This window comes from Bombyx mori, chromosome 19 (genome assembly GCF_030269925.1).
Source record: "Bombyx mori chromosome 19, ASM3026992v2".
NCBI lineage: Eukaryota > Metazoa > Arthropoda > Insecta > Lepidoptera > Bombycidae > Bombyx > Bombyx mori.
This window is the reverse complement of record NC_085125.1, coordinates 5,049,652-6,203,084: the sequence shown is the minus strand read 5'-3', so window position 1 is coordinate 6,203,084 and position 1,153,433 is coordinate 5,049,652. Positions and strand designations below refer to the sequence as shown.

General features: G+C 37.4%; 28 protein-coding genes, 12 long non-coding RNA genes, 2 other non-coding genes and 1 pseudogene across 106 annotated transcripts; 20 read left to right on the top strand and 23 right to left on the bottom strand.

Annotated features, from left to right (window-relative positions):
- The first annotated feature begins 2,152 nt into the window (after positions 1-2,152).
- Positions 2,153-29,594, top strand: LOC101744293 (growth arrest-specific protein 1). 3 transcript variants are annotated; one of them, XR_009975677.1, is made up of 4 exons: positions 2,221-2,497; positions 18,559-18,798; positions 22,236-25,947; positions 26,919-29,594. XR_009975677.1 is itself a non-coding variant. In XM_012696484.4 (3 exons), exons 2-3 carry the CDS (start codon positions 18,562-18,564, stop codon positions 22,713-22,715), a joined length of 717 nt encoding a protein of 238 aa, XP_012551938.1. In that variant the 5' UTR covers positions 2,153-2,497; positions 18,559-18,561; the 3' UTR covers positions 22,716-29,594. The 3 variants fall into 3 exon arrangements, 2 of the variants coding, with proteins under 2 accessions (XP_012551938.1, XP_062529986.1); XM_012696484.4 differs by having other exon boundaries at positions 2,153-2,497; positions 22,236-29,594; XM_062674002.1 differs by lacking the exon at positions 2,221-2,497 and adding an exon at positions 9,676-9,780 and having other exon boundaries at positions 22,236-29,594.
- A 15,304-nt stretch (positions 29,595-44,898) lies between these two features.
- LOC110386466 (uncharacterized) lies at positions 44,899-52,762 on the bottom strand. The gene is made up of 3 exons (XR_002431653.3): positions 52,127-52,762; positions 51,955-52,055; positions 44,899-45,205 (listed from the first exon to the last, which is right to left on the bottom strand). It is a non-coding gene; the product is annotated as an uncharacterized LOC110386466 (long non-coding RNA).
- Positions 52,763-55,250: 2,488 nt separating this feature from the next.
- Positions 55,251-158,922, top strand: LOC101745638 (membralin). 2 transcript variants are annotated; one of them, XM_004933353.3, is made up of 11 exons: positions 55,251-55,443; positions 55,799-56,349; positions 57,717-57,996; positions 59,239-59,278; positions 60,244-60,478; positions 63,103-63,193; positions 73,232-73,289; positions 82,738-82,821; positions 110,079-110,211; positions 152,236-152,335; positions 157,844-158,922. In XM_004933353.3, exons 2-11 carry the CDS (start codon positions 55,871-55,873, stop codon positions 158,513-158,515), a joined length of 2,172 nt encoding a protein of 723 aa, XP_004933410.1. In that variant the 5' UTR covers positions 55,251-55,443; positions 55,799-55,870; the 3' UTR covers positions 158,516-158,922. The 2 variants fall into 2 exon arrangements, with proteins under 2 accessions (XP_004933410.1, XP_004933411.1); XM_004933354.5 differs by having other exon boundaries at positions 55,251-55,515.
- Positions 158,923-159,382: 460 nt separating this feature from the next.
- Positions 159,383-163,636, bottom strand: LOC134200676 (uncharacterized). The gene is made up of 3 exons (XR_009975688.1): positions 163,500-163,636; positions 162,993-163,161; positions 159,383-159,631 (listed from the first exon to the last, which is right to left on the bottom strand). It is a non-coding gene; the product is annotated as an uncharacterized LOC134200676 (long non-coding RNA).
- On the bottom strand, positions 160,083-160,172 carry Mir137 (microRNA mir-137). The gene has a single exon (NR_107268.1). It is a non-coding gene; the product is annotated as a microRNA mir-137 (primary transcript).
- Positions 163,637-182,102: 18,466 nt separating the features above from the next.
- Positions 182,103-190,172, top strand: LOC134200667 (uncharacterized). Of its 2 annotated transcripts, none has more exons than XM_062673992.1 (2): positions 182,103-187,836; positions 189,582-190,172. In XM_062673992.1, exon 1 carries the CDS (start codon positions 182,206-182,208, stop codon positions 184,162-184,164), a length of 1,959 nt encoding a protein of 652 aa, XP_062529976.1. In that variant the 5' UTR covers positions 182,103-182,205; the 3' UTR covers positions 184,165-187,836; positions 189,582-190,172. Both variants share the same exon structure in this region, with proteins under 2 accessions (XP_062529976.1, XP_062529977.1).
- Positions 190,173-245,672: 55,500 nt separating this feature from the next.
- Positions 245,673-247,747, bottom strand: LOC101744436 (carboxypeptidase B1). 2 transcript variants are annotated; one of them, XM_021352761.3, is made up of 4 exons: positions 247,679-247,747; positions 247,148-247,243; positions 246,381-246,596; positions 245,673-246,284 (listed from the first exon to the last, which is right to left on the bottom strand). In XM_021352761.3, the coding sequence occupies exons 1-4, from the start codon at positions 247,745-247,747 to the stop codon at positions 245,673-245,675; spliced, it is 993 nt and encodes a 330-aa protein (XP_021208436.2). The 2 variants fall into 2 exon arrangements, with proteins under 2 accessions (XP_021208436.2, XP_062529983.1); XM_062673999.1 differs by lacking the exon at positions 247,148-247,243.
- Positions 247,748-248,367: 620 nt separating this feature from the next.
- On the bottom strand, positions 248,368-256,430 carry LOC100301505 (carboxypeptidase B-like). Its single transcript, NM_001160201.1, is given in 7 exon segments — positions 248,368-249,019; positions 249,290-249,450; positions 250,395-250,545; positions 250,703-250,784; positions 251,522-251,737; positions 251,843-251,894; positions 256,303-256,430. Coding segments are annotated over 7 exon segments (1,284 nt in total). The 5' UTR covers positions 256,328-256,430; the 3' UTR covers positions 248,368-248,422.
- Positions 256,431-263,865: 7,435 nt separating this feature from the next.
- On the bottom strand, positions 263,866-293,433 carry LOC101744586 (uncharacterized). Of its 2 annotated transcripts, none has more exons than XM_062673996.1 (9): positions 292,453-293,433; positions 269,589-269,691; positions 268,405-268,620; positions 267,199-267,249; positions 266,423-266,480; positions 265,981-266,343; positions 265,087-265,326; positions 264,738-264,926; positions 263,866-264,080 (listed from the first exon to the last, which is right to left on the bottom strand). In XM_062673996.1, exons 2-9 carry the CDS (start codon positions 269,591-269,593, stop codon positions 263,910-263,912), a joined length of 1,293 nt encoding a protein of 430 aa, XP_062529980.1. In that variant the 5' UTR covers positions 269,594-269,691; positions 292,453-293,433; the 3' UTR covers positions 263,866-263,909. The 2 variants fall into 2 exon arrangements, with proteins under 2 accessions (XP_062529980.1, XP_062529979.1); XM_062673995.1 differs by having other exon boundaries at positions 269,589-269,699; positions 292,767-293,433.
- LOC134200675 (uncharacterized) lies at positions 287,307-288,949 on the bottom strand. Its single transcript, XR_009975687.1, has 2 exons — positions 288,668-288,949; positions 287,307-288,515 (listed from the first exon to the last, which is right to left on the bottom strand). It is a non-coding gene; the product is annotated as an uncharacterized LOC134200675 (long non-coding RNA).
- Positions 289,934-381,164, top strand: LOC101746167 (dystroglycan 1). 17 transcript variants are annotated; one of them, XM_062673983.1, is made up of 23 exons: positions 289,970-290,121; positions 311,776-311,823; positions 324,378-324,403; positions 340,525-340,572; positions 356,299-356,458; positions 357,732-357,878; positions 359,329-359,496; positions 361,155-361,319; positions 362,034-362,147; positions 363,398-363,553; positions 365,524-365,664; positions 367,594-367,830; positions 368,376-368,522; positions 369,296-369,616; positions 370,837-370,976; positions 371,478-371,618; positions 371,992-372,343; positions 373,144-373,362; positions 373,855-374,025; positions 374,392-374,633; positions 375,174-375,547; positions 378,279-378,450; positions 379,252-381,164. In XM_062673983.1, exons 5-23 carry the CDS (start codon positions 356,354-356,356, stop codon positions 379,364-379,366), a joined length of 3,627 nt encoding a protein of 1,208 aa, XP_062529967.1. In that variant the 5' UTR covers positions 289,970-290,121; positions 311,776-311,823; positions 324,378-324,403; positions 340,525-340,572; positions 356,299-356,353; the 3' UTR covers positions 379,367-381,164. The 17 variants fall into 17 exon arrangements, with proteins under 17 accessions (XP_062529965.1, XP_062529970.1, XP_021208400.1 ...); XM_021352725.3 differs by lacking the exon at positions 324,378-324,403 and having other exon boundaries at positions 289,947-290,121; positions 367,675-367,830; XM_062673979.1 differs by lacking the exon at positions 324,378-324,403 and having other exon boundaries at positions 289,947-290,121.
- LOC134200629 (uncharacterized) lies at positions 348,574-349,562 on the top strand. The gene is made up of 2 exons (XR_009975624.1): positions 348,574-349,083; positions 349,380-349,562. It is a non-coding gene; the product is annotated as an uncharacterized LOC134200629 (long non-coding RNA).
- LOC119629975 (uncharacterized) lies at positions 375,841-378,187 on the bottom strand. The gene is made up of 2 exons (XR_009975681.1): positions 377,496-378,187; positions 375,841-376,385 (listed from the first exon to the last, which is right to left on the bottom strand). It is a non-coding gene; the product is annotated as an uncharacterized LOC119629975 (long non-coding RNA).
- A 455-nt stretch (positions 381,165-381,619) lies between the features above and the next one.
- On the top strand, positions 381,620-431,676 carry LOC101744729 (angiogenic factor with G patch and FHA domains 1). Of its 2 annotated transcripts, XM_004933426.5 has the most exons (11): positions 381,620-381,980; positions 382,054-382,419; positions 383,599-383,751; positions 384,057-384,107; positions 384,192-384,507; positions 385,049-385,215; positions 386,249-386,377; positions 387,391-387,496; positions 388,195-388,402; positions 390,775-390,874; positions 429,591-431,676. In XM_004933426.5, exons 1-11 carry the CDS (start codon positions 381,804-381,806, stop codon positions 429,780-429,782), a joined length of 1,965 nt encoding a protein of 654 aa, XP_004933483.1. In that variant the 5' UTR covers positions 381,620-381,803; the 3' UTR covers positions 429,783-431,676. The 2 variants fall into 2 exon arrangements, with proteins under 2 accessions (XP_004933483.1, XP_021208408.1); XM_021352733.3 differs by lacking the exon at positions 384,192-384,507 and having other exon boundaries at positions 384,057-384,135.
- Positions 431,677-437,300: 5,624 nt separating this feature from the next.
- On the bottom strand, positions 437,301-473,108 carry LOC134200669 (uncharacterized). Its single transcript, XR_009975680.1, has 3 exons — positions 472,751-473,108; positions 470,978-471,192; positions 437,301-437,573 (listed from the first exon to the last, which is right to left on the bottom strand). It is a non-coding gene; the product is annotated as an uncharacterized LOC134200669 (long non-coding RNA).
- On the top strand, positions 471,169-471,265 carry LOC119630030 (U6 spliceosomal RNA; annotated as a pseudogene).
- Positions 473,109-486,580: 13,472 nt separating the features above from the next.
- Positions 486,581-539,984, top strand: LOC101744873 (follistatin-A). The gene is made up of 6 exons (XM_038017596.2): positions 486,581-486,883; positions 514,453-514,644; positions 521,634-521,843; positions 534,653-534,865; positions 535,951-536,172; positions 536,675-539,984. Exons 1-6 carry the CDS (start codon positions 486,649-486,651, stop codon positions 536,746-536,748), a joined length of 1,146 nt encoding a protein of 381 aa, XP_037873524.1. The 5' UTR covers positions 486,581-486,648; the 3' UTR covers positions 536,749-539,984.
- Positions 539,985-541,241: 1,257 nt separating this feature from the next.
- Positions 541,242-558,397, bottom strand: LOC101746684 (mitotic spindle assembly checkpoint protein MAD1). The gene is made up of 14 exons (XM_004933360.5): positions 558,127-558,397; positions 557,534-557,706; positions 556,930-557,118; positions 556,232-556,390; positions 555,910-556,104; positions 555,465-555,647; positions 553,945-554,118; positions 550,601-550,743; positions 549,198-549,361; positions 548,160-548,293; positions 546,712-546,789; positions 546,028-546,134; positions 545,442-545,540; positions 541,242-542,853 (listed from the first exon to the last, which is right to left on the bottom strand). Exons 1-14 carry the CDS (start codon positions 558,311-558,313, stop codon positions 542,643-542,645), a joined length of 2,196 nt encoding a protein of 731 aa, XP_004933417.1. The 5' UTR covers positions 558,314-558,397; the 3' UTR covers positions 541,242-542,642.
- A 620-nt stretch (positions 558,398-559,017) lies between these two features.
- Positions 559,018-563,213, top strand: LOC101745013 (uncharacterized). The gene is made up of 6 exons (XM_012696547.4): positions 559,018-559,240; positions 559,312-559,548; positions 560,417-560,610; positions 561,000-561,211; positions 561,331-561,562; positions 563,052-563,213. Exons 1-6 carry the CDS (start codon positions 559,187-559,189, stop codon positions 563,161-563,163), a joined length of 1,041 nt encoding a protein of 346 aa, XP_012552001.2. The 5' UTR covers positions 559,018-559,186; the 3' UTR covers positions 563,164-563,213.
- On the bottom strand, positions 563,210-576,460 carry LOC101746824 (gamma-tubulin complex component 4). Of its 5 annotated transcripts, none has more exons than XR_001140179.4 (14): positions 576,287-576,460; positions 575,928-576,054; positions 575,515-575,812; positions 574,879-575,056; positions 574,004-574,209; positions 573,712-573,838; positions 572,981-573,137; positions 572,329-572,469; positions 568,520-568,694; positions 567,517-567,718; positions 566,910-567,073; positions 565,817-566,013; positions 565,684-565,723; positions 563,210-564,353 (listed from the first exon to the last, which is right to left on the bottom strand). XR_001140179.4 is itself a non-coding variant. In XM_012696544.4 (13 exons), exons 1-12 carry the CDS (start codon positions 576,347-576,349, stop codon positions 565,851-565,853), a joined length of 2,001 nt encoding a protein of 666 aa, XP_012551998.1. In that variant the 5' UTR covers positions 576,350-576,455; the 3' UTR covers positions 563,210-564,353; positions 565,817-565,850. The 5 variants fall into 5 exon arrangements, 3 of the variants coding, with proteins under 3 accessions (XP_012551998.1, XP_012551999.1, XP_012552000.1); XR_002431641.3 differs by having other exon boundaries at positions 565,684-565,726; positions 576,287-576,455; XM_012696544.4 differs by lacking the exon at positions 565,684-565,723 and having other exon boundaries at positions 576,287-576,455.
- A 996-nt stretch (positions 576,461-577,456) lies between these two features.
- LOC105842596 (uncharacterized) lies at positions 577,457-577,959 on the bottom strand. Its single transcript, XR_009975675.1, has 2 exons — positions 577,755-577,959; positions 577,457-577,671 (listed from the first exon to the last, which is right to left on the bottom strand). It is a non-coding gene; the product is annotated as an uncharacterized LOC105842596 (long non-coding RNA).
- A 254-nt stretch (positions 577,960-578,213) lies between these two features.
- LOC101746965 (uncharacterized) lies at positions 578,214-588,330 on the top strand. 2 transcript variants are annotated; one of them, XM_012696553.4, is made up of 8 exons: positions 578,214-578,375; positions 578,460-578,695; positions 578,769-578,952; positions 579,024-579,211; positions 579,947-580,150; positions 585,050-585,340; positions 585,426-585,630; positions 585,878-588,330. In XM_012696553.4, the coding sequence occupies exons 2-8, from the start codon at positions 578,551-578,553 to the stop codon at positions 587,976-587,978; spliced, it is 3,318 nt and encodes a 1,105-aa protein (XP_012552007.1). In that variant the 5' UTR covers positions 578,214-578,375; positions 578,460-578,550; the 3' UTR covers positions 587,979-588,330. The 2 variants fall into 2 exon arrangements, with proteins under 2 accessions (XP_012552007.1, XP_037873560.1); XM_038017632.2 differs by lacking the exon at positions 578,214-578,375 and having other exon boundaries at positions 578,561-578,695; positions 578,750-578,952.
- On the bottom strand, positions 588,322-591,833 carry LOC101747095 (lipoma-preferred partner homolog). Its single transcript, XM_004933363.5, has one exon. It carries the CDS (start codon positions 590,404-590,406, stop codon positions 588,928-588,930), a length of 1,479 nt encoding a protein of 492 aa, XP_004933420.1. The 5' UTR covers positions 590,407-591,833; the 3' UTR covers positions 588,322-588,927.
- A 4,001-nt stretch (positions 591,834-595,834) lies between these two features.
- On the bottom strand, positions 595,835-615,944 carry LOC101747231 (uncharacterized). 2 transcript variants are annotated; one of them, XM_062673972.1, is made up of 14 exons: positions 615,093-615,930; positions 614,418-614,650; positions 612,713-612,834; positions 612,017-612,121; positions 611,108-611,230; positions 608,050-608,218; positions 607,170-607,388; positions 606,152-606,356; positions 605,009-605,592; positions 599,626-599,710; positions 598,866-599,140; positions 597,717-598,094; positions 596,969-597,147; positions 595,835-596,458 (listed from the first exon to the last, which is right to left on the bottom strand). In XM_062673972.1, the coding sequence occupies exons 1-10, from the start codon at positions 615,688-615,690 to the stop codon at positions 599,696-599,698; spliced, it is 2,373 nt and encodes a 790-aa protein (XP_062529956.1). In that variant the 5' UTR covers positions 615,691-615,930; the 3' UTR covers positions 595,835-596,458; positions 596,969-597,147; positions 597,717-598,094; positions 598,866-599,140; positions 599,626-599,695. The 2 variants fall into 2 exon arrangements, with proteins under 2 accessions (XP_062529956.1, XP_004933421.1); XM_004933364.5 differs by lacking the exons at positions 595,835-596,458; positions 596,969-597,147; positions 597,717-598,094; positions 598,866-599,140; positions 599,626-599,710 and having other exon boundaries at positions 604,578-605,592; positions 615,093-615,944.
- On the top strand, positions 599,803-603,796 carry LOC733055 (tRNA selenocysteine 1-associated protein 1). Of its 2 annotated transcripts, XM_012696479.4 has the most exons (6): positions 599,803-600,784; positions 601,472-601,603; positions 601,715-601,943; positions 602,201-602,415; positions 602,942-603,113; positions 603,587-603,796. In XM_012696479.4, the coding sequence occupies exons 1-6, from the start codon at positions 600,737-600,739 to the stop codon at positions 603,709-603,711; spliced, it is 921 nt and encodes a 306-aa protein (XP_012551933.1). In that variant the 5' UTR covers positions 599,803-600,736; the 3' UTR covers positions 603,712-603,796.
- A 464-nt stretch (positions 615,945-616,408) lies between the features above and the next one.
- Positions 616,409-617,543, top strand: LOC110386462 (uncharacterized). The gene is made up of 2 exons (XR_002431651.3): positions 616,409-616,933; positions 617,407-617,543. It is a non-coding gene; the product is annotated as an uncharacterized LOC110386462 (long non-coding RNA).
- Positions 617,537-888,681, bottom strand: LOC101745162 (potassium/sodium hyperpolarization-activated cyclic nucleotide-gated channel 2). Of its 22 annotated transcripts, none has more exons than XM_038017547.2 (12): positions 888,371-888,681; positions 849,540-850,092; positions 709,675-709,886; positions 662,840-663,116; positions 626,761-626,924; positions 626,538-626,680; positions 624,560-624,697; positions 623,321-623,422; positions 622,745-622,894; positions 622,291-622,509; positions 620,889-621,153; positions 617,537-620,267 (listed from the first exon to the last, which is right to left on the bottom strand). In XM_038017547.2, the coding sequence occupies exons 2-12, from the start codon at positions 849,584-849,586 to the stop codon at positions 619,636-619,638; spliced, it is 2,349 nt and encodes a 782-aa protein (XP_037873475.1). In that variant the 5' UTR covers positions 849,587-850,092; positions 888,371-888,681; the 3' UTR covers positions 617,537-619,635. The 22 variants fall into 22 exon arrangements, with proteins under 22 accessions (XP_037873475.1, XP_037873476.1, XP_037873478.1 ...); XM_038017548.2 differs by having other exon boundaries at positions 626,544-626,680; XM_038017550.2 differs by lacking the exon at positions 623,321-623,422.
- LOC134200623 (uncharacterized) lies at positions 734,643-743,836 on the top strand. The gene is made up of 2 exons (XR_009975617.1): positions 734,643-735,927; positions 737,485-743,836. It is a non-coding gene; the product is annotated as an uncharacterized LOC134200623 (long non-coding RNA).
- A 4,586-nt stretch (positions 888,682-893,267) lies between the features above and the next one.
- LOC105842595 (uncharacterized) lies at positions 893,268-911,490 on the bottom strand. 3 transcript variants are annotated; one of them, XR_001140174.4, is made up of 5 exons: positions 910,761-911,490; positions 900,132-900,282; positions 899,067-899,223; positions 898,170-898,256; positions 893,268-896,477 (listed from the first exon to the last, which is right to left on the bottom strand). It is a non-coding gene; the product is annotated as an uncharacterized LOC105842595 (long non-coding RNA). The 3 variants fall into 3 exon arrangements; XR_009975674.1 differs by having other exon boundaries at positions 898,170-898,253; positions 911,190-911,490; XR_001140175.4 differs by having other exon boundaries at positions 911,190-911,489.
- LOC101745308 (dynein intermediate chain 2, ciliary) lies at positions 900,222-930,762 on the top strand. Of its 2 annotated transcripts, none has more exons than XM_012696522.4 (17): positions 900,222-900,422; positions 912,609-912,722; positions 913,207-913,411; positions 913,891-914,013; positions 914,392-914,517; positions 915,430-915,548; positions 915,979-916,113; positions 916,950-917,079; positions 917,898-918,065; positions 918,891-919,034; positions 919,866-919,975; positions 920,613-920,790; positions 921,600-921,828; positions 923,263-923,362; positions 925,780-925,913; positions 928,582-928,675; positions 930,622-930,762. In XM_012696522.4, the coding sequence occupies exons 1-17, from the start codon at positions 900,408-900,410 to the stop codon at positions 930,706-930,708; spliced, it is 2,211 nt and encodes a 736-aa protein (XP_012551976.2). In that variant the 5' UTR covers positions 900,222-900,407; the 3' UTR covers positions 930,709-930,762. The 2 variants fall into 2 exon arrangements, with proteins under 2 accessions (XP_012551976.2, XP_021208457.1); XM_021352782.3 differs by having other exon boundaries at positions 900,279-900,422; positions 912,612-912,722.
- On the top strand, positions 922,841-942,742 carry LOC101735717 (ATPase ASNA1 homolog). The gene is made up of 6 exons (XM_004933367.5): positions 922,841-923,053; positions 939,414-939,591; positions 939,664-939,769; positions 940,174-940,359; positions 940,900-941,037; positions 942,045-942,742. Exons 2-6 carry the CDS (start codon positions 939,473-939,475, stop codon positions 942,501-942,503), a joined length of 1,008 nt encoding a protein of 335 aa, XP_004933424.1. The 5' UTR covers positions 922,841-923,053; positions 939,414-939,472; the 3' UTR covers positions 942,504-942,742.
- Positions 928,468-928,540, top strand: TRNAT-UGU (transfer RNA threonine (anticodon UGU)). The gene has a single exon. It is a non-coding gene; the product is annotated as a tRNA-Thr (tRNA).
- Positions 930,760-935,618, bottom strand: LOC101735578 (ribitol 5-phosphate transferase FKRP). The gene is made up of 5 exons (XM_004933366.5): positions 934,578-935,618; positions 934,313-934,495; positions 934,016-934,188; positions 933,539-933,818; positions 930,760-933,192 (listed from the first exon to the last, which is right to left on the bottom strand). Exons 1-5 carry the CDS (start codon positions 935,328-935,330, stop codon positions 933,070-933,072), a joined length of 1,512 nt encoding a protein of 503 aa, XP_004933423.1. The 5' UTR covers positions 935,331-935,618; the 3' UTR covers positions 930,760-933,069.
- Positions 942,743-942,769: 27 nt separating the features above from the next.
- On the bottom strand, positions 942,770-951,292 carry LOC101735851 (GPI ethanolamine phosphate transferase 3). The gene is made up of 9 exons (XM_004933368.4): positions 950,563-951,292; positions 950,361-950,490; positions 949,368-949,589; positions 948,128-948,378; positions 947,901-948,052; positions 946,804-947,825; positions 946,205-946,396; positions 944,795-944,934; positions 942,770-944,245 (listed from the first exon to the last, which is right to left on the bottom strand). The coding sequence occupies exons 1-9, from the start codon at positions 951,103-951,105 to the stop codon at positions 944,072-944,074; spliced, it is 2,826 nt and encodes a 941-aa protein (XP_004933425.1). The 5' UTR covers positions 951,106-951,292; the 3' UTR covers positions 942,770-944,071.
- Positions 951,293-952,906: 1,614 nt separating this feature from the next.
- LOC101735983 (uncharacterized) lies at positions 952,907-974,824 on the top strand. Of its 6 annotated transcripts, none has more exons than XM_021352747.2 (6): positions 952,907-953,364; positions 953,557-953,735; positions 966,614-966,873; positions 967,635-967,871; positions 970,959-971,058; positions 972,015-974,824. In XM_021352747.2, the coding sequence occupies exons 1-6, from the start codon at positions 953,237-953,239 to the stop codon at positions 972,041-972,043; spliced, it is 933 nt and encodes a 310-aa protein (XP_021208422.1). In that variant the 5' UTR covers positions 952,907-953,236; the 3' UTR covers positions 972,044-974,824. The 6 variants fall into 6 exon arrangements, with proteins under 6 accessions (XP_021208422.1, XP_062529934.1, XP_062529935.1 ...); XM_062673951.1 differs by lacking the exons at positions 952,907-953,364; positions 953,557-953,735 and adding exons at positions 957,911-958,171; positions 960,979-961,447; XM_062673952.1 differs by lacking the exons at positions 952,907-953,364; positions 953,557-953,735 and adding exons at positions 957,941-958,060; positions 960,979-961,447.
- LOC134200665 (uncharacterized) lies at positions 959,205-960,906 on the bottom strand. Its single transcript, XR_009975672.1, has 2 exons — positions 960,722-960,906; positions 959,205-959,812 (listed from the first exon to the last, which is right to left on the bottom strand). It is a non-coding gene; the product is annotated as an uncharacterized LOC134200665 (long non-coding RNA).
- A 765-nt stretch (positions 974,825-975,589) lies between the features above and the next one.
- LOC101736114 (2-amino-3-ketobutyrate coenzyme A ligase, mitochondrial) lies at positions 975,590-988,265 on the bottom strand. Its single transcript, XM_021352758.3, has 9 exons — positions 987,989-988,265; positions 986,310-986,470; positions 984,768-984,833; positions 984,526-984,627; positions 982,611-982,818; positions 981,401-981,581; positions 979,443-979,635; positions 978,699-978,876; positions 975,590-976,995 (listed from the first exon to the last, which is right to left on the bottom strand). Exons 1-9 carry the CDS (start codon positions 988,017-988,019, stop codon positions 976,835-976,837), a joined length of 1,281 nt encoding a protein of 426 aa, XP_021208433.1. The 5' UTR covers positions 988,020-988,265; the 3' UTR covers positions 975,590-976,834.
- Positions 988,266-989,513: 1,248 nt separating this feature from the next.
- On the bottom strand, positions 989,514-1,000,370 carry LOC110386457 (alpha-amylase 2). The gene is made up of 9 exons (XM_021352759.3): positions 1,000,206-1,000,370; positions 998,408-998,584; positions 997,813-997,964; positions 996,947-997,127; positions 996,435-996,550; positions 995,541-996,048; positions 992,772-992,972; positions 992,119-992,280; positions 989,514-989,599 (listed from the first exon to the last, which is right to left on the bottom strand). Exons 1-9 carry the CDS (start codon positions 1,000,206-1,000,208, stop codon positions 989,588-989,590), a joined length of 1,512 nt encoding a protein of 503 aa, XP_021208434.1. The 5' UTR covers positions 1,000,209-1,000,370; the 3' UTR covers positions 989,514-989,587.
- A 2,734-nt stretch (positions 1,000,371-1,003,104) lies between these two features.
- On the top strand, positions 1,003,105-1,015,177 carry LOC101736248 (protein twisted gastrulation). Its single transcript, XM_004933371.5, has 5 exons — positions 1,003,105-1,003,612; positions 1,003,982-1,004,188; positions 1,008,154-1,008,289; positions 1,008,691-1,008,759; positions 1,012,884-1,015,177. The coding sequence occupies exons 1-5, from the start codon at positions 1,003,411-1,003,413 to the stop codon at positions 1,012,990-1,012,992; spliced, it is 723 nt and encodes a 240-aa protein (XP_004933428.1). The 5' UTR covers positions 1,003,105-1,003,410; the 3' UTR covers positions 1,012,993-1,015,177.
- Positions 1,015,178-1,019,749: 4,572 nt separating this feature from the next.
- On the bottom strand, positions 1,019,750-1,022,500 carry LOC119629974 (uncharacterized). The gene is made up of 2 exons (XM_038017737.2): positions 1,022,296-1,022,500; positions 1,019,750-1,022,039 (listed from the first exon to the last, which is right to left on the bottom strand). The coding sequence occupies exon 2, from the start codon at positions 1,022,037-1,022,039 to the stop codon at positions 1,019,994-1,019,996; it is 2,046 nt and encodes a 681-aa protein (XP_037873665.1). The 5' UTR covers positions 1,022,296-1,022,500; the 3' UTR covers positions 1,019,750-1,019,993.
- A 797-nt stretch (positions 1,022,501-1,023,297) lies between these two features.
- Positions 1,023,298-1,105,631, top strand: Hnf-4 (hepatocyte nuclear factor 4). 6 transcript variants are annotated; one of them, XM_062673821.1, is made up of 9 exons: positions 1,023,298-1,023,783; positions 1,073,654-1,073,837; positions 1,082,117-1,082,211; positions 1,092,371-1,092,498; positions 1,093,792-1,093,938; positions 1,097,423-1,097,543; positions 1,098,546-1,098,677; positions 1,099,712-1,099,948; positions 1,102,900-1,105,631. In XM_062673821.1, exons 1-9 carry the CDS (start codon positions 1,023,687-1,023,689, stop codon positions 1,103,055-1,103,057), a joined length of 1,299 nt encoding a protein of 432 aa, XP_062529805.1. In that variant the 5' UTR covers positions 1,023,298-1,023,686; the 3' UTR covers positions 1,103,058-1,105,631.
- On the top strand, positions 1,033,743-1,035,723 carry LOC134200666 (uncharacterized). Its single transcript, XR_009975673.1, has 2 exons — positions 1,033,743-1,033,991; positions 1,035,440-1,035,723. It is a non-coding gene; the product is annotated as an uncharacterized LOC134200666 (long non-coding RNA).
- Positions 1,105,632-1,106,272: 641 nt separating the features above from the next.
- LOC101745448 (fanconi-associated nuclease 1) lies at positions 1,106,273-1,124,169 on the bottom strand. The gene is made up of 11 exons (XM_004933431.5): positions 1,123,385-1,124,169; positions 1,122,582-1,122,863; positions 1,121,433-1,121,640; positions 1,119,878-1,120,108; positions 1,119,653-1,119,775; positions 1,118,541-1,118,775; positions 1,116,974-1,117,179; positions 1,116,375-1,116,490; positions 1,115,381-1,115,632; positions 1,109,518-1,109,687; positions 1,106,273-1,108,930 (listed from the first exon to the last, which is right to left on the bottom strand). The coding sequence occupies exons 1-11, from the start codon at positions 1,123,863-1,123,865 to the stop codon at positions 1,108,781-1,108,783; spliced, it is 2,454 nt and encodes an 817-aa protein (XP_004933488.2). The 5' UTR covers positions 1,123,866-1,124,169; the 3' UTR covers positions 1,106,273-1,108,780.
- Positions 1,124,170-1,153,433: the final 29,264 nt, after the last annotated feature.

Below are 1,153,433 nucleotides of genomic sequence, written 5' to 3'. Positions count from 1 at the left end.
GAAATAGGCAGGGTGGTGGTACCCACCCGCCCGGACTTACAAGAGGTCCTACCACCAGTGATTATTTTAAGCAAAGCGTTTGTAAAGCAAATCAAATATGCTCACCGTCAAGATTTCTGTTGCTATAAATATCACTAAAAATATCAAACTATATCTTGCCGTATTATATAAACAATAAAGCGGTACTCCTGCTCAAATATTCGGCATAGTAGAAATCGAAGTTTATGATTTTTATTTGAAACAAACGGCCCGGTCTGGCTCCGCTCGGGTCTTTAACAAAAATTTCAACGATATTTGACGTTTAATTTTTTAAAATAAATAACACTTATTGCGGCATAACTATAATAGTTAGACATATGCTGCCGCGACACTTTTTCTTAATTATAATGTGTTCTACAAAGTCGTAAGACATTATTTTATTCTATCATCAATAGTTTTCGCAGGGCACGCGATGTAAATAATATTTTAGATAATTGTTTTACACTTTGGATTACATTATTGGAGTTTTAGTAAGGATCCCTATTTTTTTTCAGAAAGTGATTACAGCCTATGTCACTCAGGAATAGTGTAGCTTCCAAACAGTTAAAGAATTTTTCAAATCGGTTCAGTAGTTTCGGAGCCTATTCAATACAAACAAACAAACGAACTTTCCTCTTTATAATATTAGTATAGATAAAGGGACTGCGGATGGCCTTTCAGTATCACCAGGAAGAATGGGCATGCGCTTACTAAATTGATTTAACCCATTTTAATAATGGTTTTTTTTTTGTTTTAAAATAAAACAAACAGTTATAAAATTAACAGGTAAAATAATAGTAATATCATTCGACTATTAGTCATTATTGGGTAACATTCGAATATTCGACTTAGACGACTTTAGGTTTATTCAACACCTACCATTATTTTTAAATTATCTGGAAACCAATATTTCAATTTCAACTATTGAAATATATCCGAAAATTCTATATACCTATAGGTACTGAATCTTTTTTCACCCATTTCCAGATTTTGAGCTTATTCAGTGTGTTATTAGGCTCTCTCAATTTTTAGTATTTAATTGAGAACATAACAAGGAAATAAAACCAGTGACCATAAGTGTAGCATTTAAAACGTAATTTTTAAAATTAACGTTATATAATTTTAAAAAATAGTTACTGTGAAAATTCAATTGATTTGTAATTAAAGAAAATATATACACCTTGTAATTGTAAAAATCTTTCGTAACACCCACAGCGAATGGCTACCCGTTAGTTGTTTAAAATACATTTAAAACATACACAGATTAATGTAGAGATTTATTCGTATATTTTTATGTTCATAAATTAATTGTTGGCGGGAGGGAGCTCGAAGTTACCTACTAAATAATTTTCGAAGCCGTATAAAACAACTCAATCAACGTAGCTTTCAGATTAACTTTTTATGATACATGACCACGGGGCACTCTCACAAAAAAAAAATAGTTATCACATGGTATAGCGAGTGAAGGTGGTGTAGGTCTGTAATAACTGGTGGGTGCTGGGTGATAGATAGGTCCACCTACCTGTGTAACCATCGACATTTAGATGTTTTGTTTTAATTATATCTGTAGTATCCGAAAGTTTGTACAATTGTTTATTGTATTCTTTTGAGGATTACAAAAAATCATATGATCGATTAGATTAGATAAGCAAACAAGGAAGGTCACAGGTCAGCGGTTAGTGTAGCAGAATATTACCGTATGAAGTTTCAATCAAGTTCATGCAATGAAGCTTCAATCAAATCACGGTGGTACCAAATACCGTGGTATCAAATACCAATTCGAATAGTTTATCATTACGGTTTACCTATCCATGGTATTCTGAATTACGTTAACATAAGTACGCATTACCAGTAATTTTGCTCTTTTAAAATCTTATGTAAAAAAAAATTCGTAACATTATTCATCTACATAGTTTCAATTGCAGTAGGCGCATTTCTAAACTTTATCATTCGTCTTATAAAGCCAGCAGAGTCGAAGACAGTTTATTTGAACCGGTCGTTTGATAAATAAAAAAGAAAAAAAAAATGCAACAAGTCTATTTCGTGTACGCTTATCCCGGTGGGGTAAAAGGGGCCGGGGACTGAGGAGATGAAGCTGTCATCTGGCGGAGCGGACGGTGCACACGCACCATATACACATACACATACACAACGCAGCACAACTGAAACAACTCAATCCGACTCGATCCTCAATTTTGTATCTTTCGTCTTTCCTCAAACGGCGACGCGCGCGCGAACCTAACGGACGTCTCGTCGTTTTAATTTAAAAACAGCTGGTACTTTTATCGCAAATCAAAACCAAACCTAGCACTTGCGTGTCTTTTTGCTGTTACTCTAAGTGAATGAATTAGTGATGGTTTTATGTGATGTTCTCAGTGTTATGAACGTGAAAAAACCTGAAAGTGATTAAAAACAGGAGGGTTCCAGACTTTCCAATGAACGTGAGCCATGTGACCACGAGAACGGAGAACCAACATTTGTTAGAGCATTTATCTTATTTTAGCTCCTTTATGCTTTATTGTAATCTTTCTATTATTAGAGAAGTGGATGTTGCATTTATCAGTTCCAGTACCTATTCGCTGTTCTATTTATAAAACAGATATTATTATGCATGCTGCTGTGAACTATTAAATCAGTTGCGATAGTTTATTTATGTCGAAATTTCATGACTTGAAGTATTGTTCGTTGAAATCGAGGTTTCATATTATTCGTCTAATTTTAAATGATGGTAAACAGAAAGCGGAGAATTGAAAATATCTTATCAATCAATCACTCATAAACGAAATTATAATTACATATTTACGTTTTAAAAATTATAAATAAAAAATTTACGATACCATCGGCATGACATTGGTTAAAGTTAAAAATTAAATAAGGAACAAGACGTTATTTGGCGAACTTCAATCTATTCCACAGTTATAACATTAACATAGTCGTGTTGTTGCATAGAAATGACTCGATTGGTCAAGTTAACAACGTAGGCAGTACATCATTGTCTTTCCCGTGTCCTTAGCTGTTGTGTGGACGTGAAGAGCACTAATGAGATGTCCTACTAACTGTCTGACGTAAATATATCACTCAATCACCGTCACAATAATTTTCAAGCCGCCTTTTGTTGTTTTTTCGAAAAACAAAAAAGCAATTTGAACTTGAGAATTCTTCTTTTACTTTCATGATCAGCAATGAATCTTTGCATCATTATTATTACAGCTCATTTTAGGCCACCGTCAAATATGGAGAGAGACCTATCTCCAGGCACCCCATGCGTCCCGCTCCTAGGCTTGTCGTCTCCATCTACTGCCCGCAATTTGCGTATATCATCGCTTCACCATATTACTGGGCGTCCTACACTTCGGTAACCGGTCCGCGGTCTCCAACGCGATTCCCACCTGATAGTAGATTCAGCGAAGCACTGCTCTTGCTAGGGCTAGTGCTAGCAATTCTCACAGATTGAGCCCGTCAGCTCACCTACCAATCCGCGCGAAGTTGGAATACCCTCTTAGGCTACCAACGATTAGGTAGGAAAAAAAATCCACTCCAGAACTCGGCTAGACCAACGGTTATCGGTTCTCTGACAGACATTACCGGCCCATAGCCACTTCAGCTTGCTTAAATATTGAGCTATTTATAAAGCTATAAGAATCTTTGCATGGGGAAAAGGTTAATCCAAAAGCTACACTAAATTACATTACAAATATGAATTATTCTCGGCATTTTTTCTGAATTACGTAAATTTTCTAACGGGATTTGATTGCACACAAATATAATTACAACCTTGATATTGTTGATTTGTGGTTTTATGCACAAACATCTTTTAATTCGTAAAAAAAGGAGTTTCATTCTAAATTAATTACAAATTGAACGCAGGTGAAACCGCGTCGCAATTAGTGTATAAATTTAATTAAAATCTTCTTTGTAATTAAATGTGATTTATTGCAATATCTAAATTATTATCTTTAATTGCTTTATGTGTTACCGAACGCATTATATTCTTCCTTTCGAGTATACATATTATGACAAATTAAATGCCACTAGAAATTTTTTACTTTATTTCTCTAATTCGAGCGTCCTGCCAATAATAAATTCGATATAGTATGTCTTGAGAATAACCCGACCGGACCGGTATAGAACTAGACTTTCTATCCCGATTCTCGTTTATTGGTGAGTCATGTTAATTACTTCTAGGTGCAAATACAATGTACTCAACTGGAATTTATTTAGCAATTACCGCGCAATATTATCGTAATAAGGATATATGTTTATTTTTTATTTATTTATTTATTGTTAACGCACAAGTAGAAACACAACTATAATTTGCATCTGTGCTTGAACTAGGTGATAAAATCTATCTAAAGCAGCAGTGCTCCTCGTACCAAGAATACAACAGCTTTACTTCAGATACACAAAAATAGAAAATTACTTGATAAAAATTTAACCGAAATTCGTGGATTGCTTAAAAGTGTATAATATGTGAGCTTAAAATATTACAATTAACAAAAAATATCAACTCGTGTGATTGCTTTGCGGGTTTTAATTTTCTAGAATCGTAACAAGACGATTAAATGTCGGAATACACACTTAAAATAATCGTCCAGTCAATGAAGTCAGTAAAATTGTTTGTCAAATTATTATTGACGTAAACTCTGGTGTTTAGTAAGGTAGGTAAGCAATAAACTGCGTTCATGATACATATTTCACAACTGTTATTATGAAATTCCTTTCAAATAGTTTGATTAACAAAAAAACGATTAGGTAAAATTATTATCTACTAGTCAAAAACTTTATTTATTGAACGCCACATGCATATCAAGTCCAAAAAAGTTTATAAGTTAATTAAATTTCTTAACTGTGGTCTTCATTGCGTTTATGCGCAGAAACCAGGTGAAATCCATCCTGCATATTTCTGCCGAGCAATAGACTTGCGTTCCGCTTTGAAGGGTTTTACAGCTATTATGAAATGCAATTTAGACTTAGACCATGGTTTAAGTTTGTATTCTCATTATGATGTAAATTGGCTTCCATTCAGTCCAACTATATATTAAACTAGCGACCCGCCCCCACTTCGCTTCGGAAACTGTAATTTATTATTGATTTCTGCACTATTTAATGGATGTTATTATACATATAAACCTTCCTCTTCAATCACTCTATCTATTAAAAAAAAACACATCAAAATACGTTGCGTAGTTTTAAAGTTTTAAGCATACATAGGGATATAGGGACAGAGAAAGCGACTTTGTTTTATACTATTTAGTGATAATATGCTCACAGAGATACGTTTTATATTGTACATTTAAGAAAATCTGAAATTTAACAACTGATGACGCAAGACCGCGACTTATAATACACGTTCTGCTTATAAACTAAATCATCGTCGAGGAGTGATTTATTACCTCACGTTGCCCATAGTAATGTTGTTTGTCTAACTCTTTTTAATTTCTGGCGAGTACCGACTCCTAACTACGACTTCAGAGGAATGTCTTGGAATACATAATGAAACAATATGTATTGGATCGATAGACACAATATATTTTGATTGGACGTACATCTAAATTTGTATTTGCGAGGCAATACTACATTTTTATAATCCTACGTGACAATGTAGAACATAATACAAATGATCATAACGTAGGAATATAGGATTCATGTTTTATTCGATTGCAATAAGTAGTATTATTATTTCAACAATGCTTCCTGAAAAGCGTTAATTTATGATCTTAAAATAAGTTCTGATTCTTCATGCACACTTGTATGTTAATAGCAAGAATACTTCACTCCATTAGCAGCGTTTGTTAAAGAATTGTAGTTTATTATAATGCAAAACAAAAGATAGGCGGTGAGAATCACAGTTTAAAACGCTAGTCTAGTTGATTACTGAGACCGTTGAGTTCGGAGAATCGTGTCTAGTGGAAAATTATGATAACTGCAGGTGTAAAGATGACGTTATCGGTTAAAGGTGAATTAATACACGAGTAAGAAAATGCCTCAATTTAACTTTGCAACTCAATTTGCAGGATTATTTTGTTTCGTCGTAAGCGTTTTTGAAGTTATATTGAAGTTATACTTCTTTAGGCGCGTTATGAAAAATTGATGAGAGTGAAATTTTACGATACGCGCGCACCGTGACACAAAATTAACAGAAATGAAGTTGCCCACAAGTGCTCCAATACAATTGAGGTTAACTATCCGTATGTATTATTTGTAAAATAAATGACAAAATTATTATTTAATATAATTCATACTAAATATATATAATTTCTTAACAGAACAAACACCTTTGAAATGTCACCTATCTATTTATAGTTCAGTAAATCTCATTAAACTGGTATTCTGTTCCTCAAGAATATAACGTTACAGAGTTTATTACGGTTAACTTTATTCTTATTTTTCGATTGTTGTTTGCGTAAAGTGATTTCCAAACACGTGATTTTTCATTTCGTTCAAATGGAGGAATGCAATTCAATTTACGCGAAACCAAAATATGGTGTATTAACGAGGTGTCACCGTATGAAAACGTAATACGGCCTCAAGTTTTAACGACCTTTTTATCGAGTTAGCTACCAAAACTGATCGCGTTATATTCGTGCATTGTTTTGATTTTGGTCACGCGCATTCGAAATAAGCGCTTTCCTGTTTTCGGAAATCGATTTGTATTTTTTGTTGTTGTTTTTTTTTTTACAATCTAGCAACATCTCGGTGCAGCTGCCAGCCACATGTCCACAATTTGTCTCTCAAACCAATATTTTCGGGTGATTTATGATCACAGCCCGCCTTCTACTCGATCCTTTTGCGTCCGACTCCAAACGAACCGTTCCGATCATTTCTTGCGCCTTAAAGATATTCTGGATTTATTTATACTCAAAAGGTATTGAATCTCTTTGAAGAGTACATAATAGTATTCCTAGTTTAAAATAAAATAGTGAGATTATCATTGTTAACAGTTTTAAGTAGTTGCTAATGTGTTTCCTGTGAATGCACATCTGAACAATTTTAATAAAGTGTTACAGCTACTACCTGCGCGGCCCTTTGGAAGTGTTTTTTTTTTAATTTTTTGTTGCCTGCTACCGACTTTCTGGCAAAGATTCTGAAGATTTCTACTAAAAAATTTCTGGTTTGTGCCACTTCTTGATTTATGTCAAAAAAAAAATCGATGCATATGCGTAAATTTGGAATCGTAACATTTGTTAGTGTAGTAATAAAAATAATGTGTAATTAACTTTTTAATACTTTGCATGAGCTCGCAACCAGCCTGTTATTAAGCGGATACTGAAAACTATAGTCATCATGATGACCAATTTTATATAAATATTTTGCTCCGTATGTCTTGAATACCGGTCCGGTAGTAGATTCATTCGCGAAGTAGTAGCTCTTGAGTTATTAGGTCTCCTTTAGAGAAGCTCGGGCAGCTGTTAGCAAATCCCACCCCTCCTGCTTGTTTCTTTGCTCGCTCACCTGTCCTGATGAAACTGGAAACGCCTCTGGGCCACCAGTAATCCCACATTCACAAAAAAAAAACATGACTGCTTCGCGACAGTAATAGATGCTGGTAAAACCCGTACAGACAATTCATCTCAACAACGGTAAATCAAAACAATACAACAGTTTGATTGTTATTACACAACGTGAATCGTTTTCTTTGGTATGTATATTCATATCCCCCGTAGGAGGCACATCGGGTACCTAGTGCATATCCATTTGGAGCACTGACACTACAGTAGACTTTTTTTAAATTCTGATACATCCTGGAGGGAAGCTCGTTCCAAAGCCGGATGGTACGTGGCTGTACGCAGTGGCTCCAAGTAGTGTGAATTTAGGGAAATATCAAAATTCATCATCTTACTGTTTCAGAATTCATCACCTTACTGCTTCAAAATTATTGTTTCGACTATCTACATGAACAATACTAAGTATCATATCCACCCCATGATTTGTAAGCGGAGTAAAATGTCCCTTCGGAACAAGGTGACACTTTACAAAACTTGCATAAGGCCCGTCATGACTTACGCGAGTGTGGTGTTCGCTCACGCGGCCCGCACGCACATAGACACCCTTCAATCTCTACAATCCCGCTTTTGCAGGTTAGCTGTCGGGGCTCCGTGGTTCGTGAGGAACGTTGACCTACACGACGACCTGGGCCTCGAATCAATTCGGAAATACATGAAGTCAGCGTCGGAACGATACTTCGATAAGGCTATGCGTCATGATAATCGCCTTATCGTTGCCGCCGCTGACTACTCCCCGAATCCTGATCATGCAGGAGCCAGTCACCGTCGACGCCCTAGACACGTCCTTACGGATCCATCAGATCCAATAACCTTTGCATTAGATGCCTTCAGCTCTAATACTAGGGGCAGGCTTAGGGACCCCGGTAACCGTACTCGTCGAACTCGACAAAGAGGTCGACGTGCAACCTAACCCATGCATCAGCCCGCTGAGTTTCTCGCCGGATCTTCTCAGCGGGTCGCGATTCCGATCCGGTAGTAGATTCATTCGCGAAACAATTGCTCTTGAGTTGTTAGGTCTCCTTCGGAGGCGCTCGGGCAGTTGTTAGCAAATCCCACCCCTCTTGGCTGAGCCTTTGCTCGCCCACCTGTCCTGGTGAAACTGGAAAGGCCTTCGGGCCACCAGTAAACTTTCAAACATAAAAAAAAAAAAAAAAAAAAAAAAAAAAAAGTATCATATCTACGTAGGTACATGTTTATTACGATTTTTTTTTGTTTTTTCACACCTATGCTGATAGCCTTGAGTGGCTATATCAGCATTACCCTAGCGTATAGGTGAGCTCTATAAACCGGAGGTGTTGCTAACACTGGCCCTACCAAAAGCAGTGCTTCGCAGAATTCACCACCGGGTCGGTAACGCGACCCATTGAAAAGATCCGGCGAGAAAGTCAGTGGGCTGTGTCTGTGGGTTAATTTACTCACCGAGCCCTTCTTTGCAAGTGATGGGTTCGACAAGGAATACGACTAGTACGGCGTCTTCCAATGCGATTGCCGTAGCATAATTTCCATTAAATAACACGTCTAGCCAATTACCTGTTGGTTCTGCGACATGTTTGTTTAACGCTAATAGTATCGGTCCACAATAATTTGTGAGATCAATTTTTTTGAGTAAATGTCGCCGAAATTTATTTCCCTAAAATAAGTGATGCATAAGTACGTTCTACGGTTTTTGCGAGTCACGGACACAGATTAAAATTACTTTTTAGAAGTATGTTTGATAGTCGTGATAAAAAAAAAATGTAAAGTATACGAAACCTTGGAAATATTAAAATGATAGTAAAAATGCGCAATTAAACCGTAAAAGTAGTTTTAGTTAAATGTCACATATGAAAGTTCTAGAATCTAGAAGAACACTTCCTAGAATTTAAAAACATAATTTACCAAAGACTGCACTGACGATATAAAGAGCATACGCCTGCTATTCTCAGAGGTAGGCCAGGCATACTATACGTTCAATGTTTATGATAATATGCATTCTTGGAAACTAAGGCGGGATATTATATTAATCCACCAGATATTATTACTAGCTGTAATCAATACTGGAATTGGATTGAGGTTTCGCTAAGCAGTATAATTTATGACGTTATTTGTTTCACGAGCTAGAAATAATATTTTTATCTCTGGTAGGAAACTGCGGATGTATTTCAATGCAAATCGAATAGTTATTTTGGTGATTCGTATTTGTAATTTTCACTTCTTCTTAATATACGTTAGTAATAAGACGAGTCCATTTATAATTCACACGAGGAAGATAGTTGTAGTATGTAAAAATAATTCATATAATGTGGTCAAATCAAAAGTATGCATTCGATCTAGTGGGTATCTCAATCGAACTCCCGCCGGGGTAAGAGATGCTATCAATGTTTTATGGTAGCCCTAAAATGCAAGGACTCGTTACAATGAAGGCAATCAGCCCAGACAAACAACACAAGCGATAACCTCATTCTGTGTGATACGACAAACGCCGACATTTTATTATAATGGCTGCTAATTTTGTGATAAGTCTAACATCAACGCGTTCGCCAGCATAGCTTGACCCTGGAGTCTGTTCAATGGTCGTATTAAAATGCTTTTGTTAGTACATATTTCATATTAGCACACGAAAATTGATCGCGATAGTAAAATTGCTAGTTTTATTAAGCCATTTTTCTTGATTCAACGCCGCGGAACTGATGGCAATGAACTGAAATTATGGTCCAATTCGAGTTTGCAGCAGTTGACGAAGCTCATAGATCTCATGGCGTGAACACCGTCGCACGGCTTGTGATGTGAGGTCAAAGAACCAGCTGGTTTGATGTAAGGGCTACATACCTCTAGGGAAAATATATAATCGATCTAGAATACTTTATAAATTTTTCTTTACGTCTCTAGATTCGACAACTCTAATAGGAACTCTAAAGTGGTAAATGTACCAAATTGAGCTTCTAATTTTACCTGTTACAGTACCTAAAAATTTGATTGTGTAAGTAATAAAAGCTAGGAGATTCAAATGTCCATATCATATTTGTATATTTTTTGATCCGGTATTTTTTTGTACACAAAAATGGAGCCACAAACATCTTTAATATGCATTAATGTGTTTTTATGAAAGAATCGGTTAAACAAGAATCTATTTTGTTGAAAATGACACGTAGCTATTATTACTCGAAAAATTAAAAAAATCACAATATAAATCCTTCATTAATTTCATTCATGCTAACAGGTTAGACTGGTTAGAGATCTAATTAAATCGGTCAAATGTAATATAGTATGTTACAGACTGTCGCAAATGATGATAACGGCTATCTTAATCACTTGTATTCTAGTAATTATTGCACGTTTTCTTACGTAAATCACATTTGTGATAATATTAGTGTCGTTTGTCGGTTGTCCATAAATTTAAAGTTGGAGATGTAATTTAGAATTTAAAAGACTTTTATGATAAACTAGCTGACCCGGCAGACTTCGTAGTGCCTCAATCGTTAAATAAAAGACCTAATCTTTTATATAGAATAAACTTAAAACAAACAAAAGGAATCCGTCCGACGGGGGGGACACGTCAAAGGGAAAACAAAATTGTTATTTTTATTTAATTCCGAGAATTTTCATATTTTTATACCTTTTAAACCTTCTCTGGACTTCCACAAATAATTCAAGACCAAAATTAGCCAAATCGGTCAAGCCGTTTTCATGTTATGTCGTGACAACGGAAAACGGGTTTCATTTTTATATATATATATATATATATATATAGATATCATAATTCCACGATCCGACTGTTTCGAGCAAATAGGTCCTCTATTCTTGGACACGTCCGTGTTCTTTGCTATTTTATATGTTACGTTTTGTAATATGTAGCATTGCGATGTATCCAGAAATAGATTATAAGCAGCATATTTTTTATTGTTCTAGAAAGTAGAATAGCGATGGTGAACGCTTATAGATGAGTCGTCTATTATCAAAGGTGGCAATCTGTGCATTTGGACAAAAAAATGTTATTGATATGTCAATACAGATTGATTTGAATATAATCGTCTCCTTCAAAGAATACGGTTCAAAACCTGCATTAAATAAAGGTTAATACTTAACCTGTTATTTATCTAAGATGTCGTTCAGAAGAGTTTTGTGACTGCCAATGGAATACAAAGTCAATAATTCGTTTTTCTGATTTACCAATAATTGTCCAAAAGTCACATTGCCGGCTTTGATAATAGTCGACTCAGATACTGTCAATATTAGGGGCACAGTCGAGCCACTACTTATAGTTCAGATTTTGTTTATAAAGTTGAAAAAAGACATCTCATAGCGTTATGTTGTATGAATGAATTACGGATCATACGTGGCTTCAGTGATCTATGGAGACGCAGTGTAGATAAATTCTAGCGGTTTTAATCGTAAGAGTAAAGCGTTCGCTGAAAGTTTGTTATTTAAAAAAAAAGTGGTTTCAAACAAGTTCTCAGAGCATCTACAAAATACAGAGAGCAGAGAGCAACAAATCCTCTTTGTATTTTATTTGACTACTACCTTTATTAATTACATTAAGCTGTATTGTTACCCAAGCAAAACTGTTAACACTTTTTAAGATACAGGAATATCCCAATGCATATAAAGTCAGAATTTCAATGCTTTTTTTTATTTTTCCATAATTGTTTTGCGTACACTATACATACTTGAGATGGCCAATTGTACTTTTTTGTATTTAATGTTTCGTATTGTTTATTTTATTTTTTCAAATTTTATTATTCGGACACGGCTATACTTGCCGCTTAGGATTTTATTAAAAGCTTATTCTAAATAATATTGTCATTCATTAAAAAATATGTTGCATTTTTAGAAGCATTACTAAATCTCGTTTGAATATCCTTCTACAACATGAGATATATAGGGAATTCCTTGGGCATACCTTTGAAAAGGTTGTTTGATGTGTCTGTTAGCGCCTAACGACACGCCGTAATGAGCCGCGGGGAATACTGCGTGTTTGTGGTACTAGTTAAGAGTAATATGACTTATAGTATACAGGTTTTAAAAATTCTTCAAAAATTTTAGCCTGTTGAATTTTAAATAATTAGACTTCATAACTATATATAATTTGAAAATAATTTTATTAACATATGCAGCTTTTGTTGTATTTTAAAAAAAATCTAGTTCTAAGCGAATGTTATGTACCAAATTTTGTACTACGTTTTTTTTGTTCCTTCTGTCACTGTCGTACCTCCATCGCCGGAATAAGTTTATTGACTGCCAGCAATTACTAAGGGCTTTTCACACTTCCACGCTAACCGCTTGCCGTTTGAATTACTAACGTAGAATGTCGCAGGGGTCCACCATTCCAATAAAAAAAGAAGATACTGCCAACATAAAATTGTATGAAGATTTCGTGTACTAATCGAGCGTCACGCATGAACGTCACGACCTACTATTGACATTAGATTTTATCTAAAATGCGCACGAACAGTTACTTGTTGTCAACAAATCAGATGGTTGAGTAAGATTTCCGGGTATCGACATCGAGTTCTGTATTAAAGTCGTGAGAGGAAGCGTATTAGCCAATAAAGCCAATAAAGAGGTTCTGAAGTATGCTAGCTCTTAAACATAAAACAGATGAAGCGACAAATGTATTTCGGATCGAATTAATTTCGGAACAAATGGTCAATAATATTCCTTCCTTCTTCTCAGGCCTTCCTTGATTGATGAGGATTGTGATTCTTCTGTATTCTTCTCACTTTTTTTTTCCTCCCTAGCTGAGAGCCTTGAGAGACTATATCAGCGTAACCTTAACTAGTAGGTGAGCTCACGGGGCTCAAACCTGACGACGTTGCTAACACGAACCCTAGCAAGAGCCGTGCTTCGGAGAATCTACCACCGGATCGAAAACGCGACCCACAGAAGATCCGGCGTGAAACTCAGTGGGCTGTGTCTGTGGGTTAATTTACTCGTCGAGCCCTTCGTTGCAAGCGACGGGTTCGACGAGAACGATGACCGGTGCTTGAGGTACCTAAAAGCACCGTTAGTGGATCGGGAGGATCCGAAATGACGTGCTTGGGGCGACGTCGACTGCTTTCCATTCTGTCCGCAGGATCGGGAATGTCTTCTCACTCTTTCTCTGTATATTTATTCTTATCTTTTGTCCGGTGCAGAGCTTCGTTGATCGGCATTTTCAGCTGTTGCGTATTACACATCCGATGACTCGAGTATCAATGGGCGCTAAGAGTCAGTCGGGTCGTTCAACGTTACCGTTTGTCAAGTATGGACTTTCATTTTAAAGAATATCCAGATCAAAAGATCTGAATTTTATTTTTTTTATTTTTTTATTGCTTAGGTGGGTGGACAAGCTCACAGCCCACCTGGTGTTAAGTGGTTACTGGAGCCCATAGACATCCACAACGTAAATGCGTCACCCACCTTGAGATATAAGTTCTAAGGTCTCAAGTATAGTTACAACGGCTGCTCCGCCCTTCAAACCGAAACGCATTACTGCTTCACGGCAGAAATAGGTAGGGTGGTGGTGCATGCAAATTGTGAAATACTGATATTTCAACAGAGATAATTGGTGTTTATCTAAAGTCTGGATTTTAAATCTTAAGGGCAAGCAGTTATGAAATTGTAAGTAGATCTTAGTTGTGAAAAGTATCAAGTGATTCGATTCAAATCATTCAAATGGATTTAAATTATGAACAGTATAATTTTAAAATAGCTTAACTTAATCGAAAAAAGTTTTTTCATTTTGTCTAAAACCTGCGCAAATCTGAGAGAACTACTTTGTTTCGTAACTCTTTTCTTCTTCGTCTTCCTGTAGGGTTTGTGGAGTATTTAAAAAGATTCATTTCTTACGACAGTTTCTTCCATCATTACTGGTGGTAGGACCTCTTGTGAGTCTGCGCGGGTAGGTACCACCGCCCTGCCTATTTCTGCCTTGAAGCAGCAATGCGTTTCGGTTTGAAGGGTGGGGCAGCCGTTGTAACTATTACTTGAGACCTTAGAACTTATATCTCAAGGTGGGTGGCGCACAAGGGCGGATCCAGCTTTGGCGCCAGGAGGGGGTCACATAGTCGATAGATAATAAATAAATCATGATGTTCTTCAATTAGTCCAAGTTAGTTAAAGTCCTGGAACTAGCTCAGGGGGGGTCATGACCCCCATGACCCCACCCCCTGGATCCGCCGTTGGTGGCGCATTTACGTTGTGGATGTCTATGGGCTCCAGTAACCACTTAATACTAGGTGGGCTGTGAGCTCGTCCACCAATCTAAGTCATGGATAGAGGTGGTCACGACCCTCAGGTATGAGGAGCACGAACGGAGGCGGCGGAGGAATGTATCACTAAATACCACTGACCAACCAGTTCAGCCATCACAGAAATGTACAACATAAAAATACTTTTAGTCTACGTACACTAAATGTCTCTTTATAACTGTACATTGGAAGAACCATTAAATTAAACTATTTTTACTAAAGTCGTAACACACCTGTGATAACTCACAGTAGCATTTATTAATTTAGGAGTTTCAAAAACAATTTACAAAGTAACTCTTAATAAAATTTAAGAGTGTTTGTAGTGTAATTATGATAACAAAATTGTCGAAATCTAATTTTATTAAGTAACCAAATAATATTGTCAAATATGAACTTCGGTGCCAAACGAAATTCGTTCTTAAGCAACATACCGTACAGAGTATTTCTGAATGTGTAATCAGTGTTATTGTAATATAACACTTGAGTAAGCAAGCGAGAGTGGCGGACATCTTAACTTGTCACTTTGTTTTCTTTTTGCATCACGGACGCTTCTTGGGACGATGACCCTACTACTATGATTCGATCTCTATGGCGCGGCGGCGTAGGGTTGACACGCAGACTGCAGAATTCGGTATCTAAAAATCTTAGATTAAGAAAAAACATCCTAGTAACTGAGGCTTACAGTGTAGTAGGTATATTCTGGGGTTTCATGAGTTTCATATTTAGATTAATCAGGCTCATTGTTTTGTTCTAAGACGCGGTGAACACAAACATTTTAAAGTCTTCGAAATTTGGGAAACGTAAAAGTAGCGAGACGAAAGTAAATTCAGAACCTTTTTTTTCATCTACCTATTCTAGTAACCTTGAGGGGTTATTCTAGATTCACCGAATTAGTAGGTGAGCTCACGGGGCTCAAACCTGATGACGTTGATAACACTAATCTTAGCAAGAACAGTGCTTCGCAAAAACTACCACCGGTTCGGAAACGCGACCCACTGAGAAGATCCGGCTAGAAACCTAGTGGGCTATGTTTGTGGGTTCATTTACTCGCCGAGCCCTTCGTCGCAAGCGACGGATTCGACTATATATATATAAAAACTGAAACGCTAATAATAGTCCGTCCGACGATTTCTTGGACTATGCTCTTAATTCTTTCTCCTTTCAAAATTCATTTTACCTTCCGCCCTTAATTCAATTATTATAATATTTGACTTATTTTATTTATGGCAAGGCGTATGTGGTAAAGTCTAAACAGTTAACTACCATCGTTCTACATAGGTAGAATCTAAACTAACACGGTAGATTTCTAATATAACATGGTCATTTCACAATGTTATTGAGATTTCGATCTTATTTATTTTGATATACCCGGGAACCAGGTCAACTGTGAGATCATCTGCTCATCGCTGCTGTAAAACAAACGACGAATTTCGTGTTCTAGATTTTTTAAAACCCGAATTTTTAGAAAACTAGATCATAACAACCTGGCAACCCTATATACCAATGTGTCTGTTACGGTAACGTGTAAGTTAGTAGCGAGCGAGAAGTGGACGCGAGGCGATTCTGTTTGTTTTCCGAAAGCCGTCGGAGCGCGGCCCGTTCTTGGAACAAGTCTTCTTTGCCACTATGGGCCGTAACAACCTCCTTAATCTACATAACGAATAAACTTTTCTCTTTTTATGTACGAGTATAAGTAAGTACAGTATGTTTTTTAAAGTCTCAATCGAAAAATGCTTTAGAATTGTATCGGGTTGGCGTCTGATCAATTTTATGGTACTAGCGATAATAATATGTTGATATCTTAGCAATAGAGATACATATAAACAGCTATCAGTTGTAATGGGGTTACGTGTAGTGGGATTCGCTCGGTCACAATTAAATCGCGGCACTACATATATATAATTCACTTTTGAAACTACTGATAATTATCAAAACAATCACGAAACTGTGACTAAAAATATATGAATATCTTTTCCTATATGTCAATCCAAGAGGCTATAAGTCCCTTAAAATAATATTATTTTAGTTTAGAAATGACACTTCTCTACTAGATAATATAGTTGTGATAATATTATAACAATCTTCGTGACATAACAAAAAAAAAATAGATATTTTGTTCTACTGTTAATTTAGCTCAAAGGAATTGATTCAAAGTACGAACATAGAACAAGGACTTTTTTTCCTACCTATTCTAGTAACGAGAGGTTATTCTAGATTCATCGAGCTAGTAGATGAGCTCACGGGCTTCAAACCGGGAGTGTTGCTAACACTGGTCCTAGCAAGAGCAGTGCTTCGCAGAATCTACCACTAGATAGGAAACGCGACCCACTGAGAAGATGCGGCGAGAAACTCAGTGGGCTGTGTCTATGGGCTAATTTACTCGTCGAGCCTTCTACGCAAGCGACGGGTTTGGCGAGGACGGTGACCGGAGAACCGCTAATAACGTTTAATAAGCTCTTCGTAGGCCGGCCGTACATTGGTAAATTCTAGAATGCTTAGTTTAGTAAATATGTATATAGTATAGTGTGTTTAGTATACTATAGGGTAGAATAATGAATATGTATCACGTATAGTATTGAATAGTTCTCGTCACTATATGGCAGTGGAAGCATTAACCATGATTCCAATTATTGAAGACAGTAGAACCAGGATCGCTTATAATATGCAATCAGAGGTGGGCGTCTATATATACAGGGGTAGAGATAAACAATTTTTTTTTGGAAATGAACGGCCTTTAGAATATTTTATATTAGTGTACAATATAACTTGTAATACATTCCAGACTATCAAATTCATGAAATGTTATTATAGGCGATTATAGAATCTCTTATAGATGTCTCAAATATATTTTATAGAATTTGTTTGTTTGTGTTTTTAAGCACCGATAAAAATGCAGAATAATTTAGATCTGATTTCCGTCATTATCATCATCATCATCTCAGCCTGTCTACTGTCGATTGCTGAACATAGGCCTCTCCAACTGATGTCCAGAAATTTTACTGTAAACAATTGAAATTAATATGTGTATTCTAATTTCTCGATTAAATTTTTATTAGCACTATTTTTTTGGAACGGATTTCTTTATGGGACGATGCGGAGGGGTACCCTAACCGGGAATAAACGTCCGTAACGTAAGATTTTTATTATTTATGTATAGTCTTAGTATGATGGCCATACAATAGTCTACGTGATGACGATTATTATTATTATTATTTATATAAATAGCTGTTTCTTTGTATATTATTATTATATATTTTTTATAAATCATTGTGAATAAAATAAAGTTGATAACTTTGTAAAGTAGTTTTTTTTTATCAATAAAAAAATCATAATAAAAAATGTATACCCGAATAATAATTTTCTTTATACCTCGAATAGAAATTAAAATTAATATTTTTCTAATAAGAAACTTCGTTCCTATCCGGTGTCCCACGACACCACACATCTTTTTTTTTTTATTGCCCGAGCAGGCAGACGAGCATACGGCCCACCTGATGGTAAATGGTTACAGTCGCTCATGGACTTCAGCAATGCCAGGGGCAGAGCCAAGCCGCTGTCTACAAGTTATCTATACTAATATATCAATCTACAGTAGTTTTTACGGATGTTCCGTTATAACTACTGAAACATGCATCCGATTGACTTGAAACTTGGTATCAATATGGAAAATACATGTTCTTAATGGATAGGCTAATATTTATATGAGTGTTGGACTCCCTACACCAGTTGAGGGGGCGTTAATGATGAGAATCTTTGTGCGGTCGGGTACAGCTAGTTATTTATATTATTATTATATTATAGTTCTAATAGACCTTCGTTGTTTGCAGGTGATGTGGGTGGTGGCCGCGTTGCTGGCGGCATCGGCGGCGGCGGTGGCGTCCATGCCGTGCACGGAGGCCCGCAACCGCTGCATGTACCGGACCGGATGCGGCGCCGCGCTCTCCAACTACATGATGATGTGCGAACGAGTGCTCACAACCGACTTGCCCCCCACGGCATGCCCAAACGAATGCAGCAACGCTCTTATCGCGCTCACTTCCACCGAAGAGGGAAAGGAGCTCATGAGTGTGAGTTCTTAATGCGCTTTTATTAGCTTCAGACGTACGTATGTTAGAATGTAACGGAATCTTTGATCATGATTTTCGAACCCCTTCAAAACGTCGGATTAATTCGAAATTTGGTATTAAGGACCGATGACGATTTAATATTAAAAAATATATATATTGAAAAAATTGAAATTCAACTAAAAAATGAAAAAATAAATAATAGTTTAAAAAAAAACTAACAAAATACTCTATTATAGAAAATCGAACTAGAAAATAGAAAATAAATTTGAATTAAAAATTGTGTAAGAAAAAATTATTTTATTGTAAATAAGCGTGGGGTGCTTTTCAGGATATTATGAAAATAACCCTTCTATTCATATCTGTTCATAAAATATTTATAACTACTGATACCATACCGATCTACCGTGAAGCAGTAATGCGTTTCGGTTTGAACGGTGGGGCAGCCGTTGTAACTATACTGAGACTGACTGTAACTATACCTTAGAACTCATATCTCAAGGCGGGTGGCGATTTATGTTGTAGATGTCTATGGGCTCCAGTAACCACTTAACACCAGGTGGGCTGTGAGCTCGTACACCCATGTCGAAAAAAAAACCTAAATATTAGTAGAACTGCGAATAAATATGTACAGAATTAAGTAAACTATTGCAGTTTGTGTATCGTTTTCTCTTGATGCAGAGCCCGAAGCTCACATATAAAGTGAATTGCAGATATGTATATCAACGCTTGAAAGGCAAATATGACTAAGCGACAATAACTGCTTTGCACATAAATTATAGGCAATAAACCATATTCGATACGCAAAAATTAAATATTTCTAAGTCTATTAAAATCATTTCAATCCTACAGCTACTAGCTAGATTCTACTACAGCTAGATTCGTTAAAATAAATTTTGTTTTCCGGTATTTCAACTTTAAATTAGTCTACTGTAAAGTTCACGCATTGTCGCTTAGTCACGTTTGCCTTTCAAGCGTCGATATGTAGAATAATGATACAGAATAGATGTAGAATAATGTCCAAATGCAACCCACTCAGTAAAATATAAATATTTTTCGTTTTACGCTTAATTAAACTATAGAAAATATTATTCGAGTTATTACGTTTACTATAGGTATGATACACGCATTACGATTGATAAATCAAATTGTGGGAATTGTGCCGCAATCAATATATTTTTACAATGAACCTTATCGCAAATAATGTGTTGGTATAAACAAAATGTACTTACGTTGTTGTAAGCTAGTAGCTGTATGGGTCAAAAGGATCGCCTCGTGCATTATCAGGTCATTGTTATCTCTTAGGAAGAATACAAATACAATATAAATAATAACACGAATATATTTAACAAAAAAATAAAATCGATTTCAGCCTAATAATAAAATGAGATTATCATTAGCGTAGTCGAATTCAATATGCCTTATTGCATCCTCATTGACGTGAAAAGCACTTCAAGGTTTCAAATAAATAAATAAATGATAATCAATATCGGAACAGACAAAAAATACAATCGAATTCAGAATCGCCTCCTTTTTGTTTCTAAGCCAATTAAAAAACAGTTCTTAATAGCCTATTTAATGATTGACTTTTTGATTGAGCATTGTTTATAAATTTAGTTACTCAGAACAAATTGAGTAGTCAAGCAGAGCTGTCACAATTTCATTGCGGCTGTTTATGGGTTGGTTCTCAGTCAATTGAAGGTAAAATTCCAATGGCCGTTGAACCACGGCCAACTGTGTTTTAGTTTACTAAACGTGTCGTGTAATATTGGTTATGTTCTGTAGATGTGTGCCGTACAGAGACGCCATGCAATAAAATCTAATTTAGACATTGTCGGGAAGATTTGTCCGTGGCGAGATGCATCGGGTGGGGTTTTGTGATTGTCAGCGACGAAACTTTCTCGAAACTTTATCGCGGTTAAGACGTATATAGCTACAATTTAGCTGTAGTTAGCTACAATTTAAGTAAAATTTAAACCGTAATAGAATAACCTATAAAACATTAAACAATTTGTTATTATTATTTTCTTAGATGGGTGGCCGAGTTGACTGTCCATCTAGTGTTAAAGGGTTACCTGAGCCCATAGGCATCTACAACGTAAATACCGCCATCCACCTTGAGACATGAGTTCTAAGGTCTCCGTTTTTTCAGTACATGATACCGTAGTGAAGTGAAGATGTAATAAATAAATAAAAAAACATGAATACGCATAATACACAATTGTCTTAGTGAAATTACGAATGAATCGATACAAACTTTTCGTACGATCGAACGTTTAAGTATTAATTATATTTTCCAAGGAAACGAATCCAGTTGATTCAACAAAAACATTGACACTATGACATACGGACGGACCTCCCCGGTCGCGCAGCTGCTTTCATCGAACTCAATTACAGAAAGTAACAGAATTTTGTTTCTAGTGCTTCGATGTAAATGGCAATATAATAAATTTTGCATATAAAAAACGTTTTAAAATGGCTTAAAAGAGCTGAATGTCAACAGACTGTGGTATCGACAAAGACATTGTTAATAATAATCGAAACTCTAATTAATTACAAGTTATTATCACGACAATTAATTGTCTGCGTAGTAGAGACATGAAAAATTATAAATCTTTTAAATTGATTTGAATTATTTGAAAGCAATGATTAAAATGTTGGGCACAGTGTTTCGAAAGAGCACAGCAAAGGAACGGCCCGCATTCAGCCTTGAGATTTGACGTCTTGATCGGGACCTACCGCAGCGTCGGTTTCTTGTGCAGGTGTTACAACCTCCTCATAAAAAAAAACAACAACAACGCGTAAGACGAGCGGCCGTGTCTTCATTAATCTAGAAAACGAATATCTGTTAAATTGACCTTTAAAATTGGAAAGCATAACGAATTCTAACAGATTACTTCGAGATACAAAATCATCGATGCTCTCGCATTTTATTATCTGTATGTAAAAGTTTATAGCTACTCGCTACTCGGCTTTATAATTGTGATTGATAAAATATATAAATAGAAAATGAGCTGTAGTATTATTCAAAAGCAAAATTAATTGTTGATTGTACAATATTTATGAATATTATTTCGTGATCGCGGTTATGTTTTGATAGTCGATGCAGGAATGTTTTGGCCTCGTAAAATATTTTACGGACGCGATACATTATTATGTGTTATGGTCCGTGGCGATTTATGAGTTTCCTTAAAATTTTACTGGTTCACTAGTTTTTATGGGACTGCCGCGGGATACGGGTCGGACGTTTTGTTAGTGAAAATGTCTTCTATATCAAAAATGTTACGTTTTCGTTATTCGATATCGAAATATGAGACGAAGGTTTTACTTCAACGTAAACAAATATAAATAGTAAAAAGCATTCTAATAAATATGCATAGAATTTAATTGTAGTTTTGAATGTGAAAAATACATGTTTTTTTTTTTCTTTTTTGTTGCAGTGTGAATGCGAAGACGACTATTGCATAGAGGCAAAGGACAGGATTGACGTGTGTCGGTCACAAGTAATGAAGGGCGCTTCGGATGTCATACCATCCTGCAGCCTCTCCCAACTAATATGCCTGGCCGACGCCCAGTGTTCGACTGCTTTACAATACTACCATCATCTATGCCGTTCAATGTTCCGAGGAAGAAAATGCTCAAAAAAATGCATTAACTCCATTGAAATTCTAAGGAAACAGGAAAAGGCCGCAGCGTTGACAGTTTGCCAATGCGACGGCACCGAAGACTACGATTGCCCTACAATGCAAGAGAATCTGGCTAGGTTGTGCTTCCACAAACATAAGAATCACACGCGAAGTCATGACCGACACGGAGAGAAACATAAGAAAGTCAATGAAGTAGTTTATGCGAGTGCTTCCAGTCTCAGTGATATATCGCTGTTGTTATTCTTGACTTGTATTCTGAGTGCTTTCTCATGATAGTTCAAGAAACACTGCATCTACATAGTGTGTTTTTATAATATCTTTAATTCGTTTAGTGGTGTAGATATGTAAAAAAAAATTGTATTATACGACACGTTAGATAAGTCAAGTTAGAAGCACGTAATTTTGATATTTTCGTTCATTTAAAGTATTCAAAGAGGATTGAGTCTATCGGAGACGTAGCTGCGCCGCCCACGGCTTGCGCGGGTGTTGCTATAAATACGGCGGCGCCGGTGGTCCGTTGACAAATGCTGGCTTGTTCCCGATGGCGCCACGCCGATTGATCTAGCTGTTCCGGTAACACGTCATACACGGCATGTTAAAGAATTCACCCTATATCCATCCCTTTTAGTATACCTGAAATAGTAAGAGACGAAAGCTCTGCGGGATCAGGGAAGTGTTCTGAAGTATCGCTGGCTAATTTTGTAGTGACACTAATCGTTTTGTGCCGCGGCCCAGTAAACGCTCGCATAATACCGCCGCGCTTTGGTGTTCAGTTATATTTTCTTGTTTCACATCCGCTACGAATGATGAGTTTAGTAGCTAATGGCTTCCGTGCTTCACTCGAGTTTCTATGTTTTTTTTTTCAGTCAATGATCAAGAGACGTTAACATGTTAAAATTTATCGAAATATAAAAAATACTGGTGGTTTTCACTGATGGTAGGGCCTCTTGGGAGTCCGCAGGTACCACCACCCCGCTTATTTCCGACGTGAAGCAGTAATGCCTTTCGGTTTGAAGGGTGGGGTGGCCTTTGTAACTATACTGAGACCTTAGAACTTATATCTCGAAGTGGGTGGCGCATTTACGTTGTAGATGTCTATGGGGTCCAGTAACCACTTAACACCACGTGGGCTGTGAGCTCGTCCACCCATCTAAGCAATAAAATAATAATAAAAAAATTTATTATATTATAATAACAAAAAAATTGATATGATTAAAAGAAGATGCAGAACTATTTGACATGTTCGATTCAGAAATTTAAAAAAAAAAAACATCGATTCTATCCTGCCTGTGACACGGGGAAAACTACTTATTACCAAAATAACAGACGCGAAACGATCATAAGAAATCTTTTATTCTGTATTGCCTTCGATAATAAGATAACTTAAGATCCAATTGATGGTACGGTTGCTAGAGGCTGCCACGTGCCATTTTGTGTCCATATATAAATATATCTTATTTGGTATCGGAAAACCGTTCTCGATACTCTGGTAATGAAGAGATTCGATGTTCCAAACCGGTTTCGTTAGGGCCTCACGGATAGACACGATTGCGGCAAACGGTTTTAAATATTTATAACAAACTACCGAGTCTCGGCCGCGCCCCGTTGTCACTATCCATAAAAATGAGGCACGATCTTAAATTATCAAAAGTCTTAACTTAAAATATTTAAGACTAGCTAAGCCGCCAGGCTTTGTAGTGCCTCAATCGATAAATAAAAGACCTAAACTGTTGTATAAAATAAACTTAAAACAAACAAAAGGAATCCACCCGACGGGGGACACATTAAAGAAAAAACAAAATTGTTATTGTTATTTAATTCCGAGCATTTTCATATTTATCTAATCTTTTAAACCTTCCCCGGACTTCCACAAGTAATTCAAGACCAAAATTAGCGAAATCGGTCCAGCCGTTCTCGAGTTTTAGCGAGACTAACGAACAGCAATTCATTTTTATATATAGAGATAAGATAGATATATAACTCAATAGTTTCTAGACGAAAATAATAGGTTTTAAGAATTTTCGATTTGTTTTTAGCTAAACTATAAAAGAGACAAATCATTGTGAAAATTTACTCTAAGCTAAAAGAAAACGCAACCGGATAAATTTTAGTCAAATCTCGAAAGAGATATTGGAAAGTAGCCAGAAAGATTTGGTTGTAAAAGTATTTAGTGCCAGATTCATTATACATACATCATATACTTATGCTGCCATACGTAAAATTTTAAAGAATATAATATTACTAATCTATTTCAAGCCTACGTTTCTTACGAGCCATAATAGCCTCGAGTACGTTCAAGATAGGACCCTTTTTACAATCCATTGGATTCAATTTTGAACTAATATCGTATTCTATATCAAAACTTTTCTAAACTAACTATTTTTCGTTAAAAGTCTAAAATATTGCTTAGAAGCTTAATTAATACTTAGAAGTATGAATTCTTTATTTGTCTTGATTTAAAAGTACCGTTAAGAAGCTCGCGTTGCAAGCTTACGGTTCCCGCTGTACAAGATATTAATTAAACTCCCGCTGATTGAATGATTTTTTTAATTTTTATCACGATTCGTTTTATACTTTTTCAATGCTCATCAGTAAAAAGGTCATCCGTCATTTGAACATAAAACATTCCCAAAAAGGAATTATCGAAAAATAAACCAATCGGACAAGTTTTCGGAGCTGTCTTCTTAGAACGGACTTGACACTTGACAGTTGATTAAAATATTCTTAGAAACGTCAAAAGCTCGGACGTGACTAAAATATTTTTTTGTTTTTGTTTTTAGTACTAAAATTTTGATAGAGTTGTTTTAAATTTCGACAGACACGAGGTCACGGCCTACCAAATGATAAGTGTCACCATATATCATAGCTACAAAAATGTAAATGTCGATATCAGACATATCTTTTTTTTAAAAGTAAACAATAATTTTGAAGGGTGGGTAGTCGTTGTAACTATACTGAGACCTTAGAGCTCATATCTCAAAGTAGGTGGCGGCATTATCGATGTCTAAGGGCTCCGGTGACCACTTAACAGTAGGTGGGCCGTGAGATCGTCTACCCACCTAAGCAATAAAAAAAAGTAATATGTATCCGCTATCTCACTGGTGGCAGAAATTACAGGAAGGCGGTAATTAGTAGGCGGACTCGAGCTCTCTGTAACAAAAATACAGAAGTATTGAGAAAAATCTTTAATTGTTGCGATGTTATACCAGCGGGTTGTGACAGCTACAGCGAGACCGCAACACGTTTACTCGTATGCTTTTCACATCATTACTTGTACACACGCTTCTGAAAAATTTAGTTATTGCGTAGATTAGTGAACTAGCTGGTATACCACCTGGTTTTACATGATCGTTGGCGCCCATAGACATCATAACTTTGTTAAAACCTCAAAGTTTGTCAACTGTCAACTATCTGTCAACTGTCAACGGCACTACCATAGAGACAGGAACGCCAGCGACACAACATCCGCTTTCGACTGTTGTATCGGCGTTCAGTTCAAAAAAATGTGTGCGTGTACTAGTGTACACACGTAAGAAGTGAAACTTGTTTATGGCCTTATTTTTCGAAAAATGATCTACATGCAACTTTCTAGAAATTGGTTAAATAAAGTTAAATTAGATAAAGTTTAAACAAAAGGATTTTATTATCATAGACATGAATACAAAAAAATGTGTGCGTGTACTAGTGTACACACGTAAGAAGTGAAACTTCTTTATGGCCTTATTTTTCGAAAAATGATCTACATGCAACTTTCTAGAAATTGGTTAAATAAAGTTAAATTAGATAAAGTTTAAACAAAAGGATTTTATTATCATAGACATGAATACAAAAAAGTTAAATTAGATAAAGTTTAAACAAAAGGATTTTATTATCATAGACATGAATACAAAAAAGATGGCGCGTAACGGAAAAATGTGACGCGTAACCGAAAAATGTGACGGTAAATTTTTTTCCAACGCCGATAAAGAAGTTTCACTTCAATAATACAATTATTTCACTTTACCTTTTTGCTACTAAGATTATTACAGCATTTCATTAATTGTAATAGAATTATTACTATCATTGTCATTGTCATTATATATTTTTGTAATTAATGGCTTATGGTAACTGAAATATGAAATATATGGTTTACATTCCACGAAATTTAGTGACCGAGTAAAAACTCCGTCAATTGTAGTGCCAGATCTTGTTGTTGACGTTTGAGGACTGTTTTTCATGGATAAATTCAATTTATCTTTCAGAAATTCAACTAGCTTCAAAGAATTTTCCGATGCAAAATTTACATTAAAATCTCCACTTAAAATCATCGGTATTTTATAATTATTGTTACCGAGTAAAGAGGCACCTTCACTTGTGTACGGCAACAATGAATGGTGAAGAAAAAGATGGCGCGTAACGGAAAAATGTGACGCGTAACCGAAAAATGTGACGGTAAATTTTTTTCCAACGCCGATAAAGAAGTTTCACTTCAAAAAGTAACGTTTTAGAGCAAGTCCACTGACAAAACCTTAGATTTTACGTCTCTTAATTTTTATTTTAAACCAATTCGTTCCCTACAATCCCATCAGCGTTTATTATAACGATCGTATCAACATTCAAGCCGGAACGCATGATTGCTTAGCGGCAGAAACTAAGTGCTAGAAACACACTGGATATTGGTACCTGAAAAGGATGTTTCACGGATTATTACGCTACATAATTTCAGCCGATTTTTTCTTTATTCGGAACCAATAAAACTCATTAACCTAGACTGGTGACAATTGACATTCAGTTGCAGACATCACGCAGCGAACAATGACAATATGCAGGAGTTTAGAGCCTTAATAAAAACTATAAATCACAAAGGCACTATAAGGTAGCCTCATATTATTCTACCCATTTAGATTTGTATTCAGCTTGCGGAGTTCTTACTTATGTTTCGTCGCCAAATCATGTCGCTGTAATGCATTATGCAACAATTAGCGTAATGTGAAGAATAACATTTCTAATACGCTTTTATTAGCTTGCCATGTATGTAAACTTATTTGTCTGTCTTCATGTTTAGTTAATTGAAATTGAAAAATCCAAATTTTTGCGTCTCGCTGGCTTCAATACGTCTAATTAACTTGAAACTTTACACACGCCTCAAGAACCGATGACAAAATAATAATTTTACAACGACGCTCTAATATTCTGACAAGTCTTTACAGGATAAAAAAAAAAGAAATTAATTGTTAGCGCGGTTTGATATTTTTTTGTTTTTAAACTATATACATATTTATTTTATATATGTTATTCGAAATATTTCAAAGCTAGACAATAGATTCGTAATAATAGATAACTAATTTAGGATTTAAAAATTTAAAAGTCTTTGGTGCATTATTTTATGAATGCTTATAACATGAAAAATAATAAATATTTTTTACTATAGATGTTCATCGCTTGTACGTATATACTTCTCATATTGATGGTATAGTTTAATGTTACCGAAACAAATTTGAATAATTTTTGGTATTTGTAATGTTAATCATAAGATTGTAAATAAGTAAAACAAAGGTATCGTTAATTCTATGTAATTTTAAGTCGTTCAAATCGTAGAAAACCAATAAGCTAATTATATATAGGTTATTATTATTTATTTCTTAATAGATATACCTCAAATTGTATCGGTTTGTGTAATTGTGTGTTTGTTATTCTATGACTTTTTTAATTACCTTTAACCATAATGTTTTATGAAAACGCATTCATAAAATCAGAGCAAAAAAGGTTTTTTTTTAGATTACATGCCAATACATTCCGAGTTGAATTTGAAATCGTTTCCAAAAACGAATGCATTCGCGAGTGCAGAACATTTAAAATTTATAAGTGAAATTGCGCTCAATGTAACACAAATAAAATCAACAGGCGCGCTCGGTCAACGGTCTCATTTCAGGCGGGGAACGTGGTGTCCACGAGTTACCTACCTTCATTTTATATTGCGCGTTCAGAAAATGTGAAATTTCAAAACGATAAGCAGGTAATGCATAAGTTAGCAATTATTGAATACTTAAGAATTATAAACATTTATTTTAGTTTTAAATCTGAAAATTAATCCTTCAAACATCGTAATTTTTCTTAATTTTGCATATTAAAATTCTCGATATCGGCGTAAAATGCTAAATATTTTCTTTTACAAGTTTTCCTTTTTTTCTGTCTTGGTGGTAAATTTAAATCCGATTTATTAAAGAAAAATGGTTTTGGTAGACAATTGGAAATGATTGCAACTTCGTAGCTCAATAAAAGTAATATCTATATCTGTGTAGAACAATTAAATAGAGCTTTCACAGTTTAAATATTACGTAATGAAAAAAAATCGCGATTATTACGGTCCGACATCGAAGCCTCGAAGGCACTGCCGGCCGGGCGTCCTTGGGGCGAGCCTGCGTGTTTGGTTGCAGTGTTGACCGCGGTAACCTTACCCTGCCCGGGTTCTGACTTCCGGGGCTCGGACGCTTTGGCGAGAGTGCAAGGAAAGCATTTAATGGGTAAATCCCTAAATACCATCCTTGAGCCCGCGATTCGCTCCCAACATCTGCGAATAGGCCCGTCCCACGTGCCCCGCGCGGGGACTTCGTAGGAAATTGGACCCCCGGCCGAAAGAGAAAGAAAAAGGCTCTGATATCGAAAATTGTAAATTTCAAGGAACTAATAGGTAATTTTAACCTTGCTGTAGCGTGCCGAAATTTACAGCTTACTTTTATAATCAATAGTGAATTTATACTTTTTTAATCAAATCCAATCGTATTTCTAGATGTTTCGTGGTATTCGATGCACCTGGTTCAATGTCAGTACATTCATAGATATTAATTTAAATTATATAAGTAAATCATGAAACTTGATAACCACAGTTTACCAAAGTGAGATTACTAGAACTACGAAATTAGTGTAAATATTAAGACGTTTACTTTTAATTAACTGTGTATTTTTTTTCTTTCTTTCTTAATATCGTACAAACTATTGTAAGCTATTCTCATTTTCGATTATTTATTGAAACATATTTAGTGGAATTATGTATTATATTGTGAAATATTGTTGCATTTGCCTCGTTTTAGGTAAAATTATTTTAGGTATTTGTGGTAATTAGTTATATGTATTTATTTAACAAATTTTGAAATAAATGTTTGTTTTCTGAAAGGTGTTGAATTTTTAACGATGTTCCCTTTTCCATACCTCCGTGTGATAAACAAGAAATTGTATAAGGACAGATCAATCGAACTAGAAATTATTGGTCCTCTTGCGTTTGTATTCGTGTGGACGTTAGCAAAGAAGGTACGTTATCTTCTATTATATAAAATTCTCGTGTCACAATGTTCGTTCCCATACTCCTCCGAAACCGCTTGATACCGAATATGCATAAAAAATTTCATGAGGATCGGTCATGAAATTTTTTATGCATATTCAGTAAGCCTGAGAATCGGCTACTATCTAATTTTCATACCCCTAAGTGATTAGGGTTGTCCACCACTAACATTTTTTTTTATTGGAACTTTTTTTTTTGTTATAATGAGGTATTATGTGGTTGAATGAGGTTTTGTTATTTTTATTATATATTCCCTCATCGTTCACAGCACTACATACCTCTTTCACTCATTTACCACATCCTTACACACTTACAATAAGTTAGTTTTTTTTTCTACACTAGAAATTCCCTAGAAATCTTATATATGGCAAAACAATGTTTGCCGGGTCAGCTAGTATAATATAAAATCAATTAATGAGGATCCTACTCTAGCACGAGATCTGAAATTAATATTATGTTTTTTCCAAAGATACTGGAAATACATTTTGGTTTTCCAACACAAAGTAGTACACATGTGATAACTAGATAAACCGGAACAAATCACACACGATCATAAGACCCCAAACTGGGATTCGCTATACTACAAAACACTAAAATTAATACGCTTATAGTTATTACATACTTAGACAAAGAGCAAACAAACTTGTCAATGAAAGGAATGTTTGCTCGATCTGGTGGTGGTGTACTCGTATCGAGCGATGCGACTGAGGGGATTCAAATACCGCAGACAGCTACAATTTTTTTAAATAAAATACGTAAGACTTCCACGAAGAAGGAATAACGTAGTGTAATAAAAATCAAACCTCAGTATTATAAATTTTATTATTAGTATACAACGGAGGTTGGAGGTCTGTTTCTCGCTGGATCTTCTCAGTGGGTCGTGTTACCGTTACAACGTCGTCAGGTTAGAGCTCCGTGAGCTTACCTACCTGTTCTGTGAATCTAATATAACCCCTAGAGGTTACTAGAATAGGTAGAAAAAAAGTGCTCCCATGTTGCGCCCAACGAGCTCGCCTACACATTCGGGGAAGCTACCATAACCCCTCGATATTATTAGCAATGGGTATGCAAAAAAATCGAGATTGTCTCCGCTTGACGTGTTTGACAGGAACGCTGACTGGTGCTTGAGATTGCCTAAAAGCAACGAGAAGAAAAGATCGAGAGAATGAAATATCCGATAGGACATGTGAACATCGCTACATACGAATGCACTGAACGTTTTATCCTTTACGCCACGACAACTTCAAAGCCAACCAATAGTTGAGTATTAACTACATTAAATTCACGTCAACCCTCTTTTCGAACGACCAGCATAGTGTTATCCTTTAGGCCTCGACGACTTTATAATAATAATATAAAATAAAAAGTAGATGTAGTACTTTTATTCCCTGAAACAAATAGCTCCTCTTTTATTTATCAACAATTTGTCCAATACTTGAAAATCGATTAAACGTAATGTCTTCGTTTATTTAAAACAAATCATGTAACATAGAGTTTTATCGTCATTGCCAACTTCATCCACTTAGTATAGAGCTTTTTGCACTTAAAGTTTTTGTGCTATTCCTACACGGTTCCATTAGTTGGCACATCCGTTCCCAGGCTATGTAGACGCAAGCTCTTCAGTTAATATCACGTTTAACCAATCAAAGGCATCTCTTTAGTGTTTCATCCTCAATTGAACTCGAGGGCTCATACTTGGCACTTGGCTCGGCGAATAACTTACTTCCTGAAGTGCAGAGGGGAAGGGCGTGTGAAAATGTAATGTAATCCACTTAGGTGCTTATTTTGAATTTTGTGGTATAAATTTACTGTCTCTTATGTATTAATAAAACATATTTTTGGTAAATATGATGTCTTAATAAAACATATTTATAATACGCTTTTATTAGCTTCAGACGTATGTATGTTAGTATGTAACGGAATCTTTGAACGTGATTTTGACTCCCTTCAAAACGTCGGATTAACTCGAAATTCGGTATACTTATTAAGAACCGATGACAATTCACTAATAAATGAAAAATAAATAATAGTTTAAAGAAACTAAAATGGGGTGGGTTGCTTTTCAGGATATTATCAAAATAATCCTTCTACTCATATCTGTTTATAAAATATTTATAACTATTAATAACATGCACCCTACGCTTTTTTTTCAATAAAATCATTTTTTCTTACACTAATTTTTAATTCAAATTTATTAAGATTTACTTTTTATTTTTTAGTGGGATTTTCTATAAAATTTCGTATTTTTTTAGTTTTTTTCAACTATTGTTTATTTTAAGTTACTTTAGTACTGTGTTACTTTTTGGCAGCAGTTAAAAAATGTGGTTAGTGAATGTGTCTTTCGCGCAGTAGGTTTTCGCAATTTAATAATTTCACTGGCCGAATTCGCATTAGTATTGTTCTGTTCGTGACCGCAGCTTAGGCTTCACGGGTGGTCTCGATTTTAAGTTGCTTTTCCACGTACATCTTACGTAATTATTACCGCTACAAATAAAGAAGGCTGTTGTTCCACGCGAACAAATATTATTAGATTATAATTCAACTGTGCAGTATAATTATGTTATCTAATGATGATAAAGAATTTCTAAATTGACTTCGTTATTTCAGTCACGCTACGCGCAGCGAAGTATGTGCAGTCGCTTCAGTGGATAGCCCCATAATATGTAAATTGTGTGAGTTTATAATTTTTTTATCAAATAAACGAATAGCTTTCACTTTCATACGATTTAGAATTGAAAACTATGGACAATCGTTATTAGATTGCATATTATTATGGTTTTTTTGCTGGAAATGTACCTATGTGAAAAGATCCACGAAAGTAATTGTAGATTGTAATGTTATTTCTTGTTTTTTGTTATTAACCGGCTTTATCGAAATAGCATTCAAATCTGTTTACACGATAGGCTATGGTTAAAGAAATACAGTCAATAATTATAGATTTGCGTAATAACTGGTACGGCGCGATTTCATGATACGGCGGTAAGGCTAGGTAAGTATTACACCGATCGGCGTATTTTTACCGCGAAGCACCCTTGCGTTCTGATTTGAAAGTTGGTACGTTATAATATACAATTGACAGTAAGACCTCGTGAGCTAAGATGGATGACGGTATGCCCAACGTCATGTCTATAGACTCCAGTATCTGCTAAACTCGAAGTAGTTCACACAGTATCGCAAAAATAATAATCGAATGAAAATTGCAATAAAACCGCTGGACCACCAAGTCAGCCTGCAAGACTATAGACATTGAAGCATGATGTTCCACGCCTATTCGATTCGCTTTTCCGTTGCACGAAACCTCATCAATGTTTTGTTACTCTAACATGTTTTAATCACAGTTAAAACATTCTCTGCACAATTGTGGTAAAAGGACAATAATTACGCTATTTTTTGATTATGTATATCAAATGAAAATTACAATTATATTTAATTAAATATACTATTTCAATTATGTAGAGGACATTAATACGTGAAGCAAAAACTTTGTATCCCTTTTTACGAAAATTGCGTGGACGGAGGAGTATGAAATTTTCCACACTTACACAGAATATAGAGAAGAAGTGCACAATGCTAATATTTTTTTTAAATAATGCATAAAGGGTACATTAAATCAATAAAGAAAACATTACACACACTCATACCATGTATTTGACGCACACACGCATGCATACTATTTATTGTCAAACTTTTGTTCTTCATGTCTGTTGTCAAATTGAGAATAGAATATGGTTTGCCTTTGTTAATATTTTTTATAGTGTAGTCTTGGCGAAAATTGTGATTATAGAGTATAAAATACAATCATAATAGTGTACAAACTTACAATTCCAATTAATTATAGTCGAATTTCGACTACTGCGGGACCTCTAGTAATTTTAATTGATTGCATTGCTAGCTTGTTAGATAGCGTACATATAATCTTGTCGATATTTGCAGGTGAAGAAAGAGTCGACAACTGACAGCTATCACGTGCTAGCTTGTTAGATAGCGTACATATAATCTTGTCGATATTTGCAGGTGAAGAAAGAGTCGACAACTGACAGCTATCACGACATCGTGATAGCTGTCAGTTGTCGGTCAAGACATGAAAGGAAACTCTGAAGATTGCATAAAAGTGAGAAGACTAATAGTTAAGCAACGAGGAACAACGAGAATGAGAAGTCTTGAATAATAGTGGAGGATACACGAATTTTTTTTTCAGTAAAATCAAATTAGACCAAATCAATTTAGGCAACGGCTTGGCTTAGGCAGCGGCTTGGCTTTTAGGCAGCGGCTTGGCTCTGCCCCTGGCATTGCTGAAGTCCATGGGCGACGGTAACCACTCACTATTAGTTGGACCGTGTGCTCGTCTGCATACAAGGGCAACAAAAAAAAACCGAAAATACCTCTTCACCTTAAAAAAAAAACCAATAAACTAATATCCTGTCTAATATTTTTGCTGACAATGACAAAATGTACATATACAAACACATTGAAGTGATTTAGGACATATAAGACGATTTGGTATAGAATGGAAATTATCATAGTTGAATTTCATGCGTGTACTAACTTAATGCGTATAAGAAGTTAGATAAAAATGTATGGTCAGTTTTCGTGGGTGGGCTCCCGTCACCAGACATTAGCCGTTCTCGAAACGTTACATACGTACGTACCTGTAATGACCGCTGATGATGCATCTCCTCACAAATAATTACACTCCGAAAGCGAATGGTTTCCTCATTGTTGCGCCATTGCTTTGCTTCGTGTGTGGTGCGCCCGGAAATGTTGGATATCCTTCGTACTGCATCTCGCGAGTTTGATTGACATTGGTGAGCTCTCGTGACGTTATCTTCGTTGACTGCAGCTAACACTAAAGAGCTTGTATCAATGAACTTGTAATATAACGTGTACAGAGCATATGGACAGATATTGTGTGTTGACCTGGAATACATAGGTACGAAATCCAGAATTTTGTCGCCCTTTGAACAATTGTTTGTAAGAGACAAATATATATTACTTTAGTACGTTAATACGGGCGACATACTGCCTAGTATATAACTATTATACATCCCCCATCATTATTCTGCCTTTCTCTCAGTTACCTGGGGTCGGCGCAACATGTTTTCTCCTTCCATACTCCTCTAACATATACCATTTCTTCGCTCACTCCCTTCTTATACATATCGTCTTGCACGCAAACCATCCGTTTCTTTTTAGGTCTACCTGTTCCTCTATATCCTTCCACAATCATAGTTAATACTCTCTTACCAACCTCGTTTTCATTTCGTCTCATCACATGTCCATACCATCCCAAGCGCGCACTTCTCAACTTCTCTGTCACAGGTGCCACTTTTAGGCTTCCTCTAACATATTCATTTCGTAATCTATCCATTCTCGTTACTCCACACGTCCATCGCAACATTCGCATCTCTGCTGCATGCAATCGCCTTTCATTTACGCCTTTTATTATACATCGCCCTAATAATTATAAATATCAACTTATTAGTCGGTAATGAGTCAAGAAATATCATAGATAGCGTCGTTTTCGAGGGCTTTTCTCTTACGTAACTTTACAAACTAATCGGAAATTGTTTTAAAAGTTTATTTGTACTAATGTGTATATAGTACTAATATAGTAACTATCACGGCATGTCATAAAATCAATACATTGTTGAGAGGTTATCTGTTTTATACTGACTACTGGGAATGAAGTGGTCTTGGACGCGGATAAGACTTTCGGTGTACTGGTATCAAGTGATCGCATCGAGCTGCATGTGCGTTCAAAGCCTACAAGTTATTTTATTTTTAAATTATATACTTAATATTTATTTACAAATGACGAAGGAATGACATGGAGTAATAAATTCGCAGAATTAAAATCGTGATTACTGCGACATTAAGCGCTCCGGTAATCACTTAGCACGAGATGGACCGCCAACTCGTTCATCCATCTATGCAATAAAATATATTAAACGTTGTTTAAAATTGTTGCTTAAGGATCCATCGCTATTATTTATACAAGGAGCTCAATATCCCAATTTGGGTGATGGTACTGACTGAAGAACAGCAGTGGGTTTAGTATATTAAAAAGTAAATTGAATTTATGTCGCTTTTAAAAGTAAAGAAACACGTTTAAATAGCAAATAATTATTTTTCTCTTTTTTATGTTTTTGAAATCGTTCGGAAAATTAGAGCGAACTTATAAAAATATAATCATAATACATACTCACAGCTACAAAATATGAAAGCGTGTTAAGAAAATCGATTCCAGAACTAAATTTAACGTTAGGCCTGAAATTTTCATTCAGATAAAAGTTTAATATGATAGGTTCAACGATTTAGGGCCAACCAATTCAAAATTGAATAGAGAAAACAATTCGGGAACCGGTGATACTTAAAATAATATGTTTATCCCGATATCGTAATTTTACCCATGAAATAAACACGACACGATTTATTATGAAATTATAAATCGGCATAATCAATCACAACATATTCTATAATTTATCACTCGACCAAAGCATGGCTTCTGATATTATAGTGATGAAAGTCGCGCACGATTCATCCAGACTCGACAACCGTGGTAATTACCTATTGTTCCGGACAAAATTGGAGCAAACCACAGATACAGAGTATTGTAATCGTGCCCAGTTGAGATTAAATTTTGAATAATAGGTTTTATAAATGTTCTAAAATAACTAAAGTACCAATCTATCTTCTGGCTTTATATTTTAAAGAAACAAAATGTGTTTTCTTTAACCAATTTAGTGAAATTGTTAGGTCAGTAAGGAATATTATGTGTTAAAGTTATCGGATATTCTAAATTATTATCAAGTTTAAAGACCGATTCGATCTATTTTATTATCCAATATTTAATGGAAAACGTAATCGAATCTTATTTACATATTTTGTTTTCATGGTGAAACAATATTTAAAAAAAAAATTATCAGCTTACTAATTACTAAAAAAAATAATTAATTTCAAGAAACGACTGGTAACCTTGTTGTATTTCAAAGTTAAAGCTTTGTACGACTATAGTGTTAATATTGGTTTTTTAATCGATTAAACTATTCGAAGTATTTCATTATTTTTGAACTGATACAGCACCGTTTCTACAAATTAAGTAAGAACATAAATCAAAGGATCTGTTGTAGAATTTGCTATGAAACCAGAATCGAATTCAAAGGGAATTACAGTAAAACATTATTTGGAGTGGCTTTGACAGCTAGTGATTTCTACTTGTCCAAGTAAGTATTTAGCTATGTTTTTGTAGTTGCCTTCATATCCTACAATCATTTTAAGCATTTTGAATAAGAAGCTTCCTTCTAAATCATCTACCTATCCGACTATTGGCTGTTACCTGAAATTTTAGATGAAAATGTAGTTACTGTTGCATCTTCGAGTCTTGTTTCATTTTTCACTTTCATATTTTATTACACAATATATGTATATGCTATTATAATATATAAGGGCCCAGACGTAACCTTCACAATGTTTTAAACTAAAGTGTAGTCCAGTTTTTATTAAGTAACAAAAAATAACAAGTATTGTTTTTATTTGAGAAAGATCGGCAACTATAGGCTAACATACAAATGTCTACACGTCTGTACGAAATATCAAGTAATAATAATTCGATAAAAAAAAAATTAACAATCAAAATGTTTTTTTAATAATAAATTACCATCGGCCTAAGGATGAAGTGAAGTACATAATTTTATTGTTTCTTTAAAATGTACAAAACCTGAATATTTGAGTGGGTTTCTTTCCAAATGTTCGAAAATATCGGAGAATTTAAATAGCTAGTAATAGAGGTGTGAAATTCACAGATTGATTTGTGAAAACTATTATTTTTATGACAACAAGCGGTCGTTCTGTCATAAATCGTTGAGTGTCATAATTTGTGTGTTAGGGTCAAATGTGGTCAAATGGGTAATATCGGTTTTGATGGACTCATCAATGCTCAAAGCCGAAGTGTTGTGGAAATAAATTATCGAGTTTTTATAAAGGCATCATCGTGTCTAGCATTGTCACCACATACGGTGCAGAGGCGGTGAGTTCAAAGCGAACGTAGCTTTGTTGAGCCGACAGCGCGAGTGCGACTTTGAAAGCTTCATTAAAATCTCTGAGCTCGCTCGGCCTATCCTGTGATGGTCATCGGTCACCGGTTCGATGTTATAGAATAAAATACTTTATTTTATGTATGTGTCTGAATCGAAATGTGGTTTAGTTTAGAAAATAGTTATTTGTGATTGGTTAGTGGTTAGAAATGTGTTTACTGGTGGTAGGACCTCTTGTGAGTCCGCGCGGGTGGGTACCACCACCCTGCCTATTTCTGTCGTGAAGCAGTAATACGTTTCGGTTTGAAGGGTGGGGCAGCCGTTATAACTATACTGAGACCTTAGAACTTATATCTCAAGGTGGGTGGCGCATTTACGTTGTAGATGTCTATGTGCTCCAGTAACCACTTAACACCAGGGGGCTGTGAGCACGTCCACCCAACTTTAAAAAAATAAAAGTTGGAAAATATGTATTACGTGTAACGTAATTCGGTTAAGTAATGCCTTTGTAAATGATGTACGAATGTGTTTCCATATCGTGGAAGGCTATTTTTTCATTTTTTTACTGCTTAGATGGGTAGACGAGCTCACAGCTCACCTGGTGTTAAGTGGTTACTGGAGCCCATAGCTTCCTACAACGTAAATTTCGCTGACCACCTTGAGATATAAGTTCTAAGGTCTCAGTATAGTTACAATGGCTGCCCCGCCCTTCAAATCGAAACGCATTACTGCTTCACGGCAGAAACAGGCAGGGTGGTGGTACCTATCCGTGAGGACTCGCAAGAGGTCTTACCACCAGTAGCGTGTAACGTGATTCGATTATCCATATCGAGGTGTAGAAGGCAATTTGGTTTAAGCGACATTTAGTCTAACACGCGACATTTATCTTTGTAATTAAAGGTGAGTTTTATTTGGTATTTTGATGCTATCAACAGTTCGATCTTTTTAATTAAACTCTTTTTTCACATTAACACAATTTTTTTCTAAACTTTAAAATGTAAATGGCTCTCTTGTAAAGTTTCGAGAATGTCGTTTAAGGCAAATAGTTTTTCACCCTTCGATATCATGCATTAATTTTCATCAAAAAGTTTATCAGAAATTTACAAAAGAATTTAAAAAAAACCCATAAAATCCATAGCAGCTCAGGATGAAAACTCTTATTTTTAATGTTAGCTTATTTTCAATAAATTCAGTTTTAATCATCGAGATTGGTTTTAATCTATAATAATTTCATTACGTAAAACAAAACAAATTAACTAAAATATTTCTATGTTTTTCTTCGTTATACTATAAATTTGTTGTCCCAAGTGAACGCGTTTGCATCGTTCAGAATGGAAATGTTTTAATTTTAAAGTTAGTTTGACTTGCACAGATTGAGGGCATGCATGTGGTTGTAGAAAAAGCGAAGGGAGGCGGACTAAGCGGGCTCTGGCCGCCTCACCGCCGCCGATAGAGTCATTATGCTCCATTATTTCTCAATGTTTCTCAAACTATTTACTTTTAAATATTCATTTTATACTTCAAAGCACTATTTTATTATTGGCTGTGGCTTCATGATTTTATGTATATTAACTTTTTTACTTTGATTACATAAATAATTAACAAAGACTGGCCATGGCCTAAATACTTGTTTCTATTCATTAAATTTGATTGAGGATTTCTAAAAGAAGGCAACTACAACAATAACACTTGGTGATGTGCTGAGAACGCATGTGCGTGATGCTACAAAGCTGCTGTAGATGACGACCGAATATAACTAAAGAACAATAAGCACCGGTCGTCGCCCACGCCGAACCCGTCGCTTGCGACGAAGGGCTTGACAAGTAAATTAACCCATAGACAGAGTCCACTGAGTTTTTCGCCGGATCTTCTCAGTGGGTTGCGATTCCGATCTGGTGGTAGATTCTGTTTGGGCCAGTGTAAGCAACATTTCCGGTTTGAGCCCCGAGAGCTCACCTACACGCTAGGGTAAGCCTGAAATAGCCTCTCAATCAGCATTAAAAAAAAAAGGTGACGCACTGAATATAACTAAATATAATGAACTAAATATGGTATAAAATGACATTGGTTCTGAATTACTTTTGGTTGTTTCGTTCGGTGTTACTATTCTTCAAAAAAGAAAAAAATTAGTAATAACTGTTTCAAAGAAATGAAATTATAAACTTTGAGTGCCACCGGTTCCGGCTGATTAACTCGTCGAGATCAGCGCTTGCGGCCGTGCGGGTACGACCGGCCACAGTACCTAAATAATAGCTCAATGGGTAGGTACGGTACCGAGCACGTTGCATTATATAGGTAATAGGTATATCATTTTCTTTCGTTTTTTTTTCTGTTCTTTTAATGTTTCATTTCGGTATGCGGGTAGCTACCGACGATATTATCGAGAAATTTTGTTGTACATTTTTCTTTTTCCTAATCATCGATTTCCTACGGCATGTTTCTATAGGAATGGATCCAGTAAAACAAATTTTTTTTATTTACTGTAACTTTACGAGTACTCAGTTTAACTCGCATATTAAATGGTTATAGGAGTCTATAGCATCTATCTATCCCTCTTCTTAAAATTGGAACGTAGGATTGCGAGAGAAACAGCCAGGATGATGATAATTACGCTTGCGGGCTCACTATACGTCCCATCATTAATAAATACCGAATGGTAATCTGACTGTGTTGGTTTAATACTTAAGAGAAAGCTACTGTCCATTTTCCGGTTCATCCACCCATCACCGCTTATAACGTTTACGGGTTGAAATAGGTTGCTTTTTTTCTAGAGCGGCAACACACAAGTATTTTGAGATCAAGTAATAGCTTTAGCAACTAGCGGATCAAGAAAATGAATGATATTATTTTGATTGACAGTCAGATAGAGAAATACAGATCTGCCAGTATTGATCTTAATTAAAACAAAATCGTTGAACTTTTGACATTCTCCGTAAAAATACATTTGCATTATGTACTCGAACACGACTATTTGGTATGCTATAACAACAAAATTTTTTGCGGCATTATTAAAACGCGTACAAAAATTAAATATATCAGTTAGATGTTATTTATTTAGATTTATTTACTGGTGGTAGGACCTCTTGTTAGTCCGCGCTGCTTATTTCTGCCGTAAAGCAGAAATGCGTTTCGGTTTGAAGGGTGGGGCATCCGTTGTAGCTATACTTGAGATGTTAGAACTTATATCTCAAGGTGGGTAGCGCATTTATATCGTAGATGTCTATGGGCTCCAGTAACCACTTAACACCAGGTGGGCTGCGAGCTCGTCTACCCAACTAAGCAAAAAAAAAAATGTACGTAATTAAAATTGAATGGCAGCATCAGAGTTATGTACCTTCTAGATTCTTATCGCCTACCTAGAGCACACGAGACTCGGAGATTAAAATAGTGAGAGTGGGTGCTCGCCGTCCGACGCGTCAACCTACGCGACACACGTGTCCCGGATGTGGAATTACGGGATTTGAAGATAATAAAATGACATGAGAAATAAAAAGGCATTTATTGCTTATTTTATTGCGTCTTGAGCCGACGAGATTATGTTATTAAGGTCCGTAAAATACACGTTATTTATGTGTACGTATCGAAGTGTCTGTATAAGGTAAGTTCTTTTTTTTTAATTTGCATTTCGACGGTACGCATGCTATCATTCAACGCCTTGTTGCTGGTAGCGTTTGATCCCTGAGCGACGATTGTTAAGGTATTACATTTGATTAGATAAAATAAAGTAAACAATTGGAAAACTTATCAATACTTTAAAACACCAGATTGGTCCTCTAGGGCACCAAAACGGAATCCGGTAACTGTTATTATATTAAGTTTTAATTAAAAAATAAAATCTCGGTCAATATCGACCGGCGGTTCAGCACAAAACGTCTTCGTAATAACAAAAAAAGAGGTGTGAGGGACCGCTTGTTACAACTTCATTGGCGCTAACGAGCAATCGACCAAACCTGTTCCACCGCGGTGCCATTATCGAGGCCTTCAATCTACAGGCTTACCTTAAAAACATCTTACACTTCTTGTAACTTTAATGGGATACTCTAAAAATATTTGGGAAAGAGAGAGAGAGAGATAGAATACACTTTATTGCACACCAAAACACAATTTACATTCATATTACAATTTACATTAAAAAAAAATTGATTTGATTTGAAAGCGATTTCTTCCAGACAACCGTTTAATTAACTGAAATTCTGGAAAATATAGCAGGTATGTTGCAGCGTACTAAAGACAATACATTATTATAGAAAATATATACATACAATAAACAGATATATACCGTTTACATATAATATGAAATATGTAGCTAACTGATTTATATACCAATATACATAATTACATACTAATATACTTACATACACATAATAAATCTGCTGTTCGGCTTTGGAAACTTGGCTGTGTCTGTAGCGAAAGTCAAAAATCATGCTGTTTCATCATTTTTTTTGCTTCTGTTTTGATATCTTCTATCGCAAGCTTTCGGTGCGGCATGTATTTTAGTTAGATAACTAACCTTTTATAATGAACATGAAAGGTTTTAAGAAATATGTCTAGTAAAAAGGCTATGAACTCTGTCTACATATAATATTGATCGTTGAAAATAAACCTCTGAACTATTAACGATTTTAAACAATTAAATCAATGTCGTAAGACGTCAACGAATGCCAGAACATTTTGCAATCATTATGAAACCCTTTCCTTTTATTATTATTATATTTTAAGCTTCTTTTATTTTAAGCTACAACAAAGAGTTATTTTTTATAATTTTTCACTAATAATTATTCAATAGTTCATTAATCCGCGTTGATGTCTTTTGTACGCACCAAAAGATTAATGAGGCTTGAAAAAAAAAACTAAAATTCGTAACATTTAATCTCAGAATACACAAAAGTTTTTTCTGTATTCTGGGCATTTAATCTGTTAAATAAATCTGTAATTAAATAAAAAATATACGTTATTTTTATACATTTAATATACAAATACATTTTATATACAACGTTAAAAAAGTATTTCTCAAGAAATGTGCAAATTTGAACAAGATGAAATAGATATTCAGCATAATTTTACATTCTAGAACTTTTATATCTATATATTAATACGTGAAGCAAAAACTTTGTATCCCTTTTTACGAAAATTGCGCGGACGGAGGAGTATAAAATTTTCCACACTTATAGAGAATATAGAGGTGAAGTGCACAATGCTAATATTTTTTTAAAATAATGCATAAAAGATACATTAAATCAATAAAAAAAACATTACACACACTACATACCATGTATTTGACGCTCACACGCATGCATGCTATTTATTGTCAAACTTTTGTTCTTGACGTCTGTTGTCAAATTGAGATTAAATATTGTTTGTCTTTGTTAATATTTTCTATAGTGTAGTCTTGGCGAAATTTGTGATTATAGAAGTATAAAATACAATCATAATAGTGTACAAACTTACAATTCCAATGAATTATAGTCGAATTTTGACTACTGCGAGACCTCTAGTTTATTGAAAATGACATGCATAGACAGTGGGATAGCATATGTTCTTCTATCTACACCGGTGTCCGAGTGATATGGTTTTTAAATCAAGTATCAGTTTTTCTTAGTACCGATTTACTGAGCACGAAATAATACATATTGAGATGTGGAAGAAATAACATATAGGCATTGTCAAGTATTATAAAAAGTTCTAAGTTGCTCACTATCATTAACTCTACTACTACATTACTTAATAGTCGATGAACTCATAGTTACCATTTTTAGATTTTCTTTGCATAAAAACTATTCCAACGTAGACGTAACAGACCCGATATTCTAATTTTCTCATGTAACACCTTTCTGTTCTTTTATTAAATACTAGCTGACCCGGCAGACTTCGTAGTGCCTCAATCGATAAAATATAAAAGACCTAAACTTTTGGATAAAATAAACTTAAAACCAACAAAAGGAATCCGTCCGACGGGGGACACATCAAAGAGAAAACAAAATTTTTATTTTTATTTATAATCCGAGCAGTTTCATATTTATCTACCTTTTAAACTTTCTCTAAGCTTCTACAAATAATTCAAGACCAAAATTAGCCAAATCGGTCCAGCCGTTCTCGAGTTTTAGCGAGACTAACGAACAGCAATTCATTTATATATATATAGATTTTAATTATTGTACTAAATACAAGCTGAAGAAAATTGATCTTTTTCTACAATAGCGATCATCGCACTTCTTAGCTTTTTTCTGGTAGAGTAGGTAGGCCCCATTGTGTCCGTGTTATAGTCATCCGAGTCTGTCCAGGGGTAAGAACTATGTTCAAAGTATCTGACTGATTTCGGATTGAATAATCGTTGGTAACATTTTAACATTTATTATTGCAAATTTTAGTATTTACTTCTGTTTTCGCGAGCCATAGTAGATATAATTAAAACTACTTTTACGGCTTATTAATCTCGAGTTTATTATTTTCATTTTATTATTACCGACGTTTCAAATGCTTTTACAGTTGTCGTGGTCACGGAAGACTTGAATGCTGATCCTAGACATTCGTATTAAGCGTGCGTTAAGCTTTTATGGGAAATTAGACGGTAGTCAAATGAATAAGCTCTAGATTAAACCGTAAAAGTAGTTTTAGATTTACAAGAATATATTACAAAGCACGATGGCTGACTTATTTTTTATATCTATTAGACGAACTGAAGGCACTTCGCATAAATAATATTATTTATTGATAAAAAATATCTATTTGCTTACTTAAACATGAGTCAACGATTTCTAAGGGCTCTATGCAGCGAAAATAAAATCACAAATGTATTAATGATACATACATCGCATTATGTACATATTGAGACTGCGGTTTTATGACGTGATTTCAAAACAATTTTTTTTTTTTTAATATTTATTTAAGCCACGATGTTGTTAACTTCTGTTCTGTGTTCCTCTCGCATCCAGCTGCGATATCTTCATTTGGCGGCCGGCAGGTGTCACGTGGTGCTTCTTCCATCTCTTTCTAACTCGCGTTAAATCCTTTGCTATCTCTATACGTTATTGTGTTAGCTTTATGAAAGCTTAGTAAAGATTTTTAAAGAAAAAGCTTTTGTTGTTTTGAGTTCTTGACGTAACGATTTCTAAACGTGCCTGAACCGCTTATTAACCCTTAATAATATATTAGAATTGGATTCATAATATTGAATTTCTAACATTTTAGTGCACAAATAATAAATTTGTGATAATAGGGAAAGGATTGAAACTGTTGTATATTTACAATAGTCGCTATTTTTTTATTGTTCTATATTAGCAGACCAGTTCAAGATTTATCCGATTTTAAGTGATTACCGAAGCTCAAAGATTAGGATAGTTCGAAGTTAGGTAGATCGAAGTTTCAGATGGTTGTTTCCAGGAAGAACTAGATAGCATTGTAGTGGAAGCTGTCTGTGAACAAATGTTAAATATATTAAATAAAACGGTGCCTACCAGAGAATTTGAACCCTGGAGCGATGCAACTCACCCTCCATAAATTAATGTTTCACATTTGAATACGATAAGACAACATTAAATAAAGATTAGCGACACTCCGAGAAAATGAAAGACGAAACCCTTCATTTTGTCTCACGACATTTTTAAATGCAGTCTCTCAGAATGTTAAATCTAATCGCAACCTTATTGCGATAGCTGAAGAACTATATTGAATTTAAGTTTTGACCGAGAAACGTTGGGTTGTTCGAAACGAAGTTCAGTTTATAAAGTGTTGTGTAAATATTTGTAGAGTGCAAGGCCAAACATTGAGATGTAATCTGAGCAATGTTGATACTTTGCAGATTATCTCATTCACAGGGATTCGTATTCCGGAAGCTTCTCACATTACGTGAAGTTATTTACTTAAGTACTTAAGTGTTTTGTTATACATGTCATTTAATCCATATAGGTAGGCGTGTTTCACGACCCGCTTAACATAAGATATCACAATGTTTTTTTTGTGTAGAAGGATTACTGGTAGCCCGGGGACCTTTTCAGTTTCACCAGGACAGGTGAGGGATCACGAGCTCAGCCAGGAGGGACGGAATTTGCTAACAGCTGTCAGACCGCCTCCGGAGACCTAAAAACTCAAGGACAGCTGCTTTGCGAATGAATCTACTGCCGGATCGGAATTGCGACCCGCTGACAAGATCCAGCGAGAAACTCAGCGGGCTATACTTATCACGTGAATGGAACTGAGTATATTTACATTTCAGATTACTGCTTGAGTTATTGCATTGCATTATTATTGCACTATGTAATGACCTACTAGCAACCCGCACTCACTTCGCTTCGGGGATTATAATTTATTATTGATATTATTGAATTTTCTTTTATACAAATCTAAAACTGAGAAAATGATGTAATTTTTTTTTTATTGCTTAGATGTGTGAACGAGCTCACAGCCCACCTGGTGTTAAGTGGTTACTCGAGCCCATAGACATCTACAGCTTAAATGCGCCACACACCTTGAGATATAATTTCTAAGGTCTCAGTATAGTTACAACGGCTGCCCCACCCTTCAAACCGAAACGCATTACTGCTTTACGGCAGAAATAGGCGGGGCGATGGTACCTACCCGTGCGGACTCACAAGAGGTCCTACCACCAGTAATTATGCAAATTATAATTTTGCGGGTTTGATTTTTATTACACGATGTTATTCCTTCACCGTGGAAGTCAATCGTGAACATTTGTTAAGTACGTATTTCATTAGAAAAATTGGTACCCACCTGCGGGCCGGTGCATCGCTAGATACGAATGCACCGGACGTCTTATCCTTTAGGCCACGACGAATTTAATATAGGATATTGTATAGCGAATTATTTGTAGTACTACCATGAGGCTCTAGCAAGTGGCTCTCAAAATATTTTTTCAGTACTGCGATTCAACTTTTTTAAACACAGTCACTTCTGGCTGCTTCTGGCAATTCACAGAGCTATAAACGTACATTACGCACTTTCAGCTAAGTAAATTGTCCTTTCGTAATAAGGTGACCCTCTACAAAACTTGCGTACGTCCCGTCATAACTTATGCAAGCGTAATGTTCGCTCACGCGTCCCGCACCAGCTTGAAACCCCTTCAAGTCATTCAATCCCGTTTTTGCAGGATAGCCGTCGGACCACTATGGTTCCTAAGGAATGTGGATCTCCATGATGACCTGGAGCTTGACTCAGTCAGTAAGTATTTACAGTCGGCATCATTGCGCCACTTTGAGAAGGCGACACGACTCCAAAACCCACTTGTGACCGCTGGAAATTACATACCCGATCCTGTGGACCGAATGGTAAGCAGTCTACCTCGCCCTAAATACGTGATTACGGATCCTCCCGATCCATTAATGGTGTTTTTAGGTACCTCAAACACCGGGAGATCGTCCTTGCCGAACCCGTCGCTTGCGACGAAGGGCTCGATGAGTAAATTAACCCATAGACACAGCCCACTGAGTTTCTCGCCGGATCTTCTCAGTGGGTCGCGTTTCCGATCCGGTGGTAGATTCTGCGAAGGACTACTCTTGCAAGGACCAGTGTTAGCAACATACCCGGTTTGAGCCCCGAGAGCTCACGTCAAGGAGAAGCTGAAATAGCCTCCCCAGGCTATCAGCATAGGAAGGAGGAAAAAAAACACGTTTTAGTAAAATTGCATTGTTTTCTCTTATGTATACTCGTACGTATTATCAATATAAGTCCGACCGAAGCATTTGTTTTAACGGTATACAGTTTTTTTGCATCCTCTTTGACGATATCTGCAGCACGCATTCTGTCAATGTTATATCAAACGCCATAAGGTTGCATTAGAAAATTTAATATAGTGATTAAATATTCTTAGATTTCAAATAGGTCAGGAGGAAATCGCCGCACTTCCGCCCTCCCCTGGGGATGGAGGGCGGGGCGTGTCGGAATCGAACTGACTAAAACCTCCTGTCGCTCAATAACCCATGTCCGAGCCTCGTATGAGACAAAATTCATGAAAAGGCAAAGGGGGGGCAAGTGAAGTGTTCAGTGCGAAGCACATCTCTCCCGTCACCCTCTCCCTCGGGACGCCGGACCGGCGGTCGTCGGCTCCACGATCATCAGCCCTCGCGGTCGGCAGGCTATCCGGAACCCACCTAGATGGCGCCGGTTAGAATGAGTTATCCTACGGAACATCCCGCTGGGTCAGAACGAGCGTGGGTCGAGATGGACTCGCAGAAGTCGAGCATCGCCTTCCACGACTCGTCACCGCCGAGCATCGATGCTACAACACTCGGCAACGACAAGTCGTTTCCTATTTTTGCGAGGAGGTCACGGCGCCAACCCTGCCATGCGGGGCAGGCGACAAGCGTGTGCTCCACCGTGTCCAAGGTGCAACCACAATGGTGGCACTCTGCCGTCAGCTCGGTTCTGATCCGGTGCAGGAACTCACCGAAGCAACCATGCCCAGTGAGCACCTGCGTGAGCCGGAAAGTGAGGCGTCCTCTGTCACGATTCACCCAGTCTACAAGGACTGGGCGAATCGCCTCGACAGTCCTACGACCAGTCGAAGGACCGGCCAGCCGCCTGGACTATGACTCCAGCATTTTACACCCTTGAGGGTAAAACTTTTACAAATTACAAATGTCATATTTATGTATATCAAATCCACAGCCTAAAAATAAGTTTTAAGATTTTAGCTCTAAAAATGACGATAATTTCATGCAACCCTTTTTTCGCCTTATAAAGTAGCCTATGTCCTTTCTCAGACTTTAGACTATCTGGATACCAAAATTTCATTTACATCGGTTCCGTAGTTTTGGCATAAAAGCGCGAACGACAGACAGATAGAGTTACTTTCGCATTTATAATATTAGTATGGATTCGCCTTGAAGTGCTCCCCGAAGCCTTGAGACAAAAGACCGAGGTCTAAATATTGTTATATGAACGAGTAGGTCTTCATAGCAGAACAAACATATACATATTTTTAATTAAAAGGGTATTCTAGATCCTTATCATTACTACCATATCTTAAGAATTCAAGTACCTACTCAGATACATACAAGAAAAATCCCTAATCATTCTTAAGCTGTTGAATAAAATAAACCACGATAGAGATCACTCCTGATAGAGCCGATAGACAATGAAAAAAAAACACTTCACAATCTGGTTCATTTCTAAAATAAAGGTACAAATTGCTTTTAAAAAAAACCCGACAACGGATTCGTGAGACGATTAATCATTCGGACGGACTTATCAACGGCGATGTATCAGCATAGTTCGACATAAGGCTCAAGGCAAAGGAAGCTCTTGTTCTACGCTCGTGTATTTGTTTTGTTTTCAAATGGCACGCACGTTGACTTCATAACCATTTTGACTTTTCAGTAAATTGTAATCTGTACTAGCACAGTATTGGTTCGTAGTATATTTATATCAAATCAACAAATCACACTTTTCAAGATTACTGATTTTAATACACATTTTTCTGATATTAGGAATCGATTTTTAAGCTGAATTTAGAAACTCCTTTAGTCTCTCACTTTTGGAGGCAGATGAAAAAAAACGTTGTATTTTGAAATAAATACACATGAGTTTCCTTGAGTCTAAACAAAAACAGGTTTTAATTACCGCGTAGGCTTTTTGAGGGGGCGGCGAGAAGGGACCATTGTATGTAGAAATGGCTTTAGTAACAATGCAATGCTTTAATTGGAGAGGACACCTAATGAATACAGGTATGAGATACGTTATGAAAGGCAGGAAACTCTTAGAATTGCATTTGTAATAACTTAAAGTACTTTGGGATTTGATTAGAATTAGAACTTGAAGCTTTAAAACTGAATATCACCTATTGTTTGTTCTAAGCGTGTTTAAAAAATCATGTTACTAAGCGACACGGTATTTTGAAATCTCTATAAAATATTCATATAATCAGGTGAACTAGAGGTCCCGCAGTAGTCGAAATTCGAGTATAATTAATTGGAATTGTAAGTTTGTACACTATTATGATTGTATTTTATACTTCTATAATCACAAATTTCGCCAAGACTACACTATAAAAAATATTAACAAAGGCAAACAATATTTAATCTATTATCAGTTTGACAATAGGCGCCAAGAACAAAAGTTTGACGATAAATAGTATGCATGCGTGTGTGCGTCAAATACATGATATGTATATGTATGTGTGTAATGTTTTCTTTATTGATTTAATGTATCTTTTATGCATTATTTAAAAAAAAATTAGCATTATGCACTTCTTCTCTATATTCTCTATAAGTTTGGAAAATTTCATACTCCTCCGTCCGCGCAATTTTCGCAAAAAGGGATACAAAGTTTTTGCTTCACGTATTAATATATAGATTTCATAAAACACGCCCAAAAATCCCCAAAAATCAGTTACGTCTCTGAGTATTCTATGACTTTGACATTTTTATGAAAAGCATTGGATAAAGAATTTATTCTTGACATTTGCTCTCCGATTTATAGTTCTTTCGGATTCGAAACTAATGAAATATTCATAAGGTGATAAAATCTGTATTCTGGGAATGAAAAAAAAAATGCCGTGTCATATTGCGGTGCGTGGCGATATCTGTGACACTCTGTAAGTCGTTATTTAGAAGTCTCAACCGGACTCTCTGACTCCGAGATGGGACAAAAACAAATAAATGTATGCTGTTTTTAATTTAAATCGTCCTTCTTTTAAATCTCAACATACTACATGCATATCCTGCAGTTCTTAAAAGATTTCATGAAAAAAAGCCGCGTATAGAGTACTAGCTTTTGCCCGTGACTCCGTCCGCGTGGAATAGTAACTTTGGCATAATGCAAAATGTTACCTCCCGCTTCATTTACGTAGAGAGTGAAAATATTTTGAAACATTGTTTATTGGTGCTCCACTTGTATCGATCTTACCGTGATGTTATATAGCCTTCCTCAATAAATGGGCTATCTAACACTGAAATAATTTTTCAAATTGGACCAGTAGTTCCTGAGATTAGCGCGTTCAAACAAACAAATTCTTCAGCTTTATAATATTAGTATAGATAAATATTGCGCTTGTTTCGCTTAGGTGGTAACAAATACAATCTCAGTATACATCTATTATATATTACAGAGTTTGAAGATTTAAAAAGCGAACAGGAAATAAAAAGCGTGAGAATAATATAAAATTAAGAGCGGTCGAATCCCGTCCCTAGTCAGTTCGATAATTGAGACGTCAATTTTTTTTAAAGGTGCCTCGGCTCCGGACAAGTTTTTGAATATTTATAACACGAGCGAACCGTAATTTAAGTTTAGTTTTTGTTATCTCCGCTTTATCTAGTGCGTTCGTTTCGAGTCGTATACTTATTTACCGACAGCGGTGCACGAGGTTTAATGAGGCTGGATAGTATGGCTATTAGAATGTTGATTACGTTACTGATGCATTATTTATTTGCTGCGTTATTAATTTTATAGCCTTCATAATAAAACTAGCCATAAACTATGAAATTACCTATACCTCAAAGTAAGCGAGTGATATTATGGCCTATAATAGGTGGAAAATTACGCCATAGTTCTCCATACATTAGGAGTGTATTCTCTAAACCAGGAGGCCGCTGACACTATTTAACCACACATACAATGGTCGCAGGGTTTACATTGAGCCTGTACGATTCGGTACAACCATTGATTTAATTTTAACTCTCTGGGTACAACTATATTTTTGGCACGAAGCATGCGTTCCGTTCTAAAAGCCGTTATACTTTACAATTGAGATTTCGTGGTGTTAAGATTTGGTAGCCCCTAAATACGGGGTGGCCTGTGAGTTCGCCTGGCCTATTGCAGTAATCAAAGACAACGACCCATAAACACAGCCCACTGAGTTTCTCGCCGGATCTTCTCAGTGGATCGCGTTTCCGATCCGGTGGTAGATTCTCCGAAGCACTGCTCTGGCTAGGGCCAGTATAGTAGCAACACCTCCGGTTTGAGCCCCGAGAGCTCATATACACGCTAGGGTAACGCTTAACGCTGAAGTAGCCTCTCAAGGCTATCAGCAAAGGTTTAAAAAAAAATTATACAAAACTTTGAACAATTATTGTTAGATCGTACCATAAAATACGAATAATATAAAACAAATAAATTTAAAATAATAAAAGGACCGAAATCCATCGTATTTTATACACTAATCCTACCTATTTTAATTTAGGTATTAAAAAAGGCTCTACAGCTCCGATACCTTTTGATATGTCACGAACACAGGACGATTCATAATGGTATTTTTTTTGGTTCACGTCCGCGTCATTCAGAATAAAGTCCTCACAAAATGCGCATTAAGTACTGAAAGGTGGACAAAAAATCTTTTAAACGTGCACCATATAAACGTAAATCACACTCTTTTGTTAAACTACCATATCCGTGCAATCGCGACTCGATTTCTTTTCATAATAATAAGCGCTGCGTGCATATTATAGTCGAGGCCTTTGTAGAACAAATTAATGGCCCGTGAAATTATAGCTGCTTCTTCACGTGAATTATGAACTTCGAAGCTGTTTCTTTATACAAGCAAACACACAGAAAGACAGATGTCTAATGTCAAAATCATGAATTTGTTTATGTAGCTTTCGTGTTTTTGATAAAGCTTGCCAAGTTGCATAAGTTATTCCTGTTCATGGAGTAGACATCCCTAGCTCATTAGCAACGTTTTTTATATGGAGATTTATAGCTTGACACATATTTTTATTAAAAGGAACAAAATTATAATGATAGAAATGATTTATTGAAATAAATTTTTGAAATTGAATTTTTGAAAAATTTTATGAAATTATAATATAATTATTTTTTATAACTGGTTGCTTGCCCAACCAAAATTCAAAAGCAGTTATTAATACATATATATAATCATGAGTTTCTGTTATTGTTTCTGATTGGTTCTGGTCGTTTTGAAGTCTTCTTCGTTTTCTCGACATATTCAGAACGCATTACTGAAGGCTTGAAAGGCTCCAACCGACCGTCGACTCGTTTCTTTAATAAAACGCGCGTCAACAGTTCTCATATTTTCGCCGTTAAAAACAAGTCATCAACGCCAGTCGTCCCACAGCAAGCCAGCATCGCAGCTTCAACAGGACCATCGCAACCCACGACCGGATCATCAACGCTTGGGATCACACATCTTCGGCGTTGCGGTTTTGCATCACATGGACTACTCACGGCACTTTCAAGCTCAGTCTCAAGCTCACCGCAGACAGACAGATCAGACAGATACTGAATTTCGCTTACGACATTTTTATGATAGCTCTATAGCATATATAAAAGTTCCGAACAACAACATGCGGACCGTCGGTCTACCGGGCAATTTCATCCGTTCGGTGGAAGATCTTCTCTCCGCCGTAAAACCTCAAAATCTTTTCTATCTCTCTTTTCGTTTTATTATTCGATGGATTATTATATGGTTTTACAGGTATAAAGAGGTTATTTTGGAATACAATTTACGCTTTATTTTATTGGAATAGGATAGATGTTGCAAAAACCAGTTGTCATTGAAATATGAAGAATTTACTTTTATATCCTTAGAGCCCACAATCACTTATAAAATAATAGGTATTACCCACTGTGAAAATAACTCAATTTTGGAGCCTCTGGGTCTGCGGAGGGACTTCGGTTCCCTCCGCAGACCCAGAGGCTCTGTATTTTCCCTCTGTATTTTGTACCGTATGCTCCATGGGGAGTGCTCTGAGGAATTGTTCGAGATGATACCGGCATCTCGTTTTTACCATCGCACCGCCCGCCACCGGAATAGAGTTCATCCATACTACCTGGAGCCACTGCGGTCATCCACAGTGCGTTTCCACAGGTATTTTTTGCCACGTACCATCCGGCTATGGAATGAGCTCCCCTCCACGGTGTTTCCCGAGCGCTATGACATGTCCTTCTTCAAACGAGGCTTGTGGAGAGTATTAAGCGGTAGGCAGCGGCTTGGCTCTGCCCCTGGCATTGCTGAAGTCCATGGGCAACGGTAACCACTCACTATCAGGTGGGCCGTATTCTCGTCTGCCTACAAGGGCAATAAAAAAAAATTGTCTGTTACGTCTACATTCAAACCACTGTACCCATTTGGAGTTCAGCACTTCATACATCAGTGTGGATTTATGGATATAAATAGAAAGACGAAACTTGTATTATTTCTCAGATTATTTTATTTGTTAAGGCTGTTATGTGTATTATATTTATCTGTGAGTCCTTAGTCAAATGAAATGCCTAAAGACTTTTTGGCGGGAACCTGAGGAGTGAAGCTGTGTGATTTCTTTTATTTTGTCTATTTAGTGTTTCTTCGGGTTTAAATGTGTAATAAAGATAGTCTATTAACTGTTTAGTATCTGTGAAAGTGCACAATTGTGGGAAAATCAAATAAAGCCGCTGAACGTAACTTCACAGGATCTTCCAAAAAGTCCACTGAAAAAGTCTCAGTAAATGACCACCATTTTACTGAAATAATATTTCATACCATATCACCTTATCTCACTTCATTTTATTTCATTTCATTTCCCTTCACTTCATGTTATCATTTTTCTTAAAAATATTAATTAAAATTAAAATAAGAAAATTAAAATAAAATCCTTTAAAAATGAAATGCCTAATAGGTACTTAGGTTCCTTACAGATAGGCAACCATACCAATTAGTGTGATTAGTTTTGAATCTATGTAAGATAAAGATTTAAGAGTGCACTGGCTGCCTATATACATAAAAAAGCAAAATATTTATTGAATCTTTTTGGTAGAGACCAAAAAGTTATTAAACAACCCCGAGTAGCCATATTCTGTGATTTTTTTCTTTTACTCTCATTTGTATATTTTCACGTTACTTAATCGTAGCCACCATTGTTACATATTATTATTTAAACTGTAAGAAACAATTAATTCACAAAATAAATTAGGTGTGTATGTCACATAGCGTAACACTTCGCATTCCCGCTAAAAGTTCATAATAGTACTTTTATTTCTCCAATTAGAAAGCAAAAGTACAGCATACCATACAGCGTAACTCTGTTTTTTTTTTATGTAAAATTATAATACGGAGCAAAATGAAATTAAGTTAATTAATTGGGAACATTAATCAGTTGGCATGAAATGAAATGTAATGAGAAATGTAATGTAATGAGATGAAATATAATTTCAGTAAAGGGAGTTTATTTACTGTGACTTTTTCGAAGATCCCCAGAAGGTACGTTCAGTGGCTTTGTTTCATTTTCCCACATTTGTGTACTTTCACAGATACTAAACAGGTAATAAATCACCGTTATTACATATTTAAACCTGAAGAAATACTAAATAGATAAACAAAATAATTCACACAACATAGCACCACGCGTTCCCGCCAAAAATTATTCCTTAAAAAGTACAATTCTGTAGCGGTTTTTTTGTTCACATTGTTCTTTCATTAGACAGGAAAAAGAAGCGTATCTCATACAGCCAAATCTCAAGCAAAAGATATTGTCTTACATGCCGCGGGTGTGACAGCTGACACTTCTTGACACTCAATTAATTGACCGAATGACTGAATGAGTTTCTGCGACTAGCAATATTTTTTGTTGTTTGACAGTTTCGCGATTTATTTATCTCACAACAAATATAAAAGAAAGTGATCATTTTGTGAATTTTGATGCACTACTTTTTAAGTATTCCAATAACAAATATACGGAAGCATTTATTACTAGCGGATTATTAACGAGTAAGGATAAATGATTTTGATATATTCAGACATATGTTGCTTCGTAAAACAATTTTGCTGCAAGGTGTAATAGTGAGTTTTTAGAAATTATTTGGTAAATCATACATAGTTAAACGTTTTGCTGCAAAAGCACACTATTCAAATGTGTTATAACTTTGAATAAGCGCTAGTAAACACTAATAAGTAACAAAGGTCATTTAATTTTGAAAACGTACGTATGACTGTTTGAAGAAAAAAAAACACATGGAATGTAATTATCAAGGGACTAATTTTCAACTATCCCCTTTCATTTCATTGCCAAATTATGATGGACGAAATTTTTACGTATTATATTTTAATCTACTTTCACTTTCAGGTGAGAGTAATGTAAAAACCAAAATAACATAGATTGGAGTATCACAAAATAATCCAAACTAAGACAGGAACAATGAGTACTGGAGGACCACAAGTTGCAAACAACTTGCCGCCTGGAGTAAATCCAGAAAACAATTTTTTACCAGGCGGGCCAGTTATCAATGCAGGAATGAATCGAAATCGTAACAATAATCAAAATCCACTGTTCAATGTCAGAGAGAGATTATTTCATGCATTATTCTTCAAGTTTGCCGTTGCCTATGCACGGACATTTCCAAGGCCAGTACGAAGATTCTTTGAATTTCTTGTACTCCTAAAAGCAATATTAGCCTTTTTTGTGCTAGCTTACATACATATAGCATTTTCAAGGACACCTACGACATGTTTGAACCATGTAAAAGATTCTTGGCCCAGAGATGGTATACTGAGAGTTGAAATACTTAGAAATCCTTCAGAAGATTATTCTATTGAACAAAGCTATGCAAAAGAACGTAAATTAAAGAAAGATAAAGAAGAGCTTAATTCTATGCTGGGGATGTTAGCTACTGAAGGGTAAGCACTTGCATTTTCTTCGATGTTAATACTAGAAAAAAATTGCCTATTAAAATTTAGTCGTTTTTAATGTGTGAGAGGTCCTTAATTCAAATTATATGCAACCTTGTCAACAGAAAATTACTGGCCTTGACTTAGTGTTCTTAAATTATAAGTGATTATAAAACACATATTGGTGTATGATTTACATAATTTTAGAAATTTTAAATCAATGCTTGTCCTCTTAGTGACCTTTTTTTGTTGCACCTGCATTGTGTTAAAAAAAGTCATTTTTGTTGTGGTGACTTCAAAGGTGACTCAATAATGAAATATATATATATATAAGTATGATATTTTGAAATTGATGCTTAAGTATTAATAGCTTACACAATGTCTGTGAAACATAAAATTAATGTTATAAAAATAATGATGTTTGGCACCTATTAGCTAGTCCCATTTTAGTTTAAACTAATTAAATCATAATTAAGTAAGTTTTCAATGCTATAATGGGGAACTTTGGTGTTAAAATGTGTATATTAATTTTTTTAGTCCGTCAATATTTTTACGCAAGTTAAATGTGCCTACTCGAATCTGATAAGACCTGTTTTTACTATTAATTAAATATTTTATTAAATATGTAAAGCTTATGAATAAAAGTATTATTTGTAAGGTCATTATTGTCTAGGTGTTCTTTGGCTATCAGTCAATTTAGTAACCTTGACACTAAATTATCTAAAAGTGACAGCAATTAAATGAAGGTTTTATATATAATATAAGTTCACATTTGATGCAATGCTGTTTTTGTTTAAATATTCTGGTAACAAGTATTCTGCACAAATATTCAGTGACTGTTGGAGAAATATTTTTTCCATGTTGTGTGTTAACTGATATTTTTAATATTCCATAACAAACCATAGGTACCTACTATAAATTGGAATTGAATAACTAAGGGCATTAAAATTAATGTCTAATGAGTTTGAGATGTAATTATGATTTTATAATATATTGCATTATTAAAAGTGCTAAAGCGTCTTCTTTCAAGTCACACAGCATCCCCCATCTAGAGTCATTGTTGCTCATGGACATCATGCCAAGGGCAAAGCCATATCCAGGCCATAACCAATAATAGATTTCAAAGTGGGCTACCATATGCATATTGTGATGTCCAATTCTATAACCCCTGAATACAAGGTGGGCTGTAAGCTGTCTACTAATGATAAGAAATACTGTTACAATAGGCACTGACTTAGTTGTGTCCCTAGCATTGCTTTCATCCATGAGCGAAGGTGATTACTTACCAACTGGTGGGTCGTATGCCTACAAAACTATCACTGAATTAAAAAAAAAATATCTTGTTACTTATTGTTTCAAAAAAATGTATATTTCAGTTTTGTCAATATTGAATCATCAACTAGCGATGACATAGAAGATGATGATTACATTCGAGATGGAACAGATTATGGGAACATTACTAGAATACATGAGGACGAGGACACTTCCCAAGGAATTGTAGAAACTTCATATGTTGACAAAACAGAGGATGTGAATGAAGAACTTGATCTTAATACAACTATAGTTTCTGGAGAAGATGTTGAGCCTTCTTCCTCCATATGGGAAGGGATTCTGGGTCTAGTGGAAGATATAGACAAGGATTCTAAACTAATTGATGTAAGGAAAATATTTTAATGTAATAACTAAATGACATTATAAGTAAAAAAAGTTTTATAGTAAATACATTTAATATCCAGACTGGAGCGATGGTATCATCTAAACTAAAAACATAGCTTTCCCTTGTAAATAATGTAAAGTATTTAAATTCAGTATTGTAGCAAATATATAACTTATATTTTACTACCTATTTATTCTATAGTAACTGACCCGGCAGACTTCGTAGTGCCTCAATTAATAAATAAAAGACCTAAACTTTTGTATAAAATAAACTTAAAACAAACAAAAGGTATCCGTCCGACGGGGGACACATCAAAGTAAAAACAAAATTGTAATTTTTATTTAATTCCGAGCATTTTCATATTTATCTACCAATTAAGCTTTCTCTGGACTTCCACAAATAATTCAAGACGAAAATTATCCAAATTGGTCCAGCCGTTCACGAGTTTTAGCGAGACTAACGAACAGCAATTCATTTTTATATATATAGATTGTTACTAACGTACCTACTACTAACATATTGTTTCTAAAAAAGTCAATAAAAAATTTAACCAAGGTTGAACATAATTGAATGTGCATAAAAGATTAAACTTAATATGGTATTTGTAATGAAATTATACAGAATAGCAATGTTTAGTAGTAATTTATGTAGTAATATTAATAAAGTGGTACTGGCATTGTTAAAAGCAACACTAGGTCTTAAATCTTGAAGTCAATATAATTACCATGTAAAAAACATTTGAGTAAATTTGAATATTATATTTATTTGATGTATCATAGCATCGCACTATATTATATTTTTCGATTTAAGGAAAGTCCATCGTCTCTAACTTGTAAATTATATATTGGAGAGATAGATAAAGTCATTCCTGTGGCTTATGACATTTCTTAAACCATTATGAAGAGTCTTTGAATTTCCTGTACTCTTCAAAGATATATTAGCTTATTTTGCCCTTGCTTTTATAATATAGAATTACCCCATAGACACAACCCACTGATTTTTCGCCGGTTCTTCTCACTGGGTCGCGATTTCGATCCCGTGGTAGATTCTGTGAAGCACTGCGCTAGTGTTGGCAAAATCTCTCAGGTTGGGAAGAAAAAAACTTGCACTACGACATCAACAAAATCTGTGAACTGTGTCAGAGTTCTGGAGATAATTGTATGTAATAAGGCTTATGTTGAATTTGAGATACTTATATTATAGTTTTTATTTAATAAAATATTACCATTGATATGTTTCAGGAATCTCTAGATGAGTCAGCCGCCAATGAGTCTTCAAAAGGTAAGAAACGTTATGTTACATTGATAATATAATGTCCGTTGCGCATAATGTTTCTATTCCACAACGCTTTTTCTTTGTCCGTTTTTGTTATTCTTGGCAAAGGAGCATACGGTCTCTTTGATGGTAAGTGGTTACATTCGGTGAACATCAGCGGTACCAAAGGCACAGCCAAGCTGCAACCTACCACCATTCGCTTTTATTAAGTTCATAATTGCAGGAAACTTACTGGTGGTAGGACCTCTTGTGAGTACCACGCGTAGGTACCACCATCTTGCCCATTTCTGCCGTGAAGCAGTAATGCGTTTCGGCTTGAAGGGTGGGGCAGCCGTTGTACAGTAAAAACTGAGACCTTATAACTCATGTCTCAACGTAGGTGGCGCAATTTACGTTGTAGATGTCTATGGCCTCCGGTAACCACTTAACACCAGGTGGGCCGTGAACCTACCTAACCAATAAAAAAATATCGATTTAATAGTTCAAAAATTACATTGAACTTGTCCCATATGTCTTCAAAATGTATATATATACATACTAGTTGTACTCACCCGCTTCGCTGGGCATTTAAAATGAACATTATTATTTATTGTCATTATTATTAGGGAGTCCAACACTCATATAAATATTAGCCTATCCATTAAGTACATGTATTTACTACATGGATACCAAGTTTCAAGTCAATCGGATGCACGGTTCAGTAGTTATAACGGAACATCCGTAAAAACCACTGTAGATTTATATATTAGATAATTTGTATAGATGTATTATTATTATTATTATTATTATTTTTATTGCTTTGATGGGTGGACGAGCTTACAGCCCACCTGGTGTTAAGTGGTTACTGGAGCCCATAGACATCTACGATGTAAATGCGCCACCCACCTTGATTTATAAGTTCTAAGATCTCAAGTATAGTTACATTACAGGTACGATTATTATTATAGATACATTACGGATTATATTTACAGATGACGACTACATACTCGAGTACTCCCTCGAGTACGGCTTCCTCCGCCTGTCGCCGAGCGCCCGACTCCGCCTCAAGATACCCGTCAAGATCGTAACGTTGGACCCCCAGCGCGATCAGTGCTTCGGAGATTCCTTCTCCCGCTTCGTCCTCGACGAGTTCCTCGGCTATGACGATCTGCTGATGGCCTCGATAAAGACCCTCGCTGAACAAGAAGATAACAAGGGGTATTTGAGGTATGTTTGACTCGAGCGAAATAGATTCTTTTAGAAGTGTCAAGAGAGAGAGAGAGAGAGAGAGAGAGAGAGTATTCTTTATTGTACACCAACAAAAGAAACAACGCGAAACATTAAATACAAAAAAATTGTACGATTAGCGGTCTTATCGCTAAGAGCGATCTCTTCCAGCCAACCATCAGGTGGAAAAGAATCGTTTGGAAACTAATTACACGCGGTGTACCACGTATACACGTACACACATACATATTACCTATATATACATACACAAATTCCTTACATATATACATTTATAAAATATACATACTAATACACAATGTAACGTAATAATAATTTCAAGTAAGTGTCAAATTTGAATTTCAAGTGTTATTTTATTTATGCAGAAAATTGTGTAGTATTTTTGATTTTGGTAGAGGAAAAAAGCAATCTAATTTTATTCTTCGAAAATTAACGTGAATGTACATTTAGTTTTGAAATATCATCATATCTTATCGCAAGATATCGTAAACAATGTGAAATAACATCGAACACTGACTGGCAAATCAATCAATAAACGATTTAAAAATCATTGATTTTGTCAATTATGGTACTAATCACAAATGAAGACGCAATGAACGATTGAAAATAAAAACTTTCACGGCTGACACTTTCCTGTGAAATTTATATATTTAATTGGAAATAGAAGAATTCGTTAAAAGAGCTAATAAAAAGTTTGAAACTTGTAGTCCGTATTTTATGTTTCTTTGTTTTTCATATAGTACCTACGTTCCTTGAGGTTTTTTTCTGAATAAACTTATTATTTATTTATTTAGATATACTTCGTAATGGAGTAGGAGTTACATTGCATCTCATATTTTAGGTTTGTTATGATCCCGTCTCGATTGCCTCACTGCATTGTTAGCTGCCTGAATATTCTTTTTTTTAATTTTTTTTATTGCCCTCGTAGGCAGACGAGCACACGGACTACCTGATGGTGAGTGGTTACCGTCGCCCATGGACTTCAGCAATGCCAGGGGCAGAGCCAAGCCGCTGCCAACTGCTTAACACTCTCCACAAGCCTCGTTTGAAGAAGGACATGTCATAGCGCTCGGGAAACACACACTCTAATCTAGTTAGTCTCTGGAACCACTGCCTTCATCCATAGTGCGTTTCCAGAGAATGTTTAAACCTATTACAAGCCAATCTGGAAACAAATACTCTTTGAAAGAAATTAGGCTTAGAATTAATTATTTTCAATATTCTGTAATTAGATACTTTTGTCGTTTTTTTAGAGTACGAGTACGCATTACTTTATTTAAAACACAATTGCTTTTTTTTTAATGTACTTCGCATACGTAATACTTGACTTTCACGTTACGTTATTCCATCTCCGTAGCCAAAAGAGAATATTAATATTCATATTGTATGTAGATGCGGGGTTATTGCATTACAGCTTAAAAACGATACAATGATAATTCGATTTGTGGAATCTAACGAATTTTTTTTATCTTAGAATTTTCTCAGAAACACTATCTTGAGAAGTTTAATGCATATTTTTATGATGTCTTACAGCCTTATAAATACTTAACATCGTGTAAGCCGATCTCTATCCCCCTTCTGTGGTCAAAAGCAGGGCTGAACTCTGATTTAATTATTAATTAGTAATTGAATTAGCCATTTTTTGAATAAGAATATAATTATATATCATATTAGAAGTGTTAATGTAGGCTGGCTATTGAATGATCCCTCTGTAATAAAATTAAGAAAACAATAGTTATTTTAAATACAAATACAATGTACAGATATAACAAAATAATTTTGGAAAAACCCAACTTGTTTTGCATGAACCAATCTCCAAGGCTTCAACATTAACAAGGCTTACCTATACATATATACTAAATTTAAACTGCTCGTAACCTCGAGGGGTTATGCTAGTTTCACCGAACGTGTCGGCGAGCTGACGGGGTTTGTCCTGAAAGACTTTGCTAAGATCTGCCCTAGTAAGGGCAGTGCTTCGCTGTATCCACCACTGAATCGGGATCGCGACCCGCTGCGATCTAGGGAGAAAGTCAGTGTGCTTTGTCTGTGGACTTGCACGACGAACCCTTCATCGCATTCGACGTGTTTGATGAGAACGATGACCAGTGCTTGAAATGCATAAAAGCGCTGAAAGTAGATTGGAAGGATCTTAAATGAATTGTTTATTGTTTATCGTCTGCATCGGGTACGTTGTTTACGGCGGCCGCGATAAGAGGATTATCGCATTGCGTGGCTTTTTCGAAGAACCTATTTCTTATCCAAAGCAGTGAAGCGTTCTGGTTTGTGAAGGTTGCGATAAGTGTTATACGGAGACTCCGACCTAATGTCTGTAGAGGTAGGTGGAATTCAGCTTGTGGGGTTTATGGACTTCGATATTTAGTGGAAACTTAATGTCTCGTCACTCGTCTGCGCATTTAGATCTTGTTCTTCTTTGTTTCCACCTTATCTGACTAGGTGAGGTCGGCATTTAGATCATTAAACAATCTCTAGTTCAGCCAGTTAATATTTCAATTCGTTAACTAGACGTTGTTAAGTCAGCAAGTGTCCCGATCTCCAATCCTCAGATGTATGTATTGTATTGTATTATATTGCATTGTTTGTTTCAGGAACGTGATCACCGGCGAGCATTACCGTTTCGTTTCGATGCTGACGGCCCGCAGCTCATACGTAGCGGCTTTCTTTATTATGCTCGTATTCGTAAGTATATTAAAAATATATGATTAAAAAAACAAATAAAAAAACACCATCTAAAGGTCACAGCTCATTAGAGCCATCCGGCGCTGACTCCGTACCGCCTCGCCTCGTGAGGTTAGATTATGTCGTAAGCCCCACGCGCGGATGGCGGGTCGACCACTCGGCGACAACCCCCATGCTTGCCTTACGGCGACTGCGCATTGCCAACGCTGCCTACGAATGATCCACGTGAGGACGGCACATACCAATAGTTAACAGACTACTCGATTGACCAAATACTAAATTCGTTGAACAAGCGACGTCCACTCGTTAACCACATAGCGGCCACCCGTGGACCACTTGTGGACAACGAGTGGACGTCGTACGGCGAGGATGCGGGTGAGGACTGGGTGCCCGGGTGGCTCAAATGAGCTTAACCTTACTTTACCGAACCCGTCGCTTGCGACGAAGGGCTCGACGAGTAAATTAACCCACAGACACAGTCCACTGAGTTTCTCGCCGGATCTTTTCAGTGGGTCGCGTTTCCGATCCGGCGGTAGATTCTGCGCAGCACGGCTCTTGCTAGGGTTCGTGTTAGCAACGTCGTCAGGTTTGAGCCCCGTGAGCTCACCTACTAGTTAAGGTTACGCTGAAATAGCCTCTCAAGGCTATCAGCTTAGGTAGGAAAAAAAAGGGGAAATTAGTGTTAGGATTCTCATTTCATACGCCACAATTGACATGCCAAACCGTGGTACGGTACATAAATTTAGAACCGATACGTAAGTATCTAAAGGTAGTATCAAAACGCTACTTGGAGAAAGCGGTGCGACACAATAAACCTCTTGATCGGATCGCCAATCCGCTAATTACATATCCGATACAGGTGACGGGCTTACAAAAGCCGCTGTCGCCCGAAACATTCCTTGTCGGATCCTCAGGATCCACTCTCGGTGCTTTTAGGCTCATCAAGGACCGCGGTCACTGTCCTTCTCGAACTCGCCGATTACGACGAAAAGTTCGACGAGCAAACTGAACCATAAATAGACACAGCCCACTGAGTTTCTCGCCGGATCTTCTCAGTGCGTCGCGATTCCGATCCGGTGGTGATGGAACATTATAATCAGACTGGCGGTGTCATCCCTAAGACGCCCGATCGGCGGGTCGTCGAGCGAGCGGTAGTGGATCCTAAATATTTTGGGCTCCGAGGCCTAGGTTGGATATGTAGTAGTTAGAGGCGGCCACCATAAGTGGGTTATCATGACGCGCCGCTTTTTCGAAGAAGCGTTCTAACGTTGTCTTAAGGTAAATTACCTATCAGTTGTAAATGGAGGTCGTCGTGGAATTTAGATTCCTCACGTACTACGGTGCTCCGATGGGCTATCTCGCAAAGACGGAATTGGATGACCAGCCGATAATTTATGTGTGCGGGCCGCGTGTGTGAACACTATACTTGCCTAACTCATGATAATAGTAATACGGGTATTTATTACAATAATTGGTAATTTATCAAATGAACAAAATCGAATCTAACATTATGTAGCGCCATCTAAAAACGAATAGTCACGTCACAAAGTGACGTGACTATTCGTTTTTAGATCTATCATACTGCCTGCTAGAAGTATCTATCATACTGCCATCTAGTGCCAAGTAGCATACTTTAGGGTAACCTATCAAAATTGTGTTACTAGTAGGAATTCGAGAATTGTCTGATGCTGAAAGAAATCCCCAGATGGTGCTGTTTTTATACTTTCAAATGACAGGAAAGAAGTACTTATAAATCTCGATAATATAAAAAAGACTTAATTAGCTCCTTCTTCTCCTTGTTTTTGTATTTTTTCATTCGAGCATTATGCGAAAACTACGGGAGTATGGTTTTTTTAAATTTTGTTTTTATTACATTATTAAGTCAGCGAGTTCACGGCTTATGTGAAGTGGTTACCGGAACTCGTAGACGTTACAATATGAAAGCAACCACCCACGACGTAAGGTTGTTTTTGCCATGGCATTGTATAATGGCAGCCCCACTCTACAAAGCGGAGAATATGACTACTTAGCGGTAGAAGGTAGTACCTTTCCGTGCGGGTTTACATAAAGTGTAGTGGTAGGGCCACTACTAAATACTGGTTGGCCATCACGCTGGTATACTACCCAAAGAACGATACCGCCCACGCGTTGGCCTCTTTAAATTTAGAAGCTTATGATAGAATTTGAAAATTGGTAAAATTTAGCTACAACTATGGAAGTCAGATATAAATTTTGTAGTCGTGGCCTAAAGGATAAGACTCCCAGTGCATTCGTATTCAACCGATGCAACGGTGTTCGAATCCCGCAGGCAGTTACCAAATTTTCTAATGAAATACGTACTTAACAGATGTTCACGATTGACTTCCACGGTGAAGGATTAAGGTCTTGTAGTAAAAATCAAACCCGCTCCATTATAATTCGCGTAATTACTGGTGATAGGATGTCTTGTGAGTTCGCACGGGTAGCTATCACTACCCTGCTTATTTCTATAATACGTTGAAGCAGTAATGTGTTTGAAGGGTGGGATAGCCGTTGTACAGCTGAGAACCTTTGAACTTTTGTCTCAAGGTGGGTTACTTTGTAGATGTCTATGGGCTCTGATAACCTCTTAACACCAAGTGGGCCGTGAGCTCGTCCACACACCTAAGAAAGAAAAATTAAAAACAAAAACTTATTGTGCACGTTTTGTTTTGTTCAAATATCACTCGATCGATTCGACTCTTTGTGGATTAGTGGCACGGCTTACAAAGCACTTAGAGCAATTGGAATGATTAAAAACACTTTTAACGTTTTATATAGCGCTTATTTTATGCATTTCCGCCGTTTATTTTATAGTTTCCGTTGTAGATGTACTAAATTCAGTTAATTATAAATTACGATTACGGATTCCATTCCATCATGAAGATCTTCCACCAAGCGAGTGATATTGCTCGGTAGACCGACGGTCCGAATGTTGTTGTTCAGAACTATAGGCATCTGTCAAATATCTTGTGTTCCGTGACGGCTACTGCCACACTTTTTTTTTCTTTACATTTTTGTTTTTGTTGTCGCGGTGATCATCGCACTGAGAGTGGCGTCGAAATCTATGTGAAAATACTATAGCTACCCATTTAACGACGTCTCTGCATTCTTGATTTAACACCCGAGCGACACAATCCGGTAGAAGTAGAAGGAGCTACTACGGTTAACTCTGCCATCAGATACGCGACCGACACAGTCGTTGACTAAAATAACGGTGCACACGAGTCCCATGAAGCTCCTACAGGGGTTAGAACTGGATGTAAGACTGCCCCCGCCGCCTGCTATGAAGGAATCTCAGTTGAAATTCGATTTAACTCATATGTTTAAATGAATTTAATTAAATGAATGTTTAAATGAATTTAAACATATTCACCCACTAGCCATACAAAGACACCAAATAGGGCTTACAAATAGGGTTTCGGCATTTTTATATATAACTAACTAGTGGTAGGTACCCCAGTTGTCAAAATCCATGTATATAAAAATGAATTGCTGTTCGTTAGTCTCGCTAAAACTCGAGAACGGCTGGACCGATTTGGCTATTATAATTTTGGTCTTGAATTATTTGTGGAAGTCCAGAGTAGGTTTAAAAGGTAGATAAATATGAAAATCCTCGGAATTAAATAAAAATAACAATTTTGTTTTTCCTTTGCTGTGTCCTCCGTCGGGCAGATTCCGTTTGTTTGTTTTAAGTTTATTTTATACAAAACTTTAGGTCTTTTATTTATCGATTGAGGCACTACGAAGTCTGCCGGGTCAGCTAGTTCGATTATAATTATTAATTTAAATCATAATTTAGAAAATTATTATGGTTGTATTGTCAAAGACTTTACGACTGTAATCACAGATTTCGCTAAGATATCGTTATAGACAAATAATGTAATAAAGACAAACAAAACTTATCTATTCTCAATTTGACCACAGACTTTAACAATAACAAAAGAGTTTATATGCGTGTGTGTAATGTTTCTTTTATTGATTTAATGTATTTTTAAACATAATTTGAAAAAAAAGTATTCTGCATTCCTTTCCTATATTCGCTAAAAGTGTGGGAAATTTCATACTCCTCCGTCCGCGCAATTTTCGTAAAAAGGGGTACAAAGCTTTTGCTTTACGTATTAATATATACATTATATGTTCTTGCAAATCGTTTGTGATGTTTAATGTTTATGAAAATCGGATCGGATTTATTGGGACCTCTCTTTCGGATCGGTTTTTTAAATTTTTACTCTGAAACTATATACTATCAATTTTGATAAGGAGAACCGATACATTCACTAAATCCAGTATCAAACAGATTAGCCCAAAATGTATTACAGGCTACTTAATACTCATTTTAAAATTTTGTATCAAGGTACACTGATATGAAAATGGAGTAGTTTATCTGGTTTACCACATCCACTACTAAAACAAGAAACAAAATGAGTTGTGATTTATCTGTCTGTCTGACTTAAGTACTTTTCGTTTTCTTCTCCTAAATTATGGCTGCAAGAAACATACACACATAGAATAGGTTAAACCTAGAACCTGAAGGCCAAAAATCTTGATCATACCAACTGGGAATTGTATATTAGTTAGGGTCATTAACAACTAGCAGTCGCTTAGTGGATAGAGCCCTTAAAACATCCTTGGGCTCCCGATCTGTTACCAACGTCTGAAGACTGTCAAGATCTATATTCCCCGGGCGCCCCTAGGTGCGGACAGATCGTAAGAGGTCCTGCCCCCTGTTCAAAAAAAAACAAATTTGACCAACGACACGCCGATATCCAATCGTAATTTTAGGAGGTTCCTACATATCTACATAATTCACGAAATTAACATAGATGCAAAGCACCACTGTGCATAATAAATAACTTTGTAAAGATAACATTGGAAATATTTACTGCAGTATACGAAACAGAGCCGGTGTTTCATTTTAAGGCAGATGAAATTTATTTATTGTCGAGTAGAAACAATTCAAAACACGTACAGTAAAGTTAACACACATACATCACAATTTTCCCATATAGATTGTTCGAATGTTTTATATGACAAATCTATAAATACAAGATAATATTCGGTTTCTCAGGGTAAACTATAACAATTAATGTCATCGATTCTAGGAAATCACTATTTTGATACTTTATATTGTTGTTGTATTTTGTGTTTTATGATATTATTTTCTTATGATGAGAATGGGATATTAAATGACACTACCACAGTATCACCATTACAGAAAGCTAATGAACTAAAATTAATATATTTTCGTATACCAAATTTTTTAATTGTAATATTAGAGTAAGATGGCCCTGGGATCTTGGACTATATGAGTCGACTATTATCAAAGCCGGCAATGTGATTTTTGGACAATTATTGGTAAATCAGAAAAACGAATTATTGACTTTGTATTCCATTGGCAGTCACAAAACTCTTCTGAACGACATCTTAGATAAATAACAGGTTAAGTATTAACCTTTATTTAATGCAGGTTTTGAACCGTATTCTTTGAAGGAGATGATTATATTCAAATCAATCTGTATTGACATATCAATAACATTTTTTTGTCCAAATGCACAGATTGCCACCTTTGTTAATAGACGACTCATATGTATTGTTGGTTTTGTCAATATATCAAAATACAGATGCTACTAGTGACATCTCTTGATACTTATTTATAATAACTAATCTGTTTCATTACATTCGATTTATTAAAGCTCGGTCATTCGCTTCCCGTCACAGTTTGAATCGCGTTGTTTTATTTTAGTTGGTAAATCACTGCTGGCCATATCATCACTATGAACCGTAAAAAATAATACATCAACGAAATTCGATCGATATTTCCGAGTAACCTACATTACGGATCAATTAATAGGGTATCACTCGAGGTGCGGTCCGCACGCTACTAAAATCGGGACTCTCTCCCCGACATACAGTTATTGCTCTTTTACAGCCCTTTCAAACTTTATTACGGCACCGAATTCCTGGGTCCGCGATGCACGCCCACGCTTCGTAACTCACCTTATGTTTGTTTTACAGAGCTCTTTGTAAATAGACCGACTCTTTTGAGTGGAATTTTCGAGTTCGTATTTTTCAAATGGTACGCGGAAAAAAAAATTCGTTTAGTTTCGAATGGCGAAATCGTGGAAATGAAAATGAAAATTTAATGTTTAATTATGTTATTTTATTGCTGGAAGAAAAACATTGTATTACAAAAGTACTTAAACACAACTGTAATGCCTACTTTTTTTATTTTATTTTTTTATTGCTTAGATAGGTGGACGAGCTCACAGCCCACCTGGTGTTTAGTGGTTACTCGAGCCCATAGACATCTACAACGTAAATACGCCACCCAGCTTGAGATATAAGTTCTAAGGTCTCAAGTAAGTCACAACGGCTGCCCCACCCTTCAAACCGAAACGCATTACTGCTTCACGGCAGAAATAGGCAGGGTGGTGGTACCCACTCGCGCGGACTAACAAGAGTTCTACCACCAGTAGGTAATTACGCAAATTATAATTTTTGCGGGTTTGATTTTTATTACACGATGTTATTCCTTCACCGTACTATAAAAGTTGTGTTTGAAAATAACAAGTAAATTAAGATTTTTGTATTATCAGTCTAGTATCAAAAGACAAAGCAACGCGTTGCTTTATACTAGCCCATCGTTATAAATTATGTCGTCGCATTTCAATCGAAGTAGCTCACCTTTCGGTATGGTTGATTACCTTAACTCTTCCCCCGTGACGTGTATTCCTTACATGCTCTTATATCACGCTGTCAACGAGCCGAGAAATTGCATTAATTAAATTGTCGAACAACATGACGAAATATTTGCCAGGATACTAAAATTTAGTGAGGACAGAAGTAAGCACTGCAGTCTTTGTATAAAGCTACACAGCATTTGCATTTAAATATTACAGCCTAAATTATACTTGAACATTAACGAGGCAACAAAGAGTGCTATTAAACCAATAGTTCTACTTTTAAATGTCAATTTTTAAAAAGTGTTATAAAACATCGTTACTTTGTCGACTGAATGAGATACTATAATAGAGTACTTTCAAGTAATTTTTCTATCTTTCCATTCCATTCTATTCGGTCCTCTAGGACTCTGTATACTGAGCGATATTTGAAATAGAACAACTCATATTTTACTCTTGCTACTTTTATGTTGAACGTTATTTCTGTACTATATAGCTTGAAGAAACCAGACATGAACTAGTTTGTTGGGTAACTTCTTCAATCTATACATATTTAGTCCTCATACAATAAATATACAGGGTGTTCCGAATACCTATAGCAGCGCCATACCTCAATTAAATTAACAAACTAGCAGCTACCATGTTTGATACCACTGTTTAATATTTTGTAAAAGTTTTTTACGTTATCATTATAAACAGAAAGACCATCAGATTTAGAAAATCTGTAGTCGGAAATAGACTACACGTGGTTCGAAAATCATCACGTCTATTCACTAGGTAGGTAGGTATCTTTGACGTTCAATTTTAGGTACATCCGGTACATAAATATATTCATATTATATCGTGTGAAATGTATAGAGGAAAACGGTCCGACGCCACGCGTATATGTCACCAGTCTTTATTTTACACAGTTGGCGGTCTATGTAAATCTTTCCGTAAAAATAGTCAACTTTGAGATCGTTCAGTGGTTTATACAAGAGTACGTGTCCGATGTTTTTGCACTTTATTTATGTGAATATTAGATCCTTATTTATCTCCACAAATTAGTACTTGGTATAGTGGATACGAATAAAATACTGTTGGTATAATTAGTCTGATAAAACGTAACGTCAAACAGTCTACGAGTAAGTATATTGTTATGTAGATGATTGATCTGGCTTTTGCGTTTTATTTTTGTTACACAAACCTCGTTCCACAACAATGCTATTCTTAAGTTTCGCGGGTGTAATTTCTAACCAAGACCTTCAAACTCTTGGCTTTAAATGTTTACGAAAGGCATACGCTTATGTGGTTGTTATGTTGAGGGAAACTTCCCAATGTTAATGTGGCATATGCTTCGAACAAAATGTGTACGTACACGTTCTCCCGAACTGGAAGCTGAATTTCTAACTCGGTAGTGCTTCATCAAGGTAACTACGGTTCGCATAACAATTCTATATCGGAAGTTGCCGGCGTAACGGGAACAATGAAGTGTATAAACCTACTTGCGTTTGATCGATCACTATAAGTTAGGTACCCAATAAACGCAGAAGCCGGCTTATTAACCGCTACGCCTTTTAATATTAACGATCGATGCCCGGCTCTTTAGTTTACGGCTACCGTAAAAACTAACAGCCGCCGGTGGCCGGATTACGCACGCTCCATTGACCGATGGACGTTGCTGCACACGGTCCGACGCGTCTTGTCGCATTTTGTGTCGCCGCGTCTATTCTAAAATCCTTTCAATACGTTGATGAATAAAAAAAGATATGCCGAGACTATAGAGAGCATAATCCTTAAATTGTAGTTTTTCTTAGTCGCTTGCAATCTGGACAGAGTGGTCGTGGTCATCAGTTCGGTTAGTGGTGCGCTTCACAAGATGTCGCCATTCCTCGCGTACCTCGCCACCTTTCTTGTGCACTCCTTGACGGAACCGGTCCATCGTAACGGCAATCTGCCGCGCGGTCTGGTACCCTCAATTGTACCTAAATTGTAATAGAAAATACTGATTCGTGATCGCCAAATGGGTGTGATTCTAAAAGGCTTTAAAGAATATCGTTACCTGGCCTAAATGTGTAGGTAATATCGTAGAATATTTTTGCACATTTCGACCCTTAACTATCAATCACTAAGAAGTCAGGAGTAAAACGTTTTTTTTTCTCTCTAACTATGTTACTTTGGCGATTTGAGGAAAACATCTGTTAAGTTTTGTGTATCTAAAAGTGAGAGTAGCACGTCCCCGCGTGTGGCCGCTATCAATCTTTTCGCCACATCATTTGCTCCCCGCACCGCCTCGCCTCGATTGCATTTCATTAACGAAACGCTTAGTGCAGATTGAATCCATTTAAGTAACAGTGAGACGGGACTCTTCCGTTAGTTAATTGTTCATTAAATTGGTGAAAACTGAATGTTTTTAAAACTAGCTCTTATTCTGCTTAAAATCTTTAATCAACAATGGTTTTCGACGTTTCGAATAACACTGTTCACTGATAAATTTACGTTCCACTAATGAGAGATTAAGATAATGGTTGAACATATTAATCAATAATTTGGATAAGGTTTTTTTTGACGCACCTGTACATGTTAAAAAAATCTGTAAAAGTACTGCGGTGATAATTTGGTCGTGATCGAATAATGCATTTGAAGTCGTCGTGTCCTAAATGATAAGAGGCCCTGAGCGTTCGTAACGAGCGATGCGACTGTGTCGGTGTTCGAATTCCACAGACGAGTATCAATTTTTCTAGTGAACTATGTGCTTAGCCCGTGTTCACAAATGCCTTCCACGGTGAAGGAACAACATTATGTAAATCAAACCCGCAAAAATTAGTAATTGCGTAATTACTGGTGGTATGGCGTCTTGTGAGTTCGCCGGGTATGTACCGTACCACCTTGCCTATTCGTGCCTTGAAGCAATAATGCGTTTCTGCTTGAAGGGTGGGGCAGCCTAAAACTGAGACTTAGAACTCATGTCTCAAGGAGGGTGACGGTAATTACGTTGTTGATATCTCAAGATTCCGGTAACTACTTAACACCAGGTGGGCCGTGAGCTCGTTCCAAAAGAGCAATATAAAAGAAAGTTACATACTTTAATACTGAATGTACAAGATTTGCATTTTAGTTGACTTGTTTTGAGGGGTAACCCAAAGCGATTTTAAATTTTAACCTCATATCTCAATTTCTCATTGGTATTTAAATTGCATTATCTACGGACCTATCTGTATATCCTGTGGGTCGTGAGTTAATCTGTACAAAGGACGGTGGCATTCAAATTTAATACCAAGTGTAGAGAATGCTCATTTACTAATTGATGTTTTTAAACAAGGAGATAATAAAAATAATTGAATTATTATTTCGGCAGACCGTCTCCATATCGATGTTGCTGCGTTACGCCCATCATCAAATCTTCGTGTTTATTGGTAAGTTTTATTTTCTAAATTCATTATTTTCATCAAGCAAGTAATTTCTTTATTTCCAGAATTTCGACTTCTAAACGTAACTTCGTACCTACTAATATCACTTTGGTTATAATTAAAACTAAATTTACGGTTTAATCTCGCCTTGTTTATTGTCGTTATTTTATTTCCGCCATTTTTGGAATATTTTCGTGGTCACGGACGGCTCATCTGGAGTACTTTGTGTGTTCAAAAATTTGACGATGAATGCACATCGCTAATTTAAAACATTTCATCATAAAGTTAACACAGATTGATATGAATGCCATGTGATATTTCGAATTTAAAAGCAGCCGACTCGAAAAGTTAATCGCATTTAGACTGTTTTCATTCGAACTATTTTTCGGTGTAAAGCGCACCGTATAAACTTAATAAGAGTTTTTTAATATAATCGCTCGTATTAATAGCGTCTAGATATTACTTTACCCTCGCTATTATATTGTTCGCAGAACCTTTCGAACCTCTCATAGCGTTTCAAAATCGGAGCGTTACCTAGCAACCGAGGTAGTCAGTGAGATTCGATCCTACTTATTTATGAAGTATGAATTGTAGTGCAATTAGGAGATGCTAAAATAAATTCAGTGAAAAATTCTCGAGTCTTGAGCCGGCTCAGCTTCAATCTCTTTGTAATAACAATAATTGCGAAAAGAGCCCGCGGCCGCGACCCTCCATGAAAAATACAAAAAAAAAAAAATTACAACCCGGATTTACGTACCTTGTGCTTCCCCCCACTTTGATCTCTCGACAATTAGCCAGATAGAGATAATTTGTTTCTTTCCGTATTTGCCGCGCCGCCACTTGCCTTAGTGCTTCAATACGATGATTGTTTCGGAATTTGGTTCGTTCATTTTTTATTCCAAGAAATGAAAAATCTCAATTTTCCCCGCCATTATTAACTTCCAACGGGATTGGAGTTGAGCTCAGATTATCTGATGTGTTTTTGTTTGCGAAATCAAACAAGTAATTGGCGTTTATGATGTCAATTTCTTTCACTAAGCTTCACTCGATAATTAACTTTAATAAAGTCCGTTCTCTGCTCGAGCGTGACTATGGCATACAGGATTCACGTTACACTTGTTTTTGTTATGATTCGACGTTTCCCGTCGCTCCGTGTTTATTGATAATATTTTTATTGATGATAAACAATATTATTTCTCATTGTAATCCACACTAATGAGCAAATAAATCGGCACCATAATATCAGGTTCCATTATTTCGAGAAAAAAACTTACCTTAGTAAAGTAAACGTTGTTTTGAAAATAATCCTCTTTCAGAATCGTGTGGTGTGTATTCATTGTTCGTATTTTTTACGCAGTATACTTATCTTTTTGGTGGGCGTGGGTTTCACTATTCAGGTCATTTTTTCGGGATCAGTGACAGGATTTATAAAAGAGATTTAAACTTATACGGTGAGAAATATGAAACGTGTCGTAAATGTACAGGATAATGTTTGCCATTGTCCGCATAATCTAAAAATAAGATTTATCCAAAGATGCTGCCGGATCAAGCTTGTACGATAAAACTTTTCAATGTACAATACAAGGTGCTGGTAGATCTGTTCAATAGGATCCGCTCGGTATCTATGACGACTCATCCCTACTTACCCCGGTTTGTGAATAAACGCAGAGTTATACAGTTTTTTTTTATTATCGAAAACGGTTTTTACAATATAAAAGGATTATTATTTTCAGCTCGAATACTTTATAGTCTTTGTTTATATATGTATTTAAATGATTATTTCAAAACGCTGGAGAATCAATGTTCTTAATTGAGTAAATGTTAACAGTAAATTATCAGTTTTCAGTATTCAGTCAAAACATTTTGATGACTAATGAAATTTGTATATAAAATAATTAGTTATCTTATTATTTTGTGTAATATAATGAATACAAGCCCAGATTTTAAAGATTAAAACCTACCGAAAAATGTATATTCAAAAAGTTTATAGGTTTTTTGTGGTTAAACGTAAGAATAAAAGCAGTTTTAATATACATATTCTCTATTTCATATTCTTGGTTGTGGTAATGTTAATTCGTTTCGTTAATTAAAAAAAATAGCATTATTATTTTATTTTAGTCAAGTGAATAATTGATAATATTTGTTTATATATATTTTTATATGTATATATTTATGATATGTATATGTATATATTTATGTATATCTATAAATATTATGTATGTTATATATACACATATGTTTAAGTAATATCACCTTCACACTACACCTACCAAGCTTCATCTCTGCACTCCCCTAAGGTAGACTGTTAGAGAATGTCTATGGCATTAAGTTCGCCTTTATACTTTCTAGTATTAGAAGTTAAAAATAAAAAAAAATAAAAATATCTGACGCAAAGGACTACATACTACTACATAGTGTAGTTAAAGTACAAATTCTTAATACCTGGCCTCGATATCGGAATGTTTCAGTCGGACTTATAGGATAAACTCTAAGGATCAAACCGAGGCTCATTTTCATAAACGGGCTTCCGTTTGTTGTATTTAATACAATGCTGCCGAAATGAACACATTTACAAAGTAATTAATCATAACCCATGTACATTTAAATAGACTAAACGATTCTTTGTGAAGAAGGGAATTAAAAATGTAATTAAATCGCTTCTGTTATCTGTTTGTGCTCGATTTTACATTTCTTCTGTTCTATTGTAAGTGAATACATTGAAATGTCTTATTAAAATTATTGTATCTCGGTTTTTTTTTATTGCTTAGATGGGCGGACGAGCTCACAGCCCACCTAGTGCTAAGTGGTTATTGGAGCTCACAGACATCTACAACGTAAATGCGCCACCCATCTTGAGATATAAATTCTAAGGTCTCAGTATAGTTAATTAATTATAGTTAATTCAGTTTAAAAATAATAATAATAAACGTTAGCACGCTTGCCTTTAAAATTTGTTTGTATTCAATAATTTTAGGCTTGATTATCATCGAATTATTTAATTAAAATTATGTCTGATGACACGGAGAACTGTCCCTAGTGTGAATTATTTGAACACAGATGAGGGGGTACAAAACATGTTCATGCCACGTTATTTTAATAAAAACAATAATAAAAAAATGATTCTTTTCATCGACGCCTCTTCCTGTGCATGTTTAATGTTATATTTTTTTTTATTGCGTAGATGGGTGGACGAGCTCACAGCCCACCTGGTGTTAAGTGGTTACTGGAGACCATGGACATCTACAACGTAAATGCGCCACCTACCTTGAGATATAAGTTCTAAGATGTCAGTATAGTTACAACGGCTGCCCTACCTTTCAAACCGAAACGCATTACTGCTTCATGGCAGAAATAGGTTAGGCGGTAGTACCTACCCGCGCGGACTCACAAGAGGTCCCACCACTAGTAAAGTGAAGAAGAATTTTTTAAATTCTTGTAAATAAAATTTTTGAAATTCTTATTAATATCATCTTCTTAATCATCATCATTATCCTGCCCTTCTCCCAGTCACCTGGGGTCGGCGCAACATGTTTTCTCCTTCCATACTCTTCTATCATATACCATTTCTTCGCTCACTCCCCTCCTACCCATATCGTCTTTCACACAATCCATCCATTTCTTCTTAGGTCTACCTCTTCCTCTAAATCCTTCCACATTCATAGTTAACACTCTCTTAACAACCTCATTTTCATTCCGTCTCATCACATGTCCATACCATCCCAAACGTGCACTCCTCAGCTTCTCTGTCACAGGTGCCACTTTCAGACTTCCTCAAACATATTCATTCCGTATTCTATCCATTCTCGTTATTCCACACATCCATCGCAACATTCGCATCTCTGCTGCATGCAATCGCCTTTCATCCGCCACTTTCGTTGTCCAACAAGCTGATCCATACAAGACGGCAGGCCTTATTATAATATTATTATAAAACAAGTACCATAGTACATAAATAGGTAGGTACACAAGATGTCACCCATTAAAATATATATGTATTATATTATATAAAAACCTTTTTTCATGTAAGCCATCGAAATCGTCTGTACAAAGCTCAATGTTGACTTGATAAATTCTTGAAGTTAAAAAAAAAAACATCTCTCCCCCTCCTCTGGAATAAGATCCGGGGCGAGGAAAAGTCGTCAGATTTTATTGACGTCGGCACATCATTATTATCTGCTTATTTTCGTTTTCGCTTCGATACCCTCTAAATACCTTATTGCCATGGAAAATTACGCTCGATTTGGGAGCTAAATAATTGGGAAAATTACGGAGAAAATCGCCTTATCGCAAAAATTTGCAAATTAGATACTTATAAGATTAAGTCTAGTGGGATCGAAATGTATATTTTATATTTTCCAATTTCTACTTTAAGGCTTCTCGGAATATCTATCATAGAATCATTATCTTTTGACTTCACATTAACGAATCTATTTTGCTTCTTAAGTAACAGATACTTGAGAATTGTGTACATCAAATGAAAAAAAAAAATTATTGGTGGACTTATATGCACTTAACCAAATCTATGTGCATATAATGGGCAGCCAGCGGATAGAATATGTTAAATTAATGATTGTCTGTCACGTAACTTGAAATAAAATAAAATGGAAACGTCCTTTATTGTTGGTCTACAATGTAGTATCAAATCAAATCAAATCAAAAAAGTTTTATTCAACATAAATGAAAGTACATACTTGTTGAACGTCAAAAGAACTACCGCCAATTCACAAGAATTAGCCTCCGTCCTGAGAAGAATTGGCAAGAAACTCAGCGGGCATGTCTTTTTTTTTTTTTTTTTTTTAATATTAGTTTTTTTTTTAAATATTAGGTTTTTTTAAATATTCATTTTTACAATAAGTAATTATAACATAACAATTTTACAATATTGAAATGTCCGGAGCGAGCAACTCATTCCCACTTTGTGCAATCTTCAGTATGAATGTATGTATGAATTAAAAGTAGTACTTAGAGAATTACCGACATTCAAAATTGTAGTAGTTTTGGTCAAGGACTTTACAAATAAAACCAATAACAGACGAAGCCGCTCTGAGAGTTGAGCGAAGCCATTTTAAAGTGAAGGTTATCGGAAATTAGTGTACAACGAATTTTCTTGTAAATTCAATCAGTTCTTTGGTTACGTACCTTTAACTGTAGCTTTGTACCAATGTCGCGCAAACCTTCGAGAATGCAAGTTATTTGTTGAAGATAAGAAATAGTTTACCCTTTTTTTTTCTTTTAAGATAGGCAAACGCTCTCACGGTAATTTTTCTCTCACTTTGTATTAAGTAGTCATGATAGGCCATTGACACGTAAAATTCACTATCCTCTTAAATATAAGGGTGAAGTCTTAATTGTGTGGTACAACTGATCTTCCATCATTCAAACAGTAAAATATGACAACTTTGCGGGAGAAATGGCAGGATGGATCCTTATTCGCTCACATTGCGCCATATCACCAGTAAATTTGATCGTATTATGCTTGTGTAACTCTGAAAACGCCGCTGCCCATTCTCCGTAGATCCTCCAGTCGCCTTTGACAACACCCACGCGAAGGTGGACTTGTGTTGTTCTAAGATACAGCCGTATTAGATTTCTCTTTTATTTAGTAAATTATTGTTTTTATACCTAAATGGGTATTGATATCAATACAAATCAACAAAACATTAATTTATTATAATGTTAAAATTGTACACCGCTTTAAGGATGGGATTTCAAATAATTATATTAAAATAACCTTTAGATATTGAAGCTATAGATAGTTAGATAGATCCGACGACCGGTGAATTCGTATAGGTGCGTTTACAAATTTTCCTAAAATAATAATACGCATAGATCTAACACGTGTTCACGAAAGATTTCCACTGTGGATGACTAATATAGTGCACAAAAGTGACACTACTAATTACTTAAATACTGATATTTACTAGAGATATATTCTGTTTCGATATGGGTCAGTATCATCATTCTGCCTATTTCTGACGTCTACGTCAGACTAACAAAGTAAAACGCGAATCGACAATTATTTATAGGTACATTTTATCTTTTACCTAATTATAAAAGATTAGGTTTCCTATTACACAATATTCATTTTGAAACGTAACGCTTGAGTTCATTAAAAGCGAGCTAAACAACATTCCGTTGTGTAATATTTAAATACGGTTGTTTTCGTAACATCCATTAGGGTAACAAAGCCAAAAAAAAATGCTTTAAGCTTCGGAGAATTACAAACATTTTGAAAACCTGAGAATTTAAAGAAGAATATCGGTAAAAAATTACGTCGACCTCTTTTGTTGAACGTTTAATTATCTTGTCGAGATCGCAGAGTTAATTCCGATATTTAATTATGCAAATGTCTAAGCCGTTTTTTTTTCCGGAATAGGAATGAAAATTCCCTGTTATATTCATCAAAGAGGAAGTCGAAAAAATTATGTGTATCGTATTTAGTATTCTGTTTCGGTGCATCGATAGGTTGTTTTTTTAGACATCTTGATTACAATTAGAATGCCTTGGTACTATGGAGGAAAAACGCTTTTGCGAATTATTTTTTTCCATTTTCCCACTTTTTTCCACTAACTATTACCTACTACTGACGAACTAATCACCATTTCGAGCATAGTTCGATGACAACCGCGCGCCCTTTTTTTTTTCAAAGTAGTACTAACCAGTAAGAAAATAGTTTCAAAATCCTCACGATCTGCATGTATACTTTCTAAAGACGAAAATAACCTGGTAAGGTGATGAGAATCGATTTGAAATCCATTGTATATCCATTATACAGCCAGACATGTGTTTTTATAAATCCCTTATTTTAAGTGAAGCTGTTTATCATTTTGCATTTGTATATTTCTATATTTTGATTTTATCTATATCTTGAAACTGGTGTGAGCAATAAGAACGAGTGAATGGCTATATATTGAACAATGTTTTAATATTGGCACTCTGGTGTGCATTCGATATTACGGTAAAATGATTCTAGGCAGTAAATCGTAGAAAGAACGAAACGAGAAGAGGAAAGCGGCGTCGAAATTAATTTCATATGATGAATGATGAAAGATGACGATGCAATTACAAATTTTTTCATTGCGAATTCCTAGGAAACCAATTTCATTAGATTCGAAAGACTTTTTATTTTAAAATTTTTATTCTAAAAAAGCTGAAATTTACAGAGTTTTTGATGCTTTTTGTTCATAAAATTTTACCTTTACCCCGAACTTTAAACTATTCAAAAAACACAGCGACAGTGATCCGAGACGCATACATTCGATAAAGCAACTGTATGGATTATCCTATCGTAAGCAAACAAACGTCCACAAAGCTGCTACGAACTAAAAGCCCACGTGAACTATAGTAACAGAAAAGCGATAAAACCTTTATCTTATTACTGATATTTTTCATCCAAAATTCGTGGCACAATGCGCAATAGAGTTCAATCCTTTTGGATGTATTTACGTAATATCTTCAGTGATTCTATTTTGTACAGATAATACACGCATTCTATATCTATATATTAATACGTGAAGCAAAAACTTTGTATCCCTTTTTACGAAAATTACGTGGACGGAGGAGTATGAAATTTTCCACACTTATAGAGAGTATAGAGAAGGAGTGCACAAGCCTAATATTTTTTTTAAAATAATGCATAAAAGATACATTAAATCAATAAAGAAAACATTACACATACTATATACCATGTATTTGATGCACACACGCATGCATACTATTTATTGTCAAACTTTTGTTCTTGACGTCTGTGATCAAATTGAGAATAGATTAAATATTGTTTGTCTTTGTTAATATTTTGTTATAGTTTAGCCTTGGCGAAATTTGTGATTATAGAAGTATAAAATACAGTCATAATAGTGTACCTACAAACTTACAATTCCAATTAATTATAGTCGAATTTCGACCAGGCTAATTTTCTAATTCTGAATAATTTCTAAGCTATATAAATCTGGTATCGGATTTTGGTCTGTAATTGAATCTTTTTGTTGTAACCAATTCTAAACAATTATTTATTATTATCGTCTGTAATTATTATATTTAATTCAGATCTGATCTGAAATCACTACGTTAATAACGCAGTTTGATTTATGGATAATTGCACTCGTAAATATTATTTGTAAATTTCCTCTTGTGACCTCTTGTGAGTCCGCGCGGGTAGGTACCACCGCCCTGCCTATTTCTGCCGTGAAGCAGTAATGCGTTTCGGTTTGAATGGTGGGGCAGACGTTGTAACTATACTTGAGACCTTAGAACTTATATCTCAAGGTGAGTGGCGCATTTACGTTGTAGATCTCTATGGGCTCCAGTAACCACTCAACACCAGGTGGGCGGTGAGCTCGTCCACCCATCTAAGCAATAAATAAATAAAATTGAAACTTTGTGAATTGAATCAAGAAATATCGGAATATTGCCAGCGGTCGTTCGGACATCGCAGTAGTATAATATCCTATATTTTAAAAGTTTCCGTTGTCGGCTCGTAAAGAATGATGCGTCGTCTCGGGCGACACCATTACTCCTCGTGCCGCATGAAAAATTCATACGGCAGCCGTTTGATCGCGTTAACGTGCGGCGTCGTCGTGCGCGCAAGCCCCCCGGGGCCGCTAAGCGCGGCTTATACTGCACCGTTGTCTTACACCACCTGTTTAACTATCAACTATAACACTCAATTCCAATTTTACAGAAGACCGTGATATGATTATGCAGCATTTATTGTTATGACCGAGATTTGCTCGATTTTTTTTTGATAACGCCATCTTGTTGTGTCTTTAAAGCGGTTAGTTGCCCTCAATTAAGAAAAATAGTATTATTATTCGCCGATAGATGTCGGGAAGAGTTGATTATTGAAAACACGAATAAAACAACATTTACTGAAAATAAATCGTAGCTAAATAGATTTATCGCCCCCGAAATCCCCTGTATACTAAATTTTATGAAAATCATTGGAGCCGTTTCCGAGATTCAGATCATATATATACAAGAATTTCTCGTTTAAAGGTATAAGATAAGATAAAGAGGAAAGATTTGTTTGTTTGTTTGTATTGAATAGGCTCCGAAACTACCGAACAGATTTGAAACATTCTTTCACTGTTTGGAAGCTACGCTATTCCCGAGTGACACAGGCTATAATATTTTTTGAAAAAATTAGGGATCCTTACTAAAATTCCAATAAGGTAACCCAAGGTGGATAAAAAAGTAATTTGCCCTGCGAAAATTATTTATGATAGAATAAAATAATATACTACGACTTTGAAGAACACATTATTATTTACAAAAAGTGTCGCGACAGCACAAGTGTAACTATTATAGTCATGCCGCAATAAGTGTTCTTTTATTTAAAAAAATAAAACAACGTCAAATATCGTTGAAATTTTTGTTAAAGGCTCGAGCGTAGCTGGAGCGGTCCGCTAGTTATTATTATAATAATATATACTTATTCATGTTGTTTTTCTTGCAGTCGATCTCCTGCAGATGTTGGAATTCAATGTGACGGTGTCGTTTCCGGCCGCGCCGCTTCTGACCGTCATTCTGGCTTTAGTTGGTAAGTTGTTTCATAATACGTACCTTAATATAGTTTTTAAATTACGAAATTAAATGACAAGGTTGAAAATAATTTAAGCCGTACTAAAAATAAAAATAATGTTTTTTAATCTGGAAATTCCGGTCAAGTTGTTAAGCCAAAGTAACGACACAGTATTGTATTACGTGATACATAGGCGGCACTGAAAATTTCGGGAATTAACGAAGTGACACAACATTACTATTTTAAAATGTATTTATTGCTTTTCGAAGTATTCTCCGCGAAATTTGACACATTTTTCCATATGATGGAACCAATAATTGAAGCAACCATTCCATTCGGAAGTTGGGGTCTCCAAAATGGCCGTTTTGTAGGTGTCCACAGCTTCTTCAGGTGATGAAAATCTCTGTCCACGCAATTTATTCTTTATTTTAGGGAAAGTATAGAAATCATTAGGGCTTAGGTCGGGGCTGTACGGCGGATGGTCTAATAATTCTATGTTTTCTTGCTCTAAAAACTCTTTTGTTCTGTGCGCGGTGTGAGAACTCGCATTGTCGTGATGGAGGATGATGCGGCGGTTGCAGTTCTCTTTACGGAGTTCAGAAACGACCTGTGGCAAACAAATGCTAGCATACCATTCTGCATTAACCGTTCTTTGTCCCTCAAGAGGAATAGTCGTAACATGGCCGGTTTTGGAGACAAACGTGGCTGAAACAATAATAAAACTTTTTTTTAATTTCTTATATTACCTACTTATAGCTCAGTGTCATTTGTTACTTTAAATTTAGTATGTATGTATTTCAGATGCATATAAATATTTAGTATTTTTACTAAACATTGTTTGGTTTTGTTTTAGTCTGAAAAACAAGAATACAATAATTGTTTAAGCTGTGTAATATGAATATTTAACACAACGGAAACATAAGTTTTTGGAATTAGTAATCATTATTCCACAGTTCCGTAATTGACTGGAAAATTGTTATGTACCTACGCTATTCATTACGCGCGAAGAGCTCTTGCTAAGCTCTCCAGTATACTTCATTGTATTTCGTTCTCGGTACGCATTTAAGCCGCCATTTCTATCTGAGTTTGTGTAGTTTCGACTGCATAGTAATCTTCTCAAAATTGCTTCCACCTATTTGGTGATGTTTCAATGTTCTTTTAAATGGAATTTGTTTATGTAATTGCATAGACATCTTAAAGTCAAGAAGTGGCTTAAGAGAGAAATCTTTTATTATACGATGCTATTCATTCATCGTGTAAATCAAACGTGGTGGACAAGGGTCAAGCACGTATTATAATACAAAAATTGGTCCGACCGACACAGTCGCATCGTTCTATACGAATACACCAGCCCGCTTATCCTTTAGACCACGACGACTTTAAAACGCTATTATATCTATTGACACTTTGTAGAAAGGACTAGTTCCTAATCTGACAGAAGATATGTCATATTTGATTCTCACTAAAAAAAAACCGTTTTTATCGTGCTAATATTTTAAAATGGCACAGATAGATGAAGGGACATGCCATATTGGAGGTTATTGTCGAAGTTGTTGTGTTACAAGATGCAGCGATTTTTGTAGTTTGTTTTGTTCAACAAGTTCAGTTTTCTGCGGCAACTGTTGCGTGCGGAAGGGGGGGTTGGGGAGACGGGGCGCAACAGGCGCCCCACAAACGGCACCACCTCCCCCCTGTCTTGTGTCGCCCAAGGTTCTATCCACACAAAGGAAATACTTTTGACCTACTTCAAGAATTTTTCGTATGTTTCGCTTCGTTATACTTGTTGGTCTATCAGCAGATTCGGTATTACCCGTACTTTTTCTTTCCCTACCCAATCGTTGGTAGCCTATGGGGCTATTTATTTCAACTTCACGCGCACGGGATTACCCGTACCTGTGGAAAGTTGTTTGCGGATAATGCAATAACCCTTAACCTTCGATCCGTTTGATAAACTTTATTCAATTTATAAAAGTATATACAATGTATACAATGCGATTAATAGTTGTAAAATATGTATTGCGGTCGGTTAGAAAATCGGGAATGCACGTGAGCATAGTCAAAATAATCGTTTCTCTTAACCTATGGTACTTGTAGTTGGGTTCAGTTGTATTTGGTGTGTGTGAAATGTACATATGTATGTCATGTGTAATGGGTATTATGATCAACATCCATTATTAACATGCACCACTAAGCCAGGACTTCAGTCTTCTCTACCAGTGTTAGTCTGAAATTTCTTCATTTTGGTTAAATACATACTATGAGTAATTTTCGACTTCAACGATGAAGGTGAAGAAATAACATCGTGTAATAAAAAATCAAACCCGCAAAATTTTAATTTACGTAATTACTAGTGGTAAGATGTCTTGTGAGTCCGCACGGGTAGGTACCACCACAGTGCCTATTTCTGTCGTGAAGCAGTAATACCTTTCAGTTTGCAAGGTGGGTCAGCCGTTGTACTGTAAAAACTGAGGCCTTAGACCTTATATCTCAATGTGGTGGCGGCATTTACGTTGTAGATGTCTATGAGCTCCAGTAAACACTCAACACCAGGTGGGCCTTAAGCTCATTCACCCATCAAAGCAATAATAATAATAATAATAAAGTGATGACAATTTAAACTTTAACGGCGAGTTTAAATGGTTTTAACGGTGTTTCATTTGATATCAAGATAAGGGCATTTTAAAGACATAGTTGTTCACAATTACGTCTCATTTAAGAAATTGTTTGTTCACAATTTGTGCTCCGATTATTTGGTTTCTTTTGACATGTGCGGGAGTGGTTCTTAACGAGACATTCGGTATAGCGTGTTTACTTCCCTTTCGTCGCTAACGATTTGTACAATTTGTATTTCCTTATCGATAACGTTAGATCTGATGCCTCATTATGTGCACTTGATAATGGCGACAGCACGCCGAGGGAGTTTCTTTGCCGAAAGGACTCGTTTGTGATTTATTTTTATCGTGCGGTATCTTTTTTGAAATGTCTGAATTTATATTATCGTTGAAAGCTCCTTCGTGAGCTCTTGTCGTTTTGATGAATGAATATCTCACTCTTGAAATCGTCGCATACGTATTTTTATTTATTTTACTTTTTTATCGTGAAAAATATACAGCACTCGTGAAATATGTTTTCACCCACTTTCTCACAACGTTCTATTGTGTTTTGTATTTGGATTCACCTTTATTTTCGACGACTTCCAAGCCAATGATACATATAGAGACTTCGGCCTCGTGTCAAGGTGGGTGACAGTATTGACGTAGTGAAGTTTGTGGGTTTCGGTAATACTCAGAGAATATTGACGTAGTGAAGTTTGTGGGTTTCGGTAATACTCAGAGAACGTTTTTGGCCATTTTCCGGTGAACATTTTATATTGGTGGTAGGACCTATTGTGAGTCTGCTCGGGCAGGTACCACCACCCTGCCTATTTTTGCCGTGAAGCAGTAATGCGTTTCGATTTGAAGGGTGGGGCAGCCGTTGTAACTATACTGAGACCTTAGAACTTATATCTCAAGGTGGGTGGCGCATTTACGTTGTAGATGTCTATGGGCTCCAGTAACCACTTAGCACCAGGCGGGCTGTGGGCTCGTGCACCCATCTGGGCAATAAAAATAAAAAATAATACATTCGTCGCTTTATACGGCACCCAAGGGAAGAGATGGGACATTACTATTATTATTATTTTCTTTGGCTCAGTAGTAGTCTTTAATTCTACCAATGCCGGCTTAAGGAACTAAAACTAAGATGTAGTTGTCAAATTGTAAAAGTAAACGATTTGTCTGGCCGGCGCTGGAAATATTATATTACTATGGTTTTATGTTGAATGACTGGGACTGGTGCTGGATAATGACTTATTGCCTTAATTATTAGGCTGCCTAAAACTAACTATGAACAAGAACGCGAGGAATTGTAATAAATTGAATTAATACATTCGTTGATGGTGGAATTCGTACGTGAACTCACTAAATATACATATACGTAATGACTTAAGAATCGGATTTCGTCAAAAAATTATACACGGCGCATGACTACCAGTCAGGCAACTCATACTACGTAACAGAAACTCAAAGACCTTTTTATATTTAGTATACAAAAGTGCCTTCACGATCCTAATTCATTTATTTAATAAAAGAATTAACGATTTTATTTTTCGAATCGTCGTCGTTCATTTCCGATTTGAAACTGTTCCAAAAGTTGAACAATACAAAAACTCGGAATTACTTGTAGTAATTTTCTAATGGAATAACCGGAATCGTGCTTCAAAGGTATGAAAAGAGAGAACTTTCGTGTTCATAATGAACATCAAAATTTGACAATCAATAACAATGAAAGTTCGGTTTTCTCCTGTCCTCCGTAACTCTGAGATGTAATTTCATTCAAGATAAACAAGCCAACTAAGCTTAGATATCGCGTACTCTGTAAACAATAACAAAAGCAAACGGTAATAGGGGTTGCTGGTCGGCTTGCTACAAACAGGTTTGATTTGTTGAATTATGTACCTAATTGAAGATTAAATTATACCTTCCGCCGGGGAGCCTTCGAGAGAAATGAGGACGGAGTGAAAATTGACAGACGCCTAATGTTTTTTTTCGTTTCACAATTTGCCCAGTTACTTGAAGGCTTTCACGACCAATTTCTACAGGAAAGTAATATTAGAAAATCATTTCGACAATAAACGTTAACTGAGGGGAGACTGTATAATCCGCATCGATACCACTATCTTGTCGATTTCGGACGCGACATAGTGATCCATTCCTGTTTCAAGGTTGAGGCAGCTGTTATAAAATACTCCTCCCGGTGATGGTCACGGGGCGACCTAAGGGGGTTGAGGCTGCGCCGCACGCTACCGTCACTCTAGCGCGCTGGCACCAGGAGGACGGGACGGCGCATCGGCGGCTGCGGACTGCGATGCGGTCCGCATTTTCGTCGTCGCTGTCGTCGCCGAACATACTGTTGAAGAGCAACCCGGTCGGCGGTGTATCGCGTTCCGACCCGGCAGGCTGGTTCTGGCCCAGCGGGGTATCCCGGAACACCAGCGGCACCGCCCGGGCGGCCTGGTAGGGCCGCCGTACCGCGGAGACCGACGTCGTTGGTCGTCGCCTATCGCCTCGACGACCCGTCGGTCGGGCGTCCTCGGGGTGGCGCCGCGTGTCTGGTTGTAGTGTTGACCGCGGGAACCCCCCTACTCTGAACGGGTTCTGACCCCGGACGGAGATCGGACGTCGGGTGTAAGAGTGCAGGGGAGTCGTTTAGTGGGTGGGCCCTAAAATCCTTGGGCCCGCGATCTGCTCTCAACACCTGCAGATCGTTGAGTCTCACATACCCCGCGCGCCCCCTAGGCGCGGGGACCTCGTAGGAGGTTCGGCCCCCGGCCCGAAGAAAAAAGAAAAAAAAAAAAAAGCTGTTATAAAATACTACTGAACTTTGCGGTATTCACGCTGTGATGTCTAAGGTCTCTATTGTCCATTTAAACCCCGATGGAAGGTGAGCTATTTCACCCGTATAAGTAATTTCAACATTAATAATAGCATACCACAATATACAGAGTGTAAAGTGATCGCGCCTATGTTGACTTTCAATTGTGTTACCTCTATATATAAAAATGAATTGCTGTTCGTTAGTCTCGCTAAAACTCGAGAACGGCTGGACCGATTTGGTTAATTTTGGTCTTGAATTATTCGTCGAAGTCCAGGGAAGGTTTAAAAGGTGAGAAAATATAAAAAAGGTCGGATTTATATAAAAACAAACAATTTTGTTTTTCCTTTGATGTGTCCCCTTGATGTGTCTTTTATTTATCGATTGAGGCACTACGAAGTCTGCCGGGTCAGCTAGTATAACATAAAATAAATAAATACATAGAACACAGAAATATTTTTGATATTAATTATCAAAAACTCTACCACCAGTCTTCGTTTGAGGAAACGATTCCAATAGCCCCTGTAAACCTCCTTGGAAGAAAACTGACAAAAGCTATTGTATGATTTATACAGAAAATAGACCGTTATCTCGATTCCGTGAAACCCTATAAATTCCCACAGAGAAATATAGCAACATCAACGGAAAGCATTCCAGACTACCTAATCAAAATTGTATATACACGTAAAGTAATCTATATAAAAGAGCATGTAGTTTGTATCGTGCGACGTACAACAATATGTCGTTCGATTCCAAAGTTGTCTGAAGCCATATGAAGGCACTACTCCGGCGATATTAATCAGACGATATGCAGTGCGGGCGCACACGACTTCAACATCAAGATTAGAATTTCCGAGCTAGCTCGTGACAATAATTGAGCCAGACGAAGACTTATACGTTTTGTGTTCGTGATACGTTACAGCAATATATTATGAACGCGATAAAGTATCTATACTTAGTGGAGGAAATCGACGATCAACGTTTGTTATGAATAAGACGATCACCTTGATTAGGTTGAACTCAACTGTATTGTATATTTTCTTGATTTTGGCACTGATGTATGTTTCGCGGCAGAAATAGGCAGAATGATGGTGCCTACCGATGCAAACTTACAGTTCGCCTTACCACCGAGTTGTATTGTTAATGAGTAGCCCTATTTGTTTAACATTGGGTGTAATTTTTTAAGTCTATTAAACCTTTTCTATTTATTATAGATAATTTTTTTCTTCAATAATAAATAAAACTGATTTGAAGAGCGGAATTGATCAATGAAACTTAACAATGGGTCCAAACAAAAAATAATTCTCAAATCACAAATGATTAAATTACATATAAATTAGTAAAAAAAATACAGTCGAACACACAAAACTAGCTCTATGTTTCCGTAAATATGTTGCTTTGTGAGAAATAATCACAAACAAATATTATTTAATTTCGCCAAAGATCCAAAGTAGTAGAGCAACTGTCATCTCTGTAATTCCTAATCCCTTAGACTTTTCATTCATCTTTTCGGAGAGGCTTACGCATTTTAAATATCAATTTGTCCCCGACGATGCTATCGTAGGTCGCCTGTCGGCACTTCATCTCGCCGACGTTGAAATTAATCAGAATTTTCGTCTATTTTTTTATTCTATTATAAGTATGGATATAGTTATTTTATGCATTCTCACTATTAGAGTGAAAAGTTGTATATCTTTTCGGTGTTATTTAAATTATACTGAGCCCACTGTGCTCTGCAAACTGTAGTTACACGCACACAACTCACATCTTTTCTGCTTTTATTTTTATTTTTTTACACGATTATAGCTCAATAAAACAAAGTCGCTTTCTCTGTCCCTATATCTGTCCCTTGATGCGGTTTTTTTAAATAGATAGAGTGATTGAAGATGAAGGTTTATATGTATAATAACATCCATTAAATAGTGGAGAAATTAATAATATATTACAGTTTCCGAAGCGAAGCGAGGGCGGGTCGCTAGTTAATGATAAAACAGGATTAACCATCAACAGATAACCAATGGCCCGTAATGCTTGTTATGTAAATTCTATTAAGCAACAAAATATGTCAATATCTAAAATTATTCACACTGAAAACAGACTGGCGCAACCTACTTCAGCCGCTCTCGTGTTTTGCTTGCTCGCACATTGCATCACGTTGCCCGCGGCCACGTACACGGAATCTTACTTCGAATACCAATTACATGACAGCGGGTGGGTGTCGTTCAAGCCACCGACCCGAAAATTAGATTCGCATTGCACATTCAATGTATATATGCTAAGCTGAGAACAATGGTCGGTTAATTTAAAAGTAGCTTACCGTATATTATCTGTTAACATTTTCGTTATAAATTCATTTATAAATACGATATTTGGTGGACATTATACCGGTATCCGTTGAGAATAACGTTGCCTGATTTTCCGATTCTATTGCATAATTATTAGGCTTGTCGATCGCACGTGATGAATTATAATCTGTTCACTGAGGGTAATCCCAAAGCGACGACACGAATCATGAATCGGTGTTGTTTGTCGATGCACCGCGCTCTACCGGATTCAGGTTAAGCTAGCAGTAACGTTTGTTTAACCAATGAAGTTCGTTATTTACTTTGTAAACACTCGCTCCCGATAGATAATAATTTTTCCGTTACGAAATTGAGCAATTTAATATTTTTGTTAACCCGTTTTGGTAGTAATTTAAGTGTTAGATAATTTACATGTCAACGTAATTTAGAAAATTGTGGTATATTTTGAGAATACACGACCAGTAAATTGATGATAGATTTTCAAGTAAAGCCGACCGATCTCTTGGGCCGGCAACTAGGGAAGAATAGCTAACGAAAATTCGAAGTGGTACCCCTTGGAGTTAGTTGTTCTACTTGATACTTTTTGATCGACACAATCAGAAATACATTCTATTAAAATTTTCAATTACCCTTAAATTTTCTGTAAATTATTTTGTTTCATAAAAACACCAGTGTTAAAGAAAAATGATAAAAAAAAGCGTATTAAATAGGCGGAAATATTAGTTAACTAAAAATAATTAAAGTTAACTGTTTCCTTAATGTTACGAATGTCAACAACGATATAGGACGGTATTCAAGAGAATTTATCACTAAGCTACCCCATTTTCTACTATAACTACGAGTGCCTATTGTCGCACAAAATATTCTGGTTCGGACAGCCGAACGGAGCGGAGCTCTTTGTTGTTATCGCAGTACACTTGACATGTAATAAATAAAATTCATTGGAAAAGTGAGTCTTAATTACTGTCACTATGGAGGGCAATAATAATGATGAAGAGAATGCTCTGCAACGCTGATGTCATTCATCATTTTAAAAACACCATGCCAGAATATCCGTCATAGATAATATAATAATGTAATGACAAAAACGCGAGATAAACCGTAAAAGTAGTTTTAATTGTGTCTGTAACGCGCGAAAAGAAAATACATCTATATAAACAATAATTTCTAATAAATATATAAATTCGTCACAAAATGCGAGCCTTCTTCTTTTTACATTTGTAGTCGGTTAGTAAAAGGACGAACATTGTTAATTACAAGGCTAACCAAACGATTCGGTTTCGGTGTAACGTGTAAAACAATAGAGGCCAGGGTTCGGGTGGCATGACTGTGCGGTTGGTCACACGAGACACCGATGACGTCGCATTAAAATGAAATCCATACGGAGTGATTGATGAGCTGAGCAAACACCGCGCCGCGCCCCCCTCATTCAATTTGCCGTCAACCTTGATACACTGCACTTTTATAATAGAACATTCCAATACCATAATTTTATGGACATTGTATTATTTATGACTTCCCGGTGATACGAGGTATTAAGCCTGAACGAATAATATCAACTCTGTCAAAATTTGCCGCAAAACATTATTGCATACCGACGTCTGTTGGATTAGATGTCGGTTATCGTTATATACATATAAAACTTCAACATCGTGTATTTATGTGGATTATATGCTATGACCCTGCTCTTTAATATAGATATGTAAACATTTTTAAAGCTTCCTTGGTTACGAATGCTTCTTTTGTATTGCATAGACCCCATAGAAGGTTGCAGTTAAATACTAGCAGAAGAAGACGTCACCGCGTGAATGTTGTCACCCATTTGAATATGGAATACCAGTCTTCAAACCGGAACACATTACTGTTTTGTGGCAGAAATGGGACGTACCCGACCTCGCTTACAATGCGCCCTAAATAAGTCTTCTAGGTTTGACACTTGAAGTACAGGTCGCGATTATGGACTGCCATTCTAGTGTTCACTAGCTTAGAGCGGAACTAATCATTTAAAAATATTAGTCTTATTTACTTTGATCTTGTGGCTGTCAAACGTATAAATAATGTCATATACAAAATATATAATTTCATTAAATAATTAAATCTATTTATACTTTTGTAGAAATCTGTGTCACATATGTACATAAATGTTATTATAATCATATTGTGATAAACAATAGAAAAAGTTGCGAGAATAAATTGCTATATTGTCATTTTAAACACATTGTTTCTTGTCTAAAGCTCACTATATTTATGTTGCAAGAGTGTTGCGGCTGGTGATGTCCAGCCCGGAAGAATTACCCTGAGTGCTTTCTTATTGCATTTGTGCCAGCCACCGGCGTGCTGAAACTTAACTCGATTTGTTACTTCATCTGGTCTTATGAGGAGGACACTTCAAAATATACGCTACGTTAACGATAAACGCGGTTATCTATCTATATATATATAAATGAATTGCTGTTCGTCTCGCTAAAACTCGAGAACGGCTGGACCGATTTGGCTAATTTTGGTCTTTTATGGTCTTTTATTTATCGATTAAGGCACTACGAAGTATGCCGGGTCAGCTAGTTCTTAATAATTACCTATCATTATATTTTTCATTACTTCATTTCCCATCACCAAACAACGTTAGTCTTAGCAAGTTTGTATCATGTCAGGATGTAGATTGTTTTTAGTTGATTAAATTTAGGTGATTTGGTCTACGATGATTTGCCTTTGAACTTTCGATTCCCAGCATTGCTGTCGTCATTGGCTCATTTTTACAGTTCATTATGAGTGGGATTTCAGAAAACAATTAATACACTGGCTTTGACAAGAGCATTAGCACGTTTCTGCTGAGTTATCTGCATACTATCTTAACTTATATAATTCTTCTGGGGCTGTATTTGTCCCTGAACTCCTAAACGGCTGAACCTTCTAGACAGCGCTAATACAAAAAACCATCCTTGCTAAAAGATTTATTCCTTGTGTGTTCGATTTTGAAGTGCATGTTTCAGAACACAATTTATTGTAAAAAAAAATCTTTGTATAAATATACGTTGGTTGCAAAAATCATTAACCAAAACACTTAACAGAGTACCGTTTCGCGGAAATGTTTAATCTCATTATGCTTTACAAAATAATACGCGGCCTATAACCGAAGCTGCGGTTAATTTTAATGATGGCTCCGTAACAAAAGCTTTACGCTGCGCTCTCACGAAATAATAAAACAAAACTTTCGTCGAACATTAATATCCGATGTTTTCATATCTTTCGTAATTTGTAATACGATATCTTTCCGCTAGTTATAAGTTAGTAGTCTATTGGCTCGAAGCGGCTCAACTTTGTAATAAGAGTTATAGACTGAATGGGCAACAACTCAACAGCGAGAGTTTTAAGAACTTTCCCATGGTCTGTTTGATTCCTCTGTCGTGCTCCGTTGATATTTCGATCTCACTCAGCGGGACGATACTTTTATTATTTCCTTATGAACTTTCAATGTAGTTTCTAACTCCTTGTTAGTAATGTAATTTAGCGTATCTTTCTCCAACTTGTTGGTAGTCGATGGAAATGTTATTTGTCATTTTTCTTTTTCAGTAATCGGTATAGTAATTTGTTTATACCCCCAAATTGTTTTGTGATTTAAAAATAATACTAAGAATTGGAGAAAGTAGTAAATTGTGGGCAAAAAAGGAAAGACGCTAGTCATTCAAATTTCTGAAACAAGAAAGAACTGTTGCTATAGAATATAATAATATATTGTATAAAATTGCACTGATCATTACTCAATAACCAAATTCAAAGTTTGATTTTCAAAAGACTCTTAAGTACTGACCGATTCCAATTTCCATTCTCATAATCCTCACTCGATAGAATCTGCGCCAGACAGTTCAGTTTTATCTTAGATGAAACCTGAAACTTTGCCCCTACGTTCCATTTCCACTTTTAATTGAGAAAATTTTAATTTTACTCGAACTATTTTCAAAAGATTAACATTTAGTTATGAGTGTGTTCTTCTGCTAACCAGCATTACTAGCAGAGAATTTTTTTGCCTTAGGGTTCCGTAGGCAAATCGGATTCTCTGTAATGTCATTCAGTCCCGACTGACGGTCGTGCGTCAGTTATTTTACTAGAAGTTTCATTACTACGTTAATGAATTTGGTAGATAGAGATATATATTGTGAACTGTTATACGACGGTGTAACGAAATAATGAAAATAATTTCAAACACTTGCAATTAAGGTATGATAAAAAAAAATTGTGTAGATATAAGAGTGAGGTTATCCATTGTAGTCTAGTCAACAGGTTCAAAAACGTGAAAAATAGAGATAAAAGCCCTAAAAATATGAGCGATAGCTCATTGGATTCGGAATCACCCCTAGAAAAAATATTTTTGAAGGATTTTGGTGCAGGTATAAAACTGCAATTGTTATTAACAAAATATAGGTAAGATGAAAAAAAATATATGTATTTAGTTTTTCGTTAATAACTCGAAAAATATTAATATCTAAGGAACTTTGAAAAAACCTCGTTAAAGAGGAGAAAATTTCCAATAAAAAAGTCCGTACGAAACTTTTTATTAAAAGCTTAAAAAAATATTGTATAATTCTAAATTTTAAATTATTTTGCTACGAGCAACATCGAGTGTACGAGTGTACATCTACGCCGTAGCACCTCTGTAGCACTCTTGCAGATCTTAGCTGCCTACGTTCAGAGATTGTGTATTTGTTATATGTATGTACATATTAGATTACATTACGAACGATTGGATTGCAAAACGAACTCTTGCTGTAAAACCCATCATGACGTTATCAAATGTTCCGTGGACTCACGTTTCTAGGTGTAAACCGTCTGGAGCGTCCGAGTTAATCTTACTAAGTGAATTACACGACCGTCCGGCGACCGCCTCACTCCCAGACCGATATTGATGGAGCGAATTCTCGTTTCGTTCACGTACTTGCGAATATTATTGTTGATTGTTAATGCTACTGTTTTTCGTTAAAATATTTGTTTTTAAGCTATTGCATAGCTTCTATCGCGGGCCTTGAGCGCGGCGACTGAATCAAGAAATTCCGTAACGAAAATAACCTGACACCCCCACTACGCTTACTATCTAGCTCACGTTCAACACATTCACACGTTGCGCTTGTGTAGTGTTTGTGTCGCACTGCCGTATGCACATCATGAAAAGTCTGCCCATCTGTCCCTCGCATAGTCTAAGTTATGAGTGTGAAGGGGACAGTTAATGTTTTGCTTTTGTTAATGTTTATAAATATAGCGTGGTCTTATTTTATTGTTTTTTTAATATTAAATTATTATTGTCGATTTATAATTGCAGAAGTTGATAAAAATTGCTATGCAATAGTTTTACCGCGGCAGTCTCCGTATGCCACACGTGTTTTTTAAAAAGCATTACCACATTCTTAATACTAAAGTTTTTATATTTTATTGGAGACTTAAAGAACATGTTAAGCTATTGAGGAATGTCGAATTCAGCCTTTGGTGTAGAGTGCGAGTTTTTATTGATTGCTACTGTTCTGAGTTTTAGGTCGTACCTATTTTAGACTTTACTGTCTCCCGTTTTGAGGGATGGGAAGTCTAAGTCTAAGCTAAGTTACTCCTATTGTTTTTTTATTGAGTTATTTGCGAGATCCAATATTAATCAGCTTTCTCTCGGGCTATCTGGACGTCATCGTCTTTTCGTGTGATCGACGCTGTGAGTTTTGCTTACACAAAAAAAAACACAAGATTTATGGCGATGGTTTTTTTTTATTTTTTTTTATTGCATGGATGGATGGATGGACGAGCTCACAGCTCACCTGGTATAAAGTAGTTACCGAAGCCCATATACATCTACAATATATTGCCGCCACCTACCTTGAGATTTGAAGTCTAAGATCTCAGTATAGTTCAACGGCTGCCCCACCCTTCAAACCGAAACGCATTACTGGTTCACGGCAGAAATAACCGGGGTGGTGGTACCTACACGTGCAGACTCACAAGAGGTCCTACCACTTGTAAAATATAGACTAGGTATTTCTTGTTTGATGATTGTAGATGAATTCTTAAAACGTTTTTCAATTCGTTATTCAATAACATGATTCCATTTCATTTTAACGTGCAAGATCGAATCAAATAGAACGATAGATAGAACAATTGAATGTGGGCGATCGTAACCTAGTCCTGATCCCGTAAAATGAACCGTAAGAACCTCATGCGGCACCAATCTGCCAAGTGAATTACACTCTACGAAATCCGATGCAATCTCGTGAAGACTGCTCTTCACTACATCCACGTTATCGAGCAAAGTTTTACGCTTCGTAAATTCAAATGTTTCTCAAGTCACTCTCAAACGAAAATACTTTATTAATTCACGGCTTATTAATAATTATAAGCACAAAATAATTATAATCTGTATGCTTTGTTCTTAATGATATTTGAAAGTTAAACTTTAATAGCGCTTGTAAAAGAACGCGTAATCCGTAAACAATAATCCCACTTTATAATACTGAAGCGAGTTTCCGATTAAACCGTCCCACGGTCGACAAGGCAATAACCGGCGCTTTATGATAAAGTTAATTAGATAGAACATTCGTTCCCCCGAGCGAGTATACAGATGAGATGCTGCACCCGACTTTAGAAAAAAAAAAGCCAAGAAAATTATAGACAGCTAATTCTAACGTACTTTCATTTTGTTGTTTCCCGCTTTTAGGTAAATTATAAAATAACTACGTAATTAACATTGCAGCGGTTAATGAAAAGAGCTGTCTTATGCCATGATATTGTTGAGAACAATTTTCTGTATTCATTCTTAAATAAATTCATGCTTTCATTACTAACGCTCGTTTAATCTTATAAAGAAAAACTGTAGAAAGAAGTTTCTTATCATACCCCGGAACTACTAGCTCTAGTGAGTTTTTAACGAAAAGGATATGGCAATTAAAAACTACTGCAAATGATGAAATTTCAGTATAATATGCTGGACCACAAGAGCGAAGCACGCACGAGTTTAGAGATTCATTTCGCAAGTTTGCAAAGAACGGACGCGTCGTCGTGATGGCCTAGAGGTATAATTAGTTTCGTGATCGCCGGCCGGACGGTCCGTATCGCACAAGTCAAACAGAACACCGCGATCGAAACATGTCATATGACTACAGCTGCCACGCTCATGACTTTTAGTTTTGTACTCAAACAAACACTCGATGTGGAATATATTAATACTAATGCTCATATAATGTATTTCGTCGTCAAAAGGTTAAGTTTTATATGAATACTAGCTGACCCGGCAAACGTCGTTTTGCCATATATAAGGTTTCTAGTGTAGAAAAAAAATCTAACATACTGTAAGTGTGTAAGGTTGTGGTAAACGAGTGAAAGAGGCATGTAGCGCTGTGAACGATTAGGGAATGTAAAAATAACAAAACCTCATTCAACCACATACCTAATGCCTCATTATAAAAAAAAACTAATTGTCCAAAAATAAAAATAAAAATTTTAGGGGTGGACAACTCTTATCTTGTACTTAGGGGTACGAAAAATAGATAGTAGCCGATTTTCAGACCTACCGAACATGCATATAAAATTTCATAAAAATCGGTCGAACCGTTTCAGAGGAGTATGGTAACGAATCATCATTGTTCTATACTCTTCGTATATACTGTGTTACTTATAATATTTTCTATTCAAGTTTAACAATATTTGCTATGTGTATGTGCATTACTATAATTCTCATGTTGTATTTGTTATTTTAGCTGTTCTACACACACTCATCACTTTTAATTATTATTCTCATAATCCTCTCGCAGGTCTGCTGGAAGAGATTTCTTAAAGAAATAAGCAGTGCCTTTGTACATAATTTTCCTATTACTCTGTACTATATCTTCCTTTTTGTGTGTACATAAATAAATAAATAACATTGTGACACGGGAATTTTATATATAAGATGGATGAATCGTAAGCTCGGATACGTTCCACTATCGTTATGCGTTTCGGTTGAGTGGTAGGACGGCCATTGTAACATACGATGCATCGACACTTCCATCTCATCTCAAGATCGATGTGTCTACACAGTTCATATCTACGCACCTTAATTTTTAAAATAAGTAAATTTGCACGAGTGCATTAAGTGCACGAGCTTCACGGCTTATCTGGTTTAAAGTTACCTAATAAACATCATAACTTAACTGCCTCTACTCATCTTAATATTTACAAGGCTAGTTAATGTTAGCCCAATCTTATCACAATATTCCACTGACACTGCTAATCCAGCTATTTTTTTTTCTTCCGAAAAGTACAAAGCTATTTAAAACTACATCATTTACAAATTCGCCTTTAAAAGCACTTAAATTGGGAGTATTGAGTTCTGCTATTTAGTTACGAACTGACGGGTTTCGTAATATTTACGGAGTGTAAGAGAGACTCGCAAATTGGGTGCAATAGCTACATCCGGTGTACGCCGGAAGGCCCTCAGTGAAGCTTTGATCGTGCAAAATTTCAAATATTTTTGATTATTTCACCCACAAACAAGACAATTACAATTTTTTTTAGCTATTCTCTTCGAAAATGTATCCGCTAATTGATTTTCAACTTGTTTATTAAAACAAACACAAGTAATGTTCCCACAAAGAAAAAACAGCAAGAACGAAGTTCAAAAATTGCTGATTGTGGGACATTATCTTGTACAAACACACAGACAAACAAACATAAAATATAATTTTGCATTTATTTCAAATAATGTTCGTAAGACGTATCTTTACTTTAACTTCGATTTTATTTATTTATTTCTTAGATGGGTGGACGAGCTCATAGCCCACCTGGTGTTAAGTGGTTACTGGAGCCCATAGACATCTACAACGTAAATGCGCCACCCACCTTGAGATATAAGTTCTAAGGGTCTCAGTATAATTACAACGGCTGCCCCACCCTTCAAACCGAAACGCATTACTGCTTCACGGCAGAAACAGGCAGGGCGGTGGTACCCACCCGCGCGGACTCACAAGAGGTCCTACCACCAGTCACTTGTTAAGTGCGATAAAGAAAATATTGTAGTGCACTTCAAATTATCGACTCAGATATAACTTGGTACCGTTGTAAATATTTTAATTATAATGATTACGGCGCGTATCGCGAGGACGTTGGAGCTCTAACCACCAGTAGCTTGTGTCGTAGACATCGTCATTCGCGACAATGTATTGTTTGTATTTCTCTTGTATGTCTGTTTGTATGTCTTATTTCCTTTTCCAAAATTATTGTCTATTTAATAAGATGTTAAATTCCAATCATAAATAGCCTTGCAAAGGTAATTCCGGCCCAGCAATGTCCTAACGAGTTTTACTGATATCTTTTTTACGGTAGGCAGCGGCTTGGCTTTGCCCTTGGCATTGCTGAAGTCCATGGGCGACGGTAACCACTCACTATGAGGTGGGCCGTATGTTCGTCTGCCGTACAACGGCAATAAATAAATAATTTTGTTTTTGTTTGACTATAACAATTTTTTAAAATATTCGGAGCGTATTTTTCGAATCGAGTGCCGCAATATTGCTTCTGCTTCCCAAGTGGATTAACTTGTCATTTTTCATCTCTCCAAGCGTATAACAAACTAGTTTGAGTTTTTTGTAAAATGTACGTACCTTTAGCATCGAATTATTATTATTTTTTTAATTTTTATTGCTTAGATGGGTGGACGAGCTCACAGCCCACCTGGTGTTAAGTGGTTACTGGAGCCCATATACATCTACAACGTAAATGCGCCACCCACCTTGAGATATAAGTTCTAAGGGTCTCAGTATAATTACAAAACCGAAACGCATTACTGCTTCACGGCAGAAATAGGCAGGGTGGTGGTACCTACCCGCGTGGACTCACAAAAGGTCCTACCACCAGAAAGGTGTTGAATGATTTGTTGTAGAATAATATAATAAAAGAACACGACTATAAAGTTATTTTGATCTGGGTTAAGTTCGCCGTAATGATATCCGTATGTATGTAAAGTACATTTATTTCTTGAAACGATCCGCCCTTAGCACAACGTATATTGATCGTACTAAAAACCTGCCCTGAAGTGCCAACAACGATTGTAATATATTTTAATTAAATCTGCATAATACGTGTAATCAAACAAACAAGTCCATAAATACACTCTTTAATACAGGGTGGATATTTTACTTATCGTCTGAAGTCTTTTGCAGTGTTATGTCTAAAATAAAACAAACTTTTAAACCATTAAATACTGTATAATATATTAGATTTCATGAAGTTACACGTGCTGTAGATTTCAATGAGGTCAGTGACCACATTTTGTCGTTCCGTACAATTTTTTTAAAAATAACATAATTGGCGATAACACTTCTTTTCACATTAATGGCATATACCCACATAATAAAATACAGTCCCATTAAATCATCTCATTAAAATCTATTAGGCAAATGTCTTATCTCAAAAAAGCTTAATTTTGTTCAGAAACATCGATCATGTTCATCCAACTTTCGCTATTGCCATTCGCAAATTTGAATCAAGCGATTTTACTATTTCAAAATAAAACTAAAAATCATTATCTTTTTTTTTGCTTAGGCTTAGATGGATGGACGAGGTTACGGTCCACCTGGTGTTAAGTGCTTATCGAAGCCCATGAGTCCTAAGTCTCGGTTTTACCGTACAAAGTCTGTCCCTCGCTTTAAACCGAAATGCATTACTTCTTTGCAGCAAAAATAGGCAGTGTGGTGGTGCTTCTTACTTACCTGGTGGCTCACAAGATACCGTACCATCAGTAATTACGCAGATTATAATTTTAGCCGTTTTCATTTTTATTACACGATCTTATATATCTTCACCGTGGAAGTCATTTGTGAACTTTTGAAAAATATACCTGTATATATAAGAAGCCTGATACGAATGCATCGGGCTTCTTAATCTTTAGTTTCTTCTTACTTCTTACTATCTACTGTTTGCTTCTTAGTCCGTCTTCTTACTTTATAAGAAATAATAATGCTAAAATAAGTAGGTATAGTAAAGGTAGTATTTCTAAATAATTTCATATCAATATTCAACCTCATCGGTTATTTTGGAAATATTAAATTGTTATGATGTTTTTTTATAATGATTAAACATTGCCTAAATATAATTTAGCATAATAAGAATAAATTAAAGTGATTTCACTGGGAAAAACATTCAATAAATTTACGTCTCTTGTGAATTCTTACGTTCAAGTTACATAAGATTATCGTTGAAAATGTTGCTCTGTAGAAATAATATATCTTTCTAGTTTTATATGTTCTGTGGTCGTATCCTCGACTCGAGTTTCGAGCGCTCCTGCATTTGTTTTGCAGTATTTCCAGATCGTATAGTGTTCAATTGCACGTGATCTCATTGCATTCGTTTTGCCGATATCGGTATGCAGTGTTCGCTTATTGTCAGCAGTAGTACTTTAGTTAGACGCGAACGCTATGTTTTAATCAAATAATGTGGTATGTAAGTAATAGTTTAGTAGACTTATATACAATGTAAACTTTAATTTTATTTGATACAAATCCACGGATTCAGCATATTCTTCTTTCTTTCTGGTCGTTCCCTCAATGCTGAGGATCGTGACTGTATGTCAATCTTCTCCACTCGGTCCGGTTCTGCGCCATATGTACCGCTCCCCATATCTGGCCTCCAGTCACCTCCTTGAGTTGGTCAACCCATCTAGCTGGCGCTCTTCCTCTAGCGCGCTTCCCCTCCATCTGTCCGAGAATTGTGAGTTTCTCCAGGCTGTGCAATGAGGATCGCATTATGTGCCCAAAGAAACTCCGGATCCTTTCCTGGCACATAGTCAGCAGGCGCTTGGTGACCTTCAACTCTTCGAGGATGGAGACATTGGTTCTCATAGCTGTCCAAGGAATGCGTAGCAGCTTTCTCCAGCAATACATTTCAAACGCCTCAATCTTTTTGCGTTCCTTTAAGAATAATTAAATAATAATAATATTTTTTTTAGAATGTAGAATAAAATGTCATTTCAAACATCTTTCATCCTGGAAGACATTCGTGAACAAGAGTCATGAGTAAGTACTGACTCGGTGGTGCAATGTTTAGAGCCCCTGACTGTTACGCCAAGAGTCGTGGTTTCGATTCTCACATCGGGCAAACAGGTTTATATGCTGTTTGTCTGGGTGTTCTATATATTTAAATGTATATAAACATGTATGTCAGCCTCTGGTGCCCATAGCACTGGGAATCATAATTTGAGACCGAATGACCGTGCGGGATTTGTGCCCAATTATTTGTTATTATTATGTGTTTATTTATTTTATATGTTTTTATTATGTGTTTTATATGCAGGATGGGCCAGTGAAACGGTTGATGAATTGACACAAACTTGATTTTTTATTTTGTCTTAATCGTTTTAATCTATGTAACTGAAATATAAACGTCTTTCGCCTTCAGAGTTATATCGCGTCTGTCTGCCGTCGCGTCCGGCAACTACCCTCTTCTCGCTTAAAAAATTAAACTAAGTGTTCCGCATTCATTTGCCGTCTTTCTTACTTCCTAACACGATATCTCCTATTTCTATCACTCAGTTGTGCTCCATATCTGTCATCCATCGCTACTGTTCCGTTCCGTTACTACATTATTATATCTGGCTGTACCGGATAACTGGAATTGTATCGACATAAGTAGACCGCGTTGGACGGTTAAAGTTGGAGTGTTTATTTCGGAGGCAAAGACTCGATTGGGTTACTGAACTTAAAGGTTTCTTAAATAAAACTAAAATGCTCGTTATTTAAATGTATACCGAAATGTGGTTGCAGCCTATTCGCTAGCTCGGCCCGATCAAATTAAAAACGTTACCTAATGAAGGATTGTGATTTTTTGCCCGGATTTGAAAAAAAAAAGGCGCGTCGCCCTATAGACTGAATCAATTATTGCGTTACGTTGACTCGGTGGCGGCGCTCTGTAATTCGATCCGTCGGTAAATGTTGATCTGACCACGGCACGTCCAGCGCTATTGGTGCCCTCTCACGCCCAACTCACTGATCCACTTTTCCACATTAACTCTGTACCCGGTTATCAGATTACGCCTCATGTGGACTGTGAAAATTTCATTGCGGAGCACGAGAGGCACGCCTTAATGCGATGTCGATACCGTCGCGCGCTATAATCAACTTGTCTTTTACGATCGAATTTCGAGAGTACAACAAAACAAACAATATATATTAAAATTATGTATAAGCCGATAACGAGGTGAGTTTCTTGTCGAGAACGAAGCAAATTTTAGAAGTACGGAGCCCAAAGCAGATTGTGCTAATTAACCTCTTGAACGTCTCTTAACGATCGACTTCCACTCGGAGGGGGTTATTCTGGAAAATGCGGCCTATTGCCTGAATTTATAATCCGTGATAATAAAGTTAATCCTTCAATTATAAGTTATTAAGATATTTGAAAATAAGTGTAAGTGTTAAGAACAGTGTCAATGTACATTTTCACAAAAAATCGTTAGTATCAGACACGCTTACTTTTTTTCAGATGCATGATATTGATTTTATAGTAAAAAAGATCCTTTTACTTAAAATGGTTTTTTTTTGACTGGAGATTTTCTCAGTCAGAAACTGTAATCTATTAAGGATGGTTAAGAAGCGAATAGTAGGGGAATGGTGTTAAATTTTTCTATAATCGCGTTTGATGCACTAACATATCCCTCATCCTTTCTCGTCGAATTTCCTATAGCGAATAGTCTAGGATAATTTCTAAAGACTACAATTCGCTAGATCTCTATTGAACTCTATTGAGAAAATGTATTGATATTGATAATACTCTATTGATATTCGATATGAAACATTTGCGGAGATGAGACGATATGAACGTACCATGTCAAAGAAATAATTTTCTGTTTAGCGGAACGTTAAGTTAGAATAGTTTTCTTCATAACTTAACGTGAAATTCATTTAGTTTCCCGCATAACGCGCACTAACATCATAATGGAAATTGAAGTAACTGGAAAGTGTTTGCTCTTTTAATCTGATTAAAAAGCGCTAGCGGCCCATCGTAATTATTACATTCAGTGTACTGAAATTAAATGGAGCGGTAACACTGAGTGCTTAAGAAGAAACATGAGCGACCGGTAACAGCTATTAATTATACTGTACAGGTCACGCTAAGGTTTAATTTTATGGGTCCAAGTCATTGAATCACTCCCTTAGGATCTGGATCATTAAGTGGGTAAATGGTTAATGAAAATAGAATGAGCACTAAACATCGAAGCGGAATTTCGCCAGTCACCTAGCCGTCGTTAAACGTTGTTATCGTCGCGATTAAGTAACAAAACAACTTGGCTCGGAGGCGTTGCGGGGGGCTGCAGTGCGGGGCGCGGGCCACGTCGCGAATAATAATCTCACTTTACGACAGCACCCGAGTGAATCAATAAAAACACTAATAAATGCACAGACGTAATCCGGATCCTGCAACGTGGCGATTACCGGCACTAACGAGATCGTAAAGACGGATCTTCGATGCAAGGCGAGGATTACGCAAAATGTAACTCGCTGAATGCCGAATGGACTTAGGGCTGTTGTGAGCTGCTTTGTTGAACACGACTGATGTACATGTGCAGAGATTAACACAACTGATTTGCTTCAAAATGTAGAGTAAATGTAGACAGTCGAAACGTTTACCTTTGTACGGCTATCATAATATAAAAACTCAACAAATATTACAAAAACACCTTGAGTAAACCTAAAATGCCGCACTGGATCCATTATTCTCAATTTGCACCAAGTCGTAGGAAGGGTACAGTTGCGCCGCCAAGCTCTGCGGGTGTCCCCCTTGATTAAACTGAGGAAGTAAGAACTAACAATTTGTGTGCATTTCTTCCACTGATTACAAGTTTGACTAGCACGGAACGGATGCATCAGAAATCGCATTTATTACTGTCATATATACCATGTAATATGTATTATATAATTTGACAATAAATCCAAATAATCAAAGCAGCCCTTAAACTTTTAATGTCGCCTAAAACGTCACTGTTTGAAAAACGACAAATCTAGTTTCATAACTCACATAAATATTCATATTATATCGTATTGTTAGTAAAAATCTGTAACCAAGTATTTATACAGTATCTGTACTAATATTATAAAGCTGAAGAGTTTGTTTGTTTGAACGCGCTGATCTCAGGTACTACTGGTCCGATTTGAAAAAAATCTTTCAGTGTTAGATAGCCCATTTACTGAGGAAGGCTGTGTAAGATCACGCTAAGACCAATACAAACGGAGCACCAATAAAGAATGTTTCAAAATCGGTTTTTTTTTCTTTCTACGTAAATGAAGTCGCAGGTAAAATTTAGCGTTATGCCAAAGTAACTATTCCACGCGGATGAAGTCGCGGGCAAAAAATAGTTTATAATAAAGATTTCATTGACATTCATTGGTTAAAAAAAACTTTAAAAAGTTATTAGTTTAGTAGAGTATTAGTAGTTATTAGTAGAGTGCGTAGACAATCAATGTTTGTTTGTATAAAATCATGTTGGTAACATCAAGGATAGCAGACAGACATTATTTTTCAATTATTATTTTCCTTTTTATTAACGTCCTTTGGCCTAGAACGCTCATAGCATCACTCGACTCTACCTGTGGGTGTCGTAAACGGCTACTTTTTTTTTTTTCTTCCTACCTTAGCTGATAGCCTTGAGAGGCTATTTCAGCTTCGTCCTAACGTTTGTAGGTGAGCTCACGGGGCTCAACCGGAGAGTTGCTAACACTGACCCTAGCAAGAGCAGTGCTTCGCAGAATCTACCACCGGATCGGAAACGCGACCCACTGAGAAGATCCGGCGAGAAACTCAGTGGGCTGTGTCTATGGGTTAGTTCGCTCGTCGAGCCCTTCGTCGCAAGCGACGGGTTCGACGAGGACGGTGACCGGTGGCTACTAAGGGATTGACTGAAGCACGGGCAGTAGTATTCTCAGCATTATACCAGCGTTTAGCTCGAAACAGACTAAGCTTGCAGTAATTGTTGTATTTTTTAGTTTGGCCATATTGAGATCTCGAAAATAATTATTATCTTTAAAACCACTGCCGCTCATTCTAACTAACCAGCTTAAATTGGTCTAATCTAGTGTATGTAAAAATACAGTCAAAATTCTTAAATTAATAATTTCGTGAAACAACTCACACCTATAATTGCTTGGACGTACTTTAAAATAAACTTATTTTATGTGTATAAAATATTAAATTATTAAAATCTATTTACCAAGTTTTTCGTGAAAAAGTAACAAACATTATTTGCCACATTTACTTTATTTATTCACATTTATCCATCGAAATTATTTATCCTTCCATTCTACAAACTTTTGCATCTATAATATTAGCATATTTTGATTAAGAAGATTTACCTACGATACATCAATTACTTTATTAGTATTCGCTTGTAACAACAGAGAAGCGACTCATGTTATTACGAAATCATAATACAAATTTTTATTGCTTTTTGAAACCACTTCCATATCAACCGTTCGTCTTTACAATTTATATTGCAGAATATTGACTTAAATTGTGAATAATATTAAAAAAAAATTTATTCATAATTTGTTGATTCCCGTAGAAAGTTTTTTTTTGATTGTACACTGCTGATACATCCGCGGATCACCTGTAGTTTGTATTTCCGGTTCGCGAATTGGTATTGACACTTTCTAACTTATCACAGAGCGCTACTTTATGTATGTGAATGTAGTTAAATTTATATCTACTTTTTGTAATAATAGTTTTGTCAAGTAAAGAAAAAAACTAATCCGTATATTTATCGTAGAACTAGCTGACCCATCAGACTTCGTAGTGGCTCAATCGATAAATAAAAGACCTAAACTTTTGTATAAAATAAACTTAAAACAAACAAAAAGAATCCGTCCGACGGGGGACACATCAAAGGGAAAACAAAAAGCATTTTCATATTTATCTACCTTTTAAACCTTCTCTGGACTTCCACAAATATGTAATTCAAGACCAAAATTAACCAAATCGGTTCAGCCGTTCTCGAGTTTTAGCGAAACTAACGAACAGCAATTCATTTTTATATATATAAGATATACATTTATTCCGTACAATAAATTGAATTCTGCAGCAAACGATAAGTGAGAAGAGCAAAAACAATATTTCATTATGCCGTCTTATGTACGTAAATACTGCACTGTTTCAATAATTTCTCACTGATTCCGTTTCCGATGGAGGCAGCGCGTGCCTGTCGCCCATCTTCGGTGATCTTCGCGTAGTGCCGGAATTAAAATTAATAGAGGACCGTCGGCGTCACGTCCACGGTCCGACCCGGCCCGGGTAATTTGTTTACTCGTCTTGCTCGGGATTACGTCGCATGCTCCGTTGAATAGGTAACTGCCGGTGACTTTTTGCAAGTGCCAGCGAAGACTCCACTGTGCTCCTAAACCTAGTGCTTATTAATTTAGAATCATCGAAAAAAAAGGTCACAATAAAATTGAAACAATATTCGTTAAGACTTTTTTTGCTAATAATCATAAGCATATTGGATATTAATAGCGATTATGAAACTTTATTAGTACCACAAAATTAATATCAATCTTACGTTTCCAAGTCGTCGTGGCCTAAAAGATAAGACGTCCGATGCATTCGTATCTAGCGATGCAAAGGTGTTCAAGTCCTGAAGGCGGGTATCAATTTTTCTAATGACATACGTGCTTAACAAATGTTCACGATTCACTTCCACGGTGTAGGAATAACATCGTGTAATAAAAATGAAACCCGCAAAATTATAATTTGCGTAATTACTGGTGGTAGGACCTCTTGTGAGGCCGCACGGTTAGGTACCACCGCCCTGCCTATTTCTGCCGTGAAGCAGTAATGCGTTTCGGTTTGAAGGGTGAGGCAGCCGTTGTAACTATACTCAGACCTTAGAACTTATATCTCAAGGTGGGTGCCGCATTTACGTTGTAGTTGTTTATGCTCTAGTAACTACTTAACACCAGGTGGGCTGTGAGTTCGTCCACCCATCTAAGCAATAAAAAAAAGAAGTCTTATAAGTTCAATTATACGTTAAGTCGAGACGAAGTATAGACGTCACCATGTTATAACTCGGAGCAAGAGTTAATTGAGCGACACGGTTATGAATAGATTCGGTTAAACGTTGCCGGGTCGAGTGGCGGGCGGTTGCCGGACTTCCGATAGTCCCCTAACGTGTTTATTGTATCAGTGTCGGGCCTCATCAAAATGCAAATAAGGCACGCCCTGCCCGCGACGCCGGACAGTTGTCCGCCTTCTATTGAGTTATATTCCTACGTCTGATGGCCTATTGTTTCGTATTATTCGTGTCTACCATATCGAAATGTTTGCCAATATTACCCGAAATTTAATCCTCAACTTAGAAATTTCTACATCCAAGCACGTACTTGAGCTTTCAAATGTCTCGAGACGAAATTCCCAATCTCCTTACGTTTTCAAGTTGAAGACACTTGGTCCTGATAAAGCTGCTTAAATGAATTGCCTCGTCGTAGTGCTGCGAGACCGATGCATGTGTGCGGTTAATAAGCTCGTGGCGGGTGCGCTCAGGTTTCGGTCGTTAACGTGTAATTGTTGGCACCTAATTAGTTCGACACCCGACGACTCGTCTCTGGTGTCGCTGTCACATATGACCCGCGATACTTAATGTGACAACGAATTTCGTGTTAACCTCGACCGTGGGCTAGCCGTGCGGCGTGTGCTGTGCGGTGTACTTGATTAGTATGTGGTTATAACGACGGAGGGAAAATCTTCCACCGAGCGGGTGATATTGCTGGGTAGACCGACGGTCCGAATCTCGTTCTGCGAAACTTGTATATATGCACGCTTATGTGAAAAATTTCGTAAGCGTGATTCAGGCGTCTGTTAATTGTCTTGTATTGTATGATGGCTACCCGGCACAAGTATTTAAACCGTAACTAAAGGCTCAAAATAGTTTACTCGATCAGTAAGCTCTTTTGAGCCTCGAAAGACTTTATGAGTGCATGTTGCAGCGAGCTTGCAGTAAGCTCAGTCGGGGTGGTCTCGCATCTTACCCATTTCTGTCGCAAAAACGTTACGCGTCCTATTTGAAAAGGGTCCGATAGCAGTTTTTCTAATATTATTTCGATTTGAACCTCTTATTGCGAAATGGGCATCGCGAAGCGTCTTTCGATTCCCATGAGTTCCGTATATAGACCGTAAGCTAGTCTGCCTATCTACTCCATTAAAATGCAAGTTTCTAAAAATTGTTAACACCTAAAAATGTTTTGTATCTGCAGATTTGATTTTACCTTTTTAAGATTTTATTAAAAAAAAATGGAACGATCAAAACACTAAAGCAGCATTATTTTATGATATTTTTGCAAACGGAGAATACAGCCGGATTATGTATCCATCTTGAGATGGAAGTGTATAATAATTCTATCGTTTCAATGAATCTCGGGCTCAGACATCGTTAAGAGCCCTCGTATTTGTAAAATAGTCGAAGAAGTACTTCTGATTTGAAAATATTTCAATAATTTATTTTTAGATCATAAGTAGTAGTATTATGCGCTTATGAAGGAATCGTAGCTGGAGAAAGCAAACTGAATATATATTTTTTTCTTTCTACAGGAATGGAAGCCATAATGTCAGAGTTTTTCAACGATACCACAACAGCATTTTACATCATCTTGATCGTTTGGATAGCTGATCAGTACGACGCGATCTGCTGTCACACCGCCATAGCGAAACGGCATTGGTTAAGGTAAGTCATTTAAGGTCTCATTCAAGTCTCTCAGGCGAATAGCAAAAGATTCAACTGATAAATTCGATTTTTTTCCTACCTATTCGCTAGTAGCCTAAGGTGCTATTCCAGCTAGGCCCGGATAGGTAGGTGAGCTCACGGGCTCAACCCTTTTTTTTTTTCGGGCCGAATGTCGAACCTCCTACAAGGTCCCCGCGTGAGGTCCCATAATTGAGTGACTATAATTATCATTCCGTTCATATAATATATTTTTATTACACGACAGTTTATGTTTTTAATTTTCTTACGTCATATTTATCGAGTTGGGAAAAGACCAATTCATTACTAGTTTTGCTCGTGGTCCGATCTCACGTTACATTCTTAATCAAAAGGCGACTGAGTACGAAGCAATTTGGCTGGTCGTCCGCGAGGGCAATAAGGAGGAACGCTATTAAAACAAGCGCAAATAAAGCAAATTGAAAACGGCACCGCTGCCCCCTCGCAACGAGAGGGCTAGTTCCACCCCTCCTGTCCTCTTGGCGTCCTGTAAAAACAACGCCCCTAACGTCTCGAAATACCTCTTGATACGAACGAATTCTAGATTTAAATCCGGTGTAAAATTCTAGCATTTTTTTTTGAAAACTACACAACCACTTTTCCAATGACTTGTAAATAAATAATATTAATTTTAAATAACGTAGGTGAGCAGACGAGTTCACGACCTGATGTTCGTGTCCATAAGAATGAAACTGTCAATGCTGCGGCCCACCTTGAAACGTAAAGTCGATGACCTTATTGCATTACAATAACGGCTATTTTGTCTTTCAAAGCGAAATACACGCTTGTTTAACGGCATGAATAAAAAGGATAATATGTAATCAAACCGGCATTCAATTTTTAAATTAATTCAAAGTATATAAAATATGTTAGTTTACTGAATATTTTTCGAATAGATAATTTTGAGTTGAATCTACTCTTTTGTGTCCACGAACACTTTGAACTAACTCTCTTTGAATACTTTGAATACCAAACGTGATTTTAAATTTTCTTTTAAAATAATATGTCGAACCAACGTCGACGTCGCCGCTTTCTTTGTCAATTTAATTTCATCTGCGTTATCTTTTATAACTCTAGCGTACTCTACGATCCTTTGTACGGCGTTCGCTTGAGTAATCGTGTAATAAGAATATAAAAAAATATGCAATTTTCCGCTTACTTGAAGACGCTGGTTTACTGCAAAAAGGAGATCACGTATTTCATAATGTTGTTCAAATCGTAACGTTGTGATGTATTAATAACAGTAGAGCTCGCTGGAAACTTTAAAAGAAATATCTGGCCACTGTAATAATTTTATACTAGTAATTCTTGACGGGTCGTGATCGAGCTTAAAAGCGTAGCTTCCCGACTAAGCGACTGATAAGAAATCTTGTTTATTTGCCATACTAATGAATGATAATCATCGAGAGATTAATAATTGTGTCAACTTCTGATAAATCTTATGATGCGTTAATTTTTTTGTTGGTTCGATCGGATTCTATCGGATGCCGGACATTAAAAGCAATATACTTACGTATTTAGTTGTGAAATAATTCTTCTATATGACATACATTACAAATTAACTAATTTATAAATTCAAACAGCTGATACCGCTGGTGACATGTTGTGTACCAGAACGTGTCACTGTCACCAGCTTTCTTATGTTTGCCTTGAAACAACTATGCATTGTGTATTAAATAGTAGGATATCAATAAATTAAAATATAAATACAGATACATACATACAAATAATATACTTTGTACCCCTTTTTACGAAAATAGCACGGACGGAGGAGTATGAAATTTGCCACATTTATAGAAAATATAGAGAAGGAGTGCAGATTGCTAATTTTTATTAAAATTATACATAAAAAATGCATTAAATCAATAAAAAAAATAATTACACACACTACCGTGTATTTGACACACACATGCATGCATACTATTTGTTTATGTTCAAACTTTTCTTATTGCTTATAGTCTGTGGTTAAATTGAGAATAGATTAAATATTGTTTGTCTTTATTAATATTTGTCTAAAGTGTAGTCTTGGCAGATTCGGTGATTAAAGAAGTATAATAATAGTCTTTGAAAATAGAATCATAATTGTGTACAAACTTATAATTTCACTTAATTATAGTCGAATTTCGGCTACCGGGGGACCACTAGTAATACTAATTCCATGATTTCCAAAGTCGTTTTAGTTGATCACGAAATTATGTTACCGCAAATAATTAGGTTTTACACAAAATCGACCCACGAAAGCTATATCGTAACACTTCGCTAATGTGTTAATAAGTTTTGGGCGATGTTTGGTAAGGGTTGACCGTCGGAGTGATGCGGTGGGTCGGCGGCGATGCGGTCGCGGCGTAGTGACGAGCTCCCCGCATAAATCTCGGCGACCGCCAATTAAGGTTCGACCCGACAGTTTGTCTACGATGCCGCCCTGATTGCTATTACCCCGCTACATGTGTATACACTGTTCGACAGATTGTAACTTCGGTGGCTGGATTAGTACTATATATTTGGACGAGTCACAAATATAAATACGTAGACAAAAGTAATTACGTGACTTGAATACTTTTGAACTTATTGAAAATTAATTTTGTAGCCAGCGATACGTTTTTGATACGATGGAATTCAATTTAAAGCTACTTTTTTTATTGCTTAGATGGGTGGACGAGCTGACAGCCCACCTGGTGTTAAGTGGTTACTGGAGCCCATAGACAGCCACAACGTAAATGCGCCACCCACCTTGAGATATAAGTTCTAAGGTCTCAAGTATAGTTACAACGGCTGCCCCACTCTTCAAACCGAAACGCATTACTGCTTCACGGCAGAAATAGGCAGGGTGGTGGTACTCACCCGCGCGGACTCACAAGAAGTCCTACCACCAGTAAGTACGCAAATTATAATTTTGCGGGTTTCATTTTTATTACACGATGTTATTCCTTTACCGTGGAAGTCAATCGTGAACATTTGTTGAGTACGTATTTCATTAGAAAAATTGGTACCCGCCTGCGAGATTCGAACGCCGGTGCATCGCTCAACACGAATGCACCGGACGTCTTATCCCTTAGGCCACGACGACTTCGAATTCAAATTCGAATTTAAAGCTACTTAATATTAATAATGATATGGTTCCTATTTTTATTTATTATTTATAAGCCGTGCGAGAGTTGACGCGGTCGTGTCGTTAGGGGCGCGCGTCTCGTGTGTCATTTTAAGGATGTGCCAAATTGAAGGCTCCGGCGGCGGGCGTCATCGCGAGGGGAGCCTGATTTATGCTCTGGGTCCCGGCGCGCCCTCGTCTTCGATTAGAGGTTTGTTCACTCGGCCGAGGTCAGTTTTCTTATGAGTACGTCGACGCGATATTATCGGTTGCTTTTATTACGGGTCTCGCAGAAATAGCGCGTTAATATTATGTCATGTGTGTATGTTCCCTTAAAAACTTGTTCCTCTATAGTACTGTTACTTTTATAATGATATTGATTTTTGACGTGACAACGTCTCATAATTCGATGGAGCCGGCTGCACGCACGAAAAAACATGACTCATGCGGCGTTACCTCGTTCTGAGGCGTATTTTCTTATGACGTTGTCACGTTCAACTATCGTCAGTAAACCGACTTTGCAGACATCCGACTTTTTTTATTGACTATACAGACAAGCAACAAACTTCATAGTAAACAGTAATAATAACACAAAAGAAAGTATCGGACTCTTTGCATTAGTCATAAGTCTGAATGTATTATTATTTCATTTGTCTTCGGTGAGCAGTTCAATTCAATAAATTTAATTAATATTACGTTTCGTTTCTATGAATTGAATTCAAATTCAAATTCAAAATCATTTATTTCAACTTAGATGTCAGTATGACACACTTGTTGAATGTCAAAATACAAATAACAATGTTAACTCTACCATTGCTATTGAGTATTCATTGTCAAATAGATACGTTGGTATTATTGTATTAGCCCTGCCATTATGCGCACAAACGGTTTCAGGTATTGATTATAATTTAAGAGTTCTGTACCTTACAATTCGCGATCGACTACCACTACGAAGAAAGAGGTTGTAAATTGACGTTTATTCATATGTACGTAATTAGTAATATGGTATAAGTAGCGTGTAATACCGCATGTGTCAGTACCTTTACAGGTCCGGCCCACCTATTCCTATCACGAAGCAATAATGAGGTTTGACGATATGATGACAACAGCCTACTGAGTTTCTCATTGGATCTTTTCACTGCTCTTGCTAGGGTTGGTATTAGCAAATTTCGTCACGTTGAGCCCGTGAGCTCAACTATCCGTCCACGTGAGCTGGAATAATCCCTTAGACTACCAGCGAATAGGTAGGAAAAAAAACAGGAAAAAAACCACGACAGCTGTTATTTCATCCGTCATCTGCTTCATTTCAACTGTGTTAAACGTGCCACGTATACCGGCTCTGAGCTAAGATTTTCCTGATATTCAGATATTGAATAATAAATCTTTTTTTGCGCTTCGACTGAAAATCGATTAACTGTTTACCTGTTAGAATTACGCCTTCTAGGAATACGCGCAAATGGGCCGTGAATTCGTGTGCCCATGGAAACTAAGAAGTTTTTCTAGGAACTGTTTTTTTTTGTGTGTGCCTCATATTGTTGTCATCAAAAGTTATTTTTCATTTTTTGTCATTTTTTACTGGTGGTAGGACCTCTTGTGAGTCCGCACGGGTAGGTACCACCACTACCACTGCCCCGCCTATTTCTGCCGTGAAGCAGTAATGCGTTTCGGTTTGAAGGGTGGGGCAGCCGTTGTAACTATACTGAGACCTTAAAACTTATATCTCAAGGTGTATGGCGCATTTACGTTGTAGATGTCTATGGGTTCCAGTAACCACTTAACACCAGGTGGGCTGTGAGCTCGTCCACACATCTAGGCAATAAAAAAAAGTTTCATCGATAAACTAACAGCTCTGTAAATTTTATCGTTAAATTTTATCTAACTTGTTAGTCATAAGCGTACAGTTCTGCCGCGATAATAAAAACATTTCCACCAATCAAACGCATCGCACGAACATCTCGTCTCGTTACAGTTATTGTTGTTTTATGTTCTTGGCATTTCCGAGTTGTATTCCACAATTGATATAAATGGCTGTGTCCTTTTAAATTGATGCGGTGTAGTAAATTGAAAGAGTGTATTTCTTTTCAATCTCATCGTAATACGTGCAAATTGAAAAGTTTTTCGGACTTTTTGTGAAAATTTATGTGAAATTAGAATCACTTAAATCTTTGAAATGTTTCAACAGTGAGAGCTTTAAAAACTTCTCGAAAATATGTAGTTCGAAAAACTTATCCTAACGTATAAAATATCATTTACAAACATAATCAGCGTATTATGATTCTATGTATATAACAAATAGAATATTTATCATTTTAGCCTTAGTACGAATAAAAAAAATTTTCTTCACGAATGTAGTAATAACATCAATAACAGTCAGTGCGGCGTAAAAAAAAAAAAAAACGCCACCAAAGATTGAAACCTGTTTTCGTATGTCACATATGGTGATTGTCTGCACGGGGATTGCGCGTGTACCCTCTTCAGTTAGTACCATCAGGCTTAGTGATGGTTTCTTTTAATGGGTTGTCGTCATCGTATCGCGGTCGTGATCTGTCGACCGTATATCGTATACACGCTGACAGCTGCTCATTACGCTTGACCGACTTAGACGTTATGTAGTGAAGTGGCGATACCAATTTTTCCATGAAAATCAAACAACTCGTGTTTTGTTCAATAAAATTTTCTGTCAAAGGATAATTAACGAACTAATATAACTAGGTATTAGATTATTGTAATTGAAAATAAAATTGTCTGAAGGTATAATTAACTATGCTAAAATCGGAATACTTGAGTAACAGCGCAAAAAAAAAAAACTTGATCGTTAGCGTTATGTTATGGAATGGTTTTTTTTTTATAACAACTAAGAGGCAAACGAGCAAGACGGGTCACCTGATGGTAAGTGATTCACAGCCGCCCACGGTCACCAGCGTTTACGCCAGTGCGTTGCCTACCCTTCAGATAAGAATATGCTCTTTTCTTGAATAACCATACCATTTTTCCATGAAAAGAAAAAAACTTTGGTTTGTTCAATAAAGTTTAACTTTAACTAAACTTGAACAAAAGGTAAAAAGAATTTCAAAGGTATAATTAACGAACTGACATAAACTAGGTATCCACACTAAGTTGTATGAAGACATAATTAACTATATGAAAGTCGGAATAATGAGAAATAAATCACAAAAATACGTTATTTTTAGCGTTCTGTAGTCATGCCAATGAACAGGGTCAGACAGGGCACGGAAATGGGCACGTTACCTTTTTAAATGGGACTTCCTTTTGCGGGAGCATTCCAACACCGTTTCTGGAGGCCTGTGGAAGCTTCTCAATAAAAGAACCAGGCTCTATCGTTGTAAAAGCTAAGCAATTAATTTTGTGGGCGATTTAATAACACTTTAATAAAATGTTATTATTATATTAGTATGATAATGTTATTAAGATGATGCATCTCTTTGCGACTACTACCACCGTCGGTTCTTCCAACCGACAGCTTTTTAACAAAACTAAATTTGGAAGACGGTGCTATGTAAGAACCTCTACACAGTTTTTTTTTTTTGCTTAGATGGGTGGACTAGCTCACAGCCCACCTGGTGTTAAATGGTTACTGGAGCCCATAGACATCTACAACGTAAATGCGCCACCCACCATGAGATATAAGTTCTAAGGTCTCAGTATAGTCACAACGGCTGCCCCACCCTTCAAACCAAAACGCATTACTGCTTCACGGCAGAATTAGGAAGAGTGTTGGTACCTACCCGTACGGGTTCCGTAAACGCCCTATTACTAAGTCGTCTTGTTTTTTTTTCATTCTCTATTAGAGCCAGTCGTCGTGGCCTAAAGGATAAGACGTCCGGTGCATTCATGTTGAGCGATGCTCCGGTGTTCGAATCTCGCAGGCGGGTACCAATTTTTCTAATGAAATATGTACTTAACAAATGTTCACGATTGACTTCCACGGTGAAGGAATAACATCGTGTAATAAAAATCTAACCCGAAAAAATTCTAATTTGCGTAATCACTGGTGTTAGGACCTCTTGTGAGTCCGCGCGGGTAGGTACCACCGCCCTGCTTGTTTCTGCCGTGAAGCAGTAATGCGTTTCGGTTTGAAGAGTGGGGCAGCCGTTGTAACTATACTTGAGACCTTAGAACTTATATCTCAAGGTGGGTGGCGCATTTACGTTGTAGATGTCTATGGGCTCCAGTAACCACTTAACACCAGGAGGGCTGTGAGCTCGTCCACCCATCTAAGCAATAAAAAAAAACCATACACCTATGTCATCTTGTTTTATAGAATGAATTTTTTGGTAGGACACGCTTCTAACTTTTCCATTACTTTCACACTGGACGTTAAAAATTTAAATGTGACCGTTTATCTTTATACGATACCATTTCGTATCGACAAGTATTTGGCCGGTTTTTAGACATGAGTAATGAGAGATACAGATAAATTTGTACAATAGGCGGTCTTATCGCTAAAAGCGATCTCTTCCAGACAACCGTTTAATTTATAGAATATAGATAGATTGTGACCAGATTTGGGTGTAAGAGATTCGTGAAACACCTAAAATTTAAAGTTTTTAGACTGTTTATTGTCCCTAATATGGTCGTTTGCTAGTCACTAAAGCATCCAAGCAACTTTAAATGCAAATTTTTAAATGATTTGAAGCGGCATCTCGTAATGTCGTGTCGACGATTAGTTGACGCGAGATCGCCTCTACGGCGCCGCGCGTGCTGGCGCCTGCCTTGACGCCACCGTCACCCTCATTTGCATCGACGTCAAGCCACCATTGGCACGTTCCGTTCTGAAAATTGTCAACCATGTATATTAATTAACGTGTTGTACTGTAATAGTTGCGAAACAGTAAAATTTTCTAAATTCATATGTTCTGTAATGTGACGCAAATTTTATTAAAATGACTAGCTGACCCCGCTAGATTTCGTACTGCCTCAATCATAAATAAAAGGCTTAAACTTTTGTCCAGAATAAACTTAAAACAAACAAAAAGAATCCGTCCGACGCGGGACATATCAAACGAAAAACAAAATTGTTATTTTTATTTGATTCCGAGCATTTTCAATTTATCTACCTTTTAAACCTTCTCTGGACTTCCACAAATAATTGAAGACCAAAATTAACCAAATCGGTCCAGCCGTTCTCGAGTTTTAGCGAGACTAACGAACAGCAATTCATTTTTTAGATTACCCTTGATAAAGAACACAAATGAATATAAATTGGAACAAAGTATTGAAAGGTGAATAATGTGTATAGGATTTAAAATTGTTTAAGGAAGTAATTGTTACTTTAAGTAATTTAACAGTTTTTCTGCCTAATGTATCTGAGGATAGCGACGTCGAATCAACTCGACCACGTCCTCAATTAAATACTCATCATGTCGGATACCCCATAGAGATCAGTGAGCTCCAGTCAATTTCTATCCTAATTCTACATAATTGTAATATATACATTGAAAACGTGGCAAAAACGTGGTTTTATGAAAATTCTGTACCCAGTTAGTCAAATTAAATGTAGGCAGACTAAATATCAAAATAGAAAAAGAGCCGTTATCTACTTTCCTAAAACGAATTGACGTATTCCGATCGTAATTCTTTAAAAAAAATACCGTTTTCGCCTGTCATAATTTTTTATGGAAATTACGAGCACACTATTCCCATTCACTAACTCGAGAAAGGAGACAACAACAAACACAGATTCGCATTCCCAATATTGTTATAGTGTTATAATTTGATGGAACTCCCGCAAATGTAGCGAAAAGCTGTTTTTTTTTTTCTATTTGCAAGACGTGTATTCAGTGCGGTTCGGCTTTGCTTCATTTGTATATCATTAGCATCGTACGACCGCGCGCTTCGTCTGAGAGCACATTGACATGTTATTTTCATAATCGACTGCCGACGCTATATGTAAAATAACGTTTATAAATGTTGACATTTCCCTTCAGTCACGGCTTAATAGAATGGAAAATAATCGCCACCGTATTTTCCAGGGTTAAAGCCTAGGAGAAGATAATTAGTATAAAAACTCTTCAATGGCTCAGCTTCAGGGGAGCTCAAAACGGGGTCTTTAAATGGTAAACCGCATACGTTCTGTCTTTTATGGTTGTGATAAGGCATTCTTAATTAACTTAAACAACAGTTAATTATTCTTCTTATTAGTCAGTTTTTGTTTTATTTCGTACTAATACTAAAAATTTTATTCGTAGTAATGTTGTTATTTTCTAGTATTATTTGGAACGATATAAACTTAGACAACATTTTATCAGATTACACAACTAAAAAAAAAATTAAAACTTAACTCAGAAAATCTATTAACCTGTATTCGAATCAGCAGCTAATTTAGTTGTAGGCTCTGTGACGTTACAATAAAAAAAGAGGAAAAGGCAAAGAGATAAAAATCCCTTTTATTAAGAGTTTTATTTGATGTTACATAGATATTGACCGACTGCTGCAATAGTAAGTAGTAGATGTTCCGAATTGAGATTATTCAACTTATTTTTGAATTTGAATTTGGTTGAAAAAAAAAAAGCATTTCATATTTGTTTATGCTCAATGTCACATGTCATCATTCATGTTTGCGTTCCCCGTCGAAAATATTGATATGACAATCGACAATTTCGATAGCTCTTTTGCGGTTATTAGGGGAACTCAATAGGGAATGTTTCGGTCGCAATTATTTACGGATATCCGTTATTTGTAATATCCGAAGCGCAGCTTTGCGATGTATTTCGTTTGGGGTACGAAAATTGAATGTGAATTGTGTACGGCTTCGTAGAATTTCGCGAGATTTTGTTCGTTAATACTTAATTTATAATCCTGAACCCTTCATTAAGCTCACATAATAGTGTGCCTTATTTACTCTAGCCGTGATCAACTCGAGATCAGTAGGGATGTTTTATTTTTATGGCTTTGATGTGTGGACGAGCTCACAGTCCACCTGGTGTTACTGGTTACTGGAGCTCATAGACATAGCTTATAGATATAAATTCTAAGGTCTCAGTATAGTTACAACGGCTGCCCCACCCTTTAAACCGAAACGCATTACTGCTTCACGGCAGAAATAGGCAAGGCGGTGGTACCTACCCGTGCGGACTCACAACAGGTCCTACCACCAGTAAAATGTGACTTCATTACATAATATAAATGAGGTATATGTATATAGTTGTATGTAGGTGAGGGATGATCGGTCAAGTATTGTTTGTCGTGGACGCGGGCGCGGCTCGACGCTCCTCTGTTTGCGATCGGTGTTTGATCGGCTTCTTTATGGTGACGGGCCCTACGCCAACAGTAGTACCTACCGCAGTCTAGAACTTTAAATCCTCATTGTTCATCGTATTAAGACTTTCTAGTATACATGCTATTTATATGATAGTCTTTTGTTCCAAAGGACCGGTAATATTTTTAGAGTTAGGGTCCGGATCTCTTTTTTTTTTTTCGATTTTATGTTTAGGTTTAACGCGTTGTAACACAATATTACCGTAGATGCAGTCAGTTTTGTTGTAGTTGATTTTCAGTGACTTATTGGCTTATGTTGTTTTTATGTGGTATCTGTAAACTTAACAGAGAACGAATATTTTTTACATATGAAATTTATATAAATTACTAAATGAAAATAAAAATACGAGAACATTTTGACACAAACTACATACAATTCGTTTGATAGGCATGGTTTTTCACAGAATTGCCAAAAAGTGTACGATACCAAGTGATCTTAAAGTTTTAATGTAATTATCGTTTTGAAAAAATATATTTATTTTTTTGTCACAAAATACGTGTATTACCTACTTGCAACTTACAAGTGGTTAGTAGCATAAATTTGTTTAATGTAAGTCTGGTTGTATTTTAAATTACTATGCACATCACCGTAACGTAAGAGTATCATTTCCAAACCAGTATGGAAATATAAAAAAAAAAAAAACAATTATTTTTAATTTTTTTCATTTAAACTTTACGCATTTAATGATAATAGTTAAGCTAAGAAATACAGAGTTAATTGTGATAATAGACCTACAACTTATAAAATGTTTCTATACAGAAAAAAAAGTAGGTTTGTCCTTCACAGATTATCCAGTGTATTTGATGAATTACCCATAAACGGTCCCATACTGTAAAATTTGGTATATTTTTTGTTTATTGGCTACTAATTAATAGCATAGTAATATTTGTATATGCTCTTCTGGTAAAATATAGTTCATATATTAGGTTGTTTCAGCGTTTCTAAAATGAGAATGCTTAGATTAAATCGTCGTAGTCCGGCTAATATGATTCGAGTCTTTCTTTAAGTCAGCTTGGGTAGCGAAGGAAGTGATCACACGGCGCGTACTTGTCCAACACAAGAGCAACCGGTGACGAAACTAGTAAAAGTTCTCGCCAGCCCTGGTTGGGTCGGAGATCGGTTTGCTATCCGACTTATATATAATATATGATTTAATATTGAAACGTCATACATTTCTTTTTTTTTTATTGCTTAGATGGGTGGACGAGCTCATAGCCCACCTGATATTAAATGGTTACTGGAGCCCATAGACATCTACGGCGTAAATGCGCCACCCACCTTGAGACATAAGTTCTAAAAGGTCTCAAGTATAGTTACAACGGCTGCCCCGCCCTTCAAACCGAAACGCATTACTGCTTCACGGCAGAAATAGGCAGGGTGGTGGTACCTATCCGCGCGGACTCACAAGGTGTCCTACCACCAGTAAGACACATACACATAAGACATATAATTGATGCGTCATCTCGAACCACTTGTTCTTTTAGATTTAGTTTTCAATTCGATCTCACGATTCTACTCATAACCAGAATGGTTTTTTAATTGCCCACAAAAAATATTAAATTTAATTATCACAAGCTAACAAGTATATAATAAGTGTAGTGAAAAAGGCTGTGGAATAAAATTACTTAATTACATATATAGCTCTAGCTTAGATTTAATGTAGCTCGATTCAATGTTCTCAAATATAAATTTTCATTTTAATATTACATCATAGTCAACGTAACTCGCAGTTTCATAATTAAAATTTCTCTTCGTTCCGAGTTCGTAGCATTGTCATCGATATTTTTATTCACCGCGCGAATTTTGTTTGTTTTTCCATATTGTTTGCTATGGAGTTCAAAGCTGTAAGTGCGTTTTTTTTTTTAAAACTGAAACAGAAATCGTCTAAGTGATATGAAACAGTACCTTTTATACAATATCGATCAATGTCAGTGCCACATTGACGCAGTATCGTGAAAGCGTGCGAGTGTTGGCATGTGGTACGCGGACTTATAATTATATTGTTTGCAAATAAATTCCATAGTATTATTAGTTGTGCTATGGTTATTTTAGCCTATCAATGAAAACGTTTGTACGTCTTGACTATTACAGGATTTTTTTTGTCGTACTGTTGAGATGAAAACTTCAGAATCGCTTGGATACAAATAAATAATAGTTTAATAATAAAATCGAACTAAAAAATAGTTTTTTTTTAATAAATTTCAATTAAAAATATTGTAAGAAAAAATAAATTTATTGTAAAAAAATATTTTCTATTTTTTAGTTGAACTTTCTATAAAAACGTATTTTGTGAGTTTTCTAAACTATTATTTAATTTTAATTTTTTAGTTGAATTTCAATTTTTCAATATATTTTTTTTATTTTTTTTTTTGAATATTGAATTGTCATCGGTCTTTAATAAGTATACCAAATTTCGAGTTAATGCGACGTTTTGAAGGGGGTCAAAATCATGTTCAAAGATTCCGTTACATACTAACATACATACATCTGAAGCTAATAAAAGCGTATTAAAAAGGGGATACTGCCAATAGCAACTCAGACAGGCTACATTACATCTTTCCGTTCTTGGGAAGATATTTACCAAAAATCTTTGAAATAATTTTACCCGAAACATAGTGTAGGCTTAGTTACGACGGGAAATTTTCGAGGCCATGTTTTCTGTGTGACAGTTGCAAAAAAAAAAAAAAACAGTGTCAGTCAGCAGTTTCATCGCTAGTACATATATTTATAATGGTATGGAATATTCTAAAAGTGGTTAAACAATAATAAAAGACTTAATTGCGTTTTCTGTACAATATTAAGAAACAAACATTTAGTCTTTTTTCCACAAATTATTTTGCACAGTATCACATCAAACCAAATCAAAATCTTTTTTTTAAACTAAACGGTTTTTCTTTATATATTTATTTGGAAAATGTTTTTGACTATGTTGCTTGTGGGTTTCTTATTAAGGCTGCCATACGCATTTACTACACGTACACTACTACACGAGACTAGTATACACAATGGCCTAATTTTTTGTTTCAAACTATTTTTCCTAATATGACTACCGTTACAGATGGTATGAAGAACTGTGGGGGTGAGTCTCTACTGTTGTGTGGAAGTTTTGAAAGATTATCGAAACGGTATTCAAGGCAAATTCTTATACATTATCATGTTCAAAATTTGCACCAAGTGTTCGTTCGAATTTTAAAAATGTATACACTGATTTTTTTCTCCTAACTCTTCGCTGATAGCCCAAGGGACTATTCCAGCTACGCCCGAATGGGTAGATGACATCACGGGCTCAACCTGTAAGAATTTGCCAACACTAGTCCTAACAAGAGCAGTGCTTCGTAAAATCTAGCACCGGATCGGAATCGCGACCTACTGAGGAAGTCAGTGAACTGTCTGTATGAGTTAGTTCGGTCGTCTAACTATTCGTCGCTATCGATGCGTTCGCAGCAAGCGATACTTATTTTAAGTGAAATAGATGTTTTTTCAAATTGTCTCACTACTTACAGGAAAAATCTGTCGCGGATCATCTCCCAATTAAATTAATCTTAAGCAATGAATGAAATGTATCCAATTCTTAGCTGTATATTTTATTTTTATTTTTGATGTTAATGCAATGTCGATTGCACCTATAATTGAGGTGACATCTGCCTTGAACTTTTGTCAATTTGTCAATGTTTTGTATTGATGATCACTTTGTTGGTGCAACTTATTAAATAAATAAATAAATCTACATTCCTTGAAAAAAAAAAAAACAAAAACTGGATGATAAAGGAATTACATTTTTAATATACTAAAAACAAGACAATATCTTCGCAAGAGAAAAACATGAGAAATAAATAGCAGCAAGCAACGGTGATTTTAGCTTATTAGAGCGGAGGATGTTCGCCTCGCTGGACCGTAGGCGCTAGTTTCCGATAACTTCCAATTACAAGACCAGCCAGCGCATGAACTCGCAGCGGATACACAGTTCGGCTGATTCGTTTCTGACTTGCTTCATATTTCATCTCCGTATTTATTTATATTACGTATTTGTTATGTTCACGTTGTTTCAGTTCAGCATATTTTCGTTATAAAACAATTGAGTGAATCTTGCTTATACATATAATTTGTTCCACTAAACCAGCGGTCGGGGAACTTTTTTAATTCTTACCCCAAAATATTTTTGTGTAAGTTGATATTACCCCATGGCGAAGAACAAAAAAAAAAAACGAAATCGCTTCTTTTTAGCATCTTTCATGTTATAAGCCCCCACGATAATTTTCAAAAGAAAACAATAACTAAAAATTAAATTTAAATATCATTTATTCAATTTATCAATGTAATACCTAGTATTACATAATGGTAATAATAGTAATATATGTAATATACAGTTGAGGAAAAAAATCGCCCCCACAGAAAATATAAGTATTATGATAATTTCTTGTTATTTTATAATTCATATGATATTTTTATGAGTTTGAAATTACAACAATCCTAAAGAAGTTTCACTTCAATATATACTCTTTACTCACAAAAGTTTCATTGTTACCCCCCAAAATTTCATTTTACCCCATTTGGGGTAATTTACCTCGGTTCCCCGACCGCTGCACCAAACAAATCACATGAAGGTTAAAAGAGCCGTTACCATGCAATTTAGAGTTTGACCTCATGTGGCAAACCGGTAATCGGTGTAGTAGGAAGAAACCGGGTAAAATTTGAATCGCGCTAACAACAGACATGGGTCGAAGTTTCGATTGTATTTTCCAACGGCTTTCAAACTGTAGACAGAACGACTGCTTAACTGTAAAAATAGGTAGAGTAATGGTGCCTACCCGCGCAGGCTTACAACGACAATACAATTCAAGACTGCTACCTTCTTCGAGCATCGTTATAATTTTTCTGGCCGCAATAGTCTCATTAACAATTCTTGGGACTTCAAGTTTTGAAACTAAGAAAATTAGAAATTTTTATCAACATTGAATTTTTACGGCTGTTGTTGTATTGTTCGTTTTGAAGAATAGAAAATAATTAAAAGAGCCTTTATATTTTTCTCTCAACGAGTTAATTTTTACAATTTTGTACGTAAACATTGTTGAAAAGAGAACAATTAATGTGAACTTTATATTATGTACCCGGTCAAGAACTCGAGAAGAATAAGGGGAAATGTTTGTAATTGTGTAAACGAGTCGCTTGCGAGTTAAAAGGTGAATCCGTACTAAAGCGCAATTGGAAAGAATCCTTGCAACGTTTTTTTCACGGCTTTCAAACGTGAAGCGGTAGCCATTTTGGAAACTTTTCTTAAAAAGAAAATTTTTGTTTTGGGAACACATTTTTTTTTTTGTTAAAAGAGAAACCTTTTATATGCTGCGAAATTATGTTGTTTTAGGAAACGTTTAATATTTTTGAATAAGGCTTGTTTCGACAGCCACGTTACTGGACTTGTCATGACGTCGCACAATACGATTAGTAAGAAGAAGAAAAAACATTATTCACTTTTTTTTATTGCTTAGATGGGTGGACGAGCTCACAGCCCACCTGGTGTTAAGTGGTTACTGGAGCCCATAGACATCTACAACGCAAATGCGCCACCCACCTTGAGATATAAGTTCTAAGGTCTCAAGTATAGTTACAACGGCTGCCCCACCCTTCAAACCGAAATGCATTACTGCTTCACGGCAGAAATAAGCAGGGCGGTGGTACCTACCCGCGCGGACTCACAAGAGGTCCTACCACCAGTAACAAAGCACTCTAATAACATATTCATCTCGAAAGGTTCTTTTTTTTAAATTTAATACATACATAAATATTCATTTGGTTAAAGTTTTCTCATAACAATCGAGGGGCGGCAGTTTGGCGTTAAACGGTAATAGAGTTATGCATAAAACGATTCGGTTTTCCGACGCGAGCCGAGCGGGTACGGCGGTTCCATTAACTTCGACGTACTACGATTGTTGCCGTCTTAAGATCGGAACTCGATCGTGATATCGATATTATCGTTTAGTGTAATGCCGGGTGACAAGGAAAAGCTCTTGACAACGAAGCGAATACCCCCTGCTCACCTACTGAGACCGAAATGACATTTAAGTTAGAATTATCCAGTTTTATGCACTTTTCTGTACCTGGTTTTGTATTTATTAATACATTTTCTTAAGATTTTACTGGTGGTAGGTCCTCTTGTGAGTCCGCGTGCGTAGGTACCACCGCCCTGCCTATTTCTGCCGTGAAGTAGTTATGCGTTTCGGTTTGAAGGGTAGGGTAGCCATTGTAACTATACTGAGATCTTAGAACTTGTATCTCAAGGTGGGTGGCGCATTTACGTTGTAGATGTCTATGGGCTCCAGTGACCACTTAACGCCAGGTGGGCTGTAAGCTCGTCCACCCATCGGTTGTGTTAATTTCGGCCAAAGAGGAACGAAAAATATTATTACCTTTTTTAAACAGAGCTATGAAGCTTGCAGTATCTGTGGCGTATTTGCAACACACTTGAAGTATACATAAACGATCCGGTTTCTTTAAAAGTTTCCCGTACGTTACCGTACATGGACGTTCTGTGGGTTTAGTTTCGGTGTGCAAACAATAATAGTGCGGCGCCCGCGGGCTCGCCTCCGCCCGTTGTTTGTGTTTTCCATTTAGAAGCCATCGCGGTTTCATTCTTGTACTTAAACCGCCTCTCCCTCGAGCACCCCGCTGCGGTTAGATGGGAAACTATTAGAACTATGCCTTATCTTGAACACAATCAATTCATTTGGTCCTGTAGAGAGCCGAGAAAGAAATGTTCAAATAATCGTCACTTCTAACATTTATAAAACAGAGAGTCTAAATCAAAGGTGACTTTTTAGTAGATCGGGTATACGGAAAAAGAAAACTCAAAGTTATGTCAAAATAAATTATTAGAGAACATTAATGTAAATAATATCGAATACAAAATGAGTTCTTGTTATTTGAAATAACGTAATTGATTGTTTTAGGATGCACAAAAAATTACCGGTAGGCAGCCGCTTGGCTCTGCCCCTGGCATTGCTGACGTCCATGAGCGACGGTAACCACTCACCATCAGGTGGGCCGTATGCTCGTCTCATACATGGGCAGTATAAAATTAAAAAAACCTAGTTATTATTGTTAGTTGGGTATTATAAAACGAACAATGAATAGAACGAACGACTTAATTAAAGCTTAAAGTGACAGCTGTCATCCGTCTTGAAACAGTAAGTCGAATGCTCAATTATATTATTTTTTACATAGAGGGGTGAAAGAGCTCACGGCCCAGCTGGCGTTAAGTGGTTGCCGAAGCTGATAAATGCGAATTTCGCCAAACACTTTTGATTTGTGGCCTAAATCTCAATTGTAAAGTATAACGGCTATTCCACCATTAGTAGCACCTGTCCGAGAGCGCTCTCAACACTTTAATTGAACAACTAAATAATACTGTGAGAAAAACATTACATATATTGTATTAGGATTGTCATTCAATTTTAGGCAATGACTGCTTTGTAGCAGCACATTTTATCTCATCACTAGTGTCTGCCTTTATTGGAACTTGTCTTGGGCGTTAATTACACAAATGTATATTCTAACTGATGGTGTGTGATCTCCGTAGCTCATCTCATGCTGTACATCAGCAATACTATGACTTGCTTTCTAATCAAGTACACAAGTTCATTTTTGTGCGAGCTTAATTCAACGATGTTGATGTAATGGTATGTATTCGGGAACGCTGGATCAATTAATTCTAAAACTGATAGCAGAATCAAACTACTTTGTAGTCACAAAACTGTACTGTAGATTGAGGGGAATCCGGAAGCTTTCCAATTCCAACACAAATTTTCAGCGGCTTTTCTTAGGGTAATACTAATAAAATTGAAATTAAAACGTTTCCGGAGGTTAAAATTTTCATTATTATACATAGTTCATTTGAAAAATATACACAAAACCTTTAAAAAACTAGCTTGACCTGATCCACCTTGGCTTTTGGGCTAAACCGGGTCACGTATGGGGACAATAGACTTTTTCGATAGGGTGGCACTGTTTAGTTGTCAGGTAGGTAGGTTTAGGTAATTAACCTTTCAATATTTTTAATCAGTTACAAAACTCTGATGACTAAATTAAATTACTTAATATTCATAAACATTATAATAAAAGTCCTTTTCAATTCAACAAATTTAAATCTTACAAAGTAACAACCCAGATTCGTCCCTATTCTATGCCCTAGTGTTAGTCCCTATTCCCCCAATCTACGGTACTGAATAGTGCAATAGTAATAGTAATACATCTAGCTGTACCCGTCCGCTTCGCTGGGCATTTAAAATTAAAATTATTATTTCTCACCCCCACAATGATTCTCAAATGTTCACGATTGATTTCCACGGTGAAGGAATAACATCGTGTAATAAAAATGAAACCCGCAAAATTATAATTTGCGTAATGACTGGTGGTAGGACCTCTTGAGAGTCCGCGCGGGTGGGTGCCACCACCCTGCCTATTTCTGCCGTGAAGCAATAATGCGTTTCGGTTTGAGGGGTAGGGGCAGCCGTTGTAACTATACTTGAGACCTTAGAACTTATATCTCAAGGTGGGTGGCGCATTTACGTTGTGGATGTCTATGGGCTCCAGTAACCACTTAACACCAGGTGGGCTGTGAGCTCGTCCACCCAACTAAGCAATAAAAATAAAATCATCATTAACGCCCCCGCAACTGGTGTAAAGAGTCAAACACTCATATAAATATTAGCCTATCCATTAAGTACATGTATTTTTTACATGGATACCAAGTTTCAAGTTAATCGGATGCATGGTTCAGTGGTTATAAAGGAACATTCGTAAAAACCACTGTAGATTTATATATTAGTATAGATAGATAATCATAGTATTAAATGATACTTATCAGAAACGAGGTAGAGCATAAACTACATAATATTTTTAATCATTGATACGCGCGACGTAAATTGAGTTATGTTCATGACTTCTTGACCAAAATAATGAGGTACGTGAGCCAACGAGTCTCGAGTCTAGGCTAGTGGTATGGCGTCGATGCGTCACGAGGACGTCCAACGGAGCGCCGCCGCGGCGCCGCCCCCTGCCGACGATCATTGCTCGCCATTATCCCTCCCGTATTAAGCCACTTAGCTCAATCATGATTAATGTTTTACCGAACGCGACCCGACCCGAGGCAAATAGGAAAGTTATTTACTCAACGTCGTAATTAGGCATTCACGACGAGTCGGAGTCGCGCTGCGGGCTGTCTGTGTGGCTTTGTCGCCGACTAGACCGGCTGTCTGCAAGCAGCTCAGGATGCGTTCCTTCGTTTGGACCACGTTCTGTCTGTCGCGCGTCTTTTATTTATTGCATTTATGTATCTCCCGATTATGGCATTACAATTGCCGGTTTTCTAATTAAAATTTAGTTCTCGTTTATTTTAATATTTTTGTCAATTGAATGGCAGAAAATTTGTGTTATTAGTTTGTTATGAAGGTATGTAGTTTGTTCTTCTTCTTCTTCTTCTTCTTCTTCTTCTTAGTCGCATACATAATTGCTGAAGGTCGTGTCCCTGAAAGCCCTTCGTGGCTCTGTGTACCATCAGTTTCCATTTCCTTCGGTTTTCGGCTTCTCTCAGGGCGTTCGCAACAGAGAGTCCAGTGAGCGCAGTTACCTGATCTGACCAACGGTTTGAAAATAGTCGAATTTTAACTAAATGACGATTACGACCACTCTGTCAAGAGCGACACGATTGAAAAGAAGAAGTATTTAGTAATATCTTCTTTGTGCTGAGTTTTAACTATGAGCAATATTATTACGCAATACTATTTTTGAGATAGAGCGACACTAAAATATCAAATAGTATTCTTTGCACATTTCTCTTACAGCTTTATAAAAATTAACGAATACTATTTGCACAGATTTCATGTATCCAATGTCTAATAGTAGGAATACAATTGAGATCTGTGTGAAGCGTCGACAATAGTTTCGCAATTAATTAATTAATTAAAACTTAGTATAGGTAATGGTGCTGTAAACAATTTGTAGATCCGCTCGTCCCGCCGCGACGACGTAGGCCGGGACGTCCGCATCTGGTCTCGGTGCACGTACATAGGTCTCGCTCAATTCACGTCACGAACACGGCCGTTTTGTTTGCGCTTCCGCTCGCTTTAATACGTAATTTGTTGTGAATGCCACGAAATTGGCACACTGACAGGCCCGTCTGCAATTGAAAACGTATCAACAACGGCATACAATTGTCGTTCCGGATCCGGAATATCCCGGTTTGCCGGTTTTGTGTGATACGTCTGTCGCGGAACGTTAGCTTGGAATAGACGTCGCGTAGGTACGTGTATGCGACTCCGTTAGTGTCGTAATTGTTATCAAAGATATTACTTAGTCGCATCATATTTGCTAAATATTATTACGTTTATTAAGATTTGCTGTAAGATGTACATAATACTTAAGTCCTTTTTGTGTCTTATTATTCGACGTGAGAGATTATTAACATACTGTTTTGTTTTATGTCTTTACAAGAAATGTTGTACATTTTTCCAGTGCGCTTATGTGACTTATAAAAGTTTCTCAATTAAATTAAGTAAAATAAAAAAATGTCGTGTATCGCTTAAACGAAATAACGCTTTAGTCGAAAATATAGAAATTAATATGGTTTAAAAGAAAAACGAAAGGCAGACAGACAATATTAGACGGGAAAAGAAACAAAATCTAATCTGATAAAAATATATGTGAAACGCAAGAAGAATTTAAAAAACTTAAATGAAGAATGTTTTGGCTATGTGCTGGTGTGTCTTGGATAACACTATCCCATATCTTCCCGTAGGTGTTATAAAAGACGACTTTGCCTAAGAGAATGACCAGAGAACGGGCAGTAGTGTTCTCCGACTATGATACTCACAACACCTTGTGCCTTAGCATAAGACACCTTGATACATAAAGTGTAAGTCTTAATTGTATAGTATAACGGCTGTTTTTTTAAGCCTCAACGCATCATTACTTCGCGGCAAAAATAGGCGGTCTGGTCTTACCTACCCCTGTGGCCTCACAGGACGCTTTACCAACAGTCACTACTACCAACATTATATTTGTGGATTTTATATCTTTCACACGATATTAATTCTTCAGTGTGAAGGTCTGTCGTGAAAATGTACTAAGTTCCGATACTAATTAAAAAAAAAAATGGTACGCCTCTGCGGCATTAGAACATCGGCATAGGCGACGACTTAAATCGTCTTTATATCGTTCAAAGAATTCGTTGCTAGAACCCCGTCATACAAGAACGAATAAAAGCAAAGCCTGTACAGATCACAATTGCCAAAATGTGTATCGTACGTTTCATTGAAACGTATTAACGAACAGCAAACAAAGAATTTCTATTTTAACAAGTTCAAATAAATATAAGACCAAGCGGTCGAGGTCGTGGACATACCTAGTTATAAACAGATTCCATTTATCCTTTAAAAAAAAAACACTCTAATAACAGATTGATTTGTGTCCTTCATCTTTCTATTTGGAGCAGAAACGCGGACCCTATTACATATTATAAATGATCTTCTAATTAGTAGGTCTTATGAAACATTTTACGCATGTTACCAAATTTTATGTCACCTCAATAGATGAACATTCAGATAATGTTCGTTAGATTCAACACTGAAATAAAGTAAAATTCCACAGGTAACGTTGACATGTGACAGCTTGTTATTTTAGAAGTGGCACTAAATCTAAAAACGTCAATTTTTACTTATATTATAAGTATACGGTACAATAAATTAAGACTTATAGCGTGTTTAAGAGTTTATAGCTTGGCTAGAGTGGAGGTCTGTACACTTCATAATAAAGGCAGACGGGCCTTATTGTGCGGCCCCGGTTCGGAAGTAGCAATTTTTCCATGACATCCGGAACCCCGCTGCGCTGTCCCCGCCACTCAGCCCCGCCGGCCGAAACCGACGTTGCATAAAATATTGTTCAGTTAATGCTATTCAACGAAGTGCTTCAACGCGGCCCGACTGATCCAACAACGTTTATCTGAAGCTAGATGACGTTAGATTATCGCTCTCTTAATTGCTGTGAAAAATGCGCGTGGAATATGATCACAAACAGAAATACGTACATACAAGTAGGCAGCGGCTTGGCTCTGCCCCTGGCATTGCTGACGTCCGTGAGCGACGGTGACCACTTACCATCAGGTGGGCCGTACGCTCGTCTGCCTACAAAGGCTATAAAAAAAAGGGTGCGTGTATTTATGTACGCGCGTAGGAAATAAATACTTTATTTTTATTATTATTATTTTTTATTTAATATTAAATAATTAATAATAAATATTTAACGTTAATAATGTAATAATATTTAGTATGAATTATATTAAATAATAATTTTGTCATTTATATTACTAAAAAATGAATGCTAATAACACTTTTTTTACTTGTGTATATGCGCGAAAGTTCGCCTGCGGCTATATTCAGATTCGCCAAGTTACGTCGGTCGTATTGTAATGAGCGATTTAGTAGGCAACTTCATTTCTGTTAATTTTGTGTCACGGTGCGCGCGCATCGTAAAATTTCACTCTCATCAATTTTTCATAACGCGCCTAAAGAAGTATAACTTCAAAAAGACAATGTAACAGAATCATTTCAAGATTCGTTGTTAATGGCACTATAAATCAGACATTTCAATATTGACTGCTTGGGTTTGTGTCTCAGTAAAACTCGGCCTATATTCGGACAGCCTATTAATCAATAAACTACAAGTGCCTATGAAGATTCCGTTTAAATCCGAAAAGAATATTATCAATTAATTTCGCTCGTTCGGCAGAGCGTTTTGATAAATTACAATAAAAAATTCGAGTTCGCCTTAAGTATTTGTCAGTGGATTTTGATTTTCAACTTTAAATAAACGTAGCCAAGGTACACATTCGAGCGTTGTTCCGGAACTTTAGTTCACGAAAACAAAATTAATACAAGGGCTGCAGCGATAGAAATAACCTATGTTACATTAAATTTCTTTCAAACAAATTGCTTGTGACTCTTATTTAATTTTGGTAATTTTCAGTATTTACTAGCTGACCCGGCAGACTTCGTAGTGCCTCAATCGATAAATAAAATACCTAAACTTTTGTATAAAATAGACTTAAAACAAACAAAAGGAATCCGTCCGACGGGAGACTCATCAAAGGAAAAACAAAATTGTTATTTTTATTTAATTCCGAACACTTTCATTTATTTATCTACCTTTTCAACCTTCTCTGGACTTCGACAAATAATTCAAGACCAAAATTAGCCAAATCGGTTCAGCCGTTCTCGAGTCTTAGCGAGACTTCTTCTTCTTTGTCGTTTCCTCATTACTGAGGGTCGTGACCACCTTGGTCCAGTTTTTGCACCAGCTACCTCCAATGTTGCCTGCATTCGGCCTGCCTAATGGCGCCCGGGACGCTGGTATTTGGTTAGCGAGACTAACGAACAGCAATTCATTTTTATATATATAGATTTGTTGCATGAAATGTAATATATACATACGTCTTAAACACTTTTTATTAATTATGAACTACTTCTAAAAGCTTATAACCTGAAAATGAAAAATATCTATATATAACCTCTATATTATGATCTATGACATAAATCTTAAAAGAGGTTATAATATGTTATAAAGGTGACATAAATGGTATTTTGAATATTGAAACATTAGAAGAAGAAACATCAGAAATATTGAACATTTTTTAATATTGAAGTATAAAAAACATAAAAACTGGTGAAGCAATAGCTTTAAATGTTGTGTCTCTTTATGAGCAACTTAGTTTGTGCTATAGTTTTACTGGGATAAACTTTATTTTAATGTGAATAAAATAACACATTATATATAATATATACCTAGTCAGGTCATAAATTCGGTCACATGTTTAATGTAAAATAATTGAAACAAGTTTATTCATTATGTAACCATTCATATACCAAAATGAACTTAACAAAACATAGATTCTTACGACACTAAAGTTTATTCAAAATGACCTCCGTGATTTTGAATACAGGCCTTCAATCTGCGCGGCCAGTCGTCTATCACAGCACGAACGAGGTCCATGTCAATATCGGCGGCTGCCTTAATCAAGGATGTCTTGAGTGACTCCAAATTGGGATGAGGCTTTGAGCACGCCTTTTCCTCCAAGTGTTGCCATATCTTGTAATCTAACGGATTCAAATCTGGACTGGAGGAGGGCCAGTCTTCGTGCCGGATGAAGTCGATTTCACGCGCCGCCAGCCAGTCTTGTGTGCTCTTCGCTCTATGAGCTGGCGCCAAATCTTGTTGGAATACCCAGTGCCTGTTATTGAACATGGTATGAGAAACAGGTTCCACAAGGTTCGTCAGGACTGTATTTTGATACACAACTGCATTCGTTTTTACACCTTTCTCACAAAAATGTATCTCTGTTAAGCCCCAATAAGAAACTCCCAACCATACCATGAGCGAAAATGGAAAATGACCTCGTTGGACACGCGGAATACGGTTGCTCGCTTCTTTACTACTGTGTGCGTACACCTTATCATTTTGTTTGTTGTAGCTCTCTTCTACAGTAAAAATTTTTTCATCCGAAAAAAGAATTTCCCGATATTTTTTTCCCGCGTACCGCTTCAACAAAGCGCGGCATCTCTTCAGTCTCAGGTCCATTAGACGAGCATTCAAACGATGTCCTGTTTTTCTTCGATATGCCCGAAGCCCTAAGTCTTCATTTAACACCCTTTTCACCGTGGTTCTGCTTAACCCCATCTGAAGGGCCAACAGTTTCTGCTTACGTTTGGGATTTCTTTGAATTCGCGCCTTCACAGCTTTTATCACTGCTGGAGTCCTAACAGACCGAGGGCGACCACTTCTTGACCTGTCATCTACACTAGAATCTTCATTGTATCGTTTGATGGTACGATAAACGAATCTTTTGGTTATATTCAAATTTTTCAGTATGTTAAAAATTTGAATTGGCGCGTAACCGCAACGGTGCAACGCAATAACTGCAACACGGTCTTCTTTAAGCGTCCACTCCATATTAAAAAATGAGTAAAATTCTAAAAGTATACATTTTTATTTTCATGAACAATTCGAAATTCGAATTCAATAAACTTTTTTGTGGCCAGCATTCTAAAAGAAAAGTTTTTACTGTGTGACAATACTTATGACCTGACTAGTTATATATCAAAGCAACTGACTAGATTCATCTTAAATTTTCATAATATACCTACATGTCTGTATATATGTATATATATATATATATATGTATGTATGTATACATAAAGCTAATGAATAATAACTTCACGTATATTTGTGAATATTATAACACAACACGAGTATCAAACTAAACAGCAAGTACAAATAATAAAAAGAAGTAAAAATACCGCAAGAGAGTTAAGAAATACAAAGATAAAAAGGCTATATGAGAAGACTGATTGGGCTAACCCGTAATAAACGAAACAAAAGACAAATCGGCACAAACATTTTAAAATCGCATTCAAAAAATGCTGTTTTTTTATTTGTTGCACTAAATGGGTATAAAAATAAGAAATCAGTGAGTTGGGGCCACGCTAATCTGTCTGTATCGATAACTATATTAAAACTGTTGTTCGTTGATGGACCCATGCAGCGTCCCCTGTGTTATCAACAACAGCAGTGCCCAGCCAGGGCTCTTACTAGTTCACAATCGTAAAATGATTATGCACGAACACAATGTAAGAATAATAACGTCAATACTACAGTGCACTTACGTTTATATTTATTATATAAATACAATCAAGTAGCTGGGGGTTGTAGTAAGGCTATGATTAGCGCATAGTGGGGCGGGCGGATCAGGGGTAGTCATGACGATGGCTCACGAGCTTTCGCCTCTGTTATTAAGCTCCTCTCAAACAATATTCCGCAAATTGAGTTAACTCACTAATAATGGTATCGCGACTACGGCGAGCCCGACTCTCATTGAGGACGTCCGGAATCTTTACTCTCCCTCACTTGCGAGACTCTATTAACCTTTTATTCGATTTGCCGAGATTAATAGCCACAACGTGTGTTTGTTACCGCATATCACGTTATTTTTGTGTATGACAATTTGATTACTGGTATTTTTCATCTGTGGCTACTAAGCACGCTGTGACGTCGTGACTGGCTGATCCGAATTACGTCTATTGTGTATGTCCGTATGCGGCATGCAATTTTATCATGATATAATACTCCGCTCCCCAAACGGTGGTGCGTCGCTACGATTTCAATTATTGTACTTTGATGTCGTTATTTCTCTTGTGTTTATTCGGGGCGCGTTTCTCCATTTTTTTTTACGGCGCCCTTACTCCCTTATGTTTGTTCGCGCAAATACTCTGGTGCCGCTACGGTAGGTGTGCTTCTTGAGTAGGTAACTGATATGTTTGGCGCGTCGGTGCCTTTGAGACGTTTCTGAAAATCGTAGCTTATAGTCAATTCGAATTCGTACTATGCAAAGTGTTCATAAATCTATCAATCTCGTCCTATTTTTTGATCTGAAGAGAAAATTGCATACGGATTAACATATTTTTTGATCACATAATCTATATATATATAAAAATTAATTGCCGTTCGTTAGTCTCGCTAAAACTCGAGAACGGCTGGACCGATTTGGCTAATTTTGGTCTTGAATTATTTGCGGAAGTTCAGAGAAGGTTTAAGCGGGTAGATAAATATGAAAATCCTCGGAATTAAATAAAAATAACAATTTTGTTTTCCCTTTCATGTGTCCACCGTCGGACGGATTCCTTTTGTTTGTTTTAAGTTTATTTTATAAAAAAGATTAGGTCTTTTATTTATCGATTGAGGCACAACGAAGTCTGCCGGGTCAGCTGAATGTATAATAATTATATTGTTATGACAAAGTGTATAAGGTACAGACGTCATGAAATCATCTGCTATAATATGGGGGCATAAGCTATAATTTATGAGTACAATGTAAGTTGAGACGCTGGTGTCAAGCTGTCTGACACACCTATTGTGTCCATTGTGTGTGACATTGAGACCTTAATGGACTGTAGCGATATGTATTCGAGTCCGTATGCTCGCTACGTTACCGGTTTGTAAATATGATTATGTATATTTTATTCGTATTCATTATGTATTGCCTAATCATTTCTTTAACGACCGGAGTGCCTCTCGTACTTAACCGCTTCAGGGAAGAATTTTTTAAAGTACAAAAAATATGAATTTAATTTATTATTTATAGTGATTAGTTTTCAAAATGTTTGCGCATTCAATAAGTAAAAAGAAATACAAAAAAGTGTCTTTTCTTAATAAAATTGTGTCCACAAATGAATGTGGCCATTTAGCATAGAATTAAATATATTAATTATTATTTTAAAAAAATACACGTATGTATGTGTTTATGTCTCTGAAGAGGTTAAATGTACTTTAAGGTAAGATCCAATTCAACTGTACAATGTTTCAATTCAATTAAATGAAACGATACGTTCGAGTTCATATGAAAAAGATTTATTGATAAACAAAGATATGCTTAAATAATTGATCTAAATGTATTGTCTGTGCGCCTGTACAACAAAATCCCACAAGATGTTCAGAACCTACATATACATAGGTTTAAGAAAACTATTAAAGAACATCTGTGCAATTAAGCTTACTATAAAGTCAATGATTATCTAGAAGATTGCACATAGTGGGAATGAGTTGCTCGCTCCGGGCATGCCAATTCTTCTCAGGACGGAGGCTAGTTCTTGTGAATTGGCGGTAGTTCTTTTGACGTTCAACAAGTATGTACTTTCATTTATGTTGAATAAAAATTTTTTGATTTGATTTGATTTTATTTGATTACTGAAAGAGTTATTCTAGGAAATAAAAGTACAGGCCATTTACTCTCTACATTTTATATATCGCCAAAGAAAATAGTTATATCAATAAAGTTTTTTTACATGTATTAAAAATGTTTCATTGTTATAAATGGAAAACCGTCCAATATGAACTACGACAAGTTGAGCATGTGAAGATATACGGTGCGGTGCAACAGGCATGATTCACACCACAGCTACGAGATTGTCGGCACCTGGTCCGCCTTGCATAGTTTTAGCCAAAATATATCGCACTGCTATTTTTTTAAAGTTCATTTTACAAAGTTACATGGGCGACGAAAATAAACCTAGAATTTCTTAAGTCTTAAGCCTGTAGCAGTAAAGTCCATACTTGTTTATGAACCTACGATAGCATATTTTCAAGTCTTCACTGAGAAATAATAATGCATGAGTTTGAGCAATGAAAGCACTACTTCAGTAAACTAAAACTAACTCTAGACATACTTCATAATCAAAATACCATCTAAAAAAATGTAGAAATTTAAAATTTAGTAAATCTTCGACATAAAATTGAATATACAAACAATGGTATTCTATTTAAGCGGCTTATCAGAAAATATGTTTCGAAAACACCACATTGTTTACGCAGAAGAAGAAATGTATACAATTTTCTCATACGAAAATCAAACAATCGCATTAATTCTTGTTTAAGTATTCGAAAATACATTTTCATAAAAGTATTAAAATACTTATTATGTTACAAACAAGTTTGTGTTTCAACAATAAAAGATGGTGGACTGAAGTGGAAATTATCGAACAATGACGAGGGCCGAGGCGTATAAGCCTTCGCAGGTGACGACCACCACACAATGCTGACGCCCACGGACAAACATTACGGACGTGAGAAACTCCAAACGTGCTCGTGGAAACTTCAATACTTCGGTGTTTCTAAAAGAACCTTTGGAGTTTGTGTTACCATTGTTCAGTTTCGTTCATAAAGCAGCTTTGTGGGTTGCGTTTATATTCAGAGATTTTCAATAGGAAAACGTGTAAAATAAATATGATTTACATAAAATTCTTGATAAGCGGATCACGAAATATGTTTTGTAGTTATAAATTATTACTAAGAATTTATTTTCAGGACAAGCCCGATCGAGCCTATTTAACGATTTGTTCTCTAATTAACTTTAAAATCTTAGTTTTTAATACCCATAATAATAGTATATCTATGTTTTAAGTTTTAAATAATATTTTTTGCAAGAAAATTTAATGACAAAAATAAAAACAGCTAGTTTTTATGACCCATGCCGACATACATATTAAATACACCAAAGATTGCCATATTGTATTTCAATATATTATTAAAAATGGGGGGCAGCTGGAATATCTGAAGTAAACAATAATTCTTTTTTATTTCAGTTATGGCTCACTTACGATGTTTCGGTTCATTGCCGATACTTTTAATGAGATTTCTCAACATAACAATTTGGATTGATGGTGTACTTCGTCTTCATCGTCTTCGAATTCGTCACGGAATTCATTTAGGAAAAATAAGTATCTGCTCCTAACAGTTTTATAACATAACAAATAATTTCGTAATTGTTATGTCCCTTAATAAGTCGTTCATTTCATGTCGTTTCAAAATGTTTCATAGATATTGCATAGACGTTCCACGGGACTTCATAGTAGTAAAAACAAACAAAAAATCTGTACGTCTGTCTCTTTCTGATGTGTTAATGTAAGCGCGCAGTATCCGCTGTCCGCTCCGGGTTGCCCCGGGCCGGAAAATAATGCTATTTCCGATCAGGACCCGCGGGGCGCGTCACAACGTGATTACGAAAAAAGACGGGACAGGGATCACGCCGACACACACGTCACATGGCGAACAAATACGACCCATGTTTATATTCATTTAGTTTTTACACATCGCGGCGGTGGTGCCGCTTTGATATGTTTCGATTATCTCATAAGTCCGCCGTATGAGAGTATGCTGTTCCTAGGAAAGTTAAACTTTAAAACGCTGATTGCTTTTATTTATTTGGAAAACCAATGTGGCAATTGACCGTTCGCTGTATTGGATATCGTACTATCTTTAAAGGCTGCGTCCGTCTGCGTTTTGGCGAGGATACTGATATAGATTTGGAAGCGAAGGTCCTTGCCGCTTATTATCAATAGCGAAACTGCTTCTGAGCTCGGTTAGAGTTGCATCTCTATTGCCACCGTAGAGCGGAGACCGGCATTGTTGTTTGACGTCTATGGGGCGTCCTCGGGGTGGCACCGTGAAACCGGTTGTAGTGTTGACCGCGGGAATCCCCCTACTCTGACCGAGTTGTAATCCCGGGTGGATATCGGACGTGGGATGAGAGAGTGCAAGTGGAGTCGCTTGATGGGTAAGTCCCTAAAAGGTCCTGGGGTCACGATCGACTCCCAACATCTGCGAACTACCAAGACCCACATACCCCGCATGCCCCCTATGCGCTGAAACCTCAGGTATAAAATTCAGCCTCTGTCCAAAAAAAAATCAACTGGCCTGTTTGGCCGCGGACCAGTGGAGAACTATGGCTAATCGCGCAGTTTTTGGGGCTGGCTGAACTGTCTACCTCTATGATAATCGTACCTAATTTTAGGTACTAAAATCGCAAGAATTCGTTAACTAATCTGTGTACCAAATTAAAACGTGAAATTACAAGAAGCAAAATTAAAAAGTTCGAATTTCAAAGGTATTATTCGCACGTGAGCTGTTCATAAAACGGAAACGCTGTAAAAACGTTTCGTGATCGCCGGGCACGTGACCCGTTGCCGCAAGAATCTCGAGAGGCTACGAAAGCTCGCTACGAGGAGTGCTACGACTTAGAATGTTGTAGCATTTCACAGATTGATATATTGTACTATATAAGTAGCTATCGAAATGAATGAGGTTTTAGGATTTGTAGAAATTAGACAATATTTTTTTTTTTTTTTTATTGCCCTTGTAGGCAGACGAGCTTGGGGCCCACCTGATGGTGAGTGGTTACCGTCGCCCATGGACTTCAGCAATGCCAGGGGCAGAGCCAAGCCGCTGCCTACAATTTAATAACTTATGTTATTTTTAAAAGAGCTTTAATTATATTTAAACGTTTTTTTTTATTACGTTAATATTATATGTTATACTAAACTTCTACGGTAAATTCTCGTTTATCTAACTATGTATTATGTAACTATCAAATTAAATTAAGCCCGATAATTTATTAACTCAACGATGTTAGAGTTCCTAATGCTACATGTTTTTTCCGCGAAGGATTCATACTTTATAATATTGTAGTAATAGTAATACCATAGCATAGTATGAATTATAATAATTTAATTAAGATTTCGATCTCATGTATCAAATTCGGTAATGCCTAGGTCGCTGTGGTTACCGGTTCAGCAAATAATAAAATATTAAAACCACTACATAATACAATATCCGATTGATTAGAATTATTAGTCCATCTTCACACGCAATTTACGTTATCTTTAACACTTTGGTACCAATATCGAAATGTATTGCTATTTTCGTGTTCTTTATATGAGAATCGCTGCGAGTTACAGGGTGGCAACCAAAATTTACTGGCGGTAGGACCTCTTGTGTACCACCACCCTGTCTATTTCAGCCGTGAAGCAGTAATGCGTTTCGGTGTGAAGGGTGGGGCAGCCGTTGTAATTAAACTGACCTCAGACCTCATATCTCAAGGTGGATGGCGGCATTTACGTTATAGATGTCTATGGGCTCCAGTAACCACTTAACACCCAGTGGGCTTGAGCTCGGCCTCCAAACTGGGTAATAAAAAAAAAAAACTGTTATCACGAAAATAATATTTTGTTTGATTTTAAATCTTAATTCAGTATACATAAGTATAAAGTAACATAATCGTACTTTTATAAACTGTAAATAAAATTTTCTAGTTAAAGCTTTATACAGTTTCGACATTTACCGAAACCTGTCCCTTCAAAGATTGCTGGGACGCATTCGGTAAGACCTCGGTCACCAAGTTTGTAGCACAAGTCCCCTCACTTTCGGAATGGTTGTGAAACTTCATGTTTGTTGCCTTTTGTACGTAACGTTTGTTCTGTTTCACATAAATTATTTATGGTTGACGTATATACATATATGAAGTAATTAAGAGTTTATAGAAAAATAAAAACACGTGTGGCACTCGGGGACTGCCGCGGTAAAGCTATTGTATAGCATGTTTTTATCAATTTATGCAATTATAATTAGACTATAATAATTTAATATTCAAACAATAAAAAATAAGACCACGCTATATTTATAAACATTAACAAAAGCAAAACATTAACTGTCCCCTTCACACTCATAAGTTAGACCACGCGAGAAAGAGATGAGCAGACTTTTCATGACGCGCATGCAGTGCGACGTCACGCCGTGCGCTTATTCCCAAACACTACACAAGCGCAACGTGTGAATGTATAAAACGCGAGCTACATGGTAGGCTGAGTGGGCAGTGTTAGGTTATATTTTCGTTACGGAATTTCTTGATTCGGTTCGCCGCGCTCAAAGCTCGCGATAAAAGCTATGCAATAGCTTAAAAATATTGAATTACTAATTCGGTTAATTATTTAAACTAACATATTTACATGCAAACAAATACTTTTTATTTTACGATAAAGATTTTTAGCACTAGAATTATTCACTAACCTATCTGTACTTGTGGTAGGTAAATGCAGGTAAAGAAGACTTCTTTACCGGACACTCTTGAGGAAGTCATTTCTTGTATGGATGTACGAGCTCACAGCCCACCTGGTGTTAAGTGGTTACTGGAGCCCATAGACATCTACAACTTAAATGCGCCACCCACCTCGAGATATAAGTTCTAAGATCTCAGTATAGTTACAACGGCTACCCCACCCTTCGAACCGAAACGCATTACTGCTTCACGGCGGAAATAGGTGGGGTGGTGGTACCTACAGGCACCCTTTATGAACAACAGCTATAACAAACTAGTAAATACCACTAACATAATGATATAAATGAGTCATCAATGTGCGTCAGGGAATTTGTTAAACACATTCACACACATTTACTTTATAGTTACGTAGACAATACTCCGGATAGTGAACTTAGTATATTTGCGATTTCCAAACTCTTAGTATCGAACTAAACTCTAGCAGAAGACCAAGTTTGTGCATTCAACCGCATTTGTCGAACTCTATTTTAACTTTTAACCTCAATTAGCTTTGTAGTAAATTGCTCTATTTACAACAATCAAACTCTATGTGTTTATGAAGATATTAATTACTGTATAAAATCATTTTCATTTTCATTCCGCCTTTAAAACGATCATCATCATCAAACGATCGATATCAATTAAAGTGTATTTTTTTAAGAAAACTCACCTAATTAATCAGTCTACTAGTCTTATCAGTCTACTAACTATTTAGCTCTTAGATAATTATCAACTTTTTATTTATTTGTAAAACATTAATCACCAATTGCTTAATTGACAAAATGCCAAATGCCAAAGAAATACCAAAACTAGTTTAAAATGTTACTACGATGTTGAATTTGACAGGATTGTGTTAGGATCGAATTGATCCTTAGACATTACACTGTGAATGCCGTTTCATAATATGCTGTAACAACGTATCGATCAGGCGGTTCTAATAGCAACGCCATTTTGCCTATTTATAAACCAATGCTCAAACAAGGTCGGTTAATTAGAATTAGATATTATTTAGCGTCCCTGCAACGTTGAATCGTGCTTATGATTGAAAATATAGCCTGTTTGTTGCCAAGCGATTTATTGAAAGCAAAAGCAAACCGTTTTTTTTTTTTTCGTATGGAATTCGAATCTGAATTATTGAATAGTTTTGTATTGTCCCCGAAGTCATTGGTGATGGTAGCGGACGCAGACACCACGCGGAATGTCAGTGGAATTTCATTTCGTTAGTGGCGCGCCCCGGCCGGGGTTGCGGATTCCTGTGGTCGGACGAGGCCGCCCTTCGCTCGCGCCCTACTACATTTGCTCGCATTGTTTTATGTGTCCATCGACCTTGCGACACAGACCGCACACTCATTACGTGACAGTTACATATTCTTATAGCGCTGCGTTTCAATTCGGTACTCACTCAAATACTGGTACTCTAATACAATTTACTGGTGGTAGGACATTTTGTGAGTCCGCACGGGTAGGTACCACCACCCTGCCTATTTCAGCCGTGAAGCAGTAATGTGTTTCGGTGTTTTTTTTTATTGCTTAGATCGGTGGACGAGCTCACAGCTCACCTGGTGTTAAGTGGTTACTGAAGGCGATAGACATCCACAACGTAAATGCCACCCACCTTGAGATATAAATTCTAAGGTCTCAGTATAATTTCAACGGCTGCCGGGAAACGGGTGGCGCATTTATGTTGTAGATGTCTATGGCCTCCAGTAACCACTTAACACCAGGTGAGCTGTGAGCTCGTCCACCCATCTAAGCAATAAAAATAAATAAATAAAAAACATAGTTTGAACATTTTACATCTAAACATGATACGTTCCATGAATAGTCTATGAAATATTAAACATTATAATACTAAGAGCTGAGCAATTTAAAGGAGATCCGAATAAAACAATTTTCGGTAAAAGCAACGCTGAATAACGTAATTGAGCTCATCCTTTATGTTTCAGAGAAGCGCTTTTTTTTTCTAAGTTAATATTGATGAAATACTTACAGGACTGAAAAGAAAGAAAAAAAAACGTGTAAAATATTAAAATAAATGAATACGCTTCCTTTTTCATTTATCCGAATTTAATAAAGTAGAAGCCGGCATAATGCGATGGCTCATTTTTTGTGATAAATATGAAATTGAAATGAATACTAAATGTAATCATTATTTAAATTTCACTGAAAGGTCACTTTAAATGTTTTAAAAGTCAAATATCAATTTATTTATATAAATATATTATCATATATTATTATTTGTAACTATTTTCTGTACAAGCAGTTATACTTTGGAATTCGCTCCCTCCAAGCATACGAGCGTGCAAAACCATAGCAGCGTTCAAGAAATCTGTTAAACAACACTATTTATCCTTACCATATTGAATAAAAGTATGTATATTTGTTTAATGTATTTATAATATAAAGTAAGTATATGTATGCGTATATATGTGTGTGTATTTGTATGTATATATATAGATTTGTATCTTGTTATATTTGTATATTATTATATAATATGTAATGTTTACTGTATGCACTAGGTTTGTGCTCCTAATTTTTCTTTCCTTCTGCGGGTCTACTGGAAGAAATTTCAACATGAAATAAGTAGTGCCCTTGTACTCTGTATTCTTATTGTCGCGTTTCTTCTAACAGCGGTGTGTACAAAATATCTATATAGATAAAAATGAATTGCTGTTCGTTAGTCTCGCTAAAACTCGAGAACGGCTGGACCGATTTGGCTAATTTTGATCTTGAATTATTTGTGGAATTTCAGAGAAGGTTTAAAAGGTAGATAAATATGAAACAGCCCGGAATTAAATATAAAAAAACAATTTTCTTTTTTTTTTGTTTAAGTTTATTTTATACAAAATTTTAGGTCTTTTATTTATCGATTGAGTCACTACGAAGTCTGCCGGGTCAGCTAGTATTAAATAAATAAATATATTGAATTATTTATCAATTAATTTCATAGACACGCGTAGTTTTATAACTGTACTTCGATATTGAATCATAATCGAATGTTCTGATAAAATAAAGAATATTCAAAGCATTACCCGATCTCCGGCGTTGTAAAGAGGCTGTCGCGCCGGCAGCCGCTCTCCATAATATTGTGTTATACCTTATCGAATTTGCATGTTTTTACTGAACAACATTCCTTTGGCACGGCGGAGATCAAAGGACGATGCGAAAGTGATTTCGCACTGAGTAAGTTCAGCAAGATTCAGTTTCGCCGCCGCCCCGGCTTCTGTATAATTTTGAACCAATCAAAATTTTTAGACAGTCCTTTCGGGTTGATGATGTTACGCTATAATATTACTTGTATGATTTAAAAATATTGTTGCTTTCTCGGGTGGAAATGCTAAGAAAATATTTAATTATTATTTTTCAATTTATTTCTGTTGTAGGCGAGTATTACGAAAAATACGAATTAAACTTCGAACTTAACTTTTAACCCATCTTACATATAATTTACATACCAGTGAATTTATAACTACGGAAAATAAGTGATAGTCACAATCAATTTTTAGTTTTTGATACAATGTTTATTTTACAAGTGGTGTGTCATTTAAACTTTTATCTTTATTCATTGATATATGTAATGTATGTGAAGGGGGTAGACAATTGGATCACAAATAGAGTAAGATAAATTACAGATGAAGAACTATTAAAATTGTAAGTAGTAAAAGGCATTATAGGCAGTATAGGCTTGTTGTAGCAGTGAAAAGTCAGAAAATTACCTAAAAAATTGTTATACCTTTTTATTTAAAATTGTTATACCTTTTTATTTATTGCTTAGATGGGTGGACGAGCTCACGGCCATCGCATTGTAAATAACAAATTTAGCGGCAGTATATATGCTTGTTTGAAAAGCGTATGAATTTTATGACTATCAATGTGACTGAGTATTTTTTTTTTTATAGCTTAGGTGGGTGGACGAGCTCACAGCGCACCTGGTGTTAAGTGGTTACCGGAGCCCATAGATATCTACAACGTAAATGCCGCCACCCCCCTCCTTGAGACATAAGTTTTAAGGTCTCATTTTAACTACGGCTGCTCCGCCCTTCAAACCGAAACGCATTACTGCTTCACGGCAGAAATAGACAGGGTGGTGGTACCTACCCGTGCGGAATCGCGAGACGTCCTACCACCAGTAAACCTAATTTACAGTACGAAATGTATATTTAAATTACATAAATATTACTTCGTAAGTAAGTTTACATTTTCGAAAGACATTATCTAGCAAAAAAATACTTCAAAATGAAATAAAAATATTCAAAAGCTAAACCTAGCTTTTCATCGACGGTCCGCAGCCGTAGTACACCCGTGACGTCATTTACATTTTCCATTAAGGAGGCGATAAAATATTTATAGACGAAATCACATTAAGAAAACGGCGCTTGTTTCTTCTAACATGTATGTTTAATGCGTTGGTAATCTCGCGTCGTTTGATGTCGTTCAAAGGGCCAACGCCTGTGAAGCCTCTCCTCATTGCCGGACAGACTTCTGCCCCTTCGCCTTAAATTATTCCGGAGCCGATTCCGCCGTGAAATTGTTGCTTAAGAACTTAATCGACGCATCGCTCTTTGTCTCCGAGACCAATTGCTTTACAAAGAGCCGTTTTATTATTCCACAATTCATTGTGTTTTGGGATTCTCGTTACGGATAAACAGTTCCATGAATTGAAGGAAAACAAACGTGCTATTCATAAAAAAATAGCAACTATAGTTTCTTTTTTATTTTTATTTTATTGCATCGATGGGTGGACGAGCTCACAGCCCGCCTGGTGTTAAGTGGTTACCGGAGTCCATAGACATCCAGAACTCTACAACTCATCTATAATTCTTATGTATTAATCATGTAACCAACTATCTTTACACTATGATCAACATATTACGTACCAAAATTGGCATTTGAAATAAATGAAGAATTTACAGAAGGCATTCGACCAACTTTTATAACTGAATTCTTAGGTCGGGTTACTCTTGTTGTAAACGTAATTATAAATGCTACGCTATAATTTAGAAATTAACTATTTTTATTATTATATTTTTAAGTCTTCAAATTGACTTCAAACGTTTGAAGATCTGCTTATACAGTATAACAACCAGTTTGAAATGTCACAATAATTTTCAAAAGTTGAAATAACATACATATAGGCGCTCTCGCTCGTCTGGTGCCACGTATTGTTAACGGGGCCAGTAACTACGTTATCATAAGGAATTGAAACCAGATACGAGATTAACACACCGCACCGACACGAGGTATTAATCTAGAGACACGTTCAGTACGGTCGGGATTAATTTCGAGCTACTAATTAGGGAGCGTTGTGCTCATATTAACATGTTAATCGCGTCCCCTGCGCGTTTATGCCGAGTGTTTCGACGTGTGTGAGGCTTCGTCGCATTGTAAATAACAAATTTAGCGGCAGTATAATATATGCTTGTTTGAAAAAGTGCGTATGAATTTTATGACTATCAATGTGACTGAGTTTTTTTTTTTTTATAGCTTAGATGGGTGGTAGAGCTCACAGCACACCTGGTGTTAAGTGGTTACTGAAGCCCATAGAAATTTGCTACGTAAATGCGCCACCCACCTTAAAGACATAAGTTCTAAGGTCTCAGTATAGCTACAACGGCTGCTTACTGCTTCACGGCAGAAATAGGCGGGGTGGTGGTACCTACCCGTGCGGGCTCACAAGAGGTCCTACCACCAGTAAAAATCTACCGTAATATCATTTTTATAATGATGTATTTTGATTTAAGATCGTTCTGGAGATCAGCGATTTGTTTAGTCCACAAAAGTTTTTTTTGTTTTGTGAAAGGTCTGCTGTGATGACTGATCTGATTTGATGTGGTTAGCAAAGACATCAATGTGCATCAATGTAATGAAACACAATGAATGACCACCTCCGAGGATCGCGATATTTCCAACGACTCGAATTATTTATTGCATTTTACTGTCCATAAATCTTACTTTCGACCGAATTGACCGTGTATATAGGGTACATAATTAATTAAAGAGCTCATAAGTTGTGAATGGAAACAACGCGCCGTGTCCTCTGAGTTCTTTGTCGCAAATAATAGTTTTGTCTATTTTTTAAATACCGTGTACTGTTTGTTATTATTAAAGCTTTGTTTATTTTTTTATTACTTAGATTGGTGGACGAGCTCACAGTCCACCTGGTGTTAAGTGATTACTGGAGCCCATAGACATCTACAACGTAAATGCGCCACCCACCTGGAGATTTAAGTTCTAAAGTCGCAGTATAGTTACAACGGCTACCCCACCCATCAAACCGAAACGCATTACTGCTTCACGGCAGAAATAAGCAGAGCGGTGGTACATACTCGTGCGGACTCACAAGGGGTCCTACCACCAGTAATTACGCAAATTATAATTTTGCGGGTTTTGTTTTGTTTTATTACACGATGTTATTCCTTCACCGTGGAAGTCAATCGTGAAAAATTTGTTAAGTATGTATTTCATTGGAAAAATTAGTACCCCTTGCGGGATTCGAACACCGTTGCATCGCTAGATACGAATGCACCGGATGTCTTATCCTTTAGGCCACGACGACTTCATAAAATTTAAACGAACACCGCCAAACATTTATAAAACATAAATACTTTAATAGGCGTAACAAAAAGTGTCGTTGCGTTCGTATATCTATAGTCGCCCGATATTTTATTGAAAAAAAAATCACATTCCACAAACAGAGCGATCGTTCTTCGGTTGCAGCGTCTAATAAGCCACGATGCATCATGAACGAACATAGAAACACGAAACGTCATCCTGTTACAGCGCCGGCAACGTATCCTCTCATTGAATATCGATTTCAAATAAAATTGCAACCTTTTCAGATAACGAGGTGACATTTCGCCTTTCCCGGTCCCCGTTTGTGCCCTCCTCGCACATTGGGAATTTATCCACCGAAATAAGCAGATAACGAACCTAATGATATCTACAAGTGTACATGTGAAATATACGATTGGCTCGGCGCAGTAACATTGTAAAGGGATTTGTGGACGAGAGAGACGCTCTCAACAGAATGTACCGAAGGCACGGAACATTTTTAACATGTTCCCTTGTTTTTTTCTTTTCCTTTTATTTTTGATGTTGACGTGTTTTCTTTAAAATCATTAAGTGAACTTATTTTTGATGTAAAAAAAAATATATACATTGAATTATTTTAAAATTAGAACGCAATTGACACTTCCATATCATTCGGACCATGCCCAGGCGGGCGGCATTCAACCTAAAATATCGGTAGCAACTAATAAGCACCTAATATATCGATTAGGCCGTCGACCGTTCACCTGTCATCATCACTCTCCTACCCTTCTCCCAGTCACCTGGGGTCGGCGTAAGATTATTTCTGTACACGTATCGTCTTTCACGCAATCCATCAATTTCTTCTTAGGTCTACCTCTTCCTCTATATCCTTCCACATTAAACACTCTCTTATCAACCTCATTTTCATTTCGTCTCATCATACCATCCCAAACGCCGACCGCTCAGCTTCTCTGTCACAGGTGCCACTTTCAGACTTCCTCTAACATATTCATTGCGTATTCTATCCATTCTCGTTATTCTAGACAACTATCGCAACATTCGCATATCTGCTGCATACAATCGACCGTTCACCTGTCTAGGTAATAAATAACAAACTAAATAGAAAAAATCTTACGTTACGGACGTTTTTTCCCTGTTAGGGTACCCCTCCGCATCGTCCCATAAGGAACTTCGTTCCAAAAAAATCCACCAATGGACAAGAAATACGAGACAAAAACCGGTTAAACGTGTATGGAATAGATTACATATTAGTGTATACACGTGGTGTTTTCAATAGACGTAAAATAATGTCCGCCCACAGCGTCGCGTCAGGTATGGCGCCACCGCAGCCTCGACATTATTTGTTGCTCTATCGATGTCATATTATTGTGTACACTTAACGAGACAGCTAGCACAATGTATGTGACGACTTTTCTTCTTCCATTATAGTTATAACAAAGTCTATTGTTGTTGATAATACACTAATGGATTAACTGATAAGCTTAAGAGGATATCGTGTTTCATGTGACGAAGAAGTAGGTGTTCGGTAGCGTTATTTATTAAGCCAACTCACATAATATGTAATTTTTATTTTGTTGCTTGGATTGGTGAACGAGCTACCTTGTGTTAAGTGGATACCACTGCCCATGGACATCAACAGCGTAAATGCCGCCACTCACCTTGAAACGTGTGGTCTAAATCTCAGTTTTATAGTACAACGGCTGCTCCGCCCTTCGAACCGAAACGCATCACAACTTCGTGGAAAAAATAGGCAGAGTGGTACGAGCTCACAACACGCACTACCACGAATAATTACGCAAATTAAAACTTTTGCGGGTTGATTTAAATTATACGATGTCCAATAATCCTAATCCTTCATCGTGTAAGACGGATTTCAATAGAAAGTTTGGCGCCTGCATGCGGGATTCGAACACCGGCAGTCGCATCGCTGGATAAGAATGCACTAGGCGTTTTGTGCTATAGGCCACGACTTTATGTTGTATTTATATGCTTTTATCGGTTGTTCTTTTTATATCACAGGTTTTTGTACGAATATTAATTTAATGGAAGTAAATACAGTTAATAGCTTGTGATTTAAGATCGGGATAGCTGCATTCCTCTCTTGAATATACATATCGCACATACGGTGCGATAACGTCACTTAAGCAAACTATTTAATTTTTCAGGAGAAACGGAATGGAAAATTCAACATCTTATTATATAATTCTTCTAGATTAAAGAAATAAAAACGATAATATTTGAAGTACAACTTTAAACTTCATCAGTAAAAGCAAACATCTGGCTGATATCTATAAATATTAAAAACGTATTTTCTCATACTCAGTTCAGTGTTAACAAAAATTGCATAAGAGACTTTATAAGCACCGTATGTGCGATATATTTTTCGGAATCATCACCATCGAATGGTGTAAAGAGTGATTTAATTATATTGTATATTTTCGCTACTTAGACCGTATCATACAAATCTTAGACTAATACGATAAAATGCTCCATAAAGTAATATATTAAGTGTGTATATAAAATAAAATCTCATATTCTCGAGGTAAATGATAACGGTTATATTAATTACTCCTTTTTAATAATTGTATTTTCCTTTGTCCGCAGATTTTTCTATCTATATCACTTCTCATTCTACGCATACCACTACCGGTTCAACGGGCAATACAGCAGTCTGGCTCTTGTTACGTCGTGGCTTTTTATACAGGTATTTTTTTTTATATTATTATAAATAGATCGTAAAAGAAATAGGTTACATAAATTATTTTAAAAAAAACCATTGTGACGGGATCGCATGATTTGGTTCGCGGCAGATCGTGCCGAATCGACTCGTATACTCAATATGTATGTCCCTTAGTTATATTTATGTTATGCCTATGCGGGCAGCGTTCGCCTTGAACGGGAACCACTCCGTCGTCGATTTCCGGTATTGACGGTGCACGGAAGCTAATAACACGACGGACGGACCTCAACCTACCGTCGATACCAGTCACTGCATGTCTAATTTGACATTGGATAATGCTTAATCTTCTCTAATCTCTAAAAAATCTCTCTTTCTAAAAAAAAATACTGGCAGGCATAGCTCAGATACATATTTGTAATATTAGTAAAGAAAAAATCTTCGGATCTCTTTTGTTATTTTCTGAATTTAGTAATTTGTTTGCTTCATTGGTACGTGTTCTCGAAAGTTAATGACGTTAATGAAGATATTCATTGCGATTTGGAGGCAACATTAGGAGAATCTGCTCCGCCCTATTCCACTGTCGCAAAGTGGGCTTCTCAATTTAGAGTAGGGAGAACGAACATGGAAGACACCCAAGAATATGTTGCGAAAGTCGAGAAAATTTGTATTGAACATCCGAAGAGTTACCATCTGATACTTAATACAAGAAACGGGCATTTTCATATGGAAGTATTCAGTCCATATTGAAACCATCTTTGAATATGAGAAAAGTCTCCGCAAGATGGGTGTCGAGAATGTTAACCGACAATCAGAAATAAAATCGACTTGACGTTTCGAAGATATTGTTGGACAAGTTTCAAGAAGATTCTGAAAACTTTTTGTCTCGTTTCGTAACAGTGGACGAAATATGGGTCCATTATTTTGATCCCGAGACTAAACAGCAATCTTCGCAATGGAAACGGCCATCATCACCGACCCCGAAGAAGTTTCGTGTCATGGCATCGGCTGGCAAGGTTATGGCCTCAATATTTTGGGACTGTTGATGGAATACTGTTGATTGATTACCTGGAGCGTGGAACCATTATTACAGGCCAATATTATGCAGCTTTAATTTCCAAGTTGAGGAATACCATCAAAGAGAAAAAGAGAAGGAAACTTCGGAGGGGCGTGCTTCATCACGACAATGCACCCGCGCACATGTTGGCATTTGCTATGGCTGCTATTCAGCAAGCTGGCTTCGCATTGGTTAACCACCCCCCTTATCCACCAGCTCTGGCGCCTAGCGATTTTTATCTGTTCCCCAAATTGAAAGAATACTTAAGAGGAAACAGGTACGAAGACAATAACGAGGTCATGGATTGCCGTGAAGAGGTTTTTGCAGGCACAAGACAAAACTTTTTTTTGAAAGGGGTTGAGAAGCCTTGAAAAAGCACTAGACTCGGTGTGTAGAGAGACTCGGAGACTATCTAGAAAAATAAATTATTACGTTATCAATAGTCTATATATTCTATCTCATTCTTACTACTTGTTGATTCTCCTAGTACGTCAGAAATATTTTGATTGATATTGAATAAGGAACTTTTGCGCTTTTCTTTATATAATGATAAATTATTAGATGAAAATAGGAGAGTAGACTGAGATGGTATGGTCACATAAAAAGAAGGGCACCTGAATACGTCGACTTAGTGCTGAAGGATTATTTGATTAAAAAAGGAGTGAATGCAAAACGCTTGTAAACAAAGAATAGGAAATGTTCGCGATTTCCTAAAAGTATCATCAGATATGTAGGTCTTAAAATTGACACTGAAATCTTTCGTAGCCTAGTTAGTGATAAAACGCCCGTTTCAATGCGACTAAGTTGGGGTTAACATTATGCATCTATCGATTTTCCTCATACAAAAACAACATGTTGAACGATGTAGAAAAATCATCATGCAATACAAAGAAAATATTGTAGGTTTTTTTTTTTGAAAGGTAGGTAAGATTCTGTATCCTGTGGTAAAGTATAAAATATATTTGTTCAGGATGCAGTCATGCGTTTTGATTTGATTTTCTATTATAACTGGTATACAACTTGAGACTATCGATTTAATGTCTCAAGAGCTTCTCGTTGTGATTTATATGGAAACGTAACCATTCGATTTGACATGGTCCGTGTTATCTACAGCAACAAAGAGATGGAGGTTTTATATTGATTTCTCATTAAAGTCAATGGTTATTACGAGTCGTACAACATTGTGCTGTCTAAATGTTAGAAGACAATTTCTGTAGTCGGACCTTTCGCGCTCACTTCGAGAAGTTGGGCCCCCGGGTGATGGCGACGGTCGGTCCGTTGAGTCGGCTCTTGCCAAACGTCGGAGAGCCCGATACGGTGGCGTGCCGCTTTTATGTGGGGATGGTGCGGTCCATAGAACTGTACGGGGCCTTTGTATGTTACCACGCCCTGACGCGCGGGAACATCGCGGCGCTGCGATGCCAGCAGCGTGCAGTAGCGCATCATCTCCTTCGAGACAGTGTGCGTTCTCGCCGGGACACCTCCCAAGGATTTGGGGTCGGAGGAACTCGCCGTCGACTATGTGTGGCGATGCGAACTCCGCGTCAGGGAGAGCCACGTCCCGGTGAAGGAGCGATTAGAGCGCAAAGGCTCTAATCTCGGCGGTCCGTGCCGGAAGCGTAGTCACGACGTTTAGTGAACATGTCGGCCGATAGTTTGGCCGATACCAACACCTCGTCGCCAGAAGGAAACCGACGATGGAGAGCCACCGCTGTGACTGCGACGAGAACGCGGCCAGACACACGTTCGCAAACTCGACTCCTCGACTCGACCCTTGTAGGAAGCGACCTCCCCCCCGGGAAAGGTTACGGGGCGACCTAAGGGGATGAGGTAGCGCGGCCCGCTACCTGCACTCTAGAGCGCTGAACATGGAAGCAATTCTACGGAATTGCTGTGTATGAACAACCGGCTGGTTGCGGATCGCGTTCCGACCTGGCAGAATGGTGTGGTTCAAGTGGTATTGCCTAGACGACTCGTCTGCTGGCGCTGCGAGTTTGGTTGTAGTGCTGACCGCGGGAAACCCCTACTCTGCCTCGGTTCGGACCCCGGGTAGAGATCGGATGTCGAGTGAGAGAGTGTAGACCGTCAAGTCCCCCATAACCCGCGCACCCCCTAGGCGGACACGTCATAATAATATGAGGTTTGGACTTCTGCCCGAGAAAAAAAACGGTATTCTTGGCCTTTGAGGTCTACGGCATGAACTGGCTAAAGTTTTTGATGACGGGAAAGAAGTTGCTATACCTAATTCGTGATGAGATACTGGCAGCTATGTCGGGAGGGCGACCCCTTTTAAAGAGCGCGGCTATAGTATCAATTATAGTACCAGTTATCCTATTTTTTTTAACAATGGCTATTAAGCTTACTAAGAGCATGCACGGATATGTCTATTATCCTCTTAGTAAGCCCTAACACCAGTAAATATATGAATTCTGGGTTCAACTTTATTTGTATTTTCGTAAAAACATCGAAAATCGAAATCCAAAGAATCTACGATGGATCAGAAAGATAAAATAATTAAATTTCACACGTTCGGCTTTGACGAAGCCGTGTAAAATTGGATCTCAGTTAATGGTTATAAATAAAAACATAGATCAAATTGCGTGCCCCTCGAGCGAATTTAACTGGAGCGAGGAAAGGCTCCGTTGGATTACAGGCCCGCTCCGTGGGGCGACGGGAAACAAGGAGCTCCCTCGGAATGCAAAGTGAGGGCTTATCTTATAATCATCGAGCGTGTCAACTTATTAATAAAAATCATATTTCACGAGGTCGCTCCCGGCCGGCGGTGATGCGCCGCGCATAATATCAAACCGGCCTTCCTTTCGGCGTCACATTAATTTCAACTTGTCCACAACAAGCTTACTCTAAGCCGTTACTTTCAATTAATAATTACTTAGCCAGACTTCCCTCTGTAATATTTATAATTCCTTATGACACCTATCGTACAGTGACTATAAGAAGGACTAACTCGAGATCCCTCTTGTTTCGAAGATTTAATAGCCGCACTTGTGTTAATATCTGCCGAGTCCTAAACCAACAGAAAATGTCTACCATCATACAAAGTAAAGTGTTATAATCTTCCAAATCTCTTGCAAATTATAGTTAAACTTAAGTCAAACAATGTCGGTTACTTTGTGATACAGACAATTTGGTTTTGTATGTCTTAGAGAATTTCGTATGGAGACGGTTTGAGGCCTTCAGTATTTAAAATATATTTTTTTACTATCTCGTACTTTTATTTTACAATTCAGGTCCAATTTAATACTGTCGATAAATATACAGAACTTTTTAATTTTTGTTTGAAAATCGTTGCTTCAATCTGTTAAAAAGCATCTGAAAATTGATAAAGCCGACCTCGTTTTTATTCACGTGTCTATTCTAACAGAGCGGGCGCTAAATCTCAAAGCGACCGATTTTAATGGACGTATAAAAGGGCATCATCTCTGTCCATTAAATACCTTTAAAACCTTTAAAAGGTTAAATGTTTGATCCTTTTTTTTATATTTGCCGTAGCGATGATCTGCGAACAGATTAGGACAGAATTGGGACATGTTAATTAGCACTGTTCTTTTTTACCGATATATTTATTCTGTTGACCTGTAACCAACTTGATAAATCTCGATTTTGATAATGTGACTTTTGCTTTTTAAATTTATTTTTTTGCTTAGATGGGCGAACGAGCTCACAGCCCACCTGGTGTTAAGTGGTAAGCCCATAGATGGGCTCCAGTAACCACTTAACGTGGGTGGGTGACTTAACGTGGGTCATACACCTTGAGATATAAGTTCTAAGATCTCAGTATACAACGGCTGCCCTACCCTTCAGACCGAAACGCATTACTGCTTCACGGCAGAAATAGGCGGGGCGGTGGTACCTACCCGCGCGGACTCACAAGAGGTCCTACCACCAGTAAACAAATTTTTACTTTTACAATTTTTAAATAAGCTACACACAATTTCTCTCACGACAAAAACTTAAAATTTTCTTAATGTTCAACCCAAATTCAGAGGTGTAACGTATGGAAAGGATTACACCGAAATTCTTTCAATATATCTTTGAAGTTCTTCGTACACTGGGAATAATAAATCATGAAGGTGTCTCAAGTTGCCGCTAACCCGTTATACTACCACTCCGAAAAAATCAAAACGGAGGGATCAGAAAATATAATTTCAAATAAAAGTTGAGCCAGGAGCGGTCACAAGTTTCTTAATTAAAACTTACGTCGGACGTCGCGAGGGGAGAGAACTTTGACCCAGAAATAAATAAATAAGGCTGGGAGGAGTGACGCTTCTGTCACGAGTCGATCATTTATTTGTCTAAAGGACTTTGCTCAGTTCAACGGACGTGTCTCATAATCTGTCCGTGTACTGTCTACCAACATCCTATATTAGCCAACGCCGTTGCCCTATTTATTTTCTTATTTATTCAGCGAATATTGCTTCAATAATGTCAATCTTAAAATATGTTTTTTTTTGTTACAGCATTCTATGTTGTATTTCTTCCACCACTACGAGTTGCCTGTAATACTACAACAAGCGCAACTGCAGCAGTTACTCTGGCGCACGCATGCTCGTGGTATGGCTGGAATGATGGGCTTAGCTGGGATTGCTGCGATGGCCAGTGGTGCCGCTTACCACGATGCTCCCAGTACAGCAATACAAGCAACGCCTCCTACCACACAGTCGACTACACAAACTGTACAAAACACAGCTCAGTCTACGACACAGACAACACCGTCTGTTTCCACAGTACAGACAAACACCACTCAAACTGGGGATATGTCAAATAATTCAACAGAAAATGGTGCTTCAGAAATAGGCAACACAAACAGAGCTTTAGATAACAGTAATACAGATACAACATCCGTTGGGGTTATATATAATACTCCAAACGGAGACAGAACCCTCAAGATAGAAGAAATTGCCAGAAAAAACGGCGATACAGACAAAGCAATTAGTAATTCTAATCCTGGGAATGCCATACCAAGCGGAACTACAAATAGAGGAAACGTAACGAGTAATGTTGAAACTACGATTCTTGATCTAAGACGAAAAGATAATACGAATAACACTGAACCGCCTCCGCTTATGACGGACCCACAGGTATTCCGGGAGAGAGTAGCTCCATTTCGTGAGGCTGACGATTTAGATTAGTATTAATTTATTTTAACATGCATTAAACACATTGTCAAGTCCATATTACCGCTTTTGTAAGTAATTATTACGTCGCTGATTAAATACTTAATAAATTTTAGATGTAATATATAACATTTAAGAACCTCAATTTCTCTGTCCTATAATTTAAAAATATTATTTTAGTGAAAACAGAAACAAACTCCCCAACAATGTTGTTCTTTATGTTTTAGTTGGAAACTGTGCAAGGTGATTGTAGATTTTAAGATAATATTCAGCCAGACTTATAATAATGTAAATAGCAATCTTTTTAAATGGTGTTACTTTCTTGTGTTACGGAATTCAGATTTTTATTTTGCTTAGCGATTGATGTCGCATGCTGGATATTATAAGTGATAGTTTATAGAAATAAACTATTGTGAGTAAAATGTGTATTATTTCAGATCAACACTTAAGATGTAATAGTTATTTTTAGTGCAATTCGAGACAAAAGAAAAATCAGGTAGCTGTATACAGGCGTTTGCCAATCGTGTTAACTTTACCATCGATTCGAAACAACACTAAGATGAATCTACAAGATACTCAAGACTTTTTATTTTTCCATATAAGTATAATCTACGTTGCACACATAATTTACCATTAGGAAATTACATATATTCATATTTAGGAGATTACCATTTAATTAATGGTGACTAAAACATTCGTCATTTGCCCTGACCAATTGCGATTTTCGCCTCACGTCTTAAATTGGGCAACGGTATTCTTGGGCTGGAATATTAGTAATATGATATTTAATTCCAATATAACAAGATTTTCATCAGAAGAACATAACAACTGAAATACCTTTTATATAATGAAATAAGGAAAGTAAGAATGAAACGAATCAGATTATTTAATACATTTATTGTAATATTCAACCATTATATTATTAAATTTAAAAAGTTGTAAGAGAAATCAGTGGTATAACAAATGTTACAACTTTCAAAAAATCCTTTATGACTTGGTTTGAAAGAATGCTTGGTAAGTATTGGTCTCTTCACAGGAACATTCATGTTGGCAGCTTCGTTGGACCGATACTGCGACCGAAGTGGCACTAGCTGGCGCTTGCTTGATAAGTCCATAGTTCTCCAATATTTTCTGGAAACAAACGACTGCTGTTATCTGTTTTATCTAATACTCGTATTGAAGTTACTAGGGACTACTAATTATGCAATTTTTTGGTTAATTTATTGGAAACAGCTAAACCATATTTTGATTGTCTTGAGAGACAGATAACCATACCCACTGGACAGTGATTGTTCATCGTCGGTGCAATATAAGGCCATTGTCTAACGTAAATGACGGGACCATCTCAAAAAATTCCTCGTAAGTATCCCTTATGATACATTTAATGCCCTAGAGTCAATATCTCTTCGCAGATAACTTGTTCTGCACTGGTGCATAACATATTGTTTTACTAGGCGTCTATGAATTATCTTAACGGATCAACCAAACGGATTTTTTTCTAAACATTGAATGTCTATCGTTGTTCATCGCTTCGGTTCGTATTCCTGAAAACTATCTTCTAAGCAGCCCGCGATTGATGCATTACTCCTTGTCAGCTACGTGTATTCTCAAGCAATAACATCTCACATATGTGTTAATTCCCCAAGAATACGCGTGACCTCCAAGCGTGTTATTTAGCCTTCAGACTTCGGTCTTCTTTTATTTTTTTTATTTTTATTTTGGAGCGGTAAAGGAATCCAGCCTCGGTCACTAATGTGACAAATTCCTCCTTTCGGTGTACTTATCTCGGTCTAAGTATTTTGCCTTGACATGCAGTCTATTTATTCTCTTTATTGTCTTGCAGATGAGTATTTTTGAGCAGCTACGTGATACTCATCAGCAGGACTAATAGAGAAGACAAAATACGAAGACAAACTCGCATCTGATCTGTTCAGTAAACTAGGAAATGTTAAACTATGTGCTCAAATAACATAGTGCTAACGTTTCTCGAGCTTACATTTGGTTTTTTTTAATTAATTTTGAAAATTCAACGTCACTTCGTTCACAAAATGTGCGTTCGTGATAGAAGTATGGCGAGCAAGTGGTGTATCCGAGTGAGTCCACGAGCTCGCCAGTTCACCACAAACAATTGTGAACGATAAACGTAGTCAACACAATAGCACACAGAAAGGAGAAATTATTGTGAAATGTGTCTAGTTGCCGAGGTTAGTGGGGAAAGGAAGGTCTGAAAAAGAATTGTTCTGTTAATTGTCTAAAACTATTATTATAAGTAAAGGCTATACATAATACTTACCGAATATTACAATTAAAAAAATAATGTTAAAGACAACACAGAACTTGCAGTTAGAGAATGTAAAGCTAAATTGCGGCCAGAATTAAATATGTCGTCGTGGCCTAAAGGATAAAACGTCTGAGCGATGCAACGGTGTTCGAATCCCAGGCGGGTACCCATTTTTCTAACGAAATACGTACTCAAAAAACGTTCACGATTGACTTCCACAGTGAAGGAAAAACAACGTGTAATAAAAATCAAACCCGCAAAATTATAATTTGCGTAATTACTGGTTGTAGGACCTCTCGTGAGTCCGCACGGGTAGGGACCACCGCCCTGCCTACTTCTGCCGTGAAGCAGCAATAATGCGTTTCTGTTTGAAGGGTGGGGCAGCCGTTGCAACTATACTGAGACCTTAGATTTTTTTTCTTACCTAAGCTGATAGCCTTGAGAGGCTATATCAGCGTAAGCTTAACTAGTAGGTGAGCTCACGGGGCTCAAACCTGACGACGATGCTAACACGAACCCTAGCAAGAGCCGTGCTTCGCAGAATCTACCACCGGATCGGAAACGCGACCCACTGAGAAGATCCGGCGAGAAACTCAGTGGGCTGTGTCTGAGGGTTAATTTACTCGTCGCAAGCGACGGGCTCGACGAGAACGATGTCCGGTGCTTGAGGTACCTAAAAGCACCGTTAGTGGATCGGGAGGATCCGAAATGACGTGTTTTGGCCGTCGTCGACTGCTTTCCATTCTGTCCGCAGGATCGGGAATGTAGTTACCGGCGGCCACGATGAGAGAGAGGGTTCTCGTGTCGTGCCGCAGACCTTAGAACTTATATCTCAAGCTGGGTAGCACATTTACGTTTTAGATGTTGTAGATGTCTATGGGCTCCAGTAACCACTTAACACCGGGTGGGCCGTGAGCTCGTCCACCAATCAAAGCAATAAAAAAAGTAGTTCTATAACCTTATTTTGATTTTAGTGGCTACCAGAGCTTATTATCACAACGTGAATACCATCACCCACGTTGACATATACGATCGAAGGTTTTATTGTATTCCACTAAAGCTGTAAACCGGCACTAATCACTGGTTTGCGGCAGAAATGGTGATTTTGTTTTTTGTTTTTGCTTGAGTGGGTGGACGCTCACGGTCCGCCTGATATTAAGTGGTTACCGAAGCCTATAGACATCCACAATGTAAATGCCGCTACACACCTTGAGACATGAGTTGTAAATCTCACTTTTAACAGTACAAGGCTGCCCCGCCCTTCGAAATGAAACGCATTACTGCTTCACGGCAGAAATAGGCAAGGTGGTGGTACCTACCCGTGCGGACTCACAAGCCGTACTACCACCAGTAAAATCCTTCATCGTGGAAACGGTACCCATTTCTTTAGAAAATTTGGTTGTTGCCTGTGGGATTTCAACACGATGGCCTGATATGACCATGTCTGATCCTTTTAATCACAATAACTTCATTAGTAAGTTCAATGATAAATTAACACATTTTCTTCTTTTTGTTAATATTCGGCTTGTATTTTCATACATATATATATATCATAATATTTATAACTACAACTTGAAACTATACAACATCAAAAAAACAAAATCTTACAGTGGCCATTGCATACGAATACAAGAAATAACTCCAAACCGAAACACACGTTTCAATATGCTAATTACGCCTTTTCATTAATATTAAAAAGCAGTTTACATCGCGTGGAATGTGCATGAAATGTCAGAAAAAAATACAATTATACGCGAATGCTAATGTTTGTAACATACCTTGTTAGTTTTTGAGGTTAGGTCGATAAAAACATAAAAATAGAATATGCTAACAAACCAATGGTCAATATACTGTATTTTTATGTTTTTAAAATTTAAAACTCAAAATTTAATTGTATAATTTCCAAAATTTTACTTTATAATTTTAATTCAGTAAAAAGCTATTATTGCATTAAACTCATTCACATTCCGTTGGCGTTTTAATCAACATTTAAAAATGACATGCAAATACAACTAACATTGAATTTGAAAACAAATATTCACAGTAGCGGCGTCGATATATTATTATAAAAAAGAAAACTCAATTAGGTAGATAGTATTATAAGAATTAAATAGCATATCAAGAGTCAGTGTCCTATTCAACAATAACGTACGTCATTCAAAACCATCTAAAAGGAACGGAAATAAATAGACAAACTACGTTTATTTATACTTATCTATTTCGAAATATCCGGGCATGACCCCAAACGAATATCCCAACAAGAAGGGCAGTGGGCCTAATCGCTGGGGCGAGTGCGACGGCACGAACGCACATCCGGTCATAGCCGGGTAATCCGGGCACCCGGACACACTTGGACACGTTGCACCGGCCGGATTTAGCTCTGAAACGAAACAGACACACCGTTGATTGTTGAGATTAAACGCTGGATGCACTGTTTCAGAGATTTACGCTCTTTGATATATATTTCTACCTGTACTTTTCATTTAGATCAGTGCTGTCTGTGGTATGTGTGTTGAAATAATTGATAATGAACCAACTCTTGTTTCAAAGGGAAATTTCGTTCCAATAATTTAATACGGGTTAAAATGACGGGTATCTTTGGTGTATGTGTGTGTGTAAGTTATGTGAGCGTCTTTTATTTTGACTCATCTCTTCAGTTACATATAAACTTGATTGTGGTAGTCTAAAACCGACAATCAGATATGAAACGATATTCACCCGATAAAGGTTTGATCCGACCTGTATTATCTATGAACCGGTTCTTTGATCCTCCTAACAGGCTTTGAAGTCGCAAGCGCCTTTTGTCGGCGCCGCCCCTCCTCTAGCGATGAAACCTGCACAAACGGCTATGATACACAACTTACAATAGATATTTAAAAAAAATTATTAAACCAGCAATAAACGAAGGCATAGAATTATGTATAGAACGATACCAAACATAGTTAAAATATGTTAACACATTTATAATATCTGGCTGTTGGATATTTCGGAATAAAAGAAAGATATTTTATATAACTAGCTCAAAAGTAAATTGATAATCTTGATTCTTTCATTGTGTGGCTACATTTTTTCTCTTCGAAAGAATATACTCACTCTACAGTAAACTAAAGGACAGTCTAGAGAAATCAGATAAAGTTTTCGGAGAATTTTTTGGTTTCGAACCAAAACCAACAGATAAAAATGAAGATTAACCATTTAGTGTTGAAAGGGAAACTGTCTGAATGCAGACAGCCTGAGCAAAAAGTTCGAGTCTCGTAAATCTAAGCGCCAATTAAGGAGAACGTAAAACGTCTGCTGGACACCTGTTGAAAGAATTTCATTGGGGAAGATATTTCTTACTTCGAAGCGTAACTTATGTGTTTCGAATATAACTGCGTTACCCCGGAGGGGTTCCTTCCTTCCGTGTTTATTTTTAAGGCAACATTCATGATCCGGTTAAATTAATGATATAAATAATTTACATAAAATTTTAATTCGAACTAAACATGTATGATCACAACTTTTATTTCTCTTTGAATCTAAAAAATAATAATCGGTTGTCTGTAAAGTTGGTTTACTGACGATAGTTGAACGTGAAAACGTCATAAGAAAATACTGATGGAATGGTTTCATTTTTCAATTATCGCAATTATCGTTGCTATAAACAATTGACACCACATTCACTTTTCACTGAACTTCATACTTGACGAAAACATGTAAATGTATTATTGTATAGCAGCTGTCCACGCGGATGCATCGCTCACTCAAGTAGGAGAGAGACAGATGTCGAACGCTGCCGAACGCGGAGGCCGATTATGCCTCTTTGTCGCTCGTTGCGCGCTCTCGCTTGCACTTTAAGCCTTAAATGGAACGCCTCATGAGTCATGTTTTTTCGTGCGTGCAGCCGGCTCCATCCAATTATAAGACGTTGTCACGTCAAAAAAATCCACTATACCTAAACATCTCAATGTAAAAAGTACTTTAATGCCCGTATATGTAGCTACTATATTGAATATTCTAAAATTTATAAGTTGCATAATACACTCAACACAGTGTGTACCGTAGCGCTTAACAACACATTGCCAGTAGCTTCTATATTTTCAGCTGCAAAGTACAGTAGCGGGCGAAGCACAATATTATTTCTTCATGATTCCTAAGCTATAAATTCTTCAAATTTCACAGTAGTAATAAGAACCCTCTTTGACAAATTGGAAACCCCGAATGTTTTAGAATTCTATGGAATGGGACACTATAACAGATTTTTTATTGACAATATATATTACAAAGGGAGTCTATAGTCTATTTCAATATAGCGCACTTATACCAAGTCATCTTGCAGTGTTTTTTCCGTTAGAAATCAATCGTGATTGATTATTGATTGGTAATCTGATAGCAGCTAGGGAGCACCAACTCAGAGCAGACACCACACCAGACAATATTACCTAATTTGGCGACAATTTTCATTGTAGCTAAAAGAAATGTATATGTCGTAATATATTTTGATTTGTTTTCTGCTATATAATGATTGAATCAACGATAAAAAAAAATTTTTTATTTATTGCTTAGATGGATGGACGAGCTCACAGCCCACCTGGTGTTAAGTGGTTACTGGAGCCCATAGACATCTACAACGTAAATGCGCCACCCACCTCGAGATATAAATTCTAAGGTCTCAGTATAATTATAACAGCTATCCCACCCTTCGAACCGAAACGCGTTGCTGCTTCACGACGGAAATAGGCGGGGTGGTGGTACCTACCCGTGCGGACTCCCAAGAGGTCCTACCACCAGTGATTACGCAAATTATAATTTTGCCATATATGGTCACGTGCCTGGTAATTAAGTCTTCGGAGAGGAATGTGCTTAAGGCTAAAACGGAGACGGTAATATATAAACGGACGGTAATAAAAATAATCAAAATAAAAACAAATTGGTATTATTATTAACTTAATTATAATGAAACAAATTTAAAGTCTGTTTTCAATATGTAAAACCCTGTTCTAATAATAAATACATTGTGTAAATCGAAATAAAGGTATCTATTTGCGAACAGTTTCCATTTTATTGTATCGATATCGTAATATCGCATCGATTAATGTCTGAGCATTTATCGATTTATTCATTCGGTTGAAATACTGCGAGAACCTGGAACATGTTTGTACATAAAACTAGATAACATATAGAATTCCATAAAAACTGAAATGTCATTAAAACGAACGCTACAGGTGCAGCAAACGACACGAGCGAATTGTTTTTAAATAGTTTACAATTTTCCCCGTTCGGCTGTCGAAAAGTTACGACTGAAAGCTTTTGCCGTTTGGTGCTCACAGTTTTATTCGTCCTGAGGCGTGCGGGTCGCCACAAAAGCAAAATTAATTTTAAAATACACCAAAAGAAATTAACTTTCAGCGAACGTCTGGGGGAAAGGTGAAAGTTAGGAACGAGGGAACACCCGGGAGGACTTAAAAATAATAAAGCAACCGTAAACGTTGTTCTCGGCGGGACAATCCCATGTTTATAATGCGGCTTTGTCGTACTCGAACCTTTCTGATGAAAAACCTAATTTTCGAACTGTTTTAACCGAATGTAATTTTCCGATTTACCACATCGACACGGACAAACGTTTTTATTATATTTTTTTTAATGGGATTTTCTCGAATCCAATTAAGAGCAAGCATAGGTCGTTCCAGTGCATATATAAAAAAAAACGAATTGAATGTAGTAGCGTATTACAGAATAAAAATTAATTAGTATTACGTCTGTAACGGGATACGCTCTCAAGCACAGTATAAGAGGCGATCATTTTTCCTGAGGCGCTAAGAAGGTTTTATTTCAGACATTTTAATTTAGTTGAGCGTAGTTCTGCCTCCCCGTGGAGCGCTTAACCAGTCTGAGACATTGCAGACTAATTTTTATATGCCTTTTTACAAGAGTTGAGGATAATCGAACTGACAATCTCGTCTCTGAACAAAGAGCTCAGGTTCGTTCATAGAACCAGAACATTACCTAATACTATTCAAATTTCGTATCAAATAGTTTTTTTGATAAATTTCAGTGTCCATAGCGTCAGTCATGCGTTTTGGTTTGAAAGGTGAGATGACTGTTTTATCAGATTTAGATTATATGTGTCAAGGTCAGCCGTGTTCACATTGTACTTTTTATGAATTACGGTAACTACTTAAAACCAGGTGGGTCGCAAGTTCATTCACCCGTCTACGATATATAATAACAGGGAAATTATTCTAGTAAAATAGTTCTAAGTTCCATACAACGGCCCTAACTAGAATTTCCCTTGTGTTATGGGTGTCGGTAATAAACACGCGAAACAAGATCTAGTAATCCGATAACCTTTCATTACCATTATTCTTAAATGAAAATACTGGACTTCTACCGAAAAACCTTAATGTAAAGTACTCGATGTCACATACAATAAATAGGTGTCAAGGTGGGTGGCGTATTTACGTGGTAGATGTCTATGAGCTCCAGTAACCACTTCACACCAGGTGGGCTGTGAGCTCGTCCACCCATCTAAGTAATAAAAAAAAAATAGATCACCGAGACTACAATTTCATAATATCATTTCAGTATTTCGCGATTCAAGTTTCACTTATCAAACTCATACACAATTAATTAAGTCTAGTTGACAAATACCAAGTTCGTGTCTCCAAATATAAAAATACATAAAGAAAAATATACGTAACTGTCATACAAAAGTGAACGCGCAAAGGGCTGCCAGGCTGCGTCTGGCGGGCAGGTAATTAAAATGCTAATGAAGCGAGAGATAACCCTGCCGGACGAGTTGGTGCACACTGGGAACACTGACCCGAACTCAACGGTGTACCAATACTGTATGTACAATAATGAGACCATTAATTTTGCTACACAGTACAAACTGTGATACAGACAAGCTACCTGTCATTTCTTTCGCACCTAGCCACAGATAATATATATGTAACATAATCTGTGCAACAAAACTGCAAGCTCTATTTTAATGAGTTTATAATCTGTAACACCTGTTATCCTTACAAGTAAATCGCTTGTGAAATAAAGTTGATGTAATATATGTACATTAGCTGCGACATGTGTCGGAACTGAAGCCGGCGGTGCGAGAAGCCCAACCAGACGCGAACTCACATCAAAGAGCCAACATGTACGGGATACACCAAAACGACTACAACTTTAAATGAATTCCGTAATTACACTAGTGTTGATTCCCCAAGAAATACACCCGGGGGAGCTTCACACAAATTACCTATCAACGAAATTAAACTGAGCAGTCTATCGGCTTACGCGCTTTTAGTAATATCGCGTGAAAATTATTTATGTGTTAGCAAACCCGGTACGTGATTAAGGCGGTCCCCGAGAGCCAGTATACAGCCCAATTCCGTAATTCGTATGTTTCGTTTATTAATTAATGAACTCATAGAGCGTCTGGGTTCATAAGACCAGTGTAATCAGAGAGAGAATTTTTGTTTATTTTAAACGCATAATATTCGAATTATACAAGCTAATAATAAAAGCGAATAATATTAAAAGTGCATTTTTTTATGTTATTCTATGTATATTATGTGTGTATAATGATTTTAAAATATATCTATTTACATAGAAATAGGTATAAAAAAAATTTACCAGCGCCTTTTCTCCTCTTCTGTCAACCGTTTTTGACGTGACACCGTCTTATAATTCGATGGAGCCGGCTGCACGCACGAAAAAACATGACTCATGCGGCGTTACCTCGCTATGAGGCGTTCCATTTAAGGCTTGAAGTGCAAGCGAGAGCGCGCAACGAGCGACAAAGAGGCACAATCGGCCTCCGCGTTCGGCAGCGTTCGACATCTGTCTCTCTCCTACTTGAGTGAGCAATGCATCCGCGTGGACAGCTGCTATACAATAATACATTTACATATTTTCGTCAAGTATGAAGTTCAGTGAAAAGTAAATGTGGTGTCAATTGTTTATAGCAACGATAATTGCATTCATTGAAAAATGAAACCATTCCATCAGTATTTTCTTATGACGTTGTCACGTTCAACTATCGTCAGTAAACCGACTTTACAGACAACCGATTTTTTTTTTTATTTACGATTGACGAGTGCTGTCAATAGAAAATAATTTGTAAATCATAAATAAAGATAATTGTTTTCGCACCTTTACAAGATCTTTTTAAATTTTAAAACAAATGAGAAAATGTCGAACATAAAATTAATACTGTGTGTGTTGTAGTCCTAGGGTACCCCGCTGGTACATAGGGCCCTCACAAGTTGTCTCCACTTTACTCTGTCTTGCGCTTGCTCCTTGACATCACTCCAGGTCACGTTGGCAGTCCTCATCTCACTCTCTACGGTGCGTCGCCAAGTGTGTACAGGGCGACCAGGTCTTCTCCTGCCAAGCGGTTGCCACTCAAACGCGATTGATGCTGCGTTGACTCCGCTGCGCCGTAGAGTGTGTCCTATCCAACGCCATTTCCGATGAGCAATGTCTTGCGCGATGGGATTTTGGTCGCATTTAGTCCAAAGGTCTTTATTAGAGATAGTGACTGGCCAGAATATGCGGAGTATCGACCTCAAGCACTTATTTACAAATACCTGCAGTCGGTTCGTGAGTGTCTTGGTCACTCTCCAGGTCTCACATCCGAACAGGAGAACACTCTTGACAATGGAGTCGAACAGGGTCAGCTTGATCCGACGAGTCATGACACTTGACTCCCAGACTGGTTTCAACTGCGCGAAAGCACCCCTGGCTTTCCTAATTCGTATCTCTATATCTTCGTCCGAACCACCCTGATTTGATATGGAGCTCCCCAGATACGTAAACCTCTGTGCTGACTTCAACACACAGTCTTGGAGCTTTAGGGGAGTAGTGTTTTTTGACATTACTCGCATGTCGACAGTTTTGTTGGTGTTGATACGCAAGCCTCTTTTCTCCGCAGATATACGGAGGTCTTCAAGTTTTGCTTGCATTTGATCCAAAGTTGGCGTCATCAACACTATGTCATCTGCATAGTCAAGGTCTTCCAAGATATTTTCGCTCCATTCAATGCCCCGAGGTGTCGTCACCACTTCCCGCATTATGTCATCCAGTAACATAATGAATAGTAGCGGAGACAGGAGGCAGCCCTGCTTAACACCCGCTGTCATCTCAATAGGGTCTCCCAAAACTTGGTCATGCACGACTCTACATGTACTACCTCTGTATAAGGCCTGGATTATACCAATGATTTTATTTGGTATACCTCTTTGTTTTAAGCAGGTCCACATTTTGCTCCACTGTACAGTGTCAAACGCTTTCTCAAAGTCTACAAACGTAAGAATCATTTCAGTCTGCCATTCGACACTTTGTTCTATGAGGATGCGAAGAGTGTTTGTATGGTCTGTGCATGATCGGCCCGGTAAGAAACCTGCTTGCTCCTCCCGAAGAGTTCCAGTGATCTTTTTGGACATCCGGTTTAGAAGTAATCTAGCCAAGACCTTTGCTGCGCAAGGAAGAAGTGTAATGCCTCTCCAGTTGTCACAAGAAGACAAATCGCCCTTCTTCGGAACTTTCACGAGTAGTCCCTGCTTCCATTGAGACGGTATTTGCTCAGTCTCCCAAATCCTTACGATGAGCGGATATAGCAAGCTTGCAGATCTCGGTGCATCAGCCTTCAGCATTTCGGCATTGATATTGTCAATACCGGGGGCCTTACCTGGTTTCAGCTGTTTAATTGCCTTTACTATTTCATTAAAGGTGGGCGGTGCAATAGGTATATCCAAAGGCAAGTCGGGTACTGATATTCCGTCTGTGGGTTGGGACTGACATTTGGACAGCAACTTAGTAAAGTGTTCCGTCCAGCGCACGAGCTGCTCTTCCGTGGTACATAGTAGCTGACCCGAGCAGTCTTTCAGTGGTTTTTTCCGTGCATGATGTTTTTTGTTTATTATCCGCTTGGTGACATCGTAAAGCTCTTTCATATCTTGCCTCTTGGCTGCCAATTTTGCTCGGTCTGCTAGCTCATCGATTGCATTTCGCTGATCTCTCCTAGCCAGCTTTCTAATTACTAATCGCATGGATGAGTATTCCCGACGCAACAAAGCATCTGAAGGGGAGCCTAAAATCTGAGTGTTCAAAAGTTGTCTCTTCTCGATGGCTGCCCAAAGCTCTGCTGACATCCAAGGTTCTTGCTTTGTATTGGTATACCCCAATACTTCCTTAGCAGCTTTATTATAAGCACCACGTATGCGGTCCCACGTCTCGTCCATCTGCTCATCCTCTATTTCCTTAAGCAGCTCGAAACTATTTTTGAGAGATAAGCTGAACTTCTCTCGGCAATTGCTATCTTCCAGTTTTTGGATATTAAATTTTCTAGCTGCTTTATCTGGCTTTCTGTGGGGAACTGCTATTTTAAGACGAACTTCTGCTACCACCAGATGGTGATCACTGTCAATGTCTGCGCCACGCTTATTTCGCACATCAAGAAGAGAAGAGCGCCATGTCTTACTGATAGCTACGTGATCGATTTGGTTCTTTGTCTTTCCGTCCGGTGATATCCAAGTAACTTTATGACATTCCTTATGTTTAAATAGGGTACCTCCAATAACTAGACCATGTGTGGAACATAGATCACCGAAAAGTTCTCCGTTTTCGTTAATAGTTCCGGTTGCCCCATATTGTCCCATGTAATATTCGCGGTCTACATTGTCATTTCCCATCTTCGCATTTATGTCGCCCATGAGAATCACGATATCTTGTTTCTTGATGCCTTTGAGTGTATGCCCCAGCTGTTCGTAGAATTGTGACTTTACATCGGTCGAAGCAGAGTTAGTGGGAGCGTAGCATTGTATCACTGTCACCTTCCGTACTCGTGTCGAGAATCTGGCGCATATTATTCGTTCCGAGACTGGCTTCCAAGAGAGTAAGCTACTTTTAGCGCTGCGACTTAGCAGCAAACCCACGCCATACTCTCGGGTCGCATCCTCTTCCTTACCACTGTACAATAACGAGTATCCAAAATCACATTGCGTTTCTCCAAAACCGTTCCATCTCGTCTCACTCAATCCAAGAATGTGAATGTTGTATTCTTGCATGACTTTAGCCACTTGGGGTAGCCGTTCAAGTCGAGTCATGGTCCTTACATTCCAACACCCAATTCGTGTCCGTAATTTCGCGCCAAAAGTCGTTGTTAAAGGGTTCCGGTTATTACTTGCTTTGGGTTTCATAAACTATTTAAATTTAAGAACTTGCAGGTGTTTAGCCCACAGAGTCCCGATCACGGTGATGGGGCTGCCATCATTGTGTCCGTGCCCATAGAGCCAGACTTTCTGAACGAATGGTTCACGGCTCCTGGTAGCCTTACTGCGCGTGTTAGCTCATATTGGTTTTACGGTCAATACTCTCTGGACTAACCCTCCTCCTTTTGCATCCGGGCTTGGGACCGGCAATGGCGGAATAAAAAAATTAATACTACTACCTATTAATTATTGTTTGTGTAAAATATTGTGTTATTATTTCTTTTGATATTAAATGAATAGTTGCTTATTTGTTGCTACATTGACTCAAACAGACTTTTTTTTTCGAATAAATCTAAAGATTTTCAGCATTAGCATTTTTGGGAAGGTTTTTGCTATAGAGTCAGCAACACACGCCATTAACTGATCCATCAGTCTTTATCATACGCGGCTTTTTCATATATTTTGCGAAAATAAATAAAATGCAGGTAAAACCTGACTAGATAACACACGTTTTGAATCAAAACATATGATTAGACGTAGGCAGCACATTGGCTGCGCCCATAAGTTTGCTAATGTTCATGAGCGACAATAATCACTCACCATCAGGCGGGTCAAAGGCTTTTTAAATATTACAAAGTCCGTTTCCAAATTTCATTTACATAAGCCATCTATAAATCTAGATTCAGCTCGAGTTTGATCCCGTCAATTTTAATATAATAAGCATAGCTCGTGTGTCGTCCGGGTAATCTGTCGTATGTTGACTCTACTCAATAACTAACTTCAAACATAATTATCTTCGTCGATTTCCCCTAAAATTGGCGATTCCCACGGAGGGTGCCCTCTCCATATTGGTCCGACAAATTTCTTGTGCCAACACGACCGGCGATATCGCAATATTATAGACGATCATTGTTTGATTATCTCATTACGTGAAGATTGATTCTATCAGGAATTCATTAGGATCAATAAAGTCGGGATTTCAGGAAGTTATATTTATTACGCATCAGGTTGTTTTTCTGATGCATTCATTAATAATATTATGATATGTTTCTGAAAAAACGTGTTATAATTTAGTGAATTTGAATCATGTTCCCAGTGGGAAAGACGTTAGGGATTATTACTTAAACTTAAGCTTCAGCACTAATGTTTGGATGGTTAATTACTACCGTGCACGCTTCTGTCCCGAAGTAATCAGGCGTTTGGGTGGGCTTGGGTCGGTTTGGGTTCTTTGGAGCACGACTTCTCATCGGCACTAAGAAAAAATCCTTTCCAATACGTGATGGCGTGTAAGATTTGACTAATTACAAACGTTTCGACTAAACTTATGTATTATATGAACCGGACATTGAACCAAGTGTAGGAATATCTGTGATCTATGGAGAGACCTACTTGACTATAAATACGAAATAGTCAAATTTTAATATAGGTTTTATTTTAAATATAGTAAATATTAGTAATATAGGTTAACGACAATAGCATTTCTTACATATCTGGACTGCAATTTTAATCGGGCCACGGTATCTATTTCGTATTCACCTAAAACGTGTATTAAGCTAAGCTGGCTCAATGCATGACTATTTCCAATTTACAGTATGTTTCATATCTAAAAAAATATATTAAACGGATTTCAGCTTACGAGTTAAATAATAAGAGTAATTTATAAAGAATCTTCGTAACTGGATAACATTTATAAAAGGTCTTTAACGTATAATTAAAACTACTTTTACGATTTAATAACCTGTGTTATATCGTCACTATATTTTTTTTATGTTTCGAATAACTTAAGGTTTCCTTGGTTATCACGATTAACTAAGATGTTATTCATCGATTTGCGAAAACCGAAGAATATTCCTGGAACATAGTTAATCAAATTTATAATTAAAGATGGATTGTTTAAAATTAGAATATTACCCTTAAAATCAAACGCTCTTTGACATTAATTAGACATTAATTCTCACGTGTCTGCAATAAAATTTCGATGCTTAAACGTAAACAATATTAACTTTGTACACGTCAAAACTTGAACAATAAAAGACTAAACATCAAGCTGCTGACACCTATAAGGGAATTTCACGAAGCCGTTGAAATTAAACAAGAAAATATCCGAGTTGGTAATCCATCAGTAAACGTCACTTGGGCGAGATCAGCCGGCAAATTTTAATTCTGAATGAAGCTCTTAAGGGCGCGGTTTATTATGGGGCGAACATAATGTTTGGCGTGACTCGAATGCTGAGCTATCGTTTTAATTTTAGCAACCCCTCCGCCGTGCTATCTCGGCCTCCGTGCGCACGCGGAACGTTATATTTTGTCGAAAATAAATCTCGTTTGGATAAAAAACGAATTTCGCTGTAAACAGAGCACGGTTAATGGAAATTTGTCTTTAGTATTCGTACAGAGCGTTAAATTAAGGGACCGATGAAGGGTGGTCGTATATGGTTTTCCATTCGCGGACTGATAGTGGCTTTCATATCACAAATTTAATAAATTCTTCTTCTTCTTTGTCGTTTCCTCATTACTGAGGGTCGTGACCACCTTGGTCCATTTTTTGCACCAGCTTCCTCCAATGTTGCCTGCATTCGGCCTACTTAATGGCGCCCGGGACGCTGGTGTTTGTGGCCTCCTTGACAATGTCCGTCCACCTGGTTGGCAATCTTCCTCGACTTCTCTTTCCTTCCAAGTGACCTACAACTATTATTTTTTCCAAGTTGTCAGGATTTTGTCGGGCCACGTGTCGGAAGTACTTGAGGAGACGCTGCATACAGATCATCTTCAATATCGATAAATTCTTAGCAAGGAAAAAACCACATTGATTTATATTTAATATACTTGAAATTTTTTAGATATATGTTTTATAAAAATATTCTAGATCAACAGGAAAGTGGAAGAATTTGCAAGTTTTTTGATCTTTTAGTGTTTGCTGTCAATCCGGATTCAAGAATTTTTCATATTACGTAAATACGACCGTTCCTTTTACCAAATGCGACGAATCAAAGGAATCCGTGCCGAAATTCGCAACAATTTTATTATTCAATTATGGCTCAGTGGCGGGCAATATGCCAGCGTGAAAATGACACCCCAACGCCCCCTCGCTTGTCCCTACACCCCGATAAACCTCCAGATTAGAATTGACTCGATACTGTATCTTAGTCGGATTATAAACATGATGCTTAAGAAAGAATTACTTTAAAATACAAGTTCATTTAAATATTGAGTTACATAAACATAAGCATGTAACTTGGAATGTACAGCCGACTAAATTAAATTTGATTCGTCATTAAAATTTGATTCACGCGAGTTAAATATGTAGGTACTTTTATATTGCGATACAGTTTTTCACTTCTCAGCTTGTTTGTTGTTAAAAGTTTACAACAAGAAGAATTTGTAGATTTTTGTCCGAATTCCAGCCCGGACTGTCCGTGGAATCTCGAATTAACTGCAGAACGCAGTAGATAGCGGCCACCTCGTGCCTCGACGAGTGCTAAGTGGATTGAAGTGGGACCTCATCTGTTCGCCGTCAGCGACACAGGGTGGTTCGCCGCCTCCCGCCTGTGAATTGCGTTAAATAAAGTCAAATTGAGCAATAAAGGCTGGCTCCCCGCAATAATGCAATGGAATCCCGGTCCGACTTGGAGCTCAAACTTAGCCACTAGTTTGTAATTTACACGGATTGCAACCAAGTTTTTTGTGAGCTTTAGACTGATATAGAAAACTAGTCTAAGAACTGAATGATTATCGATACATTTTACAATTTATCTTTCGACAAATTTTTAATTAGGCCACGTGATGACCCATAAATAATTTAACGTTTTTATTTTATTAAAATGGGAGCTTTAAAAATAAACTTAACATTCGAGACTATTAAGTATAATGAGCTAAATTGTAATAAATTTGTATAAGGCTATGAGTGAAATAAAGTTAGCTCGGCGTGACGAGGGTAGATGGTACTTTGTTGTTATGAAACGTTCGCTTAAAGCCATGAAATCATCGCTCCCATTACAACAACCCTTAACTGTAACAAGGTTGGCACGGATTTTCATTTTGCATTTAATTCACCTGAATTTTAATAGATTTAGTCTTAGATCTGCCTTCAAACATTCTGTAATCAATGTTTTTTGGCTAGTTTGTCTTAAAAGTTATTAAAACTAGTAAAATTATTTGAGGCTATCATCGAAGGGTGTCCGAAATTTAGGCAATGGTACGTTCTCCGTTTCTGTATAGTAAATAGTTAGATTAATTGGAACAAACTGCGTAATATCAGCAATAAGTAGAAAGTTAATATTTGTATCCTTTTGTATCCAATCCGTAACGTCCGTATAAAATACCTGAGTTAATAATAAATAATGTAAAAAATAATAAAATCATTGCCTTTCACACAGACATAGACTATTACAAGTAGATAAATAAAAGAAAAGAAAAAAAAGTTACTTACTTCCATAATACATTATTTGAAATTATGTCTTGTTCTTTGTATTCGTAGAATTAAATTTTTTATTAAGTATCTAATTATCAATGAGAGTTATATAAAATTTGAAAAGGATTTACAACGATTTGTTTTAATTATAGTATTACATAATGTTTACTTGACTAATATCATAGAGTTTTATTTCTTGTCTACGATTCTAAACAATTACATTGGATATACTTTATTGAAATAATGCCTTCTAATTCTTATTTTTTAGGTAAATCAAAGATAAGACCGAGCCTTTGGTGTTGTTTCATTGTTGTTTAGTTCAAAAATACAAAACATTTACGAATATTAACTGCGATTTGTAATATTCGATCTATTTTAATCCAGTAGTTTACTAAATCCTTAAAAACTACAAAAATATAACAGATCTGTCACCCCTCACAAATAGCCCTGAGTTACAAATAACCCTTCTGCAACCTGCGGTGCCGGCGTCTTGTATAGCGTATACAGGGACGTACTGACCTAACTAAAACATGGCGGTTTACATGAAATTCTATAAATAACGATAAATAAATTAAGATAATTTAGTTGCTGTTTACCAAGTAAATACCTGAAATATTTACACCTGAAATTGTGTATGTCTTATGGGATAATTGCCCCTCAGTAGAAATAGACCCTGGTCATCTATACCAGCATGGAAAGTATCACTTCTTCATACCACTCACATTATGAAAAATAACTACCGTTGCCGTCATAAAGTATTGAAGATTAGGATGATGTAGCTCTCTGGAAGTACCGTAGAGTTTTGTAGGTATGATATATGACGTAGATATGACCAGTGGTTTTTAATTGTCTAATATCCAGTTTCTACCACCGGAGCGAGCTAAAAAAGAATCTTCTTCTGAGTCGGTCTCTTCATTGTTGAAGGTCGTGTCTAATTTGAAATGACCACTCGATGCACAATGCTTCCCCACGTCTTCCTGTCCTCGGCGGTCTTTATAGACTCGGTTATTGGCAGGCCCGTGAGCGTCTTTGTTAGATCAGACCAGCGTGTAGGTGAACGTCCGCGTGATCTTCTCCCGTCAACCTGACCAACTACCATCAGCTTCTCTAAGTTATCGGGGCCTCTACGAGCGATGTGACCGAAGTACGTGAGAATACGTTGGAAACAGATAGCGAACAGCCTTGTGGCAATACTGACCTCGAGAATGAAAATGAAAAAAGCATCAACCGTGTCTAAACAACTATTTAGACTGAAAATAGTTCAATCAAAATGTATTCCTTTTTAGTCTGATATCAAATGTCCCACAGACAGGATCATACTGTAAGTTTTAAAGAACTGTTTATGGTGGTACGGCCATTTACAAAGGTGTACAAGATATACCTACTGACATTAAAGAATACGAACATTGCGCCAAAAATCCTTGTCCAATACTGCTAAAGGCTCTACGTTCGTCAAGTGAGACTAACCGAGGTCACGAACGGACTGAACCCGTAAATTTAAAAATAAACCGCATAATTAAACCAATATGTTACCGATGACTTCCTTCGAACTCCACAGGCAGGGCTGTCATCCCGTGAGAGTGACTGCAAATAAATAAGTTTTAGTTGCGAGTAAATGTCGTCTCATTTATAAACCGTGCATTTAATGAAAGATACAAGATATAGTCTTACTATTTTTAATAAATAAAAATGCGTTATGCCAGAAGTCATAGTCAATACAAAATGAGTGTCGACGGCTTGGCTGGCGACGACTGGCCTTGAGAAATGAAAGCACCATTATAAATTACTTATTTTCCATGAAACTATTTAAAATATTTAAAAAAATATATTGAAATATGGCATTGTTTGCTAAAGTAAAAGTATTTTAAATGTGTTTCAATCTACAAAACCCTTCTTCTAAAACAATTGTGTTTATTAACAAAATTTTTTATAATAAACAATATAAAACTCTGAAATATGCGGCTACGGTCCTGTACGTTTAGAATCGGGCAAGACGGCTAGGTTTAAAATTCAATTTATATCAATTTGTGTGTAATCAGCGGAAGGGGGCTTAACACAAAAATACGCGGAGCCCGTTCAGCACTGCGTTACGCGAACGCTTATCATGTTAGATATGGAAATGAGACAATATTGCGTTACAACGTAACAGATTGTCCCTCACAGTGAAAATTTTCATGGCTCCCGCAATATTCTTATAAACTTAAATTTGCATACCACGACCATCTTTAGTAGTTCAAATTTATCAACAATTGTATTTGAGAATAAAAGAATGGCATAATCTATCTTCTATCTCTATATATAAAAATGAATTGCTGTTCGTTAGTCTCGCTTAAACTCGAGAACGGCTGGACCGATTTGGCTAATTTTGGTCTTGAATTATTTGTGGAAGTCCAGATACGGCTAGTAATAATATAATAACGAATGTAACAGAAAATAATGTGTAGTATAGGAAAAGTTACTGTGGCCTTTGTCTCTTGCGATGATGTTTGGAGTGACTTTGAGAGTAAAAATGAATGTAGTATTTTTGGTCAGATTAGCAAATAGTTCACTCGATGGTACATAGTAACCGTGCTCATTGACTGCAGTAATGTTCCTTACCGCCAAGTAAGCGGTTTCAATGTCAGAAAATATCACGGAGGGGAATTCATTCTCCAGCTAAAGTATAGTACGTGTTAACGAATCAACGTCGCGTCATACATTGATGGCTGTGATTGGCCAACGATGACGTCATATCGCACGAACCAATCACAAAACAGGAAACGCAACAGTGGCACCAATTGTCAAAATTTAAAATTAATATAACACGAAGAAAAAAGATGGACGCGCATTTCAATTTTGTATTTGTAAAATAATTAAAAACAATATAATGAGTATTTGAAGAAGTAAACGCATTTATTCATTTTCTTGGCCACCTCAAGATACATCTAAGAAATAGACGCAACATTTCTATTGGACCTTCAGCACCGGATCATCAATTAAGTTGAACCAGACGCTTACTTGAGAGACGCATCGGCCATTGAAAAGGAAAATTCGGAAAATCTCACCAGCTTCGCAAGATTACAGTGCTTTGGCAAGGCGTGCTAACCAAAATATGCTAAACATTTCCCCTTCGCGTATATAGTACTGTGCTTTCTTACCTTTTTTGCTTTTCATTTTGCGTACGTATTTTCACTAATATTGAGCAGCTGTTTTGTTTTATTATTTAAAAACTGTAAGTACACCACCATTTACTTGTTTCCACAATGGCTACATCAGATCATAAGTTTGAATTAATGATGAAAGATCTTAAAAGAAAACGCGCATCTATTAAATGTCGTTTGACTAACTTTGGAAAATATGTGAATTCATTCGAAGGTGTAGAATTAACTGTTCATCAACGTACCGAGCTAAAACTGCGGATGGCAGGATCGCAAAGTTTAATGAATGATTTTAACCTCGTTCAGACACAAATAGAAGACATTAGTGTAGAAATCGACATAGAAAAACAGTTAGAATCGCGTGAAGATTTCGAGCAAAAATATTATAATATTCTTGCCCTTGCTGAATGTCTGACCACCGCTGATGAAAAGTCAAAAGGTATGATGTCTGAACCACCGATTACAAGTTCCAAAAGCATTAAATTACCCACTATATCTGTCCCCACCTTTGACGGCTTATATGAGCACTGGTTAGAGTTCCGCGATACATTTTTGTCATTGATACATAATAGTGAAACAATTACAGAAATTCAAAAATTTCATTATTTAAAATCGTCTTTGTCCGGTAACGCTAAATCGGTCATAGATTCCATAGAATTCTCCGCTAATAATTATAAAGTTGCTTGGGAACTACTGTTAAATCGATTTGATAATACGAAACTATTAGTACATAACCATGTCAAATCCATGTTTACCATGCAATCGTTGACTAAAGAATCACCAGTGCAATTACGCAGATTAATTGATAATATTTTAAAAAACCTTCGCGCTTTAAAGCTTTTATGGGAACCTACAGAGTATTGGGATACGTTAATCATTTACATAATTGTCACAAAATTAGATTCCATTACCGAACGGGAATGGGAACAGCATAAGTGTAGTTTAATTACATCAACCAATAACACCAAAACTGTAGTTCAACTAAATGACTTACTTCAGTTTCTTAGAAATAGGGCGGATATTTTGGAAACACTTATAGTATCACACTAGATACTAGACGAAGAAAAAGTACCGAAACAATGGTGTGCATCAGACATAATTTTACTCTTCAAGAAAGGATGTCCCTTAGATATAGGAAATTATAGACCCATAAGCCTGCTGGCGAGCATATATAAACTATTTTCATCCATAATTTTAAAGAGAATATCCGACGACATCGACAAGCTGCAACCAAAGGAGCAGGCGGGATTCAGATCAGGCTTTAGCACAATGGACCACATACAAACACTAGAGCAGGTCATAGAAAAATACAGAGAATATAAAAGACCTCTGTATGTGGCCTTCATTGACTACAGTAAAGCTTTCGACAGCATCAGTCACTGTTCAATCTGGAACGCATTACAACAATCAAATGTTAACTATAAATACATCAATATCTTGAAATATATCTACACAAAAAGTACGAGCAGAGTTAAATTAGAAACTAGAGGAGACGAGATAAAAATAGAACGAGGAGTCAGACAGGGAGATCCTCTTTCCCCGAAGCTGTTCATAGCAGTACTTGAAACTATTTTTCAAAAACTAGATTGGAAAAAAAGGGGAGTGTACATAAACGGACACTACCTAAACCATCTGAGGTTCGCTGACGATGTTGTTATAATTGCTGAAACTGCCAAAGACCTAGAGGAAATGATGAGATCACTGGACTGCGAAAGTTCAAAAATCGGCCTAGAAATGAATGTAAGCAAAACTAAGATATTAACCAACAATCACGAACGCCCGATAATGATAAAAGGTAACAATATAGAATACGTCAGCGAATACATCTACTTAGGGAAGCAAATCTCATTCAAAACGACAAGCAACGAAGAAGAAGTAACAAGAAGAATCAACGCAACTTGGAAGAAATTCTGGGCACTAAAAGAAATCCTAAAAGGGAACTACAGCTTGCGTATGAAAAGGGCAACATTTGATACATGCCTGTTACCCTGCTTGTTGTATGGCTGCCAAACGTGGATATTTACAAATAAAATAAAACAAAAAATTAAATGCAGTCAAACAGCCATGGAAAGGAGCATGTTGAAAATTAGAAGAATACATAGAATTAAGAATGAAAGCATTCGTCAAAAAACTAAACTTACCGATGCTCTCAGCCACGCACTCTCACTTAAGTGGAGATGGGCCGGACACATCTCACGATACCCAGACAAAAGATGGACCATTGAAGCCACACGATGGAAAGGACCAATGGGGAAAAGGAATGTTGGTCGACAATTAAGACGATGGGCCGATGACATAACACACGTCGCAGGAAACGACTGGATAAAATCAGGCAAGGACAAGGAGTCATGGAAAAGGATGGAGGAGGCCTTTACCCAGATAGGGGTCCAAATCTCATAAATAGTACCAATATTAAATAATTAATTAATTATAAGTATGTAACCTTTTAATTTTAAACTACAACTTACTAACAATCATTGTGTTATAAATCGAGAGTGAGAATTGGATTAAATGGCTTTATTATTATAGTATCACACAGTAAAGCAGGCGTATATAGCGCGACAGACAATAATAAAAAGCAATTCAGTAACCAGTTAACATCTAAACTTCATTGCAATATAGTTTCAAATAAACCAAATAATAATAATAAATCACAAGGAAAGAATGCACGTAATTACCGACCTTGTATAATGTGTAATGATTTACATCCGCTATATTCATGTCAAAAGTTTTTGGACCTTAGTGTACAAAATAGATTAAAATTTATCCAAACTAAGCAGTTGTGCCCTAATTGCATGCGTCCAGGACATACTGTTGACACCTGTGTGTTCGGGCCGTGTCGAAAATGTGATAAAAAACATAATTCATTAATTTTCGATGTAATTAAAAATTATGATCATAGTTTCCCTAAAGTTACGTTGCCATCTTGTGAACAATCAGCCGTCCCGTCTAATACGAAAGATAACTCGAACGCACACTCTTTTCAGGCGCAAACTACTGACACAATTGATAACATGCATCCAGCGCAACCAGTTTTGCTGTCCACAGCTATTGTAGAAATACGTAGCCAGTCGGGTGTTTACCATCAAGCGCGCGCTCTACTCGATAGTGGCAGCGAACGTTCATTCATCACACAAACACTTTGTGACAAATTAAATCCACCAGTAATACAGTCCACTCAAGAAATTCACGGCGTAGGTAATACAATAACACAGTGTTCGCAATCCTGTGATATTGAGATCAAATCACGCACTGGTAGTTATGCTGCACGCATTCAGTGTTTAATTCTACCACAAATAACATCAAACTTACCTATGAAGACATATAACGTTAATTTGTTTACCATACCGGATAACATTGTACTTGCAGATCCGACGTTTTATGATAGTCAGCAGATTGATTTATTAATAGGCGCGGATTTGTTTTGGGAATTAGTTAGAGAAGGTAAAATACGACTTAAAAATGGCCCCTATCTCCAAAATACGCATCTTGGTTGGATAATCTCGGGCTCATTTCAATATATTACACGCAAACAAAGACATGTTAGCTGTAACTTTACGCAAACCGTTGACAGTGACACATGCTCATTAGATCAATTATTACGAAGTTTTTGGGAAATCGAAGAATTACCAATTAATTTTCCTAAGTTAAGCTACGAAGAGCGCGCCTGTGAGGAGCACTTTATTAAAACAACCTCACGGACGGCCGACGGGCGGTTTAAGGTTCGATTTCCGTTCAAGCACTCTCCGAAGTTACTAGGTGACACGCGCACACAAGCTGAACGTCGTTTTTATGCCTTAGAAAAAAGGTTACAACGCAATCCTACTTACAAACAAATGTATATCGACTTTATACACGAATACATTAACTTAGGCCACATGAGTCTTGTACACAGTTATCAAACACCACATTATTTTTTACCTCATCACGGTGTGTTTCGAGAACATTCCACTACTACAAAGTTGCGTGTAGTCTTCGATGCTAGTATGGCTTCCACTTCGGGGTTATCATTAAATGACTTGCAGATGATCGGTTCAGCTATACAAGGCGACTTAATCGCGATTTTACTTAGATTTCGGGAAAACAGGTATGTAGCTTGCGCAGACATAGAGAAAATGTACCGTCAAGTACTTATAGAAGATGATGAACGAGATTATCAGCTGATCTTGTGGAGAGACGATCCTTCCAAACCACTCATGGTATATCAATTAAATACTGTTACCTATGGTACCGCTTCGGCACCGTTTTTAAGCTGTAGATGTTTAAAACAATTAGCGCATGAGTGTGAGGTTCCGTATGTGAAAGAAACTATTAATGATAATTTTTACGTGGACGACTTAATTTGCAGTGCAAATAGTATTTCAAAATTAAATCAAATTTGCGAAGGTACTGATAAGGTTTTAAAATCGGCTTGTTTAATTTTACGTAAATGGATTTTTAACTTTGACTGCGCTGATAATGACGATGCGCAAAATGTTACAAAAAAACTCGGCCTAGCAGGAGATAACGTTCAAAACAAAACTTTAGGTATTGGATGGAATAATAAGTTAGATGAATTAATGTTTTACACACAAATTAAGTATGATGCCAACAACATTATTACGAAACGCATTATTTTATGGGCGCATCACAAATTTATGACCCCTTAGGTTTAATTAGTTCAGTTATTAATATCGCTAAGATATTATTACAAAAATGTTGGCTGTTGAAACTTAATTGGGATGAACCGATTCCTTGTGACATCGCGCAAGCATGGGATCGATTTGTTTCTTGCCTATCATTGTTAAATAACATACACATATCGCGCTATGTTATGTGAAATATAGTCAAGTAAGCAGCAACGAATGAGTGTTAGCCATTCAAAAGCTAATGCTCAGTTATTAAAATGGAATTTATTTATTGATAATAATCTTTTAATACGTGTCGGTGGACGTATTCAGAATTCACTCGATTTTAGTTACGATAAACATTATCCTATTTTGTTACATTCTAAACATAATTTTACAGTTTTATTGTTTAAATACGAACACATTCGAATGATGCATGCTGCGCCGCAACTTTATTTTGTGTACGTTACGAGAGTCATGGTGGCCTATTGGAGGTCGTAATCTTGCTAAGAAGCTGGTACATAGTTGTATGAAGTGTGCCCGATTGCGCGCAGTAACTGTTAATCCCATAATGGGGAATCTGCCTCGAGAACGATTGCAGCCAGGTTTTCCCTTCTTACGCTGTGGAGTGGATTATGCAGGACCAGTGTTCATTTTAAATCGTAGGGGTAGGGGAGCAAGATTACAAAAATCGTATATATGTTTATTTGTATGTTTTGCTTCACGCGCCGTACATCTCGAGCTTGTAACTGACCTTTCATCAGATGCTTATTTGTTGGCACTGAAGAGGTTCATTTCACGTCGAGGAAAACCTATTGAAATATACTCCGATAACGGGCGCAACTTTGTAGGCGCAATGAATGAATTCGCAAAGTTTTTAAATTGTTGTTCAGATGACATTAAGGCATACGCGATTTCTCAAAATATAAATTTTAGATTGATACCGTGTTATGCTAGTCATTTTGGGGGCTTGTGGGAGGCTGGTATTAAAAGCTGTAAGTATCATTTGCGGCGTGTGGTTGGCAACGCACACCTTACATTTGAAGAAATGAGCACAGTACTATCGCAGGTTGAAGCTATCCTCAACTCCCGACCCTTAAACCCTATGTCCTCAGATCCACAGGATTTTCTTCCACTTACCCCAGCTCATTTTTTGGTTGGCCGTCCGCTAACTGCACCTGTACCTGATGACCTTCAAGATGTTCCGGCTAGTCGACTTACCAGATACCAGAGAGTTGAACAGATCCGCCAGCACTTCTGGAGCCGCTGGGCTAAAGAATACGTGTCAGAGATGCAAACCAGGAGCAAATGGTACCAACATAAGGGTGAGCTCAAGGAAAACATGTTGGTTCTTATAAAAGATGACAACTTACCGCCATTGAAATGGAGCTTGGGACGAATTATCAAAACATATCCAGGCAAAGACAGCTTGTCACGTGTGGCTGATATTCGCAAAGAGGATGGGATAGTGAGACGGGCATTCTCCAAAATCTGTCCGCTTCCCTTACATGAAGAATGATTACGCACGATAGCAGCTGCTGGGTTCCTGAATGATCACCGCCAATTGTTGGAACCTGGTGCTTCCAAGGCCGGGAGCATGTTAACGAATCAACGTCGCGTCATACATTGATGGCTGTGATTGGCCAACGATGACGTCATATCGCACGAACCAATCACAAAACAGGAAACGCAACAGTGGCACCAATTGTCAAAATTTAAAATTAATATAACACGAAGAAAAAAGATGGACGCGCATTTCAATTTTGTATTTGTAAAATAATTAAAAACAATATAATGAGTATTTGAAGAAGTAAACGCATTTATTCATTTTCTTGGCCACCTCAAGATACATCTAAGAAATAGACGCAACAGTACGTAACAAAAATTATCTCTGGAAATTTACTAATTAATGAGCGAAGCAGTTTTAATTTCAGTGATAGGCGGTGCAATGGTGAAAACGTGATGATGATATTAGGACGCGACGATGAAAAATTCCACAGTGTAATCCCCATATTAAATATTTATCGTCTTTAACTTTTTTTATTTTTTATTTCTTATATGTGTGGACGAGCTGGTGTTAAGTGGTTACTGGAGCCCATAGACATCTACAACTTAAATGCGCCACCCACCTTGAGATAAGTTCTCAGGTCTCAGTATAGTTACAACGGCTGCCCCACCTTTCAAACCGAAACGCATTACTGCTTCACGGCAGAAATAGGCAGGGTGGTACCTACCCGTGCGGACACACAAGAGGTCCTACCACCAGTGAAAACTAACTCTCAATTAATAATCCTCACGAAATTTAATCAGCGAATTCAGATAAAACTCCTTAACGGGATTACCGTAATACAATGTTTTCGGCTGTTGCCGGGTGTTAATTGGAATTCCGAGACAATTAATTGAACGCGAGTCCGCGAAAGCTCTCGCCTTATTTGTCACAATAAAAGATGTGCTCTCGTCTCTGTTTCAAAACTGTTTTTAATATTCCCGTTTCGTCTTTGGCTCGCCGTGTGGCTATTTCCTTTTTGTTTTGAAGCGGACGAATTGAGCGTTTTTGTTTGTACAAGTTCAGAGCAGCTGGAGCGAAGGTAATCTCTTTTACGTTTGTTGGATTTGAGACTGATTTTCTTTTTTTTTTCATCAGGGTCCGCGCTTTCTCGTGTTTATGCGGCCTTCGTACCAGCACAGAGGGACTTACGGACGGCCAGATACTCGTTACGCGTGAAATTTTAAAAACTGAACAAGCTAATGTTTTGTCTTTATAGAATTCCCGTTTTTACGGTTTGTACATACCTTACTCATTACGTTGACGTGCAGTGCGTCGTCATTGTGGTGGTGTCAAATTATTTATTATATTCTTGTATAGCAGTGCACTTAGCAACACGTACTCGATAACACGCTACCATTTGTACTTAACTAACATAATAAAGGTGCTCAAACAACGTACTCTTTTGGATCTCTACAAACTTGTTCTACAAAACTGTTCCATGGGGAGTGCTCTGAGGAATTATTCGAGATGATACCGGCATCTCGCTTTTACCACCGCATCGCCCGGCCCCGGAGTAGAGTTCATCCATACTACCTGGAGCCACTGCGGTCATCCACAGTGCGCTTCCAGAGATCTTTTTTGCCACGCACCATCCGGCTATGGAATGAGCTCCCCTCCACGGTGTTTCCCGAGCGCTATGACATGTCCTTCTTCAAACGAGGCTTATGGAGAGTATTAAGCGGTAGGCAGCGGCTTGGCTCTGCCCTTTGCATTGCTGAAGTCCATGGGCGACGGTAACCACTCACCATCAGATGGGCCGTATGCTCGTCTGCCTAAAAGGGCAATAAAAAAAAAAAACTTCCCCTTGGACCCCAACACCGTTGTTCTTTTAAAGAGACAGCATATGCTTACGTATATACTTAAGATACCTACTTAAGACTCTGTTATTTAAACTATGTCAATGGATAATCTCTCGGCCACGTGCTCAGGAACGATAGATACGTGCTGCTGCAGTTGATAATTATGGGCAAAGGGGACGGAAAGAGACCTGTTGGGCGAAGAAAGAAGTCATGGCTCCGGAATATCCGGGAGTGGACCGGTATTGCCTCTGTAGAACAGCTGTTCCGGCTGGCTGCTGATAGAGATGAATACAGGAAGCTAACGGCCAACCTTCAGGATTGAAGAGGCACTGGAAGAAGAAGAAGAATGGATAATCAAGGTCACAGGTAAACAAATAATATTTATGCGCCGGAGGTCTATTCTCAAATTACTTTGAAACTTTGAGCAGGTTTAGTGAATAATCTCCGGCCCTACAATAATAGCGTACAATTTCAAAATTACATGTCATGATTAATATGGCGTCGTTGTAGAAATGATATATCAGATTACAGACCATGTAATACCATAATTGCATGCTATCAGAACAATTATGTTGTCATTGATTCACTACGAACTTCGGTGTTACAATTATCTTCTATAATTGAACTCTATTTGCAAATTATTATGACATATAATATATCAAGCCAATATCAAGTCACAAACAACTAACGTATGATATATTGTATCAATATTTCTCGATATAGACCGACAAGGGCCTATTTGCACGTGTGTAACATTTACGGCTTAACCCAGACATTAATGTAACAAGTCCGTACACGTGTATTATATTTTTGCCTTTTTTGATATTATACTATTATTTAAAGACAGGCTTTACTTTTGAGAAGTCTTGAAGAATTGAAGAAAATCTGTATTAAAATAATTGGTTTATTCATTCAATATATTGTTTAGTTTATTAGTAATGGACATATCAAAAAATCAACATTTTGGTTGTTATTTAAATTCAAAAAACTTCATTGAAAACATTTATTTACTGAAATTTTTTTTTGTTGTTTTTTCGTAAAAATTTTTACGCAAAGAGTAACGCTGAACTTTTTAAGAATTTTTAGGGGCACTTCTGAAAATTGCAAATACCGCAGTGTATATAGACTCGCCCCTGGCTTCCAACTGATTTTACCGGTGATAAAAAACAGCTGAAAATAATTCATAAAAGTTCGCAATAGCAAAGACAAACGTTGGCCCCGGGCGGCGGACGGACTGGCCGAATTATCTTTTTTCTTTTTCACAACGTCTTTGCTCTTTAAGAATTCTCTTTTAAATTGTATTTTGGTTTTAGTCTTGTTGTGGAAAACGCTGTCTTTTGACCGGTCACAGTTTTCTAAATTATAAATGCGAATAGTGTTTGGACTGCACCGCGGAAAGTAACAAAAATACATTTCTGTTTTTCAACTTGTTTGTCGCTTTAAAGTATACTTACGGATAAATTTAAAATGTTGTTTTCAAAATCTCAAAGAATAATGACGGAAGAATGGTTTTTGAAAATATTTCAACAACACTATACAATTTTTGGCAAAAATTGCTGAGAATCAAAAGCCAAAAAACGAAAAGGTTTTTGACGTCGAATCTAAACAACAAAGTAAACGACTACTGGCGTAAAAATGATCGTAAACGTCTCAAATATCACATTTATAAAAGCGTCTTAAAACAAGAGGAACATTCCAGAACGCTTCGGAACCCTTCCACGGTCGGGGTTAGTATCGCCTTATCAAATGCAAACACTCGCGCCGCGTTCCGCTCATTGCCTCCGATACGGATCCTATTATTTTTATTTTCACGCGTCTTCGCGTTAAAACAACCAGATACAACGTTACGGATTTAATCCGAGTACTTATTTGATTATACTTGGTTGGTTTTTAATGTCGATGGTGAAATTTTCTTATTGAGAAAAGTAAAAGCGGAAAGGTCGTGAACCATGATGAATGCTAAAAAATATATAATAATGTATTAAAGTTTTTATGCATGTGTGTTTGTTATTATAACATTCGGCGCAAATAAATTGTTTTATATAATTATCAAAATTTATATGTCCAATAGTCAGGGGGCATTTCATGTAAATTGATTAATTTTATTACAGATAAGTGGTCAATCAAAACGAAACTACTCAAAGAACTAAGCATTCTACTATTTGATGTTATGAAAGTCTTAGTAGTGATTTCAATTCCAAGAAAGTTACACAAATTTAAATTTTGCTACTCATGTTATCCGAAACAACTGCTGCAAGCTGAGGAACTTTAATACTTTTCTTAAGCTTTTGGATTGTACTTTAAATAAATCTGTCCTATATCAATACAAATTTGCTACTATATTCTATTGAAAAACATGATCTAGAAATAGGAGTAATCATAAATTTGTAAAGAAATCCTCCTCCGCCATTCGTGCTCCTCATATCTAAGGGTCGTGACTACCTCCATCCAAGAGTTTAGTCCTCACGACATTATGCCATCTCGCCCTGTCCATTGGCTATTCTGAGAGAATGGCGGAATAGAAGGTGGCGAGGACCTGGTCAAACCAACCTATTGGACTGCGCCCACGCGATCTTCTTCCTTATACATATTTCCTTTCAAGTATTCCAAATAACTCTGCCTATCCTGGCAATGTGTCCGAGGTACTATATTTCTCGCTTGAGTAAATAATCAAGTAAAAATAAAGCATTTTTATTACATAAGTGGTTTCATTCTGTAACAAAATAACCATAACATTGGGCTGTAACACAACATGCTGTTAGCGGGCCCACACGGGGTCCTTCTTGGGGCCCGTAAAAAAGTAATAAAAACCAAATAATTCCGCAACTCAGGATACGCCATGTCGCTTCTATTATCATCATATAATGAACATGACAATATTACGTTGGTGGCACTTCATAGTTCTACGTGTGTGCGTACATAGGTGTTGCCATTTTTAAAAGAAAGTACCAATATTTTGTATTACGCTTATTACAACGTTTTCAATGAATTCGGCACCCTCTCCCTAAGTAAGTACTACGTAAAGTTGAAAGCGCATATTAGTTTTTAAATATTTTTAATAAAGACTAAAGTTATATGAGAGAATTTAAAAAATATCAGGTTTCAATGGAACTATAATCTATGAAAATTATTGAAAAAATGTATATAAAGTATTTTATAATTCTAAAGTTATGTTAATTAGTTATAGGCAACCTTCTGTGTGCTGCAGTATCCTAAATGAAAATAGCTCTTTAATAGTCCTCCTCTGATATAAGAGGCTACTATAAGAAATAGTATTTTCCAATTTTTCGTAAACAATGAATATTATGAAATATCAGAGGCTTAAAGGCAAATATAATATATCTACACATACTTTCAATTTTAGAAGTTGAAATTTTCACAGTAATTTGTTTCATTTACCATGGATATTTGCCGCAATTTTTTATTGAGATTCCTTTGAATAAATGCTACAAAATTTAAAGAACGAGACCTCAGAGAAAGACAAAAAAATAATCTATGTAGGTACTTTGCGTAATGTAGCGACCTAACTTTATGCTTCTGATGTCTGGGATTGACTTTATCTACACGCTCATACGAGTTCGAAGGAGTCTATACGGGTAGTCGCAGCAGTCGATTTAAATTTCATAAATAGACAATAAGGAGCGGCGTAGTTTGGCTGCGGTTTATTAAACTGCTTTATTCGATAAACATTGCGGGCGGCGCTGAACAAGTTTTCAGTCTGTCAAACAAAAGTTATTGAGCAGTATTTTCGTTTCCAAATTGAACTTTTTTAATTATTTTGCGAGTTTCGCGAAGTATTTTATCGGTTTTCTTGAAAATCGATGAAGATTCGTATAAATTTTTAGGTTTCATAAAGCTTTTATAAGGTTTGCGAGGTGGAAATGGTCTTGACCAGAACATATAACCAGACCAGAACGACATTTTATAAGTCGTCGTGGCCTAAAGGATAAGACGTCCGGTGCATTCGTGTTGAGCGATACACCGATGTCCGAATCTCAGGCGGGTACCAATTTTTCTAATGAAATACGTACTCATCAAATGTTCACGATTGCCTTCCACGGTGAAGGAATAACATCGTGTTGTAAGGTAGGACCTCTTGTGAGTCCGCGCGGGTAGGTACCACCACCCTGCCTATTTCTGCCGTGAAGCAGTAATACGTTTCGGTTTGAAGGGAGGGGCAGCCGTTGTAACTATACTTGAGACCTTAGAACTTATATCTCAAGGTGGGTAGCGCATTTACGTTGTAGATGTTGTAGATGTCTATGGGCTTCGGTAACCACTTAACACCAGGTGAGCTGTGAGCTTGTGCACCTATCTAACCATTAAAAAAAAACTGGATGTTAGAACATTATTTAAAACAAAAGAAGTACGGTTTCTAAGCTTTTAAAAAAAGTTCCTATTTAAATTGTCATCCGTGTTGGCGTTATCAAATGCGTAAAATGAAAAATATAAATGAATATTATTTAATATTATCAATAAATGAGTGATTGGCTTGATTGTGATGAAGCATTTTTTATTCAGAACATGCCTAAATATAAAAAAATGGAAATTTAGAGAAATTTTAAATTCATGAAATCGTTACTTTTTTGGCCGCAAAATTGAAAACGACCTTCATACGGTAGTCTAACAACCTGTAGAATGTCAAAGGAATCTCCTGGAAATTGACAGTCTATGACCGATCATTATGGCGAACTTTGGACCTTGAAGACCAGTCCAGTAGTGGATGTCTCCAGGCTGATGATGATGAAGAAGGTTCTAGATGTTTTCTTTTTCGTTTATGTACTATTACTAGTTTGTTATCAATAGAGTCAGATAAAATTACTACATTTTAAATTTAAAAAGAAACTTGTCTGCCTGACTTTTCATTTATTGCTTAGATGGGTGGACGAGCTCATGGTCCACCTACTGTTAAATGGTTACCGGAGCCCATAGACATCTACGATGTAAATGCAGCCACCCCTCATGAGACATGAGTTCTAAGGTCTCACTTTTAACAGTACTACAGCTGCCCTTCGAACCGAAACCCATTACTGCTTCACGGCAGAAATAGGCAGGGTGGTGGTACTTACCCGTGCGGACCCACAAGACGTCCTACCACCAGTTTTATTTGTACGATATTATATAAACGGTATTATTAATATATATAAACAAATAAACGAAACAAATACTTGAAAATCACGTGCAAAGTAATAAAATAGTCCTAAACAACGTGAGGTTTAATTTGTTTAAGTGCTAGGGAACTATCGGAGGAATGGTTTAGTATTTGTGATGAATTCTACCCGCCGCAGTATTATGTTACGAGGCTTGTACGAAGACAATTTTATTTTCCGCTTTTTGGGTAATCAATAGGGGAAACCCGACGCCCCAAAACAACCGGACAGGGAACAGAGCGAAACGTGGAGCTGACTTCAATCAACTTTAAACTGAAATAATGTTTTAAAATTTTACGTAAAATGAGAATTCGAAGTTGTTTGAGATTTTAATTATTGATTTTTATTTATGTATTTTTTTTAGGCACACAATACACATTACAAACTAAAAAGATACTTAAAAAAATACGGTTTTTAAAACATATTTTTTTTAAAACACATGTAAAATGTAGTACGGCATTTATATATTTCTCTTAACATTTCCTTGTTTTTTTAGTTACGGATTACTGTAATATTTTGGCATTCATGTCTCAATATTCCCCAACGTCTTACATTTCAACTGAACACAATGTACTTACTATACAAATACAAATTTAAAAAAACAATTTTATCGTAAAATAAAAAATTTAGTACATTTTTTTTTTATAAACCCTAAGTCACCGTACTATTTTTTATTTTATTTAAATTAATTTTAAAATGATTTTAAGGCATCTCTATGGCGTTCACTGTTTGAATAGTGAAATCTAATATTCATTCCAATGATAGGTAGGTATTTATATTGTGTACGATCTCTCCAACGGAGCTTACTTGAAAATCGGAGCAGCGGCATTTCTCATTATTTATTTTTCAGCATCCGCCTGGCAATCGTAAATCTTATAAATTCATTTTATTAGCTGAGAAAATTTTAAATCGATATATTGTGACTCTTCGAGTAGATATTGCCTATGGCATTGGCATGAAGTCCGCCTTTATACTGTCTAGTATATAAAGTTATAGATAAATAAATAAATAAATATTATGTAGTATCAAACACACAAAAATTCTAATAGGTAGAATAAAACACAAATAACAGTATTTTCTTTTTTTGGCATAATATACAAATTCACGATTTTTTAGATCGTCCGTGGAAAATAAATACTAAATACCGGATCTAATATTTGTTAATGTTAATGTATTTGTGACGTGAATGTTAAAGGTAAGGATGAAAGTGACTCGTTTTTCTCTAAATGAATGGGGGGAATATAATAATGCGTTTAGGATGATGTTGTCACTGCCGCGCTTTTGTAGTGCATCCACAATGTTTGCGACATCTCACACCGATGACTTCTTTGCAATAATGCGGAAGAGAAGTGCATCGTTATTGCGTCGAGTCCGTGACAGTGGCAACAGTCTTTTGAAAGTCATATCGAGCAAGATCGAGGGACTGCTGATTAATAGCCTTTGCAGCAGGCACATCGTGTAATAAAAATGAAACCCGCAAAATTATAATTTGCGTAATTACTGGTGGTAGGACCTCTTGTGAGTCCGCACGGGTAGGTACCACCACCGTGCCTATTTCTGCCGTGAAGCAGTAATGCGTTTCGCTTTGAAGGGTGGGGCAGCCGTTGTAACTATAATTGAGACCTTAGAACTTATATCTCAAGATGGGTGGCGCATTTACGTTGTAGATGTCTATGGGCTCCAGTAACCACTTAACACCAGGTGGGCTGTGAGCTCGTCCATTCATCTAAGCAATAAAAAAAAATAAAAAAAGGCACTTGAAAGGAGAAAAAAAAATGTAATTATATAAAATGTATATTGTAATGATAATTATGTATTAGATTTTTTAAGTTACTAACATAGATTATAAGTAATTCTTACTAACAAAATGTTATGGTTTAAAAAAAAAAGAAAACTGAAATAAAATATTAATAATAATAATAATAATAATAAGGGAATTGTGAAAGATCAAATTTTCACGCTTTATAAGTTAGTTTATTAATATTTCAATATTATAAATTTATTGGTGGCAAAGCTTATAGTGAGCCCATGGACAGGTACAGTAGTAATTATGTTTTCAGTGAGTCAGTTAATACAACGTAAATGAGACTTCAACCTCGTGTCTCAAGGCGGATTATCCACATTACGATGTTCTTTAGTGTTTGTCTGGCTCTAGTAACTAATAATGAGGTACTACAATTTCATTCGTATATACATGCAAAAAATTTAAAATACTTTTTATTTATTTACAAGTAGTCTGTAGAAATTAATACTTGTTTTAATTCTACTCCCAAAAATGACTCATCGAGTCGACTGCGTTTTAAAGGAGATTTAAAAAAAAGATATATGAAAACAATCTCCTCTCGAGAATCGAAAAGCAATCGTGCGGTCACAGACAACGGAAACGTCTCGAGTGGATGATTGAGCAGGAAAATAGGGTCCACTCGTTAGACTTACTGCGCCGTTGTGAACTTATGTGCCAAACCTAAGCTCCGAAGTGGTATTTGACTGGTTCATTTTCAATCTAGTTTCAATTTTATTTGTTCGATTTTTTGTGGAGATGACAATTATTATATAAGCAATAGCTTCCTTCCGTATATTCATGGCATTATTAGATTATTCCATGTGCGAAAACACCAAATTGCTCTTATGTATACTAAAGTAATTTTTTCAATACCTCGAAACCTCAAAATTGTAATTTTAGTTACTAATAATAATTAATTCACTTTTTAATTACTTCCATGTATATATATTGTTTTGTATCTTGCAATATGTGTATATTATTATATGTAATGTTTACTGTATGCACTAGGTTCGTGTTCCTAATTCTTTTTTCCTTTTGCGGGCCTACTGGAAGAGATTTCAACATGAAATAAGTAGTGCCCTTGTACTCTATGTCCTTATTGTCGCGTTTCTTCTAACAGCTGTGTGTACAAAATATATTAAATAAAAAAATAAAATACTAAGATTCAACGTACCGTTAGTTTACTGTGTACAACGCCTGGAAGAATATAGATTTTAACAGATAAGTATAATATATTGTTCTTCCTATGCCATTTAAAAAAAATCAATTCAATTATTTGAAAGAAAATTGATATGTCATCTATAAATCCGTTGTCCATGTATAAGGATAATCCAAAGGTCTGTCTTATACATAATTCGTTATTGTTGTACACTAATTTGGACGTTGTTAAAGCAATTCATGTTTATTGTGAAACGTATAAGGTGCAAATTGTGGTTGATGACATAGCCGGGTGCTAATGAATGGAGTGGTCAATGACGGTATGATAAATGTAGGGGCGCGCCCGCGAACAGAATATTAGTAAGTGGATTAGCCCGAGTAACGGTTCACGAATAAATTAGAGCTTTCTGTTACGCTGTCATCACGTTCTGTAGTGTCACGCTGTATTTCATCACAGTACAGCTAAATTATAAATCTATTTTTTGAAAAGCTTTTTTTTTAAATCCTTGTTTTTGGAACGAAGTTCGTTATGGGACGATGCGGAGGGGTACCCTAACCGGGATAAAACGTCCGTAACGTAAGATTTTTATTAGTAATGCACACACTGTACGACTTAATTTTGTAACAACGTACAAAAAATAACATATTTTTTTATCATTCATTGACCACGATCTCGCTCTTATGCAAGCAACCGTGAATGAAGTGTACCACAATAAGTTCACACGTTACCGAATGACCGTGGGTTGTTGCGAAACCTCCAGTTTTATTTTCTTTATACCTCGAATAGAACTTAAAATTAATATTTTTATAATATGAACTTCGTTCCTATCCGGTGTCCTACGACACCACACATCTTTTTTTTTTATTGCTTAGATGGGTTAACGAGCTCGCAGCCCACCTAGTGTTAAGTGGTTACTCGAGCCCATAGACATCTACAACGTAAATACGCCACACATATTGAGATATGTTCTAATGTCTCAGTATAGTTACAACGGCTGCCACACCCTTCAAGCCTAAACGCATTACTGCTTCACGACAGAAATAGGCAGGGTACCTACCCTTGCCAGCTCACAAGAGTTACCTACTACCAGTAAGTTAACATTCTTCTCTCTCATCTCTAAGTTAACATTGTAAAACTTAAGCTATTTCATAAATAAGTGGACAGTAAGTATGTTTGAAAAACAGCAGTTTTTAAGAAAAACGAAATGTTCAAAAATGCTTTGTGTTGAAGTGAATGTATGCGGTGCGACGCGCCCCCGTCTTTTTGTGAGCGCACATTAAAGTGCTAATTCAATTAATCGTTCCATTTCCCTATATACGACCAAAACACGCAACGACTTGCTCGATACTTCTGAACTGCCTTTTTTCTGGATACAAACAGCTAAAATTAAAAAAATGCGATATAGTATCTATAATAATATTATTCTGGATTTGGGCTCCTAAATACCAACTACTTCCGTTTGACTGCATACAGAAACGGGCTGTTCGGATGGTCAATAGTCCCATTCTCGCGGATCGATTGGAACCTCTGGTTCTACGGAGGGACTTCGGTTCTCTCTGTGTTTTATACCATATGTTCCACGGGGAGTGCTCTGAGGAGTTGTTCGAGATTATCCCTCATCTCCTTTTTATCATCGCGCCTCCCGCCATCAGAGCAGAGTTCATCCATATTCCCTGGAACCGCTGCGTTCACCGACATTGCGTTTCTTTTTTGCCACGTACCGGCTTTGGAATGATCTCCACTCCACGGTGTTTCCCGAGCGCTATGACATGTCCTTCTTCAAACGAGGCTTGCGGAGATTACTTAATGGTAGGCAGCGGGTTTTCTCTGCCCCTGGCATTGCTGAAGTCCACGAGCGACAGTGACCACTTACCTTCTGGTGGGCCGTGTGCACGACTGCCTGCAAAGGCAATAATATTTTTTTTAAAATATAAAACTTAATAAAATAACTCACAACCTTGAGAGCTGTTTTTTTTCTTATCTCGTTATAAAAAGTATTCAAAACAGTGTGACGTCATTGTGACACATTTTAAGTATGTAAGCTCCGCCAACCAGTGGACCAAACCAATTTATACTCTACAAGAATATTTTGAAGAATCGTAATGGATGTCACCTGTATCCCCTCTTCTCGGTCCACAACTTTGCCAATTTAACTTTATTTGTATCACACCAATATTCGGGATAAGTTTCGGGAGATACTTTATCGTTCTTAAATGTTGTGTAGGAAACGAAAAAAAAAAAAAAACAGCATAACAGATTACGTAAGAATGGTATCGGAACCGGCGGAGGGGAGGACAAGGGCCCAGAGGCATCGTGAAAAGAGATCCGCTCGAGTCCGGATTATTGAATTATCAACAAAACATCGTACGCCTGAGAGGCTGCGCGCCTCTAATTACTTTCTACTCTCTCCGCCGTATCATCTCGAAATCTGATGAGATTTGATGAGTAATCGATCGGTTCTCGATTGCGGGTAAGCGATTTTATTTGTACGCGAAACAAAACCGTCACACGAAATTTACACGGCCTATAAAAAATTGGCGCATTAAAAACAGACAAGGGCCTTTAAATAGAGAGCTTTCAGACGAGAGGCAGGATTTTCCGGGGAGTGTTTTTAGCGATCCCAGGCGGAGCGCGATCCGATATATACGTTGGGCAAATTAAAAGGAGGCCATGCGTGCGGGCTTTGTGGAGGAGGACCACGTTTTATTGTTACCGATTTGTCTGGACGGGAAAACACAAATGGTGCGGTACAGGGTTAAGCTTTCTGTTAATCGAACAAGTCCGTATGAGCGATAAACTCTGCGGTGCTTCTTTGGTTCTGTGAAGCACCTTATCGGCACGTTTTCGTACGCTGACCTACTTTGACGAACTTCGCCGTAGAATCATGAAAAGTAAAGAAAAACGTCAGATCGTGAATAAATAAAAATAATCAAAGATTCCCGGCTCTGGATTACGTAACAAGGTAACACGAATACACTTTTACACGTTGAAATATTTAAAGGGAAAAGTTAGCGCGAACGTCGTCGCCTCTCATGGAATAGCTACAAATATCTCGCGACTATCCGAGGGATCCCTGGCCCTATTTCCACGGGATCGCACCAAAATGACAACAGATTTAGGGAAAGCGCCAAGCGACGTGTGAAATGTATCCAAGCGCGTCACGCCTTATATGACATTCTTCAAATGTACCATAAATGTAAGCGAGGAGCCGATTCCCTAATCTTCCTTTTATTAAAAAGTTGTCGAGTTGAGATTACGTGTCGAGCCCGGCTCTTGTTGTGATGTGGTACGTGCTACGGAACACCTCCGTCTAACGTTTATATGTTTTTCAATAAAATGTTACTCGTAACACTTGTGAAAACTATTTCATTAGAAAACTTAACGATCTCTTGAATGGTTTCATATAATTGTTAGACTTATTATGACGTTTTAACAGTATGTATTGAGTACATATAATATATTATTAATACGATACTTTAAAAGAAATTTTATTTTTTATTCATAAATTATCTCCGAAAAAATGTGAGGACAAAAATTGAGGACGCCTTTTTGCTTAAATTGTGAAACCTAAAGCACACTCTGCGTGAAACGAGACGCAAAACCGCGTAAGATTTGCATTCATTCATTCTTCCGCTTGTCGAATACTTGACGTCTGTTTGAAAATGTGATTTCGCCTATGTAAGTAGAGATTTGTGTACGTAAAACGGAACATCGTTCTTCGCCTTTATTAACTTGTTATGGTCTTTTGTTTTCTTTCGCTCTAAGTTCTCAGTGAAAACGTTCGAAAATAACAAAATAATTAGGTACATTGTATTAAAATAATGAAAATTGAAAAGTTTTCTTAAACGAAGTAAACGAGAAATCTAATACATAGTTTTAAAAACTCAGATAAATATAAATACATATAGGTAAAGTATAAGATTGGGGAAAAAGTTTCTTCGCATTTTTGAAGAAAATTCACAACATTTTTAATATAGTTTATTTACTCTCTCACAGACACTGCACTAGGTCCCTAAAAATCGGAAATTTTTTTCGCGACTTGCTTTGCATTTTTACCGTTATTGTAGTAAAATTTTAAAATGTATCGAATATTTCATTAGATTCACTAAATCTTAACAGTACGAAAAATAAATAAAAATCACACATTTTCCTAATTTGAATTTGGAATTATCTTCTTTAAAATTTAAACTTTTAATGATACCAAAACGAGCCAGTATAATAGCCAAAGAGATTTTATTACAAGTTCATACATGTATACTATAATGCGAAAAGACTTTTTCCCCAACCTATTATTACTGGAACGTTATTCAAGTGAATTCAAAACAAAACGAACTACAGTTTAAAACAGCAAAGTGTTGCTCAAAGACCTGCGCCAAGAAATCCATGAAAGGGATCTTGTAACAAGTCACCGAACCTCGTAATTATCCTTGTAATTCGAACCCCCAGTCGATTCGACACCGAACCTTAATTAAAAATTAGCAAACCTTTACCGCGGGAACTTTGTTATAAAACAGACTGTTAATTAAACGATAATAATGAACGGTATGAGAATTTTTACTTACTTCGTCGCCAATTAACCGGTATTACCAATTTAGGTAAATTTTTATTTGTAAGATTCATTCCTATCGTATTGCTAAGCTGAATAAAAGTTTTAGTTTTCTTGGAACACGGGTCCACCATATATGAATAGGATACATACAATAAGTAACATAGAATTAAATTCCAATCTGTTAAATCAATCTGTTAAAAAAAAACACCTGCCGACGAACATTAGGGTTCAATCCATCAAAACAAAAAGATCCTACGTTTACATGAAACAACCTAACGAAAACGAAATTTTGAATACACAAAAACGAATACAAGTTCTGAGGTGTCAGTGATTAAGGTCGATTTTCGGTCACTGAACGAACACTAACTAGTAATGCAATTATGAATTTTAATTGACGCGCGACAGTGACCATATTTCCGCGCGGCACTTCTGACGCGTATGCGCTCCTCGACTGGATTAGCTTTACTTTAGTGATTCACGAAATATAAACTCCCTAAAACGACATCTAAATCACTACATAGTATAAAACAAAGTCGCTTTCTCTGTCCTTATATCCCTATGTATACTTAAATCTTTAAAACTACGCAACGGATTTTGATGCGGTTTTTTTTAATAGATAGAGTGATTAAAGAGGAAGGTTTATATGTATAATAACATCCATTAAATAGTGGAGAAATCAATAATAAAATACAGTTTCCGAAGCGAAGCGAGGGCGGGTCGCTAGTTTACAGATAAGCAAGAAAAATGAATAATGGAATTATTAGTTTTGCTTTGTTCAAGATTAAGAAAGTAATATGATCTTCAATCGTAGAATTGTATGAGACGATACACCTAGTCTGGACCCTAGCGATTTCAATGGCCACAATCAGACCTTTACCCTCATTTGAATATCAAAACAGGCGCTTTACGCCTGGTTTGACCCGCTCTATCTCCACCGGCGCCCGCAACATAACACAAACAAATTAATTCTAATAATGAACCTTAATAAATAGGGATCTGTTTGCCCCATAAAGAATAAATGTTATAATAATTGGGGCAGCGGGATACGAAATTTAAAGTTTTGGAGTTTATAATTTCGGAAAGGTGAATTGAATTTTGTTCAAGAGCGGTGTTAATGTTCAGTGTAAAAGTTTTGTGTATACGCAGAGAAAACTTTTTTCGGTATGATAATATCGATTTAGATTTGTTATTTAGCTGTAAGATACTGTTAGATAGGTTTTATTTAATATTGAGGAGATACATTTTTTCTCTATAATCCCTGCATTAAGCTGAGCTTCTATTGTACATGTAAGTACACATATAGGTTACATGCAATTTTCTGATATTTACGTTGAAAATTCTATACGTATTTTATTCATACTTTTTTATATTTATTATAGAATAGGATTGAACTAAATACTTAAAACAGGCAGTACTTATATTATGATGTATATTATTATTATGTATATTATTAGATTGATTGTGTGGCTGGAATGCTAAAGGGTAACAAACACAATTTAACTGATTTGGCAAGAACGTTCGTAGGAATAAAGTATGCAATTATGTCTAATTTGTAGAAATAATATTAATATAAACATATACACAAGGCAGAATCAAACTGCGATGCTGGCGAGGTGAAGCAACTCTGAAAACAGCCTCTTAAAACACTGCTAAAATTCTTCACGGACTATAAAACTGCACAAAGGCTTTTCAATTAAAACTTTCAATGGAGCACTGGCGCTAATTATGGCGCGGCCCAGGGACATCTATTTGTATAAAATAAAGCGCAAACCGCGGAGCGTCGCGTCGTCGGCGCTTCGCCGCCGACCGACCCCCGCCTAAGTGAATTCCGTTAATTAAACCATAAAAACTTCGATAAATTAAGATCCAAGCCAATTCCCCTCTCTAATATAGTCCCGCCTCGAAAGATTTCAGATGCAAACGACATCGATACAGCTGGCCGGTGGGAAATGGCGACATAAATTGTTTCTGGCTTCCCGGGCCCTCTACATTTGTTTGCGGCTTCATTTAATTTTAGTTATTGTATTGCAGGGGCAATAACAACGATCACCTTGTTAATGGTCCCTCGTAAAGATTCCTTTAGTGATATTGTAATAAGTCCCGACCATTTGATACTTACAGCGATAAAGGAACGCGGAATGTTTCGTAAATAATTACGTGTTCGAATTCGATATTTGGCCTTTGTATGTAACAATATGCGGGACAGAATTTAGACATGAATAGGAATAATTATTATGTAACATGGTATTCAAGATAGCCATCGCATTATTCAAAAAGTCCGCCAAATGTTTAGTCCGTTTGGGTCTCACTATTACCCTTTATCATGTTTTTTCCGCGAAACAATGTTGGGCTCCGGTTTTAAGGGATATCTGTTATTATATGGAAATTCAGACTCTGATCCGCTGTTCCAAAGTAGACCAGTACAGCTCAACTAAAGGTAGGCCGTATACCCGTTGCCCATGTATTAAAGCCTGTTACCTATTTTAGTGATTAAACCTTGAAACAGAGTTTGCGTAGAGCCTAAGCGTGAATGAAAAATCAACACGTTAATTACGTACAAAAACCAATCCTCAGATATACGATAAGGCTCGCCCCGCGCTCACAACTTGTACGGAAAATTTCATTAGTGAAATTTGAGGTAAAGTGCTTGTGTGCCCTGGTTAATTGGTCCGTGAGTGCGACCAAGCCCGTTCGGCTTACCGAACTCCACTTTGTGTGTGTGTTGTTACGTCCTCGTATCAGTTTCAGAGAGTCATTTTCATTATTTCTTTTTTTGTTTATTTAATAAAAAAAAGCACGGTTGGATATTAAGCGGATAGCCGGCTGATATCGTAAATTCACACCTTCTCGTCCCAACGATTTAAGATAAAAGTTTCTGCACGTATGTTTGTTTGTTTGTTGCTTGTTAATCAAGCAAAATAAAAGACTTGCTCTTGAATAGTTAAAAGCCTGCAACAATATCCTCACATTAGAATCTACGATAAATTTAAGGTGTGATTCCAAGCTGACGCACATTTGACACCAAAGCTAACCCACAACCCAAACCTAAACAACAATTTTTTCATCCTTATGTATGGAATTAAGTCAACGTTGCGGAATTCAATGTCTGTTTCTCATTGCATAGAGGGTGAACGAGCTCACGGTCCATCTGTTGTTAAGTGGCTAGAGGCCGTGAACATCCTAGCAATAAAAAGATTTTTTTTTATTGCTTTGATGAGTGGATGAGCTCACAGCCCACCTGATGTTAAGTGGTTACTAAATACGGTACGCTACGGTAAATGCGCCACCCACCTTGAGATATAAGTTCTAAGGTCTCATGTTTTAGTTACAACGGCTACCACACCCTTCAAACCGAAACGCATTACTGCTTCACGGCAGAAATAGGCAGGGCGGTGGTACCCACCCGCGCGGACTCACAAGAGGTCCTACCACCAGTAAAAAATGCCTGCATGCCTGTCTATTTATAATTACATTAAAAAAACCACACACACACAAACAATTCGGACCGAAAATTTAATCACACAGCCACTCACACAATTGTAACCACATACTTAATTTAAAAAATATTGCTTGAGAATACACGTACATAAGTCACTAATAATATACTCATAGCGAAATGCAAGAAGAATACCGTGGTGTAAAACCAAAACATTTTAAAATGAAGTTCTGACTTTGTGTCATAGGTAATCTTAATATATATAAATCTCGTGTCACAATGTTTGTCCTCAATGGACTCCTAAACCACTTAACCGATTATAATAAAATTCGCACACCATGTGCAGTTCGATCCAACTTGAGAGATAGGATAGTTTAAATCTCAAATTATAGTCGCAATTTTAATTTATTGCTAATTATTTGTCTGTTATTATTTGACAGTCACAATTATCTGTTAACTCCAAATGATTCTAACAGATGTCGATACCTTTCGACTGGGTTGAGTAAGTAATCAATAGATGGCGCATATATGGCAAAACAACGTTTGCCGGGTCAGCTAGTAATATTATATAATTTATCTTTAAAATCTCTAAGAGCGATTTGAAAATTTCTAGTTTATTGTATTGACAGTACAATATTACAAAGCGTAGACTTTATATCATTTTAGAACGATCTTCTATTTATTTATTTAAATAGACGTCAGTCGCTATCAGTATTTTATTAGTAAAGAGTTCACAAACATCTAACTCAAACTTCTTTCCACGTCTTATCATCTCTGTACAAACATCAGCTTTAAATCTGCAAAGAGATAAGGTACATACATACTTACAAAAAGGTAAAGAGCTGAGAAACATTCACAAATTCAAAGAATCCACCGAAGTTACTGTGGGTTTAAAGCTAATCTAAAAGAACATCTGTCGTCGGTTTTACCGTTTTCGGCTAATAAAATCTTTTCCTTCTCGTTTCAAGTCAACAGGTTGCTCCTTTATTTCAATCCGAAAGTAATTGCTGTATCTTTGATCTCATCTTTCCATGTTAAAAGACAGTTTGAAGATCACCAGGAAGTATAATTCATATTGATGAGCTAATGAGGTACATATGTATGACGATAGCGTAGTCCACTAAGACCATTGTAACCGACGCAATGTTATAAATGTCAACAAACATATTTTTCGACTTTATTAAGAATATATAACATGGCTAAAAATACTTTTCTGGTCTAATCACGCGTTTATTGAGTTTTTCCATTTTATAATATAAGTACGTTCGCTTCGTAGTCACGGACGAGTTAAGTCCCCGATTAAATATTGTGCGTAGCATTGTATAAGGTTTACTGGAAAAAATATTTCTAGAAATTCTATTCAATCTGCTTGTAATTGAGTGAAATTGTTATTGACACGACTATAAATCGTAAGAGTATTTATAATTACGTATGTGACTTACAAAATCTGGAGAAAATATTAAATTGTAATAAGTATCAAAATCCTTTTAAATAGGCGGACATATAATAAATACAGTATCGCAAACAGTCGTTATTTGTGCAAAGTTAACGAAAAACTGAATTTCCCGATCCATTTTATTGAGTGTGAACCTTTTAAAGTCAAGTTACCGAGACGCTCAAAAGCTAGACGATGCAGAGTCATTCCTTCGAAAGGCCCCAAGTACATAGGCTAGTAATCCCGCTGATATGCCACAAACGGCAGGATATCTCAGGAAACTACCATTATGGACCTTAACGTGCTTAAAATAGAACACTTTTACCGTGGAAAGTTTTGTTAGTGCTGGGAAACGGTCTAGTTATTTGCCGCCCGCAGCGGAGAACGAAACGAGCTAAGGCGCGTCAAGATTTAAGTAGTTTACTCCAGGAAGTCCGCCCGATGCCTTCTTGTTTGGTCTGTGCAAGTCGCTAACTCGATATTGCACGCTCGCTTTATGCTCAAGTTTAATGTCATGCTCTGCCACCGTCTCTAATCTTACACTCACCGCGCGAAACATTTATTAGTTTTCACTTGAGAGAAGCACTTCACAAGTTTTGTTTCGGCTTCTAACTTTTTCCAAACTTATATTTTATTTATAGTTAATATTTGTTGCCAAACTTCATCTATCGACAATCGCGACTTGGTTTCTCCATTGAATTTATTGTAAAACTTTCGCTTATAAACTTTATTTTCACCTAAAAAATAATTAACATAATCGATTGCTAATAAAATTCAAACTGATTTCTTAATTTAATTTGTAATTCAAACGGAACATAAATCATGAATTCCCCAACGTCAATAAAGAAATGAAGACGAACATTTAAAAAGAATTTACCTACCGTATTTTACAGGGTCATTAGGTATAAAAGCATACCGGTCTATTAAATCGTAACTGAGGAGTGTAAAGTGATCCGGTTTAAATGCCGTCCAGGCGGACTCAATCTGGGAACACGGCGTAAAACACGCATTAAAACGGAATGTCTGCGGTGAGACGTCTGAGCGTGGCTCACAAGGCCCGAAAGATGCGAAAGTTTGTTCACAAGGCCAATTAATAACCTTCATGTAATCACAAAATATATTATTCTATAAAAATAATTAACATAATATGTATAGCCAGTGAGCTTATTTCCATTTTAATATCACACTACACGATACTGGAAATATTAAGAACACAACAATACAAGAAAATATACACTCTCATACATCTGCAGTGTTTTTTTAAATAAAATAGGTCATTTAATATTATGTTTTAAAAGTACCGATGGTTAAGAACTTGTACAAACATAAATTAAAGTTAAAAATTATTTTAGAAATAAACATTTAGTCAAAGCATATTTAATCAATATACGTTTATTACATGCTTAATTGATATTAACAGCTTGTTCACTCTTGGTAAAATCACAAAGAACTTTGTACCAGACAATTTTATTGGTGTGATTACACTAAACAGGGATATGATCTGGTTCAGTTTGCATAATGGAGTCATAAGGACTAGTCGTGGAGCAGAAGCTTTGATTATATTTGAAAAGTTACCAATTGGATGGACTTTAAGCATATCGTATTATGCATATTCATGTTAAGATGCATGTTGGATAAGATTTTTGCTTTTCTTCTTCTCACTCAAATTATCCTAGTGAGTCCGACCGACAAAAACCTAAGCCCGATCTATACTTTAATTTGGCTCCCAGTTTTACTATTGGCCGCCAATCTTACAACCACTTAGGCCTGGGGATCATATGTCATAAGAAATAGAAAAGTAAGGAAGTAGAATTGAAAAAATTAATCTAGTAATTGGGAAAAGGATATAGCCATTTTAGTATTTGACTCAATAATCCGAACGACCTATGATAAATAGTATGCTAGTATGTACATGTTTTCAAACAAGGTTTTTTTTTACTTAAATAGATGTATGATCTCACGGCCAACCGGATGTGAAGTGGTTACCGGAGCCCATAGACATCTACACCATAAATGCCGTCATCCATCTTGAGACAGGAGTTGTATGAACCCACTTTTAACAGTACAACGGTTGCCCCGCCCGGCAAACGGAAATGCATTACTGCTTCACGGCAGAAATAGGCAAGGTGGTGGTACCTACCCGTGCGGACTCACCAGACGTCCTACCACCAGTAAAAATATGCAGAATGGGAATAACGGTAAAAGCTTTAATAATCCGATTTCACTAATCCTGATAAATATTTAAAGAAAAACCAAAATTACCAAAACCGAACATAGAAAGTGAAACATATTTGTGAGCGAATTCTGCGGAACGACAAACTTTAGAGGTATTTTCATAAATTATCTCAATCCCAAATATAATTATTCTGTCTATGAAACTGTTGAGTATATTTGATGAATGACATTATAGGTGTGATTTTTAAAGATATTTTAAACAATATTGGGGCGCTGTTAATTAGTGCAAAAGTCCCCGGCCCGTTAAAAAGTCTGTAAGTGCATATTGTAACTACGCATAGTGAAGTAGTAGTAACAAAAGTTGAAGAAGCGTATTATTGTCAAAATTACTAGTTACAGGCGAGTATCAAAAGTGTAATCAAGTCAAGTAAAAAGTAAATTCATTTTTTTTTGTACAATTGTCGCCTATCTCAAAACAGTGGGTAATACAAAAATTCGCCTTAATTTCCGTGTCTCAAAATGATTCGGATCCTGTAGGGGATTAATTCTCGAATCAGCTGCCCTCGAGCTGTTAGATTTCTTTCAGAGCCGATCCGGAAGCAGTTACCAAATCCCACCTCTACTGGATGAGCCCGTGCTTGCCCACTTCTGGAGAAACTGGAAAAGCCTCTGGGCTCAAAGTAGTCTTTCCTTACTAAAATGTCCTCAAAAAGTATACACAAACTACATTTGGCTATTTTATGTGCTTATGATATGCTTTAAAAAATATTTCGTTGAGATTCAATTTAATGGAAATGTCAAACAAAAATATTACAGTTACCGAGCTATTCCAGTTCATGGTACTTGAAATTGCAACTGTCGGAAACAAAACAAGTGTAGCACTAACATGAACGCCCTTAATCCTCTGTTTGGGGTGGCTCCGTGTGGAAATGGAAAAATATTTGTCTGGCAACACTCGGCAGGGTATCCAGTAAATGCCGATATCACGTACGATTTTATTTTGCACAGATCAAGACAAGTGCAGGTATTACTCGTCGTTTTCCGTTATTACTTTGTTTCACGCAAGCCGGCAACTTTAATCTATATGATTAGAATACTGGAACAGACCTGTGTCTGTGTTCCTTTGGCATTAAAATCTACTGGACTGATTTTTATATTATAGTATTTTTGAGAATACTTGCAAACATGTTTACTATGCTGCCGAGAGCCAAAGATATAACTCTTTTTTTTTTGACAACCAATGGTGACTCATATAAAAATGTTAATTGTGTTCTACATATCCAATCTTGCCGATTTTTGCCGTGATGTACTCTAGTAAGACTGCACTAAACAGTCGATTTTTGGAGTTATTTCGATGTAGGCGGGGGTATTTATCTTATGAGGTAAATTACGGTATGCGTCGATGAGGTATTTTTTTTTTATTGCTTAGATGGGTGGACGAGCTCACAGCCCCCCTGGTGTTAAGTGGTTACTGGAGCCTATTGACATTCACAACGTAAATGCGCCATCCACCTTGAGATAGAAGTTCTAAGGTCTCAAGTATAGTTACAACGGCTGCCCCACCCTTCAAACCGAAACGCATTACTGCTTCACGGCAGAAATAGGCAGGGTGGTGGTACCCACCCGCGCGGACTCACAAGAGGTCCTACCACCAGTAATTACACAAATTATAATTTTGCGAGTTTGATTAGCGGTAAGCGCTGCACAACACTTGCTCGGTAGAGAAATAAAAAATATATTGCTGTCAGTTTTATTTCTTTTGTATCGAAAAAAGGTCTACTCTGTTTGGGAATAACTCGAACGATTTCTGGTTTAGAATTTTCTAATGAAAAATCGATTGTGTATAGTTTTATTGAGTGCGAGTCGCTTATTCCACGTGCAACCGCAGCAGCTGTATTCTATTTATTATAAATACAGAAAATCGATACATAAAATATTATTGCTTTTCATATTTGCACAATATTTACAGTCGAACAAAACTCCTTCAAACGAGGCTTGTGGAGAGTATTAAGCGGTAGACAGCGGCTTGGCTCTGCCCCTGCCATTGCTGAAGTCCATGGGCGACGGTAAAAAATCACTATCAGGTGGATCAGGTGTGCTCGTCTGCCTACAAGGGCAATAATAAATAAAAAAAAATCAATGTAACCAGGTGTGATACGTAGCGTTGTATATTCAGTACATTATCGTTCACAGACTCCTCGGCTAGCTTCGAAGGTCTTCGAGTGGTTACAATATTCGTTCCGAGTGCATTAGCGGGTAGTGGTCTGACAAAGCGGACACGTATCGATCAGTAAACAGGGCTGCGGGCCGCGGAGTATCCAGGTGTCCTCCCTGGGCCGTAAACAGTACACCCTCGCGCACTCCCGCGCCGCCCCGGGCCCTACATCAAAATGACGACGGAAATCCCATATTGCCCCAACATCGGGGACGGAAGTACGATTTTATAAGTTAAGGGATTTGTGTCAATATTTTACTAGGATAGCGGATGGCCACCCCGAAAGGTTACTAGGCACACGATACATTATGTCGAGTCACAATAGCCCACTCGTAGTCGGCATTCGGGCGCGGTAACTTTATTAATTTGAGACGGTTCCGTGATCTTACGAACTTAGCTGCGCGTTTGTTAATCACTGCTGAGCTCCCTCTCGAATTTAAGTCCGTATTTTTGTTGGTGGTCTCTCGTTAGAAATTCATAAGTAGAGCGTGATTTATGGCATACATTAAAACCGTTTTCTAGAACACGAGTCATGAAGATTCATAAAAAACTCGGGAAAGTTCTGGGGAATGAATATGTGAAAATATAATATTAAACTTAGCGAAATATGAGTATTGTTTATATTAGGCTGTTTTCTTTGTTTTTATGAAACCACCGAATTATCTTCTTTAATTTCTGATCTACGAATTGTAATCGTTGGAATCTTGCTATATTGGTAAATTAACAATAAATCCGTCTAGAATATTCCAATAAAAAAAATCACTAAGCAAATATGCTAAAATTGGATGTGCAGAGTAAACGGGCTTTTAGAAAGCGTACAAACAATATTCAAAACACAAATTACCCCTTAATTTCTTAAGATGAGTTAATCCGTACTCGGAAATGTGTACCAACTCTTGCTCGGCTAATAATTAATATGTTAAAGGTGCGGAAAACAAAGAAAGCGTGCAAGGTCGCCGCCGGCACACATGTACATGTGCGCCTTTTGAATTTTCCACCAGTCTACATATACAGGCTGTTGCAAAACTTTAACATATTTTTTTTTATAATTCCGTATTTCATTTTTTCATAACACATACCCAATAGCTCGATAGTTTGGAAATGTATTGGAAAAATGTTAAATTTTTAGAATTATGAAATATAACAACCGAATCATACCACATAATATGTTTATGTATTATGATCATGCAAGCCCTGACAAAAATTACATTTTACACTGCATTCGCTATATTATAAAGCTATTTGATTTTCTTTTTAAGATTGCTTAGTTCCAAAACCGTTATTCTTAAATTCAAATGAAATAAACTCAGATGCTGTAATCGCATCGCCCTGTAGAGCAACACCCGCGGAGACGAAACAAAGTTAACTCGGAAACCGCACCAAGCTTACTTCTTAAATTATTCCCCAAAAGATTTTCTAATTTGTTCGCTCGTCTCGCCTCCCTTTACGAAGCCGCAAGCAAGCACACGTTTGCCGAGCCCTCTTGAAACAAGGACCTATTATGAACCTAACGACACCTCCGGAAAGTCTCTAATGGCACATCTGCCGCTTTTTCCTCTCCTGGCTCCACGATTCGTCGTAAAATAAACGTTAACACTCATTAATATGGTTCGAAATGGCTGATTCGCATCGCTTGTTTGAGTTGCCGTATGTTTGAGGCAGTTGTATTCACGCCGCGTACGTCTTTTGGGTGATGTTACGTAATAGGGTAGAGAGCTGCCGTGATTCAGTCAAAGGTAAGAAAATTGGTTATGTTAGTGGGTAATTTTGTCGGCTGTAAACAAGGATGTAAGATATCTAGCTGATACCACTTTTGCACAGAGTAATTATGTAAAAACAAAGTGAAAAAAATTTTTTTTAATTGAATAACCAATCTGATAATTTTAGATTATGAGTGGTGCTATGGAATTTTAAAATGATGATAGGGTAGGTGGGTTTTGTTTGTGATATTTAATTTTTCATAATTAAAATACCATTTTTATTGGACGGATAAATTAACCACCCGTCCTAAAGCCAGTATATGTGATTTCAGTATGCTGGTATACCTAATACTTGGAGAACGTTGCTGTCTATTCTTCGGTGAATTCCTTAGTCGCTTTTTACAACACACACATAAACACATATATACACACACACACGCACATAAACAAACACACAAACACACACACACACACACACACACACACACGCACACACACACACACACACACACACACACACACACACACACACACACACACACACACACACATACATACATACATAGATTGGGTGTTGCTATTCCAGACCGACACGAGATGGCCAAATATAAATAATTTTCATCTGATAATCATTATTACCATTATTGTTATATGATAATGTAAAGCAATTTATAAAAAAAAAAATTAATCGATATTTAAATACTAGTGTTCGTACAGGCAGAAGGGCAAAATATTTTTCAAAACAACTTTTGGTTATGACATCAAAATCGAAATAGAGATGAAAGGTATGCTTTTTTTCTTTAAATTCCTTTTAGCTCGTTAATGAAAGATATTCAGATGTCCCATATTTTTTTGCATATCTTGTATCCCGACATCAAAGTAGCACGTATGACGGTGTGTTTCCTTCATAAAAACGATACATCTCATTATCGACTTTTGCGCTTTGAGATTTCCTCATTCAAAAACATTAGATATATTTTTTTAATTAAAAATTTTCATTAGCAAACTTCACATCGACAAATACTAATAAAATAAAAAATGTGTGCGTGTACTAGTGTACACACGTAAGAAGTGAAACTTGTTTATGGCCTTATTTTTCGAAAAATGATCTACATGCAACTTTCTAGAAATTGGTTAAATAAAGTTAAATTAGATAAAGTTTAAACAAAAGGATTTTATTATCATAGACATGAATACAAAAAAGTTAAATTAGATAAAGTTTAAACAAAAGGATTTTATTATCATAGACATGAATACAAAACAGATGGCGCGTAACGGAAAAAAGTGACGCGTAACCGAAAAATGTGACGGTAATTTTTTTTCCAACGCCGATAAGGAAGTTTCACTTCAAAAATTTCATTTCAATATGTTGAAATTTGAAAGTGGAACCCTACTTTACAGTTTATAGACTCATGGTGTGATGAGTATATCTCTAGTTTATACTTTAATATAATCTATGTAAGTGTGTGATTATTTTTCTTGGTCTATGATAGTACTCTCGCAAATAAAACTACGTTTTGTAAAACCGCTAAAATTTCATTTAATTCAACACAATATTTTTCAAATTTCAAAAGTTGTGATCGTGTGAAATCGAAAAGACCGCACAAAGGTAAAGTTTCGCGGCACTAAAAACCTTAAAAACCCACATTTTTATTCATAACAGAATTAAGTACAAAAGAAAGCTTTCCGCAAACGAAAGCCGACCGCTGAAAAATTTAAAATTTAATTACATTAACCTAGCCGCTTCGTACCTTCGCAGGGACTCTCGTCTCACTCAGCGTGACCTCGTTTGAGAGCAACTTATTTTGCTCACTTAATTTGTTTCATCCGTGTTTGCTATCCGGATGAGCAACGTTCGTTGGTGAATTTTTATTCTCGCTCGCCGCGAACTTAATTGAGCGGGGGAAATACCGGCAGCCCGCGCCGCGATCAGACGACCGAGCAACCTCAGCGCTATCTTCCTGCCTCTATAAACATTTATTGTCGCTCTACATCTTACTAACTTTACTTTTACAGAGTTTTATGTCCGAAAAATTTACGCGCGGAACGTTACTGTGAGTCCTTTATTGCGCCGGAGGAATGCCGCGGGCGCACTGCCGTAATTGAATGTAATTACGTTAGCTTCTTTCGTTTACCGCTGTAAAATAAAATTTTACGTCTTATTTATTGTCGCGAGCAACAATCTCTGTGCTCCCGGGTCTTTCCTCTCCACGTACGACGAAATAAAACAATTCTAATAAAGAGTCGAACAATCACTAGACATTTAGTGCAGTCTCGTAAAATTTACGAAGTATTTCAACGGTTTTTAGTATAGTAAAATTATTGGCATCGAAACTGAATGAAGCCGCTCCGTGTCGTGGCGGTATATACGAGTTTAATTAATTTGAACGCGACCTGTGTAAGCACGAAGCCAATTCAATTAGTAGTTAAAAAAGCTAATAGCATATTGATTCGTCTACGACGGAAATTTATCGCGGCCTCTGTTTGATATAGAAGATATATTTTTTTGTAATCACCGTTTTTTTTGAACGGCAGTTGCAATATTTTTTTTAAAGTGAAAACTTCTTTAGAATCGTTGTGATTTCAAACCGGATGCAACGGAAAAAACGACAGGTAAGAGACACAAATACAAAGAATGAGACAGAAATATACATACTATTGAATACAGCGCCATCTGTGAGATTTTTTAATACTAACGTGTGTATGAAAGCTCTTGTAGTGAATTTTAATTTAGGATTATACGGAAGGTTTCACTTCTACCACCTGTGAATTGCACACATTTTGTTTTTTTTTAAATACCTTGTTGACGTAATATATTTCCCGAGCGCTTAGATTTCTTTAATCAAACGTGGATTAAAAAAGTCCTTATTGGTACGGTTACGATTTGGTTCTGCCTTGGGTATCGTTGGGGTTCATTAGTTACGAAAATAACATACCATCTACATACATAGGTACTATATACATATTTACATGCTATCAACTTGTAACGTAATTTATATATGTATTTATGTATTTATGTTAGGTCTGCTTTCGATAGATTACTTATCCAAGTAGTATTTCGTTAATATAGCGTAAATAAAGTACAATTTACAACCATGAAAAATATTGGAATGATTTTTTTGTGACGCGTATTGAGTAGCTCATTACCAATGATAATTTATCAACAAAACAAGTATTTAAGTCACAAAAACCAACACAAGCACGAAGCGATATTGTGTTAATAAAATACATATTTCATTTAAAAATGTCGTTGTTCTATGATAACATGCTCGTAATCCGATCGAGCCGGCAGACTCATACGTCATATGTGATGACATCCAATAATAAGGCTTTTAAAATTCACTGGTTTCGAATATAATATATGTACGTATAGTCGAATGCACATAATATGGTCGAGTGAAAATGATGATAGTCGATTTTAATCGCAAGTTTTTTTTTTTTTTTTGCTTATATGGTTGGACGATCTCACAGCCCACCTGGTGTTAAGTGGTTACTGGAGCCCATAGACATCTACAACGTAAATGCCCCACCCACCTTGAGATATAAGTTCTAAGGTCTCAAGTATAGTTATAACGGCTGCCCTACCCTTCAAACCGAAACGCATTACTGCTTCACGGTAGAAATAGGCAGGGTGGTGGTACCTACCCGCGCGGACTCACAAGAGGTCCTACCACCAGTAAGAAGTATTAGGGGCGTGAAAATACACACGAGACAACATACAAGAGGCTGTTCCAGCACACTGATATTCCTATAATATACCTTAATAGACTATTTGTAATGCTTAATAATACCAAATTTGCAACGTTAAAATACTTTTTACAACTTCAAAATAAATGTTATTGGGAATTACATACCCGATCCTGTAGACCGAATGGTAAATAGTCGACGTCGCCCAAAACACGTCATTACGGATCCTCGCGATCCATTAACGGTGCTTTTAGGTATCACAAGTACCGGTCACCGTTCTCGTCGAACCCGTCGCTTGCGACGAAGGGCTCGACGAGCGAATTAATACATACACTGAGTTTCTCACCGGATCTTCTCAGTGGGTCGCGTTTCCGATCCGGTGGTAGATTCTGCGAAGCACTGCTCTTGCTAGGGCCAGTGTTAGTAACACTTCCGGCTTGAGCCGCGTGAGCTCACCTACATGTTAGGGTGAAGCTGAAATGTAGGTGAGCTCACGCGGCTCAAACCGGAAGTGTTGCTAAGGGTGAAGCTGAAATAGTCTCTCAAGGCTATCGGCATAGGTAGGGATAAAAACAAATAGTGAGAAAAAAAAAACATTTTTTATTAGTTAATATGAGCAGACTATGTAAAGTGGTTATCAGAGCTCTTCTTACACATTACATAAATAGCAATGTGTAACCTATAACAGTTGGAATGCGAGACGTCTCAGCAATGCATGTATATATGAAGTGATGTGTTTAGATCTAATAACTACGCCCTGAATTTAATTAAATAATACAAAACTAAGTATATTTTATAATCTCTGAACATATGTGTGAAAATAAAGATTGTTAATTTACTAATACTGGAAAACTAATATAGCTTCTACCACCAGTAAGAAAAGTATTTTCTCCAATCAGATTCATTCCTGAAAACTGTATTTTTGGAATAAAGAAGAAAACAAGGGAGTGTGTGTTAAAGAAAAATGCCCTGCTCGTGACTGATAGAATTTTCTCATCGTTCAGTCAGCTACCATATTTTGTCGTCATTATTTCACTTTGACTCCTCTACGGGGTTTACTTCGAGGGCCGGTCGCTATGGTAACGCCAAGCTCACGGATTTCCCGAAAATGCGCCTCGCATCATACAGATTATCTTGTATTTTAATGTTCGGAATACGCTCGAAGCATCCGGTCGGCATTTGAAGCTTGTTCACTAGGTAAATAGTTTGAGTTCAGAGCCACGTTGTTGTTCAACAATATTGTGTTATAAACTCATTTTCGTGTAATGTCACAGGGGAGTTTGGAACTTGATTTAGTTGCGGCTCGACGCCTAGTCATATTAGACGGGTTATTAGCTAAGTGCTCCTGTAATATTGCTTAGAAGTTTCAATACTGACAATGTTCGTAACTTGAAGATTGATCTATAAGAGTTGAAATAGCAACGTAAGGAAAACAATGTTTTTTTTGGGTGATAAATTTTAGTAAAGCCTTTAAATTTTAATAGCATAGTTAATGGCATAGTTATGGTAGGCAGCGGCTTGGCTCTGCCCCTGGCATTGCTGAAGTCCATGGGTGATGGTAACCAATCACCATCAGGTGGGCCTTACGCTCTTCTGCCTAGAACAGCAATAAATAAAAACATTAATGATAAGGTTAGGTAAGTGAACGAGATGAACTCAATGGAGACGAGGAACTAAAGGAGTTATAAACCGATTTTGTTGTTAGAACGTATTGTAAATTCGCAAGGATACGAACCATATTCCTGCAGTTTATATCTCTAATTAGGATTCTTAAAGGTCACAGGTAATAAAATCATGCATGATTTCATTTAAATGAACCATAATGTTGGATAATGAAACCGGCAATTCTTTAGTAATTGCTATAAATAAACAGCCGCTAATAAAACATTTAAGCTGACCTCAAGAAAAAACAACGAAAAAAGAAGCAATTAATTCAGGTGGATCCGCAACAAATGCAATATGTGGAGCCATTAATTTAATTCAGTGTACGTGCGCGCCCCGAGACACGGTTTCAACCTTAATTGAGATTTAAGAACGGCCTGAGGGTGGGATGTTTTTGTGTTCGAATGCAGGAGCCTCAGGCCGATACTTGCTCTGAGGAAGTAATAAGATATGAATGCGGAAATCTCTTGATTGCAATACACCGAAGAAAGCGTTGTTATTTAAATACTACATTGTTTCACTCCGTAGAATTAATGATTTATTTAGTTGTAAATATTTAGAACACTGATAGACTAACAGTTCATTTGATATTCAGAGATCAATGGATCCTCATTCTTCGTCCTCCTCTAAGAGCATGCCCTAATAGTCCGCGGTCTCTGTTAGTAACGTGAGACAGATTTTCATTCAAGGTCGGGGGTAGTTTATATCCTTTAATTTTTTTATAGCTTATATGGACGGACGAGCTCACAGCACACCTGGTGTTACGTGGTTACTGGAACTCATAGACATTTACAACGTAAATGCGCCACCCACCTTGAGATATAAGCTCTCAGGTCTCAAGTATAGTTACAACGGCTGCCCCGCCCTTCAAACGGAAACGCATTACTGCTTCACGGCAGAAATAGGCAGGGCGGTGGTACCTACCCGTGCGGACTCACAAGAGATCTTACCACCAGTAAAATATTTAAAAATTGCATTAAAAAAAGTAACATTTCTAACTGGGAAGGTCTTCAGATCACATCCACCTCTAGTCATTATAGGACAATAGATGTTTTTAAGTTGCTGTTGTTTAGGCCGTATTTGCAACGGGTCAATGTCAGAGAATTTAAATAATACGGTCCGCTTATTTGTACATAGTTGAGTAACCACATCAGCCAAGACACAGTTAATCCGCTGTCTATCGCTAAAGACTTTCATCTAAATTCCCATATTTAATGACGTCCAAGCTCATGTCAAAAATTTTAAATCAGTTCTAAGCTAAATAAATAATTGTTGAAAGATACGTACAATTTACCTTTTTTCATGTGGTTTAGTCTATTCGAATATTTTTTCAAGTTCTATTATAGATTCAAAATTGTATTAAGGTTCGTTGTTTGAAAAAAAATGTCTTTTCAATACGTATTGTATGTGTTCAAGCAAGTATTGTATGCATTAAAATAAAAATATCAAAATTTCAGTTACGTAAAAAGTTTACATCTTATAATACAATAACATACATATATTTAAGGGGATTTCGTGAACAAATCTAATATTTTATTCTCAAAGCATCTCTAAAACATGATGCCTTCATAAGTTCATACAAAATTCGTTGTATCTAATTCGAGGCTTATCTTGCCGTTTGTAATCTCGCCTGCCTTGCTTACTTGCACGGAGATACCTCAAATACCCCTCCCTTGTTCCCCACATTCTTCTGGTACTCGCTTTAAGCTGTGATCGAAAAAATGACTACTGACTACTCTATTTATTGCATCCATTTAAACAAAACATTCAATTTATTTTTATTTTATTGCATAGATGTGTGTACCAGCTCACAGCCCACCTGGTGTTAAGTGGTTACCGGAGCCCATTGACATCTACAACATAAATGCCGCCACCCACCTTAAGATATAAGTTCTAAGGTCTCAGTATAGTTACAACGGCTGCCCCAGCCTTGAAACCGAAACGCATTACTGCTTCACGGCAGAAATAGGCAGGGTGGTGGTACCTACCCGTGCGGACTCACAAGAGGTCCTACCACCAGTAGAATGCTTCAGATCCTAAATACATCTTAATTTGAGTTAAATTTAGATAGTAAATACTTAAGTAATACTATTATGAGACTTTAGAAATAACATTTTGTCTATTTGGCTCCGGCTTAATTAAGTGACAAGGGTATTCCCAAGTTCCAGGCTAGAAATCTCAAATAACATTTGTATAAGTAGGTATGTAATATTACCTCTCAAGGGATCTCGGCTCCAAGTTCACTGGAGCGAGTAATAAATCTGTTGACAATCTTTAATTCACCCGCTACGGTGGATAGCGACCATTTCTTAATAAAAATGAAATCTCCTCCGACAAACGGGACCCTCACTTTGTGATTTTCGGCGTTGATTTTATTACAATCGCTATATTTTATTATCGAAAAAGATATTTTTTTTTAAAGAAAATGCATACAGCAAAACGCGTCTTAGCTTTTGGAGAATTATTATGATTAGAGCCTATTTAATATTATTATTATGACCGTGTCCGAATCGTCTGACCAGTATTGTGCATCTGATTATAGAGTTAAATGTATGCCCTGAGACATTCCATTTGTTATAATCCCTTATCATGGATATGTAATAATAATAATATATTTATTAACCTTAAAAACATTTACACATAACAGTTTGCTTAAAACTAGTTAAGCTTGTATTTGTCTCCATAATTAAAGGTTTCTTTTTTTTTATTGCCTGAATGGGTGTAATTGAAATTATCCAGTCTGGTCTACTGCTACTCAATCTCCTGATAAATGTTATTCCAATGTAACAATTATTCAGTTTCTAAATAATTTAATCTACTTAGGTAGAAGGGAAGAAGACCCGCCGGCCGGCCGCCAAACCATTGGTCAGATCAGATAACTGCACTCACTGGACTCTGTTGCGACCGCCCTTAGAGAAGCCGAAAACTGAAGGAAATGGAAGCTGATGGTACAAAGAGCCACGAAGGGCTTTCAGGAACACGACCTTCAGCAATGAAGTATGCGACTAAGAAGAAGAAATAACATTTCACTTTTTATTATGTGACAACTTTAAGAGTGTTACATCGAAAAATATTTTTATTGGTCCGTATGGCAAAAACAAATTCAGTATCATCTCTGTACGTAATAGCTCATGAAAAAGACATTCGCAGTACAACTCTGACAATTGCAGCCCGGCTATTTACGAGAACGCCAACTATTACCGGACAGTGTCGTCGTATAAAACGCAGCCTGCAGTTAAATACACGTGCTGCCGAGACGAGTGCTCTTTGTCGACTGACCGCGTTCAATGTAAAGTAAATTGTAGCCTGTTGAGGGTAGACGTACAAAACCCAAATTACGGTCGAATCGGAGCGTGTAATTTGCACATTGCTCGCTCGCAGTGTTCACATTTACTACACGAATTCTAATTTAGTTAAAGCGTTGACACGCTCAATGATTTCTTTGGCCTAAAATCAGATCACCACCATCAGAGACCACCAGTATTTCAAGATGGGTGGCGCATTTACGTTGTAGATGTCTATGGTCTCCAGTGACCACTTAACACCAGGTGGGCTGTGAGTTCGTCCAACCATCTAAGCAATAAAAAAAAGATCATCTTAATAATAAATAATAGTCTACTATTTAATGCGTAGTGTGAAGTCGCCTAAAATACACATAGATCCGCCTTATGAGATTTTGCCATTGTTGAAATCGCGCTAGCGGATCTCAATCAAATACGTACATTATTTTATAATCAGGAATAACTTCTAATGATTTCCCTTATTAGATACTATACGATTAAAGCAATAAGCTTCAATATTCGAGGGTAGTCGAAATATTTTTTTCATTTGTGTACTCTGGTGACCACTTAAAAATAGGAGGGTAATCAGCTCATTCACACGTTTACGTATTATGAAATATCCTTACTGGATAGGAATATAGTTCTCAAAATACATGAAACAAATTAAAACCATATAAACATCTGTGTTTAATGATTTTGATCATTACTTTTATGTTTAACATTGATCATTTATAAGAACCGAGAGAAGTGACAACAATGACTCCTCTAAATAATAAATTGTTATATTGATTGATGAAGAATGAACTGATTGATTTGGCACCTGAGTTTGCAGTGTTAATAGCCCGGCGAGCAAAATTTCTATTGGCCTCAGTAGACCAACTGTAAGAAATAAGGTAATAAATCAAACTGTGAAACATCATACTGAAATTCGTACAAACTGCTTATTTTAGCTATTTTCATGTCAAGAATTTGGATCGTCTTTAAACGTTTCATTGGAATAAAATACTTTTTTTTATTGCATAGATGGGTGGACGAGCTCACAGCCCACCTGATGTTTAGTGGCTACAGGAGCTTATAAGGAACACAGTCTGAATACCGCTACCGACTTTGAGATTTAAGACAACACAACTGCCCTTCACACTGGAATGACTGGTTGGTTAATGAATAGACAGACCAGAACGTATGCTTTTTCGCCTCCAGATAAATGTGCACATGTCAATGCTTCCAATAAATATCACAAGTCCTAGTCCACTTTCCGTCTTAGTACTCAAGGCTCTTTCCGTAAACCCTTTTGGATGCATAAGGAATAAGCCAAGGGTCGTGCTACGAACAGACAATGTAGAAGTAACAGAAGCTCTTAGTGTCTATATTCTTTGTATAGTCGTGAAGGAACAAACAAATAGACCACCGGAAATCAGTGATAGAATTGTGAATAAAGACTAATCGGTAATAGTGAACGAACAATTTCACGATTCTCAAACAATTTAGTAATACTATGACTTCAATTAGCCGTTTCGCTCCCTTGAGGATGTACAACTGTCCAGCGCAGTCGCCACTCACAGTAAATAAGCTTGGAAAACTTTTGAAAACTTAGCGCTAAATTGTTTATTCTTTTATTGATACTTTTATGAAGGTAAAATGTTAGCGAGCTATTCACTTATGTTATCTAAAATTTCTGGAACGTAACATTCTTAGCCTAATGTGTAATACGACGGTTAGATGTACGGAAAATATCCGGGTTATCCATTATTGTAAATAATACCTGCGTACATGAACTGTGTTTGTGAATTACTTCCAAAATTAAGCGACAGGAATAGCTTCGGAGAATTTACAAAATTGTCTAACGATATTATAGTATAGGCAGTTAAGCCACAATGTGAGCCCGCACGAGTACTACAAGCTATTTTAGCTGTGAAGCATTCACGCAATTCACTTTGAAGGATTTAATTTGTTTTACTTTTCTTGCTCTACATGGGTTAACAAGGCCACGACTGTTTATATGTTAAGTAGTTGGCGGAACCAAGAGACAACCGTGTCGTAAATTATATTCTATTATGATTCAGTCTTCAAACCATAATGCGCCTTTGCTTGATGAAGATAATAAACTACAGGTCGGTACAGCTAGGGCTTACAATATTTCCTAGTAGCAAATATGCGAATTTATAAATGTTACGGGCTTGATTTTAAATCAGCATTATTATTTCTTATACTGTTGGTCTTGGCACTTGGAAAAATTGTTAGATGCCTGCGTGATTCGAACTCTGATATAATGGGATCGCTGGAGACAAATATAGCGTCTTATCTCTTAGGCCACGTGATCCCGTCCAAGCATTAAAGAATTCCACCTCGAAATGCGTGGGCGACATTCACGCTTGTGGAACAAAGGTAGACTTGATAGTTTTAAAAAGCCATGCACTCCAGATGAAATTGTAAATATGTACCATTCGTCTTTGGAATGAGCTCCCCCTACGGTGTTTCCCGAGCGCTATTACATGTCCTACTTCAAACGAAGCTTGCAGACAGTATTAAACGGTAGGCAGCGGCTTGGCTCTGCCCCTGGCATTGCTGACGTCCATGTACTGGTGGTAGGACTTCTTGTGAGTCCACACTGGTAGGTACCACCAACCCGCCTATTTTTGCCGTGAAGCAGTAATGCGTTTCGGTTTGAAAGGTGGGGCAGCCGTTGTAACTATACTGAGAACTTAGAACTCATATCTCAAGGTGGGGGGCGGCATTTTCGTTGTAGAGCTGTGAGCTCGTCCAACCATCTATGCAATAAAAAAAGACGTTAAGCGGAAATGCATTATAAAACTGTTTCCCGAAAACTAATACTGGTAAGTCATCTCTCCGCGTATTAAAGTTGAAAACAAATATCGTGTTTGGTAGTGCTCTGCGGAGAGCGTGTCTGGCCTCATACGAGTTGACGTATTTATTATTTATTTGGGAATTCTCTGGGTGCGCCGTCAGTCCGTCGCCCGCGCTAGAATTATGGAAAAATAACTCATCTCCAACGGCATATTGACTTCGTACACAGACAGGGAAATGGGAACACGCATCCTTTTGGGGATTGCATCGGTGCCTTCAGTTTGTTTTTGTTTAGTCTCACCCGCTCAGGTAATACGCTCGTCTGTATGGTTATTCCAATGAATAAATTATGTTTTCGTCTTAAGCAGCGATTTGATTCGCGATGTTCTTAGCCATATTAACTCATATACGAAATACGAGTAGTCTATACTTATACTTCTATATCTATCCTAATATTATAAAGAGGAAAGATTTGTTTGTTTGTTTTTATTGAATAGGCTCCGAAACTACTGAACCGATTTGAAAAATTCTTTCACTGTTTGAAAGCTACACTATTCCCGAATGACATAGGCAATAATCTTTTTTGAAAAAAAAATAGGGATCCTTACTAAAACTCCAATAATGTAACCCAAGGTGTAAAAAAATTACCTAATATATTCTTTACATTGCGTGCCCTGCGAAAACTATTCATGATAGAATAAAATAATGTACTACGACTTTGTGGAACACATTATTATTTACAAAAAGTATCGCGACAGCATATGTCTGACTATTATAGTTATGTCGCAATAAGTGTTCTTTTATTTTTAAAAATAAAACAACGTCAAATATCGTTGAATTTTTTGTTAAAGACCCGAGCGGAGCCGGAGCGGGCCGCTAGTATATAATACAGTAAGCTTCCATACGAAGTTTCAATTTTAAAATTTGCCTTTTATTATTACGTAGGTGGCTGAACAGCTCACGCCCTACCTAGTTTTAAGCAGTCACTGGAGCCTGTAGACATATGAGTGCACGTGAAAATTTGTTACATGCCTACGGGAATTGAAGATCGACATAGTTGCAATAGATGCGACACCGGACGTCGTATCTTTTAGGCTGCGACGCCATAAAATTCCTGTAATATTACTTGAAGTCTCAGAGAATAAAGCCGTTTATACTTCACTTTAAAGTCCTTAAATTATTTATAAAATCTCTTCTTAAAGACAATTGCGCAGGTCTTGTAATATATTAGAATCTTTTAAGTATTTTTTCAACGGAACCAAAATATTTCGTGCCAAAAAATGCTTATACAAGTTAGAATTTGTATTTCGAACCAGTGATACGAATGAGAGTTTTGGGGTAGTTTTTAATGTATAGCTAGCTCCTAATTTAACAGTTTTTACGAATCTTATACCTTTAAACGAGCAATTCTTGTATATAATACCTATATAATCTGAATCTCGGAAACGGCTCCAACGATTTTCATAAAATTTAGTATACAGGGGATTTCGGGGGCGAAAAATCGAACTAGCTACGATTTATTTTCAGAAAATGTTGTTTTGTTCGTGTTTTCAATAATCAACTTTATCGATAATAAACATTATGACTCTTCCCGACATCTATTGGCGAATAATAATACTATTTTTATTAATTGAGAGCAACTAACTGCTTTAAAGACACAACAAGATGGCGATATCAAAAACAAAAAAATAACCAGCAAAGCTCGGTCATCGTCTGGTATATAGTTATAGGACCACGTGCCTGTTGTCATGCAACAAATTTATTGTACTTATAATTACGGTAACATTAAGGTTATGAGAATTAAATTAACTAGTTAACTCGCTTTTGGCCCCAAATTTGAAAACGACCCGAAAACACAGAGCTTGATGCAACGTTTGAGGAAACCCGTATCGTTCGTAAAAGCGATCCCCTATCGTGCAAAAGCTACAGACAAAACCATCGTTTATTATTACCCGTTTTCATAAGCAACGCTACTATAACCGAAACGCAGATTTCAATAACAGTACAGTTCATTGAATACAGTTACCTCGTAACGTTTTTTATTGTACAATAAGAGTTTTGCAAGGGCAGAGTAATCCCCCCTTTACTCTGATATTGCGTTGATCGAGCGTTTATTTCGTTCTGCGCTCTTTAACGTGTATTTATTTATCTGGGAGCTATAGTTTTGATCGTAAGAATTTAATATGTACACCTAATATCTAATTCTAATGATATATTGATTCTAAATGAACTACAATATATTGTGTTTTTTCTAATCTTATCCATTTCATTATACCTTACTTGATTGAGACAAATAAACGTGGTGTTAACAAATACGTTATCTGGCTTCTTAAAAAGGGTCATGAAAAATTTGTAGTAAAAAAAATTTTTGGTGAATTTTTGAAGTTAATTTTCCATCTTATCAGAAACGATCTATATAGTTTTACAGTTAACCTTAACAATTATAAACTATTATTTTATATATCCACATTCCATATATCCAAATTCACGTCTTAACGATTTGGAATTTCTAGAATTAATAATAACTTATGAATCTCTTTCGAGTTTTATCAAAAGTTTCGGCGAAGCATTTCGCAGTCTGAAACTAGCCAATTAAAATAGCGTAGTCAACGAACGCAACCCGAAAACAACTTAAAAACTTTTTAATCGCGACGTTCACAAACAACTCATTAAGCATTTAAGGTTTAATTCCGTCTACAAAGTGTTAACCATAAAAACCGTCCCTAAAAATGGCGTAGAACGTTTTATCCTCGAGATTAGAAGAGACGGGCTCTATCTTGCAGTAAAGTGAAGATAAACAGAGCCTGTAACGCATCAAGATAGACTGTAAACTATTTTCCATGTCAGCGAAAGTACGCGTTTATGAAGACAAGGTTTATGAGGCCTTATGTACCCCAGACCTGCAATAAACCGGCTGAGTTGAGGTGATAAAGCACCGTCGTCGGTAAGTAAATTCTAGCTGCATTTTAACGAGTACTCTTTTGAATTATTTCACGGTTTTCAAGCGCGAAGTAGAAGGAGTCGCATGTCTAATGTTTAATATTTTCAACTAGTTACATAAACATAATTAAAATGACTTTTACGAAGACATGACCGTCGTCCTCTACCACAAAAGCTGTAAAGTATTAGAAACTTTGTAAGTGACAGTAAAAAAACGCGACATTGAAACGTAAAAGCAGTTTTAATTACTATTATTATTTAGTTTATTCCTATTATTATTATTATTAAATTGACGAAAATACTATAGCTGCATAAATTTTGTGATATAAATTATGTATCGGTATTATTTCAATGCGTAGTTGAATTGTAATTAGCAGCAAAGGAAACTGTAGAATTGCAAATTGAAACTATTAATCACATTATATTTGCAGCAGTAATGTACTTCAATTTACCTGTGTTCTGTGTACAATAATTAGAATAGGTCGCGTAACCGCTAATATCCTTATACTCCATCTATTTCCGGCTACTCCAAACACAAATTTGCCCAGTTAGCGTATTAATGGTTTGCTATCGAATTCTCCGTAACGTCAATTTGATAACAATGCGTTTAATAAGCTCCATTGCATTGGAAATTATATTCTTTATCAAAATAAAAAAGTTAATTGTACAATATGTTCGTAAAGGAAATCTCAAGTCAATCTAATAACTGTAAGAATGCAAAAGTAAAATTTTATCCCCAGCCCGTATTACACAAATCACAATTAAATTACTACACTGATGGTTAAGGGTCTTGCAAACCCCGGAATTGCACAAAAAGACACGATACTATCATGCTTGTTGACTTTGTTTTCGAGGAGTCCATATTGTGGACGTAAGAGGCCGTGGGTCACAGGCTTGACCTTTCTTCCTTTTCTACCAAAATATGAATTGTTCTGCAATAAGTCTACGAGATTTTATTAAGAGCTTCACTTCCGTGTACAAGTAGTCTATTGTGATCAGTAATTGGGTCGCTAAAAGTTAATTTATTTGCAATTGATTACGAATAATACAAGTTTTATTTAAAGTTTTTGAGCTGTCCCAAATAATAAAAATTTTAAATGTGTTGGTTTTTTAATAATTTCAGTAATGTAACCTGTATACATCTAACATAGATTCTAATGTTGCGTTCAAGTGAGGTAAAGGTCATTCAATAATCCTCAAAACATCACCCTGTATAACTGTTGCTCGTCACATAAACGAAAGGTTCGCGATATGATCAACGAGTCGAGGGGCTTTAGTTTAACGAAAAGGAATTCATCAATCTGCAATTACTAGTTGAGGAAAATGGGAGCACGATACAACCTCCTTGTCTGTTCCTGCAGCTAAACAGCCAGGCTCATTTTTAGGTCGACGCAAAATAGGTCACTTTTGCAACAATACGATGCGATACGAGCTGTATGTACTGCGAGGCAATATAAAGGACACGAATTAACCTGTGAAGTGGTAGCCGCTTCTTTTTTATTCCTCACAAGGGTGGACAAGTTGATGGCTTATCTGGTTTTAAATAGCTATCGGAGCTTATAGACATCAACAACGTGCTTATGTTCAAACAGGAACACATTAATGCTTCGCGGCAGAAATAGGTAGGGTAGTATCTATCCGTGCGGACCCGTAAGACATCACGAATTATTAAATTAAAATTTCGGGTTAGTTTTTAATTACACGATGCTATTTTCTTCATGTTATTCCTTCCCAATAACAAGATGGAGTGACGATGTACATATGTACGTAGATTAGAATAGGGGGCAGTGAATGGAGAAGAGAAGATCAAGATCGCGTCGCGTGGCGTGTCTTGGGAATGGCCCATGTCCAACAATGATCTAAAATAGGCTGTTGATGATGATGATGAGTCCTTCATCGCGGAAGTAATTTGTGAACATGTGTTGAGTACGTATTTTATTAGAAAAATTGGTAACTGCCTGCGGGGTTCAAATACCGACACAGTCGGATCGCTCGATACAAATGCACCGGGTGTCTTATTATTTAGGCCACGATGACTTCAAAACTTCCATTTGCGCTGAGCCTTTAAGTACAGCAGCAGCTGATAAATGATAACTTTGACCTCATGTCTTGATTAGAATGGTATATATGCTGTGATAAGATCCGCGCAGTTCCAATGCTGTGACGTTACCTTTCCACCATTTACTGCAAAAAATTCATCGAAAGCTGACAATCATATAATAAAGTTGACGGCGAGTAGTCACGGATGGCAAAGCACAGACCAGTCGTTATCTACAGCGGTCGTTATTTTAGACCTTGGTTTAGTCGTGACCAAAATGAACACTCATAAATAACGAAGTGGTCACAGTAAAATAAACTCTGCTCCAGTAGAGGGGGTTGTGCGATTTCAAAAAGTCAGGATGAAATTATAAATTAGGCCTATTTATAGATATAGAATGGTAGGCAGCGTCTTGGTTCTGCCCCTGGCATTGCTGACGTCCATGAGTGACGGTGACCACTTACCATCAGGTGGGCCGTATGCTCGTCTGCCTACAAAGGTAATAAAAATATATAATATATACCTATATATATGTAATAATTCAATTAAATGTAAATTCACACACGAAAAGTAGTTTTTGCAGAATTAACCGAACTACAAGGCGTTTATCAGTTAATCAATAATTTTATCGCATGAACTTATCGAATACAACCTATGCATAGGATATCAGGATATCAGCAGAATTATGAAAAAATATATCGTAACTATATTATATTCACATGTTTTAATAGGAACTTTTTAAAGCGTTTCTGGTCATTTTCGTCACATCAAAATTACATACATGATGTATGTAGCTCATTCCAAATGTTTATATTGATAAAGAATTCAATTAAACTTCGTATTGGATGTCATGAAGTGTCTTTACCGATCTCTCTAATTTATATTCCCCTAGTTCCGATACAGGTACAACTTATTAGGGCTTGCCGTGGATCCGGCTGAATACTTTCATTTTGTATATACCACTATCATACCACATGTTCCAATTTGAAGACCAGTGAGAAAAATGTGATACAATGAAGTTGTCGTGGCCTAAAAGATAAGACGTCCGGTGCATTCTAGCGGTGCACCGGTGTTCGAATCCCGCTGGCGGGTACCAATTTTTGTAATAAAATACGTAATTAACAAATGTTCACGATTGACTTCCACGGTGAAGGAATAACATCGTGTAATAAAAATCAAACCCGCAAAATTATAATTTGCGTAATCACTGGTGGTAGGACCTCTTGTGAGTCCGCACGGGTAGGTACCACCACCCCGTCTATTTCTGCCGTGAAGCAGTAATGCGTTTCGGTTTGAAGGGTAGGGTAGCCGTTGTAACTATACTGAGACCTTAGAACTTATATCTCAAGGTGGGTGGCGCATTTATTTGTTCAACTATTATTAACGCAACTATTATTTGTTCTGGTAACAAAACAGTTAGCATAGGTTTTATAAAACCATTAAAAGGGATGGATCGTGAGAACCAGCAATGCTAAGGGTACAGCCAAGCTGATGCCTACTACTGAAGAAGTAGTAGTTTGAAAAAGAGCATGTTATAAAACTCTGAAAACACTTCGGAGGGTAGTTCATTCCAAAACCGGATAGCATGTAGCAATACATGTTTTTAGGTAGTATGGATGACTCTGCATCGGTCGCGATAAAAAACACAGATAGAGCCGAAGTCCCACAGATGAGCCATATACTTAAAAGGGTCCCAACGACCCGCGATGTATATTTAACCCCTGCGAAAACGTCCGAATGTCAAAACGATCCCACAATCACCGAACAGCGTGATATTTAATTTTTTGGATCAACCCTCTGAAATAACATAGAGCCAAGTTGGAAAACTTCATTCGAAATTCACGTTTCTACCTGCTTTGTTTATGTTGGCGCCCTAAAGCGACGTAGCAATGTGCTTTCCGTCGATTCATGTTACTGCCCTAATATTTTCTTTGGCCCTACGGAAATATTAAACAACGTAGACTTGTTTCGTGTTTTGTAGGAAAGGTTTAATAAGTAGAATATATTATTTGTTCAATGTAATGATCGCTCTCTCGAGTTTTGAGAACAGTGATCCTAACTTCATAATAGCTTGTTTGATTATTAATTAGAATCGGACATTTTTTTTTTATTTTTTTTTTATTGCCTTTGTTGGCAGACGGGCATACGGCCCACCTGATGGTGAGTGATTACCGTCGCCCATGGACTTCAGCAATGCCAGGGGCAGAGCCAAGCCGCTGCCTACATGCGACAATACCTACCTTTTTTTTTATGGGTTAGATGGGTTAAGTGGTTATTGGAGCCCATAGACATCTACAAAGTATAAATGTCGCCCCTCACCTTGAGATATGAGTTCTAAGGTCTCGGTATAGTTACAACGGCTGCCCCACTCTTCAACCCAAAACGCAATACTGCTTGACGGCAGAAATAGGCAGGGTGGTGGTACTTACCCGTGTGGACTCACAAGACGTACTACTACCAGTAAAAAGTATAGTACTGGTCGCACCTTTGTTTCGGACATACCACTAACTATCAAGATTAGTCAATTCTAGGCCTCCAATTATAGTATTATGATTGAGAAGTTTGTTTCCTTACCCGTAGGGCTGGCTAAGTGACTATCGCTATGATTTTTCAGATCTGGCACAAATAAGTCTTCAATTGCCTTACATTTAACGCATTTTAGTGCTCAATTAAGGTGTATAATGTTGATTTATATTTATTCAAAGAACCCTTTTACTAGGCAAACAACTTCAAAAGGCTCGATGCCTAATATTCAGAGTAGCATGATTAGAATTTTTTTTAGTCAAGCTTGCTATTAACTCGTGTTTGCTACAAAAAAAGATTTTAAGCTGCATAAATTTATTTGATATCCAATATACCTAATTAAAAAAAAATAGATAATAAATTTTTTTTGGTCCCGTGAGAAACATTATTAAAATATTACATACATTTTGATACAAACCTAATAGATGAATAACTTGTGGCGTTATGGTAGAAAAGTGAGCTCCTTCGGATTCATACGAAATGTCGAAGTATCATACACTCCCCTTCAGTATTATGAGACCAGTATATGAGGGTAAGTCAGGGTTGTCTCTTTTATAATGGAACAATTAAATATATTTAAAGTCATGAATAACTAAATGATTGTAAGAAGAAAATTGTTAGTGCTACAAATTGCTATATAGACAGGCTGATGAGTTCGCGACTTACCTGATAATAAATACATAGTTTTTGGCTCTCTCACTTCTCAAATTAGAAAACATAAATGCTTCGCGGCAGAAATAGGATGTCCGTACTTAATATTCTACCAGTCAAGGGTAGGTTGGACAATGAGCTAGCAATATTGAAAAGACTATTTAATATGAAGTCGTCGTGGCCTAAGCGATAAGACGTCCGGTGCATCCGTGTTGAGCGATGCACCGATGTTCGAATCTTAGGCGGGTACGATATTTTTAATGAAATACGTACTCAACAAATGTTCACGATTTACTTCCACGGTGAAGGAATAACATCGTGTAATAAAATTGAAACCCGCAAAATTATAATTTGCGTAATTACTGGTGGTAGGACCTCTTGTGAGTCCGCGCGGGTAGGTACCACCACCCTGCCTATTTCTGCCATGAAGCAGTAATGCGTTTCGGTTTAAAGGGTGGGGCAGTCGTTGTAACATACTTGAGACCTTAGAACTTATATCTCAAGGTGGGTGGCGCATTTACGTTGTGGATGTCTATGGGCTCCAGTAACCACTTAACACCAGGTGGGCTGTGAGCTCGTCCACCCATCTAGCAATAAAATATATATATATCACACGCTTCTAAGGTTTGGGCGGTTATCTATTACAATAAATGCTATCAGTGGGAAGTCGTCAAATTATTGTCTATTACCTCATGCAACTATTGTAAGCTTAGTGTGAAGAACCTGTAAGTATAACATTTGGGGTAATTATAAGATTACAAGTAGCGATCAGAACTGTTCGAGCTTCTACAATATGTAGGTTGCCAGAAACAAAAACAGATTGATGCCTCTTGTAAGAAACTAACATTAAACTACAGTTCAGATAGCGATCTTAGTGTTAGACTTTCACGTAGCTACAGGCTATTCTTTCATAGACTTTGCTATACACTGATAGCATGTTAGCTATGCTTATCTTCAATTTCCTATGAAAACGACGCACAAAGAAATGGGCCACGTGCAACTTGACACAGTGATCGAAAAGCGTGCTTGGTACCGCCGCGTCCTGAATACAATCAATAAAATTCAAACCACTAAACTCTTAAATCTTATTAAAACAAAGCTTTTAGAGAAAAAAAAAACATAACAGAGAATCGCTTGTGAGCTTTCTCATAGAATTAATGTTGGATTCAGGCTTAACTGGATCTGAAATGCGCTGCCTTAATCCACTTAGAATAACAACGGGGCTAATGCCTAGAGTTACGGAACCTCCTTGTTTCTTACTGTGTCTAAGGGATTATGTATCAAATTATATGAACACCAAACACGGCTTTAAGTACTGTATGGAAGAATTTAGTGGAAGTTATATTGCAATTATTGCACGACTCTTTTGAATTTAATCACAATATAAAGATTTTTTTAATTGTGTGTCTCGATCATAAGACAGTGTGGATTATACAATCGTGGTCCGCCTTATATCAATCGGCGGTCATAGACATGGGAGGTCACCGTTTCAATGATATTGAATCAATCCAGACCTTGCGATTAGTTCGCAACATGTAGAGACAAGACGGTAGTAGGATGCGGGCTGACAATTCATTCAGTGCTTAAGACAAAAGAAATTGGAGGGACTTAAGACAAGAAAATAAGATTGGATTTTCTAGGCACGATATAATAATATGAAACAGTTAATAATAGCTCTCGGAAGCATGAGTCGTATATAATTCTGAATAATAGGACGATGAAGTAATGATTTCTAGAACTCTAATTTTAATTTGCAGATTTACACGTAATGTGATTTGCGGAAATTTGATCTAGGCTTTCTTAATTAGGCATAGCTGTTAGCAGCGCCAAGATACTTGAAGATGTCAGTGGTATTTAAGCCATACTTTAATTGATGCCGCTATGATTGGCGTTCTGCTTTAATAACGAAGAACATAAGAGTTATCTTTTGAATGTAATTGGTAAGCTACAGTCAACGAAAGTCAAACGAAGAAACAGTTCTAAACATGATACTAAAATGTAGGTCTCAATTAGTGTATAGTTTACCCTACGACGATTTTGTTTATTTTAAACCATTAGAATCGATTTGGGTTTTCTGTTTTATGATGTTGTGACATTATCAAAGTGTATCACATATCACATCCGATTGCCAAAAAACTAAAAAGAACAAACTTTTTACTCTATGCTTGTCGGCAACTTCGAGTCTTTTTCACCGCACACCGTCCCACGGGGGCCGAACCATTTTAATATAACTTATTCTTTATCTTTGACTTATGCAACTCGAACGAGAGCCGTCTTGCAAATCCGAAAGGAAATTAGTTAAGAGTGTTCCAGAATTCGTAAGTTTTCGGCGTTCCTTGTGTGCAAGGAAAGTCACACACAAACAACACACATCCAAGAGTTATAAAAGCTGAAAAAGCTGTGACCTTTGCAACAAATACTTTCAATTGACGTTTGAATATGCTAGTGATTGTAGTACATATTTCATAGTATTTCGAATGGTACGAAATTAATATTTGAAGTGTATAGTAACTAGTGTTAAATAAAGTAATAGAATACCTATTAGAATACTAGCAGACCCGGCCACACGTAGTGGTAGGTATTTTTTTTTTTTTATTGCTTAGATGGGTGGACGAGCTCATAGCCCACCTGGTGTTAAGTGCTTACTGGAGCCCATAGACATCTACGACATAAATGCGCCACCCACCTTGAGATATAAGTTCTAAGGCCTCAAGTATAGTTACAACGGCTGCCCCACCCTTCAAAACGAAACGCATTACTGCTTCACGGCAGAAATAGGCAGGGTGGTGGTACCTACCCGCGCGGACTTACAAGAGGTCCTACCACCAGTAATATAATGCGTTATAATGTTATGTTTTAATAAAACATACCGTTTAGTGAAAACATAAGCAGTTTTATCATAGTTAACTAGGTTGTTCACGTGAAATACATAATAATTGAAAATGGCTAATTTATGTAACTCGAGTAACATAATAATTTCAGTTGGATTCTAATTTATCACGTAACTCAACAGTTGTAGTACACTTACTTACATGAAATGAGCAGAGTAGGTACCGTAATTCTGCTCATATCTGCCGCAATGAAGCGTGAACAAACCGAAACAATCGTCCTAGCTAAAATTTGCGGCGACATACACGTTCATGAACTTTATAGCCACCTAAAACTATGCGGGCCATCAGCTCTTCCACCTAATACTGCTATAGATGTAACTTAAAAAAAAGTGTGTATATGCAAGTCACACGCGGTAGAAGTGAAACTTAAAGTATATAAAAATAATCGCAAGGGTCAACCACTCTGCAGTGCAATGGAGCAGCCGCACTCTGAGGAACCGCCAGATAGGTATGAATTAGCAAGAGAAATACGAGAATGTCCATCAACTGTGTAACATCTCGTCACCGCGATTCAGGAATTGTTGAATTTACGTGCAGCGACATCTGTTGATAACAAGCTAAATAGAAATAAAATAAACATGGCGCGTAACGGAAGAAATTAAGATGGCGCGTAACCGAAAAACGTTACATACGTTTTTTCTTCCCTACGTCGATAAAGAAGTTTCACTTCAAAAAGCGATTTTTTTTAAATTATGTAAATTATTAATACCTTTTTACCGAAATTTAATTATTTTAGTCAAGTGAAAATCACAAATAACCTGTGAACCGAAGAAATCTAATCAATGCATATTTAGCGCACGCTCTGTGTTTATTTTAATTAGATTACAGAGCAGACAAGCAATTTTGCGGTATTCATCGTCACAAAAAGCCGTGTGTGCGGGCTATGAGCGATCGCTACATCCCGAACTTCGCCGACCGGTGTTCATTAGAACTTAGACTTGTATGAATTTTCGCCAACTTTCCGACGTAATGAACATTAAAGGAAGCGAGTTTGAACGCTTCAAAATTTTAATACTCCGACGTCGGGCTCGCGGGTACCGTTTTAATACTAAAATGACCGTATGGAATTCATGGGCAGCCACCGAGCTTGAAACCCAATATCCTATCTAACTTCCGTATAGACTAAGGCCGGTGTTTGTTTGGCTTTTGAACTTTATTTGAATACGCACGGCCCGTGCTATTGTGAGAACGTCATTTGTTCGTACGTCGATCTGCAACGATGTTCAAATCCCATCCAATATTGTATAATATAAAAAAAAATATAAAAAAAAACAACTACTTTAAGGACGACGGACCCGAACCGTGACAAAGATAGTGCTGTGAAGCATTTTTTTTCCTACCTAATTGCTGGTAGCCGAAGAGGCTATTCCAGCTACGCCCGAACGAGTGGATGAGCTCACGGGCTCAACCTCAGAGAATTTTCTAACACTAGCCCTAGCAAAAGCAGTGTTTCGCAGAATCTACCACCGGATCGGAATCGCAACCCACTGAGAAGATCTGGCGAGAAACTAAGTGGGCTGTATCTATGGGTTAGTTCGCTCGTCGAATTCTTCGTCGTAATCGACGAGTTCGACGAGGACGGTGACCGGTGCTTGAGAGGCCTAAAAGCGCCGAGAGTGAATCCGGGGAATCCGACAAGACATGTTTCGGGCGACGGCGGCTTTGCGTTGCCCCGTCGCGGTCGGATAAGTAATTTGCGGCGGCCACGATAACAGGGTTTTCGTGTCGCGCCGTTCTGTCGAAGTGACGTTCTGACGCTTCTTTAAGATACGTATCGGTACTAAATTTAGGTCGTCATGAAGATTACATTCCTTACATACCACGGTGCTCCGACGGCTATCCTGCGGTGATGAGAGTTACTCGTAAGTCGAAATGTGTGTACCGGCCGCATGAGCGAACACTACTTGCATAGGTCATGACAGATGTGAAGAATTCGAAATATATGCAATAATGTAGATTTGGCGATCATATAGTTAGTTTAATTTAATATCGATGTTTAGAGTTGTGCCTTAAATTCGTCACAATCATTGTATTGTAAATTTGACATAAATTACAATACCATTTATGGATGTAATTGACGTGGAAAATTGTGTTTATTTTGGAAATAACTTTTCTCGTTTCTGTTTTCAACTCTCTAAATATTAAACATCAGAAAGGCACCCTTTGAAGTACGCCAGTAGAGTAGTTAAGGGTTGACTATCGAATTAAATTCCTTGCTCGACCCGTGTGACGCTTGTGAAATAATTATATACAATTTAATTTTGACATCGGTTTTTTACTATACGTGATAAATAAATTCTAATGTTTGCATGTAATTTCGAAATGAACACGATTTTTACTCTTTCGGTATTTCTCGAACAATAATAAGAAATACCTACATGAAAAATAGCCTACGGTCTTAGAAGGAATATTCAACATTTATTAAAATTCAATTTCGAATTCAATTTCTTGATTTTTGAGTGTATCACAGTGGGTCAATTTTTTTTTTTTTCTTTGAATAAACTAAGTCTTAGAATTTTTCTTTTTCTCCTTTTTTTTTAAATAAATAAATAAATATTTACTAACAATCACGCCACGTTAACTGGTCCCGTGATAAGTTCGTAAAGAACTTGTGTTAAAGACATTTATATTTATCATACAAATATCTTCCCTTGGCGGGATTCGAACCCGCGTCCACCTTATGTGGTGACCATGTCACTTACCACTACACCAGACGGCCGTTAATTTATGCCGTTAGAATTGATTTCTCAATGCGGACATTTACGTTGTTGATGTCTATGGGCTCTAGGAATTAACACCAGGTGGGTCGTGAGCTCGTTCATCCGCTGAAGAAACAAAAAGAAGCTCTTCTTACTATTAATAAATACTCTGAAGTCGTCGTGGCCTAAAAGATAAGACGTCCGTTGCATTCGTATCTAGCGATGCAATAGTGTTCGAATCCCAATACCAATTTTTCTAATGAAATACGTACTCGTCAAATGTTCACGATTGACTTCCACGGTGATGGGATAACATCGTGTAGTAAAAATCCAACCCGCAAAATTATAATTCGTGTAATTACTGGTGGTAGCACCTCGAGGTTGTGAGTCCGCACGGGTAGGTACCACCACCCTGCCTATGTCTGCCGAGAAGCAATAATGCGTTTCGGTTTGAAGGGTGGGGCAGCCGTTGTAACTTACTTGAGACCTTAGAACTTTCTCGGGGTGGGTGGCGCATTTACGTTGTGGATGTCTATGGGCTCCAGTAGCCACTTAACACCAGGTGGGCTGTGAGCTCATCCATCCATCTAAGCAATAGAAAAAAAAACTTAGATTTTACTAATAAACAATTTTAAACACGGACATACTTAATAAATACCCAAGTACACTTAAACTCACTTGTGTATATATATTCTCCCAAATATATTGCTCTTATAATATTTCAGGCGCTAATGTCTTGAACCTACAGGACAAATGTCTGTCGAAAGCCGAAATCTCTCGAAGTAGTTTTATCTCGGGGCTTTATATGTGTGATTGACCAGGGTTCGACTATCATAAGTAGATACTGGTGGTACGCTATGAATCTACACGGCTTGATACCATCGTTTTGCCTAATTCTGGCGAAATACAATTGCGCGTTTTAGTCTGAGAAGCGATATTGCCGTTAAGCCTTTGCCCAATTACGACTTTCTATTATGTTTTTTTTTTTTTTTTTTTTTTTTATGATTGAAGGATTACTGGTGGCCCGGAGGCCTTTCCAGTTTCACCAGGACAGGTGGGCGAGCAAAGGCTCAGCCAGGAGGGGTGGGATTTGCTAACAGCTACCCGAGCGCCTCCGAAGGAGACCTAACAGCTCAAGAGCAGCTGCTTCGCGAATGAATCTAGTACCGGATCGGAATCGCGACCCGCTGAGAAGATCCGGCGAGAAACTCAGCGAGCTGATTCATGGGTTAGGTTGCACGGCGAACTCTTTGTCGAGTTCGACGAGTACGGTTACCGAGGTCCCTAAGCCTGCTCCTAGAGCTGAAGGCGTCTAGTGCGAAGGTTATTGGATCTGATGGATCCGTAAGGACGTGTCTAGGGCGTCGACGGTGACTGGCTCCTGCATGATCAGGATTCGGGGAGTAGTCAGCGGCGGCTACGATAAGGCGATTATCATGACGCATAGCCTTATCGAAGTACCGTTCCGACGCTGACTTCATGTATTTCTGTATAGATTCGAGGCCCAGGTCGTCGTGTAGGTCAACGTTCCTCACGAACCACGGAGCTCCGACGGCTAACCTGCAAAAGCGGGATTGTAGAGATTGAAGGGTGTCTATGTGTGTGCGGGCCGCGTGAGCGAACACCACACTCGCGTAAGTCATGACGGGCCTTATGCAAGTTTTGTAAAGTGTCACCTTGTTCCGAAGGGACATTTTACTCCGCTTACAAATCATGGGGTAGAGTCTACCGAGAATAAACGCGGCACGGTCACGGACTGATTTTATATGCGGGCGGAATGTCATCGATGCATCCAGGGTAACGCCCAGGTACTTGACCTTCCTGGCCCAGGGTATGGATTGACTAAAGAGAGTAATCGGGGGTGTGAGATTCCTCCTCCTAATACGGGAGGAAATCCGTGTGGAGCTTCCCCTCTGAAAGAGCACCGCAGTACTTTTCGCTGGGTTGATGTCTATGCGCCATTTTCGGAACCACTGTCCTAGGGCTAGGGCTGCGCTCTGAAGCTTCTTCGCGATTAGGGACTTGTTTCTACTGGAATAGTAAACAGTCGTGTCGTCGGCGAATAAAGCTAAATGGGTCGGCGGCGACCGGGGAATATCGTTAACGAATAAGCTAAATAGGAGGGGTGAGAGGACAGAGCCTTGCGGGACTCCAGCTGTGAGAGGTCGTGGGGAGGAGCGGGTTCCCTCGACTCGATATCGAAAAGAGCGGTTCGACAAGAAGTCCCGTATGATGAGCACGAGACTATCCGGCACACCCATGTTGAATAGTTTGAAAATCAAACCGTTGTGCCAGACTTTGTCGAACGCTTTTGCGACGTCGAAGAAGAGAGCTCCCGTGTATAACGGTTTTGGTCGATTAAGCCCTACAAGAATGTGCTCCGTGAGGCGGTGCACCTGTTGAACGCATGAGTGATTTGTGCGGAACCCGAATTGTTCATCGATGAGAATGCCCTTGGATGAGACGAAGTCTCTGAGGCGTTTGTAGAGCAGACGCTCATACAGTTTGCCTAGAGACATGAGGAGGCTAATCGGGCGGTAGCTCGTCGGATGATTTTTTGGTTTACCGGGTTTATGTATGCCGATAACGTCCGCTTCTTTCCACACCGCGGGAAAGATACAGTTTGCCATAGCGGCATTGAAAATAGATGCCAACATCACGATGAGTGGGACGGGTAGAAGTTTAATAACGCGGTTGGATATACCGTCGGAACCGGGAGCCTTGCGAGGACGTAGGTCTTTGATCAAGTCTTTAACTTCCATCGGGGTGACGGGTGGTAACACATCAGAGGGTGGCAAGGAGGCTCTGCGTTCTACCTCACTGTCTACTAATTCTACATGCACAGGGTCCACGGATTGAGTGCTGGGCGTGCACTGGGTTTGCAATGTATCGGCTAGCAGCTCTGCTTTTTCGTCATCATCGAACGCCGTGAGTCGGCCTGAGGGGCCTACGAGGGGGGGCATAGTTACTACCGTATCCGATTTGAGAGTACGAGCTAAGCGGTAGTAAGACCTTTGGGAGGGCGCGAGTCCTTCTAAGAAATCAGACCATCTGGCATCTCGGACTTCGGCGATGCGAGACTTTACGTCGCGTTGTAGGGCACGCATTCGAATACGATTTTCCGCGGTAGGATACCTGTCGTAGGCGCGTATCGAGGCGTTCTTAGCTCTAAGGAGTTCCCTAATATCGTCGGACAATTTGAAGCGGTGAAGGAAGTCCTCCGCTACAACTTGTTTCGATGACCTATCTAATGTCGAGGTGATGTGTGACGTTAAGATGTCTATGGCTTCAGCGGTATCCTGAGGAGACGGGGTAGAGTCCGGGCTAAACGGTAGCGATGGTGGATCAGATTCAGCCAGGCTGATGCCCAGCGTGTGCCAATCCACCACAGTCCTCGTGACGGGAACGGAATCGGGAGCGCGACCGAGCTTCATAACGACGGGACGGTGGTCTGAATCTAACTCTGAAACTACTTCGATCGAGTGTAAGCGCAGAGTTACGTTTTTTAATAACGCTATGTCGAGTATATCCGGGCGATGCGCGATATTTAGCGGGTAGTGAGTCGGGATTAGCGGAGCGACGATATCGAAGGCGAGATTATCGACTAACGCGTCAAGCCGCCTGCCATTCGGGGTTGTGGTGTGTGAGTTCCACCTAATGTGTTTACAATTTAGGTCGCCCGCCAGAATGACAGAGCTCCCCATGCCGAGCAGCGCCTCGATATCACTGCTTAGAACGATCTTATCCGGTGGAAGATAAACGGACGCGATAACGATCGGCGCGTGTCCCGTCAGTGAGATTCGGCACACTGATGCTTCGATATTAGCGAGCGCGGGAGGATCGAGTGGGACGCAATGCAGGGCTCTTCTATAGTAAATGACGGTACCACCACCACGAGCAGAGAGCCTGTCGTTCCTGACCATGTTATAGTTGGCGATTTTAGGGTCACGGCGCGCGGGCTTAAGTAGGGTCTCCTGCACTAAAAAGATATCAATTTGATGGTCACGCAAAAAGTCAGAAACCTGATCACGCTGATTTGCGAGACCGTAAGCGTTAAAAAATCCTATCGTTACGGATAGGGGCTTTATTCTACTTATATACGCCATTGATTACCGGCGGAGTGAGGGGAGGACGTACGTATTTAATGACGCGTATACGTCGGCGTATTCTTGCACAACGGCGATAAAGTGTTGTGCAGTGGAGGCAGAGCGAATGGCGTCGCCCAAAGCGTTAACGCGCTCAAAGTTGATCGACTGAAAGAAGTCGATCGCTAAAGCGAGATTGTCGGACGCGGTCGGAGGGCAAGTCGCGGGAGAGGGACGAGTCGCGGGGGCGGGACGAATCGCGGAGGAGGGAGTTGTAGCCGTGTTCATGTACGGCAGCGGTTTCGCCCAGGCCGAGACACTGGGCACCGGTGCCGGAACGAACGCTGGCTTAGCCTGCGACACAGAGGGTGCCGAGGCTTTGATGTCTGGGCCGGAAGCTCGGAGGCGGTTTTGGCGGGCGACGCGGCGATTTATTTTCGGGGCTCGGGGGCATCCGCGATAATTTGCGGGGTGACCCTGTGTTCGACACAGGACGCAGCTAGGCGGTTCTGTCGCGGTTTTTTGATCGCGAGTGCATAGGGCCGTGGCGTGATCGCCTAAGCACTTGACGCATCGGGAGCGCGCGTGACAGTTACGGGAAGAATGCCCGTATAATTGGCAGTTATGGCACTGGCTAGGTGTGCCTTTCTTGTGTGGGGTTTCGACTGCGATTCCGGAAAGGCTACAGACCGTTCGGATGTTGAATATTTGCTTACCCTCGGGGGTAGGCTGGAGGGCGACGAGAACCATATTATATGGCTCCCTTCCGCGGCCTGTGTGCATGCGGTGTACGGAGTTAACCGGTAGGCCTTGTTCGAGAAGGTCGGCCTTGACGAGCTCGGCATCCAACTCTTTAGGGATGCCACGTATAACGGCACGGAGTTCGCGCTCCTCCTGGAGCGTATATGTGTGGAAACTTATACGCTCCTTACGGAGGTAAGAAGAGAGGGCCCTATGGTCGTCGGATGTTCGAACCTTAATTTGAATGCCGTTCGCGAGGTTACGGGCATTCGTAAAATTGATATTTTTGGCCTTAAGGGCCAGGGAAACTCGTTCCCAAGCTGCCTTCTCTTGAAGGATTACCGGGGGAGGGGTCTGGGCTTTATTTTGTGCCACCGGACGCGGCGACGGAGTGGCACGGGCTGGAGGCGCAACGGGAGTCTGAGGGCGGGGGCGCGACGCGTTCGCGGCTTTGCTAATTTTAGCGGCCGCGGGAGCTCGAGACTCCGCGGCACGCTTCTTACCCTTTTGCACTAGGGTGAATCCATCCGTCGATGAGGCGGGAGCGAGGTCGACCTCCATCTCCGAGTCAGAGTCGGAGGACGAGGAGGCGGGCGCAGGTGACCTACGAGTAGGTGTTTTGGACGGCGCGACGGAGGCCGCGGATGATCGCGCTGCTGGAACGGTGACCACGGCGGACGACGCAGCAGTTTTACTCGCCAGTATAGGCGACGCGGGAACGGCAGGCACGACGGAGGCTGCGGTGCTCGATGCAGAAGCTTTGCACGCAGGTACAGGCGACGCAGGAGCAGCGAGCTCGGTGGAGTCCACGAGAGGGCTCGCAGTGTGATCGGCCTTGAAGGCTTGAAACTCGGAAGTGAGCTTTGGGTAGCGAAGCCGGAGAAATTCCGCAAATACAGCGTCCATGATGTCTACGTGCCCAGGTGGGGCTACCCTGGGTCTTAGAAAACACTCGCCTTGCGGCGAGGCCCCAACTTCTCGGACCTGAGCGGTTCTATTGAACACAGGTGGCGATGCGGCACGATTACTGCAGGACAAAGAAAAATCACAACAAAACGGAAATAACAAAAAGAAACAAAACAATTAAACACAATTAAACACTTCCAGGAAGACAGTTTGTCGGCAGATGTACCACGAACACAGAAATAACAAAAGGAAACCAAACAAATAAAAACTTCCAGGAAAAACACTTGGTCGGCAGATGTACCACGAACACAGGCCGCGCGAACAATGGCCGGGCTAACAAAAGCCGGGCGAACAAAGGCCGGGCGATCGAGTGGTCGATGAGCACGTCCGCGCGTGACGGGTGCCTCTATCGGAATGATCTATTATGTCTAGAGGCGGATGCAGCTTTTATGTCGTGTTATGTTCCGATAATCGATTAACATAAGGACACTCGTCAGACCGTCTACCTTCTACTACAGATATTTAAGCGAAAAGAAAGTTTACTTCATTATTATTACCATTACTATTACCTCATTCATATAGGTATTTTTTAGAGAATCGTTTTTTTTTTTTTTATTGCCCTTGTGGGCAGACGAGCATACGGCCCACCTGATGGTGAGTGGTTACCGTTGCCCATGGACTTCAGCAATGCCAGGGGCAGAGCCAAGCCGCTGCCTACCGAATACTAGATATACAACGCAGTGAATACCGCAGGGTACCACTAGCTGGAAATAGAATGATCGTGATTGCAATCCAGAAACTTCATGTCCTAAAAGCTCAGGTTTGTAATGAGAAAATTTATATTGCAAAAGACGCACATTAAAAAAAATTGAATTTTTTTTTATTACCGAATTAAACTACATTTATTTTACTTAATCTCGTTTTTTTTGCGACTACATTTATCTTGTGATTATTTCCGAAATTTTAAATACTTTGCGGTTTTTGTGGTCACATCACACATCAGTAAAAAATGCGAAATTAAATCGTGTTAGTAATTTAACAGCTCGCGAATACCGAAGGAAATACTCAATAAATACAAAATTATTTAAGGCTTTAAAAAAAACAAAACAACAATCTTAGAAACATTAATAGTTTATTTATCATTAATAATAAAAAAATAGGTAATCGCTTCACAGTAAATTAACATATCGGAGCAGCATCGAAAGTATTAAGCGCGTGGAAAATTATCCAAATGAACGTTTTCTAAAGGAAATTCGTGAAATTTATTATTTCGGTAGATATAAAGGAGAAAAAAATCCCACAAACACACTAAGCACACATTAGGACAAAAAACGATCACCCGACGGAAAGATTCGCGACGGAAAACCCTGAAACTTTTATCAAACCAGGCAGCTCATGCGAACAGTCTCCTGTATAAAGAATGCAGTAAATACTATACAAAATGGTGCCACTTTTCAAGCTCAACCGTTCCAAGTCGTTGACAATAGGAGTGGCAGAGCGTACGATACATTATTTTCGAAATACCGTTTCATTTCTATCTCCATAATTTGATTGGACTTAACTCCGTAGATAAACGTAGGTTTTGTCAAAAAAGAAGCTGGGTCCTTGTAATGAATTAAAATACAAAATATTTTTCTTCATACTCCGCATTTTCGCGCATTTTCATCTGATTAGGAACCCTGTGTTAAAATATTTTAGCCTCTAGCTTATCAGAAAGATAGATTGAAAGCAATAAAAATATCTATCTGAACAGAAAATGAAATACCTTTGTCTTTTTACCCATTCGCTTTATTACGGACAATTTTTTTTTAATCATGAATCCACGCCGATATCTAAATTTTTAGTTTTATAGTCATTTGGCGATATAAGAGAAAGAAAAAACACGAGTCAATAACACGAACGAATTTCGTATTTCATATAAGAAGTTAGTAAAAGTTGGAACCTGTGACATGTGGGCTATAAGCACCCGCATAGCTGTTATCGTAGTGCGATACGCGACCGGACTGCTAATGAGAGCGATCGATACACAGTTCTTATCGGCACTCCAAACTTGTCGAAGTGCTTATCCCGTTTACCGCAGGTTAGGGACACATCCCGCTATGGGGACATAACAATTTGAGAGACGCCTTAAAACCCTTAAAAGCCTAGAAGTATTAATTCGATGCCCGAGATTAAATTAACCAATGTGATTGAAATAACTTAAAACTTTATCTTTATTAATTCAACTTCATTTCTTCAATTCATACCGTTTAATTTGGGGCGTTGATTTCAGTGTTATAGCCATATATTTTTTGCTTTAATGTAAAAATATATGGAAAAACCATATTGGATGATAGAAAATAGCGATAGATTATTAATTGCAATTTTAAATAAATTAAGCATTAATTCATTAATACCTCAAGACAAGATTTTATTCTTACAATCTTTTTTACCTATAATACATAGTACTATTTCTCTAATTGCATTTTGATCTATATTTTATTATTCTGTTCCATTTACATCTTGAATTTCATGGGAATAGTAGTGTACAAAAAATCATCTGTAGCCTTTTAAAACAGGATTTTTACAAACAACGCTGCAATCATCTAAATATTAATTTTACGCTTTTTTATATAATAAAGGGATTTTTATCGAATATTATAAAATTAAACGTCTACTGTTTGCAATTTTTTTATGACGGTTAAAATTGCAGAAATGAATTTCCCTCAACGAAAATTACGGGAGTCGGCGAGAAATTTAATACAGTAAATCCCTCGTTACTAATTAGTGCAAAAGGCTGCTATCTGAGGTGTTTATTAGCTGTTAATAGAATTGCGGAGCTCGGCAGGCGGGTGATGGTTCCATTTCCGACTTCGCCGCCCGACGTTCGCCTCCAACCTGTTGCCGACGGGACCGCCTTCCGCCCATCGACACTTAGCTATTTCTTACAAAAATTCTACTAAATATTTTTTCTACAAAAAAGGATCTAACTATTTCCCTATAAATTATTTTAGATAGTGTACGTACCTTTGATGGCGCAGCTTCAATAGTGGATGAAGTAGCAGCAGCAGCAGATTTTGTTTAAATACACAAAATTAAGTAAGAAAACGAAATAGAAATTATTATGAAGATGAAAAAAAAAAACATCGCTTTCAAAAATAAGTACAAAAATTCGTACTCACTACAAAATAAAAGAATAACCATAAATAACTGTAAACGAAACATGAAACTAAGAAACGAATATATTTTATCGCGAGCAGCGGCAGAGTCCAAGTTACAAGTTGTGACATCGGAAGTGGAGGGTTCGGAAGAGGCGCTGGATGAAGGCGCCCTTCTGCCGCCGCGGCCGAGTACAGAATGATAGCGGGCTGTACAGCCTCGGGCCCCACCCCTAGCGCAGGCGCGTTTCAGGAGGACTATCGCGCATGACCGACATCCTACCGAAAAGTGGAAAAGTGACTCCTCCAATGTAGATACACCATTATGTACTAAATAAATATTGTATCTTAATAGATGCGGAACCCGGTGGAAACCTCTCTTGACCTAATTGAAAATTTCATGTCCATTATCAGAGAGCTTATCGTTCGCTGTAAGTACCAGACAACATCTGTAGGAAAAATTGAATTTGTCAAAATATTTTACTCGGCAACCGTACAAAGCCGTAATTATAAATTACATTGAAAATGTATTTTTATTTCATTAGTAATTTAGTTTAATCGAACATTTTCGGATATTTTTTCTGATTTACAATGACGTTGTACAATTCCCTTATTCCACTGAAATATCCATTTCGGAGTGAAGCTTCAAAACCCCGCGGCATTTTGTGAAACTTGGAAATAATTTTGTTATTGTTCTCCAGAAACACACGCATTTCGAAACATAAGGGTATTCCTAGGTCGTTTGCGTAGTCCACACTATGACCACAATACTGTTTTCCTTCAAGCTCATAAATACTTGTATTCACAAATAAATATATTCCATTAGTTTTTTGATTTACTCTTGTAGCGATTTCACTCGCCACTCGCTTAAGCTTAGCTTCGTTTGATGGTGCAGTTTTTGAGTAGCCATAGGGATATGCTATAGAATGGCCATCTCGTCTTATGGACAAATATATTTTTGCATTTTTTTGATATTTCTTCAGAGCATTTTGTATGAATATCGTTTCATTTTCGGAAGCTGCCGCTGCACCGGGGTATATTTGAGAAAATTTGTTCTCCACTTCGGGACATGAATTCCATTCCTTATCGAAATTCCGGCTTATATCCACGCCCAATCTAGGACCGTCGTCTAACGGCTTCAGATTCTTTTTCCAATAAGGCATCAACTGCAAAATCAATAAAATAGTGTGAAATTTAAGTAAATTGAATTTTTGGGTTCCGTATAAGTATTTCATTACTTTTTATTTTATATGTGAACTAACATATCTCGCAAATTCCATTCCATCAGGGTTGGTACTCGGAAGTACAACCCATTTGACTTTCTCGATCATTTCACTGTTATCATTACAAGCGACTAGCTGTTCAATAACATACAAAGCCAACATCACAGATTCTTTGCCTCCCTGCTGGCCAGCATCTATGATTATGACTGGCTTTAAATCTTCTTTTGCTTTTTCTACTTCTTTGTTTATTACAACCTGAAATATTATTCTGAGAAAGTGAATGACATTTTATTAGTATTTATGTCGAGTGAATGCGAACAACATGTAAATGTCATCTTCAATATCTTGAGTTGAGATTTCTGAATGGGGATTGAATGTTGATTAGTAAAACGGAATTGTTAATGGATATAAATTCAACTTCTTCCGCAACATATAAGTAATGCCATACATTAGTCAAACAGAATCGAGCCATCAATTTAATTTAATTAAATACATAAATAATAGAATAGAATAAATAGTTTTAGTGCAGATAGATGTATAGTAATGTAGAATAGTAATGTAGCGACAAATTACTCGTATAGGTAACGTCAGATTATTACATCGAGTTGCATAAAATAAAATTAAATTAAAATAAAATCAAATTTACAAACATTTAATTATTCCCTCCGATATAATGATTCTCGTATTACAAGTAATAAAATTAAGACATTTAAGAAAAACCTACTCTTAATATTTGATATCTAAAATGTTATTGAACACCAAATACAATAAAATATGTATTTTTATAATTAATTTTTAACACTTACCTCGTATAAATTTCTAACTTCAAAGGTTGTGTGATCGCTAGTTACATTTATAACTTCACCGCAAAAATTGTTGAGAGCTTTAAGAAATACTGTAACCTGTAAGATGCGTCAAGAATCAATGAAGATAATGAAAGGATATTTTATAATTTGATTTCAGAGCTAACTTGGCGGTCGAAAAGTCAATACTGGTGGTAGGACCTTTTGTGAGTCCGCGCGGGTAGGTACCAGAGCCCTGCATATTTCTGCCGTGTAGAAGTAATGCGTTTCGGTTTGAAGGGTAGGGCAGCCGTTGTAACTATACTGAGATCTTAGAACTTATATCTCAAGGTGGGTGGCGCATTTACGTTGTAGATGTCCATGGGCTGCAGTAACCACTTAACACCAAGTGGGCTGTGAGCTCGTCCACCCATCTAAGCATAAAAAAAAACTCGTTTGAAAAACACAGTTAACAAAGAAATGCTTATGTTTTTCTCTTTGCCTGATTTGACCGTAAATGTACCTCTTGCTCATGTCGAATTAACATTCTCTTACCGCGCTAGAACCTATCGAAGCATCTTCAATACACGAAGCTTCATCGCCGTCCAATAATTGATCTAACATTTTCTTGTAACAGCTCCGCATTGTTTTACATCTAGAACATACGTACGTTTTAAGTCAATATAATCTGTTCAGCCAACACTCGTTCATGAAGAGTGGATTCTTACCCACAATCACCAGCCAGGGTTGTCGTTATAAAATAACCTTGAAAGAAATAGTTATTATTTACGATACGATACTAAAAATAGCTTTTAGTTTTTTGTATTAACAATATATAATAACTCAAACATTTAGACAATTATTTCAACTATACAACATAATGATTTTTGAGTAATATCCTACTGTCCGTGAAGTCTTAGATGATTAAATGCAGTAATTGTGTAACTGGTTATTTGTGTAATGACCATTACCTCGCATGACCAATTAAAATCACAACGGTTTACTGTCGGGCTTAAATTATTTGTTTTGTATAGATTTTCAACTATTATATTATTACCTACATTATTATTTACTATCTATTATACTAAAAAAACAAATTTGACTTACTTGCAACTCGTAAATACACAGCGAATTGTATCGTATTCAATAACTGCATATTGAAAAAAATATACATATAACTACACAATCATAGAAAACAATTTAAAATTCCAGTATAGGCAGTAAATCAAATAAATAAAACGACATTTTATATTCAGTGTTTTATTTATTTCGCGAGCCACATACTTGGAGATTCAGTCTTCAAAAACGATACACCGCGAATCTTCTATTCCTGATGTTACTAAACTCTTTCCTGATTTGATTTCCCATTACTCTGAAACCTTCATAAAATTGAGGCAGAACCTTTCTCAGCAGCGGTTCAGGGTATACGAATTCATAGCCGTCGGTCAATTCCATTGTGTAGGAGTAAGGAACTCCGACAGCTCCAAATGCAAAGTCGTCGCTTCCTCCTGCAGCCGGGTACCATTTACCAGCGCTCATTACTTTGAAGGGTTGCCCTCCGACCCGCTGAATAGCGTCTGAGACGGCTCTGGCTAAGCTGTCAAGCTTCTTCCACTCTTTCGGTAAAAAATCTCCTGTATAACCCCAGGGGTAAACCAGGTACTGACCGTAAGAGTGAATGGAGACGTAGAGCTTCATCCGTTTAGCGTTCTCCATCATAATGTTTCTGACTATTTGCGTTTCAGGCTCTGAGAAGGGTTCGGGGCCGGCGTAAGTTTCCTTGTTGCACGGGTTGTAGGAGACTCCACTGACCGCCCATTTGAAGCCGTAGTTGCGGTTACCGTCCACGCCATAGCAGTTGGCATGTTTCGATCTTGTTTTACGCCACAAACGATTCTGAGATTGAATTAAATATGCTTTAGTTCAATATTGTTCCACGAAATTCAAAATTATGTGATGCATTAGAGTACTTTAAAGACATTTATAATTACCGATTTTGCATCACGGAAACTTCCTTGTAATCAATTTCTAGTTATAGTTGAATTTAAGTAAAATAAAAAATGGTTACGGAGCCGATTTTAAGTTGTAAGATTATTGATATTTAACCATTTTTACTGTTTCAAATAATAAGAATTTTTAAATATAATAATTTGATTCAAAACTTACGTTTCTACTGTTTCTTGTGTATTCATATCCATCAGGATTTACAACTGGCAGGATGTACCAATCAACACCATTCAAGTCGTTTTTTGCTTCAGGATCATTGATCAGTCGATGAATGACGTACAATGCCATAGCGGGTGCAACCCATTCTCTGGCGTGAATACCTGTTTTAGTCAATTGTTTTTTTACATTAAGATCATCAAATAAGACTTCAGGATTTTAAAATATATAAATCTACTTCTGTTACACTATTCTGAAGTCCCCCGAGTACTTTCGTATCAAACGATGCGACTGTGCCGATTTTTCTAGTGAAATACGCACTTAACGAATGTTCCACTGTGAAGGAACAACATCTTGTAATAAAAATCAATCCCTGTAGAAAATATAATTTCCTAGTTACTGGTGGTAGGGTGTCTTGTGAGTCTGCATTAGTGATTACCACAACCCAATAACAGAAAAGTCGTTCCTAAATGAACCACGGTTAAAAACAGACGATAGTATGTTTCGTTAACATGCTTAAAGGCACACATAAATATCATCTAGCTATTCTATATTTCTACTGCATAAATATGATTTGATTTGATTTTAATCTTAGACAGGAAGCTTAGCTTACACACGTGGAGATAACTGATTAAGTGACTCTTTCATCTCTCAAATTGCAGGCAAAAACTTTAACGATCGACCTTGTCCTTCAGACTATGGACCAGAGTTTACTAGATCAACTCAGTCATTAATTCATCTCTTAACTCCTGGTGATAAGTTGTGATAGCGCCGGTGTTTTCTAACGCGAAGCGAGTTTTCCCGACTTGAGATATAGGTCTGCTATTATTTGAATAATATACAATTCAAATCTTGCGTCTCAAAGCGAACGGTAGCATTCATGTGGTATTTCTGGGATTCTGTAATTGCTTCACATCAGGTAGAGATGGTGTTAGATTACCTATTCAAAGTAAGCTGTTTATCTAATTGGCCAATATAAAAAAAAACTTCATCGACTTAAGATTAGCCCATAAAATGAGTAATTGCTGATTTTCATTATTTTTATTGCTGATTCAAATTCAAATTCACTAACAGTTTTAGTGACAAATGGAAATATAAAATTGCTTACCAGCATCAATAAATATAATAGGATTTCCGGCACTTGGATTGGTGGATATTTTCACGAGCCTCATCACTCTGCCTTGGTAGCTGGTACCCAGGACTTGGAGACGAACGAGATCCGGGTGTCTTTTTGCCACTGTGTCCAAATAGTCTTGGATCTATTCGAGTTGTTTTATAAAAAACTTTAATATATTAATTTAATTTTATAACAATTTAAGTTACTTGCACGTATCTTAAAAGTAACAGTAAACAGCTGTGTTTTTTGGTTAGAAATTCTAATTAAACTATTTAAATCATTAAACTATTCTAACTTACAGCGGCATGCGAGTTATATTCGAAAACGTTGAGTCCACGAAGTAGTCTCCTTCTTGGAACTCGTTCTGGTGACTCAAAAGATCTAAAAGAAAAACGACAAACATCTATTGAAAACACTTTTTTTTTTATTGCCCTTGTAGGCACACTAGCATACGGCCCACCTGATGGTGAGCGGTTACCGTCGCCCATGGACTTCAGCAATGCCAGGGGCAGAGCCAAGCCGCTGCCTACCGCTTAATTTTAATCTATATGTTCTACAACTCATATGTACGTTTTTCAATCATTGCGTACGTATATTTCATAACGTTATCATATAAATAGTCAATGGTTTTCTATTTGCTATGACGGGTAAAACGAGCTCACGGCCCACCATAATATTAAGTGGCAACCGGAGCTTATAACCAGACACTTAAAAAAAAAAATTTACTTAAATAATTTTACGACTGTCACGCTTCGAACTCTCAAAACATTTCGTAGTTGTATTTATTTATTTTTGCCTCTGTAGGCAGACGAGCATACGGCCCACCTGATGGTAGGTGGTTACTGTCGCTCATAGATGTCAGCAATGCCAGATGCAGAGCCAAGCCGCTGCCTACAATTTAGTACTCTCCGTAAGCCTCGTTTGAAGAAGGACATGTCATAGCGCTCGGGAAACCGATTGTATTCAACTGAAATGTCATTTACTCCCATTTCTATCATTTTAGAAAATCACCCTTAATGTCTATTAAAAACGAATCGAAATGCTTTGAAATTTTTGAAATGCTTAAATAGATTAATCATAAATACAAATGTATACAAACACTTTATATTAAATCTTACCTTCCATAATTTCTTCGTTTGATTTCATAAGTCAAATTCGTGTTTTGGGCATAGCTTTGAACGTAGTCGAGCTTATTTGGCGGGACTATAAGATCTAAGCTGTCATTAATTCCTCTGCTTTGCTTTAATATTTCTACTTGATTATCAACATCTTCAAAGCGTGTGATGTTCTCCAATTGACTCGTAGTCTCGGGGAACAGACGTATGAGTGTGTAACTGCACAGATGTATTATTTCAATTAAATCTTTCAATAGCAACCAAAGCATGGATTAATTTTTTTTACTAGTTCGTGTAAAGTAATTTCAGTGTTTTTATACATACTTTTCGTATTTGTTGACATCACAGCGCACGTTACTCCATAGTCCAAGGAAACCTAAGAGATATTATTATGTTTATAGCCACCAATGAATTTCATAGTTAAAATACAAAAAATATATATACCGTCCGCTAGATTTTAAATAGAATATTCATTTAAAAAAGCATTAATATATAACAAGTTAGATGCCCGATGTATTCTTGTTGATTTATGTGCTTACGTAGAGTGAATTTAAATCTAAGGTGTTTTCCCGATCGCTATGACATGTCCTTCTTCAAACGTGGCTTGTGGAGAGTATTGAGCGGTAGGCAGCGGCTTGGCTCTGCCCCTGGCATTGCTGAAGTCCATGGGCGACGGTAACCACTCACCATCAGGTAGGCCGTATGCTCGTCTGCCTACAAGAGCAATAAAAAAAGGCAGGTGTGTATATTATTAAATCAACAAAAATATTTTTTTGTCATTTATATATATTTGTAGGTGTGTATATTATTAAATCAAGAAAAATACTTTTTTTGTCATTTATATATATTTGTAGGTAAAATTAAGAATTCAGGACATGAATCCCTGACTAACACGAACGGGATTTCGCGACGTGAACATACGTAAATGGGCTCACTTTCTCCTCATTAGGTTTGTGGAGCATTGGCAAAGATATTGGTGTCACCGCCTTCCGAGGATCAACTTGCATCGAATCGAATACTTAATTTAAGAAGACATCCACTCATCGGGCTTCAAATAATTGGGCTCTTTATATCGAGGCTTCGACCAATTTATCAACTGATTTTATACCAGTCTTTGATCGACAAGAATCACGATTTTATTTAAGCTATTAATTTAATAGCCATCTTTATGAATGGACGCGGCACTTTGAAATGCGTTATATGGTATCATAATATTAATTTTGTAATATTCATGGTTGTTACGTATCCGCAAAAATATTCCTTCCGATCTGTTTTTAAATTTCAAGTGAAAGAGAATGAGTTATACAGAAAGTAAAATTACTTCTCGTTAGATCCTTTATGGGATTAAAAAGGATGTTTGAATATGATTTCGTCGATTATAATGAGGCCTGATTTAATCAAATAAAACAGGCTGTTTTCAATATTATGTGCCTGTGTTAACGTTACAGTAATATAATATATTTATGATATGGCATATACTTGGGGGGATTCCGTTAATTCAAATGATAATTAAGGATTAAGAGAAGCAAGAATAATGGTTGTTTTAATGCAATTGAAACTTCAACTTCATGTTGTTCACCGGTAGTCGCTCAACGTCATTGACCGGCAAATGAGCTCATAGTTCACATGGTATTATGGACATAGGCTCATAGACAACACTACGCAAATAACGCCCCACAACCCACCTTGAGACACGAGGTACAATTCTCGGTTGTATGTATACTAAAATGAAATGCTCAGATATAAATCCGTGGGGATTCACAAGAAGTCCTACGACCACAAATTACGAAATTTATAATTTTTGCGGGTTTATTTTTAATAACACGATGCTGTTCCTTCATATTATTCCTTCCCATTAACAAGTTGGAGTGATGATATACGCAGAATAGCAGGCAGTGGATAGAGATGAGAAGACCAGGATCGCGTCGTGTGATGTGCCTTGGGAGAGGCCTATGTCCAACAGTGGACTAAAATAGGCTGTTAATTATGATGATTATTTCTTCATCGTGGAAGTAATTTGTGAACATGTGCTAAGTACATATATCATTAGAAAAATAATAGCTGCGGGATTCGAACACCGGTACAGCCGCATCGCTTAATACGAATTCACCAACTATTCCTATTTCCAGTAGAAATATTGACGCAAATTTTCTTTCAACGAATTTCTAGCATTTTCTAATACAAAGAAAATTACATAAAAATTCAATTTCGAAATAGCCTGGAATGATAACTGCTGCTTCATTTCATTTCCCGTAGGTGTCGTAAAAGGCAACCAAGGAATTCATTGGAAAATAGAAGGTTTTTGTTTTTTCCTACTTAACTGGCTAGTGGAAGAGCTCACGAGACTCAAACCAAGACCACTTGCTAACATTTACGCTAACAAGAACAGTGCTCCGCTCAATTTTATTTTTGGCGGCATTTATGTTGTCTATGTGGTTCCGGCAAGCACTCCACCTACTTGATCGTCTACCCACCTAAGCAATTAAAAAAAAACCTGCTTATAATGAATCGTGACGTCATCGCCATCCAGTCGTGGGGGTGCGAAAGTAATAACGAGAAGCTCTCACTAGCGCTCCACACACCCACAGGCCACAATTTCTTATAATCGCTGTTTTCGTAAATATAATATCTATTTTTGATGGATGCGTATAAAATGTTACCCAAACAAAACCGAAACGAGTCTAAAGCAAATAAAATATATATCGCACGTTGCCTCTTTAAATAAAAAGTAAAACTTCACTTATACATGTTAGGAAGTTTTTTTTTTGTTGCTTAGATGGATGGACGAGCTCACAGCCCACCTGGTGTTAAGTGGTTACTGGAGCCCATAGACATCTACAACGTAAATGCGCCACCCACCTCGAGATATAAGTTCTAAGGTCTCAGTATAGTTACAACGGCTACCCCACCCTTCGAACCGAAACGCATTACTGCTTCACGGCGGAAATAGGCGGGGTGGTGGTACCTACCCGTGCGGACTCACAAGAGGTCCTACCACCAGAGATTTAACATATTCCACAAAAAGAGTCCCAAAGCTAGGATATTCTTCGGTTTATTTGGGCATCTATAAAAAAGGAATTTATAACGATAACAACAAATACTTCGACAACGTGAACTTCGTACTGTAACATGAACTTTCTTGTTAATTGTCTTAATATTAGTTTTGTTGTATTCGATAGTTTTCAATTCTGTGCTACTATCTACGAATCTAAACATATTTGATGTTACCGTAGGTACGTGATTTCTTTAGACGACAGTAAAATAAAAATAAAAGTAAGTTTCTTGTAAATAAACATGTCGATATGCATATGCATATAATGTTAGGCAGTGTAGTTAACCCTCATTAAATTGCTACTTGTGTTTTTTCTGAAATAACGAAGTCCTTATCAGATACTTTGCTTTTTTTCTTCTTAATAGGCATTTTAAAAACTAACAATCATATCGTGATCCCATTAGGCGTGGTCACGGTAATTTGCTGTAATTTAAATCTCTAATTGGTATTACGCAGCAGTACCTATAATTAGTTCGATTTTATTGATTTAATTAAAATCGTTTTATGCTCACGTTAATTATGAAATTGAAGAAGCGTGAAAACGATTTGTTTTGGTTTTTTTTTTTTTGGGCAGGAAATCTCACGGCCTCTATTGAAATTGTTATCGACGCGCATAGATATATCACGAATATTTCCGCTAGTCTTCCGCCTTCCAACATAAAATCGATGTTTCGATTGCATTAGTACTTGTAACAGAGCACAGAATTGTTACTGCTTTTACCTTTATCTTGAAACATTAACAGTTCAATACCTTATTCTCTTCTCCTATCTTTTTTGACCGATTTTCTTTTTTCTTTGTTTAGTTGCCCTAACTACCAATATGCTTAAATTTTCACCTATTAATAATTTGGTCGAATTTAGACACACAATTGGACGAACGCAAAAAGTTTGTCATGTTATAACGGATATTTTATTCTGTAAATCACAGATCATGATGGTTTTTCAGTAGAATTTATACCAGGAATTTATACCAGGTGATACCAGCCCGAACAATACGATATCAACATCGTATTGATAAGTACAAAAGTGTGATAACACGCCGTGTGTCGCGGTTTCGTTAACAAAACCTCTACCTACACTAAATAAGCCATTTCAAAATCTCTGAAACTGAAATCATAACTTATTTTAACCTCGGTATTTTTAAATAATACCGTTTCTGCTACTACTTCATGTCATTTGGCGTTTTAATTCTTGCGATAAAAAAATTACGACGACTTAAAACAGATTTTTGAATTTCAAACGAAAAAAGTGAACAGTTGCGAAACTTTTAATTGCGAAAAATTGTTTTTTTAAACATCTTTTTTCATTAACATTTCCGTTTTATTTACGTTGATAATAATTTAGCAAATTATGTTCATTTATTTTATTAATATAATAAATAATTATGCAACTCATCTGTCTCTGCTTTAAGGTAGATAGATAGACAGATGGACATTAAATTCCTCCACGTAGAGTAGTATATTTTGTTGGTGCAATAATCTATTTTCCGTTTATAATTTAATAGTGAAAAATGACTATTTTGTCACAGTATTAATTTATTTTATTGTTACAGCTTACATTCACAGAATAAATTTCGTAATTAAATTTGAAATACAATAATCGTTTATCATATCCATATATATTTTTTTATATCACACTATATTATTATTAATTTACGAATAATATGTTACTTAAAACAAAAAATATGTTTAGTTTAAAAAAAAAAAGAAAAAGTATATGAATGTGTACTCACTAAGCACCAACGAAATCCACGACATTATTTTTCAAATAATTACCACAAATACAACACAATCAGAAAATACGATTTCAAGCAATTAAAATGGTTATTATACGTAAAAGGTATGTTTGGTTGTAGAGCGATCGTGCGCTCACCGCTGATGGCGCTTGCGCACTGTCAGACGACAGCCTAGCGCCGTGGATCCAGGCCACGGGTGGAAATAACGGTACCAAGGCACCCTAAAAACAAGCCCGGCCTACCTCGAATCTGTATAACGAAACTTGTTTGTGTACTCTACCGATCGTTTACATCGTACAATTAAAATTATTATGACATTATCAAAATGCGAACCGGTGTCTTCTGATCTCACACAACCAAGCAACGGATTGAATTTATTTTTCAAAGATGATTGCAATAGATCTGCGATAAATCTATACTAATATTATAAAGAGGAAAGATTTGTTTGTTTGTTTGTTTCGAATAGGCTCCCAAACTACTGGACCGATTTGAAAAATTCTTTTTCCATTAGAAGCCGACATTGTCCCTGATGAACATAGGCTACTTTTTTATTTTTATTTTTTATTTTTATTTTTTGGTTTCATGTGTGTTTTAATGTTTCCGAAGCGAAGCGAGGGCGGGTCGCTAGTCTGTAATAAATGCATTAGATCATTAACAATATTGCATTTCGATTTGAAGAATGAGGCAACCGTTATGCAAAATAGGTATGATAATTCATCGCACCGACTCCAAATCTTAGGCTGCTTAGTGACATACGCGTTATGATTTCTATAAGTTCCCGTAACACAAGATGGGCTATAACTTCGTCTACTCTCGTACCGATAAACATATTTAGATGGTGAGTAACAATTATGTATGTACATTGTTCACTAAGAAATATGCTCTCTTGAATATTTGTAAGTAGTCGTGATAGAAAGCCTCAGAGTGGCTCATAATATAAGTCGTTCTTAAAGTTTGTAATTATTATCCTTTTTGTTAGTAATTAGATAGATGTACTCGTAATAAAAATATAACATTATACTGCTTACTATTTATGGAATACTATAGATAAAAACAGGCGCAGTGTCAGACAAAATAAATTACATGCAAGTTTATCATCAATAATTTTCATTGAGGTAGAAGAACTATATATTTATGTAACTATACTGAGACCTTAGAACTTGTATCTCAAGATGGGTGGCGCATTTACGTTGTAGATGTCTATGGGCTCCAGTAACCACTTAACACCAGGTGGGCTGCGAGCTCGTCCACCCATCTAAGCAATGAACAAAAAAACACAAAGGTTAAGTTAAAGTGAAAACTTGAAACGGTCTGATGGATGCGCCGAGTCGGGTTCCACACGGACGGCATTCGACTTTATTAAATTCTTATAAGTATCAATAAACTATATTGAAAATCTTCTAATACTAGATCAAATTCTTTACGCAGCTTGAAAACCTAATGCAGCTTCTAAGTAAAGTACACTCTCTTGCTTATTCTTATTTATGTATGTGTAAAGAAGCAAAATTTTTAATAATTATTATTATATTAAATTGTGTATTTGTATGTATATTTACATGATATATGTATGTATGTTTATGTGTATGTGTATGTATATATTTCACTGGATTAGCGAACCGCGCGTAATTCGTTTCCAAATGACTCTTGGCCACCTGATGATTGTCTGGAAGAGATCGCTCTTAGCGATAATACCGTCAATTGTACTTTTTTGTATTTAATGTATCGCATTATTTATTTATTATTTGGTGTACAATAAAGAGTACTCTCTCTCTCTCTCTCTCTCTTCATGTTTGAGGATTTTTTAAATGAACATAATATGGAAAAAATCAAATGATTCACACGAACAGCAGAGCTCATGCAATAAACCAAATTGCAATATCAACAAACACATGTGAGCTTATGGTCAAGATAATGTGATATTAGGGAAAGCAAGGAAAGTCACATATTTCTCTTTAGTGTACCAAGATTATATTCTATCAATTTATTTTAATTTTACTTTATCATTTTAAATATATGTTTATGCCTACCAGCAGACTGTTTGTTTTTTAGTTCATAATACACGCACACACCGACAGAATGAGTTAGATGGATAGACATATGATCATTATGTATAAAAGTTTCCAACCTTCGTTACCTACTCCTTCCAGTGTAACTATGGGATATCAAGACTGACAATACTCATGTCACTTCGTTACAGTCTACCCGCAAGTAACCAATAACATTCTTACTGATTTCCCTTTTTTCCTAATTCATCCAATACTTGCCAACTAAGTTCGAAGCCCCACTCTTTTCTAAGCACAGATGTATCTAGGACCCCTGTATCAAAAACTCTACACAAAACCTAGACAATTGCTTATTTTTGCTTTTATTAATTATGCCCATAAGTAGTTCAATTACTTTTATAATTATGGGTTATTAAATGTTTTTTTTGTTTGTATACACAAATTTTTTTTTAATGCTTGCATTCGGTAATTGAATATTGCTATAAATATGGCCGTGACGAAGAACAGCGAACTCGATACTGGGTACTCGATACGATTTTGAGAATAGGTATCCCAGTCGTACGTATTCCAATACGAACTCGATACTGGCTACTCGATACGATTTTGAGAATAGGTATCCCAGTCGTACGTATTCCAATACGAACTCGATACTGGCTACTCGATACGATTTTGAGAATAGGTATCCCAGTCGTACGTATTCCAATACGAACTCGATACTGGCTACTCGATACGATTTTGAGAATAGGTATCCCAGTCGTACGTATTCCAATAAGTGTCGTACAAAATTGTAGCGCTGAACTAGTATTGAACTTCTCTGTGGCAATGAACTTATTTAAAGCATTACGCTATTAAGGTTTATTGAACTGCAATCATTGTAAGGAACGAGTTTACCCACGCATCACCGGTAACGGACTTCAGCTTATTGTTGCAGGCACAAACTTACGTGCACTGTAGGCAGAAGTGTCTTTGTATTTAGACGATTTCTATTGCTTCTCTGTTTTTTTTATTTATTGCTTTGATGTGTGGACGAGCTCACAGTCCACCTGAAGTGGTTACTGGAGCCCATAGACATCTACAACGTAAATGCGCCATCTATCTTGAGATATAAGTTCTAAGGTCTCACTATAGTAACAACGGCTGCCTCGCCCTTCAAGCCGAAACGCATTACTGATTTACGGCAGAAACAGGCAGGGTGGTGGTACCTACCAATGCGGACTCACAAGAGGTTAGACCATAAGTAAAAATGTTTCTCATGTGTCAAGTTGAAACGCCGTAATCGGGGGTTCGGATATTCGTTTTCTTTGCAAAAACGAGCTGGTCTTAATTGATTACCAAAGGTCATTTACACGCAAAGGGACTGACCTTAAAACATAAGGTATAAATCGTATTGTATGATAATTGTTGTAAGCTTCTCAGCGGTACGTATTACTGCTTCTGTAGGGATAGGCACAATAGTCGTAAATACCACTTGGCTTCTTAAGCGCCCTAACACCAGGAATTATGTAAATTTTAGGGGTTTTAGATAACAGGCGCTATTATTCTTTCATCGTTATAATCGTTTATGAATAAATGGTACATACACATAAGCTTACGTTTTTACTTGTGGTAGGACTTCTTGTGAGTCCGCGCGGGTAGGTACCACCACCCTGCCTATTTCTGCCGTGAAGCAGTAATACGTTTCGGTTTGAAGGGTGGGGCAGCCGTTGTAACTATACTGAGACCTTAGACCTCATATCTCAAGGTGGTTGGCGGCATTTACGTTGTAGATGTCTATGGGCTCCAGTAACCACTTAACACCAAGTGGGCTGTGAGCTCGTGCACCCATCAAATCAATAAAAAGAAATAAAAAACATAAAAAAATTAACTATGTATTTATATTAATATTTATTTAGCCAACTATTTCACAACATAGCGCTATCAATATCATGTCAAATCTTCTTTGAAGAACAATTATAGTTCTATTCTAAATTTAAATCGGGTACAACTCCTAGTTAGACCATCGAATGTATTAAATTAGTTGTAATGTAATTCTTCCAAAAACGCAAAAATTTAAAAAAAAATATTTAAAGATATTTTTTTTTCAAATGTAAAAGAAAAACCGTACATAGTTGTTTTGATATTTAATGAGAAAATCACGATAATAATTAGACAAAACGCGAAACGAATTCTTCAATTCAATGAATACGTTTACAGGGATCAATGACTGAGGAGTCTTTTCACGGTGAGGTCTTTTAAAAGAAATACGGTTTTGTTTTGATGCTTCAGACAAAGAAGTCCTGTTACGAGCCTACATTCTGAGGAACGCTGGTGTCATTTGATAAATGGGGATATCGACTATAAGAATCCTAAGTTTGATACTTAAGGCTTCGTCAAACAGAACGCGTAATTATCACGCGTCAGAGCGCTAAACTGATGCCGCGCTATGACGCCGAGATGTGTTGTACTACTATGGTAACATACCGTCAAACAGAGCCCCAGCGCTATAAGTACGCAGCGCTCTGTCGCGGCGTTAGGACGCTTTGACGTCAGGCGTTGTAATTTTTTACAAATTTTATTTTAGCGTCCGAGTGAATGTGTATTAAAATACTAGATAATGCGCGAAAAAATGATATAAATAGTTAGAAAATACCCATGCTTATACAATGCCACATCTGAATCACTCGATTTCTTAATACTTTTAAATTTTCACACTGCTATCTAAAGGCACTATGATTTGGCGAATGCGTTGCGTCAAGGAGCGTTGGACTCATCTAGTCAATTTGTGTGACATGAAAAGAGCGCGACGTTAAGTACGCGGCGCTAAGTACGCGTTCTGTTTGACGAAGGCTTTAGTTTAATTGTGTAATGAAAATTAACAAAGCGGTAGGCAGCGGCTTGGCTCTGCCGCTGGCATTGCTGAAGTCCATGGGCGACGGTAACCACTCACCAACAAGTGGGCCGTATGCTCGGCTGCCTACAAGGGCAATAAAAAATAAAAGTAGTAGTACAGTGACTGTTTCATTACCAGAGAAATGTGAATGAGCTTGAAACTTGAACAAACATGTGCTACTTAAAAACAATAAAACGTTGCAGTACTGAATCAAATAATTATGTGAAATATGAACGCTAACTATCTTCTTATGATAAACAATGTCCTCGAAAAACGGCCATTCCTTACGGTCAATTTCATACCGAGTTACAAATCGATTTTCAATTTCTCGCAGTAAAATATTTCGTATCCGTTATTTATATAACATTATTCAAAACAAACCATAAAAAATATCGATGAAAGCGAACATATGTTTGAGATGAGTAGCATAAGGAATCGAGATTTCTCGTCAATTGAGTAATCGAAAAAGGCTTCACCGTTTTCGTCTCGGAATCAAATGAAATCGAATACACACATGAGCCCGCGTTGTCGATAGCTGCTCAATCGTCAACTAACAGCCACGCTTGTAATATTTTATTATTAAATATTTTTAAAACTTACATTATGATAGCATTATATTTTATAATCTACTAGCTGATCCGTAGCAGACTGCGTAGTGCCTCAATCGAGAAATGAAAAACCTAAACTTTTATATAAAATAAACTTAAAACAAACAAAAGGAATCCGTCCAACGGGAGACACATCAAAAGAATAGCAAAATTGTTATTTTTATTTAATTCCGAGCATTTTCATATTTATCTACTTTTTAAACCTTCTTTGGACTTCCACATATAATTCAAGACCAAAACAAGACCAAAATTAGCCAAATCGGTCCAGCCGTTCTCGAGTTTTAGCGAGACTAATAAACAACAATTCATTTTTATATATATATAGATATAGATTTAAATTACTCATGAGGACATTGCTCATGCAAGCAATTCATACTTAACTAAAACAATATTTAAGACACGCATATCTTATCAACGAAGGTGCAGGTGGTATTTTAAATGCCTAATGGCCTTCGATCAACACAGCTAATAATATCAGTATGGCTTAGCTAAAATATATTGAAACAGAATTACAGTGTAATTTCAGAAATATTTTTGTTTTGCAACTACTCATTCCAAGCTTTAACCGGAATAGGATTTAGAAAATCTAGTTCAAATCATCATCTAGCATGCGCAATACTTTGGCTGACTGCTTTGTATGTGACAGCACCCTATTTGAATCTAAAGACGTGACTACCTCGAATTCCGCAGTGAAAACAGGACGGATTTAAACAAAAGCGACGATAAATATAACCAAAAAACTACATAAACGTTCGCTTTCCTCTCGAACGACTCCTTCTTTATTCATAACAAGTTTGACCCGGTCGACACACATTGAGACTACAGAATTAATATGGTTAATATACATGGAAGTTTTTGAGGTTAATGAAACACACAGTTCGAAATGAACTGGCATTTTACAATGAACAAAGCATCCTTTTTGACGGTGCAGTCGCGATGACGAACACCAGAGAAAGTATTACTCATATTCGGCAAATATGTATAATATATAATTGTACCGGTTTCGCATTGGTTTTTATGGCGCTCGTGTATACATTTTCTAATGAATAATTGTTTAAACAAATGATACTAGTTATTGGCTTTATGTTATATGGTGTGTTCCGAAACGCTATTGAAACCAGGAATGTTATTAGAAGCAGCAAATTCAATGTCTAATGATGTATTCATAGTGCTAATGGTATTTGAGAACGCGCGAACGTGATCTTTGGAATCTGGAACTAATTCGTTTAGCATTACACAAATTGAATGTTTATAGAACAAGATATTTCCAGTAAAATTAGAAAGCGAATACATGTTTTTTTAAATCAAATTTCATGATTTGGTTTAATTTTATTATATAATATTAAATCGATAATATATAATATTAAATCGATAATACAATTAGTACACCTTGTAATATTTAATAAACAATTTATAATTAAACATATGCATCTTTGAGATTCTTTGCTACATATTAACTTTTCTTCCATAGCAATTTTTAAAGTAAAGTCAAGGCCAATCATGCTTATAGTCATTCTTTAACACTAGCGTTTTTGGTCTTGGAAAGCTAGACAGTTTTTGCAATACAATATTTGAACAATACATTTAAAATGAAATTGCCTGGAGGAGATCTTAACCAATGGAGGATAAAGAGGAGATCTTAACCAATTTGTGCACATGAATTGCTATTTTATATTGAAATACTTTGATAATATTAATACATATACATATATATATATATATATTGATCCCTAGTTCCCTCATTTCCCTTCGTTTCTTCTTCTCAATCGTGTCACTCTTGACAGAGCGGTCGTGATCGTCATGTAGTGCTAGAAGGAGCACATTGAAAAACTATTATATCTATAATAAAGGCATTAGAAATCAGATCTTGGATTTGCCTGTTCTTATCAGCACACTCTTCAATCTGTCCATGAACATGTCACTTGGAACAATGCTGAAATATTAGGAACCGTACAAATGTGAAATATACGGAATCATATATCATATAAATGTCTTATATGCATCCTTCTGTGATGAGTATCTTGATAAAAGCCATCAAATTTATTTTATATATGTATTTAAAAAAGGAAAACAAGATTGATTACATCATTGTTGGGTCAAAATTAGATAATTACAAGATGTGCTTTATTCCATTTCAGTGTTGTTTGTTCTTCTCGAAATAAAATTAAACGTTGTGTCTATAACTCTTTTCCATATTTCGCTCAAAGCAAGTGTTTGCGTGCTGGGTTTCTCTTTAGGCTGACCATTTGCATACGTTTGCATTACTAGTTCCATTGCAAATGGGATGCCGTATATCTGCAATAAAATACGAAGGTTAGAATTACAACATAAAATCAGAAGAGTTATAGACCTAAAACATAAGGGGTATTGGAAAAGATTTAATGTAAGACTTAATAAATTATGTAATTTGGAATTTACAACAATAATTTCAGTAGTAGCGGCCTGTATGTTTTATAGTAAGTTAGAATTTGGTTATTATATTATCTGTTATTCTAATATGGAGACATGGACTCTGAAGAAGGCTGATCGAAGTCAGATCGATGCGTTTGAGATGTGGTGCTGGAGGAAAATGGTGCGGATTCCCTGGACGGCGCATCGGACAAACGCATCAATTCTGGAAGAACTAGGTGTCTCCTTAAGACTCTCCACCATTTGCCTACGTAGGGTTTTAGAGTTTTTCGGTCAGAAAAAGGGTGACAATCTCGAAAGACTTCTCATCACCGGCAAAGTGGAAGGAAAGAGGCCTAGGGGGCGTAGTCACATGCGCTGGTCCGATCAGATTGAGACGACTTTGGAATCCAGCATTAATATCGCTATCCACTGCGCATCAGGACAAAAGTGAATGGAGGAACATAGTCCTAACAAAAGTGCTCAGTAAAGGTCACGATCCTCAGAACTGAGGAATACGACGCACGGAGGAGGATTCTAATAAAGCAAAAAAAATACAATTACCGTGGAAGCATAATCGACACTGGTACCCGAAATCTTTCCATACCAATTCTGCAAAGTTTCAACTTGGACAGCAGCATTTTGAAAACTTGAATTCTTCATTGCTTCTTCTATTTCTGCTTTCAGATCGAAGTATTTGTCATCATCTATTTGCACGTCGGTATAACCGTTTGGATACAACACTGCATCCCCCTAATAGATTATAGGTTTTCATAAATATATTATTAAAGTTTACGATTAGGAGAATTAGGATTAGAAGTTTTTTTTTAATTCTTGATACTAACAAAAAAAGATTGAGTCTTTAATCAGATAAGAACATAAATCTATAAATGAACATTTTTAAATTTTATACCTTAATCACTCTGTGGTTAATTGATCCGACATGTACATTGAAATAGGCTATAATCTTGTGGCTATAACGATGTAGGATACCACGAATAGCCCTGGTTTCCACCTCTGAAAATGGTTGTTCTCCAGGGTAAAGCTGACTGCAAGAGTTTATGCTAGAAACATTCCAGGCTACGTCGAAGTTTCGGTCCAGAAATACACCAGGGCAGTCGTTTTGTGGTGCTATGTTTTTATTCCAAATGTGCTGCAAACATATCCAAGATATATTATGGCTACTTTCAACAGTTTATACTTGGAAATTATCTTCAGTTTCGAGGAAAAAGATATAAGATTTCACAAAGCAGTTGATAGCATTTTCTTAAAACCAATAATACAGGTCTGTTTAGTCATTACATGAGCTCTTTCACATTTACTATTAATACAGTTAAATATAGTCTATAGATTTTTAAAGAGAATGATCAATCTAGGATATTATTTTACGATATGTATGCTAGAAACTTACGAGACAATAAAAAATACAGTCAGATCCCGAATAGCATTAATACTTCAAATAGACTAAAACCACTAAATCCAAGATCAGCCTTCATATAGTAACCGGTGGCTATAAGCACTATCACAGATCCTGATACGTCAAATTTTCAAATTAGTAAAATACACTTATTCCGATACAAGCACTTTACTTTTATCTACGTATATTCTAGTTATTTATTCTGGAAAGCAATGATGCATATAAGTATACTTGATATTGCAGTGCTATTTGGAATTAAAATTTAAGAATTGTATCCTAGTTGTGGTATCCAAGGGCTTTTGTAACCGTTGTAAATTACACCAAAAGAGCAAATGAATCGATGAATTCATAAAATATCACCATATGAAAATTAATAAAAAAGATACACACCTGGGAATTACCTAAAAATGTATATCCATCCGGATTAGCCAGAGGAATGAAAAATATATCAAACTTATCCAAGTGCTCAAAGTAATACGATAGCAAAATAGCCAAAGCTTTAGTATTAATTAAGCACCGCAGATTATTAATTCCTAGAATGTTTAATCCGTGTACAATGAATAACACTTTCTTCTCGGGTATTTCATCAACATACTTGTTTTTATTTGCTCTAAAATATCTTGTTATGTCTCTTTTTAGTTCGGTTACTTTCAGCAACAGAATATCATTGTACGAGGCTGTACGTCCAATCACTTCATAAGTTACATTTGCATTTGGAAAAGCCGACATAATTTCTAAGATTTGTTGCTTTATCTAGAAAACACCAACAATACAATAACAAAGCTTTATTTAAAAAAGTTAACGTTTAAGTGTTTCTAATCATTCAACTTACTGTGTAAGGACTGAGCTTTTGTGATGTTATTCCTTTTGTTAAATTCGTGTCCGTTGAACTGAAATATAAAAAAATATATAATTTGAATCGTAATTAGCTTAACACGTTGCACAGGCGCCCAGTGTTGAGTGATATAGTATATAGTGTATATTGAATGCTAGAACCGTATTTTCTCTCGATAATGAAGAAATAATATCGTAGGTAATAGATCAAATCTTCAAAATATACAGAACATTAATACTTTAATAAGTGTTCTGATGACAACACTCGTTATACATTACAATTGAGACTTCGGCCTCATGTCTTAAGGTTGGCGGCGGTAGTAATTAAGTGGATATACAAAAAAAAGCATTCCTTATCATACGTATTTTTAGGAAAAATTTAAACGCATTCGTAATGTATTTCATACGGAATATATATCATACGGATTTTTTTCGAATAACTCGCTGAATGATGTATTCCGTGATTAATGGCTCTTTAATGTTTTCTTCGGTTTTCGCGAGACTTAGAAATAATTGAAACTACTTTGTACAGTTTAATTCCGTTTTTTTTTTTGTTATTGTCTAACTATATATTTTTTCCGTTGTTGTCGAATAAGGACGACTAAATGATGACAAATAATATTCGTGGACATTTGAATATTGTATAAGCACGATATCGCCTATTTCTTAACACAATATAGGTATAATTGAAATAATATAAAAACAATAAAAAACGCGAGATTAAGCCGCAAAAATAGTTTTGATAACGTTAACTAAATCAAGCCATCAACTCACTCTTCAAAAGAAGCATGTTGCAGCAGCTGGACCGGTGTCATTTGGGTTGAACTGTAAATTTAATGAAAAAAGTGTTAATTCATATTTGTTTACTGAAATTTTCAAAGAAAAAGATCCACAAGCAAAAAAGAAACTTATTGTAAATGTTGCAGCATTTACAAACGGGAAGGAAATTCACAAAGCAGATACTCGGACCGTGTGATGAACAATTAGATATTAAAATTAAATTTAAACAGAATCAGGATCCCCAATATCGATGCTTTAGTTAATTAATTATATAAAAACTTCAAATAAATACCTACCTACATGTAGTAACCGCATAAATTAATTTTGTGGTTTGGTTAGAACAGGAAAAATATTGGAATCGGTAGGTATGTAAAAACAGATCAATTACAGTCATTGAGATATTAAAATATTATGAATGTTTTTTATTGTACAAAGTTTTAGGATCTTGTAAAAACGTGCGTGTTGCTGCTTACTTAGAATTGCTTTCGACATTTCTTTCTTATTTTCTGGTTTCAAAATTTTGCGAAGATTTCGGTTTATCTATTATTATTTTTTTAAATTAGCTTTGACTCGCATAGTCTCTCAAAACTTATCTGATTTCATGTTACCGGAGCCATTAAATACGATTTAGAGATCTTGCCCGACGATTACTTGTCTACAGTAAATACCAGACTATACGATAGACATTTTAGAATCAATTGAATAGCTAATTGAGGAAACATGAGACTGAGAACTGATGATACAAGGGTACCTAGAGGCGGCGCGGCGGTTACAAATCCATTTCATTCAATTTATAACAAGAGTGACTTTTATTAATAAGGTCACCTGAGCTTAGGCCTTTTGTATCCAGTACCATTATTATTATTATTATTGTCTATTTAACTCTTTGCCCCAATGTTAAATATTAATTATTCATCTTCTTCCACTTATCGGTCTTAATAGGCGCATCATAAGCTTTTAGGATTCATCAATTAATCTAAATAAATCATATAGAATCTTCAGTTCGTGATGTTGTCCTTTAAGCATTTCTAAGCTGATCGGATAAAATAAAGACATTGTATAGTTGTTGTTGTTCTTGTCCAAGAAAGGTTTCTGTCATGTTATCATCAACCTATGATAAGTGGCGTACACATTCCACAAATATGTGATGTCAGCGTAGCAATAACAGATTCTGCACTACAACAATTCTAGAATACTCACCGTGCGACATTTCGACGACTTTTTAATCCATTAAAGTTTTTTTTCAATTTCGGCCAACCGGCTCTTCCCCGATCATTTGCTTTCATAAACATCTTATTATGGTTTTGAATACGTTTAGCGTTTCTATCAAGATTAACATGCAAATGATCTCGGTCACTACTTGATAAGTCATTTTGAATCTTGGTAGTTCTTGCATGATGGCTTTCAAACGTTGATCTGAGAATACAAAAATATAATATTTTTTTATTGCCTAAACAAATGAACAAAGTTATGGCGCAACGTTAATGCCACCACACACTTAGAGACTTGAGATCTACATATGTGTCCATTTTGTATTCACGAAAATTATATTTAAGGATCTGATTCTTATTGCATGATATTGTCCTTCTTCATTGTCGAAGTCATTCGTGAACATAACTTAAGCACGTATTTCTTAAGTAAAATTGGTGTCTGCCTGCGGCATTTAAGCGCTACATCGTTCGATACGTTTTCACCGAGCGTCTTATCTTTTAGACCACGACGACTTTACATTTTAAATACAACTTTAGTAGCCTCAATTTGAATGCGTATTTACTGAAGGCGTTCTTGTAAATTTACTGTAAAGCGATCGTGCCTTCAAATTTGACGCCTAGGCAATCGACCGATTCAATGCCAACGATCTTTCGATGTCATGTCTCGATATATCATCTTCGCGCTGCGGTAATAATTTATCACCGTGTAGATATCTATTATATGTAGTAGTGAAGTAACTTGATCAAACACCACTAAAAGAAGCAAAAAGACTTCGCGGCCATTACCTAAATTACGGAAAATCGAAACGCATAGTAGTTATTTGTTCGTCCGGTCTTACTTTTGTGAATGAATCTGTGAGTACATATTTTCAGCACATGTAGCTTTACGAACGCCTCTAAAACTTGTATTACTTACGTATAATTATTGTCTACATTATTAAATATGATCGTTTGAGTCAATTTTGATGCTCACATGAGCGAAGAACGGCCCATACCGATTAGATAAATAGATACATTAGTGTTCTTGTCAGTCGTTTCACTCTTGACAGAGTAGTCGTGGTCAGCATGTAGCCTAGGAGAGAGTGCACCTGACGCGTGCCGCCACTCCTGCTCAAGGCCATTCTGCTGCACTCACTAACAGACCTTCCACTGTAATAGATTAGTACAACTTACTTCATAACATTCCTCGCTCTGTTATGCTTCTGTCTTTGTTGTCTCTCATTATGAATGGCATCTTTAGGTTTTAATCTTAAGCTTGCTCTTCTGTGCTCCAAATCTGGTTCCCTAATGAAGGGAAATTTTGTGTAATATCAAAAATAATTACGCATCGATTTCATTTCTGCTTATGATGAAAAAACAGCTTGTGAGTTAGGGTACGAGTCTAATGGTATTAAGACTTTGAGATGATGCTTCCGGTATCTCATGTTTATTGCAGTGGAGTTGATGCAGTGAACTGTTTAGCATCAGTTAGGCGGAGAATTCGTTTGTCCAATTGAGGCGATCATATCCTTAAAATAAAAAGTTAACGATAACCTATTTTTTATTTTTTAACTAGCAACCCGCCCTCGCTTCGCTTCGGAAACATTAAATTTTATTACTGATAGGCGAAGCCCGCCATGTTGCGCGCGGTACGACAATAACTGTAGGTGACACCGCGGGGCGAAGCTAGTTTAAAAAAAGTAGCCTAAGCTACTCCATTAATCATCAGCTACCTATTAGTGAAAGTTTCATCAAAATCGGTTCAGCCGTTCCAGAGATTAACCGGAACAAACAGACAGACAGACAAAAAATATATAAAATGTTATTTTGGTGTATGTACCGTATATATTATATTCATATGCATGTAGTAAAAAGTGGTTATTTCAATACTACAAACAGACACTAATTTTATTTATATGTATAGATATGGCACCAAGTATCAAGTTAATTCAATAAACTTAAATTTTGGGTAACATATTATATAAATTTAGGTGGTTACCGGTGGTAGGGAAAATTTTAAGACAATACAGGTAGGTTGCACCATTCTACATAGATATTTTTATTATGAAGCAGTCATGGATGTCAATGTGAAGAATTGGATAGCCATTATAGAATACAAGTGACAGGTCTAGTTTGTGTCCTAAGATGTATGGCGGGACATTCTAATATTTACGAGCTGCCGCAACTATTTATAACTAGCCCATAAACTAGTAAAGTCTACATGTAAAAATACGAAAAAACAAGTTGTAATTTTTTATTACTTTTGCATTGTAATTGAATTAATCGATTAATCTATATGAGTCGACTATTATCAAAGCCGGCAATGTGACTTTTGGACAATTATTGGTAAATCAGAAAAACGAATTATTTACTTTGTATTCCATTGGCAGTCACAAAACTCTTCTGAACGACATCTTAGATAAATAACAGGTTAACTATTAGCCTTTATTTAATGCAGGTTTTGAACCGTATTCTTTGAAGGAGACGATTATATTCAAATCAATCTGTATTGACATATCAATAAAAATTTTTGGTCCAAATGCACAGATTGCCACCTTTGATAATAGACGACTCATATAGTATTTGTGTTACATACCAATATTTTAATACTTCATCGTTGGCTGCAGAAAAGTAATGATTTTAGTTTTTTGTTTGATTAGCACACCTACCTTTTATAAAACTACAGTACAATACTCGTAGATGATTGAGTTTTCAGAGATCTTTTTTGCTATGTTGTAAAACGAACTTTCGTCCTCGGTGTTTCCTAAGCGTGATGATATATCTTCCTTCGAAGGGGGTTTGCAAAGAGTAGTCAACAATAGCTAGTGGCTTTGTTATTTTTCCCTACTGTTTTACGTTATTCGCTGTTAGCCTAAGGGGCTGTTTCAGCCATACTGGTAGGTGGGCTCATGGGGCTCAATCTTAGAGAATGTGCTAACACTAGCCCTAACAAGAGCAGTGGTTCGCAGAATCTACCACCGGATCGGAATCACGATCCACTGAGCAGATCCGGCGAGAAACTGGTTATGTCTATAGGTAGATCTCTTCGATCGACGATTTCAACGAGGACGGTGACCGGTGCTTGAAGAGTCTTAAACTACAAAGTGTGGATTTGAGGGATCCGACAAGTCATGTATCGGATATGGCTTGACTATGCCCTAACAGTGTTGTCGTCTAAGAGCACCGGTAATCACCATCAGATGAAATATATGCTCGCCTGCCTATAATAGCAATTTAAAAAAAATACATTAATCTTTAAACTGAAAGAATCATTATAATTGTATTTATAATTAGAAAATATCTTCGGTCTCAAGTTACAGTTAAATATATTAAAAATCAGAGCAGTAACCAGAAATACCTAGTCAGGCCATAAATTCTGTCACATGTTTAATGTAAAATTATTGAAACAAGTTTATTCATTATGTAACCATTCATATACCAAAATGAACTTAACAAAACATAGATTCTTATGACACTAAAGTTTATTCAAAATGACCTCCGTGATTTTGAATACAGGCCTTCAATCTGCGCGGCCAGTCGTCTATCGCAGCACGAACGAGGTCCATGTCAATATCGGCGGCTGCCTTAATCAAGGATGTCTTGAGTGACTCCAAATTAGGATGAGGCTTTGAGCGCGCCTTTTCCTCCAAGTGTTGCCATATCTTGTAATCTAACGGATTCAAATCTGGACTGGAGGAGGGCCAGTCTTCGTGCCGGATGAAGTCGATTTCACGCGCCGCCAGCCAGTCTTGTGTGCTCTTCGCTCTATGAGCTGGCGCCGAATCTTGTTGGAATACCCAGTGCCTGTTATTGAACATGGTATGAGAAACAGGTTCCACAAGGTTCGTCAGGACTGTATTTTGATACACAACTGCATTCGTTTATACACCTTTCTCACAAAAATGTACCTCTGTTAAGCCCCAATAAGAAACTCCCAACCATACCGTGAGCGAGGATGGAAAATGACCTCGTTGGACACGCGGAATACGGTTGCTCGCTTCTTCACTACTGTGTGCGTACACCTTATCATTTTGTTTGTTGTAGCTCTCTTCTACGGTAAACTTTTTTCCCGATTTCCCGATATTTTTTTCCCGCGTACCGCTTCAACAAAGCGCGGCATCTCTTCAGTCTCAGGTCCATTAGACGAGCATTCAAATGATGTCCTGTTTTTCTTCGATATGCCCGAAGCCCTAAGTCTTCATTTAACACCCTTTTCACCGTGGTTCTGCTTAACCCCATCTGAAGGGCCAACAGTTTCTGCTTATGTTTGGGATTTCTTTGAATTCGCGCCTTCACAGCTTTTATCACTGCTGGAGTCCTAACAGACTACACTAGAGTCTTCATTGTATCGTTTGATGGTAAGATAAACGAATCTTTTGGTTATATTCAAATTTTTCAGTATGTTAAAAATTTGAATTGGCGCGTAACCGCAACGATGCAACGCAATAACTGCAACACGGTCTTCTTTAAGCGTCCACTCCATATTTAAAAATGAGTAAAATTCTAAAAGTATACATTTTTATTTTCATGAACAATTCGAAATTCGAATTCAATAAACTTTTTTGTGGCCAGCATTCTAAAAGAAAAGTTTTTACTGTGTGACAATACTTATGACCTGACTAGGTATAGAAGTTTCCTGTCTATAATATTTTCCTGTTTGACGGATAGATAAGTCGTTATTCCGTGCATCATTATGGACGGCAAATTTCACGTCACAGCTCCGATAAAAACAAAATTACACTTTTAGTTGTTCATTCCTCATTGACATAAAAAAATGTAAATACAAATATGCGGTGTGTCCTAAATTTCTCCAATAACGAATTCTAGTTTCCTAATATTAATCAATCTCAATTATTAATGAAGTCACGAAAATGTGCATAAACAAGATATTACATAACGTCGTTTTAAATTAAAAATCTCGATCTGAGACTTTGGGCCAAAATTTAAAAATGAAAACATTTCATATATTATGAAAGTTATTTTACCTATACGCAGCAAAAACTCCCATGTGCATATCTCAATATTTCATTGTATTACGCCTCAATCTTAAAAAATCCTAAGTCTCGGTTTGCATTTTATTGTAGATCAAAGTATCCTATGTGCTAAAAAAATATTTGCATATATTTTTCAGGAAGTAGTATTATTAGATTTTCTCGAAAACAACATTTATACACATAGGAGATTACAATTTTGCAACGACGATAAGTAAGTTGAATAAAAATTTAATTTTGTAAAAAACAAAATATAAAAAAAGAGTCGCGAAATTCCTTTTCAAAAATGAGTTTTTAGCCAGAAAAAAATATAAGTTTACGTATATTTAATTTTGAAACTTACATTGAATTTCCTTAGTACAGTGCAAGCAGATTAATAGTATAAATATTTTATTCATTGTTTCAATATTGAAAAGTGAATTTCAAATAAAAATAACTTATATACATTTAAAAATGCTTTTCTATATTTTTTTTCTAGATTTCTTTGTATTTTATTGCTTATCGAAATATTACTTTATAAATCATTCTACCCGCGTAACAATTTAGATATTTTAATCTAAAAGAAAATATTTTTATGAGAATATTAGTATGTTGTTTGTTTTTTTCTATTACTACGTACATATAATGTTATCAAAGCATACAAACATACTCCATAAACAAATCAATGCAAACCTAATTAACTGTAACAGGAAGAATAAAAATGGAATGAAGACAAACGTTGTGTAAAGCACCATTACTATGACCGCACCTCTAAATCTTGACCGCGGTGGCATTAAAATTTCACGATGCCCTTAAAAGTGTTGTTTTACTGTTCATCGCTGTTATGGCAAAGGTCTAGTGTTTGGTGTATGGTTTAAGGGAGAAGACATCGAGAATTTTCCTTTTTTTTCTACCTAATCGCCTTACAGGGTGTTCCAGCCACTTGTGGGCCGATTGTGAATTGGCGGTAGTTCTTTTGACGTTCAACAAGTATGTACTTTCATTTATGTTGAATAAATTTTTTTGATTTGATTTAATTTGATTGGTGAGCTAGCGGGCTCAACCTAAGAGAGTTTTTAACCACTGGCCCTAACAAGAGCGGTGCTTCGCTGTATCTACCACCGTATCGGAAACGCGACCCACTGAGAAGAGCCGGCAAGAAGCTTAATGGGTTGTCTTTATGGAAGCAGTTATATTAATGTGACTATTTGTGTCTTAGAGTGATGTCTATTTTAATAGACCTAAGATAGTTAATAGATAAAGACTAAAGATCGGATATAATTGAAATCAAAAAAGTACATTATGCAGTCTTATCAGGTGATAGCTTCCAGAAAACCATTAGGCGTGAATATCAACTGAATAAGAGAGATAAATAGACTGCAGCTGCTGTGTACTTGAAATTGCTTGATAATACATAACATTAAAATATATCCATATCAAATAAAAACGAACTAGTAAAATACTGATAAGAACTTCTGAATGCAAATGCATTCACTAATGTAAATATGTATGTAATACATGCACATATAACTTTGTGTTCGTAATATTTCCTATTACCATGGACCTTTGAATGAAAGATGAAACCGCTTGTACTCTGAAGGCTAATTCTAGGTTCACATGATCTGAATTTATTTCTATTACGTTTTAATTTTATTGCTTAGGTGGGTGGACGAGCTCACAGCCCACCTGATGTTAAGTGGTTACTGGAGCCCATAGACATCTACAACGTAAATGCGCCACCCACCTTGAGATATAAGTTCTAAGATCTCAGTATAGTTACAACGGCTGCTCCAACCTTCAAACCGAAACGCATTACTGCTTCACCGCAGAAATAGGCAGGGTGGTGGCACCTACCCGTGCGGACTCACAAGAGGTCTTCAAGAGGTCCTACCACCAGTAAAGATTCGATTGAATTATATTTATGGTAGTAGTTTTGTTTGGGTTAAAATAAAAAAAAAGACGATCGGGTCCGTTTTCCTTTTTCGCATTATAATTCGATTTTCCTACGAAATTTAATTTGAATAAGAACATATTATGACCTTAATTTGTTACACTACTAAACTTTCACCGCACGCAGCCTTGACGGGCCCTTTCTAAAGAACTTTCACTTGAGGACAAGGAAATCCTACTTAAGAAATGCACCACTGTTATCGTTCTCTATATATTACATGTACATACATATATTTACCTAACTTTAAAGGTTTTTAATTAGATTAAATTAACGTAAAATTACAAAGCCAAATAAAATCGATCACTGAAATTCTTTCCAAGCTGAAGAAGTAATATCAAATGTGAAAATTATATGGGTTTAATTGTAACAAGAATAAAAATAGTTCCGCTGATCGCAAATACTTGTTGAACCCGATCAGTTTTCAAATTATTTAGATGATTTATGAATTGTATTATTGAATTGAATAGCGGTAGGCAGCGGCTTGGTTCTGCCCCTGGCATTGCTGAAGTCCATGGGCAACGGTAACCACTCACCAGCAGGTGGGCCGTATGCTCGTCTGCCTACAAGGGCAATAAAAAAAAATTGTAAAATTTCTGTGATAATGAAATATTGGAGGTCAATTTTGACATATTATTGTATAGATAATAGTATGTCTAATCCGTATTATATAATAAGACATGTTGGAGCGTCCTTAGAGTGGTCTGACTTTTAAAGAAGTACTCATTCTCGAATCAGTAAGAGAAAATGCTTTATTGGTTCCAATCCCATTATTGAACCTACTAATAAAATTTACACATGACATTATCTCTATTACCCATGACCTCTATTAGCCGACTTGAATATCTGGCAAAATAATTCAAATTTCCTACGCCAAATAATTAGAAGCCTTGAATTAGTCTTGCCATAAATATTGACACAAAGGAAAAAAAAAATCTATTGCAAATAACATTTATTACTTTTACAGCGTGTTAGTTTAATACATAAATATAAAACAATTTAAAGTATAAAAAGCTTATTCGAAGTGGTCTCCATTGGCTGCAATACAGTCCTCTAAACGTTGAGGCCAGTTATCAATAGAAGCACGCACTCTTTCCATGGGAAAAATTTTCACTGTCAATCGTACGGATTGTTTTAAGGACTCCAACCTATCATGGCGTTTAGAGCAAGCCGTACTCTCTAAAACTGATCATAAATCATAATCCAGCGGATTAAGATCGGGACTAAGCGACGGCCAGTCTTCAGCTCTGATGAAGTCCGAAACGTTCGTTTCCAACCAAGACTGCGTAGACTGAGCTTTATGACCAGGTGCCGAGTCTTGCTGGAAGGACCATTCTTGATTATTGAAAATGGTGTTGTTAAGGGGCTTCACTACCTTCTCAAGAATGGTATCTTGATACACTTGTGCCGATTTTTTGATACCTTTTTCACAAAAGTATGGCTCAGTCACTCCTTGATAGCTAATACCCCACCAAACCATCACTGAAGTCGGATAGTGCCCACGTTGCACTCTGTCGACTTATTGGGAAGCTCCCTTAGAGCTTTGAGCATAAATACGGTCATTTTATTTGTTAAAATGTGTTTAATTGTAAAAATTTTCTCATCCGTAAACAAAAATTTTCTATGACCTCCCTTTGCGTACCGCTTCAGTAGTTGTTTCGATTTTACCACCCTATTCTCTTTTAAATTATCAGTTAAGAAATGACCAGTACGTCTCTTATAGGCTGCAAGTCCAAAGTCATCTTTGAAAATGAGAAAACTCAATGAGCAATGATATAAAAATGAGAGATTCCAAATTCAAAAGTAATATTATGTTTATTTTTAATTGTAACAGTATTTATGGCCAGACTAAGTATATATGCTAAAACGCTTTCACTTTTCAACGTGGACCACAGGACGAAACGTCGTAAACGCGCTTTAAGATTTACACCTACACAAAAAAACTGTTAAGGTTCCGAACTCAATCTTCATCCGAGAGCGTGCTGTAAACCTCTGCGAACTGCTTTAAATAGTTTAAAAACCCCTAATATCTTGAGTTTTTCATCAAAAACTAAGCATGTTCCAAATTTATTGCTTACTAGCTGACCTGGCAGACTTCGTAGTGCCTCAATCGATAAATAAAAGACCTAAACAGCTCAGCTTTAGAGATGTAATTAATATAATACAACATAAATAGGCTCTATGGTGATGACACCTAGAGCTGAACAGCGTACCTTACTAAGTAATATTCAAGATACGAATTAAGGGGAGATTTAAAGGAGGCCTACTTCACTTATCCACATCTCCTGATAGGCTGCACAGACTAGGTATCATTAATAGATTAGGTATCTAGTAACATACTTATTTTTCACACGCTCACCAGTCTGAATTTACTGGTTGTATGGCATATTGGTTGTACGATCATGCCATCCTGGTTATAGTGTTTTTAGACATAGATTGGTCGCCAACTTACAACCGACCCGATATTAGTTGCGATAACAGTTGCCTATTACTTTTTAGTTTATAAATTTAACCCTAAAATAGGTATTGTTTGTGATAGCGTTGTAAAATTCAACGTTTATTGATTTTCTTGTAAATGAAAAAAAAAGAGAATGTAGCGCGGTATAATAGAAACAACATTGTATATTTTATGTTCAGATTTACAAGGTCCTAAAGTTCTAAGCCATACGAACTGAACGCGATCACGAATCAAGTAAACCAACGTATTTTTTAATAGTTGGTTGCTTTAAAATGTAACAACACACATTTCCTATGATTAGATTGAGTTGTGCTTCATTTGTTAACTCTAATACAGTGACTAACCTAATTTTGTTTTCTTATTATAAGCGCTGTCTTCAGATAAATAAAGTGAAATTGAATGTACTTCTTTTGTTTTGTAATGTGTTAAAAGGTACAAGCTTTCATCTTCTCTCCACTCTCGATTTCTTTGTTTATTTATTTGCATTTATGTATTTGATTTTGGAGGGTTGAGTTGAGTTTTAAGGGCAGGGCAGTCGTTGTACTGTAAAACTGAGACCTTAGAACTCATGTCTCGAGGTGGGTGGCAGCATTTAGATGGTTGATATCTATGGGCTTCGATAACCTCTTAGTATCAGGTGGCTGTGAGCTTGTCCACCCACATAAGCAATAAAAAAATAAAAATTACTAAGTCTTATTATAAATTACTAGCGACCCGCCCTCGCTTCGCTTCGGAAACTGTAATTTAATATTGATTTCTCCACTATTTAATGGATGTTATTATACATATAAACCTTCCTCTTCAATCAATCTATCTATTAAAAAAACCGCATCAAAATCCGTTGCGTAGTTTTAAAGATTAAGCATACATAGGGATATAGGGACAGAGAAAGCGACTTTGTTTTATACTATGTACTATGTGGTAACTCTTTTTAAAAGACATATAATATATACATAATATAATATATATGTAGCATATTAAAAAAATGCGTGGTGTCGTGTGACACCGGATAGGAACGAAGCTCCTTATTATAAAAATTCGAAATTCGAAATTCGAAATTCAATTCGAGGTATAAATAAAATAAAGCGTCCTGCTCCAGCTTCGCTCGGGTCATTATCAAAATTTTCAAAATAAAAAATTACAATACACACACATTATCCCTTATATTTGCGTCAGGTCTCTAAAAATAGAAAATTATAAAGATAGTTTGAATATTATATTTTTAAAAAACTTTTATATTCGTTTAAATAATATTTGTTTTTATCTATTTTTATATTATTTTTATATTATTATTTTTCTAGTTTTCGTAAAAAGGTCATACATACAAAACAAAAGCCATTGAGTTTATTGAGTAAGAGCTTCCTTGTACTGGCTGAGCCCTTGCTTTCTCTGAGCCCTTGCTCGCCCACCTGTCCTTGTGAAACTGGAAAGGCCTCCGGGGCACCAGTAAACCCACAATTATAAAAAAGCTACCCTGTGAACGATATTTGATGTTGTTTTTTATTTTTTAAATAAATTAACACTTATTGTGGCATAGCTATAATAGTCGGACATATGCTGTCGCCACATTTTTTGTAAATAATAATGTGTTCTACAAAGTTATAGTACATTATTTTATTCTATCATCAATAGTTTTCGCAGGGCACGCGATGTAAGAATATTTTAGGTGTTTTTCTTACACCTTGGGTTACATTATTGGAGTTTTAGTAAGGATCCCTAACTTTTAAAAAATATATTATAGCCTATGTCACTCGGAAATACTGTAGCTCCTAAACAGTGAAAGAATTTTTCAAATCGGTTCAGTAGTTTGGAAGCCTATTCGAAACAAACAAACAAACAAATCTTTCCTCTTTATAATATTAGTATAGATTACTTTATTCTATCGTCAATAGTTTTCGCAGGGCACGCGATGTAAGTATATTTTAGGTGATTTTCTTACACCTTGGGTTACATTATTGGAGGTTTAGTAAGGATCCCTAACTTTAAAAAAAAATATTATAGCCTATGTCACTCGGAAATACTGTAGCTCCTAAACAGTGAAAATTTTTTTCAAATCGGTTCAGTAGTTTGGAAGCCTATTCGAAACAAACAAACAAACAAATCTTTCCTCTTTATAATATTAGTATAAATTACTTTATTCTATCGTCAATAGTTTTCGCAGGGCACGCGACGTAAGAATATTTTAGGTGTTTTTCTTACACCTTGGGTTACATTATTGGAGTTTTAGTAAGGATCCCTAACTTTTAAAAAAATATTATAGCCTATGTCACTCGGAAATACTGTAGCTCCTAAACAGTGAAAGAATTTTTCTAATCGGTTCAGTAGTTTGGAAGCCTATTCGAAACAAACAAACAAACAAATCTTTCCTCTTTATAATATTAGTATAGATTACTTTATTCTATCGTCAATAGTTTTCGCAGGGCACGCGATGTAAGTATATTTTAGGTGTTTTTCTTACACCTTGGGTTACATTATTGGAGTTTTAGTAAGGATCCCTAACTTTTAAAAAAATATTATAGCCTATGTCACTCGGAAATACTGTAGCTCCTAAACAGTGAAAGAATTTTTCAAATCGGTTCCGTAGTTTGGAAGCCTATTCGAAACAAACAAACAAACAAATCTTTCCTCTTTATAATATTAGTATAGATTACGATAACTTATTTTTTATCGTGAGATTCGTTCGCGACCACATGACCACTCAATTACTCAGAAATTACTCAGTAATCGGTACTCGCCCTACGGCACAGCATAGTCAAATTACTTGGAATACACGAGGCATTTTACTTGTGAAGTAACGGACGCTCATTTTGTACTCATACTTCGTTATAATTAAAACTTTTAATAACGTCTTACTCATAAACTTTTCAACGGACATACTTCAAAACGTGCTAATGACGAGAGATCCTTCCGGGAAGTAATACTTCTCAATTCACCACCCTGTTATTACAATAATGACGCAGGACATTAACATCAAATTCCGCCGAACAATAAAACAAATCATTAAGCGCAGAATTGCCAAATAACATAAAACAAGAAACGGGGATCATTGACATTGACGTTACTTCAACAAATCGGCACAGGCCGAAATCTGTACGCTTTTAGCACTTTTTGTTTGACACAGTTTGACCTGAATCTGTCTGCCTATCTGTCTATGTAACCTAACAGAATTTCACAAAGTTAAATCAGATGACAATTAAACTAATATTTTAAAACTGTATTCTCATTTATGCAATGTCTTAAATCACTGCCATATGTCATCATTATCGTACCCTTCTCCCAGTCACCTGGGGTCGGCGCAACATGTTTTCTCCTTCCATACTCTTCTATCATATATCATTCCTTCGCTCACTCCCTCCTTACCCATATCGTCTTTCACGCAATCCATCCATTTCTTCTTAGGTCTACCTCTTCCTCTATATCCTTCCACATTCATAGTTAACATTCTCTAACCAACCTCATTTTCATTTCGTCTCATCACAGGTCCATACCAAAATCACTGCCATATGTACAGCAAAATAAAAATATTCACAGTAAACATTTTACTAAAATGACCCTAGATGAGGGGCGTGCTAATTGAATTCAATAAATCATGATGTTTAAGTGGAACATGATTAAGTCTATTATTAGTACCTAAATGAGAATGAAAACATATAACATATTTTTTCAACGCTCGATTTAAATCCCTACCTAATTATCGTACTGAGTGCTTCAAATAAAATCGATTCTAAAGAAGTAAGCTCCAAAATATTCCTTTGGTAGATTTAGCGAAGTATTACTCATGTTTTTTTTTTTATTGCATAGATGGGTGGATGTGCTCACAGCCCACCTCGTGTTAGATGGTTACCGGAGCCCATAGACATCTACAACGTAAATGCCGCCACCCACCTTGAGACATGAGTTCTAAGGTCTCAGTATAGTTATAACACCCGCTTTACCCTTCAAACCAAAATGCATTACTGCTTCACGGCAGAAATAGGCAGGGTGGTGGTACCTACCCGTGCGGGCTCACAAGACGTCCTACCACCAGTAAAGACAAATGTTAGAACAAATTCTTTCAGGCTGAGTCCCGTAAGTTCGTCCACCAGTCAGGGTGAAGCAAGAATAGACCTAGAACAGAACTAGAGACAGAAATACCTCTTATTGAATAATTTGTTTGCCTTGAAAAAGTCACAGGCGCCTACTAGTCATCATAATAAAATGCAACAAACCGGCCCTAACTCCAAAATGTATTACACAATTAAGGCCTAAACACGTTTTGTTCGTGGTCGACTGGCTTTAATTCATTTTTTTTCCCTTTTATTTCACGAGGAGAGAATTTATTTTCATAACTGATAATAAATGTCGAGTCATTGTCGTAATAAAGTAAGTGAGGGCAGCTCACCCTTCCGCAGTCACATTCAAATTAGAAGTCATAGCTGTCTCACTACAAACAAGACTAATGTGATCATTTAAAAAACAAAATGTTTTAAATATTTCAGAACAGTTCTTTGTTATTTATTTTGTAGGGAATGTGAAAGGTAACTTCATACACAATACGAACGATTTGTAAAGTGCTTCGTACAGATTACTAATTAATTTACCCCACGTCATTTACGAAAACTGGTCTATAGAGCATAATATAGGGGTTTATAAGTAATAGCTTTTCAGTACCGCGACGGGCGGAGTCCAGTGTTTCTCCAGAGAGTTTGCGACACTCTACCTTAGCAGATTGGATGTCCGATGTTCACTATAAAATCGGCACCGTGAAATGTAAGGGATTTGACTTCATCGAATATCATTCAGGACTTTTGTATATATGTTAACGGAAATGTGTGTAATCCATCATTGTATACAATTCCTAGGAAATGTATGTAATTTCTAAGATCGCACGGAAATGTGTGAAATAAATTATATTATACTAACACATTACATATTTCCTAGGAAATCTATACATTTCCTAAATAGCAATCGGAAATGTAAAACATTTAAGATATTGGTGGGTACGCGGGGACAGCGGGACGAGTCTTGCACTACGGTCAGTTGCCAACTTGCAATCCACTGGAACCGGCCAGGGATTTAAGAAGTGCCTTTGCAAGAAAAACTGTGCTACATCAAGATGTCTGTGTTTTAAAAATAAAGTATTATGTACTTCCAAATGCCATTCGAGCTTACCCTGCAAAAATAAATAGCTATATGGACTGACAAAGTATTATAATATAAAGATTTACTTTTATACTTTGACATTTATAATTACTTAATTATCAGACTGATTACTTGCCAATGAAAATTTGATTTTATAAGAATAAATATAAGTTGATTTATTTTGTGATACGTTAAAAGTTAATAGATAGTTGATTTTAGAAGTTTTAATTAGTAAGATAATATGAACATATTATTATTATTTTACGGTATGACTGTTACCCGATTGTCTCAATAAGTGTTATATTAAAAAAATATTATTAACAACGTGTTTTATTACAGAAAGCATTTACTTTATACATTTCCTAATACGATATTGGAATTATATACAATTCCGAGGAAATTTATACATTACCTAGGATATCTATGCATTAAATAGTTTTTCAAACAATATTTTATACATTTCCTAAATAGTATCGGAATTGTAAACATTTCCTAGGATTTGTATACAATTCCTTGATTTCATACATTTCCGTTAACATATACATATAAATAACGGCAGCATTCATAATAAAATAAAAATGGTATTTCAACCTATCGTAATATTGTTTCGCGTACTCATCTTGCTAAGGTAGTAATTTAAGATCAAAAACTTTAATTTTAATATTACTTACAAAAATTAATCAGAGATACGTGCTCAGTTTTAAACCAAGTACCTCCCGTGTTACGTAGTATAGAGAAACATATGATTCTAAGTAAAATACTCGATTATATCCGTATAATTTAAATTCTAACAAGTGTGGAATACACAGCTTAGAAAACGCTCCAAACCATCTCATTGGTATCAATTCCATTAGAATCTTAGCCGATGGGAGCAACCACATTTACATATATGCACTTGGGCTGATTGCCTCTGATGGAAGGAAAGGATCGAGATGGTTCCCTCAGTGAATTGAACGCGTTCACTTGAAGTGCACATCGTTTGTTGCAGCAATTTAAGATGGGTTACGAAAACGTTTTTGTATACAAGTATTCTGCTCGTGTTATAGATACTCGGACCACTCTATCTTTCTAACTACAATATATCTGCATATTTTTATTGGAAACTAGCTGACCCGGCAGACTTCGTAGTGCCTCAATCGATAAATAAAAGATCTAAACTTTTGTATAAAATAAACTTAAAACAAAGAATAGGGACCCGTCCGACGAGCGACACATCAAAGGAAAAATAAAATTGTTATTTTTATTTAATTTCGAGCGTTTTCATATTTATTTATCTTTTAAACCTTCTTTGGAATTTCACAAATAATTCAAGACCAAAATTAGCCAAATCGGTCCAGCCGTTCTCGAGTTTTAGCGAGACTAACGAACAGCAATTCATTTTTATATATATAGAAGATTGAAATTTAGAAAGTACAACGAAAATGATACACTTATTTTTAATAACTTAAGACAGAAAGAAGACTTGCATTTTCGATCTTTTTATCAAGTACAACGATATCAAACGATAACGATATAATTAGATCAGAATTGACTACTAGAGTTTGCCGAAAGCTTACGATTTATTTCCGCACTAAAATGCTTCCAGCCACTGAATTTTAAACGCAACAATACCTATAAGGATCTGTATCATTTGCATCGTTCGTGTTCATTGCCCGGGATAGTGATGAGTTTTCATTTTCTTAAGGCTTACTTCTGTATAGATACGTGCCGATTTCAATTTTAACTCAAGACGTTTAGGTGCTAAACTTGCAATTCTGATTTGAAGCACTTACGCCTTTAAAATTTTCGTTTCGAATAATAGCCATGTCAAAAGCATTGCTCGAGTGACGCGGATACTTTCCGACTGCTTGGTTTTATTTTATTGCGCATGTTTTAATATAAATTGTAAGTTTTCCGAGTCGATGAGCTGCCGACGGCTTCATGCAAATGTGATCCTGTCAAAACGTTTAGCGCACAGGAATCCGTTGGTGTTTATTTATCCGTGAAATCTTGTCTTGTTTCGAAATTATTATGTGAATAGTGGTTAAGTTTCTGAATATATTAATCATTAATTCGGAAGCTCGAATGAAGTTCTATAAATCGGAGCCAAAGTGGAGTTATCGAATGGTGAAATTTGACGACTGAACGATAGACCTGCCTCTAAATAGTAACAGTGGTCTTCGCAAACTACTACTACGTCATCAGTCAGTAGTTGAAGTGTAGAGCCCGTACGGGTTGGCAATTTTTTCCTACCCAATCGTAGGTAGCCTTTGTGGTTTTTTTTTCTTTTTTGGGCTTGGGTTTTTAACCTCCTACGAGGGTATGTGGCACTTGACGATCTATAAATGTTGGGGACAGACCGAGCGCCCAAGGATATTTTTAGGGCCCTACTACACTAAACGACTCTGCACTCTCTGACCCGACGTCCGATCTCCGTCCGGGGTCAGGACCCAGTCAGAGTAGGGAGGTTCCCGTGGTCAACACTACAATGAGTCGCACGGCGCCACCCCGAGGATACTCGACCGACGGGTCGTCGAGGCGATCGTCGACGACCAATGACGTCGGTCTCTGCAGTACGGCGGCCCGATACCCCGCTGGGTCAGAACCAGCTTGCCGGGTCGAAACGCGATACACCGCCAACCTGCTCTTCCACAATCTGTTCGGTGACGACAATGACGACGGCAATGCGGATCGCATCGCGAACCGCAGCTGACGTCATCCCATTTTCCTGGTAACAGCGCATTAGAGTGACGGTAACGTGCGGCGTAGCTTTGACCCCCTTCGATCACCGGGAGGAGACTCCCTCCTCACAAGCCTAGTGAGCTATTTTAACTACACGCGGACCGGCAAATAAACTCACGGGCTCAACTTGAGAGAGCTGCTACCACTGACCCTAGCAAAAGCAGTGTTTCGCTGAATCTACGGCTCGATTGGAATCGCAACACACTGATAAAACGATCCGGTAAGAAACTCAGTGTGTTAGTTGCCAGTACCAACAAGCCTCTTTCTCCTGCGAAGCAGTCCCGCGTTCCGGTTTGAAGGGTGAGATATAAGGTAGCATTCACTTTGTTTTGTATATGGGTTCCTGTAATCATTTAATGTATTATAATAAAACCAATTGATTAAATTTGGAATATCGTAAATAATCACAAAAAAAAAAGCGCGATTAAACCGTAATAGTATTTTTAATAATGGTAGACAGTATTAACAATACTGCGAAAACCGAAGAAAATAAAATACCTATCATTGTTTCCAAAGCTATGACGTATATAACTTTTTGCAGGTTTTGATATTTTTTATTACATACACGATGTTACTCCATCACCATGGAACTCATTCAATAAAGATTTACGTGCGTATTTCATTAAAAATATTTGTAGCTGCCTGACGGATTTGAACATTAAAATAGTCGCCTCGTTCAATATGAGTATAGCGGGCCACTTATCTCTTGGGCCAGGACGACGTTAAAGAAAAAAGAATATTATTATTCTTTTTTTTTTAAACTTAGCACTGATGTACGAATAGAGATATCGACTATAATACAAGCCGGTCATATTATTGTATGACATTATTTTAAGCGACAGTTCTTGGTATGATTATCGCCCTCAACCGTGATACGTGATAAAAGTCGTATCAATCAGGTGATAATCAAAAGACAATAGAACTCGGCGACTACTTAAAATTAGTCTATAATCTGTGGAATGATGGACAATATATTTTGTATTTTGTCTAGATATTAATGGAACAACAAAAACGTCAAACACTACTAGAATATTTTTCCTGTGACAATTAATGTATTTTTTTACCTTCGAAGGAACAGTGGATGTTGATGGAAATTAGCGACGCGAAGGCCCAACCAAGCTGCTATCTACAACTGAGGACTAGATATACTTATCCCTCTTGAAACACCGTGGAGGGGAGTTCATGTCACAGCCGAATCATGCGTTGCCAAAACGATGCGAAAGGTTTTTGGTATCTAAGGATGAATTCTACTCCGATGGCGGGTAGTGCGATGCTAAAAAGGAGATGTTGACATCATTTTGCACTTCTACTTCCTTAGAGAATCCTCACATCTAGTTCCTTTGAATTCTTATTTTTAGCAACCTTATTCTACAAAAAATCCATCTTTTTAACAGAATCGCCTGAAGAAGCTAGAGATAATGAACGTGAAATACATTTCCTTAAAATTTAATGAAACAGTCAATGTCATCAAATAATCCTTTAGCTTTTCCACACCGTCTTTTGTCTATTTCGGTCTAGTTAATCTACAAAACGTAACGCCATATCTATATTTGGTTTAAAGGAAATTTATCAAAAAAATCTTGGTGTTTTAACCCTACAAGGCTCAATTTTTTTTTGTGCATGAAAAAAATATATAGTTTGTATTTAGTGATTAGAAGATCGGGAAAACATATAAAAATAAAAATAAAACCATATTTTACGAAAAAATCAACTTTTTATTTCAGTTCCACATATGGTACACTGAGCCTTAACTATACTTTTTGGTATACTAAACTAGTACAGTTGAATTGTTTTGGAAGTTTCCTATGTACTTTTTGTTCAATTGTAAATTATTCAAAATGAAATGATTATTACCTTTACTTATATTTTACTTTTTTATATTATTGCAAAATCATACTTATAACTAATATAAAATGATTTATTGATGAAAGGATCTAAAACAATTGTTACATTTATTGAGGCAAAGTTCTACGCAACATTTGTTGCAAGATATGAATGTATTTCCTTTGCAACCAGGATATTTGCATCGTTGTCTTTTTTGACCCCAAACAGGAAAATTCTCAAACCCATCGCGCCTGACATCACGCGGAGGTAGGATTGATGTATTTGGCTTCTGTCTTTTGTTTTCAACTTCATCAGATAAACTTGGTCTATGCATAAACTTTTCCCTACTTCAAATTTGTAGTCCTTCGGTTTCATTGGGGTTGGTATATGCTGCTGCTCTCCGACTCTTCTGTACAATAACCAGCAATTGACAAGGGTTACATCAAGAAGATGATAAAATAGCCTCAAGTACCATTTTCTTTGAAGAATTTTTTGGACACTAAATTTGTGCATATGCTGAATATCTTCTCCAATATGCTGAAATAACGCATCACCAAAAAACCATAAAAAATAAAGAAGGGGCGTTTCAAAGTCTATAATCGGTGACTGGAAATTTGCGTTTCCAGTAAATGAAGAAGGGCGTTATTGAAAATATGTTTTCTTCCATATAAATCTTTTTTTTCTTTGAGTGACAGTTACAGTGCCAGGGATTCTAGATCCATGACCGATTGTGTTACTCATAGTCGATGATCGTCTAGGTTCCTGAGATTATGCAATGGACTTGTAGTTGTCCTTGAAGTCATTCCTGATATACTAGGCTGAGGGTTTGATATTTCTGGCTGACGATTTACAATATTCGTAACATGCTCGTTGACGGGAGACGAAAACTGATATATTTGCGGAGAGAAGGAAGTTTCCACGTTGCTGAGTGGCTCTGATAAAAAGTTTCGGATGGACTGAACCTTTTCGATGTCATCATCACTTTCAGCATCAGAAAAATCTTGACCATCTTCACTCCCAGAAGGAATATCCCAGAAACCTTCAATATCTTCATCACGCAATCTTCTTAGCGACATTATCTGCAATAAAATCAAAAAAATCCTAGGGAACGTTATTGTAAGTAAGTATAAGTGAAAACAGGCACTAAAGCTCAACGTACCGTATGGGGAACATGCATAAAAATATGATTTACTAATACGTTTACTATTGTAATATAAAAAAAACAACTTACCTCTGCAAAATATACACTTCGTTGCAGCACAGAATTTTTTTGGAGTCAAAACTGTTCAATAACTATTTTTTTAATATTTTTGAATTCAAACAAACGACTAACGTTCCACTTTCATTCAAATTTCACACTTCATATACTATAACTTTAACACGAAAGACATCTTTAGGTAAAGTTTTGTATTACAACATTGCTAAATGTCTGTAGCATCTATCAATATGTCAATAGATGACGCTATTTCTTGTTTTATAGTTATAGGAACGATTAAAGACAGTGTTCCACATATGGAACTAGGTGCCTTGTAGGGTTAAAGTTATTCCGGAAAACAGAAAATGACATTCACAATTAAAATCGCAGTGTGTATACTGCTGCCATCTATTAGTCAATTTAGCAAAATTTCAAACGAAATTTAGTCGTTAGACAGTATAATATTTTCATCTGATAACAGATGGCAGATGATACAAAACCTTTTCAAATTGAAATTACTCGACAATAGATGGCAGTTTCTTCATCTTGGCTTTTTTTAACTTTACCGTATTCCCAAATTTCCTTAAAAAATAGATTTCAATTCATTTAAAACAAAATTTGTTTGGTTCCTGGAGTGTAAAAGATATTTCCTTCTACTAGAGAGAGATATTTACTAGAGTTTAAAGTATGTATGACTGCAGTCGATTATTAAATCTTATCTGTGCATTATGCTGCCAATGATAAAAATTCCATCGTAATCTTGTTAAATTCAAATTTTCTACTGAGAGAGAGTTTTAGTTTTTAAAACTGAATTTCATACAAAAACTATTACACATATTATTATGTATATTCAATTATAGTGAGATTATTAAAAAACTGCTACATATACGTTTTCTTAGTATTTTTGATTAAAAAGTTTTTATTATCTTAGATGAGTAGATGAGGTCACGGCCCACCTGATGCTGTAAAGTGCCTACTGGAGCCCATAGACATCAATATCGTAAAAACCACCTACCTTGAGACATAAGTGCTAAGTCTCAACTTTATAGAACGTCTGCCATAACCTTCAAGCCGAAACGTATTATTGCTTCACGGCAGAAATTGGTAGGGTGGCAGTATCACTCACAAGATACTCTACTATCAATACTGTTCTGGTACTCGATGGCGCAATAGTAACTGAAAGTATTACATGTTATAATGAATGGTTTGAAACGATGTCCAAGAAACTGATTTTTCTGGAGAAATTGTAAATAAAAATGGTCACACTTTAATTATTTTGGCTATCTCTTTCTTAGATGAGTAATATAAAGAGATAGAGCATCTTTTGACACTTACTCCATTTTTTCTGTTCTGATTTCATCCATCCAGTGCCTCGGAAAGGAAGGAACGGTGTAATGAACTGTTATGTGTTTACCGAAATGTGTAGTGTTTTGTTTATGAATTAAATATTGTTTAGTTTACATTAAATTTAACAAAAGCGAAGCAACAAGGTGAGTAAACTATGAAATATGGGTGTATAACACACCGTCGAGAATGGGTCATGTGAAATTTAATTTTGCTTCAATTTCGGCATGATTCTCTGAAAGTAGAGATACGGCGCTTCGCTACATTTAGTTTGTGGTGAAGATTGTAAATTACATTCTTTTAACTTTATTTGATACTTTTTATCACAAAAATATCGGTGATGACTTATATCATTAAGGATTGTTTTAACGTAATGTACATTAAATGCAATGATTATTCATACTATATAGTTCCGAATTACCTTTAAGCACCTTCATTGAAAATTACGTGATGCAATTGAACAACATTTGCGTTTTGAAAATTACTTTAAGTCTATTCCTTATTGCCAAAATCTCAGTTGATTGCTCATAGTAAATATGACTTTTAATTTATATTACTCATTCTCCTTAAAGATAACCCGCTTCCTAGTTTAAAGTCGGTTTACTTAACAACAATACTGATAATATTATTGAATTGAATTAATTCCATACCAGATGTTATAATATTTTAAAATGTTTCTGGAAACCATTTAGGTACCCAATCATCAATTATCTATAAATAAATGCAGGGTAAAAGTAAATATTTTGGTATGTATTTATTGTATTCAGGAGATAAACTTGCCTGTATATAATGATTAATTCGATGCCTCCAATGAACACTACTCTAACTCAAAATTTTGAAATTTTCGTTTTTCACGCAAATCGCTTCACTATTTTAAAAGTATTACAAATTCATTATTAATGGGGTTCGAAGCAAGAGTAAATCAGCTAGTTACACAAGAAAAAAATCTTTATCATTGCAGATATATTTATCAACTTTTTTCGTTTAAACTCTCCTCCTGTAAACCTACGAATTTGGAGTTAGAGTAGTGTTCATTGGAGGCATCGAATTAATTTTAACTTTACTGGTGGTAGGACCTCTTGTGAGTCCGTGCGGGTAGGTACCACCACCCTGCCTATTTCTGCCGTGAAGCAGTGATGTGTTTCGTTTTGAAGAGTGGGGCAGCGGTTGTAACTATACTGAGACCTTAGAACTTATATCTCAAGGTGGGTGACGCATTTACGTTGTAGATGTCTATGGGCTCCAGTAACCACTTAAAACCAGGTGGGCTGTGAGCTCGTCCACCCATCCAAGCAATAAATAAAAAATAAAACTTAATAGAATTATTACAATACTTTCATTAATGAAATTAGAATGAAAACAAATTAGCATTTTATATAAGGTAAATGCATTTTTTTCTTTACATTTAAAATTCACTTTGTACATGATACACACATATGCAAAATCTCTTTTTCTAACCTACTCTTAACTGATAACAAATTTTACAATCAAAGCCTATAAAAAGCTACTAAATCACCTATCTTTATCAATTGTGAGTAAACAATTATGACTAATTTTATTATCATGCTTCTACAATGCTGATAATAAAAAGATATATATATAGTTTACTTTAACAATTTTTTATGTAAACACAAAACACCTCAAGACCCATCTAGTACACAGGTAATCCATTACTTTGGGCAAAAAATTTGTAGAATGGTGGCCCCAGTCTATATTGGCTTACCGTATTTATTATCTTATCTCTTATAGAGGTTACTACAATGAATGGCGGATGCTGATGAAGTATTAATGAATGAGGAAAATAAACAATGGAATAAATAATTGTGAGACAAATCCTATAAATAAAAAATATGCCCAGTTTTACTTTGGGTTATATACATAAAGCAAACACAATACTTTCATCAGTTTTTGCAGGTCATATAGACATCTAAAACTGCTTCACAATTTATTATTTATGACATTTCAAATATTTTAATACACCTGTTGTTTGTCTCAAAAATTTAAAAGTGTTTGTAACATTTCAAATAATAAATTAAAGATATTTTAAGATTAAATCTTAAATATATTTTTACTTAGGCAGACTTCTAATATTGATCTAGAAATGGTTTTTATAAGAATTTGGCACACATTTACAATATACAACCAAGCAAATTCATCAAAGATTGGCCTATAACCACAATATTTTCATTAACTTTAATGACAAAGTAAGAAAAATATAGTACATATTTTTAAAGAACGATATCTGTAAATTTATAAAGCTATCAGGCTATTTTCGGTCGCAAACAATGCTAAAGATCAGGCACTGGAGTAAAAAAATGATAAAATTTGTTACTATACAACAAAGACCTAATTATAATTTATTTTCATCTACTATAAATGTGGGCGTGAAATGTTCTATAAATATTGTTTATATGCTTGTTACCTTATCATACAAAAATAGCTGAACGGACTTGGATGAAATTTCACAGAAACATTACCTTAATTAATGCTTCCTTTTTTCATGGCATGGGTATATGAGCTATAATAGATTCGAGAGTGTGACACAAGCTACTATTTATCGTGGTAAAATGCAACTTTTTCATTACATATCAAATGCAAATTTGTCATTGGTGAGCTTGAGAAGAATTTATATGTATTTTTATATATTTACTTAAGGCTACAAATTATAATTTACACAGTTAATTTACTATTTAAACACAACGCTTAGTGTATTCAACTTTGTTATGAGTAAAATATGAAGTATGAACTCATCATTTTACAAGAATAGGTGGTGAAAGTTCAATGATCTCACCTGTAGTAATGTGAATACATATTGGTTGCCATGTGTTGTTCATACGTCGGCACTTGGATTCGGGTCGCATGCATAAATATTTCATAACCAACTATAAATTTAAAGATTTGTTTTGAACTTTTTCTTGTATATATACAAAATTGAGGTATTTTTGGAGTTTACTCCTTTAGAATCGATTTACATATATAGGCCCGGGGTATGAAAATTATGGGGACCAAAATCGTACTAGCATGTCACACGAAATGCGTTATGCGCATTTCGTGTGACATGCTAGTACATGCGCCGGCAGTCCGCCACAAAGCCTCGTACTGATCGCGCGTTTCTCTCATTATTGTATTTTCATATATTTGTTAGTCGTTTGTTTTGTGTCTCGTTAATTTGTTAATAATCTGTAGTGTATCGTGTTGTCGTAATATAGAACTATTTCTCGTATTGTTTCGTTTAATTTTTTATATCCAGTAAACTCCAGTCGTGCGTCGGAGCGGACACACACACTTTTTTTTTTTTAGATATTTCGATGCTTCTCCTATCTCATAACGTTTTTCCCACCCTTCAAAACAAAACTCATGTCTGCTTTAATAACTACCGGTATGGCCTCACGGTACGACTGTCACAATACCGTAAATATTTTAATTTTCAATTATTTTCAGAGTTCGGTTATCCGCTTGAGCACTTCTCAAATTCAGAATAATCACGTAAATAGCTCTAATTACACATAGAAAATTGTGGTCACTTAATACCTGGTGTGTTTTGTGTGAATAGCGTAAATTATAGTGACCTTATACATATAATTCAATGTTTAAACTTATAATTGTAACGAAATATAGAAAATAATCCTATTAATGAGATGTGAAACTAAATTTACAAGAATTCAACAAACAAAATTTTAGATTTTATCTGCGTAGTTTTTATCTTGCGTTATAACTGCGGCCACCCAGCTTTAATCTTGGTGTAAACTTGTGGATCGACTGGCGACATTAAGTCCCGGATATGATGGCCGTATCAACATATGATTGCATAATGAAGAAACACAACGGTTTATTTAGCTGTAGATAGGAAAGCGAGATCACGGCCCACTTAATGTTAAAAGGTTACTTATTTACTTATTTATTTAGTAGGTACAGTCCTTTTACAAATCAATCGACGCCCATATCACAACATGAATGCCGTCCCCTACCTTGAAACATGAGGTCCAAGTCTTAGTTATATGGTTTAACAATTCCGGAACGTATGACCGCGGCAAAGGTATGCATGACGGTAGTATCGGGTGGGTGGATCATAGGGACCCACGTTGTGCCCTACCACCAAGAAGCGAGTGGCGGTGATACCCTAGTATTATATTCCGAGAACGGTGCTGCCCATTCTCTGATGAATTAATTAGAGGCCTTTTGTGACACCTACGAGAAGAGATGGGGTGATTCTACTCTAGGCTAGATTTATCGAAATAACTAGTCAGGTCATAAGTATTGTCACACAGTAAAAACTTTTCTTTTAGAATGCTAGCCACAAAAAAGTTTGTTGAATTCGAATTTCGAATTGTTCATGAAAATAAAAATGTATACTTTTAGAATTTTACTCATTTTTAAATATGGAGTGGACGCTTAAAGAAGACCGTGTTGCAGTTATTGCGTTGCATCGTTGCGGTTACGCGCCAATTCAAATTTTTAAAATACTGAAAAATTTGAATATAACCAAAAGATTCGTTTATCGTACCATCAAACGATACAATGAAGACTCTAGTGTAGATGACAGGTCAAGAAATGGTCGCCCTCGGTCTGTTAGGACTCCAGCAGTGATAAAAGCTATGAAGGCGCGAATTCAAAGAAATCCCAAACGTAAGCAGAAACTGTTGGCCCTTCAGATGGGGTTAACTAACTATGCATGTGGAATCTATTATAATACATCTATCTGATCGTAAGTAATCGAATTCTTTTCGTTATCAACGAAAAATTCCCAAGAATTTCTATAATGTATCCTAATAAGGAGCATTAGAATTAGAATGTAATGTTGATCATGCATTTAATGTTTCTCGTTTTACCGGTAACGAGTAAGATTCACGTCAACCGGAAATGGGGTCAAGTGACTTCCGAATCAAGTTTTATTCATTTATGTACCGCCGATGATACGATAATACGATCATGGAATGCATTTTACATGACCTCATTGGTGTCACAGCTGGAAAGTACGGTTTCAAGTAGTTCCCGTCACGGTACTGTTTGATTCGGTTTGATTATCTCATCAACAGTGAGGCAACACGGCTCTTGGCGTCTCACCTTCGATCTGATGCAAGAAGTTCCCGAAATAGCTATACTCGCTCAAAACTACCAGTACCCGATATCAATACTATGTGGCCATGGTTTGAAGCGTAGGATAGTTGGTAGACAGAGATTGTGCTGTGCGTGTTGTTGACTAATGTTAACGTCCACTTTTTTTTCCCTACCTATGCTGATAGCCTTGAGAGGCTATTTCAGCTTCGCCTTGACGTGTAGGTGAGTTTACGGGGCTCAAACCGGGAGTGTTGCTAACACTGGCCCTAGCAAGAGCAGTGCTTCACAGAATCTACCACCGGATCGGAAACGCGACCCACTAAGAAGATCCGGCGAGAAACTCAGTGGGCTGTGTCTATCGGTTAATTTACTCGTCGAGCCCTTCGTCGCAAGCGACGGGTTCGACGAGGACGGTCACCGGAGACGTTCATGAGTGTCGTCAACCACTATCAGGGAGGCCGTATAACTCGTCTGCTTATAATGGCGAAAAATCATCTTTATTCCAATGTGATTATGATTTCAACTCTCACCACGTTTCATGTTGGGCAACGGTATTCATATTATGGTGTTTACGAACTTGAAGAACCGCTTGGCGTCTACCTGACTAAGCTGGTAACAAAAACTACGAATTCTTAATTCAACTCATAAGATCGATTGTTGATATTCACTGTCAGAAGACTGTTTAAATGTGGTAAATTACGCAATAGGTATGCTTTGTTTTATTTGACTGGAACAAAAGCGAGCTATGTAACGTGTACAATATAGAACAATTTTAACATATGATATATGGTATATAAATTGCTTATAAAACTATCGTAACAGCCCTTTAGTTAAGTTTAGTGTGTTCACTTATATGTGTAAAAACATTTTTTTTAAAAACATTTATTCGATTACTTGTGGTTTTATAATATTTTATGTGTAGGTACGTAGATACTATCCGTCCTGTTTTAAACTAGAACGCGGCGCCAATTCGAATACGTTTAATGTGTAATTCAGAGCGATAACGACGATGATAAATTTTTGTAAAAACAAAAGGATGTACCTGCCAAAAAAACGCTAAAGCAGGCCAACGTTTTTGTTTACTATTTTTTGTCTTTCAAAGTAGGCACATGCCCGTAGGTCGATATGAGCCTGACATTGTTTCATAGGGACCATCGGCTAAACTTGTCGACGACACGACACTCTGAGTCACCATCCTCGAACAATGCTGTGCAGTTTGATACATTCTTTCTAACTAATGTCACTTTTTTCCGTCAAATAGTTTTTCGGCGACAATTTTTTCTTAAAATAAAATAAAATATGCATAGTGCCGGCTAAGATTAGCATAATTGTACGATCATTAAAGCAATTCGTAGAAATAACAGAATTGTTCAGAATATAGGTCACACATATTCTATTTCGAATTAAATCGTGCGACAGCCATTTCGTTGACTGCGTACACTTGTTCGCATTGTGATCGAGACCGTAATTGTGGCCAATAAAGTGATTAATTCAACCAACAGATACACTGACGATCCAGTATGAATTAAGGTCAGAGTACCTTAGGCGGCTGTTACAGTTCCAATGGTCAATTTATTAAACGAGATAGTTTATAGCTATTTTATTATTATAGCAATAAGTATATGTTATATAGCATTGATTGTTCTGTTTCGTGTTCGGGTAATTTGACTATGACCGCGGCAAAGGTATGCATGACGGTAGTATCAGGTGGGTGGATGAAAGGGACCCACGTTATGCCCTACCACCAATAAATATAAGCGAGTGATCGTGATACCCTATTGATACCCGTGATATACCGAGAACGGTGCTACCCATTCTCTGATGAATTCCTTAGAGGCCTTTTGTGACACCTACGAAAAGAGATGGGGTGATTCTACTCTGGGCCGACTTCGCACAGCCATAATATAGATATACAGAGATTTATTGAAATATAGCCTTCGTTTCTCGTTTACGTGATTTAAAATGCGTTCACTATAGTAGTGTAGATGTTAAAAAATATACCTACTATTTCAAAAATATCCGTGGTATTCTTTAAACGCACTTCTATGAATATTATTCATTAGGGAACCCGTGCCAGTGTTATCATAACTGTCATAAGGAGTATGTGTGTTTTCTCGTATTAACTTATCTTGTACGAAGCTAAGAGCAATGAACTTTCCGAGGGATCTGGATAAATAAGTATTGGTTGAGTTGTGTGCGTGCCGTGATCCACTAAATACAGCTCAATGCTAATGTTGCTACAAAAGGGTTGGGTCATCGATCTGTTTTCCAGATTTTCACGTGAGCTTATCTCATAAAATAATGCAACCAATGATATATTAATTTTATTCAACTGCGAATGATTCATTCTATATCTTTTTAATAGCTTTGCAATTTAAACGGCATCTGGAAAATATATTTCATTCATTGAAACGTATATATTTCTTTCAAAAATGAATATAGTACTAGTTTACTTTTCATACGTATGTAAAGATATTCTAATAATTTCCACACTTATCCCCGTGACCAGTGCAACCAGATCTTCGCCTACGCATACAAGATTTCCAACTAACAGGTTCTTGTGGACATAGTAAAGTTATTCTAAAGCCCATAATATTCCATTCACCACAGGAAACTTCAGATGACAGATAAAAAAATATTCATTTGTAGTTTAAATATTGACGCCCAACCGTGAAAGTTCTGGCAGTGAAATATTTATGTATAAATCACAGGAATCAAATATTTAAAGTCATGAAACTGATTTTGCGCAAATGTCGTATATTCAATTTAAAGACTGATACAAAATCTATAGTTCTTCTAAAAACTAGGAGAAGGCACCCTAAAAAGACTGATGAATTGTGTGAAAGAGAATAGAACAAGAGAAGATGTGAGTGCAGATATGACGTATGATAAGCCCGAATGGACAAAAAAGACATACTTTTTTTTTTCCGGGCCGGGGGCCGATCCTCTTACGAGGTCCCCGCGCCTAGGGGGCGCGCGGGGTATGTGAGACTCAAAGATCTGCAGCTGTTGAGAGCAGATCGCGGGCCCAAGGATTTTAGGGTCCACCCACTAAACGACTCCCCTGCACTCTTACACCCGACGAATCTCCGTCCGGGGTCAGAACCCAGTCAGAGTAGGGGGGTTCCCGCGGTCAACACTACAACCAAACAGACACGCGGCGCCACCTCGAGGACGCCCGACCGACGGGTCGTCGAGGCGAATGCTTCAAACCAAAAGGGCCATTAAAAACTTCTTTCGACAATAACAATTTAATGTATCGTAAAAATGTGGCTTCAAAAAATTACAATTAGATAATCTATATATTAATACGTGAAGCAATAACTTTGTATCCTTTTTACCAAAATTGCGCGGTACGGAGGAGTATGAAATTTTCCACACTTATAGAGAATATAGAGAAGAAGTGCACAATGCTAATATTTTTTTTAAATAATGCATAAAAGATACATTAAATCAATAAAGAAAACATTACACACACTACATACCATGTATTTGACGCACACACGCATGCATACTATTTATTGTCAAACGTTTGTTCTTGACGTCTGTGGTCAAATTGAGAATAGATTAAATATTGTTTGTCTTTATTAATATTTTTTATAGTGTAGGCTTGGCGAAATTTGGATTATAGAAGTATAACATATATACAATCATAATAGTGCACAAACTTACAATTCCAATTAATTATAGTCGAATTCCGACTACTGCGGGACCTCTAGTGACTTATAAATATACGATACGTTACTTTTCATTATTTCCCTTTTTAATTTGATTCCAATATTGTTTTCCGGTTACAATAAAGCTGTCATCGCTGAATAATAGTCACGTGTTTTGTAAAGAATCTAATTTGTCATGCTGTGTTTCAACATCTGTGGAGGACTTGTCGTATTTATTAAAGTTTTTAAATGCGGCAACCGCTCGTTGTTAAATCGGGCCGAAACGTATGTAAAAGTTCGAATGAAACCAACCTAACTCTCGAAACTCGGCGATTCTTTATTTTCATTGGAAAACTAATTAAAATTTCTGATCCACCAACGCAAGACAATCCGTTCTTGATTAATGTTTCGCCTTATCTATAAAACCCACTGTATAGTGTAATAAGAACTGCATAATTTTATGGCTATGCATTTTATAGATGTTGAGAAATAAGGTTAATATGCGTGGTAAATCAAATTCTAAGATAAAAGCCTACTTACTACACAGGTTTTTTTTTTTGATTGTGGCTTCATTTTTTTTTGTTATACATCCGATGTTATTATCGGACTTACTTACCTTTGTTACAGTTTTCGGTATTACTGTCGCCACTCGATTTCTATGTACTAGGCTGCACTAAAAGTATCGGGAATGGAATATTTCCACTGTTAAAATCTTTTTAATTGAAAACTCCTTGGTTTTAAAAGTCGAATACCATTTATTTATTTAAAAAAAGATTCTCGGTCTTGTCACGAGGTTTTGTCAAACTTGTTTAGTCGTTGAGAAAATGGAATTGACTCGAGAAAATTCAAGAGCGATGATTTATTATGACTTTCGAAGTGGTTTAACACAAAAACAGTGTGTTGACCGGATGATTTCTGCATTTGGTGATGAAGCCCTATCCAAAACCACAATTTGTCGCTGGTTTGCTGAGTTTCAACGTGGACGTGTCAAGCTCAGTGATGATCCCCGTCAAGGTCGTCCAAAAACTGCAGACACCCAAGAAAACCTTGATGCTGTGCGTAAGCTGATTGAGGAAGATCGACATGTGACATACCGCGAAATTCAGGCAACTTTAGACATTGGCATGAGTCAAATACAAATAATCTTGCATGAACAATTAGGTGTAAAAAAGTTGTTTTCCCGATGGATACCGCATTCGCTCTGTGAAGAGCAAAAAGCGGCTCGCGTTACTTGGTGCGTCAGAACTCTCGAAAGATTCCACGCAGGATCCTCAAATGCTGTATACAACATTGTATCAGGTGACGAATCCTGGATATACGCGTAAGAACCCGAAACAAAAAACCAGTCACGAGTTTGGGTGTTCGAAAATGAGTTAAAGCCAACAAAAATTGTTCGTTCACGGAGTGTTGCAAAAAAAAATGGTGGCCACGTTTGTCTCCAAAACCGGCCATGTTACGACTATTCCTCTTGAGGGACAAAGAACGGTTAATGCAGAATGGTATGCTAGCATTTGTTTGCCACAGGTCGTTTCTGAACTCCGTAAAGAGAACTGCAACCGCCGCATCATCCTCCATCACGACAATGCGAGTTCTCACACCGCGCACAGAACAAAAGAGTTTTTAGAGCAAGAAAACATAGAATTATTAGACCATCCGCCGTATAGCCCCGACCTAAGCCGTAATGATTTCTATACTTTCCCTAAAATAAAGAATAAATTGCGTGGACAGAGATTTTCATCACCTGAAGAAGCTGTGGACGCCTACAAAACGGCCATTTTGGAGACCCCAACTTCCGAATGGAATGGTTGCTTCAATGATTGGTTCCATCGTATGGAAAAATATGTCAAATTTCGCGGAGAATACTTCGAAAAGCAATAAATACATTTTTAAATAGTAATGTTGTGTCACTTCGTTAATTCCCGAAATTTTCAGTGCCGCCCTCGTATGCTCTTTAATACCCTCAACTATTATTGTTTGAAATGATATATCCTATAAAAGTGTGATCACGTTTCAAGAAAGCACATGTTTGGGAGTACTAAGAATTTCGGAAATGAAGTAAAATAGAAATGGAGTTATGAATCATTCGGAAATAAGAAATATTGACTATTTAAATTAGCAATTTAGCGAAGACCAGAATGCCAAGACAACTGCTCTATGGCAAACCAGAGGGCCGCAGAAGTCGTGGCAGACCCTAACTCCGATGGTTAGATGGCGTAGAGCACGACCTCAAAGTTATCGGTGTCAGGAACTGGAAGGAGAAAGCCTTGAACAGAGCAGTCTGGAGAGACATACTGAATCAGGCTAAGGCCCACCCTGGGCTGTAAGGCCTAAGGTGATGATGAATTTAGCGAATGGGAGCTTTATTTTTATTATTATATATTAAGTAATACATAATCTGTGGTCAATACTATACCGCATACGTAATAAATGATTTATCATTAATTAAATAATTAACTACATATTAATATTAATTAACGTTTTTATTATTGATCAATGCATTGGTCTTTGCTTCTGTTGGCAGGGGAACATACGGTTGATCTAATGTTGTGTGGTCTCTGTCACTCATGGGGGTCAGCAAAGCCAAACAGCTGCCTTCCATAGGTATGATAAATGACGACGAAATTGTTTTTACGGTAACGTGATACTGTGCTGTAATATGATTGTTAGTTAACATTCGTAGTTACAAAAGTAATACGGTACATGTGATTTACGACAACGTTTATTCTAATATCGCCCCGACATAACAGTCTACATTAGACACACACATTTACATTATAACAAAGCAGGGATTATTTTTAACGTCTGGACTACTCTGGACAATATTAGCTTCTTGCCCTTTTATGGGTGTTTTTTTTGTTCATGTTTTTTTTTTGCATTTCGTATTCATTTTGGGTTTTTGTTTTGTCGGTCATGCAAACACTATAACAAACATTTCTTTTGTGAAAAATCAAAATTACATAATACTTTACTGCATAACGTAAACGTGGCCTTTACGTTTTACCATCAAACCCCACAAGCACATCGATAGTTGTCTGCAGTCCGTCGAAAGGTTATGATTAAACAATAAATATTTATAAATCACCGTTAACTTCTGTGTTGTTCTGAAAAGAAGTTTAAATATCATAACAAACACTTGCCGTTGGCAGTCGGACCACACGCGCGGCTACTGCGCGTGAGTCACCGCCACCATTTCTGTACCATCCATAATGTGGTGCAACATAAAACCATATTCATCAGCAACGCACCAAAATATAATATAAACACTCCTTTCAGTGAAGTGTAAAACATCTTTCGAGATGGTATTAATAAAGTTTCAGATTTGTTGTAAATCTTTTAAAGCCAAGAGAAACAAAAATTGCTTGTCCGAAGGACTTATTCATTCAGTATCCTTTTGTTATTTCTTCCAACATGTGGTTCTTATTTCATTTAAGTAAACAGATTTTGTGTCATGTGTCACACATGAAACTAAAAAGTTAGAAAAATAAATTCATGTTGAAGACAAAATTAAATAAATAGTATAAGACAAGTGATACTTAATTTTTTTAAAGTTTAAATTTGTATGACCCCGTTGTTATGAAACTCTATAGTATGAAATTTTCATCCTCTGATTGTTGTGTGTATTTAGTTTAAAAGAAGGATATACAAAAGCAATTGAGACATCGATCTCATGTCCCAAGGTGAGTGGCGGAATTTACGTTGCCATGTATATAAACTCCTATTCATTTAACCCATCGATTCAATAAAAAAATCATTCATGGCATTGACAGATCTTATAAGCAGTATAGTATTATATTAACACAAAGCTGGTCTGATGATGAAACTAGGACGTAGCCTTTGAAGTACTAAACTAGTTGAGGTTGGTTTTACGCGGAAGCTTTGATTTCCTCGACGTGCTCTATATTGTACCTTTTTCTAGTAAAGTTCCAAGAAACTACAAGAGATAGTAGTATCACACTATTAAACATATTTGCTAACCGTCATTAAGTGGTATTTTATTTTAAAATTAATCAAAACTTTTTGGATCCAATCAAGTATTTTGTTTATAAAATAACGTTTTTTAAACTATAATTTTATGAAACGCACGATAGCTCGCAACAAACCAAATGTTCGTTACGAAACACAATAAAAACATAAATTGTTATGTTTATGTTTAGCGCATATGGAACGCAAACAATACGGCGACCTACATAAAAGCAGATACTTACTCCAGATAGTCATAATTTTAAAAAAATATGTTGGGTAAAGAACGGCAGTATTGCTTGATTTAAATTTAAATAAAGTAGTCAAAAAACTCTCTTCTATATTTTTCAACATTAAGTATCATTTTTTTTTATTGCCTTTGTATGCAGACGAGCGTACGGCCCACCTGATGATAAGTGGTCACCGTCGCTCATGGACGTCAACAATGCCAGAAGCAGAGCCAAGCCGCTGCCTACCATAAAGTACTCTCCGCAAGCCTCGTTTGAAGAAAGACATGTCAAGCGCTCGGAAAACACCGTGGAGGGAAGTTCATTCCAAAGTCGGATTCCATTCCATTTCCAAAATTCCATGCGTTTCAGTTATTATACTAGTAATCTATTTTTTATTCATTGTTTATAAAGCGGTTTCGCGGTCCACTTGTAATATGACTTTTAGCGAAACGCATATACATCACAAAATGATTAAAGACCTGAGATATGAGGGCGAACTCTCAATTATGTATAAAACGGATATCTCTCGCTTCGAACGGGAACGCGAGATTGCTTTGCACCAGAAATATGACGCAGAGTAGCGGCACTTACCTCTGCGAGCGTACTATCTATATATCAGTAGCTCTGATAACAATAAATACCAATCGCAAAACGCTGGTATGTTACTTGAGAATGTTACTGTCCATTCTTCGGTGAATCCATTGGTCGCTTTTTACGACCCTTATGGGAAGAGATGGGATAGTGCTATTCTAGACATCACAGCCGAAAGCATTTTCCATAGTATATTGTATTTCAGCAAATTCATTATCTATTTCTTTTGTATGAGGAATCCAAGAGATCGCTCTGGGCGATTAGTTTAACCATTATGGTACTTTCAATTTACCTGCTGTTGTTTTGAATGTTATATTTGTTTATAATTTGTTGTAACTTTAATAACGTTTTCTTGTCAAATCATGCAGCCTGTTTTCTCCATCATATAAAATATACTATATTTATTTGCGTCCACAACTGGCACAATAACAATTATTGTTAGTATCATTGATCTAAAATAATACACTAAAGAAATAATAATAATTGGATTCATTATTATTTTTCCAAAACTTCTCTATGCTAGAGACTAGAAGTTACAAAATATCTCTTTTAAATCTCGATACTTACGATTATTTTTCATTGCGGTAGATACAAAATGATCGCCACAAGTACAGAAACATTTTTGATTCCTTAATTTATTATTTCCGTGTGTATTCATTCTATGTGATGATTACCATGAGGTTTAACTGCAGGGTATAAAATTAAATTATTGTTTAATTAGGTACCGATGAAATCAAACTCGTCTCATAAATATGACGATTGTCAAACTCAAAGGATATGAAAACGTGAATTATGTAATATTTGGACAAGGTCGTGGCTTTGATGTTTCAGATCAAATATTCAGCGGGTGTCTTGTCGTATGTAAGATTCAACGGAGGTACTTCGAGACAACGATCGTCTTCATTTTAATTCACTAGGGATATGAGACCGTCCGTATCCTTTAAAGCCTCTGCATTACCTGAGTATATCTGTGCTTTATATTATAAGTTCACATCACTTTAAGCACTATTTAATGAAAAATTGTATCCGTAAATTATAATCTTATATATAAAATTCTCGTGTCACAATGTTAATTACCATACTCCTCTGAAACGGTTTGACCGATTTTTATGAAATTTTATATGTACATTCAGTAGGTCTGAGAATCGGCTACTATCTATTTTCATAACCCTAAGTGATAAGGGTTGTCCGCCCCTAACATTTATTTCTTATTTTTATTTTTTGGACAATTTTTTTTTGTTATAATGAGATATTATTTGATTGAATGAGGTTTTTTTTTGTACACTAGAAATTCCCTAGAAATCTTATAACTAGTCAGGTCATAAGTATTGTCACACAGTAAAAACTTTTCTTTTAGAATGCTGGCCACAAAAAAGTTTATTGAATTCAAATTTCGAATTGTTCATGAAAATAAAAATTTATACTTTTAGAATTTTACTCATTTTTAAATATGGAGTGGACGCTTAAAGAAGACCGTGTTGCAGTTATTGCGTTGCATCGTTGCGGTTACGCGCCAATTCAAATTTTTAACATACTGAAAAATTTGAATATAACCAAAAGATTCGTTTATCGTACCATCAAACGATACAATGAAGACTCTAGTGTAGATGACAGGTCAAGAAGTGGTCGCCCTCGGTCTGTTAGGACTCCAGCAGTGATAAAAGCTGTGAAGGCGCGAATTCAAAGAAATCCCAAACGTAAGCAGAAACTGTTGGCCCTTCAGATGGGGTTAAGCAGAACCACGGTGAAAGGGTGTTAAATGAAGACTTAGGGCTTCGGGCGTATCGAAGAAAAACAGGACATCGTTTGAATGCTCGTCTAATGGACCTGAGACTGAAGAAATGCCGCGCTTTGTTGACGCGGTACGCGGGAAAAAAATATCGGGAAATTCTTTTTTCGGATGAAAAATTTTTTACCGTAGAAGAGGACTACAACAAACAAAATGATAAGGTGTACGCACACAGCAGTGAAGAAGCGAGCAGCCGTATTCCGCGTGTCCAACGAGGTCATTTTCCATCCTCGCTCATGGTATGGTTGGGAGTTTCTTATTGGGGCTTAACAGAGGTACATTTTTGTGAGAAAGGTGTAAAAACGAAAGCAGTTCTGTATTAAAATACAGTCCTGACGAGCCTTGTGGAACCTGTTTCTCATACCATGTTCAATAACAGGCACTGGGTATTCCAACAAGATTCGGCGCCAGCTCATAGAGCGAAGAGCACACAAGACTGGCTGGCGGCGCGTGAAATCGACTTCACCCGGCACGAAGACTGGCCCTCCTCCAGTCCAGATTTGAATCCGTTAGATTACAAGATATGGCAACACTTGGAGGAAAAGGCGTTCTCAAAGCCTCATCCCAATTTGGAGTCACTCAAGACATCCTTGATTAAGGCAGCCGCCGATATTGACATGGACCTCGTTCGTGCTGCGATAGACGACTGGCCGCGCAGATTGAAGGCCTGTATTCAAAATCACGGAGGTAATTTTGAATAAACTTTAGTGTCATAAGAATCTATGTTTTGTTAAGTTCATTTTGGTATATGAATGGTTACATAATGAATAAACTTGTTTCAATTATTTTACATTAAACATGTGACAGAATTTATGACCTGACTAGGTATATGGCAAAACAACGTTTGCCGGGTCAGCTAGTAATACATAAAATTATAAATTTACAAAGAATTGATCTAAATATTTTAATGTTGCTAAATATTTAATTAAAAAACAAAATTGTAGTTCCGAATACTGGTGGTAGGGTATTTTGTGAGCCCTCACGGGTAGTTGCCACCACTCTGCCTATTTCTGCCTTGATACAGTAATGCGTATCGGTTTAAAGGGTGGAGAAGCCGTTGGTTGTACTGTAAAAATTTAGACTTAAAATTCGTATCTCAAAGTGGGTAACGACATTTATGTTGTAGATGTCTATGGGCTCCAGTTACCATAGGGTCGTCAGCTCGTCCACCCATATAAGCAATAAAAAAAATTTGAATCTAAAGGAGAATGCCCATTGTAGTATGGAATTTGGTGTCACATTGTGCTCTCATGTAACTCATTTTGTACGGTTTAATATGTTTATTCAATTATAAAAAAATTAAATCTCTAGTTTGCCGGATTTGCGAGTAAAATACCAATGAAGTTTTTAGAATTAGGTTTTTTTTTGTACAAGACAGCAGTGGATATTTTTTGATTATGCTGAATTGCTATTTTTGATTATCCTACATACGTAAAAATATACGTATAAAGTATTTAATTAATGAAAACATGTATATAGTATAAACTTATTTAGCTAGCATAGTATTGTGCTAGACTACGTCCATTCGATAATCGGCCTTGGTCTGAGTACTCGGGTATTACTGTCCTTGTTGTCTTTCTGTTTTTAATTTTTTATTATTATTTATAGTATTGTTAAATCTCTATTGATATGTTAATGTAATGCATGCTGTGATTGCCTATAATTAGAGTTGCAGTTATCAATTGCTCTATACATGTCAATGTTATTTTATGTCTTACTGTAAACCCTGTCGGTAATCCTTAAATAAATAAATAAATAAATAAGTAAAGGTAGTATTATTGCGCAATTCAAAATAAAACAAAAATAGACATAAAATAATTAATTTCTCATATTGTGCAGATGTATCATTGTACTTAGCGAGCCCAGCCTAACATAGACACAACCCACAGTTCGATTGCCAACGAGATAGCTGTAGTAATAACCAGGGACTGCATTAATAGTATTAGCAACGGTTTCATGACGATTGATTAATAAGTACGTATGATAAATAAATTCTCTCGGATCGTTTCGAGCCTCTGGGTCTGCGGAGGGACTTCGGTTCCCTCTGTATTTTGTACCGTATGTTCCATGGGGAGAGCTCTGAGGAATTGTTTGAGATGATACCAGCATCTCGTTTTTACCATCGCACCGCCCGCCACCGGAGTAGAGTTCATCCATACTACCTGGAGCCACTGCGGTCATCCACAGTGCGTTTCCAGAGATCTTTTTTGCCACGTACCATCCGGCTATGGAATGAGCTCCCCTCCACGGTGTTTCCCGAGCGCTATGACATGTCCTTCTTCAAACGAAGCTTGTGGAGGGTATCAAGCGGTAGGCAGCGGCTTGGCTCTGCCACTGGCATTGCTGAAGTCCATGGGCGACGGTAACCACTTACCATCAGGTGGGCCGTATGCCCGTCTGCCTACAAAGACAATAAAAAAAAAAATAAAAAAATCTGCCCCCAATATGCCTGGACTTCTGCCTAACAAAATAGGTAACGAATAATATGATCGAAACACACGATATAACTCAATTGGAAAAACGAAAAACGGCGTCAGTAAATCAAAATATTATTGTTAGGTAGGTACTTGTCAAATGTCAGTAGCAGTAGTAGTTGTATTTTTCCAACTGGAAAGGCAAAGGTATCATACCATACTGCCTAATCTTTTATAATTTTTTTATAAAAAAAATTTGTACAAAAATTATAATACGAAGTGAAATGAAATGAAGTTGATTAATTTGGGACATTAATCAATTGGCATGAAATTAAATTACTAAATTGAATTGGCAAAATATTAGTCATTTACCATTTAGAAATCTAAACATAATGTAACTGTCAACACTAAGATTTGAGATTGACATTTGACAGACTTTTTGGCGGGAACGCGAGGAGCAAAGCTGTATCAATTGTTTTATTTTGTCTATTTAATGTTTCTACAGGTTGAAATGTGTAATAACGGTGGTTTATTAACTGTTTAGTATTTGTGAAAGTGCACAAACTTCTTGAGATCCTCCAAAAAATCCACTGAAAAAGTCTCAGTAAATAACCACCATTTTACTGAGATTATATTTCACCCCATATCATCTCATCTCATTTCATGCCAATTGATTAATGTCTCAAATTAATCAACTTCATTGCATTTCACTCCATACTATCATTTTTTTTAAAGATTAGGCTGTATGATTTAATATCTTTGCCTTTCCATTGGGAAAATTGAACTACTACTAGATTAGAAGTTTTTAAATTACTAATTATTTTAATCTTCTATATCCGGCGAAGTTATAACTTAAAATTTTTGAGGAAATTGTTAAAAATAAAAACTTAATTTTTAATATATATTTGATCGTAGCACAACACGAAACCAAGAATGGGCAATCTCCTTTGCACTATGGTGACAAAATTATTAAGATTTTTAACTTTCGTAAATATTGTCCGACACTCTATTAATAGTAAGTGATTCATTGTTGTATAGAGATGAAGTTCGTCAATAAAAAAAAGTTATCGTCATGTATTTATGGACCAATTTTTGATTTTTTTTGTACCACAATACGATTTCATTATGTGGACACTAGGCAAATAATGATACCCTTGGAACTGCGGTAGTTTAAGTTTAATAATAAGAGAGGACGGTAAAAAACTGCTTATCGCAGCTTTATCGGGAGTCCCGAAATTTCCACAGCAATGGGACTATGTCACTAACTACAAAATGGCAACAAATTATCAGAAAAGTTGGCACACATACTACAATCATAAATATGTTTAGCTACACTTTATTGAAACCATTGTAAAAAAGATTCAAAAAATACGAAACAACTTTATTCCGACATTTAAGACTATGAATATATATACGAGTATAAGATACTAAATGTAACTAAAATACTGAAAAAAAAACCATTACAAATCTAAGTCTTAAGCCTTATCCAGGGAAATTTTAATACGGCTAAATTCTAAATTCTATACCTAACTTTCATTTTCAATAAAAATATAAATAACTTTAGGCCTAAAATTATATGAATCGGGTCTCGGGACTCGGGTCAACCGTGAAAACCAAAGGTCCGATCTGGGATCAAATAATATTTAGTAAATTCAGTGGCTTTCGTTTTGACCTTGAATAAAATGAAAGCAAATTTTTTAACTGTTTCACAATTTATAATTTCCTAACAGTATAAAAAATAAACTTTGTGCTTAGCGAATTCAATACATACAATATCAGCTACTGATCACGAATTTCTTGTTTTGACAACTTCGTCCAATAGTTTTTTAAAGCTTTTTAAAAGTCAACATATAACGAGTAAGTGAAAGTTGCATTTTCCCTCTCTCAGGTTTCTGCTTTATGATATACTCGCATGTGTGTATTTTCTAAATAAAGCCATTCGATTCATAAAGTCAAAAAGCCGAAACTTCAGAATAAACTTCCACAATGCGAGGTACACAACCATAATGCTGACTGCCGTTTACTTGTATGATGATATAATACTATGATGAGAGGCAGCATATTAGTTTTTGGGGAATACTCGTCTATATCTATACTTATACTTAATATTATAAAGAGGAGGTAAAGGAGAGGTTTGTTTGCATTGAATAGGCTCCGAAACTACTGAAGCGATTTGAAAAAAAATTTCACTGTTTGTAAGCTACACTATTCTCAAGTGACATAGGCTATAATCTTTTTTGAAAAAAATTAGGGATCATTACTAAATCTCCAATAATGTAACCCAAGGTGTAAAAAGATTACCTAAAATATTCTTTACATCGCGTGCCCTGCGAAAACTATTGATGATAGAATAAAATAATGTACTACGACTTTGTAGAACATATTATTATTTACAAAAAGTGTCGCGACAGCATATGTCTAACTATTATAGTTATGCCGCCATAAGAGTTCTTTTATTTAAAAAAATAAAACAAGGTCGTTGAAATTTTTGTTAAAGACTCGAGCAGAGCCGGAGCGGGCCGCTAGTTTTAAATATTCGTTTAAGAAGAATCAATTTCTGAAAAGTCGTCCAGTACAATTTAGAAGTAAATTTTGCTAGTCGACGTAATCGTAGTATATTTTAAGATTAGCTATTTGTATATTATGTTTTTTTGTGTTGCCTATTCCCATAGAAATCGCACAAAAGCCCGTCTAAATACCTTCACGTAACTTTGAGGTGTCGCCTGTAAATCTCACCGCATGAAATCGTCCGATACGATATCCTCCACTAAAAGCAAATGTTCTCTATTACTTACGAGGCCTGTAATGAAATTCCCAGGCAACGTTTGATTAAAACGGGTCTAGAGACTTGCGCTGGATGCCAATAAGGAATTTGTGTGGATACGGCATTTCCATATTGCTTTGCGTTCTTCGAACGGAAGAACGAGTAATAGGTCTATTGTATCTTCTGCTTATATTGAACTTTGGGCTGAAATTGGCTTTGTAACGAATTATTTGAAAATGGAAAGCAAACAAACGTTTTCGAGGCAGCGTAATATTGTTTTCAAATCGAACGAAATGAAATGCTTAGATAGAGACTTTTCTTTGTTAGGATTTTTAAAAACCCTATATTAATTTCTACTAAGACAGCAAATGTCCGTTCTTCTTGTGAACCCCAACAATGGCAGATCAACTAACCGGTTCTTCTTCTTCTTCTTCTTCTTTGTCGTTTCCTCATTACTGAGAGTCGTAACCACCTTGGTCCATTTTTTGCACCAGCTTCCTCCGATGTTGCCTGCATTCGGCCTGCTTAATGGCGCCCGGGACGCTGGAGTTTGTGGCCTCCTTGACAATGTCCATCCACCTGCTTGGCAATCTACCTCAACTTCTCTTTCCTTCCACGTGACCTACAACTATTAATTTTTCCAACTAACCGGTTGAGTGAAAAAATGACTACGTCAGACAATTATCGAGTTATTATGTGCTGCGTTTCTTTTACCCTTCGAATCGAAACACATGTGACTGCCTCGCCAACGAAACATTCAGGCACGCCGGTGATCATTATAATATGTGGGTCGATTGTTGGAAAATACTCTCAAAAAATAATTAGAAGTATTATTTTAATTTTATTATATAGAAATAATGATGGTAGGACCTCTTGTGAGTCCGCGCGGGTACGAGATACCACCAGCTTGCCTATTTCTGCCGTGAAGCAGTAATGCGTTTCGGCTTGAACGGTAGGGCAGCCGTTGTAGCTATACTTGAGACCTTAGAACTTATATCTATCTTTATCTTAGAATTAAAAAAAAGGACTCGTTTTATTTCAATATTATCAACACATAAAGAATTTAAAACGAGCGGAATCGTCAACGAACGTTCGCTGGTAAGCGCATCCCTAGAGAACAGCTGAATCGATTTGATTTGTTTTAATACTATTTTGAATAAAGTTATAAAAATATTGGAAAGCTTTTATTAGGAAATCGAAATCATTAAGCAATCGACAACCTTGTCATATTACACTGTTCAAATTTCGAGAACTTCAAGACGGGTCAACTAATTGTATAAGTACGCATCGGCATGGAACTCTGAATTCAGACTGACTGTCTCCTTTCGTTATTTTCAGATACTGTACAATTGTGTCCGATGTATGTTTCCAATAACGAATTCTAAGGTATGTATTAAATTAAGAGACTTCGAAGAGTTTTTTTTTTTATTGCCCTTGTAGGCAGACGAGCACACGCCCTGGTGAGTGGTTACCGTCGCCCATGGACTTCAGCAATGCCAGGAGCAGAGCCAAGCCGCTGCTTAGCGCTTAATACTCTCCACAAGCCTCGTTTGAAGAAGGATATGTCATAGCGCTCGGGAAACACCGTGGAGGGGAGCTCATTCCATAGCGGGATGGTACGTGGCAAAAAAGACCTCTGGAAACGCACTGTGGATGACCGCAGTGGCTTCGGGTAATGGGGATGAACTCTACTCTGGTGACGGGCGGTGCGATGGTAAAAACGAGATGACGGTATCATCTCGAACAATTCCACAGAGCACCAATGTTTAACAAAAAAATATATTCGAGTTTAGTCATATACTGTATACTAACATAGCTTGCTCAATAATACCATAAAGTAACCTCACAAATTGTTACATGATGTATTTAAACAAGTATATATTTTTTTATAGAAAACTGAGAGTAAATAAAATAACTAAGAGAGAAAATAACCCCACGCATGATTTATCAGTTCTTGTCGAACCGTTTGACATTTTGTTTTGAAGATATGACATGAATATATACGAGCTAAAGTCAGCAATTTAAATTAGCATAATAATACATTTTATTACTACTCGTAGTATTATAAAAGCCTTTAAATTTATTTTAATTTTTTTTTTTTTTATTATTAAAGATTTTGACAAATAGTTCTAAAAGTATGCAAATAACGATATACGCGTGGAATGTAACATTTGAACTGTTGTTTTATTTTCGATTCTAAGAGCATATGAAAGCATATATTTTGAACATTTATCTGAATCACGTGTACTTAATAAGCGTGGGTCTCATACTTTTGACAGACGGCAAGAAAGGCCGGCGCATTAATCTTCAAAGTACTACATGGCTTGGCTTGTTTATTTTAATATGAATATTTGATGTGCATATTATTATGTGATTGTTGTAATATGAATACAATACTATAGGTAATACAAATTCGAATTGTATACGAAATTGTATTATATTAAAATTGAATTGCATTCACAAGGATTGATTGTTTTGGGGCCTCCGAACTATACACATTGTTTGTTTCACATTCATTAACGAGAATTTGTCTAGCGTGCATCGTTTAAAATTAGCTAATTTTTAATAGGCTTACGTAATTCTTGAACAGGATTTGCTGATTCGGAATGGTCGTAACAATGGATATATCAACTTCAAAAAAATTATATGTTTATTTAAACATAACATTTTTATTAGTCTTCGAGCAAACAAACGGCTTAAACGAAAACTTACATAAAAACATATTGGTAGCAAGAGCAGTGCTTCGCTGAATCAACCACTGAATGGGAATCGCGACCCACCGAAAAAATCCGGCGAGAAAGAAGGGTGCCTCTTGTCAAAGCCCATAGACACACCCCACAACCACCGGTGTTGGAGTGCTTAAAAGGATCGATAGTGGACCGGGAGGATCCGATAGGACGTGTTTACGGTTTCGGTGCGCACTGCGGTACCGTAGGTGTGGTGTAGCCGGTGCGGTGGAGCTCGATGGGATTTAGTCGGTAGTCGTTCTGCGGAGCAAGTGCTTCGCGCGCCTTTTTCAAGGCGTAGTCTCTTGCGAGGAATTCGGGGAGGTGGAGGACCTTGGCCCTCCTCGTCCCCCTCTTCCTCTCAGGAGGCGCCGGAGTCCGACATAACCCGGTTCGTTACCCCCCAGGACCGGGTATCCGTAAATGGATTCCCTAGTGTTAAAAAAAAAAAAGGACGTGTTTACGGCGACGGCCACTTTGCATTGCCCCGTGGCTTGGACCGGAAATTTAGTTCGAGGCAGCTACGATAAGAGGGGTTATCGGGCCGCATGCCGAAGAAACGTTCTGTCGCTGTCTTCAGATGTGTACGTAACGGATTTAAATCTAACTTGTCGTGAAGATTTACATTCCTCACGTACCAAGGTGCTCCGATGGCTATACTACAAAAACGGGATTGGATGACCTATAGAGAGAGTTTTTTATTTATTTATTGCTTAGATGAGTGAATGAGCTCACAGCCCAGCAGGAGTTAAGTGGTTACTGGAGCCCATAGACATCTACAACGCAAATGCACCACCCACCTTGAGATATAAGTTCTAAGGTCTCAGTATAGTTACAACGGCTGCCCCACCCTTCAAACCGAAATGCGTTACTGTTTCACGACAGAACTAGGCGGGGTGGTGGTCCCTACCCGTGCGGACTCAGTAAAGGTACTACCAGAGGTAAAAAAATAAAAAATAAATACATTTTCATTTGAATTGTCGTCGGTATATTACCTGTATGACAGCCATACTTGTGCTATTTTTTTGTTCATGTAGAACATCTAATCAAATGTAAAGGCATAACCAGAGTCGAAATGGGCCGTTTCGTAGAGGCCACGTAAACAGCTTTTGGAGGTCCCGTCTTAAAAAAAATGGATCTTGAATGTAAGCCGATTATACACATTCTTATATGGGCAAAACATGTAACATAATAAGATTGCCAGCCCACTGAGTTTCTCGCCGGATCTTCTCAGTGGGTCGCGTTTCCGATCCGGTGGTAGATTCTGCGAAGCACTGCTCTTGCTAGTGCCAGTATTGGCACCACTCAGGTTTGAGCCCCGTGAGCTCACCTGCATGTTAGGGCGAAGCTGAGATGGCCTATAAGACTGCTTACATACATACACATTACACGTTACTGAAGTACCAAGCATATTACCAAACGTACCAAAATATTTTTATCCTTTAAAATTAATTCACTGATGATTGACTTAATTAAACAAGTCAATTAGAGGATTACAAGATAATAGTCGGCCGGGCTGCCTTCGCTGATTGATTGCTATCCTGATTTTCGAATCTAAGGTCTGTTTTGTTTTTGAGCAAGCTTAACGTGTAACTCACTGAGTTTCTCGCCGGATTTTCTCAGTAGGTCTCGATCCGGCGGTAGATAAGAAGCACTTCTCTTGCTAGGACCAGTGTCAGCAATCCTCTCAGGTTGAATCGGTGGGTTCACCTACCAGTCCGAGCGTAGCTGGAATAGACCCTTAGGTTACTTGTGATTAGGTAGGGAAAAAAATTACGAGCAAGATAAAGCAAAGAAACAGTCATTTATCTGTACTCCACATCAAATTATAACAAATTAGGCATGGTGTACCAATCCCATCCAAATGGGATTAGGACAAGAAGAAGGTAATACCTAATTATTAATTGAATTAATGTTTAAAGTAACCATCGGGACCTGTTCAGTTAATATTTTAGGTACCAATTTAACTAATTGGATAAAATATGTACACCGCTTTATTACGGCGAAACTATGATATTATATTATGATATATATTATGATAATACTTGGTGAAGTCGTTACAATATTATACAAAACAAAACAATTACTCTATGGTTTTGTTGTAGGAACAAAAGCACAAAACCGCTTTTGTATGCGTACACTGTATAACCATGTAATATTCATATTCAGTTCATAAATATAAGTCGTAATTCGTAGTGAGTAGTTTGTCGTCGTAAAAAATTGTTCATTACTATAAGTGCATATTTCTTGACAATTCTCGAACTATTTAAAAAAGGAATTGAAAAAGAAATATGTGTAGAATAAGCGGGGTAATCCAAATACAAAACGAGTAAACCGTAAAAACAAACAAAAAAGACTTTCTTTGTTTATCATCGCTAAATATTTTGAAAACAATAGAAACTGTAGGTGTACAAAATAATAGTGTATTCAAAAATCATTCATTTACTTTAAAAGGGTTATGGGAAAAATTTCCATGTATTATTTTAAAGATAACCTTGTGCTTATTTCGCCTTAATCTTTGGTTACTTTGTAAAACAAATGTTTTATGAGCGTATTATTTTGCGGCATCCGGCATCCACAAAAGCGGCGGATGTGATCGCCGAGTCGTTAGATCTACATACGTCAATCTATCAATGCCATAACCTATAGAATAATATAATGTAAATAAATAACAAATTAGGTCTTAGGCATCTCTTATCACTAAATGATTACAAATCTATAAATACATCATATGTGTATATGGTTATATTCTGTACTGTTTTTAAATGAAAAAGTTATAAAATCAGAACGCATGACAACTGCGGCATAAGAGGCCGACATATTGGCGATGTCAACCTGTCAGACTTAAAAAATGCTATATAAATAAAATTATAATTATGATTTTGCTACACGATGTTTTCATTGATTGTTCAAGTGTTTCGGTGTTAGTAAAATTGCTGAAAAAAATCGTAGATACCGTCAGGATCGAAGCATTGTAAAGAGTACACCGGCGGTCGCTAGGCCATATACACCGATCAGATTTCCCATTTGTTTTTCAGGGTTTCTGTCTAATCCTGTCACTTAATGCTTAAAAAGAGGGTTATAGGAAAAAAATCCGGAGGTATTGAAAATTAGTAATATTCACATACCCTCTTATTTTTGCCACTTGCACTGCTAGATTGGAAATATGACCCTATAACATTGTTCTAACGAAAACTTCTTTTAATTTGAATCCATTTTACAGTGACAATAATTATGTAATAAAATGAAATAGCTAAGTTCACGTTTGGACATACGAAATTTAGACATTGAGGCGATAAAACGTTCGCAAACATTTTTTTGTTGTTGTGCAAACGAGACCAGGCTGCTGAGATAAGGACATCACGGCCACATGGCTCTAAATAAATCCAACATGCTTAGTGCATTTCAATCTACCACCAATATTAGGAGATTTTCTGTGCATTTAAAATAATTGGAATTTGTTGTAAATCAGAATCTCTTTTCAACCGCCTTTAATACAGGATCCAGGCTTCAAGCGACCCTCCACCGATCGCCCTCTACAGCCAGCCTATACTCTGGCTCAGGAAGATCAAGTATCTGGTAGTTATCCTGGATACACCGCCCACACATAGTCTGTCCGCGTTTTTTAAAATTCGGCGAGTAAAATGTCCATGCATAATAAGATAATACTATGCAAAACTTGCATATGCCTTATAATGCGAGTGTGGTGTTGGCTTAGCCGGCCCGCTACCACATAGACACCCTTCAGTCCCTTCAATCCTTTTTTTGTAAGGTAGGTCGATGCATTCGCGAAGTAGCTGTCCTCCAGCTGTTAGGCCTCCTTCGGAGGTGCTCAGCCAGCAGTAATCCTTCCATCCTAAAAAAAATATTACCACAACCTTTTGTTTAATAATCCTATCGTCTTATTCTTGGGTTGAATTTGGCTTCGTTCACTTTCTTTCGATCCTCATTCCTGTGGAATATTGTATTGCCACATGCTCTAACCCAAGTTAAGACCAATTTTATATTAGCGTTTGACTGGTTTAGATGGTCAAAGTAATTGCTACACATCTCAATATAATGCAACTGTGAATTTTAAGACTTGATAGCGAAGTCACAATTGGTATTCCATTATTAAAGCCCTTTTCATCAAAGCCAAACGTATGATCAATTATGTCCTATACTAGAACTTAATGCGCATACTTCCAAGTAGCATACTTAAGTTGCATTCTCACTTTGTACTTAGTTCCTAGCTCGTTAAAAGCTCTGGTCTAGTCTGCTTTAGGAATTGACGGCGTCGGCTTGTCATCCTTTTATGGCAACTAGAACATTTTCTATATTTAGCTTTAGGCTTTATGCAATTACACCTTCACATTTAAGTTTTTATGCTGGTGTGTCTTCCTGATCAAAATCATACGAATTGAAGATAACTACTAAGTTAAAAATCTTTACGTCCTTACTAAATCTAACACTTGTGTAAGTTAAGCAGCTGTCTAATAAAAAAATATACACCACTTAATTTTTGGAAATGCCTAGATCTACGTGATGAAATTTTAACAAAGTACAAATAAAACATGGAGTAGAGTAGAATATTAAACTGAATACAGTTTCAGAGGTATACTGTTCTTGATTTAAAAATAAAAGTTCTTTTGCATTTTAACTATTTACCGATTTAAAAAAAATGCTGCGTAAGATCACAACAAACTGAAAGAGTTAGCTAAGATATTTTCACGATAAAAATTGTCAGAATAATTCAATGATGATAAAAATTGACAGACTTTAATTCAATAAAAATCAATTTCGTTCGAGGCGTACGATCAAACGTGATATATGATTAAGCTTTAGGTTAAGACATGTGAGCACATGCAAAGCTCATTTGAAATCGTGTCCAGATGCAGCGCCTTAATGCATTTATGTTATTCAAAATTTTTTTATGAACTGTCGCGAGCTGATGATAGGTGTTCCATCCTAAATTCCATCTAAATTCCACGCCTGCCATTAAAAATACCAAATTCATTACATTTTTCTGAAGGCAGAGGGTCGTAAAGTATGTTTCAAATTTCGTTCGAAAATGGACAGAGAGCTCAGGAAAAACTGGGGAGCGGAGTTTATTGGCTAGTCGGTGGTATGTGGCAAAAATAATGTCTGGAAAACGATGTAACGACGCAGCCCTCCATAGTAGGGGTGAACTCTATCGATAACGTGTGATGAAATGGTAAAAAGGTGACGGGATCACCTCAAACGATTCCTTAGAACCTTCCAGATAACATACTGTAGATGCCAAAAAGAAAACCGTATTCCATCCGTAGACTCAGTGGTTCAGAGAGACCAATATATTTTTAATCAAATAGGCGTTATTAAATAGTTATGATCTCACAGCCGTTTCGGAACGCAGTTTCACGACTGTTTCACACAAACACAAACAAACTCAGCTGTTTCAAATGTCTATATTGTGTACGTAGTAAGTACATAAAAAATAACAATACATTTTTTTGTTAGTCCCCGAGATCCTTGAGATCAGTATTGTCAACAAATCGAGCAGCTCTCTTTTGTATGAAAGCAATTGGAAGAAGCTTGTATATAGAAATCTCGATCCAGAAACGAGCTTAGTTCTTCACGCGAAATCTCTAAAAAGGACTTCCAGTATTTTGTCAACAACAACAACAGTATAATGTCAACTGCGATCACTCGATTGCGCAAATGATGGTTAAATCTGTGTACCATAGTAGTCATATTCAGTGACTCCAATAATAATCAGAACCGTATTACGATCGTGATACGAAAACTACATTATACAAATAAACGAAATCGTAGTTATTTTAGCCGGTGATCCTTTAGTCAGCAGACTGAGTCACAGCAGCTATTCAGAGAAGTTGGATGCGTTTGTGTTGTTGCGAAACGACCTACGCAATAATTCTATCGCATAGAATTATCACTCTTGCTTTTTAATATTAAGCATCTTTATATCTAAACTAGCGACCCGCCCTCGCTTCGCTTCGGAAACTATAATTTATTATTGATTTCTCCACTATTTAATGGATGTTATTATACATATAAACCTTCCTCTTCAATCACTCTATCTATTAAAAAAAACCGCATCAAAATCCGTTGCGTAGTTTCAAAGATTTAAGCATACATAGGGACAGAGAAAGCGACTTTGTTTTATACTATGTAGTGATAATAAGTCATAATGCTGATATGAGGTCAATACTCAATATCCAAGAAGCACTCACGCGACGACGGCGTTCAAGTGTAACATCATAAAATTTCAAACAAACTTGCCAGTGATGAAAAGCGTGTATTTATATCCATTGCATTCCAATGTGAATTCAACTAACTAATAAGCTGATGCACAGCGCGTGCCGTTCGCTTCTGTGTAGGATGGTTAGTAATTAAGCCAATTAAAGAGCATCGACACAACCGACGCGCGTGAAGCCTTGTACTATAATATCGCTTAATCAATTTGATCGCGAGCACTTCGACGTAGGTCAATGACATTCAATACAGGTTATTGTTACTTGTTACGTAAAATCGCTAATACGCACGCTATTGACCATTACAATTAGTTCAGAATTGATCGTTGCGTTGTTAATATTGCTTATCCTTCAGCTAAATGTAACAGCTAACAGCTAGTCGGTAAATGCGGCAGAAGGTATAAACTGGCCCATTGATATGGTATTTGGGTCACGGTGTTCGGTTGCTCGAACGCCCAGATTGCGAGTAACAAAGCCGCGTACTATTCATCGGTAAACCTTTGTCTAGAAGCCCGTCCCAACCCATTCGCACAAGTTTAATTCAAGTTATGTTTTGCTGTTTTAGTTGGAGTTGTCGGATTTGTAACAAAACAATGATCAATGTCTTAAGCTTACATAATATTCGTTGTTAATGCTTCTTTTTATTAACTTACTTTATTTGTTAAAGTTTCATATTTGCAATTTAACTATGCTTTAGTAACCAAATGTAAAAAGTAAATCCATTAAATTTTGTCTGGAACGTTGATCTATACCATACTGTCATTATTAAATATTATTTTCTATAAACTCCGCGGCAGAAACTTAAAAATCAGTCATCGAAGGTGGCGTAAGGGTGATGTGTGTCAGGCATGTTAGGGCTAAAAAAATCGAGTGCAGACGTAAATTACCCCGAGGGTATACTTTAGAACGATAAGGATATTTCTAAATTACTTACGTCATTACGCGCAAAATTAGCTTACAGAAATTTTTGAAATCTTTTAAAATGAAAATTTGTGAAAACTTTTGAGATTACAAACATGAAAGCGATTTTTTACGAAATCTAAACTGTGAAAACTCATTCTAATTACACTACCTAAATACATATACATATAACAAAATCTGAGCCTCGCTTTTGTTAAGAACTTTTTCTCGACTTGTTTGATACTGGACTAAAAGAAGACAAGTGGATGGACGTTTTTTTTCTATTATATCCTGAAATAGCCTGAAAAAGGTCACGTTTGCGATTTACATACAATGCCTCATTGTGAATGGACGATTGCTGGACGTGCCATGCTCTAACTAAACTGTTTATCTACATTCGGCAATCTGTTTAAAGTGAAAAAGGAATTTCCCTTATATGGGTCGTTGGTATAGTCATTGATGTAGTACGTTTTGTGACACTTTCAATTAGCTTTAAAATATTGGGGGTGCTAAAATTTAGACTAAAAATGTTTCTCTCGTTCTGTGGCGGTCGAAAATATTCAAATAAAAATATCTAGACAGACACATTTAGGCTTTAAGGTAGCCTGAAAACATTGCATGAACTATCTTTTATCTTACTTTTTTTTATACGAGGCTCAAGCGCCTTAGTGGGCGCGCATGATATATGCAACTCGCTGGCCAAAGATAGATCTTTTATCTCACTGTTCAATTCGGATCTCCCACCCACGCAATATAAAGTGTAGAGCAAAAGGGAGCCGCTGGGGAAAAGGTAATATAATATAAATTAGGAATAGCTTGAGAGGTAATCTGTACTTTCAGATGTAACCCATTAAATATTGCATTTGTATGATGGCAAATTAAAAGCTGCAAGTGCTCTCGTATACGAAACTTTACTTCTCCATTCAGAATTAAACGTTTGCTCAAGTCAATTTATATTATCTCATATGGCAGCATCACTTTGTATAATTATTTCCTATAGAATCAATTCAATTTCGCGAACATGGCAGACGTCCCCCGTTGCAGAACGCCGACATTGATGAATCGTTGCTATATAGACCAACTGTCTAGATAAGCCTAATTTATTACACTCTGTGTACATTACAACATAGTAATTAGACCGCTCTCGATTGCTTTAAAACTTGAAGGACGATATGATTAAGCTCAGATGAAAATATGTGTCATCTTTTTAACTAACGTTTACATTTTTTTAGTTAAACAAATATTTAATGCTAAAGTGGTAAAAAAATACTCTGAAGTCTGATGAAATGAAAAGACCCCTTCTTGTCTTAAAACACCAATTTGATAAAAACCGAAAGCATTACTTTACAGGCGATTCGTTACAGAAAAATAAACTGAAGATAACAGCTTTCTCATTAAAAATATGAGATCATTAAATTTGCTGAAAGTTCTTTTCTTTTGGTGGAACTCAGTAAGACGAGTAATGTTTCAATCGAAACTGCCAGGTTAAATCTAATCTAGCACTTGATCAAGTCATTCCGCTTATAGCGTCAATTGAATTCCTGTAAGAGAAACAGGAGTAGATTTGTTTATATGGAATGAAACGGGAAACAATAATTGTGCAAGTTAATTTGGATAATTTTTTCGACCGCAGACTGTTGGTCATAATAATCTATCATTAACATTAATAGTTTCTATCGAGAAAAATAAGAATACTACTAAAACCAAGAAAAATATGTTCTACAGAAACATAACAGACAAGTGAACCCCATTTCGTATGAAAACAATGAGAACGAGATATTGTTAAAGGCAAATGAGTTGACGAGGCGATTGTTACTGCCTTTTAATTTGTAAAAATAGGTCGCACAGTTCGGTCGACGACCCACGCCTCCCATTATGAACCTCCTGGAACTGTCGTTAGCCGTCCTCATTTATAAATTTCTCTATTATATCAAACGTAAACAGTAGTATAGTGGGAGACCGTAATATATGGTATTGATAACCCCGTTGACACATTAACGAGATGTAACAACGAATTGCTAAGTAAGGGCGATGAAAGGCATGGGCCAGGGGCGTTCCGAAGACAAAATTCTATTTCTATTCGAGAGACGTTGACCTATTCAATCTGAACTTTCTTAAAATACAACTAATACACACAATAACGAAGTACTTGCAATGATTATAATCTCGTCTATTAGTACTGCTTTAATAAAGTTAACTAACCAAATTTGCTATTAAACCAATACATTTGCAGAGAGTTTTTTTTTATTCTGATATTTATGCATTAAAATGTATATGTGTCAAGATGTATAAAACGACAATTGTATGTTACGTACAATGATAGTTACGAAATTTCAACTCAAACATATAATATAGAGTTATTATATGTTTGGACGGCAGTGCCTTCTTTCAACTCTGTAACAGCTGAGGTCGTCGTATGACTTGGCGCATGAGTATTGATTTCTTTAAGGTATTTCTGACGTACAATAAGTTCTCGGGCTTGTATTGATATCAAAAATATGTTTCTTTACAAGTATCTAAATCACGGGCTTGATAATGTTCAAATGAATCCCCATTCTACAAATAAAAAGATTATTTGTAATATTTTAAATTTAAAACATTATATAACAAAGGAAATGAAACAGTGATTATTGACAATACATTTTCTACCAAATGAAATAACATTCCAGGCACGCAAGCGAAGCAACTCTTTTCAATCGGGCTATAAAGAAAATTCATTGATTTTGCTGCCATAATGACGTATGAAATAGCAAATATCGTAGATAAAGAACCTTTTTTACTACGACATTGAAATGAGTCCTTAGTAATATTATTATGGGGTGAGAAAGAGCGAGAGTCCTACTGAGTTCCGCTATCTCTCTCGCACGCCCGCACCTTCCCGTGGTGACGTCATATACTGATAAGTGTGTTCTTTTAACAGACTTCAAGAAGAGGTTCTCAATTCGAACCATATGTTTTTAAGCTACATCGAGATATTTTGTTTAAACTACTTAACAGTTAGTGTTTTGTGCTACTTAAACTGAATTTGAAAGCTTACTAACTGAAATATAAGCAAGATTTAGTTAACATTAACTAGAATAAGTTGAGTTAACTACCCCATTGAAATGCTGTTTCACTAAATCATCGCAATATCTTTACCTGAGAAATATTGCGCGATGTGTGTTTATAAAACTATTAAACGCTTCCTGTTTTTGATAAAACACCAACAATCAAGAGAACAACGTACAAGCTTTTGAAGTTTGAGCGATGTGAAACAAACTCTTTGATGTGTTCATTACGGTTTTCATAGCGGCATTTTAATTCAGGCGCACGATATAATTTCAAGGATAACTAAAAATAAATAATATTGAGCAAAATCATCATTTGAAATCGTCGTGGCCTAAAGGATAAGAATTCGAAGAGATCGAAGATAAGAGTTCGAATCCCGCACACGGGTACCAATTTTTCTAATGAAATACGTACTCAACAAATGTTCACGATTAACTTCCACGGTGAAGGAATAACATCGTGTAATAAAAATCAAACCCGCAAAATTATAAATTGCGTAATCACTGGTGGTAGGACCTCTTGGGAGTCCGCACGGGTAGGTACCACCACCCCGCCTATTTCCGCCGTGAAGCAGTAATGCGTTTCGGTTCGAAGGGTGGGGTAGCCGTTGTAACTATACTGAGACCTTAGAACTTATATCTCGAAGTGGGTGGCGCATTTACGTTGTAGATGTCTATGGGCTCCAGTAACCACTAAACATCAGGTGGGCTGTGAGCTCGTCCATCCATTTAAGCAATAAAAAAATTAAAAAAAGAATCGCAATTATACGAACAAGCTAGTATGGTCAGTCACCTCGTGTCAAGGTAGACGAAAATAGTGCATTTAGCTCATGGGATGTTTAAAAACACATGTTTTTTTATTAATTACCTTATATGGGCAAACGTAATCCACAAACCACCAAGTGTTTATTGGAACCCACATGCGTCACAACTCATAACGCAACAAGAATGTTTCGTGCTGTGTTCTTGTGGATAGAACGTAATGTAAACCCGCACGGATCATTATTACACCAGCATGCCTATTTCTGTTGCAGAGCAGACACGCGTTCCGGTTTCAAAGGTAAGACAGGTGTCATGTATACTGCAGATATTTCGATCTCATGTGTCATGTTGTTTCTATGGACCCGGTACCACTGTACATCAGTCTGCCAGTAGTCAAGTATATTGAAGCGGCCATAGATAATAAAATAAGAGCCAAAAAAGTTTTTGAAACAGTGTTTTTTATATAATTAAAAAGGTCATGGTGATAATTGATCTGTTTAATGTAGTTAAGCATCCATTAAAAAAGGGGATAAAGAAGAGATGAATGTAAGGAAATCCATTATTTAAAGCACGAAATTTATGCCCACTGCGTTTTTCGCCGGATCTTCTCAGTGGGTTGCAATCCGGTGGTAGATTCTGCGAAGCACTACTCTTGCTAGGGCCAATGTTAGCAACGCCTCCTGGTTTGAGCCCCAATAGTTCACCTACACGTTAGGGTTATCAGATTAAGCAGGAAAAAAAACGAAATTTAATATATCTAAATCGGTATGTTGATGTTTTTTTTACCTCTAACAGTACGAATTAAGGGTTAAAATTTTGTGTGGGAAGCTCGTAACTCTTGGTAGAAGAAGCATAAAATTTAAAATTCAAGATTTTCGTATAACAACCTTATTAAAGGTGTCATAAATAATACGTATATACAATATCTTAATTTACCCGTGCGTAATTTATCAAGAGCTAGGAAATTAATTGGTATAAAAAATATTATAAAAATAAATTTAAAAACTGCACATCAACATATAAAATTATTAGGGTCATAATAAATAGCCTCTTCTTAGTTGCAATCTCACAATTGGGTTACGAAACGTCCACCAAATCCAGATTAAGTTACATATTAAGAAAACAAAACGATGTAATTTCAGCTGTGACCGCAACATTTACAGCCTGTTGCTCTCTTTTGGAACTGCCATAAATGTTAATTGTCAACAAAGCGGTGCTCGACTAGTGATTATTACGAAATTGACATTACTTAAAGGATCAAAAAATTTTAAATATGAAAAAAAAAAAACCTTTTCATTCATCATTAAACCCCCAGTGATTTAATCATATCGAATAGTATTCATGCATAATATTACCATGTTCTTTTTTATTGCTTAGATGGGTGGACGAGCTCACAGCCTACCTGGTGTTAAGTGGTTACTGGAGCCCATAGACATCTACAACGTAAATGCGCCACTCAGCGTGAGATATAAGTTCTAAGGTCTCAAGTATATATACAACGGCTGCCCCACTCTTCAAACCGAAACGCATTACTGCTTCACGACAGAAATAGGCGAGGTGGTGGTACCTACCGGGCGGACTCACAAGAGGTCCAGTCCACCAGTAAATATATATATATATATAATGTTTATATAATGTTACCACCAGTATATAATGTTTAATAAAAACTTTATCGTAATAATATCTCGTCTTTATAAAAAACCGACGTTAGGTACATCATATACACGCTTAATTTCCTGTCTTGTTTGTGATGTCGCCCTAAATTCTCCAAGTTGATAATGAAAAAGGCTTGTAGGCTTCGTTCGCTGTGTAATTTCAGTCCAAAGCTGCCTGCCGGGCGCGTTTGTTATTCTCTGTAATCACCAACGTTGGAATATATTACGGAGCTTCCCAGTTGACACGTACCGTCTATATTAAATTGACATGTTAATATTGCAACATCGTATTACACCTATTGTATTGCCAGTAAAATACACATTAATCTTTATAAATCAAAGCAAAGACGCCACACTTCTTAATTATTATTCATTAATTCAACAAATCTTTGGATTAGTTGAGATCATCACGCACATTGGCGTGCTCACGTTTTGCTTCCTTACGAGAAATTATTTTCGAAGCGCATTTTCTAAGTAGTTCAAAATTATTTTTAGTACAGAGTACCGAATTAAAGGAGAGAACATCTAAGTAGAAAAGTTCACGGGAGCACGTCACGCTGGTTTCTTTGGGGAACGTGTCGAAAAGTTTTAATCTCGTACATTCCTCAGTGTGTTCCATTTTTAATGAATTAACATAGAACAAACGCTTTTTTTTTAAATAAAAATAAATTGTTTTTCTGTTCAAAAACATCGCTTCCCATTTGCAAATTAGACGCAGCTTGTAATATTGTTAACGACTGACCGACCTCTGTCATCTATCATTAATCGATGTTTGCCCTGTCATATCGTAATAATCCTAAGAAGAGATAGGAGGTAATATTATATGAATGATAATTAGTCTCTCAGGTGGGGCGGGTTGCGTCGACAGTGATCCGCTATCGCGTTGCTCTCCAGTAGTCTCCAGGACTACGTCACATTAACGAGCTTCACCTTAGGTCAAGTTAACCCGTCGACCAAGTTAAATTTGTCGTGTCGCTGACCTAAAATAGAATTCACCGAAGTATGATCTCATTATCGTAAAATTAAACCGCTATATCTTGACAAAAGTTACTATAGGTAAATAATCATTATTACTATATCAGGCAACGTCTTTTTCAAATGCATAAAATCCTTCGGATTCAAAAATATGTATGTATCTATTCTTATCACAGATATGGTCGTATCGAGCGTTTTTTGTTTTAATCCTATTGATGCAAATAAGGAAGAAAAAGTACCATTCCTAGTCACATTTACAAACTGTTAAGTAATTGTTCATTTATAAATAAAAGATAAGTAAGTAGGCACTAATTGCCTTCAGTTATTTAGATAATTCTAATGCTTTGTAATTCAGTAATGACAGAGGTCTTATTATTTTAGTCATGTTGGATTTATTAGCCGGTTAGAAATAAAGTGGCCAGCTGGCATTTCATGTATAGTTTGAGTCATGGGATTAGCTACCGAAGTTGCTGATCGACACTCGTCGCGAGGGCGATCAAGATTCTAGAGATGGTTCGACGTGAATCGGCTGGGTAGGCCGGTGGCCCGATCGCTCGACTCGGGAGGCGACCGTCAGTTGCCGACAGTCGTCGCCCTCGTCAAGTCGTCAGTCAATAGTTCCGCGTCACTGACGACGACAGACGCTTACACTCCAACAAAAGATAATTTACATCGACCCTAAATATAAAAGGAAAGTGACTAATTCAGTGAATAAATTTAATTGTATTCCAGAATTTAGTGTTAGCAATTGATGTGTTAAGTGATCGAAAACACCAAAGTTTTGAAACAAAATCGTGTCGTTTTGGTTGCAATTATAGCAGATTTGTTAAGAAGTCTCAAGGTACGCATAGTTTTATGTCATATATTTTAGTTAACTTGTTTGACTTGATTAGAGTTAGTTTTGATAATTATAATTATAAATTATCGATTTTGAAGCAAATAAATGAAATACAGATTTGATTTCCTGTTTTATAGTAAAGATATTGTAAACAAAAAACTTAATAAAACTAAAACCCCCTTCAATCATGAATACATTTAACAAATAGGTTTTATGACTGACGTTCATCAACATTTAAAAGATTGAAACGTGCGAAAAACCCTATTCATTCGTAACCCTAATAAAATTCGCCTATTGAAACGTGCCCTATTTTATACATACATAATAATACATATTGAGAGGGAAGCGCGCTGCGTTAGGCCCGGGGCGAACTCCGAGCAAAGATTAGTCTACCGAGGAGGGTTAGTTATGAAAAATCTTCCAAAATGAAATTTGAGTTTCTATGTTAGATTTTTATCTCATCTCATCTCATCTCATCTTTATTTCTTCTTTTTTTTCTTTCTGATTTTTCGTTTTTTAACGTGACCTGGAGTGAAGGAGCAAGCGCAAGACAGGGTAAAGTGGAGACAACTTGTGAGGGCCCTATGTACCAGCGGGATACCCTAGGACTACAACATGTTAGATTTTGATGAAAATCTTTTAAGTCACCTTTATGGTTGGTCAAGCCTTGTCGAATATCTATATTTTTTACTTAAACGATAATCTATTGTTATTCCAATACAATGAACCCACGCAATAGCTTAGCGTCTAGAAAACGTTAGTTGCCATAACAACAGCGAGAATGCACGCATCTTGGTCATGCACTGTCGCCCCGCAGAGCTCTCTGTGCACAATTCCTGTTACGCACTGGACAAATGTCCCTATTAGTTTAAGACCATAAGTTATATTCGATACTATAAATATGGTCCCGCGGTACGGTCAGCACTAACTAACGAATAAATTTTATTCTTGTGTGGTAGATTATGTATGTAAGTTCAACTTATACCTCATTCGTTCTAGTTGATTACAAAGCAAAATAGGATTTATTTTATATTAGGTTCAATTTTATGTTTACCTAATAAAGATTGATGGTTTTTTGGCAATATCGCTAATTTTTTGATTAACATCTATTTCTTGAAAATCTCGCGCTGCCTGTTTTCTTCAATTTACTGTAACCGAAACTTTTCCGACAAAAATTTTGTCCAAGTTTCATCACATTCGCATGAATGTCGTAGTAGCGAATAGAGGACTATTTTTTTTGTTTTTTATTGCTTAGATGGGTGGACGAGCTCACAGCCCACCTGGTGTTAAGTGGTTACTGGAGCCCATAGACATCTACAACGTAAATGCTTGAGATATAAGTTCTAAGATCTCGGTATAGTTACAACGGCAGCCCTACATTTCAAACCGAAACGCATTACTGCTTCACGGCAGAAATAGGCAGGATGGTGGTACCTACCCGCGCGAACTCACAAGAGGTCCTACCACCAGTAAAAAACTAACTTGTAAAGATTCATTTATGATGATATGCACATAGAAAATAGATTAGATTCCATAGTAAAGGTATTATAATAATTATTATTACGTACATCTAAATAAGTTTAATCTTTATTTTTTCACTATTATTTTTTATTTATGTAATATCCAAAACCTGTATCTAGTGTATTTGACTTTCTAGTTTTTACTGGATACTAATTCTGAGTAACTCCTAATGGTCGGAGTATGTACGCAATGTACCATTTTAGGAACCCTTGTACCTTATTCACAATCCGAAGTAAAGAAAGTTACGCTTAAAATAGATACATGTTAAAAATCCAACGCAAAAAACCTTCTCGTCGAATGAGACGAAAAGTTTGACGTGTTACCCATTGAGTTTCTCGCTGGATCTTCTCTCTCGATTCCTATCCGATGGTAGATTCAGAGAAGCACTGCCCTTGGTAGGTGTTAGTAAACTCTCTCTGACAGAGCCCCTTGAACTCACCTAACCGTCTCATAAAAACAGAATAGCCCGAATCGAACCTAGTAGTATTTAAGTAGGAAAAAGCAAAAAACAATCATTGACAATTGTCAAATAACAAGAAATGTACATTGCGGCTTATGACGTTACCGCTATCGCGGTGTAGAAGTACACGAGAGCGAGTGAGACAGACAGTACATCCACTCTCCCAACTAAGCTCCAGAGTTCGCCCACCCGTCCAGTTGTAGCTGTGAAGGCTTTTGGATCAACAGCAGTTCTCTCCATTCAAGTATCACCACTTACATCTAATAAAGATTTAATTTAAAAATTAAAACAATATTTTGATTTGAACATTTAAAAAAAAACATTCTTATTAACAATTAAACAATTCTGTTATTGGGAAGATTTTTTAAGAAATACATGTGGGCCTGTAGTCGGTGTCATCGACCATTCCACGGGTTTTGTTTTAAAAAATTAGATCGAAATGTAATATCAATTATTTCAATATCTCAATCATAATATTACGTTTGATACTAATAAAACTGTATCAAAAAATCTCGCTCTTCCATAGCATGCATTAAAATAATTACAGAATTATAGTAAGGTTTTTGTCGCAATATAATTTTCGATCTATGTGTGTGTTGTAAATTCAAGTAAACTAAAGTCGTGTAACTACAGCACGCCATTGCTGTAATTATTGTTAAACATGACAATCGTTATTAATGCTAAATCGCTGTCAATGAGACAATCGGTTGTTGAAGCAGTCAATCTCTGTTTTCACTTGTACGCAGTTACATTCGTCATACATGCAGTTAAGTAACTAGCTCCAGTACATTCACAACTTAAAAGTGAAAACACGGGAGACAAATTGATTTTTCGTTTCTTTGTCGTAAATCAACAAAGCGTGTTATCCAATTTCGGCAAATCCTCTCACGGAGAGAGGGTGCGTTAGTGAATAAAGACGCTCTTAGAGCGAAAACTTCGATTACGCTACGCGCTCTCGCCGAAACACGCTTTCTGGATTTACTTCGTCACTTTGAATTTTTTAAGCTTTACTACAAATTGAAGTATCTTGAACAGCTTTTTAAATCTTTAGATTAACCAAACATATCTACGAGTATTTGGTGTTTATTCATCGATTGTTATCCAAACGAAGTTTTTAATTTGGGTGTATTCGTATTGTTTTAGAAGACTCTTTTTTCCTATCTAATCGTGGGCCTACGGGACTATTCCATTTATGCGCGGACTGGGGTAAGCCTCGCAATGCGTAATGTTCTATTCGTTAACAAAAATTCGTATTGACGGTAGACTGATTGTTATTGATATTGTAATAGTACCAGTATTTCATCCAAATAAGAACAGATTGATGCAGTACCTATCAAACAATTTATGTATAATGCCCTGATTTCAAATGTATATTACAAACGCGATCAACTCTGATAATCTATATCTATACTAATATATAAATCTACAGTGGTTTTTACGGATGTCCCGTTAGAAGTACTGAACCATGCATCCGATTGACTTGAAACTTGGTATCCATGTAGAAAATACATGCGCTTAATGGATAGGATAATATTTATATGAGTGTTGTACTCTCTAATAATAATGACAATAAATAATAATGTTAATTATAAATGCCCAGCGAAGCGGGCGAGTACGGCTAGTTCTATATAATTACTAGTCCATTCTCTAACAATCTTTAATTTTATATATAATCATTGTAATGTTTAGCATTGAAACATTAGCTCGGATCGGTACAATAAATTATTATGAAATAGTGAAAACAAAGTTTAATCGAGCGTTAAATTATATAGGTTTTTTAGTATTCTGGCACCATTCCCATTCCCATGGTCACTACTAACCACTGTACAATTTGTTACAATTAAAATTTTTACGTGGAAACAAAACTTTAGTAAAGTTTATCAGAGAATGATATTGGCTTTAATTGGTACCGTTGTAAGAAGAACAAACGACAAACAATGTTGATTTCAAGTTTATACGAAAATATATAAACATTATTAATAAAAACAAAAAAACAAATGATGAAAAAATTTTATATTATACTAATAAACTGCATACCAAATTATAGACCAGGATTTGTTTCCGTGTATTTCATGCCAGTCATCGCAATTTCAAAAACAAAACACAATATAAAATTACAGTGTAAAATTTAAAAAACAAATCGCATGAAGTGAGTGAAATCCGTTCAGAAGGTTGACAACCGGTTAGCAGAAATATGCGTTACGCACTTTCATTGCTAATTTCTTGTCAGAGGACTACTCGAAAACCGCTTGTAAAGTGCTTGGTGAAGATATTCTCACTGAACCAGTAATTTCTCCGACTTTTCCTCACATGTCACAAGCCATTAAATTAATATGTTTTATTTATACACGTTTGGGATGGTATGGACATGACGTGATGAGACGAAATGAAAATGAGGTTGTTAAGAGAGTGTTAACTATGAATGTGCAAGGATTTAGAGGAAGAGGTAGACCTAAGAAGAAATGGATGGATTGTGTGAAAGACGATATGGGTAGGAGGTGAGTGAGTGAAGAAATGCCATATGATAGAAAAGTATGGAAGGAGAAAACATGTTGCACCGACCCCAGGTGACTGGGAGAAGGGCAGGATAATAATGAATGATTTATACACTGAGTGTTGATTAAATAACATCGTTGTTGTACTGCTACGCCTTATTATGTATGCTTTATGTAACCAAGATCTTCTAAAATCACAGTACAAACAAAATATACTTCATTGCTATTTTCTGACACCCCGGTGTAAGCTGAATCGTGCTGACTGGCTCTTCACTACGCACCCCTGGATTTATTCGATATATTTTTAATACTATCTTTTCATTCTAATTAATTATTTACGCTTGGGAATATAAAGCTTATTTTCGAATAATTAAATGACATTAATTATTTGTAAATCTGATCTATCCCAGCCTCACTGCGGCATACCTTACCTTGCATCTTTTGTAAGACAAAGCAACACGAGATAGCTTAGCATAGCTGAATGTAGCCCAACGTAGGATATCTTTATATTGATTACTCAGCCTAATCAAGCCAACAAGTCAACAAACTTTATTATTGATTAAGCGAATGGGGTGGAACACACTGATCCTATTAACTTCACTGAACTAAACCCATTATCTTATAAACTTAAGCATTCGCTATGCACTTAGTAATTTCCCCGGCGATTACAGTTAATTGGATCCTTATACTTAGTTGGTGTATTCATTCAAAATTCGTAGATTTTAATGTTGTCGATACAAATATACATAATTATATTATTATCATTGTACCCTCTATTTACTAGTATTGATAAATTGACTGCGATGACTACATAAAATTATTCTACATAAAATTATTTGCTAGTCAACAAATTAACAAATGAAGTATGATAGCGTATTAAAAATCAAAACTGCAAAAATTATAATTTGCGTAATTACTAGTAGAAGTTTGCACGGATAGGTACCGACCTCCCTGCCTATTTCGGCCGTGAAGCAGTAATGCATTTCGGTTTGAAGGATGGGGCAGCTGTTCTACTGTAAAAACGGAGACTTTGATTTCGTTGCAAGTTGGGTGTCGGCATTTATGTTGTTGATGTCTCTGGGCTCCGGTAACCGCCTAACATAAGGTGGGCCGTGAAATAGTCCACCCATCAAAACACTAGAAAAAAATACAATAGAATCTTTAGCCATCAATAAACTGTAACAGGTTTTTTTATTTTTTATTAGAGCAGTATAGTATTGTAGTCCGAACTTTTTACACAATTAATCAATCGAGATTTAGAACTTTACAAATTATTATATCATTTTTAAACCTAGAAAAATGCAACGCTGCTTTAGTGAATCCGTCAGCCACAATTTATAACGCATTCAATCGAGTAACACTAAGCTCGAACATACGACGTAGATCTGTTCTATGTCTATTTTTACATTACGGAGAACCATTCATAACGCTACTGAGCCGGCGGCACCATACCAAATCATTTTAACACGTATCCCAACGTCAAAGGTCAAAGCACCAGTAAAGTACGGATCAAATGCATTAAATATGACGAATCGCGAAACATCACTTCCAACCGGTCACGGTAATGTACAGTGCTTTCGGTGACATGAGTTAATTTGCCCACTGTATCCGAGCATCGACGCGTGAAGCCTCGCCCATAATGCTCTCGGAAATTAGAACGTCTGAGAGTCATCCATTTACTAGAACTAGATGAACTTCATGTTTGTGCGTATCTATACAGAAGTCTCGAATCACCTTTTTAGTCAAGGGCGCTGAAATGTTTGAAACGGTTAGACATTAATGAGAAATTTAGTTATTTCTTTCGTAGAAAAGCGTATAGTTTCTATTAAAGTCTTGAAATTAGATGTTTCTTCACCTTAGCTATTAAAAATTCGATATAAATTAAGAATAATCGTAATCGAAATAAAGCGATACAATTAATGGCTTCAGCCTCTTTTTGGGTGTGCTGATATAAATAAATTCTATGTACCAATGAAAAAATTGAAGACATAACGGCGTGAAAACTTCATTTTTAGATTTACGATGCTTGATACAATTTAATAGGTATTGTAAACAGCGTTCTAAAATAAGCTGCTAATTTCAGAAAGTCTGCTGATTGTACTGTTGTTGGCACGTTTACAGGTCGGTCAGTTAATGTTCTAATTTGAAGACATGATATATGTATTTTTTCTTGTGTGTATCATACTCTCAAATGTTAATAGATACGCTCTCAATGTGTCAATCAAATTGTTCTAAACGTCCTAAAGTCCAACATGTAGATATACTTAATGTTAGTAGCAGCAACTGATCGCATTACAACATGATTACACGTTGACATTCTCGGTAATCTCAAATACCGAGCTTAGCGTAGTGAAGTTTGTGCTATTATGAAATAAACAAGGCGTAACTACTTGTGTTTATGCTGGATCAGATTCCACATTCTATCCTTCTTATAGAATTGCAAAATTTATATAGTATATTTAAATATAATATTCGAAGTGGAGATGAGATAAAAAGTGCTTAAGGTGGGGTTTTTAATGTCTTGTTGTAAACTGGCAATGAGAGCAAGACTTATGGCTATGCCATGGTCCAAATCTTCGGGCAAATGTCTCGCATATTGGTAAGTAAATACGTGCCTAACACGACATAACTGATCGTAGGAATTTTGTTTATTAATTGGCAGGTGGATGAACAACTCAGTCGATGTGTTGTGTAAATTGTTATATTGCCCTTCTAGGCGAGCATACGGCCCACCTGATGGTGAGTGGTTACCATCGCCCATGGACTTCAGTAATTCCAGGGACAGCGCCAAGCCGCTGCCTACCATTAAATACTTTCCACAAGCCTCGTTTGAAGAAGGACATGTCATAGCGACGGGAAACAACGTGGAGGGGAGCTCATTCCAAAGCCGGCAGGCACTTCGCGGCAGCTATAGGCAGAACGATTATGTGCGGGCTTACAGTACGCACTACGCCCTACCTGCTTTCTATACTAGCCAGACATAGCGCTAACTGATCAGTCTGTATCACATTGCGTACAATATTCTACAAAGAGAAAACTGTTCTTAGGAAGCGGTGAAAACTGCTGCCTTCTTAGATTTTTTAAAACTATCTTCATTTGACTAGTCTCTTTATTTCTACAAATGAAGCGTTAGATAATGAGAATCACTGTAACAAAATACATATTGCGTAAGCTCAACTCATCGCAGCTCCACGACAATTGACCGCTGGCCCAGATGACATCATAGCCCTGTATGGTGCTATGCTAAAATCGATGGTGTCGCAATATCCATTGATGTATTAATTTGGACCTTCAATACATATCGACGCCTGTAAGGCAAAGGTAACTAACCGATAATGTGTGAACTTTACAGTAGACTAATTTAAAGTGGAAATACCTGAAAAAAATTATATTTTAACGAATCTAGCTGTAGGATTGAAATTATTTTAAGAGACCTAGAAATATATATTTTTTTGCGCATCGAATGTTATTGCCTATCATTTATGTATAAAGCAGTTATTGTCGCTTAGTCACGTTTGCCTTTGAAGCGTCGATATTATCTATGGTCCGTTGAAATTATAAAACCGGACAAGTCTAGTAATAGTATGATATTATATCGATTTCGGAGTACTTAACGTCAATAGAGTTTAATTAGTAATTTCTGTAATGATAACTGCCTATTGATTCAATGTAAATTAAGTTCTGATATGTAATAAAGTGTAATCTACCCTTGTAGTATTATAGTAAATTATTGACCTATTTTAGAACATGTCATGTTCTACGTAATATAAGTTATCATTGCCGTACCTTTTATGTATCTTAGTTTTGAAAGTAAACTAAACTTTAAGTCGTATACTCGATTCAAGCTGTTTTGTTTATTAGTCTAGCCTCTTTGGGTCTCTCGTGATAGTTTTAACGCAAAGCAATTTAACTTTCCGGTTTGAAATATAAGGTAGTCGTTAATCTATTGTAATCGAGATCTTAAAGGCATGTTTTTTTTTAGTGCTTAGATGAATGGACGAGCTCACAGCCCACCTGGTGTTAAATGGTTACTGGAGCCCATAGACATCTACAACGTAAATGCGCCACCCACCTTGAGATAAAAGTTCTAAAAACTCAGTATAGTTACAACGGTTGCCCTACCCTTCAGACCGAAACGCATTACTGCTTCATGGCAGAAATAGGCAGGGCGGTGGTACCTACCCGCGCGGACTCACAAGAGGTCCTACCACCAGTAAAGATGAGTAGTGTATGAAGATGAGTGACGATATTTGTGTGCGGCTTCCATAAGCGTCGGATCTTCGGTATGCTTTTAACATAAAATTGGCCCGAAATACAAGAAAATAAAGTACCTTATAAACGTTCTATTGGGTGTTAAACACTCGACCTAAAGTAGTGCAGGTGTCGATACCGCTCTCATTTCTGTTTCTTTTAAATTGGCCCTTAGATTAATTTCGGTAACAGCTGTTGCGTCGATAGCAAATTTACGAGCCAATTTAATCGATACGAACAAAATAAATTCCTATTGGTTTGTATTGTTATATTGATATTGTGTTGACGATTGTACTTTATTTTTATTTGGAAAACGAATGTTTATTAATTATTTAATTTAATCGATACGAACAAAATAAATTCCTATTGGTTTGTATTGTTATATTGATATTGTGTTGACGATTGTACTTTATTTTTATTTGGAAAACGAATGTTTATTAATTATTTAATTTAATCGATACGAACAAAATAAATTCCTATTGGTTTGTATTGTTATATTGATATTGTGTTGACGATTGTACTTTATTTTTATTTGGAAAACGAATGTTTATTAATTATTTAATTTAATCGATACGAACAAAATAAATTCCTATTGGTTTGTATTGTTATATTGATATTGTGTTGACGATTGTACTTTATTTTTATTTGGAAAACGAATGTTTATTAATTATTTAATTTAATCGATACGAACAAAATAAATTCCTATTGGTTTGTATTGTTATATTGATATTGTGTTGACGATTGTACTTTATTTTTATTTGGAAAACGAATGTTTATTGACTTTGAACATAACTAAATAACTTCAGTTATATATACTTTGAACCCTTTTGTATGGGCGTGCGGGTCTTGTGTGCGTACGTAAATATAATTAGCATAAGTATTCTGTTTTTATGTACATACTTACATACTTATGTATAGACGCAAATTGTCTCTGAATGACTGGCTAACCAAACAATGACTCACAAGATAACATTGCATGAGCTTCTTGGATCTAATAACCTTGAATAAAATGTTAGAAAATTACGTCAATAATTTTAATACTTGAACAAGATAATGTGAAGCTTGTCTTAGTATTCGTGGCGATAAAAAAATGTTAAACGCATCAAAACAATAAGTGCCTAAAGTTTTTGCTTAATTCTTTACATTATAACTTTATACTTTACTAGCGACCCGCCTCGCTTCGCTTTGGAAACTGTAATTTATTAATGGATGTTATTATGCATGTAAATCTTCCTCTTCAATCACTCTATCTATTAAAAAAAAACCGCATGAAAATCCGTTGTGTAGTTTTAAAGATTTAAGCATACATAGGCATATAGGGACAGAGAAAGCGACTTTGTTTTATACTATGTAGTGATATAAATTAATTTCGTATAAACGATAGCATTCATAAACAAAATTCAACAGCATGTCGGCAGCAGGGTCATAGTCTTCTTATTATAACTATACACATATTATATTACAAACAAAAGAAAATTTTATTATAAAATAGGACTTCCGATAGAGTTCAAAATGAGGTGAAGCCATAAAATGAACGAAGCTCGTGTTAACGGTAAACGCAAAAAGCCGAGGAAGCTTTTCCTTTCAGGCTTCTGAATACCAAATGGTATTGCGAAAGTTTCGAAATGAATATGCGAATGTTTTAAAACGTTACGAGTGTGCGATAAGCGGAGTTCTGAGGCTTTTCGGTTCGTTTAAACCGTCCCCGTATAGGTCGCGGCCTAGTTGGACGATGTTAATTTACTCGCAACCATTTTGAATCTGAACGCTCATCGCTGCTGTAAACTTATTTCATCCCATATATGTACGTACGTCGCCGCATCGTACTTATGTGCTACGTTTTATGAACACGTGCTTACTTTTTATGAGGCAATATTTCACGAATGTTTGTCTGCAATATGGTATCGATTAAGATTTTATTATATTGATTGTTTTATACGTGCCCATGAAGAATACAACTTCAATAAATTATTTACTATTAGTTAGTAAGTACTTTAATAAAATTTATTGCCCACGAAGAACATACATACAGCTTTAAAAATAAGTTTACTATGTTCATTCCATTAGAATTGGGTTAATATTGAGTCATTTTAAAACTAAATGATAAAAGTGCATGTAATGCGGTTATTCCTCTTATTATTTGTCACTAATGATTACTTATAAAAGCGCTTTGTTCTTATAACAAACTAGCCATTAAGTCTCGTCATTAAATTTGGTCATGAATTATTTCGGTACATCAAGTTTTTTTTTTTTCTTATCATGTTAGCTCTATGTTAATTGAAGGTAATTTTGAATGAGTCTTTACGGATCCATCAAATACTATAACTGTTGCATTAGACGCCTTTAGCTCTAACACTAGGAGCAGGCTTGGGCACTTTGATAGTCGTCCTCGTCGAACTCGAACAAAGAGTTCGACGTGGAATCTCAGCTATGCGTCAGCCCGATAAGTTTCTCGCCGAATCTGCTCAGAGGGTCGCAATTTCGATCCGGTAGTAGATTCATTCGCGAAGCAGCTGCTCTTGAGTTGCTAGGTCTCTTTGGAGGCGCTCGGGTAGCTCAAATCAAATCAAATCAAATAAAAAAAGTTTTATTCAACATAAATGAAAGTACATACTTGTTGAACGTCAAAAGAATTACCGCCAATTCACAAGAATTGAATTGGCAAGAAACTCAGCGGGCATGTTTTTTTTTTTTTTTTTTTTAAATATTAGATTTTTATTTTTATTTTACATATTTTTTTTTTTTAAATTACAAGTCTATGACGAAGTGAATGATGCGATTTCGTGTGTGGTTCATTGGTTCCGTATCAATAACCTATTATTGAATAGTAAGAAAACGAAATGTATTAAATTTACTTTAAATCATCTTTAAATGTGAGACAAGTAGATAGTAATGTAATTGTTTCTGAGGAATCATTGGGGCTTGTTGAGTCAACCGTATTTCTTGGTATAACAGTGGACTCCAAACTGCAGTGGGGACCTCATATTCATAAATTGGCGAGTAAGCTTAGCTCTGCAGCATACGCAGTAAAAAAAATTAGAATGTTAACAAATGCGGACACGGCTCGTTTAGTTTACTTTAGTTACTTCCACAGTGTCATGTCCTATGGCATTTTGCTATGGGGCAATGCGGCCGATGTAGAAATGATATTTATTCTGCAGAAAAGAGCTATACGTGCTATTTATAACATGCACTCCATCCCAGTACATCTTTGAAAATTTGATGTATGTTCGTAAACATATTGAGGAGTTTCCTAAGATGTCGGACATACATAATATAAATACTAGGAACAAACACAAGCTTGTTGTGCCGATGAGTAGGTTACATAAGATACGAAATTCATTCGGGTGTTTGTCTGTGCGCCTGTACAACAAAATCCCACAAGATGTTCAGAACCTACATATACATAGGTTTAAGAAAACTATTAAAGAACATCTGTGCAATAAAGCTTACTATAAAGTCAATGATTATCTAGAAGATTGCACAAAGTGGGAATGAGTAGCTCGCTCCGGGAATTTCAATATTGTAAAATTGTTATGTTATAATTACTTATTGTAAATGAATATTTAAAAAAAAAAAAATATGTAAAAATAAATAAAAAATCTATATTGGTATTCTGACTTAACCGTGGACACGTCAAAACACACACTACCATTCAATCTATTCGCGACTTCTATTTTGAGCTCTTGACTGTGAGTGGACACCGTAAGTCATTAATTAGTATTGATTATTTACAAACCTCATTCCACGCGGATGGAATAATTTTTCTACAACGGGATAACTTCAAAATACCCAATACATTGTTTCGAATATTCCAAGCGTATGTCGTTACAGAATTATAAAACAACAGGGGCTTAAATTGAATAGTAGGGCTCATCATCGACAGATAAATTACTGAGGACACAATTAACTACTACTATAATCGCTAGTATTTACGAGTTATGTAATAGTTTCACTAAGATGGTGCGTCGTCTAATTATTTTCTGCAAACCAAAGTTTTATTATGTAACAAATATTCACTAGAAAGAAATCTTGAAATTTAACATGAGAACACAACTAGTTCGTGCAAAGCAACCAGCGGACGATCACGCGAACGCGTCACGAAACTATAAAAAAATACAAGAGCAATTTCAAAGTTGGAACCGAAATGCGAAGAATCTACCAGTTTCGACATAACACGGGTAGTTAATTTTACGATAACATTGTTTTTTGTTTTTGTTACAGGTTAAATAGTTCCTGAAACGCCGTCCGTTTCGGCTTCAATATAAACAAGTAAGTAGAAAATAACATTGAGCTTTACATTCCTTGTAAATAAACAAAGTAATTCGGCGCAGCGTAAGCGGCACGTCGCGTCGGCTAACAAATAAAATTACTTGATGTACAAATTGATTTTTGCAAATAACCTTACTTTTGTCTGAGTCAATGACGTTCATCGTCTTTTCGCAGTAAAAGTGTACGATTTCCAAAAATATTCGAAATTGAGTTAATATGCGGAATCATTTGGTATCACCAGTATTTTTCTCATAAAAACTGTCAAAAGAGCGTAGTTTACTTTTAGTTTTTTTTTTTTAGTTTACCTATATTTTGATTACTATTAACAAAATAAATACATAATTTTATCTTACTTTAAAAGACAGATAATGTATCTGGTAAAAAAAATAATGTTGCAAAGATGATTAATATTAAAAATGTTAAACATATTAAACCTTTAAAACACTCTCCTGTAAAATTAGTAAGTTTTGAGATTATATAGTTTTAATGCGAGAAGACGTCATCTTTAAGCATCAACTGTAAATGGCCTCTCATTTTTGTTTTTATCGAAACCGCTTTCGGTAATACGGTAATGAAAGTCTGATAACGCGCCCGCATTCTGCATAATTAAGAATGAAACATTTATGCCCTACCAACTTTTGAGGAAAGAGTGATTCCCAGAAGCGAATAATATTCATTTAGAGTGAACGTGCGATCAATATGTAAACATGACCGCTTGTTTCTTTAGTTTGCATTTAGTTTACATCCGTCGATCGAATCTCGGACGTATTTCGGATGAAATCATCTAACAAAGCGTGGTTTTCTTGGGTGATTTTGCTGTGGAAATTACTTGGATATACATCAGTAATGCGGTGTATATCCAGCATCGGACCCACTTCAGGTTATGAATGCGCCAACGTATTTATAAATCTTTAAATATCCTGCAATTTACTGGTGCTAGGATCTCTTGTGAGTTCGCACGGGTAGGTAGCACACCACCCTGCCTATTTCTGCCGTGAAGCAGTAATACGTTTCGGTTTGAAGGGTGGGGCAGCCGTTGTACCTATACTTGAGACTTTAGAACTTATATCTCAAGGTGGGTGGCGCATTCACGTTATAGACTTCTATGGGCTCCAGTAACCACTTAACACCAGGTGGGCTCTGAGCTCGTCCATCCATCTAAGCAATAAAAAAAACTTAAATATTATGTTTGCCTTATAAAAAGCTAAACGTAACTAGTGCTCAACAAAAACAAAATTTAAATCAGTTTATCAATAAGGTAGTTATAGATGTATAGAACGCAGGAATGACGTCAAAGCTCGCGTGTGCCGTTGAAATTCTAAACTAACAAAGAGCATTTCCCCTGTGTCTCCAATAATTTCAAATGCTTGGTTCTCGGGACTTCGTCAACTGAAATAATTTATTTCTTCTATAAACATGTTAAATGTTAAACATGTTAATTTCCGATTATTTATTAAAGCCGCAGAAAAAGCGTGTTTAGTATAATATGTGATCACTATCGTTCACGGACAGCTGCAAAGTCTATATACTGCATGGGTTTACGACCGTATCTTTATGCGAATGCACAGCTGCAAATAAATAGTATAATGCTAAAGACCAGCGATTAATATGGCTGTTTACCTTTGTGTTTTATCGTTCTCTTTTTAGCTGAAGCAAAATGTATACTGCATATTTTATTTTTTTAGTACCATTATACTCTAAATTACTACGTATAACTGCCAGTAACTGAGAACCTTTGCCTACTAAAAGTTTCAATATAACTAGGGAAACTCGTATGTCCCATTCTTTACTCGTTGACCGTTTCTTACCCTTCTAATCTCCTAAACGTGATCAGATTTTTAAACAGAAATTCGAAATGTTCGCCTTCGCATCGAATGAGGTAGATTACATTGTTAACAACGCCTGTCCAATACTCGTATCTTATTTAATATGAAAATATGTAGACAGAGCCAAGTATTGCTAATTGGAGAATTGTATCACTGAATTTGTTCTTAAACTTTTTGTAATGCAATGCAATGCAACAACTGGCATAATCCAACCTAGGGCAGGCTGTAACTTAAGTTGCCATAAAAGCAAAATCATAAAGATAAAGAAGCAGTCGACAGAAACATCAGAATCACATTTATAAATTGTGTACTTTTTACATAGTTATATTATTGTAATGTACACGAGTGCTTCAATATTTACTCCCTTATTTTATTATCTAAGTTGAACATAAAAATTCACGGTGGACGTGATTTAAAATAGTTTCTGTATCTCATAGATCTGAAAAAAGTACTATTTATATTAATTGGGTGAGGGCGATAGAGAGAGAGATCTGCTCCGCACTAAACGCTCACTCTCCCCCCTTTGCCTTTTCATGAGTTCTGTCTCAGGCGAGGTTCGGACGTGGTTTGTTGAGCGACAGGAAGTTTTAGTCGGTTCAACTCCGACATACCCCGACCGCCATCCCCTATAGAGGGCGGAAGTCCGGCGATTTCCTCCTGACAAAAAAAAAGTATATTAATTGATCTTCAAACTTGGCCACTAAATTGACACACAGCGAAATACCGAATCGTGCGTGCTCTTAACGTTCCCTTCCACTGGTACTTAAGATAAAATATAAGGCAGTTGGATAGGAAAACAGGCGAGCTATTACTACCGTTGACGAATAATAGCAATACATCGATGAGGGAGGAGTCGCTAATTCGTTTCTCCCGATTAATTGTCGATAAACCAATGTCATTAAAGCCAAATTAACATTTTTTTTTATTTCTAAGATGGGTAGACTAGTTTGCGGCCCACCTGGCGTTAAGTGGTTACCGGAGACATGAGTTCAAAGGTCTCACTTTTAACAGTACAACGGTTGCCTCGCCCTTCAAACCAAAACGCATTACTGCTTCACAGCAGAAAAAGGCAGGGTATACCTACTCGTGCAGCCTCAAGACATCCTACCACCAGTAATTACACAAATACAACAACGATGATACAAATAATACTGAACTTAAATAACACAAAGTATATTATGTACTTCACAAATAGTTTGATAACACTTTTGCTGTCAAAATACACCTGCACAAAATGGTGCGGGCAGGTGCAATTTGTAATGAAGGCAATGCTCTTTTAGATCAGCTTGCATTACGAATTATGAATGTTAATTTATTACCTGGATTACGGTATGTCTTATGTTAAGTGGTCACTGTCTCTCGTGGCAACATGCGAAACCTTAAATATTTCAAACCTTACCTTTGTAAAAGGACATGTCAATCTCTGTTCTGATATAACGGAAATTTATGCTAGGGGCGGATGATACGCGGCATAAATGATCTGTGGAAACTTGACGAACTAAATGAACTGCTAATTCGTAATCAAGAATATTTTTCTAAAATGTGGCAAATACATGGTAGTGTGTGTAATGTTTTTTTTTATTGTTTTAATTTTTTTTATTCATAATAAAAAAACTAGCAACCTTAACTCCTTCTCTATATTCTCAATAAGTGTGGGAAACATACGCCTCCGTCCACGCAATTTTCGTAAAAAAGGTACAAAGTTTTTGCTTCAAATATTAATAAATGTAATGTGTCGCATGAACTGTGAAAATCGTTGAAAATTAAGACGAGCCATCTGTGTTTCACACGTATTCGCCTGGCACCTGTGTAACCAAAATGTAAATGGGGATGGGTATATTGTCATAGGTTCAATGGCACGTCTAGACGAGTTGTATCGGAAACGTGCCTCCCTTGTCAAGATCATAACAATAGTCGAATTAAGTTCGTAGACGTGTAAAGAGTAAACTATTCAAATTGAACCTCATAAAATGAATATTCTGGAATACAATATAGACAAGTAAATATTTGCTGTAGATATAGAAAAGAAAACAGTTAAAAGTGGAATTGAATTGTAACATGAGTTTTAGTCTTTTTGATAAAAACAAAATCAAGTTAATCATGTTATGGATAAAAAAAAACTCGATTGAAAATGTATAAAAAATATAACTTTTTACTAGCGATCCGCCCTCGCTTCGTCTCGGAAACATTAAATTTTATTATTGGGAAACCCGCGGTTATTGTCGTACCGCGGGCGACGCCGCGAGGCGAAGCTATAAAGTAGCCTAAGTTACTCCTTATATCATCAGCTACCTAACAGTGAAAGTCTCGTCAAAAACAGTTCAGCCGTTCCAGAGATTAGCCGGAACAAACAAACAAACAGACAGACAGACAAAAATTGTAAAAAATGTTAATTTGGTGTATGTACCGTATATATATTCATAGGCATGTAGTAAAAAGCGGTTATTTCAATATTACAAACAGACGCTCTAATTTTATTTATATGTATAAATAAACGCCCATCAGCCAAAGATAAGTAATACATATACAATTTTACATACAAAGGCCGAAACGAATTGATAAACACAAAACTGAGATTACAATCTACACGCAGCCAGACAAATAAATTGCAGTTCTCCGAAATTGCCCATAAAGAGAGGTGTATTTGGGACTAACGTCGCGTAAATCACAGTCGTGTCGGCTCCACCGCTGTACCCCACTGTATGTATAGGTCCAAATGGAACATCATTTAAAGTATTATTACGCACTCCCCCGTTGATTGTCGTTCACAGTTGTATACCGTTATAATCATGTGCTAAACAAAAAAAGGTTTTAAAATATATTTATCCTATACTGCAATCTATACTGTCGATGGGGCAGAAAGATCCTGGAGTGGCGACCACGTACTGGCAAGCGCAGTGTGGGACGGCCACCTACTAGATGGACCGACGACCTAGTAAAAAGCGCTGGGTCTCGTTGGATGCAGGTGGCAATGGACCGGTCGCACTGGAAATCTATTGGAGAGTCCTATGTTCAGCAGTGGACGGCGATAGGCTAAAATGATGATGATGATGACTGTAATCTACGGCAGTGTTACAGAAATTATGTAGAGAATTGTGAAAATATTAAAAACACTGTCAGTATCGTTCGTGATTACGAAAACTAGCTTTGCGTCAGAATGTGCATAATAAGGCAAATAAACGAAAGGTTAAATCGTATTATGTAGTAGAAAAATCAAATAAATCTAAGATTCGTAATGTTGAAAAATGTTTATAAAGATATATGGTGTTTTGTGAGTTTTACTTCAGTCCTGAATGGTGCGTGCGTGTCCAGGCCGTGGATCGCAAGGTTACGTCAGTACTGTCTCAACAAAAGTTTAATTATGTATTTAACAAGAAACGAGCGTCTCTCCCAGAGTCGCCGTAAATCACAGACGGGTACAGACAGACGCTACGAACGATCGCGCCAGCTTTACTTATGTACCTATGTGACTTCGAATTGGGTCCCGAATGTACAAGACCGAAATGTATGTACGTAAGTGCGTATTTTAACTGTATTTTTCTGGATTTATTTCTAATTTCCCGGTAAGTAATAAAATTCTTCGACTAACTAAGCGATAGAAAATGGCACGCCCAACGCATTGTAGTGTGATATAATTTTCTATTTTACAATTCCGTTTGTCGCCGATGGCGCTTGACGAAAAGCTGAATCGCGCTATCGTTGTGTTACCCCCGAAATTATATCACATATTTTGATAGTACATAAATCGATTTTAAGACTTCTTAGTTTAAACACTACACAAGTGCAACGTGTGAATGTGTTGAACGCGAGCTACGTAGTAGGCGTAGTGGGTGTGTCAAATTATTTTCGTTACGGAATTTTTTGATTCAGTCGACGCGCTCAAGGTCCGCGATAGAAGCTATGCAATAGGTTAATAAATACATATATCGTTCTGTTTATCGTTTATCGGTTTCCTCGTCACTTGGAATCTAAACTTGGAGGCTAAATCACCTCTTGCTGACAATTAGAATAAGTCATCATTATCACAATTAATTGCAAATACAAGTTTGTATGTCTGTGCTACGAACTAATTGCGAAGTTTCAGGACCAAACGCTGAGTGTAACAACCATGACATGTCATGGTAAAACATAAACAGACTATCGTAATAAATGCATACGAAAAAATCGCTTGTCTATGCTGTTAAAGTTGACACATGTCGATTTGGGTCATGTTTACTATTGCAAAACGCATTGTCGTCGAAGTGAAATAAAAGATAGATTTTTTTTCCATCTTTGCAAACTAATAAACGAGCGAAAGCCAAGCGAAAATCATCATCGAAATGTACATCTAAAACATTCAATGTACTCGTTTTATGTCAAATGGAAATGCGTTCCATTATAATCACGGCTTTTATAATACGACAAAAGGAATGCTCTTAAGGCCCGGCCTGCGTTCAAGGAACACTGATCTCCATAACACTTTACGGGAAACGTTCTCAGCGCACTCGACATATAACTATTGCATCAACCTGTTCTGAAAAAAAAATAAAGGTCTGTTATTTCGTGTACGCGTATCGCTGATTCGAATGCGTTCAAGCTTTGTATAGTTGTACCATTGAGGTATGATGATATATGCCACCCGATTTCAAGAAGTTGTTTGAAAATTTAGCCTAAACCATCGGCGGGCGTAGTTCGGATTCACCAATTTGTATGAACGTGCATGTGTACATTTCGCCTCACATATTGTCTAACTGCAGTGGGAGGTCCCCTAAATTAGTGCAGTAGAATGGCCTCGAGCAGGGAGAGATGGCGCGACATCGTGAGACGCATCAAGTCTGCCCCTTCCAACACTACATGACGATCACGACCACTCTGTCAAGAGTGACACGATTGAGAAGAAGAATTGTCTAACAGTTGGTTATTGTTGGTCAGAATTTCTATGTTTTGTCTTAAAGTAAGCAGCGATATTAAATATTGTAACTATGATGTGGTGTTTTCTTGATGTAGTAGCTGCTAAACGTCATATGATGCTTGATGGATAGAACGGCGTGCCTCTGACGAGTAGCTATTCCATATACTATACTAATACAACTACCAGGACACAGATCCTAAAGATACTTAGAAATTTATAACTAAATACATAGCTAGACTTCTAATCTGTGTTCATGAACAATTCCCGCATTGTTAAAGAATGAAATATTATTATAATAAAAATCTACACGGGTAATAATGTACATATATTTACGAATATTACGCATATTTGAGTATTTTATTCCTAACGGTAAATTTTGCTTTATTGTAAACAGAAAGAAAATTGTGCAAACAAAGTCGAGATTAACTCAGACGTGAGTTTTCATATTAAACCATAGAGGGAAGTAAAATTTAAAAGGCTCTAAGGTATAGGCATATAAAATTAAAAGGAAAAAATTGAAATTAATTGTCATTAAAGCAATGTTAATGCGAAACGTTATCAATCAATAATCTTCGCTGCCGAAGATATTAAACGAGCTACCATAAAGTTGAGGTACGCGCCCAACGATTATAATTTACGATCGAACCATAAAGTAACATCGCTGTGTGGAAATGGGTGAATCATTTTAGCATTGTCATAAAAAGAGATCCTATATTTTCTGTACCTACTATTATAAAACTAACAGAAGTACGACTTCAGTATTTAATTACGATATAGTATCTTATTGTATCACCTTTTTGTCGGTATGTTTGTTTTACTATTGGACCGTTTTCGATGGTATATTTTGCGAATTAAATCTAGTGAATTATACGAATACGCGATGAATTCCCAGTTCAAATTATTCCAAATGTAACTGTAATTCTAAATGGATTCCGAATGCCAGAAACAAGCTCGCGAAAGGTTCGATTTTTAATATTCTCGACTTCATTTTATTGTTTTTCCATTCTTATAATTTTTTCTAGATTAAATTTATAATAATTTAGATTCCGTTTCTCTTATAAGTCCTACTCAATATTACTCTCAATTAGTCAAGATCCTCTGTAATGAGGGAGCGATGGAGAACAAAGAAGTGAAGGTGGGCAGTCAGCTCTTTTAACTTCTGCCCCCATTTGTTTTGTCATATCCAAGTGCATCTATTTTTCGGTCGTATCAAAGGAGACGCAAAGTTTTTGCTGCAGTATAATAATGACATGTGCATCAAAATACTGCGCGGCTCACGCAAGCTGAAAACAATAGCCACTTTGACTCTTACGCTCGGCCGTGCTGGGTGGGCCATCAATAGTTTTTGAAAGAATCTTAAACAAGCGTACAAGTCGACTGCATATTTATAGCATCTAAATACTGAGAACTATGTCATTATGATGCACACAGGCTCCGGAGAAGCACGTGACTTCCGTTTTTAAAATAGATTGACGAGCGTCGTTGCGATTCAGCATCGTATTTTTAAGGCCATTCTCTGGAATGTAGCGATGAAATAAATTATTCGGAAAACATAGTTTTGAAAATTAAATAAGGTTTAAATACACTTCATATTTATCTTCGATCAACAATAGTAACTAGATTTCGGGTCGGCGCAAAAATCCGTCTCGTTAAATAACAGCGCACTTGAAATGTGAGCTCTTATTTTGTTTAGTTCAGTTCAGACACAGCCAATGTCAACCCGTCTCGTGTGTATTCAAAAGTTGCAAAAAATGCCCGAAAAAGCAATTTAACGGCCGGAGTATCTTACTTTCGGTAAGTACATGAAGTATACGTTATATTTTAAGCTTTAAACTAATAAATAATGTGAAATTTTAAACAAAATTACCGATTTTCAACCACCGCTACAAATGTTGGCCAAGGCTCGCCAACACTTGGACAAAATTTTTGTTTAACAGAAAAGTAAATGCATGGAGTAGATTTGTGTTGTAATAATTTTTAAAAATTTGTTAGCAGTACTTCAAAATTGGTTAGTTAAAATTGGTTAATTCTGCTTTTGTGTCTGTTTGTTGGATTCTCATTGGATACTTAGCTTTCCTTTTTTATTTTAGCTTTCCTAGCAATCACGTGTGCAGAATGGATCTCGGTTGTCGCCAGAGAAAGAAGAGATTACTTTTATAAGCCAGCTAAGAACTCCACTCATTGACACTGGACATCTTTGCCTTCCGTGTTCACGGCTACTGAAATGTGACCGAAGCATTGTAATAAAAATATCGCGCTTAAAACCGTTTAAACGTTGTTTTATTATATGTACTAGTCGCAAAAACATAAAAATGTACTATAAAAATATCTATTACACAAAACGTAACGCTAATAAAATAATAAGTAATGTATAGATACCAACAAACATAAATCCTCAAAACATAAAAAGTAAACTTTTACTTTTATTCATTTAATAAAATATTTTAGTGTTCAACGCGACTCCGTTACCTCCTGTAGTAAATAGAAATTGAAATTTCAAGAAGCAAAAATAAATAAAAGAAAACGATGTTAGTTCTCAAATCTATAACGGAAAAAATTACTTTATTTGTTGGCGCATAAGGTTCATTTAACATTAAAGGTTGTTTAACATATGCCTTTTCATTTGTAAGTGACAGGAGTAATTTATTGCTTTGTGACGAATGATCGTAAGTATTAGATAATGTTTTGGAGATTTGGAACTTTATTACAAGGTGGCATAGTTGTAATTAGTTTGAACTTAAAACTGTTTCAAAACTTTTTTCTCCGTTTGTTGTAAACCAACGTAGCTATGTATGTGTATATTCACGCGGACAGTTTTTGCTTCGATTTTGTACGTGTCCCTTTATCTAGTTACAATTGTTGATCGAAGATATTTATCGATGCTAAGATTAACACTGGGACGTGTACCGGTTGGGTTTTTTATATACGTACTTATTATGAATAGAGTTCACTAGGTCTCACGTAAATAGTCTGTTATCGACATGTTCCCCGCTAGCGTAATCAGTAAGCGCATAGTAGTAAGAAGTATAATGTGCTTTATAAAGATGTTAATTAATAAAAACATTGGACGTAGAACGGAAGAAACGATGAAAACTAGATGTGATTTGAACCGTTTTCATTAAACACAATACAACATACTAAACTGGGCTGCTTACTTCTTTGTCTTTGTATAGGTAATTTAATGTATCTTACTTTGACAGTCGCTGGGGAAATCTTAGCTTGGAAGCTAAACTCTACGTTTTGTTTCAAGCACAATCCCTTAAAACTAGTGACTATCATAGAGAAGTAATATCGTTCGATTTAAAAAACCAAAAACTGATCGTCGGTTTTTAGTCTAGAAAAACTGGTAGTACGTAATGTGACCCTGTATGAAGTATCTATATGCGTTCGAAGGGAGGGGCAGCTGCTATACGATACAATTGAGACCTTATGTCTTAAGGTGAGTGAAGCGATTCTGGTTTTGAGGTCTATGGGCGCCGGTAACCACTTCACAGCAGGTCGACGGTGAGCTTGTTCATGTCAATGCGATAAATAAATTCATGCCATCTTCGTGGTTTTTTTGTAAATTAAAAGTGTTCGTATTAATTAGTGAGGCTTAGTATAAAATCTGACACGCCAACTATCGAATACATTGTATTATTGAAGTTTATGCGGAGTCTGATTACTAGCTGACCTAAATACGCGGTGTATACCACAACTGCCTATTTCCTGTCGCCCGCCCTTCCGTATACTGGTTGGCATGGCACGGGAAAATTTCACTAGGAAAACATGAAGCTATAATCCGAGGAACATTTTACCGTTGTGACGTTCCGATGTATAATACGACCTCCCAATAAAATAATACAACACGAGCAATAATAAATAGTATGTATATGTATTGGTAGACGTCTGGCAGTAAAAAATCTTGTCAGCAAATTTAAGATCACTGAAATCGTTATGTCCAAACTAATTGTAATAATTATACGCAAAAGGAGCGCTTCAGTATCACTGAAGTAGGTCTATGTTCAGTATCGAATTACAGAGACCTGCCAAAATTAAGTAGTTCAATATTTATATTGAGCTAATATGTGCTGCCCTATATTCGCAATATGCCAGATGACCATAAATTCGTCCATGCTGTTTTGTTACAAATCAGAAGCTATCGATATCATCCTAGGTCTATGAGCTACTATCACTACTTCCTCATAATTCGTCAGTGGTATTTTCTAAACTAAACTCTGTTAATGGGTCCGGGCATTTCCTATATTCGCAATATTATGCCAGATGGCCACAAAATCGTCCATGCTGTTTTGTTACAAATCAGAAGCTATCGATATCATCCTAAATCTATGAGTTACTATCACTACTTCGTCATAATTCGTCAGTGGTATGTTCTAAACTAAACTCTGTTAATGGGTCCGGGCATTTCCTATATTTGCAATATTATGCCAGATGGCCACAAAATCGTCCATGCTGTTTTGTTACAAATCAGAAGCTATCGATATCATCCTAGGTCTATGAGCTACTATCACTACTTCCTCATAATTCGTCAGTGGTATTTTCTAAACTAAACTCTGTAAATGGGTCCGGGGCATTTCGGTCGCTAAGCGTTCATGTACAATTTTAACGCAGTTAAGATCTTTTCCATGTCTCAAAGTACCTGTAATCATATCGTGGTACTCCAGTGACTGCTTTATCTCAGGTGCATCGAATACGTTTTTAGGTAAAGTATGGAATGTAATGCTGTTATGCCATCTGACAAGTACTGTTCTCAATCCACCATTACTGACGTGTCTTTGGAAATGCTATCCATAACGGTAGGTAGCAACCCGGCACCGTCCTTTGCGCGGTCGATCTCCATATACAACGGTAACCAGTTAAGACGAAGTTGGCCGTAAAGTGGTCTGTAGTACTGCAATGGCAAAAATACCGTTTAGTACAACACTAAGTCACTTCTTTGTTCAATTTTAATTCAACGCTTCAGCAATATTTTTTATCATTGCTATACTCGTAATATAAAGTAAGATTCTTTACTGTCTTAATGCAAATCGACCCTAACACACATAACAAAAATTAGAAATTTTAATTTATAAAAATGCTATGTCTGTTATTTTACAAATCTATTACACTCACTTTCAAGTGTTTCGCCTGAAGGAACGGGTTTTAATCAAAATATGATCGTCGTGTTTAATTTTGGAAGCTATGAGAGTAATATTTATACAGAATCGTGTAGAGAGACTTCGTCGGGGGAAAAGATCCATTGTGGTAACCCTCTTATTCGACCCCTCGCGACGTAAGGGTAAGCCCTCGAAGTGCCTGGCAGCATCCAAAGCTCTTGCAAACTTAAAATAGAATGCTTTACAAAACTTAAATTGATTTTTTTGAGCATTGTATGAATTTATAAACAGGGGAAATTTTAATGTATGTATATATAAAATTTTCAAATAAATTGCGCCTTAAATTTGATTTCCTTATTTTTGTGTATTATATAAATATATTATTTAAACTATTAAATTTAGCTGTAGATACAAGAAGTAATTAAATGAGTTTAATGATGTTTAATTTTCATTAGATAATGTGCTATATCACAAATAATTTGTGCGATGACATGAGAAGTGATAAGAAAATGCTTGACTACTTAGTAAACGTATTCATAAGATTGGAATGGGTAAGCTATTTTGTAATTTTAAGCGACGCTTACAAAACCTCATTTGTATCGGTGCAGGGACGCAATTTATGGTTTCGCAGCGCGCTATTTATACGTCCTTGTTCTATATTTACAAAATAGAAATAATCCTACAAGTAATACAGGTTCCGGACAACCTTCAGTCTAGCAAGCAAAGACCTGACCTACAATAGCATCATTCTTTCCACGGTTCTAAAAGACGTTAAACGGATACGCCGGAGAATGGGTAACATCGTTATCTGAGAATCATACGGCCGTCTAGTGTAGTGGTAAGTGACATGGTTACTACACAAGGGGGTCGCGGGTTCGAATCCCGCCAAGGGAAGATATTTGTATGATAAATATAAATGTCTTTTCCAGGGTTATGGATGTATATTAAATATATGTATGTGTATAATAAAAATCTTACATTTATTTCCGTTATCTGGTACCTGTAACACAAGTTCTTTACGAACTTATCACGGGACCAGTTAACGTGGCGTGATTGTTAGTAAAAATTTATATTTATATTTATTTATATTTATACCAGCGGACTACGATTGCCATCTTGTATTTACTGATAGGATGGTTGGTATGGCGCATTGCAAGCCCTTACGAGTTGGTACCACCATCGAAGCGAAGCAGCCGTGCGGTTTGGTTTGAAGTGTAGGACAGCCGTTATACGGAACAATTTAGACTTTGATTTCGGATCTCAAGATGTGTGGCGGTATTCACATTGAGAGATCTATGGGCTGCAGTAATCACGTTAAAATCGGACAGGCTTGGAGTTCGTTTACACGTAAAATAAGTTGAAGGAGGATTTCATTTTGCAGGAGTCTCTCACTATAATTCTAATATGGTTCAGGTTTTATTACTGCCATTCCTAGTCCTGTTTACGCTACATCGTCAGTCATTTCATTTTCCTTGGCACCCAAATTTCCAAGTAGACAAAACTATATTATTACGTCCACTTAGTTTATTAAGGATTTCAATTAAGTCCAGTTCAGGTTGAGCCCGTGAGCTGACCTCCGAGAGTCCGGGAGTAAGTAGAATAGTCTCTTAGGCTACCAGCGAATAGATAGGAAAAAGCCATTCCAGTCTCTGTGGGGAATCTATTGTATATATCATCAGCACTTTAAGGATAGCCTGGCTACAGCTGAGAATGTGTATTATTTTTGTTTACTTACAATTATAATTTAAGGGTAGTTAGCACATTTTTTTTTAGCTTAGTTGATTGGACGAGCTTACAGCCCACCTGGTGTTAAGTGGTTACTGGAACTAATAGACATCTACGACGTCATCCACCACCCACCTTGAGATATCAGTTCTAAGATCTCAGTATAGTTACAACGGCTGCCCTGCCCTTCAAACCGAAACGCATTACTGCCTCACGGCAGAAATAGGCAGGGTGGTGGTACCTACCCGCGCGGACTCACAAGAGGTCCTACCACCAGTAATTACGCAAATTATTATTTTGCGGATTTTATTTTTCTTACACGATGTTATTCCTTCACCGTGGCAGTCAATCGTGAACATTTGTCGAGTGCGAATTTCATTAAAAAAATTGTTACCCGCCTGGGATTCGAACACTGGCGCATCGCTCACACGAATGCACCGAACGTCTTTGTCCTTTAGACCACGACGACTTCTAACAATATTCAAATGCCGACGGATAAACCCTTAGTAGTCAGTGACCACGAAAACTGTTAAGTACTCGAAGCGTCGGAAGTGACCAAATCAAAAAATAGCGCGTGATTAAATCGCAAAATTAATTTTAATTATGTCAAACCTTAATTTTGAGACTCCCAAGTTCTTGAATTATTGCTAATGATATTTAATGATTTAAATTCCGTTTTGGTGAATTAATGCTTATTACAAATTTAACCAAGAAATATCACATAAGTCGTAAAATATAGGGAGTGTTCCTCGACCTCTTAAACGAAGTTGGTGCCGTGCCATTCTTGACAGAAATAATGATTTACGTCCTGCGAACATTTACAGCAGTTGAAGCTTTTAAGCGCTAATGGCTCGCAGTTCATAAGAACTTGACCCTTTATCACAGAGGAGTGCTTTTAATTTGGAAAGACCCAATTACCTTATAGTGACCATTATTTTAAATATTTAAGTGGAGTGTTATAGTTAGTCGATTCAAATTTTAACTATAGTGAATTAGTGTTCACCGTTATAACTAGTATCAACTTACTAAAATTTTATTTATTGTGTTTTAAATCTTTATTTTCAAATACACTAACTAATTCAAGAAAATTATGCTCTAAAAATTACATTTTGTAATAACCGCAACATTACCATCAGTTTTCTTAAGCCCCTTTCCCCAGAGATAACGAGGGTTCCGATTGTTTGCTCCTTAGGCCGACGTCATATCTTGTAAGTACCAATCTGTTTGTTCAAACAAGCTGATATTTCACTGTTCGATTCATTCGTACTTTAGGGACAAACCTTATTTCTTACAAATAAATGTTAATGCAAAGATACCCGAGCGTTTTCTTTGCCGGTACGAGCGCTATTAATTCTAAAAGGAATATAAAAGTATTCCCTGAAGTGAGTTTCGCGACAGCATGCTAAGGAAGGCGGGGAGTGTTCAAAAGCTCATTCTATTTGTGTCCAATCATTATGCGCCGCCACGCGCCTTTAACTGTGTAACAGTACCGGTCTCATTTCCGTTTGCCGTCCCTACTCCTTTTTCTATATTACCATGTCATTTGTATTTGGATATTTAACAGAAATCTGACTACGACACGCAATGAGTAAATCAAAGAAATCTGTGTCAAAATCTTTCGCATTATTCCTTTATGTTTCGTGGGGTTTTATAAATGGCTTTCTGACTTCCTAATGAATAATGGTGTCGAATATATCAAACGTTTTTTTTTTTCAAAGATGCACCGACCGGTAGACACGACATCCAAGCAAAAAATAATTTATGAAAACGAACTATTATGTGCAACTATTAAAGCACAATTTCCTGCTAGAGAACGAACGGGGCAATGGCGGTATAACCATACACACCCGTCAGGACAACCTGTACGGAAGAGGCGTCAGAAACCTTGGGGATCAAATACCCTCTAAAATGCTGGTGCAGAAGGCAACGGGAAACCACTGCACTAATTTCCCACGAGAGTCATGAGCAGGTTGTATCTGACTGATGCATGACCACGCCCACTCTGTCAAGAGTGTACGAATAGGAAGAAGAAGAAGAATTAAAGCACATTATCCGGATTATCAGCACATTATCAGCATTATCCGGATATAGTATTCCGATACAAAACAAATCGAACAATATAAACATTCAAACAATATGCGATCATGTTTACAAACGATGTCATTGTGTACACGGTCTATTGTTTCAGATCATCAAGATGAGTTTATGAGAGTTGTTGGGAGCATTGTGCGTGAGTGTTGAAGATGGGGTGCGCAAGGTACATCGCGTGCGCGCTACTCTTGCTGTGTCCTCTTGCTCTCAGTCGGCACGACGACGACTTCGCTTTCGACAATAGCGAAGAATTCCAGGTCAGTGGATCGCTCACCTAACGAAATTTGCGTACCGAGCTAAATCATTTCAACCGAATCACTAGTGCGGAAACATTTGTTTAGTCGTTCTAAATTTGTAGAGGTTTCGCAACGTACTTGATCAGTGGAGGCGTATTTTAATGCCATTTGCGAAATGTCCAATAGAAACTTTACTAGTAATATAACAAAAGCCAACAGGTAAAAGATTTTATGTTAATGCCGTTTTGTTTCAAAATAATTATAATCAAATAAGTTGTCAAAAATGTTTCTAAGTCTCTCAAAGAAAGTGCCACCCCAGATCCCAGGGCACTCTAGCTGCTAAAGGTGTGATATAGCTGTAAAAACTGAAGATCACGCTTAACTAGAAAGTCGAATTAAACATTTTTTCTCCCGTACTTCTTATTTAAGATATAAAACCAAATCAAAACATTTGTTGTTGTTGTATATAAAAAACCGTAATTTTTTTTTAAGAATTTTACATAAGACACGTTTATAACAGTATTAATATCAGCGATTGGCTATTCATAACGTTATAAAACCTAAACAAGAAAACAAAGAACAATAAAGTAATTATACGTAATGAAGGAGCAATAACGTATCCTCTTCCGTCAAAATAAGCCATGGTTTTAGATTATGGAACGTATTAGTCATAGCCACCATGTGGGTGTTGCATGCACTTCCCACTGCAATAAATCATAGCCAGAATAGCTTTGTTAACTGTCTTGGAATACTGATCGCCTTGGTTGCGTATTGCGTAGCCACATCCGCAGGTGCCAAAATTCGCGACGTATGAATTACCGTTAGTTCCATATACAAGTATCTATGCATTCTCAATCGTTGGTATGTAAAAGAGTCATTATATAATTGAACGTTTGTGAATTTTTAAAACTAGAAAGAGACCCATACGAATTTTTTTTTTGTTTCTGCATCTTGTTGTCATGAAACTGTTTCTGTTTTGTTGTTCAGGCTTATTCGAATACATGTAAATATTTTGAAAAAAAAAAATCGATTTATTTTTAATTGTGACACCTGGTGTTAAGTGGTTATCGTAGCCCATAGAAATTAAAGATGTAAAGGCCGCCACTCACCTAGGGATATGAATTCTAAAATTCAGTTCTTTAGCACAACGACTGTGAAACCCTTCGTAACTCTAATACTTGCTTGTCAACAAAAACAGACAGAGCGGTGGTACCTACCCGTGCGGGCTCACAAGACGGTTTCTACTGTTTTGTAGTGTATTAGTGAGTGTGCGACTTATTAATAACATTTTCAGGTTGAATTAACGGCAAACCACTCAGAGATAGCTAAGAATGGCCTAAGGAGATTATGGGGTGTACCCGACACGTTGGCCTATGTAGGACACCTGTTCCGCATGGAAATCCCCAAGGAAGCGTTCTCCGGAAAAGTTGTTGCTTATAAAGTAAGTTTCAATCAGTAAAAGAAATTATTCAAAAATCGATTTTACCAAGTCGCTTGATAGAAACTTTTTTGAAGTGAAAACTTCTTTAGAATCGTTGTGATTTCAAACCGGATGCAACGGAAAAAACGACAGGTAAGAGACACAAATACAAAAATGTGTAGGATGAAGCCAGCAAAGAATGAGACAGAAATATACATACTATTTAATACAGCGCCATCTGTGAGATTTTTTAATACTGTGTGTATGAAAGCTCTTGTAGTGAATTTTAATTTAGGATTATACGTAAAATTAAAATATCAATTCACAGAGGGCGCTACCTTACAATTATTTACTAATGATAAAATTTTACATATACTTAAGACGTTTAGGATAATTGTATTTTAATTTTGGAAGGTTTCACTTCTACCACGTGTGAATTGCACACATTTTGTTTTTTTTGTTTTTTTTTAATGATATAAGTAAAAAAACCAATGACTGTAAAACAAAAATTATTTCGAATTTACGTAAACGGTAATATTGTGGAAATTACAAATTACATTACAGTACATTTTAATTTCCCCAGTTATTAACACTGTGTGTAAAGGAAACAGCTGTTTAAACTTGTTTGTACAAAGTTTTGCTGCAGAGTACAAAGAAATCTTATACATTGTATTTTTATGTTGTATTAAGAACACAAAATTTCATTACTTCACAACAAATTTCATCAAGGTTACGTAGCAACAGTGGAAACGTAGAGAATTTTTATTGTGTTTCAACACAAACACAGGTCAAATTACATTACATCTAATTCCAATACAAGTATAGAAAATTGCCATGTCTTCATTTCATTTCATGAGGTCATTCTACATATAAAATATTGCAGATTTAAGACAAAATTTACGTCAATAAATTAATGCTATTGTTACGTAAACAATTTCATCTTTTAATCTAACTTAACTCTTATTTCATAAACAATTATCGAGTGAATTTCATAGCTCCAGAAATTGTCTAGTAGTGATTTTCAAATATAGAAAGTGTTTGGGCGCTACATAGTTTCGCGCTACTGCTACTGCGTTAACAAATTATGTCTATTGGATCTGAAAAATTGCTTACTGATGATTACATCTTAATTAATTACTGAAAAATTCAATGATGAGACAAAATTTCGAGCTCTCGTTCTTCAAGTACTTACATCAAATCAGCAAAGGATCACAGCTCGGAAATACGGAGCGGATCGACTCGATTTTCCACAGACAATCAATAGTTAGCTAATCTCGTTTGAGCTCTGCAGAATGAGCAATCTTAAATAAGACCAGATAAAGTCCTTTGCGCTTTCGCAACTCGGACGCTAGCTTCTAGATCGGAGCTTATTAAGCCATACACGAACAGCCATAAGCTCAAATGGAATACCTTTGCACCGTCTCTTTTATAGAAAACATTACACTGACATGTTTTTTTTTTGTTTGTTAAGGTTCGCAGCGACCACGGGAGGCGTACACCGAACTGGCTGGCGGTGGATTCGAGGCACGGTCTTATTAGCGGTATCCCACAGTACCAGGACATTGGAACTCACACATTCACCGTCACCGCTCACGGAACTACCAAAGGACTCACTGCAACCGATTCATTCACTATCGAGGTTTGAAAATAAAAAGCGCGTGCAATTCATAATTTGGATAAACTTTAAAAAAAAGAATGATTTTGAACTTAAAACTATAGGTAATTTTAGTTCGTGATGTATTTAAGAGTAGTAAAATAAATGGGAGCGATTCACGTCTTCTCAGCGAAATATATTTTTTATTTTGGAATAAATTTTTTTATTGTTTTTATTGTTAAGTGGTTATCGGAGCCCATACAACTTCAAACCGAAACGCATTACTCCTTCACGGTAGAAATAGGCAGGGTGGTAGTAGGTACTACCCGCGCGGACTCAAGACGTCCTACCACCAGTAACTAAGCAAATTATTATTTTCCTTCACCGTGGAAGTCAATCGTGAACATTTATTAAGTACGTATTTCAATAGAAAAAAAAAAAAAAAAAAAAAAAATTGGTACCCGCCTCCGGGATTTCAACACCGGTGCATCGCTAGATACGAATGCACCGGACGTCTTATACTGTAGGCCACGACGACTAATACAAAACAAAAAAAAAGTATTCAAAATTAAAAGTCATATAATCAAACCCACGGACAGAAAAAATATCTAAAAACTACCTACCTAATGTCAAGTATAATAAAATCTACAGTCGTATATTTTTACACAATATACTGTATGATAAAATGATACAACAGATAAATGTATGTAAATATATGCGTGGATGCATTTCTGTGTGACACGGAACCTTGCAATCAAATTTTCACCAACTCACTCACTTACTAGTAATTGTTGTATCATAATTAAATTTGACAATTGTGTCCCATTTCTCATGACAATGAAGTAAATACAGTAGTATGAAGCCGGTCTAATAAATACTATTACTATTATTAAAAAAATTCTCATGAATATTAGCAATCCCTATTTTTTACTTAATATTATGTATTCGTAAACATTTTTTTTTTATTTTTTTTTATTGCTTAGATGGTTGGACGAGCTCACAGCCCACCTGGTGTTAAGTGGTTACTGGAACCCATAGACATCTACAAAGGAAATGCGCCACCCACCTTGAGATATAAGTTGTAAGGTCTCAGTATAGTTACAACGGCTGCACAACCCTTCAAACCGAAACGCATTACTGCTTCACGGCAGAAATAGGTAGGGCGGTGGTACCTACCCGCGCGGACTCACAACAGGTCCTACCACCAGTAATTACGCAAATTATAATTTTGCGGGTTTCACTTTTATTACACGATGTTATTCCTTCACCGTGGAAGTCAATCGTGAACATTTGTTGAGTACGTATTTCATTAGAAAAATTGGTACCCGCCTGCGGGATTCGAACACCGGTGCATCGCTTCAACACGAATGCTCCGGACGTCTTATCTTTTAGGCCACGACGACTTCAAACATGATTGATGTGCAAATATTTTATGATACGGATTGTTTGTTTTTTATCGATACGTGATATAAACTGTTTATTGTGTGTTATCGAACGATAAATAATATTTATTGTTTATAAATGAAAAATACCAACAACTCGATCAAATTTTTACCATATCATATTATTTATATCAAATATATCAGATAGTTTTTAATGTATTTAAAATGCATATTTTTCATATTTACTCGAATAAATTAAATATTGCTAAATACAATTACTACGCTATTTTTCATTAAATATATTCGTAAATAAAATTTCAGGTGAAAAAGGGTGAAGACAAACCTCATTCGAAATACGGGACGTGCATCGGAGATGAGAACAGGCTGGTTCTCCTTATTCTGGTTGACGGAGCGTTCCACAAGATCGTGCCTCGACAGAGAATAAGAGCCCTGATGCAACTCGCAAACTTTATGGCTCTTGATGGGGTAAGTTGAAAATTTAATTGAAAACAAAAACTTATTGTTTATATGAGTGGACGAGCTCACGGTTCAACTGGTATCAAGCGGTTACCGGAGCCCATAGCCGTCTACTACGTAAATGCCGCCACCCACCTTAAGATATCAGTTCTAATGTCTCAGATCTTACAGTACAACGGGCTTTTACAGTCGAACCGAAACGCATTATAACTTCACGACAGAAATAGGCAGGGTGGTGGTACCTACCCGTGAGGACTCACAAGACTTCCTAGTCAAATATTGATTGTGCTTTGTTTTGCTACAATATATTTTCATTATGCTTCCTATGAATGTTGTGTTTCGTGTATATCAAGTTCGTACATAATTTATTTTTATTTTATTTTTGTTTAATTACTAGCTGTACCCGTCCGCTTCGCTGGGCATTTAAAACGCTCATATAAATATTAGCCTATCCATTAAGTACATGTATTTTATACATGGATACCAAGTTTCAAGTCAATCGGATGCATGGTTCAGTAGTTATAACGGAACATCCGTAAAAACCACTGTAGATTTATATATTAGTATAGACTTATTTATTGTTAACATAGAAGTAGAAACACTCATAATTTGCATCTGTGCTGTGCTGTGCCACTACGTATTTAAACGACAGAGGACCTTCCAACGCACGTTCTCGAAAGTTCTTCGACGGCGTATATGTATTCATCCTTTTTTTTTTAACAGGACGAATTTTGGATGGAACCTTACAAGACTGAAACGCATCCGGACACGATATTAAGCGGAATCGGTTCTTCATTGAGGAAACGAGGCGATGCCACAACCGCCATATATTTGAACGTATGTATTTATTCTTCGGTCTGACTTAAACCGAAACGGGAATCTGCTTTGCGGCAGAAATAGATATTAGCTTCCCCTGTAGGTTTACAACTTTTGTTTCTTTTAGAACGAGTCAAATTTTCTACGTTTTATAGTTAGTGTTCGTTTAGTGATTGAAATTGGAACTTAAACATTGAGGCTTGAGATTAATTTTATACGTTCGATTTTTTGCTTTTGTTTTGCTGTTCAAGTTGAAGCTTGAGATTAATTTTATGTGTTTGATTTTTTCTTTTGTTTTGCTGTTCAAGTTTGGAAGGGGAATATTTTTTATTTTATTTTGAAAACAGTAAACTTAAATACTAGGCAATAGCTATTGCAATAATAGTTATCATACTAAAAATACCGATTGATTAACAAAACAAAAATGGTAGTTAATTCTTTTTTTTAAATTCATAACATCATAACAGATCTGGACATGAATTGTAGAAAGAAATGCAATATTTTAAATTAATTAAATCCTTAAAATATTTTAAATTAATTAATTAAATCCCTATCAGGTATTCTTTAGTAAAATGTTTATTTAAATTATTGATTAAGAGAAAGCTACTAAAAATACAAGGATTACTAGAGCGATTATGACAAAAAAACGACACCTGAGTTTAGAAATGAGAAAGAAATTAAAAAAAAATGTGTAGGTAGTTCTGATTCGCTATAGAAGCGAAACCGTCAGGGACTTTTTGGCGGGAACGCGAGGAGTGAAGTTGTGTGATTTGTTTTATTTTGTCTATTTAGTGTTCCTTCAGGTTTAAATGTGTAATAATGGTGGTTTATTAACTGTTTAATATCTGTGAAAGTGCACAAATGTGGGAAAATCAAACAAAGCCGCTGGACGTAACTTCTCGGGATCCTCCAAAAAGTCCACTGAAAAAATCTCAATAAATGACCACCATTTTACTGATATCAATTCATTCATCCAATCAATCATCAATCAATTCATCCAATATCATCTCATTTCATTTAATGTTATCCCAGTTGATTAAGGTCTCAAATTATTCATCTTCATTTCATTTCCCTCCATATTATCATTTTTCATAAAATTAAAATAAGATATGACTTAAAGGTCTTAGTTACCAGGTCATAAAATCCCTCAAAAAAAAAGAAACCATCAGGAGTATTCTGCATACTCAGTTTCATCGAGTTTCTTCAAATCACAGCGGCGCTAAAGTAGTAGTCCTCTTTAAAAAAGGCATTTTAATTGTAATATTCGACAGGTCGGCTGCGGGAACAAGCTGTGGGATCGGCACAAGGTGCTGGTGGCGGGGCTGCGCGAGCAGTCGCGCGACGGAACGCTCGAGCAGCTGCTGCGGCTGCCCGTCATCGGCTGGAGACTCCTGGCCGTCAAGCCCACGTTCAGAGTCAAACGACAGGTAAGCAACGGGCCGGCTAACTTCGGTGAGACCTTTGAAGTTTTCGAACGTTTTCAATCTGGTTTTAACCGGATACCGGAGTCCATAGACATCGCCGTCCACCTTCGGCCCCGAGGTTGCTGTATGCCATTGAAAAATATGCTTCGCGTCATAAATAGATAGGACACTTTGACAAACAGTTTGGCGATTGCCGAGATATTACTATATATTTACGGATGAGTCAACGCGTATAGTAACGAATTAAGGCAAAAACTACATTATTAATTATACACTATTAATTAAATTATCTAAGCGTGGGTTCTAGGCTAATGATAAATTAATGATGAAAAAAAAAAACTTGCGTCAGTCCTTGCTTTTTGGTCACATAAAGATTACCAAGTATCGAGGAATAAAAACAAATACCGCCAATCAGGGTAACTTAAGCTTTCCGTTTAACATTAGCCCACTCACTCACTTTTATATCAATTTTTTTTATTTCCAAACGGGATACATTTTACGATAGACTTTGAAATTTTTAATTAAGAGGTTTATTATTGAACGAAGAAAGCGCGCCAAAATTTGATATTTGTCAGCAAAACTTTTCTTTCTTGAGGTTGATTGTAAAGTGGTAGGGTGGATAACAAATAAAACATCGCTGCAAAGTTTTTTATATTCATACTCAAAAGTTTCATAGAAGAGTAAGTTTGTACTTTTCATAATAACTAAAGGTTACAGATGTAGTTTTAACAAAAATGAATATGATCTATATTGCCGTTACGTGTTTGTTTTGATTTTAATTCGTTTGATGAAGATTTGTGCTAATATAGGTAACTTTAACCCGGGTTAAAGTTAAAATTAAGCCGAAGAATGTGTCAAGAACCTGCTCAAAAAGCCCTTCAACAACTGTTAGAAACTTCCACGGTGACTAAGCTCCCTATTACTCGTTCTTTATCACCTATTCCTGGTCGTTCGAATATAAAATCGACATACTCAGTCGACCTACCCACCAATCATCTTCCATCACCCACCGCTGAATCCTCATTTAATATTGAAGCTACCGTCTTTCGTACTCCACCACCTACTAACGATATCTTATCACTCATGGATCGTGTTGCATCATTATCTGAGCTATTAGATTTGGATACTGGATCATGGAATTGGGTGATTAACCGCTGTAATTATTTTAATTCTACAGAAGGATTATAACTTTGTTGCTTTTTTATAATTATAACATGTCACGTTTTTCTAATTATGATGAATAAAGACTGATTTGTAATAATAAATAGAAGATAAATAAGTTCCTATAAATAAAGGTCCTTTTCAAACGGATATTAAATTTTACTGACAACCCTAAATTCAAAGCTTATTTTTTTGGTAAACATCTGTCATAAGATGGCGACCTAATTCATTTATTTATAAAAGAGGATCCAATGTTATCATAAGGCTTTAAATGTAAAATTACTCAAAATTGTATTGCCAGTTCTTATACTGGCAAAGTTACCCCGCTCTCAATATAACATTGGCCCACAATGTTTTTGTCAATTTTGTGAGATTTGCACTCTATGCTCATACAAAATCATTTAAATTTCAATTGTAAACGTTTAAAACCCACGGAAAATCCATATTTTTTATTAATATCCAGTAAAACTAAGACAATTCATACAAAATTGTTCGCATGGCGGGATAAAGTTACCCCCCAGATTGACGGTAATTATACACTATTAATTAAATTATCTAAACCTGGGTTCTAGGTTCATGATAATTATTGATGAAAAATATACTAGCGGCCAGTCCATGCTTTTTGGTCACATAAAGATTACCAAGCTTCGAGGAATAAAAACAAATATCGGATTTTTCGTTACGTTTATAAACTTTATTTTAATGAAAACTCGTATACGAGATTATGTTTTGCGGGCCATTGACCAGAAGACCCCCCAACCCCCCTCCTCCGTGCCGATAACATGCGACTGTATTGTGTTAACGTCGGGCAGTCCCCGATGGAGGGGTCGGGCGACATGTACGACGCGGAGTACGACGGCGACGACGACGCGGACTACAGCGGCTACGACGACGACAACGACGACCTGAACTTCGAGGACGCGCGCCGGAACGATGTCGGCGTACCGGAGCTGGTGAGGGGCCTTGAAATACTGTACTATACATATAGTTTGTGACCCCTGGACGGAATAGACAATCCAATCATGTTCCGAGTCACAGTCGTCGTTGTCGCGGGTCACTTTATATTGGTGTCATTTCGAATCCATCACCTATTTCTGTCGTAAAGCAAGTAATGCATTACGGTTTAAAGGGTGAATCAGCCGTGGTACTATACAAAAGATGATGTCTTTAGGATGTCTATAGATTCCGGTGACTACTTAACACCAAGTGGGCCGTGAGCTCGTCTACCCGTCTAAGCAATAAATAAAAAAGAATGGAAGCCCGTCTGTCTATGAACGAAATTAAAAAAGTTACTACATTTTTATATAAATGTCTTATAAATAGTCAATTGCATTTATTGATTAATGTATGAATTGTGAAATGTTTATAATTTCAAATTTGATCTTATATAAAATGATACTTATGGACGTATAATGAAAGTGTGAATATCTATTGTCAGCTCACTCTATAATCATTTTATCGATGAATGAGATTATATTCATGATTTCATTTACCTTAGCCTCATACATTCAATGGACAATATAGAACACCTACTTAAATATTAATTGAGATTATTTAAATTTAGTTTTTGATTCCGATATTCGCGAGTCGTAAACACATCTCACCTTTTTATTAAAATTAAATCGTGTTTATAATAAAATAAAATAAATATATATATTTTGATTAAAATATTAGATAAATGATATAAAAGCGCTAGATTAATCTGTGAAAATAGTTTTAGTTAAATTAAAATTTATTTATTGAAAAAACCTCCGCCGCAAACTATGAGACATGATCAATGTTTCTAGTTACATTACAAATACTTAATATTCATAATTACTGTTAATCTCAAACAGAAAAAACGTAACTATGTGATATTTTCCATTGAATAAATTGATACATCAATGCGTAGTCATCCCACGTATATTATGAATGCATCTTGCACTTACACGTCGTCACCTCACTATCGTCATCCATAGAACGTTAATAATATCACCAGCATGCCGAATGTTTATTCTATGTTGTGTCTCGAGCAGAAAACCAAACTCCTATTCAAATTCAAATTCAAATTCAAAATCATTTATTTCAACTTAGATGTCAGTATGACACACTTGTTGAATGTCAAAATACAAATCAAAATGTTAACTCTACCACCGGTTCCAAAAAAAGCCACAGTCCTGAGAAGAACCGGCGAAACAAACTCAGCGGGCTTTTTTTCTTGTTTTTTCTCAAATATTTTCTTTTTTTTAAATAAATAAAATAAAATGTAAAATAAAATAAAATGCTATAATATAGGACCACTCAGTTCTACACGTTCAAATAAATATTATTATACATAATATTTTTTTCGATACTCTCCACTGGTAAACTGCCTTTAAATCTAAGCTCTCAGTTTTTCATCATCACACGCTCTTATATCATTCACGAGCAGTCACATATCACGTATTCACGTCATTGGGAGGATCAACGAAGCCCCTTTTGTTGGCTAATGAATAATCACTTACACGCACATTCATATCCTCGCATAGCCCCGTGCCCTGAAAATGAATCTGTGGGTCCGGCGAAAAGGTGTGAATCCGTGCTACGTGATAAAACAAAATCGGACTTAAACGCCTTAAAATTAAAGTTCAGGTTGGAAAAATTAGGTCACTCTTGTTCATTAGACACATAGCAATAAAAGAGCTAGGTGGGTATGTGAATAAATGAAACGATCAGTTTTTAAAGCTAAATTTTGTACCGGGATGTAAAATCTAAATTACTTATTCCAAACACATTTATTCCCGGGCCCTTTCTCGCTAGACCCACATTGAATGAGAGGGTTAGGTGGCTAGGTGTTGAGCAGATCGTTCAGTTATAGGGTGTGAGTACTAACAGTGTGTGTGTGTCGGTGCGCGCGCCGGCAGGTGGAGTCCCCCCTCCCGTCCCCCGCACACCCCCACCGGCACCACCACGGCGAGCCACACACCGTCACCGACACGTTTCAGACCGAGCCCGCCACGACCACGACCACGAACTCTCCCCCTCCCCCCTCCACCGCTACCTCCCTCTCTCCGGTCCCCCCGACCACCGAAGACCACACTTCCACGCGCGCCGAAGAAACCACTCCCGAGACCGCGTCTACTAATACATATACCACGGAGGTTTGTCGTAACCTGCTGACCAGCTTTTGTGTGTTGCATGCAGTCTCTGTATTGGCATGGTTGTTACCTGCGTTACGTATCGTGCACCCGGCCCAGTAGGAAACCCTATTGAATAACAAGTGTCGGTAGCTAGAAAGAAAGCAGGTATTATGAGTAGATTTGTTCGTCTTTAAACATTTTCAGTTGATTAAACTATTTTTTTACAGTACCCACGTGATGCGTAATTTCTTAGTGTAGCTAGTTGAATTGCTGTTGTTTCTTGTAAATATAGCTTGAAATTATACAAATTAAGACACAAATTATTACTTAGTAATTTTGTTGAAATGCATATGTATTTATAACCTGGCTATATTTTCTATTTTATACCAACTTAAAAAGCGGATACCGGTAGCATGATTGTAATTACACTTTTTTCTTCTTTTCGTTGTTTTGGAGAATCGATAAATGAAAGTGAAATTTTTATCACAAGAAAGACACATTTCTTTTGTCATAATACTCCAAATGTGGTGCTATAAAAAGAAACTACATTCGATACGCACCAACAGGACGAAGACCACGACGTGAAGATAACGCCTTACTCCGAATCTGCTTCGGAAACAAACAACATAACGTTTGTGCCGGTGTCATCGAGACATCTAGAGGACGTTGCCATTGTGCCAGATTACATTCCAACCACGACGGAACCGGAAATGGTATTTAAATATATATTGTATAATAATTATTTTTTGTATACCTTCAGTACTCGCCTTAACTGTGTAGTTGAACTAATGTGTGGAGGTTTTGATGATTTAACACGGGTAGAACTAGTTTGCGTTCACAATACATTCTCTGGTTAACTAACTGACTGACGGACGAGTAGACAACGTAATTTATTATGCCGTAAAAATGTATTTATACATTGTAAATAGATAATTATTAAACATACTAAATTTGTACAGTAATTACTTAACTAAAAAAAACGGTGTACGTGCAACTTGGTGCACGTGAATGAAGTGAAACTTCTTTTTGACTTTCCGTATTGTGGCTTTCTTCATTTTTCATCCTTAAATTTGATTGCTCTTGTAATAGGGAATGCTGTGTATAAGAGTTGCATCTCCAACATTTTTATTATATATTTTTTAAATTATAGATAGAAAAATTAAAATATGTATTTTTTTTAAGTACTTAATTAAAATTTTGGATGCTACTTATTGCTAACGCTCGCGCTGGCCTATAACAGGTATACTACGCGCATGCGTTGGAGTGCCACGCATTCACGTTCGCTGTCTCTTTCTATTTCTTCTCCCCAGGAGCGTTAAACGTTTAACGCAACCTTGTTGGAAGTCGAATTAGAAGTTTCACTTCAAAAAAATATAATTGTAGTAGATAAGCTTCGTAACGAATCGAACACAACACCGCAGTCCACCCGTTGTCTTACCGTCCACACTCGCGACACATCGTGTGAGCGTCCGCATGGCACTTTCAGCAAACCGTTATGATACGCGCGTCAAACGAACTGCCGCCTTTGTCGTCCGAGTCGCCCCCGACCGTGACGTCACAGTCCCCCGAGCCACCCACGCAGCCGATTACCACATCCTCTACGACGACGTCTACGACCACCCAAGCTCCGGCCACGACGCCGGTCACTGTTCCGGTTACGACGCCTGTGACTACGCCGGTGACTACGCCAGTCGCTACGCCGCCGCCCACTACGACGACCAGCACTACGCCGATGACCACTGTACCGACAACGGTACCGACTACAACCGATCCACCAGAAACCACTATACAGGAGGTCACCAAACAGGTCCGTAGCACAGTTTGTAAATAGCGTACCAAGGAGACTTATGTTGTGAGTATTTTTGAAGACACGATGTAAATATTGAGTCGGTCATTTGAGAAAGAATTGCGATGAAGTTTTGGTTTTGTTTTGGTATTTATTTGGTTTTAACACTAACCTCCAAAATTTAATTAAAATTCTAAATTAAACTTCACTGGGCATCGTTTGCATAAAGTGCACGTTAATTATGCAGCCATCACGAAAAGATTCATAGAGTGTACATGATTAATTGAGATTGCCGTAGGAGCCCCGTGGTTCGTCAGGAACGTCGACCTCCATGACGACCTGGACTTAGAGTCCATCAGTAAGTATCTACAGTCGGCGTCGATGCGCCACTTCGATAAAGCGGCACGACACGAGAACCCTCTCATCGTGGCCGCCGGTAACTACATTCCCGATCCTGCGGACAGAATGGAAAGCAGTCGACGTCGCCCAAAACACGTCATCTCGGATCCTCCCGATCCACTAACGGTGCTTTTAGGTACTTCAAGCACCGGTCACCGTTCTCGTCGAACCCGTCGCTTGCGACGAAGGGCTCGATGAGTAAATTAACTCTCAGACACAGCCCACTGAGTTTCTCGCCGGATCTTCTCAGTGGGTCGCGTTTCCGATCCGGTGGTAGATTCTGCGAAGCACGGCTCTTGCTAGGGTTCGTGTTAGCAACGTCACCAGGTTTGAGACCCGTGAGCTCACCTACTAAAGTTAGGGTTACGCTGACATAGCCCCTAGGGCTATCAGCTTAGGTATGAAAAAAAAGAAAAAAAAAAAGAGATTTCGGGACGACGTTCAGTGGTCTAGAAGATCACTACCTGTCTAAAATCTGACTAAGGAATACTTGAGAGAACGGACAGCATCGTTGTCCGAGTATCGGACTGGCTAACTGCGATCGCCTACCTTAGTTGGTTGGGTCCCCCACCCTGGCTATTTCGACAGCCGGTCACTGACCTGAGCGCACGTAACAGCTGATTTTCTAATTGCGTATAGTAAAAAGTTATGATGTCCAACATCATAAGAATAAGCACGTTATAAGAAGATTCTCAAAAAGTGTTAATCGTGTTACCGTTTCAGGAAACTCGTTTTATCTCGAGTACCTTTACATTATTTTTAATACAAACTATGTTGAATATTAGTTTGAAAATGATTTTTATTAAGTCGTTTATGTTAATATTATGATTTGTATAATTCAGGAGTCCACTGTGACGGAGGGTAAGAGCACAATAATTGGTCAAACCACGGAGACGGTGACCTTCGCGATGCCTGTCAACCAACCACCGGTCCTCAAACATCACATGAAGAAACTCGCTATAACTGCTGGAAAAGCCTTTAGGTAAGTTCGTTTAAAAAATTTGACAAGTACAATCAAAGATCCACTATTTTTGAAAATCAATCCAATGTTCTTTGAATGTAAAAGCAAACATTTTTTTTAATACGACCGACAGTACATGTCATATATATCTGTCGCTATGATATTTTAGCGATATAAGACACTTGACTGGTTTTCATAGTACGAAGGAGCGCCGTGGCGTATTGACAAGTCACTTGACGGTTATATTTGGTATCGTAACGAACTCGAGCGACTCTCTCTCTCTCTCTCTCTCTCTTTCTCTCTTACACTCACTCTCTTTTCAAGGATACACGAAGCAACTCGGACCTCTTAGCCGGACTGCTAGTTAATTTACCTTCAATTGTAATTAAAGACTCAATTGTAAAGTGATTTTGAATCTACGTCATGAACTCTCCACCAGAATACTGTACTGATTATGGCTGTGCTGCTAAACTATCGTCTTATATATATCTGTAGTACATATTTTTTTTATTTCTTTTTCAGATACATAATCCCCACCGATCTGTTCATGGATCAGGAGGACGGGAGCAACTTGACTTTCACGATGTACGAAGCCGAAAACGTCCCCTTAAGCAAAAACTCATGGATACAATTCATACCGTCCGACCTTGAAGTTTACGGACTGTAAGTTTAAATTCCCTATATAATATATCAGAATAAGTAAAATTAACAACGCATGTAAAACTAAGCAATTGTTTATTACATAACAGTAACTGATTCCACAAATAAAAAATGACTGGTGGTAGGACCTCTTGTGAGTCTGCGCGGGTGGGTACCACCACCCTGCCTATTTCTGCCGTGAAGCAGTAATGCGTTTCGGTTTGAAGGGTGGGGCAGCCGTTGTAACTATACTTGAGACCTTAGAACTTAAATCTCAAGGTGGGTGGCGCATTTACGTCGTAGATGTCTATGGGCTCCAGTAACCACTTAACACCAGGTGGGCTGTGAGCTCATCCAACCATCTAAGCAATAAATAAAAATGTATAAACTCTTTCAGACCGCTGGAAGCCCACGTCTCACGTTGGAACTTCATAGTGGAAGCTCAGAACAGCGCCGGCCTCAAGGCCCGGGGCCCGCTAGACATCACCGTGCAGCAACACAAGAGCGGACGCACCATCAACCACCGCTTCATCATGCAGTTCACGCTGCTCAAGCAGTACAATAACGCCATCGACTGGCAGATAAGGGCCTTGGAGGGAATAGTGAATCTGTTCCGGGACACCGACATGGACCATCTGACCGTGTTGAACGCGACCCAAACGGGAGATCTCTGCGAGTTCGTTTGGACGAACGATACCCTGCCGAAAGACGCGGCCTGTCCTATGGATGACATCAATAGACTTATGAAGGTTAGTGTTGTTAAAAATTTTGAACTTTTTTTTTTATAAGCTGGTGTTCCCGGACAGGATATTAGACCAAAGTATAAGAAAGTAAGCTGAAGTGGCAGTGGGCTGGTCACATATGTCCCAGAGCCGATAACCGGTGGAGTAGACGTGTTCTGGAGTGGAGACCGCGAACCGGCAAACGTAGTGTAGGACGCCCTCCTGCTAGATGGAGCGACGACCTGCGCAAGGCAGCTGGCAGTAACTGGATGCGTAGAACCGAAGATCGGGTTCAGTGGCGAGCTTTGGGGGAGTCCTATGTCCAACAGCGGACTGCCGCATGCTGATGATGATGATAAAAAGAATACATTATCATCTGTTTTTGAGACGTGTGCAAGTTTTCAAAGCAACCAGTTAACTTGAAATTGGTAAAAATTCTATCAAAAGATTCCGTTACATATATAGATAGATATCGCATTGTTTTACACTATGGGAATGTTAAATTAATAAAATTACATTAACAATTTACAATTCATCAAACGAATTTTCGTTCAAATTAATTAAGCGTCATACATACGCGATTAGAATTAATTACCGCCCTAAGGTGATTAAAAAAAATGTTTATTTTCAAAGTAAAGCAAGCTAGCAAACATACGTATACATATTGTCATTTTTGTAAGTTCATTTTCTCGTTCACTCGAAATGTATGGCAATAAGCATATAATTTGAATAGTTACATTGTGTGCAATAGAAACATATAAGTTTTTTTGCACACAATGTACAATTTTTTTGTTTTCGAACGTTTTAATTCGAATATTTATTGACAGATAATGGAGTCTGAGTCGGAGCCGGGTCGCGGGTCCCGCTTGTTGTCGCGCGCCATGTCCCCGGAGCTGGGCGTGCGCGGCGTGCGGTGGGAGGGGGCGGGGGTGTGCGCCGCGCCGCCCGCCACCCGCGCGCCCGACACCTACCCGCCCGTCACCCGCAACCAAGTCGACCACATCACTGCCTCCGCCGGACACCTGCTCGTCTACAAAGTGCCCGAGGTAAGAGCGTCGTACCGGCGCTAGAAGACTGGGAGTACTTTTTTTTTGAAGTGAAACTTCTAATGCGATTTTCAACAAGGTTGCGTTAAACGTTTAACGCAACCGTGGAATAGAAAGAGACAGAGCGAGAGTGAATGTGCGGCACTCGAACGCATGCGCGTAGTATACCTGTTACAGGCTAGCGCGAGCGTTAGCAACGAGTAGCATCCCATATTTTAATGAAGTATTTTAAAAAATATTTATATTTATTTTTCTATCTATAATTTAAAATGTATATAATATAAATGTTGAAGAGTTCGCATCTCTCCTACACAGCATTCCTTATTACAAGAGCAATCTGATTTAAGGATTAAAAATGAAGAAAACCACAATAGAAGAAGTTTCACTTCATTTACGTGCACCAAGTTGCACGCGCAGCGTTTTTCAATGGAGACGTCCTGTTTTGTTTGTTGTCCGAATGTTTGTTTATTATTTTTGTTTCACTTTGCCCAGGACACATTCTTCGACCCAGAAGACGGAGGCACCCGTAACCTCATACTGTCGCTACGGTACAGCGACCGCACCGAGATCCCGGCCGGGCACTGGCTACAGTTTGACGCCAATAACCAAGAGTTCTACGGCTTGCCCACTACTACGGACGAGGGCAGCGTTTCTTATCAACTGGTAAACAGTCAATATAATCAATCAACAGTAGACCTTCGAACTTATATGTCAAGATAGATGGCGGCATTTACGTTGTAGATGTCTATGGGCTCCAGTACGACTTAAAATCAGGTGGGCTGTGAGCTCGTCCACACATCTATGCACTAAACAAAAAAAATTAAAAAAAAAACATTCAACTTAGTATCTCAATTCAAGTAGTCTACAAATAGAGTTTGTTTTTATTACTTTGACATCTTGGGTTAAAAATTAATTTACAATTCATAACCGATTTTAATCATGTGCTCACTTGTTTTTTTTTTTTATTATCTTAAAAATTGTTAATTGTTTCGATATTCTTTTTTAAAATTAGATCTTTTGTTTTAATAGATTGCTGAAGACTCCAGCAAGAAGACTGCGTACGACAGTTTAATAGTGGAGGTCGTGAAGGCGCCTCCAATCCGACCCACGGTCGAGTTCCAGATGACCTTGGAGTATCCGTTCTTGAAGCTCGCCTTCAACGCTAAAAACAAGCGTAAAGTTGTCGAGAAGCTCGCCAACCTGTTTGGACAAAAGGAGACTGATAATATTAGGATACAAAGCATTACCAATAATCCTACCTCCATTATATGGTAAGTACTAGCCAAGTTCACAGTTATTATTTTGTAAATTAGTAATACCAAACAATGGATATCTTTGTGAAAACATCCGTCCAATAATAAGGATCATTCAGTTAAATAATTTTACAATACCGATTTTCTAGCAATTGTCATTTATATTTTGGCCACGTATCACATCATCGGCTGATATTTGCTAAAAAAATATTTTACAGTTTTTTTAGTGCTTAGATGGGTGGACGATCTCACAGCCCACCTGGTGATAAGTGGTTACTGGAGCCCATAGACATCTACGACGTAAATGCGCCACCCACCTTGAGATATAAGTTCTAAGATCTCAAGTATAGTTACAACGGCTGCCCCACCCTTCAAACCGAAACGCATTACTGCTTCACGGCAGAAATAGGCAGGGTGGTGGTACCTACCCGTGCGGACTCACAAGAGGTCCTACCACCAGTAAAAAGTATCCATAATAAGTTATGAGTCTTCAATCGAATGGATTTCAATTATGATAGATTTGAAATTAACTAACTATTATTTACATATCGATTACAGGTACAACACTAGCTTGCCAATGGACAGATGCCCGAAGGCGGAAATCGAGCAACTCCGCAAGATGATCATCGTGGATGATCGCGGCTCACGAGGAGGCGCTCTCCGCGAAAACGTCGATCAAGTCTTCGACAAGGACTTCAAAGTGATGTCGATAACCCTCAACCCGCTCGGCCTGTGCGCGGAGCAGAACACCAAAGTATCGAAGGTCCCACCGGCGCTGTACCCCGGCGCGCCCAACTCGCAGAACAGCAAGACAGGCAGCGCCGCGGAGCAGAGCTACCTCGTGACGTTCATCATCCCGGCCGTGGTCATCGTGTGCATGATACTGCTGGCCGGCGTCATCGCCTGCGTGCTGTACCGGAGGCGGCGGACAGGTAACACGTTCCGTTTGATCCCTTAACCCTTGGACTGACGTGTAGGTCACCGGTGTCCTATGCGGCGCACTGAAGTACATAATATGCAGATATTTGTAAAAGTGCGCGCGGAAGCGCTAGTCATCTCCTGAGGTATGTGGCGGGGTAAGACGGGAAGGGCGTGATTGACAAGACGCACACGATATTATATTTAAGTGCAGATAAATCTCAGAATAACATGTTAGAATTAATGTAATGGGTACCTAATTGTAATATTGTATTTTTCTATTTCTTGGTTAAACAAAAAATGCATATTCAAGTGTTTATCATATTTTTTTATTTACGATACAAAACAATTTTATAAGCAAATTAACATTTCTTAATAAGAAAATAAAAAAAATACGCTATCACCGTTATAGTACATTATAAAAAAAAAATATTTATCTATTTTGATTTTTTATCAACAAAAACTGATGAATTTTCGTTCGTAACACCCCGATGTCGAAATCATCAATGTGGATTCTCTTTTTTATTTCTTTAGATTTTCGTAGAGAAGTAACACATAATTCTCATTACGGTCTAAGAAAAAAAACTGTGCACATTGTAAATTACATTTTACACCGGTCGTGTAATTGGCGGACCCATCTTAGGATGTTTTATCTCGTGTATGCTTGGAACAAACTGGCAAGGACAACTGTATCGTACAACCGCCGCGGTGGTCGACGGCAGACTGAGTTAGCTTGTCTACCTCCCCCGCCCTGCCGCTCACATACCTCAGGCGGTGACTAGCGCTTCCGCGCACACTATACTAAAACGCCGGAATATCTAGTAGACTCTGGGAAAGACGAATCCAAGGATACTGAAATCGAATGTATTTCTGAGAGACCTAAAAGACTAAAACAAAACTTATCCTTAGGCGCCTTAGTAACAGAAATCGGCAATATTACTTCAATGCGCCGCGTAGGGCACCGGTGACCCACACGGCAGTCAAAGGGTTAAACGAGAGAGACCGTCATCTTACTTTAAACATTTATTTTTAAACCGACCTTCATGAGACTAAATTCAAAAATCAAATCAATCAAATTAATGTTTTCTAAATTCTGTAGGAGGTGACAATTCCTGACAATGGCCAGGTGATTGTAACACCACTTGTCGTAACACGTAACGTCGTCGAACGCTTGTATTTAGCGATCATTTCATTATTTAGGCTCGCTTGTTTCGCTAAGTTGGAGTTCACTAAGTACTATAAACTCACGCGTGTGTGCCGAAAGCTATTAAGTAATCGAGACAGTGGAACATCAGGGTGAGATCTATAAAGAGTAGCTACTTTGTACACTTAGCTGATGTTGTTCTAATGAAACTTACAAAAGCATCGGGGTTTGTTAAAACCAACACGGACTCTCGTAATCACATCGCAATGAGATTAAAAACTATTTACTTGACTAAATTGTCACGAGGCACTAGTTATCGTTCCCTTGTATTTATTGACGTTTAAAATAGATTAACGTCATTCGCTAATGGTAGGATGTATTGTAGGCGCTTGTGGGTGTGGATTCTCCTCTCTGCTACGTATTTCCGCGAAGCATTCAAAGTGTATCTGAAGTCATTCGAGAGCTTTTGTTAAATACGTATTTTTTTTTAGAAAAATTTGATACGTGCTTGCGGAATTCGAACACCGATACAGTCGTACTGCCCGATACTAGTACACCGGGCGTCTTAACCTCTAGACCACGACGACTTCTGACGTATTCTTGTCTATAGCTCAGCTAATGCGTAGCGCGATATAAATGTCAAAGTTAACTGAGTTCGCTTTATAAATCTCATCCTTTATCATAAACATTAAGATGAAAGTAAAGAACACTAAATAAAAAATCTAGGAAACAAGTTCCAATATTCATTTACACGGTTCATAGTCGATGCTACTTTAAGATTAGGTCATCTAGTAGGTATATTGTATATATGTATGTACCTTGCTTTTTTCTTAGTTGTTTGTAATGTTTTTTTTTGTAAGCTCACTCCACTCGCCAATGCTAGTCAGTAACATTGTTAATGCTATAAATAGGTTTTAGATTAGTCTGTAATGAAATAGAAAAAAGATTTGTTTCAGATATAATAATATGTGTTCACAAAAATGTTATCTTGTCAAAATTCTTGTCTTTGTTGTCTCTAAACTTTTTTAAAGTAATAAAGTGCGTGATTAAAACACTTAAGGTTTGATCTCGTGTTTATTTTACTAAATTCTTGATTGATTCTTTCCTTATTGTAAGTTCGTTGAAAATTAAATAAAATTATTTTTTTCGTGCGATTTATTAGATTCGTATGCTGCCAGTGTTTAAATAAAAATGGCTCCCTTATACATTGGCAACATTATAAATTAATCCTAAACGAAAACATTAAGGGACTGTGTGAATTCCTAAAAAAATAATAAAAACTTGTATTTAAGAATCTAAAACATTTCTAAATAATACAGAGGCGAGGAAAATTTTATATTCGAACTAGCGACCCGTCCTCGATTCGCTTCGGAAACTGTAATTTATTATTGATTTCTCCACTATTTAATGGACGTTATTATACATATAAACCTTCCTCTTCAATCACTCTATCTATTATAAAAAAAACAGCATCAAAATCCGTTGCGTAGTTTTAAAGATTTAAGCATACATAGGGATATAGGGGCCGAGAAAGCGACTTTGTTTTATACTATGTAGTGATACTAAAGAAATGTGGTTGTAAAGTTTATAAACGCGAACAGGTAAAATGAGTGTCGGCGACGAGGAGGAGCGACAAGCGTTCCGTTCGAAGGGCATACCCGTTATATTTCAAGACGAATTAGAAGAACGTACAGACACCGAACCTATACACAAAAGTCCTGTTATAATGCGCGAAGAGAAGCCGCCATTGTTGCCGCCCGCACCGGACTACAGGTACTTGTAATAGTCTGTAAGTAGTTCATCATACCATGTCATAATATTCTAAATAATTCTCTACAGTTAAGAGACATTGAAAATAAATATAATGAATTTGGTAAAATGAAAATAAGAAATAATGTTTTTTGGCCAAAACACCCAATAATCCCTTGGCAGTAGAGGTATTTGCTATTCGTAATTATAAACAACAGCTCACATAACTTTGTTCAAATAACTATTATTGGACCTTTCCTTGTAGTAGTATGTTACTGCATTTTCTCTTATTGTGTTTTTTTATGTGTAGCAACACTATATAGTGTCCGTTACGATCACTGTTATCTTTTACATCTGAAACGTGGCTATGGAATCACGACCATTCTAAACTAAGTCCCTTAAATTTTGAAGTCTTTAAAATTGTTTTCATTTGAATTTTATATAAACGCCTTTCTCATAATTTTTGTTACATTTGTTAAATATTAAATTTATTTAGTAGCACGATATGGTGCAGGAAAGTGATGTGATTTGTATGAAACTATTGTTATCGCATTAAGCATCGTTTTGAAGGAGTCTTTATTCATTTAAAAAAAAGGGATTTTTGGGATGGTTTTCTTTTTCATATCAACCTACATTACGTTCAACCCATACATTTGTGTACTTATTAAATAGAAGCATTTAGGCTGTTAGAACGTAAAATTGTCCGAGGGTCCATTAAGGGCCGTAGTGTTGCCCCTATTTACTCGCTATATCTGTAATTTACATATTTCTTCGAATATATTATATAGTATACGCGGTTTTTGTATGATTTAATCGAACTTGCAGATCGGGCGAGGATGCCCCGTACCGTCCGCCGCCGCCATTCGCCGCGTCCCGCACTCCGCCGCGACCCAAAGCCACACCTACCTACAGAAAACCTCCGCCATACGTGCCCCCATAAAATCACTCCACCGCCATTTCTTAGCTCGTAATGTAGCCGCGTTCCAATTATAATTATTAAGGGTCGCCGCACACGGGCCACAGGCCACAACCACAAAAGCCGCCCCGGCATCTTTCCTGTAATTTTTATACATTTCATATGTAGCGTGTGGCGAGTCCATATATAGAATGTATGAAAACAATAGGTAATATGTCGGTGGCTGCGTTTTATGGTTGTGGCTGGTGGCCCATGTGCGGCGATACTAATGACTCTTCCATATCTGCGCGACGAAGCTTCGATTATTTGCGACGTCAACTAAACTCTTGAAACTGTTAGTTCAGTGATCGTGTTTTGTTACTTCCATATCTGCGCGACGAATTCAACTAAACTCTGCAAACTGTTAATTTAGTGATCGTGTTTTGTTACGTGACGCTAATGCCCTCTCCCTGTCCCGCTCGCTCCGTCGCTCTGAACGCAGATGTGGCTGAGACAACATCCTGAATCAAATGCGTCGTTAAAATCCTATGAGAGCTTATCGAATCACATTGGAACCGGTACGGTAATCATCATTGAAAGTGTTTAAGACCCGCTAGTCGAAGCAATTGAAATCATTCAATACATTAATAATTTGAATCGCTTAAAATTCTGTAATTAGCGTTAATCGAAATTGCATTTATATTAAATTAGTAAGGAAACTCATATCGTTAAAACAAGGAATTGTGAGCAGTTTTTTTTTTTTCATATATTATTACGAATTTCTTATACAAAAGTATATATTCACGAATTAGATCGACAGTAGTTGTAACGTTGTGATGTTTCGGTGTTTTCACGCTGAGTATTTCGATATATATATATAAATAAACGGTAGTGGAATTTGTTGGAGTAGACAATGTTACGTTAGCTCCTAGAATAAGGCACGGTTCCGACAAATCGACTATTTAATAACTCTTAACTCGTAACGCGAATATGGATTGTGGTACCAAATAGTTTAAACTTGCACTGCCTAGAGTACATGCGTGACTGTGTCAATTACAATAAGCGAAACGACTTATTTATTTACTATTCGATTTGAATGACAATGAATTAGTGTATTTGGCTGATCGAGTGCCATTGTTTCGAGAGTTGTTTTTTTATGGTAATTAAAATTAAAAAAACATATCGGAATGTAACGTTTTAGCCTTTAGCGTAGATCTTCCATACACTATGTTGATATATCAGTAGAGTTTGCATTAATACGGGACTACGTTATCGAATTCTACATTGTGATAACGAGTCCTTATGAAATGATTTGTCGTGAATACGCTATATACAATGCATGGGTTGTTCAATATTAGATGGTTTGTACACTATGGAATACAATTAACTTAATATTATAATAAAATATACAACTGACTTTAGTTTTAGGTTACTAGTAGATATTTTTAAGGATGAAATATCATTTTGTACTTGTCTAATTATTACCATAGATGTAAGGTTAACAAATTGTATAAACTATAGGCAACTATCGAACGAAATGAGCTGATTTTTTTCTTATTATTTCTTTGGATGTATTTTTATTTGTACTCTGTACTCGTTTAGAGTTTGGCATTTATAGATCTTTTTAGTGTTTACATTATGTATACAATTATATGGATCGGCTTAAATCGATTTTTTTTGTTCTTGTGTAGATGTACTTAATATTGTCCACTAAAACCGTACCATTTTCATTATTTGATAGTTATGTACCCTCGATATATTTTTGTTTCATGCTATTTTCCATTATACGCACATGATTTATATAATTAATGAGCTTTTAATTTAAATAAAAATTAATAACTTTCTACTTCTTTTAATCTACATTAACCTATGTTTCTCTAAATTCTCCTTCATAGACTTCCCAGTTCACGGGTCATCTGATGTCCAACAAATACCCAGAATGCATACCTAGATATGTTATTAAATATTTACATGGTATTTGAATAGGTCGTGTAGGGTACTATATATAGGTCGTATCCTACTTTTTAAACTGAAACGCATAACTGCTTTGAGGCTGTGTTATTAAAAATTGTGCAATATGAAGTTAAAGATGTTAATTGGGAAATTAAGAACCTTAGTCTCAGCAAAGAAGTAGAGGGAATTTACATTCTAGGAATTAACTTGTCCGAGAATAGACACTTCAAGAATACACAACTCTCAGAGCAACATTCAAAATGAAAAAATTTTTTTTTTTTCGACCTCTTGCGCCAACAGATGTGGCTGTATGCGTAATATTCCTTTTGCCAATCCAATGGACAATTAGAGAAGCTGTCAGACTTGTCAAAAATTAATAATATTGGCCCTTGTTTTCGGTAAATTAAAATTTTGATTATTAATATTTTCATTACCACACACCTTGGGTATGTGTTTAATACCTATTCAACTATCTGTGTAAAATATAATTCTAAAATTTGTAACAACCAATTTTGGACAAGAGGGAATTATGGAAGAACAGTCTTCAAGTTCTAATTTACAGTCATCGAAAATGCAATTATTGGAAAGCTTACGAATTTCTCTGAAACGACGACCACAAATGATTGAATTGATCATGAGTATGAGAAAGTGTATTAAAAAGAAGAACGTTGTCATAAAAAAATTAAAACAATGTTTGAAAGAAAAGGTGAGATAAAAAAATCTAACTTTTTTTGAATGATACAGAATTTCCATGGTTATGTTTCAATATTTATCTCCAGAACGTCAGAACAACATCCATAAATGCATCTTCTCAAAACAACGTGTTCGAATTGAATATTCCACACAGCAGTGAAAATGAGACGCCAACCTCAGACAATGACAACCAATCTTTAAAAAATACCAAGTCCACGCAAACACCTAAAGTAAAAACAAGCGATACTGCGACACAAATGGAGACAATGAAAACAAAAAAATGTGAGGAAAGCCTAGAAGCGGGATGGAATTTGCATGATGGTTCAGGAGAGATGTCTCTTGCCGAGCAAGTGAAAGAGGTGGCCCAGACTGCCTTGCAGCAGACAGGGATGGTGTATGTTGAGTCAGCAGGCATGTACTACGATTACAAGACTGGTTATTATTATAATTCTGTAAGTTTCCACTATCTTCTTTAGTAATATAATTTATTTTGCAAAATGCTAGTGTCAGTATTTGTAGTACAATTTGGTTTTCTGAGTCAGCAGGATTACATTTGGTCAGAGTATGTACTATAACACGATTGACTAATTCAAATATATTTCAATATTATTATAAAAGTATAGGATAATCTTAGAGTATCATTAAAGTTCAAGAGTACTAACTTTTTACTGTCAAGTTGGTCATGAGATTTTCTGCCGACCCTAGCTCACAAAAAAACCAATCAATATAATTCATCACCTTTTATAAAAATGTTCCTCTAGGGCATATTGTCTACTGCCCACCTTGAGAATAAATTATTTTTTAGCGCCCCTAATTTTTCACCTACTTACAATCGTCTATAGCGAGTGCTCAGTCGTTGTCTAAGAGCCCTCCTAGATGAAATTACAAATCGCCTCCCAAGCCTCTACACAACGCACCCTTTTTTTCTGGGTCTCTTACTGCCCCCCTTTAGGCCTGCAGCACCCACAAGGGGGCGTTATTGCCCACTTTGGAAAAGGCTGCTCTAGGGGTATATGCATTCAGCTTCATGGCTTACAAATAAAATGGCCATTGTGCAACAACAAAAAAACTAAGAGATTGTATCTCAGCCATCTTGTTAGGTATGCGATGGCCGGCGTCGCCCAAAACACGTCATTTTGTATCCACCCGATCTACTAATGTTGCTTTTAGGTACCTCAAGCACCGGTCATCGTTCTCGTCGAACCTGTCGCTTGTGACGAAAGGCTCGACGAGTAAATTAACCCAGACACAACCAACTGAGTTTCTCTCAGTGGGTCACGTTTCCGATTCGCTGGTAGATTCTGCGAAGCATGGCCCTTGCTAGGGTTCGTGTTAGCAATGTCGTCAGGTTTGAGACCCGCGAGCTCACCTACTAGTTAAGGTTACACTGAAATAGCCTCTCAAGGCAAGCTTAAGTAGGAAAAAACAAGTGTATGGTATGACTAGTGTGATCTCCAATAATAATTTGTAAAAATACTAAAACATAAACATTTATTTCAAAATCTGTACCTTTTATATCAGGTAGCTTACTTTAAAGTAATACTTCTTTATAAATAAATTAATCAATTTCATGTAGCATTTTTTTTTTCAATTAATTTAAAATCAGTTTCCTTTCATTTTCATTATTCCAGGAACTGGGTCTCTACTATCATACCGATACCAATTGCTATTACTACTATTCAGACGAGAAGCAGAGCTTTGTCTTTCATTCTTATCCTGATAGTAGCATCGAGAATCCTGGTTTAGTTGCTCATAATAAAAAGAAAGCTAGAAAGCACAAAGCTGTAAGTATAAATTTCGTACATAACTGAAAATATATGAAAATATCAAAATATAATAGATTAAGAGAACATACTCGGGCAGTAGGGCACAAGATTTATGTAAACGTATATGCAAATATGATTACAATCTATTACTAATATGTGCATATTGTTTTATTGGTTTTTCTATTAAATATATCAAATCTTTTTGTAATAGACATGTTTTTAAAAATTTACCTTTGTAAGAAGAGATGGATTGTAACCTTTTTTTTCTGAGAATTCAGTCACTTAAAAAAAAGATTAAAACTATTGAAATCATTATTTTTCAGGTACAACTAAAAGAAGATGTCATGGAAAACCTGACGAAAAACTTATCTCAGGTTTCACTTCGAGGCAGAACCGCCTTAGGTAATTAAGTATAGCCTAGTTGCTACCCAATACCAAAGTTGACCATGTTATTACAGGAAAATGAAGACAGCCACCTTAGGCTGAAGCAGAGGAAGATTTCAAAAGTTAAAGAATCCAAGAATAAAAAACCTTTTAAAGCTAAAATTGATGAAAATGGTGATCAATCTATAGAAAATAATGGTGAAAAATGTGATGTTATGGAGTTAGAAGACAAAGAACAAAATAGTGAAGACACACAGGACACCAGCAAGAAGGACAACAAGGCATCCAGGGATCTCGAAGATGGAGAATGCAGTGATTCAGCTGATGAAGACTCTGGGTCAGACAATGAATGTTCATCTAATGCCAGCACATCCACATTAACTGATGATGGTAAATCTAAATAACCAATTAACGATGAACTCATAAAATTTTGAAGCACTAGATGTGTGGCTGTTTATAGAAACTTGCTATGTCACTAAAGTTTCTTATTATTATATAAATCTCAAATGCGAGTTAATCCAATCTGCATACTTTTTTATTGAGACAAGACTCATCATGACACATGAGTTTTATATAATAGATCCCTTTTCATTCTTCAAATTTAAATACATGATTTGCAGCTTTTTGATGACATTTTATCGAAAACTGAATCAAAAGAAAAGTTTGGGAAATTTTTGTTTTAAATCATGGCTCTTTGAAAATAACAACTAGTAATAATTTTTGCACATTTCGATATAGTTTTAATTTTTATTTATATATTTATTAAGAAATCAAAATAAGGACAAATTTGATATACTCATATCAATTTATATTTTCGTGCCCTACATTAGAAATTCGTGCCTCATACATTTTATAATTAATGGATAGTGGGTTCCATAAACACTTGTATTCTACTTATTTTATGCTTTATAAACTTGGACTTTATTTCCAGAAAATGTTGCAAAACACCATCCACCGTGTATGCGCGTGATCGTCAGGGAAACTAGTCTACCCAAACTGAAAATTGGAAATCTTTTCCTGATAACGAAAGATGGCGGCACGATCGGAAGGGAAGGGGAGCAACACGCTATTGTTTTAAAAGACCACAACGTGTCTAGGGTGAGGTATTTAATAAATAGAACTTTTGAAATGCCGTTGCCAACTTTTAGAATCTTTAATGCAAGTGTTGTATGCTATTTACTTTTTATGGGCATATAAGTGCTAGTCCACGTATTAACTGGTACATAAAGTCAGAGTACTTTAAGCCTTTACCCACCTTGAGATATGAGCCGGAAACGTAAATAGTGTTTTAAAACTGCTGTTACCTTTAGACGAGCATACGGCTCACCTTATGGTGCATGGTCACTAGCCCTCGTCGATATCAGCAATGCCAAAGCTATACCGCCACCTTTCATCAAATAGACAGGACGCTGGTACATTCTCGGTGCGAGCTCAAAGTGCACCCATGTGTATACAGTACTCTTTTTTTAAATTAACATTGCATGGATAAGTGTACGAGCTCACAGCCCACGTGGTGCTAAGTGGTTACCGGAGCCCATAGACATGTACAACGTAAATGCCGCCACCCACCCATCACCATATGAGTTCTAAGGTCTCAGTATAGTTACAAACCGAAACTCTTTACTGCTTCACGGCAGAAATAGGCAGGGTGGTGGTACCTACCCGTGCGGACTCGCGAGAGGTGAACTACCACCAGTAATAAATCTCCGTGATCGCTGCCTGTATGGTACGATTTTAGCTATATTCGTATAAAGTAATCTTCTGTCTGTCCAAGTAACAATTTCTATTTGGGAAATGTGGTTCTTGATTGGCAAACATAAGAATTAGTCTTAGAGCTAAGTTATTTATACTGAAGCCGAGAAATGATTCCGGTAGGACGGAGACTAATGACCATCTGTCGCTATGGAGATTCTGCACAAAGAAATGACAAATTACTACACCCATATGGTATCTACTGATGATGATCTGTTATCTAATACAAATGTACTAAAGGTAGCCTATTCTTCTAATATATAGTATGGACAGATTATTTTATAAGAAGCAACTGATATGGTGAAGCTAAACAACTAATTATATATTTTACAGATTAAGCTACCTTGCATTTTGATTTAATAAATAAAATATTTTACAGAATCATTTGGACATTCAATACGACCTCGCACGACAGACGTACACCGCTGTGGATCTAGGATCTAAGAACGGAACGATACTGAACGGCATCAGAATGTCTGAGAGTCAAGTCGTCAGCAAACGCGTCGATGTAAATATTTTTGATACAGTTTTAACCACCTTTTAATAGGGACTGCCGTAGTCCATCCGTTGTAAGTTTGGCGCGTAAGGGAACCGCATCTGAAGCCGTAACAATATGATATGTTGGTATTCATGAGTGCGCAATGTAAAGCTTATGACACATGGGGGCAACAAAGTTAACCTTTGACTTTTTTAAATTGAAGACATCAATATTGTAGTTAAGTAATGTACATATTAGGGTAGGCCAAAAAAAATTTTAAGTTTTTTATTCTTTAGGTACTACGAAAATATCGTCCAAGATGACGAAAAACAATATTCTAGTAAAGTTTGAGCTCTTAATATTTTCTTGGACGATATTTTCGTAGTGCCTAAAGAAAAAAAATTAAAAGTTTTTTTGGCCCACCCTAGTACATATACGATTTAAAATCCGCTGATACTCTTGATTTGCAATCTGGAATCAACTTTGGCGTAGTCTTCATGAATAGTTTGTGTTACATTGAAGTTTTACTGAACATAGACTATCTAACATCTATCATAATTTTATGCTTAGCTTAGTTTTCAGTTGACACTAATCTATTATCATGTCGATTTAAAATTTGTATATACATAATTAAAACTGTTTTACGAATATTTTACAGTTTTAGGGTTCACGGGCTTTAGTGTAAAGTATTCGACACGTTAGAAATAATAAAATGAATATAATAATAGCAAATCGAGATCTAAAAATTGAATAAACAATTATTTTTTCCGCGAATGTATATGACTTAATACAACAAATTAATTCATCGCTTTGATACTTAAAAAGTTGGCCAGAAATAATTTCGGATAGGTTTTTTTAATTTTTTTTAATGCTTAGATGAGTTGACGAGCTCACAGCTCGCTTGGTGTTAAGTGGTTACTGAAGCCCATAGACATCTACAAACGTAAATGCGCCACCCACCTTGAGATATAAGTTCTAAGGTCTCAGAATAGTTACAGGTTTCAAAGTCTTCGGAAATTTAATGTGATGTTTGTCTTTCACAGGTCGTTCATGGCAGCACGATACACATAGGCGAGACTAAACTGCTGTGCCATGTGCATCCGGGAAATGACACCTGTGGCCACTGTGAGCCGGGCCTCGTGATGACATGTAACTATCTCCTTTTTTTTTTATTGCCCTTGTAGGCAGACGAGTATACGGCCCACCTGATGGTGAGTGGTTACCGTCGCCCATGGACTTCAGCAATGCCAGGGGCAGAGCCAAGCCGCTGCCTACCGTCCTCCGCCTCTGGGTCGTGCTCCAACTATGTACTGCTGGTAGAGACCTACATTCGAAAGGCGGGACAGTCGTTATGTAGTACTAGCTGTACCCGTCCACTTCGCTGGGCATTTAAAATTAACATTATCATTTCTCACCCCCACAAAGATTCTCATCATGAACGCCCCTGCAACTGGTATAGGGAGTCTAACGCTCTTGTAAATATTACCCTATCCATTAAGTACATGTATTTTCTACATGAATACCAAGTTTCAAGTCAATCGGATGCATGGTTCAGTAGTTATAACGGAACATCCGAAAAAACCACTGTAGATGTATATATTAGTATAGTATATAGTATATATATACTATTTTGTTAGTTTTTTTAAACTATTATTTATTTTTCATTTTTAGTTTGATTTCAATATTATTAAATATTGAATTGTCATCGGTCCTTAATAAGAAATACTCCCTTCACCGCTCCCGATTTTTTATGACCCAAACTGCACGGACAAAATAATTCTACTATAGTTATTATAAGTGACCGTGATCTGTAGTGCCTACAAGTAAATGTCAAATGTGTTGTTTAGTAGAGGAGCGAGAGAAGAAAGTCGCGTACACGCGCACGTGCAGCGTGCAGCGGCAGCACCAGCTCGAGCTGGCGCGGCTGAAGAACAAGTACGCGCCGAAGGTGCTGAGCATCGAGGAGACGGCGTACAACGACCGCGCGCAGGCCCGCCGCGACGCCGTCGGCTCCTCGCACGAAGCCGAGAAAACGCAGACTACAGACCTCGACACGTGCGTAACACTATTCGCTTTGGTAGTTTTCCAATTACAGAGCATTATGAGACTCAGTGGCATACAATGCTGAATTATGCTTAATTAAGCTTAATTGGAACGTGAATTAGTTTTCAAATGCATCAGCAGAGTGCGCTGAGTTCATGATGATGATTCGATCAAGCCATTGCAATGTTTACAAAAGTATTTATATTCCTGTAAAGTAAATTTGTTTACAAATTCGAATTCTAAAATGAAATTGTATTCACATTTTAAATGTGGAATATAAAAAAAACGAAATTATTTATACCTTCATTCATACTTATATTTATTTTTTTAGCACAGTTTGAATTGACTTTGATTATTTCCAAGAAACTACGACAAAACGAAAGCCTTACAAATTTTTTCAACAATAAATAATATTACTAACGATAATATAAACAAAATTTCGATCAATGCCAACTTAAAGAAAAAACACTTGTCAATTTTCTGTCACTGAGTCGGTATCGATTACGAGTATCACGCGAGAGCAGTACTTTTGAGAGTGGTCGATTGTGCGAAGCGTTGCTGTAGTTGGAACATTCAAAGTTGAGCATTATGCCGCATAATGCGCTCTATAATTGGAAAACTACCTTTATGATTTGCTTTATGGTCATATAGTACACGCAATATTTAATCTCAGTGGTACCTAATTAAGTGTACTGTAATACCTAAAGGCCTTAGTTACCAGGTCCTAAAAAATCCTTTAAAATAAACATTGTTTAATCTATACTAATATATAAATCTGCAGTGCTTTTTACGGATGTTCCGTTATAACTACTGAATCATGTATCCGATTAACTTGAAACTTGGTATCCGTGTAGAAAATATATGTACATAATGGATAGGCTAATATTTATATGAGCGTTGGACTCCCTAATAATAATGACAATAAATAATAATGTTAATTTTAAATGCCCAGCGAAGCGGGCGAGTACGGCTAGTACTATACAATAATATGCACTCCGTATACGATTCTGAAAATAAAATTACCAACATCAACATTAGAACTAGAAAATCGGAAGTGTGTTTTGTGTAGAAGTGCGTTGTGCGTTGTTAATTTGTAAAATCAAGTAAATAATTTATCGAAAAATAGTCATACGGCTCAAGAAATCTGAATCAGCCTATTTCTGAAGCGAAATGGCTTAGCAGCACGCGAATCATTTACGTCTCTGTTTAATTATTTTAGTTTCTGCTAAAAAAATTCATGCTGCATATATAGTCTATGCAACGTCACCCCTTATAAATACAACAGCATAAATGAGTCGTCTATTATCAAAGGCGGCAATCTGTGCATTTGGACAACAAAATTTTATTGATATGTCAATACAGATTGATTTGAATATAATCGTCTCCTTCAAAGAATACGGTTCAAAACCTGCATTAAATAAAGGTTAATAGTTAACCTGTTATTTATCTAAGATGTCGTTCCGAAGAGTTTTGTGACTGCCGATGGAATACAAAGTCAATAATTCGTTTTTCTGATTTACCAATCATTGTCCAAAAGTCAGATTGCCGCCTTTGATAATAGTCGACTCAAATACAAGTCATTTAAAAAATTAAACTAAAACGACTTCCTGCCTCACTTTGATTCAGTAGCCACGCTCTATTACTGAACTTCATCAGACCACACGGTAGTCAAGCTCTCATAACAAAAGAAAATCAAAATCTACTTCTAAAATAACACTTCTGTTTATTAACATAGGTATGGCGTACCTATGAACTGGCAATATAAGTTCGGGAACGGGCGAGTGTGCAGACCGTTAAAAAAACGAACACGCTATAACATTTAACGACAATTTATTTATAAAAATCAATGCGAAAGTACTTTACATTTCTTGAGATTATCAACATTTTTAAAGATTAGAAAATTCACACTCGACGAGTCACGAAACCACGGCGAAAGAAGTGACAGATAGTTTTGACAGCCAGTGACAGCTATTCTCAATAAACTTGACATGTAAAACATGTAAGGCTTATGCCATTTAGCTTATACAGCCAATTTATACTTATAATGGAATGAATAGAATAAATAATATTTCAATTGATACTGACTGACTGATATGTTAAATATCTACACTAAAGTCGTATTTAAAATTTCAATAGCCAGTGAAAAACGGATAAACTCCGAGCTGACAAATTGTATGAAAACATTTTTTTAGGCATTATAACAGAAACCTTTCCGCGCTAACAACAAACTGTATTAAGTTGCATCACAAACTGATGAATGACTTAGGAACGCATAGAAAGCAAATATACATACATACTTTTAATTTTCCTTATACAAATAGATAGTAGATATATTTCGCCGTTCGCCCTGAAGTATAAGCTTTAATTTGCTCGAATATTAACAGGTTTATCGCGCCCGAGAATAAAGGTTTCCGGCTACTAGAGAAGATGGGCTGGTCCAAAGGCGAAGGACTCGGGAAGGACAGCCAGGGAGAAATAGAACCGGTAAGTACATAAACAGAGAATTCTCGCTTTTTGAGTTCAAATTACTAAAACAGAACCCTCCCAATATCCCCAAAATTGTTTTTTCAGCAAAATAAAAATTTTGTACAAGTACTGTTCATTTTTAGTATAACGTTTTCTCCTTTGATATTGAGATCATTGTCAAATGCGAGAAAACCAAAAACAAAATGAATGTTTTGACAAAAAGTAGAGTTTTTTTTTTTTCTGTTAATTTATTACTTTTGACTACAAAAATCTACTAATAATAAATGACAATTATGGAAACAGCTAGAAGTAAGTAAGTAAATTAAAACTAACATATGAAATATGAATATTTACTAGCCGTTCAAATGAGGGAAGAGGCACCTGACAAAGGCTAATTAGTTGACTTTTAGTTGTAGTAAATACATCAAGCATAACTTAAAAAACCCTAAACAAGCAGTCATAGCCTATTGGAAACATAACATGAATATACCAATGCTTTAGAAAATACAGTATTAAAGCTACAAAAAGGCTTTGAAAGCCTTTTTATCATAGTCAGGATTTCGGGCGACGATAATAAAATTACTACACCTTCATCAGTTCTTGATGCATTAGCAAATTTCCAAGTCAACTTCACCTGTTGAAGCTAGTGGAAATAACGTTAAATTATTCCGTAACATATTTAAATAGATGCAGATCGAGTCAATAAAACCGTGTTAAAAATGACCGTTTGTAACGTGTTAAAAGCTTATAGGTTAGTTTTATAGACACAACTAAATGAGTTTCTCACCGGACCTTTTCACTGGGTCGCGACTCCGATCCAGTGCTAAATTTTGCGAAGCACTGCTAGAATAGGGCAGATTTTTTACTGGTGGTAGGACCTCTTGTGAGTCCGCGCGGGTAGGTACCACCGCCCCCCGCCTATATCTGCCGTGAAGCAGTAATGCGTTTCGGCTTGAAGGGTGGGGCAGCCGTTGTAACTATACTGAGATCTTGGAACTTATATCTCAAGATGTGTGGTGCATTTACTTTGTAGATTGTCTATGGGTTCCAGTAACCACTTAACACCAGGTGGGTTGTGAACTCGTCCACATATCTAGGCAATAAAAAAATAAAAAAATGTCAGCAAACTCTCTCAGGTTGAGCGCGTGAGGGACCACCCTACCGGCAATAGCGTAGCTGGAATAGACCCTTAGGCTATCAGCGTATATTTAAGAAAGAAAAAGAAGAAAACTGCCGTTGGTAGATGAGGCGGTTTCTAGAATGCTTAACGATGGAGGGCAAGATCTTCCACCGAGCGATGATATTACTCGATAGACCGACGGTCCAGATGTTGTTGTTCGGAACTTGTATACAGGCAAGCTTATCTTGAAATTGTCGTAAGCGAGATTCAGGCATTTGTCAAATATTTCGTGTTCTATGATGGCTACCGCCACAGGTTGATCCACCGCTCCACAGATGGCGCGCGAGTCGTCTGAAGATAATAAGGTGTATTGCATAATATGTTTAACGATGGTCAAATCACGGACGAACGTCACTAGTAAGTGATAAATTCGATTCTAAGAATTAGACCCGTACCGTGATTCCTAACATCGATATTTCAACATCGCCCATACTAAATACGATCGTCAATCAAACGGTCCGTAATGAATTGTATCTGCAATTCATTTTTGACGTGACTAATTAGTTCAGACCGGAGTGATGTATTTAACCTTGATAAGGAAACGTAAAAACTTTGAAAATTATTGAGTGGCGCGATCTTTTAGTGGTTCTGTCTTGTTACGTTCGTAAATTTGATACAATATGTACATATTTAAAATGAGCAACTGTGCAGTGAACGTTCGCAACATGATCAACCACGAGGGCTTAAAGAACTAATGAAGGAGAAATTAAGCCGATAAATAAGAAAATTAAAAACAGGCAAGATAAATCGTGTACCTATATCCTGGGATTGATGGTCGGAAATATTCTTATTCCTCGTCACCTCGTGAAGAACTCTTTATCTTAGATTTGCTGAACACAGTAAGAATTAATGTGGCAGTTGATTTAGGGGCGCAACGGACAACCCGGTCGGCGGTGTATCGCGTTCCGACCCGGCAGGCTGGTTCTGGCCCAGCGGGGTATCCCGGAACACCAGCGGCACCGCCCGGGCGGCCTGGTAGGGCCGCCGTACCGCGGAGACTGACGTCGTTGGTCGTCGACTATCGCCTCGACGACCCGTCGGTCGGGCGTCCTCTGGGTGGCGCCGCGTGTCTGGTTGTAGTGTTGACCGCGGGAACCCCCCTACTCTGAACGGGTTCTGACCCCGGACGGAGATCGGACGTCGGGTGTAAGAGTGCAGGGGAGTCGTTTAGTGGGTGGGCCCTAAAATCCTTGGGCCCGCGATCTGCTCTCAACACCTGCAGATCGTTGAGTCTCACATACCCCGCGCGCCCCCTAGGCGCGGGGACCTCGTAGGAGGTTCGGCCCCCGGCCCGAGAAAAAAAAAAGGGGCGCAACGGACGGTTGATAAAGAATTATTTGTACTGGAGGTATATCTTCTCTTGAGTATCATAATAGGCGACTCATGGATTATTTATTATACTAGCGTATTGCGATCGAAAGCTGGTATTTTTTTATTACTCTTGTGACTAGGCTGATGAGCATACGGCCTGGATACGGATGGTGAGCAATTATCGTCACTCATGGACGTCAGCTATGCCAGCGACACAGCCAAATCGCTGCCCACCGCTAAGTGCTCACTAAGTACCTACTTACTACTGATACAATGTATTGTAAGGCCACATGGGTCTGTAACCATTATCATGCCTATTCCTGCCCTCCTCCGTTTGAACAGTCATTCTTGATTCGGATATTCAGGATTCGGTAACCTCTTTCCACTTCGTGAACCGTTACCTAATTAATCTATCAGTTCAATAAAACAAGAAATGGGGACCGCATGCCTTGTAACCAACAGTCGGAAAGTCAGTGGTTCCAATATTTAGAATAATAAAAAAATGTGACGGATCTCCGAAAATTTGCATCGTAAGTGTGTATTTTTTTTCGTTTTCTGCCATAAAGACCGTCTGTAGGTCAGTCGGGGCGTGGGCCCTGCCGCCCATTTAAAACAATTTACCCAGTTGTCTTTTTTACATGCGCGTCTTCCATTAGGCTTCGTCGATCGATGATGACTTGCCTTTAAAATTAACACACATAATAAAATGTTTTACTTTACTTCATTAGCATGTGAAGAGAACTCGCGCTAATCTTTTTGTGATCCGGCCTGATTAATATGAATGCATACGTTGATAGTGATATCATCACGCCTTTGAGATTACGATTAACATGAATTCTTTTGTAAATTGTGATTGACTCCGGCTATGTTACATGTTTCGCTTTAGATTTTATTCTGATATGATAGATAACATACAAAGTTAATCACTGGGTCAAAATTCGAAAACGATTTCCCGGTCTATCGTATCGAATTATAAGTGATCAATGTTGGTTATGGACTTCAGTAGCGTCAAGGCGCTTTACAGAACTGGTTCAAAGGAGGACATGAATATAGTATTCTCTTCCAGTTTCAACGAGTCAGTAGTCGTAATTTAATACAATGTTACGGTTTAAAACTACTTTTATATCCGCGACCAAGAAAACTAAAGTATTCTAAACGGCAGAAAAAATATAATGACAATTAAAAAAAACACGAGACTACACCGTAAAATTAGTTTTATTTAGGACGTAAATAAGCGTTCAGACCTTAAGAATATAATTAAGAGTATCAATTAAACTTAATTATGGGATTTGGAACAGTTAAGCAAGGTCCTTGAACCAACCCTATTCCACAATAAGCATACCTTTCAAACATAACATACACAAAAAAGAAAACAACAGTCAATATTTTTTTAAAGTAAAAAATATGGTAAAAAATATCACATTTTGCACCACGTCAAAATACAAATTTAAAATTATCAAAAACACTTCAGTTGAGTCTAAACACTCAACAACACAGACTAGAAAACGAATTCTAATTGTCAAACTACTTTAAAAAAAACCTGATAAATTAGAAAATGTACGTTCTCAATCTCTTGTTTTTAACTTTATTAATGGTTATACAAACTAAAAGAATATCTGTTTATTTTTGTAAATTCGATGTCAGTATCTCAATTCTTAAGTGTCCAGACAGCGCTCATCAATCTTTAGTAAGGACATCGCGTAATAAGCCTCTTTAAATTCAAGTTTAACGTGAACATTGTACATTACCTCAACAGAATAATATAGTGAAAGGAAAACTTTATCTTACGATTGTTATTGCAACAAAAACTTTATTACGACCGCACAAATCACTTAGCTCTTAATTTATGAATACTTAAACTTGATGTAGTACAAAATGTTAATGCAAAAAGTGAATTCAGTGAGCCATTTGTTTAAGCGTTTTTACTGATGCGTAAAATGTTTTTTCTAGATTTATATAGTCAGTTTAAATTTATGTGTAACACGATTATTACTAAAGTAAATTTGGAACTAGAAATTGTTTTCATCTGTTTGATCCGTTAAGCAGATGTAAATAAATAATGTTAGTTTTTTTAATGCATTTTCTTAATTCGTTTTATTAGAACGCAATCATGGAGTTTTTCAAACCTGTTTGACTTCGTTGGTGCTCTTATCTCTTTACTTTAAATGCCAAGCTATTCAGACTGTCCAAGTGTAGTGTCAGCGATAATCCTGATCTCTTAGACCGTTTGAAATCATTAAGTTGGTTTGCGTTGAGATATTAATTATAGAATTTTTTCTCCATCGCACCTCATGGCTGTTTCCTCCAATTTCCTTGTCTGCACTGCGCTCGAAGAGATCACCTTTGCTCTACGATTTCCGGATACCGTTCCTCGACAATATTGTGACATGAAGTCGTCGTGGCCTAATGGATAAGACGATGCATTCGTATCTAGCGATGCAACCGTGTTCGAAACCCGCAGGTGGGTACTAATTTTTCTAATGAAATATGTACTTGACAAAATGTTCTCGATTGACTTCCACGGTGAAGGAATAACATCGTGTAATAAAAATCAAACCCGAAAAATTATAATTTGTGTAATTACTTGTAGTAGGACGTGTTATGAGTCCGCATCACACGTCCGATAGGTACCACCACCCTGCCTGTTTCGGTTTGAAGGGTGGGGCAGCCGTTGTAACTATACCTTCCTTAGATAGAGACCTTCGAACTCATATCTCAAAGGTGGGTGGCGGCATTTACGTTGTAGGTGTCTATGGGCTTCGGTAACCACTGAACACCAGGTGGGCTGTGAGCTCGTCCACCTATCTATGCAATAAATAAATAAATGTCTTGACCGAGGTTTGAGAATACATTTTGAGTACTATGGCTTTTAATGCCCTCGGATATATTCTCTTAGAATCTTAATCAATTGCGATCGTGTGAATTATTGTAGGCATTTTTTACATTAGGCATTACCTAATATTTTACATTAGGCATTAGTACATTTTTAAACTTCTTCCTTTAATTCTACAGAACTCTAAACATATTTTGAAACTAGACTTCACAGGGCTGCACTTTTATTTAAAATAGAGCATCAATATTTTTAAAATTACATCTTATTTAATTAGCATTTTCAAACGATATTGATCATCAAAAACAAACATACATATTTGTTCAAATATCTTGATATGCAATGTTAATTATTTTTGCAATGCAATGCAATGTTACTGATTATTATTATTATAACTAGTCTGGCCCTAAATACTGTTACATAAACTTTTATTTTTTAACCTTGTTAATTATTTTGAATTTGGAACACGTATAGTATTTCAAAAACTTCTTTGGATTTTACACAGTGACGCATATTTTTTCGTGTTCATTATCAAATTACAATATAGAATGGGGTGTTAAAGAAAATAGGATTACAGTCGTCGCGTCGCCTTGCACAAAGTGGGTATGGAGCCGTCGGTCATATTCCAGACACTTCAGAAGCTTGGTACCAGCCCTATGCTCGTATATCGTACTATCAACAGATACAATAACACTTCGTCTATCGAAGACCAGAATAGATCGGGGCGGTCGCGTGCTGTTAGAACTACAAACGCTGTTAATGCTGTTAAAGCCAGAATTCGTCGAAACCCCATTAGGAAGCAAAAAATCATATCGCCAGAAATGAAGATTCTCGCTAGGATTCTTTCACGTATTATAAAACAAGACCTGAAGGTCGGTGCTTATCGTCGATATACAGGACATGCCCTAAATCAATATTTACAATTAAAGAGAGTGGGTCGATCAAAACGCCTTCTATCGCGATACGCAGATGAAAAGCACAGAAATATCCCTATACCGAAGAAAAACATTTCACGATTGAAGAACACTACACTCACGAAGCTGCTCAACTGGTCGGATCGGTAAAACGTGGTCATCATCCTGCGTCAGTGATGGTTTGGTGAGTGTCAGAGAGGAGTCAGAAAACTACATTTTTGTAAAAAAGAAGTGAAAACTTCAGCCAAAGTGTATCAAGATACAGTATTGGATCATGTTACGAAACCTCTCAGCAATACACTTTTTAAAAATATACCGTGGACTTTCCAGCAGGACTCTACTCCTGGTCACAAGGCACGAACTACCCAAGCCTGGGTTGAAACCAACGTTCCGGACTTTATCAGACCTAAAGACTGGCCCTCATCTAGCCCAGACATCAACCCTTTAGACTTCAAATTATGTTCAGTTTTAGAGGACAGGGTCTGCTCTAAACGACACGGCGACATTGAGTCTCTTAAAAAATCTTTGGAGCGAGCAGTGGCGAAATTTCCCTTGGAAACAGTGCGTAAATCCATAGATTCGTGGCCAAACAGATTAAAGGCCTGTATAAAAGCCAAAGGTGGCCATTTCAAATAGAATTTTTAAGCTATTGCATAGATTTTATCGCGGGCCTTGAGCGCGGCTTGAGAGCGGAATCGTGAGATTCCGTAACGAAAAAAACCTTCCACCCCTCACTACGCCTACTATGTAGCTCGCGTTCAACACATTCACACGTTTGCTTGTGTATTGTTTAAAGTAAGAAGTCTAAACACCGATTTATGTACTATCAAAATATATGATATAATTTCGTGGGTAACACAACGATAGCGCGATTCATCTTTTGCGTCAAGCGCTATCTATCGGCGACAAACGGAATTGTAAAATAGAAAATTATATCACATTACAATGCGTTGGGCGTGCCATTTTCTATCGCTTAGTCGAAGAATTTTATTACTACTCCTACTACTCATTCAGTGATCGGAGTGGCATTAAAAATAAACTAGCTAAACCGTCAATTCTGGGCGAATGAGAGTTAGAACTAGCATCCAAAGGCGTGTCTCTATCCCATGTAGCGCCCTCTAGTGAGTGCGCGGTCAAAATGGAATACTCACATTGTAGCAGATTCATTGAAAGTTAGCCCACTGAGTTTCTCGCCGGATCTTATTTTATTGTTGTTTTAATACTAAATTATTATTGTCGATTTATAATTGCATAAGTTGATAAAAAATGCTATGCAATAGCTTTACCGCGGCAGTCTCCGAGTGCCACACGTCTTTTTTTTGTATTTTTTGCTAAGCCTTTAATAAATAAGTAGGTATAATATATTAATAATATGACATTACTTCATTAACAAAAATGCATTTTCATTTGTAACAGGACTTATGGTTGGACTAGATAAAATCGTATTCACATGTTGTACGGGCTTAATCGTACTTTCTGTAATATATTAAAATTATTCGAAAATAATAAATCGAGACGTATAATTAATGCGCATCGTTGTACCTAACACGTCAGACGAATCAAGGTAATTATAAATAGAGGTGTCTGCCAACAGAGGTGAAGTGTTTGATGTTGTAACGTTTATCGCAGTTCGCCATAATTCTTCTTATAACAGGATAAAAATATTTTAGCAAGATTTGTTGTTGCTAACTCGCTGCCGCTTAAATTAGTAATTTAAAAAAATACACGTGTGGCACTCGGGGACTGCCGCGGTAAAGCTATTGCATAATATTTTTTATCAACTTATGCAATTATAATTAGACAATAATAATTTAATATTAAAATAATAATAAAATAGGACCACGCTATATTTATAAACATTAACAAAAGCAAAACATTAACTGCCCCATTCACACTCATAAGCTAGACCGCGCGAGAGAGAGACGGGCTGATTTTCATGATGCTCATGCAGTGGGATGTCACGGCGCGCTCTTATTCACAATCACTACACAAGCGCAACGTGTGAATGTATTGAACGCGAGCTACATGGTAGACGGGGTAAGGGGTTTTAGGTTTTATTTTCGTTACGGAATTTCTTGATTCAGTTGCCGCGCTCAAAGCCCGCGATAAAAGCTATGCAATAGCTTAAAAAATTAATTTTGTTTATTTAAGTTTATTTAAATATATTTTAAGTCTCATTTCGATTACTTGTATTCAGTTCCACGTCGTGATTTCTTATATTTACTCACTCGAAACTATTTCTACTTACTAAATCAGCATAACGATCACGTATATGTAACTTAACAAAATATCATCAACGATCGTATTTCCTATTTTGCACTAGTTTACTAAAACTAATCTTCGGTAGGTTAGTTTCTGTCTCTAAATACTTTTTTAAATCGTGCTTTGTGTAAAGAGATCCAATGTTGAACATCCAACACATCCACCCTACATATGAGACTATCTCACATAAAGGATCTTACCGTTATTGGTTCCGAGGCAATTTAGTCATTTGTTGAGTGTCTACAGTGGGCAGGCCGCCTCTGTCTCGCACGCAACCTTCTGCAACATTGTTGCTAAAGCCGTGGTTTACACGTCATATATTAACCGCCAATAAGCCACATAAAGTATTAGAGGCGGCCGTATTATGTATCATTACAATGCACGTTTAAATTGGCGGACTATGTCGGGATAAGTATTGGACAGCTCGTGCAGTCGGCTCTTGATTGACATTTGATTGGCTTCGGTGGACGCGGGAAACAGGATGATGGGAGGAATCATTTGGAAGGGCTTGTTCAACAAATTGGTCGTAATGGGTTGTAATTGTAGCGACTAGTAGCTAAAATTCAAAAAAGAACTCTAATAATAAATTTCTACAAAAAACATCCTCTTCTTTCTTGTCTAAATCGAATTAAAATATCCGTTTATTATTTTACCTGTTATGATCAAACAAGAAATACTGATTATTGTTACAGTGGTTCAGTGTATTTTTCTTGATGAACCTGTTTAGAACCTTTGAACTTTGTTTCTATTAGTAATTCAAGGACAAATGTATAATCGACGAGTGTAGTTTCCAAATACAGATTACTGAGAACTGAATCAAAGTCCTGCAGGAAGGAACAGGCTCTTAAAAGCATTAATATATTAAAAAAATGTTAATTAATTAAACCTACAACAAAGACGTAAATCGTTATAAAACTTTTGGAAAACAAATCGTCCAAAACCAATATCGCGGAAGTCCAGAAACATGAAAGTAAAATTCGATAAACGTCTCCTGAGTCGTCCATGGTCTAATAGACACGAAGTTCGACCAGTACACTCGTTTCGAGTAATTCGATGATGCCAATGGTCAATAGTTGTGGCCAATACCATATCTTCTAAATTGTATACCTGCGATATCACGAATGCTTTACACGATGAAGGAATTCAATTTCAAATACTGGTAGTATTTTGTACCCGCGCCGATAAGTATCACAATCTGTCTATTGTCGCTGAGAGCCATTCACGCATACCGTTTTGTACCATACAACCAGCAGTAGCAGTACAGGCAGTACCTACACTGTACACACAAACAATATCATATTTTTTTAAATTAAGTCTATAGATTCTAGCCAACACTCGGCACCAGACAAGACCTACGTCTATCCCATCTGTTTCCCGGTTTTTCCCGAGCGCTATGACATGTCCTTCTTCAAACGAGGCTTGTGGAGAGTATTAAGCGGTAGGCAGCGGCTTGGCTCTGCCCCTGGCATTGCTGAAGTCCATGGGCGACAGTAACCACTCACCATCAGGTGGGCCGTATGCTCGTCTGCCTACAAGGGCAATAAAAAAATTAATAAAAAAAAAAACTAAATCAATAAATAAATAAATTCTCTTAAGTTCCAATAACATTTATTAAGACTACTCCAATAACTTCAAAGTTCTACGCCAGCTCAGCGGGCACGTCTACTCATTTATTTAGTCGTGTTGTTTGCATGAAGTTGACGTGGAAATAATGTGCTCTCTGAACGTCTCCTGTTGATTCTTGTATTGAAATTAACTCTGGGCAGTTATTGTATGTCAGTTGTAATACAAGTCTCAAGAATACCACTTAAAGTGAACGATGTTTTAAAGTTGTTTTGAGTGAATCATAGTTTTAAATTAGCGTGTACATATTTATTATCTATAATAGATAGTTTTTGTTCCTGATTCATATTCTCCTGTTACCTATTTTAAATTTCTTTGCATCATTGGTCTTGGTCAAATCTTACATTCGATGTTTTGGGTGCGTCCTTGGGCGGTATATCTCTGTATAATATTTGAATTTATTTGCATCTGTTATTGAAGTATACTTCATGCTTACAAAGCATTCTATCTTTATAGTTGTCGATAAGCGAACCAAGTGGAAGCAGTTCAAAAGAACACAACAACTCTAGTTCTTTCTAGATTCATAAATGGAAAATACAAAGGAGTACCGTAGGCATTACATAGAGAACGGAACCGTTAGATAAAATACTTTCTGGCTTTAGTTTAATGTAATTTACATAATATATTTATACTCACTGCCTTTGACTGCACCTTTGACTTTAGTTAGCTTCTTGTACCCCATGAGTAGCCGACCAACCTAAGACTAACAAAAAGTTTTTAGAATGAAGCAAAAATGAGATTAAGTCGCATGTTATATCGTGTTTTAAAATTTTCTTATTCTCTGTGCCTCACAATGACGTGCATAAAACATAACAAATATCAGACATGCAGAGTATTGCAAAATGTGAAGCATGAAACCTCTGATGGGCTTGCCGATATCCTTGCTCCGTTGCCGAGCGCACGTAGCACAAACATACGGCGGAGTGTTGTGTCAACATTTGACCGCAACGCGATGTACTTGCATTCAACTGTCTTTCGAATAGTTTAACACGGTAAAGTCGCTTTGTATGTGAAGTAAAATTCAATTGGTCATTTCGAAAACTTTTTTATGTTATTAATTTACTTTGTATTCCCAAATTACAATATTAATCAAATACCTACTATAATCAGCTTAAAATCAGTCTGAATTTTTCGAAGTGAAACTTCTTTAGGCGCCTTACGAGTAAAATTTAACACGCGACAGATTCGTTACGGCTAGAGAAAAAATATTCAATTTAGGAAGAGCGAGAATGAGAAAATAGACAGCGTCTCGCGAACCACTCGACCATGGAGAGAGTAGAGGAGAAAAGACAAAGCGAGCTAGGTCGTTATTTAGTTTAGCGACATTTATTTGATTTGACATAAACTACTACATTGTAAGGCTAACGCTGTGAACAGCTTAGTTTTTAAAATATTTAAAAACAGCGATATTTTAAATAAAAGAAATGTTTTAAAATATCATTAAAAAATATGAAAAAAAATCACATTACTACACACCGCAAAAGAAGTTTAACTAACTAACTTAACTTAACTTAAGAAGTTTAACTAAATTTAACTAAAGTTTAACTTTCACGTGATTTCAACCAAATAGCACGCGCACCAGTTTATTAAAAACATGGCTTTTACTGATCCGTATAAAATATAAAATAATGTAATTCAGAGTAAAAAACCAATAGTAAAAAGTACTAAGGTGTAATCACGTACGTACATAAAAAAAGAGGAATGTTTAATATTCATTTGAAATAGTCGACGTTTCTCTATGTATCTCTATGTATGTGTATGTGTATCTCTAGCGCGCGTAAATTCCTGAAATTCATATGATTTTTGTGCGCAGTCTTGAAATTATATCCGTGATTTGAGACAAGCTTCAACATTTCTCTAAAGTAAAAAGATAATGTAAAGTGTAAAGCGATAATGTAGTATTTTTTTTATCAAATAGTCCCACCATGTAGTGCGACCTAGGCTTTTAACTTTATGCAGTTCAAGAAGATTAGTTGGTCGAACGTTTAATTTATTTTGTTACGTATATTTTAACGTTAATTTGTGTTAAAACGGATGTACTTGGGACAACCAAACAGTCTATGGCCGGTCTGGCGTTAGAAAGAACCAGGTGGTATAGGACCTGCTGAAACTCCAAGCTACCTAGTTTAAGGAAACAGCGCAGGTCCGTATGGAATGGCGTCTCTTGGTATCCGAAGCCAAGATACACATTGGGTCGTTGCACCAAGACAGTTTATCGTTATACAATTTTCATAATGTTTCAAGTTTAATAATAAAAAGATAAGAAGAAAGTCCAACTAAATTTAAAAGCATAATAAATATTAGCATTAAAATTGATAAGGCTCGTGTAATAATAACAAATGCTTCGTAATTACCTAAATCACTTGTAATTTATCAAGACTTCTAAGACCATACAATGTTGCAAACCGATGAAGCTACCGTTCGACCGTGCGTGCATGAAAATTCGACCTCGCCGATAAAAAAAAGGCGTTTAGTTTTTTATTATTATTTTGCCAAACATTCGTAAAGGTTGCATCCGCCCACGCAGCTTGACAATTAATTTTATTTTAGGACTGAAGAATGCAAAAAAAGTACTTTTCTGAAACCTCTTAACCTGTCGGATGGTCATATTCAAAGAGGAACAAACATTTGCGTACATCTTCCTGTGGGCTTTAAACTGTAAAATTAAGACGTTAAGAACGTTTATCTGCTATTTCCGAAATTGGTACTTACGTCATTATTGTACAACTTTTAACTGTCACGGTATATCGCAGTGTAAGAAAACATCCATTTGAATGCAACAATGTTGCAATAATTTATATGAGAGGTTATTCTTAGTGCTGCGTTTAGCTTCGATTTTAGCGAGACATCGATATAACCAAACGACTTTTCAGGTTTATTATCCTCATTAAGTATAGTTTGGGTAGTGTCAAATATTTTACTGTTTTTCTATGACGACATTACATTAAACATTAAACCGTAAAATAAAAACCGGAAAACTTATTTAGGGCCTTTGTTGTTTAAAACTCAATGAAACTAAAAAGCAACACTAACAAGACACCAAATTTATTAATATATTATTATAGCTGACGAGAAGACGAGATAGAAATAATTCTGAACGTTTTCACTTCTCAATTGCCCAAACGAATTTATGTAATTATATTCCATACCACCAGATTTCATTAGATATAATTGGCATAATAACGTCTTAAAAAAAGTACTTCGTTATTCTTCCAAAACAAATTAATTGAAAAATCCGCTGCTAACTTTCATAGGTTCTCTTTAGGATAGCTACTCTAATTATATGTATCATAGTTTCATTTCATAACTTACTAAGCTTTAATTTACTGGTGGTAGGACCTCTTGTGAGTCAGCGCGGGTAGGTACCACCACCCTGCCCATTTCTGCCGTGAAGCAGTAATGCGTTTCGGTTTGAAGGGTAGGGCAGCCGTTGTAACTATACTTGAGACCTTAGAACTTATATCTCAAGGTGGGTGGCGCATTTACGTGTAGATGTCTATGGGCTCCGGTAACCACTTAACACCAGGTGGGCTGTGAGCTCGTCCACCCATCTAAGCAATAAAAAAAAATATTTCTTTAAAATATCAAAATTGTAGATGTTCACTAAATACTATGTTGGGATTTAGATTCGAATTCGTAGTTGAGAATAGCACCCCCGGATTTAGTCGTCAGCGATCTGTCGATCTGCAATGTGATATGTTACAGTAAAAACGTGCCCGAAGGTATAAGACGAACCGCAATCTGAGATGCACAAAAACGGACTACAGAATAATTTTATTATTAAATTTAAACAGTGCTATAATTACACTTAAGATTCTAAGACGGATATTCGGTGCCGTGCCGGAAAACGAGATATGGAGGACGCGCTATAACCACGAGTTGTATGACGTTTACAAAGATCCTAATATCATAGCAACTATAAAAATTGGACGCCTACGATGGGCAGGACATGTGGTTCGAATGGAGAATACCAGAATGCCGAGACAACTGCTCTATGGCAAACCAGAGGGCCGCAGAAGTCGTGGCAGACCCAAACTCCGATGGTTGGATGGCGTGGAGCGCGACCTCAAAACTATCGGCGTCAAGAACTGGAAGGAGAAAGCCCTGAACAGAGCAGTCTGGAGAGACATACTGGACCAGGCTAAGGACCACCCTGGGCTGTAAGGCCTAAGATGATGATATAATTACACTAGATGAGCCTTGCGGCTTTAACGGTGTTAAATTGGTATTTCTAGAAAATGAAACATGTTTGCATTTTCTCGGGATAGAGTTGCACGTGTCACTCACTCTCTCGTTCGTAAAGTACTAGTTGATTTGTAGATACATTGGTATCAACTAGAAATAACTTGTCAGTTCGTTATAAAATCTTTGTAGTTAAAACGCATTCTGTACTACCAGTTTGATAGTTCATATTCAATTCCAAATTTTCTCTAAGAATATAAAGACTTAACTTAACATAGTTCAACGTGTAGTCGTAAATACAAAATATTATATCAATCACGATGAGAAATTTCATTTAAATTGTAAATTTAATTGAGCTTCACTCGACAAAGGTAAAAATACAGTAAAATTAATTAAAATACAAGTTACATTTACTTTGACGTGGTCGGACCAGACCGCCGCCGGACTTGCAGCTGTGTTGTCGGACCGCAAAAATAAAACATTCTGAAATAAATTTTACTGGAAAACGTACGACGTTTCATTACGTAATCGTCGTGCGGAGTTATTGAAAACGTATTCACTCGTCATAATTATAATTGATCTAATAGATTCTTATTCTATTAGTATAAATTTCGAAATTTTAATTTAAATTGGAGTGGATTTTCGAGCCATCTAATATGGATGGATTATCGATTTTAGCATGACATGTATCCTTTTAGATAACATTATGACATACCACCAATCTTCTGTATTTTTTTGCTAGAGCCATAGTTTTTCTATACACGGGCGACGACATGTCTGTAAGCAAACATGTGTTAAAAAAAAAACCGTACCGGTTATAAGGGAATAATTCTTAGAACCAAAAACCATATTTGATGCTGAAAGAAAGTAGTGAAAATTACTGATAATACATATGATAACGAAAAAATACACTAAATGTTTTGAATTTACCATAATGCACTGCACGCAATGTACTCGTATTCCTAATATAATAATCGGCGAGCGCGCGCCGTTCAAGGTTCTTCGATGACCTTAATAAATTATTAGTTTCGAATATTTTACAGTCTATGATTTATGAGTTGATGATGTCATCTAGGCTGAGTCTGTTCGTAGCGCCAACGACAGGGATAGGATGATAGGAAGAGATGCCTTCGCACGACCCTCTCATCTTGTTCCTTATCTACATTTGTTGAACTCTGTCTCACTCGAAGCGGGGATTTTCGAACGACAGAGCTTTTAGTCGGTTTCAGTCCGAAATGTCCCCGTCTACTAGCCCCAACTCGTAGGGCGAAGTTCAATATGCTTCATAACCTAGCACTGTAGCGTGGTTATAGCCCAGATGATTCTGAGAACCACCGGTTGGTGGTAAGACATTTTACAACCCGGCAGGCTGTTTCTGGTCCAAGGGCGGGTATTACCGCCAGCCAAGATTACCGACGTAGATCGTTGATCACCGACTCTACTGGCCAGTAGTGTTTACGGCGGTCCCTACCCTTCCGAGATTCTACCAAGCATAATACGTGGCTACCGTAGTCCCAGAAATACAGAGCGCCCCTAACGGAGCGAGGTTCTCGTGCTGTGACTCAGACCCGAACTAAAAAGAGGAGAAAATCATATTTTTAGGCCGATGAAGGTAAAGGTATGGTGTACACTAGCAACGTTAGCATCATGCATAGTAAAAATAAATTAATGAGTTACACTTATAACAATATACAGTGGTCAAATAATTATAAACACTTCTTATGAATAAAGAAAGTATAACTTCAACGTACAAATGTTCGTAAAAAATATACACATTCAATAATTAATAATCATGCAATAATATAGCCACACAAATAAAAAACTCATTAAATGCATAAAATATAAAACTGTCTGACTTTTAATTACAAAATGGGTCTTACACATGTAGGAGTTTATTTTATGTTACTGGCCGCTTGGACGCCTAATTAGAAACATTTTAAAGAAGCATCCATAGCTCTTTTTTTTTAATTGGAGAATAACATTTCTTTCTTGGCTTTTTCTATTATTTTAGCGACAATTCAAAATTTAATCTGAATTTTATTTTGTTTTAATGTGGGCAAAAATAAATGTTGTGTCGCGTCAACTAGGCAAATAATTGTTAATTCACATATAGATCATTAGTAGGCGTACAGTAGAATAGCTGAGCATTTAAATTGTTCTGTTAAGAAAGTTTTTAATGCAATTGATAATTATAAAACACATGGAACTGTTGAAAATGTTCTTAGAAAGTCTCGGCCAAGAAAAACCTCTCTCAGAGAAGATAAGCTAATCGCTCGTGTCCCTAAAAAAGACCCAATTAAAGGCTCCAACCAGATTAAAAATGGAGTTTTTTTGCCTTATGACCCGAGAAGCATCTCATCAAGACTAATACGCCGAAGATTAGTGGAAGCTAAATTGTCTGGAAGAACCTCTCGAAAGGTACCGCCTCTTACCAAACAACACCGAGAGAAGTGATTATTATTCGCTAAAAAATATGTTAATTGGAACGAGAATGGAAAAAAGTGTTATTTTCAGATGAAACAAAAATAAATATGGTAAATTCCTATGGAAAGCGCTATGTTAGACGTCCTGTGAACATTGATTTCAATTATAAATAGACAAGGAGTATAATCAAGCACGGTGGCGGTAACATTAAAGTTTGGGGGGGTTTTTCCGGATGTGGAGTTGGACCCTTTCGGATGATTGAAGGTACAAGGAATCAATGGCTATACAAAAATATCTTAGAGCACACAATGATTCCCTACTCCGACGATCATTTGCCTGTAACTGGATCTTTCAGCACGACAATGACCCTAAGCACACGGCCAATATAGTGAAATGTTTTCTTAGCGAATGGCGTATATCCGTTTTAGACTGGCCAGCAAATAGTCCGGACTTAAACCCGATATAGAAAATCTCTGGTATATTGTTAAAAAGAAAGTCTCAAACAAACGTAACACCAGTCAAAACGAACTACATAAATGAAGCATTTGTTGAAGCATGGAATTCAATCCCCCTAGAAAAATGTATGAAATTGTTTGAATCAATCCCACGTCGTTGCAGTGCTGTTATTGAAATAAATAAATAATAAATAAATAATAAATAAATAATAACAATACTAATTACTAATACTTAAAAAAATATTGTTTTTATAATTTTTTGTGTTTGTTTCTAATTAGTTGACCATTATTGTTCATACCTTAAAACTGATTTAAATGTTTTTCCGTAATGTAATATTGAAACTGCACTTTTTATTGTGTTTGGGGTTTATATTGTTTTTCTCATAAATGATAAATCGTTGCGGTGAAGTATCTTACATAAAGTCAAGGACCGTTGGTAGTGTTTCTAATTATACGACCACTGTATGTAGCTAAAATTCCCAGAACAGTCAGCGTAAGAGAGATTTTGATGTTTCACCTTAATTTTAAAGGAGCAAAATGAAAGTTGTGGTTTTGTACTGTTAAATACTCACGGTACTCACTTTTTTATTGCTTAGACGATTGGACGTGCTCACGGCTCACCTGGTACTAAGTGGTTACCGGAGCCTATATTCATCAATATGGTAAATGCCGCCGATTTCATATCTCAAGGTGGGGTCCTTGAGATATTTTTTTTATTGCTAGATGGATGGACGAGTTCACAGCCCACCTGATGTTAAGTGGTTACTGGAGCCCATAGTCATCTACAACGTAAATGCGCCACCCACCTTGAGATATAAGTTTTAAGGTCTCAAGTATAGTTACAACGGCTGCCCCACCCTTCAAACCGAAACGCATTACTGCTTCACGGCAGAAATAGGCAGGGCAGTGGTACCTGCCCGCGCGGACTCACAAGAGGTCCTACCACCAGTAAAAAATGAGAGATATGAAATCCTTGAGATCCTTGAGATATGAAATCTGAGTAGCAGTTCTATAGTATAACGATGGCGTCACCCTTCAAACCGAAACTCATTCGGGACAGAAATAGGCAGGACGTTGGTACCTATCAGTGACAAATAAATTTAACAGAGAATATGCAGAAGCGTTCTCTGAGCATCATACAATAGCAACATAGTGTAATCGTCTACCCACACTAATACATGATAACAAACGACTTCTTCATGTATTAACATTTGTATTTCATGAAATTACCAATATCATACCCTGATAATAGCGGACACAGCTTCTCTGACGATACAATTTTATCTAAAAGTAACATGTGTTGTATACGTACGTACACATTTAAAGTAAATGCAAGTAAGTATTTGAATCCTTTATATGCGTGAGGCCCTTTATATCGACTTTATACCTGTCGTACGCGTTAAACGTTAACATTATCATATCAAGAGCTCATTACCGTTTTAGTGCATTCACATTTTATATTTTTTAAATGCGGATTCCGCTCGACTGAGGTCCATTTGTGAGGTCTTTTAGCACGTTCCATGCTGTTTAAGCGAGCGAAGGCCGCAATTTTCGTCGCCTGAAATAATCGAACCTAGGTCGTCACATATTAAATCGATTATTTACTGTTCTCTTTATCGATACAATACCACGTTTTAAATGAGAAAACAACGATACTAAAGCGTAAACGGACGCGGATCGATGCAAACTTATCTAGCTTTTTATTGATTTGACTTTTCGAAAACTTTGTATCCTGCAAAGTAAACGTGAGTATTGTCGTAATAAACAACAAATAATATATGTTTTTTTGTTAAATGGCCTCGAAATACAGTGTGCAATGTCGAGTGCAATCTGAATTGCATGTGGTGCGGCCATTGTCAACGGACGTCTGATAAAAGCGTTCGTTTATTTGTACCGTCTCGAACGTAATGAATTTGTCTTCAGTGTGCTTAGTGCGAGTTTTTTAACGTTCTCGATAGCGTAAAAGTTAGCCAATTTTGTATGCGATTGGAACAGCGCCCCTAGCGACAAACGTACGCAAACTATCCCATTCCATACAAATATGAACTAACTTCTCTTCTTCTCGTCAATAAAATCCTCACGGACAACATTATAGAGGTATCCAGTGTGTCGACACGGGTAGCGTATCTCGTAATTAAGCTCACCGAAAAGTACTCTCTTAAGGTGGTGCAAGTATACGCACCGACTTCGTCATACTCGGATGACGATGTGGAGATTGTGTACGACGATATCACCAGGGCTCTGCACGATACCACAAAAGCCCACTTCAATGTTGTCATGGGAGATTTTAACGCTAAAGTGGGAGTACAGACTTGCGACGAATCGGTGCTAGGATCCTTCGGTTATGGATGTAGGAACCACAGGGGGCAAATGCTAGTCAACTTCCTTCAGCGTGAGAGGCTCTTTCTAATGAACTCGTTCTTTAAAAAGAAGCCACAAAGGAAGTGGACTTGGCTAAGCCCCGACACTGTGACGAAAAACGAGATAGACTTTATTGTGACGGACAAGAAGCATATATTCAGGGATGTCTCTGTGATCAGCAGGTTCAATACCGGTAGTGATCACCGACTTGTCAGAGGCACACTGAATATGGACTTCAAGTTAGAACGCACTCGTCTAATAAAGTCTACGCTTCGACCCAGCCTACATCACATGGCTGTAGATCCGGAGCAATTCCAGCTAGATCTCCACAACCGATTCGCTGCCTTGGAAACCACCACAGACGTAGACGAGGCCTTAGATGGCGTGGTGAGGACACTGAGACAGGAGGGACAGAGACTGTGTCCAAAGGGTCGTACAGGCAGAACATCAAAGTTATCATCCGAGACTCTCCGGCTAATGGAAGAAAGGCGAGAAAACACACAGGCCACACAATCAGAGAAGGTGGCTCTTAATAAGAAAATCAGGACGCTGGTACGACGCGATCTCCGACGGTACAATACTCAGCGGATCAATGACGCAATCGAGCAAAACCGAGGAGCCAAGGTGTTCGTGCAGCCTCTTGGTAAAAGCCACCTTACAAAACTGACCAAAAAGGATGGCCAAATTCTCGCCTCCAAACCGGAGATTCTCAAGGAACTTGAGGACTTCTACGGAGGCCTCTATACTTCCAAAGCAACTAAGCCTATCTCCGACCCAGCAGATGTCCGAGCCACACTGTCCCGCCACTACACCGACGAGCTGCCACAGATTAGTGTAGACGAGATCGGGATGGCTCTTGAAAATCTTAAAAACGGAAAGGCCCCGGGGGAGGATGGTGTTACTTCTGAGCTCTTGAAAGCAGGAGGTCTTCCTGTTATTAGGGAGCTCCAGAAGCTCTTCAACACTGTCCTCTTTACCGGTAAAACTCCAAGGGCGTGGAGCAGGAGCATAGTTGTCCTTTTCTTTAAGAAAGGAGATAAAACACTTTTAAAGAATTATCGCCCCATCTCGCTCCTGAGCCACGTCTACAAATTGTTTTCAAGAGTCATAACGAATCGTCTTGCTCAGAGACTTGACGACTTCCAGCCTCCGGAACAGGCAGGATTCCGAAGAGGATTTGGTACCGTGGACCACATTCACACAGTTCGGCAGATTATACAGAAGACTGAAGAGTATAATCTGCCACTATGTCTGGCGTTTGTGGACTACGAGAAAGCCTTTGACTCGATCGAGACCTGGGCTGTTCTGGAATCTTTGCAGCGGTGTCAAGCTGACTGGCGATACATCGATGCACTAAGATGCCTGTACGATGCCGCTACAATGACCGTCCAAGTACAGAAAGACCAGACGAGACCAATCCAGTTGCGCAGAGGTGTAAGACAGGGGGATATTATATCCCCGAAACTGTTTACCAACGCACTGGAGGACGTTTTCAAGACTCTGGACTGGAACGGACGCGGCATTAACATAAACGGCGAGTACATCTCACATCTTCGCTTTGCCGATGATATCGTCATCATGGCGGAATCGCTGCAGGACTTACAAGAAATGGTGCACAGCCTTAATGCTGCATCCCAACGGGTTGGCCTCGGAATGAACTTGGATAAAACCAAGGTAATGTTTAACGGAAACGTCATTCCGAGACCAATCGATGTTGGCGGTACACCTCTCGAAGTTGTTCAAGAGTATGTCTACCTGGGACAGACCCTACAACTAGGTAGAAACAACTTTGAGAAGGAAGTGACCAGAAGGATTCAGTTGGGCTGGGCAGCGTTCGGGAAGCTTCGTCAGGTCTTTTCGTCGCCCATACCACAATGTCTGAAGACAAAGGTCTATAATCAGTGCGTCCTACCCGTGCTTACCTACGGAGCCGAAACGTGGACACTGACTGTGCGACTAGTCCACCAATTAAAAGTTACTCAGCGAGCTATGGAGCGAGCTATGCTCGGTTTGTCATTGCGAGACCGAATACGCAATGAGGTCATTCGGGCAAAAACCAAAGTGATCGATATAGCTCGCAGAGTTAGTAAGCTGAAGTGGCAGTGGGCTGGTCACATATGTCGCAGAACCGATAACCGTTGGGGTAGACGTGTTCTGGAGTGGAGACCGCGAACCGGCAAACGTAGTGTGGGACGCCCTCCTGCTAGATGGAGCGACGACCTGCGCAAGGCAGCTGGCAGTAACTGGATGCGTAAAACCGAAGATCGGGTTCAGTGGCAAGCTTTGGGGGAGGCCTATGTCCAGCAGTGGACTGCCGCAGGCTGATGATGATGATGAACTAACTTTTACGCTATCGAGAACGTTAAAAAACTCGCACTAAGCACACTGAACGTTTGCATGTCCGTCACCGGGTGCACGCTCGGTTCATTTGCGTGCGAACCGGAGCTCGTAAACCTATTGCTCGGCGGAGCCAATTCGTATGCAGATGTGAAAGCGCCACGCAAACCGCGCCAAACCCCATTATTCTCCTTCGACGTCGGAACTCGTTAAATGTTTACATCAATGCATGCGACGCGTGAAGTAATACCGATATTGATCTTATAGTTTGTACGTCAAGCAACGCTTAATCTCATCACGTAAAGCTTACTTTATACCCACTAAATCTATACTAATATATAAATCTAAAGTGGTTTTTACGGATGTTCCGTTATAACTACTGAACCATCCACCCGATTGACTTGAAACTTGGTATCCATGTAGAAAATACATGTACTTAATGGATAGGCTAATATTTATATGGGCGTTGGACTCCCTACACAAGTTGCGGGGGCGTTAATAATGAGAATCTTTGTGGTGGTGAGAAATGATAATGTTAATTTTAAATGCCCAGCGAAGCGGACGGGTACAGCTAGTTATTATTAAATATCGATAATATACTATAATTCATGATAGGGGAAAAGACCTCGTGGACGAAGGAAGCCCCATGCGCTGGACTGATCAAGTGAAAAACCTTACCAAAACCCCAATTAACGAGTGCATGTCTCAGTTCGGGAATTATGGAGAACAGCTGTCAAGGCTATAATAAAGAAGGATTCCACATGACCACGACCGCCCTGCCAAGAGTAACCTATGCCAAGATACTTTTTTTATTTAGTTTAGTTTAGATTACTTTTTTTACTTGCTTTATCGCATTATGTATGTAGTACTACCACAAATAGCATCGAACGTGAGGCATCGTTGTTTTATTAAATCAAACGAATAGTATATTATCATATCCAGGGGTGAAATGTTACTTAACCTATGCCAAGATACTTTTTTTATTTAGTTTAGTTTAGATTACTTTTTTTTACTTGTTTTATCACATTATGTATGTAGTACTACCACAAATAGCATTGAACGTGAGGCAACGTTGTTTTTTTTTTTAAATCAAACGAATAGTATATTATCATATCGAGGGGTGAAATGTTACTTGGCTTAAGCTACATTTTTGTAACTTTGTAGGAGTGCCATTTAAAGTTTAAAATTTGGAAGGAATGTCAAAACAAACAATCTTCTAGAGTTATTTGAATGGAGTAAACTTAATTGAAGTTAAATAAAAAACATCGAACTATTGATGATAATCTATATATATATAAATTAATTGCTGTTCGTTACTCTCGCTAAAACTCGAGAACGGCTGGACCGATTTGGCTAATTTTGGTCTTGAATTATTTGTGGAAGTCCAGAGAATGTTTAAAAGGTAGATAAATATGAAAACGCTCGGAATTAAATAAAAATAACAATTTTGTTTTCTCATTGATGTGTCCCCCGTCGGTCTTTGATTTATCGATTGAGGCACTACGAAGTCTGCCGGGTCAGCTAGTACCAACTAAAACGCGTCTTTAATTATAAGGATAAATGTCGCGTATTAAACGAAATATCGCTTAAACAAAAAATAGCCTTTTACCCCTTCGATATGATGATAATATACTATTCGTTTGATTTTAAGAAAAAAACAACGATGCCTCACGTTCAATGCTATTTGTGGTAGTACTATATACATAATGCGATAAAAGAATTTTAAAAAACTACGCTGGTGTTCGATTAAAAATGTTCAGTGTCCAATTATTGAAGTACGACTACAGATACAATTACTTCAATTAACGAGAATGGATGTATAACATTTAAAAGTTGCTAAAAACGTCTCGCGACACCGTTCCCTAAGTTCATCATTCCAATTCCAATTACGTATTATCGACGATGGAATGTGATCGTTTTGAACTTTTCAGCACGTACTCGTAAAAGGTAGTAGTCTATACTTCTATACTAATATTATAAAGAGGAAAGATTTGTTTGTTTGTATTGATAGGCTCCGAAACTACTGAACCGATTTGAAAAATTCTTTCACTGTTTGGAAGCTACACTACCCCCGAGTGACATAGGTGATATTATTTTTAAAAAAAATTAGGGATTATTACTAAAATTCCAATAATGTAACCCAAAGTATAAAAAATTGCCTAAAATATTCTTTATATCGCGTGCCCTGCGAAAACTATTCATGATAGAATAAAATAATATACTACGACTTTTGTAGAACACATTATTATTTAAGGTAAAGATAAAGTAAAGATCCGTAAGTAATAGGACTGTGGATGTGGTTTTTTTTTCCTACCTATGCTGATAGCCTTGAGAGGCTATTTCAGCTTCACCCTAAAGTTTGTAAGTGAGTTCACGGGGCTCAAACCGGAGAGTTGCTAACACTGACCCTAGCAAGAGCAGTGCTTCGCAGAATCTACCACCGGATCGGAAACGCGACCCACTGAGAAGATCCGGCGAGAAACTCAAAGATCCGTATTCGTTGTAGCACTATATAACTGCAAAACTTTGAACCCTAGAAATCCATAGTATAGCTCCATCAGAAAATATGTATCGGATCTGGGATCGCACAGCGAAAATGGAAAGTCTAGATAGAATATACGTATGTATTATATACGAGGTTCTGAAGTTCAATTGTCAAGTTTCGTTGCTGCACTCAAGGCTGGGTTCTGACTAGAAAGGAATCTCCTCAATGTTTAGCATAACAGACAAAGTGTATATGGATTCAATTATGATTACACATTCTGAGTGTCTTCATTAAAAGTTTCCCTGAAAAAAGCTTTTCTGTCTCTTTAAGATATCTTCAATATTGTTTTGTCAGACCTCAAAAAACTATACACGAATTTTATTTAAGCGATCATTGCAAAAATGAAATCGGACCCTATGCCTCCGAACATATGTATGTTATTGCTAAACTATTGAATAAGTATCTGGCCATGAAAGCTCCTTTAAATTACTTGGATATAATAAATATTAAATTGTAGTGTTTAATCAATTAAAAAAAAAACTTGGGAACCGATTTAAGTACTGGACCAACTCGTAAGATTCATTTAGAACGCAGCCCTAAGTAACGGAGAAAAGGATTAATTTTAATTTAAAGTAAAAATATTTTGAACCGTTTTGGCTAACCTGATGCTTTACCGTCACTCGTGGACTTCAGCAGTGCCAGGAGCGTAGCCAAGCTGGAACTTACCGTGTTCCTCAACTATCGTTCATTAATTACCGAATTATTTTTAAATTTCAACCCGCAAACCGCAAAATTATAATTTGCGTAATCACTGGTGGTAGAACCTCTTGGGAGTCCGCACGGGTAGGTACCACCCCCCGCCTATTTCCGCCGTGAAGCAGTAATGCGTTTCGGTTCGAAGGGTGCACTACCCGTTGTAACTATACGGAGACCTTAGAACTTATATCTCGAGGTGGGTGGTGCATTTACGTTGTAGATGTCTATGGGCTGCAGTAACCACTTAACACCAGGTGGGCTGTGAGCTCGTCCACCCATCTAAGTAATAAAAAAAAATGAAATTTAAAAATTGTTTTTTTTTTTAATAATAATAAGGACAAACCAGGTCGACGCTTAGATTACTTCTTTGATAATCCAGTCTTAAAATAAATTGCATTTGAAGAGACCGCATCGAGTTATGTCGCAGCAGGGAATAAATACGGCATACCGTAAAAAGGCTAATTGTTTTCTACGGACCACGCGCATATATGTCTCCTGACATAAAAACTGGATGTAACCGATATATTATTACGTCTGTTTGTTGTTGCTAAAGAACAAAAAAAAATGTAATTAAATATGTCATCGACAGGATTGTAAATTGCGTTCGTCTTGTTAGTAGATGCTCAAGTTGTTATGCAATTTTAGAATATATTTATCCACAAAAAGTCAAGATACGATAAGACAAAGTGCTTTATAGTTAGTTAGTAGTTTAAGTCATATTATTCTAGTTTACAAAGTAACTATCAAACTAATGTATGGCGCAGTGGCAAAGGTCGAATAAAAAAGGCTATTTGAGTTACATACTTGCGCATTCGAAAATGGCATATTGTCAAATTGCAAGCTTTTTTATGTTTGATAAGTTACCGGTGGCCCGGAGGCTTTTCCAGTTTTACCAGGGCAGGTGGGCGAGCAAAGGCTCAGCCAAGAGGGGAAATTGCAAGCTTTCGTCGCCTGACAATCAGAGTATTGAAAATATAAAACTCCAGTAAAAACATACAGTGTAAGCTGTTAATATTGAATTCATAATTAATATTTAATTTGTGTAATTTTTAGAACAACATATCGAAAACTAATAAATAGAAAATAATAATTTGAAAGTATTTTTAATCAATATTGTAAGGGAGGCTACAAGACGTTGATGAAATACGTAATTTTCCATACCGTCTTTTTGGTCTAAGGCTAGTCAAATTTGGGAACACGAAAAATGAAAAAACGAAACGAATTCACTGTCACAATCTCTAGATGAGCACATGCCTCGCCTGGTGTAAAATACTTACTTATTACTATAGCGCCACCCAACGAATCGGAATCTCAATTATATTATAAATATGCTGTTCTGTGATAAATTAGTGTACCAATACAAATGCTACCCAGTAGGCAGCAAGTTTATCCGTTTACTTATTGAATGCAACATGTCGGCTTTGTGATGCGTCAGAATATTGAAGGGGAGCTATCTAAATGCATCAGTTGAACCGTTACGCCCGCGCGCTCGTGCATTTAACGTCGCCTGCAACAAGCCTGCTGCTACGGCAGTGGAAATGGTAACTGCAACTTCACGTAAACGATTATTTCGAATCAGTAATGTAACATGTAACCAAACCATCACATCGTGTAATCAAAATCAAACCCGCATAATTATAATTTGCGTAATTACTGGTGGCAGGACCTCTTATGAGTCCGCACGGGTAGGTACCACCACCCTGCCTATTTCTGCCGTGAAGCAGTAATGCGTTTCGGTTTGAAGGGTGGGGCCGTTGTAACTACATATACTGAGACCTTAGAACTTATATCTCAAGGTGGGTGGCGCATTTACGTCGTAGATGTCTATGGGCTCCAGTAACCACTTAACACCAGGTGGGCTGTGAGCTGGTCCACCCACCTAAGCAAGAAATAAAAAAAAAACCTTTGTTAAATCATTAAACAGCTAACGAATATAATATACAGGGACCGATTTAAAAATGATCTAATTGCTTAAATTTAATGTAAGTCGGCAAAACATGATCAATGGGTCGATAAATCGGGACATGTATCAGCCCCAAATAGAAATTGATAGTAATCTTCTAGGAAACGCACTCCTATGTACTCTATGTATTGAATTCTAAACTGGGATCTCCGAATGATTAAAAGGAAAATCATCTACAACGTTCTTTGTTGGAGCATCAAAAATGTAATTGTCCTTAATGCCCATTTTAAGTTTGTTGTTTTAAAATACGAGTATATCTCTATTCAACGGAGTCAGAACTGACTCTTCGGACCAAACTGAATCATATAAAAGATATGTGTCAAAATTATTTTTACAATATTAAATAGAATTGTTGACTTCGTATGATTTCACATTTCTCAGAAACAGTAGACTCTTCGAATGATTCTCATGACGGTTCAAAAAATATCAGATCCTGAATAATTTAAAAAAAAAATCGGTTGTGATGATTTGATGTGACGTCAACCTCGAAAACATTTGAGTATTTATAGTTAGTAATATTTTAAAATATTTAGTTTGTTTGCTAAATAAATTGTTTGTTGTCTAAATTTAAAATCTGCAATGAAAAATTTTTATACCAAGGCACCATACAAACGACTGAGCTATTTATCTTAATTTGAACATTATAGTCCCGGAATTTAAAAATTAATCAATTTCCTACAGTTTTCATTGGATTTCGGAAAAGGTAGACATAAAACTAGTTTTATTTCGAATTTATTATATTCTACGATTCAAATACTTTACAGTTTTCGTTGTCACTGTAGACTGATAAATTTCATAGAATTAGAGGTCCCGCAGTAGTCGAAATTCGACTATATTTAATTGGAATTGTAAGTTTGTACACTATTATGATTGTATTTTATACTTCTGTAATCACAGATTTCGCCAAGACTACACTATAAAAAATATTAACAAAGACGAACAATATTTAATCTATTCTCAATTTGACAACAGACGTCAAGAACAAAAGTTTGACAATAAATAGTATGCATGTGTGTGTGCGTCAAATACACGGTATGTAGTGTGTGTAATGTTTTCTTTATTGATTTAATGTATCTTTTATGTATTATTTAAAAAAAAAATTAGCATTGTGCACTTCTTCTCTATATTCTCTATAAGTGTGGAAAATTTCATACTCCTCTGTCCGCGCAATTTTCGTACAAAGGGATACAAAGTTTTTGCTTCACGTATTAATATATAGATTACAGACCGGACTAATAAGACTCAGCAGGTTAGCTTGTAATTTCGTTTTTATAAATGCTAACGAAATATGTCTGTACAAGTACAAACTCTAAGTTTATAAGGTGATCTAACTGGTCCATATAAACACTGCAACACCTTTTACTTGCATCCTGTATTTTGTAATAATCTATGCGCGCATTCACTGAGCATAATGTCCAGTTAATTTTGAAAGGAAGTAGGTTGTAGCTATCCGAGTTTCTTAGCCGCGTGCAACATTGTCAAGCGTGGGATTAACTCGGATGAATGCACATGAGTCGCGCCCCCAGGCACGGGCCTCGGATTACACTGATCACCTTTCAAATTCTAGCTTCAATTTCCAAAATAAATTTATTACTGGTCAATGATAAAATTCGAAAAGCATGTAAAGGAGGAAGGAGTCTATTTACTATTGGAGTTTTCCTATTGAACTCTCTCTCTCTCTTTCCAGCTATTTATCCCACATGGTGGTGGGGTCAGCTTTCCTGACTTTACTCCTCCACTTCGCTCTGTCTTCGACATCCTTGTCAGCAACATTGCATTCTCTCTTGTCCTTCAGCACTACGTCCCTCCACCTTGTCTTGGGTCTACCGGGGAGGTCGAGCAGTAGCGCCAAATTTTCGACGTAGTCAGGCGGCTTCCTTTTCCTATTGAACAAAGTTAATAAAAAAAATTAATTACAAGGCAGGCAATAAAGCATTTTTTTGTTCATTTAAATGTAACGTTACATTAAAGTACCTAAGTAAGTAGTTTTTGTAATACTTATGACCATTTATGGCATACTATGCAACATTGTAGCGCGTGGGATCAACACGGATGAATAGGCACGGGACGACTTCGATCCAGACAAGTTATCATGTTACATTGAGCATTTTGTCAAATAACGAGATGATACCAGCATCTCGTTTTTACCATCGCACCGCCCGCCACCGGAGTAGAGTTCATCCATACTACCTGGAGCCACTGCGGTCATCCACAGTGCGTTTCCAGAGATCTTTTTTGCCACGTACCATCCGGCTATGGAATGAGCTCCCCTCCACGGTGTTTCCCGAGCGCTATGACATGTCCTTCTTCAAACGAGGCTTGTGGAGAGTATTAAGCGGTAGGCAGCGGCTTGGCTCTGCCCCTGGCATTGCTGAAGTCCATGGGCGACGGTAACCACTCACCATCAGGTGGGCCGTATGCCCGTCTGCCTACAAAGGCAATAAAAAAAAAAAAAAAAAAAAAAAAAAATAACGTTTTGAAATGTAATCCGCCAAACTAAATTAAATTTATTATTTAAAGATCTTTCAGTGATGTTTTAAAGGTAATCTTACCAAGTATCCGGATAGGGCTTTTGCGTAAGTAGGCTTTATTTTAAAATAAAAATTCATCAAATGTAATTTATGCAATAATCGTTAGAAGCGACCTCGTTCAGGCAATCATTAAGAAGAAAATAAATATATATCTATCAATTAATTAATTGTTTGTCCATTTTTTTTTTATTGCTTAGATGGATGAACGAGCTCACAGCCCACCTGATGTTAAGTGGTTACTGGAGCCCATAGACATTTACAACGTAAATGCGCCACCCGCCTTGAGATATAAGTTCTAAGATTTCAATATACATAGTTACAACGGCTACCCCACCCTTCGAACCGAAACGCATTACTGCTTCACGGCGGAAATAGGCGGGGTGGTGGTACCTACCCGTGCGGACTCCCAAGAGGTCCTACCACCAGTGATTACGCAAAATATAATTTTGCGGGTTTGATTTTTATTACACGATGTTATTCCTTCACCGTGGAAGTCAATCGTGAACATTTGTTGAGTACGTATTTCATTACAAAAATTGGTACCCGCCTGCGGGATTCGAACACCGTTGCATCGCTACATACGAATGCACCGGACGTCTTATCCTTTAGGCCACGATGGCTATCAAAATTAAATTCGTTTCAACTTAAATGAAATTCAAATTCATTCTTATGTTTCGTAGACAAATGACATAATGTCTTCATGCCCATATATCGCATATATTTTACTCTTAGACTATATTAAATACTCTTAGACTATTGGGATACAAAAAAAAAAGATGATTACAAGTATAATTTATTAAATACTACAAATTCGATTTGCTTTGCGAGTGCTCTCGATGTAGTTTCTGCCGTGAAGCAGTAATGCGTTTCGGTTTGAAGGGTGGGGCAGCCGTTGTAACTATACTGAGATCTTAGAACTTATATCTCAAGGTGGGTGGCGCATTTACGGTGTAGATGTCCATGGGCTCCAGTAACCACTTAACACCAGGTGGGCTGTGAGCTCGTCCACCCATCTAAGCAATAAAAAAATAAAAAAAGTTTCTGTTTAGAATACGTAGCACTAAAAATATTTAAAATTTAATTTTATTGAGATGTTAGTGAGATATGCGCTTCCAAAATTCAATAAAGCACTCTCCACACCCCCACCTCAGCAAATTATAATGAGGGAATTCGTAAAAAAATTAAAGTTATTAAAAAGAAATTAATGTGAACTCAACTTGGTCTGGTTTTGCGAGTCATAAACATAATTAATACTACTTTTACCATTTTTATTATTCCCGATCTTTTAAATTATTTACAGTTTTCGTGTTCACGGACAACTGACTTGTATAATGACAATGAAAACACGAGATAAAAACGTAAAAGTAATTTTAATTCATATCTGAATATCATTTCATAAGTCAATTATTATATTTAACGCTTCAAGATAAATACGTGGGTAGTATATAGATAAGTAGGTATTGTTATAAATTAAGTTTGTTGTTTTAAAATATGAGTATAAACTCTATTCAACGGAGTCAGAACTGACTCTTCGGACCAAACTAAATCATATAAAAGATATGAATCAAAATTATTTTTACAATATTAAATAGAATTGTTGACTTCGTATGATTTCACATTTCTCAGAAACATATCATTTCATAAGTCAATTATTATATTTAACGCTTCAAGATAAATACGTGGGTAGTATATAGATAAGTAGGTATTGTTATAATTTTGTTATTTTTTGATACCACAAAACCGCTTTCGACAAAACAGTGTTGTGTTGCAATGGAATGATAGAAAAAAGTTCGTCTTGAATTCGAATAGACGTCTAGATAAGAACGTGACTTAAATTCATTACAGCGTATTCTGGGTGGCATTGATGAAACCAAACATGGAGTTGTTTTGATCCAAGCCGTTAGCCCCTCGCATCACCATGGTTGTAAAAAACAGTTACGAACTTAGAGCTACGTATAGACTTCGGCAATCAAGGCAAGAACAATCCATTTATTTCTATACATTACACATAGTCTTTTGGTAATTGAAATTGCGGATTTAGATGAACACCTGTGTGCTTAGTGCGAGTTTTTTAACTTCTTTCTTTAAAAATTGTATGGAGTTGGAACAGCTTACCTTCGTCTGTCGCTAGGGGCGCTGTTCCAACTCCATTCAAATTTGAGTTAACTTTTACGCAATCGAGAAGTAAAAAAACTCGCACTAAGCACACGTGTGGAAAGCTTACATTGACTTGAAGGCTAGATGACAGCTTTCACAGCTCTGGCAGCCAGTCAAGGTCAAGTTAAACTAAACGTTACCGAAACTAAGGAAATAATAAATAAAAAAAATACGTGACGTAATTTTAATTTTCTGCGTCTACCATCCCACTGAACTGAATCCGAATTCCACTCCTGTCATAGTCTAACGCGTATGGCACAGGAAATCTGGACTTCCGTCGGTCTAGGATATTCACCCGTGCGACTAGACAATGAATCGCTAATAACACATTGTCTGTGCCTCTGTCTGGTTGCGTAGTTAACCGTCATTTATGGTCTACTGGTTCACTGAGCTCTTTTTTTTCTTCTGTCGTCGTCTGCCATATTGAATTACAATCCAATTTTTATTCTATGATTGTACGTGTATCATGAATTCGTTTATGTCGTTTTTGTAACGAGGTGCTTTATCGCGTCTTGCGATACGACTCGACGAGTAAAAATTGTCGCATAGGGACGAGGCACAATGTGATTTTTCTCTTTCTCTCACTGTCTTTTTCTAATATATCCGTGTATGGATGTGTCTCAATAGCGACATTCGAACAAGTAAGCACAGTACGCCGACAGTTCTATTGTATACTCTAAATAAACAATGACTGTATATAAAAATGAATTGCTGTTCGTTAGTCTCGCTAAAACTCGAGAACGGCTGAACCGATTTGGCTAATTTTGGTCTTGAATTATTTGTGGAAGTCCAGAGAAGGTTTAAAGGGTAGATGAATATGAAAATGCTCGGAATTATTTAAAAACAAACAATTTTGTTTTTCCTTTGATGTGTCCCCCGTCGGACGGATTTCTTTTGTTTGTTTTAAATTTGTTTTATACAAAAGTTTAGGTCTTTAACTTATCGATGGAGGCACTACGAAGTCTGCCGGGTCAACTAGTAAACAATAATTGCTGAACAATCGCTCGGACCACCTAATGTTAAGTAGTCACCGGAGCTCATAGATATCAACCACTTAAATGACGCCACCCACCTGAAGATATGAGTTCTAAGTCAGTTTTTACAGTATAACAGCTGCCCCACCCTTCAGGCCGAAATTCTTCAGACGGTACTGCTTCACGTCAGAACTAGGTAGGTATGGTGGTGGAACCTACCCTTGCGGGTTAACAAGACGCCCTGACACTAGTAATGTTACCAGTTACAATATATATGTTTCTATTATAATTTTTATTTATTTATTAAAAATATCTTATAGATAATAATTATTTTCGTTCCCAAACTTCAAATAAGATTGCACATGGTTTTTTTTAAATTAATTGTAATTTCTTTATTGCTAATATTCGAATACCTAGTACATTTAATAATAGGTACAATATTTAACGTGTACGGATAGTTAATTATAAATAAGCCTCGGCGCTAAGTTTTAGAGGAAATGTTTTTATCAGTTTTATGTTTCATTGAAATAAAATTAATGAAAATACGACCAATGAAATGGATTAAAACACATTATACTTTTACTTTTCATCTATCTATCTATCATATCTGTATCGTCTGTGACCATATAAACTGTTGTATTTTTAATATCATAAAGTACAAAAATAATAAATGTGAAATTTAACAGCAGGTTTTTTTCAAAATTGTCGTGATAATCTTATAAAATACTATCACAAAATAAATTTATATAGGAAAGAATGAAGCTAGCTTAATTATTCTGGTGATATTCTGGTGGTCGATTATTCTGGTGACCGCTCCAAATTAAAAATAGTTTAAAAAGCGCTCGCCGGTCAACCGTTTTACTTCGGTAGCCAGGATAACGTTAAAATTAGAAACGCATCAATTGTATAAAATAAATTGAGTTTTTTCGCACGAGTTGTGTGTTTACACTCGTGTGAGCTCAAGGCCCACCTACTTAAAGTGATTAAGTGGTTACCAGCGCCTGTAGACATCACGCCGTAAATACCGCCTCCCGTCGTGAGAAATTATTTCATTGTCTGCCGATTTATCTATAATGTCAAATTGGTGTTCTGTCTCCATGCAGTTCAATCATTCATATTTTACTAAAGGAGCGATAATCCTAGTGTTCAGGATCCTAGTGTTCAGGATTATCGATCCTTTAGTAAAATATGAATGATTAAACTGCATGGAGACAGTGATAACAGTCGCATTTAAGATTACTGTTCTAACGTATATAAATTTTATACTAGGCCTATTGTAGTAGTTATAAGCGAGAGCCTATAACTACTACAATACAATAACTACTATTTCGCTAAAATTATTGAATACAACAATAACAAAGTTTTTATTCTATAAAATTCAAATGCGCTGTAATCTTGAAAAATAAGAACTCTCCGGCTTACTTATCAAGGTTCGATCAGCGAACAAATCTGACTGTACAAAGCGTAATTTAATACGGGGATCCACCACGGCCATACACACATTTATCTTCTTCAACGAATGATAAAATAGAATACAATATGTGTGAGAATTTTGTGAATCCATCGCTTTGTTGTGTGCCTGTGCGTCATACGTCGAGTTAAGTTGGACATCACGAACAAGCGATTCACACAATTCGAGTCGAGCAAACAATACTTCAAGTCGTAACTGTCTGTCACTGCCGAGTGATTTCTAACATACTTAAAGAGAAGCCAATTAAACAACGTTAATTGTATTAGTATCGCATTTATTTAAAAAGAACAATGCAATCGTAGAATCGTCCGTGACCACGAAAATCGCAGTGTGCTCGGAACGTCGAGAAAAAGCCGAGATTAACCCGTAAAAGCAGTTTTAATTATGTCTATGATTCGAGAAAACGAAAGAAAATCTCTATATATAAAAATGAATTGCTGTTCGTTAGTCTAGCTAAAACTCGAGAACGGCTGGACCGATTTGGCTAACTTTGGTCTTGAATTATTTGTGGAAGTTCAGAGAAGGTTTAAAAGTTAGATAAATATGAAAATGCTCGGAATTAAATAAAAATGACAATTTTGTTTTTCCTTTGATGTGTCCCCCGTCGGACCTATTCCTTTTGTTTGTGTTAAGTTTATTTTATACAATTTTATACAATTTATTTATCGATTGAGACACTACGAAGTCTGCCGGGTCAGCTAGTACTTAAATATAATGTTGCTTTTAGCAAAGTATATCTACACACGATCAAGTCTTATAATTATCGCCTTAATTCACCTTAGAATTTTACGATATAAATTCGTTTGAGATTTAATATATATCTTGGTTGCACTCTGCATTGTTTTGAAGCTTTTAAGAAATCAACCTACTGAATATGAAACGGTGACAGTTAAAGCAAGATTATCGCGTATATTTTGCTACCAATCTGGTTCTGTTTTAAAGGTAAGATTGCCTTTATTCAAATTGCTAACGACACTTCAACCTCTTGTCTAAATGTGAACGATGGCGTCCACATCTTATCTCCACGGCCCTCGTTATCCGGTAAACACCAAGTTGACCTTAAACTTGTCTGCCCTTGGTCCGAACAGAAAAATAAACAAGATACTTTTACGATATATACATCTGGTGGGACTTATATTCAATTTAACGATATTTAAAAATTGTATAAAACAAAATAGAAACTAAAATACTAAAGTTAATATGTAGCTACCTAATAATAAACGAGTGTGTTCTAATGATCGATAGTATCGGCTAAAGTGACGTATTTCAGACAACGTTCAGAAATTATGAATATTTTGCCATTTAGATATCTATTAATATAGATGTGCTCAATTTTTTTAACTATGTTTCAAAAACGCTAAACAGTATAATATATTATCAGTGTTGACGTTTATATGACACTTTATATTTATTTAATGGCCGTCATACCGTCGGGAGTAGGTACATTATAATTCTGTGTACACGAACGTAGTTAAAAAGACGACATTAACATCTATCGCGCCGCTATCTCCGCTTGTTTACTCGGTACCAAAGTCACATTTACAATCACGATAACGAATCTCGAATGCACTTAACTCGCCAGTTTTACAAGTTGCAAAATTATGTGGCAGTAGGTGAATTTTTATTACGTGCGTATGGCATAGAAATGACATCGAATGAATATATTTTTTTATGGATTTTATTTATTAGTACAGATGAGCAGACGTACAAAAAGTACGCTCGTCATTTAAGCACGGTTGATCAATTGGACCAGACTACCCGTCACACCGTTCTCTTGCGTCCCGCTATCTATGTAATAGTAACCCTATGATACTAAGCAGCGCGAGCGCCTAACATGCCACTTCTGCCACTATTAAAAATAGATTTAGAACGAAAAGTGAAAGTTAGGTAGGAAAACTAATCGAGAATACTATAAATAAGGAAGGTTGATGGGTAGTACTGATAGTTGAAGGTAGGGGACTTTCACATTTTATTAATAAATAGCCCGAGAAAATACCATGCTAGATGAAACCCTTCGGGCAAGCGGAAAGTAGACCGTCCCAAGTAAACCCTGGCCCAGGGCTAACTGGTCCGAATTAAAGCGTGAGTCTCAAGACCGATTGCGATGGCGAAATACTGTTGAAGCTCTCTACCCTACCTGGGGGCCGTAGAACCTTAAACATAAACTTAAAACTATTGTAGGTATAACCACGAAAAGAAGATCTTCCCCCGAGCGGATGATATTGCTCGGTAGACCGACGGTCCAAAAGTTGTTGTTCGGAACTTGTATATACGCAAGCTTATCTTGAAAATGTCGTAAGCGAGATTCAGGCATCTGTCAATTATCTTGTATTGTATGATGGCGGCTACACTACGCCATACTATCAAGAAACATGTTAAAAAGTAATGGATTACTCGACAGCAAAGTAATTGATCGCTCCAGACAGTTTCATTTAGCGGTGGTAGCTACGTTAGACTGCCTATATACTTCAGTACTACTTAATACCACCTAACGTCTAAACTCATTTGCAATTCCACACCATGAGAGAAATCGCGTTTAAAACTGCAAGAACGGACTGGAATATCATCGAGTAAATATCACTAAAAATCACAATTCTTTGGACTTCTTTCACACCCGAGTTGTTTGACGTAAGATGTACTTAAAGTTTGTTTAAAATTAAAATTTCATCCGCAGTATATCGAAAGCTGTATATATTTATATTGTAAGCTGCTTCACCAACAGATTTCGAGAGGGTCCGGTTGTAAACTTATTGCATCGCAATAGCATAGACATTCGCCAAGTCGTATCTTCATCTATATGGTGGTGCAATTTTCTGCTAGTCGGGCGTATTGTAAGTTCACACGAGTACGTACCACGATCCAGCCATAGTACAGAAATAGGCCATTCCTCATTCGAGGGTGGGACAGCCGTCCTACGATACAATGAAGTCTTCGACATGTGCTTTCGCATTAACGTTATAAAGTCTATGGGCTTATTACTATACGCCAGGTGAGTCGTCAGCTAGTTCAACCATCAGTTACATAAATAAAAAATCTTTAGGAATAGGATATTGTGTGATGAGTTGGCTAGTGCTTGAAAATAGTATTAAATATGTTAGCGACACAGCTGCACCGATATATGAAAGTGTTTCCAAAACAAAAATCAAAATCCAAATCAATCCAAATCCAATCCAAAAATATTCGTGTAGTTGGGGAATTGAAATAAGTTTAATTTGAAAGAAGATAGAACTTAATTTATGCAATCCACCGTATTGTGTGGATGCACAATAACGCCCGATTCCCACAATAATGTGTTCATTACAAAAAATACCTATCTATTTTAATAAACATATATATCTTCGATTCGTATAGGTACAATGGCAAATTGTTTTTTTTTCACACGTAATGTCAATTCAGGTAGCAACCCAACGACAACGAAATCGGATTTTATTTCATTCGAAATTTAACTTAACCAATCTTATCGATTATTTTATCTAATAAAATATTATCAAACATATTTTAGATTTAAATAATTCTAAGCAAATATATCATCTTTTCTATTATGGATTGTTTTGAAATATAAGTCTAAGGAGAGACTTTGGTTCTCTTGGCGTTTCATTGAAACCTCACTACCAGCAAAAGCTTTTCAACTTTTTACAAGATTTATCAAATCAAACGAAAACGTTTTCAACTAAATACAAAGACAGACAAACTTTTGTTATTAGCCGCAAACATATGTCATATGTGTCCCAAAAAGAAAAAAAAAGATTAATATGAAATCTCCATAATCGCCAAATGATTATAAAGCAACAACGAACATCAAAACTTAACTTAGCATTAAGTAAATTATCCCACAGAATAAACGAGTATTAAATTAACTATAATTATTATATAATTATTTACATTTTAACGCAGAATAGTGGTTATGTTAATTTGACATATGGATTAAAGATCTAAATTAGACTAGTTACGTTGTTTTTATGTTTTAACATTTAATTACCTATCTTCATCTAATTACGCAGAAGGCGTACGAGTATTGTCTTAATGTTACGATTTTCATTGTTGAAAATTAACTATAATAAAAATTTATCAAATATGTACTTTTTTTTCGAATAAGGTTCAATTGATATATGAGTAATGGTTTATTTAAATTTAAGACTTTTTTATGGAAAAATGTTTTAAATATTTTGTATTATACACTAGCCGACCCGGCAGACTTCGTAGTGCCTGAATCGATAAATAAAAGAACTAAACTTTTGCATAAAATAAACATAAAACAAACAAAAGGAATCCGCCCGACGGGGGACCCATCAGAGGGAAAACAAAATGGTTATTTTTATTTTATTCCGAGCATTTTCATATTTATTTACCTTTTAAACCTTCCCTGGACTTCTACAAATGATTCAAGACCAAAATTAGCCAAATCGGTCGAGCCGTTCTCGAGTTTTAGCGAGACTAACGAACAGCAATTCATTTTTATATATATATAGATAGATATAGATTATACATTAATGATATTTCCGAAAACCTTTGTTCCAGGTACCTCTGATTAGTAACGAAGGTAAGGCAGGGCTTGGTACACCCGGAGCTTCAAACGTGCCGCCCCTTGTACCCACCAGAACTACCAAAAATACCCTCGGTCCGGCCACTTTGAGGCTGGCAACACGAACGAAAATGCTACAACCGCCCGCCAAAGCTTTCAGTCAAGACAATGGCGAGGAATCAGAATGAATTATAGCAATTCATCATCCATAAATAAATGTTGTATATTAATTAATATTCTTACTGGTGGTAGGACTTCATGTGAGTCCGCACGGGTAGGTACCACCACCCCGCCTATTTCTACCGTGAAACAGTAATGCTTTTCGCCTTCAAGGGTGGGGCAGGGGCAGCCGTTGTAACTATACTGAGACCTTAGAACTTATATCTCAAGGTGGGTGGCGCATTTACGTTGTAAATGTCTATGGGCTCCAGTAACCACTTAGCACCAGGTGGGTTGTGAGCTCGTCCACTCATCTAAGCAATAAAAATATATATATATATTATTTGTAGCAGTCTCGAAGATGGTCGAATCGTCTCTTAATGAAAATACATATACCTAGTCAGGTCATAAATTCTGTCACATGTTTAATGTAAAATAATTGAAACAAGTTTATTCATTATGTAACCATTCATATACCAAAATGAACTTAACAAAACATAGATTCTTATGACACTAAAGTTTATTCAAAATGACCTCCGTGATTTTGAATACAGGCCTTCAATCTGCGCGGCCAGTCGTCTATCGCAGCACGAACGAGGTCCATGTCAATATCGGCGGCTGCCTTAATCAAGGATGTCTTGAGTGATTCCAAATTGGGATGAGGCTTTGAGCACGCCTTTTCCTCCAAGTGTTGCCATATCTTGTAATCTAACGGATTCAAATCTGGACTGGAGGAGGGCCAGTCTTCGTGCCGGATGAAGTCGATTTCACGCGCCGCCAGCCAGTCTTGTGTGCTCTTCGCTCTATGAGCTGGCGCCGAATCTATTTGGGATACCCAGTGCCTGTTATTGAACATGGTATGAGAAACAGGTTCCACAAGGTTCGTCAGGACTATATTTTGATACACAACTGCATTCGTTTTTACACCTTTCTCACAAAAATGTACCTCTATTAAGCCCCAATAAGAAACTCCCAACCATACCATGAGCGAGGATGGAAAATGACCTCGTTGGACACGCGGAATACGGTTGCTCGCTTCTTCACTACTGTGTGCGTACACCTTATCATTTTGTTTGTTGTAGCTCTCTTCTACGGTAAAAAATTTTTCATCCGAAAAAAGAATTTCCCGATATTTTTTCTTCGCGTGCCGCTTCAACAAAGCGCGGCATCTCTTCAGTCTCAGGTCCATTAGACGAGCATTCAAGCGATGTCCTGTTTTTCTTCGATATGCCCGAAGCCCTAAGTCTTCATTTAACACCCTTTTCACCGTGGTTCTGCTTAACCCCATCTGAAGGGCCAACAGTTTCTGCTTACGTTTGGGATTTCTTTGAATTCGCGCCTTCACAGCTTTTATCACTGCTGGAATCCTAACAGACCGAGGGCGACCACTTCTTGACCTGTCATCTACACTAGAGTCTTCATTGTATCGTTTGATGGTACGATAAACGAATCTTTTCGTTATATTCAAATTTTTCAGTATGTTAAAAATTTGAATTGGCGCGTAACCGCAACGATGCAACGCAATAACTGCAACACGGTCTTCTTTAAGCGTCCACTCCATATTTAAAAATGAGTAAAATTCTTTTTAGAATGTATACAAAATACATATAATGTATACATTATATACAATGTATACATATAACAAAAATGTATACTTTTGTATACATTTTTATTTTCATGAACAATTCGAATTCAATAAACTTTTTTGTGGCCAGCATTCTAAAAGAAAAGTTATTACTGTGTGACAATACTTATGACCTGACTAGGTAATTATGATTATTATTATTGTGGTCTTCGCGGAAGAAAAACAATGTGTTAATTAATTAGGATTACCTTATTATTTTTCTTTAAATGTAAATAATTATTTGTCTCTTGATGTGATGTGTACAGTAATTGTATTAAAATAAAAACTGAGAAATGAAATGCTCTTTAATCATTATTTCGTGTGTAATTACTTTTTTCCAAGCTTCCTACTATATTAACTGTATCAGATGGTTTCACTATTTAATAGCTCGTTTTGTTTTATCTAAGAGATTTGCATAAATTGCCTTAAGCGTATAGGAGTCCCTATGGGTTATCGTGTAACAATCCATCTTTGAAGTTAATGCGAACTATATAACAAAGGCAAATGCGAATAAAAATGGATGAATTCGTAAAATAAATTCAAGTTAATGTGGAATTATGGAATGAGAGGAATTTTTATTATTATTATAATACATACATTTTATTTTTATTACAATACATTTTATTTTTATTACAATACATTTTGTTTTTATTACAATACATTTTATTATCTCCGTCTCTTTTTATATCGTTACCGGAGTCCACAGCCAGAAGATATTCAAGGTCGTCGTTTACCTTGAGACATAATATGTAGAAGTTTGAAAGGTAATGTGGTCATACTATGCTTCAGACTGGAATCCACAAATCTACAGAAATTAGTAAGATGGTGGTAACCCTGCAATACTTGTACTTAGGAGCAAAGAGGAGCAGAGATTGGTAAAGTAAAAATAAACATGCATCCATTGATGGATATCATTGTAGAGGTCTTAAACGACGAAGGGAATATCTTCCACCGAGCTGGTGATATTGCTCAGTAGACCGACGGTCCAAATGTTGTTGTTCGGAACTTGTATATATGCAAGCTTATCTTGAAAATGTCGTAAGCGACATTTGCAAATATCTTGCGTTGTATGATGGCTACCGCCACATCATGTTTCATAAAATATATTTCTAAACAAGTCTGTCAGTTCTGTACAATATTATTGCTTATTCCAAGTCGACTCCGAGGAAACAATTTGCCCAAGAAATGATTTGCATAATTTTCCCACTCAAGAAAACGAGACATCAACTCAAACGCTGCCTATTTTACGACTAGACTCTATTATTAAAACTCGAACACACCCCAGAAGAACAAGTCGACAATCAGACCTGTCAATTGAGGAAACACAGCATTAAGCGAACTGCATAAGGCAACAATTAATCTAATCTCTCGTGGGATCGACTAAATGACACGCATTGCGTTTTTCTCTTGCGTTCCTTGGTAGCGGAAAATGCTGGGTCGTGCCGCCTCGGACGATTGCGACTCGTCTATGCGCCACTCTATAATTTAACTTTATTTTTATTTTTTTATTGCTTAGATGGGTGGACGAGCTCACAGCCCACCTGGTGTTAATTGGTTACTGGAGCCCATAGACATCTACAACGTAAATGCGCCACCCACCTTGAGATATAAGTTCTAAGGGTCTCAGTATAGTTACAACGGCTGCCCCACCCTTCAAGCCGAAACGCATTACTGCTTCACGGCAGAAATAGGCAGGGGTGGTGGTACCTACCCGCGAGGACTCACAAGAGGTTCTACCACCAGTAATTAAGCAAATTATAACTAAAACAAAACTCACAGTAAATGTTTTACGTTCGATTGTGGTTCGATGGAACGATTCATGGTAATGAAACGTTTGGAATTATAAATTTCACATCAGTACTGAGTTAACGGTTCATAGGTAAGAACGCTCAGTATAAGCCATTAAATATGAAGGAAGATATGGCGATAAGTAAAATAAAATATCCTTGCCGATTACAGTAAATAAACAGGATAAAAGATATCATCATAAGCAGAATCGCTGATAGTTTATTGTAGTTACTTTATTATTCTTTACTAGCTGACCCGGCAGACTTCGTAGTGCCTCAGTCGATAAATAAAAGACCTAAACTTTTGTATAAAATAAACTTAAAACAAACAAAAGGAATCCGTCCGACCGGGGACACATCAAAGGAACAACAAAATTGTAATTTTTATTTAAATCCGAGCGTTTTCATATTTATGTACCTTTTAAACCTTCTCTGGACTTCCACAAATAATTCAAGACCAAAATTAGCCAAATCGGTCCAGCCGTTCTCGAGTTTTAGCGAGACTAACGAACAGCAATTCATTTTTATGTATATAGATAGATATATATGAGTAACCGGTATTCATATTTCATTAAAATTGAAAACACAAAACCATGAGATTTCATTTCTAACGAAGATGAACAGAAGAGCGCATTACCCAGAATCCATAGACACCAAAGTATAAATGCCTATGACATAAGATTGAAACCTCAAATGCCTTCGTACAGCGACTAATTTTTACAAATCAGAACGTTCGCTGTTCGTCTATTTCGCTGAAATAATAAAAAATAGGTCGTGGTATCCACCTGCGTGATCTTGCAACACGTCCTGCCACCATTAAAACTATTTACTCCACCTCTTAGTTGATAAAACTTTAAAGAGTACTTTAAAAATGGAAACATATTGAATTCGATGGTACGTCGTCATCTGCGGTTAATACGTGAGTAAATAATTACTTGACCCGCAGTCACTACTCGGAAAGGAATTTCAAATCGTGTTTTACAACTGGCAGAAATTGTGTAAACATATAATTGACATCTTACTACAGAGTAACATTGAGATCGCTACGAAGACAGATGATAATGTTGACACCATGAGCCTAAGCAAAGTTCGAAAAATTGTATTTTAGTAATATATTATACATACCTTGCAATGCACGCTATATGTCATAATTTTTGCCTTAAATTGCAAAAAAAGTGCTTTAAATTGCGGAATAAAGATATCTAATCAGTAAAACGACATATATTTACTTTATTACACGAACATTATCTTCCATCTATGTAATGGTAGGCCTTACGACTTCGGAAACGGCCTACTTCTATAGAGTTTAAGCAATTGTATTTTATTGATGCAGATTGAATAACTACAATCTACTAAGAACGCTTAAAGCATTTATTGGATAACTTTGGAGTTTTGATTACACGCAATACTGTGTAAACATAGCCTCAACTAATAAATAATCAGCTTTTTTTATTGCACAGATGGGTGGACGAGCTCACAGCCCACCTGGTGTTAAGTGTGGTAGGCAGCGGCTTGGCTCTGCCCCTGGCATTGCTGACGTCCATGAGCGACGGTAACCACTCACCATCAGGTGGGCCGTATGCTCGTCTGCCTATACGGCAATAAAAAAAAAGTGGTTACTGGAGCCCATAGACATCTACGACGTAAATGCGTCACCCATCGTGAAATCTAAGTTCTAAGGTCTCAAATATAATTACAACGGCTGCCTCACCCTTCAAACCGAAACGCATTACTGCTTCACGGCAGAAAATGGATGAACGCAAGTATAAAAATACCTACATATTTAATCACAATTTAATGTGTGCCAATCTCGTTAACAATCTCAAGAAATTTCAGATATGTTTTCAACTGGAATTAATTCTTATAATTAGACTACTTTTATGGCTTAATTACTCGATAATTCTTTTCATTTTATTATTTCTGACATTTCGAATACTTATCAGTTTTCGTGGTTACGGACGACTTAAGTAGACCTCAACGTTATTGTAGTCACCCCTTTTTTTTTTATCTGTTCCTATTGTAGACCGATGGGCATACGGCCTGATGATTAATTGTTATAGTCGCTCATGGAAGCCATAATATCATGCAGACGTCTAAAATGTTGTCCGTCAGCTATTGAATATTGTGCTATAATAACTATCGTCTAATTTTCGTAAATTTTTTTTATTAACATTTACATTTCTTTACACACAAAACGTACCGACCGTATCTTGAGGTATGGCCGTTTGTTTGGGTTGGGAGTTTTACATTAACAATTAGAGAATTCCATATACATAACCACGAACCACATAAATTTAGTTACATTTTTTCAATGGCCTAGTTTAGTAGAATAATGCAAAAGTATTTCTTCTTTTTAAGAGCATGATAGCTATGATTTTATTACATTGAATCGTAAGTGCCACAATTTTAAATAAATTTTAGTAAAAACCATATTATACCAATGCTTCAAAGCTACCTCGACTTGGTGAAACAACATTCCTGTTTTCAATAAATTTCATTTTTGACTTAGAATTACATAGGTTAATTATTAATACCTACTTTTGCCCATATAGAGCCTGTTATTAAGCATTTTACTGTAATGTAACACATAAATGCTATGCATTTATACACAAGTCGTTCTGTGTTTATTATCAGTCACCGACAATTCCTTACAGCAATAACTTACTCGAATAGGCTTAATTAACTTGAGGTTGGAAATCAAATGACGGGCTACCGTTTAAACGCGTGTTTGTCGCCTTGCCTCTAGCCGGACCAGTGGCTTTCAAAGTTTCTCCAATTTTCTCCACTAACTAGTTTTAATTATGTTTAAGGATGAACGGGTAATTTGCTTCAACCACGTAGATCTTAATGAATAAAATGTATATTTTATATGTAGGTACTTAAATTTTACATCTAACATCTTCGCTTTGCCGATGATATCGTCATGATGGCGGGATTGCTGCAGGACCTACAAGAAATGGTACACAGCCTCAATACTGCATTCCAACGGGTTGGCCTCGGAATGAATTTGGATAAGACCAAGGTAATGTTTAACGGAAACGTCATTCCGAGACCAATCGATGTTGATGGTACACCTCTCGAAGTTGTTCAAGAGTATGTCTACCTGAGACAGACCCTACAACTAGGTAGAAACAACTTTGAGAAGGAAGTGACCAGTTCAGTTTGAAGTCGTCGTGGCTTCAAGGATAAGATGTCCGGTTCATTCGTATCGAGCGATGCAACGGAGTTCGAATCCCGCAGGCCCCGGTACCAATTTTTCTAATGAAATATGTACTTAACAAGTGTTCACGATTGACTTCCACGGTGAAGGAATAACATCGTGTAATAAAAATCAAACCCGCAAAATTATAATTTGCGTAATTACTGGTGGTAGGACCTCTTTTGAGTCCGCGCGAGTAGGTACCACCACCCCTCCTATTTCTGCCGTGAAGCAGTAATGCGTTTCGGTTTGAAGGGTGGGGCAGCCGTTGTAACTATACTGTGACCTTAGAACTTATATCTCAGGGTGGATGGCGCATTTACGTTGTAGATGACTATGGGCTCCAGTAACCACTTAACACCAGGTGGGTTGTGAGCTCGTCTACCCATCTAAGCAATAAAAAAAAGTTAGGCTGGGCAGCGTTCGGGAAACTTCGTCAGGTCTTTTCGTCGCCCATACCACAATGTCTGAAGACAAAGGTCTATAATCAATGCGTCCTACCCGTGCTTACTTACGGAGCCGAAACGTGGACGCTGACCGTGCGACTAGTCCACCAACTAAAAGTTACTCAGCGAGTAATGAAGCGAGCTATGCTTGGTTTGTCATTGCGAGACCGAATACATAATGAAGTCATTCGGGCAAAAACCAAGGTGATCGATATAGCTCGCAGAGTTAGTAACCTGAAGTGGCAGCGGGCTGGTCACATATGTCGCAGAACCGATAACCGTTGGGGTAGACGTGTTCTGGAGTGGAGACTGCGAAACGGCAAACGTTGCGTAGGACGCCCTCCTCCAAGGCGGCTGGCAGTAACTGAAAGCGTAGAACCGCAGATCGGGTTCAGCTTTGGGGAGGTCCTATGTCGAGCAGTGGACTGCCGCAGGCTGATGATGATGACTTAAATTTATTGAATACGCTGCCTCCTATGACCAAGTTAAAGTGAAATACAAAATCGTTTATTACAGAAATATGTATGTGATTATGACTGTGTGTTACAATACTGTGCACTTTTTCAAAGAAACAAAAAACCTTATATGTGCTAGAACGAAATTTTTAATAATTCATTTTTTCTTATTATCTTCTTCAGTTTTTTTGTGTTTGGATATTTGACAGCCACTAGTTTTGAATACTCTGCACTTTCATAGCGCAACCTTGTCATTATGGGCACCGGAAACTTTGGCTGGCTTTCGATGGTGGCATGCAATCACGCCAACTGCAACATTCAACAAAAAAACACACATCAACTGCTTTAACTGATTTTAATCCCAGACATACTACATTTTTTCCATAGAATGAGCGAAATAAAATTTTAAAAGCACTACACGCTAGATTTACTCGAAACTTATTCTAACAAATACAAAGTAATGGATATTCTTTGCGTCAAATAAAAAATAATACAGCCAATAAATAGTTGATCAATTAAAAGTATGTAAAAATAAATCAAAGGTAATAAAATAAAATAAAATAATAAAATAAACTACAATGAAAAACATCTCAGCATTTGACTAAAACTTCACTGTATATTGACAAAAATAATTCACGAATACTCGAGGAATGTTGTGACATTGGCCGATTGAACGTACTACCGTTCATGCGATGTTTTTTCGACACCCAAATAAAAAGCGAATTGATTAGGTCGATAGCCGCAGAATGCAGTCTGGATGATGTTCAATATCGGATCCGTATCCCAAATTGAATCCAATGCCGTCGTCGATCGTAAACAATGATTTTTATATCATTTCGGTTCGAATACGACACACGAGCGTTTATTTAATTATCAGACCTTTATAAAAGGGAACAACTCGACTTTTTTACAAGACAAATTATTTCGAGGAATGAATTTAGTCACCGTATTGTAACTGTGTTTTTGTTTTTCAGAGACGTAACCATCGATTTAATTGAAAATTATGATCTAAACGTGAATCTCGAGTGTAGAGCACATTGTCTCTTTGTAGCATGACTAATAATACAATGGTTTTAAAATTCGGAGATCAAGCTTGAAGTGCAGTTGATGAATATATTTTCTAGGAAAAGTACACAATTAATGATTTCAAATTCCACAATTTTAGTACAATGTGAATTTCAATTACATAAATCGCAGCTGTAATCGTTAGTGAATATCTTCACATCGCACCAAGCATTGCTGAACCAACACACAGATAAATAAGCACGCATATTTAAATACCATACTGCCACTGCAATCTTAACTATGACCAGTTTTAACTACGGTAGGTACGGTGGATGTGTAGGCATAGCAAATAAGAGATAACAAAATAATTTTGAAACGACTCGAAAAACTAAATGCTTTGAGATTTAGCTTAATGTAAATTAAAATACTGAAAGTGATGTTAAAACGGAGAGAGGCTTCGGTAAATTTTAATTAAACCGCGTTGGAAGGTGCACAGAGACGCACCGGAAGCCGAGCAGACGGCGCACCCGTCGGCGCATAACCAATGCGACCCTGGTCCCACCTGCGGAGGTCACTCTGACCTTTCACTCGCCAGGAAAGCCTGGAAAGTGTAATTTACAATGTACAGTGTAAATGATGTCCGAGACTTTTTATTGTGGTTGAATTAGGTAGCGGTCAAAAAATTTTAATGTGTAGTATAATATTGAAAAAGATACCCAAACTTTGTTTCGGCTTGTTGGCTTTCGAGTGTATATTTTTTTTGACCTGGATGGTAAATCAGCTCACGACCGGTTTGAAGCATGAGGTCGAATTCTGATTTATAAAGTAAATATATAAGGGCCGTCTCATCCTTCAACTTCGAATGCATGATGACTTCATTTCATATTTTTTATTGCTTAGGTGGGTGAACGAGCTCACAGCCCTGGTATTAAGTGGTTACTGGTAAGCCCATAGACATCTATAAGGTAAATGCGCCACTCACCTTGAGATATAGGTTCTAAGGTCTCAGTATAGTTACTAACAACGGCTGCCCCACCCTTTAAACCGAAACGCATTACTGCTTCACGGTAGAAATAGGCAGGGTGATGGTACCTACCCGCGCGGACTCACAAGAGGTCCTACCACCAGTAACAATAATAAGTAAGTATTTTAACATTAACTACTAAGATAGACTAAATAATATTTGTGGAATTCACTTCGCAGACCAATCATGATATCGATACAAGATCTAAAATTACTTTCGACTAAACAATGCTAAATTTAGTGTTTAACATTAAACAGTGCTCGGGGCGACCTCAACGTGTTTGTTTTCGTCTCGAAACGTTTTCTTCGCCGACAGACGAGTAAATATACAAGAGAATCGGCATACAGTGCAAAGGGAGTGAGAGCTTTAGAAACAATTACATTGACGCCGCTGACGACCGATACAAAATGCAGATTTTTACAGAAGCGTAATAGGTAAAAGATTATAAGCATTTCATAATGTATCATTTATTTTTCTAACAAATAATTTTGCAAGCTTTTCTATTTTTTATTACTTACATGTGTGGACGAGCTCACAGCCCATCTGGTGTTAAGTGGTTACAGGAGCCCGTAGAAATCTACAACGTAAATGCGCCACCCACCTTGAGATATAAGTTCTAAGGTCTCAGTATAGTTACAACGACTGCCCCACCCTTCAAACCGAAACGCATAACTGCTTCACGGCAGAAATTGGAAGGGTGGTGGTACCCACCCGTGCGGACTCTCAAGAGGTCCTATCACCAGTCAAGAAGGCTTGCCTTATAAGTGTTTGTACATCATTTATGCCTTTCAGTTAAAATCCCGTGACATTGTTGCAGGTCTAACGTCAAAGTAATTGTCAAACGGAAATTTCCGTGAATTCAACCTAGCAATAACCACTACGAAATCAATCAGGGCCTAACATAAAAATATCCGAGTCACCCTTATTAATTAATCATATTTTTCGCGGGCAGCTAAGTTAGTTTTAGCTTTTGCCCTGCAATAGTTATGTTATAGTTACAGTTAATACATTAATGAAGCATGTCTACTGTTCTAAAATTCGTAAGGATTTACTTTGAAAGCCTTGAAAATTTTATTTCATATAACAAATTACTTTTGTTACGAAATAAATTTAATATGTCGGTTTCATTTAATTCAAAATGATAGTTATATTTTTTAACCTATTTTCTAAGGGTGTTCGCTTGCCCAAAACTAACAAAACTTTCAAAGGTGATTCCTAATCTGATTCATACATATCACAAACAAAACGGATGCTTGATTTTGGAGTCGTAGTTACCAGACATATAAAAAAGATCAAGATGATTATGAAAAGAAACACACTACATATTTTTATTTCACATCAAATCTTTATCTCAAATTATTATACGAATGGTGCAAGCGGTAAATACGGGCAATAAAAAATGTGAAATATCATTGTCATCGCAGACAATTCCAGTTACAAAACGATTATAAAGTCTGCAGCAGTCTAGACGGTCCGCAGAACGCGTTACGTTTATTTCGTTTTAATTAACAGTGAAAAAACAAGAAAAGTTATTTTAACAGTCATTTTACGCTCTGTTCGCACGATCGCTTTGCACGTGCGTCTAAAACGCTGTACCTCTCTTCTTATCTCGTTACTTCGTGTAGCCTTTTTAAAGACATAACGTGTTTTTATATACCACGTTTTTTAAATGAGCGTGGTCTTTGTGGCTGTCAACGAGAACGTGCAGGTGTCCAGTCCCAGCCTCCCAAAACTAGTAATAGTAATTATTTTATAGTAATCGTAATCGTATACAACTTATCTCATAGCACAGAAAACAGACCGCTTATTTCAGACCATCCATGGCCTATGGGTCTTGACAAAAACTCACTGAAAATGAGACAATATTCAATACTAACATAAACTTAGTTATATTGCGATTTTTTTTTATTGCCGTATAGGCAGACGAGCATACGGCCCACCTGATGGTGAGTGGTTACCGTCGCTCATGGACGTCAGCAATGCCAGGGGCAGAGCCAAGCCGCTGCCTACCGTTAAAGATTTGAGCTATGTCCACTACACTCTATCTGCCATGAAAGCTCTTCTTAACCTAGAAAAGTTAAAGCGGCAGTGCCACGAGAGGGACTGAAGTAAGCCTTTTCTGTGCAATAAACTGGGAGTCCTAATGAAAACCCATAAGGGACACATTATGTTCCGAAAGCACGAATACAAGAACCTTGCGGTTAATGCAGTCGTCCGGTATTATAAGGCTGAGGAAGAAACCTACTTGCGCACGCGTAGGCAGCAAAAGGACACAGGCCTCGAAGAGCACATACCTTCTCTAAGGAAGCGAAGAAAATATGTCCAAACAAAGCAGTGAGTCAAAGATATCTTACACTCGGGGGATGTCACAACCAACCTATGTGGGTCATTTCAGTGCGTTTATAGAGCCATCACCCTCAGCGAACAATGAGAATGAGAATTTATTCTTAAACCTAACAATCCCATTAATTCTTCCCAATAAACTGTTTTTGCGCTGATCCCGAAACTTCTTCGAGATGCCCGTGCCAACGGGTCACGTGGCGATGTGAGACTGTCGAAGGAGCCTACATAACAATTCCCATGTACTCTCGCCCGAACATCTATAGTCCACCAGAACAGAAACCGGGAAAAGTAGGGTTGATTGCTGGCGATTATAACTCGGTTTCAGCGGTCACCATCGAAGGCCCTTCAGCAGTCCAGACTCTGCCATTGGTGTGTTCATGAAAACCCCGCTGCACCAGAATCAGTCTATCAGTTTGCAGCGTGATATACTCTCAACAAGTCGCTATTTAATTTCAAACAAAGCGATGCTGGAGATTATAGTGTGCTGTGTGCCCTCGACATCGTCGGTCGACCCAAACTACATCTCCAAGGTTAGACCACCTCGTACAGGAATATTCTGATCCGTGGCTTGGGATTACAAAGGAGGGTTGACTTCCGAAATACATCGCCCCAATACATACAAAAAATTCAGTCGGTTTTCTTTTGACCTCCCAAAAAAAAAGCTATTCGGATGCGGCTATCTTCGTATCTCGTGCGATTAAACACTATTTACGTTGTAAAAGGACTTTTGATTACTATTAACATCCGGGTTAGACCATCGGATATTTAAAAACATCGACCGCTCTACGACAAATCTATGCCAATAGCGCCGGATGTCCGAATCCTATAGACACAGTCCACTGAGTTTCTCGCCGGATCTTATCAGTGGGTCGCGATTCTGATCCGGTGATAGGTTCTGCGAAGCACTACTCTTACTAGGGATAGCGTTGGCAAATGCTCTCAGGTTGAGGCCGTGAGCTCACTTAGCCCTCTGGCCGTAGGTGCAATAGCTCCTTATGCTACCAGCGAATTGGTAGGCAAAAAAAGTCCGAATGTTTTGGAGCCATGCTCGTCTTGTCTGGAGACATTCTACTGAGGATAGTATTAGAATATTCGAAAAAATTAGATGCTTTCCTCAAATTATATCGGTAAAATTTTGCGGCTTATAATTGTGATATCAAAACAAATGCAACTACTGAAATCTTACTTCAAATTTAAACTATTTCTATTTAACTGTAGTGCAAATAGACAACGCGGGAATTGGTCGAGTCTGGTCGCGTCTGAAAGTCGATTAGGCGCTGGTTCGTGGAGTGAATGCCGCGCTTATGAAACAGTGAGATACGTGAATGGATGTGTGCGTACAACAGGTGCGTGGCAAGGTCGTTGGGCAGACGGCGTAACGAGCCCCACCGGGCCCGACTGCGACCTTCGGATTTGATGCTACCCTGTATTTATTATAAACATCTTCCAAGCCGAATTAAACACTACCCAGTTCAAATTTAATATTTCATTCTTTTTTTGTACAAATTTTCATAAATGCATCTAGTGAACAACTATTATAAAAGTGTTCTACATACATTGAAGTAATGCACCAAAAATACGATATAGTTAATAGGTATGCGTAATAAAAAAAAAATATTCTTAGATGGCTCGACGAGCTCACAGCCCACCTGGTATTAAGTGTTTACTGGAGCCCATAGACATCTACGACGTAAATGCGCCACCCACCTTAAGATATAAGTTCTAAGGTCTCAGTCTAGTTACAACGGCTGCCCTACCCTTCAGACCGAAACGCATTACTGCTTCACGGCGGAAATAGGTAAGGCGGTAGTACCTACCCGCGCGGACTCACAAGAGGTCCTACCACCAGTAAAAAATTTAATAAATAGTAAACACTAGTGGGGCAGGGCGTATAAATGTTAGGGTGTCTTTGAGCCCACGCGGGTAGTTACCCTGCCTATTTCTGCCATGAAGCAGTAATGCGTTTGGGCTTTAAGGCTGGGGCAACCCTTATACTGTAAAACCTGAGACTTAGGACTCATATCTCAAAGTGAGCATTTACATTGTTGAGATCTCTCTGATATCTGTATTTTCTGGAATTTTCGTAAGCCCTACAATAATTAAAAATAAATTGATGGCTTAACATAATTATAGCTTATTTTATAAATGAAAATATTTTTATATTTCAAGCTTTACAATTTACTTAATCACTTTATACAAAATTATACTGTAACAAAAACGTTGTTTCATCAGGAACAAATTCAATAAATACAAGGAATATTTTGTAGGTCAATGTAAAGAATATTGAATTTTTGAAGCCTTGCTTTTATCGACCGGAATAATTTTAGCTAGAAAGGATAAAGCATAAATGGTGTTAAAGTTGAGATCTCTGACCATGGGTCAATAAATAATTAAGCAGGGACTAATTAATAGACATGAGAAGAGCCAAAACTAATTAAATGACATGAACGTCAGTTGCAGGCCAAATTTGGCGAGTCTTGTCAAAAGCATTATTACTCTTCTTGTAATGCTTTGTTTTCATCGTAAGTCAGTCATTACTTTGAGATTTTAAATTATATACTCACACAGGTGCACATTGCACATAGATACTGTTTACAAAATAAAAGCAAAATAAAAGGTGCTTAGATGCTCCTGAATGCGAACTAAATTATTTAAAAAAATTTGATTGATTGGTTTGCGTTCCACGAAAAGCATTTAACTGAATAAAATACATTTTTTGTCAATCGCTATGATGGGGAGAGAAAATTTGATTAACCAAGTGAAACTTTTGTAAGATAAACTCCCTCACATTTGCGCACATGAAAACCTTAACAGATATTTGTCTGAATTAAAAAAAAAATACTCCACATGGAAAGTTTGATTGTATTAATGTCAACGTTCCGAACAACACACAAATTACGCCAAAATTGTGTGCAATTTGACCAAATTTTCCACAGTTGGTACAGACGGATAATTCATATGCATTAGGAACTACTTAGATGACCGTGATTTGAACAATAATGAATGGCTTTGCAAAACTAAATATAGGGCGAGTGTATAATACTTATAAAGTTATTGGATTTATATTTATTTGCACTCATAAAATATAAATCCAAGAATAGAAATGCTGTTTATAAGTGTAGTCTTTATTATAAATACATCTATTACATTTAAAGGTGGATCTCACTACAAACGTATTTAATTAAGAATTATCAACATTAAAATCACAAATAAATATAGGATTCATGAAAGGGCACATGTGAAAGAAATTTTCGCTGTTTTTGGCACAGTTAAATCGTAATGAGCACTGTTATTGCATTTTTAATAACAATAGTGCAGTACATTCTATAGTTTACAAATAGGTGTAGAAACAGATTTTTACTCAGACGTAATTAATTTGTACATAGATTAACCGTCACGGTGGTAATTTGTGGTGACATCCTGTGTATTGGGACGTCTAGTAATCAACGTCTGTACCCAGGCCTAGCCGTCCGTGTATTTACATAGTCATTTGAGAGTCCAACTGCCATTGATATACGAGAATTCACACGGCTCTAACTAGATACGATAAGTAGAATATTAAGAATCTACTAATAACTTTTCGTATTTAAATTAAATCCAATCCAATCCTATACGAATTAAAATTACAAAAAACACAGTAATAAATCAAACTAAAACAACTATTTAAATCAATGTATAATCTAATAAGTAGATGTTTGCACTTCAAGTATAGGTATTCTTAACATCACCCGAATGAAATGTGTCTAGCTTGGTCTTTAATGAAAATTTTGAATCACTACCTAAGTATATCCCCATGTATGCTTAAAATAAATCTTTAAAAGTACGCAACGAATTTTGATGCGGCTTTTATTAATAGATAGAGTGATTGAAGAGGAAGGTTTATATGTATAATAACATCAGTTAAATAGTGGAGAAATCAATAATATATTACAGTTTCCGAAGCTAAACGAGGGCGGGTCGCTAGTACTAATATAAATTAGATGTTTTGATGTGACAACGTCTTATAATTCGATAGAGCCGGCTGCACGCACGAAAAAACCTGACTCGTGTGGCGTTACCTCGCTCTGAGGCGTTCCATTTAAAGCTTGAAGTGCAAGCGAGAGCGCGCAACGAGCGACAAAGAGGCACAATCGGCCTCCGCGTTCGGCAGCGTTCGACATCTGTCTCTCTCCTACTTGAGAGGGCGATGCATCCGCATGGACAGCTGCTATACGATAATACATTTACATGTTTTCGTCAAGTATGAACTGTAGTGAAAAGTGAATGTGGTGTCAATTGTTTATAGCAACGATAATTGCGATAGTTGAAAAATGAAACCATTCCATCAGTATTTTCTTATGACGTTGTCACGTTCAACTATCGTCAGTAAACCGACTTTACAGACAACCGAATTTTTTTTTATCACATCCAGTGATGTTTTACGTCCATGGTTCTCATGTACGCGGCCAGACGTGCACTTAGCATGTTCTGCCGGCCGAAACGTGATCTCACACATCGCAATACCCTGTCTAGACGAATGTCTGGCCTAGCTGTTCCGATGGCCCATACAAAGCCGCAATTACCAATCCACTGTGGAACGCACCAATACCTACGACGCTATTATTCATATTTCTATGCATCTAGCTGCATGCGGGCCTATTATTTGAACACATGGCGTTTTCTCTTTGATACGCATAATTTTTTTAATTGGGTATTACATGCATTTTAATTTTCCATGTGATTTAATATTAAATTACTTTTTATTGTCTTTGTGGGTAGATGAGCATACAGTCCAACTGATGGTAAATACCCATGGATCAGCCCGCTCAGTTTCTCGCCGGATCTTCTCAGCGGGTCGCGATTCCGATCCAGTAGTAGGTTCATTCGCGAAGCTGCTGCTCTTGAGCTGTTAGGTCTCCTTCGGAGGCGCTCGGGCAGCTATTAGCAAATCCCACCCCTCCTGACTGAGCCTTTGCTCCCCCACCTATCCTAGAGAAACTGGAAAGGCCTCCGGGCCACCAGTAAAACTTCAATCACAAAAAAAGATGGTAAATATTCACCGTCAGTCATGATCATCAGCAATGCTAGGGAAGCAGCCAAGCTACTGCCTACTGCTGAGCCTTAAAGCTCGATTGAAAAAGCACATATCATACAAGAGTTAGACTTAGACATGCTATTTAACCCACTGAGTTTCTCGCCGGATGCTCCAAGTGCGGCGCGTTTTCGATCCGGTAATAGATCCAGCGAAGCACGACTTTTGATAAGGAACAAATTAGCAAATCCTTTCAAACGGAGCCCCGTGAGTTCGCCCACCAGGGTGACGACAGAAGTCCCTCGAAGCTACTGGCACTGTTCGGTGGGCAACACCATCGAGGGAGTAATTCCAGAGCCAAATAGATTCCAGGTGGCACGTGGCAAAAAAGTCCCTGGAACAAACACACTGTGGATGATTGCAGCTATTCTAGATAGTATGGCAGAACTCTGCACCGATGACAGGAGGTGTGAAGGTAAAAAGAATATGAAGGGATAATTTCGAACAATTCCGTAGTGAACTCAATAACTCTAAATTTCTCTATTAAAATGATATATTGTTCCTATTACTGGTGGTAGGACCTCCTGTGAGTCCGCACGGGTAGGTACCACCGCCCCGCCTATTTCTACCGTGAAACAGTAATGCGTTTCGGTTTGAAGGGTGAGGCAGCCGTTGTAACTATACTGAGACCTTAGACCTTATATCAAGGTGTGTGACGCATTTACGCTGTAGATATCTATGGGCTCCAGTAACCACTTAACATCAGGAGGGCTGTGAGCTCGTCCACACAAATAAGCAATAAATAAAAAAAACTCAATATATTTCACTTTAAATATAGAATAATCCTGTCCGCAAAAGGTCTCACACTTTTTGTAACGTAATACTTAACGCATTAACTCATACTAGTTTTTTTTTCTTCTCTAATATAACGAACGCAACATGAATAAAAAAGCAATTACGTCAATTGGACAATCATTCGTAAAAAGAAGCCGTCGGTTCGTTTCGAGGCTTGCCACCGCGTTACGCGCACTAATAGTTCGTGATAAGATTGATGACGTGTAAACACAAATGTATACCGTCCATTGTGTAGACAAGGGGAAGTGGTAAAATAATAAAAACTGGTGCAGACGCGGATGTGATGCGATCATAAAAACTGGATGCGGTCGTACCTGCGCGCTACGACAGTGCAGGTGCAAACTGCCACGGCGTCAGCGGTATTTACATCAACCACAATTGGATCAAACTCCGATTATTTTTACCACGGCTACCTCAAAAGCATTGTATTGGAATGTTCAAAAGTTGTTTCGATTCACGATGTTCTTCAAGACGACAAATGAATGTTAAATGATAAATTTAGTCATTTAATTATTTTTGGAACGAAGTTCCTTATCGCGCGTTGTGAAAGGGGGCTAGACGGAAAAAATTCTTACGAAAAGTTGTCACGACACTTTTTAGATCCGTCATTCTCACCAATCAACGTGTAGGCGCTTATCGCGTGACATTGCTCGTATCCGATTGGTCCGCGTAATGAGTACAGTTTCTCGAGATAGCGTTTCAACAATAGGAAATTAGGTCATAGTATTGTTTTTTTCTTCTTCATAATGCCGTAATTTATTATTATAACTTAAAAAAAAATTACAATTCCTTCACTAATTAATCGAAAGGAACTTCGTTCCATCCGGTTGTCCCTTGACACCTCTGAAGTTTTTTTTTTATTGATTAGATGGGTGGACGAGCTCACAGCCCACTTGGTGTTAAGTGGTTACTGGAGCCCATAGACATCTACAACGTAAATGCGCCACCCACCTTGAGATATCAGTTCTAAGGTCTCAGTATAGTTACAACGGCTGCCTCGCCCTTCAAACCGAAACGCATTACTGCTTCACGGCAGAAATAGGCAGGGTGATGGTACCTTCCCGTGCAGGCTCACGAGAGGTCCTACCACCAGTAATTACGCAAATTATAATTTTTGCGGGCTTGTATTTTATTACACGATGTTATTCATTCACCGTGGAAGTCAATCGTGATCGTTTGTTGGGTACGTATTTCATTAGAAAAATTGGTACCCGCCTGCGGGATTGGAACACCGGTGCATCGCTAGATACGATTGCACCGGACGTTTTATCCTCCCCATGATCTGTAAGCGGAGTAAAATGTCCCTTCGGAACAAGGTGACACTTTACAAAACTTGCATAAGGCCCGTCATGACTTACGCGAGTGTGGTGTTCGCTCACGCGGCCCGCACACACATAGACACCCTCCAATCTCTACAATCCCGCTTTTGCAGATTAGCCGTCGGAGCTCCGTGGTTCGTGAGGAACGTTGACCTACACGACGACCTGGGCCTCGAATCTATCCAGAAATACATGAAGTCAGCGTCGGAACGGTACTTCGATAAGGCTATGCGTCATGATAATCGCCTTATTGTTGCCGCCGCTGACTACTCCCCGAATCCTGATCACGCAGGAGCCAGTCACCGTCGACGCCCTAGACACGTCCTTACGGATCCATCAGATCCAATAACCTTTGCATTAGACGCCTTCAGTTCTAACACTAGGAGCAGGCTTAGGGACCTCGGTAACCGTACTCGTCGAGCTCGACAAAGAGTTCGCCGTGCAACCTAACCCATGAATCAGCTCGCTGAGTTTCTCGCCGGATCTTCTCAGCGGGTCGCGATTCCGATCCGGTGGTAGATTCATTCGCGAAGCAATTGCTGTCGAGTTGTTAGGTCTCCTTCGGAGGCGCTAGGGCGGTTGTTAGCAAATCCCGCCCCTCTTGGCTGAGCCTTTGCTCGCCCACCTGTCCTGGTGAAACTGGAAAGGCCTTCGGGCCACCAGTAAACTATCAATCATAAAAAAAAACGTTTTATCCTTTAGGCCACGACGACTTCGATTTTTAATTTACAAATTCAATAGCTTGAATAATATCTTCGTTGGACACAATTCCTATTTTGAATTGAGGTAAGAATCGCTTAAAAAGGTCAATTCACTTCATTATGTAACATTTCGCACACGAAATATACACACTTCGAAAGCATTTTATCTTTATCACCTAAAATAATGAACAATAAAGATATCCTAATGTGTAGATCTACAAGGTGGGGATATTAAGTCTATGCGATGCAGATAGCTAAGGAAACACGAACGCTAGTCTTATCAGTTTTAAGTTCCATTATGCAATATACTACTACATTGAATACGTTCTTCTAACTGGTTGACTTTTTCTAACAGAATTTTAGTTTTTGTATCCTTTATAAGAACTAAATCTTCATCATCAATATTTCATCTCAATTCCGTAACGTCACATGTATTCGAGTTCTATGATAGATCTATATTAATACGTGAAGCAAAAACTTTGTATCCCTTTTTACGAAAATTGCGCGGACGGAGGAGTATGAAATTTTCCACACTTATAGAGAATATAGAGAAGAAGTGCACAACTATTTTTTTAAAATAATGCGTAAAAAATACATTAAATCAATAAATAAACCATTACACACACTACATCTCATGTATTTGACACACACACGCATGCATACTATTTATTGTCAAGCTTTTGTTCTTGACGTCTGTTGTCAAATTGAAATTAAATATTGTTTGTCTTTGTTAATATTTTTTATAGTGTAGTCATGGCGAAATTGGTGATTATAGAAGTATAAAATACAATCATAATAGTGTACAAACTTACAATTACAATTAATTATAGTCGAGTTACGACTACTGCGGGACCTCTAGTACCATCTAATAGCTTAATTTAAAATTGACAGAGATCGTCTTTAAAAAAACAACATAAATAATTAAATAACCAGTCTACCTAATCGAAGTAAACGTTCACCAAAGTGGCAACTATTTATATTATCGGTTTAGAAACTGTCTGTTATCATAAGCCATTACCGTTTATGGTAAAGATCCGAAGTATTTCCCGCAGTTTAATTGTAAATTTTGTTATGCATTGATAACCCAAACGGCACAGGGAAGCATAAATAACGTTCTCGTAACCGGAGACCTACTTAAAAGATAACTAAATTTCAATTAAGGATCAGCCTCTTTCACACAACTAAGCAAACATTGCTGCAGAAATTATGTTTATAATCCCTTTTATCTGTATCTCGCGTTGGGTTTATTTGCATTTAAAACAGTATATATATTTGATAAATGTGTCAGTAAATTATTCAATATATACGCTTGATATTCATGTTGTTGATTACAATGTCCGATTTTAACTTAAATGAAAATTAAAAAGCAGTAATTCCAAAGATACAGTCACATTTATTTTTAAAGTAATAAAAAATTCCTCTAACAGTATTCTTACCAGATGAGCCATGTGGAGCAGTGTGGGACGGCCACCTACTAGATGGACCGACGACCTAGTAAAAAGCGCTGGGTCTCGTTGGATGCAGGTGGCAATGGACCGGTCGCACTGGAAATCTATTGGAGAGGCCTATGTTCAGCAGTGGACGGCGATAGGCTGAAATGATGATGATGATGATGAGCCATGTTTGATTCGTAAAAATATCTCCAATAATCACTTAATACCCGACGTGTCGTCTTCTACACAGAATATAAAAATGAACTTACTTCATTATAACTGACAAATAGCTTTCAACAAGCGTCGATAAATACTGTGCTTCTGTCATCAAACTTTTTGTCACTTCAGATAAGTTATACCTTAGTTCTTGTTTTTTCAATACGAGATGTGAAAAATCTCAACAAAAAACGTCAAATGATTATTCTACTTCATACACGCTGCCGTCACACCTACATAATTTGCGTTGACTTTGTAAAAACCGTCAAAGTTTTTATTAGTTAATCAAAAATGACATTTTAATCGATTTTTTGTTGGCTTCATCATTCGCAGCCAACGTGATATTATTATCAGGCACTCGTAATGTGTGCCGAAGCGGTCATCTAGTCTGTATAGAAACATTGTAATCAAACTGAAATTAATATTTTCGCTTTCGATTGCTTTAGAACTACTTTCGCTTTGTTGTCAATGTTTCTTTTTCAACTTTTGTACATCTATATATATATATATAAATGAATTGCTGTTCGTTAGTCTCGCTAAAACTCGAGAACTGCTGGACCGATTTGGCTAATTTTTGTCTTGAATTATCTGTGGAAGTCCAGAGAAGGTTTAGATAAATATGAAAATGCTCGGAATTAAATAAAAATAACAATTTTGTTTTTCCTTCGATGTGTCCCCCGTCAGACGGATTCTTTTTGTTTGTTTTAAGTTTATTTTATACAAAAACTTAAGTCTTTTATTTATCGATTGAGGCCCTACGAAGTATGGCGGGTCAGCTAGTTATTTATAAAAATACAAAAATTTAGTTACTGTCAATAAAATGTTCTTATCACTGAATATGGTATTATCGAAGAAAGTCATTCGGAATTTAACCAGAAATAGCACCGATCAGTCACGTTGTGTCGTTGGCAACATCAGTCATCGGTCTGCGCCCGGTGCGCAAGGTCGATCAGGACGTCAGTACAGTCGCTCACGAATACGGTAGGTCGCAAAGCCATACTGCAATCGACGTGTCGAACTCTAATGCCAGGGCTGCCAACAATTACAAAATACAAAAAAAAAACGGTGTGCGTGCAACTTGGTGCACGTGAATGAAGTGAAACTTCTTTTTCGATGTGTCATAATTGTGGTTTTCTTCATTTTTTATCCTTAAATCAAATTGCTCTTGTAATAGGGAATGCTGTGTATAAGAGATGCAACATCTTCAACATTTATATCATATATATTTTAAATTTTTGTTTTTTAAATACCTCATTAAAATATTGGACGCTACCCGTTGCTAATGCTCTCGCTGGCCTGTAACAGGTCGCATGCGTTCAAGTGCCACGCATTCACTCTCGCTCTGTCTCTTTCTATTTTCCCTCCCCAGGAGCGTTAAACGTTTAACGCAACCTTGTTAGAAGTCGCATTAGAAGTTTCACTTCAAAAAAGTTTTTTTTTTCAATTAACCCCTTAACTTACTCTTCCAAATATACATCACTTACTACCTACTCGAAATTAGTATGCACTAAAACATATATATTGTAATCACAATAGTTGGAATGGGTAGAAAATCAAGTACAAATAACTATTGATCATTGGGTCAAAGGGTTTTGACAATGCAAAGTGTAATGTTCTAACACTGCTTTTCTTCACCCTTTTGTAGTACATATTCAACCAGTAAAGTCTACAGCACACATCAAGTATACTGATGATTTTTTTCTCAGTAAGAACTGATTGAAACTTTCAATAGTTTTGCATATAGCAAGGAAATGCAACGTGGCCTAATATAACTGAAAGAGCATTTATCTTAAAACTTGAATCATTAAAGTAGTTTGCTATTTGATATCAATAAATCGATAGTTTTTACATTACATTGTTACAGCTAGACGCACCAGACGATCTATTAGTACTATAGACAATAAAAAGTATACTATCGAAGGCCGGACAAAAACATCATGTCTTCATAACAAAAACGTCAAGGCTGTATAGAATTTCTGCTTGTTCATTTATGCACCGAGCTATATAATTTTTGACTCATCTAAAATTGTAAGATTTGGTGATTCTTATTCATTTTTCGCCAAAACATACATATATATAAATATATATTTTTTTTTTAATTTGAAATTTAAATCTGTGCGCCCTCTATGTTTTCAACGTAATTGACAAAAGTCGTTGCCTATTGAAGCAATTATGCTTGCAGACAATCTAATGGAGTGCCGAGTACACACTGACTATTTTAAAGTATTATTTGTATAAAATTTGTTTTTTAGAGAGACATAGCATCGTAGTGATATTAAATGGGATGCCGAAAATACCCAGGAGACAATTTCATTGCGATACCATCGTGAGATAATCAGTAATAAATTGTCATATTCGCCATAACTTTGCTTACATATACATACGATATTTCACTCGACATTTAAAGCAGCGTCATGCTTAAAAGTAAAGTTATTCTTAATATCTAATTACAAATTATGAATCCAAAAATGAGTGCGAAGGGTCACAAAGCGAAAGATAAACTGAAGAATCATCAGTCTCTGAATCATTCAGTAGCTCTTCCTAATTGTAAATATAATAAAACTAGGTGCAATACGAAACAAGAGGTGGTTTTTTTTTTAAATATTTGGTTCGTTCGTCTACCGATAAATCATTTCCTCATTTCATCACATTTATACGACTGTTTGCATGCACATTGATATGTGAGTTCTGGTAACCTTTGCTATAAACCATGCAAAAGAGGCAGGAATTGATCAGTATATCAAAACAAAAAAAAAACTTTTTAGTGTCAACCCTAATGTTACATTAAAAATAATCACAGTTGTATCTTTGAGATTATTTGACAAATATCGAAGTTAGAAGAACGAGTCGGTGTCCTAAATGATGATTATGTAATGTTCTGTTTCGGAGAATAATTACAGTTTATTTTTTAAATGCTCTTTGTTAGCTTGACCTGCACTTATATCTTCGCAACGAAATCTTTGAACGTAGTCTACAGCACCTTTAAGACGAAAAAATTTAAAATGTGCATTTAAAATTGTAAATTTGTAAACAGTGTAAATTTAAAATTTAAAAGACCAATAAGAATGCACTAATTTTATTACTTTGGTATGTAATAAATATACTGAGTAGTATCACCAGATTAATCTATATATTAATACGTGAAGCAAAAACTTTGTATCCCTTTTTACGAAATTTGCGCGGATGGAGGAGTATGAAATTTTTCTTACTTATAGAGAATATAGAGAAGAAATGCACAATGCTAATATATTTTTAAAACAATGCATAAAAGATACATTAAATCAATAAAGAAAACATTACACACACTATATACCATATATTTGACGCACACATGCATGCATACTATTTATTGTCAAACTTTTGTTCTTGACGTCTGTTGTCAAATTGAGATTAAATATGGTTTGTCTTTGTTAATATTTTTTATAGTGTAGTCTTACACCTTAGTAGTACACCCCTCGATATACATATATAGCTCAAAGCAAAAAAAACAAATAGCAAACCGAACTTGTAATTATTTAAATTTATTTACCCTGTTGATACTGGTCAGAGTATTAGTGCGAAGCTTTAAAATTATTGTATTCAAACCGGTCGGCGATGTGTGCGCAATTTTTCAACTTATCAGACCGATTTCGGTGTAAAAGTCGTTCACTCGACTGTCGATACTATTACATACAAAAAAACATATGTATATACCAAGCTAATAAAAGTGTGCAAAACAAAACGCATGAATATTCAGAACACACAATGATAATGATAAGATTTTTAATAAGCATTTTTCTATTGCCCTTGTAGGCAGACGGCCCACCTGATGATGAGTGGTTACCGTCGCCCATGGACCCCAGCAATGCCAGGGGCAGAGCCAAGCCGCTGCCTGCCGAGCCAAGCCGCTGCCTACCACTGCTACCAAGCATTTTTGAAACTAATTAAAGACTTACAAGACTGATATGGATTGGCCGATGCGTGTGTGAGACGTTAAACAATTTTACAGTTTGACAACACGTACAGTGAAAACTGATGCCGGTGGAACCAAGAAGACTATCATTATTGTTTTTTTTTATAAAGTGTTCAGTAAAAATATTTTTGTGGTTCAACGTTGTGTTGTTCGTTCCACTGCTTCGATGGGAGAGATTTTGTGTTTATTTTTATTTTTTTATAATTTTTTTATTACTTAGATCGGTGGATGAGCTCATAGCCCACATGGTATTAAGTTGTTACTGGAGTCCATAGACATCTACGACGTAAATGCGCCACCCACCTTGAAATATAAATTCTAGGGTCTCAAGTATATTTACAACGGGTACCCCACCCAAACCGAAACGTGTTACTGTTTCACGGTAGAAATAGGCAGGTTGGTGATACCTACCCGCACGGACTCACAAGAGGTCCTACAGCCAGTACCTAATTACGCAAATTATAATTTTGCGGGTTTGATTTTTATTACACAATGTTGTTCCTTCACCGTGGAAGTCAATTGTGAACATTTGATGAGTACGTATTTCATTAGGAAAATTGGTACCCGCCTGGGATTCGAACACCGGTGCATCGCTCGACACGAATACACTGGACGTCTTATCCTTGCGTTCACGACGACTTTAAACTTCATTTCGATTTGAAAGGTATTGCAGCCGTTGGACTCAATAAAATCTAGGAAAAATGTTAAAACTATCTAGGAACTGACACGCCGAGTCCCGTGTTCACAATCACATTAATTACGGAAAAAATACGGTGTAAATAGGACGTTAGTGAACAAATCATAAAACTATAATTTGTCAGCAAAAAAAATGTGATTAATGTGATTTTGATTTTGAACTAAGAATGTGATTGATTGTGAACTAAGGTATAATATTTTAGCTATCGGTAGCGGCAGGATAATTTAAGTAGCCTATTGGCGGCAGATACGTGGATCCGACATTGTTCTTTCCTTAAAAATAGTTATAATTAAATAGAATGATTTTTATTCATTCATGTACGCCCAATGAACATAAAACTAATGTCTCTGGTCTTCCTTGGATAGCACTAAAAAGTCATAAGCGAATGTTATAATAAAAAATATGTTACTTTATATTTTACCTATCAGATCTTTATTTAGCTTTGCGTACTTGCATTTAACGGCCGTCTGGTGTAGTGGTAAGTGACATGGTCACTACACAAGGGGGTCGCGGGTTCGAATCCCGCCAAGGGAAGATATTTGTATGATAAATATAAATGTCTTTTCCAGGGTTATGGATGTATATTAAATATATGTATGTGTATAATAAAAATCTTACATTTATATCCGTTATCTGGTACCTGTAACACAAGTTCTTTACGAACTTATCACGGGGCCGGTTAACGTGGCGTGATTGTTAGTAAATATTTATTTATTTATTTTTATTTATTTATTATTTGAATTCCTACAATGGCTGTGTGGCTTAGACTACTACCATTCCATCTCTTCCCGTGGATGTCATAAAAGTCGACTAAAGTATTCATCAGAAAATAAATAACTCTGATTAAATATACAGATATTTTTTTTATAGCTTAGATGGGTGGACGAACTCACAGGCCACCTGGTGTTAAGTGGTTACCGGAGCCCATAAACATCTACAACGTAAATGCGCCACCCACCTTGAGATATAAGCTCTAAGGTCTCAAGTATAGTTACAGCGGCTGCCCCACCCTTCAAACCGAAACGCATTACTGCTTCACGGCAGAAATAGGCAGAGCGGTGGTACCTACCCGCGCGGACTCACAAGAGGTCCTACCACTAGTAAGACATGCTTACAGTATGTTTACAGGATTACAACTGCAGGGACTATTTATTTATTTTGTAATTCAGCTATCATTCGAAAATACGAACCGGTCATTAGATTTGCTGTTATATTGAAATAGCTGACGTCCGAATCCAGTATCGATTATATACATATCTCTTTAGAGAAAAAATAATTAATGGTTTGAGACAAGGAAAAATGCGGTGAGATATGTACCATTTGGAATGTGGCGGGAGATTTATTTCGAACGCAAACGCTTTGTCAAGTTATAAATAATTTAGTTGTGAATTGAGATTGATAAACTCGGAAACCGATTTTTCTCATTAAGTTCAAAATTGTCGTTGAAACTTCATAGTGAGTTTTATTATAACACCCTCGAATCATTTTAACGAATAAATCCAGTATTTCAAATATTTAGCGATAGATACGGCAAAGCAGTGTTCAGCCTCACCTATATTTTACGAATCATACCTCATCTAACGCTAGTTGAAGAGTACCTAAGTTACGCTCAATAATGGACAATAACTAAAATATAAACTCAATGGAGTAAACATTACTAGAACGCAAATATTGGTCACAAGCGTACTGAAATTAATCAGCAGTATTTTACAATTTTCATTTCGTTCTGTTATTATTTTACTATTAAGAACATAATTAACCACGCGGTTTAAATTGCCATCATCTGATCCAACTTGCGACAAACATTCGTACCGTGTAGTAATTTATTAAAATCTATTCATATTCTATTCAGAACGAGTATATTTCTGCGTAATAATGAGCAGAATATAATTAATAAAAAAATGTGTGCGTGTACTAGTGTACACACGTAAGAAGTGAAACTTGTTTATGGCCTTATTTTTCGAAAAATGATCTACATGCAACTTTCTAGAAATTGGTTAAATAAAGTTAAATTAGATAAAGTTTAAACAAAAGGATTTTATTATCATAGACATGAATACAAAAAAGTTAAATTAGATAAAGTTTAAACAAAAGGATTTTATTATCATAGACATGAATACAAAACAGATGGCGCGTAACGGAAAAAAGTGACGCGTAACCGAAAAATGTGACGGTAAATTTTTTTCCAACGCCGATAAGGAAGTTTCACTTCAATAATTTATTTATTACAAGCGTCGTAGGATCTTCAGATGAATTTAATACTGAAACCACGAGGGCACTGGCATCCTTAATTATACCTTCCCGGTGCAATAGTTGACCAAAAGATAATTCAATCCATGGTTAATTGTACTTTGTTTTATAAAAACAATTGGTTTTTTTTTTTATTGCCTTTGTAGGCAGACGAGCGTACGGCCCACCTGATGGTAAGTGGTTACCGTCGCCCATGGACTTCAGCAATGCCAGGAGCAGAGCCAAGCCGCTGCCTACTGCACAATACTCTCCACAAGCCTCGTTTGAAGAAGGACATGTCATAGCGTTCGGGAAACACCGTGGAGGGGAGCTCATTCCATAGCCGGATGGTACGTGGCAAAAAAGACCTCTGGAAACGCACTGTGGATGACCGCAGTGGCTCCAGGTAGTATGGATGAACTCTACTCCGGTGGCGAGCGGTGCGATGGTAAAAACGAGACGTTGGTATCATCTCGAACAATTCCTCAGAGCACTCCCCATGGAACATGCGGTATAAAATACAGAGGGAACCGAAGTCCCTCCGCAGACCCACAACGTGAACAACGATAAAGATTTATTAAATAATTCGCCGCTCTGATTTTATTTAATGTTCAAGTAATAAATAAATAATTTCATGCACATATTGTGTATTTTTACGGACGTCCCTAGCTAGACCCGCATTCCGCTCACGAGCCAATTCGAACGCCACAAAAAGTTCATTAAAATACGTACGTCGCGTATCGTGAGCGTTTGCGTATTAATTTTCAAATAGCTGTCGATGACTTGGATCGTCTGCGTCTAGGTCTTGATTAGTCACGTTGTTTCACTTCACGATTTCAAAATTTATTCATTGCAGTCAACTTTTATCGCACGCGTACCTACTGTAGAAAATTTTGATGGAATTATTTTAGGATTGTCACTTATGATTAATTAGAGGATATATTATACTGTCTAACTTACACTTTTTTTAAAGTATTAATTCTTTTTCAAATTATAAATTATATTAGATATTCTTTTTTTTTCTACCTATGCTGATAGCCTTGAGAGGCTATATCAGCGTTACCCTGGCGTGTAGGTGAACTCTTGGGGCTCAAACCGGAGTGTTGCTAACACTAGACCTAGCAAGAGCAGTGCTTCGCAGAATCTACCACCGGATCGGAAACGCGACCTACTGAGAAGATCCGACTAGAAACTCAGGGCGCGCGGGGTATGTGGGACTTGACGATCTGCAAGGTGTTGGGAGCAGACCGCGGGCCCAAGGAATTTTCGGGCCCTACCGCACTAAACGACGCCCCTACACCCTTACACCCGACGTCCGATCTCTGTCCGGGGTTAAAACCCGGTCAGAGTAGGGGGGTTCCTGCGGTCAACACTACAACCAGACACGCGGTGCCACCCCGAAGACGCCCGTTGCGGGCAAACACGCGGGTCGTCGAGGCGATAGTCGACGACCAACGACGCCGGTCTCCGCGGCACGGCGGCCCTGCCAGGCCGCCTGGGCGATGCCGCTGGTGTTCCGGGATACTCCGCTGGGCCAGAACCAGCCTGCCGGGTTGGAACGCGATACACCGCCGACCGGGTTGCTCTTCCACAGTATGTTCGGCGACGACAGCGATGACGACAATGCGGACCGCATCGAAGGCCCCAGCCGCCAACGCGTCGTCCCGTCCTCCTGGTGCCAGCGCACTAGAGTGACGGTAACGTGCGGCGCAGCCTCAACCCCCTTAGGTCGCCCCATAACCATCACCAGGAGGAGACTGCCTCCTCATAGGGGCCGGAGCTGGACAAACGCCCTCCTCTGACCCCCAGCTAAATCTCCCTACAATAACCGTAACTTGTTTACTAGAAGCCGCATTCAAAATTTTGAAAGATATGCCTTGGGTATGCAGATTTGCGCTGAGAATGTACCATATCTAGATAACGCTTAAATATTTATATACAAGATATATTTCTTTTGGAATCGTAAACGAACACAGCGCTTGTGGTCCCTAACAGAATAGCACTAGGGAAATCACGCGAGCAAAATTGTTTATAATATGAATTCACATGGGTACAATGTATTGCAAAAAAAAACATGATCTATGCTCACACGGCCCGCACATACATTAACTCTCTCCAGGTCATCCAAAACTATTTCTGCAGGATAGCCGTCAGAGTACCATGGTCCGTGAGGAATTTAGATCTTCACGACGACCTACAAATATTAACATTAGAACCGACATGCAAGTATCCGAAAACAGCGTCAGAACGCTTCTTTGAAAAAGCGGTGCGTCACAATAACCCTCTTGACGGGGTCGCCTGTAACTACGTACCAGACTCAGCCGCCGTCGCCCAAATCATGTCTTATCGGATCCTTCTGATCCACTCTCAGTGCTTTTACTAGGTACTAGAAGAGTTCGACGTACAACCTAACCCTTAGACGCAGCCCACTGAGCTCCTCGCGGAATCTTTTTACTGGGCGGCGTTTCCGATCCGGTGGTAGATTCTGGGAAGCACTGGTCTTGATAGAGCCGATGTTAGCAATTTCTTTCAGGTTGAGCCCGCGTACTCACCTACCAGTCCGAGCGTAACTAGAATAGGCCATTAGGCTACCAGGGATTAAGTAGAAAAAAAGCAATAAAAAAATACCGCTTGAAGGCAACGGCCTTGAGGGAGTACGCGGGGAATTTCTGATCAACGTAAATGCCGCCACATTTGTTAAGTACGTATTTCATTAGAAAAATTGGTACCTGCCTGCGGGATTCGAACACCGGTGCATCGCTACATGCGAATGCACCGGACGTCTTATCCTTTAGGCAACGATGACTTCATGCGTCTTTAAATAATACCCGTATATGACATTACGCGACCATAGTAAATCTGAGTAATAACCAAAAAAACCTTTGAAACAACTTCCTCAAAGATAATTTTTAGTCTTGACTCCTCTATATTCTATATTCAACGTGAGATGCTCCGTGAACTCGTTTGGCCATTGCCTAAATAAACTTATACATATATTTGCCTTAGTTAGTAATCAAAAAAGAGTTTAGTAAATACGACTGTAGTGCGACCACTTATTAATTAACACTTTTAAAATGTTATTATGAATAATAAAACTTCACTATGATGGACTCGTTGGTATAGTGATTAGCGATCCATACTACCGTGCCATTGAACAGGGGTTCGATTCTCGTTCAGAGTCTATATTTGTTAGAGAATTATTTGGTATTCTACACATAGATGTACTTGGAAATAAGTGTTTTCGATACTCATGCGAAGACTTACAGCCATTGTGATTCGATATTTGATAAACCGAAAAAGCCAAACAAAAAAGAGACAAACATATAACGTACATCTATACAATTTTGCGTGTGAGAGAACGAGAGAGAATACTCTTGAAGGTTTCACACTATTAGCGTGTGCACGCACGTACATGATTTTTTGATTATTTATTAGGTACTGTTGCTCGAATTCAAAGTTCCATTTAAAACCATTTAATAATTTGGTCACCGCTAATCCATAGCTTACAAGCTTTTTTTATCTTTAGATGTTTTTTGTTTGGTTGCTAAGCGAGTTTATTATGCAGAAAAAACTTGAACACACCGGTGAGTAAGTTTTTTGATGAACTTAGAAATTATTCGATGTTTAAGATGTTTTCCTGTATGAATTATCATGATTTTGTACTTTCGTACGATTCTAAGATCTACAAGGACGTCACGATAAAGATGTGTTAATTTTGAGCTAGAAATCTAGTTAAAAACAACACAATTGTAAGATTCGATCACATGCCTCGGGCTTCGTGATGAGCTTGTCCACTCTAGTTGAGCAACAACCCTGAACTCCAATTTAATTTCCCATCATCATTCGGCTGTATTGTCAAAAAGAAAAAAGGAATCTTGAAAATTGTAGTTTACATTCAACAAGGAAACAAACTTTTAGCCCACGCGGTAACGGGGAAGTACTACTTAAAACTGTATTCAACACTAAGAACACTTAAAAACTTCACAAACTTTTTTTACTGGTGGTAGGACCTCTTGTGAGTCCGCGCGGGTAGGTACCACCATCCTGCCTATTTCTGCCGTGAAGCAGTAATGCGTTTCGGTTTGAAGGGTAGGGCAGCCGTTGTAACTATACTTAAGACCTTAGAACTTATATCTCATGGTGGGTGGCGCATTTACGTCGTAGATGTCTATGGGCTCCACTTAACACCAGGTGGCCTGTGAGCTCGTCCACCCATCTAAGCAATAAAAAAAAAAAGAAGACATAAGTCTTTTGTCCTGACAATATGGCTACGTTAACTCATGGGTTTCATGCATATAAATTCTCTTCAGTTTATCCAATCCAGTTTCTACAGGATAGCCGTTGGAACATCGCGGTAAGTGTGAGATGTCATGAAGGTCACGACGATTTAAATTTCGAACCGATACGTAAGTATCTTAAGATAGCGTCAGAAGACTACTTCGATAAAGCGGCGCGTCACAATAACACTCTAATCGTGGCTGCCGCTAAATACATTTCCGACCCAAGTGACGGCAGGAGCAACGCAAAGCCACCGTCGCCCGAAACGTGTCTTATTGAATCTCCCAGATTCGCTCAAGCACCGCACAACAAGCGTCGTCGTCGAACTCGTCGAATAAAGAGTTCAAACAATTACCTCTAACAAATCATTAATAATAAAATTAAAACAAATAAAAATTCAACTCGATCCTTCGGTTAAAAAACCATTCATGTGGTATTTCCTGCACGATTCTCGCTTACTTAGTTAGTTATCGTTCGGAAAATCTATTTAACATGTCTCCGTCAGTATACAACAATGTCTATAAGTTGCACACTTCACGTCGGAAATATCTAGTTACCGTAATAACCATGCACATGTTGAAAGAGTACTGGTATTCTAATTAGTCTAAGTTATGTAAGCTTCTTGTTCACCTAAGTCTAGCTAACATCCGTCTAAAATGAAAAAAAAATTAACTTTCAAATATTCACGTTCCAATCTTGAAAATGCACGTTCCATATTCAAAAATATACGTTCTGTCTTCAAAAATGCACGTTCTATATTTAAAAATTCACGTTCCATATTCAGCTATTCAACCCTGTTATTTTTTCCTACTATTGGTGACGAATCCATAAAAAACCAAAACTGGTCCACCCAGACACCTAATGCCAATTATGTATATACCCCGCAAAAACTGATTCCGAATGGGAAACGAACTCAGTCGCTGTTATAGTAGTCAGGATAACTATTCCATAGACCAAAATGGTGTTCTAACGTTTTGTTATAAAAATAGTCGCAAGAAGCATCATTGAAAGAATGGAGTACCATTCAATCCAGAATGCATGATATAAGTACGGCCACACAATAAAACTCTATAAGTACGCAAATTTATACATTTCTGCGGGTTTTGATTATTTTTTTGTAACGACATTTCAAACTGTGGAAACATTCACACAAAAAAATGTTTGATTTGAGAATCTACTATTTATAAAGTATTAAAGTAGGTTAAGTTTTGAACCCCGGCAACATCGCAACACGATTAAACTGATCTTTTCTAATGGGTCACGACCGCTTTATACTCTTCCTATTTTTTTAATTTTTTTATATAAGAATTATTTGTCGTCAATTTACCACAGGGATTCCTATGGTAAAATATAATAACTTGGGCTGGTAAAACTAGGAAATCAATTAGTGGAAACTAAAGGTATAAAATAAAGTGATCTATTAATAGAAATAGGAAAATTATAGTTTGTTTAATGATTAGTATGACCCGGTGTTGCCCCACTATAACTACTGTTAGTTATATGGAAAATAAATCGATTTGTTAAACTCGTACGCCATACGTTTATGGTACTATTTAATAGCTTATGTAATGTTTTGCTTTATAATATGCTCTTTATAACTTTCTACGTGAAGTTTCATCAAAATCCATGTATCTTTTGTGCCAAGAGCAACAAATATCTATTCAGACTGTCGAATTTATATACCATACATACATGGGATATATAGAATGAGACAATAACAATGTCAATCTTGTTCAAATTGCGTAATTTATGAGATTATAAGGAAACTGTCGTTTAAAATGTGTTACAACTTTTGAACTAGCTAATGATATAGGACATTTGATCAGCATTTTGTTCTTACCAAACCGTTGGTAGCTTAAGGTGCTATTCCAACTAAGCGTGGAATGCTAGGTGAGCTCACGGGCTCAACCTGAGAGAATTGCTAACACTGGCCCTAGTAGAACAATGCTTCGCTGAATCTACCAACGGATCGATATCGCGACCCACTGAGAAGATCCGGCGAGTTCGGAACTATACACGCGAAATGATCTTGAAATTGACGTGAACGCGTCTCTGGATATTTTTTTGCCCTGCCTAAGCTGAGAGCTTTGAGAGGCTATTTCAGCGTAACCTTAACTAGTAGGTGAGCTCACGGGGCTCAAACCTGACGACGTTGCTAATCCAAACCCTAACAAAAGCCGTGCTTCGCAGAATCCACCATCGGATCGGAAACGCGACTCACTGAGAAGATCCGCCTCTGTATTTCGCCGGTTTCCTTATATTCTTTCTTCGATTGAAAGCAATCGCAATACACTCGAGCGCACGGAACGAAAACTCTTTCCCACGAACTATAATAAACTGTCTTGTCTCAAAAAACAGTCTCGCATACGTTGATAATGTTTGTAAACAGGCGCAATGTATTCGCCAGACAGTACGTTTCCACGAGCCACGACTTCGGGGAACGGCCTCCGCAAACATATCGTGTGACCGACTATGAAGACATCGATCGCACGTGTACAACAAACCCAATGATATTAAGTATAGGGACGTTGTTGTTTATAGCTGACGTATGCTAATAGTGTATACCCGACTCAGATACCAATTCTAAGTTTTTTTTTCACATCGATCGCACGTGTGCAACAAACCCAATGACATTAAGTATAAGGACGTTGTTGTTTTTAGCTGACGTATGCTGATAATGTATACCCGACTCAGATACAAATTCAAAGTTTTTTTTTTTTATATTGAACTTAATAGGTTGACGAAGTCAGTACCCGCCGGGTATTAAGTACCGGATTTCGTAAAAATAATAATGTGAATGCCGACCAACTGTCTTGAGATATGAGATAGACCTCACAGTTCCATTGCATGACATCTGTCCCGCCCTTCAAATTGTAACGCATGACTGATTCGCGGAAAAAATACGCAGAATAGTGGGTACCTACCCGTGTGGGCTCACACTGCGGCCTACAACTGGCATTCGCGCAAATTACTGATGGTAGGACCTCTTGTAAGTCCGCACGGGTAGGTACCACTACCCCGCATATTTCTGCCGTGAAGCAGTAATACGTTTCGGTTTGAAGGGTGGGGCAGCCGTTGTAATTATACTGAGACCTTATAACTCTCTCAAGGTGGGTAGCGCATTTACGTTGTAGATGTCTATGGGCTCCAGTAACCACTTAACACCCGGTGGGCTATGATCTCGTCCACCCATTTAAGCAATAAAAATAATTAAAAAAAAAAATGAGCAAATTCTCAAATTACGGAATCCACCAACGGCCGCAAATTAGAAGTTTAGGCGATAAAAGAGTTTTGTTTTACACTACAAGCTAGCAATTTTAGGAAAACTTAGTGTTGCCATGGGCTAGTTCGCACGTCAAACTCTTTGTCGTAATTGATGAGTTCGACGAATACGGTTACCGGTGCTTGAAGAGTCTAAAAGCATTGAAAACGAACCCCGAAGAATCAACAAGACATGATTTGGGCGACGGTGGGTTTGCGTTGCGCCGTCGCTTGAGTCGGATTAGTATGGTTCAAATGCTTTTGAGAAGTGTGAACACAATAAAATGTTACTAAATAAGAAGTTTTTATTCATTCTTTTCTAGTGAACCTGTGGAAATAAAGGCGAAGGGAAGATCTTTCACCGAGCGGGTGAAATTGCTCCTTAGGCCGACGGTTCGAATGTTGTACCCGCAGGCGGGTACCAAATTTTATAATGAAATACGTACTTAACAAATGTTCGCGATTAACTTCCACGGGGAAGGAATAGCATCGTGTAATAAATATCAAACCCGCAAAATTATAATTTGCGTAATCACTGGTGGTAGGAGCTCTTGTTAGTCTGCACAGGTAGGTACCACCACGGTGCCTATTTCTTCAGTGAAGCAGTTTCTTTTTCTTCTTTCTTCCGTAAATATTGTAGATGTCTATGGGCTCCGGTAACCACTCAACACCTGGTTGGCTTTGAGCTAGTCCATCCATTCTAAAGATGAAAATTCCTTGAACAAATCTCAACGCTAATAATGTACTCTGTCACGAGTATGTGACGTCAATACATCAAGAAGCTACACGAACAGTTTGTTTGTCTTTCCGTTCGTTTCCTGTTAATCGAATGCGTAACACTAAACTTTCCACGTTCTCCCGACAGCCGTTTTAAAAACGTGGGACGTATGTTAAATAAATACTAGATGGTGACCGAGCTTTGCTTGTTTTTTTTTTTTTGATAACGCCATCTTGTTGTGTCTTTAAAGCGGTTAGTTGCCCTCAATTAAGAAAAATAGTATTATTATTCGCCAATAGATGTCGGGAAGAGTTGATTATTGAAAACACGAATAAAACAACATTTTCTGAGAATAAATCGTAGCCAGATCGATTTATCGCCCCCGAAATCCCCTGTATACAAAATTTTATGAAAATCGTTGGAGCCGTTTCCGAGATTCAGATTAATATATTAATATACAAGAATTGCTCGTTTAAAGGTATAAGATATTTATATAGGTACGTTTATTCTATTTATTTGCATCTTTAATAGTTTTCAAACGCTTTAAAAATCACAATTGTGTTATTGTTTGCCGAAGTAGTTTCAGATGTGGAAAGGATATTGATGTTAGAAATTGATGAATTTAATTAAGTAATTCAAATGACAGCATATGTCCTTTCATGTAAGTAAATCGCATTAAGAATAAATTCTATGTGATGTTGAACATTTTAATATATAATTTGAGATTAAACATTAAAAGAGTGAACATTAAATTATAAAATTAGATTAATATACTGATCGGTGGTCCGGTGGTTAACGCTCCTGAATGTTGCGCTAAGGGTCGTCGGTTCGATTCTCACATAGAGCAAACATTGGCGTGATGAACAGGTTTGTTTACTCTTTTTAGCCCAATGATCTTCTAGCGAGATCTTCTCAGTGGGTCGTGATTCAGATCCGATAGTAGATTCTGCGAAGCACTGTTCTTGCTAGAGTTAGTGTTATAAAATTTTCTCAGGTTGAGGCCGTGAGATCACCTACCCGTCTGGGCGAAGCTGAATAGGAAAAAATGCTCTTTTTCTGGGTCTATCTTAATTTGGAGCTGACGACCATGCGTAATTTGTTCCCAATCATTTATTTCTTTATATTTAGTTATTTATACGTTTAAGAACTATTAGTAATAGTTCGAGATATCCAATGTTTCGTACGATTTTCGGGTTAATAGCAAGACATTTACAAGATTCTGACCTTAATCATAGATAGATTACATAAATATAACTTTGAGTTTTTGTTTTATTATTATTATTGCTTTTCTTCTATTCCGAGATTGTAGTTATTGTTTTTAATTAATTCTGGTATACTATATGAAATGTTAATGATTGTAATATGGATGCAAAATCTGAAATAAATGAAATAAGTAAAACAAATAAATAAATAAAACGAAGTACATATTTACATGTGAAATAAAAAGTAAATAAACCAACGAAAGAAACATTTTACACTAGTTGTTGGACGTACGTAATCTGCTGAGATTATCCGAAATTACGGGCGCTCAGTGCAGTCGGGTCCGTGCGCAAACATCGGACGACGGTTGTTTGCGAACGCCATCTGTCTAGACAGTATTACATAATGCACGTCTGCAACGATGCACTTACTCTCAACAAACATTTTATCTTATTTGTACGTCCGATTAATAGACGAGGATGACGAGCGCGACAACCCAGTTTTGTTTAAATTTTATCACGTCGAATCTCGTTCGAGACGGCGGTTCGGAACGGAATGTTAACTTTACAATGTATTCAAGTTTTTTTTTTTTAAGTTAGAGCGAATTGTAGATTTTGAAAAGGAAAAATTTAGATTTCTACAAAAAAAAATTATTTAAATTTAACTAGATGATGACCGAGCTTTGTTCGTTTTTTTTTTTTGATAACGCCATCTTGTTGTGTCTTTAAAGCCGTTAGTTGCCCTCAATTAAGAAAAATAGTATTATTATTCGCCAATAGATGTCAGAGTCATAAAGTGAAAACACGAATAAAACAACATTTTCTGAAAATAAATCATAGCTAGATCGATTTATCGCCCCCGAAATCCCCTGTATACTAAATTTTATGAAAATCGTTGGAGCCGTTTCCGAGATGAATATTATATATATACAAGAATTGCTCGTTTAAAGGTATAAGATATGTTAGCATTTTTTTATTGAACACTAACACGGTGTTTTCGCGGAACATTTTTTTGTTATATGCACCCGAATACACACCATTAAGCAAGACACCGAACTTCAAGTCTTCAAAAAATACACAAAAATTTTATTGAGATTCAAGCTCGTGTAACTTTTATACGAATGGAACAAATAAAAAAAAAGTCAGTTATTCATGCTCCTCCTCCTTGCGTCGGTTTCCTCATTACTGAGGGTCGTGGTCATGGCCTCGAAACAGTTTGTTTTTTATAATGCACCGCCATCTGTTCCTATCTGCAGCTGAGCGCAGAGCATTGCGCACTGTGGTATCAAGGGCTGCACGAATCTGGTCCGTTCAACGGGTCGAGTTCCTGCCTTTTCCAGGGACCACCAATTTCTCCAAGTTCAAGTTATTCATGAAACGTCATTTTTTCCTAATTTTAATTTGCAGTTTATAAATCCACTCTGAAAGTCAACGAAGCAAGAAAGACAACTATAGTGGGTTGCATTCCATTTCGATATTCCTATAGTGAACAAAAATGTTTTTATTACTCATCGAATTTCATTACACAATAGCTTCTAGTTTAAAATTAGAAATGTAAATGTAATTAACAGCGACTTGGACTTATAATTGATGAGCCGCGTTTTATCAATAATCTTTAGATAATTAACTGGCATTCGCCTTCGTCTTTTAATTCCTATATGGACTGAGAATATTTTAGCTTGTTTAAACATTGTGTTTCATCTGTACTTATGGTTCGTATTTGAGATTCTGATATTCCTTTTCATACTTTTTGAAATGTGGTACGACCTTACCGAAAAACTCCTTAAATCTAGTTGAAATTGAGAATTCGAATCCCATAAATTGCACGGGACTTCGTTGTCAATCGTAACTGTAAAGCTAAGCTCTAATTTAAGTCATCATATGTACTTATTACAAACAACGCAATCACAGACATGAATTCAAAGGCTTGACACCTAATTATATTATATATAGATATATCTCTATATATTAATACGTGAAGCAAAAACTTTATACCCGTTTTTACGAAAATGGCATGGACGGAGGAGTATGAAATTTCTCACACTTATAGAGAATATAGAGGAGTGCACAATGCTAATATTTTTTTTAAATAATGCATAAAAGATACTTACTTTAAATCAATAAAGATAACATTACACACACTACCACGTATTTGACACAACACATACATAAAAATATACTCTTTGTTTACTGTGAATTGGGAAACTTTTGTTATTGTTTAAAGTCTGCGGTCAAATTGTAAATAGATTAATATTGTTTGTTTTTAATATTATTGATCTATAGTGCAGTTTTGGCGAATACTGTGATTATATTATCGAAATATAATTGTGTTTGACAATAGAACCATAATAATGTTTAAACTTATAATTTCAATTAATTATAGTCGAATCTCGACTTCTGCGGGGCCACTACTAGTTCAATATAATAGTTCAATGTACTTTTTAATTTTTAGTTCATTAAATGTTTACCATCCATTAGTGATAATCGTCTTGGATCAAATTCGAAATCAATGCGCGTTTGCGTTGAAAATGTTTTACGACATTTACCTAGAACTGTCCTAAGCCTCTATTGATTTCAATTGAAAATTTATTATCTAGTACAGATAAGGTAGAATGTATAGACAAAGATTTAAATTTTACTTCTCGCTCCTAGATAATACTTGTAGTGCCTATTTGTTTCTCAAAATTATAGTGTTTTTTTTAATCAAGTAGTCAAATACCGATATTTTCTAAACACCATAACTTTACCACAAATTCGGTTCGCTATCGACAATAATCGATAGGAAATTCGAGGTTTACACTTTTCTAAGATGGGCGCGTATGGGCGCGCATTGTATCACTACACAAAAAAGAATTAAAATATTGTAAAATCAGTAAATTTGAAAACAAGGAATATATTGTTCTCACTTAAGAATCAATCGTTCCTAATAGTCGAAATTGATTGTATTTCGAGACAAATGAGACTAATGACATCTAAAAAAATATTTGGAATACATCAAAGTCAGTTATCCAGTCAATATTTGTTATGCACACCAGGTCTAAAGCCATCTTCTGTGACACATCTGCCTACCATAAAACAAACCGTCTGTTTGTCTGTTTTTTTTTATTTACTAACCACTTACTAGCCTATTATTTTTCGAAATAAGAAATATTCATTAAAACTGACCTTTGCATCTTAATATTTGCATAACACAAAAGCTCGTAATAGCATTAATGCGAATAACTCTTATAACTGACTACTCGTGTCTAGTTTATATTACGAACCGCTTTAAGCGATACGCGATTGATTTATTTACGAATTTACGTAACACGTTCTTGAGATTTATAAATTACATTGTAATTTTTATAAGTTAATTGAATGAATTTTATTTTATATTTACCACACTTTGAAAGATCCAGATGACCACGAAAAGACAATCCTAAGGGATTTTCTTTTCGCAGTTTTACGACACAGCCACACGTTGTGTGCTTACCCGCGTCGTCGTGGGGTCGTCGCGTCCCCTTGCGGAGGCGCGGAGCGGGCCTCGGGGAAACCCCTCTGCCCGGACAAGTGACTCCCTGCCTATTGAGGCAGGGGTGATGCGCTGCTGGATGGAGTATCAGGCAGGCTTGATGTTGATGGGTGGGATCGACTTCTTTCTTCATTCTTCATCTCTTCTTCTTTGTACTTGCTTCGGCAGTACATATACTAAAATTGGAACGTTACAAAGAAGATTAGCATGGCCCCTGCGCTTACCCGCATTATAATCACTCACATTAGTGGAATCTCCATGTTCCTCACCTAACCCTCCCTAATGATATGTATCATAAATCTACACCAGTACGTTTTTTTTTTTTTTTTTTTTTTATGATTGAAAGATTACTGGTGGCCCGGAGGCCTTTCCAGTTTCACCAGGACACGTGGGCGAGCAAAGGCTCAGCCAGGAGAGGTGGGATTTGCTAACAGCTACCCGAACGCCTCCGAAGGAGACCTAACAGCTCAAGAGTAGCTGCTTCGCGAATGAACCAGTACGTACTAATCTCATTATCTTGCTGTGACTCCATGTCCGTTTGAACGGTTTGATGGACAGGATAGACATTATTGCAATGCAATTTGGTCAGTCTTTAAGGAATGAAAGGACTTCGGTGAGCCCAGATACCTTACCGACTTCACCAGGACATGTGGGCAAAATCAATGGCTTATCCATCAAAGCGTGTCTAGGACATCGACGTTTAAAATTTTTAACAAATACAAATTAAAAAAAATGTTATGTCATTTGAGAGTTCATCTTGATCTAGCGAGCAATAAAGTTTATTAGAATAAAGGAAAATAGTTGTCGAATATTTCGAATATATATGAATACAAACATATGATATATAAATATGCAAACAAATGTACATACATACATAGCTTCAATATAGCACTTCTATGTAATTTGCTTAAATTATTGGATGTCAGCGGATATCACTGTCAGACTGATTTATCGGGTCGGACCGTCTGGGCCGGACTTCATATATCAATTCTGCGATATCAATCGACTACACTATTCAGATTAATTGCAGAAGTCTGCAGAACTACGTGTATTCAATTTCTATGGAACACCGTTGCTAATGAAGGCTCTGTACCGATAAAATATGATTTATTTCTCTTAACTTAATCTGTTCGCGTTGAGTTTCTTATCTTTCGGCGATTCCGAATAAAAGAAAGGTGACAGAAGTGGCATGATAAATTGGTTGTATCTTGATTGGTATTTTCGATTGAATACAGTTTTGATTTCAATTTTTTTTTTTTTTATTCGTTTATAAAATTCTATGACACATATTAATTGATTAAAATTGATTGTATTTTTTTTAATTTAAGGAACATAATTTCACGCGGACACTAATTTAAAAAATTGCTGACATAAGATAAGTTACAATAAATAGATTGTATTTTCTAATTAAATGTACATATGTAATTTATATATTATTATCATTATAGTTTTATAAAAATTGTATGATCCAATAGTTACTTCTTTATATTCTAAACTACTTTAGTAAGTACTTTTAGGCAGATGGCTTGACAGTCCATCTGATATGAAGTGGCTATTTGGGCCCATAGTCCTTACCTTGAGACGTAAGGGTGAAGTTACAGCAGAAATAGTAAGTTTATCAGATAAGACGTCTTAAACGTATTTTAGGTACAATCAAATTTAAAAAAAACTTCTTGGCAATCACGGAATTGTCGCATGACTACGAATATACCTTGATTTTTTATTGAAACTTACCTTGCTCTCTGAGTATCGGCAAAACGACAATGACGTCAAATCTTCTAAAACGTGTGTGGAATTTCCGTGATCAGCGTTAGTCTAGTACGAGCGTCGTTCGTCTAGAATGCTAAATGTAAACACGAAGAGTACCAGATGTCGGCTAAGCGTAAGTGCTCTATCTATATATTAATACGTGAAGCAAAAACTTTGTATCCCTTTTTACGAAATTTGCGCGGACGGAGGAGTATGAAATTTTCCACACTTATAGAGAATATAGAGAAGAAGTGCACAATGCTATTTTTTTTTAAATAATGCATAAAAGATACATTAAATCAATAAAGAAAACATTACACACACTACATACCATGTATTTGACGCACACGCGCATGCATACTATTTATTGTCAAACTTTTGTTCGTGACGTCTTTGGTCAAATTGAGAATAGATTAAATATTGTTTGTCTTTATTAATATTTTTTTTATAGTGTAGTCCTGGCGAAATTTGTGATTATAGAAGTCTTTGAAAATAGAATCATAATAGTGTACAAACTTACAATTTCAATTAATTATAGTCGAATTTCGACTACTGCGGGACCACTGGTAACTGTAAATCATTGTCCACTCATAGAACATTCAGAAATAGCCGCGACGTACCGAGGCAAGCAAGTGCTGTGTTAAGTTGCATTTCGACCAAATTCTTGGCATCGCATGCTCGTTCGCATAGTTGCACACTACTCTCGGACTACATCCACGATTTAAGATCGTAACAACTGAGATATCGCACGACATGTAACTATACTGAGAACTTAGAGCTTATATTTTTTTAGGACCGCTTGTGAGTCCGCGCGAGTAGGTACCACCGCCCTGCTTATTTCTGCCGTGAAACAGTGTTGCGTTTCGGTTTGAAGGGTGGGGCTGCCGTTGTAACTATACGAGATCTTAGAACTTATATTTCAAGGTGGGTGGCACATTTATATTGTAGATGTCCATGGGCTCCAGTAACCACTTAACATCAGATGGGCTGTGAGCTCGTTCACCCATCTAAGCTATAAAAAAAAAGAAAACCTACTTTGTGTAATGCAATCACAGCGATTCGGTTCTCTTTATCACCCGTACTCCATTTTAATATCGCAAAATAGTGTACAATGTATTGGCGCCAAAATGAGAAAATTCAAAAAATGACAGATTTCAAATTCAAATGTAAAATTTTGTTTATTTTTAATTGTAACAGTATTTATGGCCAGACTAAGTATAATAATATAGAGAAATAAATAAATAAAATCGTTAAAGAAATTTTAATGAAATAAAATTAATTTAATTCTTAGCATTTAATAAAGCTTAATAATAGTAAAGGCCTATTCCTATACCTTAAACGAGATGCTTTCCACATAAAATGGAACATTAGAGCATTAGCTGTCTCATGCATACATTTAGTAAGCACGAATGCAAATCTCTGTTGCTTAGTAAATATTTAATATGCATATGAACCGCACCATCACATGTATCCATGTTCTGAACAAGTTTCTGAACATAATATTCTATGAATGCATGATTTTGTTGTGGTCATTTGTGACGTTATAGCTTTGATTTGCGTAGAAATGTCGGCATTTATGTTTCTCAGATTGTTGTATTGCCTTTTTAAAATAACTGTCTTCTATTTTGCATTCGCACGTGCGCTATGATTCTATTATTTCGAGCAATCATATAAAAATGCTTGTACATATGTTTATTTATATACGAAATTGATCTTTGAAATCTTTGAATGAATTGGCTACGCTTAATTGCTTCAAAAAACAATAATATATTCTTTTTTGGTGTTTAAAAAAAGAATACATTTTTGTGGACACACTGTGGGACTTTGTATGTAATTTTTCCTAAAAATACACTACGAATAAAAAGTATTTCAAATATCACTTGATTTAAATTTGGAATCGCCATATTACTAGTCGAATTTCGTTGCGTATATGGGCTTAAAACTAACAACTACGAGTTATCTTAAGGTTTTTTTTTTTTCATAAATTGGACAAACAAGCTCACGGCCCATGGTAGTTTGCCTATTGGCCTCAAAAAGTAAATACCACCTTGAATAACGACGAAGGAGTCTCAATTGGAACCACACAAACTAAAAATAAAATCCTTAACGCCAACATTAAAACAATGCTGTTGAAGAGTATTACCTAAAGAAAACCTTCATTTATAAACTGCTATAGTGTGCTGGTCGCTTAGTCCTTTATTGTTTGCAATACAAGCTGTGCTTCTGCGGAACTCTTCTCCCCATACAATTATATGTAGCTCTTCTCTTGAAATTTTAAGAGATAAATGAAGACATACATATTTCTTGTCACTTTAATGTAAATTTATGTGAAATGATTATAATTTGTACTTATGCACCACCACCGACTTTGAGACATGAGTTGTAAGTAGGTCTCAAACCGAAATGCGGTAATTGTTCGCGCCAGAAATAGTCAGTGTGCTTTGTGCGAGTTTGCGAGCGAGTGTCATATTAAATATATTATACAGTTTTTGAGGCCGCATTATATTAAAATATTTCAAATAGCGTACGTACCTACTAAACGAACTCAGACATTGTTTTAATCATATTTTACGTAGTACACTTTTTGTCTTATATCTACATCCTTTTTTTTATTGCTTAGATGGTTGGCTTCTTTCTCTATTAATGGTTTATGGAAAAAGCTTATTATTGGATTAAGCTAACCTTTATACAAATTATTTTAATTTCGTTTGAATTTTTAAGCTATTGCATATCTTCTATCGCGGGCCTTGAGCGCGGCGACTGAATCAAGAAATTCCGTAACGAAAATAACCTGACACCCCCACTACGCCTACTATGTAGCTCGTGTTCAACACATTCACACGTTGCGCTGGTGTAGTGTTTGTGAATAAGCACGCGGCGTGGCGTCGCACTGCATGAGCATCATGACAAGTCTGCCCATCTCTCTCTCTCTAGCTTATGACTGTGAAGGGGACAGTTAATGTTTTGCTTTTGTTAATGTTTATAAATATAGCGTGGTCTTATTTTTATTATCGTTTTAATATTAAATTATTATTGTCTAATTGTGATTGCATAAGTTGATAAAAAATGCTTTGCAATAGCTTTACCGCGGCAGTCCCCGAGTACCACCCGTCTTTTTTTAAATATATTTATTTTGTTCATAATTAACTATAAATAAACGAGCACTCTTGAGAATTCGGTTATAAAATTTATTGCTTTTAGTATTTAGACTTTAATGATTTTTATGTGTATAAATTAATTATAGAAAGCTTCAAAACGTCCTCATATAATTTAATTAAACACATAAAACTTTAGATATATTTTTGGTTAAAATTATAAAATGTTTTTTTTTTGTTTTTTTTTTAATATTTATCTCTTTTAATGTATTTATAGATTTCGTTTCAAGCTGTAGCTAGCTTCGGTTCGTGTATCGTGAACGTGTGAAACGTTCATAATTCTCGTATTGGAATTTGTTAATGGTCGCCATTGAACAGCCGATGGTGAACGGCGCCAGCCTCGGGATCGCCATCATTAAGAGCAACTAATGGACATTTACTCGCAAAACTCATGCACGTAATTGTATCTATCTGGACTTGTAAAATAAATTCGAAAGAGGCCCACTGCTGTGCATTCACAGGAGCAATTTTTTTTTTATTACTTAGATGGGTGGACGATATCACAGCCCACCTGGTGTTAAGTGGTTACTGGAGCCCATAGAAATCTACAACGTAAATGCGCCACCCACCTTGAGATATAAGTTCTAAGGTCTCAGTATAGTTACAAGCTACTATCGAAAATAGTTTTTTATAACTTTTTTTCTTATCTACCTACGCTGATAGCCTTGAGAAGATATTTCAGCTTCACCCTAACGTGTAAATGAGCTCACGGAGCTCAAACCGGTGTTGCTAACACTGGCCCTAGCAAGAGCAGTGCTTCGCATCTACCACCGGATCGGAAACGCGACCCACTGAGAAGATCCGGCGAGAAACTCAGTGGGCTGTCTGTGGGCTAACTAATGAGCACGTAGCTTAAGCAAGCGTAAATGTGCAATGTGCAAAACGAAAGCAGATGAAATCTTGTAACCGAACCCAGTGACGCACATTGGGAGATCCCTATTGAGTCCAGTGAGTTAATGACAGTAATGATGATTATCATATTCAATGTCAACTTTTCAGAATTCTCCATAGAATTATAGATATGTTAGAGAGGGAATATAAACTGTTTGAATTCACAAGCGTTTATCTCACTAATTTTTTTTCTTCAGAGCTTCCTTGAATGTTCATTAAGAATTCATTTTATTCCTATTGACTTTTTCGTCTCTCCGTTACATACACGGAATACTTTTCATAATTAATTACTATCCGTAAATTAGATGCACCTTAATTAAACAGAATGTCCTTATGTTTTGTTCAACGTCAATAGTAATCGAAATAATTGTTTTTTTTTTTACTAAATAGACAGAGGAGCTCACGGCGCACCTGCGCGCAAGAATTGAAGACACACAGGATGAAATTATAAAAGATCTGGTTTTTGCGATAGCTGTGACATGCAGCGAGACTAGAACCAATACGTTTTTGTTTTTGCTAATTTTGCCGCGAGATTCTATATACTTTTAACTAGCATAGTGGGAACATGATTGTGTTCACGGTAAGGTTGACGGTAGCCTCAAACCTTTGTGGGCAGGCAAGTAAACGAGCCACCTCGTGGTGAATGGTTACCGTCGCTCAAGGACTTCAGCAATTCCAAGGCCAAAGCTAAGTCGCTTCCCACCGCTCTAGTTAACAAGCTCTGTTTGAACAAAGACATGTCATAGCGCTCGGGACGCATTGTGGAGGGGAGTTCTTTCTAGAACCTGATGGTAATAGCAAAAAAGCTCTCTGGAAATTCATTATCCATAAACGCAGCTGTTCCAAATAGTATGAACGGAGTCCGGTTATGGGAGGTGTGAAGATAAATATGAGATGAAGGAATCATCTCGAATAACTCCCCGGGGCACCCATAGAACATACCGTCCAAAACACAGAGAGAAACGAAGTTACTTTGTAGACCGTGAGGCTCCAAGCGAGCCAAATGTAATCGCATCCGCTAATCACTTAACAGCAGGTGGATAGAGAACTTATCCTTTTTTTTGAAGAGCTACTGGTGGCCCGGAGGCCTTTCCAATTTCACCCGGACAAGTGGGCAAGCAAAGACTCAGCCAGGAGGGAAGAACCTATCCATCCACATGTCCGTATCTTACTTATCCATCTGTATCCATGTAGTATCAAAAACATACGGTACAAACGACTGAGTAATGAATGAAAAAAATTAATAATAGTTTAAAAAAAACGAACAAAATACGCTTTTATAGAAAATTCAACTAAAAAACAGAAAATAAATTTAAATAAATTTAAATTAAAAATAATGTAAGAAAAAATTGCTTTAAAAAATTGCTTGTAAAGAAAAGTGCTCTTCAGGATATTATCAAAATAACCCTTCTATTCATATCTGTTCATAAAATATTTATAAATACTGATACCATGCACCCCACGCTTTTTTTACAATAAATTCATTTTTTCTTACACTATTTTTAATTCAAATTTATTAAATTTTATTTTCTATTTTTTAGTTGGGTTTTCTATAAAAGCGTGTTTTGCAAGTTTTTTTAAACTATTTTTAAACTATTATATTTCTTTTTCATTTTTTAGTTGAATACCAATTTTTCCAATTTTTATTTTATTTTGAATTGTCATCGGTCCTTAATAAGTATACCAAATTTCGAATTAATCCAACGTTTTGAAGGGGGTCAAAATCATGTTCAAAGATTCCGTTACAAACATACATACGTCTGAAGCTAATAAAAGCGTAATAAAAAAAGTTTTTTCCTAGATTTTCCTCAGTCTTATACATAATTAAAACTAATTTTACGATTTGATCACCCCTTTTTTATTGTCTTTATATTGTTTCCGACATTTCAAATGCTTAACAGTTTTCGTGGTCACAAAAGAAAATTAATTGAAAAGAAAAAATATATTTCACAGCTGCATTTTCCAAACAGCGTACGTAATTATAGATGTACGTAATTCGTGTTCACTGCGCACACAAATCTAAAACGATTGCGACCGGCGAGCACTTCCAAACATAACATTTGAATTCTAGTATCGTTTTAACATTCCATTAACGATCATACGAAAGTGAACCTAATTAACGAGTGCTTAAATACACGGCCCGTGTCCAAGGAAGGCTACATTTTTTTTTACTTGTTCAAAACAGGCGCGTCCTTGAGGAGTTCGGTGAAAAGTGACGCATCGTAGTGGCCACGCTTCCGTTGGACGGTGTGAACTAAAAAAAAAAACACGTGCGAGTATTTAAACGTACGTTTTTTTCTTCGTTAGTAAATGTATGTACATAGCTTTTTAATTATCCGATCGGTTATATAAAAACGACGATATGGGTAATCGAGACCTGAAAAACCGAGATATGAAGTCGGTCCTATGGTCAATTGTATTGCATAACGACTGTGCCACCCTCTAAACCAAAACACATGATCGCAGTAATATCTTTTTTTTTCCTATCTATTCTGATAGCCTTGAGACGCTATTTCAGCTTCTCCTTGACGTGTAGGTGAGCTCACGTGGCTCAAGCCGGAGTGTTGCTAACACTGGCCCTAGCAAGAGCAGTGCTTCGCAGAATCTAACACCGGATCGGAAACGCGACCCACCGAGAAGATCCGGCGAGAAATTCAGTGTGCTGTGTCTATGTGTTAATTTACTCGTCGAACCCTTCGTCGCAAGCGACGGGTTCGGCGAGGACGGTGACCGGAAGTAATATCGTGTAATTCAAAGTATTGCACGACACTCAAATATACTTGACATTAACTGCACAATATACTAACAAAACAATAATTAGTGTGCCTGCTCTATTTTGATCTGTAAACCAATTAAATATATTTAGTAACTCTATTAGATATTTTTTAGGATTTTTTAAAATAATTCAGTTATACAAAATATTATACATTTTCAGCTACTAGAAAATTTAAACGAATTAGTGAATGCCGGTCGTTATTCGCCCTGGCTAAATATGTGGCATGACCTCATCTGTCCATTATAAAAATAAATAAAAACATGCACTAAAATTGTTAAATTTAAATAAATCGTCAAAGATTCCAAAACACACATACGCAGCTATCATAGAATAAAAAATGGCAGAAGTCTGAATCACACTAATTATGTTTTCAAGATATTTTACACCCTAGTATATCTAAACAACAATTATATACATGCCCGTTGTAGGATCTTTCCTTTCTCGTTCATTATAATCATAGATTACTTACGAAATAAGTATCGAGAAGATTACAAATTTAACCGACGTCAAAAGTAAAAGGTTATTATCATCAATGCGACTCATTTTTCTACTCAGAACTTTTTCTTGGTGACGCAATTTTTGAGGATTTTTTATTTCAAAGCTTGGTACTTCTCATACGGTCTCGTTTAAATTTTATCGAGATCTGATCAGTAGTTTTCGAGTTATCATGAACAATACAGATTTCATTTTTTTTTATTTTTTTTTTTATTGCTTAGATGGCTGGAGGAGCTCACAGCCCACCTGGTGTAAAGTGGTTACTGGAGCCCATGGACATCTACAACGTAAATGCGCCACCCACCTTGAGATATAAGTTCTAAGATCTCAATATACAGGGTGGCCCATAAGTCCTTTGATATGAAAAAATTTTTTTTAAAATAAAACTAATTACATTATGAATTAAATTTTTATTTACATAAAAAGCTTAAAAAACGGGAATTATTTTTTGAAAATAACATCTCCTAAATGTAATCCGTTGCGATCACGGCACTCTTGCAAACGACGTCTAAAATTGTCGATGACTGCGCGGCACGTCACTGCTGAAATGCTTGTCATTTCTCTGCGGATGTTTTCTTTTAGGGCCTCAATTGACCGCGGGTTTGTGTCGTATACTTTAGCCTTAAGGTAGCCCCACAAAAAAAAATCCATCGGGGTCAGATCTGGACTACGTGGAGGCCAGGAAATGTCTCCTCTCTTAGAGATAACTTTGCCAGGAAAAAGTTGACGGATAACGGGCATAGCAGTGTTAGAGGTGTGAGAAGTGGCCCCATCCTGTTGAAACCACGTCCTGGCATTAAAGCCTGAAAAGTTTTGCAATTCTGGTATGAAAAACTCTTCGATCATAGCCACATATCGCTCCGACGTAACAGTAACTGCGCGCCCTCTGCCATCCTCAAAGAAGTAAGGCCCTAGGATACCATGGGCTGACATAGCGGCCCAAACAGTCACTTTCGGACTATGTAAGGGCTTCTGATGCTTAAGTTTTGGATTGATGGGGCTCCAATAGCGGCAATTTTGTTTACTAACATGCCCGTTGAGATGGAAATGAGCCTCGTCAGAGAACATTATGTTATTGAAGGAAGTAAACCGATTCAACATTTCATTCGCATAATTTTGTCTTTGAATACCGTCAGTTTCCTTTAATTCTTGAACCAACTGAATTTTGTAAGGGTGCATATGTAAATCTTTCTTCAAAATCCGTTGTAACGATGTCCTGGATACGTTTAATGCTCTGGCGCGCTTACGAGTTGACTGTGTCGGATTTTCGTGAATAGACTGTGTCACTGTGTCTATGTTTTGTTCCGTACGTGACGTCCTTGGGCGACCCAACCGCGGTTTATCTAACGTCGAACCGGTCTCCTCGAACTTAGCAACCCAGTTCTTAATCGTTTGAAGAGTTGGAGTGTCGTCAAAGCTGTGTAAACCTTTGTGTTCTCGAAATTTACGCCGCGCAACGGTTGCCGAATTGTCGTTTTTATAAAACTCGCGCACACAAAACGCACGGTCCGCTCCGATAAAACGCTCCATCGCGACTAAATTCCCAGAAACCGAAGTTACTCCCCCCGTTTCCCCTGCACCGCTCACGCGCGCCCTGTTCGTTTTATTCAAATTTTACTTTTCAAAGGACTTATGGGCCACCCTGTAGTTACAACGGCTGCCCCACCCTTCAAACCGAAACGCATTACTGCTTCACGGCAGAAACGGGCAGGGTGGTGGTACCTACCCGCGCGGACTCACAAGAGGTCCTACCACCAGTAAAAAGTCATTTACTTTACTTTTTTTTTTATTGCTTAGAAAAAAATAAAAAATTGCGGTAGGCAGCGGCTTTTGCGGTAGGCAGTCTTGGCATGAACAATACAGATTTCATTTACTTTACATTTTTTTTATTGCTTAGAAAAAAATAAAAAGTTGCGCTAGGCAGCGGCTTTTGCGGTAGGCAGTCTTGGCTCTGCCCATGGCATTGCTGAAGTCCATGGGCGACGGTAACCAATTACCATCAGGTGGGCCGTGTGCTCGTCTGCCTACAAGGGCAATAAAAAATAAATAAATAAAACTTAGACTATTTGTACCTCATTCTCATTTCGTTTCGGTGAAATCGGCTTTCTTATTGTTATTTTTTGTATTATCATGACCTTATATTCTTCCTCGTTCACGTTTTAATAGCAAAAGTAACTACATTCTACTCAACTTAGAATACGCAAATTAGAACTCGCAGTTAGATTGAGAATCTGAATTGATCTGATTGAATCTGATTGAATAGATTGAGAATCTAACTGCGAAAAGATCTAACTGCGAGAAGTTAGATTGAGAATCTAACTGCGAGTTACACAATCTGCGTTAATAAACACAAACTATGCTTAGTTCAAGCTACAATTGTTATTTCCGTGCGATCGTTTCGTTCGTTTAGATTCGAATTCACGTGCATCTGACATGAATAGAGCGAATTTGTATGTTGCACAATATCGCGGTAACGACCGTCTGTCTACATGCCAAACACAATGTTTGTATGAAAACATGCGGCTCTTTGCTATTTCTACCTCGTGGCGGTCCGCGTCGCGCTTGAAAAGATGTGACAACTTTGTTATTTGCAAAGGTGCCGGATGTATGTTATAAAGGAATCATAAAGTCAATTAGCACGGAATCCCAGAATCAGTTATGAAAATAATCAAATGTCGACAAATTACACCTTAGAATCGTATGTGATCACGAAAACTGCAAATTATGCCCACTGAGTTTCTCGCCGGATCTTCTCAGTGGGTCGCGTTTCCGATCCAGTGGTAGATTCTGCGAAGCACTACCCTTGCTAGGGTCAGTGTTAGCAACACTCCGGTTTGAGCCCCGTGAGCTCACCTATACACGTTAGGGTGAAGCTGAAATAGCCTCTCAAGGCTATCAGCATACGTAGAAAAAAAAAGTAAATTATTCGAAGCATCGGAAATAATAATATAATTGTTAGGTTATCGGTTTCTGGTTAAAAAACAATTCAATTTAAAATAGTACAAATTTATTTATTCTCTTCAGTTACTTACACAGCAAGAACACTCAATTATAATGCATTCACTGAAGTGCTGCCACCTAGTGTCTGTAGTTTAATTTTCATTTTATATTTCGAATAATAATGACAATAAAAAAATGCGAGATTCAACCGTAAATATAGTTTTGATTAGAAATGGAATCTAATAATGCGCGATAACAATTCGGTCCATGAAATTGTATGTAACTATCATATTTAATTTTAAGTTTGCTGTAGACAGTGCAAACGGGGGCCAATCCTGATGTTTAGTTTATTGAAAATCTGTCTTATATTATTTTAATCTTTGATTGAATAGAATATTTAGCAAGAAAGCGCGGTGAATGCATCAACTGAAATACGCAAATCCACGTCATTAGAGTCACAATGAGTTTGACGGGCTCAAATATTTTTGCCGCACATCGCGTGGGTGGACAGATTTCGCCAGTTCCTTGATATTGACGCACTTTCCCCTTAATATATTACTTTGATTCTTTAACACTGCGTGATTGCTTGTAAGAATTAATCTATCTTCAATCACACGTTGTCCATTCATTTTCTCTTTCAAATCTATATGAGATTTGCGAAATTCTTTGGCTGCTAGACGAGTTTCTCATGACTCACCCGATATTGAATAATTATAGAAGATCATAATCAGCAAAATGCCGGCATGCCGTTCAAGATCGAATTCAAGAAGACAAAAATATCAAAGATTTTTATTTATTTATTGCTTAGATGGGTGGAGGAGCTCACGGCCCATCTGACATTAAGTGTTTACCGGAGCCCATAGACACAACGTAAATGCCGCCACCCATCTTGAGGCATGAGTTTAAGGTCTCATTTCTGACAGTACCAGCTGCCCCACTCTTCAAACCGAAACGCATTACTGCTTCACTGCAAAAATAGGCAGGGTGTGGCACCTACTGGTGCGGCTATACAACACAGATGCTTTTAAATCAAAGTGATTTTACAACACAGAAATTGTAAAACAGAAAAAAATACAAAATAAAAAGGTCCCTCCTTTTTATGTAGTAAGTAGTAGTAAGAAGTAATGAAAAATGCAGGTCTGCGTCTCAGAGAGACTGAGACACCGTGGACTCGTTTGCTTGCTGCTGCTCTGTCTATACACTACAACTTCAAACCCACAAGTCTTCGAAGGACCTCCTGAGCCCATATGGGTGGGTACAACCACCCTGCCTCTTTCTGCCGTGAAGCAGTGATGCGTTTCGGTTTGAAGGGCGGGGCAGCCATTGTAACTATACTGAGACCTTAGAACTTATATCTCAAGGTGGGTAGCGTATTTACGTTGTAGATGTCTATGGGCTCCAGTAACCACTTAACACCAGGTGGGCTGTGATCTCATCCACCCATCTAAACAATATAAAAAAAAACACACACACACACACATATTAGAATGTGACGTTACAGAAACACACACATTGCACATCTTCGCATGATCACATCATCAGCAATTATGTCAATTCAGTAGTTTAAATGGACTGACGATGCAGTTTTTCTTACATCATCATCATCATCCGATGCGTCACGATGCAAGTTTCGTAGGCAAAAAAAAACGACATTCATTGTTCTTAAGGACGCATCGAACACGAAGCCGCGACGCTCGTGTCCGTTCAATTTGACAGAAACAAATGAGGCCTTCCCCGAATGGGCACTTATCGTCGTTAAAATTTTGTATACGAGGCCCATAATTTATCCGAAAAGAGACATCGTCGAAGAATTATATTATATACTAGCGACCCGCCCTCGCTTCGCTTCGGAAACATTAAATTTTATTATTGATAGCTGAGTCCAGCGATGTTAACCGCGGTTATTATCGTACCGCGGGTGAAGCCGCGGGGCGAAGCTAGTCTAAAAAAATTAACCTAAGTTACTCCTTATATCATCAGCTACCTATCAGTGAAAGTCCCGTCAAAATCGGTCCAGCCGTTTCAGAGATTAGCCGGAACAAACAGACGGACAGACACAAAAATTGTAAAGAATGTTATTTTGGCATATGTGCCGTATATATATTCATATGCATGTAGTAAAAAGAGGCTATTTCAATATTACAAACAGACACTCCAATTTTATTTATATGTATAGATTACGTGTTTTCATCGACTGCGGATGATTCGTGACTGGTGTGGCGTTTTGACACCGACGACCACGGCCCTGGTCGAGTTTTAGAAGTTTTTTTTATTGCTTACGTGGATAGACGAGCTGATGGTTCACCTGATGTTAAGTAGTTACCGGAGTCTATAGACATCTACAACGTAAATGCCGCCACCCACCACGAGACATGAGTTGTAAGGTCTTTTAACAGTATCGGGTTAAATTAGAGTGACGAATTAAATTTGGTATTGGTAGAGTAAATATGTACGCGTTTCTTTGAAGCAACACGTGCTTCGTCTCACGTATGTGCTTCAGATTCATCGTGCAGACATGCAATCGTCAATCATGAGGCGAATTTTGAAACAATTACCGCTAATAGCTGGTCGTCGGCTACCGGGCTTTTTCGAAGTGTTTTTTTTGCAGAATGACTTTTGTTTCACAATTTTGGTTAACATACTTGATAGGTTTGTTTCGGCTTGGTGTGTTGGGAATTTTTATATCCCGAAGGATTAATTCTACCGTGAATTCTGCTTACAATGCCTAGTCAACAGTCTTAGAAGTTTTTTGAATATTTTATTATTAGACCGATAAGACATTTTTTTCCGTATCTCTACTAATAACTGCCCTTGAAAAGACTTCAACGCTAAGCCGACATAAGTTCATTGATCCAATAATATTATCGACAACATCCTAAATCTTAACGGTGATTACGCTGTTGTCTAACTTTTATGGTCAACTTTGTGGATTACTGTAGTCTTATGTTTCTATGCGGATCCTAAAAAATAGAGATGGAAAATTCGGTTTTTTGGAACGAAGTTCCTTATGGGACGATGCGGAGGGGTTTCCCTAACCGGGAAAAAACGTCCGTAACGTAAGATTTCTATTAGTAATGCACACAGTGTACGACTTAACTTTGTAATAATGTACAAATTAGTAATGCACATAGTGTACGACTTAACTTAGTAATAAATATATAAAAAATAACATATTTTTTTATCATTCATTGACCACGATCTCAGAGCGTTCTTTTACGCAATGCACTAACTCTTGTGCAAACAACCGTGAATGAAGTGTACCACAATAAGTTCGCACGTTACCGAATGACCGTGGTTTGTCGCGAAACCTCCAGTTTTATTTTCTTTATGCCTCGAATAAAACTTAAAATTAATATTATTATAATAAGGAACTTCGTTCCTATCCGGTGTCCCACGACACCACACATCTTCTTTTTTTTTTTAAATCATCACCGACCTTAGGAAAGTTCGGGAATTTTTTGGGGAATAATAATAATGAGTGATCGGGGTGTATGTGGAAGGCGGAAGGCCGCGGGAGGAGGTCGTCGACACGCCTCTCCGCACGAGTCGGTGCACTTGCAGTGGCGGCTGGGCGCGCTCGAGCTCAGTCCGCGTCGACTCTCCGATAGGGCAAGCAGCGGCGTCGGATGTGTCGCGCGGCATCGGTCGGCTACGGCGGCGGTGCAGCGGTCACTTGTTGCAGGAGGCGCGGCCGCGGGTGGGTGTGCGCGCACGTGCCGGCGCCGGGCCCGCACAGTGCCACGGCGGCCCGCGTCGAGCGCAGAGCGCCGCACGCGCCGGCATGCGACGCCACCGGTAGCATGCGGCTGCCCTTGCTGCCGCTGCTCGTGCTGCCGCTCGTGCTCGTGCGCCCGGCAGCAGGTAAGACACTATTTTATAATATAACTAGCCGTACTCGCCCGTTTCGCTGGGCATTTAAAATTAACATTATTATTTATTGTCATTATTATTAGGGAGTCCAACACTCATATAAATATTAGCCTATCCATTAAGTACATGTATTTTCTACATGGATACCAAGTTTCAAGTCAATCGGATGCATGGTTCAGTAGTTATAACGAAACATCCATAAAAACCACTATATATTTATATATTAGTATAGATTTTACTAATTTATTTTATTTGTGAAAAATACTGAATTTAAAATCGATTTTAAATTTTTTAAATTGATTGTAATAATTCGCCTTTTCGCATTAAAAGTGCACAATTACCAAAAATATTCGAAATTGACTTTTTATGCGTAAACATTTGGTATCACCAGTATTTTTCTCATAAATACTATCAAAAGAGCGTGGTTTAGTTTTAGTTTTTTATTTATTTACCTATGTTTTGACTACTATTAACAAAATTAATATATACTTTTACCTTACTTTAAAAGACCGATAATGTAACTGTTAAAAGATAAAAAATAAATGTTGCAAAGATGATTGATATTAAAAATATTACATGTAAAACCTTTAAAATACTCTCCTGTAAAATTAGTTGGTTTTGAGATTATACAGTTTTAATGCGAGAAGACCGTATCGTTTTTTTTTTTTTTATTGAAGTATTACTGGTGATCCGGAGGCCTTTCCTATTTCACCAGGACAGGTGGGCGAGCAAAGGCTCAGCCAATCGCTTAATCTGAATGATTACAATTTCAATAAGTAATTTACTCATCTAAACCATTTTTTTTCCTGTTGCTTACAGTGTTAATAAAGCTCATGACACGTTTTCCTTGATTAAGGCTGTGTCAGAGATAAGATCAATGAGTTGATTTAATCGGTGCATGTGATTAGTGCGGAGGGCGTGTGTTGCCGCAGCCGGTCTGCTGTATCGGCTTCCGTTTTACGTTACGCACGCAACTGACCGTCGTCTACAAAGAAAATATCATATTATTCGGTGATTTAATTGCCCTGAGATTCTTTATAGATTTTTTTTTTAAATTGTGAGTCATTTCTCGTTTTATCGCGCGCACTATGTTTTTCGAGAAGAAAAAAAAACCGACGATCGTAAAAGTGCAATACGAAACATTAATTTTATGAGCACCATCGTGATATCTCATTCGTTTTAAAACAAATATTAAAATTTTATTCGTTCATCTTAAACGTGAAACGTGAAATCTTACGCGTAAGATATTCAATTTGGAAATAACAAAAATAATTATTAAAAATCGCAAGAACAATACTAGAATAATTGTTTGGACCGCGTCCAGCAAAGAAACTGAATGACTCGACCGTTCCGTTCTATAGTAAGAAAAATAATAATATTAATTAATTACCACTTAAATTCTGTGACTAATTTAAACTCTCGCGAAACATAAACAAACAGCTGAAAATAAGCGCAATTGCCTCTATATTTATCAGTGCGATCAATCTCGTTGCGGTGAACTTGCCAAATTGCTTAACGTAAATCAATGGATGAAACAATTTTATCGACTACATAATGCTTTTATTTTTCACTTCTTACGTCTTTATGACTAAACAAATTTATGACATTTCATTTCCAAAAAAAATATGCTAATCTGTTTGTGATTGAATAACAAAACAATATTAACTACTGAATGAGTCACGTCATAACGATCATCCAGCGAAAACAATGTTGGTGTTAGCTTCGGAAAATAAGAAAAACAAAATTGTTATTACACTGTATTAAATTTCAAAAAAAAATGAGAACTATTTTATTTGTTACATTTAAAATGGATTTTTTATGAAAAATAACTAGAACCCGAATAAATTGAAATCAACGAAATTCATAGACTTTGTTAGTGTCGTAGATAACAGATAGAGTAAGCATCGGTAGTAAAATCAATAGGCGCCAAGAAATAAACATTTCTTTGCTATTTTTAAATCATTACTAAAACGGTAATCTTAATGTCAAATTCCGATAGTTTTCTTTGGTTCGGATACGAAAATTTATAATATAATAAACAGCACGTGTAGAACAAAATGATCCATGTAAATTGCTAATTAAAACATTTTCGGCGTATTTAAACGGAAACTGTTACCTAAATCAGCTTAGTTGCTGTAGACAATAACGACTTACAGGGTGGACAGAAGCTAGTCTGCATACGGCAGTAATATACAAAACAAATTATTCTAATTACGTCATTACATGTTTAAGTCATTTTTGAAACATTCTTTTTTTTTATTGCTTAGATGGGTGGACGAGCTCAGAGCCCACCTGGTGTTAAGTGGTTACTGGAGCCCATAGAGATCCACTACGCAAATGCGCCACCCAACTTGAGATATAAGTTCTAAGGTCTCAAGTATAGTTACAACGGCTGCCCCACCTTTCAAACCGAAACGCATTACTGCTTCACGGCAGGGTGATGGTACCCACCCGCGCCGACTCACAAGAGGTCCTACCACCAGTAATTACGCAAATTATAATTTTGCGGGTTTTATTTTTATTACACGATGTTATTCCTTCACCGTGGAAATCAATCGTGAACATTTGTTGAGTACGTATTTCATTAGAAAAATTGGTACCACCCGCCTGCGGGATTCGAACACCGGTGCATCGCTCAACACGAATGCACCGGACGTCTTATCCGTTGGGCCACGACGACACTAATAACTCGTTTTGTTTTACGATTGACATTTAAATACATGGTTAGAAAATTTAAAATGCATTCCTAAGCTTAGATGACGCTATAAAACAGTAAAAGTAAAAAATATATTAATGACGCCTTTTCAGATATATTTGTAGGTTTTCAGAATTCATATGTTCCATATTTATGTATGATTAAACCAAAACACTGTGACTTATGCTAGATTACTCGTATATTACATTATTACAAGCTCTGTCGCACCAGACGACTAAGGTATTCACTGGAGAACTAGCAGCAAAGTTCTGTGAGTATTATATACAACAACAGTGCGATTGACAATCTATAAGAACAGCTCTAGTATCAATGCGGGCCTACAACAAACGCTACCATAGGAGACAGGAATTGCTTAAAAATAAAATAAAGATACTGCCATTACGCTGTGATGTTAAGTAAGATATAGTTTCAGGGTCGCTTTCTATATTTTGATTATTCGGACCAATAATTATTAATAGCAATAAGTAGGTACCGACAAAGGCAAAGTAAGATGAAAAGCATCTCATATAATCTAAAATACAGGGTGCTTTCAATTTGCCGTTCGCTAAAATGATGAGGTAGCAGAACTGGTGACTCCTAACATATTATAACATACTAGAGCTGGAAAAAGAAAAAATGTTCAATAAAAAAATTAATAAATTTATTCATTAAACTAAATCGCCCCGTACCCTTTGTATTTAGTACTGAGTGTGTGAGTGAGTGTAATTAGTGGTAATGGTATGGTTTTGATAAAAAATATTTAACATTAACACTAAATAATATCATGTATAATATATATAAATATAATAATTATGAGCCATCACAAATATATACTGTATCATATAAACAATGAGGAACGCAATGAGTATAATACTATATCATTTACATATATAGTCAGATATGACATATCATTTAATATCATATTACTCATCAATCAATCACGTTTCCCAGAAAATAACCAAGACATAACAAGATTTCAAGCCTGAATAAGAAATGTCTCCAACTCTCCTTATTTTGAATACAAGGCGATCGTGATCAGCGTGGCATCGAATTGCGTTTTAATAATATTTTTTGTATTGCCACGCAATGTAATAATATAATTTGAAACCAACCAACGAGTCGCATATAGGTCGCACGGTAGGCAGCGGCTTGGCTCTGACCCTGGCATTGCTGAAGTCCATGGGCGACGGTAACCAGCCACCATCAGATGGGCCGTATGCTCGTCTGCCTGCAAGGGCAATAAAAATAATATATATACATATATTATAACAATATATATATGTACTAATTCTCTTCGCATTCCATTGCGGGTTTTGTGAGATGAGTTTTTTTCGATCATTTAAATTTGTCTATTCTCGTTTCGGCTAAAGGACGTATTAACAATCTGTACAGAAATTAATATTTGCGTGTTCGTTATTCTGACCTGATAATAATCGAAGATCGTCCATACTTTGAACTTTGTATAATAATAATGATTGCTGGTAATTCGGAGACTGTCTTTTTTTCACATTACCCTTACGAACTTTATTAACATTATATTATTTATTAACATATAACATAAGCTATGAAAGTTCCGGCGCGAGTAGTTGCAACGTATCGATCGATATATTCGTACATTTGGTGACAATTGCAGTGAAACGTGACCGCATTTTACTAGTTTAACAGTAAGCCAGTTTTAAGAGATTTACTCAGACACAACCCGTTGAGTTTCTCATCGGCTTTTTCAGTGGGTCGCGATTTCGATCTGGCTCTAAATTTAGCGAAGCGTTGCTCTTACTAGGGCACACGTTTTTTTTTTATGGCATAAATGAGTGGACGAGCTCACAAACGAAAATGCCGCCACCCACCTTGAGATAGGGTTCTCAGGTCTTAGTATAATGGGCTTACAACGGCTGCCCCACCCTTCAAATCGAAACGCATTACTACTTCACAGCAGAAATAGGCAGGGTGGTGGTATCTACCCGTGCGGACTCACAAGAGGCAATTACCAGGTAACAAGGTAACAGGTAACAAGTGGGAACCAGTAATTACGCAAATTATAATTTTGCGGGTTTCATTTTTATTACACGATGTCTTATTCCTTCACCGTGGGAGTCAATCGTGAACATTTGTTCGGTACGTGTTTCATTAGAAAAATTGGTACCCGCCTGCGGGATTCTAACACCATTGCATCGTTCGAAACGAAATTCACCAGACGTCTTATCCTTTGGACCACGACGACTTCAAAACATTACGTGTAGGATATTCTTTCAGGGTGAGCTTCCAGATCTCGCCCACCAGTCAAAGTGAAGCCATATTGACCCTCGAGACTATTGGCAGACAACTATGCAAAAAAGAGCAACTTATTGAAGTTGCATGACCCACAATCTGTTTCATTAGCCGTTTGCACGTGTATAAATCAACTTGTCATCAGTATTACGATCAAAAGTTCGCATTCATTGAATCCACTCTACATATACGGGTATAGCCCCAGATTTCTCGCCAGATCTTCTCAGTGGGTTGCGATTCCAATCCGGTGGTAGATTCTGCGAAGCGCTGCTTTTTCTGGGGCTAGTGTAAACAAATTCTCTCAAATTGAGCCCGTGAGCTCACCTGCCTACACGTCCGGGCGTAGCTGGAATGGCTATTCCATTATTCCTTACCTTCCTACCAGCGAAAAGATAGAAAAAATAAAAATAGAAAAATAGAATAGATAGTAGACTTTACTGGTGTTAGGAACTCTTGTGAGTCCGCACGGATAGGTACAATCACCCTGCCTATTTCTGCCGTGAAGCAGTAATGCGTTTCGGTTTGAAAGGTGAGACAGCCGTTATAACTATAGAATTATATTATTACTATATTAGAACTCGTATCTCACGGTGGGTGGCGGCATTTACGCTGTAAATGTCTATGGGCTTCGGTAGCCACTTAACACCAGGTTGGCCATGAGCTCATCCACCCACCTAAGCGATAGAAAAAATATCAAATAAAAACTCGAAACAAAAACTTTCGATAAATGATATCTATCGTTTTAATATAATTAATTTTAATATAATTAATCTCAATACAAATTTATTATAACACTAAATTTCAATAGACAAAAAAAACACGATCTAACACATAGCTAGGTAACAATGCGTCGGCTAGATAACCGAGTAAAAAGTTAAAACAAGCATTAATGAACATCGGCTGGGTTTTTGTCCGTCTCGAAATGTAATTAATACAATGAATCGCGATAGCAAAATCATTTAATATAATCGAACAATAAAGAAGTTCTTCTTTTTGTTACATTAGTCTACCCAATGGTAAATCTTTACCGGAGCTTATGAAGTATAAGTCAAATTAAAACGCTATAACCAAATTTCGGATATTCAATTAATATCAGTTATCGAATTCTCGTCAGTTTGGGTGGTCACTAAACGAACAGGAGATTGTTTTAACCAGACCTTAGTTCGATGCGACCCAACTTGCGTCTAGTCGATACTGTTATTATACATACTACTAAAGACGAACCAAGTCACCGTGGCCTAAATGATAAGACGCAGGGTACATTCGTGTCAAGCGATGCGATGCGACTCAGCCGGTGTTCGAATCTCGCAGCCAGATATCATTTTTTTTAATGAAATATATATACGTACCTTTTTTTCGGGTTGTGGACTGAACCTCCTACGAGGACCCCGCGCCTAGAGGGCACACGCGGTTTGTGGGACTTGACGGTTTGCAGATGTTAAGAGCAGGCTGCGGGCCTAAGGATCTTTTAGAGCCCTACTCACGAAACGACTCCCCCTTGCACTCTCTCACCCGACGTCTGATCTCCACCCGGGGTCAGAACCCAGGCAGAGTAGGGGGGTTCCCGCGGTCAACACTACAACCGGACTCGCGGCGCCACACCGAAGTCGCCTGGCCGACCGGTCGGCGATAGTTAACGGCTCTACGTCGGCCGTCTCGGTACGGCAGCCTCAGAGGCCGCCCCAGGCGGTACCGCTGGTGTTCCGGAATACCCGGCTAGATCAAGACCAGCCTGCCAAGTCGGAACGCGATACACCACCAACCGGTTGCTCTTACACAACCGTACCGTGAAACTGTTGCCATACGCGCTAGAGTACAGGCAGCACGCCACGCGATCTCACCACCTCAGATCACCCCATGGCATTCAACGGGGGGGAGGTTACCTCCTACAGGAGCCGAAGTCGGGCAAAATTCCTTCTCCGGCCCCGGAAGGAACGGGATGAAAAACGCACCTAAAGAAATGGTTAAAGTATAACATTGCGTAATAAAAATGAAACCCGCAAAAATTATAATTTACATAATTACTGATGGTAGGACGTCTTGTGAGCCCGCACGGGTCGATACTATCATCCTGCACCAAACCCCACCCTGATATAGAATTGATTTCTCAAGATGGCCGACAGGATTAGCGTGGTTAAGTTCTCCTATGGGCTGCGGTGACCATTTAACACCAGGTAGGCTGTGAGCTCGTCCGCCCACCCTAGCAATAAAAAGTAATAAAGAAAGAAAAAAACTATATTTCGCGGTTCGAAATGGAAGTATTTAATCATAATGTGAATACAGCGATCCATCTTGAGATGAAGTCTCAAGTCATCGAGACCGGTCTCAAGAATCAAAGTCTCCGTCAAGTACATTCCGCAATCAATAAAATCATTTTATAAAATAACTTATAATAGATTTTAATTAAGTCAAAACGATCGTTCAATCATAATTAAATCTAAATTAATAACGATTTATTTCATTTTGAGATTTTTACAAATCCTCTTGAATACTAATCAAAACTCATTATGTTACATGTCACTAATTTTGTATATCTATACATTATATCGTAGTTTAGCCTCAAATGACGTCACACCTAAGATTCACACCGCTGCTCTGAACTTACCTTCACTGGTAATAGGATGCCGTCATTAGACAAAATCATTGAGACTTTATATTTCAAGACGAGCCCGTGGCATTCGCACTATGAAATCTATGCCATCACTTAATACCAGGTGGCCCATATAGAACAATAAAAAATACCTGAATACATGATTACTTCGTCTGATAAATAGGGTGTCAAGTTGCAAAAGTACAAAAACTAAATGATTTAAGTAATTTATTATGTGGTCTCCTTTACTATGTGCATACATTGGGTATACTTCATTAACATGTAAGTTAACATACATATGTATATACAACAAAATGTTTCACTGTCTGGGAAACATCCGCTCTGCTTCGTATTAACTTTGCCCGTGCACACACACACATCGTGAAACTTGTGTAGGTTTTGTTATTTTATGTCATGAATATTTAAAAAGTTTACGTTTTTTTTTAATTTTTATTGAAAACATTTAAACGTCATCATTCTACGAGAGTTGGTCTGAAAATGAATTTTCATTTGTCAATCGAAAAATTTCTGTATTGGACCGAACATAGTTTTAACAAATCGTTCAACTCAGTAGTACCATTACAACCCAAACAAGCCACACAAACAACCTTAATAATTGTTATCATTTTACCTGTAATTATGATCGATTTATTATGTAAAATGCGAAAAATATCGATTTTCTTAATAATCCACATTACATGTACTAATCGATCGAATTTTCAAATAAATCGATAATTTCGTAAAAAAAACTTACAGATTGAATGGAATGGGTAATTCACCGATTCCACCGTTCACCCTTTCTCTACTGCAAAGCAATCATGCATTTAAATTTCAAACTATACGAGCCGCAATTCCACTGCAATAAGAATATATTTCGTTTTGTGGTCTGTTTGCGAGTCTCTGTGAGCCCCGGGTGAGCGTCGCCATAAGATCACATGTCATGCGCAGATGCACATTAGCATTATTTACAGCCCACAACGGTTCACTTATAAAAAACGCGTCTCTGAATGTCCTTTACCGAGCTTGGTTCTCGGTGCTTTTAATCAACTTCCTAAATCCATTTTAATCCTGCCCACCTTTCATAATTCGCTCCGTCTATCCGAAAAGAAACACTCAATACGTCCTCTGAGAAAATTACCTAAAAACTTTGTTAAAAAAAACGTTTTGTCGGACTTGAAGCTTTATCGGAATTACAATAAAAAATTAAAAAAATACTGTTGTTTTTGGTAGAATACATTAAAAATTATAATTAAATTAGAATTACTAATGAGTGACTTAATCGGCGGAATAAGAAGGCGAGGGGTGAACTAGAAATTGAATCAGATACCTACAATCAACACGACGCGACAAAACTCGCCAAACCTGCAGCAGATATATTAACGAGTTCACGATCCACTCGGTATTAAATGATTACCGGAACTCACATAGAACGGTTGTCCCTCCCGTCAAACTGGGACGTATGGCTGATTTACGGTAAAAATAGACAATAGACAGAACGGTGTGCTACCAACCTGTGCGCGCTCATAATACGCCCTGAAACAATCATTTACACAAATCCGTACATATTGTAGGTTTTTGTAGGTGATTACACTTTTTTTTTCCTACCTATGCTGATAGCCTTGAGAGGCTCTTTAGCTTCACCTTGACATGTAGGTGAGCTTACGGGGCTCAAACCGGAAGTGTTGCTAACACTGGCCCTAGCAAGAGCAGGGCTTCGCAAAATCTACCATCGGATCGGAAACGCCAGCCACTGAGAAGATCCGGCGAGAAACTCAGTGGCCTAACGTGATTACACCAAACCCTTTGTATAGTTTGAGAAAAGTTCGTTTTTTTTTAAATTTGCATGCGCGATTTTACCGCTCATATAATCGCATCGTTTGAAACAAGTACACCGTGCTATTATGCTTCGGCCATGACGATTTCAAATAATAAAACACAGTAAGCGCAGTGTAAAATTAAATGTAGAATTCATATATGTATTACATTTTCTGTAAATCGGTCACTGATTTTCCTAGGCGATTATTTTCAATATCAGTATAATAATATTTCAGAACTGGGACATCGTTTGAACTAGTCTGTAATGTAATGTGCATGATCATTTGCATGTCTATGTGTAAATATGACTAATTTGGTGGTGCAGCATCTATCTAGCGCCCCTGACTGCTACGTCGAGGGCCGTGAGTTCGATTCCCACATCGGGCAAACATTCGTGTGTTGAACAGGTTTGTCTGCTCTTTATCTGGATATTTATTATCTATATAATAGACATTTAAATATATATAAGTAATTTTATCCGTCTCTGGTAACCATAGCACAGGGAATGCTAAATTGGGGCTGAATGACCGTGCGTGATTTGTTCCCGGTTATTTATTATTATTCTGCTATATTTATTTAAAATCTTATTAATTATACAATATTTTCAAAAAATATATTTTAAAATACAATTTTTAAAAAGCACTGGATCAAAATAGATTGCCATCCACCAGTTAGGTGTCCAGAGTGAGAAAGAAACTTCCTCACAATATGCGGCATATCACTGATAACTGCTTTTTGTATCAGGCCCCTAGCCCAGCTGTTAAAGAAAGTTTCTTAAGGTGTAAATCGAAACTTTTCGTTATCAAACCGTGTACTGACACAACTATTGAAACAATGTTGAATCAACATGGCGGTAGTCTTGTGGGCCAACTCTAAATTAAAGGAAGAAAGCGGAATTATCGTAACTTGAAAAACCCAACTTTACACCAGAGCCTCATATGAGGCCGTCAGCGCAAAAGTGGCCTAAGCTTACCATAGCTATTATCCAGCAATGAGGTTTAAGTTTTCATAAATTTGAATTTGAGTAGGCAAAAAACAATACACGCAAAAATAATGTTTACAAAGCCATCTGTTACCTATGCGTGCGTGAAACTATGGATAGGCCGGTTTTGCATCAAAATGTATTATTATATTTTAAATAAATTGCAATATACATAATTATAAGCATGATTATGAAAAATTGTGGGTAAGGCCACTTTTGCGCTGACGGCCTCATATATATGTATAATATTTATAATATGGTTACAAAGTGAATTCCAATATACAAGTTACGACATTTTAGCTTTCTCCCGTCGATATTATTATTATTATTAAATATTAAAAGAGTAAGTAGGTGCAGTCACAGTGCGATGCTTTCCGTGCCTCTAAATGCGTTACAACAAACAATCCCCGTCACACCTGCGGGTTGGTATTAAGTACATCCTATGCCGATATCGATATCGATAATAACAAATAATTAATTTCTAACAAATATAGTTGATCGAATTCTAACACACGAAAATTGTAAATGAATCCGCGTTGATAAATTCACTACGAATCTGTTTTATTGTTTTTAAATTTACTTTGTTTGAATTTCGCGTTACCTACGAACGTTCATGGTTTATTCATAACAAATAAAACGCTTCTTTACCTTAAATTCAATCTCGACAGGTTTATGATGTGAATCCTTTGATGTAAACTGATATGTTCCGCGATTTATATATTTAGGATTCACAGGCTTCGGTTAATTTCGTATTCTATACTTCGTTCCGTATGATGAATGATAACCAAAAAAAAAATTTAGTAGAACTGGTACTTGTGTTGTTTATTGTTCTCCGATATGCACATTACGTCGTCGCTAACGGGTTTATTGCTTTGGAATGAACACGGCCGTCTGCATGCCAAACGACGATTCCTGGTGATCGCCCCTTTCAATTATGCGCATGGGCACGCTTAAGCGTCGGTATTCAATCGTCTAAGAGATTTATGTGTGTCCCGCCCGTTGACCACATACGTAAAACTGTTTCCATGTAATTCAACGTGAGAAGTCGCTCTTTCAATCGTGCTTCCATCAGCAGCTATCAACTGTTCCCGCTCTAAGAAGAAAAGCGTTTAAAAGTCGATAATAAATTTTCCATCCAACAAATGTATCGCGTGCGTAATTTTTATTAAATAATAATTTATTATTTAAATATATGTGAGTAAAATGTATAGTTAAGATTTATTTATCGGTAGTGTCTCAAAGTACTGCAATCTACTTTTGATCTCTTTAAAAAACACAAGTAATAATAACTACCGATGAGATGTTCATGAAGGTTTTTCACGATGAATTACCGGATCGTGGAATACAAAATTTTATCCAATAAAAATATCTAAAGCTCGTAACAGTGGCTACCATAATTCTGATAATTTTTTCAATAAAGCAACCTTATGCACTCCCGTTCAAATGATAGAACAGACCACAATAAGTGACAATCTGATCTCCTATCTCAGTTCTATATGTATTTGACGATAACTATGCAATAACAATAAATATGTACAACAGATAATTACGTATCCTAAGATAGGTGACCCCATTCGGGCTGTAATGTGTATGAGCCTAATAATGACTTAATAAAAAAAAGTTTTGTTGATCTAATCTACCTAATTAGAACATTATGTTTATAAATTTCAGGAATTGAATTGAAGTAAATAAAAGCAAGAACTTTTTTTTTTTATTTCATTTATTTTATTTACTACTATAATTTACAATAATTTACTACTAAATAAATGATTTTAAAATGTGAATATGCAATTATGTAATTGTATTTTTTTGCGAAAACAATAAAACATCAGTATCCATTCAACTAATAATAAAATAATTATATTCAATTCATTCTATCGACAAGAAAATGCAGAATTTCGGCTACATCACTAAAGCAAAGCAGCACGGCCGGGTTGCACTGCAATGTGCACAATAAAATGATATTTGTATACTTTAACTTAATTACGATTATAATAAAAAGATAAAAGTACTTAATTTTTTTTTTGTTTCTTGCGCTTAAACATGCAATAAAGTTACGAATATAAAAGACTTTAAAAACAAGAACGTCCCCGTGATTTCAAATGCGCATGTTGAAGTTCTCCTTGTTGATCGGCTAAGGTGAAAAATATTATTTTTAAATACAAATGTTTTTCTTTTCTTTATTTTTAAATAATTGACAAATTCAAGTATCAACAAATTCAATTCAACAGTTCTTGTTAGGTGCTCTGACAAACAAACAGAGGCAAAAAAATTCAAATCATTTGCAGTCACAGTCATTGCACTGACATCGTGTCCTTTACCTTTTCAGTAATACATATGTATTTGTAATTTTTGATGTACCCGGGCGCTTCTGTCGCAGTTTATGATCAGTAACTACATGGCTGTTCCCTTGACATTGCCATTGTCCATAAGCAACAGCAATTACTCACCATCAGGAGAGCCTACGAAGGCATAAAATAACTACCTAAATAAACCATGAAAAAAAAATCTTGAATTCGTAAATTAAATATGAAAAATACCTCTTTCTGAATATTATTTTATGATTCTGTAACAAGTCGGCAGGGCATATTAAACTAGCAGGTTTAATGTAATTCCTTTAAGGTCTCCTATTATTAACACACAGGATCCCAGGGTATATGTATAGTGTTATATCTACTATTCTATACTATACTATATTATAAAGCCGGGGCTTGGTCTCTACGCTTGTGGCGGCATAATATACGTTGTTAAATGGATTCTGATGACCAGGTTTACCAGGTTTACAAGATTAACACCAGGTGGACCGTGAGCTCGTCCACTCGAACAAGCAATAAATAAAAAATAAGTGTTTAATAAAAATTCGAAGTCGTCGTGGCCTAAAGGATAAGACGTCCGGTGCATTCGTATGTAGCGATGCACCGGTGTTCGAATCCCGCAGGCGGGTACCAATTTTTCTAATGAAATACGTACTCAACAAATGTTCACGATTGACTTCCACGGTGAAGGAATAACATCGTGTAATAAAAATCAAACCCGCAAAATTATAATTTGCGTAATCACTGGTGGTAGGACCTCTTGTGAGTCCGCGCGGGTGGGTACCACCGCTCTGCCTATTTCTGTCGTGAAGCAGTAATGCGTTTCGGTTTGAAGGGTGGGGCAGCCGTTGTAACTATAGTGAGTAAGCAATTTAAAAAAAAAAAATGTCTACCCAACCGCCCAAATATTCAATAATGAGTGATAGGCGTGGATTGGGAGCGGCCTATGTCCAGCAGTGGACGACTGTGGACTGTTGATGATGATGATGATGAAGAGTGATAGGGTTGGAACATGTTACTCTCATGTAACATGTTACTTATGTTACTCTATTTGACAGATACTCTGGCCTTATGTAGTTTAAGGTAGAGGCATTTATGATGTTTTTTTATGAGCTCCAATAACCACCTATTACTAGAATTATAACGTGGTTGTTGAATCTTGCTAAGTTAAGTGAAGACATTTTTTCTAATCGGATATTTAAGATACTTTGATGATGATATAATGATACTATGTACACATATGGATTTGTTGTTGTCTGAAATAAAATAAATCATTCATTCATTCATTAACAAACAAAGCAAAAACACTATTTATCTACAGGCTTAAATGTAAAATGTCAAAAAGAGTAACTTGAAAAAATGAACTCACGTCTGTTAAAGTTAAGTGAATTATTTATTTTTTCGTTAGCTTAATTGGCCATGCTCGTGGCCTTTCTTCAAGCTATGTTACATTAGGACTAACGCGCCGTTGGTACAAACGCGTTTATAAATCTATTTTTCCGAATTACATATTAAAATGCCTACTAATATGTAGTAATATTATTGTCGATAACACCATTAATAACAATTTCGTGTATTAGGCATTTGCCCCAGACGTGTTTACAGATTCTTGGTCGTTAATTCCCTCGAAAACTGTGTAATACCTATACGAAATATTCAAGGTTGACGTCAACAAAGTCATTGCGGCCTAAAAGATTAGGACCGGTGTAATTAGTAGTAAGAAATGATGTGACTTTGTCAGTGTTCGAATCCTGCAACGGGGTAAAAAATTGTAGGAAATACGCACTTATGCGTATGCATTCACGGCTGACTTCCATGATGACAAATTAAAATCGTATAATGATCATTAAAATCGCAAAATTTCAAAATTTTCATAGTTACCATTGTCAGGGCGTTTTGTATGAAGAATGTGTTAGTACCACCGTCCTGCCTATTTCAATCAATAATTCAATGATAGATTCCTATTTGAAAGGTAGATACAGTAAAATTGAGCATTCGACCTTATCTCTAATGGTGGATAACGGCACTCACGTTGTGATGTCCATGGGCTTTTGCCCACCAGTGGGCCGTGAAATCTTCGAATCGATCATTAATCTATTTACGCCAAAAATAATCTAAACGACAACTACACGAAACCATTCAAATCCAAATTGTAAATTTAATATTACCGAATTAGAATAAAAATAGCTAAGTAACTTTTTAATAATATCCTTATCATAAAGATGAAATCCTGACACAAACATAATCGTTATAATATTTCTTCGAAATCATCCCATTAATTTTAAGTTAGTACGATGCTCCAATTTTAAATAATGACATATTAATAATATAACATCTACATGTTCCGTGACCAAAAAAAATTGAAAATGAAATGGAGACACTGTATAATATTAAAAAAATAACGCCATTTTCAACCGTAAAAGTGTATTTAATATAATCTGTGACACTTAGAACCTCAGGAATCTATACTAATATTAAATCTACAGTGTTTTTTACGGATGTTCCGTTATAACTACTGAACCATGCATCCGATTGACTTGAATCTTGGTATCCATATAGAAAATACATGTACTTAATGGATAAGCTAATATTTATATGAGTGTTGGACTCCCTAATAATAATGACAATAAATGATAATGTTAATTTTAAATGCCCAGCGAAGCGGGCGAGTACGGCTAGTTACTGATTAATACATGATATAGTATGATAGTTTTTTTTTTTATAGTTGGCAATGTGTAGGAATGTTCACGTCCGCGCTACATGTCATTTTCAGCAGACCGTTCCGCTTTGCCGCCCGGCAGGATGTGCCATCGCGGTATTTCTTGCTAATTAACCGACCTTGTGTACCGACTCGCCTCTCTTTATCCAATATAAATAACGAGATCTAAAATTTTTCAAATAAACTAAATTCTGTAACGCGTTAATTAGCGTCATTAAGCTTAAATATATTAACAAATAAAATAAATTACACGTAGGCACTCTTGAATTGAAATAATTCAATAGATGTTAGAACCTAATTTATATATTTTTCGTAATTTTTTAACGTAATTAAATTAAATTTCTAATTAATTATTAGAAGGAAAATTATGAGCTGCGTGTATATACGAAATGTTTATAATCTTTCAGTCCGTTGAATATTCATTTTAAATGGAGGCCGTAACAAGCTCGGTAACTAACGCCCATTAAAATATTAATCTTACGGCTAGACGGCTTAAATAATACACACAATATGACTCTCGGGCCCAGACAACCAGGTTCTGCCCTTTGTTACCTTTATTGCCCCAGAAACGAAAACTAGGTCGGCCGGGTGGCAGCCAGACAATCACAATTTCAAATTAGAACACAAAATTTAAGCGAGATTTTAAAATGGTTTCCATTATCTTACCCCGTCCCTTGCTTTGTGGCAGTTTTTATTACACCCGCGCCTTTATTACTTGTTATTCCGTAAACGAGACAGTCTAAATTTTAAGGTATTATAATCTTTATAACCTAGCATTAGCACAGTTTATGTTTCATAAAAGATTCCACAAGATCCACACCATTCAGTTACGCAACGTTTGAATGTGATTTACAAAAACAAACAGTCCAATGGAAATATTAGAAAAAATGAAAACAAACTATTTTCTGTTGCTAAAATGATTCTTATAATGTAGGTACAGGAAGTTCAAATCTTTTTCTTTTGATCAATGAATTTAACGAAACTATTCTCATATCACTGTGACAAGTTGTTTATAAGAAAATAGAGATAGCTTGCCAAAAATAACAGCTGGTTTCGATTCACTAAATCACCTGTAGGCATAGTTATTTTGATGGAAGCGCCGACGGCGGATGTTATGTTTGAAAATGATTTGTAATCGTTTAAAAATTAAAATGCATACGCTGTTTATAATTAGGTGGCCGGTATTAGACAGTTCTATTCTTGGGTCCATTGTTGTATCTAACATCGATTCGTCACGTGTCAAGAGTCAAGTCTAGTTAGTATTCTATTTTTAAAGCATTGCCCGCACTTGACATTAGTTTGTTTGGTTATCTCGTCCATTTAGAATAACGCGCTAATTTCATATTGCGAGCGTTAATAAAATTAGACAGTGTTATCTTTATGCGTGTTGAAAATTATCAATTTTCGAAAGAAAAAAAAAACTGTTTTTATTTTCCCAATATTATAATCGATTCGTTTCTCATACTTTTTAATGACGATTTATTTTGCGACAAACCGTCCATAATTTCATTGTTTATTTAACTATATATGTGTGCCCGTCCAAGTATGTAGTTAAATATGTTGTGTAGGTATTTGTATTTTAAATATTTTTTTGTGCATTTATCCTTATACCTTTCTTATACCTTTTGTATTGTTTTCTGTGTACAATAAATAAATACAACCTTTGGATTTCATGTTGAAGTAAAACAAAAGGGTTGCCCTGGAAACCGCTTTTTTTTCGTAGCAAAAATGAATAGAACTATGGCGCATTTGGGTAGTAAAATAGGGAAGAAGTAGTTCTCGAACGCATTCGCATATCCGTATCTTATGATTCATCGCCGCAGAGTTTATTATCAATAAAATCCTCTGACCCAGCACCGGCGTGTCGGCAGCCCGACCTGGTTAGTACGATAGCTGCTATTCCAATGCCGATGAGACATCGACGTCACAAGTCGAAGTGGCCGACGGCGACCGCGCTGTGACGTTTATAAATTCCTTAAATCAGGTGGGTCACGATCTTGTTAGCCCGCGAACGCTGCTAAGCTCTTAAACATTCACTGAAAATCGTTTAATAATAGCAAGCTACTGTACCACCTAATTTATAAATTAAAAGTATGTTTATGCAAAATTAAAATAAAGAGATTAGGATTCATTTTGCATGGGATGTGGTCTCGGTTTTTGCTCTGCATAGCCCAATCTCTCGTATTTTGGATTGTTTCCGTTATATCACCTACGCTTCGTGTGTACTTCACACCTCTCCAACATAATACGCTTCGTCAAATAAAGATCTCTGGTTTATTTTTTGACACGTTTTAAACTCTAAAGCATCAATCAATAAGAATGGCCTTCTTTCTTATTTCTGTGTGCTTTATTTCATGTGATCACATGTAAATAGATAAAAAATATGCGGCATTTTTACGTGTCACCTGAAATAGTGAAGATAAGTAGTCTTATCTTTTGGATTAAGCGGATCAAACATGATTTAAAATATAAAACACGTTGTAAGTTCTAAGAATTATTTACTCCGTTTTTGTTAAGAACAGGGTCAATGCAGTTGACAGCGGCTATGTTAACTGGCATTTCCAACTTCCATGGGCAACCACTCATCATCAGGTGGACCATATGCTCGTCTGTCCACAGAGGCAATAACTTTTTTCTGTCACACAACGTTATACTTTTAAATTCATATTACTTTACGTAACTCATTCTTAAAATTTTCATAAATCAGTTCACAAAAAATTTGCAACTGACTTAATATCAGCATTTTTTGAACACTAAATACCTCAACCAAATCGACTTTAGTGTTTAGTTGTTAAAAGACACTTAATTTATTATGCGTTTCTTTAAAATCACTTATTGAATAAAGAAACTGTTTGAAAGCACGTACAAAACTTGTCTAAAACGCACACACACACACACACTATTCTTTAAAATAAATTATCGCTTTACGCAAAAAAACATTTAAAACAATATTATATTCTTTGCGGAGTAGTTTTTGCGGAGCGTGACGTGTGCGTGCGGTCCATAAAGCCGGATCTCATTTCGTCTCCGAAACATGGCGCCACAGCTGACGGAACCGGCCTTTCGATAATTATTTATAAAGAGATAATAAAGCTCGCCACAAACGGTGCGTAACACGACGAATTTTGATTTCATCAATAGATAAGCCGTCGATAGTTACTCGAATGATTAAATATGCATTTTATGGTATTTATTTTTTATTGTTGAAAGTCTAGTACTGTTTTTTTTTGTTCTATAACGGTGAACTCAATAGGTATAGCTTTGTATTAACTCAACCGATGACTCGTTACGAAGCTAAATGTAAATACTAATAACAATTCAACTTACTTCATATTAAGGACTCGAAAACGATCATAAATACACCACATTAGTAAGTACATAAATGAGCAGAAAACACTGGCAATTATAACAATTATAACGCGATTTTTCTTGGCAACAGTTTTTAGTGTAGCAACAAGCCTTTATTGTAACACGCGTCCGCAGCGAATACAAAACAAGTTTTTAGTGTTGGCAGCCAGTGAAGCGCGGCTAAACGCTCGTGTGGGGCAGCCCTAAGGAGCGTACCTCTATGCTGAGGTAGAGTCAACGCCCGCGCAACACTGCGCTCGACACCAAAATCATATTCGACCCGTCTTATTTGCATTTCTCATACTGGATCACTGACAATTGCAGAATATTTGGGGCTAGGCTCACAAACATTCCGATCGAATTGTTTCTCTACAATCGATCGGATAACTTGTTCCCAACGGCGACTCGTGTTCTGAGCGTTAACACTTCAAACCCGCAGTAATAATAATACTAGTTGTATCCTCAAGTTTCATTTGCGTTAAATCTTTTTTTTCTTTTTCTGTTCTTAAATCGGTGGACGAGCTCACAGCCCACCTGGTGTTAAGTGGTTACTGGTGCCCATGGACATCTACAACGTAAATGCGCCACCCACCTTGTGATACAAGTTCTAAGGTCTCAGTATAGTTACAACGGCTGCCCCACCCTTCAAACCGAAACGCATTACTGCTTCACGGCAGAAATAGGCAGGGTGTTGGTACCTACCCGCGCGGACTAGTAGATACTGTGAATAAACTTGAAATTGGCGGTGAGCTCATCTTATATTGTTTTCTCTTGATTATGAAAAATGTGGTTTTGTATCATCGTAATCCTTGCAATAGAAAATGTTTCAATCTAATCACAAGCTTAACCACAATGTAATGAAACCCAGTTAATTAGTTAATAGAAAAATGTAGAGCGTTTTTCTTATGAAGTTCTTGTTCCAAGCAGATTTCCGATTAAGCTGATTAAGTATCGGTCAGAATGCTAATGCTTAGAATTTGTTATTTATTGGAAATATCTTCAAAGTATGGGAGCTCTTCAACCGGTTTCAAGTCAAGCTATAATTATAATTTAAGCAATACTTTGCCGAAATGATCCAGAAGAATATTGTTTGTTTAAATGTAAATTATCGACCAGCTAGCAGTTGTTTTAAAAAAAAACATTTATATTTATAATACATCGCAATATTAACTTTACTATTTCCATTCTGCGACGTGAACTGTGTTTTGAACGAACATGTTTAAAGGAATTTATTAAAAAGGTTAATTATCGGTTAATCGGTTTTCATAAAACGAAATTAACTTTATAAACAATTTAATTTGACTTAGAACTCGTCGATAAAACTACTCTCAATTAATCGGTTACAGCATTTTCCGTAACGGGAGCACCGACCTACGATTCTCGTTTGTTTCTAACTAAATTACCGATTACGTAATTGTCTGAAAATTTAAGAGACAACCACACGTTCAGTGGACTAACGAATATAATATACTAAGTATTGTAACATAATCCGGGAATAGCATATTACGAAAAAGATCTTGGTACATAAAATAAATACTTTTTTTTAAATGAGTATAGTTTATCTCAGTGCGTAAACACAAATTTATAGACAATATCTGACTTGCCTAAAACCTAGTCAGATATTACTTTAGAATAGTATATGTGAATTTAGTGGGTTTTTTTCCAATTTTATTCTTTAGGAAAAGATTTATCGATTTTAATAGTAGATCTCATAGTCCAAATAAACTTTTATGTGTTCAAATTAAAATAAGATCTTAATTTTCATTACACGGTAATTCCGCAACATAATATCTATTAGAGACAACAATAAAATAAAAATATGGTAATTCCATTAATGACGCCTATTAGTCTTATTTAATGTGAATTTTAGTACCACTTGACCACCAGTCAGACTTTTAGAGAGGGAATCTGGTTTCATAAAATTTGTATTATGTACAATGAAATCTTCATGAGTAACTTGTTTGAGGCACCTTGATCGTTAAATTTATAAATTTTTATTCGCGATGTTACGGAAAGAGCTACCAATTCAAACACTAAAGCTTATTACTGGTGGTACGACCTCTTGTGAATCCGCGCGGGTAGGTACCACCACTCCGCCTATTTCTAGACCTTAGAACTTATATCTCAAGGTGGGTGGCGCATTTACGTCGTAGACGTTTATGGGCTCCAGTAACCATTTAACACCAGGTGGGCTGTGAGCTCGTCCAACGATCTAAGCAGTAGAAAAAAAAAGAAGCACAAATTTGCATTTCTAAATTCATTGTAAAGATGCTTATTTAAAAATTTACGTACAAACTAAAAAGGCTTTTAACATGAGCACGATTTGTTTTTTTTTTTTATAATGATTCGAATGCATCGATTAATCAGTGCTTTATGGTTATTATTGGGCCTGCACGGCGGCTGTGGGTCGTTCGGTGGCGTCACCGACACCCGACCGTTGAAAAATAGCGTCTGGCCGTCGTCTAGCGAGTCTCGATCGGTTGTTCGTGACTCACGCGCACCCGTCCCTCGTCGACCCTCACGCCAGCATTTTATTTCACACTACATTGTACGTACTATAGCAGCGTTCAATGCTAAATAACGTAACTGCATAACGGACTTTTAAAATGAAAATATTCATTGTTAAAGTGAAATTGATTATAGATTAATAGACTTTACTGGTCTTAAGCAGTAATGCGTTTCGGTCTGAAGGGCGGGACAGCCGTTGTAACTATACTGAGACCTTAGAACTTATATCTCAAGGTGGGTGGCACATTTACGTTGTAGATGTCTATGGGCTCCGGTAATCATTTAATACCAGGTGGGCCGTGAGCTCGCCCACCTATCCAAGCAATAAAAAAAATACTAATATTTTGGCATATGATTATGACCATAATTATACAAATTTCATCTTTGTGATCATCACGTCATTGCAGCTCAATCGGACACTGTCTAGCAAAGTATTTATTTTCTAAGTTTTTTTTTACTGCCTAATCCACGGCCTAATATGTACTCATCACATACATTTGTCTGAAGCAAACAGTAAGCACTTTAAAAAAAAATGCCCTGTCTAGCAACAATCGAAGTTTGCCATGATTGAAAGGTAAATAAATGAAATTGAATACCAATTATTTTTGTCCCTTCCTATTCGCTTGTAGCCTAAGGGGCTACTCTAGCTGCTCTAGCTTACGCGGAAGGGTAAGTGAGCTCACAGCTCAACCTGAACAATTGCTAACACTGGGCCCAGCAAGAGCAGCGTACGCTGTACCTACTGCCGGGTCGCAAACTGAGAAGGGTCCAGTAAGAAGATCCGATGAGAGACTCAGTGGGCTATGTTTATGGGTTAGTTCACTTGTCGACCTCTTCGACGTAATCGACGAGCTCGACGAGACTGGTGACCGGTGCTTGAGGTTTGGGTGACGGCGGTATTGCATTTACCCGTTACCTGGAGGGTCATCGTGTCGCGCCGCTTTTTCCATGTAGCGTTCTGACGCTTCTTCTTATACCACTCATACAAGATGTTTGCTTGGAATAACACTATTACTCAAATCATTCAAATAAAATACTAGAAAACTTTTATTTGTAAATAAAATAAATCAATATATTTCAAATCAAATTTAATATAAGGTACAGTTTTTTTTCCATATCCACTAATATACTTATATTCACAGATAAGTACCAAGTATGCCCATTCAAAGATCTATGAAATTAGGCTCAAAAAAAAACTTTAAACAAAATAAATATACAATTCGTAAACAGTTCCGATATTTCTCTAGAAAATTTTGAATCACCCGATGGTTATTTAGCTGTGAGAACGAAAGAAAAAGCACATGTACATGTATGTAGTACAAGACCAGACGCGCTGAATACATCTGTTCCCAATTTGTTTAGTCTGGATATATTCCATACCCTCGAACACTTTTATTACAGCTAAAGTAGTAAACACGTGTAAAACGATTTTCATATAGCGTTACAGTTTTAAACCGATTTTAGAACAAGCCTCGATCATTTGGAAGACAGCTTAAGCTCACTGATCTATTTTATATTTTGTTTTGCCTGCCTATGTGACTTCACTTTGGCTAAACGAACTCACAACGCTCAGCCTAAAAGAATTTTCTACCACCGAATCTAAATCGCAACCTACGGAAATTATCCGGTGAGAAATTCAGTGGGTTTTATTTAAGGGATTGATATCATCATATGAATCATCATCAGCCCATAGTCGTCCAGTGCTTTACAAATGCCTCTACCAATTTGAAAAACTGAGCCCAGACGGCTCTCTTCATTCAGTTCTTGCTGGCCATACCTCGGAACTGACTATAGGATATTTTAAATCGACTCATAGAACGTTCATAGGCACAAAAGCTAACGATTATTTAGTATACAAAACCGTTTGCCTCTGTCCATTCCTTGTCGGAATCATGAGATGAAGACAGTTAGTTGTCTGCAAAGTATGAAAATATTTTAGACTATAATTTCCAATGGCTTTTACAGGCTTTCGAATTCAAATTCAACTTTGGAAGCATGCGTAGATGTAATTTATAATAACAGTTTCCTATCTAAGCAATAAAAAAAAATCTCGGTTGGAGGATAAAAAATACCGTTGCCTATCTGACGCTTGAGGAAAAGACGTATTTATGTATAGGGCTTCCCCTGTCCACTTTATAGTAGGTCTTTACTCTTTATATAGGTATCTATGAAGTTGCGGCTTAGTATACAGAAAATTAAAGTAATCTTTCCATAAATCTGTTTTAGTTTCTTGAACTCAGCTTTATAGGAACCAAGAAACTCTTCTCATCATAAAACTATTAGCGAAATGAAATATACGGGCCATGAAAAAAAAAATATATAAAAAATCTTAATCTGACTGTCATGTGATCATTCGATGTCTCTAAACGTGCGTAATACGAGTATAACGCGTTTTTTTGTTATTATCGTTTGACATTTATATTATATGTACCCTAAATTACTTCTCAACTAATTAAACATCTAAACTTGAGGACACATATTATAAAGTGATATACGATCGTAAAATGTTACATAGAGATATTAAAGTTTAAGACTTAAATTTTATTTAGACTTGTTTTAAATGAAATTATCACTTCTAATTTATTAATAATTAATTCTATCCGATTTACTTAATTAATTTGATACGTTGTAAAATGTAACATGTAAATATCAGTATATTTATTTGTACAAAAAATCATTATTATCTTTAAAAATAATTTATATTAAACGAGAGATTCATCATAAAATGAGAACTTCAAAATCCTAATTAAATAACCAAGCAGAAACGGTAACAACGCTACAGGAAAAATGCAAACATATATTTTTTAAAACAACACAATTTCAAGTATTTAATCAGTGTTTGAGCCTCATTGTCTAAATGAATCTGACACCTCGAAGCAAGGTCATTTATAAATGCTTGTCCAAATCCGGACACTACAAAGTCGGGAAGGATAATTTGTTTCGCATTCTGTGAACATCAATAGGAACATTGAGAAGTACTAATTGAAGAAAAAATATGAACGTGGCTATTTTTCGCTAGTGCGACAAAACAGGAGAATGTTAGTTGTCTGGTCTGCTGTGTGATTAGACTGGTACTCTGAAGGTTACACCGTCTTCGTTCGGAGTTCTTCATGATATCACATCTACTGTTGTCGATGTTAACGGATCTCAAAAACCTTTATTGAAGCACGCCATGAAGTCATAACCAATCAATTACGTTTCACTAGCCTTGTAGAGATTCACTTTTCACCATAGTGAAAAGTGAATCTCTACCTGTCACCTGTGTGAGAATCTCACCTCAAAATTCACAAAGGCAATCTTGATTAATGATGAAAACGAACCCTCAGACACAGCCCACTGAGTTTCTCGCCTGATCTTCTCAATGGGTCACGTTTCCGATCCGGTGGTAGATTCTGCGAAGCACGGCTCTTGCTAGGGTTCGTGTTAGCAACGTCGTCACTTTTGAGCCCCGTGAGCTCACCTACTAGTAAAGGTTACGCTGTAATAGCCACTCAAGGCTCTCAGCTTATGTAGGAAAAAAAAAGAAGAAAGCGGAAGAACGAGTTAAATAGTTAAAGAGTCTGTAGATATCACAACGCGAATCCGTCACCCTTCTTCAGATATATTAGCTCGTAGTCTCAATTGTATAACGGCTGCCCCACCTTTCATGCTGGAGCCCACCCGTGCGAGCATACAATTTGCCCTACCCCTAGTAAATGCGGTAAACCATCGCAGTACGCTGGTATAATACTCTTTTTTTTCCTTACCTATTAGCTGGTAGCCTAAGGGACTATTTCGGTTTCACTTTTTTTTTCCTACCTAAGCTGATAACCTTGAGAGGCTATTTCAGCGTAACCTTAACTAGTAGGTGAGCTCACGGGGCTCAAACCTAACGACGTTGCTAACACGAACCCTAACGAGAGCCGTGCTCCGGAGAATCTAACACCGGATCGGAAACGCGACCCACAGAGAAGATCCGGCGAGAAACTCAGTGGGCTGTGTCTGTGGGTTAATTTACTCGTCGAGCTCTTTGTCGGGTTCGACGAGAACGATGACTGGTCAGTTTCACGCAGATAAGTATACTGACCAGAGAATGCTGTTGCCGTTTCTCGAGTTAATCGCTTTGTACGACACCCACTGAAAGAGATGGGGTAGTGTTATTATCAACGGACAACGCACAGGCGATCTTTTTATTTAAATACACGAATTGAGAACGATATCCTATGCGATTAAGACGCTATTACGTAAGCATACAGAACAACTCCTCACGCGAGCTGTCATAGTACAAGAGATCAGCATAATAATACACAAAAGACGAGAAAAGATTACGATCTAGACTCGAATTATATTCATAGACTTTGCCATTGTGAAATCAGTGTACGCAGATAGCACAGATAGATACTAGATTGGATATTTAATAAGTATTTTTTAATTATCTTATTTGAGTTTTGTGGGAAGGGTCAATTATAATATGCTCACAATTGGTTTAAATAATAAAATTTACAAAATGGTTACTTTTTGTATGGGTCTGTTGGAAAACATACTTAGTGTTAAACATATTTACGTTAATCTGCCTTCATTTTTTGTTTTACGTTTTTTGCTGTATTCTTTCCGGAACTTGACTACTGTGCTTACGCAAAATGCTAATGGACAGGCTTTAATGTACATTTTTATTTTATATTATCAATATATACGAAAACTTCGTGAAATGTTATTCTGTGAAATATAATCGCCGAGCCTACGTTACTTTTTAGATTATTGATAAAAATATTAATAAACGCCTATGTTTGACCAAGACATACTTATACCGTAGCGCTATTGATTACTTTTAAAAATATGTACATAGTATAATTTTTTATTGCATAGATGAGTGGACGAACTCACAGTCCACCTCGTGTTAAGTGGTTACCGGAGCCCATAGACATCTGCAACGTAAATGCCACCACCCACCTTGAGATATGAGTTCTAAGGTCTCAGTATAGTTACAACGGCTGCCCCACCCTTCAAACCGAAACGCATTACTGCTTCACAGCAGAAACAGGCAGTACCCGTGCGGACTCACAAGATGTCTTACCACCAGTAAAAAAATATTGAAATTACTCACGCGCTACCCATCCTAAGTCGATGGTACTAAATCAGATACCTTTTCGGAAGTGCCAACGAATGCAAAAATGTTCAAAGCAGTCTTAAAAATAAACAAGATAGCTTATAAAACACGAATAGACAAACATAGACATAATAGTCAAAAACAAAACAATTAAGTAACATTTTCTTCTCGGCAAACCTCGAGACACTATTAAATGGCTTGGTGCGAAATGACACAGTCTAGATCTTTTTTAAATAAAACAATAGAATAGGTAGTTAACACAATATTCAAATGTCAATGAATAATAAATACCTTAGGCGTCCCTGACCACGAAAACTGTAAATTTTTTTAAATTTTTTTTTATTGCTTAGATGGATGGACGAGCTCACAGCCCACCTGGTGCTTAGTGGTTACTGGAGCCCATAGACATCTACAACGGAAATGCGCCACCCACCTTGAGATATAAGTTCTAATATCTCGGTATCGTTACAACGGCTGCCTTACCCTTTAGACCAAAACGCATTACTGCTTCACGGCAGAAATAAGCAGGGCGGTGGTACCTACCCGCGCAGACTCACAAGAGGTCCTACCACCTAAACTATTGTTAACGTTGGAACCATTATAAATGCGCGATTAAGCCGTAAAAGAAGTTTTAATTATGTCTATGACTCGCGAAAACCGAAGTAAATACCATTTTCGTTACTCATTACGTATTCGTCGAAGCCGCTGGTACCGCTTTCATAAGCCGTACTAAACTTACAATTATTCTACACCCACATATTTGGTAGGCCTGGTAGGACCTCTTGTGAGTACGCGCGCGTAGGTACCACCGCCCTGCCTATTTCTGCCGTGAAGCAGTAACGCGTTTCGGTTTGAAGGGTGGGGCAGCCGTTGTAACTATACTGAGACCTTAGAACTTATATTTCAAGGTGGATAGCGCATTTACGTTGTAGATGTCTATGGGCTCCAGTTAAAACCACTTAAAACCAGGTGGGCTGTGAGCTCGTCCACCCATCTAAGCAATAAAAAAATAAGAAAAGGCAGCGGCTTGGCTCTGCCCCTGGCATTGCTGTAGTCCAGTCTTTATTAATATTTTTCTATAGTGTAGTCTTTGCGAAATCTGTGATTAGTATAATAGTCTTTGACAATAGAACCATAATAATGTTCAAAATTATAATTTCAATAATTTTAGTCGAGTTTCGACTACTGCGGGACCACTAGTAACATTGATTACATATAATATGTTTTTGCTTAGCCGGGATCTGCTGGGTGGGAATGGACCGCGCCGGGCGCTGCAGTTCAGTGTCTGCGTTGCGCATGACCCGCGCTGAATGCTGTACTGGGGCCTCTCGATCTCCCGCCGCCTGGAGCCCCAAGGATTACGATAGCGGCGAAATATTCTTCTACAAGGTTCTCTCGGGAGGAGTACCGTGTAATGCTTGTGCAGGTAAATATTACATCCAGACTCTTTTAAATTTATTACGCCAAGTTTGAATTTAGATTTGGTGGTCCGAAATCTGTGTGTTAGTGCGAGTTTTTTAACGTTCTCGATAGCGTAAAAGTTAGCTAATATTTGTAGCGAATAGGATCGTTTGCCTACGTTTGCCGCTAGGGGCGCTGTTCCAACTGCATACAAAATTGGGTTAACTTTTACGCTCTCGAGAACGTTTAAAAACTCGCACTAAGCACACTGATACAAATAGTTTTGCATAACAAAATATTTTTCTTAAAAAACAACGGTTTGTTTGTTTTTGTCGAAAAGAAATTAAAAACCTATAACCGTGGTGAAATAGATTTAAAACCATTTTTGTATCTGTTCTTCATTTTTTTTATTTTTTTATTGCCTAGATATGTGAACGAGCTCACAGCCCACCTGGTGTTAAGTGGTTACTGGAACCCATAGACATCTACAACGTAAATGCGCCACACACCTTGAGATATAAGTTCTAAGGTCTCAGTATAGTTACAACGGCTGCCTCATCCTTCAAACCGAAACGCATTACTGCTTCACGGCAGAAATAGGTGGGGTGGTGGTACCTACCCGTGCGGACTCACAAGAGGTCCTACCACCAGTAAAGTAAATCATTAGTAAATCATTTTTAATATGATGTGAATCATATTAAAACAACAACAAACACAATATTGATAGCACACAAATTTCATCGGAGAATACTAAATTATTGAAATATGTATACTAATATCAGCCTTGATTCAAAATAGACTTTACGAAACGGTAAATGATAATTATTAATAAAAAATCACAGTACTGTAATAAACCTATACTGTGTTTGTCACATTAGTGTAATATACTTGTGTTCAGGTTTCGTTTTAAATAAAACATTGAAAGAAATTTTAAATAAATTTTATGACTCCCTGAATTTTATAACGTCATAACTTACTGAAGATACGAGTGAAAACAATCCTAAATTCTTCGCCTCGCACACGATAGTAATTCGAATGCGTATTTTACGTCTTACTTTTTTATACGCGACTAAATATAAAAGCCATTCAGTTCTACCGTATACTGCTTCGATCAATAATACTGTGTTAAAAGTTTTCATTTTTATTGCGCTTATATTGGTTTATTCGCGGTAGTTGATGTTTTTATCCGATTTAAAATTGAATTTACGTCAACACGCGGTACGGCATGCATTAAATTAATGTTTGGAACTTCAACAGAACCAGATTATAAAATTCCTGAACACATCAACGATGCAAACCAAATACTGTTTTTACCTTTTCAAGGCGTTCGATCTTACGGTTCGCCCGATCGTGAGAGTTCATCGGTGGACGTGGATATTGGGAATGTTAGGGGCCCACATAAACCGTTGTCCAGAATTATTTTGAAATCTCGTTTAAAGAAGGACCCCGAAAGACCGTAGAATTGGAGTTTATACCAGAGCCGGAGGGTAGATGGTAAAAAATTTTGGAATGACTTTTTTTTTTTATTGCTTAGATGGTTGGACGAGCTCACAGCCCACCTGGTGTGAAGTGGTTACTGGAACCCATAGACATCTACAACGTAAATGCGCCACACACCTTGGAATATAAGTTCTAAGGTCTCAGTATAGTTACAACGGCTGTCCCACCCTTCAAACCGAAACGCATTACTGCTTCACGGCAGAAATAGGCGGGGCGGTGGTACCTACCCGTGCGGACTCACAAGAGGTCCTACCACCAGTAATTACGCAAATTATAATTTTGCGGGTTTGATTTTTATTACACGATGTTATTCCTTCACCGTGGAAGTCAATCGTGAACAATTGTTAAGTACGTATTTCATTAGAAAAATTGGTACCCGCCTGCGGGATTCGAACACCGTTGCATCGCTATATACGAATGCACCGGACGTCTTATCCTTTAGGCCACGACGACTTTTTGCACTTGTGTGCGTTTTTTTAACAAGTCACAATGACGCGCTACATACCAAACACCAAAGCTAAAATAACCGAACTGTTATTTGTCTATTTGGGTCTTATAATTATAATTGCAGAATTCCCGTTCAGTGGAAGTCATAAATGATAAAAGATTCTCAATATTCCTTTCCAAGAAATAAAACGGTTGTTAGTAACAACGGTTGTTAGTTTACTGGTGGTACCGGACCTCTTGTGAGTCCGCGCGGGTAAGTACCACCACCCTGCCTATTTCTGCCGTGAAGCAGTAATGCGTTTCGGTTTGAAGGGTGGGGCAGCCGTTGTAACTATAGTTGAGACCTTAGAACTTATATCTCAAGGTGGGTGGCACATTTACGTTGTAGATGTCTATGGGCTCCAGTAACCACTTAACACCAGGTGGGCTGTGAGCTCCTCCACCCATCTAAGCAATAAAAAAATAAAATATCCACTATAGAGACGGTGGATACAGATCCCAAAATCATGAATAAAATAGGACTTTTTGGCGGGAACGCGAGGAGTGAAGTTGTGTGATTTGTTTTATTTTGTCTATTTAGTGTTTCTTCGGGTTTAAATATGTAATAATGGTGGTTTATTAACTGTTTAATATCTGTGAAAGTGCACAAATGTGGGAAAATGAAACGAAGTCGCTGGACGTAACTTCTCGGGATCCTCCAAAAAGTCCACTGAAAAAATCTTAGTAAATGACCACCATTTTACTAAGATTATATTTCATCCCATATCATCTCAATTCATTTCATTTAATTTCATCCCAGTTGTTAGTGTCTCAAATTAATCATCTTCATTTCATTTCACTCCATAATATCATTTTTCATAAAAATATGAATAATATAAATTAAAATAAGACATGACTTAAAGATCTCAGTTACCAGGTCATAAAATCTCTTAAAAAAATAAAAATGAATAAAATATAGTACGGTCATAGTAGGCAGTCAATGAAATTTGTTGTACAGTATATTAGATCGTATTTTATGAACTAGCAATGGTAAGTGAAAGTAGCAGCCGGATGCCCGTCGCTCGAAGATTATTATTATTTAATTGTAATATTGCTTACTCAATCAGTATTGTGTATTGGGGATCAGTATTAACATTTTCTTTCGTTTCGGGAAAGACCCGGTTTCAAGATGCTTTCTGAAACCATGCTTCCAATAAAATCAGTCGGGATGCCTTACATCATTTTAGTCGTTTGACAAATCCATTAGTTATAAGTTTCAACTGATAAATGGCTTATTTACATATGTGTACGTCTATTTAAATTGGATTAAGCTGGAGGAGGCCTATACCCAAATAGGGGTTCCTGTCGAGGAAAAGTGAACGGCAATGGAATTGGATCTGAATGTGGGAGTCATATATGGTTCAGAATATTTACATGTAATATTTAGGTTTCTAGATGGGAAATAAAAGGCTTATTATTATTATTATTATTTATTATAGGTTTCCCCTTTCTCAGCCCAGTCTGTCGACAGAGCCGGCAGAACTGTATATACGGGCTTTTGGCCAAGTAACATACAGTAGCTATGAGTTCTTAGGCTAGTTTTTATTACGTGTAGTATTCTTCATGTATTTAGTATAGCTGCTTTTTGTAGTGAAATAAATATGTTATCTTTTAAATCTAGAAGCTTTAAGCTGTTGTGGATGTGGTTTGGGACAACTCCAGTGGTTGAGATTATTATTGGGGCTATGTAAACTTTTTTCTGTTTCCAAATTCTAACTATTTCTTCTTTAAGCTCTGTGTATTTGGTCATTTTTTCTGTAAAAGTTTTTTGAATGTTGTGGGTATTCGGGACTGCAATGTCAATAATGTAGGTGACTTTATTGTTATTATTATTATGGGTTATGGATATATTTTTTTTCTCAGCCAATGCTGGTAAGTGTGAACCTAGCACGGGCTTACGCCAAGTGAGTTGGTTCATTGTGTAGTGTGGTAGGGGTTTGAGTAGTGGATGTAAGGAATCGTCGCACTATGGAACAGGTGTCGATTATTACAGATTTTTGTAAAGCGATGTATGAATATTTATTAAGATCAGGTTCTGAGAGCGATGTGTGTAATGATTTTGGAATGAGTCCGGTTGATGAAATTATTATGGGTATTATTATTATTATTACGTCTATTTCTGTAATTTATTGCATGTAATTATGTTTAATGTATTGATTGATAAAAGGTGGAGCAATGCGGAAAGACCTAGTTAGATAAAACCGCTGTGAACCAGCGTATTGATTGTTATGAACAAACGATTGAAAACATTTTATGCAAGGTACTTTTGTTGGGTAATGAATAGAATGTGTGCTGTTCGAGAATAATTCTATTGTAGTGCAGCTTTTGTTATTGCGCAAAATTAAAATCCGGACAATCTAAATACTTTCATTAAAGTATGAAAGTAGTTTGTTTTGAAAATATTTTTTTCGGTTCAATATAAAATTTTCTGGTACCCGAAAATATTTTAGCGGCTAGGTTATGACAGAACAGAAGATAGTTAACAAAGGCCTAGATCACGCTTACAATATTTTCAAGATAAGCTTCCATATTTGCAAGTTCCGAACAATGACAGTTCAGGACATCAGTCTACCGAGCAATTTCACGCGCACAGTGGAAGATCTTCATTTTGGCTTTACTTTCAAAATATAGTTCTCCATAAGAATAACATTGCGTAATGAAATAAAACTGGCTCTTTTTAAATACTCGTAGTAGAACCTCTTGTGAGTCTCCACGGGTAGGTACCACCACACTTCCTATTTCTGCCGTGAAGCAATAATGCGTTTCGGTCTGAAGGGCGAGGCAGCCGTTGTAGCTAAATTGAGACTTTAGAATTCATATCTCAAGGTGGGTGGCGGTATTTACGTTATAGATGTCTATGGGCTCCGGTAACCACTTAACACCAGGTGCTCTATGAGCTCGTTCACTCATCTATGCAATAAAGAAAATTGCGTCATATGCATTTCACTTAACTTCAAAACAATATTATAAAAAAATCATGAATTTGCAATATAAGTAATGTATTTTTTATAAATGTATAAGCATCAAGGGCTGCTGATAAGAAAAAACAACTCATAAAATAAAATTTTTAGAACGTGATCTTTATAATGTTATATCAGGATATTCGTACAAATGCTATGCAATTCTTCGTTTTAAGAAACAGTTTCAACAAACCCTTTACACTTATATGCACAGTAAAGTAAGCCATAAGTGTCACCAGTTGTCCCAATTTCATTCGATAACAATTACCTTCCTAACTTTACGACTACGTGTGGTATTTAAAAAATATGATACTAATTATTTCTTTACATTCATAAACATTTAATTGTAAAATACATTTGCATCGAGGTTTTAGTGTCCTTAAAAAAATATATATCATTTTTATAATATTTCATACTTAACCACGTGCATTTTCAACAATAGCTTGGCGTCGAGAGCTTTTTACGATAGTCAGTACAGGGTAGGCATACGCATACGTAGGAGACGGAATGCTTTGGCAGCACGACAAGAATTCATCTCCCGATTCAAATATCACTATAATTTTACGTACAAACGAATTGTTTTGGCAATGATTTCTATTTGTTATGTAAGCTCGTATTGTTGCACCGAAGCTTTCACGTTTGTTTACCAGAATAGCTCCTACTGAATAATTTTATCTATATATTAATACGTGAAGCAAAAACTTTGTATCCCTTTTTACGAAAATTGCGCGGACGGAGGAGTATGAAATTTTCCACACTTATAGAGAATATAGAGAAGAAGTGCACAATGCTAATATTTTTTTTAAATAATGTATAAAAGATGCAATAAATCAATAAAGAAAGCATTACACACACTACATACCATGTATTTGAGGCACACACGCATGCATACTATTTATTGTGATTTATTGTCAAACTTTTGTTCTTGGCGTCTGTTGTCAAATTGAGAATAGATTAAATATTGTTTGTCTTTGTTAATATTTTTTATAGTGTAGTCTTGGCGAAATTTGTGATTATAGAAGTATAAAATACAATCATAATAGTGTACAAACTTATAATTCCAATTAATTATAGTCGAATTTTGACTTTTTTTTTTTTTTATGATTGAAGGATTACTGGTGGCCCGGAGGCCTTTCCAGTTTCACCAGGACAGGTGGGCGAGCAAAGGCTCAGCCAGGAGGGGTGGGATTTGCTAACAGCTACCCGAGCGCCTCCGGGAATTTCGACTACTGCGGGACCTCTACTATCAATTAATAGAGCAGGGCATACCTGTGAAAAGCAGATTGACGTGGATTTGTTGACAGTTGACAGTTGCATAACTAATTCATTTAATGCAATTCAGTATCATTTGTTGTAAATAATATAACAAACAGTTAATATGAAATAAGAATAAAACTTATAATATAGGACATATTAGGAAACGCTACCGAAAATGGCAGTGACAGTAATAGTAAATGACTATATTATATTAATGACTTTTTCATTGTCTCCACTGTTATCAAATACCCCGGGTCGACTGTCTCAAAATGATCTGAGTAGATGTAAGCTCTCGTCATTCCTGGTATGGTATGGCAGGAGGTCATCGGAGCCCATAGACATCTGAACATAAACCCACATCCATCTTGAGACCCGTGGTCGAAGTCTCAATTGCTATATATAACGGTTATCGAAACCTTCTGCTGCTTAGAGTACCAAATTAGTAAAATGGTATCTTTTTTTTTCTACCTCTTCTAGTAACCTCAAGGGGTAGTACCTTCTAGTAACCTCCCTCTCTTTGGTTTCGTAATAGTACGCTTACAACATTTAGAACCTAGCTCTGACTTGCAACTTACGAAAAAAAAACACTGATAAAATTTTCAAAGGCTCATTTATTAGGTGCACCTCGAAAAACATCAAGATATGCTTTCTCGTATATTAAAATTAATTGATTCTGATATCTATGCGATTAAGGGGTACCTACGATGATTTAAAATAATTAACTAAAATACTGTATTTTTATAAAATTCAACCTTATAGTTTTGGTTTTGAAAACATATAACAATTTAACACGCTTATATTTTTTTAACAGAATCATGTGCCGGAATGTCTTGCGGCGCCGGACGCCGTTGCGTGGTGAGAGGCGGTCGCGCCAAGTGTGTTTGCGCGGCGTCGTGCCGCAGAGTGAGCGCGGTGTGCGGCAGCGACGGGCAGACTTACCGCTCGCTGTGCAAATTACGCCGACAAGCCTGTCGCAAGCCAGCTAAGCACTTGGTCGTAGATTACCATGGACCTTGTCAAGGTAAAAAAAAAATTTAAGGGATTTTATGACCTGGTAACAAAGACCTTTAAGTCAAGTCTTATTTTAATTTATATTCTTAGTTTTATGAAAAAAGATCATATGGAGTAAAATGAAATGAAGATCATTAATTTGAGACATTAATCAACTGAGATGAAATGAGATGAGATGATATGGGATGAAATATAATCTCAGTAAAATGGTGGTTATTTACTGAGACTTTTTAAGAGGAGTTTTTGGAGAATCCCGAGAAGCTACGTCCAGCGGATTTGTTTCGCTTTCCCATATTTGTGCACTTTCACAGATATTAAACAGTTAATAAACCACCATTATGACACATTTAAACCTGAAGAAACACTAAATAGACAAATTATAACAAATCACTAAACTTCACTACTCGCGTTCCTGCCAGAAAGTCCTCATGGTAAAAATCATACTAATACCATAGGGTAATAAGTACACTTTTTTTGTTTTATAGAATACCTAAGGGTACTACAATATGATTTAAGCAGAAATTAATTTACAAAATTTTATAGAAAGAGATCCTAACAAAATGAAGGAAACTATAATACAGAAATAATACAACTTCCTACTATGATTACCTTTCATTACGATGAAGATATGTATATTTAATAGAAGGAATTATTTTCGATCATGAGTAATGTATTTGTTTTTTTTTTGTCTTAAACTATTAAGATATAAACATATTCAAGTAATGTACAAAACGGAATTAAGAAATTTATATACCTAAGTAAACCTGATAAATTTGCACTGTGAAAACGAATCTATTAGAATAAATTTCAAGCACCGATCTTGAGTCATATTTCAGACAATATTTACAAAACAAATTTACAAGCGCAAAAACCTCCAAACATTTAATAATAAAAGCTATAATTAGACAACAATAAATATGCCTATCATTCAATTACTACCGGCTTTGCACGCAATGAGCATATTAAATATGAGCACACGTTTTCTCGCCTAGCAACACGCAGTCAATGATCCATGAAGTAACCACCAATAAAAACTACACGACCGAACCACCAGGTGCGATGCATAGTGGATACCAATAAATATGACGAGAAATGAGCTCTAAGTATCATTTGTATAGTAAAGTTAAGGCTTTGAGGGTTGGCACCCCACCCTCAATGCCGGAACGCATGGTTACCTCTCGGTAGGGATCTTTAGATACTCCGGAATTATTATTTAGATACTCCTCAAAGGAGTAGGAACTACCTTGTATCTCAAATAGGCAGGATGGAGATGTCAAGGCGTAGGTGCTTACAATACCCTCACAATTATTTTTTGTTATTTGTTTTTTATCACACCATGCTATTCCTACATTGTGGAAGATTTTCGTGAATATAGACTAAGTGCGTAATTCATTTGAAAAAAATGTATTATACCTACCTGTTTGGGGGATTTGAACATAGTCACAACAGTCTCTTCGAGATCACCGTTTGATAGTTCTATTACATGTTTCCGACACGAATTTCGAATAAAATATCAGCTTGAGATCGTTTTAAAAGATTGTAGCTCGTAATTAATAATAATAAATAAATATTTATTAACAGTCACGCCACATTAACTGGTCCCGTGATAAGTTCGTAAAGAACTTGTGTTACAGGTACCAGATAACGGAAATAAATAATAGATTTTTATTATACACATACACATATTTAATATACATCCATAACCCTGGAAAATACATTTATATTTATCATACAAATATCTTCCCTTGGCGGGATTCGAACCCGCGACCCCCTTGTGTAGTGACCATGTCACTTACCACTACACCAGACGGCCGTTAATTAAGCTTTTAGTACGTGTCAATAATAAACTAGTGTAGTGCATGGTAGTATAATAATGGAATCTCCTTTATTGCATGAATAAGTGCATGCAATAATGAAGATACATTCTAGTTTATGCACTTATCTTTATAATAGCTATAAGTATAGTGAATCCTATAGATATTGAGTATGTAGTCGCTTTAATACATGAGTCGTCTATTATCAAATGTGGCAATCTGTGCATTTGGACAAAAAAATGTTATTGATATGTCAATACAGATTGATTTGAATATAATCGTCTCCTTCAAAGAATACGGTTCAAAACCTGCATTAAATAAAGGTTAATAGTTAACCTGTTATTTATCTAAGATGTCGTTCCGAAGAGTTTTGTGACTGCCAATGGAATACAAAGTCAATAATTCGTTTTTCTGATTTACCAATATTGTTCAAAAGTCAGATTGCCGGCTTTGATAATAGACGATTCACATGTTGTAATGAAATCATTCCCACAGACGAAACTAAAGTATTGGGTTAAAGAGAAAATATTTTTCATTAACTAAACCTACCTACATTTTTGGTTTTAAAGTTGGATTTGTGTACGCCGAATGATTGAAATTCGACCATAATGAATATAACCTCAAGATTTAGATTGATTTATGTGTCACATTTTCTCTGTTTTATTATTGACTCATTTTTAATGTAAATATGGACAAGAGTTTTTGAAGTTATACTTCTTTAGGCGCGTTATGAAAAATTGATGAGAGTGAAATTTTACGATGCGCGCGCACCGTGACACAAAATTAACAGAAATGAAGTTGCCCACTAAATCGCTCATTACAATACGACCGACGTAACTTGGCGAGTCTGAGTATAGCCGCAGGTGAACTTTCGCGTATGTACACTCGTAAAAAAAAGTGTTATTAGCATTCATTTTTTAGTAATATAAATGACAAAATTATTATTTAAAATAATTCATACTAAATATTATTAAATTATTAACGTTAAATATTTATTATTAATTATTTAATATTAAAAAAAAAAAGAAATAAATTTAATAAAAATAAAGTATAACTTCTTACGCATGTACATAAGTACACGCACCCTTTTATTATTATTATTGATAACATTAAAATGTGCAAAAACCATTTAAAACGAAACGAATCTTTTGGCATAAATCATAGTGAGCCGTAATTATTTCACTAACGTAAGTGACAGCAGCCCCCAAAATATCCTAAAGAATTTTCGATTTTTTTTAAATGTATACTCAAATGCAAACAATTTGTGGTAGAGAATGTATCTGTAATCATTAAAACCACTATTCGTCTTCGTTGTCGGGTTCAGTACGGCCCGTATATTAAATTCAACTTTGTGTGTATTATTTAAATCAATAATCAATGACTCAACAATGCAAATTAATTGCAATTAAAAAACCTTACACAACATATGCTGTAATATTTGCGAATCAATAAACTCTAAAGTGTTTTCTGTCTGGCTCGCAAGGTTTCTTTGAGTGATATAAACTAATATATGTCTGCGATTATCCCTCATAATAAGATAAATATGTTATACTAGTTTTAATACCGACAGTTCTTTTTTCTGTACAAATTAAAAAGTTATAGTTTAATATTAGTTATAAGTTACGATAGATTAGAATGACAAATGTCGGTCGGCGGTATATTGCGTTTCGACTCAGCAGGCTGGTTCTGACCCAGCAGGGTATCCCGGAACACCGAGTCTGGTTATAGTGTTGACCGCGGGAACCCCTCTACTCTGACCGGGCTCTGATCCCGGGCGTAGATCGGACGTCGGATGTGAGAGTGCAGGGGAGTCATTTTAGTGCGGTAGGGCCCTAAAAAGAACCTTGGGCCCGCAATCGGCTCCAAATATCTGCAGATTGTCAAGTCCCACAAGTCCCCCTCCTCCCCTGGCGCAGTGACCTCGCAGGAGATTCGGGATCCGGCTAGAAAAAAAAAGGATGACACTTGAAAATCTCCAATGATCTGTCACAGATTATAAATTAAAAAAAAAAACATTATTACCATTGACAACAGTTCACCTACTATGAAAAACAAAATGCAAACAATTTCAATAGTGAATTTAAAATAAATCATTAGACTGTTTCGAATGGTGTGATTAGCGAATCGCGTGATCTTCGGAGATCTCAAGTAGTGGCTTCGAACTTCTATTTAAATACTGAATGGTTCTAATTTGCAAAGACATATGTTTCATTTTTGAATAATCTTGCTTATGGAATTTCGCGTAGGTTTGCAACTGTTTAATAACAATATCTTTTTAACTGCCCAAGGACTACTTGTGTCTAATGGAAACGTGTTAACTCACTGACATTTAGATTTTGCTGGTTATTTATCAGCGCAATCGGATGTATGAGGTCGCCTAGTGTTAAGAGGTTGGTTACCAGAATCCATAACTACTGAAATTTGAATCTTGAAGTCCACCACGAGAAGAAGATCGAATCTTTTATGGCTTTGAAAAAACCACTACCTTATCGATATTTGAATACAGAGCTGATTACCGTCTATTTCCTAAAAAAATACCTCTTTTTTTTTCTTTCTAGGTTTTATTTCATACAGAACGAACCAACAGTTTCTTGAGGGCTGTTGCGTTTTGTTGATTTTTATTTTCATCTTCACGATAAGGAAATTCCAGATTTTAGAAAAGCACCAAACATCTTCCCTATTAAAGTTGGTGATTTTTTTATTTCAGTGGCTTCGCGCACCCTGTGTGAAATTAGTTAATTTGTTTTCTTTAGCGAGTGTTTGGATTTTGTCAAGTCGTATATAAATGGACTAAAATGGGAAAAGTACTAAATTTAAGCGATTTTTTAATTTCTGAGCGATTTCTAAGCATAAATGCTTTCAAGTTTGCGCGTTCACTGCGAAGAAGGACCCCTTTGTCATGGCGCCGCAATTCCAAGGAGTATCCCTGCAAGCTTCCGGGAGTATCGGGATACTTGGAGTCGACATTTCGAGCGATGTCCAATTTCGGAGTCATTTGGAAGGCAAAGCCAAGTTGGCGTCCAAAATGCTGGGAGTCCTCAACAGAGCGAAGCGGTACTTTACGCCTGGACAAAGACTTTTGCTCTATAAAGCACAAGTCCGGCCTCGCGTGGAGTACTGCTCCCATCTCTGGGCCGGGGCTCCCAAATACCAGCTTCTTCCATTTGACTCCATACAGAAGAGAGCCGTTCGGATTGTCGATAACCCCATTCTCACGGATCGCTTGGAGCCTCTGGGTCTGCGGAGGGACTTCGGGTCCCTCTGTATTTTGTACCGCATGTTCCATGGGGAGTGCTCTGAGGAATTGTTCGAGATGATACCAACGTCTCGTTTTTACCATCGCACCGCCCGCCACCGGAGTAGAGTTCATCCATACTACCTGGAGCCACTGCGGTCATCCACAGTGCGTTTCCAGAGGTCTTTTTTGCCACGTACCATCCGGCTATGGAATGAGCTCCCCTCCACGGTGTTTCCCGAACGCTATGACCTTCTTCAAACGAGGCTTGTGGAGAGTATTAAGCAGTAGGCAGCGGCTTGGCTCTGCTCCTGGCATTGCTGAAGTCCATGGGCGACGGTAACCACTTACCATCAGGTGGGCCGTACGCTCGTCTGCCTACAAAGGCAATAAAAAAAAAAAAAAAAAAAAGTATTTCGAAACTTTTTTTTTGTTCCGTGTTATTTATTATTTCAATTATTTGATCCAAATTTTAAATAATTATAATATTTGTGTTCGTACCCATCGATTTTAATGATCTGAAGGTAGATCGATAATTTCTACATTCAAGGCTTAAATAATCTATCTGATCATTGACTTAATTTTCTTTACGCGAACAGAAATTAATAATTCTTAACTTTATTCTACCATTATAAATAAAACGCACTCTACGTTCGAGTACGACTCAGTAAATCAAATTGTTTCAAGAAGGGCTACATCTCTATGTGGATCGCGTCTCAATTCTCTCAAGATCCACGATACGTCTCTGGATATTTCTCGTCCGAGGTGCGTGAATTCAATGAATACTCGATATTGTGCAACTATTTATTATCGAATCCACATCCGACCTTTAAAAATTTTGCAGTTTCATTAAGATTATTTTAAAGCTACAGTGTATAGTGAGGTTAAAGTACAAGTGAATATGACAAACCCGATCCTGTAGACCGAATGGTAAACAGTCGACGTCGCCCTAAACAAGTCATTACGGATCCTCCCGATCCATTAACGGTGCTTTTAGGTACCACAAGCACCGGTCACCGTCATCGTCGAACACGTCGCTTGCGACGAAGGGCCCGACGTGTGAATTAACCCATAGACACAGCCCACTGAGTTTCTCGCCAGATCTTCTCAGTGGGTCGCGTTTCCGATCCGGTGGTAGATTCTGCGAAGCACTGCTCTTGCTAGGGCCAGTGTTAGCAACACTCCCGGTTAGAACCCCGTGAGCTCACCTACACGTCAAGGAGAAACTGAAATAGCCTCTTAAGGCTATCAGCACAGGCAGGAAAAAAAAAATTGAATATTACTGCTCGCACACAGTGTTCTCATGATCAGTGCTAGGAATGACCATGGAAATAACAAAAAAATTTGAAGACAGCTAGTGAATGGCTTTTCAATAAAATATGTAAGCTTGCCTGTGAGGAGGGCTCCATCGAAATCGGAATCATCCGCATTCAAATTTCAGATTAACCTGAAAAAACGTGCAGATGAACCTACAAAACAAATAAAAAACATATCCCTATTTAAAGTAAATTGCATTGGAAATAACCACGCGAACTTAAATAGCCTTTTTTTCAAAAACACATAGATTCGATCTTTTTTTTTGCAAACGAGAACCCATAGTTTCACAAGCTTCGCTGTATGTAATTCTTTTTATTCACACTAATCCTCGAGGGTAAATAATTGCAAAACAAGTAAATTGTAGTTAAGATATAGGCGTAATTCTACGCTTCATACAATTCTCGTAAATATCGAAAGTAGTAATTAGATAAGAACCCAAAAGCAATTTAAGCTTGTTGTCCTATTTGTGGCAACCGCAGTTTATAAGCAATAAATTTAGTTTATTTACAGCGAAATATTTTCAAATAGACTCGCTACGTTTCATTGCTTACTAGGTGAGTCCTGCGGTTCGACTCGTGCTAATATACAGTATGGGAGTGTGGGAATGAAAATATTCGTCTTCTTAAAGCGTATTTTTGCTTGTACTATTCAGAATCTATTGGTATTATATCCCAAGCGGTTTTAATTGCATGTAAGCAGCTTACCGGTAGCTTGCAATGAAGTATTGATGTATAGAATCCAGTAGTCCATAGAATCCAGAAGTGGATTATAGAATCCACTTATCATGACCGCCGCCAACTACACCTCAGACGCGGCTCACTTATCATTAACCACCGTCAACCCTTTAGACACGTCCTCTCAAATCCTTCTGATCTACTCTCAAAGCTACTGGTAGCATTAACAAAAGTACAGCTCACACTAATCGTTGAACTCGCCGATGTAGTTCCTATAACATCAGCCCGTTGATTTGCTCGATCTTCTCAGCCGGTTGCGATTCCGAGCCAGTGATAGATGTACTCACGAATCATCAGCTCTTGTGCTATTAGGCCTCCTCAGAGGGCGTTCAGGCAGTGTTAGCAAATTTTACCCTTCTGGCTAAGCTCTCCAGTTCAGCCATCCGTCCTGGCTAAGCGAAAAGGTCTCTGGACTAACCACGATCATTCCCTCTTGTCCTTACCCTTATCCCGTAATGAGAGATCGGGATAGCATATCCTCTTTTCCATTCAATTCTATTGTACGTCATCTCTGTACTCACACCCTTCTCTCGCAAACTCTTTAACACAGACCAACAAAGTATTTTTCAGACGCCCTCACCTCGCATTCCCATATACCGTGACCGATCCATACCAAAAACAATCTGATCTATGAAAAGTCGGTAGTCAAAACAAATCAACCAAAGTAAAGTATTGTTTTATTTGCCATCGTTGGTAGTTGAGCAAACGGCCCACCTGATGTTGAGTGGTTACCGTTGCTTATGGACATCAACAACGCCAGGGCCACAGCCAAGTCGCTGCTTACCACAAAACGGTGATAAAGCAATCTGGAATCATCGAATTTCTGAATACAGATTTGTTTTTTTCAGAATAGTGATAAAGCAATCCGGAATCATCGAATTTCTGAATACAGATTTGTTTTTTTTAAACTCGAATCGGCTCACAAGCCCAGCCACCAGTAATTATTTCACATTGAAAGAATAATAATACCGTGTAATAGAAAACAAACGGGTAAATTTATAAAATTGCGTAGTCACTTACTTCTTACGAGTTTATCGCCACCGGCCTATTTCTGCAGCGAAGCAGTCATGCGGTCCGAATTGCGCTTCAAAAGTTCTGGCTTCGACATGATATTATCTCAGTTTTTACGGCGGAACTCACATTATGATTTCCATGGACTCCAGTAACCGCTTACTCTAACTTGACATCTAGACCAGTTGGACTCATCGATCATGATGTTTAATTAATTAATCGGTCCGACTTTTTTGTCATCACAGGAACCTGCCGAAAAGCGGTTACGGAATGCCGCTGCCCGCGTGACTATAAAAACATATGTGTGGCATGACACACGGGATAAAATTGCGATAAAAATCATCTTTGCTTTTATTTGTTCTATTTAAAACTAAACTTCGCTTACCTAATGAACATATATCGCCTTTAAAGACACGTTTCACACTTGAATTCAACGTAAGAAGAAATCACCGACAAAAACTCATTCTGAACGTGACAGCCGATACGATAGATACAATTTTTAAATAAATAATTCGCCTTTTCGCATTAAAAGTGTACAATTTCAAACAATTTCAAATATATTCGAAATAGAGTTAATATGCGTAAACAATTGGTATCATCAGTATTTTTCTCATAAATACTGTCAAAAGAGCGTAGCTTAGTTTTAGTTTTTTTTTTTGTTTACCTATGTTTTGACTGCTATTAACAACATTAACACATAATTTTATCTTACTTTAAAAGAAATAATTATTACATGTTAAAAAAATATTACATGTTAAACCTTTAAAACACTCTCCTGTAAAATTAGTAAGTTTTGAAATTATACAGTTTTAATGCGAGAAGACGAATTGTGCAGCAATGACTTATAAATAGCTGGTGTAAACTAAACACTAAATGAGCCGCGGCCTTCGTGGTAAACAATTAATAATACTTGCTTTCGTTAACATATTCAATAATAATCGTTATACATACATTAACTTGCAAAACAGTCTGGCATTTAGTTATCCGCAATCTAGTTTACCTTACGTTATTTTGGTTTTCATCATTTGTTCTTAATATGGACAGATACGTAAATAACTTTCAAGTAAAAACAAAATGTGGTATTACTAATAACTAGCTTTTACACGTAGCTTCATTCGTATTGATGCATAAATACTGTCTTTTTTTTTATTGCCTTTGTAGGCAGACGAGCATACGGCCTACCTGATGGTGAGTGGTTACCGTCGCCTATGGACTTCAGCAATGCCAGGGGCAGAGCCAAGCCGCTGCCTACAAAATCTTGTCTCTTGGAAATATTTTTTCTGAATGAAATGCACCCTTTATTATGTAATTAAACCGACTGTAGTGAGATTAAATGAATATGATGAAACTTTATCTCGGTTGCACTTGTGAAATGCCCGACATCGTATGGCTAGATAAGTATCGGGGTATTGTTAAAATCGTTCTCGAAGATGATGTGGAGTGGTAGTACTGGGAAATCCTCACGCGATAACACTATCTCTCTATCTGTTTAATCCTAACGGGGCGCGCAATGTAACACGATTAACAATCATCTGAGGCACGGAATCTACAGCCTTCAGAATACTTAAGAGGTGTGGGCATCTGCCAGATGCTTTGCATTGCTGATTCTCGAAATGTTAATTAAAGTAACAAATTATTTTATACAGCTTATTGTTTAGCTTGGTATATATTGTTTTCGTGTGGTTTGCTTATTTTACACAAACGAATTAATAAGTATACCTAGCAATTAGGTGTCTTAAGTCTTTTAAACTATACAATTGCACACAAAGTTTAATCTAAAAAACAAATAAATTTTGAAACAAACAAATGTATAATATTCGAAATCTTTGTAGTATTTTTTTTGTATTAAATAAATCTACAGATTTAACTGTATTTCTGCGTTATGTAGAAGAAATAGTAGAATTATAAGAAATGTAGTAGAATTACAAATTTAAAATGAAGGTCACAATTTTCTCCGTTCAAAAATCAAAAATTTTATGGACAAGGAGAGATCTGTATTCTCAGTACAATTGTTGGCCAGTGCGACAACTGACAAGTCAGGAGAGGGCAATTACGGAACCGGCCCTCTCGACGCTCCCTCTACCGTTACACTGCATTCGCTCAATTGGAAATACATTTTATTATTCCATAATGTTGTATTTCGATTTTAAAGTCGTTAATATAACGTGACAAAAATGTTAGTCGACATTTTACATTATCTCTTTTCTATGTGTGTATACTGTGATAGCATACGTAGAAAAGGAATTCCAAACACAAATCATTCGAAGAAACGCAAGTATATTATCACTCCTGTGTGCTTAGTGCGAGTTTTGTAACGCTATCGATAGCGTAAAAGTAACTCATATTTGTATGCAGTTGGAACAGCGCCCCTAGCGGCAAACGTTCCAACTCCATACAAATACGAGTTAACTTTTACGCTATCGAGAACGTTAAAAAACTCGCACTAAACACACAGATAGTTGATAAGTGCAACAAAGTGACAATGCCATCCACAGTTCGAGAAGTCTGCGAGCCGCCATAACCGCGATCGGCCCTTTCGACCCAGACGTCCTCATTCCATATAATGAATAATATTTCGCGATAACACAGACGTAAAGTAAACTGGAAACTTCGTCGCAACAACTCATCGAGTTTTACGACCGAATAGACCGTAAACCGCAGCGCGAAATTCCCGCAGTAAAGCACTCGGTGTTGCCATCTAAATATATTCTTTAACACCATCCGCTATTTTAAGACGTTCACATTATGTATTTGTGTTACGCGAATTTATATTTAGTGTCACTAGAATGCTTTAATTAACAAACCGGAGTTTGGTATTATTAAGATGGACGCGAACACGCTATAAACTCTAATGTAAGCTTAAATAGCAGTCATCCCACGCGACAACGGAGTGATACGACGATTTGCATTAAATTCTAATTGCAACACACACAGACGACGAAGCAATGATACTCTTATGTAAACTATTGCCTTGTCTATACTAATATTATAAAGAGGAAAGATTTGTTTGTTTTTTGTATTGAATAGGCTCCGAAACTACTGAACCGATTTGAAAAATTCTTTCACTGTTTGGAAGCTACACTATTCCCGAGTGACATTGGTTATAATCTTTTTTGAAAAAAATTAGGGATCCTTACTAAAACTCAAATAATGTAACCCAAGGTGTAACAAAATTTCCTAAAATATTCTTTACATCGCGTGCCCTGCGAAAACTATTGATGATAGAATAAAATAATGTACTACGACTTTGTAGAACACATTATTATTTACAAAAAGTGTCGCGACAGCATAATAATATATCTTACTATTATAGTTATGCCGCAATAAGTGTTCTTTTATTTAAAAAAATAAAATAACGTCAAATATCGTTAAAGACCCGAGCGGAGCCGGAGCGGTCCGCTTGTCTTAAATACATTCGGATACTGTTTTGAACAAAACGTTGTTTGGTGCCTAACCTTTAAAAATGGAATTATTGCGTTAAATTAACGGCCGTCTGGTGTAGTGGTAAGTGACATGGTCACTACACAAGGGGGTCGCGGGTTCAAATCCCGCCAAGGGAAAATATTTGTATAATAAATATAAATATATGTCTTTTCCAGGGTTATGGATGTATATTAAATATATGTATGTGTATAATAAAAATCTTACATTTATTTCCGTTATCTGGTAACCTGTAACACAAGCTCTGTACGAACTTAGCACGGGACCAGCTAACGTGGCGTGATTGTTAGGAAATATTTATTTATTTATTTATTTCAATAGGCATATTTAGTTAGCACACTTTGTGATTTTGATTGCTTGATTTAATTCATTCTCGTGTTCGAGTTCCGAACATGATAGATCCAAGTAATGGTTGGTAAGTTATAAAGCGGACACTCAATCGCTGTCTAGACTCTAGACCGGACTCAGGTCAGCGCTGGGCCATAAACCGCTATATGATACAATCGACCGAGAAAAGCTTTTGGATATTTACAGAGCTAGTTATATGTTAAGATAAACACCGTGGTTGTTTTGTTCCATTAGGCTCTGTGTTTCCGTTTTTACGACAAGACGTGTGAATGTCAAAGAAACACATCGGGTTTTTTTTTGTCAAGCTTCATATGTTCCACACTAGTCCATTTGCAAAATCTTTTTTTTGTACACAATATGGTCTTTAACTGTGAAGTTGTCGTTTTACAATATTAGTAAATTTGAAACTTAATTTATGTAGGTATTGCAGACAATAAATTCTAGATTGAAAAATGAATTTCATTTTAAAAATATAGAATTCTAATTTCAAATTATGTCATTTATTTGTTTATTGATTACGTACTGTTTTCTTTTTATAAAATTTGTAATCTTTTTCATCAATGTGGACAAAATAAAAATACGAGTAAGGATTTCCAGTTCGGCTGCGGAAGCAATGCCGCACAAACGGCTCACAACATTAATGACGTATACAAAGTGCAATACAAACGAAAGCACGACTCATTATTAGTTTGAAAGCTTCCGACAACGAAATTTTTATCTAAAAAATTAACCCCATAGTCGCGTGAAAACTAAAGTCAACAATGGCGATAGTGGAAACCGGCGATAAATACCCAATCTACAGCTGACGTAGCAGCAGCTTTTAACGTTAGCATCCAAACCGAAATTGGTTCATTGGCGATACATATTCGAATCCTAAAACCGTGTTTAAATTTTTTATTATACCAAAACATATTTTCAGACTCGTGCGATGGCGTTCGTTGCGGTGGAGGCAAGCGGTGCATTCAAGACGCAGAGTTTGGTGTTCATTGCGTACGATGTAGTACGTGCAATGTTGCGGGTTCGCTCGTTTGTGCGGTCGACGGCAAAACTTATGCGGGCACGTGCGCGCTTAGACGCGCCGCTTGTGAGCGTGGTCGCGCCTTGCCGCTGGCTTACAAAGGACGTTGCATAGGTTTGTAAATAATAATTCTAAATTTTTTTAATTATGGTATATCACAACATTACGCTAATTGTATATACGTATGTCTGTTTTAGACGACTTAATTTTTTTTTATAACATTAAATCATCATCAACGAAAACACAGCTATAAAAAAATATCGAGATCTGTTTACAACTAGGAATGTAAACTCATTACATACATAAATACCTAAATCGCGAAAGATTTGTTAAGATAAGACGCACTCTTTCTTATACTGATCTATAAAAAGATTTCCATGTCATTTTAGAAATAGATTTATTATTTTAATTTCATTGCCATTTACAAACAAAAAACATGATTTTAGAGTATTGACTTTTTACATTTAATATTGCATAAGAAATGTGACGTCCGTACTTGAAGTTGTGTTTTGTTGAGTTTGTGTTTTTTTTTTCCTACATATTCGCTGATTTAAGGTACGCGGCCTTGGCCTGCGCCGGATGCACCGCAAGCAACGGATTTTATTTTGCTTTGTATTTTTTGCTCATAAATGCCGGTGCATTCGGTGCGGGCGACGCGGACAGTGGCCGCAGCACTATGAGAAAACATACAAAGCAAAATAAAATCCGTTGCGTGTCGTGCGTGCGGTGCGTCCCATTCCCGATCCTGCGGACAGAATGGAAAGCAGTCGACGTCGCCCAAAACACGTCATTTCGGATCCTCCCGATCCACTAACGGTGTTTTTAGGTACCTCAAGTACCGGTCATCGTCCTCGTCGAACCCGTCGCATGCGACGAAGGGCTCGACGAGTAAATTAACCCACAGACACAGCCCACTGAGTTTCTCGCCAGATCTTCTCTGTGGGTCGCGTTTCCGATCCGGTGGTAGATTCTGCGAAGCACGGCTCTTGCTAGGGTTCGTGTTAGCAACGTCGTCAGGTTTGAGCCCCGTGAGCTCACCTACTAGTTAAGGTAACGCTGAAATAGCCTCTCAAGGCTATCGGCTTAGGCAGGAAAAAAAAGGTACGTCCGGCGCGGGCCTATGGACGCATGCCTTAAGGGGTTATCCCAGCTACGCCTGGACGGGAGTTTGTCTGATTGCATAGTTTGGTATGACGCAGCGAACGCGACGTGTTCGAGTGTGTCTTGTTCGAGGGGGCAGCGCTGCGTGTCGGGCGGCGCGAGCGGCGTGCGCTGCGTGTCGTGCGGCACGTGCGCCGGCGGCCGTCGCAAGCCGCTGTGCGGGTCCGACCGCCGCACCTACCCGTCCTGGTGCCGGCTGCAGCGGGCCACTTGCCGCGCTGGCCGGGTCGTGGACCCGCTGCATCGGGGACCTTGCAAAGGTGACTTTACCTACCAAAAAATTCATAACTCCATGTAGTTACCAGTTTTTTTACTCTCTCGATAGCGTAAAAGTGAACTCAAATTTGTTTGGAGTTGGAACAGCGCCACTGGCAACCAACTTAGCAAAACTCGCACCCACATACGCGTGTCAATGTATAACTTTTTCATCCCAACCAATGATGATGATAACACAAGATGAATAACATACACTCTCAAAAAATTCTAATAAAACCATTTTATCCGGTTAATCTTATCGTTTATCATATTCATTCCATTGTTTGAGACGATTCAAATACTTTACAGTTTTCGTGATCACACACAAATGACTGACTCGAATTAAATGAAATAATTAACCGTAAAAATAGTGTCGCGAAAACCAACAAAAAGCTAAGATACTAAAATTAAACAATTCATAATGATCGGTGTATTGATACTTTACTCAACAGTTTCCGGAAGATGTAACTGATATACTTCTATTAATTTTCATTAATTTTCTTTCAGAAGCCGTAAACGTAACGGACAATATGATGACTAATGCGAGAGGTTTAAGCGCACTGGACATGCACGTCCTATAGTCATAGACTCTTCTAGTTTTAGCGTACCAAGCTTCGTAGTCTATTCAATTTGCAAGTGAAACTGTATTCGGCACCTAAGCTCTATTGTAACATTAACTAACATCGTAAAATTGAACAATATTGATTATCTTTGTTTACAACGACATAGTAATATGCTTAGAGTCTAAGAACTAAGCGGCGGTATAGAGATACACAAGGAGAGTTTTTTTGAATCAGTGCAGCGAGATTATGCATACAGTCAAAACCGTTTACTGCGACATCGTTTAATACAACATGCCGGTTATAATAACCAAGAACAAAGGTCCCGGCTGAATGCCATATGACCGCCTTATTAAAAATATTGCTTTCTACGACATTGGTAATAACGACATACCTCATAAAACGACCACATTTAACTAATATTTCGGAGAATTAGATCTGTTAGAACGACCGGCTAAGCTGTATTGTAAACAATTTGAATAGGTATCCACATTTGTCTTCAATGGCTTTTAAAATCACGAAAGAAAACAATAGGATTTAGTTTAGTGTAGGGTCTTTTCTAATTCTTAGAAACAAAACACGTGCATGCGGTAGTCAAAGTCCGCTTCTTCATATTTCTTCAGTTAGTTTGTTACTTATCTATACACAAGACGCACCAAAACTTTGTGGAGTTATTCATGAAACTTTAAAAATGTCACAAAAAAAAAGAAAACAAATTAATATTGAAGAAAAATCGCGTATTATGTAAATATATTTTTCCAATAATACCCTATCGATTTGTTTGTACTTGCACGATACACATTAAACATCACCGGTTGTTACGACTATCGGTTTTTACGACTGAATATGAGCAATCCCTTCGATGTCGTTATAACAGATTTTGACTGTATTATGTTTCAAACAAATAATACCTCAGTTATTCAGACGATGATAAAAATTTCTCGTCAATGGGACGTTCAAAAGCCAAGCTGTCTTTTCAGTTGTAAAACTCTTTTACGCGGAAACTTTCGTTTACATTAGGTACGTAAAAATGTTGTTTTATTCTCGCTGTTATGTTTAATGTTTATTATATTGTACTTATTCGAAGAACTCTTCTAGTGTAAATAAGTCTTTATGCCGGAATTAAAACCTATTCGTCAAAAAGTACGTTGAATACATTAGTGTTTCATAGCGCCAGGTAGTCAGTCATCAAAGTGCCAGGTTATGTTGAATTTCCATAACAATGTAGTCAGTGTAGATTTTAGAAAAATCTGTCGAACCTGATGCACCTTTTCGATTTTTTATAGATAAATAATAATTATTATTATATTAGTTTTAATAACACTTACATTATTAAAATTTTGAGCACCAAATCGTACTTAATATTTAGTCAAAATATTAATTTTAGGTATGTACTGGTAGTTAGCACAATGTTTGGATATTAAATATTTCTAACTTAATGATTACACTGTTATTTCCATATTGTTGAAAGTCGCTGTACAAACGAAGCTCTTAATGATGAAATGATTGACACATTCATCGGACTGACATAAAATGTTCTTTTAAAATTTTTAACTTTTAGTTATTTAAGACTTACTTCACGAAATGCGGTTAAAGCTTATGCAATATTTATTAATAAGTTATGTGTATGATTTTAAGTGCAATAATTTTATAAAAAAAAAAGTGTGGAAATTATGACATATAACATGTTCTTGTTTTGTTTTTAGATTTTTTTTTATTATTAATTTTTTCCGTTTAAACTGGAACGCGTATTGCTTGTTTCGATTCGGTTTTGAACACGTTCAGAATGTTATAAAAATACGTTTTCAGTATTATGTCGAGATAAGATTTTAGGACTTTAATTTTCGAAACTTTTTTACATTGAAAATGAAGTGGTTTTTTTTTTGTAGGCTGTAAGTATAATAATAATTTATTGTTTATTTTTTAAATAATATTCAAAATGTCTCCAATTTTCATGGATGTGTGTATGTGTGTTAAACCGAGGAATTAATTTGTGAAAATGTATGCATTGGCGTTTTTTTTTTTTTCGTATGCTTAAAAGTGTAGAAGGCGAACGTCAAATGGAAAGATAGACTGCGTAAGAACGTGATGCCAAATTTAAGATTAGGAACAAAAACTTTTTTTTTTTGTTGAAGCATAATTTTCAAACCATGACATTTCGATTTATTTGGATAGGAGTCTTCTTTGGCTTCGAAATTTTATTTTTGTATATTTTTTTAGATAGGTAGCATATTTTAATATGTTACGACGGTCCATAGAGCAGTAAGCCACAAAACTAAATTAACAAATACGATCTTAATTGTGTACTTAAAACTTTCATCAACAGTGATAAATTTGTACATAGAAAAACGGTTCAATTTTAAAATCATTTCCATCAGTTGAAGCCCCATCGAACTTTTCAACTGTATCGAACAGCTTAAGAAAGATATTTGAGATATCATTGAAGCATATAACAGAACTAATCATTGTGAAAACATGTTAAAAGACATTACCTAAATCGAACGAAGCGACTTTAATTATTTTCACAAAAAAAATTGTTTAAACAACACTATTTAATAATTTCTCAATTTAATGTTAACGAAACACTCTAAAATCTAAAAATAGATATGAATGGTCCCAATGAAAAAAAGTAACAAAACAATATTCAAAGGGTTTTTTTTTAATATTCAAAACTATTTAATAATTAATATCGAATTTGGTACAACTAACCATTTGGTGTTCTACGGTTATTTAGGTATGCACGGTCTCATAATCAGCACGATTACTACTTCAACGCCTCATTAAATTAAAATTAGATTAAACATCGTCAGAATAGAAAATTAAAATGGAAATACATGTTAAAAATTTTAATGTCATTTATAAATTCTAAATTTACTAAAAAAATTCAAGTAAAATTTAATATTTTATTTTATTGTTCGTTTTTCATTCAAGATGTACAGTCGAATAACTCAAATATTATTTCGGAAGTTGGATTTCGTAATTGATAGCTGGTTTCTCTTAAGTATTTTCTCAGCTTCAGAATCAGGAGCTGTGTAAGGCATAGATTGTATAATAATTCTATAATATTGTAATAAATTGTTTAAAACCCGTTAACATAAGACTTAAAACTGTTTAATCTAAAATTGATATTGGAATAGTAAAATTCATTTATTCCTTTTTAATGTCTGGCTTTTTGACTAATAAATGTTGTAGACTTCTAGTAATCTAGATAACTTATAATATATTGCCCTGTTTCTTCATAAATATTTTACATTGAACTTGTACTTTTATTTCAGTCCTTCGAAAATCCTTTTTGTTTTGTATTGTGAATTTAATATAACAAACCAAATACCCAATCCTGGCCTGGCCCTCCCGACACCATTGCTAGTATCTCGTCACCAATTAAGCGCGGTAACTCCATTCCATCAAAATATTTGGCCAGCCCATACCGTGAGCTTCGAAGTCAAAGTACCTAGGCGTCATCCTCGACAGAGGGATGACATTCGGTCCCCAGATTAAATCAGTACTCTACAGAGCCGCGTTCCTTCTCGGTCGACTCTACCATGGGATAGAGAGGGCTGCAAGCGAAGTAAATTGTCCCTTCGTAACAAGGTGACACTCTACAAAACTTGTATACGTTCTGTCACGGCATGACCTACGCAAGTGTAGTATTCGCTCACGCGGCCCGTACTCACATTAACTCTGTACACACATCGCTGGCGGCCTCGCTCGGCCTGCACGCGCCTAGTCTCCTCTTGACTAGTTTAGTTTCTTCATTGGGCAATGATACTCGTGTGTTTGGAGTGAACATTTTTTTTCCTACCTAAGCTGATAGCCTTGAGAGGCTATTTCAGGGAAACCTTAACTAGTAGGTGAGCTCACGGGGCTCAAACCTGACGACGTTGCTAACACGAACCCTAGCAAGAGCCGTGCTTCGCAGAATCTACCACCGGATCGGAAACGCGACCCACTGAGAAGATCCGGCGAGAAACTCAGTGGGCTTTGTCTGTGGGTTAATTTACTCGTCGAGGCCTTCGTCGCAAGCGACGGGTTCGACGAGAACGATGACCGGTAAGGAGTGAACATGATGGAATTAGTTATTAAATATTATGACCGCGGTGCCGCGAGCGGCCTTGTGTCGCCGCTGGCAGCCGCGGGCAGTACCATCGACAAGACACACACGGCGCGCGGCTGTTCGCTTCACCGCGGGCGGGCGGCGGCTGTGTCGGAACCTTTTCAAGCGATACTGATCTTTTAAGTATATAGATAAAGTTTAAAATTGTTTCACACTGGAAGTGCTCGCCGCGACGCTGCCGGCCGCTGCCATTCCGGTGTGACTCGGCCCTTATTATTTTACACGCAGCGCGTTCAAGCATTCTTAATGACAAAAAAAGTGCACATGCAATAATAAACTTTACTATAATTACTCAGAACTCTGTTTCCCATGTGACAAAAATTTGGTCACCTCTACGAGCCGGTCTGTGTGAACGGACCTTTCCTCTCTCAGCAGGCAAGGTGTATTACGAATAAAAAACTTTATTTCTGATCATTTAATTCACAATCCATAAAGTACAAAATACAATTTACCTTCTTAAAGTCCAGTTTTTTAAAAGTAACTCACAAATAGGAATGTAGTGAACTGTTTTTCTCTATCAGACATTGGCCCTGATGGTTTTAACTAAATTGTTTCAAGCCAATAAAATAAAATTACGTTCCATAGACACTTCTAGTACGAATTTCAAAAATATAACTCGCCCCAATTTAGGGCATGTAGGATGTCAATATAAATACTTTAACTTAAAAATTCAATCTTGTTCACAGAAACGTTTTTTTTGTATATCTATCTGTTTATAATTAGTTAAACTATACTGAGAACTTAGAACTTTTATCTCAAGGTGTGTGGCGCATTTACGTCGTAGATGTCTATGGGTTCCAGTAACCACTTAACACCAGGTGGGCTGTGAGGTCGTCCACACATCTAGGCAATAATAAAAAAATAAAAAAGTGAAACAAATAAAGAATACAAACTGGAACTCGGAGATGGTCTGAACAGTTTATATAATAATAGAAATGATAAGTACATACACACAGACCTCAATTTTCATCAATAATGTTACTATGTCAAAGATTTTTTTGTTTACCGGCGCAGGTGGATTAGCCAGCTCATGGTATTGGTCTTCACAAGTCGTGAGGTCACAATGGTGTTTGAATGGCGGCTATCCTCCGCATCAGGCAAGACAGTGGGTTTCATTAAAAATAATAAAAATTCAACAATTTGTTTAAGATGTATGATCCCGCACATTTATCGTATACATGCTAACACAATTGACAAATAACATGATTCATTTCTTACATATTTTGTATTTAAATCGAATTTTGGGGTCACAATATATCCTTTCTTGACGCTCTGACAAACAAACTCTAAATCATGCATACATTAACATTTTAACAGTCTGCGCAAATTGAAATTCCTAAACAGAATAAACAATGACGGACAGTCGATTGGGAGGAATAGAGACTAGAGTTAGAATAGGGACAAATCTGGGATGTCACAATACTTTTGTTGAGTTGTTAGATTTAGCTTTGTTGAACTTTAGATTTAACTTTGTTGAACTGAAAATGACTTTTATTTAGTGTTTAAGAATATTAAATAGTTTAATTTAGTCATCAAAGTTGTTTAACTCATTAAAGATATTAAAAAGTTAATTACCTAAAGTTAGGTACTTACCTAACAACTAAATAGTGCCAGCCCTATCGAAAAATTCTATTTTCCCCATACTGTTATACGGTGAAGCTAGTTTTTTCAGTTTTTGTGTATATATTGTAATGAACTATGTATAATAACGCTAAGAAAAACCATTGAAAATTTGTGTTGGATTTGGAAAGGGTCCCGATTCGCCCCAATCTACGGTATTACTGATATTAATAAAAAAAATCTATTCGATCGCGTGTTGGATTGTGGTTTTCGTAAAGAGCTCCATGGTGAGAGCGCTGAGGAACAAGGGTATGGACTGATGCTGGTGCAGATGCAGGTCCAGCAGATCGCCCAGAGTCTCCGAGTAGTCGGTGTGGACCATCTCGATGCCGTCGTCGCACAGGGTAAACGTTAAATATTCTTCGGACGACTCCGCGTACATATTCGATATCCTGAACGAAAAGATAACAACTTAGTAAACTTAAAAAAAAAAAAGATGGGTGTAGGCCACCCAGGCCACCTGGTGTTAAGCGGTTACTGGAGCCCATAGACATCTACAACGTAATTGCGCCACCCACCTTGAGATATAAGTTCTAAGGTCTCAAGTATAGTTACAACGGCTGCCCCTACCCTTCAAACCGAAAGGCACCACGGCAAAAATGGGCAAGGCGGTGGTACCTACCCGCGCGGACTCACAAGAGGTCCTACACCAGTATGGCAGCGAAACATGGGCGGCAACCAAAAGGAACGTGCATAGCATTCAAATTGCTGAAACGAAGATGCTAAGGTGGATGTGCGGCTTGACCAGGCTTGATAAAATCCGCAACGAGTACGCAAGTTAACGCGTCACGCGAATTATGCTGACAAAGGTGTTCTTCGGTAATATATCACCGAACAAATACTTTATTTAACGTTTTCGACCTACACGACCCCAAGCTCATCTGTGTTAACGGGCATAACCAATGGATAAATCTAACATGATTGTTAAACCAATAATATTGATTAATTGATTTGATTTTGAGATGACTAACATTGTAGAAGTGAAATTTAAAAGGTAAATGTAACATAATCTACAGATATAGTTCCCGGTACGTAACTTGGCAAGAGTCGTTAGATGCGCAGAAGTCGTTTTTAGGTCTCTTTGGTTGTCAAGCGGGACGCGGGGAAAGACGTAGCACCGTTCCGAGCGCGCTATTGGTGAGTCAGTCGACCCTCCCCTCCCGCACCGCGTCCACGTTCCATTCGCTCCCGATTATACATGCGCCTACTAAAGTTGTAGGAACCCTTTGTTTATATTGAGTTTTTGTTACGAGTTGTTATTATTGTTTTAAATTTCGTTTTTGTTACGAGTGTTATTGTTTTAAAGATGTTTGCAATGCCAGGACCAAATACCAATGACCATATATTCGATTCAGTTACTGAGCGTTTTATTATTTACGTCAGTGACGACAGCGACTCTTCGTTATGTCAACGATGAGGAGCCAACTCCTTCCAGCAGCTCAGGTGCTACCATAAATTTAATCCAAGGGGTAGCACTATTAGAAAATGATAGTGACGACGGCGAGATATAATTTTTAATATTAAGTATATTTTTTTTAATAAACTTCTTAACTTTTAATTGTATTTTATTTATAACACCTAATACACTTCACGAATTCCTCTCTTTTATTTAACTTTCTTCTAAACACACAGGCTTAAAAATAAATTATGGCAAATAAAAAATTAAATTAAATTATATGCGGGCAATAAAAGTGACCATTTTTTTGTTGCAATGTGCACTATGCGCGACATTACCCCCACTACACCAAAACCTTGCCAACTTACGTGCCGCTTATTATAACTATATCGGATTTACAAAAAATTTTTATTAGGAATGTACTGAATGCAGTGAAAGGAAAGAAAATTTTATGAGCGTACACATCAACCAGAAGGTTCTTGAGTGGCGACCGCGTACTGGGAGACGTAGCGTGGGTAGGCCTCCCACAAGGTGGGCCGACGACCTATTAAGGTTCGCGGGGATCCGCTGGATGCAGGCAGCGCAGGACCGGTCTTTGTGGCGAGGCTTGGGGGAGGCCTATGTCCAGCAGTGGACGTCCATGGGCTGATAGATAGATAGATAGATAGACACATGCATGTTGGAATCCTTATATAGGTATTAAAATAGGATCTAAATAAGTAAATACATCAAAATAGATTTTTGGAGTTTACTCCTTTAGAATCGATTTACATATATAGGCCCGGGGTATGAAAATTATGGGGACCAAAATCGTACTAGCATGTCACACGAAATGCGTTATGCGCCTGATTGGCTCCTGATTGCGTGATGCGTGCGCGCGCCAATCAGGAGCCAACGCGCGGCCGCGTTATCGCAGGTGACGCCGGGCTGCTGCGCCGGCAGTCCGCCACAAAGCCTCGTACTGATCGCGCGTTTCTCTCATTATTGTATTTTCATATATTTGTTAGTCGTTTGTTTTGTGTCTCGTTAATTTGTTAATAATCTGTAGTGTATCGTGTTGTCGTAATATAGAACTATTTCTCGTATTGTTTCGTTTAATTTTTTATATCCAGTAAACTCCAGTCGTGCGTCGGAGCGGACACACACACTTTTTTTTTTATGTTTTCTACAATAAGCGAAAGTTCCAACGGTAATTGGTTTGATGGTAATTGGAATACCCTGAATAGTTTTGAGATTTCGGTACACACAAGCTTTAGGTAAGCGACAAAACATTATTATTATTCATCATGATTACGGAACAGATTTATGTACGACTAGCTGTACCCGTTCTCTTCACTGGGCATTTAAAATTAACATTATCATTTCTCACCCCCACAAAGATTCTCATCACTAACGCGCCCGCAACTGGTGTAGGGAGTCCAACACTCATATAAATATTAGCCTATCCATTAAGTACATGCATTTTCTACATGGATACCAAGTTTCAAGTCAATCGGATGCATGGTTCAGTAGTTATAACGGAACATCCGTAAAAACAACTGTAGATTTATATATTAGTATAGATTAAACAAAAACTAAGCTTACCTGTAATTTTTATGCCCAGTGCGATCAATTTTATACCCTAAAAGCATGTAACAAACGTCTCTGTATTCTTGAGCGGAAGACGTGAACTCTTCTTTCATTCTGAAACATGTACTAACATTATTTTCTGGGTCTATTGAGGAGCTAAATACCACTTTACCATTTCACATTCCGAAACGATTCCGCTAAAATCTATTATGATCTAAACTTGTTTATTATGTCGAGAAGAAACGCTGGCTTGAATAGATTACAAAATAATTGTAATTTTAGAAGTTATAGGAAACTATAGCTTAAAGTAATGGGTTTTTGCAAAATAACAAATCAACAGGACATGACATGACCATTTTAGATATACACACATATATATATTGAATAGTATCAAAATTATTGAAGAATATGTCTAATTAAACAAAAATGCAATTCACTTCTCCTTGCAATATTTCAATAGTTAATCAGATAAAGCTAGTTGCAGAAGGTATTGTGTACTCACGCCTATCTGGGACAATTGAAGTTTCGATCAGGTACAAACATTCGATATTCACCCTAATTTCAAAGGAATTAAGCCTACAATACTAAAACAATTGAATACCTCTTAAGCTTAATTCGACTGTTCTCCAACTGCTGTCGCATCTGTTGCAACTCCTCGGGGTCCGCCTGAGCCCCTCCCTCGCGTAGAGCAACCTTCAACTTCTTTATCTGAAGACAAAACGAACCTACATTTTTTTTAATGCATAGATGGGTGGACGAGCTCACAGCCCACCTTGTGTTAAGTGGTTACTGGAGCCCATAGACTGTTAGAATTGTATAATTCCTAAACGCATCTTTATGTTAATACCAACTGACAGCTGTCACTCGTCTAATATGTGTCAAAGTCATTCGTATGCTCGCCCTTTTTCTTCTTGCGCCGTCAATGAGTACGGACACAAAAAAGTGTATCGCCGTTAGAATAAAAACTATCCATGAAAATCTGCGTCTTTATAAGAAACACAGACGATCACTTCAACCTAGACATCCACAAAGTAAATGTCGCCACCCATCTTGAGATATGAGTTCTAAGGTCTCAGTAGTTACAACGGCTGCCCCGCCCTTCAAACCGAAACGTATTACTTCTTCAAGGCAGAAATAGGCAGGGTGGTGGTACCTACCCGTGCGGACTCACAAGACGTCCTACCACCAGTAAACATAACAGTACATAAGCTATTCGAATAATCGCTTCATATATTCATTCGTATTTTTCTATGTAAAATGAAAACGTGAAAATCGATTTACGCACCTCTTCCTGGGCGGCTTCTAATTCTTTTGATATTTGTTTTTGTGCTTCGGCCGCGGGGTTGTTCGTTAAGTGTAGCACCTGGAAATCAATGGATGTGTATATAAAAACTAAATATTTATTCAAGTTATTGATGTGCAGCGACCAGTCATGACATCGAGGGGTGAAAGACTATTTAGTTTAAGCGACATTTCGCCTAATAAGCGACATTTATCTTTGTAATTAAAGGTGCCTTCTATTTTAATTGTCTTAATTGCAAACCCAACCCCTGAGCGTCTTGGGTCTGTAGCCGGTGTGCCCTTCCAGTAAAACGTGTAAGCACCACCTCGCTCTGTCAATTCTCCTTCGTCAGCTAAATGGGTTTCGCTCAGGGCAGCAATATCCACAGTATAGCGCTGGAGCTCTCTCGCAACTATAGCAGTTTTCCGTTCAGGGCATATATTGCTGGGCCGGGCTAACAAAGTGCGCACATTCCACGCGCCGAAAGTCATTGATTTAGTTATTGTTTTATTTCTATAATAGCGTCGACCACGTTATTGGGATGCTTAGGCAGCCGTGGTTACCACCTCCCCTTAACTCTGGAGCAAGCGTTTCTTTAGGGCACTTTTTCTAGCCCCCTCCCCGGCTGAGCGGGGGAAGCTGTGCTTCTCTAAATAGAGCAGCTTCGTCGCATAGTGTGCTGCCGAATTGCACAGTTACTCCGGGTCGATGCAGAAGCGACCACTCTCCCTATGCCGCCTCCGTGCAGACATCAGACAAAGCCCAATAAGCATCAGTATCAGACCTCTCTACCTTTGTCCATCGCCAGAGGACTTAGTTTCAGCATCCGGTAAACATTAAACAGAAAATGGTCATCTGCGCAGGATTTTTTTTAAGTGCATAACTGTTTGCGCCTCACACAAATACACTCCTTTGCTTTCTGGACCCCAATGGAACGGAAACCCGCTACAATTGGAAGAAAACAGGATGCAGTGTTTTACAAGACATTGTGTTAAGGCCACCTTTGGCCTTAACACAATGTCTTGCTGCCACGCCGGATCCACCAACACCAGTCGCTTATCAGCTATAGAGTTGCCTTCATCACCGAAGCAGACTTAAGTGATCTAGGTGGCAGTACAATCAGCTCCTCCCGCCACCTTTAGCCTTCTCACGATGCCTTGCTACCTCGCCGGATCCGCCAACATCAGACGCTTATCAGCGGTCGTATTGCCTTCATTGCCGAGATAGACTTTATGCACTGCGGGGAGTACCGCACTTTTTGTAAGATAATAGACAAGCTTGTTCGATAATAGAAAAGCGATTTACCAATAAAAACCCACAACACACCCCAACCCCAAAAAATAAGAATATAAATTAAATAAGACATGACCTAAAGGTCTTAGTTACCAGGTCATTAAATCCCATAAACAAAATAATAAAATAATCGGTGTACAAGGAGAAAGCCCAGCTACCTTCGTCTGAGGACCGATCCGCTCGAGGCTGGCAGTGAGCAGGTCGCGCTGTGTCCGCAGCTTGGTGACGTCACGCCGCGCGCCCTCCGCCTCCTCGCGCCATCGCGTCACTTCGTTGCGGAGACTCTCCAGAGCTGCAAATACCAACGATAATTAATTCAACACGCTTTCAATCACACTCGTTGGTATATTTTTTAAACCAATAAAAATGTTCGCAGTTTTAGTCTATTAAAAGTAAAGCTTTGTTGAAACTCAGTTATATAGATTTTTTTAAAAGAAAATTATAATTAGGAGTATATATATATCTTCTGTAGCTTCAGACATAAGTATAATATGATATAGGGTGATGAACTTATCAGGTAGTGCATTATTGAGACTCGTAAAAACAAGTTTACTGTTACAATAGGTTTACTATTCTGTACTCAATCGATAATATATTAAAATAACATTTAATAAATTATATAATTTTTTAATAATTCTTCATGTCTACTTTGTCTACAAACTAACACAAAACCTAATGCATAACGTAATATAAGCCTGATCACAGTATAGCAGAGTAACATTAATAATTACCACCTTTTTTATTTAGCCCCAAATGACGTCACGCGTAACGAAATTATGCATTAATGGTAAAAATTAAGAGCTGTTTTCATGGTAAAGACCACGGGCCATCTCATCAATACATATTCACAATAGCACGACTATTAGTTACTGTAGTTCTTTATATATATATTTTGCATTAGAACAATGTAAAACAGCGTAGATACAGATACAGTGTACTAGTAGTAGGACCTCTTGTGTGTCCACACGAAAAGGTACCACCACCTTGCCTATTCCCGCCGTGAAGCAGTAATGCGTTTCGGTTTGAAGGGTGAGGCAGCCGCTGCAACTATACTGAAATCTTAGAACTCATATCTCAAGGTGGGTGGCGCATTTACGTTATAGATTTCTATGGGCTCCAGTGTTAACACCAGGTGGGCTGTGATTTCGTCCACCCATCTAAGCAATAAATAAAAAAATAAAACTCAACAACATCACCTTTGGAATGCGCATGAGGATCGTGAGCGGCAATCAGGTCTCTGTATCCCTGAAGGCTCTTCTCTAGTTGCTGTACGCGCGCCGACAACAAGGCGACGCTACCGGCGCCCTCCTCCCCGCACAGTGTCACCGTTAACTCTTTCTCATAGCAGTCTAGTTGTTGCCTATGAATGGAATAACTCAAGCTATATCAAATGAAAACACAAACGGTATCGTGCACGCTTCTTTTGAGGACATTACTCTACTACACTACACTACTCATTGGTAAAGTGATAAAATAGTCCATAGATTTTCGGTAGGCAGCGGCTTGGCTCTGCTCCTGGCATTGCTGAAGTCCATGGGCGACGGTAACCACTCACCATCAGGTGGGCCGTGTGCTCGTCTGCCAACATGGGCAATAAAAAAAAAAGACATGGCGATGTGAATACCGCCACACCTTAGTCATAAGATGGAATTGTCAGTTGTATTGTACATACAGTCAAAACCGTTTACTGCGACATCGTTTAGTACAACATACCGGTTATAATAACCAAGAACAAAGGTCCCGGCTGAATGCCATATGACCGCCTTATTAAAAATATTGCTTTCTACGACATTGGTAATAACGACATACCTCATAAAACGACCACATTTAACTAATATTTCGGAGAATTAGATCTATTAGAACGACCGGCTAAGTTGTATTGTAAACAATTTGAATAAGTATCCACATTTGTCTTCAATGGCTTTTAAAATCAGGAAAGAAAACAATAGGATTTAGTTTAGTGTAGGGTCTTTTCTAATTCTTAGAAACAAAACACGTGCATGCGGTATCAAAGCCCGCTTCTTCATATCTTTTCAGTTAGTTTGTTACTTATCTATACACAAGACACACCAAAACTTTGTGGAGTTATTCGTGAAACTATCAAAATGTCTCTAACAAAAAGAAAACAAATTAATATTGAAGAAAAACCGCGTATTATGTAAATATATTTTTCCAATAATTCCCTATCGATTTGTTTGTACTTGCACGATACACATTAAACATCACCGGTTGTTACGACTATCGGTTTTTACGACTGAATATGAGCAGTCCCTTCGATGTCGTTATAACAGATTTTGACTGTATATATAACGGTGGTCCAACCATCCAAATAAACACATTAATCGAGTCGATACATCGAGTTTACTAGCTTAGGACGTTTTTTTAAAATATATATTTTAAAAACATTTCCGTGTCTATGGTATTTTTACCAGAAGTCATAGGCACACGTCACGGGTACTTCTTTTGCGGAATAATATCGCATTTATGTACTGTTATGTAGTTTTTCTTCAGCACATTTATGAAAGAGCGGTTTTTATTTAGTTCTGAAAACGGAATGCCCGTGTATTATATACAACTAACAATATTATTATCGACTCACCTATAACTATCCCTTTCCCTAGTAACTAATAGCAATCGCTTCTGCAGTCTGTGTATGAGACTCTCCTGGTTTTTGCGTACCGTTGTGAGATCATTCAACTTTCCTGTGGCCTTGTCGCGTTCGTATTTCAATGTCGCCACTTCCTGTAACGGATAATTATGCATAATTTGCATACTACTTGCATGCGACATTTCGCTTAATAAGCGCCGTTTATGTTTGTAATTAAAAGTTCGTTTTATTTTGTATCAGTATCAACAGTTCAATGTTTTTAATTGAACTTCAATCAAGTTTTCTCTATTCGGTTTTTGAAAAGGTATTTTTCAAAATATTAAACTTTAAATGGCCTTTCACCCATCGATATGTATGCCTATATCTTGGTTGTGAACCTCGATAAAAGATTCAAAAGTACAACCCATACATAACTATACTTGGGCCATTATAAACGTGCGAATTGAGTCATAAATAATTTTTATCAGACCTCTCGCTCACACATATAGGAATATTGGATCTCTCGCTCACACTTCTAGTGTTGTGTTTTTTTTATTTATTTATTTATTTATTTAAGGATTACCGACAGGGTTTACAGTAAGACATAAAATAATATTGACATGTATAGAGCAATTGATAACTGCAACTCTAATTAGAGGCAATCACAGCATGCATTACATTAATATATCAATAGAGATTTAATAACACTATTAATAATAAAAAAAATAAAAAACAAAAGAAAGACAACAAGGACAGTAATACCCGAGCACTCAGACCAAGGCTGAGGCTGAGGTTCAACAACAACTTTTTATAATTTTGTTCTTGAATATTGGAAGGGAATCGCCAAATATGTCAAGGTTTTTAACTTTTCTAACTAGATTATTATAAAGGTTAGTTAGACGAGGAGTAGTTGAGTGCTTGCCTAGATTGGTTCTGCTAAAGCGTAAAGTGTATAATTGCTTAGGTGGGTGGACGAGCTCACAGCCCACCTGATATTAAGTGGTTACTGAAGTCCATAGACAACGTAAATGCGCCACCCACCTGAGATATAAGTTCCAAGATCTCAGTATAGTTACAACGGCTGCCCTACCCTTCAAACCGAAACGCATTACTGCTTCACGGCAGAAATAGGCTGGGCGGTGGTACGTACCCGTGCGGACTCACAAGAGTTCCTACCACCAGTAACCTGTGTGTGTACAAATCAATTTATTTACACAAAAAAACGTTATTTATTTAAAGGACAATGCCCATTTTCTTAGGGCGTTTGGGCCCCTAAAAAAAAATGGTTGGGTCATGATGGTTTTAACTTAATTTGATAGACAAAGAAATGTCGTTTCATAATCAGAAAATGATTTTTATATTCTCTCCCAGGTTTAAGAGAAATCTGTTTTTTTCTGTAGCTAAAATTAAGTTGTTAATTGTTTTCTTCGAAATCAAAAATCGCTCTCATCATTATTTACAGTATTAAATAAGTTAATTGTGGTTAATGTTGCTAGAAATAAGCCCTTACGTACATTTTATTATTATTATATTCTCATAATAATAATAAAATGAATTAAATGAAATGAAAATCCGGAAGCCGGCAAAGATATTGTTGTTGTTGTTTTTAAATTCGCCAATAAGCAGGCAAAGAGCGTAGCCTATACAGCCTAGTCTGTCGTAGTTATATATTTATTTTTTTCAATAAAAAGCTCTCTTTTTATTGCTTTTTGGGAGTTTTAACGTCAACTCGATGAATACCACATTGAGTGAGCGTGAATTTCCGCAGACCTTTTATCTTGAAAAAAAAAAAAACAGTCACTGCTATGTTAGCCACAGTTTTATTCCAAAGTTTAATACACAAAACAACACCCAATTTACATCACAATAAACTATTAAAAAAACATTAAAATAAAACTTCAAGTGACGCTTCACTCGGGTTGCTGCCAAAACTCTCTGATCGTATTTAATAAGAATAGAGTAATGGTAGGCGATTGAGATTTTTACTAATGGAATCAATAATATCTAAAAATATTAAATAATTCATGGCTTTAAGTAATAATTATTATTACAATATATAAATATTGAACTGAACAAAAATAAACTAAAGTCTGTGAATTATAACCATTAGCTATTTTTTTTAATTTATTGTTCAAGTCACAGATAACTCTTTCGTTTGGCAGCATATAGGTTTACTATAAGGCTGTATGGGTTAAGCCCTTTGCCTATTGACACTCAGTTTTGGGATGTCATCAATATTTCAATAACGTGAAAAAATAAGGCATAGTTTTTCAAGTACAAATAGTTTGGACATAAAGTTGGCCCACTTTTGGGCATTGTCCTTTAAAAAAGTTATTTTTTCCAGGTCACTTTTTAATTCGTTAAACACTATCAATTATGAATAACCGAACGAGTTTGGGCGTTAATATAGCTCTTTAATTTAAACGAAGTTAAGTTATCGTATAATGCTTCCATGGTTCGCGTAGGATTGTTTAACTATAGCTCGGTAGGCAGCAGCTTGGCTCTGCCCCCGGCATTGCTGAAGTCCATGGGCGACGGTAACCACTCACCATCAGGTGGGCCGTATGCTCGTCTGCCTACAAGGGCAATAAAAAAGTAAAACAATTTTTACAAATACCTACAACCTACAATTTACACGTACCAGTCATCAACGACCACGTCATCTGACTACCTGAACCTGAGCGGCATCCCTTTATAGATATCGAGTTGCGCGGCATTGTCGCATTCCTTTGACGTAATGTTTTATTACTCAGTTGGCACGTTTGTAATGGCCCAAGTATAGTAATAAGGGGGGCGCCCATTAATTACGTGAGGTGTTCTAGGGGAGAGTGGATCAAGCTAAATCTTTCCAAATCTCACTTGGGGGGGTTTTGGCAAATATCACGAAATTATATTTCTCGCAGAAAACGGTGTAAAATTGCGTGAAATATTTTTTCTAAAATAAAATATGGCCAAATCTGAGAAAATAGTATTTTTTCGTATGGACTGAATTGGAATAAATCTTTTCTTAATTTTTGTTTGATGTTCATTATTTAATTTTATGATTGTGAGTTTAAATTACGGTAATATTCACAAATACTAGTCTTTGCTAGTCTTCAATAAAATTAATACAGAAAGTTTTTTTTTTCTCAATAATCCAACATATTAACCGTCCAAATAGAAGTTATGAAAAATCTCGCGTAAGCTTAGAGGGAGTGGGGAAATTGAGAGAAATCCTACGATATCGATACGGAAGAGGAGGTCAAAAAATTCTCAAAAACGTCTCACGTAATTAATGGACGCCCTATGTTAGTATAGAACAGTACATTAGTGAATGGTGAGTAGTTTTATAAAGGAGGTAGTGGTGGTGAGGTTACCTCGGTGAGGTGCGCGAGTGCCGACTGCGCCTGCGTGGAGTCCGCGGTGGCGGTGATTTGCGCTCCGAGCGCGGACTCCAGCGCGTCGCGCAGCGCACCCGCGGACTCCACGCCATGCGCGCGCGCCGCACTCATCCACGACTCCAACTGAGACTCGACGCTGGACAACTTCACCTGAAACGAAAACATAGTTAATGCGAACACTTATATGCTTTAGACCAGGAGTGGCCAAACGGTAGATCGCGATCGACCGGTCGATCGTGGCTATTAGTTCAGTCGAACGTGGCGAGACAAAAAAAATTTTTTTTTAAGGGATTTTATGACCTTGTAACTAAGCCCTATAAGCATCACCTTCATCTTGTATCATTTGTTAATAACCATTACGTCACATTATTTGTCATCTTTTCTACACAATAGTTCTCTTTTATAATATAATTTCAACTTTATGTTAATCTTTTTAATAAAAGAAAATATACTACTTATTTTTATACTGAACTACATTGTTTTATTAAATTTCAAGAAATGCCATGGATAGATCGTAGTGTGTCGTCAGTAAACAGTAGATATTGATTCTAATCAAGTTGGCCACCCCTGCTTTAAACATTTGACGATTAGAAATTCCCCGCCGTGTCCAAGATTTACTGAAATGTCCAGTTTTATTCAAATCTATTTACTATTATATAAAAAACACGGTTGAGAAAATTTAAAGCTCATCCTTGTTTTAAATAATTTGATTGTATTTAATGTTAAGTTAGTATAGTTATTTGTGTAAGAATTTTGTTATACCTTTATTTTAAAGTACCAATGGACTTCGTATCCGGCTAATAAATAAATAAATAAATAAAAAAATAAAATAAAACATTTGACGAAATAGCGAAAGATATAGTTTTCGGGCTACATACATAATTACTACTTTTACAAATTTCGTGGTTATTCTTTTTATTTCGTAAATTATCTCGCATGTTTCTAATAGAAAGTTTTCGTTTCGATAAACTTATTTGGTGGGAATATTAAAGCAATATCGTAGATACTTATTTAGTTTTCATGATGTCTGCGATTTATCTATATATCTTAGACACTACTATACACTACCAAATGTTTTTCTGTGATTTTTTAAGTTTGTAAAAAAATGGCATAATCCACACTATTCCACACTCAGTGGCCAGTGGTATAAGAACGTCAACATTGTCGATGACAGTGACAAAAATAACGTCAAGCTACTGCTTCGAACTAATAGGCGGGGGCGGGAAATAAGTAAATATTTTTTTTTATTATTCATTTCGATTGTAGAAGTTTAATAAAATGTCTATCTTTAAATTGGGAACAATTATGAAGATTCGTTTATATTCTTGTTACTAGAAGTATTAGTTTAGAAAAATGTTTGTTTAATTCTAGTAATTTGATAAAAGGCATAGGATAAACTGATAATTCATACATCCATAAAATGTGTATTTTTTTTTAGATATAACAATTTCCCCTTTAAACCCTTCAAAATCTCAAGATATAATTTACTTATTTACCTTAGCCTCATGCAACTCCAGTTGAACAGGTTGGAGAGCTTCAACTCTGGAAGTGAGTTGATGAACTTGTTCCTCCAGCAACAACTTATTACAAATCGCATCACGAAGCGAACGCTCATTGGCTCGGAGACGCGTCACTTCCTTTTCAAGTTCGGCCATATTGCAAAGACGTTTTTGGGCTGTCTATTCCGAAAATAAATCTTTTTAATTATAACGCTAAATGATATTCATAAAAAACTGTAACTATTCTTTCCACTTCATATTATTTTTCAGCATTTTTTTGGTTATTAAAACATAGAACTAATTTTAATCAATAGGTTAAATGATTGATATTCATTCATGTGACTAACAGTCATAAAGGGGAATTTAATCAATAATCAAAATGATGGTAATGATTACTCATTACACTCTTTAAAATGATTATTGGTAAGTTAGAAACATTTACCTTAGACTGAGTCTGCCAGTCTTTATAAGAATCCCTTTCATATTCAAGCTCCTTTAATTTCGAGGTCACTTGTTGGAATTCAAAGTTCTGTTTCTCCAGTTGATTCTTCAACTGAGTGCACTGTTCGGCACGACTTGTCTGCTTCACTAGCTCTTTTTTAAGCATTTCAACTTCCGACTGTGCACCTTCCAGAGCCTAAAGATGTTAAAATCATTGTGTTTGATAGTCATCATCATAGAACATGTACTATTCAGATAAATCACCATTTTATTATATAAGGAATTTACTGAAACCAATATAAATTATTAATTTAATTTTATACCTGTAACAATTCATCCATGTCCTTTTTCATTTCTGATATTTGATCTTTATTACTAACATTAGCTTCCAATAATTTATCCTTGAGATCTGCTATTTGTTTGTGGAGATCAGTCTTCTCTTTGTCCCAATTTGCTTTAAGATCTTTATGCTCTTTGGCGGCCTTTGCATGAAAACAAGTTCATTTTTTTTAAGTAAAAAATTATAATCATCATTTATCCTACAGATGAAAATAAATTTGTTATTTTAATATTATAATAGTTATTGCAATTCATAGTAACAATATTCATGTCAATTTTCATCTGACAATAGTCAGTACTTTTGATTTGACTCAATTAATCAATATTATTGTAAATTATAATCAGCAGTAATGATTTTTATATTTTGTTAATAAACTTATATAGAGACTAGCGACCCGACCTCGCTTCCTTTCGGAAACATTAAAACACAAATGAAACAAAAAAAAAAAATATATATATATATATATATTAAAAAAAGTAGCCTATGTTCATCAGGGACTATGTCGGCTTCTAATGGAAAAATAATTTTTCATATCGGTCCAGTAGTTTCAGAGCCTATTCGAAACAAACAAACAAACAAATCTTTCCTCTTTATAATAAATAAACTTATATTATATAGAGATCATGTTTGTTACTTGTTTTATCAAATTGAATTTTATATGTGAATCAATGAAAACCTTACCGTATTAAACTCATCTTTTAACTCTTGTTCTCGCCTACGTATCAACTGCAGCCTATCTTCCATATCACTGACAGCTCTTTCATCTCTCTTGTGCTGTTCTATAAGGGATGCCTTCTCTTCTTCAAACAATATCTGCATCTCTTTACGTATAGTATGCTGGTGGTTTACTCTAGATTCTAATTTGGTTATCTGTATTTAAATTAATGAAATACAATTTTAGTGAAAGGTAATAAAGTTATTAATTGACCACATCGGACGAATATGGCCTAATCTACCTTTTGGAAAGAAAAAAATCACATTTTTTTTATTATCTTAAGTTTAAGGCCAATTGTTTGCACTAATATCATCTTGAAAGAGTCATTTAGATAACCATTATATATTAGAATGATTTACAATAGAAAATGTGGAATAAATTAAAACATCTATTATAACTTTTCACATTTCAATATGTTTTTATTTTCAATAATATGTGTTTTTCCATTGGAATTTACATGAAAATCAACAAATCTGTTCTTGATTTCGTTTCGTTCTTGATTTTGTTTTTATGTTACATTGAAAGTATGTTCTAACTTTTAAAAAAATATAAGTTTATGAAACACTGTACCTGTGCTTTTGCAGCAATCAGATCAATCTTCAAACGTTTTGTTTCCCATGGTGATGGTGGTGCTGTGGTTCCATTACCACTTGAGTCTCTTCTAAGCCTCTTATCTGGTGTCACATCATCTACGCTACCGATACTCGACTTTCTTTTACCAAATGTCAGTAGATTGGAGAGGCCTATTTAATGTTTATAAACTTATTAAGTTTTGACATTTTACTTCTGAACGTCTGCAGTTTATTGAAAAGGTGACAAACTTAACTAATGGTGATTCTGTTGTTAATAACAGAGGCAGAAATATTTATGAGATATTATTTTTATTAAGACTGAATGACTGACTGACTGATGGACATACATTGCCTTTCAACTATCCCTTTCAATCAATCTTTTCAAACTAACGCGAATGATTACGCTTGGAAAACAGAAATTTAAAAAAATCAACAAATTGAAAAACAGCGAACAATAGACATGAAAACAACGATCACTCGTCTTGTTTTCAATTTTAGGTTAAATGTATTTCTTGAACTTAAATTTACATTGTACCAGATGTCTCTCAAATGTGCTAACATTTATAGTTAGTAAATTATTTCTCACTATACCTTCTTTTATAGATTGAGTACTATCAGAAAAGTTTAGATTTGTAGACGCCGATAACTTGTCTTTTGGTGGTTCAGTGTTTATGACCCTACGAAATGGTTCAAGCACATCGCTGTATAATGACATATCACTTTCTTTAGCCATCTTCTTATATTGAGAAACATTTAATTTATATTCTCGATTTATCATAACCTATCTTAATATTAAATTTTATTTGTCATTTTGCTAAAAAGTAGCAATATTAGCGTTTAAATCTGTCTATGACCAACTCATAGACATTTTTTTTTGTACAATTTTTCCTCTATAAGAAAGGTAAGGGGATCTAAGCTCATACAGCCTACTCATAGACTCACTTTATTTGTAGAGATCACTTTTATTCGTTTCATCTATTTAACGAGCAAATGGAACCCTATAAAATGTTGAAACAAAACCTAAATGTTTGTTGTATTAAAAGTGTAATGGAACTGAATAAAATAAAATTTATAACGGAATAAATTAAATTAAAGTGAATGTGGTGAAATAAGATAGTGCCATAGATTTTGAACGAGATGAAATTTAGGAGCTTCTAAGTAGTGGAAATTCATGGAGAGTTGTTAGATTTTTTAGAAAAACTCTAGTCTTCATTCAGTAAATTTGCTTCATTTTTACAGATTTTAAACCGTCAATAAGCCGTTATGAAACTTGAATAAAAAATAAAACCACTGCTAAACCTAGACCTTTTTTGATAGGTTTTTTGAAAATTGAAGTTAGCTGCTTAACAAAGCAAAGCTAGCAAAGCTTTGAATCATAGTACACTTAATGACACGTCTTATTGTCTTATTTATGGTAAAAGGCTGTATGGGCTTAGATCCTCTTGCCTTTTCTAATAAGGAAAAATTGTACCAAAAAAATCTATGGCAAAGACTAGTTTCAAAGAGTATTTAACACTACGTCTAACTAGTTTGTGGATTGATTTCCGTACATCAATATTTTTGTTTTATTTGTTTTTCGATTACCTATCTATTTTTCATTGATAAAAAACGAAATATTTTGACTAGTTCGTAAGTTAAGCGAAGAAGTAAAATGGAAACTGAAGAAGTGCAGAACAATTACTTTAACAGCTATGAAGATTTAGAGGTTAATCTATAAAAAAAAAACTAAAAAGACTAACTTTACTGAATATTTTTTTATATTATCTAATTCAACAGGTGCATACATTGATGTTAGAAGACGAACCAAGAAACCTAGCTTATAAGAAAGCGATATTAGGGAATAAATGTTATTTCAAGGATAAAATAGTAATGGATGTTGGATGTGGCACAGGAATTTTATCTGTTTTCTGCGCCCAAGCAGATGCTAAAAAAGTATATGCCGTGGAAGCAAGTAATTTAGCGAATTTAGCTAGAGAAATTGTGAAAGAGAATGGTTTCGAAAATGTTATTGAAGTTAGTATTGTCCAAATTAAATTTTTATTATTGTAGACCAAACAGTAGTACACATTTTATTTGAAGCAATTTTTTAACATTTTGATCGTCCTGTGGAAATGACATACAGTAACAGAATTAATTTTGTTTGAATACACTGTACAGACTTTGTTGTGGGGGCATAAAGGTCAGTCTTTAAGGATCTCAATGGCAAGATTGCGAACAATGACCATTAAAATACTGTATTATGTGTATGCATAACTACTGAATCGAGTCAATAGAAATCATTAATGAGATATAATGTTGTAGCTTAAAAAAGAACCCAGGTTTACTTGTATACAACTTTAATAATATATCAGTGTTCAAATGCCGCAGACAGATACAGTCTTACCAAAGAAATATAAATTTAACACAAGCTCATAATTTTTAATCTGATGGAATAAATTTTTAAAATCACTCAAGGAAAAGGGTCTTTGGAGCCTGCAGTCTCATTCACCTGTGTGTACAACAAAAAAGTAACAAAGATGTCTAAAAAATTACCAAAAATTCATATTCAATTCAATTCATAATTGAAGCACAAATTATGAAACCCAAAATTTCCAATTGTAATGTCTTCTTGTGTATTGTAGACATCTATGTAACCATTTATTTGTTAAAACTCCATAAAAAAAGAAATAAAAAAATAGTTGAATACCAAATCTTGGGTTAAATCTCCATTAGCGTTTCAATATTACATAGGACTTTCGGTTTCTTCTTTTGGTATCATCAGTTGGTTGGTTTCTTCTTTTACTTCATATGTCTTTGTTCTGGCAATTTTTAGAAGTTTCAATTGTACAAGAACCACTTACTACAGACTGATATAAATAATTAAAAACTTTTTTTTTTCTAGATAATTCACAGTAAAGTTGAAGATGTAATATTACCAAATAACATAAAAGTAGATGTGATAGTATCTGAATGGATGGGTTTTTATCTATTGCATGAAGGTATGTTAGATTCTGTGCTAATTGCTCGAGATAAGTTTCTTAAGGAAGGGGGAGAAATGTTTCCTGAAACGGCTGTTATTTATGTTGCACCATGTAGGTAAGGCAAATTGTATAAATCCTAATATGACTTTCTTTTCATTATAATTTTTATAAAATAAACAGGTTAATGAGTTAAGGCCCACCTGGGCCCATAGACTTTACCCCCTTGAGACATGACATTAAACTTTCAATAATAATATACAATGGTTATCTTACCTTTCACACTGGAATGTACAACTGCTTTACAACAGGAGTCAACACAATGACACCAATATGTAAGGGTTAAAAAAAAATTTTCCTCCACCAGTAATTTTCAAGTTTATAAATTTTGTGGGTTCAACTATTTCCACAGTGTTATTCTTTTGTCATAGAAGTCAAGATGAAACACTTGTTGAAATAACATTAACAATTTGTTAGTATCTCTATACCTTCTGTTTCTACTTGCAGCATACCTTCACTATACAACAAATGGAACAATGTGCATGGAGTATCAATGTCTGCTTTTGCTAAACATCTTCGCAAAAACAAATCCACTAAACCAGAAATTTTGAATATAGAGCAAAAGGATTTGCTTGGTGATGAAGTAGCACTTTGCTGGATTAATTTGAGGGAAGACAGTGCATCTGATTTGAATGAATTCAGCATCCAGCATGTTGTTGGTATTTAATCTTTTTATAATGCTTATGTATTTCCATTAAAACACATCTAAGTTAAATGTAAAAGTTTCAATTTTTTTATATTTTGTTATTCAGTAATTGAGTCAAAGTCCCTATTTCAGGAGCTAAAAAATCTGGTTCTTATGAAGGCTTGTGTCTATGGTTCGAATGCAATTTTCCCAGTATGTCTGAAACGAAAGACGAGAATCGTATAATTTTGGACACCAGTCCAAATAGTTTGGCAACACACTGGAAACAAACAGCAATAGTATTACCACAGGAAGTGGAAGTGGAAGAAGGAGAACCAATAGCTTTCCAACTCAGCATGAAAAGGGATACAGAACATAACCGGAGGTAAAAATAGAAGGCTTAATTTTTTATTATATTTTAAGGTATATATTTAGCTGATAAAAACAAAAAGGGATCAAAATTAGACTACCATAGTTTGATCATTCAGTCTGTAAAAACAAATATGATTTGTTAAAACAATTATTATTTTAACATTTTGTGTAATCTAATACTTAATATTAATATATAATAATAATAATAATAATTTATTTATTGCTCTCTTAAAGGTACAAGGTACATACAAATTCAAATGGAAATAAATTAACCTTATAATTTATTTTGTAAGCCTTTGAAAGAGCTGAAGTCTGTACTAGGTTCAAAGACCTGTATTACTGATCTCCAGGCTCCCTCCTTCTTAAGATAGATTAGGTTAGGTTAAGTCGTAAACAGATGCTGCGGACTAGTGTTGAGAGATCATTAGGTGTTATATTTTAAGAAGGTCATTTTACGTGTGTGTGTGTGTGTGTGTTTGTGTTTGTGTTTGTGTGAGTGAGTGAGTGTGTATATGTGGGCGTGTGCGCGCATGCACGTTGTATTGTGTATGTGTGAGTATCTGCATCTATGCGTGTTTATTATTACTATTATATAGGTATAAATATGTCAGCTTGTTTCTTTTTTTCTGATCTATAGTTGCTAGCATAACTTAACTACTAGTGGTTGTTAAAATCTTTTATATTCCATTTTATTTATATTTATATACCATTATCATACGATAGTGGTGTTACCACCCTGTATATTTCTACCATGAACTAGTAATGCGTTTGAGTTTAGAGTGGGGCAGATTTTATAGTGTAAAAGCTGAAACTTAGAATTCATGTCTCAAGATGGGCGGCGGCATTGACGTGGTTAATGTCTATGGGCACTGATAACCACTTAACAATAGCCGGGCAGTGATTTCGCCCACCCATCTTAGAAATAAAAAATAAACACAAGTGGCGCGCGAGTTTCATCAAGTGTATTCCACACATTAACGATATCCACACCAGAAAGGTTTAGTTTTTACTACAGAAATATTTTGAGAACTTTTGTGATGAAAAAATGCAAATTGTTTTCATTATGACTTATAAAAACGATATTGAAAATAAATTAAAACAAACTAAATGTAATAGCGTAATTTTAAATAAGATTTTTTTTACCATCGCACCGCCCGCCACCGGAGTAGAGTTCATCCATACTACCTGGAGCCACTGCGGTCATCCACAGTGCGTTTCCAGAGATCTTTTTGCCACGTACCATCCGGCTATGGAATGAGCTCCCCTCCACGGTGTTTCCCGAGCGCTATGACATGTCCTTCTTCAAACGAGGCTTGTGGAGAGTATTAAGCGGTAGGCAGCGGCTTGGCTCTGACCTTGGCATTGCTAAAGTCCATGGGCGACGGTAACCACTCACCATCAGGTGGGCCGTATGCTCGTCTGCCTACAAAGGCAATAAAAAAAAATTTAAAAAAAAAGAATCAAATCATGGTGATACTATTAATTTACATTTTTTCTTTCAGATACAATTTACAGATGACATTACTGGATCCAGAAGCTGTCGATCACCCACAACCATGCTCATGTCACATGACTAAATGCATACTGATTAAAGCATTCATGGAGTCCCATTAAACATCAATCTGTTTTTTATAAATTAAATAAAATGAAATCAGAATCATGTATGTTACAAGTTTTATTTTAAAATCATTAATTTATAATACATTTGGCATTCATTACATAAATACACATGGTGACAATAAGGTGTAAGAATTCAATCCATTATAAAACTAAACATCTGATACTTACGCAATTATTTTAAGTTGAAACTTAAAAATATGGGTTCATTCTCTTTAGAAATTAATTCAGATATCAAAATGTTAATGAGTCAAAAGCATAATACTCTATAAAATCATTCGAATTTCTACAATCTAATAAATATCATAAAGCTTGTTAATAACGGATTCTCCAAAAACCGTATCACATGAAAATTTAACCCTCCTACTACCGGGAGGCGTGTTTCCATTTCCGTGTTCACTATGACGCAGTACTGCCATAAACACGCACTGATTTGTCGCGCTAACAGCCTTTACAAACTCTTGTTAAATTCAGAGTGCGCCTCCTCCAATCGCGCACAGGTTTGCAATGCCAAATGCTCTTCTAAACACGTGTTCAAGGCGACACGGGACTAAGCCATGAAGTTCGCGTATGACAATACCTACTTTGTGAAAGAGAAAACTGATCTGTCTGTATGGTGCTGGGGGTCGATTTTTTAAACATATTTGCGCTGTAGAAAGGAAACATGAAACTGTACTTAGGTACCGCATCGCTACATTTAAATGACTATGATCGTCAACAATTTGCGAAATCAGCTCTGGGTGACCAGTTTTCACTGTCATTCCTTAAAGATATTACGGCTGAACCAAGCACAAATAATGAATACAGCCAACTCTGACTCAGATCCAGATAGCTCCATTACACCAAATGTTGCTATACCAGATACTTTTGAACTTCCAATAAATCGAGCTGAAAACGGTATAACTATCAACAATGAAAACTTTGACTGTGCTGTTCAAAATATTAAAGTTCAGTGGCAAAGAATTACTGATATCTTGGAAAATGATTCAAATGCTGCATATACAAACATTCTTACAACTCTTACTTATTCTTACTCCATCGAGTATTATGTCATTTGTAGTTGAAAATTTTTTCGATGAAAATCTCGAAAAATTCATGTACAACCAAAATCGATCGCTCGCCGCAAAGAAAGAGATCTGCTATGCAGTGGAAAAATTCGATTCGAGAACGACCAGCCAAGTCAGAAACTGAAAAGAAAAGGTGTTCATAATATTGTATCTACTCGTAATATTGATAATGAGCCTCCTGCTAAAAAAAAATATTTTATAAAATGACTTCTTTATTTTTGTTTATGTTACTACTTACGTTGATTGCCTACAATACAATACCAAACTTGCCCATTAATTAAAATTCCTTCAAACAAACACGGATTTGTCTCGCTTAATCAATGCGCATACTCCTTGTAAACCCGTGCGCAATTGTTTTTTTTTTCTTCTAACTATGCTGATAGCCTTGAGAGGCTATTTCAGCTTCTCCTTGACGCGTAGGTGAGCTCACGGTGCTCAAACCGGAGTGTTGCTAACACTGGCCCTAGCAAGAGTTTTTTTTTTTCCTACGTAAGCTGGTAGCCTTGAGAGGCTATTCCAGCGTAACCTTAACTAGTAGGTGAGCTCACGGGGCTCAAACCTGACGACGTTGCTAACACGAACCCTAGCAAGAGCCGTGCTTCGCTCAATCTACCACCGGATCGGAAACGCGACCCATTCGACCCACGAGAAGATCCGGCGAGAAACTCGGTGGGCTGTGTCTGAGGGTTAATTTACTCGTCGAGCCCTTCTTCGCAAGCGACGGGTTCCACAAGAACGATGACCGGTGCTTGAGGTACCTAAAAGCACCGTTAGTGGATCGGGAGGATCCGAGATGACGTGCTTGGGGCGACGTTGACTGCTTTCCATTCTCTCCGCAGGATCGGGAATGTAGTTACCGGCGGCCACGATGAGAGGGTTCTCGTGTCGTGCCGCTTTATCGAAGTGGTAGCAAGAGCAGTGCCTCGCAGAATCTACTACCGGATCGGAAACGCGACTCACTGAGAAGATCCGGCGAGAAACTCAGTGGCATGTGTCTATGGGTTAATTTACTCGTACTTGCAACGAAGGGCTCTCCGTTCGTCGCAAGCGACGGGTTCGGCGAGGACGTTGACCGGTGCTTGTAGTATGTACCTAAAAGCACCGTTAATGGGTCGGGAGGATCCGTAATGACGTGTTTAGAGCGACGTCGACTGTTTACCATTACCATACCTAAACACGTAATTACGAATCCTTCAGGACGGGCGCTTTAAATTGAACACGGATTTGTCAGGGCGGTTAGCGCGATAAACCCGTGCGTCTTTCATGGCAGTACTGTCTCATAGTGAACACGGAAATGGGAATACGCTACCGGGAGTCATCTTTGTGGAATATTGGAGATAAACCCTTATGTAAAAAAACCTCTACTCTTTCGTTTGATAGGTAAACCGATTTCTCACTTATAAAGAAATGCTCACCGTGACATGCGAAATAGATACTGTATTAACCTCACCTTGTTTTCTTTATAATAAAACACTAAGTTTTCTTAACTCCTGCTAAAACAAGTGAAGCACGAATGAGTTTAAAAAAAGCTCTAAGAGGTAAAGAGTTAACGAAAAACTGCAAACGAATCCAACTAAACTTACCGTTCCGATGTTGAGAGTGGTGAGTAAACCCTCATCAGTATCTTAACATGTTCGTTACAGATTGCGTTAACTGCGCCTCTCTACTGAGCCACCGGTTGTAGTCGAGTCTCATCAGAAGTCTCGCTAAGTAAACGCCGCACGGACGATCTCGTAGCGAAACTAGAAGTTGCATTAGTTGCTTCACTAATTTGTTGAACCTAGAAAGTATATTAATTAAGGATCGCGGCACTGAGACGTGGTCGCTCACAATAGGCCCTATGAGAAGGCTCAAGGTCACCCAAAGAGCAATGGAGAGGGCTCTATGCTCGGAATTTCCCCGGATCAAATCAGAAATGAGGAGATTTGCTGGAAAACCATGGTAACCGACATAGGCCAAAGGATTGCGAAATTGAAGTGGCAGTGGGCAGGACACATTGCTCGTAGAACGGATGGCCGTTGGGGCCAGAACGAACTCTGTCTCCTGGTTATCTGGACGTCGACAAATTAGGACTTGAAGGTCGCCACCCGTCCTAAGGCATGAGGTCGAAGCCTCAAATGTATAGCGCATGTCCCACCCTTCGAATCGGAGCGCATGACGGTTACGTGGCAAAAACAGGAAGAATTGTTTTGAATTGTTGTGAAATGCACACTGAAATTTTACTGTGGACAAAATACATGCATGCCTTTTTTTCTTCAATTTTGTCTATGTACACTATTCTAATCTAATCTATACTAATATTATAAAGCTGAAGAGTTTGTTTATTTGAACGTGCTAATCTCGGGAACTACTGGTTCGATTTGAAAAATTCTTTCAGTTTTAGATAGCCCATTTATCGAGGAAGGCTATATAACAGCACACTAAGACTAATACAAGCGGAGCACCAATGCAGAAACGGTTAAAGTTTCGCTAAAATAATGTATGACAGAATTGTTCCCCTTTAAAAGATCTAAAAAAAAAAGCCCGCAACAGCATATATCTATATGTTAAGGTTGGTTCACTATAACGTTTTTTATGCTAACCAAATTTGTTCTAAAATAAAGCATTATTTGTGAACTATTCCATGCGGACGAAGTCGCGAGCAAAAGCTAGCAATGATAGAAAGACATATCATACCTTTCAGAATATCCTTTTATGTAATAATCTTCAGCTTCCCTATCGTTTGCTATCTCACTCATACTGCAGAATGAATGACACAATTTCAATAGTTCCATAATGTTACAGAACACTGGGTTATTTAATGTATCGGCGGGATCTCCAGAACAATCGCTATCTGACGACTGAAAAATGATAGGAACAATTTAACCTTTTTAGTAGTGAGCTTATTTTACACTTTACAGAAATTGCTAAAGGATTTTTTGAAAAAATTAGTACCTTATACAAAAATGCTAAATTCACAGCAAAATAATTTAATATGGTTAATCATAAATGTTATTAACCTTATTAAAAACGTTATACAAGCGGACCCTAAGACACGCCCGTATAGGTAGATACCTAATACTTACAATAAAACTGAGCAGTACTCGATATTCCAACGGCCCGCACTTTACATGCTTTGATAGAGTCAATATATCGACGGTTCGCGCTCAGAGGGTTAATACCCATTTTAGAGTTTTTAAAAGGACTTGTAACATTGTTAATTTAAAATACATGTAATTGGGGTATTGTCAACTTTCCTGGTCCTATAGCAAAAAAAAAGAAACTGATACAAAACAAAACTTACCAAAGTCACAGTCAAAAATGACTGACTCAATATATCAGCCAGGAACGTGGCGTGAGCCTTCTTGAGTTTCTCAAAGTCGTTTGTCTTGTTGACAGCGTCCATCAGACGAGAGAAATTGGTTTCTAATACGTCTGCTTGCATGTAGTGTTGGAGGTTGTCCATTAGAAACATCAGTTTGTTGTGTAGTTGGGACATCGCGAAACTGTGGAAACATTAGTAGTTCTTAGCTTTATTATCGCTCATTTCTATAGCATCATCTTTATACTATTTCTATAGAATTGTATAAAAATAAAATAAAAAATAGTTGATTGATAAATAAATTAAAAGAAAACTGATCACCATAATACTGGGTAACCTGTTACATGTGTTATTTATTATCAGCACTATAGTAGAATTATTTTGTCCGTGCAGTTTGGGTCATAAAAAATCGAAGCGGTGAAGCGAGTATTTCGCTCTCTCTTCCACTCACGAGCCTTATGGACGGGCATAGTGATGCGCATTATTGTTGTCGATAAGCGTTATCGATAGTGTATTTAGTTTTGTCATTTTGTGGGTTAGTGATAAAAATGAAAGAAAAAATCACTAATCGAACACTTACACCACATATCGCCGCAGCAAGTTAACGAGAACGGCAGAAATTAACACTTTGTAACTTTTCGGGATCTATTTTCATTTCAGTGAAAAATTTTAACACATTGTTGATAACAACACGTGCAAATATTATTTTGAATAAATTCTGCCGTTTTGGTACAAAACAAAAGAGTAGCCATTGTGTCACTAAAGAAATTCAGAGAGCGAATGCATAAAAACACATTTCTCTTCGATATAAGTACTATAATTTGCAGGTAAGTACAAGAAACAAGTTTTTATCGATAATGACCCAAATGATTTATAACCCAAACTGCATGGACAAAATAATTCTGCTATAGTCATTCATACCACTACTGGCCTCAAACCAATGGTAAATTAATGATAGTCATAATTTATAGTATTTTTTTTTTACCTCGCCGACTGTTTGTACGTTTTCCAAAGCGAATGCAGATCGTGTTGGGTTTTCTTTAGCCGGAGCAATAGTCGAAACATATCATTATAACGGGCAAGTACTTCCGGTGTAAATAATAAATGTAACGGCCATTTGAAATCATATTTCAAGATTATACTCGACCATCCATCTGCAACTAATTATTAATGATCATTAGTTAGCCACTCGTGTTATCATATTACCTACTAGTGGCCCGCTCCGGTCCGCTCGGGTCTTTAACAAAAATTTCAACGAAATTTGACGTTGTTTTATTTTTTCAAATAAAAGAACACTTATTGCGGCATAACTATAATAATTAGAAATATGCTGTCGCAACACTTTTGGTAAATAATAATGTGTTCTACAAAGTTGTAGTACATTATTTTATTCTATCATCAGTAGTTTTCGCAGGGCACGCGATGTAAAGAATATTTTAGGTAATTTTTTTACACCTTGGGTTATAGTAATCGGCAAACTTCTTGAGCAAATGACCTTGACTGCGCAGAACCGAATTTTAGATCACTTTGGTGGTGAGGGTGAGGCGCGACGGCAGGGGAAATCGTATCGAGCGCGTTATTGGTAGATCAGTCGAACCTTGCGTCCCGCACCGCGCCCTCATTCCGCTTGCTCCCAAAAGTACGCTTGCGTACAGTGGAAAGTCTATCGTTATTAATCGTTAAGTTATTTGTTATAATTGCTTGTGGACTTTTTTGCCATTGCTATTTGTTGAGTGTTTGTTGATTTTTTATAAAACATACACTATGCCGTGACAAACTGGTGTCGTACTTAAAAGAAAGGGTAGAAAATTTGTGTACGACGTATATTGCTTCATTATAAAACAGGGGAAGAATGATATGGAAAAATTAAAACAGACTTCGGAAGCAACAAAAACATCAGTGAGTACTGTTAGGTGCATTATTAACGAAGGTAAAGGCTCTGGCTTGCTCGCCGTGTTGCGGACTCCGGGTAAGAAAAGATCAGGGAAGAAGAAAGTTACCGGAATGGATAGTTTCGTTCAATCTGTAATAAAAAGATGTTTTTTTTTTTTTTTTTTTTATTGCTTAGATGGGTGGACGAGCTCACAGCCCACCTGATGTTAAGTGGTTACTGGAGCCCATAGACATCTACAACGTAAATGCGCCACCCACCTTGAGATATAAGTTGTAAGGTCTCAGTATAGTTACAACGGCTGCCCCACCCTTCAAACCGAAACGCATTACTGCTTCACGGCAGAAATAGGCAGGGCGGTGGTACCTACCCGCGCGGACTCACAACAGGTCCTACCACCAGTAAACACATAAAACAGCATGATTATTATGTAATCATAATAACTACATAACAAGCAGCGAAGCTCCGTACCGTAGAAAGGCTTCGAAAAATTTTAAGAAGATATACATTTTAATGGCTCGGAATGAAGCTTACGACGAATTATGAACGAGCTAGGCTTCAGATGGAAAAAAAGAACAGAAAATAATCGGAAGCTGGTAAATGAAAAAAGTAACATTCGATTACTACGAATCGAATATCTTCAAAAAATAATTAATTATAGACAAAAAAGAAGACCGAATCGACCGAGTTGTAAACTACGCCGATGAGCCCTATGTCGACTCATCACGATGATAGCGACTCGGGTGATGAAAACAGTGATGATGATGATGGTCAAGATTATGATAACGAAAAAAATAATACAAATACCAGCTTCGCTTCAACTGAACCAAGACCTGGCAACAGCTCTAGTTTTGACTTAATAGAAGGAATATCTATTTTACCCCAAGATTAAATTATTACAATTATTAACCTATATGTTTTGTTGATGTTCTAATAAATAAATACATATGTTGATTTTAATAATTTTAATAGCATTATGACGCAGAGTAAGTAATGTTTTTGCACGTGAGTGTACCATGCGCAAACTTACCCCCACTACGTCAACAAATGCTCAAGAAGTTTGCCGGTTATTATACATTATTGAAGTGTTAGTAGGATCCGTAATTTTTTTCAAAAAAGATAACCTATGTCACTCGGGAATAGTGTAGCTTCCAAACAGTGAAAGAATTTTTCAAATCGGTTCAGTAGTTTCGTAGCCTATTCAATACTAATAAACAAACAAATCTTGCCTCTTTATAATATTAATATAGATAATATAGATTTCTGCTGTAAAGCAATTATGCATCTCTGTCTGAAGGGTGTGGCAATGCAATTAAAGCTCCAAACTTGTTTTAAAGTGGATAATGGCATTCGCGTAAAGACTACCTTATAATAGCCGGCAAACTTCTTGAGCATTTGTTGACGTAGTGGGGGTAAGTTCGCGCATGGTACACTCACGTGCAAAAACATTATTTACTCTGTGTGTAATAATGCAATTAAATTATTTATATATTTATTAGAACATCAACAAAAAATATAGGTTAATAATTTTAATAATTAAATCTTGGGGTAAAATAGATATTCCTTCTATTAAGTCAAAACTAGAGCTGTTGCCAGGTCTTGGTTCAGTTGAAGCGAAGCTGGTATTTGTAATTTTTTTTTCGTTATCATAATCTTGACCATCATCATCGTCACTGTTTTCATCACCAGAGTCGCTATCATCGTGATGAGTCAACATAGTGCTCATCGGTGTAGTTTATAACTCGGTCGGTTCGGTCTTCATTTTTGTCTATAATTAATTATTTTTTGAAGATATTCGATTCGTAGTAATCGAATGTAACTTTTTTCAATTACCAGCTTCCGATTATTTTCTGGTTTTTTTTTCCATCTGAAGCCTAGCTCTTTCATAATTCGTCGTAAACTTCATTTCGAGCCATTAAAATTTATATCTTCTTTAAATTTTTCGAAGCCTTTCTACGGTACGGAGTTTCGCTGCTTGTTATGTAGTTATTATGAATACATCTTTTTATTACAGATTGAATGAAACTATCCATTCCGGTAACTTTCTTCTTCCCTGATCTTTTCTTACCCGGAGTCCGAAACACGGCGAGCAAGCCACAGCCTTTAGCTTCGTTAATAATGCACCTAACAGTACTCACTGATGTTTTTGTTGCTTCCGAAGTCTGTTTTACTTTTTCCATAATATCATTCTTCCCCTGTTTTATAATGAAGCAATATACGTCGTACACAATTTTTCTACCCTTTCTTTTGAATACTACACCAGTTTGTCGCGGCATAGTGTATTTTTTATAAAAAATCAACAAACTCTCAACAAATAGCAATGGCAACAAAGTCAACAAGCAATTATAACAAAATTTATTAACGATTAATAACGATAGACTTTTCACTGTACGCAAGCGTACTTTTGGGAGCAAGCGGAACGAGGGCGCGGTGCGGGACGCAAGGTTCGACTGATCTACCAATAACGCGCTCGATACGATTTCCCCTGCCGTCGCGCCTCACCCTCACCACCAAAGTGATCTAAAATTCGGTTCTGCGCAGTCAAGGTCATTTGCTCAAGAAGTTTGCCGGTTACTATACCTGCTTAACATCAAAGGTATAAAAGTCGTCTCATAATAGAAAAAAAATAGACAAAGTTTACTTTTTATTTATTGATGATGATTATGTATTACTTATTAGTTTTAACTTATTTTAGGCAAACGAGTTCATCTTGTAATAGGTTTCAGACTCGAAATTATTCGGAAATAGTTAAATTACAAGTATTTTAAAAAGTAAAGTAAAAGTAGTTTAAATTGTACAATACTCACGAAAACCGAAGAAAAGCATTTTTAATCACACGTAAGGCTTGTTACAACTTTAGAAAAGACGATATTGACGCTGTTAAGATTTTACAAGAATCTCACCGGTACTGTAGTCTTCGTCAATCGACGAATTCCCTGATATGTTCGGCTTAACATAAGGCAGCTCGAAACTAAACTTTTCTATATCAGTATTATTACTTAGGAAAACGGAGCGTGCCGCCATTTGAAAAGCCTGGTTCATGTCTGAAAAATAAAAATAAAATAATAGCCACTATTACAACATTACAAACTCCAGATGGTACTACGACGGGTGATATTAAACACTTGTAAACTTTATATAATTATTATTGCGTTGTGAAGTACGGAGACCAAAGGTAGCACATGAGGTCTAAGACTCCGTTGCATAACTCATCACCTAGACTGAAAGCTAGTGTGAACGGTAATGGCAACTTAAGATCATCTAAAAATCATTTATGAAGCAAAAATTGTCGACATTGTAGTATTAAATACACAAGGGCGTCGTTGGTCGAGTGGTTAAAAGCCCTGACAGGCGTACCACCGAGTCAAAACTGGGATTCCCTGTCAGGCCAGTCACCATGTTAAAGATAGTTGGTAAACATGGTACTGTAATTCTGACTGCCTTTAATTTGTTTCCGGTATCACTAAAAATCCCAGCTTAAGCCCTTCAATGTGAAATATTCATGATAATGTATTAGGTAAAAAAAAACGTAGTAATCCTAAATAACAAGGTCACCTCTACTTGACGTGCGAATCGTCGGTTTGTCCAGCATATGTGCTGTGAGTCTTAATAATTCCAGAAACAATTCGCCCCGGCCAAGTAGATAGAAATCTTTCATTAGCTTCAACTCATGTATCAATTGGGCTTCTTCGACTGCCACTGTCCACAAATGCTATAAAAAAATAGACCTTGTGTTAAATAATCAAACAGGTATCATTGTGCTATGCTCTTAAGCAATTTCCTGCATACTTTTCTGCACTGAGCAATCACAGCCTGTGTGCACTGCCAATTCTAACTTACATATTAGATTGGTGGTGTTGACTTTGGTTAGTCTATGAGCAGGTATCAACCAGATGATTTGTAATTTAAAATATTTTTGTCAATAACATAGAATAATGAAAATAAGTTGTGTCATCCAAAATCTAAAACAGCAAAAAAATCATTCACTCAAGAATGAATTTGCTATAAGCTTGTACTGGTGGTATGCTTACTGCCAAATGATAAACAAATTATACATAGTGCACATCTACTATTAATGTTCAGTGAAAGATACAGCGATATGTTTCCATTTGTCCTCAGTCACACTTAAAAAAAAAACAAATGCTATGTAATTTTACAATTAATATCTATGTTCTTTTTGCAAAAACGATTCTGATATGAGAGTATTTTTAGAAACATCTCTATTAATCAATATAAAGACTAATAAAAGTTCATTTAAACATCAACTAACAAAAAAACAATGTTACCTTAGTTACACATTCTTTAATCTCCCTTATAACACTTCTCAGATTATGAACTTCAAAATTATCTGGATCTTTAAGTTTTTGTAGTTTCTCATGAAATTCAGATTCTTTGTCCTCCCAAATTGTAAACCTGCATAATTTATTATAAAATATGTGCTTGATTTTCTTAAGAATTCAGATGCACAAATAAAACCAAAAATAATGAAGTATTTGTACATGAAATTGTTAATTATGTAGTGTGACCTCACCCCCACTGTCACCATCTATATTCATAATAACATTGTAATTTCTTTACCTTCTAGACTCAATTCCATACTTTTTCAAAGGCAACATCGGTCTGCTTGAAGCGAAGCCACTGTGTTTTTTTACTTTTTTTGGATCTAAATCGAAAAGTATTACAGTTTTTCCGATAAACAAAATTTCTTGTGCTAATGACAATGGCATGAAATGTGGTATCAGTGTTGGATTGAGTGTGTAACCACAACCTAATGTCTCCTGCAACTGAAATAAAATATTTTTATATTACTTAGTAAGGTAGGTATGGATACACCTATCTCACCTGATGACTAGTAACAGGAAAGTCCCTGTTGTAATAAAAGAAGCTGACTGGTCATTCTACCTATCACTTTCTGTTAGTGTCGTAAAAGGTTACTTTGAATGGGTAGAAGCATTCTCCGGGTATTATATCATAGTAGTGGGATCGCCGTGTACTTATGGTACGGCATATTGTACTCATACAGGTAGGTACTATCATACCTTTTATCTTGAAACAGTCCTGCAGACAATAAAATTGAAACTTCTGATTTCATGTCTCAAAGGTGGCTGTAGCATTCACATTATGATGTCTAAGGGCTCGGGTAACTACTTAATATCAAAAGGGCCCTTATTGGAATAAAAAAATAAGAAGTTGCTTAAAAATTACCATTATCAGGATCTGTCACACATTGGGGTCCTAAGATAAATATGATGTAAATAACATGTTTATTTATAAATGGGGCTCACATATTGAAGACATAAATGAAAATATAATCATGCAAATAATTGTTACTCTACCATTTTGTGTCATCTTAAGCCGCTTTAATTACTTTACAATATTACCCTACGTACATAATTATCTTATATATTATTATCTTTATTCATATCTTTACTAAATAAAAAAAATAAACTTACTGTAGAAACAAGAGTTTTGTCACAGACATTAGAAGAAGATGGTGTTGACAATAAAGTTTCTGACGAGTCATCTTTTCTTTTTGATATGAAGAACTCTTGATACACATCCTTTAATTCCCCATAAAGAAGCCAAGTACATAGTTGATGTATGAATACTTTGTTCACACTTGTAAATATTCTGTAATGTTTAAAATTACTTTTAAATATAAACTAACAGAGTTCCTTTTTGGTGTCTAATTTTTTAAATGTATAAATAATGAAGAATAAATTAACCATACACACATCTTCTAAATAAACTAATACCAAATAAGCATTTCTAGTATTATCATTGCTTTTAGTATGTTATATCCTAAATTAAAACTGTTTTTAGTAAACACATGCATTTATCATTATCATTATCTTGTTTCAGGCATTTGAAATCATTTTCAGTTTTCATGCTTAAAGATGAAAATAATATAAGACAACAATAAATGCAAGATTAACAAGATTACAATTATTTAAAAATTAATATGACCACAAATTAAATTAACAAAATTTAGAGCTTTTCATTAAAAATACTTAGTAGTCTGTAAATACTGAAATACTTTAGTCTATATAATTATATAACTATAAATATCTCAATACTTGAAAACTTACTTCAAAACGGCATCATGAATCGACTTGTTGCCACTTAAAATATATTGATGAATTAAACTCAATATCTGACAGCCCATTAATCTCCTTTCTTTAATAGTTGTTATAATTCTGTTCAATGTATTGAACAGACCTTGATATTTCTCAATGTAACTATAGACATATGATAAAGTGTAGTTGTGATTCCCTATTACTAGAGATTCAACTTCTACAAGTGTTTTCTTATATGATAGTAGGACTTCAGTGATGCCTTCACTTAGTGCTTGGGTATAGAGTCCATATCTGTGACTGTGTGTTGTTGCTGCAATTAATATTGAAGTTTATTTTACAAATTTGTTATAAAATGCTATTTGATTCTAATGGAATTTCATTAACTGTAAATAATTATTACAGAAAAGACCTGTTACTATTCAAACCTGATAAAGCTTTTCGGGATTGGAATCCAGTCTCTTCTACAAAGGATTGGATTCTATGATGGCTCTTTGCTATCTCACTTAATCTACCATAGATTTCAACATCACCCTCATTCGCATAAGCAAGGTTCTGCAAGAAATAAAAAAGACAGGATTACAATGAACAACTGTTATTTTATCACTTTGATTTAATACTATTTTGCAACCTTAGTATATGTCTAATATAAACGTAATCCACCTTTCAATATTATGAAACAGTATACAGTTGTTATTAAATTACAAATACAGTAGTTTAATGGCCAAAGTATGTATTTTTATAATTTAATTTAATCTAAAAATTATATGCATCTACTTGTACATACCTCTTTTTTTTCGATAGCATTTTCAGATGAATCCCAAAGAATTAATAGTACGTCATGAATCATGGTTTACCAAAAAATAAATTAAATAGCATAAGGACCAGCAAAACTTGTGAAGTTTTTAAAAGTACGGTTTTATCGGTAGGTAGGTAAACAAAATTAATTGGATACTTTTTTTTAAAGATTGTATGGCCTGGTAACGAGACTTTTAAGCAAACTCTTTTTTTCGTAGTGTCTAATCTAATCTATTTCTATGGATTAGGCACTAATATATTACTACGACAACAAAAACGTAGTTTGACACGTAAAGTAAAATTAGAAGTGGCGGGAGCATCGATGTTAATTTGTTTGAATCGTTTAATTTTGTCACTTTAATTTTTTACCAAGTTTACATGAATGGTAATTGTCGTTTATTGTGTGGTAAAAAGAGTCACTTTTTTTTCCTACCTAATCCGTATATTTTCTTACATTAATATTAGCTATTCCGTACATTTTTTTCCTATAATGATCTTGAAGTCTATGCCAGCTTAATACAGTTAGATGGAACCTCGGGGCTCATCTTGAGAGAATTTTGCTCACAAGTGCTACTAGTACCTACATTTTATTTATTATAGCTCAGTAGACATTCAAATTTATGGACTCCAAGAATACCAGTGTGAACATTTTTTTTTCCCTACCTAAGCTGATAGCCTTGAGAGGCTATTTCAGCGGAACCTTAACTAGTAGGTGAGCTCACGGGGCTCAAACCTGACGACGTTGCTAACACGACCCCTAGCAAGAGCCGTGCTTCGCAGAATCTACCACCGGATCGGAAACGCGACCCACTGAGAAGATCCGGCGAGAAACTCAGTGGACTGTGTCTGAGGGTTAATTTACTCGTCGAGCCCTTCGTCGCAAGCGATGGGTTGGACGAGAACGGTGACCGATGTGTGAACATCGAAGTCTACGAGTATATATAGGTCTACCAGGATCTAATGGCAAAAAGGGAAAAAAGAAATTGACGCTAGCAGTATTGGGGAAATTGGAGTAAAACGTTTTGATACTTTGGTTTTCTTATAGCGGCTGATTCTGTGTGATACATGCAAATATAAAAATTTATGCAATGATCAAAGATTATTTTTGAAAATCTTACTGTGTCGAATGTGGGGTTCGAAATTTAGATGAAAACTCCAATTACTCTGTTCATGAATTTATTAATTAATTATAGGCTATTAGAATTTGAAAATGGTTCCAAATACTGCACATCCATAAAAATTCTTCATCGGAAGAGGAAAACGAGGAAGGCGCAGTATTTTTGCCACCTTTCCTTTTTTTACCGGGCGTACTAAATACGCCTCTGTTAGATCTGCCTTCAGCAACAATTCGTCTTATGGTAGTATTAGAAACACCTGGTATAAGCCAAAGTTTAGTACACATAATACACACGAAAATGCAATAAACCAAAGTATCAAGACGTGTCATTCCTACTAACCAGTCAACGCTTGCACATGGCTCAATATCGATGATTGTCTCTGTTCTGTACCTTGTTCATCAAGTATTCTTTGATAAACATTGAAAACAATATTTCTTGCTTGTGATCGAAGAGGTTTCTTCGACATTTTCACCACTTTTTAAAGGAAATTTGAATCCCAAAAACAATTCCTCGAAAATTCAGTTTTGACAGATGACATTTTTTTTGTTGCCATATGAAAATCGCTACTTTTTTCCCTTTTTTTGCCATCAGATTCTGGTAGACCTATATTTTACCGGGGAAAAGAAATACCTATATTTTAATGACCACCATTTTACTGACATTATATTTCATCCCATATCATCTCATTTAATTTAATTTCACTCCGTTTTATCATTTTTCATAAAAATAAGAATATAATAATATATTAAAATAAGACATGACTAAAGGGTCCTAGTTACCAGGTCATAAAATCCCTTACAAAATAAAAAATCACAAAACTTACAAAGCTTTTCAATCAAACTTGATCAAACTTAACAAACTTTCAATCAAATCATGCATCAAAGCTAAGTGCGCTAAGGATTATTAAAAGTTTTATTGTTTTCGACTTATATGGGACAATGATGATTGCTATTAATTAAAGTATGGTTATTAATTACTGGGCTAAGAAATATTAGACTAAAGCTATAATAATAAAACATAAAATACCTATTCTCATATTCACAGCTTTTTCTATATTTGGAATGAAACTTATTAATAAGAAGAATACAACTTAAAATGAGTTACCTGGCTTCTTTATAAAATACACATAATTAGAATGGCAGAGGTTTGCAAAACTAGTAGTGGTACTACTGAAAATAAATTGAGTAATACTGATGTACACCAAGATGAAAACTTTTGTTTATTTAATGTATTATGCGTTTTCATATCGTTGGTTTCTATATTAGCTGATGTAACCACAGGTAAGTTATAAAAAAGAAGAAAATAGTTTGTTATTACTTTTTATTTTAAATAAGATGTGCCCATTTTTTTCAGATATAATTGTATTTGCGGAATATTTTAAAAACGATCGTTTAGAATGGGCAGCAGGCACAATCATTTTAATAATAATTCCAAACATTATAATCAATGTGTTTTCTTTGAGATGGCTTATTACTGATAATAAATCCAATGTAACTCATTGGATTAGCCACATTTTCCTGGTTGGATTGTTAGAAAGGTAATGTCTTAAATTGTCAACAAAACATGAACACAGTACTTAAGAAACTTCACTGATTTACCATTTTGCAGATATTTCATATTCATACGCAAAGTGTTTGGATGTAAAAATTTAGAAGCTATGAAAACAAACAAACTGATATCCCAAAGGAATGATCTAAGTTTGTTGCATTTTATTTACATATTTACTGGAACGGCCCCACAAATTATACTACAGCTTTATGCCATTGTTGTTCTGGATGAAAACTACTATACTAAAGGTAATAAACAAATAGCTTATTACTAAATATTATCTTAAAAATATCAAGAACCAAATAGGGAAATGAAGGTCACAGATAAGCCCTTTTGTGGCTATGCTTCTGATTTTAGTTATGTCTATGAGCATAGTAAGTATGTCATAAAAAGCAATAACAAAAAGCCACCGCTGACCACCAAGACTTCTATATAATCTTCATTGTATCTTTGCAGAAGCTCCACTAGACCAGGAGAGTTAATTTTTAAAGATTAAACTTTATTAAACTTAATTATTTAATTATTATTAAATTAATTAATTCAAGATTAAACTTTATCATTACATCAGATTTTATTTTAAATGACTATAATTTACAAAGTAATTGCTGAAGGGCCACCCTTGAACACTGTAAATGCCCCCAATATGAAAACCTCAATCTATACTTACTCTCCTTACTCGTCTCCTTAAAAGCTACTAAAAAGCTCACCCCATACTTGTGCTATGTAATTTTATAACAAAAGCAAGAGAAGTTTAGAAATTTGTATTTAATGAATGTGATAGGAATTACAATTATTATTGGTGTCCAAAACAAGCATACTCTTACTATGTATACTTATACATAATGAAGTTAATATTAAATTCTCTAGATAATAATGGAACATTTGTCGCACTCTCATTACTAATAATAAATAACATGTCTTATTCTTATTTAATGGATGTTTTTAAGGTAATAAGATTTATAATTTGAATCCATTTTTTTCAGTATTTTCATTGAGTGCCTCCATGTCTTCAGTTGTATGGGGGTGCTCAACATACATATACAATGAGGCAGCTTTCCTGAAGTTACAGTTTGAATGGAAATCATTAGGATTGAGGCTTACGTGGTTCTTCGGTATGTTAATAAGCAGAATTTCGGGAATTTTGCTATTTACTATAGTATTTGGAGTTTGGACATTGTTACCACTAAGTAAGTAAATTATAATTATATATTAACTTAAGCTTTTTTCCCTACCCAATGGCAACCTAAGGGGGTATATATGTACCACTGGATCAGGATCTCCACCTACTGAGAAGATCCAGCGAGAAACTCAGTGGGTTGTGTTTATTGGTTTGGTTGCACATCGAGGAGAACGCTGACTGGTGCTTGCTGAGCTTAAAAGTACCGAGAATAGATGCGTAGGATCCGAAAAGACATTTTTGAGCGACGGCTTTACAATATCCCGTCACCTGGGTCTGATATGTAGTTAGATGCGGTCACGATAAGAGGTTTATTGTAACGCGCCGCGTTTTCAAAGGAGCCTGACACCTCAAAATGGCTTAATCCACAAATTATTCAATTACAAAATCATTATTACCTTTATCTTTGCTATTAATAACAGAAGTACAAACAGGCCATTAATTATGAATACTGAGTTTTATGCGTATATTAAAAAAAATGTAGGAAGAACATGTTTAACCAGAAAGGACATCGAGGAAAGTTCGATAATTGTTACTAAATTTAAATTCAAAACTAAACACAGAAAAACGAATCGAATACCCGCACTGGGTATCTATCTAAGCTGATGGCCTTGAGAGGCTGTTTCAGCGTAACCTTAACTAGTAGGTGTGGTCACGGGGCTCAGAATCTACCACCGGATCGGAAACGCCACCCACTGAGAAGATCCGGCGAGAACCTCAGTGAGCTGAGTCTGAGGGTTAGTTTACTCGTCGAGTCCTTCGTCGCAAGCGACGGGTTCGACGAGGACGGTGACCGATGCTTGTGTTACCTGAAAGCACCGTTAATGGATCGGGAAGATCCGTAATGACGTGTTTTGGGCGACGTCGACTGTTTACCATTCGGTCTATAAGATCGGGTATGAAGGTTTTCGTAACGCGATGCTCACGCTTCGTTTCTTTGTCTCGGTGGGAAAATAACTTTTGCCATTCAAGAAATTTTTGTATAATATACATGGAAATCAAATGTTAGCCGGTAGATTTAAGTAATCCTTGAAGCACACCAATTACCGCCAATTCAAAATCAATCATACAATAAATCCCAGTAGATCAAGAATATTGACAAATCGAACGACTCACTTATAATTGGAGTGAAATGACCGGGATTTGAAAACTTAAACACCCATCTCCATGGGATAAACAGCTGCACAATCCCACAAAGCACCGAAAAACACACAAGATTTGACAAATCGTAATAATAACGCTAATCATAGCGCTAGCAGCTCTGTACGCGTACCAGAAGACTTATTGAGTTGTACTGGGTCTGGTGGAGCTAGGGGGCGGCAGTATGTCCAGTAGTAGACGTCTGTGTGCTGGAAGAGAGAGAAGAGAGAGTAGCATTGTGGGAACTTCGATCATTTCACAAACCAATGATATTTAATAAGTTACGTGTGAGTCCTCACAGAATAATAATGTTGTGAAATGCTTGCACAGAGACGAGGTACTGGAAATTTCAGGGTGATGACATTCTCACAGTGAAGAATAAATAAATTATACTTAGTTACCGCGTCAACGCGTAACCACTCAATATAAGCCCACAGGCGTATGCCCGGGTTATTTCATTCAGTTATAGAGCAAGAGCCCGCGACAGCCAGACCTTCGTTATTTTATAAAAGCTGAAAGTTTCTCTGTGTATGTCTCCAGCACAGGTAAGAACGACCCCCGACTATAGAGTTCCGATTGTGGTTACTTGGGCAGGTAACAGGCAGTAAAGACATATAAAATAGTACCTTAAATTCGTTAAAGTATAAAGTTATTTTTTTTTATTAATTACTCCAGAATATCTTTAGAAATCACGATATCTATTGCCGGACACTTTTTACAGTTGCTACCCCCTGCCGGACACCCCTAAACTTTAATAAATTTTAATTATACTTTCGTTATACTATAAAAGCTGAATTTTATATATGTTACTTAGGGACTTATAAAAATATGTTACCCCAATAGCCAGACAGTTTTAATGGTTCTTACATCTTGCCGGACACATTGAGAGCCCGCTGTGCGAGCGCGAGGTAGCAACTGTTCATGCGGGTGTGAGTGAGACAGAGTGCTTAGTCTATTGTGATCTTTTACTGCACATCAGCTGTCATTTCTGGGATTTATCGTGCATTCTTCAGGAAAGGAAAATTAAAACCATTTAAAATATTTAAAAAATATCCAAAGTACCAGGAAGCTTTGAAATTGCTTGGAAATTGCTGCAATAGCTCGCTTTTACAAGTTGGTAGATTGCTAACGTAAAAAATTCGCAATTTCTTTCGGTCAAAAGCTTCGTTTACATCAGAGACTGTATACGAGTCGATGAATATTTGAAGTCGAGCAGCATCAACATCAATTACATTACGGACATTGTAAACATTGCATATAAATCTGAGATATTATAGATGTTTTGTTGTTGATCTAAATTTTCAATTGATTCGCTGTTACGGAAATTCTTGAAAGCTTCCTGGTACTTTGGATATTTTTTAAATGTTTTATATGGTTTTAATTTTCCTTTCCTGAAGAATGCACGATAAATCCCAGAAATGACAGCTGATGTGCAGTAAAAGATCACAATAGACTAAGCACTCTGTCTCACTCACACCCGCATGAACAGTTGCTACCTCGCGCTCGCACAGCGGGCTCTCAATGTGTCCGGCAAGATGTAAGAACCATTAAAACTGTCTGGCTATTGGGGTAACATATTTTTTTAGTCCCTAAGTAACATATATAAAATTCAGCTTTTATAGTTTAACGAAAGTATAATTAAAATTTATTAAAGTTTAGGGGTGTCCGGCAGGGGGTAGCAACTGTAAAAAGTGTCCGGCAATGGATATCGTGATTTCTAAAGATATTCTGGAGTAATTAATAAAAAAAAATAACTTTATACTTTAACGAATTTAAGGTACTATTTTATATACTTTTACTACCTGTTACCTGCCCAAGCAACCACAATCGGAACTCTATAGTCGGGGGTCGTTTTTACCTGTGCTGGAGACATACACAGAGAAACTTTCAGCTTTTATAAAATAACGAAGGTCTGGCTGTCGCGGGCTCTTGGGCTATTACTTGCGTGCCGTCGTCAAAGTAATAAGTCCTGAAAAATAGGTAAAGGGGATGGCCCATTTTAGGCCCAAAGCGGACAATAGATTATAGAAAAAATACTTAGTGCATTAATTTTGTCATAAATAAATATGCATTTACTTTCTTGCAAATAAGCGCCACTACAGTTTACAATAAGTAGCTTAAAAAAAGTAACTCTATTGAAAAAACAAGGATTTTTATTTTTGCGGGAAAAATATTGCCAGCTTCAAATCCTTTTACGTATGAAGTAAATATTTTGAGTATATAAATAAAACATATAAATAAATCATTTTAAGTATTATCATTAATCAAACGATTTTAATGGATTTTATGCACATAAAATAACATCGAAGACATACCCATTGGACTTTAACTTGTAACTATACTTGAGACCTTAGAACTTATATCTCAAGGTGGGTGGCGCATTTACGTTGTAGATGTATGTGGCCTCGAGTAACCACTTAGCAACACCAGGGTGGCTGTAAGCTCGTCCACCCATCTAAGCAATAAAAAAAACTTTACTAGTATTGTTATTTAAATATGTACAACTAAAACAAAAACATAAAAAATAATGTGTACTCGTAAAAACAAGATTAAGATATAAATCAATTATCGGTTATTTAAAAAAATAATCGATATATGAATTTCATGTAATTATTTTTCTTTATTCTGACAACACTGAATTTAATCTGACTGACTGACACTTCGCTTGCTGCTTGTGGTGTTGTGCTTGCGTACAAAATGGATGTGTTTTGATTTTTCTTCGATTTATTTTACTTTTATCAATAACGTTTCATACTACGACTAAAAAACATTGTGTGAATTGTGGTTTTACCCTGACCGAGATTTAAAACCGTGTATATGCTCTCTTTTGCTATTTTTAGATGATAATAATTGTGTATGAAGATGAAGAAAATATAGATATTTAAAGAAATAAGTGTGTTTTTTATACCCTATTGGATAAAAATACATTAGGAACATCTTAAACATTAAGAAAAGAAAAGTTCTTGAAGTATCTCACAATCCGACACTTATTTATATAGAAAATTAACCTCAAAACGAGTTTTTATTTTTATTATATTTTTTATAATAGTGGCGTCAATTTCAATAGATTTTTTAGATATGTAATACATTTAAGAATTTGAATCAATCCATTTTTATAGTAATATTTGATGTCCACCTTGGGCCTAGCACACTATGGAGAGTGGGCAATCCCCTTTGTGGCGAAAGAGTGCCTTTCGAGGTCGGAAATACACAAAAAGGCAAGCGGGATTACTTTTCACACATAATTTTATCAATTCTGTATTGATTTTCATTGTAAATAAAACAAAAACTGATTTTAAAGATCATCGAGAAAAGGCTATGAAAATAAGGTTCAGTATTGCCAGTAAAACATGATTTGGGTTTCGAATGATAACTTTTGCAATTTTTGCATGTGGAACTTCATTTTTTTTTTTCAAAAAACATCTAGATGCTATTCCGAATCGAATGACACCTCAAACATAATTTTCGGAGACTGCTGAAAAAAGTTGACCAAAAAGGCACTTGTTGACTAGACTATTACCCAAATCCCTTTCTCAACCTTTCACTTTCATCGTGAAGTCATTCGTCAACATTTATTAAGTACGTATTTCAATAGGGAAATTGGTGCCTCGGGTGCCGGGTTCGAATACCGACAAAGTCGCGTCGATCGATACGAATGCACCGGAGGCCTTATCCTTTAGGCCACGACGACTTAAAAAAATAGTTTAGATAAAACCATTTCGTGAAATACCTACCCTTTTTATGTGCTTATGATAACAATTTATTTCAGGCTTACACTGGACAGCTATGATATTCTGGATTATTATTCAAAAAACCAGCTTTTGTTCTAATAAATTAGAGGAAACATTTTATAATGTAGTAATGGGATTTGTTTATTGTTTTTGCTACGTTAATTTACACGAGGGCCAAACTAAATATAGACTATTGACGTTTTACACATTAATGGTAACTCAAAATTTCGGTAGTCTCCTATTGTACTTGCTTATTTCGCCGCACGACAAGCAAAGGAAGTTATGGTCTGTGATAGGAATCGTTTGCATTATTTTTGGTGTATTTATAGGTAAGAAGACTTCAGTTAATTATATTTAAATTAGAATTTAAAATAAGAGCAAAATTAAATAAACATTTTAATATTTACTTTCCAGGTATTTGTGCTATGATATTTTACTATAGATTTTATCATCCGAAAGGACCACTATTGTGGAAAAGAAAACAAAGTGATATAGAATTAAATAATAAGGCTGTGATACAAAACCCCGGAACCGAAGAAAATAAGACGGTTGTCAATTTAAATCCCATTAGGTCATTTAAACATTCTCTGCATCGTAATCAAAATGGAGCCTCTTACAGGTAATTTAATTTGTATTTATGATAGACTATCCTACTTTATTCATTTTGCAATTGATTGAGTATTAGATACCATTGATTTTTGGCACTCAAATATGGAATGACTTCAGCAGCTCAACGTGCGCTTTTTTTGCAATTTGATGCAGATTTCACTTCTGCCACTCCAATATAATAAGCTAATAGTTTTTTTTTAACAATTAGTAGTAACCGCCCTCTCGCTCTAATTAAGTCGATGATTTCTTGCTTCCAGCATTGAATCAACTTTAGAACAACATCCCAAAAAAGACATCGAAAACGCTAATAAGAATTTTTTGCTTGATCAATGGATTGCTAAAATTGGCGTACCGACGTTATCGTCCGGCTCATTTGGAAACAATGGATGCGATGCTTCAGGAATCGAAATTTATAGTGTTGAAAATACACCACAAACTCTCAAACAGGATAATCAAGGGCAAAATATTTCAAATAAAATTAACTGTAAACACAAAAAAATTCTAATATGTTCACCAACGGAACTGACGCTTAAACTATCGGCTGGAGAAAATATTGAGAGTAATATAGATGAAATAACATCGAGCAATCTGAATTCAAATAAAAGACGCGCCATTTGTTCCTCTGATGATCTTAGCGATGATTTAACCAATATGAATTTCGACGTTTGTGCCATAGTCAATGAAGATATTATGAAGATACTCAAAAACGACCAATGCTCAGAAATAAGTCACGATACCGATAGCTCGAATAAGAAAACTTCATCAGATTCCATTGATATGGATTTAGATTTGAGTTTCAGCGACATCAATAGTTCTGATATCAACACGTTTAACGAAAACATAGTCCAGAAATTGTGTTTAAGTGCTCTCAAGAATATAAAAGTAGGGAATCAGGATGCAGATATTGAAAACATACAAAGGATCGCATTGGACATTCTAAAAGAAATGTACGCTAAAAAGGGTAAGAAGAGCAATGCGAATCCAGATTTCTTTACAAAATCAAGAGAGTTAGATACGCCAACGGAAATATTGTCCGTACACGATTATGAGAATATATGTGCGGTAAATATTGCTCGTGAAGCGTGGGGGCTGCGATCTTGGAAGGGGTACTGCGATATCGAAAACTGGCGTCACGACGGAAGCGTTGTCAGAGATAGAAGACGCGACACATTAACTTCGGCCAGTTCAGAAATTAGTAGTTGCATCTCTCAGGAATTGAAAAATGCGATTTTAGCGGCACCACCTTTCCCGAAGAAAACACATACATACTCGAATGTATTCGTTAAGTTTGACAAAGGCAGTCAAGATGACTACGCAAACTCTACAATATGTACCGATGACTCATTTAGCGTAGTTGATGCTAATAAAGATGCAATTCATTTAGAACCAATTATGGAGGAATTGGATGACTTGACAGACATGGATATTACGAACAAGAAACGGTTAAATTCAGAGAGCTCTTTAGTTGCAACTATCGATGAGATTAGGAAATCTACTGTTACAAATTCTCCAAGAAATCTATATCATAGAGGAGACCATTTGTGGGATTCACCTCAACCGACTGCTTCAAACTTAGACCCGATTTTATCCGAAGCATTATGGAAAGAACCTTCGAAATTCCATCCCAGTAATATTATGGAATCATTGGCTGAAAAGGAAAACGATAAAAATATATCACAAAATCCCAGTTATGACACAAATAGAAAAACTTTAAACGTGACAGATACAAACAATTCAAAACACGATACATTAAGAATGAAAATAGAAAATAATTTCAATAATCACTCAACAAACTACACTCGTAGTAAAATGAAAAACTTGAAGACGCTACCTGATCCTGATGTATCTAATAAGAATATAGACTTGCTGTGGCAGTTGGTTTCAGGAAATGCCACAACAGCGAATGGTTCTAACGATTATGTATCAATGAATCGTATGTCAACATCTCTGCAATCTTTAATACAAAAAGACGTTTCGGCATCAGAATCAAATAAAAGCTCTTCGCCAAAACTTTCAAATATAAAAAAACAAACAAAAACCAAACCTCGTCGTAAGTTCTCTATACTAAGAGAAAAATTTGAAATGAAAACACATTTAAACTCTGATGAGGAAAATTTGTGTAATACTTCTGAAAGTACATCAAAAACACTTGATGTCATGTCAAGCAAAAATAATTATAGATCGAGTGATAAGGTCACAACCATAGAGAAAGAATCAAGTACTTATTGGCCAGGTACCTCTCCTACAGGTAGTACAAGCTCTAATAATTCCAACTGTGCAAAGGAGAAAAGATCACTATTTATGAAACAGGTATTAAGTCCATCTAAATCTAATACAAAGATGAAACACAAGGGCTGAAATCTAAATTTTGTTCCTGAAAGTATTGTAGGTTAAATTAACCATTTCATAAAGCAGATCTCAGTATGCGAGTCACTAACAATTAAATTATTTCATCATTTCAAAATTATTCTTACAGTATGGTAAGTTAGTACTGTAAAACTTTTGTATTGATGTGTTGTGGTGTCGTAATATTCCACGTGGCGTGTATCGTGGTGTGTTTACTTATGCATGTGGCTATCTATTAAGTAACAATTAAATAGAAAATATGTTTAGGTAAGAAACATTCCTATAATGGTGACTGTGATGTTTGTGCCTTATATTATCAGCCAGTATTTGTAAATAATTTTATAGAATAAAACAATTTTGTTCATTTTTGTGTTTATTTATATACAAATATATTTATAGCAATAGTAACCTTTTGGATAATAATTAATAAAAAAATATAAAAATAATTCTTAGTACTAAGAAATGTAAAACTGTAAAATGCTTTGTGCTTTGCACTTTTATTTGTAAAAGCAAATATGTAAATATTTCATATTCAATATAAAACGTATTGCTCACAAGTCAAAATTAAATGTATGTAATCCTAGTCTCAGTACCATCAAGCAGGTTATATCGACCAATAGATGTATTTCATACATTTAGTGAGTCACAGCATAGCAGAGAATTACTAGTATATCCATACATAACTACTAGATAACTTTTATAATGCTTATAACAATATTCTATCACATTTAATGCAGACTAAGAAAGAATTCCAATTGACTATGTTGATAACCTTTCCTAGTTTCTTTTTGAAAGTTTCCTTTTAGTACTTTTTTTAAATAATTTTTTATAACAACCTTATATTACAAAATACTTTTTATTGTCTTCCAGAGCTAAACTCCTATGATATTAATCAATATAATAATAGATATCTATATATATATACATAGTATCATTTGATGTTTAAACAAAAATGCACAATTCATAAGTCTGTAGTCATAACATTAGTCAAAAGACGAACACGACGTGCATTGCAAGTTTTACAAAGTATATGATCGTCAAGTGGATAACAACCTCGACCTTCTGCTTCTGAACTCAACAGTAAGCCACAATCTTCACACCTGTAACACTTAACATGGAAACTACGGTCCAAGGCAACAACTCTCACAGTTTCCTCTTGACCTTCTTCTGGCATAATTGGTAGTTCACATACACAGCAACGTGGTGCAAATTTCTTATGGAAGTCATCAATACAATGGATTTGGTTCATGGCATCAACTGTAAACGGTATCCCATCTAAACTTTTACCACACTCTACACAAGAAAAACAAGTTGGATGATAAGGTTTTCCAGTAGCACGTAGAATACGATCTAAAATTATTTTTCGGCAAACACAGCACTTTTCTAATGTGTCATAATAATCAGCTTCACAATACGGTTCATTCTCAACATCATAGAATGGTTTTCCTTGGAGATTTACATTACAACGTTGACAAGTGAAACAGTGAACATGATAAGTGTTTCCCATAGCTGTACAGCCTGCGTTTTCTCCAGAAATTCGTTCACCACACTTCACACATATTCCAAAGACATCTAAATCTTGACTGTCTGTAATTGATTGTACCAGCAGATTTGTCAAAGCATCTACTTCTTGTTCCTTGGGCAATGGTGATCGTTTAGATAAAGCTTCTTTCTTTGTAATTAAATTATTTTCTTGCATTGCTGTCTTACTGGAGGGATGTGGACTGATTGGTTCATAGAATGATTCATATGTTGGAGCTTGTGACATGTTGTATTCAGGGAAATTATTCTGATAAACAGGAGGACATGTTCTATCATGGTTGTAATTCAAATTAGCATTTGCTCTAGCCAATTCACTGTAGTTGGAACTTACTGGTGATGGGGGTGGCATATACTCCTCACTGTTTGTAGTTACAGGAGACTTGGACAATACTGGCATCATATATTCCTGGTGGACTCCTGAAGAAGGATTAGGTAATGGCAGTGTCATATATTGTAGATTGTGTGTTCCTAGAGGAGCCTGCAATGTTGTGTGTGTAGTTAATGGTGGTGGTGGTGGAGGGGGTGGTAATTGAATGTGCATATCATTCGCCTTATAATGTGACAAGTTACTATAAGTCGTGTTACTTAAATTTTGTCTTAATGTAGAAGATTCGAAGTCGTCTTCAAGGTGGTTTAAATTTGCGTAATCTTTCTGTGACATCAAAGTTTTATTAGGCAAGGTATTGTAAGTTTCATTGTTACTTGTCGATGTTGACATTTTTGTCGAATAGGATGGCTCACTGTTTAAAGCGCTGCGAGGAACGTGCGGCTGAGTTTTTTTCTTTGGAGGCACAGCAGGCGGCACTTTCTTCCCTTTCCCTGTAGTACACATTTCTTTTACCATTTGCAATTCAGCTAATTGCTTTTCTAATGCTTCAAGATTATCTAACTGAGACATAATTTTCACTTTAAAAATACTAGGCACAAAGATTACAATTTAATTAATTATTCAATGGTATTTAGTTAATATTAATTAGGTAAATAGCTGCCATTTGCCAAGTGACAATTGCTACGTCTCTATAGAAATGATCGATACATTAAACATTTCGATATTTTCGCGTATCGATATAGTACTACGCGATACAACGATATTTTGTAATGATATACTAGGTAGCATATGATACCGAATGACAAAGTATGGATCAAGAATTTTTGTCGCTTAATGACATCACAAAATTCGTATTAGTTACAACAGTTATTACATTACAATTCTAAAGAGTCCCAGTATTTTGTTTTTCTTTTACTTAAATCTATCTCCTAACTAGGCTTATCACTAATATTTAGATTGGTCTTTTAACATTGTTTTTTTTCTCTATGAATGTGGTGTTATAATTTATCGTAAATACAAACTAGACATGTGTAAGTAATGCGAGTGATATTACTCCGGTAATATTACTCTACGATGTAATGCAACATCACACATTACGCGAAGGAAACAAACATCACACTATCACCCAACATGTTTCTTTCTTTGTCGTGTAATGTTGCTTAATACACGAACGGAACCGAGCGAGCGAGACAGACCGATCGACGATGGCTTGACGTGCAGTGCTACAACACTACGTAAAATAAATGAGCAAGCGACACGGAATTATTCCTAGTGATTTTGAACCGTATGCCCAGGCCGCTAGGTACATTTTTATACCTATGGTACGTCTGAATTTTAATATAGGTATTTGTGTTTATATTTTTCACGCGGCCAGCCGGTAGTTCCCCGCAAGTAGTTACTTAATTTTTTATTCGCAACTTTTGTAAAATCGCTAGTCGCTCGTAATTGTTTAGTAATATTTCATATTAATTTTTGTGTTTGAATTACATAAGCACTTGTTTGAAGATAGTTTTATTATTTGTTTTAATGCTTGTTTAATAAGTGAAAGAAAGAATGGCGTCTAAATGAAAGTACAGTCCTCTTTGGATGCACTTTGAGGAGGCCGCGCCGAAACAATGCGTCTACTGCTCTCGTATATTAACATTATCGTCGAGCTCAATTTGCAGTCTAAGTCGCCATATGAAATCCGTTGATCCCACAATAAATTATATTAAGTAAAAAATAAAATTATTATATTATTATGTAAGTCAATCTCTGTCAAGTAATATAACAGTGTATTACAATACAAAGTACTATGAACACATCACTTAGGTAATGATTCGGGTGTATAGATACAATGTATTCGTCACAGTATCTATTGAACGCACCGAGTAATGCTAAGAGTGATGTGTAATGTTTTCGAGTAATATCACCTGTCTGTAAAAGTGATGTCATATCACATTACATTGGGAAGTGATGTTTTGCGCAAGTCTAATACAAACTAAATAATAAAAATAAAAAATATGTCGAGTTTCCCGACTTTAGTGCACATTGGAATTAATTAGCAACACTGAAACGACGAAGGCGACATCATGGAGTTAATAAGTACCTACAACTGGAGTGCTGTCTAATGCCGAGAAATCGGTCTCGAAAGAGAATACTTTTTGGTCGCGGTGTCCTTGTCTAATGTGGTGACCATATAAAATTTATTTATAGGACAAAATTATACACATGCATCAGTTTTGAATTTACCTTATATTAAGTTATATATTATATTATATTATATTATATTATATTATATTATATTACGTTTATATTAAGTCTACTAGTTACATTTTAATAAATAAAACACAATGGGTAATAAAATGAAATGAACTGAAATTCATTTATTTGTTATATGTAGACAATTAAATAACTCTTAAATGACAAGTCAATACACATAACACAATACACATAGTACTTGATCTCTATTTACAAAATATTGGTTATATTATTATTATTAAGTTCAGTTAATTTTCTGTAGTCTTATTAGCCAGATATTGTTTCTTTTTATTTGTGTTTTTTATGTATCTTTAGCTTGTGATGTGTATTGTGAGCCTAATAAAATAAATAAATAATATAACATTTCCCCTATTTTATGTAAATTCTTTTTTTTTCAACGAAATAAATAATTTATTTTAGTCAATATCTAAGTGGACCATGAGTATCATTAAAATTTCGCAATTTAAATTTCAATTCAATTAAAAATCGCCATTTTTCTTTAATAAATCTAAAATCGACTTTATATTTACAATCACTATTTCGCGACTTTTAAGTTTTTGTTTCAAAACCTTAACATCTTGTCGTAATTTTGCTTTTCTCGGGGCATTTTTTATTTCTTGCGTTTGAGTACTTGATTCCTCTTGTTTGACCTTTATATAGGACATTTTCCAGAAATTCCAACGTCATATTTACTAGAAGATCCTCCTCGTTCGCTTGACGTCAGGCAAATGATATACATGCTTGCGTGCGACGCTATTCAATACAATAAACAAAGTCAAAAAAATACCACGTGATTCCTCTTATAATATGAAAAATACATTGCAAAATTATAGTTTTTCACGATTGTTTTTTCAAATTTAATATATGACATAGATTAAGTACAATTTACAAGACAAATGGTATTAAATATTATTATGAGAAAAAATATCTAACATTTTAAAAATATATACTCACACTAGTAAAAATTTATCAATGAATCTGATATATGGAAGGATATTCCACAAACTGGAGAGGATTCTCGCTTAAAACCACTTACAATACAAGTGTTCGCCATGATTACACGGAAACTTTCACGATTTTCGGAAAAAAACAAGCCACAAGCTGTATCAGTGCCCTTTTAACTTCGAACTACAAACGTAAATAGACGCCATTTTTCTTTTAATCCATTCATAGCTCTTTTTCGGTGATGCCAACAATTAATCTGGCTTCCCATGAAAACCATCAGAAATCTACTTACCTACCATTAAATTTTCCATTAAACAGAGTTCTTATTAATATAGAACAATATTTTTTTTGTTAATGAGCTTTATTAATATATGATGTTCTAATAAAAATCAATATATATCATATAATCAATACTTCTTATATAATTTATTTTAATAAATTGTCATCATCAGCAACTAATTTCACCATGACTTTGTACGTTTCTTTTGAACCAATTTAATTTTTGACGTTGATGGAAATTCTAAATTCTCGCAGCATTTTCTAGTTAAGTTTAAGTCACATCGTTTAAATAATATGTATTTAGATATATTATTGTCATAAAATGTTTAAAATCCTGTAAAGTGGATTGATTTTAACCTTTTCGATAATTTTCAACAACGCCCTAAAGGATAAGACGTCCGGTGCATTCGTATGAAGCGATGCACCGGTGTTCGAATCCCGCAGGCGGGTACCAATTTTTCTAATGAAATACGCACTCAACAAATGTTAACGATTGACTTCCACGGTGAAGGAATAACATCGTGTAATAAAAATGAAACCCGCAAAATTATAATTTGCGTAATTACTGGTGGTAGGACCTCTTGGGAGTCCACACGGGTAGGTACCACCACCCCACCTATTTCCGCCGTGAAGCAGTAATGCGTTTCGGTTCGAAGGGTGGGGTAGCCGTTGTAGCTGTACTGAGACCTTAGAACTTGTATCTCGAGGTGGGTGGCGCATTTACGTTGTAGATGTCTATGGGTTCCGGTAGCCACTTGACATCAGGTGGGCTGTGAGCTCGTCCACCTATCTAAGCAATAAAAAAAAAGCCCAAGCTACTACTGATACTACTGATAACTAAGACAGGGGTCCAAATTACGAGATTTTGTGGAAAATCCTCTAAGCTAGCAACACTGCTTTTTGTTTGTAAAATGTGCGAGAGGGACACCACCACTTAATAGTCATTCTCTTTTCAGACCGTTTTTCCTTACATCTTTTGCTATTTAAAAATAAACTTTAAGCCATAGAGATAAAGTATATTTTTAGTTTTTATGTCAAACGAAGTAAGCACTCCAGTTAGAATAGTAACTCTATGGGCGACATACAACTGTTTTTTTTGTTTAGGTGATTTTATGACCTGGTAACTAAGACCTTTAAGTCATGTCTTATTTTAATTTATATTCTTATTTTTATGAAAAATGATAATATGGAGTGAAATGAAATGAAAATGATTAATTTGAGACGTTAATCAACTGGGATGAAATTAAATGAAATGAGATGATATGGAATGAAATATAATCTTAGTAAAATGGTGGTCATTTACTAAGATTTTTTCAGTGGACTTTTTGGAGGATCCCGAGAAGTTGCGTCCAGCGCCTTTGTTTCATTTTCCCACATTTGTGCACTTTCACAGATATTAAACAGTTAATAAACCACCGTTATTACACATTTAAACCTGAAGAAACACTAAATAGACAAAATAAAACAAATCACACAACTTCACTCCTCGCGTTCCCGCCAAAAAGTCTCCATACAACTGTACCATGGAGTTAAACATAGATTAAACACTTAATATTGAAAAAAAAAAGCGCGGGAAGCATAAAATTTGGCGGTCGTGTTTTTTATTTAAAAAATTTTTTAATTATCGTATAGTTGGATTAGGATAAGTTTGTACATATTTTTTATATATTTAATTTTTCTTTATTTAGTGTATTTAATTTCGTCGTCGGGTAAGTCTTTTTGACCTTGTTTCGTAAAATGGACCCCCCGGGAGATCCCGGGGGGACTCTTGCTTCTAATAGTTTTAATATTTTACAAGTAAATGACGAATGTGACTTATCGTCAGTGCCCGCAGTGGCGCATAATATTGTTGTCGAGCATGACGATTCTACTGTAGATACCGATTACTCCGGACATCAAACATCTGTAAATCGCAAACGTGCATCTCGCAGAATTTGTAGACACTGCAATAGGAAAAGGAGCAAGTGTGACTCGAAAGGCAACACCGTCTGCCAGTGCCAATGTGAGGAAAGTGGTCCTAATAAAGCCTTAAAGATTAATAGCTCTGTTCATGATCCAGTGTCTACTAATATATTTCCTAATCATCCGACTCAAATGGAAAGTAATGATGTCACTCCTAGATTTATAGGAAGACATAAATATTGTGACTCGGATGCTGCCCCTTACGTCATTCATATTCAAAAACAAATACAGGCATCTAATGACAATACCATTTTGCACCCAATTTCTTTTGGCAAATTTTTGAAAAATTATTCTATTAAAAATATTGTTAATGGTAGTCTTAAGAGAATTGGTAGAAACAGGCTATCACTAACATTTGAAAATTTTAATGCAGCTAACAATTTCATGGATTTAGATATTTTAGAGAAGAATAAATATAGAGCATTCATTCCTACCTTTCAAGTTACTCGCATGGGTATCGTTAGAAATATTCCTACAGAATGGTCTGAAGAAGAAATAATTAATAATATCAGTGTTCCGTTAGGTTGCGGAAAAATCCTAAAAATTAGGAGATTAAGAAGAAAAATCACTGTAAATGATAATAAAACTTTTATTGACACAGAATCCGTGGTAATAACATTTGATGGACAGGTTTTACCTAAAAGAGTATATATGTGTTTTACATCATTACCAGTTGATTTATACATTTATCCTACAGTTCAATGTTTTAATTGCTGTAGATTCGGTCATGTTAGAGCTCAGTGTAGATCGAAACCGCGTTGTTTTAAATGTGGTCAAGATCATACAGGAGATTCTTGTAATGTAGAGGAGGAAAATGTTTCCTGTTGTCTTTGTAACGGCTTACACTTTGCTATAAATAAGAAATGTCCAGAATTTGAAAGACAAAGGGCCATAAAGCAGACAATGGCGAACAGTTGTGTGTCATATAAATCGTATGCTGATGTTCTTTCTTCAATTCCATCGGATCGTAAGAATCATTCAACGTTTCATGAATCTACTGCCCCCAGCCCAGTAATTGCCAGTAAAAGTCCATCGTCATATAAAAAAACAGTTTTTATGAAACCTCGATCTCCCTTTAAAGGTGATAAAGGTTTTGATCAAAGGGCCCATAGAAATCTTACAAGAGATTACGATGCTCCATCTCCTTCTAATGGCTGTGCTTTAAAATTTAATGAAAATTCCGAATCTCCTGTGGCTGAAATAATTATTGCTCTTATTAATTTACTTGCTCCTAATAACGCTACACCGTCCAACGCAGCTGATATCATAAGACAAATTTTAAACAAAACATACAATGGCTCCACAAATAAAAAAGATGATTCAGTGGAACTGTCGAAGTATTCTAAGTAAAAAGTCTGATCTCATTCACTTAATAAATAAACACTCTCCAATCATAGTTTCTTTACAGGAAACATGGTTGAAAAGTATATATCCTTTCAAAATCAAAGGATATACCTGTATCCGTGAAGATCGTATTGACGGGTACAGTGGTGTTGCTCTTCTTGTAAATAGTGTTCTTAGCTTTAAACTTGTAGATATACCTGATCATAGTTTTGGTTTATCCATTATTGCGGTCATTGTAAATAATATATGTATAGTTAGTGTATATATTCCCCACCCTTCTGTAGAGATTTACAAAGAGTTTATAACTATTATTTTGAATCTTCCTAGACCAATCATAATAATGGGTGATTTTAATGCTCACCATCAAACATGGGGAAGCTCAATATCTAATGAATTTGGAGATATAATTCTTGATTTTGTTAATGAACAGAATTTGTGTATTTTAAATTCTGGAAGTCCAACTCGTAGAACTGGTCCTGATCAAATTGTTAGTGCTCCTGATATATCTATTTCCTCCCCATCTCTGGTGCCGTCTTTGTCCTGGAAAACATTAAAATTAAGTTATGGAAGTGACCACTATCCTATTATTATTTCATTTTCACACAATAACATAGTAATTAAGGATCATTCTAAACATAAGTCTACAATAAAGTACAATCTATCTCAAGTAACAGATGAGGATTGGAAAACGTTTCAATCGCGTTTGGATATTAAACTTGCCAACTGTGAAAATAATAATAACTTAGATTCTGATGCACAAGCAAAAATTTTAGCTTCTGCTTTTATAGAAACAGCTGATGAAGTTTTCCCTTCTAAAAGCCCTTCTGGTATTTTTATTCCTTCTCCTCCTTGGTGGGACCGGGAGTGCACTCAGGCGGTAAAGGAGAGAAAAGCAGCCGAATTATTATATTTAGAAGAAACTATTACAGAAAATTTTGATATTCTAACAGAAAGAATCAATAGTACTCGGAATCTTTTATTAAAAAAGAAACGAGAAGGTTTTAAAAAATTTTGTGCTTCGATTTGTCCTAATATCTCACCTTCTGAAGTATGGAACCAAATAAGAAGATTTAGATCTGCATATAAAGAAAATACAGTCAAAGACTTGCCTTATGATCTGGCTGACAAGTTTCTTGATAAATTAGCTCCCCCTTATGTTCCAGAAAAATGTTTAGTTCTTATCCCATCTGTCCTTCCTTTCTCATGTTCAGATCCAGTTTCAGATTTTGATTTACCTTTTTCATTTAATGAACTGAAGGGGGTAATCTCGAATCTTAAGGACTCTGCTCCAGGTGATGATAAGATTCCTTATTCTTTCTTTGTCCATTTGAGTGATTCTAGTCTCACATATTACCTCAACCTTATAAATTCTATGTTCATTACATGTGTTATCCCAGAGTCATGGAAAAAACAAATTATTTTACCCATTCTCAAACCGGGTAAATCTTCATCAGATGTATTGTCATACAGACCCATAGCTCTCTCATCTGTAATGTTGAAAATTTTAGAACATTTAATTAAAATTAGACTAGAATGGTTTGTGGAAAGTAACAGTTTACTCAGTGACAGTCAAAACGGATTTAGAAGGGGTAAAAGCACAATGGACAATCTTGCTATCTTTATAGTGGATATTTTGGTAGCTTTCTCAAACTCTGAATCTATTGTAGCTGGATTTCTGGATATTTCCGCTGCATATGATAATGTACATATTCCTACACTGCTTTACAAATTACAGAAAATAAGGGTTCCTGTTAGACTTGCTAACTTGATTATTACTATAATGTCAAATCGAACTATCATTTTAAACTCTACCTCTTCAGATTCACAACAATCTAGAACTTTATGGAGAGGTCTTCCTCAAGGATCTGTGTTAAGTCCAATTTTATACAATATATACACTTGTGATTTGGAAGAGACCCTTGGAAATCAAGTAAGAATTCTTCAATATGCTGATGACCTCCTTATGTACACTTGCAATAAAGACATACATAAAGCTTGCTTATCCCTTAGGAATTCATTTCTAACTCTTAAATCTTGGTTAGATAATAATGGACTTTCCCTTTCTGCCTCCAAAAGTTCTATTGTTGTATTCTCTAGAAAACGTTCTCTTCCTCCAATTAGTATATTGTATGAGAATGAATTAATTTCTGTAAATAGTCATGTTAAATTTTTAGGTTTAATTTTAGATTCAAAATTGAATGGAATTCAACATTGTAATTACATTACAAACAAGTGTTTGAGTAATATGAATATCTTACGTTCTCTTGCCGGTGTATGGTGGGGTGCCCACCCATTCAATTTAAAACTTTTATATAATGCCATAGTAAGATCAGTTTTAGATTATGGTACTTTTTTACTTCAACCAGGGGATGTGAATGCTTTCAAAAAACTAGACACTATACAGTCTAAGTCACTCAGAATTATCACTGGAGCCATGAAATCTAGTCCTGTTACAGCATTACAGGTAGAATGTGTTGATCCTCCTCTTCATTTGAGACGTCAATATTTATCTGATAAATTCGTTTTCAAATCCCTACAAATTCAAAATAATCACATTATTACCAAACTTAAAACTTTAAATGAACTCATAGAATACTCTTCATTTTGGAAACATAAACAGTTACCATGTTTAATAATTAGCTACAGAAAATATTTGTCTATTCAAACTCCAACTAATCACTCTCATATTTTCCCTCTATTTTGTGTAAACTATATGGCATTGATTTTAAAACCGGATATTCATCTTGACATGGGTATTTCTAAGTATCAACCCCAACCAAATACTAACTTTAATTTTGTAATAGACCAAGACTGGAATGACTATAACCATATATATACAGATGCTTCCAAACACCCTCAAGGTTGTGTTGGTGTAGGAGTCTACCATTCGCAATCAAAAATAGTTGAAAAGATAAAATTACCATCTGAAACATCAGTGTTCACTGGTGAATGTTTTGGAATATACAAGGCCATAGAATACATTTTGATATTCAAACTAAAGAAAACTTTAATACTAACCGATTCAAAGAGTTCTTTACAGGCTCTTGCAAAATTTCCTTTTAAATCTCAACCGATTTACCCTATTCTCTTAGACTGTAGAAACCTGTTAATGAAATGTATGGATCAAAATCTTACAGTATCATTTGTATGGATACCTAGCCATTGCGGAATTAAAGGAAATGAAATAGTTGATAGAATTGCAAACGAGGCTATCAATTGTGGTGATATTTATTATTTCAAAAATTATAGTCATGATTTAGTTAGCCTTCCTAAAACATATTTGAATAATGCTTGGAGTGCACAGTGGTATAATGGCGTTAAAGCAAAATATTACCGAAGGGTACAACCAACCATTCCTTCCAAACCATGGTTCTACAAATATAATTTTAAACGCCACGAGACTTCCAGTTTGATACGGATGAGATTAGGCCACACGTGTAGTCCGGCACATCTAGCGACGATCGGAGTGCTGGATAGCAGTAAGTGTGAGTGCGGTGCGGACATTGGCGATTTAAATCACATTATTCTTTCATGTCCCCTTTTTGATCATTCACTTCTTTATAGTTCTTTATCATCACTTAGTATTCCTTTTCCTATATCTGTACCTTATTTATTACATACAGTAGACCCAGTTATTTATAAAATTATTATCTTATTCCTCAACAGTTTTAACCTAAAATTATAATTATATATATTATTTATTCTTCCTAATTATATTAATCCTAATCCAATTTTCCTGCCTAAACCTTATCTAACTTATATTTTCTGATTTGATTTTTGCTTCCTAACCTTTATTTTGAAAGTGGCAAATAACACTTGGTGTTGGGTCCAAAAAGAAAAAAAAAAAAAAAAAAAACACTTAATATGAGTTAAACAATTATTTATCTTGCATGCACGAGTTGCATATTTCTTGGTAATTTCGTATAAATCATGAACAGTCATAAAAATTTTAACAGACGGCAAAAATAATAAATACACTTGAAAAATTGAGTTTATTAACACATTTTGGTCTACCGAGACAGTTTGTTTGGTTTAGTGAAAAGTTTGAAAGTGTTGGATTTGTTGCGTTGAAAATTGGAATCAGTGCTAATAAAGTGGCAATATATAATTTGAAAAATATAAAAGTCTTATGAAATCACCAAAAATGGCTATGCAGTGTCAATTGTGGATGGGCAGTGTGAGTTTTTTATTTTTTATTACTATGTAGCCTTTGCTTAATATTAATTTTAAACAAATTTTAAACATAAAAATACAGATGGGTATGTTCCCACAGACAGTATATAGTGTCCACATCGTCTACCCCGTGTCTTAATTAATATTGGAACAGCAGCCAACCGTACCCTCACTCTCAATACACAACCCAACACAACTGAAATTTACATATAATGTTTAAATGTATTTAACATTGTCTCCCTTAAAATTACTACTTTTTGAACAGTTAAAGAGAAAAGCAACAATAATTATCTTAATGGTCATATCAAACTGTTCAGACAGTACTCAAACAGTTCCAGGAGCATAGCGGGCTCATAAGTAACCCTATCACTAGTAATTACGAAAATTATAGTTTTGGAGTGATTTTGTAATGTGATAAATTTTGGAATTAATAAGGTTCAGTACAATGATAATGCCAAGAATGTAATAAAAAATGGATTCTATAATTTTTTTAATTTTTACTGCTATAGTTTTTGTGCCCAATGAAAATTTACAATGCAGAATAAGAAGATGGTAAAAATTAAAACATGAAATGAGACCATAAAATATAGTTATGAGTACAACTTGCTAACATAGAAAATAAATACTCCACTAAATCAATGAAATCTAATTAGTAATGAAAGTATAATAATAAAATGTGTTGTGTTTTTAGTTGGAGCCCAATATGACTGAGAGTTTCATAATGGCAGCATTTAATAGACTGGGACAGAGACCTCTAGCAGTAAAAGTCATGAGGAACAAATTCACTGGGGAACCTGCAGGATATGCTTTTGTGCATTTTCAGGTACTAAACTTGTAAAATATATACTTTATAATAAAATATTTCATGCCATGTACACAAAATTACATCTCACATTAAATCTTACATTATTAAAATTTTTCAAAATCCTTACAGACTGATGAAGAAGCGATTGACGCAATGCACAAATTGAATGGAAAACCCATACCAGGCACATTTCCAGTGGTTAGATTTAGACTAAACACAGCATCCAGAGAAACTAGAGCCAATATGCAACATGAAAGAGAATTTTCTGTTTGGGTTGGAGATCTAAGCCCTGACGTTGATGATTACTCTCTTTATAGAGTGTTTGCTTCTAAATATACTTCCATAAAAACTGCTAAAGGTTGGTGTTAAAATGAGAAACAGTAAATTATTGACAATTTAAAATTGTTATATCTTACAGTCACTGTTTTATCAAATAAAAGGATATTTTTTTATATGCAATAAAAAGTGGAATTTAGTATTTTAATCCTATTATAGAATTAAGTTTAGTAAACTTAACTGGAACTTTAAATTTGAAATATAAGGTTGCAATGTTAATTGATTAATTCATTTTTCATTTGAAACTACACTAATTAAATTATAATGCAAATTTTTCAGTGATATTAGATAATTCTGGCTATACAAAAGGATATGGCTTTGTCAGATTTGGTAATGAAGATGAGCAACGTAATGCACTATATGCTATGAATGGTTATTGTGGACTCGGAACAAAACCTCTCAAAATTTGCACAGCTGTACCTAAACCTAAAAGTAATTTAACAACTGCTCAGTCTACTTCTACAACTTCAACCGCCACCTACACTAGCGGAACGGTATTTATAAAAAAATATATTATGCATGCAGTCGCCTTTACCTTGTTATAGGGAATCATTAAAATTGAGAATTTTGAATATATGCTTATTCATCATAAGCTGAAATTCCCTTCCAGTATTTAAAATCTATGTATATCAATCAATAAATGGTCTAATAAAGTGTAACTTATACAGAGTGCAATACAATTTTACACATAATTACATACTCTCATAACCAAACAAATGTTACAAATACATATTGTATAAATATTTATGCAGAACATGTATCCTAGATTAATCTCTTTTATATAGAAAGATAAAATATTGTTAAAGATGCTTAAATTCATCACACTGAACTGGTTATTTATTAATTATAAATTCAATAATGACAGTTGCAATCATAGTTTTCTTGTAATTACTTAGTAATACTATTCTGCTGCCTAAATTATGCTGCTATTGTTACATACTATACATAGGTCTAGAACGATCTGCTACAGTTTGTTTATTAGAAAACAGTTGAAATATTAATGGACCATTGTAATTATAGGATTACAACCAATATTATGATCCGTCAGCCTATTGGCAAAATTATTCAGCCTGGTCTGGGTACTATGGACAGGGTGAACAAGTCACGACAGCTGCAGTCCAACCGGCAGTTGCATCTGATACTACACCAGCTGTCGCTGTCAAAACACAAACCGATGATTTGGTTCTCGTTGGTGAGCTATAATTGAAACTTAACTATATTCTGTTTTAGTTTGAACAAATAGTCAATGGTCATCAATTGATGTATTTTTTTAATACAATGTAGATTTTACAAATTTAATCAAAAGCTTATTCAGCTCTTAAGCGTCGTTTGAAGACACGGTATAGCGCTCTATATGTTCGAAATCTGAATTACATTGGAACAACAACGACAAATAAACAAGTCGCTTTCCAAAAGTCTGGAATTTAGCTATCGACTTTCTGTTGCTCACTATAGAATATAAGTAATAATGGGCATTCAAGCGTTTTCTCCGTCTGCCCCCGTGAAGGGCCTGCAGAGGACTCTACGTAAAACTTATTGCAATTGCAGAATAATAGTAACTCTGACCTTACAAATCCCAGCTAGATTGCTTCGTGGCACAAATTTTTAGGATTGTGAGACAGACTAGTAAGTGCTCAAAATTATTTAATAAACTGTCGTTTTCAGATCACAAGAAACCAATCGACGTGGATCATATGAATAATGAATTTTTGGACGTAAACATTTCGCTATGGGACAGTTTAGAAGGATCACAATGGTTCCCTCACGACGTCATAGAAGTTCACTCATAAACTATCAGTACGAAAACTAGTTGATTTAAGTTCTGTAAATAAATACATGTGGAAGCTTTTTTAAAAGTTAATTTCATATAAATAACCTGCCTTACTTTGTTATTATTGCTCTCAGTGTTCCAAATCCGTCATTGATAAAGTGAACCAACCATATATGAACCATACATGAATAATATCGTGTACCTAATAAAAATTAAACTCGCAAAAATTATAATCTGCGTAATTGCTGTGGGTAGGACGTTCTTGTGAGTGTGCACGTGTAGGTACCACCACATATTTTTTATTACTTGGAAGAGGAACGAGCTGATGACCCGCCTGGTGTTGTGTTTACCGGAACTGTAACCCGTAATGTCTATCAATAGGTGGGTCCGCTATTCACCTTGAGACATGAGGTTTGTCTCGATTGTATAATATAAAGATTGTTCCACCCTTTAAGCCGGTACGCATTACTGATTTGCGACAGAAACTGGCAAGGTGGTGATAATTATTCGTGCTCACAAGGAGCCGTAATTAGGTACCCATTTTTTTATATCTAAAATATATATTTTACAATACAATATGTGTGATATGGAGTCTTATAAAGTGTTGTTTAAAGAAGTTTCAATGTACCTAGCATTGATGAAGCATAATGCTGATAACTCTGTTTCTGTAATCTGATGAAGCGTGTTGCGGATAATAATATGTTTAAAAAAGTGTTATTTTATTGTTGGGAAATATAACTAATCTTCTTATTATGTACCTAATGTGCAATAAATATTTCCATCAGTGCAACATAAACAAAATCGAGGCCCACAATTAACTTCTCGCATTGAGAACTTCCTAATAGAAGTTAGTTAACATTGGGTATTTAAAAAAATTAAATTACCTTCGGTATCACATTCTATTTTTAATTGATTACATTCTAGTAGCATATCAACTAGCTTAACATTGGAATATTATGTACTCTAATATTCTTGAAACATTTTGCGTAAAAAGTACGAGTAACATCTTTTTAGTAAATAAATAAATAATATATTTGAGATCATAATTTCGATTCGACCATTGTAATTGTCAAGATCTATTATTTTGGTGTAACTTCACCAAATAGCTAAACGTTTTTGCACTTTGTGTACGTAATAATAAAAAATCATTTGGCAATGGATCAAATCGGTTTCAACATTTACATCTTAAAATATATTGTACTTATTGTACACAAGTTTACTATAAATATTATTATGCACTATTACATTATGAGCTGCTAGAGAGGCGTAATTGTATATGAATTTTTCCTTTGTCGCTTATTTGGACTTGGGTTTACCTGTAATGGAGTAACACTGATTCTGCTATCCATACTGGCAACACTGTTCGGCGAGGCCGATGTCATAGGCGAAGACACCATAGACGCGTTACTGTCCGTTGTTTCTTTTCGTACGTAACCGACTACAGAGTTCAATAGTGAAGGAGGTAAATCGACAGGCAAAAGCTTCCCTTTCTCCCGCGCTATGTAGGTTTGCAACATTTTCTTTGTCGGCGAATTGGGGTCGTTGACCGTCAACACGACCAACGATCCTGTCTCAATGTTCGACGGCATAGAAGGATTGCTAATATTATCCAACAACATATTGGCCGGTTTTGGATCTATTTTAGTTATGACGGCCATGTCGCTGACGCTGTTCTTTGATTCTTGTGTTTTTCTATTGTTTCTCACAGACAGGGTTGCCAGGGACGATGTCGAACCAGGTCCCGGCTCAGGTTTTGGTTTTTGACCGATAGATTTTTTTGGTTTACGTTTCTTTTGCGACTTGAACTCGGACGCTCGAGCTATTATGTCGTCCGCCGTGTGATCTACGTTGCTCAAATCGCATCGCAGGACTGACGACTCTAACAGTTTTTTGCTCATACCTGCAACATGAAAGCTTAAAGTTACTAAATAATTATTTATCAAAAATATTGTGTGCGTTTCTGCAGGCTAATTCATTCATAATGGCTGAATAAATTATTTTTTCCTGCTAATGCTGATAGCCTTGATAGGGTATATCAGCTTCTCCTTGACGTGTAGGTGAGCTCAAGAGGCTCAAACCGGAGTGTTGTTAAAACTGGCCCTAGCAAGAGCAGTGTTTCGCAGAATCTACCACCGGATCGAAAGCGCGACCCACTAAGAAGACCTGGCGAGAAACTCAGTGGGCTGTCTATGGGTTAATTTACTCGTCGAGCCCTTCGTCGCAAGCGACGGGATCGGCGAGGACGGTGACCGGTGCTTGAGCTACCTAAAAGCACCGTTAGTGGATCGGGAGAATCCGTAATGACGTGTTTAGGGCCACGTCGACTGTTTACCATTTAGTCTACAGGATCGGGTATAAGAATTATTTGTAATTCTGTCAATGTACTGAGTTAACCTTAGATTAACATTTTGTTTCATTCTATTCAGCAGTTAGATTAAATAAAATAATATTGTATGTACTCTGTCTATATCCCCGTAGTTCTTTGTTTCTTTCCTGCCTCTCTTTCTTCTGCTTCTCCAGTCGCTGTTTTGCCTCTTCTTCTCTTTTAGCGGCCTCTGCTCGTTCCTCCTTAAACTCTTCGTGAAGCCCCATAGCGTCCCATTCAACGCGAGATCTTAAAGCTTTGTCGACTTGGGCTATATTCAGTTTCTCTTCTTTTTTAAACTAAAAAAATAATATATAGGTATATAAGTTACTACAATTTAAAAATATCTAAGTTTGTTTGTTAATCCCTAGTTTCCATGGTAGAGGGATTCTAAGTTTACGGACAGGTGATTGATTGATCGTGTGTAAGTTGTCCTCAATTTTTGATGTTCAAGTTACTTTAAAAACTGCCGACCTTTGTACGCATGTTCCCTGGAGAAATAACTAGAGCGACTATTCTGTTCTACTCTCGGATCTTTAGCATATTCTTTTTTTTTGTAGGTAGAACCACTTGTGAGTCCGCGCGGTTAGGTACCACCGCCCTGCCTATTTCTGCCGTGAAGCAGTAATGCGTTTCGGTTTGAAGGGTGGGGCAGTCGTTGTGGCTATACTGAGACTTTAGAACTTGTATCTCAAGGTGGGTGGCGCGTCTACGTTGTAGACGTCTATGGACTCCAGTAACCACTTAACACCAGGTGGGCTGTGAGCTCGTCCACCCATCTAAGCAATAAAAAAAAAACAAGGTAGGCCGTTGTTATGCTGTCCTTGAGTCCTTGAGTGACGATGAGGCAACTGCTTGGCTCAGCTCCTGGCATTTGTGACGTCCATGAGCGACGGTAACCACTCACCATCAAGGGAAATAAAAAAAGGCGGGCCCGTATACGCTTTCTTCGTTGCTCTTGTAGGCAGACGAGCATATGGCCCACCTGATAGTGAGTGGTTACCGTCGCCCATGGACTTCAGCAATGTCAGGGGCAGAGCCAAGTCGTTGCCTACCGTAGCCAAGCCGTTGCGTACTCGTCTGCAGCGTGTCCGAAGGCAATAACAACGAACCTTAAGCTTGAGGTCCCGCCTGGTCCTGCCCGGGAACAGGGGCTCCATGAGCGTGAAGTCTGTCCCGATGGCGGCGAGCGCGCGGTAGAAGCGCACGGTCTCGTCGTGCGTCCAGTCGGCGGTGCGCGCGCTGCGCCGGTAGCCGCTCGAGCGCTCGTTCCACGCGCCCTCGCGGACCTCGCTCGACACTTTACGCCCGTTGTTCGACTGCTTTATAACCTGCAATTCACGGGTTTACCGGTAATTGGATATTAAATTTCGCAGGGCATGACAGACTTCATATAGGTAACATTACGTTGGAGCTACTGCTTTGATCAACGCGTGTTTATACATACTAGTCCAGTCATTTTAGGCCAAAGGGTCCTTTCGCCCTTTTCCGATATTTTGTTTATTATACAAATTAATAAAAAAAAAAAATTAGCTTGACCTAACTATGGAGCGAAATCTTTGAACACAATTGTCATCAAAGTGAAAACCGACTCTGATCAATTTAATAATTTTCACCCTTATCAGGGACTGTTGACAATACAAGAATTTTCTTTTATTTTTTTATTACCTATGACCTATAATCATCCTATCCACGACAACCAAAGTAAAAATAAATGGTTATATTAATCTTTAATTCAGTTTGTAGTTAAATGCTCTGTTTCCAATTTTAAAACAATTTTTATTTTTAATAATCCTTGACGGTGCAATTCGTCCGTGAATACTTTGCACGTTATATATTCGCTAACGAAAATTGGTATCCTGCCTGGGGGTTTAGAACATGAATATAATTGTATTACTCGATATCAACGACAGCGCCTTAGATTGCCAATAACATGAATTATTATAATAATAAGTCGCAAGATTATTCGCGTGCAGACAGTACAACACGTACCAAACTCTGTTCGTCCAGTATAATTTCGCCGTTGGGACCTAGTTTGATCTGTGGCACGGGAGCCGCGCCCGTCGAAGGCGGATCGTTCGGGTCGTCATTTTCGCTCTCGTCAGGCTGATTCTGTGATGCTTTATTCGCCTCTTGAGCTTTGATTTCGTCTTGATCTGGACTGCAAACGAAAAATGTTTGAATCATTTATGTAAGCGTAAAAAAACTTTTCGTTCGTTTAAAAAAACTTATTTTTTTCTTATATAATATATATTATATATGTCGGCGCAAATATGACTATTTACCTACTGATCATAAACTAATTACTCTGTGATAAGAAATTGATGTTAAACAGTCCCTTTTATTGTAATTTCAATACTTTAAAATCTTGTAAACACGCTCACGTGTTTAATACTTGTAAAGACGCTTCCTATAAATACGGCCGTGCTGTCTAGCGTTTAGTTCTACCCGATGATATGTAGGCGAAGTAAAATGTCCCTTAGAAATAAGGTGACACTCTACAAAACTTGCATACGCCCCGTCATGACCTATGCAAGTGTAGTGTTCGCTCACGCGGCCCGCATACACTTAAAATCCTTTCAAATTATTCAATCCCGTTTTTGCAGGATAGCCGTCGGAGCCCCGTGGTTCGTCAGGAACGTCGACCTCCATGACGACCTGGACTTAGAGTCCATCAGTAAGTATCTTCAGTCGGCGTCCATGCGCCACTTCGATAAAGCGGCACGACACGAGAACCCTCTCATCGTGGCCGCCGGTAACTACATTCCCGATCCTGCGGACAGAATGGAAAGCAGTCGACGTCGCCCTAAACACGTCATCTCGGATCCTCCTGATCCACTAACGGTGCTTTTAGGTACTTCAAGCACCGGTCACCGTTCTCGTCGAACCCGTCGCTTGCGACGAAGGGCTCGACGAGTAAATTAACTCTCAGACACAGCCCACTGAGTTTCTCGCCGGATCTTCTCAGTGGGTCGCGTTTCCGATCCGGTGGTAGATTCTGCGAAGCACGACTCTTGCTAGGGTTCGTGTTAGCAACATCGTCAGGTTTGAGCCCCGTGAGCTCACCTACTAAAGTTAGGGTTACGCTGAAATAGCCGCTAGGGCTATCAGCATAGGTAGGAAAAAAAAAAAAAAAAAGAAAAAAAAAGCGTTTAGTCATTCGTGTCCGAGCCGTAGTACAGTACGGATCTCTCTGTAACGTTGTTATGCTTCTCGCGCAATATACGCAGTTCTCGTGAAGTTTTGTTTTGGAAGCCCAAACATGAGTCATCATCGAGAACTTAATGACCGTGACGTCAACAATGCTGACGTCACACTTTTTAAAAACATTCCTTCAGCGTTTCTCCTCCGTCATCAGAAGTGGGATCACATGCCGCCTCCGCTCAGCAACAACCTGGAGACCATTTAACCATATCGGCGGAAGAAGACTACACCCCAGCAACAGCCGATGAGCCTATACATCTACTTCACAAATCAGCATGGTCGAGCAACAAAATCAACACTCAAAGATAAGTTTTTATTTTTGATTACTAAAATTCCACTACATAAGTACCACAGTGTACGCCCACTACATAAGTACCACAGTGTACGCCCACTACATAAGTACCACAGTGTACGCCCACTACATAAGTACCACAGTGTACGCCACAACATCACACTACACAACATCCTTATCCGAACACCTTAAATAAATCTACGAGAACCGCCGAGAACTCTACGAGAACCCTACGATACCCTCCGAGAACCCTACGATACCCTCCGAGAACCCTACGATACCCTCCGAGAACCCTACGATACCCTCCGAGAACCCTACGATACCCTCCGAGAACCCTACGATACCCTCCGAGAACCCTACAATCAAATCGCATTAATAAGTCTCAAACCTACATAGTTACAAGTAACGCAAGTATAACAGATGCGCTACTCAGAGAAACTTTTTATTCCTGCAGGTCAATGAGAATCAAAGAAAAACCTACGAGAATCAACAAGGCCGGTGCAGAGCGCGCACCGCCTGTCAGTATGGCCGTGTCGGCGCAAATACGACTATTTACCTACTGATCATCAACTAATTACTCTGTGATAAGAAATTGATGTTAAACAGTCCCTTTTATTGTAATTTCAATACTTTAAAATCTTGTAAACACGCTCACGTGTTTAATACTTGTAAACACGCTGACGTATACGAAGTCCTATAAATACGGCCGTGCTGTCTAGCGTTTAGTCATTCGTGTCCGAGCCGTAGTACAGTACGGATCTCTCTGTAACGTTGTTATGCTTCTCGTGCAATATACGCAGTTCTCGTGAAGTTTTGTTTTGGAAGCCCAAACATGAGTCATCATCGAGAACTTAATGACCGTGACGTCAACAATGCTGACGTCACACTTTTTAAAAACATTCCTTCAGCGTTTCTCCTCCGTCATATATTAAAAAAGATATTAGACATATTTTTTTTAACGTATACGTAATGCTAGAACTGCGTCTAGGTCCACATGGTCCTTTAAGCCAAATAAAGGTCTTGTGAAACTAAATTTGCGTATTTAAAGTATTGTTTTTTTTGTTGCTTAGGTGGGTGGCTTACAGCCCACCTGGTATTAAGTGGTTAGCGGAGCTCATAGACATCTACAATGCAAATTCCACCATCCACCTTTGAGATATGAGTTCTAAGGTCTCAGTATAGTTACAACGGCTGCCCCGCCCTTCAAACCTAAACGCTTCACGGCAGAAATACGCAGGGTGGTGGTACCTACCCGCGTGGACTCACAATACCACCAGTAATGAAGCAAATTATAATTTTGCGGGTTTGATTTTTATTACACGATGTTATTCCTCCATCGTGGAAGTCAGTCGCAAACATTTCTTAAGTACGTATTTAATTAGAAAAATATTTACCCGCCTGCGGGATTCGAACACAGGGGCATCGCTACACACGAATGCACCGGACGTCTTATCTTTTAGGCCACGACGACTTCAATTCAATATGCTTTCGGGTCAATCTGATTACTTAAACAGTGTCAATGAAAATGTACAGGGAAAGCGAATGTCTACTCACATCATAGGGTTGGTGGAGGGGTTGTGGAATATGAGGTCGTACATGGTCATCGTATCGCGCTGGGCAGTCTCCCGGCGCCGACGCATAGCGGCCATACGGCGACTCATCTCCTGTCTTCGAGTCCTAAGAAACCACATTTGTCATCACTGCTTTTACTGTTACCAGAGGCTTTGATGATGAAACACGCATATTATACTAGAAGGTGAGTCCTAAGGCTTTGAGGGTTTTTATTTGATTAATCGAATTAGTAAAACCTTTTTGTTTGATAGCTGTGTTTTTTTTTTATTGTTTAGTTGGATGGACGAGCTCACAGCCCACCTGGTGTTAAGTGGTTACTGGATCCCATAAACATCTACAACGTAAATACGCCACTCCCCTTGAGATTAAGATTTAAGGTCTCAGTATTGTTACAACGGCTGCCCCGCCCTTCAAGCCAAAACGCATTACTGCTTCACGGCAGAAATAGGCGGGGTGGTGGTACCTACCCGTGCGGACTCACAAGAAGTCCTACCACCAGTAAGACCACCACCTTTGAATTACTTTTTTTTGCCTCTGTAGGCAGACGAGCATACGGCCCATCTGATGGTAAGTGGTTACTGTCGCTCATCGACGTCAGTAATACCAGGGGCACAGCGGGTTTCGAATGTTGTTCAAAAATGCAATACACTTCGTAACTATATTCGGTTTTTTGTTTACTAAGCTTATATCTAAGAAATCTAAATAGTACATTTGGTACACACCAAAAAAAACTGCTTTAATGTGTCAAAGCAGTGCAGTTATTCGGATAAATTCATTCATAATTCACCGATAAAGATCACGTGACACTTGTAAAATCAAACAGCTGTCTTCTGTCACTAGCTATTCAATTTACTGATGAAGTAAAATTAAGCTGCATGTACAATAGCTTACTTTGTTTGGTAATGCTTTTCTTTGGTGGGAGATAAAGCTGGATTGGCAGTCGTCGGTTGACTGACGACAGAACAAATTGAATCATTTCTCGTTCTATTTGTATCTCTGAAACAAAATAATTAAATAGAAGAAATAATTTATATTAAAAAAAACACGGGACGTCCGCGGTAAAGCTATGGCATAGTATTTTTTATCAACTTATGCAATTATAATTAGACAATAATAATTTAATATTAAAACACTAATAAAATAAGACCACGCTATATTTATAAATAAATTATTAACAAAAGCGACGTCATGCCGTGCGCTTATTTACAAACACTACACAAGCGCAATGCGTGAATGTGTTGAGCGCGAGATACATTGTAGGCGGAGTGGGGGGGTGTTAGGTTTTATTTTCGTTACTGAATTTCTTGATTCGGTCGCCACGCTCAAAGTCCGCGATAAAAGCTATGCTAGCTTAAAAGAATTACTATTTCTCAAGTCGATGTAAATAACTTTGAACATACCAGAATATAATTTTCATGGAATTCATTTCGTTATTAAATACATTATACATAAATAGATAAGTTGGATGTCGATTGTTACAAAAAAAAACTAGGGTTGGTCAACTAGGCAATCACAATAACTATCTATAATATTGCCGTGGTATTGATTGATTTTAGTACTGTTAAATCATAAAGATGGCAACATTACTGGTTTAAATTCGAGTGTTGCGTGGTGTGAGAGTCGTGTCGCTGTCGCATCGGTAACGGCGTCGCTGATCTGTGACCCAGCAACGAACGACGACTTTCATCTTCAGACTCACTCGCACTCCCCTGGGAAAGTACATTTATTATTTTATTTATTTGTAGTATGTACCATATAACCTACACATTTCATAAAGTTCTAATTTTAAAAAAAATATTGGTTGTTTGTAAAGTCGGTTTACAGAGAAGTTTTACGTAATAACGTCAGTAGCAGAACTTTTCGAACTGCTAGCTCTGACGTCACGCGAGAAGAGATAAATGTGTCACTGCGCCGATTATGTCTCTCTATCGCTTGCTCCGCGCTCTCGCTTGCACGCTCAGGCTCAGGTCAAGCAGAACGTGACACTTTTAGCCGGAGCTCATTGATTTATAAGACGTTATCACGTCAAAATGAAGCGTAATGTTTTGCAATGTTTTGGTTATCACAACCGATCAAATTTATTTTTATGAAATAATTTGACAGATAAACTTCGTAATATTTCACTGTTCTGTTGTTGAAATTTATTAAACCTCAGGTAAATCAAATGGGTTACGCGATTTTTTTTTTATTTTTTTTTTAGGCAGACGAGCATGCGGCCCACCTTATCGTGAGTGGTTACCGTCGTTCATGGACTTCAGCAATGCCAGGGGCAGAGCCAAGCCGCTGCCTAAACAAAAACAATTATTACATCAAAACTGAAATGTGTGAAATCTTTTGGAGGTTAACATCTGAAATAGCTACTCTAATAGTATAGCCTCAAACCCAAGGATGAGTAAATTTTATCAATATCCTTGCATCCAAAATCCGGTTATAGACCTTACCTGACCGATTTGTTGATATACCATTATGGTCAAATAGACCCTTATTGTCACACATTCACAATTAATTTTCATAATAAAGGAATAATGATAATAAAAACATTGTATAATTTGCCTATTTACTGTTGGTAGGGGATGTTGTAGCTTGGATGAGTAGATAGGTATCACTGACCTGTCTGTCTTACTTCTGATGTCTATTTTTATGATGATCAATTTTAATGGTAGGACATACAATCTGACGACTTGCAAGCTACCGGCATGCTTGTATGAATCGACCTTAAAAAGCTAATGTTTACATAATCATGTAACAAATTATTTTTCATATCTGTATATTGAAAAATTATTACATAATGCTTACATGGAATTTATTTCATAACACTTATGTGTATTATTGTTTTAACAGGTGTATTTATGAATAGATCCTTAATGAAGTTGAAAATTGTATTAATTGTCCGAAATTATGAAAACATTTTGTTTAATTTTTGAGAACAAAGCAAGTGTGTGTGGATTGTATTATTATTTGTACATGTCATTTCGAACCTCACATTTTCATATTCCAGTATAGATATATGAAAAAAAAACTTTTGACATCACAGATTCTATGAGACAGTTCCAATGCAACTGATTCTTGGAGGTCTTATGAAAATGAAAATTATAGTTAGATTTAAATTATTTTTTTCACTTGATGTCAAGTGGTTGCCGCTAGTTTCAGATGCTCCATGCATACCGCTAGACTATTCGTGCAGCAGTAATGGGCATCAATGGGCATCAGGCAGTATGATGAGAGCAGTAGACATATAATATGGTATATATTTAAGTGTGCATTAAAAAATAAATGTTATAAAACAAATAACCTGCACACTGTTCCTTCTTAGGGGCCCCAATCGAGGCACGGGCCGTAGCTTTGGTCGCACTTTGCTGGGTGAAGGCAGAGGTACAATGGGATCAAACAGAACCTCCACATTTTCTGATATAATCTCATTTTTGAGCAAAGCTATTGGTTTTGGTGCACTAACTGGCTGTAGAGGTACAATACCATCCATAGGATCTTCTGTGATACTCTCAGGTACACTTGGTACACTATAATCTGAAATTGTTTAAGCATTTGGGATAACAAGCAAAGGATAAAAAGCATTGGGGATTTTGTTTTTGCATATATTTCTTTTTTTTTATTGCCCTTGTTGGCAAACGAGAATACGGCCCACCGCCGCAGACTTCAGTAAAACTTGTAACTTATAATCACTTTTATATAGATAAAGGTGGGATTGAAGAACAGGCCAGTAATAAAAATTATTGAAGACTTTTTTTTTGGTACTGACAAAATTATATTTAAAATACTACTTGTACATTGAAGTCCCATTATAATTAAAATTATTTTTCATTTATATAGGTTGGCAGAGGAAAAGTGGATTAAATTTTAAGATAGTACATATTATGAAATATGTTCTAAATATAACTTGAAAAGCATCTGAAAAAGTTGTTCAATAAAAATGACTACAGCTTTTGTGTGCATTTTGAACATTTCTTACCATCTGGAATGTCACTTCTATGTGTGTTTGTGCCACTTTTACTCGTAGAACTTTCAGAATCACTGATCTTTTGTATAATCTCAGTACTGTTATTCCCAATAGACTTTGTACTATCACTATTCTTTTTTGCATCACTTTTTTCAGGAGTAACCGCTTTATTAGTTACTTCAGCCGTATTCATTGCAGCCAGCACTGGTGACGGTATGTATTTCCTTAAAGGGCTACTTTTAGCGTGAGGAGATGCAAAAACACCGGATTTAACCCCTGCAGTAGAAGTAATTACCGACACTCTATCAGATAGCTTAGGAGTTATGTTCCCTTTGTTAACCGGTGTTGCAGCTCTATTAACATGAGGTTGTCTATCTGTATTCTGCGTTATCACACTACTATGTGGAGATTTCGATGGTGAATTAGCAACCGAAGCACGCTGGTATGTCTTTGCCACATTGTCATGTTTAGTAGCATTTGGACTTTTTGGAACGTTCTGAAGATCATTAGTACTTGGGCCTTGTTGATTCTTATTCTCCGAGTTTTCAGCATTTTTCCTACGAGGCGGAAGTGCCGCTACAGCTTTTATTCTCGCTCTCCTAGTCGACATCTTCAATCCAGGTTTAATTTACAGAACTTATAATTTACTAGGAATAAAAACTAAAAAAAAAATATGGTGTTTTAGTAACGGACGTTATTTCCGTTTATTTAGACGTGGTTTTTTTTATAACTTATGCTTGGTCCGAAACATTTTTCTAAAACTTCCTATCTGACATCAAATCAACTGCAACAATCACTGAAAATTTTATCACACGTTTTTAGACCGTTTACTTCGGTGACAATGATTGACATTAACAAAACGTCAATGTGTTGTTTTAAATGTAACATTGGCAAATGGTCAAAACGTACAGCTTAGATAGACTTTAGCTATGATTGTTATACACATAAAATAAATAACTTTAAACGAATACTTTAATGCCGTGTTCATTATTCGTGCAATGTATCGATTCTTATGTCTATTATTTTATTTAAATAAAAAAATAATATCTTCTAATAATATCTCTATCTCTAGTAAATCACATTAAATGTTCATCTTCGACGACAAATATATTTATTTGGCTAATAAAATAGCGTATTACCTTCGAATAACTAGCGAATAATGAACGAATAGCTTATTAACTTTGCAACAATTAGTCGTTTAAATGGATTCCAAAAAAGTAGGAGGATCATGACAAAAATTTTATGTGTCTTATGACTACGTATAACAAACCTTTTTTTAGTGGAACTGATTTTTATTTAATTCATTTTTTATTTCTGAGTTAAATAAAGTAAAAATTGGAGAGATTGTTATGAACGTACAAAATTTATATATATGAACTGAAAAGTAAAAAGATGACTGTGTCGGCTGTGTTGGTTTCGATTAGCATCAGCCCATCTCTTTCCGCGAATATCGTAGAAGGCAATTATGGAATAGGCATGATGACAGTGGTCAAGTATCGCCAAAATATTTAATTGATCTAATGAAACAGGATTCAAGGATTTTGAAAAATGTATTTATTTTCATAAATATGATTCATTTCATTCATTCAGATGTATGATGTTAAAATAAATCTACAAAATACAACAATCAGCCATGATAGCTTAAACACCAATCAGAGCGAATTACGCTAAAAATTCCGCCTTTATTTTCTACAGAAATATGATATATTTTTGATATAATAGATACTTCTTAATATCATAGAATAGATTTTGAAAATTAGTCATCATGCCTATTCACCGGAGAAAGGGCAGCAGTGTTCTCAGAATGCATCAGTGTACTGCGATCGCTAATCGGTATTTAATGGTATTGTAGGGTAGGTAAACCGTTCTGTCTATTTGTACCCTGAAATAGTCATGCGTTCCCGTTTTAACGGGTGGCATAACTGTTGTATAATACAATAGAGCTTTCGACCGCATGTCTCATGGTGGGTGGTCACATTCACAGTGTGATACCTACGGACTCTGGTAACCACTTCAAGCACGCGGACCGTGAGACCGTGATTCTGTTGATATCTCACACTAGGGCTGCATATGTTCTAGCATGTATGGTGGGTATCAATGTGAGGCTATGAGGATGTGAAACCAAGTAGGCCTAACAGTTTCTATATTTTTTCTCTGCTTGTGATAAATACTTATCTCGCGACCCACCAGATATCGAAAGTTAAAGATATCGTAACGAGCATAGGTACGCCTCCTGAAGGTAAGTAGTCATAGCCACTAATGGACAATGATTTAGCCAGAAGTACAGCCAAGTTGTTTCTTAAAACTTGTATTTATTATATCACAGGTATCCCATTCTGAATACCGGACATAGGACTACTTTGCTGCAAGTACTTAAAGGAGGGGGAGGAAACAATTCCTACTTGATTGGAATGAAACTAAGCTTACTACTAGTAGAATAAAATTAAACAACTGAACAGTTTTCTTCATTCTTTTAATGCATTTTCTCTAATTTGTTTACAGCGATGAGCACTTTTGGTGAAAATAGATAATTACCAGAAATTATTTTTAAATAATTAACAAATAACATTTATAAATTAAAACTCTTTTTTGATATAGTAATAGATTCTCTTTCATACAATCATTAGTTTAACTTCACAATCAAAAATAGATTTCTTCTATAAAATTCATATAATTTATAAAAGCATTAATGTTAGATTGATAAAATAACAATAAATAAATGCCTCTGGGAATGAAACGCAATAATATTTTGTTATTCTCTTTGTAGATAAATTGACAGATAATCTTTCTGCTATGATCAATATATAAATCTTATGAGTATATAAAGTATCTATTGGTGTTAATTGTCGATCTGAACTAGGCTGCGTTTTTTCTACAAAGAAAGCTAATGCATATTGGTTCTTCATTCATTAACTATATTTTGGCTAAAGTTCAACATTCGCAAAATCGTCATTTACAAATTTGTCATGACACTAAGTATTAATCAACGATGATGATTTCGCGTTCCGGGACGTCCGCTCCGCGACCCTATTCCCGAGCTTCGCTAGGATATGTCGCTCATTAAAACTATTCCCCTAATTATATAAGTGTCTACAGTCGTGTGAATACAGGCAAGCCATATTGATAAGCAATCGTTCCAGTTCCGAGTGAATCGAACGCGTATAGTTGGAGTAATGGAACGTGAAACTAATTTCCGGTGTCCTGAAGCACGTGTTGCATGAATTCGAGCTACGCTAATGTCGGTCGCGGAGAGTACGGCCGAAGCGCGTGCAGCTTTAGCATTCCCACTATCACATACGTAATTCGTCCGAATTTGTTAACGCTTTGGCCTACTTATTACTACTAAATGATCACTATCGACAATAAATTATTTTCGCCTACAATTAAAATGAAATTATGAAGTTTAGTGGTGCATTGAGATAAGAGACGTCCGTCTCGCGCCGCGAGAGCACGGATTAATTGACTGAACCGCTCGACCGAACGCCCCCTAGACTTACGTAAATTTATCGAACCGCATAAACGCGCAAACTCACAATAAAATATATTTACATCAGAAATAATTCTCGAAACTTCCGAAGCTCTAACTATATCACCTCTACTTAGGAAACCGAGATATTAATGCTGGCGCTAATTATGCCCTTTTATATCGGTGAATATAACTACTTATAATTAAAGTTAAACAAAGCAACGTATGCTATTTGAATCGTATGTGAGAATTAACTTGTGCGTCACATGTACAGCGTGAGATTTTTGTGAGGCGCAATTAGATATATACTAAGGAATGTTTCCTTGTAATTCTTGTGTTTAACGTTTGTTAAATATTAGAAGGCTGCTGTTCCTTTTCTGTTTAGTCCGCAATTGAAAGCTTAACTGATAATCGAAACAAGTTAACTTAGTTGTAAATCATAATTTTTAGCCGAGAATGCGTCACAAATGTCACCTCCCCACGTACTCCGCAACGATTCAATAACACTGTTACACAGTAAAATAAAATAATGGAACGGAAATCGATGGAACAATATAAAGTCTCTGAACCGTGTTATTCAGGCACGTTGATTTATTACTATGCACTTATATCCCACCGTTTCGCCATCGAATACCCCGTATCAACAAAGATCAATTTCAAACGTCATTACATGTAGCATAAAATATTGATATTTTTAAATTTCAGTCTAGTCTAAATCATTATTTTTTCTTTTAATAATGGCAAGGTATCTATAAAGATCTCCCTATAAAGATTTAATAGTAATCGTTTTTTTCAATACACAACAGGTATACATTTATATCTATACAATCGGAATACGTCACGTATTCATCGATTCCTCACAGCGTCAATGATATAAAATTTAACCTAAATTATAACACAGGAGAATTAAGTATAAGATCACAAAATGAGATTCAAGGGGCGTCGCGCGCGGCGGGCGGCCGGCGAAGTCGCAGCTACTAGAGTCGAGTCTACGCTACAACTAGCGAGCGGCCCTCGCACTAAGCCTAGTGTCGGGAGCGTCGCGTCGCGTCGCGGCGTGCCGCGGCAGGCCTAGCAGAGCGTGCGGCGTCAGGGTGCGATGCCCGCGTCCGATTTGTGGAAGGCGGCTCCGACCGACGACAACGACGGCGGCTGAGCCTGCGTCGAACTGAAGTCGTGCTCCGACTTGGGACGCGGCAGCGCAGCCGCTACGCCCAGCCCCGGTAGGGCCACACCTGCCATGCGACACGATGCCGCCTGCAGCGGTTGCAGTGCTAGCCCCAGCGACCTCTCCGACAGTCGTGCCACACTGTCGTCTGACAGACTCACGTGCTCTGCTTCTGCCGCGAGAGCGTTAACCACTGCGTTGATCGTGTTCCCTTCGGATGTCGTGTCGTCTTCGCGGTGCGCCACCAGATTCGGGTTTTTGCCGATCTTGTTCAGTCGTTCGGCTGCGACACTTTCCATCGTGCGTCGCATCAACGGATACTGGTCTAGCACGGCGTTGAAATGATCCACCGACAAAGAGAACAGATTGCAGTACGTCTCGGCGCGGACGGATGCTACTCTGCGAGCGTTTGTTAGCAAGCAGATTTCTCCGAAGTACGAACCGTCGGATAGACTGGTGGCAACTTCACCGTTGGCCATGACTATATCTACGATGCCTTCTTGGATGAAATACATTTTATTTCCTATTGTTCCTTCCTTTATGATAATGTCACCTGAGAACAAGCAAAAAGTGCATTGTAAATTTTTAAGTTAATATTTTTGGGAAGAAATTATATTCGAAGTCGTCGTGGCCTAAAAGATAAGACGTCCGGTGCATTCATGTTGAATCGATGCACCGGTGTTCGAATCCCGCAGGCGGGTACCAATTTTTCTAATGAAATACGTATTCAACAAATTAATGTTCACGATTGGCTTCCCCGGTGAAGGAATAAAAATCAAACCCGCAATATTATAATTTGCGTAATTACTGGTGGTAGAACCGCTTGTGAGTCCGCGCGGGTAGGTACCACCACCCGGCCTATTACTGCCGTAAAGCAGTAATGCGTTTTGGTTTGAAGGGTAGGGCAGCCGTTGTAGCTATACTTGAGACCTTAGAACTTATATCTCAAGGTGGATGGGCGCATTTACGTTGTAGATGTCTATGGGCTCCAGTAACCACTTAACACCGGGTGGGCTGTGAGCTAGTCCACCCATCTAAGCAATAAAAAAAAAAAAAAAACAAAAATTACGGAGAAGAATTTCTTTAAGCAGGAAGTCCAAAACCCTTTGAACTTGATAAAGTGTTGATCGGTCCGTCGGTTATAGATTTATAAATATTAAACAGTCACACGTACCAGGCTGAAACACTTCATAGCGTAGTTTGGTGACGACATCTGACACAAAGTTGGAGTCGGCGTTTGCAAAGAAAGGTACAGAGGCCACAAGTGAGCGACAGTTGTAGTTGATGACATCTTCGCGCAGTTTTTCGCTCAGCTCGCCCAAAATTACTTCCTCATCGAAGAATTTCCCTTGGTATCTGTGTTCGAAGTACTCGGTGATACGTTGACGCATTTCACGTGGTAATTTGCGATACGCCATGTACTCTTCTACTTGTTTCACCTAGAATTTAATATAGAACAATTTTAATAGTATTTCCAGGATAGGTAGGTATATGTATTTTAAAACACACTGCCACACATGCAATACCCCCACAGCTTATGTACAATTAGACAGTGAAAGAAACTTGCTATTTACATAGCACATTAATTAGATCTCCTTTGTCCTTTAAGGAAAGAGGACTGTCAGGATAAAGAAATCAACCTGGCGGGAAAACCTGTGCCAATAGTTTAACAAAAGCCCCCAATATTTGTTTCGAACTGTGGTATCTAAGTTCTAAATCGCATTAATGACTGCCAACCTTCGTTAGAAGATGAAACCTGAGGAACAAACTGTGTATTCACGCTTTTAACAATCCATATGGTTAGAGATACCGTTGTGAAGTAAACTGTTATGAACACCCATTAATAAAAAAAGGGTGCGTGTTATGTACGCGCTTAAGAAGTTATACTTTATTTTTATTAAATTTATTTCTCTTTCTTTTTTTTTTAATCAATTTGAAAAAAAAACGATTAAACAACATCCTCAAACACGCATATTGGACAACCCTTTTCTTGACATCGTATAAATTCGGTAATTCTCGGTACGGTTCGGAAAGTTCACCTGCGGCTATATTCAGACTGGCCAAGTTACGTCGGTCGTATTGTAATGAGCAATTTGGTGGGCAACTTCATTCTGTTAATTTTGTGTCACGATGCGCGCGCATCGTAAAATATCACTCTCATAAATTTTTCATAACGCGCCTAAAGAAGTATAACTTCAAAAACGTGTTCTGTACAATAATGATATGCTGCATGAATCTTTAATGTTAGTTGACACACGTTTATGAATTATTAATTTGTGCAGATATTGATGAATTCATGAAGATCACACACTATATAACACTAAACACACATTCTGCTCTGTACTCACGTCTAATCTCTGAAACAGGCAATGGTTGCTTTAATGATCTGCTTTATTAAGCACATGCGTGTATTATTTGGGGCCGGTAATGTTTTATCTATTTTTTTTAGAAACTTTTATTATTTTTATTTTGTTACGGTGCCAGAGGTTTATATATGTAGGTGTTCATAACAATTTAGGGGATAATTTAAAAAACATGAAGAATGGTTTGATATGTATTTAACAAATCCGTGTTACCTTTTCACGGTATTGCCTGCGTGAAGAGTCGAGACTCTGGATGAGATTGGTTGCGTGACCTAGGAAGAGCGCGTAGCAAGTGGCTCCTGATATCATCGAGAGCATCGTGAGCCACATGTCGGTGAGTGATTGAGGAGGGAACCGTCCGTAACCGATGCACAACATATGTGACATTGCCTTGAACAGCGCCCATGAATATTGTTCTAACCAAAAAGCCTCCTGAAACGGTACGAAACTATTGTTATTTAGGTTTCCCTATAAATTTTTGGGTAAAGTTATTTATCTCGTTCTCTCTCATTCATGTTTATTTCATTATTCATGAATAGAAATCTCTAGCGTTCTTTTTATTATGATATGAATTTGCGTAATAATAGTTTTAAAAGTTGGTAACGGATTTTTGAATAACATATTCAAGTTGTCTTCTAATATTAAAATTAATTATGGAAATAATGACCTGTAACTCGTTTATAGCAACCCACGAGTTTGGTGGAAATCCTTGCAGCATAGGAACCAGGAACTGTAGACATCCGGACCAATGGCCGATCAACAGCATCATACATATTAAGTTGAATATCCGCATGAACACGGAAGCCATGTTGAGAAACTGTAAAGAGAACATATTTATTAGCTCCTCAGAACAAATCGGTTCATTCCGCCTCTAAAGGAAGCCGTGCGGACTGCGCGCGATAAGGACGCTCGAGTTGAAGCTTCGCGATGATTTACTACCGATGAATTGTCGTAAAGAAGTGTGAAACAAAACATGAACGCGTGAGACGAGTCGTGGAGCGGCATGCTTGGTGGCGGCTTGGAGCGGGTCGCGTGGCCGCGGCCGCCTCACGGTCACGCGAGCCGCGCCCTCGCGCGTCCGCCCGCGCGCCCGTCGGCAGGACCAGGGGGGCCAAACAGAAACGACAAACAAACAGTAAGCGAAGCGTACGCAGCGGGCTAGAGGACGCCGGGCGGCGCCGCCGGCAACATGCTAAGCGGGCGAACGAGCACATGCGCGCCGGCTCGTGCCGACCCTGGTTACCTTGAAGATCAGATTGCTTTTGGTGTGCCCCTTCTTTTTGGCAAAGTCGGAGCTCAGACGTCCCCTTCTTTCCGTGCGCTTTTTTTGAAGATTCTGCAAGATCTAGAAAACAAGCGAGAAACACGAGATAGTAGGAAGAGAGCCAGGCGCGCCCGAAGCGCGGGCGGGATCGACGGGCAAAGGTAGTCGCGGGGTGTGCGGGGCGGAGCGGGGCCGGGGGGGCGTGCGGCACACATAGAATGCACTAACATCGAGACGAGTGGTATACGGGCTAATCCCCTACTCTAGGCGCTGGTGGGCGCGGGCGACATGCTGCACCTGCGAGAAGAGGTCACGTGAGCCGCTGCCGTCTGCGTCGGCTGGCTCGTCGCGCGGCTGCGGCCCGGGACTCATCTGCACACAACACCGGCACAGCGATGTCGTAGCCGTCACCCTCCCCGTACTCCACTTCTCACTGACTCTCCGCTTTTTTACGATTTTAGACGAAACTTTTTGCCAATTAGAATGGAATGTTTGGTTTAATTTAAGAAATCATTGCCCGATTGAGGTATTTTAGCGACATTTTGAATTTTCATTCTACCCGCGAATGGAACAGATTTATTTTGGGATTTTAATAATTTGAGTGTGTGTTTTGTTTTAATTATTTTAAATATATGCGTTTTGAAATTTTTGAAATTTTGGTGTTTAGCGTCAGCGGATCGATTCTAAAGGCCTTGAGAAGCGGCAAATAAATATTATTGATAATTTTGCAAATAATAATTATGTCGTGTTGGCAAGTGTGAGTCGGTTCGGGTCAGACGCGAGGACGCGGTCGCGGCGCGGGCTCATAGAGAGAAAAGATAGATCAGACGTCACGTGTGAGAGCGTGCTCAGGCAGAAAGAAGCTTGCAGAGAAGCAGTAGAGAAGTGCAGAGCGGGACTTTGGGCTCAAATACAGTGGAGGGTGGGATCAATGGTATATAATACAGGATTACAATACAACAAACTCCATCAGACATCTTAGGATCACTACGCACTAAAACAATTTCAGATTAATAACATTATCATTGAATCATTCATCATTTTTATTATATATTTTATTAATTTAATACAGCTTAATCCAATATTATTGTTTTATTTTATTAGTCATGTTAAGTATATGTGAGCGTAATGTAGTTAGAGCAGTGTTAGTGGTAATACAGTAGGATAGTAAGTTTAATAAATTGTATGTGTTGCTCGGAACAGATGATGATGGCTTACATATACTTCCTCCCATTGTGAGACATATCGGACGAGCCTGGAGAGACGGAGCAGTCGAACCAATGATAGCAGCTTTGCTAATCGGAGTATCCTCAGCGCGCGACCCGCATGTAGTATTTGAAAGTTTTCACTGAAATCCTGTTATTGATATTGTTTTTGGTAAACGATATATATTTTGATGCTCTCAGAGTCACCTTCAGAGCACACAATGAACAGGCATTGTATCTTACATAATTCGGTAAGACATGCATATTTACTGATTTCAAAGATTTTTGCCAGCCAAAGAAAAGTGCTGAAGCGTAACGAACATGTTATAATTATGTTTTTGAAAAATTTACAATTTTAAAAATTTACAATCGTAATAGTTACGGGTGTGGATAGAAACAGGATCGCTGTTTTGGATTTTTAAAACTTTTGTAGGGACCACAAATGTCCCCGTAGCAACTAATAATTATATGTATGTGTTAGCGATAATCATATTGCAATGATGCTACGCAAGTCTCGGGATTGTCGGGCTGTCGATAGCACGTTAGGTTGTAATCCCAATATACGTTAGTCACTTAACTAAACACGTGTCTTATTAATCCTTGTCCGATATAGAGGAGACTCAACGCTTTCTTTACTAAAAAAAAGTTTGATTTGGTCTGCTTCAAATGTATGTTACGTTATGCTTACGTTTTCATATGATTTTTTTTTTGTTTATTGATCTTTAAGCAAAAGAGTGCAGTCGCGGACTTATTGTTCAAAGCATTCTCTACCAGTTAACCAAGGATGGTGCAGAGAGTGCTGCGGTAGGCACATTGCTTTATCGAAAAAAAATATAAATACAATAATAGTATTAAATAAAAACAAACTATTTCTATGTGTTCAGAAGACAAAGTATTGTCCTATAATACTTCCTCTTTAAGCAGTATACCTTTGAAGTAGAGTTGTAGAATGTAGTTAATGCATGCGCACATAATACAAATGCAATTAATTACGCGCATTGACGATTTTATCATTAATAACGTTTTCCCTCAAACGATCGCTGAGCGATATAAGAATTTAGTAATCTTTACCACCATTGACAGCGATCCTGGTTATAAAGAGACTAAGAATTCTGTTAGTGATAGCAACGATATATTGGTGACCTATTTCATTATATTAAGCTCAGTTGCTGTCATTGCTGAAAGTTTTCTTAAAACTTTTAAAATATAATATTACAAGTGTTGCATAATATGCAATTTGGTCGTGTTGTATCTTGCAAAATATATAAAAAAAATCATGAAAAGAACAAGAAGTTTTACAATAAAAAAATTAATAAAAAAAACATGCTGTAACTATGCCACAAATGGTTGATAAAGATATAATGAAATATGAAGAGAAGAAGACGTGCGATTGTCACGTGATCAAGAATACAGAAAGCGATTATGAAGTAAAAGTAGCTGTCACAGCGAAGATAACAACTGCAGATATCCTTAAAACAGCAAGTGATCTGTATTGTGAAAAGATAGTCCTGGTATAATGTGCAGGTATTGAAAAAGTGCTTATTGGATAGATTATCACAGTGAAAAGATAATTCAAACAAGAGACCAAATTTAAAGACTTAACGCCGTCTGCACGGCTAAGAACAAATGAATTATATTGTTGTGATCATTCAAATGAATTACCAGTGAAGGGCCAGAAACGTGCAAACAGTAAATGTGCGAAAAGCTACATAATGATACTGAAAGTAACGGTGACATATATGTGGTGCTAGCAAACCTTGGAACATTTCTTAGACCTTAAATCATGAGACACTAATTTGATACACGATGACGGAGAGGTTCTCGCAGCGGTTGGGTAAGAGGTTCACAGGTGAGTAATAAAACAATACAAATTAAAAAGAACAAAATAACACTCTAAAAACAAATGAACACCGAAGCTGAAACAGAATATCAACAACATAAAGATAGATTAAAACTAGTAATAAGAACAACACGGCCAAATTGCAACGTACGTTTACCTGATTGAAGATCAAAAATATATAATCTAGTGGTATACTAGAGATGAGGTCCAGGAAGAACCAAGTCCTCAAATAGTGTTTCGCTATTAACTTTGGATCTAGTATTACTTGCTCTGCATTATCTTGTTGCATTATTCCTGTAATAATATAAAAAAGTTATTGCAGCATTTGATTTATGAAATGCGTCCAGAAATTGATCAATTGGATAAAAGATTACCTGTTCTAAAATTAACAACGATATCTATTAGAAATATGGTATCGGACAGACAATTGAAGGCAATCCAGCGCGTGCTAAGGTCATCGTTGAAGAAGGAGATGGCAACTGGTAGGATGATTAAATTCGCCACAAGAAGTAGCAGCATGCATAAGTCCCAGTAAAATCTGTAAAAAACAAATAAAATCATTGTAAAATCATCATTTCGAATAAGTGAAAAGAGCATTTGAGCATCATTGTTCTGAAACTTCAAATAAAAAACGATATTGCAATTTTTTACGAAATTCGATGAATTTTTTTGTCGCAAACCTCTTACAGTATATTTGAGTGGAAAAGTGTACAAAAAAATTAGATTCGGAGTACCTAATATCAAAACATAATTAGGAAACCGAAACTTGTTGTTGTATGTGTAAAATACCCAAAAAGCTTTATAAAAAATATTTTTCTTTAAGTAGATGGCTTTCTATTGTGAAGCAATAATAAGTTTCGGTTTGACGGCTGGGGCAGCCGTCGTATTGTAGAAATTGAGACTTAGTACTCAAGTCTCAAGGTGGGTGGCGGTTGTTGATGTATATGGGCATTGGTATAACACCAGGTTAGCCGTGAGCTCGTCCACGTATTTTAGCGACAAACAAAAAAGATAGAAACGAGATAAATCCGTAAAATTGCCTCAAATAGTCAATATTCTATTAGATATCGTAATGTCATCAAATCAAATATTTAGAATGATATACGACATACGTTTTGCATTTGATTCTAACGGGAATTCGACGCAGTAATATCAGGATGCAACATAAATACCTATTGGTTTAATTAGCTTTAATTCAATGTATTGCCCATTGTGATGCGTTGGAATGGCAGTGGCATGAATAAACATGCCGTTTCAGACTTCAATACGATTTAAACACATAAATGTGTCTATTATATTCATTATACGTAATTCTATGATTTGTACGTTATTTTTAATTAAATTATGCATAGTGAATAATCTCGTAGATGCCTAAAGATAGCATTATATTGTACCAATATATGAGGTTGACTTGTAAATTCAAAAGGCAAACAAGAAGTGTCTACTTTTGTAAGTAAAAAATTATAATTATAAACTTTATTAATAAGACTTAAATGTTGTTTTATTAAATTTGTATTTTAAGATTTTAATTTATATGGTTTGGTATGAGTGAATGAATGTATGAATGAATGTAATGGTATGAATTTATTATAATATTATTATTTTTTAAACTCACGTGCTTAGTTTTTGAGGTTACAATGCGCGAAATGAAATTAAATGCGAAGTGTTCCAAGATGAATAGGTTAGGATTAAAATTTAATTACGAACATCTTCAAAGAGCACGCTTTCACTGAGACAAAAGAAAGATTAATTAATGCAGTAGGTTTTGCGAAGTACCTGTCGTGTTCCGGCAAGAATTTTAGGTAGCCTCCCATTATGGATTTTGCTTATGACATGACTCGAAATGGTCTATAAAGAAATGATTGTTAAAGTAATGCTTCATTCTGCACAGGATACGTGGGTTTATGGTGATTTGAAAATACCTTTAGTGTTCATCCATAAGTATGAGTAGTTTGAGTTTAATGGATATAGGGAAAATTGAGCGGTAAAACGAGTTACTGCATAGTACTTGTATATGCATGGTTCTGTAGTTTCAAATAAAGTGAAGTTAGTCGTATCGTTTAAATTTTAAGCTTTTCAGATTTTTATTTACGCTGCAGTTGTGCAGGTGAAACTCTTTATAATGAAATGATGTGCGGAATACCAAGCCCACAGGCGGTGGTGATGGTGGTAATAACACGAACATAGCCATGAATCTTGAAGTGAGAAGACATGTAAAGATGAATATCCTCTTTTGGTTCAGAACTTTTTTGAGCTCACGGTGCTCAGCTTCGTGAGTTTGTTAACACTAGCCCCAGCAAGGGCAGTGTCGGAAGATCGGAATCGCGGCCGACTGAGACGACCCAGTGATAAACTCAGTGGGCTGTGTCTGCGGGTTAATTTTCACGACGAACACTTCGTCGCATTCGACGGCTTCAATGAGAACGGTGACCACCACTAAAAGCACCGAGTCAGAAACAAACAGGACGGTGATATGCATATATATCCTGTGTGGGTTTACAATACGCCCGATTAACAGTAAACACTGAAATGTGGTGTTGGAGACGGATGTTGCGAATTCCATAGATAGCATGCCGAACCAACTTATCCATTCTGAAAGAGCTCGTTGCAACAAGGCTGTCCGCTGTGTGCTTCTAACGTATTCTCACGTAGATCGGTCACATCGCTCGTAGAGGCGATAACTTAGAGAAGCTGATGGTAGTTGGTCAAGTTGACGGGAGAAGATCACGCGGACGCTCACCTACCCGCTGGTCTGATCTAGTAAAGACGCTCACTGACCTGCCAATAACCGAGTCTGTAAAGACCGCCGAGGATAGGAAGACGTGGGAAAGTATTGTGCATCGAGTGGTGAACATTTAAAATTAGACACGACCTAGCAATAAAGAAATTTTTACTGGTGGTGGGACCTCTTGTGAGTCCGCACGGGTAGGTACCACCACCCTGCCTATTTCTGCCGTGAAGCAGTAATGCGTTTCGGTTTGAAGGGTGGGGCAGCCGTTGTAACTATACTGAGACCTTAGAACTTATATCTCAAGGTGCGTGGCGCATTTACGTTATGGCTGTCTATGGGCTCCAGTAACCACTTAACACCAGGTGGGCTGTGAGCTAGTCCACCCATCTAAGCAATAAAAAAATAAAAAAATTGTCCTCTACTGTCAAAGTCGTTTATGTACCAGTACTTAATTAGTAATTACATAGAAAAATAATGTTACTTACAGTCCTACGATTCGAACCAAGGTATGCTCGCAACTCGCATCGCCTGATAATAATATGTATATCGCGTGACTTTCTTATTGTGCCGCGGATGACTTTTATCTTGTTATTTTGTTTTGATTGTTGAATAAAAAATTACAATGGGTTCGAAAGCTGTTTTGAATTCGAATAGAAAAATTAATGATGTCGTTTGATTTATAACGTATACTTAGGTGGAAATTGTGAAATATGAGTTTGCTTATTTCTTTTTCAATTGGACACAAAAGAGGAGAGCGGTGTTTTACCAGAGGCAACTTGAAGTGTGACCAATGATTATTTTTATTATAAATCATACGAAATAATGCAATAGCTATGCAGATTTTTAAATGAATAAACCATTTCTAAATACCTAAGCTGCGTTAGCAAATGCCTAGTAACCATTTGCCGATGTTTTTATTGTTCAATGTCATGGATCACAGTTGAATTGCCTTCTATAAACAGTGATTATTATAAGCTAAATAGCAAATAATAATATTATTAACGCGAAAGTAAACTTTTACGTTTTTACGTCAAAGCCACAAAAACGATCTTGTTGCAATTCAGTATGAAAATAGTACATTTTCTATGAAATAATTTAGTGTGTCTTTTATCTCACAGTAAATCAAAACTGATTCACTGAAATGTACTAAAACACATTGGTACACGAAGTGGTTAGTACATTAATTGTCTTTGTTTATTAACATTAAATAAATATAGAAATGATAAGGATGAAATTTAAGCGGATCAAGAGAATTTCAACAGGAATCAAACAAACGTCGAAAACTTTCATCGATGGGATGACGTAGCTGGTATTATTGTTAAATCCTTCGAATGTCTGATTAAGCAGAGTTAATGTAGCGCAAACTTAATATTTATAAAGTGCTGTTTTTGTGATGAGATCAAAAGGTTCACGAGGGAAGTGTTCTCGTGAAAAATGTCTTCAAAATATATATCAATTTTTACGATTGTTGTAACACCTTTTTTTTTGTTACTGCTCGGCATATCTGTTTATCAGAGACTATAGCTCAAGGTAAGGTATTAAATTGTAGATAAATCGCCTATCATTGTATCAGAGTTCTAGGATACATATGTGAAGTTAAAATTCCATTGCAGCTACTAATTTAAAAACAAGTTCATTGCTACAAGACCACAGTTTTTCAAATACCAGAGTATATTACAATGTACTTCATTAAAAATTTACACGACATTGCACGCACTACTTTATTAATGGTACCTGTATGGACGGTAATTTCGTACAAAAGATTCTATTAAATAGAAAATGAGTTAAAATTAAGGGGATTTCGAAATACGAACCAATGAAACTTCACACAATGTATTTCACACATCGAATAAGGATTATTTGAAAAAATAAGTGTACAAAAATGCATACTAAAACAAACTAACAATATTGCTTTTGTGAATATTTTTGGAGGCCAGAAAAAATCAGATGACTACAATTTTTCTATTAGCGTCATCTTTATGTTTGAACGTTATAGATTTTTTAACTCAATTTATTTGTTTCGTATCGATAAATAAAAATTGTTGTCATCAAAAACAACACACGATGTCATGTAGTTACCTAATTGTCGTGTGTTATCGTAAGATTTTAGCCCGGAATGCCGTCACACGTAATGAAGTTGATCATAAATCTGTTATGCACATAGTTACATTAGGTACAATTTTTTTTTAAGAAACTTAATTAAATAAGAAATTTTTGACAGATGTATACTACCATGATAATTTTATATTTTTTGAAGCAGTGATTCAAAGAGAAAATTTGACGCAGCTAAAGCCGTATTTTGAGTACCCAAATAATTTTAAGCTGTACAAAGGAAGCTCGCTGAAGGAACAATTATGAGTTTCCTACTGTATGTTTCTCATCGACTTTAAATTTTCATGGATTTTCATGATCAATCTAAGTGTATTGGTTATTTTTTAAATGCTTTTCTGCAAGTTTACGAAGAATGGGTTGTCCGAGAGACAATACTGGTATCCGATACTACATATTAAAGGTTGAACTAAGGGTGTGTAGGTTACAGAGCATTTTATTACACTGTGAAATTAAATTTTTTTTCAATTGCATAGTCAAATGAAAGAGTATTCCAAACATGAAATGTTTTTCGAAACTCTCTTTATTTCGTGAGAGTAACTAGTAAATTCACAATAGGTACGCGATACTTTGGACTCGGTATTCACGGTTGACAAACTTAGAATACACATGTGAATTTTGGATGGCCGAAATTGAGTCACGCTTGCTGGAGGTTTTGCATAATAGGATAATGCTTGGCTGACATGTACGGAGCTCTGGATAAACAGAATATCTTGCTCATATTGCTGTTAGCATAGACAACGTCAAAGCATTACAGTGTGATATTATTGGCTTAGGTTTAGTATTAATTTATTAGGAGTTTGCGTATAATATAATGTAGGCCTTTGTGTATTGAAAAGCTATGTTTGAACATGAAATTGTAAGTATTATACAAGTAAGCAGCGGTTTGGTCCTGGCATTGCTAACTACCATGAGCATTGGTGACTCCGGTCATCCGTTCCCGTCGAACCAGTCGCTTGCGACGAAAGGCTCCGCGAGTAAATTAACCCACAAACACAGCCCACTGAGTTACTCGCCGGATCTTCTCAATGGTTCGCGTTCCGATCCGGTGGTAGATTCTGCAAAGCACTACTCTAGCTAGGATTAGTGTTGGCAACGTCGTCAGATTTGAGTCCCGTGAGCTCACCTACTTGTTAGGTTACGCTGGCATAGCCTCTCAAGTCTACCAGCATAGAGAGAAAAAAATGGTAACTATTCACCACTAGGTTGACTATATGTTCGGCTGTCTACGATCGTTACAACAAGAACATAGTTTCGAGCCAATCCAGAGAGAGTACAAAAAATTTTCATTGATTTTTTTTGTCAGAAACTTATTACAATTTTTACGGGCACAATGTATGATTTTCATCGTCGGCATGTTTCAGAGGGCTCTTGGTCTTGCGTGACGAAGTGCTGTTTTTGTGATGAGATCAAAAGGTTCACGAGGGAAGTGTTCTCGTGGTTCCAAAAATGTCTTCAAAATGTATAGATATTCATTTTTACGATTGTTGTAACACCTTTTTTTTTGTTACTGCTCGGCATATCTGTTTATCAGAGATAGCTCAAAGATAGAACCGATTGGTTTTGTCTAAAGTATTTATATCTTTGAAAGTATGGTATGGACTTAAAACTAAACTTTTAAAAAGTATAAAGTAAAGGTTAAGTATAGAGGATATGGGTAATTATTGACGGACCGTGTTTAAAATTAGTACCGTATTTAGTATATTAAGTTCATTCAATTTTTAAATTAAATTCTGTTCCATGGACAATTTGTTTTTTATTTATTTATTTATTTATGTACACACAAAAAAGAAGACATAAATTATATGAAGCTGCAGTAATTGACTACTGCCTACTTACACACAACACATTTGTTGACACGATTCGTCGCATAATATACGTTCTTTATATGATATTATTATATTATAATAATATACCAGAATCGTACCATGAAATGTAAAAAAAATCGCAGAATAACAAATGAATCTGATAAGTAATGTTTAAGGGCATAGAATAAGCTAGCAACGAATCTTCAAATACTAATATTTATGTAGCTGTTACAATTATTAGATGTTCAACAAACCTTTTTTATTACTATTTTGCTAACATCATCATTACTCCTTTGTCGACGTTATCATTAAAGATGACGACAACGATCTTTAACAACGCATTTTCCCGTACCCATTGTCTTCGTATTAAAGTTGTAAATCTAGATAATTTCTCCAGAATACTCAACGACGCTTTTCAATATTATAACTCAAGAGGCATTATATCAGCATTGAGATTGTAATGTTCGATACATAAAGTCTATAACCGAAGGGGAGGTGTTGAAAGAAAGGAAATTCAGTTGACGAGGTTGGTGGATGCTTGAGAATTCTTGAACGTCGAGTAGGTTCTTGTGTTGGGAGTAAGCCACCTAAGTGTAGCTGGATTTCTTTTAAAACAATAAAATGTAAGCCATTGTTGAGGCACGAATCAGTAGAAAAGTTCTATTTTTGAAACTGTTCATGTTTAACAAAAAAAATCGAAGAAAAAGTTGTACAGAGCACTTGAAGGTGTGTTCTAGAAAATATACTTATCATAAGTGGCGGCGTAAGAAAAAAGTAAGGTGAAAAAAATCCTTTAAACTTATGATCATGCAGTTAGTTATTCAAGTGGTAGTAAATCGCGATAAAGTCGCATATTTGAAGTGAACACGTACGTATTTAAGGTCCAAACAAAATCATTTTTATCTCGAAATAAAAAGCAAAACATGTTTTGGTTCAACTTGAGAAAAAAAAAGTAGGATTTTCACAATATCAATATTTAATTTAATCCAGTTAAGTATAATAATTAAGAGAAAATTTATTAATATCACTTCGTAGATTTTATTACATAGCTAATGGATTTCAATCTCAACGGAAAAGTTTTCAATGTAATATATCTAATAACATCTGATATCGTTTCAAATTTGTTTTTGTGATACATAAATTGCATAAAATTTGATCTAATTGAGGAGTTCCTGATCTTTAAATTTGTCGCCAAGTCGTGACTCTGGTTTTAGTGTAAATGTGTTAAATGAATGTTTTCTTAGTAAACGTGTCAAGGAATTGATTTTAATTCATATAAAGCCTTTTTGTTTTTTTTATCAAATTGTGATATAGATTTTTCTAATAATGTTTAAACAAACAATTGGATTCTAGTATGTCTTTCAATTTCTCAATTTTAGATTAACGTTTTGACGATTAGCGACGAAGGATTAAAAAAATACATTTTTATTCATATCTCCAAAAGGTTAATTAGGAGCTAAGTTCATCTACTACTCCCAAATATTGATATGAGTATTATGTCTATGGCTTATAAGACTTGGTGAATTTGTCAATTTAGGGATTGTAAAATGCTTTGTAAAAATACGTTTAAAATAAAATACTTTATTTATTTATTTTAGTATCTTACTATTCTTCAATAACAAAGGCGGAATTTTAGTAGTTATCTCGCGTAACAATCAAATTTCGAATTCTAGACATGAACGAAAGAAATCTGTCATAGACTAAAGTTTGTGTAACAGCCGAATTGATATCGATCCTACGAAAATTACGCAACTAGTCTTCAATGCGAACGTTCTCCATACTTTATGGACATTTACTGAATTACTAAGTTATAGTCTGTGTTGATGCTTCCATTGTCTGACGTCACTTGGTACAATATTGCAATGCGTTTCTGTACGACTTCACTTCATTAAGTTTCTGCTGGAGATAACATAAAGAGAATATCTAAGATTTCAACAAAATTGTTTTTGTAAGTAGTTTTTTTCTTAGATATCGAATGCAACTTTGTATCATTTAGGAAATTGTCGAAGATGTTTTTTTTCATTCCTTACATATGTGGACGAGCTCACAGCGCACCTGGTGTTAAGTGGTTACTGGAGCCCATAGACATCTACAACGTAAATGAGCCATCCACCTTGAGATATAAGTTCTAAGGTCTCAGTATAGTTACAACGGCTGCCCCACTCTTCAAACCGAAATGCATTACTGCTTCACGACAGAAATGAGCAGGGTGGTGGTACCTACCCATGCGGACTCACAAGAGTTCCTACCACCAGTAATTACGCTAATTATAATTTTGCGGGTTTGATTTTTATTATACGATGTTATTACTTCACCGTCGAAGTCAATCGTGAACATTTACTAAGTACGTATTTCATTAGAAAAATTGGTAGGTACTTGCTTACGGGATTCGAAAACCGTTGCATCGCTAGATACGAATGCACCGGACGTCTTATTCTTTAGGCCACGACGACGTTTAGTTTGGTGTTAAGATTTGTGATCATATAATTGTTGTATTGTAATTATAATGTACTGTAATTTTAAAAAATTGTATGACTTTAGGACGTCGGAAATATAGGTTTTAAATATTATTAGCTGTTTGTTTCTTAGCAGTTATTTTTAAGATTGCATAAGATTTTTAGTTAACCATCCTAACAAAACCTTAGTTGAAAACAAATGACTGAAAATTTGAATAGAAACTAGGATACTTATGTTTATTATTTATTTACTAAATACTAGGCTTACTTAGGATGCGTGAACGAGTTCACAGTCTATCCGGTGTTGAATTGTTCTTAAATATTAATTATTAGCGGCCCGCTCCGGCTCCGCTCGGGTATTTAGCAAAAATTTCAACGATGTTTGACGTTGTTTTATTTTTTAAATTAAAGAACACTTATTGCGGCACAATTATAATGGTTAGACATATGCTGTCGCGACACTTTTTGTAAATAATAATGTGTTCTACAAAGTCGTAGTACATTATTTTATTCTATCATCAATAGTTTTCGCAGGGCACGCGATGTAAACAATATTTTAGGTAATTTTTTTACACCTTGGGTTACGTTATTGGAGTTTTAGTAAGCATTCCTAATTTTTTCAAAAAAGATTATAGCCTATGTCGATCAATTCGATCAATTCAATTTCAACAAACAAACAAATCTTTCCTCTTTATAATATTAGTATAGAAGTATAGATAGATTAGATTTTGGGGGTTGGTGCTTCCCGCTTCCGTAGGTTTAACCCGCGATTCCCTACAAGTGACCCCTGGGTGGTGCTAAACGGGAGCCGAAAACATAACCGGTGGTAGGACCTAGTCCGACTGGCTGGCGACCACCCTCCAACTAGAGTCCGCCGCCAAATAGCCTAGCTGTGTTCCGGCGTGTGGGTTGGAGAGCCAGTTCTATCCCTTCCCTTTCCCTTTCCTTGTTGGGGGTAAGTCTTGGTGACGCCTAGAACTTGCGGAGCAGACGTGCGTGCGAACTCACGGGGCGTGAGTGTTTGACGGGGGTATAGGGAGACCCAGTGAAACGGTACCCGCTGCCGCCCGCCGGTCAGTAGGGGACCTGAACCCGGGTGTCTCTACTAAACTCCGCCCCGGGAAGCTGTCCCGCCAACCGGTGTAAAATCCTGTCGTGCGGTCGTCGTGCCGGAGTCGGAGACCGGAGTGGATCCCGGCGATCGCATGCAGAGTGGACTGGGGGCCCTTCCATGCCCTGCGTCGGTCTCTCACGCAATCCGTGGTCGAGCACGTACTATGTTCCGCGCTTCATTCAGGTGTTGCCTCGGTCTCACCTCCAACACCCTACCTCTCCTAATCCTACTCTCCGAAAATTGAACAACTATGAAGTCGACAAAAAAAAAGAAAAGGGTTTCACAGGCGGTTCCCCATTCCACATATAATGTGGATTTCAGCAATGTCAGGGGCCTACATAGCAACCTTGACGCCGTACACCACCACCTTGAGACGGCGCAGCCTGCCCTGCTTTTTTTAACGGAGACACAGATATCTGCTCCGGATGACACCTCATACCTTGAGTACCCCGGCTACGTATTGGAGCACAACTTCCTGCGTAAAGCCGGGGTGTGCGTATTCGTCCGGGCTGATGTCTGTTGTCGCCGTCTTCGGGGCCTCGAACAACGGGACCTGTCCCTCTTGTGGCTGCGCGTAGATCACGGGGGCCGTAGCCGAATCTACGCGTGCCTGTACAGGTCCCACAGCAGTGATGCAGGTTCAGCTCTGTTTGAGCATGTGCAAGAGGGGACTAACCGCGTGCTTGAGCAGTACCCATCTGCGGAGGTGGTGGTTCTTGGAGACTTTAACGCTCACCACCAAGAGTGGTTGGGGTCCAGAACCACTGACCTCCCGGGTCGGACTGCCTACGATTTCGCCTTGGCCTACGGCTTCTCCCAGCTGGTGACACAGCCCACCCGTGTCCCAGATATCGAGGGGCACGAGCTTTCTTTGTTGGACCTTCTGCTGACCACAGATCCGGCCGGATACAGTGTGGTGGTCGACGCTCCGCTTGGATCGTCTGATCACTGCCTTATTCGTGCTGCCGTACCACTCTCTCGTCCTGATCGTCGAACGACGACCGGGTATCGAAGAGTTTGGCGGTATATGTCAGCAGATTGGGATGGATTGCGTGAATTTTACGCATCCTACCCATGGGGGCGGCTCTGCTTTTCCTCTGCTGATCCTGACGTCTGTGCGGACCGTCTTAAAGACGTGGTGCTCCAGGGGATGGAATTGTTTATTCCATCCTCTGAAGTGCCCGTTGGGGGTCGCAGCAGACCCTGGTATAACAATGCCAGCAGGGATGCTGCACGCCTCAAGCGGTCCGCATACGTGGCATGGGATAATGCCAGGAGACGTCGGGATCCTAACATCTCAGGGGAAAGGCGGAAATATAACGCCGCTTCCAGGTCCTACAAGAAGGTAATTGCCAAGGCGAAGTCGGAGCACGTTGCTAGAGTTGGCGAGCGATTGAAGAGCTATCCCTCCGGGAGCCGTGCTTTTTGGTCGCTCGCCAAAGCTGCAGAAGGAAACTTTTGCAGGTCTAGTCTCCCACCACTGCGCAAGTCCGATGACAGTCTGGCCCACAGCGCGAAAGAGAAGGCTGACCTTCTGGTCAAACTCTTCGCCTCGAACTCGACTGTGGACGACGGGGGTGCCACACCACCGAACATCCCCCGGTGTGATAGCTCCCTGCCGGATATCTGCTTCACACAGTGTGCAGTCAGGCGGGAGCTCCGACTCCTGGACGTCCATAAGTCGAGTGGGCCAGACGGCATCCCCGCAGTGGTTTTGAAAACGTGCGCCCCTGAGCTGACACCTGCGCTAACGCGTTTGTATCGCCTCTCTTATTGCACTAACAGGGTTCCGTCTTCATGGAAGACCGCCCACGTCCACCCTATCCCCAAGAAGGGTGACCGGTCGGACCCATCGAGCTACAGGCCTATCGCGATAACTTCCTTGCTTTCCAAGGTGATGGAGCGAATTATAAACACACAACTCCTGAAGTATCTTGAGGATCGCCAGCTGATCAGTGACCGACAGTACGGTTTCCGTCACGGTCGCTCAGCTGGCGATCTTCTTGTATACCTTAGTCACAGGTGGGCTGAAGCCTTGGAGAGCAAGGGCGAGGCTCTTGCTGTGAGCCTTGATATCGCGAAGGCCTTCGACAGGGTCTGGCATAGGGCACTTCTATCGAAGTTACCATCTTACGGTATCCCCGAGGGTCTCTGCAAGTGGATCGCTAGCTTTTTGGATGGGCGGAGCATCACGGTCGTTGTAGACGGTGACTGTTCTGATACCATGACCATTAACGCTGGCGTTCCACAAGGTTCGGTGCTCTCCCCCACGCTTTTCATCCTGTATATCAATGACATGCTGTCTATTGATGGCATGCATTGCTATGCAGATGATAGCACGGGGGATGCGCGATATATCGGCCATCAGAGTCTCTCTCGGAGCGTGGTGCAAGAGAGACGATCAAAACTTGTGTCTGAAGTGGAGAACTCTCTGGGGCGAGTCTCCGAATGGGGTGAATTGAACTTGGTTCAATTCAACCCGATAAAGACACAAGTTTGCGCGTTCACTGCGAAGAAGGACCCCTTTGTCATGGCGCCGCAATTCCAAGGAGTATCCCTGCAACCTTCCGAGAGTATCGGGATACTTGGGGTCGACGTTTCGAGCGATGTCCAGTTTCGGAGTCATTTGGAAGGCAAAGCCAAGTTGGCGTCCAAAATGCTGGGAGTCCTTAACAGAGCGAAGCGGTACTTCACGCCTGGACAAAGACTTTTGCTTTATAAAGCACAAGTCCGGCCTCGCATGGAGTACTGCTCCCATCTCTGGGCCGGGGCTCCCAAATACCAGCTTCTTCCATTTGACTCCATACAGAGGAGGGCCGTTCGGATTGTCGATAATCCCATTCTCTCGGATCGTTTGGAGCCTCTGGGTCTGCGGAGGGACTTCGGTTCCCTCTGTATTTTATACCGTATGTTCCATGGGGAGTGCTCTGAGGAATTGTTCGAGATGATACCAACATCTCGTTTTTACCATCGCACCGCCCGCCACCGGAGTAGAGTTCATCCATACTACCTGGAGCCACTGCGGTCATCCACAGTGCGTTTCCAGAGATCTTTTTTGCCACGTACCATCCGGCTATGGAATGAGCTCCCCTCCTCGGTGTTTCCCGAGCGCTATGACATGTCCTTCTTCAAACGAGGCTTGTGGAGAGTATTAAGCGGTAGGCAGCGGCTTGGCTCTGCCCCTGGCATTGCTGAAGTCCATGGGCGACGGTAACCACTCACCATCAGGTGGGCCGTATGCCCGTCTGCCTACAAAGGCAATAAAAAAAAAAAAAAAAAAAAAAAATGATAATCTTTGAGCTTTTGATAACGCGTAAGTGAATTAATAAGTTAGTTTTCACGAGAAATTATGTAAAGAATGGGTGGGGATTTTTAATAATGTCACGGGCTTTTAAAAATAGAACGTTTAAATCATAAATACATATACGGATATTACCATTATACTATATTATTTACACGACTGTGTACTCTATAATAATAATATCAATCATGGAACCTTACAATGGAAACGGTTTCAGAAAACATAAAATTAAATTAACAGCGCTTGCATTTTACACTGTAATGGCGGCGTAGGTAGATCGAGCAAAACGGAAATGAAAAATGATTCATTGTGACTGACGGCAAGCCTATCGTTTTATGAACGATTTCCCTTCGATATTTTGTCGTCGTTTCATTGTGTTTTTTTACATTTGACTAGTTTTTATTTATGCGAAACGGATGAAAATTCTATTGAGAAACATAATGTGTAATGGAATAATGTATTAACGAAATTTTAAAATTAAATGAATTCCAAGGCTGGTTTTTTCTTCATCTGACTGAAGTAGGTTTTCTTTTATTTGAAAATGCAGTTTATTTCCTGACGTAATACCGGAAATCGAGGTTGGTAAATCAACCAGGCCAGCAGTTTGTTAACAAGGTCACAAAATAAAATAAACACAGCTACGCTACGTAATATATTACGGTTATTATAAAACAAAAAGCCTTCTTTGCGAAGGTCATTTTTCAGACTTCAATGATTTAAGACTCAAACAGTACGATTTCGTTTTTGAACTTATTTTGATTATATTCGAATTGATAATTTTAAAGCAAAACATTGAAGTTTTATTATAGTATTAAGAAATTGTTTAGATTACACTATTAAGTAATAATGACAGCAAAAGACGCGTAATTCTTTGCAGAGCATTACAATTTTCAATTTATTTATTTCACTATAAAACTCGAGTTGAAGTATAAATCACATTATAATAGAATCTCATCTCGGAACATGTGATAACTGACCACAAACGTCAAGAACAAAAGTTTGACAATAAATAAATAGTATGTATGCATGCGTGTGTGCGTCAAATACATGGTATGTAGTGTGTGTAATGTTTTCTTTATTGATTTAATGTATCTTTTATGCATTATTTAAAAAAAAAATTAGCATTGTGCTCTCCTTCTCTATATTCTCTATAAGTGTGGAAAATTTCGTACTTCTCGGTCCGCGCAATTTTCGTAAAAAGGGATACAAAGTTTTTGCTTCACGTATTAATATATAGATATGAACGGTTTTCAACGGGAAATGAAGTAGAACATAGAAGAATGTGTAACAGAAACGGTAACGAAAGCGGTGCCGTGTCAATATTGAAACCGGCAGTTTGTTTGAGATTCGGGCCCTCTCTCGGTATGAATGACCTTTTGCTTGTTTTTCATGCTTCATTTGGTTTGGTTTGCCGGAATAAGCAGTGTTCTTTTTTTTACAAAGATTGTCTCGACTAATTGGGGGTTGCCATCATTGTTCTAAATTTTTTTTATTGCTTAGATGGGTGGAGGAGCTCACAGATCACCTCGTGTTAAGTGGTTACTGGAGCCCATAGACATCTACAACGTAAATGCGCCACCCACCTTGAGATATAAGCTTTAAGGTCTCAAGTATAGTTACAACGGCTGCCCTACCCTTCAAACCGAAAGGCATTACTACTTCACGGCAGAAATAGGCGGGGTGGTGGTACCTACCCGCGCGGACTCACAAGAGGTCCTACCACCGGTAAAACCATCAGTAAATAGACCGTGGTTATATTAACTTAGTTGTTTATAATTCCAATTACTTTTTTTTCAATATTTCTGACAGATATAATGTTTACGTAAATAAATCTATCTAAAATATTTATAAATGCTTATTTAGCATAGTAATATATGACAAACTTTCTAAAATTTTTGCTTAATTCGAGACAAATAATAACAGTTAAGCAATAAACATAAAAGGTACTACTATAATAGTCATCATATGAGACCTGTATATTTGTATATATACTTGGACATATAACATCAAATATTTAACGTAATCCTTTCGAAAAAAGGCAGGCACTCAGGAATTAAGGCAAAAATATATTATAAGCAACCTCAATTTATTTTCCATTATTTCTACTTTCATAAAGCTGAAAGGCATGTCAAAACAGTAACACAAGTAAATATATGATAGGCTACCTAACTGATTACCGATAGTTCACCTAATTAATAATTCCGTTCGACATGACGATAAATATTTTAAATGTTACTGGTTAATCACTACATAGTATAAAACAAAGTCGCTTTCTCTGTCGCTATATCCTTATGTATGCTTAAATCTTTAAAACTACGCAACGGATTTTGATGCGTTTTTTTTTAATAGATAGAGTGATTGAAGAGGAAGGTTTTTATGTATGATAACATCCATTAAATAGTGGAGAAATCAATAATAAATTACTGTTTCCGAAGCGAAGCGAGGGCGGGTCGCTAGTGTACTATATAATATAATTGAAAACTTAACAAAGCGATATGAATGATAAATGTTTTTAAAAGTTCCATTTGAGAACTAGGAAACTGCTTCGTATGCAAATGTCGAAGATGAAAATGTCGGAACTAAACTATTAAAGATTGAACTTTGAATAGCCCATACGAGATTTGAATGCCAGTGAAGCGGAAATAGCCGTTATAAATGATAACAACAAATACACTTTGTATTGTAATTAAATAACGAGATAAAGATTTAGCAATATTACTAACATTACTTCGATAGTTTCTTGATTAGTTAATTCATTCATAATTCATGGCAGAACATTCTAGATCCATTCGATAATAAGTAATATAAACAACGTATTTTACTCTTATGATTTTTTGAAAATTACTAGCCTAGTTGTGAAAGCTTGATAGTACATTTTGATGCATTATGAGTACAATATATCAACTGGTATTGCTTTCACAACTGGGACTTATTGTGAGTTCGGACGAGTCGGCACCGCTACTCTGCCGTGATGCATTACTGCTTCAGTTTAAAGGGTAGATAGAGCAGCCGTTATACTGTAAAAGTGGAGAAATTTAACTCATGTTTTAAGGTGGGTTGAGGATGTTTTTTATGTCTATGGTCCCCGGTAATCATTTAACACCGTGCAGGCCGTGAGGTTGTCCACTACATATAAGCTATAAAAAGAAAAAAAAGCTCCTTGTATTCTTATTATTGTTAATGTTCGAAGTGTTCCTAATAAAAACGATATAACTCATTGTTTCTGTAAAGACTAACTCTTTTTTACTGTTTTCTTATTAATAGAATCTCATTACTACGTCATCTTAACTACTGTCATAAAAATTTTAATTCTATGTATTTAATTTCTTAAAATATTATTTTGTTAGCTTTATTATTTACGTATAGAAAACGTTAGTAATCAATTCTTTTAATATGTTTTCTTTCGGATTATTAGGTAAACTGATTCAGATATACATATATGTTGTGCAGTGGACATATTTAATTAAAACTTTCCCGTAGCTCGACTCATGTTTAGTTTCAGTCTCATATGTTTCGTGATATTCGAGTTAATTACTTGCTTCTAGTTTTGCTTTATACGTCTATTGACCTTTTAGTGTTTGTCAGTTGTTGTAGCAAATAAAAATAAAAAGTACAGCAATTAAATAAATAATGATGTGTAATGAAAGTGGGAAATATTGAAAATATTATGATACGGAAGGATATTTTATTTTATTTATTTATGTGTTTGCAAATTTGAATATCTGTGGATATCATACAAAGAAAATTAGGTTAATAATTATTAACAGTAAAAATATGTACGAGGACCCTGCTTTGGTTATTATTATATTATCTTTGGTTATCGAAAGTCACAGAAATAATTAAAACCACTTTTATGATTTAATCTCCAGTATACTATTTTCATTTTATCATAAACGACATTCCGAATACTAGCTGGATAACAGTCGACATTTGAATATTGTGCTAAGACCGTCTATTTTTGTATAGACGGCATCCATTTGTAACAGTAATTGATATAAAGTAATGTAAAAACATTAAACGTGAGATTAAATCCTAAAAGGAGTTTTAATTAAGCCTATAAATATCTGAAGGAATGTCTTCGCCCAGATTTGGGCGTAAAGCGAACACAGAAATTGCATTAAATTAGTATATCCCATCCTTCAGATACAAATGCACGAATGGTTTGCTTTAAGGATGAGTAGGATGTTAATTTCCACCCGCTTTGAATATAAAGGTAATGAAATGAAATTCCAAAATGATAAATTATTTACCTACGCCAGATTGAGTGAGAGAAACAAATATCAAATGGGAAATATCCGTACCTGTAATACTAATATATATAATATTTATGTATGAGTGCCTCGCCGCTTATATGAAACGTACATACAGTAAGAGTCAATCCACAATGGCCAACTGAAAAAAAAGACATTGATACTGTCCACAATGTTTTTACGACGTTAAGTTGAATAAAAGAAAACGAAGCCAGCAATACACCAGGAATGTATTTATATAACCTTTGATACTATCTATACTAATATTATAAAGAGGAAAGATTTGTTTGTTTGTTTGTTTCGAATAGGCTCCGAAACTACTGGACCGATTTGAAAAATTCTGAATGAAGAAGCCGACATTGTCCCTGATGAACATAGGCTAAATTTTTTTTTTTTTTTTTTGGTTTCATGTGTGTTTTAATGTTTCCGAAGCGAAGCGAGGGCGGGTCGCTAGTTTTAAATATTATTATACATATTATTATGTAGTACCCATATTACTTTTCGTAAATGTTATCTACGGCATAAGAAATGATAGTTTCAATCGCAATATATGTTATAGGTACGTTTTGTAATCCATGTACTTTTAAATAGAAAAGTTAATAAAATCATAAGACGCGTTATAAAATAAAAAATGGCGTGGCATGCATGGCATGAAGGTACGAAAAAGCGCTCATGGCATGTCCTGCTAATGACAAGTCACATTTATGTGGTTGGCTCGAAGGTAAGTTGAAGGTTTTTTACAACAGTAGAAATGAAAACAATTTGATTCAATTGTTTTTTAATGAAGCGTAGCTCATGACAGTACGCAATGGCGTAGAACTGTAGTGTCCCTAACTAGTGAACTTTGTACACAAAGATGAAAGTGATAAGAAAGATGAAATAGAAAAAAGGTTTTGCAAAATTTATAATAGTATTTTTCAATTAATACAAAAAAAAATGAAAAGGCGTAATAATTGATATAATATATGTTAAAGTTAACTAAACATATAATATGTGGCATGTGTACATGAAGGTAACGTAATAATTATACTGTAATATTTATTCGAAAGCTTTCGCCTTATTACATCTCCAATGTGAACGGAGTCTAATTTTGGAGCAAGTCGATACAGAGCTCATGCAATATTGAATATGAAACTAGGATACAGTATACAGTGACCTAACTACGCGAATGTGGAAGAAGGTTACAGCCAATGTACCTTAGTTTAAGATAACAAAGTAGAGAATACAACAAAACAATATTGACTTATTTTATTATACCTGGCCACAACCGAGAAAATAAGGAATTAATAAATTAAATTTAACAGTTGAAATTTAGATGATTTGTGTCCTTAATAAATACAAACTGTCACGACTACAAAATATGAATTTGTTTCATTGAAAATCTTTAGAATAAATATAACATTTTAGTGCTTACACGAGTAACTAGCTTATAGACATGTTTCCGGTTTAGTCTAAAGCCTAATTTATGTCGTCTTCAACACGTATGAGAATAAATTTAATTAAATATAACCATTTTGGATTATCTGTTAAGTCCAGCTGTTTATTCTGTTCTTCTTACAAGGCAATGAACGGCATTTCATAATGTAACAAAATGCATGAGTAGGTTTTAGAATGTCATTTTAATTGTCCTACTTCGAACAGTTAAGATGTTGCCGTATTGTGTTTAGTTCATTAAAGAATATGTAAATCATTTATGTCTTCGTTCGCGGTGCAGTTTTTAATTAGCATGTAAAATGAAGAGTCGATGAATAAGCGAAACCGATTTATGACGATAAAATGTGATAATCAACTTTATAATTCATAGCTTTTAATTTTATATAGCTAAAGTTTCAATGTATCATAGAGAATAGAGTATATTAGAGCCATTTAGAGCATAGTTTAAATGTGCTCTGGAATATTATAATCATAAAAAAAAATTAAAAAAAAATTAACAATTCGTATTAAGTTTCTAATCAATAGGGGGATGACCAAGTTGCCGATGACCAAATCTCAGAAGAGACCAAGTAAAATATATCCATTAAACAAGATAGATTGGGCATAATGACTTCGGCTTTAGATATAATTAATTGATAGGTACAAAAAACTTAGGGTTGGCGGGCCATCAATAATTCCGATTAATTAGGAAAAACACAGACGATGTCAATATAATTTTATGTAATGCCTCTTAATATTTTTTACAAATTTTTACAAATAATTAGAACAATGAACTGGAATTGACAGGGTAGTGAAAGTATTCATAGCAAGAAACAAAATTGTATAGCTTCAATTTTTGGTTTTAATCATTCGGTTGACTTTTCAATATCGTGCTAACCGCGGTCAACTTTATATAATATTATTTATTGATATTTATACATGTTTATACAAAGAAGAGCTTGTAGAGGTCTGACAGTTTGACTTGTTGACTTAGGTTTTTATCTTCACGATAAAAATATCCCAGGTATTGTAAACCTTGAATAGAATTATTATTGTAGCGGAACCAACCAATTCAATTAAAAAAAAACTAGCAAAAACCTGAAGAGGTTAATGACGAATTTAATTTAAATTAGAAAAATTCAGACTGTACGTCGGTTTACCGATTGAAAACATATGCTTTTTGCAAGATCTCCGCTTCTTATACGCAATACCTGCAACATTTTGTTATAAAAACCGGCTACGGTATAGACAATTATAAGCTAAGTATCTTTGTCTTTCTCTGCTAAGCATCAGCAAGCAGTACCAACTTGTTTGAACTGTTTTGGCAGGCTTGGGCCAATAATCTATCATAAGCCTTCTAATCTGTTTACAGGTTATTTTTATAAAGAAGAGAGGAAAATAGTTCACTTCCCCATCTGATATTATGTGGCTACTTGGCATTAGCATAGCAAATTGAATATTGCCATGCTAATGCCAAGATATTGCCCATTTGAAATATTGGTAATACCGGAGGTTTTCATTGCATAGTAATGATTGTTTTATCTTTTAAGTCAAAATGCATGCTCCATCACTAGTATAGTTTTATAATATTATACAATACAATTATTTATTATTACACATCCAAATATTTTTGGAAATGTCGATCAGGATACGTTTTCTAATGTACAGTAAATTTCAATATTCCCGTTACCATATTTTCAGTGCTTCAATTTCACACTCGGATCAGCCAGTGGGACGTGTTCAGCTCAAAAGTCAATTAATTTCGATGAGGAAGTCGATTCGAATACCGGATATTAATAGTGCGTAATTATATTTCATCTAAGATGACTATTTTGTAAAGGTTTTTGTTGATATGATGATTTGGTGACGGCGGGTTGTTCGGTATTTCTTTATTAATGTAAATTTTCATGAAATACGCGATATTAAATTTAACTGTAATGTATTTATTGTAAATTGTAGTTGTCAATAATGTTGCAAAAAAATTTGAAGTCAAGACAGACACGAAATTTGATAATGATAATTTGAAATTATTTTACTGTCAAATAATCTACTTTCTTTTCCTTACTAATTTCCTTTTACTACTGTTTGTAGAACACATTATTGTTCACGCACCGGTAGCTGTTTTCTTCCTCCCGGCTTAAGGTGGAAGATAATACTGGCTTTGTTACGACTATGGACCTTGGTGACTACTTAACACTAGATGCGTCTACAATAAGTAAAAACTCAGTAGGAACCACGTATACCATACAATGTATTATTTTTAGTATTTGACATGAACGTTTATAAGTGCCTATTTCACAATACAACCTTTATCGATGTTTATAAAACATCGTTCTTGGTATAATCGATGTTTGCAAGCATATCGAATAATATCGATAAACCATGCCTAGATTGTTGTTGGTTACGTTGCTATCAGCGTGTGAAGCTTAAGTTTCATTTAAGAAGCAACGTTGATACAAATTAATATTATTATTAGTGTAATTATTGTGAAAGATACGATTTCTTACTTTACTATTTTAGGGGTTGGAAAAACCACTGTATGGCTTTTGAAGTGAAACTTCTTTAACTCGCGACAGATTCGTTATGGCTAGAGAGATAAGATACAATTTAGGAAGAGCGAGAGTGAGAAAATAGACAGAGCGTCACGTGAGCCACTCAACCGCGGAGAGAGGAAAAGATAAAGCGAGCTGGGTCGTTTCTCTTATACACAGAATTTCCTATTACAAGAGCAATCTGATTTAAGGATGAAAAATGAAGAAAACCACAATACTACACATCAAAAAAGAAGTTTCACTTCATTCACCTGCATCAAGTTGCACGCGCATCGTTTTTCTACACTTTTTCAATTCGACTACGAATTTTTATGAAACAACTAGAATCATCCAATCCATCATCATATGCCAGAAGATCCAATCACTATTCGCTTCGTTTGTCTAATAATGATGGATCCGTACGACGAGATCAGGGTCCGATTCTCGGAGTCAGTATCTCCGCTAAGGATATTCGGTACCCGGAGTGCGAGTATTAATATACATAATTCTGACATCCATATCACACAAAATTAGGTCTTTAAGTGTAGAGTATTTTTTGTATAATAATATTATTATGTCTCTACTAAACTATCCACCAAATATCTAAACCACTATTAAGAGATTATTTAAATATCCTAGCTAGATGGATGTTCGAACTACTGGCCATCTGATATTCAGAGGTTACCGGAGCCTAGAGATATCACAATGTAAATATCGTCGTCCACCACAAAACATGAGACCTAACTCTCAATTGAGATAGTATTGGATAAAAGCTATCTCACACTTCGATGTATAAGAGATGCGACCTCTTCAACATTTATAGTATATATAGTATATATATTTAAAATTATAGATAGAAAAATAAACATATATTATAATATTGGACGCTACTCGTTGCTAACGCTCGCACTGGCCTGTAGCAGGTATACTACGCGCATACGTTCGAGTGCCACGCATTCACTCTCTCTCTCACTCTATCTCTTTCTAGTATGGTAAACGCATAGAAATAATATCAAGATCTATCTTGATTTATTTCTGTGGTTAAACGATTAACGCAACCTCGTTGGAAGTCGCATTAGAAGTTTCACTTCAAAATTATTTTCGAAAAAATAAATCATGCCAATCAACGGAATAATCGAGATTCGTATCGTTTAGCCATCACGTTAAAAGAACATTATTATTAAGTCAATTTGTTTGACCGGTCACTTTCAGGCGTACGCACAACGCGAACACGTTTTTTCAGATTCATTTAACACATATCCAGTTTGTTTTAGCACCAAAAAACCACGTTGTTATATCTCTGAAATCCGGAAAATGTTACAAACTGTATACAGGGGTAGGCCTTGAGCTTTGTCTATCGAGAGCAAAAAATATTTGAATGGCACTTCGAACAATAAATACATCATAATAACAAACACGATTTTTCTAATACCGTCACGTAGTTTTCAAGAAGGTACGCTGTGTGTTTTCAATGGAAACGCGGACGTGGGGGAATGTATTTTTGACGCTGGCAATATAACATTACAATACCTATACAATATACATATCAATTGCGACTTAGCAATGGATCTAATGCGTACATGCTTTCGCAATTACGCTTTGAATATTATCAAAAGATCTCCGGTGCCTGCGTTCCCAAGATTTCTACGTAAGTTTCATACGGTATAGCAAATTCTAATGCTCTCTCTCTCTCTCTCTCTCTCTCGCTCTCTCGTATACGTCTCGAGTATCTATATATTAATAATACGTGAAGCAAAAACTTTGTATCCCTTTTTACGAAAATTGCGCGGAGGAGTATGAAATTTTCCACACTTATAGAGAATATAGAGAAGAAGTGGACAATGCTAATATTTTTTTTAAATAATGCATAAAAGATACATTAAATCAATAAAGAAAACATTACACACACTACATACCATGTATTTGACGCACACACGCATGCATACTATTTATTGTCAAACTTTTTTTCTTGACGTCTGTTGTCAAATTGAGAATAGATTAAATATTGTTTGTCTTGGTTAATATCTTTTATAGTGTAGTCTTGGCGAAATTTGTGATTATAGAATTATAAAATACATTTATAATAGTGTACAAACTGACCATTCCTATTAGTTATAGTTGAATTTCGACTACTGCGGGACCTCTAGTTAGTATTATTGAGCATTGGAATTAAGATTTACTCGTAGCTGTAACTGGTTAAGTCTCCTTCGAACGCAATCGTTTCCTGGCACGTTCGCGGTCTGCGCACAGAAATGACATGCTCGCATTGTGTAGCCATTACGAGCCGAGCGGCAGCCTCGCTATTGTTCCGAATAGCCGCAATAGCTTTTGATAAACATTGTTGATTTTATTAATGGACGTAGGTACACGCTATTGTTGATTTACGCGATTTCTTTTTTAGTCGTATTGCAAGTTCACGCTGTTACCATTATTCTGTTAGTTTATGCAACGTAGCCGTCATGCCTTCTTGTTCAGAGATAATATAGCAACATAACAGAACCTGAATCTTTTTTCAGGGGTGACTGCGGCAATTCAATGTATACTAGGCTGCACTAAAAGTATCGGGAATGGAATATTTCCACTGTTCCTGTCATATTAAAATCTTTTTAATTGAAAACTCCTTCGTTTTAAAAATCGAATACCATTTATTTATTTAAAAAAAGATTCTTGGTCTTGTCTCTGCGGTTAATGCAGAATGGTATGCTAGCATTTGTTTACCAAGGTCGTTTCTGAACTCCGTAAAGAGAACTGCAACCGCCGCATCATCCTCCATCACGACAATGCGAGTTCTCACACCGCGCACAGAACAAAAGAGTTTTTAGAACAAGAAAACAGAATTATTAGACCATCCGCCGTAAAGCCCCGACTTAAGCCCTAATGATTTCTATACTTTCCCTAAAATAAAGAATAAATTGCGTGGACAGAGATTTTCATCACTTGAAGAAGCTGTAGACGCCTACAAAACGGCCATTTTGGACACCTCAACTTCCGAATGGAATTGTTGCTTCAATGATTGGTTCCATCGTCTGGAAAAATGTGTCAAATTTCGCGGAGAATACTTCGAAAAGCAATAAATACATTTTTAAACAGTAATGTTGTGTCACTTCGTTAATTCCCGAAATTTTCAGTGCCGCCCTCGTACTTTAAGCATTAAGTAGATACTTATCATTAGGGGGAACGTGTAGTTTTCGTCTGGCTATCGTAGACAGATAAATTAAAATTGTAATTGCAGCTTTATGCCCCGTAAATAATTCTTGATCTCCGCTGATATTGTATCAACAGCTTTTGATATTCAAACATTATCAAATGTTTGAATATCAAAAGCTAATCAATAATGATAATATGAGTGTTAGATCTTATTGGGCATTATCGTAAACATTTATATACGTATATTACCATAAAATTATACAATTTCCAAAAGTTACAGTTTTCGAGAATGAAAATTGATGAAAATCGTAACAAATACTGTTACATAAAAACTTTTCTTTTTTTCAATTTTTTAATTATTTTGAATTTGTAACACGTATATTATTTTATAAATTTATTATCTTCGATTTTGCACCATTTCACATATTTTTTCGTGTTCAATTATCAAATTACAATATGGAATGGGGTGTTAAAGAAAATAGGATTGCAGTGTTCGCCTTGCACAAATTCAAATTCAAATTCAAAATCATTTATTTCAACTTGGATGTCATCAAAAACACACTTGTTGAATGTCAAAATGTAAAAGAAAATGTTAACTCTACCACCGGTTCCAAAAAAAGCCACAGTCCTGAGAAGAACCGGCGAAACAAACTCAGCGGGCTTTTTTTTTTTTTTTGTATTTTCTCAACTATTTTCTTTTTTTAAACAAGAAAACATATTTACAGTATACAAAAAAACAAGTCAAAAAAAATACAATTCAAATAAATAATAATAATAATGGAAAATGAAAAGGCCAGGAGCGAACGCCTCATTCCCACGTAGTGCCATCTAGTAAAAAATCCTTAACTTTATAATATGCCTTGTTGCACAAACGTTCCTTGACAGTTTTCTTAAATCTATGAACAGGTAGTAGTTGAACGTTTTGTGGGCATGGAGTGGGAATGGAGCTATCGGATATTATTCCAGACACTTCAAAAGCTTGGTATCAGCCATATGTTCGTATATTGTACTATCAAGAGATACAACAACACTTAGACTGTTGAAGACCAGAAAAGATCGGGGCGGCCGCGTGCTGATAGAATTATAAAGGCTGTTAATGCTGTTAAAGCCAGAATTTGTCGAAACCACATTAGGAAGCATAAAATCTTATCGCGAGAAATGAAGATTCCCGCTAGGATTCTGTCGCGTTATATAAAACAAGACCTGAAGCTCGGGGCTAATCGTCGATATACAGGACATACCCTAAATCAATCTTTATAATTACAGATATATCCTTTTTACCGATGAAAAAATTTTCACTATTGAAGAACACTACAATAAGCAAAATAATAAAGTGTACGCTCACAGTTCTAAACAAGCTGCTCAAGTAGTCAGAAAGGTACAACGTGGTCATCATCCTGCGTTAGTGATGGTTTGGTGGGGTGTGTCTTATCAAGGAGCCAAACAACTACATTTTTGTAAAAAAGGAGTGAACACTTCAGCCAAAGTGTGTCAAGATACAGTCTTGGATCATGTTGTGAAACCTCTCAGCAATACACTTTTTAAAAATATACCGTGGACTTTCCAGCAGGATTCTGCACCTGGTCACAAGGCACGAACTACCCAAGCTTGGGTTGAAACCAACGCTCCGGACTTTATAAGAGTTGAAGACTGCCCCTCATCTAGCCCAGACCTCATCCCTTTAGACTTCAAATTATGGTCAGTTTTAGAAGACATGGTCTGCTCTAAACGCCACGGCGACATTGTGTCTCTTAAAAAATCTTTGTAACAAGCAGTGGCGAAACTTCCCTTGGAAACAGTGCGTGAATCAATAGATTCGTGGCCAAATAGATTAAAGGCCTGCATAAAAAGCCAAAGGTGGGCTTTAATAAATATGTAGGTATAAATTTTAATAAAATTACATTACTTCATTAAAAAAATCTGGTTTTCATTTGTAGCAGAACTTATAGCTGGACTAGTATATTTGTACGTACTACTACTGAACTGATATATTAAGCTAACGCAAGATAATTGAATTCCGATGTTCAGACACAATCTTTAGCGAATGATAGCATTGTTTAAATTATATTGTACAATAAATCTTATATACAATAATGAAAAAACAAAATTAATTATCGGTAGTTTTATTGAAAAATAGCTTGTACACAAATCCAGTGAACATGTGTTTTAATTGCTGTGCATTTTATATTAACATGTAATAAACAAAAGCACAGTATGCGGCGCATACATACGTACGTACGAGTATGATTAACTTTTTATTTTAATGCGCATACAAAATTGCAAACGAAATAAAGAGTGTAACGCTACCTGTTATCATACGTAACGAATTGAGAATACAGTTATGCATCGAAGAGATTCAACTGCATTAGCAATCATAATTTCTGAAGAATTTTTCACGTGACGAACCAGTTGTTTATTTCAAGTGTGACCAACTGAATAACCAATAGGTTTTTTTTTCAGTACAATGTTACTAAGATAATTGTTATTAAATATATAGACGGCTTATCGAACAAAACATTTGTAATAACGACTAATATAGGTATTTCATAACTGCACTATTTTTACAGGGAGGAGAGAATCAATTCATCGCAATATAAAATTTTGCATTAAATATCTTATATGTATAATTTTAAAAGACAGTGACGTTGGCCAAGATTAGGTCGATGAGGTTCCGGAAGACCTTATGGCACTATGGACCGATAACATTGTCAGGACGGTGGCACGGATGTGGATGAGAATAACAGGCGATCCGTGGTGAAACCCATAAAAAGGCTGAAGATACGTAATGTATACAAATCTGAGCAAATCAATCATGTAGCAGAGGATATACTAAAAAAAAATGCTATTCACATGCGGTAGAGGTATACCTTCAGCACTAGTGTATCTCTTTTTTTCTCTCTCGCAGATTAAATCATATCGATATATCTGTCACTTTTTAGTGTCGCTTTTTCGTTTCATCGAGCTTCAAATTATAACGCTGAAGTTATATGAATAGTATTTTAATGAAGTCTCAGTGTTGTAACGTGTAACTTTACCCTTTGTAAAATTAGAGCGTAGCTGTAAAAACAAAATAAATAATGTATTAATGAACTGGATGAACTTCGAAAAGGATAGTATGTAGATGGAGGAAAAGAGCAGATGAAATTTATAGGATGGACGAAGATTGTATCCTGATCTACGCTCATGAAACCCAACCACCAATTCAAATCGATTCAACTTCAATTAGTATTTAAGACAACTTACATTCCTGCCTTGTTAAAAATGAAGATACGTGGACTCTGGAACTGGACTGACTCTGACTGTGTCTCTCTCCTCGGCGACTCCGGACTCAATGATTAGTATTTAATCTAACTTTTTTTTGTTTTTGCTAGGATGGATGGACGAGCTTACAGCTCACCTGATGTTAAGTGATTACTGGAGCCCATAGACATCTACAACGTTAATTCGCCACCCACCTTGAGATTATGAGTTCTAAGATCTCAGTATAGTTACAACGGCTGCCCCACCCTTCAAACCGAAACGCATCACTGCTTCACGGCAGAAATAGGTAGGGTGGTGGTACCTACCCGCGCGGACTCACAAGTGGTCCTACCACCGGTAAGTATAGTAAGTATTAAGTAACTATTATATATATTTTACAGGTTTATTTTAAAATGCTTCTCACTTTGAAAAATCTTCAAAACAAGCTTTATTAGTTAATATGTGGTACTTTAACGACGATCGCTACGTTCAAAGACCGTGTAATTGTATTAGCTGTGAATAAATTTGATATGACAGTATCGGCTAGCCGCAGCTATCTCTAGATCTCGTCGTGACAGCCCAGTCGAGGGGAAACTGTCTCTTCGGGTATCTGATAACTAGGTTTAACAATATTCAATGAACGATATTACATTATTTTTATTTGATTAGAATCTATTTTTAATGTTTCAATAGTATAACATTTTGCTACAAACTTCGAAAAAACTACTAAACTAACTTATTCCCTTGAAGAAAGCTTTCGTTACATTGTGAATTTTGTAATGTATTTTTTTTTAATTTACCCTTAATGTCTGACCGTAAGGGCTTGATTTTACACTGGGTAAGTGTCTGACACGGTATTATTAATGGCATTAGACAAATAAATTGGATCCATGATGTAGACTTTTGAAATTAACCGTTTCAAATTATAATTATATAGTAGATAAACATTATTTTCAAATTCATTTTTATTTTCTGTAACATAGAATATCAAAACGTACTTACTATGTATGTACGTTCTGATCCTACTTCTGACAAAACAGCCGCGAATAATAGCGCGATAATAGATAATGAGCAGCTTTGTGTTTGCAAATTTCATTAGTTTCAATTTTAACGTTTACTTTTAAAACGAACACTTTTGTTCCATTCAAATGAATCTAAAATTTATAGTCCGGTTCCGTAAACGTTCAACTCACAATGGCCATGGAAATAAAATACGTGCGATAACATAATTTTCCGAGTTGTAAGTCGTCGTGGCCTAAAGGATAAGACGTCCGGTGCATTCATATGTAGCGATGCACCGGTGTTCGAATCCCGCAGGCGGGTACCAATTTTTCTAAACTTCCACGGTAAAGGAATAACATCGTGTAATAAAAACCAAACCCGCAAAATTATAATTTTCGTAATCACTGGTGGTAGGACCTCTTGGGAGTCCGCACGGGTAGGTACCACCACCCCACCTATTTCCGCCGTGAAGCAGTAATGCGTTTCGGTTCGAAGGGTGGGGTAGCCGTTTTAACTATACTGAGACCTTAGAACTTATATCTCGAGGTGGGTGGCGCATTTACGTTGTTGATGTCTATGGGCTCCAGCAACCACTTAACACTAAGTGGGCTGTGAGCTCGTCCATCCATCTAAGCAATAAAAATAAATAAATAAAGTTGGTAATTGTTAAAAATCCTGTTATTAGTTATTTTTAATTTTCCGCAAATATACGGTATGGAATGTTGTTTCATTCCAAATGATTGACCTAAATATATTGGATTCAATGTGTGTAGTATAAAGTTACGTCGAGTTCAAAGGAGGTGGGGAACTGGAATTAGTACACCGCATTCTATTTTAGTGGGATACTATTTTAGTTGTTCAAATGTCGGCGTTTGACAGTGATTAGTTGGCATTTAATAGTGCAATTAAAAACAATAGTACTCTTTAGACTTTTACTACATCGGGCTAAAATACTTTGATTTTGATAGCCATTTTTTAAATCGCCATTCCAATGTATTTATCAAGTAACTAGCTTAATTACACATTTACCTACTTTTAAAAATGTACTCAAGTTTAACAATATTTGGTATATGTAAGTGCATTAATATAATTCTCATGTTGTATTTGTTGTTTTAGTTATGTGTTATTTGTTCTACACACACTTATCACTTTTTATTATTATTCTCATTATCCTCTCGCAGGTCTGCTGGAAGAGATTTCTTAAAGAAATAAGCAGTGCCTTTGTACATAATTTTCCTATTACTCTGTACTATGTCTTTTTTTCTGTGTGTACATAAATAAATAAATAAATAAATAAATAAAAATAACAATACCGTTGTCTATTTTTTTCCCGCTATCAATCTTTTCTTTGTTATCCTAATTGAGTGTTTAATCATTCCGCTTCCCCAAATCCTTTACCTTTGATGATTGGATAACCTAAATTTAATCTAAAAACAGACGTGTAATCGTCCTTTGTGAATCCGTAAACGGATTATGAATATCTAATTTTGCCCGAGAAATTAAATACCTTGCATAGAAAATATATTTAAGATATTTTAGTGAGGTTGTTTTATGAACTAGGCTTCATGCGTATACCTCACTTTAAGAATTACTATATGATGACCGAGCTTTGTTAGGCTTTTTTTTATAACGTCATCTTGTTGTGTCTTTAGAGCAGTAAAAATAGTATTATAATTCGCTAATAGATGTCGGGAAGAGTCATAAACTTGATTATCGATAAAGCTGATTATTGAAAACACGAATAAAACAACATTTTCTGAAAATAAATCGTAGCCAGATCGATTTATCGCCCCCGAAATCCCCTGTATACTAAATTTTATGAAAATCGTTGGAGCCGTTTCCGAGATTCAGATTATATATATATGTAAGATTCATATACGATCAAATAATAATAATTGGCCTACATATTTGTTTACGGAATGTCAGTGAATGTAACCTTTGTCATGCCAAACAACAAAGATATTGGTTAATTGCTCTTTTTTTCGAGTGTTCCTTCATATTACGTATACATATACTTAATTTTTTAATGAAGGGTGGCAGTCGAGTGGTCAACTGAGAGTTACCAGAAAACATAAAAACCACATTTTCTATTCGCATGCTTTAAAGCTACGCTAATTAAAACATCCTATCACCAGTACAGATAATATGTGCGTTGAATGTATTAAAGCAGTTTACATCTCTATAAACAAATTTCGATTTAAGGGACAGTCTTCACTTGCATAGCTTCGCCTAATTTGCATTATGAATATTAAATTTTAATTTATGAAACATTATAATTTAAATGCGAAAGGGCAATGAAGTCAGCCTTCTGATCTCCCAAGCGAATGTAAATTCGGATTAAGCGTTTTAAAATTCACAAAAACCAAACACCTGTTGTTCTTGTGATTGGATTTGTTGTAATTATTTAATATTTTATTAACTGTATTCGTTCAGTTATTTCGTTGATTTTCATGATTGATAATTTTATAGTAAATGCTGTGTTTGAAATTGAGGTAGGTTTGTTAAAAAAAAAATATTTTTTTTCAAATGAAATTGTAGATGCGAAGAGTGATTGATTTTACGACTTTGACGATTATTTGACAGTTATTGATGTCAATTCAAGTCGATCATATGTCCTGTGCATAATAAGTATGTAATATCTTCATAAACAGTGCCGTTTTTTTTATTTTTATACGACGTTACAGAATTGAGACTTTGATCTCATATTCCAGAGTGGCCATTAAATATCAATGGGGCCATGAGATGGTTGACGTATCTACAGTATTTTATGATTAGCAAATAATTTACCTCTTCTCAATTTCCGATCAGCTTTTGAATTAAATGAATACAAGAATAAACGTTTACTGGTGGTAGGACCTCTTGTGAGTCCGCGCGGGTAGGTACCACCGCCTTGCCTATTTTTGCCGTGAAGCAGTAATGCGTTTCGGTTTGAAGGGTAGGGCAGCCGTTGTAACTATACTGAGATCTTAGAACTTATATCTCAAGGTGGGTGGCACATTTACGTTGTAGATGTCTATGGGCTCCAGTAACCACTTAACACCAGGTGGACTGTGAGCTCGTCCACCTATCTAAGCAATAAAAAAAAACGTTGAAACATGTTCATGACTATTCGTTTTTTTTTTCAAAGCTTCTTCTTTAACAACTTCATTAATCATAGATTGTTATGTCCAGTACATCTAGTATCATGTCAACGCATAATGTATTATGATGCTGAGTCAATTACGAACGCACTCTTCATCATCACACGGTCCGCTGGACAAAATCACAGGTAGATGACTAACAAAGTAACAACAATGGCAGCTGGGTTGCTGTTGTAGTTTTCTAAAAACGTTTTATTAATGATTTTATTATTGAACTAGCGACCCGCCCTCGCTTCGCTTCGGAAACTGTATTTTATTATTGATTTCTCCACTATTTAATGGATGTTATTATACATATAAACCTTCCTCTTCAATCACTCTATCTATTAAAAAAAACCGCATCAGAATCCGTTGCGTAGTTTTAAAGATTTAAACATACATAGGGACAGACAGATATAGGGACAGAGAAAGCGACTTTATTTTATACTATGTAGTGATTGATATATACCTCCGTTTCGTATTCAAGTTATTAGTGTACATCACGTAAAGAGATACTTACTGGTGGTAGGGCCTCTTGTGAGTCCGCACGGGTAGGTACCACCACCCCGCCTATTTCTGCCGTGAAGCAGTCGAAAATGAATATGCCTAATTGTATGTGATATATGATCTGTACTGTCTCCGGAATTACAAATCAGGAATACTGTATTCCGAATACATATATTATTATTCATACTAGCCAAAGGTTTTAATGTCATTTCATATTACATTGATATATGACGAGTACAGCATTAAATCTCAGGGGAAATCAAGGTAATTTGAACAGATGTCTCATTTTTATTTATGTGAGAATAAATGTTTATTTTGCTGAGGAATGATTGTGACCCAAGGGGGCATTAATATTAGTACGACATGTACTTTATATAAGACTGAAAATTAAAGGATTTCTCCTTAGTAGTACTATTGTTTGGGGGTATAATACTTTGTCTCAGTCGTTTGAAAAGCTTATATCCACCTGCCAATGATGATACTTGTATACTTGAGTACTCAATTAATACTTATAGAAATTCCTCAAGTTCAAGCTGTAGCGCCGGAATAGGTGCTTTATTGAGTTCAAACTGCGAATCGGATTTCGACAAGTCTTATTTCAAAAGGTAAACTCAGAAGTTTGTGTATTGAGTATTGGATGATTCAGTTGTCAATGCTCGTTGTTGAGGTTGATAGCCCATTGAGTTTCTCGCCGAATCTTCTCAGTGGGTCGTGTTTACGATCCGGGGTTAGAGTCTGCGAAGCACTGCTCTTGCTAGGGTTAGTGTTAGCAACGTCGTCAGGTTTGAGGCCTGTGAGCTCATCTACTTGTAGGGTTACGCTGACATAGCCTCCCAAGGCTATCAGTTTAGGTAGGGAAAACAAAGAGGTTGAAACGCGTCACGAAGTTGAACGTAAAATTAATGTATTCACTCCCATTTTTACTAATGATCATAAGAAAGTTTGACTAACAAGTAAACGTACGAGAGAACGCTCCAAAAATAGCTCAGCTCATGCCACTGCAACTGCGGATGGAGATTTATTTATAGATATGTAATTTACAGAAGTACTTTCATCAAAATTCTAAACATATAATACAAATTTGTGTAAGCAGTGGCATTTAATATTAAGAAAGATTCATTATATTTAGATTTATTTTCTGGTTAAACACCCATTTGTTAACAAAAGGTACATCAAAGTATTGAAGTTCGGATAGGTAAAGGAATCTTTGCTACTTGTGAAGAATTCTATCATACGTATGAAAATCAAATGTAGCCGGCTAAATACTATGGAGGTAGGCAACCTATTTCTGCCGAGAAGCAAATTTCGGTTTCTATTTGCAGAGTGGTGTATCAGTTGTTCGAGTGAAATTGAGATATCTTCAATATTATCAATAACAATGTCTCGAGGGACGCGGCGACAATCCTATTCTGGTGGCCATGGATTTCTGTAACCGCCCTAAATTAGGGTTGTCATGGACACTTTTTGCGTAAAGTAAAAAAGAACTTGTGGATATTTTTTAAGATATTTATAGACAATAAAATAATATATAATATAAAATATTGTATTTAACGTATTTTAAATATTATTTGAAAGCTAGATAAATCATAATAAAATTTCCGCTTGACTTATTAAGCCTTCGTACGATTCTCGCATCGCGTCACGGAAGCTAATTTTGCTTAATAAATAATAATCGATACATTTTTTTTTGGTCTAGAATAATTCGAAGGTTTACCGTAGCGTTTCCTAGGATCGATACTTTTTGGTTGAGCTGGGCATAATCACGATTGATGAAAAATGTATTTATATTTCTGAATGTATATTAAATTGTGTTTAGTGTTTTGATAATAATAAAATTACGGTTTTTCACATTACTTAACATTGTGAATACCGTATTCTAGTTGTTTTTAATGTTTAGAATGTAGATGAGCTTACGGCACGGTTGATGTCCCGATCCATTAAAGGTGCTTTTATGTACTACAGGCCCCGGTCACCGTTCTCGCCGAGCCTGTCGCTTGCGACGAAGGGCTTGACGAGCGAATTAACCCACAGACACAGCCCACTGAGTTTCTCGTCGGATCTTCTCAGTGGGTCGCGTTTCCGATCCGATGGTAGATTCTACGAAGCACTGCTCTTGCTAGGGCCAGTGTTAGCAGCACTCCGGTTTGAGCCCCGTGAGCTCGTCTACACGTTAGGGTGAAAGCTGAAATAACCTCTCAAGGCTATCAGCTTAGGTAGGAAAAAAGGAAACGGTTGATGATATATCCTTACCGTTGTTGATGGACCAAGAGCACAGCCAAGCCGCTGTTTTCAATGGATTCTTTTCAAAACTTACTTAAACACCGACATGTCATGACATTCGGAAAGTATACATTAGATTAGCATTTTCATTTTAGTATTACAAAAAGAAACGTCTTTGGCGGTTTTCATAAGTTGTACAAACGATAAAGCCCTTCGACTGTTTAATGTCGTAGTTTATTGATTTTAGAAATAAAACGATTTCCGTGAGCTCGTAAATTGTAAGTGTATGTGTGTAAGAACGGAACGCGGAAAGTCGTAAAATTAATAAGGTTAAATGAGAGATTATACCGTAAAAGAGTTTGAAAAGAATGAAAATTAAAAAAAAAATACTAATAGGAACGTTGTCAATCAGAATAAGCGTCCATTTTATTATTATTCTCAATTTTCCTACAGTAATTATGTGTTATCAGGAAATCACAACCACGTAAAATGTATATGAATTGTTTATTAAAATTTATGATTGTATTTATAATATGGTTGGCATGTATTAAAAGATCCGAAATTGCATTACAACAAAGACTACGTTTCAGTACGATGACGTGGGAATCAATTTATTAAAGTAAACAGAGGTTCGCACAGATGAGTTCTGTTTATTTAGAGATTGAGGTGTGAATACAGCGTGTGTAATTTTCGCACATTAATTCCTACATGATGTTTGTAAATATTTTTTAATTGTGGGCCTATGCCTCTTTTGTTCTTTTGTAAGCCGGTTGAAAGATTGATTGTGGTGGGCAAGGTAGAAGGGAAAAGACCCGCCGGTTGGGCACCATACAGTTGGTCGGATTAGATAACTGCGCTCACTGGACTCTCTGTTGCGAACGCCCTGAGAGAAGCCGAAAACCGAAGCAAATGGAAGCTGAGGGTACAAAGAGCCACGAAGGGCTTTCAAGGACATGACCTTCAGCAATGAATTATTCGACTAAGAAGAAGAAGCCGGATGGTGTTTTTTTACCCTTATACAATATTAGCAGAGTAGGCTACATAGAGGTCATTAGACAAAACGAGAATATCACCATCATATTTAGTGACGATCGAAGAGTCAATTGCAACTGCTGGTCCTTTGAATTAGTTATTCAATAGCTACTTCTCGACAAAAATGTTCACACTCACAATATGCTCAAAATATTAATGAACGTTTGTAATTTTTATGCATTATGTTTCTTCTTTGTGGAAGTGGTGCGTATTAGATATTTATTTGTTTACAAAAGTAGGTTCCACAGGTTTTCAACCTTCACACTGATGAAACACTCACTCGGTGTACACGATACAGAGATTTGCCTTTTAGTTAGGGAAGGATCAAAAGAAATGAATTACATTCTATTCCACAACGTAAAATTTTTAACTCAATTCATTAATTATTATATATAGCTTTTAAGTTACCTAGTTTTGATTAGATGATGTTTCATCTCATTAACAAAATAGAAAAGTGCTGAATCTGGACATACCTGAAACTACTGCACGGATGGATGACCCAATGTCCCGCCGCCTTCTGTCTGATGCGCTCCTTCATAAGTGCCTTCTTTGAGCCGAATAGTTTCATCGCGAGTTTGTTGTCGGTGGGCTGGAAGAGGGCTTGCAACTGGTTCCGCAGGAAGCCCTGCTTTGCGTCCGGCGCCGGCGGTGCTGGTTCCACTGGCGTTCCGTACAAGGACACATCGTCCAGGCCACCGAAGTGTACTTTGCCGGTGCCGCTGCCCTGCTTCAGCGACATATCGGCGTCGCCTGCAAACAAATTATTATAAGACACTTTATTGGTAAGTTCTGTTCGGCTGTTGATAAAGATCGTCCCGAACAGCAGGGATTCTCAAACTTATTTTGTCTACTGCCCACTTTGATAATAAGTTATTATTTAGCGCCCCCATTTTTCCACCTACCTAAAAAATACCGAGAGCTCAGTCCGTGTCTAAGAAACCTAGATGAAGTTACAAATCCTAAGCCCAGTATACCCAGTATACCCAGAGGTTCCAAATGATCCGTGAGTACGAGATTTTGAGCAATTCGATCAGCTCTCTTCTGTATGGAAGTTAGAAGTCTATTCCCGGACTATGCTCAGCAACAGAAGCCCTGCATTTTATAATATTCTTAAGATAAAGAAAAATAAACTCTGTAGATTATAGACGTTTTTTACCTAGAATTTATAAAAAACTTAGTTGCTGTTTTACACTAGGAAAGTAATAATGCTCTTGTCTAGTGTAATCATAAGTCATAATGTGTCACTCCGTTTACAATTACACACGATTGTATAGTAATTTTATTGTATTTAAAAAATCGAATATAGGCAAATGAATATACTAAACTAAGTACAGACAGTTTCCGGTTCCGTCGGATAAGGCTTTACAGTGTCGTTTCCTACACTAGTGTCTAGTCACGTTAATAGTTTAATAAATTCTAATAAGCTCCGTGTAGCTTCCGGTAACACGATCGTAATTCGGATTAATTTTATATCGATTTAATATCGTACACAAAGATAATCGTTTTGTTTTTGAATTCAATTAATGTTATTAAGTTTGTTGACATGAGATGAAACATAGTTTGAATTGTGTATATCATTACTATTATACGTTCTCGTTGATTTTTATAATTAATAATAAAACTTATAATTTTGTTTTTAAATGGTTCTAAGCAATTAGCGATATAACATTCAAGTGTTATTTATTGATAGCAACAGTAATTCTGTTTCTGTTTGTTTCATACAACAATGTAGGCGATAATTTTCCATCATCGTTCGATACTTCCATTAAGCCACTAGCCAGGAAAACAACACATTTTACCTAGAAAACTACTAAAATATGTGTTTAATGAGGAATGTTTTTAATTTTATTAAAGCTTTGTTTAAGCTGAATAGTTTATAAGCGATTTTTGGTGTCACATCGTTTTAACTATTCTCTCTCTCTCTCTCTTCGATCGGTTCCTCACTGCTGAGGATCGTGACTCCGTCCGATTTCGTCAACCAACTGTCTCCATCGATCCCGCTCTGCAGCCCGGTGGAGTGCGTCGCTGATAGGTATCCCCAGTTCCTTCGCTATTTGGCCCGACCATCGTTTGGGACCTCTACCCCTAGGCCTTTTTCCCTCTATTTTACCGGTCACCACAAGGCGTTCCAAATTGCTGGTATCCCTACGTGCAACATGACCAAAATACCGCAATATTCACTTCTTTAACTATTCACCCGATGAGAATGCTTCGAATCGGTCTGTAGTCCAAATGCATAGGTTTTGCTTCTCAACTACATAAATATATTCAAATCTGATATCCTTGCCTCCAGTATATCTTTCATGCTTGCCGAGACCAGTTTGTGAAGGCAACAACTTTTCTGACGTAAGCCCAAAGGTGAAGCTTGTGCAATCATTATTTTTCTATATTACATACATTCGTAGAGTTTTGCACGGCTTAATATGTTTGGTTTCAAACTTCAAATGCAGTTACTACGTCGCGTTCCTTCTTACGTTTGAGTTATCAATCCGCAACTTTATTATGCAATAAAATAAACTGGTAATATTTCGCAAATCAACCTCGATAAATTGTGCTTATTTTGTGTGTGTACACGAAGGATATAACCTGCACCTTCGCTACACATACCTTCACATTCATTGAGTGCTTCGGAAGCGACGTTGGGCAGGGTGTAAAGCTATTTTTATGCAACGGAAGAACACGTGAGCAGCTGTTCCATATGCATTTTGACCTGTACAAACGACCGGGGGGTGTTCTGACCAAATATTTGCCATATTAACTGTGTAAGCAGGACTTATCGGGCGGATGTAGACTCAGCATTAAATGTCCGATATGCGAATAAACTTTCTTCGGGCATGTGTCGCGTTGGGCTGACGACTCAGTTGACCGCCTTGTAGTACAGGGCATGATAGAGGGTACAAGACCGCGCGGCAGATCACCGTTACGATGGATCGACCAAACAAAGGCAGCTCTAAAGGGTCCCATTAACAAGTGGACAAGAAGGGACGCGGTACGCGAGGAATAGCGATATCTGGTGAAGCGCACCATCACCCGAAGTGATGACCACAACCACTCTGCCAAGGTGCATACAACTGAGAAGAATACGAATAAAACAACTACCCAAATTATACAACGTGCAGTTTTCTATTCACATGCTCCGACCAGGTCTCAGGGTCAGGAATACAATGGTTCAGTATCAATAGCCGTCGAGGTTTATACTGAATGCCTCGAGGCGATCAAAATGTTATTGTTCTCACATTCGCTTGCATCGAAATCGGTCTCAAAACATTATACGTGCGAATGAACAAACACAGGATACGTATTTGCAATGAAATTCGTTTATTGAACGTGATTTATGAGTTACCATTAAAATTTTTCGTAACGCGTAACCGGTTAGCAGAATCTGAATTCGGCCTGCAGTAACCGACCGACCCTGTGGCCTTTTCGAAAGTTTTTTTTTTATAGCTTAGATGGGTGGACGAGCTCACAGCCCACCTGGTGTTAAGTGGTTACTGGAGCCCATAGACATCAACAACGTAAATGCGCCACCCACCTTGAGATATAAGTTCTAAGGTCTCAAGCATAGTTACAACGGCTGCCCCGCCCTTCAAACCGAAACGCATTACTGCTTCACGGCAGAAATAGACAGGGTGGTGGTACCTACCCGTGAGGACTCATAAGGTCCTACTGCCAGTAATTACGCAAATTATAATTTTGCGGGTTTGATTTCTATCACACGATGTTATTCCTTCACCGTGGAAGTCAATCGTGAACATTTGTTGAGTACGTATTTCATTAGAAAAATTGGTAACCGCCTGCGGGATTCGAACACTGGTGCATCGCTCAACACGAATGCACCGGACGTCTTATCCTTTAGGCCACGACGACTTCAAAAGAAAAATTAAACTAAAAAACTATTTTTTGGTATCATTTAATTGACATTGAAATTTTACAAATTATTAAACTAGTTGAGTCGAACGAGTACGCTGAAGGATATAAAACAAAAGTCTGCATTGGAAAATCAACACACGTCAACTATAGAACGTAAACATTATCTCGGTATAGTCTAGAAGCATTCGTACGAATGGTGATGTTGAAAGTCTGGGCATAATTCGTTCGAGCGTGTTAACAAGTTGACGGCACGAACATGTTGGACGCTCATTACAGCTGATAAAACAGACGATTAAACAATGAGCCAATGGCACTTCATTGATTCAAGTGGCGGCTACAGCGTTACTAGATACCGCCAATGATGTTGGCGACATGGCGGGTTCTTATACCTAAATGACGTAAATATGGAATTACGAAGACTTTAGGGGAAGCGATTTTGTCAACAAACTAATTCAGGGAACACAATTTTTAGAATATAATGAAAGTCCGTTTTTAATAAAAACTTCACTTTTGTGATTTATACGATACGCATTAAGAGTTCTGATTTCGTTTTCAGATCGGAATCAATATCTTTGTTAAAGATATATTTTGGTATACGGATCTCTGTGTATACTTGTTCTGGTATTATATTATGAGCGTAACCAAATAATACAGAAGAGAATCCTTTTTTGGCGCCATTGAAAGTGAAAGTTTCGTTTTGTTATTCTGAAAATAACTTTTTTCTTCAACTTTTTTTATTTGGACATCATGTTTACAAGTGGCTATGATGGAAACGACATTCAGGAAGCAGATTTTACGCCGCTGTGTATACAATTGAAAATAGCTTTTAATTTCTTGAGCAGATTTGTGATTCTTCAAAAAAAAATGGTCATAGGCCATGTCTAATCCTATACTAAGACAATGACCTATAAAAATATGCTTTCTAATCAAGAAAAGAAAACAAAACAGATTTAAAATCGTATACAAAAGAACAGTAAAATGAATGTTTAAATTATAATGATTTGCAAAACTATTCGGTGTTCAATAAATTTAGGGTAAAATTTCCACTGATCTGTAACATTAATTACTATTACGTTTATTGCATTCGTTTAGTTCTGTTGACCTTGAAATCGACGGTGTGCACGTCACGAGACTTGGCCACGTGAGTCCCCCTTGTGTCACGGAGTACCAACTTCAAGCGCTACATTCTTCTATTAGCCATCACAACAATTAAGACTTTTGTAATTTTAATCGTAGCATTTCATCAACAAGGCGCTTGTCGTATTATTGCAACGTTGGTACACGTTTGTCACGTGTATAAAATATTCTTCAGGGTTAAACTTGCAAATAAATAATATGTTTCTTATCTGTATTAAAGCACGGCACAATTTTGTTCCGTTTCTTCTGTCAATACACTCAAATTTCGGAGAGCAGATGTGATTCGAAACAAGGCGACGGTCTGTATGTCAGAATCGCTTCTGTTTTAAATAGCCTCGTTTTTTTTTTTTTGCGATTTTATGACCTGTTATTAAATAGCCTCATATTTGCTTTTACGCCATTCCACACTTTTGTATCTTATTTCAATATATTTTTTACGTTCGGTTAGTCGTGGTAATGATAATTTATTTTTTAATATGACATTCGAACGTTTATTTTCAAACCCGACCACTGGAGTATTATTGAGGCGAAACGTTTATGATTCGAGTAATATAAACAGCATAAAATAAATCGATATTCTTTTAATAGACGTCTGACATAAACGCTTTATTTCCTGTTAAAGCATTTGTGTCTGAACAGATTTCTTATAGAAGCTATTATACATTGTTAGTCTTACCTTTAGGCATTTCGCTCATAAAACAAATCTCCCGTAATCAAAGTCTCTGTTAGTGATTAGTGGTGGACATAATCTCCGCTACGTAACATGCGGTTTACGTATAAGCACATCACATAAAACACGAATCAAAGCACACGACGATGACAATAGCACAATAAACTAGTATTCAAAATCTAGTTAATGCACTGTAATTTTCAACACTTACGGCACTTTATATATTAATCAGTAGTGATTATTGTAAAAAAAAAAAAAAAAAAATTATTTGGCCACTGAAGATCTGCAAATAATCAATTCCCATTGTAACGTTTACTTGAATAAAGTTTATATGTATGTACATTCATCTGAACTAATACTATTGTTGTGAGATTTGACGCTTTGGCAAGTTGACTATATATGTATACTTTATTTTATGAATGAATGGTAACGGTTTTTATTATATCAATGCAAACATGTTTAGGTACACTGTAAAATGATATTGCAAACGAAAAAAAGAAATCTAACGGGCAATGACCACAACGTATAAACGTTTACAAGCGCGAATTGAGCCGAACTTTTGTCGCCTTCTTCATTGTATCCGGTTAAGATAATATAGTTTCCCGGAGCTCAGTTAAGGTGCAATTTGACAGGCATAAGTGCAAATTGTATCTCAGAATAGAATTGAAGACGTCCCCGGCAATTACCGGCCAATTGAGACAAAAGGATAATGTTTGGTCGCCGTGTCAAGGTTGGTGCGTCTCATTCTAACAATAGAAAAAAAAAAAAAAATTGACACGCGAGATTTATTTGTAATTATTATTATACGAATAATAATTACTGTAATCAAATTATTTGGAAAACAGTTTTAAGGTCCGGTATGCACATTCAATGCGATAAGTACATTTTCAATTTGACAGCCTATTTAACGGTCAACTTAGAAACAAAACAATGTGTTTTTATGAGTTGAGCTTTAGAGAGAGAGAGAGAGAGAGAATACACTTTATTGCACACCAAAACACAATTTACATTCAAAAAACAAAAAAAAAAGCAGATACATTTGTACAATAGGCGGTCTTATCGCTAAAAGCGATCTCTTCCAGACAACCGTTTAATTTACAGAAATTCTTGAAAATATAAAAATATAGCAGGTATGTTGCGGTGTACTATATATAATACATTATTATAGAAAATATATACATACAATAAACAAAATATATACCGTTTACATATAATATGAAATATATACCAATATTTATATACCAATATACATTCTTACATACAATACATACTAATATACTTACATACTTACATTGAGGTTAATGTGGATAATACAGACTAAAATTAGAATTAAGATTAAGATAAACTGAGAATAATCTCAGTAATTAAATAAATATTTCAATAAAAATTGTTGCTACAAAAAAAAACCAATATTGTTAGACTCGAATTTTTAAGTTTATGAAAATCTTGTTCTAAGTTATAAATCAAAATAATAACTATTTTTTAGAATGAATTACGTGACTAAAAAAATTAAAGTATATTTAAATATAGTAAATTCAGTTAAACCCCTTAATAAAATAACTTATTAACATTACAGTAGTTTGAATTTCAAGTGGATATTTCGGCGTACACAATATCATATGTTTTGTATTAAAATATACGATTTTATTGAATCAGAAACTAATGCTTTATGAATCATTTACAAAATATGACGAACATCGAATTATCAAATTATCTTATCTGGATACAGTGTATTTAATGACGTGGCCATTGCAATTTCTGTATTATTATTCGAATCGACGCGGTGGTATATTACCTATATTATTGTTGTGGCGGCACATACATAATTACAATAATTTCCATAATAATGGTGTTGCTCTGAAACAGATTAGAGTATCGGCTGTTTAATTTAGTTGTGTTTCGTGAATTATGAATTTACATTCAAAATTATCCCCAATTTGTTTATTTTATGATACTTATATAACAGCTAACACTTTTTTAATCAAAGGTAATTGTAATTATTATAAAATCACACCAATTCAGTTTCACGAATGCGTCCATTTAATATTTTCCCATAAAATTACTTATTTTTGGTATTAGGTTAAATATTCCGCGATAATATTTATGGAGCGTTCGATTAAAAGTAAGCAGTGCCAGTCTTTCATTGAAATTGAAAGTAGTTTATATTGTACAGGATGGAGGTTACGAAGCATTTATTTTAAAACAGTGTTACGAATTATTAGCATGGTTAAAATTTTAATTATTATTTAACAAATTATTATAAACGTCGAACAATCATTATTTTGTTGTAGAAACCAACAACACGCTGGTGATTAAGTAGTTCTTTAACAGGAGATTCCGAGAGCGATTCTCGGAAATTTTCTAGAAAGTAGACGGGTTGTCGGAATACATCGAAGAAAGTTGTCATTTGTTTAGTTCGAGTGATTGACCTGGCTTTATTACATCACACTGTGTATGTATCGACATTGATAAGCTTCAGAGCGGCCGTTGTGATGTGGTTATCGGCTAATTTTAACCACGGGCTCATGAGATTCTATCGTGTATATACACCTATTCGTTGTACTTACTTTCGCGGCCGGCTAGTTCACATGTGTACTTAACAACGCGACGGAAGAGGTAGCTCGTGTACCTTGCACAGCACATGGCGAACGTTTTCGTCAAATCAGTGAACTAAGAATGTCATTTTTGAAATTATAGAACGGCACGGGCGGCGATGTGCCGACGAGAATTGAGCGCGACTGGTCGACGCTCATAGCACTGTCGATTGCGCCGGCTGGTGGTGGCAGGGTCCCGACGAGATACACTAACCACGACGCCCCGAAATGCACGCGCCGAGCTTCACAATAGCTTATAACGCACTCGCTAAACCGGCCGAGCGGCTGGCCAAGCCCGCACTCCACCATGCACTGATATTTTTTCCATTATAGAGACCAATTAATGTCAATGACTGACGAAACCAGAAGCAGATCACTGCTGTTACTCAGGAATTAATCGTTTGTTTGTGTGATGATAGCTTTATACGCTATTTGGGGCGTTGTGGGTAGATACTTTGTATTCTAATTTGTAATCTACTGTAGACATTAAAATATTGTGACATAAACTAAATACATTATACAATATTATTAAAATAATAACTACTGGAAACACGTCAATATTCATATTATTCTGATATAATTGTTGTTAGTTTTAATTGCCTTCCAATATTAAAACAAATACAATTAGAGGAAAAAATAGTATCACATATACTCACGTTTGTCATAATTAAAAGGGAATCGCTTATGAGAAAAAAAATCCTTATTATATTAGTAACTATTTTTAGTTCAAAGTGAGTCACTTTGCACTTAAAATAATAAGATGTTTATTTAGTATTCCGCAAGTGCTGCTTCTTCCTCCTCCTACACTACTATACTATAAATAAGTTGTTATTCAAGGAAATAATGTTACAAATTTATATTTATATTTCACTTTCACGAAACATTCTGATGATCATGATTTGATATGAATAAAAGTGAAATTCAGTCATGAAGCTTTTAAGAGCTTGTCGATTGTGATAAGGTGTTAAAGTCTTATGACACTTGAACGATCAATTGCAAAGATAAATAATAAAATATATCACTTTCGAAACAGCTTATTTCAATATTATCTAACATAAATAACTTCAAATGTCATATTTTGCAATACGTGAATGGGAGCTTTTTGACATAATGTTATTTGTATGCAGATTCATTTGATTATTTGCTCATTATAACTGTAAATGAGAATATCCGCTCTAATAATATTGCAATGGGTTATTTAAATTTCAAGTGTTGGCAACACAGAAAAGTTTTAGCTGCATAATTCGGATGCATTGAATTGCAATGACTATTAAAGCCCTGTGTGCATCAATTGAAATGACGCAGTTATCCTTTTACCGCAAGTTCGGAATGAAACGCTTTAAAACATAGATATTATTAGAATTTATTTCTGATATGTTTGATTAGTTTAGTTGCTTCGAAGTTGGATGTAGATTCAACTGTCAAGACCTTGGACGGTAACTACAGTAGTGCAGTAAACCAAGCTTACATTTTTCCAAACAATACTACAATACTACAGCAATTTAAATACAAACAAAGATAATGGTGCCTTTATTTAACTAAAATTTTGATATTTTCTGAGAACATCCAAGTTTAGAGATGATTGACCTCGATTTTATTCACCTAACAAAAAAATTTGTTAAAATTGGGTTTTAGGTAAATGGCAAAAGTCTTTACAGGTTTGTCATATTCGTGGGTTCGAAATTTTGGAGCAAGAAAACGAAGGTAGAACCGCATGACAAACTTATATTATTAAAATCCACTTAAAATCTATAAAGAATAATACAATAAAGACACATTTGCTACGACAAGCTCCATTGAAGAAAGCATTTTTTAAATCTGATGTTACTGAAGTTTGGCTATTTAAAAGTAATGATATCGTGACTTTTCTGTAATACTAATTTAAGAAATCGAATCTTATTTCCTGCACTCAAAACAGTAACATACGAGACATTGTTTCAAACTGTCTTAAAACCAATTTTTTTTTAGCATGGGAGGATTATTGGTAGCTGGATGCTTTCCAGTTTCACCAGGTCAGGTGGAAGAGAACGAGCTCAGCCAGGAGGGGTGGGATTTGTTAAGAGATGCTCGTGTGCCTCCGAAGGAGACCTAACGGCTTAAGGGCAGCTGCTTTACCAATGTTTGTTAAAGCGTCCTTGATAAAGATAAGACATAAACCACCCGGCGTATGGACTCGTGCGACACCCGCGTTTGGCCCTCAAATTCAAAATATTTCTAAATAATATCTACTACAAGAGAATAGTGTATTTTGTAAATTAATATTATTTATATATTTCATATTTGCTGGATGCAGGCAACGCAGGACCGGTCTTTGTGGCGAGGCTTGGGGGAGGCCTATGTCCAGCAGTGGACGTCTGTGGATTCCTATAAAAATATAGCAGAATTGCAAATATACATCCGGGAACCGGCGCCTCTTTTCGGTAATTTCGGTCGTTCAGGTTTTAGTCCTATACAATTTTTGAGACTTTGACCTCACGTTCTCCCTTTAGTACCAGGTAGGACGTTTATCCTTCTATTAAATGAAACCGCTAAAACTACGTCCAGAACACAATTAATAAAGACTAATTAGCTAATAACTGATAATCCAGAAACCGTTTTGAACGAAGTCCAATTAAGTGTTGATGGTCTTAATCAAGGCGAAATAATTTGTTCTTTTGTCTCAGTGATATAGGTAGTTGGCCAGAAATCATATTGAAATGATGTACTTGAAATTATCTAAACTAATACAGTTCCGCGTAACTACGCGAAACAAGATTACTGAATTCACGTTGAATTATGAAAATTTTAGTATTATTTTTTTTTCGTTGTTCGCAATTCGTAAGTAGTAGTAATTATAATTATTTTTACGGCATAATTTAGCTTTTTCTTTAAACTATCATTACGAGTATATTATTTCTGACGTTTTCGTGTTCACGGACCACGTGACGTGAGTCGTCCGTGACAATATAATGACAATAAAAAACGCTAGATTAAGCCGTAAAAGGAAATTAATTATGATTATTAATTAATTTATGTCGTTAAATATTTCGCTCACGTTGAAAATTTGAGACAGTCGTACGCCTTGTGTACTTGGCTATTTTTCTTACTCAACGTCTCAGTGCTGAAATACCAATAGCTGATATTCTATTATTATATTATATTATAACCTTAACTTTTGACAAGAAGTCATGATATGGATATGGAATATTGTTTTAAATACTAATTCCAAAATTAACACACTATTACTTATTCTTGAGTTTCATTATTAATGTTATTGCAGCACTAATTGATTGGTTGTTATTATTTCTTATGTTGAATGTGAAATTTCTTTTGAATGGAATATGTCTGGAGTTGGTTGCCTATTTACTCTCTTAGTCTTAGTGAAGCTTTTACGAATCGTTGGTTAGTGATGATTATTTGAAAGTAATCGTAAAGGCCTTCTTCAATAGAAGCTTATTGATATTCTACTTTATCGGATGATAACAAATAAAAATTTGTCATTATTTTGAAGATTCTCTGCTTCTATTTTGTTTTGTTCCTGTCGTTTTGTATGAAATCTGCACCATAATATCTTAAATATCGATGGCAAAATGAGGCTATTAATGTACCTATCATAATAATCTGAACAAAATGTTCCAAATTTAATGATTCGTTGTTCAGAAGTTTTGTGATAAGTAAATATATTTAAATATGAATAGGCAGATACGAGAGAAATCTTAGACTTTCTACATTTTTCTTTTCTTCAAAACTCACGTAATTTTGGCTGGATTCATTTTAACATTACAAATATTTTACATTTACCTCATTAGTCGAGATTGCTTTATTATTGTGTACTCATGCGTAAGGATGTGGAAGTAGATATTATGGAACCGAAGAAAGAAACCCGGAAAAATCTAGAATCGAGACGAGATTTGCAAGATTAGCTTGAACATTCGGACCGTCGCGTCGGTTTCAAGCAAAAGAAGATGTCCTCTTTCGTAGTTGTTTTCTCAAAAGGAATAACGATTTTGACTGTTTTCTGTGCACTAGTTTTATTACGACAATGTAGGAAATACTAGGTTCATTTGAACGCTAAAAAACATTTATTTAACTATTATAATTTGGATGCAAACAAATATCGACCATAATTTTAATAGCTGTTGTCCGTTTTATGGTAACTTTGATGAAGCAAAACTTTTAAAAATAAACAATAACACAGATACAAATTACACACACACACCTTTTTCATGTTCATATACGAATCCTCACTCTAATGCCCTACCTTTCAAAATCAAACGGGTGCATGCATCGTCTCAGAAGTAGAACGTAATCTTCACTTCTCCTTTCACTGTCCCCAAAGTCTGAACTGACTGAATCTTTGATTTATTTATTTATTTTATTATTATTTGTGGTAATAGGTTAACAAAGATTAATAAGTTAATATTAATAAATGTATCACTATGTCCTGCTAGTAAAGCGTACAAATATTAGGTGTAAGTATAATCTACATAAAAATAAAAAAAAACTTAAATTATAATTATTTAACTCTATTCTACTTTATCATCTAAATTATTTAAAGTTATCGTCTAAATATTCTGACATAATATATTAAGCCTTATCTAATAAAAATACTTGCAATTTTTGCTTAAAATCTTGTAAATCTACTGTCTTAAAAAATTTTATAGGTAGTTTATTAAATATTCTTGATCACATACTAAAAAAACTTGTCTTATAGGGCATTTCTATGAATCTGAAGTGGCTTTTTGTATAACAATCGGAAAATTACGTCGGCCCGTGTTTAAAGGGTTTGTTAATCACAATAAAATGAAGCGTGTCTCTTATTTGATTGTTGTTGAATTAGAAACGGTCGTCATTCGTCCCCGAGCAAGCAGACGAGACGTTCACGGCACGTTAGTGGTCTATGAGCCGACGAGAGAATTAGTGACGATTATGACTTCTTCTAATTACTTGTCTTAGTAAATTATTATTTTTGTATAGACCCGTAATTTGCGCGACTCTTGGATTAAATATTTTCATAGCATTGATTTTTTTTATTGCTTAGATGTTGGACGAGCTCACAGCCCACCTGGTGTTAAGTGGTTACTGGAACCCATGGACATCTACAACGTAAATGCGCCACCCACCTTGAGATATAAGTTCTAAGATCTCAGTATAGTTACAACGGCTGCCCCACCCTTCAAACCGAAACGCATTACTGCTTCACGGCAGAAATAGGCAGGGCGGTGGTACCTACCCGCGCGGACTGACAAGAGGTCCTACCACCAGTAATTACGTAAATTATAATTTTGCGGGTTTCATTTTTATTACACGAATATTTATTTGAATATTTATTTAATTGAATATATCTTTTGTAAATTTCGTCCGAATAAGGAAAAAATTGAGTATTTCTTTTCACATTTCCCGAATCCAGTCATTTGGGTTGCTTGTTTCACTTCGTTCATAATTTATAGTGTTACTGTTCTCTTATTATATTTAATCTTTCCAATTTTGAAATTAAATAAAATGTTTACTGCTTTATATGTGCAGACGAGTTCATTGTCATCAATCACCCGACGTTGTTGACATTACAGCGTGCAGAATTCAGATACCTTCGCATCTTTAAAAATTATCGTATCACCCGGCACTCTATGGAACCGCTGGATTATTGATACCGTTTTTCAAGGCATTATTGCACGTATCGTCCAATTCTAGGTTGAGCTATGGTGTTGCCAAAGTGTTATGGCACATCTTAATTAATGGAGGTTAGAAAGAAATACTCGGCGATAGGTGTTGTAGATAGTGTAACTATACTGAGATCTTAGAACTTATATCTCAAGGTGGGTGGCGCATTTACGTTGTAGATGTCCATGGGCTCCAATAACCACTTTACACCAGGTGGGCTGTGAGCTCGTCCACCCATCTAAGCAATAAAAAAAAAAGAAAAAAGTGTGTTCATATTTAAAAAAAAAAAAAGGGTGTTCATATTTTAACTGAGCATCGTTCATGAAGTTACTTGTTCAGAAATATTTACTAAAACTAAACGTCCATAGTATTATCAATACGTAGTTTGACGTGGAAACGTTAATCCAAACACAAACCGAGCTTTAAGCTCCGGACATCAGTGAAATTTGTCTCGTTGATGGAGTTTTGAAGGTTTTACAAAATATTATCACATCTTTCAAACAATGAACTACGTAGTAAACGAATAAAATGTACTGGTCGGAGGGTATTAGATGACAATAGTTAAAATGTTATTCAGTAGAAATTTGAGACAATCATTAAAAAATACACCTGAATCTTCGCCTATATGTTGTTATGTTTAAGGACTTCGATAACCAATATCATGTATTTAAAAAAACTTATGAGACGGCAACATTTTGGGCCGACTGGTAACATTTTCTTAAAATTCTCATATATTTATTCCAACTTTTCTAGTTCATCTCAAATTTGGCCACTAAAGAAAGAGCACTTTGGCACGTAAAACCTATATATTCCGTTAATATTTTAGTAGTAGGTGGTTTAAAACATATGTATGTATATAGGTTTATATTTTGAGAAAAATAAAGCGTTTCATAAAAACCACGTTTGTGTTAACAATGCCTCTTTGTTATGTTTTTAGTTAATGAATATTTCAGTATTTAGTATATTTTTTAAATATTTACGTTGCAAATTTTAATTTTGTTTTCTGGCAATAAACTTTGATGTCCTCTTTTTGCTTTATCGTTTCATTGACTTCAAAATTAAGTCAGTAATAAAAAAAAAGTAAGCTGACTTGATTATCCTATTCAAAATGAAACGCAGTGTAAAAATAATACGCAACACAATCATAGTAATAAACAAACATTTAATTTTAGTTTTCCTTGAAACGCCGTAAAATTTGGCTTCCAGATTCGTATTAATACTACAAGTAACATACCCGTTCTGCATGGTATTACAATCTGCTTTTAACATTAACATAAACAAACAATTTCAAACTATATACGAATTGTATTGTAAATATAGGAGAGGTCAGAGACTGGCGAGAGATTGGACTTGTGATTTTTTTTTTATCTTAGGAATTTAAATTCAATCTGAAAATGCGGATTTTTATGACGACATTGAACCACTGATGGTCTTGTTAATCTTGTTATATATATTTTATATTAGGTAGTATTAGTCTAGGGTAAGTATTTGTTGATGGCTCTAATAAATTCAGGGTACCGTTTGCACAGAAATTAGCCAAGTTTAATGGCGTTGCCGTTACGTAATGGGTGACGGTACATTCCCGTTCCATGAATATTTTTGAGAATCATCAGCACGATATTTTTTTTCTACCTATAGACATTTAACATAAGTTTTGAGAAAACAAATTGTTCGTTAGATTCATATGTCATGTTTTATCTATCAGTGTCTAAAAACATTATTTTCTTTGAAGAGTATACAAAAATTTGCGATTTAAGCTGTTTAGAACAGTCAACACGCTTGCCGAATTGTGTTCCATTGTAAGGTTCGCACAATATTGTATATAGTTTAGAGTATTGACGTCACAGTATTGTTATAGGTATCAACGCGATTTTCTTACAGTAATAGGTATACGTATAACGTTTATTTAAAGCTAAACTAGTGTATATTGTTGTGGAAACTAAGATTATGTACGTTACGTTACAAACATTACGTTTGCTTCATCGACTGCCACAGATGAGCTTGATGTTGGTCTGTTTCGTTTTTTTTATAAAAAACGTGTGGCACTCGGGAACTGCCGCGGTAAAGCTATTGCATAGCATTTTTTATCAACTTATGCAATTATAATTATACAATGATAATTTAATATTAAAACAATAATAAAACAAGACCACGCTATATTAAACATTAATAAAAGCAAGACCTTAACTGTCCCCTTCACACTCATAAGCTAGACCGCGCGAGAGAGAGATGGGCAGACTTTTCATGATGCGCATGCAGTGTAACGTCACGCCACGCCCTTATTCCCAAACACTACACAAGCGCAACGTGTGAATGTGTTGAACGCGAGCTACATGGTAGGCGGAGTGAGGGGTGTAAGGTTTTTTTCGTTACGGAATTTCATGATTCCGCTCTCAAGCCGCGCTCAAGGCCCGCGATAAAATCTATGCAATAACTTAAAACTACTGTGTAAATCGTTTGTCATCGCTACGTGTCAAAATTACACTATAATGCCGTGATGGTAAGGTCAAGAGTCGCGGTCGTCAAGTGCACAGGAAATGAAAGAGGCAAGGCGAGGCCAGTCTGTCGTTCGACGCACCCGTTTTGTGAACTATGAGATGAAAGTCATCGTATTCATTCCATGTTTGCCGATACTATATTTATAATTTACTAGCGACCCGCCCTCGCTTCGCTTCGGAAACATTAAAACAAACAAGAAACAAAAAAAAAAAAAAGTAGCCTATGTTCATCAGGGACAATGTCGGCTTCTAATGGAAAAAAGAATTTTTCAAATCGGTCTAGTAGTTTCGGAGCCTATTCGAAACAAACAAACAAACAAATCTTTCCTCTTTATAATATTAGTATAGATTAGAAATGGGTTTTTTCTTATTGCCCTTGTAGGCAGACGAGCATACGGCCCACCTCATAGTGAGTGGTTACCGTCGCCCATGGACTTCAGCAATGCCAGGGGCAGAGCCAAGCCGCTGCCTAGCGATTTTTTTTTATTGCTTAAATGGGTGGACGAGTTCACAGCCCACCTAAGTTCTAAGGTCTCAGTATAGTGACAGCGGCTGCCACGCCCTTCAAACCGAAACGCGTTACTGCTTCACGGCAGAAATAGGCAGGGTGGTCGAAGCTACCCGCGCGGATTCAAGAGAGGTCCTACCGCCAGTAAATATTAATAATACTCAACACGGGTCAATATCGTACTCCACATTCAGAGACGAAGCTGTAATTGCACTTAATTTACGGGTAGTCCACAAATGCAACACTATTTCGTGGTAAAAAAATTATCCAATTTAGAAACTTATTAAATAAATAAATATTATGTCAATTTAATAAGTTAAAAAATGAATAAAAGTTACATTTTTACTACAAGACAAAATACGTTCCGATTTGATTCAATTACAATTATGATTTAATACAAGGTACATAAGTCCTTTGCCTAGTTACAGCAAAAATACCCAATAGTTTTGTAAATAAAATAAAATAACTCAGTGCAATGTAAATGTCCATAATAGACTAGGTGCAATGTAGATTATTCAGATTGGTTTATTAATATCTTTCCGGTTGCTATTTAATGACATAATCACTATTTTTAAATCTAGGATATTTTGTAAACTTGACTTATTCATGATAATAAAAATATGCAAGTATTTTCATTTGCATATATTTCTTGATTCGAATGTTATTTATGTTATATCTATCTTATACCTTTAAACGAGCAAGTGTATTAATATATATAATCTGAATGTCGGAAACGGCTCCAACGATTTTCATAAAATTTAGTATACAGGGGATTTCGGGTGCGATAAATCGATCTAGCTACGATTTATTTTCAGAAAATGTTGTTTTATTCGTGTTTTTAATAATCAACTCTTCCCGACATCTATTGGCGAATAATAATACAATTTTTCTTAATTGAGGGAAACTAACCGCTTTAAAGACACAGCAAGATGGCGTTATCAAAAAAATTTCATCATCTAGTGTTTTTTAATCTAAAAATATTCTGGAACCAAAGTATAATTACAATAGTAAATAGGTTACATTGAGTTTGATAATTATCGCTGAAATCTCAATATTTTAAATATTGCTTTTAATATTTTTTTCTTCTTTTTGTTATTGACCTCTTCTCTAATTGGACAACCATTTTTTTAAGTCTAATTAAAAAAAAAAACGGTTTTAAAAAAATATACTAAACGTTTTTGTTCCTTGCATATTTAAATAGATCAATAGTGCTAAGTCACATCAATCACTAGTGCCCTTTCACTAATATCACTAATCACTAAAGCTCTTTCCTTTTATCAAATCGATCAATTCGTCTTTTTATAAATCAAATTTAGGCGATCATGAAACTACAACTACTACTATTATCCACATCCAATTTAAATGTGGTTAAGCAGATAATACTCAATAAATCAAGAAGGGAATGCTATCTTTTAATCTAGAGTTAATCTCACTGAGAGATCCAAAAGAAGCGTAGCTTTTAGTATGACTTCGCTCGATCGCTTGAATAAAGTGAAAAACACGATGTTACTTTGGCAAACGTTCGATTCAAGTTTTTCATGTCACAAATTTACGACTGTGACGTCATGGACTTTTCTCGAATACTGCAACACTAAAATGTCAAAATGCCGTTGACCTCCATTATTTAAAATTTCACTGAAATACACTTCAGTTTGAATATTGGTTAATTCCATTATGACAATGAACGGTGAGAATTTGAACGTATAAGTATTTATATTTATTTATGTACCATTATTTTTTTGTTTAGATGGGTGGATGAGCTACCTATTGTTAAGTGATTGTTTGAGTTCATAGACATCGACAACGAAAATGCCGCCACCCAACTTAAGACATGAGTGTTTACTGGTGGAAGGACCTCTTGTGAGTCCGCACGGGTGGGTACCGCCCTGCCTATTTCTGCCGTGAAGCAGTAATGCGTTTCGGTTTGAAGGGTGAGGCAGCCGTTGTAACTATACTGGGACCTCAAATCTCAAGGTGGGTGGCGGCATTTACGTTGTAGATGTCTATGGGCTCGAGTAACCACTTAACACTAGGTGAACTGTGAGCTCGACCACCTACCTAAGCAATAATAAAAAAATCTCAATTTTTACGATACAATGGCTGTCTTACCGCTTAAACTGAAAAGCATTACCAGAAGATCAATAATTACGATAATTATAATTTTTGCGATTCTAATTTTTATTGCACCATGAAATAATATAATGACCATAAAATTCGAGAGACCAAACCGTATAAATATTTTACGATTACGACTCGTGAAAACCGAAGAAAATACTAAATTTTTTATTTGGTTAGTTAGGGATTTCGTATATGCGTATAATAATAATAATAAATATATCACGCGTTTATTCTCGCTAATCTCCACAACGCAACGCTTGACCCAATTTCAATGCTGGCTAATGATGTATGTATTACAATAAAATTGGGCCAACATTCACAATTACCTTAAAATCGGTTGCTTATGCGGTAACTTAAAATCACTAAATATCGGCAGAGCATATAAAAAATCTCGGTGTATACTTAAAAAAATAGAAAAATAAACCAGTGATTTTGAGATTTCTTTTCCATCCGCTTGTCTGTTTGTTTGTTCGCGTACATCTCTTGAACTACTACAGTATAAAATTAAAAAAACATATTTTGATTAAGCATGTGCACTTTATTACCGTGAATATAACAAGATTAATTCAATCACTTTCAATATTATGTCGATACACACTAGACAGTAAACCTTGCGTCAACTGTAAAATATATGTGTGGTACTAGAACTAAAATAATGTTTGAATTCACGAAATTAAAACTACGATGGGTCCATAAAATTTGCGTTAAATTTTGAACAAAATCCTTTGTGAAGTTTTTACTTGTTCGCATAGTTACATAAGCGGAACAAAGATGACAATTCCAGGAAGAGTGTCTAAGCCAACAAGTCATTTAACTGTTCGGCCTCTATCAGAAGCGATATATATTCAATTAAGTATTTCACAAAATACAATGATAGGAAGAGTTATAATAATTTACATATAATAATTTACATATACTTGAGAGCTTAGAACTTGTATCTCAAGGTGGGTGGCGCATTTACGTTGTGGATGTCTATGGGTTCCAGTAACCACTTAACATCAGGGGGGCTGTGAGCTCGTCCACCCATCTAAGCAATAAAAAAAAAAAAAAAAAAAGGAATTAAGGAAGTCAATAGTGGCTGGTTGATTTTTGTAATGTAAGGCTAAGGATTACTTATGTGTATTATTATAGATCATGATACGTTGGCGCATTTTGAAAACGTTGTTGCTTAAAAGCTTAAGGCGCCTGATGTGCTCACATCGAGCAATACGACAATGTCGATGTTCGAATCCGTAAGTAGGTATATTATCAATTTTTTTTAAGGAAATACGTACCTTAAACACTTAAACATAGACACGATCTATTTCCGGGATGAAAAAATAATATCGTCTACTAAAAGCAACTCGCAAAATCTATATATATATATCTATGTATATAAAAATCAATTGCTGTTCGTTAGTCTCGCTAAAACTCGAGAACGGCTGGACCGATTAGTCTAATTTGGGCCTTGAATTATTTGTGGAAGTCCAGAGAAGGTTTAAAAGGTAAATAAATATGAAAATGCTCGGAATTACATAAAAATAACAATTTTGTTTTTCCTTTGATGTGTCCCCGTCGGACGGATTCCTTTTGTTTGTTTTAAGTTTATTTTATACAAAAGTTTAGGTCTTTTATTTATCGACTGAGGCACTACGAAGTCTGCCGGGTCAGCTACTGTGTTATAAATTTGCGTACCAATATATGTTTGACCAATACCAAAATATGTTTGAGAGAATTAATATGGTCTTTACTGATGTATTTATTCCTAAAACTGTAACATTAAAAAACAAAACGGTGTTCAGCGAGTGGGCCACCACCGGAGTGTACAAAAGTAGAAAAAAATTGTATGATCTGTATTCTGAAAAAGCTTATAATAATGATGAAACATTTCATCAATATGTCAGGAACTATTCCAAACTATTTAGAAAAGTTTGTTTAGCGGCAAAATCTTTACATTTAAGTGATTTAATCAAAAATGCCCCTGACAAGATAAAGATGACTTGGAACATCATTGGTAGAGAAAGTGGAAAAGTCAGAAATAGCCATCAAGAATTCTCGTTAAAAATAGACGATAAATTGGTAACTAGTCATGAAGATGTGGCTAATGCTTTTGAAAAGTTTTTCTCTGACATTCCAGTTTCAACTACCACATCTCTAAATTCATCCCCCACAGCAGCTGAAATATTATTGCATAACCATGTCAAGAAATGCAATGAAATTTTTAAATTTAAGAAAATTAATTCAAACAATATAATAAAAAGCTTTAATAGCCTTAATGTAAAAAATACAGCTGACTTGTGGGGAATATCAGTAAAGGTTTTGAAGTCTGTAATAGACATTATTGCTTCTCATCTTGTTAGTATTTTTAATGATTGTATTAAGTGTGGTGTATTTCCTGACTTAATGAAACATAGTAAAGTGATTCCTCTTTTTAAATCTGGTAGTACTGATGACCCCTCTAACTATAGACCTATTTCAGTACTTCCTACGTTGAGTAAAATCTTTGAAAAAATTATTTTGACACAACTTTTAGAACATTTTAAATCAAATAACCTGCTTCATAATAAACAATTCGGGTTTACAAGGGGTCGCTCTACAACTGATGCAGGTGCTTATCTAATCAAAAATATATTTCAATCTTGGGAGGAATCGCATGATTGTCTTGGAATTTTCTGTGACTTATCCAAAGCATTTGACTGTGTTGAACATGAAACATTGGTGAGGAAACTACATCACTATGGTATTAGGGATGGTGCATTGGAACTTATTACTTCCTATTTATCAGGAAGGATACAAACAGTAGATGTGAAAGGAAATAGATCTTCAGGCACCACGTTGAAAATGGGTGTACCTCAGGGTTCCATTTTGGGTCCTTTTTTATTTCTAATATATATAAACGATTTGCCTAGTTTTATTGAGTCCCGACACGAGGTCGTATTATTCGCAGATGATACATCTTTATTATTTAAAATTAAACGACAATTACAAGTCTATGACGAAGTGAATGATGCGATTTCGTGTGTGGTTCATTGGTTCCGTATCAATAACCTATTATTGAATAGTAAGAAAACGAAATGTATTAAATTTACTTTAAAATGTATTAAATCATCTTTAAATGTGAGACAAGTAGATAGTAATGTAATTGTTTCTGAGGAATCATTGGAGCTTGTTGAGTCAACCGTATTTCTTGGTATAACAGTGGACTCCAAACTGCAGTGGGGACCTCATATTCATAAATTGGCGAGTAAGCTTAGCTCTGCAGCATACGCAGTAAAAAAAATTAGAATGTTAACAAATGCGGACACGGCCCGTTTAGTTTACTTTAGTTACTTCCACAGTGTCATGTCCTATGGCATTTTGCTATGGGGCAATGCGGCCGATGTAGAAATGATATTTATTCTGCAGAAAAGAGCTATACGTGCTATTTATAACATGCACTCAAGGGAATCCCTGAGGGAAAAATTTAAAGAAATTAAAGTTCTCACTATGCCATCCCAGTACATCTTTGAAAATTTGATGTATGTTCGTAAACATATTGAGGAGTTTCCTAAGATGTCGGACATACATAATAGAAATACTAGGAACAAACACAAGCTTGTTGTGCCGATGAGTAGGTTACATAAGATACGAAATTCATTCGGGTGTTTGTCTGTGCGCCTGTACAACAAAATCCCACAAGATGTTCAGAACCTACATATACATAGGTTTAAGAAAACTATTAAAGAACATCTGTGCAATAAAGCTTACTATAAAGTCAATGATTATCTAGAAGATTGCACAAAGTGGGAATGAGTTGCTCGCTCCGGGAATTTCAATATTGTAAAATTGTTATGTTATAATTACTTATTGTAATATGAATATTTAAAAAAAAAAAAATATTTAAAATAAAAATAAAAATCTAATATTAAAAAAAAAAAAACATGCCCGCTGAGTTTCTTGCCAATTCTTCTCAGGACGGAGGCTAATTCTTGTGAATTGGCGGTAATTCTTTTGACGTTCAACAAGTATGTACTTTCATTTATGTTGAATAAAACTTTTTTTGATTTGATTTGATTTGATTTGATTCGTAATTGCTGGGTAGGAAGGCTTTTTGTGAGCCCGCACCTATTGCTTCTACAGCGAAGCAGTCACGTATTCCATTTTGATGGGACAGACATTCTATAACACCATTGCGATTTCAAGGTTGGAGACGGTATTCACGTGCTAATAATGTATACCGTCTCTGGTAAGCACTCGATGCGCCGTGAGCTAATTCAACCATTTAATGCAATCAATTTTTAACATTAAAACTAAATCAATCAAAACTCAACACTATTTCTTTTAATATAAGGCATCTTTCATTTTTTCTGAAGATCTACAGTTATTTATTAATTTAAGCTGTAGGATCTTAGTTTCTGATTTAAGACCGAGTATGTTGAACTTCACCCTGTATATGTATTTAAGTTTCACAGATCGAAAATGTGTATTTATATCTTAAATTAAACAAAATGTCGCATTTAGGTATAGTCATTGTTCTATCTAGAATCTATCTATGTTATATAAGTTCTTATGTAAGCTGCTTTAGTGCGAACGAGCCTTATAACATAGCTCCAATACATATTAAAGCAAGTTACAGATCTCAGAGTAAGGCTGCTACGTGAAAATCTATTGTATTATTCAAAGATTTAGAGAAGGGAACTAGGTCAGGTGCTTTAGAAGATGTCCTATTAAGTGAACATGTTTTAAGTGAATTTACGCGAAACTTGGTCTTTGTGTACTTATGATACTGATACTTGGTATCGGGTTTAATTAACCTACTGATATTAGTAGATAAATGTCATTTTCTTTAATGCTTAAGAAGTATAATCTTACTTTTTTGTTTCGAGCATTTTTTTTTCTATTGCTTATTTGGGTGGACGAGCTCACGGCCCACCCGGTGTTAAGTGGTTACTGGAGCCCATAGACATCTACAACGTAAATGCCGCCACTCACCTTGAGATATAAGTTCTAAGGTCTCAGTATAGTTACAACGGCCCCACCTTTCAAACCGAAACGCATTACTGCTTCACGGCAGAAATAGCCAAGGCGGTGGTACCTACCCGTGTGGACTCACAAGAGGTCCTACCACCAGTAATTACGCAAATTATAATTTTGCGGGTGTAATTTTTACTACACGATGTTATTCCTTTATCGTGGAAGTCGATCGTGAACATTGGTTAAGGACGTATTTCATTAGAAAAAATGGTACTTGCCAGCGGGATTCGAACACTGATGCATCCCTGGATACGAATGCACCGGACGTCTTATCCTTTAGACCACGACGATTCCACGAGTATATTAGTTTACAAACATGAAGATTTTAATTTTCGTCAATACGCAATCTTAAACTAGCTGATCTAAAGTTAATTGATTTTATGTATAGCTGATTCCATTGCGTGTCTATGATTTAGTTTCGTATAACCACGTTAAAAATAACCATAACTAGGGTTTGCTTTGGGTTTGTTTTTAAATATTACTTCAAGATAAACTGAAATATGACTGTTATTTGAAGTTAATCTGACCTTTTCCCTTCAATAGTATGAAAATCATGTGTTTTATTTTACATTAAATTTCGATTCTAATTGTATTTTTATTGTACAATGTTTTAACTGTTTAAATCTTTATTTATTGTTACTCAGAAACGAATCCTTTCAAATTATTTTCGATAAAAAAAATAGACAAACGTTCGCAGCGGTCAAGCGAACTAATCTGTACATGGCACGCTAATCTCATTTGTTTTACATGAACCACTTAATTCAGGAGATGAAGAGGGTAAGCCGCCAACTTGTTTTGACACGACCTTCAGACTTGGAATCCGTTCATCGCTGTGAGCAATCACAATCTGTGATCCTTTTATGGCTGCTAATTACTCAATAGTACCAAACTTAAATTATTAAATTAATAGAATATGTTGGAGCAGTGTTTAACATGCTTGTCATCAACATTGTCGCAATTACTTTGTTCAGAAAATCAATGGTTAGTGCATATTATACTACACAGCTTCAACGGAAGATTTTTTATAATTCTTTAGAGAAGAAGATTATTTACATTTTTATCTTTATTGATTTTTGTAGCTAATGTAAATATCGATAAAGTTGAAGTCTTTTCGCGGTAGGCAGCAACTTGGCTCTGCCCCTGGCATTGTTGAAGTCCATGGGCGACGGTAACCTCTCACCATCAAGTGGGCCGTATGTTCGTCTGCCTACAAGGACAATAAAAAAAGTCTCAATTGTATTGCATGACAAACCTGAACGTATGACTGCTTCACTTAAGAAATAGGCAGAAATGGGAGGAATAGACAAGATAATGAGCAGTATCCCATGTGAGGCCCGACCTGTGCTTTGTAAAGCCCAAGTCTTTTGGACAAAGGCTTCCAACATTTTAGAAGCTAATTGACTTCGATACTGAACACCGCTAGAAACATCGACCACATCGACACTGGCGGAAGGCAGGGGTACTCCTTGGAATTGCAGCGCTATGACAAAATGGTCCTTCTTCGAACTCGAAGACTCCGAAACGACAGAGCCGATTTCGATGAATTTTTCAGGAAATCTTCAGATTGCATTAGCCAGTGATCGTCTGAATTTTGGTAGCGATCGAATCAAAGACCAATCTTATATCGGCCAGCAAAGTAAGCGTTTGACTATAGCGTATATTAGTAACAGCGGATGAGTATGAAGAAACTTAATGAATAATTTGTAATAATTGAATACACGAACACGTATTTCGTTAATTAAGCTGTATAGAGGAACTTCTATGATTGTTTTTGTTCTACTTACATTCAGAAAAGCCATGATACTAGTAATATACAAACATATTATACTACTCTTACTTTTTTTTATTTATTGCTTAGATGGGTGGACGAGCTCACAGCCCACCTGGTGTTAAGTGGTTACTGGAGCCCATAGACATCTACAACGTAAATGCGCCACCCACCTTGAGATATAAGTTCTAAGGTCTCAAGTATAGTTACAACGGCTGCCCCACCCTTCGAACCGAAACGCATTACTGCTTCACGGCAGAAATAGGCAGGGTGGTGGTACCCATCCGCACGGACTCACAAGAGGTCCTACCACCAGTAACAAATTCAACAATAACAAGTTCCTAAAGTAATTAATAGATTCACTAATTATTCTTTGGCTTTGTCAATAATTAGTACACAATTTAAGGTGATTCGTAATTACGACATGATTTCATATTCTCCCAATCTCATTAAGTGTCAGTAAACGTGACATATGTACATAATAGGTAATTTGTAAGACGAATAAATAAATACCTGTTACTAAATATATGCGTGGACCGAGTTTTACTAATCTGTGATTTTAATTCGAACGAGACACACATACATTATTAGCGGGTAACCTTTAAACTAATTGAATCGATATATTAGTACTGAGCGTTGACACCATTAGACATACGAAAGCACGGGTAGGTATCATCATTCTATCTACTTCTGCCGTCATGCTATACGTTTAGGTTTGAAGGGGTAGTAGTTGTACTACAAAACTGAGCCTCAGTGAAATAATGTCTTAAGGTCAGTGGCAGCATTTACATTCTTGATGTCTATGGGCCCCAGTAACCACTCAACACGAGGCGGGCCGTAAGCTCGTCCAGCTAGTAAAACAAAAAAAGAAAAATCTCGAGATTCAAGAAATAAATCGATAACAAGCGTAATACGCTAATAAAAAACTGGTGAGAGTATCTGAGGTAGAACGGTTGGAGAGCTTGCAGATATTGCCGGAGGGATTACATCTACCGCGGATCAATACGATGTTGCTTTGGGAGCCCCCGAATAGCCACCGGTGCGGTTGTTTTAAATCGTTTTATCAACCGACAATCGGGTTATTCTATATTTCGAAATTTAAGTAAGAAGATCATCGTTTCGCAAGTCCAAAGAACGGGATATTCCGAAATTCATACCGACATTGTTCGATTTCATTATTAAGTCATGCCCGACAATGGCTGTTATTTAATACCTGATTTAATAGCTGGCCAATGATTCCCTGTATTTTATCTTTATTACCATTTAATATACTGAGCTTGGCCGAGCCTGTATTTGATACATCTTGACTATTTTTGCCGCGAGACAAGTAATCCAATTTGAATGCTATTTAGGTTTTGACAATTGATACTTCGAGCTCATGTCTCAAGTTGTGTAATGGAGTTTATTTCTTGAAATGTATGGGCTTGACCGTCTACATCGATAAAGTTCCTTGACATAAAAATAAATAAATTTTAACAGCACTAGGTCATGACACAATTGACTGTAATTTGAAAATTGTTGATCATTAGTGGAATATTTCAGATATGAATAGGAATTCAACAATTACTGTTATAATATTCAAGGAACTTCGTTGCCTATACTTCGGTGAGTCACTTACCTTTTAGGACACCCACGAGAAGACACGGTGTTCTATATGTATGTAACAATCTAGATCGAGACGAGTAACTAACAGCGAACAAAATTAAATTAAAAAATTGTTTACGCAAATACACAAAAAAAAAATTATTTACCAAAAAAAATCAAATGAGAAGAAATTCGTAAACAAATTTCAAACCACAGAATGTAAATACAACGGAGTGTGGTTAAGCAGCTTTTGGAAATAGCCGCGTATTTCATTTTTAAAATAGATAATATAAGAAACCTTTTTCATTACCACTGTACTTATCTGTATCTGTACACTAAAGTATGCTTAACAAATTAATCGTTTGAGCTGTTTTCTCTGTACAGATTAAAAAAAAACACAAATCGGTTGTCTTTAAAGTCGGTTTACTGACGATAGTTGAACGTGACAACGTCATAAGAAAATACTGATGGAATGGTTTCATTTTTCAAAAGAAATTTTTATTTTTATTTGTTTGATAGATATTTTGTATGGACAATTGACACCACATTCACTTTTCACTGAACTTCATACTTGACGAAAACATGTAAATGTATTATTGTATAACAGCTGTCCACGCGGATGCATCGCTCACTCAAGTAGGAGAGAGACAGATGTCGAACGCTGCCGAACGCGGAGGCCGATTGTGCCTCTTTGTCGCTCGTTGCGCGCTCTCGCTTGCACTTCAGGCCTTAAATAGAACGCCTCAGAGAGAGGTAACGCCGCATGAGTCATGTTTTTTCATGCGTGTAGCCGGCTCCATCGAATTATAAGACGTTGTCACGTCAAAGCAATTTCAATATTAATAACAGAAGCAAATATTAGAAACATAAGCGCTAGTAAATACAGTTGTGGTTTTAATCCTTCCTTACGGTGTCTCATGATCTGGCTGTTTGTTTAGGATATTTGTGTCACGACAAAAGCTATTGTCAATATCTATAATATAATTGTTAGGCATTTGTCTTAGGAAATGCGTATTATTACTTTTAATGATTGAGATTTAATAATTTTACTAATGTTTTTTGGTTTGCGTTCGCAAAATAAAGAATGGGAATTCGATATTCTTAATCCACTGTCTTGAGATCGATTTAATGGAACGATAATTAAAAAAACCTAATACAACAAAATATTTTCTTTATGTTGTTATTTAATCATTTTATATTTGATTTCAAAACTAATATGATGCTAAGCTGTGATCGCAGTGAAAATGGTTTTAACTTTCCACTTCGACACATTGCTCCATTATCAACTGCGACCAACATTCCACCCTTCAAACGGGAATAAGCTATTTATATTAGCTATACAAGTATCATTACTTATGAACCTTATAAGTTAAGCTTAGACAAAATACAATAATCAGATCAGAAAACAATGTCTAAGTTTAGAAATGCCCATATTTTGAGAACGTTTACTAGGTATCATGTTGGGACAGAAGGACCAATCCGTTACAATGTAATCTCACTGTTGATTTGGGATATTTATTTACATTAAGACAAAAGCTGTTTGAAATGGTTTGACACATTTCGTGGGGTTCACTTTCTACAGTTTCTGATTTGTAATATTTGCTAACAGATTTTCAGTTTATTGTGTGAACGTACATATTTAGTAACAGGCTTAAAGGTAATTAATGACTTTGTTACGTAAACTGAACATTTATCGTTTTGCTAAAAATATATACGAAATTAACTCATTTATTGTATGTGAAAGGTCTTTTCTCTTCACAGTTGATTGTTTGAACGAGGTCTCTATTGTCGATATTTGTAAGCTTAAATATACATATGTACAGCTATTTTTAGTACAAAGAATAGTCCTAAATAAATACTGAACAATAAAAGTAAAACAACTATCAAACCAAAAATAACATATTGCATTATTTCCATAAGTTTAAATTTAATTGAGAGATTTATAACTAGGTACATATTTTATATTAAAAAAAAACATTTTCATTTTGCGTCTTCCAAAATTATTCCTTGAGCCACTTTTACATATTTATTATCCAGGGTAAGTTTGTGTGAAGGTGAGTAAAGGTCGTCTGTGCTCATTTATCATTCCGTTACCCAGCGTCTGCAATGTCCTCTTAGTTAGTTACTATGTCCTAACAAAAGTATGCGTGTTCGTAAACGTAATCTTGATAATTAAATATTTATTTTACTATTGGACCGCGCCGGCTTCGTAGCGTGCTTATTTTCACGATCTTTTGCCATCATTAATGTTAAATTAAATGTGTATGTGACATTGTGCTGAAATCGAACCACGTTTTTAATGCAATATTTCAAGGCCGCACAGAAAACAATTATTCAATTATCTGGTGTAGTGGTAAGTGACATGGTCACTACACAAAGGGGTCGCGGGTTCGAATCCCGCCAAGGGAAGATATTTGTATGATAAATGTCTTTTCCAGGATTATGGATGTTTATCAAATATATGTATGTGTATAATAAAAAATCTTAAATTTATTTCCGTTATCTGGTACCTGTAATACAAATTCTTTACGAACTTAGTACGGGACCAGTTAATGTGGCGTGATTGTTAGTAAATATTTATTTATTATTACCGATAATTAATCGTGTTTTCGATTTTATAGTTTTACGCACGTTGTAGATTTTGACGAGGTCACTGATCTATATCGAAATAATTCTGCTTAGCTGTGTTATTAATTTCTTTATTCAGTATAAAATAAATAAGGGACTTAGAAATAATATGATATATTTCAATCGTTGTATAGGGGGAAGGGTGGACGGACGGTAGTAGACCACGCGGGAGGTCGCCAATGCGGTTTACCGACCCAATCAACACTACAGTGGGAGGTCCCCTAAATGAGTGCAGTAGAATTGCCTCAAGCAGAGAAAGATGGCGGGACACCGTGAGAAGCGTCAAGTCTGCTTCCTCCAACACTATATGACGATTACGACCAATCTGTCAAGATTGAGAAGAAGAAGAAATAAGAGTCTCCAAAGTTGTATTTTTATTTAGGATCCAACTTTTGTTTCCCACCGTGTAAATACAGACATTGCTCTTAAATTTGCAATTTTTTTTTCCTTCGTCACTAATCGTTGGTAGTCTACGGGGCTATTCCAGTTACGCTCAGACTGGTAGTTAAGCTCACGGGCTCAACCTGAGAAGATTGCTAGCATTAGCCGGAGCCTAGATGTCACAACGTGAATTCGTCACCCATTTCGAAACATGTGACGAAGTCTCAACTGTATAGCGTATAATGGCTATAATTGTCATCAATTCCAGCAGTAAATTATTTAATTTTGAAAAAGATGAATATTCAGAAAGAGAAACACTAAAGCAATTACATTTCTGTTACTGTATCGCGACGGTCACAGTGATAAAGGAAATAATTACTTCTCAATTAGTACCACATGGCGTCGCATCGCGAGAGCATCGGTATCGCAGGATCCGACTGATGCATGACCACGACCACTCTGTCAAGAGTGTACGAATAGGAAGAAGAATTAGTTGAATCGTTCAGTTTTTTGCTATGATTCTTCTGTTCAGATACTTCCGTCAGATGTGACTTCGGCGTGATTGGGACCCCGGAGAGCGATTTCGATAAAAAAATGTCCCTACACATGCTCGCAAACGACATCGGCCATGAACGAATATAGTCGTGATAAATAATCTGAAGTGAATTTTGAATTTGCCGAATTGGTTGCGAATGGGGCGTATTGTGATGTGTCGGTTCTGTTTTGAAGGGGCGATTCTTTGGTCCCATGTCTCAAGAAGACCGTCAACTCATTCTTTAAATACTCAATCTGTTAATCAAGATCTAAAACATTATTAATAATAATAATAAACTGATATACATTTAAAAGTCTAGAACGCGATTGTGGCGAATGGTAGCATGGCACAAAATCATTAAAAAATATATATATGAAAAAAAACATTTGTTTATTATGTTGCAGTTATTATTGTGAGAATACCCAGTTTCTTGAATAGCTGATTTATCGTTAACAAATAATGCTCCATAAACGTTGTTTATAGCTCGGGCTTCGACTAATCAGTTTTTATTGTCCTTTTGTTTTGTCGGCATACAATATCAGTTAAACTACAACTTGGAATTAAATGGAATTGATGTTGGATTTACTGTAACATTGAGACATGTTAAATTTTGTTTTCTTACCATCAAAGGCTTAGAGCTCTGATCGCGAAACATACCATACATAGACTACTGTAATTAGTAATAGGACTGAGTTTCTCGCCGGATCCTCTAAGTGGGTCGCGTTTCCGATTCGGTGGTAGATTCTGCGAAGCACTGCTCTTGCTAGGGTCAGTGTTAGCAACACTCCGGTTTGAGCCCCGTGAGCTCACCTACACACTTTAGGGTGAAGCTGAAATAGCCTCTCAAGGCTATCAAGATAGGTAAAAAAATAGTAATACCTGGGACGTAATAAAAGTGGTTTCATCTTTGAGATGTTATCTATTGTCTTTAGTAGACTGATTTTGTATGATAAAACTTTTATGTTAAGTAATCATAGTTTTCATATCATTCGTAGCTTCCTTTGTGTGTTCCAATATTCGGATACATAAATGGAGAAATGAAATGAAAGTATAAAAAATTATCATATTAAAACAGCGCAAAACTTTTAAACTAATTATAGTAGATTCAATTTTACTTCGGGGATGCTCACCAGTATGTTGTTGACCAGCATGTGGGATCGCTATTCAATAGATCAGGTGAATGTTTATTTGCCTATAATGGAACTGAAATCAATTTTGCTTAATTTCGTGTAGTTTATCTGACGTTCATAATAACATAAATGATTGCTCTCACTCTGCGAAACACCGTGCCACATGGCTTCGCATCGCGAGAGCATCGGTATCGCAGGATCCGACTGATGCATGACCACGACCACTCTGTCAAGAGTGTACGAATAGGAATAAGAAAGAATCTGACGTTCGAACTTTAGCTTACAAATCATAAAGACTTCATTCAGGTTTTAATGTAGCGTAAACGAAATAAAAACTCGAAAAGACATTCCTATAGAATTAACCGTCTGTACTAAGACGGTACTAAGATCACAGTTCAGTATAATGATGTTAGAGTATTCCTCGCCTGACCAGTCGAGCGTACAGATGCGCAGACAATATAAACGGATTCCGTACTAGCGTCAACACCGTCGAATGGAACGAAAGCTATCAGTCAAAATTCTTTACGACTGTCAGTAAAATTTGCAACATAATAAGTTTTTTGGCAACGATGATACTCTCAAAAAGTTTACTTTGTGCTCAATTTTGACGGCTGATGTGAGCAATTTGGTTAAGTGTGACACGTCCAAATGGGTTCCTGCGTCACAATGATGTATTATTATTCGCGATATCCGCAGAATTTTCTAGTTAAAAACAAATTCGATTCATGTGCTTAGTTAGAACTTCTTTAACAAAGAATAAAATATTGTATGTCTATAAGCTAAATTTTTTGTTGATACAGAAAAATAAGTTATTGTAATTAGTGTTGGATCTTAAATAAAATTGTGTCGGGAATAAACTTAATCATTTTTATAGGTCACAAAGAGTCTTAATCAAACTTGTCAAACTAAAGCTGATACCGAAAATATCAATACTCAATAGCTCAGGCCTCGTTAAATTAACTGACGAAACGAGTTTTTATGTTATAATTTAAAAACAAAAGGTGATAATTTACATGCTATTTTAATTGGCAATATTGAACGTTAATTTGATATGTGAATCGATATGAATGAGCATGTTGTTGAGTCATCGATTATGGTTTTTTTAAATAATTTTATTAGTTACAATTTGCGGAATCAAGTCGAATGAGACCATTGAGAAAGGCCGGGATTCCCGAAGGGGAAGTATTGCGTGAAAACAACATTTGTACATATGTGGTACTAAGCGGTCTTTACACATCCCGCCGACATAGAGGTTTGGTCATTGTGACAAAGTCCGAATTGATGTGTCGTGATGGACGTGTCGGATAACGCATGATAAAATTATGTAAATATAAAATTTCTAGTCGTAGGGCGTCGACGTGGTAGGATGGTAGGGGTAGGTACCACTACCTGCCTATTTCGGCCGTGAAACGGTGATGTGTTTCAGTTTAAAGGGTTGGGGCATGTACTGTCATCCTTTCGGGCGTCCTCGGGGTGTCGCCGCGTGTCAGGTTGTAGTATTGACCGCGGGAACCCCCTACTCTGACCGGGTTCTGACCCCGGACTGAGATCGGACGTCGGGTGTAAGAGTGCGGGGAGTCATTTAGTGGGTGGGCCCTAAAATCCTTGGGCCCGCGATCTGCTCTCAACACCGGCAGATCGTTGAGTCTCACATACCCCGCGCGCCACCTAGGCGCGGGGACCTCGTAGAAGGTTCGGCCCCCGGCCCGGAAAAAAAAAATGTACTGTCATCCTTGGGCTTGTCATCAATGTCTCAAGGTGAGTGGCAGCATTTACTTTAATTGGCTCTGATAATTACTTAAAATCAGAGAGCCGGTGAGCTCGTTCACATATCTAGCGATTAAAAACAGCATTGTTCCTGTCTGTCAGGTCTGGGATTATTCGCATCCGAGGATCAGATTTGGGTTTTTGAGCGACACTGAATTTAGACGGTACCGTTGCTGGTTTTTTTTAAGCAGATTTCATCATTGCAGTCTGTAATTTTTTATCGATTCGTCTTAAGACCTGAGGTCCTTTGCAGCAATGTGGTTCCGTACACATCTGTAAGCAACTAGAACTATCTAATGAAATAACTAGATGTATTCCCTTAAAAACCGGAATAATGGCCTTCGATTAAGAATAATAGACAGACAAACTAAAATTAAATATAACGAAAAACTAATACGAATTGAATACATTCATATAATATCTGGATCATATCATATCCGACGTTCGCCCCAGTTTTTGTCTTCGTACGTAAACAATAACATTTAGATTACAAAGAAGCTAAACATTTTTCGTAACCGAACTCAGATGTGGGTTCGTCCGTTCATTGTTTTTTGTCGCTTGGGACATTACGTTACGACAAAAAGTTAAATTAAAATTGTATTGCAGCATACAATGAGTGTTTTATGCTTTTTGATTACTTATGTTATATTTTATTTAATGTTTTCGCGTCAACGCGGTATACGTTATAAATAGAACAAAATTAGTGTACATTGTGTGAATTAGAGAAACTTTTAGAGGTGTTTATCTTGTTGAAAATCCGCTAAATGAGGGCAGCGCCGGACTTTCGGGAGGCAGCGGCTTACCTCTGCCCCTGGCATTGCTGATGTCCATGGGCGACGGTAACCGCTCAGTATCAAATGGGCCGTATGCTCGTCTGCTTACAAGGGCTAACTTAAAAACTTGTTTTGTTTTTTAGCTGAGCTCACGGGCTTAACCTTAGAGAATTGCAAACACTGATTCTAGCAAGAGCAGTGCTTCGCTCAATCTACCACTGTGTGGAAATCGTGTCCCATTGAGAAGATCCGGCGTGAAACTCAGTAGGTTATTTATTGCGTAGATGAGTGAGTAACCTGACTCTGAACCTTGTGTGAAGTGTTTACGGGAGTCCATAGATATCACAACGCCACCAGTCGCATTAGGAATAAGGTCATTGTCTCAATCGTATTGTATAACATCTGTTTCGCCTTTCATATGCATGATCACTTCACGGTAGAAATAGACAGCATGGCGATACCTATCCGTACGGGCTCCCATTTGCCTTTTCATGAGTTCTGTCTCATGCGAGGTTCGGACGTGGGTTGTTGAGCGACAGGAGGTTTTCAGTCGGCTCGACTCCGACATGCCCCGCCCACCATCCCTAGTGGAGGGCGGAATTCCGGCGATTTTCTCCTGACAAAAAAAAACCGTAAGGCTGGTTGGAGGTCGCAGTCATCATCATCATCATCATCAGCCTATAGCAGTCCACTGCTGAATATAGGTTTGGAGATCGCAGTACTCTCCTATACGATTTAGAGAAAGCTTCTGCCTGTTGTCTTGTAGATCTCTTAGTCAATTTTAGACGCCCTTCGACATCCACGAAAAAAGATGGACAGTTTTTGTTCTAGGCCTCACAGAGAAAGAGAGAATAGATTTTATTTGTACGAACAAGAGAAAGAAAATGCAAAAAACACATATACAAAAATGTATAATGCGCGGGCTTATCGCTAGGCGAGATCTCTTCCAGACAACCACCACGTGGACAAGAAGCACTTCATGAAATAAATTAACCACGGTGTACTTATCGGTTGAAAAAGTATATACATAGTTATAAGTTATAAGTCTGTAATTGTGAACAATATAATGATAATTTTGCTACTTTACACATAAAAAAAGAGAATAAACAATTTACATAAATACCTATGAAGCATACGTGCTATTTTTCATTGCACACCTTACATTGTATGTATATTAATTAAGTAAATTATACATATAAAAACAAAATAGTGTATGTAATTAATACCTCGTCATCCCGTAGACTAAATTCTATTGATGTCTTTTATTGATTATTGATCTTTTATTGATTAGGCTTCTACCTATATATGTTTGTGCCTTTTTAGTGTTGCTTTTTATAGAGTTATTTTCGTTTCATTATGTTTCAAATCACAACTATACATACGATTTTAAGTAATTTGAAATGTAATTTAAAGAAAATGAACTTACCGATTCAAGCTAGTGGTTAGATTTAGGTGTGTGGCGCATTTACGTAGTAGATGTCTATGGGCTCCAGTAACCACTTAATACCAGGTGGGCTGTGAGCTTGTCCACATGCCTAAGCAATAAATAAAAAAAGCTAGAATTTTCTTTTGGGTTATGGGTAAGAAGAAGCATTTACAATATGTCTAGACCCGAAGTATAGCCGGCAGTTACTAACCATTGAACAGAGAGGCGATAGAGATAAGTCTTACCTAATGATTTGGTCGTAAAATGACGTATTGCCGAGATATTCTAAATCATTTTCAAATATCTTAGCAATTAAGGACAAATGCACGCTTTAATAAAACGAGATTAATCGAATTTGGTTCTTTTTTTATATGTGACGTATGTATGTACAATATAAGTTATTTACTAGAACATTTCGATGCCTCCAATGAACACTACGCTAAATCCAAATTCGTAGATTTACAGGAGGAGCGTTTAAACGAAAAAAGCGGATAAAATCTTTATTATTGCAGATATATTTATGGTTTTTTCTTGTGTAACTAGCTGATTTACTCTTGCTTCGAACCTCATCAATAATGATTTGTAATACTTTTAAAATAGTGAAGCGATTTGCGCGAAAAACCAAAATTTCAAAATTTTGAGTTAGAGTAGTGTTCATTGGAGGCGTCGATTTTTTTTTTTTTTTTAATGCTGAGACGTGGACGAGCTCTCAGCCCACCTGGTGTTAAGTGGTTACTGGAGCTCATAGACATCTACAACGTAAATGCGCCACACACCTTGAGATATAAGTTCTAAGGTCTCAGTATAGTCACAACGGCTGCCCCACCCTTCAAACCGAAACGCATTATTGCTTCACGGCAGAAATACGCGGGGCTGTGGTACCTACCCGTGCGGACTCACAAAAGGTCCTACCACCAGTGAAGATTTAGTTGTGCTCCAGGTATAGCTAAAAGTATAATGCATGAGGGTTAGTACGCTCTTGCCCTCAGATGGGTCGTAACAGCAAGTCGCCTTTGATGTCAACAAAAAACGGTAACTTGAGTATTTATTTGTGGGTGTCTATTTTGGTCAACATACTCATATTGAACGCAAAACACATGTTTCGCTTGTGAAAGTTCGTTTAAAAATTTACAAACACAGCTGCAGTGTTGTGTTGTTAATATGATAAAATTAGCTGGAAAATTTGTTTTATCCCAATGATAATAAAATTCAATTTTAAATGCGCTGGAAACCGCTGTTACCGAAACGTCGAAGTGTTACAGTGAATTCGTTTTAGTCTATTTAACAAAAGCAGCGTCTTACTTGGCGTGTACTTGTCATTTTCCGAGAACGACCTAAGAAACTTAGTTCTGTGCAATCTTTCACATATGGTCGTACCGCAAAACTTTATATATTCCATGTTCGTCAACTAACACAGCACGACGCACACAGACACGAAAACACCGACAAACGCGACATTCTCTATACGTAGCGCAAACAACACTGAGCACATTGGCCGTTAATTCGAATCGAATTTAATTTTGAAATTATTTTCATTGGAGCGTCATTAAAATACGATTAAATCGTCGAGGGCACGTGTCGTGTTAATTGCAGTGCAGTGTATTAATAATATACGCTCTTATCGGTTGCTTGTTGCGAACTAACCATTCACCTCCTAATGGTTTAACAGTCGGAGATCAAACGTGCTCGATATGTACTTGTGAAAGTAGATAAGCACCGTGGTCGTGTCTGGTCGATTGACGTAACTATTGTGGTAAACTTTATGTTCACGGAGAGGCTTCGAAATTATTATTCATTAAATTCTAATTAACTTTATTAATGTAATTAAAATTCAATTAATTAATTTTAACTATGACATGTCCTTCTTCAAACGAGGCTTGTGGAGAGTATTAAGCGGTAGGCAGCGGCTTGGCTCTGCCCCTGGCATTGCTGAAATCCATGGGCGATGGTAACCACTCACCATCAGGTGGGCCGTATGCTCGTCTGCCTACAAGGGCAATAAATAAAAAAATAACTTGACCGACTGACTCGGTGGTGCAGTAGTTAGCGCATTTGTCTCTCGTGCCCAAGGGCCGTGGGTTCGATTCTCGCACCGGACAAACATTCGTGTATTGAACAGTTTTGTTTGCTCTTTGTTTATGTTTTTATTATTTATATACGTACATGTAAACCTAAATAGGACTCTGATACCCAATGCACACGGAATCCTAATTTAAGGACCGGATGACCATGCGTGATTTGTTCACAGTTATAGTTGTAAAAAGTTGGGGAAAAAACCCAAATGAAATGCCCATAACATTTTGTCTTTTAAGGTTTGTGTTAAGCGTACTCTTTAGACGTAAACGATCGACCTATGTCCGAGCTTATAACTCAAGACACTAAGAAATAACTTTGCCGTTATATAGCAATATCCAAAAATTGCAATATAGGTGTGTGAATTAAAACACTGTGAATCTTTTCCTACGTTGTCAAATAGCAGCTTGTGACCGTTACAACGTAGCAGAGATGCGCTTATTCATATATAAAGGACGTAAGTAATTATATCAAACATTTGGTTTGCTGGAGGATTTTTTTTAAGGTATCACTACATTTTCCTTACTATCTTTAGTTTGATATTTAAATACATACATTATGTACTTTTTTTTTTATGATTGAATATTTACTGGTGGCCCGGAGGCCTTTCCAGTTTCACCAGGACAGGTGGGCGAGCAAAGGCTCAGCCAGGAGGGGCGGGATTTGCTAACAGCTACCCGAGCGCCTCCGAAGGAGACCTAACAGCTCAAGAGCAGCTGCTTCGCGAATGAATCTACTACCGGATCGGAATCGCGACCCGCTGAGAAGATCCGGCGAGAAACTCAGCAAGCTGATTCATGGGTTAGGTCTTTGTCGAGTTCGACGAGTACGGTTACCGGGGTCCCTAAGCCTGCTCCTAGTGTTAGAGCTGAAGGCGTGTAATGCGAAGGTTATTGGATCTGATGGATCCGTAAGGACGTGTCTAGGGCGTCGACGGTGACTGGCTCCTGCGTGATCAGGATTCGGGGAGTAGTCAGCGGCGGCAACGATAAGGCGATTATCATGACGATTATCATGACATGGTCCTTCTCGAACCCGTCGCTTGCGACGAAGGGCTCGACGAGCGAATTATCCCATAGATACAGCCCACTGAGTTTCTCGTCGGATATTCTCAGTGGGTCGCGTTTCCGATCCGATGGTAGATTCTGCAAAACACTGCTCTTGCTAGGGCCAGTTAGCAACACTTCCGGTTTGGGCCCCGTGAGCTCACCTACCTATTAGGGTGAAGCTGAAATAGCCTCTAAAGGCTATCAGCATAGGTAGGAAAAAAAAAACGAAGTCTTGGTAAGCTCTTACATTTTTTAAATATTACCGTAAAATCTATTAGAAAACATCAAAATATGTTGTGCTCATAATGTGTGATGTGTATTTTTGGTACTTTTCGTTCACCTCACTTATTCTCTAATCATTCTGGCCTTTTATCATGAAAGTAGTTAATGTGTTTCATTGTTCAGGTTTTGATGGTTTCTCTTTGTTTAATATCGCCCTTTCGCAAAATTAAGCTCGCATCAGTCTTTGTTAACCCAGTCTTTATTTCAAATAAGTGTTTATTTACTTCCAAATATTCGTTAAGGTTTATGTAATAGACTAGATATTAAGTCGTAATATCCGGGCCCACGACTATATATACCGTCATGCGGCATGTCGATTCAACCATCATTATTCCGATAGTTCCGATAGTTGTACATCGGCGCACGGTTTGTTAGCGAAAAGTTTAGGGTTCAATACGAAGAAGAACTTAAGAAGCTTTCGTTATTCGCTGGCCTGGTACAGAAAGTTGTCTTTGATACGGCGCGTATTGTGAGGAGGTTTCTTACTCTGGAGCCCTAACCACTGGAGCTTGTGTCATACACACCGCCACTAGCGGCAATCTTTTTTTTAATATAGTATTTTTTTTAAATTGTATTTTTAACCCTTTGTTTTTAAATTGTATAATTAATGAGATTTTAATAAATATAGTATCATAATAATAAGTCGTAATATAATAATTATAATAACTCTAATGAAAAAACCACTTAACACGTGTTCACGAAATATGGTGTAATAAAAAGCAAATCAGCAAAATTTGTGGTGGTAAGATGTATTGTGAGCCCGCACGAAGCAGTAATGCGTTCTTTCGAGCACTTGGCTCAAGATGAGTGGTGGTATTCACATTGTGACGCTTATGGCCTCTGGGAACCACTAACACAAATTACGGATATGGGCGGTGTACGACCGTCCATCTAAATCTATAAAAAATGTGTTCGGTTCTAATTGAGGTCATGCTTCTGAACTGAAAGTCGGTTATGGTGGTTAAGCAAAGTTTTGTGCAAACGTTGGCCGCCCGTGAAATAGATGCGATTGCCAAATAATGCGGCCAACAGATTTCAAGAGCCGGGAAGGTCTTGCAATACCGATGAGATCACTAAACATCCAACGAAGGATTGTATTTATAGATCAGAAAATAGGGTTTAGTGAATTCGAGTAGCACAGTAGGTAATTTCAAATGTTACTACTACACTATGGATATTATTGTTTCTCGGGAAGATGAAACATTTGAATTGCCATATAAAAAAATCTAGTCATTTATATTTAATTTTGGGAACTTTATTTAGTTATATGGTCACTTTGCTCCTGTCATGTAAGGGTATAGTGGATAGCATTATTAAAAAAAAAATTATTTTCCGAGTATTCGAAATATGCAAGACAAATTTCTGACAATAATTCGAGAATGTTGATTTGAAAATCGAACCAAAAGTTTCTATGTAATCCTATGCAGTTCGTAATCTTAAAAAGAATAATAAAAAACAATATTGAAGATACAAACATTGTGTTACAATAAATTGTTGTTCATATTAACAAGCTGTATATGCTTTAAACAGGTCTAGGTCAATTTGGTTTCTCGTAGGGAACCCGGAGGGATCTTTATTGTTGTTTAGTTGTCTTCTCGTATCGTGACCCTGTTAGCAAGTTATGTCTCGTGCAAACCGGCGCCAGACAGAACCGTAGTGGCTACTTCATGGCATCTGCAACATGCTAATGTGATGCTATTGACTTTCTTTTTATACAGTCTATTTTTCTGATGGCCGTCCGACTTTTGAGGTTTGAAAGCTTTCTAATTATTTCATGACTGAAATTATAATCACAAGTACCTTTTTTCACAACGTGTTTGTTGTTTCACTCAAAAAGGATTGGGGCTTTAACATTGCCGTTATTAATAAAACTTGTATTTTAGTAATGTTAGTAGATCTTATTTCCAAAAAATATATATAAATTATTTTGTGTTTGGAAATTTTAAGAAATGTCATCAAACCGAAGAGTAACTTTAATCTATACGATACGATTACAATAATGATTTGAAAATGTGAATCTAATATGTTGTTGTTGTTTTTTATATCATTTTGGATTTGTATTTCTTCTAAATTGAATTCAGGCCATGTCTTAAAATTGTAAGCCAAATGGGATTATAACGTAAAAACACATTGTGTTTTTATTACGAATCAGCACTCAGCACAAAACTATCCATCTTAGTCTATCTAGCCTTTCGTGCATTAATTGCTTGCTAGATTTTTTTCACGCTGTCACAGAATACAGTGGTACTGGCAATTAGCATGCGCATCTAATGCCACACCAGTATTATTAATTTGTTTAATAAATACGAATTAATCGGACGACGGTCTGTCCACGTGACGAAGTAAGTACAAGCGGTAAATAATATCGCAATGTCAAGTCGCAAGTGGACTGGTGTAGGTTACGAACTGGAATTATGGATTACGGCAATTGACGCGAAGGATTGTGTGTGTAAATGATATCAGCATATCCTAGTTTCTATTTCGCTTCGTGATTCTCTCTGTGTTTATATTTATCACAAATAATTCAAAGAAGGTAGCAGCTGTGTGTTTAGAGAGCCTTTTAAAAAAAAAAAAACAATTTTTCGATTATAGCACTTACAAAATATGTAAATAAAGAAATGTGTTTGTAGTTTTTTTTTTACAATTTTTTTTTTACAAATAGTAATGGTTTTTATTTATTTATTTTAGTGAAGGTTTTTTTCTTAACACAACGTTAATGTCGCACTCAAATTGGTTCATATTTTCGAATTTGCAGTGAGAGATTGCGTTATTAATTCCTTTTTTGTTCCCATTAATAATATTTGTATTTGTAGTTGCTACTTCTTTTTTATTTACTTGCATATTTTTAGTATTTATTTGTATGTAATCGTATGTAAGTCTATTTTATATTGTATTTATTATATTTTTCAAATGTGTTTATAAGTATATATTTTTATGTAAGTTTATTAAGATATAGCACCGTCCAGTTTGCTTATTCCTCTCCCTGTAATGTTGCCTGGAAGAGATCGCTTTTAACGATAAGGCCGCCAATTTATGTCACCGTCTATAATTCGTTTTTTAAGCTTACTCTGTACATGTGGTGTTAAATAAAGAGTTATATTATTATTATTATTTGTATTTCATGTAAGTTTCGATCTTGTTGTTGGTTTGATAATTGTGAATCGATTGTCCTGAAACATGTTTCGGTTCATATCTCCGCCGTTTGATTTGTTTGTCGTTATCTATTTTCGGCTTTTATGAGTCTTCAGATTTTTATGTAGGTTTTGAAAGTATGTAGCGCGTTTCAAATGAAGTCATATTTATTTCTATAGATTCAATTTTCGAAATATTTTTTTAATGCGAGTTAGTTATACTATGAATTAACGTAAATAAAAGCAAATTTCAAAGCCATTATACCATGACATCAACATGCGATAGCGTCAAATCTTGTTATTGTTTTAAACCATATTCAATTATTGAGAAACTAAAGCACATTTTTTAAACCTCTCCCAATACTAGGCCAATTCAATTTCCGAATTTACACCCTTATCATTTCGAAGACATACCCTAGCCCGGAGGAGACAAATACAACAAACATACACAAAAAGCTTTTAACACCCAAACTCATATTCATTGTTTACGAACGTGAAAAAATAATCGGCCCGTCATTTTCCTTTCGGCAATCTCGACTTTAGAACGACGGAAATCATAAACGGGCGGCACTGCACACGCGTTTTAACGCTATTACAATTTTCAGTTGAGCTGTTCGAATCGTTCGCGGAAGTTTTGAGCTTTACATTCGAGGGGTGGCGCGCGGCATGTCATCGCGCTTAGCTGTTCGGCGGAAGACTGTACACGATTTGCGAACAAGCCGCTGGCTCGCCATGCGCGGATCGCCACATCCACGAGCATCAACGCTCCACATTCATGGTCAATGCTAACACTGCTTCATGGCCCTTCATCTTACTTCTATAGCAGAGTTCCCCAAACTTTTTTATGTCGTAGTCCCCTTGCCATGTTTTTCCGTGTCGGGTAGACCCCCTACTTACCTGATATTGATTTCCTGTAAATTTCTAACTGTAGTAGAGTTTAGTGTTAAAAACTTAAAGTAAAAACACATGTTAATTTATATATTATTATTAATTGAATTTAAATTAAAACAACTCAAAATAAAATTTTGTATCTGTTATGTAAAATATACGTAACATAAAATAAACTATAAATAAAATAACATAAGCAATAAGTCAATATTTTTAGTGAGAAGGATGAACCTGATGCTTTAATAATAAATTATCAACATTTGGCGTCAATTTTGTAAGGGTTAATCTTAAATCTCCTTGGCTAATGATGTCTTGATATTATAAGACAGTATGATGTAAGTAAATAGGTACTATCAGTGTATGTGTTGAGATCCCTTAAGGTTGTCATAGACCCCTAGGGGTCGGTATAGACCACTTTGGGAATCACTGTTCTATAGGAAGAGCCGTTTCCCTAATTCGCGCCCACTTGTATTAACTTGTATTACTAACATCGCGCAAATTGGAAAATAGCACGGTTAAATATTCTTAAAGATTCCAATTAAAACGTACCGAAAACCTACACCTACAATTAATGTAATGACAGCAGATGTCAATTAACACAATTAGCACAACATTGAATGCGTTGTGCGGTTTAAAAAGTCCCATACGCAACTGTCCTCGGATACGGCAGTCATACTCGTGTTCTAAGGCTCGAAACGTGAGGCGACCGTGTCCAGGTTTCTATGGGCATGAGTCATATTAAGAAACGGTTCTTTGTGAGGCTTATCATGTCCCATACGCACTGCAAAGAAGTCCGATCTTGCTTCGAAAATACCTCAAACGCACTGGCTGAAAGTTTTACAAAAAATGGTCCCGCAATCAACGTGTTAAGGCGCTATTTCGTGTACGAGCGCAATGAAAACAATACGCAGATTAATATAACGTTTCCTTCATCGACCCACACAAAAAGTCATAAACGGTGCTGGAGTCATTTCGAGGACATAACTGCAATGCGCTTTTTATTCTTGAAAAAAAAAAAACACACACACACACACTTCTTTTATTTATGCTCAGCATCTATCCTGTACTGTTTGTAGGTTAGAGGGAGCGAATAAATACTTAAGCGTACAGACGGAGAGCAGATACTGTGAAAATTTAATGTCCGGTACTCCTTAATTGTTTCAGGAAGCGGTGTTCATATACAGGCGTTACGTTGGATCTTTCGCCTTTTTTTTACAGCTTAGATGGGTTGACGAGCTCACAGCCCACCTGGTGTTAAGTGGTTACAGGAGCCCATAGACATCTGCAATGTAAATGCGCCAGCCACCTTGAGATATAAGTTATAAGGTCTTAGTATAGTTACAACGGCTGCCCCACCTTTCGAACCGAAACGCATTACTGCTACACGGCAGAAATAAGCGGAGTGGTGGTACCTACCCGTACGGACTCACAAGAGGTCCTACCACCAGTAAAGTTTATTCTCGACGTTATTTAGAATTGCCGAAGTATATTCTCGACGTGGGAAAAACAAATTGATATCACGATTATACAGTACCTACAGGGCATTCCGTAATCGTATTGATTTTTTGTCACTTTTTTTTTGGTGTTAATAACAAAAAAGTGCACTTGGATTTAGGAAGGGAACTTGCTCGTTATGTAACTGAGCAGTCGCTTTTCACGGTAATCTAAAATGGACAAACCGTTTTTATGGTCAACTTGGGTATATCGAAATCGTAATATATAGCTCTTCGAAGAAATGTTTGAGTATTAAGTTATTTCCCATAACGTGACACGCCTTGGACATTTTGATTGTGAAAATAATAATAAAATACTCCAGTAATTAACCAATTAGTCGAAGTTTTCAATGAATTAGTCAAAAAGTTATAGTGATACCGGTTGAATTACGACTTGATTTATTCGATATTCAATTAAATAATAATAATAAAGTAGGAATCACAAATAGAACTGGAGCTCTACGTTGACTTAGTAAAAGTGTTATTCCAAATTGAAATATTGTAGTACCACTCAACAGTCATCCTTATTCTAAACTAGCTGACCCGGCAGATTTCATAGTGCCTCAATCGATAAATAAAAGACCTAAACTTTTGTATAAAATGAACTTAAAACAAACAAAAGGAATCCATCCGACGGGTGACACACGAAAGGAAAAACAAAGTTGTTATTTTTATTTAATTCCGAGCATTTTCAAATGTTTTCATTTCCTCTTAAACCTTCTCTGGACTTCCACGAATAATTGAAGACCAAAATTAGCAAAATCGGTCCAGCCGTTCTCGAGTTTTAGCGAGACTAACGAACAGCAAATCATTTTTATATACATAGATATATAGATTTCACAAAAACGGACATTAAAATTTGAGTTCGATCGTTTGCTCTTGGTCGTATTTTGAGGGCGCTTTAAATAGACGTTTGCGGTAAGGGTGTCTAGAAATAGTTTCATTCATTAAAATTTCCAATTCTGTTCTGACTGACTACTCACTTATAAAATTAAATATTTAATTAAAATTGGTAAGGTCGTCATTCGAAATCCAATTTAAAAGGTATTACCTGAAGTACTAATATATATAGCAATTTATTTAGGTATTTTATAGGCAAAGACTTGTTTCTGCCTTTAGCATTGCTGACGTCTATGATTGACGGTAATTACTCACCATCAGATGGGTCATATGGGCTGCCTATAAAGGCAAAAAAGGAACTAAAGTTAGGTACTAGGTATTAAAGGTACTAAACTATATAATTGAATTAGTGATATGATTTATTCTTCTTCTACTTCTTGCCCTTGTCCCACATAATGTGGGATCGGCGCAGCATGTCCTCATATTATGCTGCACAGGGATTTGGCATGAGTTTTACGATCGGCCTTCGGTTTGACGTCGACTCTCCCAGGGTTATATCTCCATAAAATATATCAATTGCTACGTGCCATACGAAGGGATTTTTTCGATTTCTTCTTTCTATATACGTCTTTTACTTCATTCGTGTTTGGTTCTATGATTTCTTGTTTTTTTATTATAAACAAACGTTTATAATAGACACGCATACAAACTCGCAAAATGCGTTCCAGCTTGAACCAGGGTACAGTAGCCGTATATAAATGAAGACGAAATAGCGATTGCACATTGGCGTGTTCGTGAACTCCATTTGGAACGTCGACTCATTTTGTATTCGAATAAACAAAACTAACAACGAAGAAAACGATAAAAATACTAGGAGCACTTTGCATAAAGCCGTTTTTAGTGCCCAAAAGGCCAACGAATTGTCAATAGCAAGACGCGCAGTGTTTGCTTTAAAGTTTCACAGACCAAAGAACGGAATACATTACTATTCTCACGAAGCACTAGTTCGGTGTGGTGGGAGTTAAAAAAAGCCTTGTACGACGTAGGAAAAACATTATATTTTTATAAAAATCGTAATTTGAACTTTAAATTTGACGCAATTAATTACTGATGATCACGAACTAGTGCGAGTTGTCGTCACCTCAATGCAATTAATATTCCAACCTCATATCTCAAGATGGCTTTTTTTCCTACCTATGCTGACAGCCTTGGGAGGCTATTTCAGCTTCGCCCTAACATATAGGTGAGCTCACGGGGCTCAAACCGGAGTGTTGCGAACACTGGCCCTAGCAAGCGCAGTGCTTCGTAGAATCTACCACCCAGTGAGTAGATCCGGCGAGAAACTCAGTGGGCTGTGTCTATGGGTTAATTTGCTCGTCGAGCCCTTCGTCGCAAGCGGCGGGTTCGATGAGGACGGTGACCGGTGTTTGTGGTACCAAAAAGCACCTCAAGATGTATCGGTGACGTTGCAATGTTTGCGGTAAGATTTGTTGGTTTCCTCTGATGTGATGTGTTTTATAGTAGATATCTTACCTAATAGTAACGTCTCGTCGTCGAGTGCGGTGACGAGCGAGTCGGTGCAGCAGGTGTTGGTGTTGTCGATGGAAATGCGCACCGAAGCGCAATCCGCCGGCGAGTGGGGCAGCTGCTCCGCCGATTGCGCCGCGACCCGCCCGTTCGCGAGCCGCAACGACGCTGCCCGACCCCCGGTACCTGTCGCCGCGCCGCCTCCACCATCATCACATCTGAAAGAGATAAGACAATTTTAAAACTATATACAATACTGATGATACTGGCGATTGCATGCAGCAGAAAAGCGAATGTTGCGATAGATGTGTGGAGTAACGAGAATGGATAGAATACGGAATGAATATGTTGGAGGAAGTCTGAAAGTGGCACCTGTGACAGAGAAGCTGAGAAGTGCACGTTTGGGATGGTATGGACATGTGATGAGACGAAATGAAAATGAGGCTGGTAAGAAAATGTTGACTATGAATGTGGAAGGATAACGAGGAAGAGGTAGGTAAGAAGAAATGCATGGATTGATTGAAAGACAATATGGGTAAGAGCGGAGTGAGCGAAGAAATGGTATATGATAGAAGGGTATGGAAGGAGAAAACAAGTTGCGCCGACCCTAGGTGACTGGGAGAAGGGCAGGATAATGATGAATGATGATACAATACTGATGTGGTGCTGGCGACATATGCTAAGAATACCATGGACGTCCCGCCGTACCAACATTTCTATTCTCAGGCAGTTAAAAATAGAAAAGACTCAACGCCTATCCACAACCTGCCTACAAAGAATATTGCGGTATTTTGGTCATGTTGCACGCAGGGATACCAGCAAGTTGGAACACCTTGTGGTGGTCGGTAAAATAGAGGGAAAAAGGCCTAGGGGTGGAGGTCCCAAACGATGGTCGGACCAAGTAGCGGAGGAACTGGGGGTACCTGTCAGCGACGCACTCCACCAAGCTACAAAACGGGATCAATAGAGACAGCTGGTTGACGGAATCGGACGTAGTCACGATCCTCAGCAGTGAGGGGCCGATCGAAGAGAGAGATAGAGAGATACAATACTGAGATATGGATATGTATTTAGCGCCCTTTTTTTGACGCGCGAATGTTTTGTTTGGAAAACAAAGACAAATGGAAGAAACATGTGACCAGATTACGTGATTTTACAATTCATTCTTAAAATAATTGCGTATTTTTTTCCTACTTATACGCTAGTAAGTACGAAAAAAGAATAATTGGGTATTAACATAACTTTTATCTGCTAATAATTATTTTTTATTGTTTGTCTTGCCCCTAGATAAACATAATGGATAGTTGGACTCTGCTTAGTTTCAATCAAAGTAATTCTATTATACATGTTTTAATTACGTGAACTTTCGTGACGCCATACCCGATTTCAGTTAAAATGTTGCGCTGGTTTTTCGCGTGTCACTATGCTGAGTCGGGCTTTAACCTTTACATTTTTTTAATTTTAAATAATGAATAAAGTTTTGTCAATTATCACTTGCTACTTCGGCCTGCTTAAATATTTCTGTTCCAAAATTCTGTCACGAAATATCAAAATTCTTTTATACAAGACCCTACTGAGACCCATTCTTATTTATGGCTCAGAGACATGGGTACTCAGCAAAAAAGATGAGAACCGTCTACTTGTGTTCGAGCGTAAGATTCTAAGACGGATATTCGGTGCTGTGCGGGAAAACCAGATATGGAGGACGCGCTATAACCACGAGTTGTATGATGTTTACAAAGATCCTAACATCATAACAACTATAAAGATTGAACGCCTACGATGGGCAGGACATGTGGTTCGAATGGAGAGTACCAGAATGCCAAGACAATTGCTCTATGGCAAACCAGAGGGCCGCAGAAGTCGTGGCAGACCCAAACTTCGATGGTTTGATGGCGTGGAGCGCGACCTCAAAAATATCGGCGTCAAGAACTGGAAGGAGAAAGCCCTGAACAGAGCAGTCTGGAGAGACATACTGGACCAGGCTAAGGCCCACCCTGGGCTGTAAGGCCTAAGATGATGATGATGAATTATCACTTTCTAAGCCGCGTTAATGCTCACATCCTTTCCAAACATAAAACCCAATAAATATTGGCAGTTCTATGAATTTCTGCTCACGCATATTCCGTTGAATATTGATTGGTTGGTCTTGTTCATATTAACATCTCTGATACTGGAAACTCCAAATCGAGGGATGAAATTATGCCTTCTTTGTAAGCTGTGTAACGATATTGCAATATTGATTTTGTCGATTTGAGTGTGCCGAGCACACTGCGAACAGCCCCCCTTTATCTAATCCTGCATCCATCTCACCTGCCCTGTGTGGTAGGGAGTTTCTGCCCGGGCAGTGGTATGCCCCGAGGCAAGATATTCAAGAGCGATCTGCCGCTCCCATCTTGAGATATGAGTTCTAAGGTCTCAATATAAGTATATAGTACAACGGCTGCCCCACCCTTCAAACCGAATCGCACTACTGCTTCACGGCAGAAATAGGCAGGGCGGTGGTACCTACCCGCGCGGACTCACAAGAGATCCTACCACCAGTAACTACGCAAATTATAATTATAACAAATTATACCACCACACATACACCTACCCGTGCAAATTCACAAGACGTCCTACAACAATGAATGGTAGATTATTTTTTTATATTGTCTTTGATATTACTCTGAATCTGACGGGTGAAGTGTCTATAAAATTACTACGATAATACGGCCACCCACATACAGGTTCGAGGTTGAATTCAAGTCAAGAAGTTTTATACATAAAACCTTTGGCACCATTAGTGCCGCACCGCGTGACTAATTCGCAATAGAAATTGTCAGGATATAATATAATATCATCATATTTCATATTTATAGTCACCACTATAAATATGACAACCTTGTTTCAAATTTGAAAATCATCGAATAAAATTGTATTTTATTTGTGCCGGTTGTCAAGCTGTTATTGTGGCTTGCAATTTAATTAACACTAAATAAATTATAATGAGCATAATTTGAAAATGAAAAATACGTGTTGTTTTTTCATAATAAGTGAACAATTATTTTTCTTAGTTTTAAATTTTTCGAGATCACCTTTTAGAGACTTTTAAACGAAAAAGGTTCATTCATCGGTTTAGTTTCCATCTTTGTTTTTATTACAGTTGTAGGTAAATGATCATACGGCACCCCTGATGGTGAGGGGTTACCGTCGCTTGTGGCCGTCAGAAATGCCAAAGGTAAATTGTTAGAAACAATTGTTATTTTGATAATACGTTTTTTTATGATTGAAAGATTAGTCTAGTTTCTCCAGGGCAGGTGTCTGAGCAAAGGCTCAGCCAGGAGGAGTGGAATTTGCTAACAGCTACCCGAGCGCCTCCAGAGGAGACCTAACAACTCAAAGTAGCTACTTTGGGAATGAATCTACTACCGGATTGAAATCGCGACCCGCTGAGAAGATCCGGCGAGAAACGCAGCGGGCTGCTGTTTAAGTTGATAATTTAAAAAAAATTAAACAAAAATATAAATAAAAATTATGGTAGCATCATTCTATTGCTAGAGGCGTGATGTGTTGGGTCGTAAGGATTGGTAGGTTGGTTACTTTTATCTTCTATTTTTGCTTTACTTCAAAGGCACGTAAGTGTACACCCGTTGATTGTGAAAGTGCGGGGAATATTTGTAGGGGAATTTCTAACCGATGTTGATGATGTAACGTGTGCGTGTGCGTGTGTGTTTTCTTCCCTACCTGTTCGCTTGTAGCTTAAGAGGCTATTCCAGCTATAGTAATGTGTGTTCTGGAAACTTCGTGTGGAGGAGCGTGGCGGTTCCAAGTAGTACAATCTAGTCCAAGTTATATGTAAGGTAAGGTAAAGAAGTAATTTGAATGCAATCGAAACGTTTTATTGCGACGCTAACGTTCAATAATTCGAAATAGGTAATGTCATCGTAATGGGAAAACCCTGCTAACTTACTGAAGCATTTAAGAAGGAACATTTTATCCTTATAGGCGCTAAATTAGAATATACATTGATGAAGTCATGGTTTTTATTTTACAACGCCGAATGCATTATATTCAAAGAACAAGAGTGTTCGATTGTTGAGCAGTGTATGAGTTGAGGTTGTCGTGGACCTAAAGGATAAGATGCCCGGTGCATTCGAATCCCGCAGGCAGGTATCTACCAATTTTTCTAATGAAATACGTACTTGACAAAAAAGGAATAATATCGTATAATAAAAATCAAACCCGCAAAAATTATAATTTGCGTAATTTTTGTTTTTTGTTTCTTTTTCCACAGTTGAAAATCGCCGGATCTCCACCTGCAGGGCGGGTGGGGTATGTGGGAGTTGAACCTCACTAAAAACTCCTACCGCTCACAGCCGGCGCCCTACCGGTTCCCTCGATCGACGGGTCGGGAGCAGTAATGCCTTTTGGTTTGAAGGGCGGGGCAGCCTTTGCACTGTTAAAAAAATCTGAGACCTCCATGTCTCGAGGCGGATAGCGGCACGTACGTTGTAGTTAGAAGTCTACGGATTCCGGTAACCTCTATAACACACATCTAAGCTATAAAAACTTCTTTTTGGTGGGACTTTACCATTATTTTCTGCCCTGACAACGATTAGACTGAAAACTGATATTAGTATCATAGCGTAAGTTAAGCCGAAGAACCCATAAAATAATAGTTTGTGCAATATGCTTGCTTACTGCTTGTGATATCACTCGTTATTTGAATAAATAAAAAGGCAGTAAGCAGTCATATAACTATGCAATTATCTTTACACTTCTTTGTTTTTTTTATTGCCCTTGTAGGCAGACGAGCTTACAGCCCATCTGATGGTGAGTGGTTACCGTCGCAAATGGACTTCAGCAATGCCAGGGGCAGAGCAAGCCGCTGCCTACCGCTGAATTATTCGTGAACACACTTCTTTTAATATTTAAATAGTATCAAATTAAGATGCTGTTTGCTTTTGTTTCTAGTGCTTAGTTCTCTAAGCCACGCATTTGATTTTGATACCCATTTTAACTATAAAGAACGATAAATGAGGAAGATTTAAATATATAAATTTTAAATACATATTTGGATAACACAGAGCTGGACTAGGTTGGTGTTATTTAAAAAAAAAACTGTTTTCGTACGCCCGCATCGGTAACGTTTGCGAAATCAAAAGAGGAAGTGTGGTATCTATGATTAGCTACTCCGATGTCGATCCTTTGTTATATGTCATACTAGATACTAGTGCGAAATAATTCCTCACAGAATGTATACTTTTTATTTGTTGATCATTTCAAACAAAAAATGTAACCTCATACATATATCTTTTTTGTTGATTAGATGGCTGAACGCGATCACAGCCCACCAGGTGTTATGTGGTTACTGGAGCCCATAGACATCTACAACGTAAAACCGCCGCCCACCTTGAGATATAAGTTCTAAGGTTTCAGTATAGTTACAACGGCTGCCCCACCCTTCAAACCGAAATGCATTACTGCTTCACGACAGAAATAGCCGGGGTGGTGGTACCTACCCGTGCGGAGTCACAAGAGGTCATACCACCAGTAATCACGCAAATTATAATTTTGTAACAACATTAATCTCAGTGGGTCGTGATTGCGATCCGGTGGTGGATTCTGCGAAACACTGCTCTTTCCAGGGCTAGTGTTAATAAATTCTCTCAGTTTGAGCTCGTGAGCTCGTTCGTCTATCCATCCAAGTGTAGCTAGAATAGCTTCTTAGGCTAGCAGCGAATAGGCAGGGAAAACAATAAATCACATAACCGGTGGTCAAGCGTCTCGTGAGTCCGCACGGGTAGGTACCACCACCTTGCCTATTTCTGTCGTGAAGCAGTAATGCGTTTCGGTATGATGGGTGGGGTAGCCGTTGTAACTATACTGAGACCTTAGAACTTATATCTCAAGGTGCCATCACCATCTGCTGTGAAGTACTATGTGTTTCGGTATGAATGGTTGGGTAGCCGTTGTACTATAAAACTGGGTCATTAGAACTTCATTCCATTGAATTAGGTGGTGCTGTGCTATCATAGGTTGAAACTTCAATTGTTAACTGGTTCATTAGATGTTACTGGGGGTAGGTCGTTGCGAACTGCACTGGTAAGCACAACTATCCTGCCTATTTCTGCCGTGAATCAGTAACGTGTTTGTTTCGGTTTGAAGGATGGAGTAGCCGTTGTACTATGAAACTGAGACTTAGAACTCATATCTCAAGTTGTGCTCATCTGAGCAAAAAAACATCATACGGTATATATAATATTATATTAATCAATGATATAGAAAACTTGTCCATACTAGGACGATATTGCTAAGGGCTAAGAGGATCCGAACTGAAACTATATTCACTGAAGACATCAGTATACGACTAGTAATAATAATACTTGTTTTGCACACAAATCTAGAATTATATGAATCAGAGATCATTTTTCCCACGTACCTACTATCCGACCTTAGAATGAACTCTGCTCCTCTGAATACTATTAAATGATTAAACGATTTATAGCTGTTACTATTAACTAGAGGTCCCGCAGTAGTCGAAATTCGACTATAATTAATTGGAATTGTAAGTTTGTACACTGTTATGATTGTATTTTATACTTCTATAATCACAAATTTCACCAAGACTACACTATAAAAAATATTAACAAAGACAAACCATATTCTATTCTCAATTTGACAACAGATGTCAAGAACAAAAGTTTGACAGTAAATAGAATGCATGCGTGTGTGCGTCAAATACATGGTATGTAGTGTGTGTAATGTTTTCTTTATTGATTTAATGTATCTTATAAGTATTATTTAAAAAAAATATTAGCATTGTGCACTTCTTCTCTATATTCTCTATAAGTGTGGAAAATTTCATACTCCTCCATCCGCGCAATTTTCGTAAAAAGGGATAGGTACAAAGTTTTTGCTTCACGTATTTATATATAGATACCTTACAAATGTTTTGGTTATACTGTTAATTTGTAAGAAGACTAAAATAAATTAATAAATAAATAAACGTCCTACCTACCTAAAGTAAGATTTGAAAAGAATCCTCAACAATAGATAAGGGTGCTATTGTGTGGTTACCATATCCGTAAACGACAGTGATCAGTGCCCACTCACCATCAGGTAAATAAAGTAACGCATATGGTAGCTCTTTAAAAATAAAATTTTCATTATTTAAAGTACCAACAAACAGATATATTATAGGAGAGGATCTGTATTTAATCTTTTGAAACATTCCCATCCGTGGTCGTTAAGTTAAGCTGTTAATAAAATAAATGAAATGATTGCGGGAGTGAACCGGATTCCCTTCAGATTTTATTAATGTAATCTACTTTCGATACAATACGTATTTTCAGCAATAAATATTTGTTCGATATGTGTGGCTACTAGTAGGACATGTTTTATGTTTATTATTTAAACTATGGGGTGATTCAAAGCTGAAGATAAAGGATGAATGATGACATATGAAGATAAATGGGAAGAGAAAGAATAAGACGCTCGGTTTCATTATTATTATCAACCCAGAGATGACTACTGCTGAACAGAAGCCTCCTCCAAGATTCGCGACAATTACCGCGATTACCGGTTCTGCGCAGCGCAGGATTCGTGGGATAGTTAGCACGTCGTCGGTCAACCTTGTGGGAAGACTACCCTCGATGTGTTTTCCAGTGTACGATTTTTATCCCAGAACTTTTTAGCCTTAGTTTTCGTCTGTTTTTCGAGCAACATGCCCTGAGCACTGTAACTTTAACCTCAAAAATTTTCAGGCTGGGTCGGTTATCTTGGTTTTCCTTCCTTATTTCTGATTCGATGACGCAGGAAAACTCCGAGCATGGCCCTCTCTATTGTTCTTTGAATGGCTCCGAGCCTTCTGATAAGGCCTATTGTCAGCGATCATGTCACATCACACATATACATTTAGACCCTCGCCATACTCTCTTTTAAACAGGGAAAAAGTCCCATGGGATTTGCTTACAGGTAATGTGAATCCATACGGTTTAGTGCCACCGTCCTGTCTACATCCTGTCAAGATAGGTGGTGGCTTTCACGTTGTCATGTCTACGGACTCTCATAACCAATTTATGCCAGGTGGAGCCAGAGCTCACTCAACTACGCAATGAAAAAAAAAAGTGGGGTAAACAGCCTTATCGCTCTCTCAGTGTTTATTGGTAAGCGTGGCCAATAAATAGTTTTTTTTTTTATTGCCCTTGTAGGCAGACGAGCATACGGCCCACCGTGAGTGGTTACCGTCGCCCATGGACTTCAGCAATGCCAGGGGCAGAGCCAAACCGCTGCCTACCGCAAATGTCAAAGTGATTACGTACTTTGAGACTGAGGTTAAAGTCTCACTTGTAACTCGCTCTTCAAACCTAAACGAAAGACGGGATCTCGGAAAAAATGTATTTCAAACTTTTTAACACGTTTCCACAAACCAAAGATAAGCACATGTTTTAAATAAACACTACAATTCAAATTAAATATAACACATACATTATATTATATTTCAAATATTTATATAACACAACTAAAGCTAATATTGAAGTTAAACGTAAAATAGCTTCGATTTCGGCGAACAAAACGGCCGAAAACATTGTTCTTAAAAATTACGTTTGAGATGTGACAAATTCGAAATGTGTCATTCAACGAAATTCTTTGGAGAGTCTTAATTTTCATTGAAAATACACAGTCATTTGTCATTTTAGAATAAAAGGATTGGGTTTAGGAGATGTTTAACGTAATGGTAGTCGACTTTTATTGTTTGTACAGAGCTTGGAATGAACAATGCATCACGGTGCGGAGCTAATCTGTGTGTGCCAAATAAAACAGACGGTCTTAGGATTGACACCTACTAAGAAACTCGGATCGGCTCGGGGGAAACTAATGACTTTGCTTAGTATTGAGACAATGATGTTAGAAAAAATCTAAGTTAATGAGAAGAAATAATTTAGGATTTTTGTCATTTTTTTTATCATTTTTGATACTTGATTTCTTTGTGAGTTAATCAAAACATTTCCTTTTTTTTGTCATCCTAGAGATAAAAAAATGTAGGTTCATTTTATGGCACATATTATTGAAAAACTGCTCGGTTGCTCGGCTGCTGCTATACCGGGACAATGCGGTTTTTCCTTTCCATGACTACCCGTGATGTTTCGTCGGCGTTAAAAGATGTGCGAATGATTCACGAAATGTTAACATACTTTTTTCTATGCATAGGACTAACGTAAGCGAACGACTGCGTAACATACACTCGACGAGCAACAATTCGGTTGACATATTCTAATATTGTGCACTGAGTTCTTTGAAGACTTATCATAATATACATACCTGCACGTATTAATCTTAGTTTTTATGTTCGAATAGAATATTGTTTGTGTATGTGTATTATTCGGGTCTGTGTACTTAGCCGAGTCATTTTTATGTTGTTTTAAACAAAGAGTATCAATTTGAAATAAACAAACGGGATATTTAATTAATTTCATAAAAAATCAATTTTATGCGGATCCATACATATATGATAAAAAGCTGTTATCAATATTTGAAGTGGATAAGCGGAAGGTTTTTTACAAATGATTTACGATCGCAAAAAACCGATTTATAATATAGTACCGAGAATCCGGAGACTGCATGAATTTCCGGAAGCCTCCCACGCCTCCCACGCAAGATCGTTGGATTGCCTCTTAAATCTTTCCTTAAATTTTCCCCGAACAAATATGGGCCACGTTCTGACTCGTGCCGAACATTACTCATTTTAAAAGTCAGGTTACGAGTTAAAAGTTTTCCGTGATTGCGTACATAGTCTATGATTTCCAATATCAGTTTCTCTTTAAACAAAATCAAACTCCTCGGAGATCTCTTTTAGCGATAAGACCACGTATTGTACAAATTATACCTACTTGCTGACAAGTTTTCCATATTAGTTATGTTTTGGTGTACAGTAAAGTGTTCTCTATTTCTTTTTGTCTCTCTCTGACCCAAATGTCCGAAATGAAAAAGATTTGTCCGTTTGTTTATGCTAGAATCGTATCAATTCTATCGAGCTTGTAATGTATTTTTGGTGAAGGAACCAAGTTACAGTATTGACAACAACAAAAAAATCCAAGCAAGCCATGGAACAAATCTAGTATCAGCTTGATATACTCATATCATCAATGTCTCCTCTCTAGAGATATCGGTGTCGGAATGTGTCTGTATGTATGTATTGCTATACCCAACCACAGAATACCAAAGTGACCTGTATAATTTGATTTGTTAATCCCATGAGAGATATTATCTACATTATGACAGACACTAGATGCTACGGCGTGTCTATGTTTCAGGTACAGTATAATTAGTTTGTTCACAACTATCTATCTTGTTCATAAATGGTATTTAACTCTACAGACGAGAGTGCAAAATGCTTTACGACAGAAATCCGGTGTGCGGTTGTACGGGTTCATTCGTTACCACAGACAATGAGAATGTTGACCATAAATAACATGAATATACAATGACAGGAATATTATGAGTTCGTTAAAATTAGAATTAGAAAAAGAATGCACATAATCTGACGTCACCGCTTTTTAGGTGCCGGCGTGTGTGAGTGATAGCTAAATGTACCTCTGCTGCACTATGTACTATGTTGTTCCATGATTCAAATCTTCAAAATCATAATTGTCGCGTTATCTAATTTTGATGTTCTTTCACCAAAGGTTTTTTTTTATTATCGACCTTAAATTACGTTCATAATAATAATCATCTTAAACATCATGTTCATGCAAAATACCAAATATTATATTTCCGTTTAATTAATATGTACCATGAGCCATTGCAAATTGAGTTCATATAAAATTAAACCGTACATGTAATAATATTATAACAGAAAACTTTATTTTAGAAATTACGTTATTCTACAGCCAAAGTTAAATTATACAATTACAATAACCCAAATTCAAGATAACTAACTATCAACGACTCCCTCCAAACGTTCTCTGAAAGCTGAAAGATGTTCTGTACCACACTGATCGACCTCGTAAGCATCAGTTAATTCTTCGATGGTTTTATTTCCCATTTCAGCTCTCAATTTTGCAGCGTCATCAGATATTAGTGACAAAGCAGAAGCGAGAAAAATTGAGAATTCTAGCATTAATTTTGAATATCTCTTCATATCTGCATCTAATTTATCTCTAGAGTAAGTAAAGTTTGCTTTTATTCCATAATTTGAAAGGTATCTGTCCAGTTCTGGTAATAGTCCAGCCAGTCGTTGTAGTGTTGCTGGAATTTCGGCAGGAATTTCGTGTACACATAATGCTTATTTCAAAACATGGACATTACTGGTGGTAGGACCTCTTGTGGGTCCGCGCGGGTAGGTACCACCGCCCTGCCTATTTCTGCCGTGAAGCAGTAATGCGTTTCGGTTTGAAGGGTGGGGCAGCCGTTGTAACTATACTGAGATCTTAGAACTTATATCTCAAGGTGGGTGGCGCATTTACGTTGTAGATGTCCATGGGTTCCAGTAACCACTTAACACCAGGTGGGCTGTGAGCTCGTCCACCCATCTAAGCAATAAAAAAACAAAACAAACGGTCCATTTTTGTTGGTTCTCGTATCAAATTATTAGCAAATACTATTCTTGCGATCATCTTAAAGGAGGATTAATAAAAATTTATCAAAAATGAAGTATTACAATTTCGACTAAAGTCTGTTACAAGTCCAGGTTTGATATAGAAATGATATTTACCGTAGCAATGTGTTTTACTATAATCTCCATTTGATAAGATTAATAATTTTACTATCTATCCGATTACCATATAAGTGCTATGAAAATGTCTCGTTTTGTTTAAGTAGCTTTGAATTGTTCTTTCAGTGACATCGTTAGAAGATTGTTTAATTTTTTTAAATATTTTGAGTATGAAGTAGGACATTGAGTAAATTAACTTTGGTTAATACGTTGTACTATATGTATATTGCAGACCTAATATTTAATAAGAAATCGAAAAAAATAATTTCGCTACTGCATTACTTAATAGTAATTAATTATTAAGGATATAACGCTCCTAATCATACTTGCTTATATAATTTTAGTTATTTTAAATCTTTTATAAGCGTTCATAGACATGTCCATAGACAATATGAGTGTCGTATTGTAATTATATTTTGTAACTGCTCTTCTAGTAGCGGGCGGTGCGACAAGAAGGGTGTGGATGAAAAAATGACAATGTGGCCATCACAAACAATTTTTCAGAACATAAATAGACCCACTATACCTAGAGGTTCAAAAGTTCAGCTATTGGAGAGTAGGGTAGGATGATATTTGCTGAATGTGAAGTTGTATTAATAGCTCGAATTGGCCAGGATGTTTTCCGTATCTAAAATTTATTAGATATTACCATGAAACATCCTCTGACCTTATAATTTTATTCAGATTAAACATTTCCTGTAATAAACGAATTGCGTATTCGGATTTAGATAACTCGAACATACCCCTCATTTGTTACTGAATATTAAATTGTTTCTGTTGTTGTGTCCAGATTTAGAATATATTAGAAAATTATATATCAACATTATACATGATAAAATAAAACTACGTATGAGAAATTATTCAATCGATTGAAGAATGCTATTAAATTATTATACATTTCTTTTTGAACGCAAAGAAACATTACCCTTCCACACAGCAACAATTATAGAAAAACTGAGAAGATTATGAAAGAAAAGTGATGTCTTGTTTATTAATGCGCTATAAAAGTATTCAAAAGTTCTCTTGGTCGAAAATAGACCATAATTCACGTACGCCTTATGATTTAGATTCATTTAATGTAATAATACTTATTTCTTTTTTTTGTTGTTGACATTTGAAATAAAAACTCGTCAATGACTACGAATATCCGTTGATAAACAGATAAGAAAATAGTATTTAAGTGTATTTAACATTGTGTATTATTAAAATTATTCGTAAGGAAAATTCTTAATTCTTTCTCCGTAGAACTTAAAATGTACATTAATAGACATTAAAATGTACCAATAATTGTCAACCAGATGTGCAAATGTTAACTTGAAAAATCAGCCACCACCTATAGCTATTATAAATTTAATACCGTATCTCATAGTGTTTGTTCGTAAGGGATTTACCGCTGATTTCCTTATATACAATTTGATTAGCCTATACTGGAGTGGAGAGGAAGCTTCGTACTTAGGTACTAGACGTCGTAACACGGGCAACCAATGAGATGGCCTGACGTCCTGATCAAAATAACTGGTAAGAACTGGATGCGAAAGGCAAGAGACCGAAGGGAATGGGGGAATGTGAAGAGACATACACTCAGCATTGGGAGGACACATCCTTACGGATCCATCAAGTCCAACAACCCTTGCATTAGACGCCTTCGGTAACCATACTCGTTGAACTAGAGAAAGAGTTCGATGTGCAATCTAACCCAAACATCTACCCGCTGAGTTTCTCGCCGGGTCTTATCAGCGAGTCGCGATTCCGATCCGGTAGTTTATTAATTATTTCTTGAAGATTACTTCGCGAAGCAGCTAATATTGAGTTGTTAGGTCTCCTTTGAGGTGCTCGGGAAGCTGTTAGCAAATCTAATCACTCCTGGCTGAGCCCTTGCTCGCCCACCTGTCCTGGTGAATCTAAAAACCCACCAGTAACCCCTCAAAAATATAAAAAAGCATTGGGTGGGTGGCCACGGGTTGAAAAAGAAATACTTTATTTGTACATCACAAATTTTGAGGATAATTTTACAACTATTCAATCTTCAATGAGTAATTTTATACCCAATGAGTAATTTTATATGTAAAACATTGTTGAGATTTGATTGTAATATATGATTCAGTCGGCGATGAACTAGTTAGCGCCCTTGATTACTGGGTCCAGGGCAGTGGGTCGATGCTCACATTGGATAATCATTCGTGTGACGAACAGGTTGGTTTTTTTAATACGCTTTTATTGGCTTCAGACGTATGTATGCAACAGAATCTTTGAACATGATTTTGACCCCCTTCAAAACGTCGGATTAAGTCGGAATTTGGTATACTTATTAAGGACCGATGACAATTGAAAATAAAAAAAAAATGAAAAAAATTAAATTCATCTAAAAAATGTAAAATAATAGTTTAAAAAAAACTAACAAAATACGCTTTTATAGATAATCCAACTAAAAAATAGAAAATCAATTTAAAAAAAATTGAATTAAAAATAGTGTAAGAAAAAATGATTTTATTGTAAAAAAAACGTGGGGTGCATGGTATCAGTAGTTATAAATATTTTATGAACAGATATGAGTAGAAGGGTTATTTGTCTTTGCTTCCCATAGAACAGGGAATTCTAGTTTGGGGCAAGAGGACCGCGTATCGATATTGTTTAAAACAAATCAAAAACAAAAATTGTTCACATATTACTTTGAGTTTTGGTCAGTCCCTGGAACCGGACCGAAGATGACCTTAAAAGAGGGACTTTTATTCTCATTAAAAGGAACTCAATTAGTTATACTTTGTGGCAAAAATAGAGAGCACGTGAAATTCCAGAACTTTTAAAAGGTTTTTTTGGGACAGATTAAATTACCCATCTATTATTGATAATGGTCTAGTATTCTTATTTGTTTTAACAAAATAATAGATAGTTTTAAACCTTACAAACACCTTAAACACATAATTATTATTTAAAAAAAATCGACTTCATAAATCAATTAAACTAAAAAATGGGTGGTCTCATTGTGAGTTTAGCGTTCAAACAAAAAAAGAATTTTCAAACTCAGTCGACAGAGGACGCCAAAATTTCACAATTTATACATATTTTAAAATACATACATACAGTATATAAATAATAAAAATATTTATATTTTTAAGTCGGTTAAACATCGGTTACCAATGTTGTGAGTATTGTGACTAGACGATAATTCAACAAAAGCGTTACGTAACATAAAAAAAAAAACCAAAAAACAAGATCCTTCTTAGTGTTGCACAACGTATTATGAACAACAAGATTGAGTCAGCCAATTTTGTTACAAGAGCGATGATTCACTTTTAAAATAGCATTTAGAAAGGTTTGTATACAACTAAAATCTAATAAGTGAGTTGAAGTCTGTTGAAGTGGCTGAGCCGCGTTTAGAATGGTGCCTTTTAAATTTTACTCAATAGTTTAATCAACAATTCTAGTGAGCAGTGATTCACGTCTTCTACAGATTCACTCACTACCGTTCTGCACAATCCTACTGAGAATTATTAGTGCTTTTCAATTCAAAAGACACGGCAGCTGTTTTTTTTATTGCTTAGATTTGTGAACGAGCTCACAACCCACCTGTTGTTAAGTGGTTACTGGAGCCCATAGACATCTACAATGTAAATTCCGCCACTCACCTTGAGATATAAGTTTTAAGGTCTCAGTATAGTTACAACGGCTGCCCCACCCTTCAAATCGAAACGCATGACTGCTTCACGGCAGAAATAGGCGGGGCGGTGGAACCTACCAGTGCGGACTCACAAGAAGTCCTACTACTAGTAATTACGCAAATTATAATTTTGTGGGTTTGATTTTTATAACACGGTGTTATTCCTTCACCGTGGAAGTCAATCGTGAATCTGTTGTACTAATACAAATGATACTTCAATATATTTCTCTTTGAGAATTTTATTGTGATTAATACGAGATCCAGGTATCAGCTGGAACATATCTCTATACATATACTTCTGTCTATATGTCTAGTCCAATAGAAATTGAGTAAGCTATCAATGCCCAATGTTAATCGAATATTATGTTAATATTTATTGCAAGACATTAAGCATTTGGTCCGTTGCCTCCGTCGTGTTATATTTCTCACTTGCCTCACAAAAGGCACTCATTTGATGTAAGATGAAGCAAAAAAATGCTAGTTCATGGTCTATTGTGTACTTTAGAATCTTGGATAATATTCTGTTTTATCCTATGAATAAATAATGTTTATAATAAATAATGTTTATTCGTAGGTTTTATCTTATTAATCCTATTAATATTACAAACGCAAATGTAAGCATGTTGTAAGTATGAATGGATTTTGATGAATCTTTACAATGACATAGCTTACACATCAGAATAACACATACACTATAATTTGTAAAGATATAGCGTGAATTACCGAAATGTCAAATAAATTGAAAAAAAATTGTCATCTGCCAGCTATTCTGGCGTGCGCCGCAAAAAAAAACCTTCTTTTCCTATTCTATCTTTTCTGTGTAAGTAATTATACCCAAAATAGTGGACCATGAATACAAGAAGAGGAAAGATTCGATTTTTTGTTTGTTATGTTCTTTTTTTATTTGTTTGTTACTTTCTGGATCCGATTTTTATAAAAGAAAATTCAATAAGATGAATAATAAATTACATTTCTCGAAGCGAAGCGAGGGAGGGTCGCTAGTCTTATTTATAAATATGACCCTCAGTCCAAGCCTTTCTCTTTATCTAACCTCTCAAAGAGGATAGTGTAATTTCTAAATAAACAAACCGTGACGCATTTGTGTTTGTCTAAGAAAAGTCACCAACTGATTATTCGCTGTGGGATTCCCGCCGCCCGATAACCTGCGGTTGCAATTAATTGTTACCTATTACGTAAAAAATCATTCTTGTGGCTTTATTTCTTTTGGAACGAAGTTCGTTATGGGACGATGCGGTGGGATACCCTAACCGGGAAAAACCGTCCGTAACGTGAGATTTTTATTAGTAATGCACACAGTGTACGACTTAACTTTGTAATAACGTACTAAAAGTAACATATTCTTTTATCATTCATTGACCACGATCTCAGAGCGTTCGTTTGCGCAATACACTAACTCTTATACAAAGAACCGTGAATGAAGTGTACCACAATAAGTTCGCACGTTACCGAATGACCGTGGGTTGTTGCGAAACCTCCAGTTTTATTTACTTTATACCTCGAATAGATCTTAAAATTAATATTTTTTTAATAAGCAACTTCGTTCCTATCCGGTGTCCTACGACACGTGTGGTGTCTTCGTCTTCTTTTATCGCATATCCAGTATTCTCTGCATCCAGTAATCTCTAGTTTTCAAGCAAAGTAACACAGTCTAGATAAAATCTAATAGAACCTTCGATCTCATGAATGGCATTTACTTCCTTTTGTCTGTATAACCATCAGTTAAGCCGTAAGTTCTATATTTAAATATTGTAATGTTTTCCGAACCCGTCTTACTATAAGAACATAGTTTTTAGTTTAAATTGATATTAGCATTTATGCGTATTATTAATGCGAAATATTGCAGTTCTAAGGCAGAATCGGTTGCAATGATGGCAAATTGCTTGTGTTGTGCTTTATATAAGTACCATAGAGTTACTATTCTAACTGGAGTGCTTACTTCGTTTGACATAAAAACTAAAAATATACTTTATCTCTATGGCTTAAAGTTTATTTTTAAATAGCAAAAGATGTAAGGAAAAACGGTCTGAAAAGAGAATGATTATTAAGTGGTGGTGTCCCTCTCGCACATTTTACAAACAAAAAGCAGTGTTGCTAGCTTAGAGGATTTTCCACAAAATCTCGTAATTTGGACCGCTGTCTTAGTTATCAAAAATGGCTTTTAGTGGTTAGTGGATTTTTTAGTAGCTTGGGCGTTGTTGAAAATTATCGAAAAGGTTAAAATCAATCTACTTTACAGGATTTTAAACATTTTATGACAATAATATATCTAAATACTTATTATTTAAACGATGTGACTTAAACTTAACTAGAAAATGTTGCGACAATTTAGAATTTCCATCAACGTCAAAAATTAAATTGGTTCAAAAGAAACGTACAAAGTCATGGTGAAATTAGTTTCTGATGATGACAATTTATTAAAATAAATTATATAAGAAGTATTGATTATATGATATATATTGATTTTTAATAGAACATCGTATATTAATAAAGCTCATTAACAAAAAAAAATATTGTTCTATATTAATAAAAACTCTGTTTAATGGAAAATTTAATGGTAGGTACGTAGATTTCTGATGGTTTTCATGTTGAATTTGATGGGAAGCCAGATTAATTGTTGGCATCACCGAAAAAAAGCTATGAATGGATTAAAAGAAAAATGGCGTCTATTTACGTTTGTAGTTCGAAGTTAAAAGGGCACTGATACAGCTTGTGGCTTGTTTTTTTTTCGAAAATCGTGAAAGTTTCCGTGTAATTATGGTGAACACTTATATTGTAAGTGGTTTTAAGCGAGAATCCTCTCCAGTTTGTGGAATATCCTTCCATATGTCAGATTCATTGATAAATGTTTACTAGTGTGAGCATATATTTTTAAAATGTGAGAAATTTTTTCTCATTATAATATTATATAATATAACCAATATTTTGTAAATAGAGATCAAGTACTATGGGTATTGCGTTATGTGTATTGACTTGTCATTTAAGAGTTATTTAATTGTCTACATATAACAAATAAATGAATTTCAGTTCATTTCATTTTATTACCCATTGTGTTTTATTTCTTAAAATATAACTAGTAGACTTAATATATACGTGTCATGAAAATAGCACAGAAGTAAAAATACAAGCAATTTTAAATCAATTGAAGATGTGAATGTAGGAAAAGAGCACCCGATACGCGCAGACCATGTGTGTTGTGTCTCACTCAGTGTGTCAAATATTAATTAGCACGGCCCACTTAGCCAGTACATTAAAGTAGGAATTGCGTAATTAAGTTCAACATAATATTTAAGTCGCGGTTGAGTATTCGGACGTTAAACATGAGTTTGAAGAAGTTTAAGTAATAGAACTGAGGTAATGATGTTTGTAACAAAACTCAGTGCTAGATTTTCGACATCGCAGCAATTTCCAAAAAAAAGCGTCGAAAAAAGTCACCATGACGACGAAGCAATGTTTAAAATTGAATGTACATAAATAAACTGTTGCAAGCACGTGTTTTGTATTTACATAGGACTACACAGAATTACTTAAGGTAAATTCAAAACTGATGCATGCGTATAATTTTGTCCTATAAATAAATGTTATATGGTCACCACATTAGACGAGGACACCGCGACCAAAAAGTATTCTCTTTCGAGACCGATTTCTCGGCATTAGACAGCACTCCAGTTGTAGGTACTTATTAACTCCATGATAAGTACCTAGTCAGGTCATAAATTCTGTCACATGTTTAATGTAAAATAATTGAAACAAGTTTATTCATTATGTAACTATTCATATACCAAAATGAACTTAACAAAACATAGATTCTTATGACATTAAAGTTTATTCAATATGACCTCCGTGATTTTGAATACAGGCCTTCAATCTGCGCGGCCAGTCGTCTATCGCAGCACGAACGAGGTCCATGTCAATATCGGCGGCTGCCTTAATCAAGGATGTCTTGAGTGACTCCAAATTGGGATGAGGCTTTGAGCACGCCTTTTCCTCCAAGTGTTGCCATATCTTGTAATCTAACGGATTCAAATCTGGTCTGGAGGAGGGTCAGTCTTCGTGCCGGATGAAGTCGATTTCACGCGCCGCCAGCCAGTCTTGTGTGCTCTTCGCTCTATGAGCTGGCGCCGAATCTTGTTGGAAAACCCAGTGCCTGTTATTGAACATGGTATTAGAAACAGGTTCCACAAGGTTCGTCAGGACTGTATTTTGAAACACAACTACATTTGTTTTACACCTTTCTCACAAAAATGTACCTCTGTTAAGCCCCAATAAGAAACTCCCAACCATACCATGAGCGAGGATGGAAAATGACCTCGTTGGACACGCGAAATACGGTTGCTCGCTTCTTCACTACTGTGTGCGTACACCTTATCATTTTGTTTGTTGTAGCTCTCTTCTACGGTAAAAATTTTTACATCCGAAAAAAGAATTTCCCGATATTTTTTTCCCGCGTACCGCTTCAACAAAGCGCGGCATTTCTTCAGTCTCAGGTCCATTAGACGAGCATTCAAACGATGTCCTGCTTTTCTTCGATATGCCCGAAGCCCTAAGTCTTCATTTAACACCCTTTTCACCGTGGTTCTGCTTAACCCCATCTGAAGGGCCAACAGTTTCTGCTTACGTTTGAGATTTTTTTGAATTCGCGCCTTCACAGCTATTATCACTGCTGGGCTGGAGTCCTAACAGACCGAGGGCGACCACTTCTTGACCTGTCAGCTTCACTAGAGTCTTCATTGTATCGTTTGATGGTACGATAAACGAATCTTTTGGTTATATTTAAATTTTTCAGTATGTTAAAAATTTTAATTGGCGCGTAACCGCAACGATGCAACGCAATAACTGCGACACGGTCTTCTTTAAGCGTCCACTCCATATTTAAAAATGAGTAAAAATTCTAAAAGTATGCATTTTTATTTTCATGAACAATTCGAAATTCGAATTCAATAAACTTTTTTGTGGCCAACAATCTAAAAGAAAAGTTTTTACTGTGTGACAATACTTATGACCTGACTAGGTATATATGAAGATATATAAAGGCGATTGTCCTAACCTTTAACATTAATAGGGTATATTAAAATTTTTAATTCACCATGTAACGCTAGAAAAATTTTTTTTTTTTTTAAATTAACGCCCTCTAGCGTATACGTGGCGCAGTGTGGGGAAATATATAATTATGGAACACTGCGTAGCGCACTTATTCGACACTGCATGGCGTGACCGTGCTATCTTGTCTGTGGTTCGAGGGTGAGATTGTCACAGCACTATAGGTGGAACATTCGAGAACCGTAAGACTATTCTTATAAAAGGACAAGTCACTTTGTCCGAAGCCTTTTTCAATCAACATCTCACGGGCTGCAGTGCAAGTTGTATTACGTATTTACCAAAGTCAATTTAACAGTTCCTTGGTGTATTTTTATTCAACCAGGGTAAGTGTTTCATAATTTATTCTCCACACTGTGTCCACAACCTTTATCTAAATAGAAGTTAACACCACTTTGTCTTGTCGTGTAGGTCCTAATAACTGGTACAGTACCTGTACATCAGTTAGGGTGCGGAGTGTGACTTATTATCACCTTCGAGATCCCGCAGTACTTTTCTACGTGGACGCTGCCGGAAGCGAGGTGCTCTGGTTTGGCGATCCAAGAAAGTGCTTGACTACCGTAAAACAAGAAACACACCTGCATACACAACCTGGCTCGGAGCCAGCAACCCCAGTTGCGGGGAAGCAATCCAGTAATCGTTCATCGTCATTTTGTGAACCAAACTGGTGATACCGTCATTGTTTATAATATTGTTAATTTAATCTCACTTACATTAAATACTTTCTCGTGTGTTCGGTATACTTACCGACACACATTTAATCAAGGATACCTTACCACTAATTTATGCTGTGTAAACAATTATAATCATCGAATCTGTATTCATGTATAGTGAATAAACTCAAGTGTAATATATATTGTAATTGTTTTATTTATTGGCGTGAGTCTCCCAGAGCGGTAAGTGGTGGCGCCCTGAGATCCTCCTCACAGAGTCTCCTGTTCACCGGTTGTCTACCGGTGGTGACGTGTCTAGAAGTGGTGCGACTCGGCCCCGTGTCTCTCGACCCATAGACCACCTTTTGGGCAGTGACGCGACTGGGCCTCATGTAACATCGGCATACCAGGGACACCCTTAGACACAGACACGTTATAACCAAAGCAGGAATATAAGCACATACTTCTCAGTGGGTCGTGATTCCGATTAGGTGGTGGATTCTTGCGTAAAGCGTGCTGCATATAATCATACACATATATCAATATATCAGCTTTTTTGGCATCTCAGTTCCGTGCGTGTGAAATTAATTAAATTAAATTAAATTCATTTAAGTAAGACGTGTTTATTTATTTTAACTAAATTAAAACTTTGTTTTGGGCGACATTATAGTGGTTCTGATCTATGAGTTTTTAAGACTTATTAGTGCTTCAAACTTGTACGTTCGAAATTTTTAAATGAAAATTGTATCTGTTGATTGTTAAAATAAATTAAAAACGATCGGGTCTAACGGATTAAGATACAGCGGCGGTGTGGTCATATCGATCGACCCGACAATACTGCGAAGCAATACAGCTAATGTTGAATAACCATTATGTAACGCAAATGTGATTAGAGCCTCATGTCTCAAAGTGAGTTTATGTTATTAAAATGTAATGTCTACAAAACAATTCAAAGTCTACCATGGAAAACGCCATGGTTTAATTCTTGTAACCTTAATAGATCTACCCTAGTGACTGTTTTTAGAATTCGTTCCGGGCACATCCCACTCAATAAATTTGCTCATTTAATGGGGAAGGCTCCTGACCACAAGTGTTCAGTTTGTGATATAGTGGAAGATGCTTTTCACATTATGATGGAGTGTGCGCGGAATGATGATTTGGGACAACAATTCTTTGCAAAATTTACAGATTTTCGACAAGTTGGAGGTGTAAATTACGTATTAGCCTTTCCGGAATTCGAAATGGCTAAGTCACTTTATAAAATAGTGTTGGTGGGCCTTCAGAGACGAAAACAATTTCCTTTATTTTTTTATATAATTATTTTGTTACTCTCCTTTGTTGCACAATGGAGTGACATATTCACTAGTTGAATAATCTCCTTAAACAAAAAAGAAAGTAATGTCAATATCAAGCAATCATTTAACGCAAAGTGGACCAAGCAGATCCTAAAAACTTTAGTAGACAATTAAACAAAACAACAACAGGAAATTAATGAGTATCCTGTGATATTTTCTACGCTTTTTGCGAGTTATAAACACAGCTAAAATGACTTTTACGGTATAATTTGGCGTTTTTTATTTAGACCACTAAAGATTAAACCAAAACATACTATGTTCACTGATTTGTCGATTTCCCGTACAAGCTTATGATATCAACATTATGATATTCAATACAAAAAAATTCACGGAGCTGAGCATAAGGTCACGGAGTACCTACGCCACCCATCCTGGTTCTAAGTCAATCACATCCAGTTATAACCTGTTATCTTATCAATCTCGTGGACACTTTAAGTTGGTTGACGGCCACGAAATATAATAATAAGGTAGCATGCACTTTTAAATCCAGATATTTTTCTCATCACATCTCTATGTATAAAAGAAAATGTATGTGTGTAAGCATTTTTAGCTGAAATTATTTTACGTATGTAGATAGTTAGCTTTCTGAATCGACTTATGGATTTTGTGTTTTAATAGAATATAAAATACCATTTTATTGGGAACGAAGCGGCGAGCGCAACTATTTAAACTAATATATAAATCTACAGTGGTTTTTACGGATGTTCCGTTATAACTACTGAACCATGCATCCGATTGACTTGAAGCTTAATATCCATGTAGAAAATACAAGTACTTAATGGATAGGTTAATATTTATATGACTGTTGGACTCCCTAATAATAATGACAATAAATAAGAATGTCAATTTTAAATGCCCAGCAATTTGGGCGAGTACGACTAGTATATCTATAAAAAAACGTATGCCTCATAAATTAACCAATAAACATAATTATCTTCTCAAAATACATTTTAAGCAACCTCCATCTTAACTAATAACATCATTTCGTAGTTTTCAGAAAAAAAAATGGCAGAAAGAACTGTCAGAGAGTAATGTCGCAACGAGAAATTACGGTATACGAAAAAATTCTCACCGACAAAGCTACAAATAAATTCACTCAGACTGAGATTTTCTTAGAAAAATGTATTATACGGAATAGAACTTGCTTATATAATCAACTCAGACATACAGGCTAGACTAGAATACTAGGTCAGAACCCGACCCTGACACCTCGTGAACAGAAATCTCTGATAAAGCAAAAGTGGCTCCATAGGCTTTTCGTGGACAGGCGAGGCCGCATTCGGAATGCTTGGGGGTTTCCTATTGACCCTGTTCTACAATAGTGAAAACATGATTCGTTCGTAAACGAAATGGATAATGTTTCTCGTTCTATAAATACATACTAGCGACCCGCCCTCGCTTCGGTTCGGAAACATTAAATTTTATTATTGATAGCTGAGTCCCGCGATGTCATGTCGAACCTAGTCTAAAAAAAATAAAGCCTAAGTTACTCCTTATATCATCAGCTACCTAACAGTGAGAGTCCCGTCAAAATCGGGCCAGTCGTTCCAGAGATTAGCCGGAACAAACAGACAGACAGACAGACAAAAATTGTAAAAAATGCTATTTTGGTGTATGTGCCGTATATATATTCATATGCATGTAGTAAAAAGCGGTTATTTCAATATTACAAACAGACACTCCAATTTTATTTATATGTATAGATAGGCGAAACCCGCCATGTTGCACGCGGTACGACAATAACTGCGGGTGACGCCGCGGGGCGAAGCTAGTCTAAAAAAAGTAGCCTAAGTTACTCCTTATATCATCAGCTACCTATTAGTGAAAGTCTCATCAAAATCGGTCCAGCCGTTCCAGAGATTAGCCGGAACAAACAGACAGACAGACAGACAGACAAAAATTGTAAAAAATGTTATTTTGGTGTATGTACCGTATATATTTTCTTTTAATTGTTTTTAAGTTTTAAATTTTATTAAACATTATTTATTATTGAACGGGTTCGACTCCACGGTTTTTATATACGACGCTTAAAAACTTTTATGTGTGTGTTTTATAAATTTGCCTCCTTTATAAAATCGATTCCTTTGTGCTATTGTTGTGCTAATAGTAAAGACGTAAAGGTTACTAACTTGCTTGCTGCCCAAATGGTGGCTAAGATAGCAACGTGAAACGCCCTCCAATATCGTGGATAGGAATCCCACGCTGGATCTGTATTAATCTGTCTAAAATGAAGCCTAAAGTAGTTCTAAGCGATATTGCTGCAGCATTTTTAGTACCATGACGACAGTTGTACAACTTCCAATAAAAAAGGTTTCCATCAAGACAATGTGTGGTAATGACGTTACAGCAGATGATTGAATTGCATGAAGGTTAAAAATGCTTGAGAGATAGACAGAGATTTGTGTATAGTTTGACTAGTACTCAAATAAATATGACAATAAAAGATGAGATTAAACCGTAACAGCAGTTTTACTTATGTCGCGGCGCCTGACGCGTTCGCCACAGCAAGCTAGCCAAAACATTTACTACTACCGGCACCGCGCGCTGACAGCATTCAACAACAGTCTGAAGATACCTCCCAATAATCAGTATTGACAAGACCTTCCTTTTGTCGAGAAAGGTCACATTCCAAGATTCATCGACGAACAATCACAACCAAACCATTGTATAATTAAAGCAAGTAGCAAGAGTGCAATTGGTTTTATTAATGAAACAATAAGGCCACAGTGTCTCGCGTAGACATACTTTTTTTTTTGGCGACCGTGACAGGACACGCGTTCCGCCTCATTCGACGTGCCAAGTCATCAGTAAGATAACGGCGTCGCATTAGCAATCTCCGCCAAAAGGAAAAGGGAACGCAGTACTGGACAATCGCTGGATCCGGCAGCGAAGCAGCAGCAGTAAGACTTCGCCACGACCGTGTTGTCGTTCATCAAATATAAGACATACTTTTATTTGGCGACCGTGACAGGACACGCGTTCCGCCTCATTCGACGTGCCAAGTCATCATTAAGATAACGGCGTCGCATCAGCAATCTAAAAGGAAGGAAAAGGGAACGCAGTATTGGACGATCGCTGGATCCGGCAGCGAAGCAGCAGCAGTAAGACTTCGCCACGACCGCGTTGTCGTTCATCAAACAAGATAAGTGCCTTTCCTTCAACATTCCCAATCCCTTAATATCAAATCCATAATTATTGCCTTCACAGTGTATCAGAAGTTTCGTACATTTGTGCAAAGGATAAATAACATAATTTTACGTAAATCATCCACGTGTTCAACCAAAGATACAAGTGCATTGTTATGCAATCTTGCTACCATTGCTTTAAAATACAATAAAACAATCAAACCTTCATTTCAAAACGTTTTTTCGGTTAAGAAGCTGCCTATCCACGCATTTCGTAAAAATTCTATACAATTTTACGCGTCATTCTGCGATCTACCTACACATTATAATTATTCAATCATTGTTTAATCTTAAATCATTAGAATTCATTGTTTTAAAATATATTAATATACAGTAAAAGTCATAAAATTCATTAAACAAGTTTAACATTAGCCAATTCAATTGTCACTGTTTACGAAACAGCACGTTAGTAATTATATATTATTTCTTTCCGCTCATTCGTTCGGCCGACGTTTCCAGGCTCGCCCCGCGATCGATCGCGCCGCTTCCGAACGTACAGCACTACATGTAATAAGCCGTGCTTCGAGACCTCGAAGACTGCCATCGAAGGGAGGAGAGTGAGTCGGTACCCGAATGAAACAACCGTTGCAGCTAAGTCAGAACGAGTGTTTTTTCATTATTTAAAAAATAATTTTCTAACTTTTCCATTCTTTAAAACAAGTAACGATATTCTAAGAACTCAAGTTAATTAAATTTAAAAATACAACAATGGCTACTGGGTCTGATAAATCCATGAGTAAATACAAAGAACTGATTCTAAGGCGTAGTTCTATTAAAGGTCAAATAACAAAGTTTAAAAATTATTTAGCTTTATTTGAATCATCACCGTTATCCAGTATTGAGGTAGCTGAGCTATCAGTAAGATTAAACAGATTTGAAAATTTATCCACAAAATTTGATAGCCTTCAATCAGATATTGAAGTGCTCAATCACGATAGTCTAGAGAGGGAAATCGATGAGAGGGATTGTATTGAGCGCGACATCATTTCATGCATTGCTACGGCAAACAGTTTGATATCAGAAACAAACATTCAATTAGAGGCGTGCCGAAAGTCCGTCGCGCCACCGGAGCCTCAATACCACCATGATGACCCTGGTGTCAAGCTGCCACTTCAACTTGATACAATCAAAACTGATGCTAAAAATATAGTTGTAATAGACAATAATTCATCAAATATAGTAGTTGAAGCCTGCAAGGCAAATATAAATTCAATCGATAATTTATACAAAATTATAATACTTTATCCTGTTTGGTGCTTAATGAACTAACAGGGGAGCTCCCAAAGGCTCCGATAAATATGCAAAATATCAAATTACCTAATCATATACAACTAGCTGATCCTAGTTTCAATTTGCCTAAACGAATAGACATCATTCTTGGAGTAAACATAAAATGGGATATTGTGGGTACTCAACAAGTCATTGGGATTAAACGCTCCAAGCTTGATCAGCTCTAAACTTGGCTGGCTGGTAGCCGGATCTATTCATGTTATTTCTTCAAAGTACGTTGAACGTAACCAGTCTGCTCTTTTTGCTTCTTGCAAGCAAGAGAGCTCACGACGAGTATAGTAACGGTTTCAGAATCGATTATAATCAATATTAATTACTACTCTAAACTATCAATGTTGCAAAGATCATTCGCCTACGTAAGGCGATTCATTTTCAATTTAAAAAATCCTTTAAACAAACGCACTACAAATTGCTACCACATACATTACAATACATTACAATACAAATTGCTAACACAACACAAGCTACTAAACACTAAATTTAAAATTTTGTCACTTGCGCGTCGGTTTATATCGCGTCGCGGCAAGCCGGCGGAAATATTCTCCGACAATGATGGTCGAAATTTCGTGGGGACAGCTAACGAACTACACATACTTAAGAACTAACAATGCGTCTCTTTCTGACTTTGCTGCTCAAGAAGGAATCAAATTTCATTTCGTTCCCACTTACTCTCCTCACTTCGGTGGTCTTTGGGAATCGGGTATAAAATCCGCTAAACACCACATCAAGCGTGGGATAGGCAATGGTCATCTAACCTTTGAGGAACTACAAACTTTATTTGCACAAGTGGAGGCAATACTCAACAGCCGTCCCTTGGGTCCTTTATCCTCCAGTCCTAACGACCTTTTACCTTTGTCCCCAGGACACTTCCTCATTGGACGACCACTAACATCGTTTCCATCCCCTGATGTTCAAAATTTGAACTCAAACAAGCTGCAACGCTATCAAAGTCTTGAACAAATGCGACAACATTTCTCGACAAGGTGGCAAAGAGAATATATCTCCGAATTACAACAACGGCAAAGATGGACCCAAGAAACTGCAAATGTCAAAATTGGTGATCTTGTTTAATAAAAGACGATAAAACGCCACCATTATGCTGGCGCCTTGGAAGGGTTTCGCAGACATTCCCAGGACCTGATGGCATAACCAGAGTGGCGGAAATTCGTACTGCGACGGGGAGCATACGGCGGTCACTCATTCGTCTATGTCCTCTATTCAATGGCCAAGAAACCTAGGAGTGTTGAAAGAAGACTCTTTCAACGGGGGGGAGTATGTCGCGGCGCCTGACGCGTTCGCCACAGCAAGCTAGCCAAAACATTTACTACTACCGGCACCGCGCGCTGACAGCATTCAACAACAGTCTGAAGATACCTCCCAATAATCAGTATTGACAAGACCTTCCTTTTGTCGAGAAAGGTCACATTCCAAGATTCATCGACGAACAATCACAACCAAACCATTGTATAATTAAAGCAAGTAGCAAGAGTGCAATTGGTTTTATTAATGAAACAATAAGGCCACAGTGTCTCGCGTAGACATACTTTTTTTTTTGGCGACCGTGACAGGACACGCGTTCCGCCTCATTCGACGTGCCAAGTCATCAGTAAGATAACGGCGTCGCATTAGCAATCTCCGCCAAAAGGAAAAGGGAACGCAGTACTGGACAATCGCTGGATCCGGCAGCGAAGCAGCAGCAGTAAGACTTCGCCACGACCGTGTTGTCGTTCATCAAATATAAGACATACTTTTATTTGGCGACCGTGACAGGACACGCGTTCCGCCTCATTCGACGTGCCAAGTCATCATTAAGATAACGGCGTCGCATCAGCAATCTAAAAGGAAGGAAAAGGGAACGCAGTATTGGACGATCGCTGGATCCGGCAGCGAAGCAGCAGCAGTAAGACTTCGCCACGACCGCGTTGTCGTTCATCAAACAAGATAAGTGCCTTTCCTTCAACATTCCCAATCCCTTAATATCAAATCCATAATTATTGCCTTCACAGTGTATCAGAAGTTTCGTACATTTGTGCAAAGGATAAATAACATAATTTTACGTAAATCATCCACGTGTTCAACCAAAGATACAAGTGCATTGTTATGCAATCTTGCTACCATTGCTTTAAAATACAATAAAACAATCAAACCTTCATTTCAAAACGTTTTTTCGGTTAAGAAGCTGCCTATCCACGCATTTCGTAAAAATTCTATACAATTTTACGCGTCATTCTGCGATCTACCTACACATTATAATTATTCAATCATTGTTTAATCTTAAATCATTAGAATTCATTGTTTTAAAATATATTAATATACAGTAAAAGTCATAAAATTCATTAAACAAGTTTAACATTAGCCAATTCAATTGTCACTGTTTACGAAACAGCACGTTAGTAATTATATATTATTTCTTTCCGCTCATTCGTTCGGCCGACGTTTCCAGGCTCGCCCCGCGATCGATCGCGCCGCTTCCGAACGTACAGCACTACATGTAATAAGCCGTGCTTCGAGACCTCGAAGACTGCCATCGAAGGGAGGAGAGTGAGTCGGTACCCGAATGAAACAACCGTTGCAGCTAAGTCAGAACGAGTGTTTTTTCATTATTTAAAAAATAATTTTCTAACTTTTCCATTCTTTAAAACAAGTAACGATATTCTAAGAACTCAAGTTAATTAAATTTAAAAATACAACAATGGCTACTGGGTCTGATAAATCCATGAGTAAATACAAAGAACTGATTCTAAGGCGTAGTTCTATTAAAGGTCAAATAACAAAGTTTAAAAATTATTTAGCTTTATTTGAATCATCACCGTTATCCAGTATTGAGGTAGCTGAGCTATCAGTAAGATTAAACAGATTTGAAAATTTATCCACAAAATTTGATAGCCTTCAATCAGATATTGAAGTGCTCAATCACGATAGTCTAGAGAGGGAAATCGATGAGAGGGATTGTATTGAGCGCGACATCATTTCATGCATTGCTACGGCAAACAGTTTGATATCAGAAACAAACATTCAATTAGAGGCGTGCCGAAAGTCCGTCGCGCCACCGGAGCCTCAATACCACCATGATGACCCTGGTGTCAAGCTGCCACTTCAACTTGATACAATCAAAACTGATGCTAAAAATATAGTTGTAATAGACAATAATTCATCAAATATAGTAGTTGAAGCCTGCAAGGCAAATATAAATTCAATCGATAATTTATACAAAATTATAATACTTTATCCTGTTTGGTGCTTAATGAACTAACAGGGGAGCTCCCAAAGGCTCCGATAAATATGCAAAATATCAAATTACCTAATCATATACAACTAGCTGATCCTAGTTTCAATTTGCCTAAACGAATAGACATCATTCTTGGAGTAAACATAAAATGGGATATTGTGGGTACTCAACAAGTCATTGGGATTAAACGCTCCAAGCTTGATCAGCTCTAAACTTGGCTGGCTGGTAGCCGGATCTATTCATGTTATTTCTTCAAAGTACGTTGAACGTAACCAGTCTGCTCTTTTTGCTTCTTGCAAGCAAGAGAGCTCACGACGAGTATAGTAACGGTTTCAGAATCGATTATAATCAATATTAATTACTACTCTAAACTATCAATGTTGCAAAGATCATTCGCCTACGTAAGGCGATTCATTTTCAATTTAAAAAATCCTTTAAACAAACGCACTACAAATTGCTACCACATACATTACAATACATTACAATACAAATTGCTAACACAACACAAGCTACTAAACACTAAATTTAAAATTTTGTCACTTGCGCGTCGGTTTATATCGCGTCGCGGCAAGCCGGCGGAAATATTCTCCGACAATGATGGTCGAAATTTCGTGGGGACAGCTAACGAACTACACATACTTAAGAACTAACAATGCGTCTCTTTCTGACTTTGCTGCTCAAGAAGGAATCAAATTTCATTTCGTTCCCACTTACTCTCCTCACTTCGGTGGTCTTTGGGAATCGGGTATAAAATCCGCTAAACACCACATCAAGCGTGGGATAGGCAATGGTCATCTAACCTTTGAGGAACTACAAACTTTATTTGCACAAGTGGAGGCAATACTCAACAGCCGTCCCTTGGGTCCTTTATCCTCCAGTCCTAACGACCTTTTACCTTTGTCCCCAGGACACTTCCTCATTGGACGACCACTAACATCGTTTCCATCCCCTGATGTTCAAAATTTGAACTCAAACAAGCTGCAACGCTATCAAAGTCTTGAACAAATGCGACAACATTTCTCGACAAGGTGGCAAAGAGAATATATCTCCGAATTACAACAACGGCAAAGATGGACCCAAGAAACTGCAAATGTCAAAATTGGTGATCTTGTTTAATAAAAGACGATAAAACGCCACCATTATGCTGGCGCCTTGGAAGGGTTTCGCAGACATTCCCAGGACCTGATGGCATAACCAGAGTGGCGGAAATTCGTACTGCGACGGGGAGCATACGGCGGTCACTCATTCGTCTATGTCCTCTATTCAATGGCCAAGAAACCTAGGAGTGTTGAAAGAAGACTCTTTCAACGGGGGGGAGTATGTCGCGGCGCCTGACGCGTTCGCCACAGCAAGCTAGCCAAAACATTTACTACTACCGGCACCGCGCGCTGACAGCATTCAACAACAGTCTGAAGATACCTCCCAATAATCAGTATTGACAAGACCTTCCTTTTGTCGAGAAAGGTCACATTCCAAGATTCATCGACGAACAATCACAACCAAACCATTGTATAATTAAAGCAAGTAGCAAGAGTGCAATTGGTTTTATTAATGAAACAATAAGGCCACAGTGTCTCGCGTAGACAACTTATAATATGATTTATCTATATGTAAGGAAGTTTACCTGTTATTATGGCATTGACTAGCATCCCTGAGCAAGGGGAGCTATAAGCCATCGTGGGCGCTATAAGCTCGTCAGCTTTCTTTAAAAACGAGAAAGTCAAACAGATTGCAGCATTTCGACTATAGACAAGAAATATTAATTAAGAAACAGCCGGCTCCGACTCGTAAAAACTTCATATAAAACTAAATAAAGATCTTGTGATTATTATTTAAAAATAGTACTAGTAACCATCACAGTTGCAGTGTAACGCATTCGTTTTTTTTTTGTTCTTTAAGTCTAGCGACTACATCGGCTTCTAGATATTAAGATCTTAATATTTAATTTGTCTATTATAAAATTAGTCTACAAATTTATTTGAATCTATTGCCAGAGTTGGTATTTAATAGAATTTTAATAGAACTAGTCGTCCCCCCCTAGTCGGAATTCGACTATAATTAATTGAAATTATATGTACACTATTATGGTTCTATTGTCAAAGACTATTAAACTTCTTTAATATAATCACAGATTTCGCCAAGACTACACTTTAGACAAATATTAATAAAGACAAACAATATTAATTTAATCTATTCTCAATTTGACCATAGCAATATGAAAAGTTTGACAATAAACAAATATATAGTATGTATGCGTGTGTGTGTGTGAAATACACGGTAGCCTGTGTAATGCTTTTATTTATTGATTTAATGTATTTCTTGTGCATAATTAAAAAAAATATTAACATCCTGCACTCCTCTATAGTCTCTGTAAGTGTAGAAAATTTCATACTCCTCCGTTCGCGCGATTTTCGTAAAAAGGGATACAAAGTTTTTGCTTCACGTATTAATATATAGATTGAATCGTAAAGAGTTTCCATATGAGGTGAAAAGAAACAATTCACAAACGAAATGTGAAATGAGAGAAAAGTTGTGTATGAAAATATTTTGATGTTCTTTTTGTTTTTTTGGATGCAGGTGGGCCTGGGTGCTCAGGTGGGTGTCAAGAGGTCAGGGCAAGGCGCCCCCTCGATAGACCTTGATGGTCTTTGCAAACGGCCGCCGTTACATAAGTGCTTTGTTCGAGTGAGGCCATAACAAAGGGCTTGCAAATTTAAGCGTCCTTTAGATTGGTTTCGTGTGGATATAACAATATCGTTACAAATAATAGGTTGGAAATGGTGTTTATTATTATAGCGTTTTTTGTTAAAAAAAATCGCACATTTTAAATGAATGCTGTTGTGTCAGAACGGAAATGAGTATTATAGGCGTTGTTGATAACTGATAAAAATGCTAAAGCGACGTACATTTTTGAAATATCTTATACTGGTCTGACTGGTCTGGTCTGGTCTTGTACTGGTCTTGGAATCTTGTACTGGTGGTAGGAACTCTTGTGAGTCCGCACGGGTAGGTACCACCACCCTGGATATTTCTGCCGTGAAGCAGTAATGCGTTTCGGTTTGAAGGGTGGGGCAGCCGTCGTAACTGTACTGAGACCTTAGAACTTATATCTCAAGGTGGGTGGTGCATTTACGTTGTAGATGTCCATGGGCTCCGCTAACCACTTAACACCACCCATCTAAGCAAAAAAAATAATGTCATTTTTGATCTTATTTTATTTTTATAAACGTTAAATATGTTACAATTTAATATAAGCCAGTATACAATTAAAATAACGCAGTTAGTTACACAGCGCCATCTATCGTCTAGTAGCTCAAGTTTTTAGCAGCGCCATCTATGAATCACTTGTTGTGACAAAAACTTAAGTTTACGGAAAATTGGCGTTGATGTCGAAACAAAATTTTCAGAACGTTTAATGTTTGTGACTGATATTGAACTTCTGTAAACGCGTTTATGCGAGTACAATATTTTTTTTATTACAAAACCTTTGGTACCTACATACGTATTTACTGGTGGTATCTTAGAACTTATATCTCAAGGTGGGTGGCGCATTTACGTTGTAGATGTCCATGGGCTCCAGGAACCATTTAACACCAGATGGGCTGTGCGCTCGTCCGCCCACCTAAGCAATAAAAAAAAAAGTAAATATTTTTGATATTTAGGCATACGAGGATACAGCCCCCCTGATGGCCAGTAGTCACCGTGGCTTATGGACATCGGCAATGTCAGAGCCATAGTCAAGTCACCACTTACGGTAAAATACGATTAGAACTATTGTTTATTACGGGAGCTCTGTTATAGAAGATTAATAATTAATCACGTAGATTCTACTTATAAGGCATATTGTAACAATTCACCTTTAACCATTGCCAAAGTACAAAGTTAATAACTCCTAAAGCCATCTCGTGCCACAGCAAAAGCTGTGCGCGATTAAACAGGGTAACCATACTACCCGTTCTTTTTTCAAATAAATTGCCGAACAAAATTAATACGAGCTGTAGAAAAAGTGACAACGCGATTATTCTTTCCTGCCTCTGATATTTAAGCTCTAGGAAAACTTATAGAGCCAGTTTCTTTATTGCCCTAGCTACATATACGAGTTCACGACTCACCTGGTGATTAATTGAAGCTGCCGCGAAAGGAACACGCTGTATTTTGTCATTGTAACCAAACACCGAGAATTTAGTATGGAAATAAAATGTCTCACGCGGGAAGTATTTATGGCCAGTGATACATGCAAAATGATGATGCCTTGTTTTGAAAACGATTTCTGCGGAGTAATCTCAGTGGAGATCTTCTCTTTGGATCGCGATTCCGATCCAATGGTAGATTTAGCGTATCACTTTTCTTCTTTCTAACAACATTACTAACAATAGGTAAATATGTTCTTGAGGAAATAAAACATTTGTGGACGTCGAATTTTAATATGAGTGTTATATTATTTATTATTTTAAGTATTGTATAGCCGACCTAACCTAATAGGTGTATGGCTCTAATAAAGAATTAAAAAAAAAGTATTTTATTAATGAATGAATAGGAAAACAGACGAATGAACGAAGCAAACAAATTGATTGTAATTTATGTTTTCTTCCTAGAGACGGACTAGTCTCCGAATATCCCGGTAAATATTGATGTATGGCAACCATAATGACCGAGGAGGGCGCAAACGGTGCGGCGTAATTGGACGGGTTGCGTAGCCTCTTTGCCGGTTTATGACTCGCTTTATGTGCCGTCGTCGGGTTCAAATACATCCCTGGTTCTAATGCCCGTCTTTGGGTACGGCTTGAGCGGGATGCTTGGGGACATGAAATTTCAGAGGTAACGACTTATGAAAACGTTTTATATTTAAGCGGACCGGTAGAATTTTGATTAAATTTTAATTAGTAGCCGTTGCTTCTACCGCTCCTCGTGGTGTTATGAATCTTTAATTATTATCTCACAAAACACGGTAAAATTAACGCAAATGTAACTAATTGTTTATCGATTTCATTACCTGATACAAAAAGCTACGAACGAAAACATAAATCTAAAATATCTTGCATCGATCGATATATCTAGGAGATATAAGTACCTAATCTTCATGCGTGGTAACTTATTTTGTTGTACTTATATAAAATCAAGTAATTCGTATCAAATACATTACTGTTATTAAGCATCTGTTGTGGAACGATATTCCCGCGCAGTTCATAACAATTATTATTGATACAATGACCTCTGAATTGTGATGGCGTCGGTGACATTTCCCGCCACTAGGACTCGTATCGATAAAATCGAGTTTTTGTTTTCAATGGACGAGGATTTGTTTGTATTGCATTTCGATTTATTTGAGTGACGTTATCTATATAGTTAGTTAGTTTATTAGTTAGTTATTCGGACGAAATTAAATAAAATCGATTTTCAGGCTTACGTCACATTGTACGTTATGTTGCTATCAAAGCACATAGAAATGAGGTAAAAGAATGAATGCTCTATATTTCAAGTCTGAAGCATAATTGCTACGCCACAGAAATAGGCAGAACAGTGATGGTACTGGCTCGTGCTCACTAAAACCACCACTGACGGATAATTGATACAAGCCGACTTTTGCTTTTTACTTTAGTTAAATACTAATAATAGGTATAGAAAAATGTGCCAAGAGAATTATTTGAATTTTCTTGAGATGTTCTGCAAGTGAGCTACATAAAATCCTAAAATCTTTTATACTTTTGTTACAATCCTGACCACTATAAATCTACATATTTGCATCTATAATTGATTGTACTGACTGAATGACTAGTTCAGCAATACAGAATCAAACCGCTGGGACACCAATCATGAACGGCAATTAATGCCTTTATGTTGCAAATATCTTCCCAAAGAGGTAAACTATTCTATTACTACTCTACTACTACTCTGGTAAGAGGTAACCTACTCTTGGCTGGAAATAAATATACCCGTATAACGGCGGCGTATTCACGTTACCTCCAGAAATAAATTTAAAAAAATAATCTCTATCCCTTTCATTACAAACAAAATCATTAAGCAACAAAACTACACCTTTGTCGAGTCTGGTCTAAGTTCGAAGATTGCAAAAGTCTCGGTTTGTTGCTAAACAAGATATAAAATGTCGACGATAGGTTATTGGCAGAAAAGTCTGCGTCTAAATATAGATCGGGTCAATAGCGTGGGCGATCGCCGGCGGCGCTGCGTCTGCCGCGCCTTCATCGAACCTTCGTATCGTTTAAGAATATTGTTATTACAATTTTCTTAAAAATATTTATTTTTATTTATTTATTTATGTACACACAGAAAACAAGACACAGTACAGAGTAATAGGAAAATTATGTACAAAGGCACTGCTTATTTCTTTGAGAAATCTCTTCCAGCAGACCTGCGAGAGGATAATGAGAATAATAATAAAAAGTGATAAGTGTGTGTAGAACACATAACTAAAATAACAAATACAACATGAGAATTATAGCACATACACATAGCAAATATTATAAGTAACACAGTAACACTCGTATATGCGAAGAGTATAGAACCATGATCATTCGGTATACCATTTTTATGCGACTTATAATCGATCCAGATAGAGCTTTATCCAATGTGTTCATTTAAAGTCTTTAAGGTGAATTTAATCTTCCTGAAATTGTAATTTACGTTTTGTCAACGATCTAGTCTGAAAGTTTATTGGATTTTTGTTTAATGTCTACATTATTTAAAGTGGTTATAAGAGCCCATAGATATAACGATGCATAATGCCGCCCCCACCTTGAGATATGAGGTCGAAATCTCAATTGTCCCACTCATTAAGCCGGAACGCAGGACTAATAGAAAATATTATTTTAGAAAAATAATTAAATAATTTTAATTCTTTAATCAGTTACAAATTCTATTTTCATCAAACCAATATCAATACTAGTTCGATGATATAACATATAACAAGTGAATTAATGATTTTCGTACTTTCTTTTATATACCAAAAATTTTTTTTAAATGTTAAGTTTTTGATTAAATTTATGTTTCATTCAATTTTAGTTTTTCCACTCATCTATATTATAGCAAGTAGTTTTTGCCCGCGACTTCGTCCGCGTGGAATAGTTACTTTGGCATAACGGTAAATATTACCCGCCTCTTCATTTACGTAAAAAGTGAAAATATTTTTGATAGAATGTTAGAGAGCTAAAGTACCAATATCACGCTTTTTAACCGACTTCAAAAGAGGAAGTTATCAATGCCATAATTTTTTGCATAGATAAAAAATTATGGCATAAAAAACGTTATACTGAGTCAACTTTAACATATCGACATATGCTGTCACGGATTTTTTTTTAGATCTTTTAAAAGGGAACAATTTTTTCATACATTACTTTAGCGAAATTTTAACCGTTTCCGCAACGCACGCAGTGGAAGCTTTCAAAAGGGAAAAAAACCACATTTTTTAACATTCTTTATTGGTGCTCCGCTTGCATTGATCTTGGCGTTATGTTATATAGCCTATCCTTTCCGATAAATAGGCTATCTAGCACTGCAAGAATTTTTCAAATCGGACCAGTAGTTCCTGAGATTAGCCCGTTCAAACAAACAAACTCTTCAGCTTTATAATGTTATTATAGATAATAATATACATCATGTTATATTTTGTATATAAAATGTCACTTTGTAGATAGTCCAATTGAATACTACGAGTGTACGCGTGGGTAATCTGTATATTTACTTAGTAAATCAGCTTCTCCGTCCGTTGTCCCCACACAACTCATCCCTACTGCATGTTTACTAAAGCATTTTCATTTCCATTACATTACGTAAATAATGATCCATTACGGAATTGGTATCCAAATTACGGAAAAAAAATATTGCAGACTCGGATGACGGTCGTTTTGAGTTTAATGTCCGCATTAATAACTGAACGACAAACCAACACGTTCCTGTTCGGAAAAATGTGTAGTATTTTAATATTTTGCTAGTTTATTAAGGCTTTAGATTTTTAGATTTTATTTCAGCAATACCTTCATAGAACCAAAATCTTCACCGTATTCAACCTATCCCACTTTATTTTGCGTCAATATAAGGTCTTTAACACCTAGAATAGGTTTTCACAAGACACAAAGTTCTTTATCTGTCGAAGATGTCAACTTTGCGTGATTAAGTAAAGCAAGAACAAATTGTATAAAGCATGTTTATCAAGTATTATTACATTCAAATTTATGACACTGAGATACTACTAATACTAAAACAATAAAATGTGTTTTAATGACAATGACAGTTTAAAATAATTAAACAGTAAGATCATCGTTACCATTGTACTGAATTTGTGTGTTTTTTTTTTTATTGCTTAGATGGATGGACAAGCTCACAGCCCACCTGTTAAGTAGGCACTAGAGCCCATAGACATCTATGACGTAAATGCGCCACCCACCTTGAGATATAAGCTCTAAGGTCTCAAGTGTAGTTACAGCGGCTGCCCCACCCTTCAAACCGAAACGCATTACTGCTTCACGGCAGAAATTGGCAGGGCGGTGGTACCTACCCGTGCGGACTCAAGAGGTCCTACCACCAGTTTTAAACTTTGTCAGGAAAATTTAAAGTCACGACGTGTTTTTGTAATTTCATTAACATCTCGATCTAATTCTTGTCTAAATACACAAACAGGGTGTACTTATACGGAAGTTAATGCTTCTGTTTTGGCATGTACAGTTACGAAGGAGTTCCGTTGGAAGTTATTCCGAACAACTTCTAAACATTGAAAGCGAGTTTGTCTGTTCCAATTTCACGCTCAGATTGTTTAGTAGACGGCTATGGAGTCCTATAGTTCGTTTTAGTGATGATAACAAAATTCAAAATGTTTCCATATTTTTTCCTCTTTTCTATAAGCTTGAAATCGTCTCTGATTATTTTTGTTACTCCAGCAAGTAGTATTTTAGTTATAAAGCAATTCTGATGAACACGCCGAGGTAAAATTCCTTTTCACTTTCAAAATAATCGCGTGCCGACCCCTTGGCGATCATTAAATCAATACAAACGAGCGCCCTGTACAACCTTGCGATGCTATCCGGGACGGAAAACACTTTCGCAATGAAGCCACAACTGTCTTAGCCTAGAAATGTAACACTTATTTATCTAACCATACGTTGGATTGAGGGTAGTCGGACGAGAAACAAGGCTTAATAACACGTATACTATAGCTGAATACTTCGTTCTCTTATGTAATTTATTGCCCTTGTAAGCAGACGAGCACACGGCCTACCTTTTGGTGAGTGGTTACCGTCGCCCATGGACTTCAGCAATGCCAGGGCAGACCCAAGCCACTGCCTACCGTTAAGTGCTCTCCACAAGCCTCGTTTGAAGAAGGATTTGTCATAGCGCTCGGGAAACACTATGAAGGGAAGCTCATTCCAAAGCTGGATAGCACGTGGCAAAAAAGATCTCTGGAAACACACTAGTGGCTCTAGGTAGTACGGATGAACTCTACTCCGGTAGCGGGCGGTTCTACATATGTGTACGCAGTTTTGGATGTGAAATGGATTTTTTTGAAATTTTTTACTGTATCTTTTTTACTAAAATGTGTTATTGACTTTTGTTGTTCTATTAATTATTTTCGTTTAATTAGAGATTTAGAATTATTTAGTTGGTTTTCACAAAGGAATTCAGTTACGCAAGCATTCGTAAGTATTAGCGAAAAATATTGATGACGTCTTTACAATTTTCATGAGAAGGTAAAGTCGTAACTTGCCATTTTCTGGCAGTAATTATATTAAGAATCGTTTTTAAGTTTTCGAGGGTGTCTAGATTACACACACTATTCTTTAATGGGTTGTCAAGACGCTGGATTTACACATTAAATGTTTTCCCTGTCTATACTTCTATACTAATATTATAAAGAGGAAAGATTTGTTTGTTTGTTTGTTTCGAATAGGCTCCGAAACTACTGGACCGATTTGAAAAATTCTTTTTCCATTAGAAGCCGACATTGTCCCTGATGAACATTGGCTACTTTTAAAAAAAAAAAAATATTTTATTTTTTTGGTTTCATGTGTGTTTTAATGTTTCCGAAGCGAAGCGAGGGCGGGTCGCTAGTATTTCAATATGTTAATTAATATTGTTATTTTTTAACGTTACTTTTATTTTTTAACTATATTACCGAATTTATTCTATTATTTATTCCTAGGGGGATTTTCCAGGTACGCCCTGATGTGTAATATAAGTGTGCTCACGGGCTCGACCTCAGAGACTTTGCTAACACTAGCAAGAGCAGTGGTTCGTAGAATCTACCATGGGATCGGGATCGCGACCTACTGAGAAAATGCGGCGAGAAAATCAATGAGCTGTGTCTATGGGTTTATTCTTCTAAGATCGTCTTCTGTAAGTCATTTACTGCATTGTAAATTTTATGTACCTACTATTTCGCAGACGTTTTGATTTTAGGTATTCCGATAATTCAAGTATTGTGATTTAAGGTTTGATGTCTATGGACTCCGCTGAACACTTGACATCAGATGGGCTGTGCTAGGTACTAATATGGAGTAATTAAAAAAGAAACATCATCTTTTATAATACCGTTTTCTTTTTAGTCTACAATTACGTTCACGTGTCGACTGTATTCAATTTAATGTCAATTATATTCACCGAAAGAAAAAAAACATTCCATATAATTTGACTCTAATGTAGGAGAGCGCCATTGAAATAATCAATACAACTGCTGCCCTAGTTAATAAAACTGTTTGTTTCACAGTTCCTGTATGTAAATTATAGGGAAATTAATGAATAAGGAAACAGGAATGAGTTCATATTGATAATTCTATTATAATTGCATGCAAATGTGCAGCAAACATGTTTTTTTAATACGTGCTGTTATGAGTTTATCTATGTATTATTTATTTTATATATTATATATGCTATTATATAATATATAAGTCGTCGTGGCCTAAAGGATAAGACGTCCGGTGCATTCGTATTGAGCGATGCACCGGTGTTCGAATCTCAGGCGAGTACCAATTTTTCTAATGAAATACGTACTCAACAAATGTTCACGATTGACTTCCACGGTGAAGGAATAACGTCGTGTAATAAAAATCAAACCTGCAAACCGCACAATTATAATTTGCGTAACTACTGGTGGTAGGACCTCTTGAGAGTCCGCGCGGGTAGGTACCACAACCCTGCCTGCCACTTCTGCCCTGAAGCAGTAATGCGTTTCGGTTTGAAGGGAGGGGTAGCCGTTGTAACTATACTGAGACCTTAGAACTTGTATCTCAAGGTGGGTGGCGCATTTACGTTATAAATGTCTATGGGCTCCAGTAACCACTTAACACCAGGTGGGCTCGTCCACCAATCTAAGCAATAAAAAAATATATAACAAGAGACACTATACAATGATATATTAAACTGGCATGCGACAGAAGTAAATGGAGACAAATCGTAAATTGTCACGATCCTCATTAGTAAGGGAACGACAAAGAAGAATAAGATTTATTTTGTTGGCATTAAGAGTTATTTTGAGGATTGTCGTGGTGAAATACAAATAGTTTTAGAACTATTAAAGGCCAGCATTTAAAGCCTTATCTTCTCTATATATAAAAATGAATTGCTGTTCGTTGGTCTCACTAAAACTCGAGAATGGCTGAACCGATTTGGCTAATTTTGGTTTTGAATTATTTGTGGAAGTCCAGAGAAGGTTTAAAAGGTAGATAAATATGAAAATGCCCAGAATTAAATAAGAATAACAATTTTGTTTTTCCTTTGATGTGTCCCCCGTCGGACGGATTCCTTTTCTTTGTTTCAAGTTTATTTATACAAAAGTTTAATTATTTTATTCTGGATAGCATGGCCTTGATTACATTTAACTACTGCTACTTCTATTTTCCAAACTCATCCCAATTACAAATGAAATATTTGCCGAGTGGTAACGCGTATTGTGAGCCCGCTTGAGTCGATCGGAATATCTGCGATGCTATTGAAACATTCGCCATCCTTGTAAAGGCGGCAATGAACACTTAACACAGAATTCAACGCTTACTAGAGCATCAATGAAAGACAAAGTTGCGTAACCAGTGACGGTGTTCAAATTCAGTATCGTTCTCTGAATTATTCATAACGATAACGATAGATATATACGATTTCTGCAACTAAATGTGTGGGTATTTACGCGCTCCGCCCACGAGTCGTGTAATAGTTCGATTACAATTTATTCTTAGACGTTAACGACCTAATGCTCGCGTCTAAATACGATCAATACGTATTTGATAAAAGATGCTGCTTACGATGTTAGAATAGCCTTAATTGTCAGCTAGCTAGTTGTGGAAATCCAAAGTTTATGAGTCGCGTGACAGGAAAGGTAGATGGCAAACGTCCCAGAGGACGCAGTCCCATGAGATGGTCGGACCAAATACGATCTTCTCTGGACATCAACTTCCACAATGCCCTTCATGAAGCTAAGGATCGCAGTAAATGCGAGGGAAATCGTACAGGAGAAACTGATGCAGCGGGGGAGTCATGACCCTCAGTAATGAGGAAAACGACGCGAGGAGGAGGATGAGTCACGTAAACAAATAAGCGCTTATTGTAACAAGAAGTAATTAATTTTGCAGGGATTTATGTGCTACAGACTGTTATTTGCACACTAGTAGGTTTGCGTGGCTTATAAATATACGAAAAAACAATTTCATAGCAATGATTAATAGTGAGTTTACGTGTTGTTATTACTTAGTTATTAATTTGAAACGAAATACGTATTTTATGGTGTACCATTATGATGTCGCAGTAATAAGACTGATTACGCGGACTTACATCGCAGAAATTTATTTTTTGTCGTCCATTTATTAGACTATAATGTTTTATGTGAAAATGTTAGCATGAAACTAGTTGATAGAGACGTATCCTTAACATTCAACGCCTTTTGAACAGTAAAAATAGCAATAACGGCTATGAAATTCTATCGAAGATTTTTTAAAACTTCTATTTGAAGGCTCCGTATGAAACACGCGTACGTAAAAATAGATTTTTTTCCAAGAATCTAAGTGGAAAAGTCTAGAAAGTGGGGTCGGTGTACGTGAGCTGGATCCGAATGCCCCCTTAGCCTCTTTCTACGTTTACAAGCTCCCTAGAGGGAGGAGCCCAGTTATATTGAGGAAAATATTTTAAGATTCAGAGGAAATAACTGGAAGCGTTTTTATTTAGAGGAAAAAAAAATGTTATTTTTTTATTTATTACTTTTTTAAGAAATGCTTTAATTGGTAGTGCATCTTACAGTTTAATCTCGTATTCGTTATTTTTATTTTACTCTTTCGAAAACCTTAACCCTTTGACTGTCATGTAAGTTACCGGAGCCCTACACGTATTGAAGTAATTATGGCGATTTCTGTTACTGGATTGCCTAACTTAGCCTTCTTTTGTTTGTTAATGTTTTAGTCTTCTAGATCTCTTAGAAATAGATTTATTCTCGGTATCTTCGGATTCATCTTTTCCCAGAGACTGCGATATATTCCGGCGCCTTAGTAAGAATATCGGAACGAGTGAAATGCACATAATTAATTCAGTACGTCACGTAGAGCACCGGTGACCTACAGTAAACGTATTACAGTTTTCGTGGTCACAAATCTTAACAGATAACTTAGTCTGATAATACTTTGAAATTGTAAGTCAGTTGCCTCATGTAACAGAGCGGGACATCACTAGAGAGGAAGCCAAGCTATTTGGCTGATTCAGTTCTCAATTTAAAGTATATTAAAAATAAAAATTTGACAAATTTAAATAACGTCAGATATTATACCCGGAAAGTAGTGTTAATCTGACTACGAACTGAGTTTTACATTTAAAATTTTATATTACATTTTAAATAGAATTATGAAATAAATAAATAGACAAAAATATTTTAAAGAAGTTCCTTTTAATACTGCTCAACCTAAATTGACAGGGTGAAAGCAGAGTTTATTTCTCTGAAACTTCAAATAATTAATAACAGTTTCATGAAAAAAACATCAAAACACGAAACAAATGTACCTAATTTTATTTCAATATTAAGTATGTGACTGCGAATTTCGAACACATGCGTCTTTATCGTCAGGAAAAACGATATAAAACATTTGCTCAATATGAAATCGGTCAAGGCTATGCGAAGAGCGAAGATTACATTTTTTGGCATCTGAAGCCCCCAACTAAGATTTTGTGCAGAGAATTATCGCTAAGCCTCAAGGATTATAAATAAATAAATCCAATTAATTGAATCTATCTCCCTTAATATTATTTTTGAATGATATCGACACTTCGGTTAAGTATCGAACATTTAAGGCTAATTGAATTGGTTACTTGCAAATAACAAAATATACCTGAATTTGGTTAAGTCCGCAATATGATTTCTGCTTCACTAATTTGATATTCCCTAATGACGCAGTGAAATTCTAGTTACAAATTAATATTCGTACTAAAATATTCGCACAACACATTAACTAATTACATTTGGTCTTTAATTTTCTCTATTTATACAATAGTGAAGCGAAGGCGCGTTTTTCCAGCTTTTACATTTAATCATAGCGAACATTCAATGATGTACTAACCAAAGCTATTACTAAACATCGACTATTAATGAACTACACACAATAAGCTTTAAAACTTTGACATCTGTGGGTTCACAACGCAAAATAAAACAACAATTGTGGGAATAAATTTTATTATAGCGGGCATTTGTTTGGACTCAACGATGCGGACAACACACAGGGCAGATCCAACGTGAAAAGAAATGAAGACTGGATATAAAAGCGGGGAGTGGAGGGCCAGGTGGCAAGCGATACACGGGAAAACAAACTTAACGAGATAGAGTGACATTGGAAATAGGATTCACCAGTCTCTTTACATTAGCTGTGGTATTTGTTCAACTTGTTTAGCGGGTTCCGAAAATAAGCCACTTTCACTTTTTTTGTGAGTCGGACTGTTTGAATTCTCGAAAAACTCTTTTAGATTAATTAATTAAAATTTTATTAGAATTATTCTGTAACGATAAAGGCCGGTGAAGAAAGACACGAAACACAAATGAAGATGTATGATGGGAGGACAGAAGCTTGCAAGACAGTGAAGAATGAAGAGAAGAGAAGGAACGTACAGATGGTTGGTCTGTTCGTGGTCATTGTTGTCGTGTGCAGGCTGCGAGCCGGACCGCCGCAGCCGCCAGATGGCGTGGCGTGCCGCCACCAGCCGCGCGAATCCGTGACGAGCCACTCTCGGGAGCGCTACACGCGCATTCTCTCACCGCGCGATCAACAAGTCTCGCGACACCCGACTAGACACGCAAAACACCCACACAGTGCCCGCTGACGACACTAGGACAGGATAAAAGCAGAAAAGGAGATAAGAGTCAAGGACGGCGTTCAACAAGTACGGAACCAGCCGGATATAATTCCCGTAAGCATAAGACTAGACTCCGTTACATTAAAATTGTACTTCTAACAATTAATAATTCAACAACAGTGTCTAAAAACTGTGACACTACGAGCAAAAGCTAGCCTAAAACGTATTATACTATCACAACCGAATATCACAATAAGCGGTGGCAAGCGAAGCTTCGTGGACGGCGGCGACTTACGTAACACCAATATTTCAACTAACGTGTAAAACGTGCAAAATTTATCGATCACAGAAATAAGCCTTAACACTACGAGTCCTAATTGTGCCCGTTGGGATATTATGTAACGGAGCCGACTTGTGCGGGAACTGTTTGAAGGGTTGTTTTGAGGGACATGCGCACGGGTCAAGGGTCGGGCGAGCACTGTCTGCCGGTAGCCGCGTCGCCCTCCCCGCTCCCCTCTGTAACTCCCACCGCTTACCACCCCACACCCGCCGCGCCGTGTACTCCAGACTCCAGTTTGACATTTAGCATTCATCCAGCACTGAGCTCGAATTATATGAATATGAGCATCTATGGATTGAATCATTGAAATTGGAATCGTGAAAGAAATTTTTGAAGCTTTTTTGCTCTACAAATAGTTTCAGGTTTGATTGTCAAACATGGGAAAGCTAATTGTTAGAGGAAAGATAAAAGCGATCTTGTCGAGGACTCTCGGAGCCAGTAATTTTTTTTTTATTGTTTAGATTGGTGGATGTGCTCACAATCCATCTGGTGTTAAGTGGTTATTGGAGCCCATTGACATCTACAACGTAAATGCGCCACCCACCTTGAGATATAAGTTCTAAGGTCTCAGTATAGTTAAAACGGCTGCCCCACCCTTCAAACCGAAACGCATTACTGCTTCACGGCAGAAATAGGCAGGGTGGTGGTACCTACCCGAGTGGACTCACAAGAGGTCCTACCACCAGTAATTACGCAAATTGTAATTTTTTCTCCTTCACCGTGGAAATCAATCGTGAACATTTGTTAAGTACGTATTTCATTAGAAAAATTGGTACTTTACCTATTCATGAGTATTTAATAAATAATTAAAACAAACACATCCTCAGTTGTTAAAAATAAGGAAATAATTGAAAGTATGCAAGACAAAATTTGTCATTCTTACAAATTGGTTTTATCGAAAATATACTTTTAGAATATCAACATACTTTGTTAATAGATTTTCTACATTAATGAAATAAAGGAAAAATCCATGAAATTTTTGTGGGCATATAAAACAGTACATCTATCATAAAAATACTATAAATAGAAGGCATATCACATTTTGTGGCGTATAAATGTGGAAACCCATAAATACTATAATCAGTTAACGCAATTTAAAACATATGAACATAATTCAAAAATATACCTTGTTTTATAGCAAATACTGGTCTACTTAGTACTGCATCAGAGACCATAGATCAGTGATTCTCAACCACTGTTCCGCGGCACTTTTGTGTGCCGCCAAATTTCATAAGTGTGCCGCCAAATTTTGCGAATATATAATAATGTTAATATTATTAAATTATATCATTTTAAAAGAAAAATATTTTAAGCATGAATATATATTTAAATCCACAAAAAAAATGTATAATATATTTTAGTTTATTTCGTATATAAAATTTTTTTGATAAACTATTTATGCAGTGTGTTGTAGGAAGTAAATAATTTTTATCTTTTTTTTTTGTGTGCCGCCAAATTTTGAAGTCGTTAAATATGTGCCACAACAAAAAAAAGGTTGAGAATCACTGCCGTAGATAGTATGATTGAAGCGAATATTACCCACCGCGAAGCCGCCTTTGTATCATTGAAACGAAAAAAATGAACATCCTTCAAAAGCACAATTACTTCGCCGCAAAAGGGATGCGCGTGTCAACCCTTTTTTGTGATTGAGGGATTACTGTTGGCCCGGAGGCCTTTCCAGTTTCACCACGGCAGGTGGGCGATCAAAGGCTCAGCTAAGAGTGGTGGGATTTGCTAACAGCTGCTCGATCGTCTCTAAAGGAGACCTAACAACTCAAGACCAGGATCTGATGGATCCGTAAGGACGTGTATTTACTGGTATGGTACATCGCGTCTATGATCTCGCATGGGTTGACACCGATTCCGATTCGGTAGTAGATTCATTTGCGAAGCAGCTTATCTTGAGTTGTTAGATCTCCTTCGGAGGAGCTCGGACAGCTGTTAGCAAATCCCACCCCTCCTGGTTGAGCCGTTGCTCGCTCACTTGTCCTGGTGAAACTAGAAAGGCCTCAGGGCCATCAGTAATCCTTCAATCATAAAAAAACCAGTAAATATTGGGAGTTTGGTAGTAAATTAAGACAACACCTAGTTTACATGGAATATGCCGAGGTCTGCTATGTAATATTAAAGGTTCAAAACTGTTCTTTTTTCCTCATACTATTTAAATTAATTCAGTGTTCTAAATTCTAAGCGGTTGTCAAAGCAAAATAAGAATGTTCAACTAAATCAGTATTTAATTTTTTGTTCGAGCGCCATCTAGGATTCGATAGCTAAACTTTTATAAAATTAGCTTTAGTTGAAAATACCGCTTTTCGTTAAACGGGAGAAATCTATTTTAGGTTTATATCTAAATGTAGAAAATGGGCTAATCGGCGAATATCGGAGGCTATACAAAACGCAACCTTCACTTTGTCCTTGAAGGCTACCCTTTGTTAGCGGGACTAAAGAAAGCACTTTCTTTGTCCGCTTTGTTGTTGAAATGTAAGCATTGAAATAAGGCTAGGTAAGCGTAAATATGATTTGACGATTTTGTTGAAAAGGCGTTATAATTTACGTCGTTTTATAAAGGCTATTTCGCGAAATCCTACCTGTTTTGGAAGGATGTTCTTCTTTTATATAAATATTGCTATTATCTGTACCTATTGTATTTTAAGACTTGTTATTTACTAACCGTGATTATCTATCTCGTTTATCTAGTTAAATTTCAGTATTTATTTTTTATCAATGAATGAACTGTTAGTAGAAGATACAGGTGGAACGTTTTGGCCACATAACGCTAGAGACAGTCAAGCCGCTATTTATTGTGCTTAATGCATTACTACAATTTAGAAGCTATTGTTGTCGTTCATAATATAACAATATAATATAATAGTTGTTAAAAATATCATAAATTGGAAAACTAGACAGTAAGTAAAATAAAAAAGATTTGGACAATTCTGGATAGTTTGCCTACTTGACAATAGATGTCGCTGATAATCATTTCTTTCATTTCAGTACAACAATCATTTTACTAATCATTCGCTAATTTGGAATATGTATAATACCAAGGTAACTATTATTTAGAGAAATATTAAAAAGTCTGTTTTGGATTCTATTAACAAAATGCAAAAAAAAAAAAAAACCGGAGTTTAGGTTTTTAAAACAATAAAACATAATAGGTTCAACAATGTCATTATTCAAAAGCCTAATATTGGATAGGGTTGGCGCAAAGATAAATCAACCAAAAAACTTAAGCTTATTTTTAGAAAAAAAAACGTTTCGAAATCTAATTTATCCACGATCCCATAAAATAATATTTTAGAAGCGTCAAAATTCCGAGCCACGAGCTCAATATAATTCGCGGTCGAAGTTAGACAAAATAATTTCCGTTGAATCCGAAGTAAGTTGGTTACTTGAAATAAACAATTGCTTTCACCGAATGTATTTTTGAACGAAAGTTCAGTCATTTATTGTAAGAGCTGTTCACAGTGTAACAACCCAACAATTTGGTTGTGTTACAAATTTTAGTAAAATAATTAAGGTTTGTACAGGGTGTTAGCCTCGCAATGTTTGGCATTTTCATCCTTTTTCATGTGTAGCAATTCTTTTTTGCCTGTAGATGAGTATTGGCCTTCTAAGTCTCTACGCGAAAACCACTTAAACTTCGATACAGTAGTTTGGATGCCCTTGTATAAAACGAATGGGCGTCCTAATATAGGACACCTTTTTTTTAAGCTTTCCAGTCGATACCGCCGGATTGCTTATGTTGATTAATCCCGCGATCCATCTGTGGAATCCTTTTGTACTATAGTATTTTCTTCGGTTTTCGCCAATAGTAGGTAGATATATGTAATTAAAATTACATTTAGGGTTTAATCTAGTGCTTTTTATTCTTGTTATACTATTTTCGACTATTTGCATAACTTAAAGTTTTCACGGTCACGGAAGACTGCTTATCTATCTTCTTTTTGAAGTTGATTTATAAGTAAGATACATTTATGTGTTTTATTTTATTGATCTAGTGGTTGTTGGAATCATTAAATTTTGTACTTAAATTTTTTGTTTAGTTTGTTTTTAGTTTTAAATGCAGTGAGAAACCGCTTAAAATAATATAATTTGAAACGTTTTATAAAGATAATTTTACTGGTGGTAGGACCTGTTGTGAGTCCGCGCGGGTAGGTACCACCGCCCTGCCTATTTCTGCCGTGAAGCAGTAATGCGTTTCGGTTTGAAGGGTGGGGCAGTCGTTGTAACTATACTGAGACCTTACAACTTATATCTCAAGGTGGGTGGCGCATTTACGTTGTAGATGTCTATGGGCTCCTGTAACCACTTAACACCAGGTGGGCTGTGAGCTCGTCCACCCATCTAAGCAATAAAAAAAAAAGATAAGGTCGATTCATACCAGTGTTTTTTTCGTAGTAAACTACAAATAGAAACATTAGGATACAAAATCCTTCAAAATGTATTCTTTCTTCTTCTTCTCCATCGCTCCCTCATTGCTGAGGATCGTGACTCCGTTTCAGCTTGTCGACTGCCAGCTTGCATCGGTTCCGGTCAGTTGCCTGGTGTAGTGCAGCGCTAAATGGTCCGCTGGTTTGCTCGGAGATCTAATCGGACCAACGTTTGGGGCTCCGGCCTCTAGGACGTTTTCCTTCTGCTTTTCCAGTGACCATCAGACGTTCCAAGTTGTCTACACCTCTGCGGGCAACGTGGCCAAAGTAGTAAACTAAAAAAAATGCAATTCAGACATTTCAATTTCTAAATAAATAGTACACAATATACCAACGATTGTTAAGCATGTATGTATGTTTGTACATTTGATTTTGTTAGCTTTAGGACATGGAAATGCAAATAATACACATCCATTTTTCAAAGCAACAAAAGATGACATATTGGATTTGATGTTGAGCTACAGATAGGAGCTTGGTGATTCGGGGCATATAAAATATTTTTTTATTGGTTAGAATATATCATTCTGTAATTTTATAAGGCATACAGTATGTTATTCATTTATTTTAAGGAATTCTCAACGATTCATTATGAATATTGCTGAACCGACGTTAAGTGATTAGTGAAGCCTTTACAATCCACCTTGAAGTACATATAAGATCGATATCTCAATTTTATTGCGAAGTTGAAGGTCTAAGGACTTCTTTCTTTCTTATAATAAAATCGCGTTTTAATTGTTTCTTTAAATCGCGTTGGTTTCTCGAATTAAAAAAAAAACAATAAAACTTGTATAATTTTATATTTCGCTATATTTCGTTGTACATTAACGGTACGATCTATCTTATTCTGGACGCATCGTACCGTTAATATAATTTGAAAATAACTAGGTACGCTTATAAATATATGTAATATTTACGAATTCACAAAGTGTTTTGAATTTATTTGTATTTATTTGAAAACTGTTTCTTAACATAGAAAATCTACATTTTTTTTTAAAAAAAATATTGACCCTGTAGGCAGACGAGCGTACGGACCATCTGAAGGTTAGTGGTTACATCTACTTTGCGAAGTAGGTCGGTTCCTAGTGAAAATTGTTGTATACCTATATACCATAAATTGTTGTTACAATTAAAACATTTGTATTACAACTATCTACTGATTTTCCAAGAAGGAGTTACTTAAAATATATTTTCGCTTTACGAAGTACAGTAGCGGAAGTCGGTGGGCTGATAAAAAAAAAGTATAGAACTGTACCGAGGGTTGCAGTCAGCATTTTCTCGCAAACTTGAGGCGGCTTGAGCGAGGGCTCTTTTTTAAAGTGGGGTGTCTAATTATTGCTGCGTCGTATTTACTTCAAGCCGAGTCACAATTTTCGGTTGAGTTCCTATAAATTTTCCAAAAAATTTTTAATTACAAATTCAGAGCAAAAGCATTTACTATTTAAGTTATTTTTCTTACGGCGGGTGTGATAGATGCAAATGAAGCACTGAAGGCTGAAGCGAGCTTGTCCCAAAGAGACTGACTTTCTTTGAACGAGGGCTCTCCGCTGAAGTGGCTGCGTCTAATTAGAGCAGCGTCGGACCTTCCTCAACTACTGTCACATGTTCAGGCTTTTTCTTTCGATTTTTTTAGTTTTATCTATACTAATATATAAATCTACAGTGGTTTTTACGGATGTTTCGTTATAACTACTGAACCATGCATCCGATTGACTTGAAATTTAGTATCCATATAGAAAATACATGTATTTAATGGATAGGCTAATATTTATATGAGTGTTGGACTCCCTAATAATAATGACGATAAATAATAATATTAATTTTAAATGACCAGTGAAGCGGGCGAGTACGGCTATTAAAATATAAATCGTATGCTATATTCTACGAGAATTTTTTTTTACTTTTCTTTGAAAATTGTTGCCTGTTTGTCTTTATTAAGATCTACACAAGGCAAATAATACAAGATGGAAGTGGTCGCTGTCACATGTGAACGTCAGAGAGGCCAGGAACAGAAACTGTGCTGATCTAAACGTGAAATATGCCTCAAATGAAGTGGGGCTACGTGGAAGGATTTCAAGGATTTTAGTACTTAAGGAAGATCAAATAAGAAGTTCGTTCAGAGCTTTGGTTAAGGAAAATTGTACACCGCTACTTGTTTTCGACCAAGAGTTCGTAGATTATGATTTGAGGCCAAGACAAGTTGATTTCAGAGAAACACTTTGATGAAAAAGTATTTTCTACTTTTCCCTAGATCGGTGGACGAGTTCACGGCCCCCCTGTTCAGTGGCTACTGGAGCCCATAGATATTAACAACGTAAATGACGCCACCCACCTTGAGTGATGAGTTCTAAGTCTCAGATTTATATTTAATGGCTACCCCACTCTTCAAGCCGAAACGCGTTACTGTTTCACGGCAGAAATGGACGGGGTAGTTGTATCCTCCCATGTGGGCTCACAAGACGATTTTAAAGATTGTTTTGTGTATAAGAATCAATTTGAGATATACCATATTTAAAAAAAAATACAATATTATGCTCATTCAATAAAATGATTCAAATTCAAAGTGGGCAAAGAAACTCTACGTGTAAGCGTATGAGACACATTTTCATTGCAAAGTTAGAAAGTTCACTAAGAAGCTAAAGCGAAGTCAGTGTAAGTCGGAAATCTCTTAGGCTGCCGGAGTAATCCTGAATACTTATCCACCATTGGTCCCTCGACAGTGAGAGAAACAGCTTTTTTGTTTTGGTAAAATATTCATTGCGTGACCTTGTTGTATTTAGTTTATTGGTGTTAAACATTTGTATTTTATGAATGTTTGTTTGTTCCGATTGCATTCTGATACTATTCCTTTGAAGGTGACAAAACATTCTATAATTGATACTACACCAATCGTGCGTACTGTCAACAAATGATTTAATAATAAGCTGCGAGAGTTTACTAGTTGTTTGAAATCGTATACATTATTTAAATGCTGTAGTTTAAGCAATATTGTTCGATATATAATAGATTTTGTGATTTTTTGTGATTTTTATCGGACCTCATAGGCCAGCAGAGTCTATCGAGAAACTTATTGATCAGGATAGGGTCAATGGTAAGAGATCTCGTGGACGAATCTCCATGCGCTGGACTGTACAGGTGAAAGACCTTACTGAAACCCCACTTAACGAGTGTGTGCGTCGGGCCTCGGTTCGCAAACTATGAAAAACATCTGTCAAGGCTTAATAAGCAAAGCAAGCAAGGTTTTAATAAGCAAAAATTCCACATGACCACGGCTGCTTTGCCAAGAGCAACCGATTATGATGATGATGATGAATGAAGGCCTGTAAAAAAATCCTCATCTAGTATCTGACACGAGATCGAAGTTCTGATTTTATTACGATTTTCATACCCCATTTCATATCCCATTGAAGACACAGGCTTGTGCGTTCACTGCGAAAAATCTCCGGCCACCGGAGCAGAGCTCATCCATATTATCTGGAACCACTACATTCACCGACATTGCGTTTCTAAAGATTTTTTCTGCCACGTACCATCCGGCTTTGGAATTAACTTCCCTCCACGGTGTTTCTCAAGCGAATACTCAATCGCTTGCTTGGCGGTTTGGCTTTGCCCCTCCTGACATTACTGACGTCCATGAGCGACGGTAACCTCTATAACGTAGTGATTATATACTCTTTGGTAACCTCTTACCATCAGGTGGGCTGTATGCTTGTCTGCTCGCAAAGGCAATAAAAAAAACCTTCCAAACCGGAACGCATGACTGCCTCGCGGTAGAAATGGACAGGATCCAATAGATATCTAGTTCATGCTCATGCATAGACTTACGTCCCAACAACTACAAATTATTTATAATTTTGCATTTGTACATGTAATTTTATAAATTTTATACGAAGATCGAAAAAGCTTACTAATAGTTTCAATATCGAACATTGTATAATATTAAGCACGGGGGTAGTTGCTAAGCACTCTTATAGTCATAAATATGACCGCTTGAGAACTTTGTTACTTTTTTTCGTCACGCTATTTTGATCCAAGAAAAAAAAAATTGCTATTTTTAGTGAAACTCATAATTGATATGAAATGCAGTATTCTTTTTAAAAGCATACATATCAATAATCGTTATTATCATGATAAATATTATATCATCGAACCAATGAACTTTGAAAACAAATCTACAGAAATCTTATCCGGTGAGATAATGTAGACATAATCCCTTCCTGTACAATATGTACACAAGTTATAAGGACGGACCCAGGTTTTAGGGGTTTTTCATATTGATGTAGGATTGGTAAGAACGGAACATATTAAAAGAGTGTGGAACGGAACGTTAAGATGTGAGTGAAAGAAAACAGTAAGAAAGGGAAAAGAGAATGACACCAACAATGCAGAGAAAAAGCAAGATGGCGAAGACGGTTGAATGAGCAAGTAGTAGTAGTTTTATTTTTCCAATTGGAAAAGCAAAGGCATCATACCATACAGCCTAATCTTTTATATATTTTTTCTGTATGTAAAATGATATTATGAAATGAAATGAAAGTGATTAATATGAAACATAGCATGAAATGAATTGAAAACGAAATGGAATGAAATGAAATGAGATGAGATGATATGGGATGAAATATAATCTCAGTAAAACGGTGGTCATTTACTGAGACTTTTTCAGTGGACTTTTTGGAGCATCCCGAGAAGTTACGTTCAGCGGTTTTGTGTAATTTTCCCACATTTGTGCACTTTCACACATGATCAACAGTTAATAAACCACCGTTATTACACATTTAAACCTGAAGAAACACTAAATAGACAAAATAAAACAAAACACAACTTCACTCCTCGCGTTCCCACCAAAAACTTCTTGAATGAGCAAGGTGTAAGAGGTGTCGGTTGATTTTTTAGTTGACTATAAAGAAGTTCAATTATATAGTCAGTTGATTATAAAGAACATTTTAGAAAAGAAGAATAAAAGTGTAACAGTAGAATAGTTTTATCTTATGCACCAAGATTCCAATTATATATTTATGAACCGAATATTTTGAGCATCGATGTTGGCGAGACAAAGAAGTCTTATGGATTTAGTGATGGTAATGCGGATGGTATTCATGCATGGCGTGACATCATTCTGTCTATTTCTGCGGTGCAATTTCTGCATGTTTGAAGAACGGGGTGACCGTTACAATCGAGAATTCTAAATTACGATGGGCTGATAGATATTAAGATGGATGGCGCCATTTACGTCGCAGCTGATTCTGGCTCATGGAAAACAAAGGGTACCTAGGAGTTGCGGTGGAAGTTTCAGCGTTCATTTTGCGGGAAATTTAAGTAGATTAGATAGATAGATAGAACAGATTAGAGAAAAAATATAAAATAAATTCTTTGCTCGGCTCGCTATATATGCATCTATTTTTAGTTTTTAAATTACATGTATTTTTTTCAATTCTCACCTGACAGATAAATTAACATAATTATAATTATAGTGATTAAACATTAAGCATCATTATATATAAATTAACATGTTTATTTGTTGTCATGTTTATGGGCGTGCCTGCATTTATTCGATTGAGTTCAATTTACATACAGTTATTGTAAGTAATTCGGGGAAGGCTTATGTTTTTTTTATTTTTTTTTTATTGCTTAGATAGTTGGACGAGCTCACAGCCCACCTGGTGTTAAGTGGTTACTGGAGCCCATAGACATCTACAACGTAAATGCGCTACCCACCTTGAGATATAAGTTGTAAGGTCTCAGTATAGTTACAACGGCTGCCCCACCCTTCAAACCGAAACGCATTACTGCTTCACGGCAGAAATAGGCAGGGCGGTGGTACCTACCCGCGCGGACTCACAACAGGTCCTACCACCAGTAATTACGCAAATTATAATTTTGCGGGTTTCACTTTTATTACACGACGTTATTCCTTCACCGTGAAAGTCAATCGTGAACATTTGTTGAGTACGTATTTCAATAGAAAAATTGGTATCCGCCTGCGAGATTCGAACACCGGTGCATCGCTTCAACACGAATGCACCGGACGTCTTATCTTTTAGGCCACGACGACTTCAGATGTCACAGTACCATTAAAGTAAGACAGCTAGTGCGCTAGTAATTTTAATAAATTTGTGATTTTCATGAATTAAGCAGTGCTCATTTGCACAGCGAAGCATGTTTCATTAGTCTTCTTTTTTTTCCACAGGAAAAAATAGCCGGATCCCATCCGCGCGTCAGGTGGGGTATATGCGAGTTGAACCTCACTAAAAACTCCTGCCGCTCACAGCCGGCGCCTTACCCCGGAGCGGGCCGGAGCCCAGTCGAGATTATCGAGACGGCAGGACAGGGTTGACGCAGAGCATATTACATCCATCCCGTTGTCCCCCAGACGCCGGACCGGTAGCCGTCGGCGAGACGACCACTGGTTCCCTCAGTCGACAGGCCTGAAGCCCGCCTTGATGGCGCCGCGCTGCACCTTCCGCCGGAGCGGTGGGGGAACGCGGTCTACCATCACCCGGCTTCCCATTACGGGTGAGCGTGTAAAGCACCCCGCCTCACGCCCGGGTCGCTTCCCGCATAAAGCTGATGGGGACCGAAGCTCTTCTAAGCTCTACTTACATCTACTTTTATACAAATAAGAGTGAATGTTTGTCCTCTCTGTTTATAAACCAATAATAAACATCTAAAATTCACAGTCGGTAGAAGTAAAAATAACCGATGAACAGTCAACAGATTAAAATAGGTTGGCGAAAAAGTTTCTTCGCAATATAGTATGTATGAACTTGTAATAAAATCTCTTTGGCTATACTATTTGTATCTGGCTGATTTTGGTATCATTAAAAGTTTAAATTTTAAAGAAGATAATTCCAAATTCAAATTAGGAAAATGTGTGATTTTTATTTATTTTTCGTACTGTCAAGACGAGTGAATGTAATGAAGAAATTCGATACATTTTAAAATTTTGCTACAAAAAAGGTAAAAATGCAACGCAAGCCCCGAAAAAAATTTGCGATGTTTATGGACCTAGTGCAAATTTACTCACAGGCTAAATACATATGTGTGTGTTTGTCTCTTTTTAGTGTCGTTTCACACAACGCTGTCAAAGAAGTTTTCACTAACATATCTAAACGCGGCCACAAGCTCGTAATCAATAAACGTGTCAGGTTTCACGTGAGCGACTTTAGATTTACATAAAACATTACGAAAATGTAAATGTTTATGTCATAAATGAAATATGTGTCACGTTTTCGTTCCCCCCTACACTGCACTCACTTGTTTGTAACTGAACTTTAATAACGGGATAGGACTTAATATTTTAGGAGAAGCGGTTAGATGATATTTAATTTTTGTTCATTAGGCAGAGGAGTTTACAGCTCACCTGATGTAAAATTGATATCGAAGCCTTAGAACGCGGTTGCTACCGGCCATCTTGAGCTAAACGATTTAAGTCTTAATTACTTTGGAGTAACAGTTAATTTTAATTACTCACTAATGTCTAACACACATTATTTAAATTATTATTTATGTATTTATACTTATAGGTATAGTCGTTTAATAAACATTGTCAGTATTTTCATCAGTTTTCGTGAGTCGTAGGCGTAATTAAAATTACTTTTCTACTTAAATGTTCTTTCGTGAGTGACGTCATCTATATATCTATTTATACTATAAAAATCAAGTATTCATTTAAGAACAAATTATGGATGGAAGACGATCCAGAGGTCGTAGCCGAAAAAGATGTAGTGACCAAGTGTCTGAGTATCTGGACATAAGACTGAGCCACGCACTTCACTAACATAAATTACGTCTGAGTGACGTGATTTAAAGTGGATGGAAGACGATCCAGAGGTCGTAGCCGAAAAAGATGGAGTGACCAAGTGTCTGAGTATCTGGACATAAGACTGAGCCACGCACTTCACTAACATAAATTACGTCTGAGTGACGTGATTTAAAGTGGATGGAAGACGATCCAGAGGTCGTAGCCGAAAAAGATGGAGTGACCAAGTGTCTGAGTATCTGGACATAAGACTGAGCCACGCACTTCACTGTGCCACTGACCGACATAAGTGGCTAAAAATTACAAAAAAAGGTCACAGGCGGGCGCATCACGATTCTCAGCAATGAGCGATCGACTGAAGGAGGAGGAGAGACGTGAGAAACGTCTGTGGTGAGCACGAAAACTGTAAACTATTCAAAAAGTCGGAAATAGTGTAGTAACATACATAATATACTGAAAATAGAAAAACGTGACTCGAAAAATTCAACTACTTAACTAGTAGATTTAACAAATATACTAATTATCTTGCATATTTAAGATTATATTGCCGTTTTAATGTATCGTCTAATGTACCTACTACGGCCTTTTCTGCATCACCCTTGGTTGACTGGTAGAAAAAGAATGTTCTAGCCATGAAATCCACCAATTTGTAATATTCAAGGAGTGAAAGGCTATTTGATTTAAGCGGCATTTATCTTTGTAATTAAAGATGCGTTTTATTTGGTACTAGCTGACCCGGCAGACTTCGTAGTGCCTTAATAGAGAAATAAAATACCTAAGCTTTAGTATAAAATAAAATTAAAACAATCAAAAGGAATCCGTCCGACGGGGGACACACATCAAAGGAAAAACAAAATTGTTGTTTTTATTTAATTCCGAGCATTTTCACATTTATCTACCTTTTAAACCTTCTCTGGACTTCGAAAAATAATTCAAGACCAAAATTAGCCAAATCGGTCCAGCCGTTCTCGAGTTTTAGCGAGACTAACGAACAGCATTTCATTTTTATATATATATATATAGATAGGTTAGCATAAACAGCTCCATATATTTAATTGAACTTCAATTAAGTTTACTCCATTCAAATAGCCGAAGACGTTTTTTTGGTCATTATATTTTTTCCAAATTTTAAACTTTAAATGGTTGTCCTGTAAAGTTGCAAAAATGTCGCTTAAACCAAAAACCATTCACCTCTCGATATCTATATATTAATACGTGAAGCAAAAACTTTGTATTCCTTTTTAAGAAAATTGCGCCGACGGAGGAGTATGAAATTTCCCACACTCATATAGAATATAGAGAAGAAGTGCACAATGATATTTTTTTTTTAAATAATGCATAAGATACTTTAATTCAATAAAGAAAACATTACACACACTACCATGTATTTGACACACACACATATACTCTTTGTTTATTGTCAAACTTTTGTTATTGCTTAAAGTATGTAGTCACATTGGGAATAGGCTAGTATTGTTTATCTTTAATATTACGAGTATTTGTCTATAGTGTAGTCTTGGTGAAATCTGTAACAATAGGACCATAATAATGTTGAAACTTGTCATTTCAATTAATTATAGTCGAATTTCGACTACTGCGGGACTACTGTGCATGAAGTCTAATAAAGAAATAAATAAATTAATGTCTTCCAATTCTATTCAATTTACTATCGTTTCCGCTACCTCCTCATTAATGTATTACAATCTTGTCGAGTCCCGAGAAGTAGCTTGCGTGACGGCTGTACATTGTTTGCGTAGTTTTATGTGGCCTGCGGTGTCGCTGTTAGCGTTTTTTTGTGAGTTTTTTGACGCTTAATTCGGTTCGCGGGGGAATGAATGTGCGTGGTTAAATCAACAGACTGCTCCGAGGCAAATTGCATTGAACTCCCCTGGCGGTGCTTCGCGGACATCGTTTAAACAGAATTCAGATGTTTGCGCTCGTTTTAAAACCGACTTCAAAAAAGGAGAGCTGTATGTATGTTTTTCAAGTTATACTTCTTTAGGCGCGTTATGAAAAATTTATGAGAGTGAAATTTTACGATGCGCGCGCACCGTGACACAAAATTAACAGAATGAAGTTGCCCACTAAATCGCTCATTACAATACGACCGACGTGACTTGGTGAGTCTGAATATAGCCGCAGGTGAACTTTCGCGCCTGTATACTCGTAACAAAAAGTGTTATTAGCATTCATTTTTAAGTAATATAAATGACAAAATTATTATTTAATATAATTCATACTAAATATTATTAAATTATTAACGTTAAATATTTATTATTAATTATTTAATATTTAAAAAAAAAGAAATAAATTTAATAAAAATAAAGTATAACTTCTTACCCGCGTACATAAGTACACGCACCCTTTTTTTACGGATATATGTTAAAGTTTTCCAGTCATTCGTGGATCGATTTTGAGAATTATTTATTTGCTAGGAAGGTGTTTTTTTTTAAACTGCAGTTTTTGCGACTGGTTCTTGTTATGTCGCGTAATGTACTTTTTTAACCTTTTATCGACAAGGATTTTTGTTCTGATCTAGACTGACTTCATTTTGTTGTTATCTATTTTCTTTATCAACGCATTCAGACGCAATTATTGGACAAAAAATCGGGTGATAATTAACAAAGAGCTAAATCTAAAATACATTAAAGGTCTCGCACACAACATGGAGACGGTTTTCTCGGTGTATCAAAAAAATTAGATTATTATACACATAAAGCTTGTCTTCCGAACGTAGCGTGAATTGATAAATCTCTTAAATATTATCCCATTGCAAAGACATTTCGAAGTTTAGATTATTTAACCAAACCTCTTTGACTAATTAAGAGAATAAAGGCTAGGTTTCATAAGCCAGCTAATAATGTACATTAAGTATTGAAATGAAAACATACAATAATGTGTTACGTCAAGAGTGACCTAACATGAACAGTTTAGAGTTTAAAATTCATTAAACATCAATCGGTGCTAAGCTTTACCTATTAGTTCGCTAATCATTCGGCTGTCTGTTATAGAGGTACAAGCCTGCGTTATTAGCTACAGCTATTGTATGTATGTATTATGCACTGTTAAGTATTGTTTGCGATCAAGGTATTTGATTAGGACCGTGGGAAGTCACGGCCTATTCACTACGCTGCTTGTACAATATACAAAACAGCATTATAAGTTTTTAATTAATTACTTGCATCGGTTTTTCTAAGGAAATGCACGTATGAAACGGATAACGATAAACTTCAACGCTGTATTAATAATATTATGCACTTAATATCATCTTCAATATAATATTTATTTAACGAGGGTTGAAACTGAACACTGAATTTGACATTTTGACAACTTTATAGGAGCGCCATTTAAAGCTTAAAATTTGGAAAAAATATTCTACAAAAAAAATTCTTCAGAAATTTGAATAAGGTAAGCTTAATTAAAGTTCAATTAAAAACATAGAATTGTTGATACTACTAATACCTATTACTATACTAATACTATACTATACTAATACTATAATAATAATTACAAAGAAAATGTTGCGTATTAAGTGAAACCCAACAGTCTTTAATCTCTCGATATTTTATTTATTTATTTTTTTATTGCTTAGATGGGTGGATGAGCTCACAGCCCACACGGTGTTAAGTGGTTACTTGAGCCCAAATACATCTACAACATAAATGCACCACCCACCTAGAGATATAATTTCTAAGGTCTCAAGTATAGTTACAACGGCTGCCCCAGCCTTCAAACCGAAACGCATTACTGGTTCACGGCAGAAAATTGGCGAGGTGGTGGTACCTACTCGTACGGACCCACAGTATCTTTTATTACCTTTTATTATCTAAAATTTTGTTATTAATGGTTATTGAATTCCGATTCTCCGCTATGATTATCAGAAGTCGTATGGAAACCTTTTTGAAACAGCTTGCGTTTTCTATCGTACGTTGCTACTATGATATACATCTTTCATGGATCGTGAAGTGGGCCGGAATAGGTCCCCGAGACTACTGTTGGTTAGGTAGACAAAAATGAGTGTCAACGACAATTGTACGAATTTTTATCTGGTGAGTGATTTAGGAAAGCTCAGTCTTAGCGAGCCCGGTAAGGTTTTCGGGACACATAAGACTTTCACCGGACTTTCGGAGATTTAAGAAACACCCGAAGAGTGTAACGCATAGAAGACGAAACATACAATAAAACATTCATTTTCATTTACATATATGAATGATTTGAATTTGATTGATACAATAATTATATGTGCCCAGAGAGAAAAGAAAACGTTATGAGAACGTTTCTTCGTGTATTGCAGATCGTAAACGATATCAAATTATTCTCAATATTATAATGTACGACGGGCTGGAAAAAAAAAAGATATGTAAAAGTAAATTCCAGCCTCCCGATCCGGCTTCCATTAAGTGTCTGTAATTATTTCAACAATGGCGGCCCGACCCGGCCCTCTCGTTTTTATGAATCGGAATTTATTTCCTTTTTTCTTCTTCTCACGTCCATGTACGTTTTTGTTAGTGTAAATTACATGAATAATGAAGATTACAGTGTATTTTTTTGCGGCCGCATTTAACACAGAGTATTTTTCTTTTATTGTAATTTTTTTCTGCCTGTTACTTTTCTGTGTTCTATTCTTGGACGGGTATGATACGGAAATCTGTTTATTCATTTAAAATGTACGACAAATAGCATGGCAGCATAAGGGATTTAGGTTGAATTAATTAATAATGAAGGCCGCTTCCAGGTCTTACAAGAGGGCTAAGGCGAAGTCTGAGCAGGTCACCAGATTTGTCGAGCGATTGAAAAGCTATCCCTCCGGGAACCGTGCTTATTGGTCGTTCACTAGGAACCTAGCTTCTACCGGTCTAGTCTTCCACCACTACACAAAACTGATGAAACATGGGCCAACAGTGCGAAAAAGAAGACTGACTTTCTGCTCCAACTCTTTGCCGCAAACTTGACTTGACGGAGGAGTCACCCTGCTGAACATCTCGCGATTTGTCAGCTTTCTGTCCGAGGTTCGCATCACAGCGACTTGGCTGTGCCGACATTGCTGACATCAATGAGCGACCGTAACCATTCCCCATCATGTAGAGCAATATTTTTTTAATCTATATCTATCTATACTTAGTCTGGCCATAAATACTGTTATAATTTAAAATAAACAAAATATTACATTTGAATTTGGAATCTGTCATTTTTATATGATTGCTCATTGAGTTCTCATTTTGGCGCCAATATATTGTACATTATTTTGCGATATTAAAATGGATGGGGTGATAAAGAGAACCGAATCGCTGTGACTGCATTACACAAAGTAGGTATGGAGCCAAATGCAATTTTTAAAACTCTCCATACGCTTGGTATTAGTAAAATGTTTGTGTACCGGGCTATCAATAGGTGCAATGAGACCTCCTCTGTTTGTGACAGAAAAAGATCTGGCCGTCCACGTAGTGTTCGTATGAAAAAGGTGGTCAAAGCAGTAAGGGAAAGAATTCGAAGAAATCCTGTCCAAAAGCAAAAGATTTTATCTCGGGATATGAAGATAGCACCAAGACAGAACCATGTCGCGTATTTTAAAAGATGACTTAGGACTTGCAGCCTATAAGAGACGTACTGGTCATTTCTTAACTGATAATTTAAAAGAGAATAGGGTGGTAAAATCGAAGGAACTACTGAATCGGTACACAGAGGGAGGTCATAGAAAAAAATTGTTTACGGATGAGAAATTTTTTACAATTGAGCAACATTTTAACAAACAACATGACCGTATTTATGCTCAAAGCTCTAAGGAAGCTTCCCAATTAGTCGACAGAGTGCAACGTGGGCACTATCCGACTTCAGTGATGGTTTGGTGGGGTATTAGCTATGAAGGAGTGACTGAGCCATACTTTTGTGAAAAAGGTATCAAAACATTGGCACAAGTGTATCAAGATACCATTCTTGAGAAGGTAGCGAAGCCCCATAACAACATCATGTTCAATAATCAAGAATGGTCCTTCCAGCAAGACTCGGCGCCAGGTCATAAAGCTCGGTCTACGCAGTCTTGGTTGGAAACGAACGTTTCGGACTTCATCAGAGCTGAAGACTGGCCGTCGTCTAGTCCCGATCTTAATCCGCTGGATTTTGATTTATGGTCAGTTTTAGAGAGTACGGCTTGCTCTAAACGCCATGATAATTTGGAGTCCATAAAACAATCTGTACGATTGGCAGTGAAAAATTTTCCCGTGGAAAGAGTGCGTGCTTTTATTGATAACTGGCCTCAACGTTTAAAGGACTGTATTGCAGCCAATGGAGACCACTTCGAATAAGCTTTTTATACTTTAAATTGTTTAATATTTATGTATTAAACAAACACACTGTAAAAGTCATAAATGTTATTTGCCACAGATTTTTTTTGTTTTCCTTTGTAACATTATTTATGGCCAGACTAAGTATATATAAAAATGAATTGCTGTTCGTTAGTCTCGCTAAAACTCGAGAACGGCTGGACCGATTTGGCTAATTTTGGTCTTGAATTATTTGTGGAAGTCCAGAGAAGGCTTAAAAGGTAAATGATAAATATGAAAATGCTCGGAATTAAATAAAAATAACAATTTTGTTTTTCCTTTTATGTGTCCCCCGTCGGACGGATTCCTTTTGTTTTAAGTTTATTTTATACAAAAATTTAGGTATTTTATTTATCGATTGAAGCACTACGAAGTCTGCCGGGTCAGCTAGTTAATAATAATTTGGGATAACGCGCAATGATTTATATCAACTTCGCTTTAGACTGCGGGTTAAAAACAATTTACTAAAAGGACAAGTATTCAGGCTAAATAAATGTGAATTGTTTCCAGCATACGTGAAGCATTAAGTAGCGTAAGCGTTTCCTTGTTGGCTGCGGAAATGGCTATTTCTCAGTCTTGTATTGTCATTTAATCATAAATATGTTTAAATAAAAAGGCCGGATAAGTACATTTTCAACACTTTCTGATTCACACCGGATCTCTACAAGCAAGCACACTTGCTAGCGTGGGTTTATTATGCGTGAACCAATTATTCATTACTCGCGTTTTCCTTACAACTTAACGTGTGATCCCCGTGTATATTTTATTAGTAAAATCATTTTTTTTTGCAAACACTTTATTCTTTCAAATGCTTAAAAATATTTATAAGTTACTTCAATTCTCTTTTATACTCACTCAGTGATTTAACATAAGCCTATCATTAGTGTGTACATACTACTCTGTACTACTAAATTTTTGTGATTATGAAGCAGAAAGAGACACCGTTTTTTTAAAAAAAAAATCCTACATAACAAAAAGAAACAGTCCTTGTTTCGTAATTTCATGAAGAAAACACAAAAAATTTACTTTAACTTATTAAGGCAACCTTAATTTCGTAATGAAGTTGACTTTGAGAGCACGTTTTGCTGTCAAAATGACATCTTGAGGACCACGGAACGTGACGGGCCGCTATGAGGGAAAAATAAGAAAATTCCTAAGGAATATAATTAGACGTTATATAGGTGTGTATTTTATGTAGCTATAATTACATTTTTAGGCTAGTTATGTTGTAATGACGTTTTAATTTACTTGCCATTCAACAAGTGAATAACAAGATCGATTGAAGAATGTATTGGTCCAACGTTAGATTGGAGTTTGTGATTTCGGAAGAACTATTACTGAATACAGCTGGCCATAAGTGATAAGAATTGGCCAGTGCTGGTCCGGGAATGACGGCACCTAGTCTAAAATGCTAACAAATTGTTGAACAATTGAGAAGACATTGAATGTCGACCAAGTCGACCAATTCAATGGTTCAAGAATAATGTTCGCTAAAAATCGGGACGAGCGAAATAGTGAGTGATTGGTTACGCTCAATGTAGTGGTAAAATATTCCTATTATATTTCCATATTAAATTCAAAGTTTAACCCAACGCAATAAAACGCGGGCGAAGCTGCGGGCGAAAAGCTAGTTAAATTGTAGCTGTATTTTTTAGTGCGCAAGTTTTAAAGTGGATTCCACAACAAAGGATCAACATGACTTTTTGCAAAGACAGTATAGTCTATAGTTAGTTACACAGGGTAGTTTGAAAATATTATTATTTTGTCACGCTATCATAGAAGTACATTGGTGCGCGGAAAACTGCCGAGCAGTAAACGTATAAGCATTGTTGTACTACAACAAAAACTGTATTAAATCATAGCATAATGTCAACGGTCGCCTGTTCTCAAAGTGGATCAAACAAACTTCGCGCGTCCCACGGTTTTCAAATGCGAGAGTGAAATGCGCAACGTGTTTAACTAACATTCGTGCATCCATTGGACAATTATGTAGCACACCGATATATGCTAGAGTGTAAGGCCAATTTGGCGGCCAGCCAATGGGAACACGTTGTCGATAACTGAATATGCGAGTGGACATAACTAGTATTGGATTTGCCGCAATCGACAAGTTTTCGTATCGATCACGCCGCTCCGCGAATTATGTATGATCGCTCATGTATTTTTAATCCCTTGTTTTGTTTGCGCATGAATCAGGATCCGGAATATATTAAAACCGTAAATACAATTTAAAGTCAAATCTGACTATTATATTTATTGTAATTTATCGTGGCAGCTTTGAAGCGTGTATGAAATGCGGGCATATACTCGTAAATATTCATCTAATTATACAATGAGACTTACAAAATATCACATATTAGAATTTTCGCCGAAAGCCGAAATATGTTGTAATCCACTGCTTAGTTACACTTTCTTTATAACTACTATTTATTTAGAGTACATATATTACGTTATTCCGTACACTTCTAGAGAACGTCCTGTTTTGGCCCTCGCTCATGAAGTAATGCCAGTCTTTGCCTGCGTCGCCCAGCGGTTTTGCCAGAGCGGAAGTGAACAAAAGCTTATTAGTTTATGTAGTCATGAAACTAGTATTTAACTAGTCATGAATTCTTCAAGTCAATAGTCTGGCTACTTTGATAGTTATATTTACATAATCGATGGGCATGAGAATTGACTCTAATTAAATATATTTAAAATTTAAGGACTGATGGTAGGACCTCTTGTTAGTCCACACGGGTAGGTACCACCACTCTGCCTATTTCTGCCGTGAAGCAGTAATGCGTTTCGGTTTGAAAGGTGGGGCAGCAGTTGTAAATATACTGAGACCTTGTACCTGTCTACAGAATTGAAGCACTGGCATAGTCGCATCGTCCGAGAGGAGTATACCGGGTGTCTTATCCACGAGACCACGACGTTTATAATCCATTTTCGGGATGGAGCAATAAAATCTGTGTATTATAATCAGGCCCGTAAAACATGCAAAATTTGCAACATTATTAGAGTTACGGCATATTATGAACCTCCATAGATTAGCTTCATCATCTTACCTATTACAACAACAGAGTAGTCCTACATTCCGGTTTGGATATTAGCATAGGCTTTATATAATATTTGTTTTTTTTCCTACCTATTCTTGTAACCTCGAGGGATTATACTATATTAGTAGGCGAGTAGGTGAGCTTATTGGATATTAGCTTATTAGCTTCGATATTGAAGCAACCGGGCATCAAAATCAGACTGTCTACTGTATGTCTGAAGCGGATCCTCGAATATTTTGGTCACATTGCGAGGAAAGACGGCGATAACCTGGAAAAACTTATGATCACAGGGAAAGTTGAAGGCAACAGATCTAGAGGCCGCAGCCAGACTCGTTGGTCCGATCAGATCCGCACCGCTTTGGACAGTACAGTGTACAGCGCGCTGCATGACGCCGTGGACAGGGGAAAGTGGAAAAAGATCTTAAGATTAAAGCTCATGGGTGATGGTGGTCACGACCCTCAGACATGAGGAACACGACTCGAGGAGGAGGAGGTGAGCTCACAGGGCTTCAACCTGAGGACTTTGTTAGCACTAGTCCTAGAAAAAGCAGTGCTTCGCAGAATCCCAGTGGGCTGTGTTTATGGGTTAGTTTACTCGGTGAACCAGGGTTCGACGAGAACGGTGACCGGTGCTTGAGGTACCTAAAAGCACCGTTAGTGGATCGGAAGGATCCGAAATGACGTGTTTAGGGCGACGTCGACTGTTTACCATTCGGTCCGCAGGATCTGGTTATATCAATGCTAATAAGAATTCTATTTGAATGTGTCAAGGTGGAATTCAGCTTGTATTCATGAACTTCGGTAATCGATTACCAGACGACCACGATTAAAATCAGGCGACAGTTACTTAAAATAAATCTTATTATTAGAAAAAGAAGAAAATAATCTTATAATATTAGGAAAATTGAATACATTACCGAACTTCAATTTACGACCAGCGAAGTGAACGAAACCAACTAGCAAAACTATAAAACGTCACCGGAATAGGACATTAAACTTTAACCGCGAAAGTAGAATATAAAATGGATTTTATCTACTTATCGAATACAGTATGTGACTATTTCAGAGCAACCATTGAATCCTTTAAACAATCTCCCAGTTTCCTTCTAAACTTCATTCAATAATTAAAAGGGCACTCACCATCTTCCGGCAAAATGTTTAGGCAACTTACCTGAAATAAAATAAAACATACAGAATTATTATATTTTATATATCAGATAACTTGGACAAAGTGATTGTGATGGGCAAAGTAGAAGGAAAGAGACCCTGCGGCCGATTATCTAGCCGTTGGTGTGATCAAGTAACCGCTCTAACTGGGTTGCCAGTTGCAACCGCCATTCGAGCAGCTGAGGACTGGACGAGATGGAAACAGCTCACGAGACAGGCAACGGTCAAGTTTCAGGGACACGACCTTCAGCAATGAAGAAAGCGACGAAGAAAAATAAGCCTGAGAAATTATTTGAGATGATACTATCATCTTGTTTTTGCCTTCGCACCGCCCACCATCGGAGTAGAGTACATTCATACTACCTGGAACCACTGCGTTCATCCACAGTGTCTTTCCAGAGATATTTTTTGCCACGTTCCATCCGGCTTTTTGAACTAAAGAAAGCCAAATTAGGTTCACACAACTGCATAAAATCTAAATCTATATTGAATTCACCCTTCTATAAGTATGAGCACAATTTGCAAAAGTCGGTTGTGTTAAAAGTCGCCAGAGACTGACTTATATATTAAAGTAAGAAAATAAAAACGTAACGAGCCTTTTTTTTTATATAGAGCTTAATTATTTCCTTTGCACAACACTAGAGCTCTTAAAAATAATGATTACAGATGCGCTGAGCTGAGGAATCATCGATTCGGAGTGCGCCTTCATAGCAGACGGAAATAACGGTAGCCTACGACCTCATTAAAATGGGCAGTGCAGAGATTGCACAGTACTGTATAGCCGTGGTTTTTAATCATTACACTTATGCAACCTTTTGATAAATGTCTCGCAAGTAAAATCAATCCGCGACCGAGCCGCGGTTTTACTAAGTCGTTTCTATCACATGACCTGTGAGCGAAGTAAATTGTCTCTTCGTAACAAGTAGCATTCTGTAAAACTCGCATATGCATGGTCATGACTTATCCAAGTGTAGTGTACACTTAGGCGGTCCACTCCCAGATAAACTACTTTCAGCACCGTGCAGGTGAGGAATATAGATATTCGCGAAGATTTAAAATTAGAACCGTTACGTAAGTATTTGAAGACAGGGTCAGGAAGATGCGCGGTATTGTTTCATAGCCGCCTCGAATTATGTCCCTGGCCCAGGAGACGGGGTAACGCAATGCCACTGTTGCCCTAAAAGTACTTCATACACCGGCCACCTTTCTCGTTGAACTTGTCGAATGCGATGAAAAGGTCAACGTACAGACACAAACCGAGCCCACCTACCCGTCTGCGCTTAATTGGAATAGTCTCATATTATGCTACCAACAATTATGTAGGAGAAAAAACAAATGTAAAATTTTCAGGAATTTTTCAAAAATGTCTAGCGTATGATCCTATGATGTTTGGTCAAATTTAAATCAAAGATTGGCCAGCAAGGCCTGCAGTGGTTGCAGGTAACACTATAGAGCTTAAATTATCCATGAAATTTTGCAAAATATAACCTTAAAATCTTAAAGTATAAACTTTTATTGGAAAAAAATATCTGTATAATTAAATTTTCAGAACAATATAAGTAGATCGTATTTAAAATTGAATTACGTTTAAAATTCAAGTTTCGCTCAGATACAAAACCTCAAGTTTCTTTCTCGATAGTCTTCAGCATCAATTAATGGATTAAAAATGTATCCAAAGGGCCTTTTAGAAGTTCGATACAGTCTGAGTTTACTTATTCGTCGAACTAATTAGATTTTTATTATTATTTTATCATGGTGGTAGTGCATATTATGCACCTACTCAGAAAAGTTCCATCGAATAACTCATTTCTACCCTGGAGAGGCCGTAAATTCATTTTATGGGGATGGGACAACCGTTTTGAAAATTGTGATTACGACCTCATGTTTTACTCAAAGTACGGAGCAGCGTCCACATTTATGAGTTCTGCAAACCAAATATCATAAATATCATAGTAGGGCGGAAATCGATAGCGAATTTCTTTTGTTTTTGATTTATTTGCATGTATTTGATCAGATGCTTTAGTACTCAGGTTCGAGTGCGAACACGTACATTGGATATTCAAATTGATTTAACAAAACAGAATTATAATAGAAAGCGTGTTTGTTTGCAAATCGATTTAAATATTACTGAACAAATGTTATCGTGAGCTTATTTAAATAACGGAAAAGATAACAGCCGAATTGGTTCAGCCATTTAATACACAATTTTTCGCATAGGTCTAATACAAAAGAGACTAAGGGATTTGTCGAAGAAAAAGCAGCGTTCTCTCAGTATTACAATAGCGTGATCGAAAAATCATCTCTAAGCTTTTTAAATATCAGCTTAAAAATTATGTAAGCTATTATGAACATTAAAAAATAACTTAAAATGAATTATTTGTTTAAGTTCTTAAATTGATAATAAATCACTATTGATAGTTTTTATAAATTTTTGCTCAACGCAGACTTTCCAATTAGCCTTTATTATTTTAATTAGTAACGTAATATTTAGAACAAATCGAAAATATTAAGTCTTTCCGTATTCGTTCTTGTACTAAATTTGAATATTAGACAGTGAACTCTGCGGCCTTTATCTACGTCAAAATGTAGCTTTTTAGAAACAATCTCGAGAGGCTCATTGTGACCGGTAAAGTGGATGGAAAAAGGCCTCAAGATCACAGTTCAATACGTTGGTCCAACCAGATCCGCACCGCTCTTAATTCCACCTTTCACCACGCCCTTTATACCACCAGAGACAGAAGCAGATGGAGAAAGAACGTGCGAGAGAAAGTGATACAGAAGGGTCGTCACTACCCTCAGCACTGAGGAATACTACGTATAGAAGTCATTTTATAAATCATCGTGGGCTAAAGGATAAGACGCCCGGTGCAATCGTATCAAGCGATCCATCGGTGTTCGAATCCCGCATACAGATACCAATTTTTGTAATGAAATACGTTTTTGACAATTGTTCACGTTTACTTCCACGGTGAAGGAATAGCATCGTGTAATAAAAATGAAACCTTAAAAACTGTAAAACCGTGAACTGCAAACACTGAGATCAAAGGGCTCATGTCTCGAAGTAGGTGGCGGCATTTACGTCGTAAGTGTCTATGGGCTCCGGTAACAACTTGACACCAGGTGGGCCGTCAGCACGTCTACCCATAGGATATAGCTTATAATTTTTCCTGTGTCATTTTATTACCAATATTATATTTATTCATCGCTATAATCGTACATATAAATAGGTGTTAGGTACAAATTGACTCATAGCACGACGACTTTTGTACCAATCATTGCAGTCAATCGCAAAATGTGAGACTTCATTTTGGTCTCGAGGTAAGGAATACTATTTATGCTGCGGTACATATTTAAGGGATTTATTAAAATGAAAAAAAAAACGTATTTTTTTGTTACTATAATATTATATTACTGCAGTCTAGCCAATTCGCCATTACAAGTAGTCGCTTCTTCACGAACTGTGATTGGGAATGGAATGTTATACATTATGTACATATCTAATATAAGATATGGTGTACCGACAAGACCTCTTCTACAGGAGAATGTTGCATAGTGTTAGACCTAAAGCCAAAACCAATACAATTATTGTACTGTCATCAATGCTTGATAACTTCTTGAGGCTATAAAAATTACGTTGAAAGATTTAATATAGGTCAAAGCGTGTTAAAATATGCTTAATCCTATTCCGATGTATCGATCGATTTGTGGGTGACCTTACTGCACCACGGCTGATTTCCAGCCGGAACTAAGGTTTTTGCTAAAGATATTTCATATGGCTTATAATGTTAGATAGCACCTGGCTTCCTTGTATTGTGAAGATGAAAATCCAAGTCAAACAAATTACCAGACCCCATGATACTATTAGTTCGTTCTGTGTTAAAGAAAACGTATAAGTATAAAAATGTTTTTTTTTTAATTTTTTATTGCCCTTTAGGCATACGAGTATACGGCCCACCTGATAATGAGTGGTTACCTTCGCCCATGGAATTAAGCAATACTAGGGACAGAGCCAAGCCGCTCCCTACCGTAACCGTATCGTAGAAGCATGGACTGTAATTAGCAGAATATTCAAATGTCGACATATAGTAGTCGACTATAGTCATACCTGACCAAGAGAACTGTAAAATATTTGAAACATCGGAATGAAAAATACTGTTACATAAACTATGATAGTAATTTTTTAATTTTTTATTTATTGCTTAGATGGGCGAACGAGCTCACAGCCCACTTGGTGTTAAGTGGGTACTGGAGCCCATAGACATCTACAACGTAAATGCGCCACACACCTTGAGATATAGTTCTAAGGTCTCAGTATAGTCACAACGGCTGTCCCACCCTTCAAACCGAAACGCATTACTGCTTCACGGCAGAAATAGGCGGGGCGGTGGTACCTTCCCGTGCGGACTCACAAGAGGTCCTACCACCAGTAAATTACGTAAATGCAATCATAATGACAATAAAAACCGTCAGATTAAAACGTAGCTATAATGGTATTTATAGATATTTATTATTGGAGGTTTATTTAAACATCGTATGTTTATATTACATGTCGTCTTCTCGCATTAAAACTGTACAATCTCAAAACTTACTAACTTTACAGGAGAGTGTTTTAAAGGTGGTTGTGGTATTTTTAATATTAAACATCTTTGCAGCATTTATTTTTATTTTTTACCAGTTAAATTATCTGTCTTTTAAAGTAAGATAAAATTATGCATTAATTCTGTTGATAGTCGTCAGAACATAGGTAAATAAAAATAAAAAACTAAAACTAAACTACGCTCTTTTGACAGTATTTATGACAAAAACATTGGTGATACCAAATGATTCCGCACATTAACTCAATTTCGAATATTTTTGGAAATTGTGCACTTTTAATGCGAAAAGACGACGTATGTTTTCTGTACATATAAAAGAAATAGTGGTAAGTGACATGGTCACTACACAAGGGGGTCGCGGGTTCGAATCCCGCCAAGGGAAGATATTTGTATGATAAATATAAAAATGTCTTTTCCAGGGTTATGGATATTATGGTATATTAAATATGTGTATGTTTATAATAAAAATCTTACATTTATTTCCGTTATCTGGTACCTGTAACACAAGTTCTTTACGAACTTAGCACGGGACCAGTTAACGCGGCGTGATTGTTAGTAAATATTTATTTATTTATTTATATGCGAAATGATATTTGTTGAGGTCACAAATAGGGTTTTCGTTGAAAATCCTCGAAAATTGAACAGTGACGGACGAAACGGTTTTAGCAACATTCACTAGAGGCCCGCTTCGATTCAGAAACATATATCTCAAGGTGGGTGGCGCATTTACGTTGTAGATGTCTATGGGCTCCAGTAACCACTTAACACCAGGTGGGCTGTGAGCTCGTCCATCCATCTAAGCAATAAAAAAAAAATAAAAAAAAAGATATAAGTTCTAAGGTCTCAAGGATAGTTCGTTACGGCTGCCCCTCCCTTCAAACCGAAACGCATTGCAGCTTCACGGCAGAAATAGGCAGGGTGGTGGTACCTAAAGTGGTCCAACCACCAGTATATTAATTGGAATTAACTAGAGGGTATATTAGTTAGCCGCGTCTTTGACGAGTAGCTATGATAAAAACGCAAGATATTTGGCAGGTGCTTGAATCTCCATAACTAGATTTTCAAGATAGGTTTGCATTTATGTATATATTTAAGTTCCGCACAGTAACACTCGGATCACTCAAAGGCATAGCCAAGCGAGTTTCTCGCCGGATCTTCTCAGTGGATTGCGATTCCGTTTCAATGGTAGACTCAGCGAAGCACTGCTCTTGCTAAGGCTCATGTTACCCAAGTCTCGAGGTCCAGTGAAGCTAGCATAACTCTTCGAGATTACTAGCAATAGGTAGAAAAAATCGGACCGTCGCGCGTCGGTCTACTGAGCAATATAACCCGCTCTATAGAAGATCTTACCTTTGTCGTTAAACACAAGCAAGCGTAATTACAAATGAATTACTTTAGCTTTCGAAGACCGTTTTCTCGACCTGTCTTAATATTTATGAATTATAAACGGTAGGCAGCGGCTCGGCTCTGCCGAACGGCATTGCTGACGCTATGAGCGACGGTAACCGCTCACCATCAGGTGGGCCGTATGCCCGTCTGCCTATACGGCAATAAAAAAAAAAGAATTGTTAGGTTTTTTTTATTTTTTTTATTTAAGTTCTTAAGCATAAACCATTTTCTTGCTACATTTAAAACGCCGTCTAAATAAACACCCTCGTAAAGCTATGCGTTCTATCCCTGGATATAAAATAAGTTAGAATGGTATATTCGAAATAGGCGCAGTTTCGTTTCGGATCGTGGCGGCCCTCGGGAGCTGTCGACTGTATTTTAAATCACACCCTCACTCTAAGGTTGTGTCACAATCGCGAGGAAAATAACTTTCACAAAATATAGATATTCCGAACTTTTTTGGGAGTGTTGAGCCTTATGTAGATTTTATGCGTATTCTTATTTTATTATTTGTAGATTACGTAAATGGAGATTTATTTATTATAATAATTTATTTAATTAAAAAAACAAGTGAGGCCATCTTTCAGAATACTATTCAAAATAAACTAGTTACAAACTCAAAGTATCATTGAATGTGTAAGTAAGTGTATGTGACATACCTATATATTGACAATTTGTCTACGGTGGGTTTAATCCAACCAGCTTGTTACTTTTTTGCTCTGCACACACTTTTGAACAACATTATATACGTGATTGACTTTTTCTTTTTTTCATTCAATTTAGCAGTACCTTGTTGCAGTTTAGTTTCTAACTTTAATTGTCTATTGTTTCTGTCGATTCTGAGTATTTCCAAGGACAAAAATAATCGCATAACATTCGGAATGAAGAAGCAATTTTTTTATAATGCATTCTAAGTCTGACGCGCGAAAAGACACTTAAATGAGAACCATATGAGAACCGATTGAACTGACAGCTATTAAACCTCTTTGACATTAAAGCGTTTATTTTTGTTTGAGAATATGTATTGCCTTTGAACGTGATTCTATCGACATGTCAACGAACTTTTATTGAATTTTAAATAGCGAATACATTTATCTAGAATACTCTCAAAACGTCTGAACGAAAGGTCGATGAACCATGCGTTTTACAGATAGCAACTCTTTTATTTGCTATCTGTATTTCGGTAAATTACCATCTCAAAAATTATTATTTTCTTTACGTAAATCAAAGGTTTTTTTCTGAATTATTCCAAATGTTACGTGAATAATAAAAAATAATCATTGACTTAAATGTCAGTTTTACAGAAAAAAGGAAACTACTGATTTGTAATTGACCCATTGTAATGGGTTTATTTGTACAATTATAGGGATTAACAACTTCTATTACCTACGCCTAACTTTCATGTACAATTTTATACAGAAGAACGACTTCGTGGCATCAATAGGTAAGTACATAGTAGAAATAGATAGTACTTATTTTACTTACATTGCTTTACTTGGTTACATTTCGCCCTGACACTATAATATAAAAAAAACACCCCTTATTTTTTTGAACAAATTCGAATAGAAAAGCATAAATTATTGATGTTCACATTTATACGAAATATCTCTTGGAACTTCCAACATACTTTTTCATTTCGAACCTTTCGGTTGAAAGATAATAATTAATTATTATTTTTTTTATCTTAGGTCGATGGACGAGCTCACAGCCCACCTGATGTTAAGTGGTTACTGGAGCCCATAGACATCTACAACGTAAATGCGCCAACCACCTTGAGATATAAGTTCTAAGGTCTCAGTATAGTTACAACGGCTGCGCCACCCTTCAAACCGAAACGCATTACTGCTTCACGGCAGAAATAGGCAGGGCGGTGGTACCTACCCGCGCGGACTCACAAGAGGTCCTACCACCAGTAATTACGCAAATTATAATTTTGCGGGTTTCATTTTTATTACATATTCATTTTTATGACACTTCGACAAATTTGAAAATACGTATCTTTAAAGTTTAGATTTAGTTTGTTATTGCATAATTATGTTGAAAGTATAAAATTTTCTTTATTCGTAGACGCGTATAACGCTGTCTTTATATTCGTAGCCAGATATCGTAGCGTCGACATTTGTAGCTTATCGGTGACCAGTGCTACGCGCATAATCAATTTGTACAAGGTGTGTAATGTACATGTACATACAGCATTTGAGACGAACGCATTTACAATAATAAAATGAATTTTGGAACGAAGTTCCTTATGGGACGATGCAGGGTGTAGTGGACTGTATGATTAGGATGGGCAAGGAACTTGATAAATAACTCGCGAGGATTGTACGTATAAAATTTGTATATTTTAGAAATTTTATGATTCGCGTACAATAGCACGGATAAAAGAGAAATGACAAAACTCAGACATTTCAAAATTCAAAATTCAAATGTAATGTCAAAAACCACAACGACAACAATAAAAAGGTTTTATACCAATTTGTTGGGTTTCCAACACACCCTAACCGGGAAAAAACGTCCGTAACGTAAGATTTTTGTTAGTAATGCACACAGTGTACGATTTAACTTTGTAATAATGTATAATGTAAAAAATTACAATTTTTTTTATTCATTGGCCACGATCTCAGAGCGTTCATTTGAGCAATACACTCTTATGCAAACAGCCGTGAATGAAGTGTACCACAATAAGTTCGCACGTTACCGAATGACCGTAGGTTGTTGCGAAACCTCCAGTTTTACTTTCTTTATACCTCGAATATAACTTAAAATTAATATTTTTATAATAAGGAACTTCCGGTGACCCACGATACCACACATCTTTTTATATTCTACAACTACAGACATATTCTTGTCTGATGTTTATTCTGTTTTTTATTGGCTGGTGGCATTTTTGTAACATTGGTAACATAAATTCTGTTTTATCAGAACTGATTGCACATATTGTGTTGAGGTCACCGAGGAACGTCGGACATTTTTACTTTATTTTTTTTTTCAATTATTTCAACCTTGGTATCGTAATGAGTCAATTGCGAAGTAATACAAACAGAGTTGTTAGATAAAATATGCAAATTGATTTGATCGTACGATGTCAGATCACGGACTGGCGATAGGGCTAGGGTCATTATGATGAAGAGCAACCGAGTGACAGAAGGCTGTAGTTCATGATCCATGGTTCTAGACAAAGGGTATTCAAGAGAATCAACAAAAACAATAACAAGCAAAAATGTCGCGTTTACTATCTAAAACAACTATTTGTGTACCTTATTTCAATCTATGTTTATAATAATGATGGGGCATTTATGTTAACGTATCATATATGTACAATATCTATTTCAATAACAATAGTAATAAATAGGAAAAGTCCCGTTCAAATTTGTTGTACGCAATAAAACATCGGGTACAAATTAAATAATTATATTGTAAATTGAATAATGTATATTTGCGCGCCATGCTAACCTATAGCTTAAGCAAACGAAGCGTTCTCAATTGAACGGGCAATATGGCTTGCAAATTATAATATCACTATTATTAACGGCCGTCTGGTGTAGTGGTAAGTGACATGGTCACTACACAAGGGGGTCGCGGTTTCGAATCCCGCCAAGGGAAGATATTTGTATGATAAATATAAATGTCTTTTCCAGGGTTATGGATGTATATTAAATATATGTAGGTGTATAATAAAAATCTTACATTTATGTCCGTTATCTGGTACTTGTAACACAAGTTCTTTACGAACTTATCACGGGACCAGTTAACGTGGCGTGATTGTTAGTAAATATTAGGTAGGCAGCGGCTTGGTCGGTAGGCAGCGGCTTGGTTCTGCCCCTGGCATTGCTGAAGTCCATGGGCAACGGTAACCACTCACCATCAGGTGGGCCGTATGCTCGTCTGCCTACAAGGGCAATAAAAAAAATATATTATAATTATTATTATTATTATTAAGAAAATTAAAAGTACTTTATGCGTATTTTATATCTTTCCGTCGTTTTTAAAGTTGATTGCCATTATGAAAGACAAAACGTCGTGTTCTTTTCTAGCTAAGTTGGCAGACGTACTCGTTTGGCTATACTCACCACAACATTTACGATACAAGATTGAATTATCATTCAAATCCTTTAAATTGATTCAGGGCTAAAATAGAGATGAAGTTTGTGGTTAAATACAAGTGCTATGAATATAGTACTAAGGCCAAGTTTTTTATATTTTATTTTTTTATTGCTTATATTGGTGTACGAGCTCACGACCCACCTGATGTTAAGTGGTTACCGGAGCCCATAGACATTACAGCGTAAATACCGCCATCTTGAGACATGAGTTGTAAGGTCTCACTTTTAACAGTACAATGGTTAATAACTAAGCTATAAATATTTATAAATTTTTGTGTATTCCCTACTTGAGTTTTGTTCTTATGGTAGGGCGTTCTGTGTCTACGGCTCCACGTAACAATGACGAGTCTGAATGATAGGAATTCCATATGTGACTTCTAATTTAATATATGAACGTAGGCGAGGAGATTTATTTGGTAATGTATATCTAAAAATGTGCAATAATTTTATCTTGGAGTTAAAAAAACAACCCTATAATTTACAATTCTAGTTTCGTATTAAGTTCAGATATGCACGATATTACCAATTTTATATCACAGTTAAGGTATATGTTGTATATAAATGTATTTTTGCCTGCCTGCCTATAAAGAAAGGGCCTTGGCAACTAGAATACCCAGAGGAGCTCACCTTTACCTGGTATTTGGGTAAGTCTGTTATTTGACTTTTATATTAATATCTTTTGAATAGGAAATCCAAATTTATTATTACAGACAGAAATAGCCTTAGACTATATTTCACGAAAATGTATTTTGCGTTTGTATGCTAAAATCATTTTTGTCTAACTTTAGCCCACTGAGTTTCTCGCCGGATCTTCTCAGTGGGTCGCGTTTCCGATCGGTGGTAGATTCTGCAAAGCATTGTTCTTGCTAGGGCCAGTGTTAGCAACACCTCCGGTTTGAGCCCCGAGAACTCACCTACACGCTAGGGCAAAGCTGAAATAGCCTCGCAAGACTATCAGCATAGGTACTAAAAAAAATATTAAGTAAGTTCAATGCGCAATATTTGTTTAGTTTTTTTTAAAAGTAGTAGCTTTGATATGTTCAGTTTTCATTGGATATAAACAGAAGAATCTATAATGCGATCATCGCCTCCCATCTTCATGTCTTATCATATTAGGAATATCAGGGTATTTGTGGGTGGCCGTCAGATAAAATCGTTTTTCTAGAATCTAAAAACAATAATAAAATAAATTGGTCTTTTGTAGAAAATACACTTAAATTTTTATAAAAGATAATTAATAAAGCCAAAAGCTACATTATTTTTTTTATCTGTTGGAAAAAGTTGTGATTGTAGTGAGTGGGCCCACTGAATGTAGTTATTTATATTTTCAAGCTTTTTTGACGATTCTATGGCGATCATCACAACAAATAAGAAATAATGACTAAAATGCTTTAAAAATAAACTTTAAAAAAATCTAAACCAAGAAAATCGTCGGTCGTCCAAAAACGCTCAGTCATCATTGAACCAGTCGGCCATTTTGTGACTTTTATGAATGACTCTTACATGGATTTAAGTTGAAGCTGGAAATGAAAAATGAGTAAAGATACATTTTGTGATTAAAATTTTATACATTTTTAACCAAGAAGAGAATAACATTATTTATGGCAATGAAAAATCGCGTGAAGTTACATTACAATAGTGATAATTGCTCAGAAGCTATGGTTAACACTCCTGAATCCTTTTCCAATACATACATACATGTAGTTTTGAGAAGGCATAGTTTGCATATCGATTTAACCACGGCATTGGACGACTTATATTATTGACAATTTTCTTTTTGCCTTTCCAAACAGAGCATTTGAAGGCGATGTGAGGTTATGGAATTTGCATTAATTGCGTGGTATCTATTATGAATATGTGAATAATGACGCCCTTCTTGCCGCCAATGATCGGAGGCGCTGGCGGGACATTACAAGGAGTAAAATCATGTCGACGTATAATCGTCACGACCCTCAGCAGTGAAGAAACGACGCGAGGAGGAGAATTATGAATACGCGAAGCAAAACCTTTGTATCCCTTTTTACAAAAATTGCGCAGACGGAGGAGTATGAAATTTCCCACACTTATAGAGAATATAGAGAAGGAGTACAGAATGTTAATATTTATTGAAATCATGCATAAAAAATACATTAAATCAATAAATAAAAAACATTACACACAATAAATACCATGTATTTGACACACACACACGCATGCATACTATTTGTTTATTGTAAAACTTTTCTTATTGCTTATAGTCTGTGGTCAAATCGAGAATAGATTAAGTATTGTTTGTCTTTATTAATACCGGGGAACCACTAGTATAGTTAAATACATAATGTATTCACACGTACATTCCAATGTGTAATGGAGACTTTTTCGATTTACTCTAAATAACTCCCAAGCCTTTTTGCATCCAAATTATTTTTAATGTGGTATCAATGTCTCATCCGTATTTTTTAAATCAATGTCGCTGAGATTCAGGTGTGCGTAGCCAGCGGCAGCATCAAGTATTCCAGGGTCGTCTACACTGACTGATGCCCACTCGTGAAGGGACGGAAATTACTACACTTTTATTTCTTCAAAAGCTGAAGGTTATTTCTTGGAAACATTTTTATTTAAGTTCGAAATAATTATTTAAACGCTTGCCGTTTCTAGGAGGGTCACATTTTTTGTACGTACTTGTTGACCTCTTAGTAATATATACAAATTGTTAATAGCATTTGGGACAGTTTGCTTTCGTGGTTCGCTTGGCATCGCGAGCAATTCGAAACGAAAATATAATATAATCTGGAATAATCACTATTTAGATTTATTTATGAAAACGTATGGTTTATTCATTCTAGAGCCTTCGTGACGTTATTGACGAAGCAAAATTATCATCGTCGTTGGTAAATGATTAATATTTTACTCGATTCCTTTGTGTGCTTAGGGTAACTTATTTTCTATTCATGACGCTCCAACGTGCTCCCCAAAAAAAATAATATATTCCCTTCCCTTGAACGAAGAAACGAGTGAGATAATTTTACCTTTTTGCAAATTGAGGCTCAGTCTGAAGTCACCGAGATTAGATGGAAACATTTCGTCTACAGGTATACAGACGAGACGCTTGTTTCCTTTTGTAGTACCATTACTAGTTTTCATAATATATGTATAATGTATTTATTTGTATAATTCAAGATATAATGTATATTATAGAGCTTGTTTTTCTTTTCTAACTTGGAAATTTTTATGTGGTTCATTTTGTTCGATTTAATATTTTACTTCATTATACGTTTTATTATAAAGTTATTTTATTATAAAGAAAAGAAATCGTTTTTATGCAGGATAATGATCCAATCTGGATTATTTTTTTAGAAAGTTTCTATCTTTAATTATAGAACAAAGTGAATTAGTTTTATTTTAGTGTATATTTTTTCATGGACGCCTTGTGGATGTAATATTCTACAACGGAGACGAATCCAATGACATCTCATATGTTGGATTAAAAAGCCTAAGCTTATAGTATGCCAAAGTAACATACACACGCTCGAAAAACATTACTTTCTTCTGGCAGGTTCGTGAAAACTGCCCAATTTCATATGGATTTTCAATTACTTAGAATCAGAAAATTGGTTGTAACCTTATTAAGTAACTTTTTTTAAACGGTTTGATCATACACAAACGACATTATTTATTCCATCTGGCGAATGATTATAGCATTTAGAACATGTCGCGTATTTAAAAACATGATTTTAGACTTGCGGCGTATTAGAGGCGGACTGGACGCGAAATGGATATTCAATTTTGACATTTTTTATTTACTGTCAAGTAAGATTTTTATATTATGGAACATCATTTTAGTAAGCGGCATAATCGAGTTTATGCGTGGAACTTAACAGAAGCTTCTCCATTAGTCTCAAAGTTTTAATTAAGTGTAATAAATAGATCATAAATTTTTAACATGATAAATAATATTGACGGTAATTAACACAATATTCAAGTGAATAACAACTTAGACGTTGCACGCCACGAAAGCTGTAAAGTATTCTAGACACCTAAGAAATTTAATGAAAAAAATATTTATGCAAAATTAAACCTTAAAAGTATTTCTAATAAAGTAGTTTTAGTGATTGTTGGGGCCACCAATCTGTCAAGACGGGTAAATTTATCAAAGTGTCGGTCCAAGTATATCAAATATACGATTCTTGAGAGGTTGTCAAGCCTCATAATATCAACATGTTCCGTAACATAAATGATCCCTTCAACAGGACTCAATGTCGAATCATAAAGCTCGATTTACACGAGCATGGCTGGACACTAACGTTTCTCACCTCATTAAACTTGAAGACTGGCTCATCTAGTCACGATCTTAATCCATTTGGTTATGTTTTAGGTTCCCTTTGAGAGAGTGGCATGCTCTAAAGGGCATAATTCATTCATAATATTTTGGAGTTTTTTTATTTATTTATTTTTTATTGCATAGATGGAAAAGTTTACAGCCCTCCTGGAGTTAAGTGATTACCGGAGCCCATAGACATCTACAATGTAAATGCCGCCATCCACCTTGAGAAATGAGTGTTAGGTCTCACTTTTAACAGTACAACGGCTGCCCCACCCTTCAAACCGAAACGCATTACTGATTCACGGCAGAAATAGGCAAGGTGGAGGTACCTACCCGTGCCGACTCACAAGAGTTCCTACCACCAGTAATTACGAAAATTATAATTTTGCGGGTTTGATTTTTATTACACGATGTTATTCCTTCTCCGTGGAAGTCAATCGTGAACATTTGTTGAGTACGCATTTCATTAGAAAAATTGGTACCCGCCTGCGGGATTCGAACACCGTTGCATCGCTCGATACGAATGCACCGGACTTCTTATTCTTTATGCCACGACGACTTTAAAGTTTTGAAACACTCCATTAGAATGACAGTAAATAACTTTCCCATGGAGAAAATATGTATTTCAACCGATATAGATACAGGGCAAACTAAGTACATATAATATTGTTCTTCTTAAAGCAAGTTACTAAATGAAAAACAAAAACACATTTCCGCACCCACTCATGAGAGACTCTCCATTGAATATCTTTGAAACAATTATTATGTACCACTGATATCTAAATAATTAACTTAATTATTATAAACGTTGCTCCCTCGTAAATTATCTTGGACATACCGTAGTCTCGGGCCTGTCAGCAATTTGTCAGCCACATCATTGCTCCGGTAATTAAAGCATTCGCCCGCGAGCTTACGACCCCGTCACATTGAGAGCTTCGGCAATATCGTAAAATTTACTTTTATGATCTCCCGTTATGATATCCTTATCCTAATCAGAATTAAAAAGAAGTTTTAATTTCAAGTTAATTTTAATGAGAGTTATTTATATAGTTCAAGAAATTTTTATATGAAAATAATTTCTAAAATGTATGGATCTCAAAATTTTTACAGTTAATAAGCTCTAATGAAGAATCAAAATGAAAAAAAACATTGTTGGGTACAGTTGTTGGGTATTTTTCTATATATTTTTCATTAACATAACATACTTAGACATAGATCGGTACTGCATTAATTTAAATCTAAGGAAGGTAATAAAATATAGACAATTTTACTCTCATCCTGAGTATTTCTGCTGGGAAATAATAATACTTTCTCGTTTGAACGGTGAGATAGCTGTAATACAATACGATTGAGACTAGGAATTCATTTCTCAAAGTGGGGGGCAAAGACCACAATGAGATGTCTATAGCCTCTGGTAACCATACAAGGTGGACCGAACAATAAAAAATAAGGATTCCCATGATATGATACAACCAAAAAATTCAAATATTTATACCATTTAAAGGTTTTATTTTATTAACAATCGAATAAATAATGAACATAAAATTAGTACTTGGGTTTGTTAAACTATATAAACGCTATCATCAATAAGTATTTGTTTTACAATAGTTGAAGGCAATATTCAAAGTTAGTGAAGTGAATTATAGCATTTAGTATAGGTTGCAACAGGCTGCAACAATTCATCATACTAGTCCACTAAGCGTGAAATAGGTCCGTAACAAATCAACTCCGTGTTCGGAGTGTTGTTCCGAATAATTTGATTCGTAATAGAATTATTCGGTTCAAAATGTTACATCGTTTATTTTTTTAAATGTATCTAAATTGTGTCGCATTCTTGAATCTGAACCTATCGCGATACAAACACATAGTTCAAAAATAAATCAAGATTTGATCACGCTTAAAAAACGATTTCAAATATTTCGTGTGCAATAATTAGTTAGGCGGAATAGATTTATCTATATATTAATACGTGAAGCAAAAACTTTGTATCCCTTTTTACGAAAATTACGCGGACGGAGGAGCGTGAAATTTTCAACACTTTACAGAATATAGAGAAGAAGTGCACAATGCTAATATTTTGTTAAAATAATGCATAAAACATACATTAAATCAATAAAGAAAATATTACACACACTACATATCATGTATTTGACGCACACATGCATGAATACTATTAATTGTCAAACTTTTGTTCTTGACGTCTGTGGTCAAATTGAGAATACATTAAAATTAAATATTGTTTGTGTTTATTAATATTTTTTATAGTGTAGCCTTGGCGAAATTTGTGATTATAGAAGTATAAAATACAATCATAATAGTGTACAAATTTTTTATACAATTCCAATTAATTATAGTCGAATTTCGACTACTACGGGACCTCTCGGAGTCGCTCGCTGCCGACTATCGGTGGCGCAGCGAGCTTCGTGCTCGGGGCGTGGCGCGTGTCCCCGAGAGTGAGCTGCGGGCGCGGAAGGCCCATTCTCGGCGGTCCGTGCTCGAGTCGTGGTCGAGGCGATTGGCCAACCCCACGTGGGGGCTACGGACCGTCGAGGCGGTTTACCCGGTCTTTGATGACTGGGTGAATCGTGGCGAGGGACGTCTCACCTTTCGTCTGGTGCAGGTGCTGACCGGGCACGGATGCTTCGGGAAGTACCTGCGCCGGATAGGGGCTGAGCCGACGACGAGGTGTCACCATTGTGGACACGACCTGGACACGGCGGAGCATACGCTCGCTGTCTGCCCCGCTTGGGAGGTGCAGCGCCGTGTCCTGGTCGCAAAGATAGGACCTGACTTGTCGCTGCCTGGCGTCGTGGCGTCGATGCTTGGCAGCGATGAGTCATGGAAGGCTATGCTCGACTTCTGCGAGTGCACCATCTCGCAGAAGGAGGCGGCGGGGCGAGTGAGGGAAAGCTCTCCTCACTACGCAGAAACCCGCCGCCGCCGAGCAGGGGGTCGGGACCGGGGTCGTATCCGTGACCTGGCCCCCTAAGAGCTAGGGGTCCCACCCGTTTTGTGCGGGGAGAGACCCAGACGTGGGGTGGCGTGCTTGCACGCTCACCCGCAATAGGAAGCCGGGTGATGGCAGACCGCGTTCCCCCGACCGCTCTGGGGGAAGGTGTAACGCGGCGCCATCAAAGCGGGCTCTCGGCCCGCTGAACGAGGGAACCGGTGGTCGTTTCGCTGGCGGCCACCGGTCCGGCGTCCGTGGGACGGTGGGATGGATGTAATGTGCTCTGCGTCAACCCTGTCCCGCCGTTTCAATAGCCCCGACTGGGCTCCGGCCCGGTCCGAGGTAGGGCGCCGGTTGTGAGCGGCAGGAGTTTTTAGTGAGGTTCAACTCCCACATACCCCACCTGCCGCGCGGGTGGGGATCCGGCGATTTTCTCCTGTGGAAAAAAAAAAAAAAAAAAAAAAAAAAAAAAAAAAAAAAAAAAAAAAAAAAAAAAAAAAAAAAAAAAAAAAAAAAAAAAAAACTACGGGACCTCTAGTAAAAATTAAAATACGTTTTTATGCAATGATGATGAAACTATAATCTGTATTCTTACAATTTTGAAAGTCACACACCTAAAGGCATAAAGAAACGAGGATTCGAAAAAAATGACGATAAATTAAACTTATGTTTGACCATTGTGAAATTTACTTTTGCGGCATAGTTTTATTATATTTTTATTTTATAATTTCCGACGTTTCTAACTCTTACAGATTTCATGGTCGCGAACTGTTTGGAAAAATTATAATTATCAAAACCATGCTGAATAATTAATGAAATATATCTGTTGAAGTTTATACACGTAAAGAATAGCAAGATGGAACAGGCAGTTGATTTCTAATTGTTACAAAACGCCGTCAGAAACTGCTGTGAGCTAGGGCAAATCGCCATTAAAAGTCTGCCACCTATGTGGCGCGTTCACTCTAGGATCCAGTCCCATTGGCTAAATCATGGTTTCTATTGAGCATGGGTTAATACTTTTAATTTCAATGATCTAACATATCTGAAATTAAATTGTTTTTTTTGACCTGCGTTTGGAATTTGCCAAATCTTACGACATGACCAGGACGTGAACCGTGCTTCCACCCAAGTTTGGAGAATTAAGAAACACTGAAACACGTTGTATATCCCCCGATAAAGTGGTGCTTGTGTCAGTCTAATGTTCATAAAAAACCAGTTGCTTTGTAGATCTGGTAATATATTCCGGACGGCCACCGCTCAGGTTTCGGCCACCACGTGTGATTTTTAGACTTCTTACTCTCGTTGAAACGTGGTGGCTCGAGTATTGCCGCAGTGGCTGTCGCGGAACGGGTGCTGGGATTGGTTCGAGGAAAATAACGAAGGCTTCAGTATGGCGTTCACACGGTCCTCGTGGCTTGACCGGCGCAGGGCGTAGGAGCGAGTCTTTTCTTGTTCGGTTGGCGCTCTCCTCTTCTTCTGGAGAGGTCTTGACTCGTCGGCTCGCTGTCTCGAACTGAATTTGCAGCGAGGTAGGCCCCTTATTTATGGTCGCCCACACGCACTCGGCCAGCGCTATTATGAGTCCGAGCACGGTGGGCGTCTATTGTTCTCTCGGCCGCCTCGCTCGCCTATTGTTTGCCTAGTCGCTCTATTAGTTGCCCGTATTGTGACTCGCTCCTGCGTTCCCACGCCAAATTAAAGACCACGAGGACCAATCTTTATTTACAAAATAACATATTTCTATTTACATTTGTATGCTAACTATTTTTAACATACTGACTATCTCTATTTCTATTAAATCTAGCCGTACTTGCGAACATATTCCTATTCTAGCGTATCTATTTACGGACATTTCTGTTTTAACGTATTATCTATTTATTCTCTATTTATTTATCGCGGACATTTTCTATTATTTTACAACTATCTATGTGCATCGCGAACAATATCTATTTAACTATTTTCAATCATTTATGTCCGTTCGGGAATATCTTATTCTAACTATGTTTCTTTATGTCCGTCGCGAACATCCTCCCGCCGTGCAGCGTCGTTCACGTCGCTGCATCCTCCTTGGTGAGCGGCGGTCATCGTGGGCAGCACGACGATCTTCTTTGCCGGGCGTCGCAATATACCGCCGGCGGTGCGTACGTCGACCACTCGAGTGATGCCGTCGGCCCCCGGGTAAACCTCCTGGATGATCCCACGTGGCCAGGTGTTCCGTGGGAGCGTTCCGTCTGCTATTATCACGACGTCGCCTATCTTCAGGGCGGGCCCGCGGCTGTGGGGCTCCCGCCGGTTCTGCAGGTCGGGCAGGTACTCCCGGAGCCAGCGACTCCAGAACACATCTGCCAGACGTTGTGCTGCGCGCCAGTGTGCGCGCCCTATGAGGTCGGCGTCGTCAAACTTGCCCGGCACGGGGACTCGCGCCGGGCCTCCCAGCAGGAAGTGGTTCGGTGTCAGAGGGTCGGGATCGTCGGCGCTCACCGATACGTGGGTGAGAGGTCGGCTGTTCACTGTGAACTCTGCCTCTGCTAGCAGAGTATGAAATATTTCGGGCGTCGGGTGCCTCGGCTGCTCCGTGGCCGAGAGCGCGGCCTTTACCGCCCGCACCATTCTCTCCCAGGCGCCGCCCATGAAAGGCGCGCCCGGTGGGATGAAGCGCCATTGGATAAGTTTTAAGCTCGCTTCATGCTCAGTCGCCTTGTCCATAGCTTGGCGCAGCTCCTTGTCGGCACCTCGTAAGTTGGTGCCGTTGTCGCTCCATATTTCCGTCGGAGCTCCCCGGCGCGCGATTATGCGCCGGAGTGCCATCACCGCTGAGTCAGTGCTGAGGCTCGCTGCCGGTTCTAAATGTACCGCACGCGTAGTGAGACATGTGAAGATGGCCACGTAGTGCTTCTGGGTGCTTCTGCCGGTGGTAACTTGATAGGGCCCGAAGTAATCGAGGCCCACGTATGTAAATGGTCGCCGATGGTGTGCCAGTCTGCTCGGTGGGTGGTCGCCTGTGGCTGGACGCGGTGGAGTGTCCTTGCGGATACGACACGGAAGACAGTTGTGGATTACGCTCCGTGTCACTGGGCGTAGGCGTAAGATCCAGTACGACTGTCGGCACTCGGCGATCGTAGCTTCGGTTCCGGCGTGGTGCATCTTTCTATGAATGAAGTCTATCATCAGTCTCGTTTCGCGTCGGGATCCGTCTAGCACGAGAGGCGAGGTGATGACGTCAGCTCCCTCAATGTTGCCGATGCGTCCGTTAATTTTCAATATCCCGTCCGCGTAAGTTACGGACAAGTTTCGCAGTCGGCTCGCTGGGGATATTTGTTTCCCTCGCTGGAGCGTCAAAATCTCTTCCTCGAAGGCCGCCCGCTGGCTCTGTTGCCAAATGAGCGTCTCGGCGCGTCGAAGCGTGTCGGCGTCTAAAGTTTTCCATTGAATGATTACTTGCTCTGGCGTCCACGGTGTGTTCAGCGGGGTCTTCGAAGTCGTCTTCTTTCTATTCTTCTCCCACGTCGGGTCCGAACGCGGGTTCCGCCTGGTCCTCTTGCAATGAGTGCGCTCGCGACTTCTGCGGCATAGGTCGACGAATTGCAGTATTCGCCCCGTTGCACGCAGGTACTTCTCCCACTTGGAGAAGCGTCTCGGGTCCGGGATCGCTTCGCCGAGGCTCTCTCTGCTCACGGCGAGCGTTGCGCACTTCTCTTCACCCGTCTCTTCTGCCCTTCTTGCAGTCCGTTGTACGGGCCAATCATCCGGATGCCGTCTTAGGTATTCCGGGCCTATGAACCAGCGGTGGTTTCTTTCAAAGCCGACGGGTAGCTCTCTAGTGGCGTCGTCGGCGACATTTTCCTTCGTGGGGACCCAGCGCCATTCCTCCACAGTGCTGTTCTCTTCTATGGTGGCGCTGTCGGTCCAGAACACTCTCGTGTCTGGCTTTCTATAGTGTTTTTCCGTGACGGCCGCGGCCATGCGGCTGCTCATCACGGCGGCTTGTAGCTCGAGACGCAGTATCGATGTTAGCTTCACGGTTGCGACTCGGGCTTTGGCGAGGGAGGTCCTCATCTCCCCGTCGGGCGTCTCCACGCGCCAGTACAACGCGGCGTCGTGGGCGTACTTGTTGGTGTCCACTTACGTGTGGAGCTTCAGGTCGGCGGCGTCCGGGTACTGCAGTCGGTTCTTCACGCAGATGGCGGTTGCAGGTGAGCTTGTCGCGCCGAAGACGATGGACCTCATCCGGTATTCTATGGGGTCTCGTGAAGGGTCCTCCCTCCACAAGTACCGGAGCGCGTCGCGGTCCTCGCTTCGGACGCCTATCTGTATGAATATCTCCGCGATGTCCGCGGAGACGGCGACGGCGTGCTGCCTGAAGTGCATCATCACTCCGGGCAGCGACTGCAGCAGGTCCGGGTCGGTGAGCAGGAAGTCGTTCGGGCTTCTTCCCTCTAGTCTTCGCAGCGGCGTCGTGCACGATGCGAATCTTATCCTGCTTCTTGGGATGCGTCACGTCGAAGTGCGGCAAGTACCGGGTTCGATCCTTCGTACCCGTCGACGGAGTTACTTCGGCGTATCCTTTCGCTACCAGCGCTTTTGTTCGTTGCTTGTAGCGCACTTTCAAATTTGGATCCTTCTCCAGTTTCTTCTCTAAGGACGTCAGGCGATTCAGCGCGGCTTCAAAATTGTTGGGCGTCTTCAGGCTCTCCTCTCGCCACAGCAGTGCGGTCTCGTAGCGGCCGTCGGGTTGCTGTTGAGTGGTCTCTCGCAGGATCTTCAGCGCGCGCTCGTCTGGGTCATTCTTCGGTGTCTTGGCGGCGACGGTGAGTCCCTCGATCGCGAAATACTGTTTGAGGGCTTCGTCCATGTTTGTGTCGACCGTCGTCGCGTGTCCCACGAAGTTGACGCGCTGTCTCTTGCCTCCCGGGTGTGCTCCGTGCACGACCCACCCGAGCGGAGTACGAGACGCCACTGGCTGATCGCGTCGTCCCGTCCGCATCTCCTCCGTCACCAGCAGGTGCCAGTTGTCTTGGCCGATCAGGATCTTCGGCGAGGCGTAGCTCGTTTTGAAGTGATGCCGGAGGTCGGTGAGGTGATGGCACGACGCGAGGACTTCGATGTTCAGTCGCTGTGGTGTTAATTTTAAGCCGTTGACTGTCCGTAGGTTCAGTTCTTGCGGTTCCCCCGTGCGTCCGCATAGCTTCAGCGGGACGCGTCGTGAGCGTGTTGCGTCTATCTTGTTGTCTCCGATAGCAGTGATGAAGAGGGGTTCGATCGGTCCTTTGGCGCCCACTCGTCTCGCGAAGTCCTCGTCAATCAGCGAGATCGTTGACCCGTCGTCCAGCAGGGCCCATGTATCTGCTTCTCCCGCCGGTCCGATAACAGTAATTGGCGCCATCTTTAGGTAGGCTGTCGCACTTCTTGCGGCCCACGTCGAGGTGACCGCCTCTTCTTTTTCCTTCGGCTTCTGCCATGCTGGCTTCTTATGCAACAGCTCGTGGTGCGTGCGTTCACAGCTGTCGACGCCGCACTTCTTCTTTTTACACACGTGTCCCCGGGACCGGAACCGTAGGCACCGGAAACACAAATTCTCGCGCTTCGCCGTATCCCAGCGCTCGCTGACGGCTGCTCTCTTGAATTCGGGACAATCTTGTGGGATGTGCCCCGGCTTCTGACATGCTGCGCATTTCCTCTCTTCCTTCGCTTGCGTGGTGTGCGTCCTCTGAGGCGTATTCACCATCTTCCGCCGACCGCTGGTGTTCTCCACTCTCGTCTCTGGCTCCGGCTGTGCGTATGGGCTGCACAGGTCCGCCTCGCGTTGCAGGAAGCGCGACAGCTTGACGAGGTCCGGTTCTCCCGCCGGTTGAGTCGCTGAGAATTCGAACCAGCGGTGGCGTAGAGTGGACGGCAGCTTCTCCGATGTGATGTTGGTGAGCTCCGGGTTGTACATATAATGTACGCGGTCGAGGGCCCTCAGAGCGGCGACGACGTTGTTCACCTTATTCGCGAATACGCAGATGTCCCTCGGTGTGTCCGTGCAGCGTGGCAGCGCGCGCAGTCGTTCCAGCTCCGTTGCGGCGATTGCTTCTGGACGTCCGAAGCGCGATTCTAGAGTCCGCATGATCTCGGCGGGCTCGGTGTAATGCAGCAACAAGTTTTCGACCGCTTCTCTTGCTCTTCCTCTCAACGTACGCCGAAGTCTCGCAGTGTTCTCTGCGGCGCTGAAGCTGTCCGCTGATTCGGCGTAGGCGACTTTGAAGGAGAGCCATTCTTGATGCGATCCACTGTACACTGGAAGCTCCCCGTAGTACCGATGCGATGGTCCGGGCCTGGCTTGGCGGGCGGCCGTCGCGATGGCAGCTGCTAGTTCGGCGATGTCGCTCTTCGGTGCGACAGGTGCGGCAATCGGTGCCGCGGCAGGGGCCGGTAGCTTCAGCTGTTCTATTGGTGCGGGAAGTTCCAGTTGCGGTTGCTCGATGGTGGCTGGTGATCCGTGTGTTGGCTGCATTACTCTTTCTTCGACTCCCTGTAGCGCGATCGATCGTTGCTGACTGAGCCATGTATCGACGCGCTGTGTTTGCTCGTTCTCGTCCTCTGTGAGTGTTGTGCGCGCATCTTCCTCTTCTTCAACGAGCGCTTCGGCTTCTAATGTTGAGATGCGGGCGGCGGCGAGCTCTGCTTGGAGTCGGGCTTGTTCTTCTTTGGCGCGAAGATGCTCTTCCTTGAGGCGCGCCATAAGCAACAGCCGTTGTGACTGTTGACTCGACTTTCTCGAAGATCCTCGTACTGGTGGCGCCATCCCGTCGCGGAGTGTGGAGCCTTCTTCTGTCGTCGAGATTTTGGCAGCGGCGTCCGTGATGTGGGACCCGTGTACTATTTGATCGGCCGTGAGCGCTGACTCCTTCTTGTTCTGGCTCGCAGATACGACGCTCTCCGTTGCTGCGTCGCCTGAAGTTGTTGCCGGTGTCGCGGTGCTGGGAGGTCTGACCACTCGACGACAGACCCCGCTGTTCGGTCCCGTTGGCGACGCCGGCGAGTATTGCGTAGGCAATATTTGGCGGGAGGGGGGCATCGCTTGTGAGCCCCACGGCACTCCCGGACACTTTTCCACTTGGGAGGAGGGTGCCGCCATCGGTGGCGGTCCCTGCGTCACTCCCGAACGCGGCGCGGTTGACTGGGAGGAGGTTGCCGCCATCGGTGGCGGTCCCTGCGTCACTCCCGAACGCGGCGCGGCCGACACAGCTCGTTGCTGTGCGTCTTGCGATGTTGAGCCCGAGACAGCTTCGTTGCCGGGCCGGTCAAGGCGTGACGACCTCATCTTCTCGGACCGTGTGAGCACCATTTCTTCAATCTTCAATCTTCAATTTTCTTCGATCTTCCTCAAATGAATCCGGCTCTCGAAGGACCAATATTCCGGACGGCCACCGCTCAGGTTTCGGCCACCACGTGTGATTTTTAGACTTCTTACTCGTTGAAACGTGGTGGCTCGAGTATTGCCGCAGTGGCTGTCGCGGAACGGGTGCTGGGATTGGTTCGAGGAAAATAACGAAGTCTTCAGTATGGCGTTCACACGGTCCTCGTGGCTTGACCGGCGCAGGGCGTAGGAGCGAGTCTTTTCTTGTTCTTGGGTTGGCGCTCTCCTCTTCTTCTGGAGAGGTCTTGACTCGTCGGCTCGCTGTCTCGAACTGAATTTGCAGTTTTTTTTTTTTTCCTACCTATGCTGATAGCCTTGAGAGGCTATTTCATCACCCTAACGTTAGTAGGTGAGCTCGCGGGGCTCAACCGGAGAGTTGCTAACACTGACCCTAGCAAGAGCAGTGCTTCGCAGAATCTACCACCGGATCGGAAACGCGACCCACTGAGAAGATCCGGCGAGAAACTCAGTGGGCTGTGTCTATGGGTTAGTTCGCTCGTCGAGCCCTTCGTCGCAAGCGACGGGTTCGACGAGGACGGTGACCGGTGCTTGTGGTGCCTAAAAGCACCGTTAATGGATCAGGAGGATCCGTAATGACGTGCTTTGGGCGACGTCGACGGTTTACCATTCGGTCTACTGGGTCGGGTATGTAATTTCCAGCGGCTACGATGAGAGGGTTCTCATGTCGTGCCGCCTTCTCAAAATGGCGCAGCGATGCCGACTGTAGATACTTACTAAAAGAGTCGAGCTCCAGGTCGTCGTGGAGATCCACATTCCTAAGGAACCAAGGCGCTCCGACGGCTATCCTGCAGAATCGTGATTGAATAACCTGAAGGGATTTCAAGTTGGTGCGGGCTGCGTGAGCGAACACTACGCTTGCATACGTCATGACGGGGCGTATACAAGTTTTGTAGAGAGTTACCTTATTACGGAGGGACAGTTTGCTTCGACTACAAAGCATTGGATAGAGTCGTCCTAGAATAAACGCGGCGCGGTCGCGTACCGTTTTTATATGGGGACGGAATGTCATCCCTCTGTCGAGGGTGACGCCTAGATATTTGACCTTCGAGACCCACGGTATGGGCTGGCCAAAGAGAGTGATGGGACTAACGGCGGAGGTGTTTGCGCGCCTACTACGGAGTGGGATGCTCGAAGTGATGTTCGGAGGGCGACCCCTTTTGAAGAGCACCGCTGCGCTTTTCGTGGGGTTGATGTCTATTCGCCACTTCCGGAACCACTGTCCCATGGTGGCTACTGCGATCTGGAGTCGCCGATGAAGCAGCGACATCTTCCTACACGAGTAGTAGATAGCCGTGTCATCGGCGAAGAGCGCTAGATGGGTCTCCGGAGACCGGGGTATATCATTGATATACAAACTAAATAATAACGGGGAGAGCGCGGAGCCTTGCGGGACTCCGGCGGTCAGTTGACGGGGACGAGAACGAGTTCCCTCTACTCGATATCGAAACGAACGGTTCGACAAGAAGTCTCGTATGATGAGCACGAGTCTGTCTGGCACTCCCATGTTGTACAGTTTGTAAATTAAACAGTTGTGCCAGACTTTGTCGAACGCCTTCGCGATGTCGAAGAAGAGGGCGCCGGTCGGGATTTGTTTACGCCTATTTAGTCCTATCAGAATGTGCTCCGTGAGGCGGTGCACTTGTTGTACGCACGAGTGTTTAGAGCGGAATCCGAATTGTTCGTCTATGAGAATTTTGTTCGCGGTAACAAAATCCCAGAGGCGTTTCCTAAGGAGCCGTTCGTAAATTTTTCCTATCGTCGAGAGGAGACTAATCGGACGGTAACTAGAAGTTTCGTTTGTCGGTTTGCCCGGCTTATGTATACCGATAACGTCCGCTTCTTTCCACACCGCGGGAAAGATGCAGTGCGTCATAGCGGCATTTAAAATTGTAGCCAACATTGCTATCAGTTGGACTGGCAAGAGTTTTAGCGCGCGGTTGTGGATGCCGTCGGAGCCGGGTGCCTTCCTAGGTTGGAGGTTGTGGATCGCGTCTCTAACTTCGTCAGTGGTAATGGGGGGTAACGCGTCCGAGGGCGGCAGGGAAGCTCTGCGCTCGACCTCCCTGTCGACTAACTCGGTGTGTTCGGGGTCCGCGTGTTGAGTGCTGGTGGTGCACTGTTCTTGCAGTGCATCGGCCAGCAGCTCAGCCTTGTCATCGTCATCGAATGCCGGTGGTTGGCCTGAAGGGCGTACGAGGGGAGGCATAGTAGCGGTAGTTTCGGATTTGAGAGTCCTAGCTAGTCGCCAGTATGCTTGGTGGGAAGGCGCGAGTTGTTCTAAATAACTATGCCAATTATCGTTACGCGCGTCGCTTAAGCGGGAGTGGACTTCGCGTTGTAGACGACGCATCCGAATCCGGTTTGAATGCGTGGGAAGACGATCGTAGGCCCGGATTGCCGCGTTCCTAACTCTTAAGAGATTCCTAAGATCGGGGGACAGTCTGATGCGGTGGAAGCTGTCCTCCACATCGACTTCTTTTGAAGATCTAATGATCGCGGAAGAGATGTGATCGGTAATGATGTTTATGGATTCGACGGTGTCCTCAGGGGATAGATTCGAATCCGGGCCGTAAGGGAGGATTGGCGGAGCGGCTTCGGCTAGGCACGTGCCCAGCTTATTCCAATCCACCATGGTCCTCGTAACAGTGACTGGGTTGTGAGGGCGACCGAGCTGCATAACGACAGGTCGATGGTCTGAGTCGAGCTCTGACAGTGCTTCGATGGAACGCAAGCGCAGAGTTACGTTCCTAAGCAATGCCAGGTCTATAGTGCTCGGACGGAGCGCGATGTTATACGGATAACATGTTGGAGTTGGGGGACCGACTACTTCAAAGGTGAGGTCGTCTATAAACGCGTCGAGACGCCTACCGTTAACGTTTGTACGATGGCAGTTCCACCTAGTGTGGTGGCAATTTAAATCGCCTGCCAGGATGACAGAGTCTCCTATGCCGAACAGTGACTCGATGTCACTGCTCAGAAGGGGCTTGTCCGGGGGGAGATAAACGGATGCGATGACGATCGGCTGGTGTCCCGTCAGCGAGATACGGCACACTGACGCCTCGATATGTGAGAGCGAGGGAGTATCGAGAGGGACAACGTGCAGGGCCCGCCTATAGTAAATGGCAGTCCCGCCTTTGGAGGCGGTGAGTCTGTCATTCCTAACCATGACGTAATTCGCGACTTTCGGGTCACGACGCGAGGGCTTCAGGCAGGTCTCCTGCACTAACAAGATATCTACAAGATTGTCGCGGAGGAATTCGAAAATTTGATCGCGTTGCCGCGCGAGTCCGTTAGCATTGTAGAATGCTAACGTAAGGGAATACGGTTTTTCTCTACCTTTTTGCGCCATTGATTACCGGTAAAGATTTTTATAAAGTGCGGGACACGGACTCGTATACGTCCATGTGGTCGAACGCGGCCGCGAGTCTCTGTTCGGGGGTTACCGACCTACGGATGGCGTCTGCGAACGATCGCAGGCGGTCGAAGTTCACCGCGGTGACGAAGTCGCGCACGAGCGCGAAGTCGTTGACGGCAGAGGATTGCGGGGGACGGAACGCGGGCGCGGGGCGAGGTGCGAGCAGGGGCTGGGGCGCGGGGCGTGTCGCGAGCGGGGGCGGGGGTGCGGTTTGCGTTCCCGCCTTCGTATACGGCAGCGGCTTTTTCCACGCTGAAACCGTGGGAACTGCAGCCGGCACGAAGGCAGGTTTCGGCACTGAGGGTGCCGAAGTCTTTGGGCCGACGGTTCGCGGAGCTGGGAGGGTTGAACGCTTGCGCGGAGCCCTAGGACATCCACGGTAGTTCGCGGGGTGCCCTTGCTTAAGGCATAGGACACAACTTGGGGGTTCGGTCGCGGTTTCCCTATCTCTAACGCAATCTAACGTAGCGTGATTGCCGAGGCACTTCACGCAGCGGGGACGCGCGTGGCAATTACGCGCCGAGTGGCCATATAGCTGGCATCTATAGCACTGCCCGGGAGTGCCACGTTTATGGGGGGCTTCGATGGAGACCCCGGATAAGCCGCAAACTTTCGAGAGGCATGAGATTTTCTTTTTGGCCTCCGGGGTTGGCTCCAACGCGACGAGAATCATATTATAGGGCTGCTTGCCCCGCCCACTGTGCATCCGATGCACACTAACTATAGGGAGTGACTGAGCGATCAGATCCTCCTTAACGTATTCGATGTCTAACTCCTTGGGGACTCCGCGTATTACTACGCGGAGCTCGCGGTCCTCCTGAAGAGCATAGGTGTGAAAACCTATGTTCTCCTTTCGGAGGTATGAAGAGAGGGCCCTATGGTCGCCCGGCGTTGCGACCTTTATCTGAATCCCATGCGCGACGTTACGCGCATGGGTGTAGTTAATTTTGTTTGCCTGAAGGGCCTGGGACACTCGATTCCACGCTGTCTTCTCTTGAAGTATCAGCGGGGGCGGGGCAGCTACTTTAGGAGCGGGCGCGGGCTTGGGACGCGGCGGTGGAGTTACGCGGCGAGCGGAGTCCGACTCCGGGGTCACGACTACCTGCGGGCGGGAGGCGGTCGCGGATTTAGTCTGCTTCGTCGTGGAGCTCCGGGACTCCACGGCGCGAGTACGCTTTTTGCCGCGCGTTACGGTTTGGAACCCATCCGAAGTTCCAGGCTGAGGGCTTGACGCGGATTCGAAATCCATCTCCGATTCGGTATCGGAGCCTGAACTCGAAACGATCGAGGTCGCGACGGACGAAGCGCGCGATGACGTAATCGACGCGGGCGCGGGGGTGGGGGTAGCGTTAGGCGCTATGTGAGCCGCATCGTGGGAACGTGCGCTCGAATTTGATACGACGGCGGGGGGCGCGGCGCGTGCCTCCGAGGCACGTTTAAAGTACGCGGCGACGGACGCGGGGGGGGAGGGATTACTACGAGCGGCCCTAAACTCGAGATACTCGGCCCTAATTGACGGGTACCTATCCCGGAGGAACCCGACAATGTCACTAACACTTTCACTGTCTTCCATTTTTTTTCTTTCTTCTTGCCCGGGGGGGGCGGCCCCGGGACTTTTGTTGAACTCGCCGAAAGGCGAGGCCCCGGATAGGATTTGTAACCCCCCTGTGCTGCAGGACAGCAAGGAGCAGGGGGGGGGGAATGCCTATGCCGTGAAAACGGCAATCAGCGGGGAAAAGGAAAGGAACCCGCTCGGGCTGTATAATGCTACAGCAGGCAGAATCGCGAGCGGGGGTCTAGTCTTGAAAAAGACTGTTGTTTTGGGAAGGGTTAGAAAATCGCTAGCCTGTGATAGTGCCACAGGAAGCCTGATCTTAGCGATTGGTTGCCTTGAAAAAGACAGTTGGTATAAGGTGGGTATTCACGGTCACAACACTATCACGCACAAATGTGTATTCCGATGCGTAGGTCGCAAGCGACCAACGGATTGGAAGGCACGTTCACACACAACCGAGTCGTAAACGAGAATGTATTCACGGTCACTAAACTGTCGAGCGCAGCTGTGAGTTCAGAGACGCAGCTCGCAAGCGGGCCACGGATCGGAAAGCACGTCCGCGCACGACCGAGTCGTGAGCGAGAATGGAATTTGCATTTTTTTTTTTTTTTTTTTTTTTCCTACCTAAGCTGATAGCCCTAGCGGCTATATCAGCGTAGCCCTAACTTTAGTAGGTGAGCTCACGGGGCTCAAACCTGACGATGTTGCTAACACGAACCCTAGCAAGAGTCGTGCTTCGCAGAATCTACCACCGGATCGGAAACGCGACCCACTGAGAAGATCCGGCGAGAAACTCAGTGGGCTGTGTCTGAGAGTTAATTTACTCGTCGAGCCCTTCGTCGCAAGCGACGGGTTCGACGAGAACGGTGACCGGTGCTTGAATTACCTAAAAGCACCGTTAGTGGATCGGGCGGGTCCGAGATGACGTGTTTTGGGCGACGTCGACTGCTTTCCATTCTGTCCGCAGGATCGGGAATGTAGTTACCGGCGGCCACGATGAGAGGGTTCTCGTGTCGTGCCGCTTTATCGAAGTGGCGCATGGACGCCGACTGCAGATACTTACTGATGGACTCTAAGTCCAGGTCGTCATGGAGGTCGACGTTCCTGACGAACCACGGGGCTCCGACGGCTATCCTGCAAAAACGGGATTGAATAATTTGGAATGACTTTAAGTGAGTGCGGGCCGCGTGAGCGAACACTACACTTGCATAGGTCATGACGGGGCGTATGCAAGTTTTGTAGAGTGTCACCTTATTTCTAAGGGACATTTTACTTCGCCTACATATCATCGGGTAGAGACGTCCTAGAATGAAGGCGGCACGATCGCGTACCGTCTTGATGTGGGGGCGGAATGTCATCCTACTGTCGAGGGTGACGCCTAAATATTTGACCTTCGGGGCCCACGGTATGGGCTGGTCGAACATCGTGATTGGGCGAACGGCGGGGGCGGGGGTATTGACGCGCCTAGTCGGGAGGGGGATGCTCAGCGTGGTGTTCGGAGGGCGACCCCTTTTGAAGAGCACCGCTGTGCTTTTCGTGGGGTTAATGTCGATGCGCCACTTCCGGAACCACTGTCCCATGGTGGTAGCCGCGGTCTGAAGTCGTCGATGAAGCAACGCCTTCTTCCTACACGAGTAGTAGATGGCGGTGTCATCGGCGAAGAGCGCCAGATGGGTCTCCGGAGACCGGGGTATATCGTTGATATACAAACTGAATAGTAACGGGGAGAGGGCGGAGCCTTGCGGGACTCCGGCTGTGACGTGACGGGGTCGGGAACGCGTTCCCTCGACTCGATATCGGAACGAACGGTTCGACAAGTAGTCTCGTATGATGAGCACGAGTCTGTCTGGCACTCCCATGTTATACAGTTTGTATATCAAACCGTTGTGCCAGACTTTGTCGAACGCCTTCGCTATATCGAAGAAGAGGGCTCCTGTCGGAATGGGTTTCCGCCTGTTCAGCCCTAGTAAGATGTGCTCCGTGAGGCGGTGCACTTGATGGACGCACGAGTGTCTGGCGCGGAATCCAAACTGCTCGTCTATAAGAATTTTATTCGCGGATACGAAGTCCCAGAGGCGTTTACGAAGGAGCCGTTCGTATAGTTTGCCTATCGCCGGGAGGAGACTGATGGGGCGGTAACTCGCGGTTTCATTCTTCGGTTTGCCCGGCTTGTGTATGCCGATAACGTCCGCTTCTTTCCACGCCGCGGGAAAGATGCAGTTCGTCATAGCAGCATTTAATATGGTGGCCAACATCGTTATCAGTTGGGCTGGTAACAGTTTAAGCGCGCGGTTGCGGATGCCGTCGGAGCCGGGAGCTTTCCGTGGTTGTAGGCTATCGATCGCCTCCTTGACCTCGGAAGTGGTAATGGGGGGTAACGCGTCCGAGGGCGGCAGGGAAGCTCTGCGCTCGACCTCCCCGTCGACGAACTCGGTGTGTTCGGGGTCCGCGTGTTGAGTGCTGGTGGTGCACTGTTCTTGCAGTGCATCGGCCAGCAACTCTGCCTTGTCATCGTCATCGTAAGCCGGTGATTGGCCTGAGGGGCGTACGAGAGGCGGCATAGTGACGATAGTTTCGGACTTGAGGGTCCTAGCTAGTCGCCAGTATGCTTGGTGAGTGGGCGCGAGTTCTTTTAAATAACTATCCCAGTTTTCGTTTCGGGCGTCGCTCAAGCGGGATTTGACCTCCCGCTGTAAGCGACGCATCCGAGTCCGGTTTGAATCCGTGGGATATCGATCGTAGGCCCGGATTGCCGCGTTCCTAACTCTAACGAGGTCCCTAAGATCGGGGGAAAGTCTGATGCGGTGGAAGCAGTCCTCCACATCAACTTGCTTTGAAGATCTTGTGATCGCCGTCGAGACGTGATCAGTGAAGATATTTATGGATTCGACGGTGTCCTCGGGGGATGGAGTTGAATCCGGGCCGCAAGGGAGGATTGGTGGAGCGATGTCAGCTAAGCACGTGCCCAGCTTCTTCCAATCCACCATGGTCCTCGTATCTGGTTCGCGGTTGAGTGGGCGACCGAGCTGCATGACGACAGGTCGGTGGTCTGAGTCGAGTTCTGACATTGCCTCGATGGAGCGCAAGCGCAGAGTTACGTTCCTCAGCAGTGCCAGATCTATTGTGCTCGGACGACGCGCGGCGTTGTACGGATAGCACGTGGGGGTCGGGGGGTTGAATATCTCGAATGTGAGGTCGTCTATGAACGCGTCGAGACGCCTACCGTTCACATTCGTGCGATGGCAGTTCCACCTAGTGTGGTGGCAATTTAAATCGCCTGCCAGAATGACCGCGTCCCCCATACCGAGCAGTGTCTCGAGGTCACTGCTCAGGAGGGGTTTGTCAGGAGGGAGATATACGGATGCGATGACGATCGGCTGGTGTCCCGTCAGCGCGATGCGGCACACTGACGCCTCGATATGTAAGAGCGCGGGAGTATCGAGAGGGACGCAGTGCAGGGCCCTCCTATAGTAAATGACAGTACCGCCCTTGCGGGTGGAGAGTCTGTCATTCCTAACCATGACGTAATTCGCGACTTTGGGGTCGCGACGCGAGGGCTTTAGGAAGGTCTCCTGCACCAGAAGGATGTCGATGAGATTGTCACGTAGAAACTCATAAACTTGGTCGCGCTGACGCGCGAGTCCGTTAGCATTGTAGAATGCTAACTTCAAAGAATGGGGTTTTAATCTCGCGTTGCACGCCATTGATTACCGGTAATCAAACCAGCGTGCGCTGGACGGACTCGATGACGTCGATGTACTCGAACGTCGCGTTTAGGCGGTCTTCGGCCGTGACCGCTCTGCGCATGGCGTCGGCGAACGCACGCATGCGGTCGATGTTTATCGCGGCGATGTAGTCGCGAATAATTGTAAAATCGTTTGAGTGCGCGGGGCCGGGGCGAGGCGCGGGACCGGGCGCGGGTGCGGGGGCGGGGCGCGGCGCGAGTAGAGGTTGCGGCGCGTACCGCGGTTGGGGTGCCGGTGTCGTTCCTGCCTTCGTGAACGGCAACGGTTTCGCCCACGCGGAGACGGTGGGCACCGGAGCCGGTACGAAAGCCGGTTTCGGCGCGCGGGGCGCCGAAGTCTTTGGGCCAGCGGTTTTAGGGGGCGCGTTTGCCGGGCGCTTCCGTGGAGCCTTGGGGCATCCACGGTAGTTGGCCGTGTGTCCCTGCTTGCGGCAGAGTACACAGCTCGGCGGCTCCGTCGCTGTCTCCTTCACGCGCGAGCAATCGGTGGTCGCGTGATCTGAATTTGCAGCGAGGTAGGCCCCTTATTTATGGTCGCCCACACGCACTCGGCCAGCGCTATTATGAGTCCGAGCACGGTGGGCGTCTATTGTTCTCTCGGCCGCCTCGCTCGCCTATTGTTTGCCTAGTCGCTCTATTAGTTGCCCGTATTGTGACTCGCTCCTGCGTTCCCACGCCAAATTAAAGACCACGAGGACCAATCTTTATTTACAAAATAACATATTTCTATTTACATTTGTATGCTAACTATTTTTAACATACTGACTATCTCTATTTCTATTAAATCTAGCCGTACTTGCGAACATATTCCTATTCTAGCGTATCTATTTACGGACATTTCTGTTTTAACGTATTATCTATTTATTCTCTATTTATTTATCGCGGACATTTTCTATTATTTTACAACTATCTATGTGCATCGCGAACAATATCTATTTAACTATTTTCAATCATTTATGTCCGTTCGGGAATATCTTATTCTAACTATGTTTCTTTATGTCCGTCGCGAACATAATATGTATAATCATAAAGCAGCAAACACTGTCGTATTGATCAAAGCAGATATACTCAGGTAAATTCATTTACATGAAATATATTATAAGTATGAATCCTGTGTATATGCCCTGTAAGAACTAAATTTGATAATCAAATCAAATTTAATTATAACAGATATTTAATAAGATCATAATTAAGAAAAGAAATGATCAAACCTCAAGGCAGTTTTCGTCCTACAAAATCAGCCTTTATAAAGCCACGAAGGAATGATATTTCAAGAAAATATTTCTCTAATTATAACAAATTATGAAACACGACTGCAGAAGATAATCTAATATGCTTAGAGAAGAAAATCGCAAATTAATTAAACTAAAATTGTAACAATGTAACGTAAAACCGCTGTTATAACAGAACGTACAAAAAAAGCGACTTGTTCGTCTGTTTAAAAATTTAATTACATAGTACGTTCTGTAGAAAATGAACTTTACCTTGTTCGCTTTAAGGATTAATTTTATTTGCGTTTGTTTCCTTTTTTTCACCTATAATAAAACCCGATCTTTAGCTAAAATCAAATTTTCTTTGCCTGTTACATTAACCCTTCGAATGTTTTTGGAGTTTATTATTGCGTTGATTGGTAAATGAGTTCAGAGGCCAACTGGAGTTAAGTGGCTACCGATGCCCATAGACATCATCATCAGCACATCGGGAAAGCCGTGATACAGCCTGAACATGAAATCAAAGTCTCAATAATCTGTAATAATGACCATAGTCATGCGTAAAAAATAGTTTTTGTACATAATAATGAGAAGATTAATAAATAAGGACCAAAAAGGATACTTTCCGTCTATTGTGTCTGTAGTAACAATATTGTCCTTTAACTTTTTGCATAATTGTATTTTTAGGTAAAACCTATCCCGAGTATGTATTCGTTATAGCGAATTTTGTGCACTTGTGCTTTGGTACTCATCATTATCCTGCCCTGGGGTCGGTGCAACATGTTTTCTCCTTCCATACTCGCTCACTCCCTCTTACCCATATCGTCTTTCACGCAATCCATCCATTTCTTCCTAGGTAGGTCTACCTCTTCCTCTATATCCTTCCACATTCATAGTTAACATTTTCTTACCAACCTCATTTTGATTTCGTCTCATCACATGTCCATATCATCCCAAACGCGCACTTCTCAGCTTTTCTGTCACAGGTGCCACACTCCCTCTTACCCATATCGTCTTTCACGCAATCCATCCATTTCTTCTTAGGTAGGTCTACCTCTTCCTCTATATCCTTCCACATTCATAGTTAACATTTTCTTACCAACCTCATTTTGATTTCGTCTCATCACATGTCCATATCATCCCAAACGCGCACTTCTCAGCTTTTCTGTCACAGGTGCCACACTCCCTCTTACCCATATCGTCTTTCACGCAATCCATCCATTTCTTCTTAGGTAGGTCTACCTCTTCCTCTATATCCTTCCACATTCATAGTTAACATTTTGTTATCAACCTCATTTTCATTTCGTCTCATCACATATCCATACCATCCCAAACGCGCACTTCTCAGCTTTTCTGTCACAGATGCCACTTTCAGACTTCCTCCAACATATTCTATACATTCTCGTTACTCCACACATCCATCACAACATTCGCATCTCTGCTGCATGCTTTGGTACTATTGTTTAGATAATATTTTCTGTGTTCTAGTTTAAAGAGAAAACTACTTCTTCAGTCGTTTCAGTAGTCGGTTTGCGCTCTTAGCAGAGTGATCGTGGTCATCAGTTCTGGTGATGATGCGCTTCACGAGAGATTGCCATTCCTTGCGTACCGGTGACGGGACCATCGTAACGCTAATCTATCGCGCGGTCTTGTACCCTCAATCATGCCCTGCACCACAAGGCGCTCCACTGAACTGTCACTTCGTCGCGACATCCCAAGAAATGAGAATGCGACTCTGTACGATGAAGAAAAGTACTATACTAACGCAATTCAGAATTCCACGACGTGGTGTTTATTTAAAATACACGAATTCTTTTCGGAAAAAGCAATTTACTTCAAAAATCAATTTGTACTGGTGGTAGGTCCTCTTGTGAGTCCGCGCGGGTCGGTATCACCACTCTGCCTATTTCTGCCGTGAAGCAATAATGCGTTTCGGTTTGAAGGATGGGGCAGCTGTCGTAACTATATTTGAGACCTTAGAATTTATATCTCAAGGTGGGTGGCGCATTTACGTTGTAGATGTATATGGGCTCCATTAACCAGGTGGGCTGTGAGCTCATCCACCCATGTAAGCAATAAAAGAAAAAAAAATGTGTGCGTGTACTAGTGTACACACGTAAGAAGTGAAACTTCTTTATGGCCTTATTTTTCGAAAAATGATCTACATGCAACTTTCTAGAAATTGGTTAAATAAAGTTAAATTAGATAAAGTTTAAACAAAAGGATTTTATTATCATAGACATGAATACAAAAAAGTTAAATTAGATAAAGTTTAAACAAAAGGATGTTATTATCATAGACATGAATACAAAAAAGATGGCGCGTAACGGAAAAATGTGACGCGTAACCGAAAAATGTGACGGTAAATTTTTTTCCAACGCCGATAAGGAAGTTTCACTTCAAAACTTCGTAATAAGTAATTAAAATGACATAAACCAGTCCATACGAGCTATTTTAAATTCCACATACGAACACTAATTCACTGGAAGCGTTGTTTAAATGAACCTAAGCCGATGTCCTGTAGCCCGTGCAAATAATGACGTGCTGACTTGCAATAAAGAGTCGGTTATACAAATATCCCGGCTCGCCCATCCGTAATTAAGAGACCACGCTACTGACCCTTCCGATACTATTCCACTCATGCTAATTTAACTAGGAAGATTTGTTTTGTAAAACGACAAGAATGTTAACACACGAAAGGTTTGATAGAATAAATAGCTTTCATGTAAATTTTTGTTAAAACTATAATCCATTTTTTTTTATTGCCTTTGTAGGCAGACGAACATACGGCCCACCTGATGGTGAGTGGTTACCGTCGCCCATGGACTTCAGCAATGCCAGGGGCAGAGCCAAGCCACTGCCTACCATATATTCTGATATCCATGTTAAATATTGTAAATGTGAAAGTGTGTTTGTTTGTCCATCTGTCATTGCGAAACGAAGCAACATTTTAACATGATTTTTGAAAAGGGACATTATTAGGTCAGGAGAGTGACAGAGGCTACTTTTAAACTGAAAAAACATCTCATTCTCACGGGAAAGTACACAATTTTTTTTTAACAAAGTGGCGAAGTTAATAAGAAGTAAATTGAATAAACTTATTTGTAGGTTAAAAATGCGTTTTTCTGTATTGGCATCAGTACCGGTGGCATGGCCTATGAGAAATCCGCACGTAGGCACGACCAACCTACTTCGTAGCTGTCTCGCGTTCCGATCTAAAAGTTGGATCCAAAGAGTCCATCCATAGCCGTTCTACAATGCACTCGAGTCCACGAACTTAGTTTCGAGATTGATGACAACGGTAACGATTTACATCAAGATGGATCCGTGCGTCTATCTGTATTAAAGCAATAAGAAGTTTTATGGTATCTTCTTCTTAAAAATAAATTAAATTTAGTTCAGGGTACGACAATTTTGATGAAACTTAAAATCGAACGCCCCCAAAAAGACCCCCGAAAAAGCGTTAGCGTTTTTCATTCAAGTACAACCATAGACTTTATCGCATACAACATAAATATAAATTGTGTTTGGGTCTAAATGTAAGACCCCAACACTAGATGGGCCTTTGGTCTAGCTTAATCAAATCTCTGCTTGATATTTAACATTTTTTTTATTGCTTAGATGTGTGGACGAACTCACAGCCCACCTGGTTTTAAGTTACTGTAGCCCCTACACATCAACAACGTAAATGCGCCGCCCACCTTGAGATATAAGTTCTAAGGTCTCAGTATAGTTACAACGGCTGCCCCGCCCTTCAAACCGAAACGCATTACTGCTTCACGGCAGAAATAGGCGGGGTGGTGGTACCAACCCGTGCGGTCTCAAGAGATCCTACCACCAGTAAAACTTTATCACATACAACATAAATATAAATTGTGTTGGTTATAAATGTAAGGCCCCAACACTAGATGGGCCTTTGGTCTAGTCTTAATAAAATCTCTACTTGATATTTTACATTTTACTACTACTGAGTTTCTTGCGGGTCTTTTCAGTGGGTTGCGATTCCGATTTTGTGGCGCAGACTCAGCAAAGCACTGCTTTTGCTAGGGCTAGTGTTAGCAAATTCTTTCAGATTGAGCACGTTAGCTCACCAAAGCGAAGTTGAAATAGCCCCTTTGTTACTAGCGAATAAGTAGAGAAAATACTTCACATGAATTATGTGAATTGAAAATATTAATGTATTTCTGTTAACGCTATCTAAGGAGTATATTATATACTTGTGTGATTTATAATTCAAATTATGTCGAAAACAATGAATAAGGATTTATAATTAAGTCAAAATAAAGGCCGCTCTTAGATTAATTATAAGAAATGCGTTTATTTACCTCCTTTACCTTTTGTATATTTAATGAAAAATGAATAAGTAATAATCAGTGGCTCGTCGATGATGACTCATTATATATCGCGTATATAAGAATTAGCTGTGTTAATTACAATATATGCTATTAAACAACTTTTTTTTTCTTTTTTTTTTTTCGGACCGAGGGCCGAACCTCCTACGAGGTCAGAACCTGGACAGAGTAGGGGGGTTCCCGCGGTCAACACTACAACCAGACACGCGGTGCCACCCCGAGAACGCCCGACCGACGGGTCGTCGAGGCGATAGTCGACGACCAACGACGTCGGTCTCCGCGGTACGGCAGCCCTACCAGGCCACCCGGGCGGTGCCGCTGGTGTTCCGGGATACCCCGCTGGGCCAGAACCAGCCTGCCGAGTCGGAGCGCGATACACCGCCGACCGGGACTACTAAACAACCTAACCTAACCTACACAATAAATAACTTAAAAGTATTGATGACTAAATATTTTAATACTTTATATTATTTTTGTTCTCTTTTTGTATTATGTTATAGTGCTCGAGGAATACCACGGAGGAGAGTACATTCTGGAACAATAGGGTAGGAGGAAACATCACTTGACATATGCTATCCATGAATGCAGCAGTTCCAAATCATAGGGATGATCTGTAGTACAGTAGCACATGGTATCAAATGATGTTGATGGTGGTGAACAAGGATAAGAAGACATCATTTCAATGAATTCCTAGAGCACTCCTTTTGGAACATGCAGTACAAAATAAAGCGAGTACTTAAGACTCTCCCATGCCAAAAGGTTTATTCCATTTGAAATAATATCGATCAACTATCATGCCCCCGGGGTTATAATGTTTACGTGTGACAGTAACCAGTTGTCATCAGATAAGCTTATTCCGTGTGCTATTTCTGGCAAAAATAGAACAACTATTTTGTAAAAGTTTGGAACAGTTACAAACTAAATTAGCATATTGTGAATTAACGTGTTTAGAATCCCGCCAACGGAACTCCGTCGACTTTCGTATCAGTCCACGACTTGTTAGATCTAACTCGTTTTCCACAATAAAAATTGGCGCACATCTAAACTCCCGTATCTCGGTCACGGACCTTAACGAATAGGAGATTAAGCACGTCCGTTTTGTGTCCCTTTGCCGTCATCACGAATTACGGAATCTGCTCTAGGGCACCGGTACTTGTTGAATAATTCTTCCGTATAACAATTCTTATGTAAGTTTTATTTAAATTTTGATGAACTATCGACCTATAGAGATTTAGGTCTCTGTAGTAGGTCAGGATTATTTAATTTTAAAGTTAAAAAAAACGACCTTGTTGCCAACTGCTGATGATTTTACTACTGTCTTTTCCAAACGTTAAACAAAGTACTGTGACGCGCGCTAGTACCGTGCTCAGTTAGTCGCGCGTTTAACGGACCAGTTGGCGCGAAATTTCAAAATTTAAATCCCAAAATCGAACAACGTCTGTATATAATCAATGTCAAAAATCTATTGACAGACAAGTAATTGTTATCTATGTTGGACAAAACTAGATTGTTTTGATATAAATAGGTGAAATAAATGAGCTTAATGTTAAAAAAATCATCGACTCTATTACTAAATGTGAATAATTCTATTTACAGCTCGTTTTATCTACTTCGATCGTGTCTGAAGCAAATTCTCTTAGAAAAATTTTCGTGCATAAACATCATATGTATTGGCATATCGGTACAAGGATATCCGGTCAACGATGTCATAGCAGTGAACCATAAGATTCCTGCGAATCGAAGATATGGTTAAAATACTTCTAATGTTAAATATCGCGTTTGTTATTCACTATATTAAATATTTTCTTAAGAATTAAATACTTGATGTTTTTATAGTCACGGAGAGCCAAGATTTTATTCTATGTACAATTTAGTTTGAATATTGCACCACTCCTGTAAAATGAAAAATAAAATACAATATTAACATTAACAAGGTCCATCTTGATTGTCGACTTTGTTAAGTGATGTTTTATGATCACCTTTGTTTTAGCAAAAAGAAAAAAAAAACTATTGATACTATTTTCTATAGGTCTTTGTTATGCATTTAAATAATAAAGATTTGCTCATTAAAATATCTAAACTAATACAAAAAGTTGCGACTTAATCATACAAACTAGATACATACACGTAGAACTTGGACTTTTTATCTAATTACCGTAACCGATGCGTTCTTCCACAGTGTATTGGCAAAGATCATTGACACATACCATTTAACAACGGAATCTGGAATGAGCTCCTATCAATTCGTTTCCTTAGCTGATATGTCCTTCTGGAAGTGATTCGACATAATTCCTAAGCGGTAAGCCGATGCTTGTAGGCCGTAACTCGTCAGCTTTCGAAGGGAATAACACAGAGAAACAAAGCCAAAGATATTACTTTTCATATACTGGATAAGACAAAACACGATGAGTTTTACCTCTTGTAGAACAGGATACTTACTGCGGGATTTTACCAGCCACAAAACATGTTGATTTACTTTATGCGCGTCTGAGATGGGACTTATTTGCAATCCAGACAGTTTACTTGTCGTCCGGATACAGAGCGTTTGTTCTTTCTTGGCTGTAATCACTGTCAGTTTTCCCGAAACTTACACGCGTAGCTCTATTAACACACCATTGAATGTGTTTTACTGTTGTTGCTCCGTGATAATAGTATTACAGCGAAGGGTAGGTTCCTTTTTAATACCCTTTTATTAGCTTCAGACGTATGTATGTTAGTAGGTATGTAACGGAATCTTTGAACATGATTTTGACCCCCTTCAAAACGTCGGGTTAACTCGAAATTTGGCATACTTATTAAGAACCGATGACAATTAAATATTTAAAAAAAATTGAAAAAAATTAAATTGAACCAAAAAATGAAAAATAAATAATAGTTTAAAAAATCTAACAAAATATCTCATATCGAGCGATGAGACTATGTCAGTTTCTAAAGGAATACGTACTTAACAAACATTAACGAATGACTTAAATGGTGAAGGATTGCCATCATATATAAAAGTAAAACTGACAAAAATGTGTGAGCTGGCGTAATTATTGGAGATTGGAAGGGAGAGGACCGTTCATTGTGGCGGACTATGGGGGAGACCTACATCCAGTCGTGGAGAGATACAGGCTAATGATGATGACGATGTCATTACTAGTAGTGGCAGCCATTGTTTGCTATGCATAGGTATTAGGTAAGCCGTATCTTACCGTAAGCCTACAAGGGCACTAAAAAAAAGAAAACTATTCAATCTTCGACCCAGGTCCTAAAGAAGGTTCGTCATTTATCTTATGATGTCTCTGTGTTTCAGAGCTAAGTGAATTAGTGAGACTACATCTATTGTGGACTTGTTTAAGTAATTAAGTTACGATAAAGAATGCACGGCAACTAGATTTTTAGATTATTTTTTTGATTCGTTGCTTTTTTTGTTGGACTAGAAGGATGGACGAGTTAATAGTCCTGATTTCACGTGGTCACCATTTTTCGAACATTAGATGTCGCCATCTTGAGATATTAGTTATACGTACATAAGTGGCTAAGCCTCCTAAAACTTATCTTTCTTATTATTCTCTAACTCCATTTAGTGGGCTATTGCCATGTTTCCAGCTGTAATTCGATTTGACATACATTTTTACTGCCTTACTTTAGTATGATGTCAACCTTCCTTGAGAAAAATGGGCCTAGGATTCGGATTTACACACAAAGTTAAATGGACAAGAGGGCATATTACTTCTACGGAAGGATAATGGGAAAGTTGTAGTCAAACTACAGTCGGTAGCCGAAGTTAATATTAGATCCCATAATGCAAGAGTATTTATAAATAGTGTACACGTATTACAAGATAAATGAATTTTAATATGTAAAGAGATTGATAAGCTCATCCGTTTGGATAAATAGAAGGTCTTTTGTGGCATAGATCTAAAGTCCGTGATCACAATAACGACGCCGAACAGTGAAGCTCGGCAGATTGCGAAAATTGTCTTGGGGGAATGAATGAATTTAATCAGAACAAGACACGAGGCGAGGGAAATTAGTATCCGACATCCCCTCGGAGCGGGTGGCAGTAGATATCGGAGCAAGGAACACAAAAATTCACTATTGAAAGAAGCCCTATATTTTTTAGATTATTATAATGTTAATGACCTATGTTTTGCCCGTTTGTTTTATACCAAAAATATTCTAAATTAAGAGTTTTCATTCTTGTATCTCTGATATTAAGAGTAAACTCCGTCTTGATGGGAAACCCAATATTCGCTCATGGAGGAGAAACATATCACTTATGGCAATACGAGAGAATAGCCCTGTCACATTTTCTTTAATATTTTTAATAATGATAAATCAGTAAGAGCCTACGGATGATCTAACTGAGAGATCATCGAAGCTCATGAATACAAAAACCGAATAGAAGTTGGATTCCACGTTGAGAAATCCAAAGTTCAATAGCATTGCAAAACCTTTCAAATGTATGTTGAATACATGCAAAGTTTCGTGCAGATTTAAAGATAATTTCTTCTAAGATACGCCCTAGAAGTAATAACGTGAAGCATATTCCTCAGATTTATTTTTAATTTCACTATCTGAAGTAGTTGAAGATATAGCATTGCAAAACCTTTCGGATAAAGACGCAAGAAGCTTTGTGCAAAATTAATTAGTTCTTCAGTATACTGGTGATCGTGGTGTATGCAATAGCACCAAAATATTGTGAACTCACAAAGACTAAGCGTCGTGGGAAGAACGAGTTAAATAAGTATATATGATGGTGCAGATATAATAGTGTATAAAATATCTGCGAAAGTTTGGAACAATTAAAGAAATATAGTTTAGTGCGGTTTGTCATTGAAATGAATAGAAAAGAGTTATGTATAAGTATATCACTTTTTTAGGGATGAGGGTTTACTGGTGGCCCGGAAACCTTTCCAGTTTCACAAGGACAGGTGGGCGAGCAGAGGCTCAGCCAGAAGAAGCGGGATTTGTTAACAGCTACCCGAACGCTTCCAAGGGAGATCTAACAACTCAAGAGTAGCTGCTTCGCGAATGAATCTACTACCGGATCGGAATCGCGACCCGCTGGGAAGATCTGGCGAGAAACTCAGCAGGCTGATGCTTAGGTTAGGTTGCACGTCGAATTCTTTGCCGAGTTCGACGAGTACGGTTATCGGGGTCTCTACTCCTAGTGTTAGAGCGGGAAGCGTCTAATGCAAGGGTTATTGGATCTGATGGATCCATAAGGACGTGAATTATATCACCTTATTTGTTCAATTTTATTGCAACGACTTAAAGCACGTCGAGTTTTCTTAAATTTAACCATCACTCAAGTAAGTTAAGGGTTTTAGTTAGTACGTTAATAAATCAACGTTCACAAAGCATTCTGCAGGACCATTACGGGCATGATATTACCTAACCAATTGAGGTAACATCAATAACTGTACCGAACAAAGTAACAATGGATACCCATTGCAATTAATATATATCATGTCGTACTCGGGTTCTGCAATATTCCGAATTATTACTAGTAATGGTGATATAGTAGAGAGAGAAAACTGAAAAATTATTATTGTTAGATGGATATATTATATGTGCCAAATTTATTAATATTCATAATTCTAGTACCGTATCATACCACACAACCTAATCTTTTATATTCTTTTTTCTTTAATATGAAGTGAAATGAATTGAAGTTTATAAATTTGGAACATTAATCAATTGGCATGAAATTAAATGAAATGAGATTAGATGATATAGGATGAAATATAATCTCAATAAAATAGTGGTTATTCACTGAGACTTTTTCAGTGGACTTTTTGGAAGATCGCGAGAAGCCACGTCCAGCGGGTTTGTTTCATTTTCCCACATTTGTGCGCTTTCACAGTGAAACTACCGTTATTACACATTTAAGCCTTAAGAAACACTAAATAGACAAAGTAAACCAAATCACACAACTTCACACCTCGCGTTCCCGCCAAAAAGTTTTCTTGTCAAATTGAGAAGAATTATTTTCAATAGAATATGCTGCTTATCAAAATCGCTAAAAAAATCAAAAAGTAAACGACAAAAAAACTATTTCATTATTCATAAAATGAAATAGTTTATAGTAAATGTATGTCTTGATTTTAAATTAACATATTTATAGGCAAGATTATCCATAATAGAGTTGTTAAGACTCAGTTTACTCTATTCCAGGATACTCGTGTACATAACTCCAGCATAGTTCATTAACATCATAACCATAGTGGCTTCGAACTATCCGGCCAAGCCTTTTGTGATAAATGTCTTCATAGCTTGTTTGCAAAATTTAAGGAAGAACAATAGGCATCTATCTATGTTTAGGCAAGAGACTTGTTCGATACATTTACCAATTAATTACCAAAAATACCGAAACGACTGGTGACTTCGTGAAAGCAATAATTTGTGATATGTTTGTTTTATTCTGTGTTAATAATAAAGCAAAAGTTAAACATTTTACGAAATTTCATTAAGAAATGTTTCAATCAGCCAATAGGGGCATGGGTATATTATTCGCCCAAGTGAAAAATAATTTAAAATATTTCAAAAGGTCAGCGACCCAAATAAACCCAAATTGTATTTTGGAACTTCAGAAATTCACTCCTGTGGTGTAGAATTGATTATTTACATGTCAATCATTTAAATTTGCCTACTAATGGTTATGTACGTACAATGAGGGCAATCGGGCTTACCTTGCCCGATGTTAGGCGCGTAGTTCAAGACCGATCGCGTTGGCGAAATAGTATTGTGACATTCAATCCCACCTTGGGGTCTTAGGATCTTAAATAAACAAACGTTTCGTCTGCATTTAAATAGTGTTTTAAGTACCGTCTCTTTTTTATAAAAACTATTTCTAAGCGTTTGAAGTTTCCTTTAACAAATAACGTAATGAAACATAAATTTAAAAGTAATCAATAAACACGCGAATTTGAACCGTAATATGTATGTCTACGACTCGCAGAGAACAAAGCAAATATTATGTGTTATGTTATGGGTTAATATGTTAGACTCGTTTTCATTATTTTTTTTATTGCCTTTGTAGGTAGACGAACATACGGCCCACCTGATGGTGAGTGGTTACCGTCGCCCATGGACTTCAGCAATGCCAGGGGCTGAGCCAAGCCGCTGCCTACCGCTTAATACTCTAAATATTTGAATAATTTCAAATGATCTGAAATTATTTTAAATAATTTGAAATGAACTTCCTTAGAAAATCACAATACAGGTACGATATTTAATTAGTAACACTGATTATTCATTTAAATCGATAGCATTATATCTGATAGTTACGAAACTCGTTTAAATACTCGAAGATTTCGCTCTTTGATCACATCACTCAATATTCTAAGTTTAGAATATTCTTAATATTTTGAATAGATTATAAGCAGATTTATCATAATAAACTGCTAATGAAAAAAAAACCGTCACTTAAACGATGGTGCTTAGCGTCATTGAACTCTGAAGAATACACAAATGTAATAGATGTTGATGCAATCATTCGATTAAAACAATAATTTCGTACACTTTTCAAAACGAATGCATTGAATAATTGAAATAATAAACAGATGATTGTTTAAAATTACTGAAAAGGTGCGCAGCTAAAGTGACAGTTTCTATATTATAATAAACTTACACCGGTGCCGCGGTGTCACACAAGTTCCTCCGTCTTATTAGTTTGTTTGTGCTAGAGAATATGTTTGTTTACCCAGTGATATCATATTGCTTTCGGTCCGTCGATGTTATTACAGTTGCGAAACTGGAATTAGCAACGGTAAATACGTGAATATGCATGAAATACGAATGTTTAACAACGTATTATGTTTGGAGATATTTGTATTTTTGGCCTACAATCATCGGGGGTAGGATGCTCAAATTCCACTGCCTATTTGCCACCTATTTGATGAGCTTTTCGTGGGTTAAACAACGAGATAAATGATGTGACTAATGGCTGTTAATACTGTAGCGTGGATAGGCCTTCCACAAGATGGATTAAGGTTTGCGAGCATCCGCTGGATGCAAGCAGTGCAGGACTTATCTTTGTGGCTGAGGCTTGGGAAGTCATCGTGGCCTAAGGGATAAGACGTCCGGCGCATTCGTGTTGAGCGATGCACCGGTGTTCGAATCCCGCAGGCGGGTACCAATTTTTCTAATGAAATACGTAACCACTTAACATCAGGTGGGCTGTGAGCTCGTCCACCTACCTAAGCAAAAAAAAAAAAAGAGGCCTATGCCCTACAGTGGACGTCTGTGGGCTGATAACAAAAAATTCTACCATCCTTCCGTTTCTTTTTTGTTACTCTTTTTTCTATAGCGAAGTAAGCATGTTCCATTCCAAGAATATCGCAAATGCGGCCTACTATCTTGACTATACTACTGCCTTGATGCTTTGGGAGCGACCCAAACTGGGTCTTGGCCTCTGATAACAAGAGGCGCGGTTCCTTGACGTCGTTCGTAGAATGGATCGGGAAAGCTCACTCAAAATAGGTGTACTTGGGATAAACTAATGGTCGACAACCAGACGAGCGCCCCAAGTACCGTTGGAAAGACCAGATGAAGGAAGAGCTGCTTTAATTCCAAGTTACCCAGTGGTAGGAAACAATAAAACGTTTTAATGGTTCTATGAAATTGAATCATTTAAGTATAAATTAAATAAAGAAAGAAACTGTAATTCTTTAGAAATTTAAATCGAAGACAGGTTTGAGTTTCGCAATTTTTTCACCGAATTATGTTAATCAAAGCACACTGAAATAATTAAATTAGGGCGTACGTCCCTTAGCCAACGTTAGTTAATTATAAGTTAATAACGAAGCGACTTTCCTTTCTCTTACATTAAAATAGCAATTTTTTTTGGGTCTTGGGTCAGAATTTTTTGTTAACGATATAAAATAATTTACAATCAATTATTTACACCGAAGAAAAAAATCAAATAACTTAAATTGAATTAAATTGCAAAAAAATACACGAATTAACGTCACCCACTTACAAAAATTAGTTTTAAATACCAATCACTTATTTACTTTAATAATCTCTAATATCTATGTAATAAGAAAAACATAAAGTTGTTCATTATAATTTATTTAGTAATTGAATTAATTTCTGGAAAATCATAATGGGCCGATCATAAAAATATCACAATTAGTTATTTATGTGTTAAATCTGATGTGCCGATGAAAATTTATACGATAATATAGACCATAGCCAAGTCCGTTTTTCATGGTAACAAGTAAAATACTAATTAGTAAACGTAATTAGAACCGAAAATATTGAAGGATTAGCATACGTTAGGATTCTGAAAAGATTCAAGTTTAAAGACATCAAAATAACGCGTGTTTTATTATTTGACGAGCACTTCTATTAAGCGATTTATTAATGACTTCTTGACGTAAGAGAGTAAAAACCTTAATCTGAATTAAATAATACTGACGTCCAACTAAAAAGGTGGTTAAGTCAAAAAAATAAATTTAACAAATACGTATAATACATGGTAGTTAGTTTTACTGGTGGTAGGACCTCTTGTGAGTCCGCGCGGTTGGGTACCACCACCCTGCCTATTTCTGCCGTGAAGCAGTAATGCGTTTCGGTTTGAAGGGTGGGGCAGCCGTTGTAACTATACTTGAGACCTTAGAACTTATATCTCAAGGTGGGTGGCACATTTACGTTGTGGATGTCTATGGGCTCCAGTAACCACTTAACACCAGGTGGGCTGTGAGCTCGTCCCCCATCTAAGAAATAAAAATAAAATAAAATAAAGTTATTTACATAGTTTTAGTCTAGTTTAGTTAATAGTTTCTAGATCTCTTTTTTTTGTCATTACGTATATGACAAAAAGGGATCTAGAAACTTTATTTATTATTCACTAATGATCATTGATATGAACTTGAACTAAGATGTACAGCTAATATTGTTTTTTTTTTATTGCTTAGAAGAGTGGACGAGCTCACAGCCCACCTGGTGTTAAATGGTTACTGGAGCCCATAGACATCTACGACGTAAATGCGCCACCCACCTTGAGATATAAGTTCTAAGGTCTCAGTATAGTTACAACGGCTACCCCGCCCTTCAAACCGAAACGCATTACTGCTTCACGGCAGAAATAGGCGGGGTGGTGATACCTACCCGTGCGGACACACAAGAGGTCCTACCACCAAAACAACATATTGTGTAACAAAAATAAATTTTGAATGGGCATAGGGATTAAATTGTTTAGAACTTTATTATAACTTGAGAGATCTATAACTGAATATTACTAAGCATATTAATTTTGAATTACATAACTTTCTCATAGTTTTTTTTATTTTTTTAATTTATTTCCATAAAAAGCTACTTTTACAAGGTCGAAGTAATATAATTACGACGAAAAGTTGAGAACTATTGATAAACGTATTTACACGCAAAACTCAAAAAGTTCTCGCATTTGTTACTCTATGCGTATTAAAATAAGATCTAAATTTTGCGTATCGTTTTTGTAAACATGAAAATATTTGCGGAATCCTCCCCTCTGCCGTAACAGATTCAGACCAGTATAACTCAGCTAATGAAGAGAAATAATTGATTAATTGCTTGTCGACCCCGACTCGCTTTGACTAATAACGATAAAGTCTGTAATGACATGGAGTTGTATTCTGAAAGCTTTCGAATATTCATTCAATGTTAATACGAAATGAAGTGATATATTCTTTGAATATTTTCGCTACATTTTTACTATATTATATAATTCAGTTTGTGACTTTGTCGTCTAGAACTAAATTGTATCATAATTCACACACGGTCATATTCGTACGTTTGACACTCTATTGGATAAAAGGCGCTTAACAAGTTATTTTTTTAGTGGTAGGCAGCGGCTTGGCTCTGCCCCTGGCATTGCTGAAGTCCATGGGCGACGGTAACCACTCACCATCAGGTGGGCCGTATGCTCGTCTGCCTACAGAGGCAATAAAAAAAATAAAAAATAAATTAAATATATAAATCTAACTTTAGGGTATATTATAAAATTTAATATGAGCCGTAAGCACGTCAGTCTAAAAACGCAATAAAAAAACCATAATGATAACTTAATAATAATAATTACGGTCAACCTGCAAAGCAAAAATATATGGTCACTAATTTTAAAAATAGTCACATTCGCACGATCTTAGTCAATAAATCATGAAGGTCTTAAAAATATTCGTGTAACATTCCAAGGTAATAAAATAATAGGAATCAAACCGGACATAAAAATAAAAAGTTTAATTAGTTAGTTAGTAGCACTAATAATTAGTAGTTTAAAGTTTAATTAGGATTGAACAATTTTTGCCAATAAGTAAAATCAGTTTGTCGTACTTGCTATTCGAATTATAAAAATATGTATTCTGAATGTTAGTGGAACATTGATTGGAAGCTTGCATTTTTAAAAGCAATTAAAAACGACACCGGATCTCAATTTCCAAAAAGTCCTTTAAATATTTAACGAAACAAAGATGGACTTCTTAGGTTAACAGCCAACACGGTTCAGAGTAATTCAATTATTCCTTACTCCCACTGAATTACCAGTATTCGAATTAATGGTATCCAATTACTAAGTGCCATCTATATATTAATACGTGAAGCAAAAACTTTGTATCCCTTTTTACGAAAATTGCGCGGACGGAGGAGTATGAAATTTTCCACACCTATAGAGAATATAGAGAAGAACTGCACAATGCTAATATTTTTTAAAAATAATGCGTAAAAGATACATTAAATCGATAAAGAAAACATTACACACACTACATACCATGTATTTGACGCACACACGCACGCATACTATTTATTGTCAAACTTTTGTTCTTGACGTCTGTGGTCAAATTGAGAATAGATTAAATGTTGTTTGTCTTTGTTAATATTTTTTATAGCATAGTCTTAGCGAAATTTGTGATTATAGAAGTATAAAATACAATCATAATAGTGTACAAACTTACAATTCCAATTAATTATAGTCGAATTTCGACTACTGCGGGACCTCTAGTTCTAATTAAAATTGCATAAAAATATTATACGAGTAATGCATCGTTCGAATTGTTACAGGAATTTAAGTCAGTTACGCGAAGGCTGCTTTTTCTCTATGTTCGAATAGGTTCGTATTCAACTCACTAGAACTATGTGGTCGGTTGGTTTAACCCGTTTCTCAATTGTAAGAGTTTTTGTTTGATTTTATAACGATTTATTTGGAATTGTTTGTTAAGGAATGCAGTGATGTTTGAGTACAAAAGTAGTCAAATCAATTAATAATTCGGTGATAATAAACATTATTAATTTATCTTTTATATACAACTAATAAAATAAACGTTTTAGATTAAAAGCAATTGTTAGAATCGTATATTTGTTTGATTTACCCAATTGTATTATATTGTATTATAACGTATAATACAAAGTTCCAATTATGAAATCCATCTTTATTAGTTTACTTTTCAATTGCTTGTGAAGTCTTTGCAATAGGCCATTTTATTGGTGGTAGGACCTCTTGTGAGTCCGCACGGGTAGGTACCACCACCCCGCCTATTTCTGCCGTGAAGCAGTAATGCGTTTCGGTTTGAAGGGTGGGGCAGCCGTTGTAACTATACGTGAGACCTTAGAACATATCTCAAGGTGGGTGGTGCATTCACGTTGTGGATGTCTATGGGCTCCAGTAACTACTTAACACCAGGTGGGCTGTGAGCTCGTCCACCCATCTAAGCAATAAAAAAAAAGTGCTAAATCTCATAAAACAGGAGTGTTTATATAAACCGTAATCGGATTGGAGTTTCATTTCAAATCGTATCTTCGAGCCAAGTTCCGAGCGCAACGAGCTAACTATCTTATTCTTGAAATCCAATTGAGCTCATAATGAAAATGTGATTCTGTTTCTTGAGCGATTCCAAACTAGTTTTGAAAACTTGTCTCAAACATCACTCTTCATTATCAGAAGATCGACATCATAAATCAAAGATATATCAAGAAAAATTTTTTTAAAACTGGATATGCTTTGTTAAATAAATGAGAGAAATGTTACTTTATATGGTACTCTAGAACCTTTACGTCATTGTACAAAATATGCGTCCTTTGTCTGAAATGCAATCAAAATGTCTACTTCTTATTTATTAGTCGGATTTCTTGCTTTCGTTGATTGCCAGTATTAAAGATTCACTGAGCTTACGAGACATTTTTTTATTAGACTATTAGTGATAGATTAGATTATTAGTGTCAGTTTGTGTTAGGTTGTGTTAGACAGTTAGTGTATGGAAGAAAAGAGATGATGTTCGGATCTAATGCGATAGTGAACAGCATAATAATTAGCTTTTTTTTTTTTTTTTTTTATTGCCTTTGTAGGCAGACGGGCATACGGCCCACCTGATGGTGAGTGGTTACCGTCGCCCATGGACTTCAGCAATGCCAGGGGCAGAGCCAAGCCGCTGCCTACCGCTTAATACTCTCCATAAGCCTCGTTTGATAGCTAGCGTACTGAGTAGCAAAATCTTCTGACCGTGCAAGTTAATTGAAGGAAAGGAGAACTTTTAAATGCCTAATACATTGTCCAAGTTAATTGGTTGCGAGGAGCATCGTAATTTATTTATTCGTCCAGTTCATTCATTCGTTCAGAGAGCGCTCTAAACGTCTGCCAATTGCACAAGACCACGATCGATCGTACTCCGAAGGTTGACCAAATCACAATTTTCAGAATCAGTTTTATCTTTAAATAAATTTACTACAAATAAGTGGGTACTTATTGCGCGAGTTTTGTTATTTAGTTAGGTTTTACTATTTACTATTAAGTGGAGAGCAAAAAAAAAATGAAATTTCAAATTCTAATTATGTCACCACAAAGTAGTAGAGAACAAATAATAATACAGTATAGAATTAACGCAAGGAAATAAATAAATCAAACAAACAAACAAATTACCTAAATTGAAAAAAAAAACTTTTTTCTCGAGAAGCTTATCCCGAAAATTCCAATTTCTCAAATTGGTCCCTGCAAATGATGTTACCGGAGATAACTTTTTAACAATGGCGCGATTGAAAAACTCGTTCAGCTAAATAGGTCAAGTGCTCAACAGATACCGAAAACTGATGTAGCCTTGTCAAACATCAAAGTGTTCGATAATTAAAAAGTGAAAATTTCTGGCCGGCCTGATATTGTGGAGTCTGTGGGTAGTGTTTTGGCGGTTCGCCAGGCAAACACATCTGGGTCGAGCCATTTTTGTTTTTTTAAGTTATAAGTTTTATATGTACTTAGTTGTTTCACTAAATTTTCCGTGACACCTTATTTTATATTACGAGTATTATCAAGTTTTTTATTGCGAATTAGTAGCACATTAATTACTGTCTGAATGTCCTGATCAAGTGTGCAACTTCAACTCCGGATATGACATTTTGAGAATCTCTTCGTATGATCAAACTACACAGAAGTGGTATGCCTTCTCCATTGAACAGTACCTACTAATAAAGGCTACCTAGCCTTGATTACCGTTGTACCTGATTACCAAAAATACACAGCCCAAAGGATTGCAACGTTGAAGTGGTACTGGGCACATTGCTCGTAGAACGGATGGCCACTGGGGCCGAAAAGTTCTCGAGTGGTAACTGCGTACCGGAAGTCGTAGCGTGGGTAGACCCTCCAATAAGGTGGACCAACAACCTATTGAGATTCGCGGGGATCCACTCGATGTAAGAAGCGCAGGATCGAGCGTTGTGGCGAGTTAGATAGTTAAAATAATAATTATGTAGTTAATAAAAATGGTTTATTTATAATTATGTTTGGGAGAACTATATCCACAGTTCACGTTTTTGGCCTTAATTCATCCAGATCTTTCCAGCTATTGACATTATTATTATCAGCTTTTGGTACGTCAACCATAATTTGTCCCAAAGAACCATTTTGGCTCTGAAGCACTAACCTACTAGAATCATAGAGCACAAGATATTTGACAGATATCTGACAGATTTGATGCCTGAATCTTGCTTAAGCTTGTCTATGCTTATGTTCAAGATAAGCTTGCATATAAAAGATAACTCCCAAAATATAAAAGCCCAGCTATATACAAAATAATCGATTAATTTAAAAAATCTAAATAATGAATGACGTCCCCGGGAGACACATTAGACACGGGATCGTTAACTTTTGCGAGCTTTCGTGGTCACGGCGACCGAGCGCGGGATAACAAATTTATTGTTTTCATTTGCCGGAGCTATGAATATTTACAAGCTATATGCGCTCGACCGACCTCATTGGATTCATTCACAAAAACTGCCCGAATATCAAACGACCGTCGCGTTCTGAAGCCTAGACAAATCGTAGCGAGGCTCCGCGAAATTCGCCTCAAGTGTGCACTAATTAGAGGTTTTGCATACAAAGCCGGCGCCTTAATTATCTGGATTAAATTTTTGAGAGTCGACGAATCTGTCTCATGAAAAATATATAATTACATATTAACCATTGTTGCTACGTTTTAAGTGGATCATAAAAGGAAAATGGGATAGTTTAAATCTTGGAGATACGCCAGACATAGCATAAACTAACAAAATGTAATTGGGTCAAAACCATCAGCGGTTGTCTGTGGACACGTTTTTGACACTAATTTGTAATATAAATCGTTACTTAAATTATTTTTGCGCGCCAGAAATCATAATTGGGATTTTTTGAGACTTGCCCTGAGTCAGCTTTCTGCATTGCCGATTCCAATGATGCGGCATGATGTCATAACTGAATGAAATGACATAAGAAAACGTTCCCCTATTCTAACCCGCGCTTTTCCTAAACTATTTCAAAGAATAGCTTCTGACGTAGGCTTTTAGAAGGTTTAGTGGCTATAATGGTAAAACAGTTTTCCGGGGAAACATGTCCGTGTGTGAATCACCGCGCTAAAAGTATTTGTGGCGGCACGATGAGTCGGCATAAAAGCAAGGGATGGTTCGCTTATTTCTTTCATTTAAATTCAATTCTAACACACAAGAAAGGATGTTTCGAAGTTTTTTGAATTCGAAGTTGTCGTGGCCTGGATAAGTCGTCCGGTGCATCTGTATGTAGCGGTGTTCGAATCCCGCCGGCATGTACCAATTTTCCCAATGAAATACGTACTTAACAAATTTTCACGGTTGACTTCCGTGGTGAAGGAATAACATCGTGTAATAAAAATCAAATTATATTTGGCGTAATTACTGGTAGGACGTCTTGTGAGCACCCACGGGTAGATACCACCACTCTGGCTATTTCTGCCGTGAAGCAGTAATGCGTTTCAGTTTGAAGGGTGGGCAGCCTTTGTACTGTTAAAACTGAGACCTTACAACTCATGTCTCAAGGTGGGTGGCGGCCTTTAAGTTGTAGATGTCTATGGGCTCCAGTAACAACTTGACATCAGGTGGGTCGTGAGCTCGTACACACATCTAGGCAAAAAAAAACAAAAAAAGGTTATATTCATCTCTCAGTATATGCGTACGTTCGTTAGACAAGAAAAACATTATTAGCAAGCGTCGCACGGTTTTTTTGTAATCCAATAGGTTAGATTCTTCAGTGATGTCTGAAAATTGCTTTTATGTGAAAATGTACGAAAATTTAATTCTTAAAAAATAATACTTTACAGATAATATCTAACTCTAAAGTAAAATGAGAGATTTCTATAGCCATTAGAGATGGAGAAAAATTAACGATGTTTGGTATCTTAAAATTTAATACAGTGGATTGAGTGACAATACGCTACCTGCGACTAATACTGCTACGTATTTATATTAAAACATAATTGTTACTTTTAAAAATGAAGGAATAATTAAAAAAAAATATTGTCAAATGCATCACTTGAGAACGGCTCGACCGATTTCAATGATTTCTTTGTTCGTTGCGTTCATAATTGTCAGGACAAAGAAGAATATTTTATGAAGAGGATTTTTATAATCCACGGAGAAACTGCCGAAATCACTGCTTCAACTTTACAAAACAGAATGTCTGTTGTAAAAACATTAAGTTCATTTAGTCTTTGACACATCTCTGAAGATTTTGCCTTTGCGAAGTTTCGAGAAGGTCCAGAAAAGGGAAGACGAATAATTATCTTTTTGTTCAAAAGTTTTTGAGCTTTTTGGTTTCTTCGATACGGAATACGAAAATAACTTTTAGGGATCTTTTTTTTTTAAATTTTGTTTCCGATCTGCTAAGAATTGTTTGGCAAGATAACAATTTCCTTAGTTTTCGTTGTCGCACATGACCAATATTTTATTCGCTGACATCTCAATGTTGTTATTTATTAAATACATAACTTTAACGAGTGTACAAGAAGGGTCGCGATACGCCAGGAACGGCGACTTCTGGTGAAGCGCACCACCACCCAAAATGGTGACCACGACCACTCTGCCAAGAGCGCATACGACTGAGCAGAATTAAATACATAAATTTTTCATTGTACACAGAAATAGCTAACAGTATGTCGTGGTATGTATGGCATTCTAATAATCTGGAATTAATCGAAATATTTTAAATTCACTGATTAAGTCAGGGTTAATCTGTTTTACCGTAGTTCCGAAAATAAACTCACGGTCCATCGTATTTTTAATTTACATTGATAATCAGATAATCTTACGGCCCGTCCGGAATGAAGTGAAAAAGCCTCAATTTTTATTTAATTTGAACAACATTTGTTCCACTCTTCATTCCGGAATCCATGACTTCTTTGGAAAACAAATAGTAAGGCTCATGCTGTAGGCTGACAGTACGCCTAATCACCAGTAAAAGCTGGTCGGCAACTGAAGTGTGCCTGTGTAAAACTCAAAAAATCCTGTCATCTTTAATTGCTATTTTAAGCCACCTAGTCTAAGATTAATATTTTGATAAATTAACTGGTATTAGATACTTATCCGGACAAAGCTGCTCTTGGCTATATCGGCTTTAAATAAAGCAGCTAAACTTCGTCAAGTACCTTTTTGACTCGAAAAATAAAAAGGGTTTGTAAAAAAGAAAACTTAGAATAACAATAGCTTAAATCACAAGACACCAATAGTATTTACTTTGGTTTTTACGAGTCTTAGATATTATAATAAATAGTATTTTTACGGTTATATAGCGATGATTCGAAGTTCGACTTTACAGTTTCCGTGGTCACGGTCGACTGATTCTGAGAAAAAAAAAAACGAAATCGAACAGTAAAAGTACTTTTAATCATTACAAGACACCGTTTACCGACTTAAGTTCTGATACTGTATTTAATTTATCAATACGATATGGGTTTATTTACTACTAGCGGCCCGCTCCGGCTCCGCTCGGGACTTTAACAAAAATTTCAAGGATATTTGACGTTGTTTTATTTTTTTAAATAAAAGAACACTTATTGCGATATAACTATAATAGATAAACATATGCTGTGGCGGCACTTTTTGTAAATAATAATGTTTTCTACAAAGTCGTAGTACATTATTTTATTCTATCATCAATAGTTTTCGTAGGGCACGCGATGTAAATAATATTTTAGGAAATTTTTTTACAGCTTGGGTTATATTATTAGAGTTTTAATAAGGATCCCAAATTTTTTGGAAAAAAGATTTATATATCGCCTATGTTACTCGGGAATAGTGTAGCTTCCAAACAGTGAAAGAATTTTTTAAATCGGTTCAGTAGTTTCGGAGCCTATTCAATACAAACAAACAAACAAATCTTTCCTCTTTATAATATTAGTACAGATTTAACATTAACAAAACTAATCCAAACGTGTAATCATTCACTGTCCGATGCAAGAGTCCTAACAAAAAGGAACGCTTAAACACCGATCCCCTAATTACCTCTAACTAGGTTAAAACAATATTAGTTTACGTACTGTTATAAATGGTTCCCGTATACAATAGTGCTAAGGAACCCCATTACAAATCACAAAGTCAGCAGTTTTATAATCTCTTTATAATTACTCGTATAATTCAAGTCAGTTTGAAACCATCATCCGCGCGCGTGACACTTGCCCTAAATTAAGCCCAATTTATTGTAATAAATCTATTTTTCCTTAATTTCATTTTTTAAAAAGGCCTTCGGCCAAATCCCTATAACAATTTGGTGGCAGCGGTGGGATACCGAAGGTTAAGGTATCCCTGGGACGTCTCCGTCCGGGCTCATTAATTAGTGAAAAACTAAAAGTGAAAACTAAAGTGACTTTGCCGCGAGTGTCAAGAAGTGCATCAAACTCATATCCATCTCAATTCCAATAATTAAGAAGAATTTCGTGCTCAAATACGCCGCATTATCCTGGCGAACACTTAGTCTCGACCCTGAAAAAATAAAATATACCAGTTTCCTGAAAAACGTATTATTTAAAAACGAAAGTAGCTTGCTTTCGTCTTGTTACGCGTTACGCTCCTGAAAAGAAAATAATTATCAAACCTACCTGTTGTTCCTGTGGAAAATCTGCGAGTCCTAAGGCGTGTGGCGTTTCCTGAAAGAAAACAAGGTGAACCAGTCATGTTCCTATACCTCTGTTGCTGCGTGATCCTGTAAGTGAATTTATTTACCAATTTACTCCATAGTGAAAGTGCATATCAATATCAGTTGAAAATAATCAAGTGCGTAATTAAAGTGAATCATCGTGACTGAAAATCCGTGTTTGACGAATTGAAGAATTAGAAATAATATAAAAGAAAATAATTTTAATAATATTAATCATAAGTTGCCAATATTGTTTTTAACATTATATTCTCACGGGTCAATTCTTAGAATTATACTTGTCACTCACCACACCTTTTTTTTTTTTTTTTTTTTTCGGGCCGGGGGCCGAACCTCCTACGAGGTCCCCGCGCCTAGGGGGCGCGCGGGGTATGTGAGACTCAACGATCTGCAGGTGTTGAGAGCAGATCGCGGGCCCAAGGATTTTAGGGCCCACCCACTAAACGACTCCCCTGCACTCTTACACCCGACGTCCGATCTCCGTCCGGGGTCAGAACCCGTTCAGAGTAGGGGGGTTCCCGCGGTCAACACTACAACCAGACACGCGGCGCCACCCCGAGGACGCCCGACCGACGGGTCGTCGAGGCGATAGTCGACGACCAACGACGTCGGTCTCCGCGGTACGGCGGCCCTACCAGGCCGCCCGGGCGGTGCCGCTGGTGTTCCAGGATACCCCGCTGGGCCAGAACCAGCCTGCCGGGTCGGAACGCGATACACCGCCGACCGGGTTGCTCTTCAACAGTATGTTCGGCGACGACAGCGACGACGAAAATGCGGACCGCATCGCAGTCCGCAGCCGCCGACGCGCCGTCCCGTCCTCCTGGTGCCAGCGCGCTAGAGTGACGGTAGCGTGCGGCGCAGCCTCAACCCCCTTAGGTCGCCCCGTGACCATCACCGGGAGGAGACTGCCTCCTCATAGGGGCTGGAGCTGGACAAACGCCCTCCTCCGAACCCCGGCTCGACGGCGGCGGCACGGCGCCGAGAGGGAAGAAGAGCTCTCCCTCTCCCGTTCCGCCGCCTCCTTCTGCGAGATGGTGGACTCGCAGAAGTCGAGCATCGCCTGCCAGGACTCGTCGCTGCCGAGCATCGTAGCCACGACGGTCGGAAGCGACAAGTCCGGTCCTATTTTTGCAACGAGGACGCGGCGCTGCTCCGCGAAAGCGGTGCAGTACGCGAGCGTGTGCTCCGCCGTGTCCTCGTTGCAGCCACTGCAGTGGTGGCACTTCGGCGTCGGCTCCCTCCGGGCGACGAGGTGCAGGTAGCGACCGAAACAGCCGTGTCCCGTGAGCACCTGCGTCGCTCGGAAGGTGAGACGTCCTCGGTCGCGATTCACCCAGTCCGAGAGGACCGGGCGGATCGCCTCGACAGTCCGTCGCCCGTAGGCGGGGTCCGCCAGGCGGCGAGACCACGCCTCGAGCACGGCACGCCGAGATTGAAGTTTCCGCGCTCGAACTTCCGCCGCGCCGGGACGCGGCTAAAACGACGGACGCGCACTCACCACACCTGCATTAACTACTCAACGCTATCTGTGTATCAAGTTACTTAGGTGGCTGCCTATTACACCGTATAGTATCATTGTTCACTATATTTTATTCTATTTCATTTGTGTGTATTAATTACTTTTAGCTATGTCTCAAAAAGAGTCTCAATTTAAACTAGAAAAAACCGATAACGTAACGATTGCTATATTATTTAAATTTATTAAACCATTTGACGGAACACGCGAGAAATTAAATTCGTTTCTTTCTAACTGTAGTAATGCCATTGAATTAGCGTCAGAACCACAACAAGAAATTCTTTTTAAATTTATATTATCACAACTAGAGGGAAAAGCCGAAATAGCCTGTTCAATAAAAGAATTCAGTAGCTGGGACCAGTTACGTGATTTTCTAAAGACACAATTTGGGGAAAGAAAGCATTACGCCCATTTATTAACCGATTTGCAAGAATGCCGTCAAGGCATTAGTGAACCCGTCAGCCAATTTTCTCTACGCCTAGAAACTTGCCTCTCAAAATTATTAACAGAAGTAACCTTATCCAATAAAAAGAAGTCTGAGCTTAGCGGCCGCGTAGCAGCCATGGAAGACTTAGCTCTTCATACATTTTTACTCGGCCTTAAGCCTGAAATTTCTAATTTAGTCAGAGGTAAAAATCCATTAAACCTCAACGAAGCTATTAATTTAGCAATTGCCGAGGAGAAAATATTAAATTTATTTAACAAACGTAACCCTTCCATGTCACAACGCCAGTCCCCAAAACCCTTCCAAATCTCCAAACCTCCCAACTTCAACGGAAATCCTAGGCCTCAACCTCAAATACAGAGACCTTACAATCAAAGCAACCAAGGTCTGTACTGTCGTTACTGCAAAACCCAAGGCCACACAATCGACACCTGTAAAAAACGTGAATACAATAATAATCGATTCAAAATACCTCAACCCTATTTTCAACAACGTCCAATTCAAGAAAACTTTAAACCTAATCCTGCTCGCGTAAACTGTTTAGTTGACGAAAATTATACCTACGATGATTTCGAGCCGCAACCATCATCTAGCACAGATTATGCACAAGATAATCTTAATCAGAATTTAAACGAATAAGGGACTCACGAAGGTGTCTCGTGAGGCCCAAACCACAACTTCAAGCTAACTGTAACGATAAAGACACCTTTTCTATATCCAAGGACCACATGGGTAATCAGCCCCGAGCAAGTGTCCATAATTCAATTCCCAAGGACCACACGGGTAACCAGCCCCAAACAAGTGTCCATAATTCAATTCCCAAGGACCACACGGGTAACCAGCCCCAAACAAGTGTCCATAATTCAATTCCCAAGGACCACACGGGTAACCAGCCCCAAACAAGTGTCCGTAATTCAATTTCCAAAGACCACACGGGTAACCAGCCCCAAGCAAGTGTCTACATTCATCCAATATCAAAACACAAACGCAATATCATTGAAAATACAATTACAAAACAAAACGAAAGTAAAATTTATGAACTATCTTGTATTTCTAGTAAAATATCCTTACCCCATGTACTTGTTTCGACATCTATATCCTTCAAGCCGCTTACTTTCCTTGTTGACACTGGATCCTCCGTATGCCTCATAAAAAAAACATCTATTCAATCATTTTCACACATAAATCTCATAAATAATATAATTAAATTAAAAGGTATAGATAGTACGGAAGACCCCGTACCTACTTTGGGTAGTTTTGATCTTAAACTTATATTTGGAAAAGAATCAATTCCTTTCACTTTTCACGTAATAGACAAAATAGATTTACCCTATGACGGAATAATAGGCACAGATTTACTCACCCGTTTTCAGTGCTCTATAGATTACAATCGCCAAATTCTTTACTTAAATAAAAATAAAATTAAACTCAATTTCACGGATCCCACTTACCAAATTCCGCCTCGCTCAGAGGTAACTGTTGAGTGCTCAGTTACAAATCCTGAGCTAAGAGAAGGTCTCATTCTTGATCAACACGTAAGTGATACACTTTATATTGCTAATTGCTTAGTGAAGGTAAAAAATAACAATCGCGTAAATCTTACTGTCTTAAATACCTCTGAAAAACCTGCTATTATAAATTCTAAACTTCAACTTACTCTACTTCCAGTTGACTATGAACTCTGTAAGTCGCAAATCACAACTAAAACCTGCTTAGATAGAACTAATGATGTCCTTAAATTATTACGCGTATCACATTTAAATAGCGAAGAAAGTGAAGCCCTTTACGATATGTGCTCTAAATATTCTGATATATTTCACCTCCCTGATGACTTACTCACCTCGACCGACGCCATCCAACATGAGATTAGAACTTCTTCCGATCAACCTATTAATGTCAAATCCTATCGATTTCCTGAGATTCATAAACAAGAAGTAAACTCACAAATACAAAAAATGCTCGACCAAAAAATCATACAACCTTCTCTATCTCCTTGGTCCTCGCCTATATGGATTGTTCCAAAAAAGACCGATGCCTCTGGTCAAAAGAAATGGCGGATTGTAATTGATTATAGGAAACTTAACGATATTACTATTGGTGAAACTTACCCCATACCTAACATTGTCGAAATTCTTGACCAATTAGGAAACTCAAAGTACTTCACAACATTAGATCTCGCTTCTGGCTTTCATCAGATAACAATGACTCAAAAAGACGCTTGCAAAACCGCGTTTAGTGTCCCTCAAGGACACTTTGAATTTACAAGGATGCCCTTTGGCCTAAAAAATGCCCCATCAACTTTTCAGCGCTTAATGAACAATGTGCTCACTGGCCTACAAGGTGAGCGCTGTTTTGTGTATTTAGACGATATTGTGTCTTATTCTCATGACCTTAAAACTCACATTGAAAACCTCGGTGCAATATTCGATAGACTACGTAAATTTAACCTAAAATTGCAGCCAGACAAATGTGAATTTCTACGAAAAGAAGTCGGCTACCTAGGACATATAATTAGCGAGGAAGGACTAAAACCAGACCCTAATAAAATAAAATCCGTTAAAGAGTTTCCAATCCCAAAATCCCCCAAGGATATTAAATCCTTTTTAGGATTAATATCATACTATAGACGCTTTATCCCAGAGTTCTCCAAACTATCAAAACCACTCACATCCCTCTTGAAAAAGGATGCATCTTTTCTTTGGACTAACGAGCAACAATTAGCTTTCGAAACGCTCAAAGATAAACTCATTACCTCTCCTGTATTAATATACCCAGATTTTACTAAACCATTCAACCTTACTTGCGATGCATCGAACTATGCAATATCAGCTATCCTTTCGCAAGGTCCTATAGGTAAAGACCGCCCTGTAGCCTATGCATCCAGAACACTAAATAAATGTGAAATTAACTATAGCACAACCGAAAAGGAGTTGCTAGCTATAGTTTGGGGCTGCAATTCTTTTAGACCGTATTTATTTGGTCGTAAGTTCACCATAGTAACAGATCATCGTCCACTAAAATGGCTATTTAACCATACTGATCCAAGTAGCAAACTACAACGTTGGCGTCTCCAACTACAAGAATTTGAATACGAAATTATATATAGAAAAGGCAAATTAAATTCAGCAGCTGACGCTCTATCTCGTTATCCCGTTAATCCTGTCTATACCGAAAATCCTGAAAACTTAAATGAAAATGAACTGATTGATCTGGGTCCATTAGACATCAGTCCCTTTAATGCCGAAGTCCCTGATTTTACGCCTCTAAGTCCAAGTCCTAACAATTCACCTGATACTCTGCTCCAACCAGAAATTGTACCTGAAATCACTGATCAAAATCCAATAATAGAAAATGAACCCCAACCTTCTAGTAGTCAAGCTCCTATTCTACAACAACCTAATACTTTAATAAGCCCCCATAACTTACCTGATCTCGACGACACCTATACTAAATTCTTAAAAACTCCTTCAAGCTTTAAATACGATACAGCCATTTTTGAACATAATGATAGTATAATAAAAAGCCAACACAAAACTATCGTAATACCGGTATCCAAATACACATTTATAGGAATAAAATATACTATCCTTGCCCTACCGAAGTTCAAAAAATTCTCCGCGAAAATCATGACTTACCTGTCGCCGGACACCTCGGTTCTAGTAGAATGTTCAATAAAATCCGGGAACAATTCTATTGGAAGAACATGCGTAGTGAAATAGAAAATTATGTTAAAAACTGTAATCAATGTCAAACTAATAAAGCGCTCAGGAAAATCAACCGTGCACCAATGCAGATAACGACCACCTCAACAGCTCCCTTCGAAAGATTGTCCCTAGATATAGTTGGTCCTCTCCCCGAATCCGGTACAGCAAAAATTAAATACATCCTTACCCTTCAAGACGATCTGACTAAATATTCTGTAGCTTATCCCATTCGCAGTACTACCGCTGAAGAAACCAGCGATTGTCTGATTCACTTTATTTCCTTATTTGGCATTCCCAAAACCATCTTAACCGACCAGGGTTCAAATTTTACTTCTGAAATGTTTAAAGAAACATGCAAATTCTTAAAAATTAAACAGCTCTGGTCGTCTCCCTATCACCCACAGACGCAAGGTGCATTAGAAAGGAGCCACTCTACATTGAAAGAGTATTTGAAATCCTACGTATCCGAAAACCAGGACAACTGGCCAAGATATGTATATACAGCCATGTTGGCATATAATACTGCAACCCATTCAACAACAAATTATACGCCTTACGAGTTAATTTTCGGTCACAAACCCGTTCTTCCAAACTCCATTTATGAACCAGCTCCAAATGCAACTTACCCTGATTATATTCGAATGCTGCAACATCGCCTTAAAGTCACTAGAGAACAAGCTACTAAACATACACTGAAATCTAAAGAGTCTTCCAAGGCCCGCTACGACGCCCACACTCGCCCAGTAACTTATCATGTTGGCGACTACGTTTATTTGAAAAATCACCTCAGAATGCGCAAGGCTCTTTCACCTATCTGGAAGGGTCCTTATAAAATAATTAAATTAAACGGTAGGAATAGTTTAACCTTATTAATAAATAGGCGTCATGTAATTCATCACTATGATGAAATAAAACTAGCACGCCGATGTAATGCATGAAATTATTATTATATATGTTTAATAAGTGTTTAATAGATAACTATATTTAATACATAACTATAGTAAGATACGTATATTAAGATTTAGTATAGTTATTATTCCTTTACAGTTCCTTGTCTTCAGCACACGAAACATTCATTGAACCCTCAATGAATACATCTGGTATATACTTTGACCCTATCGGGTCACTCAAAATAATAGACGGACATCTTAGTGTAATAGTTCCTGTAGATATTTCTTACATACAACCACACATTATAAATCTGAACGGTGTGATAGGCAGTTCAAAATTTCTGTGTAGGCAAAGTGCTCTCTACTCCAATGTCGAATGTTTAAACTTACACCAGCCGTTATCAATAAGATATAATGACATAGTTCGCGACTTTGAATCAATATCACACTTAATCGAAATTAGAACTAAAAGGTCGGCCTGGTTTGGTGGAGTCGGTACTTTGTCCAAACATCTGTTCGGTACAATGGACGAAAACGATGCCATACGTTATAGTAATGCCATTCAAGTTATAGAAAAAGACCAAACTAAATTATCTAAATTAATCAAACAAAATATTTTGGTAACTACATCAACCATCTCTTCTTTTAAAGATACTTTAAATAAAATCAATATCAATGAACAACAGCTAAACAGTGCAATTGATACTCTAATGCATGCACAACAAAACTCCACATTACTTTCCGACAATCTACTTCAAAGGTCAAAACTTAACGAAATATTGAACGTTCTAGAGAGCAGTTTGTTAACACTATCGTTTAAATTACAAGATATTATTAACGCAATTATGTTCAGCAAGTCAAATATTTTATATCCGTCTATAATAACCCCGAAACAATTGTTTTCAGAGCTTGTAGACAATTATAGATTTTTGGCTGATTATCACCAATTCCCCATAAGTTTGTCATTAGATAATATTTATACACTAATGAATGTATCTGAAATCGCTACCTATTATAATAACAATAAAATTGTATTTGTTCTAAAAGTACCACTTGTCGATTCAAAAGATTATCACTTATACCATAGTATTCCATATCCAGTCATTATTTCCAATGAAGTAGGAAACCTATGGAAATGAAACGTCAACCAAAATTTCGTGCCACTGTGACGTCATCTGGCCACAAAACATGGCGGCTTTAGTGCTGTACAAAAGATTTCAATGTTATCAGGTTTTATCGATAAACGTTCTTGGCTCATTTTATTTTAAATATTGTTGAGTATTATTAATTTGTAGAATTTATACTTTAATGGGAAGTAAGTAGGTATATTGTTATGTGCAAATATGATATGATTTAGATGGGTGAAATCTAAGACAAGTTCGTCTTTCGAATTTGCCAAGTAAACGATATGATGATTTTTAAAAGTTGCTACACTGATTTTATAAAGTTGTCGTTTGTCGCAAAACATAAAGATATGGCGTAGTTCAAAGCCATCAGCCCATTTCTAGCATGCTAAATGTTATCGTATTTTGAGTACGTGTTTTTCTTAGACTATTACAATCTATTTTAATTGTTTTACTGACTCTAAAGTCCGTAACATACTACCGCAGCGCACCCCAAGGAAGGTGCGCCGCACCATTTGAATCACTTTCGCTTGAGAGTGATTCAAATTTTAAACTTATCAAGGGACCGCGTGAAAAAAAAACACCTACAGAACATTTATTCATGAATTACAAACGTCATTCCTTGTGACTTCCTCTCTAAAATCACTTAATTATTAAATATGTAACAAATTTACAATAGTGTTTTACTCACTGCGGAATAAAACTATTTTATTTTGTCGGTAGCCTTTTCCCAAAATATCTAAACAGAATGTCTAAATATGTTTTGATGACATATTTTAAAGAGGTATTTATGATTAGTGTCATGATGAATAGATTCCGACTGAAAAATGGTGTCCGATATTTCGGATTCAAATATATTAAGTGTATAATCTATGTTTCGGATGAGGGCTCCATAATGAATTTAAATATATATAGATAATAGTTTTGGGGCATCGACTTTCTTGAAATCCTATAAAATATGTTTTAATTATTATTTTTGTATGTTTTAAGCATGATGAAATTAGAAATTTTATATAAGCAATCATATTAAATCGATATCAAAGTCAATAAATAATGTACAACCCAAAACAGACGGCCGAACTGACGTGACAATGACATTTGGCGCGCTAAACATGGCGGATTTTCGGCCTCATTAGACGGAGACGGAGACATTTACGTATATTCATGTTTCATTTTATGTACGCACTGAAATACTATTATATTGTTTTCCTGCGAGTTAAAGTGCTGAGTAAGAACGAGATAGATATATGTTTATGTGTGTGCCTTCAAAATGGGTGCTATTTATATAAGCAATTGTACGTATAGAATAATATGTCGTGTCCCTACTATATAGGTCTATGATTATTTCTAACAAAACATACGCAACTATCATTCCATCAACTAAATATATCGCCATCACTAGAAATAGAAATCATTATTGTAAGTTGAATAGTTTAATTAGTTGTAAGGTAATATATAATTTAAACTACATTTGTGAAAACATAGATGCCTATTCCAGTTCTAGATCCCCGATCTGCGAATCGGAAATTATTTCTAAAGCCTTAAACTCTGTACCTAATGTTTGTAAAACTAATTTTCTTGGAGGTCATTTAGATATTTTGCAACCACTGTCCAATAATAGGTGGGTCTTTGTAATTACAGAACCTTATAAACTCTCCATAGATTGTCAAGACCAACCCAGTACAGAGATAATAATAGTAGGTACAGGCATCATTAACCTTCCCATACATTGTGTAGCATTTTATAAAGATTCAAGGTTAATACCAAAATATTCAAAGATAATAAAATTTCAACCAATTATTGTAAATTTCAACCTTTTAAACGACTCTTGCTGTAATTCTGTAACTCTATACAAAACTAAATTGCCTTTATTAAATTTATCTAATTTTAACCTTGATTCTATCACCTCTCAACAACATACACAGATAAATAATATTATAAAAAGTTTAGATACGATTAATGAAAAGCCGCATATTGTTCTATACGGCGAATATTATTCATATACAACCATAATTATTTCTATTATAGTTATTATTTTTATTTTAGCTCTTTTTTATAATGTTGCAAAATCGGGCACTTGTCACCGTCTTTTAAAATTCAAAACTAAATTAAATATTGAAAAAACCGAAGAATTATCGGAAGTCGCCGCCGTCTCCCTTAGTGTGCCAAAACTCCGTACATCTTTTTCCTAAACTTAACCCTTTTGGGGTAAGTTTACTCTCGGCCCCGGGGCTGTTATAAATGGTTCCCGTATACAATAGTGCTAAGGAACCCCATTACAAATCACAAAGTCAGCAGTTTTATAATCTCTTTATAATTACTCGTATAATTCAAGTCAGTTTGAAACCATCATCCGCGCGCGTGACACTTGCCCTAAATTAAGCCCAATTTATTGTAATAAATCTATTTTTCCTTAATTTCATTTTTTAAAAAGGCCTTCGGCCAAATCCCTATAACAGTACGTATGTAAAGTTGCTCGGATATAAATTCTCGGCGGTTTGAAATCCACTTTGCGGCCTTACCCTTACGATCTGGCTGAAGACCAGGAATCGATTCTAGTCAAATTTAAACTCTGATTTCGTAACGAATAAGGTTAAAAATTGTATAAATATTTTATTGCTACGATCAGTGGCTACGTCATTCTACAGAGCTGTCGACTTCCTGTGGTCTATTAAGTAGGCATTTATAGCAGCGTTCCACTTTCGAATCCATGTTTATTTGTGATATTTATTTATGAATATTGTATTAGGGGAAGTTTGTTGACTTTCAAGTAAAAATTGTAATACAAATTGTAAAAAATCGAAGGATGTACATACTGTTTCTTTATACAAATGTTATCTACTATCGAACTACTACTATTGAATACTGATTCTTTGTGTATTTATTCATGATTTATATTATGTTCGTAGACGGTTTATGTGGATTGCATGGAATTATAACTTTTTTTAACAACCGCAGCTTAGAATACGTGTTAGAGACGGTATTTTGATAGTAACTTACTGGTGGTAGGACCTCTTGTGAGTCCGCACGGGTAGGTACCACCGCCCTGCCTATTTCTGCCGTGAAGCAGTAATGCGTTTCGGTTTGAAGGGTGGGGCAGCCGTCGTAACTATACTGATACCTTAGAACTTATATCTCAAGGTGGGTGGCGCATTTACGTCGTAGATGTCTGTGGGCTCCAGTTACCACTTAACACCAGGTGAGCTGTGAGCTCGTCCACCAAGCTAAGCAATAAAAAAAAAAAGTAACATCGAGTCATAGTACTTTAACCTTTAAAACATAGTACCAACGTAGAACGAGACACGATTAACAAATGAGTATACCTATTTCATTCATTTCACGACAGCCACGGTGGCCACGTCTATCTTGGTTCAAATGAATTTTGATGAGTTCAACAGCGAACTGGGATGGCATTCAACCACAAGTCATCGTGTTGTGCCAAACATTAACCGTCCAGTCCGTTAATTACGGCGTCAATCAGAATGATATATCGTCTTCTCGCATTAAAACTGTATAATCTCAAAACTTGCTAATTTTAGAGGAGAGTGTTTTAAAAATTAAATTAAAAATAAATATAAAAATTAACATGTAATATTTTTAATATTAATCATATTTGCAACATTAATTTTTTTATTTTTTACCAGTTACATTATCTGTATTTTAAAGTAAGATAAAATTATGTATTAATTTGGTTAATAGTAGTCAAAACATAGGTAAACTAAAAAAAACTAAAACTAAACTACGTTCTTTTGACAGTATTTATGAGAAAAATACTGGAGATACCAAAATTAAATGTTTCCGCATATTAACTCAATTTCGAATATTTTTGTAAATTGTACACTTTTAATGCGAAAAGGCGATATGTGCATCTGAAAAGATTCTCAAGTACAGGCCAAGGACTTCTTAGGTTTTGTATTTTTTCATTACATGAGATGGCCAGTGGAGCTCTGGTGTACCAGTGTAAAGTCTTCGTGGCCTAAAGGATAAGACGTCCGATGCATTCGTATCTAGCGATGCACCGGTGTTCGAATCCCGCAGGCGGGTACCAATTTTTCTAATGAAATACGTACTTAACAAATGTTCACGATTGACTTCCACGGTGAAAGAATAACATCGGGTAATAAAAATCAAACCCGCAAAATTATAATTTGCGTAATTACTGGTGGTAGGATCTCTTGTGAGTCCGCACGGGTAGGTACCACCGCCCCTCCTGTTTCTGCCGTGAAGCAGTAATGCGTTTCGGTTTAAAGGGTGGGGCAGCCGTTGTAACTATACTGAGACCTTAGAACCTATATCTCAAGGTGTGTGGCGCATTTACGTTGTAGATGTCTATGGGCTCCAGTAACCACTTAACACCAAGTGGGCTGTGAGCTCGTCCACACATCTAAGCAGTAAAAAAATAAAAACCTGGTATTCAGTGGTCACTGGGGCCGGGTACCAATGTCTGAACAGCCGCACCCTAGAATACTAACAATACCCTCTACTGTTCTGTAAAAATCAGGGGATATAAGGGACGAGACAGAGGCCGGAGAAGAATTTGGTAAGCAAAACATAATTGAGGGGATGATATTTGTAACTAAAAGAGCCTATATCACGAACCCAAATCCTATAAAACAATGTAGGTACGCGTTCAAACAGAAATCATGACAATGGTCAATGTTCATGAGTCATAGAAAGATTTTTAAAGCAAATTCATGTGATATTTAATTTAATTTGGTTATAAAATCGCTACAAGATTTAAGCGTATGACTATGAAATGTCAAAGCACTAATTACAGAAACAAATTGGAATTTTTTCTCTGGTTTCCATAGTACAGCGAATGCTGATTTCAGACTATGTATTTGTCCGCGATTATTTATTTATACATTGGAACGAACAAGACTTTTTTTATACATACATATGAATAAAATTAGAGTGTCTGTTTGTATAATAATATTGAAATAACCGCTTTTTACTACATGCATATGAATATGTATACGGCATATATACATACACCAAAATAACATTTTTTACAATTTCTGTCTGTCAGCCTTTTGTTTCGGCTAATCTCTGGAACGGCTGGACCGATTTTGACGATTTCTTTAGACTAGAGATTTTTTTTAGACTAGCTTCACCCCGGGCGTCGCCCGCAGTATGACAATAACCGCGGGTAACATCGCGGGGCTCAGCTATCAATAATAAAATTTAATGTTTCCGAATCGAAGCGAGAGCGGGTCGCTAGTCTAAAATAAGGCTTAGCAGCATTAAACAAAAGCTATTAAATACTTACGTGTTGTTTGCGGACGAAAGCCGCCGGTGCAGGCTGCGCAGCGACATGGCGTACCCCTAGCAGGTTGGACTTCCACTGCCTTTGCCTCGCGGCCGGCGCAACGCACGCGCTCCGAAGAACGCGCCCTCTTCGTTGCAGGATTGCGAGCGCTGCGAGGCCAGCATGCCGGCCGCGCGACCCAGCGCGTGCAGCGGCCGCACGCGCGCGCGCCTACCCCAACCGCACCCCCCCACCACCTCAATCTTGCCGGTACCACGCGCACGGCGCGCCACTCTCTCACGCCCTCGGTCCGACGCGCGCCTCACACGCACGCATCGAGCGCGACCACACGTATCAACCTCACCCTCGTTAGACGTGGCTCCGGATGCACGTCTGACGACCCTTCGATTGGCACTTGTGAACCTACACTAATTACCTACTTAATTTATTCTAACTAAAGTAATTGAGATATTGATTGAAGGCGCTTTGTGTGCTAATCGAATTATTTTTCCGGTAGTCTAATTATTACTTGGGATATATTAATATTGTTATGTCGTGCCTCTTTTCAAGTTATCTGAAACAAGGAAAACAAAAAAATAATTAGAAAATACGTAGTCATAATGCATTTATTGGCCCATAAAGACCTACTGTTAATTTGTGAAGAAAATAAGCCATTAAGTAACTCGTGTCATATATGGATATTTTTTCCTTTTTCGAGTACAATAAAAAGAGTCATGTATTACTTATTTACATAAATGTGCCGCGAAATGGTTCCTGTTCTTGAACGCGATAAGAGCGGTCAGGAGTGCGCCTGAAGTTTTAATGAAATGCCCAGAGGTAGGCCCATTTCAGATAAGCCATCGAAAACACCCAATTTCAATACTTCGTACCATATTAATTGATACGAATATGACGCGCGAACATGAATTTCGCATGTTCATCTCACATTTTGTGTTTCCAAACTAATCGATTGCTATTTATCATTAAACATGTGAGATTAAACTACTGTGGGACTAGGATATTACTGAATGTACTTAAATTTATGACTATTACATAGATCTTTTTAATGCAACCATTAATTTGCTAGTTATAACGTTTGAACAGTAAGTCAAGTCGAAACATATAATTTGCAAAGTTCTTTGCTAATCAGCCAATTGTAATCGAAACTAAATTTTAATGGATTTGGCAATTTTTTTTGCATAGATGGGTGGACGAGCTCACAGCCCACCTAGTGTTAAGTGTTTACTGGAGCCCATAGACATCTACAACGTAAATGCGCCATCCACCTTGAGATATAAGTTCTAAGGCCTTATTATAGTTACAACGGCTGCCGTACCCTTCAATCCGAAACGTATTACTGCTTCACGGCAGAAATAGGCAGGGTGGTAGTACCTACCCGTGCAGACTCAAGAGGTCCTAACACCAGTTTTGGAACTGGACAAGGGTAATTCCAGACGCAGAACCAATGCCTGCGCCAAACCAAACCAAACCACGAACAAAACTGCCTGCTATGGACTATTTTAAATCCTTTTCGTTTTGAGGACATCGGTGGGGCGGAAACTAAGTACAAGGATGAGAAGAGGCCGGTGAAACGTAATCATAAACCCTTCTCCGATAACATGCAAAAGGAAGTTAATTTATCACCATAATATGTACTGCACGATGATACCAGCGACATTGGATTGCTTACTCGCTTTTTCATATAATATATAGACTAGCTGTACTTGTCCGCTTCGCTGGGCATTTAACGTTATTATTTCTCACCCCCGCAAAGATTCTCATCATTAATGCCCCCGCAACTGGCGTAGGGAGTGCAACACTCATATAAATGTTAGCCTATCCAATAAGTACATGTATTTTCAACATGAATACCAAGTTTCCAGTCAATCGGATGCATGGTTCAGTAGTTATAACGGAACATCCGTAAAAACCACTGTAGATTTATATATTAATATAGATTGGATAGTTAAGAAACAAACATTTTTCATAACACGTACTTACGTGTAAATTACTGTTATTTCTTTTAGTTTGTAACCAATTAAAGCTCTAAACGATTTATTCAAATGTAGTTTTTTCAGTTGTGATGCATATCAAAATGGCCAATACATACAGAACAAGAAAAATTATATTTTAAATGTTATCAATTTAATTCGAATCGAATCCTACATTCAGTTTGTATGTTCGTGATTTTATAAAATTTATTATTAACGTAAATTATAATTTCTTAAATTCAATTTGAGTTATCTACAACTTTGAAATGCCTTAAGACATTGAAATGCTAAAATATTCTGTGGTGTATATGTCAATGTAGATTGTTATGGAAATTGAGAGATCTTTTAATTTTCTACATTCAAAGACTTGTATGTCTAATCCAGAAGACCGATGTTATCATAGCCGTTCTCTGGTGAAACTCGTCTGAAAACTGCTGGTAGCTGGGTAGTTTTTTGGGTTTAGCGTATTCTGATGTATAAAAAATGTATATTTTTTTTCCTACCTATGCTGATAGCCTTGAGAGGCTTATTTCAGCTTCTCCTTGACGTGTAGGTGAGCTCACGGGGCTCAAACCGGGAGTGTTGCTAATACTGGCCCTAGCAAGAGCAGTGCTTCGCAGAATCTACCACCGGATCAGAAACGCGATTCACTGAGAAGATCCGGCGAGAAACTCAGTGGGCTGTGTCTAAGGCTTACAAATGTAATGTTAACATAGTGATGATGATGTTAGTGATTCACACATTGCCCCGGACACATATCAGCCACGAAGAACGTGTAAATCAGTGTGAAATGAGAGCCGATGATTGATTTGGCTGAACCCTCTCCCCGGATTGATTAATGACTCCGTAAGCAACTCCCACACGATTCCCGACTCAAAATTCACGTAGAAATGTGATCTTCAATTTAGTTAGGAATGTGGCGTTGCAGTTTATAAGGTGGGACGTTTATAAAAGTACATCAATGTGTTTAGTGGCCCCGAATTTCTTCGCACCTGTCTTCTAATTGAGACTTAGAGCTCACTGGTATTTACATTGCTGATATTAATGTGCTAAACAATAAAAAAAAGTTTTATTTTTTATTTCTTTATCGCAGTGTTTATTTGAATACACTGACTGATTCATTAAATTATACATAAGATGTTCTCATCATAAGGTATACCATTTCAAATTCATTTACATATATTAATGCGAAAGAAACAATCATAATAATATTATAGATGTCTATGGGCTCCGGTAACCACTTACCACCAGTTGGGCTTTGAGCTCGTCCACCCATCTATGCAATAAAAAAAAAAAAAGTGTGTGTGTCCGCTCCGACGCACGACTGGAGTTTACTGGATATAAAAAATTAAACGAAACAATACGAGAAATAGTTCTATATTACGACAACACGATACACTACAGATTATTAACAAATTAACGAGACACAAAACAAACGACTAACAAATATATGAAAATACAATAATGAGAGAAACGCGCGATCAGTACGAGGCTTTGTGGCGGACTGCCGGCGCAGCAGCCCGGCGTCACCTGCAATAACGCGGCCGCGCGTTGGCTCCTGATTGGCGCGCGCACGCATCACGCAATCAGGAGCCAATCAGGCGCATAACGCATTTCGTGTGACATGCTAGTACGATTTTGATTGGCGCGCGCACGCATCACGCAATCAGGAGCCAATCAGGCGCATAACGCATTTCGTGTGACATGCTAGTACGATTTTGGTCCTCATAATTTTCATACCCCGGGCCAATATATGTAAATCGATTCTAAAGGAGTAAACTCCAATAAAAGAAAAAAAGTGTGTGTGTCCGCTCCGACGCACGACTGGAGTTTACTGGATATAAAAAATTAAACGAAACAATACGAGAAATAGTTCTATATTACGACAACACGATACACTACAGATTATTAACAAATTAACGAGACACAAAACAAACGACTAACAAATATATGAAAATACAATAATGAGAGAAACGCGCGATCAGTACGAGGCTTTGTGGCGGACTGCCGGCGCAGCAGCCCGGCGTCACCTGCAATAACGCGGCCGCGCGTTGGCTCCTGATAGGCGCGCGCACGCATCACGCAATCAGGAGCCAATCAGGCGCATAACGCATTTCGTGTGACATGCTAGTACGATTTTGATTGGCGCGCGCACGCATCACGCAATCAGGAGCCAATCAGGCGCATAACGCATTTCGTGTGACATGCTAGTACGATTTTGGTCCCCATAATTTTCATACCCCGGGCCTATATATGTAAATCGATTCTAAAGGAGTAAACTCCAAAAAATAATAATTTTATGCTTCAAACGATAGTCTGAGGGGTTTTGACCGATGACAATAAGATCCCAACGATCTTGTATAAGGCCAGTTTGAAAACACTTATCGTTTAGCTTGTTTAATTTACTGTAAAATTTTGTATGGAACATCCCGAGCGCTCGAAGAGAACGCGAGCGGACAAAAGTTTTGAATTATAGCCTTCACTAAGGAAACTCATTACAAAGAAACTATCTCGTTGTAACGCGCTTTTTGAATTTATTTGAAGCGGCCCTCTGTACCATAATAACTCGACTTATGAACTCGAATTATTTCAGTGTTTAATCTAGAAAGAAATCTGTGTGTAAGGATTCTCAGAAGACTTTACGTTTGCAAAAAGCAGTCATTTTCGTGAAAATACAAAGAAATGATAGTCGATTTGTGGGGCGTATTGGCAACCCGCTAAGTACGCTAAGTACCCACAGACATAGTATGACTGTCGGTACTTGAACCATTGTACCATGGTTCACTTGCGGACTAAATAATAATAATAATGGTTGGTTCGAAGTAAGTATCAGTGGAATGGAATATTTGAAATGTATTCAACTGATAACTACTTTCAATAAATGTATCTTTTTTATTTGATTGGTTTTGTTAATTTTAAGTATGTTTCAATGATACTATGTACACATATGGACTTATTGTTGTCTGAAATAAAATAAATCATTCATTCATCATTCATTCATAGTCCACTGAGTTTCTCGCCGGATCTTGTCAATGATTCGCGATTCCGATCCGGTGGTAGATTTAGCGAAGCACTGTCCTTGCTGGGGCTCGTGCTATCAAATCCGACAGGCTGAGTCCCGTGGCACGCCTACACGTTAAAGCTAGTGTTACTCCTAAAAAAAGGAACTCGCGAGAAAAGGTTCGATTTCTGTCGCGAAGCAATCATGTGTCCTGTGTGCTTAGTGCGAGTTTTTTAACGTTCTCGATACCGTAAAAGTTAACTCAAATTTGTATCGAGCTCTTGCCTACATTTGTCGCTAGGGGCGCTATTACAATTGCATACAAATTTGAGTTAAATTTTACGCGCTAAAAAACTCACACAAAGAACACTGGTTTGAAAAGTATAACAGCCATTTTACAATGCGATCAAAACTTCGATCTCACGTCTCAAGCTGAGTGACAGCATTCACGTTAGTATATCTAACGGCTCCAGCAATAACTTAGCCCAAAGTGAACCGTGAACTCCAATACTCCACTTTGTTTTTTATAATACACCATGTTATTCCGTTATTATGGAATTCTTTAGTAAACAAGTCTTAAGTTTAAAATTTCGTTTTAAAAATTAAATTATAAAATAAAATCTTATATGCATTTAAATTTTAAAAATATTTTACTTCTGAACTGTTTGTTATTTTAGCTGTCCTACTTGTACTTGTACTACATATTGTAACTAAATTGATAATAGATTCTAATATCATAAGTATCATCGATAGTAATGGATCAATTTAAAAAAAAAAATACACGCACAGATTTCGCAATATCCCGAGCCTTCGAGTTCCTTCACTATAAATACGTAAGAAAAAACAATAAAGACATCACGTTTCGAGCAGCGACCGAATACGCGAGCTCATCACCTTAATATCGATTTTCCGCTAAGCCTATTTTCGCGGCGGCTCGCTCCAAATACGAACCATTGTACGAGCGAATCTCGAATCCGGTGCCTACGATTGTACGCTTCACCTCACAACGGCTGCACTCCTACAAATTGCTTTGCATTGAGTGTTTACATGTGCACAGGTTAGTTCCGACACGATGCCGCCGGAAAATATAAAATGTCACGATCTGAATGAAAAAAGAAAAAAAAACGTCTCTTGTCTTTGCCTCATTTAAATTGATGGTTTTATTTATGATACGAAATTAAATATTGCGTTGGAGACTTTTTGGCGGGAACGCGAGGAGTGAAGTTGTGGGATTTGTTTCATTTTGTCTATTTAGTGTTTCTTCAAGTTTAAATGTGTAATAACGGTGGTTTATTAACTGTTTAATATCTCTGAAAGTGCACAAATGCGGGAAAATGAAACAAAGCCGCTGCACATAACTTTTCGGGATCCTCCAAAAAGCCCACTAAAAAAATCTCAGTAAATGACCACCATTTTACTGAGATTATATTTCATCCTCTCAAAGTCTCAAATTAATCATCTTCATTTCATTTCACTCCATATTATCATTGTTCATAAAAATAAGAATATAAATTAAAATAAGACATAACTTAAAGGTCTTAGTTACCAGGTCATAAAGTCCCTTAAAAAAAAGGTATTGCGTTCTCTAGGTATAGCGAATCAGTTTCAACTAACTCGAAATAATTTAAGCTCAGCCGATTGAGTCATTCATTACAACGCAAACTGTAATGTATTCGAAGCGTTTGAAATAATATGACAATAATAAGACTGAGATTAAATGGCAAAAGTGATTTTAATTACATCTAAGATTCACGAAAACCGAAGATAATATTCTAATTCGGCTACGTTGAATGTTTTCAAATTCTGGAATAGAACGAACATTCACAATATATCATTCTGAATCTATTATGATCAATAAGATAAATTTAAACGGAGTCAGCGTCAAACGAATCGGTTAGTTTCATCTAAATTTAAAAATATTGCTCACTGTTCTGAAATTAGAAAATTTACGTCCTCAAAATCAATGTTCGACTATCATCGTCTTAATGAAAGTGCATTGACCCTACAATGGTTTCTGACTCTGTTTTTGTTCTGAACCACATTAATTACAAACCTACAAAGGTGTTTGGCTTGCCCTTAATTACATTTAGTATATTCCAAACACGACCTGTGACGTCACTCATCCACTTACAACCATTATCATAACAATAGGCCTAATGTATAGAATAGCCGGTACATTGTTCTGCACACCACAAGTCCTGGTTCGCTTTAAGATTTAATCCTTAGTAGTTATTTTTGTTATGTACGTCATTCAGTAATATTTTTCTTATTTTTAAAGACGGTAAAATATTCGTTTCATGACTCTATCTAGGTCTTGAGAGCAAAGAAAAAAACGCTTTGTATAGTCGATATTAAATGGAAAAATATGTTTTTTTTGTAATGTGGCAAAATTATCATTTAAATGTTTGGCCGATCATTAAAATAAGAAGTAACGTTTACTAGGAGAGGTTGTGGGCCAGCACCGATCGGATTCGCCTTCCAGCTGGTTTCTGAGAATAAAAAAATCGTATCTTTAATTTGACTGGTGGTAGCATCTGTTACTCCTATTTCTTGATGTTTATTGCCCCGATAAGACTAAAATGGAACTCAATTTTTTACTTGTCGGATTCGAATTTAAATTTATAATAACAATCGAATCAAACAGAAGCCTTACATATTTTTTTTGTTCAATATATCATAGTATGAATGAGCAATTCATTTCTTTCCTATAAAAGCTCGGATCAGAGGACGAACTGGTGAACTAAAAACTCAAGTGTCACTGCACAGCTTCTTAAGCACGTGCCCGTAAATCACAAGTGCGCGCTCATCAGAGTTCCATTTCGCTTCTACACTAGTTATAGCATATTTGTTGCTGTCTCTCGGCAGATTTACTCGCAGCCCCGTTATTTCATTATTAATCCAAGTAAGGTTTATGGTTTCTAGGGGCTTTTCTGTTCTTTGAAATGGACGTGTGACGTTTCGCAGTAGAAAAAAATAGGATGAATGTGCCAACACGTGCACTCACAGTGCCCTCTACCACCATTAATGACGCAAAATACACTTTTCAATTTAATCTCGGGTACATCAAAAAATGTTAGGCCCCCGAAAACTAAACAAAATACTAAATTTATGTTTACTTAAAATCCGTGATATTTATTTATTTATTCATCTTATATTAGGTATTATTATTTCCTGCTTAGTTGGGTGGAAGAGCTCACGATCCACCTGGTGTTAAGTGGTTACCGGAGCCCATAGATATCTACAACGTAAATGCCGACACCCATCTTGAAACATGAGTTCTAAGATCTCAGATTTTACTGTACAATGGGTCCCCACTCTTCAAACCGAAACGCATTACTGCTTCAAGGATAAAAAAGGCAGGGTAGTGGTGCCTACCCGAGCGAATTCACAAGACGTCCTACCTTTTTTTTTCCTACCTAAGCTGATAGCCTTGAGAGGCTATTTCAGCAGAACCTTAACTAGTAGGTGAGCTCACGGGGCTCAAACCTCACGACGTTGCTAACACGAACCCTAGCAAGAGCCGTGCTTTGCAGAATCTACCACCGGATCGGAAACGCGACCCACTGAGAATATCCGGCGAGAAACTCAGTGGGCTGTGTCTGAGGGTTAATTTACTCGTCGAGCCGTTCGTCGCAAGCGTCGGGTTCGACGAGAACGGTGACCCGTGCTTGAGGTACCTAAAAGCACCGTTAGTGGATTGGGAGGATCGACTGCTTTCCATTCTTTCCGCAGGATCGGGAATGTAGTTACCGGCGCCCACGATGACAGGGTTCTCGTGTCGTGCCTCTTTGTCGAAGTGGCGCATCGACGCCGACTATAGATACTTACTGATGGACTCTAAGTCCAGGTCGTCATGGAGGTCGACGTTTCTGATGAACCACGGGGCTCCGACGGCTATCCTGCAAAAACGGGATTGAATGACTTGGAATGATTTTAAGTGAGTGCGGGCCGCGTGAGCGAACACTACACTTGCATAGGTCACGACGGGGCGTATGCAAGTTTTGTAGAGTGTCACCTTATTTCTAAGGGACATTTTACTTCGCCTGCATATCATCGGGTAGAGACGTCCTAGTATGAAGGCGGAACGGTCGCATACCGTCTTTATATGGGGGCGGAATGTCATCCGTCTGTCAAGGGTGACGCCTAAATATTTGACCTTCGGGGCCCACGGTATGGGTTGGTCGTACATCATGATTGGGCGAATGGCGGAGGCGGAGGTGTCGACGCGCCTAGTCGGGAGAGGGTAGCTCAACGTGGTGTTCGGATCGCTATGCTTTTCGTGGGGTTTATGTCGATGCGCCACTTCCGGAACCACTGTCCCATGGTGGTAGCTGCGGTTCGAAGTCGCTTATGTAGCAACGACTTCTTCCTACACGAGTAGTAGATAGCCGTGTCGGCGAAGAGCACCAGATGGGTCTCCGGAGACCGGGGTATATCATTGATATACAAACTGAGACGTCCTACCATCAGTAGTTACGCAAATTATAATTTTGCGGGTTTGATTTTTATTACACGATGTTATTCCTTCACCGCGGAAGTCGATCGTGAACATTTCTTAAGTACGTATTTCATTCGAAAAATCGGTATTCGCCTGCGGGATTCGACCACCGTTGCATCGCTAGATACGAACGCACCGGACGTCTTATGCTTTGGGACACGACGACTTCGAAGTTAGGTCGACGAGGTTCGACGAGGTTAGGTTTAACTCCGTTAAAATATCTACGGTACAACTCTATACTAAACTTTCTACTCAATTGGACCACCATAAAACACGAAGACGAAGTCTCAACACATTACTGTTTCACGGCATAAATAAGCAGGATTTTGGTACCTATCTTTGCAGACTTACTACACGACCTACCAGTACGCAAGTTAATAAAATTTTGAAGGTTTGATTACACTACGGTAATCCTTCATCGTGGAAATCATTCACGAACACCTGTTAAGTTCGTATTTACGATTAAGTTATCAAATTTTCAAAAATTTGATAACTTCGGCACCAGTACCTCGGGGCTTTTATCTTTTAGGGTACGAAGACGTAAAAAATAGCAAATAGGAGCAATAGGAAGAACAATTGATTTGCGCAAAATTAGATCATCCAATGTCTTTCTATTAGCAGCCCAGTTCGACAATTATTGTCAATAAATCTGACCTACTAACTATTTTAAATCGATAAAAACTAAAAAAAAAAAAAAACTAATTAAAGAACACGGTATTTGTTTATTTCCCTCGAAACCACAGCAATGGCCTTTAGCGTATTCCATAAGCGATTTCGTTGAAAAAACGTTCAGAAATAAATGTGTACGCGAATGTATTGAATAAACAGAGATCCGACACGCAGCCCCGAGTATCGCTATTACCGGTAATAAGGTTAGCAATTAAACGTCAAGCGTAACTAAATAATTGGGTATGCAGACACCGCCGACTCTGGCGTGAGCGTATGTTAAACATTTTACTGAAATTAACAGCTTGGCCCACGAGCTGCTCTGATACTAATTAGTTAATCAATTTTGACAGCCCTAACTCCTTGCGTTCAACTTATATCGGAACAGAGTCAATATCCGCGCCCCGATATAATCTAATGAATTATGCAACATTGTTCAATCGTAAAACGGCCTTTGATATTTAAAGGATCGTGTGTTTAATGCAATATCTCAATCAGCGAAGGAACGACTCTTGAAATATAATTTGTTATACTTTGTGTACAGACGTGCTAACGATCCTTGCTGATAATAAATGGTGATAAGAACCAATAAGAACCAATGAATATCTTTTTTTTATGATTGAAGGATTTACCGGCGTGCTTTAAACCAGAATAGAGAAGTAAAGGTAATAGGCAATTATTCTCAGTCGCATGCACTGTTGGCAGAGTGGTCGTGGTCATCACTTCGGGTGGTGATGCGCTTCACCAGACGTCGCCATTCCTCGCGCACCCCGGCCCCTCTTGTGCACTCGTTAACGGGACCATTTAGAGCTGCCTTTATTTGGTCGGTCCATGATAACAACTCGTGAACGGAGTTCAGAACGAATCAGTCAATTCTACAGGAACTCTGCATCAAGCAGCGACTATCCTCCATCGTTCAGGGTCGCATTCTCACTTTCTTCGCGGCGGGGTGACGACTCAGTTGAGCGCCTTGTGGTGCAGGGCATGATAGAGGGTACAAGACCGCGCGGCAGATCACCGTTACGATGGACCGACCAAATAGGCAATAATAGACAAGAAACTCATGAAAGTTGTATAAGCTCGAGTTTAATTTGAGACTTGTTCATTACCGCGTCTAACGTACGTATTTATTTAGAAAAAATAGCAGCAAAAACAAGATCTAAAACGCGGTAAAGTCGCATAGCTCGATATCAGAACATCAACTTGACTGGAAACAACGCGTTAAAATCACATTTTGAATTAAAACGGTAAAACTTTATCGTGCAACTTGTTTAATTTTTTTTTTAAATAAACTTTTTAATTTCTCAAACTTTTCGAATGTAGAGCTTTATAAATTTCAGTTGCTGTGAAATAAAAGCTCTCGACTTCATGTTAAAACGTATATAAAAATGTTTCAAAACAATCTTTCGCGAGCACTAAACTATTTTACATTTTGCGAAGTTGATTTCCGAGATGAGCACGGAACACGTATATAAACGTATCAGAACTACAACAATAATTGACTTAAAAAAAAGAACAGATTTGTTTTGATAAGAAAAATTCAAAGTCTTTCAAAAATTATTTTCCATGTCATTGTGAAGGATCATATAATTTTACAATTGCCTTTGACAATTGATTAGTAGTTTTTAGATTTTTTATTGCTGTAGACGGAAGGTCTAGGTCATGGCCGACTTAGTACTAAGCGGTTTAAGTCACCAGTAGACATCACAATGTGAATGTCACCCCTTGACGCATGGGGTCAAGGTCTCAAATGTATTACATTGCTTGCTTAAAATATGATTGGTTGGTCCTATTTTAACTGGAAAACATGCGGCAGAAATATACCGTATATGTAGTTGGATTCATGGAGAATTCAGCATTCCGGGATAATGAGAAACTCAAAGAGTGATGTTTTTTGTCCTTGAAGGCAGACCTGATGATAAGTGATCACCATCGCTCAAGGCCGTCAGCAATGCAGGGGCCACAAGGCCGCCAGCAATGAGTCCTCGCGGATGTCGTCTGATGTCGTCAAAAGAAACATCTTCAATCATCAGAAATGTCGCTCAGGAAACAACGTTCTATAGTAAATCCCCCAGTCGTCGTTTACGACAGAGAACTGGTAATACGTCGGTCATTGGTGCTAAAAATCATAATACAATTTACTTGCAAAGATTAATGTTGGTATTACGGAGTACAGAAGTGTTAGAAGTTTCTAATAGGAACATCAACTACCCAGTATTGTTTGCAAGAGACGTTGGGAGTATAAACCCGCTAGTCATTACCGCAGACGTGGATCTATTGTGACTACCTTAGAGTAATAAATATCTTTATCCTGGTCCAATTGCAGCGTAATAGTCGCCAAGTATGTTAGCAGCATTCAACTACCCAATAGCAATTGAAAATACTTTTGGGAACGGTCCGATAAAAACAAGCAAAGTGTAAATTACTGTGTTAGCTTCTTTTACTGTACTCGAAAATTACACGTAACACCGAACAGGGAAACCGTATCCCACCTTCAACGGCGTCTATTTGAGGAGAAAATTGTTATGAAGTAGAAATTCTGTATTTCCCGGCTGAGCACGGTTTTGAAACAAAGCGATACTTAGCATAAAGGGGTTTGGGGAGATTACACAACATAAAGGCATGTACCGGAAACGCTTACCCTTTAGCCTCGAGTCGCTACACATGACCCACTAAGCCTTGCTTTTGACTTCGCCTAGAAACGTTGCACATTTTCTTAATCTTAAAAATTTATTGGACAGCACTAATCTTCTTCTTGTGCATGATTGGTAGATTCCTAATTATGTCGATAAGTTTGCAAGCATTCCAATGGTCTTAAAAAACAGTTCAACATAAAGTGCGTTCATCTTATCTACACATTTATATGTCCAAGGGACTTTCTCATCATTATTTTTCGACAGACATTATTGTTGCAATTTTCCCAATACTGTCAAGCTGTTCTCATTATAATTTGCATTTTTGAGTTATTGTTTTGATTTATTTCTATTGTTGCGTGTGGATCTGTAATGAATGTCTCTCTCTTCAATCGGTCATTCATTGCTGAGGATCGTGACTCCGTTTGATTTCGTGAACTAGCTGTCTCCATTCGATCCCGTTCTGTACTATTCTGTAGCTTGGTGGAGTGCGTCGCTGACAGGTATTTGGTCCGACCATCGTTTGGGATCTCTAGGTAGTAATGAATGTCTACGCTATCAATTTATAAACATAACAGCATATACTGAATTGTTAAGTTAAAAAAGGCGAATATATATAATGTTGGCGTATTTGATAAATATATAAATTTACCAGCAGAGCAGAACCTCCACTGTTAAATGTAGGCAACACTAATATTTGTGAAGTGACTAATTCGGACCGGAACTTGTTTCCATGGCGTTCACAAGAAATTATTCAGAATCTTATTCTTCTGTTAGTATGTATTCTATTAGTTGCTTATCTTATACAATTTAAAAAATAAAAATAAATACATAGTTGTTATTTTGCATATTGAATTCGTAATGAATATTTATTTCGTGTTAGTGGGTTACCGAAATAATGGCTCGGGCTCTTTGGTTTGGCTTCTGGCTAATACCCAATGCGAAGTTTGCATATGATCGTTTCCAATAAAACCATTGTCATTTAATCAATTTATAGGCTCGAAAATTTTGAAGCCAACTATGAAATATTATATTTTTATGTTTGGAATGTTATATTTTTGTAAATACTATGACATTATTTTCATTATCTAGGGGCAAAAGGCTAAGCTAGAAATCCTTTTAAATCTAAAGTGTTTAGGTATTATTGAAATAAATAAAAAAGACGCCCATGACGATTGTCATGTTAATTCGACAACGCGACAGACACGTCGAGTGACCACTACGTGTAAACCTTCTCTTTGCCTGTCTATATATTAGTACTAGCATTAATCAGAACTCGAATTTCAATGCTATTTTCACAAATAAGTTTAATCTTAATGGTATCCGCTTTTGTACATAAAATTTTAATTTCTTGTTCTTTATCCTGTTACATGTTGTCATATAATGTTTTATAGATTTTTTAAATGTAAGCAATCCTATTTTGTGACTCTTAAGTATAAAAAAAAGAGTGATATTTTTCAGAATTAACATCCCGTCCTTAATTTCCATAATTCTCTTCCAGAATTTACTGTCGTAACAATAAATTGGGCTATTCTTTTCGCTTAAAAAAACATTGCTAACATATCACTGTGACTTTAAAACGATATTAAATTGTCACCTTTACAAAACCGCATTCTATTTTTAACATTTTAAAATAGTTAACTAGCACTACGACCCAAGGACTTAAACTCGTTCTTATGGAATGCAAATACGCTGTTTTAAACTTGTTTATTAGTGGCAAATGGATATAAGACATACGTGTTTTAAAAGGTACGTCTTTAATTAAGCGTTTCTTAGAGCGTGCAGTTCTGTTAAGAGTTCCTCATAAATGATTCCGCAGAACTGTTTCCATTTCTGGACCGGACCAAGTGCCTTTCGTTTGACTCAATTCAAAGTTACGAGGCTCTCTTGAGAGCCGTTAGAATCGTCGGTACTCCTAGTCTCGGAGGACATTCAGAAACGTTTGTTTATACGGAGGGATTTTAGTCTGATTTACGTATTGTTTTACATGTTCCTTTTTTATAGAGTAAGGATTACTGGTGGCACGAAAGCCTTTCCAGTTTCACCAGAACAGGTGGGCGAGCAAAGGCTCAGCCAGGAGGGATGGGATTTGCTACCAGTTGCTCGAGCACCTCCGCAGGAGACCTCACAACTTAAGGGCAGCTGCTTTGCGAATGAATATTCCATATGGAGCGGTACAAGGGTGTAATTATGATGCCGTATATCTTCTTTTACTTTAGAACGATTACTATGTACAGTAAGCTCGTGAGGTCATTTTTACCATGCACCTTTCTGCTATAGTATTAAAAAATGCTATGTCCCTTATCAATTAAGTTTCAAAAGTTTACTTTATGGTTGGTCCATTACCGACGTTCACAGGTGACAAAGAACACTAATCAACGGGTAAGTAGAAGTCATATTTGCATATACTTGTTATCATTAAATGAAAAAAATTCAGCTTCATAATATCAGAAAAAACTAGCCCGATTTATTACCTTGTTACCGGGTAAAAAATATCTGGCCTCGGTGCAAACAGGTGCAGAAAAAAAAACAGCGCATAACGTAGTCCACTCATTTCTTGTTCTAACAACATATCATTTTTCTTGTACGCAAGTCGACTTTAGGAGGTCCGTACCCTAATATACAACGCACCTGCCACTTTTATAGGTCAAGTTGAATGTTTTAGGAAATTGAGTGTTTAGGCTGTTCCGAGAAATAAGTGCGTTAGAGGTAATGCGATCGTTAGATGTTGTACAACATCGCTCCAATGTATTTGGAGGTTTGCTAATAAAACAAAATCACATCAAAAGGTAGACATAACTGAAAAAAAAATTTTGGTTCAATCTCGATCTTGCTTGATTCGTATAATTTAATAAAAGTAAAAAAAAAATCTTTCATCGATTTTCTTAAATCTGAAGAATAATACGCCTGGCGTGTCAAGGGGTACGATTTTATCGGTTTTCCAATGTAGCATCCACTAAAAAACTTAGTGCCAGAAATTGGCAGGTAGATTGTACCTAATATATCGTCTACCACATTTATTTTGTCCTTGTAGGTACACGAGTACATGCCCTACCTGATAGTGAATGGTTACCGTCGAAAATGGACGTCAGAAATACCAGGGGCACAGCCAAGCTGCTGCCAACCAAAGCAAACTGATAATTACGTAATTCTTATTTTTATTTACTGATTTAATTTTATGGTATTACATGTTATTCCTTCATCGCGGTAGTCTTTCGTGAGCATACTGTGTTAGGTTAAGGAGAAAAAAATTACATGCAATTTCATTTTACTTCACGGTACGATCCTTGCTAATGTTAAACACCAAAATAATTACTGCAATACGTATAGTACATTTTATTTTTTTGGCTAAATATCTTGCAGTGAAGCGCTTGGTAATTTGACGCCATTACGGAAAGTTATTTAAAGAAAACCAGGCGTCCTTTTGCTCACTTAAGAGCCTGACCGCGACATCACTCTTCAGTTAAATAGAACGCTTTGCGCTGAAGTTTTTTCCGTAACGTTCACGCGGAGACAATACGGTTAAAGTTGTGGCGGGTAGCCTCCATAGAAAACAAGATACTTGACAAATGTCTGAATTTCGCTTACGATATTATCAAGATAAAACTGCATTTATACAAATACTGAACAACATTCGGACCGTCGGTCTACCAAGCTACATAATATTATATCTCCCGCTCGGTGGAAGATCTTCCCTTTGTCGTTAACCATCCCCAATATGCAAATTAAATAGTGACTCCTCTACAGAAAAATCTAAGATATGAAAAAAATTATAAGATTTCCTTTTAACATTGCCTTGAAATTCGAACCATCATTATACAAATACATGGTCGTAAAAATATGTATAGATATAGTGAGAAAAGATTTTCCTTCGTAAATTTTCGGAAAAGTTCGTATTTATCGTGCTCTCTCAAATAGCTTCAATACAATGACATTATTTATTTTTTGACATTTGACACTAAGCAATAAAGTTTCATATCAATGGACATGAAAATCTCACTCATTTAATACGATCATTCACAGACAGTTCGGGTGTCATCGTATTCCGATAATGATCCGAATTTTCCCGAAGGAAAATAATTTCTTACTACTTCTATATATATATACATATACATATGAAATCGAAATTAATATTACTTATCATAACATAACAGCAAGAACTCACACTAGAACCAGGAGGTACTCTAATACGCTAGAAATTATCTAAAGGTTTTGTCAAAATTTTACCAAGACGCGAAGAACAAAACACAAATCTAGGGAGAAACTGCAAAAAGTAAATACGACCCTATAGTATAGTCGTATATATATCTACATTTTAGTAACGTTACGTAACTTAGAGTAAAACAACGCAATCAGAACAGATTGAAATATATTTTTTATCGCGTAGGTAAATGTTTCTTTTGGGTTGCGACAAGAATAACGAGGCTAATACCATTTTATTCTTTCTTATTTCAATCTCGCTTCACATTACATATTATCTATTAATATAACTAATTTAATATACATGCTCTGTATTTGATTAAGTTAATTAATATATTATTATTACACTAGATCCCATTGGGCTTGTAGTAATTTACATTAATGAATATCTAACGCTTAATGAAATTAAAATTCAATTGTTAATAAATCCTATATGAACTTCGATCAATAAGTATTGTTGATCGAAGTATATGAATGATCATCTCAGTACAGCGCGCTGAGTTTCTCGCCGGATCTTGGGTCGAGTTTCGGATCCGGTAGTAGATTCGGCGAAGTACTACTCTTGCTGAAGCCAGGGTTAGCAAAACTGACGGTTTGAGCCCCGTGAGCTCACCTACACGTCAAGGAGACGCTGAAATAGCCTCTCAAGGCTATCAGCATAGGTAGGAAAAAAAAGCTGGTGGTAAGGCGTCTCGTGAGCCAGCTCCGGTAGGCACTACCGCCCTGCCTATTTCTGCCGTGAAGCAGTAATATGTTTCGGTATTAATTGTGGAGCAACCGTTGTATTATAAAAACAGAGACTTAGAACCTATATCTTAAGGTGAGTGGCGGCGTTTACTTTATCTATGGGCTCTGACAATAACTTCACAGCAGGTGGAGCGTGAGCTCGTCCACCCATCTAAACATAAAATTTATGTAAAATTAATAATTTACAAATTGTTTTAAACTTTCACGGCTATATACATACATACATGAATGACATCATACATTGTTACTTAAATGGGTTCTCAATACAATGTTAACTTTTCATGAGATAGCTATATTACTGCACACATGATCACGGGTAACTTGTAGACTGCAGTGTATGATCGCGGGGAGACTGGTCTATGATCATCGGTAGCTTGTAGACGTATATGACAATGGGTAGGCTTTTGCCTATGATCACGGGTAGCTTTTAGACTGCAATATATTATGATTACGTAATGTAATGGTCGACTAAAAATACCTAACTCGAGTAAGTTTTGGAGGAATGCTCGAGGTGAGTTAGAGTGTTTAAAGATATGGGTGTAAGTCTCTCTTTTTATAATACAACTGCTGTTCCATAATATATTATACTGTTTTGTATGATCAAGGGTAAATTAGTATCTGACCGTCATAGTGACGCTTGCAACAGCGCCGCCATATCGGACACTCCTCAAAAAGTGAATATCGTGGTGGGAGCCCGTTTATTAATATTGTGTGTAATCAATAATTTATAAACGCACAGCAGGACAATAATCAATAAATCATTATAGGCCTCGTATCTGCTTATCTTTTCATTGGTGGATGCTTATCTCCAAAGGGCTAAACGAATACGGACATGGCTTCCAATAATTTACACATATATTAGTAATTATTTCGTTTTTTCTAAAAAAAAACTCATTACAATTTTACCATTTCAAAAGCTTTATCTTATTTTCAATTTGTCTATGATTATTAAAGAATTTTAGTTAAAAGTCAGAATCAAAGTTCAAAAGAACGAACTTTTTAATCCATACTGTGTGTTTCGAGCGAAATCCTCGACTAACACTAGCTTTGATTATTTCTCAAAGAAAATTAAAATCTTTATTCATTTATTTGAGAAATAAATTACATTAATATACATTATGGAGTGTCGAAATGATCCACTAACTTTTACGGTGAAGGAATTATTATGCAGTACAAGCAAATCTATCTATTTAAATAAAAATGAATTGCTGTTCGTTAGTCTCGCTAAAACTCGAGAACGGCTGGACCGATTTGGATAATTTTGGTCTTGAATTATTTGTGGAAGTCCAGAGAAGGTTTAAAACGTAGATAAACATGAAAATGCTTGAAATTAAATAAAAATAACAATTTTGTTTTACCTTTGATGTGTCCCCCGTCGGAGGGACTCCTTTTGTTTGTTTTAAGTTTATTTTATACAAAAGTTTAGGTCTTTTATTTATCGAATGAGGCACTTACTTCTTCTTCTCAATCGTGTCACTCTTGACAGAGTGATCGTGATCGTCATGTGGTGTTGGAAGGGGCAGACTTGATGCGTCTCACGATGTCCCGCCATCTCTCCCTGCTCGAGGCCATTCTACTGCACTAATTTAGGGGACCTTACGTTTGGTTAAAATGTACGGGTGGTACCATCCTATCTTACCTACCTAATCCTACCTATCGTACCTAATTCCGACATCAGTTTTTTTTTACCTATACGTATCTGTTTTGATTTTAAATATGCTCGGGACTGAGAAAAGGATAAGTTTAATGACTCACTCCGTAGTTCGTTGATGCACTTTTCTATTTTCTCACTGGCGAGTTTTTTTTTATTGCTTTGATGGGTGGATGAGCTCACAGCCCACCTGGTGTTAAGTGGTTACTGGAGCCCATAGAGATCTATAATGTAAATGCGCCACCCACCTTGAGAAATAAGTTCTAAGGTCTCAGTATAGTTACAAGGGCTGCCCCACCCTTAAAACCGTTATATGTGCTGATTGATCAACAAATCACAATTTTATCGTTTTTGCACAGGCACCGTGTTTAAGTTTTTACACACATACACACTTCGCTTAGTTTTCACATGCGTAGTTTTTATTATAGTGTCAAAAGATAGTGTGGATAGCGGATTGAAAAATAAATAAGGAAAAGGAAGTCCCAACAGTATCTAAGATCCACTGTGAAAGATTATAAATCTACCCATATAACCTTGCGAAACATCTAATGGACAGCCAAATTACAATAAGAAGACTTCAAAGAAGAGTGCCTCAAGATCTAATGGATCCACTATACTCGTAGATTGATTAAGACGGACATGTCACTGGACATTGTGCATGCATCGCCTATGAAATTGTTTTGCTCAAAACTACAGTTGAAGTCTAAAGGCAGCTTACAGTATAGAATAAAAAAAATAAAAAAAATACGTATTTCTTCTAAAACATTGGTTGGTATCTCCCGTGAGATTGCATGTATAGTTTGAACGGTGCACCGGGAGTCTTATCTTTTGTGTAACGACAACTTCAGATTTAAGAAAAACAAAAAACCATTCAATCACATTACATCTTTAAGTAGCTTTTTTTTTTATTGCTTGGATGGGTGGACGAGCTCACAGCCCACCTGATGTTAAGTGGTTACTGGAGCCCATAGACATCCACAAAGTAAATGCGCCACCCACCTTGAGATACAAGTTCTAAGGTCTCAAGTATAGTAACGACAGCTGCCACACCCTTAAACCGAAACGCATTACTGCTTCACGGCAGAAATAGGCAGGGTGATGGTACCCACCCGCCCGGACTCACAAGAGGTCCTACCATCAGTAAAAAAAAGTTTAATCTCATTAGCGCAGGACATTCTTGACATGATGGAGGAAAATATAAATCTCAATATCGAATTTGAGACGAGAACTAAACATTTTGATGAATGAATTCTAAATCAAACTTAACAAAGTTTAACAAGAGTTAAATTGTTATTCATTCCTTCGTGAATGAAGCGGTGAGCAAAACAGCTGACCTCTTTGTTAACACATCTTTTACGGATTCCACGAAACATATTAAATTCGATTGGTAATATTTGTCGGGTACTAAAAAAACAACGGGTTTCATAAAAACTTGAAACGAGACGTGAGTCACAAAACATTATATACACCTTTGAGAGTATACGACAAAGATTTTCCACCGAGCGGGTGAAATTGCTCGGTATAACGACGGCCCAATGTTAATGTTTGAAACTTATATATGTTTATGAACTTATCTTGAAAATCTCGAAGGTAAAATTCAGGCATCGATCAAATAACACGTGTTCTATCATACCCACCACACACACATCACACATATAGAAACATATAACAGCATCGATATAATTTTTTTTTTTTATTGCCCTTGTAGGCAGACTAGCATACGGCCCACCTGATGGTGAGTGGTTACCGTCGCTCATGGACTTCAGCAATGCCAGGGGCAGAGCCAAGCCGCTGCCTACCGAAATTTTACGTATAAATTAAAAAAAGTCATATTAAAAAAAAAAAGGCCGCACCGCAGAAGCCGTCCTCGTGTTCTCAATCGCAATCACGCTCCGAATGCAATGACTTGTATAACGGTACATATCAATATTTACAATCGTTTATATGCAATTATGAGTGTATTTATGTACCTTTATGTTTTTTTCAATGATCCCGTTTTCCTGAGCTCATCGTACAACTCGTTTTACGTCACCATAAGGATTATTTATGACAACATTAAATTTTCAAAATGACCACTTCGGAACGCGCATTCTGCGTAATATCGGGTAGTCATTGAAGAGGATTTGATGGCGTCTTCCGGTTTCAAACATGAAATCTCCACCTAAAATAAGCATGTAAATCATATGAAATGTTTCGTTATTCGACCTAAAATTTGAAAAAAAAATATTCGAATATGAAAATTTGACATTCGAAAATTACTCAATTGTTTTTTTTACAGATTCGCGTGGAGGATATTTGGTATTTTTATCAGGTTCGATAAGAATGTCGTCTGACGAATTGAATATGAATTTTGCATTTAAAATGAATAAAGGAACTACAGAATAATTTCAAAATCTTTGGTACATTTAACAAAGAATCAGATTAAATAAATGACAATAATGTACACTTTTGCATTTATTCTGCTAGATGAGATTTTACTTGTATGTTATAAAATGCTTTGATTAACAATTAAGCAATAAGTCGCATAGCCTATAAGCTATATATAAATATATTTTTAATACCCCACACAAGGTAAGCAAAAATACGACAAACGTATGATAATCTCAAGTGGGAATCGAACCCACAATCCTCAGCCCAACGTCGGTGTAGCTAACTTACTGTGCTAGTGGGTCAAACAATATTATTATGCCAATTAATTTAGCTTCAATGTAGGTTCAATATAGGCTTATATTACATGTTGATGATAAATAAATATATTTAATAATATATCTCTTTTCTCGTAAAATGCTCTTAAATAAATCTCCAGTCTGAAGACAATTACAGTAGATTGCATTGTGTGTATCTGAGACCGCTCATTATATAAACGCTCGGGGGTAAAAAATAGCTTTTGTGTTTTTGTTGAACAGAAACGATTATTAAAATAAGGATAATAATCTTAAATTAAAATTTTTGCTTCTTCCTTCCAACATACAGCCGTACGTCAACAGTTGAGCATTTTAAGATATACCAGCTGCGAGGAGACGACAACAAAACGTTTCAGACGATTATAAAGCTTAGTTTAAATCTGCAAAAAAAAAGCCGTCGCCCTCTAATTAAGCTTGTTTTGCATGAAAAATGATAACGAACAGCGCGGGGCATGACTGCGATAAAACCGGCCGCAGTTATAAAAATCGTTCGCATTAAACACTCGCTCCGTTTCTGTTTTATTGCGAACGTAAAACTGGATGAGAAACATGTACCGGTCGGATGTGAATAAACCTTACAAATTATATGGTGTCGCAGGATAATTGGTTTAGGACTTAAATGGCTAAGGTGCAGTGGCTTTGTGCTGTAGCATGTTTGGTTCTCGCGCCAAAAAAGAACGACCTCTTCAAATTTCAAACAATCATCTAGGTGTACCTCTGGCATTACTGACCCCTATAAGCGACGGCGTTTCCTCGTCATTAGCTGTAACGTATGTTCGTCGGCCCCAGAAAGCAGTAAAAGAAATAAACTTAAAAAATACGAAATAGGGCACATAAGTACGAACAGTAAAGAATGCATTAAAGCAGATTCCGAAAATAATAACGCTGGAGGCGAAACAATAGCAAATTAATTAAAATACACTGCTGAAACCGGTATACATAATTTGATTTACCAATATAAAGCAGCAATGTTTCTGATTTGTTAGTCAATGCGACTGAGCTATCTACCATATATGCTAGATGGAATCCATCAAGTCACTTAGACCTGGTCCAGAAAGGGCGAATTCGCCGCGAAATCATTCGCGCGTCAGTGATACTTACATCGCGTCCACAAGCATCGCGCGAATTCAAAATACGCGCGTAAATCGCGTGCACTACGCCAGACTCTCGACTCGCGCGTGATTCGGGCGTAATGCGCGCGAGTCGAGATACTAGGGACGCCTTGTTGCGCCCAGTTAACGCGCGAATTCCAAAGCGAGTGTACGTATCCAGGGAAATGGAGCACCAAAATTTTAATACGGAATTGTTTATAGCCGAAATAGAAAAACGACTGGCGGTATGGGATTTGAAATCACCTGATTATGCCAACAGAATTTTAAAACGTAGATCTTGGAAACAATTGGTGTTAATATTTTCTGATAAAGATGATGACTCCGAGGAAAAAAAGAAAGTCATTAAGAATTGGATGTAGTAAATACATTTTATTTTCCCTCCGCTTTTGTCTCTTCCAGCGACAGTAAGCTTCGTACTGACTAAATTCTTCCCCAAATGCTCGTGCGTAGGCGGTCGCTCGTGATACGCACAAGAGTATCGCGGCGAATTCGCTCCTTCTGGACAAGCTCTTAGGCTAAAGTAAATATCAAAGATATCGATATAATATGTACATATCTGCACACAATAACCAGCCTGAATGAAACGAACAGTCCAACATTATTTCACAAAAAAATGAAACCTCCCATTAATATGCGAATATATAAATCTGAAAGACCCTTTAAATTTTAGATTCATTAATGGACAGAGTAGGGTTTTTTCGGCAACAACAGGACAGTAGATTAGATAGGCTAGCGGGTGAAGTGTAGAAAATATAGATATTATGTACATGCAAAGACATTTTGAAAGTGAAGAGCATAGTCTTAGTATACTTTAATATACTCTTTAAATTGTAAAAAAAAATTGTAAATTTTTAAGAGGGTGACTGGTTCGGCAATAAAAAAAAATAGTACGTTTTCCTACGTCGGAGAATAGATGATTTTGAATTCGTAAAAAAAAAGTTAATTATATTATATATATTTGTAGTTTTATAAGCCGTTCTCTGTGTTTTTTTTTTAATTTGTCTTTGGTCGTGACGAACAAACTCGCAAGTTTTATTGATTGAATCTAATCATTGTACAGCTACTATTGGAAGGTTTCGTCATACTATAATACTATAAATGTAACAATAGGTGATGCGTTAGTAGTATTTGCCAAATGGACATTTTTTGTACGGTAAATGGATAACACATTTGAGCATCGTCAGGTATTATTACCTTTAAATTAGTATGTAATCAAAACAGCTTCAAGAGGTTAATTCGTTTCGCATGCAAAACTAATAAAACTGCCATATGTTTCACGAACTCCGGTTACTTTAAAGTTATTTATTAGTTTAAACCCTAAGGCGAGTTTCGTTGGACTAACAATGAAAGGAATGAAAGTTTACCTTTTGGTTTGTACAAGGGAAATACCAGGTACAGTCTTCTACTTGGGAATATTTCGGAGACTTGTAAATAAGCGAATTATATAACGTACTAATGGACGTTTAATATTGTCTAAGGCTTCGGCGAGATACAGATACGGGGAATAGAATAGATAATGGCGAAAATTGAATTATTTCGGGTTCAATTTAGGGGTTATCTTTATTTTTTGGGGAGGGGAGTGACTGCCAATAACGTGGAGGCCTTTAAACTTGACTACAGAGGGTGGACAGGAGAGGGGTGGGATTTGGAAACTACTGGTTCGCAAGTGCATCTACCGCCGAATCAGAATTGCTAGTTCTTCGAAAAAATCAGTAGACTGTTGTTACGAGCCACGTCATTTCACGTCAAACTCTTTGATGAGTTCCATTTTGAAGGGCGAGACAGTTTGAATACAATTGAGACTATACAAATACCTTATACTATAAAATTCACCATGACGGGTAACGGCATCTGTGAACCCTACTATCCACATAACTCCAGATGTACCATGAGCTCTTCCAGTAGTGAATGCAATAAAAAAAAAACTTGAGCAACATTCTAACTGTGCTTATTAAATAATCTTTGTTTCTAAGTTAGTTCACAAGTAAATTAGATCTCATAAGTAAATATACATATTAGATAAATAAAAAAATAATAAAAAAAAGATTTTAAGCCGTACCATTTTTTATTTCATCCTTTATTTCATCCATAAGACAAAGTAATCATTATACTCGTATTGTCATGCCTGCATGTTGGTTGATCAGAATTCTTGAAGTCGATTAAAATTAGGTTGTAGACACGCTCAACGTAATATTGCTACACATAACTATGAGTTCGAAGCCTCTATTTTAATTTGCAATGACTGTCCTTCGCATCAAAAGAAAAGCATGGCTCTATAAAGTCAAAAGTATTATAATCTATACTAATATTATAAAGAGGAAAGATTTGTTTGTTTGTTTGTTTCGAATAGGCTCCGAAACTACAGGACCGATTTGAAAAATTCTTTTTCCATTAGAAGCCGACATTGTCCCTGATGAACATAGGCTACTTTTTTTTAAAAAAAAATTTTTTTTTTTTTGGTTTCATGTGTGTTTTAATGTTTCCGAAGCGAAGCGAGGGCGGGTCGCTAGTTATGTTATAACTGCATTAAAAAGTTCAATTAAAACGGTTTTATTAATCTAAAATAGGTAGTTTATTAATCTAAAGTAGGTAATAGTAGTTCGAAAATCGCTGACACATTATGTTTTTTGATTGCATATTGACAAATATTAATGTTACACATATCAACGCTATTTGATGATGTGCAAAAATAATATTAGCCAACAAATTCCCTTTGTTCGTGTGGCTAGTTTCGTTCTTTTCCGTGAAAATAGACTTGTAGAGTACTTGACGAATGTTCACGATTGACTACCACGGTGAAGGAATAACATCGTGTAATAAAAATCAAACCCGTAAAAATTATAATTTGCGTAATTACTGGTGGTAGGACCTCTTGTGAGTCCGCACGGGTAGGTACCACCGCCCCGCCTATTTCTGCCGTGAAGCAGTAATGCGTTTCGGCTTGAAGGGTCGGGCAGCCGTTGTAACTATACTAAGACCTTAGATCTTATATCTCAAGGTGGGTGGCGCATTTACGTTGTAGATGTCTATGGGCTCCAGTAACCACTTAGCACCAGGTGGGCTGTGAGCTCGTCCACCCTAATAAGCAATTAAAAAAAAACATACAATACACTGTAAACCATAAACGCTGCTTCTAAATTAATTCATCACTAAATTTAAATCTAATATCTCTACTTAGCCCGTGAGATGAACGTGGATCGCATTTAGAAGATCGACTGAGCAAACAAGGTTAACCAATTTGCATGTCATTTGAATTGACTTACAATAAATTATTGTGAAGTAAGATAATCCAGCCTGCAGGGATGCAAAGTTAATGCATTAATCCTTACCCTTGTCAACCAAAGACAGCTTTTCTGTTTATCGTATAATGTATCTGTGGTCATCGCACACAAATAAAGAAGTAAAAATACAAGATAAATTTGTTTACTTGGAATAATATTGAGTTTTTATCGCTCATAAATCGTTCTCTTAACGTGTTTATTTAACTGTGTTAGTGTGTGTGTGTGTGTGTCAGTATAATTTATATCAACACAATAGAATACGGAATCATCTCAGGCTAAATGCTAACACAATTACCCCGACAACATGCAATTCTTAAACAAACGATTCGTAATTATATGCTAATTAAAATATACAAGAACCGTCGTCAGTTTCTGAAATAATGCCAATAAAGTCTTATGGTAGAATCAGATATAATTAAATAAAAAATTCCAGATAAATTTTTATCTATGCACATATTTTAGGTTTTTTTAAGGGATTTTATGACCTGGTAACTAAGACCTTTAAGTCATGTCTTATTTTAATTTTTAATCTTATTTTTTTACGAAAAATGATAATATTGAGTGAAATAAAATGAAATGAAATGAAGATGATTAATTTGAGACTATAATCAATGGGATGAAATTAAATGAAATAAGATGAGATGATATGGGATGAAATATAATCTCATTAAAATGGTGGTCATTTACTAAGATTTTTCAGTGGACTTTTTGGAGGATCCCGAGAAGTTAAGTCCAGCGGCTTTGTTTCATTTTCCCACACTTGTGCACTTTCACAAATACTAAACAGTTAATAAGCCACCGTTATTATACATTTAAGCCCGAAGAAACACTAAATAGACAAAATAAAACAAATCACACGACTTCACACCTCGCGTTCCCGCCAAAAAGTCCCACACATTTTAGTTCTACAACTTTATCAAACTACCTACTATTTATCATTGAAACGTAGATTAATTAATTGGTCAATGTTTGCAACCAAATCAAATCCATAACAACGCGACTACAATGATATTAATTACCATTTGATACGTTTGCAACACGAGCCCGCAGCTCAGTGGATCGAGGAGCCAAGCAAATACTCAAATTCAGTGTACATATATTGACCGAGCACTTCGACGGAGGACGGTTAGCTGATCGCACATAGGCCACTGGGAAAAATCAATCGACGTCATAGCGTCCGGCCGCTAAGTGCCTTAATCCCTCTCCTTGCGTTCAACCTTTTTGCCGAAGATGAAAATTACACGTACTCGGAAAACTTAATTGTATTCGTGTCCGTAATTTGGATGTGCTCGAAACAAATACGACCGACGACGGTAATTCGAATTTTTTGAAGTCGCGTCACTGAAAATTCTGAATCAAGCATTACGTATTTTAAATCTAATATTCTTTTTTGTTTAAACGGTATAACAAATTGCATTTCTTTTGCTGTTTAGTAAATTAGCAAAAAAAAACTGGACAAGTGTCAAGGGATCACCCGGATGGAACGAAGTTCCTTTTGATTAATTAGTGAAGGAATTGTAATAAAAAATAAAATTTTATTTTATAAATATATTTAATTAATTATTTAATAACAAATAAGTAATTAATAAATAATAATAATTAATTAATTAAAATATTAAAATAGCTGGCTTGCTTTCTATGAGAGAGAGACAGACAGAAAAACACGCGCACGCCGCACGGCTTAAATACTTATTACACTTGGCTAAATTTAGTCGACTGAATTCGGAAGCAAATTTAGAAGCTTCTGATTACACTGTTCTTAATTCAGTTACTGAATCAATTGTCAGTTTAAACGCGACGAAGTTGGACGTGTCGTGTGTGTATAAGGATGACCCCAATATTGTCTAGACAACAAAAAATTGGTCTTGGCGTAGCCGTCGCTGTCGGCTCAATTGAAAAACAAAAGAAGAATATGGGTGAAGAAATATTTATTGCTCCGCGGAAAGATAGCAAATATGAACATTATGAGTGATTTAGAACCAGCCGGCTACGGAAATTATCAATAAATGGATTCGAGATCGTTTGACCTAATATTAAACCTTGTGACATCGTTTATTCAAAAGCAGGATACTATCCTACGACACTACGATAGTCTATTATATATCTATTATATAACTATTACATATCTAATCCTACGATGGTATAAGTCCAAAAGAAAGATTGGTTGTAACATTAAGATTTCTTGCAACAGGAAATTCGTATCAAGATTTAAAATTTAGTTCTTCAATATCCCAACCCCTGCTGACAAAAATTAGCCCTGAAACATGTCGGGCTATTTATAAATGTCTGGCACATTAAATAAAAGTGACTGAAATTAATACTTTTTATTCGGAAGTAACAAACAAACTAAAACGCCCTTATAGTCTAGTCAACAAGTTCAAAAACGTGTTAAATAGACATAAAGCTCCTAAAAATATGTACGATAGCTCATTGGATGCGGAATGATGTCTACAAAAATGTTTTTTAAGGGCTTATTAGCACATAAAAAATTGCGATTGTTATAAACAAAATAAGATTAAAAAAAAAAGGAATTTGGTTTTTCCTTAATTATTTCTAAAATAATGATATTTAAGGAATTTTGAAAAAAGATCCTGAAAGAGGAGAAAATTTCCAATAAAAAAGTCCCAACTCCCGGAATTCTATCTCTATTATTTATAAAAAAAATTAACGCTGAAAATAGCGCTCCGCGAGGTCGTTACGGCATAGGCGCGCCGTCTAAAAAGCCGGTATATCACCTAAAATATTTTTTTTATAGTATTAAATAACAATTTAAAAATTTGAATAAATTATGGAGTAATCTAAACACTTAAACGAAAAAAACCTCGGTGAAAAAAAAATTTTATATCGATTTTTCAAAAATTTACACCATTGTTAATTAACTAACTTTTTTCCAATCTCTGTTTTTATAAATTACGGTATAAAAGTTACAATAATTCATCTATAAATTTTTCGCTTCGTGGAGCTCTTATCATTTAAGTACTTAATAAAGTTAAGCAAAAAAATTTTTTTAATCTTTATTATTTTGATAATTATAATTTTTTTTAATTAACAAAAAATTAAATTTCTAAAAAATGTTATGAAAAATAGTTTTTTTTCGTAATATCTTAATATTGCTGTTTTTGCATCTACCATAGGTATTAATTAACATTTAAAAAAAAATTTTTACGCTGTTTGTTAAGAAATTGTTTTCACCTAGGTTTTTTTCGTTCAAGTGTTTAGATTACACCATAATTTATTCAAATTTTTAAATTGTTATTTAATACTATAAAAAAAATATTTTAGGTGATATACCGGCTTTTTAGACGGCGCGCCTATGCCGTAACGACCTCGCGGAGCGCTATTTTCAGTGTTAATTTTTTTTTATAAATAATAGAGATAGAATTCCGGAAGTTGGGACTTTTTTATTGGAAATTTCCTGCTCTTTCAGGATCTTTTTTCAAAATTCCTTAAATATCATTATTTTAGAAATAATTAAGGAAAAACCAAATTCCTTTTTTTTTTAATCTTATTTTGTTTATAACAATCGCAATTTTTTATGTGCTAATAAGCCCTTAAAAAACATTTTTGTAGACATCATTCCGCATCCAATGAGCTATCGTACATATTTTTAGGAGCTTTATGTCTATTTAACACGTTTTTGAACTTGTTGACTAGACTATTAAGCACGGAGAGCTATGGGACGACTGAAATCATTAAGTAACTAAATGCGATTACACCTTCCTAAATGTGTTTCTAATTAGGCTTCTAAATGATTCAGTCAGTCAGAAACCATCCTTGCTACTGAATTCAATATGCTAGCCTACTGAATGCTATTACACTTCACTGAATTCAGTAGCGACTGAATTCGGTCGACTATATTTAGCCAAGTGTAATAAGCGCTTTACAACTATAGCAAAAAGTGCCGTTACAACTTTTGGTCTTAATTTTTTCCGTCTAGCCCCCTTTCGCAACGCGCGATAAGGAACTTCGTTCCAATTACATAAGATATGTATCTGTTTAATTAGAATATTTTTGCGATTAATCAACAAAACAACGGAACACAATCTCATTCTATTTTCCAAATTAAATATATTGCAGACATTAAATTAGTTATAACAAACTGATACTAGTGTCAAAACAATCGTATGAAAGCATTCGGAACTACATCATACGTTGGTGACAAGAGACTGTAAAGTAATAAATCATTGAGTATGTAAGCACGTCGGAGGACCGCCGAGCAACGTATAGAGGAACATCCAGACAAAGCGAACTCGTCACTCAAGATATTACCGGCATTCATAGCGGTGACAGCGTTGGCAAATTCCGCCATTGAATCGTTCAATCAATAAAGAGTGAGTAAGCGAAATATAAATTTAAATATCTAACGTCGATGAGATATGTGTCGATTACTGGTGGTAGGACCTTTTGTGAGTCCGCGCGGGTAGGTACCACCACCCTGTCTAGGTTTGAAGGGCGGGGCAGCCGTTGTAACTGTACTGAGACCTTACAACTTATATCTCAAGGTGGGTGGCGCATTTACGTTGTAGATGTCTATGGGCTCCAGTAACCACTTATCAGCACGTTGGGTGTGAGCTCGTCCACCCATCTAAGCTATAAAAAAAATTAAATAAAACATGTGTGATCAAATAATGATAATTTTAACAACTTATTTTACTATTTTATCTGGTCACCATTAAACAGTTGCAAAGCCAAGCCGTAAATCGGATGATCGAGTAAAAGCCTCAATATGTATAGTGATAATTAAATAAATAAATAATGCTACGTTACAAACCGTAATTCGTGCTTTATGAGTGACGGAACCAGGCAGAATGAAGATATCAACTCCTATCCGTTCACTACACATTCTACAACTCTCACATATTATAAAATATTTAAATCCGAATACATAGAACCACAAATCAGACTAAATAAACGTCATTCAATATGAGAAATGCAACCAAACTCATTGGCGCCACATTTCGTTTCCACAAATGAAAACTGTTGAATGAACTTCAATTATATTTTCCGATATCTTATGCCCGCTTGTATTTTCGTAACTGGATCGTGTCACGGCACGGCGCCCCACGAGGTGCCCGCGTAAAATTACGCCGATATAACTGCCCCATAATTAAACAATAAAATACACATAAATTTATTAAGCTTAACGGTTAATGTATGGTAATACATCAAATCCGCAAAATTATAATTTGCGTAATTACTGGTGGTAGGACATCTTTAGTCCGCACGCGTAGGTACCACCGCCCTGTCTATTTCTGCCGTAAAGCAGTAATGCGGTTCGGTTTGAAGGGGATAAGACAGCCGTTTTAACTATACTCAGATCTTAGTACTTATATCTCAAGGTGGGTGGCGCATTTACGTTGTAGATGTCTATGGGCTCCAGTAACCACTTAACACAAGGTGGGCTGTGAGTACGTCCACCCAACTAAGTAATAAAAAATAATAATAAGTTATGAATAGACCATCTTAAACGCTGAACGCTTTTTTTGCGATCATGTACGTTTTTTTTTTTTAGTTTTTGCTCCTACACAATTATTTATAATCTAAGAACAATTGATCGATATTGCTATGAGTCACCGACGTTCCACGATTTAGGAAATGACAAATGGTTTTACCGTAGCCAACACTATCATCCTTTATTTACATTTAGAACAAAGACTTCGTAGTTCCGTAGCGCAATTTTTTGATGAAGTTCTTATAGGTATTTTATTGTGTGGTGGATAACGAGTTTATGACGCACATACTAGCACAAGAAATTGAAGAAAGAAGAAAGAGAAAGAAGAAGAATTGCTCGCGGCTGAAGTAGATAGGGCGGGTAGTAGGTAGGCAGTGAAATAGTAGTGCGTTTGGGTGTGAAGGATGGGACAGCCGTTATACTATAAAACTGAGACTTAGAACTCATGTCTCAAGTCGGGTGGCGGCGTTTACGCTGCTAATGTCAATGGACTCCGGTAACCGCTTAATAGCAAGTGGGAAGGTGGGTGGGTAAAATCACCAACCCAGTTAAGTAATTTAAAAAGACCAGTACTACGATTTCAATGTTGGCTTTTTAATTACGTATTTTATTTCGTGTACAAAAATTAAGAACGTATAAAGTGACGTACTTTTAATAAAAATTACAAATGCAAAACATTAAAATATATATCTAATTAAATTAAATCTATTAAGTCCTATTTATTATTTCTCAAGTTCGTTTCCAGAATCTAATATAATAAATAGCATATTACCCATTCAATTTGAATTCTAATTATATTTAATTCACAAAACGAAAAATAATAATTAATTATTCATTTCATATTCAACGCATGGTAAAATATACTTTTGAAATTATACCTGCGGAGAGCGGTAATACTCTCAGAAGTCATCGAAGCAAAACATGTAACCGTACTCAGACCGAGGCGCTTGAAATAAACATTGAACACGGTAAATCAAATTTCCATTAGCCTTTTATAAAATCAGAAAAATTTACATGTAATTCTGTGCAAATAATAATCAACTGAACAGGCTGTTAGGTGCTCAAACGAATTCTCATACAAAAATCAGCAACACCGTTCGTGTTATAGCCAGCGTGCTACTGGAAATTTAAATTTTCGGTCTTTTAACAAAAGGTCTAATTACGATTTGATGTCATTTGTTTTTTAAATAAACGCAGTGTTAAAGCGGAAATCAATAAAAAAAAGTATTACGTATCTGTTCATTTAATAAAGAAGAATTTACTCGAATCTGTTCTACTAGCAAAACTTAATTGTTTATTGACATTTTTGGGGTAAATATGCTTTTAAATGTTAAACTTAAGAATCTGCTTTAAGTAGACATGGCAATGCAACGATAGCTTTATGAATACATTTTAATTAAACGCGGCTGTCAATTATTGAAAACGCACAATCTACCTTGTTCACTTTTGAAAAGTTACTTTATTGAACTTGATAGAAATAGAATTGATAGAAATGAAATATTGCACCTGAATGAATATTGCACCTTTGCAAACTTGATAGAAATGAAATATTGCACCTACTGAAAGTTTTTTTTTTTTTATTGCTTAGGTTGGTGGACGAACTCACAGCCCACCTGGTGTTAAGTGGTTACTGGAGGACATAGTCATCTACCACGTAAATGCGCCAACCACCTTGTTATATAAGTTCTAAGGTCTCAAGTATAGTTACAACGGCTGCCCCACCCTTCAAACCGAAACGCATTACTGCTTCACGGCAGAAATAGGCAAGGTGGTGGTACAGAAATAGGCAGGGTGGTGGTGTGACTGTGAATTGTCTACCTAGTTACAACGGCTGCCCCACCCTTCAACATGGTTTATACAAATATAAATTACGGTAGTGATACAATATAGTGCGCATAAGTAGCATGGAACAAAACCCCGCTTCGTTAGCACTTTAGTATCTATGAGGAGAAGCAAAAGAATCGCCACTTTAACAGTCTTCAAGATTCGCCACAATTCACTGAAGAAATACAAGCCACTGGAAGTCGAGCTTTCTAGTTAGCCCGGCAGAAAAGTGCAAGCGTGGCGATCGAAACTTGTGTCTGAAGGAGATCTCTGCGGGTCGGGTCTCTGAATGTGGTGATTTGATTTAAGTTCAATTCAACCCATTGCAGAAGCCAGTTTAGTGCGCGAAACGACTGATTTATCGTGCCGATGCTATTCCCAGGAGAATCCAAACAAACTTCCCAAACTATTGGGATTATTAACATTTCGAGCATTTGTATCGATTTATTTGAAAGGTAAACAGGGTAGGCCTCGAAATTTTTGGGAAACTTCAAAAGAGTGATACTCCGCGCCTGATTAAAAACTTGTGATTTCAAAGCAAAATATTTGGGTACTGGACCTTAGTACCCAAATATCGCTACCGCAATTAACTTAATACAAAAAAGGCTATTTGGATTATAAATGATTTAGGTCTTACGGATCGCGTGGAATATAATTATCGGTCTTTAGAGAATCTAACCTTTTTTGTTTGTTTGTTGCATTCCATAATATTTTGCTTTGTAATACCTATTCGACAACAATATAATTAAGCAGGCTGGGTAATTTCTAGTAATTTTACAAAACTTACGATAATTCAACTCGACCGCATCATTTCTGCTTCCAACTCCGCAATTATACTAAGAGCTGGAATGAGTCATAATAATAATCTATTTATATTGTACTTGTTATTCTAAATCGTCGAATACTATGCTACGTAACAAAATATCTCTTTTTTTTCCTGACATTACCCATGTAACCGAATGTAAAAAAAAACTTTGTTGGTTGCTCGCAAAAACTTTAGTTAAAGCTCGCAAAAACTAACAATGTACTTTTTATGTTGTGATTTATATATATATAATTTTATATAATTTTAATGGATGTAAAAACTATTCCCGAACATGTTATTTAGCCGAAATTACATTTCAGGCGTGTTTATTACACTGCCATAATATAACTGTAACTATAAAAATCGGTAATTTTGTGTGAGACGAGAGAACAGAGTTTATTTGGTTTGATATATTTGAAGTTTATAAAACAATAACGGTTCTACGCATAATAAGTAAGGTATCAGAGCTTTATAAGCCCGTTATGGGCATTATAAAACTGAATCAGACCATATAAATAGCACTGTTCTATTGCATATTCTATAAACGGGTGAAAGAACTCATAGACCACTTCGTATTAAGCGATAACCGGGACCTATTTTGAGATATATTACAAGACAAATCCAAAAATTGATTTAACGTTGTAGTTACTTACAGTAAAAACTGAGATTTAGAACAGAAAGTAATAACAGAAATTGTAAAAAAATATCACCGAGACAAAGTTTCAAACATCAAAATGTTTTCGTAAAAAATCGATATCGCAATGCAACACAGTGCGAAACCTAACGGTGCATAAACTCATACCGAATAATGATAAATCATCGACCCACGCCTGGGATACTCGGCAGGATGCAAATACAAGATCGATAATATATTACCAATGAAAACGGTCAATGTATTGGCGCCCACATACGATGACGTACGCGTGCGTTGCTTTAAATTAATTGTTGTGTTTTAGATAGAAATCGACCTGCATATTCATTCTCATGATGTCATAATACTGTGACAGACGGTTCAGCAACAAATGTGTATGTATTTGAACCAAGTATGTTTGAGTATTTGCTATTAAGTGGGTAAAATTGTCACCATCATCTACTTTTGGTTTTTCGACCCCACCAATTAACATCCTACTAGTAAGAGTATAAGGTTTATAAAGTTGCGAGCCAAACCATAGAATGAACAAAAATAAAAGAACCGACATCACTCTGCAAGATGAACTCCAAGAGGAGAGCTATTAACTAAGATACTTGGATATCGCCCTCTGCTGTTGCGTTTTAACTAAGATGGGTCCACAAGTTTCAAGGCTGCCTCGATGTTAAACAGATGCTCATCTCGAGATATACAAAGCTGAATGATTTTCATAAATACTGGAGGTAGGACGTCTTGCGAGTCCGCACGAGTAGGTACCAACACCCTGCCTATTTCTGCCGTGAAAGTGAAACCTTACAACTCAAGTTTCAAGGTAGATCGCGGCATTTGTGTTTTAGATGTCTATGGGCTCCGGTAACCACTTAACTCCAGTAGGGCTGTGAGCTCGACCACCAATCTATGCAATAAAAAATAAATAAATAAAAAAGGTCCAAAATATTATGAATGAATTATGCTCTTTAGAGCATGCTGTACTCTCTCAAAGGGAGCCTAAAAAAAAACCAAATAGATTAAGATCGTAACTAGATGAGCCAGTCTTCAAGTTTAATGAAGTGAGAAACGTTATTCGTAACGTAACGTAACGTTCACCCACACATGCAAAAAATAAAAACAATAAAAAAATCTGGACTTCTAGACTGCTATCTTTAGTCACATATAGTTAAAATCGTGGTTAAAGGACCTTTTTGGCACGACATTTTGATTTAAATCTTTTGTGCTATTCGATTCAATTCCCGTATCCTTTGCGAACAATTTAAATATTTTTATCTTCATAATTTATGCTAATGTAACGGACGCCGCAACTGCTTTTATAAATATAGTCTTTTATGTAGATTTATAGTAATTATGAACTAAACATTCTATTCCGTAACACTGTTCATAGATGAAGAAAGATATCAAATCCGATGACGGTTCAGCAATAAAGTTAATAGTCAAATGGAAATGAAAGGTTTAACACATAAATCAGAAAGGAAAGATTAGCGCTAAATATGCGAACACGATTCTTTAAATACATTAATTAACAATCGACTTCACGGGGAGGTTCTCCATTCAGATCGTATGTTTTCTTTTTTTATTGCTTAGTTGTAGGAATAACCATAATGCTTAATCGGGCAAGTTCAGATTTTATACTCAGTAGTTACGCCAATTGTGAATCGACTGCAAGAGGATTCTTGATTCGGACCTTACGTTTATTATTTTTTCATTACCACATTTGATATACGTTATTTCATTGAATGGTACACTCATTAATTCGTAAAGAGTTAAGTATAACTACCACTTATTTCTAAAAATCTACCGTATAATCTACCGTAATAACGAATACAAAATGGTTCATATGTATACCTAATTATAATTTTTCTTTTTTATGGTATTAGATGGGTAACGAACTAACGGTGATTTATCGTGGTCACTGGAGCTCATAGACAACACAACGCCAATGACCCTATTTACCTTGAGACGTGAGGTCGAAGTCTCAATTGTGTAAATAGCCGTAACTTATGACTGTTTCGCGACAGAAACCGAGGGTCGTGCTCAGTGGGGTGCTATTCCAGAGACCTATGTCCAGCCCGGGACTACTATAAGCTGACCTATGTCCAGCACTGGACTGCTATAAGCTGATGATGATCCGCGCGGACTTATAATACGCCCTACCACCAACAAATAGGTCTCCATTATTGTGTTATAATTCAGAGATTATTTCATCGCCTGCTCAGAACAAAGAGCAAAATAATATGAAATGGGAAATCCCGAAAAAATGAATCTGTCTGAAGAATAAGGGACACGAAACAATTTAGGTTGAACAACGTTTACTTTTAAGCCGTTACAAGATGATTCCATTTTTATTTGCCTGTTAAGTTTGTATTCAACAAAATGATTGTGTGGTTATTTTGTTGGATTTTCGCGGGTATCATACGTAATTAAAACTAGGTACTTACTTTTTACTTTTACTACATCATCATCATCATCAATATCATCATCAGCCTTTATCTGCCCACTGCTGGACATAGGCCTTCCCCAATGCCTTCCACATAATGCGGTCCTCCGCCTTCCGCATCCAACGACTTCCCGCCGTGCGCACTGAATGCTTTAAATTATTCGTAACTTCACAAATATTAGAATACTAAGATAATAAGAAAAAAGTGATATTAAATCGTAAAATGATAATTTTAAATGATCGCATTTTTTTAGCAACGCGTATTATTTTCAGGGATAGTTCGATTAACTTTATAATTATGAAACTATCATGTTTGTATCAAGTTAACGTCTAGCCACAAATTAATTTCTAAATTTTCAATGATCGCATTTTTTTAGCAACGCATATTATTTTCAGGGATAGTTCGATTAACTTTATAATTATCAAACTGTTTCTCTCAAGTTAACGTGTAGCCACAAATTAATTTGTTATAATATGTATTTAATGTCGCTAGCAATGTCGTGATAAATTGTCATACGCTTCAACCTGGATTTTCTTCGATAAAACTGCCATTAATCGGTAAAATCCCTTTTTATACGACATCATTACTAATACGTACTTGACTTGAAGACGTGTGTACATAATATTATGTAATAAAAATAATATTATGAAGTACCTACCCCGGGCTTGACTTTTGTACTTTACGCGAATGAAAGGATCCGTATGCGACTCCGACCTTCCAATTAGGCGGTTTCCTATAGAACTTTTCTAGCTCTGACCATATTCATGAAAAGGAAATGAGTTTTAACCACTCCGTATAGGAACACGTGGTTATTATGTACGTAAATTGATTACGACCGTACTTACAAACAAAAACATAACATGCTGAATAACTTCGAATTTAAACGAAGATGATTGGGAATATTTTATTAAAGAATATTTCATTGCACTCTGCACTACCTTTGGTTGACTGGTAGAGAATGCCTTAAGCATTAAGGCCGCCAATGTAAATTTTACATGAAGTGTAATAAATAAATAAATAAAGTGAAGTCGCAGTCAAGGATTACTCGAGCAGTAGCCACCTAAAATAACTGAATGTGGCATTTTCTTGAGAAAGTAGCTCAGTGTCGTATTCTTTCGTTAACGGTGCCTTTGGAGACATAACGTAGTCGGTGTGTCTCGATTCCCGTTACATAACGCACCGGCAGCATTCCACAATAATCGAATGATCGTAACACCGGTACTTACTGCATCGATTATGTCATCTCTCAGCTGACGGTCAGTGCACGAGGCGAGTGTAGACGGGCGGGCGCGAGGTTATCAGTCGATATGAGTCGGGCGCGAGTCGGAGAGCGTGGGTTCGAGCCGCGGGGTCGATGTGGGGGAGGAGTTCGGAGGCTGCGGACTCACCGTGCGGTTGGTTACATAAGTCGCGAGCGGGTGCGAGGACACGTACAGCCCCTCTGGGGCTTGAAGCGCGACTGCCGCTCGGGCGCCGCCCCGCCGCCGCGCCGCCTTCGTTCAGACGCGATTAAACAGCCTTCACGTGTGCGACGCGTCTCACGCTTAAAAGCGCGCCGCTAATAAACCTTTGCCGAACACGAATTTTGAGATTACTCACTGCTCAGACTAGACCTGTAGAATTACTTGCGTCTACATGCTGAAATAAATGTACGCCGACCTTACTCCACGTTCAGTAAGGCGGGAACTCTTGTTAAGATTAAAAGCTCTCGCAAAACTTTTTATTTATGTTTCCTTAATTCATTACTAAAATTTCTCTTTGAAGTTTCGCTATTAATGACGTAATCAAATTATACATTTAAAAAAGTAAATCTTTTCAGTTCGCTCGGTTATCAATAGTGTATTTATTATCAGTGACACTTTATTTGTACCGTTTCTAGGAAAATATATCGCCATTTTATTTGTTACCGCACACAACAAAACACACAAAACGAATTGGTTGTCAAGCATCCCGACCTATATAAATAAATCACTGCTGTATTCAAATTTCATTTTCATTACCTACTACAAATAAACTAGGATCAACAGCATTTGCAATTGAAAAATAAATTACGGACTTAGAAAATTAGGGAAACACTGTGTTCCCAGTATTGCTGAAGTTCACGAGCGACACCAGGTTCCTTCCGTCAAACCAAAACCACAGCCAAAATCATCCCATCAGTCGTCATGATGCTGACAAAGTACCATTAAATTCGTTTATTTTTTTATGCTTTTGTGAGCTATTGACTTCGCAGCCGAATTGATGTAAAATGGTTACCGTAAACCTAAATGGCACCACATATCTTGAGAAATGACGTCGAAGTCTCATTTCTATTGTTTAAAATCTGTTTTACCCTCCCTTTACTAGGCCCCGCCTATTTCTGCCATGAAGCAGTAATGCATTTCGGTTTGAAGGGTGGGGCAGCCGTTGTAACTATACTTGAGACCTTAGAACTTATCTCAAGGTGGGGGGCGCATTTACTTCGTAGATGTCCATGGGCGCCAGTAACCACTTAATACCAGGTGGGTTGTGAGCTCGGCCAACCATCTAAGCAATAAAAAAAAAAATAACGCACGACTACTTCTCGGTATAAAATAAGTGGTTAGTAAATTAGTAGTACAAAGCCGGGCTAACTTATGCGGAATTTACATTACGAAATAAGTGTCATGCATGTTGAACTCAGTTTCACGAAAGTAGTTTCGTATATGGGAAAGTGATTTCGTAAAAAAAAATTTGTGTCGCGAAATCCACAGTATCGCAGTATCGCAGTACTGGTGGTAGGGTTCTGTGTAGAAGCCCGCCCGGGTTGGTACCACCGTCCTGTCTATTTCTGCCGCAACAGTAATACTGTGTTCCGGTCTGAAGGACAGGATAGCCGGTGTAACATATATAAGACTGCCCATCCAGGCCAGAATAGGCAGCGCATCTAAGTCACTGATGTAGTTTGGATGTCTATGGGCGACGGTTATCATTTCCCATCAGATGAGCCGTAAGCTCGTCCGCCTATCGAAAGCAATAAAAAAAAAAAAGTAACCATGGCGCCATCAGCATCAAAGCTATATTTTGCTATATTCAATGTAGCTAAAGAAATGCTTATATACCTAAAAACTTAAAAAAAGACTATCAAGAAAAAAGACGTTGGTAGGCTCGAGGATGATTAACAAGAACGCATTTAGGTGCAATGAAGTTAGTCTCTGAATTAGCAGATGAAGATCCTGAGAGCTATAAAAACTAATGTAAAAGTAATGTCACGAAATTAATTTCATGCCACTAATTTCGTTATGTAAATTCGCCTTTAGAAAACACATCCTACCACAGCCAAATACCAGCCGGTATAATACTCAGATACCACGCCATTTTTCTTTACGCCACAAAAGTAATTTTTTTTTATTGCTTAGACGGGTGGACGAGCTCACAGCCCACCTGGTGTTAAGTGGTTACTGGAGCTCATAGACATCTACGACGTAAATGCGCCACCCACCTTGAGATATGAGTTCTAAGGTCTCAGTATAGTTACAACGGCTGCCCCACCCTTCAAACCGAAACGCATTACTGCTTCACGACAGAAATAGGCGCGGTCGTGGTACCTACCTGCGCGGACTCACAAAAGGTCCTACCACCAGTATTTATGGCATTTCGTTGCAATAAGCAAGTTAATAAAACAATATTACTTATTGTAATCATGTTATTGAATTGAAATATTCGAGAATAACCCTCGCAAATTAATAAATTTCCTGATACGTTATAATATGATAAGTTTAAATATTAACCCATTCATTAACGAATGTTATCTGAACAGGTCGAGTGCAGGAAGTAGGTGTCAGATATGAAAAATAATTATAACTTTTATATCTGTGTGATGTGTGCGTGCTTGCGGGTATGTGTGTGAGTGTTTGAAGATGAAACATAATTTACGACAGTAAATTGGGACTATTTAGCGTTTTTTATTTGGGGTCTTAAAAATACAAATACATAATTCCATTCTGGATCGCATTTAGTGTGAAAAATGTTGACGCTGACGCTAAAGGTAAATAAATATATATTTTTTTTTTGCTGAGATGTATGGACGAGCTCACAGCCCACCTGGTGTTAAGTGGTTACTCGAGCTCTTAGACATCTACAACGTAAATGCCGCCACTCACTTTGATATGAGTTCTAAGGTCTCAGTTTTTAAAGTACAACGGATGCCCTACCCTTCAAACCGAAACGCATTACTGCTTCACGGCAGAAATAGGCAGAGTGGTGGTACCTACCCGTGCGGCCTCACAAGAGGTTCTACCACCAGTAATTACGTAAATAATAATAATAACATCGGGAAACAGTAGGCTTTATCTTGTTCACCGACCTAAAGTGTAATAATAAGACCTTTTGAAGAGATAAAAGTTGGAAGAGGGCTATTTTACTAAAAAAGATTTTAATTATGGAAATTTTGTTACCCAAGATTAACTATCTAGCTAGATTGTTTAAGTCATAATTTATTGATTGCGACTGTTCAACTCAGATGTTCATGATCATTCATGATCAGAGGGGCCGCTTGCGTGAGCAGCAGCAAAAAAAAAACATTTTTCTGGAAATCTTCTCCAACAATTTATGTTGAATGTTCCATAAAAAACTCTTATTTACTAACTGTCTTTTTAATAGAGCGCCCGTAGCCTAATGTTCGTTATATTCGTTTTGAGGAATGAATTAGAATTATATATGGAAAACACAAAAGCAATTAGTCATAAATTAATGTTGTTTTTGTATTTTCTAATTCCTTGTATAGTTACATATACATATTCGTAGATTATCTATATATTAATACGTGAAGCAAAAACTTTGTATGCCTTTTTACGAAAATTGCGCGGACGGAGGAGTATGAAATTTCCCACACTTATAGAGAATATAGAGAAGAAGTGCACAATACTAATATATTTTTTAAATAATGCATAAAAGATACATTAAATCAATAAAGAAAACATTAAATACACTACCATGTATTTGACACAACACATATATAAAAATATACTGTTTGTTTATTGTCAAACTTTTGTTAGTGTTTAAAGTCTGTGGTCAAATTGAGAATTGATTAATATTGTTTGTCTTTATTATTATTTGTGTATAGTGTAGTTTTGGCGAAACCTGTGATTATATTATATAAGTACAATAGTATTTAACAGTAGAACCATATGTTTAAACATAAAATTTTAATTCATTAAAGTTGAATTTCGACTTCTGCGGGATCACTAGTATTTCTAGTTTCTTGCACAGACTTGGACAGGTGGAATAAAAAAAATTTAAAAGAAATTATATTCTATCGTATCGTAAATTTCTACATTTATTAATAATAATAATATTAAATTCGTGTCTAAATTCTTGATAATCCTATTCCGTATTGATAGAGAATGAAAATTTATTGAATCGAATAATTTTCAACGTTCAGCGCCATCTACCGACGAGTAGTGGAACTAAGAAAATCGCCGAGTTCACCTTTTTCTTTTATCTTCATATTATATTTTTTAAACTTAATTTCATTAGAATATGAATAGATCCAACAGTTTCGTTTGACGTTATTCTCTCATTAATGTCGTTCTTATTTTATTATTGTCTAATTAGTATTTATTTGAAAAAAAAAGTCGTAACTGCTATCAATTTTACGAAAACATTTCCGTTGGCGTCTGTTATATTATTATAGCATCTTCGGACTACAATTTAAAAAAATATAAACAAAACTGGTCATGTATTAAGACGGAAAACTAGGTAGACAATTTACAGTCACACCACCACCCTGCCTATTTCTGTACCACCACCCTGCCTATTTCTGGCGTGAAGCAGTAATGCGTTTCGGTTTGAAGGGTGGGGCAGCCGTTGTAACTATACTTGAGACCTTAGAACTTATATCTCAAGGTGGGTGGCGCATTTACGTTATGGATGTCTATGGGCTCCAGTAACCACTTGACACCAGGTGGGCTGTAAGCTCGTATTGTTTAGAATTAGAATTTTTATGTCATCTTAATTGAAAATTTATTTGTATTTGTATTGTGGAGTAAATAAATGCAATTATTAATATTATTATTATTATTAAATACTCAAGGAGTAAATACGTAATTATTTTTGAAATATTCGAAATAAATTCGGGTTTCTTTATAGAATCAAAACACCATGTAATTCCACCATTTATTATTGTAGTACAATATGCTTTTTATTTCTAATAATCATAATTTATTATTTGATCTACGAATAGTCATAGTACATTTAAAATGTTACACTCAAACAAACGGTTAATATTCAATTTTGAAATATTCCAACACATCCTGAAGGTGTCTCGTGACGGCATTATAAAAATAAAACTTAAAAACAATGGAAAAAAGTTTAATATAAAAATACAACTCGAAAGCTAGACGAACGATAGAACGTTTCAAAAATTTTAAATTAGGCTCGACTCAGTCTTTCGCGAACGCTCGTTAAATTAATAAATAATTGAATTTAATTGAATAAGTTATTTAATTTAATTGAATAAGCTAGTTAGATTGAGAGTTAATAATTGCATCAAGATTCACGGCAAGCACGCTAGAGTGAATGAACCGACGAGCAACACAATTAATTTTGCTATTGAATGTTTTATGTCAACTATAAAATCTTTATTTTTATTGTCCTTGTAGGCAGACGAGCATGCGGCCCACCTTATGGTGATTGGTTACCGTCGCCCATGGACATCAGCAATGCCAGGGGCACAGCCAAGCCGCTGCCTACCGATATTGATATGAAAATTTTATGTACATACTCGTATAGTCAAAGTACTAATTAACTGATTCTCGTCGTCATTGAAGTAAGCATTTTTATTTGCTGCACACATGAGTCGAACGAGCACACCATCCTTCCATATTATTTTATTTATTAAATATCATAATATCAAACGTATCGTTTTTAAAATTACTCGCGTGCCTCAATTCATTCTTTGATTCACGACAAAATACTTTACTTATCCATCATGTTCTATATTCAAACGACGCGCGATATCAATAAATTATTATAAATATTATTATTAAATAAAATATAATAGATTATTAATTATATATGTAAGATTATTAAATAAGCATCGGTAGGCCTCCCACAAGACAAACCGACAACCTGTTGAAGGTAACACAGTCAACACAGGCTAACCTGTTATTATGGCTAGCCTTGTGAGAGGGTGCGCCCAACAGTAGACATCTGTGGGCTGATGATGATGATGATGATGATAATAGTGATTTATATTAAACAGTTGGCCACAGAGTGGTACCGACACCACCGGCCCACCTTATAATATCAGTTCTTAGAATCGGTTGCATAGAAGCAACAATTATATTATGCATTGTTAATGTTAGAACGTATTCTGTCTGGTTCGTAATCAAAACGAGCCACAGACATCATTATTTCTAGAAAATCCACTTTAATAATGAATGTAGATTACGATAAAAATAAATGGATATAACTTATAATCAAGATTCCGAGTTTTCTTGTAATATATTAAATTTAATATTAAAAAAAACCAAAAAAAAAAGTCCAAAGAGTCATAATTAATTGAATCATCCGATTTTTAAATTTAGTGTGTTGTTGTTGTTGTTGAATGCACAAATATTACCTAATTATTTACGAATACATTCGATCTTCCCTCGTTCCAATCTGCCTAATAAATAATACTAATAACATGCTTGAAGTTAAAACGTCAAACTCTCATTAAGCCGTGATTACAATAAACAATCATAGAAAAAAAAAATCTATTAACAAATCAGATACACGATTTGCTTCAGAATTTTGTGGTTAATCTAAAAAGCATTGTATGGGCTTTCAAAATTTGTTTGTCGTTTTAATATTCTTAAATTACATAATACCTTTGCTTAAATTCTTTTTTTTTTACTAGTTGAGATTACCAGACGGGTCTCACACACCTAATATTCATTTACTCGTATTTCATGATCATAGTGTTTACAGCCTACAAATTTGAGAAGTTATTTCTGAGTCTCAATCGGTGTGAGTGCTTCATGGCGTGACCATGTTATAGTTTGTGTTTGAGCTCAAAAAGACAACACAAATTTTTATACATGAATATTTAAAATTTCACGTCATCCGAAATCACAAATCATTGATACGTATTATAAGACAATTACATTTAAAACGACTACGTCTAAATATATGTTAATTACGATTTTAATAACTACAACAATACCTGTCTCCTTATAATTTTACAATCGATTTGGCTTTATTTTAAATGGATATGCAGATAGATAAGCAGATTACGACTAAGACAATTACGCAGTTTGATTAATGCGCGGTGGAAACAACATACAATCCGAAACGATGCTTTCTGCAATCATGCTGTTACCGTTGAAGACATAGCAGCGATTGATTGGCTTGATGGTAAGTAGCCCATTACAGTGCTAAAGGTACGTCAGTCTGATTACAGCGCTGAAAGAATAACATCGAGAAAAGCGCATACCACAGTTTCGGTATTACGAGATGTGAAATAGTACTTATGAACCACTGTTAGTGATGAGTAATTTTTCAAACAAATCGGAGCATTTCGTAAGGAATTTTAGAGACTCTCCTTCCGTACTACCTTATACTCCAATCCGTCAATGAGATTAGGATCCCATATGAATCACGACTGTGTGGAAAGTGCAATAAAAGAAACTTGGTATTTAGACTTCCCATATTAGAATAAGGTCTGATTTATCTTTTATGTGCTAAAGCCCTACACGTTTTTGAATTCTCCTCTAGTCTTGTTGAGCGCTATCAACGTTTTCAATGTCAATTTAACTTTGCTCTTCAAATATTTGCCGAATATAATCTCTCGCGACACTTCGAATCCGAGGCGCCCAATGCTACTCCAATCCGTCCTAACCAGTAAAGACGCAAATATTCACATTAACCGGCTAATTAAATGAACGATATTTGATAGAGATTACGCTCGGAGTTAGCCCCGAAAATCGTTATTACAAGTTAATTAAGAAATCGATAGAATCCAACTACATTCTACAACATCGATACAAAATACAAATCATTGTAATAACATTCGAAACAATGTAAATTTTACTTGCGGACACAGCACAAAATATTGCAGAAGAATTTTCGTGATTTTGGCTTCACTTTCTTTGGTGACGATGTAGGTACTCGCTGGTAACGCGACGACTGCATCGGAATGACTAGTTCGAGAACTGATGTGTCTTCATCTTCGTCCGAAGCTGTAAGTTCGACTTCATAGAGAGGCGGTGAAGCACGCTCCGGACTCTCCTTGTTGACGGGCAGATGATCATCCGGTTTTGGAACCGGCGGCCACTGCATCATGTCTAGATCCTCATCATCTTCATCACAATGTAAGACTGGTATAACTTTCTGAAATGAATGATTGAAGTATCAATAATGATCATTGGCTAGTCGAACCGGAAGCCATGATTACTTAGCGGCAGAAATAGGCTGCATGTTAAGGCGAATTTACATTACGAAATTAGTGTCATGCAACTAATTTCATAGTGTAGACGCGACGTGAAACTAGAATCGCGAAAGGGCCTGTGCTGTGCGGACGTGTGTATTTTTAGCTCGCGCGCGCTTCAAGCGTTGAAAATGGCAAACCAACAAATGGAGTACAGATAAAAATATAGAATTCATTAATGAATGTCAGCGACGAGTACAAAATTAAAATTATCTTCACTCATTCGAATATAATTTTTATAGCACTCAGGATCTTCATCTGCTAATTCAGAGACTAACTTCATTGCACCTAAATGCCTTCCTCGAATCTACCAGCATTTTTTTTTCTTGATGGTATTTTTTAAAGTTTATATGTTTATAAGCATTTCTTCAGCTACATTGAATATAGCAAACTATAGCTTTGATGCTGAAGGCGCCATGGTTACTGCGATACTGTGGATTTCGCGACACTAATTTTTTAACGAAACTACTTTCGCATATATCGAAACTACTTTCGTGAAACTGAGTTCAACATGCATGACACTAATTTCGTAATGTAAATTCCGGTGGTAGGTTGTACAGCCTACTTATGCGGACCTATCACTAGTTTGTGCCGGTTGTTGATCACAGTGTGATAATCAGAGAATGCTGATGCCAATTCTCCAGTGAATCCCTCGATTGCCTTACACAACCAGACGACAAGAGATGCTATTTTAGTCCGACACTGCATAGACGTTATATTGGTTTTTATTATAGATAATACCACGATAAAGGATGAGAAACAGATGCACAAAAAAAAATTTTCGGAATATTAATAACTACAATTATTAAATTATTAGTCTACATCTCAACTGCATTATTTTGTATGTTCTAACCAGATTCACGTTCTGTTTATTTACGTATCCAATGTTTGATGATAATCTTTTTTATTTATTTATATGTTTTGGATTATATGCGTGATTTAATTGTTTGTGTTAATTATTAAGTAATTTTGTCGTTAAGTTTTGACTGACAATAGGCCTTATTATTATGCTCAGTCACTCAAAGAGGGCTATGCTCGGCGTTTTCCAGCGAAATAGAAACGGATGGAGGATGAGGAGATTCGCAGAAGAACCTAGATAACTGATTTATCCCGAATTATTACGAGGCTACGGTAACACTGGGCTGAGCACATTGTTCGTAGAACATACGGTTGCTGGGGCCGTAAAATTTTTATTTATTGCATATGTGGATGGACGAGCTCACAGCCCACCTGGTGTTAAGTAGTTACCGAAGCCCATAGACATCTACAGCGTAGATGCCGCCACCCACCTTGAGATATAAGTGCTAAGGTCTCAAGTGCAGTTACAACGGCTGCCCCACCCTTCAAACCGAAACGCATTACTGCTTCACGGCAGAAATAAGCAGGGTGGCGGTACCTACTCGCGCGGACTCTCAAGAGTTCCTACCACCAGTTACGAGAACGTAAAAACGTAAAAGTTAACGTAAGAACGTAAAAGTTACGGGAACGCTCGTCCACCCATCTAAGCAATAAAAAAAAAATATATTAATAAACGAGGGAAACATTATTAGCGCAGGTATTAGCTGCAAAATTGTTGATATCAGGCAGTCACTTACCGCCAATTCCTCGTCGCAATGTTTTAGTATAGGTATCCTCCACCAGGGTATGGTCTCTTCATCATCAGTGCTGCTTGATTCGCTCTGCTGTGACAAACATTAAAAAGTACAATATATAAATTCTAATGTCAGAGATGATGCTCGGAAATTGGCCAAGCAAAATCTGGGTCCTTCGTCTAAGAGTGACTTTTATTTATCTCGCATTCGTATATAGCGATGCACTGGTGTTCGAATCTCGCTGGCGGGTACCAATTTTTCTAATGAAATACGTACTCAACAAATGTTCACGATTGACTTCCACGGTGAAGGAATAACATCGTGCAATAAAAATCAAACCCGCAAAATTATAATTTGCGTAATTACTGGTGGTAGGACCTCTTGAGAGTCCGCACGGGTAGGTACCACCGCCCCGCCTATTTCTGCCGTGAAGCAGTAATGCGTTTCGGTTTGAAGGGTGGGGCAGCCGTTGTGACTATACTGAGACCTTAGAACTATATCTCAAGGTGTGTGGCGCATTTACGTTGTAGATGTCTATGGGCTCCAGTAACCACTTAACACCAGGTGGGCTGTGAGCTCGTCCACAAATCTAAGCAATAAAAAAAAAAAAAAAAAAAAAAAAAAAAAAAAAAAAAAAAAAAAAAAAAAAAATTTAAACGGGTTGCCTAAACGTGCGAGCTCGCACGATTAGGCAAATAGTGTTTCGGTCTGAAGAGTGGGGCAGTCTGTGTACATTAAAATTAGGAATATAACAACAGTTCACAATGCGGGCAGTGCTATCAAAGTCAGGCACAAATCAGATTATTAGCGATGCTGCTAAATGGTTACACAGCAACGGGTCATCCGTCTCTTTGTCTTCCGATCTGGGGGGAGTAAAACATAGTATCAGCTAGCACTGACCTGTGCGTCTTCTTGCAGACGATTCCGCGATGCGTTTCGACCTGTGTCGTCGCTGTCAATGCCACTGTCCTCGGGTTCCGTGAACAAGGGGAGCAACAGCCCATGATCTTCCTCTTCGGCCGCCAGCTTGACTCCTTTTTGTGTCTAGGGCACAAGCCTGAAAACGAAAATGAACACTTATATTTATTATATTAAAATTTGTGCGATAACCTACGAACGGTGGCCGGCAAGAAGTGAGGAGGAAAGCCGTAGACCGGGGTCAGTGGTGTTGATTGGGAGAGGCCTATGTCCAGCAGTGGACAACTGTGGACTGTTGATGATGATATTGTTCATAGTTATTTTATTAAACAATTAAGTCTCTCCGATCGCGTTAATTCGCACACGCAGTAGTTTTATCAAGTGATATCATGATATTTATATATAGCTTCTAGAGCTTCACTAGTTAAATAATGAATGTCACCTCCTAATCCATTCTTAACAATTGCCTAAAATCTGTTTTTTTTTCTTTATACAGTTGAAGAACGGGCGCATCACGATGCTCAGCAATGAGCAATTGATTGGAGGAGGAAACAGTTGAAAACCAAAATCGTACAAAGTGCCATCAATATAATGCCACATACGATAATACTGTATATGATATTATGCATATAATCAATCGAAATATACATACATACATATATGTAAAAAATATTTTTTCTCTCATAAGCTCACACCTTATTAGTCGAGTTTCGATCATCAGACGAACAATAATTAATTTTAAGGTTTTATTAATTTATAATACAAAATTGAAAGAAACACATTACCCAATTTATATAAGAATCAGGTGTCAATGAGTGCTTCTTTTAATAAATATACAAAAATGCTAATTAGTAAACACGTACTGTTACATTTTACAATTCTAAACTGTTAAAATTATCTCGCATCTCAGTCACCCTCATCAATAACCGATCTATACGGCCATATTAAAATAGACCTCAGTTTTTAGACAAAGGAAACCACTATGAAATTGAGTTTAAAGTATAGCTCTAAGACGCAAAACATAAAATAAAGTTGCATGACTCTTACCGAACAATATCAAATTGTATTTGTGTGGATAATTTAGTTATTAGGGACACATAAATCCTCCTTGCGGTGTTCCAGCCGAAAGTAGAAACCCAGACTGCGGGCGGACCCCTACCCCGTAACCATGGCAACGCAAATCTGCGCGCGCACCAGTCTATCAACGAAAACAAATCAAATATTATTTACGAATTCGTCGGAAGATGTTTTAAAAGCGTTTATTTATAAAACATATTTTTATTCACTTGAGTATTGTTCGATTTTAGTTTTTAGGTAGCCGAAATGGCTCCAAAGAAGGTACGTATCGCGCGTTTTTTTTTCTAATTTCTATTACAATTTTACTTAATATTCTTAAAGTTTAATATGTTTTTCTGATTACTATTTTTATTAGGAAAAAAACCTACTTCTAGGATCGGATTTATAGCATAGGAATTAAGATTAAGCAATTTAATTTTTTTTAAATTATATAACTACACACAGTATCGATCAAACACATGTTTTAAATAAAGATGAGCATTCTCGTTCTCATTGCTAACGTGTTTTTTATCACCTGCCCCTTAAATAACCAATGTAATTACTAAACATCTTAGGGCTTGAGGTGTAAGTCTCTAACTGTATTGGGATAACAAGTATCCCTTTCAAAGAAAAATAATGGATGGTGAAAAACAATCGGTATCAAAACACGTTACTATTTAAAATATAGAGATACAGATCGAGTTTATGAGAGACTTAGATCGTAAAATCTAGCTGGTCGATTACTACCAATGAATAATAAATAAGTAGTAATGTAAACGGTGCCAAGAGACTGTTTACGAAATATAAACGGGAATTTATTACCCTAAATAAACGAAATATGGTAGTAATACATTGTATGTAGGTAGTTTTCGTAATTATTGTGTTTTGTGAACTTGCATTAAAATGCAAATGGCGCTGGAAGCCACTCCCTGCGTTCCCTAGAGATGTATGTAGGTACATAGCATGTAGATTCTACACGTCAAATGATTTGAATCTAGTGTTCGCCTAGTGGTGGAAATTCGGTCATCATCACTGACATCTCAAGTTTATTAGATCAATTTTATTTTACATTTTCTCTTTCGTTTTTGAAATGCCTCGTAAAGGCAGAAAATAAATGTTTTTTTTTTAAATTATAATACCCTATTTATAATACCACTGCTACAGAGCTGAGTTGCTAAGAAAAAGTTACCTAACTGATTTTTCTTGATTTATTTATGATTCGCGCATTTTTTTTTATTATCTCCCGTGTGAAGTAATAAGCTAATTGGCATACCTATTTGGCAACATTTCGAAAACAACTTCTACAATTCATTTCGCGATCTACTGATTAATTATGTTTTGTTTCTAATAATTGGATACTGTTATCATATTAGAATATCTGGCCTTAAATACACAGAGACAAAAATGTTAGAATTTTATCATGTTATTTGTGTTGAACACGAGCCTAGAGACGTGCAGCAAATATTTACTATGCGCGTACAAAATGTACTTGGCGTGGGACGTCATCTGTTTTAATTAAAGTATGTTTTGTATAGGTATTTCTATTTGAATAAGTATACCAACTTATTTAGCTCTTAAAGCCATTTGCTAAGGCGAGTAGTTCACACGCCTTCCATTAAAGGACCTCTTGTGAATCCGCACTGGTAGATACCACCACCCCGCCTATTTCTGCCGTGGAGCAGTAATGCGTTTCTTTTTGAAGGGAGGGGCTGCCGTTGTAACTATATTGAGACCTTAGAAGAACAAGGTACATCTTGAAATCCGGTCGCGCTTCGCTGTGGCTGTGGTGTACTAATTATATGAAAAACATATATTACTTGAACTCACGTGGCATCTATTGTACATAGGTACTAATAAAGAACCTTTCCCACCAATCACAACTATAATAATACCAAATTTCATCAAAATGGGATCAAAAGCTCAGACGCACAGAGAACAAACATTCATCTGTATTTAAATATTTTTTTAATACCGGCGCGGCGGCGGTGTATAACAAAATGTTCTCTTAAATAAATTATCTGTAATTCTTTTACAGATAATGATAATTGTCATGTCTTAAACAAATAACTTTATATAAAAATATTCCTATCCCTCAAGTTGGGTTTAAACTACACAGAGAGTGTGAGTTTCATCGAAGTCAGTTCATTAATTCAGAAGTTCATTGCGGACAAACAGCATGATATGAAGTTTTATATATAAATATATTAAAATATGTATGAAAATTATACTCTTCCACGGGACGTGATATTTATTAATTACATATAAATTCCAATATTTGGAACTATTATGTTGTATAGATTAGCTTGAGATACCTTAAAACATGAGGTCGAAGAAGTAATTGTATTATAATAACGGCTATTCCACCATTCAAATCGCGGCAGAATTAGCACGATAGCACAGATGGGGACTCGCAGAAGTCGAGCATCGCCTGTCAGGACTCGTCGCTGCCGAGCATCGTAGCCACGACGGCGGAAGCTACGATGCTCGGCAGCGACGAGTCCTGGCAGGCGATGCTTGACTTCTGCGAATCCACCATCTCGCAGAAGGAGGCGGCGGAACGGGAGAGAGAGAGCTCTTCTTCCCTCTCGGCACCATGCCGCCGCCGTCGAGCCGGGGGTCGGAGAAGGGCGATTGTCCAGCTCCGGCCCCTATGAGGAGACAGTCTCCTCCCGGTGATGGTCACGGGGCGACCTAAGGGGGTTGAGGCTGCGCCGCACGCTACCGTCACACTAGCGCGCTGGCACCAGGAGGACGGGACGGCGCGTCGGCGGCTGCGGACTGCGATGCGATCCGCATTTTCGTCGTCGCTGTCGTCGCCGAACATACTGTTGAAGTGCAACCTGGTCGGCGGTGTATCGCGTTCCGACCCGGCAGGCTGGTTCTGGCCCAGCGGGGTATCCCGGAACACCAGCGGCATCGCCCGGGCGGCCTGGTAGGGCCGCCGTACCGCGGAGACCGACGTCGTTGGTCGTCGACTATCGCCTCGACGACCCGTCGGTCGGGCGTCCTCGGGGTGGCGCCGCGTGTCTGGTTGTAGTGTTGACCGCGGAAACCCCCCTACTCTGACCGGGTTCTGACCCCGGACGGAGATCGGACGTCGGGTGTAAGAGTGCAGGGGGTGGGCCCTAAAATGCTTGGGCTCGCAATCTGCTCTCAACACCTGCAGATCGTTGAGTCTCACATACCCCGCGCGCCCCCTAGGCGCGGGGACCTCGTAGAAGGTTCGGCCCCGGCCCAAAAAAAAAAAAGGCTGTACTAACTATTTTATAAAAAATTTGGTCTACAACATGGCGAATTACATAAACTTTTATTTTGCGAGTTACCACAATGGAAGTCTCTTGTAAACATGTCTTAGGTATGTTTTTACTTGGATAATGTCGAATCGATATGCCCGTCAATATTGGTCTTTTAAAATTTCCGTAATGGTTTATCGAATAAATGAAAACAGAAAAATATATATTATCACAGTAGACTTGAAATCTATTCACCTAAATAATATCTCATAGTTATCTGTTAGAATGATACAAAAGCAATATTTAGGGCTAAACATAGAACAAGCTACCCAGAACTATTTACAAATTGCTTTGCAAGAACATATTATTTAAACGTGATTCTAAATTTTTTATGACTAGCTGTACCCGTCCGCTTCGCTGGGCATTTAAAATTAACATTATTATTTCTCACCCCCACAAAGATTCTCATCATTAAAGCCCCCGCAACTGGTGTAGGGAGTCCAACACTCATATAAATATTAACCTATCCATTAAATACATGTATTTTCTACATGAATACCAAGTTTCAAGTCAATCGGATGCATGGTTCAGTAGTTATAACGGAACATCCGTAAAAACCACTATAGATTTATATATTACTAGCGACCCGCCCTCGCTTCGCTTCGGAAACATTAAAACACACATGAAACCAAAAAATAAAAATAAAAAAAATAAAAAAATGTAGCCTATGTTCATCAGGGACAATGTCGGCTTCTAATGGAAAAAGAATTTTTCAAATCGGTCCAGTAGTTTCGGAGCCTATTCGAAACAAACAAACAAACAAATCTTTCCTCTTTATAATATTATATTAGTATAGATTTTGTATGATTATGGTATTGTAACGGTGTTTTGCTGCCTGATTTAGATTCCTAGCCCGCAAGGCTCGAGTAAGCATAGACTGCCAGACTTATGGCGGAGTTTTTTTTTTTTTTTTTTTTTTTTTTTATGATTGAAAGTTTACTGGTGGCCCGAAGGCCTTTCCAGTTTCACCAGGACAGGTGGGCGAGCAAAGGCTCAGCCAAGAGGGGTGGGATTTGCTAACAACTGCCCGAGCGCCTCCGAAGGAGACCTAACAACTCAAGAGCAATTGTTTCGCGAATGAATCTACTACCGGATCGGAATCGCGACCCGCTGAGAAGATCCGGCGAGAAACTCAGCGGGCTGATGCATGGGTTAGGTTGCACGTCGACCTCTTTGTCGAGTTCGACGAGTACGGTTACCGGGGTCCCTAAGCCTGCCCCTAGTATTAGAGCTGAAGGCATCTAATGCAAAGGTTATTGGATCTGATGGATCCGTAAGGACGTGTCTAGGGCGTCGACGGTGACTGGCTCCTGCATGATCAGGATTCGGGGAGTAGTCAGCGGCGGCAACGATAAGGCGATTATCATGACGCATAGCCTTATCGAAGTATCGTTCCGACGCTGACTTCATGTATTTCCGAATTGATTCGAGGCCCAGGTCGTCGTGTAGGTCAACGTTCCTCACGAACCACGGAGCCCCGACAGCTAACCTGCAAAAGCGGGATTATAGGGATTGGAGGGTGTCTATGTGTGTGCGGGCCGCGTGAGCGAACACCACACTCGCGTAAGTCATGACGGGCCTTATGCAAGTTTTGTAAAGTGTCACCTTGTTCCGAAGGGACATTTTACTCCGCTTACAGATCATGGGGTAGAGTCTACCGAGAATAAACGCGGCACGGTCACGGACTGATTTTATATGCGGGCGGAATGTCATCGATGCATCCAGGGTAACGCCCAGGTACTTGACCTTCCTGGCCCAGGGTATGGGTTGTCTAAAGAGAGTAATCGGGGGTGTGAGATTCCTCCTCCTAATCCGGGAGGAAATCCGTGTGGAGCTTCCCCTCTGAAATAGCACCGCAGTACTTTTCGCTGGGTTGATGTCTATGCGCCATTTTCGGAACCACTGTCCTAGGGCTAGGGCTGCGCTCTGAAGCTTCTTCGCGATTAGGGACTTATTTCTACTAGAATAGTAAACAGTCGTGTCGTCGGCGAATAAAGCTAAATGGGTCGGCGGTGACCGGGGAATATCGTTGACGAATAAGCTAAATAGGAGGGGTGAGAGGACAGAGCCTTGCGGGACTCCAGCTGTGAGAGGTCGTGGGGAGGAGCGGGTTCCCTCGACTCGATATCGAAAAGATCGGTTCGACAAGAAGTCCCGTATGATGAGCACGAGACTATCCGGCACGCCCATGTTGAATAGTTTGAAAATCAAACCATTGTGCCAGACTTTGTCGAACGCTTTTGCGACGTCGAAGAAGAGAGCTCCCGTGTATAACGGTTTTGGTCGATTAAGCCCCACAAGAATGTGCTCCGTGAGGCGGTGCACCTGTTGAACGCATGAGTGATTTGTACGGAATCCGAATTGTTCATCGATAAGAATGCCCTTGGATGAGACGAAGTCTCTGAGGCGTTTGTAGAGCAGACGCTCATACAGTTTGCCTAGAGACATGAGGAGGCTAATCGGGCGGTAGCTCGTCGGATGATTTTTTGGTTTACCGGGTTTATGTATGCCGATAACGTCCGCTTCTTTCCACACCGCGGGAAAGATACAGTTCGCCATAGCGGCATTGAAAATAGATGCCAACATCACGATGAGTTGGACGGGTAGAAGTTTAATAACGCGGTTGGATATACCGTCGGAACCGGGAGCCTTGCGAGGACGTAGGTCTTTGATCAAGTCTTTAACTTCCATCGGGGTGACGGGTAGTAACGCATCAGAGGGTGGCAAGGAGGCTCTGCGTTCTACCTCACTGTCTACTAATTCTACATGAACAGGGTCCACGGATTGAGTGCTGGGCGTGCACTGGGTTTGCAATGTATCGGCCAGCAGCTCTGCTTTTTCGTCATCATCGAACGCCGCGAGTCGGCCTGAGGGGCCTACGAGGGGGGGCATAGTTACTACCGTATCCGATTTGAGAGTACGAGCTAAGCGGTAGTAAGACCTTTGGGAGGGCGCGAGTCCTTCTAAGAAATCAGACCATCTGGCATCTCGGACTTCGGCGATGCGAGACTTTACGTCGCGTTGTAGGGCACGCATTCGAATACGATTTTCCGCGGTAGGATACCTGTCGTAGGCGCGTATCGAGGCGTTCTTAGCTCTAAGGAGTTCCCTAATATCGTCGGACAATTTGAAGCGGTGAAGGAAGTCCTCCGCTACAACTTGTTTCGATGACCTATCTAATGTCGAGGTGATGTGTGACGTTAAGATGTCTATGGCTTCTGCGGTATCCTGAGGAGACGGGATAGAGTCCGGGTTAAACGGGAGCGATGGTGGATCAGATTCAGCCAGGCTGATGCCCAGCGTGTGCCAATCCACCACAGTCCTCGTGACGGGAACGGAATCGGGAGCGCGACCGAGCTTCATAACGACGGGACGGTGGTCTGAATCTAACTCTGAAACTACTTCGATCGAGTGTAAGCGCAGAGTTACGTTTTTTAATAACGCTATGTCGAGTATATCCGGGCGATGCGCGATATTTAGCGGGTAGTGAGTCGGGGTTAGCGGAGCGACGATATCGAAGGCGAGATCATCGACTAACGCGTCAAGCCGCCTGCCATTCGGGGTTGTGGTGTGTGAGTTCCACCTGATGTGTTTACAATTTAGGTCGCCCGCCAGAATGACAGAGCTCCCCATACCGAGCAGCGCCTCGATATCACTGCTTAGAACGATCTTATCCGGTGGAAGATAAACGGACGCGATAACGATCGGCGCGTGTCCCGTCAGTGAGATTCGGCACACTGATGCTTCGATATTAGCGAGCGCGGGAGGATCGAGCGGGACGCAATGCAGGGCTCTTCTATAGTAAATGACGGTACCACCACCACGGGCAGAGAGCCTGTCGTTCCTGACCATGTTATAGTTCGCGATTTTAGGGTCACGGCGCGCGGGCTTAAGTAGGGTCTCCTGCACTAAAAAGATATCAATTTGGTGGTCACGCAAAAAGTCAGAAACCTGATCACGTTGATTTGCGAGACCGTAAGCGTTAAAAAATCCTATCGTTACGGATAGGGGCTTTATTCTACTTATATACGCCATTGATTACCGGCGGAGTGAGGGGAGGACGTACGTATTTAATGACGCGTATACGTCGGCGTATTCCTGCACAACGGCGATAAAGTGTTGTGCAGTGGAGGCAGCGCGAATGGCGTCGCCCAAAGCGTTAACGCGCTCAAAGTTGATCGACTGAAAGAAGTCGATCGCTAAAGCGAGATTGTCGGACGCGGTCGGAGGGCAAGTCGCGGGAGAGGGACGAGTCGCGGGGGCGGGACGAATCGCGGAGGAGGGAGTTGTAGCCGTGTTCGTGTACGGCAGCGGTTTTGCCCAGGCCGAGACACTGGGCACCGCCGCCGGAACGAACGCTGGCTTAGCCTGCGACGCAGAGGGTGCCGAGGCTTTGATGTCTGGGCCGGAAGCTCGGAGGCGGTTTTGGCGGGCGACGCGGCGATTTATTTTAGGGGCTCGGGGGCAACCACGGTAATTCGCGGGGTGACCCTGTGTTCGACACAGGACGCAGCTAGGTGGTTCCGTCGCGGTTTTTTGGTCGCGAGCGCAGAGGGCCGTGGCGTGATCGCCCAAACACTTAACACATCGGGGGCGCGCGTGACAGTTACGGGAAGAGTGCCCGTACAATTGACAGTTATGGCACTGGCTAGGAGTGCCTTTTTTATGGGGGGCTTCGACAGCGATACCAGAGAGCCTACAGACGGTCTGTGTGTTAAAGATTTTCTTACCCTCGGGGGTAGGCTGGAGAGCGACTAGAACCATATTATATGGCTCCCTACCGCGACCGGTGTGCATACGGTGCACAGAATTCACTGGTAGGCCTTGTTCTAACAGGTCGGCTTTTACGAGCTCTACATCTAACTCTTTAGGGATTCCGCGTATTACAACGCGGAGTTCGCGCTCCTCCTGGAGCGTATACGTATGGAAACTTATACGCTCCTTACGGAGGTAAGAAGAGAGGGCCCTATGGTCGTCGGGTGTTTGAACCTTAATTTGAATGCCGTTCGCGAGGTTACGGGCATTCGTGAAATTTATATTTTTGGCCTTAAGGGCCAGGCAAACTCGATCCCAAGCTGCCTTCTCCTGAAGGATAACCGGGGGAGGGGTCTGGGTTTTATTTTGTGCCACCGGACGCGGCGACGGAGTGGCACGGGCTGGGGGCGCAACGGGAGTCTGAGGGCGGGGGCGCGACGCGTTCACGGCTTTGCTAATTTTAGCGGCCGCGGGAGCTCGAGACTCCGCGGCACGCTTCTTACCCTTCTGTACCAGGGTGAATCCATCCGTCGATGAGGCGGGGGCGAGGTCGACCTCCATGTCCGAGTCAGAGTCGGAGCACGAGGAGGCGGGTGCAGGCGACCTACGAGCAAGTGTAGGTGTTTTAGAGGGCGCGACGGAGGCCGCGGATGATCGCTCAGCTGAAACGATGGTCACGGCGGACGACGCAGCAGCTTTTCTCGCCAGTATAGGCGACACGGGAGCGGCAGGCACGACAGAGGCTGCGGTGCTCAATGCAGAAGCTCTGCACGCAGGTACAGGCGACGCAGGAGCAGCGAGCGCGGCGGAGTCCTCGAGAGGGCTCGCAGTGTGATTGGCCTTGAAGGCCAAAAACTCCGAGGCGAGCTGTGGGTGGCGAAGTCGGAGGAATTCCGCGAATACAGCGTCCATGATCGCTGAGTACCCAGGTGGGGCGGCCCCGGGTCTTGAAAACACTCGCCTTGCGGCGAGGCCCCAACTTCTCGGACCTGAGCGGTTCTATTGAACACAGGTGGCAATGCGGCGCGATTACTACAGGACAAAGAAAAAGCACAACAAAACAGAAATTACGAAAAGAAACAAAACAAATAAATACTTGCAGGAAACCACTTTGTCGGCAGATGTACCACGAACACAGAAACAACAAAAGGAAACAAAACAAATAAAAACTTCCAGAAAGAGCACTTAGTCGGCAGATGTACCACAAACACAGGCCGCGCGAACAATGGCCGGGCTAACAAAAGCCGGGCGAACAAAGACCGGGCGATCGAGTGGACGATGAGCACGTCCGCACGTGACGGGTGCCTCTATCGGAATGATTATGGCGGAGTAAATCCACAGAGAAATCGCTTGGCATTCTACTAAAACGTCTGAAAGTGAGTACCGGACTTAGGGCAAATGTTGCGCGTCACATATAATTGTAAATACGACCTTGTGATTTTGTGTGCGTCTGCATTCCCTTGCGCGTCAAAGCGCGTAGTTGAAATGTAAATTTCCTAAATGTATACAAAATAAATACATACAAACAGTACATATATGTGTGTAGTATATATTTATTTTCCTTGATTTTGATCAATTTTGGGTTACAAAGTGGAAAAATCGACATGTGAATAGGCGACTGAACAATTGTTTTGCAATTTAAAAAACATCCGTATTACCTTACTAATACGGAAATTTTATACGAATGTTCATGACGGCTTGTAGAATGTTCTAGAACAGTAATCGATCGAAATATAATGCAATGATTTTCTATTGTTTTGATTTAATTTTAAACCCAAGATTGAACGTTGTTTACAATTGGTAAAATTCACATAAAAACGAAACAAAACTGACAATACTTTGTTATATTGTAACAGAAATAAAACCACCGAACGAAGATTAGCGAGGGAAATAATTACAATATAATAAATATAAGCCCATTTAAATTTTTATAATACACGTACAATATGTTTTACTTCACATTCTTTTTATTCTTAGTATTATTTTGTGTACGTCAATGCACGGTGTGACCCTGTCAACATGAGACCAAATAACGCTTTTTGTGTGCCTATAAATAGAATACAACAATTAAGTAGAAATGTTTAGTTAATAATAGCTTTTGTTCTAGGCTTTTAGACAATAGAATTAAAGTGAAATAATTTTTCAAATAACATTTATTGAAATTTGAAACATGGCAACATGAAGATGTGTACTATCCCGATATTTACATTAATACAAATACATACATATAGATATTTTTTTTTCGAATGAAGTCTACATTTAACTCCATATTGATCTGAAACTTGATGAAACGGAAATGATACTCCAAAAGCTAGACTAAAAGAGACAGAGATGTACAGGATTTAGCCTAAGAAAGGATGAAACAAAATACTTTTTTTCAATTCTACCACGGGAACCTGCACACATATTTTTTGTTACTCTTGGCTCATAGGTTTATTTTATATACATACAAGTATTTTGATAGTAGTGGGCGCTGTCTTTCACTGTAAATTCCTTCTCTAAATGTACTAAACTTACAATGATATGCGTTTTTTCAATAATACTGATGTATTTTCATATTAAATACACTCACCGTCGGCTATAAACAGAAGAAGCAATGCGTTACAAAATCTTTAAGCCGATGGGCCCGGCGTCACATCGGGATACGGATTTAAATAAATTAATTATCACAATAGCAGTTATCATCGCACAATACTGCCTAATCGATAGTTCACCACAATCATTTCACATACGACACGCAATAGTGACGCACAAGGAGGAACATACTCGTAAAACTTTATGCTTTTTCAATAAAACAATTTGTTTTTGCACATTTTCTACGTTACTGTCCCGATATATCTCGAATACATTGGATCAAAGACTCTTACGACTTTTTATCGGAGCTTGAAAGAGTATTTTCACAACACAAATCGCAAAGTGAAAGGACTGGTCCGCTATTCTTGAACGCACACCCAAAATAACATGATACAAAATGAAAAGCAGAAGTTAATAAAATTTTCACCTCTAACACGTCTGCTGTATTCGTTCACTCATGATTATTTTTAAACTAATTTCCTTGGGCATCACCCCCAAAATGTATTGAATGTATGTACGCGTTTGTGATATTCTCTAGATAATACTATACGCGTCTTGCTTGTCTAAGAGGCCCAGCTCAAATGACAAACAATGTGATTAAATTACATTGTAAATTGTGTATATTGCTGTTTTGTGATTTTATATTTGTACTCTGTAGTCTGTACTACCTGATGCCAGACACGGGGGCTAATTAGAATTTGGTGACACGATCGTAGAAAATAATTTTGCAACTTTGTACGGACAGTAAAAATGTTTCTTTTTATTTATTTATTTATTTTGTATTACGTCGATTAATCATACGTATATATTTATTTATTTAGGTCCATAATCCTCAAAACATAAGTGTGTCAAAATTGATGTTTTCAAAAGTTTTATGGTGGACAAATATACGTCTAATTAAAATCATATTTAAAAGTGTCACGTACACGCATAGTCCTCGATGTTAAGGTCCCCAATAACAAATGAAAAAAAAATTTAATAAATCATTTAATAACTAGATAGAAACATTCTCCTATGCTTTATAAATTATAAGGATTAAAAATTAAGAAAACTGTTCCGATTTGCTATTTGTAGTATTTACATTCAACAAAAACCAGTTCAACAAAAATACTACAATAAAAACCAAGCTCATGAAAAGCAGTAGCGGCTAATTCTCATTTTTCAAACAAATGTTGCGTTGATAGCCTTACTTGTAAACCAAGTTAATGCTTGGGTAGCTAGATATAGGGTACATTAGGTACCGACAGCGCCAATGCAGTGCCGTTAACACTTTCTCAAAGTAAACGCAAGCATGAAACATTAGAGAAATTCTATTTTAAAATTTCTATGTCGACTGATTTCGAAGATAATTCTGACGTAAGTACCTTGTAATCGTTTTATCTGTAATAAAATCGAAGGCTGCCTAATTTAGGAAAACAAATAAACAGTCGGTGCATGCTTGAGACACGCAATGTTTAATAGTCTGTTTACGCTTGCCTCGCTCGGCGAAAAGTGCCTTAAATTATTTATAGTCGAGTTACATGATCAAGCCCTATAAAGACCTATCAAACAATATGCAAATGTCTCTGAAACATTTACTCGTAAAGCCCCACGAATCCGTCAGACGCTTCGTAAAGAAAGCAGTGTTACCCTTGCTGGCGTCGAAGACTTACGTGATCTCTTTATTTGCGAACGTGGGCAAATTTTGAAAGCAAAATGCTGAAGGCCATGATAAAACGTGCACTTAATGTGAAAGAGGAAAAAGTGCTTTTGAAGAAAACAATACAGTGCTTAGATGTGCGTAGTGGCGCGTTTAGTTTTGTTTTATGTAATTAAGCTTCATTGTTTTAATCAACACGCTATTCAGCAGAAAGACGCTGCGTCCAAGTCCCGCGGTAATTTAATTGAAGATGAAGCTCTGGAGTGGCTTAAGCCGAGAGCTCTCATTAAGCCTGATGATCAAGAAGATGTACCGGAGGCTGTAAGAAAAAAAATTCAACTAAAAGCTTAATTTAGAAATTTAACAATTATTATTGATTAACAAAATTAAATCAGCACGTTCTGTATAAACTAAATATAGTATATATAAAAAATCCCATTACCAATTCTTTGGATACTGATAAATACTAAAATATCTAACAACAGTGGCGTATTTATTATTAAACTAGTGCTAAATGTGTTTGTAATTTATATATTCTCGAAATCGTTCTAACTTGATAACTTGAGAGCTTAGATTTTTTTGGTACTGTATAATGATTGATTAGCATTTGTATAATATGCTATTTACGTGGGAGCTTTGATTTCAAAAATACATAACAAATTTGGGATGAAGGATTAAAGAATAATAGTTCATTCAATAGAAAATAAATTAAAAGAACATACTTAGAAAATTACTACAATTTTCGTTACAAGCTAAAATTTAAATGTAATGAAAATCAATCTTGTAGTCTACTTTATTGTTGTAGGATCTAGATGAAGAAGTCGGGCGAGTTTTAACAACAATAAATCCTAATTGGGTAGCTGACGAAGTGGCTTATCATTACGGGCTAGGAAGATTTGTCGCCAAGCCAAAGCCGACCTTCGGTAAAGCGTACCCCCTATATATTTATCAGGGGACGGCTATTAGGAAAGATTCAGAAGAAGCTAAAGCACAAATTGCTGCAGGATATGGTGTGTAGAAATGCAGTCTTTAAAGTATGTTTAACGTTAAATCAGAGGTGTAAGGTCCGTTAAGTAAGGTTAATAAATTAAAATCGTGGTTAACCTTCAAAAAGAAATATTTTTACTGCTGGTAGGATCTCTTCTGAGACCACACGGATACCACATCCTTACTTATTTCTGCTGTGTGGTAAGGAAGAGCGGGGCCAGCTATACAATAGAACTAAGATATATAATTTGAACTCATGTCTCAAGGTGGGTGGCAGCATTTATTTATTTATTGTTTTGGTTAATGATATTGGACTCCTTAGGTGACTACTTAAAACAAGGAGCGCTCATTGGCCGATCTCAACGAAAAACTACGAAGACTACATGATAAAAAGAGAACGTAAATTGTCTTTTTCAAAATTTTTGATTACAATTTATTTACCTTTGTTCGGTATCTAGAATGAGCTTTCAAGTCTTTTAATTAAATTAATAACTTCGGAAAGGTATGGTTGGCTTTGATGATGCTGGACCAAAACGGGCCAAGGTAAAAAAGTCTGCCGCTGAAGAGGAGGAGGAAGAAGAACCCGAACCAGAACCACAGCCACCTGAGGAGGCTAAAGCTGAAGGTACAAGCTAATTAATTAAAGAGATAACCTCCAAATAGCTTGATATAAATACTAATATATTGCCACAGGTATCGCTTGAAAACGAAACAGAATTAGCCACAGTCATGTAGGAGCGAGACCATGCTTTACTAGTTTAATATAAAACTTATGTCATCTATACTTCATATTATCTACTGAACCATGCATCCGATTGACTCGAAACTTGGTATCTATGTAGAAAATACATGTAATTAATGGATAAGCTAATATTTGTATGAGCGTTGGACTCCCTAATAATAATGACAATAAATAATAATGTTAATTTTAAATGCGCAGCGAAGCGGGCGATTACGGCTAGTTTTGTATATTATTATAATCGAATATTTCTGAATCTCACAGAGGACGCAGTAGCAGATGAAGAGAAACCTAGTGAAGCTGTAGAAGGTCCACACGAACCAGAACCTGTAGCTGATGATTTAGAGGCTACGGCAGGAGATGTTGGAGAGGAGCCGGAAGGAGATGAAAGTAAGTGATTAAAACTAGTATGAAATTTAAAAATCAGAAATTTGATTGCTATTAGAAAGTATATTTGTAACTATTATAGAATATTCTTAGCCGCTTTAACGAAATTGGAAAACGGTTCGCGTTGAAACTTTTTTTGATGAATGGAGTTAAACATAATGCCGAGTTTACATTACGAAATTAGTGTCATGCATGTTGAGCTCAGTTTCACGAAAGTAGTTTCGATATATGCGAAACTAATTTCGTTAAAAAATTAGTGTCGCGAAATCCACAGTATCGCAGTAACCATGGCGCCTTCAGCATCAAAGCTATAATTTGCTATATTCAATGTAGCTAAAGAAATGCTTATATACCTATAAACTTAAAAAAATACTATCAAGAAAAAAAAGTTGGTAGATTCGAGGATGGTCAACAAGAAGGCATTTAGGTGCAATGAAGTTAGTCTCTGAATTAGCAGATGAAGATCCTGAGAGTTATAAAAACTATTTTCGAATGAGTGAAGATAATTTTGATTTTTTACTATAGGTGTTTCGGGACCCTTGTCATTGATATTCATTAATAAGATCTATATTTTTTTCTGTACTCCATCATTGGTTTACCATTTTCAACGCTCGAAGCGCGTCCGAACTAACAATACACACGTCCGCACAGCGCAGGCCCTTTCGCGACATTAGTTTCACGTCGCGTCTACACTATGAAATTAGTTGCATGACACTAATTTCACCAAAAAATCGCGCAGGGCACAAAACTAATTTACATGCATGAAATTAATGCATGCATTACGAAAGTATTAAATTACACGTGAAACTGTTGGTAAAACTAATGTCACGAAATTAATTTCACGCCACTAATTTCGTAATGTAAATTCGGCTTAACAGTTCTATTAAAAGACTGACTGGGTTTATTTTATAACAGAAGATGAATCGAAAGACACAGGAGAAGAAGTACTTGAAATCAAGCCTCGTGTGAAGAAATTGGCAAATCAGTTCAATTTCTGTGAACGAGCAGCTCTTACTTACAACTTCCCCAGAAGGGTCAGTTTCCATTAGTTAAAAAAAATACTTTATTTAGTATTGAATGTTCTCAATTATTTCCCAATCGATTTATTACGTAGTTCCTATTTAACCTGTACTCCTTTCAAAACTTTTTACAACGTTCGCTTTCAAGTAAAAAATAGTAAATCTACGTCAAGATTTAAGAAAATAGTCTAGTTCTGGAATCCGCTAGATGGAAGCTGGGCAGAACTGGTTATTATGACGGGCTATGTCCAGTAGAGGACGACCAAGGCCTAAAAACGTAGTTCTTTATTTATAACTTTAAGTATTCTTCGCCTTGCTTGTTTATACGTATAGTTTTTTTTATCATTTATCCAGTGAAGTCTTTTGTACTTTCATTAAATTTTCTGACATAGTAGTACCATTACAATTAATGGTATTTAAAAAATTCATTTTTCACCTGATACAGAGTGTGGACACTCAAACTATACCACCACCGAGAGCCAATTACGGCAGTACTGCGCTACAGTGTATTATATTCGATTACTATCAAGAGGACTACGCCAGAAAACAGCGTGAGAAAGAGGAGGACAAACCGAAAAGGGTAAGAAAAGCGATTTCGTAAACCCAATTTGTTTTGTTACTTATTATAATAGTTCGACATCGGATCTTCTACCGGGTGTCATTGTTAGGTAGACGAAGCATCTGAATTTTATTGTTCAGACTTTGTATGTTTGCAAACTTTTGAAAATATCTCGCAGGCGTGGTTCGTCACGGCTTTTGTCAAATATCTTTTCTTCTATGATAGCCACACTGACATTACGCCCCTCCAATAAAAAGTACTCGCACGAGTAAGCTATCTTTTTTCGTGCTGAGATTAGCTTGCTATTTTTAGTTCTCACTAAATCAGCTTTGACACGATACTGAGCTTGAATGCTGTGGCAGTGTCGTGAGTAATCCGCATAATGTAAAGGTTCCAAACTAAAGACTATGGCAAATGTTAGTAGCAAGTTATAGAAAGGTAGCTGTAGTAGTCTACATTGATGACGTGCTAACTGTCTGAAGGCTGCAGTTGCTCGCGTCACGGGTCATCAGTTTTGGGAGATAGCTACGAAGAGATATTCTTTTCCATGATAACTACCACTGTATTTTTCTTGGATTTTTCCGGGTCCATTCTCGATAATTAGGCTACATTTATTACATGTAATATTGGTAAACATTCAACCATAAAGTGATTCCAAATATACGACGTTAAAACCATTTTTGATTTTTTCAATCGATTATCTGATAACTTGAAAATCAAACCCTATGCTTTAATTTTATCTAAAAATAATGTGCGGCTACTTTCTAGGTAGGTAGCAAGCCTTCATAAGCTTCTGAAATATCTAATGATTTGCGATTTGTATTATAATTAAGCACCCGATTGATAATCTTAAACAGCTTCGCAAGAAGACAGCTAAACACGTGAAATCCGCTCAACAAATTCATGATGAACAACTAGCGCAACGCATACGTGAAGCTTGGACGATACTGGAGAGACTTGTCAATCAGAACATCTATGACGATATTGGTAACTTTTTAACTAAATAAAAAACAATCTTAATAAGACGAGATCTAATAGAGATTGTTCTTTCAATGTTATTTATTCTCTTTTTTAAAATCTGAACTGACTAAAAAATTGTAATCTTTTTAGTAAAGGAGTTTTCAATTTTGTTTTCAAGTTTTGTGGGTAGCTGTAGATAACAAGAAGAGGATACACGTTACTATTTTTCAATTCATCATCAAAGTCAATAACCTAGAATAATAAGCGGATCCTAATAATCGAATCTCCATAACCGATCCTGTAGACAGAATGGTAAATAGTCGATGTCGCCCAAAACACGTCATTACGGATCCTCCGATCCACTAACGGTGCTTTTAGGTACCACAAGCATCCGTCACCGTCCTCGTCGAACCCGTCGCTTGCGACGAAGGGCTCGACGAGCGAATTAACCCACAAACATAGCCCACTGAGTTACTCGCCGGATCTTCTCAGTGAGTCGCGTTTCCGATTCGCTGGTAGATTCTGCGAAGCACTGCTCTTGCTAGGGCCAGTATTAGCAACACTCCGGTTTGAGCCCCGTGAGCTTACCTACATGTTAGGGCGAAGCTGAAATAGCCTGGCATAGGTAGGAAAAAAAATCGAATCTAAATAGTAATCATAAAAAACAATAAACAAAAATCGGATTGTAGTATGATTGTAGGATGAATGAAATTATAGACATTTTTCGTGGATTGTGATTTTTGTCTGTCATGATTTGTCGTGCACATTTTCTTGAACAATAAAGTTAAATCCTTCGTATTTGAGTTTCGTAAATTTTAGTCCCATCATGGTATTATGATTTTCAGCTCAAGATTATCGATATTGGGATGATCCTTCGGACGAATTTCGTGAAGGCATGGGCTCGTTACTGCCGCTGTGGAGGTTCCAATTCGAGCCCATGCGCAGTCACGCTGTTTGTGATGTCCAATGGAACCCGCACTATCAGGACCTGTTTGCGGTCGCTTACGGATCTTGTAAGATTAGCGTAAATCTACATCTGCACTAACGACGCGATCATTTACTACAAATGTTTTTATTAAATGACGTAATTAATTACTTGTATTGGAAATCGATTGTGACTACAACACGGATTACTTAATAAAATTCTTCTTTCTTTTTCTCTACCTTATCCCACTAGATAGAGTCAGCACAGCTAATTTTTCTCTTCCATTCTCTTCTATCAGCCATCATCTCAACACTCACTCTTCTCTCTCTCTATCATATCGTCATTCACACACTCCATCCATGTTTCCTTCGGGCGATCTCTTCCCCCTTGCGCTACCATTTCCATACATCTCCTAGTCACATGCATCTTCTCTCTATGCATCACATGTCCATACCACGCTAACCGTCCGTCCGCTCTTTAATTTGTTGATTACCGGGGCTACTTTCACACTTCCTTTATTATATTCATTCATTATCTTGTCCATTCTTGTCACTCCACACATCCATCTCAATATTCGCATCTCTGCCGCATGCAAAATTTATTTTATAAAATTGAATGAATTTTTGTTTGAAGATGTGTCATTGTCGGCCGTCTGGTGTAGTGGTAAGTGACATGGTCACTACACAAGGGGGTCACGGGTTCAAATCCCGCCAAGGGAAGATATTTGTATGATAAATATAAATGTCTTTTCCAGGGTTATGGACGTATATTAAATATATGTATGTGTATAATAAAAATCTTACATTTATATCCGTTATCTGGTACCTGTAACACAAGTTCTTTACGAACTTATCACGGGACCAGTTAACGTGGCGTGATTGTTAGTAAATATTTATTTATTTATTGTTCTCAGTGGATTTTACGAGCCAACAAAAAACGGGATGTCTCTGTCTATACAGCATCAAGAATCCAGCGTACCCTGAATACGCGGTCGTAACTGATTCTCCGGTTATTTGCCTTGATGTCTATAAAGAAACTCCGTATCTTATCTGCGTCGGTAAGTGTGTAACACAATTAAAAGAATGCAAAATTACCTTGAGCTAATTGAAATACAAATATTCTTCATTTAAATAAATCATAATATAGTATTTTCTTTTAGGTTATCGCGAATCAAAGACGTAAATTAAAACTGCTTACACGGTTTGAAATTATTTCTGAAGTTTCGAATAGTTTATAGATTTCCTTGTCGCTCGACGCTCGACGTTTGAATATTTTCTCACTACCGTCAATATTTTTTTCCAAATAAAATAGTTTTAGATATTATCATTAGAATTGCAACTTGAAGTACCTACTAGTAGAGATAGTGGTATATTAGACATCTACAAAGCAAATGCGCCACCCACGTTGAGGTATAAGTTCTAAGGTCTCAAGTATAGTTACAACGGCTGGCCCACCCTTCAAACCGACACGCATTACTGCTTCACGGCAGAAATTGGCAGGGTGATGATACCTACCCCCGCGGACTCACAAGAGGTCCTAGCACCAGTAAAAGTAATCACCAGTAATATATTCGAATTTAAATGTGAACAAACATGTTTTGCTATAGCTAGTTATAAAACTAATACTGGTCGTATTAAGGCTAAGGTGGTGTCACCTTTTTTCTAATCATCGAATCACTCAACACATTACTTGAACACCTCAATAGTATGCCGACCATCACACCGTTCAGGATAGAAAGTATGAATGCTTCGAGGCAGATATAAAAAGGATGGGGTATCACAATATAACATAGTATAGTATACTGCAATACGATATACAATATACTATACAATTGGAATAATATATCGAATAGATCTTCCTTGAATCTCATCGAATATTTTCTTAACAGGACTTTACGATGGAAACGTTTGCGTCTACAATGCTCAGTTAACCCTCGAGTCATCTTACCAATACAAATCGGATTCTGTACGAGATAAGCACAGCAACATCGTCTGGGAGGTACCTACGCGTTAAAATCGCGTTAATAGATAGCACTTAACGTTTTTATTAAAAGGTTAAAAGCTCAAAACAACAAAAAGAAAATCTACTTCAACATTATAAAAAGAGAACATTATTAATATCGTCGAATTCGAAGAAATATGCATTATAAAGAATAATTCAAAAGGTACCGGTCAGATCATGATAACGTTTAATTAGAAGCATCAGCTTTCATGTAAAAAAATCGTCAAAATCGGTTCACCTAGTAAAAAGTTCTAAAGCAAACATAGAAAAATATAGTACTATTGCGAACTGTATCTATTAATGTAGTTTCTTTTTTATTGCTAATACTTTATATAAATTTTATCATAATAAACAGTTAAGCAATTGCAAAAATTAAAATCTTAAATTTTTTACAATGTACCTCCAACTTAAAACAACATCTAAAATCATTCGTAGAAATAATAACATAGGCGAACGATTTGGGTGGTATATTTTTGCTACATAGAACCATTATGAAAATCTGTCAACGTATAAAATTTAAAAAATTCAAGAAAAAGCCAAAAAAATACACAATTAGACTTTTATAGTGTGGAGATTAGATTGCAAAACTATTTCTGATTACGATACTAAATCGGAATTCAAATCGATTGTTCAGGTGCGTTGGGGAGCACGTTTGATTGATGGTGAATCGACATTTTTCTCGATCTCCGGCGACGGACGCGTCGTCCAATGGGCGGTGATGCCGGGCGAGCTCCAAGCGACCACTATCATCACGCTCACGTCCAACGTGCCTCCCATACCGGGACCTGACGGCACCATGATCAACGTTAACAGTAAGCCGTGTCACTTTAAATCGATTTAATAGCCTTACAAACTTACATTTGGATACAATTGGTATTCAACGTTTATTTATTTATTGCTTAGCTGGGTGGATGAGCTCACAGCCCACCTGTTGTGAAGTGCATACTGGAGCCCACCCACCACCACTACCACCCACCTTGAGATATGTTCTAAGGTTTCAATTATAGTTACAACGGCCCCACCCTTCGAACCGAAACGCATTACTGCTTCATGGCTTCATCATCTAATGCCTATGCAGAAATAGGCAGGGTGGTGGTACCTACCCGCACGGACTCACAAGAGGTCCTACCACCAATAATTATGCAAATTATAATTTTGCGGGTTTGATTTTTATTACATCATGTTATTCCTTCACCGTGGAAGTCAATCGTGAACATTTGTTGAGTACGTATTTCATTAGAAAAATTGGTACCCGCCTGGGATTCTAACACCAATATATCGCTCAACACGAATGCATCGGACATCTTATCCTTTAGACCACGACAACTTCTTTAGGCCACGACGACTTCTCACAACTTTTATACCTTACCTTCAGAGACAAATGCTTCATCTAATGGCGAATAATCACTGCTACTCGTGGGCTCATCAGTAATGACAGGGTTATAACCAAGTTACTATTTACCAATAGGACCCGTTCGGACAACAAATTCATTGCGCCTAGAAGGACTCTAATATTTAAGCCAGTTAAGTTTGTACGTCTCTTTGTCTCAAAACCGTTGGTATTTTTCATTCTATCGATTATCATACCATTTAAAGGAGACATTTACTAATTCCCACCCAGGCTGCGGTAGCTGCATATGTTTTCACCCAGAGAAGCCGGATATCTTCATGGTGGGTACCGAAGACGGCATGATCCACACTTGCTCCCTCAAATACAACCGGAACTATGTGCGATCGGTTCAAGGACACCACATGCCGGTCTACAGGATCAACTATAACTACTTTAATAACAGTATCTATGCGTCATGCTCGGGTGACTGGAGGGTCAAAATTTGGGAAGACGGAAGAGAGTGAGTGTATTTGGAAATATGGTTTCTAACCATTGCTATGTAATAGAATGAATTAGATTAGTTTTTAATACGCTCTTATTAGCTTCAGACGTATGTATGTATGTATGTAGGTATGTATATTTGTAACGGAACTTTGAACATGATTTTGACCCCCTTCAAAACGTCGGATTAACTCAAAATTTGGTATACTTATTAAGGACCGATGACAATACAATATTACAAAAAAATTTAAAAATAAAATTTGAAAAAACTGAAAAATTCAACTAAAAATGAAATAATAGTTTAAAAAAACTAACAAAATACGCTTTTATAGAAAATCCAACTAAAAAATTGAAAATAAATTTGAATTAAAAATAGTCTAAGAAAAAATGATTTTATTGTAAAAAAAAGCGTGGGGTTCATGGTGTAAGTACTTATAAATATTCTATGAATAATATTATACTATTTTTAATTCAAATTTATTTTCTATTTTTTAATTGTGTTCGCGCGACAGCGCGACGTTCATAAATGTTCGGCTCAACTCGGGTGCCGTCGCCCGTACGCACCCCGCACCTCTCATAACAGTGCGGTACATGACGGCACGCGGAGATACGCTCGTTCGATATTGAGAAAATTGTGCGCGCGCGCCTTTCGTTGCTAAGTAAAAGGTTGAGTGTGAACCGGTGAAAGGGTGTATGTGCCACCCATCGCAGAGGAACACCACTACGACCGTGATAATGCCAGCATCAGCCTCCAAGTAAGTCCCGTTTTCCTACCTACCCTTTCGTGTCCGCTCATTCTCCGCAGAGTTCATATGCCCCCTTTCAGCTCATCAGCTCACGTTTAAGGTGACGCTCACCTGCGTCACCAAATTGGATTTTCTATAAAAGTAAAAAAAAGCGTGGGGTTCATGGTGTAAGTACTTATAAATATTCTATGAATAATATTATACTATTTTTAATTCAAATTTATTTTCTATTTTTTAATTGTGTTCGCGCGACAGCGCGACGTTCATAAATGTTCGGCTCAACTCGGGTGCCGTCGCCCGTACGCACCCCGCACCTCTCATAACAGTGCGGTACATGACGGCACGCGGAGATACGCTCGTTCGATATTGAGAAAATTGTGCGCGCGCGCCTTTCGTTGCTAAGTAAAAGGTTGAGTGTGAACCGGTGAAAGGGTGTATGTGCCACCCATCGCAGAGGAACACCACTACGACCGTGATAATGCCAGCATCAGCCTCCAAGTAAGTCCCGTTTTCCTACCTACCCTTTCGTGTCCGCTCATTCTCCGCAGAGTTCATATGCCCCCTTTCAGCTCATCAGCTCACGTTTAAGGTGACGCTCACCTGCGTCACCAAATTGGATTTTCTATAAAAGCGTATTTTGTTCGTTTTTTTAAACTATTACATTACGCTGAAATAGTTGTGCAGTATTGTTGTGTTTTTGTTAATAGGGAGCCGTTGTTTATGTTTGAACTGGGCGCGGCGGTGGGCGACGTAAAATGGGCACCGTATTCAAGCACTGTGTTTGCCGCTTGCACGGCTGATGGAAAGGTATATTTAATTTATTATCCTCCTCCTCGTGTCGTTTTCCTCATTACTGAGGGTCGTGACTCCCCCGCTGCATCAGTTTCTCCCGTACCATTTCCCTCCATCTGCTGCGATCCTTAGCTTTTTTTGTTTTTTATTGCTTAGATGGGTGGACGAGCTCACAGCCCACCTGGTGTTAAGTGATTACTGGAGCCCATAAACATCTATAACGTGAATGCTCCACCCACCTTGAGATATGAATTCTAAGGTCTCAGTATAGTTACAACGGCTGCCCCACCCTTCAAACCGAAACACATTACTGCTTCACGGCAGAAATAGGCAGGGTGGTGGTACCGACCCGTGCGGACTCACAAGAGGTACTACCACCAGTAAAAAGCCCTTCATGAAGCTTATTTGTAATATTCCCTAACTAATCTTTGGTAGCCTAAGGGGCTATTCGAACTATGCACGAACGGATAGGTGAGCTCACGGGGCTCAACCTGAGAGGACTTGTTAACTAACTAACAATGTATAGAATAATGATGAGTGTTCTCTAAACGCAATTATCGAAATTCGACCTTAATCACTAATGCTTCAAAACTTAAATTCATTTTGTGCAGTACGTCTTATCTGGTGTTTTGTTATAAATTTTTGAAGTAAAAAAATTGTTTTCAATTATTACTTTTGTGTAGATAAAACTAAATCCAATCTACAGATAGGCATCGGTTGACAGAGATTTCTTTTTAAGATTTGAATTACCAAATGATATATAAAAGTAAATGTGTGTATGTATTTGCTCTAATGACTGCGTAACGGCTGGATAGATTTAGATGAACTTTTCAAGAAATCTTTAGATTGGGCAAGCGGATGATACTATGAAGCTTAATCAGCTGATCTGCTCAAATTTAAACCAAAGATCGTCAAGCTAATCGGGCCGGGTTTGACTAGTGACCTGTACAAATGCTGACTGAATGTTTATTCAAGTACCTTCAAGCACCGGTTACCGTCCTCGTCAATTACGACGAGCTTAGAGTGAATTGGAATTAATAGAGTGCGATGAGCGAACTACGATAGTTCTATGAGATACAATTTAGTTTTAAAAAAAAAAGGAGTATCAGAATCGGTTCAAGCATGCTTGAGAAATCGGTGGACATACATAGATAAAAAATTGTGGTCGAATTGAAAACTTCCTCTTTTGAAGTTGGTTAAAAAGCGTGATTTTTGTACCTTAAATAGCTCCTTAACATTCTATTATTCAAAAATATTTTCACTCTCTACGTAAATGAGGAGGCGGGTAAAATTTAGCGTTATGCCAAAATAACTATTCCACGCGGACGAAGTCGCAGGAAAAAGCTAATAACTTGATACAGCTAATTGAGAAAACACTCGCTTGAGAAAAGGTTTCTGCCAGTAATTATGGTAGGTGGCACAAGCGTATAGTTTCAAGAAATTGGTGCATACAATTTATTTAAATATAGTCAATTTTGACTAGTTTGAAATAACTGTAAAACCTTTTTACTAACTTAAATTTAGTTTTTGTACAAAAAAGTTATTTTGGGGTCGTTATTTTTTTATTAGTAGATCCGACATAAGTAGCCACATTGGTTTACATGTTTATGCTAACATTGGTAATTTCGGAATTGTTAATGCTAAACAGTGATAACACAATAAATGCTAATTGAATATTAAAACTAAGTTGCTAAACGTGAAAAAAAGATTTGCACAATTACAGAAGTTAAATGAGCCTCTCAAAATAGTAAACAGACGAATATGGCACGTGTAGCTCTTTATTTAAGAGTCATCTATCAGTAGTATCGAGGGGCTATTCTGGCTCCACGTTGACTGGTGAGCCATTTCAGGGGGCTCTGTCTGAAAAAAAATTGCTTACATCTGTCCTAGCAAGCGTAGTGCTTCGCAGTATCTGTCATCGGATCGAAATCGCTTCATTCGCGAGTAGATTCATTCGCGAAGCAACTGCTCTTGAGTTCTAGGTCCCCTTCGCAGGCGCTCGGGCAGCTGTTAGCAAATCCCACCCCTCCTGGCTGACCCTTTGCTCGCCCACCGGTCCTGGTGAAACTGGAAAGACCTCAGGGCCACCAGTAATCGTTCACTCATAAAAAAAAACTACTCGACTTTGTGTTTTTAACAAGTATATTATTAACTATATCGTGAAGATTTTTGTTTTTTATTACATTTCAGCAATACCGTTTTCACTGACCAAGTTTATATTTTATATAATATTAATTCAATTGCTTTCCTTTGAATTGTAAATCACTTTATAACGTAAAAATTTAAAAGACTGCCCAGTTTTATTTAGCAGTGGGCATGTCGTAGCTGTTAAGGGCAATTTATCAATAAGACGATTTCAAATTGCCGTCAAAGATAATTCCGCATTCCGCAAGCCAAATGCAACAACGTTAATATTGAATGATACAAAACAGGTTTACGTGTACGATTTGAACGTGAACAAGTACAGGCCTATATGCGTCCAAGCTGTTGTCTCCAAAAAGACTAAGAAGTTGACAAGAATCGATTTCAACACGCGTTTGCCTGTGATCGTATGTGGCGACACAAAGTACGTATCAATGTTCATATATTTTACCTAAGACTTTTTTTTTCTACTGCTTCGATGGGTGGACGAGCTCACAGCCCACCTGGTGTTAAGTGGTTACTGGAGCCCATAGGCATCTACAACGTAAATGAGCCACTCACTTTGATATGAGTTCTAAGGTCTCAGTTTTTTAAATACAACGGCTGCCCTACCCTTTAAACCGAAACGCATTACTGCTTCACGGCAGAAATAGGCTGAGTGGTGGTACCTACCTACCTTGACATATGTTTTAAGGTCTCAAGTATAGTTACAACGGTTGCCCCACCCTTCAAACCGAAACGCGTTACTGCTTCACGGCACAAATAGGCATGTTATATGTGCATAGAGGCAGGCCGGGTGCAGAGTGCAGGCCGTTATATGTGCATAGAAACTATTACCAGCCGACTGCATAATGCCAGGCCTTGTATTGCCTTAGATATATTGGTGAAGTTTTCTCGGTACGTCTCGTTTCCATCTTTACGTTAAGTCGATTAAGTAGTTAGAATATGTCATTTGAAATCGACATTAAAGACGCCTTTATTAAAATTCATTTTAAATATCCTCAACGGCACCTCAACAATTCTTCTGTAATGGCTGAGTAAATATTATTAATTATTTAAAAACGTACACACATACATAGTATGTACAAGAACACCTGAGTTAATATGTTACAACACTTTATAACTGTATCTCTAAGTAGCTACGAAATATCAAGCTGAATAATAGCCAGGCTTTACTAACAGAATTACTATGTATTAAGCCCTACACTAGAAAACGAAAGATAGCCAAAACAAACAATGTAAGTCACATATACCTATGCAAATGGAATGAAACATACGGGCTTGGAGTCGATCGTTAGCGATAGTCATCGTATGATTGCTAAAATCAATAGTTCAGTAACTTTTGAACGTGTTAAAATCATGTATATATTGGGACATTTCAATGTTCCCAAATTCTCTTTTTTCCTATACTTAGATATCGCTATTTTTATTGCTCTTACAGGCAGCCGAGCATACCGCCCACCTGACGGTAAGTGGTTACCGTCGCTCATGGATGTCAATAAAGCCAGGGGAAGCCAAGCCGCTTCCTACCATTTAATACTCTCCAAAAGCCTCGTTTCAAGAAGGACATCTCATTGTTTTTTTTATTTATTGCTTAGATGGGTAGACGAGCTCACAGCCCACCTGGTGTTATCTCGTTACTGGAGCCCATAGACATCTACAACGTAAATGCGCCACACTTCTTGGGATATAAGTTCTAAGGTCTCAATATGGTTACAACGGCTGCCCCACCCTTCAAACCGAAACGCATTCCTGCTTCACGGCAGAAATAGGCGGGGCGGTGATACCTTGCCCGTGCGGACTCACAAGCGGTCCTACCACCAGTAATTACGCAAATTATAATTTTGCGGGTTTGATTTTTATTACAAAATGTTATTCCTTCACCGTGAAAGTCAATCGTGAACATTTGTTACGTAGTATTTCATTAGAAAAATTGGTACCCGCCTGCGGGATTCGAACACCGGTGCATCGCTCGATACGAATGCACCGGACGTCTTATCCATTAGGCCACGACGAATTCAACTCTCATAAGGACGGATGGGCTAAATTTATGCGGATCGATTAAATTTAGGCAGCTCTAAAGTTTCTACATCAGTTTCGTATTGGACTTACGTATACGTATGAGCAAATTTTTGAATATAGCTTCAATCTCAAATGGCGACTGATAGACCTTCGCCGGGACGCTATCATTCTTCCACAAGTTCTTTTTCTATCTTATCCTGTCCTTCTTCTATTCTGTTGCAATTACGAATTTTCTTTTTGTCTCAACGCTTTCATTTTCTCTGCGCTGCATACCTTATCACTGAAATTCATAGAGCGGTTTGCCCAACTCACCGGTCCCCCCCCCCACATTTTATTAAAAGCTCTTACGGGCAAGACTATTCATCTGTGGAAGATAACCAACCATATGAGATAAGGCAGATTCAGTCGTTAACTGTATTAAAAAATAAGCTGAAATTCAATTTATTACAACAGCCCAGTTTGTTTGCATAAATTCGAGTGATTCTGTTTACCATTATTTTATGTTTTCGACTATTTATATTTTCGCATTCTATTTTCTTGCTTTGGTTTTGTATGTATTGTATAATATGTGTGTTTTAATATATGTATATAATTAAGTATGTATTTAAAATATTCAATCGTCTGGATTTTATAATATTTATATTTATTATCTATTATAATAATACATAATATAATGTGTAAATAATGTGTACGTGTAACAATATAAACAGTTAACTACCGTGTGTTCTTGAAAAGGTTTTTTTTCTCTTAACCAGCTGTGTGAAAGATATAGCTATAAGCGATAATACTACATAAAATCACATTGTACATCCAGTATTTTATTTTATTTCGTGTTAGTCATTTTAATAATGTCTGTTATCTACCATTAAGAACAGAAATAATAATAATAAGGTAGTCGCAAGAAATTAAAAGGAAACCTTTTGTAACAATACTGTAATTTCACACCAAGTTTCAACGCCTCCATAGCTCAGGGGTTAGAGCACTGGTCTTGTAAACCAGGGGTCGAGAGTTCAAATCTCTCTGGGGGCATTTCGTGATCATTGCTTTTGAATATGTTTTTTTTTTTTCAGAGGAACATGTCACGTTTTAAAGTTATCACCAAATTTGAGGGTAATGTGCAAGCCACCGAAAAAAGCTCAAGGAGTCGACCAAAGGACCTTACAGGTTATTTATTCATTTAGCGATATCAATAACAACTTAGATGTAAATTTGTATTTATAAATTAGTTTTTTTATTTGTGAACCCACAAAATAATTACTTTTAAGTTTTTATAAAAAAACCGAATTCTATATAATATGTTGTCGTTGTGAAACTAGGGTGTTGTATTTTTTTTTTGTTTAACAAAACATTGGTTCGGACTAATTTGGTAATGGTGTCCGATGATACCCGTCTTAAAAAGTCATGCAACGAAAATAATCAGCTCAGAATCACCCTAGTGACTATTTTGTGGCTTGTATTAACCTTTCCTATACGTAACCTGTCCTATACATTTCACTTGGTATAAGGGACATAATGCTGAACCTACCAAAAGGGAACCAGGACCCTTGAAATGGAAATCTATTGAACTTGGATTTATTACATAAGAATATATTATAAAAAGTCGCTATAGTCAGTTGTATATTGTATTTATATAATTTATTGGTCATATACTGTTTGCTTTTTTTTTCCTACGTATGCTAATAGCTTTGAGAGGCTATTTCAGCTTCTCCTTGATGTGTAGGTGAGTTCACGGGGCTCAAACCAGGAGTGTTGCTAACACTGGCTCTAGCGAGAGAAGAGCAGTGCTTCGCAGAATCTACCACCGGATCGGAAACGCGACCCCCTGAGAAGATCCGGCGAGAAACTCAGTGGGCTGTGTCTATGGGTTAATTTGTGGGACGGTGGGATGGATGTAATGTGCTCTGCGTCAACCCTGTCCCGCCGTCTCAATAGCCCCGATTGGGCTCCGGCCCGGTCCGAGGTAGGGTGCCGGTTGTGAGCGGCAGGAGTTTTTAGTGAGGTTCAACTCCCACATACCGCACCTGCCGCGCGGGTGGGGATCCGGCGATTTTCTCCTGTGAAAAAAAAATTGGGTTAATTTACTCGTCGAGCCCTCGCAAGCGATGGGTTCGGCGAGAACGGTAGCCGGGTGTTTGCTAGTGTGACAAAGTGTGTGTGTATTTATATACTTTTTTTTTTATTGCTTAGATGTGTGGACGAGCTCACAGCCCACCTGGTGTTAAGTGGTTTCTGGAGCCCATAGACATCTACAACGTAAATGCGCCACACACCTTGAGATATAAGTTCTAAGGGTCTCAGTATAGTTACAACGACTGCCCCACCCTTCAAACCGAAACGCATTACTGCTTCACGGCAGAAATAGGCAGGGTGGTGGTACCTACCCGCGCGGGCTCACAAGAGGTCCTACCACCAGTAATTACGCAAATTATAATTTTGCGGGTTTGATTTTTATTACACGATGTTATTCCTTCACCGTGGAAGTCAATCGTAAACATTTGTTGAGTACGTATTTCATTAGAAAAATTGGTACCCGCCTGAGATTCGAACACCGGTGCATCGCTCAACACGAATGCACCGGACGTCTTATCGCTTAGGCCACGACGACTTCTACTTAGGGTTGCCGCAAAAGCGATTGAGGCAATCAGGTGAGTGTGGGAACAAGCACTCAACCGGAATTTATAATTGAACGCGCGGATTGTAAGCCCGCACTTCATTCTAACAATTTTGGATAATATGAATTGTCCGGATCCCATTTAGAACAGCTGTAAGGTTACATACAACCACTAAAGTCGTAAAGCGTCGTCAATGAGTATAATATTTATTTATTTATTTATAACCTTATATACTAGACAGTATAAAGGCGGATTATGTTAATGCCATAGGCATTCTCTAACAGTCTACCTTAGGGGGGTGCAGAGATGAACCTTGTAGGTGTAGTGTGATAGTGAAATTACTTAAACATATGTGTATATATAATATAACATACATAATATTTATAGATACAAATACTCGTACTTAAATAGATACATATAAAAATATATATAAATAAATATTATCATATTAATATATATATGTAACTATGTTATAATAATTTCAATATATGTTTTCAGATTATGAAATTGGATAAGTTACTCAGTTTGGTTCGTGATCCGCCTTATCAAACGGGAGTTGTTGACGAAAAGTTTGACGACGACTAAAACACTTCCTTGTAGTTTTTATCGTATTGATTAAATAAATAAAATACAAAATAATGCTGATTTATTTTATTTGAACAGTTTTAACTACACAGAATGTCCTAACTTAACCTTTTGAATTCGTTTCCATTCAACAACCATGGATTGTCTCGGATTTTATACATTCGATATATTTTTGATCAGCACAGACAATAACAGATTTCTGTGTGTGTTGTTTCCACGTGGCTTTGCAAACTTTCCGAAATCTCTTCGCTTTTCAGCGACTGCATAAAACGCTCTAGGACAAACTTCACCTAAAACATCCATACAAATACAAATCCAATTACATCCATAAATTCTAATAAACACATATTTTCTTTCTCTTCTTCATTCTAAACATATTTTTATTTAAACACGTATTAATCTACTTTAGGTAAATATATTATGGTTTTTCTTTCTTATTTTTTTAAAATACTGATCATGCAATCTCTAAACATTGAGTTTTTCTACGAACCTACTTTAGTTGAATCTACTTTCGACGAACATTGTATAAGAGTATTTAAAATGCTCAATACGGCTATTATAGAATAAATTCTTTAGATTGTCGCACATTTTAATTCTATCAACGACTATTCTAGAATGTCCTACTCGACAAAGAAGATAGTTCCAAGTAAAAAAGTCATAAAGATATCACAAAATAAGTTACATCTAATATATAAAATTCTCGTGTCACAGTTTTCGTTGCCATACTCCTCCGAAACGGCTTGACCGATTTTGATGAAATTTTTTGTGCTTATCCGGTATCTATGAGAATCGGCCAACATCTATTTTTCATCCCCCTAAATGTTAGGGGTAGTCCACCCCTAAATTTTTTTTTTTAATTTTTAGACAAAATTTTTAATTTCTATTTTTTTATGATACAACATACAAAAATACATACAACCCTTAATTTTCACCCCTCTACGATCAACCCTTATTTTTTATTTGCTAATTATAAACTTAATTTTTTTTTGCCAAATTTTTTATTTTGTTTTGTCATGACTTAAAATAAAAAAAATCATATTACTCTCAATTTTCACTCTTATACGATCAACCCCTATTTTTCCATCCCGATTAATATTTTTTTTATTCTATGCACTGATCCGCAATAAGGTTGCAAGATGGCAATCAAATATTATAATTGTAGTATGATAAATTCTTATTCAGAGTTTATAATTTCAAGTTCCTTTAATTAATGTTTTTTAAATTGAATTTGATCTCCCGCCCTCGCCGACTACTGATCAACTATCAATCGATAAGCTATCCCCGCCAGGTGTCGCCAGGATGAAGACGAAGCCGGTCTCCTGTCTTACTTACTCACTATACATCATAGATTATACACTTAATATATTTGAGAGCTATACAATACTATACATTTTTCAGCTATGTTTTTTTGGTTTTATTTTTGTATCAATAGTATGTTCAGTAGGTCTGAGAATCGGCTACTATCTATTTTTCATACCCCTAAGTGAAAAGGGTTGTCCACCCCAAACATTTATTTTTTATTTTAATTTCGTTGGATATATTTTTTTTGTTTATAATGAGGTATTATGTGGTTAAATGAGGTTTTTTTTTCTACAGTAGAATTTCCCTAGAAATCTTATTTAAGGCAACACAACGTTTGCCGGGTCAGCTAGTAAAAATATATATTAGCTTAACTCTAAAGTAAATGCTTCAATAAATCGAAATATATAATAATCACAAACATTTTCCACTTCGCCACAAATTCTAAGATCACAACAAACATTCATTCTTAGCGTCACAAATTGAGACCGTTTCAAACGTCCTTATTTTTTTAATACCTTAAAAACTATTTTAATTGAAATATTCAATAGAGTTTTTGTGCTAACAGGATATGACAGAGAGAGGCGCTAAGGAGGCACAACCTACTTATTGATCATTTCAATCAAATAGCACGTTAAGCGTTTACAACACCACTTATATTTAATTAAAAGGCCAACCTCATTTTCCGATCTAGAGTAACTTAAAAAAACATACGTCAACAGGATCTTACATTTTTAAATAAATTTAGATTTTACAACCATACAAAATTATCATAGGAAAAAATATATAAGCGTTTCAATATCACAGGGACGTAATTAAAACATGAAGACATTACGATACATAAAATTAATGTCTTATTTTTAAAAAGAATATGAAATGCCAATGTGCTTTCAGAAACGTAACACTGTTGTTTTCTGACTCATAAATGCAATACATTAAATATCCCCCTAAAAGTCGCCAGTTCAGATATTTTCTCGAACTTACTGTTCTATCTAATAAATTGTAATAGCGCGACATCTAAACAGTTCCATTTAAAAATAAGACAGTTAGATCGACTACAATTTAAGGATAGAGAAGTTTCGCTCCAAGTTTTTTATATTTTTCGACAGCATTCGGCCCCAATTTTAGGTCCAGGAAAGCGTGTGCATCGTTAGGAGCCGGTGCTTGTACGTAGGCGAAGGGTATCTGAAAATAAATTTAAATAATTTATATAACATTTTAATGATTGTCATTAATTCAATTCAATTTTCCCCCAAGCCGACTGGTCCTCGTGGGGGATAAAGACCACAACCCTCCAACAACACAATAAAATAACTACAAAGAAACAAAAATATATGTCGCAGTTGGAAGAGGCCTTTGTCAATAGACATACAGATCTACAGAAACATAAGTAAAATCCAAATAAGAGACTGGGTTATTTAATTATAATATGGATCTGAATAAAAGGCTATTCATTCATTCATTCATTCAATAACATACCTACCTACCTATTAGTTATTTAATGCCACATTGTAGTTAAAAGCATGAGTACCTGGGCAAGTGGATGCAAATGGCGTTCCGGAAACTCCCTTTGGTGAGCCAGGACCCAGTCGGCAGGCCACATGGTACCGTTTTGTGATGTGAACGGTAGAATCAATACATTCGCTTTGTTAATCGCCGAGAGTGAAACGCTGTAATAATGCCCTTTTGTGGCGCGCTCCCACACAAAGCCGTCAGCGTCAGTCCCACCTCGCTGCAAATACGGTACGCGATCTATGTCTGAAGAGTAAATCCCCAACTCAACATGATCTGCCCAGACTAGGACATTTCCACTGGAAAATTAAAAAAGTATTATTACTTGGAACTGATTCAATCTAAGATCTTAATCACTTCAATCAATTAGAAAGAAGATCTCAACTAAGATAAAAATCCGAAAAATAAGCAGAATTGTTTAAAAAGGTTTCACTAAGCGTGGATGCAGATTTCTCCCTTGTTGGAATAGACAGGTATTTACAATGACGACACTTACTCTACCACAGCTCCAAGCAGAGATGATGTTTCCAACCAGCATCTGACACCAGCTTGCTCCAGTACATCCAGAACGTGTTTCGTAACTTCACGCATATTTCGGAGACAGCAAGGCGGAGTGTGTTTATCCGAGTAGACGTAGGAAGGTTTGCCTTTGACTGTTGGAAAACATCTCTGCAAGTAAATAAAAAGTTTAATAGTAGAAGGGATTTTCAGATCGATGAACTTTTATTTTTAACAACTTATAACCAGACTTTACAAATATACGTTGTGTTTCTGTGCTAAGTATTACAATTACCGGTGTATCTTTAGCACATCCATATTCGTGTACTGTTCCATCTTCTCCGACAACAATCTTCATTTTATATTTCTTATAGAATGTCGACCTCTGCTCTTTCACTTTTTCAGCAACTATTTGTTTTTCTGGCAATGTTTTTAAGACTTTACGTCCCGGTCCAAATGTATGATAGAGTACTTGTACCTGAAAAATTATTTGTTTAATTAAAAGTAATTTTATAATTCTTGAGATATACTTTAATAGCTTAGAGAATCTTATTATTTACCTTGGCCATCTTCACATATGTCTGCAAATATAATGATTCTGGAAACGGCAACGCAATCGGATCTGGCACCTTTGACAGATATTCAGTTTTAATTAATAGCGCATGTGGACCTGTGACGGCGTCGCATATCGTTCCTGTTGAATCCTTAGTATACTTTAGCGTCCAGTCTCTGTAGTTCCAGCAGATTCTTTGACATTTGATCTCATGGAAACCGATTCCAATTGCTATGACATGTAAAGGATTGGCGTTGGCTTCAATCACAGCTTGATGCAAGACCCGTGGTTTTACCCGAACTGAATCGGGCACAAAAAGTGTATACTCTGTTTCGATATTAAACGGACTCAGTGGACTCGAGGTGTACGGGCAGGAATCGATTTCGTAGTCGAGAGACAAGATCTTTACGTTTCTATAAGAGCTGTTGGTAGGGGGAAGCTCGATCGGGGGGTACGGACTCCTCTCGCACACGACCAGCACCTGCATATCCGGGAAGGCCGATACGAACGACAGGACGCTGTCGGCAACATCATTGTCCGCTTCCTCGAACTGCCGAAACACAACAGTTACCAACGACGACAAAGGCTTTTTCTGCCAGCCCGATTCAGTATCTGTTGCTCTTTTGTTATACGTCACTTCTGTTAGCAGGGAAAATAGGTAGACGCACAGTAACACCAAAACAGCGATCGAGACGAAAAATTGCAGCTTAAATCCTTGCTGGCCGCGTAATAAACGGTGGAAAACGATTTTTCTGAACATTGTACGCTTACAAGCACCGCTCGATTCGTAATTTCGCTGTTGGTAAGTCACAACATATACAATTCATTGGACTGCTCTAAATAGCAGATATCATTCGCAACAAAGGAACAAAAATGCAACAGGAAATCCGCGTGAAGTTATTGATTGATGTTTATATTGATTGCAATTCCTGTGCGCAGCTGTATAGTGCGCAGTAAGGCTTGCGCAATGTGCAACATGCAGAATGCAAGCTGAATTCAGCTTGTATTATTAATTGGAAAGGCGAAAATTAAGAATTGATTTCCTTCTGGTTAAATTTTTCCAGATCAGTGTGCTTAGTGCGAGTTTTTTAACGTTCTCGATAGCGTAAAAGTTAAGTTAAATTTGTATATGGAGTTGGAACGTTTGCCTATGTTTGCCGCTAGGCGCACTGTTCCAGGTGCATACAAATTTCAGCTAACTTTTACGCTATCGAGAACGTTAAAAAACTCGCCCTAAGCACACAAATCCGATTAACGTAGCGAACGTTTTTTTTTACATTGTATTTATTTTTGGCTAAAAATATTTTTTAGCATTTATTTTAGATTAAATGACTAGATTCAGAATAAAATATCAAATAATAAAATATTAACTAACTAGATAAAACTGTTCGTAATAAAAAAACGTTATTACTATAGGCGTGTTCATACAAAAGTGAAAAAAGTTATTAGTTGAAGTTCGTTTAATTCTCGCTCAAACACCAATTTATAAAACAATAATCTTAATAAGATCACAAAGGACTTCCACGCTCAACAAAGGAATAATTAGATTTAAGGATTTAAAATAAGAATCAGATCATTTTTTTTTATTGCCTCTGTAGGCAGACGAGCATACGGCCCACCTAATGGTGAGTGGTTACCGTCGCCCATGGACTTCAGCAATGCAAGGGGCAGAGCCAAGCCGCTGCCTACCGCTTAATACTCTCCACAAGCCTCGTTTGAAGAAGGACATGTGATAGCGCTCGGGAAACACCGTGGAGGGGAGCTCATTCCATAACCGGATGGTACGTGGCAAAAAAGATATCTGGAAACGCACTGTGGATGACCGCAGTGGCTCCAGGTAGTATGGATGAACTCTACTCCGGTGGCGGGCGGTGCGATGGTAAAAACGAGACGTTGGTATCATCTCGAACAATTCCTCAGAGCACTCCCCATGGAACATGCGGTACAAAATACAGAGGGAACCGAAGTCCCTCCGCAGACCTAGAGGCTCATTTGTAGCAATAGTCAATTAACTCCTTCACAAAAGGAAGACCAAGAGCGTTTTATCCATCATCTATACCTATACTTAGTCTGGCCATAAATACTGTTACAAAGGAAAACAAAAAAAATTCTATGGCAAATAACATTTATTATTTTTACAGTGTGTTAGTTTAATACATAAATATAAAACAATTTCAAGTTTAAAAAGCTAATTCGAAGTGGTCTGCATTAGCTGCAATACAGTCCTTTAAACGTTGAGGCCAGTTATCAATAGAAGCACGCACCCTTTCCATGGGAAACTTTTTCACTGCCAATCGTACGGATTGTTTAAGGGACTCCAAATTATAATGGCGTTTAGAGCAAGCCGTACTCCCTAAAACTGACCATAAATCAAAATCCAGCGGATTAAGATCGGGACTAGACGACGGCCAGTCTTCAGCTCTGATGAAGTCCGAAACGTTCGTTTCCAACCAAGACTGCGTAGACCGAGCTTTATGACCTGGCGCCGAGTCTTGCTGGAAGGACCATTCTTGATTATTGAACATGGTGTTGTTATGGGGCTTCGCTACCTTCTCAAGAATGGTATCTTGATACACTTGTGCCAATGTTTTGATACCTTTTTCACAAAAGTATGGCTCAGTCACTCCTTCATAGCTAATACCCCACCAAACCATCACTGAAGTCGGATAGTGCCCACGTTGCACTCTGTCGACTAATTGGGAAGCTTCCTTAGAGCTTTGAGCATAAATACGGTCATGTTTGTTAAAATGTTGCTCAATTGTAAAAAATTTCTCATCCGTAAACAATTTTTTTCTATGACCTCCCTCTGCGTACCGCTTCAGTAGTTCTTTCGATTTTACCACCCTATTCTCTTTTAAATTATCAGTTAAGAAATGACCAGTACGTCTCTTATAGGCTGCAAGTCCTAAGTCATCTTTTAAAATACGCGACATGGTCTTGGTGCTATATTCATATCCCGAGATAAAATCTTTTGCTTTTGGACAGGATTTCCACCTTTTTCGTACGAACACTACGTGGACGGGCAGATCTTTTTCTGTCACAAACAGAGGAGGTCTCATTGCATCCTATTATAGCCCGGTACACAAATATTTTACTAATACCAAGCGTATGGAGAGTTTTAAAAATTGCATTTGGCTCCATACCTACTTTGTGTAATGCAATCACAGCGATTCGGTTCTCTTTATCACTCCACTCCATTTTAATATCGCAAAATATTGTACAATGTATTGGTGCCAAAATGAGAAAACTCAATGAGCAATCATATAAAAATGACAGATTCCAAATTCAAATGTAATATTTTGTTTATTTTTAATTATAACACTATTTATGGCCAGACTAAGTATATAAAAATGAATTGCTGTTCGTTAGCCTCGCTAAAACTCGAGAACGGCTGGACCGATTTGGTTAATTTTGGTCTTGAATTATTTGTAGAAGTCCAGAGAAAGTTTAAAAGGTAAATAAAAATAACAATTTTCAGGATAGATTCCTTTTGTTTGTTATACGTTTATTTTATACAAAAGCTTAGATCTTTTATTTATCGATTGAGGCACTACGAAGTCCGCCGGGTCAGCTAGTAAGAAATATATTCTTAATTGTTTGATTTAATTTGTCAAATTTTATTTTGAAAACTAGATCAAAGGACCAGCATTAACAGTTCTCTTCCTTGTGGTCTCATCTCAAAGGCTTACACAAGATAATAGAGCAGTCGTACCGTATTAGAAATACGGTACCACATCGAACGCATACTAGAGTAATTCAAGCCTCTTTGATTAGTCTGCAGCGCTGGTGATGAGAGTGTGTGCTGATTCTCGGATAGTAGTAGAGTCACAAAGCACATCTTATAATCTGAAAAGCACTTTGGAATGCGGAAACACGGCAGGCAATAACTATCATATAGGTAAATTTACATTTTAACGTCAGATTAAGTGTGACATCAATTCATGTAATTGAAAGTCCGAGGGAAATCCGGTATAAGTTTGAACCTAAGAAGGAACGATGAAGTAAATGTAAAAAGTGGTGAGGATGAACCTCGTCACCAGTGTCAAGCCTTCAACTTTTTTTAGAGATCAGAAAATCAGACTTCGAAGAAAATCAAATTCCATTCCTCATTGCATTAGCCATCAGAAAGGACATAAAGACGCTCTCGCCCGTAACGATCGCCGTGGCTGTGATGCTGTTATTCGCCTTGAAATTTTAAATAGAGTTTCAATAGAATTCCATCAAGGCTGTCCCACTAGTAATATAATACAATACTGGAACACGTGAATACTTCTCTTAAAAATTGGCAGGATTGTAGTACCTAGTCGTGGAGTTTTAATACGTCTTACGAAACGGACATATTATTTGTAAATTATAGTTTGCCCACCACCCTGCCTATTTCTGCTGTAAAGCAATAGTGCGTTTCGGTTTGAAGGGTGGGGCAGCCGTTGTAACTATACTTGAGACCTTAGTACTTATATCTCAAAGTGGGTGGCGCATTTACGTCGTAGATGTCTATGGGCTCCAGTAACTACTCAACACCAGGTGGACTATGAGCTCGTCCTCCCATCTAAGCAATTAAAAAAAAAAATTTTTCATAAAATGCCCAGCACGCCGGGCATATGATCCTGTAGGTCACGATTATTTCAATAGTCGCGACTCCTAAAAACTACGTCCTAGTGGTGTCATTTTGTTGATTCAAATATCTTTTAAGTTTTCTAAGTGTCGTTAAGTGTCTTTTAAATGTCCGGAGTTTCTGAACGTAGTATTATATTTTACCTGTGATGGAAATCCAATCTTTCATTCGACCTGTCTGATTATCTCTGCTTTGCCTTTGACGCTTGTTATCATTCATTCATTTCAGATTTACTCGTCAAGGCATATGTAAATTTTTAATAAATTTTAATTTACAAATCGTCAATTATGGAAGATACTAAAGATTTTGAACCACTAGAACCTTCGTTGAAAAATGTTATCGATCAAAAGTCGTTAAGGTGGATTTTCGTTGGAGGGAAAGGCGGAGTTGGGAAAACTACGTGCAGGTATTTAAACCACGTAATTGTAGATATCCTAAAACTATTTAATTAACTAATTTGTTTTTTTTTGTAATTTAGTTGCAGTCTCGCAGTTCAGCTGTCGAAAGTTCGCGAATCTGTGTTAATCATATCAACTGATCCTGCCCACAATATCTCTGATGCATTCGACCAGAAATTTTCTAAAGTACGTTTAATATTTATCGTATTGTTTTAAGCAATTAAGAAGTAATAGCGTAGGTTAGTTTTTCATAAATTAAATTTATCAATAAACTGTTAATGGAGATTGCGAAACGAAGTTTTTAGTACATATAACCCTGATAAACAAAACAATCTAATCTATGTGCAACGATATAGCTTAGACAAATAATTATTGAATTGTGCATTAGAATTTCTTGAATATTTAACTTCAATTTCACGGCTCAATTGTTACAATTCAGTTTAATGTGAAATTTTGACTAATATTTATAATAGGACAACTTAGTATTTTTTTTCCACAAAAGTTAAAAGTCGTTTCTGTAATAAGGAATTCAGAGACCACATCCAATATCATCAAAATAATAAATAATTGTTAACTCTATACTATTTCAGGTACCAACAAAGGTTAAAGGGTTTGACAACCTATTCGCTATGGAGATTGATCCGAATGTTGGATTAACAGAGCTGCCTGAAGAATATTTTGAAGGAGAATCTGAGGCTATGAGATTGGACAAGGGTGTCATGCAAGAGATTGTTGGAGCTTTTCCTGGTATTGATGAGGCTATGAGCTATGCTGAGGTATAGTTATGTATTATTAAATTTTGGCATTCATATTACATTATTACAATATGAAGCATTATTATGAGGTATTCAATAGTTATATATTGTTAAATTCCAGCATACAGTCTCCTCCCACTTTGTGAATTTCCTTGCTGTATTATTTATATAACCAAAATAATGGATAATCAATTTAAAATAGAACTGTCAATCCAAAGAAGATTCCAATTTCATTCCAATGTAATAATATATTATATTTTATCTCTTTCACATTATGGTAAATGCTGTTCCATGCATCATATAACAACAAAGACAAACTAAGTACCTACTTTAAGAATTTATGTTATTTCTGCCATGTTCAGAAATGCAATGGAAAGTTTGACAAATATATCAAAGGTGGCCTCATTCACTTAATAGTGACTGTGAAGATCAATAACTGCATAATCCATAACGTAATGACTGTTCGTAAATAAAATTAACACTTAAGTCAAGCAAGTATCGGCAACACACAATAAAGCTACTAAAGAATGTGTTTAAATAAAACTTTTCGAAAATTTTCAGGTGATGAAACTAGTAAAAGGCATGAACTTTAGTGCTGTAGTGTTCGATACTGCACCGACTGGACATACTCTCAGACTTCTATCATTCCCGCAAGTTGTAGAACGAGGTCTCGGCAAGCTGATGCGTTTGAAGTCAAAGGTTACTTATCTCAGATATTTGTGTGCCACATTTCATATACATCTGAGACTACCATAATAGTTAACTATTTATACCATAAAAACTCTTAAATCTATACTAATAATATATAAATCTACCGTGGTTTTTAGGGATGTTCCGTTATAACTACTGTACCATGAATCTGATTGATTTGAAACTTGGTATTCATGTAGAACAGTGATTCTCAACCACTGTTCCGTGGCACTTTTGTGTGCCGCCAAATTTCAAAACTGTCCGCCAAATTTTGCGAATATATAATAATGTTAATATTATTAAATTATATCATTTTAAAAGAAAAATATTTTAAACATGAATATATATTAAATCCACAAAAAGAAAATTGTATATTATAGTTTATTTCGTATATTAACATTTTTTGATAAACTATTTAAGCAGTGTGTTGGAGTAAGTAAATAATTTTTATCTTTTTTTTTGTGTGCCGCCAAATTTTGAAATCGTTAAATATGTGCCGCAACAAAAAAAGGTTGAGAATCACTGATGTAGAAAATACATGTACTTAATGGATAGGCTAATATTTATATGAATGTTGGGACTCCCTACACCAGTTGCGGGGCGTGAGAATGTTTGTGGGGGTGAGAAATAATAATGTTAATTTTAAATGACCAGCGAAGCGGACGGTTACAGGTAGTGTACTATAAAAACTAGTAACTAGTTCAAAACCAAATAGTTATCTACAAATTCATGATTTTAAAAATGTATTGTTCAATATAACATTACATTTTAATTGGAATTTGATTATAGAAAATTTAAAGTGAAAAACTTTCGACTGACTTTTTTTTACCACTTTTTTCCACCTTTATATTTAAACTTCATTTGAATTTAATTTTTTTTTTAATAAGAGCTGACTCATTTTCTAAATATAATTGTTGATTTTAAAAATAATATCACCAATTTCAGCATGTCTCATCAAAAAATTTCTTTATAATACTTTACTATGTAGGTACTAATGTTTTATCTAATATTTTCAGGTTGCCCCCTTCATCAATCAAATTGCGTCACTGTTTGGACTAGCAGATTTCAACTCGGACATGTTCAGCAACAAAATGGATGAGATGTTATCAGTTATCAGACAAGTGAATGCACAGTTCAAAGACCCGAATCAAACTACATTTGTGTGTGTTTGTATCGCAGAGTTCCTATCGCTTTACGAAACCGAACGTTTAGTTCAAGAATTAACGCGATGTGGAATCGATACACATAATATTATAGTTAATCAGTTGCTGCTTCGTTCATCTGCTCCTTGTGAACTATGTGCAGCCAGGCATAAGGTCCAAGAAAAATATCTGGAGCAAATTGCAGACTTGTATGAAGACTTCCATGTGACAAAGCTACCCTTGCTGGAAAAGGAAGTCCGAGGAGCTTCCGCTGTAAATGCATTTTCAGAACTTCTCTTGAAGCCTTACGATCCTCCTACATCCTCCACGTGAAACCTATACTTTCCATCACCAATGTTAAGGACGTTATTATTACGAACATGTTCTATTTGATGGTGATGTTAAATACAAATTATTGGTATGGGTGCTTTCACATTACAAGTGAAATATAGCTGTGACTATTTTTTTCAACTTTTCGGCTTCACAGAAATAAGATATTTAAATGTTTCAGCATTGTCAACTATTTATAAATGTATAGTATTCAGAAATAAAATTTAATATATGTATTATTAGAATTGTGTTTTAAATTAAGACTCCCATTAGTTTCATTAAATTTATTAAAATTAGTAAACTTTAAACAACTGAGTAAAAATAATACGAGAATTTTAAATTTACTAATCTAATTAATACCAAATTTAACATCTTACAGTAAAAGTGCAGCACGTAGCATATTGCTTTTCATTACACTTGAAATAAGCAATTATTTAAAAATCTACATTAATTTCACTCTAATGTGGACTAAAATTTTTATTAATTTTAACCTACAATTTTTTAAGACACAAAATTTCAATGAAATAAACTATATCGCGTAACAAGCGCTTTAAGACGTTTTGGCAGTGTTTGTTCGGTTTTTATATGAATCCAAAATTATTAAATGCATCCACATACATCTACATATTATTATTATGCCTACATTTTCTTTTATTTAACTTTCAATTTGAACAATATCTTAATTATATATTATATATCAACAGTAACGATTTTCTTTAACTTTTTGCATATATTATTGAGATAAACAGTAACATAGCAAATTCAAATATCTTAAAATATTACAAACCTACAACGAATACATTAAGAAATATGAACATTAAACAGTCTATTAATTAAACAATGTTGGAACATCAAAACTCACAAACTTGTATACAACGTATGAATAAAAAAAAACGCCATAACAAAACACCATTTATAATGTCTTCAAGACATAAACCTATAATGCTGAAATCTCATAAATTATAAATATAAATAAAAACAGTTCGTGAATTAATCTAATAATGAAATCTCAGAACATTTCATTCGATTATAAACAAGGCGAAACTATTATACAAGACCTTAAGTAATAATACATACTTTTGTTTTTATTGCTTTGATGTGTGGACGAGCTCACGGCCTATCTGATGTTAAGTGGTTGCCGGAGCCAATAGACATCTACAAGGTAAATGCCGCCACCAACTTTGAGATATGAGTTCCAAGGTCTCAGTTTTTATAGTACTGATTCAGTGAGATAAAGTCTTAACAGACTAATCATTTTCGGTCCCGCTATATCGTAAAATTCTTATTTAATTCAAGCCAATCCAAACTCGGTACAGCTTTGAACCTACCAACAAATAATAAATAAGGCACTATAACAATTGCTTGCATCCGTACTGTAGTACTATTACATTTTCTTACACATTCTATGAAACCGTGTTCCGAGATTCCATCAAGACATCTATAAAAACAAGAAGCTTCACTTCTCAAAGGGAATATCCATAATTTTGTGCTTTTTATTATCTGTAGTAAAATATTGAGTCTTCGATTTGAATACGACAAGCTTCTCGTTGTTGTTATCAGCTGCGCTTTTGTCAACTGGGCTTAATCTGTGTAGGCACGTGCCAGGCCGTCAGCGTGGCCCCCACCACGGTACCGAGCAGGGCGGCCGCACAAGCCCCACTCTCGAACAAGAGCTTCGGTGTGAACACGCCCCATATCATTAAGTGGCGACAGTGTATTGTAGCCGATAATGCACTCATGAACACCTGACGGAGTAAAAATAAAGTATAGCAATCACTGGATACTTCATAAAACGAGCAAAAATAGAAACTTCGTAGAAAGTCATCGTGGCCTATAGGATAAAACGTCCGGTGCATTCGTATCTGTTGTTCGGTTGCACCGGTTCGTTGTGCACCGGTGTTCAAATTCCGCAGGCGGGTACCATTTTTTCTAAAGAAATACGTACTTAACAAATGTTCACGATTGACTTCCACGGTGAAGGAATAACATCGTGTAATAAAAATCAAACCCGCAAAATTATAATTTGGGTAATTAATGATGGTAGGACATCTAGTGAGTCCGCACGGGTATGTACCACCACGGGTTGATTCGATGAAATGTGAAAATTATGTAAGTAAGATCATAAAGTTGCAGAATACATTTGTCGATTTCAGGGTATCGGGATTTAAATATACATTTTTTTTCGTGACTGTTTGACATTTCAAATCGCTTTTCTTGGTAACGGATCCACGCGGGTATCAAATTGAAATTAATACCAATTACTACTTTTTTTAAAAGAAAAAAAAAATACTTACTCTGACAGCAAAACACAATCCAAACTTGAGGCACAATGTGAAGACAGCCGCCATCTGTGTCCTGGGACCCGCCGCGGCCGCACCGTTGCGTCCCCACAGCGCGAGCAAGGGAACCGCGGCACCGAACATAAATGGCATACCTACGATTAATGTCCTTAGTTAAATCAAACTAGAACTTCAGAGATATGCCTATTATGAAAAAAAAGGGTTGGTGTACTTATGTACGCGCGTAAGAAGTTATACTTTATTTTTATTAAATTTATTTCTTTTTTTTTTATTTACATTTTAATCAATTTGAAAAAAAATCGATTAAACAACATCCACAAACACGCATATTGGACATCTCTTTTCTTGACATCGTATAAATTCGGTAATTCTCGGTACGGTTCGGAAAGTTCACCTGCGGCTATATTCAGACTCGCCAAGTTACGTCGGTCGTATTGTAATGAGCGATTTAGTGGGCAACTTCATTCTGTTAATTTTGTGTCACGGTGCGCGCGCATCGTAAAATTTCACTCTCATAAATTTTTCATAACGCGCCTAAAGAAGTATAACTTCAAAAACATTTTTAAACATATAAACAAGAAAAGATCTAAGTCAAAACGTAGAAATTGATTAATGTCCTTAATTAAATAAACCGGAACTTCAGAAATATGCCTATTAAGAAAATAACAGAAATAAATAAATAAATATAGAAAGTTAGTACGTAGAACTTTTTGTTTCAGAATCCATGTTCCAAATTTTTTGGGAAATTTATCACAAAATTCTAATACACACACACGAGTGTGTTAAATCAATAAGACAGTGGTCAAATCACATATATTGTTCTCCACAGATATTCAGGTGGTACATTCAATTATTATCGTTGTTTTTGGGGTGGAAAGATGCTGGCAGCCCGAAGGCCTTTCCAGCTTGACCAAAATCGTGCGAGTGCCTTAAGGGCTAAGCCCTTTCCTTTCCCTTACATTCCCAGTATAACCTAACGTCTTTTATTGAACCACAGATTACGGATATTAGGGCCAATTGTAAGCCCCTACCTATTTCTGCAGCAATCATTCCGGTTAGAATATAATGCAGCCGGAATTTCAACCGTATATCTATGCGCATAAGGTATTTAGAAAATTACGTTCAAAGTCGCATTAATAATAATGAAACATGCATGTGTACATTTAATTTCATGTTTTCAAGTGCCTAGATTAGATATCAAATTTCGTGTCACATGTATGGCCTAGTCTAATGATAAGATGTCCTTATCTTCTACCGCATTATTTCGTAACGTACCTGCAAAATTGCTTACGTACTTTGAACACACAATTTATTGTGAAAAGAATGTTGAGAATTATAATTTAGACTGATATATCGACTAGTTAAGGTATCCGCCTACTCTACTATTGATCTTATTCCACTTACCAAATAATTCCAAGGAGACAAGAGCACCAGTGACAAAAGGTCCAATAGGGAGGTAGTTGGGATCACCGGCGTGGAAGGCCGGGGCCCATCGTACGTGGCCCAACGTGGCATGGTGGCCCGTTCCATAAAATTGGTAAGACGCCAGCAGAGCCCACATGCACGCCACACTCGAGCTGCATCGAGTTGATAATGCTGAAAATTCACAAATTATTATTCTTCTTTTTTATGATTGAAGGATTACTGGTGGCCCGGAGGCCTTTCCAGTTTCACCAGGACAGGTGGGACTTGCTAACAGCAGCCCGAGCGCTTCCGAAGGAGACCTAACTACTCAAGAGCAACTGCTTCGCGAATGAATCTACTACCGGATCGGAATCGCGACCCGCTGAGAAGATTCGGGGAGAAATTCGGCGAGTTGATGCAACCTCTTTGTCGAGCTCGACGAGTATAGTTACGGGGGTCCCTAAGCCTGCTCCTAGTGTTAGAGCTGAAGGCGTCTAGTACAAAGGTTATTGGATCTGATGGATCCGTAAGGACGTGATTAGAAATTATTAGAATGATTCAACTTACAGTAAGAATAGTAACGGTTTTAAAATACTCACAGAATTTAGAGTTCCCATTCTTCATCATGGAAACAACGTTAAGAGCCAAATATCCAGCCAATAGTCCTAAAGCGGCAGACGGAGCAAAAGACGCACCAAGAACGAGGGCGTTGGCAATGAAGAAGAGTAAACTGCACACAATTAACGGCAGTATTGCTCCAAACCTTTCCCTTTTCCAAAGCAAAACGAACATCGATCCGAGTATCAGCCATGATCCACGGGCTAGTTGTCTTGATCTGCTGGGCGAACCTAAAGCCCCCCAACCGAGGGCCCAATGGGCGCATGCAAACAAACCAGCCAAGACGACACCATGACCTCGCCAACCGACATGTCGTCTCGCTATTGCAACCACAGCTGCCATTGAACCTAAAGCCATTACTAACGCTGTCCGGGAAGCCTGTCCAGTTGAGCCAACACCTATTGAAGTCCAACAATCTCCTTGTTCCTCTCTACATCCCCTATACGATCTACTAATTACTAATGTGGCTCCGAAACCCACCCACAAAGTGAAAGCCTTAATCGTCCCAATATTCCAAGCAATCGTGCCCAATACCGATAACGCTAGAAAAGATAATTCAGCTCCTTCTTCTATAATGTAACTATTAGATAATAACACAGCAGCTGAGGCCATTAAGGCGCCACGGGAGAATCTCTCGTAAATTGGCGATCTCCCTTCATACCACCGTTGTGAAATACCGTCCCAATGCATGATCACCAAAACGCAAGTCAACGCACTAGATATTAAGCCCGTGCTTAAAATAACGCCATGATGAACATCTTCTAACAGTTCAAAATGAAAGACAGTGTAACATACGCTTACGCAAATAGCCATTGATATCAGGCCACAAGAAACGAAAGTACTTGCAAAAATATTTGGAAGACGTTCTATGGGTATGCCTTCAACAATCAACCAATTAAAAAATATCACCAGAATAAGTAACAAAAGTGCTCTAAGCATTGAAACTGTGTCAAACTCAACCCAAACTTCCCGAAAAACTATGCGCACGTTGTCCATTAACAATCTGAAACAAAGAAAATCCTTTAGCAAAAACGTGCACCCAAAATATAGGATATAATGATACAATAAACATACTCACCTAACATTCGAAACGTAAATAGAGAGATCATCTTCAGTCTTTACCGTTGCAGCTTTCTCTATCTGTTCTCTTGTCGCGTTAATAAGATGCGCCAATCGATCTAAAGATACCTGTTGAGATTCTTCACCGTAACGGACTAAGTATTGAGAAACCTGCAAAGGTTACATTCTTGTAGACTACAAAAAACAGACAATGGTTTCCACAAAACTGTATTAAGAACGTGTTACCTGCTTGAGGCTGTTAGTTAAATGCAGTAGCGTCTCGGCTACGGTCATTTTTGGCAGTACTGGAAACAGAATGTTGCCAAGGGATGGTGCGGGCGGTGGACGACCAAAAGCAGCACTCATTGTTGGCGCTAAATCAGTCTGTTCAACTTCTCTACCTGTTTGTATATCTGGGCTTTGACCACCAAATCCAGCACCACGATATGCAAACATTGCAGCTGTTCTTTCTGCCTTACTCTCTCCACCATGATCTCCTAGTATAAAATAGTTTAAAATTAACATTAAATTTAAGAGCTTGGATATATATTTAACATCTATATACCTATTTCTGGGTATATTTCAATAGGGTATAAATGAATTGCTGTTCGTTAGTCTCGCTAAAACTCGAGAACGGCTAGACCGATTTGGCTAATTTTGGTCTTGAATTATTTGTGGAAGTCCAGAGAAGGTTTAAACGGTAAATAAAAATGAAAATGTTCGGAATTAAATAAAAACAACCATTTTGTTTTTCATTTGATGTGTCCCCCGTCAGACGGATTCCTTTTGTTTATTGTAAGTTTATTTTATACAAAGTTTATTTATCGAGTGAGGCACTACGAGGTGTGCTGGGTAAGCTCCTTATTGCCGAATAAAGGGAAACGTTTAACTGCCTACCTGGTGTTATTTGTATACCTAGCCCTCGACATATACTTTACACATGACCTACTCTTTTCTCTACAAGAATTTTCATTTTTGATTTTGTTTTATTTGTAGTTCTATGATCTGAAGCATCACATTGTCACAACACATATATACACACATAAGAGTGTACCCCTGCCACCATATCTCTTGAGACATGGTTACTTCAATCTTAGTTGATTTAAAAAAAGTTATGATAAATAACTAGCTATTATTATTCAAAAATTTCAAACGCAATGCATTAGCCAAACCAAAATACCATATGAAAATCAAACTACCTATAACAAATTTTCATTAACAATGACACATACACTAATCTACCTACCCTTGTGGTCCATTTCATGTAAGACTAGAACAATATAAAAATTTACATTTACATATTATTTTAACAACAATGAATTTTAAATGAAGTTAAAAATATAGTTATAATATTTGAGATTATAAAATAAATCACAATTTAAAATTTACTCTGCAAGGAGACAATAGTTTTATAATAATAATAGTCAATATGTTTTCATACTTTTTAAATCAAATACTTGTAATAATTATATTGTGTATAAAATACCTGATTCAGTCATTCCGTGGTCTCCAACAACATACAGGATGACATCTTTAGGTATAATTTTGATGATTTTCTCAATTCTTGCATTAGTTTCATCCAATTTACGTTTCATTTCTGAATGGTTTGGACCATACCTGTGACCGGCATGATCAACTCCTAAATAATGTGCTACCAGTAGATCCCAATCGTCTTTTTTGAGTTCATCATATATTTTTGAATCAACTTCTGTTAAATTAAATTCCATTAAGAAGTGGGTTAACATTTGTTTATTACACTATTAGGCATCTCTAGACCGCCACTTAGATCTACAAAAACTAATGGATTCATTAATGGATTTACATTTAAGTTTTTTTTTTTCCTACCTAAGCTGATAGCCTTGAGAGGCTACGTCAGCTTAACCATGCCAGTAAGTGAGCTCACGGGGCTTAAACCTGACGTTGTTGCTAACACAAACCCCAGCAAGAGCCATGCTTCGAAGAATCTACCACCGGATCCGAAACGCGACGCACTGAGAAGATCCGGCGAAACTCAGTGGGCTGTGTCTGTGAGTTAATTTACTCGCCGAGCCCTTCATCACAAGCGACGGGTTCGACGAGAACGATGACCAGTGCTAGAGGTACCTAAAAGCACCATTATTGGATCGGGAGGATCCGAAATTACATTTAAGATGTAGGGTCGTTGCAGATCTGGGATTAAAAGGTTAAACATTAAACTCAAATATTCATATCTGTAGTGTATTAGTGAGGGTACTTGTTTTAATAAAAGGATTGCTAAGTCCGGATTGCATAAAGACAGTCACACAATGAACTGATTTGTTACTGATGTACCATTGTCATTAATCAGTCTTGTGGAATTGTTTTTAGTCACCTTTTATGATTTCTATACTACAACTTGATAACATACAGGCAGCATATTATGTACATTCCTTACTTTAAGGAGGGTAAATGTCATCTATCAGGCCATCAGGCAAAGCCTATAAAAGCGAGATTTTAATACCTATGTCTACAGTGTCAAGGTCCCAAGTGTGGAATGAGTACATTGTATGAGCCCGGAACCATCTTCTTGGCATGAGTCTCGACCAAGTGTCATCTCCTAATAATACTGCATGATGTCCAGCATTCACCACCTGTTAATAATGATTTGTGAGCTGAATTTTGTTTTTTCATATTAGATTTCATACAGTTTACTAGAAAAGTACCTGATCTATGATGTTATCTTCTTGCAACTCCATAGCTGCAAAATTAGAGCTTGCATCGATGAAAGTGGGAAGTGAACCAGTTACAAGAGCTTTAACACGTTGAAGAGTGGTTGTTGGTGGGTCTGCGATGAAACGAAACAGGCGCACACAATCGGGGCATAATTCAAGAGTCCTTTGCATCACTGGCAGCCTGTTCTGGTAGGGTAAAGGCTTTTCTAGTTTGTCATCATATTCTGTGAAGTCATACCTCAATGCGTCTACTAAAATAAAGACAACTCTTCCATGGGATGGAGCGCATATTAACGGAGAGCCGGTCACGCTTAAAATTTGTTTTATTTTCTCATCCAATGTGCACGATTCTTCAATACTTGAGTTCCCTCTTTCTCGTCCACTGCAGTCGAATGTTTCCAAATGCTGACATTCTGTAATATCACTCATAGTTTTTCGAGAAAGAAGGAAACCATGACCAAACATCAGCACAGCAGACATTATCAAATATGAAAACCATATCAAATAAAATATAAAATTCCATTTTTCTTTCATTATAGAACTTTAAAGGGTAACTAAATTGAGGATTATAAATTAAATTAAGAAAATACAAGCTTAATCATGTTGTCAATTCAACACTAATTCGAATTAATTTATTCTATTCGTAAAATTAAATTGTTTTTAATAAAATTTTCGAGTTTGACAATGATTAATGACTTTTGGCAATGTTGACATTGAATTTGACGTTCTTGAGTAGTAATTCCACTTTTCCAAGTGGAAAGGCGAATGTGTTACATCATAAGGCCTAATTTTTTGTATGCATATTTTAATCTCTTTCATGAAAAATTATATGACGCGAAATGAGATGAAGATAATTAATTTGAGGCATTAATTCACTAATACGAAATGAAATGAAATGATATGAGATGAGATCATATGAGTTGACTTTTTCAGTGAGCTTTTTGGAAGATCCATAAAAGCTACTTTTTTAATTTTCCCAAATTTGTGCACTTTCTAAGATAATAACGGTTAATAAACCACCGTGATTACACCTTTAAACCTGAAAAAAGCACTAAATAGACAAAATTTACAGAACTTCACTCCTTGCGTCCCAGCCATAAAGTCTTGGCGTTCCTAATATCTCTTGGTGGATTTCAACCACAAATCTTCCAAATGTCCCCAAATCATAGATTAATAGAATAGTAAGAAACAATTGGCTTGATCAAATGACTTTAGCAAAAAATCGAGGAGTGAAATGATTAAGTGGTTCTATTTTGTTAGTTAATATTTCTGCATATTTATACGTAATATCTAATTATCCGCTAGCGATACGCCCGCTTGAGACCTTTTTAGCACAGTGAAGTGCTCGCTCAATGTCTGGTCCAGGTGCTCGGACACTTTGGTAGTTTTCCAATTACAGCACTAGAGCGCATTATGCGGCATAATGCTCAACGTTGAATGTTCCAACTACAGCAACGATTCATACAATCGAGCACTCTCAAAAGTACTGCTTTCGCGTGATACTCGCAATCGATACCAACTCAGTGACAAACCTCAGTAAACCTTTATTGTTGAAAAAATTTGTAAGTCTCGTTTCGTCGTAGTTTCTTGGAAATAATCAAAATTAATTGAAACTGTGCTAAAAAAATAAATATAAGTATGGATAAAGGTACAAATAATTACTTTTTTTTATATTCCACATTTAAAATGTGAATACACAATTTCATTTTAAAATTCGAATCTATAAACAAATTTATTTTACAGGAATATACTTTTGTAAACATTGCAATGGCTTGATGGAATCATCATCATGAACTTAACGCCTTTTGCTGATGCATTTGAAAACTAATTCACGCCCCAATTAAGCTTCAGCATAATTCGGCATTGTGAGCCACTGAGTCGCATTATGCTCTGTAATTGGAAAACTACTTAAAAGACTCCATCTTTTTTGGCTGCGATCCCTGGATCGTTTTTCATCTACTTTACCGGTCACTATGAGTCTCTCCGGGTTGTCAGAGATTTTTCTCACTATATGACCAAAATACTGAAGTACTCCGTATAGGCATTGGATAGTCTCTGGTCTTTTCAGTTTTTAGCTCTTTGACCATGGAAGCGTTCATAAGGAAAGCCCTCAATGATCTACTACCGGGCCCAAATCGCGACTGCCTGAGAAGAACCAACAGAAATTCAGCGGACTGATTTATGGGCTAGCTTTCGATAGGGTCCCCATGTCTGCTCCTAACGTTGAAGCTACTGGAGTCTAATAGTGGATCCGATGCATAAAAAGTTCCGACGTGAGTACCTACTATTGACAAGCTTTCAACAGTGTCACGTACTGTCATTGTCTAACTACTTTATAACTTGTCAAGTTTCAATTTCAGCTAAAGATAAACTAATAACTAATAAGCTAAAGTTTCCGAAGTATAACTAAACTTTTCTTCCGAATTAAAATTAGAGTAATATACCGAAAACAGCTAAATTCACCTGTCTGTTTATATTGTGGATTTAATCCGTTAAAAAACAGTAGTATAAAAAGATACTAATATCTAACGAACTAAACAAACGAAGTTGTAAACATAACCTACAAGTGTGTTCATACAAGTTGTTCAATGAGAATAACTTGGTTTCGATTTTTCTAAACCTTGAACCGACCGAGTTATATTTTTCTGTAGCATGTGTTGTGCGAATGAAAAATATGCCTTTACCAACAAGAAATAACAAAGAAAACTTTAGATTACTGGACTTGTCTAGTGAAGACGAGTCAGAAGATTTACAGCTAGAAATTATTCCTAGCAGAAAGAAAAAAGCCACAAGGTTGGTATTGAATCTGGCCAATATTAGAAAAATAAATAATTTTTTCTTGTACTTAATACTAATTAAAACAACAAACATGGTTTAAAATACATACCAATAGGATAATCCAACTATCCATGAAAATAAATTCATATTTCTTCTTTATTTTTTACTGCGTTTTGATAATTAAACCTGATTTGATATGAATTTTAGACGAGAACGCAACCGTGTTACCACCCCACCAACAACCAAGAGTAGCATAAGTACGGACATACAATGTGCATTGCAATGGGCTGTTTGTGGCACCTTACTCCTGTGGCTGGTTATGCTGACTCGACTCTATGCTCAAATGTATGATCAGGTGTCAACTATGAATGGAGATATTGTCAAAGGTACATATTTAATTTAATTTAAATTCATTCCATTTAATTTTAAATTCTGTGTATACCCATAAATTAAAACAGAAATAAAATATTGACAAGTAGGATTAGGTCCCTCTGCTAAATATATAGTACTACTTCAGGGAAAAATTAAAATCTATTTCAATCAGCTAAGCAATTATAGGTATAATTATGAAAATGTAGAAAATCAACATCCTATATCACATATTTAGACACTGATCGTAAATTTCCTGATTTTTCAGAGATATATTTTTTAAATGTAATCCATAAAACTATACTATTGAATGCAGTCACAAATCCAATTATTAATAGTGTGAATTCAGTACAAAAAAAGTTTTATTAAATCAAGGTTAAAAGAGATTTAACCCAAAAACTTGACACCTTATTTAAAAAAGTACAACCCTAGACAAGCTATTAAAAATGGCCCATTTTATTATGATTAACATGAATAGTAAGCATCTAAATTATTTTATAGTTTGTAAGTGGATAAGTGGAAAAGTGTACTTTATTTAATTTAATATTTTATTCTATTTCTATTACATTTTCAATCTATACATTTTTCAAAAACGAAATCATTAAAATTTGGAGAAAAACAGAAAGAAAATAATATCATTGTTTAAAGGAGCACAGCTGTACTGCAAACTACTTAATGACTTGCAAAAATATCAACGTATTTAAAATAAAACAAAAAAATTCACCAAACTTAAAAAATATTACAAGACCCTCACCGCTGGCAAATAATCTGGAAATATAACTTTGTGTATTAATTAATTTCATAGTATCTCATTCTAAGTGAAGTCTATATTCTTAGAAACATAACCTTTAAATATATATATATTAATATATAAGTAGCGATATTATAGCGTGATAGCAAAAATACAACCGGAAAGCGGTGATCATATTTATGTCTTTATGGTACATCCATTTGTCGCCGTATCGCTTATCGTGTAGTACATAATACCTAATGTTTTGATCTATACCTTTTGTAGTAATAAAAATAATCTGTATTGCTTACAGCTATTTCACTTGTAGCTATCTTTTTTTTTTTAAATCACTTCGGTTTTCGTTCGTTCGTTTAAAATTTAAATCGTACTGCGTTTATTAGCGTCGTTCATTTGCTTAAGTCGTATTGGATCTAACCTTAAAGGTATAGTACCAAATCCTACATGATTATTTCAAAAGATCGCCGATTTAGTTCTCCATTCATCTTTTACATGAATAAATTTGCCACTGACGGTATAATATTAATAAACAAGACAGCATTTTTTTTCCTGCTTAATCTGATGGTCTTAAAGGTATAGTACCAAATCCTACATGATTATTTCAAAAGATCGCCGATTTAGTTCTCCATTCATCTTTTACATGAATAAATTTGCCACTGACTGAATAATATTAATAAACAAGACAGCATTTTATTTCCTGCTTAATCTGATGGTCTTGAGAGACCATTTCAGCGTTTCCTTAGTAAGTTGGTGAGCTCACAGGGCTCAAACTCGACGTCGTTGCTAACACTGACCCTAGCAAGAGCAGTGCTTCGCAGAATCTCCCACCGGATCGGAAACGCGACGCACTGAGAAGATCCGGCGAGAAACTCAGTGGGCTGTGTCTATGGGTTAATTCGCTTGTCGAGCCCTTCGTCGCAAGCGACGGGTTCGACGAGGACCCGTCCGCGTGAAGCTGGAATATCCCTTAGGTTACTGGCGAATAGGTAGGAAAAAAAAACAGCGCAGCTATCGTCGGGCATCGGGTGGGTGCACGTCGGCTGTAATTTTTCTTTGTTAGTATTAACCAATTTATTTGAAGACTAAATCCAACTTAATTGCGTACAAAGTCATGTATTTCATTAACGTAATTGAAAACATGTAAGAATTCGCCACCAATTAGAATTCAACCTTCAATATGAAAATTTACAAATAGGCTCGACCCCGTCCTAGAATTTCATGTTTCGGATCTGACATACTTAAAAATATAGGTCAAATTAATAACATAAGTTTGAAACGTCGCGTCAGTGGCATGCGATTATAGCATAGATCGATCCGCAGTTACAAATTTTCTAAATAATTATGTGTATACCTAACATATTGTGTTCATATACAATGTTCGTAGGCGACAACTGCAAGTAATGAAATCCAGTCTATAAAATATTGTAACCTTGCTTAATTAATGATTGAAGGGTACGTTGTCTTGTGAGAGTTCGGCGCGGTTTCCTTACGTCATCACTTTTGTTCCTAACTCGAGGCATGCACTGTTTTTAGCTCACCGTTCCATTACGATACTCCATTATGATGAGAGTACATTAACAATGCTCGCCCCTCTTTTTTTTTCTACCTAAGCTGTTTGCCTTGAGAGGTTATGTCAACGTAACCTAACAGAAACTCAGTGGGCTGTGTCTGTGGGTTAATTTTCTCGCCGAGCTCTTCGTCGCAAACGACGGGTTCGACGAGAACGATGATCGGTGCTTGAGATACCTAAAAGCACTGTAGTGAATCGGAAAACTCGCCCCCTAAGAGTCCTCGATCACAACTATTTGTGTCTTCTAACCTCTTTTTATTGTTTTTGTTGGCAAATAAGCCGTACGGCTCATTTCATGGTAAGCAATCACCCACGCTCATGGATACCAGTCAAACCGCTGTCTCCTATACAGAAAATTGAATATATGTTAGATGTTTTGGTTATTCGCGGCTTCGATATTCTGGTGTTCGAGATTTTTTTTAGAATTTAACGGTGATTACAAAGTGGCCATCGGTCTAACTTTTCGTAACGCTAGAAGAATAAAGGCATCACCGCAAAGAAGATTCTTCTAGAATTCTAATTTGTTATTTAAACATTTATTGTTATTATTATTTTTTACCTACTACTAATAATACCTTGAAGGGATTATACAAGTTTCATCGAGCGTGTAGACGGGTTCACGGAGTTCAGTCTGGGAGACTTTGCTAACATTTGCCCTAGCAAGATCAGTACTTGCGATCCGGTGGATCGGGAACGCTTTCCCTATTAACTTTCATTTTTTGTTCCTCAGGCGGCTGGGTAAAAGAGCTGCTCCACTATGTGCTAAGTGACTACCGAAGTTCATAGACGTCTCAACGTGAATTGCCATCCATTTGATAAAAAACGACAAGATCTCAATCGTATTGTATGACGACTATCTCACCCTACGAATCGCAACGAATAATTGTTCAGCATATATTGAATGCTGGTATATATCCGCGCGTGGCACAATACGCCCTAACACCGATAATTAAGGAAAGTAAACCGAATGATATGAGCAGGATCGAGGATCGGCGTGGACATCAATAATTTACGTAAAACAATGTGGAACGACAGTCAAGCCGCGGACGCCAAATTGTCTGTATCGTGACCACAGAGATAAGGTACAACGATACTGAAATTGGCTTATATTATTTTCCTTTATCAAATTATTTTTATTTGTGCTATTATATGTCAGTTACGTCACCTTTTTTTGGATTTAGAATGTTCACTATGCTGTATAGTGTATACATTTTTTTTTATTGCGCTATGTATCCTATTTCTTCTGCGAAGCCGTCTGCGTACCGGCTTGAGAGGTGGGACAGCCGTTGTAAAAAACAAATGACTTCTATCTCATGTTTCTAATGGATGTCGGCATTTACCTTATGTTCCGCTAACCACTTAACATCAGTCGGTTTCGTTCATGTAAATGGCGCAATAAATCTATACTAATATTATAATGCGGAAGAGTTTGTTTGTTTGAACGCGCTAATCTCAGGAACTACTGGTCCGATTTGAAAAATTATTTCAGTGTTAGATAGCCCATTTATTGAGGAATACTATAGGCTATATACGGTAATACCAATACAAGTTGAGCAACAATAAAGAATGTTTCAAAATAGGGGCTTAAATAGCTCCTTAACATTCTATAATTAAAAAATATTTTCCCTTTCTACGTAAATGAAGTGGGAGTAAAATTTAACGTTAGGTATACCAAAGTTACTATTCCACGCGTACGGAGTCGCGGGCAAAAGCTAGTAAATAAATAAAAGGCGGTAGTTCTTTTGACGTTCAACAAGTATGTACTTTCATTTAGGTTGAATAAAAAAAATTTTTTTTTGATTTCATTTGAAAAGAATTGTTCATTTCGCATCCAGTATCCGAAGTGTATCTGCTGTGTGATGCGGCGCTAGTTCGCGCATGCGTTGCCGCGCCTACGTCACTCTATTAGTGCTGTGCACGGCGTCCTCAGGGACCCTCGTGTTTTAAAATAAAATACACTAAAAAGTATTAATTTAGTGACATCGCAATTAAATCTAAATTTAAATTCCGCTTCGGTTTCAGAGGTTAACGTTTTAGCGTTCAAACGAGTCGTCTGTGCGTCGTTTCGGTTCTGTAAAACGGTTTTAGTTTCGAATTTGAATGTTTTATTAGTGATTTTAAAGACCAAAAACGCGGTGGGTTTGTAAATAAATTATTATTTCATGGTATTTGTTGTCTACACAACGTATGTGGTGCGGACGGCGCATGTGCAAACTTCATTCAGCGTGGACCGGAGACGCTCAGGTCGATACATGGTCACGATTTTTATCTCTGAAAACAGCTCTTATCTTATCATTCGATATTCATCAACAGCGAATTCCCTTAGATTAATTTTATCTGTTTATTTTTCGCAACGAGCCGTCTTAAATCAAACCGTAAATTGTCCAATGGCGTACACATATTTTAAAGTAAAATTGAGTTATTGCTTTAAGCTATTTCCGACTCGTTTATGGGAAGCATGCTGACAGTATGCATAGTAATATGCAATGTATAAAATTAAAATATAATTTGAAAATATACATTAAAAACTTACTTAAATTATATTAAAATTATAATACCATCGTCAAACAATATGTGATCTACTACCTATTATTGCTTCTTTACTTCTCATTTTTTTCTTCTTTATTAGAATATTTTTGTGATACCAATTGTACCGCTTGCACCACCAATTCATCTGTCGGTTAGTAAAAGACAATTCCTAAACTTTCACACTATAGATGAGTCACAGTTACATTTTTACTCGTTATGAAATGTCATATTTTTTCGATATACATAATATTTATGACTAGTATATCGAGTATTACGTCGGCCTTGTATTAGTGAAACGAAAATATCGTATCAAAAATTTTTTATGAAACAAGCTCTATCATTAAACTATTTTAACCGACTTCAAAAAAGGAGGAGGTTCTCAATTCGACTGTTATGTTTTTTTATGATTTTTTTCCTCATAACTTTTGACTGGGTGAAGCGATTTTGATGATTCTCTTTTTATTAGAAAGCTGACGCTTCCCGTGTGGTCCCATTTCAATTTAGTCCAGTCCTGATAATGGTATCCGTGAGAAAACCATATAAGTCTTAAATTTGGATTAAGTATGTGCGCGACAAATAGATGAATAACTCAATATCACGCCAACCGATTTCGATGTTTTCTTTTTTTGTGTATATTAATTTGTTTTGTGATATCATTTCTTTTCTATTTGCAGTCGGTTTTTGTTAAAGCATGTCTGTTTACAATTATTATTGAGTTAATTACTTTAGCCTTTATAACTGCACATGTACAATGTAAATACCATAATAGAGTTGTATGACATTTATTAATGTTAGGCTGTTAAAAGATACTTTACGATAGGGCCTAGTATTCTAATACATTGATTTGCTTGTCTAATTAAGTGCATACGTCTGAAATGTACCAAGCTATTACGAGTAATCTAGAAGTATTTAAATGAAATCCCGTCTAAATATGTTTTAGTTCAGTCCTATTTTCAACTAAACGAGCCGTCGCAACAGCTAATCATTAACTTCACTTATCAACCGTCATCTCGGTGCTAACATATTCACATCTTTGAAAAAATCGTGCGTCACGATAACGCCTCTTATTGTGGCCGCCTCTAACTAAATATTATTATTATTATCCGACCCAGGCGATGGGACGACGCAAAGCCTCTGTCGCCCAAAACATGTCCTGTCGGATACTCCAGATCCCCTTTCGGTTCTTTTAGGTTCATTGGTCATCGTTCTCGTCAAACTCGTCGAATTTGCCCCCCTTAGGCTAGTTGCTGGTAGGGAGAAAAAAACAAAATAAAAAAAACATAAGCACACAATCTGTAGTTCATCTTCTATTCGATTGTCCTCAATGGAAAATATAGTCAAAATTTCGTTTACAATAAATAAACAATTTAAAACGCCCACTAAAAAGATGAGAAGAAATTTATGAGTGCTTTCTTCTTGCTTCGGTTTCCTCAATACTGAGGGTCGTGACCACCTCCTTGCAATAAGAGCTTATTACGGACCATTCCAAATTATGAGTACTAAATAAATAAAAAATGTTGAACTTATTCCTTCAACTTGTTTTGTCTTTTTGGTTCGTTGTTGTATACATAAAAAATAATTACATTCATTTGTACAAAGAGAAAAGTTAACAAAGGCGAGGTCAACGTAGATAGAAGACAATAAAATTGTCTACCCAACAAGGACCTTAACGAAGACCTTTCTAAATGTTTACAAAATATTTTTGTACAGAAAACCTGGAAGATATCGAATAAGATCAAATGTGATGAATCGTAACCGTCAAAATAGATTTAGATTACCTCGATGGTACTACTGTACAATCCAAAGTTCCTGGCCCACTAACGACTCTGCTGTTTATTTAAATGTCATATTATCTTAAGCAACCATTGAATTTTAAGGTAATGAAACGAATCCAAGATCATATTTTTAAATTCCAATTCAAACAAATACAGAATTGCTATAATCTTCTTAGCATAAATAATGATTATTTGATACTAAACTTCTAAACCCTGCCTTTAGATTCACACAAATAAACGACCTTACTTGACTATGATATACTTCTATAAAGGAAGTAATGTCGCGATGTATAGTTAAGCTTTTAGCTTTGACTCGGACCGTACCTAATGCTGTGACGTGCGTCATGTCTCACAATGCCATATAATTACATATAAGAATACCTTTGTAAAGTATAATTCACTCCCCGCACCACGCTGCAGTGGCCAATAATAAATGAATTGTGACGACATAGATTAGGGTGATAACGTGAGCTACTGTGTTGCCTCGCAAAACAGTACCACATAAACGCTTGATAGATTTGACCAGCATCACGAAAATATTACGATCAAACTAGTTTCGGGCAGGAACGAAGCACAGACTTACAGCGCGGATGTTGTACGACTGACGATAAAAAAATAAATGTTCGTGTTTAAAACAGTACGTATGCAACGCGACGGTAAACATAGATATTAAACAGTGTTTTAAATTAAGAATACAAAAGTTATTTGCCACAGTGACGTGAGATTGAGCGCACGTTTGTACTGAAAGTGAAAGTGTCCAAATAATAAGTTGCGGCGCGGATGCGTTTACGGTAGCGTCTGTGTTAGTGATGGGGAGTGCGGTACACGCTTCTGGCCCGCCCAGGGTCGGGAAGAAGATGAGGAAGAGGCGGGAATTGGACGCTTTAGTCGGTGTCGGATCTCGTGGGGGCAGACTGTTGTCTGCCTCTAGCGATGAAGGGGAACCTTGGGGCAGGCGTACGACGAGACGCCGTCGATCCCGCCCATTCGTTCGCCTGGCTGCAGGACTCGCTTTGTGCGTCTGTTTAGTGTCAGCTGCAACAGTATTATGGCTTTTCGTGGACGTGCGAAGACAAATCGTGTCGCTTCGAATGGAAATGGACAGAGGTTTGATATTTACTAAATTTAAAATAAAAAATTTGACTCTATAGTATTCATATCACGTTCCTTTGGAGTTAGTGCGTGGGTGTTGAATCAAGCTTCGAAACAATAACCATGTCGAACAACTTTGTGAGTCGCTAACCTATACTTTACTGTCGAATATGTAATTTTTTTTATTGCTTAGATCGGTGGACGAGCTCACAACCCACTTGGTTTTAAATGGTTACTGGAGCCCATAGACATCTACAACGTAAATGCCGCCACCCACCTTTCGATATAAGTTCTAAGATCTCAGTAATACTCAGTATAGTTACAACGGATGTCCCACCCTGCAAACCGAAACGCATTACTGCTTCACGGCAGAAATAGGCAGGGTGGTGGTACCTATCCGTGCGGATTGACAAGAGGTCCTACCACCAATATGAATATGAACATGTAATTTTTTGTTTCATAAACAATAACATTATAAACTTAGTCATACAAATTTTATTTGAGACATGTTATTGCCAATTAATTGTTATCGTTCTGCTCAATCTAAAATGATTCGTTATAGTGAATAGTGTAAGTCTAGTGTATAGACCTTGACGTCGGTTAATATTTAGAGGTCATACATATCATTATCGTTTTTATAAACTGCACATATAATATGTCCAGGCTCATTGGTCAGTATCGCTAGTGGTCGATGACACTGATAACTTTTACTAGAATAATAGGGACACTCTTTAATTTCTTTTTCTTTTTTATATATGTAGATACAGTTTCGTAGCTCGTATACAGTTTTTTTTTTAAATTGGGCCCAGTTTGCCAACTCTTATTTGTTTTGTCAAAGCATTTACTTTTAGCAAGGCGATTTTTTGCGTGTTTATTTTTAGATCGCCCTTGAATTCGCAGAAGTTTGAAATTTATCTACTCGTTTGTTTTTTTGAAACATATTTGCAAGGTGTAATCCAACGTGGAATACCTTAATTACGATATATGCAAAATACTCACAAATAGGAAAAGATAAAACGTTCAGTACCTTTTGCTCCTTTTTCTGTTTGATAACTAAATATATTTTTGTTTAGTAACTATGAACAAATTTTTGTTAATGTTAATTTGAAATGTAATCTTTTTACCTTTACAAAAAAATACAATATTACCCGTTCATTAACAAAATAAGAAACAAGAAAAAAAAACGACTTCATTAGTAAAAAACCTCAATTAAACTGTCTTAACACTGTCTGCAAAATATGCAATCTAATTTAATTGGATGACTATTTAAAATAATTATTTATTAAAATGATTATTTAAAAATAAATACTGAACCGATTTAAATTCATTTTCTATGGGACCAACGTAAAAGTATATAATTTTTAAATCGATTTATAAATGACTATATTCTATGGTAACAAACATAAAAAAAATCGACCGAATTGGAACCTGTTTTTTATTTTAAGTCTATCAAAAATCAATATAAATATTGAGAGGTCATTGGTTATAGTCGAACTTCTATGAATAGGTATGAATTGTATGTATGTATATATTATATAATTGTGGATATGTAGTAAAGGATTTCTTGCTTATGTATTGTCTCGTATCGGAACCCAAGATAATTTTACGGCAGAAATGGCGGAACGTTGGTATATGCGTCTGTGCTCATAGCACGCGGACCCATTAATTTATTACAGTCACTAGTTACGACGAGCTACGTTGGAAAATGAGAATATAAAGATATATTATCATATCAAAACAAGTATAGAAAAACATTTTTTTTCCTACCTATGCCGATAGCCTTCAGAGGCTATTTCAGCTTCTCCTTAACGTGAAGGTGAGCTCACGGGGCTCTAACCGGGAGTGTTGCTAACACTGGCCCTAGCAAGAGCACTGCTTTGCAGAATCTACCACCGGATCGGACACGCGACCCACTGAGAAGATCCGGCGAGAAACTCAGTGGGCTGTCTATGGGTTAATTCACTCGTCGAGCCCTTCGCCGCAAGCGATGGGTTCGGCGAGGACAGTGACCGGTGCTTGTGGTACATAAAAGCACCGTTAATAAAAAAAAAAAAAATAAAAAAAAAAATAACTTTTATTTCAAGACATCAGTCTCATATTGTGTTAGTATTACAAATAACTTACGAACTATGTTAGTATTTAAATAAACCAATCAACTCCGTCCCTGGCAGCCCCATCAAGCAGCATGTAGAACATGCAACTTGATGAACCTACCCAGGGTCGGGCCATCCAGTCTTTCAGCTAGTACCCTCAAGACATTGTTGGTGCTTCCTCCTACTCTACGCATAATGGATAGGGAGGATACGTAATGACTAAAAAAAAACTATATTATATAATACAATACAAAGAAAAGACAAAGTATACACGTGTAAAAAAATACATGTAACTGTGTATAGATGGGGAACTTTAAAACGTAGTTAATACATTTGAATCGCAAACCCGTTCTTAAGTCGTAATCTTTGTTTTGTGTCTCAATTCTCAGTAGTTGAGACATAAAGTCGAATATCGAACAGTTCAAAATGTCAAACTATTATCGCTTTTTGTTTTATTGTATATAGCTTGTTGTTTTTTCTTGTGTGTGCGATAATTTCTTTGTTCTCTATATATATTTATTATCTGCATAGCGTCTAGACGTCGTTCTATGGTCCAAATAAAAAAAAAATGTCTGATCATACAATGCTTAACATGTCTTTGTATCAAAAATAATTTACGGGCGATCTGAGGTCGGGAAGGGGATGGAGGGGGAGGAGGGGTGTTTAAGGGTAAAAAACGGTTTTTCTCGATTTCCGGCAAAACTAAAAGTCCTACGGAAAAAAGTAAAATCGCAAAGGTAATAAAAAGATCTAAAACTTTTGTGTTTACACTTTCTTCACATAACCTCAAAATTTATGTGAAAAATTAAAAAAACCAAGATTTTGGTTTTTTATTTTTATCTTTTTCAAAAAAAAAACATTTTTCACGAAATTTGGTGAAAGCTTACCTTTTTATGTCCCAAATACGCTGTAATTAATTTGATTAGAAATATTTATTTTTTCACCTTATTTTCAATTAATATCGAAAAACCACCCTAATTTTCAATCGAAAATTTACCTGTCAAAATATCAGCTTTTTTTCAAAAAATTGGTATGTTTTCTGTTCGTTGAAATCTCTACCTTCCGATGGTGAAAAAAAAACATGCTACTACATATAGTAAATCTTCTCAGAAAATTCAAAAAATCGAAAAAAACTCGAATTCGAATTTTTTTATTATTATTATATACAGTTTTAATTTTAAAATTTACACTTTAATTACTCAAAAATCATAAGATTACATGTTATATTGATAAAAAAAAATTGCAAATCGAAATATACTACTATAATTAACAAACAAATAAGTTAATAAAATTAATATGTAATAAGACATCTACAATATTTGGAGAAAGTTCTCGAATCTTCTTTAAATTATATGCGTAGATGCCTATTTTATAACTATTTTTAGATAACTTATATACCTGAGTGACCTACGAAAAATTTTAGCCCATCAAAAAGTATTTGAAATATATGAAATATACATGAAAATGTGTTTCTATGATCTGTGTTAGTCACTTAGCTGAACACGTGTCTTATTAATCCTTGCCCGATATAGAGACTCAACACTCGTAATACCTTGCATATAATACATAGGTATATAGACAATTCGCATTTTGAGATGCACTCTAATTTGTTTATCTTAAATTATAAAACAGTAATTATTAAATATTTATCTGTAACATACATATCACGAATACAAGGTTTTTGTTTAAATTACATATTTACAATTTACATAGTCGTACGGAGTTCACGGTCGTCAATATTGGCTTTGGGACGTGAGACTTGTTAATTATATGCGCAAGCCGACCGTCATTTGTCCTATCTATCTAGTTATTAATACGCCTCCAGTACAAATACGGAAAATTATGGTTTTTCGAATCATTAGCTGATGTGTATTTGTTTTTGTATGCGTCAACGTGTATTCTTGCTATTGTGTGGAGAGAGCAGTGTGCTTAGTGCTATAATATAGTTTTTGGAACGAAGTTCCTTATCGCGCGTTGTGAAAGGGGGCTAGACGGAAAAAAAATCTTACGAAAAGTTGTCACGACACTTTTTGCTATAGTAAGCTATTGTAAGCTGTGCGGCGTCGCATGTTTCTCTGTCTGTCTGTCTCTCTCTCTCTCTTATAGAAAGCAAGCCAGATATTTTCATTTCTATTTCGCATTGAACAGTGTGGTCTCGCGACGATTATTTTTGTTGAGTGTATACAGGTTTTTTGTAAATAATAAATAATAAAAAACAAAAAAAATATTATTACAACTTAAAAAAAATTTTTTTTTATTACAATTCCTTCACTAATTAATCGAAAGGAACTTCGTTCCATCCGGGTGTCCCTTGACACCTCTCAAGTTTTTTTTTATCTATTTGATCGCGTATAGAGTTGGAAACGTTCTACGTTTGCCGCTAGGGGCGCTGTTCCAACTCCATACAATTTGAGTTAACTTTTACGCGATCGAGCAGTTAAAAAACTCGCACTAAGCACGCAACGCAGACGAGCTTGCTACCCGCATGGTTACAGTGCGAATTACACCTCGAGACATTAGATCGAAGACTCGATAGTTTTGTATAATGTCTGCTCCACGATTTAAACTATAGTGCATTATTACTTACGACAGTTTCAGGCAGGATTGTCGTAGCTAGATGCTAACTGACTATATAGCCTGATTAGATGTTGTAACCGTGTCACGCCTTTTCATTACCTTTGTTGGTAGAGAAGCATTTCCATCTTTCTAATGGTATGTGGCCACCGTCACTCATGGATATCAGCAATGTCACGGGCACAGCCAAGCCACTGCGTGCTGTTGAGGACTCTTCTCAAACCTAGTTCAAATATGGACATTTCCATGTACTTTTTGTGTTTAATATTTTTCATTTGTTTTGATTTTATATTTATGCACAATAAAACATACTTTTACAATTACTGGCTGTATACATATAAACTTTTAAGGAGAAAAGTATTCTCTTAAAGACCTTTTACCCTACATGTTCCTTGTTGGTGTAAGGCTAGTAAAAATATCAAACATTCACGTTCGTAACGCAAACTTAACCATTTTTATCTCTTATTGCGCCAATAGAACTCCAATTAATCGGTTTCCTTCTCGTTGTCCTTAGTATCCACAAGCAGTGCCAGCGTTACCGACGCCCTGCAGATATGCCACACGGCAGCGAAAGAATTGAGAGGCAATACGAGCGTGCTGAGTCACAAACTCGCCGAATTAGAGGAACAGCATCAAATACTCGTGAGCCGTGTCGACGCGGCCACCCAGGACCTGGCGACGCTCTCTAAGAAGCTCGATGGAGCACCGACGCTTGCAGACACGCCGATGCGACTCGCCGAGCTACAAAGGACCGTCGCTGTCTTCGGATCCGAGGTTAAATCCTTGACTAATCCAGTTTTATTAACGCAACGAATCTTAAGTCTCTATTAGCAATTGTAAATGTCTATAATATATAATTCTACAGCGGTTTTTACGGATGTTCCTCTATAACTACTGAACCATGCATCCGATTGAATTGAAACCTTGTATCCATGTTTTTTATTTTTTTATTGCCATTGTAGGCAGACGAGCATACGGCCAACCTGATGGTGAGTGGTTACCGTCGCCCATGGACTTTAGCAACGCCAGGGGCAGAGCCAAGCCGCTGCCTACCGAAAATACATGTACTTAATGGATAGGCCAATATTTATATTAGTGTTGGACTCCCTACACCAGTTGCGGGGGCGTTAACGATGAGAATGTTTATGGGGGTGAGAAATAATAATGTTAATTTTAAATACCCAGCGAAGCGGACGGGTACAGCTGGTCTATTTATATACCTGTATTATTCTTCAGGTCTATCTATACAAAGAAATGCAATTTTTATCATCTTTAAAACGCTGATCCACTTAAAAATTTGTACGCATGGTCGATGACGATACATTTCTACTTATTATTTAACTGGTTCTTATATACTTTTGTTTTAGTCTAAATAAGTTCCACGGCGGTTGCAACGCCTATGAAATATCGGAACGCGTTTAATTAATGTTTATAATTTATATTTTTATCAGAATAGATATTTTTATGTATCGTATTGATATCTTTAACCTGAATAAAAACAGGGCAGTAACGATTATGTGCATTCAAACAAACAGATAAAGAGCTTAGATGGTTCTCTGCAATCGGCGAAGAATCAAGCCTTGACCGCAACTACGGGGATAGAAGAAGTACGCAATTTGCTGCGTCAGCTCGATGCGAGGACGAATGAAACCATATCCAATGTAACCGCCAATCAGAAGGCCAATCACGAGCTGAAGGATGACGTCACGAGTCTGAATAAAACGATAGTGGCCAAAGTGGAAGCCTTGCAGACGAGGATAGACGAGATCCAAGTAAGCGTTGTTCAAGTATTCGATATGTCACTTAATCTGTATTGTTTACCTTATGCAGCGATCGCGCGGAAACAACCTCCGATAAAGGTCGATGAATTACTTACTATAATAATTAGCCCGATTAAATTGAATGGCGCATACATTTCCGTTTTCATTTAATATAATTACAGCTTTATTATGTACAGCTGACCCGAAAGACTTCGTAGTGCCTCAATCGATAAATAAAAGACTACCTAAAGTTTTGTATAAAATAAACTTAAAACAAACAAAAGGAATCCGTCCGACGGGGGCACATCGAAGGAAAAACAAAATTGTTATTTTTATTTAATTCTGACCATTTTCACAATTTTTAAACCTTCTCTGGACTTCCACCAATAATTCAAGACCAAAATTAGCCAATACATCCAGCCGTTCTCGAGTTTTAGCGAGACTAACGAACAGCAATTCATTTATATATATAGATTCGATAAAATGTACTTTGCGTTGTTTGGTGAAAGTGACGTATCTATATTTATTATTTGGATTAAATATCGACGGTAATTTTAGTTCATTATAAATTTTAAAGACCAATACTATAACACTAATAGTATAAATATTATTGGCGGTGTTTAGCAATTTTTTTAATAACAATGATATGTAGTTTCATTTATTACATTTGCTTTAAAAAAAAATGAAAAATAAAAATTCTTCTCAAAGTGGGTGGCGGCATTAACATTGTCGATATCTATGGACTCCAGTAACCACTTAACACCAGGGCCATGAGTCTACCCAACTAAGCAAAAAAAAGCTTTAGTACAAGTGAAAATTGATTGGGGTAACTACTCGTATACTGAGACCTTAGAACTTACATCTCAAGGTGGGTGGCGCATTTACGTGGTAGATGTCTATGGGCCCCAGTAACCACTTAACACCAGGTGGGCTTTGAGCTCGTCCACCCATCTAAGCAATAAATAAAAAAAAATCATGTACCACTTAATTGATAGTCAGCACTTGAGTTTTTTTTTTCATTACGTGGGTACGCTATTTCGCTATTATGGCTATTAGTGTTCACAACGTCACAACGATCACAATACCATCGCTGACCTTTGAATTGTTTGAGATGACACCATCATCTCGTTTTTACCATCGCACCGCCCGCCACCGGAGTAGAGTTCATCCAAACTACCTGGAACCACTGCGGTCATCCACAGTGCGTTTCCAGAGATCTTTATTGCCACGTACCATCCGGCTTCGGAATGAGCTCTCCTCCACGGTGTTTCCCGAGCGCTATGACATATCCTTTTTCAAAGGAGGCTTGTGGAAATTATTAAGCGGTAGGCAGCGACTTGGCTTTGCCCCTGGCGTTGATGACCTCCATGAGCGACGGTAACCACCCAATAAAAAAAATCTTGAAACATGTGGTCGAAATCTTAGTTGTTTTGAAGAATGGCTAACCCACTCTAGAAACCAGAGACCCTGACTGCTTTGCAACAGAATGTTATAGTACATTTGAACTCAAAATACGCCCTACCAGTAATTACGCGATATGAATTTTGTGAGTTTAAACCGGTCATCGTTCTCGTCGAACCCGTCGCTTGCGACAAAGGGCTCGACGAGTAAATTAACCTTCAGACAGCTCACTGAGTTTCTCGCCGGATCTTCTCAGTGAGTCGCGTTTTCGATCCGGTGGTAGATTCAGCGAAGCACGACTCTTGCTAGGGTTCGTGTTAGCAACGTCATCAGGTTTGAGCCCCGTGAGTACTAGTTAAGGCTACTTAAGCTTAGGTAGGAAAAAAAAAGTGAGTTTAATTTAAAAACTCTGTTAATAATAAATGTAGATTTGTTTCAATTTCGCCAATGGACCTTTATGAATATTCATACATGAAAATTCGAAAAACAATTTCCTTGACAAAACCAAACGTTAAGGTCGACAATCGCTTGAACGTGTTTTCCATTTTAATACACGTTTACGTATTTACTCGTATGCGTAAATAGTGTTTATTGCCTTGTGCATTCTAATGCCTATTGCCTCGAGAAAATGTTTTATTCCATGCATGTTTAAATCTTCTGTATTGAGATTTGCTGATAATTGTACGTTTTCTTCAACATTTATTGGAGTCGACATTTAAACTAGTTCTTGGTTACTTTATAGATATATTGAGACGTGCATTCAGTATCAACAGCTTCTTATTCGTAAGAATCATCATTATTATCCTGCCCTTCTTCCAGTCACCTGGGGTCGGCCGGGTCGGCGCAACATGTTTTCTTCTTCTATACTCTTCTATCATATACCATTTCTTCGCTCACTCCCCTCTTACCCATATCGTCTTTCACGCAATCCATCCATTTCTTCTTAGGTCTATCTCTTCCTCTATATCCTTCCACATTCATAGTTAACATTCTCTTACCAACCTCATTTTCATTTCGTCTCATCACATGTCCCATACCATCCCAAACGCGCACTTCTCAGCTTCTCTGTCACAGGTGCCACTTTCAGACTTCCTCTAACATATTCATTCCGTATTCTATTCATTCTTATTACTCCACACATCTATCGCAACATTCTCATCTCTGCTGCATGCAATCGCCTTATTTTATTCGTAAGAATCTGTAATATTATTTTTATAACTCCGCAAATTTCAATTTTGAAGGCGTAATAGTTTGCTAATAGGAAACATGCCAAATTGGCTATCAAATACAACCGGCTCCGATTATTGTTGTAAATGCTGAATGGCGCTTATTTATTAGGGAACCTCACCCATCAGACCATGGAGGCTTCAACTTTTTTTTTCTTTTTTTCCTACCTATGCTGATAGCCTTGAGAGGCTATTTTAGATTCACCCTAACGTGTACATGAGCTCACGAGGCTCAAACCGAAGTGGTGTTAACACTGGCCATAACAAGAGCAGTGCTTCGCAGAATCTACCACCGGATCGGAAACGCGACCCACTGACAAGATCCGGCCAGAAACTCAGTGGGCTGTGTCTGTGGGTTAATTCGCTCCGTCCTTGCGACGGGTTCGTCCTCGTCGGTGACCGGAGGCTTCAACACAATCCAGTCTAGAGGTTACAGCGAATGCTAAATGAGTGCTATTCTCCGTGTGCACAGAAGCCGGTCAGCACAGCGGCGCCCTCTGCAGCAGCGCCAACCACAACCAGCAGCACGACCACTACGAGTACGTCGGCAGCCACGCAGGCCCAACCAGCAGGTATACTATAGATATATTATCTATACTATAAGATTATAAAGAGGAAAGATTTGTTTGTTTGTTTGTATTGAATAGACTCCGAAATTACTAAACCGATTTGAAAAATTCTTTCACTATTTGGAAGCTACACTACTCCCGAGTGACATAGGCTATAATGTTTTTGGAAAAAATTAGAGATCCTACTTAAAATTCTTTACATCGCGTGCCCTGCGAAAACTATTGATTATAGAATAAAATAATGTACTACGACTTTGTAGAGCACATTATTATTTACAAAAAGTGTCGCGACAGCATGTTTAACTACTATAGTTATGCCGAAATAAGTGTTTTTTTTATTTAAAAAAAGAAAACAACGTCAAATGTCGTTGAAATTTTTGTTAAGGACCCGAGCGGTGCCGGAGCGGGCCGCTTGTATATTATATAGACAAACAATTCTCCATGTCTTATAATCGGTGCAGACTTTGCATCTAAGTCAGTGTTGGAGCGCAAGTGGCTCCATCTATAAGAATCACATTGTTTTCTGTTACTGGTGGTAAGACCTCTTGGGAGTCTGCACGGATAGGTAACACCACCCCGCCTATTTCCGCCGTGAAGCAGTAATGCGTTTCGTTTCGAAGGGTGGGGTAGCCGTTGTACTTATACTGAGACCTTAGAACTTGTAACTAACTTGAGACCTTAGAACTTATATCTCTAGGTGGGTGGCGCATTTACGTTGTAGATGTCTATGGGCTCCAGTAACCACTCAACACCAGGTGGGCTGTGAGGTCGTCCATCCATCAAAGCAATAAAAAAAAAACAGTACTGGAGAGTTTTTCTTTTCCACCACAGGCCATTTAGAACAACTGCCATGTTGTATTATTTAAGCAACGTTTTAATATCTCACCTGTCTAAATCATCTCAATATAAATTTCATTGTAGTTTTTTAAATATAATAAATCGTTATAAATATGTTTCAGGACCGCCAATGAAGCCAACGGTACTTTAAGATTTTAAATTTAAAGTATACAAGCGGATGGAGAAGTGCTCATGAGTGATCTCAAAACGCCTGACGTCCACCAACTTTATAGTACGATTCGCAGTTCGTCCTTTGACTTTTCAACAAACTGTGTGCTTAGTGCGAGTTTTTTAACGTTCTCGATAGCGTAAAAGTTAACTCATATTTGTATGGAATGGAATCGTTTGCGTACGTTTGCCGCTAGGGGCGCTGTTCCAACTTCATACAAAATTGGGCTAACTTTTACGCTATCGAGAACGTTAAAGAACTCGCACTAAGCACACTGATTAGTTGAAACCGATAAGAAAATAGATTTCAAATAATAACTGGGCGTACCCTGCATTTTTATCTACGTGAATGATCATGTTCTTGTATAAACAAATTGAATGTCGATTCTTAAGTAACCTTCGAAAAAATATTTATCCATTGCTTCGTTACTGCCAAGAAAACGACAAATACGCAATGGCTTTTGTAATATAATAATAATAATTTGAGGAAGAAAAAAAATAGATTCCAAACCACGCTGATTGTTGGAATCAGCTGACATTTTAATCAAAACGTATGTACGTCGTTGGGTAATTTATGATTAAGTAAGAAGATCCGTCGTAACATCCGTCGTGATATTAACAGAAACGATAGTGCAGAAAATTACTAGCAAAAGTGCTGTTCTATTATCGAAATTCAAATTAAATTTATCGATAAAAAAATTAACAGTAATAGTGCTAATAGTTTAAATTGAAATTAAATTCTCGACAGCCTGATTTGATATGGTAATTAGAATGAAATGATTACATTATACCGCAAGGTTAAAACGCAAAATTGAACCCGGTTAATGTTACGCATATTATTGTTTTGATTAAGCTTACATTTAATCTTCTCCATAAATAAAATACTGCTTTAGATACTTTTCCCAATTTAAAATAACTGCGTAATAAAAATGAGCATGTTATTTTTATCGTCGGCTTCTTAAAATTGAAACGTGGGATCAAAATCATTCGCTAATTTAATTACTAACCGGTTTTATAAATTTTACATTATTATGCATTCTCTTAGTTCTTCTATTGACAATGTATTCTATCTCCGAAAGATTTAATATAATAACAAAACTACATTTGTTCGTGTGTGTGAGTTTATAATCCTCTTTAGTATTAAAGTATAAAAATAATTTGATACTTTGTGTTTTGAATTTGAAATGTTTCAAAAAGTATGTAGTTATTTCATTATGTCGTACTCACATATGCACTGTGTTAAAACGTGTGATTTGACATTAATGTTTTAAGTTAAAAGATAAGTTCTGAATGTCATGAAAGTCTTTAAAACTTCTTACTCTACTTACTCTCTTTAGAACTTCATTCAATGTTCATATTATTATTTCGTCATCGCAAGAACGTCTGACGGATAACGGAAGCTATTTTTATTTATGGTTAATAATATTATTTATAAGTTAATTATTTGATCAAGCTTATCTCGTTATGCCAAATTTCATCAAATGCCAGAAATCATCCTTCGTTTTCGGGAATCTGTTTCTTAATTATATTTCAAATATCATGATAATTCTATACCATTGTGTTCAAATGTTTGAATAAGCCAAAATATAAAAGTCAGAGGACCTGCCGTGACTCACGCGCTTAGCTCAGTTGTTATGATAAAAGGAACCCTCCATTTCGTTCTAAGGAATATATTATTATGACATTTGATGGTCGTTAACCTGGATGACAGTGACAGCTTTTGACAGTATTTAAAAATATTTCGAATAATAAAAAAAAACACATTTTCACTTTTTCTTGTATCTACATTTTTCAGTTACATCGTGTACTCTTTTTAGGTTAAGATACGTTCTGTTATAATGTTTGAAAGAAGATATTTAATTTAAAAAGTGTGGCGTAAAAATATTTTATATAAAATAAATCATTTAATGACTTTTATTCACTATTATACTCTTGAGAAATCTATTAAAAATATGTTCGTCAATGGAATGAGATAAATTATAAACGAAACTTTTTTTTGTGTATGTGCAATACTTCGCACTGGGAACTGTGGCTGCTTTTAATGGAAATATCAGAAACCCAATGATATTGAAAGAAACAACTATTATAATTTGTAAACTTGGGAATGAGAGCACTGAGAAAAACTACATAACTAAACTGTATACTTTGTTTTTGTTCAATCTAAACAAGTAGCGACATTTTTATTTTGACAACAATGCTATTTATTTTAAAACGTGGTACTCCGAAACAAGAAACTTAAAAGTTACCCTCAACGTAATGAATTAAAAACTATAATATTTTATTATGTAATTAATTATTATACTATATATTGAGCGATAATGATTTTCACTTTTTAAACAATACAATTAATAATTATTTCCATATTATTTCTTATTCTTCTCTCAGCTATATGAAACTATAAAAGTTAAACTTATCAAGAAGCGAAAATGTCTCTTAAAGCATTTAAATATAATTGCAAATTCTTTACATAATTTTGATCTATAATACAATTTTTCGTTAATGCCTTTCCAGTGATTTCGAGCCGCACTAAGATTGTAGAAAAGCATTAAATTTTACCTTAAGTTTCTTTTTAAGAGTATCCACTGTTAAGACCAAAAGAACGCAATAATCATTCCGAGTGAGAACTTATACAGTTATTGTAAATATTGTAGTAATAGTTTACAATTGTAATAATTAATTTAATTATACAATGGACGCGCACTTCATTTTAGAGTTGTCGACTGGAGTGTGGATGTTGTGTTGTAATAAATTATTGTTATTATTTTTTGATTATTTTATTTGAGTATCTATTTTTTATATGCAGGTAGATGGAAACTTAAGGATGTTTTTTATTTTACTGTCGTACATGAAGCTCACAGAAGATCCGGCGAGAAACTCAGTGGGTTGTGTCTATGGGCTAATTTACTCGTCGAGCCCTTCGTCGCAAGCGACGGGTTCGACAAGGACGGTGACTGGTGCTTGAGGTACCTAAAAGCACCCTTAATGGATCGGGAGGATCCGTAATGATGTGTTTAGGGTCTGATGCTATGGACTAAGGTTTACATCTAATTCTCGTTTGCAGTGAGTTTGACAAATACATTTTCTTCAGTTTTTTTTTTGCTTAGATGGGTGGACGAGCTCACAGTCCACCTGGTGTAAAGTGGTTACTGGAGCCCATAGACATCCACAACGTAAATGCGCCACCCACCTTGAGATACAAGTTAGAAGGTCTCAAGTATAGTTACAATGGCTGCCCCACCCTTCAAACCGAAACGCATTACTGCTTCACGGCAGAAATAGGCAGGGTGGTGGTACCCACCCGCGCGGACTCACAAGAGGTCCTACCACCAGTGAAGTGAAGTGAGTTCGCACAGCAATGTTAATCCAAACTAATTAATGTTTTTAGTGGTGCCATACCATAACGAAGGGTCATTGTGGAAGTAGGGCCGTGTGGGATTAAGATGAAACCAAAAATCAGACGGTTGTGGTTGATTCCTTCAATCAATTTGTATGTGAGAAAAGTCTCATTAACCAAAATAAAACCAAAGTGTTTTAATAACAAAATATATTTATTCAGTCACATGATTATGTGGATGAGAACCTTTTGATTGTATTTACATTAGAATAAAATAAATATGTCAAAAATACAATTAATTCAAATGCAATATCGTTAGTGGGTAGGCTATGAAACTATTACTGGAAAAACATTACCCAGCATAGAACCTATTGTTGATTTGAAGTCAATAGTAAAGAATCACATTCATAGACGCATACATAGATAAGTGTGTTTTCAGTTGAAAATTTTTTTTTATTCAATTTAGCTTTTTTGGTCACTAATGAGTTTCCATTAGAAATATTAGGTATTTTCCTACGAAATTGCCGTTTAGTATACAGAAAGCTAATAAATTTTTTTAATAAGTTTTTTTTATAATTTAAAATTTGCAATCACTATCGATACATCTTTGACAACGCAGTTGTGGTTTTTGCAATGCCTTTCTTGAATAAGTCAGATATACGTGAGCCAACGACCTCTTCATAGGTTTTTTCACACGACCATAGAGTTCATTTTTAGATCAAAATTTCCGTGTCGAAAGCGTTCAAGCCAATAACGAGTCGTGCGTTCGTTTGTAGTTCACTACGTACACGTCATTAATGTTGTGAGCCATTTATGCAGCATTGCTACCGTTACGGTACATGTGCTCCATAATTATTCGTATTATATCCATATTGATAAAAAAATTACAACACTATATTTGAATTTAGAATTTATTGCTCGCGATACATTAATTACGTTTAAAATGGCCAGTATTATAAAACGGCAACTTTATAGGTTATGTCGAGAAAACTGTCAGCTTTTATTGAAGTGAAACTTCTAATGCGACTTTCAACAAGGTTGCGTTAAATGTTTAACGCTCCTGGGGAGGGGAAATAGAAAGATACAGAGCGAGAGTAGATGCGTGGCACTCGAACGCATGCGCGTAGACAACGCTATAGGTCAGCGCGAGCGCTAGTAACGCGTAGCGTCCTATATTTTAATGAAATATTTAAAAAATATATTCTTCTATCTATAATTAAAAAAATATATAGTATAAATGTTGAAGATGTCGCATCTCTTATACACAGCATTCGCTATTACAAGAGCAATCTGATTTAAGGATGAAAAATGAAGAAACCGACACAGTACTACACATCGAAATAGAAGTTTCACTTCATTCACGTGCACCAAGTTGCACGCGCACCGTTTTTTTTTAATGGCCCTAAAAACGTTAAGAAATTAGTTTCGAAATTTAAAATATTAATTTTTAACGATGCCTACGTTTTTAGCGACCTCTGCGAAGGCTTGCACCGCTCGGGTGACGTCACCGGACGAGTGCGCCGCGCTCAGTTGCACCCGCACTCGCGCCGCGCCCTTCGGCACCACGGGGTAGCTGAAGGCGACCACGTAGACACCACGCTCTGGAGGAGACAATAATGAAAATTAATATCGATCGAGGCCGAAATTCGACCATTATGAATTTTATACTTTTTTGTTGCTATATCGTCTTCTCGCAATAAAACTGTATAATCTCAAAACTTCCTAATTTTACAGGAGAGCGTTTTAAAGGTTTAACATGTGATATTTTTAATATTAATCATCTTTGCAATGTTTATTTTGAATTTTTTACCAGTTAGATTATCCGTCTTATAAAGTATGATAAAATTATATATTAATTTTGTTAATAGTAGTCAAAACATAGGTAAACTAAAAAAAAAATTAATACTAAACTACGCTCTTTTGACAGTATTTATGAGAAAAATATTCATGATACCAAATGATTTAACTGAATTTCGAATATTTTTGGAAATTGTACACTTTAAATGCGAAAAGATGATATGACGACGAGTTCACTTGCATATTCCGTGGTTTCCTCAGTCCATTGACGTTATAGGTATGTGGCCATCTAGCATGGGACTTAACGTCGCTGTCAAACCAAAATCTGCTATGTGCAAAAACTCTATTTTGAATTAACGAATAAAAATATTTTCGTATAAAATTTTATATGAAGGTGAACTATTAAGAACTATATTAAATGAAAACCATAGATAAATATTAAAGCTTAAAACTTAAAAAAAAAACACATCAGTTTTTTTTTATACGGTAGATAGGTCTCTGAACTATACGAAAAGGTCAAAAAGTTCATCATCATCATTTCAGCCTATCGCCGTCCACTGCTGAACATAGGCCTCTCCAATAGATTTCCAGTGCGACCGGTCCATTGCCACCTGCATCCAACGAGACCCAGCGCTTTTTACTAGGTCGTCGGTCCATCTAGTAGGTGGCCGTCCCACACTGCGCTTGCCAGTACGTGGTCGCCACTCCAGGATCTTTCTGCCCCATCGACCGTCCTCTCTTCATGCTAAGTGGCCGGCCCATTGCCACTTCAGTTCACTAATTCTACGGGCTATGTCAGCAACCTTCGTTCTTCTACGGATCTCCTCATTTCGGATTCGATCACGTAGAGAAATGCCGAGCATAGCCCTCTCCATAGCTCGCTGCGCGACTTTGAGCCTTCTAAAAAGATCCCTAGTGAAGCACCACCACCAAGTCAAAAAGTTAAAATCTCAAAAAGTGCACATAGCCGATTTTGGTTAGACAACGACGATAAGCTCGAAGAGTCAATTACATTATACAACAGTAATCATTGACTTACACACATGTAGATCAGATCGAACTTTTATTTATTTATTGCTATGCGGTTACCGGAGCCCATAGACATCTAAAACGTAAATGCTGGCGGCACATTGAGATATAAGTTCTAAAGTCTCAAGTATAGTTACAAACGCTGCCCCGCCCTTCAAACTGAAACGCATTACTGCTTCACGGCAAAAATAGGCAGGGCGGTGGTACCTACCCGTGCGGACTCACAAGAGGTTCTACCACCAGTAATTACGCAAATTATAATTTTGCCGGTTTTGATTTTTATTACACGATGTTATTCCTACACCGTGGAAGTCAATCGTGAACATTTGTCAAGTACGTATTTCATTAGGAAAATTGGTACCCGCCTGCGAGATTCGAACACCGGGGTGCATCACTCAACACGAATGCACCGGACATCTTATCCTTTAAGCCACGACGACTTCAAATGATCAAAGAAGGACACAATTATTTTCCTCACCTAACATTCCTGAAGCCAAGTCCACAGCCAGTGATGCTTCTCCAACCATTACCGGACAAATGGGATGGTCGTCTCCGGCCACAGTGAGGCCGGCCGCCTTCAGTCCTTCACGGAAAGCTGTCGTGTTCTGGCGTAGACGTTGACGGAGTTCACCGCTACGTTCTACCAAGTCTAGAGACTGAATAAAAAGGATCTTATGTATACACACATCAGGACATGAGATCTGAGAGCTGATGCTAAATTACAAATACTAGCTTTTGCCCGCGATTTCGTCCGCGTGGAATACTTACTTTGGGATAACGCTAAATTTTACCCGCGACTTTATTTACGTAGAAGGTGAAAATATTTATAAATGTTTAGAAGCTATTTAGGGTACAAAAATCATGCCTTTTAACCGACTTCAAAAGAGGAGTAATAAACTCCTCTTCGACCTTGACGACCATTTTTCACATGGTAACATGATTTCTAGAGAATGCAAGAACCGATTCTGATAATCTACAATTTTAAAATCAGACCAGCATTTTCTGAGATTGGCGCGTTCAAACAAACAAACTCTTCGTCTTTATAATATTAGTGTAGATACGAATTTAATTTTAAAGTATGCAACAATTTTATGGTAATTAATACATTTTTTCAACGTGAATGCGATCTTCCATCTAGTGTCGTGAAACCCATACCTGTATCACGGCAGAAACAAATGGGACGTGGATTAATAAAAACATAAAAAATAGTGGGTATGTTTACCTTTAAAGAGGCTGCCACCACGGGAGGTGGAGGGGCGTTCGAGAAGAGATAGGGCCTGGACACGTTCCTAAGTAATGTGACCAGCTCTTTCGGTCCGGTTGTATAGCCGCCAGCCGCTCCACTCACTGCTTTGCCCAGGGTCGAACAGATGATATCCGCCGCCCCCATAACACCGCAATACTCTTCAGTGCCTCTGTGCGAAATGGGACTATTTTAGGTAGACGAGCATAACAAGCAAGCAAGGCGATTGCATGCAGCAGAGATGCGAATGTTGCGATGGATGTGTGGAGTAACGAGAATGGATAGAATACGGAATGAATATGTTAGAGTCAGTTAGAGGAAGTCTGAAAGTGGCACCTGTGACAGAGAAGCTGAGAAGTGCGCGTTTGGGATGGTATAGACATGTGATGAGACGAAATGAAAATGAGGTTGGTAAGAAAATGTTATCTATGAATGAGGAAGGATATAGAGGAAGAGGTAGACCTAAGAAGAAATGGATGGATTGCGTGAAAGACGATATGGGTAAGAGGGGAATGAGCGAAGAAATGGTATATGATAGAAGAGTATGAAAGGAAAAAACATGTTGCGCCGACCCCATGTGACCGGGAGAAGGGCAGGATGATGATGATGATGAGCATAGCAAGCAAGACGAGCAACGTAGGCAGCGGCTTCGCTCTGCCCTTGGCATTGCTGAAGTCCATGTGTGACGATAACCACTCACCATCAGATGGGCCGTGTGCTCGTCTGCCTACAAGGGCAATAAAAAAAATACGTCCCGCCTGATGGTGTTTTTTTTTTTATTGCCTAGGTGTGTGGACGAGCTCACAGCCCACCTGGTGTTAAGTGGTTACTGGAACCCATAGACATCTACAATGTAAATGCGCCACACACCTTGAGATATAAGTTCTAAGGTCTTAGTATAGTTACAACGGCTGCGCCAGCTTTTAAACCGAAACGCATTACTGCTTCACGGCAGACATAGGCGGGGCGGTGGTACCTACCCGGGCGGACTCACAAGAGGTCCTACCACGTCTCTCATAGTACCGTAATCATGACAGATATTTTGGCTACACGTAATGATAGATGGCGCCACTCGAAACAATATTTTTCCCGTCATGACTTACGCGAGTGTGGTGTTCGCTCACGCGGCCCGCACACACATAGACACCCTCCAATCCCTACAATCCCGCTTTTGCAGGTTAGCTGTCGGGGCTCCGTGGTTCGTGAGGAACGTTGACCTACACGACGACCTGGGCCTCGAATCAATTCGGAAATACATGAAGTCAGCGTCGGAACGATACTTCGATAAGGCTATGCGTCATGATAATCGCCTTATCGTTGCCGCCGCTGACTACTCCCCGAATCCTGATCATGCAGGAGCCAGTCACCGTCGACGCCCTAGACACGTCCTTACGGATCCATCAGATCCAATAACCTTTGCATTAGATGCCTTCAGCTCTAATACTAGGGGCAGGCTTAGGGACCCCGGTAACCGTACTCGTCGAACTCGACAAAGAGGTCGACGTGCAACCTAACCCATGCATCAGCCCGCTGAGTTTCTCGCCGGATCTTCTCAGCGGGTCGCGATTCCGATCCGGTAGTAGATTCATTCGCGAAACAATTGCTCTTGAGTTGTTAGGTCTCCTTCGGAGGCGCTCGGGCAGTTGTTAGCAAATCCCACCCCTCTTGGCTGAGCCTTTGCTCGCCCACCTGTCCTGGTGAAACTGGAAAGGCCTTCGGGCCACCAGTAAACTTTCAATCATAAAAAAAAAAAAAAAAAAAAAAAAAAAAAAAACAATATTTTTATTAGGTACTTAGATGGTACGAGCTCACGGCCCACCTGGTATTACGTGGTTACCGGAGCCCATAGACATCTACAACTGTAAATGCCGCCATCGTGATACAAGAGTTCTAAGGTCTCAGTTTTAATCAAGACCATAACTTTTACCAACACTTACCGGCCAGTTTCCCCGAAGAAGCCGGTCGCATGGCTGTCATCAACTACTAATAAAGCTCTGTATTTATCCGCCAGATCCCTCAGACCTTTTATTGGAGCCACAGTCCCGTCCATAGAGAATACTCCGTCTGTTACTATAAGCTTGATTCTTGCTTCGCTGTGCGCTAACAAGTGCTCCAATTCTGTGGGAAAATGTTTTTTTTATAATAGGCTATATAAAGAAATGAGTTTTTGTTGCACACCAAGACCGTCTCTGGCGCTATATAATGAATATTAACGTGATGTCGATAGTCCGTAGTCTAATAATTCAGAAGACTGATCTAATAGTCTTCTACAATACTCATAGCATTATATCATATAGTTTGAAATGGGAAAGGAAAGTTGTTTAGGTACTTTACTTTAAATATTCAGGTTATCTAGCGCATGGAATCTAGAGTTCAATTTAGAAATGTATTTTGAAAATGTGTATAGGTACCTATGTTGTCGGTGCGAGTTATCGAGATCCATGGGTATAACCAAAAAACGGACTAGAAAGGAGGAGACTAGTGAGATTTGTAAGTAACTTATAATTGAGGTGACATTTGTCACGTGACTCCTTGTCAATTCGTCGATCTTCTGTCGTGTTGATCGCTTTGTTGACACAACTATAATAGACTAGTGGTCGGCTGCTTGTCGAAATTCGACTATATAATTAATTGAAATTATAAGTTTGAACATTACTATGGGTTTATTGTCAAATACTATCATAGACTTCTGTAATAACAAATTTCGCCAAGGCTACACTATAGATAAATAATATTAAAGATATACAATATTAATCTATTCTCAATTTGATTTTAACATTAAACAAAAGTGTGTATAAGCGTAGGTATGTGTGTCAAATAGATGGTAGTGTGTGTAATGTTTTTTTTTATTGATTTAAAGTATGTTTATGCACAATTTGAAAAAAAAAATTATATTCTGCACTCCTGTATATTCTCTAAAGTGAGGGAAATTCCATACTCCTCCGTCCTTTTCGTAAAAAGGGGTACAAAGTTTTTACTTCACGTATTAATATATAGATAAATAAATAAATAATTTTGCTTAAAAACAACCAAACATCTGGAACTCACCAAATATGAAAAACGCAGTAAGAACCAGTTGAGTAAGAGTCGTTAGTACGAGTGTTTAAGACATGTCGATAAGGACGCTTTTGTTTCGTGTTTTCTTACCGGTCAAATCTCTGTGAGGGTATCGGTATTTCTGCGCCTTGCATAGCCTGATCCCGTCTATTATGGACGCGTGGTTCAAAGCGTCCGAGAACACCGCGTCTTCAGGCGTCAGCATGGACTCGAACAGGCCTGCGTTGGCGTCGAAACAAGACCCGTAAAGGATTGTGTCTTCGCGGCCGTGGAACTGAGACAGGCGGTTCTCTAGCTCCTGGATTTAGTAAGCATGGTCGAAAATTAACCCAGCGGTTTAGCTGAAACTGTGTCCCCTGAGCTGCTAAAGGCACTGTCTTATCACGAAATGATCACGTTTTGTTTACGATTTGCTACTCTTACATGGTGAAATTGCATCAGTACAAAATATATAACATAGCGGAATAAAAAAAAGGATTTTCCAAAAGTATATTGTTTTGATTTTTTTTTTAAATACACGTCAAAGAACTTCGTCTCATTGTAACAGTGATAGCAAGTAAATGTGTTTGGAATTCGGATTTCCCTTCTCTTGTCTCGTATGAGTATGAGTATGATTCAGTTGTGCTCATAGGCAGATCGAGGCCGCTATATGTAGAATATTAAGTTTAATTGCCGTCCTGTCTAATATTACAGAGTCAAATTTTATTTTTAGATGAGGAAAAATATAAAAATTAATATTATATATCGTACGGTGACCAACACCAAAACAAATTGTTACAATTAATTAAGTTACCTATGTACTGATTTTGAATAAATGGTATTACCGATGTAATTAATTTTTTTAAGGGATTTTATGACCTGGTAACAGACCTTTAGGTCAAATCTTATTTTAATTTTAATGAAAACTTTTTTATATGAAAGATGATATTATGAAATGAAGATGATTAATATGAAAAATGGCATGAAATGAAATAGAATGAAAACGAAATGAAATGAGATGGGCGGATATGGGATGAAATATAATCTCAGTAAAATAGTGGTCATTTACTGAAACTTTGTCAGTGGACTTTTGGAGGATCCCGAGAAGTTACGTTCAGCGGCTTTCGTTTCATTTTCCCATATTTGTACACTTCCACAGATTCTAAACAGTTAATAAGCCACCGTTATTACACATTTAAACCTGAAGAAACACTACATAGACAAAATAAAACAAATCACACTTCACTCCTCGCGTTCCCGCCAAAAAGTCCCACAATAGACATTATATTCCGAAGCTTACAGATTAATTTAACGACAGATTAACTTCGAAGCTACCTCCTCTTCATTGAGAAAATTGTTAACGATCGATATCCATAGGTGTATTGTTTGAAACAAACTATTGTCTCCGTGACGAGAAGCTATAAATTTTGTAAACATAGAACTTCTACTAAGTTATGTTATTACATAGCGACAATTCAATCAACCACAAATAAACCCAAATTCATTAAGCCGATAGTTACATACGTGTAATACTAAGCTACTGAGCATTTCATTTGGTCGGGTTATATTAGCGTTATCGTCTACTCTAGTGTTTCGTAGTAATGGAACGCGTCTAACTCATGAAATGTAAACATTTGGGCCTCTAGTTTTGAAGTAGCTATGCTCACGCTGATGCTGACAGTGTTATCATTCGACTCTCGATTGCGTCTCAGTTTGTTTGTGTTATTTTCGCCGATTAGGTTAACAAACTTATATCCCTATAAAAATTAAAATAAAATAAAACATATAAAAGTGACTTTTTTATATTTGATCCCAAGGTTGTGAACCCCAGAATGTGTGTTTACAAAATTTATAGCTTCTCGAGACGGGGACTACAGATTAAATGATTGAATTTCGAATGCTACATTTGTGATTAATAACAAAAACCTTTTGAGTGGCAGTAATGATTATCGCACATATATACTATTGGAACATGTGGTAGTCGAAATAGAGAAAATAATACAAAGAAACAATAGGAAAAATATACCTTGTGTATACTTTGAGTACCGCAGATAAATCTCACTGAGCTCAAGCCGGCGCCATATTTCTTCAAACCCTCTCTAGCCGCTTCAACGACTTCAGGATGATTCTGCAACATGTTTTAAATTTCTTGATAAGTTTAATGTAGCGCATATATTCAATAGTACAGATAATATAATTTAAAAAAAAATACCTCAATAAATTTAAGCTGCCGTTAACTTTTAATTAAAAAAGTTTTAATCTACTTACCGATAAGCCTAAATAGTTGTTGGCACAGAAGTTCAGGAATTCTCCTTGAGCACCTTGGACCCGCACCTGTGAATCAAAAAAAATGTGTGTATATGAATTTGGAACGATATTTTAATAATAATTCCTAAAAACGAATTGGCAAATATATCGTTCTAAATAGAAAATTTTTAGGTGTAAACCTTTTTAGGCATACATACATAATGCACAAGACAATTTTAGCGGTAGGCAGCGGCTTGGCTTTGCTCCTGGCATTGCTGAAGTCCATGGGCGACGGTAACCACTCACCATCAGGTGGGCCGTATGCCCGTCTGCCTACAAAGGCAATAAAAAAAAATCTTGTTTAATACTTTTTTAAATATCATACTACGTTTTTGTTTATGCACCCGATCGATTCGCTCGAAGTAAAGGCCTTTACTGGCAACTTCGAGTCACTTTGAGGCTTGAGGGTATTTTGGCGGGAACGCGAGGAGCGCAGTTATTTAAACTGTTTTATTTTGTTAACTTAATGTTTCTGCAGGTTTAAATGTGTAATAGCAGTGGTTTATTAACTGTTTAACAACTCTGAATTTGCACAAATGTGCGAAAATGAAATAAAGCCCATGGACGTGGCTTCTCGGGTTCTTTCAAAAAGTCCAAGGAAAACGTCTCAATAAATAACAACTGAAAGTTTATTTCATTTCACTTCATCTAGTTTCTTTTAATTACATACTAATTGATTAAAGTATTGATTTAATCAACTTCATCTCATTTCGACTCATAATATAACATTTCATAAAACAGAATATTTGTTCGTTCTTAATAATTATTGGAGATCTTTAAATAATCGACAATGGCGACGCAAAAAACTAATTGCCACACTTAAAAAGAAAAAAAAAAGAAAAGCAGAGGAATCTAATTAGTATACCTAATTCTAGGAATCTAATTAGTAAACGTAGGCAAAAGCATTTTAGTTATAGTATTTTTGTTGACTAATAAAAACATGATTGTCTTGTATCTTCATTGTATTTTCAATGACACACAATGTCACACTACTACTTACTTAACTGACTATTTGTATTACGTAATCAAAGTTTTCGCGAAGCCATTCTTATCAGGTAATGTGCAATGGAATGAATGTCAAGACGCTGAAATACGAAGAGCGTCAACAACTTAATAAACGTTAGTTGTATAGAACTTTATACGGTTTTACCTGTTAACAGTAATTTTGATGAGCACACGTGACCGCGAGTAATTTTAACAATAAATAACATGTGTTTCGAAATTGAATTCATATTGTTTCTTTTTTTTTTGTTTCACACGTTGTCAAGTTTTCCAGTCTTTCAATGATTGTTTTTTTTTTTTGTAACATGAGGTTGTAACGATTGAGATTGTACGAACCTTGTAACACGAGGGTCAAATCCCGAGTTCTATAATACTTCGCATACATTCGCTTCATATCAACGTTCAGCTTTGTCAGGTTCTATTTTGATAGTTTTTTTTAAAAGCACTGGGTATTGAAAATTGGCCTGCACTTTTAACATCGATAATTGCGTAATCACTCACCTTAGTGTCTTGCGGCGATGTGAGCACCCTCTCATGTTTCCAAGTCTTAGCCCTCTTGATTTCTTGCAAGCGGTCCTCTAACACATCTCGGAGCTTAGCTACACCAGCTCTTTCTTGCCTCTTCACTTCGTGTAAATGACGAACTTGAGTGCCATTCAGTACTGAAAAAATAAAAGAAGTGTAGTCAAAAAATTTTCAGAAAAAAATATATGCATAGAGACGTCAGTCCTTCGGAAATACCTTTTTATTTCTATTAAATATTAAAATACAATACATTTTAATACCATTTACTTCTCTGTTTGTCTTCCGTTTTTTTTTTTTTTGTAGATTCAAATTAGATTCTGTATTTTAGTAAAAATATATAATATCAAATCAGTTTTAGTTTCTTCAGAAGATAAAAGTCAGTGAAGTGATATATTCTGCTACTTATACCTACCTAACCTAATTTAAATTTACAATGCTTTCAATAAATAAATAAGAAAAGAGTAATTTATTATAAAATCTCATTGTCAGTGACAAAACAGAACAGAACACAAAATGCATCTAAATTCTAATTCTTGGAGGTGCCAGTGAATATGATTGAATTTCGATTACTGGGCGAACCCTAAAAATACATACGTTTCGTAAAAAATCGTAACAAGTGGTTGTTTTGTTGTGGTAATTGTTCCAAAATTCTTATACCTAGTCATCGTCTAGTATATATTATTATATGTATACACGTGAAATGGTGACGAAGTATAAAGACTAAACTTTCTAAACTTGTCAAAAAAACAACGCATTCTAATTATTTTATCATTAAAACAATAAATGCATTCATTGTATTGAGCGATTGTCCTTGTTTTCAACCGCGATGTTTCAAAGTTGAATGCTGATAGGGCACAAGCAAAGCTGGTAACGTGCTAAACGTTTTTTTTTCAAGGTCTGTGTAACAATACGGCATACGGCACATGTTCATTGCCGTTGTAGTCTATAATCATTGCAGATAATGTCTCGCTCGGTGAATCTAGCATAACCCCTCGAGAGGAACCCTCTAGAATAGGTAGGGAAAAAAGCAAATATGTAGATAGTATGTAATTTTGAAACAAATGTATTATTTTTGCATTAACAAATATCTTCCTGTCTCTGTTACTTATTTTCATCATTAAAGTCAATAAATTTTACGAATACTATAATCTGTGGAATGGACTCTGCCAAAATATTAATAGGCATGTAGGTACATACATACTTTATAGGTTTAGGTATACTTTATTTGTTACTCGACAAAGACGCGCCATTTTAACGTAAGAATCGTATTAAATTAGCGCCTAGAGTTATTCATGTAACACTATGAATTTACTTAGGTAAGCATTATTAGAACAATTTTACAATATGTATGACATTTCCTTAAAATAAAATTACTTGTATACCTATATTTTATTTTACTATAGCACAAATTCCTATAACATTTAGTTCAGCAAAACATTCATGTTTTATCACAGCCACCTTATACAGCCTTATGTTAATTTACATGATAACAAGCAGTATAAAATATTAAAACAACACAAACACACGAAAGTTCATAGAACACGCAAAATCGGTATCTTTCAGTTTAATATAATATTAAGAGATCAACTAAAAGTGAGGAAAATTATTGTTGGTTAATTGTTATTGAATTGAAATATAAAATGTCAGAAACGTACCGTTGCGTAGTAGCTGCGAGCGCAGAGCCATGGCGACGAATGGGGGCGCGCCGCGCCGTTGCCGGCGGAATGGAGGCGCGGGCGTCGGGCTAGCGGGGCTGCACCGGCCGGACCAGTCACGCAACTTGATACGAAGAGTGTAGCCGCTGCAGCTTAGGTAATAATTGTGTGATTGTGATCCATTGATCTAAATAATTTCGACTATTCGAATTCCATAATAAATGCTCGGTGCAAAATTACTTTTCTGATCGAGTGGTTTTTGAAAAGATAACTGTTGTGTCCTTATACGAAGGTCGTTCCGAGAATTTTAATTGAATATTGTGACTGTTGCGTGACCATCTCTAAATATTACGGTTAATTTATGATATTATGCTAAAAGATTTGCCGCAACTGCCAACAACAGGTGCTTTTTTTTTCCTACCTAAGCTGATAGCCTTGAGAGGCTATTTCAGTGTAACCTTAACTATTAGGTGAGCTCACGGGGCTCAAACCTGACAACGTTGCTAACACGAACCCTAGCAAGAGCCGTGCTCCGCAGAATCTACCACCGGATCGGAAACGCGACCCACTGAGAAGATCCGGCGAGAAACTCAGTGGGCTGTCTATGGGCTAATTCGCTCGTCGAGCCCTCCGTCGCAAGCGACGGGTTCGACGAGGACGGTGACCGGTGCTTGCGGTGCTTAAAAGTACCGTTAATGGATCAGGAGGACCCGTAATGACGTGCTTTAGGCGACGTCGACGGTTTACCATTCGGTCTACAGGGTCGGGTATGTAGTTTCCAGCGGTCACGACAAGAGGGTTCTCATGTCGTGCCGCCTACTCAAAGTGGCGCAGCGATGCCGACTGTAGATACTTACTAACGGAGTTGAGCTCCAGGTCATCGTGGAGATCCACGTTCCTCAGGAACCATGGTGCTCTGACGGCTATCCTGCAGAATCGGGATTGAATAACCTGAAGGGATTTCAAGTGGGTGCAGGCCGCGTGAGCGAACACTACGCTTGCATACGCCATGACGGGGCGTATGCAAGTTTTGTAGAGAGTTACCTTATTACGGAGGGACAGTTTGCTTCGACTACGAAGCATTGGGTAGAGTCGTCCTAGTATAAACGCGGCACGGTCGCGTACCGTTTTAATGTGGGGACGGAATGTCATCCCTCTGTCGAGGGTGACGCCTAGGTATTTGACCTTCGAGGCCCACGGTATGGGCTGGCCAAAGAGAATGATGGGGCTAACGGCGGAGAAATGTCGCCATTACAAATTTAAAAAAATAAAAGGATTGAACATTATTTCAATTATTTTTCAACAGTTCATCAACTCTGGGCGATGTCGTTACGACAACCGTCGGTTTATACCTGGTTCGGTATATTGTCTTGTTATAGATATTACATTTTACTTATTATTAATTATTATACGTATGATTATACCTATAAGGCATTTTATTGGTAGATAATACCTACTTAAAACAGCTCTCCTGAGGTATAAAAAAATCGTGGTAATTTAAAACCTAATCAGAAAAAAAGCGTAAAGGAACTCAAAATAGTTTTTATTTAAAAAAAGATTTCAATAGCTTTTGGGGTTACATTATCTTCGTCTTCGTTATCATATGCGACTCTGAAAAAAAACAAAACACAAGTTACCTATAATATAAATGTAGAGGAAATATAACGGAAACGCGGGACGGACGGGGTTGTTTAAATTACACAGTTTAAAGTACACTCTAATACTTCTAAATCTTTTCCGGTGTGTATCGCAAAAGGTGACTGAGGAATTCCCCGGAAAATAGTATTTACATAGCAGAGTTCGGCGGTATCATATCAGCGGCCTGCGATCACCAATCGGCATAATAACATTTGATGATAGGCACGCAAGGGTCGGTCTCAACATTCTGCCTTTTACCACGAAGGAGTCCCTCTTCTTCGATATAGCGAAGGCGTTCGACAAAGTCTGGCACAACGGTTTGATATACAAACTGTATAACATGGGAGTGCCAGACAGACTCGTGCTCATCATACGAGACTACTTGTCGAACCGTTCGTTCCGATATCGAGTCGAGGGAACGCGTTCCCGGCCCCGTCACGTCACAGCCGGAGTCCCGCAAGGCTCCGCCCTCTCCCCGTTACTATTTAGTTTGTATATCAATGATATACCCCGGTCTCCGGAGACCCATCTGGCGCTCTTCGCCGATGACACCGCCATCTACTACTCGTGTAGGAAGAAGGCGTTGCTTCATCGACGACTTCAGACCGCAGCTACCACCATGGGACAGTGGTTCCGGAAGTGGCGCATCGACATCAACCCCACGAAAAGCACAGCGGTGCTCTTCAAAAGGGGTCGCCCTCCGAGCACCACACTGAGCATCCCCCTCCCGACTAGGCGCGTCAACACCTCCGCCCCCGCCGTTCGCCCAATCACGATGTTCGACCAGCCCATACCGTGGGCCCCGAAGGTCAAATATTTAGGCGTCACCCTCGACAGTAGGATGACATTCCGCCCCCACATCAAGACGGTACGCGACCGTGCCGCCTTCATTCTAGGACGTCTCTATCCGATGATATGTAGGAGAAGTAAAGTGTCCCTTAGAAATAAGGTGACACTCTACAAAACTTGCATACGCCCCGTCATGACCTATGCAAGTGTAGTGTTCGCTCACGCGGCCCGCATACACTTAAAATCATTCCAAATCATTCAATCCCGTTTTTGCAGGATAGCCGTCGAAGCCCCGTGGTTCGTCAGGAACGTCGACGTCCATGACGACCTGGACTTAGAGTCCATCAGTAAGTATCTTCAGTCGGCGTCCATGCGCCACTTCGATAAAGCGCCACGACACGAGAACCCTCTCATCGTGGCCGCCGGTAACTACATTCCCGATCCTGCGGACAAAATGGAAAGCAGTCGACGTCGCCCAAAACACGTCATCTCGGATCCTCCCGATCCACTAACGGTGCTTTTAGGTACTTCAAGCACCGGTCACCGTTCTCGTCGAACCCGTCGCTTGCGACGAAGGGCTCGACGAGTAAATTAACTCTCAGACACAGCCCACTGAGTTTCTCGCCGGATCTTCTCAGTGGGTCGCGTTTCCGATCCGGTGGTAGATTCTGCGAAGCACGGCTCTTGCTAGGGTTCGTGTTAGCAACATCGTCAGGTTTGAGCCCCGTGAGCTCACCTACTAAAGTTAGGGTTACGCTGACATAGCCGCTAGGGCTATCAGCTTAGGTAGGAAAAAAAAAAAAAAAAACGAAGGAGTCATGTATTCTGGTTTGCAGGTTGGGACAACCGTTATACAATACAATTTAGACTTCAACCGCATATCTCAAGTTGGGTGCCGCCATCCACGTCGTGATGATTACGGGCTTAATGGTGAGCTGAGAGGGGTGTAGCCAGTTCCGCAAACAAACATACAAAAAGGAGTTATACTTTGCTTGGCCTCGCTTACAAATATTTTAATAACTTGCATTTTTTTTAAATTGCATTTATTATATGTTGCCATACTTTTTTACAGAAATTTTAATTGCTGAGGATTTTTTTATTATTATTTACATTAAATCGTGTATTTTAGTAAGTTTATTTTAAATAATAGAAATTAGTTATATGCGGAATACAGGTCCTAACTAGATTTTTAAGGCAAGTTATATCTTGGATTTTATAACGAATTAAGAGGAATTTAGTCTTCGTTTTGGATTCGTCCATCATTCGATAACACGTCGAATCTTGAAATTCGTCACAAGGCTAAAACTGTAGAACGTGCCAAAGATCTAATGGTGAAGACAAATACGCTTAAAAAAATTACCCTACAAGTAAAAACTGTGAACACTGAAATTTGGATTTAAAATGTTGTCTAAGACATAGACTAAGAAATAGATGTTTTTTTATATAATAATATTATCAAATATAGACGCTCTGTGATCGTGACATGGGCCACATAAATAATAATGAAATGCAGTGGACTCTCAATCGTGCGCATTATACATACTCCATCTTTTACGTATAGTGTGTTTTCTAGAAAAATAAATGACAAACTTGCTGGGTGGACAAGGCGTCCTTTAATCTGCGACTCAAGCTAGTCACGCAAACACTACCAGCGTCTATTACATAATAAACCAATAAAAAGTAAAATATTCTTAGTAAATCACCTCGGGTCCAACATGGATGGCCAGCATCATGTCATAATCGTTGGCACCCACTTGAATTTGAGCTCGTCCGTCGCTCTGAACAGTCACGGTTTTACCTTGACACCAACTACCAATTTTACTGCCAGATATCACGTCGCAGTAACTACCCGCTGGAAGACAAGTCTGTAAAATATTTTTTTGTTAATTTAGATAGGCAGTAGACCCTTCATGTTCTACGGTTACACTAAACTGCTTTCTGTCGCCCATTGTCAGACAATTAGATTTAAGAATTAGTTGCAGAGAGTAATGACTAACCCATAATGTTTGTTAAGGAGCGAAATAGCGAAGCCATGGATGAGAATGGATAGGAAGGGAGGATACTATTAACGATTTTTAAGGATTCGCTAACTGCTTAGCGACTATTATGTAGATTTTTGGCTATCAAAGGCGGAAATGCATAGTTCCACTTGAAATATATAAAGCAAGAAAAGTATTTATTATTAATTATTTAAGCAAAATGCACAAAAGCAACTTCCAGGTAATATGTGCGTAGAGCTGATCATCGAAGAAAACTAAATTGAGTAAAAAGCATTATTTACAAAACATACAAGTATGAATCCAATCAAACGCAGAAATGTAAATCAGGTATACTTACTTCTAAACTGAAAACTAACCTGCAAACTCTGATTAAGGTCCCAACGGTCGTTATTGAAAGCAATAAAAGCTTTAGTGCCTCGACAGAAGGCAATCTGATTACTGCCATTATCCCACCACTCAACGACATCAGTGTTTCCTGCCACGTTCCTAAAGGCGACCATGCTGTAAATCTGTCTCCAGCGGTGTTGGCAAACCCAACCGTTACCGCAGGTTCCATCCTGAAATTTAATATCAGTAGGTACTTTTATTTAATAATCAGTCTTTTTTAATACGCTTTTATTAGTTCCATTCGTATGTTAGTTTTTTTATGTTTGAGAAGCTACTGGTGGCTCGGTGACCTTTCCAGCTTTACCAGGGCAGGCGGGAGAGCAAAGGCTCAGCGGGGAGGGGTGGGATTTGCTAACAGCTACCCGAGCGCCTCCAAAGGAGACTTCACGACTCACGAGTAGCTGTTTCGCGAATGAATCTACTACCGGATTGGAATCGCGACCCGCTGAGAAGTTACGGCGAGAAACTCGGCGTGCTGATGTTTAGGTTAGGTTGCAAGTCAAACTGTTTGCCGAATTCAACGAGTACGATTACCGGGGTCCCTACTCCTAGTGTTAGAGTTAAAGGTGTCTAATGCAAGGGTTACTGGATCTGATGGATCCGTAAGGTCGTGTCTAGAGCGTCGACGGTGACTGGCTCCTGTGTGATCAGGATTCGGGGAGTAGTCAGCTGCGGCAACGATAAGGCGATTATCATGACGCACATAGCCTTATCGAAGTACCGTTCCGAAACTGAATTCATGTGTTTCCTGATTGATTCGAGGCCCAGGTCGTTGTGTAGGTCAACATTTCTCACGAACCACGGAGCTCCGACGGCTAGCCTACAAAAGCGGGATTGTAGGGAATGGAAGGTGTCTATGTGTGTGCGGGCCGCGTGAGCGAACACCAAAACTTGCATAAGGCCCGTCATGACTGCGTTAATCATGACGGGCCTTATGCAAGTTTTGTAAAGTGTCACCTTGTTCCGAAGGGACATTTTACTCCGCCTACAGATCATGGGGTAGAGTCTGTCGAGAAGAAACGCAACGCGGTTGCGGACGGATTTTATATGGGGGCGGAATGTCATGGATGCATCCAGGGTGATACCCAGGTGCTTGAACCTTCCTGGCCCAGGGTATGGATTGGCTGAAGAGGGTAATCGGGGGTGTGAGATTTCTCCTCCTAATCCGGGAAGAAATCCGTGTGGAGTTTCCCCTTTGAAATAGCACCGCAGTGCTTTTCGCCGGGTTGATGTCTATGCGCCATTTTCGGAATCACTGTCCTAAGGTTACGGCTGCGTTCAGGAGTTTCCTCGCGATTAGGGACTTGTTTCTACTCGAGTAGTAAACGGTCGTGTCGTCGGTGAATAAGGCTAACTGGGTCGGCGGCGATCGGGGAATGTCGTTAGTAAATAGACTAAATAGGAGCGGCGAGAGGACGGAGCCCTGCGGGTCAACGTATGTTAGCATCTATGTTAGTATGTAACGGAATTTTAGAACATGATTTTGACCCCTTCAAAACCTCGAATTAACTTGAAATTTAGCGTACTTATCAAGGGTCGATAACAATTCAATATTTTAAACAGTTAAACCCGTTATTTACTTTCGGCAACAACAAATTGATTTGAGCGCCTTCTTTTTTCACTTAGCAAATTGGAAATTGTTGCGTTTGCTCGAACGTATTTTTTACAATTTTATTTTCTATTTTTTTGTAGGATTTTGTACAAAAGCGTGTTTTTTAGTTTTTTTTTTATTGTTCCATTATTTATTGTTATGCAAAGTTCAGACACTTCTATTGCACTTCTTTTTGAAGTCAATGGTTAATAGTTATATTAAAAAATTACTAAATTAAACAAATTAGTCGTCATTTAATAGATAAAAATGAATTAGCCAGGGTTGCTGCGATGGTATTATGACTATAAATAACTATTGTCTTACTGATTATTTTATGTCGTTTAAAAGTTTATGATGGATAGCTGGTTTTTGTCCAGGTTAGATATGATTACATTAAATTGATGAAATTAATGAAATTCTATTATCTTTTCTCACAAAAAATATCAGTGGATGAAAAACGTTCATTGTAGCACCGTAGTGATGTGAAGATGATCTTGAGCGTGGGTCACGTAAATCTTCAATTGAACCATTAATTATATCGGTTTCGATCTCATTATATTTCACTTAATAAATCCCATAAGTTAAGAGTCGCACAGCGGGCGATGGAGAGAGCTATGCTAGGTATTTCTCTAAGGGACAAAATCCGGAACGAAGAAATTCGACGGAGAACCAAAGTCGACGACATAGCTCTCAAAGTTAGCAGGCTGAAGTGGCAATGGGCCGGTCACATCTGTCGAGCCAGCGACGCCAGGTGGGGGAGGAAAGTCCTCGAATGGAGGCCACGGATGGGTATAAGGAGCGTGGGGCGTCCTCCAACCAGGTGGACTGACGACTTAGTGCGCACGGCGGGAAGTCGTTGGATGCGGAAGGCGGAGGACCGCATTATGTGGAAGGCATTGGGGAAGGCCTATGTCCAGCAGTGGGCAGATAAAGGCTGATGATGATGATGATGATAATAAATCCCAATGTAGAGTAGGTACATTAGAATAATAATATAGAATAATTCTTATAATATTTTTTATACTATCTTTATATAACAATGCGTGCTAACAAAAGATTATCTTTGATTCCTTTCGATAATATAAAATAACATTATACCAGCTTATGATATATTTCATGAAAACTTCTCTTATCAATACGCACTCACCGAGTTGATAGCAGGTGATATAATATTTCCCGAATGATCCATAGGTGGTCCGATCTCTGAATCCCAAAACAGGAAACTACTCATTATCTGGGGCTCTCCGTACGGATGAGCAAGTAGGAAAGCGATAGCGGCTTTGTATGGACGTGGTTCTTTGTACGTGAGGACTCCTCCTCCACCTCCGTGTCCCCTTTCGTTATCGTGATTGTCAATAAAAGTTAAGGAGTCACTGTGGGCTAAAAGGCCCCATTGCGTTCCCCAGCTTGATAACCAACGAAGTTGATTATTCCCTCTGAATGCTCTGCTAAGTTCCATGCCGGCCTTGAATTCGGTTACAGCACCAATAGGAGTGTACTCGTCCCTACTGATTGCCTCACCGCCGTAGTCAATGACTTCCTGATAGATGTAGGGCCGAGCGTTGGACGGAAAGCCGTGGGCAGTGTTAAGATTGTTCAAACGATTGTAAATAATAAGCAGATCCTCAGGCCACATGTGTTTTGCTGCGTCAATCCTGAAATGTTACCGATTATAATGTACAAACCATTTTTTTCTAACGACAGCTCTAAAAGTACACCAACTTGATTAATGATGAAAAAAACCTTTTATTTATTTATTTTTTATTGCATAGATGTGTGGACGAGCTCACAGCCCACCTGGTGTTAAGTGGTTACTAGAGCCCATAGACATCTACAACGTAAATGGGCCACGCACCTTGAGATATAAGTTCTAAGGTCTCAGTATAGTTACAACGGCTGCCCCACCCTTCAAACCGGAACGCATTACTGCTTCACGGCTGAAATTGGAGGTGGTACCTACCCGTGCGGACTCACAAGAGGTCCTACCACCAGTGATCACAAGAGGTCCTACCACCAGTAAAACCTAAACCTGTTAAATTACCTAAATCCGGCGACACCTAAGTCAATGAGTTTGTTCATAAAATTGACAATCATGTTTCTGGTGTGCTCATTAGCTTGATTGAGATCCTTCAAGCCTACCAGCTCACAGTTGCGTACCTAGAAAATAATTATTATTTTCACAATACTTCTTACTGATTCATGTTTCAACCATACTATGGGTTATATTTAACCTCAGCGCTCATTTGTTACTATTGTTCATGCGAATGGGTACAAAGTATTTAGAACTAGATTTATATTTCATACGATGATGGCTTCATTTTAAATTTAGCTCAATTTATGAATAAAGATTAAAGGCCTAAATTAAAGAATTAAAGGTACGAAATTTAACAAAACACACTTTTATTGCTCTAGAATAGAGGGAGTTGTAATCTAAAAAAGCGATATCACAGAGACAGAGAAAAGGTAGAGATGACGGGAACCATCAACGAATCTGGCACCTTTACTGCTAAAGATAATAATTAACTTTTTATCAAATATTTGTGTCTCACTCACCCTCAAAGCGTCATTGACGTAGTCAGAACCATCAATAACACAGTGAGGCCAGTTGAAATGTTCCGCTCGGTATGGAACAGCAGGGTAATACCATTCCCGGTAAACAGCAGTGTTACCCGCAGTCCCGATATTCTCTGGAGGTTCGCCAGTCATATGATTAATGACGGCGTCCACGTAAATCCTATCGGACATAATGTATAGGGGTTTTCATGTAAAATACCTATCACTTTTCGGAAATGGAGATCTTTTTATATACATATTTAAACTAGCATGTGCCAATGGTACCGCTCTCTCAATATATCATATATTTTTAGCAGGGTTTGTTACGCAAAAAATGACCCACTCAATTTTTTTTTATTGCTAAGATGGGTGGACGAGCTCACAGCCCACCTGGTGTTAAGTAGTTACTGGAGCCTATAGACATCCAGAACGTAAATGCGCCACCCACATTGAGATGTAAGTTCTAAGGTCTCAAGTATAGTTACAACGGCTCCCCCACCCTTCAAACCGAAACGCATGACTGCTTCACGGCAGAAATGGGCAGGGTGGTGGTACCCACCCGCGCGGACTCACAAGAGGTCTTACCACCAGTAATTACGCAAATTATAATTTTGCGGGTTTCATTTTTATTACACGAAGTTATTCCTTCTCCGTGGAAATCAATCGTGAACATTTGTTGAGTACGTATTTCATTAGAAAAATTGGTACCCGCCTGAGATTCGAACACCGGTGCATCGCTCAACACGAATGCACCGGACGTCTTATCCGTTAGGCCACGACGACTTTAAAACTTCAATCACTTTAAAACGTTTTAATCCGAAACTAAACCCATATTTCAATCTTTAGGTAATCTATCTGTTATTTACCTAACTCCAGCAGCATTGCATCTCCTCACCATATCAGCGAATTGCCTTTCATTTCCTGAGCGAGTTACTAGCTCATATGAAATCGGCTGGTATCTCTCCCACCAGGGTCTGTTGTATGTCCATAGCACAACATTCTCGTTGGGGGGCGATATCTAAATAAACGTTGGAAACGCGCATTCTTAGAACATTACATTATTCAAGAAAGTACTAGACCGGAGAATGTTAATTGATGGCGTAGTCATCGTTACTCGGATAATATTAATTAAATATTTCATAATAACAAAAAACTTTAATTTCACCTTCCCTAAATACGAGACATTAAGCCTTAATTAATAAAATCATAGTACTCAATAAGTATTGGTCAGGTCTCTTGACCTATTCCGAGATAACATTACCAAATCCCCATCATCTGATCGTAATAGTATTTTTTCAGCTCTCGTCCTCTTGCCATTTATATAAAGTGACATGTAGGTAAGTATGTTTGCTACCCTTGGATGTTAGTAAAGATACTAGACGTTAAGTAAATATTTTCAGTCTTCCACAAAATGGTGTGTGTAGGCTCACTTAATCATAATTCAGGAAGTTCGATAAATACCTGTATTCCTCCAAAGCCTCTAGGTCCCAAGAATCGCTCACACTCGTCAGCAATGTCGTTCCATTTCCATTCGAAAAGATGCACGTTGACAGAACGACCGGTCACATAGTGCGGGTTTTTGTACGCAACCACACTTGTTGCCAAAGTCAATAACCATGACAAGAGTATATGCTTCACCTAAATATGAGAACATAGTTTCTATTACCGTGTTAAAGTTAAAAGTAGGTGAGAAGGATGATTGATAGAATGTGGGAATCGATTAATTTCTTTATTACTCAAAGAGAAGCGTGAATCTCAACACATTTTGTTAGGTAAGCTTTAACTACATTGACATAAACTGACTTATTGAAATAAGCACGTTCAATACTTGTGTGTATGTAAAAGGTTTTTCGTTAAGAGCGATTGAACTTAAAAATTAAAAATTAAACCTGTTTATGCGATATTGCCACTTTTTTTTTAAAGGGCATTCGATGACATAAAATATATGGAATATAATTTAAGCTAAATGGCCGCTGTGACTCCGCTGTAGGTGGGCCAATTTTGTGTGACATCTTCGTATAAATGGGGTTCAATTTCACGAAGAGCGCGAGTTATGTTGGCCTTCAGACTGTGGTTGCATAGACTAGAGATTTCACGTAGCCCCACAGAAAGTAGTCGAGCCATGTTAAGTCACACGATCTCGGTGGCCAGTTGATGTCGCCACCACGCGGGATGACGAAGCCTTCGAATTTCTCATCCAATAAATTTAACGTTTTCCGTGCTGTATGGCAAGTGGCGTCGTCCTGTTGGAACCACATGTGTGAGATCTATCCTATGCCACAAAAAGTTTGTTATCATCGTCCGATATCGATCGCCATCGACAGTGAACGCGGTTCCTTGCGCATCTTCGGAGATTTAAGGGCCGACGATACCGCTGGACCAAAATCCACACCAAGTAGTGACTTTTTCAGTGTAAAGGCATCTGAATCTCCCGTGGATTTTCGTAGCTCCAAATCCGGCAATTTGTTTGTTAACAAATCCATTCAACCGGAAATGAGACTCATCATTGAAGATTTTTTTTCCGAAAGCAGGTTCAGCAGCCAAATGCTCTAAAGCTCAATCAGCGAATACACGGTCTCTCTGTGGTCGTTGGGTTTTATTTGGGTTAACTGGACTTTGCATGGATGAAAACTCAAATCTCGACGCAAAATCCACTAAGTTGATATCGTAGAAAGACCCAGCTCTGGCGGCCGATGCGAAATGGATTGTCTGGTTTTTTCTCTCACATTGTCCCGAACGGCAACAATATTCTTTAACGATCTTGCGTTTCTTAACGTACATGTAGGTACTGCTTTATCGATCAACGACCCTGTTGTCTTAAACGACGGATTATGGACTCTGCAGTACTGCTATGAACGCCATAAATTGGACGCAATGCACGGAAAGTTAGGCGAATAGAGCACTGTTTTTATGATAAATTTTAACAATTTCTACGCTTTGTTGAAGTGTTTAGCGTTCCATGGTGAAATTTCACGACTAGATATTAAGTGTTCATTCCAAATGTGACAGCTATCGCTTTACCAAGATGGCCGCTATGAGCTGTCAAAGTTCGCGCGTCTCTATTGAAAAACCCTTTTTAATTAAGTCTATAATTTACTATATGGTACTAAATAGTATCACTTATGTACTACTATGTATATTTAGTGTCAAGTTATGTAGTATATGTTGCTAGCTTGCATTTTGGTTTCCCCAAAGATAAATGCAACTTTATCATAAAATAATATGAAACTATAATCAAGTCGGATGTTTAATCACTTACCATTGTGACGTTTGTAAGCTTCGGTAGCTCACATAGCTGTGTTACAAATTTATGTTGAAACAAGGAGACATTAAATTACAGATAACAAGATCTTGATTTCTGCATGAACTGTTCATAAAAACCTCTTTAATTACAAACAATTCCATATGATAATCCCTGATAAATTTTCTAATCAGGACACAAATAGATAACATTAATTGCATGAATACTACTGGGGGTCATGAAAACAAAGATAACTTAATGTTTTAGATATACATATTATTAATTTATTCAACGAGAATCTACAACTGCAAAATTTTCTATTTTCTTTTTGTTAAAAATATAGGTAACTGTGTGCTTAGTGCGATTTTTTTAACTTCGCGATCGCGTAAAAGTTAACTCAAATTTGTATGAAGTTGGAACAGCGCCCTTAATGGCAAACGAGGCAAACGTTTCAACTCCATACAAATTTGAGCTCGTTTATTGGAATTTGGGATCGTTTTGAGCCTCTGGTTCTGCAGAGGGACTTCGTTTTTCTCTGTATTTTGTACCGTACGTCCGTTCTATGGGAAGTGGTCTGACGAAATGTTTGAGATGATTCCATCGTTTTTACCATCGAAACGCCCACCCTCGGAGTAGATTTCATCCATACTACCTGGAGCCACTACATTCATCCACAGTGCGTTTCCAGAGATCTTTTTTTCCACATACCATCCGGCTTTCGAAAGGGCTCCCCTCCACGGTGTTTTCGGAGCGCTATGACATGTACTTAACGGTAGGCAGCGGCTTGGCTCTTCACCTGCTGAAGTCCATGGTCGACGGTAACCACCCACCATCAGGTGGACCGTATCCTCGACCGCCTACCAAGGCAATAAAAAAGTATTACTTTTACGATTCAATACTATTTTTTTCTTAATTATAGTAATTATTCTTTTGTGCTTAAATTTTCACTGAATACGGTCTTTTGTTGTTTCAATATAAAATAAGATAGTTCAAAATGTAGGTTTCCCTAGTTTCTCCGTTTCTCCTCAATTCTCTATCTACCTACATGCAATTGAATAGTAAACAGTGCCATTATTACTTTTTTTTTAAGTTCACTTCCTTCTGAATTGTATTAAATTAGCATAACATAGTCAACAATAACGGTTACTAATAAAGAACAAGATTATTAAGTTCTTCCGGGAAGCGGATAGGAGCATTTCACGAAACGCTATCATACCTACGAATAAACACGCGTTGAACAAACTTACATTTTCATACCTGTTTACTATTGTCTGTGATGTTGATTTAGATAATTATACCATATCCGAATAAATTTATTTATTTCGCAAAAGAAATGCGAAACGACGTAAGGTGGTATGAAATAAAATCCATTTTTTTTCTACCTAAGCTTTTTTTTTATTTTTATTGCTAGATGGGTGGACGAGCTCACAGCCCACCTGGTGTTAAGTGGTTACTGGAGCCCATAGACATCTACGACGTAAATGCGCCACCCACCTTGAGATATAAGTTCTAAGGTCTCAAGTATAGTTACAACGGCTGCCCCACCTTTCAAACCGAAACGCATTACTGCTTCACGGCAGAAATAGGCAGGGCGGTGGTACCTACCCGCGCGGACTCACAAGAGGTCCTACCACCAGTAATTACGCAAATTATAATTTTGCGGGTTTCATATTTATTACACGATGTTATTCCTTCACCGTGGAAATCAATCGTGAACATTTGTTGAGTACGTATTTCATTAGAAAAATCGGTACCCGCCTGGGATTCGAACACCGGTGCATCGCTCAACACGAATGCACCGGACGTCTTATCCCTTAGGCCACGACGACTTCATGGACCTGGCTGACGACATCATGGCTGATGGTCTTCAGAGACCATATCAGCGTCACCGGGCCAGTAGATGAGCTTACGGGGCTCAAACCTGACGTTGTTGCTAACACGAACCCTAGCAAGAGCCGTGCTTCGCAGAATCTACCACCGGATCGGAAACGCGATCCACTGAGAAAATCAGGCGAGAAACTCTGTGGGCTGTGTCTGTAAGTTAATTTACTCGCTGAGCCCTTCTTCGCAAGCGAAGGGTTCGACTAGAACGATGACCGGTGCATGGGGTATCTAAAATCACCGTTAGTGAGTTCGGGAGGATCCGAAATGACGTGTTTTGGGCGACGTCGACTGTTTACCATTCGGTCCGCAGGATCGGGAATGAAAAATCTCGGTAAAATGGTGATTATTTACTGAGGCATATTATTGGACTTTTTGGAAGCTACGTCCTGCGACTTTGTTTCTTTTTCCCACACTTGTGCACTTTCGCAGATGCTTAACAGTTAATAATCCACCGTTATTAGACATTTAAGACTGAAGTAACACTAAATTAACAAAATAAAACAATGATGTAACTAATTAATTCACTTATAATAATTAAGTAATTTCGCTCCTTGCGTTCCCGCCAAAAAGTCCATTACTTAGTATTGTTTTCCGATAAGTATTTATTTATACATTGTAGAATGATACACGTAACAAATGCTGCCAGAATTATTTCCCTCCACAGTCTAAAGACAACTAAAATCTTCTTTCTCTTATGAATAAGATCTTTGAACAAATATCAGGATGACTTCCTAAAGGTTTGAACGATGGGGAAAATTGATCTTGCTAGGATTACTCTACTTAGTTCTAACTATGAAGGGTAGAACTAAGGAGTACCATCGCAGTATATTAAAAAGTGTCCGCTGAAAGGAAGCCAATTAAAGCTACTAAGAAGTAGCAAGTGGAAAGATTTTAAAAATAGCGTCATAAACTACCACACTTCGGCTAGATAATAATATGGTCCGTAAATAATATGGGTATGCTTGATGCCCCGCGAGCACTGCAAGGTGTGACGTCATCTAGTGAATAATATTCAAAAATTGTTCTCTTCGTTCATTCGATTTGTTGTTTCAAGATTGTAATGTCAAAAATTTCATTCATTCATCGAACAGTCGTAGCGTAGAGTTGACGTTGCCCATCTTTTAAAATAAGAAAAAAGCTTTATTATTTTGTTTACTTGCTAATTTTAGAAGTTATTAAAACTTCACGAATATCTGTTTTAAGAAACGCAAAACATCACAAGTTGATAATCACCACATGGCTTAAAATTTAATAAACAAATGCGCAGGAGTTGACGTCTTTGAAGTTTGATCGTTGTTTATTTTTCAAGCATTCTTTGATTGTTTCATTAAATCTTGCCATGTGGAGAAGGTCTTATTTAATCGTCGCGCTGATTTGTGTGGTGCCAATAGCATACGCATGCAATGAAGCTATATGTGCAAGCGTAGTATCAAAATGCATGTTGACCCAATCATGCAAATGCGATTTGAAGGACTGCTCATGCTGCAAAGATTGCTTCAGTTGCCTCAGCTCCTTGTACAGCGAGTGCTGTAGTTGCGTCGGTAAGTTTAAAATAACATTGTTATTAATATTCATAAGCTTTTCTCTTTTTTGTAGATTTTTTGTAGATATATTTCTAAATCTATGTACATTTTTAATTGTTTTTCTTTATAATAATATGTTAAAAGCACAATGTTATTATTTCAATGTTGAATAAATTATGACTTAAAAATTGACAGGCTAATCTTTAAAAAAAAATTGTTTTATATAAAACTCTGGACTCGTACAATTAAATACCTACACTCAATAAATTAGCCACACTATGAGGATTACATAGTTACTATCACAGCGATACAAAGCTTTTCAAATGAAACATGATAAAATGGTCATAATTCTTAGTAAACTGACAAAGGTATCTTTATTGTCCCTAGATATGTGTCCCAAACCAAATGACACGCAGACAGAACTATCAAAAACTTCCTATGTTGAGGAGCTTGGTGATGGAGTACCAGGCCTCTTTGCTGCTCTAACAAGTGATCCAGATGCTCAACAACGCTGGCTCTCTATGACATATCCAGTGGACATCGACCTATCAGCCTACAGACCTGTACCAGAGAAACAAGTTGTTTATCATTTACGTAAGTTAATAAAATGCACACAAAAGATGTTGCAAGAATAAAATATGAGTGTTATTTTGTAAGGGTTGCACCATACCCTTACAAAATAACACTTATAAAACTCATTTTCTGTCCTAAATAAGAACACTGATATTGATAGTAACGCCCCACTTCAGTTTGTTGTGTATATAACAAGAGAAGAAGTTTCTCATTTGATCTATGAATAAAATCAGCATAAAGTAGTATTTCATTTTTTGTCTCCATATTTATCCATTGATAAATCCTTTTACCGTTGTTTCATATATACTTAAACTAATATTTCTATATTAACAGCGATCTCGTAAACTTAAATATGTCATAAACATAACTTGTTTACGACATGATATGATCAAACGCCATTATAAAAATATAGCTAGGGATATAGTTTTTTCGTGTATTTCAGTTTTGTTTAATTGTTTCAATTTGATTTGCTTGCTCAATGCCGTTCAGGTTCATGATCATCTTCATTGCTGAAATTGTTAGTGTTAAAACTAGTAAAAACCAGTCATATCCAAAATCATTCATTTATTTAAACTAGTATATTTTCCCTGAAGACCCCACTATAATACCAAGTTTCAGGTATATTTGAATCAAACTTACAAAACAAATTAAATTAGCATTTCCTCACATACATTTTATATTAGATTTGGAAAAGAGCATGAACCTCTTACATGTTCTACTGAGTAATGAAATTGCCATCCGAATCAGTCAAAAAGTAATTAAACTTTAAAAGCACCTGTGAAGGCCTATTTCGGTACAAATAATAATTTTGAACTAGATTATGTTCAACTGTGTATTGACTGGTTTGGGATTTAAAAAACTGGTGAAACTGCAAGGCATATGTCGATGCCTCCAATGAAGACTACGCTAACTCCAAATTCGTAGGTTTACAGGAGGAGCGTTTAAACTAAAAAAGTTGATAAAACCTTTATTATTGCAGATATATTTATGGTTTTTTCTTGTGTAACTAGCTGTTTTGCTCTTGCTTCGAACCCCATCAATAATGATTTGTAATACTTTTAAAATAGTGAAGCAATTTGCGTGAAAAATGAAAATTTAAAAATTTTGAGTTACAGTAGTGTTCATTGGAGGCATCGATCTGAAACAATATTTATGTTTTTATTTACTGTTAGTAGAGAAATGTGCTTGTACACATCAACATAATTGCCCCTAACCACATTGATACATGTGGTCAATTATTAAATTGTAATGTATAGATACATGTGCAACTCTACAAACTAGAAAGCATAACTTTTTTGCGGCCATGAGGACTTATAATACGCCTTACAATTCAGTATTACTATGTATTAGTTTATTTTAAATTTAAACCATTTCAATATCCCTGCAATAATATAAACATAGTACAAACAATTTTAAAAGCTTCATTCACCTATGATTTACTGGTATTATCTCGATAAGAATTTAAAAATGCAAAAAAAAGAATGTAATGTCACTTCCTTTCGAAATGTTCCTTTATTTTGACACTAAATAGTGACGTTACCTGAAAACATTCAATGAAATTCTTACGAAAAATGACCCGAACGATAATCGTGTACAAGAAAAAAAAAGTACAAAATTTGGGTTGCCACCGGGAACGGTGAGTCACTGTTAAGGAATCTCATTGCTACCTGTTCAAACTTTGATGACGTACAAATATGTAAGAGTTAGGTTGGACCTAGTTTGAAGGCGTCGTGGCCTAAAGGATAAGACGTCCGGTGCATTCGTATGTAGCGATGCACCCGTGTTCGAATCCCGCTGGCAGATATCAATTTTTCTAATAAAATACGTACTTAACAAATGTTTACGATTAACTTTCATGGTGAAGGAATAACATCGTATATTAAAAATCAAACCCGCAAAATTATATATTATATTAATTTGCGTCATTACTGGTGGTAGAACCTCTTGTGAGACCGCACGGGTAGGTACCACCACCCTGCTTATTTCTGCCGTGAAGCAGTAATGCGTTTCGGTTTGAAGAGTGGGGCAGTCGTTGTAACTATACTGAAACTGACACCCACCTAAGCAATAAAAAAAATTTTGGGTAGACCTTCCACAAAGTCGAATGACGATTTGTTGAATCGCGGGAATCGGCAGGATCGGTCGTTGTGACGAGGTTTGGGTCTGGGTCTGGGTCTAGTCGTGAACGTGGACGTGGACGTCTGTGGGCTGAAAGATAGATAAAAGATATTAACCTACGTAATAGATTAGAATATCCCGTGCTCGATAAAGCAGACCCATTTCATTCATTCAGTCAACTGTAGTATACTGTTTTAATAATATTTGGTGTGATGCACGTTTTTTCGAGAAAGAATAAGCCATGAGTTTCTCGCCGATCCTGCTTAGTGTAGGGACTGTCTTACGAAGCGCTTGCGTAAAAGGCCTAATCGAATAAAACAAACTTCTTCTCTTTATTTAACATTGATTTTTAAGAATAAAGTATCCATTGACCGATTCTTCTTTAATTTTTTTACATCGAAAAGCCTTTACCGTCTTCACTAGATGCCTGGTCTGATTGTAACCAAAAAAAAATATTGTGAGTTGTATATATTCGAAAAGACATCAAATGTTACCATAAGTTAGCGTTAACGTTATCTCAGACAGTTCAATAGTTACAGGAACCCATAAACCTCACACCAGTGACTAATGGCAAAACGTACTGTAATCGCAGAGGTAGACACTTAGACAGCACCATCCTGCTTATTTCTACCGCGTTTTAGTCATGCGTGTGCTTAGTGCGAGTTTATTAACGTTCTCGATAGCGTAAAAGTTAACTCAAATTTGTATGGAGTTGGAAAGTTTTCCTACGTTTGGGACGCTCTTTCAATTGCATACAAATTTGATTTAACTTTTACTCTATGGAGAACGTTTAAAAACTCTCACTAAGCACACTGGTCTAACCGTGGGAACAACTTTTATACAATTCAATTGAGACTTCGAGCTCGTGTTATATATGTCTATAGTTTCTCCTAAACATTTAACAGTAGTTTTTTTTTATTTTTTATTGCCTAGATGTGTAGACGAGCTCACAGCCCACCCCGTGTTAAGTGGTTACTGGAACCCATAGACATCTACAACGTAAATGCGCCACACACCTTGAGATAGAAGTTCTAAGGTCTCAGTATAGTTACAACGGCTGCCCCACCCTTCAAACCGAAACGCATTACTGCTTCACGGCAGAAAGTTGGGTAGATGTTATTAATCGTCGGAATTCGCTTACGTGCCCTTTTAGTACGAGCTCAAATTTATGTATTAAATTAACATACCAGAAAGGTTAAGAATGTAATTTGAGAAGTATTCGATTCATTCAAATTAGTATTGAATTTTTTTTAATAGTAATTTTAAAACTTGTCAAAGATTAACTCTAGTTGATAATATTATTTATTAATATATTCTTTTTAATACTGCATAAACTATTGTATGTATGTATGTATATCGTCTTCTCGCATTAAAACTGTATAATCTCAAAATTTATAATTTTAGTGAGTGTTGTAAAGGCTTAACATGTGATATTTTTAATATTAATCATTTGCAATATTTATTTTTTGTTTTTTACTAGATACATTATCTGTTTTTAAAGTAAGATAAAATTATGTATTGATTTTGTTTATAGTAGTGAAAACACAGGTAAACTAAAACTAAGCTACGCTCTTTTGACATTCGCTATTTATGAGAAAAATACTGGTGATAGATACCAAATGTTTTCGCCTATCAACTCAATGTTGAATATTTTTGGAAATTGTACACTTTTAACGCGAAAAGGTGATATATGTTTGTGTATATATCTATATATATATATATGTGTGTATGTATTTGTAAATTAATATAAATTTCATTGCACCTACCACTATTTACTTTGCACTACCCTTGGTTGACTTGTAGATAATTATTAAGTCGGCCAATGTAAATTTTACATGAAGTGTAATAAATAAATAATATTGTAACAGAGAGCGTGGAACAAGATTCGGAGCCGGTGAACACAGACATGGTGACTTTCAACTGCACCGTCGCGTACATGTCCCAGTGCATGTCGTGCGACAAATGCCGGGCCTCGTGTCGGTCCATGGGCGCCAACAGCATTAGGTAACCTAGAAAAAACTTCTGACTAAATAATGAATGGTCCCTTCGTGGTAGCGTGGCTCTTGTGGTTCTTATGCGCTGCCACCTCTAATATTACCACATTCTATGACCAGTTCCAGATCAACACTCTTGACATTCACTGCATAACGATTTATTTCAAACGAAATAGGTTCGTGTTCCTTCAATAATCGATATTCGAATAGACCCACCGTCACTTCGACAATTTTTTTGCATTGCATCTTTTGTTTAGTTACTGATTTTTCAAAAAAAACTAATAAATTATATCGATAACACTAAAGTCGATCGATAAGTATCGAACAAAGTAATCGTTGAGTCGCAAAATAAGTGACATCGGAGAAAATTCGTTTGCCATAAATACAATGTTTATTCGCATGTCATTACAGGTGGTTCCATGACGGATGCTGCGAATGCGTCGGCGACAAGTGCTTGTATTACGGCATCAACGAGAGTCGGTAAATATCTTAACTAAAAGATTCTTCGCACTTCACAGGACTGAGCACATCTAGTATTATATTTTACAGAGTGTTGCCAGAGTTTTAGTCATGGGATCTTTGTCATCCGTTTGTAGCTATTTTGCGTCTTTCTTACTATACTCCCTTATATATATATGTATAATTTGGCTGGCCATTTAAATTTAACATTATTATTTCTCACCCCCACAAAGATTCTCGTCATTAACGCCCCCGCAACTGGTGTAGGGGGTCCAACACTCATATAAATATTAGCCTATCCATTAAGTATATGTATTTTCTACATGGATACCAAGTTTCAAGTCAATCGGATGCATGGTTCAGTAGTTATAACGGAGCATCCGTAAAAACCACTGTAGATTTATATACATATTAGTATATATTCTAATGAAGAAATGCGAGCTTTTTTCATGTTTGTATCTCCAACAAAACTTCCTCGCATATTAAATAAGCCCATTACGGCCACCTGCGGCACAAGGCCGACCTAACGTTCTCGCATCTGCACACGGGATCGGATTACGCTCAGGTGTGTTGCGAATTAATATTATTTTAAACACATTTATTGCATATTAATTTATTATGACATCATTTTGTTTATCGGTATTACTTGAATCTTACAAAGAAATGTTATAATTAATATGAAATTACAAATGTTCTCCTCGTAATCTATGAATCGGAATACCAGTATTGTAGATAGAAAAAATATTATAAATACATTTTACGGAACTCTCTTACATTTTTATTTGAAAGTTAACAAAACACTAGTATGTTTATTTTTATTGCTTAGATGGGTGGACGAGCTCACAGCCCGTCTGGTGTTAAGTGGTTACTGGAGCCCATAGACATCTACAATGTAAATGCGCCACCCACCTTGAGATATAAGTTCTAAGGTCTCAGTATAGTTACAACGTCTGCCCCTACCCTTCAAACCGAAACACATTACTGCTTCACGGCAGAAATAGGCGGGGTGGTGGTACCTACCCGTGCGGACTCACAAGAGGTCTTACCACCAGTATAGTCTAGTCGACAAGTTAAAAATGGTGTTAATTCGACATACTACTGCTAAAATTATGTGGTTTAGCTCATTCGATTCGGAATAATGTCTAGACCATTGTGCTAAAAAATTGAATTAGCACATAAAAAATTCCAAAAGTTATTAACAATTAAACACCTTAAAAAAATAGCGTTTCGTTTATGGCTTATTGTCCGTAAACTATAAACATTTTCGAAATTTGAAAAAAAGATCCTTAAAGAGGAGGAAATTTAGTAAAAAAAAGTTCCAACTCCCGGAACTGTAGCTCCATTATTTATAATTTTAATTTAACGCTGAAAATAGCCCGCCGCGCGCCATTGTTAGGTTGCGCGCACGGCCTCGAAAGCGAGTACGTCACTTAAAAAAATTTTTTTCAAGTACTTAAAGTTAATTGAAAAATCTAAAAAAATTATTGCATAATCTAAACACTTTAAAAAATTTATTCCCTTTGGAATTTTTTATAAAAACATATTTTTCAATATTCTAGACGATTGTTAATTAAGAAAAAAATTTCCAATTTCCATCATCCTTCTAAACTAAAAAAAATGTTTAAATAATTACCTTAAAATTATTTCGCTTCGTGGACCTCTTCTTATAAATATATTAAACAAGATTGCGTCGTCTAAGTTATGAAATTGTTAATATTTTGTTAATAATAATTTTTTTAAGTTAACAAAAAAGAAAAAGAACAATTATGTTGTAAAGAATGTTTTTTTCTTTATTTACTATTATATTTTCGTTTTTATGTCAATAAGAGACATCTTTTAATAAAATATATACTATATAATAAAATATATAATAAAAACGAAAATATAATAATAAATAAAGAAAAAAAAATTCTTTACAACATAATTGTTCTTTTTCTTTTTTGTTAACTTAAAAAAATTATTATTAACAAAATATTAACAATTTCATAACTTAGACGACGCAATCTTGTTTAATATATTTATAAGAAGAGGTCCACGAAGCGAAATAATTTTAAGGTAATTATTTAAACATTTTTTTTAGTTTAGAAGGATGATGGAAATTGGAAAAATTTTTCTTAATTAACAATCGTCTAGAATATTGAAAAATATGTTTTTATAAAAAATTCCAACGGGAATAAATTTTCTAAAGTGTTTAGATTATGCAATATTTTTTTTAGATGTTTCAATTAACTTTAAGTACTTGAAAAAAAATTTTTTAAGTGACGTACTCGCTTTCGATGCCGTGCGCGCAACCTAACAATGGCGCGCGGCGGGCTATTTTCAGCGTTAAATTAAAATTATAAATAATGGAGCTACAGTTCCGGGAGTTGGAACTTTTTTTTACTAAATTTCCTCCTCTTTAAGGATCTTTTTTTCAAATTTCGAAAATGTTTATAGTTTACGGACAATAAGCCATAAACGAAACGCTATTTTTTGAAGGTGTTTAATTGTTAATAACTTTTGGAATTTTTTATGTGCTAATTCAATTTTTTAGCACAATGGTCTAGACATTATTCCGAATCGAATGAGCTAAACCACATAATTTTAGCAGTAGTATGTCGAATTAACACCATTTTTAACTTGTCGACTAGACTAGTATGTCAGATACGAAGATAGTCTTGTGATTCCAAAGTACATAAAGATTTTTATTTTGTTTGTACTTTATATTGAATATTATTATACTGTATTTATAGAATATATACTTAGTAAATTCAACCAATCAATTAAATACTCAGTACAATAAACAACTCGCGCTTATATCGTCGTGGCCTAAAGGATAAGGCGTCCGGTGCATTCATATCGAGTGACTCGACTTTACCGATGTTCGAATCCCGCAGGCAGATATCAATTATTTTTGTAATGCAATGCGTACTTAACTCATTTAGATTATGGGGGTAATTTAGACGGATTATTGCAAATTTTATTATTTCATCAATGGTTGTGTCATTGTGATCGGAATTGTTCATTAAAAAAAATATCATTACGTCTTCAATTATTAAAAGACTCGTTTTCAAACCTGAACTATATCGATATATTTGATCCGATTTTTTATGTAACGTTTTATGGGTGTTATTACAGACGGCGGTGTTACCTATGTGATGGTGACCGTTAGATTGGTTCTTCGGTTGGACAGTGACCACCGTTGTCCATGGACACTAACAATGCCATACCGATACAATGCAATAGGGGAGGCGGGTGGTTCGACAGTAAAAAGGATTACCTCGGACAGTCCTTAGAACAAGTCCCCGTGAAACATACGGTACAGAGAGAACCGAAGTTCCTTTCTGTCTGTGGTCTGGGTCTACCATAGGGTCCACATGATTGATAAAAACGGGATTATAGATAATTCGAACGCCCCTCGCCCCTATATTATATCAAAGAGCTAGTATTTGGGAGCCGAGGAATAGTGCTTTATCAATCAAAGCTTATGTCCAAGCGTCACAATCATATAGCTGTGCTCTGTTGAGAATTCCCAACATTTTAGAAGTCAACTTCGCTTTACCATACCTATGACAGTACCAAACTCCTATTGATAAGGGATTATATGCATACACACTTTTTTATTACATAGGTGGACGAACTCACAGCCAATCTGGTGTTAAGCGGCTACCAAAGTCCATAGACATTAACAATGTAAATGCCACGCACCTTAAAACATGAGTTTTTATTATATACTAGAGGTCCCGCAGTAGTCAAAATTCGACTATAATTAATTTGAATTATAAGTTTGTACACTATTATGATTGTATTTTCAACGCCAAGACTACACTATAGAAAAATATTAATAAAGACAAACAATATTTAATCTATTCTCAATTTGACCACAGACGTCAAGAATGTGTGTGTCAAATACATGGTAGTGTGTGTAATGTTTTCTTTATTGATTTAATGTATCTTTTTTGCATTATTTAAAAAAAATATTAGCATTGTGCACTTCTCTATAGTCTCTATAAGTGTAGAAAATTTCATACTTCTCCGTCCGCGCAATTTTCGTAAAAAGGGATACAAAGTTTTTGCTTCACGTATTAATATATAGATATATTGTGAAGTAAAAATAACGAGCTTAATAAACAAATCAATTAAAATGTTTTGTGTTATCTTTCCAGGTGTCTTGCCTGCCCGGGTGGGAAGGAAACTTCGATTAATGCTATCGATGAAGAACTCACGTATGACGACTTGGACTACGGAGAAGACGTTGACGCGCAATCTATTTAAAACAAATATTCGGTATTCACAACTTTAAATACATACACTCGTATATTATTATGTACATTGGACTTTTGGCGGGAACGCGAAGAGCGAAATTGTGTAAATTGTTTTCTTTTTTAAATTAGTGTTTCTTCACGTTTCAATGTGTAATAACGGTGGTTTATTAACTGTTTAGCATCTGTGAAAGTACACAAATAAACAAAGCCATTTGGACGTAGCTTCTCGGATTCTTCCAAAAGGTCAAAGGAAAATGTCTGTAAATAATCACCGTTTTACTAAGATTTTATTTAATGCTATCTCGTCTCGATTCATTTAATTTCATCCCAATTGAAGAGTCTTAAATTGATCAACTTCATCTCGTTTCGCATAACAAGAAGTTATAATAGAAGCTTCTTGTTATAATAGAATATAAGAGGAAAATATTAGACTTGGCTTAAAGGACTCGTTACCAGGCCATAAGAATCTCCAAAAAAAACGTGTATTTTCAGAAATCTTTGTACTGTCCGATCAATTGTTGAAGTATTGCCATAAGTGAAGTCACATATTTTTTTTGCTGCTAAATATTAAATAGATCTGAAATGATAATGCGAGTATTCGAAAATACCAGAGGAGGTATGTTTAAAATTGAAGACTACTCATTCTAATGAAAGATTTAGCATTTTAAGTTTAGTGCACAATGTTATAAGGGTTATAATTATGCGAACAGAAAAAAAAATAGCTGACATAAATTGAATTCTTGGTTAGCGAAAATAAGGTAAATAGTTTAAGTAAGATATTCTTAAAAATGTATTTAATTTACTTGCAATACCTACAGCTTACTAATGCTCAGAAGCTACGTGAATTGTTTTTTTAAAACATGTTTTCAACACAGTTTTCACCAAAACCTTTCAAAATTTTTACTTGAATTAAGTTTTTTATTTTTCGTACAACAATTGCTAAATGTATTTAGTGCCATGATATTGCTTCAGTTTAGCCCAAATCAAAATATAGATATTTAATTTGATTTCAAATGTTTACATTTGACGAAGCTGTCCCTTTGGTCGTAATAAATACACGCTAAATCTTTGATGCAAACTGTGAATCTCACTTACGACATTTTCAAAATAAGCTTGCTTATATAAAAGTTCCGAACAACTAAATCCGGACCGTTGATCTACTGAGCAATATCATTCACTCGGTCGATGATCTTTTGTCATTAACCATCCTCAAAACAGGGAAATATACTTGAAATAAAATTATTTAATTTGAAACGTCTACAAACACGAGAATAATTATATTGATTTTATTCTTAATTTTCTTATTATTGTCTGCAGGGCCGTTTTATTTTTACCTAATAAATAAGAGACTTCATTTGCGGAAAATGAGTTTTTTTTTCTGTTTTTAATACACATTTAGCTTAACCTGTGTCGTATGTAGCAAGCGGAGTCTTTCAACGTAGTGAATTACACCAGTACTCAAGACGTTTGATTAACTTATAATTTTACGTACGTATCAAGGACCGACGACAATACGATAATTTTATTACTTTGGCCTAATACCCTGAGTAGAAGTACTAGATTTAAAAAAAATCTACTTGAATTTACACTTCGGCTTACTATCAGAGCGTGTTATTTTAGTTTCTAAACTACGTACTGTATTCATAAGACGATAAAATACATTTTACTTTAAGCAATATTTATGTAATGATTTTATTAATCTAAGTCTTCATATCTAACGATTTAGTTTGTAACCTTTATTGTTTATAGAACAAAAGAAAGGATCATTGTATTCGCCTAATTTCCGTCCTTTATGAATGAATCTCTATATTTTTAATATTATATACACGTCTATAGGTGTAAGTGCTTTCAAAATGTATACAATTTCTTGTAATGGAATCTCAAAGTGCCAAAAGTGTTGCTTGTACAAAATTTTGCCATTTATAATGTTGCCAGTGTACTGCCAATGAAATATCTCAGTGCAGTCATATTTATTAAAAGTATTTTTGCTTTATTTTGTATTTTTATGTCTTCACGTTTTGGCTATAGTCATTTTATTATAAATACTCATGTTGAAACTTGACTTGGTCACAAATTTTCATAGAGTAAAAATATTGAACAAGAAATGCTAGTTTTGTACTTCTGATTTATAAAAGTGCTTTTTCAAGTCACAAAGTTGTATGCAATTTTTTTTAAATAAATAAATGAATATTTTAGTTAATTATTTTATTTCTGTGTCTGGGATGTAAATATGCTGCGAAGTTTTCTACTATGAATAACACGCGAAATTTAAAGTTTATTCAAAATTTATCCTTTTTTTTAAATGGTAGGTATAATATAGGTTACACTAGGATGTCCACTAAGGCGTCTCGCTACGTATATTCTGTTAAAATAGTTAGGCAACATTAATTTGCACAAAGGTATACCCTTACTCTTTCATTCAACAAAATCGTCGAAATTGTCGTGGCCTAAAGGATAAAACGGTGCATTCGTATTTAGGGAATCCCGCAGGCGGGTATCAATTTTTCTAATGAAATACGTACTGAACAAATGTTCACGATTGACTTCCACGGTGAAGGAATAACGTCGTGTAATAAAAATCAAACCCGCAAAATTAAAATTTGCGTGGTGGTAGTACCTCTTGGGAGTCCGCACGGGTAGGTACCACCACCGTGCCTATTTCTGCCGTGAAGCAGATCCGTTTCGGTTTGAAGGGTAGGGCAGCCGTTGTAACTATACTGAGACCTTAGAACTTAAATCTCAAGGTGGGTAGCGCATTTACGTTGTAGATGTCTATGGGCTCCAGTAACCACTTAATACCAGATGGGCTCTGAGCTCTTCCACCCATCTAAGCAATAAAAAAATAATAATAAAACATGTTTGAGGAAGGTCTTAAACAGGCGTTGCCTACAGGTCGTTAAAGCCGATCATTCGGAAAATCTATCAAGGTCTGGGATAGCTTATGACTAAACTCACGAAACTATAGAAAGATAGCAACATTCCGTAACACAAATGTCAAAACTGATAGCATCACTTACCGACATGCCTATAGGTACCTGAAGAACTAAGTATAGCCGAAGGTAGAGAAAGGCGGAGAGGAGTTGTGCAACGGGTGATGAGAGAACAGTACTAGAGTCGACTTACAGAAAAGAAGATGCAGATTCAGAACTATATTTTGGGTTTCCTTAACGAACTTCAAAAAAAATATTCAGGTTTTCTCTGCATAATAAAACCGTTTGCGTTGATCTCGTTTTATTCGCTAGGAATCTCATCTGGTTCTCTAAAACCCTTCATAAAAAGAAACAACATTTATCCGATTCGCTTGAAGTCACTGGTCAGAGCATCTTACATATGATTTTTTTTTTATAAATCCGAAAACGCTATTGTGTAACCCCGGATACTAAACCTTCATCTGTTGTAGAAACTAGTGGTAGGTACCACCTAATGACGTCACTGGAAAAACACTTCTTTCTACTCCAAGAAAATTATCCTATTTTTATTCGACCTTGAATGACATTCTGTGAGGCTGTGACCTTTCTGTTCATGAATTTATGAGTTTGGACTGTTTAACATCAAATAATGATAATTTACCGTTTATCTACCACAATAAATGTGAATTCAATTCAAAACTCAAAGACGAAATAAATTCAGACAGGATTTATTCAAGATATAAGAAAATTAAATATCATTATTAACTCAGTTGACGACAATGGACGTATGGTATGTTTAATGTGTTATGGCATTTTAAATTTCCACTGTAATTATTCACTTGAAACATTGGACAAACTGATCAAAGAAAACTTAGTTACCTATAGCCGAAACCCCGTGGCTCACAAAAAAATTCCATCTTTTTTATTCGATTCAATCGATTAAAACGACTTTATAGTGAGGGGTAGATCTCAGGGGTATTTAAAACTATGGGTTAGTCACCAATATCGAATTTCGAATTTTAATCTTCCTTTATCATAAACAATTTTCAATTTTAAACAATAATTACATTTAGACGCGGGCGCACGCTATTCACACTCAAAACGGAAGCGCCCGGAACATAGATTATACACTGTTGAAAAGATCGACATAGATGCTAACTATGTATAGCGAGCGGGCATACGGCCGCGAGAGTGACGTACCGGTCGGTTTGCTACAACTTTTAAAATTCATGAAATTTTCGATCTCGTTAATATTTATAAGTGATTTCAATTTACTTTTAAATGTACTTACGTGAACCCCACAACGGAAATTGATCACCATATTATACCTAGTCAGGTCATAAATTCTGTCACATGTTTAATGTAAAATAATTGAAACAAGTTTATTCATTATGTAACCATTCATATACCAAAATGAACTTAACAAAACATAGATTCTTATGACACTAAAGTTTATTCAAAATGACCTCCGTGATTTTGAATACAGGCCTTCAATCTGCGCGGCCAGTCGTCTATCGCAGCACGAACGAGGTCCATGTCAATATCGGCGGCTGCCCTAGTCAAAGATGTCTTGAGTGACTCCAAATTGGGATGAGGCTTTGAGCACGCCTTTTCCTCCAAGTGTTGCCATATCTTGTAATCTAACGGATTCAAATCTGGACTGGAGGAGGGCCAGTCTTCGTGCCGGATGAAGTCGATTTCAAGCGCCGCCAGCCAGTCTTGTGTGCTCTTCGCTCTATGAGCTGGCGCCGAATCTTGTTGGAATACCCAGTGCCTGTTATTGAACATGATATGAGAAACAGGTTCCACAAGGTTCGTCAGGACTGTATTTTGATAGACAACTACATTCGTTTTTACACCTTTCTCACAAAAATGTACCTCTGTTAAGCCCCAATAAGAAACTCCCAACCATACCATGAGCGAGGATGGAAAATGACCTCGTTGGACACGCGGAATACGGTTGTTCGCTTCTTCACTACTGTGTGCGTACACCTTATCATTTTGTTTGTTGTAGCTCTCTTCTACGGTAAAAAATTTTTCATCCGAAAAAAGAATTTCCCGATATTTTTTTCCCGCGTACCGCTTCAACAAAGCGCGGCATCTCTTCAGTCTCAGGTCCATTAGACGAGCATTCAAACGATGTCCTGTTTTTCTTCGATATGCCCGAAGCCCTAAGTCTTCATTTAACACCCTTTTCACCGTGGTTCTGCTTAACCCCATCTGAAGGGCCAACAGTTTCTGCTTACGTTTGGGATTTCTTTGAATTCGCGCCTTCACAGCTTTTATCACTGCTGGAGTCCTAACAGACCGAGGGCGACCACTTCTTGACCTGTCATCTACACTAGAGTCTTCATTGTATCGTTTGATGGTACGATAAACGAATCTTTTGGTTATATTAAAATTTTTCAGTATGTTAAAAATTTTAATTGGCGCGTAACCGCAACGATGCAACGCAATAACTGCAACACGGTCTTCTTTATGCGTCCACTCCATATTTAAAAATGAGTAAAATTCTAAAAGTACCTACCTATACAACCTGTGTTTGACATTCTCGAGTCTCATTCTCTTTGACGTTTGTAGTCGTCGTGGCCTAAGGGAGAAGACGTCCGGTGCATTCGTATTGAGCGATGCAACGGTGTTCGAATCTCAAGCGGGTACCAATTTTTTTAATGAATTACGTACTCAACAAACGTTCACGATTGACTTTCACGGTGAAGGAATGACATCGTGTAATAAAAATGAAACTCGCAAAATTATAATTTAAGTAATTACTGGTAGTAGGACCTCTTGTGAGTCCGCAGGGGTAGGTACCACCGCCCTGCCTATTGCTGCCGTGAAGCAGTAATGCGTTTCAGTTTGAAAGGTGGGGCAGCCGTTGTAACTATACAACTTAGAACTTATATCTCAAGGTGGGTGGCACATTTACATTGTAGATGTCTATGGGCTCCAGTAACCACTTAACACCAGGTGAGCTGTGAGCTCGTCCATCCATCTAAGCAATAAAAAAAAAGCTATACATATGTTTGAAAAAATCTAGAAGTTTGATTCAGACACCGAAAATCACCTTCACACAAAGCTTAGTTTACTGCCCAAACTTAGTTTGCCGCAAGCCCAGATCTTGCGGCTGTCGCATCGTATAATAATATCGTTGACAATGCTAGTCATGAATAGATGTGGCAAAAGAATTGGTGTATCTAAGTATCTGAGTATTATGAATTGACATTTTAATCAATTAATCTTAAATAATACTTAAAAACCGTCGTTTTAAATATCGATTTTATTTCTTTGAAATTTAGTTCACAATATTTGCTTCGAAATAATCTTTTGAGGACGTACACGCAATTGTTAATACCTACAACTTACGAGATTAGCAACTGTTATCTGTAATTCTTATAAAATGTATTACATATCAATCTATCTACTAAAAGTATTATTTTATAGGCGTTATCTGACAACATAATTTAGTGGCAATCATCATTTTATAATTTCGAATTATGTAACCCTACACCTGTAACATTTTAATATGACAACAATGTTTCTCAACGAAATATTTACTATTCTTAAAACTAATCATATATAATCATTCCTGGTACCTATTTCTACCATGGTGGCTAGATAACGATTAAAACCAGTAATACTCAAAATAAACAAAACAACAAAAAAATGTATAATAACTGTAGATTAATTGAAGTAAGAAGTAAGAAAAAGTCATGAAGTCAAAATATGTGTAAAAGCAATAAGATGATACGTGCATTTTCAATGCCAAAGCTTAAAATGTAGGGGAAGGCCGGGCAAAGTGGATACCTTAAGGTATGTAAGGTTATAGCAGAAAAGGTATACAATACAAAAACAAAATAATTATCACAAACCAGTCTTTATTTATTGCTCTTACATATACGAACATCAGTTACCATTAATATTTAAACAATAATCAACTACAATTAAAATTTTAAAAAGTACGAAAGTGTTCGCTTTGCCCGGTACCCCGGGTAAAGCGAACACAGTACTTGGGCAAAGTGAATACCCATATTCAATCTCTGAAAACAGAAATATCTTTAATAAACTTAAAAAAATAACTTTACTTGCCCGTAAAATTAGAAAATTAAGATTGGCAATTGTCACAGGTATAACCTAGAGCGCCATCAAAAGCAGAACAATCTTCGTGACACCATTGTTGACAAATGTCACATTGAATCCAATTTTCAATTGGTTTACCGTCTTCTTCTATATATATTTCACCGCAAAAAAAGCATAAAATATCCTTAAATTCTTTTATTTTCTTTGGCTGTTTAACCTTTTTAGTAGTTTTTTTGTCTTTGTCAGTCTTTGTATTAATCTTCTTAGGAACATTTTTTGACTTATCATTCAGTCTTTTATTAATATTCTTAACTTTATTTTTCTCATATTTATGCTTTTGATCTTCTTTGATCGGGGTACTGGTTAATATTTCCGATTTTTGTAATTTCCGTTTTCGCGTGGTCATTGGTTTGGCAGGATTTGGAATAGGTCTTAACACCAAGGGACTGCAATGGGAGGCTGAGCATTCCGGTTTAGGATCAGATGTGTTGTCACAGCTAGTATTTTGCCGAGTATTTACTTCAATATCTGGCACCACTGTGTCACCTCTCTGAGCAGCTATATCTGGCTCTAAAGCGGAAACAATTCGGGAACATCCAGGTTCTGGTTCAGGTGTACACCCGTCGCTACGAAACTTTTCACGCGTGTTAACAATGGGCGCAACAAAGTCTTGAAACTCACAAGAGGAAGTTCTGTTTCGAGATGGAAATATTTCTGATAGAGGATCTACTGAACTTGATGGAATCTGTTCTTGAAGAAGCGAAGGCGAAGGAGTTGAAGAAGTGTCTACAGAAGGTCTGGGAATATCTATCGTTTCTAGTGAGTTTGTACTTTTTGTGCCAATATTCATATTAGACATGCCTGCAAAAACAGCGGCTGGCTCATAATCTTCGTCACCAAAAGCATATTTGTTCACTGGCCAAATACCAGGTCTTTCAAATCCATGAACTGCATTTTGAGCTACTGCACTTTTCAGAAAAGCTGGTGATAGCAGTCTGGCTACATCGTATTGATTTATAATGCGTCCTGGGTGCGATTTTTGGAAGAAATTTATCTCCCTTTCAAAGTAAGTTTTTAGTGGGCCGTATACCGCTACATCCATGGGCTGCATTTTATGAGTTGTGTGTGGGGCCAAGGATAAAATTACGACATTGTTCTTGCTGGCGTAATCTAAAGCTGGGTAATACTTATGGCTCTCGTGGTTATCCAATAATAGAAGTATTTTTTTCTCAGGGGTAGGTCGAACATGTTCCACAAAAAAATGCATCCAATCAAGGAATACCTCACCTGAAGTCCAACCATTTGGAGTACAGGTTCCTTGAGTGCCGGGAGGCGCACCATCAAGTAGTCTGGGTTGCATCTTTTTTCTGGCGAAAATTAAGAATGGTGGGAGGAATGAACCAGCGGCATTACAACAACCTATGACAGTAGTTAATTGACCACGTTCTGCACTGGCGATGATGCCCACTTGTTTCTTTCCTTTCGTTGATAGCACTTTAGGCGGCTTATTTGTGGTTGTAGATATACCAGTTTCATCCATGTTGTATAATCTAGATGCATCAATATCATATTTTACTGTTAAAGCTTCAAGGTTTTCATAAAAACGGCCAACTTCATGTCTATTAAATCCTTTTGCCCTTGCAACCGATGTTGCCTCTGGAGTCCTGAGGGATATTTGATTGTGACGAGACAAAAATGACGATAGCCAATCATCTCCAGCTTTTTCGTACTTGTCCCAGTTATTCGGGTAGTTCAAATTATTTTTCTTGGCGTAGATGAACGCTAAATTTTTGAATTCATCTCGAGTCAAGCCAAAAAATACAGAATCCATATCTTTGAGATATGTCACCAACTCTATTTCCTGATCTTCAGTGAAAACCGGACGGAATCGACCAAGCTTTGAAGCAACGGTGCCGGTTTTTACATGCCTATACAAGGTTGCATAAGCCAAACCATACTTTTTAGCTGTGCTTTTTATTGATTCTCCAGCTTTGCACAAATTAATAGCCGTTTGCATAGCATTTTCATCCCACGTCCCTTGCTTAGTTTTTTTTTTATATTTATTCACCATCTGAAACAAATAAAAGACATTTTTAGATAATAAGTCACCAATGAGACATAGCGGGCAAAGTGGATACCATATCCACTTTGCCCTATTCACTTTGCCCGACTAGGTAAGTTTGGAGGTTAACACATTTCATACAAAAACTAATAATTCTGAGTTTCTGTTTAATATACCATAAAAACCTACTTTGATATGCTACCGAATTAAGACATTCCTAAAAATCAAAAACTAATAATACAAGAGAATTGATCAATGTACTTACCGCATAAAATCAATCTTTTATTTACGAAAACACAAATCTCCACTCGGCGGACGGGACGCGACGCGGCCCCTCACTTCGATGTTTGCCGCGTACTAAACAAAGATGGCCGAACGTAACAGTGGTGGCGTGTTGAATGAAAAACTAATAATTTAGGAGTAGTGGGGAGTATTCGCTTTGCCCGGGGTATTCACTTTGCCCGGCCTTCCCCTACCATTTGACCCGTTATGGTATATTTAGTGTTAAATGTATGGACAGTTCAAATATGTTTCTGAAATTGGTATCAGTTCCAATTCCTTTCCATAAAACCTTAATAGAGTTCTTATAATAATAATCTAAATAGCCGTTCTCAAGTTACGCGCTTACCAACTATTTATTAATTACCTACTACTTAATTACTACCTAATTATTTATATATAGAGATTTTATTGTTGAACATAAATTATTTAAACTACTTTCTGGTAAAATTATAACTAAAAATGTGTCAAAAGCAAATGGGCGAAAGATGGAAGATATCGTAAAGAAAATAAAATAATTAAACGACAATGGACTGGAATTGTAAAGGAAGACAAAAAAGTGAAATTTAGCAAAAATATTAAAGATTGGAAATCATGAAAGGTTAGAGAGAACAGAAAAAATATTATAGAAGCACACTTGTTTTAAAATCCTGTATAATGTAGGTATATAGACTTAAGTACATATGGCGTGATGCGATTTTACAGAAGTTCAATAAAAATGCCACGCCGCATGATCATGTATGTATAAACTGAAAAACTGATTTATTACATCAAAACAAAATTCGTCCCAACCGTTATGTTTGATATGTTTGATATCAGCAATAGAGGATTTGAAAATCATAATAATTAACATTGAAATATCCAATTCAAACCTTTTATTATTGAGATGCAACAATCAGTTGCCCCGGTGCAGTTCACGTAACGATCAATCGCAGTTCCACTGCATTTATTTTAATTCCTATATTATTTATAGTGGATCAGCTGATGGCGGGCGCGCGGTGCGAGTTGTGCCGCGGCCTGCGCGCAGTCAACTCGCCCCACACGAGCCCGCTATCTACGAATACATTATCGTTTTAAATTATACACGTGAAACACCAATAAACCGGCTCTCGCTTGTTTATACAGTTTACGCGAACAACACATAATTACGAGACCTCTAAGCGAACTGACTTCAAAGTCATTCACCATAATATCGCGGCTTAAAATAACCAGTCCCTATTTTTGAACTTTTCAGTGGTACTGTGATGCAATTCTTTTTATGTAAGTGAACTAGAGCCTGTGTCTTAGTGGAAAATTAACGGAATACCGAAGTATGCCTCTGTTCTAAGAGCACGGAAAGTATTTTGAACTTTATCAGTTTGAAGTTAAAGTGTAAAAATGAGGAGCGACGTGTTGGCACCCAGCGAATTGGAGGGGACGGACTACCTTCTCTCTTCCACGATGAGACTCGAGGACAGCTTTCTGCAAATACTGGGTGAGTTCAAGAATTTCGATTCAACCAAAACGTTTCATATGTGATTGTACTAAGAAATACAAACTTATCTCTGACTCAAGTACTTGATTGTTCCATAGAATAACAGATATATGTAATATGTAATTTTTTTTCGCATACTGCATATGCGGAAAAAAAAAATTTGTCAATAATTATCAATCAATCAATGATATCAATTAATATATTTACTTTGTATAACCGATTTTTTTTTTGTTTCAATTAAAATTCTCAACAAAACACGATTACGCTTCTTCCCTAAATTATGAACACGGACATCTCACGCTCCTTACCTTCGAAAATTACGATTGCCCACCTGAAGTTTGTTCCTATTATGCCATAAACTAATCACTATTCTGAACACTAGATTAGATTCAAAAGACTTGCCTACATTTTATTCCGGTCGAATGATCTGAAAAACAACTCAAGCTACGGACTAGTTAAGTATTAGCTAGGTGCTTATTAAAGAAAAAAGTGCCGCGTCATTCCCTTGGCCTGATGGTATTTCAATGTCTCAAACCTGACAAGGACTTGGAGAATGAGGAGTTTTTAGCTCGGTTCAGTTCTTATACTTACACCAACCGTATATAAACGCTAGTCAATCAGTCAGTAACCTTCAGTCACTAATTTGTATGATCCACGCCAATTATTTTTGATTAATTTAATATAATGTTTTTCTCTCATCGCAAAAATAAACCGTTTTTCACATCAATTTATTTTCTTAGACACAATATCATTCAAGGTTTCCACACTGTAATTGAGTACTAAACGATTCTTGTAATGTACAATACAAACTACTTTATTAGAACAACGTATTTGATCAATCAGTAATTAGCCTTTGGCACTGCAGCTGGTATTTAGATGAAATGGGTATCAAATAATTTTACGGCGCTCATGGCAAAACGATCTTGCTTCTGTCTCATAAATACGGGATCGATATTCGAGATTGTACATCTAATATATAAAATTCTCGTGTCACGGTTTTCGTTGCCATACTCCTCCGAAACGGCTTGACCGATTTTGATGAAATTTTTTGTGCTTATCCGGTATCTATGAGAATCGGCCAACATCTATTTTTCATCCCCCTAAATGTTAGGGGTAGTCCACCCCTAAATATTTTTTTTTAATTTTTAGACAAAATTTTTAATTTCTATTTTTTTATGATACAACATACAAAAATACATACAACCCTAAATTTTCACCCCTCTACGATCAACCCTTATTTTTTATTTGCTAATTATAAACTTAATTTTTTTTGGCAAATTTTTTATTTTGTTTTGTCATGACTTAAAATAAAAAAAATCATATTACTCTCAATTTTCACTCTTATACGATCAACCCCTATTTTTCCATCCCGATTAATATTTTTTTTATTCTATGCACTGATCCGCAATAAGGTTGCAAGATGGCAATCAAATATTATAATTGTAGTATGATAAATTCTTATTCAGAGTTTATAATTTCAAGTTCCTTTAATTAATGTTTTTTAAATTGAATTTGATCTCCCGCCCTCGCCGGTCGACTACTGATCAACTATCAATCGATCAGCTATCCCCGCCAGGTGTCGCCAGGATGAAGACGAAGCCGGTCTCCTGTCTTACTTACTCACTATACATCATAGATTATACACTTAATATATTTGAGAGCTATACAATACTATACATTTTTCAGCTATGTTTTTTTGGTTTTATTTGTGTATCAATAGTATGTTCAGTAGGTCTGAGAATCGGCTACTATCTATTTTTCATACCCCTAAGTGAAAAGGGTTGTCCACCCCAAACATTTATTTTTTATTTTTATTTTTTGGATATATATTTTTTTGTTTATAATGAGGTATTATGTGGTTAAATGAGGTTTTTTTTTCTACAGTAGAATTTCCCTAGAAATCTTATTTAAGGCAACACAACGTTTGCCGGGTCAGCTAGTGTATGTATATATACATGTGCAATGTATAATTTTTTGAGGTTATTTGACGTTTATCAATTGATTATGAAGAAAAAAACCGTATAGCTGACTTTTGCTTAACCATAATGTAGTGAAACGTAATTAAACATAATATATGCATTGAATTAATATAATTTTTTTTGCGTCGGTGTCAATCGCTGAAATTGTTTTTAAGCATGTAGGTACCAATTTATACTTCATTTTTTATAACTGACATTATAAACACAGTAATAAAGGTGGGGAGATAGATAGCTTTACTAGCTAAAGATCATTTTTGTCTTGTACCGTCCGACTCCGGAATGATTTTTTTATTGCTCTAATAGGCAGACAAGCGTACGGCCCACCGTCGCCCATGGACTTGCCAGGGGCAGAGCCAAGCCGCTGCTACCGTTAAGTACCCTCCATAAGCCTCGTTTGAAGAAGGACATGCTATATGATATGAATTTCTCTCCAACTGCTTTCCTAATAATATGTCCTTCTTCGAACGAAGTTTGAGCAGAGTTCTGAAGAGCACAGGGCCTCGGTGTGTTCCTGGCGTTGCCAATCTTCAAAAGCAACAGTGACCTCTCTGCTTTAAAAATTATTAGCTAGTGATGAACAATACTTCGATTAAATTTAAATTACCGTTCTTTCATAATAAATATTATTTTTTCGACAAAAAACGGCAGAAACTTATTTGTACTCCTAATATTAAAAGTAATTAAAAGTTAATAAAAACACAGATATAAAATGTTACGTGAAAATCAGATCAAATCGATTGAGTTTTGTCTCATCTAATATAGATACATTTGGAATTACGAAATTTTATGAATAAACAATTATTATCATAATGACGTATTCCTTATACAATTTTAAATCTATACACAAAACGATACTATTATTCGTTGGCATATTTTCATTTCATACAGCGACCGGAAAATTAATTACCGTTTAGAATTATTTTTCGTTTTTCGTTTTGTGAATTTTGTAATCAGTGTTATTTATTCTCCATTGTTTAGTGCTACGAATATGAAATATGAAACAATGGTAGAGAATATTAAAAAAAATATTCAATGTCATTACTAACCAGCTAAATTAACATTTAACGGTTTATAAATCTGTTCGTTCGTGGAAGAAACGGAGCCGGGCTTCTCATACCCTCACATATTTTCCTAACTTTTTATTTTACTTTGCTTTGTACCGTAGGCACGTACGGCCACGTGCCTACGGTACATTAACGTGTGCAGTAACATCTAAAGTAGCTACGAGAGTTCACACAAATCCACAGACTAAGACATGAGAGGTCGAAGACTAAATTGTACTGTAAAGTGGCTTTACCATCCTTCAAACCAAAAAGGATTAGGCGAAAGAAAGTGGCATGACTATGGTAGGTAACACCCGTGTGGGATTACAACACGCTCTAGCATCATAATACAGATTTACAATCGCTGTAAATTGCCATATCCTTAGAGTTACGCTGCACATCCTCTGTACATCCTCTGTTGAATCCTTCACACCTACGCAACCCAGGAGAAGCGATAGGGTGGTGGTGGAAGATCTAAGTCACACAACCAAATTTCTAAAGTACCGGTGGTTAGGGATGTTGCAAGTTTTCTGCCTGTTTCTCTCGGGAGGTAATTAAGTATTTCAATTTGTCTTACCTTTCAATGTCAATATTATATACAGGACACCAGGAATTACATAACACCAGACAACATAGTGCTGCAGATTTGGATTGAAATAAACATTGTGCATTTAAAACGCGGTTAAAGTGAAACCTTAAGAACTATTCTATCTCATTCGCCCATTATCTCGCAGTCTATATCCTATAAAATATGCATGTACCTGTTTCAATACCCAGCGACGTTCATTCCCGATCCTGCGGACAGAATGGAAAACAGTCGACGTCGCCCAAAACACGTCATCTCGGATCCTCCCGATCCACTAACGGTGCTTTTAGGTACTTCAAGCACCGGTCACCGTTCTCGTCGAACCCGTCGCTTGCGAAGAAGTAAATTAACTCTCAGACACAGCCCACTGAGTTTCTCGCCGGATCTTCTCAGTGGGTCGCGTTTCCGATCCGGTGGTAGATTCTGCGAAGCACGGCTCTTGCTAGGGTTCGTGTTAGCAACATCATCAGGTTTGAGCCCCGTGAGCTCTCACCTACAAACGTTAGGGTTACGCTTGAATAGCCTTAGTTTAGGCTGTAAAAAAAAAAAAAAAAACAGCGACGTTAGATAAGTCTTCGCTTCCAAAGCTATAGCTTTTTTTAGCTATTGCATAGGAACTACTTTCATTGATAACTGCGTGTCAATCTTAGGTATATTTCACGTCATATACCACATATGTACAAAATATTATCAGCCTTGATTCTAGTTGTAAAGGTGGAAAAAGAAAACTAATTAAAACTATGTAAGTAGGTATTTCGTATTCGGCTAATTTTATAAAAAATTAAAAGGAAAATTCAAAAGTCATGCATGTACAAAAACTGGGCACGCTTCCCAAAATTATTCAGAACGAATCTCTCACGTTTCTGATAAATAATGCAGCGCTATACAAACGTATAAAAACAAGCGTGACTTTCCGTAATATCGATGATATTAAAACTACCTACTTTTATGGTTTAATCTCTGTTGTACTCTAATTTATTAAGTGTGTTATCTATGCTGTCATTCTATTATTTCCGAAGTTTGAAATACTTTACAGTTTTTGTCATAGATTATACACTTAATATTTGAGGTTTTTGTGGTCGTATTGTAAATCTTTTACGGGTAACTATCACCATTCTGCCTATTTGTGCCGCGAACTAGTCATGGGTTACGGTTTCAGGTGTAGGTCAGTTAATATACAATGCAAATGCTCAATGTGAATTTATTATTCTACTACCATCGAGGCTACTTACGCTTGTATCAAATAATATGTTCGTTGTCAAACGTTGTAATTAAAAATGGATCCAATTGTAAAGGTTGTTAACGAAATAATTAATCTAATATTTTAATTTCATATCTGCAAAATGTATTGATACGGCACGAGAGAGAAAAGTATAAAATTAAAATTATCAATCTAAAAATCTATAGAGATTTACAATTTAAAATAAGTTTGTACTAACTATTAATTAATTACTTTTCGATTCATTCTACTTTCCTCGCATATTTAAACGCAGTTTTCGGAATTTCTTGTACCGTTGACAAACATAAACCTGATTGTTGAGACGAAATTCGCGAACACGTTTTCATAATGATTGTAAATGGCTATTCGGCTTGATGATCAACATAACTTCTTTATGTCATATTTGTACCAGTATTAGAGCTTCAGTTAAAAATTGCTTTAACACTAATAAACCGGGATTCTTGACGGCCTAGTCAGCGTTTGCAACTTTTTACTAATTCGAAATTTCGGTCGTCGGTTTTCATCGCCAATTTTGAACTATCTATCTTCTATCTATATACCTATATAAAAATGAATTGCTGTTCGTTAGTCTCGCTAAAACTCTTGAACGGCTGGACCGATTTGGCTAATTTTGGTCTTGAATTATTTGTGGAAGTCCAGAGACGGTTTAAAAGGTAAATAAATATGAAAATGCTCGGAATTAAATAAAAATAACATTTTTTTTCCTTTGATGTGCCCCCCGTCGGACGGATTCTTGTTCTAAGTTTGTTTTATACAAAATTTTAGGTCTTTTATTTATCGATTGAGGCACTACGAAGTCTGCCGGGTCAGCTAGGCTTGTTTTTTTGTATAATGACAATGACCATATAGGATAACGGTTACAGCCGTCCACCGGCACTGGCAAAACCAGAATATATGTATAACGACTGCTGTTATCGTAAAGTAAATACTGTCTTAAACTTTCCTTTAATAACAGTGTTAGCTCAGAAAATACCAAATTCTTCTTCCTTTACTTGTCCCTATCAGATACATATATACCTACATATTAGTTAGAGTAGAGAGTAGTTTCTCGTATGATCTTCTTAGTGGACCGATCTAATGGTAGATTCTGCGAAGCACTACTCTTACTAAGGCTAGTGTTAGCAAACTCTCTCAGGTTGAGCCCGTGAGCTCACCTACCCGTCCGGGGGTAGCTGGAATTGCCTCTTAGCCTATCAGCAAATAGAAAGAGAAAAGAACTCTTATCGTGATGCATAGAGATTCGGCTTTAATTTTACGACCGGCCTGACGTGTGGACTCCTTGTGATATATCTCCATATATTCATTGCAACGTACCATAGGGACGTACTTTTTATGCTTCTTTTTGTGTTTCTTTTACTTCGTCCGTTTTTGAAAGTAAAGGAGACTGAAACGATTACATACATTTTTGGGCCCGAATGTAACGTGATGAAACTAATATGAATTAATAGATTCAGATTTATCAGTACCTTGCTGAAAATTATAAAAGTTTTCTCAATCTGAGAGCCGAGTTAATAAAGATTTAGTAAAAGTTAGGTTATGTTACAATCTCTATAAAAGAGCTGAATAATAACTTATTTAAGCATAAGTAAATGTTTATTATATCCATTGGATAATCTTTTAAATGTCATATTAGGAATGAATATCAATGATATATATCAGGTATGGAATATGGAATCGCTATCCCACAATTCACACAGCGATCCATAATTTCAACAGTATCCAATGCAACAATTTCAAGTTAAACGTGTGAGCGATCTTCGGTGTCCAGTGTAGAAGCAATTGTCGTACAAGGCTGGCAGAGTTGGAATCCGTAATAATAAAGCAGTGATCGTTGAAAATATAAAAACAGCCCGATAGATACACACTCAAAATGCGTCGAAGATGCAAAACGAGTAGAGTAGAAAAAACCAACAAGAGCCAAAAAATAATTGTATAATCTATGAACAAACGTCATGTCAGCTTACTGTCAAAGCTGTCATCAAAAATACAATCGATTTTAATCGATTTGAAAACGATAATCATATTACTTTGTTAAGTAATAATAGACTTTTCTTCATTTATGTATATAATCGCAATTAAATCCGGCGTATACCGCACTTGTATACAACAAGTATAAATCGCTCATTTAATTACTTTGCATTAATTACCTAGTGCAATGTTTTTCTTTTTATAATCCTGTAATCGATTAATTAAATCGATCACACCGTTATACCGACAAAAACTAACTTTCTTATTTTTCTCCGGTCCCAGAAAGAGGGTTGAGGTGATTTTTTATATTCTTATATAAAAAAATATGACAAATTTTTTAGACTACATTCCAAGTTATTACATTTTTGGCCCATGATTTTCCGTCTCCTTTACACTAAAACTTAGATTTTCAAATACGAAAAACTTTACGTAAGCAGTTTTATAATATTAGAAAACAACACATCATAGATAATATAGGTACAAAGTAGTTATAAAATTTATCGATAACAAAACTTGGATAATAATAATTAATAAGGTCGATAGCTGAAGTCTAGTAAGCTGAGTTCTTAACATTTTGTTTTGCAGATAATCAATTCAATGTGTAATTTATGGACAGTATTCGTAATCTAAAATCGCGTTAGGTACAGTTTCTTATCTAATTATCTTATTTTTTGAAATTGTTAGTTTTTCGAAATTAAAATAGATAAAGTATGATATGACCTAGTTTACTTACACAGCGTTTTTATTTATTTATTGGAATGATGTATTTAAAACTTCTACAAAGTCGTAGTACATTATTTTATTCTATCATTAATAGTTTTCGCAGGGCACGCGGTGTAAAGAATATTTTAGTTAATTTTTTTACACCTTGGATTACATTATTGGCGTTTTAGTAAGGATCCCTATATTTTTTTCAAAAAAGATTATGTTCCATGACACTCGGGAATAGTGTAGCTTCCAAATAGTGAAAGAATTTTTCAAATCGGTTCAGTAGTCCGGAGCCTATTCAATACAAACAAACAAACAAACAAATCTTTCCTCTTTATAATATGTATTATTATAAGTATAGACAACAGTATATAGATCTACGGATCTTTTAGAACTTCCGGGTCTAACGAAGGACGTCAATTTTCTCTTTGTTTTGCACCGTTTGCCCCACGGGGAATACTCTGAAGAATATTTGAATATGATCCCTTCATGTGCTTTTTACCATCGCATCGCCTGCCGCCGCAGCAGAATTCATCCATACTACATCTGGTCCCGCTACGTACATCAAAAGTAGATTTTAAGAGATATTTTTGTCATGTACCATATGGCTCTGAAATGACCTTCGCTAACGCTACGATATGTCCTTCTCCAAACGAGATTTGTAAATCGTTTGTTTAAGTCGTCGTGGCCTAAAGGATAAGAAGTCCGGTGCATTCGTGTTGAAGCGATGCACCGGTGTTCGAATCCCGCAGGCGGGTACCAATTTTTCTAATAAAATACGTACCTACTTGACAAATGTTCACGATTGACTTCCACGGTGAAGGAACAACATCGTGTTATAAAAATCAAACCCGCATAATTATAATTTGCGTAATTACTGGTGGTAGGCCCACTTGTGAGTTCGCGCGGATAGGTACCACCGCCCTGCCTATTTCTGCCGTGAAGCAGTAATGCGTTTCGGTTTGAAGGGTGGGGCAGCCGTTGTAACTATACTGAGACTTTAGAACTTGTATCTCAAGGTGGGTGGCGCGTCTACGTTGTAGATGTCTATGGGCTCCAGTAACCACTTAACACCAGGTGGGCTGTGAGCTCGTCCACCCATATAAGCAATAAAAAAAAAAATGTAAATATATAATCCTTAGCGATAGACAGCAGCTTAACTGGCGTACGCTTGGCATTGGTAATAGATAAGCAACGGCGACCATTAGGTGGGTACCATGACATGTCTCTTAGTCGTTTTCCTCATTACTGTGGAATGTCACGACCACCATCCCTAATTTTTGTCCTAGCGATGGTCATCATCTTGTCAGTCGGAATTGCAGATGATGAAGACGGGTCTGGGACGACTTTGATCAGACGACCTCATCCGACTGAAGCCATGCGACTTTCCTTCCAGCTCGTAACGCTTCGATACACACAGACATGCAAAAGAGCGACTCGCATAAACTAATTTACATAATATATCTCTGCTAACATTTACTGCTTCTTTTAATATTCACACCTTTTACAAGTCATATATAAATATGTCGGAGAAGCCACAATTATTAACACCATCGTCAGACATCATAGGGGCGAATAGGGTGATCGACCTTAGCAGACAAAACGTATGACAGTCAATACCGTCTTTACCATAAGGACACACGGGGCCCGTGCCCAGGGCCCCCACTCTCAGGGGGCCCCGAAAGACCGACAATTTCTCTCACACGCTTATTCTCAAAACATTTTTGTCGGGCACATTACACTTTTTTCACAAATTAGTAATCAGAAGGCATATACTATACCTATAATAGAAGATTTTGCTCAACAGACATCCCGAAAGGAACCGTTATCGAAATCGTAACCAAAAAACCTGCATTCTAATATCATTAATGACATATTATATCATACTGTATTTGATTACCTATAATAAATGGTCATACTCAGTAAAAAAATGATATTATAATTAGCTTTTTTACTTTCCAAAAGGGCCTCAAATTCTTGTGTGCCCAAGGGTCCCATCCTAGTTTAAGACGTCCCTGATGACAGTTCTTAGGACGGGAGCACCGCTCTTCAAGAAGGCTGGTTGGTAAGTGTAATGGCGTCTACGCGCCTCCATCGGCTAGGCTCTGTCGTAGCTCGAAGTTAGCAGACTTCTGATACCGCAATCGTGCTGCCATCTCTCGGGAATCGTGCTGCGTTTCGTTTAGCTACCAAAGTAATAACCGTCTCCGACAAATAAATGAACAAATTGGCAAAAACTCAATCTCGTAACGTAACAAATAAACCTTTACAATTCTTTCTTTCCTTCAGATTTTAATGATTTTTTTGCTCTAGAAGTTCACGCCCTACGCACCATACGTAAATGTTTATAGAAACTATTAGATGTTAGGAGTTTCAAACTTAATAATAATATTATATACATTGCTAACGGTCGTTTATTTATTTTTTCATTTCAGCACTCTGCAGAAATGGGCACACGATCAGTAATAGAAGCTTCATGCAATATAATTTATCTACTCACTTGAAAGTGCATATTTTCAATGACCATTTCTTCTCAATATAAATGCAAATTCTTGGTACAACAACACAAAATACAAACAAAACATTACAATAACAAAACAGCGAGATTGTTATTGAAGTTTATCAAATACGTTTTAGCAAAAAATCTTAAGAAAACCAAAAAATGTATACAAATTAACATATAGGTACATTTTTGTTATCTTATTATATTACTCGTATAATTATACCCAATAAATAACCTTCAAAAATTAATAATGACCGCCAAATGTCAATGACGATTTGTACTTTTTTGTATACGGATGAACGAGTTCACGTCCTACCTCATGTAAAGGGGTTACTGGTGTCCATAGACATCATCTCAATACCTTGAGACGTGAGGTCGAAGTCACAACTACATTAGGCCGCGAACTCAATTATTTACGTAATATTCCAAAGCATTAATCTCAATTACAAATAGTTTTCAAATCTCATTCGAATCTATGATTCACGCGTAAGCCTCATTGCCCTGTATGTTGTAGGGACAGATAATTAGGTAAAAACAACCAGACCCAGACCGTTATTTAGTATCGGTCTGAAAATTCTAATCTTAGATTCCTTATCTGACAACACTTAGCCCTGTGATAGATTATGTACGTATTCGTAGGGATCGTGTTGCTCAGCAGTTGCCATGACCTAAAGTCACCGCGCATTATAGATAACTACTCACAGCTCCGTGTTGCATCTCAATTCTTTACTGTTCGAACATCAAATTATTACCTTTTTATTTATAGTGCAGCAGAACCACACGATACACGATAATATAAAACATTTTTGCTTTGGGTGTTCGAATCCCGCAGGCAGGTACCTTTTTTTTAAATAATCATCGTTCACGATTGAGTTCCACGATGAAGGAATAACATCGTGTAATAAAACTCGAACCCGCAAAATTTATACTGTACGTAATTGCTGGTGGTAGGGGGTCTTGTAAGCTCACACGGATAGGTACCATCGTCCTGCCTATTTTGGCCGTGAAACTATAATGCTGCTAAGTTTGAAGGGCGGGCAGCCTTTGTACAATAAAAACTGAGACCTTAGAACTCATATCTCAAGGTGGGTAGCGGCATTTACGTTGTAGATGTCTATAGGCTCCCTTTTTTCCTACCTATGCTGATAGCCTTGAGAGGCTATAGCAGGTTCGCCCTAACGTGTAGGTGAGCTCACTTACGGGGCTCAAACCGGAGTGCTGCTAACACTGGCCCTAGCAAGAGCAGTGCTTCGCAGAATCTACCACCGGATCGGAAACGCGACCCACTGAGAAGATCCGGCGAGAATCCCAGTGGGCTGTGTCTGTGGGTTGTATAGGCTCCGGTAACCACTAAACACTAGGTGGGGCCGTGAGCTCGTCCACCCATCTAAGCAATAAAACAAATCCTGATGCAATTGCGTAGGGAAATTCTGAGCATAGCTCTCTCCATTCTTTCTGGGACAAACTGTACAGCTAAGCAAGTCTAACTTCGAAGGGAAGTAATCAATCATCGAATCCTAGTCGAATGGGCTGCGTTCGGGAAGCTCCGCATGATCTATTCATTCTTCCTAATACACGGGAGATTCTCAAAACGTAAGTCTGACTAATTTGTGTTTGCATCTCTTACAGCACTGACACATGGTTGCGCACCACGACCTCGTGTGAAGGCTCAAAGTCGCGAACTAAAGAGAATTGATTATTATTAAAAAAATACTGTTATAACTACTTTGTTATTCCTAAAACTGAATGAGCAAACTTCAAATCCAAGATTGTTATGACCCTGAGAAAACACATCACTGACATATTAAAAAAGGACAAATAGAACTTATATTTATTCAATTACGAATGTTTCGATAAACATGTTTATCATTCAAGTTTCGCATTATTCTCGAATACAGAAATGTGCTAACTTAGTTATAATCTTTTCATTATAAATAGTACCATAAGATGGTAGAGACAGTTTATACAAGTAAGTCTTTCAACACCGGTTTTGGTCTTGAATGATAAATTAAAATCTAAAATGACTTCATAATCCTCTTCCTTTATCTCAGGCAGAAGTATTAGGTGAGTCTTCCTGTAGGAATTTTAGTAAATTGGTAATAAAGAATAATCATTTTTACTTAAAAAAAATCTCGGAATACTGTCATGGATATTTCATCTTAATATTGCAGTGTTCCTTACTCAAGAATCATGGGTTCGTTTTTCAATAGACTTGTCCTTCTGTGTCCAAAATTGATACAAGCAGCGGAAATAATTAGGACCTATTGCGTTACATTCGGCTCAGTCAACGTTTGATTTGGATAATCTTTATTCATACCGCATGTCTTGTTTGGAAAATATTCTTTGTCGCTGGGTAGTAATAGTATAATATAATACCAACGTGTCGATCCTCCATGAACTCCAGATAAAGACGAGGCTTTCTACCATCTGCCTACGTAGAGTTCTGGAATACTTTGGTCACAATGCTAGAAAGGATCACGGCAGCTTGGAGAAGCTAATGGTGACTGGCAAGGTGAACGAAAGAAGACCACGAGGTAGAGGCCCGACACGTTGGACTGACCAGATCCGCACTACCCTCGACACCACAGCTTACGATGCTCTACACTCAGCGGCAGATAGAGGCAAATGGCGTGGAATGGTCCGTAATAAACTCTTGTTGCGAGGAGGTGGTCACGACCCTCAGTATTGAGGAAACCGAAGTAGAAGAAGTATGTAATTATATATTGCCTATATCTACGCCTTGTTTAAACGAAAAAAAACATTACAAATTCTTTTTTGTAGGTCGATCTTAGTAATTCAAAGTTTTAAATTCATGATTAATTCAAAACAAAACAAAACTCGTTCGCCTTTGTTTTTGAAAGCTATCATTATTTTCAAAGCCAAGATTATTATCATATTATGAATAAGAATAACACCACATTTAAATGAACAAGAAAAAAAAATTAAAGCATAAATTTAAAATAAATAAATAAATACTATAAATAAAGAAATACTCTCAAATCGTTTGATACTTTAATTATTTCATTAATCTCTAGTCTAAAACTATGGTAAAATGTTTGTTGTATGGTAAAATGTAAAACAAAAAACTTAGGTACACAAAAAGCCGTTTACATGATTAAAAAACAAAAAAATACACACACGACTATATAGATCTTACAGGTCTATAGGATTAAATCTGAGAGAGAGCGAGACAGAATACTTTTGAAAATTACACTTCTGTCGTGTGCTAACGGCATTTTTTTTTTATTACTGTGAAGACGAACTAGCGGTCCTGGGTTACGCGGAAATTAAGTTGGCGTGGAATAAAAGATATTGTGTTTTTCAGACCAAAACGCATGATAACTTTGCGACATACTATTATAAAGACACCACCCGTTGCGACATATTATTATAAGGATACCAATCAGTTCGTCTTCAGAATACACATAGCAAAAGGACATCATGTAGTAATTAAACAAATAGGAAAATAGGTTTAGACGGAGGACGAGAGTCAGCGTATGGTCATAATACCCACAAATAACTTAGGAGAAAATCCTACTCTGATATCGAATGTGGAACAATCCACTTTTATTCACTGCTTAATCATATTCTACGTGACTTCCACGGTGAAAGAATAACACGTGTAGTAAAAATAAAATCCGTAAAATTATAATTCGTGTAATCACTGGTGGTAGGACCTCGTGAGTCCGCACGGGTAAGTACCACCACCCTACCCATTTTTGCGTGAAGCAGTAATGCGTTTCGGTTTGAAGGGTGGGGCTGCCGTTGTAACTATACTGATACCTTAGAACTCATATTTCAACGTGGGTGGCGGCATTTATGTGCGTTGTAGATGTCTGTTGGCTCCGATAAACATTTAACACCAGGTGGGCTGTGAGCTCGTCCACTCATCTATGCAATAAATAAACAAATAAACCAATTAAACATTAATTCAAAAGTAAAAAATCAAAGTCGACGCAATTTTTTTATATTCTTTAAACTGTATATATCTATACCTACATATTAAACAATAATACAATCACTGTATCAGTTATTGAGTGATTTTTAAATTTGATACTATCAAAAAAAAAAAACAACAAAAAAATATTATCGACAATCAAGAACAACTGAAGCGATAATCAAAAGCTTTTAGATACTTTATATTTTATTGACATTAATATTTTACAAACAAGATTTCATTCAATGAATTCGAATCGGACACATAAATATACATTAAGGTAAACCGAAAATTTCTTTTAAAATATAAAATAATGTATTCCGTACGAAAATAGCACTTGAATTTTTTTTTAAATGAAGGATTACTGGCGGCCCGTAGGCCTTCCGGTTTCACCAGGACAAGTGGGCGAGCAAAGGCTTAGCCAGGAGGGGATGAGATTTGTTAACAGCTACCCGAGTGGCTCTGCCTAACAACTCAAGGGCAACTGCTTCACGAATCAATACCAGGACCAGTAGGGGGGTCCTACTGGTTAATTTTTGTAACTCATTGGAATAAAGGTTTATTATTTTTATTATAGTTTTATTTATATGAAACTAGCTGACCCGGCAGACTTGGTAGTGCCTCAATCGATAAATAAAATACCTAAACTTTTGTATAAAATAAACTTAAAACAAACGAAAGGAATCTGTCCGACGGGGGACACGTCATCAAAGGAAAAACCAAAATTGTTATTTTTATTTAATTCCGAGAATTTTCATATTTATCTACCTTTTAAACCTTCTCTGGACTTCGACAAATAATCAAGACCAAAATAAGCCAAATCGGTCCAGCCGTTCTCGAGTTTTAGCGAGACTAACTAAGGAATTAATTTATATATATACCTATAATAGATATATGTAGTTGTGATATTTACTTGGAATGAATCATCATAATCACTTTGTGGTTAACTATTTTGCCCTCCAATGACGTCACAGGTGATAATGTTTCACAGAAAGCGCGTTTTTTTGTGCTGTACCTAACTTAAGAGCTGTCTGTTTTTCTATTGTCAAAAATAACATATTTATTCGCTCAAACTTATATTATTTTTCTCTTCAACAAGTTGTCCCTAGTGTATAGTTTATTATATGATTTGATGAGCAGTGCCCTCGATCTCATGATGAGTTGTTCCGCAATGATGACAGAGGTTACGCACGTGGAGGCCCCCCAACCAACGCGGCAACGCCTCAAGCACTATGTGATAAGAGATAACGTTCATATCACTTGTAAATACGCAGGTAACTCGATAGAACGCTTAATAAAATACTTTAAAGTAATCTAATCTACTTAAAAATTTTAAAACACACCTTAGCTAGTCTTATCCTCGTGTTTATTCAATGACGAATGCCCATTCTGATATTATTGACATTTTTTTAATTTAACACGGTTTGTTTTTAAATAAAAGACAATGAAAATAATTTACTTTAATTTTCTCGTCAATTTAATATGATAATAATATATTTCAGGGATTTGATCACATGACATCAATCAACTGAAGTTTTTACTTCCTATTCCATATAATCTAATGGGGTGAATACGCTTACAAGTAACACAAAGCACATAAAACATTATTGTAACCTTAAGTTTTTTCCTGTAGCTTATACGTATCATAAAATTATCTGCAATTTTGGTATTTCATATGAAATCTTTTATCGTTGAATCAGCCAAATTTAACGTTAATTAAGTCTAGCTTTAGAGTCAACGGTGTGGGTGAAGTAAGAGGGTTTTTTTTGGAACAGAGATTGCTTGTGGTTCTGTAGCCTTTCTGGCTTCACCAGGACGGATGAGCGATCACGGGCTCTGTTAGAAGACGTGGGATGAAAGAAATAACAACTGCCTGAGCGCTACTACTCGTATTCTCATTGCTTATGTCTTATATACTTACAAAGTAAACAAACATTAACCTTGTGGTAAATAGTTCTTAACCTACCGCATAAACGTGGATAATTACGCAACGACAATGCTACATCCCTAAAAACAATAAAATCAGAAATACACCAAAACACAAACCTTATTGAGAAGTATTGTTGCGTGACATATGTATTGTAAATCTTTGCCAATGTTTTTGTTATTAAATATCTTTCAAAGAGTAAACGAATCCGGGTCGATGCGCCCGTGCTTATCGTATTTATTTTCTTATCAAAAACGAAACATGATATAAATATAATTACGATTCCTTCAAATGTAGGCGGCCACTGAACGAGAGTTTGGTGAATTAATTTCCGTAAAATGTTGCCTTGAAGTAATCCTGAATTCTACGTCTAAGGGTTATTTTATGATAAAAGCTTAGTAACCGTGACTTTTTTTATTACTTAGATGGGTGGACGAGCTCACGGCCTACCTTTTTTTTTTTTTTTTTTGGTCAGGAGGAAATCGCCGGACTTCCGCCCTCCACTGGGGATAGAGGGCGGAGCATGTCAGAGTCGAACTGACTAAAACCTCCTGTCGCTCAACAACCAACGTCCAAACCTCGCATGAGACAGAACTCATGAAAAGGCAGAGGGGGGAAAGTGAAGCGTTTAGTGCGGAGCACATCTCTCCCATCACCCTCCCCCTCGGGACGCCGGACCGGCGGTCGTCGGCGCCACGACCACCAGCCCTCTCGGTCGGCAGGCTATCCGAAGCCCGCCTAGATGGCGCCGGTTAGAGTGAGCTATCCTACGGAATACCCCGCTGGACCAGAACCAGCGTGAGTCGAGGATAGCCGGCCTTCCATCACCCGGATGCTCTTACGTAAAACGCGTGCAGAGCAGCTTGCACGTCGTCTTCTTAGGCCCCCTTCGCCGGTCCCCAGACCGACATGTGAGGGGGACCCGAAACACTTAGAGGGCCAGGGCTTGGGCGAGATCCGCCTCCCTGGCCCCCGCTCGACGGCGGCGGGATTGTGCGTCTCTCACGCGCCCCGCCGCCTCCTTCTGCGAGATGGTGCACTCGCAGAAGTCGAGCATCGCCTTCCACGACTCGTCGTCGCCGAGCATCGATGCCACAACACTCGGCAACGACAAGTCGTTTCCTACTTTTGCGACGAGGACACGGCGCCACCCCTCCCATGCGGGGCAGGCGACGAGCGTATGCTCTGCCGTGTCCAAGTCGCAATCACAATGGTGGCACTCTGCCGTCGGCTCGGCTCTGATCCGGTGCAGGAACTCACCGAAACAACCATGCCCAGTGAGCACCTGCGTGAGCCGGAAAGTGAGGCGTCCTCTGTCACGATTCACCCAATCCACAAGGACCGGGCGAATCGCCTCGACGGTCCTACGACCGGCCGAAGGATCAGCCAGCCGCCTGGACCATGACTCCAGCAACCTAAGTAGTTATACCGGAGCCCATATACATCTACAACGTAAATGCCGTCACCTACCTTGAGATAAGAGTTCTAAGGTCTCAGTATAGTTACAACGGCTGCCCCGCCCTTCAAACCGAAACGCATTACTGCTTCACGACAAAAATAGGCAGGGTGGTGGTATCTACCCGTGTGGACTCACAAGAGGTCCTACCACCAGTAAGACTTAGACTATATCAACAGTAGATCCCAAAAGCATTCTAATTCGGTGAAGTAGACATCGGATGGTGTAGAGGTTGTCTTGTTGTATCCGAAAAACTAAGGCATTTAATAGATTTGGCGCAAGTAAGGACACGCTGTTTTCCAAATGTCACTAAAAAAGTAACTTGACACAACGGTTTTGTTTTGTATAATCCGCTTAGCATGCAATAAAAACGGAAGAAAAAAAAATATCGAAACCACTTTATTTTAGTAAAATCCAACTAAAATCTTTATCATATTAGATATGCTTAAACTGGTTTGCGACTCAAAGATTAAGTAGGAATAAAATTTCCGATAGAAATTAAAAATATAGTCATCGAAATTGATTTATAAGAGAATGCAGTAAAATTAAAATTGCTGTTTCGGCTTTATTTTCGAACTCAAATAATTCATTTTCGATTGGAATGTTCCTTTTATTCATTATTATACATTCTTGTGTTACCATGCAATAAAATCAAATAGAAATCATCTTTTAACAGCACGAGACAGCTAGACTGATGGATACGGAAGAAAAAAGGCTTCTATACGTATATTAAACTTATTCAAGGTAACTTATTTAGTAACGAGGCAGTACTTATACACTTTGTGGCCTTCCTTTTGTATTTGTGTAAACAGTGAAAAAATTTTAATACAAAACATCATCTTCAAACATGTTTTTATTTATTTAATCAATTGCATATTAATAACACACCGTATTACAACTTATCTTAGAAATAAATGAACAATTTTTGAGCCTGGTCGGCTTAATGACATACGGATGGGTTAGTGCATAAGTGGAATTAATTGGGAACTCAATAAAACAAATTGTTGATACAAATTTTACCACCTCCCAGCTACACAAAAAAAAAATTACTGGTAAGTATAGATCGAACTTTCATTCCCTATCGTATATTTTCCAAAAATCATCATTTCTAAATACCTTAGAACGATAACGGTTCATAGTCTAACGGGGCTTTGATTGACAAAGTTAAATTTTTAGGCGTTGCATAATATAAAATCGGCAAAGGCAACGATTGATGTACCTTGATAACAGACATACAATTTTTTTCAACATTTGTGAATAACCAAAAAAGAAATGAAATTAAATGTATAAATATATAACTCTCCATTGTTCGAAACAATTTTTTAATTGTAAATTTATAATATAATATTACTTGGTTTACGACCTCAATGACGTCCGATTAAATAAAAATAACATGAAAGTGCCTATAATTAACTCAAACAGACACTAAACTAAAAAAAAAAAACAAGTTACTTAGAGACATCAAATGTAATTAAACATTAACTATCTAGCCTGTGGTCTAAATTAGTCTTAAGCATTACGTAATGAATATGTAAAGAAACATACAATTTTAATTAAAAATGACTATAAAAAAGTAATATAATACCTACTTCAATTAAATAATGTAATAATGAAATAGAACTTGCGAAGGCCAGGTTTATAAAAACGCTTGCATTAAGATGAACAGACGAATAGTCTTGGGTTTTATGTTTCGAATGTGATTTGCGTGTATGTAATTTATATAATTTACGTGTAGGTAGCTGATGTAAGTTTGTTTGAATTATTTTCAAAACTATTTTTATTTAAAATTAAAACTATTTAACGGCCGTCTGGTGTAGTGGTGAGTGACATGGTTACTACACAAGGGGTCGCGGGTTCGAATCCCGCCAAGGGAGGATATTTGTATGATAAATATATAAATGTCTTTTCCATGGTTATGGATGTACCTTAAATTTATGTATGTGTATAATAAAAATCTTTTCCGTTATCTGGTACCTGTAACACAAGTTCTTTACGAACTTACCACGGGACCAGTTAACGTGGCGTGATTGTTAGTAAATATTTATTTATTATTTATTTATTTTTACGGTTTAATCTCTTGTTTTTTTAATGTCGTTCTATTATTTCCGATTTTTCGACTTCACACTTTTCTCAGTGACGGACCTCGTTCGTCGTCTATTAATCCTTAAAAGTAGTTTTAATTATATCTACGACTCCCGAAAACTGAAGATACTTAGTATATTTATTTACCCAGAGGAGCGCATCTAATACAAATGCGTACAAAGCAACATATTTTCCAACAACGCTAAATAGGTAACCAATGTTATGGTAATATTCGAAAGATAAATTGAACCTCAAAATTATCAGTTACCTTGTTATCACGCAACCTTATAAGGTAATATGTTGTTTTTAAATAGTCGGCCATGAGAGCCTAAGCCCTAATTACATAAACAACAGTTTACTTTATCAAGGCAAAGGCACAGACCATAATTTCGGATACATTGTCTTTAGTAAGCTTAAATGGCCATATTCGTACAATGTTTTCTTCGGTTTTTGCTAGTCTTTAGATGTAATTAAAACTAATTTTACGATTTAATCTCGTGTTTTTTTTTATTGTTGTGTATTATATTATTTGCGACAATTCGAATACTTTACATTTTTCGTAATCATGGGCGACTATTGTGGTTCGTCAACGTTTGCATATTATTATTATTATTATTATTTCCTACCTATGCTGATAGCCTTGAAAGGCTATTTCAGCTTCTCCTTGACATGTAGGTGAGTTGACGGGGCTCAAGCCGGGAGTGTTGCTAACACTGGCCCTAGCAAGAGGAGTGCTTCGCAGAATCTACCACCGGATCGGAAACGCAGCCCACTGAGAAGATCCGGTGAGGAACTCAGTGGACTTTAATATTAAGTTAGCACAATTTACAAATTCAAAGTTTAAGCTGTAAAAGTAATTTTAATTAGGCACTATTAGTAGTCGTATGCTGCTTGAAATAAAAATAAATTATCGTTATAATTACAACAGATATATTAATTGTAATTAGTATAAATTTTTTTGCCACGTAGGTACCATCCGGCTATGGAATGAGCTCCCCTCCACGGTGTTTCCCGAGCGCTATGACATGTCCTTCTTCAAACGAGGCTTGTGGAGAGTATTAAGCGGTAGGCAGCGGCTTGGCTCTGCCCCTGGCATTGCTGAAGTCCATGGGCGACGGTAACCACTCACCGTCAGGCGGGCCGTATGCCCGTCTGCATACAAAAGCAATTAAAAAAAAATATTGCTATCTGGCTATTGACCCTGATGATTTTGGAATCAAATGTAAAGAGACCGTTCTCGAAAGGAAAAAACGAGAATTACCGTTATAGTATAAACATGAGCATAAACACACTGAAAGGTTTAGTTTCGTTTTGTGTGTTATACCGAGTTTGAAATCAAAAAGCAACATCGAAATCGGTTCACAACAAAATTCTGAGTTAACCGACATAAAAAAAACAGTCGAATTGAGAACTTCCACCCTTTTTGAAGCTAGTTAAAAAAAGGAAAATCGTTTGATAAACAGAAGAGATATTCAACTTTTTTGGATTTGCGTATGTATGTCTATTAATTATTGATTAGTTAGTTGATTAGTTGAACGTCAAGGAGAAGCTGAAATAGCCTCTCAGGACATAAAGGTCTTAGAAATTTCTATTCGATCCAACTGATCCCCTCTTTTTATTCCTACCTATGTTGTTAGCCTTGAGAGGCTAAAACAGAGTTACCCTAGCGTGTAAGTGGGCTCTCGTGGCTCAAACCAGGAGGCGTTGCTAACACTGGCCCTAGCCATAGCCGTGCTTCGCAGAATCTACCACCGGATCGGAAACACGACCCACTGAGAAGATCCGGCGAGAAACTCAGTGGACTAGGTCTATAGGCTAGTTTACTCGCCGAACCCTTCGTCACAAGCGACGGGTTCGATGAGAACGGTAACGATCCCCTCTCGGTGTTGCAGCAGCTTTGTGCTGGATCACCGTATCCAATGAGCTGGTCGAAGACCTCGAAACATCACTTAACCCACAGCATCAGCCGGCTAATTTGTCGCCGGAAAATTTCAGCGGGATACGATTCCGATTCGGTGGTAAATGCATTCGTGAAGCGGTTGCCTTTGAGATACTAGGTTCCTTGAATCAAGCGAAAGTCAGAAGCGAGTGAAAATTCTTTCAATGAAAACAAATTGTGTAGTTTCTAACATGCTGCCAATTTCTACAGCGAAACATTCAAAACAATGCATTTCAATTCGACCTCACGGTTCAAGGTGATCCATTGCATTATTTTCTTTTGCTATTCAGATATGTAATGACTTTTTTGGCCTACCTATTCTAGTGAGCGGGGTTTCTACCCCGAAACATACAAAACAATGCATTTCAATTCGACCTCACGGTTCAAGGTGATCCGTTGCGTTCTTTCCATTTCTATTCAGATAGCCTATAGTAATGACTTTTTTTGCCTACCTATTCTAGTAAGTAGGGTTATACTAGATTTTCCGAACGTGAAGGCGAGTTCTTGGGGCTCAGCCTGGTGAAGTTGCTAACACTAGCCCTATTAAGGGCATTGTTTGGCTGAATCTACCACCAGACCGGAATCGAGACCCGCTGAGAAGATCCGGTGAAAAACTAAGTGGGTTGCGTCTGATTGTAGAAGTAGCGGATTGGGAAACCATCTGTTTTGATATCAGTTGAATAACGTCTAGAGCTAAAGCGTTGCAGGTATGAATGGATTGTAAAAATGAACCAATGTGTCATTGAATGGCAGCACAGCACACGGCTGCCAAGCGCTAAGAGGTAACAGCCGCGACGCCTTTGCCAAATGCAGCGAGAAGTGTCGTGATACATCATCGGCTGCATATTATTAGATGCGTTGCATAATTACATGTGATGTGTATATGTAAAACAAGTGCTTGCTGTAAAGCTCACATCATCACATTAGACTCTACACGTCTTAAGCTATCCCAGACCTTGACAGATTTTTCCGAGTGATCGACTTAAAACGACCTGTATGCAACGCCTGTTTAAGATCTTTCTCAAACATGTTCCTTCATTGATAAATTTTATTATGAAATATTCCAGCCTGTTTTTCTCCTAAATCTTTTCTATCACAATGACAGTCGATTCTATCTGCTATGTGAGGCAATTTTATTAAATATGAATTAGATTTACGTTAAAGAACTAACAAGCTAGTTAAGTTGATCTTTAAGGCACATTTCCGAATAACATTACTTCTGCGAATATACTTAATCTGGGTTAGATCTCCGATTCAAGACCATTTTTGTTAAAGATCCAATGTGTACAAGCTCCACTCCGCCCTGATTATGAGAGAATTTCTAGAACTTCTTGTACCATTTAAGACTTCTTCCATCGTTCTGTATATTGAAGTAGCAGATCTACCCAACACAAAGCCGTGTTGCAACACAAATTCTGGAATACTTCGACTCAGCGTTATCGCATGAACTTATTTAATCACAATAGTTTGTTTTATTTATCAACTTCACAGCTCTAAATGTGTCGATTGTTAAAGACCGTAAATTACCCATTTATCTTGTTTCGAGAAAGACAATTACAATGCGCGCTATACGACTAATCAGTAGTTATTATAGAATTGTTAATAATAAAATTGGAGAAGACAAATATAAGCTTTCAATGTTATCTTGAAATTCTTGCAGGCATAATATGGTATATATTTTGAGCAATTCGAAGAATTTTTGAGAAGACTTGCACATCAGGAACTGGTGGTAGAACGGAGTGCTATAACTAATAAATTTTATCTGGACTCTCAGTGATAACATCTTCGAGCCAATTTCCGGAGTGAAGCAATCATGGGTTTCCGTTTCAAAGATAAAATCAACAAAAATTCGTGCAGAAGCTTTAGGAATTAAGGTATATATAAAACAAACAGCCATCATATTAGTGTAAGGTTTGTTGTAAAGTAATTAAAATAAAATTTATCATGTTAAAGTTAAGGCAACTTTCGGATTGCCAACTAGCAACACTGTTGGTTCAATGACAGTAGTGGGGACGTGATATAATAAAAAAGGCGGTAGTCTAAAAAAACGGGAGAGAAAGCAGTGTATTCCGTAGTGAGCAGATATCTGAAGATTGTACTAGCGAAATTACAAATAAAGCAATACAGAATTAAGTGAGCTATTAATTGCTATCTGTGTATTTATTTCTTGGCTTTGGAAGCTAAGTCTACATTATGTATATCTCATAAGGTATTAAGAAGTTATACTAACTCAACTGAATTTCAATTCGTATATAAAATCGTCAATTTAAGATAAGCTTTGCATAATTATTAAAGCATTATCATTTATAGCATTTTTTTTTTTTTTTGAAAACAAATATTACTTGCCATATAAACGTTTTGGTATTAAGAGCTTGGATTATCATACAAAATTTATTGTTCAAAAACAACTGAAGCTGTACTTGACACAGTTCTGTTCGTCTATAAATATATATGTTGTTTTCGACTGACTTATGTTTATTTCGTATTTATTATATAACGATGGTGAACGGTATAAATAGACGACGAAGCTACTGTCGAACGTTGAGAAATGCGACTGCGTCTAAATAAAGCTTTGAACTATCCAAAATGCTAACTACATTAATAAAACAAAATGGAAATACAGTTCAATGACACATACAACAATAGTAGTTTCAAACAATTATTATTTAAAAGGTTTTCTGTATAACGATAAAAGGTCAAAAGAGTGCTAATACCAAAATAGAAACAATTAAGTAGTGAGTGAATAAAACTAAATACGTGTTTTTTTTTGTCTCATGTACATCTACTGAATCTACGAGTTCTACGACCCTATCACTTGAGACAGTGTGGAACCAAACCTACTTTCCTAATATTCTTATAACGTAGTATTAACTTCCAACGTTTCAAACACTACAGTTTACGTGATCACAGATAATCAGTCATCGGACTGAAATAATATGAATTAAAAAAATAAATAACGCGAGATCAAGCCGTAACAGTTTATATAACATATGTACATATAGATTGCTAGACAGGGCTACCCGTGATCCTATTGCTTGCGACACTGCCGAAATATCAGAAACTAACTAAAATTCGTGGGATGAACCCGTTAAATAATAGTATTTATAATGTAGATAATGATCCTAGAAAGTTTCTAATATTTGGAAGCCATGGTATAGTTTTCTAATTTGTAAGCTCTTAGGCTAACGAGCTCTTCAGTGATTACTCATTTTGAAGTACCCACTTACAAATAAAAGAAAATGTTACATAATGCAAAACTGTCATTTGGAAGCGGTATCTTAAAACTGTGTAACGAGCAATGGGATGTATTTCGTTGTTGGCATTATCACGCTATCTTAAAGTCAAGATAAACACGACCTATTGCCCAAGAAGAACCCCAATCCTGAGACGAACCGGTGAAATAAGCTTGGCAGGTATGTCTTATTAGCTAGGTGCTAAAAGAGCAGCATTGCGGCAAAGGATACCCTGAACGGCTACCTACCAAGCTATGGTAAGTCTATTGAATTCGGTATTCATCAAATTACCCATCCTTCTTTTCGTATCGTTTCGTCACCAACATATTGCTGGGAAATGATTTGCCTTATTCATATAAAGATCCGCATTTTATATGATCAGTTAGATCGAAACCTAGAGAGAAAATGTTAATCAGAGATATGCACTGAGAAAAAGAAATAGCAGAGCAAGCGCTTATCAAACAAGAATCAACATGGCTGCACGTCAGTATACAACAATCGTTTGCACAGAACTTATAAGATAAAAAATTTAAAACAAGAAAACGTGAACCTCATAAATTAATTTGAAGCTTTCTAACTGAATCTTTATGTTTGATGTGCATTAAATAATGAAATATGTTGATAATAAACGAAAAACGAAAAGGCTAAATGTCGGAAAATGTATTTTGTGAAGAACTATAAATAATAAACTCTCAAAAAAGCAACGCAAATTTGTTAATCAGTCTTCGCCATTACTGGATGTTATCGCATACGAATGTACGATAAAGTGATAGATAACATTACAGGACTTGCAGCTATAAACTAAGTGTCATTTTCTGAACACCTTGATCCTTCAATATAAAAAGTATAGATAGAATGTACCTACACTTCTAGAGTTCATTGCAAATAATCTTGTATCGAAAATTAAATGCCCTTCCTTGGAGATAACACCCAGAAATCAGAACAGCTAGGGTAAATAGTTATTTTACTAAAATTACATTTTATACTTTAATTGAATATAGGGAACAAAAATGCTTAAGTGTCTATTTAAAATTACATATCAAAATTTGTTTTTCAATTCAAACACAACGTGTACCACTAATAACCATTTATTAGTCAATTCCAAAACAGAAGAAACGTCCAAAAAATGATAAATTCAGTATTTTTCATGTAGCAAACTAGATGGCGTTGCTGTGAAATAACGAACTAAACATTTTGTGATTCGTAGCACTGCAAAATAATAATAAAAAATATGAGATTTTTGACGGGAAAGCAATCAGAAAAGTCGTGGGTATTTGTGATATTATTTATTTTGTTAATTTCGTGTCTTCTGGTTTCATTGCTTAATAACGGTAGGTTAATAATCGTTCGGCATCTGTAAAAGTGTATAAATATTGAATAATTGAAACAAAATCGCTGGGTGTGGCTCGTCGGGCTCGTTCAAAAACTCCATTAATCTCGGTTAATTATTACCATTACTCTGGATCATTATTTCATTTCATCGAATTACATTGTGCTCCAATTAGAAAGTGATTGTCGTCATAATTAATTTTTGGCTAAAAATCTAGAATCCAGCTAATAAATATATAAAAAAAAGTCAATGGTCGCGTTTTTGACGTTGACAGTTTTGGCAGTACAGTTTTGACAGTAGGATTTCAAAGTGACAACTGTGACAAGTTGTGCAGCTGTCAAAAAGCAAGTAATTAAGGGCCAAAATGTTTGGACAGACTTTTATTTATTAATTGCTTTAAATTGTATTTCGTGCCTAAAACAAGTGAAAAAGTTACAAATCTTTAATTACTGCGTATATACATAATCATGGGACTTCGAGATTCAGGTAAGTTTTTCTTGCGTAGATACAATCGTCACAAACAAGTTAATTAAAACGATTCCCTGGCAATTCTTGAGAAGTTACTTCATTTTTAACCAAGTAAGACTCTGAGTAGAATTATAGCCAAAATATATATAGCCAAAGTAGGTGTAATGCGCGAAAATCATCACAAAATATCTATTACGTCTTTGTTTACTGAACACAATTGTGCATGTGTAGTGTGTAAACTGGTTTTATGCTTGTTTTGTCAAATGTTTACTCTGACACTTAGCGATGGACCTCCTGCATCGTGATCACGGAACTAGTATACGACAGGTTCGACATTTCGACCTCTAAATAAGTTTCCTAACATGTATATGGTAGGGTTATCACCTTATGTAGGTCAATAAACATGTTTATATTTTGTCTTATTAAATAAATATGATCGAGTCTAAATGTTATTAGCGCATTTATTGGAAACCTTGCATATCCTTGTTCAATGTATATTGAAAACATTCTAGCATTATCAAATAGGGTCTCTTTTAACATTAAAGAAACAATCAGCTACTGAAAGGCATCTAGACCTGGACCTATACATATACTGGTTGTCTTTCTCTTACCCCTAGTATTTTTCAGCAACATTCATTTTGTTATCGGATATGATGGTGACACCAACCTTGTGAGCTTGCAGGGTACCCTGCTTTTCTTACTTAAAATAGTTATCAATACTGCAACAATATAGGCTCTATAGACGATAGAAAAGTGGTAGTAGTACCTACAGGAGTAGAGCCAAATCTTCAGATTAAATTTTGTTGCATATCATACATAATATATTCCAGAACAACAATTCTCCGTTCTAAGCCTATGATTATAATAAAATAATGGCAGCTTGCATGGTCCAGTATCCAAATACAATCTGAAAATTCTGAACTCTGTGTTCACCACAAACTCTTTACTTCTACAACAAGCTAAAAATCATGTAGCGACTTAACTATTTGATATAATGCAATGTTCATATATGTGGAATATGTTGCTAAGAACAAGATTGTGATTAGACTACTCCTGAAGAACTCTCCTATCAACTTCCACAGACATGTTTTGAGCTAAGTTGTTCTTAAGAGATATGAGAAATGAGTTGACAATTATGTTTGAAGAATTTCAGTCTACTGAATGAACTTGGTTTTGAAGTGCCGATGTGTAGTAAAATTACAATCAATCCTTGTGCTCACCATTCATTTATATGATAAAAACTTTGACTCTAACAAGTTTCGACTGACTAAGTGGTGAAGTAGTTAGTAGCCCCGAGTTGCCCCTGTTGTTCCGAGGGTTATGGGTTTGATTCCCACATCGGGCAAACCTTTGTGTGATGAACAGGTTTGCTTGCTCTTCATCTGAGTGTCTATTATCTATATTTGTATATATTTCAATTTATATATCTATATTTGTATATATTTCAACTTATATAACTATGTAAATATGTCAATCTCTGGTACCCATAACACAGGGAATTCTAATTTGGGTCTGGATGATTGTGCATGATTTGTTCCAAGTTGTTTATATTTTATAACCAGAATGTTCTTTTAAAATCCTTGCAACAAAGCCAGCTAGACCTATCTAATTTTTAAATGAAACTTTTAAACTTTTAAATTTTGCTCAGCAAGCTATAGAGACATATATGCACAGATAAAAATTTAATAAGTTATAAGCACAGTATGCTTATCACAAGTATTAGTTAATTGGCGATTGCTGAAACAGAACAACTTTATGAGTGAAAATTGCAATTAATGTGAGACTTTGTCCGACAGGAAGTGCAGTAGTGGCAGAGATAACCAATATTTAATAAAATTTAATCTTTGACCTCATTTGTTGGGATTGATGACAGCAATCACATGCATTAAGCCGTGGATTCAATTTTAGCTTAAAGAAATTGACATACATCAGAATAGTCATAGAATTATCATCATTTGGCTTGTTTTACGACCACGCAGCTTATGTAAACAAATGTGTCAATATTTTATGAAATTAAGACCTCGTTCTTACATCACAATATTTATGGTGTCAGTGGTCTTTAGTAACCAGTTAACACCGAATATGCTGTGGCTACCTTTATATCGTAATAAACATCCCCGTCATTTACATATTTCGTGTTTCGTACAAAACAAAGCAAGTGATGACATAATTATATAGTTTATCAGTCTCATTGGTTATGTACATTTAACCTGATGCATTTAATTGATAAACAAATTAATGATGCAATTACATACAGTAAATGCGCAAAATAATTCAGTAAGAGAAATGAAATTGACTCCTGAGATTAAAAAAAATCACCTTAATGAAATAAACAGACTACTATTTTATAGTTAGCTAACTATTAAGCAAGCTTTTTGATAATTAAATCAAACAGCAAGTATACACTTGTGCTACATTAATGCAAGAAGTGGTTAAGATCAGTATTTCCTGTATCCATTGAATGAAATATTTCACATAAACAAACAAATTTAATGTACAATAATAAAATATTCCTGTCGCTATCATTGTATAATAAAAAGAAAACATAAATACATCAAAATTAACTTTGATAAAACAATAATGCTCACTTTATCTATTTACTTATTTATCTTGAAAAATATATATCACAAATAACTCAGATAAGAATGAAATCGGTCATTAAATGATACATTATATCTAGAATGTTAACTTTTTTAGTCTTTTTTACCTTAGAAATACCAAGACAATCAATTCAATTTATTTGGAGAACATTTTTTCCTCATTTCTCCATCCTGGACTTCTATTAAATTAGTATCTCTTAAAAGAAAGACTAGGTATGCCTTCGATCAACATTGTTGATCGAAGAGGTATGCACATAAATGATACGAAACCACTATTAACACGAAACATTTGAAGAGATTACTGGTGGTAGGACCTCTTGTGAGTCCGCACGGGTAGGTACCACCGCCCCGCCTATTTCTGCCGTGAAGCAGTAATGCGTTTCGGTTTGAAGGGTGGGGCAGCCGTTGTGACTATACTTAGACCTTAGAACTATATCTCAAGGTGTGTGACGTTTTAGATGTCTATGGGCTCCAGTAACCACTTAACACCAGGTGGGCTGTGAGGTCGTCCACACATCTAAGCAATAAAAAAAAAGAGAACAATTTCAATGATGTATGCTGATATGTGCATTTAAGAGAGGTTGAGACAAATTAGTCTCAATTGCATGCTTGCGCCGTTACACTAGACCTACCAATTGACCGCCATATTATTTACCTTCTGAAGATTGTTTCTAACCGTATTGTTTCTGATTATGATTCTACACGTGCGTAACTATATAGATTACCGAGTAGTCTTTCTATTAAGCTATGGCTCCTGATGGCGTCACTATATTTTAAAATACTCTAAGACCTCTCACATTTTTTTCCAGAAATAGGGCACGATGTTTGCGCCGCTGTAATTGGCAGGTAGTCTTTGAAAACGCGAGTTCCCTTAGATTAATAAAATTTCATCAACATAAGAACGTTAAGTAAACAATTCCATTACTTAGATATCTGTTCGTACATACCCACAATAGCCTTTACGTACTTGGATTCATTGACACATTTACGCTAATGGTTCAAAAAGATCATGCAGCAAGTCTGTAAACCAGGCTTCAGAAAATCAGAACGCATTGTAAGGGTCGTTTTTTTTCTCCTACCTAAACTGACATAGCCTTAAGAAGGTAAGGCCTTAAGAGGCTATGACAGCGTAACCGGGCGAGTAGGTAAGCTCATGAGGGTGTTGCTAACACTGGCCCTAACAAGAGCAGTGCTTCGGAGAATCTACCACCGCATCGGAAACGCAACCCACTGAGTAGATCCGGAAAGAAACTCTGGCCTGTGCCTGTGGATCAATTTATTCATCGAGCCCTTCGTCGCAAGCGACGGGTTCGGCGAGGACGGTGACTGGTGCTTGAAATAAGGGTCGTTGAAGCGGCACCGCGCATTAGAGGAAGTACAGTTAAAGTTCCTAATTTGATTTAGAGATCTTTAGAAAGAGAACCTGTACTTTTAAGAGAACTTTCGCGGTAGGCTTGGCTTTGCCCCTAGCATTGCTGAAGTCGATGGGCGACGGTATCCACTCACCATCAGGTGGGCGGTATGCTCGCCTGCCTACAAGGGCAATAAAAAAATAAAAAACTCTCCAGAACAATGTTTCAGAATGGAATCAGACGTTCTGCGAGAAAATCCTAGGTTCAACTACCATATACCATCACGTAACTCCAACACTTGATTCAAGATTACACAGCGATACAAATTCATGAACAAGAAGGTCCCCGTCTTCCCTTTTAACCAATTGACCTTAGAATAACGTACTCAACTACTATGTTGATGGTCCCATTTTATTTAGGTCATCGGTTAACTATTGAAACTCGTATACGCAACGTCGCGTCGTTCACGGACGAACAGGTTACTCGCAATTAATATATATTTGGATGGAATGCATCCATGGATAGCAAACAAAACGGGATTATTTTTTATTGGCCGACAAGGGCAGAAGAGCTGGGCCGTGCACTCCATAAATGTCACACATAAGGATGCATCCATTCTCCAGGTTGGAGCTTAAATTGAATTTCAATAATTACTTTATATGTATCAATATATGAATTACGTGAAGCAAAAACTTTGTACCCCTTTTTACGAAAATTGCGCGGACGGAGGAGTATGAAATATCTCACACTTATAGAGAATATATAGAGACAGTGCACAATGCTAAATGTTTTTTAAAAATAATACGTAAAAGATTCTTTAAATCAATAAAGAAAACATTACACACACTACCATGTATTTGACACAACACATGCATACAAATATACTCTTTGTTTACTGTCAATTGGGAAACTTTTGTTATTGTTTAAAGTCTGTGGTCGAATTGAAAATATATTAATATTGTTTGTCTTTAATATTATTGATCTATAGTTCAGTTTTGGCGAATACTGTGATATAATCACATCGTGATCGAAATATAATAGTGTTTGAAAATAGAACCATAATAATGTTTAGACTTATAATTTCAATTAATTATAGTCGAATCTCGACTACTGCGGGGTCACTAGTCTATATATTAATACGTGAAGCAAAAACTTTGTATCCCTTTTTACGAAAATTGCGCGGACGGAGGAGTATGAAATTTATAACTTATAGAAAATACAGAGAAGTGCACAATGCTAATATTTTTTCAAAATAATTCATAAAAGATAGATTAAATCAATAAAGAAAACATTACACACACTACATACCATGTATTTGACGCACACACGCATGCATACTATTTATTGTCAAACTTTTGTTCTTGACGTCTGTTGTCAAATTGAGAATAGATTAAATATTGTTTATCTTTGTTAATATTTTTTATAGTGTAGTCTTGGCGAAATTTGTGATTATAGAAGTATAAAATACAATCATAATAGTGTACAAACTTAGAATTCCAATTAATTATAGTCGAATTTGGACTACTGCGGGACCTCTAGTGACAATAAAAATACAAGAGCTTAAAGCATTAGGTGTAACGACAAATATGTAAACGAATGTGTCAATATTATTATACTAATGACATTTTGTGATGTTTAACTTTGAATCGGTTCAAGACGAACATTAAGCGGCTATTAATATAAGTTTGAATGAGTGACGATATTAGTCTAGTTAGTCAAACCTTGAAGTCTGGGATTCCCTGACATACGCAGAACGACAGTCCAAAGTAAACATATCTAATTTCCAATACTACTGTACATAGTAATTCTAATAAAGGAAATAAATTAACGAATTTGACTGTTGTTAGTCACGCAGATAACAAATTTTACCAATTACTATTTACAAATTTTTTGTTCAACAAGTTTAAAATTATCATAACGATGCATGGGAAGTTTATTCAAGGCAGATAAATGCTGGTATATAAATAAACACAAAATATTCCATTGATTGAATTTTTTTTTCGGAAACTAATTTTATTTTGAAAATTTGTAGTTCAATTGGCTATTAAATGAGATATGTTAGTTTTTGTAATTTTACTAATTAGTACAAACGTTACTACAGGATTAATAAGTGGCCCACAAGATTACCTAGATAAAATTTTACAAGGCTTCGATTGGCAATTATCATCAACAACAACCCAGTTTAGTACACTGTCGGACATAGTCCCCTTTTAAAGCGCGTCACTGAGCTAATTTTTAGCTCTTCTCTTCTCCAGTTTCATCCAGCCGCTTTTCGTATAATAAGTGGTAGCTCCATCAGCCCACTGACCTTCTCGCCGGATCTTCTGTGTGTCGCATTTCCGATCCGGTGGTTGATTCTGCGAAGCACGGCTCTTGCTAGGGTTCGTGTTAGCAACGTCATCAGGTTTAAGCCCCGTGAGCTCACCTACTAGTTAAGGCGACGCTGATATAGCCTCTCAAGGCTATCAGATTAGGTAGGAAAAAAAAAAGTAGCTCCATCTGACCGGGGGCGACCGAAACTACGGCTGCCGTTTCCTGGTCACCATCCAAGAACTTGTTGAAATGAATACAATTCTTTTGTACGGTTAATAATTACATGCTTCACGGTGCTAAAATAACTAAATAAATTTCATGAAACATATTTGATATATCAGAATGAGAACCGTATGTTTGTATACATGTGTTCGTTCATCATAGGTGCTGTAAAAGCATCGAGAAAACGTGTTACATCAATTACAATTCAATAACTTTTATTGTTTACCGTCAAAGAAACATAACAACTGGCAATAATAACATATGACATTAATTCATTTAAATCAGTTCACGCAGAAGGTCCAACGTAACTTGAGTCCAGACGTCGTCTTTCGATCACATAACCTAAGTGCGCATCCTCCCTTACCACTCTGGCTCATCCGTCCACAGTCCTCTTCCGAACTACGCCACCGATGACCTCATTGGAATTATTGGTGACTCCAAATAAACGCATTTACGTTAAACATTTCCCCATTGAGTTGAATAGTTAGTACACACAGTTAAGATAAAAGTTCACGATAGTGATGTCGTTCGCTGACAGATATAAAACCTATTTTTAAATTTGTAAAAAAATTGACTCACTCTTGTTTGTTTCCGCAATATCTCTAGCAGGAAGCCTGTTACATTCGCATGATTCGTTTTCATTCTCTATTTGTTTGTTATAAAAGATTGATTTCAAGGATCCTCAAAATTTTAAATATGCAGTAGATTTGGGTGGATAGGACTGTTGATTGTGGTGGGAACAATGTTCAGTTCGGCATCTGACGCGTTTATGAGAATATCTTTCACTTGGGTACTTCCTTACCTGACGACCGCATTGTGCCGCACGTAGATCGTGTTTCATACACAGCATATGAAGTAACTATAATGTAAAGGAACTCTAGTAAAAAAGTGGGTAGTCTGTAAGCAATTAGAATCATTTTATGACGTTATGGCAGCTTGGTCTGAGCGAAACTGCTTCATTTACCCAGTAAAAAGGTTCACCCTAAATTTGTATCCGCAACATCTCTTGCAAGAAGCCTGTTACATTCGCGCGATTCTTCTTCATTATTTATTTGTCTGTTATAAAAGATAGATTTCAAGCATCCTCAAAATATGTTGAAATGTTAAATATGTAGAAGATTTGGGTGTATAGGACTGTTCATTGAAATGGGCACGATGTTCACTTCACTTCTGCATTTGACGCATCTGTGAGAATATCTTTCACTTGAGTACGTTCTTACCTGACGACCACATTCTACTGAACTCTGGTTCAGTAAAACCAGCGGTTAGTCTGTAAAAATTAGAATCATTTTATGACGTTATAGCAGTTTGACCTGAGCGAGACTGCTTCATTTATCCAGTAACAAAGTTCACCCTAAATTTGTATCTGGGTTTACCCAATTCTTCATGGATTTAAATTACTTCATTAAGCTAATCGATAAACTAAGTATACAAGATGTGAAGTAAACAATGATTATTTTTCTATTTATAAAATGTCTATTACTAAATCGCCACATACACTGCCCTTTGTGAGTAAATAGATTATCATTTACCCTCATTTACCCACTAAAATGTACAATTGATTGAATGGTGATTGGATTATTAGTTTTATGATAATAACCGTACAAACACAGCAACCCCCTGTCACGGGTAATTATGCATTCATTATAGTTTTGGTTTTCATTAAATTATGTTTAAATGTGGTAATATTTCGTGAAAATTTCCTAAGTGCTTATTTATTGCAGACTTTTTTTACTGCCACTGTAGGCAGACGAACCAGCGTACGGCCCGTTCTATACGCGGAGGTTTCAAATAATTGGTGACGAAGAGATTATTGGCCATCCGAACGACACTCCTGGGAGTGGTTTCGAATGGACCAGTTCTTTGTCAAACATAAAATTGTTATTTATGTAGTCTTATGCTTTAACTAGCTTTTGCCCGCGATTCCATCCGCGTGGAATAATTACTTCGGCATAACGCTAAATGTTACCCCCACTTCATTTACGTAGAAAGTGAAAACATTTGAAAGATTCTTTATTGGTCCTCCACTTGTATAGGTCTTACCGTGATGTTATATAGCCTATAATAGCCTCCCTCAATAAATCTCCTATCTGACACTGAAAGAATTTTTCAAATCGGACCAGTAGTTTCTGAGATTAGCGCGTTCAAACAAACAAACTCTTCAGCTTTATAATATTAGTATAGATAATATGAATAACACTTTAATCATCATCATCTTCTTCAACAGCCCACAGTCGTCCACTGCTGGACATAGGCCTCTCCCAATCCACGACACTTTGCGAGAGACTTATTATAACGAACTTATAAATCTCCAATAACTCATAGTGATAAGATCGTAATTATTCTGTACGTTAAGAATATCAACATTTCAGAAGCGAAAACGTCGGTACCTTTTAATTGACTGATTCTAAACAACGCTCGATATATCGACCTCAAGAATCCCAATACTCTCGGAAGGTTGCGCCGGCTTTCGGCCAAGGACGCTTCGATTCAATAGAACTACTCTAAGTACATCGGTAAATATGTTTAATGAACATGAGGTCTGTCGTTTTATTATTGAAAAGTCAGCATGACGAATGTAAATTAATATGTAGGTAAATATACGGCGTGTAACTGCGATTATTATACATAGTACATTATCTCAGAATGAGTAATATGAAAAACCAACAAAAATACTTATTCTTTATTGAAAGTGCGTTGCACAAACGATTTCGTATAGTATGTAGTACGTTTTTATTATTATTACACATTAGTATTTGATATGTATTATCTATAATATTAAAAAAATAATGATTTAAAAAATTGATAAAATCATTCTTCTCATCATCTAATCTCAGTAGATTAGATATATTTTCATCTATTTGTTTAGTTATTATCTATTTATTTAATATCTGCAGATTAGAGATACTATTATATTTAATATCTTTTGGTGTATAAAATATTTAATCCTTAAGCAAATTAGCTAAAAGGTTTTTCATGTTTTTCATGGCTTGACGAGTAAATTAACCAATAGACATACTTAGCCCACTGAGTTTCTCGCCGGATCTTCTCAGTGGGTCGCGTTTCCGATCCGGTGATAGATTCTGCGAAGCACTGCTCTTGACAGGGCCAGTTTTAGCAACACTCTCGGTGTGAGCCCCGTAAGCTCACATACTAGTTAAGGTTACGCCGAAATGGTTTCTCCAGACCATCAGCTGAGGTAGAAAAAAAAAGTGACCGTGTCCATAACAATGTATGGTGCGCGATATAATTGTGCGATGAGCTATATATGCTATATGCTATTATTTTATAGCGTAGTCTAAAAGCATCTTCTTTTGTACGCTCAAAAAAATTATTTTCGTTAATACTAGTGTTCGGCCAATTATCGAAGTTCGACCAAGATTACCGACACCGCAAGATTTAAAACCGGTTTATGTATGTATCATATTGTCACGTTAGTTTCTTTATCAATATTATGACGGAAAAAAAAGCTGGCAATATAATATTTTTGTTGGCATAAATAAACCAAAGACAACTTCGATTCGTATAAAACAAATCAAACGAAAATCGGTCGACAAGCAGATATACATATACCTAGGTGGGAGGATCGGTATATTTCAGTTATGATTTGCATGTTCTTTTTACGGTTTTTAGTTTGTTCACACTGCCAATATTCGATTTTAAAAAAAATTGTCATTTCGATTGTTGCGGACCTCTTTGCTATTTTGATAGCTGATGTAGTTTTTTTATTCTTGGCTTTTGACGTTGTCTCTTTATTTTACCTATTTCTTTCTGTTTGCTTGATTTTCTGTTTTGATTAAAAAAGAATCATTCTTAAACTTGTATCATCGTTTTATCATTTGCAGAGATTAATTTGGTTTGTTCATATCAACCATGTTACGCGTGGTGTTTTGAAATAGGTTTTGGTGTTAAAATGCACTAGCTTTCACCCTACAATCCCACATACATATGTATATACAAAGATCGTATTTTGATTATAAATTATCATTGTATTGTTCTTGTGTATGAATGTCACAACTGGCGTGTCGGTATCTATTAGTTGTTGGACTTTGCCCTGTGGTATTCATAAATATCTATAATAACAGTTGACTGCGTATAATTTCTCAAACTACATCGACAATGCAAAGGCTTAATACATTTTATTCCAATTCATGAGTCTACTTTAAAAAACGTCTCTTAAAAAGCCGTATAGCGACCAGGCCACAAATAAAATTATCACAAGAAAAACACAAAATCGAGAAATCAAAAAAAATACTGACACAAACATGCCAAGAAAATATTTGTTTTCGCGCAAAATTGTTACGGTTGGACTTTGGACTTGTCCTATATAAGTGCAAAATCGGTACATTCTCCACTCGAGACGTCACTGAGACAGATACATTCGCGTAATTGTTATAAATTTATAGTTAGACAGCCTCGGTCCAAAGTCCAATCTCGTTCACAGATCAATATCCCCACAATACATTATGACGGACATCTATACTAATATATAAATCTACAGTGGGTTTTTAGGGATGTTCCGTTATAATTACTGGACCATGCATCCGATTGACTTGAAACTTAGTATCCATGTAGAAAATACATGTACTTAATGGACAGGCTAATATTTATATGAGTTTTGGACTCCCTACACCAGTTGCGGGGGCGTTAATGATGAGAATCTTTGTGGGGGTGAGAAATAATAATGCTAATTTTAAATGTTCAACGAAGCGTACGAGAACAGCTATGTTTATATATTTGTAGTGTTTTCTTTGATTTTACGCGAGTCGTAAGCATAATTAAAACGATTTTTACGATTAAATCTCGCGTATACACCACAATAACACTTTAGTTCATGGGCGACCACGAAAACTGTACAGTATTCGAAACCTCAGAAATAATATAATGACCGTAAAAAACGTGCGATTAGATATTGGTATAAAGCAGTTAAATATGGCCATGGCAGCATCCGTCCGAATTTGGAATTTAAGATAATAAATTATATTATGAACACAGAAACAATGTTTACCAGAAAATATGTATTTCATGGTACATGATTTACAACCCTACTCATTGATGCGCTATCAGATCCTTCCGATCCACTCTCGGTGCTTTTAGGCATTACCAGCACCGGTTACCGTTCTCGTCGAACTCATTGAACGCGATCAAGAGTTCGAAGTGCAAGCTAAACCATAGACAAAACCCAGTGAGTTTCTCGCCGAATCTTCGCAGCGAATAGTGATTCCAATCCGGCGGTATAATCAGCGAACCTTTTTTTTCCTACCTAAGCTGATAGCCTTGAGAGGCTATATCAGCGTCACCTTAACCAGTAGGTGAGCTCACGGGGCTCAAGCTTGATGACGTTGCTAACACGAACCCTAGCAAGAGCCGTGCTTCGCAGACTCTACCACCGGATCGGAAACGCGACCCACTGAGAAGATCCGGCGAGAAACTCAGTGGGCTGTGTCTGAGGGTTAATTTACTCGTCGAGCCCTGAGAGAACGATGACCGGTGCTTGAGGTACCTAGAAGCACCGTTAGTGGATCGGGAGGATCCGAAATGACGTGTTTGGGGCGACGTCGACTGCTTTCCATTCTGTCCGCCGGATCTGAATGTCAGCGAAGCACTGCTCTTTCTAAGGCTAGTGTTGGCAAGTCCTCCCAGGATGATCGCCGTAAGCTCTCCTACTAAACCACGCGTAGCTGAAATAAACCCTTATGCTACCAGCGATTATAAAAATCTATCTCCCGCTTTAATAATTTCAAAATGACAGTCTACTTTGACGGTATTTTATTCAAATTTCGAATCTTGAGATGCACTGATTTATATTGTGTTGTAGTTGTATGTTAGTATGGTATTGCCTCGTCATTCAAGCCTCATTAAATCTGTATAATATAACAGTGAAACTCTGTATACATATATATAGCTCTAGCGTGAATATTAAGCATTTTACTGATATTCTGAAAACTTATCTACCTCACATGTCAATTTCAACCTAAGTTTGTAAGTAAATTTAATTTTTCACACCTTACATTTTTTTTAGTTTTTTTTTTTTTTATATTAGATAATAGTTTTATTAGAAAACTAAACATATCTATCATTTTCTAGATAAATTCCCATCAGAATTGTTTCAGCTGTTTCGGAGATTTGTATGTTTTACAAACAGTTAAAAATGTTTGATCCATAGTTCACCAATGATTTCTCGTGAGTAACTATGCTGAAAAAAGGCATAAAATATAGTGAGATCATAGACTGGAAATTGTACTTTTATATTTCTACGTATAGATACAGTTTCCGTGTAAAGTAGCTAGCTTTCATAAATGTCGGTTTCGGACTTTTCATGAGTCTCCGTCACTGCAAGGTAAAAAGTTCAATTTTATGACAGATTGACTCGGTGATGCAAAACTGACGCGGTGGTGCAAAATTGACGCGATGGCGCAAAACTGATGCTATGGTGCAAAACAGACTCGGTGGTGCCTTAATCAGATCCCATAATCCTCTAATCCTTAATCATAGTTTGTAGTTTAGATTTCAGTTTGGAAGAAAGTATTGGTCATTTTCAGGTCTGTGCTTGGTTGAATTCATGCATATATTTTTTTACAAATACTATTTTTTACTCTATTTATTTTGCTTGTATAATTACTTGGAAGTTGCTTCTGTGCATTAGACTGACTTGCTGGTGCAGTAGTTAGGGGACCTTACTGCTGCGCCAAGGGTCGTGAGTTCGATTTCCACATCAAGCAAATTTTGTGTGATAAACAGTTTTGGTTGATCTTTGTCTGTTTGTTTATTATCTATAAATATATATGTATATATTTAAACATATAGAGGTTTGAAAGGCTTTTTAGTTTTATTTTTTAAATTATCAGCAATTCGACGTTTTTATTTGAACCTCAATTAAGTTGACCATATTATTATTTCAAATAGCTGACAAAGTTTTTTGTTGTGATATTTTTTCCAAATTTTAAACTTTAAATGGCTCTCCTGTAAAGTTGAAAAATGACGGTTAAACTGAATAGCCTTTTATACCCGTCGATATATAAGCGTGTACTTAAGTTTATTAGTCTCTTTTAACTATAAAACAGGTAATATAAGTGTGGGAAATTTCATACTCCTCCGTTCTCGCAATTTTCGTAAAAAGGGTACAAAGTTTTTGCTTCACGTATTAATATATAGAATAAGAGATTTAAGACGACCTTAAAGATTTATTTGCAAAAGTCCTAATTTTCTTGTATTACTATTGCATAAGACTAGCCATGCGTGCGTGCTGTCTATCTATACAAAGGATTTGTGATTCGCGTTTACCTTGAACACTGAAATTACGGAATTTGATGAAAAATTGCTTTTTAATATGCATTGTAAATTGACACTGTTTTCTGAGTCAGCCCTGATTCGTGTTCTCAAATATACAATATTGCATGTGCGCAATATTCATTTATAATGTCATTGTGATTCATACATCTACCCTAGATTGAATACCTATTAAAAGTGTTAATGCATATGACACTACCACAAATAACCACAATTTTTTATAGTAAAAAGAGGCTTAAACGGGTGAAAGAGCCCATCTGGCGTTAAGTGGGTATCGGAGCTAACAGACATGTGACATTTAGTTTAGTCAATGGCATATGTATTTCTTGTAGAGTAGGGAATAAAATTGTTTATCTTTTTTTTTTTATAATATTAAAGATCGTCAATGGCTAATAATAACAAAAAAAAAAAATGATTGAAAAACACGTAAAAAAGGCAGTAAGCGCTTTTATCTTTGCCTATTTACCGATAAATTGTATTTTAAATTTATAAGTCACGAAGTGTTTAACTAATTTGAAAAATATTGCTCTGCTTTTCTCGCTAAATGAAGTGCGTCATAATGGAAATGCGCAGGAAATTTGATTCAATCAAATTGAATGTCGGTACGCACAGTGATCATGCTTTTGGCCGGTAGTAAAAAATGTGGACAAACTCTATTAGAAATTTAAATATTAATTTAATCTGACGAAGCGTGTTGCGTATAATAATATATTTAAAAAATTTATTTCATTATTTAAATAAATTCGGGTATTAATTGGTTTAAATGTCTACTCTTCTCGTTACAGTGGATTTTTTTTGAATCTAATTTGTCTAATATAAGATTTAATATATGCAAATGCAGAATTAGCTCTAAAGAATATGTAATATTGCAAAATTAATTATTTCGTTTCGTGACTAAGTTCTTTTTTTTTTTAATGCCCTTGTAGGCAGACGAGCATACGGCCCACCTGATGGTGAGTGGTTACCGTCGCCCATGGACTTCAGCAATGCCAGGGGCAGAGCCAAGCCGCTGCCTACCGAAGTGTTCTAAGTGTTCTATTGTTAAATATGCTTCCCCGACGCTATAAAGTACTTTAACTTCAAGGCTTACATTACCATGGCATTCAAGCAATTTACGTGTACGAAAATGAATACCTTATTTACCATTTGTCGGCGAACTTCTGACGTAAGAGCGACCACTTCTCGACATGTCGTGATTGGCGTTCAAACACCAAATTATGATGCCATTATCAAATGCTGTTTTTCTCACATAAGCTATAACAAAACCGGTCGGGTAATTTATAGTTGGTGCAAAAAAAATTGTACACAATTATCAATCGTAGTCTGAAGCTGCATTAAAGATGGTCATGTAATCAATGCAAAAAAGTTATCGCATCTGGTCTTGTGGTCCGTAATGTATATATAGCTCAGACCCAATCTGGAACTAATCAGAGAAAAAACTCAAATTTGAACCGCGGATCAGAAATGCGAAGTAATATCTGTATTCAGTACAAATCATTCGTTGCAAAAAAAAATTATAGATCAAACAAATAAAAACAGAGTTTATCGCCTTCGATCGTAAATAAACTAAAAATGAAACTATCACTTCAATTTTACCTTAACTATTTTCCTTCACGGAGATATATTTTGCTCCGAATGTTATCTAAATCACCCCAGCGAACAGCAAAGGTGTTTCACGAGAACTGTATATAATACATTATTTCAAAAAAGGCTTTTGAGCATTATGAGGCTTATTTAAAAGATTTTACGATAAATCTTTATTGATAACTGCAGAACATCACTCACACCTTGCTGTGTATGCAATTTATAAATTAATAATATGCAATTTATTGTTAATTTATTAAATTAATTATGAATAAAAAAAATATCGATTCTATTGAAATACTGACATGCCACCTGTCGTACTTTAATGAGTGCAATATTCTTTTGGAGTGCAAAGAGCAATTAATTATACCAATATTCATTGCAAGCAAATGAATGGCTTAGGAATACATAGAATAGACAAATGATGCATTTTAATTTATCTTAGAAAGTAAATAATTTAATGGAGAATGTCGATAGTGACCGTCCCCAAATTCGAAAAGAACTTGAATGAAAGACACTTTATTGAAGTTTACGGGTTGCAGGGGGTCCTGAGCCCGCACGGGCAGGTACAACCACCCTGCCCATTTCTGCCGCGTAGCAGTAATGCGCTTTGGTTTGAACGGTGTGATAGCCGTTGTACTGTAAAACTGAGACTTAGAACTGAAGTCCCCAGGGCGGTGGCGGCGTTTAAGTTGTTGATATCTATGGGTCCCACCGGGTAATGGTCCCGATGGTAACCGCTTAATACCAGATGGGCCGTGAACTCGTTCTATCCATTTAAATATAAAAAAAAACAATGTTTTTTTTATTTTATTTAATGTACCCAATATATTCTTTAAAAGACAGCTAACGAAGTCTCTTCGATAGAGACCGTAGGTTCCACACGTCAACTGTTTAGAACACTATTTTTCCTTTTGAATCATCACCACCTCTGCTACGTACATATCTTCATTTTCGAGAACGATTTTTATGCATGAGTTGTAAAATCATATATATGCGTTGGTCTTAACATAAACGTTGAAGATATTACATCGTGGCTATGTATGTGCATTTGATTGAGTTTCTACCGATTTTATTGTGAGGGCATTTTGTGAGCACGACGTGTGTGAAATGATAGCAAAACGTGGGCGGTATCAAACCAGTCGAACTGGTAAAGGAAATTCTATTCTGAATTAAAAATGGTCAAAGTTGTATTCGAAAATGTGAATTGACTTTGAACAAACTGATGAGGTGAATCAAACCGGATTTTCCTCAATATAATATGTGGATGAATTACTTCGAACGTACATTTAGAGGCCCGTAGTCACTGTATACGTTTAATAATAAGTATAATAATATGCATGAATTAATTTGAAAGAATGGAGAGAGCTATGCTGAGTATTTTTTCCGTACCCAGTTGCATCAGGTTTTTTTTATTGTTTAGATAGGTGGACGACCTCACGGCCCCTCGGTGTTAAGTGGTTACCGGATTCCATAGACATAAAAAAACGTAAATCCCGCGACTGACCTTGAGACATGCGTCCCAAGTCTCGATTTTATAGTACAATAACTGTCAAACTGCATAAAGCAAAACGCATTACTGCTTCACGGCATAAACAGGCAGGTTTATAAGACGCCATACCACCATTAAAATCTTAAATGTGTTCTTTTTTTAGCTGCGAAAGAAATTGGTGGAATTGCGAAACAAAGTGAGATCATTAGGTACTTATAACACACGCAAATACCTGAGGGTTGAAATCCCAATCTTAAGGTTGCCATCATCAAGTTATGTTATTTTTTTTGAAGTCCACTGAAAAGAATGTTATTTATTTTTTTACTATTAGTTAGGCATACGAATCTGACATACTTGGCACTAAGAGGCGTTGGAGGCATTAGATACATATGAAATATTTTCAGTGTGGACATTTCATCTCGACTACGGAACTCCACACCATTCTCGGTTCAATACGGACTTGGCTAGTTTCATTAAGATAATAAGCATTGCGTATAAGGCTTGCAACAAAAAAAGGCAATATTTGCATTTCAATATTTAAAGAAATACCCTCTTTTTTATTTTAGTTTACTTTTTTCCTACCTGATCATTGGTAGCCTAAAAGACTATTTCCACTATGAGCGGACGGTTAGGTTAGCTCACGGGGCTCATCCTGATAGAACTTGCTAACACTGGGTGCAAGAGTAGTGCTCCGCTGAATCTGCCACCGGATCGGAATCGCGACCCATCGACAAGTCCCGACGAGAAACTCAGTGGTTAGTAAACCGTCTCGACGGGATCGGTTTTATTCGATTTTGAGATATTTATTTGTGCGTGTACAAATATAGCGTGCATCTTGCACGTTTTAAAATTTTTGACCCGACAAAAGTGAACTTTGCAATTATTTCTAATGTATTCAATTGTCAATGTGATGTATGTCCGAGCACCTTTGCATTTTTCAATAATGCATGATCTTAAAATTATAGCGCATAGATCTAAATCGTGAAATAAAAGACGAAACCAGCAGCATTTTCGTCGAAGCCATGATTCTAATTAGTGAGGAAACTTTCCACGCGCTTTTTAATATTATTATATTATTTCAGACGTTTCAAATAATGCACAGTTAGTTAAAAATGTGGGTGTATATTTTCGATAATCAGACGTTGCGAGGCGCTTGTAATAAAGATACTACTTGTAATAAAGGTAACTGATAAGATCGTTCAAACCACAAAATACTTCTGCACTTAAGAGCTTGTCAATTTGTTCAAGTTGTGTGTTTATGCAGTGCCACGTGTTGATCCACTGATACATTATATATTCGTATATCTCATAAAACCAATTAAATAAATATATCTCTTGAGAAATCGGTAGGGTAGGTAGGAGAAATATGGGAGAACCTAAATATGATTTGAATGAATCGTAATTGAAAAATATCGCAGTGTTTTACAGTATTTTCAAAGAAAGCAGATAATCTGTATCTGTAATCTTTCACACAAGCAGATAATATGTCTGCTTCTTCTCCTAATAGAACTAAAGCTATTGTTCTCTTCCTTCGTGTTTCATATATCCCCTTCGGACAAGATATCCTAGATAAATTCGCCTAGCAAATTGTTGCACCTATAAAAATAGTTATCAATTTACGAGCAGTTGATCTATTGATCTTGCTTCCGATAAATATCAAACACGCGTTAAACTCGTGAGAACCATAGCGCGTACGATTCTGATAGAGACGGTTAATGTGGCAAAACCTCGATTAGAGACAGTTGAATGGCGTTGTACTAGTTGCCAGCGATAGATGCGACCCGACCTGCCCTGTCCCCAGATAGACGACAACGTGCCAAACGAAAACCTCACATAAGGAGCGTGTTTTACCGATTTATATTCGAAAATTCCTCGCCAAATCAGATGAAGCGGTCTTTCAAAATATTACTGGTATTTCTTCAACAAATGTCCTGATGTTATGACAAGGATAACATCGATTGTAATAAGCGTCGGTCAATACCATTCAGTTTCACATCTTGTTCGGTTTATCGTTTATGAAAACTGTCACCGAGCTGCTATCTGAATCCTGATTGATAACAGAATGGTCAACACAAAAGCGGGATGAGAACGCGTGGCAACAAAGGAACAAAGCGACTGCATGTCACAACCAATTAGTCATTCCGTTAGTTTTGTTTGCTTATTACAACATACTGTTTATGGTCAAAGCTTCTAGTCGTCAGCTGCTGACAATGACTGTTCTTCCCTCGTGCGACCGGCTCAACATCCGCTGGTTCCGATAAACGTGTGAGTCAACGGCGGTCGGTGCGGGTGCCCGCGATCAGCTGCACGCATCGATCTCGGTGCTCGCTGTGCGGATCATTCATGTTGTGACCGCTAATCGTATTGACAGCGGGTCGCAATGAAGCACGCGCTTGACATCGCAGTGCTCGTCCGGCAGTCTTAGTCGCATCTCGCGCCGGTAAGGTCGCTTTCGGAATCCGACCTCGACCTCGCGTAACCGTTGTCAGTGGATATTTGTTGTGATCAATATTGAAACATTACCCGGAAGGTTTAAGTAAGCGTCTTTAATCAACGCGTAAATACATTCTGTGACTTACTCATCATTGTCCTGGTTGTTTACAAACTGCCATCGGTGTTATGTCGCTGATAAGTGTTAGGTCTGTTACGGAATTTTTCTTATTTTGCCTTTCGAACACTTTGGAACAATTATCGTTTAGTTTTGATAAAAATAGCGCCCTCGATTGATGAGTTGTGATTGAAAACCGATAACAGTTGAAGTTACCTTCGCGGTGTGCGGGGTTTATAAAATGCCGGTGCTGGGCTACGAGATAATGACGTCTCAAGAAATTTGCCCGATGGGATACAGTGCTGCGTCGGAGTACATGGTCCCGGCCCACGTGTGGGAGAAGCAGCACAACGCTCCCTACAGCGACTTCCAGTCCAGAAGCGGAGGAGCAGACCACCGCGGGATCAACGTGACATACAACAGCGAAGGTTTGTTGACATTTGAAACGCTCGTGTCAACTGCCTACATTTGTTTGTTTATTTAGTTCATACATATCGCGGACGCAAGCCAAATAATGTTTTTACTAATGCTTTTTATCAAGTACTTAGTTATATCATGATAAATGACATCGGGTGGGCTTTAGATAGTAAGTGATATGTTTGAAATTATGTGTATGTAGGTATGTATAAACAATAATATGTAATAATACTTTAACGATGAGTTCGTTCTCAACTACTGTAACTACTTTAAAACTTTTGTTTTTGTATGACACAGACCCACATTTTATCTCCAAACGACATTGATGTGACACACTACTGGATAGTGGATTGCTAGCACTAAGTGTGGCGCGCAATTCGACCCGCGTCAAATTTTGGATAAATAATGGGTTTTTTGAATTATGAAAAAATATACATCGAAGTTGATGATACATGCGCCATCGACAATCGTGAATAATGTAAATAACATATTTGAAGAGCAATTGTAAGCATTGGAAACCGAAAAATGTGGCAATTAGGAATTTTTGGGATTCCATTCCAAACAACTGCTAATTATACCTAGTATCGATTTGGAATATGGAAGTGTATATTATACACTATACGTTAATATGATACAATCGAAATGGATCAATGATGACGAGTAAACTCATCGAGTTTGTCTTATCGATTACTGTTTATAGACCATAAGTTTTTTTAAGTATCTTCAGTGTGTCTTTTTTTAGTTTGATAATAATATAAACATACACTTTGTCTTCGTTCAGCTTCATCAAAACCCGCAAGCGTTATTTTTGTTACCGGTTGTAGTTCGCGATGCCAACAACTGTTTTAATAAACATCAAATGCATTCAGAAAAATATTCGATATGTATAATAATAAAATAATCGATACAGATTATTTTATTGTTATTTATTATTTATTAGATGGCCATCGCACCACCTAGCCGGGGGGCGTCCTAGGTTTGTTTGCCGCAGCGCAGTCCCCACTCAAGAACCCATCTACTCCATCGATCATCAGTTCTACGCATATATGGCCAGACCTCTGCAACTTAAGCTTGCTGACTCTCAAAGCTATGTCGACGACTTCAGTTTTCTGTGGAATAACCTCATTCCTGATTTTATCCTTCACAGAAACTCCGAGCATGGCTGTTTATATTGCTACATTGGTCTGACGGACTAACCACACTGTGTGTGGCCACGTCTTGGCTCCGTAAATCCTAACCGATAGGGCGCACTTGTTTCGATCTCAGGCAGAGGGGTAGTGAGATGAAAAGACTCCCGCCATGAGGACTATGTCATTTGCAAACCACAAGTTTGAGATGTGCTGTGCGTAAACATCTATGCCCATCTTTTTCCAGTCCAGCGTCTTAAACATATCCTCTAATGCGTTATAGTAAACAGTTTCGGGAAAATTACATCCGGTTGTTTCACTCCCCTACGCAATTAGGGTTAGACGGCTCATTCTCTACTCTAACATTCATCGTGGCAAAGTTATAGAGGCATTTCAAGACCTGGACATAGTAACGTTCTACTTGGCATCGTAGCAAAGAGTCCAGCGCAGCCCAGGTCTTGATAGGGTGAAAAGTCTTCTCATATACCACTAATGGTAAGCACAGGGGCCGAATATACTCTGTGGTCGTTTTGTATAATCTCCCGTACTGTGTTTATGTGGTTCATGGCGCCATAATCACTCCGAAACCCGGCCTGCTCTGAGATTTGAAATTTTGAATTATATTCGAATTCAATTCATCAGCTAATAAGATACGCGTGGTATACGGCCAATAACTACTGTTAATAAACATGCAAGGAACATAAATGATTAAACTTTAAGTTGATTTTTTGCAACGCGGTTGATGTAATTCCACTCAAATATTAACGTCATGTTCCAACGCGTACATGCTAATACAAAAACTAATTATATTAGTGAATACCTAAAAAATATTCATACGAAAACCATTGTATTCTTTGCACTTGTTCAATATACGTAATTATTACGAAACAAGTAATATATTTCCTCATTTACAATAGAGCTTGACTCAACATTATCGGGAAATATTATATTAGCAAAATATAGAGAGCGGGAAGTCTTAAATCGAGGAAGAAACCAATATCATCATATCATCAATATCATATTAATCAAACCGATTTAAGTAAACGAAAAATAAATAAAAAATCTTATCGAGACATTTGTCCTTATCAAATATTATGTCACCTTTATTATGTATTATACACAAAAATGAAATGACGCCTGTAATCTCTTTCCAATATGACCTAGGTACCATAAAACATGAACCGTTGGAATATTACCGAGAACAACAAATTAATTAATAATAAAAATGATTAGTCATCTCGTGTAGGGTGGCAGCACTGTTTTCAAAGTTAGATTTGTTGTATATCGATTTCATGACTTTTTAATTATTTGACAAAAAGCTTAATATTGCCAGGTTTACTATCGTTTATTTCAATGCAGTAAAATTTAAAAGATATCTGCTAAAATTCGAATAATAAAGGACTGGTAATATGTAGATAACACAATTCAATATTCAACAAACCCGGCTTCCGTATTCCAGCGATAAAGTGAGAACTTAACTAACTCCCGCCTTCGTATCACTGGCAACTTATATGATAAAATATGATTATCGCGCAGAACATGAAGTCGTCGTGGCCTAAAGGATAAGACGTCCGGTGCATTCGTATGAAGCGATGCACCGGTGTTCGAATCCTGCAGGCGGATACCAATTTTTCTAATGAAATACGTACTCAACAAATGTTAACGATTGACTTCCACGGTGAAGGAATAACATCGTGTAATAAAAATGAAACCCGCAAAATTATAATTTGCGTAATTACCTACTGGTGGTAGGACCTCTTGGGAGTCCACACGGGTAGTTACCACCACCCCGCCTATTTCCGCCGTGAAGCAGTAATGCGTTTCGGTTCGAAGGGTGGGGTAGCCGTTGTTGCTATACTGAGACCTTAGAACTTATATCTCGAGGTGGGTGGCGCATTTACGTTGTAGATGTCGATGGGTTCCAGTAACCACTTAACATCAGGTGGGCTGTGAGCTCGTCCATCCATCTAAGCAATAAAAAAAAAAAACACCTTTGTTTTGGTCAAATCTATCTAACGTCATCACAAATGAAGCAGCAATGCTTTCGGTTTGAAGGCTGGGGCAGCCGATGATACTATACTGAGACCTTAGAACTTATATCTCAAGGTGGGTGGCGCATTTACGTTGTAGATATCTATGGGTTCCAGTAACCACTTAACACCAGGGGGGCTCTGAGCTCCTCCATCCATATAAGCAATCGTATCTTCTTCTATTTATATATATAAAAATGAATTGCTGTTCATTAGTCTCGCTAAACCTCGAGAACGGCTAGACCGATTTAGCTAATTATAATCTTGAATTATTTGTAGAAGTCCAGAGAAGATTTAAAAAGTAGATAAATATGAAAATGCTCGCAATATAAATAACAATAACAATCTTGTTTTCCCTATGATGTGTCCCCCGTCGCGGATTCCTTTTGTTTAAGTTTATTTTACACAAAATGTTAGGTCTTTTATTTATCGATGGAGGCATTACGAAGTCTGCCGGGTCAGCTATATTTATATGTCTGTATTTGTGTTGTTTCAGATAGTGATATGCAGCTGGAGACGAGCAGTAGCGAGGCAAGCGCAGCCAGTTCCACGACCATATCCCAGCATTGCGCCATCTGCGGGGACAGGGCGACGGGCAAGCATTACGGTGCCTCGTCCTGTGACGGATGCAAAGGATTCTTCAGACGGAGCGTGAGGAAGAACCATTTGTATACATGCCGGTTAGTGTTGACTGTCCCATACGGGTACCATTTTTGATTGTCACCCTAACAGACCACATGTTTATTGTAGCATACTATTTGCCTTTAATACCTAAATTGATAGTGAATTTGAGACTAGGATCGTGTTACTGAAAGTTTTTGAATTTTCTGATGGTCTAAAACATTTTGAATTCGTCGTGGCCCAAAAAATAGGACGCCCGGTGTAGACGTATGCAGCAATGCAAATGTGCCGGTTTTCAAACTTTAACACACGTTGAAGTATAACATGGTGAAATAAAAATCAGACCCGCAAAAAAATTTTATGACTAATAACTAAATAGTTGATACGTAGAAATCAAGTCTCAAAGTAACGGCTTTCACATTGTGATACCTATGGGATCCGAGGGAAACTTAACACCAGATGGGTTGTGAGTTCAGATGTGTACACAATTTAAAAAGTTTTTTTTTTTTAGAGGGGTTGACGAGCTCACGCCCAACCTAAGGTTAAGTGGTATTGTAGCCCATAAAAATTTACAACGTAAATGCCGTCACCTACCTTGAGTTGTAAGGTCTCAGTTACAGTACAACGGCTACCTCACAAACAAGACGTCCCACCACCAGTTTACTCTCCACATCAGAGACAAAAGAGCAAATCTACGGATACGTGTGTATTTTTTTGAAGTAAAACTTCTTTACGCACGCTTTACTTGGGGAGTTAGATGGTGAACGCGCGTAACGAGAGCGTTACAAAAAGTGTGATAGGACGAGGCGAATGAAAGTTGAGAGGGAGATACAAGTTATTGAATATAGAAAGAGAAAGAGAGAGAGTTACGTTTCCTATATTACAGACACAATGCAGGTCTATTGTCTGTATCACACTGAAGAAGCAAGAGAAAGCAGTGCGCGCGCACATTTTCTTTCTCTGTTTCTCTCATAGCCAGTGAATGCAAATATATATCTCAATCAGGAGATCGTTTGCGAGTCAATAATTAATTATTAAAGTTAATTACCACAGTAATTACTGATGTATCCGATAACGATCCAGAAATAGTCATATCGTGACTGATTATCGCTGACTGTTTATCGATCTTATCCTTGACTGACTCTGTGGTGCAGTAATTAGTAGTAAGCCCCTAACTGTTGCACTGAGGGTCGTGGTTTCGATTTCCATAGCGGACAAACTTTGTTTCCTCTTTGTCTGGATGTTTGTTATCTTTATTTGTATATATTTACACATATATATCTTTGTCGGTCTGCTGGTACCCGCAACACAGGGGAACATGGTCGGATGATCATGTGCGATTTGTTCTCGGTTATTATAATTATTATTATATCTTTAAAAATGGTCGTATTGATATCGTTCGTTAGAACCAATGTGAAAAGGTGCAATCGTGGATACGACTATGTAGCCTGTGTCGGGAACTGTGTTTGTGAGTACTTTTATTGACCTATTGGCAGGAGCGACTGTTTCCGACACAATGCCGGCCGGTTCGGGAAATCAATTAAAGCCAGACGAGGCAAATCGATCACCTTATTTTCCTCTAACATATTATTGTCCGTCAGTAATGACACTTTAAATTAGTAAAACAATTACGTCGAAACTGTGTTTTCGTTACGATAGACTTGCAACGGGAATTTGCCTACTTCATTACGAAAATAATGTTTAATTCTTAATAAAGTTTGGTTGTTGATTCATCGCCTGTCGTCATCAATCTGTCGAGAGCTCTCGTAAGTTAAGTTAAATTCAATTAACTCTAAAGAACTTTTCCGAGAATACATTCACCTCAAAATGTACCGGCTTCGCGTTTGAGAGAACAGATAGGTTGCGAAAAATTTTAAAATTATATTTAAATTATATTTTTTTTATTATTTTTTTATAGGACTTTATTTACAATAGTAGATGTTTGTGTGTATGTATATAAATGCAAGGTAGCTTAATAACCTAAAAGTACATATTATTATCCGCAACACGCTTCGTCAGATTATCGAAACAGAGTTATCAGCAACATGCTTCGTCAAAAAGTACAATACTTACTTTCCGCTACAAGGGTCGTCATAAGTAACCTAAAAGTCAATATATTGTATCGAGCAATGCGACTATGCTGGCAATTATAACAGCAAGTGCTTTATTTTTCTATCTACCACCTTGCTAGTAAGCTCGAGGAGTAATACTAGGTTCACGGGGCTCTCAACCTGGGACACTATCGACTATCCTGCAAAAACGAAATTGAAAGACTTTTAGAATTTTTATGGGAGCTCTGGTCCATGTGAGCGAATACTACACTGGCATAAGTTATGTCCGAACGTAGGTTCTTAACAGATGTCCACTATTGAAATGCACGATTAAGGAATTTTGTAATAAATTAAACCCGCAAATATTATTTACAATTAGCGTAATTGTAACTACTGGTGGTAGGCAGCTTTGTGAGCCCGCACGGGTAGGTTTTTTTTTTTTTTTTTTTATTGCTTAGATGGGTGGACGAGCTCACAGCCCACCTGGTGTTAAGTGGTTACTGGAGCCCATAGACATCCACAACGTAAATGCGCCACACACCTTGAGATACAAGTTCTAAGGTCTCAAGTATAGTTACAACGGCTGCCCCACCCTTCAAACCGAAACGCATTACTGCTTCACAGCAGAAATAGGCAGGGTGGTGGTACCCACCCGCGCGGACTCACAAGAGGTCCTACCACCAGTAATTACGCAAATTATAATTTTGCGGGTTTCATTTTTATTACACGATGTTATTCCTTCACCGTGGAAGTCAATCGTGAACATTTGTTGAGTACGTATTTCATTAGAAAAATTGGTACCCGCCTGCGAGATTCGAACGCCGGTGCATCGCTCAACACGAATGCACCGGACGTCTTATCCGTTAGGCCACGATGACTTCATTGCCGTACCGTGCTATATACATCAGGCGTCTAATCCTTTAAGCCAAAAGATAATTAGGAAAGTATGTTTCTAAAAAGAATAAACACAGACCGCTGATAGACCTGGTTTCTGAAATATGTTCTTTATGAAGAGCGTTTAACAATGCTTTAATTCTAACACTTGACTGTTTTAAAGGGAGTAGTGATCGCCCGGTAGTCGAAATTCGACTATAATTCATTTAAATTATAAGTTTGAAACATTATTAAGGGTCTATTATCAAAGACTATCATAGACCTCTACGAGTATAATAACAAATTTCGCCAAGCCTACGCAATAGATAAATAATATTGAAGACAAACATTATTAACCTATTCTGAATTTGACCACAGACAAGAAACAAAAGAGTATATATGCGCGTGTGTGTTTTTGTTGATTTAACGTATTCTTTATGTATAATTTTAAAAATAATTAGCATTCTGCACTCCTCTATATTCTTTATAAGTGTGGGGAATTTCATACTCCTCCGTCCACGCAATTTTCGTAAAAAGGGGCACAAGTTTTCTTCTTCACGTATTAATATACAGATAGATAAAATGAATTCTTGATAACCTGCAAATAGTTTGTGTATATATGTATATCCAAAACATCTGTTTTTTTATTGTGTTACGAACAAATAAAGGAGATTTCATATAAAATTATTGACTTCTTGTTTTTTCAAATGATCTGCTAATTTCTATCGCAACAGCGTACTAAATACAATTCGCATCAAAATAAAACGCTAACGTGTGTAATTCACATACGTACTTAACATGTATAATTCAGAATGGTACTTCAACATGTGCGAACGATTTATTGTTAATAATTCATAAATTTTATTTTACATCTGTTGTTATATAACAAACATTTTATCACTATAGCTTAGCTTCCAATATACTTGCGATACTATAACTGTTTGGTGTTCTTTGATTATATAACGACAAAATAAAATTAAAATATTTACATAAATATAATATTTGTAACTATACTTGAGAACTTAGAACTTATATCATCTCAAGGTATGTTACGCATTTACGTTGTAGATGTTTAAGAGCCCCAGTAACCACTTAACACCAAGTGGGCTGTGAGCTCGTCCACCCACCCATCTAAGCAATAAAATAAATAAATAAGAGAAACGACGGAACTAAAATTCTATAGACAACATTGTGCTGCCACAATATCTCAGCGCTGTTTAATAATATACAATTTTTGTAACATTTGCCTACATTTGTTTAACGATTACTTTAAATGCGATAAAAAGTTACATAATTAATCAAAAGTGGATTGTGCGTGTCTATAAAAGAACTAATTAACACTCATAAGTTCTCAATCCCCCTATATGGGTCGGAGCGAGCGATACGAGGAATTCGTAATGTGGTACTAACGGAAAACGCTACTACGGTCACTGCGGACGACACAATGTTTCACGTCCTTACGGGTCCATCAGATCCAATAACCTTTGCATTAGACGCCTTCAGCTCTAACACTAGGAGCAGGCATAGGAATCCCGGTAACCGTACTCGTCGAACTCGACAAAGAGGTCGACGTGCAACCGAACCCATGCATCAGCTCGCTGAGTTTCTCGCCGGATCTTCTCAGCGGGTCGCGATTCCGATCCGGTAGTAGATTCATTCGCGAAGCAGTTGCTCTTGAGTTGTTAGGTCTCCTTCGAAGGCGCTCGGGCAGGTGTTAGCAAATCCCACCCCTTCTGGTTGAGCCTTTGCTCACGAATCTGTCCTGGTAAAACTGGAACGGGCCTCCAGTAACCCTAAAAAAAAAACGATACAATGTATAAATCGTCTATACTTAAAGGACACCATTTGCCTCGTAGAATTCTCGAACTCTTCAGAGATATTGTCAGAAAGGGAGGAGAATATTCTAGAAACAATCTGCTACAGGCAAGTGTAAAGAAAAAGACTATGAATATGTATCGCTATGTGCTGAGTTAAATAAATATTCGATCGAATATAATACATGAAAACATTATTCATAGGGAGCACGATCCTCCACTCCACGAAACAGCGGGTAACACCTTGTATTATAGAATAGTAAAATCATATTTCTCAGTTGGTTTCGTGGTCATAGATTGTGCCAAACGATTTCAAGGCTATTATCTGTTATCATAATTTAAATAGATCATTATCACTGTCTAAAATAAACTAGATGATGACCGAGCCTTGCTCGTTTTTTTTGTTTTGATAACGCCTTCTTGTTGTGTCTTTAAAGCGGTTAGTTGCCCTCAATTAAGAAAAATAGTATTATTATTCGCCAATAGATGTCGGGAAGAGTTGATTATTGAAAACACGAATAAAACAACATTTTCTGAAAATAAATCGTAGCTAGATCGATTTATCGCCCCCGAAATCCCCTGTATACTAAATTTTATGAAAATCGTTGGAGCCGCTTCCGACATTCAGATTATATATAGACAAGAATTGCTCGTTTAAAGGTATAAGATAAGATAAGATAAAAGTTTAGACAATTCGTCCAGATACCCCTATTCAAATAGTACATGACATGACCACAGTGTTGCCGAGATATATGCCAAACTAAATGGTTTGTGAATATCAATAATTCCACTGTTACTCTTATGAGTCTATGAACCAGAGAGAGACAAAATACAAAAAACTACCAATAAAGAATAACGAGTTCTGCAAAATAAAATGAGAACTTCATCCAATGTAGTAAATACTGGAATACTGATCCTGATTAAATTTAAAAGGATCACACGAGAATCATCAGTTTTTGAACAATAAAAGGATCGTTAAAATCGGTTCGCCTAGATGTAACACACAAAAAAATACAAGAGAACCTCTTCTTTTTTTGAAGTCGGTAAATTAAAGAAAAACACATCTATTCTATTATCGAATAATCAATTTGGTATGCTTTATTTAAAATTGATGCGATCGCAAATCTTACATTTGATTATTACGCGCGCTTACACAATACAATGGTAGAAGATTACCGAAGGTGTGTCCGTACGTCAGAGATAATTTCGGATCAAAAATAACTACTGAAGCTTGTGCGTCACTAAGCGTTGCGTGTTTTTGTCGGGAGTCTGTCGTTTTTTTTATTTATTTATTATTTTCGACTTCGAAATAGTAAGAAGGTGTATTTCGAATTAGATATTTAACGTAATGTATGTATATAATGTATATTTAAATAATATATTCTTTATTTTAAAACTCTTTAAAAAGTTCTTGGCACGTGTGCTCACTGAATAATAGGAGAACGTAGCTGTCATAACAAATAAAACTGTGGTAACAACACAAGTAAATTATGAATGAATTTGATGAATGTACGTTAACGATTAGACAACCAATTCCCAGTCAAATCAGTACCCCAATAGTCTTCTAAAAAACAGCACTACCAAATTTAGTTAAACACCGCACAATAAAGACAAATTCTACAAAAACTATTGTTACGCGCTGGGGTTCGGGATGACTAAAACTTCTACCGAGGTTGCTTTTTTTGCTCTTGTAAGCAGACGAGCATACGGCCCACCTGATGGTGAGTGATTACAGTTGCCCATGGACTTCAACAATGCCAGGGCGGAGCCAAGCCGCTGTCTCCCGATACCTACAGATTAAAACCTTTACAATTTGTAATTCGCTGCAGGTGATCCGTTCGCTGTTTTGCTTCGAGTAGATCCGATTACTAAATAACTTCGTGTCATCTCTGCAACGCTTTTATAGTCGATACGACATCTCTACAATTATCGAGAACATTCCAGACAGGTCGAGTAGTTTCGATGTGTGTTTCCGCTATTTGATAATACATATATGGCGTTGTACTTCTCGATCGTTCTCGATTCTAGTTCTTTCGTTTCTGCTATTCGACGATAGATGGCGTTAGTCTTACCGGCGTAACACTATAAACTAGGCAGATTGATTTAAGTTTTTTTGTTTGTACCAATTTCGCATAGACAAAGTGACGGCCTACCTGGTGTTTAGTGATTACAAGAGTCCATAGACATTAAAACATAGATACCGTCACTCACCTTGGGGCATGAATTCGTAATATTTTATTGTTTAACGATAGTCAGCGGCAGTCCGCTATTTCTTATCAGTTGACCCGCATGCTCGTCTGATTCACCATTCAACTAGTAAACATGAAAGCAATAAAAGAAAGATAAGATAGGAACCGTTATTGCAATTCTGTCAGCTTCTCAGACCGCTTTGTGTTTGTTGTTTATAAGTCCAAGAGCCGTGAATCCCTTTGCCAACATAGACACGTCTAAATAAAAAAAACGTTTTGTTTGCTAACAATAATATTTTCTTCGGTTTTAGCTAGTCGTACGGTTAGGTCCCACCACCCTGCCTATCTATCTCTGCCGTGAAGCAGTAACGGGTTTCGGTTTGAAGGGTGGGGCAGCCGTTGTAACTACACTTGAGACCTTAGAACTTATATCTCGAGGTGAGTGGCGCATGTACGCTGTAGATGTCTATAGGCTCCAGTAAACACTTAACACCAGGTGGGCTGTGAGCTCGTTCACCCATCTAAGCAATAAAAAAAACTACTTCATAATACGATGCAATAGTATTAGTTCATTCTGAATTGAAACATAAAAGTCTACTAAATAAAATATATTTATAGAAAAATATACGGTAGTTTGCCACTGTTGCCATTCTAATGTCGACGAATAAACACCTCAGTTGTCCGTGACCACGAAAATCGAAAAATATCAAACCGTAATTAAATTAATAAAAATCGTATTAAACCGTAACCCGATTAATAAAAACCATATTAAGCTCTAAAGTTTTAAACCGTTTAAGCGTCGAAAATAATAAAACGACAGTAAACAGGCGAGATTAAACCGAAAAAAGTATATTTAAATATCAACATAACATTATTCACGCCCACTTATAAACAAAAAAGAATGTTTGTTTGTTTGACCGTGTTCGATTCGCTCCACGCAGATGACGCGTGTCTTGTTTAAACTAATTTGTGATATTCCTTATATTTACTTATCGGCTACAATTTATTTAATCTATACATATAAATAAAATTGGAGTGTCTGTTTGTAATATTGAAATAACCGCTTTTTACTACATGCATATGAATATATATACGGTACATACACCAAAATCACATTTTGCAATTTTTGTCTGTCTGTTTGTTTGTTCCGGCTAATCTGTGGAACGGCTGGACTGATTTTGACGGGACTTTCACTGACAGGTAGCTGATGATATGAGCAGTATCTTAGGCTACTTTTTTTAGACTAACTTCGCCCCGCGGCGTCACACGCGGTACGACAATAACCGCGGGTAACATCGCGGGACTCAACCATCAATAATAAAATTTAATGTTTCCGAAGCGAAGCGAGGGCGGGTCGCTAGTGAGCAATAAAAATAAAATAATAAAGAATTTTTATTATCATTTGTTTCAGTTTCAGCAGGAACTGTGTAGTCGACAAAGACAAAAGGAACCAATGCAGATATTGTAGATTAAGGAAGTGCTTCAAAGCCGGCATGAAAAAAGAAGGTAAGCAACTTTTGTGAAAAATTACTTATAAATATTTACATGTCATTAAACTTACGACCTCCTCACGCGCTTCGTGTAGATGTTATATGCAACGCCAGTTTTTTTTTGTCAGTAGGAAATCGCCTGACTCCCATCCTCCACTGGTGGGTGGGGTATGTCGGAGTCGAACCGACTAAAACCTCCTGTCGTTCAACAACCTACGTCCGAACCTCGAATGCGATAGAAGCGCTTAGTGTGGAGCACATCTCTCGCATCACCCTCCCCCTCGGGACGCCGGACCACCAGCCCTCTCGGTCGGCAGGCTATCCGGAACCCGCCTAGATGGCGCCGGTTACAATGCAACGCCAGTTTAGCGTTTTTACTTAGATACACGTTTATAATGAAGTTCCGTCTTTATTAATTTTTATTTTCAATTATACTATATATGTACAGATTGTATACAATTTTTTTGTCTTCTATTTATATACAATATATTAATGTAGTATGGGCGTTACATAAACCGCGTAGGTACCCTTTGTAAAAATTGTAATTATATTTGAAACAGTTCACTCATATTTTTGGCGATGCCTTAAACCATACATTATTTGGTAAACAAATAAATTTTCAAAGGAAAAATAATTAAAAGTTCTAATCTCACACAATATGTACATTATGCGAATTGAAGAAACAAATAAACCTGAACAAAATTAAATTTATATTGAATACTGTAAACGACGCTATCAGGATAAGAGGCTGCAATATAAATTATGAAATTATAAAAAGATTAAATCAAATACGTATACTAAATTTTAATTTTAATTTTAAAAGCTTCATATCGGGAAAATCGCTTTTTACAACCTTCCTACCGATCATAGATACTAAAGTTGTAAGATTTTATTTTTTAGATTATTTTAAGATATTATCAATATGTAAATAGATTTTCATTATTGATAATATGCCTTTTGTTGAAATAGATAAGTCTAGAAGAAATAACAGAGAGATACTGATTCCGTCCATTGCGACTGGTAATACAATTACCATAATGACGTGGTAATAAGATAAACAAACCGACCAACTAATGGACACTGAACAATAAAGGCTGTCGTTAAACTTGAATCAAAGTTGAACAAATAATAATTTTGAGGGAAATATTATGTTTTTTGCGCGATCGTCTTTGAGGAGAGAATTCCGGAAATAAACAGTTTGAGAATCTTTATGTTCTCTTCTGAGTTCTCGGTGAATGAAAAAAAAAGTTAATGTTATTTAAGTTTTTTTTTTTTTGTAATATGCATCCTTCCACGTATACGACTATGAATACGGGTAGGTTAGTCTGAACTAGTAGAAACGCTAGCGGATTAAACAAGGCAACAGATGCTATATGAATCAAAACAGATCGCTCATAGGTACTCAACCACCGGTGTACTACAGTGCTTGTCGACGTCGCCCATAACACGTGATTACGTATCCTCCCGATCCATTAACGGTGCTTTTAGGTACCACAAGCACCGGTCACCGTCCTCGTCGAACCCGTCGTTTGCGACGAAGGGCTCGACGAACGATTTAACCCATAGACACAGCTCACTGAGTTTCTCGCCGGCTCTTCACAGTGGGTCGCGTTTCTTTCGGTTATAGATTCTACGAAGTACTACTCTTGCTAGGGCCAATGTTAGCAACATTCCGGTTTGAGCTCCGTGAGCTTACCTACATGCTATGGCCAAGTTGAAATAGCCTCTCAAGGCTATCATATCAGAATAGGTAGGAAAAAAACCACTTCAAACTGAAATACATGACTACTTCTCTGGCACAATGTTGATACTTACCCGTGTGGGATTCCATAATACGTACTATCGCCAGTAAATATCTAACTTCTTCCCTACCTAATCGCTAGTAGGATCAAGAGCATATTTCAGCTATGCATGGTTAGTTAGGCGATTTCATAGGCCTCAGCCTAACAGAAAATTCACCACCCCTAGCCCTAGCAAAAGCAGTGCTTCGCTGTAATGTCTTATAAACTCCGGTAGCCACTTAATACCAGATGACAGAGTTAACATTTTTTTTTTATTTCCCTTGTTGGCGGACGAGCATGCGGCCCACCTAATGGTGAGTGGTTACCGTCGCCCATGGACTTCAGCAATGCCAGGGGCAGAGCCAAGCCGCTGCCTACCGCTTAATACTCTCCACAAGCCTCGTTTGAAGAAGGACATGTCATAGCGCTCGGGAAACACCATTGTAAAATATCCGCGAATGCGTTAATTGTATTATCTCAAAAAAACAGCGGCAACTATACAATATTTGAACTGAAACAGATAAATGACACGGTTAAAAATACGAACAATTAAATAAAATCACATGCGTTTTTATAAAATCATGTAATATAAAGAAAACTTACTACCAATTATAGTTATTTATCATGTACCATCGTCTCAATACGATATTCTGGATCGGTGATCACTTTGTTAGGTACAACTAATTAAATAAACAAAAGAGAAACATTATTAAATAACTCAATGCAGTCAACATAACATTGAGATAATTCTTTATCACTTTTTCATAATAAAAGTAAGGGCCGGGAGTGGTTATCGTACGCGATTTGTCTCTTTGTTTGATAGCAATGAAAGGTCCGCTTGCGTTGTCAATAATCGAACTGAATTGTTTTGTGACAAAAGTACGTATATCATTAAGTGAAATACCAATGAGATTTTGAGTATTTCAAATGGATATAACCCCCGAAAGCCAACGCATCGAATGTGAGTTAGGGAAGAGCAGAATCGGGCCAGGGATGGGCTTAAACCTCTACCATAGCTTAATATCATGTGAGGATTTTTTTTTATTGCTTAGATGGGTGGACGAGGTCACAGCCCACCTGGGGTTAAGTGGTTACTGCAGCCCATATACATCTACAGCGTAAATGCGCCACTTTGAGATATAAGTTCTAAGGTCTCGGTATAGTTACGTTAGATCGGACGCATTAGCGAGAGTGCAGCAGTGTCGCTTAGTGAGTGACCGCAGTCCCACATGCGCCATGAGGCTCCCTCTAATCAGATTAGTCTTGGACTGCCTAGAAGCTCACAAGCCGTTATGTATAAAAAATATATCATTCTAGATAATTTCACTGAGAAAACTATACGTGGAAATCCTACTGTAACATAAGCTATGCATCAGACAAGTCTTGAGGATCCTTGTGCCTTAAGCAACAAAAAATAATTAATCCCCCCAACAGCACGTACTCTGTGCTGAAGAAGAATATCTCTGTGCAATAAAGGTAGTAAAGTTTAATGATGAATTTAATACTCTTAAAATCATTAAAAAACAAAAGATCTATGTAACGTGTTTATTAGTCTCTTTCAAGATATTAGCTATATCTATATTGTAGCAAAAACTTTGTACGCCTTTTTACGAAAATTGCGCTGACTGAGGAGTGTGAAATTTCCCACACATAGAGAATATAGAGGAGTGCAGAATGTATTTTTTTTTAATTATGCATAAAAAATACATTAAACCAATAAAAAAACATAACACACACTACCACTATAATTAGCGTAATTACTGGTGGTAGGACCTCTTGTGAATCCACACAGGAAGGTACCACCATCCTGCCTACTTCTGCCGTGAAGCAGTAATGCGTTTTGGTTTGAAGGGTGGGGCAGTCGTTGTAACTATACTTGAGACCTTAGAACTTACTCAAGGTGGGTGGCGCATTTACGTTGTATATGTCTATGGGCTCCAGTAACCACTTTACACCAGGTGGGTTGTGAGCTCGTCCACCCATCTAAGCAATAAAAAAATATATTTGACAACAGATATGGGTAACGGTAGCCAAATCGAGAATAGATTAATATAGTCTTGTGTAGTCTTAGTGAAATCTGTGATTATAGAAGTATAATAATAGTCTATGACAATAAAACCATAATGATGTTTAAACTTATACTGATACCTTCAATTAATTAAAGTCGAATTTTGACTACTAGGGAACCACTAGTATTTACAAAAAGGTCTTTGATTTGCATATAAATCGCTATATAATATATATAGTTAAACATATCACTAAATTCGTAAGGTCTTAAAAATATGTTCTTTATTTGTCTACATACTTTATTTAGAAATCAGTAACGCTAGTTATAATGTTAATATTGATTCATTAAGACTACTAACGGCTTAATGATTCAATTTTAATTGATCAAGCCATTTAATTGTACAATTAAATTACAAAATGAGAAACTAATGCGACAATTAACATTATTATAATAACCTAAAGCATATCTAATAAATAACGGCCGTCTGGTGTAGTGGTAAGTGACATGGTCACTACACAAGGGGGTCGCGGGTTCGAATCCCGCCAAGGGAAGGTATTTGTATGATAAATATAAATGTCTTTTCCAGGGTTATGGATGTATCTTAAATATATGTATGTGTATAATAAAAATCTTACATTTATTTCCGTTATCTGGTACCTGTAACACAAGTTCTTTACGAACTTATCACGGGACCAGTTAACGTGGTGTGATTGTTAGTAAATATTTATTTATTATTTATTAAGCGGATATCCTAGCAGCATTATATTCATATAAGAAATTTCCACACCAACATTATTTATAAACGTTCTATCTGTGTAATTTGAACGCATAAGACATTTTATCAGTTTCAAGTAAACAACATTTCATAATTATGAACGACGCAAACATATTAATTAGAAATTAATCGTAATACACATATTTTAATTTATAAGTCAATAACGCTCATCAAACGTTTGTGGCATATTTATTTAGCACATGTAAGTAGAATAAAAACGTTTTTAACATTATTTATCTTCTCTATCAAATTACTTAAATCTATTCGGGCACATATCGACGCTTGAAAGGCAAACGTGACTAAGCGACAATTTGTAAACTTTACAGTAGACTGATTTAAAGTTGAAATACCTGAAAACAAAATTTATTTTAACGAATCTAGCTGTAGTAGAATCTAGCTAATAGCTGTAGGATTGAAATGATTTTAATAGACCTAGAAATATATATTTTTTGCGCATCGTATTGCCTATCATTTATGTACAAAGCAGCTATTGTCGCTTAGTCATGTTTGCCTTTCAAGCGTCGTATAAGTTTTTATCAAAACTTAAAAAGTTGTAGTTTTTTTTTATAGCGAGATTTTTCGCTCTTCTAAATTTATCGAAACAGTAGTACGATATAGTTAAACGTCATCTCTATTGAATATTCAGGTTTTTTTTGTTGATCTATGATGTCACGGTCAGGAGAAGGTTAATGCGTGGAGTTTGCGACACACGTCACGTGTGTATGTAACATCCGTGTTTAGAAAGAAATGCACTTAAAGCTGGCAACACAAAACGAGTTCTTCGATCGAGAGCCAATCCAAACAAAGTGAATGAAATATTTGTAGAATTTGGACCTTATCGTGCATACCGGCATAGCGCTAATACTTATTAACTGATGTCAAGCCTTTTACTGGAAGCAAGCCGTAAGTCCACGCGGTCAGTTACCATCACACCATCCTGCCTATTTCTACCGCGAGGCACGTTAAACTTTTTTCGATTGAGATATGAAGCCTTAACTCACTGAGTTTCTCGCCGGCTCTTCTCAGTGGATGCCGGTTCCGATCCGGTGGTAGATTCTGCGAAGCACTGCTCTTGCTAGGGCCAGTGTTAGCAAACTCTTAAGGTTAAGGCAGGTGACCTTACTTACCAGACCTAGTGTAGCTGGAATAGCCCTTTAATCTACCAGGGAATAGTAATTTAAAAAAAAGGAGCCTTTGTGTAGAGGCATTCACCTTGTGTAATCCACAGGCTCCGATAATAACTTAAGACCTGGTGCTCACCCGTCTAAGTATTTAGCAATAAACGCACATTGGCTAGTGGATTTGATGCGAACGGCAAGAGACCGGAAAGAATGGGGTGCATTCGAAGAGCACGAGCAACGAAGACCTACACCCAGCATTGAGTGGACACGGGTAGTTGAAGAGAAAAAAGAGAGGCTACTACAAAAATAATGTACCAACATATATTCTAAAAAGAATCCGTAATGGAACCTGCGTCACTTAAGGCCATTTGATCATGTTAAATTGCTTACAATTGCATCTACGTGACTTTACTTACATAACAACGTCCCATAATACGTCTACCTTTTGAGAGACTAACCATATTTCATTGTAATCAAATCAACAACTAAAAATATCCTTATTCCGAAATCATTAATTATTCCGAGTACAATTGAATGTCATGTTTCCCATTATTATTAATTTAATTTAAAGTGATTCAATGAAATAAACAACAAACCATCGTGACGTCAAACATGTGGTATAAAATCAAAGACATTAATAAATTTTAGTTTCCGAGGAAATTATGTTTCCTCGTATTGACATTTGCTTTGAATTTGATATGCTTGAGGAAGTGTCTCTAGGGAAAAGCGTAAAATCAAAATGTGTTTTATAAAAGCCGACCGTCCTGGTTTCCTTTATATAATCACGACTCTGATCACCGATTCGGAATGCAATTCCATCAATGAGAAAAGTCGGCGAGAGACTTGGAACAAAGCTTGAGTTTTTCATTACTTATGCTACCTACATCGTAATCGGTAATCACGAAATCATCTAAATCACGTTTTTGGGTGAAAGAGCTCACGACCCACTTGTTCGATGGTTACAAGAGGCCATAGATAATACCAAAATCCAATTTGAAATATGAGTTCCGAGTCTCAGTTTTATAGGAAAGCGGTTGCCCCGAATGGAAACTGAAACGCATTACTACTGCTTCACGGCAGAAATCGGCAACGTGGTGGTACTTACCCGTGTGGGCTCACAAGACGCCCTACCACCGCTGTTAATTCGTGTGTTGCTCCAAACTAAGCAAAACCAATATGAACCGGAGCAATAAGACCCATCTTTCTTAATCAGAATGCTTGAATGATTTGCGGCAGAAATAGGAAGGATGACGGTACCTACCCACAGCTCACAGTTTCTCTCCGGATCTCAGTGGGTCGCGATTCTGATCCGGTGGTAGACTCTGCGAAGCACTGCTCTTGCTAGGGCTAGTGTTAGCAAATTCTTTCAGGTTAAGCCCGCGAACTCACCTACCCTTCCCGGAATGGTTGGAATAGCCCCTTAGACTACCAGTGAATAGGTAGAGAAAGAAAAAAAAACCGCATACAAGCACACGATGTGTCCTATTTATCTGCATATTTCTTAGCAATATAAACCACTACTCACAAGACTACATTGAGTACTCATGAGCCCACTTGAACACACTTTGTTTTTGAATTCATTACCCTGTAATTATAAGGGTACATTTCCTACCAAGTAAACCACATGTTCGATGCATTTGTGCCTGAAAACTTTTTATTCGTCTCAGCTCGCAGGCTGTATCTCCTCAGTTTACGTTATTGACAATGTCGATAAATCGCCAGATGGTTGTTATTCATATATAATTAGTAAACAATTATGCACATACTGAGTACATAGAAACCGTTGCTCGAAGCGAAGACAATTGGCGAAATTCGTAATAAAAGATAATTATGCCAAATAAAAGTACGATTTTAAAATTATTCTTATATACCATATTCGACTTTTTTTTTATTGCTTAGATGGGTGGACGAGCTCACAGCCCACCTGGTGTTAAGTGGTTACTGGAGCCCATTCCCGTCGAACCCGTCGCTTGCGACGAAGAGCTCGACGAGTAAATTAACCCTCAGACTAAGTTTCTCGCCGGATCTTCTCAGTGGGTCGCGTTTCCGATCCGGTGGTAGATTCTACGAGGCACGGCTCTTGCTAGGGTTCGTGTTACATAGGCGGCACTGAAAATTTCGGGAATTAACGAAGGGACACAACATTACTATTTAAAAATGTATTTATTGTTTTTCGAAGTATTCTCCGCGAAATTTGACACATTTTTCCATACGATGGAACCAATCATTGAAGCAACCATTCCATTCGGAAGTTGGGGTCTCCAAAATGGCCGTTTTGTAGGCGTCCACAGCTTCTTCAGGTGATGAAAATCTCTGTCCACGCAATTTATTCTTTATTTTAGGGAAACTATAGAAATCATTAGAGCTTAGGTCGGGGCTGTACGGCGGATGGTCTAATAATTCTATGTTTTATTGCTCTAAAAACTCTTTTGTTCTGTGCGCGGTGTGAGAACTCGCATTGTCGTGATGGAGGATGATGCGGCGGTTGCAGTTCTCTTTACGGAGTTCAGAAACGACCTGTGGCAAACAAATGCTAGCATACCATTATGCATTAACCGTTCTTTGTCCCTCAAGAGGAATAGTCGTAACATGGCCGGTTTTGGAGACAAACGTGGCCACCATTTTTTTTTGCAACACTCTGTGAACGAACAATTTTTGTTGGCTTCAACTTATTTTCGAACACCCAAACTCGATACTGGTTTTTTGTTTCGGGTTCGTACGCGTATATCCAGGATTCTTCACCTGATACAATGTTGTATACAGCATTTGAGGATCCTGCGTGGAATCTTTCAAGAGTTCTGACGCACCTAGTAACGCGAGCCGCTTTTTGCTCTTCACAGAGAGAATGCGGTATCCATCGGGAAAACAACTTTTTTACACCTAATTGTTCATGCAAGATTATTTGTATTTGACTCATGCCAATGTCTAAAGTTGCCTGAATTTCGCGGTATGTCACATGTCGATCTTCCTCAATCAGCTTACGCACAGCATCAACGTTTTCTTGGGTGACTGCAGTTTTTGGACGACCTTGAAGGGGATCATCACTGAGCTTGACACGTCCACGTTGAAACTCAGCAAACCAGCGATAAGTTGTGGTTTTGGATGGGGCTTCATCACCAAATGCAGAAATCATCCGGTCAACACACTGTTTTTGTGTTAAACCACTTCGAAAGTCATAATAAATCATCGCTCTTGAATTTTCTCGAGTCAATTCCATTTTCTCAACGACTAAACAAGTTTCACAAAACCTCGTGACAAGACCGCGTTTTTTTTTTAAAATAAATAAATGGTATTCGATTTTTAAAACCAAGGAGTTTTCAATTAAAAAGATTTTAATATGACAGGAACAGTGGAAATATTCCATTCCCGATACTTTTAGTGCAGCCCTCGTAGCAACGTCGTCAGGTTTGAGCCCCGTGAGCTCACCTACTAGTTAAGGTTACGCTGATATAGCCTCTCAAGGCTCTCAGCTTAGGTAGGAAAAAATAGAAGAAAAGGAGCCCATAGACATCTACAACATAAATGCGCCACCCACCTTGAGATATAAGTTCTAAGGTCTCAAGTAAGTCTGCATGATGCTCACCTAATGTCTACGTCAGACACAGACTAAGGAGAATCATCAAAGGTAAATTAATTAATATCTGATCGGTAGAATCAAGATCAACAGAAATGAGAAAGACGACGTGTACAGGAGAAAGAGGGCTATAACTACCAAACTCAAAAATGCCAGAAAATTTTGCACGAAATTTTAAATCTACTGTACTTTTGGTATTGTATTGGTAAGCAGCGGCTTGGCTCTGCCCCTGGCATTGCTGAAGTCCATGGGCAACGGTAACCACTCACCATGGGCCGTATGCTCGTCTGCCTACAAGGGCAATAAAAAAAAAACTTTTATTGTAAATAGTTGTTTTTAGTTTTATAATAAGGTTGTTATTAAAAATAATTTTGATAGTTCTATAGATCACAAGTATCCATCCTCTTGTTTCGTATCTTTGTTTATCTATACATATGAATAAAATTGGAGTGTCTGTTTGTAATATTGAAATAGCCTCTTTTTACTACATGCATATGAATATATATACGGTACATAAACCAAAATAACATTTTTTACAATTTTTGTCTCTCTGTCTATCTGTCTGTCTGTCCGTCTGTTTGTTCCGACTAATAAATCTCTGAAACGGCTGGACCGATTTTGACGGGACTTTCACTAATATGTAGCTAATGATATAAGGAGAAACTTAGGCTACTTTTTTAGACTAGCTTCACCCCGCGGCGTCACCCGCGGTACGATAATAACCGCGGGTAACATCGCGGGACTCAGCTATCAATAATAATATTTAATGTTTCCGAAGTGAAGCGAGGGCAGGTCGCTGTGGTACATAAACACACAAGGGAATACTAATGACACCTCGATTGAGCGGTTCCCATGAATCCGTTAGGGTTTATGTTGTCATCTGTCGGTTGTGTTCAATTCTAATGTTTTTTTTCAGCTGTTCAAAACGAAAGGGACAGGATCAACTGCAGGCGACCTTCTTACGAAGAACCGACGCAGGCCAACGGTCTATCTGTTGTATCGCTCCTCAACGCTGAACTCCTGAGTAGAAAAGTCATTGACGAGGTGCGTGATTCATTAAAGCTCGCTATAAGTTTTTTTTTTATTGCTTATATGGGTGGACGGGCTCACAGCCCACTTGGTGTTAAGTGGTTACTTTTTTTTTATTGCTTAGATTGGTGGACGAGCTCACAGCCCACCTGGTGTTAAGTGGTTACTGGAGCCTATAAACATCTACAACGTAAATGCGCCACCCAACTTGAGATATAAGTTCCAAAGTCTCAGTATAGTTACAACGGCTGCCCCACCCTTCAAACTGAAACGTATTACTGCTTCACGGCAGAAATAGGCGGGGTGGTGGTACCTACCCGTGCGGACTCACAAGAGGTCCTACCACCAGTGAAAAACTGGAGCCCATAGACATCTACAACGTAAATGCGCTACCCAACTTGAGATACAAGTTCTAAAGTCTCAGTATAGTTACAACGGCTGCCCCGCCCCACCCTTCAAGCCGAAACGCATTACTGCTTCGCGGTAGAAATAGGCAGGGTGGTGGTACCTACCGGTGCGGACTCAGAAGAGGTCCTACCACCAGTAATTACGCAAATTATAATTTTGCGGTTTTCATTTTTATTACACGATGTTGTTCCTAATTATTGTTTGTTATTGTTGAGTCTGACTAAAACGAGATACTGTAATTGCAAGTCGAACTAAAAAGTTTTTGATATGTGCATCTTGGTCAGAAATTAGGCCATTGACCGGAAACAAATTTACTATAATCAATCTTTCATAGGTATGAAAATTTTCAATTTAATCCGTGCACCTTGTTTTCTTTATATAAAACTTGTTCATACTTTATTACATACTAGCTTTTGCCCGCCACTCCGTCCGCGTGGAATGGTTACTTTGGCATAACGCTAAATTTTACTCCCCACTTCATTTACGTAGAAAAGGAAGATATTTTTGAATTATAGAATGTTAAGGAGCTATTTAAACCCCTATTTTGAAACCTTCTTTATTGGTGCTCCACTTGTATTGATCTAAGAGTGATGTTATATAGCCTATAGCCTTCCTCAGAAATGGGCCATCTAACACTGAAAGAATTTTCAAATCTGACCAATAGTTCCTGAGATTAGCGCGTTCAAACAAACAAACTCATCAGCTTTCTAATATTAGTATAGATAACACACCTTAATATAGGCATAATATAATCTTAAACATTTTTCTCGAAAGTATAAGATTATATCATGAAGCATTTTAAGTTTTTACGGCATTTTCCGTACAGGCTTGCGTATTAGTCGAGAATCTACTAACCAAAGCGATAATTTTCTTTATGTTTTATCCATTTCTCGTTTGCAGACTGTAAACGTGAGCGACGCCGAAATAAACAATAGGAAGCTAGCAAAGATCAACGATGTATGCGATTCGATAAAACAGCAACTACTCATATTGGTGGAGTGGGCTAAATACATACCCGCCTTCACGGAGCTACACCTCGACGATCAGGTAAATTGAACTCTAATAATATCCAACAAATACGTTCTATTTTAGATTTTTGGTAAGTTTCGTAATTTTTATCCCGAAATACTGCAGTGAGTCAAGACATATCAGTTACACACGAGTAACTCTGAGTGAGTTAGCAGTTCAGAATGGGACTTATCAGAATTAAACTGAAAAGAAATTGAGAGAGGTATACTCGGAGAGGTATAGCTTGCAATCGAACCAAGAACCATAAGCTAGGTACACAGGGTTATCCTGATAAACGACAGGTCATTGTAGTGAATTTTGGAAGAAGCTTGTGTCCAGTAATAAACACGTATTTAGGCTAATGACAATGACATTCTGTAGCTCAAACCCGCAGTGTATATGACCGGGTTTTTTTTTACTACCTAAGCTGGTAGCCTTGAGATGCTATGTCACGCGGCTCTAACCTGACGACGTTGCTAACACTAGCCTAGCAAGAGCAAAGCTTTGCAGAATTTACCACCGGACCGGAAACTCGACCCACAGAAAATCCGGCGAGAAACTCAGTGGACTGTGTCTGTGGGTTAATTTACTCGCCGAACCCTTCGTCACAAGAGACGGGTTCGACGAGAACGATGACCGGGGACCGAGAAATTATTTTATTTATTAAGCCGGGTGGCTTAGTAAATAAAATAATCTCTTGCTGGCCCCTCTAAAGTTTTTTGACTTACTACTCTGCGATGATTGAAAGCTTGGGCGAACGGCATAAGGCTCATTTTAGTGTATGTTCCAATGCCGACATACGGCCTTATCGGCACATGAAAATTTTACAACTTGACGTCATTTCACTCTTGAAACGAGTAATTAATCGAATAAAAACTTTTTGGAACTTCACGGGCAATGAAAGGATTAATAATAATTCGATTAATATCAGCCGCGATCGAAACAAACTTCTTACCGGTCATGTGATCAATAATGTCAGTGCGTTGACAACCTGCCAACCGAGAGTACCCGTGAACATATCCCGTGTTAAGTACACGTGACAATAAAAATAAAATTAATAAATAAATCCATACCTACATAGGTACTGACATTATTATTTATTTGATACTAGCTGACCCGGCAGACTTCGTAGTGCCTCAATCGATAAATAAAAGACACATCAAGGGGACACATCAAAAGAAAAACAAAATTGTTTGTTTTTATATAATTCGTAGTTTTTTTTTTTTTTTTTATATTTTCTCACCTTTTAAACCTTCCCTGGACTTCCACGAATAACTCAAGACCAAAATTAGCCAAGTCGGTCCAGCCGTTCTGGAGTTTTAGCGAGATTAACGAACAGCAATTCATTTTTATATATAGAGATTATGAATGTTGTTACTTTGTTTGTTTGTCCTACTTTCACGTTGAAACGAAGCTACGCTGTTTTTTTTTTTTTTTTTTTTTTAATCAGTTAATATTATATTAGGTCAGGAGTGGACATAGGCTACATATCACGAAAACATCTCATTCCCATTGGAAATTGTCACTTAACCCGCTGAGTTTCTCGCCGGATCTTCTCAGTGGGTCGTGTTTCCGATCCGGTGGTAAATTCTGCGAAGCACTGCTCTTAGTTGGGCCACTTTTAAGCAATGCTTTCAGGTTGAGCCACATTGCTCTCCTACTGATGGTAGATGGTATCAGTAGTTGGTTGGCACTTTAGGCTACCAACGATTAGGTAGGAAAAAAAACAGACACTTTTTCGTGATCGAGCGAACGAAGCCGCGGGAAACGGCTAGTAAGGTATAAATACTGCTCTCTAATCGAAATGTTTTGAACCAAATTTAACATAATGATAATCACGTTTCCTTTCTAATTAATGAGTTTTAATACAATCAAGGGAGTTGTTTGTTAACCTTTGACGTGCTCCGATAAACATCTAACCGCGTTAACGCAGGGAATTTACAGCATATACGAGCTGCAATATCGTTGCATATTTTTACTTACTTCAGTATGCAGCTTTTCTAAAAATGCATATATTGTTAAGTAAAACAGTAACTTGACCACAGACTATAAGCAATAAGAAAAGTTTGACAGTAAACAAATAATATGCATGCGTGTGTGTGTCAAATACATTATAGTGTATATAATGAAATAAAAACCATCCTATGGCCTAAATTGAAACAAAACACATATTTAAAAAAAAGAACAATTAAAATCGGTACATTAGTTTAGGTGTCCATCGCGGACAAACAACGTGACACGTAATTTTTATATATTAAGATATTTGCATACACCGGTCGTGTTATCCGTTCGATTGAGTCATGGAGGGTAGAGGTAAGGAAAACCGTCTCTGTGTGTGAAAAGTGCCCGTTAATATCTGCTAAATAAGGGTGGCGCTACAGTAGCAACCGGGTAAATTTTAAAAAAGGCGCTGAAAGTTATTAGAATAAGATAGAAAACTAAAAAAGGACGAAAGAACTGTAGGCACTACAAAATCAAAAAAAGTATTTTATTGAAAGCTGATAAGAAAATGCAATCGATGTCTCCACTTTTACCACAGCAATAATTTTAGATTATTTTAACGAAATTAGTTTGGACTACGTAAACATCTGAGGTCTTGTATATTACACTGTCACTAACTACTTTAGTCATTAAATATATTAAATTTCAACTTCAAATAACTCAGCATACTTCAATTAGTTAACAACTGCTCAATTCATATCATACCCTATGCCTACGCTAGCGCCATTCTGGAGGATTTTTGAATTACTATTCAGTGCTGAAAGTGGGACACTTTTTCAACCTTTTTTATTTATTTATTGCTTAGATGGGTGGACGAGCTTACAGCCCCTGAGATTAAAAAAAATCACCTTAATGAAATATAAAACAGACTACTATTTTATAGACTATTAAGTAAGCTTTTTGATGATTAAATCAAACAACAAGTATACGCTTGTGCTACATTAATGAAAGAAGTGGTTAAGTTCAGTTCTTCCTGTATCCATTGAATGAAATATATATATATTTTTTATTGCTTGATAGGTGGACGAGCTCACAGCCCACCTGATGTTAAGTAGTCACCGGAGCCCATAGACATCTAAGACGTAACTGCGCCACCCACCTTGAGATATAAGTTCTAAGGTCTCAAGTATAGTTACAACAGCTGCCCCACCCTTCAAACCGAAACGCATCACTGCTTCACGGCAGAAATAGGCGGGGTGGTGGTACCTACTCGTACGGACTCACAAGATGTCCTACCACCAGTAATTACGCAAATTATAATTTTGCGGGTTTGATTTTTATTACACGATGTTATTCCTTCACCGAGGAAGTCAATCGTGAACATATTTTGTTGAGTACGTATTTCATTAGAAAAATTGGTACCCGCCTGCGGGATTCGAACACCGGTGCATCGCTCAACACGAATGCACCGGACGTCTTATCCTTTAGGCCACAATGACGAGCTTCTACCATGTGAGACGATTCTCCTTACCTCTACCCTCCATAGATTGAGTGGGCTCAATGTTTATTCGCTTGCGTGCAGGTGGCGTTGCTGCGTGCTCACGCCGGCGAGCACCTGCTGCTGGGCTGCGCGCGTCGCTCGCTGCACCTCAAGGACATACTGCTGCTCGGGAACAACTGCATCATCACGAAGCACAACATCGGTGAGCTCTTGTCACAAACAAACAAACTTGTTCCGTCAGTTTTCTAACACAACTGCCTGCATTTGAATCCGCATACTTTTAAAATTGTTGTCACTACCATAAGGTCATAAGGCGTGATTTAGTTTTTGCGAAAATCGCTCGTATACACGAATTTTTATGTAGTGATTCTTTTTTCCTTATTCTCAATAATCACATCGGCTGTTTAAATTGTAATCTACAATAATTTAAGGTAATTTGGTCGCCAAGTAAACTATTTGTTTTCTTTTTATTGCTGAGGTGGGTGGACGAGGTCACAGCCCACCTGGTGTTAAGTGGTTACTGGAGCCCATAGACATCCACAACCTGAATGCGCCACCCACCTTGTGATATAAGTTCTAAGGTCTCAAGTATAGTTACAACAGCTGCCCCACCCTTCAAACCGAAACGCTAAAACTATGCAATTTGCTAACTATGCATTGCTAAAACTATGCAATATTGTGGAAGCTTTTGTGTAAAGAACCAACTAGGCTTTGCAAAACTTATTCGGTCGTCCGGTCCAACTCCTGATTATATGCATTTATTTACATATTTGTCCAGAGTTGTTTATGTTACGTACATACATAATAATATGTGTATTATGTTTAATAATGGGACCGAAATGTAGTAATTTAAAATACTATATTTAATTGTATCAATTTGATATTTTATTTTGTCGTACTATAAACATCGTGCGTCTCTCCCATATGATTCTGTGAGTTGTCTGAAAGAGATCGCTATTAGCGATATGATAACCCATTGCAGTGTAGTGTTAGAAAAATGTGGAATTTATTTTAGTTTACAATAGAACATATTTTAGTAATACTCTTATTAACTCCATAATGTAGAATGCTGCAAGCTTTTAAAAAGGAAAATATTTTTTTTAAAGCCTAAAATTAAATTAAATGACACATTTTCCGTTTTTTTAATTAATTTATCAAGAATTTATCATAAATTCCCTACGTTTACCATGTCTTCTGTTTACAGATGGTCGTATGGACATTGACATTAGCATGATAGGCATGCGCGTCATGGACGAGATAGTGAAGCCGCTGCGAGAGATTGACATAGACGACACTGAATTCGCATGTTTGAAAGCTATCGTCTTCTTCGATCCAAGTTAGTAAAATCAGTTACAATAAAACTACTAGTATATAAGTAATTTCAGCACTAAACAAAACGCAAGATAACTTTGTACAACACGAAAAATCATTATGAAATTTTGGATTCGCAATAAAAAAAAACATTTTACGAATATCGCAGCGCACGTAATGTAACGCAACTAAATCATTCGGCCGGTCAATGACCTCATAAGTAACGCCGAAAGCGCTGCCTTTACAATGCGCGGTCACGAAATGAGATACATATTACAAAAATAAATTAATGTTGTTGACCACTGTCTAATCATGCTCTACATATATAAAAGTACCATCTTGTTTATTATCGACAGCTGGCAAACAATGCAATTCAGAAATGGACATAATGTCCCGCTACACACAAAAAAATATATAATAAAAAACGGTGCGTGTGCAACTTGGTGCACGTGAATGAAGTGAAACTTCTTTTGCGTTGTTGTATAGTATTGTGGTTTTCTTCATTTTTCATCCTTAAATCTGATAGTTCTTGTAATAGGGAATGCTGTGTATAAGAGATGCGATATCTTCAGCATTTATATTATACTAGCCGTACCCGTGCCTTCAGTGGACATTTAAAATTAACATTATTATTTCTCACCCCCACAAAGATTCTCATCATTAACGCCCCCGCAACTAATGTAGGGAATCCAACACTCTTATAAATATTAGCCTATCCATTAAGTACATGTATTTTCTACATGGATACCAAGTTTCAAGTGAATCGGATGCATAGTTCAGAGGTTATAACGGAACATCCGTAAAAACCACTCTAGATTTATATATTATATTATATTATATATTTTTTAAAATACTTCATTAAAATATTGGCTGCTACTCGTTGCTAACACTCGCGCTGGCCTGTAACAGGTATACTACGCGCATGCGTCCGAGTGCCACGCATTCACGCTCACTCTGTCTCTTTCTATTCCAACGGTAGCGTTAAACGTTTAACGCAACTTCCTTGTCGGAAGTCGCATTAGAAGTTGCACTTCAATAAACCACCCACACACTTCACAGACGCGAAAGGCCTGTCCCAGCCGCAGAAGATCAAGCAGCTCCGCTACCAGATCCAGATCAACCTGGAGGACTACATAAGCGACCGGCAGTACGACGGGCGCGGGCGGTTCGGGGAGCTGCTGCTGTGCCTGCCGCCGCTGCAGAGCATCACGTGGCAGATGATCGAGCAGATCCAGTTCGCGAAGCTGTTCGGGGTCGCGCACGTCGACAGCCTGCTGCAGGAGATGCTGCTCGGCGGTCAGTCCGACTACTAACACTTGTCTTTTTTTTTTATTGCCCTTGTAGACAGACGAGCACACGGCCCACTAACACTTGTCTTTTTTTTTTATTGCCCTTGTAGGCAGACGAGCACACGGCCCACTAACACTTGTCTTTTTTTTTTATTGCCCTTGTAGACAGACGAGCACACGGCCCACTAACACTTGTCTTTTTTTTTTATTGCCCTTGTAGGCAGACGAGCACACGGCCCACTAACACTTGTCTTTTTTTTTTATTGCCCTTGTAGGCAGACGAGCACACGGCCCACTAACACTTGTCTTTTTTTTTTATTGCCCTTGTAGACAGACGAGCACACGGCCCACTAACACTTGTCTTTTTTTTTTATTGCCCTTGTAGGCAGACGAGCACACGGCCCACTAACACTTGTCTTTTTTTTTTATTGCCCTTGTAGACAGACGAGCACACGGCCCACTAACACTTGTCTTTTTTTTTTATTGCCCTTGTAGGCAGACGAGCACACGGCCTACTAACACTTGTCTTTTTTTTTTATTGCCCTTGTAGGCAGACGAGCACACGGCCCACTAACACTTGTCTTTTTTTTTTATTGCCCTTGTAGACAGACGAGCACACGGCCCACTAACACTTGTCTTTTTTTTTATTGCCCTTGTAGGCAGACGAGCACACGGCCTACTAACACTTGTCTTTTTTTTTATTGCCCTTGTAGGCAGACGAGCACACGGCCTACTAACACTTGTCTTTTTTTTTTATTGCCCTTGTAGGCAGACGAGCACACGGCCCACTAACACTTGTCTTTTTTTTTTATTGCCCTTGTAGACAGACGAGCACACGGCCCACTAACACTTGTCTTTTTTTTTATTGCCCTTGTAGGCAGACGAGCACACGGCCTACTAACACTTGTCTTTTTTTTTATTGCCCTTGTAGGCAGACGAGCACACGGCCTACTAACACTTGTCTTTTTTTTTATTGCCCTTGTAGGCAGACGAGCACACGGCCTACTAACACTTGTCTTTTTTTTTTATTGCCCTTGTAGGCAGACGAGCACACGGCCCACTAACACTTGTCTTTTTTTTTTATTGCCCTTGTAGGCAGACGAGCACACGGCCTACTAACACTTGTCTTTTTTTTTATTGCCCTTGTAGGCAGACGAGCACACGGCCTACTAACACTTGTCTTTTTTTTTATTGCCCTTGTAGGCAGACGAGCACACGGCCTACTAACACTTGTCTTTTTTTTTATTGCCCTTGTAGGCAGACGAGCACACGGCCCACTAACACTTGTCTTTTTTTATTTTTTTTTATTGCCCTTGTAGGCAGACGAGCACACGGCCCACTAACACTTGTCTTTTTTTTTATTGTCCTTGTAGGCAGACGAGCACACGGCCCACTAACACTTGTCTTTTTTTTTATTGCCCTTGTAGGCACACTAACACTTGTCTTTTTTTTTATTGCCCTTGTAGGCAGACGAGCACACGGCCCACTAACACTTGTCTTTTTTTATTTTTTTTTATTGCCCTTGTAGGCAGACGAGCACACGGCCCACCTGATGGTGAGCGGTTACCGTTGCCCATGGACTTCAGCAATGCCAGGGGCAGAGCCAAGCCGCTGCCTACCAAAAGGCATCTTAGTATTTTCATTCAGACCACGGCGCTCAACGGTGAGCCTTATCTTAACTGAACCATTCGAGCCGTGAGGGTCGCCTGTGAGCCTTTTAAAATATCTAAACGGTAAAAGTCGTAAAATTTAATCTTCCGGCATTTTATAAAATTTAGAATGAAAAATCTCAAGTTTTTTTTTTTTTTGCTTAGTTGGATGGACGAGCTCACAGCCCACCTGGTGTTAAGTGGTTACTGGAACCCATAGTCATCCACACCGTAAATGCGCCACCCACCTTGAGATATAAGTTTTAAGATCTCAGTATAGTTACAACGACTGCCCCACCCTTCAAACCGAAACGCATTACTGCTTCACGGCAAAAATGAGCACCTAGATACCTACCCGTGCGGACTTACAAGACATTCTACCACCGGTAATTACGCAAATTATAATTTTGCAGGTTTGATTTTTATTACACGATGTCCCTTATCCTTTATTCCCCCTTATTATCCCTTCACCGTCGAAGTCAATCGTGAACATTTGTTAAGTACGTATTTCATTAGAAAAATTGGTACCCGCCTGCGGGTTTCGAACACCGGTGCATCGCTCAATACGAATGCACTGGACGTCTTATCGTTTAGGCCACGACGACTTCATTTCAGTTCCAGTTTATAATCAAAGCGGACTCATACATGCCGCCGCATCGAGGATAAGCTCAGTGAGAGAGAGAGAGAGAGAGAGAGAGAATACACTTTATTGCACACCAAAACACAATTTACATTCAAAAAACAATCAAAAAAGCAGATACATTTGTACAATAGGCGGTCTTATCGCTAAAAGCGATCTCTTCCAGACAACCACTTAATTTATAGAAATTCTAGAAAATATAAATATATAGCAGGTATGTTATAGAAAATATATACATACAATAAACAAAATATACATTTACATATAATATGAAATATATACCAATATTTATATACCAATATACATACTTACATACAATACATACTAATATACTTACATAAACATAATACATCAACAGTATGGAAATAATAAACGATGATGCAAACAAAGAGCACTAAGCAGATAAGTAGTGTTCCTTCACCATTCTTTTAAAACAGTTTAAAGTTTGAACACTTCTCACTACATCCGGCAGAGCATTCCACAATCGTACTGCCTGGACGGTGAATGAATTATCAAAGAATGATGATGAATGCGCCGGCATTTTCAGTCTCAGGCTATCCGATGATCTCGAAAAAAATATGCGTATCACCTAGGAACTCGAAACGTTCTGGAGAGTGGAGAAATAAATAAGTTAATTTGCACCTGTAATATTTACAGGGGCCACAACAGAAGCCGTCCTGGAGGAGCCGTCCCCGGAGCCGGCGGCCGCATCCCCCTCTCCGCCGCTAGTGCCGCTGGTGCCGCTAGTGCCGCAACTGCCGCAGCTGCCGGGCAACGACTCCGCCTTCCTCGAACCGATGCCCTTCAAACAAGAGCCCAACATCTAAGCAATAAGATTTCTGATGCGATATCAAAATGTGTTTAAACTAAAGCCCGCCTGATACATCAGAGATATGAGAACGCTTGACCCGACCCTGTACTGACAGTTACTAAGTCGAAACTGGATGTGACGTCATCGCGTGCTAAACCCGACGTGACGTCAGCGCGTGCGAAACTCGATATGACGTCATCGCGTGCTAAATCTTACGTGACGTCAGCACGTGCGAAACTCGATATGACGTCATCGCGTGCGAAACTAGCGAACCGTAGTGACTATAGAATTCCTTGCCAAATTCAATGAAATATTTCTTTTTAAGTGAAACGACAATCGACAAACTTTGTCGGACGTAAAGACTCCCTCTAATAGCATTTAGCATAGACCGAAATGTAAATGTCGTTTCTTTGCCTCAGTTCTATCAAAATTAAATTTCATTTTAAAAAAATATATAATATTTATTTAAGTAATTTAAAACGATATTTTTGAGGTTAAATCTTTATTAACCTAAAATAAAGCCGTTTCATGGTAAACCACAAAAATATTTAAAATTAAATGAAAGAATCATTATATGTATTTTTTTACAATTAATAAATGTTAATTGTGAAACTGATTTTTCTAACGCCAAAGTTATAATTAAAGTTTATAAAAACAATTTGAGTAGGTTTACAAATTGAAATAAATATTTTATTCGAATTCGAATTTGAAGACATGAAAAACTATATAACATAGTAATAAAGATGGTGCTTATTTTACTCCCCTATTCGCGAGTAGCCTTGAGGAGATATTCTGAGTTTATTGGAGGCAAGCTCACTGGCACTATCTGAAAGGGTTTTTCTAACAACTGCCCTTGCAAGAGCAGTGCTTCGCTTAGTCCACCAGATCCTGACCCACTGAGAAGAACCGGTGATAAACTCAGTGGGTTAAATGATGATGCGGAACTGTATTCGAGTTGCTAGTGGTAGGACGTGGTGGTAGCTGTTGTTGCAATATCTAATCTATGAGCTCCGAGAACAGTTCGGCAAAACAAGGAAACACCATTGCAATATTAGAATATTTTCCAAGACTGAATATCGTAGACCGGTACTATTGTGATTTCGGTTCTATTATTGTTTTTAACCCTTTTAGTGCTGAGCTTATTTTCACATATTTTGCAGTCATGCTAAATTCACAGTAAAATTAATTGCTAAATGTTATTTATTTATTTCATTTACTATTTTGCATCCATATTACATTCATTAACAATTAACATTTCATATAAAATTACAAAATTAAATAAAAACAAATGAACTTATAAAAAACGTTATACATGCGTGCGCTAAGGCACGTCCGTACAGGTCTATATTTAATACCTAAAATCAAACTGCGCAATAGTCGGTATTCCGACGATCCGCATTTTATACACATTAATAGAAAGTCGATTTATCGACGGTTCGCGCTTTAAGGGCTAAAATCGGGTGCTCGTTACAACTGGTCACTTGACATGTTGTATCCTTGTAACACATATATTCAAATAAACTGTGTGCTTAGTGAGAGTTTTTAACTTCTCGATCGCGTAAAAGTTAACTCAAATTTGTATGGAGTTGGAACAGCTCCCTACGTTTGCCGCTAGGGGCGCTGTTCCAACTCCATACAAATTTGACACTGATGTACAAAATGAATTTGAGGCCTTACGTAACCCGCGTGCTGTGTTAGGGCTTGTCAACTAAGTTAAGTAATATTATATTCATATAAAAAACGTGTAAACCAGCCATTTTCGAAATATTTATACAAAATCTAGTTTAGTTATAGTTAGCGAACATTGCAGTAATTGGGCTGTGTGAGAGAACATATTTTTAGAATGATATCATATCAATAATTATATTGGATTTTTATTCTTATTATTATAAATATACAAATTTGTATTTAAGATTTTTTTAAATGTGTATTTGCAGATTTTATCTGTTATCCTTTGAGCCAAATCAATATAAATTACTAGTTATAACTATTGACTGTTATTGGTGATTGTGTTATGACCAACTGTTTGAAAAGTCGCCGGTTGAAGAGTTTATTTAAAAAAATAGGGGAATGTTTTTTTTTTCGTTTATATTTTGAATGTTTGTTCAAAATATGAAAGTTTAATATTTTTAGGAGGGCGTTTACAAAACGGTTGGCTAATAGTTTCGTATTGTTTGTTACCACGTTGGAAAAGTAGGTGATGGTATATTGTATTTAGGGTTATATACGAATGGCGTGTGAAGGTATATCCGTTAGATACAATGCTTCAAAGATTGTAAATATCGTTCATTAGATTGTCCAATTTAACGTAGACTGCGTATTCTATTAGATTATTATTTTAATTTTAGTTGTTTTTATTCGTGAAATAATGCTCAATGTACTTTTCTGTTGGTCGGTTGATGTTCGATGGTTAAAATTATTGGTGAATGTTACGTAATTTGTTATTATATTACGAAGAGTTTTTAAAGGGTTTTCTCTAAAAGTATATTACGTACGGTGCCTTATAGTCTAATAATGGTGTATTGTTGAAAATGTACATACTATGTTATGATTTGTAGTAGAAAATATTTTAATAAATAACGTTACTGAATTTTAATGTTTTATTTTATTACCAGCTACAAAAGTGCTCATCTTGCGTTGGTTCCTATCGGGTATAAGCAACATAAAAAACTTGTGTCGACAATATGTCGACGCTTGAAAAGCAAACGTGACTAAGCGACAATGCGTGAACTTTACAGTAGACTAATTTAAAGTTGAAATACCTGAAAAAAAAATCTATTGTAACGAATCTAGCTGTAGGATTGAAATGATTTTAATAGAAATTTTTTTTTTTTGCGCATCGAATATGGTTATTGCCTATCATTTATGTACAAAGCAGTTATTGTCGCTTAGTCACGTTTGCCTTTCAAACGTCGATATATTGTTTCAAGGTCCATCATTAGGCTTCTCCTTAACGTCCATGTATCCTTTCCGTCGCTCGCCGCGGTTCTTGCAGTACAAGAATAGAACAGAAGCCGCTGAGACCGCGAGCATCAACACCAGTGGTATTAACAGTGGCAACATCGATTTGTCGGTTTTGTGGATTGCTGTGAGGTTCACAATATTAGTTTTCTTGTACAGATATATTTATTTTTGTAAACTTTCGACTAAATCTTTTTGAACAATTCAATTTGATAGCACTGTCAAACCTCAATTGTGTAGTCGTCTTGTCAAAATAATGAAAACGTCAGATTTTTCGATACAAAGTTTTTATTAAAAATATATTTATATCACATTCATAAATAATCAATGTAACTTCTATTATCAATTATTCTTAAAAATAAAAACAAATAAGTAAACAAGCTATAAAAAAGAAACATTAATTTTTCACGGACAAAACCGCTACTTTTTTTTTACCTATCCTAGTAACCGCGAGTGGTTATACTAAGATTCATAGAACGAGTAAGTGAGCTCACGGGGCTCTAATCTGACGACGTTGCTAACACTAGCCCTAGAAAGAGCAGCGCTTCGCAGAATTTACCACCGGATCGCGACCCACTGAGAAGATCCGGCGAGAAACTCAGTGGGCTGTGTCTGTGGTCTGTTAGTTTATTAGCCGAGCCCTTTGTCGCAAGCGACGGGTTCGACGAGAACGATGACCAATGCTTGAGGTACCTAAAAGCACCATTAGTGGATCGGGAGGATCCGAAATGACGTGCTTAGGGCGACGTCGACTGTTTACCATTCGGTCTGAAGGATCGGAAATGAAATCAATACGACTTCGATCCATCTTGTTGGAACAGGTTCGTTCTTTGCAGAATAGTAATACATCATATACTAAAGTTCGCACGTATGCAGATACTGTTGTGATATCAAGAGGTAAGTTTAAATTAGCAGCCTTCTACTTTACCCACGAACATTAGAATAACCAAAACGTTTAAATATCATAATAACATTTCAACAGAATAAAACTTTATCTTGTCCTCAGAGGCTTACCTAAATGCATTATACCTATTATACCATATGATATGTGATCATTTTAAGACCGAAAAAGAAAAATGCTATAAATGACTCGATGTAAAAATATTAAAAGTATATTTGACGCAATGCTTCGGTCCTCGAGGTATATTTGACATTAATGTTAGCTTGTAGAGCACTAGTGAAGAGCTTGACCGTCGACATTTAATTGTATTCTGACGTCATCACTACCAACAGGACAATCTTCAAAATCTCATCGAAGTCATCCCAACCACTATATAGTTTAGGACATACATCAACTTAATATATCGACGCTTGAAAGACAAACGTGACTAAGCGACAATAACTGCTTTGTACATAAATGATAGGCAATAACCATATTCGATGCGCAAAAAAAATATATTTCTAGGTCTATTAAAATCATTTCAATCCTACAGCTAGATTCGTTAAAATAGAATTTTTTTTCAGGTATTTCAACTTTAAATTAGTCTACTGTAAATTTCACGCATTGACGCTTAGTCACGTTTGCCTTTCAAGCGTCGATATATAAGATCTATAAACTCTAATGAAGCGACATTTAAAGTCTATTTTTATAGTAAATTCGTTCACAATTCTAAATAGAAATTAATTTAATAGCTTCGTATTTCTTCATCTCTGTCACCGCTGTTTTATTTGACATATCCACATTCATTAGAATCTCATTTCAAACAGCGCAAGCGCGGCAATTCATCTTACAAGAAGTACTACTTCTTTTCTTTACACTCTTATAATTTACATAAACAGATTACAAAACTGATTTTACTATTTGATACAAAATTAATGAGGTGCTCATTAATGATCGTATTTAAAAAATAATTCGCTCTTACTGTTGATGAAAATTATTCTAGACGCACCTTTTTTCTTATTAGTCATGAGGTCTTCATACAAATTTACAAAATATTAATAATAAAATTTAAAGTTACATTCTACTTAAGTCTTTGAATAATCAAAATTCATAGTATAGCTTTTATAAAAATTTACTTCTCTCCTAATCGCCCTAAATACGTCATTACCAATCCTTTCAATCCATTAACGGTGCTTTTAGGTATCACAACAACGGGTCACCGTCCTTGTCGGACCCGTCCTTTTCTTTCGAGCGAAAAGGCTCGGCGAGTAAATTAACCCACAGACACAGCCCACTAAGTTTCTCGCCGGATCTTCTCAGTGGGTCGCATTCCCGATCCCGTGGTAGATTCCGGGAAGCACTGCTCTTGCTAGGGCCAGTGTTAGCAGCACTCCCGTTTTAAGCCCCGTGAGCTCACCTACCAGCTCGGTGAATCTAGAATAGCCTCTCGAGGTTACAAGAATAGGTAGAAAAATTATGACGGGCGTGTGACACAGAAATAGGCGTGTATATTTCTGCCGTGAAGCAGTAATGCGTTTAGGTTTGAAGGGTGGGGCAGCCGTTGTAACTATACTGAGATCTTAGAACTTATATCTCAAGGTGGGTGGCGCATTTAACCACTTAGCACCAGGTGGGCTGTGAGCTGGTCCATCCATTTAAGCAATAAAAAAAAATCTTTTATAATATGAGGCAGCGCCCTCTGTGAATTGATATTTTAACTTCACGTATAATGTGTTCTATCTCATTTTCGTTTCATCGAGTTTGAAATCACATCACAACGATTCTAAAGAAGTTTCACTTCAAAAAATCAAATCAGGATCGGTTTCGTTGAGACGATAAGGTGATTATTATGACGGGCGTGTGACAGACACAGTGATTGGCGTGTATAGTAGGCAGCGTCAGGGGCGGTCGAGCCTGGCGCGGCGCCCGGAGTCTCCGCCGACGTAGCAGAAGGCCGTGCGGAGCCCGCGCTGCTGGAGATAGTGCATCCACTGCAGCTGCTTCACGGACGGACGGTCTGAGTCAGACTTCACCTCCATGAACGTTATCTGAAAATCAAACACGAGAACCTTTTACTGGCGGTAGGACTTCTTGTGAGTCGTAGGCAGGTACCACCGCCCTGCCTATTTCTGCCGTGAAGCAGTAATGCGTTTCGGTTTGAAGGGTGGGGCAGCCGTTGTAACTATACTGAGACCTAACTGTATTGAAGTGGTCGTGGCCTAACGGATAAATCGTCCGGTGCATTCGTGTTGAGCGATGCACCGGTGTTCGAATCCCAGGCGGGTACCAATTTTTCTAATGAAATACGTACTCAACAAATGTTCACGATTGACTTCCACAGTGAAGGAATAACATCGCGTAATAAAAATCAAACCAGCAAAATTACAATTTGCGTAATTACTGATGGTAGGACGTCTGTGAGTCCGCACTGGTAGGTACCACCACTCCGCCAATTTCTGCCGTGAAGCAGTAATGCGTCTCGGTTTAGAACTAAGAACTCTTGTTGCAAGGTGGGTGGCGGCATTTACGTTGTAGTTGTCTATGTCTAACACCAGGTGGGCTGTGAGCTCGTGCACTCGTCTAAGCAATGCGACGGAATGTCTAGGAGGTTCCAATGTTTAGATACTCGACTGACTGTTTTCGTGTGTGCGTTCCACAGCGTGAGGTCGGGGAAGCCGCTGTGCGCGTGCCCGTAGTTCGTGGCGAGTCGCTCGCACAGCGCCCCCACCCGCCGCGGCCCCAGGCAACCCGCCACCATCTCTATCCTGTCCCACTCTATGCTCCTCGTTAGTCCAGATAGTTCACCTGTAAATAAACAATAGCATTTATTTATGAATTTGTAATTTATTTTAAAATGATGACTCGCAGCATCAAATCTCGTCAGGTTGATGAACAGCTTCGTATTGCTTTAGAACAATTAAAAAATACTCGCGAAAAATATGATATACTTTTACAAGAAAGTGAACAAAATGAAGAGGAGATGCTGTCAGTCATCTCTAAGAATACTGACCTTAAAAAACAATTATCTCAGCTCTTCATTGAACACAGTGAAGCTCTTGAGACCAACCAGAAGTTGCAGGATACGATTAACACCTTTTCTCAATGCAGTGATGAATTTTGTGATTCATTGAAAATCACCGCTGAGTTGAGACATAAATTGGCTGAGGCTGATGATTGTATTTCTGACTTGCGGTCAGAGCTATGTAAACTTAAGGAACAGCAGCCTCAGAGCTTATATTCGGAACTGGTTAAGAGCGAACCCTCTTTGGTTGCTGTAGATACTGCCTTGAATTTTGACATAACTACTATTGATCTGACTGGTAGTGATGCAGAGACCTCAGAGCGCTCCCAGTTAGTTTTAAGTAAAAATAAAGTAAGGAAATATGTTAAAATTAATAAATTAATATATAAGACTCAACGTAAATTGAGAAATTACAAGTCTCAGGATTACATCAAGCTCATTTGCAAGCAGAGAACTTCACTTTCACACCAGGTTGCTGTATTGACTGAACAGAGTCAACAAATTCATCACAAACACTTGGAAGAAATAGAATGTTTATCTACACAATTAAACAATTTAAAGTCAAGTTTAGAGAACATTACATTAAACTATGAACTAGCACAGAGGGACATTAGTGAGCATGTGTTGGCAATGGACAATTTAATTGATACTTGTAATTATAATCAACAGCGTTTTGACTCTTTGACAATGCAGTACGCTGAATGTAAATGCTCTGCATTGGGTTGTCAGGAGCTACCACATGTTGAAATTCAAAAACATAATGTGTCTACTCTTTCAGTGCTAGAGTCTCAAACCAATGATATTGTGAAGGCAGCACCTATCTGTATACCTACTACTGCATCTTCACAAGTTTCTAGAGAAGACAAAATTAAAATTAAAATTTTTAGTGATGAGCTGGGGAAACAGATGGGTGTGGCATTACATGACCTTTGTTTTGGACAACATGTGATTAATTACTGTATGCCAGGTGCTAATCCAGCACAAATATTTGATAAGATTTTAAATACCACACATTGTCTAAACACTGTCATAATAATTATGTTAGGGAGGAGAGAAAACGTTAACCAAAAACAAATTTTGCATTATGTTGAAAAAGTTAATATGTTAAATATTAAAAAACTTATTATGTTCACTTTTGCTTACTTGCAAGACTTACCGACAGAAAACAAAATTAGATTTAATATTAATAATGCAATTTATAATGCTTTCGATAATAATAACTGCACCTTGACATCCAAAAAATATGCATTTAAATTAATAGACATAAATAATATAATAAATTTTAGAAATTTAAGGACATCAAAAAATGACTTATTTAAATTAAGTAATAAAAATTTTAGACAAGTAGCAACATCGCTACAGTATTTTATACACAATTTCCTAGCTATAAATTTAGCTAAAAAAATACCTGCTTCTATTGAGCAGGAAAAAAATATGACATGTTTTAAGACTTTGGAATCTGCTTCCAATTTAAATTAATTAGTAAGACAAAGGAGTCACACTCTTGCAATTACAAATCAATTAATACAACTAGATTATACCCATCAAAAGACGTTAACGTTTCAATTATTAACATATTCAATTTGGTGCATCAAAATTTACAAGGGATGATGGGTAAAGAGCTAGAAATTGAAATGTTTTTAAATATGCATAATATTAATATATTCTGTGTTACTGAGCACTGGTTTAGAAATTATGAATTATTGTTTAATTTTAATGATCACCAGTTGTCAAGTTCCTTCTGCAGAGAGAACGCTATTCGCGGTGGCTCACTGATTCTCGTTAGTAAATGTTTGAAATGTAAGGAACGAAAGGATGTAGTGGCCCTCTCTGTTGAGAGAATTATTGAAATTTCCTGTGTTGAGCTTGAGCACCTCATTGTTGTCTGCGTCTACAGACCTCCTGATGCGTTATATGATTCTTTTGAAAATATTTTGGAAAATGCATTGCTGAAGCTTTCTGTTTCTAATAAACAAATTTTTGTATGTGGTGATTTTAATATTAATCTTTTAGAAAACACAAATACCACTATTAGATTCAGAACACTGTTAAAGTCATATAACCTCCCAAATTTATTTTTAGAGCCTACTAGGACAACGACCACATCGGCAACATGTTTAGATAACATATTTACAAATGTAACACCGATTAACAAAAAAATTATTAATCAGTTAACATCAGATCATAGTGGACAATTTGTGTCTTTTGAATCTAATATCAATTCTATAGATAAAAATACTCTTGTGATTGTTCCTATTAATAAAAAACGAATTGAGAAGTTTAGAAAAAATATTAAGCAAGAACATTCAGAAATTATTTATAACCATAACCCAAATTTGTCATACCAGAATATGTTTGAGAGAATTAATTTGGTCTTTGCTGATGTATTTATTCCTAAAACTGTAACATTAAAAAACAAAACAGTGTTCAGCGAGTGGGCCACCACCGGAGTGTACAAAAGTAGAAAAAAGTTATATGATCTGTACTCTGAAAAAGCCTATAATAATGATGAAACATTTCATCAATATGTCAGGAACTATTCAAAAGTATTTAGAAAAGTTTGTTTAGCGGCAAAATCTTTACATTTAAGTGATTTAATAAAAAATGCCCCTGACAAGATAAAGATGACTTGGAACATCATTGGTAGAGAAAATGGAAAAGTCAGAAATAGCCACCAAGAATTCTCATTAAAAATAGATGATAAATTGGTAACTAGTCATAAAGATGTGGCTAATGCTTTTGAAAAGTTTTTCTCTGACATTCCAGTTTCAACTACCACTTCTCTAAATTCATCCCCCACAGCAGCTGAAATATTATTGCATAAACATGTCAACAAATGTAATGAAATTTTTAAATTTAAGGAAATTAATTCAAGCAATATAATAAAAAGTTTTAATAGCCTTAATGTAAAAAATACAGCTGACTTGTGGGGAATATCAGTAAAGGTTTTGAAGTCTGTAATAGACATTATTGCTCCTCATCTTGCTAGTATTTTTAATGATTGTATTAGGTGTGGTGTATTTCCTGACTTAATGAAACATAGTAAAGTGATTCCTCTTTTTAAATCTGGTAGTACTGATGACCCCTCTAACTATAGACCTATTTCAGTACTCCCTACGTTGAGTAAAATCTTTGAAAAAATAATTTTGACACAACTTTTAGAACATTTTAATTCAAATAACCTGCTTCATAATAAACAATTCGGGTTTACCAGGGGTCGCTCTACAACTGATGCAGGTGCTTATCTAGTCAAAAATATTTTTAAATCTTGGGAGGAATCACATGATTGTCTTGGAATTTTCTGTGACTTATCCAAAGCATTTGACTGTGTTGAACATGAAACATTGGTGAGGAAACTACATCACTATGGTATTAGGGATGGTGCATTGGAACTTATTACTTCCTATTTATCAGGACGGATACAAACAGTAGATGTGAAAGGTAATAGATCTTCAGGTACCTTGTTGAAAATGGGTGTACCTCAGGGTTCCATTTTGGGTCCTTTTTTATTTCTAATATATATAAACGATTTACCTAGTTTTATTGAGTCCCGACACGAGGTCGTATTATTCGCAGATGATACATCTTTATTATTTAAAATTAAACGACAATTACAAGTCTATGACGAAGTGAATGATGCGATTTCGTGTGTGGTTCATTGGTTCCGTATCAATAACCTATTATTGAATAGTAAGAAAACTAAATGTATTAAATTTACTTTAAAATGTATTAAACCATCTTTAAATGTGAGACAAGTGGATAGTGATGTAATTGTTTCTGAGGAATCATTGGAGCTTGTTGAGTCAACCGTATTTCTTGGTATAACAGTGGACTCCAAACTGCAATGGGGACCTCATATTCATAAATTGGCGAGTAAGCTCAGCTCTGCAGCATACGCAGTAAAAAAAATTAGAATGTTAACAAACGCGGACACGGCTCGTTTAGTTTACTTTAGTTACTTCCACAGTGTCATGTCCTATGGCATTTTGCTATGGGGCAATGCGGCCGATGTAGAAACGATATTTATTCTGCAGAAAAGAGCTATACGCGCTATTTATAACATGCACTCAAGGGAATCCCTGAGGGAGAAATTTAAAGAAATTAAAGTTCTCACTATGCCATCCCAGTACATTTTTGAAAATTTGATGTATGTTCGTAAACATATTGAGGAGTTTCCTAAAAAGTCGGACATACATAATAGAAATACTAGGAACAAACACAAGCTTGTTGTGCCGATGAGTAGGTTACATAAGATACGAAATTCATTCGGGTGTTTGTCTGTGCGCCTGTACAACAAAATCCCACAAGATGTTCAGAACCTACATATACATAGGTTTAAGAAAACTGTTAAAGAACATCTGTGCAATAAAGCTTACTATAAAGTCAATGATTATCTAGAAGATTGCACAAAGTGGGAATGAGTTGCTCGCTCCGGGCATTTCAATATTGTAGTAATTGTTACGTTATAATACTCATTGTAAAAAACTCATATTTAAAAAAAAAAATGTAATATTAAAAAATTAATAAATAATAATTTATTAAAAAAAAAAAAAAAAAAAAAAACTTGCCCGCTGAGTTTCTTGCCAATTCTTCTCAGGACGGAGGCTAGTTCTTGTGAATTGGCGGTAGTTCTTTTGACGTTCAACAAGTATGTACTTTCATTTATGTTGAATAAAAATTTTTTGATTTTGATTTGATTTGATTTGATTTGAATGAATGAATGAATGAAAATTCTTTATTGCACAAAATAGTGTACAAAGGCGAACTTAGCGCCATGCAGGCATTCTCTTCCAGTTAAGCCTCGCTGATGAAGTGAACGATTCAAGAAGTACGTAGCTGTGATGAAGTTAATACATGGTGATAATTTAAAGAATTAGAGTAGACATGAGTAAAATGAACACTAGGTTATAAATTACATTGCCAAAACAAATACATAGACACATACATACAAAGATACATAGATAAGAAATACATATCAAACAAAATAAATCTACATTAAATTTTATTATATCTTATTATATATATTAAAACGTGAAGCAAAAACTTTGTAGGTACCCTCCTTTTTACGAAAATTGCGCAGACAAAGGAGTATGAAGTTTCCCACACGTATAGAGAATATAAAGAAGAAGTGCCAAATATTAAAATTGTTTTTAATTAACAATACATTAAATTACATACATTAATAATACATTAAATAAATTAAAAAAAATTATGCACACTACCAAATTCCCTTAGAGAACCCTTAGAAAACTAAGAGCTTTTTTTATTACTTAGATAGTTGGACGAGTTCACGGGCCCACCTGGTGTGAAGTAGTTACCGGAGCCCATAGACATCTACAACGTAAATGCCGCCACCCATTTTGAGATATGAGTTCTAAGGTCTCCGTTTTTACAGTACATTGCGTTTTACAGTATATAACTTTTTACAGTGCATTACATTTTACAGTGCATTAAGCTGCAATTAAAGTTCACTAACCCTCGGGCCTCGAGTCCCACACGCGTCTCATGGCCTCCAACATATCCTCTGCGCTGCCCGCCGCTAGACTACTCAATCGCTCGTCGATCTCACTCTTTCTATTCGTGTAGAAACTATCGCAGTACAAGTCCAATGGATACCTCTGATAGCGACTGAGGAATATACCTGGTGCGTGAGCAGGTTTCGAGTATATGATATCCCAGAACAGCAGAAAGAATATTGTCGTGATTATTCTGCCTTCCCAGTGATCACCTTCAATAAAACATGAGAAAAAAAAATTTTTTTTTCTTCATATAAGCTGCTTTCAGACTACGCTATACTATAGTGCCATATAGCAGCATATACTTAGCAAATAATATATAGTACAGTACAGTGTGAACGTGTCATAACAATGTATGGTATGTGATATTGTTGTGCTATGAGCTATATACTATATGCTATTATATTATAGCGCAGTCTGAAAGCAGCTTAAAAGTTATGGAAGTTAGCACTCAGAACTCCTGACGCTGTGAAACATATTTGCAAGCTATTCGGTGCTTTATTTATAATTAATGTGTATATTATGTATACATGAATTATGGCCAAATTGACTTCAAATAATTTTATTTATTTATTTGGTAATATTAAAAACTAAGCTTGGCCCTTCTTTTAACTTTGGTTACACTTACCTTTTTTTCACATATCTACCGATACACAAGCATGAATTTGCTTTAAAATTTCTGAACATTTAGTGGGTGACCTTACGAGTCAGAAACTAAATTTATAAAAGTGGCGGGTAGTCGTCATACAACACAAGATATTTGATAGATGCCTGAATCTCACTTGCGACATTTTCAAGATAAGCTTGCATATCTACAAGTTCTAAACAACAAAATTTGGATCGTCAATCTACCGAGCAATATCACCCGCTCGGTGGAAGATCTTACCTTTCTACCTACAAAACTATTCATTATTCAAAGCTCTTTAATTATTATTCATGTTTCATTTGACTCACCGTGGGTGTACGTTCCGTTGTTAATGTAATGCCAGATACAGTAATCTTCAACCTCAATGGCTTGCCTTATCCCATCTATGCAAACCTCGTACTTCAATTTGCCTTTATACCAGTTACTGAAATTTACCATGAGCTGAATAAAATGTTATTCAGTGTGACCACAGTTCAATTCGTGCACAAGAAGTATGTCGTCACTGCCTATAAAACTTGAATTTACGGTAGGCAGCGGCTTGGCTCTGTCCCTGGCATTGATGACTTCTATGAGCGACGGTAAACACTTACCATCAGATGGGCCGAATGCCCGTCTGACTGCAAGGGCGATAAAAAAAATGCGCAATTGCTTCGTGACAGAAAAGGACTGGACAGTGAAACCGACTTCCCAAGGTTTAACCCATAGACTGAGTTTCTCACCAGATCTTCTCAGTGTCTCAATTCCGACCCGGTGGTAGATTCAGCAAAGCACTACTCTTGCTAGGGCTAGTGTTAGCAAACTCTCTCAGGTTGAGCCCGTGAGCTCACCTACCCATCCGGGCGTAGCTGAATTAACCTCTTAGGCTACCAGCGTATGAGTAGGAAAAAAAAGCTCAGTTTTCACTTACTCCATAGGATTTTTGTGTAAATGCTCAGCGCTCAAATCCTTTTCCAATTTGATATTTTCATTGGCGATTTCGTTGAGAATTATTCTTAGTTTGTTTCCTACATTTGTTTTCTGCTTCGATATTTTGACAGCTTGAGGTCGCATCGCGTCTTTGGCGTCGTCTGAAAGTTTGTTGGACTGAAGTCCTTCCAATAATAACTGGGCCGCCTGGGGAGATTATAACGCAATTCTTAAGACCCGGCTCTCAACAATACCTCATGCTTATTGCTTAAAATTAAAATATGGTCTGGATAACCATCCTGTAATTTTAGTTATTAATCTAATCAAATTATTAATTTAATTGTTAATTGTAACTCTAATTATCACTTAAATTGTATCTGCAAGATTTCAAATTCACACTATCTTATGCATAAAACCTCTCTTCACGCTTTTAATTCATGAAGAACATTTGAGAGGTTGAGGAGTCCAAAAGGAATTATACATGAAGGCAACGGTCTCCACTGGAGAAGGATTCATCTCTGAAGCATAACGGCATAATCTCAAACAATTCAGTAGACCGTTTGCCAAAAATGATAATTCTCTATGTGACCCAGAGACATGTTAATACATTATAAGCATTTTTATTATTAATATGTTTTATATATGTAAAGAAAACAAACTTCCTTTGAAGTTAAATTTTTCCACGCTTGCACTGTTTGAGACGCAGTTGGAATTAATGTAGAATGTCAATAAAACAGTGGTGACAGTAAAAAAGAAATATGAAGTTACAAACTTAATTCCTATGTAGAATTGTGAACGAATTGAATATAAATAGACTTAAATGTCGTCTCTTTGTTTTTTTTTACAGGTTAGTGGAATAATGGTAGGAGATTTTTAGTTTGATATGTAATCTATATATGAGTCGACTATTATCAAAGGCGGCAATCTGACTATTGGACAATGATTGGTAAATCAGAAAAACGAATTATTGACTTTGTATTCCATTGGCAGTCACAAAACTCTTCGGAACGACATCTTAGATAAATAACAGGTTAACTATTAACCTTTATTTAATGCAGGTTTTGAACCGTATTCTTTGAAGGAGACGATTATATTCAAATAAATCTGTATTGACATATCAATAATTTTTTTTTGTCCAAATGTACAGATTGCCGCCTTTGATAATAGACGACTCATATATAAAAATGAATTGCTGTTCGTTAGTCTCGCTAAAACTCGAGAGCGGTTGGACCGATTTGGCTAGTTTTGGTCTTGAATTATTTGTGGAAGCCCAGAGAAGGTTTAAAATGTAGATAAATATGAAAATTCTCGGAACTAAATAAAAATAACAATTTTGTTTTTTCTTTGATGTGTCGCCCGTCAGACGGATTCCTGTTGTTTTAAGTTTATTTTATACAAAGGTTTAGGTATTTTGTTTATCGATTGAAGCACTACGAAGTCTGCCGGGTCAGCTAGTTAAAATATATAAAATAAAGCAGGCATACGGCATCTGTCAAATATCTTGTGTTCTACGATGGCTACCCGCCAGATTTCCATAATCCATATTAAACGTAGACTTAGGTACCTACTTCATCGTGCCGTCCAAGATATTTCTGTAGTATTAAAGCTTTTTCGGTATACCAGCCAGCTTTCTTGTGTTGCCTGAACGAGTCCTGCGCTATCAGCACACTGAGTATTTCAACGGCGAAGTTCGAAGACACGTCACTTTTATTACGCTTCAGCGACTGGATCCCTTCGCCTAATATTTTCACAAATATATATGGCGGCGTATATCGACGCAACCACTCTGGTAGTGAAGTGTATCTGGAATTTAAAAAAAAACAATTGAAATTAGCAAATTTCTGTCAACAACACTTTTTTACTATTATTATTTACTACTTAGCTGTACCCGTCCGCTTCGGTGGGCATTTAAAATTAACATTATTTCTCGCCCCCACAAAGATTCTCATCATTAACGACCCCGCAACTGGCGTAGGGAGTCCAACACTCCTATAAATATTAGCCTATCCATTAACTACTTGTATTTTCTACATGGATACCAAGTTTAAAATCAATCAGATGCATGGTTCAGTAGTTATAACGGAACATCCGTAAAAACCACTATAGATTTATATATTAGTATAGATTACTACTATACTTCTATACTATTACTAGTTAATTTACACTATTATGTGATTACTGGTCACGCACGACACTACATATAGCCGCCCCCAATCTTAAGACGGAAGGTCGAAGTGTTGATAGGACTGAGCTATCCAAACATGTCACACTAGAAGCTTTCCTGTATGATATTCGCAAAATAGTGTTATCGACGTGGCTATAACGACTCTCTCTCTCTCTTCGATCGGTCCCTCACTGCTGAGGATCGTGACTCGGTCCGATTCGATCAACCAGCTGACTCCATCGATCCCGTTTTGTAGCTTGTTGGAGTGCGTCGCTGACAGGTACCCCCAGTTCCTCCGCTATTTATAACGACAACATAGCAAAAAACTAAATGTCTTTAAACCATCATCATCAGGCCACATCGTGTACTATTGGACATAGGCCTCTCCCAATCTACACCACTGAGCCTGGTCTTCGGCTCTCCTCATCCACCTCTGGGCGGCCACTGTACGGAGGTCATCGCACTACCTAAGCCTAATTACTTTAAAATTAACGAAATATTTCACATCACGTTTACCTAATCATGTCTTCCTTGTCAATTTTCTTGTACATTTCATACACCGTTTCTACTAAAATACATTTGACTTTATCGTCCGTCTCGATTATATACTTTTCGTATATATAATGAGCGTCTAGATACCTGCAAATAAATTAAAATATAATCTTTAAAATTAAGTCTAAATGACGACAAATTAGTGCGGCCTGATAAATATATGAATGCAACTAATATATTAGTACTTACTTCTCAAACTCTTTTCGATTTTTGAAAACAACACTCGCATCATCAATATCCCTGTTTTCGATAATTGGAAATGTCTCACGATTAATCTTCTCATACAGTAATGTAAGTTCCAGCCTCTTCTCTCTTATAATTGAGTAGCCCATTCCTAAGTATGTCAATAGATACAGCTCATACAGTGTACTTCTTGCTTTTTCAGTTAACTTGTAGCACGACCCTAATTTTTTTTTAAATCTAAAATAAAATATATACCTATCCATAAATTAATTTTAATTAAAAAACACTACCTATCTATGTATGTACCTATAACCATCTCTCTTAAATCTACTAAAAGATCTTGGCATGTCATGAGTAAGACGAGCCTTGAACATTTCTTGTGTGTTCTAGCTCTATCGAGATTATTCTGTAACATCGTAGACATAGTCATAACATAGTTTTGAAGTCGTAGTTGACCCAAAGCACAAGACGACTGGTGCATTGGTCCTGAGTAACTACCACCACCCTGCCTATTTCCGCAGTGAAGTAGTAGTAATGCGTTTCGGTTTGAAGGGTGGGGATGCCATCGTACCGTATCGTGAAACCGAGACTTACAACTGTTGTTGCAAGGCGGGTGGCAACATTTATGTTATTGATGTCTATGGGCTAGAGTAACCACTCAACACCAGGTAGGCCGTCAGCTTGTCCACCCCCATCTAAACAATAAATAAATAGACTGTATGAAATAACTGTACAGGCCTGGAATAGACGACATGAGTGGAGTTCTATTGGCAATGATGCGACTTATGAATCACCTCAAGAAAGCCAAGAACCGAATGCTAATTAAGAGTAAACTTATTAGTTGTAATAATAAAATTGAGTTTTAAGCATTCTTACGGTGAAAAGTTCCTTTAAAAACAGTTAATAAAGGGTTAACGCCCTCAACAAATTATGCAGGTCCTGTAATTAAAATTTGTAATTGTTTTTAATGAAATTACATAACAATGTTATTTAAAGATCCATTGTGTTGTTGGTGGTATCCCTAATCTAATAATAATCTGTTTATGATTAGTACTCATGGTCTGGGTTTGCTTGTCCTTGTCAGCTGTGAGTTAGAAGTCATTGAATATGGAAAGTTTGGTACTTACGTATTAACGCCACCGCAGCAAAAATTCTATTAAAAAGCCGATAAAAAGCAATCTTTATGTTTTTATATAGTAGCCTATCTTTGGTTTTCTTATTGTTTGCTGATTTTTGAGCTTAAGTTTGAATCCGCCTTATCTCCGGCGCTGCGGGAAGAGCAGCCCTTCCGCCCTTGCGTGCCTAAGCTCGGTCACTCGTGCTCCGTCACAGCGGGCGAGGACTGCTCTCCCTCCGCGCCTCTGGTTTTTTATATACATTCTAGGGGTATGGCAGACAAGACCGGGTGGAAAGCGGGGTGCTCTGATTCGGTTTTCGATATTTTTCGAATATTTTTGCAATTTTATTTCCAAAACACGAGCAATTTTACTATTGCTAACCATTAAATTTTTGCCGCGGTGGCGTTAATACGTAAGTACCGAAAGTTTAAAAAGTACTTTACATTTCCAAGAGTCTGGTCTTGTTGTTGGTAGGGTTTTCTTTCGCTTGTATAAAGAACTTGCTGATGGAACTTTGGTTGCTGTAATTCTCTAATAATTTTATTGCACTTTGTTTGGACTGAACCTTTATATTTAATTCCTTGCATATTTGTTTCAATTCATCAGCTTTCAATTTAGAAGTTATCTCATGAAAATTTAATTTGCATGTATCTAGAAAGAATAAAAAAAAAAAGATAATTAAGAATTCAGCAGTTCTTTCATGTAATTTTTGATATGCCTGTTTATAGATATGTTTGTTATTTTTAATTTTCACATTAAGGATTCACTCAGTGTCCTTCTGTTCAGTTCTTATGTAAAATTTTCGTAGTTAATACTATCAAATTGTCAAAATTCAATTGTCAACATTCAGAAGTAAAACACCTAAAAATAAGTTTTTTTTTATTGCTTAGATGGGTGGACGAGCTCACAGCACCCCTGGTGTTAAGTGGTTACCGGAGCCCATAGACATCTACGACGTAAATGCGCCACCCACCTTGAGATATAAGTTCTAAGGTCTCAATTATAGTTACAACGGCTGCCCCACCCTTCAAACCGAAACGCATCACTGCTTCACAGCAGAAATGGGCAGGGTGGTGGTACCTACCCGCGCGGACTCACAAGAGGTCCTACCACCAGTAGTTTATAATTAGTACATAGATAGGACCTTTAGGTTTTCATGAGTCACAAAGTAGTTAGAACCAATAAAGGCAAATCTCACATTTAAAGTATTCATTACAATTCGACTTAGACTTAATAATTCATACACTTTTTAGGATCACAAAGACATTTTGTGTTTTACTGAATTCTGTTAGCCCTGTGCCTAACTATTTAGAATTTGGTGTATTCAACAAGCAAAAAGTATTTTAAATAATAAACTGGGTTTATACGAATAAATATTCCCATGCAAAAGAGGCACCACAACGTTGGCTTGAGGAAGACATTTCAATATGCCATGTGTTTTAAATTGTTTTAATTTAAAACCAATTTTTAGTTTAAAACCAAATTATCTTTCATTTCATTTCAAAATTCATAATTTACCTAAATAAAGTTTTAGGTTTGGAAGCATTATTATTGAGCTTTCTTCTTGAACTTAAAAATATTTCATTACTTACCATCAGAATTAACATTTTCAAGGAAACCATTTTTCACTAGATCACTGATCATTTCTTGTACTATTTGTTTTTGAATTTTATTAGACCTATCATTGCTGATATTTTCAAGATCATCCCAGCGGTAAATGGTGGCCTGCCTCCAATACAATCTACATATAACTCTGACACCAGGCTTTTTCACATGAAGACATCTACTTAAAAGAGTCTGAGAACATTCATCTAGTAGGTTCTTCAAATTCTCATTATTCAAAAAATTATAGATGATGTTCAATAGAAATATAGCTGAAATTGGTGGTATTTGTTAGTAAGCATAAAGAAAACTTTGTAAATATAAATAAACACTAATAAAATGATTATTTGATTTTATTATCCGATATTTTCTGAAGATTTTAAGTGGGTGGCAGTTGAAGTTGATCTATGGTATGTACAATGTTTTTTATTGCTTTTTAAATTTAATGAGCATACAGATTACCTGATGTTCCCAAAAATTCAATACCAAATGCAGCTGCCAACCACAAAGGACTGTTTTAAAAATGTATTTAATGAATATTTTGGCATAGCTATCAAAAAACAAAAGAGACATTTGATCTGCTACCCACGGAATCATTATTTGAAAGTTCCATTTTATCAATAATTATATTATTCTTTTCAGTCATCACATTAGCAACAAGAATGTTTTTTTTTTAAAAAACTTTGTTATTTTTTGTTTTGCCTCTGTACACTACTAATAGGGTACTTTTTAATTTAAAAAAATCAAGTTGAAACATATACTTTGGTATGTGGTGATAGCCATGCTGACTTACTTTTATCATCCATTCCATCACTTGCAGCTTTGAAAACATGATCAATTGAGTTATCGTTTTCTAAGCATCCAAATGAATCTCGAGCTAAATTCTTTTTGACTGGACTTCTTTTTTTTAAAACAGCTCGCTTTTTGTTTGGTGAGTAAAATTTATCTTTTGATCCAGATCCTTGAGAACCGAATGATTTTGGCGATTTCCGTGGGGTTGTCGGGCTTATTTCAGATTTAATGGAATCAATTAAAGTTTCAGTTTTGCAATTTTCCCTTTCAGGGCTTGGGAATCTTGAAGAGGTCTCCGCTTTTGGACATATGTTTACTATGGAATTAGTATATTCATTTTTTAGTGTCTTTACGGGGGGTCCGTTTGCGAGACTCAAACTAAATCTTTTTTTACTTCCTGCGGAATTCTGGTTCATGCTACTGAAACTTTTAGAGGGCAATTTCGATTTAAAATATTTATCAATACTTGTTTGATGGCTCATGGTGCTCCTATGAGCTCTACAAAAGAATATGTAAGTACATTTGTCATCATATGTATTAATTTCCAACTGTTTCCATTATTTTTTCCACAATTTCAATTTTATTCACAGGTTTTATATGTAATACATATAATAATTAAGTTATAGCTTGCCCGGTATAGTACTATAATATTTCCATTTCTTTATTTTCTCGATGACAGCTCCTGTGAAAACTTGAACGAGCGTCTTTTTACATTATGTAGGTATAAATTATATAATAAAAATATGACGCCTACTCACGTACAAGGTCATAGCAGATTCGGAGAAACTGATAGGGATGGAGCTATTGATAAAGGTAACACGATATCAGACCCGATATTTTTTACAAAGTGTAAGAAACTAAATTATTGCCGGATAATTTTGTACAAATTTACTAACTATTACTAATTTATTAACTATTTCATTACAAGATGTAATTATATTATATTGATTCTTTATTTATTTACTTTAATCAAAATCTTATTATTTTAATTGCCGTATAGGCAGACGAGCATACGGCCCACCTGATGGTGAGTGGTTACCGTCGCTCATGGACGTCAGCAATGCCAGGGGCAGAGCCAAGCCGCTGCCTAAAACTGACCTGATTCGTTACTGTCACTCGATGAGCTCTCCCCAACATTTATTACAAGTCGAATGCCACATGAATTTCCCAATTCGACGCTATAATGTTTTGGGTTCTTTTTACAATTTTTTCCCAGTGTTCGGCGGTTACTTCGGCACATGCATTTTTTAATAAATCTAACATCACGTTTACCGTAAAAGGGGGATGAGTGTTGTTTCGAGCGGCGTATCCTTTAATTTGTGCCCATATTAGTTGTAAAGCATTGTACTGGCATGATACGGCGGAAGTCGAAGAACGCAATGACCATGCTCAGCAGCTATTTCGTTGGTAATATATTTTTTAGGTAGGCTTTTTTTGGATTTAACAATATTAACTAATTATATTATATTTGATAGCTTTTTTTATATCTGTCTTTGTTCAAAACGTAATACCGTTACTTATTTGGTTACAACACTACAACTATCAAATTAGAACTGTCAGCGAGAAAATAAAGAAATCAATGAAGTAGGAACATAGACCTATATAGTAGGGACACGACATAATGTTCTATACGTACAATTGCTTATATAAATAGCACCCATTTTGAAGGCACATACATAAACATATATCTATCTCGTTCTTACTCAGCACTTTAAGTCACAGGAAAACAATATAACAGTATTTCAGTGCGTACATAAAATGAAACATGAATATACGTAAATGTCTCCGTCTCCGTCTAATGAGGCCGAAAATCCGCCATGTTTAGCGCGCCAAATGTCATTGTCATGTCAGTTCGGCCGTCTGTTTTGGGTTGTACATTATTTATTGACTTTGATATCGATTTAATATGATTGCTTATATAAAATTTCATATTTTATCATGCTTAAAACATACAAAAATAATAATTAAAACGTATTTTATAGGATTTCAAGAAAGTCGATGCCCCAAAACTATTATCTATATATATTTAAATTCATTATGGAGCCCTCATCCGAAAAATCGGGCACCATTTTTCGGTCGGAATCTATTGATCATGACACTAATCATAAATACCTCTTTAAAATATGTCATCAAAACATATTTAGACATTCTGTTTAGATATTTCGGGAAAAAGACTTCGGGAAAACTATTTAAATAAAATAGTTTTATTCTACAGTGAGTAAAACACTATTGTAAATTCGTTAAATATTTAATAATTAAGTGATTTTAGAGAGGAAGTCACAAGGAATGACGTTTGTAATTTTATTAACGAATAAATGTTCTGTAGGTGTTTTTTTTTATCAGGCGGTCCCTTGATAAGTTTAAAATTTGAATCACTCTCAAGTGAGAGTGATTCAAATGGTGCGGCGTACCTTCCTCGAGGTGCGCTGCGGTAGTGTGTTACGGACTTTAGAGTCAGCAAAACAATTAAAATAGATTGTAATAGTCTAAGAAAAAAACGTACTCAAAATAAGATAACATTCAGCATGCTAGAAATGACCAGATGGCACTGTACTACGCCATATCTTTATGTTTTGCGGCAAACGACAACTTTATAAAATCAGTGTAGCAAATTTTAAAAGTCGTCATATCGTTTACTTGGCAAATTTGAAGCACGAACTCGTCTTAGATTTCACATAATATCTAAATCACATCATCTTTGCACATAACAATATACTTACTTCCTATTAAAGTATAAATTCTACAAATACATTCACTCAACAATATTTAAAATAAAATAAGCCAAGAACGTTTATCGATAAAATCTACTAACATTAAAATCTTCTGGGCAGCACTAAAACCGCCATGTTTTGTGGCCAGATGACGTCACAGTGGCACGAAATTTTTGTTGACGTTTCATTTCCATAGGTTTCCTACTTCAGTGATATTGTTCTATACGTACAATTGCTTATATAAATAGCACCCATTTTGAAGGCACATACATAAACATATATCTATCTCGTTCTTACTCAGCACTTTAACTCGCAGGAAAACAATATAACAGTATTTCAGTGCGTACATAAAATGAAACATGAATATACGTAAATTTTTTTTTTTTTTTTTTTTTTTCTTTTTTCCTACCTAAGCTGATAGCCCTAGCGGCTATGACAGCGTAACCCTAACTTTAGTAGGTGAGCTCACGGGGCTCAAACCTGACGATGTTGCTAACACGAACCCTAGCAAGAGTCGTGCTTCGCAGAATCTACCACCGGATCGGAAACGCGACCCACTGAGAAGATCCGGCGAGAAACTCAGTGGGCTGTGTCTGAGAGTTAATTTACTCGTCGAGCCCTTCGTCGCAAGCGACGGGTTCGACGAGAACGGTGACCGGTGCTTGAAGTACCTAAAAGCACCGTTAGTGGATCGGGAGGATCCGAGATGACGTGTTTTGGGCGACGTCGACTGCTTTCCATTCTGTCCGCAGGATCGGGAATGTATACGTAAATGTCTCCGTCTCCGTCTAATGAGGCCGAAAATACGCCATGTTTAGCGCGCCAAATGTCATTGTCACGTCAGTTCGGCCGTCTGTTTTGGGTTGTACATTATTTATTGACTTTGATATCGATTTAATATGATTGCTTATATAAAATTTCTTATTTTATCATGCTTAAAACATACAAAAATAATAATTAAAACATATTTTATAGGATCTCAAGAAAGTCGTCGGAACTATTTAAATAAAATAGTTTTATAACACTATTGTCAACTCGTTAAATATTTAATAATTAAGTGATTTTAGGGAGGAAGTCACAAGGAATGACGTTTGTAATTTTATTAACGAATAAATGTTCTGTAGGTGTTTTTTTTTTATCAGGCGGTCCCTTGATAAGTTTAAAATTTGAATCACTCTCAAGTGAGAGTGATTCAAATGGTGCGGCGTATCTTCCTTGAGGTGCGCTGCGGTAGTGTGTTACGGACTTTAGAGTCAGCAAACCAATTAAAATAGATTGTAATAGTCTAAGAAAAACACGTACTCAAAATACGATAACATTCAGCATGCTAGAAATGGGCAGATGGCACTGTACTACGCCATATCTTTATGTTTTGCGACAAACGACAACTTTATAAAATCAGTGTAGCAAATTTTAAAAATCGTCATATCTTTTACTTGGCAAATTTGAAGCACGAACTCGTCTTAGATTTCACATAATATCTAAATCACATCATCTTTGCACATAACAATATACTTACTTCCTATTAAAGTATAAATTCTACAAATACATTCACTCAACAATATTTAAAATAAAATGAGCCAAGAACGTTTATCGATAAAACCTACTAACATTAAAATCTTCTGGGCAGCACTAAAACCGCCATGTTTTGTGGCCAGATGACGTCACAGTGGCACGAATTTTTTGTTGACGTTTCATTTCCATAGGTTTCCTACTTCAGTGAGTAGGAAACCTAATGAAAGAAATGGAAATAGTTTAATCAGTGAGTTTAATACTGACAGTAGTAGTTTTTTTCCAACTAGAAGGGCAAAGGTGTCTTACCATACAACCTAATCTTTTTTAAATATTGATATTTATTTTATATATGAAAAATAATAATATGAAGTGAAATGCAATGAAGTTGATTGATATGAAATATGGCGTGAAATGAAATGAGATGAGATGATATGGGATGAAATATAATCTCATTAAAATGGTGGTTATTTACTGAGACTTTTTGGAGGATCTCGAGAAGTTACGTCCAGTGGCTTTATTTTATTTTCCCACATTTGTGCACTTTCACAGATACTAAACAGTTAATAAACTACCATTGTTACGCATTTATACCTGAAGAAACACTAAAAAGACAAAATAAATCTTTTATTTTTTTATTGCTTAGATGGGTGGACGAGTTCACAGCCCACCTGGTGTTAAGTGGTCACTGGAGCCCATAGACATCTACAACGTAAATGCGCCACTCACCTTGAGATATAAGTTCTAAGATCTCAGTATGGTTACAACGGCTGCCCCACCAAAATGGGCACCCGTCTGCGTGATTCGAACACCGGTGCATCGCTCAACACGAATGAACCGGACGTCTAATTCTTTAGGCCACGACGACTTTTGTTGTCCAACTTCATGTTGTTCAATCCCGTTTTTGCAGGATAGCCGTCGGAGCCCCGTGATTCGTCAGGAACATTGACCTGCATGATGACCTGGGCCTAAAGTCCATCAGTAAGTATCTACAGTCGGCATCAATGCGCCACTTCGATAAAGCGGCACGACACGAGAACCCTCTCATCGTGGCCGCCGGTAACTACATTCCCGATCCTGCGGACAGTAATGGAAAGCAGTCAACGTCGCCCAAAACACGTCATTTCGGATCCTCCGATCCACTAAAGGTGCTTTTAGGTACCTCAAGCAAGGGCTCGACGAGTAAACTAACCCACAGACACAGCCCACTGACTTTCTCGCCGGATCTTCTCAGTGGGTCGCGTTTCCAATCCGGTGGTAGATTCTGCGAAGCACGGCTCTTGCTAGGCTTCGTGTTATCAACGTCGTCAGGCTTGAGCACCGCGAGCTCACCTACTAGTTAAGGTTACGCTGAAATAGCCTCTCCAGGCTACCAGCTTATGTCGGCAAAAAAAAGCTCTTATTGGGGATATATTCATTCCGTTAAAGACTAACAGTATACAGTTGCAGTATCGGAATTAAACGTCATAAATCGTCGCGATTTTTCTACTGTGAACACCGGTGTTTTCACGTGATCAGTTTTATCGTGTTTATCCTCATTTCAATAATGTGGTTATTATGTTAATATACTTACAGTAAATTGCCTGATAAACGATATTTTCTTTTACAGAAAAGTATAATTACTTTTATTATGCGATTAATTCAACTGATAATAACTTGAATATTGAATTTGTTATTATATACAGTCGTGGTCAACTAATTAGGGACATTTAAGATAGTGAAGGGCTATAACCGGTTATGTACATTTAAATATAAAACCCTATTGATTTCTCAGCACCTATTATTTGCATAATGTGATCCGATTATTATGCTATAAATGGCTGTAAATAAAAGATTTAATAAATAGAAAAAGTATTTAATATCAAAGATTAAACATGTATTAAATATTAAGGTACAATTCTGTAGTGGACATTTAATTAAGGACAGTAAACTATAATGAAAAACACAGTTACACAAAACTTATAATCTTCAGTGTTATAATATTTTTAACAGCTCCATTTTATTACGTGTAAAATCAGTACACAGTAGCAAAACCTTTGTTAGTAATTACCGCTTGACACCGATGTGGCATAGACATTATCAGTTTCTGACATGTTTCGACAGGAATGTTTGCCCATGCCTCACAAAAAGCTTCATGAAGTTCATCCAAATTTGTATTACGATAAGTGGCAACTTTTTTCTTGATTTCGTGCCAAAGGTGCTCAATTGGGTTGAGGTCCGGGCTATTTGCTGGCCAATCTAGCACCGATACAAACTGACTGGTAAGAAACGACTTGACTGAATGGGCGGTATGTTTCGGGTCGTTATCCTGCTGAAACGTCCATATAATAGGGAGATGCTCCTCAGCATAGGGAAGCATAGTTTCATCCAATATTGCCTTTTATTGATGTTGGTCTAAGTTACTCTAAACTTTCCTCACAGGCCCCACTCCACGTCCAGAAAATGAACCCCATATTTTAATGTTTCCACCGCCATGTTTCACCCGTTTTTTTGTGAATCTTGGATTCATTTCCGCTTTTACAGGACGCCGTACATATTGTCTTCCATCTGAAGAAATCAAATTAACCTTGGTCTTGTCAGAGAAAAGTACATGTTGCCATTGGGCGTAGGTCCAATGTCCATATTTACGTGCAAATGCCAAACGAGCATTTCTATGTTGTTTCTTCAACAACGGTACTTTGCGAGCCACTCTTCCGAACAACCCTGCTTCTACCAAACGTCGTTAAACGGTCCTCGCAGATACACCGGCTCTTTCGTTGGCCCCAAACACTTCGTGTTTAATTAAAAAAGAGCCTAGAAACGGATCTTTTTTAGCTAGCCTGGTTATCATTCTATCTTCTTGCGGAGTCGTTTTTCTCGATCTTTTTGTTCTGGACACATTTGAAGCTGTGTTATAGCGCTTGAAATGTTGCACTGCATTGCATACCATAGTTTTTGAACAATTTAAATGTTGTGCTATCCTTCGGTATGACCAACCACGCTCGATAAACTTTTATTTTTAACGATAACGATAATTTTTCGTAGTGTTGGATCGCAACTTTTATTTTTGGCCATTTTTCTTCAAAATAATTCTCAAAACTTAAAATAAAAAATCTGGATTGCCGCCAAAACGACCACTAAACAATAAGAAAAGAAACAAAAAAGTATTAAAATTCCAATTTTGAAATTAGAACGCAATAACTCAGTGTCCCTAATTAAATGGCCAGCCAGCATTCTTTGAACCAATAGCACTATGATATTGTATCAGCTATACTGTAAAGAGGTTTAATGTTTAAGAAGTTGTTATTGTTTGTATAATCGCGCACTTAAAAGACTAATTACACTTACATGTAAAAGATATGGAATATAGCTAAGACTCGTTGGAAAATAAAAAAAAAATTCACAATTTGGCTTAACTAGAGATTGTCCCTAATTAGTTGGCCACGACTGTTTATACAAGGGCGGGATGATAAGTACTTAGCCTAATAATGAAACACTTAATTTTCCATGATAAAATTAATTTTATTTTTCGACATAGTCTCCGTCAACCTCTACGCACTTATTCCATCTTCGTTCTAAAGCAGTAATGCCTTCCATAAAATAATTTCTTTCGAGGCCTGTAAAATACTCCTCCTCTACAGCGGCTATGACTTCATCACTTGTGGCAAATTTCTGTCCGCCCAAAAAAGTTTTGAGCTTAGGGAATAAGTGGAAGTCTGATGGCGCTATATCAGGCGAATAAGGTGGGTGGGGCAGCAAATCTTACTTCAATTCGTTGATTTTTGCCATAGCTTTAACACATGTGTGACCCTAGGGTGGAAAATGTTTTTTTTTTCGCCAAATCTGGTCGTTTTTACTGAATACATTGATGAAGATTATCTAGAAGATTAGTGTAGTATTATCTGTTAATTGTTTGACCTTTAGGAAGGTAATCTATCATCAAGATCCCAACTGCATCCCAAAAGACGGAAGCCATGACTTATCCAGCCGACTTTACAGCCATGGCCTTTTTTCGAGCCGACCATCCCGATTGCGTCCACTGTTTTGATTGAATTTTTGATTCTGGCGTGTAATAATGAACCCATGTTTCATCTGCTGTTACAAATCGACGTAAAAAATCGGCTTTATTACTCTGAAACGGTCCAAACATTCTTTTGAGTTTTGCACTCGAACCCTCTTTTGATCGTGCGTAAGCAATCGCGGCACCCAACGGGCCGATGACTTTTTCATATTTAATTCCTCACTTAGGATATGATGTACCCGGTCTTTTGAGATACCTGTAGTGTCAGCTATTTCAGATAACTTCAATCGTCGATCTGTTAAAACCATATCATGGACTTTCACGACCATTTCCGGTGTCGTGACGCTTTTTGGACGTCCGGGGTGGGCTTCATCTTGGACACATGTACGACCGCGTTTAAACTAATCCACCCAGTTTTTTACTGTGGCATAAGAAGGAGCACATTTACCCAAAACATTCTTTAACTCGTCATAGATATCTTTCCCCTTCATGCCCTACATATGAAAAAACTTTATCACCGATCTTTGTTCAAATTTATCCATTTTGAAAACACTTGACGAAATATATTTTCAAATGACAAAAAATCAATAAAATTTTCACGCCACCAAATTGAAATTTAGAACAGAGGTGGCCAGAGAGACGAATTTACAAATGACATATTTAATTTTTGAATTTTAACTTTTTAAATAGCAGAGGCTAGTTACTTATCATCCCGCCCTCGTACATATATGCCGCATCTGGCCAAAGCGTGTTTGTTACCTACTGGATGTGGGCCGCAACTACTCGTTAAACATTGGCTCACTTCCGGTGGTGTGCTTCGGCAGAATCGAGGCGTCATCGCTCGAGTGGAATTGAAACACATCGGTTGTCTGACTTAGGAAGAGTGAAGACGTCTCAGAACTGTCATTGTTTCGATCTCTTTGCACGATTACTCACCATACGCTCACTATGTCAAGAATTAATGAAGATATCTTTATAATAACTAAATTTAATATTTTTGTTGAAGTGAAAACAACGCTAAAAAACGTCAATGACAGTATATTGTGCTGCGTTTCGTTTTTAAGTGACCAGTTTACCTAATTAAAAAGGAACAGCTTCGCATTACACTAAATTGACGTCACATCTTACAACATAACCGAAGTTCATAGTTTATGACGCTGTTTTTTAAGTTTTTCTACTTTTTTTTATTGCTTAGATGGGTGAACGAGCTCACAGCCCACCTGGTGGGCTAAGTGGCTACTGGAGCCCATAGACATCCACAACGTAAATGCGCCACCCACCTTGAGATATAAGTTCTAATATGTTTTTGTTTCTACTACTCTAGGAGGCATAGCCACGATGACACTAACAATCAAAAACTATTGAACTAAAATGTCTAGGGAACTTCGAAAAATTTCAGGAATATCGAAAACAATTCAACTATTCGGTAGGAGACACAGTAACAAATCGAAAGCAGCAAGTATTAATTTTATATTATTGTATTCATCGTTTGCAATATTTTTAATTATTTAAAAAAAAGAACCAATACGAACACTATCCCGAAATTCAAATCAATAATCAAATTACGATCGTACTGATATACCAAATTATACTATCCGCTATACCTATACCGTAATTTAAAGCGTTTTATTCAACTTGAATCATGATGAATTCTGGAATGTACGCCACCTTTTTAGGATGAAAGGATATATTAATGAAGCAGCTGCTTCGTTTGGCCATAGATAAGAACAAGTTAATATTATTGATTACCAGCCTTAGGTAGTGGAGAGGCAACTTAAGAAAATGTTGAAACATTTGCTGTGTAAACGTATGGTTTTTTTCTTTTTTTTTTAAAACAGCGTCCCTCAACTACAATTTACAAGCACTATGATAGTCAAGGTTTGGTTGTATTTTTTGTATCAGTATCGTTAATGGTTCTATTATCAATAAAAAAAATTACGAATGAAACAACAGATTGATCGTTATTTTGTTTCAATTCGTGCATCACTTTAGAACCGGTATCACTTTAGGAGCAGCTGACTTTTTTTTATTAGTCGGCCATATACCTATTTCGGGAATTCATTACTTCCATGGCTTCTGTAAGTCATCAACAAAGTTTTTAAAATAATTTCCCCGACAGAAACCTCTTAAAGCTCAAATTGGAATCAGAACGAGACACACGAAAAAAAATACCTGTTTTGGTTACTTCAAAATATCGTCCTATCGAAATAGTATATAGGTATTATAAAGAAAACAAAGTAGGGATGTCGCATACTCCCTTATGATCCATTTACCGTTGAATACCTATACGTATTATAATAATATAATAGGAAAGCGTTGGAAATAAAGCGATATAAATAAATAATAAAGCTTAGAATATTCTAAGCTTCAATTATGTAGTTGAAATCGACGAATAAATTACGAAAATGTTATTATGGGTTGTATCTTACCTAATTTTATACTAATATTGAAACTTAACATAAGCTGTCTGGCACATTCCTTTTTTTTTTTAAGAAGAGTTACTGGTGGCTCGGAGGCCTTCCCGGTTTCACTAGGACAGGTGGGGTTCAGCGAGGAGGGGATGGGATTAGCTGACAGCTGCCCGAACACCTCCAAAGGAGTCCTTTTTTTTTTTTTTGGTCAGGAGGAAATCGCCGCACTTCCGCCCTTTTCTGGGGATACTGGGCGGGGTATGTCAGAGTCGAACTGACTAAAACCTCCTGTCGCTCAACAACCAACGTCCAAACCTCGCATGAGACAGAACTCATGACAAGGCAAAGGGGGGAAAGTGAAGCGTTTAGTGCGGAGCACATCTCTCCCATCACCCTCCCCCTCGGGACGCCGGACTGGCGGTCGTCGGCGCCACGACCACCAGCCCTCTCGGTCGGCAGACTGTCCGAAGCCCGCCTAGATGGCGCCGGTTAGAGTGGGTTACCCTACGGAATACCCCGCTGGGCCAGAACCAGCGTGGGTCGAGGATAGCCGGCCTTCCATCACCCGGATGCTCTTGCGTAAAACGCGTGCAGAGCAGCTTGCACGTCGTCTTCTTAGGCCCCCCTCGCCGGTCCCCAGACCGACATGTGAGGGGACCCGAAACACTTAGAGGGCCAGGGCTTGGGCGAGATCCGCCTCCCTGGCCCCCGCTCGACGGCGGCGGGATTGTGCGTCTCTCACGCGCCCCGCCGCCTCCTTCTGCGAGATGGTGCACTCGCAGAAGTCGAGCATCGCCTTCCACGACTCGTCGTCGCCGAGCATCGATGCCACAACACTCGGCAACGACAAGTCGGTTCCTATTTTTGCGACGAGGACACGGCGCCACCCCTCCCATGCGGGGCAGGCGACGAGCGTATGCTCTGCCGTGTCCAAGTCGCAACCACAATGGTGGCACTCTGCCGTCGGCTCGGCTGTGATCCGGTGCAGGAACTCACCGAAACAACCATGCCCAGTGAGCACCTGCGTAAGCCGGAAAGTGAGGCGTCCTCTGTCACGATTCACCCAATCCACAAGGACCGGGCGAATCGCCTCGACGGTCCTACGACCAGCCGAAGGATCAGCCAGCCGTCTGGACCATGACTCCAGCACGGACCGCCGAGATTGGGCCCTCCGTGCTCTGACCACACTGGGGCTGGGACGCGCCACGCCCCGGGCACGAAGTTCAGCCCGCCACCTATAGTCAGCGGCGAGCGCCTCCGCTTCCAGAACCCAAGGCGGCGTCCCAGCCAGTACACACGCCGCCTCAAAGGAGATGGTGCGATAACCACGGATGACCCTGACCGCGATGGTGCGTTGCGGCCGTTGCAGCAGCTTCGCCACCCCCACGGCCAGGGACTGGCCCCACACGGGCGCCCCGTATAGGGCCATTGATCGCACCACCCCCGTATAGAGACGGCGCGTCACCTGGTCAGGCCCCCCGACGTTGGGCAGAAGCCGGCTTAGCGCGCCGGCCACCCCCAACAAACGAGGGACCAGGTTCTGAAAGTGAGCACGGAAGGTCCAACGACTGTCCAGAATGAGGCCGAGGTACTTCAACTGCACCCCGACCCCGATACGGACGCCTCCAACCACGATATGGGCATCGACAGGTGGCACTCTCCGGGGCCTGTGGAACCACATGGCCTCGGATTTACTGAGCGCCACGTCGAGGCCCAATCTCCTAATTTTGCCGACGACATGCGCCACCCCAGCCGTAGCAAGACGGGCAGACTCAGCAAAACTCCCCCCCGGGCCACGACCAACGTGTCGTCCGCGTAACATATTACGCTCAGGCCCGGGAGGAGGGCACCTCTCAGCACCCAGTCATACCCGATATTCCACAAAAGGGGGCCGAGCACCGACCCCTGTGGAACACCGCGCACGCCCGGGAACCGGTGCAGGATCCCACCATGTCCGGTACACGTGACCGATCTGTCCTCTAAGTAGGAACCCACCAGCCGGCGAAGGTAGGGGGGCAAAAAAAAAAAAAAAAAAAAAAAAAAAAAAAAAAAAAAAAAAAAAAAAAAAAAAAAAAAAAAAAAAAAAAAAAAAAAAAAAAAAAAAAAAAAAAAAAAAAAAAAAAGGGGGGGGCACTCTATGTCGTTCCAGCGCCCCCCCTATCACGGACCAGGGCAGGGTCTTAAACGCATTGGCGATATCGAGCGACACCGCCAAAGCCACCCCACCCCTGGAGACGGCCTCCTCCGAGAGGGCCCGCACGCGAAGGATCGCGTCTACCGTTGAGCGGCCCTCTCGGAAGCCATACTGCTCCGCCGACAGATCGGGTCCCACCCCGACCAGATGCTGGATGATGCGGGCTGCCAGAATGCGTTCCAGCACCTTGCCCACCTCATCCAGCAACACGATGGGACGGTACCCGGCGGCAGTATCCGCCGGGCGCCCCTCCTTTCTCAACAGCACGAGTCTGCCCGTCCTCCACGATGAAGGAAACCGTCCCGACTCGAGGCAGGACTTGTAAAGTCTCAAGAGTCGGTCCCCTAGGGCACCAAGAGCCAAGGCCCAAACCCGGCCATGGACGCCATCCGGGCCGGGTGCAGTGTCCTTCGCGCACATTTTGCGAACGGCCACACGGAGCTCCGCCCCCGTTATATGGGGCACCTCAGCAGGGACTTCGCCGTCGTAGTCCGGCGGCGCGTCCATAGCGGGAGCGACAAATCCCTCCCGCTCCTGCGGGAAAAGCACCGAGACGATGTCCCGCAGCTGCTGAGGCTGGAGACGCTCCGTGATCGGGGGGGCCCATGGGCGCATTTTATTGCGCACCATATGATAGGGCCGCCCCCACGGATCCTCATCCAGCGTCTCCAAGAGACCTTCCATGTGTTGGTTCTTGGCTCTTCTGATGGCCAGCTGCAATGCCCTCTGCGCGACGCGGAATGCGCCGTGCAGCCGGGCCTCTGCTGCCGCGAACGCAATCGGATCGTTGCGCCGCGGCAGGCGGCGGCGGCGATGCCTGGCGCACTCGCGCCTCGCCCGAACGCACTCCACGCGGAGTTGCGCAATTTCGGGCGACCACCAGTACGCCTGGCGATTAGGAAGTCGAGGGCCGATCCGGGGCATCGACGCATCACAGATGCGACGCATCGTGTCCCGGAACCACCCTGCCTCTCCCTCGACCTCGACCGGGTGTGGACGCATGGGCGCCCACGCCGCCACCGTAGAGGCTTCCATCAGGAGCTCCTTATTCAGGCGCTTCAGTGCCCACTTGGGGAATGACCGGGACGCACCACGGGGGTGGTCCCCGTGGACGTCCGCGACTGTGGAGCGGGCGGAGAGATCAAACCGAATATATCGGTGATCTGACAGTGTCTCCGCCCCCTCCAAAACTCTCCAGTCGCGGATACGGCGTGCGATGGCCGGGCTTGCGAACGTAACGTCCACAATAGACTCGCCCTGCCACCGCACGCACGTCGCAACCGAACCTCTATTCAACAAACAGAGGCCGGCCGCGTTCGCCCACCTCTCCAGTAGCCTACCACGAGCGTCCGAGCGGGGGGAGCCCCATGCGACAGACTTCGCATTGAGATCCCCCGCGAGAATCACTGGACGGGGAGCGAGGCGGCGAGCAATCGCCCCGATCCCGCCCAGGAAATGCCCGAACTCGACAGTAGGCCTGTTCGGAGAGAAGTACGCCCCGATCACGACGGTCCCTTCCAACTGCACCGCGACGAACCCTTGGCCCCTGGTCACCATCGCCAGGGGGGGGATCGCCGCGTCTCTTCTTATGACTATGGCCGCCAGGCCGCCATCGTCCCCGAACCAGCAATCATTTGCCGGGGGAACGAAATATGGCTCGGCGACCACAGCCACATCTATAGACCACTCCGCCATACTCTGAGACAGCATGTCCTGAGCTCTGGCGGAGTGGTTCAGGTTTCCTTGGAGGAAGCGATAGGTGCGGTCCATTACTGTTGGACCACATCCATCGCTCCCTCCCCTTCACCGCTGCCCCCACCCTCCGGCACCGGTGCCGCAGCGGGGATTACAGCGTTGGCCAGTGCTCCTCTGGCCAACTTTCTCCTCTGCCGGCGCTTTGACTTCCGGTGCCGGTTGCGTTCGGTGTTATCACCGGACGGGAGGCACGCCTTTCCTCCCGCCCGGTGGTTAGCCCCGCGCCCGGCCGCAGCGCACAGAGCGCAGTGCGGGGCGGCCGCGCAGGACGCCGCTTTATGGCCCGGCTGGCCGCAGCGGAAACAGAGACCGCTGCGGTCAACCGAGCTAGTGCACCTGGCGAGACCGTGTCCGGTGCTAAAGCACCGGAGGCATCGCCAGGCGCGTGGTTCAAGCAGGCGCACGTGGGCCGCTATCCAGCCCACGCGCAGCCTGCCTGGATTCCCCGACGGTCCCCCGGGCGGAGGAGCAGCCAGGGAGGCAGCCGTCTCCAACGGGCAACGCACCCACACTGAGCTGGCCCCGTTATAACCACGGCGCAGCTCACCCACGGTTACATTCTCCGGTGCACAGTTGCCCTGGGTAGCGACGGCCGCTCTCACCTCATCCCTGGTGGTGCAGTCGTCCAGGCCGGTCACTCTTAATTCCGCCATTTTTACCGGCCTGTGCACCCGCACCTCCTCCTCAGGCAAGACCATACGGAGCTTCGCCGCCAGACGCTCCGCGATGCCGGGACTATCGGCACCGGGACACTCTAACAGCTTGGCCCCATTGGCCGTCTGCCTGCTGCGGAGGCCCTCCTCCGCCCCAATCTCGTCCAGGTTGACTGCTTCACGCGCCCGGGCCATCACATCATTATATGTGATGCCCTTGGCCTCAGCGGCAGGCAGTAAAGTTAGAACCACTGCCGCTGATCGCGGCGCCCGCGACGACTTCTTCCCTTTTTTTTTTGTTTTTTTGTTTTTCTTGGCGGCTACAGGTGCTCGACCCTGTTGGGGTGCAGCCTGAACCGCCATGGCCACTGGCGCTCTACCCATTTGGGGAGCTGCCAGTGAGGCCTTTTTGGCACCCCGCCGGGCCACCACGTTCCACCCCTCGTCCATGTCTGACGGGGGCGGAGGCAGCGGACGGGACTGGGGTGCTTGTGATGGAGGCTTCGCGTTAGCGCCGCCCCCTCGCTTAGTTCGATCCCGTCCCGGGCCCGACCTGGTGGCCGGAGCCCGTACGGGAGCGGAGCGGGTGGCCAAAGCACCCGTCACCGCCGGTTGCCTAACGTCGGCCGAAACAGTCACTCTCGCCTCGAGAGCCGCTAGCCTCCCGCCCAGCTTTTCTACTACAGCCTGGACGGTGCGGTTGATGACCTCGTCCAGGCTGAAGGTCTTCGGTTCTGGCGGAGCCAGCATCCGTGGCCCCGCGAGTGCTTGCTGCCGCGCGGCGGCGGTCGTCTCTCTAGAGCGCGGTGACGGGAGACGCGGACGCTCCTGTGCCGCACGCGGTGGTGGCAGCACAGGCCACTGATCACCAGTCAGCGCCGGGAGACGGGAGCTCCGAGGGGCTCCAGCGACCCAGGACGTCGCTGCTCCATCATCGGGCCGTTGCCGAGCTTGGAGCTGTGCTCGAAGTCTCAAATTCTCCGCCATCAGCTGTACCACCTGGTCATTGGCAGAAGCAACTGATGGCAGAACTTTCGAGACCTGCGAGACCACTTCTCGCAGTTTACGACCAGCGGCTTTGGTCTTGGTGCCATTGGCCGCGTATGATTTCACGGTCTTCATGGCCCTGTCTATGACCATGGCAGGATCCTGAAGGCCGCTCTCTTCCTCCTCTGTCGTCTGCCCATCCAACGAGGCGACAGACATTGACACTGATGATGGCGCCGGTGACGGCGCGCCCCTTTTCCGGGCGGGTCTCCCTCTAGGGGGCGGCATCTCCTCCGCAGCAGAGGCTGCATCGGAGATTACCAACACCTTTTCCGGCGGGGCATCTGCGCCAGAGGATGACGCTGGCTCCCCTACCCCCTCACGAGAGGAAGCTCGCCAAGACTTCCTCTTCCGCCTAATCTTCTTGGCGGTTGTCCCTTTCGGACCAGCCGCCTCGCCTTCGCTGACGAGCGCAGAGCGCGTCGAGCCAGCGCTGTCACACCTCGGTTCGACGGGTTTTCCGCTGCCCGTCGCACAGCCCCCTTCATCGTGGCATGCTTTGCCCCCCCCAGAATACGCGGGGCAGCATGCTCCCACCGAGGTGGAAGCACGGAGGGATTCTCCACCTAGGGTGGTACCCTCCTGGGGTAATTTTATTTTTAAGTTTGCCATCATTTTTTGGTCCTTTGTTATTTAACCAGGGGTCGGTCCCCTGGGACGGCCCTTACGACTGGACTCCCTCCAGCCACTCATCTCATCACCGGGCACGTCACAAGCTTAAGATTAGGGCATTTTTTATAGAGGTACACATCCTCGCGGCCCCTGCTAGGCAGCGGCCCCCGTCCCCTACTCGGTAGGGATTACGGTATGCTTCTACGAAGCCACGCCGGTAAACCGGTACCCCCCTCTGGAGGGCCTTCCCCTGTAGCCGCCAAGAGGCAGCCGGGGACATGGCAACCAGCGACCGGAAGGGAGTGCCCTCCGGTTCACTTCTCATCCACGTGGGGTCTACCATTGCTGACAGACCCACACGTCTGACCACGACGTGGCCACGCCGGCATACCGGTACCCTCCTCTGGAGGGCCTTCCCCTTTAGCAGTCAAAGAGCTGCCGGGGACATGGCCTAGCCTCCAAAAGGTCTCCAGAAGGGAGCCTTCTCCCGCTTCACGCACCCTTTGTCCAGCAAAGGTGGGAAAAGGGAACACCGTGTGCAGTCTTCTTAGTTCGCGGCACCCCTCTGCAGACAATGCTGCTCCACGGTATCGGGGTGCACACTTAAGCCCCACCGCCGCGACAAGGCGAGACCACGTTGTGTGGGGCCAAAGGAGTCCTTTTTTTTTTTTTTTTTTTTTTCGGGTAGAGGGCCGAACCTCCTACGAGGTCCCCGCGCAAAAGGGGCGCGCGGGGTATGTGAGACTCAACGATCTGCATGGTGTTGTGAGCAGACCGCGGGCCCAAGGATTTTAGAGCCCACCCACTAAACGACTCCTCTGCACTCTTACACCCGACGTCCGATCCCCTCCGAGGTCAGAACCCGGATGAGGTAGGGGGGCTACCGCGGTCAACACTACAACCAGACGGCGCGGCTCACCCCAAGGACGCCCAGCCGACGGAGCCTTCGAGGCGAATCGAAGGCTCTGAAACGTCGGCCGTCTCGGTACGGCAGCCCGTCGGGCCGCCCAGACGGTGCCGCTGGTGTCCCGGAATACCCCGCTGGACCAGAACCAGCCTGCCGGGTCGGGACGCGATACACCGTCGACCGGTCGCTCTATTCACTCCACGGCAGCGCGCTAGAGTGCTGGTAGCGCGCCGCGCGGCCTCACCCCCTCAGGTCGCCCCTTGACCTTCACCGGGGGGAGGCCGCCACCTACAGGGGCCGGGACGTACGGGCGTATTCCCGCCTCCGGCCCCCGGCTCGACGGCGACGGATCGGTGCGGAAAGGGAAGAGCTCTCCCTCTCTCGCTCCGCCGCCTCCTTCTGCGAGATGGTGGACTCGCAGAAGTCGAGCATCGCCTTCCAGGACGCGTCGCTGCCGAGCATCGTAGCCACGACGCGCGGCAGCGAGAGGTCCTCTCCAATGACCGCGACGAGGGCGGCGCGTTGCTCGTCGAATCCAGAGCAACGCGCCAGCGTGTGTTCCGCTGTGTCTTCCTCGTCGCGGTCCGCGCAGTGGTGGCACTGCGCCGTCGGTTCCCTTCCGGCTATCTTGTGCAAGTACCGGCCGAAACAACCATGGCCGGTAAGCATCTGCGTTAGCCGGAAGGTGAGGCATCCGCGGTCGCGGCCCACCCAGTCCGCGAGAACCGGGCGGACCGCCTCGACGGTTCGGAGGCCGGCCGACGGGTCCGCCAAGCGGCGAGACCACGCCTCCAGCACGGACCGCCGAGAGTGGAGCCTCCGCGCTCGAACTACACCTTCGCTGGGGCGCCCTTCCCCCCTAGAGCGGAGGTCGCTACGCCACCGGTAATCGGCAGCGAGCGCCTCCGCCTCCAGGTCCCAGGGTGGCGCCCCGGCGAGCAAGCACGCCGCCTCGAAGGAGACGGTGCGGTATCCTCGGATCGCCCTGACCGCGATCGCGCGCTGCGGACGTCGCAGCGCCGCGACGTTCTCGCGGGTCAGGGCGTGGCACCATACGGGAGCCCCGTATAGTGCCATCGACCGCACCACCCCCATGTAGAGGCGGCGCGCCACCTGATCGGGACCCCCGACGTTTGGAAGCAGCCGGCTCAGAGAGCCGGCCGTCGCCATCAGTCGAGGGCCCAACTTCTCAAAGTGAGCGCGGAAGTTCCACCGACCATCCAGTTCGAGGCCGAGGTACCGAAGACCGGTCACCCCGACCCCGACGCGGACGCCTCCGATCACGAGGTGGGCACCCAGAGGCGGCGCTCGTCCCGGCCCGTGAAACAACAGGGCCTGGGTTTTGTCGAGCGCCACCTCGAGTCCCAGCCGTCGGATCCTTGTGACGACGTGTGCCACGCCTGCGCACGCCAGACGGGCAGACTCCCGGTAGTCCCTCCCCGGAGCCACGACCAACGTGTCGTCGGCGTAACATATTACGCTCAGCCCGGGGAGGGGACCCCGAATGACGCCCCGCAGGACCCAGTCGTAGCCGATGTTCCACAGCAGGGGGCCCAGGACAGACCCCTGCGGAACACCGCGCTCGACGGGGAAGCGGAACATCGCCCCACCGTGTCCGATGCACTGGATCGACCTGCCCTCGAGGTAGGAGCCGATCAGTCGGCGGAGGTATGCGGGGACGCCGTGATACTCCAGCGCCCCCGCGATCACCGACCAGGGCAGGGTGTTGAAGGCGTTCCTTACATCTAAGGATAACGCCATCGCCACCCCGCCCCGGGATACGGCTTCGTCGGAGAGGGCCCGCACGCGCAGAATTGCGTCGATAGTCGAGCGGCCCTCTCTGAAGCCGTATTGCTCCGCCGAAAGATCAGGACCCGTCTCGGTCAGGTGCCGGACGATGCGGGCCGCGACGATCCTCTCGAGCATCTTGCCCGCTTCGTCCAGCAACACGATGGGGCGATAGCCCGCGGGTGAGTCCGCGGGGCGCCCGTCCTTCCGCAGAAGGACCAGTCTGCCCGTCTTCCATTTCGACGGGAACCGTCCCGACTCGAGGCACGCTTCGAAAAGCCCCCCGAGCCGGTCCCCTAGGGCCTCGAAGGCCAAGCTCCAGACCCGGCCGTGAACGCCGTCAGGGCCGGGGGCCGCGTCCTTCGCTCTCATTCTGGACACGGCCGCATGGATCTCCGCCCCCGTGATAGGGGGAGGGGGCTCCTCGGCAGCGGGAACGCTGGGGCGACGCGGAGGCGTGCCCCACGTGGCGTCCATCTGGGGAGGCTCAAAGTCCCCCCCCGCTGCCGGCGGGAAGAGTGCCGCAACAATTTCCCGCAGCTGCCGAGGCTGGAGCCGCTCGGTCACCGGGAGCGCCCACGGTTGCAGTTTCCTGCGAACCATCTTGTATGGGCGCCCCCAGGGATCTTCGTCGAGCGACTCCAGGAGAGTCTTCATGCTCTGCTTCTTGGCCTCGCCGATGGCCAGCTGCAGCGCCGTCTGCTTTTGACGACAGTCAGCGTGCAGCTGGGCCGCCGTCTCCGCGAACGCAGCGTCGCGACGACGGCGGCGGCGGTGGCGTGCGCTCCGGCGGCGCGCCCTCACGCACTCCTCGCGGAGTCTTGCGATCTCGGGCGACCACCAGAACGAACCCCCACGTGGTGCTCGGGGGCCGACCCGGGGCATGGCGGCATCGCAAATGTTTGCCATGGTGCCCCGGAACCAGTCGACCTCCGCATCCACGTCCGCGAGCCGCGCGGGTTTTGGTGCCCACGCAGCAACAGCGGCCGCCTCCATCAGCAACTCCTTATTCATTCGTTTCAAGGCCCACCTGGGGAACGAACGGGGCGCACCTTGCGGGAGCTCCTCCTCACCGCGGGCGCCCGCGGCTGACGACGACGACAAGGAGGAGGCGGAGAGCTCAAATCGGACGTATCTGTGGTCCGAGAGCGTCTCCGCCCCCTCGAGTACGCGCCAGCCGCGGGTGCGGCGCACGGCGGACGGGGACGCGAACGTCACGTCCACGTGAGATTCCCCGTTCCACCGCACGCAAGTCGCGACCGTGCCTCTGTTTAGGAGACAGAGGCCAGTCGCGATCGCCCACTCCGAAAGGGCCTCGCCTCTCGCATCCGTGCGGGGGGAACCCCAAGCCGTGCACTTGGCATTGAAGTCCCCCGCGACGATGACAGGGCGGGACCCGAGGCGGTGCAAAAGCGCCTCGAGCCCGCCCAGAAACCGCTCGAACTCGGCGAGGCTCCTGTTCGGAGAAAAGTACGCCCCGATCACGACGGTCCCGTCGATCCTAGCCGCGACGTACCCGGGTCCCCTGGCCACCATATCCAAGGGGGGTAACGCCGCGGACTGTCTCAGTACGATGGCCACGGAGCCGTCGACGTCCCCGATCCAGCAGTCCTGGTCGGTGGGGACGAAGTACGGCTCCGCGGCGACAGCGACGTCGATTGACCACTCCGCCATGGTGTGGACGAGGAGATCCTGTGCCCTGGCGGAGTGGTTCAAATTGCACTGGAGGAAGCGGTGGACGCAACCCATTACGGGGCTACGTCCATCGCTCCCTCGTCTGTCCCGCCCTGCGGCTCGTCTGGTGCCGCGGCGGGAACTGACTCACCGGCTGCCCTTATTGCAGCCGGCCTCTCCTTCTTTTTATTTTTCTTGCCGCCCCTCCTCGTTTTGGTAGAGGAGGGGGCGGACTTACACGCCGGGCCCCCGGCCCGGTGGTCGGCCTTCCTTTTAGCCGCGTCGCACAAGACGCAGTGCGGCGCGGCTGTGGTGCAGGAGGCTGCCTTGTGCCCCGGTTGGCCGCAGCGGAAACACAGATCGCTGCGGTCCACGGTCGAGGGGCACTTGGCGAGGCCGTGGCCGGTGCCGAAGCACCGAAGACAACGCCACGGCCTGCTCTCCTGCAGTTGCACGTGGGCCACTACCCAGCCCACGCGCAGCCATCCAGGGCTGTCCGAAGGCCGACCCTGTGGAGGGGTGGCCAGGAGGTTCGCCGTTACTACCGGGCAACGCGCCCACGCCGTCCGGGTTCCGGAGTACGTCGCCCGGAGCTCCCCGACTTTGACGTCGGCGAGGGCGCAGTTGCCCTGCGACGCGATGGCCGCGGCGACCTCCTCTTTCGTGGCGCACTCGTCGAGGCCCGTGATTTTTACTTCCCCCATCTTCACGGGCCGCGCGATGCGCACCACCTCGGGGTCCGGCAGGATCTCCCTCAGCCGGGCCGCCAATTTTTCGGCCGCGGCGTTTGTGTTGGGGCCGGGGCACTCTATAAGACGAGCCCCGTTGGCCGTCTGCCGGACCTTGATGCCCCCCTCCACGCCGAGGGCGTCCACATTCACGCCGCCGCGCGCCTGGGTCATCACCTCGTGGTAGGTGATGCCCCGTTCTTTAGCGGCCGGCAGCAGCTCTACGACTACTGCAGCCGACCGCGGGGCGCGCGGCCTCCTTCGTCCAGGTCGGCCCCTCGGCTCCGCTCGACCCTCTTGGCGGGGAGCGGTGGCCGCAGGGGCGGGCTTGGGGCGCGGCGCGGCAGGCACCGCTACCTTTTTGGGCCCTCGCCGCACCACCGTCGTCCAGGCCTCATTCATGTTGGCCGGGGCGGGGGGCAGTGGGCGGGGCTGGGGGGTCGGTGCCGGTTTGGCGGCGTTGACGCCCCCCTTCTTCTTGTTACGGCTCCTGCCGGGCCCTGCCTTCGCAGGCTGGGGCGGGGCAGGAGCGGACGCCGGTTTTCTTGTAGGGGCCGTGGGTGCCGGCACCCCCGCAGCCGCAGGTGTAGGTCTAGCCGCAGCGGAAGTTCGCGCGGGTGTTGTTTTTATCTTCTGGCTGGGCTGCACCTTCCTGCGGGGCGCCGGCACAGGCGCACTGCTTTTCGCTTCATGGGCGAGGGGCGGTCTCGCGCGCTCCACGTTGGAGCTACGTGCCTCCTGTATTAGGAGCTGCCGCCTCAGCTCCTCGGCCTCATTGGCCTCTTCGGTCTCGAGCGGAGTAGGTACAGGGGCCGAGTTGCACTGCTTCTCGATTAGGTCGTTGACCAGTGTGCGCAACTCGGCCAAGTCCACCTTCATCTGCCCGTTCTCAGCGCGAAGATGACCGTTCTCCGCGCTGATTTGGGCCAGTCGGGCGTGCAGCAGGTCCACCGATTTGCGCAGACCTTCCGTCTCCCCATCCTTGGTGCGCTCCAACACCTCTACCATTACTTCCTCCATGGAGGAGGCGGCCGATTTTAGGGCCCGCACATAGTCGCCCTTTAGGCCTGCACTCGACTTCGTCGCCACCGTAGAAACAATTTTTTGGCTGATGCCATATCTACGGAGGGGGTCATAGGGACCCACCTCTGTCAGGGAGCGCTCCAGTCGCTCGACCTCTCCAACCGTTGCCAACCGTTTATGTGCCTCACGGCAGGCGGCCCTGGACTGCGCCGAGGAGGCAGCATCCAGTCCGCAAGATGCTCTTTTGTCAAAGCCGGTGGCGGGCGACGCCGCAGCAGTCGCCGGCCCTTCCGCCAACGCCAAGTACTTTGCGCTGGTAGGCTCTCCTTCCGAGGAGTCGGACGGAGGGACAGATGCCGGCTGACGAGCCGACTTCCTCTTCCGTCTAGTGCGCTGTCGAGCACTGTCCACGAACAGCGCTGGCGTCTCCCGCCCACTGGACGCGTCGCCCCTTGCGGAGCTCCGCGCCGAGTAGAGCGAGATCAGGCTCTCGCAGCGTTCGAGGCGCACGGTGGGGACTCTGTCCCTTACGCGACCCGTGCTGTCGCCCCCTTCGTCGTGGCAATGTTTGCCCCCCCCAGAAACGGTGGGGCAGCGTGCGGCCGATTGCTCAACCGCACGGAGGGATTCTCCCCCCGCGGAGCGGGAGGTACCCTCCTGGGGTAGTAAACTTTTTACATGTGCCATTTTTTCATAATTCCTTTTTGATTAACCAGGGGTCGGTCCCCTGGGGTCTGGTTGGTACCCTTGGGACTGGACTCCCTCCAGCCATTCATCCCATCGCCGGGCACCAGAGCTTAGGATTGGGGCATTTTTTAAAGAGGTTTACGTCCTCGCGGCCCCGTGCCTCGCGGCAGCGGCCCCCGTCCCCCACGCAGTGAGGATTACGGGTTGGCCGGCGGCCTGCCGAGTGCAACGAGCAACACGACAGACCCCCGCCCGACGCTCAAAAGAGCAACAACCACGAAGCCACGCCGGTATACCGGTACCCCCCTCTGGAGGGCGTGCCCCTGTAGCCGAAGCCGGGGACATGGCGACCAGCGGCCGGAAGATGCGTAAGCAACGCCGGCTCACTTCTCCATCGAAGGGCAGGCCAAAAGTGGCCCACCACCACCCATGGGTTACGTCCGAAACAGGTCGGACGTGACCCGAAGAAAAACAAAAAAGGGGGAAGAAGGGGAAGAGAGAGGGAGCCCGAGCGTCTCCAGGAGGAACACCCTTCAGCGAGTGAAGGGCGTGAAGAGCCCGCAACTCCCCCTGCTGGTTTTGGTCCGCGTCATCCGATCTCTTTCGTTGCAAAGCCTAACTAGGCTACCCTACTCCTACACCTAGCCTACCTACCTAACACCTAGAAATCCTTGCAACGAAAAAGACCGGACGATACCCCTGGGAGTGGGACTGTTCCCAGAGGATCCCGTTATCCGCCACCTACGGACGCGCCCGGTGGAAGTCCAGCAAAACTCCCCCACAGACGGAGCCCCCGGCCACGCAGAGTGCGCGCCGGGGGGCCCGCCCAGGTCCCTCGGGGCCAAAGGAGTCCTAACAACTCTTTTTTTTTCTTTCGGGCCGGGAGCCGAACGTCCAACGATCTGCAGATGTTGAGAGCAGACTGCGGGCCCAAGGAATTTTAGGGCCCACCCACTAAACGGCTCCCTTGCACTCTTACACCCGACGTCCGATCTCCATCCGGGGTCAGAACCCAGTCAGAGTAGGGGGGTTCCCGCGGTTAACACTACAACCAGAGACGCGGCGCCACCCCGAGGACGCCCGACCGACGGGTCGTCGAGCCGCTGGTGTTCCGGGATACCCCGCTGGGCCAGAACCAGCCTGCCGGGTCGGAACGCGATACACCGCCGACCGGGTTGCTCTTCCACAGTATGTTCGGCGACGACAGCGACGACGAAAATGCGGACCGCATCGTAGTCCGCAGCCGCAGACGCGCCGTCCCGTCCTCCTGGTGCCAGCGCGCTAGAGTGACGGTAGCGTGTGGCGCAGTCTCAACCCCCTTAGGTTGGCTGTCTCCTCAAGTCACCGGGAGGAAGCTGCCTCCTCATAGGGGCCGGAGCTGGACAAACGCCCTCCTCCGGCCCCCGACTCGGCGGCGGCGGCACGGCGCCGAGAGGGAAGAAGAGCTCTCCCTCTCCCGTTCCGCCGAGACCTAACAACTTTAGAGCAACTGTATCGCGAATGAATATACTATCGGATCGAAATTACGACCCGCTAAGAAGATCCAGCGAGAAACTCAGCGGGCCGATGTATGGGTTAGGTTGCACGTCGAACTTTAGCTCAAGTTCGAGGAGTTCAGCTACAGGGGTCCGTAAGTCTGTTCCTAGAGCTGAAGGTATGAACATTTAATGAGTTATTGGATCTAATGGATCCGCAAGGACGTGTCTAGGGCGTCGATGGTGACTGGCGCCTGCGTGGGTAGGAGTCGGAGGTGGTCAGCGGCGGCAATGATAAGGCGACTATCATAACACATCATAGCCTTATTAAAGTACCGTTCCGATGCTGACTTCAGATGTTCGGGACATGACTGTGTAGTGTTTTGTTAAAAACCTACTTCACCTGTTGACATAAAGAGCTTTTAGATATTATTACTGGTCGCCCGGTAGTCGAAATTCGACTATAATTAATTGAAATTAAAAGTTTGTACACTATTATGATTCTATTTTCAAAGACTATTATACTTATATAATCACAAATTTCGGCAAGATTATAGAAAAATATTAATAAAAACAAAAAATATATAATGGTATTTACGGTGTTTAAATAAGAAAAGACGAAATTGCGTTTCTTCTAAACAACAAGAAACAACATTTAATGCCCTTTCTTCAATAATTCTATAACACACATTTCACAACGTCCATTAACCGAAAAATTATTTAAACAACCATCAATTGTCATATGACAGATTGACATTCAATCATTCATTACATCTCCCCCGCTGAAAAGACAATTGTAAGAGGCAGTGAATGGTTTTACAATTGTTTATCATATCAGATAGACACTGGAGACAACTTTGTTATATGGTAGAGGTTTGATTCTGCTTTTTTGTGTCCGGTGTCAACTTCATAGATCGATTCTGAAATCTTCTTTATTATTTTGTATGGCCCTGTTCTCAATTCATCCATTTTCTTCCTGTTTAGTTTATTTCCATTCTCCACATAAACACTATCTCCTTCTTCCAATTTATACCCTTCTCTGTACTGGTCAAATATATTTTTATTATAATTGTGAGATTTTATTGTGTTTTCTAAGGCTAATTTTCGATCTCTTCTCAAATCTTCTGTTGTACAACTTGTTTTCAAATGTAGTGGTAGAATACTCACATTTTCACCCTCTAGAAGGTACCTGGGAGCAAACTTTGTAACTGTGTGTTCTGTTTCATTATATTTTTCTACGCATTCTTGTGCAATTGTTGTCCAAGATGTCTTCTTATCGCTTTCGTTTATTTTACATCTTATCTTATTTGTTAGTGTTTGATTTAATCTTTCGTTAAGCCCATTCGAAAAAGGCGCATCAACAGCTGTGAACACTATTTTGATATTATTATTCTTTAGAAATTCTTTAAATTCTTTTGAATTTATGCCAGGGTATTGGTCTGATAATACCATATTAACGTCATAATTTTTTGTTACCTTTTGCATTAGCTTAATGAAATCATTGGAGCCTTGAGTTTTTGATGTACAAATATAGGCATACCGTGTGAAATGATCCACTAGAAGATGCAAATACCTTTTGGCTGATCGGGATCCTCCAAAGCCCCCAATAGTATCGATGGATACAATTTCAAACGGGTGTGTGGCTGGTCCCAAATGTGACATTAAACCATATTTCGACTTCCTCCTGGACTTGTTTTTAATGCAGGTTTCACACGCATCACACATTTTATTAATGTTTGCTGTAATATTTTTGGCTGAAAAGAATGGTGTTATTTTATTTGTCATCTGGGTTCTTCCAATGTGGCAGTATGTGTCATGGACTTTTTTTATTAGAGCTTTGCTAAGTTTTTCTGACAGTATAATCTTATTTCTTCTTTTATTTTTCTTGTAATAAACTTCATTCTCTAATATGTGTTTATTCTTTTCTTTTTGTAGGTCTGGATTTGTTAGCTGGTCATTCTTTATTTCTTGTAGGTCGATTAAATTTACGACCTTTAAAAAATCGTCGTTATTATCATTTGCTTCTAAGACTGGATTTCGGCTTAAGCAGTCCGCTTCTTGATTTGATTTTCCTGGGTTGTATTTAATTTCAAAATTATATTGTGATAGATAATATGTTAAATCACCTAGTTCCTCATCAGTTCGAGCTTTAATGTTCATATTTTCCAGGGGTTTATGATCTGTGTATACCATAAATTCTTTTCCCATAAGCCAATGTTGCCAGTATTTGACTGCTTCTTTTATCGCCAGACATTCTAAGTATATTGCCTTCTTCTTTTTCTGTGCTTCTGTTAATTTCTTCGAAAAATAAGCAACCGGTTTACTCACGCCGTTTTCATCGTCTTGTTTCAACACTGCTCCAACTCCTTTGATACTAGCATCTGTGTAAATTCTTATCGGTGAATCTGGGTCAAATATTTTTAGGATTGGTTTTGAGCAAAGCAATGCTCTAATTTTATCAAATGCTTCCTGGCATTCTGCCGTCCATACAAATTTCACATCTTTCCTTAATAAGTTATGTAATGGATCGAGGATAATTGCACTATGTGGTACAAACTTATGATGAAAATTTACTTTTCCCAAAAACTGCCGTATATTTTTCCTTGTTTCTGGAATTGGGAAGCTTTTGACAGCAGTTAAATAATCTTTCAGAGGTCTAACTGAATTGTCTTCTATTATATGACCCAAGTATTTAGCATGGTGACTTGCAAATGTACATTTTGAAAACTTCAGTCTAAACCCTTCCTTTTGTATTGCTTCCAGTAGTCTCGATATGTGTTGTATATGTTCCTCAAAAGTTTTAGAAAAAATTAAGATGTCGTCAATAAAGTTTACTGCAAAGTTAGATAGTCTGTGTTTTCTTATAATATTGCTCAATATTCTTTGGAAAATCGCTGGTGCAGTCTTTAACCCAAATGGGAGACAAGTCCATTGAAAATGTCCTTCTTGTGTCACAAAAGCAGTCTTATGTCTATCTTGAATTTTCAATGGGATCGACCAAAATGCTGAGTTTATGTCTAATGTAGAATAATACTTACAGTTTACTGTTTTGGTCATTAAGTGTTCTATAAGTGGGAAAGGTTGTGATTGTGGAACTACTATTTTGTTTAAATCTCTGAAATCTATGCATAATCTTGTTTTTTTATCATCTTCTTTCTTATATGCTAGAGTTACAGGAGCAGCAAACGGGCTGTAAGATTCCTCTATCAAATTTTTCTGTAGTAGCTTCGATATTTGACTTTCAATTTCTGTTCTGTCTTCAATTGTGCATCTGTACGGACGCTTATAGCAGTATTTATCTACCATCAAGTCTATATGGGCTTCGTAATCCTGCACAGAGCCAACATCATATTTGTCCTTAGCAAAAACAGATTTGTATTTATCTACTAACTTCTCAATTTTTGATTGCTGATATAAATCTAGATGATTTACAGACATTTGAAATTCATCAATGTTTACATGTTCATTGAAATTAATTTCACACAATTTGTTGGTATTTATAGTAGTACCCTTTTTTACTATCTCAGAGTATAGTTCCATCTCTATCTTCTCTTTCTCTTCTATTCTCTCTTTAAATGTTTGTTCTTTATTTTTGTCACCTAGTACATCAGGAATTCCGACATTTGTTACATTATTCTCATTAGAACAATGTTCATTTGAGATTATGCTTTTCTTTTCGGGATATTGTATGATGTTAAGTTCTTCATTTTGTATTAATTTGAATTTTTTTATACAATCCAAACCAATTAAGAAGTCATAGTTAAAATTTTCATTATCCACCACAAAAATATCCATATTTCTTTCAATATTGTAGATTTTTATTTTTAGCGTTACCATACCTTTCGTTTTTTTCTCACCATTAATAGTTTTTAAGTTTACAACTTGCATATCATTCGTCTTCTGTTTCTCTTGTATTTTCAATAATCTTGCATTAATTAAAGAAACATTAGATCCAGAGTCATAGATTCCAGAAACCTTCAAAGTGTCATTTATTTGTAAACTTATTTTTATTAATGGTGGTATTTCTAGTTTTTTGGGTTTTTCTCATTGAGTTCTATTTCCAATTCTGAATTATTTACTGTTTTTACCACAGCTTTTTTATTTTTTTCTTTGAACCAACAGCTGTCCTCTGGGTGGAACCGTTTCCCTTTTTTCTCATTTAAACAGATTGGGCATGGTTTCTTTTCGTCAATCTTTTTCCCTTTATTATCTAAATTATATGAGCTGTTCCTTTTTTCATATTTATTTTTCATCACCAGATGTTCCAATTTTCTTATCTCATTGTAAAGGTCTTCCGTTCTTTGTAATGTTTCTTTGTCAATCTTGTCCGCCACATAATTGGGTAAACCAAATGCTATGAGATCAATAATTGTTCCGGTATCCACTGACTTCCAACAATAATTTCTCCTTCTTTAAAGCATACTCAAGTAAGGATCCCGATTGATATTTAAAGGCAAGAGCATATCTAGTGGAGGACCATCCTTTGTTCGCAAATGTCTCACAAAAAAATTTCTCCCATTTGCTCCATTCTGATTGTACTGTAAGCTTCATCAGCATACAACTGTACCAATCTACACTAGCATTTTCTAAGAAGTTCTTCAAAATTTCTATTTTTTGTTTATCCTCGTTTATTTGAAAACGTTCACATTCTTTATTAAAATCTTTGATCCACTGTAATGCATTTGAATTACGGCCGTTGAATTTTTCTATAATAAAATCCTTTGCAATTTTCCCTAAATTTTGTTTTTCTGGTTTCTGCTGTTTTTGTTCTTGTAGTTTTTCTAACAGTTTTTCAAGCATGTGATTAGAATCACTAGATGTCGATTCATAACTAACAGGTTGTTCTGAAATCTCTTCCAAATAACAATCATTG

Bases quoted from the DNA above. Each gene is read 5' to 3' on its own strand.
- LOC101744293 (XM_012696484.4), top strand. From the start codon at position 18,562: ATGTGGGTGGTGGCCGCGTTGCTGGCGGCATCGGCGGCGGCGGTGGCG. The intron at 18,799-22,235 runs GTGAGTTCTTAA...TTTTTGTTGCAG, and splicing joins AGGGAAAGGAGCTCATGAGT to TGTGAATGCGAAGACGACTA.
- LOC101745638 (XM_004933353.3), top strand. From the start codon at position 55,871: ATGAGTACTGGAGGACCACAAGTTGCAAACAACTTGCCGCCTGGAGTA. The intron at 56,350-57,716 runs GTAAGCACTTGC...TGTATATTTCAG, and splicing joins GGGATGTTAGCTACTGAAGG to TTTTGTCAATATTGAATCAT. The intron at 63,194-73,231 runs GTAAGTATATTA...TTATTTCGGCAG, and splicing joins TCTTTATTATGCTCGTATTC to ACCGTCTCCATATCGATGTT.
- LOC134200667 (XM_062673992.1), top strand. From the start codon at position 182,206: ATGTGTAATGATTTACATCCGCTATATTCATGTCAAAAGTTTTTGGAC.
- LOC101744436 (XM_021352761.3), bottom strand. From the start codon at position 247,747: ATGTTAGATCAATTATTGGACGGCGATGAAGCTTCGTGTATTGAAGAT. The intron at 247,244-247,678 runs GTAAGAGAATGT...CGCATCTTACAG, and splicing joins CTTCGATAGGTTCTAGCGCG to GTTACAGTATTTCTTAAAGC. The intron at 246,285-246,380 runs GTTAGTTCACAT...TTGATTTTGCAG, and splicing joins GAATGGAATTTGCGAGATAT to TTGATGCCTTATTGGAAAAA.
- LOC101744586 (XM_062673995.1), bottom strand. From the start codon at position 292,840: ATGCATGCGACCCGAATCCAAGTGCCGACGTATGAACAACACATGGCA. The intron at 268,621-269,588 runs GTAAGTTGTACT...TTGTATTCTCAG, and splicing joins AGAGCGAGGAATGTTATGAA to ATCAACGTTTGAAAGCCATC. The intron at 264,081-264,737 runs GTAATTGTATTT...ATTTTATTGCAG, and splicing joins GTGTCGATTATGCTTCCACG to ATATACGGCATCCCATTTGC.
- LOC101746167 (XM_062673981.1), top strand. From the start codon at position 356,354: ATGGGGTGCGCAAGGTACATCGCGTGCGCGCTACTCTTGCTGTGTCCT. The intron at 362,148-363,397 runs GTATGTATTTAT...AATATTCGACAG, and splicing joins CAACCGCCATATATTTGAAC to GTCGGCTGCGGGAACAAGCT. The intron at 374,634-375,173 runs GTAAGTACTAGC...TATCGATTACAG, and splicing joins AATCCTACCTCCATTATATG to GTACAACACTAGCTTGCCAA.
- LOC101744729 (XM_004933426.5), top strand. From the start codon at position 381,804: ATGGAAGAACAGTCTTCAAGTTCTAATTTACAGTCATCGAAAATGCAA. The intron at 382,420-383,598 runs GTAAGTTTCCAC...TCATTATTCCAG, and splicing joins CTGGTTATTATTATAATTCT to GAACTGGGTCTCTACTATCA. The intron at 384,108-384,191 runs GTTTCACTTCGA...ATGTTATTACAG, and splicing joins TGACGAAAAACTTATCTCAG to GAAAATGAAGACAGCCACCT.
- LOC101744873 (XM_038017596.2), top strand. From the start codon at position 486,649: ATGTGTCGCGCGGCATCGGTCGGCTACGGCGGCGGTGCAGCGGTCACT. The intron at 486,884-514,452 runs GTAAGACACTAT...GTTTTTGCTTAG, and splicing joins GCTCGTGCGCCCGGCAGCAG to CCGGGATCTGCTGGGTGGGA. The intron at 514,645-521,633 runs GTAAATATTACA...TTTTTTTAACAG, and splicing joins ACCGTGTAATGCTTGTGCAG to AATCATGTGCCGGAATGTCT.
- LOC101746684 (XM_004933360.5), bottom strand. From the start codon at position 558,313: ATGATAAATCGAGAATATAAATTAAATGTTTCTCAATATAAGAAGATG. The intron at 550,744-553,944 runs GTAACCTCACCA...TATCCGTTACAG, and splicing joins CACTCGCGCACCTCACCGAG to GAAGTGGCGACATTGAAATA. The intron at 548,294-549,197 runs GTGATGTTGTTG...TGGTATTTGCAG, and splicing joins TCCTCATGCGCATTCCAAAG to CTCTGGAGAGTCTCCGCAAC.
- LOC101745013 (XM_012696547.4), top strand. From the start codon at position 559,187: ATGGAAACTGAAGAAGTGCAGAACAATTACTTTAACAGCTATGAAGAT. The intron at 560,611-560,999 runs GTAAGGCAAATT...TTCTACTTGCAG, and splicing joins ATTTATGTTGCACCATGTAG to CATACCTTCACTATACAACA. The intron at 561,212-561,330 runs GTATTTAATCTT...TCCCTATTTCAG, and splicing joins CAGCATCCAGCATGTTGTTG to GAGCTAAAAAATCTGGTTCT.
- LOC101746824 (XM_012696544.4), bottom strand. From the start codon at position 576,349: ATGATTCATGACGTACTATTAATTCTTTGGGATTCATCTGAAAATGCT. The intron at 573,138-573,711 runs GTAACATTGTTT...ATTTTTTTATAG, and splicing joins TTAAAGAATGTGTAACTAAG to CATTTGTGGACAGTGGCAGT. The intron at 568,695-572,328 runs GTGAGATTCTTG...ATTAATAATTAG, and splicing joins TGACGAAGACTACAGTACCG to TTGCAGATGGATGGTCGAGT.
- LOC101746965 (XM_012696553.4), top strand. From the start codon at position 578,551: ATGGCAGAGGTTTGCAAAACTAGTAGTGGTACTACTGAAAATAAATTG. The intron at 579,212-579,946 runs GTAATAAACAAA...CATTTTTTTCAG, and splicing joins TGAAAACTACTATACTAAAG to TATTTTCATTGAGTGCCTCC. The intron at 585,631-585,877 runs GTAATTTAATTT...TCTTGCTTCCAG, and splicing joins CAAAATGGAGCCTCTTACAG to CATTGAATCAACTTTAGAAC.
- LOC101747095 (XM_004933363.5), bottom strand. From the start codon at position 590,406: ATGTCTCAGTTAGATAATCTTGAAGCATTAGAAAAGCAATTAGCTGAA.
- LOC733055 (XM_012696479.4), top strand. From the start codon at position 600,737: ATGAAATCACCAAAAATGGCTATGCAGTGTCAATTGTGGATGGGCAGT. The intron at 601,944-602,200 runs GTTGGTGTTAAA...CAAATTTTTCAG, and splicing joins TTCCATAAAAACTGCTAAAG to TGATATTAGATAATTCTGGC. The intron at 603,114-603,586 runs GTGAGCTATAAT...TGTCGTTTTCAG, and splicing joins CGATGATTTGGTTCTCGTTG to ATCACAAGAAACCAATCGAC.
- LOC101747231 (XM_004933364.5), bottom strand. From the start codon at position 615,690: ATGTCGACTAGGAGAGCGAGAATAAAAGCTGTAGCGGCACTTCCGCCT. The intron at 607,389-608,049 runs GTACGTGTTGTA...CGTGAATTGCAG, and splicing joins TACTGGACGAACAGAGTTTG to GTTATAAAGCAGTCGAACAA. The intron at 606,357-607,169 runs GTTCGTTGTTAT...TTATTTTTTTAG, and splicing joins GGCGGGACCTCAAGCTTAAG to TTTAAAAAAGAAGAGAAACT.
- LOC101745162 (XM_038017547.2), bottom strand. From the start codon at position 849,586: ATGTCGCTGCGCAGCCTGCACCGGCGGCTTTCGTCCGCAAACAACAC. The intron at 663,117-709,674 runs GTAAGATATCTA...ATTTGTTTGCAG, and splicing joins CGACGAGACGTTACTATTAG to GCGACGCCGATATGTCGCTG. The intron at 622,895-623,320 runs GTAACCAGGGTC...TTCTCTTTACAG, and splicing joins AAAGCAATCTGATCTTCAAG to TTTCTCAACATGGCTTCCGT.
- LOC101745308 (XM_012696522.4), top strand. The intron at 914,518-915,429 runs GTAAGTGATTAA...ATTTTATAACAG, and splicing joins GGAGCCGGAAGGAGATGAAA to AAGATGAATCGAAAGACACA. The intron at 919,976-920,612 runs GTACCTACGCGT...TCGATTGTTCAG, and splicing joins ACAGCAACATCGTCTGGGAG to GTGCGTTGGGGAGCACGTTT.
- LOC101735578 (XM_004933366.5), bottom strand. From the start codon at position 935,330: ATGTTCAGAAAAATCGTTTTCCACCGTTTATTACGCGGCCAGCAAGGA. The intron at 934,189-934,312 runs GTAATTGTAATA...ATTTACTTGCAG, and splicing joins GATGTGCTAAAGATACACCG to AGATGTTTTCCAACAGTCAA. The intron at 933,819-934,015 runs GTAAGTGTCGTC...TTAATTTTCCAG, and splicing joins CTGCTTGGAGCTGTGGTAGA to TGGAAATGTCCTAGTCTGGG.
- LOC101735717 (XM_004933367.5), top strand. From the start codon at position 939,473: ATGGAAGATACTAAAGATTTTGAACCACTAGAACCTTCGTTGAAAAAT. The intron at 939,592-939,663 runs GTATTTAAACCA...TTTGTAATTTAG, and splicing joins GTTGGGAAAACTACGTGCAG to TTGCAGTCTCGCAGTTCAGC. The intron at 939,770-940,173 runs GTACGTTTAATA...ATACTATTTCAG, and splicing joins TCGACCAGAAATTTTCTAAA to GTACCAACAAAGGTTAAAGG.
- LOC101735851 (XM_004933368.4), bottom strand. From the start codon at position 951,105: ATGAAAGAAAAATGGAATTTTATATTTTATTTGATATGGTTTTCATAT. The intron at 948,379-949,367 runs GTATTTTATACA...ATTTTATACTAG, and splicing joins CCACGGAATGACTGAATCAG to GAGATCATGGTGGAGAGAGT. The intron at 948,053-948,127 runs GTAACACGTTCT...TAACCTTTGCAG, and splicing joins TAACTAACAGCCTCAAGCAG to GTTTCTCAATACTTAGTCCG.
- LOC101735983 (XM_062673950.1), top strand. From the start codon at position 953,237: ATGAAAAATATGCCTTTACCAACAAGAAATAACAAAGAAAACTTTAGA. The intron at 953,736-966,613 runs GTACATATTTAA...CGTTGTCCTTAG, and splicing joins GAATGGAGATATTGTCAAAG to TATCCACAAGCAGTGCCAGC. The intron at 966,874-967,634 runs GTTAAATCCTTG...TCAAACAAACAG, and splicing joins TCGCTGTCTTCGGATCCGAG to ATAAAGAGCTTAGATGGTTC.
- LOC101736114 (XM_021352758.3), bottom strand. From the start codon at position 988,019: ATGGCTCTGCGCTCGCAGCTACTACGCAACG. The intron at 978,877-979,442 runs GTAAACATACCC...CTTTTTATTCAG, and splicing joins TGGTGGCAGCCTCTTTAAAG to TCTCTAGACTTGGTAGAACG. The intron at 976,996-978,698 runs GTGAGGAAAATA...TGTCTCCTCCAG, and splicing joins CTTGGCTTCAGGAATGTTAG to AGCGTGGTGTCTACGTGGTC.
- LOC110386457 (XM_021352759.3), bottom strand. The intron at 992,973-995,540 runs GTGAGTGCGTAT...ATTAAATTTCAG, and splicing joins TATCACCTGCTATCAACTCG to GATGGAACCTGCGGTAACGG. The intron at 992,281-992,771 runs GTTAGTTTTCAG...AATATTTTACAG, and splicing joins ACCTTAATCAGAGTTTGCAG to ACTTGTCTTCCAGCGGGTAG.
- LOC101736248 (XM_004933371.5), top strand. From the start codon at position 1,003,411: ATGTGGAGAAGGTCTTATTTAATCGTCGCGCTGATTTGTGTGGTGCCA. The intron at 1,008,290-1,008,690 runs GTAACCTAGAAA...ATGTCATTACAG, and splicing joins ATGGGCGCCAACAGCATTAG to GTGGTTCCATGACGGATGCT. The intron at 1,008,760-1,012,883 runs GTAAATATCTTA...TTATCTTTCCAG, and splicing joins TACGGCATCAACGAGAGTCG to GTGTCTTGCCTGCCCGGGTG.
- LOC119629974 (XM_038017737.2), bottom strand. From the start codon at position 1,022,039: ATGGTGAATAAATATAAAAAAAAAACTAAGCAAGGGACGTGGGATGAA.
- Hnf-4 (XM_038017469.2), top strand. From the start codon at position 1,069,825: ATGCCGGTGCTGGGCTACGAGATAATGACGTCTCAAGAAATTTGCCCG. The intron at 1,073,838-1,082,116 runs GTTAGTGTTGAC...CATTTGTTTCAG, and splicing joins AACCATTTGTATACATGCCG to TTTCAGCAGGAACTGTGTAG. The intron at 1,098,678-1,099,711 runs GTTAGTAAAATC...CACACTTCACAG, and splicing joins TATCGTCTTCTTCGATCCAA to ACGCGAAAGGCCTGTCCCAG.
- LOC101745448 (XM_004933431.5), bottom strand. From the start codon at position 1,123,865: ATGAGCCATCAAACAAGTATTGATAAATATTTTAAATCGAAATTGCCC. The intron at 1,122,864-1,123,384 runs GTAAGTCAGCAT...CACCAATTTCAG, and splicing joins TGATGGAATGGATGATAAAA to CTATATTTCTATTGAACATC. The intron at 1,117,180-1,118,540 runs GTAGGTACCTAA...TAATCTCCCCAG, and splicing joins ATCTTGGACGGCACGATGAA to GCGGCCCAGTTATTATTGGA.